The 1,120,123-nt window shown below is 39.9% G+C and overlaps 1 protein-coding gene, 2 long non-coding RNA genes and 1 pseudogene across 12 annotated transcripts; 2 read left to right on the top strand and 2 right to left on the bottom strand.

Moving 5' to 3' along the window:
- Positions 1-39,562: 39,562 nt before the first annotated feature.
- Positions 39,563-44,116, bottom strand: LOC140617591 (uncharacterized). Its single transcript, XR_012017786.1, has 4 exons — positions 43,975-44,116; positions 41,366-41,546; positions 41,014-41,210; positions 39,563-40,084 (listed from the first exon to the last, which is right to left on the bottom strand). It is a non-coding gene; the product is annotated as an uncharacterized lncRNA (long non-coding RNA).
- A 155,549-nt stretch (positions 44,117-199,665) lies between these two features.
- AGBL1 (AGBL carboxypeptidase 1) lies at positions 199,666-761,089 on the bottom strand. 10 transcript variants are annotated; one of them, XR_012017745.1, is made up of 19 exons: positions 760,513-760,578; positions 756,553-756,761; positions 749,416-749,581; positions 748,425-748,492; positions 743,728-743,844; positions 742,083-742,663; positions 740,510-740,593; positions 740,191-740,277; positions 737,164-737,312; positions 735,567-735,654; positions 727,409-727,553; positions 713,180-713,333; positions 624,079-624,259; positions 528,752-528,881; positions 513,198-513,329; positions 499,997-500,173; positions 406,252-406,415; positions 397,047-397,162; positions 394,970-395,328 (listed from the first exon to the last, which is right to left on the bottom strand). XR_012017745.1 is itself a non-coding variant. In XM_072799089.1 (18 exons), the coding sequence occupies exons 2-18, from the start codon at positions 756,577-756,579 to the stop codon at positions 199,860-199,862; spliced, it is 2,658 nt and encodes an 885-aa protein (XP_072655190.1). In that variant the 5' UTR covers positions 756,580-756,761; positions 760,930-761,089; the 3' UTR covers positions 199,666-199,859. The 10 variants fall into 10 exon arrangements, 9 of the variants coding, with proteins under 9 accessions (XP_072655190.1, XP_072655145.1, XP_072655154.1 ...); XM_072799089.1 differs by lacking the exons at positions 394,970-395,328; positions 397,047-397,162; positions 760,513-760,578 and adding exons at positions 199,666-200,067; positions 760,930-761,089; XM_072799044.1 differs by lacking the exons at positions 394,970-395,328; positions 397,047-397,162 and adding an exon at positions 199,666-200,067.
- A 63,796-nt stretch (positions 761,090-824,885) lies between these two features.
- On the top strand, positions 824,886-825,764 carry LOC140610244 (small ribosomal subunit protein eS4, X isoform-like; annotated as a pseudogene).
- Positions 825,765-1,028,024: 202,260 nt separating this feature from the next.
- LOC140610242 (uncharacterized) lies at positions 1,028,025-1,039,727 on the top strand. Its single transcript, XR_012011978.1, has 3 exons — positions 1,028,025-1,028,297; positions 1,030,437-1,030,557; positions 1,039,612-1,039,727. It is a non-coding gene; the product is annotated as an uncharacterized lncRNA (long non-coding RNA).
- Positions 1,039,728-1,120,123: the final 80,396 nt, after the last annotated feature.

Here is a 1,120,123-nt window from a genome sequence, read left to right as displayed (position 1 = left end):
CTCTCCTTTCCCCTTTATTCCCTTTCACTATCTTTTATATTCCCCAAATGAATGAGACCATAATGTTTGTCCTTCTCTGACTGACTTACTTCACTCAGCATAATACCCTCCAGTTCCATCTATGTTGAAGAAAATGATGGGTATTTGTCATTTCTAATGGCTGAATAACATTTCATTGTATACATAGACCACATCTTCTTTATCCATTCATCTTTTGATGACACCAAGGCTCCTTCCACAGTTTGGCTATTGTGGATATTGCTGCTATAAACATTGGGGTGCAGGTGTCCCGGTGTTTCACTGCATCTGTATCTTTGGGGTAAATCCCCAGCAGTGCAATTGCTGGGTCACAGGGCAGATCTATTTTTAACTCTTTGAGGAACCTCCACACAGTTTTCCAGAGTGGCTGTACCAGTTCACACTCCCACCAACAGTGCAAGAAGGTTTGCCTTTCTCCACATCCTCTCCAACATTTGTTGTTTCCTGTCTTGTTAATTTTCACCATTCCCACTGGTGTGGGGTGGTATGTCATTGTGGTTTTGATTTGTATTTCCCTGATGGCAAGTGATGCAGAGCATTTTCTCATGTGCTTGTTGGCCATGTCTAGGTTTTCCTCTGTGAAATTTCTGTTCATGTCTTTTGCCCATTTCATGATTGGATTGTTTGTTAATATTGTGAAAATGTCAATGCTACCCAGGGCAATTTACACATTTAATGCAATCCCTATCAAAATACCATGGACTTTCTCCAGAGAGTTGGAACAAATAATCTTAAGATTTGTGTGGAATCAGAAAAGACCCCGAATAGCCAGGGGGAATATTGAAAAAGAAAACCAGAGCCGGGGGCATCACAATGCCAGATTTCAGGTTGGACTACGAATCTGTGATCAAGACAGTGTGGTACTGGCACAAAAACAGACACATAGATCAATGGAACAGAATAGAGAATCCAGAAATGGGCCCTCAACTCTATGGCCAACTAATATTCGACAAAACAGGAAAGATTATCCACTGGAAAAAGGATGGTTTCTTCAATAAATGGTGCTGGGAAAATTGGACAGCCACATGCAGAAGAATGAAACTAGACCATTCTCTTACACCATACACAAAGATAAACTCAAAATGGATGAAAGATCTAAATGTGAGACAAGAATCCATCAAAATCCTAGAGGAGAACAACACCCTTTTTGAACTTGGCCACGGCAACTTCTTGCAAGATACATCTATGAAGGCAAGGGAAACAAAAGCAAAAATGAGTTACTGGGACTTAATCAAGATAAAAAGCTTCTGCACAGCAAAAGAAACCATCAACAAAACTAAAAGACAACCTACAGAATGGGAGAAGATATTTGCAAATGACATATCAAATAAAAGGCTAGTATTCAAGATCTATAAAGAACTTATTAAACTCCACATTGCTCTCTTAAAGGGAAGTGTTCAGAACTGAGCACAATGGAGTAGATATCTCTGACTTGTTCCCACTACAAGAGTCTTGAGAGTCGAGGTGTCAGTTCATCACCTACGGCACAGTTGACTTGCTTAAGCTTCTGACAAAGCAGACTTGTAGAATTCACATGACCTGACCTCAACCAGATCACCCTACTTCTGCATTTGTAAAATCAATTGTGTTTAACATGACTATAGGAATCCTCTTATTTTCCACTTTATTTTTATTATTTTTGTTTACGTAGAGTGTAACAATTCTAAAACATTTTAGAATGTTTTAGAACATTTGCCCCAGCCATTGAGGAAATCTAGTCATCTGATAGTAATTTGTGAAACATACTTTATGGGTTTCCATGCAATTCTTGGATGAATACATTCAACAAAACAGGTTGAATCCCACCACTCTGCTCCAGAGAACCTTTCGTCCACCTCAAGAGCCATCAATATGTTTCACAATGGATGCCTAACCAGTTCAGTCATTGTATAACATCATAGTCTCAATTCAATCATATTTTTTGCAAGTATGTCATTAGAAATTGCCTCTAGTATATTCGTAAAGCTAAAACAGCTTTAGCATTCTTTTCATTTTTCAACTAACTAAACTGAAAAAAAATGAATGAAAATAAGAAAAAATGAACAAACAAGCATACAAAGAAAAAAAAACATGAATTTGGCACAACTCTCTATCGGGATACTTAGGTAGTTTTTTGTGCTATTTTCTTTGTTTTTTTAAAGAGATATTTATTTATTTTAGAGAGATGGAGGCAGGGAAAGGAACAGAGGTAGACAGGGAAAGTCTGAAGCAGACTCTACACTGAGCATGGAGCCTGACTCCAGCCGGGTCTCACCACCCAGAGATCATGACCTGAGTTGAAACCAAGAGTGAGAGGCTGACCCCACTGTGCCACCCAGGCTCCTCTGGACCTAGATAGTATAATGTGATCTTTTGTAAATTCCCTTAAGCTACCCACACCATAACACACTGCAGAATTTTGATGTAGTTGACCTTGCCTTGCTTGCTTTGGACTGAGAAGGCACGGTATGTATGTTCCTCTCCCCGCCCTTTACATGACTGATTCATTCTCATGCTGGAGTTTTTGGCACTGATCTTACCTCCTCCAAGAGGTATGATCTCTCATCTTAAAACAATTCGTGCTCACAACACCTTTTATGCTTGGTCTCAACATCCTGCCTGTTCCCTCTGTAGATTTGCTGTAATTATTTATAAATATATTTATTAAATGATCAATGACATGATAAACTTATAATTAGAAGCTATTTTTAAAGTATCATTTACCATAATTGTTTAAACTCATTTATTTATTTGATTTTGGCTCTGCTTTCTACCAGACAGTAAGCTCCAGGCATGCTGAGTTTATGCCTGCCTGGGTCACCACTTTAATCTCATTGCCTGACACTGTTGAATGATTGAAGGAAGGAATACATAAATGTATGAATAAGATGTTAATGGAAGTTCATGGGTTGTGCAGGTAGACAGGCCTGAGTTAAAATTCTAGTTCAGCTGCTTACTAGCTATATTCTGTTAGGCAAGTCACACAGTCTCATTGATCTTTAGATTCTTCCTACTAAAAATGGATTTTTCTGAAATCAAGCATGTGAAATACCTGCCATGCAATAGGTCCTTACTGCATACTAGTTTTCTTCCCTGTCATCCATTTCTTTAGTCTTTTGACATAACCCCCATTTTCCTTGACTTCTCAGAGATTACCTACATTGTCTCTGACACATCTACAGAGTTTTATCAGTGGCACTGGATGCAACTCTTTTTCTTTAAGCCTTTGACTTGCCCCTATGACTCATTCAACTGTCTCATCTTTCAAGATCTTTGGTTCCAATTTTCTAATTGAAGACCCAGTCTTTCTCAAGAAATAAACTTTAAATCCCCTTCTTTATCAAACATTATGACTTGTTAGATAAGTGGTTTAGCTACCCAGGTCATATTTGTGTATTGAATGGAAAGGAAATATTTGTTGATCAGAAAATTGATTTATCAGGCATCACATTTAGCATATATACTTTCCAGTCACTAAAGTTGTATTTGAAGCCTATCTCAATTGAAAAAATTGAGAGTAGAGCAGAGACCTCGAAGAACTATTTTTTTCTATAACATTGGAAATATCTTTGGTTTTGATAAATTCAAAATCTTAAAATTAAAATAAAAAGGATCTCTGAGATCATATAATCCAAATTTCCCCCACTTTTTGTTTACTTGGCAAAGAAATCAAAATGAAAAAGAGTAACCTTATCTGATATGTCAAATATCAAGAGTATATCCCCTATATCCAGATTTTAGGCCAGTTTTCTTTCTTCAAGAATTACTGACATTTGGTGAGCCATTATCATATGCCAATGAACTGATTCATTTAATCTTCACAATTAACACTAGGCAAAGAAACAACCCTATTAATACCATTTACTTTTATGTAAACCGAGGTTAATTACAATTATTCAATTTGCTCATGTTCTTACTGCAGAGCCATAAGCCTGAAATCGTCTGATTCCAGTTACCTGTCATGTGTAACCATGAACTTGTGCTGCTTCGTTGAGCTCATTCAGTGGCAGAGGGAAGATGAGGTCAAGGAAATACAATCTGTATTGAATGACTTCTCCTTTGCTAGGTCTTAAGGAGCAGGAATCGGTAATGGATTCTAAGAATCCCTGAAGAATAATTCTCCAAGTGAGAATAGTCTAAACCACCATGTGACTATAATACAATAATTTGGGCAAAATTAATAGATTGACAGGAATCACAGAAGTTGGTGTTGCCCTTAAAGTTCACTTCTGGAGTCATGTCTTTCATTGAAGCTTTTGAAATAGCTGTCTGATGACAATCTGGCATTTATGAATTGCCTTTCCCTAGCAACCTCCACAAATGAGGTGTTTTTAAGATTAAGGGGTCTACTGGCAAACTCCCAGTTCCCATTAAAGCAATTCTACCATATGTCAGAAAACCATGACTCAGATAGTCCAATATTCTTTCTGAAATAAAAGTCCCATGGAAAGTTTAAGATTGTCTAATTATACAAGTTAGTATAAATTAATTCAATCTATTATCATTTTTATAATGCAGGCTATGTGTAAAATATGACATGAAGTACTTCATATATGCTAACTTTACTCCATGTAGCATTCCACACATTTATTTTTCCTATTTTGAAAATGATGAAAGTCACTTGGAGAGTTATATTATCTTTGTCAAGACCACCCAGCAAAGCCAAGGTCCAAGACGACTGCCTTTAAAGCCCCTTCCACTATACTATCTATATATTTTTACTTATTATTCCTGATGTCATAACTAACATTATTAATACAGTCTTTATATGTCAACACCAATTAGATCCTTGAGAGTATACATGGTGACCCAGAGGATTGTGATGGGGGAACCAAGGATGTGATAATGTGGTGCTGTATCAAGTTTTAGAAGAGAAAGGGCAAAGAAGTGGAAGCACAGGAAAAAGGACTTCTAAGACCAATTTTGCCTTCCATTATAGTCTTCCTCTTTCTGTACAGTGTTTCTTGTGAAGCTTAAGGTAGTAGGTGCACTATAACCAGGGATCTCTGGGAACATGAAAAGGAATAATATTGCCTCTTCTGAGCACTGTGGCTGAAACAGAATATGACTAAAATTCAAAGTGATAAGTAAGCCTATCTTGTCAATGCCTTTGAGATTTCTCTTTCATCTCGAATGCCAGTGTTATCTAGTTCCAATGGGTTTTCAACTGTGTTCTTTGGATAGTTGAAGGATGAAATGGGAGACTGGAGGACAGTGTTTAGGCCATAACACCATCTAACCATCAACCAAAATGGATCTCAGTTTCATAATTTTATATTTAAAAAAATAATTTGGAAAAAAAAATTCTGCTGTTTAGAAAAATGAAAAAAAGTACTTCTGAATTTCATAGGAAGGCAATCTTAGGCTCAAATAATAGAGTAGAAATAATTGAAGATCATGTAGTTGGTTTTCATATCAAAATGAAGTTAGACTCCAGTCTTTGGACTCCCAAAATAGGCCTGATTTCCAATATCACAAAAGTTTGTTTTTCAGTATTTAGGTCTTGCATGAAACAGTGAAAGTTTCTCTGTATAGCAACCCTAAGCAGTAGCATTTCATATGATACTGCAAATCTAGAGAGACCATCTTTGACCAGAGGTTGACTTCTTGAGAAAGACTGGAATCATTCTTTTCAGCATGGTGTTTACTTACTTGATTTCTGTTGACCTAAGCAAAAGGATAGACTGATACTTCTATCTAGGCCATTCAGATTGGTTGCTTTTGGATACTCTCACCAACATTTGTGATCTCTCAACTTTTTGATACTGACCATTCTAACAGGTGTGAGGAGTTAGTTCATTATGGTTTCACTTGTACCTCCCTGGTAATCAATGTTATTGAGCATCTCTGCGTGTACCTGGTAATGATCCATATGTCTTCTCTGCAGCAATGTCAGTGCAGATCTTTGGCCCAGTTCTAAATCAGATTGCTTGGGATTCCATTACTGAACCATATGAGTTCCTTATATATTTTTTTTTATGTTAACCTCTTATCAGATATATTGTTTGCAAATATTTTCTCCCATTTTGTAGGTTGCCTTGTCATTTTGTTAATTGGTTCTTCAGCTGAGCAGAGCTTTTTAGCTTGATGAAGTCCCTCTTGTTTATTTTTTGCCTTTGTTGCTTGTACTTTTGGTTAGTGTCCAACAAATTGTTGCCAAGACTGCTGGTCAAGATTTTGCCCTGTATTTTCTTCTAGGATTTTATGGTATCAGACCTTACATTTAACTTTTCAATTTGTTTCAAGTTAATTTCTATGGTGTAAGACAGGGCTTCGATTTCATTCTTTTGCATATTAATCTCCACTTTTCCCAGAACCATCTATTGAAGAAACTCTTCTTTTCCCTAAGAATTGTCAGTTTCCTTGTCAAGTGTTAGTTGCCTATATATGTGGGGTTTATTTCTAGGATCTCAATTCCATTCCATTTATCTGTGTGTATATTTTTATGCCAGTACCATACTGTTTTGATTACTATAACTTTGTAGTAGAGTTTGAAATCAGAAAGTGTAATGCCTATTGTTTTATTCTTATTTCTCACACTTGCTTTGGCTCTTCAGTATCTGTTGTGAATCCATACAAATTTTAGGATTGCTTTACCTATTTCTGTGAAAAACACCACTAGAGTTTGATGGATTTGCACAGAATCTGTAAATGGCTTTGGATAGTATGAATATTTCAACAATATTAATTCTTCTAATCCATGAACCTGGGATATGTTTCCATTTACTTGTATCTTCTTCAGCTTCTTTCATTAATATTTTATTGTTTTTAGTGTAAATATCTTTCACTCCTTGATCAAATGTTTTCCTAATTACTTATTATTATTATTATTATTTTAAGATTTTATTTATTTATTCATGAGAGACAGAGAGAGAGAGAGAGGAAGAGACACAAGCAGAGAGAGAAGCAGGCTCCATGCAGGGAACCTGACATGGGACTTGATCCCTGGTCTCCAGGACCACACCCTGGACTGAAGGCGACGTTATACCACTGAGCCACCCACGCTGCCCTTATTTTATTATTTTTGATGCTAATGTTAATGGGAGAGTGTTTTTTCTTTTTTAGATATTTTGTTAGTAAATAGAAATACTACTTATTTCTGTATGTTGATTTTGTATCGTGCAACTTTACTGAATTCATTCATGAGTTTTAATATTTTGGGGGGGAATCTTTAGAGTTTCTATATATGATATTACATCATCTGAAAACAGAGATGATATTGTTTTCTCCTTTCTGATTTGATTGCTTTTAATTTTTCTTTCTTGTCCAGTTGCTGAACTAGGATTTCTAGTATTATTCTAAATAAGGGTGATGAGAGTAGGCATCCTTGTCTTGTTCCTGATTTTAGAGAAAAAAAACTTCGGCTTTTCACCTTTGAGTATGACGTTAGCAGTGAGCTAGTCATATACAGCCTTTATTAAGTTGAGGCGCATTCTTTTTGTTGTTGTTGTTATTCAGAGCTTTTATCATGAAATGGTGTTAAATTTTGTCAAGTGCTTTTTCTGTATTTATTAAGAGGATCATATGACTTTTATTATTCATTCTATCTATATGGTCTATCATGTTTATTGATTTGTGCATGTTTACCCATCCTTCCATCTTAGTAATAAATCCCAATTGATGATGGTATATACTCATTTTAATATGTAGTTGAATTTGGGTTGCTAGAATTTTGCTGAGAATGCTTGCATTTATATTCATCAGGGGTATTGGCCTATAGTTTTCTGAGTCTGGTGTAAGGGTAATTCTGGCCTCATAATATGAGTTTGGGAGAATTCCGTCCTCTTTGATTTTGTGGAAGACTTTCAGACGGATTGACATTTCTTCTTTAAATGTTTGGTGGAATTACCAGTGAAATGATATGGTCCTGTGCTTTTCTTTGATGGGGAGACTTTTTTAAAAAATTGCTGCTTCAATTTCTATCTTTATTGATCATTTAAGATTTTTTATTTCTTCATGATTCAGTTTTGGTAAGTTGTATGTTTCGAGGAATTTATCCATTTCTTCTAGATTATCTGATTTGCCTGCATATAATTGTTCATAGTAGTCTCATGATTTGTTGTATTTCTGTGGTGTCTCATGTAATGTTTCTTCTTTCATTTATAATTTTGTTTGAACTTTCTCTATTTTTACCTTGGTTTCTCTAGCTGAAGTTTTATTAGTTTTGTTTATCTTAAAATAGATATTATTTTCATTGATTTTTACATGTGTCTTTTTTTTTAGTCTCTTATTTCTGCTCTGTTATTTGTTATCTCCTTCCTTCAGTTAACTTTGAACTTAGTTTCTTTTTTTAACTCCTTGAGGTGTAAAGTTAGTATGTTTATTTGAATTCTTTTTTCTTAATGTAAACATTTAGCTACAAAAGCCCCCCTAACACTGCTTTTGCTGCATCCCATAAGATTTGTTGTGTTGGGTTTTTATTTCCTCTGATCTCAAGATATTTTCTGACTTCCTTTTTGATTGCTCTTTGACCCATCGGTTGTTGAGAAGTGTGCTGTTTGATTTCCACAAATTTGTGAATTGTTCAGCTCTTCTTCTGTTATTGCTTTCTAGGTTTTTACCATTGTGATCAGAAAAGTTTATTAAATATTATTTCACTCTTCTTAGATATGTTAAGGTTTGCTTTTTGGCCTAGCATAGAGTCCATCATAGAGAATGTTCCATTTGTGCTTAAGAAAAATGTGTATTTTATTTTACTTATTTTTTTAAGATTTTATTTATTTATTCATTCATGAGGGACAAAGAGGTAGAGAGAGAGAGGGAGAGAGAGAGAGGCAGAGGGAAAAGCAGGCTCCACGCAGGGAGCCTGATATGGGACTTGATCCCGGGACTCCAGGATCACACCCTGGGCCAAAGTCAGGTGCTAAACTGCTGAGCCACCCAGGGATCCTAAAAAATGTGTATTTTAATGCTGCAGGATGGAATGTGTTTGTCTATTAAGACTATTTGGTTTGTATTACTACTCAGGTATGCAGTAATTTTATTAATTTTCTGTATCAATGCTCTATCCAATGTTGAAAGTGGAATATTAAAGTCCCCCACTACTTTTGCACTTTCTCTCTCTCTCTCTCTCTCTGTCATAAATAAATAAATAAATAAATAAATAAATAAATAAATAAATAAATAAAATAAACATCTAGGTGTGTAATGTTGGGTGTGTATATAGTCATGTGTATATAATTGTTATCTATTTTTGATTTATTGACCTCTTCATCACTCTATAGTGATCTTCTTCATCTCTTGTGAAGGGTTTGACACAAAGCCTATGTGTACTACCCAGTATATGGGTGGCTACAACTTCCCCCAGCTCCCTTGGCATATGGTGCTGATCTGTTCCCCAAACCAAATGGTGACTGTAGCCAAGTTCTCAGGGGTACAAAACTATTTGCCTTCCTCTAGTCTGGACAAAGTTTGGTGAGTCAGCTACCTGGTTGTGTGTTTTCCTCAAATAACTCTTTTTGTTTCTGCACAGCATTGAGGTTTTACAGTCTCCTACACAGATCCCAAAGCTCCCATGAAGGTACTTTTTCCATGGATGGATGCAAAACTTATTGTTGAGGTGGGGTTACATGTAAAGGATTTCTTATTTGGTAATTTTTCTTATATCATTCTGAATTTTTTTATTCATGTCTTTCATGAAATATATGCAGTGCAAATATCTTCTCCCAGTTTACAGATTACTTTTCACTCTCTTAAGGGTGTCCTTTTTTTTTTTCTTTTAAAGATTTATTTATTTTAGAGAGAGAGAGAGTGTGTGTGTGTGTAGGGTGAGGTGAGGAGAAGGGAGAGAGGGAGAGGGAGAGAGAATCCCAAGCAGACTCTGTGCTAAGTGTGGAATCCAATGCAAGGCCTGATCTAACAACCCCAAGATCCTGACCTGAGCTGAAACCAAGACTTGGGCGCCCAACCAGCTGTGCCACCCAGGCACCTGGTGGTGTCTTTTAATGAAGTTAATATCACTGAGGTCAATCAATTATGTATTTATTTATGGAAAGAACTTCTTCTGTTTTAAGAAAGTTTTCCCTGCTAAAGCACACAGTCTTCTATGTTTTCTTCAACATCTATATTTATAATTTATATTAAGTTTGATTCTAAAATTTCTGTGCTGCATAATGTAGGAGTCAAGTTTCATTACTTTTTCCATTTGCATATTGAATTGTTGCAGACTATTGAAAATACCATCAGTATGGTGTTCTTTATGTTTATCTTGCTTGAGGTTTGTTGATCTTTTTGAGTTTGTGTTGATAACTTTTATCACTTTGAAAAATTCTTGGTCATTGTCTCTTCAAATATTATTCTGCTCCATTCTCTCTTTTTTCTCTTTCCTTCCCATCTGAGACTTTAAATACACATATTTTGCATCTCTTCAGTGTGTCCCATATGCTTTCTTTACTCTGTTCTGGTTTTGTTTGCTTTTGTTTTGTTTTAATTTTTTTTCCTAGTACTGTACTTCCAATATTTTCAATTGACCTCCTTCCAGTTTACTGATGCTGCCTTCTGGTGTGTCCAGTCAGATATTAACCTCGTCCATGGTAGACTAAATGCAAACCTGGCTTCAGTTCTCAACCCCTCCTTGTATGGTTTTTGTAGTATGATTTTGCAGTTTCTCTCTTCAAGAAATTCAATCTGCTTCCCCACATTTCCATTGGGGTTGACCTTAACTTGCTCTGCTTAATAGAATGCAGTAGAAGTGATGGTGTATTAATCTTGAGCCAAGATCTCAGAAGGACTTGCATACTTCTCTCTGTCTTGAACTTCTGCCACTTCTGGAATAGCATTTGGAATCTGAGAGGCTACAAGGAGCAGAGGTGAAACATCAATGTGAAGCCATCCCAAACTAGGGCAACAGCCAACCAATCCACCAGCATATTACAAACTTAGACATGGCCTCCCCAAGATCAGCTGAGCCTGACTCAAGTCTTCATACTCAATGGATCTGTGCAATTGTCAGAAATAATAAATAGTTGTTAAATCACTAAGTTTTGGAAGTTGTTTGCTATGAGTTTCCAATGAGTTCTTAATTTCAGATATTGATATTTCAGTTATATATTATCCATTCAATTTTGTTTTGTGTAAATTACAATTCTCTGTTGATAGGTTTCATATTCTTCATCAATTTTGTTGATAATTTTATCTTAATATGTTCATCATAGTTATTTTACACTTATCTGCTAACTCTTCTACATCTTCATCATACTTATTCCACACTTATCTACTAACAACTTTCAGATGACCTCTGGATCTCTTTTTAAAATTTTAATTATGATGGGTTACATTTTTGCCTCTTCTCCAATCTCATATTTTTTCATTGAATGTTAAACACTGTATATTCAAAGAATTTTAGAGGACCTAAACAATGTAGTTGTCTGTCAAGGAGGTTTTCCTCTTTTCTCTATTGGCAAGGATCAATAACTGATCATTTCAATTTGAAGAGAGATTGATTTGAATGAGAACACAATGGCAGATTTAGTAAAATTTGATCTGTCTCAAGTTGGTCCTCGTTACTCTGAAATTCTGCTTAAAGGCATGGCAGGTCTATGTCTCCTAAGAAATGAAAGGTTGTAAGATTTAAGTTATGGCCCTTGGAATTTTTAAGTTTATCTCCTTAACCCCTCTGCCACACATATTCAAACCTCCAGACATTTTGAGGAAGAGATGAACATGTGTTTGTGCCAGTCTGCCACCCAAAGAGACAGAAAACACCGTGTGTCTATGGGTAATTTTATTATTTGAGAATCTTCCAGATGAAACCTCCAGTCTCCTATCAAACCAAAATTCAAAAACTTATGTACATTCATCCAAACCCATAGAATATACAACACCTGATGTAAACTATGGACTTTGGGTGATGATGTGTCAGTGTAGGCTCATCAATTGTATCAAATATACCACTCTGGTGGGGTTGCTGATAATGGGGGAGGCTGTGCATGTGTGGGAGTGTAAGGTGTACACAGAATCTCTGTACTTTCAATTTTACTGTGAATCTAAAACTACTCTAAAAAGAATAAGGTCTTAAAAAAAATCCAATGACTTACCCATGAGGAAAACAAGCCACGCTTTCAGACTCAGCTAGGTTTCAATCCATTAATCTAGTGCTGTGCAAGCACCAAGGCTCTCACTGGTTTCTTTTCTTCTGGTGTTGTCCTTTTATCCCAATCTGGCCTACATTTAGAATCAGAAAATGGCCCAGGGGAAATATATTGCTGGTGATCTTCAGCTCACCTAGGTAGAGCTCTTCTCTCTCTTGAATTTTAGTTTATCTGGTCTGTGTTGCTTTCCTAGCTCTCTAAAATATTTTTAAAAAATTTTTCAGTATACCTTTTCCCCTCCTAGCAATTGTAGTAGGAATATTTGTCTGTCATCTGTTATATCCTACCAGAAAAAAAGCAAGTCAAAATTGTCAAGATTAGATGGAAATGTCAAAGATTTGGGGGCAGAGCTTAGGAAGTGCATAAACAGCCTTTGTAGTACAGAGTGTGTTTGTAATATAACCCTATGGACTTCAGGGAATTAGGAGAGCATATACTTCCCACAGAGGAAGTGGGGCCCTTGGATCAGCTTAACTCAGACTCGAACTAATTTTATTTAATAATGGGTACTGCTAAACCTTTCTATTGAACTAGCCTCATCCCCATGAAGCTTTTAAGAATCTATCTCCCTTTCTGTCCTGCCTGTCCTATTATCCACCATGCCTCCAAGCCCATTCATTTTTTAGCTTTGTGGAGGTGCAGCCCTATGAGTCATGTATCCAGGGTTTCTCTACTCAGAGGGGATTCGAGTTTAATTCATAGCTGGTTTTCAACTTGATTCCCATGGTTGGTCCACTTCACCAATGTGATACTCTTTGTATAGGTCAGTAATATCATAGCCAGTTTCTCATCTTTAGAAGCCACCTGGGGAAACAATCACTACATTTTGTGCACCTACAACTTCTCACTGCATAGCACACATGTTTGTATTCTGACATAATCCTCTCAGTAATTCTGTGAAATAATGAAGTGCCCTCTACATTCAGGTAGCATATAGAAGGTTGTAGCAGGCCGACATTCCCTCTTTTACAGATTACAAAACTGAGACTCAATGCAGAGCTCCAAGTAATATGCCATGCATCCTTTTATTTATTTATTTATTTATTTATTTATTTATTTATTTTTTACAGAAACCTTGCAACGTAGGGATTATAACTTTATTTTTGAGTCAAGATAATTATGTCCTGGGGAAAAGAAACTTCTCTCTGATGGTAAGTGACAGAACTAAAATTTAAGCCAGGACCATGCAATTCTTGCTTTTTCTATCACATGGTAATGTGATGTTTCAAAGTTTAGAAGAGGGAGCATCAGGTTCCAACAACACATCTCATGGCTCTTAAGGCCAGTGTACCTCATTCCTTATCACACTGGCTTCTGAGAAGAAATGCATTTCTCTCTATCCCCAGATGACAAATATCCCGGTGTTGACAGCAATAAGGAGGATGAAGAAGTTGGTGACAGCCCAGACTCTTGTTGCTTGCAAATTATCCATTCTGTGGCAAGGCAAACGGATTGGTAGCACCAGGGCTGTCTGATTAGTTCTCCGGCCAAAAGGCAGTACCATCTGCAAAAGTGCTCCACGTACCCAGGATTCAGGTGGGTTTGAGCCAGAAGGAAAGTAGGGGAAGTGATCTCTGATGTAAATAATGGCTGAGCGGGCTGACAGAGTCATCCCTGATCTACAACCACGCATGGAACCAGCCTGATTGATTGATTTCAAAGTTTGCTTTGCACAAACCTTTCCCAGGCCACAGTATCTAATTCTCAAAGCCATATTTAAGGAGAGAAGGGGAAAGGACAAGAAGAAACAGAGAAGAAACAGAGATCCTAAGGGTCCAAAGAAAGTTAGAAACTGTCATACTTTCCAGACAGCTCCAAATAAGCATCACTATCAGCCTTGGAGGAGGGAAATGTTACAGGTGCCACTCCAGACCCTCCTTCCAGCCTGAGGATCCTGCCGGTTCCATGAAGAAATGGATAGAATTGCCCTGCAATGTGCATCCCCGATCAATATTTCATTATCAATCTGTTATTGTTTGCAGGAATTTCCACTTCAGACTCCTAATGGCAGTCAGTAAATCTTGCTGATCAGTGCAGCCTTCTGAATGAAGCCAATTTTTCACCAATCATCTCTCTCAGATTTGGTAAAATGGGCAGCAATTCATGTACCTTCTCAAGCTCTTAGCCTATAAGTAAGCAAGTTCCTTTCTATTATCTCAGATCACTACCTTTGGGCCTTTCTTACAAAGTTCATGAAATCTGAAGTCTGGGCACTTCCTGGCAGCCCTCTTTGAAGTAGAAAAGTTAATACTATCTGGTGCATCAGGTTGTCAGGAAATCTGAAAGTAGGGAGGGATATTTCAGGCCACCTTATGTATTTTATAAATTCATCCCTTTGTTGATTGAGTTGACAAATAATTATTGAATTTCTTCTATGAGTCAGTCATGGTGCTAGACACTGGGGACTGAGTAGTAAACAAGAGAAAAAATTTATATGGATAATTTCTGTTTAAAAAGATGGAGTCAGAAAGGAGGGATATGTAGCAGAGGGATACCCCAATCTACTAGTAAGTTTCTCAGAAAAGATTACAGTGAAGTAGAGACCCACATAAACAAGAGGAGCCAATCATGAAAAAACAAATAAACATATAAACAGAAAAGAAATACAGGAAAACACAGAGAAGAAAGTTCAAAGTCAAGAGAGAGCTTGATTTTTGTCTAAAAGAAAGTCAATACAGCTGGAGATGTTTATTCTAGAGAGTCTGGGTTTTATTTATACTTTAAAAAAAGAATTATTTCTATTATTATTTCCTTTTTTAAGCTAAAAAAGGCATTAAAGACTAAGAATAGCCAAAGCAAAAGGCCATTCCATGGAAAGAAGCCGTTTTTCCAAACATTGTTGGAGCCTCGATGGATGGAAGTGAGACAGGAAAGCCAACTCTGGAGTCTGGGAGTAGGTGCTTTACCTGGTGATGCCACGTTGTCAACATGGAAAGTGCCATCAAATTGATGGTCTGCACATAGCAAGGTAGGTGCACTTTTTAAAAATTCTACATTAATCAGGAAAATTTATGAATGCATCTTCTCATTACTTATTCCAAAAATACCATTAAACATCTACTCTGTGCAGGAATCTGTTAACTCTTGAAGACACCGTAATGAATAAAAATTGTCAGTGCCATATGGAATTCATTTACGTCAATCTGTCTAAATTGCACCATAGGTAATTTTGGAAAGAGGGGAAAAATTCCTTTGTTTTTGTGGATATTCTTAGAGTTCAGGGGGCAGGCAGGTAGCAAAAGTAGATAAGGGAGTCAGAGATTACCCAGAAATCGTTACCCCCTGGAATGCTAGGATGGAGAGAATTCTGGGAAGTCTAGGCCTATGTATCACAGAGAAAGATCTCCATGGCTGAAGATGCTCTTGCTGGTCAGTTCCCAAGGCCAACAATTACCAGCCAGTGTCCTACCGCAGAAATGTTGGAAAGGATGTGGAGAAAGGGGAACCTTCTTGCACTGTTGGTGGGAGTGTGAACTGGTGCAGCCACTTTGGAAAACTGTGTGGAGGTTCCTCAAAGAGTTAAAAATAGACCTGCCCTATGACCCAGCAATTGCACTGCTTGGGATTTACCCCAAAGATACAGATGCAGTGAAATGCTGGGACACCTGCACCCCGATGTTTCTAGCAGCAATGTCCACAATAGCCAAACTGTGGAAGGAGCCTTGGTGTCCATCAAAAGATGAATGGGTAAAGAAGATGTGGTTTATGTATACAATGGAATATTAGCCATTAGAAACAACAAATACCCACCATTTGCTTCTACGTGGATGGAACTGGAGGGTATAATGCTGAGTGAAATAAGTCAGTTGGAGAAGGACAAACATTATATGGTCTCATTCATCTGGGGTATTTAAAAAAATAGTGAAAGGGAATAAAGGGGAAAGAAGAAAAAATGAGTGGGAAATATCAGAAAGGGAGACAGAACATGAGAGACTCCTAACTCTGGGAAACGAACTAGGGGTGGTAGAAAGGGAGGAGGGTGGGGGGTGGGGGTGACTGGGTGATGGGCACTGAGGTGGGCACTTGATGGGATGAGCACTGGGTGTTATTTTATATGTTGGCAAATTGAACACCAATAAAAAAATAAATAAAAAAAAAAGAAGAATGAGGCTAAGAGGTCGATATGGCCAAACCCAACCAGAGTGAGACAAAGAGATATGGTACCTTTCACTTGTCACAGCTGGTGGGGCCCATCTCTGGATCACCATGTCCTGATGCTTTAGGACACTTTGTAATAAATTAAACCTGTGTTGGATGTTTTGGTAACACCTAAAAAAAATAGAATTCTGAGACTCTTACTGGTCTACTGACGGGAACAAAATAGAAGAAAGGAAAAGAAAAAAATGTATGTTAAAAATAAATTCACGGATGGTGGAAAGGCATTTTTTTATGAAATACACAAAATTGGCATAGCAAATATGTAGTTAAGATTGTCAAGGTGGTTTGTAATATGCTGGACATTTTTGTGTTGCTTGTTTGCTTTTTGTTATGTTTCACAGTCTCAGGGGTCAAAGCTGTGTGTCCTTCTGGAAGGTTTTATATTAGGCTTAACCATAAATGGTCCTGCCATTTCCTTGAAATGGACATTCTTAGAAACAAGAATCATATTGTTTTTAGTCATGAATCATTTTTGCCTAGCATGGTGCTGTCATAAAATGGAAATCAGGTAGATGTACATGAATGAATGAAGGTAGATGTACAAATGCACATGGTGGCTCAATCCCCAAAGTTTATGTGTGACTGATAAAGATCCAGCCTCAAGGGAAGCTCTGTATCTCATAACCTTGCTGTAACTTCTCAATCAGGTCTTCAAAAATCTTAGTAAACAGTCAAAAACAAACTGAGAAAAAGTTAAGAGCTTAAAGGATGTCTGGATGGCTCAGCGGTTGAGCATCTGCCTTCAGCTCAGGGTGTGATCCTGGGGTCCAGGATCGAGTCCTGCATGGGGCTCCCTGCATGGAGCCTGATTCTCCCTCTGCCTGCGTCTCTGCCTTTCTCTGTGTGTCTCTTATGAATAAGAGAATAAAATCGTGTAAAAAAAAAAAAAAGGAGCTTAATAATACGGCCTATATCTTCAGGGCCACACTGTAAGTCTTATGTCCTCTTTAAGTCCTATGTCCTCTTTCAAGGCACCAAACATTATTTTCCACTTTTATTGAGCTGCAATTAACATACACCATTGTAGAAGTTTAAGATGTGCAACATAATGATTTAAAATATATATGTATCCCAAAAATGATTGTCATGATAAGTTTCATTAACATCCATCACCACAAATAGTTACTTTATGTGTGTGTGTGATAAGCACCAAGCCTGTTTGAGCTTCTGAGGGAGTTAGAAATTCAAAGAGGGCAGGAGGAAATAACAAGCAACCTCCCACCTTCTAAAGGAAACTGTTCTTTGATTTGCACACTGTTCCAATTCGCTGATTAGCACCTTCTAATTACTGCCCAGAAGAGCGGCTCAGAACTAAGCCTCATTCTAACCAACAGCCTGGACAGCTTGGTCATTGAACCAGACACCATCGCTGCCATGCATAGAATGATTCGAAATGGAGGCAGAGGGAGCCAAGCCTGTATTCACTCAGCCTTGCAAAGAGGAAACTTCATTTGAAACATACATAACTTCCTCTGTGCCAGCTACTCATTCCTTTTGTTTTCAACCAGCTAGCAGATCAAAAGAATTAAGGAGATTAAAAAGCAGAGTGACTCAGTGACTTCATACATCAAAACAGGAAAGTGTTGAATGAAACCATTTCTAGGCAAAGTGACTACACAGAGAAGGACCATAAAAGGCAGCTCAAGGGGAGGAAACACCTCAAGCTTGTTCCCCCTCCCCCCACCTTCTCACATAAAATGCAAAACCAGATACATGTCAGAAGAAAAACCCAGAATAGATGCAAATCAAATCCACTTAAGTTCAGAGGTCTGCAGAATCTCGCTGGGGCAGAGGGTGTTGAGAAGGTGCATTGCTGGCAGGTATGCAACTCGCTATGCTTTTGGAGAACATTTTGGTAATAAGAATCAAGAGCCTTAAAACTCCTTTGATCCATTAATTCTACTTCTGGAAAGCAATCCTGAAGAATGAGCTCACAATTCATAGGAAAGCTTATGTGCATGAATGTGGAGCAAAGCTTGTACATAATACAGAATTTAGAAAACAATATAAATATACTCCAATTGAGGAAATATTTAGAAATTTTGTTGGACTACCATCGAACTCTTAGGATTATCTTTGCATAAAAATGAGTAATGTGAAATGAGTCATACAGAGTAGAAAAGGCTTATGTGGCATTCAGACTGGTTAGTAAAATTTGATGTGTCCATTCAATCGTAAGGACACCTTACTCTTTGCAGTGGGAAACTTTAGGTACCTTATGTTAAATACTTGGTCATTGGGGTGGCTCACTGAATGCTGCTTTGTTAGTGGTAAAGTCAAGAGAGTTGAAATTTTAAATGACTTGGGAATTGCTCGGTCCTAAGTCTGTCCAGGAAATGTGCCCAGGAGTCAAACTTCTAATATTTAGCAGAGGTTAAGGCAAAAAGAGGACATGGATCTTAGGCCATTTCTCACTATATGTTTTGTCTGAATGTGTTAAGTGAAATTAAGCACATTTGATAAAAAGAAAATTTAAAGCCTAGAGAATCCTAATAGCTGTGACTATTTCCTTCTGCTTTTTGCTAATGTGTAATGTGGGCAGCTGAGTTAGTGAACCAACAGGGCATAGTGCCAGTCGCCAGAGATCTTGATTATTCTAATTTCTAGAAGATATTGGGATAAAACATTTGCATTTTAAAGTCTCATTTTGCCAATAGAAAAATAATGGCTAATAACACCCTGCCCTTTGTAATTCTTTAGTTGCTCATGGGGATCCAAGGAGATAATATGTAGAAGAAACTCAGAAACTTCATAATTTTAAGACTGCATTTCTTAAAACTATTTGACATTCAATTGCCAGAAATAAAGACTCTTTAAAAAAGTAAGCACAGGGATCCCTGGGTGGCGCAGCGGTTTGGCGCCTGCCTTTGGCCCAGGGTGCGATCCTGGAGACCTGGGATCGAATCCCACATCAGGCTCCCGGTGCATGGAGCCTGCTTCTCCCTGTGCCTGTGTCTCTGCCTCTCTCTCTCTCTCTCTCTCTGTGACTATCATAAATAAATAAAAAAAAAATTAAAAAAAATTAAAAAAGTAAGCACAAACCAGTACTCAATCAAGAAGTAAAAATAAAAGAGGGAAAGAATAAGAAAAAGAAAATCCTTTATGCTAACACTACCAAATGCAGTGTTCAGTTTCATAAGTTGTGCCATCACTTACTTTTCTTGGTTTATAAGTCAATATCTAAGCAGTGTGTACACATTATATTTGATTGATATGACTTGAGCATTTTTTTTAATCTATGAAAGTTTATTTTCTCTGTTCCCTTCTCTCCCTCTCTCTCTCATTTACTTGGGGAAAAAAACAGCCCTTTTTTTCTGCCATGTTTCTCATATTCTGTATTTGTCCTTATGGTGTCATTAAGCATGTTCTACTTTCCTCTGTAAATGTTGAGACTTGATGGAGACTCAATTGAGCCATTTCATGTTTGATTTTTTAAAAATCTTCATAAATACTTGTCTACACTTTATAACTTTAAGAGTCACTTCATATCTTATTATGGCTCCTTTCTGATGTTAGGGTTCAGGGGTTATCGATTCAATCCATCCATTTTTAAGTTCTCCATTAACCTTTCACCTACTAGGTTTAGCAGTCATTGAGAATCATTGACCAGACATCTTATTACATTAAGGTGTGGAAAAATCTGTTCTTATGAGCTGTGGGAATCTTCTATAAAGAACTTCATTCTTCTACTTTTAAATGATCTTGGAACATAACTAGTATGGGAGAGGCAGGATAAATGCTTGATTTTCCCCTTCTACCTTTCCCTCACCCCTTCTACCAGTTTTTAGTATAATGGGTTTATGCCTTGACAGTTTCCTAAAGTGATTAGTGAGATTGATTTTAGTGTCAAAATCAAAGATGATGAGTTCTAATCTATTATAACCAGGCTTCCTTTTGATACACTAATTGTTTCTTCTTTTATCAGTGAGATCCTGGTTACATCGGTGCTGGTGACTTTTGTTGCCATAGCCGCACTAGGCATTGAGAGCTTTTCTGTTTTCTGGTAAATATATATTATGCTTCTTCATACATTTCCTGCTTCAGATATGGAATCAGTAATTTTACTGAGAATTATTGGTTCCTTTTAGTGTGAAATAGTATTTAGAGTTAATGATTTTGAGTCCAAAAGTTATTATTGCTATTGGGTATTGCTGACTGTTTGAAACCATTGCAGTACACAAAACTAAGATACTTCTTCTAAAGATAAAATGAATTACACATTTATAAAATATTTCTAATTCACATTTAAGATCAAGGGTATTAATTAATTTTGTTATTTTTCTTTTTTCTTTTGCATTAAAATCTTAGTCTGGAACAAATTTTAGATAATTAGTTTTTTTTTGTAATATTATGTGTACATATGTATATGTACATTAACCAAAACAACACTATTATTCACAATATGAGTACTCCATTCTAGTTACTGTTTTGTTTGATTGCAGTTCTTTTTGTCCTTATAATGCATCCCACAAAGCAGGTGGAGTCAAGTAGTACTTTTTTAAGCCACCAACTTTATATATAGTTAGAATCTTGTTTTATTTTATATTTAGTACTTACGTATCACTTCTATTTTATTTTGATTTAATTGTGTTATAATTAGGAAGTCATTTGTACATTTCCAAAGACAAAATTGTCAAATTTAGCTTTTATTCCATCCTTTCTACTGTTTTGTACCCCTTTTCTGATCTCTGACTATTGTTGTCCACATCTATTTATACCTGTATTCATGGACTACATGCAGCTGAAGAAAGTATTATTGAATTAGGAAAACAAAATCCAAAGGAATTACCCAAATGTAGCACAGACATGGTAGATCTTAAAAGAGAAGAATATTTATATTCTTAAATGCAAATTTTAGAAAACAAAAATCGTTTCTTGTTTTCTAAAATTAATGAATAAAATTAATTTAATAAAAAATAATGAACCAAGAATTCTATTCAGCTAGCAAAGAAGAAAGAGTAAATACAAAATAATAAAAAGAACAGTATAATAAAAGTCACAAAACTGAAATTAATGAAATAGAATGCAAATGAGCAGTAGAGATAATTAGCAGAAGCAAAAGCTGTTAAAAAGAAAAAAAAGAATAAAATACTTCTAGGAAAACAAGGAAAGTGTGAGAAATGGTCACAGAGCAAAGGGGGCTACATTGCGTTAACTATGTGTAAAGACAATAAAGTGTTATGTGGTATCCTGGATGGATTCCTGGAACATGAAAAGGATATTAGGGGAAAACAAGTAAAATTCAAATAAAATGTTTCTTAGTTGTGACAAACGTACCATGGTAATGATATGGGAAATGGGGTGAGGAGTACCTGTGACCTCCTTGTACTGTACGTGAAACTTCTCTGCAAATCTGAAACTATTCTAAAATTAAAAGTTTATTTAAAAATAATTATTAGACTGAAAAAAATATTCTTGGTAGGATAGATATATTGTATCTCCCCAAGAGCACTTCAGTGCTAGGAGATTCTTTGGAAAGAACCAGTGTGTTCTGCCGGTAGTCTTACTCATGACTAAGAGTTATTACAGCAATGTAGTAAGGGTATACCTAGATCATAAAGGAAAAATGCAAAGGTAGAGTTTGAAGGAATCCATGTGCAGACTTTATGCTCTCTCCCTTCCACACACAGCTCACTCTTGTCTCAATCTTAGAACAAAAATGTAGAAGCATGTGTGCAAAATGTAAGCCCAGAGAAGCCTACTCAGCACCCAAACTTTTTATTGGGGTTTGGTTATGTAGACAGACTAGTACATGCCAGAATTCCAGACTCTCAAAACAAAGTCAAGTATTAATCATAAACCATATTGTTTGCTTGGTCTAGATACAGTGAACCACCTTTTTAGTCAGGGACAGCTTTATTTTACTATAGAAAATTGTTTTACCAGTCAAGTTTTCAGGCAGTAGCCAGAGGTCAAACTTAAGAAGATATTTCTTCTTTTTTTGTTTGGATTTTTTGGGTGTTTTGTTTTGTTTTAGAGAGAGAGTGCATGCAAGCAGGTGGTGGTGCAGGAGGGATTGGGGGCAGGACATCTTTCCACTAAAAGAAACAATAGAGATATTCAAAAGACAGGCTACAGGGCAAGGAGAAGACAAAAAGTTAAACAAATAAACAAAACAAGGTTAGTCCTCCTCCCTTTGCCCAGGTCTATGGATTGGTGATTTGTAGTGTGAGTTGAGGGGCACATGGTATCCAAGGTAGCTGAGCATAGCCAGGCCAATGCTAGAGTCGGCAGGGCCAGAGTGTGTCCCCAAAAGGGTGGAAATAGAAGGTGTACCCAGAACCTCAACTCCCGGTGCTCAGTGCTCAGTCTCTAACTCCCTTTACCTCTTCACCCTGATGTCTCCCTAATTTGTATTTTTCAGATTTAGCCTCTTCCCTGAACTTCAGACTCATTTATTCAACTCCCAACTCCACTTAGATGTATTGCAGTCTTCTGAAACCAAACATCCAAAGTAGAACCTCCTTCCTAAATCCACTTCTCCCAAAAACTTCTCCCTGTAATTAAATAGCACCACCTTTCCCCCAGTTTCATAGTCCAAAAGTTTGATTATCTTCCTTGATTTCTCCTTTCTCTGACATCCCTTTATATAATCCATTTAACAATTTCAAACACAGCTATGTGAGAATTATACTAGGAATTTGATCAATTCTTACCAAATCTATGGCTAATACATAAAGCCAACCCCAATCTTGTCTCCCTTGGACTACCACAGAAGACCTTTAATGGAGTTCCCAGTTTCTGTACTTGTCACACACTGCCCTGGGCCCCCAGCAGTAACTTTTCCAGGCACAGCAGCCAAAGGAATCCTCCCTCACAAGAAAATCAGATTATTATCTCAGTTCTCTGCTAAAAAATGTTCCAATGACTTACCACCAAGTTTGAATAAACTGGAAAATCTTTAGCAGGGCCTACAAGGTCCTCTATGGTCTGTCTCTGCTTACTGCTTAGACTTCCCCTTGACACAAATGCCCCTCACTGTTTAGGGGGTTTTGTTTTTTATGTGTTTGTTTTTTGGAGGAGAGGAGCAAAGGGAGAAGGAGAGAAGTAATCTTAAGCAGACTCCACACCCAAAACAGAGCCTAAAACAGGCCTCAATCTCATGACTCTGACCCTGAGCCAAAATCAAGAGTCTGATGCTTACCCTACTGAGTCACCTGGGTGCCCCAATAAGGAGCTATTTCTGAAGATAGCTAAGTCATGTTTCCCACATGAATTGTTTTCTGGAGAGAAGGACAGAAGTTTTTTAGATAAATAAGCAGAGAGAGAGACAGAATATATGTATATATATGTGTATATACATATAATATGTAAATAAAAACTATACACACATTTATATAAATATAAAGTATATCTATAATTATGTAAAACTGAGCTTCTTCAGTATATTGTATCTGTCAATAGCTCATTTTATATGCAACTTGGCTAGACCATGCTGCCCCGTTATTTGGTCAAACACCAATGTAGAAATTTCATGAAGGTATTTTTTAGGATGTGATTAACATCTAAATCAGTACAATCTGTAGTTAACTTCCATGTGAGTGGATCTCATCCATTCTGTTGAAGCTTCAAGAGAGAAGATGGAGCTCCCTGGGAGAGAAATTACTTCTGTCTGCAGCCTATCTTCAGACTCATGATTGTATCATCAACTCTTGCCTGGGCCTCCAGCCTCTGAGCCTGCCCTATAAATTTTGGACTTGCCAGTCTCTGTGATTGTGTAAACCAACACTAATAATAAATAAATCTCTCTGTTTTTCTCTGTGTGTGTTTCTCTTTCATTGTCTCTCTGTCTCTGTTTTATCTTTCTCTCTCTCAATATATATATACTATATATATTTTATATATGTATAAATTCTTAATCTTTTTTTTCTTTTTATTTTTTTAAAGATTATTTATTTATTTATTCATGAGACACACAGAGAGAGAGAGAGAGAGAGGCAGAGACACAGGCAGAGGGAGAAGCAGATTCCATGCAGGGAACCTGATGTGGGACTCGATCCCAGGTCTCTAGGATCATGCACTGGGCTGCAGGCAGCGCTAAACCACTGAGCCACCAGGGCTGTCCTTAATCTTTTTTTTTTTTTTTCTAGTTTCTTACTACTGTATTCTGTGCAGACATCATAGCTTATTTTACTAGTCCCTATAATGACCATTTGGGTATTTAAGTAGTTTTCAATTGTTTGACATATTCAAAGTGCTATAATAAATAATTATGTGCATTCTATATTTCATATTCTTGTCAGTGTATTTCAGGAGTAGATCCTAAAATGAAATTACTGGGTCATGTTTTTCCTTGATATTTACCCAGCACTTTAAAAATAATGACTTTAATGAATGCCCCATCAGCCACTTCTACTTGGGTATAACGTATCCTTTAAGGCATCCTTTGAATCTGAATAAAAAAGAGCCATTTTGTATATTTTAAATATGTCATTGTAAAGTTTAAGGGCTTAGCTGTGGAAATGGGAAAACAAGAAATCACAGGTAAATTCCATACCAAAACGAAGGGCAAAGGTTAGTTAGGGTAGAGATGTGAAGGACATGGTTTGAAATAGAAGGAACACACATAAAGAAGCAATAAAAATGTCAGTTTGAGTTCACTTGGAGGAAGGCCTGTAGGTCTGTGAAGAGATACATCACTTCCTGAGGAGAGGAGCCTAAGAAAAGTTAAGATGAGGGACAGTGTAAAACAAATGCTCTGGAAATAACAAAATTATCTTCTACTTCCAATTAAAGTGTGGATTGAAAATAATCCAATTTGTCTGTGGTCAGAGTAACTAAAATATAATTGGGTTTTCGATATCCTATGTTTTTTGTGCTAATTTATTTAGCAAGGAGTTGATTAAGAACTGTGAAAGCCAGTAATGTGCCCCCAGGTGCCCTGATGACTTCGGGAAGAGGAGACAGAATGTGAGGAACCTGAACCTTTGGGGAATTACTGGGTTCAGACAGCATGGGGAGAGATTAAGGAAGAAAATGCATGTAAACTGGCCTTTCTTGAGCCCTTGTACTGGCTAGATGTTCAAGAAGATGGGAACCTAGTTCAGGAATATTTTGTGCCTAAGGCTAAGGAAAGTGGCTGATCTGAGACTGAGTAGAAAAGTGTTTCCAGTTGCAGTACTGAGGTAGATCCAGGGATCCTGTACTTTCTAACAGACTCAAATGAAGAGTTACACTGTCACCAACCTAAATCATGAAGTTAAAGACCAGATCTGCTTTTGTTCAGTAATAGGCATTCGATGCCTGAGAGCCTGAGACACAGAATGCATTTGATAAACGTATTTAAAAATGAATGAACAAATAATGAATCAATGTTAAAAACACACTAAAAAATATAATTATACTTCCTAATGAGAGCCCAGTTGTTAGGTCGCTCATAGACTTGACACACACTAGGATCCCAATAAACATCCTATGGATGCATATTTACCCACACCTCCCTCTTCTTCCTAGGACCTAATTCTTCCAGAATTAATCCTTTGGGTTCAGTTAATTCAGTCTGTTTTTAACCCTTTTATTTTTTATTTTATTTTTGTTGTTGTTGTTGTTGTTGTTTGTTTGTTTGTTTTTGTTTTCAACACTGGAAGCATTTGGGGGCACAGTTTTTCCTTCTTTGGCTCCCACTTTTTTTTTTTTTTTTTTTCTAGTTGCTTTCAAGAACCAACAGAGTCCTTTGGCTTTGGGGCTTCATTTGCTAATCAGTAAGAGAATTGGAGAAACAAAATAACAAAGGCAGGCTGTTGGAAATGTTCAGCTTTTTAGAGTTTTTCCAGTCTTGGTTCCTGTATTCTTTTTGTTCCTTTTCTCAGATTGTATCTGCTATGGCTGAATGTTTGAGTCCTCCCAGAATTCATACATTGAAGACCCAGTGCCCAATATGATGGTATTTGGAAATGAGGCCTCTAGGAAGTTGTTAGCATTAAATGAGATCCTGTGGGTGTTGACCTCATGATGGAATTAATGCCCTTATATAAAGAGAAAAGAGACTTCTTTGCACTCAGGGCCTTATGGTGCCTTATGTGTGTTAGGGTTTGTTGTGGTTTGTTTTTGTTTTTATTTTGTTGTTGTTGTTGTGGTGGTGGTGGTGGTGTTTTTTTGCCACCCTCCTTTCTATCACAGGATGTTTACACATGTTGTTCCTTTTTATATTGAAATTCTTTCCATGTTCTCTTGAGCCAGTTAACTCAAGACTTCACTGCTTGCTTCTTGGGGATGAAGAAGTGATTTAATGTGAATCAGAATTTTATGTATTAAAGCAACAATGATCATTATAGCACTATTTTAGAGTGAAAAATTGAAAACATAAATATGCACTAATATTGGGATAATTAAAGAAGTTACAGGATAACCAATGTCGGAATATTATACATGCATTCAAAACATACTTAAAAATTCAATAAACTTGTAATATGCTTATAAAATGAAATTAAAAATAATACACAATTATATGGAATGAATTAAGTGAAATTCTAATTCTCTTAAAATCAAATAGGTGTGTTTGTGCATGTATTAGTGCATATATGCACACAGAAAAAAGCCTACACTATGTTCATAAATATGTAAACAGTAATGTCATGGAGGTGAAATTATAATTGATTTCCTTGATTTCTTATTTCCACATTTGATTTTCTATATTTTGCACATCCACTATGGTATTATTATGATCTTTTTTTTTTTTTTAAGACTTGTTTATCTATTTTATTGAGGAAGAGCCAGAGAGAGAGGGTGAGAGAGTCTTCAGCAGATGCCGCACTGAGCACAGAGCCCAGCAGAAGTGCTTGAGGCAGGGGTCCATTTCAGGACCCTGAGATCATGACCTGAACTAAAATCAAGAGTGGCACACTTAACCAACTGAGTCACTCAGGTGTCCCAACATTGTTATAGTCTTTATAAGCATTCATCTTTGAAGCTATTTTATAAAATATAAAGTTTTACAGTTACTTATAAGTGAGTTTTAAAAGATGAGTGGCACAGGTGTTGTGCAGGGCAGGAATGGCAAGACAATGTCCCTGTAACTTCTTTGCACTGGTGCAAGATAGATTTTGGACTATACATGGAAGGCTGGGTAAGTGTGAATGTCATGTCACAGGTATGGTTTTTCTATTGATCTCTACCCTATCCATTCTGATAGTAACATCAAAGAACCTTCTTCTGGAACATGCTGAGCATGGAAAACGATGGCCATTTTAGAACAGACAAATAAAAAGAAAACTAGAGATGACTGGTTCCCTTCTGCTTTGGGCCAAATTCAGCATTTGCTTTTCTTAGCCCTATGATATCCCACAAACCGTGACCGTATCAGAGACAAAATTTATCTTCTGAAGCTGGATAAAAAAGCAGGAAATGTGTTATGTTCTGTGAAGGCAATGGCAGATTTTGTAAAGTTAGAGAAAAGAGAGAAGAAGAGGGAGAAAGAGAGAGAGAAGGGAAGAAAAAGGAGAGAGAGAGAGACAGAATATGAATCTTCTTTTATCACCCTCATGCCTTATGACCAAAATACATCACAAAATCTTTTGGAGAGCCATACAAATATCTGAACAGACAATGACAGTTTAAAAAAAAATCCAGACATTTAATAAGCATTCGGCAGGGAGTTAGCCAAGGTGAATCCTCATCAGGGACAACTGAGCAGCCATTTTCACAGTTAGTGAAATGTGGGTTTGAATTCTGGACTCTACTTATACTGTGTAAGTTTAGACAAGTTACTGAGATGTAATTCTCATATCCCCGTTTCTACATGAAACTTACCTTGAATGGTTGTTTATATATTAGAAATGCTGCATGTGATATAACTGATAGACAAATTGCTTGCCTTAATCCAAACTTGACTGTTTAATGTTTAGGATGGGATTTTGCTGGAAATAGGAAACCTCAATTATTTTGGGCCTCATCAAGTATTATAACTTCCAATCCATAAGCATCAGCAATTACCAAGAGCTGCTTTGGATTTATGAAAGAGTTTGGGTTCTTCAGTTTCTAGAGTGTTGTCTGAAAGATATTACAGCTGGCCCAGTTCTCTAGTTTTTGAAAACCCATTGTTCGGTTAAGCTGAAAAGTGATGGAAACACTGTGACTTTCTCTCCTTTCCACCCCTTCTTTCCCCATCACCCATCTCTACCACTCACAGTACCTTCAAAAGGAGGGCCATTTGGCATCATGACCAAAGGTTACTTTGAGGAATATCAAAAGAAATGTTCCAACCAAAGTTATTGCTGTCTTTTTGTAAATATCATATTGAGAACCATGTCTGCAAAAACCCATGAGATTTTCTTTATTCTCTCTGGTCTCAGTACTAGGAGTAGTCATGCTCCAATCAACAGGTTTGTTTATTTCAGAGACATGTTAATATACATGATTTCCCATTTTTTTCCTTTCCTTGCTATTATAAAACACAGGGCAACAGCTCAGTTAGAGTAGTAGACATTTGCTACATATTTTGTATCTTTATCTCTATGTCATGCTCATCTAACTTTTCCTTTTGCTTTAACTTCTTTCTTAATTTCAATTTCACCTTTTCTCTGTACCTTTTTTTGTAAGCTACCCTAAAGGATTTTTTGGGGAAATACAGTGAAGAAAGAGGAAAGAAAGGCTGGGAGGGCAGAAATAAGAGGGAAGAAAGCAAACAAAGAAGGAAAGCATGAGATATTTTAATATATGATCTGTGCCTATCTGAATTATATTTCTGGCAGAGCTACAATGACAAAATTTTGATTTCAACAGATCAAGAACTGGAGATAGATGTTCGAAAAAGACATAGAATAAATATTTGTGGAACACAGGGTCATTGTCTTGGAAATGATTGCCAACAAGGCTATTCATCTTTCCTAAAGGGAGTAAATAGTGCATCTAAAACCAGAGCTTGAACATTTCAATAGTTAACTGTTGAGAGCTTTCTGTATTCACAAAAGCAAATCTTAGTATTGTAGTCTGTTGTGGTATCAGAGATTGTGAGTATCTCAGCCTTTTCTTCAATTTTCAACAGGTATAGAGGACAGGGACTTAGGATGTTTTGATCGTCTGCAGGGCCTTTTGCTATTCTTAAAACCTGCTAAGGTTCTGAAGCTCTAAAAGGGAGGGGGGGTGGAGGCCAGTACATAAGCAGGCAAATAAAAGATACTAGATCAAAAAATCTGTTTAAAGACAGTACATACAGCAGCCCCAGGTTATTTCAAATATTTATAATTCTCTACATATTTAATCTTTAAGAGTTCTTGAGATGCTATGTTCAGAATGTGATACTAACATCCATGGCTCAATGCTGATACTGTCAAAGTCATTGAAGACATAGAGAAGGTGAGAGATGAAGGAAATATACGAAAGTGACAAAATAATCAAAACTCCTAAAGCAGTCCATGTGACTAGATTCATAGAATGAGAGAATTGAAGGGGACCTTGGAAATCCCATCTCTTTCTTTCACGAGGAGAACATTCCACCATAGGAAGATTTTCCAGAATGTCCATACTATTTAGAACTGAATATCTTTAGATAGAACCTTTGTGTTTTTATATGAGATGAAAAAACAGTGGCTTGCCAAAATCATGGAATATTAACTTGAATGAAATGTCGCAATCATAACATAGGTTGGATTGGGGCATACCTTTATCCTTCAATAGGGAAGATACTAGCTATATTAATTAATAAATCAAGCTGTCAACCAGCACATATTTATTATGGGTTTATCTTGGTGCCATAGTAGAAGGAACAAGGATCAAGGGAAGAGAAGCACTTGATAAGGATACCATCCCTGGCTTTCAGAGAGCTTCCATTTTAATTGGGGAGACAGGAAGAAATCACAGAAAAATGTACCAAATGATTCATGATTGACCAACAGTGTGTAATTTGTAAGGGCTGTGACATAATGACACTCATTCTCATGCTGCAGTTCACCTTATCCAACCCTAATTCACTGAAGATAAAACTCCTCTAAAAAGCTCTCTGGGTAATCATCTAGCTCTGCTTAATTTGTTGAATGACAACTCATTTTTTATAAGTGCAGCTTGTTCCATTTTATAACATTCCAAGTTGTAAAAAGCATCCCCTTTATATTGATCCCAGACTCCCTTCTATTTCCTGTGTATATAATCACAGAGGAGAACTTCATTTCTCCATCTATGCAGCAGTCCTTTGGATATTTTAAGACACCTATCATGGCTTTTTTCCATCCTGACTGTGAATTCCTTCAATCATTCTCCATACAACATGGATCCAGGTCCCTCCACTACTTGAGTGCTCCACAGAACCTAACCCAACACTGCAGGTGTAGCCTCCTGGCTCAGAAAGGAGTGAGGTGATTGCCCTTTGTTCTAAAAAGTTGTTTCTGGGGATCCCTGGGTGGTGCAGCGGTTTGGCGCCTGCCTTTGGCCCAGGGCGCGATCCTGGAGACCTGGGATCGAATCCCAAGTCGGGCTCCCGGTGCATGGAGCCTGCTTCTCCCTCTGCCTGTGTCTCTGCCTCTCTCTCTCTCACTGTGTGCCTATCATAAATAAAAAAAAAATAAAAAAAAAATAAAAATAAAAATAAAAAGTTGTTTCTATTTCTGTTCTTGTTGCCTAAGACTACATTAGTATTTTGGCAACCACATCACATAGTTGACCCATACTGAGCTCAAAGTCAATTAAAACTCTTTTGTCTTTTTCACATGTGTTATTGATAAATTCCCTTCCCCCCACCAACTATTCATGTGTACAGTTGTTGGCAATTTTTATTTTTAAATTTATATTTGTGCCTGTTAAATTTCATCATGTTTTGTTCAGTCCATTAGTGCAGCTTTTAGAACTTTATTATTATTATTAATCATTATTATTATTATTATTCCTTTTTAACTCTCCTTTCCACTTCTGTGTCATGCACATGTTGATTTAGCCATATGTGTTCTTTTCCAAGTTAAGAAAAAAACAAAACAAAACAAAACCCTGTTGCTTAGGGGTAGGCCAATGTCATGACTAAAGAATGATGTTCTGGCAAGGTAAAACCCATCCATTAGTTATCATTCTTTGGTCGCATCATTGCAAAGGTAGCCTTGGACATGAGCATCCTGAGATTGAACAGCAGTGATCAGAAAGGAGATACTCCTTGGAATGTCAATAATATTGGAATCAATATTTGTTCCAATATTATTGGAATGTCATGGACATGATTTATCTATTTACTTAAGAGAGGGTCTTCCAGTGGTAATTTATAATAAGGTTCAGTTTAGCATAATTAATATTTGAGACCATATTTTCTATAACTTTTAATAGGAATGTTTAACAAATACTCAGGTAGTTTGGGCTACTGTACCAAGTGCCATGGACTTAGTGGCTTACCAACAACAGATATTTACTTCTCACAGTTCTAGAGGCCAGCAGTCTTGAGATCAGGGTGCTAGAATGATCATTCGGGGTGAAAACTCTCTTTGGCTTGCAGATAATTGACTTCTCATTGTATCATCATATGGCAGAAAGAGAGAGAGCTAGCCCTCTGACATCCTCTAAAAGGGCATTTATCCCATTCATGAGGGCTCTATCCTCATGACCTCCCAGAGGCCCCACTTCCAAATACTATCACACTGAGGAGTAGGTTTCCACATATGAAGTTTGGGAGGACACAAACATTCAGTCCACAACAGATGCCTAATAAAATACTGATATATTACATCTGGTTCAGGATAGCTCTGATCTATAATCCAGCAATTCTATCAAAGGTAGGTAGAGAGTGGTATGATAGTGAGTTTACATTATTGATTTTTTAATGGAATTTGTGTCCTAAAACAAACCCATTTAATCTCTCTAAACTTTAACTTTCCCATCTGCTAAGTGGGCCTAAAATAATCTACTTTGCAGTGAAGATCAACATTTCAAATAATAGCCACCTGGCCCATCATAGTAACTTGGCTAATGGTAATTCCTACAAAAGAAAAAATGGCAAAAAAAAAAAAATTAATTAAATTGAAATGGAGAAGTCAAAGTTCATTATTATGTCAAACCTGGAAGACCAGAAGAATGGATGAAAAATTATATAAGAAAAGCATTTTCAAAGGCACTTTCCTATAGCCAAATTGTCATCAGCCATTGATGTATAAACAATAAGCTTCTCAAAATGATATTTACCTGGTCCACACTGGCCTCCTTTTGGACAACACTTCATCAGCTGTAATTGTATATTACTTGTGTCAACCAAGGAGACTGTAAAGCAATGAGAAATATTTATTTGGGGTCTTAGGGATTATGATTCCAGAAACACAGAGTTGACCTAAACTGAAAGCATTCTCTGAACTGCCAGCTGAGTGCAGGCTTCTAAAGGCAAAACCCACAAGATTACATAACTTGTTTTGAAAGAATTATTAGTGCTGACAGAATTAAACTATCCAATACCCAATTGCCTATGTAGCTAACATGTTACATCATCTCTGTTTCAGTTCAAAGTGGGATGTGTCCCAAAGGTGGTCAAGGTGCAATCAACAAAATTCAAGAATTCACAGTGTTTGAAAAATTGAAACAAAAGACATGGATAGGCCTTGCTTCCTCAATATCTTCCCGGATCTTCTTCTGAATGACTCTCTTAGCAATGTTCACTTCACTTTGGAATCTTCTCTCATACTTGTATGTACTTAAAAGAGGTATCCATGGATTTCTTTAAGGATATTCTGAATTTGGGGCACCTACATGGCTTAGTCAATTGGGCATCCAAATCTTGATTTCAGTTCAGGTCATGATCTCGGGGTCAGGAGATTGAGCCTCAGGTCAGGCTCCATGCTTGGTGTGGAGCCTCTACCTCTCCCTCTGCCCCTCCCCTCCTTTAAAAAATATGCTGAATTTGAGCTCTCCACTCATCTGCACTAACCTTCACACCCTCATTTCAAATCAGCGAGGCCTGACTGTGTTTGAAGAATTCCACGTTCTTTTCCTTTATTTTGTACACTAGAGGAAGGGAGGGTGTTCATTCAGGCCCTGCTGGTCCCAGGGAGGAAAGGACAAGGTGATAAGGTGAAAGGATCTTAGATGGTTCTCCAATAGTAATTTTTTATCAGCTCTTTTAGTATTCTGAGATCTGAGTGATAAAAGATGAGTTCTGTGTGGGCAGTGGCCCTTGCTGCCTTCCTAGTGATTAATAATCTGTTGTAGATTAATATTTTAAAAGTGTACCCAGGAATAATTCGTAGGATGAGATGGTGTTTCTTTCCTTCCTGCCATGTCCCCCTAAATATGCCAGGTGGAGCTCTGTTGTGTGGATGAGGGAAAAAAGAAAGTGCATCCTTGTATATTAGGGTCGAGTTGGTGTCCAAGCATTGGCATTATTCCTGACACAGTGATTTCATCTGGCATTTTTCTGCACTGAGCAGGAAGAAGGCTACATACATCCTTAACACTCAGGCTCCACCCTTTCTTTATCATCACCTACGCTCTACTGAGTTTAAAATGAAATTAAGAAACACTACACCAATAGCCCCAGTATTGCATTTTAAGCAGTTGGCACTCTTTATGTGCTGCTGAAATGTTCATGCTAATGTGTTAACAAAATCGCATACATTACTGCAGATTTCCTGTCCCTTTAAAGTCTTGTGGTCTGCGCAGTCGCCTTGATGCCTGGCTCGCCTGCCTGGAGGAGGAAAGGTCCCTAAGTGTGCTGCTGCCTTCCTGCCCCAGAATCCTTCATCTGGCCTGGAGTCAGGATTTGCCAGGTGGGAGTTGCTGACTGGTAAGCTCATCGGGAGAGTGTGGATTGTAGGGCAGCACAGATGTCAGGACGGGTAGCATTCACTCAGAATCGTGTCTGAAAGTAATGGGCTTGGGCTTGGGCTTGGGGGTGGGGGTGAGGGTGGGGGAAGCAGCAGGGAGTGGGGTGAGTCCATTCCTAGAAGGATCTGGCTGTCTCCTCTTTGTGGTGATTGAGGAATCACTGCTATGACAAATGTGGCACAGCTTGGGGACCAAGATGGGGCCATGGCTCTGCCTCCTCTCAGCTGGTTCCCTGTGCCGTCCCTGTAAGCAACAGCCACTGAAGAGAAAACCCATTAGCAGGCTTCCCTTGGAGCGCTGGGGGCAGCAGCAGCCCCATTATCCAAATTTCTCATTCGCCCCATGCCAGTGCTCAGTGAGGCAGCCAAATGGAGCTGCCCACTTCGCTGTACCCACTCATTTGACTTATTAGTAAGATGGTAATTATGCTGAGAGGAATGAAGGGCAATGAGGGGGAGGTGACAGAAGCAATTTGTTGGTGATGGGATGACAGCCCAGGAACCTCCAAATCTGTGCCTAGGAGAGAGGGATGAGAGGAGAAGGAAGATAGATGGCAATGCGCAATCACAAGTGAACATCTCGTGTACCTTTTTAGAAACTTGCTTATAGAGAATGACCTCTATAATCAGCCCACCTACCCACATGTCCTTATGAAACAGCTACCCACATCCCCTAAATGGGCTCCTTTTAGTAAGAAAAGTGTATTGCTTATGGGTGTTTTTTGTAGACAGTTATAGCTCCCTACTCCTTTTAACTAGCTTAGTGATGTCTCTTTCTAGAGAGTTAAAGTTCAGTTTGTACTAAATTTAGACAAGCTAATATGAAGTCTTGCCCAGCAGCTGGGCCAGGTATGCAAAATGAGGAGCTTCCTTTATGCATTCACCAAGTATCTGTTGAAGACCAACTATGTACTGAATACTGTTCCAGATGCTGGGGATGCAGCAATGAATCAAATAGATGCATCTCATTGTTTACATTCCTACACAGCTTATGTGTGTGTGTTGCTTAGGGGGGAGGGGTGCAGAACATACATCAACAAATAAATAAATAATTTTAGATACCACAAAATGTGATGGTGACTTGGGATAGGTTTTTTTTTTTTTTTTTAAAGATCTCTTTATTTATTCACGAGAGACACACACAGAGAGGCAGAGATGTAGACAGAAGGAGAAGCAGGCTCCATGCAGGGAGCCTGATGTGGGACTCGATCCCAGGCCTCCAGGATCATGACCTGAGCCAAAGGCAGATGCTCAACCACTGAGCCACCCAGGTGCCCCAGGATGGGGGGCATTTTAGATTGTGTGATGAGGGAGTGGCTCTGTGGGTAAGGTAGTATTTTTGCTAAGAACAAAAATTTATTAGGCAGAGATCTGGAGGGTGAGGGTGGGGATAGTACACCTGAAGGAAGGCAAAGGGACATAAAAGACCCTAAGGTGGAAATGAAGTGGGCATTCTGAGCAACAGCAACAAGACAAGAGGGGCTAGAAGGAGTGCCAGCAGAAGAGGCGGTCAGGAATGATGTAGGAGGGGCAGGCGGGGATGCAATCACTGGCCATGATGAGCTGTTTAAACTTTATTCCAAGAAAATGGGGAATTACTGAAGAACTTTTATCAAAAGGTTGACATGATGAAGTTCATATTTTTGAAACATCTCTCTCATGCTGAATGGAGAATCAGTTAGAGAGGCAAGAAAGAAAATAGGAAAACCTGGGGGCCATCCTGCCAAACAACAGACATAAAAAGGCTGGCACTTAGGGGTGTCTGTGTGGCTCAGTTGGTTAAGCATCTGACTCTTGGTTTCAACTCAGGTGGTGATCTTAGAGTCACAAGATCGAGCCCCGTGTTGGGCTCTGTGCTTAGTGTGGAGTCTGGTTAAGTTTGTCTCTCCTTATCTCCTACTCTCTTTGTCTCTCAAATAAATAAATCTTTTAAAAAATTGCTAACATTCAAAGGAAACAAATGGATTTTTGGCCACCAAGAAAAGAGATACTGGCATTGCCAGCTACAGTATGCACCTATGTCACATTGGCCATTGGCCATTCTGACAATGCTATTTCACTTGTTGCCTGTTAACACTACTGGGAACTCACATTTTGCAGATGGAAACTCAGAGATTTAAAGTGACTTGCCCATTGTCCCACCTGATTGTAGGTGGTAGAAACAGAATTTGAACTTGGGAGTCATATCTGAATTCCAAGTTGTCCCCACTACACCACACTTCCTCTTACTCGGGAGACACTCGTTGCCCAGCATCAGAATGGATCTGAAGTACAGGACTCCAGTGTTAGTTACTGATCTGTCCCTCAAACTTACAATAGTGCCTGGCAAATAGTATGCGTTCAGAAAAATGATGAAATGAATGGTGATAAAGCACTAACGACCTTGCTGAGTATTAATTCAGACTGCCCTGACTCTTATGCCCGCAGTAAAGGTTGGTCTTGCAAGCCAGATTGTGTCTGACGGGGAGATTAAGTAGTAGCAGGTACCCAGGAGGAGGGATACAGAGATGGGGAAGTAGGGAGGGTCAGTATGATTAGAGAAAGTTAGTATTATTAGGGAGATGACTTGCCTAGGGTCGCATCAGAGAGTAAATCAAAACTCTGCTTACTCTCTAGCCTATGAGGCTATGAGTCCTGGGAAGGAATCAAAGGACCTAAGTATGAATCCCAGAGGTGATTATCAGTAGGCCTCAGTGTCCTCACTGAAAAAGGGAAATGAGATCATCCATCCCTTGGTCGTGTAGTAAGGAATACATGAAATAATGAATGGTGAAATGCCTAAAATCAAGCACTGGCCAAATATAAGTTCTTTTTTTTTTTTTTTCCAAATATAAGTTCTGATGAATATCAGCTCTCTGTTTTATCAGTATATTCTCTGATCATATCCTATTAAATTTGAATATTAGTATGTTACTCATGCAGAAGTATTGGATTCCTTAATCTGCTAAAAATATATGTGTCACTAAGAAATAGATCTTGGGCAGTTTCTTTGAAAAATATGTTATTCATCAATCCACAGAAACTCATGCATGCACTTATTAATTCAACCAATATTTTTTAGACTCTAAAAATACATGATAATTTATATTTTAGCCAACTTCTGGGGACTCAGAGAATAACACTGAGGGTTCCAAGAGGCATATATCCACAGGGCTCTTCTATGTCTTGAAGTATAATATGAAAGAGAAAAAATATATTTGAGTGGCAAGGGAGGATAGTCAAAGTAGTCCAGGAATATGGAAACTTCTCATCTGCTGGTGGTTAATTTCCTAGCTCGCAGTGATCACTGTCCAAAGTCTAAAGGCCAGTACCTTATTTTTTTATGATTCCCAGATAGTTCTCAAGGTGTCAGAGATAATGGTCAGGTGGCCCTGCTACAGATGAATGCTGGTACCTGGTTCAAAGTGACCTCGTTGCTCTTTTAAGTATGTGACTATCTCCTTGATTTGACTATAAATTCTGTAGTAAAGGGACCAGATCTCCCTCATATGTTTATTCCTAACTATGGTTATTACAGTTAAAGCTCTGCTGATGTGGCCTAAATGTCAACGAGGGATGCCTTCTTATACCTAAGGATCTAGGAGGCTGACTTGAGACCTTTGTTTATGGATTCTGTGGAATGGATTCAAATCCATTCCATGATTTTTTTTAATTTCTGAAAAGCTTATATTAGATCCTACTTGCTCTCTTACCTGTGACCTCTTCGATACATGATATTGGTTTAGAAAAGAAATGTCGGGCAGCCAGGGTGGCTCAGTGGTTTAGTGCCGCCTGGGCCCAGGGTATGATCCTGGAGACCCAGGATCGAGTCCCATGTCAAGCTCCCTGTATGGAGCCTGCTTCTCCCTCTGCCTGTGTCTCTGCTTCTCTCTCTCTCTCTTTGTGTCTCTCATGAATAAATAAATAAAATCTTAAAAAAAAAAAAGTAAAAAAAGAAATGTCATGCCTTGGTAACTTTCCCAAAAGAAGATCAAACTCACCATAAAAATACACAAGACTGCAGAAGACTTTGTAAAGGAGCTGAAGGGCAAGTCGAGACAAGTAGGGGCATGGAGGGACCATAGTTCCCCAAAGCTAAGTGCAAACAAACAACCGTGTATGACTTGGTCTTTTCCTCTGAGAGTCTCTCCATTCTGGCTGATACTTGGAGCTCCTCTCTTGACCCTTTGTTCTTGAAGTCCCTTGTCCTCCATCCACTGACCCTTCCACTTCTTCCTCTCCATTCTCTACTCTTCCTCACCCTTGTCAGGGTGACAAATACACTTGTTCTCCATATTGTACTTAAAGTAGCTTTGTCTGATTCTTTGAGGCTCTTGCAGTGGTTTGTATACTAAGTGTTTAGACAAGATATTATTCCAATCAAAGACAGTTTATTGTCCTAGCAGAAATCCAGGCATTTGCTGTTAAAGTCCTTGTTGGACTTCAATCAAATTGGGCTCTTATAGGAGTTGTTCTAACCACTGTCTCTATCTGCATATCTTGCATTTCTGCCTCTGTATGTTCCAGCCAGAATGAATTCACTGACACTTCTATGTCTTTGCATGTTCTAGTTCCAAAGCCTGGAAAGGTCAACATCCACTTCCATGGATTAATCCCACTTAATATTTAAATCAGCTTAGAAGAAGGCTCCTTCAAGAAGAGGTCTCTCTTAGTGGGTAATGGCACTCTTGCCCAAAAAAATGTGGGTACTCCAGTCACACCTCTGTTAAATTCTACAATTGACTTTATCATTCATATTTCAACAGTCTGCTTACTAGCTTCTCACTCTGGCTTCTGATCACCTGATGACAAAGGCACTTTCACCTCTGAATCCCCATCTTTCCACATCGCGTGTGGTGCATAACATGCATGAAGTGACTGCCAAATGGGTGAAAGCATACATGAGTGAAGGAATGAACCAATAAATGCTGTGGTTAATGACTATCCCTATCACTGTCTGTTATAACAATGCCTCTATTTTGAAAAGAAGTAAAAACACCACAAATGTAACATTGTCTTGTTTTTCTTTTCTATTTTTTAAATTGCCACAGCTTTGACAGCAACTGGATCATTTGGTTGCAAACACTATGATGTGTTTTGGCCCTTGAATCCTATACATTATGGCATATGAAAAAAGTCATAATTTCAAGATGATAATTTGAATGCAAACAGATGGTATTTCAGTGGTGGTGCACAGAGATTCTTGCATCTTGCAGGTCATGTTCCCCACCACCCCCCTTGGGAAAATACTGCATTTGCCATATTTCTTTCCCCACCTCCCTATCCCCACCCCTCCAGCCATATGTTTCGTAATGAGGGCACTTAAAATATCATAGAATTGGCCTATCCTCATGATATTTAAAATGTGAGATGTGACAATATCTTAACTTCAAACACATGGCTATACACGAGAAGAAAAAAAAAGCAATGGAAAGAGTTCACACCATGTTATTTTGAGTGGAGGTCGGCAAAGAGGGAGGGGGCATCATGTTAGGGATTTCAGAAAAGAGAAAAACTGGCTGCTCTGGCATAATGCATGAAAGATGGTGTTTGACGAACATGAGATCGATGTTTTTGAGAAACAGACCATCATCGGTTGGAAAATATACATTTTAATTTATAGAAGCAAAGATCTGAGCCACCTAGAGATTTTGACTGTCTGTTCTCAAGTCTGGAGAGCAGGAGAGAGAAAGGTCACCCATCTGGTTCCCTGGGTGTGATGATTCTGCTTTGCTGGGATCATCTGCCTCTGGGTCTGCCATGGGGGGAGCTTGGCTGGATTTAGCTGTGTTGGCAGCAGGTGAAATATCAGATAGAAAGATGATAAATAATAAATGGGCCCATTTTTCATATTTGGATGGAGGGAAATGTTAATGGCATTAGGAAAAGTTTCGCTCCCTTGTTCCAAGCAGCTAGGCTTTGATTATTTCAAGATTGACCATTCAATCTCCAAAGGCCTTGGTTGGTATTTCCCTCTGCCAGAATGTGAAGAAGAGCTGATCATGGTGGAGGACCTTCATGCCTCAGTTCCTTTTAGAGGTTCGGCATTTATAGTTCCAGCTGGCTTTTGAATTCCCACTTGTCGTTGGGATGAGCTTGGTACATGTTACACACTGCCTGCTTCTGGGGGAAAAAAATCCTACTGATACTTATCATACAGGGATATGAGTACCCCCAGAGGGACATACGGATCTGCCGTGAGTATTCAAAGCCATTGAGTTAGCATGGCACATCTTCCAGTAGTATAAATTTACACCAATAATAGAAAAGAACAAATCACTTTGTATCAGAGTAAACACAGATGTGAAACAGAAGACAAAAATTCACAATTCTAGAAATAAAGCATAAACATAAAAGTTAAAACATAAACTTTAAAAAAAAAAAGCTGCCAGGCTTCCTGCAAGCCTCTTTGTCTACACCTCCAAATCCCTGGGGATCTCTTCAAGGTCTCCTTTGTCATTAGGTCCACATGGGGGACTGTGGTGGAAGGATGCATGAGAGGCACCCTCCTACCATATCAATGGCTGATCAAGGAGCATCAAAAAGGAAAGAGCTCTTCTCTTTTCATCTCATTCCCCTTTACTTATCTTTAGGACAAATATTAGGGCATGCTCCCTGTCTTCAAGGGACTGACCCTCATTTGGAATTGGAGCTTTGTAGTAGGAAGTGTGGAGACAGAGGAGTACCTCTTGGACACCTTACTAACTAGTGGTTTGAAGAACCAATGCCTGTTCCTGAGCTCAGAGGAATGAGTTCCTTTAGTGGCAAGGGACATATTCAGTGACATGAATCTCACCATTGGTCATAATCACTAATTGCAGATAGACCTAGACACCTATTTTGTAACTTAGCTATTATTCTTCAGTTGAAAATTAATTGGGGAAGAATTATTTCAGAAGGGTGATCATTGAGATGTCAGGCTCAGGACCTCACTGCAGAAATTCTGCTCCTGTTCTCTCCTCTGCAAGCTCAGTTTTCTTCATCTCCTTATCTCTGGCAATGGTAACACAGCCAACCCAATTATCCAGGCTTGAAACGTCATATTTAATTACCTTGTGTCTCCCATACACGTTTCCTCTGTTCTGGTCCCACAGCTCATCATCTGTTTTAGTTCATTAGATTCTAGGTTTGGTCCCTTCGAATTCTCTTTGCATCCATCTTCCACACTGATGTCAGAATGATTTTTCTTAATTACCATTTAATTTCTTAATTATCAATCTGATCGTGGTAATCAGTGGTTCCTCGTTGCCTACCAAATAAAACATACGCTCTTTTGCTTTGCCACAAAGGACACGATCTCTGTAATGTGTCTCCCTCTCCTTACCTCCCTCCCCGTTCCTGTACTCAGAGCAGAGAGTACTAATTTCCATCCTCTGAAATGCTTGCCCTATTTTGCCAACGTGCCTTTTTTTAAGTCTTCCTGGTGTGTCCTCTTCTACTGGTTCTACTTAACAGCATTCTGGAGGCCTTCAAAGAAGTTTTTCCTGGTAATCTCAGCCCATAATGTCCTAGTCTCTTAGGAAGTGGAATGCTTTGAATATAGTAGATGCTTAATAAATATTTGTTGGGTGAGTGATTGGATTTCCTAAGTAAGACAATAAATAGAAGCTTTTTAGATTTGTATTAATATCCCAAGCAACACAATATCACTTACAGAATGAATTGTTTGCTTTTAAATGCTGCCTGAAAGATAGATTAATTGCCCTGTGTGGGATTAAACTGCATAGCAGAGAGGTGAGGCTTCAGACACAGAGTGGGAAACTAGTTTAAACTCATAAATTAAAAATTCTAAAAAAGAAATGCTGCTTTCTGGAACAGGTATGCCTGCTTTCTATAGTCAAGTTCAAGCTCAGTTCAAATCCTAGATATCTGTCAGAAACAATGTTGTTTTCAACATGACTGTTGTGGAAGCCGATGCCGGCGTTTTTCTCCAGGTTGGAGTGAACTCTGGTTTCCATGGGGGCATCAAATCAAGTCATCCTGGAGAATAAACTGGCAGGCCGAGAGAGCTTGGTTTTCTGTACAGTAACTAGTGTTAGGGAAAGGCACTTAAAACCAAGTACAGGCTGTCTATTTCCAGTACTTGAAGAGAGCAGAAGAGGTCTGGCCTGAAGTTAAGTCACAGCTGCTGATACAACTAAATAAAAATGAATAGAAGCTATAATGCATGACTGTTGGTTGAAAGCATTTTTTTAAATAAATTAATGAAAGTCCATATTTACTCACATTCATTTTAACCTAATGTCCTATTTCTGTTCATCTAAAATACCATGAGAAATGTTGGCATTTGTCCCTAAGCCCTTCTTGACTGTGACAGTTCCTTAGACATTCCTTTGTTTCTGAAGACCTTGACAATTTTAAGGATTCATGGTTAGATATTTTGTAGAATATGTCTTTTTGGATGCAGCTGATGTTTTTGTAGGTGGGGGTTACATGTTTCGAGGAAGAAGGACCGCATCCATCTTATGTCAGGGCTATTTCCTATACATGTGACTTATCCCTGATATGTTAACCTTGACCACCTGGCTGAGGTAGGATTCCTGAACTTTTTCCACTGTAAAGTTATTCTATTTTACCAGTTTCTGTACTGTATTCACTCAAAGGAAATCACTGTGCACATTCTACACTTAGAGAATGAGGGAGTAATTTTATTTTATTTCCTTGAAGGTGGAGTAGCCACCGAATTCTTTGAAATTCTTCCACATTAAAAAAAAAAAAAAACAAAAAGAAATTCTTCCACATGGAAGATTTGTCTATTCACTTTATTTAATCATATATCTATTTATTCAATCATTTATTTATATCAATGTAGACTTGTACGTTTATTTTGTATTGTGGGATGGAAAATGGCATTAGAAACCAATATCTAGGTGCTAAGTGCTTGTCACTATGAGGCTGTCATTGCTTCTAGGCTTTCTGGTTGTTAAAGCAAGGAAATCTAGGTGTGTGTATTCACCTGTATATATGTATCTACCTGCAAATATTTCTATATATGACCATATTTATCTGTGAGCTAGATATGAATTCATATGGGTGTCTCCAACTGTGACATATTCCCAAATGGGTCACTCCAGGCTCATCTCCTTATTTATCTATAACCTACCACTCTCTAATAGTGAGAAACATGCTTCCTACCATTTGACATTCATTGTTTAAATTGATTAATGTCAATATATATCTTTAATGCTTTTAGAAATATTAATCTATATTTCCATGAGATACATTTTTATCAATTAGAGTGAATTGCTATGGGCATATCCTTTTGTTTTTAGTCTTACAGACTCCACTCATTTCTAAAGTGACTTAGGTCAACACGTTTTCCTGAACTTTTCAGAGAGGTTGTTTCATATATGTGTAATAGTCATATTATGTTGTCACTATCTGCTTTCCATGCTTGGATCCCCCAATGCTCCTCCATACCCTTTTATTTTTGCATGCATTAATATTCACTCTTCGTGCTGCATTCCTTGCTACTACTGATCTATTTACCATCCTTGTAGTTTAGCTTTTACCCATGTCATATAATTGCAATCATAAAATATGTAACCTTTTCAGATTGGCTTCCTTCACTTAGTAACATACATTTAAAGTTCAACCTTGTTTTTGTTCATCTGTGTATTCCTGGGTTGAAAGCTCCTGCCTTCATATTATTGAACAATATTCCATTCTATGATTTACCACAATTTAATTATCCATTTTTTAAAAATTTACTTATTTGAGAGAGAGAGTGCGAGTGTGTAAGTGGAAGGAGAGGGGCAGATGGAGAGGGCGAGTGGATTCCCAAGCAGACTCCCCACTGAACATGAGACCCCACTAGGGGCTCCATCCCAGGAACTTGAGATCATGACATGAGCTGAGAAACTGAGAGTTGGATGCTCAACCCACTGAGCCACACAGGTACCCCTGAAGGACATTTTGATTACTTACAGCTTTTGGTCGTTATGAATAAGACTTCGATAAACATTTTTGTACAGTTTTATGAATATAAGTTTTCAAATCAATTGATCAAATACCTGTGTTCACAATTGCTGGATTGTATTGTAATGCCATGCTTTAGCTTTATGAGAAAAGTGCCAAACTGTCTTCTAAGTAACTGTATATTTTGCATTCCAACAACAATGATTTAAGATTCCTGTTGCTCTGTATTCTCACCAGTAGTTGGTATTCTAATTGAATTATAGCCATTCTATTAGGTAAGAAGTGGAATCTTATTGTTTTTGTGTTTCCTCAGTGACAATGTTGAGCAGTTTTTCATATGTTTATTTGCCTTCTGCACCTTTTCTTTGCTGAGGTATCCAGTCAAATCTTTTGCTTATTTTTTAATTGGAATGCTTTCTTTTCTTATGATTAAGTTTTAGGAGGTTTTAGGGGATTTTTTGGGGGGGGTGTATGTTCGATATAAGTCCTTTATCAGATAGGTCTTTTGCAAATATTTTCTCCCAGCCTGTGCCTGTCTTTCCCCGCCAGTTTTATTGAGCTATAATTGACATATACCATTGTGTAAGTTTAAGGTGTACAGCATAATGGTTTGACATATATATTGTAAAATTATTGTTGTAGTAAGTTTAGTTAGCATCTGTCAACTAATGTAGATAAAATAAAGAAAGGAAAAAAATTTCCTTGTGATGAGAGCTCTTAGGATTTACTCTTAACAACTTCTGCATATACCATATAGCAATGTTAACTGTAGCCACCATGCTGTATATTAACTCCTCAGTATTTACTTATAACTAGAAATTTGTACCTTTGATCTCCTTCCTTCAATTCCCCCTCCCCCCAACTCCCACCTCTGGAAACCACATATCTGATCTCTTTCTATGAGTTGATTTTTGTATGTGTGGTTTTGGTTTTATTTGTTTTAGATTTTCTATATGAATGAGACCATACCATATTTGTATGGTATCAAATCATTTCTCTGATTTATTTCACTTAGCTAATGCCCTCAAGATCTGTTGAAAATTTTTGTCACAAATGGCAGGATTCTATTCTATTTTATGACTGAATAATACTAAACTATAAATATATATTACAACTTCTTTATCCATTCCTCTGTCCGTAGGCGCTTAGATTGTTTCCATGTCTTGGAGATTGTAAAAAACTCCACTATGAACATGAGAATGCAGGTATCTTTTCCAGTTAGTGTTTTCATTTACTTTGGATATATTCCCAGAAGTGAGATTGTTGGATCTCTAGGTATTCCTACGTTTAATTTTTTGAGGATCCTCCATATTGTTTCCTATAGTGGCAATACCAGTTCACAGTCACACTGACAGTGCACACAGTTCCCCTCTTATCCACATCCTCATCAGCCTTTGTTACCTCTTGTCTTTTCATAGATGGGTACCTGCCTTTTCTGTTCCTTCACAGTGTCTCAGAGTAGTTTACAATTTCAGTAAGGTCCACCTTAGTGCTCTCATGAGTTGTGTTATTTATCTTGTATTTGAAAATGTAGCATGAAACATCATGTCTATTTTCTCCTATATTTTCTTTGTATAAAATTTTTACTATTTTTTTTGCATCTTACATTTCAGTCAATGATCTATTCTGAATTATTTTTTTAAGTTGTAAGGTTTATATCTGGATTCTGGATTTCTTGTTTTGTTTTGTTTACATATGAACACCCAATTGTTCTAGGACCTGTTATTGAAAATATTTTGCACACCTGGAATAAATCCCATGTCATCATGGTGCATAGTTCTTTCAGACATTGTTGGATTTGGCTTGCTAATATTTTTTGAGGATATTTGTATCTATGTTTATGAAAGATATATCTACAGGTTTTTTTCCTCCTAATATCTTTAATTGGTTTTGGTATTAGAGTAATGCTGTCTTAGTAGAATGAGTTAGGAATTTTTTTCTCTGATTTTATTTGTTGAAAGTAATCATGAAGAATTGTATTACTTCTCCCCGAAATGTTGGTACAATGTCTATCAGACTAGTATTTATGATATGTTTTTCATTTATGATATTGGTAATTTGTGTCTCTTTTCTTTCTTCATTGTTTAACCCAAACTGATGTTATCAATTTTATTGATATTTTTTGAAAAATATCTTTAGTTTCATTGATTTTCTCTATTGTTTTCCTATTTTCAATTTCATTGATAACTGCTATAATTTTTCTTCTTTCTTTATTTCCTGCTTGTATTAGTATTAAATTTTTCTTCTCTTTATAGTTTCCTAAAGAAGCAGATTAGATTTTGTTACTGATTTTATATCTTCCTTTTTTTTCTAATGCATGCATTTGATACTACAAATTCCTCTGTAAGCACTACTTTTGATGCATCTCACCAATATTGATAACTGGATTTTAGTTTTCATTCAGTTAAATATATTCTAATTTTTTGAGACTCTTTTTTTGATCCATTCATTATTTAGAAGTGCATTGTCTAATTTCCAAATATTTGATAATTTTCTGGCTTGTTTTCTGTTAACTGATTTGTAGTTTAATTCATTGTGGTCTGAGAACATATTTTACATGATTTCTATTCTTTTGCATTTGTCATGTTGTGCCTTATGGTCCAGAATGTGGTTTATTTTGGTGAATGTTCTAGGTGAGCTTAAAAGAATGTATATTCTGGTTTTGTTGGATGGACTGTTCTATAAATGACACTTAGATCAAGTTAATTGATAGTGCTGTTCAGATCATCTTTATCTTTGCTGATTTTCTTCCTGGTTAATATATCAATTACTGGCAGAACTGTGTTGAAGTCTCTAACTATAAAAAGTGAATTTATCTAATTGTCAGTTTTATCAGTTTTTGTCTCATGTATTTATAAGTTCTGTTGTTAGGTGCATGTATTTTCAACATTATTATGACTTCTTGGAGAATTGACTCCTTTTTCATTATACAGTGTCCTCTATTTATCCCTAGTAACCTTCCTTGTTCTAGAGTTAGCTTTGTCTGAAATTAATACAGCTACTTGTTCACATGGTACACGTTTTCTCATTCCTTTACTTCTAACTTATATAGCTCCTTGTTTTTAATGTGGGTTATTGGTAGTCAACATAGAGTTGTGTTTCAATTTTATTCATTCTGACAAATTTTGGCCTTTAAATTGGAGTATTTATGCTATTCACACTTAAGGTGATTATTGATATACTTGTTTTTGACTGTTTTCTATTTGTGCCTTTGTCCTTGTTTTCTTTTTTCTCTCTCTTTTTATGATTTATCTGTTTTTTAAATTTTTTTTAAAGATCCTGTTTATTCATCATGAGAGACAGAGAGAGAGAGAGAGAGAGAGAGAGAGAGAAAGAGAAAGAGAAAGAGAGAGGCAGAGACACAGGCAGAGGGAGAAGCAGTCTCTATGCAGGGAGACCGATGTGGGACCAGATCCCAGGACTCCAGGATCACGCCCTGGGCGGAAGGCAGTTGCCAAACCACTGAGCCATCCAGGGATCCCCTATAGGGTTTTAAATGAGCACTTTATGTGATTCCAGTGAATCTTCTTACTTAGCATATCAATTGTCTTAACATTTTAAAAACTTAGTAGTTACTCCAGAGTTTGCAGAGTACATTTATAACTAATATAAGTCTCCTTTAGATGGCATCTTGTATTGCTTCAGGTGTACTGCAGGTACTTTAGAACATGTTATTCTCAAATCCACCCTTTATTCCTTGCAACACTGCTGTTATTCACTTCCATTATCCATAAATTATATACTCTACTCACCCAATATATTACTATCATTATTACTTTAAACATTAATCTTTTAGATTAATTGCAAATAATAAAAATAAAAGTTTTTTCTTTCATCCCTTCCTTCTATTATGTTCTTCCTTTATGGAGATTCAAGTTCTTGACCTATATCATGGTCTCTCTGACTAAAAACTTCCTTTTAACACTTCTTGCTGAGAAAGTCTACTCATGAAGAATTTGATCAATTTTTACTTGAGTAAAACCATTTCTTCTTCCTTTTCAATACTATTTTTACTGCATATTAAATATCATAAACCTAGGTGTGCATATATTTATCCTACTTAGTATTTTCTGAGCCTCTTGGATCTTTGGTTTGGTACATTTTATTAATTCTGGAAAGTTCTCAGCTATTATTACTCTAAAACTCCATTCTCTCTGTTTGCCTTCTTGTATTCCAGTTACACATATGTTACATCTATAGAAATTTTTCTGGAGTTCTTGAAATGTCTGTTTTTGTCTTCATTCGTTTTATTTGCATCTCAGTTTGAGGAGCTACTATTCACTAATATTAAGCTCTGATTCTTTTCTTAGTCATTTCTAATCTACTGATGAGATCTTCAAAGGTATTTTTCATTTCTGACAATGTTTCTGATTTAGAGAATTTTCTTTCGATTCCTTTTTTTTTGCATTCCTATTTTTCTCTCTGTTACCTATTTGTTCTTTCATAATATCTACTTTTAATTTCCATTAGAACCTTTAAAATTTTAATCATAGTCATCTAAAATTCCTTGGCTGATAAATTTAATGTTGTTTTATATCTGAGTCTAGTTCTGGTGATTGATTTGTCTCTCTAGGCTGTATTGCTGCCTTTAGGTATAGATTATGATTTTTTGTTAAAAGCTAGTCATATTGTATCAGATAAGTGAGATAAGTCTTTAATGTGAGGATTTTTATTAAATTGGTTATAAGAAGGGCTGTGTTTAATATTTGCTATTACTGTAGGTAAAAGAGTTTCAATTCCTATGGTATCCTTGTTTTTATTTCCTGTAGACTTTGGGTTCCCCTCAGTACTTCTCCTTAAAGTCTGTGTTTTGCACTTGTTTCAGCTATAATCCACTGTGTTTACAATGTAACCCTTTTGTGGTAGTGGTCAGTGGTAGTGGTAGTGGTAGTGGTCAGTGTGGGTGTGTGGGTGGAGGGGAAGCATTGTGTAATCTTCCTGTTAAGTCACAGTCATTTAGTGGGTTTATGTCTCAGGGCTGTGTTCTCCACAATTGTCTCTTTAGTGGCGTAGCTTTCTGTTTTGTTTTGTTTTGTTTTGTTTTGTTTTTCCCCCAGATCTCAAATTCCTTCCTTAGATGCAATATTCTCAATCCATTTCCTTGAAACTCTGACTCCTATTGAAAATGTTTTCCTCTTAAGTGAGACAGGAACACTGAAGGGGACAGGAATAGAAGGAATTATCTTCCTGGTATAAGTCTTTGGCAAAGACTTCCCCTGGGGAATGGGATTTTTGCTATATAAAATTCTGAGTATATTTCACAATGTTTACTCTTCCCATTTCCCTGCAGAACGAGGAAAGGATCTTTCTCAAAACTCCACACAAGAACTGGGTTGGGCATCTGGAGATAAGGTCCATGAATATATGGGAGCGCTCCCTTTAAGAAAATGGTCTTTAGGAGTTTCTCACTCTCATGCTTGTCCATACCCACTCTCCTGCAGTTCATCAAATTTGCTACTTAAGTATCTCTGTTGGGAGTCCCCATGATGACCTCAGGTTCAATAATTTAGCAGAAGTACTCATAAGACTTAGCATGTAATCATACAGGTATGATTTACTGTAGACAAGTGATACAAAGCAAAATTATCAAAAGGAAAAGATGTTTGGCTGAAGTCTGGAAGAAACCAGGCACAAGCTTCTCAGAGTACTCTCCCAGAGAAGGCACACAGGCTGTTCTTAATTCCTACACAATGAATGTCACAATGCATAATAAATATTACATCTAGGGGAAGCTCATTAGAGACTCTATGCCAAAAGTTTGTATTGGGGTCACCCTCTGCCTAGCACATATCAAAGTTTCAGTCTCCCAGAAGGGAAACAGTGTCAGCATAAACCAAGTGGTTTATACCAACAGTTTAAGCACAGTGGGCAGGCTCTGAAAGTGTGAAAACCCTTATAAAATGAAAGTTCCCAGCCACCAATGTTGAAGGCAGGTCTTTCTAAGGCTAGCAATATTAGGCCAGCTGTATTAACTGTTCTGCACATTATTCCTACCAGTTTGTGATTCCAATGGCTTCTGTTTCAAGCAAGGAGATTTCAGTGGCTCTGTCTCTCTGGGTTTGGCTGTCTCCCAAGATTTCAGGGTAGTAGTTTATCCTATAACCTCAGTTCTCTGAGAGGTCTAAGAAAAGTCATTGCTTTTCAGTTTTTCCAGCTTTTTCTTATTGGAAGTATGGGAATGACGAGTTCCAAGCTCTTTATATGTCAGAGCTGAAACTAGAAGTCTCAGGGAGCAATTTTCATATCATAAGCTCTCCTTGAGAAATGTTCTTACAATAAATCTAGTGTTGTAGTTAACAACAGGCAGGTCTTTCTCTTCTCCCTGGGGGTGGGGTGGGGGTGGGGAACTAAACAAAAAAAGAAAAAATGTAGAAAAGAACATCTAGAGAATGTGTGTGTGTGTGTGTGTGTGTGTGTGTGTGTGTGGTGTAATTCTTAAATAATTCTCACTGTCTACATCCTAAAACTTTATGGGGGAATTTCTATAGGATATTTGTTTCAAGTGCACTCAAAATCAACTAAATAAAAGTTGGGGAAGTAGGGCTCAGGCATCGCTGTTTTTTTTTTTAATTCTCTCACATTTAATAAATGTAAAATCAGCTTAAAAACAATAGTTGATAGAAAAGAATCAAGGGAGCCAAATCTTATTAAAGAAGGGAAAACAACTTCTCATAAATGAAATCACTGGCCTAAAACTGATCTTTCTCTCAGCTCAGGTTAGGCTGGAAAGTAGGAAGGCCTGTCAGTTCAGGCAGGAGAGGGTATGCTGGCAATATGCTTCCCACAAGATCACCTTGTTTGGTGCAGAAGGACAAATATCAAGCATGGGTCACAAATAATAGTGCTGATGTTCATCAAAGAAGAAAGGTAAGATCACCTGAGATCGTAAACTGGGAAAGCTGGAGGAAAGATGGTACCTGAGATGTAGCAACAAGCAGCAGATGAAAAACAGGGCAATAAATATAAGCAGTCTTGAGATGGCATTAATAAACTCCTTAGAGAGAAAGGAGCTTAAGTATATAACAGATTTCTATAATTAATGCATACATTGTGAGCAGATTATGTGCATGTGTGTAGACAAGTAAAGTATATTGTACAATCTTACTTTCAGAAGATAACCTTAAGGAAACAACATTTCACATACATATACAGGAATGTTCATTGTATGTTCTCTTGCAGTTTCTCTTAATACAGGTGGAGTGTGCTTTAAGCCTGCAGATGTGATTTGCTTTGAACAATGTTGATAGACAGACTTAATGTCAACAAGGGTTTGGGATGTGCTAGCAAAGTAGAGCTTGCCTCTGCTATTGCAATGGAAATTGCATGCCCACATCAGCCTAACAGTTCAAGAAAGATGGTACTCATGTGGAGAATATTCTGAATCACAGAGGTGCCATGGCCAACCAGCAGATGTATGAATATAAAGATTTTTATTTTAAGCCACTGAATTCTGTTGTGGTTTGTTACCCATCATTACTTTAACAATAGCTGACTGATATAACAGCATAATCCACAAATAAAAAAATTCAGAAATAAATCTACTACTCAACAGTAGTATTGTTTAAGTAAACTATGGTATACTCACACAATGGACATGGGGCTATTGAAAACAATATTACTGAAGAATATTCATTATAATGGAAAATGCTCATAATATACTTGCTAAGTGAATATATGATTATAAAATATTGTGCATGAAATGATTTTTGGGGTAGAAAATATGTATAAATTTCTATCTGTATGTTATGTATACATTTATACATAAATTTAAATTTTTCTACAAGAAAGATTAAAAAGGTTAGGACCAAAATATTAAAAGTGGTTATTTCAGAATGTTGGAATAATAGGTTTTTTTAAACCTTTGTACTTTTCTGTTTTCCAAATTTTAGAATTGTAAGTAGGGGAACAGGAGAGATTTAAAGTAACTAAATATTCCACACAGAAAGCTGTAGATTTCTCTCTCAGTATTTCAGACTTTGAGTTCATTCCTCTGCATGCTAATACCGATTAGAAACATCTGAGAGAGTGTCTGCACATCTCAGTATTTGTAAACTCTAAATGAATGAACATTTGAGCAAGAATGAACAGTTTATTGGTGTCAATAAGTGTTTTCATCAGCATGGTGTGTCATTTGTAATTTGTATCAACCCCTCTTTCTTAATTCAGGGTGGAACTTTGTGCAAAACAGAATTGTTGACACAATAGGCACTGAGTGTCTATTGGTGAGTGTGTGAAAGAGTGTCTGAATGGCTGAGTCAATGTTGGAATGAATATCAGACGGGTCAGAGATTATTAAACACAACAATGGTTCTCATTCAATCCCACTTGTCAGCAAAGGGACCAGGTGGGAGGCTGGCCCAGCTGCAAGGGGAGTTGAATCCACATTCCAAAATATAAGGGATGGTTCTACACAATGTACCACATGAGTGTCACCATGATATTGCTTCTGTTCATAAACAACTAGTCTACCTTAAAAATGGGTTAAGCCCTGTGTTGTGGTAATGTGTTAACATGGATAAACGAATAATACATTGCCATGATCCTCAAAATTTTTATGCCACCAAATAACAAGTGTCTTCAGAATAGTGGCTGCCTTCTTTTAAAACATGTATGAGCACGAACAGATTTGGGGAAAAGATTTGGAACTGGGTAAATATTATATGTCATGTAAAATAAACCAAATAACCCAAGAACTGATGCCAAAATCTTCCCATCTCCCCTGGGGTTTGCCCACATTCTTCCCAGAAGTGATGTGAGTTTGAGCTGCATTGGTAGTTTGACCCAGGACATCAAGACAATCATGATCTTAGGAACTTTTCCTGGTAATGACAACGTTAGCTAATGCAACAAAAGAAACTATTTCAATGCAGTAGGGATTGGTAGTAAGTGAGGCTGGTAGATGATTTTGTATACATTTGAATTCCAATCCATAGCTCAGCTGTGCCTTGGGAAAGCTCCACCCTATCTGAGGTTACCTGTGTGACATGCTGTGGCCAGTGCTGAATAAGGTAAAACTGGAAGAGTACTAGTCATAAGTACAAACTGAGGGAACACACTCATCACTTCTGGCTTCGATGAAGTCAGTTAATTTATGTGAGTTCTTCTCTGAGAATGCGAATAACAGTACCTAGTTACTGTGAAGATAAACAAAGTTAGTCATATAAAGTGCCTGGCGTGGATGCCTGTTACATGTCAAACACTCCATAAATATTAGTGTCTTCCAGGCTTTTTTCTCCTTTAGTCTTAACTTTCCCTTTCTCTACTCTCTGCCCCCACCCCCCCCCCCCTTATTTCTTCCATGTAATGTAGGAGGAATTACAGACTCAGAGCAGATGTCTGGTAAGGGAGACTCACCTGTCAGGTGATAGGGATCACCTGCATCAGAGCAAGAGGAGTGGGACTTGAAGAAATGCTAACCTAAGTGGGCTAAGATGCTCAGGTGGTTCAGTGAACAAACTAAGCTTACATATAATTTCATTTTATTATCAGCCTCAGAGACTTCCCATCCTTGCAGCCACAGACCATTAGGCAATATACAAAATGCATGGATTGGTCAAAATTGCAAGATTTTTCGAGCATTTTTAGACTCAGGATATCAATCCATGGGTCCTCTTGCTTTAGAATGGCAAAATTTCAGAAAGCTTTATTATACAAGTTTTATCCAATATTAGAGTAACTTCTCCAGTTTTTTCTGAATTTGATGCTTTCCTACTGTCTAAATGATCCAATCATTCCATGATACATTAAAGAGTCCACAAAAGGGACCTCCCTTGCTTTCTTTTCTGTGTGTCATCTTCTTTAACATTCCATTATCAATAGCGTCACCAACTACTGAATTGCAGAATATTTGGTGTGAATGCTGTGTGTTTTATGTGTTCGAACATCTTCCCCATGACTCATGATATGCATTCAGTATTTCAAACTACGTAGGTTTTTCCAGAAATGTGGCATAAAATCCTGTATACAAGAAATGTGAAAGAATACACACTCGCATACACACACGAATGGAGACATTCACTGTTGAAAAAAGGTGATAATTTCTACAGATCCCCGCTTAGAATCCACAGTGACAAGGTGGAAATAAACAAATTATAAAACCTCTTCTTAGTATTTCACTCCAATTCCATTAAATCTGTTATATCAATAAAGTATTTCCCCATATACAATTATGAAGGAGATCCAATTATCCCTGTTCAGATATGACAGGCAAAGCTTCAAGAAGTTGAATATCTTTCCCAAGGAAATTCATTCAGGACTCAGCAGACCTAGCCTTTGTTTGGATATGGGCAGACAGCAGTCTTATAGCATACACACACACAATTACAAACAAATTCACTTGGGTGAAACTATAATTTCTTATGAAACAGTGTCTACATGTCACTGATTCTATTAAGTCAGCCTCCAAATCAATCCATTTTGTTAAAAAACAAGCCATGAAATTGACTGAACCTTTCACTTTTCCACTGGTCTGATGACTGTATACATAAGCACACATACCTATAAACACAACCCTGTGTGGTCTCATGTATAACTAACAGGAAGCATAAACAGAGGCAAGCAAGAGAATTAAAAAGAAAATTGAAGACAACCTCGAGAAATGAGTTAGGAAAGGGAGCATAGAGGAATGGCAGAGGACGCAGCATGGCGGGCATCCGGAATTGAGGGATGCTAAGGAAGAACATTAGAGTGGGTCACAGGAAGTTCTTAGTACGAGGCCAAGGACTATTTTAAGTTCATTATTCATTTTTAACTCTCCCCTAGACTGGTGAAGTGGGTACTATTGCTATTATCCCATTTGTAAAAATGAGGAAACTGAGGTACAAATGGGCTCAAAACTTTTCTGAGCTCATGAGATCATGAGATGAAAGGGAGCTGTGATCTCAGGCAGCACAGTGTGTAAGCCCTAACTCCCATGAGTCCAGTGGTGGGAAAGGAACCCAGAGTGGTGCATAGTAGATGCAGGACAACAAGGCAGGGCTGTGAATGAGAGTAGTGTTTACTATAAAGCACCTGGTAGGTGCCCATTACCTATTTCACATGTACTTAGGACTCGGGTAGTACTCAGTGGGGGGGCAGGGGTAGATGTGTATGGAAGATAGGCCCACCATAAAATAAAGGAGAATGGGCAGGTTGGGAAAGAAGAAAGAAAAAGAAATTAGTAATTCAAAGAATAAAAGCCTTGAGTTTCACTGAAAAGCAGTTAGTCCCATGTGGGCAGAGCCAGTAGTCTCTCCTGTGCCCATCCTCAGGTGTGTCCACCAACTCTACAGGCAAGCCCCCACACAAAGGTACATAAGTGTGGTGGATCCATGCTGGGGGCTGATTGTATCTGTGAAGAATGGAGCACAATATCCAACAAAAGATCGACCTTCCATAAATATTAGTCCTTTACTTAGTGTGATCGATACTTAGTACATACAAAGTCCCTGCTGGAGTTAGATAGTGGTGACACCAAAACAGGGGCAGGACACCTCAGGCTTTGGCATCAGGCAATTCAGAGTTAGAATCCCAGGCCTACCACTTACCATTCCTTGAAAATTTGGCAAGTTTCTTCATTATCTTCATTACATTTCCCTTTTCTCTGAAATGTGTCTGGTAGATATTGACACGGTACCTGTGACATCATGATGGTTCAAAACTCTTAGTTGAAGATATATTGTAATCATTACCCAAATATGAATGCACAGCCCTTGCAGTGGATGGAGCTAACCCTGTCACAGGGACGAGAAACACATAAGCCATCTCATGGAGTGAGATGGATGCCCCGGTGAACACAGGTGTGAGCTTTGGAGGCAAGATGCTTCTAATGCCTACCTGTGCATTAGAAGCTCTGTCTTCATTATCAGGAGATGCACTTAGGGATAACAATGTTGAGGTGAAAACTCAGTCACCCCAGCAGAACCTGCAGGAAGATAGAAAGATTCCACTGCAGAAGCACCTGGGTGGCTCAGTAGTTGAGCATCTGCCTTCGGCTCAAGTCGTGATCCTGGGGTCCTGGGATCGAGTCCCACACTGGGCTCTCTGTGGGGAGCCTGCTTCTCCCTCTGCTTGTGTCTCTGCCTCTCTCTCTCTCTCACTGTCTCTCATGAATAAATAAATAAAATCTTAAAAAAAAAAGAATGACTCCATTACAGAGTTCAAACTCGACTCTTAAAAATATCCAAGAAAATGATGAGGTTGTATTGTATGTTTAAATATAAATTTCATCCAAAGCCTGGGAAATATTTCTGCAGTTCTAAATTCAGGCTGCATACTCAAAAACAAACCTTTGTCAAACCAAGAACTCCCTTACAAAGCAGTTCCTCACATTATTTGGCATTCATTTGTCACACAGTAATTATCCTATTAATCCGAGTTAAATCCTTATCTTCGACTCTTCATCCAAAGTGTGCATATTACAATTACTGGATATCTAAAAGGAAGGTGATTTTAGAAACATGCCTTATCATGAGAGCAGACATTGTGTTTTTTGGCAGCAAGGAAGAAATATAATTTTAACATATATAGGAACTAAGTTGCATGAGTGTATCTAAGAGATGTGATAAATTATAGGTTTTCAAAGATCTTCAAAGCTCTTATAGTGATCTTTAGGAAGATTCTAAAAAGGAAAGCTGATTCAGTTACTGGGTGGATCAGATACTTCTGGCACCTCATTCCAGAAGCTTCTATTTAATTAACTAAAGACACCTTTAAAAGACCTTCATTTAATACAAGATCCTGTGGCTTAGATCCAAAGGGCAACAGCAGTGAGATCCTTGTTCAGAACTTTACAGAGGCCACCGAAGAGCCCCGTGTGGCTGCTTTGTGAAAATGGGCTGGAGAGCCTGGTAAGACAACATAGTTTGGAGCTCCACTGCAGGAGATTCCATTCAGAGGGTCTGGAGTGTCTGTAGATTTTATAAAGCACTGCAGGTGAGTCTCTGAGCTTAGGTTGAAAATCACTGCCAAAAGTCAACTGCTCATCTTGCCTGATGATGACAATCATCTGGGCTGTTAGTTAAAGATGCAGATTTCCAGGCCACACCCCAGATTCACTGTATCTGAATCTCTGAGTCCGAAGCCCAGATACTGCATTTTAACTGCTCACAGATCATTTTCAGCTTCTGGCCTCATTCGAACTTATGCACAAATGCTTTGATGTGTGTAAATCAATTTTCTAACTTTATCAGTCAGTTGACACCTGGAGACAGTTCTGAGTTTTAATTCAGCTCCTTGACCCACTAGACTTGTGACTCTGGACAATTTCTTAACCACACAAAGTCTCAGGTGACTCATCTGTGAAATAATCACAGTTTATTACAAAGATCAAAAGGGAGCAATTCTAAAATCCCTAGTAAACTGGCAGATAGTGGGTACTGAATATTCATTTCTCTCACCATGACTTTACTTACCTCCCAATATGAATATAAACTCAAAATTAGAAGAGGTCTAAAATACAGCATTCAGATTGAGGAATTATGATCAAAATAAAAATAAGGTCGCATTTCACTTTTGCTAAAAAAATGAGAAATACCGATAATGCCAATTTCAGATGAGGTTGTAGTAAAAGCGATTCATTATACATTGCTACAGGCAATGTAAATTGGCAGGGTCCTTTGAAGATTTGATATACTTTTAAAATTATAAAAATGCTCAGATTTTTTTGACTTGGCCATTTCCTGTAGAAATTGTTCCCAAAGATGAAAAACACCATTTTCATAAAAATGTTCATTTCAGCATTATTCAAAATAGCCAAGAATTTTTAAACAGACTGAATGTCCAACAAAATATTTAAGACAAGGTACATTTCTTTATATGTAGTGTTGAAGCGACTAAAAGTAATAATTAAGATTACAGTGAAATAAGGAAAAACATCTCCACTGTGATATAAGTGAGAAAAAAACAGAGTATAAAATTATATATATTCTATGATTACAAGTATAAAATATTTATGTACAGAATATATGGAAAATGAATAATTAAGTTGCTATGGGATTGAGAACTTATGATTTTCTTCTTTTTATATAATACTGCTGTTGTTACAGTACTGTTGTATGTTCCATGACTATTTTAAAATATTGTCTATACTTTCTATTCTTTACAAGAAAAAGATGGCTCATAGGCTTTGTTACATCTTCAGAGGGTCCTGGTATAAAAATACTTTGGTTATCTCAAATATGTATTAGAGGGCCACCCTAGTTAGTCACCAGCCCCTAAGCAGAAATGATTAGGATCCAGTGACAGGAAACAAAAAAGGGCAGGGTAACAAGGGGCATGCTATCATGGATGCAGAAAAATGAGCTAAGTCCGGAACAGATGTGCAAACACAGGAAGGGAAGAGGAACACAGTGGTAGGGGCTCAGAAGTGAGAACACTTTTTACAGGTTTGTTAGTTCATGCAGTATGGAGAGATTAATTGGGCACCAGAGTCCAAAATCAGCGGAAGTGCATTTTCATATATATATTTATATATATAAATAAATAAAAAACTCTTATATATATATATATAAGAGTCTGAGTCAAGAGCTGACCAGAACATAGCTGGGCTACCCCAGAGAAGAAGAAATTGATTCTCTTTTCCTGGGCTCATTCTTTCCTCCCTATTCCTGATATGCTCCAAGACTGTGTCTGATTTTGTGGGCATGGTTTTGATGCCATTAAGTAGTTGCTATGTTAGTTTGCTCGGGCCGCCATAACAGCATGCCACAGAGAGAATGGCTTAAACAACAGAAACTTTTCCCATGGTTCTGGAGGCCAGGAGTCCAAGATCAAAGTGTCCATAGGGCTGGTTCTCCTCATACCTCTCTTCTTGTTTTGTAGCTGGGTCTCCTCCCTGTGTCTTCATATGGTCTTCCTTCTGTCTGTACCTATCTCTAAATTTTCTCTTCCTAAAGTAATACCAGTCATATTGGATGAAGGCCTGCCCCCATGACTTCACTGTAACAATCACTTCTTTCTGGATTTCCAAGTACGGTCACATTCTGAGGTCCTAGGGATTAGGACTTCAACATATACATTTTTGGGGGCTATAATTCAGCCCATTACAGTTGCCATGCTTTAGCTCAGAATGTGAAAGCCAGGTGACAAGTCATGTCACACAATATAGAGATGAACAGAGAGACTCTGGGTTGGGAGGAATCATGGACATTACTGATCTAATTTCTCATTGCACAGGGTAAGTAAGGTGTGGGTGGGTTAAGTGGACTTCCCAGGACTTACAGCCATGAGTGTAATGATCTGAGATGCCATGCAAGTCATCACTTCCTTCTTTCCTCCTTTATACCCCAAGGACTGCTCCTTGAAGAAGTTCCAGTTCGTTAGATCCCAGATGTGGGTCCCACATAGGTAGAGGCTCAGTACAGAAGGGTTCCAAGGAAGATGTCAGAGGCTCATAAGTCCCGCTTCCCTCCCCTGAGGTATAGACCTCTCAGATCCCACTGCAGGGCAAGGGAAAGAGACTCCGTCATTTCCCAGCTGAGATCTTTGGTCTCCAGGCTCCTGGTGCATGTGCATAGGAGCAGTGTCTCTCATCAGAGTGTTTCTCTTCACTTCCCCAGGAAGAAAAAAGCCTAGGGCAAAATGCCCCCTGATCCTGGGAAGCAACCAGGTAGTCAGTTTCTCTGTGCCTCCTCCTCCTTCTGAACTCATCTCCTACCCTGTCCCTCTGCTCATTGGCTCCAGCCACCCTGGCCTCCTTGCTGGTCCCTGGAACATGTCAGGCATCTTTATTCTATCCAGGGGCGTTTACAGTGTGCTGTGGTCTGAATATTTGTGTTCCCTCAAAATCCATAAGTTGAAATCTGAATGTCCCAAACTGATGGTATGAGGAAGTGGGGCCCTCATGAATGAGATCTGTGCCTTAAAGAAGAGGCTCCAGAAGTACCCCTAGCCCTTCCTCCATGTGAGACACAATGACAAGACTGAAGCCAAGAAGAGAGCACTCATCTGATCATACTGTTACCTGGATCTTGGACTTCCAGGCTCTAAAACCATGAGAACTAAATGTCTGCTCTCATAAGCTACCTAGTCTGGTATTTTGTTATAGCAGCCCAAGTGGATTAAAACACAGTGCCTCTCCCCCATCCATGGTATTTTTCCTTCAGATGTCCACGTGGAAAACTCCCTAACCTCCTTCAAGTCCTCTCACTGAGGCCTACCCTGATCAACTTATTTTATTTAATTTCTGCAGTAATTATTGCATTCCAGTACATTCTAAGGTTAATTTACCTACTAGGTTTTTGGTTACTGTCAGTTGCCTTCCACTAAAATGAACACAAAATACTATGTTTTTTTATTCATGCCAAATTTTAAGAACAAAATAGGCACTTAGAAAGTGTCTTTGTTGGATGGATGCATGGATAGATGGATGGATGGATGTCTACCAGGCCAAAGTCTGGGGCAATTAAGCACTTTTTGCTCCAATGAACTTCAATCCCTTAAGAAGTAAGGATCAAACATTGAGTGAGAAAGAGAGAGAGAGAGAAGAAGAGAAAGAGAAGGATATTGGCTAGTTTTTTATGTATTGGTTTGTAAAAGTACAAAAATTTAACGCTAATTACACAATAATGGAGGAAGGCTCTTATATTTGCTGAAAATCTATTTGTTCCAATCACTTCCACATGTTATATCACACAGCAACTCCATTTTACAGATCCAAAAACTGAAATTCAGAAAAAAAAGATAGAGTGCTTGCTTAAGGTCACATAGCAAGTAAAAGGAATCAAATTAACCATCAAGCCAAGAGCAATCTAGATCTCATGTTCAAAGGTTTTCACTACACCATCACTACAGTCTTTCACTTGGTGACACACCAGGATGTTAAAACTCCCTCTTCCTTTTCTTCCTAGAGGATAGGCAGCATTTTGAGGCCAGGAAAATTAGCTCTGTGAGGATGCTAGGTAAGACATTGCCTGGTCCTATCTGAATATCAAATCAATATCCCCTCTGGCCCAGTGGGTCCCATTTTAATGTTCTAATATATATGCATGCTTATTGATTTTGGGGTGTGTCCACCAGTGCTTTTTACTAATAAGACTTAAAGTTTTGCCTTATATGATTGAGGGAATTTATAAAGTGGAGAAGATCCAAGGTTATCCTAAGAGCATCACTTAAGTGCATAACTTTTCTGTCTTTCTATGTTCTTTCTTAAGTCAGAGAAAAATGGATATAGTTACAATTAGCTGGCCCCAAATTGCTGGATAAACTATGGGAATGAGCTTTCCATGTGAATGTTCCTTATCATATAGGTCTGCTTGGCTGGTAGGCTGGTCACAGACGTGTGTGGCAGGGCTGAGACCGTGTTTTTTTTTTTTTAATTTAAATTCAATTAGCCAACATATAGTACATTGTTAATTTCAGACGTAGTGTTCAATAATTCATCAGTTGCATATAACACCCAGTACTCATCACATCACGTGCGCTCCTTAACTTGTTCTGATCCTGAGCCACAAGTGTCTGCAACAGGTATGACTTGTCCATATCACACACAGAGAATGGTAAAAAGGAGTATCTTCTTTATCTAAAGTAGGTTTTAATATCTATTTTAAGTCCCCATTTTGACAGACACAAACATTTAAACTCAATAGATTTAAGAGTCATCTTATCACCTGGGTTGTGTCTCCTTTATTGTGGGGGAACAGTCATTAGATAACAAGCTTAGCTGGGGATGGCAGTAAAATAGGATCCTATCACCAGTCTCTGTAGATGGCTATTTCTCATTCTGGAAACTGGCAAGAAGACCTCTTCATGTTCACGGCCTTCTCCATCCATGTTGTCTTCACCTCTTCCTGGAATCTCAGGGAGCATCCTACTCATCCTACTGCCCCTCTGTGCTCAGGGACACCAAGAACTTTCCCTTCTCATGAGATACTCCTGGAAATCTGAAGCAACCCAGAGGCAAAGCCCAGGTCTTCTCTCCCTCAAACCAGTGGGGTACTAGGTCTCAGTCCAGAATCCAGGATACAGGGTTCCTCATGCAGGACTCGTGAACCACTAAGTCCCCCCCTTTGGTCTCCTGGCTTTCTTTTCCATGGGCTTTCTACCTCATGTGGGAGAAAATTTGTCTGGCTTCTTATCTCTTTGTGATCCATCACTGATAGCCTGAGTTTTATGCCCCCAATTCTTTGTGGTTTAGGATTTTGAAGATAAAAGTTTATGTTTGCCAATTCCCAAAGCATTCCCCTTCAAATTCATCTTGAAACTCAAAAGCCTAGAATTAACTCCTTTATTTTCTGAACTTGACTTTAACAACTCTAACCCGAGGCAGTAGATCTTTTGGAGTCTGTTTTGAATGGAGAAGAGCCATGAGTTTTAAAATAATTGATAGGAATGAAAACTCACTAGTCAAATAATGCTTTGCTACCTACCTTAATCAATGAGGAAAATAATGAGTGGGAAAACTCATCTAAAACCATGACAGTCAGGATCCCTGGGTGGCGCAGCGGTTTAGCGCCTGCCTTTGGCCCAGGGCACAATCCTGGAGACCCAGGATCGAATCCCACGTCGGGCTCCCGGTGCATGGAGCCTGCTTCTCCCTCTGCCTGTGTCTCTGCCTCTCTCTCTCTCTCTGTGTGTGTGACTATCATAAATAAAAAAATAATTTAAATAAATAAATAAATAAATAAATAAATAAATAAATAAATAAATAAAACCATGACAATCTTACTATGAGTTGTTAGGCATAATCTCTGTTGCAGAGGACAGGGAAATAAGGAGACTATAAGGATCTTCAGATGCAGTTCAATTTTTCAACCTCTTGCTTCCTGGTAGATTTGTGTCTATCTAAGGCTGGAAACTGTTTTTATTTTCATCTTTTCTTTCCCAATCTGTCAGCTATTCTGTGCCCTAGTTCAGGGCTGCTCAAACTTAGCATGCAGGCAAGCCAACTGGAGGTCTTACAAAATGAAAATTTGGATTCAGCAGGTCTGGGATGAAGCCTGAGATTCAGTATGTCTAAGAAGCTCGCAGGGGCTGCTGGCTGGAATGGTCCACGCACCACACTTTGAGTACAAGATGATAGCTTCGTTTCACCTGCAACTTCTCTATGGGCATCCTATATCCAACCATGCAAAAGACTAGAAAAAAAAAATTTTTATATCTATGTTTTGTCCATGCTGTGTGTCCTCTGTCTAGAACTGCTCAAATTAGCATCTTGTTTAAGTCTTTGTATTCTTCAATACTCAGATCACCGGCCACCAACCCCTCCCATCATCCACCTCCTGTCCAGAGAGTTTGGATACAAAAGACGTGTCCTAATGTCCTAACTCACCAAACAGTGCTAGAATTATAGTTTATCTTCTTTTTCTTCCACATCATGACATGAGCACATTAAATCCTGGAATTCTTTCTTTCTCCTTTCTCATTGCTTAATACAATATGTGCCTTAAATCCAATAACAGCGACTCCTTGAATGATTGAATGATGAAATGAATAAAACTTAAGGTTTGCCTTGTAAGCAAAGGTGATAATGACATGAACTGTCTGCGGATATACACAGAGGGAAAAATTCCCCCAAATCTCATTTCTTGAGGAGAACAGACCAATGTGATCTGTAGGTTCCTAGACCATCATGGAAATCTGTCTTATCACTAATGGGAGGAATTAAGCACTAGGGTTATTGGTGAAAAAGCTGTATCTTGTACCTCCAGCACTCTGGGGTGAGGGCAACCACGGAAAGGCAAAGATGAGGATTTGCATGCTCCCCAAAGCTCCAGGGAGGACCTCACTGTGTAGTGCAGATCATGAGGGGAGGCCCATGGCGATTATTACCTTTTGAAGATGGTGGATTCATTTCTGCAAAAGCCAATTCCAGGTTTGTTCCCATTAATCCCCTGCTTGATGAGAACGGCGGGGTGTACTGCTAATGGTTTCTGGTTGCTTGTGGGCTGATGTGAAATGCATGTGATAATTAGCTAACTAAATTAGTTCTGTTCTCATTATTTTTTATATAAAACAGTTTTGTAGGGATAGCTTTTTTACAATGATTTCTAGTCTAATTTCTCATTATCACCATTGGAAAAAAAAAAGCTGATAACATTTTTTCTCCCCATTCTCTAGGGGATCTTTCCCACTCACCACTCTTGGCACCTTCCAAACCCACCCAGGTGTGACCTGTTATGTATGTTAAGCACTAAAATCATGGGGATACTTTTCTCTCTCGTCTTTTGGATCACAGCACTACTACACCACTGTTGGGTTTCCTCTTGATATTCACAGATTAGTGGAGATTTTTTTCGTGGTTCTCTGCAGATAGAAGCATGAGAAATCCAGCCCAGCTTTCCGCTACTACGAGCACTAGGAGTTTCCACCCCAACGTGTAAACATCCCAGATGTGTGATATGAACAACTCTCTGGGATTTTGCCTCTCTGTCCTCAGCCTCAGTCGCCTGGTTCTTATCCAGGAAGGGATGAGGCTCTTTGTCCTGGTGTGGCTATTAGGTTTTAGTGCCTACAGATTCCTGCATGTCCAACCTGTTCTGAAGGGCTCTCTGGCAGGTTTTTCATAATGCTTTATGTTGAGTTGTTTGAAATCGGTTGTGTTCCCATCTCCTTCCTAGAGGAGGCTTCTTAGTTTTGAACAAATCAATACTGGGCAGGCTTCTATGTGGGAAAGTTCCTAGAAAATGTTATGAATTTGATTACATTTAACCATCTGCATCTCAGCTACTTCAGCAAAATAAGATATCCTCTAGGGTTCAATTACCTAAAATGTGATAAAATGATGCCAGTGTATGGTATATCAAAATTCAGTTTTCATACTAACTGGGTTACCATGGTATAATTTTCTAGATTGTCAGAGATCCTTTGACATTCCTTCCAATGACAAGTGGTGTCAAATTCCCTCTCCTTGCATTTGACCTAGTCCTAGTGAACAATTTTACCAGAAGAGGTGATCTTCTCAGACTGCTGAGAGCCAGACATAGGACCTCTTGGGCTGCTTACTGCCCTATCTAGAGGATGTCAGCCACCAAATAAAGACTATGACAAACCTCGTGCTTCCATGCTTTGAGGAAGCCCATGCTCACTATATGGAAGATCGCATGGAGAGAAAGAGAGATGCTCAACCAGGCTCTTGCTGATCAATCCATCTCAAGTAACACAGAAACTAAAAATGTGCCATCTTGGATGTCCAGCTCAAAAAGTTTTTCAGATGACTTTAGCCCTAGCTAAGTATTAGAAGGATTGAACAAGAACCATCCAGTTGAGTCAAGTCATCTCACAAGGCCATGAAAGATCTTAGAATTGTTTTAGACCACTAAATTTCAGATGATTTGCTCAGCAGCAATAGGTAGCTAGAATATATGAGCCAGGGCTTCAGTTTCCCCCTCTATGAAACAGGAATACTGATGCCCAGCACATGTGAATATTGAGAATATTTAAATATAAATAGAAAAATCCCTAGGGGCACCTGGGTAGCTCAGTCAGTTAAGCATCTGCCTTCGGCTCAGGTCATGATGTTGGGGTCCTGTGATTAAGCCCCATGTTGGGCTCCCTGCTCAATGGGAAGTCTGCTTCTCGCTCTCCCTCTGTTATCCACTCATGCTCACACATGCACTCTTTCTTAAATAAAGAAATAAAATCTTTAAGTAAATACATAAATAAATGATAGGAAAATCTCTTAGCATGTGACCTGGTAAGACAAGAGTTTTAATAATGTCACTTCCCCTTCCCTCCTAGTTCTAACAATCTTTAGCTTTGTGATTATAAAATTTATAGGTCTATATTTGACTAATAATCTATACATTTGTGATTATAAAATTTGTAGATCTATTTTGGCTTCCTAATAAATTCATGGGTCTGAAACACTCAGAAAAGGAATGCATTGAAAATCATGCATTTATTTTGTCAGTCACTAGTTTCAATAACAACTAAATCTTAACCATCCAGAAGGACCAAAGAATGCATTATCTAGTTAAGTTTTACGGAGCTCAGTGTACATATTTTTTTTAAGATTTTATTTATTTATTTGACCGAGAGAGAGAACACAAGCAGACAGAGTGGTAGGCAGAGGGAGATGGAGACGCAGTCTTCCTGCCAGGCAGGGAGCCCGATGCAGGACTTGATCCCAGGACTCTGGGATCATGACCTTAGCTGAAGGTAGATGTTTAAACGACTGAGCTACCCAGGTGCCCCTCAGTGTACATTTTTGTAATCTTCAAAAGATTTTCTCAAGTCCTTCAAATTTGGATCTTTTTAACATCTATTATGCTTTTTTTCACGCTATCGAGGCACAGTATACTGAACATAATGTATAATTATACTGATCATGCAGGGGTTACAAAATATTGTTACAATATTTTGTTGTCATATAGTTATTATATCTCAATTTGTCCATAAGATATGCATCTCTGGTTACTATACTTCTTTTTGTTTCCCTTGTTGAGTACATTTGAATTCCCAACCATGTCTTTCTGTTAATAAGTCAGCTGTCACATCTTAGAGCTGACAATGTGATTGTTGCTGGGAAACTTTTCTGGAACTGTCTGGGCCCTTGGCCAGACTGTAGATTTCTGCCTTTAGGTATGATGCCCATCCGTGGTCGTGTCAGCTATGGCAGGTATGGGTGACATGACATAAAATGTAATGACCTATCAAGTAGGAATTCTACAGAAACAGCAAAACAATAACCTGCATGCTCTGGTAGGCACATAGTAATACTAGGCCACTCGAGGGTCAGTTGAAGTCCACTTAATATCTAATAAGCTAAAGTTTCTCCCACTGTCATTATTCTTTTCTTCCTGTCCCCATAGTAAGCCAGCCAGCAAGACTTAATTTCCTGATTTGCTGTCTGCCTTTCCTGATGGGATGGGAGCTCTTCCTGGAATCTCAAACCATTTGACTGGGCCTTGAAAGTATTTCAAACCCTTGGCAATCCCAGTCCTTTCTCTCTGGAGTCTAGACTTCATCCAATCAGCTGCTATCTGAGGACTAAATTTACATAAGAAACAGTGTCTAGAACCAAAACTCCACTATCACTGAGTATTCCCACTCCTTAGAGACTAATAAGAAAAAAGGAACAAAACCAAACCTTCTATATCAGTACAATTCAGAATGAGCCGTAGGTCATCTCCTCTGGGCAACACAGTTATTAGCCTTCCCCCAATCATCTTTATAATGATATCTAACATACAGAGAATAACTCAACATGTTCTTTCTGCAACTTAATCTTCTGAGCTACATACTACTATTACGCACGTTGCATAAAGAAATGGAGAGTAGAGAGCTTGAGAGAATTTCCCAAAGCTACAAAGTGAATGGGGAGAGCCGAGATTCAAACCCAGGCAGGCTGACAACAGAATTTGCTCCTTCTACCACCACGCTTTGTGGAGCCTCACCACGTGCTAACCCCATGCCTCACCTTCCCACCCTTCTCTCGCTCTTCCTTTCAGTTGTCAGCCTGATGCCTCATGGCCCAGGTCTTATGCATTGTCACTGTGTCTAGTCAACATTTTAGAACTTTCTTCAGATCCTATGTCTACATAATGATAGAAATTTGGAGACGCTCAATAAATTAGTAACTCTGACCCCCTTATGTTCCTCCTGTCCAGCTGTGGCTTGTTGAAAGGATTTTAATCTCTCCTACACTTTAAAGTATTGCATTCATAGGAACATACCTCAAAAATTCCACATTGCTTTCATACATTTTTCTGGTTCTGCCCTACTTTTGCAGCTTAATTCCTGAAGGGACAAGAATAAGTAATGATGAGAATTACCAGGAAACAACACTGTTTCTTCTTCTCACCCACAGATCCCTCTCATCTTTCATTTTGCTTGAAATTAAGTAGAAATGATTTAATAAATTAGAAAAGTCCATAAATATCATTTAGACATACCGATTTTATGGCTAACAATTTCTACTTAATTTTTCTTTATCTACTGTATAAAATAACAGCTCTTTGCCAAGGTCTTAATTAAACTTTAAAAGCCCAATGTCTATTTTTTGTCTTATTAATAGCGGATTTAAAATTTCCCTCACCATTTTATTTTTCACCTAGGTTCATCCTTCGCCTCAGTCAAGTAACAGCCCAGATAGCCTGTATTTCTACTCTTCATTTCTTGAGGTTGTGGGTCCCTTAGCTTCTCAGGGGATTCAAATGGATCCCCTAGAGTGTCCAGTTTGGTTTTCTGTTGCTCATATGACATTTTTAGAAACCCTGATCTGGTACGTTATTATACACATAGAAACAGAAAGATCAAAATGTAGATGGCATTAACAATATTAGTTTAGAGCTAAGGATCTTCTAATTGTGTTTTATCCCGTGATTTCCTAGAAACGACAAATAATAGGATGCTTGCGTTGGTTCTGAACTTCAGAAACCCTTATTAAGATGATTAAGAAATTCCTATGTGGGATTCCTGGGTGGCTCAATGGTTGAGTGTCTGCCTTCAGCTCAGGTTGTGATCTTGGGGTCCTGGGATTGAGTCCCACAACAGGATCCCTGCAGGAAGTCTGCTTCTCCCTCTGCCTATGTCTCTGCCTCTCTCTCTCTCTCTCTGTCTCTCATAAATAAATAAATAAAATCTTTAAAAGAAAGAAGGAAGGAAAGAAGGAAGGAAGGAAGGAAGGAAGGAGAAGAAAGAAAGAAAAAGAAAGAAAGAAAGAAAGAAAGAGAAAGAAAAAGAAAGAAAGAAAAAGAAAGAAAGAAAGAAAGAAAGAAAGAAAGAAAGAAAGAAAGAAAGAAAGAAAAAAGAAAGGAAGGAAGGAAGAAAGAAAGAAAGAAAGAAAGAAAGAAAGAAAGAAAGAAGGAAAGAAAGAAAGAAAGAAAGAAAGAAAGAAAGAAAGAAAGAAAGAAAGAAAGAAAGAAAGAAATTCCTGTGTAACAGCACATTCTACCTCAAGACCACCAAGGAGATCCCAGTCAAAAGCAGATCCAGAGCCTCTTAAAACATGTTGTTTTCTTCTTTTCTCATATCCCCATTACCTAGAGACAAACAATAAATAGCAAGTACAATGAGAAACAGGGAGGTGGAGAGAGAGGACACAAGACATCATTTAAAAAACAAAACAAAAATCTTAGTTCTAAAAATGAGGGGCTCAGTTGAGGTTGTGTCAGAGAAGTCACTTCTAGGGCACAGACGGGTGAGGATATTTCTCATCAAATGCTTAAGTGGACATAGTCAGGAAAGCAATTCATTTTGAAGAGAGTATACTCTGGATTTTTAATGCTTTCATTTGGATGTAGTCTAATGGGCCAAAACCTGAACCATTAATCTCAGATGCTAGATCCTAACTAGCTTGGAACCTGTTCTTGCCCTTATACCTATGTGGTTTCTCTGTGATTTGGTCCCCCTGGCTGGAGATGGTTTTACTTAAAATTAAAGATAGCTGTTTAGGGTTGGAATACATCTCCCCCACAAACTAACTCCATCCTAACTGACTTGGAAAGCATTAATATTTTTTTCTCTAGTTCCTCAACTGGAGAGGTGTATCCTGGTTCCTTTCATTTCTTCCTGTCTGATCAGCTCTATTCCATATCATTGTATAGTTCTCAGTAGAACTCTAGGTTAATTACATTTGACCATTCTATAAACCAGGACAGCCACAGACATTCCTTACTCTGACCTTTGGTGTTTCCTATGTTCTCTGTGTTTGGTCTGGATCAGCCTAAGGTAAGAAGAGTTAGAGACCTTGAGAATGGTCCTCTCCTTAAACCAATCTTCCCAGGACACATGTCCATGGGACATCTTGGAAGCAATGTGTGATGAGCTGGTGCAGAGAATAGTATAGGAAACCAGCAAGAGGGCAGAACAATCCAAGACAGAAGCTGTTTTTTTGAAGAGGGGGATTAATAGCAAGAGATTGTGCTGAACAAAGGCTATGAAAATCTACACCTGCATATGTGAAGAAGCATGGGATTTCATTCTGTAAAAGGAAAATTGGGACTCAAGGGGATATTTGCTAATAAGACATGGAATGCTAATAGATCCTTGCTCCCAAATCATACTAGGATGTCAGTATTATCCTGAAACCAGAACCAGACAAAGTTATCACAAGAAAGGAAAACTACAGATAAATATCCCTTATGAATATGAACCCCAAATCCTCAACAAATACTAGCAAAATGAATCCAGCAACATATTAAAAGGATTATATACTATGACCAAGTGATATTTACCCTAGGATTATAAGGTTGGGTTAACATAAGAAAATCAATTAAAGTAATACATTATGCTAATAATAAGGGCAAAAACTACATGATCATCTCAATAGATGGAGAAAAAGTTACTTTACAAAATTCAGTATCATTTCATGATAAAAACAGTCAACAAACTGGGAACTAAAGAAAGGCACCTCGGGCTGATAAAAGCCATCTAGGAACAACCCACAATTACATTCTCCTTATGGAGAGAAACTGGATGATTTCTATCTAAGCCTGGAAACAAAGTAAAGAAATCATGTTTCACCACTCCTATTACACATTGTACTGAAGGTTCTTGCCACAGTGATTAAACAAGAAAAAGAAAATATAAGGCATCCAGATTGCAGGGGGAAAAAAGGAAATAAAATTACCACTATTTATGGATGACTAGATCTGGTATATAAAAGTCCACAGAGGGGCACCTGGATGGCTCAGTCAGTTAAGCTCTGTATTTGGCTCAGGTTACGATCCCAGGGTCCTGGGTATGGGTCCCATGACTGGTTCCCAGCTCAGCAAAGAGTCTGCTTCTCCCTCTTCCTCTGCCCCTCCTGGCTGCTTCTGGTCTCACTCTCTTAAATAAATAAATAAATAAATAAATAAATAAATAAATAAATAAATAAAAATCTTCTTGAAAATAATAAAATAAGTGAAAGTCTACAGAAACACAATGAGAAGTATCAAATGAGTTCAGCAAGATTACAGGATAAACTATCAATACAAATTCTTATACTTTAGTAATAAATAATTTTAAGATGAAATTTAAAAACAATTATATTTATAATAGTATCAAAAATCATAAATACTTAGGAACAAATTTAACTGAAGAAATGTAAGAAATGTAACTGAAAACTATAAAACATTGTTAAAAATTAAAGACCTAAAAGAAAGACACCCCTTGCCATAGACGCAAAGACTGAATGTTGTTAAAATGGCAATAATACCCAAACTGATCTCCAGATTGATGAATTCATATCAGTATTCCACCTGCCCTCTTTTCCTTGGAATTGACAAGCTGATCATAAAATTCATATGGAAATGTAAGGGATTTAAAATAGCCAAATCAATCTTGAAATAGAAGAACAAAATTGAAAGTTCCAATTCTCAATTTCAATATTTAACTGCAAACTAAAATAATCACACTACAAACTAATCATACTAGCCCAAGAATAAGCTGATAGATTAGTAAGTATAATTGGAATTCCAGAAATAAATATTATGTTTATGATCAATCATCTTTCAACAAGTGTGCCAAGATAATTAAATGAGGAGAATGATCTTTCCAATAAATACTGCTGAGTCAACTGGATAACCATATACAAGAGGTTTGCACCTCTTCCTCACACCATATACAAAAAATTCTCTCAAAGTGGATTGAAGACCTAAAAGTAAAAGCTAAACCTAAGAAATTCTTCAAAGAGAACATAAGGGTAAATCCCATGATTTTGAATTGGGAAAAATAGTTTCTTAGATAGAAGTTCAAAATCACAAATGACAAAAGAGAAAACAAATAAATTGGATTTCTTTCTTTCTTTTTTTTTTTTTTTTAGATTTTATTTATTTACTCATGAGAGATACAGAGAGAAAAGCAGAGACATAGGCAGAGGGAGAAGTTGGCTTCCTGTGGGGAGTCTGATACAGGACTCAACCCCAGGACCTCGGGATCATGACCTGAGCCAAAGGCAAATGCTCAACCACTGAGCCACTCCATCTTTAAAAAGAGTTAGTAAACATGTGGCTCACCTGTTGTTCCAAACACCTAAATACTTAGCTGATGTAACATCCACAGTAACCCTATGAGAGAGTTCAGACAAAATGTGATCATGCCCAAGACCACATACTAATTAATAAGTGGTGCTGGGTCTCTAGTCCAGGCAGCTCAGAGGCTGGTGAAACAACTGTTATATCACCTCCCTGCAATCTCATCTGCATCCCTTACTTCATATAATATCTATAGGCTGATGACTCCAATGTTTAATCTCCAATTCTGACTTGAAAACTATACTCAACAGTCTTTTTGACAAATAAGCTCGACATCTCAATCTTACCTATGAGTGAATGCAGCACAATCCATTAATTGTGCAAGAAACCCAGTTGTGATCTTTCGAATCTTCCCTTTCCTACCTTGGATATCTCAGAGGTACCTCAAACTCAGTATGGCCAAAGCCTATCTTATCTCCAGCCCTACCATTTTAGTTATCCATTAGGGCATAAAAAACCATTGCAATATGAGGCTAGATCAGCAATGTGTTATTTCTTACAGATGTGGGGTTAATTGAGAGGTTCCTCTTGTGGTATACTGCAGTTATTCAGTCAAGGGAGCCAGGACTCTGAAACATCTAAAACGTTCTAATGTATGCGTTTGGAAGTTAGTGCTGGCTGCTTGGTGGATTGCCTGGGTTTTCTTTCCAGTGTGGTCTTTTTATCCTCCAGTAGGTAAGACCAGCTTGCAAGCATTAGAAGGGAGAGAAAGTCAAACGTGTAGGACCTCTCGAGACACAGTCTCAGAAGTATTATAATGCCAAATCCAACATACTCTATCAGTCAAAGTAAGTTCTGAGATGAATCCAGATCCAAGGAAACAGATGCCACCTCATAAAGGTGGCATATATATGCATAATCTCATCTGCATAGCCACTGACCTGGTACAAACAACTATCGTCTTTGCTTGGGATACTGAATTAAGCTTTAGTTTTGTGTCCCTTTAGTTTTGATTTATAATTCAAAATGAAAATCTGTTCTTGGCACTACCATACCTCAATCCAATACTTAAGTCATTTATCAGCATTATCATCATCATCTTCTGCATCATCCCCAAATTCTTAGCATGATCTGAAAGGCAATATAATATGGCCTCATTTTTCTTCTGTGGTTTCTTCAAGAACAGGGTCTTTGCACATGTTATTTCCGCCGGCTGGAATGCTCATTCCCACCCCCATTGAGTTGGCTAACTCCTAGCCAGGGATCAATTTTTATCTCAAATATCACTACTTGCAGAACCTTTCCATGGCAAGGTAAACTTCTGTCATATTTTTTCATATCACCAAGAACTCATCCTTCACAACACTTAGAAGAATTGTTATTTTGCAAGTATAGTCTTACTCATTAATAACTCTTGCCCCACTTCAATGGTAAATTCTGTAGGGCAAGCCCATGCAGCTTTTTGTATCTCATATCTAGGGCAGTGTCTGGGACAAAGCAAGTATATGCAGTAACAATTCAGTTAAATGAGTGAATGCTGCACAAACAGCTGGAAGCATACAGACTTTTGTTCCTATACTACTTCTCCACTCACTAGCAATGCAATATTGAACAAGTAATTTACTCCCCCGGCCTGGGATTCCTTATCTGAAAAAAAAAAAAAAAACCATAATGATATGCCTAATCACTAAGTTTTTCTGTAAGAACTAAAAGAGATAATATAATTAAAGTGGCTCTAGCTAGCATAGTGCCTGGAATACGGTAAATGTTCGCTGTTCTGGCAACATGTAGTTTAAGTGCTTTGTCATATAACAAAAGTCTAGGGAAGAGTGTGATTTGCCCAACATCACACAGCTCCAGTAGTGCCTGAATTGTACTGTTCGTGTTTTAGAGTTTTTGTTACCTCGTTGCTTGTCTGAGTGACATGCTCAAATTTCTATTTTGATAAGACTAGTCTGGCAGCAGTGTATGGTATATATGTGCATGTGCCTGTGTATGTGTGTGTGTGTGTGTGTGTGTGTGTTGGGCACAGTCACCTTTCCTTTCTCAAACCACACCTCCAACAACCCTTTCCTCTATTAATGATCTCTGATGTCCACAGTCTTCTAACACAACAATGCCCTCATAGGAATACAATGCAATTCAATTCACACTATGCAATTCAAATACCTTCATTTGTAAAGTGGGAGGTCATTCTAATTCTAAGTTTATTGTGTTGCTCCTCAAATCAAGTCTGAGGATGTGCCAGGATTTGCTTTTGCACATTATAAAATGGTACCTATGTGTTCTTCTACCCAGAGAGTCAAGCCTGATTGTGGCTCAGAAATGCCTTTGGGTTCAAGCTCTTTGGTGAAAGGCATTGCTTCTGCACCGGCACTTGTGTGCAGTTGTGTAGTCACCTGTTTGTTTCTCTCCCTTCACAGCAAGGGCTTCTGAACTCAGGTTTGTTTTACAGGGATATGAAATAATCAGAAAGCAACAAGAGAGAAGTCCATGGGGGCCTCTGAGGCTGGGAAGCTGGGAGTCTATAATTCACAGTTCCTAGTCCCTGGGACAACAAAGCTGCCAGCCTGACAGCCAGGGGAGGGGGCTTTTTTCAGGCTTGTTCTCCAAGGGGCATGCATCACCTTCCACCTTCTACTTCTATCCTCTACCTGTAAAAGGAGGGAGAAGACTATCTGGTCTGAGTTGCAGAAGAGGTTTTGAAAAGCTTTTCCATCCAGTGCTAATAGCTGCCCACAATCACAGATATCCATCCTGGAATCTTCTTAACTGAGCAAAGCCAGAGAGCCAATTCTAATTCCTTTGTCCACATAGAATTTTCTCTCTTAGCTCAATTTTTTTTTTCCCTCTTATTCTATTTTTAAAGGGGAAGAAGCATTGTTGCCTAATTAAATCAAGGGCCAGTGTTATGGACTGAATGTGTCCCCTCAAATATGCATACTGAAGCCCTTGCCTCCATTGTGAAGGTACTTGGAGACAAATGGTATTTGTGAGGTAATTAGGGTTCAATGGGGTCATGAAAGTGGAGTCTCATAATGAGATTGCTACCCTAATCAGAAGAGACACTGTAGAGATAGAGATTTCTCTGCCCACATGCACAGAAGAAAGGCAACTTGAGGACACACAAAATGGTGCTGCCTACAAAGAGAAGAGGCATCAGAACAAAACCTACCTTGCTGACACCTTGATCTTGGATTTGCAGCCTCCCTAACTGTGAGATGTAAAATTGTAATGTTAAAGCCACCCAGCCTGTGGTATTTTTTTAAATACTTTTTAAGAATTTAAGAATCTTTTTTTAGGATTTATTTTTCATTTTTTATTTATTCATGATAGACATAGAGAAAGAGAGAGGCAGAGACACAGGCAGAGGGAGAAGCAGGCTCCATGCCAGGAGCCCGATGCGGGATTTGATCCCGGGACTCCAGGATCGTGCCCTGGGCCAAGGCAGGTGCTAAACCGCTGAGCCACCCAGGGATCCCCAGCCTGTGGTATTTTGTTATGGAAGTCCATGCTAACTAACATAAGTAGAGGCCACCATCTAATAAAAAAAAAATGATATAAAAAATGTCACTTTTGTGACCTCAGAGGAAGCCATGGCTACTTGGTGAGTCAGGTGAAATGTCCTTTCATTTATCACCTGCAGAGGGTATTGGGCCCAGAGGGACAGATTTCCTTTAGTTAGCACTTCACTCAGTGAGGTTCTGCCCTGATTTTAAGCTTCTCTTGATTCAAAGCCCCCCTTGGACTTCTTAATAACATCAGCAAGGGCCAGTACAGTGTGGCATTGATTTTTATCATTTTTAACCTACCGTCAGTGCTAACTTTTGTTATTATTAATACTGGTCTCCGGGGTGCTAACTTTTGGTATTATTAATATTGGTCTCCAGGTCTGTGAGATCATCTTGAGAATAGAAGCTTGTGGCACAAGGACAAATGGACTGAATACTTTCTTAGTTCCTTGCACTTCTTAAGTCCATCCTTAGACTCAGCTTTCCAAGAGTGTGGGGCCAAATGGAGCTGTAATACCCCTAGCACATATTTCCAGAGGTGTTAAGGAATTCCCTTCTTTCCTTAGACCTGGGACTTTGAGGAAAATTTCACAGCTAAAAGTTGCCCAGCTGAAAGAATTAAAGGTCCATGTCAAGACTTAACAGTCACGCAGCTCAGTGAGTCGTGTAACTCAGCCCCAGTCAATCTTCTCAGAATTCAAGACTCCATGTCTGCAAAATGAAGATTAAATGGTACTTAACAGTCTATTTATGCTTTCTCTGACATAAGTGGTGCTCTACATGTGTCCCAGCCCCTATGACTTTGGAAAGGATTTTCCAAGGCATTTTTCTCCAGATCACTTGCTCCCAAAGCATACACCAGCAGCATCAACATTACCTGTGAATTTATAAGAAATGCAGAATTCCAGGTGTTGCCCAAAACTGACTAAGATCATATATTGAGAGAGGGACCCAGTGATCTGTGTTTTCACAAGTCCTCCAGGAGATTTGGAAACACTGTCAACTGACAACTGCAACCCTATTTTTAAGCACCTCTGCCAAACTGAAAATGAGAAGCCATGCAATGTGACCGTAGCCCTCTTGCCAGGATGATTGGCTCAGGTTGGTTCAACTGATTTAAAGCCCCATGATTTTTCATCCATATTTGGTGAACAAGGTATCTTTTCTTTCTCCATGATTGCAAACTAGGAAAGCTGAGATGTGGGTTGCTGCAACAGGAGGACAGCCTGCCTAAGGACAAGATCCATCACAGAGGAGAGCAATATGAAAGAATTGCAGAGATAGAGACCTAGATTTCCAATACAATCATGAGCAGTCTGAACTGTTGCTAGAATTCTAATTAAGTCATACAACAGATTATCTTTATCCCTCAGCCAGTTAGATTTGGATTTTTGCTTATTTGCACTCAAAAACATCCTGACTAATAGTGATAACAGAGTCCAATTAGGAGTCTAGTGTAGAACCAAGAAATGTACAACAGTGGTTTAAAGCAAGAAAGTAATGGAATTGGGAATGAAGACAAGTGAAGAGTTTCTACATATTTGGAAATAAGAAATTATAGGGCTTAATTCTGCGAGGGAAAAGGAATGGAGACTATTCTCAGAATTGGGAACAGAAAAATAACTCCAGATTTTTGATCTGCAAAGATTTTACTAGTATTGCCCCTCTCCCAGACCCCATGATGTATCCTGCCACACTTCTTGTCCTATTATAATCCTTTTTATCTTGTCTTTTCTTTGTATCTCAACCTCACCCTTTATGCATTTTATTTTTGCTGCCCATAATTACTCCCCACCTCATTTTCCACTAAAAAATAGTCAAGGAAACACATATAAACAGATAAAATTTTGATAATCTAAGCTTAACACAGAATTGAAAGATTATTCCCTCTGTTAATTTGTTAATACAAAAAATTATTTTTAAGCAACATCTATGACTTAAGTGCTGAGTATGATGAGAGGAAATAGTAATAAGCTTGTCCTCAAGATTTTTATGATCAAGAACAGTATCAGCCACCTTTGCCTGTAAAGGGTCAAATTGTAAAAGTTTTCAGCTTTATGGGTCATACAACCTGGTATAGCTACATAGCTCTGCTCTTGCGGAGTGAAAGCATCCATAGATAATATGTAAATGAATGGGTGTGGCTGTGTCCCAATAAAACTTTATTTACAAAAACAGGTAGCAAACCAGATTTGGCTCATGGGCCATAGTTTGCTGATCACTGATCCAAATAAACATCTAATAAGGAAATGATAATGCAAATACTACACATAATGAGAGAGTATCTTCTAAGTGAGCTGAGTATGTATATACTGCTTGAAGGTACAATTTCAAGCTAAGAAAGTATTTTCATGGTTTTCTTTATTAGCTTTGCCCACAGGCATGTCGTAAGTTAAAGACAGGGGCTTCTAGAACCACTGTCTTTCTATAGGACCAGTACAAAACCCAAACTTGTTATGACTTACTGAGAAATTAGTCTACTTACCAAACATAAAACATAAATTGAAAAGAATACATAAGAAAGTAATTTTGTTATTTCTTACTACATAGAAGTAGGAAAATAGTAGAAGCAAATTGTTATGATAACTCCCATCTGGATCTTCCCCTTCCTCTTGTCCTGAGAGTCCAAGACCTCTCCACTGTCCTTGAAACACCAAAACTCTACAATAAATTTATAGATAAATGTAGAGAGAATCGAAGTCTTCACAATATTGAATCTTTATAAGAAGTGTATTTTCCTCATTTTCAATTCTTCTTTTATGCCTCTTGATAGATTTTTATTATTTTCTTTCAACAAACACTGACCATGTCTCCAGCTTATTCCTAGATAGTTTTTCTTATTTGTTGCTGTTGCAAATAAGGTCTTTCCTGAATTTGATTTTTTTAACTTTCCTGTCTAGGAAGTGCCTTTTTTTAATATTAAATTTTTAACCAGGAAATTTATAAACATTCTCTTACTCTTAAAATAAGTTTTCAGTTATATGTCTTCCCAAGTATACAATCATATCATGTCAAATTTTAATAAATTTGATCCCATTTTTTGATATTCAATACTTTTTGTCTTACTGTATTATTACTTTCAAAACAATTGAAGTGAAAGGTGCTTTGTTCCTTATTTTAATGGTAACTCTTCTTATATTTCACTTATCAATCCTGATATTAATGTTGCATTTCATGTGTACTTACCTGATTAAAGATTTATAAATATACTCATAATTTATTGAATTTTTTATTGGTAGAAGTAAATAAAGAACCTAGAAATTGATCCTTGTATATAAGTGGATTAATAACATAGTAAAATTTATTTCTCAAATCAGTAGAAAATGATGGATTATTTAATAAATGTTACTAACAGAATATTATCCATCAGAAAAAAATATATTTGGACCTCTACTTTATATTGGTTCCCAAAGGAATTCCCAATGGCATAAACACCCCAGTGTTAAAAAATATATACAATATTGATGGTAAAAATACACTGTTAACAAAGCCAATATATGATAAAAATATATTTTACTAATTTTTTTCAATGCAGATAGATACCAAAGATAGCAGATAAAGGGTTGTGTGTATAATACTGAAAGAACATTTACAAACTTACCAGAAAAATACATAGAATCCAATAGAAAAAAACTGACCAGAAGCTGTAAAAAAGAAATTCACAAAAGAACATACTCAAATGGCCAACATACATGAGGGACTCAAATTCACTAGCAGAGAGGGAAATATGAATTTAAATCATAAGAAGATATATTCTTACAGCTATCAGATAACAAAAAAAAAATAGCATCAAATATGGTGTGGGATGCGGGTAGAACACACTTATGTTCCTTGTGCAGAATTGAATTTTTACAGCTTTTTGGGATATTGATCTTGCAGCATCTATTAAATTTCAAAATATATGTATTCCTTGATCCAGCCATCTTAATCTTGGGAATCAGTTTCCTAGGAATAAAGTACCAGTACTGTCACGGACACTATAGCACATTGCCAGATCTCTTTTTCAAGACCAATTCACACATTCCTCTGCTTGTGAAGAGTGCTGAGTCAGTGCTTAATCAGTGGAGCAGATCTGCTATGTGTGAAACAGAGTGAGCAATGGGGCATCTGGGTGGCTCAGTTGATTAAGCATCCAACTCTTGGTTTCAGCTCAAGTCATGATCTCAGGGTTATGAGATTGAGCCCTTCATTGGGCTCTGGGCTATGTGAAGAGTCTGCTGGAGACTCTCTCCCTCTCCTTTTGTCCCTTCCCCCATTTACACACACTATCTCTCTAAAATAAATAAATAAATCTTAAAAAAAAAGGAATGAGGAACATATTATAGAGATTACTTGTTACTTTTCAGAACAAGGTGGCTGTCAGTTATCGTAGGAGGTGGTGGAGGCATTTGCTACTGGCATCTGGTATTGGTCCTGAAGGCACTAGAGGTCAGAAGATCAGCAATCAGGAAGAAAAGCTGGCCATGGAATGGAGAAAGAGCATGTCTCACCTGGGAGGATGTGCTGCAGTGCTAAAACACGAACAAGTCTCTCACCAGCTCCAACCACAATCATGTAGGATCTGCAGGAGAATCTGGTGCCCTTCATCATGGACCTACATGCTCACTTGGCCCAGGACTCAGAGAAACTACAGGAACAGATGTGGTGGGAGGGATTATGGGTCCATGCACCCACCAATCATGTCAGCTAGAAGATTAACAAAAAATGTGTGCAAGTTACCCATGGCTCGTGGCCTATGCAGACTTTCAGACATAGCAAAATGGCTACACCTTTACTTTGGCCTTCCAAATCCCACACAGCCCTTTTGTATATTCTACACTAAAACGGAGCAACCAGGGAAGGGAATTCTGGGCAACATAGCTCCAGATTAGGTAAAAAGATACAAGACAAAGCTCTGCAATAACTCCCAGGGAAGTTACTCTCCAGGAATTATCATCATCCAAAGACAGCTGTTGCATCCATCCAAGGGCACCTCTTCCTTGGAAGCAGCATTTGCTCTGGAGGTACAAAGCTGTGCCTCAATTGGTATGACTTTGAGCAACCACCCAATGTCAGAGCTACCCAAATTCCTTGAGGCCTCTGATATAACTGCTCTGCCATGCAACCTCTCCTTTTGCCCAAACCTCACTTTTAGCCAACAGATATTGTTCCTGGGAGCAGGCCCCAATAAGCCTCCTGCAGCAATTCTCAGGCACTCAGACTTTGTTTTCCAGGTCACTCAATCTATTACAATTGCATACAGCTATCTTATAGTGAGCTGTTTGCAGTGACAAAATGAGGAGATAATGTGAATTCCAATTATAGGTATAAAATATATTATGATATATCCATACCATAGAATATTTGCCAGAAATGAAATGCCCTAAGGCTCTACATGTTGATATGGAAGGATTCACACTAGGTACTCTGTTGAGGAAGAAAAGCAATATGTGAAAAATTCTGTATATTATAGCAAATATTTTTTGTTAAATGTTAGAGCTCATACACAACCTCTTTTTTGTATACGGATTTTTGTATATATATATATATGTGTGTGTGTGTGTATATACATATATGTTTGCAAGTAATTACATAGTAATTACATAATAAATTAGAAAGTACATGTGCTAAGTTGATGATGTGGCTTACTTGGTACAGAGGATAAGTTTTGAAGAGGAGGGAAGAAGAAAGAAAAAAGCAAAAATGTATACACTGATAAATAAGCCTAAAATCGTATCTATTCAATGATATAAATAATGTATGTGCATCTGTGTGTATGTGTATTTAAAGAATATATAAGCATTCATTTATGCATAAATAAAATACATATAAATAAAATATCATGCATTTATATTTACTTACATTAAAGAAATTCAAATGTGCTGCTTTTCGCAAGGTATTGACAACATAATAAAAATATAACTTTGATCAGAAATAAGTGCTTCATTTTATCAATAGTATTTTTGGTCTATATGGAGATGGTCATTAATAAGTTAGATACAATTCCTAATGTTGTAATATCCATTCCTTTCTGTTACTACACATTAATCTCTTAATGTGTCATAGAATCCCATTTAGTAATTTATTTATGGTGTTTGGCTCAATATTATTAAGGAGATTGTTTTTTAACTTTATTTAGGGGAGATCTCTGTCTACTGACTAAGATCAGGTCTGGAGAATGGGATAGACAGAGCTGGGTCAGGAGAACAGAGGTAAGAATCAGTTGGAGGAATCCTGGAGAGAAACAGTGATTTAGAGGAAGATGGTGGTATAAGAAGAGACATAAGATTACAGCAGAAATATCATGGAAATGCTAAAGAGAGACTTTGCTGCTAGATTCGAGGTGAGGAACTGAGGTTAGGGAAGGGAACAAGGTGGCTGTCAGTCTTCTGTATTGGGAAACTAGGCACTCAATGCTCAGTTTGGAAGATGGAAGAAAAGATTAGTGTAGAGTAGGGGAAGGAAGAGGGGAAAAGAAAGACAGGACATGAAAATGGACACTCAAGACCAATGGGAAATTAAAATCTTGTTTTGCAAAATTTTGTTTGCTATAATGAGAAAAAAAGGATCTGAAAAGTGAATTTGTCTTTTCTTTCTTAAATTTGTACTTCTTGAAAGCTCCCTAGACTCTGAGATGGTGTCCATCTCTGACATATGTGGTGGCCCAGCCCACAAACAGCATTCTTGATGTAGCTGACTTCTGTTTCAAAAATACAAGACCAGACACTCAGAGCATCATTTCTCTGGGGCTCCAATCATGTTAGTCATGAGGGTGGATGTTTAGAGCTATGGCGCATACATCTGAGTGCTGAATCCCAAGTGAAAGAATCCTCCATGTGTTCCATAACAAACATATTGTTCATGTTGTTATGTGGGGCCCTCTAAAGTGTGTAGTCCAGGAGAGGTGTCAGTCCTGCCTTTGTCTTGGCCGGTGTTAAATATCAAGATGGTGACAGAGGAATCAATGTCCTCCCATGACAGCGGGTTTTTAATTAAGGCAAGATGGTGGTGAGTACATCATACATGATCGAGTACATTGCAGTATCAGGTGGGAACATACAGAAAATACAGTAGAAGGGTTTGGAGTGGGTCTTGTGGAGGGAATTGAATCAGACTAGAATATATCCAAGGAATATAAGAAAGAAAAGAAAATCCTAGCTATAATGAACCACCAGGGACAATTGGACCCTTGAAGGTGGTGAGGTAGATAAGAATGGAGTTATTATGGAACCACTTTCTTGCATAGGCCCCTACTGCTTCCTTGGTAGTTTGGGGTTCTTGAGATGACAGTGGTTCAGGTTTCTCCCAGCAATATGAAGGTGATGTGGAGCTACTCACTCAGGTCTCTCTTATTGTATCAGCAACAGTCTCAAGGGAGTTCCCCCTCTCTGCCTCAGATGGCAAAAAGCATCTCCCTGTAGTGCCAACAGAGCTCTCAGGGGAGCCTCCTAATCTCGCTGATTCTGTCTGCTGCAGAACAGCGAGTCCCCCAGACCTCAAATTTGCGCTTCTTTCCTCATTTTCTTTTTTCTTTCTTTCTTTCTTTCTTTTTTTTTTGTGAAATTCCTTCTGTCACTTCCTTATTTTCAAATTGTATATCCATTTTTCTTGCTTATTTACCATGGTGATGACATCTGAGTAAAACATTTTCATTTTTAAATTTATATTTTTTCTGGCTTTTTTACAATATAATCCATATAGCATACTGTAGGTTTGAGATGTACAATGTGATGGCTTGATAAGTGAATATATGGTGAAATGCTTACCACCGCAAACCTCCCCTCACATAATTAACCGTTTTCTTGTTCTCCTTGTGATGGTGAGAACATTAAAGCTCTATTTTCAGAGCAACTGCCAAGTATACGATTCAAGATTGTAAATGCCAGTTGCTGTGCTGTGCCCTGCATCCCCAGGACTCATTCATCTTATAACTGGAAGTTTGTACCTTTCAATTTATTTTTTTAACACAGTAGGGATATTCTTTGCATTTCTGGGTCCTTTTTAAAATTTTGCTATTTTGAGAATTACTTTAGTAGTTTTCATACAAATTATTCAGGAATGTGATCCACATTATTTTCACTTAAGGATTGGCTAGGAATTTTTTATTCCTAATAGGTGGTCAATATCTGTAAACACTCCATAGATACTTGGAAAGACATTGTCTTCCATTGTACAATACAAGAGATGGCCTTCTATTGGGTTTACCTTTTAAATTACACTTTAAACTCTCCGGGTAACTTTTAAAATGAATCTAGGGGATCAGTCAGGGGAGGAGAGAACGGTTGAACTCCACTAGTTAACACTTTTCTATTTTCCTTTTCCCTTTTATTGCCTACAATTCTTGGTTACACTTCTTAATTGTTTTGTTATTTGGAGCATGAAGACTCAAGAGCATTTGATCTCCTATGTGTTTCTGCCCTTTATTATGATAAAGCACTTTTGTCATTTATGTTTGTGTCTTGAATTTAACTTTGATGTTAATATTGCAGCCTCTGATTTATGTTTTGTTTGTGTGTCCCTGGTGTGATTTTAGTCTCTATGTCACTTTCAACCTGCTGAGTCCAGTTTAGATATGTCTCATATAGATAGCATGTAGTTAGGTTTTATTTTTTTGGTATAATCGGAGTCTTTTTCCTTCAATGGCTTAGTTTATTCCATTGACATTTGTTGCTATGACAGATATTTTTGTTCTGAATTCTGTCATATATGCTATTTCATTTGTTCTTAATGCTTCTTCTGGTATCTGTCATTTGCTCTGTGGTTGACATTTTCTCTCACTTTATAGGATTTTGGTTTTAGTTTTCATACTTTGTAATATTTAGAGACTCTATTTCTTGTATCATTGCCTTCCTAACTTTCTAACTTTAAATGCCATAATATATATATATATATAAATATCCTTACTAATCTATCAATTTCATATAGTATCAAATAAAAAATGAGGACCTGAATATTATGACTCTTTCCCCCAACGTCTCTCCATATGTAACACTAAATGTTGTTAAGTTACGGGTTGATTTTTGAATTGTCAGGATTAAAAACATTTACATTTTGCTGTGAAACTTACCACATTCCTTTAGCCACAGTTTTGTTTGTTTGTAAGATTTTATTTATTTATTCATGAGAGACATAAAGAGAGAGAGAAAGAGGCAAAGACACAAACAGGCTCCATGCAAGGAGCCCAACGTGGGACACGATCCCAGGTCTCCAGGATCAGGCCCTGGGCTGAAGGCAGTGCTAAACCGTTGAGCCACCCGAGATGTCCAACAGTTTAAAATGTAAACAGAATCAATGCCTGCGACCCCTCCCTTCATCTTTCAGCTCCTCCTACCTGGAACTTTTCACTTTCTTTATCCACTCACTTGCAGGAACAGCACTAACTTTGTAAAACACCATTCCTGGGGGCTCCCCACCCTCCAAGTACCACCATAACTCTACTCTACAATGTTTCCCATTTTCTACCGCATATAAGCCACAATTCTGAGTATTAGAGTCTCTCCACATGTTTATCTTCTCCTGCCTTCCTAGCTCCACCTCCATCAATTCCTGCCTCCAAGTTTCTACTTCATTGGAACATCTGTGATCATTTACACATTTTTCCTGCCCTTCCATGCTCCTGGACCTGCACTCACAGTGCCACATATTTAACTCTCCTTCATTAGTTTCAGTGAATTCTTGTTTACTCAAAAACTCTCAGGTCAGAATATTAATTAATTAATTGATTGATTAATTAAGATTTTTATTTATTCATGAGAGACATAGACATAGAGGGAGAGGCAGAGACATAGGCAGAGGGAGAAGCAGGCTCCAGCCTTACCAGCTCCAGTTGCTGCCTAGGCCCAGTCTGTCTTTTCATTTCCAGTTCCCAAATACCACTCCCCACCCCTCCTCATCTCCTTACCCTCTACTGCCACCTGCCAGGCCATCTGTCAGCCTTTCGGGGTTCCTCAGTCAGGACCCATTGGCCTGGTTTCCTCAAGGAAGATAAGAAAAACAAAAGAACTGGAAGACAAGGAAAGGGATGAGTATAGAATCAACTATTTTTTAAAGATTTTATTTATTTATTCATGAGAGACACAGAGAGAAAGAGGCAGAGACATAGACAGAGGGAGAAGCAGGCTCTCTGCAGGGAGCCTGATGTGGGACTCCATCTTAGGACCCCAGGATCATGACCTGAGCCAAAGGCAGATGCTCATCTATTGAGCCACCCAGGTGCCCCTGTGGTATGGAGACTTTTAATTCTAATATTTCATATATATATAACAGAACACATATGATATATAACATATATATGATTTCTATATATTTATATTTATCATATATACAGTATATATATTGTATACGTGATTTCTAGTGAAATTTTCCATCTTGTCATATAAAGAGTTATTTTAAAAAATATTAAAAATAAACATGTTAAAATTTATTTAAAGTCTGTGTCTGACAACTTCAACAACTATGTCAGCTACGGATATGTTTATAATCGTTTATTTCTTCTCTTGGCCATTTTCTTGGAATTCCCATAATTTTTAACAGAATAACAGATGCTCAATATACAAAGATGCTATGTACTTTGTATGTAGAGTCTCTGGATGTTATTCTCTTATTTCAGATTTTTCTTATTTTCTTGAATCCTTCAGGTTGCAATTTGTAGTGAGATTAGTAGCTGACCACTAATCTGGGACAGAGCAAATTTGAGGCTGATTTTTAGTTTTGCAAGAGATAGTCCAGCTGACTCTGTGAGCTTTTCAGGGTCCTTGTTTGACTCGAAGAGTGTTTCCCAGTGCTCCATCACCTAGAAGTGCTCTGGACTATGATGTCTATCTCACTCCTGGCATAGAGCTTCTCAGACCCTCTATCCCATAGCGTCTCCTTTCTATTGGGCTTCTCCACCTTGCAGCCAGCACAAGGTACACACCAGAGAATGTATGAAGGGGAAGAGCAGTTCTTGCTTATGCCCTCTGTCCTTCTATGTGGGATCTTGGGCACTCAACAAATAAGACCCATGAACTCTCATTTCTTCCTCGCATCCCTGTAAGACCGCTGAAAGTTCTGCTCAGCTTCTCTGCTTTGGAGCAGCTGTTCTTGTTTCTCAGACTCTCCACATATCTTGGAAGGGAATCAGTAAGTCACTGGGCTGAAAAGTTAGAGGAAAATATTAAACTCACCTCAACACCTTCCCTTTGAGACTTTGGCAATTCGTATCCTAGCTGCCTTGTCACATAGAGGTGGTTTCTTTTGTTGATTGATTTTTTGTTTTTGTTTTTGTTTTTTTAAATACGTGTTACCTGGCTCTTCTAGCTTTCTCTTGGGCAGGGCTGACCTGTGTGTTAGTCCATCATAGCCATCATAGAATTCAGGCAGGTTTTTAAGCCAGATCAGTGACTAACTCACTTACTCCATGTATCTCCCAGGTTCATTTTTTTAATTTTTATGTTTTTTTAAGTAAGCACTATGCCTAGCATGGAGCCTAACACGGGGCTGGAACTCATGACCCTGAGATCAAGGTTTGAGCTGAGATCAAGAGTCAGATGCTTAATGGACTGAGCCACCCAGGCATCCCCTCCTAGACTCCCTTTGATGTAACAAAATGCAAACATAAGAATTCCTTGGCAATTAGTGTTCAACTCTACAAGTGTCTATTGTTCACATATCTGAGATCTTGGCATTGGTGGATGCAGTATAGTTGCAGCTGGATGAAAGAAAGGCTTACCCACATGTCTTCTTGTGCTAGAGCAAAATTTTCAAGCCTGGATTAGGAAGCATATGGACTATACAATCAAATATCGTCACTAAAATGTATTAATACTTATTAATACATCTATTAATTTGGGGAACTAAAAGCCTGATTTGAGGGTCGTCTTTAATGAAAACATTTGGAGCCTCCCAAAACTTCAGTACAACCAACATCATTTTTGCCTGTTGGACTTCACTAGAGGGCAAAGGTGTCTGAGGGCATACTTTTTTTTTTTTTTCTTTAAAGCCAAGGTTTTCAATCTGTGCTGGTTAAATTGTGTCCTAATGACTTCACTGATGCTTAATGGAGGATTTCTGTTGTTAGTTCATTCATCTTCCCCCTAGCAACCTCATACAGTTTGGGGATGAGTGCTGCTCTCTCCTAAGAAAAAGGCAGGGAACAAAGCAGCCAGAGGCCAGACTTTCCTGGGACTTAATCTCCATCTAAAAGCCTTTTTATTCAAATAATGTTCGTTTTGACGCCATAGCCCCTTCCCCCTGACTATAAGAGACCATATGCCTAAATACAGAAAAATAACTCTACAGAAAGAAAAATAAAGATTAAAATCACCCATCTTTTCACCTGACTTAAATCAAGGTAATAGCTCCTGCTTCATTCTCTCATGTGTCCTACTGCAGTTATCAACATTTATGCATAGATATTCATCAATATGCAGAAGAAATTGGGTCATACTATACATATTGGCTTTTAAATTCTATCAGTATACTTTGAATAACGTGAATCACTTTCTATTTTTTGAAGTATTATAGATAAAATGGTACATAGATGACAACCTTGGAAACATCTCAAAGTTTAAAAAAATTAAAATATTTATCAGATGCTGATATATTTCTCCCCCTTGCATCCTGTACCTCCAGTCTTAGCAAAGATAATAATTTTCCTGGTTTTTATGTTCATTACTTCTATGCTCTTTTCCATCCTTAATAAATATATATGTATCTCTAAATATCATATTGTACAATAAAGTGTATTTGTAAGTTTTATAGAAAATCATGTTTCTGAGACTTGCATTTCCTCCCTTTAAATCACAGTTTTGAAATTTATCTATAGAGAAATACGTAAATCTAGTTCAATTTTTAATTTCCATGTAGTAGCCCATAGTATAACATGATATGGTTATCAATTTCTTAAATATTTTTTGTGTTTTTTTCTAATATTTCACATTTACTCATGAGGCTGAAGTAAATATTCTAATCCATGCTTTCTCAAGTACATATGTGAGAATGTCTCCGATATATATACATATATGCCTGAGAATAGAATTGCTGATTTAACTGTGCATGCAATTTCAGTTTTACTAAATACTGCTGATGTCTCTCCAAAGTGTTGTACCAGTTAAAACTCTGTCACAGTGTACATGATTCATGTTGTTCAACATGTTTGCCAATACTTGGTATTATCAGGTTTTAAAATTTTTGCCAATTTTATGGATATGCAGTAGAAACTTATAGCACTGATTTGCAATTTTTTCACCACTAGTGAAACTCAGTATTTTTTTCTTAAAGATTTAATTATTTATTTGAGAGAGAGACAGAGGTTGAGAGAGAGAGCATACTTGTGCACTAGTGGGGGAAGGGTAGAAGGAGAGGGAGGACAAGACTCAACCAGACTTCACACTGAGTGGGGAGTCCCATGCAGGGCTTGATCTTATGACCCTGAAATCATGACTTGAGCTGAAATCAAGAGTCTGACGCTTAACTGACTGAGCCACCCCAAAACCCCTCTTTTTTTTTTCTTCTTATATTAACTGGTCATTCAAGTTTGCTCTTCTAAAATGTTAAAATTTGGGCCTATATTTTTATTAGATAGTTTGTGTTAATTTAACTTATTTTAGGGATCCTTCATATAACTGGCATTCTAAATCTTTACTGGTCCCATGCAATACTGTAGTGATATAGTTTCAGATTATATGCAATGTCTTCACTATTTTTGTTAACTGAAGTTTTAATTTCTTTGTTATAATACTAATCAAGCTATTCTCTTATGGTCTGTAGGCAATTTTGGTAAAAAGGTATTTTTTCCTGTACTTTCATTTTAAAGTTTAAAGCTTGGCTGCTCACTTTGAGATCAATATTCCATATGAAAACAGTTTCGTTTATAGAGATAGGATTTTTTTTCTACAAAGATAATTGTTTGCCACAGCACAGCTAATTACAGAGTGTGTGCTTTCATTCCTAATATGGAATAGCACTTCTGTCAGGTATCAACATTCTATAGATATTTTAGGTTTGTTTCTAAAATCCTACTTTGTTCATGTTCTATTTTTTTTTATCCTTGAATCAAGACCAATTGTCTTAGTTACTATAGCTTATAATAATTCTTGGTATTTATTATGACAAGTCTCCCTTTTTTTCTCAATTAACTTGATTATTTCAGGGCTTTTGTTCTTTGAGGCACATTTTAGAATATGTTTTTCCAGTTCCATGATAAAACCTTTGTAATTTTAAGTTGAAATGCTTTATTCGTTTGGGGGAGATTTAAAATTTTACCTGCTGAGTTTCTGTGTCCACAGGGTGGCCATATAAATTATCATTAAATGGCAGATGTATAGCTATGAAATATTTATGTATTGATCAACATTTTGTTATTATTATATTGGTGAAACTCTAAGACAATTTTCTTCAAAAATCAGTTTCAAAAATTAAATTATACCTAAAAAGAAAAATAATAAATATCTGTGTAAAAGGGGACAAAATTGGAAAAATGGTCTTGTTTTGGACTATTAGAATATAACATAAACAGAATACATATTTTAATATAAATATTTAATAAATTTCTTTAACCAATTTAACACAATTACTTAATCAAACAGAAAGACAGGTATTTCTGTTTATAGTACAGAGTAAATGACATTTTTCTGAAGAATTTTTTGTTATGTTTTTAAATTTTTTTAAATTGATCTCAAAGTGTACTTTATGATTAATAAACTTGAAATTATCACTATCTTAAATCTACTCTTCTCTATGTATCCAAAAATTTTCCTTTTTCTGACAAAAATCTTTATTTTTTGGAAGAGTTTTTTATTTTAGAGAAAGAGGGAAAATGAGTGGGAAGGGTAGAGGGAGAGGGAGAGAGAATCTGACGCAGACTCCGTGTTGAGTGGGAGCCCCGCATGAGGCTCAATCTCATGACCTGAGCTGAAACCAAGAGTTGGACATTTAACAGACTGTACCACCAAGGCTCCTCTTTGACAAATATCTTCATAAAACAAAATAATCCACTGATTATTGCCAATTGTAGTACTATGAAATCATACAATTTTGATGTTACTCCAAACTAGTATAAAATAAATGTATCTAATTTAAAAATAGAAGCTACACCAGAATATGTCCCTGTAAGTGGAGATATTTCAAAATCCAACTGTATAAATTTAACATTAAATCTGTTATACTACTTGAGCTCTTTTTATTCAATTTACTTAGGATGTTTTTGGCCTTTGAGGGTATATTTTTATGTAAAATACATATGAAAAAGTGTAAATATAACAATTGTAAAGTTTGATGGGCAACCAGGTCCAGTTTAAGGAGAAGATTGCCCTTACTCCAAACCATTAACCCCAGCCCCTATCCTGTTCTATCGCTTGACTATACCCATTCTCACCAAAAGACATCACTAACTTGCTTTCTAACACCATGAATTAGTTTGGCCTCCTTGTGTACTTTATATAAATGACACTTAGAGAATCTAGTTTTTCATATCTGGCTTTTTTAGTGAACATTATATTTGTAAGATTTCATCATGTTTCAGAGAATAGTTGCAGTTCATTTCTTTTCATTTCTTGTCTATAATTCCATTGTGTATATAGATCATAAGTTTTCTGTTCCACATTATGGTATTTTTCAGTTTCAAGCAACTATGAAGAGTGGTGCTATAGACATTTTATTGCATGTCTTTTGGTGAATTTACAAACATTTCTTTTGGTTATACAAGTAGGAGTGGAATTCCAATTTCATAGAGTGTGCACGTGATTTTATTTACGAGAATTCCAATTGCTCTGCATTCTTTTTATTTTTAAGATTTTATTCATTTATTCATGATAGACATAGAGAGAGAGAGAGGCAAAGACACAGGCAGAGGGAGAAGCAGGCTCCATGCCGGGAGCCCAATGTGGGACTCAATCCCAGGATTCCAGGATCGCTCCCTGGGCCAAAGGCAGGCGCTAAACCACAGAGCCACCCAGGGATCCCTTGCTCTGCATTCTTAACAAATTTTGGTGTTTTCAGTTTTAGATTTTCTGGTGGGGTGTAATAGTTGCATATTTTTGTGGTGGCATATTTTTATGCCTATTCTTTCATTAGTTGTCTTTTTCTTATAGATTAGAAGGAATTCTTTAATTGTATTGAAGGCAAATTATTGTCAATCTTTCGTAAACATAAAACATACCTTATTCCTCTGCCAATAGTAGAGATAAACCTAAGTTTAAAATTTTACCCATAAATTGAAAAAAACAAAATACTTTAATTTAGAAAATATTTTATCCATAGATAATTGATGTACCTGTTGAGCTCTGAAGAGAATTTTCTGTTTTTTTTTTTTTAATTTCATTTATTTATTCATGAGAGAGAGAAGAGAGGCAGAGGGAGAAGCAGACTTCCCATGGAGCAGGGAGCCCGATGCGGAATTCAATCCCAGGCCAAAGGCAGATGCTTAACTGAGCCACCCAGGCACCCTGAAAATAATTTTCTAAAAGGGAAATATTCTAACTTCTATTTTTATCATATTTAAATGTATAAATATTTAGCCTTAGTATGTATGTTTGTCAAATAGGTTATCCAATTCTGTGGCAGGTTTTGGATTTAAAAATGGTGTTATGTGCAGAGGTAGAATTTTTGTCTCTCTTTTTTTCTTTAAAGATTTTATGTATTTATTCATGAGAGACACAGAGAGATAGAGAGGCAGAAACATAAGCAGAGGGAGAAGCAGTCTTCATGAAGGGAACCCAATGTGGGACTCGATCCCGGGACTCCAGGATCATGGCCTGGGCCGAAGGCAGACACTCAACTGCTGAGCCCCCCAGCCATCCCTTGTCTCTTTTTTATTTTTACTCTTGCTGTTAAACACTACATTACTTTTGTGCATACCTCTCCATGTCTTTTCTTTTTCAAACTTTGTTTCCAACAGATACATTTAATGAAGAGTCTAATCTGCAGCCTATTTTACCATTTCATTTGTTGAATGCTTTGATTCAAGATTTCCAACTAGATTTGCAAAAAGTATAACCAAAACTGAGAGAAAGATTCATTTTTTAAAAATACTAAAAGGAAAAAATATGAAAAGGATCATAAGCAATGTTCCATCATTTCCCAAATAGTGTTTCAAAGGCTCAGGTATTTCTAAAATCTAATTGGTGACAGACAGCAAAGAGAAAGTATTACCGTCATGTTCACATCTTAATTCAGTACTGGTTTCATCACAAATATTTAGTAGTTTTTTTATTGCGTATACTAAAAAACTGCTATGAAATTCAACAACTGTATACAGCTTCTAATTCAAGCAAGTCCAAGTGAATTTATTTTTCTTATATTATTTTGAATTTATTAAGAACATTGTTTTACTATGGCTTCATCAAAAGTTTTAGTTATTATCATTATCCAAATATATGTACACACACACACACACACACACACACACACATTTCCCAGCTTTGGCTTAGAATGCAGAAAGCTTGAAAGTATCCCTGCCCTTGCAAAAACAACAGCAATATATTTGGGCATTCTGAAAATTTACACTTTTTCTTGAAACCATCAGAGAAAGCAAGGGAAAAGGACTATAGGAAAGGGTGAAAACTCACCTCTCTCCTGTTATGTTTTGTTTCTTATGGAACAAAAATCTTAAAGTTTATGCATTGTTCTTAGGATACCAGTGAAAACTCATTACTCTGAAAGAAGGGAATTGACAATCATCTACTCAGAATGCTTTTATCAATAATAGTAGATTGCTCACACATTTCATGTGCACATGGAACTCTTACCATAATGAACCATACCCAAGGTCAAAACACAAACTTAAGACCTTTAAATGAATTGACATAATTCAAAGTATGTTCTTGGACCATAAAGAATTAAACTAGAAATCAATAGTAGAAAATTATCTAGAAAATTCTAAATATTTAGAAATTAAACATTCACAACTAAACTCCCCATGGATCAAAATGGAAATCACTCTAGTGAAATTAGTAGATATTTTGAATTTAGTGAAAATAAAAACACAGCATATCAAAATGTATGGGATGCAGCTAAAAGCAGTGCTAAGAGGACAGTTTATAACATAAATCTTATATGAGAAAAGAATAAAATTTTCAAAGAAATTAGCTCAGCTTCCATATGAATAAAGTGGAAAAAGAAGAACAATTAAAATGAGGGAAATAGAATGAAGAAAACAGTAGAACACACAAATAGATATTCTGATTTCATGAATTGAGAAAATTAATATTGTTGTAATATCCATACTACCCAAAACCATCTACCATCTATAGATTTAATGCAATCCCTATTAAAATTTTAATGGCAGACTTTACAGAAATAGAAAAAAAAACTGCCCAAAATTTGTGTGGAGCCACAAAAGACCCCAGAAAACTAAAGCAATCCTAAGGGAGGACAAAACTAAAGACATCATACTATCTGATTTCAAACTATATTACAAAGTTATAGTAATCAAAACAGCATGTTACTGGCAAAGATATCTACACAAATGGAACAGAATCAAGAGCTCAGAAATAAACCCTTGCATATATGATCAATAATATTCGACAATGAAGCCACAGATACTCAATGGAGAAAGGATAGCTCTTCAATAACTAGTGTTGGAAAATTTGGATAACTATACACAAAAGAATTAAATTGGCCCTCTGTCTTACATTCCACACAAAAATTAACTTGAAATGGATTAAAGCCTTACAAATAAGACCTGAAACTCTAAAACTATTAGAAGAAAACATAAGGGAAAATCTCCTTGATATTTGTCTTGGCGACAATTTTCTGGATATGACATTGAAAGCACAGGCAATAAAAGCAAAAATCAACAAGTGGGACAACATAAAATCAAAAATATTTTGCACAGTGAAAGCAACAATCAACAAAATGAAAATGCACCCTACACAATGAGAAAAATACTTGCAAATCCTATACCTGACAAGAGGTTAAGATAAAATAATATATAAAGGACTCATACAACTCAATAGTACAAAAACAATCTGATTAAAAATGGTCAGAGGAACTGACTACACATTTTTTCCCAAAACGACATAAATGGCCAATGGTACATGAAAAGGCGCTTGGCATCACTCATCATCAGGGAAATGCAAATAAAAACCTCAATGAGATATGACCTCACACCTGTTAGAATGTCTATAATCAAAAAGACAAGAGCTAACAAGTGGTGGTGGGGATGTGAAGAAAAGGAAACCATTACATACTGCTGATGAGAATATAAATTTGTGCAGCCACCATGGGAAAACAGTATGGAGATTCCTCCAAAAAATTAAAAATTGAACTACCATGTAGACCCAGCAATCCCACTTCTGTGTATATAACCAAAGGAAATGAAAACAGAATCTGAAAGAGATATATCTACATCTCCATGTTTATTGCAGCATTATTCACAATAGCCCAAGATATGGAAATAAGCCACGTGTTGGTGAATAATTGAATGGATCAAGATTGTGATATATATGTAATATATACACTTATGTGCATATATAATATTATGTATAATTTACATAATATATTATGCATATTATTATTGTATAATTTTCAGCCATGAGATAAAAGGAAATCCTGCCATTTATGACAACTTGGAAGAAATTTCAGGGCAGATATTCTAAGTGAAATGTCAGACAGAGAAAGATAAAGATTGGATGATAGTCACTTGTATATGGGATCTAAAAAGCTGAACTCAAAGAAACATAGCAGAGTTGTGGTTACCAGGGGCTGGGAGATGGAGGTAAATGGTATATTGATCCAAAGGGTACAAATTTCTATTTATAAAAAGCTCTGGAGATCTAATGTATAGGATGGTGATTATTGCTAATAGAGCTGTATTATATACTTGAAAGTTCCTAAGAGGGGATCCCTGGGTGGCTCAGCGGTTTAGCGCCTGCCTTTCGCCCAGGGTGCGATCCTGGAGTTCCCAGGATCGGGTCCCGCATCGGGCTCCCAGCATGGAGCCTGCTTCTCCCTCCTCCTGTGTCTCTGCCTCTCTCTCTATCATAAATAAATCTTTAAAAAAAAATTTAAAAAAAGAAAGTTCCTAAGAGAGACCTTAAGTATTCTCATCACAAAAAAATGAAGCAGTAATTATGTGACAGAATGGAGGTGTTACCTAAAGCTATGTTGGTGATCATTTTGGAATAGGTAAGTGTATCCAATCAACAGGTTGTACATCTTAAAAATATGCAATATGTCCATTATATCTCAATAAAGCTGGAAAAAGAAACAGAAACAGAAAAATGAGAAAGAAAACAAATGAAACCAAAAGCTGATTCTTTCCATAAATCTATGCATTTGATTATACCTCAAGCCAGACTAAGACAAAAATAGTGAAGACACAAATTAAAAACATCAGGAATGGAATAAAGCAACATCATTACAAAGGTTATAGGCATTCAATGAATAATAAAGGAATAGCATTATGTTATTTATGCCCATTGCTATGGTCTGAATGTTTGTGTTTACTGCCTCCCAAATTCAAATGTTGAAATCTTAACCCGCAAAGGTGATTGTGTTAGTAGGTGCAGCCTTTGGGAGTTGCTTAAATAATGAGGATGCAACACTGATAAATGGATTTCAGAGAGATCTTTTGCTCCTCCCACTGTGTGAGGACACAGTGAGAAGTCAGTAGTGTGCAGGCTGGCAAAGAGGCTTCACCCACATGTCTCTGTAACTGTGAGACATAGATTTCCATTATTTATAAGCTGCCCAGTGTGTGGTATTTTGGTATAGCAGCTTAAATGAATTAAGATATCCATACATTTGACAACTTAGATGAAATAAATCAATTCCTTCAAATATGTATATACTACCTAGCTCTCATACATGACGAGGTGGTTGTCTGAATAGCTCAATGTCTATTAAATAAATTGAATTTGAAATTAAAAATTTCAACAGCAAACATGCCAGTTCCAGATAGCTTCATTGGCAAACTAAACCAAACATTTAAGTAAGGATTAATACCGGGTATATACAAACTCTTCCAGAAAATAAAGAGATGAAGAAGCATCTCAACTTGAGTTATTTTGCCATTATCACCATAATACTAAAAATCAGACAAAGACATTACAAGAAAAGAAACTTAGCCAAGCACGAATCCTCATGAACACAGGTGCCAAAGTCCTCAACAAGATTATGGTAAATAAAATTAAAAAGTATATAATGAAGTAGTGTTTTTCCCCAGAATGTGATTTATTTCAAAAGCAATCAGGTAAAAAAAAAAAAAAAGCAATCAGGTGTTAATGTATTGTTTTTGCCTGTGAAGATATTTAGTTTCTACTTTTTGAGATCAAGGAAAGTTAGAATAGGGGAACCTGGGTGGCTGTTAGTTAAGCATCTGCCTTGGACTCGAGTCATGATCCCAGAGTCCCGAGATGGAGGCCCATGTCAGGCTCCCTGCTCAGTGGAGATCCAACTTCTCCCTCTCCCTCTGCTGCTCTCCCTGCTTGTGCTCTTTCTCTGTCAAGAGAGAAAGAAAGAAGAAAGAAAGAAAGAAAGAAAGAAAGAAAGAAAGAAAGAAAGAAAGAAAAGAAGAAAGAAAGAAAGAGAGAAAGAAAGAAAGAAAGAAAGAAAGAAAGAAAGAAAAGAAAGAAAGAAAGAAAGAAAGAAAGAAAGAAAGAAAGAAAGAAAGAAAGAAAGAAAGAAAGAAAGAGAAAAAGGAAAGAAGAAAGAAAGAAAGAAAGAAAGAAAGAAAGAAAGAAAGAAAGAAAGAAAGAAAGAAAGAAGGAAGGAAGGAAGGAAGGAAGGAAGGAAGGAAGGAAGGAAGAAAGAAAGAAAGAAAGAAAGAAAGAAAGAAAGAAAGAAAGAAAGAAGAAGAAGAAGAAAGAAAGAAAGAAAGAAAGAAAAGAAGAAAGAAAGAAAACGAAACAAAAATTAGAATAGATTGAGAGACATTCTAAAGTCCCAAGAGGTAAGGATGAATATTTTCAAGTAAAAATTCTCACCCAATTAACACATTATTCTATTGTGAGCTCACTAAAAATGTGAAATGATATTTTACACAGAATTCTAAAAAAATTCTAAAAAGAACTTGGAGTGAGGCATGTACAGAAAAAAAAAGGCATAGAGTAACATTAAGTGTGAAAGTGTGCCCTACTAAATGTTTCAAAAATATTTTAAAAGAATAATATTCTGTTTGGTATTTGTACATTAATAAATTTCTATGGCATAAAAACTTCACAGATCTTTCCAAACTCTTCTGCATCTCAGGTTGGATGTTTTGTTTTGTGCACTTGGTTTATGGTATTCATAGACAGCTTTTTTCTCCAGATATTTTGTTTGGTTCTTTTTGTTGTGGTGGTAGTGGTACTTTGCAGATAAAAAGTGCCGTCTTCATTGGTCATTCGACTTCTTCAAACTACTTTTAAAATAAAATCCACTTTCTTATTAGGAACATATTTTCAGGGCCATTGTATTTCCTCTTTTAGGTTGGGCCATATTTTTTTTCTAAGCCTGCTTTGTATTTGAAGTCTTGTGATGTACTTGTGATGTAACCACATTGTGATTTGATTCCAAGTTTCGTTTGTTCTCATTCTTTCTAGGTTCTTTTCTCATTGGCTGAGCATTACCTTAAGATATTTTTCCCTGAGAAGAAGTACACAGGAAATAACTTTTTCCAGTTTTTAAGCATTCAACCTTAGTTTAAATTTTTCTTCACACTTGACATACTTTGATAGATGTAGAATTAGAATTCTAAGTACAAAGTTATTCTCCCTCAAAGCTCTGAAAACATTACTTCATTTTTTTCTGGTGTAGAGTATTGCTCAACAGGGGGCTGAAGTCTTTGACTTCTTTTATTTTCCTTTGTGGGGAACACTGTTTTATTTTGTTTTACTTTTTGTTTGTTTCTTTATTACTCTCTGACACTTTGGAAGCCCTCTTTTCTTCATTTTTTTGCATAGATGTGGTTTCTTTCATTCATCTGACTTGATACTTGGGTTCTTACAATATGAAAACTCCATTGTTCTTAAATTCTGGTAACATTCCTTCAGATTACTGATTCATTCATATTTACTTTCTTTTTTAAAAGATTTTGTTTGTTCGTTTGTTTGTTTGCTTGAGAGAGAAAGAGTGCAAGCGTTCATGAAGTGGAGAGGGGCAGAGGGAGAGGGACAAGCAGATTCCCGACTGAGTGGAGAGCCTGATGCGGGACTCCATCCCAGAACCTTAAGATCATGACCTAAGCCCAAGGCAGATGCTCAACCAACTGAGCCACCCAGATGCCCTTCTTTAAATTTCTTTCTTATAAACTCCTATTAAATGCTTGTTGTGCTCCTGGTTAATCCTTACTCTTAGCTTTGTTTCATCGTCTTTCTCTTGCCAAAATTTCTAGACTTTTAACAAAAATACTTTCATTCATATTCCAAATTAACTTTTACATAAATGATACAGTTTTGTTTTCTCTGATTACTACTTTTTGCAGCATATTAAATCATATTTTTCGATAATTTCTTTTTTAATCCCTCTGATTAAAAAAAATATTTAAAGGTCCTTTCTATTACCTGAATAATTCATTTTGCTTTCAGGTTCAATTGGTCTGTTTCTAAAGTGTCTTTGTGTGTATGTGTGTGTGTGTGTGTGTGTGTGTGTGCACAGTTGATTTTAAGTACCTTGTGATTTGACTTGTTATTGTTGCTATGTAGGAAAATTATTTACTTTTACGTATCTGCTTTGTAGGTAATCCAACTATTAAATTCTCAAAAAATTTAAAAATACTTTATTTATTCATTTTGGGAGAGAGCAGGTGAGAGGTTGAGTGTGTGTGTGTGTGTGTGTGTGTGTGTGCATGCACATGAACAGAGGTAGGGCAAGGGGAGAAGCAGGCTCCCTGTTGAGCAGGCAGTCAGATGCAGGACTCCATCCCAGGACCCCAGGATCACAGCCTGAGCTGAAGGCAGATATTTAACCAACCAAGCCACCCAGGTGCCCCCCTAACTTCTCAATATCATTATTTCTAAAAATCTCTCCTTTTCTAAATAATACTCTTATTTCTTTCATTTTTCTATTTTATTGGTTGGAACTTTCAGGAAAATTTGAATATAGTATGATGATAAGTTTAAAGATATATTTTATGGAAAGAATATATAATAAAATATTACATATCATTTATTACAGTATGCATATGATAACATTTTCCATGATTTAATCATCGATATTAGCTACTGGTTTTGAAATATTCGTCAGGTAGAATTAGTATTTTTCGATCTGCAATTTGCTCAAAGCTTTTCTTTTAATGTTCTTGAATGGAAAGAAATAGAGATTTTCTTCCAATTATTCTTAACATCTATTAATATTTTCTCTGCTTATTAAAGTGATACATTACATTAATATATCTCTTAGGTTAGATAGTCTCACGTTCCTGTATAAACTTTATTTAATTTTATGTTATTATCTTAGTATGTTGATTTAGTTTATTAATATATTTCTGTTCTTAAAAAAAGTTTCTAGATTTTCTTGAGTCATCTTCATGATTTAGTATGAAAATTGCACCTAATTTACAGATTTAATCGAGAAGAAAGATTCTGCTTTCCACAATAGAGAAAAATTTAGAGGGCATGGAAATTATCTGTTCTTATTTTTTTAATTTTATCAAACTTGACTCTGTACTCAGAGCCTCGGGGAAGGTTCATAATGTGTTGAATTTCTTCCTTTTTAACATATTTATTATCAGACCTCTTCTATTTTGAGACAAAGCATATACCATACTCCATTTTGTATAGATTTCTCAATGTTATCTATACAATTGTATAGTATTAATCTTTAAAATTTTTTCTCTCTTCCATATCTGTGCCCCCTTGGTGGTATATATATTTCTTATTTTCAACTTCCTGATATTTGCTTAATTACCTTTTTAAGAAATTTGATTATTATTAGAGTTTACTAAAAAAAAAAAACCTGGTTCTTACATTTATTTATCTTTTTAATTTTCTAATATATTAATCTCAGATGTTATCTTTGTAATTTATCATATCTCCCCACTTTTTTTGGAGGGGGAGAATGGAAGGAGTTATCATTTGAAGAGTTAATTTTCATTTTCCTACTTCAATAATTAATGAGTGTGTTTCCAAAAACAGATTTTTCTGCCTTCTTGAAGTTTTCATATGTGTTTATTATTCTAATTGGCATTAATATTTAGGACTGTAGCTGGACAAATTGCTTTGTCTTTCATCCTCGAGCTATTTAGCAGGCTGTTTTATCTTTTTTCCCCCAATTTCAAAGTAAGTACATATTTTGTAAACATTCTATAATGACCTTTTTTTGTTGTTGTTGTTGCTATTGAAGTACTGAGTCTCATTTCTTATAATATTTTATCTTCTTTGCTATTATTAGGATAACAGTTCTTACCCAACTACTATTATGGTTTTTAACATAGTCATGTTTCCAGTCCTAAAAATTGTTTCTAATATGATATAATCTGGGAAGTCAGAGATTCAACTTACTATTCTAGTATCTAAATCAAGAAACTTAGGAGATTTAGGTGGTTTTTTTTTTTTTTTTTTTAATCAGCTTCTGAATTTGGAGGTTAGCTCTAAATGGAGTCCTATAAGGTACCATTTGTTTTTTAAAACAAAAAATGACCAACTTTATTTCCCTCAATGCAAAGGTAAACTATAAATCAAAGAACTTTTAAGAATCACAGCATTTGGGCCAGAATTAGTAATGTGGTATCATAAGGATAAAATCGTTCTGACAAGGGCGGCGTCTTTTTTAGTCCTTCGAAATAAGTAATCACAGGGAGGGAAATGGAGCTTAGCAGAGGCTGATAGACGTGAATATTTTTCAACACATCACAAATATGGGGAAAGTCTATACTGTTTCAAGTTACTCTCTGGATTGATTTCCCTTTTGACCTTTCAGTAAGAGAGGCTCATGTTCATCATGATGCACTCGGACTTGGAATAGGATGCCCATGACAGCTGCTATCAGGAATCCTATGGGTGTGTCTGAAGATATCCAATTTCCTTTGAAACTGTGCCAGAGGCTGCTCTTGCTTTTGATAGTGAAAACACAAGAGCAAAATGGCCCCTATTTCCTGAAGCTTCATAGCGTGGGAGGGTACATTTGTGGGGTGAGTTTCAAAACAGGGCCTTGGCTACAGAACATAACTTAACCCGAGTGCTCACCAGATTAATCACCGCAAAGCCAGACTCCACATTCCTCCCTTCAATTCCAAGAATCCTTATATTTGTTTCCGAGTAGCCATAACTGACCTTTCTTCTCACCTTTTGGCATTCATCCTGTTTCCTATTTACATCTACTTACGTTTTGGCCCTTGGTCCCACCACTTCTTGATTTATAAATGCATCTCCTCATACCTAATGTCAGCTCTTGCTGTTGCTTCTGTCTCATGATGATTAAAATCTTCATGAGCAACCACATCTTTGTCCTGCATCAGCAGGGAGTATATTGAGCTATTCAGATCACAGAATAAATCTATTTGAATAGAACCAATACACCATTATTTTGGCCACCATCTTGCAGGTACAAAGTAGGGGCAAGACATTCGTAAGTTCCCAAGCAGCTTGTCTGTAGGAGATGTAGCCCTGGAATCTGACTTTCCTAGATTTAGTCCTGTGAGCTTTCTTATCTACCAGATATTTTCTAACTTTGTAAAGCCCCAAACTCCCTAAGTGACATATTCCACTGAGTCCAAGAATATAAAGCCCATTAAAGAGAACTAAATTAAAATAGGTGCTGATAAACTAGACCCTGTCTGCTAAACCTCCTCCTCTCTTCTTCAGCAGGTCCTGATACAAGACTGCAAACATCTGATTTGAAAACCCCCACTGTGGGAAAAATTCAATTCAAAAAATTCAATTTTGGGAGTGCCACAGCACAGGAGAGGAGGTGGTGGGAACATGGGTATGGGGAGAAATTGCAATTGTAAGTAGAGTGCTCAAGGAAACATCATTGAGAAGGTGACATTTGAGTCATGATTCAAAGCAGGTGAGGGAGAAATCCATGTGGATGTCAGGGGGAAGAAAATTCCTGGTAGAGGGCACAACCATTGCAAACTCTGGAGCATTTCCAGTGAATAGTAAGATGGTGCATTTGGAAATATGAAAGAAAGGCATTTAATCTTCTAGCTATCCAGATCAAATCAGAGAGCCCTGGTGATACCTATAGTGGAAGAAACTGCAACTAAATCACCTTTTGCATCATCTTCATTGAGATACCAACTGCTCCCAGTCCTTACACTGGGCAAAAGACTTAACCAACTCAGCTTTTCTTAAATATGTGTATGTGTGTGTGTTTCTGTACAAATTATAGATCTGTTAACAGGAAGCTTGCTAATGGGCTTGTTCTAGGTGTTTTCACTTATTGCTATCATTTTTAAACATGGTGAAATGCTTGGGTACCTATCAAACTGAGAACATAGAGCAACGTGGATTAAAAAAAAAAACACATACATACATGTAAACATCACATCTAGGCATATTGCATCCAAAGATGCTGTGTCCATATAGGGTGAGTTATTTGAGAGTCTGAGAAGCTATGTCATTTCTTTGACCAGAGTCAGAGAAGCCTTTTCCAAGAACTGAGTTTAATCAAACTATCCAGTAGCCCACAAAACATTTTGCCACTCCAAACTTCCAATTTTCCTTGACCACCGTGTTCCCTTTCCCATGGGGTATGCTCTGCCCAGAATGCTTTTTCTCTGATCTCCCCTCCTTCATCACCCAAACTACCTGGATAATTCCAGTTCTTCCTCCAAGAACCAGTTCATTTATCACTTCTTCTGAATCAGGCTCTCTTCTCTGTGCTCTGTCAGCATTCTGCTCCTGCCTCTTTTGTAGCAAAAGCTAAATTCTATAGCACTGTTGTATAAATGTTCTCATCTCTGTCTTGTACCAGACTGTGAGCTCCTTGAGGACACATGCTGACAATTGATTCATTTCTGCATCCACAAGCTGAACCCAGTATCTGATGAACAGTAGGCTCTTAAATATAATGTATATCTAACAAATGCACGAATGAGTCATACTGGTTCAATCCTATTATGCAGGTACATGCTGTGTAAACTAAGAGTTTGGACATCCTTGGAGAAAAATTCTATATTAAAAATCAAACTGAAATCTCCTGATATCACCAGTCATTGGGATTATATAAAAAGTGAACCATCCTCAGGTCACACCCAACACAAACTAGATTTGCATGGAACCATTTTTGATTATATTGGTTATAGGTCCTGAAACCTAGAATAACCATTCCCATTGAGATGAGATTTATATACTGGAGAAACAGAGTGCCTTACCAAAGATGCATTTTATCTATTTAATTGCACACATGTTTATTGAGCTGCAGGCACTGTGCTAGACTCGTGAATACTTCAGTAGAAAAAAAAACAAAACAAGACCTCTGCTTTTATAGAACTTGCATCCATCTGTAGTTAACATAAATAATTCATTGATTTCTTTTTAAACAGAACAGAATAAGGGGGATCAGGAAATGCAAGGGGTTAAGGGACAGGTTTTAGATAGAGTGGTTGACTTAAATTGAGAAAGGTGACTTTTGAACAAAGGAATAGAGATCTTATAAGAAGTCTCAGCTCAGCAGGGTCTTCTATGAACTAGAACCCCCTGGAGCAAGAAGCCCAGATGAGCGACCTAAATAGCCGACCCAACCCAGCAAACACTCCTTGGCACTATTTCTTAAGTTCTCCAAGTACCAGTAGGCTTGCAGAAATGGCATCCATAAGATATTCTAATAGCACAGCCATCTCCAAGATGAATCTGGTCTATGCATTTTAAAGATAGCAAAATGTTTCCATCACCACAGTGCTTTGCAAATATTTTTAAAGATCAAGGAAATTGGCCAATTTGAAAATGTTTAAAATGGAACATTTTTACATCACTTCGTATATGCCTCATGTCTTAACAATACATTTTGTGAAGGCCTCATAAGCAATTCAGTTGTGCCCCCCACTCCCACCCCCTCATAGGATGAATATGCTGGAGAAATGCTGATGGTAAAAGGCCCAGTGCTGATAGCTTCATGACAAGTTCTCTGGAAGTCACTGTGTTTAAGGCAGGTTGTTGTTCCTTTACCTTGTGAGCACCTATCAGACTTTGCCACTTGTAGAAAATTGACTTAGGCAGAGCTATCTTTATTATTACTATTATTTTATTCTTGCCTGAAACTGCCATTTCAAAGTGTGTTCCTTTCTGTATTGAAAAACAAAATAATGAGCTCGTATTTGTATTTCCTGGGAGGCCCCATTCATTTGCATTCACTTACTGTTGAGGCTCCCCAGGTCCCATAATTTGCACATTGCTGCTAGACCCAGACATACAATCCTAGCAGGGGAGAAGTGGTCTCCAAAGCCTTTGCAAGATGCCTATGTTATGCTTATGTTAGCTCAGGGGTCCTAGCGCCTACATCCATATAGCCAGATTTATGTGCGAGACATTTGATATAGAGCAAGCTGGGTCCTTGCTTGTTGTGCTAAATCTGCAATGGAACTGTGCAGAGGCCAAGCACTACAGTGCTCTCTGCTGGGTGAAATCCATCAGACTCCTGACCTGTCAGAACGTTTTTTCTATTGCCATACGTTAAATAACACTAACTTACATTTATATAACACTATCAGATGAAGAGTCTCTTTGTCCCAGACCAAACCAGATTGGTAATAAAAAGTTACTTCATTACAAAATAATATTTCTTTCTCTGGCTCCATCCACTCTGAGTATCCAAACCTCTAGCCTGTCTATCTCTGGGAATCTGCAAGAAAACCTCATAGATATGTTTTGTTTGTTTGTTTGTTTGTTTGCTTTGGCTACCAGCTGCTCTCCTCTGTGCTTTTCTGCTCTTTGCCCCTTCCTATGATGATTTATGTCAGCTGCTTAAGTCATCAGAGCATCCAAAACAGACAAGGATAATTTCTGTCCTGGTTATCTCTTGCTTTCTAACAAATGCCCTAAAACTCAGGGACTTAAAACAACCACCATTTTATTTGCCCATGATTATAATTTGTAGGCTGGGCTCATCTGGTCCTGCCAGTTGTCACTCCTGTGATTGCTTTTGGCTGGCAGATCAGTTGGGAGCTGGGCTCAGCTGGGAAGCTGGCATGGCCGGGCATCTTTGCTTTGTCGCCTCAGAGCCTCTCCCACTCCATGCAGACTCTTCACTTTGTCTTTCCATGAGCTCTCAGAAACAGCATGATGGAAACTTGTTGCATGGAGACCAAGTTCTCAAGAGCACAAAACAGTAGCTTCCAAGCATTTATAAGGTTTAAGCCTGGGACTGGCATAGCATCACTTCCAACACATTCTGTTTTGCTAAAGCAAGTCATAGGCTGAGCCTGATTGCAGAGCAGGGTCAGAACTAGAGGTGGATAAGGTGCTGGTCTTGCCTTCTGTAGCATCTTCTATTCTCCCTCTTAAAGATGACTTAGCCTATGTTTGTAGTTAAGTGTCTTCTCAGTGTGTTTCCAGTATATAGATGGCCAGGTACCCTAAAGCCTGTCATCATTTAGAACTATCCCTCTCTGTTTTAGTCTAAGCTGGTAGTGTCTCCATCAATTGAATTATATTAAAAACTCTGCAGATTTTCTATGAATTGTGTCAGTGTTTACTACATCAGACAAAAGCCACACCCTCACAAATCCTCCAGACGAGCCATATACTACCTTGGGTTACAGTGATACCATGTTCTTAAGATTCTTAGAGGTCCTGCTGTCTAGTTTAGCCTACAAGACACCATATTAAATCTTTCTGAAGTCTTAATAAAGGATTTACACCTGCATTCTTTTTTAAAAAATATAGATATTTAAATTTATTTATCCATGAGAGACAGACAGAGAGAGAGGCAGAGACACAGGCAGAGGGAGAAGCAGGCTCCATGCAGGAAGCCCGACGTGGGACTCGATCCCAGGACCCCAGGATCACACCCTGGGCCAAAGGCAGCACTAAATCGCTGAGCCACCCAGGCTGCCCTACACCTGCATTCTTGATTTGATCTGACCTCAAGGCCATCTTTTACTGAAGGAACCCTGGATTTGATCCAAGCTCTGAGACCGTTTCTTGCTTCGAGACTCTCTTTCTGACTGGAGAAGCTAGGAGTGAAAAACAGTTCTATTTTCCAAACTAGTAAGTTCATATTTGATTTTATTTTTAGATTCTACACACACAGAGAAAAAAAGGAACAGTTTATTCTTTAGTTCACCTGCCTCTGTTCGTCTATTATCAAACATGGCTAGAAAGAGACGTTGACACTTTGAACATCCAGCCTGGAAATCTCAGCGAGGTGCACAAATTCATTGACTAAATTTTCTATCTTCCAGGTTACCAAAGGTGACAGTGTTGCCAAATGTCTTGTTACTATTATTATGTGAATTACTTTACCTCCAGCCTCCAATTGCAATTTTTCCAGTTTCTTTCTAGCCTTTAATGACAGGCTTCTTTTCCCCTTCGGGTACCTATTTGCCACTCAGTCCCCAAAACCAAATCACATATATTAGATATTTGTTATGGTGTGCCACCATTTTAAGGTACCAATTTCAGTTTTAGGTAATTATTATGACTGCATAACAAAGAGCCCCAAAACATGGTAACTTAAAACAGCACTCTTTTTTTTCCCCCTCATAACTCTGTGGGTCAGGATGCACAGAGTTCAGCTTGTCATTTCCACTATTCCACGTGAGTCTTCTATCCCCTGGGGTCCTTCCCATGGCTCCTCCCTCTCTCCATGGATAGACTGGGTTTCCTCAGAGCACGGTGGAATAACCACACTTTTTACATAATAGCTGGTTTCCAAAAGCGAACAGTAGAGATAGAAGTAGAGATAAAAGCTGTATAACTAACTCTTGAGGCTCAGTCACAGAAATTAACCAGAATCGCTTCTACTGCGCTCTATTAGTTAAGCAAGTCACACAAGTCCAGCTCAGATTCAAAGGGAGAGAATGACCCAAGAGCATCCAACATAGTAGATTACAAACACATCACAGTCTCCTTATACAATCTTTCTCCTGTCTAATAGGAGAAGTTGGCTTATTTCCTGTCTGATCAGTCTGCCAGTTCCACTATGACTTTTAACATGCTTTAACATGTTCTAGCTAGTGCCTTGATTAGGAAGTAAATCCTTCTCCTCCCTTGGGTAAAGGTGTCTGTCACATGGGCTACAAAATCTTCTACATCATAGCTTAAAGATTCTAAGAGATGCTACTGAATCGTACTCTAATTTTCTTAATTGCAGTTCAGTTTTTTTTGTCTTTTAATCTTCTATCCCCAGGTCTTATAAGTCCATGAGACCTGAGTTTAGTTGACTTGAGCAAAAGAAAATTCATTATTTTAAAAGTTCTTCTATGTCTAATTTTCCATATATCTTTTAATCCACTTCATTGAAGTATATTTTGCATATGATAAACTTCTGTGTGTGCAGTTTGATAAGGTTCAACAAATGTATACATGGAATTAACCACCAATGCAATTAAGATAAAGAATATTTCCAGCACTTTCACACAAAATGTCCCCTCCCCCACTCAGTTCTCTTCCAATCCTTCCCACCTCCCACAATTCCAAGATCCAGGTAACTACTGATCTTTCATACCCCTTATGGACTAGTATTGCCTGTAATAGAATTTCATATAAATGATACTATACAGAATGTACTTGATGGTGTCTGGATTACTCAACACCATAAGCAGTTGAGATTCTTTCATGTATTGATAGTTAATTTCTTTATATTGTTAAGTAGCATTCCATTATGTGTGTGTGTATATATATATATCCCACATTTTGTTTATCTATGCACCTGCCGATGTACATTTAAATGGTTTCCTTTAAAGTTTGTTTTTCTATTGTGAATAAAGTTCCTATGAGTATTCATGTGTAAGTAAGTCTCTTTATGATCATGTTTTCATTTCTCTTGGGTGCGTACCAAGAAGTTAAAGAAATGGGGTGGGAGTAATGGTATAAGGTCTGAGAAACAGGAGTGCTGATGTCTAAGGGAAGGAAAAGATGGATGTCCCAGCTCCAGCAAAGACAGCAAATTTGCCCTTCCTTCTGAATGATGCCCATCAGCATTGGTAAAGACCATCTTTATTCGTTCTGGGAATTCAAATGCTAATCTCTTCTGGAAACATCCTTTTAGACCCAGAAATATTTTAGTAACTCTCTGGTTATCCTTCAGCCCAAATTGATACATAACAATTAACTCAAAAATAGCCCTAGTGAGTTTTTCATTTTAGTTATAAAATCTTCAGCTCTAGAATTTCTGTTTGGTTTCTTTTTAAAATTCCTATCCTTTGTTGATATTTTCTGTTTGTTTATACATGATCCTCCTGGTGTTCTTGAGTTCTTTGTCCATGATTTCCTTTAGCAATTTAAGCAATATTTGAAACAGTTGATCTAAAATCTTCCGTTAGCAAGTCAAATGTCTATGCGTTCCCAAGGATAGTTTCTATAAAATTCTTCTGTGAAGAGACATATTTTCTTGTTTCTTTGCATGCTGTGTACTTTTTTTTTTAGTTAGAAGTAAACATTTTTGAATATTATAGCATGGTAGCTATGGCAAGGAGATGCTCCACTTTGCCCCCGGCTCATTTTCATCACTTGCTGCAGACTCTAGCTGTTTTTCCAATGACTTTACTGACTCTTTATCAAGTATAGTACCTTTATCATGTATGGCCTCAGAAATCCCTGTTAAAGGAATAGATAGTGGTCAGCTAGTTTTTTGACAGATCCTTCCTTGAATGCCAAGCTCCTGCCCCCACAAAAATGGAGAAAGAATGGGAAAACAAAAAAGAAACACAGATAATACTGATGATGATGGCAACAATAACAATGATAATAACTTATTCTAGTCTTTTCACATTGGCTATGTGCTAGAGCACTCTTCCAACACTTAGCCAGGTCACTTACAGCTCTGCCTTAGCCTTCAAGTCTTCCTCACGGTGAACCTTGAGATCAGCCTGGAGGTGAAAGCTTAGGGTTCTCTCATTCATCTTTCTTGAGCATGGAGCCTGCCCTGGCCATATGCCTGGCTCTCTAAATTCTCCAGTATGCACATGTACTTTTTTGGTGACCTAATTTCTGAAAGAATCTTCTTCCAAGCTTTTGTTCCCAGAGTCCCTAGTGTCCTATTGAATGCCTCAGACACAATCTTTTGACACAAGGGACTGTAGTTTGTTTGTTGTCTTTATGATGTTTTTGAGGAAGTGAGTTCCTGAAGAGAGGAAACAAAGGCTAAGCCCTTTAGGCAGTCCCAAGGCAGATGAGAACAGACAAATACAATCTTTTGCAAACAAGGTCTGTTCTGCTCCTTCCAGATCAGGGACTCAGGCAACACACTGAGAAAATGAGCTACTGTCTTTAAGACAACCACCAAGTTGTGGAATGCATAAAGCAAGGGCAAGTAAATATATAACATAGCTTCCTACCATTTTGGTTGCTGTAAACTTTTGAAAACTTTTTTTTTTCCAGATTTCTGACAAAGTTAATTCTGACAATTCTGCTTGAATTTTCTGTTCTGTTGGTTAAATGGGCTGTAGAATTGCCTACCCCCCCCCATGTTTGCTGACATTATCTCTGTTTTTACATATTTGTTGTTTGTTTCATGGATATCACTGGTAGACACCAAGAAAGAAGCAGAGGCAAAATAGGGAAGGGAATCTCTACTGCATTTCTGTTCTACTTATTGAATTGACTTTGAAACAGAAATTGACTTGGACTTCCACAAACTCAATGGTCAAAGTCAGGTGGAGCTGTCTGAAGGGAGTTGTAACCATGCTGTTTTGAATATCTCTAGTTCCTGATAGAGATATCTATTCTAATTTAAATAACTCCACATTTTCACAATCGGTGTGCCAATCTTAGCAGCAGAAAGGAGACTAAACAATAATTTAGCCCCTGAAATATGGCAATGTTCCCAATTAATTTTTTGTTTTTATTCTCAAATACTTAATTTTGGCAGCATGTGTTCATTATTTATTCATTCAACAAATATAGAATAAATTCCTAATACATATAACACAAAGTTCAAGTATACATCAATGTATACTTTGTTGCTATAGATCAGTGAAAACAAAATTCCTGGCCTCTTGGAAGTCAGGGTTAGGGTTTTTATGGTGGAAGAATAATCAAATAAACAATAAACAAAATAAATGCACATATTATGTGGTATATTAGTTAAAAAGAATAGTAGAGTAGGCTAAGAGGATTTAGGCAGTGCTTCCAATGAGAATGTGTGATAATTTTAAGAAAATGGTCAGGGTCGGCCTAATTAAGAAGTGACATTTGAGGAATGCGTTAAAGAAGGTGAGGGAAGAAGTAAGACTGGTTCAGAAAGAGGGTTCAGTGCAAAGGACCCAATATGGAAGCATGGAGGGCATATTTGAGCCACAGTGAAGGATCCAGTGTGGAATGAGTAAAGAGAATAGTAACAAGAAATGGGTCAGAGAGTACTTAAAGGTGAGCTCCGTTGGGGCTCTGTGGATCAATTCAAGGATTTTGCCTCTTACTCAGAGTGATGTAAGAGACCATCTGAATATTTTTAGGAAGAAAGTGACATGATCTGATGTAGATTTTAAAATAACCTTCCTGGCTTCGGAGTTGACAACAAACTGTAGGGTAACAGGGTTATAAACACACTTTTGTAATCTCTTTCCTGCTAGGATGACCCTGTTTCTTTGTCCTGCTGTACCTATCTGGGGTTTCCAAGGAAGAATTATACACAATGATATGACATTCTCACATTTTGTAACCACATCCTCTAAAGCTTATTAATGAGACTTATTGGTCTGGATCTCAAGACAGTGAACGTGAACATCATTTCATGGTCTATTGTCTACCCAGTCCAGTATGGGCAAGATTCAATGGTCTTTGACTTGAGCCAGGGAGATTCACAGTGTCTCTGCACTTGGATAACACTTTTCATTCTAGTTAAGATTACTTGGGTTGCAAGCAACTGAGTAAAAATAAAGGATTTTTTTTTTTTTTAAGGTTATAGTCTTATTTCAACAAACCCAAGGGCAAAAAAGAAGCCACGCCTCAAGAGGTGCTGGAAACAAGATTTGGCTAGCCATTGGGAAACCGGTTATGCTCAGGAAAGTGAATAGAGTTGGGCCAATTTGAGCCAAATTATCAGGATCCAATCAATGATGTCCAATTGGACAGTCATGTTGTACAAAGGTAGCCATGGGGGGCCCCCTTGTGGAAGGAGGTGGAGTATTTTTTTAAAAAGATGATTCAAGAATTGTACTGTTTTCCCTTAGACTATATTATATATAGTATATTGTAGAACAATTCATTTCCAGGTTAAAATTTTTTTTTCTGATTTTACTTCAGTGAAAGCCCAATGTATTAGCTCAAGGAACCTGTTAGATCTACAATGTTCAATGCAGTTGCCCCTAGTCACATGCAGCTATTGAACACTTTAAATGAAACTGGTCTAAAATGAGATGTACAATAAGCACAAAATACATATTTGATTTTGAAGGCCAATTAATTACAGACACATAACACAAACCATCTTATTAATATATATCAACTACATGTTGATATATTGCATAAAATAAAACATTGTTAAAATTAATTTTATCTATTTTTATTTTCTTTACTGAAGCTGCTTGAAAATTATAGATTACATATTTAGTTCATGTTCTATTTCTCTTAAAATTTTTTTCTCAGTCTAATTATTTTTAATTAAGTTATAATTGACAAGTAACATTGTATTAGTTTCAAGTATACAGCAAAGCAATTTGATATTTGTATATATTGAGAAATGATCACAACAATAAACCTAGTTAATATAGCCTACTTAACATATTATCGTACATATTTAAAATTTTTCTTTTAGTTGTGATGAAAATATGTGAAGATTTACTCTCCTAGAAACTTTTCAGTGTGCAATAATTATTATTAACTATACTCACCATGCTATACATTACTTCCAGTGATTATTTCTATTATAATTGGAAGTTTGTGCCTTTTGACTCCCTTCATCCATTTCATCCACCTCCTATCCCTGCCTCTGGCAACCACCAATCTGTTCTCTATCTATTCTATCTTCTTTTTCTTCTTTTTTTATAGATTCCACATGTAAATGAAATCATATAGCATTTGTCTTTCTCTGTCTGATTTATCTCACTCAGCATAATGCCCTCAAGATCCTTCCATGTTGTCATAAGTGTCAAGATTTCCTTTTTATGGCTGAATAATATTTCTCTGTGTATGTGTGTGTTTGTGTATGCACAGCCATTTTCTTTATCCATTCATCCATCAACAGATACTTTGGTTGCTTCCCTATCTTGGCTATTGTAAATAATGCTGCAATGAACATGGAGATGAACATATCTTTTTGAATTAGTGTTTTTGTTTTTCTTGACTAAATATCTAAAAGTGTAATTGTTGGATCTTAAGGTAGTTTTATTTTTAATTTTTTGAGGAAATGCCATGCTATTTTCCATAGTAGCTGTACCAATTTACATTCCCACCAACAGTGCACAAGGATTCTCTTTTCTTCACATGCTTGCCAACACTGGTTATTTCTTGTCTTTTTGTTAGTAGCCATTCTAACATGTGAGGCAATGTCTCATCATGGTTATGATTTACATTTTCCTCATAAGTAGTGATGTTGAGCCTTTTTCATGTACCTGTTGGCCATCTTAGCTCACATTTTTTTTTTTTTAGATTTTATTTATTTATTCGTGAGAGACACACAGAGAGAGGCAGAGACATAGGCAGAGTGAGAAGCAGGCTCCCTGCCAGGAGCCTGATGCAAGATTCAATCCCAGGGTCCTGGAATCATGCCCTGAGCCAAAGGCAGACACTCAACCAGTGAGCCACCCAGGTGCCCCGGCTCACCTTCTATTTCTATGCGGCATCTCTGAACTAGATTCATAGTACATTTTGACACTGAATGAACAGCATACAAAATAGGTGCAAATATTTCTGGAAATAGACATTGCATAGCAAATACTGTCAATGCTCCTTCGAGTTCCCCTCAGATACCCTTTATCATTCATCATCTGTGAATCATTCAACTTTCTGTGCTCTTTGCTTCTAACAGACACTACCTCTTTATATAAATTCCTTTTGGCTACCAAGCCATTTCCCTCTAGATGCTTAGGAACTCCCATGCTTCTTGAGCAGTTTATAGCCAATAGCTGACTTTTACATGATTAAGAAAGCCCAGCTCTTGTGCTTTGAGTTTTGACAAACTATGAAGTGCAAACTACATTCCAGAGCTCCCCACAGGGTTGGCCTGACCCTAGTCCTTCCTCCCCAATCTTTTACTAGTTTATCTTGGCGACACTACTCTAAAAAATCACCAGCAAGTGAATCCTCATCTCAGACTCTGCTTCTGAGGAACCCAGCCAAAAATACATGGTGATTTTCTTTAAGTGCAGTTGGGCTGATTTTAATAATAAGGTTATGTATGATCCCTGATAAGCCACATTCTCTTCTCTGTTTCAGATAATATTTTGCTTAGAGACATGGAAGGTACAGAAATCTCCAACTGCAGGGTTGTCTTCTATATTTCTGTTTTCAATTGAGAGACAAATAGTCTGAAGGATGATGTCTAATTGTGAAAAGTCTTTTTTTTTTTAAGATTTTATTTATTTATTAATGAGAGGCACACACACACAGAGGCAGAGACATAGGCAGAGGGAGAAGCAGGCTCCATGCAGGGAGCCCTATGTGGGACTCGATCCCCAAACTCTGGGATCATGCCCTGAATTGAAGGCAGACACTCAACCACTGAGCCACCCAGGCATCCCATGAAATGTCTTTTCTTCGACTACTGGGAAAAGTAAGTTTCTTCCAAAGAAGACCAACTTGATCTGAAAAATCATCTTCTGACTTAGAGATAAAGTGTTTTAGATTGTTCTTTTTCAAACGTCATGTGTAGACATGTGCAAAGCATGCATGGCATGGAATGGGATATCTTTGATTAATTAGATAAATGCCCTGGACTTGCCAGGACTATTTGTCAGATGAAATGTCGATCAATTCTCAACTTCCACTCTGGCCAAACAAAGCAAAGCAACAAAACAATAGCAGCAATAACAAATTAAGTCAAAACATTGTAACAAACAGGCTGGGGTGCCTGAGTAGATCGATTGGTTAATTGTCTGCCTTCAGGTTGGGTCATGATCCCCAGGTCCTGGGATTGAGCCCCACAATGGTCTCCCTACTCAGTGGGGAGCCTGCTTCTCCCTCTCCCCCCTGCTCATGCTCTCTCTCATTATCTCTCTCTCTTAAATAAATATTTTTTTAAAAAAATGCTAAAATCAGTACAATAAAAATTGAAGATATTGGAAAAGAAAATAACTTTAGTAAAGAAATTGAGAGGCAAAAAATACAGTAAATACAGGGAACCTGGGTGGCTCAGCTGGTTGAGTGACAACAGACTGCTGGTTTTAGATCAGGTCATGATGTCATGGATTGTGAGATGGAGCCTTGCATTGGGCTCCCTGCTCAGCAGGGAGTCTGCTTGAGATTCTCTCTCACCCCCTGCTCCTCCCCACACTTACTAACCTGTGCTTTCTCTCTTTCTCAAATAAATAAATCAATCTTTAAAAAAATACAGTAAATAATAAAAATCCATTTGTTTGCCCATGTTAAAAACATAATGTGATTTGAAATAAAGACAGAAATTTTTATTTGCAGTTAAGGCTGTTCTGTTGTCTTAGTACAAGGAGTGAGCAATGTATTCCTCTTTGGTGTAAATGTATATTTTTCTGTAAGAAAAATCTATCTTATTAATACATCTCCTTTCTCCAATCTTCTCACTGACTAATCCCCTACTTTGCAATTACGGTTACATCAGAGGATCACAGATGTTGGTTAAAAAATATACTCAGAGGCTAATGAGGCAAAATATCAGGAAATGTTTGGAAAGTTACTTCCTTTAATACACAGAGATGACACATAAAAATATAAGAGAAAGTTGAATTTGTTCTGGCTTACAGAAAGCCCAAGGTATTGTAGTGGGAATCAAAGAAGTAGGCAAATATGTTTGCTTGAAAATGAAAAATCCCTTTTTTTTAATAATAGCAAATATTTGCCTTCAGTTGAGAGCAAATCAGTGTCATTCTTCTTGGAAGTAGTGTTGGTTGCATTGAAAAACAAAACCCTGTGACTCTATTCTCTGCCATTCCTCATCTGGGCCGTAGCATGTCATAAGGAAGAAAGGTTTCTAACCAGTGAAGATGTGTTTGTATGAGCATGAGAGGCTGTGCCAGGGTGGGGGGGGGGGGGGGGTTGTGGGGAGTGGCAAGCAGAGTAAAACACTTTGAGTATACTGGTAGTTGGGAAAAATATACTCAGTGAAGATACTGGGGGGGCTTCCAAAGGAAAAATATATTTATTTTTCATGAGAAGGTAGTAAATTGATCAATTCACTGGATATAGTTAATAATGCCAGTACACAAATAAACTTATTGAAAATAAGGTGAAAAAAAGGTGTTCAAAGCAGCTTCATTCATATTCATAAACCACCAGGAATAATTTTGCTGGGCTTCCTACAACAGAACTGCTTTCTCTGTTCTCTTCTTGGGTATTTGCCATAATGACAAGTTGACCTTGATTTTTTAAAAATATTTTATTTATTTATTTATTTATTTATTTATTTATTTATTTACTTTGACTGTGCAAGCAGGAAGAGGGGCAGAGGGAACGAATCTCAAGCAGATTCCCTGCTGAGTGTGGAACACAATGTGGGGCTCAATCTCATGACCATCAGATCATGACCTGAGTCAAAATAGAGAGTCAGATGGTGCCAGGGTAGCTCAGTAGTTGAGTGTCTGCCTTTGTCTCAGGTCATGATCATGACCTGAGGGGAGCCTGCTTCTCCCTCTGCCTATGTTTCTGTGTCTCTCATGAATAAATAAATAAGATCTTTAAAAAAAAAATCAAGAGTTGGATGCTGAACCAACTGGCCACCCAGGTGCCCAGACTTTGATTATTCTTACAGGCTTAATATCAGTGGTCTTATTAGTAATATAATCTCTCTTTACACAGAGACTTTTAAATACAGTGAAGGATAAGCAAGAACTTCTATCTTTATTAGTAAAAAATAATAAGAAATACTTCTCTGTTCATGTTGCCTCAGTGGAAATAAAAATAATATCCAGTAATTTGGTTCTTCAAACCAGTGACTGTTTGAACACTGAATTCCAAAGTTCAGTTTGGTACAAATCTTAATGATAGAATCAGCTCTTCTTTATTATTTTTGTCTACTCGGCTGGTTAACATTGTGTACACATGTCTACCATAAGATTTCTAAATCCTTGTTATTGTGCTAAAAATGGTAGAGATATTCAGCAGAGACATAAAGGCAATATTAGCAATATTAACAGCTATAAGTGAGCTGTTCAATGCAAGCAAATAGTTCATTTATCTAAAGTTTAGTGAAAAAAATAAAAAAATAAAGTTTAGTGAATTTTAAGTGCCTAAACTCAATTTTAATAATTTATGTAGAAATGTTTTGAAAATGCAGACATCTCTTCTGTTTACCTTAGACCAAAGGATTCAGTGGAATTCTACTTTCACTTCATGACTCAGAATTTTCTTTATATATCTTAATTAATGTGCTATCCTAGAAGCCAGGGAAGGGTAGAGGGTTGCAAGCCACTAGACTAATATGTTCAAAGCTCCTGTGCATTTTTCTTTTATGAATTCTTTCTCTCTCTATTTATCTGCCTTATTTCCACCTCTTTCCATTTATTAGCTACCGTGGGTTAGGAAATCAGATCATTGAAGGCAAAGATTATATTTTAGAGACAGATAGATATATAAAGACATTAAAATTCTTATTTCCCTACTGGTTACCTTTTGACACTGAAAAATAAATTAAACTCTAAAATTTCAGTTCCTTCATTTAAAAATGGGCATAATAATTACACTCTCTTTATAGGATTGGTGGAAAGATGAAATAAGGTGGTGTGTGTGAATAGGTACTCCCAGAGGGGTAGGTGTCCTTACTATTCTCATGATTGTTGCCACTTAATCATTATTGGGGTTGTAAAGCTCCTGGGAAGAGGATCTAAGGACAGTGCAAAGAGTAAAGCACTAGCATATCAGAACATGCGTGAATTCAGGACTTCTCTTCCAGCTGCTCAGATAGACCTTAGTTTGGGTCTATGTTTCATTTGTAGATGCTCCTCGAAAGTAATCTCTGGATAAATGAATTGTTTCTGTACTGTGTAAAGGATATTAGGCCCCAATGCTGTGAAAACCACTGTGGTTCTTTGAACTAAAAAAAGAAGTCCTGTCTCAAATACACCACAGCCCTAGAAAAAGATATTTTTAAGGCATGAGTAGAAAATAGCCTAAATCAAGTGACTTTACAACAGTTTCCTTTATTTAGTTACTACAACTTCCTGAGTGTTGGCCTGCCCTCCCTTTGCTTTGACTTCTAGGAACTTTGACCCAGGTAAGTGGAGTCTGTTTTTATGAAACTTGTGTGTGCTTATGTTTTCTTACCCAGGGAGGCACAGTAGGTGAGGGGTGCAGAGAAAAGGAAGCAACCGTTTCTTTAATACAAGTACTATATCTTATGGGTTTTAAATATATTCTCAGAGATCTAGGAGGAGCCTACACAGGGAAAGAACTTAAATACTTGCTCATATGCAGAGAGTCTCATTAAGTGTTTCACAGTCTCTGTGAAGGAATGGTATGCTCATTGCTGTGCTGGAAGTCACGTAACTTCTGGTTTCTATCACAAGTTTGACAGAATGAGTGACCTCATAAAGATATGAAATTCTTTGAAGTTTTCCTCTTCTATGAATTATAGATAACTATGCCTGAATTTAGGTTAGAAATAGAAATGATGTCTCTACTCTTCCACCAGAATGTAAGCCTATAAAGATATGAATTTTTGTGTTTTGTTTACTGCTTTATTCTCAGTGCCCAGAATAGTACGTGACACCTAGAAAATGTTCTATAAATATGTGCTGAATGATTGGGTGATTTAAAAAAAAAATGAGGTGGTTAAGCAAAGTCCAAATATTTATGTAATTGATAGTATCATCACTATAATTAAATTATTATTCACTTTACATATGAAATGAATCTTTAAAGGGTCTATATGAAATTGAACAATTGAATATAATTAATTCAATTCAGTTAAGCAGCAACTATATTTGAGTATATGTGGGCCAGGTCCTCTGAAAGGCCACATGAATACAAAAGTGGATAAGATAGTCTCCACCTGTATGATAGCTGTATTAGAGTAAAGCTTACCAAATATTTCTATTTTTCCAGTAGAAAAGTTCTCATGAAGAAAATTCCACAAGTGATTACACTGAACATTTTTGAGGTGGATCGAGCGGCAAACAACATTGAAGCTGCCTGGTTTCTGAAGTTATCATCAACACAGAGGGCATTAGAAGAAAAGGGGGCATGCTTTTCTGATGTCTTTATTTTATAGATGAGGCAACCAAGACCATAGTGATAAAGATTTTTTGAACTTCCCTTTGCTGGCACCATCTTTCCATCTCTTCTCAGCCTGACAAGCCCCCATTCATTCTTCAAGGCACAGATCAAATATCCCTTTGAGAAGCCAATTTGTAACTCCTCCAGGCTTAGTGGATTGCTTTGCCTGCACTTAATTCTTGCCTCTACTATAGCAAGCAGAAGAATCATCTCAAATTTTGCTGACCATAAGAATCACCTAGGATGCTTCTTAAAAACCCTGATCCATGGGCCTCATTTTGGTACATGTGGATCAGAGGTTCTGATTCTCCATATACACCATCTGAGAGTCTGTGTGTATCTCTCTCTTTTTAATATTTATTTATTTGACACAGAGAAAGAGAGAATAAGCAAAGGGGAGGGGCAGAGGGAGAGGGAGAATGTTAAGCAGACTCCCTGGCGAGTGTGAAGCCCAGTATGGGGCTTGATCTCACCACACTGAGATCACGATCTGAGCCCAAATCAAGAGTTGGATGCTTAACCAACTGAGTCACCCAGGTGCCCTGAGAGTCTGTGCCTTAAAAAAGAATCTGAGGGGACTGTCATGACAGGGGCCGTGAAAAGCACTAAATTAAACCCGTATTCAGTTAGAATGCTTTTGGCTGCAAGTAAGTGAACATTTAGCTGGGGCTGGCTTAAGCAATAAAGTCATTTATTAACTCATATAACATGAAGTCCAAATGCAGAGCAAGATTCAACGAGTTGCTTAATTATGTTGTTTGGGGCAGTTTCTCTCTCTCTTTCTCTCTCTGTCTCTCTCTCTCTCCTCTGCCATAAGCAGCTTTAACATCATTTTTAGTCTAGCATCATCTTTTCACTTATGGGTATTACATGTTCTTTTAAGATCAGCCAAACTCTTTCTAGGGAAAGAGTTTCATTTTGGGTTTCTTTTTTTTCTTTTGGTTTCTTTTTTTCCTACTAGAAATCTCTAGAAAGTCACTTCTAGTGTTTTAATACCCCACGTTGGCTGAGACCCACATCCATCCCTGAATCCATCAATAATAACGGAGTGGTGGGGATAAGTTTAGCATAACTGACTAGGAATAATCAGCAGTGGGAAACAGCCATAAAATGCTTCAGGAATCTGTAAAGAGTGTATTTGCACAAAACATCTGGTCTCCTCCACTAGACTGTTTTTAACTGAGATCAAGAATCATGTATTTATGTTTGTATATGTATAACACCTCCCACAGAAGGTACTCAGAATTTGCTGAATGGATGTTGTATGAATCACATATTTGCTGGAGGCAGAACTCGTACACCCAAATGTTTTGACTTTCATATCATTGCTCTTACCTACATCCTGTGATAGAAGGAAGTTCCTGTAAGCAGCCTGTGATACAAAGGAAGTATGAAGGTGGGAATGATTTTCAGGACAGGCCTCCTCATTTATCTACTCCCCCCACTGAGCCTGGCAATACAAATGATAAAATAACTTCTCTGCCTAAAATGTCCAAGGGTGTGAAGCATTGAAATATCAGGGTACTTTTCTGTATCTTTTCCTTCTTCTGATTCTGCCTTTGTAATGGACTTTATAATCACATATCCGTTAATCCGAACACTTCTTAGGAGGTAATCATAATAACTCGCCTAGATCTAATGTTGTAAGGAAACATTTTATGGCCCTAGGATACATTTTCATCCAAGTTATTAAAGTCCAATTACATCATGTTTTCTTCCAAGGAATGCCAAGTACTTGAGGGACAATATTGCAGTCACTCTCACTCGTCTCTTGGAAATAATTTACACAGATATAGCCTTGATATTGCAGATAAAACCCTCTGCTCTCCCTCCCCAAAGAGATGGAAAAATGTACTTACTTGCCTAAGATCACACAATAGAGTCAGACAGGGGAGATTAGGATGAAAACGCAAATTCTTTCTTTTCCATTAGCTCATACATGTAACCTTTCTTTATGAAATCATCAGATCTGTATATGGTGCTTTTAATGAACAAGAAACTACCATATCATGCAGTCAGGTGAATTTCATGTATAAGTTTTATACTTGAAGTTTTCTAAGCATAATTTCTGGGTTCTATCGTGACTCATATCGTAAGTGCCAGTCTTAAACCAAGCAGCCTTTTGGAAACAATAATGATAAAACTGATAATTATAGGATTTATTATTTATTAGTATCTATTATATTTGTGGTAGAGTAAAGGCATTTTTTATAGGACTAACAACAACCCCTGAAAGATAGACTGTATTCCTTCTTTAAGAGCTGAAGCTCAGATGCTATTCTGTGGATGGTCATACACCTAGTAAGGGGTATTCCCAGAACTCAAATCGAGTGTGTCAATGTCCAAAGCTAAAGCCTTCTCTACTACTCCATACAGCTCTGGAATATTTGAAATGGGAATTTGACAGAACTCTATTTTGTTGAACTGGAACAAGTTGCTTAATATCTCATTGAGTGAAATTCTTTAAATGAAAGCAACACCTTTCTCTCCAAATTCTACAGGTGGGTGATCTCATACATTCCTCTAGAAAGGAAGTACTCCAAGGAGGGGCAAGCCCTTCTTATCAACTGGACCCAGATAAAGTATGTAATCATTCCTACAAGATCACCTGCATGTGTCTTAGGACGCTGCCTATTTTTCAATCGGAATAAATCCTCAGAAATCTTGTGGAAAATTCCTCCAACACAAAAGAATATTCAACTCACTCCTCTGCTGTAATGAGGTTGAAGTATTTTCAATGTTGTTGGAAGGTTCAAGCCACTTCTAAACAGCAGGGATTTCTGCTACAGTTGTTGTAAAAGAATGCAGGACCCCAGTGGGCACAGAGCAGTAAGCTTCATAAAGCCCAAGACTTAGGGAGAACACAATGCCAGTGGAACATCCAGAGAGAGAGAGAGCAAAGAGAGCATGGCATTGGCTTAGTTTCACCCAGCCTCTTCATCTTGCCAAAACTTTCAGATAACAGAGCATGCATATTTAAATTCAAAAGGGCTTTTATGATTATTTAATAAAATGGGGATGAAGTAAGCAAATAACTGTTGAGAAGTAACATTTAATTTCCAAGAGTGCCCTGAGAGACGTATCATGGAGTGAAGCCATTGCAATTACTTGAAAATCCATTGTCCGAACTATTAAACTAATTCAGGCTATAGAAAAGGACCCAACACTATCATGAAGTAGGTGTAAGTGGTCCTGGTCAGAAAATAAACATTGTGGCAACAGCATACAGGACTGGGGTTGAAGATGAGAAATTCCAAATCAGAAGCAAAATATTCAGCCAATTATCTCCCAGCTCAGAATCTTAAAGCATCAAAGTGCAGGGCTGGAAAGAGATTTGAGACGCCCTCAAGGGCAATCGGTTCCCTCTAGGTAAGAATATATTTCAGCCACACTGAACTGATGGATTTTGACGTGTTTTTAATTTCAGGTTTCACTTTTTATTTAGCTTCTAGCTCCCCATCTGGTCTACTTTTCTGCTGCAAATGCCAAAAATAATATTTTTCATTGACCACATTGGACATGTTTAGGATGGGATTTAAAAGTGGCTCCTCCCTATTTTAACAGTAATATTATAACAGAGGAAATAGCAGGATACAGCCCAGCTCCTGTTCAGCACTGCTTCCCTTTCTTCTAAATTCCACATCCTTCCTTTGGGCATCAAGTAACCTAAGTCCTTCTTACCATCTGACTGTAACTAATTTCCTTCAAATCAAGCCATCATGTCTAATTCAATGATGTATCTCTACCTTCTGCTTTACTGAATAAACACACACACACACATATATATATTTAGTAATTGAAGTTGAATACATTTTATGAAACATTTTTTACCTGTATAATCATTTTTACTGCCCCATCCAATGGGAGGTAAGGACTCCAGAAAAATAATTGATATAGATGTGAGAAAAATCAAGAAATTAGTTTTATGTTACTACATCCTTAGTAGGAATTTCTTACCTTGCTTGGGTTGAATACTGATGCAATTATACAAGGGTGTGTGTGTGGTGTGTGTGTGTGTGTGTGTGTGTAAAAATATATATATATATGTATATATATATATACATATATATTTGTGTACACATGTATATACAAAGGCACTGTAAGAGATTAATATAAAGGGTCACCTTGATTTAAAATAGCATTCTTGAGCCTGTTCTCCTTCTCAGCATTTATATTTCTAAATATAGCTATGTCTATTAAAAATTAGAGATAGGGGATCCCTGGGCGGCTCAGTGGTTTAGCACCTACCTTTGGCCCAGGGTGTGATCCTGGGGTCCCGGGGTCAAGTCCCACGTCGGGCTCCCCGCATAGAGCCTGCTTCTCCCTCTGCCTGTGTCTCTGCCTCTCTCTCTCTCTCTCTGTGCGTCTCTCATGAATAAATAAATAAAATCTTTTTAAAGAATTAGAGATAGTATCCTCTATTGGGTCTTTTATAAACCTCAACAGAAGAAAATTAAATTGGCTATTGTTTTTTTTTTTAATTTTTTTTAAGTTTCATAGTAAGATAGCTCTATAGAAGGTAAATGGAATATGTACCAGCTTGTTCTCATCTTGAAAACTTTGATGACTCTTTTATAGATTTTCTGCAAAGTAATTAAAGTCCAATTAATTGGAAAAATATACACAATGGGTATTCTGAATATTATATCTCCAACAGAAGCAACTTTTATTACCTTAAACAAGTGGCTGAGCCAATGTTGCAAGTTTAAATTCAGAACTAAGCAAATATCACAAAAATTACATTCTTGCACTTTGTCTGCTACAAAATAAATTTCTCTCCAGTGGAGGGGTGCCTTACCAGCTTTGGGAGTCCATTAGAGTGCAAGCAGGTTGGGCAGCATGCTGGTACCCCTTCATATCTAATGGTACACATGCAGAATTATGCTGTAAATACAATAATTTTAAATGGACAGGAGAAATTGACCACTGACAGGGATCTAAGGGGAATATTTCTCTGACATAAAAAATTGCCTAGGAATTCGTGTTCTTTGAACCTAGACTTTTACTTCCTAAACATATTTAAATTCAGCTGTTGGTTACATAATGCTCCCCTTTCTCTCCCATTTATGCTCTATTTGTAAATAATAGGAAGTACAGTTACAATTTCCTACTGAATGGATCAACACACTAAAGGTTTCTTTTTCACTCACATCTAGCCCAGTGGACACAATATGGGAGTGGACCTCTGCTCCATGCAACCATTCCATGATTCAGGCTCATATTATGCAGTAGGTCTTCTTCAAAACACGGTTCAGGGTTTCCCTGCATAACCCAGCTGGCAGGTGGGAGGGATGGAGCACAGGGGGAGGGCCCACGTAGATACAGATACCACTTCTGTCGCTTAACTGTGAACGATAAATTACTTTAATTCACTATCCATTGACCAGAACAGCTCATATGGTCTCTTTTACCTGCAAGGGGGTCTCATAGCTTATCTGCCTTTAGAGGAAGAGGAAATGCATCTGGTTAGGCATCTAGGTAGCCTCTGACACATATTCTAGGCTTTGCCTCTTTCGATCTTTTCCTTTTCCTTTTCCTAGCTCTCTTCCTTCACCTTCACCAAAGAAATCTATCATGGGAAGGTGATAATCCAAATGTTTTTCTTTATGATGTCTATTCTTTCCTTTTATGACGGTAACACAGATTCAGTTTCAGATTCAACAAACATTATTCCGAGACTACTACATGCAGGCCTGCCAGAAGGAATCATCATCTACCTTAGGCCATTTAATGTAGATACAAACATTATAATCTAAGTTTTAAGATGAGAAATCTGAGTCCAGGAACTGATGAAGCATATACAGGAGGTAATTTGTCAGGTCAGCATTCCCATTCTCTCCTGGGATGGATTACCAACACATCTAACTGAGCCAATTCTTTTGCCAGCAAACATTTTATTTTTATTATATTATTTTGGTGCCCAGCTATTTTCCTGATTCCTTTCTTATTTGCACACTCCCTTCCAGCTTCTTATCTAGTTATCTCTAAACAAAATACCTCATTCTCTGTATCCCTAGTCATGCCTGTTATGAAAGAGAATAGCACCAGCAATACATTTGTATCAAGAAAAAGTACATTGCTTTGTAAAGAAATTAGAAGTAACGATATATAGCTAGTGGTAGCAATTTTTAAAGCTCTTACAAAATCCCAGAATCCCCACAAATTTTCCACTAAAGCTGACTTTTCTTGAGGAAATAATTTAGTTAAGCAATTTATTTTTTCTATCTTATTGGGGTTTATTCGGTTGTTGTTGTCTAATATGTATCATTTCTAGAGTCTGGCATTTTGTTAGTTTCATTACAAATGTGTAGCATTTCAGCTGCATTATTGTTATATATATTTCTAGCTAACCTAAGGACCTTGTAGCAAAGTAAAACATTGCCTTCCTGGAAAAAAAAAAATTTGCTACACATTTAAAGTGACTACCAAAAAAAATTCTCTGCACTAGCTTTTTTTTTTTAAAAAGAGATACCATCTCTGTGGCTGTTTTTTGAATTCTTTTTGTAACTTCATTTGTCAACTGATTCTTATCCAATACTGGAGAGTTTGAACTGATTTTCTACCTTCCCTAAGAGTATTATTTCTATAGATCACAACTTAGCCCCTTTATATTATTTCATCTTTTCTTGTATTGGGGGGTCACAGTCACCTAGGTTAACCCTATCTAATTGCTGACACATGAAACCAGGACTCACAGATGGCTCTTTCCTTTTCTCCTATTCCCACTTCCACAGGATCTAGTCCAGGTTTTGGAATCTTAGCTCTGTGTGGTTTTGGGCAGGTTGGGCTAATTTTTCTGAAATATTTTTTTTCTATATCTTTGAAATTTTAAAGTCATACCTGCATACCAGCCAAAGCCATACTTTGCAGAATGGTTGTTAAGACAAAAAGAGGTTCTCAACATCAGACAGCTCTCTTCCAGTATCCAGTCTAGAGATGGCACTCCACAAACGTGATCTTTCTTTATTAATTATCTATCGATGTAACATATCATAACAAGCTTGATGGCTTAAAACAATGCTCACTTATTATCTCATACTTGCTGTGGATCAGAGTCTGGGCATGACTTATTAGGATCCTCTATTTCAGAGTCTCCCAGAGGCTACAATTAAAGTATTGGTCTGGTGTAGAAGCTCATCTAAAGGCACAACAGGGGAAGAATTCATTCCCAGGCTGATGTGGTTGTTGGCAGAATTCAGTTCTTCAAGGGCTATGGACTGAAGACCTTAGTTCCTACATGGCTGCTAGAGGTTGCTCTTAATTCCTTGACTCTTCAGGATGGCTATTTGCTTTATTAACGGTAGCATGGGAGGCAGTCAATCAAGAGAATCTGCTAGCAATATGGAACTTACAATCGCTCACAACCAGTCACTAAGTTGAGATCCCACCACCTTTGGTATATTCCATTACTTAAAAGCAAGTCACTAGGTTGGCCTATGCTCAAGAGGAGGGGATCACACAGGGCATACATACCAGGAGGTGGAGACCATTAGGGACCATCTTGAAGCTTCACAACATACTTCACAATCATATGGTCCCCTAAACTTTAGCTTCTGCTATGTCTTGGCCAATATAGTGGGTGTTTAGTGTATAAAAAGACATGAAATATGTTTTCCTGTCATTTAAATAACTCACTGTAAAGGTTTTTTATTCTTTCTTTCATTAAGCCTCTTTTACTAAAGGAGCAGAGATATTAACAGACTGGACTTTACAAATACGCTCAAAGGCTCTGTGTGTAATTTAATAACCAGATATAGGGAACCCATGGAAAAGAAAATCCAGCAAGTCAATCAATCATAAAATCAGAGACTCCAGGCCTGGAGGACACAATCTATCAACTGATCAATCAATACCTATTGTGCACTTTCTGTTTTCAAAACCTCTGCTAATTGCCAAAGTCTGGAGTTGGCGGAGGGTGGGGGGGAATAGATGGAGGAGGGGGACAAGCTACAACAATTGAAAAGGAACTTGATAAATTGAAGCTGAGAATTAATTCAGCCCTCAATTATTTTGATATACAAACAAATGTTGAAGCCTGCTCCTTAGGGGCAGGGGAAATTGAAGGAGAGGATACTTTGGGGAGAGATAGAAAAAAAAATCCACAACACTGAAAGAATTTAGGGAAGAGAGGACACTGCTGGGAGGCCACGGGGATCTGGTGACTAATTAGGGAATCTGGCCATGCATTTGGTTTTCTCTGAGATACAATGTATGGAAATGAGAGACAGGCATGCACAGTTAGACTCTGGAGTACTGTGGGACCAGGAAATATGATTACACCACATACAAATCATTTAAGTTCAGAAGAAGGTTAGAAGATGAGGGGCTAGGTTCATTCAGAGATGCATAATTGAACAAATACGAATCAAAACAGCAAGCAAGAAAAAAAAATCAGCTGTGGAACTCATTTTTTCTTTCTTTTTGTTTTCAACTACAGCTCTATAGAGATGATAAGATCAGGATTTTAGAAAAACAAGTTTAATAATGGATATTTTCTGTACATGCCTTTCTTAAATAATGCTGAAAGCTATATACACACGGAAGTATTAAGAAGGAATAAAAAGAAATATTCAGTGTTTATAGATTTTTCTTTTTTTAATAGTATTGAACTCAAAGTTTCTTCATTCTGGTTTATGTTAAAGTCAAAAAAGTGTCAGCAATATCATTAGTATTGGGTTTTAAATTATTCTTATCAGTCAAAATCATGCATTAGGCTTTCAAATAAAAAATGGCAGACTGATCCAGTGTATTTATTTTTCCTCTATTCTAAGACCTATTGAAATGACAGCATGCATTTAATAAAAGAAATGAAATCCAGCAATTCCACTCCTAGGCATATGCCTAAAAGAAACTCACACATGTGTTTGCAGAAAGGCATGTAATAGTAAGTTCATAGCAGCCCCAATCATAATCATCTCAAACTGAACACTAGCTGAATGTTCAGCAACAGCAAAATCATAGATAAATGGAGAATTGTCTCATGTTGATATTGAATGCAACAATGAGAACCATTGAAGTAGATGCATGCAACCTCAAGGGTGGATCTCCAAATATGAGGCTGAAGGAAATGAAATCAGATACAAAACATATAGTATAGGGACCTGCTTATATAAAACATTAAAACTGGCAAAACTAATATGGTGTTAAGAAGTGGAGCCACGGACAGGGCGAGGGCTACTGATGATATGGGCACCGAATGCAGATTTCTGAGATATCTGACAAGTGTCTTTTTTTTTTAAAGATTTATTTATTTATTTATGATAGACATAGAGAGAGAGAGAGAGAGAGAGAGGCAGAGACACAGGAGGAGAGAGAGAAGCAGGTTCCATGCCAGGAGCCCGATGCGGGACTCGATCCCGGGACCCCAGGATCGCACCCTGGGCCAAAGGCAGGCGCTAAACCACTGAGCCACCCAGGGATCCCTGATAAGTGTCTTTTCTTAACCTGGGAGCTGGTTATACAAGTATACTCTTCATAAAAAGTAATCAAGTTTATACTCTTATGACATAGGAATTCTTCTGTATGTATACAATTTAATAACAAATTGGATATGTTAACAAATTAATCAATACATAATCATTAGCAGGGGCTGGAAAGCCAGGATGGGTGCCATCAGCCCACGTGGTCATTGTAACATTCATAAAAGATGGAAAGCTGATAGAAAGAGCATAAAGGATGGTAAAACACACAGAAGCTGAGGAAATTGCTAACACATGCAGGTGAAGAAGAGAATCTTTAAAAAGTGATTTTTTTTCCCCAGTGAAGAAGAGAATCTTTAAAAAAAATTTTTTTTTCCCCATTAGAGTTCAGAATAATTTCAAGATGATAGGCAGTGATGCCATATAAACAGAACTTGGGAGCTTGAGAAAATGTCCTGCTACCAAGACTGACCAAGGCAGATTCTTATTTATGAATATATGTAAATGACTGAGCATCTCCCAACAGGTGAGACAATCCACCCCTGTGGAAGAAAGCATGGTACCACACACACACAATTCAAACCCAGGAGGAAAAATAGTTATAATTTGAAAAGGAACACTGACTACAGTAGCAGAGTACAATTAATGCAGTCAGAGACATTACTGGCAACATGCAGTCGTTCAGGTCAGTGGAAATTTCTTCTATTATGTTCTTCATGCATTTTCTCCTCTCTGTTCTGTCCTTGTGGAAATCACATTTAGAACATTTGAAGTGGAAATCATATTTAGAATGTTTGAAGTTTTGTTTTTGTTGTTGTTGTTGTTGCTCCTGCTGTTTTAAGCACATATTTGTGTCTCTTATAGTGTTCCCACCTTAGGAGCTTCACTGGGACAATGTTGGGTCTGTTTGGTAGCAGGCAGGTTAATATCTATATGCCTCAATATCTTTATTTTATTTTATTTTATTTTTTTAAAGATTTTTATTTATTTGCTCATGAGAGACACAGAGGGAGAGAGAGGCAGAGACACAGGCAGAGGGAGAAGCAGGCTCCATGCAGGGAGCCCGATGTGGGACTCGATCCCGGGACTCCAGGATCATGCCTTGGGCCAAAGGCAGCGCTTAAACTGCTGAGCCACCCAGGCTGCCCAGTATATTTATTTTTAAAGAGAAACATAATATCTACCTCATGGGACTGTAATATTGATTAAAAGAAATATGTCATAAAGTCTTTATCCAAATGCCTGGCCAAACAACAAACATAAAACTGCCTTACCACCAAAACATGCTTTTTCTTTTTCTTCCCAAATTTTCATTGATGAGTGCCATGCGTAAAGTGCACACAGTACATATCTGTAAAGCTCCCTGAATTTTCATGGCTTGACCATACCCATGTCACCAACACCCAGATTAGAAAGCAATAGAATACCTTTGTTCCTAGAGATTCCTGGTCATGGCTCCATTCAAGTAACTACAGCAGCCACTGCTCTCCTGCTGCAGCAGCTCTCCTGCGGGCTATGGAAGTTAACAGGCACGTTTGCTTTTGAAACTTTGTTCTGTTGCCTCCCAGAAACAAGGCTTAGGAAAATTTGGTTAACCTGTTGCTTTCCTCATCTGCCATGTGGGGAATTCCATACTAATGTTATAGCCTCCACTCATGGTTGATGCTCAATAAAGACTTGGAATATTGATCTAAAAGGAAAATACTAGTTGCTATACAAAACATCTTAGGAATAAACTGTGACTCAGAGGAAAGAAAATAGAGACCTGGCTACTTAGGAACATTTGTAGCCAGTGAACTGTGATCATTCATATTTTTCTTTTCCTTCCTTCCTTCCTCCCTCCCTCCCTCCCTCCCTCCCTCCCTCCCTCCCTCCCTCCCTCCCTTCTTTCCTTCCTTCCTTCCTTCCTTCCTTCCTTCCTTCCTTCCTTCCTTCCTTCCTTCCTTCTTGTCTTCTTTCTTTCTCTCTCTATCAGTGGGCTTCATGCCCAGTGTGGAGCCTAATGAGGAGCTCGATCTCACGACCAAGACCTGAGCTGAGATGAAGAGTCAAATGCTTAACTCACTGAGCCATCCAGGTGCACCAGCCCTCTCCCCCGCCACTTTTTCCCCACATTTCTAATTAAGACCCATTTAGTATACTTCTTTACATTACATTTGGGGCATAATGTTGATCATTTGAAACTGTGCAGAATGTTCTATCACCTTTGTTTTTCATTCCAGGCTAATAAAAAAATGACAAATACTTGTCATTAGAAAGGGTGTTTGTCCTTACTGGGTTGAGGACAACTGCTCTATTTAAATTGTTCTACTCACTCGCTATGCTTGGAACACTTTGGAGTGTTCATGCCTCTTTGCACTACTTAAGCCACTCCTTCCATTTGGAATGATCGCCGGGAAGGAAACCATGACTTGATAATAACAGATTTGAAAAACCAAGCCAGGAACAGAAGTTGTCCTGAAATGTGTCAGACAGCCACTGTACAGTATTTAGCAGTTTAGACACGGTTCAGGCTGTTGTTGATATTGAACAGGCTTAGAATTAGGGATGACAGTGAAAATCACCACATAGAGCACAAAAGAAGGCAAGGAATGTTCACACTCAGGCAGGCAGCAGCCCTGTCCCCATGGTAATCTGGCCATTCATAAAGACACACCCTAGATGAAGAAGTGACAAGTAAAGTGCAGTGGCAGCATCTGTCCAAAGAGCTAGAATTTCATAAAGGACACTGGTTGTAGCAGATTGCTAGCCACTGGGAAATAAATCTAATAATACACCCAGTTCTGTATTCAGCACAATAAGTTAAACTGTGTGGTTTGCTGGGGGATAAGGGTGTGAAATTCAGAAGATTTCAACCTAAATGGGCATCTGTTCTTGCATTAACCAAAAATTTGCTAATTGTGTAATATGTACCTGGTAGAGAGAAGATGAAGGGAGAAACAAAGTTGACAGTCTTGGCCTCTACCCAGCTAATAGGATCTTTTCAGTTAAGATTTAATTCTGAAACTCTGGAGTAAGTAAAGCTGAGATTAGGATTCTGGATGTCCTTGATGATTACTGAAAGATTGATCCTGACTAGAATGTATGGGGAGACCATACATAGACAAAGTTGTGAGTGAAAAGAGGAGAATTGATGCAGATCTAAATAGGCACTCATCCTCATCACTCCATCTTTATAAAATATATGCAGCATTCACCTTGAAATTCAAATCCTAGTCCTTCTCAAAGTCCTACCTTGTCTTTCAGTGAAGGGTCATTTTTCCTTCCTCTGAAATTACATCTTTTTGATCAGATCATTCTCATGGGAATGTGCCCTACCTTGCCTTTGTCTGTCGTTATACGTGTGTATTTCCTTGCTAATATTATTGTGAACTACAAATCAGAAGCCATTTATTATAACATTATTTATCCCCAAAGCCCCTAATATAGTTCTCTATCCATAACCTATTTCCATAAATATTTATAAATTTGTTCAGCTGGAGCGCTAATGCTTGGGTTTGTCCATTCCACAATCTGACCTAGTCCTTGCAGACCACTTAGACTTTATTTTTCAGCCTACCAACCAATTTCTCCAAGTTTCCCAAGTCATAAGCATGCACCAACATTCAGAGATACAGCTACCTAATATATGCTGTTTAGGAATTTGAAAAAACCTCGACCTTTATATATATTATATATTGCATTATATACTAGATTGCATATAATGATGTAAAACATGCAATATTGCATATAATTATATGCATTATAAATGTACATCATATAATACAAATATATAATATAAACATATGCATATGTGTATGTGTATTCACACCTTTAGTATATTTCAATATAACACATGTACATATTATAGGCATACATGTATGCAAATATGCATATATGTTTGTGTATATACATATAGTATTTTCATACACATGCACATTCATTTCATACAGGTGTACATTTCATATACATAAAATATTTTCTTCTGAACTTGCTGTTCTTTTATTTTCTCTTAAACTCTGATTTCCTAACACTTTTGAAAATGCTTTAGAAAAAAAACTAAAGATAAATCTGAAATGAAGAAGAAGGATCTGGAGAACTTCACTCTTGGGGAAATGGAAGGAAATGACCACGCATGTGTAAGCAGCTAGGATGCTGAGGGACTTTCAGAGCCACGTGATTGACAGTGTTCTGCAAGGAATAAAACCTGGTCTTCTGTGCCATCACACTAACAATGCACAGAGCTTTATTTGAAGAAGAAAAAGTAGGAGGAGGAAGAGGAAAGAAAGACTTTTCTCTCATTCAACCAAGAACATTCAGATTCAGCTTTCATTTTAAATAATGATCATTCAGGGTGAACACAGCAGGAGAATACAGTAAGAATCCCAGCCCTACTTCTTTGTCTACCTTGTGTCTATCATAGAAAAGTTTACTGTGGCTCTCCAGACTCAAGGAAATTAGGTATCCCTTTTAAAATGTAATAGTGACTAACAGTAACAAAAGAATACATTATATAACCCTACTCCTCATCCATTGGCTTCAATAGGGAACCTTCTTGTATTCTTTCCAAGAGTGGAGATTTCCATCCCAAGCAACACATCCTAGAATCACAAACAATTAAAGCCTCTTCTGCCCTCCCCAGTGGGATCTCAGGCAGCCTATAAACCTCCCCCTACCAAGTTCTCAGACGTCAAGGAACCTCCATACCCTTGCTCCTTGTGGCCTTGGACTCTTCCTCAGTGCCATCTCTGGAAATAGACCTTGTTTTTTTTTTTTGTTTCTGGGCCTCCAATCTATCTCTGGACCCTTTTAAAATACATACAGATATTTAATTTCTTTTTTAAATTTTATTTTATTGTTTAAAGATTTTATTTATTTAATCATGAGAGACACAGGGAGAGAGAGATGCAGAGAGACATAGGCAGAGGGAGAAGCAGGCTCCAGGCAGGGAGCCGGACATGGGACCCCATCCTGGGTCTCCAGGATCATGCCCTGCACTGAAGATGGTGCTAAACCGCTGAGCCACCCAGGCTGCCCTCATTTCCTTTTTTAAAGAGGATTTTATTTATTTATTCATGAGAGACACACAGAGAGAGGCAGAGACATGGGCAGAGGGAGAAACAGCTTCCCTATGGGGAGCCCGATGTGGGACTCGATCCCGAGACTCTGGGATCATGCCCTGAGCCAAAGGCATATACTCAACTGCTGAGCCACCCAGGCATCCCTGTACCTCAGTTTCTTAATCTGAAATAAGAGTAATGTAGTAGTTACCTTCTGAGGTTGTCATACGAGTGAAATGCAATGAGTATGTATTTACATATCCTTAAAAGAATACCTGGCAAATAGTGTCATATAAGTATTTGCTATTTTTCTAAGATTTTATTTATTTATTCACAAAAGACACACACACAAACAGAAGCAGAAACATAGAGGGAGAAGCAAGCTCTATGCAGGGAGTCTGGTACAGGACTCTATCCCAGGACTCCGGAAGTCACAACCTGAGCCAAAGGCAGATGCTCAACCACTGAGCCACCCAGGTGCCCCAAGTATTTGCTATTATTATGGATATTCAGTATATGCACAGAATTGAAACGTTTCTTATTCATCTAAGCCACCTTCTCCTGTCATCTGGAGTTTTCTATCAGCCTCCTATCTGCCTGCTTGCTTGTACCTCTGACCTCTTGTATTCTCTCTTGCACAAAGGAGCTGGAGTATTCTATTAAAGATTAAGTCATGCTCAAAGTCTCTAGTGTTTTACCTGCTTCAAAAAAACAGCCTAAGTTCTGACCATGGTTAAGACCTTATCAGGAAGCATCTGATTGCTTAGAACTTATATGATTTAACATTCTGCTGCGTCTTTGATCTTATCCACTACCATGTATGCAGTTACTTGCTGCTCTCTAGTCACAATCACCAATCAGTTCTCTGTGTTTCTGTTGCAGGGCTTTTCACTTGCTGTTCCCTTTGCCTGGAAAGTTCTTCCTATATATATATCCAAATAGTTCATTTTCTTACTTTCTTCTATTCTATGTTTAAATGTAATTTTTATCAATAGGACATTCATAAACACCTGCTTTAAAATGGAGAGATAGGGGTGGAATCTGACATTATGAATGTTTGTGCCCTCAACCCCCAGATTTAAGGATTAAATGTCCACCATCTGAGGACATAGCAAGGAGGCCCTGCTATGGACCAGGAAGAAGGTCTTCATCAGAATGAGATCACACTGGTGCTTTGAGCTTGAATTTCCCAAATTGCAGAACTGTGAGAAATATCATTTCTATTGTATATAAGCTTCTGGTATGGCATTTTGTTACACTAGCCTGAATGGACTATGGCAAGCACCTACCAATCTCTACCTTGTTTCAAGAATATTTAAAACATTTATTGCCATATGTCATCTTATATATTTATTTGCTTATTTTGTTATGTTTTCTTTTAATAATGAAGGCTTTAATGCTCATCCTTTCTTTCTTCATTCCTATATATTCCCAAGTCTTAGCAAAATACCTGACACAATAAAGACACTAAGAGAATAATTGCTGAATGAAGCAAATTCAACATTGATTTCATTGTAGAAAACCTTTTCATACTTGCTCGTTAGTACATTAAAGGGGCAAATCCTTATGATCTCTTCAATGGAAGGGGAAAATTTGATATAACTTAGCAGATATTTATAATTATAGCAAAACTCTCTTCAAACTTGGAGTAGAAGGAAGGTCTCTATCCTAATAAAGATTATCTATCAAAAACTCATTAGACTTTACAATAAACACTTAGAAGAACTGTTTTTAAATCAGAAACAAAAAAAAATACCAATCACCACTTTTATTCAATATTCTATTGGAAGTCTTTACCAGTAAAGTAAGAAAAAAAATTAAGCATATAAATACTGATCATAAGGGAGAATATTAACACATATATAAAAGAAGCATGGGAATTGACAGTTAATTTACTAAAATTAAGAATTTAAGAAGACAAAATAAAAAAAATTTAAAAAGGATAGCTGGGTTTCTAGACATATAGACAAATAAAAAATGGGCAAATAAAAAAATAAAGTGAAGTCTTATATACCCTTAATACACAATCCAAATTGTAATTTAAATTTTCTTTAAAATATTTTATTTATTTATTTGAAGGAGAGAGAGAGAGAGAGAGAATGCATGAGTGGGGACAGGGGCAAAGGGAGAGGGAGAAGCAGGCTCCTCACTGAGCAGGGAGCCCAATGCAGGGCTGGGACTTGATCCCATGACCCTGGGATCATAACCTAAGACCGAGGCAGACGCTTAACCAACTGAGTCACCTAGGTGCCCCACAACCTGTAATTTTAACACACCACTTGCAAAATATTAGAAACTTAATAACCTTAGGATAACTTTAAAAACAAAGATACATGGAGAAAATGATAAATCTTTATTTAATGGCATTAAGGAAGGAAAAGTACATGATTTTTTAATAGGTTTATTCAATATTATAAAAACTTAATTCTTTCCAAATTAATCTATACAATTTAATGCCATTGCAGCCTTGATTAGATATGAGCAGATATTTCAAAGGCAAATAAGATTCCAGAATAAGCAAAAAAAAAAAAAAAAAAAAAAAAAAAAAAAATTACCAGCTAAACATTGGTGTTTTTTTTTTAACCAACAAATAAAACCACAAAGAGATACAAGTTTGCATGAACTATGTTGGAAAAGAAAATGACTTTAAAAGGCAGACACGGGGTGCCTGGGTGGCTCAGTCAGTTGAGCATCTGACTCTTAATTTTGGCTCCTGTCATGATCTCAGGGTCCTGGGATCCAGCCCCAGCTTTGCCCTGGGCTCCCTGTTCAGCAGGGAGTCTGCTGGAGGCTTTCTCTCCCTCTCCCTCTGTCCCTCCCCACACTCCTGCTCGCTCTCTCTCAAATAAATAAACCTTTTAAGAAATAAAAATAGAAATAAAAAGCACATGCTACTAAGAGTCTGTATGCATATGAAACATTAATTAGGTCACCTTATTCACTTGTGTGAATGTAAATTGGTGAAAACACTTTGGAAAAAAGTAGGCATTCTCGGAACCCTGGGTGGCGCAGCGGTTTAGCGCCTGCCTTTGGCCCAGCGCGCGATCCTGGAGACCCGGGATCGAATCCCACGTCGGGCTCCCAGTGCATGGAGCCTGCTTCTCCCTCTCCTTCTGCCTATGTCTCTGCCTCTCTCTCTCTGTATGACTATCATAAATAAATAAAAAAATTTAATAAAAAAAAAAGTAGGCATTCTCTTGTAAAGCTGAGAAGGTTTTGTTGGTGTTTGTTGCTGGAATTGCCATTTATTTCCTGTCTCTTTGTCTAGCCTAGTCCCAGTCTATGGTATTTATAAAAGTATAAATACAGAGATCAATGGAACAGAATGGGGAGTTCAGAAATAGAATCAAACACATATGGTCAACTGATTCTCATAAAATGTACCTAGGTAATAGAGGAAATGAAAGTGGTTTCGTTTTTGTTTTTTAGCAAATAGTGCTGAAACAATTGATATTCATATAGAAAAAAAGTGAGCCTGAACAGTTAGGTCATACTACATGCAGTATGCATTCACAATGAAACATAGGACTAAATATCAAAGTGAAAACTGTAGAACTTATAGATAGAAATCTCGGAAGAAACACTTAACAGTGTCAACAGCATTAAACGTAAAAAAGAGATTAAGTTGGACTGCATTTAGATTAAAAGCTTTTCTTCTTGGAAAGATACCACCAGAAAAACTAAAGGTGAGCCATAGAATAAGAGAAAATATTGGCCAAACACATATCTGATAAAGAATTATATCCAAAATACATAGAAAAATTCTTACAAACCCAAATAAGAACACAAACAACTGAATACATATGAGTTCAACAAACCTACCATATGAACCCACCGTTCCATTCCTAGATACTTACTCAAGAAGAATGAAAATAGATGCTCACAAAAAGACTTGCACATGAATGTTTCTAATGATTTTACTGACAATAAACAAAAACAAGATGTGATCCAAATACCTATCTACTAGAGAATGGATGAACACAATGTGCCATAATATATGCAATGGAATACTATTTCACAATAAAAGTAGTAAACTGCTAAGACGGGTAACAACTAGATGAATCTCTATGGGTGAATCATGATGCTGAGTGAAAGGATCAGATATAAAAACTGTATGTTTTCATTTATATAAAATCTGAAAAGATTCAAACTAACCTATTTTGACAGAAGGCAGATCAGCAGTTGCTTGTGATCAGTCTGGATTAGAAGCAAGGATGGATTGGCAAGGGAAAAGAAAATTTTTTAAGGTGATGGAAATGGTCTGTATATTAATGGTGGTGGTAGTTTAATGGGTATATTCATCTGTCAAATCTCATCACATATGTATTTTAAATGGATGCTGTAATTGTATATAATCGTATATAGATTTTACTTCAAAAAATTTGATAAAATGACATCATTAAGAAAATGAAAAGGCATGTCACTGACTGGTAAAAATATTTCTAACGTATATCAGAATATACATTGGAAACATAGATGTATTACATGTAATATATATGCCATATTATATATATATATGCAGAACTCTTGTATCTAGAATATATGAAGAATATCTTAACTCAATAATAAATACACAACCTAAGTTGAAAAAAAAAGGACAAAAGATGTCAATAGACACCTTATAAAGAAGATATATGAATGGACCACTAAGCACAAGGAAAGATGCTCAACTCCACTAGTCCTCAAGGAATGCAAATTAAAATCACAGTAGCTACAATAAAAAAAAAAAAAAGAAAAGAAATTAAATCTACCTAATGGGCATAGATTAATGGAAGCATTCATGCATTTCTGGTGTGAAGGTAACATAGTACAAACACTTTAAAAAAGGAGTTAAACATAGACTTGGATACAATAAATATGTGCAGTAAGTTTTACAGATGACCCAACAATTCTATTTACTTCCAATAGAAATAAAAGCATAAACCTGCACAAAGTATATGCTCATACTTGTACATATTTATAGTAGCTATATTAATAATAACTAAAATAATAGAAACAACTGCCCATCAACAGGAGAGTGGGTATGCAAATTGTGGTATATGATGAAATGCATCTCAGAACTTAAAAGGAACTGCTTACTTATACATGAAACAACATGGATAAATCTCCAAAATACCATGCTGTGCAAAAGAAGCCAGAGACACCAAGTATATAAATATAAACTAAGATTATATTTATATGAAATTCTAGAGCACTCAAGAATAATCTCCCCCAGCTTATTTTGGTTATTTGGGGCATGGGGTTAGGAGACAGGTATTACTTGTAAAAGAGCACATGGGAACATATGGGGGTAATGAACACGCTCTGCATCTTGATTATGGGCATATATACATATTAAAGAATATCCAACAGTACACTTAAATTTGCGTGCATTTTATTGTATGTAACTATATCTTAATGGAGTTGAATTTAAAAATTCAAAAGTGTGGTTAACCAAGGAAAGAGTAAAGGCCATCCAGAGGGCATCAAAGACATTGGTGATATTTTTATCAGGTAATACAATGTGTATTTGGTACAAGGGGACCAGGGGCTTTATTGTATTATATTTTAAACCTTCTATATGTACATCATATCTGTACTTTGTATGGATGAAATACTTCATAAAAAATAATTCAGTTGTGGCCTGGGAGATGATAGTGCCATGCATGTAACTGACAAATATTAATATACCGACTATATTAAAAATTCCTGCAAATCAATAAGAAAAGATAAACAATCCGATAAAAGTTGGGCAAGATCTATGAGAAGGCAATTCAACAAGGAGGAAATATGAAGGTGAATATACATATAAAAAGAGGCTCCATTCAATAATAGTCATGGAAATGCAAATTAAAACTGTCATAAGACACCTATGATCACAACCACCACATAACTAATAAAAAGGTTTGATAATACATTCTGATGAGGGATGTGAATTTAAATTGGTAAAACCACATTGAAAAGCAAATTTTAAGTCAAGCTGAAAAAGAGGTATATTCTGGTCTAGAGGAGCTCTCCTATAGGTACTCAAAGATAAGTATAAATGTTCCTATCAGCAATGTTCATAATAGTGAAGGAGAAGAGGAGGAGGAGGAGAAGGAGGTAGAGAAGGAGGAAGAGAAAAACCAGCTAAATGTCCATCAGCATTATACTGACAGTGGAATATGATAGTACAGTAAAATAAGTATTAATATGGGCAAATTTCAAATCATAGTGTTGGGTGAAAATATTGCTCTATACTTATGAATCTAAGATTTTATTATTTATTTATTTATTCATAAGAAACACACAGAGAGAGGCAGAGACACAGGCAGAGGGAGAAGCAGGCTCCATGCAGGGAGCCCAATATGGGACTCTATCCCAGGATTCTGGGATCACGACCTGAGCCAAAGGCAGACACTCAATCACTGAGCCACCCAGGTGTCCCTATACTTATGAATCTATACCACATCTCTTAACATATTGTATTAATACCTTTTAATATATATTATATATTACATTAATATATATTAAAAGTTTCAAACTATCCTGAATATTGTTTAGGATTATATAGCCATGTAATTATGAAGAAATTCTTAGCAATGGTAAACTTAGTGATAATATGAGGACTGTAGGTTTCCTAGTTGGGGAGGAAATTAAGAATGCAATTAGCATGAGGTACGCAGGAGCCTTCAATCTTTTAGTGATAATTACTTCTTAAGCTGAGCATTCACTATACGAGTGTTCATTATGAAGGAAATAGAAGATGTGGGCAGTTGTCTGGCCCCAGGAAGCAGCCTTCTGGTGATATGATAAAACTCTATTTCTCCTGACTCAATTCAGTTCCAGTAGCTCAACGGGACTAATGATTTAAAATGGTAATGGATCCTGTTGTGTCCCAAGACAATTTCAGTTTTCCTGGACACAGAAACTGGTCTTCTTAAGATGCAGGAATAGCATAAGGGGATTCAAGTAAAAAGCTGTGAAATCAATTAGAGACAATCATTTCAGGTTCACAAAAGTGCAGCTACACAGAACGGGTCATAAATATCCTACACCCGTGTGCCTAGTAACACAGGATCAAAATCCATGACAGAAGTTTATACCATAACTATGTAAAGAACACTTACATGTCATAGCAAGGAAACTGATAACAAGATACATGGACAAAGTTCATAAACAAAATACTCAGAAAATAGACACAAAGAGCTAAAACATACCAACATTTAAAAAAAAATAAAGATTACTTAAAATACTTAGATTTTATTTATTTATTTATTTGAGAGAGAGAGAGCATAAGCAGGGGGTGCTGACAAGGGAGAGGGAGAAACAGGCTCCCTGCTGAGCAGGAAGCCCGATGTGGGGCTCAATCCCAGGATCCTGGGATCATGACCTGAGCCAAAGGCAGATGCTTAACCAACTGAGCCACCCAGGTGCCCCTACAAACATTTCTTATAATTAGCTGAGAAACTGCAAATTAAGCAAAATGGCAGTTTTTCTGTCCATCAAGCAGGTGAATGTGAAAAAACAAAGATGGTATTATTGCACAGAGTGCAGTAAGAATGACATTTTCCAGTGTACCTTCAGAGAATGAAAATTGATAAAAATCTTTCTGAAAAGTACAGTTAAAAGACATTAGTAGTTTAAAATATTCATGTGTTCTGGGTGAGTAATTAATATTGTGGAATATATTTGAAGGAGGTAGTAAGATGAGCGGACAAAGGTTTATTTGCTTTTGAATCTAACTTATATGTTACATGCTTTGAAAAACTGTGGATATATTTAAAGGAAATGTTGAAGGGAAATGCAGAAGAAAGCTAGGTAGAAATGAACAAAGAAATTCAAAAAGGACTCTTCCTTTGTAAGTAAATACTCAAAAAGAAATGGAGAATGTATATTTGCATAAAAGGTTTTTCTGAAGCGTTATTTATAATATTTAATAATTAAATAAAGCTGTAATGTGCATCAGAAAAAAATTATCATCTTTATAGAGTTGTGGGGGTTTGGTGGGTTTTTTTTAGATATTTATTTATTTATTTATTTATTTATTTATTTATTTATGAGAGCGGGAGAGGGCAGGGGAAAGAGCAGAGGGAGAGGGACAAACAGACTCCCTGCTGAATCCAGAGCCAGGCTTGCCTCTGAGGCTCACAGTCTCACTACCCTGAGATCATGACCTGAGCCCGAATCAAGTCAGATGCCCAATGGACTGAGCCACTCAGGCACCTCCATAATTTTGTATTTTAAAATAATATTAAGGGATGCCTGGGTGGCTCAGTTGGTTGAGTATCTGCCTTCTGCTCAGGGCAGGATCCCAGAATCCTGGGATCAAGTCCTGCATTGGGCTCCCTGCAGGGAGCCTGCTTCTCCCTCTGCCTGTGTCTCTGCCTCTCTGTGTCTCTCATGAATAAATAAATAAAATCTTTAAAAAAACAAAATAAAATAACATTAATAAAAAACAAAATAAAATAAAATAACAAAGGGGATGAGTGAGGACACAAAATGTTTAATAAAAATACACAATACAGGCCACTGTGACTCACAGGATGTCAATGTTATATGTGGGTGGTGAGATGGATATCTCTGCATATGAAAGAAAGAAGAGTCATGTTTCTTCAACAGGTCACCCTGTATCTGTTTCATTTTACAATTTAGGAAAGAAGTTTGTGATCCCAGAGGAGACATGTAAGTTGCTTAGTAAATATTGTCAGAGATTTAGACTTCAGGGGGAAGCTGCCTTAGTTGGATTTTCTGGGTCATTTCCCTCACAATTTTTGCAGCTTCTTTGCAGTGTAAAACTGACTTTGCTATTCATATACCCAGCAACCAGTGTAGTTTTCAAGAATGTTCCCCCAGGTGGCAAAAGTCCCCCTTCAAATGGCCCATTAAATATAGTTTAAAATCACAACAACAGAGAAAAAAAGGCAATCAGCATGCAGCTCTGTAACTCCTGGCTGCCCCTTATAAACAGGTGGTTAAATTCTTGTACCAAACAATTCCTCAAAGGATATTGGTAAAATACCACTTCTGGTTTAAGACTAGGATCTTATTATTGAGTTGAGCAGCTCCAGAAAGGTAAAAAATTCAAGGAGCGGATGTAAAGACAGTTAACATAATAAAGGTTTCTTACTTTTAAGAAATCTCTTCCAGGTCTTTGATCCCAACAATTTTTTTGAGCGGTATTTGAGGATATGCATATTAGGGGAGACAAAAGGGAAAGTAAATGAGAAATTACTCTCAGCTGTTAAAAAAAAAAAAGTCTCTTGGATCCCAGCAAAAATCCCTCCGTGACAATCTCTGATGGCATGGGAGGAGAGAGATATGGGTAAGATGAAGGCAGAGGATCCTTCACTGCAAGATTGTTTTAAAGTTCTCCAACAAGCTGCCTCTATGTCACTTTTAGTTATTGGCTCACTTAACTGTGTGTTTGCAAATAATCCTGAATACACAATTACTCCAAAATTGCCTCATATATTAATATAGTAAGATGACTTTGTAGTTTGAGGGTACTTGGGGAAATGTATGTGCTTCACAAGTGTTGATTCACCTATTATCCTGTTAGAAGTGAGGCACATCTGTATTTGTGTTTGCATTTTTAACACTGCCCTGCATTTTCCAAGTGGGTTTTTCTTAAAGGGAGGCCTATTCTTTACAATTTATATTTTAATTGCTCAGATGGATATGTCTCAATATTTTAATAGTTCAAGGACAAACGGGCAAAACTCACAGAAATTGTTGGTTTTAATGGCAAATTAGATGAAAGTAAACAATTAAAAAGTAGGATTTTACTAAGTCAGTGTTTCATGTCAATGAAGAGGATAAAGTTTTTCTGCCTGCATCAATTCTAGAATGCTCCACACAGACACAATTTTTGTGTGAATGTGAAAGTAAGAGATCATTAGATTATTTCTATTAGCCTTCTGCCTCAATTCTCTACCTCTTGTGGGGTCCCCCTTATTGGGCCCATTGGTCTATGCAAGTTCAGATTTGTCTCTAAGAAGAAAACAGGTTGAAGACTGGACGCATGAAGAAGCATGGTGCTCCTGCCAGCCTAAGAGGTCTTACTGGTATTTGTTATTTTAGGTGCCCAGCAAACAGTGATCCAAAATAATTGTTGTATTATTTCCCTTGTAGCCTGAGCCTCAGCTCTATCTTAAGGATGCTGCTGTGATCATAGAGGATTCAGAGACCACATGTCTGCTCCTCCAGCTGGGATCCATTCTTAGAATTTGGTTTCTGTTCTGATCCATATCTTGGTTCCAAGTAGGTAACTTTTCTGAGTTCCCACCATTCTTCTAAGGGAGTACTTTTTGGATTACTTTGCTCTAAGACTGGACTTAGTCCTTAAACCCTCAAATCAGGCTGCAGCTCATAGGCATCTCCCAGAAGCTTGTCTCAATTCCCATTGCTAAATTTGACCTGTCTTCTACTTTTAGGACTGATCAAATACATGTAGAAATTGTTGTGAACATTACAAAATGTATAAAATTGTTGAATTGTTATGTTGTGCACGTGAAGCTAATATAACATTATATATCAACTATACTTAAATAATAAAATTTTTAAAATAATTGTATGTTAAAAATGGCATATCAAGGGCAGCCCCCATGGCACAGCAGTTTAGCACCGCCTGCAGCCCAGGTCGTGATCCTGGAGACTCTGGATCGAGTCCCACGTCAGGCTCTCTGTATGATGCCTGCTTCTCCCTCTGCCTATGTCTCTGCCTCTCTCTCTCTGTCTCTATGAATAAATAAATAAAATCTTAAAAAAATATATAAAAAAATGGCATATCAAGAACAAAAAACGAGCTTTTGCTATTGAAATAGGGAAACTGAAGGACTCCATAAAAATCTGCTTTTTGCTCCTTTTCCTGCTTCTGTTCTTGCTAGGACCTGTACTCCTACTTTACACATGCCTCAGAATGCAAATAGTGTTTGTCCTCTTTGTAATGGACAGGAGATGATTTCTCTAGAATAGATAACATCTAAGTAAGGACCAGGCAAGAATGGCTGGAGGAAGCTACCATCTATATATCCAACACCACCAGCACTAGATCCCTCAACACCAAGAACCCCCAGCTTCAAGAAATAACACCTGGACCCTCATTTTCATCTATTTGGTTCCAGGATGCCTTATTGGATGTGTACAACAGATCACAATCTTCAATAAAACCCCCAGACCCCAAACAAAGATGAAACTCCTTCCTCTCCTTTCTGAGCCTCTTAGACACACTGTCTATACCTGCTTTCTCTCTATACCTTCAAGAAATTCTTTTACCTCCTGCTGGCTCACTTGTGATTTCTATCCTGGGTGCAGCCAGGGACCCTTTTATCTCATGCTCTGGGATCCTCTCTGGGTCCTTGGACCCAGCCTGTTGGCATTAATATTTGATTGAACAACTGGAAATTTCTTTGGAAAAATATAGGAAAAAATTACTTTGTAATTTACAGCAACAGAAATATGAAATCTTTATTAAGATGTAAAGGATGCACATACTCCCTATAAATAATGGAAGGAAACAATGAAAGAAGATGTAACTATCAAATGCATCAAAATGTGTATTGCCTTATAGCAAATCAGTAAACCCAAATTAAAAGGGATCAACCAGTTGAGAAAATATAACAAGCTTCAAATGTAGTATAAAACCATTAAAATATATGTATAGATATTATGCATCTTCAAGAAAAGAAGATAAACATCTCAGGAAATAAAAGCAACAGATATGCACAAAATATAGTATTCAGAAAATGGTAAATATGTGTGATATATATACAAAATTCAAAAGATATAACATGAACAAAATGTTTGTAAATGGTAAATATACATTGTGTATAAATATATATATGCATGCATGGATGTGTTTATGTATAAATTCAACACTCTTTGTAATCAAGAGATACAAAGTAATATGAAATACAGATTTTGTCTATCAACTTAAAAGGATTTAATGAGAGAATAGAAATAATATTCTTGAGATCAATGTGACTAGATATTCTTACATTTCCCTAGTGTGAGAGACCTTTGGAATCATTTTCCCTTTAAAACAATTTGGTAATATGCATCAAAATATTGGACTACCTAAATCCATATTTAGAAATTTACCCTAAGAGAAGGGCATGAGAAAATTAGCAAAACAACTGATTATTCCACTGTTTACTATAAAATATTTAAACTAATCTAAATGCCAACAATAAGCTATTAGTTAAATAAACTGAGATACTTGACAAAAAGCCACGAAACTAGTTAACTATTAGAACTGATTCTGGTGAGGAGTGTTGGATGATTTTGAAAAATTTTCATGGTATCACTAAGTTATAAAAAAAAGGCTTATGAACAATGAATGCCCAATAATCCAATTATATATATATGTATACATATAAATATATAAAACATCTGTGTTAATATATGATTGGAAGGATTATAATAACTTAAATAACATACTTTAGTAATAAGTTAATAAGTGATAAGTAAATAATAAATGAGTAAAATTATAAGTTATTGATCTCATATGATAGAAATATTTTTGTCCTGTTTATAATATTATATTTTAGAAATTTTCTACATTGATTACACATAACTAATATAACAATAATTATATTTTACAATTTTAAAGTGTGTGGTTTCTTTGCTTATTCACTAAGCTATTCATTTTTTTTGTTTGTTTTTGTTTTTGTTTTTTTTCACTAAGCTATTCATTAACGTTTAGCAATTATTAGTGAACAGCTGCAGACCTTTTATTAGGGACTTACGGTACCAAGTAACACTGCCTCTGGCATGGGGCTTGCAGGCTATTGTGTAGCTGGCCAAATAACAATGCAGAAATTTCCTTAATTTTAAACACTTGGGCCATAAAGGAAAAGAACTGACCGGGTGCTTTGGAGGACTTACCACAGGGATCCAATTTGGTGTGGAGATGCAGAGGATGGTTTCCTGAGAAAGTGACATTTAACTGAGGCTACTGCCTGAGGGTGGGTTTACTAAGCAAAGAGGTCAAGAAAGATGGTCTCAGACAGAAGGGAATGATTGCAATACTCCTTTTTTATGGCAGGAAGGAGTATGGTGCATTAGAAAAATTGCAGAAGTGGTGCTGTTGAGGATGGAAAACAATGGGGATGTGTGGAGATGGGGTTTCAAGTTGTAAAACAAGATAGACTGAGTTTGTATATTAAGAGTGGTGGGAAGCCACTACTGCTTCTGTTAAAAGGGTGGGGCGTATACACGAGGTCCAGTCACTAGAGCCTCAGAAATGGTAAGAAATGCTGCTACCTGAAGAGCTCCAAGAACCACTTCTTAAGACCTCTTATTCCCTTCCCAAAACTCCCTAACACCATGAAAAATGGCCTTTTCCCTCAAAACAAAACAAAACAAAACAAAACAGCAACAACAAAAAACAACCCTTATGTTTCAGATCTCTGCTTAAGGAATAAAAAAAATCCAAAATTAGGATTTCTGTTTTCAACTCACTAGTTTGTCACCACTAACCAACATGGAGTAATGGAGTGCTTTCTACGCCTACCCCCAACTAACTTGCTTGAGATTCTGTTTTCCATCTGGCTCAAAGTTGAAATTCAAAAAAAAAAAAAAAAAGAAAGAAAGAAAAGAAAAGGAAACAAACATGTAATTATCTATTATCTCTCATGTCTTCTCTATTCTGATCATATTATTATTATTATTGTAATTATTATTGTTATTATTGTTTTTCTTATTTGTGGGAAAGGGATTTATCCCTATTTATGACACATTGCAGATGCTTTCAAAGCATTAAGAACCCTGGGAAGTATGTGGATTTTATAATGCTACTTTTCAATGAAAAAAAAAAAAAACCCACAGATTCAGAGGTATAAAGTGAACTGCTGAAGTATCACCCTGGGCAGGTTCCATTTCTTGACATTTGAGTGAATACTCTTTTCACCACAACACACCCCCTCCCATTCTATGCAAAGACACTCTATTCCCCCTGGAGAAGTGCTTTGTTTAAGATAAGATACTGGATTCTGGGGTTACATCTGTGTAATTCCCTTTGCATACTGTAGTTAGCATAGCATTATGCTCTTTCAGGTACCTGATAAATGCTTTCGGATGATTGATAGCCAACCTGTGATTTTTCCTGATGGTGCTAGGACAACCTGACATGAGGAATCTTGGGAAGAACAGCTCCCTGAAGAGTATGTAGGCTTTCTGACACTGAGTGACTTAGAAATGGCATGAAGTCAGGTGAAATTGCTACCGTAGTTAAAATGTCCTTTTAAGTAATTATATGTAAAATAGATTTCTCACCATCAAGAAGCTTCAGCTATTAATGGTATAACAACTAACAATAGTTAGATTAAGTCACAAAAGTAAGTTTAGGCATCATGGGCATAAAATCATTTTGGACCTAATGCTGCTCACGTATCACCGTGTTTTCCACGTGGTAATTTAATGCCACTGGAGTTATAAAGAAAGAATAATGACAAGCTAATACTCACTGAGTGCTAACTAATGGGACTGCTAAGCACATTTCTTTATCATTTCATTTGATCTTACTAAAGCTTACAGCATTGTTAATACACTATTATCACCATTTCCCAAACACCAAAACTGAGCCGAGGAGAGATTTTGAAGTTCACCGGAGGTCATAGAGCCAGAAAATTGCAAAATCTAATTTGTCTGATACAAATTTCTTGCTCTTAACCACTCAGCTATACTGCTTATGCCTAGATTTATAATGAAAGGAACAGATGGCTGGTCCAGGTAGTTGGTTTTGGAAGTAGTTTATTGAGACCCTGGATCTAAACATCCTCAGGAAAAAAAAAAAAGAAGAATGAAAGAAGAATAATCAGGGAAATTACTTATAGGGCTATGCAAAATTAAGTTTTAAGAGAATTAAAATAAGAGCTGTATATATTAATGTAAAATACATGTGAGAAATCTAACTTTTGTAGATAGAATATTCACATTAGCATGATCAGTGCATTCTTTCCTTATAGGAAAAAGGGAAGCAAATATACAAATGTGCAATGATCATACAATAAGGCAAACACAAATAAGTTTTATAATTCAAATATTTAATGGCATGCAGCCGAAAAGTTTGATGTATCCATAATGTGAGGGTGGCCTTGACAATTATATCCATATGGTAAAAGTACAATGCACAAGACTCCCTATTTCAAATCAGAGATTATACATTTAATAATGTTAGTAAATAAAATGCATTAAATGAAATATGTACATTTATTTCCAATAGACCATTCATCACCTAAGCCTGGATGAAGTCTAAGTCTTAATCTGGAGCTACACCAGAAGATGTCACCACCTCATGCCAGAATTTTAACACTTTGACACATGTTGAGCCAACTCAGCCTATTTCAAGGATGCCAACTATTAGAACTGTGAAATTTCTTTCTCCTTCTTTCCTCAGATAAATAATTTATGATAGAGTTAGTAAGTAGGGTTTTAAGAGTAATAATCATCTATTGACAGAGGCTTTATGACATGCTGTGTTAAGAAGGATTCTGAGGTATTATCGAAGATGAATGGAAAACTGTAAGTTAGTTCAATTGACTAATGAGTGCAAAGGGAGGGGGCTGACATGATTCCAGATATTTGTCTTCTCTGAACTAAGATGGAAGCCTAATAAACTAAGTCATTTGAGTCATAAAGTTAGGCACTTAAAAAGAAGGACCATACATTTTACTTTCTTCGTAACACACTAGATTCTACGATACTAGCAATTTCTATTTTTTCTTTTACCTTTTTGTTTTCTTTTACCTTTCTTACAAAGTCAGTAAATAAATATCTTCTGCTTTGTCCTATTCACTTAAATAGTACAGCCCTCATCCGCACACCTGGGTCAGTAGAAAAAGTGAGTCAGGATATAGCATTTATGTCAACTTTGATGAACACAACTTCTATTATAATGCTTTCACTTGGTTGCAGGTGACCTTGTAAACAATTTGCCTAAGAAAATCTTTTCAGTATTACTACTGACACCTTGTATAGAAGAGTAACCCTCCTCATGTTGGTGTTCATAGGCTCTCAATGGTAGGTCCCATTAGAAGAACTAGGTCCACACCAGAGAAGGTCCAAATTAGTGAGGCAATCAGGATTGTTTTATTTAGATGAAGAGCATGCCCTCATTTCTTTCAAAACATCTTCAGCCAAGCTCAATTGACCCCATATTTCCAAGATAGGTCTCAATTGCTCAGCTCCAAGGAAATACCAATTTTTATTTGATCTTTGATGTCTTATAGGACGGAAGTAGGCAGGGGGTTTGCATATTCAGAGATGAAGAATGGGAGGATTTGAAGCACACAGAGAAGAAAGGGATGAAGCTGACAGACAAGAGGTAGTGCATTTGTTCTTTAAAAAAGAAACCATTATGGTTTCTTGGGCTGGCTTCACAGATGATGGGAGCCTCCCATTTCTTCTTATTTCCCCTTCTCCTCCTCCTTTCCCTTTTGTCTTTCTCCTTATTCTTTCTACTCCTCTTTATTTACTACATCTTTCCCCTTCCATCTATCCTATCAATCATGCTGTTGTTCCAGGGATTTGTAATGCCGACATTTCTTATACCAAAAGTTTAATCTTTATTCCTGGTCTTCCCGACTGTCGATTTCCTCCTGCTCCAGTAAAATCAGTCACAATATGCACAAGGAAAATTGAGAACCCTTGTACTTCTCTATCATGAATTTCAGTTTAGTTCAAGAAGGCAAAACAATTGGTCTCCTGTCTCCTTTTCTTTGGGTTATGTCAGTGTCTCTTGGTTTTCCAGAAGTAAGGAAGTCATGCCAAGCTCTGAAGACAAATGTGACAAAGTAGTTTGCTCTCTATCCCCAAAAGTCTTAAGAACTGTCTCCTATACACCATTATTGCCATCTGATATTTGTAAACACTTCCCTGTATTTCTGCTCCAACAGAAATTACTCACTATGTCTGTAAGGCCAGTTATGTCCAGTGTACTTAAATACTATGCTCCATATCCACCTTGCTACTTTGTCTCCATGGAACATTTCTTGTTTCATATCCTTATCATCTCTCAGTGTAGTTATTGACACAGTCTCTCCTCTGTTCCTAACACCATTTTCTGCATATTTTGGACCATCCTTTTTTTTTAAGACTTTATTCTTTTTTTAAAAAATTTTATTTATTTATTCATGAGAGACACACACACACACACACACACACACACACAGAGAGAGAGAGAGAGAGAGGCAGAGACACAGGCAGAGGGAGAAGCAGGCTCCATGCAGGGAGCCCGATGTGGGATTCGATCCCAGGACCCCAGGATCACACCCTGAGCTAAAGGCAGACACTCAACCACTGAGCCACCCAGGTGCCCCTAAGGATTTTATTCTTAAGTAATCTCTACATCCAATATGGGGCTTGAATTTATAATCCTGAGATTAGGAGTCACATGCTCTCCCTACTGAGCCAGCCAGGTGCCTCAACTTTGGGCCCTCTTGATATAAATTTAAATCTTATCTTTCTCTGAGTCCTAACAAATATGATCATACCATTCTCCTTTTTATAAATAAGAATACCTTATCTTTAACTAACACAGAAATCACCAGTTAAGCTTTATTAAATTTTCTTCTTCTTATATTTTGGTTACCCTCAGTCTAGGGAGCAGCCGCTAAACCAAAATCTAGGACACACAAACACGCACACACACACACACACACACATGCATGAACACACAATAAATTTCCAGGCCCAGATATTCCATTATCTTGATTGCCTGCAAAGCTGGTTTTCTCTTCCTAAATCATGCCAGTGTTTTACCACTGAATCACTCATAGTCTTTCTCCAAGATCTCTTATCTTGAGCTTTACAAGTATGAACTCTGAGATCAGCCTTGTACTAGGTAGTGCGACGAAGAATCAGCCATCCACTGGGAAGCTACTATCTTCAAAGAACCATTGTTCAGAAAAATCATTGAACAGTAGTACAGTAAGGAAGGAAAGAGTAAAAAGGACTAACACAGAGACTTGGAAGAAAGAGAATCTTACTCTACCTCCTAACTATATTCTACACTAACTCTCCACTACTTCTAAGTGATGTAAGAATACACAGATAAATGATGACATGAGGATTTTTTCCAGATCCTTAATCATACTCTGGAACGTACCTAACATTTGTCATGTATGTCTTCTAGTTTTGGAACTCTTTGCTATAACCTAGAAATGTGCATGCGTTCAAACATGGTGGATTAATTCTAATCCATCTAATAAACAAGATTATGAGCCTCTCATGGGAAAGTTTATGTCTTACTGATCTGAGGATGGTGCTAAATCCAATGAAAATACTCCTGAAATGAATTAATAAAGCAGTAAGTGTGCAAATAAATAAATGTTAAGATAGATATTTTTAAATAATGAGAATATTTCTAAACCTGACACATGCTTCTTTTAGAAAAGTGTGAATGAAATGAGGATTGTGCATATAATTTGTCAATATAACCAGAGTGCATGTGTGTGGCCAAATGCTTTTTCCTTCTCACAAGGAAATTGTGGTAAGTCCTAATCAGGTGGGAGCTGTAGCTTTTGCCTGATTTTGTCTGTGTGTTATGCCATTCTCCTGATTTCATGATATATGCTGATCCAGTTATTTTGATCCAGATCTAATGTTCATAAATGTTCATTCAAACTGATCACCTTCTCGTGGTTTACATTATATTTTAATATAATTGTTATTCTCCTATAAAAATTGTTTCAGTGTTCAAATTTTAAAAGACAAATGTCATTAACCTTAATTATATAATTATATATAATTCTAGTTTGTATTGTCCAGTTTGCATGCAGAAAGGCATGAAATGCATATGCTCTAGAAAGTATGAGTCTCCTAAAATAGTCTTCCTTACACTTTTTATGCGAAAGAATCACCTGAGGGATCTTACAGATGATGCAAGATTCTGACTCCATATCTCTGGGGCAGGACCAGAATTCAGCGTTTCTAACAGGCTCAGTGGTGATGCCAATGTTGCTGTTCCAAGAACCACACGTTGAATAGCAAAGTCCTAAATAGGTCTGCCTCAAACATGTCTTGTAAATGTCTGTGGCTTTTCATGGGAAGAAAATATCTTGAAATGTGAGTCTTATCTTTAATGGGATGTCCTCCATAACTTGAAATCTATTTACGTCATTGTTTCCCAAAGTGAGCTGTGTGATAAACAAGCTCTGACAACTGCCAAAACAGCTTCTTAAGAAAAAATGCTTTATGATTAAACAAATATGGGAAATGCCAAATAAAGTAAAGAAAGATTTCTTGAAGGATTTTTTGAATCTTAGAGATGCTAAAAGCTTTTATGAATCTCTAGGAGAGGTTGGATTATCCAGTTTCCCAAGGCTTCACTGGCCATTAAGAAAAAAAAAAAAAAAAGTGTCCCTCATGAAGGATAATTTTGGATTCCTGTTCCAGAAAACACATAAATCCAGATTCTGTCTTATGTCTAACCACCAAAACTTCTTTCCTTATTTCCTACCCCAGTCCAGGGCTACACACTGCCCATTTTCAATTTTGCTGGGGTTTATAGTTAACAGTTTTGTATTTATGTATGTGTTTAAAAACCTGTACTACTTGTTCTTCTTTTCAAACACTGCTGAGCTTATTGGTTGGCTGTCTCCAGGATAATTGAATTTGAGAATTGAATTTGCAATTTGCAATAGAAAATGGTATCATCATATGACTGCAAATAAGGACTCTCTGACACATGACCAGAGGTTTGTTCAGTGTTTTATGGGGAGAAATGAAGCAAATGATGATTTACCCTGACCTTTGGGCTTTCTGGTTACTGCACTATCAGGTCCTTCTGAATGGCCGTGGTCATTCAACTACCTCTGCTGCAGTCTACAGAAAAGCTGGATTCAGGCTACCATGCTCACCATGGTGATAGAGTAGACATTATACTGACCAATTTTTAGGAATCCTTTGGTAGAGCTGTAGTATAGACCTTCTTTGGCTGCTTTTTGCTTCTGAGAGTGAGAAAGGACACTTAAATCCTAGGTGAACAGATTGGTCCTCTCCCAGAGGTCATGACAATTACTACCTCTTGTGTCAAAAAAAAAAAAAAATACCAATCTGATTTGCAACTTATGGAAGTAAAGCACCTCTCACTTCTGAAGAGAGTGGTAGATTTCGTTCATCTCAATCAAATAATTCACACTTGCCACTGCTATGGGATTGCCTAGGGCTTAGAGATCTGACTGGGTGAGCGATATAAGGAAAGAAAAGTTATGATAATCAAAGTGGCAAAACCTTGAGTGGATGTGAGATTTGAAAGAGGTGCCTGAATAAAGACACAAATGGGAGACATCCACTCTAATCCTGCACCTGCTTCTCCTTACTGACTACGAAGATATGGAGTCAATCAGACTACACGGAGAGCGAGATAAATCATATCCTGGGCTTTTATTTTGTTTTGCTTGTTTTCAATTGTACATACAAAGGTTAAAGAGGTAGGAAGCCTACTATTGAATTATTTTTAAAAAACATATTTTGAAACATTATCCACTCTGTGTTTCTCCCAAACTTTAAAATAGTTCTTGTATATCCTTAGAAATGACACAATTAAAGTAGACCTAATCTTATTTTCCCTGAATAAGACAAATGAACAGGGCAATAAAGATCTAGTGTGCTTTGTAAACATCTAATCAATGATCCTCTGGTTAAGCCAAATCTGTTCTGGAAATAGAGAAGTAAGGAGAAACCCGGATAAGAATAATGTGCATCATTATTTTGGCTTTGGAAGAGAAAGATAAGCCCGGTGAAAGGACATCCAAGCAAATGAGAATAGAGATGAATGTGTTGAGGTGAGTAAAAGAAATATAGAGTGAAGATGGGAGAAGAGGAGAGAGAGGGCTCATTAATAAACAGGGAAGAAAAATCATGTTGACTCATCAGTTAGTTAACTGTATAATGTAGAGCTTGAATTTTCCTTTTCTCTCTCTCTCTCTCTCTCTCTCTCTCTCTTTTTTTTTTTTTTTTTTTAGAGAGGGAGAGAGAATGATAGGGGAGGGGCAGAGGGAGAGAGAAAATCTCAAGCAAGTTCCACACTGGGTGAGGAGCCTGAGGCGGGACTCAATCCCATGACCCCAAGATCATGAAGAGCCCAAATCAAGAGTCGGACACTGAAGTGGCTGAGGCCCCCAGGTGCCCCTGTATAACTTAAATATTAATTCTCCCCGCTGGAAAACCACAAAACAAAACAGAAGAAGGCTCTGAGGGTGTAGGTGGTAATGATGACCTCCTGAGCAGGGAAGAGAATATCTATCCATATGTTTTGCCAGTCCACATGCAGGAATGTACAACCTTTTCTGGGAAAACCACTCAGCACCATATCTCTCATGCAGGGATGCTTTTATAAGGGAGGAATGCAAATAAAAAGCCTGCATTGCCGTCACAATTGGCCTGTGAACCACTCCTCTTTTTTTTCTTTTCCTTTTAAAGATTTTGTTTATTCATGAGAGACACAGAGAGAGACAGAGACCTAGGCAGAGGGAGAAGCAGGCTCCCTGCAGGGACTCGATCCCGGAACTCCAGGATCATGTCCTGCACCAAAGGCAGATGCTCAACCACTGAGCCACTCAGGCATCCCTAAACCAATCATCTTAATAGTATTTTTATATTTACAGGAGATTTAATTTTATATCCTGACAATAAAAATACCTTGAATCAATGGCACATAGACATAACCAAGGATACTTTATTTTTTATTATGAACACATTTTTCACACATAGAAATATAAAAAGCATACTTTTACGTTTGATGCTCAAACATTAATATTGAAATTATGCCACATTGCTGTCAGAACTTTTCAAAAAACGATTTATTTAAATATGTAATTAACATCTTATATTATCCCTCTGTCCTCTCCTGCTTTTCAGAAAGATAACATTTTTGCTCGTGGGCTTCTATTTATTTAATCCATTTGTAGGCTACTATAAAATATTGTTTTTAGTGTTTTCACTTTTAAAATATATGATATCTTACTGTAAGTATTGCTTTGCAACTTGCTTCCTTCTCTTAGTATTGTATTTTAAGGTTTACTCATGCTGCTAGTTTTAGATCCAGCTGATTCATTTATTTTTTTTAAATTTTTAATTTTTTTTTAGTTTTTTAAACTTCTTTATTTAAGTTCAATTTAGTTAACATAAACTGTATTATTAGTTTCAGGGGTAGACTTTAGTGATTCATCAGTTGCATGTAACTCCCAGTGCTCATTACATCAAATGATCTCCTTAATACCCATCACCCAGTTACCCCATCCACCCAACAGACTCCCCTCCAGCAACCCTGTTTGTTTCCTAGAGTTAAAAGTCTCCTGTGGTTTGCCTCCCTCTCTATTTTCATTTTATTTTATTTTCCTTCCCTTCCCCTATATTCATCTGTTTTGTTTCTTGATTCCATATGAGTAAAATCATATGGTATTATCTTTCTTTGACTTATTTTGTTTAGCATAATATCCTCTAGTTCTATCTACATTGTTGCAAATGGCAAGATTTCATTCTTTTTGAGAGCTGAGTAATATTCACTATATATACATCTTTATTCATCCCTCTGTCAATGGATATCTGAGCCCTTTCCATATTTTGGCTCTTTTGGACATTGCTGCTGTGAACATTGGGGTGCAGGTGCCCTCTTTGAAACACTATGTTTATATCCCCTGGATAAATACCTAGTAGTACAATTGTTGGGTCATAGGGTAGCTCTATTTTTAACTTTTTGAGGAACTTCCATACTGTTTTCCAGAGTGGCTGCACTAGTTTTCATTCTCACCAGCAGTGAAAGAGGGTTTCCCTTTCTCCATGTCCTCATCAACATCTGTTATTTGTTGAGTTCTTAATTTTAGCCATTCTGACAGGTATGAGGTGGTATCTCGTTGTAATTTTGATCATATTTCCCTGATGCCAGGTGATGCTGAGCAGTTTTTCATTTTTTTCGGCCATTTGTATGTCTTTTTTGGAGAAATGTTTAATTCATTTAAACAGATACATAGCATTCCATCAGACTAAAAATAAAGTGAGGGATAGTAAAATTATTTGCATTGCATGCTTTTGCCAATACAAACTATGCCACAGTAAATATCTTCTTAAATATCTCCTCGAATATATGTGTGAAGTTTTTCTAGGATTGATTGATACAAATGAAATTGCTGGTAAAAAGTTGTATACTGCCTTAATTTTACATTCAGATCTTCACACTTGGTTCATTAATTAATCAGAGATTTATTTTGTGTGTGCTATAAGAGATCTATTTGACTTATCATTTTCCATAAATAGCTAATTATTATAGAATCCTCTGTTGAAGAGTTCCCCTTTAACTTGTAATAGCATTACTATATATGCCAGATTCCCATGTATATATGGTTCTTATTTCTTTCCTCTTTGCAATGAGTCTATTTGTCTATACTTGTGCCAATATCAAATGATTTTAATTATTTTAACTCAGTGGTGCTCAAAAAGGGCAATTTTCCCAGAAGAGGACATTTGGCAATGTCTGCAGACATCTTTGATTGCCACAACTGTAGAAGTAGAAGCCAAGGACGTTGCTAAACATCCTACAATGCGGAGAACAGTTCCTTAGAACAAAGAATGCTTGGGTCTATCTAAATGTCAACAGTACCAATGCTGGGAAACTCTGATGTGACTAAGTAATAGTTGAGACATTTGGCATAAGACTTATTTGGAGTTTTAAGTATCCCCCACCCCACTGCCTTTTAACCTTTGCTTTTTTTCCAGAAGTACACTGAATGTGCTTGGTTTTTTATTCATTTGTATAGATTTTAGAATTAGTTTCTCAAGAAAAACCCTTTTAAGATTTTAATTAATTCGCATTTAGCTAATCGATTAATATGGCAACAATTGACAGTTTTATTAGATTGATTCTTCCTATTTAGTGTGGTATAGATCTATGTTTATTTTGGTCTTTTGAACCTGATTTCTTTTTGCTGCAATTTTTAAAATTATATGTTATTGTTTGTTGATGCTATGTAGGCATGTGATTAATTTTACATACTAGTATTTTATATTGTTTCATATATTAATAGGGCACCTAGCAGGCTCAGTTGGTGGAGTGTGTGGCTCTTGATCTTGAGATCCTTAGTTTGAGCCCCATGTTAGGCACAAAAATCACTTAAAACAATTAACTCAGCAATCTTATTGAACTCTTCCAGTCTATCTAATTTTTTTTTTTTTTAGATTCCCCTACATTTTTCTTTATAGGCATCCATCTATCATCTGATAATAATGAGGAATTCTAAACTTTCTTCCAATCATTACATGCTGTATTTCTTTTTTTGTTGTGTGGTAGTGTTGTGCCCTTCACTACCATGTGATGACAGGAGTGATGGCCAATCTCAATCATAAAGAATGACATTTTCTGTAGGATTTTAGTAGGTACACTTACTAGGTTCAGTAAATGTCCTTCAATCTCAAAGTGCCATAGGATATTTAATATGAACTCTAAAAATAATTTAACCTGTGAGTGGTGAATTAAGATAGCACACTTGATTCTCCATGTCACATGCATAAAACTGACTTAATCATGCTCCTCTGTCACTAATGAATGGAGGCTCTCCTCATCAGATCATGCAAGACACCTGGTTGGTGTCTGGTTACGGTTCATGTCATTTATTTTTCTTTTTGTGCTCCATCACCTTTGCACGCTCCCACCTAGACATCCACTTATCTCAAAAGATCTATGCATGCATGCATATGTTTATATGTATGAATGGTACTGTAAGATGCATGTATTTAACTTACATTAATAGTCATCTCATTCAGTTTCTTATTTATTTTACTAATAATTTTGAGATATCGTTTGTTTGAACATGTAATTCAGGCAGCCCATGTGGCTCAGCAGTTTAGTGCTGCCTTAGTCCAGGGCCTGATCCTGGGGACCCAGAATCAAGTCCCATGTCGGGCTCCCTGTATGGAGCCTTGGAGCTGGCTTCTCCCTCTGCCTCTCTCTCTCTCTGTCTCTCATGAATAAATAAATAAAATATTTCTTAAAAAAAGAAAACGTAATTCATTACTCATGATTGCTAAATAGTAATTCATCTTTGACATACGTGATGGTTAATTTTATGTATTAATTCGGCTAGACATTGGTGATTAGTTGTTTGGTCAAACATTAGTGTAAATGTTTGCTATAAAGGTATTTTTTAGATGTAACTAATATTTAAAATCAGTTTTAAGGATCTCAAGATCAAGATTTAAAATCAGTTGGCTTTATCTATGACAAAGGATTTAAGAATTGTACAATGGAAAAAATAGTCTTAAAAAAATGATGTTGGGAAAACTGGACAGCTCCATGCAAAAGAATGAAATTGGAGCACTTTATTATACCATATACAAAAATAAACTCAAAATCCGTTGAAAACTTAAAGGTGAGACCTGAAACCATAAAACTCCTCGAAGAAAGCATAGGCAGTAATCTCTTTGGCATTGGCCTCAGCAACACTTTTTAGATATGTCTCTTCAAGCAAGGGAAACAAAAGCAAAAATAAACTTTTGGGACTATACCAAAAAATAAAAAGTTTATGCACAGCAAAGAAAACCATCAGCAAAATGAAAAGGAAACCCAGTAATGGGAGAGGATATTTGCCAATGATATATGCAGTAAAAGGTTAGTAGCCAAAATACTCAATGGGTGATGGGTATTAAGGAGGGCACTTGTGTTGAGCACTAGGTGTTGTATGTAAGAGATGAATCACTAAACTGTACTCTTAAAACTAATATTATACTATATGTTAACTAACTAGAATTTAAATACAATTTTTTTAACAAAGGTTAAGGGCCAAAATATATAAAGAACTTAACTCAACATGAAAAACACCCACATTTTCCCACTAAGACATACAGATGGCCAATAGACACATGAAAAAGGTGCTCAACATCACTAATCATCAGAGCAATGCAAATCAAAACTACAATGAGGTATCACCTCACACCTGTCAGGAGGCTAGTACCAAAAAGACAAGAAATAGTTTTTGATAATGATGTGGAGAAAAAGAAACTCTTGCATACAGTTGGTGAGAATGTAAATTGGTACAGTCACTGTAGAAAACAGTGTGAAGGCTCCTTAAAAAAATTTTTAAAATGTAAACATCATACAACCTAGTAATTCCATTACTGGGTATTTACCCAAAGAAAACAAAAACACTAATTTGAAAAGACCTATGTGCCTCTCTGTTTATTACAGCATTATTTACAAAAGCCAAGATATGGAAGCAACCCAAGTGCCCATCCACAGATGAATGGATAAAGAATATGTGGCATATATGTATAAGCAATTGACTACTACCCAGCCATAAAAAAAGAATGAGATCTTGCCATTTGTGACAACATGGATGGACCTAGGGTGTATTATTCTAAGTGAAATAAGTCAGACAAAGATAAACACCAAAAAGTGTGACTACAGTATGGAATCTTAAAAAAAAAAAAAAAGAAAAGAAAAAAAAAGAATAAACAAACAAAAAAAAGGAAAAGCAGAAGTAAACCTGTAAATACAAAGAGCAAACTGCTGTTTGCCAGAAGGGAGGGGGATGGGGGATGGGCAAAACGGACAAAGGGGAATGGGAGGTACAGGTTTCCTGTTATGAAATGAATAAGTCAAGGAAATAAAAAGTACAGCACAGAGAATATAGTCAGTGGTATTGTAATAGTGTTGTTTGGTGACAGATGGTGCCTACATTTGTGCTGAGCATAGCATAATATAGAGACTTGTCAAATCATTATGTTGTACACCTGAAAGTAACGTCACACTGTGTGTCAACTGTATTTAAGAAAAGAAAAGGAAAGGAAAGGAAAAAAAAAAGAAAAAAAAAGAAAATCAGCTGGCTTTAGGTAAAGCAGATTAGCCTTCAAAATGTGGATGTGGGTAGGCCTCATTCAATCAGTTAAAAAGCAAAGATTGAAAAGAAAGAAAAGAAAGGATTATGCCTCCAGACTGCCATACAGAAATTCTGCCTAACTGTCCACTTTTGGATTCAACTTTCATTTGAATGTCAAACCTGCTGGCTTGCCCTATAAATATGAGCCTTGCTACCCCCAAAATCATGTGAGCTAATTCCACAAAATCTTTCTATGACTCTCTTTGTTTTCTAAAACCGTGGCTCCAGGTCTTACTTCCACCACTAGTACATGAGAATACTTATTTCTCCAAGCCCACAAAAACAGTTTTTGAATTTCAAATGTTTTACTTTTGTGTGCGTGTAAAAGGTTTTGAGCAAAGGTTTGGAATTCCATTTCAATACATTAAAAAATATAGTTTAATTGGCTAATTTTTTCATCAAGTCTAGTGGTTCATATATTTTGAGAAATTAACTCATTTTGCATAATTTTATGCACTTAATTATGTGTATTTCATGTACCTTTTCAATACTGTATAAACCTGTTAATTTTGACGTTATATCTACATTACAGTCAGTATTTATTTTCATCTCTCTTTTTAAAAATCATGTTTGTCAGAGGTTTGTCTATCTTAGAAAACAACATGTAGTTTTGTTTTCACATTTTAATTTTTTCTTTCCTTATCTTCCCCTATTTTGTTTTCCATTTATTTCTGCTTCTTGATTTGGGTATACTTATTTCTATTTCTCACTTGTTGAATTAAAGCATGAGTTTCTTTGTTTCTGAACTTATTTGTTTTCTGCTAAAGGTAGTTAGAATTATAGATTTTCCTTTTATAGGGTGGTTTTTTTTTTTAACAATCTACTCATTTTAAACTGTAGGATATTCATCATGATCCTATGATTCATTTGTAAGTATTTGCTAATTGTGTTTAGGATTTTTTTTAAACATAAGCTCAATGGATATTTAACAAAATTATTTTAAGTTTAGATATTAAATAATGATATTGAAATTTTGTCATTTTTAGTGAGCTTTTTATTGAAGTAAAATTTTTGTACAAAATTTGTATAAATCTATAAGCAAAGATAGTAACAGGATTGCAGGATTTACAACAAATGAAGCAGTAATTATATGACAGCAATAGCATAAAAGACCAAGAGAAGAAAAATAGGAGTATATTTTTGTGAGATTGTTGTACCAAAGAGGAGCTTAAATAGTTGAGTTTTGACTCTGTTAAGACATATAAACCCCGAAGCATTACTAAAATAATAAAACTAATAAGTAATAAGTTGATATTAGATATAATTGATTTATATGCAAAAATGAGATAGAATAAAAACATAAATAATCTTTAATTAATCCAAAGAAGGATGAAAACCAGGAAAAGTGGAATAAACAACAAATGAGAGATAGAAAAAAAAGTAAGGTGGTAGTTTAAAACACAACCCTATCTCTATCTACATTAAATGTAAATCACCTAAATATTCAATTAAAAAGCAGAGATTGCTAGGTTGGAAAACTTATCAAAACCTTAATATATCCTTCCTGCAAAAAACAGACTTTAAATACAAAGAAGCAAATAGGCTGAAAGTAAAAGTATGGGGAAAGATATACCAAATTAGCACTGATAATCGAAAGAAAACAAGAGTGTCTATTTTAATTTCAGAACAAAGAATAGTTCCATAAATATATGGTGTCATTTCATAATGATAAAAAGACTGTAAGGATATGCCAATCCTACACTTTTATGCACTTCATTATAGAGTTTCAAAATATAGGAAGACAAAATTGAAAGACTTGCAAGGAGCAACAGACAGAATTTGCCCAAATAATAAATGCATAGGTGAATACATTTCCACAATCTTCAGAAGTTTCAAATCAAGAAGTGTGACATTATTGGCATTTTGGAAGTTCCTCTTCTCTGTAACCACTTTTCACCAACTCTACTTTTCTGCCTTCTAGCCCCATAGATAAGTTTTATCTTCTCCTAGAATTACTATAAATCTGGACACCTGGGTGGCACAGTCAGTTAAGCCTAAGACTCTTGGTTTTGGCTCAGGTCATGATCTTAGGATAGTGATCTCATGGGTCATGGGATCAAGTCCCACGTTGGGCTCAACATGGGGTTGGCTTGGGTTTCTTTCTCTCTCTCCCTCTGCTCCTCCCACCCCCATGCTCACTTGCTTTCTCTCTCATAAATAAATAAGTAAATAAATAAATAAATAAGTAGATCTTTAAAATAAAATAAAATAAATAATTATAAATCCATTAATATGATTGCTTTTTGTTCATCGGCTTTCAATTCAAAATTTTATTTGTGAGATGATCTATGTTATGTATAATTGCACATTGTTCACTCTTATTGCTTTATAATATGCCATTGTATTATTATACCTAAATGTACTTACAGATTCTTCTTCTGGTTGACATTAGAATTGTGTTCTTTAGGAGCTATTTTTGGAATTTTGCTGTCACAAGCTTTCTCATACTTGACTTTTGACAAACGTGTATTTATTTCTCTTGAGTCTAATAACAAAGAGTAGAATAGCTATATCATAGGGTATGTGGATATAAGTCTTTACTAAATATGCTAAAAAGTATATTAAGATGGTTATGTCAATTAGCACTACACAGCTTTAGTCCTTACCAATAGTCAACATCAGGGCTGTGAGTGGAGGGAAGCAACTAGGGCAGAAAATTGAAGAAGTGCTCACTCTCATTGAGTTCTGCACGGTGGCCACTTGCATGAACATTAAGCAAAAAGAATCAGTTCCTAAACAGACCTAATAAGGTTTCTCCTTAAGATTTAGTTGCCTACAGCACAAAATTTATGGATGCACTTACTTTCAGATTTGTGCAGGACTCTGCACTTGATCAAATTTAAGAGTAAGCACCTTCTTATATTTTGCACCTGAGATGCTTCCCTCACCACACTTCACTCTCAACTATGCTTGATATAGTCATTCCTTTCTATTTTCTCAGTATATGTGTGGTGCTATTACACTGTGGTTTTTATTTACATTTCTCTGATGGCAAATGATGTTGAGTACACAGTACATTTTCATGTTCTCTTTTGTGAATTGTCTGTTCAAGTCTTTTGTCCAATTTTAATTGGATTAGCTATTTTCCTGTTATTAATTATTTGAAGTTCTTTTTGAATATTCTGCATGCATCCTTTATTTGATCTTTCTATTGCAAACATCTTCTACTCTGGCTTTCCTTTTTACTCTTGAATGGTTTCTTCTCATAAATACAATTCCTTAATTTTAATTGAGTTTAATTTATTAATAGATTTCCCTTTTGGTTACTGCTTTTTTGTCCTACCCCAAGGCCACTAATTCATTCTACTATGTTTTCTTTAAAGAGCTTTATTGTTTTGCCTTTTACATTTAGATGTACAATATACTTGAAATTGATGTTAGTGCTTAATGTGAGATCAAAGTCCAATTTTTTTAATGTATGGATATAAGTTAATTCAGCATCATTTATTAAAATTATCATCCTTTCCCTAGTCTACTCTAGTGTCCTCTTGGCTCATATCAAATGTACCTATGACTATGATCTCTTTATTCTGTTCCATTGGTCTATTTCTAAAAACTCTTAATTTTCTATAGCCATATTATATATATATATATATATATATATATATATATATAATTTATGATTCAATTTGTTTAATCCTTCTTCAGTATTTTTCAATAGGTTTTGTAGGTTTTCAGAGGAGGACTCTTGAGAGTCTTTTTTTAGAATGTCAAAATTATTACTAAGTATTTGATGTTTTTTATTCTAATATAAAATGTGTCTTTATTAACCTTTTATTTCCTTTTTATCTGTAACTGGTATATAGATATACAACTGGTGTTTTATAATAGCCTTATATCAAGCAACCTTAATAAATTTACTTATTAGTTTCAATATTTTGTATATTTTGAAAGTTACATAAACAACTGTGTCAAATGTAAATAGAAGTTGTGATATCACCTTCCATTCCTTATGCTTTAAATTGTTTTCTTTGGCCTTATCACATTCAAGTAGCTTCAGGAGTGATGGTAGCAGGCTTTCTTTTCTGACTCTCAGTCTCTGGGGGAAGCTTTTTGGATTTCACCATCAAGTATATTTGCTACAGGTTCTTTTTTAGATACTGTTTATCAGATGATGGAATTTACTGTGTAATTATAGATTAGTAGGAGGATTTTGTTGTTATTGTCATCAGTAGGTGTTGAATTTTCTCAAATATTTCTATTGAGATTGGTTTGTCATTTTTCTCTTTACTCAGTATGATACAAAAATTAATTGATTTCCAAAGGTTAAACAACATATACAGTCTCAGAATAAACCTAAACTTGCAGGGGGCATTACTGTGTGCATGCATGCATAAGAATGTATAATTTTCATTATCATATCATCTTTGTAAGATTTTGGAAGCAAATTATGCTGGCCTCTTGAAGCTGTTTAGGAACTGATTCTTTTTGCTTAATGTTTTCTGAAAGAATATGTGTCAGTAAGTTTCATGCTTTTTCTTTTACATTTGTACAAATTCACCAGAGAAACTACTTACCTTAGAAATTTCTTGTGAATAGTTTATAGCATTCACATTCAACTTTATTAATAGTTAAATGGTTTGCAATTTGAGAATTTCTCTTGATGTTAATTTGGGTAAATTGTGTTTTTTTTTTTCCTAGAAATTTACCAATTTTAGTTACATTTTCAAATTTATTTTCGTAAATGTGATTATAATTATTCCCTGCCCTCCTCCTCTTCCTTTGCCTCCTCCTCCTCTTCCTATTTCTAAAATCTACTATGGTACCTCTTTTATTATTCCAGATAGTATTTTTTAACTGAAAGTCTTAATAGAATTCTATAAATCTAACTAGTCTTTTCACAAAACTAAACTTGATTTTATTCATTTTTTCTGTTGTATATTTGGTTTTGATTCTACTAATGTGTCTTGTTTGTATTATTTCCTTATTTTAACTTAATGTAGGGTTAATTTACTCTTCTTTTCTTATCTTCTTGAGATAAAAACATAGGTTATTGGGTTTTCAGGATTTCTTTCTTAAGTGTATTTAATTATGGTTATTTCTCCTCTAAACAGATTTAAGTTTATCACACCTGTTTTAATAAGGTGTATTTTTATTATTTAGTTCAAAATATTTTCTAATTTCCAGTGTGATTCTTTTGATCCCTGGCTTATTTGGAAATAATCTTATTTTCTGAAGAGCTGAGAATTTGCTTTTTTGTTATTGATTTATAGCTTGATTCCACTGTGAACAGAAAACTTAGTCTGAATACAACATTATTTTGAAATTTGCTAAGCTTGCTTTAAAGCCCAGTATATGAGTATTTTTGATAAATGTCCTATGTCCAATTGAAAAAAAATGCATTTTCTTATCCCTGGGGGTAGAGATCTGTGTGTGTCTATTAACTCAGGTTTATAAATGTTGTTTTGATTTGCCATATGCTTTTGTTGACTTGTTCTGTCAGATATTAATACATCTCCTACTACTATTGGGTAATTTTCTATTTCTCACTTTATTTTTTTAATATTTTATTTATTTATTCATGAGAGAGAGAAAGAGAGAGAGAGAGAGAGAGGAGAGGCGGAGACACAGGCAGAGGGCAAAGCAGGCCCCATGCAGGGAGCCTGATGTGGGACTCGACCCTGGAACTCCAGGATCACGCCCCCCGGGCCAAAGGCAGGAGCTAAACCGCTGAGCCACCCAAGGATCCCTATTTCTCACTTTAGTCTTTCTATTTTTATTATATGTATTTCAAGACAATATCATTAGACACATAAATAATTACAATTTTTATATGATCTTGGTAGATTAACCTTTCTGTTATTATATAATCTTCCTCATTTTCTCTGACAATACTTTTGTCTTAGAGTCTAACTTTTTAAAAATATTTAATTTACTTATTTATTCATTTGAGATAGAGTGAAGAGAGTGAGCAAGCGAGTGGGAGAAGGAGCAGAGGGAGAGGGAGAAGCAGATACAGGGCTGGATCTTACAACCCTGAGATCACGACCTAAGTCAAAATGAAAAGTTGGATGCTTAACAGACTGAGCCACCCAGGTGCCTCTTAGAGTCTAATTTATTAATATATTTAAGCTAATTTTCCTTTGATTAGTGTTTGCCGAGAATGTTGTTTATTCATTAACTTGAAATTTTTGATACTCTCATATTTAAAAAGTAAGACTTGTAAGCATTATATGTGTTTTCTTTTACTTTGATTTTATGTTTTTTGCCTTTTAATTGGAGTATCTGAATCATTTAAAGCACCATAATTAGCACTTTATTGTACAGCTACTGTATTATTATTTTTTAAAGTTTTAAAAAAGATTGTATTTATTTATTGATGAGAGACATAGAGAGACAGAGACAGGCAGAGTGAGAAGCAGGCTCCCTGCAGGGGAGCCTTTTGCAGAACTTGATCCCAGGACCCTACATCATGACCTGAGCCGAAGGCACTCAACTATTGAGCCACCCAGAGGCCCCCAGCTACAATATTATTTGTTTCCATTTTTTTCTCCTCTTTTATACTACTTTTCCTTCACGTTTCTTGTACATTTTTGGTTGAATGCTAGATGTCATGTATGACAAATTTTTTTCATGCATGATAAATTTGAAAGGTTATGCATGGTCTATCATTCTCCAGCATAAACTTCTCCCTTATAAGGCAGATTGAGTAGCAACATATAAAATTAATCAGAGAAGGAGGTTATTTAATTCTTTTGCAAGTATCATGACTGTTATTATTGGTCTCACCCACCCCTGGTATCCTGGTATTCAGTCCACCAGTTCTTAGGGATGGTTATAAGATGTTCTTTTGTTTTTTTTTTTTTTTTTAACTAGCTGTTTACCATGATACATTTTTACACTGAAAATTCCTCCTGGGGACACCAACAAAATGTTGGCGTTACTCATTACTACTCTGAGTCTACTTCCTCAACAGAATCATGGCTACCCAGGTCCTGGGTTATTTGACGGTTCAAAATACATTTGCTTTCTCAATTCCTATATGTTCTAAAATATTCCTCAGTTTCTTTATGTCTTAACAGTGGTCTTCTGCCTGACTTGTCACCAGAAATTTGCAAAACCCTTGAAGGATGAAGCTGTAACAGAATTGGGCATTTCTGTCTATGATTCTCTTTTTCCTGGATTCTAGCTCTTTTGGCCCTTTGAGTCTTGTTTTCTTGGCAAGCATCTAATGCCTTAAAAAATTAATATATATATATAATATATATTTGCACATGGGCTTTAGGGGAAGTGTGTATATATATGCAAGTATGTGTCTATATATTTATATACACATATATTTATTTACAAATTTATATATTTAAATTTCATCTTGATTTTCTAAGTTTTTCCAGCAGGAACCAGTATTAGTCTGCTAAGATCAACTTTATCTTAAAGGGAAACATAATTCTTAATGGATTATCATATTTTTAATTTTTAATCTATGAAAATACTCTGCTTTTATATCTCTGATATTTCTTTGCCTTTTCTTCTAAATTACCATTAGTTGAGACTTGTACATGATATTTGCTAATTTTTGTTCTCTCCATATTTTTACCAGAGAGTTTAGGCTAGGTTAGCAAACATTTTCTTAAAGGGACAGATATTTTAGGCTTTGTGCACCATATAATAAAATACCTGTCACAACTTTTCAACTCTGTTGCCACAGCACACAAGAGATAGATATCACCTAAATGAATGAGTTTAGCTCATTTTATTTACAAAAAGGGGTGACAGGCCCTTAGGTCTCAGTTTTCTAATCCATAGCTTAAATTACATTGGTGTAATAAATGTTCTCAAAATATCAGTGGTCCAAACCATCCAAGAAGTAGCTCATGTATTTCTTGCTCATGTTAGATGCTAATTTTAGATTCATCAAAGATATTCTGCTCATTGTAGTTACTCAGAGTCACAAGCTAAGGAAACTTGTTACCATTTAGAGAGAAAAGAATACTCTAAGAATTACATGTTTGCTTGAGAAGAAATACCCACTAGTTACTCATTGGCCAGAGCACGTCATGCAAACCAATCCATGCATAAAGTACCAGGAAACGTAACCCTATATGTGGCAGTAGAGCAGTTAAAGAACAGACACATTTCATGAGTGATATGAATGCCAACTTTTTGGGGTTTTAAGCTATCTTCCATAGTTTTCATGTATTTTTCCTTCTGATATTACAGTCCTTAGATCTATTTTCTTAGTTACCATCTTTTGATTCAGGTATGTCTAGATTTTTCTAAGTGTCTATTTAAATTTTAATTTGAATGACTATATTTGATTTTTAAAAATTCTATATTCTGTTTTCAAATATGCCATTTAAAAGTATTGTTCTCTACTTACCTTCATGTTTTCTACATCTTTATTCATTTATTTAATTTCTTTAATAGTTTAAATCATATCCTGTGGGTATCTATTTTGTGTTGTTTGATCTAAGTCAACCTCTTATTTCCCCACCTTAATATGCTACAATGTCATGACACATGCTCATTCTCATGAAACTTAATTCTCTTCTTGTTACTGTCACTCTGGCTATTTTCACACTAGTGTATTCCACCAAGTTGTGGAACTAAAAGACTTTATTTCATCCTTTGAGGCAAATGTCAAAATTAACATCATGCTAATGGGAAAAATCATGTAAGTGGCTCATAAAGAGAAAAATTTAGGCTAAACTAGATAATTACAGATTTCCCTTAAAGCCCATTATCGTCAGATATAGCAAATCAAATACTATATTTTTAACATAAAACATAAAGAGGGAAAAATACATACCTACTTTTTGTCAGACATTCTGGGTATGTTATTTCATATAATCCTCACCATCCTGCATGTTAGATATTTTCTAGAGGAGGAAATAAAATAAGAAACATTAAAATTAACTTGTCCTAGGTCATTCAGCTGCTAAATGGTGAAACTAGGACTTGAACCATGGATCCTACTCAGTGTCTACATCCTTTTGACTACTGCATCCACATCTCCTTCCTTTGAGGTTGTAAAACAAAATCTATTATTAATTATTAATCTATTATTTGTTTACCACCTGCAAATGAAATTACAAGAAAATGTCAAAAAAATTAAAATAAATCAATTTAAAAAGTCTTCCCTGGGGGATCCCTGGGTGGCGCAGCGGTTTGGTGCCTGCCTTTGGCCCAGGGCGCGATCCTGGAGACCCGGGATCGAATCCCACGTCAGGCTCCCGGTGCATGGAGCCTGTTTCTCCCTCTGCCTATGTCTCTGCCTCTCTCTCTCTCTCTGTGTGACTACCATAAATAAATAAAAATTTAAAAAAAAAAGTCTTCCCTGGAATTAGCTCACCAAGACCTCTTCCTTCCTACCTGAATACATGGCCAGATAACCACTTTTGATTTCTGCAACTAATCTACAAATGATTGAGTCTCAGAATAACATAAACTGTGAATTATCTGACAAAAAATCTGAAAATAATAGATTGTATATCTGATGTCAATTTTTAAGGCATAGTAAATATTAAACATTAACAATATAAACTGAGACTGGTCTGTAAAACAATGTTGTCAGGTTTCAGAACAAGAAATTATGTGGGTGTGAGTGGCTATTCATCGGTTCTCTAATTACTCAAAGCAATTACTAAAATATGAAGTTAAGTGATTGCTCAAACTCAACAAAATGCATGGTCAACAGGAACCAGGCAGTTCCTATTCATTGGAGTAAGCAAAGGAAAACATATATTAGGGATTTACTCCATTAACTTCACCCTATCACCTTTCTCAAATTTAGCATTTAATTTCCAAAGAAACAGCAATGGGAGATCTCCGTGTTTATAGTTGATTAATTCAGTATCCCCTGGCTAAATATGAGTCCTGCAGAGAGTATTGCTCATATCCTCAAGAAGTTCCTGAGGCCTGAATAATAAATAATAAATTTGATGAAAAAAAAAGAAAATATTCGATGTTATATCTCTAAAATTCACTGAAATATTCAGATCATGAGAATGGAGTTTAAATTTTTATTAATTTCAGTGTTTTAACTTTCTTTTCATCAGGGCAGAGCAAGTCTGCTAAGGACATCACTTGTTTTAAGACAGATTTTCAAGAGGTCCCTTCCCACCAAATAAAGAGTAGCCCCTTAGCATTGTCCATAATAAAATTTTGGGTCACAACTAGCTACCCAGAAAGATCCTAACAGGCTCCTTTTCAAAGAAATTTGAACTCAGAGTTGGGAGATGCGCGTTATAATTCCAATTTTTGCCTCAAAATATCTGTTTGACTTTGGGCAATTAAGTTAATCTTTCAGAAATTCTGGTTCTGAAACTGTAAAATGAGAATTATAATGCCCGTCTCCTGCTGAGTAGATCAAATCAGGTAATGCACATGAAAGCACTTTAACGTAAAAGTGCTATACATTTGGGAAGAATTATTATTCTTTGACTCTGAGCTGCCCTTCAGCTGAATCCACTTGTAAAAACGTTGGTGAGATCCAAACATAACTTTTTAAAGTGCAGACTCTCTTGACTGCTGACTGGTAAGAATGAATCAAGCTAGAGAATATGATAAGTAAAAAACAAAAAAAGAAGAAATATGTGTATTTAATGTATAAAAGAAAAATATATTTTATATATGTATGAATATATATACACGTATATATCATTCTGCCACTCATCCCTTTGAATTAAACACTTAATAAACTGTGGCAGTTTTTCATTATTTTTTCCCCATGCTCTGAATAGAAAAAAAAATTTAAAGATTTTATGTATTTGAGAGAGCAACAGAGCACAAGCAAGGAGAGCTGCAATGAAAGAGGGAGAAGCAGGCTCCTCACTAAGCAGGGAGCCCAATGTGGGGCTCAGTCCCAGGACTCTGGGATAGTGACCTGAGCCTAAGGCCTTTAAACGATTGAGCTACCCAGGTGTCCCTGGAAATAAATTTTTAAACTATTTTTTTCACATCTTGATATGTCATGAACTCTTTCCATGGTATTACATATTTTATTTATAACATCACTTTATCAGCTTCTTATAATGTCATCACTTTATGTGAGAGTTTTAATACCTGTTTATTTGTTTGTTACTCTTATTTACTTACTTTTACACTATAAATGGTGAAGTGACACATTTCATGATGCTAACACAGAAATTTCATGATGCCATAATCCCTTGGTCTAGGACAGAACCAGGTTACACTTTTGTCCCAGTGTAAACATTTATGGAGCACCTTTTACTCACAAAAGTGTGAGTTTGGTCAATAACTTATACAACACCCTATTTAGTAGTTCATAATAATTGCTGTTAGAACAAATCCTGAAAGCAGGATTGGTGAGTCCATTAGAAATTATACCTATTTCCTAAGTAATGTGAAACATATATTCATCTTCTAAAATGAAGACATTAAAAAATATTCCGATCACAGAGGCGCCTGGGTGGCTCAGTTGGTTAAGTGTCTGCCTTTGGCTCAGGTCATGATCCCAGGGTCCTGGGATCGAGTCCCATGTCAGGCTCCCTGCTCAGCGAGGAGCCTGTTTCTCTCTCTGCCTTTGCAGCTCCCCGTGCTTGTGCTCTTTCTCTCTCTGTCAAATGAATAAATAAAATCTTAAAAAATATTCTGATTACATACATAGGTACATATTATTGGAAGCTTTCAAATAATGCATCTCTGTGGCTTCATATTTCAGTCCTGCCATGATCTCCATGTGACTTCAACATTTCCAAAGCCCTGAGAAAGAGAAGTCCAATCTAATGATATCTTGGGATACATCTCTTCGTCATGAAGAGAGATTTTGAGTTAGTCCCTTGTATATTTCCAAAGTGGCATCAAGCTTTCTCTGCACATGCTGATCCTTCAGGTTAGAACATACTTGCCCTCTCTTTATTTTGAGAAGCCCTTTTTGACCCACTGTTTTCTTCTCTCCTACCATGTTGATATTGAATGTAGTGTGTCCCAGAAGTGTAGCTTCAAGATACAAACCGGCTGTTTGATTTATACCAGACTTGGATTAAATGAGAAATAATCTATTCTGTCAAGCCGCTGAGGTTTTAGGAAGGGTGTGCTGCCATAGCCAACATCAATTACCCTGACCAAAGTAGAAACTGGCCCCCCAAAGGATGCACTGACATTACATCAACCTCGTGTATGTGACATTGGATATGGTTGAGCAGTGAGCTAGGGAGAGCTTGGGACTGGAGGATAAAAATAGGAACCATGTCTAACAATGAAAACAGTGAGAACAGTTATTAGTGATATGCTACCTACTACTCTGGATTTAGGAAGGTATTACAAGAAAGAGGTGGGCTCAATAAAGAATCAGCCTATTTACAAGCAGAAATGAACTGGAATAAAATAGAAAGAGCCTGGAAATCTGGGGTCTTGTATGGTTGGAAGCTCTAATTGCTTCTGAAGTCCAAAGCATAAGAGGAGGTACTAGAAGATTCCTTGAATGACAAATGTCCAGAATAACCTCTCAGTAAGATAGAGTGATTTGGAGCGAAGGCCGAATTGAGTCTGAGAGTTGGTTTTAATCAAGTTGAGAGGGAGGAGTAAGGGCAAACATGAAAAGTAAAATAACACTCTAAAACCTATGTCTCTTAAGATATGCCAGGCATGCTACTGGCATGAGGAAGGTAAGTAACATCTTAGTTTACAATTCCCTGGACTCAGAGCCAACCCTTCTGCCTAATGGAGAGAATTCTGTGTATCTTTTGGTTTGTGTTGGATGCTTGTGCCACTTATCAACCCACTGCCTCTGAGCTCCAAATCCAAACTTTGTGACTGGTAAAAACGAATCTGGACTCTTAACTATTTTCTCTATGCCAGCTGCACCGATGCTGCTCATGAGATTCTAGGAGGGAAAGGGATTTGTTCCTTGCTTCTAGTGTGTTCCCTGGGCACGCTCCTATGGTGTGTGAGGCTTCACCATGGTCAGGCTCCTGCAGTGCATGGAGGCCAGGAGCTCCTGGCAGCCAGCAGCTTGCTTGGCATCCTCTCTGTGAGTGTTTCTTAGTAGAGCACCCACCTGTGAGATGCCTCTTTGAGAATAGATTTCCTAGAGGGAACTTTTCCAGCAAGTTCCAGAGGGTAGATTCCCAGCAAATCCCCCCGGTATGACATCACCGTGGCTTCTCTGCCTTCGCGGAGTCACACAATGGCATCCCCACTCAGGCTGAATCTCAGCTCTGGATGCTAGGGAGGGGGAGTGGACACTGGATAAGACTCTTCCTTGGGGATGCTATCTCAGCCCCACAGATGTGACTGCTCCTTCTATCTGCTGTCCCTATATGCTTTATAGTTCTCTTGACTTCTAACTTGCTAATCCCTGATTACTCCAAACTTCTATTATAGATAGTAGTTCTTTATATTAAAGTTTCCCTGGTCAAATCACTATGTGGTTTCTTTCTTCTGATTGGACCAGAGCACTGACTGGGGTTGAACTTGGATTGTGTCCCGTGGGAAGGTCAGTATATTTCATACCTAAGGGAAGAGAGAATCAGGATATTTAGTGACCAAATGGACTTACCATGGCAAAGAGAATTTGTGCTCCCAAAGTATGTCTTGTGATTGTACCTGTTTCCCAGTCTTCTCTGCAGGTAGGTTATATGTTATCCAGAACCCTGTTTTTTATTAAGTAGCATAGCATTTGTAACACCAGAGAGGGTCTTAGCTACTGACTTTAAATTACATTATATTGTAAGACCCCTGAAGGTGGGGATCAAAGCTTAGCAGCCAGCATTGTATTCCAGGAATCCAGCAATATAAACAATACTTAATAAATATTTATTGATAAAATGATCTCCTCATCACTCAAATAGGTTAGGTTTCTTGGAGACTTACCATGTCTCAGGCACTATTCACATTGCTTTGATGAATCCTCTCAGCTAAAACAGCAACCCTGCCAGTTCTATATTATTATTATCCCCAAACAGATGAACAAAGTAAGGAGCTGAAAGGTTGAGTAAGTTTCTCTAAGACAAAATGCATTTCAAAGCAAGAAAGACTAAATCCAAGCCACCCACTTGAAATGTTCTACTACACCCTCTTCCCATTGCAATCGGGATTCAGACCAAATAACCAGTGTATTTGTCTGGCTTTCTTCCTTATTCTGACCTCTGGTTTGTTTCCCACTCAAGTGACCAGTGAAAGCTCAGGAAAAGGAGCACTGATGTAAAAGATACTTGCTTAACCAAAGCACTGAGACAGCACATCTGCAGGAAAACACCATATGAAGCTTGAGGAGACAGAAAGTCAAAGACAAGCCACGCAGTGATCCTAGCAGGAGAATGTGAGTGTCAGGAGTGGCAAGAAGCAGGAGTCCGATGGCTAGAGAGTGGCAGGGGTGGCACTGGGAATGTGTCTGTTTACAGCAACGCAATGCTAGAGCTCCCCTAGGGCATGAAAATGATGCATGCTGTAAGGCCTTGAGGGAGGACAGGTTTTGTTTTGTTTTGTTTTGTGTCAATACAGTTCCCCAGAAAAATAACATCCAGTTGGCAGATAAGTCCAGCCTTCTTCCTTGGGTCTGTTCACCTCTACGAGGGCCAGCCTTTTTACATGCCCTGACTTAGGTGGCCGAAGTATCCCTCATAGGCATTTTGGTATTTCAACATTGGTCTCCAGCCATCCTGAGAACTCCAGCTGCCACGTCAAGATCTCATCTCTTGCTTTGCCCAAGTGCCCACATGGTGATATTCATTTGACTCAATCTCAGTTCTGTTAAGCACTCAGGGCTAGGTGCTTGCAATACTGAGTCTCCCTCTAGAGAAATGGAACAGCCCCCCACTTTCTATCATTTAGAAACATGTTTAGCTGTCTGAATTAGAAATTCTGATTACAGAGGCTTTAAAGAACAAGGTTTTATTTTTCTCCCATAATAACAAGAGTGGTAGGCAATGACTACTGTCATTTTTTTTTAACTTAGCCGTATTAGTTCCAGCATCTCTGCCATTCCTGTGTCCTTCACTATTGGTCATAGAAAGGCTGCTGCAGCTCCAGCCATCATATCTATACACAAGACAGGAAAACTCTGGAAGGAGGAAGAAGTGTTGGAAGCCATATTTATTTCCTGTAATCAGAAAAGAAAATGTTTTCATGGCTCACTGCTTCCCACCCTCTTCCCAATAGACTTCCACTTAGATTTTATTGCCTAGATCCAGGTTGCAAGTCTTCTTATAGATGCTGGAAAATTGAGAATCAGGTTTATCAGGATTGTCTCTGAACAACCATGCTTTGGGTGGGCACATTGCTCCATTACCAATAAAGTAGAGATTCTCAGAGCAAAGAATCCTGGGAGACTAAATACTGAGTGGGCAATGGACTGTATTGGCCACACCTCTTGATTATTTTAATGCATAGGACGCTCCTCTGCTTCTCTTAGCTCTATTATCATGCATCTTGCAATTTGTCTTTGAGGTCCCTGCACGTTTTGACATTGTATGCAGGATCCAGGCAGTAGAAGGAATGAGTCACCTTAGAGCTTTGCAACAGGTAGCCGCTGGCATGTGATAACTTCACAGGTTGAATGAAAAAGGTGAATAGTCTTGTTACATTCCTCCTGTACTGATGTGAAAGCACCAGCACATAGCCTGGCACACAGTGTGGTGCTGTGTCTGGACTTGATGTCCATCTGGATCAGATGTCTAGATTAGAGGACTTGTCAGAACGTACTGGTAAGGGGCAGTAAATAAATCATAAATCTAGAATGTCCACAGCCTGATCGATGCCTGGCACACAGTGAGAGCTTGTGAGAGCTCTCCTTTTTTTTTTTTTTTTTAAAAATCATTTCTTTCTTTCTTTTTTTAACAGCTTTCTCTGTTTACACTTTGGAAATTACTCTTGTCGGTTTAGAAGCCCCTACTGACAGAGCCAGGCTCTAGTGAGGGTGGCTGAGATGCTCTAGAGAAATCAGCATGGCAGAAACCTGAGGGCTGTCACACACATCTGTCACCTCCCCTGCCACCTCTGAGCTGGTGGCCAGGGCCCTTCAAAGGCCAAAGGGACAAGACGTGATGCTCTTTTTGTTCAAGTCTCTTTCTGAGCTTCCCACAGCTGCAGTGGGGAATCTTTTGTTTATATTTGTAAACTAAGCAGATGTGACATGGAAGTCACCAAGGGGAATGACTCTGGAACATTGAAATGTGGTTTTTACAGTCATATTTCTAATCATAACTGCCCTTTAAAGCCCCACATAAATCATCACCTTAAGTTCCTCTGCTTTGCCATCTCAATGTGGCTCTCAGATGTCCCACAGCATGACAGGGACAAGATTTCATGTTTAGTCAGAGCTGACACTGGCTAGGCACTAACACTGACTCTTGATGTTTCCATAAACTCTTTCCTCCCAGAGCTGTCGATGGAAACTGAGAAATGCGTTCTAGGGAGAGACAACCCTGCAGCCCTGCTGGGTGGCGTGGCCACAGTGAAGATGGACACATGAAGGCAGGAGGCGCTGCATCCCAGCCCGGTCCTGGAACATCAGTCTCTTTGCTGTCCTGTCATCATTATGGTGGAAGCCAGGAAATGTGTCCCATCAGCTAGAATTTGCCCTGCCCTCTCCAGCTTCTCCTGAGCCATCCCTTTAGCTTAGCTGATATTCTGTCTTACAGCACAGCCAGCAGATCCAAGCATACAATTAATTTAATGTCACATGTACAACCACGTCCACCCCTGTAGTGACACACGGCGCCTGCCTATCTTTGCCAAGGGACTTATACAACACCAAACAACCTGATTGATCTCAGGCATCACACAGGACATGAGGAGGGGCCTCAGTGGACAAGAAGATAGGATGGAAGGGTCTGGAAGTGTGGGAAGGGAGAGGAGTCCAGGAAAAAAACAGCTGAGTTCATTTTCATGCCCATAATAACAAGAAATTCTTTCCAGCCTGGGGGACTGTAAAATAGGCCAAGACCAATGTGACCCGGGCTGCAGTGTAAATTTATTCTACGCCTTGTACATTTTAACTTAAACCTGTGTTTGTCCAATTTATTATAACACCAGCTCAGGAGATGTGCTGGGATGTATCTAAGAGAAGAACGGTGCAGAATATTGGAGTACACGTTATTCTCCTAGCCACAATTTTCTCAAACATGGTATTTTAAAAATATTTATTAATGTATGTAGGGTTTATCTGGGTTGTCTAGGAAGGAAGAAACCTCATTATTCTCCTCACTTTGTATCTGGTACCCAGCATGTACCAGCAACAACCACTAGCAATGCCATTAAAGCTAACATTTATTGTGTGCAAAGTATGAGACAGGCACCACTTTAAGTACTAGACTAACTGGTTCCAGGGGCTATAATCTTAACCCCTATACTATATTGACCCCCCCCCAACTTGTAGCTATCACATAGTAGTTACTTCAAGGAACACATGCCAAGGGCTTTGGGGGTAGTTTGCTTCTTCCGTTACTTCCTTGTTACTTATGCACAGTTTACAATGGTGAAGAAAAGTCACAGAAGGAAAAAACATAGGAAAAAAAATACAAAAAATACCAGGAGCTTCATTTTCCCTGTCCTTGGTTCATTTCCTCAAATGGTCTATGGTCCTAAATGGATGACCCCCCAAAGCATTACTTAGTCTTTGGCCAACAAAGAGCTGTTAGGCTTTTTTCTTGTTTGAACAGCTTTCTAGACTCTTAAAGACAGATAATAAAGAAGAAATCATTTGATGCCTCTATTTAGCCATTGGAAACATTTGGTCACAGCACTCCCAGCCTGCAGACACATTCCGAAGGTTTATCAGAGCATGAGTCTCCTTGGAGAGGTGAACTCACTTCCTCTCACTAGCTGACAGCAGCTTTTAGCTGCATTTCATAATTCTGACCTTTGAACACAAATTGGAACAGATAATGGACAGAAAACACTCTATTAAAAATATAGAGCAGGAAAACAGTGCCGTCTAATGACTGTCTCATTTTTGTTTCTATAACTGAGATTCATCGTGGAATCTGTAGACATTGGAAATGATCTTGCCCAATTTGCTCAGTTTTTAGATGGAGAAACAGAGAGATTAGGAAACTGAAATAAAGCCACAGAGCTTTGCTTTTGACAGGGCTCTAACTAAGGTCTTCTGATATCCGAATAGGAATCTTTTCCAATGTAGTGGTTCCTAGGGCAAGGGAGCCTACATTATCTGAATTGTATAAAATACTAGGGATTACAAGGAGACGGTCTGAGGAAAGGGCTCAGGACCTGATACATGGAAAGTGGATAGAGTGAAGGAAAGTGCAAGCAGGCAGCTAGAACATTATGCTTGAAGAGGGGAGGCTCTTACAGTCATGTTTAGGGACCATTTTGAAGGCCAGGTAGGAGTTAGTCTGTGTAAAGTCTCAAATACCAAAATTAAAGGTAATGCTGTATTGTTGATAATTCTAGTATTATTCATTCAATTGTGTTCACAAATTATGCCTCCATGTTTAGACGATTGATTCAAACTTTGCCTTAAAAAAATCACCATGGAGACCGTAACTGACTAACAATTCTATCTCCACCAGGAAGGCTCTCACAGACAGTCAAGCCCAGAATGTTTTTCTGAGCTCTTAAATACTGGCTAAGAAAATCTTCCCATCAGAAAGAAAATCAGTCTGGATTCATGTAACTAGACTTAATAGGATGAAATTTCTCCAAAAGGTTAATTTCTGCCTTCAGCAAAACCTTCCTAATGGGCCATTATATGGTAAACAGTGGAGCAGGAGAATGGGGAGTATGCCATAGTTGATGTCATTGCAAAGCAATTCTGGAGGAAAATACAACCCTCAGGTCCAGCCCATGAAGACCAATCCTGCCCTTGTCTCATGGGGTTGACTACATGTGACCTAATTGATTGTTTTCCTCTAAAGACTGGTGATTTGATTTATTCCCAGCAATTCTCCTTCCTAACAATTGCCTGGCCTCCACTCCCAGGCAAATCTATGCAACCAGAAGGGAAGGGAAGAGTTCCCATGCACCCTTTTCACAGCAGCTCAGATCAGTTCCCTGTCCAACGGCAATCCATTTTAGAACCCGAAAGATCTGGTCTGTCGGCCTTAATCAAGTGACCCAAAGTATGGCTGAATGTCTCCTCCCCACATTCAGAAGTGTTGAAGGATCCTAAAGTTAATTATCAGGTGGATTCTTGTTGTAATGCCACCTTTAGAAAATCACTCAGTTAGGACGCCTGGGTGGTTCAGTGGTTGAGCATCTGCCTTGGCTCAGGGTCTGATCCCAGGGCCTGGGATCAGATACTGCATCAGGCTCCTTGTGGGGAGCCTGCTTCTCCCTCTGCCTGTATCTCTGCCTCTCTCTCTCTTTCTTTTTCATGAATAAATAAATAAAATCTTAAAAAAAAGAAAATCACTCAGTTGTTTATGTGCATGTTAAGGAACTAACTGTACATGATACATTAACAGCAACTGATATAAAAGCGTTCTTGAGAGGGGTGTTTTGACAGAAACTGTGGACCAGGTCTGGGGAAACTTGAGTCCTCTTTCTTTGCCAATTGACCTTAGAATTCAACTTATTTAAGCCTCACTTCCTCCATCAGTAAAGTTTTCAAGCTACATAAGATACATTTGAAGTCCCTTCCAGCTTTATAATTCTATGATTACACAATTACATTTATCTTGTCCTTTAGAACACCAACCACAACCACAAATAGGCATTTAATAAACATTGCTAGATAGCATCAAATATGATTTTTTCTTTTTTTACTGCTTGTATGTCTTCCCCCAAACTATTCCAGATTTTTAAAGTACTCAGCTAAAGATCCTGCAAATTGCACGTTTCATTTTGTTTATGTATTTAGGCAACTATGATGCCTTCAGGGTTATGGTTATAAATGATGGTATTGGCTTGTTTTAAGAAGCAAATAACTCCAGGAAAATGTCTCTCAGTAGAATTCAATGTGTTCCCACCCAAAGTCCTCCCCCAACCCGACCACACATAAGTACTTTAAAGTTTCAAAATGTGTAAAATGAAAAAGGCACGTCAGCATGGAGAGAATACAACAAAACAACATCAAAAACAGCACTATTCATTTTGTTGCTGTATTTTTCTTTAAAAAAATATTTTATTTATGTATTTTAGAGAGAGAGAGAGCATGATAGGAGTGTGAGCAGGGGCGGGGAAGCAGATGGAGAGAGAGGGTGAGGGGAAAGAATCTCTAGCAGACTTGGGCTGAGCTCGAAACTCCACCCAGGGCTCAATCTCACAACCCCTAAGATGATGACCTGAGCGGAAACCAAAGAGTCCAATGTCTACCTGACTGAGCCACTCAGATGCCCCTTGTTGGTATAATTTTCAATTCAGGACCTTCACACTTTTTTTTTTTTTATGTGGAAGAGTATCAAAACAATTGCTGGGTATTTCTGCTATTACCGTTTTATTTCTTAGATCCCAAAATCTTGAAATGGAAAGCTAATACTATTTTGATATCATGGAAGACACACATGTTCCCTTTTACTCATATCCCAAAAATTGTACCATAATAACTGCTTATTTACTGAAGAGATCTGTCTGCAGCAAGAGAAAATATTTGTTATTAAAAGGGGTCAAACTAAAATGATCACTTCTAACGAAGCATTCCAAAGGCCTCCCTTGCTTTCTGGCAATTAGAAAATAAACAAGGCTCTTAAAATAGTGCCCCCAAAACAATGGAGCTTCTCCTCTCATTGGCATCCATCCTCCTCTCCTCCTGCCTTATTGGACTGAACTCTGATACTTATATAATATGATAAATATGTTGCCACATGCATCATTTCATTTGTTCATTGTTGTCCCAAATGGAAGGCAGGACAGTGTTTTTATTTTCATCCTAGAAGGCTTTTCAGAGACTTAACTACTTAAGTTAACTTAAGAAGTAGTTAAGTCTGGTTATCTGTGATTAAACTGAGACAAGAACCCAGGTCTCTTAATTTCCTTCCTAGTAATGTCTGTACTGAATTCTGTGGGACGAGGAGGAGGGAGCCATTGGCTATATTACTCTTTCTTATTTATTTGTTCCCTTTTTATCAGAATTTGGAGCAAGGGAAATACAAGTTTTATGGCATGGTTCCTTGGAAAAGCAAACCTGATAAGAAAAAAGGGTAGGACATAGATTATTCAGATTCAAGATAGCCAAATTACAAATACCTTACCAGATATTAGCCAGCTAAAGAGTGTTTATGAAATTGGAGAAAGGTATATGGCTGATCTCAAGGAAAAAGTGTCTCCTGGTTTAAACAGCCCAGAGGTCATGTCCTATTTATCTATAAATATGGTACATAGAACTTCAGTTGAATACCAAGGATAAATGCTGATGACCATAAAGATGACTATGATTGGGAGTTCACCACTTTCATTCAAAGTTGAATGCTGGCTTTCTGGAAAGCCTGATTCCATTGAAGTTCAACAAGCTGATTGACAATGCCAAGCAGTTCTGAAATTTTAGGAACTCTTGGGTGTTGAGCTGGTTTTCTGAAAGGAATCTCTGCACACTGTTCTCATATAATTTGTGACTTTTTAGACTAGGAAACTTTCACTCCAGGGTATTGATGTTACTTAGATACCTCTCCCTAAGATGGGGGCCATGTAGGCAGAGATGGTAAAAATCCATGGATGGAGTCAGTCCTCAGAGCTGGTATTTGAGGAATGTAATCAATTGCCAGGATTATACACTCAACTATCCCATTTTGCATATTGTCCAGAGACCTGTGAAAAAGTAGTGTAAAACTCTTTTGATTATAATATTTATATTCTTTTTGTCCAGCGCAACAAAGGGTAGACCTTGATGAAGTATCTCAACATATGATCTTCCCCACTCAAAAAAAAAAAAAAAAAAGCTAGATCATGTTTCCCTACTACCACTATTTACGTAAGATATTTTCCTATTAAGAAAATGGTCAAGACCTGCTCTGAGGAGACTGAAGAGAGGTAAATAAAAATTAAATAGGAGGGGCACATGGGTGGATCAGTGGTTGAGTATCTGCCTTCGGCTCAGGTCATGATCCTGGGGTCCTGGGATGGAGTTCCACATGGGTCTCCCTGTGGGGAACCTCCTTCTCCCTTTGCCTATGTCTCTGCCTCTGTCTCTTGTGAATAAATAAATAAAATCTTTTAAAAAATTAAATAAGAAAGAGCATAAGTGAATGGTGGAATGGACAGGAGAGAATGGCAGACATTGGGAAAAATTGTAAATAACTCATAAACTAACACAGGTAAAATGAACATCCAGCAACTGATATAAAGAGTTTATTATAAAAATAAACAGGTAAAATATAAGTGAAACGTTAGTTATGTTCAGCCATTCCAATGAAATATTTCATTGCTGGAAACTCTGTGTTTAAAGGAGACTGAATGGAAAAGATAGAAAGGCACTTTGTAAATTGTCAAAAGAAGGCTGTAGTTCACGCAGGCACACACAAAAAAATTGATTGATAGAATACACTTGTCGTTAAGACTTCTTCCACATTTGTAAGATTCTATAACATGGTGCCATGTCATGGACAGATGCAGTGGAGTAAACCAGCCAGCCCTTCTATATTAGCTGAATAGTTGCTCCCTTCTGTATTAGCTGAGTAATCTCAGGTAGGCGGCTTTACATCTCTGAACCTCAAGAAAACCAGATTTATTGGTTTTCTGGGTTTTCTCAACCCAGATTGAGACTGGGCTAGAAAAATCTTTGTACAAACAAAATGTGCCTTGGACCAGGTCTTCCCTCATCTTCCCACATGAATTACGTGCTTTTTCTGTCTTTGCCTCTCCCTGTTCCTCTGCTCTGCATCTCTCTCCCTCTGCCAACACAAGGGCTCAACTTCCTTATACCTTGAGTTTGCATAGCATCCTCTGCAGTCTCAATTTTGCCTTGTGACTTTTCAAAATCTCTGTTCCCTGAGCTATTGAAATCATCATCTCAATACTCTTGGTTTAAAAGGCTCATGTAGGGATCTGATTGACCTACTTCATCATTTTTTTGCCTTTTATATTTATTCTTATTTCCTGAGGTATAACTTACATAGAATAAAGCACATAAACTGCCGTGTGTGTGTGTGTGTGTGTGTGTGTGAGAGAGAGAGAGAGAGAGAGAGAGAGAGAGAGACACCATGTTTGCTGTTCTTGAAATTGTAACTCACCTTTGGTCTAAGGATGTCAATGAGAAGGTGGGGTCATGTAATACCCAATAATGCAATCTAGGTTCATATTTCCACTGGTTTCTTTGAGAGGAGTGGCTGCCCGAGAGGTCTCTGATAGGCAGGTAGACATACGAAAAATAATTTCTAGTACATTTATACATGAGATTTTTTTTTCCAGCAGCTGCTACCAATAGTGATTATCAGCTCTGGATTATAATATTGATCTTTCATCTATTTATTATAGCCTTTTGCCTAATCTTATCTAAAATGACTTTTCTTATTATTTATACATTAAGTTGCTTGAATCATAAGAAATAGATATAATTAGTTTATCTCACACAGTTTGCTGTAATAATATACAACCAGGTTACCTAGAGCTCAAAACCTTATTCAGGTTTTGGCAGCAGATCTAAAGGCCCAACTGCTGCCCTGATGAAGCACTAAAATTCTTGTGGCTATCCCATGACATCCATTCCTTCAAACTATTGTTTGGTGACATGGTGATTCTTTACCTCTACTTATTTTTTTTAAGATTTTATTTATTTACTTGACAGAGAGATAGATAGAACTAGAGAGCAAAAGTTGGGGGGGGGTAGATGGCAGAGAGAGAAGGAGAAGCAGGCTCCCCACTGAGCTGGAAGCCCAGACTCCTGGTATCATGATCTGAGCCAAAGGCAGACACTTAACCGGCTGAGCCAGGCACCTCTCTTTACCTCTACTTCTATTGTTAGTAAGCTTTTGTATAATTATTCTGCACGTGTCTTTTTTTTTTTTTCTGCACGTGTCTTAAAGTCAAACTCTTCAATAAACAAAAATTTGATTAGTTTGGAAAGTCACCATCCAGTAGAGGGCACTCTTGTTGGTGTTAGATGGAGCCTTCACACCAAGTAACTTCCTAAGTCCAAGGAATGCCTACAAACTAAGAGTCCCTTTGGATCAGGAGTCAAATCCATTGTTTTTAGGGTCATCATGATGTCATTGAGCACAAATATAGCAATCCATGCATACTGAGTCTCTAAGAAAGAGGTTTTGGACATAGCAGATGTCTAAGCTATTCAGACAATGTCATTATAACTGGCAAACATCTTGCTTGGTCTGAAAGGATCAATGTCTAGACAAGTTTCTAGGACCATAACTAATCACACTCAGTTTGTCATTTTGTTCAGAAAACATTTATATATGGAGGACAAAGTAAAGGGAAATAAAGTCATGGAGATGGATGTTGGCAAGGCAGACCATGGTGAACTCATCCACATTAACTTCTGCAGGGAAAAATGAGAAGATGGGGGAAAGACAAACAAACCTTCTAAAGAGAAGAACATGAAGGAAGACTAGACAAGAGAAAAAAGTAGGGTAGAGAGAAAGTAAAGAAGGAAAATGGAAGGAAAAGAGGACAGGAGAAGCAGGTGTTAATGTTTTCATTCCTAGAGGTTAGAGTTCTTCTATTCTCCCTGGTCCAGTGACAGCTGACTCTCCTCTCAAGAAAAGAAGAAAAGCTCCCATCAATGATAAGGATCCTCTCAGCACCTATTTGGTGGACAGCAACTTAGCCCATGTAATAACAAGGCACGAGATGGCATGAGCATCTATCTGTGCAACATAGTAAAGTTCTTTACATGCTCCACAATACAAGACAGAGCTTTGGCACTGGATTAGAAGAAACTATTGAGGATTGATATTAGGGAAAGTTTCCTAACTATTAGTATTATAATAAATATCTTGAAGGGACCTGATGTTCCTATGTCCCATGATCACAAACCATGTCTGTTGGGACAGTGGTTCTTAAAACATGTTCCCTAAACCAGGAGCATCAGCATGGCCTGGGAACTTGTTAGAAATGCAGAGGATTGCCTCCCATCATAGACTTGCTGACAGAACTACCAAGATTGTGGCTCAAGACTCTGTGTCTCAACAAGCCATCTGGGTGATTTCTATGTGGCTGAAGTATCAGAGCCACAGTGTAGGGAAATGTTATGACTCACGTTATGCACATGGAGAATACCCGGTGCCAGGAGGTGAAGTCGAGTCATCTAGGAAACCTATGAACCATCTGGGTCTGGTTCTTTCTTCTCCTTGGTCTCTTCACTACTTGTCAGGTTTCTTCCCACTTGTGAAAGGTTTCAGAGCTGTTATGCCTCTTCTTCCTCAAGGGAACAAACCTAGGACCTATAAAAACTTTCTATCTCGTTATTTCATGTGCTTTGGGATTGAAAATGACTCCTCTTCATCATGACCAAAGCCCTGTCTGTGGTTCATTCTGAGATTTGGTTTTTGCATCTGCAACTCTTCTTCTTGTAATGACTCCCTGGACATCTTTATCAATAACTTCTTTTCCTCTCTGAGTTGTTTTATTATGAATCTGTTTATAGAATCTTTTAATATAATGCATGAAAAAGAGTTTTAGATTCCCTTTTTGATCATAGTTGATATTCTATATCAAGGGTATAATTTATAACATTTACATTTACAACTACAATTATTCATTGCTGTCAGTCTTCTGCCTTCTGTTTGGTTTTCCACTTTTGAACATTTCTTGGTTTTGCTTTCATGTTCTGCCTCTTGTTATGTGAACTATATTCTTTCATTGTGATATTACTGGAGAATTTCCAATGTTACTACTACTAGTTATTGTAGGAAGGCATTTTGAAATAAAATTCTATTATAAAAATAAGCTTTGTTTCTATTAATAAGCTTTGTTTTCTATTCTGTTATCCTTATTCCTTGTTAATTTCTGATTCTAAAGTAGTTGCATCTTGGAGGATTCTTCTTCAGCTCATGTCTAGGTCAAAATGTCACCCGGTCAGGGGAAGATTGAAGAATTATAACATAACCTCAGTTTCTCCTCTGTGACTAAGCACAGACACTATCATATAAGCCCATATAGAGTAAGCACCAGTATATTAAGTAACTTTTCCATATAGACCTCAGGACTTGTAAAACACAGCCTAAACTTAGGGGGGAAGAAGAGCCCTAGGAAATGGGGCTAGTAAGTCTGTTTCATGAAGACCTCACTGTACCTCGAACACCTGAGCAGTCATTGTGGATCTACTGCTCGTGAAGAATACACAGGGAGGGAGCACTCAGGAAAATATAGACTTTAAAATCAGCTAAGACTTTGACTACAAGAAGGGAAGTCCAGAAGCAGGCCTGTCATATGTAAACCTTGATTAATGCCCAGGCCATGGGCCATTTAAACCATGAATGCTGTGCCACCTTCCACTTGTATCCTGTCCTGCCCCACTAAATAATTCTGGGTCTCACCTTCACACTCAAGCTTGGATGAAAATAGGAAAAACCCACGTCTAAGAAAGCATAATTTTTATTCATGAGAGACCCACATAGAGAGAGAGGCAGAGACACAAGCAGAGGGAGAAGCAGACTCCATGCAGGGAGCATGATGTGGGACTCGATCCCGGGTCTCCAGGATCACACCCTGGGCTGAAAGCAGAGCTAAACCGAAAGCATACTTTTTAGATAGATCCATGGAGCTTGGTTAAGAAATCTAGCATAAACTTTGAGCCATATTACTTGGGTTCAAATGTCAGCTCAACCCCATCCTAGTTGTATATACTATACCAACATCCTGTGCCTTGGTTTGCTCTACTGTAAAGTGGAGACATTAATAGTACCTACCTCATAAAGTTGCTGTAAAATTCAATGAGTTAATGTATGTAAAATGTTTATACTCTTCCTGACATGTAGAAAATCTTGTAACATATTTGCTAATATTACTATTTGTGGTGAGCAGAATTATAAAAATGAACCCCAGTGAATCTCGCCCTTACATAATTCTCACCCCTTTTTATTTTTAAATATTTTTAAGATTTATTTATTTTAGAGGGAGAGTGCACACATGCAAGCAGGAGAGGGGAAGAGGGAGAGGGAGAGAGAATTTCAAGCAGGCTCCTCGCTGAGTGCAGAGCCCCACTCAGGGCTCAACCTTGACCCTGAGATCACGACTGAGCTGAAATCAAGAATGGGACGCTTAATCAACTGAGCCACCCAGGCACCCCCTTCACATCTCCTTTTAATCATAGCTGGAACCCCTGAATATGGTGAGATTTTACTGTTATGATTATGTTGTATCATAAGACAAGAGAAAGGTTATCAGAGCGAGCCTAATTTAATCACACCAGGCTTTTAAAGGCAGAGAGTTTCCTCCAGCTGGTAGCAGCAGAAGAAATCAAAGAGCAGAAGCATGAAGGGGGCACAACATACTATTGCTGGCTTTTAGGTACCACCTGCTAAGGAGCAAGGGCTGAGAACAAACAGCCCCCAGCTAATAACCAGCATGGACACAGGAAGCTCAGTGCTACAATCACAGGAACTGAATTCAGCCAACCTCATGACCAAGTTCAGAAGTAGACTCTTTTCCTGAGCCTCCAGGTAAGATCTCAGGCTGGCTGACACTTGGGTTTTTCAGCACTGAGCCACCTGGAACAGAGAACCCAGTATATTTCTCCCATACTTCTGACTGCAGAACTGTGAGATAATAAATGGATGTTGATTTACACTGCTAAATTTGTGATGGTTGGTTTTGCAGCAATATAAAATGACGGTGCAATTACTGATATCACCCGTGGGATGGCCCTTTTCTCTCAAGGCCCATAGCTGGATGGGGAAGGCAGCCCCAACCCACTTCTTCTACCTTGTCCCAGTCTGATCCAATTGTTCTTCCACCAGTGAGGGTGCTTTGTAAGCTGGAAACATCCCCCCATACCATCTTTACCACACTATCTCACATAAGGTCTTATGACACCATTTATAAAGCATCACGAGAGAGGTTGCCTCAGTTACTTCTATTTATAATCTCCTTCTTACCACAAAAATTCTATTCTCTGCAGTCGTCACCAAACCAGTGAATGCTGGTTGAATTCTCCACCAGTGAATGCTCCTCCTTGAATGCTCCATTTTGTTCTTGATCCATATAAGAGTTTTTCCTTAAGAAGTTGTGTGTGCATATTATCAAAGGGGGTAGGCAGTTAATGATGGACAATCCCAAGATTTGACTTCCTTCTACCTTTCGAGGTCCTGATTTCTCTTACTTTTTTTTTTTTTTTAATGTTAAACATCTCTGGTCCTGTTATCATATAGACATATCTGATGAGAACAAAACAAAACAAAAAACAACTAACCAGCAATAAACAGCAAAAATATTCAGAAGAAGAGCAGCATGGCTCAGGTAAATTGTCTTTGTGGAATGTCACTGACTTAAAGCCACATGATATGGAAATCCACTTCCAACAGAAGAGGGCAAGTTTGTCCTGTTGCTCCTTGTCGGGTGGCCTTATGGTGTGGCTGGCTTCCTTGAACATTGGAGCATTGGTAAACAGCAATTAAGTGAAGCTGAGAAGTACTCATAGTTTAGGTTTCAGGTATCAGAGATCCTGAGCAAATAAACTGAATATCACTTGAAACTATTTAATGGTTGCATGATGTTCCTAGATTTGTAATGTTGAAGTGAATCATAAGCCCTCTTACTCCAGAGTGGCTGCAAAATAGAACTGTAACAGAAATATCATCTCATATTGTCCAGAACATTTGTGGACATAATAGATGGAGATCTGAAAAATTATTTCCTGACACACAGCAAACATCATGAGGAAAGTCTTTCCTTATCCTAATCCAAAACTGATTTTTTGGGATGAGGCCATATTCCTCTCTGATGGTCCCTTAACCTGTTTGAAATTCATGTTATTTATCTTTAAAAACACTACTTTTGACGTTTGCTTGGGAAGACATAGAATGTGCTTCACGAATTTCACATGCACATTACCATCCACCACCATCAACCCATTGGGAGATCCCTTTTAAAGGTCGCGCAGCATTTTCATCTAGAAATATGGGAAGGAGGCTGAGCAAAATTAAGATTAATAGGTATATGGGGAAAGAGTAGGTCTTAACGAAAATATCTTATTTGAAAATAAGATGCTGAAAATTACAGATTCACTCTAGTTAAATCTGAAGAAGGAAGCATGAAGGCAAGTTTCCCTCAAGAAAAGGAAAATAAAAGGAAAGAAGAAAGGAAAGGAAAGGAAAGGAAAGGAAAGGAAAGGAAAGAAAGAAAGAAAGAAAGAAAGAAAGAAAGAAAGAAAGAAAGAAAGAAAGAAAGGAAGGAAGGAAGGGAAGGGAACAAGAAGAGGGGAGAGAGAGGAGGGGAGAGGAGAGGAGAGGAGAGGAGAGGAGAGGAGAGGAGAGGAGAGGAGAGGAGAGGAGAGGGGAGGGGAGGGGAGGGGAGGGGAGGGGAGGAGAGGGGAGGAGAGGGGAAGAAGGAAGGAAGAGAGGGAGGGAAGGAAGGAGGGAATGATGGGAAGGGAAGAGAGGGAGGGAGAAAAGAAGGAAGATAGGAAGGAAGAAGCTGCTAGCAAATGATCCACTAAGAATCATTTCCTTTGAGGGAGTATTATACCACAGAGAAAATGAGCTCAACCTAGAGCCTAACTTAGCTTCTCTCCCAGCTGCTTACTTTGGACACATTGCTGTGTACCTCTACAAAATGAGGACAATGAGAGTCACTTACCTCACAGGGATTTAGTGAATAATAAACCCTCAGCCTAAGAATTGGTACTGGGTAACTCCTGGTAACTTGGTGATTATAGCTATCATTATTATTTTCATCATTTTCACATCCAAATAAAATGGCTGAAGCTTCCAAGCTATAGTGTGGGGAGTATTAATGCCCTAGAAATGAATTTTCAGATTCCCCGTGTCTGTTGAATTCTCTGACAATTTCTACCCATAATTTTATGTTTTTGTTTTAATCTAAAATGAACAAGCTTATCTTCCATTTACTCAGAATATCACTAGAACATCACTCTCTGGGGAAGTCAATTTTTTTTTTTAAGATTTTATTTATTCATGAGAGACACACAGAGAGAGAGGCAGAGACACAGGCAGAGGGAGAAGCAAGCCCCATGCAGGGACCCCGATGCGGGACTTGATCCAAGGACTCTGGGAACATGCCCTGGGCCTAAGGCACATGCTCAACTGCTGAGCCACCCAGGCGTCCCTGGGAAGTCAATTTTTATTGACTTTTTTTAAAAAAATAGTTTATTTATTTGAGAGAGAGAGAGAAAGAGAGAGCAGGTGAGCACAGTGGGAAGGGGCAGAGGGAGAGAATCTGAAGCAGATGCTCCCTGAGCCCAGAGCCCAGACCCTGGACACTGAAATCATGACCTGAGCTGAAACCAAGAGTCTAGTGCTTAACCGACTGAGCCGCCCAGGCTCCCTGGCATTTATAAAAGGTTTAAGGGTATATGGATGGCCTGAAATTAGACCCTACAGAACAAGAAATGACTTGAACACAACTGGTTATTTGTAATTTTATGAGTCAGGTTTTCTCACAAGGCCTGAATTCTCCTTGGATTCTGCCTCTGGCCTCCCTGGGAAGCCCCTCCCTCTCACTTCTTCCCTCTCCTTTTGAGGCAGCATGTGTGCCCCCAATCTCTGTCACCATCTGACAGCAAGCGGCTCCTCGACCCCAAGGACGCCCAACCTGTATATCTCCAAGCTCACTGAGCTGACTCACTAACTACCACTTCCTCTTGCTCCAACTCTCCACTCTTGGCAAGGTGGAGGGAGAGCTATGAAGGGTGGGCAGACATGCAGGGGTGGAGTTCACAGGAGGCCTGCCCCTCAGTTGCTCCCCGGTCCCTGGACCATCATGTGAGGTACCCGGTTCCGTGGGCAGCATGCAGAATACACTTAATGTCTACTAGCTCCCTTTCCCTGCCCACCCTTCTTGTGACCTCTTGCCCAAGTTATCAGATCCCAAGGTCATTTGCACTGAAATCCTGAGTGTGCACAAAGAGGAAGCTGACCCCCAAATGCTGGGGGACAAGGTGGATGAGAGCAGCTGGCCAGGGCGCCAGCAGAGGGTTGGGCGACAGGACAGGACTGTTAAAGGGCTCTTTTGGAGCAGCCAACAAAGAGTGGGTGACGAGTGGGTGGGTCAGCTTGGAGCAGAGAGGAAACGAGCTTGCAGGGAGCCAGCCACATCTCTGCTCTCCATGAGTCCTCTCCCTGGGGTGGTGATGCTGCCACTTCCTGGGGTGCTTGCCACCCCACAGCCACCAAGCCAGGCAATGCTCACCCAAGAGAGAGAATCTCATTGCTCCCTATCGCACCCCCAGCTCTGCTGACTCAATTCGCCCCGATCCCCCCACTTTCAGGTCTTCCTGTTTATGTTTGTCGCTTGGTTTCATTATTTATTTTTAGCTCTGATTTCGGAAGCTTTTATTCTGCTGGGCATTGGCAGCGTCTCAACGGCATCGGCCTGGGCTCTGAAAAGATCATTGTGTGTGCCTGGCCTCGGGCCCCAGACGGACAGAGCGCCAGTGTGAGCCCACGTCGTGTGGCCCCTTCATGCATGGCCAGCCCACGGCCAGCAGCCTTCTCTACAGGCCCGCACGGCCACAGCCAGTGTGTGAGAGAGAGGTGGCCACACATTTCATTTGGTCCAGCTCTCGAAAGGAGAAACTGAGACCCAGAGAAATGAAGGGCCCTCCCGCCCAATCGCACATTAAAGTTGCAGAGCCAGACCTCAAACTATGCACTCCTAAGTTCCCATCCAATGCACTTGCCCATGCAATAGAAAATAATTTCTGGAACAAAGTCATGAGTTCCTAAATTTCATGAAGGGTGGCCACCAGAGTGCCTGCTCCATTTTTATTATTCACATATTTTTTTCCTGGACTCTGAATGTACTTATATTCATTGGGGGGGGGGGGTGGGGGAAACCGGTAACAAAAACCAAAAGGCTAGAACCACAGTAGGAGCGCCTCTCATCGTGCTCACAGGCCCTTCTATTTGTTATTGTTTTTCCTTAAGAAATACAAAAACATTTTCGCTGTGAGTCAGGAGCAGCAAGCTGGTGCGGCTTGCCTCCTCAGACAGGCTGCAGTAGCAGTGAAGAAGGGACAAGCTTCAGTTCCCAGGACAATGGTCTCTTTGACTGGGATATACCGAACCAGAATTACAAGTGTGCAAGAATAAACAAGGCCGGAGTCAATCTAAAGTTGTTTTACACTCTGTTTTATTAAAGTCAATGCATTTCCGTTCCTATGTGCAGAGCCTAGGTTTGCTTAATTGTAGACACCCGGGGTGAATGCTAATGGAGTCAGAAGACAGCCCCTGATCTGAAACCAAGGCCCTTTTCTGACCTCTACAGGCCATTTGGAGGAAAAAAAGAAAGCTTGCTTCTGGAAAATAACAGAGCAGGAGGCATCACGGACCAGGGACTGAGGAAGATTTTTCCTGGATGCTTCCTTGCTGCTCGGAGCGTGCTGGACACAGGCGTGTCCTACTTTTCTGCAGCTCTGCTATTCATGTTTAATAGGTTACTGAGGCAACGAGGACGAGGTTATTCTCAGGAGACCTTTGGAATGGAAATTAAGATCTCAATCACTCAACACATATTTATGAAGGCCCTCCATGTCTTGGGCACAATGCTAGGCCCTCAGGATATAGCAGTGAACAATAATCATCTCTCTTCTCCAAAAAAAAAAATGCGAAGTCTGGAGGGCAGGGAGGGCAGAAAAACCCATAGGTAATCCATGCAACACAAGTTATGACAGGGTTTCTACAGGCTCTATGGAACTCAGAGTCAGATAAGGGAAGACTACATGGAGGAGGATACATTTAGGATATGATGAATAGAATTTGACACAGAGGTGGGAACAGAGAAACCAAGAGAGTAAAGTGCTTTCTGGAAATGAAAAGTGATTTTTTTTTATGACCTCATTGGGGGCTTGTATTAAGACAGGATACCAGAATGTTTTCCAGTGGCTGGATCCCCAAGGGCTCAAGTGCAGAATTCCATTTGCATTTTATCCTTGGGACCCTGGGAGACCACTGAATGGTTGTAAGCAGCAGAAATAGAAACAAATGTTCATGCCAAGTATCATCTGGCTGTATAGGGAAGAAAGGGCTGGAAAGGAGGCAAAATCTCAGGTGATGAGAGAGATGAGGACACTAGCTATAACCCAGGCGAGAAATGAACCAAGAATGAGAGATGGACAGGTGCATTCAAACCAAACGTAAGAGCAAGGCTTGACAAGACTCGTGTATTCATGTGTTTAGTGAATGTTTGAGTGTTGGCCTTGCTCAGACATTGGAATGTGCATTGGGCACACACAAAAAAACAAGACAACACAGATTCCTGTAAAGGTGATCAAGTTAGGAACTTGGAGAGAGGCTTGGTGGAGATGGAGAATTATTCTGTGACATCCTTAGAGGTCCTTAAGGAGACCACTTTTCCTTGGAGTACAGATTCGTATATCAGACTGCCTGGGTTGCAACCATGATCCTACTACTTATCATCATAGGCAAGTGCTTGCCTTCTTACACTGTAGCATCCTCACCTGTCAAAGGAGGTATAATAAGAGGGTTTACCTCCCCGGGTTAGGTTGCCAAACATAACATGACAATACATGCAATGGCCTTAGACATGTGTATTCGTGTTCAGCACATGTTAACTGTAGCATAGGGGGAAATCAGAACTTTCTGGGAGCAGATTCCAGCCCCATCACCTGCGAAAAATACAGCTGAGCCGCACTTTGAAATGGCAGTAATGATGCCCATCTATCACAGGGAGTGCTAGTGAGAGCTTAAATGAGTATGAGCAGAGTGGGAATCACAGATAGGTTTTTTCTCCCCTAATACCTTCTAAAATAACTTCCTTTTCAGACTGAAGTGGGAGTGCGGACCAGTTGATGGGATTCTGTCCAAAAATGTCCATGCATTTAACATCCATAATCTGGCTGACAGGGCTGTCGATCTCTTTGTACCCCTACTTTATCCACAGCTTGTCACAGAACTGACCTCAATACCACTTCTTATTCTGACCCCCAAAGAATAAAGTCACACTGAGACACCTCAACTGCGTTGCTCCACCAACTGTGCTTAATTATTATTATTAGTATTTTGTCAGGGGCGGGGGGGTGGTGGTGGTGTGGTGGTGGTGGGAATACTTGTCTACTGCTCAAGAAATCTTTTTAACCCTTCTTGGCCCTAGAAAAGATCGGAAGCTCCTAATCAGAATAACCAGTTTGCTGTAGGCAATCATCCATTGCTCTGTTCTATCTTGTCATGAACCCCAAGTGTGGTTTATTTGGTAATTCTCCCACAAGTATGCATTCTCTTCCAAAGAAGACTGGATCCATTTTTTCTCATGACCTACGCAGGCTCAAAATATGCACATGCTAGGAGGCCAGTTTAGGCCTTATGCTGATCAGAAGACCCCACCTCTTGCCCCAAAGCCTTCCATCTCAATTTGTGTGTGGCAGTATGGGATGAAAGCACCATCTAACTGCCCCTACTTTTATGATCGTGGGTCTGATCATAAACTTTCCCTCACTTGCTCTGTTTTCTTGCTTAAAGTCCTGCACTTATATTGTGTGTGCATGTGAATGTGTGTGTGTGTGTGTATGGTAGGGAACTCAGGCTCAATTTCATTTCCATTGGGTTGGAATGTGCACAATAGGTGATTTTAAGTTATATACAATTGTCTTCTTTTATCATTAGGCACCGAAAGGCTGTAATACAGTCCATTTTTATCCTAAAGTGTCTTTTTTGCCACTTTCTTTTTTCTAAACAACACTTTTTTTTTTATCAAGAATCAGTTGGGCACTCATGAAGCCAAACTGCAACATGAACAAAAGAGGACATCTGTTGGGAAGACAGCAGCAGGATCCAGACCTAATGAATTATTTTTGCCCAAAATAAAGCTCTCATGGTGAATACCCAAGCTACTGACTCTGTGTCGTTCCAAGACTGGAGCTGTTAGGAGACTGGAGCGGGTTGTACCAGCAGGGTAAAAGGAATCTATCACTCTAATGCAAATGCAAATGTTCAGACCCACCGTGCTGGCCACTGTCCTGGGTCTCTAACAAGGATGACTTATGTCAGGCAATTTCATGGAAGCTCCTTCTCTTGGCAGAGACCAGAGGCTCCTCTTGGAATATGAAATCAACTCTACAGTTCAGTTGTCCAGGCTGGGAAATAAAAGCCATGCATGAGAACTTCTCTTAGGGGTGTAATGTGACCTTCCTTGTGTTGACATCCCTCAGTGTGACCCTGTAACTCAAGAAGCAGGTTATTTTCAAATGTGCTTTGTGACTCCAAATCCTTTTTCTGGAGGCCTAGAAGAAACTATAGCCAACGGATGGAATGCTTGGATTCTCAGTGATAGGACTACAAGAAATACCCAAGAAGCCAAGTTGGCACAAGGCGCATGGAGCCGTGTGGCAGTTCCTATCAAAGTGAGTCTGGTACAGATCACCTGTCTGTATATTGCAACCTCTGGCAACTCTAGGAGATTCTGCTCCCCTATTCTCTCTGCTCCAGCTAAACATTCGCACAATATAGTCAAGGGTAAGGCCACCCTGCTCCTTCTTAAGTTTGCTGCACATGGCAACCATCAGCTTGAGGGGCTGAGGTGTGCATGTGCTGGATGTCCTTTTAGTGAAATTAGTTACCTTTTCCATAGCACAAACTCTGCTTTGAGATGGGAAATGAAGGAATTGAATGGGGAATCTATGGGATCTCACTGAGACGTTGGATGTTCAGGTTTGAGGTCAGAAGGAAGATATATTTTGACTGCTGCCAGCGTGTCAAGAAGTATGCTAGATGCAGGGACAGGTAACAAGATAATACCAGGCGCATGCTTCTTAGAGTTCTCCATCTGCTGGCTAGTGAGGGTGGGGGTGGGGCTGTAAGAAACACAGAAACAAAATTGTAACCAGAAAGCATGCTTTACATGGGGTGTCTACACAGTGCATCAGGGACAGAGAAGAGAGCTTATAGAACTTGGCGTGGCTGATTAGGAGATTAGGAAGGGTCTTAAAGAAGGAAAGTGATATTTGAACTGAGTTTTGAAACCCTCAAATAATGTAATGGGAGATGCTCATCAGAGACAGAGGAAAAATGTGAAAAGGTTTGAAAAATCAAAGTAGGTATTTAGGGAACTATGCGGCTTGAGAGGTGGTGTGTGTGTGTGTGTGTGCATGTGTGTGTGCGTGCGTCTATGCATACTCACACACATGCATATGTGCGGTGAGATAAAACAAAGCTATATCCATGGCAAACTGAAGAGATTGGGTAATGGCAGAACCTGAGTCAGTAAAGAAGATTGGGGCCAGGTTGTGCAGGGATCTTTTTCCTCTAGGAAGTATAGAGCTAAAAAGTCTTTTGACACAGGGAAGTGTCAAAAACAGCCAGAAGATTCCACCCTTAGGGAATCCTGGAAGTATGATCCTTAGGGGATCACAAGAAGGCTTGTACTTCTTTACCCCTAATGGGACAATTCTAAAGGCATAAAAGGCCAGTTACCCATGATTGTCCATCCAAAAAGTGCCCAGAGCTATCCCAGGAAACTGCAGCCCCACTGCCCACCCCCATCTCAGTCCTAGCCCTGCCAGGCAGAGCACTGGGTAACAGCTAGTACGGGACACCTGTGCCCATGGTCTGGCCCCAGCATCACTTCTTCGGATTCTCATCTCCTTCTGCACACTTTGAACTACATCTGCTTCCCATTGGAGCCTATCACTCCCTGGGAACCTTAAATAATCTTGTTTGGCTTTGAGTTTGGTAGAACAGGGTATTCAGAACAATTCACTATAGTGGTTGGGCCAGCAAGAGACATGTCTAGCCAGGCTGGAAGACCCACTCCTATGACTATCTGGAATTGACTGGCCAGTGAGCTTTGTCTTCCTCCAGACTGGAACCCGGTGAAATATGACAAGAATGGCCTTCGGTCTCAGCAGGAAGGGAGGGGAGTCAGCTCTTTCCTACTCCTCTGTTCCTTCCGGGCAAACTTCTCAGCTTATTGGTATCTGTGCTTAGTTGCTCAAGACTTTCACCAGTCCCTAACTCACTGGACATACCTCTCCTTCTACTTATGTACCTCTGGCTTCTAGGAGTCCTTTCCAGATGGACCTGTCATAGGCCCCCAATATTCAACATGACCCCAAACTGCACTCATTTTCTCTCACCTCACTGCAAACCTGATGATCTTCAAATATATAATGTCACACCTAGGGTCCTCATACTATTGAATTACCACTGTAGCAGGCTATCCAGTCAGTCAGGCACAAGCAGGCAGGGCCATGGTTCTGATGCATGCCTGCAGACATCATTCCTAGGCATGCTTCTTCTGAAGATTGTCTTCATCAGCACATTCAGAATAAACACTGAGCTTTCCATCAAAGCACGTCAAGTGTTGTTTGATCAGGTTGATGCCAATCTTCTCAGTTTCATCTCTTGCCGCTCCCCTTCCATCTCCACGTACAAACATATCTTTTAAACCAGTCACACTAATCATTTTATTCCAAGCTCTAACTCTACCACAGGGCTTTTGCACAAATTCATTCTACCTGAAAACTCTTGTACATCCTTCAAGAATCATCTCAATTATCATCTCTTGGTAGACATTTCCCACCAATGCTGCCCCCTTAGATTATCTTCTGCAGAGCTCCACAAAGACACATGCCTCTGTATTAAAATGCTTACTGCTCATATTTCCCACTGAACTGTGAGCAGATTGCCAACAGAGTGGGTCCTTTTCTCTGTATCTTTAGAGCATCGTAAAGTACACGACACATAGTAGATGCTTAATATATGTTTGTTACACAGATGAATCATATGTTCCATGTTCCTGGTTTTTCCTGAACCTGCTACATATACATTTATATGTCCTGGTCACTTGCCCTCAGAAACATGTTAGATGACCAGAAACTCATCCCATAAACCAATTTGAGCTGAAACACAAAGTGGTGATGATGAGTCAGTATTATTTCTGTCCCTCTCAACATTTATATTTTCAACACAACTATCTTCTCGACCCTTGCAAGCATGGGGAGAACAGAAACATTATGCTATCCTCTATTTAAGAGTGGATAGGTTAATCAGAGAAGTTAAAACCTGCTGTTATCTGATCTTTAAATGCAGTGACTTTGCTATTTCCCTTAAACCTCTTATATACGTTTCAGACATCTGAGTGTCATAACACTAAGAATGGCCATGTAGTTTCTGAACTGTAGCAAGAAAATTTGGAAGGGAGTTGGAAAAAGAAAGGATCATCAATAATAGTAATAAATAACAATAATATCAGCTTCTCAAACCATAGCACACCTGCCTTTCTACTATGTCTCCGGGATAAGTTATGGCAAAGTTTTACTGTATGGCTTTCTGCTGGTCTAGAGGATTGTTGTGAGTTTTTTTCTGAAGTTATTGTCTCCAAAATCTCTTGGTGGTGATTGATAAATCAAAAAAAGTATTTGGCAATATTTGATCTCCAGGATGCATTATTCCCTTCTCCCTATGCCCAAATAGACTACATTTTCCAATCTCTCTTGTAGCTACCTATGTCCATAAGACAACTTGTTAGATAGTGAGATTAAGGAGAAATGTAATGTATAACTTTTTAAAATATAGAGAATGTGTTCTTTTTATCTCCTTCTTATTGCTGACTGGGATGTAGATGCAAAGGCTGATGCTTCAGCAACTATCTTAGACTAAGAATAGAAGCAACATGCAGCACAGCTAGAAGACCATGGAAGCTGGGTGCCAGACACCATGTATTGATGATACCAGCTCTGGCCTGCCTGTATCTGGAATCCACATAAAAGATAAACAGAATTCCATTTTATAAAGGTAATGCAATTTTGTATTCTCCATCTCTCATAGCCAAACCTAATCTTAACTAAATATATATGGCATCTGGACCAACATAAATTTGACCTACCATATTTTCTCCATCTTATCTCTCATTTAGTATCTGAATTCCACACCCCTTTTCATCCTTTCTGCATAGGTCCTGTACACTTAGAGATCATCTAAATCTCTAAGCTATTTGCTTCTGCATGATGAAGGGCCTTGCTCCATTTCACTGATTTTATGATATTCCAACCTCCTACACTCTGCACCTATGAAACCTCCTTCCCAGATTCCCTCCAGGAGGAGGGAGTACTTTCCAACCATGTAACTTCAGGTAATGTCTTCTGTAACTGTGAGAATGCTTATACAGAATGATTTACTTGCGTTCTGGAGGAAAATAAGCCAACGTTACTGAGTGTCTACCATGTGCCAATCTGTATACTTGTATATACTATCTCATTTCAACTTCATGATAACTTTATAATATAGATAAAGTCCATCTTCATTGTATGCATAAGAAAACCGAGGTTTGGGGAAAATTAATTAGTTGCTTTAGTTCTCATAACAACTGACTGCCAGATCCAGGATATGAGCCACATCTGTCTGAGTCTAAAATGAATGATTTTTCCACTATGACTTGCTACCTTCCAGCATTATGGTTAGTGGCCTGAATTCATAGGATTTTAAAGTTTGTGAAGACCAATGGCCACGTCTTATTCAGTATTGTGCCTTTTCCCTTAGAATCTAGGACAGCTCCTGTATTATACTGGACCTGTAAAATATATACTGCTAAAACAGACCAAGCATAATGCTCATTAATTATTAGTTGGACAGCCTTTCATGTCCAATAATTCAGCAACTAAAGACCCTGCTAGGACCCTCAGAAGTCTCAGTGGGACTCATGATTTGTGATGAGGAGCTCAGATACTATAGTAGGAAGACAACAATAGGAGACAACACTCATATACATATATAGAACAACTTAGACAACCATATAGAAATTTGGCTGGGAAGCCAAAAAGAAGCCCAACTCCTACTTTCAGTCTGCTCCAGTTTCTAGCATAGGAATGGAGAAGAGCTCAAAATAGTGTTGAGAGGATCCATGGTAATCCTGAGAGTAGCCCATCCTAGCATAATGCAGCTTGCATCGGCTCCCAAAGGCCACCTAAATATGTATGTAAAAGGTATAATTATAACATAGCCAGTTTCTATGCCTAGTGAAACTAGAACAAAATCTGGAATTAGGTCGCTGAGCTCACATGGGCTGGCTCTTTGCACCAACGCTGTACATGTCTGATGGTGAAGAGGCAGCATAGTAGCTAGTCCAATGGTGAGAGACATGGAACTCGCTGTAAACCTCAGGACTAAGGGGTGGTTTTTCTTCCCTGGCCTGGCCCCTCTTCTTCTTCCCCTCCCTCGTCCTTGTTGAAAGCACACTCCTGGATCTGCCGGTCCAGCTCAGAGAAGCTCCCTTCTGGGTCTGAGCTGCTGTCTGTAATGTAATCAATCTCCTCCATGCAGGGGGGCTCATCATCCAGCTCTGAGGTCACACTGCTGCTGCTGCTGCATCTGCTGTGGGTTCCCACAAAAATAGAAAAAGAGAGGAAGGAGAGGAAGGGAGGGAAGGAAAAAGGGATGAAAAAATACAGAAGGGGAGGGAAACAGAGAGAGGGAGGTGGGGGAAAAGGAGAAGGAAATAAAAAGAGAAGTTACCCAAAGGAAAGAGCATTTATAATCAATGAGAAAGGGGGAAGAAAAGTTATCTTCCCTGAGTCTGCATCTCAACAGCCCCTGCTCCTTTAAATGTGTCCCATACACAGTCCTTGGGTCCTCAATCATTATTTTGAGATGTCGGAGGGAAATCACATAAAATCTTCGAGATTCCCTTTTCCTTTGCCAGAAGAGTTTGCATTTCTAATTCCAATCAGATTTCCAGGCAGCCCGGGTGGCTCAGCTGTATAGCGCCGCCTTCAGCCCAGAGCATGATCCTGGAGACCCAGGATAGAGTCCCACATCAGTCTCCCTGAATGGAGCCTGCTTCTTTTCTGCCTGTGTCTCTCCTCTCTCTCTCTGTGTGTGTCTCTCATGAATAAATAAATAAAATCTTTAAAAAAAAAAAGAAGAAGATTTCCAATCAGAAGAGGTGGACAACTTCATGTATTTAAGATCTTCAGAATCTTTTTGGCTCAAAGTGAAATTCTCAGAGAAGGTGTCACTGAGTATCAGAGACAGAGACACTGTCCAGAGAAGGGTGGAACTGGAATTCGGGTAGCTAAGACCAAAAGCCCTAGTCTGTCCCACTGTAACTCATAGCACTGTGAGTCATTGCATAGCTCTCATTCATTATGATGAGTAGTTTATTAGAATTAGACAAGTAATCTAGGTTGAAATTAATAAAGGAGAGAGAAAGTGGGAAAACAGCATTCTTTTTCTACTGTTTGTGCTTCCCATCATTTTCTTTTTCTCCCTTTTATGTTAGTTTATTTACAAATGGAAGATCAGCAGGGGTAGACCAGCAAGAGGTAGAAGGGAGCAGTAGGAATGGACAACACACTTTGGCCACATATTGAGAGCTGGGGATATTTCTTCCCAAGGAACCTCATATCTATCTCATTTGCATAAGGTACCTTCTTTCCTGAAGACTTTCTAATCACTCCCTACTTAGGACTTAACCAATTAGGATTAACAGCGTGCTGGGTTTCTACTCTGTGATTTATAGAAGGCAAGCACTTCATAAATCAGGCAGAGCTGTTCATCCACCTGCCTCGCCATAAACAATGAAAATGGGTAATCAGCGGCATGGTTACATGTTAGCTCCGGAAATGAATCAGAGTCCAGTTCTGTAATTGTCTACTGACTGATGGGAACAGCTTCCATGCTCTCCAGGCCCTAGGTACCCTAAACTGAAGGTCTGGTGGGATATTGCCTGAATGAAGAGGAAGGGGAAGAAATACAAATCTTATTTACACAGTACCACAGCATTAATTTGTTATCATATTTTACAAGCTGAATTGTGGGTGATAAAGCAGTTGAGTAAAGGAAGGTAAGAACTGCCTAACTGTAACATGAGCTCAAGTCAGCAATAACTGATTGCCTGTGACTCAGCCATCACCATACTAGGGACCGAGATGACATTCTGTGCAATGTCAAGAGCCTGAGCTTAAATCCTGGCTCTGAGACCTTGGAAAACCCCTCAGCCTCCTAGAATGGCAATAATGATACCTCAAGAGCTATTGTGCATACTAAATGAGAAAGTACACAGATGCTATCTAGCAGAGTGCTTTGCAAAGTAAAGGCAATCAATAAATTTTAATTCCACTGTTGTACTGTAGATATGAAAGAAGAGGGTGAAACATGGTGTTGAAGGAGAGCAGGCATTGAGCTTTGTTGCTTCACACCTGGGTTATAACTATAGCAAAACCATTCAAATTGGCACTGCTAATAACTTCTCTAAAGCATCATTCTTATTATGCCACTTCCAGATTTAGGAAATTGCAATGACTCTTCCTTGCTTATTAATGCAATGTGGGTATTGAGAGATGGAATGCTCCCTAGGGGGTCCAGTTGGCAGGAGTCCAAGAGTGAACAACAAGGTCCATCTTCCCCTAATGAGCGCCTGTCTTTCCTCCACTGCAGAGTCTGCTCTAATCACTCAGGGACCTGAATCTTTCCCACCACAATCAAATCATCAGGCTGTTCTGGCTGTGATCATCCAAACATATCAGACTACATGTTTTTCCAAATCTTTATTCAAGTAACCGATTTCCCATATCTGAAATGATTTTCCAATCCCTCAGCATTCAACCAGATAAGATATATCATTTTTAAAAGCTCATCTTAATTTCCACCAAATGACTCTTTTGAAAGCTCCATCTCTTTGAAACTTTCTTCCTTTAAATGTTAATCTTCACATATTCACTTAGTTTGTTCTGTTCCTTCTTAAAGTTTACAATTCTATTGTGAATAAGGCCCAAGCCTCTGCCTAATTGTATATTATTCTATAGAAAGTCTAGAATGTGCTAAGAATATAGTAGATGTACAATAAAATGTTGCCAAATTGAACATATAACAAGAACGTATGTAGAAAAATACATACATATCATTTTGGACCATCTTTAGTGAAATTACTTTTTCTTGATTTCTTTTTCAAAGGTTTTATATGTGAATTAAGCCAAAATTATCACATTAGTGCATTTTATTGATTTCAACAAATATAGTTTCTTTTGTCACTGATATATATATAATATAAAATAAATATATTTTTATAGTATACAAGGTATAATAAAGTATTAAATTATATATTATATTACATTTATTTATTTATATAGAGATGTGTATATATGTAAATTTATATTTATATTTAATTCATACATGTAAATATATATTTACATTTATATTTAATGTATCTGTGAAAATGCCAAAAAAGTGTGATTATGTCTCTTACTTATTTTTCCAAATAAAGTAAAAGTATTCTAATAACTTAGAAAATCAAATTACATATTGAGGGATTTCCACTTCTGTATAGACAGAGAAGCATTTATATTTTTTCTTCATAAATTATACTGGATATTTTATATAAAATAAAACATAAGAAGACTGAAATGTGGATGACATATGGAGGAAAGGAAGCAGACAAGATATGGTTTTGGGACTAAAGGACAACATGGTGGTAAGCTCCCTGACATTTCTCTTTGCTTCTTATATCCCAGACTTGAAGCTAGACAAGCTGACAACCTGGAAATGCTAACAGGTGTGGACAAAAACAGCCCAGCAAGAGCTAGTTCTCTCTAGCCAAATGATAAAGAAAAGGCAGCCTAGCAAGAAAGAAGAGTTTAAACTACATTAGCTCTACTCCAGCCAAAAACCACAGATAAACCAGTGGTCCCAACCCTACCCCACCATGAGAAGCAGAGAACCTAGACTTCTACTCTCACTAGACTGTAAAAGGTGCCCACAAGCCCTTTCTTTCCCCCAGGAATAAGGTATTAGAGAAAGTTGAATAGAAAATTGTAACTTTTATTCCTAGTGTACAAAAGTGAGGTCCCTTACCCCTCAATACCACTGGAGGTCATGGGGGAGCCTGAACTTCCATCTGCAACTGTTGGTAACAAGACTGACCCTTACCAGTGCCAATGGAGAGTAGCAGCAAGGCCCTCCTGTCCCTTCAACCCAGAGAAAGTCTGGTGAAAGTCTGGGAGGGGTGGTTACTGAAACACTCCCCACTGCCCAGCAGTAACAAAGAACCCTTATACCCAGGGTGTCAATGTCTTTAAACAGAGAACCTAGACTTTCACCTCTACCTGCCCATAATAAGGTTCCTTCTTCTCCTGTCTGAGTGGTGTCAGAAGAGACAAGTTCAAATTAGGCTTAAATAATACCTTAGTCTCATAGAATAATACCCCAAATATCCAGATTTCAGTATAAAATAATTCACCACACCAACAATCAGGACTATCAATAGATACAAATACCAACATGACAGAGAAGTTAGAATTATCTAACGAGAATTTTAAAGCAGACATGCAAGTGTTCTATTGAAAATTACAAACACACGTGAAAAAAAATAGAATGGCTCAGTAAAGAAATAGAAAAATCTCAGCAAAGGAAATATACATATTATATATTATATTATTTATATATATGGGGTATATATCATTTATATATATATTTATATATATATGGAGTATAATGAAAAACCAAATGAAATTTTACAAGTGAGAAGTATACAATAACAGAAATGTAAAATGTGGCAAAGAAATGTAAGACATAAAGAGAATCAGATGGAAAGTTGAAAAGTGAGTAATAAAAATAAATGAATAAACCAAAAATTCAGCAGATGGGCTCAGCAACATAATGGAAGAGACAGAGAAAAGATTCAGTGGGTTTGATAATAAAACAATTTCACTCAACAGAGTGAAAATAAACTAAACCAACGAGCAGGACATCAAGACCCTGTGGCAATATAACAAAAGATCTAACATTCATTTCATCAGTCTCAAAAGACGAAAATCTGAAAAAGTATTCAAAGTCATGGTTGAAAACTTCTTAAACTTAGCAAAAGACATAAACATACAAGTACAAGAAACTGAGAAAAACCCAAACAGATAAACCCAAAGAAACCCACACCAAGACAGGTTGCTGCCAACCTTCTGAAAACCAATGACACATTAAATCTTGAAAGCAGTGAGAGAGAAACTTTAGGAGAATGACACTATAGGGAAAATATAATTTGAATGATAGCAGTATTCCCCTTAGAAATGGTAGAGGCTAGGAGAAAACGGTACACTCTTTCTTCATGATTGAAAGACAATAACTATCAGGCTAGAATTCAGAAATCAAAAAATAAACATCCTCCATAATGAAGGGAAAATTAAAGGCATTCTTATAGGAACTAAGGTTTTGAGAATTTATTGCCAAATTTGAGAATTTGTCCCACTCTGTAAGAATAGCTAAAGGGAATACTCTAAACAGAAATAAAATAATAACAGAAGAAATTTTGGAACATAAGGAAGAAAGAAAGAACAACAAAAGAGTAAAAATATGGGTAAATAAAATAGATTTTCCCTTTCCTCTTGAATTATTACAATTATGTTTGATAGTTGAAGCCAACATTATAAAGTCACATGACATGGTTCTCCTTGTATTATGTAAATATTTAAGATAATTATATGATAAATGGAAAGCAGAAGATATAGGCACTCAAGTTTTCTATAGTTTGCTTGAATTGGTAAAAATGTGACACCAGTTGATTGCAATAAGTTATATGTATATAATGCAATATCTACAGAACTAAAAATATTATAGAGATATACTCAAGATCCTATAGATAAATCAAAATGGAATTCTAGAAAATATCCACTTACAGAAAACAGAAGAAAGAAAACAGATAAAAAAGAGAAAGAACAAATGGAAAAACGATAAATGGAAGGCTTAGCTCTAATGTACCAATAACATTAAATGTAAATTATCTAAATACACCAATTAAGAGATTCTCAGAGTGGATTAAAAAGCATGATCAAACTGTATGCTGTCTATAACTCACTGAAAATAAAATAGGTAGATGAAAGTGAAAGGATGGAAAAGATATTCCATGCAAACACTGATTTAAAAAAAAAAGGGAAGAATGGCTATGTTAATATTAGTTAATGTAGCTATCAGAGTAAAGGAAATAACCAGAGACACAGAGATGTATGATGATAAAAATGTCCATACATCAAGAAGTCATAGCACTCTTGCATGTATATGCACCAAACAGAACTGCATAAATATGTAAAGCAAACCATGAAAGATCTGAAAGGAGAATTAAACAAATCTATAACTATAGCTCAAGAATTCAACATTCCTTTCTGAATAGTTGATTAAACAACTAGACAGAAAATCAGCAACACTATCAACCACAAGATATAATTGACATTAATAAAATACTTCAGCCCTAAACAACAGAATACATATTCTTTTCTGATGCACTTGGAATATATACCAAAAGAGACCATATCCTCAGCCATACATAAAGCTCCATAAATTGAAAAGGGGAAAAATTGTACAGAGTGTATTCTCTGACCACAGTGGAATCAAGCTAGAAATCAAAGACGGAAATACAAAAGAAAAGTTCCTAAGCAGTTGGAAAGTCAGCAACTACACTTCTAAATAATTCAGGAGGTCAAATAGGATATTTCAAGGTAAAGAAAAAAAGACATCGAATTGAACAAAAATGCAAATATAACCTATCAAAATCTGTGGGGCATAGATAGAGCCAAGGTGAGACGGAAATTGATAACAGTAAATGCTTATCTTAGAAAAGTCTAAAATCAAAAATCTAAGCTGTTACCTTAAGAAGTAGAAACATAAAACCAAAAATAAACTCAAAAGCAAGTAGAAAAAAAGGAAGGAAATAATAAAGAAACAGAAACCAATGTAACTGAAACAGAAGAACAATAGAGAAAAATCAATGAAAAAAAAGAGCTATTTGAAAAAAAAATCTATAAAATTGATTGGCCTCTAACAAGCCTAACAAAGAAAAAAGAAGGAAGGCATTAAATACCACATCAGTACTGAAACAAGACTATCACTACAGACTCTGCAGGCATTGAAATGATCAGGGGATACTACAAAAAACTCTACACACATAAAATTGACAACTTAGATAGCATGGACCAATTCCTTAAAAAAGTAAAAACTACAACAATTCACTTAATATGAAACAGATCATTTGAATAGTTCTATAACTATTAAGAAATTTGAATTTATAATTTAAACTCTTGAAGAAGAAATCTCTAAGGCCATTCACTGGAGAATTCTACAACATGATTAAAAAAAGAATTAACACCAGTTCTACACAATCTTTTCTAGAAAATGAAAGGAGAGAGAATACTTCCTATTCATTTCATGAGTCAAGTATTACCCTGAGACTATAACTAGACAAAGACAGTAAGAAGAAGGAAAGAAAACTACAGACCAATATCCCCCATGAATATAAATCCTTAATAAACTATTAACAAATTGAGTTCAGCATTACAAAAAAAAAAAAAAAAAAGAATTCTACACCCTGACCAAATGGAGTTAATTCCAGGGATTTAAGACTGGCTCAATATTAAAAAACAATTAATAGAAGCCATATACTAACAGGCTAATGAAGAAAAATCACATGATCATATAAATTTATGCAGAAAATGCACTTGATCAAATTCAACACCCATTAAAAAGAAAAATTCTCAGAAAAGATAGTCATAAAGGAAAGACTTCCTGGCCTTGATAAAAAATGTGTATGAAAACCTACAGCTAATAGTGTACTTAATGGTGAAAGACTGAATGCTTTTCCCTGTGATCAGGAACAAGTCAATGATTTCTACTGTCATCATTGCCATTCAACACAGTAGTAGAAGCTGTAGCCAGCAGAGTGAGGCAGGGAATGAATATAAAAGCATATATATGGGAAAATATATGAGAAAGCAAGAAATGAAACCATCTCTATTTTGGGGATATACAAAAACAAAAACCAAATAAACAAAAAATAACCCCTAGAACTATAAGTGAGGTCAATGAAGTCATAGGTAACAAGATCAACATATAAGTCAATTATACCTCAGTTAGTAAAAATGAACATATTAAAATCACTAAACTTTTATAACCACTAAATAATAATGAAACACCTACATGTTGACAGAACAAACCATATACCAGACTCGTATAGTAAGAAATGTAAAAAACTAATGACAGAAATCCAAGATTTCAATAAATGGAAAACCATACAGGGGTTAGAAGATTCAACATTGTAAAGATGGTGATTTTCCCCAAATTGGTAGACAAATTTAACATGATTCTTATCAAAACTCCAAAAATACTCTTGTTGATCTCGGTAAGGTTATGCTAAAATTCATGCGGAAAGGCTAAGGAACTAGAAATAGCTAAAACAATTTTGAAAACAAAAATAAGGTAGGAGGGAGGAATCACTCCACTCAATTTCAAGACATATTCTATAGCTACAGTTATCAAGACTGTATGGTTCTGGCAGAGTGATAGACACGTATCAACAAAATAGGACAGAGAGCCTAGATATCTATCCACATAGGTAAGACCAAAGTACAAAACCAACTCAACCACTAGGGAAGTTTTTGATTTTGTATTTTATAAAATATCAAGAGATTTTGCAAAAGAAAGACATTAGCAAACATACAAGACCTCAAGAAATAGAAAGCTAATTGTTTTCCTTAGAAAGGTACAGGCTGAGGCTAAGGGAAGATTTTATGCGAGAAAATCTAAGCAACTCAAAGATGGAACAGAATAAAGATCTCAGAAATGGGAAAGCCATGGTCAGAAAACTGTAGATATATGTTAAATATGTAAGGCTAATCTGGAATTGATGTTTATAAAATAGAATATAAATGTTATAAATCTTGCCAATGTAAAAACAATGTTATAACTAATACAAATAATGTATGAGTCCAAAGGAAATGCAAATTAGAAACTTTGTTCATTTACAGTATGAGTCAATAGATAATACAATCAGTTCAAAAATAAAAACAGGAAATAGAGGCTTAAATTTAGGAAAGGAATGTTAACAATGTAATAATTAGAAACTTTATTGCAGAAATGGGAAACAACAGATGATACAGATGATTTGGAACCCCAAAATTGTACTGTGAGTATAAACAGTGTGATTCTAGTTGGTGAAATCCTAAAACCCTAATCAGAAATAAGCATAAAACTACCACATAGGTATTCTTTCAAAACCCAGGGTCTATGGAATTCCCATGGAGGAGGTGAAGGATACATCCTGCTGAAGGTGTACCCACAAAAACAAATTATGGATCATATGAGAAAATAATTCACCAAGAACAAAACAGCAGCAAAAACCGACATCCCACAACCTGAAATAATATGACAGTTTGGAAGAGACAATAGAATAAGGATGTTTAAAATGATTAGGGGATTAGAATACATTCCAGAAACATAATGAAAGAATAAGACCTTTTTGAAGAAAAAAATAGGTGAATTCAGAAGCTGAACAGATTATCTCTAAAAGAAAAAAAAGAAAAGTGCAATCATCAGCTCAGTGGAGTGGTTCAACAGCACAAAAGACACAGTTAAACAGAGAATTCATAGATAAGAAAGTAGATGTATATAGGGGATTTTTAGGTTAAGTTGATAAGGGGCAATCTTCAAAAAGATAATGGGGGGGTTGGTAGTTCTCAAATTGAAGAAATACTCTGCAATGCAGGAAAATCTAGGCAACAAAGAAAGTCCATAATTATACACACCAGATCAGCATCAATTAAAAAAAGGGCCATTCAGGGGCACCTGGGTGGCTCAGTCAGTTAAATGTCTGCCTTTGGCTCAAGTTATGATCCCAGGGATTTAGGATCCTGCCCCACATCAGGTTCCCTGCTCAGCGGAGAGTCTGCTTCTCCTTCTCCCTCTGCTGCTCCCCCTGCTTGTGTATGTTCTCTCTCTCTGTCAAATAATTAAATTTTTAAAAAATCTTTTATAAAAAAGGGCCAATCAGAGAAATCAGGAAAGAAAAAGCAGATTACCCTTAAGTGAATGACACTTAGAACAACATATTTCCCATTAAAACACACACATACACAAAACAAATAAATAGGGGCAACTAGGTAAAGGGAACTCCCTGTGATATCCTGGCAACTTTCCTATAAACCTAAAAATAAAAAAAAATAAAAAATAAATAAAAATTAAAAAAAAAAACTTTCTATAAATCTAAACTTAAAATATAAAAAAACCCAAACTAAAAAAAAAAACCCTAAAAACCTAAGAAAAGGATTTTAAAAGGTTTAAAAACTAATAGAAATGTTACACCTAGCCAAAAAACAAAACAGTGAGTTAACGCCTTGAAAATGCCAAGAGAAAACAAGCCCCAAGCTGCAATTCCATACTAAAACAAACAAATATGACTTTATTTTTCGTGAACAAGGATAAAATAAATAAATTTTCCCACACATGGACCATCCTTGAAAGAACCGCTAATGTGTGTACTTCTACAAGAAGGAAATTGAACTCATAAGGAAGAAATAAGATCTCAAGGTCTCAAGAAATAATTTTGTAGAAAAAAATTGCTAAACATGGGATAATATGAGAAATATCCTTCTACAGTCTGACTGTAGTTGCACTTGGACAGTAAGAATAGAGTGAGTTAAAATAATCAATGACCAAGAGAATATGGGCAGACCTGATGTTTGCCACTGCCCAGCCTGGCCTTGGAGTGAGCAAACTTCCATGGGTTCCATGGTTTCTAATATTATATTATATACATATAATATATGCACATGCAATAAAATTATTGTTTTAGTGAGAAAAAAATGATGCTAAAATGTTTTTAATACAAAAGATAAGAGAAAGGCTGGGGAGAAGAAGGGAGAAAATGTAAAAAAAAAAAAAGACAACAGGAAAGAAAGAAAAATAAAGAGGAAAAGAAGGGAGGGAGCAAAGGCAGGGGGGTGGAGAAAAGATAGAAATGGGATGGATAAAGAAGATAAACTGCTGGTATGGCAGGTGTCCCTGGCAAGGGGTCAGTCAGGCTCGCTATATATATCCTGCCACCACTCAGTCCATTATCTCATTTCCTTTGAACAGAATTGCTCACATTGAGTCAAATGCAGTAAAATTGTCCTTGACATCTCTGCCCATCTACCCCAACTCAAAGGCAAAGTTTGCATCCCACCTCCTCTTTGAAATCTTGAGCAAGAACAGTGGCCTCTCTCCTTTCTTTCACTTGCTCAAGCATGTAGCAGGACTCGTCTCTCTGACATGTGTTACTATCTAATATCACTGTCAGTGTTAATAAGTGATTCCACGTGTGTTGACCCTTGGCTAGTTGCCAGACTACTAGTTGCATTGTCCTCATCTCCAAGGCAATGAGGAAAACCTCATCAGTGCCAGACTAGCCCCATCTCCCTAGCTGTTTGTTGTTCCAGGCAATTTCCCACCCTCACAAACAGCCTCACCCCAATGTTAGCCCAATACAGTAAATAAAGCTCTGCTGTCCAAGGAGAACCTGCTAAGGGCAACCAACGTTCTACGTGGCAGAGAGCAGGCTTGAGTTTCTCAAGTGAAGCTGGACCTGCTCTCTCTGCAGCTTACAGATTCAGCTATTTAGTTCCTTCTCTCTCTTATTTTCTACAACTGATGAATTCAATAAGAAGGACCCATCATATACAACTTACATTAAATATAAATGAAAGGAACTAAATTTATGCAGAAATCAAACTGTTTCCAGTGGTAGGGTGCTCCTCAATATCCAGATGCGGGAAGTGTATGGAGAAAACACCTGAAAAGTGATTTTACTTCTTCCTTTTCACCTGGATGCTTTGATAGCTTAGAGACACATTCAAAAGTCGCTTTGGGTGGTGTTGGAGAATCCCGTGGTACAGGAGGAAAAATACAAACCAGAAACAAAACCCAAACTTGGAGTCATTCAAGTGATTGAAGGTTTGAATCTTGGTTCCAAATACCCAGTGAGAAACTGGAAATTTACTTTCTCTGAGCTTCACTGTCTTCATCTATAAAATGGGCATCCCACTAGCTTTCTTCTTGAAATGATATAAGGGGAAGCAAATTTCATAGCACAAAACCTCTACTGAATTTTTTTTTTTTTTTTGTATTTATTTATTTATTTATTTATTTATTTATTTATTTTTTTTTTTTTTTTTTATTGGTGTTCAATTTACTAACATACAGAATAACACCCAGTGCCCGTCACCCATTCACTCCCACCCCCCGCCCTCCTCCCCTTCTACCACCCCTAGTTCGTTTCCCAGAGTTAGCAGTCTTTATGTTCTGTCTCCCTTTCTGATATTTCCCACACATTTCTTCTCCCTTCCCTTATTTTCCCTTTCACTATTATTTATATTCCCCAAATGAATGAGAACATATAATGTTTGTCCTTCTCCGACTGACTTACTTCACTCAGCATAATACCCTCCAGTTCCATCCACGTTGAAGCAAATGGTGGGTATTTGTCATTTCTAATAGCTGAGTAATATTCCATTGTATACATAAACCACATCTTCTTTATCCATTCATCTTTCGTTGGACACCGAGGCTCCTTCCACAGTTTGGCTATCGTGGCCATTGCTGCTAGAAACATCGGGGTGCAGGTGTCCCAGCGTTTCATTGCATTTGTATCTTTGGGGTAAATCCCCAACAGTGCAATTGCTGGGTCATAGGGCAGGTATATTTTTAACTGTTTGAGGAACCTCCACACAGTTTTCCACAGTGGCTGCACCAGTTCACATTCCCACCAACAGTGTAAGAGGGTTCCCTTTTCTCCACATCCTCTCCAACATTTGTTGTTTCCTGCCTTGTTAATTTTTCCCATTCTCACTGGTGTGAGGTGGTATCTCATTGTGGTTTTGATTTGTATTTCCCTGATGGCAAGTGATGCAGAGCATTTTCTCATGTGCATGTTGGCCATGTCTATGTCTTCTTCTGTGAGATTTCTGTTCATGTCTTTTGCCCATTTCATGATTGGATTGTTTGTTTCTTTGGTGTTGAGTTTAAAAAGTTCTTTATAGATCTTGGAAACTAGCCCTTTATCTGATATGTCATTTGCAAATATCTTCTCCCATTCTGTAGGTTGTCTTTGAGTTTTGTTGACTGTATCCTTTGCTGTGCAAAAGCTTCTTGTCTTGATGAAGTCCCAATAGTTCATTTTTGCTTTTGTTTCTTTTGCCTTCGTGGATGTATCTTGCAAGAAGTTACTATGGCCGAGTTCAAAAAGGGTGTTGCCTGTGTTCTTCTCTAGGATTTTGATGGAATCTTGTCTCACATTTAGATCTTTCATCCATTTTGAGTTTATCTTTGTGTATGGTGAAAGAGAGTGGTCTAGTTTCATTCTTCTGCATGTGGATGTCCAATTTTCCCAGCACCATTTATTGAAGAGACTGTCTTTCTTCCAATGGATAGTCTTTCCTCCTTTATCGAATATTAGTTGCCCATAAAGTTCAGGGTCCACTTCTGGATTCTCTATTCTGTTCCACTGATCTATGCGTCTGTTTTTGTGCCAGTACCACACTGTCTTGATGACCACAGCTTTGTAGTACAACCTGAAATCTGGCATTGTGATGCCCCCAGATATGGTTTTCTTTTTTAAAATTCCCCTGGCTATTCGGGGTCTTTTCTGATTCCACACAAATCTTAAAATAATTTGTTCTAACTCTCTGAAGAAAGTCCATGGTATTTTGATAGGGATTGCATTAAACGTGTATATTGCCCTGGGTAACATTGACATTTTCACAATATTAATTCTGCCAATCCATGAGCATGGAATATTTTTCCATCTCTTTGTGTCTTCCTCAATTTCTTTCAGAAGTGTTCTATAGTTTTGAGGGTATAGATCCTTTACATCTTTGGTGAGGTTTATTCCTAGGTATCTTATGCTTTTGGGTGCAATTGTAAATGGGATTGACTCCTTAATTTCTCTTTCTTCAGTCTCATTGTTAGTGTATAGAAATGCCACTGACTTCTGGGCATTGATTTTGTATCCTGCCACGCTACCGAATTGCTGTATGAGTTCTAGCAATCTTGGGGTGGAGACTTTTGGGTTTTCTATGTAGAGTATCATGTCATCGGCGAAGAGGGAGAGTTTGACTTCTTCTTTGCCAATTTGAATGCCTTTAATGTCTTTTTGTTGTCTGATTGCTGAGGCTAGGACTTCCAGTACTATGTTGAATAGCAGTGGTGAGAGTGGACATCCCTGTCTTGTTCCTGATCTTAGGGGAAAGGCTCCCAGTGCTTCCCCATTGAGAATGATATTTGCTGTGGGCTTTTCATAGATGGCTTTTAAGATGTCGAGGAATGTTCCCTCTATCCCTACACTCTGAAGAGTTTTGATCAGGAATGGATGCTGTATTTTGTCAAATGCTTTCTCTGCATCCAATGAGAGGATCATATGGTTCTTGGTTTTTCTCTTGCTGATATGATGAATCACATTGATTGTTTTACGGGTGTTGAACCAGCCTTGTGTCCCAGGGATAAATCCTACTTGGTCATGGTGAATAATTTTCTTAATGTATTGTTGGATCCTATTGGCCAGTATCTTGTTGAGAATTTTTGCATCCATGTTCATCAGGGATATTGGTCTGTAATTCTCCTTTTTGGCGGGGTCTTTGTCTGGCTTTGGAATTAAGGTGATGCTGGCTTCATAGAACGAATTTGGAAGTACTCCATCTCTTTCTATCTTTCCAAACAGCTTTAGGAGAATAGGTATGATTTCTTCTTTAAACGTTTGATAAAATTCTCCTGGGAAGCCATCTGGCCCTGGACTCTTGTGTCTTGGGAGGTTTTTGATGACTGCTTCAATTTCCTCCCTGGTTATTGGCCTGTTCAGGTTTTCTATTTCTTCCTGTTCCAGTTTTGGTAGTTTGTGGCTTTCCAGGAATGCGTCCATTTCTTCTAGATTGCCTAATTTATTGGCGTATAGCTGTTCATAATATGTTTTTAAAATCGTTTGTATTTCCTTGGTGTTGGTAGTGATCTCTCCTTTCTCATTCATGATTTTATTAATTTGAGTCTTCTCTCTCTTCTTTTTAATAAGGCTGGCTAATGGTTTATCTATCTTATTAATTCTTTCAAAGAACCAACTCCTGGTTCTGTTGATCTGTTCCACAGTTCTTCTGGTCTCGATTTCGTTGAGTTCTGCTCGAATCTTTATTAGCTCCCTTCTTCTCTTGGGTGTAGGATCTATTTGCTGTTTTTTCTCTAGCTCCTTTATGTGTAAGGTTAGCTTTTGTATTTGAGTTCTTTCCAGTTTTTGAATGGATGCTTGTATTGCGATGTATTTCCCCCTTAGGACTGCTTTTGCTGCATCCCAAAGATTTTGAACGGTTGTATCTTCATTCTCATTAGTTTCCATGAATCTTTTTAATTCTTCCTTAATTTCCTGGTTGACCCTTTTATCTTTTAGCAGGATGGTCCTTAACCTCCATGTGTTTGAGGTCCTTCCAAACTTCTTGTTGTGATTTAGTTCTAATTTCAAGGCATTATGGTCCGAGAATATGCAGGGGACAATCCCAATCTTTTGGTATCGGTTCAGACCCGATTTGTGACCCAATATGTGGTCTATTCTGGAGAAAGTTCCATGTGCGCTTGAGAAGAATGTGTATTCAGTTGAGTTTGGATGTAAAGTTCTGTAGATATCTGTGAAATCCATCTGGTCCAGTGTATCATTTAAAGCTCTCGTTTCTTTGGAGATGTTTTGCTTAGAAGACCTATCAAGTATAGAAAGAGCTAGATTGAAGTCACCAAGTATAAGTGTATTATTATCTAAGTATTTCTTCACTTTGGTTAATAATTGATTTATATATTTGGCAGCTCCCACATTCGGAGCATATATATTGAGGATTGTTAAGTCCTCTTGTTGAATAGATCCTTTAAGTATGATATAGTGTCCCTCTTCATCTCTCACTACAGTCTTTGGGGTAAATTTTAGTTTATCTGATATAAGGATGGCTACCCCTGCTTTCTTTTGAGGACCATTCGAATGGTAAATGGTTCTCCAACCTTTTATTTTCAGGCTGTAGGTGTCCTTCTGTCTAAAATGAGTCTCTTGTAGACAGCAAATAGATGGGTCCTGCTTTTTTATCCAGTCTGAAACCCTGCGCCTTTTGATGGGGTCATTAAGCCCGTTCACATTCAGAGTTACTATTGAGAGATATGAGTTTAGTGTCATCATGATATCTATTCAGTCTTTGTTTTTGTGGACTGTTCCACTGAACTTCTTCTTAAAGGGGAATTTTAAGAGGCCCCCTTAAAATTTCTTGCAGAGCTGGTTTGGAGGTCACATATTCTTTTAGTTGCTGCCTGTCTTGGAAGCTCTTTATCTCTCCTTCCATTTTGAATGAGAGCCTTGCTGGATAAAGTATTCTTGGTTGCATGTTCTTTTCATTTAGGACCCTGAATATATCCTGCCAGCCCTTTCTGGCCTGCCAGGTCTCTGTGGAGAGGTCTGCTGTTACCCTAATACTCCTCCCCATAAAAGTCAGGGATTTCTTGTCTCTTGCTGCTTTAAGGATCTTCTCCTTATCTTTGGAATTTGCAAGCTTCACAATTAAATGTCGAGGTGTTGAACGGTTTTTATTGATTTTAGGGGGGGATCTCTCTATTTCCTGGATCTGAATGCCTGTTTCCCTTCCCAGATTAGGAAAGTTTTCAGCTAGAATTTGTTCAAATACATATTCTGGCCCTCTGTCCCTTTCGGCGCCCTCGGGAACCCCAATTAAACGTAGGTTTTTCTTCCTCAGGCTGTCGTTTATTTCCCTTAATCTATCTTCATGGTCTTTTAATTGTTTGTCTCTTTTTTCCTCAGTTTCCCTCTTTGCTGTCAACTTGTCTTCTAGGTCACTCACTCGTTCTTCCACCTCGTTAACCCTCGTCGTTAGGACTTCTAGTTTGGATTGCATCTCATTCAATTGGTTTTTAATTTCTGCCTGATTAGCTCTAAATTCTGCAGTCATGAAGTCTCTTGAGTCCTTTATACTTTTTTCTAGAGCCACCAGTAGCTGTATAATAGTGCTTCTGAATTGGCTTTCTGACATTGAATTGTAATCCAGATTTTGTAACTCTGTGGGAGAGAGGACTGTTTCTGATTCTTTCTTTTGAGGTGAGGTTTTCCTTCTAGTCATTTTGCTCAGTGCAGAGTGGCCAAAAGCAAGTTGTATTGGGAAAAAGAGAAAAAGAGAGGAGAGAAAGAAGGAAAGAAAAGAGAAAGAGAAAAAAAAAGGGAAGAAAAAGAAAAAAAAACGAAAAAAAAAAAAAAAAAGAAGAAAAAGAGAAAGAAAAAGAAAGGAGAAAAAAAGGGGGTGGGGGAAGGAAACAAATCAAAAAGCAAAACAAAACAAAAACAAAAACAAAAACAAAAACAAAAACAAAAACAAACAAACAAAAAAAGAACCACCGGGGAGTATCTTCTGATTCTGTGTTCTTTAAGTCCCTTGGCTTCTCCTGGAAGTTGTCCGTCTAGCTGGTCTTCTGGGGGAGGGGCCTGCTGTGCTGATTTTCAGGTGTTAGCAGTTGGGGGAGCTGCTGTGCCCCTGCCTGGTGCAGGGCTCGGTGGGGGTTGTTTACCCCGTGAGGCCGCAGGAGGAACAGCCCCAGTGGCGGGGCAGCTCTGGAAACCTGGATTCAGCTCCGGCAGGAACTCCGTCTGCAGGGCCTGGAGGCTCCGGGCGGGGCCGCTGATCTGCTCAGCTGGGGCAGGAGCGTCCTTGCGGTCCTGGGCCCTCCCAGCCTCTGCCTGTCCCCGGGGAGGCGGGATCCTGGGCTGTGTCCCGGCGCCCTGTGCTCCGGAGCCTGCGCTGGTGGATTCGCGCTCCCGGGCCGCGCAGCCCCCTCCGCGGAGCCGCCGCCCGAGCCCCTCCGAGCTGCTCCTGGAACCGCGCAGCCCCCACCGCACGGAGCCTCTTCTTCTGCCCGAGCCCCTCCGAGCTGCTCCCGGGGCCGCGCAGCCCCCTCCGCGGAGCCGCCGCCCGAGCCCCTTCAGCTGCTCCGGGTCCCGCCGGGTCCCGCCGTGCGCGCTGCAGCCCTTAGGGAGCTCGGCGCACTCTCCTGGGCGCGCAGTTGCTGTTACTGTCCCGGGGAGCCCGAGGGCATCCCCGCCCTCCTGGGTCCTGCTCCAACTCCCTGGAGCCCCTTTCCGCCCGGGAAGGTCGGTGCAGCTCCTGCTCCTCCGGGACGGGGCTCTCCTGTCCTGGGGACACTCGCCCCGGCCTCAGCCCGGCTCCTCCTGGGCCCCTCCCCCTTGGAGGCCTTTGTTCCTTTATTTCTTTTTCCCCGTCTTCCTACCTTGATAGATGCGCGAACTCTTCTCACTGTAGCATTCCAGCTGGTCTCTCTTTGAATCTCAGGCCGAATTCATAGATTTTCAGGATAATTTGAAGGTTTTCTAGGTAGTTTGGTGGAGACAGGTGATTTGGAGACCCTACTCCTCCGCCATCTTGCTCCTCCCCCTCTACTGAATTTTTATTCCTCTTCCTTCTCCATAGTGTTTGCAGATAAAGCATGAAAATATTTTTTTATACTGGCAAGTTCATCATCTTCATCCTCGCATATAAACCCAATAAATGCAGCTGGCAAACAGTTTCTAAGCAAAGCTATTAAGAGTCTCTATCCCTCACAATTCTTCCAAGCCAGCCCAGTACAGCAATTTGCAAATTTATGATGTGATAGATAGAATTTCTTTGTTTTGATTTTGCATTTGCATATTTATTGAGATATGACGATCTTAATTAGTTCTGCCTTTTTTGTTTTGTTTGTTTTCTTGGTTGGGAAAAGACAGCTTTCTATAGTGCAAAATAATTCTGCATGCTAACAGGGTGAACCAAATCCAGCCTGTGGCATTCCTTGATGTTGATGCTGTTTAAAATGCAGCTTTGTGGAGTCTCTTTTCACTTGTTTTCTCTTTAAATGCTGAGGTAATGCTAAAGACTTGGGTGAATGCCAGACCTCAAGAGGCAGCCACCTACTGAGCAGCAAGAGAACACTTTTAAAATTCCAGACACTTGTACTTACCCTACATGTTCTCCCCAGACTATCACCCATCTCCCTCCTGAAAAAGCTGAGCCCACCAAATGCCTCTTCGAAATGCATCTGCTGCACTTTGGCTTTTGGAGAGGAGAAAATGCAACCAAATTCCCGGGGTGGATGTGTCCCAGGGGAGTATTTGTACATACTGTTCAAACCGTACTTTTCATACTGGACCCTCTATTTACTTTCTGCAGGAGCAGAGCTGTGTGAATTCTGTGCCCTATCTGAGAGGCAGCAGCAGCCCAATAGATAACACATAAACATGTAAAGATACTGATCATGCCCACTATGAATATCTCACCATATCATCACCCAGAACAATTAGCGGGATTCCCTAGAGTTTCCCATTTGCCAACTTCTTCACACCATCACAAAGTCTGTCACTGATTCAACACTTTTACGAAGAAGGATATAATTTATTATTTTCCTGGGAAGGGGCAGTTGATTTTGCTTATGAAAATAACCCCAATAATGGAGAATTTCCTGTATACAGAGAAAAGCACCAGACACCTTTGGTAAAGGGGAAAAAATAGCACTGCTAATCACCTACTGTATGCCAAATGATTTGCATTTACTTCATTTCATTTAAAATGCAAACAAATATACACATCTATGGGGTGATATTTATGATTTTATAGTTGGGAAAAGAGAGATCTTGGGTATTTAGAAAATGTTCTTAATATCTTAAAGCTACACATGGCATATAAGATGTATAATTAGATAAGAGCAAGGGTTTCTGTGTCCCTCAATTCAATCAACAAATATTGATGTATAAAATCTACTTGGCTTGAGGAAGAAATGGGAAGAGACATTAATTCAGCCAAAATCAAAGTTATGGGCTCTATCAAGTGGTCTAGATGTCTAGAAAAAGTCCAATGCCATTCTCATCAAAAATTCATAGCAATAAGTGTCCTACTTCTTTTTAAAAAATATTAATTTATTTGAGAAAGAAAGAGCATGAACCAGGGGAGAGGCAGAGAGAGGGAGAGAGAGAATCACAAGTATATTCCATGCTGAGTGCGGAGCCCAATCCAGGTCCGGATCTCATGACCCCGAGATCATGACCTAAGCTGAAATCAAGAGTCAGACATTCAACGGACTAAACAATCCAAGCACCCCTAAATCTCCTGCTTCTTAATGAACAAGTGAGTCCATGCAGGTGATGTGGTCCAAATTTATCACAAAAATAGGAATACAGAATAAAAAAAGGATGAAAGTGCATTAGTGAGAAAAGAATGAAAACAAAAGCAGGGACAGAAATACACACACACACACAGAAAGGGGGGGAGGGAAATGAAGATGGTGTGTGTGAGGTGTTTAGGAAACCAGTTTGTCAGCAAGAGCTTTCTCTCCCTAAGTTTTCATAACTTCTGTGATAAATGAGTTGACCTAAGTGGCTTGGAAAAACAAAACAAAAGCAAAAACATATGTAAGGTGCTGGCTCACCATGGAGAATAATCAAGAGCTGAAAAATCTGTATGACAGAAGATTTTTGAGGGCTCCACTGAGGTTTCAGATATGAACTTTAAATTATTCATCTAGAATAGTCGATGAAGTACCACTGAGCCAAATCATATTTTACTCAGTCTTCCGCTTTAGAAATTCACCTGGTAGACAGAGTTGGTGTCTGGGGTGTGTGGTTGGCCACACTCTGTCACTAAAGGACTTAGAGAAATTAACTAACCCATATAGGTGGGGCACTTGGTTGAGCATCTGCCTTTGGCTCAGGTGGTGATCCTGGGTCCTGGGATTGAGTCCCACATCCGGCTCCCCACAGGAAGCCTGTTTCTCCCTCTGCCTGTATCTCTGCCTCTCTCTTTGTGTCTCTCATGAATGAATAAATAAGAAATCTTTTATAAAACCTAACCCATATAGCTATCCAATTCAGGAGCATGATGAGCCGATGCCAATTGACTAGAGGTATCATGAGCAAGTCAGTTTGTCACTTTAGAAATGAATGATGATGGTATTGCTCAGGCTCTATTGTCACACTGTTTAAAAGATACTCACTCTCATATCTGCTTTGCACCAGTTCTTACCGTGTTTTCTCATGGAACAGCTCCAAATACATCCTATTGAATATTTGTGGGTAACTGCTAAAGAGCTACAACATACTGGGGCAAGCTGAAATATTTTGCCATTTGCTACATTCCCTTGAGCAGTGGAATGCATGGTATGATGTAAGTTTCAATGATTCAAAACAAAACAAAACAAAACAAAACCCAAAAAACCACTCTACAGTGGTACCAAACAATCAAACTGTAGTGGTGTCTCATTCACTTACACTGTAACACTGTAACAGTCATCATTTCAAAATCTTGCAAAAGATCACTTTTTCATTGTCTGGAAGAAAGAATATCTGAGAGAAGTACACATTTGCTGAAATCAATTAGATTTCAGTGTAACTTTGGGTTGGTCCCAACTTTCTCTGCTAAGATGTATCACCATCCCAATATTATATTAGAAGGACTTTCCTTTTCTTACATGCTTCAAAACCACAAAGAAATAAACCTGGTTATCAGACATAAAAAGAAACAACATTTCAAGGATGAATTATGTGATGGAAAAGGTCTGGGGTGATTTCTCAGCAAAAACAAAACAAATTAAGAAATTTAAAAATGCGGATATAGGTTTTGATCCTTTGAAAAGTTAAAAGGTAATCTGGGCATTTATGTTTGACTCACAATTTTACAGGCGTATTTCCTTAAGTACCTCTCTGCACTTATTTGCTATAGAACTCTTAATGTTATACATGTTTATATATTGTTGGTCTCACAGTGGGAACCCACACCATCTATTGCTCTTAGCCAATGAAAACTGCATGCCATTCTGCCCTTCCCTTATTCCAGAAAGTGCTCATTTTTAAACTCCTCCACATTTTTCTCTTTCTGACATGATTTTATGTTCTGGTGAACAGTTTTGACTCATAATGGCTCACAAAAGACATGCAAATAATAGTGCTGGTGGTACAGACAGTGAATACTAGTTTTAAAGCAGTTTGAGGCCATGAGCACATTTAAGGAAATTAAGGGTAAGGAAACAGATGACAAAGTCCAAGACCAATTGATGTCTCCATGGAGGTCACCGAGGAAATCCCATTTTTGCTGAGGTTTAGAATCACTCCACTTTCTTCTGTCCCCAGAAAGTTCCGTTTTGTATTTGGATCCTCTTTGGTTACCATCTTCTCTCCTCAGATTGTTGACGCCTACAAGCCCAGATATAATTCTGGCTGAGGTCACTTCTGATACAATCAGACACATGCATGTGGCTAGTAAGCATGGGTGGTAATGAGAATGACCCTCTGATAAAATCGGAGGTGACAAAATGGGCCACAGTCCATGTTGCTCCTTTCCCCCGCTGGTCCCAGGAATAAAGTTATGGACTCCTTGAGCTTAAAGATAAAGAACCAGCTTTCCAAAACCTTGAGATTTTCACAAGGATGCACCCTCTCTTTTTCCCATCCTTGGCATGTACCAGTGGCAGGAGGGGTGAGAGACGGTATCCTTAAATTCCTTTTCTTTGTTTCATTTCCACTCCATTCTTCACCAGAGGGTATAGAATAAATGGATGGGAAATTAACAGCTTACTGGGGTTTCTCCACAGCATTGTGAATCTATGCTTCTGTGCCCAGATCCCTTTAGCCGGGGTTGGGGGGACATGTTTTTTTTTTCCTGTTCGTTTTATATATATATATATATATATATATATATATTCCCCCAATCATAGTAACTTAACGGGAGATTTGTAGAAGTCCTTTCGTATTATAAAGAGCTTCATAAACCCCACAGTATCTTGTGAGATACCTGACTCCAAATGGTGTCATCTGTAACAGGAAGAATCTGTGGTGGGTGCTGGAAAAATTTCAGGGAATTAGAAGGAAAGGAAACAGCAGTTCTGAAGCACAATGTCAGAAACTCTTCTCCGAAGGGACTGTATTATAGGACTTGTATAGCTTTGATTTAGGTGGTATTCCTGTTTCTACAAACATCGCCTCCTCTCTCAACTCAGAATGCATGTACCTATTAGAAACTGGGAGCCTCATATGAGAACACAGCGGGACACAGCTTGAGGCAGAGGCTTAAGCAATTCTGGAGAAATGAGTCTTAGCTGAACAAAAAGCACTGGCGAGTGTGCAGTTGGAGCTCACAGGTGGCTTTAAGTGGTTAGGTAGGCTAGTAGTAAAGAAGGTGTTTCAATGATATTACAGTATATAAGTGTAGCAGACTCATATGTTGTATACCTTAAATTTACATGGTGTTATACTTCAAATATATTTCAGTTAAATAACCTGAGATTTATGGTTCAAATGATGGAAACGTTTTAAAGTAAGAACCTAAAAAATAAATAAATAAATAAAGTAAGAACCTAGATAGATAGATATAATGATACAGATAGACATATAGACATATGTATCTTTCCATATATGTATCCTATTATTTCTGTTTTAGGAAATTACTTTTATGAAGCAGTCTTTATAGAAACAGTATGTTGTTTTTTTACTTATATCAATATCTTAAACACATACTGTAAGCAATGACCTTTCACAATGGGTACTTTGTGAGCTCTCAGAAAACCTTGGCTGCTTTCTCCACCCCTTAAGTTAATAGAGTTTGGGCTTATATCAATACTTGTATTATAGAGACTTGATATTACATACTTGGGGGAAAAGGAGCTCCTGCAATATGATCTCTGCTTATTTCTTTATCCCGCTTTTCAAACTATATTCTCCTATATAATGCCTCCATTAAAGTTGGTCTCTTGTCTCTCCACAAATCCGTGTGAGGCTTTGCTTTTTCTCTGACTTGGCTCACGTGGACTCTACCTGCAATGCTCTCCTTCTCACCACTGATAATGGAAACCCTCATCTGTCTGAAGATCAACCCTAAATGTTATTTACTCGATAGAGAGTCCATGATTATACACTCTAGAAATAATTACTCATTTGTCTTATTCACTGTACTTTCCCCTTAGAGGTAAAAGATGTGTTTCAGATTAATGTGTAGTTTTGTAGTTCTTACTCCTTGCTTTATATACAGAAAATGCTCAAAATAAATACCAATTAAAGAATGGCAGAAAAAATTCCCTTCCCTAACACAAGAAAAATGCACTCTACCTCCAGATTAGGAATAGTCTTATGCCTCTTGTGATTTCCACTGGCCTGCCACAAATATTGAAGCAGGGAAGTGTTTAAGAGAATTCATACTTTAAATTTTGAAACTGCAGAAGTGACAGTGCTAGAATGGGCCACTTCTTCACAAGATCATTTGCTAAAATTCAACTTAATTGATGTTTTTACATGAGATACCAGTTTGCTTGCCATAGGCAAATATTTGTGTTTTCTGCCCTAGGAATATAAGAACTGGAATCGTGTTTACCGTTAAAATGAAAAAAGAAGACATGGCTAGAAGTTCAAAATTTGCTGGATGGGGTGGAAGGTGGAGAGTCTACATGGGAAAACAGAATCGGCACTGCTATTTAAAGACTCTATTTTGTTATCTTGGGAGCTGTCTCCCAAATTCTATGTTTCTATCAGGCTCTCAGGTTTCAGATAAAAGGATTTTGTGTTGCTATTGTTACAGCCTAAAAGAATTCTTTACACAGGCCTTTTTGTTGTAAGAACACAATCAAATCTCCCTGCCTTCTGAAACACCCAGGGATTCCAAGGAGTTTACAGAGCAATGAATTCTGATCTCCGTTGTAGGGGAAAAAAAACAGAGCTATTGGTTTCTGAACACAGAACCATATATGCTATCACCTACCATCAAGTCTGGGGTGAAAAACACCAGTTTGTGGATGTCTGATTCTGCGTTGGTTAAAAGTAGTACATTTGCAGTTATCTGTAGGTTATCATTTTGACCACACATAGTTTCCTGAAAATGAAGTTACGTGATGATCAAGTGGAGTGATCATGGGTGCCAGTGCCATAAGCATCAGTGGGAGGAATTACAGGATAAGTGGAACAAATATGAAGCAGATAAGTTATCAGATATTATATGATATTGGTTATTTATCTTCTATTTTCTTGATGGCAAAAAGGATTGCCACTCTGTACATCAAATAAATTTTAAAACACATATATTGTTTACAATAGACTCCCATGTTGTACAAGCAGACTGCTAAGAAATCAAGGATTTTCACAAGATGTGTGAGAGAAAGCTGTTAGTGCCTTCAGAAGGAGGTTGCCCTAACCCTAACAAGTCAATTTTAATTTATGCCACATGCAATTCTAAGGGAATTCAATAGGGTATCAACGGATAGAATCAATCTTACCCTAAACATGACTGTTGACCTTCAAGAAAGCATTTTGATTTGAGCAGTTAACTAGGCACAGCTTGAATTGGGTTAATGAAAAAGAGTTGTAATGTTAAGTGACAAATACGGCCTATTTTGGAATCTCAAATCATTAGCTCAATAGAAGACAGCCTCTATGATCATAACCACGACGGGCCGTAGGACATGTCCTGTCAGAAGCAAGCCAAGAAAAAGGTTGTCACAAGAAGTCACAATATAAAATCGCTGTAGGAAGGGCTATGATAGTTTTAAATATCATAATAAAATATATTATACGATTTTTTCAAAATAAAATGTAATTTGATGTATACCATATATCATAGAAATTTGGCCTAAGTAAGGCAGGAGTAAATAAATAGCATTTAACAAAGCCATGATACTGTGGTAACAGAACTGTAACAAAAGACAGATTATATAGATGTAAAGTTATTTTGCACGTTACCTATAAACTATGTTTTTTATTATTATACCTTTTGTTCAAAAGCCTCTTTTTTTAAAGATTTTTTTATTAATTTCTCATGAGAGACACACAGAGAGAGAGGCAGAGACATAGGCAGAGGGAGAAGCAGGCTCCCCATGGGGAGACTGATGCAGAACTCGATCCCAGGACCCGAGGATCACAACCTGAGCCAAAAGCAGATGCTCAACCACTGAGCCACCCAGGCATCCCAAAAGCCTCTAATGTAAGTAAAAATAGCACTGTTACATAGATTTTTATCGTCATTTGGTAGCATTATCAGGTAGTATTTTCACTTTCTAATTACTGATTAACATAGCAATAATGATAAGAAACACAGTAAAACACATCTACTGTACTTGAAAGCTAGATATCTAGTATCTTAGAGTTATTAATTTAATCCATTCATTCCTGCAATAAACATTTATTGATTGTCTAGAGATTTTTTTTTATTCATGTATGTATTCATTAATTTAGAAAATAAAAGGTGGAGGAGGAACAACCTTTAATCCACTTCCCACATACTGGGTGCTATTATTTGGGAAGTGCATACGGAAGACCCCCGGAGTGGAGTTTGGCTTGACGGGGTCAGATGTACAGAGGTCCACTACACTGTTATGCATAGAATGTTCTAGTAGAGAAGAAGGCAATGCACCCTTGGAGCTCAGGGTGTGGAAGAAGTAAATCTATCAGAGAGAGGCATGATGGCTTTCTCTTGGGGTGGAACATGTGAGTTCCATCCAGGTGAAGGGATGATAGGACTCCCCAGGGTGAAGAGTAACACATATAAAGGCCCAGTGTCATGACGCATAAACCCTTTGGGGTGTTGGAAACAAAACTGAGGGAATAGGGCAGAAGCTAAGGGGCTGGTTAGCCAAGGAAAAGAAGTCAGACTTCATTTTATAGGTCATCTTATTTTGTGTTTATAAAGAAAATGCTGGAGTACACTCTTTATCCCATTAGCATTAGGCATAATTATTTAAATATAACTTGTTAGAGATTAGCTGTTTAATTTTAAAAACATAATTAATTGGAGCAATGTATTAAATAATAATATTTGACATCATTAATGAGGGTATAATTATATGTGCTATTTAAAAACTTAGTGTAATACCAATATTTTCTCACAAAATGAAGCAAGAATTATTAACTACAAAGCAACTTAGCACCTTGACTAGATTCATTTTGGAATTCACATCCCTGGCAATAATCGCTCAAATTTAGAAAATCTACCTAAAATTTCTCCACATTAAGTCATATGAGAATAAGAAAAATGTAGTAACATTTTCATAAGGAATAGGTTAAGTTTTTTTTTTTTTTTTTTTAAGTTTTTTTTTTTTTAAGAGGGGGTAAGACCTTATTAAATACATGAGAATTTATAGAACGGTCTCCCCTTCCTCTCAGACTTAGGTGGACTTAGAGAAACTGCCCCCTGGAGTTTTGCCATGTAGCTATAGAAGTATCACAAGGGACCAAGAGAAGTCTGATCCTAATAGACTTGACCCTGCATTGATCCAGAAGAGCAAGAGCAGCCCAACTTCGTAGAGGATTCAGTAGGTTGCTATTCATCATATTTAACACTTTATATACACTATTCATTTAATTTTCAGAAAAGCCCAATGAGTTAAGTGCTATTTATATGCCTAATTCTTATATAAGAAAAATGAAGCTCAAACAGGCTAGGGGACTTGCCAAAGGTCATTCAGCTAATAATTAGGAGCATCAAGACTGGCATGGAGGTTGTGACAATTCCATAGTGAGAGAAATCACGTACTGACGTCAGAAAGGGTACAGTTTAATTGATAACATAGGGAGGCATTAAATGTAAGCATTGACATGTTTTATTATTTGCTTTGAACACTGCATTTCTGTTAGCCCTGCTGTTATTCTCTGTTCTCTGTTATCCAGTAAATAGCATCTATGGGAAATAAGGTTCTGAAATACCACTCTGGAATATGCAGTTCTGATAAAGTGATCAAGAAACAGAGTCTCCTCTGTTTTAGCAATGTCTCCTCAAAAAAATATAAGATGTCGTCATCGGATGCCACCACAGACTTGCAAGCAACATGGTGGTATCTAGGTGAGCTGTAAAAAAATGGCATTTTCTTGAGATCAAGAGAGATCCAAACACTAGCGATATTTGAACTTAATACAGTTAAGATCTTTCTGTTGAAAGGTTACCTTGGCAAGGTGAGTAGTATGGAGAAGGGAAAATAGAATGGGAAAAGTTGGAATGTTATTGCAATGACACTGGCAAGAAAGAATGGCTGTCTTCAGAAAAGCATTGTTTAAAGAAGAGGTTGATAGGCTCCCGAATCATCTGCAAACCAAACTAAAAGCTAACCCGGTGGACATGAGGAGGGAGAAAGGCAGACATCATCAGGATAACTGAGATTTTCAGGAAAAGAAACCGATAATGTTTATATGAGCTAAAGTTTCTTCCCACACAAAGCACTATTTTTAAAAATATTTTCTTCTTATTCCTATAGGAGTTATTCTCTATTTCATGTTTGATTCCATGTTAATTCAAGAATATATATATTTCTGTTTTAAAAAACAAACATGCAAAAAAAAGAGGGGGGGAGAAGGCAACAAAACCCAGACTCCCAAAGCTGCAAAATTGAACTTAGCACATGTGATGAGGAAGGAGTAAGATGAGTCTGCCTGCCCGATATGCCTCACATCCCCCATTCTCATCTGTATGATATGCAGTTTCTCCACTTGGCACATGTGTAATGAGTGCCTACCAGGAGCCAGGCTCAGGGCCAGCTGCTGGGTGTGGGGGAAGAACACAGTCTCTCCCCTGCTCTGCCCTGCCTATTGCCTAGTCGGGGAGGCGGCCAGTGCAATGTGCAGTTGCAATGAGAAACGTGCATCTGTGTAGACAACATGGAGTGGAGGCTGGAGCAGTGATGAGGGTCTGATCTGACCTAGTGTGTGTCAGTGCTCCCTATACACACACACACACACGCATATATACACATGCACTTATGCACATACACATGCTACATGTATGCAGACTCCCATGTCTACCTACATACATGCAAATTCATATATTCACACACACACACACATATGCACACATACACACACAAATGCACATTTGCACACACTTAGGTTCACACACTCTCCCACCTATATTCACACCCACATGTACACACATGTACACACCATCTACACCCATAATGCACACATACATATGCACATCTGCACATGTGCATGGTCACCCACTCGTGCCTACACTCATGTACATACAATTGCACACATACTTACCCAAAATTCAAATCCATACTCACCCACACACATGCACATATTTAGTCACAAACATACCACAACTGTGCACATAGAAACACACACCACCGTTACCACTTCCAGGATATCCTGAATAGGAACGTTCTCATTATTGTTCAGATTCAAAGAACATTTTTCCTTTTGTTAGCCATCCTTGGCCCTCTTGACACATGAAATTGTTTCTAAATTTCTCCATCCTCTGATTTCATGCTTGGAATGTTTACAACTTTGCTTCCCAGTTACTTCTTTTGTCCTGATAATTATATTAACTGTTCCGAATAACACCTCCATGAATGGAGGATGACAGTCCTAGGCAAAGGTGTCCTCAACTTTAAGCCTATAGGTTCTGTAAATGGGCTGATTTCCTATTTTTTATTATTGATAAAATTCTAGAATCTGCATTACTATTTCCCTTCAGTCAAGGAAAGCCTTTAATGGTACCTAAAGCTGAAATTCAGCAGACTTAAAGATTCCTTGGTCTGTTGTTATTGTAAAAAAAAGAAAGAAAGAAAGAAAGAAAGAAAGAAAGAAAGAAAGAAAGAAAGAAAGAAAGAAAGAAAGAAAGAAAAACACAAATTTCCCAAGTCTGCATCTGAGTTTCTTCTCTGACAGACCCTCTCACTGAAGGAGGCTCTGATTACTGCCAGGGCCAAGAGAAACATGGCACTCTGCTTTCCTTTCTAAAATCCCCCTGCTCTCTTTGCTTTCCATTGCCTCCCCCGAGATTTTTCCCAAGTAAATCAAAGCTTCTCCTTGTGGTGGGATGACAGCACAGGGTTCATGATAACCTTTAACTTCCACCAAAGTAGTAAAAAGTGATGTGGCTGCTGCCCAGAGATGACCCCATGGCCACCTCTGACAAACACCCCAAAACACACAGTACAGGTAAATAAAGAGCAGCTTCACAGTGGCAAGGCTGAGCCACACTCTTTATCTGCCTCCTCAGAAGAGTGTTTTGGAATATAAAGCCAAAGGAAAGGGGTAATTTATTGTGCAGATTGCGTATTAATTAGTTTTCAGGATTCCTTGGGTAATTACAATCTGTAACATTTGTAATTGATTTGGCTAGATTAAAAATGGATGCTTTGTGCATCAGTGAAATTAGCAAGGAGCCAAGAAGAAGTGGGGGGAGGAAATGTCTTACCTATGAGATGAGGAACAAGTTGGCCTTAGGCCAAGCTCGACTCTACCTTTTCTGGAGCCAAAATTATAGCAGGCTTCCAAGACTACACACTCAGCAGGTATGGTCTTTTCCCAAACAGATCATATGAGGTAGGTGACCAGATGTCTCTTGAGTAGCTCTTTAACAACTGGAGGAGTGCTTTCTCCAGGGACTTGGGAAGTCAGACACCTTTCTTAGCTCTACCTTGATAGGGGTCAGGCCAACAAGATGGGAATAATTGAACGTGAGTCATTCTGCAAAACAGAAGGAAGGAGCCCTTCTCCTAGAAGGGATGAGGAGCCAAGGCAGGAGAAATGGGGTGGGGATATAGAGAGGAAGCTGCCTCCTGCTGGACATAGTCTTTTGGGCTGAATGCCTCCTCCTGAGCCCTGTGGATGGCTTCCCGTCCCTGGGACTCTCCCAGAAAGACTCTTGCTCCCTGTGTGTCTTATCCCAGCTCCTGCCAGGGCTTCTTTGTTCACCTATTATGACCAGTCATGCTATATGGACTGGAGCAGCACAGTGCTCTTCAGATAGGGGCTGGGACTCAGAGCATCCCATCCCAGAGGCTGCACCTCATCCCTGATGCTGACAAGCCCAAACATGGTGGTGATGAGGTGCTTCTGAAAAACAGCTGCTGTGGAGGTTGTTGGGTGGAAGACCAGGTATAGAGATTCCAGAAAAAATGATTAAAATATCTCAATTTAAGCAGTGTATTAGCTAAAATTTATGGAGCACTTGGTAGGTATAGGGCACTGCAGAAAAGTTTACAAACACTCAACCATAGAGCTTTAGGCAAGTCTAGTAGTAGGCAGATCTGAGGTGGAGGGATTATATTACAATATGGTGAGCAAGTACTTTAGACTAAGAGATACAGAGAAAAGAGACTGAGGACATAGAAAAGGAAATCAAAGAGAGGAGTACAGAAGGAATATCAGAAGATTGAAAGATAGGGGAAGGAAAGAGAAGTGGAAAGAGACACAGCACTGGGCCACGAGTAAGAGGCCCAGGGAAAAGGAGGTAAGGCCTTGTGGAGAGAAGAATGCTCTTCTCTAGAACAGATATCCTCAAACTATAGCCCACTGCCTATTTTTGTAAATAAAATTTTATTGGGAGTCAGCCATGCCTGTTCATTCACAGGGATTGTAACTCAGATTTCCTTAGCTAATCCACTGTTGAGTAGCAACTAGGACGACTAAAGCCCACTAAGCTAGACGAGCCCTCAGTAAACACAAGGAGGAGAGGAAGGGATTAGTTATTTTTTAATACATTTGATCAGATAAAAGTTTGAGATTTGGTAGATGACCCATGCACCCTGTATCATAGGGATATGGGAAGATTTTCTTAAAGCCCAGTGAGTGAGATAAGTGGAGAGAATTAGTCCACGAATGCTCTTTCATACCCAAGGAATGGAAAATTAATATTAATAATGACAATAAACATTATATCACTCTTGGGATTGTTATCATTGTGCCAGGCACTATGCCACATGATTAGCCTGCAGCTACTCATTCAAACCTTTCAACAATCCTAGAAATAGGTGTCATTATTCCATTTTATAAATGAGGAAACCAATGAGCCCAAAGCACACATGCTGGTATGTGATAGCAGCTCCGGGCTGGTCAGCTACACGCTTAATCTCTCCCTGACCCAAAACCAGTGACAACGTGACAACTATTCCCAGCAGAGACTCTCTCCCATAAGAAAGGAGGATCTCAGAGAAATCAGTTTTCTTACATCCAGAGCACTCAACCTGAATGTAGCTCTGGAAACCCACAGTAGCATCACCTCTAGGCTACTGATTACACCTGGCTTCCATGAGCCACCTGATTCCTTGTTGGGCCTGGAGTCCTACCTTGAACCACGGACCAGGTCACTAGGATGTGATCTTTCCATGTATCCTCCATAGTACCTTCCCCTGTGGTTGAGTCCTGACTCCCTCGTTGTCCCCATCTGCTTACATGTACCTCCTCCTGGTTGTGTGACTTGAATCCAAGATGGCAGCTCGCTAGAAACTGAATCTGAATGTTCCACCTTTCGTTGTCTTGAGTGCAAATGCTGGTCTGGATCAAACTAGAGTTGGTTATATTCTCTTTTACACTTGGCTACAGAAGGGCCCCAGTACTTAAGGTAAATAAAATCCTATATTCTGTCTGACAAAGCTGCTAGGATGATTCCGGAGTCAAGGGACCACTTTGTTTCTTTCTTTAAAAATTGCCTCATGGTCCATACAAATTGCCAGCTGGTGGAGGATGAGCAATGGACAGGAAGTCAAATCTCATGTTGAGGTAAGGTGATATTTCATCCTGGATCTTCCAGCCTAGATTTTCACGATCTCCACCCCATTCTTAATGGTAACCCCCTTGGGAATCCCTTGCTAACCTCCATCTTTAATCCAGCCTTTGAACAGAGAGGCCAGAAAGTTGGAGGAAAGCCAGGAGTTCAATATCCTATGCAATCGTTAATTTCTTTCTCATAGGAAACAAATCTATATGTCAGTGCTGTGCTAACATTGCATCTTTAACATCATGGCAGTAGCTTTAGGCCAGTGAGCATTAATAAAACAAACTGACTTGAACAGATGTAAGTCAGACACTAAAGAGAAAGCCATGAGGCTCAATGCTAATCCCAATTACGAACTCATCCCCTCTTCTTCTATGGAATCTTCTTCCATTAAAAAAAAAAATCTTTTAATGAAAAAATTCAATTAAATTGTGGCAAAGAACATGCTGTGTGTCTAAGGGAAACAGGCACATTTGTCACCCACAATCTGGATACAGAGATGTGATGTTGCTCTGGGCTTGTCCCATGCAGCAGGCATGTTTATGAGACCTAGATGTTATTTATGGTGGCAGTGGCAGAGCCTGATGAAGTGGGTGCCCTGAGCAGAGTGTGGGGAGGCCCAAGATTGATTTCACACTTTCATTGCTATTAAAAGATTCTTGGCATTTAGGTGGAAGAAAATTGTGGGACTTTTTCTCTAGGAGTCAATAACAAAAAGTCCAAGAAAGAACAAGGTATGTATTTTTTCTTTTTCTTTTTTTTTTTTTTAAGGATTTTATTTATTTGACAGAGAATGAGAGAGAGAGAGAGAGAGAGAGAGAGGCAGAGTGGCAGGCAGAGAGAGAAGCAGGTTTCCCGCTGAACAGGGAACCCGATTTGGAGCTCAATCCCAGGACCCCAGGATCATGACCTGAGCTGAAGGCAGAAGCTTAACCGACTGAGCCACCCAGGGGCTCCAGTATGTATTTTTTCTGTTCTTTATTTTTTATCTCCTCAAAAGTCACAGTCCTGGTTTATGACCTCTCTATTTTCAATTTCTATTTGCAAAATAATAACAGTTGGCTTTGTTACTTATCGGATAGGGACATCTTAGAAAGGAAAAATGAAGTTGTGGTGTTGAATGCCATGTTTGGAGACCCTCTAAAGAAGCATTTTTAAACTGTTGGATTGCTACCAGATAGGGTATAATAAAATCTTATATTTAAAGATCATAGGATGAATATACCGGGAAGTAGCATATCATACCAACAGTAAAATCAAAAAGTTTATCTTTGATTGTATGTGTGCATGTTTATGTATATGGGGTTGCTGCATAAAATGTACTTCATAAATAATATGCTTTGCATTAAAAATTATTTGAAAAAACTATGCTCTAAAGTTTAACCCTAGATCAGTGAGAGAGGCAAAGAATACCCCTACTTCTTCTCCTCCATGTGGGTTGTCCCACATTGAGTTTTCCAGAACCTTTACCATCCGGTACTCAAGTGGCAGTTAGTGTTTCTGGGTTCCTATAGTAGGGAGCCCATGTATCCACTCTGATGGAGCCTCAAAAAGAACCAGAGGCTTTCCTCAAAACAGATTGAGTGGACAGTATCAGAAGAAACTAACATTCATTTAGTACTTATTTTGTGTTGGTTTCTGGCCCCAAAGCATTTATATATAAAACATATATATAATTATATATGTGTATATAATATATACACAACTATGTTTGTATATATATGCCTCCATGGTACAGCTTGATGGGATAAAAGGTTAACTTTTATTGAATCTAAATGTTTATGAATAAATAGAGAAATCATGAAACACGTAGAAGAAAAACCATTGCTCCCTCTCCAGAGAGGTGCAAGGTGGCACTGGGCAAGGATCGGTCTAGCACTGGAGCTGGAGCTGTGGCTGATGCTGGGGATGCCACTGGCTCTGGCCGTGGACCTGGCCCAGGACCTGTGCCTAAGTTGGAGCTGTGGCTGTGGCTGTGGCTGTGGCTGTGGCTGGGGCTGGGGCTGGGGCTGGGGCTGGGGCTGGAGTTGGAGCTGGGCTAGGGCTAGAGCTGGGGCTGGGGCTGGAGCTGGAGCTGGGGCTGGGGCTGGGGCTGGAGTTGGAGCTGGGGCTGGGGCTGGGGCTGGGGCTGGGGCTGGGGGTGATGTTGGAGCTGGATCTGGGGGTGTGTATATACATACCCACCTATGTATGTATATATTATATATTATTATATATTAATTCATACATATATGTATATATTAGTGCATACATATAAATATACATGTATATATAATTCACGATAATCCTAGGATTGTTTTTTAAGTAAGGCATTTTACTTACTTTTGCACATAAGGAAATTGAAGTTGACAGACATGGCACCATGACTTTTTCCAAAAACCTTACTGTCTACATTTTTAAAAATTATTTTTTCTCATATTTGAGTAACTCCTGAGACTGTTACCATTCTCTGTGGAAAGAATTGGGAAGTACTGGAAAAAGAGTCACCTTCCAGAAAGGCATTTCACATCATTTTATAGGAAATAACGCATACAGGTATACTGGGCTTTGCAATTAACAAAGAACTCCCATGGTTTTAATTGACTTGACCTTCATTAGGTATCTGTCAGATTGTTAGGGGAAATGTTGTTCTCATCCTACAGATTGGTAACAGAGAGGGCAAACCATTCACATGCGTAATAGGAGATAGAGCCATATCTTGAACCCAGGGCTCTGCTTCCAAGTCCACTGCTGGTTGTTACATAGCTACTATTGCTATGAGATCTTAAAGACTGTGTCTTGAGTACTATTCTATAGTACCTTATAGTTTTTACTATGATGGAGGCAAAAAAAAAAATAACATCAGATAAAAAAGGAGGAAAAGCAGAATTTATGAAGACTACAGAGCTTTTCAAACATCTTTAAAACCACTGAATAAAAATTGATTCTTAAAATTTTCATTCTCATTATTAATATCATCTGGCACTTCATAGTAATTAGCCAGATTACTAACTCCTTTACAGAATCCTGAGAATTTTGTTTAGAAATCAACTCATCTGGCTCAGCAGGGAAACAGGAAAGACCAATAGGCCTTTGCTCCCACACTGTATCCGCCAGCTCTTAGAATGAAAAGCAAGAGATAAGCATTTTCTCTGTCATTTTAAACAGGGAAAATTAATTGCTCCTGCAGAGATGAAAACTTTATGTTTGAAAGGAAACCGGTGCAAAATTCTTTTTTCTTCTGTTCCCACCTGTGGAGACCCAAGGTTTGGCAGCAAATTGGAGCTTACACAGTGTAGTCACAAAGACAAATGCCAGATCCCTTCCTAATTAGGAAGCCGACCGTCTGGTAGACACTGCGGCCAAAGGCTGACTGTATGTAGAGGGGAAATGAGATGAGGTGTATAATATTTGCATGTTTGAGAATGAATATATCACATGGGGCTGAGTATATAGAACTAGATCTGCCTATTGAACTGCCGAGTGAGTATTGAAAATTAAATCAACAAGATTTGCTAATCATATTGTTATAGATTTGGAGATGGCCAAGGAAGCACTTTCTACATATTTTTTTTTACTTTGTCTGCAATAATAATAAACAGGCTTATAACACCATTAGCAGCAGAGTCCACTGCATTAGTTCACAAATGAGGAAAATCTGACCTACTCGGTCCTATTGGCTGAGGATTCAAAACCTGGAGCTGTTCTTTTTAGTTCTCCATTTGACCAGTTTTGGTCATATCAGGCCAGTTTGTGTCTCAGGTTTGCCATCTGAAAATGAGGGGAATCGTAATGTTTCCCTTCTTGACTTCAAAAAATCTACTTAGAAGAGATGTGCAAGGGGACCTGGCTGGAATTCACAAGCACTGTTTGTGATTCCAGCAAGCAAGCCTTCTGTCCCCGCAATCTAATTATTGTGGTTGCCTTGATAGAGCATCCGAGTGTGCTTGAGACTGCATGAGAGCTTTGAAATCTGCTCTTCGTTTGCATTCTAGATATACCTCTGTTGATCGATATGAATGTGAGAAATCCATTTTGACATCACTTCCACTATTTTCTCATCTGAATGAGGAAATGGGGACATGAAAATCACAGGTTGATGAATAGTGTAAGACATGAAAACATATGTACCCGAAGTACTTAATAATTGTAATTGTTGAGTATTTTGAAGCTAAATGTATCATGTGGCAATCATTCAAATAAACAATCTGACCAATCATTTTTCCATTTGAGGAATGATACAGAAAGACAAAGTATATGTGTTCAGACTTTCTGTTGGAACAAGAAGTGGTTCTGGACTTCAAATTGAGGAGAGTTGTGGGAGCTGGGTCATTAGATATGGAAGAAGGTCAAAGCTGGATGTTACTTCGAAAAGCACAAAGGCAAAGAGCATCCAAGAGTCCAAGTAGAATATCAGAGTAAATCTGAAGGTGGAGCAAGGCATCCTCCCACCAAGAAAGGAGAAGCTGCCCTAAGCACAAGGCACTGAAGAAGTTAAAGACCTCAAAGTTTAGGAAACAGGTGAAGAAGTAGGATGGTAGGTAAAACTTCAGGAGTCCCTGAAGAGCTACACCACAGGCATGGTTGCCTCTTTCCAGGGAGCCCATGGGAAGGAAGAAAGAAGTGTGGCGAATCAGTTTGTTTAGTCTACAAATTGAATAATACCACTAGTTATGGTGAGCCAAGGAGTCCATGTGGGCTTGTTTTGTGAATGAACAACATTCTAGTAGCTGGACTTCTTAACAGAATAGGTATCCTATTTACAGGCTGGGGTTACACCTGGTCCCCTTGAATGTCTCAGCAGATGAATCTTCCCTTTGAAGGCCTGGCCCAACTTGCAAGATAGGGATCACAGTTACAGGTGACACTTATTCTCCATCCCAGGTTCTTATTCACAGGTCACTGGGAAAAAAACAAAAGCAATATGACAATGGCTTTTCCTGGTTTGGTTTCTTGAGCTGGCTTCTTGGTTAAGCCAGCAAAGGAAGTTTGTCTGATTAATGGAATGATTCTAACTACAAAGCATCACATGAGTTACTAGGTATGGCAAGATATAAATCATTCTACCTAGCCAACTGGCTACTGGGTTCCAAAGGCAACCTTTCGATTCATCCCCTCTGTCAAGGCAACTAAGGGTATCCATATTTTAGATATTCATTCTAGCTACAAAATTGTTTGGAAACTTCCAATGTCATTTCTACAGCCAACTGGCCAAATTGAAAGATCAGATCCAATATCATCTTGATGAAACAGTAATCTCAGTACATCTGATGTATTCCTTATAGAACAGACAGCACCAGCATGCCAGTGTACTCCAGAAGGAATCGGGCTGCAATTACACTGCATCTTTATTTCTTATGGTTTTTCCCATTCACTTGTTCATCAGACACTTTTTTTGCCTCCTCTACTTTCTTGCTTTCCATATATCTATTTGAAATAGGTCTGAAATAAATCCCAAGACTCCCAAGAATATTCCTGCTTATGTAAGCATGTGTACATCTTCTATCCTTGTGTTCTCATATAACAATGCTTAAATGCCAAAGGGATTGTGTGTCTGGATGTTTTTCTTTTTGTTGTTGTTGTTGTTGTTTTTGTTGTTGTTTTGGCAGATATGTTCTACTTCCTTCTTACCACAGCTACATATAGCCCATGGATTCTTTTAAATGTCCTTTTTGAGGCTTAAAGAGATCATGGGAAAGTTTAAATCCTGGCTCTGTGACTACCTATTTAACCTTTAACATGTGACTTAACTTAATCTAAGCCTCAGATTTCTTCCTAGCAAACTGAGGGCAAAAAATAAAGCGGAACAAGAGGATTGCACTTAGTTCTTAAAAAGTATTGAATATAATGGCCTTTAAGTTGATTCCCTTTCCCTTCCGTTTCTGTAGAATATCTTAAGACAATTCAAGATGATGATGTTCAATTATAAACATGAATCACTTAAAAAAATCAAAGTTATCTGTCTGATAGGATAGGGGGACACAGAAGCACTTCAGTCAGGATAGGAGGGGATGAGCCAGGTAGAAGGGGGCATGCTGATATGCTCCACATCATAAGCCTGTGGGTAGTGGGATGGCCTGTTTTCCAGCTCTGTTGGATACAAGCCCAGATAAGCAGTCAAGGACTGTCAAGTCAAAAAAATGATGCTGGTCTCTCCTTCATGAACTCCCTGTGAAAATGGGGAATCCATTTAATAATGGCTGTAGAGGTGGGAAAGATACCAAGAGCTGCTTGAGGTGAGGCATTCGCCAACTGAGTTCATGTGTGCAGAGTGCTTGGTACAGAGCAATGCTCATCAGCGTTTATGATAGTTGGGGTTTTAGAGGTCATTGTTGTTATTAGAAGTATTTGTTTGGAAGGCAAAGTCTGAAAGAGCCTTCTTTTGTACTGTATGCTCTATCTACCTACGTATCAGACATACAGATTTTAAACAGACATCCTATGAAAGAATGCCTCTCATGATTTTTGGACCATGCTCCACATTCTTCTCCAGGATTGTTGTGCCATGCAGTGTCTCATTCACCTTTATCACATCTTGGGCTAAAATGTCTACAAATTAATTTCTTTTTTTATTTTTTAAAGATTTTATTCATTTATTCATGAGAGACAGGCAGAGGGAGAAGCAGGCTCCATGTAAGGAGCCCGATGTGGGACTCAAACCCGGGAATCTGCGATCACACCCTGAGCCAAAGGCAGGTGCTCAACCGCTGAGCCACTCAGGCGTCCCTACAAATTAATCTCTAAAGAAGGAAACTAAAACTGAGAAAATGGCCACAATTACCTGTCCAAGGATGGTCAGGGGTGCAGGGCAGGGAGGAGGAGAGACAAAATGCTGGGATCTCCATGATAAGTAGGTTCAGCAACACCACCATGGCTTAAAGGCTGCTCATCACACTGCTGGGAAGAGGGAATGGGTAGCTTTTGCACAGGTGTGCTCCAATCCCCAGCCCCCTTCTGATGTTTCCACTGGCACACCCCTGTGTCTCCAGTGAGGAGTGCAGGCATAGACCGTTAAGAGAGTCCAGCAGTCATTCAAGTAAAGATTCATAGACTTTACTCTGCTTAACTCAAATTCAAAGGCATTTATCACCCTGCCACCAAGGCAGCTGACAGCTAAGATACAAATGCTCTAAAAATTATTTCAAAATGATGCCTTTGCTTGGTCCTTGAAACTGCATGATTTAAAGGCTTTGCATTTGGAATGTCCTAAACTGTGGGCCAAGGTGAGCATGCCACTTTCTTTCATTATCCTCGATTAAAAGCATGGTTCTTTAATTAGTACTTTTTTTTTCTATTCTTCTTCCTACTTTGAGATTGCTTTTTATTTTCTCAACATCTGATTTCTGTTACCACTCCATTAGTTTGTGTCACCCCACCCATACCTTCTAATGGTTCACAGGCCCTGCTTTTTAGCAGTTTTGTTGGATATCAGCCCAGATACAAACCAGCCAGTGTAAAGTCACAGAATAAAGCTCTTCTCTTTTTAATGAACTCCCAGGGTGAGTGAGAATCAATTTAATATGGTTCTAGGTAGTCATCTTTCCTTAAAACAATTTCTTCATGATTCCTTCACATATCTGTATTTCTTAAGCATTAATGCCAACTAGATATTAAAGTACTTAGAATTCTGTGAGTGTTGAATGTGTACCATATGTAACATCCTTTGGGGGGACTGGATTCTTCTTCCATGGTTTTTAGCTACAAAATCTGCAAAAATTCCCTGGGCTGAGGGCTATGAAGAAAGGTCATAAAAGGCTTGCTAAATTGCTGTACAAATAAGACTTCTCATCTGGAAAAGACCCTAAAGGTTGCAGTCTTGTGTGGCTTGGTCAGTTACATGAGAATCTTGCACCATGAAGTTGTTAACACATATCAGTACTCTCTGGTGACCTCACAGTGCTTGAAGCTTCTCTTCTGGCCCATTGAACAAAAGAATCTACACTCCATTTCTCTGCCTGTTCCTTTGCTTCTTGTCTCTCTCTCTTTCTCTCTCTCTCTCTCTGAGTGTGTGTATAAGAGGGATTATTTTTTTCCAGCTCCCCTATGCCTGGTATTCCTTAACTTCATCTGGTGTCACATTCTGACTTCTCTTTTTGATCATATACTGGATGAACCACATTGACAATTTATCATTCTGACAAATTATAGATACACCATTGCACATCTCTTGGATAGTGCCCCAACAACATGATCCAGATCCAGACACTAATGAAACACCAAGATATGTGCTCATCATTCTGTGATGGCTATGATTTCCCTTTTTTCCTATCACAAAAGGGTATAGATTCATTGTATATTTGGCATTCACAACAAAGCTTAAAAATTTGGATCTCAGGGATAGAGCAGTGTCTCAAGTCTTTAAATTCAATCTTACCTATTTCCTCTGCTTTAAATTACATCTACTAATTTAGTCTCCTTGGTTTTTACACCAATGTATATCTTGTTTCTTTTGAATGCTCATTTATTTTTGTATGATGCCATAAAGAATACAACTGAACCTAAAATATCTAGCACCAAAGCCCCACCTGGCCCACCTACACATTGCCATCTTATTGTTCTCTTGGTTTTCAGAGGTACAAAGGATGGCATCCCCTCATAGCTTTGTTCACATGGGATGGTCCCATTTTAAGTATAACACTATGTCCCTTCACTAAAATATCAAAACCCATTATTGAAAATAAAATTTAAAGTACCAAATGTAATTTGGCATTTAGATTTATTTTGTTAACTACTGTTTTTACTTTTCCCACATACAGAATCCCACATTCCCGAGGAGGCCAGTAAGTTGAAATACATACCACAAAATTCAGAAAGTTATTCTCACCTACCTAGTGGGAGAGTTGATTTGTAAAATGTAGAGTTAGCATCCTGCCAGCTCTGGGCAAGAGCAAATTGAAGTGCCAGCACTTTCAGCATGGTCTAGAAGGAAGTGTCATACTGGTATCATCCAGACTATGACCAATACGGGCAAAGGAAGATTGAGGGCTGAGAAAATCTTAATTAATTATATAATGATCATAGTCATTTATGATTAGCAATAGAATTTACCCACTCCTAAGACATAGATAAAACCTAAATCCCTGGAGCATGAGATGTGAGTGTTTTTTTTTTTTTTTTTTTTTTAAAGATTTTATTTATTTATTCATGATAGTCACAGAGAGAGAGAGAGAGAGAGGCAGAGACACAGGCAGAGGGAGAAGCAGGCTCCATGCACCGGGAGCCCGACGTGGGATTTGATCCTGGGTCTCCAGGATCGCGCCCTAGGCCAAAGGCAGGCGCCAAACCGCTGCGCCACCCAGGGATCCCATGTGTTTTTATGACATTACTTGTCTCTCCCCTCACATTCCCTGTACCCTCCATGCCACAGCCACACTGGTATGGTCAATATCTGTCAAGGGTGCTGTGCTCTCACCTCATGCTTTTGCAACTCATGCCTATATCAGACAGGAGGTCTAGTACTCACTTTGTGTAACTTCTTTTTTATTTATTTATTTAATTTATTTATTTGAGAGAGAATGAGCAAGAGAGAGCATAAGCAGGGAGAGAGGTAGATAGAGAAGGAGAAGCAGACTTTCCCTCTGAGCAGGGAGCCTGACACAGGGCTGGATCCCAGGGCCCTGGGATCATGACCTGAGCTGAAGGCAGATGCCCAGCCGACTGAGCCACCCAGGTATCCCATTTCTATCCATTCTTCCAAATTCTCTTATGATATTGTCTTCTCTGAGAAACTTTCCTAATTTCTGCAGCCCATGTTTGATGGGCACATGGTAGACAAAGTGTGGTTCTATTACGGAACTTTTGCCTTGTGTGGCTCTGTGTAGTGTTTCTCTATAATACAACCTTTTCTCCAATGAGTTGTTTGAGTTCAGACATGGCATTCTATTTGTTGTTGATTTACCAGAGTTTAGCATAGTGCCTTCTTTGGCAAATAGTAAGTACTCAATGATTATTTGCTGAAAAGAGGAAGTGGATTAGCCACCATCCCCTTGCCCCTCACCACCTGGTTTTGTCTGCAGAAACAGGAGCCCAACTTACATGCTGCCTTCAAATGTGGGATCAATGCCATACTGATATGAGGTAAGCATTGCTCAGGCCACCAGGGGATGGCATTTGACACTGAGGTTCAACAGACTAGTCAGGAACAGCACAATGAGGAAGTGATAGGCCGTGATCCTGGTCACTATTTAAAAAAAAATCTAGGGGCACCTGGGTAGTTCATTCAGTTAATCACCTGAATCTTGATTTCAGCTCAGGTCATGATCTCAGGGTTGTGAGATCAAGCCCTGAGTCAGGCTCTGTCCTGGGTATGGAGCCTGCTTAAGATTTTCTCTCTCTTCCTCTTCCCCTGCCCCCCATCCCAGGCTTGCACATGGACAAGTGCACACTCTCTCTCTCTAAAATAAGATAAATACAATTTTTAAAAATATTTTTTAAAAGCTATATTGTCCTTCTTTTGACAAGATGACTTCTAATTCTTTCAATGGAATGTTTATTTTGAGTCATATCCTGGCTATGAGAAAGCAAATGATCTCGTTCTTATATTTAGGGCTATAATGAAAGGAAACTATGGTTTTATAGTTTATTCTCTAACTATGAGAATTAGAAGGAAGGTAAAGAGGATGACAGACAAGGACGAGCTGTTTCTCACAGTGTGACCCCGGGGGGTGGGGAAGATGCCTGAGGCAAGGTCATCTGGATGATAGAACACTAATAACAATGAAAATAATGATGACCAAACTCTTGGTCAAATGCCAGGTGTAGAACTAAGCGCTTCATATATAGTCATATAGTTAATTGTCCCACAACTCTGTGAAGGTCTGAAGCATAAGGAGGTTAAATATCTCACCCCAAATCTTCACAGAAATAAAGAGGGGGAGCTAGAGTTTGAACCTGAGCAGGCTAACAGCAGACTCTGATTTCTTCAGATGGGGCACAAAAGAAAGGGAGGTAGAGATGGAAACAGTAGAGCACTTTGCTGAGTATGGCACACTGTGGCTGAGACTTTCATCGATGAAGATAAGGCTTTGCTTTGGGAAGAGAGTGCAGTGACTATATCTAGGAGCACGAGGTTTATCTCTTAGGTATACTGAATGTACATTCTCTATTTTCTTTAGGGTCATCAAGGAACTGAGAAGGTAGAAATTGGTTCTATATTCACTTACTGATCCAATTATATCAAGGGCCTATGTTTGTGAAATGCTTCGTGAAGTGGTACCTTCAAAATGCTATCATAGTTTCATTTGCAATGTGGCAAAATACAAAGTGTGGGGCTTTGAGTCAAAGAGATTGGAGACTTACATGTTGTATGCCTTTGGATAATTCAAATAACCTCTTTGATGCTCTGATTCCTCTTCTGTAAAATGAGGAGAGTAATTTTAGCTCTCTCATGGGGCTGTTGATGAATATCAAATGGAATATTATATCTGCCAGCATTTTCTAAGCTTCAGGGAGATGATGTAGAGTGTTATACTAGGGTTTATCATTGTTGTGTTCACTCACTGTTCACTCAACAGCTATTTATGTAATTCCCACAGTGCATGAGCTCTGTTATGGGTGCTGGGGATTCTAGAATGAAAAAGTAAACAGGATACCTACTCCAGGGAGAACAAATATGCCCATGTGGTGGTAAAGGGGGGAGAGGAAATAAGCAAGTAAACAAATGTAATCATTTCAGATTCTAAGTGCTACGAAAAATCAAAATATGGAGAGATTTTTGGTTGTTTTTTGCTACACCATATTCCAACCACTAGAATTGGCTGACGCAGAATACTCAAACTTAAATTCTAGATATTCATATCATGGTGGTATGAAATCTAGAGTGATTTGCTGCACTGTTGAGTATCCAATGTAACTCTTGTCACCTGCCCACTGGGTAAATTCATTGAACATGGGCTCGTCAATGCTCCAATAAGTGCATGTCAGTGACTGGTAATTTCCTGATGTCCTCTTGCCATGAAATAGTCATAAAAGGATTATGGCATTTGGAGTTAAAGGGTAACTGAGGGCTTTAATGAGTTCAATATCCTGATTTGGTGGAGGTAGCTTAGTATAAAAGCATGTAGTATAGTAGTATCCTCTACCAGTATGGTATAAAAGAAAGCCCTGCATACGATGGTCCAGCATTTACTCTTAGCTTATACCAGTTACCAGGCCAAGTTACTTAAACTCTTTATATACTCATTTTCTCATCTACAAAGTAGGGCAGTAAAAGTTCCTTAAAGTCATAGGATTGTTGATTGTATGATATGAACTATTGCAGAAAGCACTTAGAATGGTTTCTGAGTAAGTCTACTTTCAATACATGTTGACTATTATAGTTATCCTACCTCCATCCCTCCATTCCATGTGTCCTTCCTTCCTTCCTTCCTTCCTTCCCTCCTTCCTTCCTTCCTTCTTTGACCCTTCACAGATGAGAAAACTGAAGGCCTCAAGATATTTTTCCATGAGTCAAAGCAAGTTAGCAGAAAAATCAATGTACTGTTCAGTATTTAACTACCACAACTCATAACCATAGATTCAGGTGTCCCTCTGGGCTTGGTTATTTTTGCAAATGGACCAGGATACAGAGCAAGTAGACTTTTCCTCCTATATACCACTAAAGATGAAAGAACTTATGGCAGCTCCTTTGGGGATTCTTTGCTTCCTATGTTCATGCAAAGCTATGTCACCTAAATAGTGAGACAAACTCTGCACACCAAGATGTCTGCCATGGGGATAAACAGTGTTTTGCTGCTCTGACTATTGTGAGTAATTATAACGATTACCTTGTGTTGAAACCCTACTATATACCAAGCCCTGGCTAAGTAGGTTATGTATAGCACTTAATTTTTTGAAACAGTTACTGTTATCCACCTTTTGAAATAGAAAAGAGAGAGTCATGGAACAAAATTGTTTGGTATCACACAGTGAGTTTCTGGTCCATTTGATCTCAAGCCTATGTGTTTTTCTTTACAACTCCTTGCATACAGATAATCATATTCCTAAAATTATTATTGTGCCATGCTTGTGATTCATACAGAGCTTTCTGAAATTTAAAATGCAAAAAGCGGGATGCCTGGGTGGCTCAGTTGGTTAAGTATCCAACTCGCAATCTCACCTCAGGTCATGATCTCAGGGTCATAAGATGGAGCCCTGAGAGGGGCTCCATGCTGAGCTGGAGTCTGCTTGAGGTTTTCTCTCTTCCTCTCTCTTTGCCTCTCCCCCACCTGCACATTCTCTCTCAAAAATAAATAAATAAATAAATAAATAAATAAATAAATAAATAAATAAATTCTTTAAAAAATAAATAAAACGCAAAAAGCTTGTCACCTATACAGGGCATCATGGCTAATAAACACCATGAATACCTTTGCCTTCAGTAAGGGATGGTGACTTCTCTTACTTATTACAGGAAGAAAAAATTAGGATTTTTTTTTTTAGAAGAAAACTGACCTCAGCAATTGGAGGAAGCTATCACCAGCAGTGATTACTATGGCTTCCTGGACATGTCACATGTGAGACATCTGTTAAACCCCAAAAGCTTAGAGCGAGAGCCTGAGTAGTGGTTGCGGCAGCTAACATGATGTAAATGTTTAAAGCTCTAATCAGACATCCAGTCACTGGCTTCACGGTTGCTTTTCCTTTTGATGAGGAAATATGCAATTCCTTAGGGGTGAATGTCAAATGTTCATAAATAGACAAGCATCCAAAATATCTATGAGCAATACTTATTTATAGGAATCATTTATCCAGAGTCTCTATATGCCTTTCCAGCTCCCGTATTCATCTGTCACATTACCTATCACCACACAGCACCCATATATCCTCACACTCTTTCTATTTATATGCACAGAATCTCTCTCTCTAATTGTTTCCACTTCTCTAACTAGTGGCTACAGCAATTCACCTCCTGCCAGGTGGCAGCATGGGCTCCTCTTTGATTTCTGAGTACACTGACAGAAAACCTTTTGGCAAATCATATATCTGTCCATTCCATTTCTCCCCACATCAACCAGCAACAACATTTGTTTCTATAGATCACATCTCTCCTAAAGAATGAGGCATTCTATGCAGTGTATTTCCCACATCCACCTCTTCTACTCCCTTCTTCTTCAGACCCTTCCATGACTATTCACATGTATGCATGTCGTCAGTGCAACCGGTGACTATTGCCTAACGCTTGTGGCCAACATGGTGGGGAAATACATTTAGATTATGGAAAGGTGAGTTCAATCCGAGGACCCAATGTGACTGCTCTGTCACTTTGGACTACTGCCATAAACTATTTAAGTTTCCTCATCTGTAGGACCTGATTAATAATACTAATCTTACCATTTTTGTAGAGGGTACGTTATAAATTATCAGCTCTGTCTATAAATGTCGGTTCTCTGTGAAATAGACTTTCTTGCAACCTTTACATAAATAACATTTGCTAAGAACTTACTCTGTGCAGGGACTATTGTTTGTATTTTTCAACTCACTTAAGCTCCAAATAATTCAATGAGGTATATGCTGTTGTTATTCCAATTTCATAAAATGAGAAAACTGATTGTCATAAAGGTTGGTAATTTGTGTAAGAACACACAACTAGGAGGGAAGGCAAGCAAGATTCTATTCCTCATTTTTCTGAACCCAAAGTGCCAAATAAATTATTTATTGCCAAATCCTCAGCACCTAAAACAGTGTCTGGCTCTGTAGATATTTTTTTAAGATTTTATTTATTTATTTGAAAAAGAGAGTGTGAGTAAGAGAGAGCACAAGAGCAGGCGGAGGGACAGAGGAGGAGGGAGAAGCAGACGCCCTGTTGAGCAAGGAGTCCTAGGGGCTCAATCTCAGGACCCCAAGATCATGACCTGAGCTGAAGGTACAATGCTTAACCGACTGAGCCACCCAGGGGTCCCTGGTTCTGTAGATTTGACTTGATGCTATCAGCTATTGCTATCTCCAGAATTACATTATATTATTGTCTTGTGATATTTAATGACTATCTAGTTGGTTTGACCATGTGGCTAAACCTGGCAGTTAACTCACAAATGCAAATAAATATGTAAAGTCTAGAGTTGGCCGTTTCAAACATGATTGGTCTCTTCTGAGGAATCCTGATGGCAGATTCAGGACATTGATGAAGCTATACTGAGAAACACAACATTTGTGGTGTGCTTGCTACATGCCAACACCCAATAGTAATTATTTAATATATATTATCTTCTTTGATTCTTACAACAACCTTGTAAGCCAGATACATTACTACTTCAATTTTATGGATGGGGAAAATCAGTAACAGAAGTTTAAGTAACTTGATAGTTACTTAAGTAACATTGATATTAACAGTGTAAGCCAAGGTATGAACCCTGATATTCAGTCTCCTAAGCCCTCTTATGGGTTGAGCTAGTTACTAAACCTTTTTAAGCTTCATTTTAGGTACAAGTTTAATAGAGTTAATAATATTACCTAACTCACAGGGTCATGGGAATTAATGCGATACTATGTTCTTGAGACAGTCCTTGGTACATTGAATGGTGAGCACAATCCAGATCAATCATTAGCATTAGCAGCTGCTAGATTTCAAGCTTTCTGAGTGCAGATATCAGGTTTTTAGCTTATTTTCTTATCCTGCTCCCAGCACCCCCAGAAAGTGTGTTTTTGCCTAGCGTTGGTACATAATAAATGCTTTTAAATGAAACTGAACAGCAAATGGGGAACAGAATCCCCCAGGAAGAATTTAGGTAAGCAGACTTCAGGAATGCCTGGGGGCTTGGAGGAAGACGGGGTTGCTTGATAAGTCCCCTTCCATCCATGAAATAAAATAAATGACTCCCTCCCCCCCACCAACTTCTAATCTTAAGAAACCCCATATCTTGGAATTCCACTGACTTCCATTAGGGCAGGAAATAGATTGATGCAGCTTCCTACCTCCCACTGTCTTCCTGAATGGGCTGGCCAGAGGGACAGGAACAGCCAAATGCCAAGGAAGAGGTAATCAAATAGCTGTTAATCAACCTCCTTCACCTCATTATTTCCTCCTACCCACAAGGGACACACTCACAGCACAGATTTACCTGTGGCAGGTGGCAGGACTATTCACATGTTCCAAAGCACAGAAGATTGTGTTCCTCAAGGTACATGTATGTCTACACTTGCATACATATGCAGACACTCAGAGGAAAAGAAATATCAGTGATGGTGGAGCCTACCAAAAACCAAGCTCCCTGGGCTTGGTTGTTGAACAGCAACCCCTGCTGCAGAACCAGGTACCAAAGCATAATTTGTAATCATGTAGTGCCAACATGCCTGAGTGGCAGTGTAAAACATTTATAAATCAGACCCTAATGAACAGCCTCTATGCTTTATGACTGCATTTAACTCTTTCTCACTTCTCAGCTAGTATGAAATAGAAGAAATAAAAAATATATCAGGAGGGAAAGAGGAAAATCATATTCCTAATAATTTCTCTTGCAAAAGAGGAATGAAGGGAGTTCACTGTAGTTGTGATGGTTAATATAATAATGGTTACAGCACATTGAGAACTCATCATGTGCTGGGCAGGGAGACACATCGATCTGTGTCAGGCATGAGGTATCTTTCTGACTGATCATGACTACTTTATTTCACACACACACACACACACACACACACTCCCTTCCCAGTCACTCAGACCCCCCACTCTACCCAAATTCCTGTTGTCCAATGCACTCTCCATCTTCCTATAGGCCATAGATCTTATTCATGTTTGTTATTTTATCTCTTCCTGATACTACCCCCACTCCCATCTAGAACATAAACTCTCAGAGTAGGAGGCCATGTCTCCTTATTTATCTAAAGAGACATAGCGCCTATATCAGGGTCCTGTTCATAGTAGGCTGTCAATGAATGTTTAGTGAGTAGGTGAAAGAGTGATTATTATTACCATATTGCAGCTTAGTCTCCCTTTCTCTTATTCAGGAATGCACACATATGCACGTGCATTCACTTGCATGCCAGCAGGCTTGGTACTGAGAACTCCTTGAGGTCAGCATCAGTTTTGCATTTATCTCTGGCCTCAGGATGTGGGCCTTAAGTGCCTGGCACAGCCTTAAAGGAGCAATGTCTCTGGCTGGTAAACTTTTTCCCAAAATGTCCTCCCGGGCCTCAGCCCATTCAATCTTAAAAGGCTGTGTTAAGTCTCATTTTTCAATTCTTTTCTTCACTTTTCTTCCATACTTTTCTTCAATATTTCTTTCTGAGCAATTATTTCTCCATTTTGGAGAAATGAGTTTTTGCATTTTTGAGTTTTTGCATTTTTTTTCTTTGTGATACCCTCATCTACCACTGAACAACATAGCTCCTTCCTGGGAGGCTATGTTGAAATCTGTGCTATAGATATTATATCACCAGCATGGGCTTATATAATCTTTGCCAAAGTGGTATCTGGGGATCCTAGCATGTGTAGAGTGGCTACAAGGTGTTATTTGGCCAGAATGAAAGAAAGGGAACTGGAAAGACTATTCTGGAAGGAAAGAAAACTTCTGGCTTGGGCTCATATTAAAGGCAAGAGCCCAGGACTACAGCGCCAAAAAAAACATTTGCGAAAGAAGAGACCTGGCTGTGGGATGCAGTAAAAAAGTTGTGGAATAAAGAAGAAGCCAGATAGAAATAAAATGAAGAAATGGATTATGGATTCTAGACTGATTTGAGCATATTCACTCATTATTTCAATCAACACTTATTGAGAACCTTCTAGATGTGAGCTGCCATACTGGCTGCCAGGGAGACCCTGATGATATGAACACAGTCCCTGTCCTGTTACATCTTGGAGTCTAGTGGGGAGTCAAGTATAAATGAACTAGTCAGGTGAATACATAATGAATAGTGGATGTGTATGTATATGTGCCACGGGAGGTTCTGATTTATCTGGACGGGTCAGGAAAGACCTCCTTAAAGAGGCCACTCTTAAGTTGAGATTCAAAGATGGGGAACAGTTAACTAGGCAGAGGAAGGTAAAGAGAGTTGATGGGTAGTCCAACTAGAGGAGATCATACCTAAGGAGCTTGTATTTGGGGAGAGAACATGTGAGAGGAAATGAAAGGAGGCCAAATGGCTGGAGTAAGGAGGTAAGGATATTAGCTTTAGAAGAGGCTAGAGAGGTAGGGATCTCATATTGAAGAGAAACAATGATCATAAAATGGATTACAGCCTCTATCATGAGAAGTGTGGAAAGCTGTTGGAGGGCTTTCAGCAGAAGAGTGATATGACCCCACTTGCATTTTTTAAAGTTAACTCTGGTTGATACACAGGAAATGGTCTGGGTGGAATAAATAGTAGAAACAGGATGCCCAGTTTCGCAGGAGTTCAAATCATCTTTTATGGTGGTTTGGACTAGAATGGTGGTCAGGAGTGGAAGAGGAAGGGAGATACATTCAAGAGATATTAAGAATATGAAATGGACAGGAATTGGTAATGGATACAATGTGACAGATGACAAAAGTTTCCAGAATGGTGCCTGGGTTTCTGGATTGTGCAGCTGGATGGCTTAGGGTGCCACCTGCTGGCAACTGGGGCCACTGGATGAGGACAGTGGGCATAGAGGAGAACATTTGGGAGTTTGGGTCAAAACTTGGCTTCATCACTCTCTAATCATGAAACATTTATGCCATTGGCTTCACTTTTCAGAACTTATTTTCTTCATTTGCAAAGTGTGGGTAACAGCTCCTAGTCCAGAGTTGTAAAAATAAGATGAGACAAAATACATAAAAGGTACAAAGCAGCATCTTCTCTAAGCTTGCATTCCACAAACAGAAGTGGTCAATGCATTTCTATCTCCATGATCTCAAGCCAGGCGATTAACCTCTTTTCTCATATGCAGAATGGAAGTAACAGTGGTGGCCACCTTTCACTCTGCTGAGAAGAGCAGCAGAGAAGTAGCATCTGATGCAGAGTGGGTACTCAATACATTTGGTTTAGTAACGCCAGCATTCCAGAAATGTGCCTATTTTCTGTTGAGCTGAAAAAGTAGGAAATTACTGCATGAAGGGGAAAATTAGCCAAGAGCAAAAAGTCAGACATTTGCCTATTTTTGTCAGTGTCTGCTTTTGTCAGAGTTGTCTTTGGGATCTAGACTGCCACTTTCCAATCCGTAAAATGGAGATAAGAGTTTGTTTCCACTTTTTCTCCCAGGGACCATAGAGAAGGTCATTGAAGAAAGGACCCCAGTCCCCTGGGGTACAACAGATCACTACTTCTAAACACACTCACAGGAAGAATAGATTCTTCAGAAAAGTCAGAGATAGCATCTCAGCCTCCAGGGAGCCATGTACAGAAAAGCCAAGAGATAATGAAAGAGAGAGGTAGGTGGACAAAGACATAGCCTAGAGCTAAGTGTGAGAGACAGTCAGCTTGCCTGCTGTCCACCTCTATGTAGCAATGTCAAGTCAGGGCCCATCACTGTTGATGAGAAATCAGATCTAGGGGCCGTGAGAGGGTACATTCCAGGGAGTAATTTATCTCTGGAGGCTGAACCTATGTAATGTCCTTACTAATCTCAGGCTCCTGGGTTATGAAGCCTGCCATCAGGGATGAGTTATATTTTCAATAAGTCATTCTAGCTAATCAGGCTTTCTCATCATGAGCTGCTAGAGAAGAGACAGGATGAACTACTCAGCAGCTTCTGAGCAAGTGTCCCAGATGAGAAGAATTCTTGGCAAGGGCCTCCTTCCTGTCCCAAATGGGCACTGCCATCACCCCTCCCCTTAGCAAGTGGCACAGAGGGAAACACAGACTGCGCAAGCACAGGAAGATGATGGGATCTGTGTTTGATAAGGTTATGATTAAATCAAGGTTTTTGCTCTAATTACACTGCCTTTAAATAAATGCAGCCTAGTAAGTAATTGTAATTGATGTGCAATTAAACATGTATTTATATCACCATTGCCTTTCTCTGTGCAGCTGTCTATTCCTGCTTCTCATTGTGGCTGGAGATACTAAAATCTGTCTGAAGCTCAGGAGGGGGAAGTCCCACATCTCTCACATGGGTGCCTGGTCTCAGTGCTATAGCAGAAGCTCTGGGCACCCTTAGAAATGTCGTAGCATTCTGGGGCTGAATGATATATTATATGCAAACCTTCTCCATTGAACTTTCCAGAAGAGTTAGGGACCTAAGCATCCCCATTATCTCTTCCTCTGCCCGCAGATTCTTATCTTCTCTGTGTGCTGGATGGGTCATTAAACATGGACCCAGTTTATAAGGGGGTGACAAATCGCAATTAAGTAAAACATCATTGGAGTTATCAAAAAGCAGTGATAAAGATCTTTGAGATGCCAAGTGGAAAGTGTGAATTTCTAGGTGTTATAGCTATAGGAAAGGCAAGTCCCAAATACGGCAAGATGGAGAAAAAATGGCATGTAATCAAATTGAATGAACATTGAAGCTCCATTTATATTTCAGTGAACATTTATCAATGCTGGTATCTAGAATAAAGCATAAGGCTAAAGACAATACGCCCTCAGGATGTTCACAGTCTAAGCTATGTGAAAGTAGAAAACCAGCTCAGGCAAAGGGTTTAAAAAATGGAAATAAAAGGTTAGATGCTGAGCTCAAGCAATGCTGACTGTTGATTTGGGACCTAGATGAATATCATAAACCTTTGGCCTTATTCCCCAGCCGCCGTGATGTAACACTTCTCTTTGGGCCCCTCTTCACCCATCAGAGTGCTAATTACAGGGCCAGAGAAACATTGCCATCTACCTCATCTGTTTTTATTCTCCTGCTAAAGGATGCTATGCATCTCCCTGACAGCTAGTCATTACAGGAGCATATGGGTACCACAGGCTTCTGCCAGGGACAGCTACGGCCCCCAAGAATGCAAGCAGAGCTCTGTGCTCCACTGGTGCTCACAAGGGATGCACATTGTCACCAGATCCGATGACTAGTGCAGGTTTCAGACACCCAAAGGAGGGTTGTGAGACAGCCCTCAAGGGGGTGAGGGTGTTCGTGGAAGAGAAAAACAGGGAGGAGGGAGAAACAGCTCGCCTTGTGTTATTGCAACTCTGAGTTCAGTTTCATATTGAAAGCACTTGAAAGGTGCAAAATGGTTTTCAGCATATTAAAAAAAAATGCAGCCTTTCTACTTTCTGAGCTCTTCTTAGCTACCAAGCAATTCTCTATGCAATGTTTTATTTGACTTTTATCCTATGGCAGGAATTACCATCTCTAAGTGACTAATTTAAAAAACTGAGACCCAGAGAGTTTAAAGGACTCCTCAAGGTCAGAGGATTAGGTAAATGATAAGCTTGTGAGTAAAACCCATCTTTTCTGATTTCTAGCCCAATGTTCTTTAAAAGCCAGTCAAGTAAATGGGCACAAGGGATCTTTTAGGGATGATGGAAATGTTTTAAAACTAGATGTGGTGATGGTTGCAGAATTTTATAAATTTTCTAGAAATCATTGTACACTTAAAACAGGTGAATTTTATATGCAAAATATTCTTCAATCCGCTCTTAAAAAAATAAAGTCAGCCAAGTGTAGTAATCAGAGTATGGGCTTTGGTGTCATTATACTATGGTCCAGATCCCGATTCCAGCACTTATGCCCTAGGTAACCTGGGACAAGTGCCTTAATTTCTTTATATATAAATTTTTTCATCTTTAAAATCGGAATAATATTATCTACCTCTCAAGATCGCTATGAGGATCAGAACTGAGGCAACTGCAGCTCATTTTATTTGTTATTTCTGATGCCTAAGAATAATGATATAAAAAATAAAGTAATTAGCTTTCTGCTGCTTCCTTAACCACTAATGCTTATCCGTGTCAAGGCTGAACCTTGTATGAGCAAAAGGCATATAATGTAGTTTCGGTCAAAGCCCCAAATCAGTGCATTTAATTGGCATTCAACTAGCAAATAACAGTTTCAGCATACCAAGGACATATACATCCTTACTTTCTCCTAAACTGTCCCTTTTTTTTTTTTTTCTAAACTGTCCATTTTTAAACTTGACTGCTCACTGGGATCATCTGGAGGAGTTACAAAACTGCTGATACCTGGGCCCCACCCCAGAGAATTTTATTTAAATGGTATGGAGTGTATGGTATGGCCTGAGCTTTGAGGTTTTTGTAACCACCCCATGTGATTCTGACTGCAGCAAAGTAAGAGAACCACAACTCATTGGCTTGTAACTCTGACTACAATATGATCCATCTGGGGAGCTTAAAAAAGACTAGCCTGAGCCTCACACCCAGAGATTCCGACTTAATTGGTCCAGGGTTGAAATGTGGGCATCTGTGCATGTTAGAAGTTCCCCCAGGTGACTCTAATGTACAGCTCCGGCTGAGAACCATGGCTTCAAACCTTCTCAGTAAGATGCCTTATAAGGGATCTACTCCATAACTCCCCACTTCATTCATCTTCCCTGCATCAACGAAAAGGGCTTATGGAATGGTATAATGGGCACTTCCTATAACCCACTAGATGTTGATCTTAGATGTTGTATCTGCTGCAGTTACACAAGCCCTGAGGCAGTGTGTAGGAAGAGTATTATAACCAATGCCAATGCAACAAGGGTATAAGCAGAGCAGCTAAGTGTTCTTCCAGTCATATGATCTGCACCATATATGAAAGCTGAACATGGATCAGAAAAAAGCTTCTAGGTAGTAGAAGAATTCATGAGGTGCTTTAAGATACTCTCAGTAAAGGGTTGGCCATCAATTCACCCACTCAATGAATGTATATGGAGTTGCTTCACTGTAGTAGAGGCAGTGCCATTTTGAGCAGGATAGACATGGCAGCCTTTTCAGAACTTAATAATAAGAAATATTACCTACCTCTGCTGTAGGCAAACCATTCACTAGAATGAGCCTGAGCATACCACCATCTGTCTTCTATATTAAACCCAAATCTCTGTTGGCCACCCCTCCTGTTCTTCTGGGATGGTTCTGGCATCTCCCATACATGAATGCTTGTCACAGACCCCACTACTCACCATTCCCACGCTTTCCTGACCAAGCTCAAGGTGATGCCCTGCCTTTCTTTCCTTCTCCTGTCCCTACCTGGACCCAGACTCTTTTTTTTTTTTTTTTTAATCAAGCCAGTTACCACTCAAGAGACCCTAAGGATAGAAGAACTTGGGGGAATCCATGAATCAGGTGGAGCTAAGCCTGGTGGATTTGGTCCAAAAAACATCCTCTTTCAAAGAAGTTTTCAGAAGATTCTAGGAAGACAAAGTTTCACTCAATGAACAGGTTCAATATGTATCTTCTCACTTCAATCACATTTCTAGTTCTCGATGTCTAGGGCAGAGCAGCAATGTCTTGTCCTTGACTGTGAGATAGGCCTGTCTTCACTGTTCATTCCCATCAGTCAACCATGGCTCATTCTTACAGAGTCAGGTGGGCAGAATGCGCTAGTTATGGTAGACTTAGCTGGGAGGCAGGATCACCACCTGTCCCAAATCTTGGTGATTCGTACCCTCAGGAATAAGAGAACCCACATGTCTAGCTTCTAATTTTCTCTCTGCACTTTATACCTGTACTCCTTCCTCCCATCTGTTGCCCTCTTTCCCAAAATAGTAGATGAGGGTGATGTTATCAGGAAAGCATTTAGAAGGGATAAGAGTGGGTGAGTCCTTCACTGCTGTGATTTGTGATATCACTCACCTTTGATCAGATTGTCTAAAGTACCTTATAAATCTCATCCATTCAACAGTTGATCAAAAACCCCATCCAAACGCATTTTAGAGGTGATGACAAAGAACAATTATGAATTTTATACAGCCCAGTTTCCTTATCAGTAAAATAGACATGGAAATAATTAATGAGATAAAGTGCTTCACATGGCATCTAATTAATACCAATGTAACTATTATTATTGATGTTTTTGGTTACCAGGAGAAAAGTGTAATTTTTTAAAAAGTGTTCGTAATGATCCCATGATATGAAGAGTAATGAATGAGTGTTTGCCATGGGGTATGTATTATTTTAAGCACTTCACTAATATTATGTCATTTAAGCCTGTCAAAAACATATCAGCTACTCCTTATCATTCTCATTTTGTAGTTAAGGGAAATAACCAGAGAGAATTTAAGTAAGCATACCAATAATTATTCTTCCTCTGCATGAATAAAAATTGTGGTAGATTACAAGGGAAATGACAGAAAGGGGAGAGAAGTGGGTTTTAATGGAGAAAAAATAATCTGAAATGGGTGCAAACAGAAAGAGAAGACATGGCAGATGGGATACCTGGGGTAGGAGAGCAAATGCATATTTGTTTCTTTGATTAAACTCAGTGAAGTTCTATTCACAAAAGGGACATGTGATAGATGGAGACATGAGTGAAAAATAGGATGAGGGAGTGAACACTAATGTCCTATGATGTGGAAGAGAGTGGAGTGACAGGGAAGAGATGGAGAAGTCAAGTAAGACAATGCATGTGTCCTCTGCATATTGGTAATTCCTCTGCATTTAATCCATGCCATGTGCAGACACTATTTAATAAAATAATGAATGAGGGAATGAATAAGTAATGTCCATAGCCTAAGGCAGCAAGCATGGTAACATCTTTCTATTTCCCAAGCCCTGAACACGACTGCCCTTTTGAATCCAGTTATCAGTATATCTTAGCTGGTACTAAATAGGTGTTTTATAGTTGGGAAATAGCTGAACAACATCTTCTTATCATTCCCATTGAACATAACTGAATTGAGAGAGATGGAATATCCCATCAGCACTTAGGTGGATAAGCTTGCACTATGGAAACCACAAAGCAATAGCGTTGAAGTCTCCTTGGCCAGAATGATTGGCTGAAGAAGCAGTGGGAAGAGTAGCAAATCCTTCTTTATTTTTAAAACCATAACAAGATTAAAAAGAACAGATCCTTCTATAAACCTCCCATTAAAATTAAAGCATATTATGGACAGGCCTTATCCACTCCGTTTCCAAGGCAAGCAGAATGCTGCCGAGGCTGGAGAAGCCTTGCTCTCCTGGGATGAGGATTTGGCTTCACAGGCTAATAGAAATGGCCTCAGGGGGTCATAGAGGCTGAGCCTGGCATAACCTGTGCCATTTCTATCATTTTCGGAACTTGGGAATGAAATTGGTCAGAGCTTTCTCCATTCCAGACATGATTCCATTTTCATCTGTTATAAGATATATCAGGATTTCAGGAACATTATTCTCATGCAACTTGATATTCTGGTTCTTTCCTGTGGTTTGCATAAGATTGGCCAAAAGAAAAACGTTGGAAAGTATCACCTTATTTTCACAACCTCTTGTTCCACTTATCTAATGCCCTCAGATTCAGTGGCTGCCAGCAATTCTGATTTGAATTCCCCGTTCCCATCCTGATTTGTGTGCAATTGTTCTAGTGGAGGGGATGGCTACTTATTATGCAGGAGGTATTTCCAATGTGCACAGCAGCCTGGCTGCTTCAGCGGCCAGAGGGCCTGCTTCTTAGGGACTTTTCCTAGGGACTTGCAATTTTTTTGAGGTAAAGCAGAGATATTTGCATGAGCTGGAACCACACAACACTAAAATGTGTTGTAAATTGGACTCACTTAAAGTTCTACACCAGTAATCTTCCCTCAATCTCATCTAGAACTGGCAATGGTAAGACAAGGCATTCCCAGATTAGCTTCCAGTGAGAAAACTCCCCTCACTGGGTAATGAGCAGCACTGCATATTCAATAAGTGCCCAGCTCTGGATCCAGAGTATCCACACTAAAACTCTAGCTCAGCCATTTGCCAGCTCTGCAATTTTGGCCTGGTTCTTTATTCCAGCTGATTTTGGTTTCGTCATCAGTGGGGTTGCAAAGATTAAAGGATAATAACTAACCTGTAAAGCACCTAAAATGGTGCCTGAAGTATGAAAAGCTCTCAAGAAGTGTTGGTTTTTATTAATACTACTACAGTCAGCTTTTATTCCTATGGCTACTTCTATTGCCACCATCAAAGTTCGAAGGATAAAGACAGTTATGATATCACCCCAATTTTTTTCCATGGCAATTTTCCTTAGTGGTTTTTCTCACTACTTTCCTACCATGGACCCTCAGTCTGAACCTTAACAAAGTTTATTGGAAAGATCAACTTTTATTGTTTAATATACAAAGATACAAATCTATTTAATATGCAAAGATAGATCCTCAGGAAATCTGTCTTATAGGGATAAATTATAACTACTTAAATGAGTAAGACATGCTTACAAAAGTTCATCCAGGTCTAGGGACCACATATTTAAAGAGGTGTTAGCAATCAAAGATAAATATTAAAATCATGAGGGGTCTTGATATATAATAAAAAGGATGAGCATGGAATGCCATGTCTTAATTTTTAATGGGGGAACTATGATAGCTATATTCTTTTCTTATTGATTCATTTATTCCTTCTTTCAAAAATAATTTTTTGAGACAGAAATTCCAACATGGCAGAGTTTATAGCTAAGCAAATCCTCTCCCCAAAATCGGCTATAAAACTGGAAAAAATATTTTTAAAAGATAAATAAAACATGTTGGGGCTTTAGAAATCAACTATACACATACATGAGGTTGGGAAACAGTTATTCATGACAAAACTAAACAATTGGAAGTCTGTGGCATTCTTGCTTTGGGCCACTCCCATCCCTTCCTCCTCATTCATTGACATGATAGTTCTACCAGAGTGGGCTAGTCTGTGAAAATTAGAAGTTTCATTGATGGAGAGGTTTGACCTTATTTTAAGCAAATGGGAAAAACAATACCCTATACTAGCAGAATTGTTGGTAATCATAGCTAGCTCTGCCACAAATGAATGAAAGACCAGCTGCTCAGTTTATCTAAGATGGAGACCAGGTTGGGCTAAGCAATAAAGTGGCATAGTAGTCAGAAATTTAGCAGGGAAATATGAAAAATGACACAGCAATAATGGGCCTTGCTAACTTTTCCATTTATACCCAGCTGACCAGAAAGCTGTGCATATGAGCAAAGTAAACCAGATAATTTAAGTTATCTACGTATCACTGTGTGACTCTGTCTTCATACGTTATGTGCATGATAGGAACTGCAAAAATGAGTGTCATTTCAAGTTACTAATCTTGTAGTAATTTCCTCCAAAAACTAGAAAATAACTATAGCTACAATGTCATTTTTTTCTGCAGTACACTTATAGACTTTGCCATAGAAGCATGCATAGCTTTGTTAAGGACTCAAGCCTTCTACATAGAAAGCAAAGAAGGACTACTTCATCTTGTAGTATTGGCAAAAGTGTCTGCTAACTCTGGATATTCAGCAAAACCAGAGATGCACACAGGCCAGAGCAACACAGTAAGATATGGAAAAAGTCCATTTTATCTAATATAGCCTCATTAATTATTGTTGACTGTTTACAAATCATTGTAAACCACTTTGTCTACATAAATAAATCCTTTTGCCTGTCAAAAAATATAACTAAAATGAAAATTTCACTGGAGGAAAACAATAGCAGAATTGAGATGTCAGAAGAAGGAATCAGTAAATTTAAAGATAGATACATAAAAATTATCCACTGAGAATTATAGAGAAGAAAGGGTTATGATGAATAAAGGCCTGGAACTCAGAGGGCACCAAAACAAACATCATTGGAGTCCCAGGAGAAGAGAAGACAAAGAAATGTCAGATAAAATATTTGAAAGACTAGTGAACAAAAACTTCCCAAATTTGATGAACAAGATAATCCACAAACCAAAGAAGCTCAAAAAGTTCCAAGTAAGATCCATTAGACACATTGTACTCAAAGTGTTCATAGCCAAAGACAAAGAAAACATGTTCTTATATACAGGGCACAGAGAATAAAACCAACAGTTGACTTATCATCAGAAACAATAGAAGTCAGAATGCAATGGAGTGACATACTCAGATCAATGAAAGCAAAAAAACAAACCAAAACAAAAATTGTCAACAATAATTTTGTATCCTGAAAAACTATCCTTCAGAATGAAGACAAAATAAAGAAATTGCCAAAGGCTGAGTTATTTTGTAGCTGACATGGCATAAGAAAAATACTTTAAGATGTTTTATTTAAGTTTATATAAGTTGAAACAAAATGACACCAGATGGTAACTCAAATCCACATAAAAAATAAAGAGGACAAGAAAAGTATTAATTTACTATCAGTCTAAAGTAGGTTGTCATAAGTTATAGTACACATTGTAATCCTTAAAGAAACCCCTAGAAAAATAACATAAAATAGTAAGAAAACCAACAAAGGAATTAAAATGATATGATTTAAGACTCTATTTTACAAAAATTAAGGCATCATAGGAGCAATAAAGGAACAAAAAAGACCAGAAACTTATAGAACATAAAAAGGAAAATGGTAGATGTAATTGTAATCTGACAGTAATTACATTAAATGTGAATGGACCATGTATTCCCATAAAACAGCAGAAATTGTTAGATTAAATTTAAAAATCACAGTCCAAATATATCTTCTCTACAGGAGGCACACTTAAATTCAAAGACAAATGAGGTGAAATTAAAAAGATGGAAAAAGATATACCATGTAAACGTAACTATAAGAGATCTGGAATGATTATATTAATATCAAGTACATTGTTTTAAAAAAGATCACTATAGGGGTGCCTGGGTGGCTCAGTTGGTTAAGCATCTGCTTTTGGCTCAAGTTATGATCTCAGGGTCCTGAGATCAAGACCCACATCGGGGAATCCCTGCTCAGCAGGAAGTCTGGGACTTCCACTCCCTCTGCCCCTCCCCCCAAATGCACACACTCTCTCTCTTAAATAAATAAATAAAATCTTTTTTAAAAAGATCACTATAAGCAATGAAGGATATTACATGATGTTGATGATCAATTCACTGAAAAGATACAATAATTACAAATGTACACGCACTTAACAACAAAGCTCCAAAACAAATGAAAAATGACAAAGGTGAATATATAAATTTTTAGTACAACAATATTTGAAGACAAAAATGCTCCATTCCCAATAATGGGTAGAACAACTAACAGAAAATGAGAAAGACTATAGAATACCTAAATAGAGCTGTTTACTAACTTGATATGATTGACATATACAGCACCTTTCACTTAATATTGCAAAATGGACATTTATTTTTAGAGTACATTCTTTAGGGAAGATCATATGCTAGACCACTGAATAAGTTTCAGTAAATTTAAAAGAGTTTAAATAAGTCATAATATGTTCTCTGACCAAAACAAAATTAAAACAGAAATTAAACAAGAGGGAGAGAATGCCCCACATATTTGGAAACTTAATATCTAGGGGCACCTGGATGGCACAGTTAAGTGGCTGATTCTTGGTTTCAGCTAAGGATGTGATCACAAGGTCATGAGATTGAGCCCACATCGGGCTCCCCACTCCGTGTGGAATCTGCTTCAGATTCACTCTCCCTCTCTCTCTGCCTCTCCTGCTTATGTGCTCACTCTCTCTTTCTCTCTCTCTCTCATAAATAAATAAATAAATAAATAAATAAATAAATAAATAAATAAATATTTTTAAAAGGAAAAAAAAAACCCTCATATCTAAATAACTCATAGTTAAACAAATCACAAAGACTTTAAAAATATTTTGAATTGCTTGAAAATAAAACATAATATATCCAAATTTATAGGATCCAGCTAAATCAGTGATTAGAAGGAATTTATACCTTCAAATAACTATATATGAAAATCAGACAAGTCTTAAATATCTTAAACCATAACAGACTAGAAAAATGTGAACAGACTAAAATGTAATCAAGCAGAAGAAAGTAAATAATAATTATTCTGATGGGAATTAATAACATTGAAAACAACAACAACAAAAACAATAGAGAAAATCAGTGATGCCCTTAGTTTGCAACTTCCTCAGAAGCTTCCTGCGTGCAATTTAAAACAGTTATCATACAGAGAGAGCAGGGAAAGACCAAAGAAAGAGGCAGGCCACTCCAGATTGGTATATGGCACATTTAATGAGCAAGAGAACTTACTTAAGAGGCTTGTTTGGGGCAGCTGCCAAATGGGTATATCTCTGCACCTGCATGCCACAATCAAAATTTTATATAGAGACCTTCACTGGGCTCATCCATGAACGCCACTTAGATGGTCTCAACACTAAAACACTATCTGAAGGCTATATCCCTGCAGCAACTTCTGGGAGCAGGGACAGTAAGCAAAATGCAGATTCCAAGGATTGGAAAGGGGGTGAGGAGTCTCCAATCACCAGGGTCCATCTCATGAGTCAACTTGGTGGTCACGAACTCCCAATGTCTTCCCTCAACAGGTGCCAAATTTTGTTCTTTGCAAAGATCCACAATATTTACAAATATTTATACTGACAAGAAATAGAACAAATTACCAAAATCAGGAATAAAAGAGCCTTAAAAATGGAAAGGTATTATTTAAGGGAACAAAGATATCACAGTTTAAATGAAATTAAGAGATTTTTACGAAGACAAAATTTGCTAAAACTGACTCAAGAAGAAATTAAAATTCTAAATAGACCTATAACAAGTAAGGACATTAAATTAGTGATAAAAAATTTCCTACCAAGAAAAACTGAAATCCAGATGGCTTCAATGGTGCTCTAACAAAAAAAGATTAAAATAATATTGATCTTTCACACAATCTTTCAGATAATAAAGGAGGAGAAAACATTACCCAACACATTGTATGAGGCTGTTATTACTATGATACCAAAGCCAGAGAAAAAGATTGTAAAGGATAAACAATATAAAAACTACAGATCAACATCCTTCATGAACATTAACATAAAAGGTATAACACACACACACACACAAAAAAAGGTATAACACAGTATCAGAAAACAAAATCCAGCAAAATATAAAAAAGGAGTATACTCCATGACTGAGATTGATCTTAACAATGTAAAGCTGATTGAATATTCACATCTTAATGAATGTGATAAACAGTATAATATAATGCGTTATAGTACACAATATATTGTGTACAGTGTATATTGTAGAGGGCAGCTTAATCATCTCAATTGCTGCATACAAAGAGATTTGACAAAATCTAACATCCATTAATTATAAAACTCTTAAATTAGGAATAGAAGAAAACTAACTTCCTTAATCTGATAAGGGGTTCTTATGAAAAATCTCACAAATAACATCATATTTATTGGTGAAAGAATCAATGACCCATAAAGATCAAGATGCCTGCATTCTGCACTTCTACTCAGCATTATACTGGAGATTCTTACAAATAAGGGATTTTAAATAGACATCCAGATTGGAAGGGAAGAAGCAACACACACACAAACCCTTCCAGAACTAATAAATGAGTTTAGCAAGGTTACAGGATATATTTCATATATATAAAACATATATATAAATGAAAAAATACATTCAACATGTGGTGAAAACTCATACACTAAAAACTACAAAACATTGCTGAGATGGAAAAAGTATTAATAGATGGGGAGACATTCCATATTCATGGAGTAGAAGATTCGATATTATAAAGATGGTGATTCTCCCCAAATTGATATACAGATTCAAGTTGATCTGTATCAAAATCCCAACAGACATTTTGTGGAAATTGACAAACTGATTTTAAAATGTATAGGACCCAGAATAACCAAAACTATTATAATAAAGAACAAAGTTGGAGGACTTTATTTTTTAAACCTACTATAAATCTATATATATAGCAATCAAGATAGTGCATACTTCCATAATGATACAGATCAAACACAATTGACTCTAAAATCCTAAGTAAACTTACATAATGATATAAAATATTAAAAGTAAAATAATGTAAAATAATAAAATTAAACCTTAAAAATATTTGTAGTTCAGAAAACAGTGAAAATAAAAAATACAAGTTACAGACTGAGAAATAACATTTGCAAACTATACATCTGATAAGGGATTTCTATTAGAATATATAAAGAACTCTTACAACTCATTAATAAGTAGACAAAAATATAATTATGAAATGGGCTAACTATTTGAATAAATATTTCAGCAAGAAGATGTACAAAGTGCTAACATGCATAAGAAAAGATGCTCATGGGATGCCAGGATGACTCAGTGGTTAAGCTCTCCTTTCAGCTCAGGGCATGATCCTGGAGTTCTGTGATCAAGTTCCACATCAGGCTCCCTGAGGGAAGCCTGCCTATGGCTCTGCCTCTCTCTCTTTGTCTCTCATGAATAAATAAATAAAATCTTTTAAAAAAGAAAAGAAAAGATGCTCATATCATTAGCGAAATGCACATCGGAACCAGTGAGATATTACTACACACTCACTGGAATACCCATAATAAAGATAGGCACTTACCATTATTGGCAAGGATGGAGGGAAACTGTAACCTTCATATGCTGCTTATGGGATTGTAAAATGATATAGCCACTTTTAAAACTTTGTCAGTGACTTAAAAGTTAAATATACTCTTACCATATAACCCAGCAATTACACTTCTAATGGAATTGAAACATGTGTCCACACAGACTGTGGATGGATGTTCATGGCAGCATTATATATGATATTCACAAACTGGAAACAATTTCAGTGTCTATGAACTGGTGCATGAAAAACCAAAGGTGGTAGGTATATCCATACAACAGAACACTATTCAGCCATAAAAAAGGAACAAACTATTGACATATGCTACAAGACATATGAGTCTCAAAGACACTATGCTAAGTGAAAAAAGCCAGATGTCAGATAACATATTATATGATACAATTTATTTGAAATGTCCAGGGGAAAAATACCTCTAGAGAAAGAAAGATTGGTGGTTTTCTGGGGTGAGTGTTAGGGGAGGGATACTAGGATTGATTCTTGGTACTGCATCAGGAAATTTGGGATTATGGTAATATTATAACCTGGATTGTGGTGGTGATTGCTCAATTATGAACATTTACTAAAAATTATTGACTTTCACACTCACCATGGATGAAATTTATACCTCAATAAAACTGTAAAAAAACAAACACTTTAGTATAAGATTCTTGAGGTCAGGATTCCCACCATAGAGTTAAGTTAGAAGGCTTTAATTCAGTCAAGTGATTAGGGTTGAAAACAGAAAAGTAAGCATTTAATCATTCTAGCTTGCTTTATTCTCTTGTCTGGAGGATAATGTTTTAGGTACCTCTATCCCAGGTAAGTTCACATGTGGATAAAAAAAGAGAACAAAAACCCTAGCTCATTGGTTGGTTGGTTGGTTGGTTGGTTGGTTGATTTCTGGTTTGGTTAATTTTCCAGGGCTAAATGCTCATCAGATATCCTTACCATGGAAACTCTTCAAACCCCACCTCTCACAACTGCCTTACTCCTTTTGCCTTAGAATTCTGACCCTTAACCATTTAAATCATTATCTAAATCAATCAATCAATCAATCAATAGCCCAGCCCCATGGTGCCTGCATTCAATCTATTCTGTTCTTGCTGTTATAACATCTGTCATCCTCTCCACAGCAGGAGCATCAAGCTGGGAGGACTGAGAGACGCTTTCCTGATCCCATGTTCTTCTCCTCTGGAAAGCCCTATCAGAAGCATCAGGCTGTGGTGGATACAGATGTATGCTCTTTAGGCAACTGGCTTCTTTGTTATTGTTGCCCATTAAAGATGCTATTATTGCTTACTCATCTGTGGCTTTGAGTCAGGCATACAGTCAATACTTGTTGCTCTTTACTTGGAAAACTGTCCCCAGATCCCTCTCTCTAGCTCCTTTCCAATCATGGTGCCCTCACTGACCCAAGGTGTGATATCTGAACTGTTTACAGGAGTCCTAAGCCCTATCTTGGGTTCAATTACACACACTGAGAGGCTTGCAAGCATTTTTTCAAATGGGATTCACTGTCTAGGTCATTAAGGAAGCAAGGGAGAGAGCGTATGGCCCCTCTTTAATCATCCAGCCTGATGGGCAATTGCATGCTGGCAAAGATGGCTACACCTCCTACAGAATTGCCATGCTAATCACCAAGCCTCTAGTGGAGAGGTATTCTGTGCTTCCAGTTGGAAGGAAAGAATGTATCTCCCATAGAGTACTTGGATAATTGGAAGAATTAAGGAAAAATACATTATTCCATTTGGATCCAGTACTAATTGGAATGAGCCAAATAATCAGTTCATCAGCATGAAGCATAACCCCTTACCTTTTTGACTGTAGAGAAGAGTATTTGCCTACATAATAATGAGCTCCTGTGGCCCCGTCATCAACAGTTAGATTGCCCGTTCCTTCAAAGTACCCTGTGGGGTGTGCCTGTACCATTTCTTCTGCCAGCTGGTTTCCGACTCAGAGAAAGAAAACCTTCTAATTATATTGAGATGGAAATGGAAGACCAGCCCTGTGGCTAGTTTGGGCTCTGCCTGGCCACAGAGCTTGGGCAGAGGTATCTGCAATATCACAGAGCAAGTTTCAAAGGTTTGGTTCATTAGAGAAAAATTGATCTATTTGAGGAGCTTGAAGCCCAGAACAAAGTTCTGAGGCAATTCTTGTGCCACCACTTCAATAAAAGCCTCCCACTTCCTAAAAGCAAAAACACTCAAGGCAGGTGAAGTTGTACTTTCTTCAATATCGATGGCTGAGGTCTCCTGCCCTTCCTGAAGAATGTACACTTAATTCTTTTGCACTGTCGATGAAAGCTAACAAAATAAAGCTGTTTCCTTTAAATAAGAATTCACATTATGTTTAGTCTCCTGACAGACCCAGAGTTTCAGGTTCTTCTACCCACCCACATATCCATTCATCCACCTTCCTTGTCCTTCTTGAGTACCTGATATGAGTCAGGCTCTGTTAATCTATTTATTCCACTTTATAGATGAGAAAATGGAGTCCCACAACAACTGAAGAACTTATTCAAGTGTCATCTGTAACCAGGGCTGGAGCTGGTACCTGATATGTCTGACCCTAGGGCCCAAATCCTGCTATGTATGCTGGAAATACTAAGTTTCAGAGACAGATTGGTTAAAAATAAAACTTAAATAATAAATTTTAAAAATGCGTTTTATAAAAAGCTATCATAGACCCTAGAAGACACTAATATCACAGAAAAATATTTTCTGGAGTTCTTACCTTCATTCAGTATGTGCCTACTGGGCTTGCGTTTTTCCACATAGAATTCTCTACCTACTGCATTAGTTTCCTTTTCTGCCCTCACCCCTTACAGTCCTTCTGCTCTCTCAGTTTTGCCAAAAGAAAAATCTTTCTGGAAGTTAACTAATACTGAATGATGCACTTTTGGATCTGCTTAGTAATAACTACATTTTGTCTGGTCAATTGCCCTGCCCTCCTCCTTCTCATTAAAAGAGGGCAGCCACAGAAATGCAGAGCAGCTGCCCAGGAGCTTAAGGCTGGCAAGTACCATCCCTCATCCAGGTTGTTCCCTTTTCCCTAAGTATAAGCAGCACTGGGCTTGTCCTAGGACTTTTCAATTGATAGAAAAGAAAAAGTTTAAATGATTTTGGGGGGGAAATGATCTTGTAGTCTTATTTTCAAAGGAAACCTTTTTTCCGGAGTTGGGGGCAGTAAAGGGCTTTGGACTGCTGTTTGTGAATTGCAGTGAAAAGAAAGTACATCTTCTATGGGGGAGACTTCGTTTGTAGCTCTGGAGAACTAGCAAGGTTGGGCATGACCTAAAGAAACAAAAAAGGCAGGGACTTATATGACTCAAATATGATGGCAGGAGGACAGGGAGATAGATTTAAAAATAGAGGATGGAAATTAGCATGGCATACTATTTCTAAGGCTAGCCCATGCATTTGAGTGGAGCCTCTTGGGATATAGCTTTTAAGCACTTAAACTTCATGGACTAGGGACATTAGCATGAAATAGTTCTCATTTTAGCAAGTTACAAAGCCAAAAGCCAGAAAAAATAGTGAAATTCAGTAAGTTGATAAGTGAGGAATTCTTCATGCTCTAAGATGATACCACTTGATAGTTGGACCAGAAACATTCAAGGTCCTGATCCAAACATGATATACTCTATGCTCATACCAGATATAGCCATATCATTGGCCCTGGGGCAGAAGCAATATACTGGAATGTATTACAAAAGCATTACCAGGTATGGTTATGGGATGGGGAGTAGAAGACCTATAAGTAATGTATGAACAATCATATCTATTTTGCTTGAAGTAGAACCCCTAATATATCATCTACACACATTTTTTTTTCCAAATTAGAGTATTTTAGTTATTAGCAGTGGTTACCAAATAAGCGGAAGGTAAATTTCTTCCAAGGAGTTGCTCATAATTTGCTTTGTTGAGAAGAGGCGAGGAGCCTCTTAGGATGATGCAAGTTTTTTTTTTTTTTTTTTTTTTTTTTTTAACCTTGAAAGAGTTTTCTGAGGTTGGTATCCCTATCAGCAAAGGGTCACTCCTGGCATGCTCCTCACAGTAGGACATGAGGTCCACTGATGCCTTTGAAACCTTTATGTGTAAGTCTGGAATTACATAGTATAAAACCACACCACTTGGTGTCAGAAAACTCCAGTTCAAATCCCTCTTTTTAGTACTGTTTTGAAGCACATCAATTCACTCCTCTGAGATTTATTTTCCTTATTTGAAAATGAAGTTGTTGAACCAGAAGATCTCTTCTATCTCAAGCTCCATGAGTCAGCTTTCTAACGAAAGGGAATTGAAATGCATATTGGTTAGGTTTCAGGGTTCAGTCACTTATGGGCTTTGATAGATACTGTACATCTCTCATATTATGAAATATTTTTCTCTCTCAGTAAAAATATGATGCTCTGTATAACTGAGCAAAATTCTCTCCTTAGGTACTATAAACTTTCTGCCCAACGAGATACGAGAAAATTGTGACTTGGAAAGATACTTAAGCATAGTAATTTTGCGGAAAGAAGTCTGAGTTGGGATTTGCTTTTCATAAACAGTTTGATTATCATAAGGGGAAGCTCAGAGGAATCAAAGTAGGACGGTTAATAATGTGAAGCTAGAATCTGACTTGACTGGTTTGAAAGCTCTTTCCCTAGATTCTTGAGAAGATTTTCTCCCTTGTACTCTTCTATCCTCTATACCAGTGGGTTTTTAACCAGGAATGATTTAGGTCCCAAGAAAGATTTAGCAATGTCTGGGAAAGTTTTTGTTCTCACAACTAAATATTACCCAACCTAAAATGTCAGTAGTGCAAAGGGTGAGGAAGTCTGCTATCTACTGATAGTACATAGAGACCACAGTGAGATACTCTGAAACTTTGTGAATTGAACTGATAAATTTAGCATGCAACAGATCAAATCAGAAATAGTGACATAGCCTTCAGAGGATGAGCATTCTTATGGCAGAAAGCAGAAAGAGTAGACTTTAATGGAGTAATTGATTATCTGACAATATCTGAAGTAAGAATGTTTCAATAAAATGTATGTAGAAAATCAGCTCTGTAGAGGCCAATACTAGAGATATTCATCCAGGACTATTCAGAGGATAAATTGCTTTGACCCACAATGGGGTTTTGTTGTCTTTTGAAAGTGCAGCTCCTAAATAGTATGGATGCCGCTGGGTATCTACTGTCAACTGTCTAATCTCACCAGCATCTGCTTGAATATTACACTCACCAAACAATCTTCTGGCTATAGTTTGGCTTCTCATGTAGCACTTCCTACAGGAAGATAATGTATTGACCAACGAAAGAAAATTATTCTGGTCTCCTTGGCTATTATGTCTCTCATATTGACTTGATAAATTCACACTTTTATTTCTTTATCAGATGAAAACTTGGGAATTTTGTGTGAGTCAATCCTGTGAGAGGCACCCAAAAACTCGAGGACCTAGTTAGTCATAGTCCTTCCTATGATAATACTACCATGGACAGCCAGCTAAACATTACCTCTGGGCTGTATCTCTTTGCATAGCCTGAAATTTGTAGCACCTGAAAGAGCAAAGAGTCAAAAAGAATTAATCCAGCACTTCCATACTTTTCTAATTTTTCCAAAGAGAGCTTAAGGAAGAGAATAAGAGTTTACTTTGTAACCACTCTAAAGTCTCTTATATAAGAAGCTCAGTGTATACTATATTGTAGGTGAGTGGGTTTTTGTTTGTTTGTTTGTTTTGTTTTTAGATAAACATTCCTTCTCAAAGTAGTAAAAGAATGTGAAATGTTTCAAAGGGGAAATATGAAAGTAAGACTTTTTTGTTTTAGGCTGGAACAGGGAAAGTAGGGCTCAGTTGGTCAATCAGACCAAAAAAAAAAAAAAAAAAAAAAAAAATCCCCAAATGGCAAGGTAAGATCTTGTGGGAATGCCTTGAGGTAAAACCAATTCAATTAGTTTCTGCAACATAACTGTCAGAACCCAAAAACTAGGTGGAATAATGAACTGATTAAAACCTGTAACTGCAATTCAATGGAGGAAACCATTCATCATGAAGATGGCAGCGTTCTTTACATTCCAGATTGCATGAAGAGGAGACACTGACAAAGGTAGGAATGAGGGGTTCGTATGAATCAGAGAAGAGCAACACATTTCTTAATAGGAGGATGCAGTATTAGCCTGAAAGGGGAGCTTGGTCTTCATCCCGTATACTTGATTTCTGACCTAACAACCGAAATGTAGGCATCTGCCTCAGGCTTTAATCCAAGACCATTTTGAGGATGTACTTCTAATTTGATCACTATTAACATTCCTGGATTTTACCCAAAGCCAACATTAGTCAATGCTCTCAGTTTTTCCCTGATGTTTTGCAGGTCTTTTTCTCACACACCTTCTATCTTTGTATATATATTGCTTTGTATCAAGGGTAGGCCAACTTTTTCTGTAAAGGACCAGATAGGAAATATTCTCAGCTCTGCTGTTATGGTTCAAAAACAGGCATAGAAAATATATAAATGACTGTGGGTTGTGCTCCAGTATAGCTTTTCTACAAAAAACAGATGGGGGCGGGGGGAGGTCAAGTATGGCTGGGACGTTGTAGTTTGCTAACCCTTGCTCCATATACACAGTAGTAACTAAGATAACATGCAAAGCAAAATAATAAATTAAATTAAATGACCCACATAAAATAACTTTCTTAATTTTTTGAGAGACACAGTGGTCATTTTATGCTAAATGGCATTTTCTTCTGAGAGCTAACACTCTTAGACCAGCTTGGAATAAAAGCAGTAATCAATTCAGGAATCCTGGTAGTGGATGGACTGGAAAATGCACCAAGCACACTTAGCTTCATTCATTTGTTCTTCCTCATTCACTCAGCAGCATTTGTTTAGGCACTAGGGTATGTGTGGCCATCTGTTCCAAGCACTTTTCTAGGGATTACACCTAGGGATGTAATGGTGAGACAGAAATGGTTCCTGCTCTTTTGGAGATCATATTGTCATAATAAGAAGCAGACAGTGAACAGATGAAGACATAAACAAGATAATTTCAGGTAACAAAAAATTACTCTATAAAGAAAATAAAACAATGTGATATTAAACAAATGTATATGAATAGCAACTACTATAGTTTGGGAAGCTGAAGAAGGCTCCTCTGAGATGGACCCTTTCAGCTGAGACTGATGATGGTAAATCTCCTGTAAAAGACTTCAGTTAAGAAAAAAGAAACACTGGTATGGTTGGAGCTGCAGTGAGATAGAGAATACCAAATATGAGGTGATATTTGGAGCCAGGTGTGCCTTGAGGCTAGGTGTTAATGTTTCATTGCATTTTTAACAGGAGGAGAAGGCATTTCATGGTTTGAAGGAAAAGATAGCATAATCTCACCATAATCTCACCTTAAAGGACAGTTCCTATTGGGATGTAAACACATATTCTTGGAGGGGTTGAAGGACAGTGCTAACAGGGGGACAAGTTAGGAAACTCTTGGCCTGAAGAACTTCTTTCATCTGTTCCTACAGTGTATTTTGAATTTAGATCTTGGTGGAAATTGGCACTGTCAGCCCTATTACCTTTGAAAAAGTTAATTCTACTACACGGACCAAGGACTGGGTCTGCTAGGAATGGATCCTTCTTTTATCTTAACTCTTAAATCACTAACCTTCTATACAAACCCTCCAGATTCCATCAGATTCTATTTTAAGGGTCAACCAACATGGCTTATTGGACAGATTAGCTATTGGATTTCAGAACACAGTCCTCAGTATTTTAGTCAGTGAATATACTTCTAATCTGGTACCACTTTGTAGATTTTTTTTAACAGACAAACTTCACAAAGCAGTACAAAATTGAACTCCTGCCTGTCAGTGTTTAAGAGTATAAAAGTGATTTCTCCCATAAACAGCAGAATAAAAGAAATTGGATCACCTGGGTGACTCAGTCATTAAGTATCCGACTCTTGATCTCAGCTCAGGTCACAATATCAGGGTCTTAAGATTGAGCCCCGCGTCAGGCTCCTTACTGGGCTACCCACTGGAGTTTGCTTAAGATACTTGCTCTCTCTCCCTTTCTCTCTCAAAAAGATAATTTAAAAAATAAATAAATATAGTCTGGTCCACAAGCCTGTGTGAGAAAGTGTGGACTTCTCTTGATATGATCCAGATTGAAACTGGATACTATATATGCCTGTGCAGGGAATCAGGTTCAGCTCCTGATATCCACTATACACCTGCCTCCTTGTAAGTTAATACCCCACACCTCTAAACCCTGTCCAGATTTCTCACTTTAGTCCTTCATATCCCATTTCTTATCAACTTCCAGTTCGCACCCTTGCCATATATTTCATGTATCAATATATTAGGGAAATCTCTTTGCCCTATAATTATTCCTAAATTATTTTCTTTCCTCTCCTTCCTCCCAATCTCATCAATCCTTACTTTTTAAAAATCTGCTTAACATAGGAAGACACCTTCCATTTCTCTTGCAGAATGCTTTTGCCTCATCTGTCCATATTACAGAATACTTTTGCTACACTGGTCTACTCCACCTGGGAAGGCACTGGCCTTGCATCTAATCTCACTGATTAACCATCATTTCACCTCTCCTGATCATTTATAGTCCAGAACTTTTATTCAAACTGTTACTGCTGAATCTATAAAAAAATTTTTAACCATTCTAGATGTCTTTAGCAACTAAATCGCGTTTGTCTTCTATTAAACATATTAATTAAGAGCTGGATTGTGCGTCAGGAGGACCTAAGTGTAAAGAACCTAGATATGTGACCCTTAGAAGTTGAGTAAGTTCTTTATGCCTGTTTCTTGCCTATAAAATGAAAATAAAATAGTATATGCCTGTCTTAGCCTGTATTACCCAGAAGGAAGAGACTGAGGCTGCTAACTAACCAGAAAGTACAGTCCCAGGGAACCAAACTTCAGGAAAAGGGGGAGTGAATCAGGGAAAGGAAGAGCCAATATGGAGGCACCTCACTGAGGTGGTCTTTGCTTGGTCACAAGTCTATATGATTGCTCAATATAGTGGAATTGTCTTCTGGGTACTCATAAGAAGTATTTCTTGTCAAGACAGTCCATGGAGAAGGAAAGAAGAATTTGTCCTCTGGATCCCAAATTCCATAGGTTTTTCCCAAAGGGAATTAACTGCCCCACACTTCTGAGTTGTGCATACCTGGCTGGTGCACAGGTTCATGGCATCTTATGCCTAGTGTCAAGAGGGAAGCTCCAGGGTAAAGGGAAAGAGCAGCCTGGCATGGGCATCATGCAAGGAGCATTGGGTTGTGTCCTTTTGAGGTGAATCATAGCCCACACAGAATTGGCTGCCTCATGGCAGCTGGGCAAAACAAAAAGCCTCCAGGAAGAGGAAGTTGAAATGACCTGAGGTAGTACCTAATAGCTGTCTGGTTTGTTCCTCCCTTGAAACACTTGGATCCGTGTATGCCCTTTTATCATACCAGCCTCTCAAAACACAGGGGGTACCTCCATCTTTATGAGCAGATACTAATCACATCCCTGAGAGGGTAGGTAAATATTCAACCCTTCCTAGAGCTCCATTAAGCTGGTGGCAGCTCATCCCTGTGAAGACCTAAGGCAAGAGTGCTCATGAAGCAAATTAAATTCCCTGGAACCACAGCTGATACTAAGACCATGGCACTCAAGATCTCTCTTCTCTATCTTCCTTTCATGATTTCCCATACACCTGACTAGGACTTGAGCTGGTCTGGGTTGTTTGCCTGGTGGAGTGACCCATACCTTCATCAATAAAGGGTATGAACTCCTGCTTCTCTTGCCATTGCTGGGACGCTATGGTTATATAGACACTTCTTTGTGTCTCTCTGGGTACAGAAGTACTGAGATGCCCCAGTGAATACCTTAGGACCCAGACATTGCTCCACCTTCCCCACATTGTATTGGACAAATGTAGCTCCTCATAGTGATCAAAGGCAAGTTCAGGAGCTTGCACTTAGCTCTTCTTAACATAGTGTCCCTTGCTCTCCATATCAAGTAACAAATTTGGGTTACTACATATTAAGTCCGTGTCAATTATATATTCAAGAACCAGGGAAATAACTACAGGCCAGGTTCAAGTATCCATTAGACCACTATGACTTGGGTCAAATTCCATGTAACATCTGGCTTTCCTATACTTCAACTCTAACTGGAGGATTGTGAAAGTATTGTGGGTCTCCTGGTATTAGTGTTAGAAGTCCCCTCTAATAATCCTCAAAATTTGGGGCATTCCCTAGTCTTTGTATGCAGAGCACCCTGGCACAGGTCCCTCTGGAAAGGATCACACTAATCTTCACCACATTTACTTGCAATAGCACTGAAGAGCCCTGACTCGTGAGAAGGAACTTCTCTTTAAGTCAAAGGCATCCTGATCCTTTCAGCTACTGCTATAAATCACTATAGGCCAAGGCACCCTACTGGCCACTGCAGCCTTCCTACCCATTACAGCAATTACAGCAGGTGCGCCTCACCATCTTTGTCTCTGATGGTCAAGTGCTGCCACCTAGCTTCAGTCATTCTGGCATCTTGCCACTGAGGCCAGGCAGCTCTTTTTTTTTTTTTTTTAAGATTATTTATTTATTTATTCATAAGAAACACAGAGAGAGAGATAGAGGCAGAGACACAGGCAGATGGAGAAGCAGGCTCCATGCAGGGAGCCCTATGTGGGACTTGATCCGGGGACTCCAGGATCACACCCTGGTCCGAAGGCAGGAGCTAAACCGCTGAGTCACCCAGGGATCCCCAGGTTGCTAATTTTATGTTAATCTTCCCTACTGTCAAACCTGGCCTACAGAGGACAGTCATTATTAATTTCTCAAAGATACTGCTGCCCCCTCCCTGGTGCATTTCTTTCTTTCTTCTTTCTTTTTTCTTTTTTTTTTTTTTTTTAAGATTTTTTACTTATTTGTTGGAGAGAGAGTACAAGTGGGGTGGGGAGGGAAGGGGGCAGCAGGAAAAGCAGACTCCCTGCTGAGCAGGGAGCCAGATGTGGGGCTTGATCTCAGGACCCTGGGATCATGACCTGAACCAAATGCAGATGTTTGACAGACTGAGCCACCCAGCCACTCCTCCCCCGCACGTTTCCTATTGCCTCGAAACTAGCATTAGCATCATCTAGGAGCTTTTTAGAAACGCAAATTTTATAACCTTAAATATCAGGGCATACTTCATCAGACTTTGGGGATGGGTCCCAGGAAGTGATGTTTCACAAGCCCTCCTAGAGATTCTGATATAAGATCAAGTTTGAGAACCACTGACTTAATGAAAGGAATGTCCTCTGAGATACTAAGGTATTCATTCTAATATTTTCACTGCTCTGAGTTCTCGGATTCCATCCTCAATATTCTTCAAAGGCATCTCTCTCATTCATGTAGGACTTAGATGTGTAGAAGCTCTAAGGAGCTAGTCTGCAGATTTTTATTTTTCTTTTTGCACATCTGCACACACACATATCAATACAAATAAAACTAGAGAAAGCTGAGGAAATCAGTGAATTTTATCAAAGTGAATATTCTCTGATATTGGACTATTTTTTTCTGAGAAGTTACCACTGGGGGAAACTGAGTTAAGTGTACACGAGATATCACTATATTATTACTTATTGCTGCATATGAATCTACCTCAATCTATCTAGTAATCATCTATCACCTACCTATTATCTATCTATCTATCTATCTATCTATCTATCTATCTATCTATCCATCTATCTCTCATCTATGTAACTATCATCCATTATCTATCATTTATGTATATATGTATGTTCCTATCATCTATGCATCTATAATCTATTATCCATTTATCATCTATGCATATATGTATATATGTATCTATCTCTATCATCTATCACTTATTTATTTAACTATCATCTATCTATCATCTATGTATATATGTGTGTATCTATCTGTATTTTACATTCCTACTAACAATGAATGAGTAACCCAGTTTCTGTGCATCCTCATTGGTACTGGTATTGTTACTTTTTTTTTTTTTTTTCTTGAGCCATCAGGATGCAGAGATATCCCATTGTGGGTCTTTGTTTGGTCAGTTGTTGTTTTTTCCTTTTCCAGTTCCCTGAGGGCGTATGATGTTGAAGAGTTTCCTGTGCTTACTTGTCATCTATATATCTATACATCCCCTTCCCTAAAGTGTGCTTTCACATCTGCCAAATACCTACTTGCATAGTTTGTTTTCTACTGATGAGTTGGGAGCATTCTTTATATAATCTATATGTAAGGTCTTTTTTCTCAACTATGTGGTTTGCGCATATTTTATTCCGGCTTATGGCTTGCATTTTCATCCCCTCCGCATAGTCCTTGACAGAACAAAATTTGTAATTTCTATGAAGTCTAATTCATCAGTTTTTCCTTTAATAGATCATGCTTTGGGCATCAATTCTAAAAATTCAGTTAATTTTTGGATAGGGTTGTGGTATAGGTTAGGTTTCTTTTTTTTTTTTTTTTTTAGTTTTAAAAGATTTTATTTATTTATTCATAGAGGCAGAGACACAGGCAGAGGGAGAAGCAGGCATCATACAGAGAGCCCAACGTGGGACTTGATCCAGGGTCTCCAGGATCACGCCCTGGGCTGCAGGTGGCACTTAACCGCTGCACCACTGGGGCTGCCCTAGATTAGGTTTCATTTTATTGCCTATGTATGGCCAATTGCTCCAGTATCACTTATTCAAAAGGTTTCCTCCTTTGCATTGCCTTTGCACCTTGTCAAAATCAGTTAAGCATATTTATGGGGACTACTCCTGGGTTCTGTTCCATTGATCTATTAATCTATCCCTCTGCCAAGATCAAACTGTCTTGATTATTGTAGCTGAGTCTTAATGTGTAGGGTGATTCCTCCCATTTTACTCTTTTCATCAAGATTGTTTCAGCTACCTGTGTCTTTCCAAATGAATTTTACAATAAGCTTTTCAATATCCACTGAAAAACCTTGCTGGTATTTTGATAGGGGTTTCATTAAGTCTGTAGATCAATTTGGGGAGTGTTTTCATCTTTATAATCAGAATTGTCTTTCAATTCATGCACACGGTATGTCGTTCCATTTACTTACATCTTTGATTTCTGCCATAGCATTTTGTAATTTTCACCATACAGATCTCGTCCATGTTTTGTTAAATATCTGCCAAGGTGTTTTATTTAGTTTCTTTGCACCAATTATAAACTGTGCTGTGGTCTTAATTTCTATTTCAGCATATCCAGTTTTAGTATATAGAAATGTGATTGATTTTTCCTGTTAACCTTATGTTCTGCAATCTTGCCGATCCTAGTTATTAGTTGTTGGAGGGTTTTTTCTGGAGGGTAGATTATGTATGGATAATTTCTAGACAATCATGTAATCTGAAAATAGGGACAATTTTCCTTCTTTCTAATCTATATGTCTTTTATTTTCTTTTCTTGCCGTATTGTGCATTCTATAGCTTCCAATCCTATGTGAAATAGCAGTGGTAACAGCAGACATCTTTGCTTCATTCCCAATCTTGGGAGGGAAGCATTTTGTTTTTTTGTTAGTAGATATGATATTAGCTCTGAGGTTTTCATAGATGCCCTTTATGAAGGTGAAATAATTATTTTGCATTCCTCACTTTTTGCAAGTTTTTATCATGAATGGATGTTGGATTGTGCCAGATGTGTTTTCTGCATCATTTGTGTCCGATCGTATGATTATTCTTCTTTAGCTTATTGATATGGTGTATTAAAATCTGTTCTAGGTGTCTTTGACAGAATGTTAAACTCAGAGTCTGAAGTGAGTGCTCCTGCATCAAAACATTCTCCTATGCCCAGTCTTTAATTTGTCTTTCCCAACCCCGGTCTTACCTCCTCAAGATGCATGCCTGTACAGACTTGCCCAGTTCTTACTCAAACGCATTGGCAAGGGCCTACAAATGCTTTCAGGTTAATTTATATTGTCCTGGAGCAAGGCTACGCTTTCCTAACTGAGCTGTGCTAAAACCTAATCCAGACTATTGGCCTGGGAGTAACAGAGGACTAGAGGGACGATTTTGAGAGGTATAAGCACTGTCTTGCAAAATTTCTTCTTCAGATAGAGCGATTGAGAGTTTTTGGGTACAAATAGGCTATTCTCCTACAGTAAGTGGAAAGAGAGTTAATTCTCCTGGCCTGAAGAATCCGGCTTAAGGATTCTCAGACATGTCCAGCCAAATGTCCACATCCCAGCTTTCAGTGTCCCATTCATCTTCCATCCAGGCCTTAATTTTCAAAGAAGATTTATTGAAGGCAAATAGGTTCATTTGCAGCTCTTTTATCCTTATAGTGGATTCTGTACCTGATTTTCAGTACTATGAGATTTATGGTTACAGTAGATGAGAGTTTGTTTCAAAGGCATGCCCGGCATGACTTAAGCTAGCAGTAGACTGCCCTGAGCCTATCATGATCTGTTGTCAAGGCCACCAGTGTTACTAACAGAAGCCATACTACTCTACAATCCTTACAATGGTCATTGTGTCCATTTGGCTCCATCACCACAGCCTCCACAGAGCCAATGCTTTGTCTTCTACCTAAATTTCATTCTAATTTTGCACAAATGAAGGCCACAGAGGCAGTAGTGCCCTTGTACAATGGACATTGATAACCATCTCATCCTGCTGCCATTATCTTAGCCTGGGTTCTCCAGAAAGGTAAATGCTTATGCCTCAGTTGTTTACAGGAGTGAAACCCTTGCACTGAGGGTTGATTTAAGAATTATCTTAAATCATGCTCATAATATGCTTAATACTGCAAGAGGAAAAATAGTGAATGCTCAATAAAATCATTAATACTAACAACATACTTGATATCTATGCCATCTACTGGCTTCCATAGCCATCACGTAACAGGGAAAAGAATCCATCTACATAATATACTGCTCTGTTACACAAAGGATTCATTTAGAGTGCCCTGTCTTCATCATTATTTTTTTTACACTTGGCCTTGCCCTCCATCTCCTCTTTGTTACCTAGAATTACCTTTTGTTTTCCTGCCTGAGACCAAAACCTTGTCCTTTGTATCAACTGAATTCATTCTCAGTCTTGGATTCGGAATGTTATCTTCTCTATTACATTTCACATTCTAATACATGCAAGGCACCTGGAAGAGGTCTGGAACATAGCAATCCAAAGTTACAGTTCCTCTTCCTCTTCATCTTTTTCCAGACTCTGACCTCTACTAGGAATAATACCACTACCCATAGTGCTATGGTATCTTTAATGTAAAACAAGTTACTTCACTGTTGGATTCTGCCCTCATCATTCTCTGTTTCTACTGTCTGTATCTCTGGACAAAAATGCTGCTAGAAAAAGGCATATATGGGAATGACATAAACAACAACTCTAACTATTACAACCACTACCAACTCACCTAAATTTATCGAGCACTAAAAGGTACTGTGGTGCACATTTTACATGTCTCATGCCATTTAATCTTCAAAATAATTCCATAGTGTCAGAATTATTATATCCATTTTGGAAATAAGTAAGCGGCCTTAAAAACTTTAAATAACAGTTGCAGTGCCTCCCAGTTAAATAGAGGCAGACAACTATTTGAACCTGTTTGTGTCTGGTTCCAAAATTATTGTGCTTAGCTACAGTACTATACGACCAGCCTTGGTCCATTGAAAACAGTTACTCGAGGGCTGTCTTTACTCCTTTGTGAGCTCTTACACTTATGCCCCATTTTGGTCATTCACACCTTCTCTTTTCTGTTCAGGTTTTCATAAACTATCTAAATAATATCCCTCTGTGTTAGTTTCTTAAGGCTGCCATAACAAAGAATCATAAACTAGCAGCTTAAAACAGCTTAAAACAATGTCAATTTATTGTCTTACAGTTCTGGAGACCAGAAGTCTGAAATCAGGATGCCAGCAGGGCCATGCTCCGTCAGAAACCTGCAGGGAAGAGTACTTCCTTGCACCTTGAAGTATCTGGTGTTTGCTGGCAATCCTTATTCCAGTCTCAGCCTCCATCATTACATGACTGTCATTTCTGTGTGTCTGTCTCTGTGCTTCTCCTCTTAGAAGAACACCAGTTATATTAGATTAAGGGCCTACTCTACTCCACTATGACCTCATTTAACTTACATCTTAATTGCATCTGCAAAGAGCCTATGTCCAAATAAATTTATATTCATGGTAGCAAGGGTTAGGGCTTCAACATGTCTTTTGGAAGACATAATTCAACCCATAATATTCCCAGTGAACGCGCACACACACAAGCATACACACACACACACACACACACATACACACACACCTTATTTAATAGTTTGAGGCCACCCAATAGTATCAATGATGGGTTTGATTTATACTCTAGCATAAGTGCAGATGTGTGATGAGCATGGTGAAGGCTAGGCCCTTGCCTACTATCTTAAGACTAGGATGTCTGAAATGTTGGCCTAATTCTACCACTCTCCAGGTATGGGATATTGATGAATTAATTTATCTTATCTAAGGCTCCACTTAGACAATGCAAGATGGAAATAATAATACTTTCCTTAACAGAGACACTGTGAAGATTTAATGACCTAAGGAAAAATATTTATTTATTTTTTTATTTTTTAATTTTTTTATTTATTTATGATAGTCACAGAGAGAGAGAGAGGCAGAGACACAGGCAGAGGGAGAAGCAGGCTCCACACACCGGGAGCCCGACGTGGGATTCGATCCCCGGTCTCCAGGATCACGCCCTGGGCCAAAGGCAGGCGCCAAACTGCTGCGCCACCCAGGGATCCCAGGAAAAATATTTAAAAGAAAAATTGCACTGATAGATCCTGTAAGCTGTGAAGCATTTTCTGAGGTAAAATAACATGATTTTCATTTATACCCACCTACCTCTTTTCCTCTGGCCATTGATCTCGGGGGTCTCCTCTATGGTCTCCTCCTTGCCTGAGGGATTTTTGCTTCCTTACTATAGTTCTCAATCTTAATATCTCCAGATTTTCCCCCTCAACTGAATTGGTTTCAAATATGTTGTTTATCTCCTAATCTTGAAATGATTTTTAAATGGCTCTACTCACTACTTTTGCTTGTCTTCTTCCTTTCATGGCCAAACTTCCAGATGAATGCTCTATGCCTGTGCTTTCATTTCCTTTTAACTAATCTCCCTGATATTTCTTTGACATCAGTGTCACTTGTCAACTGAGCTGCTTTTATGAAAGTCACAATGGCATTAAAGGATCTTGGCATTGAAAGAAACTGGCTGGGTGTAAATGTGTTTCCTTGGTCTCCATGCTCTTGACAATTCTGCTGTGTATCCCAGCTGGCCACCCCTCCTTCTTGACTTTCTCTTTGTCTTGAGTTCTGGGATATGATAGAAGGCTTTCTTGGTCCTTTCACCTTTGTGAATAAGACCTCTCAATCCTATCTGCTACCACACAGCGAGTTTTCCTTTCTCTCCTATTGGTGGGAGTTCCCCAATTCTCAGGCTTTCATAATGTGTCCTCTCTTTAATTCCTCTGGAAGAACTCATCTTTTCTATGGCTTTGACTAACACCTCATAGTCATCCTCCTGCCCTACCTTCTTACTGTGTACCTACCTGTCCCTTAAGTCTGGCCAAAACGGGAAAGTACTCACCAGCACTTGAAATATATGCCTCCTACTTCTGCTACCAACAGCTCTGATTCAACAGGTCAAACTTAAATGACAAATGTGATTTTCCTTCCTTAGGCTTCACTTGACCAAAGCATCTTTCACTAAATTCCTCACTAATCTTTCCTCTTTGCTGTAACAAGTCTCCCTAAAAGTGCAATTAGGTGCCTCCTTTGCTTCAATAGCTCCTAGTAACTTTAAATTATCACTGATGGGGTGATCCTGACTGACATCTTAAATTTTCATGACTTTCTAAACATGAACATTTTGCAAAAATGATTGGTCTCTTTAATCTCCTATGCACAGATTCTGCCCCCATCCTTCAAATCCTTGCAGGTAGAAGGAAAATCTTAGGATGGTGTGCCATAAAAATACCAACAACCATGCTAGAAATTTGGAGTGGGTACTATTAATTCCTGTTCACTGATTTAGCCCAACTCACCTCATACTTGCAACCTCATTGACTTGAGTATTCCCAATTCTAACATTAAAAGAGTAAAAGTTGCAAATATCTCTTAAATTATCCAATCAATAAAAAATTCTTGAATCACTGCTGAGTGCAAGGTACTGAGATCATTACTGTGGGAAGATCAAAGTATAAGGCAGTTTCTCAGTCAATTATCTCACAAATAAATGCCAGTTATTTACTGGTACACAAAATATATTACACTGTCCCATAATTCCTTCCCCGGAGATACACCAGTGGTCAACTGCAATATAACCAACAGTCTGATTCTCGCTATTCAATGTAAATTACACAGAGACCCAAGAAGGTGAAAGAAAGAAGCCAGCCAACATCTGTTTGCAAATTACTATGAGGTTGGGACTCTGGTAGGGGCTTTCATATACTCAATTAGGTCATCTTCACCAGAATGTGGTAGGTACTTCTACTTACATTTATTAGAGGAGGAAAAGAAAGTTCAAAGGTATTCTTAAAATCCCCAAGAATCAGTTTTTAAAATAAATCAGTAAAAATGTATTGTTTTCCATGGTGGGTGTTGAGATATCAGGATGACTAAGACAGATACAGTCTACAGACAGATACAGATACAGATACAGATACAGATACAGATATATTGAGATATAGGTTCACCAGTGATAATAAGAATCAGATTTTAACCAGATCATCCAGATACCAGGGTCCTAACTCCTACTCTAAGTAATACTTTCTTCTCTTCCACTCTCCTCTCACCTCCTAGAATATGAGGAACTGTCCCTTGTGAGTTTCAGAGAGATTATTTCTATAATCTGCACACTTCCACAGGTGAGCACTTGTTCATATCTGTAGCACTTTAGTGGTCAATATTTATCTTGACTTTCCTTTGTGGGTTCAGTCCCCGCCTGGTCACCTATGCCTTCCCATCAGTCTACAACTTCAGTCTTCCCAGGTCAGTCAGGTGAGGGCAATTAGTAGGTGATATGGGCATCTGGATTCAGCTCCACAGTCCTAAGTCTGTCATCCGTTTATTCCCAGTCAAGGCCCAGGACCAATCATAGGTGGAAAAGGAAGCAGTGTTTCTCCTTATCTCCTATAGCAGGTGGGTGGTTCATAGGGGTGGATTGATGATGTTCATATCTCAACTTAGGTCACTAGTGTTCTCTGTTACTAGAGCTCAGTCCTGAATCTCCTGTGATTTGACTAGCCTTGAAAACTCTGCCTCTTCACTGCAAGCCCTCTCTCTATCCAGAATGTTGTTCCCTCCTATCTAGTGACTGGCTGAAAGCTTGTTTCAATATCAGTGGTTCTCCTCAGAACAAAGATGCTGCCACCCACAAGAAATGAGAGCCAGATGAGAATTCTAGAAGCTCTGTAGGCTGGCATGGGAGGAATGGAGGGCATAGCGGGCATTGGGAGAAGGGTCTTCTGTGGTAACCTGCATTGGATAGCAGCAGATAGTGGACACGGGTTCCAAAAAACATCAGTGCTTCTTTTTACTAAAAAGGAAACAGAATCACTTGCATCAAGACATATCTTCTGGGGATGACTGGGTTGCTCAGTGGTTAAACATCTGTCTTGACTCAGGGCATGATCCTGGAGTCCTGAGATCAAGTCCCACATCAGGCTTCCCACAGGAAGCCTGCCTCTTCCTCTGCCTAGGTCTCTGCCTCTCTCTGTATGTCTCTCATGAATAATTAAATAAAACCTTTTTTTAAAAAAGGACATCTATGCTGGCTCAGAAATATTAGTAATAGCTCCTTAGTTGGGTTTAATTTATACATATTATATATATATTAAAATATATACATTGTATTATATAATATACATAATATATTATCTATCATGTATTTTATTATCTAATATTGTATATTAAATATATAATATGTATATATTACATATTTATTTATATATATATAATATATATTATCTCATTAGAAAAATGAGAATGAAGAGCCATGCTATGTATTGAGAATAGCACAGCAAAGCATCAAGCATGGCATCTAAATCTAAGGCCTTTTTCAATTAGCTCTGCTGGTCTCTCTATCCTATCCACTGAGGTGTCCCGTAACCTCAAACATTACTCATCATTGATCCTGTGTATGTAAAAGTCCCAAATGTTCAAGGCTGTTTGTGACTCCTTACACATGCTTCCACCTCTTCCAAGAATATCTTCCTTCCTTCTACCTTCTCCTACCGGCTACCTGTTCTCTGGATTAACTCACTTTTTTTCTGTTTGGAAAATTCCCATTCATCCTTCAAATCTTGCCCAGGGTTAGTCTCCCCTGTAAAGCTTCTTTCTTCCTACCCCCTTTTCTAACAAAGTACTCCTTGCTCTTGAATACTTCAGGACTTCCACATATGCACATCACTCCAAACATTACATTCTTATTAGAATTACTTAAGCACCCTATATACCCCCAGAGTGCCTTATGGGCAGCAACTGTGTTTATTCATCTGTATATCTAGCATAACATCTGGACTTGTACCATAACCATGGATCCTAATGGGTTTGCCTGTTGTTCACAGTATAGGAAGAAGTGGCGATGGGTTAAGTCAGAGGATATAGTAACACATGCAGATCAATTGTGTTGCATGAATTTATATGCCTGAGACCATGGGTACCAACTGTCTGGCTCACACACATACAGTAATCACATCTGGCTAGTTAGCTAAATCTATGTACTTAGATTTAACCACTCTATGAAATCCAGGATATTCTAAATTCAAAGGTCCTTGGTGGGGCTTAGACACCAAAACTTTTTAAAAGAACTCTACAGGTGATTCTAAGGCCAAAGCAAATCTGAGAATTCTATTGGTCATTAAAACCAATCCACCAACCAACCAACAAAAACCCCCCCAGCAGCTTAACAAATCTTTTTTTCTTTATAGATTCTTCTGGTAAATATCAGCCCAGTGACTCACTGAATTGCTCTAAGTACCAAACCGTGGTCAGAATTAGGAAGAGAATATGGTTTGTGTGTGTGTGTGTGTGTGTGTGTGTGTGTCTATGATATGACAAAGTTAGTTTAGTTTGCTGTGGGAAAAGAAACTACGTGGACTAAATTCTCTTGGAAACCGAGTGAGGTATATATAAAAAAATTAAATATAAAAGTGAACAAATCATATGGTTAGGCTGGAAGTTAGGCGATCTGGGTTTTAATCTTGGCTCTGTCACTAATTAGCTACTTGCCCTTAGACATTATAATCAAAATCTATTCTGAGAGTACATTAAAGTTCACAAAGTATTTTTCCATATGTTGAGTGATCTGAAAAAGGGGCAAATATAGCTATTTCCCCCTTGCTTTTCAAAGTTGAAGAAATGAGCCCTGGAGTGGGTAAGCAGCTTGAACGTTGGTAAAGCCAATTAATATGAATTCGTATACATATTAGAAATGGAAATGACTCTAAGTCAGGAACTTAAACTCTATGTGTTTTATAACTCCTTCCAAATTCAATGGCAGGTATTATTCTGTCAGTTTAAAAAGATTCACTCAAAACTATTGTCACATCTTATATTGACCTATAACTTTCTTTTTGCTATTGTGCTTCCAATAGGTATTTCCAACACCTTGAAATTTGGGACTGATCCCTCTAAAATCATAGGAGACTAAGAATATTCCATAATCATTGACAGAAGTGCTACAGATTTAAATATTCAACTATATTTAAATCAGAAGGGGACTTTGGAGAATTTTTTATTCAAGGCCTGGAAAGGCAAAGAAAGCCTGTTAGAACACATTGGAATACATTGATCTATCACAGAGAGTTGGTTTACCTATTTTCTTTCAGTTGAAAGAAAATGTTAGGGCCGTGAGAGAGAAATCTATCTGCAAAAGAACCACAGTCACATTGGTGGCCCCAAATCCCATGACTTTATAATTTTCTCATATTGTTCTCTCCCACCTTTTGTTCCCCTTTGGGTTCTATCCTTTATTCCACTAGAGTGATCTTTTTAACACTCACCTCTGCTAAAACATTTTCAATGGTTCCCCACTACCCATAGGACAAAGACCAAGTTCCTTCGTTTATTATATGTAACATTTCTTTAGCTGATCTTGATTCTTATCCTTTGCCACCACTCCACCCGACCCTCAAACTCTGGATATACTGAATTACTTCATTCCAAGAATTATCCATAAATTTTCACATAATCATCCCCCTTCCTTATAATGACCTTCTTTGACCCATCTGCAAGCAATAATCAATTCCTTGAGATTCAGTTTATGCATTGTCTCCTCTTGTACTGTAGGCCAAGTTAAACTTTTTATACTCTGTGTATTCCAAGGGACACCTTTTCTGATCAACTTCTCCTTCCAGACTGAGAGCTACTTGACTGATAATATTCAGGTATCACACAGCTTGATCTTCATCAGCCTTGTGCACTGTGCCTAGCACATACCAAACTGTAATCATATTTGTTGGTCAAATGAATACTTAGAAACAAGAGCTGGAGTTTGAGTGTAAGGATACTCCTACAGTAAAGACAGGGCACCAGTGAGGGAAAAAAAAATAAAAAACCTTCTCTGAACTGGTCACTCAGAAGCTTTAGTACAGAGAGAGATCTGGACTCTTAAGGATTCTGAGAAATGGGGCTAATTAATCAAAGTAACACAAGAGACTGATATGACTTGAGGTAATTTAGGCCTGCCAGGACTATAATATTCTGCACAGTATATTTCCTAGTGTATTATCCTGTCACTCTTTAAATATTCTCAGTAATGGGGGCTTTCAGAGGTGCTGATTAATAGGGTTTAAAGAAAGACTGCAAGACAGAAGCTGTATGACAAGGCACACGGGGAGAAAGATGGGCAATCTCATGCCTTTGAGTCTCAAGGGTGAAATGGTCATTCTCCATAGGCTATCTGTGTTGGAAACAGGTGAGAAAACTTTTGTTTTTTTCTGGAGCTAAATAACAGATAAGAAACTACCTTCTCACTCACAAGAAAAAGTGATGAGTTAAATGCCTAAGAAGCTTATAAGACTGTATGGCAGTGTCGTGTGCTTCTCTTTCTCTTTCTCACCCATTGCAGCAGAACTGAAAATATACTTAGTCCTAAGGGAAGGAGAACTGGTGTTTTCCACGAAATCTTCTTGCTTTTGAACTTGTTTGATACATACACAGCAGGTCTGCCAAATCTCTTGTTTCAAGATGTTATGAACCTGAGGTTAAACAACTGTGCTATTTTAATAGACTGGGAAAAAAACAACAACAACAACAAACCTGAAACTCAGTGTTTCCATTCCAGGCATGGAGGTAATAATTTATTTACCTTGTTAAAAATCTAATAACCAACAAAACATTGACCAAACAACATAACACACACACACACACACACACACACACACACAAGAAAAAAAGCCAGATTCTTAGCTATTTGTCCATTTAGAATTTTTTCCAGTCTTTCCTGGGTAGCCCGAATCTCAATATTACATTAAAACGTTGTGGTCGGGATCCCTGGGTGGCGCAGCGGTTTGGCGCCTGCCTTTGGCCCAGGGCGCGATCCTGGAGACCCGGGATCGAATCCCACGTCAGGCTCCCGGTGCATGGAGCCTGCTTCTCCCTCTGCCTGTGTCTCTGCCTCTCTCTCTCTCACTGTTGCCTATCATAAATAAATAAAAAAAAAAAAACTTTAAAAAAAAAAAATAAAAAAAAAAAAAAAAAAAAAAAAAAAAAAAAAAAATAAAACGTTGTGGTCTACCCAATGGCTATAGATTATCGACTCCGTTAAATTCTGTTCATTTAAGTCAAATAGACCTTAAGGTCTTTAGAAAATGATCCAACTATGACTAGAAGTTCCCCAAGCCCACATGTTCCCTCTGTAATTCACACAGACTGCCTGACTTTCTCGGCCACTATTTTAGTGGGATAAGGTTTGGTACTTAGAGCATTCTAGCCAAAATGAAGTAGTATTGACATTAACAGCTGCTCATAAGTTAGAGTTAGTGTAGCAAATTAGCTAGCTTCAGAGAATAAGTATATAAGGGAATGAGACAACTACCAGACGGAGTTGGATAGGGGGATAAAAATGAATCCTGTCTATGGAAAGGTTCAGAATATGTAGTTGTGTGTGAGGTAGCTTATAAAAGTATTAAACTTGACATTATGATGATAGGGACTGTTTTGGATAGAAGGAATCACCAAAGTAAAACTCTCTTGAGCTGATATTTTGTCCATGGAAGACCTCAGTAGTAAAAACTTTCAAGTAACCCTTTCTAAAAGAAGAAAAATGAGAAGACCAACATGAATTATTTCACTGCTCACCCAAATTAGAATGAACTATTGTGCCTTAGTGAAATATCTTGGATTGAATCATGAATCTTATCACTTTCTAGATAGTGACCTTAGGCAAGTTAATTATTTTCCCTAATCCTTACATGAGTGAGAATAAAATGAGACAATGTATGTGACAAGCCTCTCCTTTTTTATGTATTCACATATAATTTTTTGAATACAGAAGAGTGATTCATTAAAGAAACTGTGAGATTGTACCTTTGTTCTCTTTATTAGCATCTCATACAGTGTCCAGACCAATTGAAGATGACTAATAAATATTTATTAAGTATATGACTGAATGAGTTATCCAAAGAAAAATAAAATCCATCCACGATTACTGCTGATAAAGAAAGGATCAAGATAACTAAAATTAAGTCAAAGAAAAATTAAGAGGGGTAAAGGAACTGATTCATATGAGAATGGAAGAAACTAAAAAAAATGGAAAAGTTAAAAAGAAGGAAGGAGGGGAGGAAAGAAAGATGGAAGGAGGGAAGGGAAGGGAGGAGAGGGGAAGAAGGGAGGGAAAAGGAAACATCATAAAATTAAATATAAACCATTAGTTTTTCATCCTAGCAGATGTGGAAGAGGTTTATACTCATTTTTATATTCCCCATTCAGGTCCCGTGGAGCATTTTAAGGATGAAAGAAGACTAGTGGGACTTAGAAACCAGAACTCTTCAGCTACATCAAGTTAGTGCCATGTTATTCAAATCTTGGCCAGCTGCTCAGTGTTCCTGATGGATGTTTTATAGAACCTGTGTGCCATCTTCTCCAGGGGAAGGGCATAGGTAACATGGGGAAGTACCACTCCCAGAATTCTCTCAACTGAGAAATGTAGAAGATACCATGGGTCAAACAGTGTTTGGAACACTTATTTCTCAGAATGGTCATTTTGTATAAAATTTATGAACTGAAAATCCACTGGAAGAAAGAAAAGAAGGGAGGAAGTCAAGAAGGGAAAACCTGCCTACTAATTCCTTCCTTGGAGTAATTCTCTTTTTTCACTGAATCCTATTCTAACTCATCGAGGTCAGCATTATTATTACCATTTCATTGATGATAAAACTAATATTCTGAAAATTTCCATGGATTGCCCAATTTTATGCAACCACCAAATTGTGGAGCCTATATTCACACTCTGATGCCTCTACCTGGGTGGGGGTAGGGTGGGGACATGTTCTGTCCCCCATTTGTTTTACTTCTACCCTGTCCCAAGTACTTTATATAGACTTTCTTATTTGATAATAAAATTTCTAAGGGCACCTAGGTGGAGCAGTCAGTGAAGTGTCTAACTCTTGGTTTCAGGTCTGGTTATGATCTTAGGGTATGAGATCAAGCTCTGGTCTGGGTTGGACTCTGGGTTCAGCAGGGAGTCTGCTTGGGACTCTTTCCCCCTCTGCCTCTAACTCCCTATTCTCTCTTTCTCTCTCTCTCCTTTTCTCTAAAATAAATTAATAAAATCTTTTTTTTTTTTAATTCTACAAGTTAGGCTTTATTTTTCACATGTGACAATTGGAAAATGTGATTCAGAAAGTCCAACTCCCATATTCAAAGTGGGGATTCACTTGAAAACACCGAAAATCCCACATCCTGGAATCCTCATTCCAGCCATACTGGAACAGATAGTCATCCTACTGTTCATGGTTTCAAGGTCAACACTTTTTTCACAATACCCAGGATTTCCAAGGTACATAGACAACACTGTCAGACCGTGTGGGCTCTAGGCTTGAAGCACTGAAATCATGGGAGTTTCTAACTCCTCTTCTCTAGAAAAAAGTAACTACAGCAAAGACAGTTGTTTTCCTCTTCCTCCTTTGACCGCATCACTGCCATCAGCCTGCCTACAAGACAACATTTTTGGCATTCCTACTATATACCAGGCCTGGTACTCAATGCCTCACATGCCTTATCTTTCTCAGGCTTTCTATTATGAACTCAGAGAAAATGATAATATTTGTAGGATACACTAAGATAAAAGAAAAGTTGTCAGAGACAACCAGCCAAGTGCTCTTATTTTCCTAGATTCTGCTGTCCATTTGCAAGGCTAAAGCTCTCACTCTTTGGCCCCGTTGTAATTCATACAGAGCACACTGGCTGGGCCACTTTGCTCCATCTTACTTAAATCCTCCCTGGATCTTATTTCCAAGTTCAGTAAACTGGGACTTAAAGGAGGTCTGGCAAGTTCCTACAGTTAGTACATGTCAGAGCTAGTTTTGAGCCAGATTACATGAAACATTTTTCAGAAAATTTAGAAAGTATTTACAAATTTTGAGTAAAAAGTGGACGTAAATTTATCCTCAGAGCTTCAACGCAGATGTAATTACCAATAAAGAATATATATGATATATGGTATGTTTTGTAGCATATAGAATATAACATATCACAATATAATAGAACATAATCCATTGTTATGTATAAAATAATTATTAATTATATTATTTTATATGTTATAAAATATAACATAATTAAATATAATATATAATTAGTTATATATTATATAAATTATAAATAATATAATAAATATAGTATAGCAACACAACAATAATGAGCCCTTATACATTACTTTCTATGCATCAGCATGGTCACAAATGCTTTTATATATAAATTAACTCAGTTCATCCTCACAACAATGCTCTAAGGTAGGTGCTGTTATTCCTGTTTTAGAAATAAGGAAAGGGAGCACTGAGAAGTTATGTAACTTGCCTAACATTGCATAACTAATATTAAAACCAGAATTTTGACACAGCCAGCTCTAGAGTCCCTGTCTTTAATTATCACCCATCATAGCATGTAAAAGTAATGAGGTACATCTCTTGGGATTTCCCAGCCCAGAACATGAATTTTATAAGACATTAACAACTTGATTCTCCTTTGGGAAGCTTCAGTTCTGCTTAGCAACTCAAGTGAAATCACTCCCCAATGTTTCTCTGTCAGGTCACGTTTCCTCTTCTTGTTTAGAGTCTTGTGCCTTTCTTCTCTGCTTAAGATTGATCTTATTGGGTCCATCTGGAGTGGTGGACATCTCTCTGGCTTCCAGTTTGATGATACTGACCTAGAGTATGACTACATTTCCATCTTGTGAATCACAGAATACCAAATGTCACAGCTGGTTCCAAGTCCCTGGAATAAATCTTCATGTTTCTAGAGGTGCTCCACCCTTCCTTCCAATACCTTGTCTCCAAAGAGTCCCCAATCAGGACAGCCAAGGTATGAGTATATTGGGCCTTGAGCTCTGATGAGTTCTTGGCAGGAAGAACTCTCTGGGAAAGGCGATCCTTGAGGTCAGTGTAGACCATAGTGATGTGTTCCAGAGACTGAGATGCTACTGAGCCCTAAGTCCAGCATTATAGGTTGTTTTGATTTTTTTCTGCTGCTATTCACCTATCAAGTACTCATTTGGACAAATATAGTGCAAATGGACTTTTAGGGATTGTAATTGGGTTATAAATAGCTCAGTATACTGTAGTTGATTATGGAAAACCAACTTTCAATATCTTTTTTGTGCATTTAGAGCAAAACCAGTATTTCATTTAGAGGAACATGTTTCTTTCCATTGAAAATTCCAGGAGGCAGGTAGGCATTTTGGAGAATAGTGAGAAAATCAACAGGCATGTCCCACCAACCCCAAGGGACCATATTAGTCCTTTTATGTCTTCATAACAGCTAAAAATCATTCCAAGCAATTCCTGATCTTGTCTTCTATGCTACACATTGCCAGCCTACATCCTAATGATCACATGTCCACATAACAGAGCCCTACACATTTTAAATAGCTCCCTTGTTGGCAGGCTCAGCAGAGAGGGTCAGATGCTGAGTGGCACCCTGCACTAAGGAAACTTTTCTATATCAAGTGAGGGTCTTATGTGGGTTGTAGGGTGGGCAGAGAAACTGAGCTTTTGAAGTAAGTTTTGAGGGATGCTGGGAAATTTTACAGAGGATGTGCACTGTTTTTGCTCAGTGAAGTCAATATTATGCGAGCTAATAGAAAACTTTAGTCTCTAGGGTCTATTTGCCTGGTGCTCCTTATAGACATAAAATTCATTTTGAGAAAGAGGGGAAAAGAAAAGCCACCTTCTTTTTCCCTTTTTTAAACAAAAATAATGGATTGTTATAATTTATCATTGGCCCATGGGTGAGACAGCTCTGCTCAGCTAACCAATTATCTCCTGGGGCCAGAAAAGACCATTGGAGTCCTTTGCAATCATTTTATCTAATGTGCTCTAGAAGCTTGGCGCTGGGAGTCCCTAAGCCCCTTCCCGTGGGATCCTGCTCATTCCCCAATGGCGCTGTCTCAACAACATTTCCCTTACTGGCTAATCTAAACTGTTCCTGCTTTAGCTCTGAGACTTTGGCTCATATTCTATGGTTTCTGGCTGCTAATAATTCTTTTCTCTATGAATAGTAAGCTTGGAAAATAATTCTTCTAAACTAGTTTTGGCTTTTGGATATTAAGATCTTCTAGAACTTTCCTTCCATGTAGAGGTAAAACCTGAGGACCTTGCTCTCCACCCCACTCTTTCATGCTTCCCTACAGAACCCCTATTATGCTTTCCCCAGGAACAGTGATCTAGCTATTTCTATGTGAGAGAGAACAGCATGGCCCAGGTTGTTTGAGGTGTGTCTTGGGCCAGAGCCTAGAGAACTGGCACTGCTTATCTTCCAGTTTAGGATCACATCAAACTGCAATCAGGACACAGGCACAGTGTGCACATTTGGCTTCATTTCCTTCAGTTTTGTATCTTTCCTGGGGACAGATTTGTTGTTCTTATGGTTGTTGTTATTTTTCATTTGGGCTTTTGCTTTTCTTCCTGCCTTCACCATTGGCACAATGCAGAAAACCAGCAAAGGGGAAAATATGATGAGTTAGAAATGTGTCAGAAAATTCTGTATTAAGTTCTGATCCTATCATTTGCCAATTCAATGTTTGTGAGATCAACTTTACAATGGCAAATAAAGCTACTTACCTGAGGTTGTTTTTTTTATAATAATTAATGTGAGATATACATAAAGCTTGTCAGAAAACATTCACTCAATGGATGTCTGTCTTCTTCCCCTGTCTCGCATTCACTAGTATAACTACTGAAATGACTCCCTTTGGAAATTGTGATTCTTTTCACTCCTTTAATATTTCTTATTAGTTTAAAAATTACACAATTAGGGCAGCCCTGGTGGCTCAGCAATTTAGCACTGCCTTCAGTCCAGAGCATGATCCTGCAGACCCAGGATCAAGTCCCACATCAGGCTCCCTGCATGGAGCCTGCTTCTCCCTCTGCCTGCGTCTCTGCCTCTCTCTCTATCTCTCATGAATAAATAAACAAAATCTTTTAAAAAATAAATAAATAAAAAATAAAAATTACACAATTACATAAAAATTCACAGTGCTGATTTTTCAGTCTCTTCTTTTTGTCTAAACCCCTTTGTCTTCTAGCCCAAGGTTAGTATCACTTCCTTCAAAGTAGGTTTCTTTAGCGTCTCTTTCCCTGAGATGTCCTCAACAAACCATTGAGTGACAGATTTATTACAAACACTAGACCATTCTCTCCTTCCCTATGATAGCATTCCTCAACTGTAACACAGCTGGCATGTTGGGGCAGATTTTGCTGTTGGGACTATACTGTGTATTGCCAAATGTTTAGCAGCCATCCCTGGCCTCTGCTCACTGGATGCCAGTAGTATCACCCTCTCTTCCTGTCTATGACAACCCTAAATGCTCCTTTAATATTGTCAAGTGTCTCTTGGAGGGCACAATCACCCTTAGTTAAGAATCAGGGCGTTGCCCTTCCCATTCTCTTTTCCTTAAGACTCAGAGGATAAACTAGCCCGTATCAAAAAGCAGAAACAATTTGCCATATTGATTAGAAAATTCCAAGTAGCCAAAAGATCAGGGGAAACTCAAAGGAGAGAAGCCAATGACCTGACACTGTTCAAATGGATCACCATGAGGTGCCAGAGTTGCTTCTAATCTTTTCCAAAATGAAGCAGGATAAATAAATATTCATTCATATATAGATGTATACATATAATCAGTGCTACATATGATTTTACTATGTTGAACAGATCTAAATCCCTCCTCATGGTATTGTTCCTTCATTTGGCTGGGGTTTCCTACAAAACAAAAACAAAAGAAAATTCACTTCCCTAGGAAAACATTCCCTGATTTTGGAGGAACAGTTAACGACAATCCTCATAAGTGGTTGAGCACTATGTTACGCTTCTTACACATCTTATATCCAAAACCTTACAATAGCCCTATGCTAAGTCCTTTATTATATCATTTTATAGATGAAGAAACTGGAGCATAGAAACGTTAAGGGAAAAGTACAAAGTATAATAATTAGTGAGTGACTGATATACAATTTAAACCCATGTCTGGCCACAAAAGCTTATATTTATCTCTCACTCTCCCTTTATGTGTGATAGTTCCATGAATTATATTAATTAAGTCACCATTTATTAAATGATTGAGATGATCTGTTATTTATCTGTTTCTCCCATTAGATGACAAGCACCTTGAAGCCAGGAACAATAGTATGTATATTCCTTGGCTACTTTAAATAAAGAAATGAAATCTTTTGATTTGTTTTCATGTGCTAAGTTGATGTATTTAGTGTTAAGCATATGTTAGGCTTAAGATAAAGTAGGTTAAATTATATTACCAGATTGGGTTCTTTACCACCAAAACATGGTTCTACTTTGTGATATAAGGAATAGATACTATAGAGGTGGATTTGAGCTTGGACATTTGCCCAACACAAGCACATCAAGAAGGAGATATTTGTTGAGGCCTTATCAAGTGCCAGGCTCTGTGTTAGAAATTGGGATGCACTGGCAAATTAGTAGATACAACTCTGTCACAAGTTTCTATTTATTGAACATTAAAGGATTTGAAAACCTCATTAGAAAAGATTCTGATTCATTTGAGAGTGGGAATAGTAGTCCCAAGTCTAAAAAAGTAGGTTGAGAGCTGGTGAGTTTAATATGAAAAAACAAGTTCTGCCCACTGGTTCTGTATGTAGAACGATTCACGGAGACTCATAAATTTAGGATTCCTCCATAACCACAACAAAGTACTGGACAAACTTATATCCCTCTACTATCACCAAAAATGTTTTTAGGGCTTATTCCTACTGTAAAGAGAGTTGTTTAATCTCCAAACTAAATAAAATTTAAGTCTTCCAAGCCTTAATAGCATCCATGAGTTGTTGGCTGGACTTAAGCATTTCTCATCCTTAATGTAAATTGACCAGATTTCAAGTCTCATCCCCTTCCAGTGGCTAGGATTCCAGGTTCCTCATAGCTTTCTCCAGAGGGTACCTGTAATAACAGCAATGGTTTTTGTACATATTGTTTCTTGCTCCCCTCCCCTGCCACCCAAGCATACATCAAGTGCTTTAATCATAAATCATCAAGTCTTCAGGTAACATGTATTGGTAGACACTTTAAATCCCTGCTGTGATATGGAGACCTCCATGATGCAAGCTAAAAATAATCTAGACAGATAAGTAAATACATAGAGAGATGGGTACAGATATAGGTATAGGTCAGAAGATGTTCTTGGCAATGTGGTGTCTTTCATTATGAGAGTTTTTCCAAGGGAATATATTACAAAAGAAAATGAAGCATGATGTAATGTGCATAGGGACTAGCGTCTGTAGGCAATCAGATGAACTCAAAGCAGCTCATCATACAGCGATACGGTAGCAGATTCAGAAGAGCAGAGTATGAGTTAATTTGTGAGGGTTATGATAGGCCTTTGTAAGTATTTTTTGAAGATTGTATGTATTTATTCATGAAAGACATGGAGAGAGGGGCAGAGACATAGGGGGAGGGAGAAGCAGGCTCCCTGCAGGGACCCCGATGCGGGACTCAATCCCAGGAACCCGGGATCATGACCTGAGCCGAAGGCAGACACTCAACCACTGAGCCAGCCAGGTGTCCTGATAGGCTTTTGTATATGGTTATATAAATAAGGGGAAAGGCTGAATGGGTTGAAGCTAAGGAAAACACGCACATACACACACACACACACACACACACACACACACACACATTTAGTTCTTTTCTGCTTCTCCCTAACATTTTTCAAGCAAGAGTTTTGCCCCCAAATAGAATTTAGAAAAGGAACTGAAGAGAACTAAGAGAGTCAGGATGGTTGCTGCTCCAGTAGGAAGTAGTGTTTGAGGCTGGGTGATGGTGAACATGAGGGTCACTTTGAGGATGGGTCTCAAAGAGGCATCACACATAGAAGTTCCAGCTTCATTTTGTTTTGTTTTTTTTGGCTGAAGGCAAGTGTGTACCAAGAGACCTCAATTTCACACTCAATGACCCTTTGCTGAGGAAATTTACTTTTAAAAAAAATTTCCCCAATACTATTCTTTAGTGAATACTTATCTGACCCCATGAAATGTCAGCTGCTACAACTTAATTCAGCAACTGCTGCTTCTGATTTAAAATAAAATAAAATAAAGTAAATAAAATAAAATAAAATAAAATAAAATAAAATAAAATAAAATATATTGTCCTCAAATCAGGTGATTTAGTTCTCTCTTTCTGGTCAGTCTTGCTCCTTCCATTCCCTTATATTCCACTTCTCTCTTTGTAAGTGACCTTCTTTTTTTTACAGTCAGCCAGGTAACTGTAGAGCAAACATTTTCAGATGGGGTAGACAGCATGCCAAAAGTGTTCTGAAACGAACTTGCCAGATGGTGGTTGCTAGCATATGGCTCCTGCTTGAACCTGGCACGGCTTGCCAAATTCAATTTTTAAATTATGTCTCACTTTTAAAAAAATCCCCTAAAAACATAAGAGGCCAGTTTCCTAAGCCAAACTTTTAAACGAGGTATGTAGAGTGAGGATGGTGTAGTTGGAAATACATGAGGTGGAGTGTCGAATACCAAATATGCTTATGGAAGGAATGTACTTGGGCTCCAGATTTCAGCTTTCTCCCCGTCCTAGAAGCTCAGAAGGGACATGCTGACCCAGTCTAATTGCTTGTCTTCAATAGTGTCTTTTTGCAAGGATATAGAAAGGATAGAAAGATAAAATAAACTTAAAACTCCTTGATTCAAATGGTGCAGTAAACTTAAGAGTCTCTTTACATGGTTTCAAACATTTTATAGCCCTGCAGCATACATTTTTGCCACCTAAGGTCCATAAAAATGTCCCAAAAGAATATGTGCCTATTAATTGCCAGAACCCATGACAGAAATAATAATATCCTATGAAATTATATCATTCCAATTATTTCATGGTGATGCAGGTGTTTGCTAAAGAGTAAGTGTCCATTAGATATAAATTAGTAAACAAGCATGATATTGTCTCCAATATTATGAGAAGTGAGAATAATGCGAAAAATTACTCAATGTTCTCAAAAGAATTCAGCTATTTTGAGAAGCCTATATTCCTGAATGTATTAAGTTGCATTATACCTGGGTAATTATGTGGATATTTTTCTGTTCTTCACTGGAACCTTAATTTTCTGATCCAAACACTGCCAGTTACATGGTAATTAATCTTTGAACTTTTTGATGACTTCAAGTATTATTAAGCAGTAATTTGCAGAACCATTTCATTACAAGGTAATAATTAGTTTTATATGCAATTCCCTAGCACTTTTCAGCTAAGAATTTCAAAATGGCTTATAGATTCAAGATGAAGATGTTGGGGTTTCATTTTCTTGTTCAAAGTCAACAAAAAATAGAAGTGAAGGTCAGAGTACTTATTCCATTTCCCCAACTGCCTGGAGCCTGCAGGATTCCCCTAGAGCAAGAATTCTAGAATTTAGCTAATTGAATCACAACATTGGAGGCCATTTTTTTTTTAATCTGATGAGCTACTCTGAAAACAAGAGAGCGTATTAAGAAATCAGTGTTTGTGGATAACTGAGTACATGAATTAGCTTGATTTAAAAAGAAGCTATCTTTTGTACCAATGCTTAAGTGTAGATTTATCTCTTAATACCCATCTCTTTTGCTTACCCTTCAAACTAGCCATTTCTATGTGGTCATGCATTTCTTTTGCTTTTTGTTTTTTTTAAAGATTTTATTTATTCATGAGAGACACACAGAGAGAGGCAGAGACATAGGCAGAGGGAGAAGCAGTTTCCCTGTTGGGAACCTGATGCAGGCCTTGATCCCAGGACTCCAAGATCATGACTTGAGTCGAAGGCAGACACTCAACCACTAAGCCACCAGGTGTCCTTTGCATTTTTTTTTAAGATTTTATTTATTTGAAAGAAAGAGAGAAGGGGCATGAGTAAGGGGAGGGGCGGAGGGAAAAGCAGATTCCTCACTGAGTGGGGAAGCTGACAAAGGGCTCAAACTCAGAATACTGGGATCGGGACCTGAGTCAAAGGCAGACACTTAAATGACTGAGCCACCCAGGCACCACAGTGTTCATGCATTTTTGAAGATATCAGAGATAAGTTTATTTAATATGAGGGAGACACTAAGGACTTCTGCCCATAGCAAGAGGCCTTTGAAAGTTGTAATTACATTCAAATGCAAACAAAAAGAACCAGGGATGATGTTCAAACAAGATAGGAATCTGAATTGACAACCTGGCTACTATCCAGACGTAGAGTGCTAGTAAAACACTATGGTATAAAAAGAAACATGTTCCTAAAAAGAAGACTTGCCCTGGATTTATTTATTTATTTATTTATTTATTTATTTATTTATTTATTTATTTATCTATCTATCTATCTATCTATGTATTTATTTAACTTTTGGTCAGGATCCCAAAGATTGCCAAGCAAATGAGCTTTTTCCCCAACTCCTCATAACTCCTAGAATCTTCCTATTCAAGGAGTATCACTTAAAATGACAGTAACAAAAAGAACAAACAACAAGCAAGAAACCACCAACAATAACCATGGAATATCCCCTAACTGTTGTTTCTTCCAATTCTCAAATAAGTACAAGATCCTAAGCTCTTCCACCTGGTGATCTAAAGGCACATCTTGGATATCTAGACATACTACCTACAATATATATGGTGTGAACAGGACAAGTTGTTTATCCTATAGTTTTCCAAGGGCTAAAGTGAAATAAATAACATTTATCTCATACAGCTGTTATAGGTCTAATGTATGGCATGCAAAGGGTCTAACGTTTTGCCATTACAGAGTAATTGTCCATTCAGTGGCCCAATTAGTTAGGTGGTAACTAATCTTAGTCACAAAGGAAAGCAGGATCCTCTTGATTCAAATTTCTAAGAATGTCCAGGGATTGAAAAATACTCCTGGGATAACGAAAAAGGCTGCTTCAGAATCCCATGTAATTTGTTTACACAGTCTTTAAAATATAATTCAGGTTTTACAGACATTATAGATGCATTTACTGCACTCTATTCCAATACCCTTGTGGCATGCATTCCAGTTTACTTAAATGTTGGAAAGTTAAAGTCTAAATTTCCCAGTCTCCCTTGTAGTCAGGATTCTAGGGGTATCCTGGCTTCCACCAAACAGACACTCTTACTCAGTACTTTGAAGGTAGAAGAAGATATGGCAACCAGTGGTTACCTGGCTCTTTAAGCAAGCCTGTAGTTGAAGATGTTGTTGTTTTCCTGCAGAAATTGCAGCAGTTTGATTTTTTGGTTGGCAATCTAGTGGCTACCAAAGGACGGCAGTGATAGCCTCAGGATTTTGGTTGGAACAGTTTCATTGAGTAGCTGGTCATTTCTCCTGGCTGCACTGCTTATGGCTTGGTAGCACCCAAGAAATTCTGTATAACAACAATTGCCCCTAATAAATCTCTTTCTGCTTAAACTGAAAACTTGACTGTTACATTAGCAGAACACAATTTGATAAGAAGGCCATATCATAAAAGAAGCTTTGCCTGACATCCAAGTGGCTCCCTTCTTTCCATTACAGGTTGGTCCAGATTTTGTCCTGATCCATCTTCCTAATGATCCTTCCTGTCCTTCTGCTTAAATATGATGTGAAGCTTGTCATCTCATAACATGCATCTGTACTCATGTGTGCGTGTGTGTGTGTGTGTGTGTGTTCCCTGAAGACACTGCTCCAGAAATATTTAAATGGGCCTCTCTGTCCTGACCCAACTCAATTGTGATTAGTTGGAAGGCTCACTCAGTAACATGAGATGGTTGAGCCAAAGGAGAGATCAATAGGAAGGGAGCTATCAGCAATTAGCAACTGCCTGGTGCATTTTTTATTCATCAGAGTGGGCAGGTTGAGATGCTTGCAGGATAACAGGTCTCTGGCAAGAGAAAGACAAATGAGGGGAAGGAAAGAAGAGACAGTTCTGCTACTTTTTTGAAATGACTCTGGTTTTCCATTCCATTCATAGAGCTTCGAGACACTCAACCTCCTGCAGGCCATGCATTACTGGATGTAAAAAAAGCAACCTGCCATCCTAGAATGGCCCAGGGATAGTAAGAGGGGTGTGTGTATACCTCCAAAATGCCTGCGTTAACTGAGAGCTTCACGATGTGGAAATGCAGTCTTTGGAGAGTCATACAGAAAATAACACCTAATGAGACCTGCTATATACCAGGCACTTGGCTAGGTGATACAAATACCTCATCCAATTTAATCTTTAAATACTCCTGCAAGGTAAGATTATCACGTGTACTTCACAGATGAAGAAGTTCAGAGTAGCCAAATGACTTCACAGCCAGAAAGTTGTTTCAATATGAACTTGGGATTTTCTGATTTCCAGAGTCTGTGTTCTGTATACTGCTTCTCAAGGGCATCACAGCTAACTCAGCTCTGCACAATTCACTTTCAGTGACACTAGGAGTTACACTTCATAGTGAGAAAGCACAAGAGAGCCCTTCCCTCCTGAACCATAAACCTTCTTCTTAACAGGGCCAAGTAGTAAATATTTTAAGCTTTGTGGATCATACAGTCTCTGATGCTTCTACTCAACAAAGCCTTGTAGCACAGAAGCAGCCTTAAGCAATTTGTAAATGAGTGGGTGTGGCTATATTCCAATAAAACTTTATTTACAAAAAAACAAAAACAAAAAACAGAGGACTGGATTTTGCCCTTGAGCTCTAAAACCAAACAAAGCCTCTCAGTGTTGCATTAGCTGCTAAGTGGTAGGAACCAGAATGACTTTAAAGCTCTGAAGCCATAGCTAAATCTTTGGTCATTTTTAAAGATTCTTATCATACCTTAGGTATGAGTTGCATGTAACCAGAGGCCCTTTGGCCGGTGACACATGAGAGGCAAGCAATACTGTTTTCATCTTTGACCTCTGCACTTAGTTGATGTCAAAGGATAGATTGAGATCAACTACTTCAGGTTTCAGAGAGTTCACTAGTATGCTTTTGGGGCTTAGAGACGATCCTTTATGACAGACATGAAAGGATAGAGTGCATTACATTCAAAGTCTGATGACATTTACTTTCCTGACAGACCAAATGTCCAGTCAGACAAACTGTCTCTTCGCTTTTTCCCCCAATGTGAGGTGGAATGAATGTGGCCTTTTGGGTAAGAAAGAAGAGAATGCTGCTTTGCTTTTATGTATGACCTTGGGCAAATCATTTCATTCTTCTGAACCTGAATATATGCATCTTGACTTGAAGATAAGAAAACCAATGGATGCTTCATAGGTTTGATGTGAAAATTTAGTTGTTGAACACATAGCAGAAGGCTACTGCATGGGCCTGGGCACAAGGTAGATGCATGGCACTTCCATAAGTGTGAAACTGAAGGCCATTATCTTCAGAAAAGTAGTGTATCACTTCCTTCCTATGTGCCAGTGAGCTTCCCTTTGGGCTATAAGACCAAAAGGCAAACAGGCTGCTTATTGGTCTGATGTCTGTGCTGGAAGTGCGTGGAGGGAGACAGTGCCATTCCAATGGGAAATCTGAGCTCCTGAACATTACCCTGGAGCTAAATCTCCAACAAGTACTTGCAAAGTCATTCTCCCTAGCCCAGGTAATAGGAGCCCCAGGGAATGTTCAGGAAGCCTTTATTTCAAGGATGAGCATTTCTGAGTGCTCCACAAAATTCCAGTACTGGTCCCAAAGCCCAGAAGGTTTCATAAAAGATTGGCTGTCAGACATCACAACAGGGCTCAGCCAATCAACCTTCTCCCCCACAATGATTTGTCTTTTCCCCATTTCTCCTTCTTACCACCCGGGGATCCTGGCAAGAGCAGGTAATCAATGGGAATTAATGATCTGACAATTAAAGCTGAGGATTCCAGCTGAAGTGCCTAAGCTGGATCCTGCAGCTGTCAGAGCTACAGAGAGGAAATTTCATCTTTTGATAGCCATCTTCTTCAGCTGATCTTTAGCAGATGGCCCTCAGCCCTAGGTCCTGAAGCTGATTGAGTGTCCCCAGGGTGTGGAGTCTACCATTTTTCTTCCTTTGGTAATTTTCTTGCTCTTTGGCAGATGCCAGTCCACAGGTAGCCCCTCATTAGGAGCTTTCTGTGATGTGATGACACAACTCATGATGTCCACTTTGGGGCACTCTCCTCAAAACTAGCTGTTCAAAAAAATTTTTTTTTAATTAAACACACACACACACACACACACACACACACACAAACAACTAGCTGTTCAATTGCCTGTGCACAGCTCTGTATCCAGGATCAAAAGACTAGTGCTATCCTTACCCAGCTACACTGGGGATGAGCAAAATATTTTCTGCTACATGGAAAATCCTCAGGTACACATATCCAAAGGCTGTCCAGTTTCAGAAACTTACTGAATACAGAGCTGGGGGAAAGAGCACCAATGTGGAATTAGTAAACTTGAGACCCCACATGGTTTTTTTGTCTCCACTGAGGTAAAATTCACATAACATAAAATTCACCACTTTAACCACTTCAAAGTATACAATTAAGTGGTTTTTAGCACATTCACGATGTTGTACAATCATTACCACCATCTAATTTCAGGATCTCACCAAAAAACGAACCCCATTAAGTAGACACCCCTGCCCCCGTCCCTCTTTCCCTCTTCCTCACAGAAACCTGGCAATTACTCATCTGCTTGCCTATTTTAGTAAAAATGGAATCATACAAGAAGTGGTCTTTTGCAACTGACTTCTTTCTTTTCTTTTCTTTTCTTTTCTTTTCTTTTCTTTTCTTTTCTTCTTCTTCTTTTTTTTGAATGAAGAACTAGAAGTTTATTATAATTGGTATTTTTAAGTAGGCTGCCCAGTAATTTAAAAAAAAAAAAACATGCACAGATGAAGCTGCAAATCTCTTTTTAGGCAGACAATGAGATTTTATTAATTTATGTGGTTGTTATAAGTGTAATGAATTTTTTCTGGTTGAATAATCTTTGGGAAACAATCTGACTTTTTTTACTTATCATATGTTTTTAAGGTTTCTCCATATTATTGTAGCACATTTCAGTCCTTTATTGCTCATTATGGCAGAATAATATTCATTTGTGCAAATATACCACAGTTTATCTATTCATCAATTGATGGAAAAATTGGGTTGTTTTCTCTGCTTGGCTATTGTGAATAGTACTGTGATGAGCATTCATATACATGTTTTTATTTGGACATGTGCTTTAATTCTTTGGGTATATGTCTAGTACAATTGCTGTGTGATATGGTTATTTTATGTTTAATGATTTTAAGGAAACAGCAACCTTCTTTCTACAGTGGATACACTGTTTTACATTCATGCCAACAAGATGTAAAGGTTCCAATTTCTCCATAACTTCACCAGTACTTATTACTTTCAGTGTTTTTAATTGTAGGAATCCTCCTGAGTGTAAAATGGTATCTCATTGTGGTTTTATTTGCATTTCTCTGATGACTAATGACTCTGAGCATCTTTTTCTGTAACTGTTGGCCATTTATATATCTTTGGAGAGATGTCTATTTGAGTCCTTTGTCCATTTTTAAACTGGATTGTACTTTTGTTGTTGACTTGTTATATGTTCTGGATACTAGACCATTATCAGATATATGATAGGAAAATATTTTCTCCCATTCTGTAGGTTGTCTTTTTATTTTCTTGCTAGTGTTCTTTAATGTAGAAATGCTTTTAATTTTGATAAAGTCTAATTTATCTATTTTTCCTTTTGTCATTTGTACTTTTGGTGTCATAGTTAAGAAACTGTTGCCAAATCTAAAATCATGGAGATTTACATCTGTGCTTTCTTCTAGGTTTTTACAAGTTTAGCTCTTGCATTAGGTTTGTGATCCATTTCACACTAATTTTTTAATGATGTGAGGCAGGGATCCAATTTCCTTTTTTACCATGTGGATGTCTATTTGTCCCAACGTCATTTCTTGAAAAAATCATTCCTTGCTCATTGAATGGGCTTGGCATCCTTGTTGAAAATCAATTGACTATAAATGTAGGGTTTATATCTGGACTTTTAATTCTATCCCATTGATCTATAGGTCTACCCTTATACCAGTCCTCCTCAATGCTCTTTTAGTCAGTTTAATCCTTTCTGCATCTCAGATTTCTTATATCTGAATAAAGTATGTGTGCTGTGAAGAGGTACATGCATGAATAACAGTCTACAATGCTTCTCTAACTCACAGAATACATGTTTTATTATGAACATTTTATTACTATTAAAAATCATATAAGGAATGGTAAATTCTATAGACTATTTTCAATCCCTTAGGGATAGAGTTTAATAAAAAATTTTAAGTATGGATACCGTCAGTTTCAGTAGGGCATAAAGTGACACAAAAGTGAAAATACTTCTGTGGCTTTAAGGTACATAAGAAATGGGGCTGGTCTGGCAATAGAAGGGATGAATATCCCTATTTTTATTGATAACATTACTAAGAATCATAATGTATAGCATTGTTGAGTCATGTACATCTGAAACTAATATAACACTTTACATTAGTTATACTGGAATTAAAAATATACTAAGAAACATGGAAATACATCTTTGACTTTCTAAATTTTTGTCTTATGATCTCTGGATATTGTTATATTTTATGAGACTTATTGCAAAGACCTAGCTCTGACAAATCTAGGCATGGTAGGTAATGATCACAAGTCCTGTTTAACTGCTTTATTCTCTCCAATAAATTTCTTCATAATCTGGATCCACATTCTATACACAATTTGTGGTACTCCCAACAAAAATCTTATCAGCCATTCCTTGATAGCACCCCCACCTCAAACTGAACAAACCTTGTTCATACCTGGCTTGGCATCTTCATATTATTTCTCCAAACCTCAGGACAATTTTCAATCCAGAATAATGCTTCCCAAATTCTAGCTAATGGACAAGTTACATCAGAATCACCTGGGTACTCATTGATAATAAACAGTATTCCACAATCTACTCAGATCAATCAAATCAGAATATGAAAAGAGGAAAGGGACTGGAAAAGAAAAAGAATTGAACAAAACCCACTGCAATTCTGATGCAGAGCAAAGGTAAAGGCCCCTCTGGTATTGTGCTCAGGGAACAGGTGATAAATGTAGCTACTACTCAAAAGTTAGAGCAGGACTATTTCAGAATATATGTGGGCACTGGAGCTAGAGGGAGAGTCACAGAATGTTAGTCATATAAAATCAGGTATGGATTGAGGCAAAGAATTATGTTAACCTTGTATGAAACTAGGAAAGATAGTTTTGAAATCCAGTTAATATTATGGCAAAATCAGGAAAAATACAATGACTGCTGGCTCGACTAAAGACTTAGATGAAAAATGGAGGTACCCAGGAGATCTTCAGTGACAGTAGTTCTGTGGGATAGCACTATGAAGGCAGGAAACATACCTTATTCAAATTTCCACTTGACTTTATTCTAAAGAATACTGCCTTGAAAAAGGCCAAGACTATTGTTTTTAGCCTTCCTACCAAACACTAGCTAGTGTTTACTGAGCCACTGCTGTGGGTGAGGTGTTTAGCATGAATTACTTACTTTGACTCTCAAAGTAATTATATGAACTAGGAACATCCCTGACTTTTTTTTAAAAAAGTAAATTTTAGGGAGTTTAAATGCTTACTCAAAGGGAAGGGGTGGGATTCATATGTTCTCCACATTTGGTGCTAACCTATTCAGAAATTTTAGCTTCAGCCTTGTCAGGACCCCATCTTCAGACCTCAGTGGCTCACTAAAGTGACATCCAGTAATGGCAGCAGATTAGACAGGTTCACCCTCAACAGAAGGTCATTTCCATTTCATGCTTTTCCAGACTAAGATCTCAAACTAAAGGCTGGGTCTTTTTATATGATTCCAAATATTCCCCATACTCTAATGCTACTTCTCTCTTGATGATTACTGATTCATCTGAAAATTCTGATAAAGATCATCCTTTCTCCTTCTTGTCACCCTGCAGCATGGATTATTTGGTTATTTTATATATGGATTTTGCAATTTACCTATGCTGTTTTTGTTTAGTGTTTGGGACTTATTATAACTTCTTTCATAAAATTGCTTCCTATGGGTTACAGAAGCCATGCAGTATGTTACAGGGGCTGCTACTACATTGGAACTGTTACACATTTCCCAAGTGCTTATTGAATTAAATTGAAGGCATATTGGATCTTTACAGCAAGAGAGACTTTTAACCACATCAGATGAAGAGGAAGCAATCACAAGAGCAGACTGTAAATTCCTAGGCTCTGTTGCTGATTTCAGGCTACCCTCCCTTACTGCTATTTCAATGGAAACCATTTCCCACAGATATACTTAGATATAACAGGATCTCAAAAGAAATTAGAGTTCAAATGATCATCTCTTATGACTCAATATTCTAGAAATAAGGCTTAAGTTGCAAGTTTGCCCCAGGGCTGTCCACCAAGCCTCAAGATAGTCTTAGAAGACAGAGACTAGAGACTAGAGAAATGCAGTCTTTGCAAAATTGAGCTCTCCATCTGCATATGTATGTGTGTCTCTCTTCTATTCTGCTAATGAAATCAATACACCATGTGAACTCCTTTCTTGAAGTTGCCAGAGTCACCCAAATGCCTTGATGGGATAACATCTATAGTATCTTTCTTCTGGAGAAATATAGTGCTGTCCCCCCATTAAATGTAGGTGAGCTTTGTGATTAGGAAATGATTGCCAAGTGCAAAATTCAGCTCCTGGTACCTTCTTTAGAAAATTGTGCATCCCTGGGAAAAGAATTAAAGGGTGAGAGTGCATCAGTGTGTACTAAAAATCGCAATAACAAAACACTCTTTTTAAATAAGGCCTAACTTAAATCTGATAAAAGAAAAAGGAAGTGAGTGAAAATCAGGAATGATGCTATGTTTCTGATTAAGAGGTGTGGTGTCTCTAAGTCTCTCAGTGACTATTTTCATCACCAGAGACTATTCAAATGATTGGAGTTATTTAAGCAGAACTAAGAGCCATAAAGTGATTTGAAAAGACTTTCCAGAGCTAGCTCCCGGGAAGGAAGAGATAGCCTATGTCCCCTATCATCAAGCAGCATTTAGCAGGTCAAGTGAATATTTCTATTCTTTCAAAAGCAAAGGGAGCTTTCTACAGCTTACGAAGACTGCTGAAACACACGCATGTTTAAAACTACCATTTAGAGTGAATGATATTGAGAGCCATTGAGATGGGCATCTGGAGAATCAGGGGGGAGGGGCTGGACTACAGTTCTTCACAGACCCAGGTCATTGACCAGGAGGTACAATTTAAAGTTCCATGGCTTGCTCCCCCTCAACATTCTGAGACAATGAAGCCTGGGCCATTTGTATTCAACTGCTTGTCCCCAGCAGTGAAATCATCTAGAAACCTACATGACATAACTGGCAAAGTAAATGTCACCGGCAGCAATTACCGAAGCCCAAGTAGAAGCTTCAATGATGGGAATTTGGTAGAAACTTGCTTTAGGTGGTCCCTACCGAATCCTCTTTCCCCTCATTAAAAGTCAGAATCTGAATTCTGTTACATTCACATCACTGGGAGAAAAATCTCCCCTTGTTAGATTAGTTGATGGCTTTTGTCTAAAGATTGAACCTATAGAAGTTTCAGCACTCTAGATTAGGAGACAAGAGTGCAGGCAATTGCACTAAGTCCAGGACTTGGCATCTGACTCAGTAATTACATAGATTAATGGATTTGGATGCTGAAGCTTTGAGTTTGTACAGTGTATTTATTCTCCTAATCTCTGTTCACATTATTTCTTCTAGCTAGAATGTTCTTTAGTTTCCATCCTTCTAGATTTGCCTAATATGAGCTCTGCTTCAAAACCTGCCTTCAATCTCAAAGCCCCCACCCCCCGTCCCCGCCAGTAGATTCCATCTCTCTCTTATCTGTGATTTCTGTTTATCCCTGAAGACTAAGCTCATTCTTGCCTTGCAGATCTGCACTTGTCTTTTTTTGTGTGTGGAATATTGTCCTCCCAGAAGTCATGTGGCTAAATCCTTCTAATCCAATACATCTCAACTCAAACAAGGGGTCCTAAGAGAAGCCTTGTCTGGACATGACAACCATAAAAACCCACTTCTCAACACTTGCCATTGCATTGTCCTTTTAAAAATATGTCCAGTGTGTCATTTATCATTGCCTGAATTATCTTACTGATGAACTTTTTATTAATTATTTATTCATGGCAGTAACTTTATTTGCTGAGAGTTTATCAGTCATCTGACATCTTTATAATATGTGCTCCTGGAGTTCTTATCTCTCTTGTTCACTGCCATATTCCTGTCCCCATAGTAGATGTTCAATAAGTATTTAAAAAATGAATAAGGAAATCAATGACTCCAATATTATCCTGTCCTCAGCTCTCTTAAGGCTCTTGTCACATCATCATGCAATGGCTTCTTTAGAGATAAGTCCTCTGACAACACTGAGAGTTCCTGAAGATCAAGGTCTGTGTCATATGCACACACTATATATAGTGTGTATATAACATGAATGACCTGGTGCATAAGACTGGTGCATAATGCATGTTCATTGAGTGCTGAAAAAAATAGAACAACTGAGTTACTTATTTTTCCCTTGATTCATATTTGGTTCTGTAACGATGGTGCGTCCTGAGCCCACAGGCAAGAGACCAAAGAAAGCATGAAGATTCTTTCAAGAGAAGAACCACTGCCTCAAATTCCATAACTTCTTGATCTTGATCCTATCCCTCTGACTTAAGCAACCCATTGGTATTTCCCATTCTCACACCTCCTATTTTTCAGGTTAAATGTATGTTTATAGTCTTCTCTTACTTGATCTTTTACTTTCAAAAAGACGTCCCCCTCCCCAATAGATGTCCACAGCCTGAGAGGTATTTTTAATGCAATTTAACAACTCAGATTAGTATCCAGCTTATGTAAAGGACTCCTTGACATCAACATTTAAAAAAAGAAAAAAAATCAGAGGTGAAATAGGTATAACATATTAACAGAAAATTCCTGAAAGAGAAAACCTAAACAGCCCAACCTCAATAGTAAGCAGGAAAATATAAGGTAAAATCACAATCAGATTATACCAATTAAATATTAGATTAATAGAAATGAAAAAGCCAACCCATACCAACTATTGACAAAGAGCTTGGAGAACTCATACACTGCTGGTGGAAGTGTAAATTGGTACAAGCCTTGGAGAGCAAGATGGCAATATCTAGAAGATGCACACATATTATAGCCCAAGCAAGCTTCATTCTTGGAGGAACAATTATACAAGGGCATAGGAGATATATGCAAGAGAGTTCAGTGCAGCACAGTATTTAATAACAAGTGGATAAATTGTGATGTATTTATACTACAAGAGAATTAAATCAAAGGGGTATACCTACATATATTAACATGCATAATTTTCAAAAACATTCATTAAATTAAAAAAGAAAGTAGCAGAAGAATACATAAGCATGACAGCAGTTATATAAAAGTTAAAACGTGATAAAAAATCATATAAACATAGTTTATGGATACATACAGAAATAGTAAAGATATAAGAGAGGCCTTGGAATGTTAAAAGCTGAATTCAAAATAGTGGCTACCTTAGGTTGTAAAGAGGAAAATGTATTATGACACAGGTATAGAGAGGACAACCACTTTATTTGTGATGTTTTATTGTTTAAGCTTGATAGTAAGTAAAATGTGTACCTCTTATATTTGTCTATATATTTTATATGCCCTAAATATTTTATTAAAAATTGCTATACCCGTTGTCCTCTGCATCTGTTGTCCCCTGGTAGAGTGGTTCTGGATTGGAACCAAGAGACTTTGACACTTGGCTGACTCTGCCTTTCCCAGCACCAGTGTGGACATACTGTTCCCTTCATGAAAACATGTCCAGAAGAGGACAAGTCTGTGTGACAGCTTGGTGCAAGCCACATCTGGTCATACTCTCTTCCTACAATTCAGTCTCTGGCAATCATGAGCCTGCAGAACCAAGGCTTTGACACAAAGGTAAGTCTCAGAAACCAGTAATAACTCATTGAAAAAATCCAGGAGAGTGCAAAGCCTCTGGAGAGAAAGCAAACCCTTTCACAACTATTTACCTGGTGGTGTCTGTGCACAAACTAATAATCCCCTATAGTTCCGATCCTGCAGCACTGGTGCTAGCCAAGAACACTAAAATAATTTCCCACCTCAGGTCAGATACTATCTGCCTCTGCTATAGCCTTGGCTCTCCTGTCTGAGTTTCTGCAATGACACACTAGCTCCTGCCCTCTGGGCTACACTGGGAAAAACTCTCTTACCCCACAGCTGTGTTCCTGGTTCCCCTGGGGTCCAATTATCTGAATGCCCCAACTTGTGATATTCTTCTAGTTTCTAATTCTTTACTGGTATCTGTGGTTCCCAAACTTGGCCACTCATCATAATCACTACTGGCCCCTACCCCAGACCTTTGAATCAGCAAGGTACCTAAGGGATTCTGCTTATCTACAAAACACTGACCTGAGCCACACTTCCTCCAGATTCTCTCCCTCCACCTCCCATTCAGCTAATCCCCTGAGCTGCCTGAGCACACTTCTATACAGTCAGGCCCTGGTTCACCTTCCTCCTCGTCCTAGGGCATCAGAGACATGAAAGGGCTAATAGTGCCCCCTTATGAATGGATGGTCCCTCTGCAAGAACACCAGTTCACTTGTATTATGGGACCTCGCCCCCCAAATGCAATCTTCCTCTGAATCTATGGTGATAATTATTACTATTACTTGGAATACCAGGAGTTTAAAAGACACTTGGGAAAATAAGAATTTATAAACTAATTTTTTAAATAACCTTTTTCTTTGGGGATAACTTTAGACCTACAGAAACGTTGAAGTGATAGTACAAAGACTTCTTGTTCCAATGATGTCAGACTTCATTGACCAATGAGCTGAATACTGGAAGGATTCAAATGCCTTGAAGGAATTCAGTCCAGATCTAGTGAAGACCATTGTTCTAGAATATTCTATAGGCCAAGCAGGCTGACTGATCTGACTTCAAGGATGAATTAATTCTCTAAAGCACCAGAAGTCAAGTTACCTTTGAAACTAGACTCGGGTCATTTGTCATGTAGTCAATGCAAACACATACGGTACTTCCTAAAAAGCAGAATTCTTACTTCCAGGGCAACCAAACTAAAACCTATAAGGATGGAACCTAGGCTTCTGCATTTGTAACAAACTTCCTGGGGATTTTTATTCACAGTAAGATTTGAAAACCATTGGGGCAGTGAATATACTCTGGCAAGCTGAAATAAATGTTCGCTATTATTTCTGGAATTTGCATAACCACATCTCCTGTTTGCAGTCGACCAGTTCACAAAGCAAATTAACTTTCTGGCTATATTTTTCCTGAATTCCATCAGTAGGTTGCCTCTGTGGGGAATAGTACTCTGTATGCCACAACATTATTAATATCATTATTAATATTTAACATGGCATTAGGAGCTTATAATGTGCCAGCTCTGTCCTAAATGCTTTATATAAGTTATCTCATTTAAAATTAACATTCTTTTATGGCAAGTATTATTATTATTCACAAGTTACAGATGGGGAGCTGAGGTTCAGAGATTGTGCAAAGGTGCACAGCAAGCAAATATTGGATCAGTGATCTAAACTCATGTCACTCAGACCTCAAAATTTATGCTCTCATCTCTACTCCAGTGGGTGTCCCTGCCCAAGCCCAGAAATGTAATTTTCTTAGTGAATGGGTCAGAGCCCCATAGACATTTACAGTGGGTTCTTCTAGTGTATTTTTAAAACTTTTTTAATTTAAAAAAAAACAGCTTTATTGAGGTACAATTGACAAATAATAATTGCATGTATTAAAAGTATACAATGTGATGTTTTGGCACATCTGTACATTGTGAAATGATGACCTCAATCCAGCTAATGTGCATATCTACCACCTCTCATACTTACCATTGTTTGTGCATGGTTAGGACACTTCAAATCTATTGTCCTGGGAAATTTCCAGTATAAAATGCTGTATTATTCACAGTGGTCACCATACTATACACTGGATGTCCAGATCTTACTCACCCTGCATAACTGAAACTCCGTATCTTTGGATCAACATTTCTCCATATCCCTTCTAATGAAACATAAAAACACAGATGTGGAGAAAACTGGTAGTCAGGAGTATTGCACCTTGGAAACAAAGACAGGCTGCTGTGGATGCAAGACAGTCTTGTGCACATAGATAACATACTTTTCCTGTTCGCGATGCTGTGAAGGAAAGGAAGGCTATTTCTCTCCCAAAAGGAAAAGAGAAGGTAAAAATAAATAGAAAAGTTTGTTTCAAAGGATGTAATTTATTTCTAGAGAGCTTCAAACATTAGGAAACTCTTTAGTAGCTCATCACCCTGAACACAAAACAGGCACATGCCTTTGAAGAAGAGGAGAAAGAAGAGTGAACAGAGGATCAGAGCTTAGTCTTAGGACTCCTGGGGGGAGAATGTGCATACATTCAAATGGGTTAACATGAAGGAAGGTAGCAGTGAGGAACTGGTGTGTGTATGGAGGGGGGTTGGGGGGTAATGATTAAAATAACAATTTCATTTAGTTGAAGAACTTCCTTGAAACAACTGGAAAACATAAGCAATTTGGAAAGAATGAAGTAATTTCATGGATATGAATTCCCCAGAGATCCAGCTGTTTTTTCTCAGGCTTTTAACTAATTATGCATGCCACTGGAGAGATGGAGCATCACTTAAAAGAAACAAACAAGCAAAAAGTGGCCCAAGAGTTTGGTTACTGCAAGTGGACTAATTTCACTTCAAGCAAAAGCTCACATGGAAAGCAGTTAACTTTGGGGCTTCTGGCAAATTTAGTAAAGATATACCCACTGTCCTTAAATCTCAAAACATTTCATTGCTGACCTTCATAAGAATGAGATATCTGCTTCATCACTGTGAAGCAAAGTTCCAGATGATCTCCACATTTATAGAAATGCTTTCTATAAATGGGCTAAATGGTTTTTATTTTATTCTTTCCCCACTTTCACCTATTCCCCTCTTGGTTAACCCTGGATCTGCTTGATATACTCAAATTAATGTCAACTTTAAGTAGAAATTAATGCAAATGTTGGAATTATGATCAGAGATTAACCTCATTCACAAACTAGTTTCTAGACACCAGTATAGTCATATCTTCCAAAGGCCCATACCAAAGAAGGAAATTGTTGTTTTTAGATCTTGCTTCCAATTCCCCAAATACGATCAACATGGACAGATAGTATTTCAGATACATTTTTTTAAAGTAAGATTTTACTTTTTACTGTTTCCCCTATAGAGTTTACACCTGAATTGTCCTGTCTGCCTTTGCAGGGAAAAGTAGTATCTTGGAATGAGAAATCATATATACCAGGGAGCACTGAATGTAATAATGAGTCAGACAGACATCTGAAAGGTATACAAGTATTACTGTTAAGTAATCCTCAAATAACAAGAACAAAAAATAATAAAGATTTTGAAATGAATCGAGGCTTTTTGTTAGTGTGTTCCCAAATTATGTCAGGGCTAATATTCACATGAATGGTAGTGTGAGTTGATGACATTACAGTTAGAAGTTTTGCAGGTGAAAGGACTATAAACCAAGAATCTATAACTGTGCCTTGGGGCTAGAGACTATGAATTATGATTGAAAGAGATTATGAACAGGGGAGACTGGGTGGCTCAGTCGGTTAAGCATCTGCCTTTGGCTCAGGTCATAATCTCGGGGTCCTGGGATCAAGCCCTGTGTTGTGCTCTCTGCTCAGCAGAGAGTCGGCTTGTCTCTCTGCCCATCTCACTGCTCTCTCTCTCTCAAATAAATAAATAAATAAGTTCTCTTTCTCTCAAATAAATAAAATCTTAAAAAAAGAAAGAGGAATTTTGAACAGCCAGGAGAAACTATTTATGGACATAAAAAGGCACAATTTTGTTAATAAATGAAAGCATCCCAATTAGAAACTTTTGGGGAGCAGAAACCCCCAAAGGTCAGTACAGTGACACTCTGATTATCTCCTGTAGATCACTATCAACTTTTTACAAGTCACATTTAGACCAGCTGGAAAAAACATGGATCAGCTTCTATAGGCTCGAAAGCCTCAAGTAAAGATTCTACTACCCTAGACTCATACTATCTTTGGAAGCCATTCTGTAGAGATTCTTGGTGCTTTTAGCAACTCAATTTTGTTTTTATGAAAACTCAGATATGAAAGTCCTTTGGTTACCATAGGTTTGATATCCAGCCTTACAAAGATATACAGAGTGATCCAGAGAGATATACAATGAGAGGAAGTAAGGGAAGACGATGAATTTTGTATCTTGATAATATCTTTAAAAGTCAGGCAGGAATACTCATAACGATAATTACCATTTTTTGAGCACATATCATGGGCCATGCACTCAGAATACATTGCCTCATTATTGCTACTAAATTCTCATACCAACTCCCACAAAGGGGTGTTATGTTGAAATATTAAGGGAAACCAATAAAAGAATAAAAGCATAATGTGTATGTTCCAAAACAGTAAGGAGGAAACTGAAATAGGTAAAATTGATCAATCCCACAGAAGACAGAAAATATGGAGATAAAAGTAAAAACAAAACGTGATGTGTAGACAATTCAAAATAGGTGAGAGAAAACATATTAACACACATCAGCAATGTAAATGAACTAAGCTTGTCAGGAAAGACAGAAATTGTAAGCATGAAAAAAAACAGCTTCATGTTATTTAAAAGAGATATGAAACATAATACAGCATTAAAACAAAGATGTAATTTTTAAGAGATGCTAATTATCATAAAATATCAAATATCTGTGAATAAATTAAGTTAATGAAAGTTATACAAGACTTCTGAAATGAAAAAAATTAATAATTATTGAGGGAAGTTAAGAGACCCAATTAATTGGAAAAATACTCTTTACTATTAGAATGAAAGATTTCATGTTGTCAGGCTGCAAATTCTCTCCCAGGATGTACTTTTGTGAAATTTATAAGTTAATTCTAAATCTTCCTATGACATTGCAAATGTCCAAGAATAGGCAAAGTAATCTTGAAAAAGAAAAACAAAATTGAAGGACACATCCAACAAGGTATCAAGGCCCTGTTACAAAGCTATGATAATTAAGACCTAATGATAGGCAAACAGGTCAGTGGAACAGAATAGAGTCCAACAATAGTTTCTAATATACATGGTCATCTGATTTATGACAAAAGTGACACTTCAATGCAGTAAGGGCAAAAACGGTCTTTTCAACAAATGACATTGTGTCAACTGGATATCCAAATGGAAAGAAAACATATCTTCACTCCTAAATCATACTATTTACAAAAGATAACTAGACATAGATCATAAACCTACATATGGAAGTAAGATAATAAAGCTTTATAAAGATCATAGAAGGTTTCATGACATTGGGATAGGTAAAGATTTTTTAAATAGGACATAAACAGTGCTAGTCATATAGGAAAAAGTGCTAAGTGATATTATATTAGATTAAGAATGCCTATTTATCAAAATATACTGGTAAGGGAGTAAAAAGTGGCATGTGTGTGTGAGTGTGTGCACACCCAAATACACACTTCTTCAGATCAATCAAAAAAATACAACCGACTCAACAGAACAATAAATAAAAATTTGAACAGTCTCTCCACAAACGAGGACACTCAAATGTCTAATAAAATATAAAAATGAAACACTCTAATTAGTCCTCTGAAAATATGCAAATTAAGCTATAATAAGATATCACTAATCTCTCTTTAGAAATAATCAATGATAGAAACAGACAAAACCAACAATTGGTATCATAGAGCTTCAGAATTCTCTAGATAGTGCCAAAACCTTTTTAGAAGTACCCACTATAATCTGAATATACATATACCCTGTGACTCAGTGATTCTACATCTAAGTTTATACCCGAATAATTGCATGCATATATTCATTGAAAGACAGACAATAATGTTCATACAACAGTATTCATAATGGCTCCCCACTAGGAGCTACCTGAATGCCCATCAAAGATTCCATAGAAATAAATGTATAAATAATATGCACACAATAGAACATTATGCAGTAGTGAAAATAAACTACAACTTCATGCAAAAATATGGATGAATTCTAAAAACCCCATGTTGAACAAAAACAAAAAAGTCAAACCAGAAAGAATGCATAGTATATGATTCTATTTACATAGCATTCTTTAAAAGGCAAACTATCCTATGATGTTTGATAAATAGGATAGTAAAAGATCTCTAGGGGAGGCAATGAATCAAAAGGATATGAGGAGACTTCTGGGAAGTGCATGTTCTCTTTGACAGTTTCTTAATCATGACCACTTTGTAACCAAGCTTTCCAGTTATGATTTGTCCACTTATCTATATCTATGTGTTATGTCAATAAAAATTAAAAGAAATGAAGTAGAGAAGAGGTGACATGCTTGTTGTCAAATTCAAATCGACTTATTTTCAAGACCAAACATATTCCAAATAAAAATTTTAAGTACAAAACCTTTGTGTCCAGAATGTAGGATTTTATAAAAAGACTATAAAGAAATCCTATAAATGAAAACAGATAAATCTAACACGGATGGCTGCTATCAATTTCATAAGGATCCCAACGGTCCAAAAATTAATCTGCAAATTCAATGTGATTGCAGTCAGATTTCCAACAGGACTTTTTTGTGAACCTTGACAACTAGATTGTAAAATTTCTGGTAGAAACTGAAAAATGAAATAATGGCTAAGATAATCTTGAAAAAGGAAAAAAAACACATGGAAAAGGCAACTTTGATGAGAGGGAGGGAGAAGGGGGAGACACAGGATGAGTGTGGGTTGGTATTAGGAATATTTTATTTTAAGTATATAATAGCTTTAATTTACAAATAATTATAAATATTATTAATAGTAGCAATATTAGTTAAAATATTAATATTTTAATCAGGTGGTACCTGTGCAGGAATGAACAGTCCGAGGTTACAAAACGAAGAAACAGACCTTTGTATATACGAGAACTTGCATGATAGAGGTGGCATTATAGAGACTTTGGTGATTGTGCAGACTACTAACGTATTGTCGAAAAGGTAAAAGACAAAATGAAAACCTATCCCTGCCTACGTGTAAAAATAAATTTCAGATGAATCAAATACCTAACTACAAGAAGAAGTCCCATAAAACATTTAGAAGAAAAAAATAGAGGAAAAAAAGCTTGATTGTGTAGGATTAGGCAAAACTTTCTCAAGCAGTACAAAAAAAACCCATAAATCCTAAAGGAGAAAATTCATACTTACAATGCCTATTAAATTAAACAAACAAACAAAATTTTTTTTTGCCATGAAGAAAAAAAAAAAACAGAAAAATGAAAAAGGAGAAAGTCACAGACTAGGTGAAGAAAATTGCAACCCCTGGACCGTATAAAACATATTTCGACAAACCAATCAGAAAATGAATATAACAGAAAGAGAAACAATGGGGCACTTGGGTGGCTCAGCTGGTTAAGCATCTGCCATCTGCTCAGGTCACTATCCCAGTGTCCTGGGATGGAGCCCCACATCAGGGTCCTGCTCTGCGGAGAACCTGCTTCTCCCTCTCCCTCTGCTGCTCCTCCCAGTTGTACACGCACACACTCATGCAAGCTCTCTCTCTCTCAAAAAATAAATAAAATCTAAAAAAAAGAAAGCAAAACAACAAATGAATAAAGCCTATTGATGGGTGACTGCTGAGAAACCTCAAATAAGTAATAAAATGTGAGAAAAAACTTCAACCTTAATCATAATGAGAAAAGTGGATACTACAACAATAATAAGATGTAACTTCACTTTCCAGATGGTCAAAAAGTAACTACATGGATATCACCAGGTTTCGATGAAGATACAGAAAGCTACAAAAGCTAACACAGAGGAACCCTGGAGAGAAAGTTAACTATCTTTCAACAAGGGAAATCGATCTATAAACTCTAACTTTTCTTGCAAAGGGGGTATATATGATTATAGGATGAATTAACTGAATCTAGTTTTATTCACATGAGGAAATCTCAAGAGCAACATTTTCAATGGATACAAGATGGAAAATGATCAGGCGTCATAGGATTTCTATGTTTTTAAAAAATGAGTTGCCTGTGGATACATATATGTGTACCAAATGCAGGCTATGCAATGACACTCAATGACTTACAGCAAAAGCTTCCTCTGAGATGTTCAGGATGATGAAGAGAGAGCAACAATGATTTGATTATGCTTTAATTGTTTAAGATACCGGAAGCAAATACGATGTGAAGTTCACTTTTTAAAATATGAGTGATGGCTACACAGGTGTCATATTATTTTCTGCACATTTGGTTCACCATATTCATAATTAAAATTTTAATATAAAATATAGCAATATCTTAGGAAAAAATTCTCCTGGCATGACTTAAAAATATAAGAATCTACAACCGCAATATGACCTTTGAGTAGACTTTTGCATATGACCCTGTACTTAGCCTTTCTCATGTACTTAGCTGCTCAGAAACTAGCTATGCTAAGTGATTTTCTGCTGAAAGTATGAGATATTGAGAATGCAGCCTTGGATTGGTACATCATATCTTACCACCGCAGGATAAAATTCGTAGATGCACCAACTGATTTGCAAAGTTTGAGTGCGTTCCTTTTTCTTCATAGAGCAGACTGAGCCCTACCACATCATTTCATCAAGAGATATTCATGGTCACCAAAAGATCCCAGTTGCTTTTTGCCCCTGTCTTCACATATCTGATGTCAGTGTCTTATGACCTCTACTTCTCTTCCATCCCTGGAATCAGTGCATTCATACCCGCTCTCTGCCTTGGTCTAAGCCACCACCATCTCTCTGGTTCAATGCCACAGGACTTGAAGCTGACCTGCCCCTGCCCCTGCCCCCATGCCTCCTTCTCTCTGTGCTCCACACTGATATCCCACTGACCCTTTAAATCATCTGTATAATGTCTGTGTCACTTTTAAGCTCTCCAAGGGCAGGGATGCTGTCCACTTTGAATACCACTGTATTCCCAGTACTCAGCAGTATCTGACATATGATAGATGCTCAAGAAGTATTTTCTGAATATAAATGAATTAATAAATAGTTTCCAAAGTTCAAATATGAGCATACCTCCTTTCCAGTGAAAACTCTTCTATAGTTACCTAAAGAGTAACATCAGAACACCTTAGCATGACATTTGAGACGCTAGCAGATCCAGCCCCTACTCACCTCTACATTTCATTTCTTATACTTTTCTCTTGGCCCTTCAAGTTCTAAGCCACTAGTCATTCAACAAATATGTCTCATTCATGTTTCCTAGCCTTGATACCTATCATCACTGCATGCAACTCCATCCCCTCCTTTTTCCTCAACATAAATCTTAGGGTTTCTTACATTTTACCTCCCCCTGTCAGCCTTCCATGACTCTTTTTTTTTTCCATGACTCTTCAGACATTAGATTACCTACCTCTTCCTCAGGCACCCTATGCTTAACAGCTTCCTAACCTAAGCCTCCCTATTGTGGTAATTATCTCACTGCACTGAAATGACCTAGTTGATGTCCTTTGTCTTATGCAATACTGTACCCGTAGTCTAAGAAAAATGCTAAATAAATATCTGCTTAGTGAATGAGGTGAAAACAAAAGACAAGCCAATAGTATATGCAGAACATCGTATCTATCCCATGTCCCATCCATCCTGTAATGACATTCACACATTGTTTTCACATCCTTATTTGAAACCATCCATTGCTGGCTTTCTTATGCCAGATGAAAAGGCCATACAGAGTTTAAATTTCTGGGGAGAGAGTGATTCTGTTTTGGGGATCTATTGGGCTGTCAAAACTACTCATCTAGGTGAAGAAAACAGGGCCACAGATAGAGCACTGGGCTCAGGTTCAGAGCCCTCTTGCTTCTGTGCACGCCACTTCAATTTATCACACTTGGAGTTCTTTCACAAGACTGAAGTTGCAGATGATCTTGGTTACAGTTGCTAGGCATAGCCTTCTGGGATGGAACCACCTGCCCTAATTAATAGACAAATATTCCTGAATGTGGGTCATTGGGTCCCACCAACACCCACATCTCTGAGAATAGATTTCTGTGAGTGTGTGGTCCCTCTTAGAGCCAACCTATTCATTTTCCGTGGCTTGTTATATAGGTTTCCATTTGTCAGAGGCTTCCCTGCGGTGCTGATATATTTCATTCTGAAACCCCATGGAGATAAGAAGTTCAGGAGAGATTATTTTCGATACACACCTAACAGCTCTGCCTTTTCCTTTTTCAGCAGGTGCAGAGCCAACTAGTGCTGGTTAGACCATATAACCAGTATAAGTAAACTGCCTTCGGGTTTTCTGTACATTTATTCCATTAGGTGCATGAATGCTAATTGTATTGATGTCCATTTTTTTTCCTATGGATGGATCCATGTATGGAACTGTTACAATTCTACAGAGATAAACTGAAATCCTATAACACTTGATATCCTTCAAGACTTGGTTCAGTTGTCATATCCTTCAAGAGGCCTTTTCTGCTCCTCTCAGAAACATTTCCTCTGTATTCCTTCATTGCACTACCATGTTGAATTAGAATACTGTTTTTACAAGGCTGTCTCCCCATCTAGATGATCAGTTCCTCAAACCCAAGTACCAAGTCTTGTTCAACTCTCTAAATAACTCAGAACCTAATAAAGAGTATATATCAAATAACTTGCGTGACCATAACTGAATAGTGGACAAAGAGCCAAGCATAAATGTGCTCTGAGAAACCTAGGCAGATCTTACCTCCAACTTCAATTTGTCAGGCGTGCATCTAGCTGCTGCTGGTTCATTTTTGCATGTGAAGGGTTTACTGGCTTGAAAGTGTGGTTTATGAGAACCTATCTGCATTTCCTCCCTCCTCTACCCACTCCATCTGACTTGCGTTCTGATCACAATATTGAAGCAAGGTCACCAATGGCATGAGTGTTGCTAAATTTGATTAGCATTTTTCAGTTTTCAGCTTATTAGACCTGTCAGCAGCAATCAGCAAAGCTGACCACAAAATCCACAAGCACATTTCTACTGCCTTGGTTGACACAGTGGCCTCCTTGATTTCTTCCTACCTCTCTGGTTGCCCTTCCTCTGTCTTCAATTATAGACTCACTCTTTTCTACTTAGACATTAAATATTGGACCGGATGAATGCCTGAGGCCCAGCCCCGGAAGATGCCCCGAGGCATCTTCTCTACTCACATTTAACCTTTCACTCCATGATCTTATGCAAGCCCATGAATTAAGTTACCATCAATGCACAAATGACATGCAAATATATACCCCCTGTCCAGAGCTCTTTCCTGAAACTCAGGCCCAACTTTCCAGCTGCCTAATTGAAATTTCCATATGAATATAGCAAAAACAGCACAAACATAATATACCCAAACATAAAGTTCATTATCTCTATATTCCCTCCAAATTTGTTATTCTTACAGGTTGCTCTGCTTTTCCTTAACAACTCTCCAGTTCAACCACTTTCCCAAGCTAGAAACTTAGGAGTGACTCTTAACAGTTCTCTCCTTCTTTCCATACTTGATTCATTAATACATTCATTAAGTTTTATGCCCTAAATTATCTCTTTCACCTGTGTTATTTTCTCTACTCTGAGCTCCAACTCAAATCCAGACTACCAACCTCTCTTATCTCCATTACCATAATCCCCTCCTACTGAGTTCACCCACACTATTTCTGGCCCTCTGAACTATGTCCTCCGTAGTGCAGCTGGTGTCATCCCTTTGAAGCACAAATTTGAGCATGTCTCTCCCTTGCTTAAATCTTTCAGTAACTTCTCATTGCTGCTGGGGAATAGGTTTAAATCCTCATCCTGGCCTAGAAGAACCTGTAGTATGTTCCTTTGGGTTGCAAATGAGAACAGCCCAACTAAAACTAGAGCACAGGAATGCATATCTCCCAAGACTAAAATCATTTTTTCCCTAAAGATTAATTTATTCGAAAGAGAAGGAGACAGTATGAGCTAGAGGGGCAGAGGGAAAAGACAAGAATCTCAAAAAGACACTCTGCTGAGCTGGGAGCCCAATGTGGGGTTTCATCTCACGACTCTGAGATCATGACTGGAGCCAAAATCAAGAGTCAGATACTTAACCAACTGAGCCACTCAGGCGCCCCCTAAAACTGAAACCTTAAAGCATTTGATTGACCTTATTTATGACTATATCTGGGGCTAAACAACATTATTTAGATGGGTTTTACTTTTTTTTAATCTTCTAAAATTGCTTTCTTCTGTGAGGCTGCACTCTTAGACAGGTTCTTCTTAAGGAATATACCTGACAACCCACTGGCCAAGACAGTTAAATATGTCCATAATCAGATGTTTCCCATGAATACATCAGAGACATCCTAGGGACAAGTCCTGATAATGCTGTGTAGATAATATGCCCATGCCTTAGCAGTCACTGGGGCTAGGGCCATGGTGGAAGATCAGGATGGAAAGAGGTGAGGGGTCAAGTCTGGATCCGATTCTCAATCCTAGAAGTAGAGGGTGGTACTCACCCACAACTTAATTCCAAGGCCAAAAGTAGAGGAAGTGGTTTCCCAAAGGTGCCATACAGACTAAGAACCCACATCCTCAATGTCTCCCCTGCCTCATTTCTCACACTTGGGAGACCCACCCACACTAGTCTTCCTTTTGCTTTTCAGAGGTAGCACTTTGAAGATATCCATGCTGCCCACCTCAACCCCAACTACACAAGAGCTGCTAGGAATTCCCAGGGCTGGTACGTGTGAACACTCATTTCCTTTAGTGTCTCTGGCTACTGCTGACTTCCCCTTCTAGCAGCCTTGGAGGCCAAAAAAGTCTCTGGGAAGTAACATGCAACTTTCAGCAGCTGAGAGAGGCAGAAGGTTCTTTGCTTTGTGTATATTCTCAGTTCACCGAAGAAAAAAAAAGGTTAAGGAAAATTTCAAGCAACCCCATTTGTGAAGATTTTGTTTTCATCCATTTGTGAGTGTTTGACAAGCAACATTCAATTCCTGCCAGAGCAGTTTCTATTTAACGACCATGTCACCTCTTATCCTGGGTCAAATATTTTAAGCAATGAGGATGCTGTGTTGATATACTAAATCAGGCAGAGAGACTGGGAGGAAAGCTAGTTGCTCTTCCTCTAAACCAGAAGAACAGAGAAGGATGCCAATCCCTATAGAGAAGTTTTTCCTTGGAAAAGTTATCCAGAGTCACTCAAAGCTAGTTCTGGTAGAGGAAAAAATGCAGAACTATTTAGTATATTGAAAAGAGCATGAATTTGGCTCCTGATTCTCTCCACTTACTAACGTAGGTAACTTAATCACATTGGGCTCTTTTTCCTTATGTTAAAATACTGAAAATAACACCCATATTTGCAAGGTCACTGAAAGGATTAGGGATAATGTACCTTAAGTACCTAGCACTACTGGATTAATTATGGAAGCTCTTCTCCTAGAACAGATAAACCCTGAAATCCAGTGACTTAATACCATAAAAATTTAGTTTTTGCTCAAGTGAAGTCCAGGGCATGGTCTTTCACCCAGTGATTCAGAGTCTAGCCTCCTTCCATCTGTGGAACCTCCAACCTCAGGACCTTACAGTCTTCTGCTCCCAGCCGGTGTGGAGAAAGGGAGTGAGGGCCATACATGGGAGGCTTTATGAGCAGTGCCTGGAGGTAGACAGCTCACTCCTGCCCACAGTCTATGGCCACACTCAGCCACATGGCTACATCTACCAGATAATATGGCTGGAGCAGCTAATTTAGCTCTGTGCCCAAGTGGAACAGAAAACAGGTTTGAGAAGATCTGGTCTGCCCCCCTGTTCTCAGCACAGGGATGTCTGAACATGGTTGGTGCTCTGCACAAACACACACCCACAGTGCTCAGCAGATCAAGTGCTTTCAAAGGTTTCAAGAGATTACAAGTCCTAGGCTCACTCCAACTATTCACATGTCCTGTCTCAAGTGGTCCCTCATATTCTTGGGGGTTGAGAAGTGCTCTGGCAGGAAAAGAATGCCGTGTGTCCCCGCTGTTGAGAGAGCCTGTTCCCACAGTGCCACCACATCTACTCGGAAAACTGCTTATTATCATGTAAGTTTTAGCTCAAGGCTGGGTTCTTCAGTTTGAGCCTCTACGACCAACCCTGCCATTCTCCAGTGAGTTATTAACCCCTCCCCCTGTGCGATCTCAGTGTATTTCTTACTTCGGTTGCAGCCCTATTACCCTATCACAGAGTCTCTAAATCTCAGCACTATTGACATTTTGGATCAGATAATTCCCTGTTGTGGGAGAGTCTTGTGAATTGTACGACGTTTAGCAGCATCTTTGGCCTCTGCCCAGCACACGCGGGTAGTAATCCCACCTTCTCCAGTCATGACAATCAAATGTGTCCAGACTTTGCAAATCCCTGCTGGGGTGGGGATAGGTGAGCAAAATCAATACCGTGTAAGAACCACTATTCTATTTTAGTTATGTCACCCATCCAGAGAGGCCATGTCTGACCATCAGTCTAAAATGGACTCTGCTTCGCATTGACTCACTCTTACCATATTGCACTGCTAAGATTGTCTTCACGGAAGTTATCACCAGCTACAAATTAGTTTTTTGACTTCTTTACTTTTTTTCTCATCCCCTACAACATTAAGCCCCAGCGAGTCAGGAGTTGCTTCTATGCAATTTACAGCTGTCTCCCAAGGGCTTAGAAGAGTCTCTCATGAGCAAGAGGTACTCTTTAAGAAAGCTGCTGGATGAATGAATGGCTGAAGAGATTAAACATTTAAAACATGGTGTTATGTCAGACACTGTGAAGGGTATGAGATTGTAACGTACTTGCCAGATAACATGAGACCTCTGGGTCAGAGATAAAGACAGTGTATTACTCACGACAAAAGCAGCTACCAGAGCAGCATGTTACATCAGTTCCCAGGACCCATTCCCCAGATGCAATGAAGACTCTTGCAGGTGCCCCAGGTATATTACAATAGAGTGGCCTGGAAGGAGAGCTGCTGGTGGACTGCCCATCTTGAGAGGCAGGGAGACAGAAGGAGAGGGAAGTGGGGAGGGAGGAAGGAGGTTGGGAGAGGGAGGAATAAATCCCATTTTCACTCTAGAATATAAGCAAATCCTCTATGGTGAGAGGAAGGAGATATCCGTATCATTTTGACCCTTGGATTGAGTTCTGCAAAATCTCACATTTGAAGAGAATGCAAGTTTGCCTGACTTCTCAATTTCCCAACTTATGTCACCAGAGGGATATGGCATTTGTTACAGTAAAGATATCAAGAATAAGGAACAGCACCAGCCATGACATCAGAAAATATGACTTTAGGGGCACCTGGGAGGCTCAGTCCGCTAAGTTCAACCTCAGCTCAGGTCAGGATTTCAGGGTCCTGGGATCAAGACCCAAGTCAGGCACTGGCTCAGCAGGGAGTCTGCTTCTCCCTCTCCCTCTGCCTTTCCTGCTGCTTGTGCATGCACACTCTCTTTCACTTAAATAAATAAAATCTTTAAAAAAATCTGATTTTAAATCTTCTATTCTTACTCTAATATACTGTAATCCTAGGGAAAACCTCGGAAGCAAGGCTTAATTTTCTCAACTATAGAATGGGAATACTAATAAATCCATGCGAAGTCATTGAGAACTGTAAGTCAAGTGACATAATGAATATAGAACTGTTTGGAGAGAGGGAGGCAAGCCATAAAAGACTCTTAAGAATAGAGAACAAGCTGAGGCTTATGGAGGGAGGTGGATGGGGGATGGGGTAGATGGAAGATGGGTACTCAGGAAGGCACTTGTGATGAGCATCGGGTGTTACATGTAAGTGATGAGCCACTAAATTCTACTCTTGAAACAAACAAAAAACTGTTTGGAGCCCAATAAATACTACATCCTTTCCCTCAGTTTAAGATATGGGATCCTGTATCTGTTTGCCTCTGGAATATTTGCTATCTCCTAAAATTAAAACCATGCTTTGAGTAAACAAATCTCTGCGTTTATTACTAGGGGATCTAATAACAATAAAAAGCATGTTAAAGTTCTTATAGTAAGAAGAATACAAACAACCAAAGAGATGAAAAAAGCTCTCTTTCCCTAGCTTAGCTTCACTTATTTTAGATTAATTTATAATGCCACAAGACAAAGGCCAATAGCCTGCATCCCAGTATGCACAGATGCATCACCAGAAAGTCTGCATTGCTGCTACCCTGGAGGAGCACAGGTTAATTTGGGAGCATCTATTTACTCAGACTTTTAGGATTCATCTCCGTGTAGAATTTCATTCTTTAAAAAAAAAATTGGGGATGCCTGGGTGACTCAGGGATTGAGCATCTGCCTTTGGATCAGGGTGTGATCCTGGAGTCCCAGGATCAAGTCCCATATTGGGCTCCCTGCATGGAGCCTGCTTCTCCCTCTGCCTATATCTCTGCCTCTCTGTGAATGTCTCTCATGAATAAATAAATAAATCTTAAAAAAAAATTGTCAAAATCTAAACTTCACTTATTTGGCTAGTTCTGTTTTTAAAATATGGATAATTCTTTAAATAATAGTTCAAAGCGAGTAAGCATTAGACACAACTGGATACTTTGTTATCAATTCTTAAGTATTACTATGTATTACTATTTAATACAACACAAATGTCTTGCTTAAATTTTAGTATAATCATTTTCACTAACTTACCCAGAATCCTTATATCAAAGCTATAGTTCTGTCCTCTACTCCACCAAGCCAGATTTTAAAAAGTGGCTTGGTAGAGACTGTTTTGTAGATTCTCAGAGCAGAATGAGTCGTATGTGTATGTATCTGTTGAGATTCTTTTGCCAAGATTTTTCTTTAAAAAAAAAAAAAACACATTTTTTTCTTGAAAAAAATTCTCTGATCATTTGATTTCATAATTTTGGCTTAATGAAATAAAAAATAAGAGCTTCTGTGCTCTGGGCTTCCTTATTCCCATTGTCCTGTCTCTCCCATTACAGACAGCAGCAGAAATAGGAATTTGATTAGGACCTAACTGACTGAGAGATCTTTAAGGGTTAGGACCATGTCATTTTGACTTTATATCCCTTGTACACGAACAGCATCCAGGATATAATTAACACTCAATAAATATTTGACAAATGAATGGATGGATGGATGAATAAGGGAATCTCTGCACTGAAATATAAATCATTATGACTTTTTTTCCTATATTAGAAACAATTTTATATGACCATCTATCTTTTCATATAAATTTTGTATTTCTTATAATTGATGGGTCTAGGATGAAATAAAAATGTTGAATGAAATAATTTCATTATCAATGAGCTTAATGACAACATCAATTATTAACTTGTCTAGGACACAGAGTTATAAAATCCTCAGGTTATACCATCTTTATAAAAAGACCAGTATCTGGTCTAAAGAAAACAAATTCTAAATAACATGCAAACAATCAAACAAGCCAAAACAGTGGAGCTTTATATACGGAAACATGAAATGGTTTTACTCTAGGAAGTGGTAGGTATAGCATGGGAGTGAAAGTAGGGACTCTGGAGCCAGAATGCCAGGGGTTCGACTCCTGGCGACACTTACTGGCTGACTGTGTGACCCTGAGCAAATTACTTAACCTCTCTGTGCTTTATCTGTAAAGCGAGAAGATAACTGCCACCTATCTCTTTGAGTTGTTGTGGGAGCTCAGTGAACATACATAATTCTGTAATTGTGAAATATTACAACAAGCCTGGTATTAAAGAGCTAAAATATTTTAAAGCAAATAATTGCCCCTAAGTTGGGTTCAGGTCTTCTTTTGTTAAAAACAGCCTAGAGACTCTTTCTAGCTCATTCTACTGAAAACAACAGAGAGTCAGAGTGTCAAATCAGATCCCTGTAATTTTGGTTAATTTTTTTCTATACCTTGGTATAAATTATTTCCCAGCCACAGATACCTTTCTATCTTCAGACCCATCCCCCAAGAAGGTGGTATATACACGGGGATGAGGGAGGTTTTATTTTTAAAACAGAAGTCTAGTCACCACCTCAGAATACTTCAACAGCATGCGATGAGTATGGTCTGTGATTAGGTTGTTCCTGTCACACCTTAGCCCCTTGGGCTCCAGGGTTCTGAAAGTACTGTCCCTACCATGTGGAATATGCTGTCCGTGTTGGTTAATTTTACGTCAAATTGACTGGGCTAAGGGATACTCTGAGAGCCTGTAAAACATTATTTCTCGGTGTATCTATGAGAGGGTTTCTGGAAGAGATTAGAGTTACAATCAGTAGAGCTCCCTCACCAAGTCAAGTGGGCACCATCTAATCCTTTAAGGGCATGAACAGAACAAAAAGGTAGAGGAAGGGGGAACCTATGCTTTTTGCTTCAGCCAGGATGTCCATCTCCTCTTGCCTCAAAGACTGGAACTCCTTATTCAGAGGCCTTTGGTCTCATACTGAATTTTGTACCAACAGCTTTCCTGGATCACTGGACTGCAGATTCACGTGGTGGGACTTCTTAATCTCTGTAATTGCATAAGCCAATTCTTATAGTAATCTCTTCTGGGGCACCTGGGTGGCTCAACTGGTTCAGCATCCGGCTCTTGGCTTCAGCTTAGGTCATGATCTTGTGGTCATTAAATTGAGCCCCTCAGCATGGAGTCTGATTCAGATTCTCTCTCCCTTCCTCCCATCCCTCCTATCTCAAATAAATAAATAAAATCTTTTTTTTTTTCTTAAACTTGGGGTGCCTGGATGGCTCAGTTGGTTAAGCATCTATCTGTGACTCAGGTCATGATTTCAGGATTCTGGGATCAAGCCCCCTATCTGGCTCCCTGTTCAGTAGAGAGTCTGCTTCACCCTCTCTCTCTCTACCCTCCCCCCTTCCTGCTAGTGTGTGCTCTTTCTCTCATAAATAAATAAATAAATAAATAAATAAAATCTTAAAAATTCTCTTCTTACATATATTTCTATATATTCTATTAGTTCAGAATTTTTAGAGACATGTTTCCTCATCTTTTTCAGTTAGCCAATTGCTTCTACTCTCTCCAGCATGTTTCCTATCAGGTACCCTTCCTACCTTACTCTACTTCACTGAGCATCTGTAGCAGCAGAGATTACCAGTTGGGATGGCAGTTGTCTATAGCCTGCTTCTCTGTCTCACTAATCTGTGAGGGCCTTGATGGAAGTATCTGGGTAGAGTGTATCTCTGTGTCCCCAGTGTCTGTGGTAGTACATGGTATTTATTTGGAAAATAATGATTATTTGTTTAAAAAATGATTTATTGTAAAGGGAATAATGCAAGGGAACTAAATTCAGAAAATCTCAACTATTGGAAAAATAGGAGTCAAGTATGTTCCTGTGTCTGGATCTGTATCACCTTCAAATGTAGAAAACCACACATGCAATCCTAATGTAGGTTGGCATCATGATATAGGGTAGAACTAGTTAAAGTTCATTACAGTCATGAGATAAACCCTGGGTGCCTTCCCAAGTTTCTCATCCCTTTGGTTTCTCCCAAGAACACTAGCCCGCCATCTTCCCATCTTCCCACCTGCAATGGAAACACCTCTCTTGGGGAATCAAAGGCATCCTGGTGCAACTGATTAGAGAGGTTCAGTGCTCTTTATCATTGTCTGGAAATAGGTTCATTAGAGCAGAGATTAATCAGGTGTTTTCTGTATAATCTAAATCCACCTAGCTCAAAGAAGGCCCAAATTAACATTAACAAGTCATTTAACATTCACCTGCAAGATCTTAAAAAAAAAAAAAAATCATGGCCAGAAATGGGTTAGACATTTATGACTTCCTAATGACCTCAGTCACTGAGGCAAAGCAACAATAAGAAATTTATGTTGGAAAGTAAAGTCTTTTTTAAAAAATGACAGTCTTTATAGACTATCAAATATATAACACTATTACCAGAATTGCTAGAGATTATAAACAATGCACTAATTTTATTTTTAAAATTTTATCGTAAAAAATTACTTAAATATACAAAGGAGTAAGGAGGAATTATAACAGGTACCCTTATAACCATTTTATAGATCTAACACATGCTAACATTTTAGGTATTTGTCTCACATCCCTCTTAAACACACACACACACACACACACACACACACACACACACAGAACAAATTCAGTTAAATACTTTGGCCAATGCCCACATCCTATCCCTACCTTGCCTCTCTGGTAACTCTACCTGACAACAGAATGTTTCTACCTTGTCAACATTTTAAAACTTTTACTACATATGGTTGTATCCATAAACAGCTCATATTTTATTGTCCTGTATTTACCCATATAACAGCCTATATTATCATGCTTTTTTCTGCTTTTATCTCTCTCCTATCTTACCTGTTGGTTATTTCTGGAAGCAAGTGCATTATATGACTTAATATTCCCAAGAAGTGACTGTTGGACCAGGATTCCAAGCCAATCCACTTTCTTGCTCCTCACAGAGATCACGCCATGTACAAGCATGCCATTTTCTGTTTTCCCTCTGCTTTTCTCTATCAGATGAGCTTTCCACACATACTCACCCAACCTTTCTATCTGCTCATTTCCTACTCATGGAAAATATTCATCCTTCACTTTTTCATTTCTTATCTATCTCCTGACAAATGACAATAATCCTGGGGAGCAGAGGTGAGAGTTGCATTAGGCATTCACTTCCATCAACAACAAAAACATGTTATAGACTTACAAGTAAAATAATGGTAAAGATTCAGGGACGCAATGTCTCAAGTCCTAGACATCTCCCAGAAACTGATCTTAGAATTCCATCACTTCGTTTTTTCCTCATCCAGACTTAAACACATATTTTTTTATGAAAACAAACATAATTTATATATATTTTTTCTAATTTGTTGAGTATAAACTATCAACATTATTAACATTTCCTGATGCTATTTATTGAGGATAAAAAATTCTCAGACACTTTGTGAGTTAAATAGTTCTTTAGTGATGTATCTTGAGAATCTGCAAATAATCAGAACATTTTTCTTACGGGAAAATATTTGGGAGATTGCCTGAGTGACCTGCCTCCTAGGTGTCCATACACATAAAATGCAAATCTCACAGTCAGTAAATATCTGTAGAGTTATTATTGGTAGAGTTAACTGTTGCTGCTGTTATCGATGGAAAGCAGGCAAGAAAGCGTAATACAGGACAAAAATGCACCACGCTAATGCAAATTCAAACATTGATGTGATCAATTATTGCTCCCATTTTCTGCTACTCAGTAACCTAGCTTTTCATTTACACACTATTATGCAACCCTAGATTTTATGTGATTAGACATTGGACTCTATTTTTAGCACCGTGTTTTTTTTTTTAATTGCACTCTGTTTCTGACTCTACCCATCCTAAACAAAATAACCTTCCCCTCTCTCCACTCCTGCACTTCACTTAGATGCATTCACTTTAAAACATACTCAACTCTTCCATAAATATTCAACATGAAGGAACAGCAAATATATGTGAAAGTTAATTCATTCTTTGTGTCAGAATCATAGAATCCCAAAGCTATAGTAAAACTCTCTGAGGAAATAAATTTAACTTCCCTAAAGTCACATGGCCCAGTCTTGACAGTTCCAGAGTAGAAGTTAGACCCTTTGACTCCCATTTCTGTCCCTTCTCAATAGACTTAGTGCCCCTGTGGAGTTGTCCTGTGCCTGCCAGTCATGGCTTGATCTTTGATTTTGATGACGGCTGGTAAAGATTCCCAAGCCAGGGAGACATCTCCAGGATTAGTTTCCTCTCTTCCCTAAGCTTCCAAAAATCTCCTCCTTAGAGACTACTCCCTAGTGATTGAAATCACTCTTTACTATCCGACACTTGGATTTGAATTGTTAGGACACTCGTCTTTTCTATATGCAGAAAATCACCATAGTTAAGACCTCAGATTGGTTGGAGGTGGGGAGGCAGGGTGTGTGTGTGTGCACCTGGGTGGCTCAATGAGTTAGGTATTCAACTCTTGATCTCAGCTCAGGTCTTGATCTCAGGGTCCTGAGTTCAACCCCTGCATTGGGCTTCACACTGGACGTGGAGGCTACTTAAACTCAAACAAACAAATAAACAAACCTCAGATGGTCCTGCATCAGACTGGAGCCTCCAAGAACAAGGTGAATGGAAGCCCATGTGCTCTGGAGCTGGTGAAGCAATATCTACATGGCTCCTCACTCGCAGACTCCTCAGGCAGCCCTATATCTAAATTTGTATTAATTTCCTTCCTAAGGAGTTCCTCAAATTGTATAATTCGCAGACCCCAAAGAATTTGGGTCTTCTCTGTCTAAGCTGCATGAACTTAGGAAAATCACCACTAACATCAGTTTTTTCACCAAGAAAATTCAGATATTAATCCTTATTTTGTAGTATGGTTGTACAGATCAACTCTCTTAATGTATGTTAGGTTACTTATTCTAGTACCTGACTTATAGTCAGTCCTCAGTGAATGCATTCTTCTTAATACTGACTTTCTAGTCTTTCCTGGAAGACAGTAAATGGGAACTGAGTGCTTCTAAGATCCATGATCAAAATTAATTGGGTAAGTAATCAGAGGCAAAGACCTGGGGTACTTATCTAAGAAAAAAAGCCCTAAATTACTTTGTATACATGCATTAGCATTAAAAAGTGTATTCCAGGAGTAGGAGATAAGGCTAGAATATTCTTCCCTTCTGAAAATCACTGAACAGAGCTATGTGTTCACCCATCATTATTGGATCAACTTTTTAAAGGTGTCCACCAACCTGTTTAGTCTATGTACTAGCTCAATTTTATTGAACTTCCTGCTTCCCTCATTTGTAGACCTTACAGCATCTTCAACTGTGCCTCTCCCTCTCTAGGATGGGGAAGCAAACTTGGGAAAATCCAATTAATTTCCTGAAGTTGGCTCTCCTCCATGAAGCACTCAACCTCCCCATGTTCCTTGTCCATCATGGGGTTATGATAACAAAGAAAAGACAGAGCTGTCTTCCACATTGCTGAGGAAAGGATATCTAGGTGGAGACCAGGTTATTTATTTTTGCAGAGGGAAGAGTAGAACAGGAGGCAAAAGCTCCTTTAGCTCTCACAGCAGCATCTGGCTGGCTGAGTTATTCATCATTTTGTTCTTACATTGGTCCATTTACATTCACAGCAGCAGAGATATCTCTCAGTTGTGTGTTTCCATAATGTCCCCCCATCCTTCACCCCTTCTGTGGTTTTTCTCCGCATTTAGAAAGTCATTGAGAAATGTTAATGGTCTGGGGGAAAACTAGTGATTGGGGAATGACAAATGGGCAAGTAGCGGAATGAGGGTATGCAGCTAATGATTTCCTACAAGTGATGATTAAACATCGTTCCTCCATCTCTCAGCACCTAATTCTCCCCAAGGTTGATTTATGGAAGACACCCTAACGTACAGTTCCTGCAGTTTTATTAGCCAGAGACAATTTAGTCATGAGAGGTAGTCTGCCCCTGCTTCTCATTTTCTTCCAGCCCGAGAAGAAAGAAATGATAAAATGTAAAGAACAACCGGGGCCTCATTTTCTTAATACTAAAAAGACAGAATAGCATAATACAGAGACCACTAAAGAGGTAGGTAATCATCAGCGGGATAAAGTTTATGATGGCAAAGTCATTACTTCATAGAAGTCATTACCTTGTCCCAGACATAGGGGAAGGTTTCTACAGTTCCTATAAATGGAACTGCTGTTGCTATTTCAGTCCATCTAAAAATAAACTGCACACCTCATTTTTCCAAATGTCACAGTGCCTGCCTTTACTCCTTTAGGAAAGGTTATAAGGTTACTTTGAGTACCCATACATAACATGGTCACTGTGGTTTTTAAAAGTGATGATAAAAAAAGTTCCCATTGTGAGCAAAGAGAAATTAGGATCATGTGAAGATCTTCCAAAAGAATGTGGAGTCATCAGGATTTTGCCCTCCCTAACAAAATCTACTTGCTGGTTTTCTGTCAAAGATTTAACTATCTTCTGAGATTCTATATCAGTATTTTCAAAGAGTGTCTTGATGGCATCTAAAATCATGGCTTTCTAAAGCAAATGTTGCAAAAGGAGATGGGTCTGTGATTTTTGGAAGGAAGCCAAAAGAAATTAATTAGTATTTGTTAATTCCTTAATAATTTAATAATATGCATTAACTCCTTAATTATATAAGATCTAACATATATTGGACACTTATTTGATGCCTGATACTATGCTATCTATATACTTTGCAAAGATGATTTTGCTTTAGACTTAATCAATCTTAGCTGGAAGTTGCTATTATTATTTCTAATTTTACAAGTGAGGAAACAGAGGGGAATTAAACAATTCACACAAGGTCACATGCTACTAAGTAGTATTTGATCTGAAGAAGTCTGATGCTAAAACCTGGCTTATAGCCAGATAGTACACAATCCCCTGCATGCTTTCCTCTGTGATGTTCACCTTCCACTGGCCAACTGACTGTAATAAGCACAAATTAACCCCAGAGTATTTAGGATTTCTGAAATAATCATGAGTCCTCTAATATTTTGGATGAAATGCAGAGTTCTGAGCTGATCTGCATAGGAACACAGTTCCATACAAAGATACAATTCAAAATGCCTTCAAGTCACAGAAATCTATGTCAAACCTGATCATGTTCTTTATCTAGCCTCACATTGTAGTAGTTTAAATTCTTTTTGTTTTAAAGATTGATTTATTTATTTTAGAAAGAGCTTTCACATGAGTAGGGGAATTACAGAGAGAAAGAGAGAGAGAGAATCCTCAAGTGGACTCCTTGCTGAGTGTGGACCCAACCCCAGGAGCTTGATCTCACCATCCTGAGATCATGACCTGAGCCAAAATCAAGAGTCGGATACTTTTTTTTTTTTTTTTTTTTAAGAGTCGGATACTGAACTGACAAGGTGCCCCAGGTGCCCCAGTATTAACTTAAATTCTAACAGAAATGGATCCTTGTCACTGGGATCAGAACCATCCCAAGGGCAACTGAATCACCCATAATGTAACCCAAAGCACTCCGTCAAACTTGCAAACTCATTAAGCATCTGTCAATGCTGGAGTCAGAGATCACAGTGGTGTACAAAAGCAAACTTGGTCTTTATCATGAACTTCTAACCCAGTTGTATGTGCTATACATTAATCAATAATTACAACAAAGAATGCAGGTAACTAGAACTACCCTTCTAGAGGAATGATATATGGTACTCTGGGATCAATAGTCTGAACTATTCTAGGAGCTAAGAAACCCTTCTGTAATTGAGAGAAGAAAATGAGAAGACATTAACTAGAGGGAAGGTAAGAGGTTCCCAGGAAAAAAGAAACTAGTTAAGGTTCTTATACCAGGAGAGAGTTAGGTATCTGAGAAACAAAAAAAAAAAAAAAAAAAAAAAAAAAAAAAAAAAAAACAACAACAAAACAAAACAAAACAAAATGCCAGTAGGGATGGAGCATGAAAAATAAAGGGTCTTAGGATACCAGATGGAGTCGGAGGGGTGGGGGAGATGCAGGAGCATGGACCAGGATGAGCTTTGGAGGCCATAGTATAGTTTTTAGTTTTAACTATAAGAACAGTGGGAGGCCATGGGGATACTGACTTGGGAGTCGAAATAAATACACAGAATTTCAGAAGCCTTAATGATTGCTTGTTTCATGATCTCCCCTTACTTTAAGTAAAGAGGAAGAATGTTAATCTCTGCATCAGTGATGGGACCATGTAAACCTCCATCATGAAATGCCCACAATCACTCATTCTACATTTCAAGATCAGAGTCAGGAAGAGAATCTGGGTTTCTGAAATTCAGATCTGCATTTATTTCTTCCTACTCTCTGGTCAAAGAGGAAGAAGTCATAGGTGGCAGAAACACTTACAGTTTAAGACCAGAAACTCTAAATCAGCTTAGAATCATAATGGTCCAGATAAGAGAATGAGAGGGAGAAAAATAAAAAGGAAAGCCTGAGGGATTTGGAGGACAGAGCCATGACAAGACCATTTGCCATTTAAACCAAACATATCCATTTCTTTTTTTTTTCTGTTCTCCAAGGATATTCCAGAGCTCTGTGAACCTTGGTCAAGTCACTTAACCCCACTGAGCCTTAGCTTTCTCTTTTGTAAAATCAGAGTTAATAAATCCTTCCCCAAAGTGTCATTTAAGGGATCAAAAGGAATGGCAGTGGAAAGTACTTTTTACTTGAGCAGTTGCTCAGTAAAAATTAGGTCACTCTTCTAGTTCACAGCAGAACATTAAAGTTGATAGCTAAGGAAGTGATCCATTTCCTCATCTGTGAGAAACGGAATACCAGTATTACCCACTCATCCTACCTGTAATCATGCTGTAAGATGAAAATGAGAGAATGTGGAGGAACTCTGACTACTTAGCTTTAGCAAGAATAGCAGCATCAAGTTTCCACAAGAGGACCAAGCTTTCTCTGTGCAGTTTCAGAAAGCAGCCCTAGAGGTTAATCATGAATAAGCTTGCCTAGACATCCAAATATTATAGGAATTTATAAATGCAGGGCGGGTGAATCTTATACTGTTAATAGTTGTCCATAAATTCTCTGCCTAATGAACAATTTTCAAAATTCAAGATATGGCACTCTCTGGGAAGCGGCTGCTGCATCATTACTTACAATTGGAATCATTGGAGGACAGGGAAAAAAAAAAAAAAGACATGCTAACTAGATTCAAATTTGGTCAACTCACCTTGGACCAAACTATGGCCAGAGCTATCTGAATAACCAATTTTCTTGCTTAAAACACTTAAGTGGCTTCTAAGCAGCCTCTTAATAAAGTCTAAGCTCCTTACCATTATTTATAAGATGGGCTTAGCCTACCTCCCTGGTGTCAATAACTCTCTTACCTTCTGCCTACCCTCCCAAATGCAGCCATATTGAACAGGTCTCTTTCCTGCAACCTCAGGATCTGTCACCTCCAGGTTGGCACACGTGTTGCTCCCTGGCTCATAGGTCTCACCTGGCCCTGAGTCTATAAGGGTGGGGGCTTTCTCTGACTTACCAACTACCATATTCCCAGTGCCCAACACACAGTGATTCCTCTAGAAATTACATGCATGAATAAATGAATTCCAAAAAAGAGATTTGAAGTCTTTGGAGCAAATCTTACCTGGAGCCCAGGAAATCTGTGAGAAAAGGGCCCTATGGTCTTGTTATTTTTTTAATGGGACACTGAAGGAAATCTGTGGGGGACATATCTCGTGTAGGCCTTTTCTGCATATTTGTCATTCATTCCTGACCCCAGGCACTAAATGCTACTAATACCCCTTCCACTCCATTCATCATGAAACTTAAAATTGACACCCAACACCATCACTATATATATTCTCAGATTCCCCTGGGGATGTGTTGTTCCTAATTGAAAAAGATGGCACAGCACCCAAGGCATCTGGGTTCTTGCATAAGGAGCATGGTTAAATCTCAGCCTCTGGCCACTTTCTTTCATTGTCATTTTAGTGGATGTCCTTTTTAAGGGGCCAGGTCTCAGGAAACAAGCCCATGTGTGTCAGGACTGGCCAATTGCCCCGATGGGTCCTTCTTCCCCAGGCTGCTTTCCCCTCCCTTAGTAAGGGTGAAGAAAGAATTTCTGTTTTGGAAAGAAGTCAGTTAGGAGTGAGAAAGCCCATGTGTATAACAAGTCAAACAGCAGCTGGGGAGAGACAAGAACTAAATACAAGCAAAAATCAAAGTATTCAGTGTCGACCTTCAAGAGCCAGGCAGGAAAGCACATAAAGAAACAGAGACACAAAAGAAGAAGTTGACATGCACACCAAAATAAGATAGAGGGATAAGATAGCAGCAAGGTGTACAGAGGGTGGGTAGTCAATCAAGGAAGAATACAGGTTTCCCCCACTAATGCAAAAGGAGGGCTTCCCTACAAAATCTTTCATAAACCAAAATAGTGAAAAGCTAAGAAGCAATTGCCGTTAATTTATATGAAAAAAATTTTGACAATTCCCAGGCCCCCCAAAATAACCTCTCTCTCTTAGGCTTTTCTGATACTTTAGGACACATGTTGCTAAGGGATGCACAAAATAAAGTAAGATAAAGCACAGATGCTCACAGACCCAGTTCAAAGATCTCTCAACTTGATAAGGAGATGCTGAGAGTATAGTTGTGGGGAAGGGACTGTATGGAGCCACAGTCACTGTTCGAGGTGCATGCTGCTCCTGTAACAGCTCACTGTGAAACCAACCTTGACCCCTATTTTCACTGTTTGCTTTTTTTTTTTTTTTTTTTTTCAAAAGCAAAAATCCTGTTTGGATTTCTTTCAGTAAGCAAAAACGGGTGCTAATGTAGGTCTTTGGTAAAAGCAAATTGGTGAAATGTCAACTTGTGAAAGGCAGGGGATACCCATACCTGGAAGAGGGGGATTTTGAGGTCAATCTAAAACCAATGCCACTTCATCTCTAAAAGCATAAAAGGTCTTCAAGAAACAGCATCAGTTCCTATTGTCCTTTGGAGAAGACAGGCCACTGAATTTGTTCTGGGGTTTTAATATTTTCTGTGCCACTTCCCTATACTTTTTTGCACACCCCAAACCCAAAAGGAAAGTCTCACCTTCTCATAGACTCTCAGTGCTTCTGGTTTCTCTGCTACTCAGCAGTGACAATAACCTGGATCTGAAGTGAAACATAGGATTGAATTTTCTGCACTTTCCACTCCATAGGGTACTGAACCTTTTCATTCTAATTTTGAACAGAGACAAGATGAACTGGCTTCTTCTGTATTTCCTAGGGAAGCAGCCAAAGCCTTAGGTCACCCATATTCACTTTCATTTTTGTCTTCCTGTATCTTTCTTCCTCCTTTCTTTCTCTACTTTTGTCTTTTTCATAGAGCAGACACCAATGGAAAAGCCCATCAATATATATACGCATTTTCTCCATCTGGTGTCCCTCAGACAAGTGTGTGCATCTCCCATCTTTTTTCAATGAAAGGTTTCTGATAAATCTCAAACTTGGAGTCACATGTCCCCTCTTCTCTTTGGCTAGTGAGGCTCCAAATGTGCTAAGGGGAGACAATGAAATCAAAAGGCTACAGAAGGAAAAGAGGGATGCTAGGGAGACAGGAATGGGGGAGAGAAATGGTAGAGAGCAGTAAATGGAAGGACAGACTGGGTTTCCTCTCCAGCTAGGGAAATCATGAAAGCTAAAAGGTTAATGGTGCTGCAGAGAAATACAAAAGGATAAAAGGATGGAAACAAAGAACTTTATGCATAGGTATTAGTGCTATCATCAGCAATAAAATAGCACAGCCACAGTCAAAGATGACACGGAGGGGAGAGGCTGGCTGGTGTTTGGGGGTGTGCAGAGCACACATTCAATGGCAGGGGTACGCCCATCAAAGCCCTGCAGGAAGTACTGCCCGTGAACGCAAGAATAGACACAACAGAGTTTATATGTGTGCCCACTTCCTGCCACTCACACACAGCTCCCTCAATCTCTGAATAAGCACAGAGCAAAGGAAAAAACCCAGATGATGTCATTTGAACATCACTAAGGTTCTTCAATAGCTTGGGATTTCAAAACTCATACAAGTCATGGCATCTGCCCACAGGAATCTTGTCATCTAGCTAGGCAAGCAAGACAGACACCTGTGGTGGTGGTGATGGTGGGAGGGGGAATGGATGAGAGTATTAATTAAGGCTGTGTTTCTCAGACTTGGGGTAAACACAAATCCCTTTTTATTTTTTTTATTATTTTTTTTTAATTTTTATTTATTTATGATAGTCACAGAGAGAGAGAGAGAGAGGCAGAGACACAGGCAGAGGGAGAAGCAGGCTCCATGCACCGGGAGCCCGACGTGGGATTCGATCCCGGGTCTCCAGGATCGCGCCCTGGGCCAAAGGCAGGCGCCAAACCGCTGCGCCACCCAGGGATCCCCAAATCCCTTTTTAAAGATAAATGTTCCCTTCAAGCTGTTAACTTAATTAAAAAAATAATAGCCTTTAAATCTACACCAACATGAAACATTATATGATATTTAGAGTTCTCACACCAGACAACTAATGAAATTCCAATGCATCATTATAATTTAGTGGGACAGACAGTGTTCATCCACTGACACAAAGCTGGTGATGTAGTTTCCACGATTTAGGCTTCCCTGGTGTTGGACCCAAGTGGCTGTGGTCCTAGCCTAGGGAGAGAACCAGGTTCTCAACATGACTTTGTTGAAACCAGACTAAGGTCCGGTTCCCTAGGGCACAAGAGGTGTGGAAGGCTCCCAGCCCCTGCTCTGAAGTTCCGGGTTCACTACAGAGAACACATGGGCTCCCCAGAGACATCAAAATACAGGGACATCTGCTTTTAAGGAGGGACAGACTTATGCTTCATAGGCTGAGTGCTGGCCAGAGAGTCTCTTCTTAGTGTGGTCTTGGTAGAGTAGATATGATCTACAATTAGAAAGATGGCCTTGATTCCTGCCTTGGATTACTCTTTTGTGACCCCAAGCAAGTCTGTAGAAAATGCAACTCCTTGGAGCTGACCTGAACATTTATCTAGTGCCTCACTGCTGGCCAGACTCCTTGAATGGAGCCTCAGCAGGAAGAGTCTTGTGCCAGAGCTACTCAGGGCCATGTTGAGGCCGTCCCATACAATAATATGCATAAAGTATTATCTATATACCAGAGATACACATCCTCTAAATGCATTTAGTCTCTCTGCTCTTAACTGATTTATACAGAAGGGCAACAAGGTCATGAATCAGAGTGATTTGAATAGGAAGAAGTTGTCAGGAAGGAACAGATAAAATAGTGTCTTATAAACAGTGTCTTGATTTTGAAAGGATTGAAGGAAAGATGAGAGAGAAGAAGAGAGGGAGACAAGGAGGGAGGAAGGAAGGAAACACAGATTGGCTATTCTGTACTCAGGAGATTTTATATGTGAATATCACAAAATTTTGTGCGTGAATATTGCAATACTCTGGTACATTAATTCTGCTAATTCACTCTCCCCTTATCTAATCATATGTCCTTGATGTTTGGGTCAGAAATTTTACTCATTGAAAAAATAGGACAAATATAACCAGTCTTCATAAAACACAAAGGGGTTGGGCCACAGAGTCTGGCTTCACCTTGTTTCCTTCCCTGAAAATATAATTCCCAATGTATCTGTTTCATGGAGGGTGGGGTAAGGCTGTCACCCTTCATATCAGTCTTAAAAATATATCTAAAACAATGAAGAAGGCACAGGGTGCCTTTCTGCCTGGTCTCTGACCCCTGGAAATGGTATGGGGGTGGTGAGGAGGAACAGGGCTGATGTACTGAGCTCACATATTGTCCTTAGAACATGGGATCCTTCAAGGTGGTGACAACAGGGAAATAATCTGCCTGCTTCTGCTGTCACCACATCATCTGAATCAAACTCATTATCTGGGGAAGTGCCTGGAAATCCCTCTGTACCAGATAAAACATGAATGACTTTGTCCCCAAAACCTGGATGGGTTAAGACCTATTTCAGAAACACATCTGTTTTTGCTTCAGCACTCAGCACACCACAAACCCACAGGCTACAAATGCTGGTTCCCAACAAGAATGGAAAGATGTATAAACAGCAAACCAGGAAAATTGGAACAGATAAGGTGGGGGAGCAGTGCTCTGAGCTAATGGCATAATTGCTACACTATCTGAAGGCTTCATTTAGCCTTTTGGTCTCTGTGAAGGTGACGCCGCATATGAAGAGATTAGTGGAGGTTCCAGAATGTCTGCCTACGGTACATTGACTTCTCACTAAGATGTGCTACGGGGACAGGAATGTGATTCACAAAACAGCATAAGGTGAAAGTTAATTTATTCCATATATGTAACAAAGTAAACCGTGGTAATAAAGTGCTGCCTAAAAAAGATCATTAACGAACAATTTAGGGAAGGATGTTAGGGTGGTTTATAAATAGAGTATTACTCCTTTAGTGTTGAATGAGCGATTCTAAAATTCTGGGACCTGTGATTAAAATACATTTTTCTCTAAAAGGATCTTACTGTCCTCTGTGTAATCTTGTCTCTATTTATGATTTGCTTTTTCAAAAAAGTTATTGTTTTTAGCTGATTTTAGTGCAACATCCAAGATATATGCATACTAATAAACAAGAAAAGATGTGCAATCTCACTTATAAAGAAGAAATTTAAATAAAAACATGAGATACAGTTTTTCACCTATCAGATTAATGGGCATTCAATATTGCTGGGGTGTCTGCTGGAAATGGCTCTGTCCCTACACTGATCAATGTGACACAGAGAATAACTGAACAAAATCTCACAAAATATAAAATGGTCATATGCCTTACCAGCAAGCTCACTGCTTAATATTTATTGTGGAGTTACACTAGAAGGAAAATGTCAATGAATGTTCTTGCCAACATTGTTTTTCAAAGCAAAAACAACAATGCAAAAAAAAAAAAAAAACTATTGGACAATAATCCAAAGGTACACAGCACTACAGCACTAGGGGCTAGCAAAATAAATGATGTTACAGCTATAAAACAGAATATTATATAGCTGATAAGAAGGTCATTCCCTGGGATGCCTAGGTGACTTAGTGGTTGAGTGTCTGCCTTCAGCTCAATGCATGATCCCCAGGTCCTGGGATTGAGTCTTGCATTGGGCTTCCACAGGGAACCTGCTTCTCCCTCTGCCTGTGTCTCTGCCTCTCTCTATGTGTCTCTCAAGAATAAATAAATAAAATCTTAAAAAAAAAGATGGTCATTCCCTGTGTGTTGTTATAGAGGAATTACCAAGATTCACAGTTCAATAAAAAAAGTAATCGTCCATAGTACAATTCCTTTTTGTATTAATGGTAATTACACACACAGAATTATTTGACAAAATTTTTTCTGTTGGGTATCTTAAGAGAATATTAAGAATCATTACCTTTAGCAAGAAGACTTGTTTCATATCTTTTATGCTTTTACACTTTTTGTATATTTTACATTTTTTTAAAAGTAGGTTCCTCATCCAGTACAGAGCCCAGCACAGTGCTAGAACTCACAACTCTGAGACAGAGACCTGAGCTGAAGTCAAGAGTTGGCCACTTAACCAACTGAGCCACCCAGGTACCCCTGTGTTGCAATTTTATACATTTTATAATTTTTGTATACTGAATTTTTTATATCATTCCCATTTTCTAACTAAGTGTATGTAATGTTTTAATTTATAAAATGTTATCAGCAAACTTTCTGGAAAATGGGGACATGGGCACTATTGTTTTCTTTTAAATATTTTTCATAATGGATCTAACAAATATTATCTTAAGCTGGAAAATGCTTCCATGTTTGACTGTGGACTCCAACTGAAAGCAGCAGGAAAGCATGGCCTGTATTTGGCACCCCCACTCCTAAAAGAGGAAAGGGGGAAAAACCACCCTCTAGAGCCCTGGACTGGGAATGCCTGGGGAGGCCCTGAAGGCTGACACACTGGGCTGTTCCTATTTTCTATTTCCATCATGCTAATAAGCACACCACTTAATTGCTGAGATACTGAGCATTATATTTTCATGCGACCTCATCCACCCCATGATTGCTAAACAATGTCAATCTATGACTGGAAAAAGTTGAGGCCACTGTGTAATAGAGTCTGTTGTAATATTTTCATGAAGAACTTAATCAGAATTTTCCATGATAATATGTGAGTTTATGTAGTTGTGTAGATATGCATTTCTATCAATAGACTCCTTGAGGAGTCCTAATACTGGCTTTCCTCTCCATTATTACCAGCAGCACTAGGCTCATGGTTAGCATAAAGTTTGCCGCAGAAAAGGGAAGATCTGTTTACCAAACATCCATTAAGCACTTCCTCATCTAACAAATATTTATTTGATACTTGCTTGGGGGCTGGCTGGTGCTAAATGCTGGGGATATAATGGTGAATCAGAAAAACACAGTTCCTAGCCTCATGGGACTCATAGTCCACAGGTGGAGACTGATTTGCACATTCAGGGAACTGCAATACAGGGTGGTAAGTGTGAGAGATGGAATATATGTAAAAATGTGTTTTGAGCACATAATAAGGGATCCAGAGTGAGCTTCTTGAGAGAAGTGAATAAGTAGAACTTCACCAGACTTGAAAAGAAGGTTTAGGGAGTAGGAATAGCAAGTTTAAATACTCTACAGCAAAAGAAATTACATCATGCTTGAGAAAATAAAACCATTTCAATATGGATGGCAATTATAGAACAGACCATATCCTGCAGAACCTTGTGTCAGTCATGTTAAGAAGGACATGCAGTTATCAATAATAGACAAATTATGGAAAGAGCCCAAATATCCATCGACTGATGAATGGATAAAAAAGAGATGGTACACATATGCAATGAAATATTTGTCATAAAAATGGAATGAAATCTGGCCATTTGTAATGACATGGATGGAATTAGAGAGTATAATGCTAAGTGAAATAAGTTGGTCAGAAAGAGCCAAATACCATCACGATTTCACTCATAGGTGGAATTTAAGAAACAAAGCAAATGCGCAAAGGGGGAGAAAAAGAAAGGAGAGAGACAAACCAAGAAAGAGACTGTTAACCATAGAGAACAAAATGCTGGTTACCAACAGGAAGGTGGGTGGGGGGTGAGGAGAAATAGGTAATGGGGATGAAGGAGTGCACTTGTTGTGATGAGCACTGGATGTTTTACAGAAGTGTTGAATCACCTGTAACTAATATTACAGGTAGAGTAACCAACTGGAATTTTAAAAAAAGCTTCAAAAATTTTTTTAAAAATTTTAAAATAAGAAGGACATCCAGGAGGATCCAACTCTATCTTTTCAATAGGGGTGAATTGTGTGCTGGTGTGTTTTTAAAAGCTCTCTTTGGCTACAGCATAGAGAACAGACTTCAGGGAAGAGAGAAAAGAGGCAGAGAAAAGGTCTTAACTCCAGGGCAAAGTACTGAGTGAAGCCCCAACCAGCACCAAAATGGTCACTGCTCTACTCTGCTCTGGCTTCTGAACACAATAGCAAGGAATGGGAGCCCTGTACTCTAATCAAGAAAGAAACATCAGTGCATCTGGGAATGAAGAAATAAGGAGACGCATCTGGTGCCCAGGCACGGACTGTGGGCTCCTGTCCCCAATCCCATGCTGGTGGCTGGCTTGATGAGACAAAGTAGCTTGGGTTCTATAGGTCCTATAGGAGAGATGACCCAAATGGATATTACACGAGATGTGTCAATGACCCCAAATAGAAAATGATTAGTTACCGGTAGAAGGAAAAGGTTTATAAAGACCATAGGCCTGAGTGACAGCTTTGTGTCAGCCATGGACACCCCATGTCCCTCTGTAGGTCTGTTTCCTATAGATAAAATGTGGGAGGGGGGCATGTCCTAGTGTGATTTCTGAAATCTGACATGCACCACATGGTGTTCTATATGCTAAGTTCTCTATGCAATCTCACCTGGACTAAGATTTGAGTCCAAATGTCTGGCTCCTACCCAAGGTCCAGAAAAGATTGAACTTCCTCCAAGAGCTAGCTCCCAATTCCTCATAGCTCCTTTATTGAGTGCCACATGAATATCCTTTCTTGTGGCATAGAAGCATGCTTTTTTAAAAGTATGGGCTTTGGAGTCAAGTAGTCCTAAAAGACATGTATATATATTTCACTTAATATTTTCCACACATGCGACTGAGAGCAAATCACTTACAGAGCCTCCGGATCCCCATCTGTAAAATGGGGCTAATGTTATGCCTCCTTAAAGGTTGTATATTTAAGAAAGTCATGACACAATGTCCGACACAGATCTCAGCAAGCAGCAGCTACTTTTATTACGATTATCTATATAATTGATTATCCTTCATATACCAGATATTGATACCATTCCCCAAATTAAACATACTTCCCCCCTCTTTGTTCTCCTTGGTGTATTATGATGTTACATAAACAACAAATGAATCAGGCAAGCAGCAATTGTGTGGAGTGAGGGCATGCCCCATGAACTTGTTTTGACCCAATGGTCTACATGGTGGCCATTGACACTTGGTGGCCCCATGTTTAGCCCCATCCCCATCAGGTGCTTCTGCAGAGAGATCAGTGGTTGCTGATGAAGACCAGGGGCAGGGTAGAGCTGCTTTGTGGATCAACAGAAGCCTTCAAAATGACACTGATTTGGCACCTGTGTCTAGCACAGAATTCATAGCAAAAAATTAAAAAGAGCTAAAGATAAAGACAAACAGCCCACCTCTCAGAACTGTATTAACTCAATCAACAGAAAACAACCAGCCAGTGAAACAACCTGTGAAGGTACCAATTTCTCCCAGATTAATTCCAGGGCTCAGAATGTGGTTGTGGTGGTGGAGGAGGGGGCGCGGGGTGCGGGGGGAGAGGGGGAGGAATAGGGGGCGGGGATCTGTCTTCACCCCTCCCCCCATGCAAGTGAATGTCTCCCATCTCGTCTTAGTCTGATGCTGATCTATACAGAAAAGTGCCTCTGCCCTTTGCCTCTGGAATGATGGTCTTGGGCTCTACTGTTATTGCCCCAGCTCTCTGAAAGATCTCTTGATTTATTCCCTTTATATTAGAAAACCATATCTTCTCATTATCTAGGAAGGTCACTGGAAGAGAGATATTTCTTTCAGCTTCAATAGCAGATCACTTGGCCTTTTTTCATATCTCTCTTGGCACGGCAGGGGCTCTGTGAGAATGGGGGAGGCAGGGACAAACAATAAAAGCCAATTTATTCCTGAGCAGAAAGCACAATGCAAGGACCTAGCAGAACAAATAAATATGCAAAGCAGGCTCGTCAGCTAGTGTGCTTGGTTTCTATTTCAACTTTTATTTCCAAAGCTAATTATTCCTGTCAATAGGAAGCCCTGCCTTAACTAAGGTGGCTAGAGACCATTAGTCATTGGAGATGTTTTTGTGTTTCAGACTAGGCTTGAATTCCCCGTTCCATTCATTTCCCAGCAGGGACCTAGGCTCAGCTAACATTTTCAAGGGTGGATATCTATATTTAAACAAGATGTGGCATTGTTCTAAAAGTCACTTTCACAAGGAAATTATACATATTTGACTTCTAAACTACTTTTTCTTACTCATCTATATTAGATTGCCTTTCCTTCTGGCCAAAGATAAACTGAGTATGTGTATGTGTTTGATTAGATGTACTAGAAGGGCCGTGTTAGGCAGGATAACACTCGAATGGCTCAGAGCAAAGATATTAACATTTCCAACCAATAACCATTCTGATGTTGCTGTAAGTTTGTCCAGAGTCTCTCAGAATATCTTTAGGAACTAGCTACATCAGAATGCCCTTAGGGGCTTGCTTAAAAGACAGCCCTCCTGAACCAAGAATTTCGGGGAGGTAGAGCTCAGGAATCTGCACTCTGAACACGATCCGTATTGGGATCCATTGGGTTACTCAGGTGAGAAGTCTAGCATGTATGCAGGTGTAGGGCATTATGGCCACAGCTGTTCCTTTGTCTCATAACCTGCCAGGAGGGAAAGCTCCTCTGCCAGACACTCAGCCTTCTAAGGAGGCAGGCAACCCAGCAGGTTCTGAGACCACTAGGTGAGCTTCCAAGAATTCAATGTTTTCTGGGATCCTAGCATAGTCACAGCTTCGAGGATAACCTTTAACCTCCTTAGGTTAAGATTCAGTCACTCTTCCTTCCCTTCGCTAGAACAAGAGTTGAGTCTAGAATAAATGCAATATCAATGATATCAGTTGGTACCAAATGACCCAGCAAATGGGTAAATTTTATGGTATGAAGATCATACCACAAATAAAGCTGTTGAAATAAATAAAATGTAAGGAAATGTTTGTTGTTTTTTTTTAACTGAATACAACTGGAGTGTGAGTATCTTCAGTTGCTAACATGTTCACGCCTTTAATAGCTCCATGGCAAAGTCCTTGGGGGTCTTCGAAATGCACCCATTCATCCAGTGAATAATTACTGAGTCCTGGTCTAGCCACAATTTAAGACTAGCTTCTATGAAATAAAGTTAAAAAAAAATCTTCAAATAAATTGTATGTGCTAATATTACCAGAGAATTTGTCCATATAACAAAGCATCAAAGTATGCTGATTTTTAGTTTGGTTCCCTCATTATTTGCCAAATAAAGCTACCTGTAGGCTTCTGACTCTTTCCAATGCAGAATTTAATTTGGTGACTAACAGACCAAAGCAGAGAAAGCAGTAGGGACCATTTAATCTGCATAAGGAGACTTGTGTTTACTGTGATTCTATCTATCAAAGGAAGGAGAGTACTGCAGGGAAGGGTTTCTTTTCTAGGACATTGCTAATATCTCAGGCATCAGGGTCCAGCTCCCTCTTTGTGACAATCTGGGCAAACGCTAAGAAAGACACAGCTCAGGGAATGACACAGAGGAACAGGACTTGGACAGGCAGGAGACATTGGCAGAACCTCAGGACAAGCCAAAGATGAGGGGCAGGTGTTCCCCTTCCTTCCCTGCATCCCATAATCAGATCTCATGGGAACAACAAGCTATGAAAACATCATTGATGAACAAGTATAATGTCAGATTACCAGAGTCATGACTTTAAAAGTAAGTTTGCAAAAGTGTGGGTAGAGAAAGTCTAGTCATTGTGCCATTTAGTTCTTCACAGAGGACTCCAAAAAGCAGCGGGAATTGTTCCATCTATAACTAGTTTTAATCAATCTTCCCTTTTGAGGTGCCTAAGAAAGCCATGCAGTCTGATTCCATTTGCAAGGGCTCATAAAGAGTCCAAAACGGAAGTCCTCGAGGAACGGAGTTCTGACATAGTTGGTGCTTTGCAATCTGGGTTAGCTCTCTTTATTTCTGTCCAATGAGAGGGATGCCCATGTGGTCAGTGAGCATGGATGACTGAGTGCCTTGCTACTGGGTCTGTCAATGTTAGCTTCTCTGCCCTTCCTCCCCCAAACAAAGAGCCTTTCCTCCCCACCTTCCTTTTCTTCATGTTCCACCTGATGTGGGTTTTAAACCACCCACAGTCAAAAATTAAAAAAAAAAAAAAAATCCCAGGGTCTCCTGGGTAGCTCAGTCAGTTAAGCATCTGACTCTTGGTTTCGGCTCAGGTCATGATCTCAGGGTGGTGAGATTGAGCCCCGAGTCAGGTGTTGCACTCAGCAGGGAGTCTGCTGGAGCTTCTCTCTCTCCTTTTACCTGTAACACTCCCACTCATGCTCTCTCTTTATCTCTCAAATAAATAAATAAATAAATCTTTAAAAAAAAAAGAATTTCCAGTAGATAAGGAGAATTAAGATGGACTTAGATCTAAAGAAAATTAGGAGGGAAAGAAATTACCCTTTACAAACATCTACTACCATATATCTGAACACTATACCAAGCACACTGCCCTAACCCTCAAAACAACTCTTAGATGTACTCATTGCCTCTCTGTTTTCATTGATTAAATAACTAAAGCAGGGAGAAGTTAAATAAAACGCCTGCTAGCAAACACAGAAACCAGATTTGAAGCTTGATCCTGGCCTCTTTTCCATTAAGCTGTAGTGTTTCAAAATTCAATAAAGAATCAAATTCTTTTCATGAAGTTCAATTAGAACAGCATATAAAGTTCCCTTCACATTCCTGCTGGATTGCCTGATGATATGAAATTTAAAAGGCTCCATCAACAGGCAGAACTTTGATGTCTTATCACACTTCAAGGCTTAAACATTGTCCCTGTCATCATGGTCAACAATTCACTGTGCTATTTATTTACCTTTTCAGCACTTTCTAATCATTCATCATTTCCTTGACTTTCAAAGTCATGCCTACTCTGGTTGAATTCTTTCGATTTTTGCTTTAGACTGCTGGCCACTCCAACTGGGCATTTTGGTCACAAGCTTAGTTTTTGCCTCCCATTTTCCCTAACATGGCATGACATTTTGCCCTAGCAGTGTCCTTCATCTTCCTCATTAGGGGACCATTTCCTTCCTCCAGACCCTGGAACAAAAAGTTCTATATACTCTGTGACCCTCCTCATCACTGGGAATGGCTGACTAGTCCACCGTGGGCCCCTAACTCAGGCTGTTTGGTGGCAAGTTGATGTGTAGGGCTCTGCCCACATGGAGAGGAACTTTACAAATGGAAAGCTTAAGCTGCTATTTAGGTGGATCCCCAGACAAGAGAAAGAATAAGCAGCATGTCTTTCAAGAGGAAAGAAGTTGAGCAGGAATTCTTGAGGATCTATAAATAGGTAACTCTGGGTCCTCTGAGAGCTAGAGATGGTAACACCTCTGACTTATTTTATTTCTCCGTTTCTATTTGCCTAAAATTTGGTTGAGTTTCCTTTACTATCTGGAATTAGCAAAATTACTTTATCCTTATACTAAAACTTGTTTTTTTTTTTTTTTCACTTGGTACACCCTAAATCACCTTTCGTTCCTTGCAAATGAAAGGACCTTGAATGGAGTGCCTTCTTTTTCTTGATCTACCCAACACTCACCCAGATCTCCACCTACCTCCCCATGAAGCCATTCCTGAATAAATGTAGTCTCTCTCTGCCTGCTAGTCTCCTACAAACACTTGTTATAGGTATGATGTCATTACCACTCCACTTCTCAGTGACTGATTGTTTTGTCTCTCAGCCTTATGTCCCCAATTAGATAGCAATCTCCTTAAAATCGAGGATAATTTGGCATCAACTTGAATCTGCTCAAAAGTCAGCAGAACTTCCAATTTCATTTCTTCTATCAGATCTTCAGAGGAAGAGAAACCAAAGGTGTGGTTTACTCCTAGCAACACTTTTATGCAGAATCATAAAACTTTCTGGGTGGGCAGGCTGTAGTGATTTTTTTATAGTAACTTCTTACATTTACATATGTGAAAGCTCAGAGCATTTAATGGTCAGTCAGCTAATAAGATTCAGCATGAGCTCTCACATCTGGAAGGTCTGAAGCAATCCAACTATGGAAGATAGACAGAATTTTACTCTTTATATTTTAAAATGAAAGAGACAAACTACCCAGCTTTTCACTGATAGAAGACTGAGCTGGACCATAGTGAAACACACTGGCAGGGCGTCTATTCTCTGAATTACTAAGGTTCTAACCAGGACACTTTTATTCTTTTTTTTTTTTTTTAATTGTATTGCATTTTTAAAGCTAGGCTATTTTTATAGCAATAGAACTCCTGGAATAGTAAACAGGAGGCGAATGTATTAGGCTTTAAAGGTGAAAGGGGTTATTTAAGAGTGTTATCAGAACTAACCAGCTGCAAACACATACAGTATCAGAAAACCATAAACCTTTTCCTTCATAGCAGGGCTCAATTATTCATTAGGCCATCCTGCTGTAGGGAGAGGGTCTTTAGAAACTTAGCACCATATAACCGTTGAGGTGTCCAGCCCTCCCTGTCATCTTACTTTCTAGGTGAATAGTTCAAGAGAAATGAAAATGATCTCTCTGTACTCCCTTATCCCAAGTGGATTAGGGTTTTCAAGGGATAATGATAAACACAATAATTATAATAATCACCATTTCCGGCACTTTCTAAGTGCAAAGGTGAATCTATTTTCCTAACGATCGGTAAGTTACCTATAGGAAATGATACAGCAAGTTAGTGGCAGAGCTGGAATTTGAACCTGAGTCTTTTGGAGACTGCTCACCTGTTACTCTGACATTAGAAATGTCTTCTCTTCTCCCCAAGGAAGACTAATCTGATCGATCTTGTGGGAAATTTCTTTAAAAGTTAAGGAGGAGGGACTTCATGATCAAATTATCTGCCCGCAACTTCTAAGTTCTGGTGCTTCATGATGCACACTAGTATATTATAGACTAGTATATTATAGACTGAGAAGGTCTGCAGTAGAGATACGTGCTTTTCTTACATAACGCAGGTTTCCCAAAGTCTTTTGTCTTCGAACTCCATTTCTCATCACATGTGACAACACTCCATTGACAGGGATATCTTGGACAATGATGCATGCCAAATACAGCTCTGGCGAGCAGAGACATACATAGTTAAGAGTGGAATGATATTTGCCTGATGGTAAAGTGTAAAAGGAGGAGAGCAGCTGTCAGCAGGACCGTAACCATTTGAAGCCCCACTTAATGCTGACTTGTGTTCATTCCCTCAGGCTTAGTCTGAAACAGAGCCTGCTGCAGCTCTGGGGAAGTGGCAGGGGAAGGTGACTGGGCAACATAGGTGAAGGGGAGTGGGAGGTACAGGCTTCCAGAGATATGGGATGAACAAGTTACAAGGATAAAAGGTACAGCATAGGGAATATAGTCAGTAGTATTGGAGTAGTGTTGTGTGGTGGCAGATGGTAGCACATCTGCAGTGAGCACAGCATAACATATAGACTTGTCAAATATCTATGTGGTACACCTGAAACTAAGGTAACATTGTGTGTCAACTATATTCAAAATAAAAAAAGAAAACAAAGGAAAGGATATGAAAGGAAAGAAAGAGAATGGAAGAAAAGGAAAGAAAGGGAAAGGAAAAGGGAAGAAGAAAGTCAGAAAGCCCAGTTCTGCCAGTGCACTGTCATTAGAGCGGGAGCAGCTTGGCTCCTGAGTCTGGCTCATTCTCTCGGAAGCCGAGGTATCGTAGTCACTTTGCTACTCTTTTGAAACCTCAGTTTTCTCATCTTTAAAATAGTGATTAAAAAAAAATCTTTACTTTGCAAGAATGTTGTGATAACTAGCAATAATGTATTTGAAGCACCTGCAACAAGTCACAATTATTACTGCTTTAAGTTCTACAAAAGTGATGTTCCCTTTGCCTGGAAATGGCACCTGCTGTTTCTCTACTCGGCAAAGTCCTGTTCACTTGATCAAGCCCAGAGCAAAGGTCATCTCCTCCATGAAGCTTTGCAAGGCCCTGCTACTTTCCCATCCACCTTCCCACAGCAGTTAACAGAGTCCACTGTTTCCTACTCCCACATTACTCACGCCATGTCTTGAGTCTTATTTTGCATGTGTCTGTCTTCTCCAGGAGAATATCAGCTCTTTGAAAACAAGGCATTTGTAGTAAGCACACAGTCTCCTACACATAGCATGCAGCACAGAAGAGGCATATAAATGCCCAATAAATATCATGAACAAGGAGCTATAAGAGGAAGGCATCTTAAACTATCATGTTAGACTCCAGACACTTGGCATTCTGAGAATCAAATATACATATACCAGAAATGACCAATCATCAAACAGTGCATTCTTGGGCTAGGAGTTTAGACATAATAAAGAGCTAAGTGGTTGGAGGGAGTTCAAGGAATCCCATCAACAAATCTAGTAGCCACATGTAAGTATTATAGGCTTGTTCACACTTACCAACATGCACACATGGTACATATTTATGGCCCAAAGAGATGGTGCACAATTTTACAAGAATATTGAGAAATAATCGATGAGGTCATTGAAGTGCCAGATGGCTTAATGACATGAGGAAGGACAGTATTTCTGACTTCACATGGACATGGCCTCAAATTCCAGTGACATCGGGCATTGGGGAAGCTATTATTAAAGTCCGTTTCCCTTTCTGTAAAAATTCGATAGTAGGGTCCACTCAGAAAGTTTTTAAGGGGATTAACTAGGAGACAGTATAAATGAACTAAGCAGAGTACCATGATATTGGTATTCAATACATTTTATTTGTGGATAATTGTTGTCTATCTCCCCCACTAGACTGAGCTCTTCAAGGTTAGGGATCTCACGACAGTAATCTCTGTATCCATTGCCAAGCACTACACCAAGCACATACTACCAGCAACTCCATAAATACTTGCTGCATAATGAAAAAGGAAATAGAAGAATGATGAGAAAGCTTTGGGTCACCTATCATCCCGACGCTGTTGAAATTCTAGCTGCCTTACCTGTCAGACAGGATGGCTCTTCCATTGTTCATGGACTAATTACACCCCACCCAGCTATAGGCCAATCCCTTCACTGTTAATAAAATGTAGCACATTTGCACCAAGCATTTTTACACATTTTTAAAACTTTAATCTCAAAAAAAAAAATTGAAACTCAGGAAAGACCCAAAGAGGCAAATACACAAGGTACACATACAAACGCTTTATAAAAAGGAATATTTACATATGTATATGCACACATTCATATAAAATTTATCTCTACTTCTAAAGGAATAAAACTAGAAGATATTAACAGTAGTAAAAGTATGGTAAGAGTAGGAAAAGAGATTGCATATATACATTCATTGTATAAATATATGTCTCTATATAATATTGTCCTAATGATTTTTAACATATAAGTGTACATTTTCCCTTTAAATCTGCCCACTCAGCATCAATGTGTGTGTGTGTATGTGTGTAAGCCATGTGAAAGTTTGATATAATTATAAGCCGAGGAACAATATCCTTATTTCACACTGAATGTGATGCCTATAAACATCTTGAAGTGTGAGCACAAAAGAAAAGGCAAACCTGGATAAAACACATCCTGAGCCTGGGAGGGGAGCTACTATGCTTTCTCGTAGGTCCCCTGCAGTTTTTCCTCACCCATTCTAGAGCATGTTCCTCATCAGCTCATTCAGGAAATAATGGCAGAAACAAGAGGAAAGTCTTGTTCTTCCATTTTCTTTGGTATCTACAGAAGATCAATCTAAAAACAATAGTAGCAAGAGGGAGTTATCAGGCCCCATTAGGGAGGGAGCCAGTGTGTTTCCTAAAGTGACTTCACTGCTTTGTTGTAACAGGGAAGCAAACGGACCATTAGGGACACTGTCTCCATAGCATGGAAAGTAGCTGGCTTGACTCTGAGCCAGCATCAAGGTGTCGCTTCTGCAAACCAATGGCATCCAATCCTCCCATCCCTTAGCCTCCTTCCCTTGAAGATCCTAGGCATGGTCCACACCTCTCTTTACTTAAATCATCTTACTCATCACAGCTGTCCCTACAACAGCTGCTCGTTTCTGCATCTTTTCTGACCACAGATCTCCTTGTCACTCCCTGCCATAAACTGCATGAAACCCATTATGCCATACTCCTCCCTACAACTTGAATTATGATTTCATTACCGTTCTAGCCATCTTTCTTATTTGAGAAGCTTGTTTATGGTCATATTACATCAGAAATATATACTTTAGAGTCACACAGGCCTAGTTTTCAATCCTGACTATGCTTTAGATAGTTGTGTGACTTTGAGAAAGTTTCCTGACCTCTGAGAACCTAAGTTTCTTGGGTCAAACATGAATATAGCTCCCTGTCTGTCCCAAGGTCACTGATAGCATAAACACTGGAAAAACAAATGCAAGTTGCTTAAAGCAATGTCCAGTAAAAAGTATGGCTTCAATAAAGGCCACTTTCCTTCTTACCAAGACATCAGGGGGAATTAAATCCATGCCAGAGGTCACTGAAAATGTCACAGACCTATGGTAGGTGGAAGAAGTTTAGTTATAGAATGATGGGAAGAACTGCCCGTCTCATCAGCAATAAGTGTATGAATGGGGAGTCTTCTAGATTCATGTGCCTCGGGCAGATGACTTCTCCTCTCCCCAAAACAGATCGCACAGATGTAGATGGGGGGAAAAGGCTTGCAATTAGAAACAGATAAACCAGATAGAAATGCTAACCTTGCTCATATCTGCTTATGAGATTCTAGGAAAGACCTTTGACCTTTCTGGGTATTGGCTTCTTCATTTATAAAATTGGCTAATGACAGCCCTCTGCAAGATTGTTGTGAGTGCCTATAAAATGATTAGCACTATGCTGTCTCCATAGTAAACAGTCAGTCAATACATGTTAGTTAGATTTCCAAGACAATTCTCAGGCTTTAATTAATAGCCGTCAATGCTAATATTGTGATTACTAAGCATTGGGCATTATTCTAAATAGTAACTGAACCTCTCACAGAAATAGTCACTGAATTTCACTGCTCACAGGAAACCTATGACTACTATCATTTTTCTGTGTTAAGAGGAGAAAAGAGACACAGATATCAGAGGCATCACTTGACTTGCCTAAGGCACATGGCTAGTACATGACAGAGCCTGGAATCACATCCTCTGTTCCAAGCAGTCCAGCCACAGAATCTGTTTGTGTGTGTGTGTGTGTGTGTGTGTACATTTTTAAGATTTGTTTTGTTTTATTTTACAGAAAGAGAGAGAATGAACATGAATGGGAGAGGCAGGAGGAGAAGAAGAGAGAATCTCAAGCAGACTCCTTGCTTATAGTGGAGCCTGATGCAGGGCTTGATCTCACCACCCTGAGAACATGACCTGAGCCCAAACCAAGAGCCAGGCTCTTAATCAACTGTGCCACCCAGATGCCTCCAGAATCTGTTTTATTAAGCATTCCACTATTCTGTCTCCAAAAATCAGAAAGATGAACTGCTTGCCATATACCCTGTATTTGACAACTTAATTTTCAAAAGAGTTATACCTCTCTTCCTAATCTCTGTAATAGTTTATATCAATCACGGTTTCTCTTCTTTTTTCTTTTTAGAGAGAGAGCATGCGAGTGGGGGTAAGGGAGAGGGACAGAGAATCTCCAGCAGACTCCCCACTGAGCATGGAGCCCAACATGGGGCTCAATCCCATGATCCTGAGATCATGACCTGAGCCAAAATCAAGAGTCAGACGCTCAACCAACTGAGCCACCCAGGTGCCCCTCAATCATGGTCTCTAAGAGCAAGGGACTGAAACCTAAGTTCCTAAATGCTAGGAATACATAGCAGAAATACAGGGAGATTCAGAGCATGAACAGGAATGTTGGAGAACCAGGATCAGAGAGGAGGTACTGGGAAATTTCTAACTTCAGCTTGACAAAGGAAATTATATCAGAACACCCTCTTACTGAGAGCAACTATAAACCTGGATAAAATCACACACATGCACACACACATACATGCACACACCCCTATCATCTATTTGAAGAAACTAGATTATGCAGACTATGGAGCCCTACTGCCTGCATTCAAAGCTTGACCCTACCATTTGCCAGCTACATGGTCTTGGACATGGCAGTTAACCTTGCTGTGCCTCTGTAGTTGCATCTGTAAAATGGGGATAATAATAAGACCTGTCTCATAAGACTGTTACACAAATTTTTCTCTTAATCTTCATGTGATAACCAGCCAAAGCAGAGTGGCTGCCAACCAACGCCCTTGAGGAATGCCACTTTGAGAAAGTGTGGGAAGGAAGAATGGACTAGAAATAAAATGGTCCTGGGCTGGGATTTTTCTTTATCCTCACCCAATGGCTAAACTACTGTCCTGGAGACTACTGCCTTTCCAAATCTCTGGATTCCAAATCTACTGTCTTCCCCACAAGAAATCTTTACTTCGAAGGCATCCGGAAAACACAGTTTACTCTGGGATACCTCAGGCCAATGACTTCCCCTGAAACTCGAAAGTCAGTCTGGTGTGAGAAAATTTCCTATGTGAAAATAATACCTTTTTCCTCTATATCTTCACTTCTTGCTCACTTTCAAGTTTTACCTGTTAGCATTTCAGGAGGAATGAAAATCAGTAAGATTCCCTTCTTGTTAACCCTGCAGGATCTGATAGAACCCCAGAAAAACAAAACTAGAGCCTTCACTATTTTGCAAATCATTACCTAAACCATCAGCTCAAATCTCACTGCAGAATATTTATTGCTGGTGACAATGTAAAGAGGCAGAAAGATCACAGCATGATTCAAGGATCCCTGGTGGCATCCGCTACTTTCAACAGTGAGGAAATCTCCAGCCTTAGGAACTGAGAGGGTTTGATGTGGATGTCAGAGTAAGAGATTCAGTCTCCCCGCTACCCACGCTGCTATTCCTGAGAGAGGGCTTCAGGCACATGAACCTTTATTCTAGGTCAGTCTGCGTAGGAAAAGCCCAACTGAGCTCAGGATCAATCCAGAAAGGCCACAAACATAATTCAATAATTTGGGGGCATACAATCATGTATCTTTTTTCTTCTTGGCTCCTAGTTTGTTTATATAAAAATAAAGGGGCACCTGGGTGTCATAGTCTCTGACTTGGGGTTTTTGGCTCAGGTCCTGATATTAGGCTCCAAGCTCAGTGCGGTCTACCTGAGATTCTCTCTCCCTCTCCCTCTGCCCCTTCCACGTATGTGCTCTCTCTCTCTCTCTCTAATATAAATAACTAGACTTCAAAGAAAATTTTAAAAATTAAAACATAAAAGTAAAATTCTGAACATTTTTGTTTTTGCATGAGATTAGTAATTATACACTCTTAAATTTGCATTATCTTCACCACTTTTAAAGTCCACTCCAATGCATTCTTATTTAATCCTTACTAAACTGGGGCATCTGGGTGGCTCATTTGGTTGAGCATTTGCCTTCAACTGAGGTCATGATCCCAGAATCCTGGGATCGAATCCTTACTTGGGCTTCCTGTTCTTGGGGAGCCTGCTTTTCTCTCTCCTTCTCAATCATGCTCATTTGCTCTCTCTCTAAAATAAATAAATAAAATCTTTAAAAAAATTCTTACTAAACTGTTTGTGATAACATATTATTGCCAAATGACACATGAATAATTTTATGTACAGAACCATGAAAAAACATGGCCAAAGCTACCAAATGAATAAGTGGTGACATATGAATTTAACTATGGGAGTATTAATAGCAACAGACCCTGAACTGTATTTGAAATGAGGCAGGGATGATAAAGAAAAAAAATCTGTGGACCAAAAATAAAATGTTCTAAAGTTTAAGGGCAGTTAGAAAGTGAAGATTTCAGGAAACAGTTACAAAACCATTTGAGCTACTCTATAGTTAATAATCTAATATTGGTATTGGATTGAGAATCATCATTATTCTCTTTATCACTTAGATTATTCTAGTAATTAACCAAGACAGAGAGACCGGTTCTCAAAGAACTGCCAGGAGACTATGTTGGAAGAAATAAGTACAAGTTAAATAGCAGATGATAAACACTAAGAAATGTAGAGTTTTATCGCATTATTTTATTTGATCGGCATATATTGTGCTCTCATACTCTGGTATGCACTGAACTAAGCTCTGTGGATACATCGGAGAACAAAATACACAAAATCCCTGCCCACATGGAACTTACATTCTGTGGCTACATGAATCTATTTCTTAATGCAAACTAAATCTGAATTGGGTAAGTTAGATTCTTCTGGAAAATGAGTGGAGTTTACCCAATTTCTCTCTGAATTTTGACACAGTGAGGACTACAGTAAGTCAAGAGACACATGGAATTCTCTTCAATCTAGAATCAGGCTAATATGGCTCCACATATCTGAGCAAGTAGGTAGAGGCCAAAAGCAAGAAGGCAAACTCTACTAATGCTTGTGGTGGCATCTGTCTGGTTGCTGGCCCTGAATGCACCTTCCTAACCTAACCCTTGGCACTTATAAACCACCAAAAGGAGCCATGTTGACTTGCAGATGGAATTGAGTTGGAGTTAAGCTACTCATGCAAATGGAGCAGAATTACTTTTGTCAGCTCCAGTTTGCTTATAGTTGAATAATGCCCCATGATAGGATGAACAGAACACAAAAGTAGAAAGCCAAAGGCCCGGTGTTCCCCAGCATTATTTATTTCTATGTAACTCCATGCAGCTCCTTAGCTTTTCTAGGCCTCACTTACAAGATCTATAAAATAGGCACATTCTTTCCATCTCAGTAACTCCGTCAGACCATGACAAACTGTCCCAACTGTGGTTTCATGGAAAGGAGAGATGTATCTACTTGCCTTTGCATGATACTCTTGGAACCAAAAACACAGTCATCACAGTCATTTTGTCCAGCTTCAGCAGATATTTTGAGGCCAAATCCAAACACACACACACACACACACACACACACACACACACACACATTGCTGTATTTTATTTTATTTTATTTTATTTTATTTATTTTTTGGGAGGTTTTAAATAATTTTTTTAATTTGTTTTTTATTGGTGTTCAATTTACCAACATACAGAATAACCCCCAGTGCCCGTCACCCATTCACTCCCACCACCCGCCCTCCTCCCCTTCTACCACCCCTAGTTCGTTTCCCAGAGTTAGCAGTCTTTACGTTCTGTCTCCCTTTCTGATATTTCCCACACATTTCTTCTCCCTTCCCTTATATTCCCTTTCACTATGTATTTTATTTTCATGCTCGGAAACTGGGGAGCTTGCCTATTACAAAGCTTTGCATATAAAGTGAGTCTGTGTAGGAGCTAATTATATATCCAGGAATCCTCACTCTAAGTGTGCCTGTCCTGGGATGCCTGGATGGTGCAGGGGTTGAGCATTTGCCTTCAGCTCAGGTCGTGATCCCTGGGGTCCTGGGATGGAGTCTCACATCGGGCTCTCTGCAGGGAACCTGCTTCTCCCTCTGCCTATGTCTCTGCCTCTCTCTCTCTCTCTGTGTCTCTGTCTCTCATGAATAAATAAATAAAAATCTTTTTAAAAAATAACTGATGTTACCCAGTAAAGTTGCCAGATAACTCTAGCCAAGCCACTGAACCTCTCTGGACCTCAGTTTTCTCATTTAAAAAATAGGAGGATAGATCTGCAAGGCCATAGCCTGACAATCGGTGATTCTCTGAGCATATCAATCAAGTGCTCCTAGTGTCTCTAAACTGGGAAATCAGAAACAAGCTCCTGCCTCATGGAAATAACTCATTATTATTAGATAAATTATTTTGTTTTTTAATTTTTTAGTCTTAGTTGCACTTGGCTCTGATGACCTTTCTTTACATCTTCGTTTGTAGAGATAATGTATCTAAAAACAATGTGTTTCTTTGTCATGGGGAATGAAAACAAGATTTTGGAGAACTTCTAACCCCATGCTTCTCTTATCCAATTAAGATCTTTCTCCTTAACTGAGAGTTTATTTTCAGAGCTACTACTGACCCAGGAGTTAAACTGATGGCTAAACATTTTTTTTTTTTTTAATGACATATCCTTGGAATTCCTGGGTGGCTTTTCCAATTAAGCATCCAACTTCGGCTCAGGTCATGATCCCAGAGTCCTGGGATGGAGCTCCATGTCAGGCTCCCTGTGCCATGGGGAGTCTGTTTCTCCCTCCCTTTTGCCCCTCCCCTGGCTTGTAGTCTCTCTTTTTCACTCTCTCTCTCTCAAATAAATAAAATCTTTTAAAAATTAAAGTAAAATAAAATGATGTCTCCTTCCCAAGCCACCTCCTTTGGAGCAACACAGTCTTTGTCAGTCCATAAGTTACTACTTGATAGTTCAGCTGATATTTAGAAGAATTCATAAATTTGACCAGTCTCAGGGTCATTAGAGTCTTCTCCAGTCTTAATTTGTGTCACCTTTGTGGTGAAAAGATCCCTGAATATGGCAGGATGCCTCACACCTTCTCATGTTTTTCATTTTCCACTTGGTAAATATTTGGATGGAGCAAATCCAACCCTCTGAGCCACTGGCTCATCAATGCTATATCTCTTGACTTACTGCCATTATTATTGGCATACTCATAATTCCCAGTCCTGACTCTTCCTCTTCCTTCTTTTTAACTCAACACAATACATAAGGGAGAGAAAATGTGGTCTACATTTTCATGTCTTTTTTTTCTGCATTTTTTAAGGTTTTATTTATTTAGGAGAGGCACAGAGAGAGAGGCAGGATATAGACAGAAGGAGAAGCAGACTCCCCGTGGGGAGCCCAGTGCAGGACTTGATCCTAGGACCCCAGGAGCACACCCTGAGCAGAAGGCAGATGCTCAACCCCTGAGCCACCCAGGCATCCCTCTCCATATACATTCTTTTTTTTATGAGTACTGTGTTGTTTTTTTTAAAATAATAAATTTATTTTTTATTGGTGTTCAATTTGCCAACATACAGAATAACACCCAGTGCTCATTCCACATACATTCTTAACCATGCCAAGGCACAGAGAGAAGTGTCCCCGTGTGTTTCTCACCAATGGGTAAAACCACCTTCCTCCTTTCATTGTTGTAGCCCTAACTAACTAATTAGCTAACTAACTAAACAAACCCATTCCATTGGACCTACCACTCTTCCATGCCTCTCACCTCTTCCACAGTCTCACTTCTTTTCTCATCAAGCTTATATTCCATGGACCATCATTATAATCACTCCTAACATATGTTTTCAACATTTTACTGTCTTTCCCTCCATCACACTTGTCTGGCAAAGTCCAGAGTTATAAATAACTTTTGCCCACTGCAGGCCTGACCAGAGCAAAGACAACCAGCTGGGAAACCAGTCACAATTTATGTCTATGATCACACATCACACATGGGATCTTGAGCAAGGGTGTGATGTCTCCTCATAGGATGTCCTGTAAGTTTCAGGGCAAAGAATGGTTTTAGTCATTCCTTTACAGAAAAAGAAGATAACGAATACCTAAGAACATTAATACAATCTACAGTTGTGGCGGTAAAAATAAACATGTTCATTGAAGATATATTTTCCAGATAGAAATAACAGAAAAGAAACAGAGAGAAGAAATAAAACATGACTCTCTGGTTTTGAGTCTGATAACTAGGTAGACACTGGTTAGTTATCCAACTAAAAAAAGTAAGGAGGAAGAGGTACAAGATTGACAGGTGAACAGAAAGGTCTTTATCACCACTGGTCAGGCTAAATCTGAGTCATCCAAGGGAAGTGTTCACAAAGGTGATTGGACATGTAAGTTGGGGGTTTTGGGGAGAAGTCAGGGCTAGAGATCTTAATTTGACCATAATCTGTATATATTTGGCATTTGAACATAATAGGATCCTTTAAGGGTAGAATGTAGATAGGCAGAAGCCAAGAGCTAAGATTACCTCCTTAAGGCAGCCCAACATTTATAGGTCGAATGAGAAAGCTAGAGGATAAGTCAGCAAAGAAACTTGAGAATCAGTGACCAGGGAGGCTGGAAAGTGGTATTGTGGCAACCAGGTGGGCACTGGTTTGTGTCAAACATTTGACACCCATTATCCTGATACTGACGCCTTGCTAGGTGGATATTCCTGCTGCCATCTCAGGGGTAGTATATCTAAAACTAGAAAGACTGATGACCACGTTCAAGTTCACTCAAGTAATAGATTTCAGCACTAGTAGTCAAACTGACATCTGCTAACCTCAGAATTCATGTGCCTCCTATCACGTCTTATTATCTCCAGTGAAGATAAAAAGGAAATGAAGGGAGGAAGGGGAAAGGAAGGGAAGGGAGGGTTGGCTGACTGAATGACTCCTAACAGTCAGAAAGAAAAGGTTCACAACTGGGAAATTTATCAACTTCTATAAGTTTAGACAGGAAGCAGAGGGGACTTTACTCCCCATGATAAATGTCAACCAGCATTGTAAGGATGCTTTGCTACTTACTTTATTTATTTATTTATTTATTTATTTATTTATTTAGTGGATTTTCCCCTATCCCATGTTTAGCATGCATGCCTATTCAAGGGCGGATATTAATATATGTCGGGGCGCCTGGGTGGCTCAGCAGTTGAGCGTCTTCCTTCAACTCAGGGTGTGGTCCTGCAGTTCCTGGATGGAGTCCTACATCGGGCACCCTGCATGGAGCCTACTTCTCCCTCTGCCTCTGTCTTTGTGAATATCTATATATCTATAGATCTCTCTATATATCTCTTGTGAATAAATAAATAAAATCTTTAAAAAATAACTTAATGTATGTCAAGTGCTTGGAGGGTAGCAGAGAACTAGGACTATATTTATAAGGTCTTAAAAAGAGTTGTTTCCTATCTAGCTGGTTTTGACTTCCCCACGCCACTGTTCTTGTCATTAGATTGGGCAAAGAAAAGGCTGTCAAGTGAGTGGGACGTGATTTCTCCCTCACAGACTTGAGGTTTGGCTTGTGGATCATTATTGCTCTATTGTCATCTGCTTACAGATTTTTCCATTATATTTGTTTTGTCACCCAGTAAATATTGGTTAGGTTTTCCAGGAGGTTATTACCATCTACTTTTTCCGCCCTCTCTCTTTGGGAAGAAGATGAAAACTGCTGGTAAGAAGTTTTGGGGAGGACAAATCCTTTATGCCATTCAGCCATTAGCCTAGAAACAAAAGTCTTTTAAGATTGCCAGATGCAGGGATTCTAGTACTCTTTATTCAGAAATGCTTAGATTTAAGGGGGACAAGGTTGATGGTTACTTTGATGGGATCATGATTGGCCTCTTGCTTTGCCCCTGTCTAAGGCTTACTTCATTTGTCTTCCTGTTCAGAAGACAGATTTACAAAATACAATTTACAAAGAAAAAAATCTTTCATTTCGGCCTCCTGGGGTTCCGTGGCTCCATGCCCCTTCTCCAACCATTAACTTTACCTCCCATTTTTCAAGCACTGTTTTTTCTCCACAACTTTAACTAGTCAGGTGTTTCCTCCTCTCTTACCTCATCTTTCCCTGGTTTGGGGCACAGTCTGTTCTTCTGACCACCCTCCAGTGAAGCTATACTATTTACTTGTCCTGCATGACCACAGGATGGTTTCTAGCTCAACTGCTCTCTACCTTACTTCAATGCTAGGGTCCCATCTAAACTGTTGGCACACAGACAGTTGAGTGTCTTCTTGGGTTTTCAATTTTCCCAAATCTGTGTTTTTTTTAAGGTGGTTGTGATACTGCAACCTCATTTCTCCAGAGGGAGTGGGAGGCATTCTGGAAGAGGAATAAGATCCCCAAAGCACAGACTAATTGGATGAAGCTCAGATATACTTCCCAAGGAGCCAGGCCTTTGTTCGCCAATATTGGCAGAGGCCACTTCTGCTCTCTGGGACAATTGGTCAGTTAGTGAAATGGGAAGGTTCTGGGAAAAGTCTACAAAACAGGTTAAGAACCTCAAAATGAAGGGATACATAAGGCTTATTATTGAGGAATCACATGTGCTCATTATGTTTATAATCACCATAAAATCATAGCATTTGGTCTCAGAGTCCTTTTTTGCTGGATCCAAGGGTGCTCCTTTGCTTAGCTTATAAATCCCTTGGATAGCACAATCTCCCCTGGGTTTAGTACATTATACAGAAGAATTTGTCAAGATCCACAATGCCCATATTAGCTCACCGTTTTGGCCTTGACATATTAACTTTATTTGCATAAATGGAGGTTATAGAATAGAAGCTAGTATTTCTTATTATTAAATGCTACCCCACCGCGCCTTCTCATTGCTCCTCGGTTCTCATGTTTTGTCTCGAATTTTACCCTGCTCTTCCCTTGTGATTTCTTCAGTATTCCCCTCTGAACCACTCTGTCACATGGACACCTTTCCATCTTGCCATAATACTAATGATTAATATTTGAGCCCTTGCCATATGTCAAGAAATTGCCTAAAGCACTTCACATTGCTTATTTCACAAAATATTCTTTGAATTAGGTTATATTATTATCTGTCTTATACATAAACACAAAACAAAACAAAACACCCTGAAGCACAGGAAAAAAACAATTCATCCCAAATCACATGCCTAGTAAATGGTAAAACTAGGATTACAACCCAGGCCCTCTCACCTGGATTCCCATTGAAGCTTTAAGTAAAATATAACAATTGGAAAATGAAAATGAATTTGGTGTATGCACCTATTCTGAGTAATGCCATACTGACTTTGAGGTGGTTGAGATCCAAATTAAGATCTCCTGGATCGAATTTATTGATTCCTTCATATCTGAGGGTCCTTCCTACTCATAATCCAAAAGCTGTATATTTTCTGGGAATATCCATGGATATTTACTTCTGCCATCTGTTCTATCTGCTTGCCTCTTTCTTTTCTCTTTACAACTTTATTGGGGTAAAATTGATATATAAAAACAGCACATACTTAATTTATACAATTTGGACATATGCATATACCCATGAAACCAACAGCACAATCATGGTAATAAACATATTCATCACTTCCAGAAGTTTCCTCATACCCTTTTGCTTTTTGTTTTGTTTGTAATAATAGCATGTGATCTATCTCTTAACACATTTTTAGAAGTGCATAATATGGTTAACTATAGGCCCCTATGTCATAGAAGAGATGTCAAGAAATTATTGATCCTTGCATAACTGAAACTTTTCCAAGTCTTGATTGGTCGTTTATATATCTTTAATCTCTCTGTGATCTTCTAAGCTATAGAAAATATAAGCAATGATATATTCAACATAGCTATGAATCAGATTGAGTAGAATGTCACACGAAATGGTGGTGGTATGAGCCCTACGTAGTTCTGGCACAGATGTTGATCTACAACCATAAACTGAAGCGCTCCATGGGACACCACCACACGTGAACAGCCCTTTGAGTTTCTCCTTTGCAGCAATGCCAACTGGAAAAAATGGACTGGGCTGTGTGTTTGGTAGTCTTCATAGTAACTTCATAATGCAAGACTCCTGAGAGAGACCTGAACTGGGAATGGCAGAGAGGTTCTAGAGACAGAGGGGAATTTCCTGACAGAACCATAGAGAGGAGATGCCACTGTCTGTCCCATTTATACCATGGCGAGGAGAGGAACTCTCATGGGTTGTAGACATCAACACTGGAAAAAAATATTTTAAAAGCATGTATTTCAGAAGAAAAATAAAAATCACTATTAAGGTGTACATTAAGTAGCAGATGCTTCAAATCCTAGATTTTTTTTTTTAATTTAAAAGCAATTAGCCAAAAAAAAAAAAAAAAGCGATTAGCCAACATAGAGTATATCATTAGTTTCAGATATAGTGTTCAATAATTAACCGGTTGCATATAACACCCAGTATTCATCGCATCCTGTGCCCTCTTTAATGCCCATCACCCAGTTACCCCGTCCCCCCCATCTCCCCTTCAGCAACCCCCAATTTGTTTTCCAGAGTTAAGAGTCTCTCATAGTTTACCTCTCTCTCTGATTTTTTTCAAAGCCTAGATTATTACTGTTACCAACAGGCTAGCAAACTAAGATGCAAGAGGAAAAATAAGTGATTTCTTTCCTATTTAAAGACTCACAGGCTGATCATTGAACACTCATCGAATATACCTTTACCTGTGCTTCCTCTCCTCTTCCTTTCTGTTCTCAGAAATTTCTACTGCCATTTGTTCTCAATCATACAACCTTGCAAATAAAACAGATGCTATCCTCTCTCCTGAAGAGAGAATAAGAAGAATCCAGAGAATAAAATTAGTATGGCTTTCATTCCTAATGATCAGTTCCACACCAACCAGTAACTATCCTGGTTCCTGAAGACCAGAAGAAGAGAAGTAAAAATAAATCATGAGTTTAAAAACTGCAAGGGTGTTCAGGTGGCTCAGTTGGTTAAACGTCTGCCTTCAGCTCTGGTCATGATCCCAGGGTCTTGGGGTTGAGCCCTGCATTGGGTTTCCTGCTCAGTGGGGAACCCGCTTCTCCCTCTGCCCCTCCCCCACTCATTCTCTCTCTCTCTCTCTCTCTCTCTCTGTCTCTCATGAATACATAAATAAAATATTTAAAAAACTAAAAATAAAAACTGCAATTTCCCATTTCTTGGCATGAGATACTCAGGTATAAATCCTTCTATAAGGAGACCCCAGATTGTCTCTCTGAGAGGAAACAGGCTGTGATGGTAGTCCATCAGAGCAGTTCTCCTTGTGGCTCCTCCGTACTGTGTGCAATAAGGGTAGTTGCCATTATACAAGTAATGAGCAGCAACAATAAAAGTACATAGATCTCCACCACTAATTCACTGTGTGGGATGTAGATTAACCCCACCACCACCACCCTGCCATTATCTGATTTCAGAACTAGTGGAAGGACTCTATTCTAAGCATTGGGCCTTGTGCACTTAAATCAAGTCAACTTGCTGGGTCAGGTCAATGTCATACACCTTTCCTAAAAGCAGATGAATTTCACTGGTCTGGACAAGCAGAGGTGCTGTGGGGAGTATGGATGCCTAGAGGTTGGTGTGGAGGCAAGGCCATAGGGAAGATCATTAAAGTACTTAACTTTATTTGGGTGATCCTAAATTTCAATAATCCAAAAGTTTCAGGTATTGAGAACACAGCTTAACACAGTTGGAGGGCAGGCTGAATGCATGCCTGCTAGGGAACATCAGAAGAGGAAGCTGAAGCAGGGCATCCTGTGGGGTCCCTCATTCAGTGGTTCCTGCTTGTTTCCCTGGACAGGATCCTTTATGTCTTATTAGACTGTGGAGGCAATGAACCTTAAAACTGTCAGTAAGTGGTGTTTTCTCTTTTGTGCAATCTGTACTGACTTTCAGAGGGTTGCTGACTTGTGGTCTTGACCTTGGTCTACAGCAGAAGACACTGAAAACTGACCACTATGAGAGCTCCAAATGATTAAAATAGGCATCTGGGGTCTGCAAGCAATGTTTTTTCAAATGTTTGAATCTTAGTAGTTGCAGTTTCTTACAGACCTTACCATTCCCTATTGCTTTTACCTAGCCAGACCCATCATTTCTATTCACTTCAAGGCCTCTTGTTATCCATACACACAGATGGCTTCATACAGCAGCATGGCCCCAGATTCTCCAGAACTTAACCCACTTTAACTCTTATCTTCCAGTCTTACCTCTCACAGATAATTTACCTGCATTATGGCTTTGACTCTGTCCTCTGCTTCCCATTCTGTTTTCTGCTTACACTGCTTTTCCCCACTGATTTCAGGCCACTGGCATTCAACTATACTTTGGGGTCTGATTCAAATTTCACCTAAGCCTTGAACTCCTTTATCCCTGTCACCAATGAACTATGTCTTTACCCTCCTCTGAAACTCAGTGGCACATGGGTTGTATCTCTTGGGCTCCTTATCATTGTCTCATAATTAATTCTGTGTTTACCCACACCCCCTCCCCAACATTATATGAGCCTCTGCAGTCAAGACCATATTTATAACTCCTGTGCCTACTCACCAGTGTTTAATATACATTTCTTGAATAGAAAGAGTAAAAATTCAGCTGTAGACATAGGTTATCCTTTCCTGTTGCCTGCGTTTTCAGCTTTTTTGTGTGTGCTCAAGGGAAAAAACATACATGAACATATGTGGTGTAATGTGCTCTGATAACTGTATGCTGACCCAAAGCAAATGCTTACTAATGAATAAACTCTCTACTACTCTGTGTCTACTTTATAGTTCTTCCATGATTAATTTAATTCTAGTGGATTTATTTTAATAATTCCATACAAGAAAAGAAAAGAAAAGAAAAGAAAAGAAAAAAGAAAAGGAAAGGAAATTCATTGTCTATCCCATTCACCTTAGCTTTGTCTCTTGTTATTGGGCTGAATGAGCTCCTGAATTATGTCCTGGTGAGTTATGCACCCTGAAGGAGGAGCCTTAGGCTTTGCCAGCTCATTTATTTTGCTGGCCTCACAGACCAGGGAGAGTACTGGAGCCCAGTTCTGTCTTCCATCAGGTCTCCTGCACTTAGCATCACCCTGCCCTTCCTCTTATTCATTCATTTATTCAAAGCATCCTTTAATTTCCACACCTTGCCTAGTCCTATACTGGACACTGGGGATACACACCGCTGTGAGGCTTACAGTTCTAATAATCCATGCAGTCCAGACCAAGAGTGGGATCATATTTAAAGAAATGCAGCTCAACAACCATCGTGAAGCAAAAAGTTACTGAGCACAGGCATTTATATATTTGAGAAATTCAGAAGGCCCTACTCAAAATCTGCTCAAGGCTTCATAACATTTCCTTCTCATCCTAGTGGTTCTGCCCCTCCACCCCCAACATTCTATCTCCAACAAAACTCTATAAACACACTGCCTGAATTTTCTATCTTTGTCCTTCCCTGGTCTCTTTCATAATTAATGATGTAGCTATACTTAGCCTTCCTCCCTCCTTAGAAGGAAGAAAAGGAGAAAGCAAAGGGCAAAAACCAAGATTCTATAGCATGAAGGAAGTGTAGGCACCCGTTATGCACACTGAAATAAGATAAAGACGTTGACATCAACAAGTTGACTGTAGCAGAGAGACGGATACTTGGGCATAATCATACTTTCTGTATAATGGACTATAATGCACACCCTCTGTGCATGGGAGGTTAGTTTCTGTTAGAATCTGGTCACACAGAAGTAACCAAACTCATGAGTGCAGGGCTGAAGCCTGGGATGTGACTAGAAAAGAGGAGGTTCCACCCTCACTTGGTCCTCAGGGTTTTTGTTCAGGAGGCTCAGCTTCAGCTCTGGCTGTTTCCGGTAGCTTCACTATCAAACAGTCCTCGAACTCTTGGCAGTCATTTCTAGTTCCTGGAAATACACTTCCCTTCTCTTTTCTTACCTAATGAGTCCAGAATTGGACCAGACGCCTTGGTGTGTTCTAATCAGTGCCTTACAAAAGGCCCAGCATCCCAGGACTAACCGAATAGCCCCCTGAACACAAGCTGACAGCACATTAGCTCTCCCCTTCACTGCTGCACACTGAACCCAAGATGTAAATGTTCATTCTCTGAGTACATGAGGATCTTTCTTCTCTGTCATATGAACTAATTAAGCACCATTTAAATTGTACTTAGCCTGGGCATTATTTCTACCCAAGTGCATCACTTACCACATTAAATTTCATATTCCACTTTGAAGCCCATTTGCCTAATCTCTTAGAGTTTATCCTGTGAAATGGTTCTATCTTGGTTTCTTAACATTCCCTCTATTTTAATGCCAGTGGTAAGTATAAAAAATGTGCACATCACCTATGTAATCCCTTCTATTAAAAAACAAGCAAAGCAAGAAAGCAGCATAATAAAGAGAAAGTAATGATTCATGGCAACCAAACTTCACAAAACCAGTCCATGGTACTCTTGTTTATTTTTGTTTGTTTTGTGTTGTGTGATGTTTTAAATTAGTTTGACCCTAAACCCATGAAAGAGAAGGAAATGGAGACACTGAAAATTTTTTAAATGCCCATGAAAAATTATTAGTAGCTCAGAATAGTATAAAGATCAAAGGCTTTGGAGACAGGATGATGTGAGGGAGGGTGAATTTGAGCTCAGACACTGGGCTCCAGGCCCTTGCAGAAGTGACTTCTCTGAGTGTCATTTTTCTCATTTGCAAGACAGAGGAAATAAGATCCACCTTGCAAAGGCTGTGAAGGGACCAAATAAAAGGACCTAAAATGTCCTGTTCCTAGAGAGCTGCTATGTGGATGTCACTGTTGACGATGATGATGTTGAGGACATTGCATTATTGCTATCTTCTTTTTTTAAGATTTTATTTATTTATTCATGACAGACACACAGAAAGGGAGAGAGAGAAGCAGAGACACAGGCAGAGGGAGAAGCAGGCTCCATGCAGGGAGCCTGATGTGGGACTCGATCCCCGGTCTCCAGGATCTGGCCCTGGGCTGAAGGCGGCGCTAAACTGCTGAGCCATGCGGGCTGCCCTGCTCTTTATCTTCTAAACCAGATATGCACAATGTTTTTCTCTAAAGTCCTGGATAATAAAAATCTAGACTTTGTGGTTTACCAGGCCACACATTCTGCCACTAATAGAAAAGCAGCCCTAAGGAATATATAAATGAATGAGGATAGCTATGTTTTTTTGTAGGCTGTTCAAAGCAGATGGCTTGTAGGATTGACAGGTGGGCCATAGTTTGCTGACTTCTGTTCTATGCCATCAGCTATTAATTCATTTAGAAAGTCTTTATTTGGGTGCTTGCAATGGACAAGCAACTCTAAGTGGAGTAGGTATGCTAAGGGCTTATAACTCATGGAGCAATAAGCAAGACAGGAAAAATCTTATTCATATAGAGTCTACCTACACTCCTGGGACAGGATGTAGAGAACAAGTAAGCACAAAGAAAGTAAATGAGAAAAGCCTTTGACAGAGGAAAACTATGCAGTGAATTATTAACAGGGGTGTGGTAGGGTAGATACATGAGGCTTCTTACCATATCTCACCACAGAACATAGAGTACTCCAGAAGTCATTTCCTAAAAATCTCTCATTGATTCTTTTGGAGCTTTTATCTCTTAGGGCTCTGGTAAACATTTTCAAGTTTCTCGAGTTTCTTGTTTTCAAAGAACCAAGCTGGGCTCCTCCATGCTGATCTCTTAAACAGGTATTTACAGAAAGGTAAAAATACTTGAAACATATATAAGGTGCCAAGGGCTCAAGGACACAGCAGAGCTTATACCTTAATATTATCCAGTCTCAACTGGATATTGAAGCAGTGCCCTCGTCAAACATCCTAGAGTCCTGTGTGATTAGGAGAAGTCATCTGGTCATAAGAGGTCTAGAACTACATGGGAAACATCACATGGATACCTGCTCTATGTTGGGCCCTGAGCTGCACTCTGTAAAAACCATCCAATTTGCTCTTCTCAAGAGCCCTGGAAGGTAACTATTATGATCTTTATTTTAGAGATGAGAAAATTGAAGTTCAGAAAGGTTGTGACTTGTCACAAAGCCAGTAATTGACAGTGCCAATATGTGACCTCAAATCCGTGTGCCTCTGAAGCTCTCCATCACTGGCATTAGGTGCTTTTTCAGCCATTCTAAAGAATTGCTATGATTCTTTCTAGATCTTCAAACCCCTTTACCCATCGTCTTTTGCCACTTGACTATTTGCTGATAAACCTACCTGAAACTGATCCCTATGCTTCCCTATGCTCAACACTGATAAGGAATGTTGCCAGGTGGCTTCAAAAAAACTCAGTTGTATTGAATTTCTTGTTTCTTCTTCTAACTATTGCAATGGCAATTTAATTTTAAAAAGTAATTAAATGTGTTTGACATGATTTATCTTTACAAATCTATGCAGTCTAGCACCAATTAAATTGCACTTTTCTAAATGTAATGCTGAACAGAGCCTTAACTATCAACTCAAATTATCCTCCCATTGGAAATAACAGAACTACCTTGGTCCAGTCCTTCATTCTTTATTAAAAAATATAATGGGATGATATTTTCAGTTTTTCATTCATTCATTATACCTGCAAATTCATTCTTAAAAGTAGGTGTGAAACAATGAATTCTCTTATCAGGTGCATCACCCCAAGATGAAATCCATCGATATTGGGTGTTCTGTCTAATTGTATCCTTTCCAAGCACTATAACACATCCGTAGGATTGGCTGACTCATATTTTCTCTTTAAGTTGACCAAATACATTGCTCCTATAAGGGAAGATGAATATGAGGAAAGTGATTGTTCACAACATTTCTATTCACAAAAACCTTTGCTATAGTACATTGCCTCCAGGTTTTTGTTGTTGTTTTCTCTTTGCCCCCATTCAAAGCTAGGCCAGTAATCTGGCTATGTTTTAGAACCAGTTATGACTATTTGTCATCTTTGAAGCAGGGAAAGGTTGGAACAACAACAGACATAGAGAATGGGTGAAGGAGTAACTAGATTCTTTTACACAGTTATTTTCAATGAACACAAATAGCTATCAGGAGATTCTTTAGCATTTGCTGTGAGCCAAGTTCTATGATGGGAGCTTTATACAGGGAGACTGTGCCTGAGAAAGTCAAGTAACTTCCTATGAGAATAAAATGAGTAAGTGGATATAGACAAGATTCAAGTTCAGTCCATATGATTTCCATGACACCATGCTGCTTTCCTAGGCATTAGACAGCTAGTCCATTCATAATCCTTGCCAGTACTAGTGGTAACCAAAGATGAGACTGTGGTTGGATAGTCTTTGCCTTTTTTGAGCACATGGAAGTAAAACCATCATGCATTCAATAAACTGATCTGCCATTTATTGAGTGCCTTTGCGTCTTTGAAGCACTGGGCTTAGGTATGAAATACTAAAGAAGAATATCGCAGTCACTCCTTATCTGCCGGGGATCCCCAGTGGACACCTGAAACCATGAATAGTACCAAACCCTATATGTTTTTTTTTCCTATACGTACATACCTATGAATAAAGTATAATTTAAAAATTAGGCTCCCTGCATGGAGCCTGCTTCTCCCTCTGCCTGTGTCTCTGCCTCTCTCTCTCTCTCTCTCTGTGTGTGTGTGTCTCTCATGAATAAATAAATAAAATCTTTAATAAATAAATCAGCAACCTATTGGTTTATCAACTAATTAAAAAAAAATAAAAAAATAAAAATTAGGCACAGTAAGAGATTAACAATAATAAAATAGAACAATTATAACAATATAGTATAATAAAATTTAGGTGAATGTGGTCTCTGTCTCTCTCTCAAAATATCTTATTGTGCTGCACTCACCCTTCTTCTGTGACAATGTGAGATGATAGAGTATCTACATGATTAGATGAAATGAGGTGAATGTCAGAAGTGTTGTGACCTAGCAATAGGCTACTACTAAACTTCTGATGAGATATCAGAAGGAGGACCATCTGCTTTCAAACTGAGGTTGAGTGAGGGTAACTGAAACCACAAAAAGAAAAACCATGGATAAGGTGGTCTACTGTACATTCTCATCCAATGTCATTTTAGTTTTCAAAAAGCCTAGATCATAGTAAATGATCAGTAACTACTTCTTGTTTAGTAGATTTGTAGGTCGGTTTGTTAGATATTTGAACCATGCATTCAAGGAATTTTCTGTTTTCTTTCTCCTTTTTTATAGAGGGGTGGTGGTGGTAGAAAGGAAATCCTCATAAACTACAGAAGAATATGTGACCTGATAGTAAAAAAACAATACATTACAAAACACACACTAAACAAAACCAAAACAAAACAAAACAAAAAAACTCAAACTGGAAAAGTTCCAAGCAGAGGATCGATACAGATTGACATAGGGAAAATTTTACACAAATTTTTGGACTGAGTTTAGCCCCAGATGATGAAATGATGAATAGAATTTTTGTGTATAGATGAAAAAGTGTTTTCCAAGAGAGGGAATGCTATAGATAAGATCAAAAAAACAATATTAAATGTGCTATATTCTTGGTAGTGTGTGCTCAATTTGGAAGTGGGCATATGAGTTTAAAAGCACAAACACATTTGAAGTGGACTTAGTTTTTGAACACATCTGTAAAGACAGGTTAAGGATGTGAAGCTTTTCCTGCCACCCCTTAGAGGTGCATTAAATGAGCTTGAGTGGTGAAGGCCAGGTAACAAAATTTATACTCTAGGACTTGATGAATTTACAAAATTAACAAGGGTACTGGAGAGCTATAGGGAGACACTGGGAATCTAAACAAGAAGCGCCTAGCCTTGGGTGAAAATATCAGCGCTAGCATGGAAGAAATACTTTTAAAATAGAGAAGGGCTCAAATCCTAGTTCTCTCCTCTTTAGCTCTGAGTGCTTGAAGAAAATAACTTCTTAGAAAATAAAGTCCTCATCTGTAATAAAACCTCACCCATAGGCTTTTTTGAGGATTTATTTGAATCTGGCACAATATAAAATAACTCTGATTCTGGAATATTATAATTAATCTCTGCCTTTGCTCTGACTGCCATAACAAATATCATAGACCAGATGGCTTAAACAACAGAAATTTATTTTCTCACAGTTTTAGAGGTCTGAAAGTTCAAGATCATGGTCCACCAGGGCTCCACTTCTGATGAGGGCTCCCTTTCTGGTTTGCAGACATCTGCCTTTCCATGTGTCTTCACATGGCCTTTCCTAGGTATTTGCATATGATAGAGAGCAAGCTCTCTGGTGTTCCTTTGTAGAGGAACATTAATCCTATCATATCAAGACTCTACCCTTATGAACAGTTAACCTTAATAACTTCCTTAATGCCTCCATCTCCAAATACAATCACATGGGAGGTTAAGACTTCAATATATGAATTTGAGGCAGGGGACACAATTCAATCCACAACAGTCTATACATTCAGTGGCCATGCCACTAAAAGGATTAGCATGGAGAATATTAAAAAGGGAAACTGGCAATATGTAGCTACTAACTGGGAAAGGAAAATTAAAACAAAAGACAAATTAAATGGAAGGTCAAAACATTGAGGCTGAGTGGTTCCAGGAATCTTGGCCAATGTTGCATCAGTGCCTCCCCTCTTCATCTATTCACCTTCCTCATCCAACTTCAATTTCCAAAGAAAGAGTCATTTATGGTCTAATAAAGGATGGTTCTTCAAAACACATACCTAGCTCCTCATCTGCATTAAAGACAAAAAACCCCTCAATTTCAGCTTCAATTTCCAAAAAAAAATTCTCAAAGGATCTCCTGTGATTCTTTCTGGTAGTCTTTGTCATGGAAGAAGTTCAACATGGTCCTTATTCAATGTTGCCCCAACATTTTATGCAAAAAGTCCAGAAAAGAGATATTCATTGAATTGTGGGGCTTTTCCTTTCATTAATGAGGTTCCTATAAATTCACTTTATTTCATCTCTTTACGAAATTATGGGAAAAAAGGAATGTTGCATTTCTACAGTGAATCGTGTTTACAGCTTATGGGGCTGTGTGTGTATGTGTGTGTGCTTTGTTTAATGATTGCTCTATATAAAATGGGTAGAAAAGGGAGAACAGAACTATGTGGTTTCATGGAAGCATATTCCTTCCTCTTTGCTTGATTGCAAAGTAATACTTCTGGACATGTTGCCAACTGATTAAGCAGGAATTACTCCCATATCGCTACTGAGAAAAAAGTAGCTTACTGTGTATCTGTATGTTTCTTTTTTTTTAATTTTTATTTATTTATGATAGTCACACAGAGAGAGAAAGAGAGGCAGAGACACAGGCAGAGGGAGAAGCAGGCTCCATGCACCGGGAGCCCGACGTGGGATTCGATCCCAGGTCTCCAGGATCGCGCCCTGGGCCAAAGGCAGGCGCTAAACCGCTGCACCACCCAGGGATCCCTCTGTATTTGTTTCTATTTTCATATTTCAATTCACTGGTGGGAGTGGATCTGTGTTCTGCAGATATAAAGGTGATGTAATGTGAGCAGAAAGGTGGAATGGGAAGGCGAAAAAGGAACCTCTGTATGTCAGGTACCTAGCGTGTGAAGTGCTCTGCTCGGCTGTAGCAGATAGCTAGTAAAGACAGTTAACTGGGCACATGGAGATTTACAGCTTAGAGAGAGAAGGTTGAGCTAGTCATAGTTCTTGGTTCATGCCCTATTGTCATCACTGTCGCATGCAAGGTCCTTCTATTTTGTTTCATTTATCCTTGATTACATTTTTAATTCTTATCCCCTTTTTTTACTCTCCATAGCAAAATATATAATTTTACAGATCAACTAACTGAGGGTAAGAAAAGTAGAGTAAACTAAGTAGTTTTTTTCTAATGTCCCACAACAAATTAGTGCAAGTGCCTGGATTTGAATTTGGGCTTGTTGGAATGCTTCTACTGAATATACTTACTGTGCGAAATCCTCAGAGATAGACTATAATCAAATATACCAGAAGAATTTGGAGCAATGAGATGAGTTCATCTCACAAGGAGAAAGGCCTGGTATTTGGATGCCAGGTAGGGGTGGGTGGCAAGCATGTTAACTGTCTATGGGACCATATGTTGAAGTTTTTATGACCCTTCATTGTAGAATAAATTATGAGTCTTAATAAATTGTGATTAATAGCATATTATAGTAAGTTTTACAGAACAAACTTAAGGCTTTTCTGAAGAGGATGTTCTCTAGGAGATGAGCATGGGGTGAAGAAGGGAGGGAATTAGCAGTGATTATCATAAGCAGTGATTATTATAAACATGAATGATAATCAAACTCAAAAGGTTTATATTCTAACCCCCCCTCAAATTAACAACAGCTCAGCCCTAAGAATGTAAGTTCTGCCACTCTGATTATTGACTAAATAAGACTTTTCCCAGCCTTTTTTTCTTCCTGAACTCATTTCATAATCATATACAATTTTGTAAAATTCTCAAGACTTTCCAAAATATTTTGCAACTTGTTATTGTGGCAGTAAAAAGTAGATTGAGGTAAAAGTAATATTTTATATTTGCTCAGTGAAGTATGATACATCATAATAGAAAGTTAATTTATCATACCTTCAAGGAAATTCACAAACCATATAGACAAATTTTACTTTTCCATTTAATAACTAATGTGAATTATTTAATACTTAATTTCAGATTGAAATTAAACCATGAAATTAAACATGGCTTTGCAGACCTAATGTGTGGAATTATTGTATTTTGTACTTAGAAAACATTTTGTTTATTTATTTTTTAATCTGTTTCTAAAAGATGAGATAAAAGAGATGGTTTCAGCATTCTATTTGCAAACACTTCACATATAACATGTTGTTTGTGAGGATAGTGTTTATTTCCCCCAAATGAAAATCAAATTGGATATAATCACCACTAAATTTTCTCTTTTTAACATTGGTTTTCAAAGCACTAGAGACACCTTGATGTGCTCTATGAGAATTTTGATCAGATAAATGCATCTTAAAGATCCAGTGAAAATGCATACACGTCAGTGCTCCTTATGCTTCCTATCTTCAACCAATAGAATGTTCTGAGTGTAAATCAAACAATATATGACTCAGAATAAAACAATTTAAAGCTGTGTAATGCTTACATCCCCCTAACCACGAGCAGTGTTCAACTGAGGGATAAACTGAACGGCTGGTCATTTAATTCAAACCAAATGATGAACACATTTAATAGGATCTCAATCCACATGTATGGAGAGCTTACCATGCACAGAACACAGAACATGGACAATCTATTTTGATTTTCACAATAACTCAGTAAGTCTGGAACCTTCATTACCCATATTCAGCAAGTGAGGAAAACACATAGAATATTAGACACTGAGTGCTTACTATACAGCACTATTCTAAGCCCTTTGAATACATTTTATCCTCTAATCCCCTATGCAACTTTATGAATAAGGTACTATTATTATTTCCATTGTATGGATAAGGAAATTGAGACTTAGCATAAAAAAACTCATCTAAAATCAACCATTAAAAAAAGCCAGTGTTAAACTCAGGTCACCTGACTTTAAGGTTCAGGTTCTTGCCACCATGCTATGCTCCCTGGAAGCAGAACCAGTATTTAAACCACGTTTATCCAATCCTGTTTATCTATCATCTACCCATCTATGCATTTAAAAATACAACAAAAGAAACAAAAATGCTATTACCACTTGTCGTAGGGCTGCCTTACCAGCAAAGCACATCTGTGGTTACAAATGCTAATCCACTGTCACCACTCAGCTGACAAGAACCATCTGATGTTTCTCCTTGAAACACCTCCTTCTCTTGGCTCTTAGGACATGACAATCACCTGCTTTTCCCCCAAAGGCCTGGCCACAAATTCTCACTCTACTTTGGTAATTTCTCCTTATCTCTCAGCCCTTTAAAAGTTGGACTCAGTCCTTAAATAACATTTTTTTCCATCTACACTCACTTCTTCAAAAGAAGATTTTTAAGCACAGAGATCATAGTCCAAATCATGGACTTTGATTTGATCACCCCAGCAGAATAGGCAGGACAAAGGAAAGGAAAGGGAAAGGGAAAGGGAAAAGGAAAGGGAAAGGGAAAGGGAAAGGAAGGGAAGGGAAAAGGAAGGGAGGAGAAAGGAAAGGCAAGGGGAAAGGGAAAGAGAGGGGGAAGGGAAGGGAAGGGAAGGGAAGGGAAGGGAAGGGAAGGGAAGGGAAGGGAAGGGAAGGGAAGGGAAGGGAAGGGAAGGGAAGAAGGGAAGGGAAGGGAAGGGAAGGGAAGGGAAGGGAAGGGAAGGGAAGGGAAGGGAAGAAGGGAAGGGAAGGGAAGGGAAGGGAAGGGAAGGGAAGGGAAGGGAAGGGAAGGGAAGGGAAGGGAGAGGAGAGGAGAGGAGAGGAGAAGAGGAGAAGAGAAGAGAAAAGAGAAGAGAAGAGGGCAGGGGAGGGGAGGGAAGGGGAGGGGAGGAGAGGAAAGAGAGGGGGAAGGGAAGAAAAGAGAGGGGGAAGGGAAGGGAAGGGAAGGGGGAGGGGAGGGGAGGGGGGAGGGGAGAAAAGGCAGTTAAGGAACTCGTCAAAACACCATCAGCGAAGAAGAGCAAATTATTGCACGTGTGTGTGTTTGTGTGTATGAAAGCACCTGAAATCTATGTGAGCAGATACGTTAATTGGCTTGATGACAATAATAATTTCACTATGTATATGTACATTAAGTCATCATATTGTATGCCTGAGATATAGACAATTTTTATTTTAAAAATAAAATAAGAAAATCAAATGAGTAATATGAGTGAATACTCAGACTATTAGGAGGAGAGCCAGAGGAGAGGGAAAAAAAAAGTAAAATATGGGAGAAAATAAAGGGATAAAAGAGTATGAAAGCAGAGGAAGTCCTGAGAAGTTGTACTTGATATGAAGAGGAAAATAGACCAAGGGCATAAAAGGGGAAAATGGATTTGGTGTATCACACTCTCCCTGCTGAAAGCAGTTCCTATGGAGTGATGATAGCATGAGTTAAGTGGTTTATGGCAAAGGAGGAAATGGAGTCCATCATAATTTTGCAAAGAGAAGAAGAGGGAAATAAATGACAATTAAAACATGTAAACACCTTCATTCCCCTATCCTCTCGATATTTATTGAGCATCTGCTATTTGTGCAGAACTATTCAAGAGATCTGCTACACAACACTGAACAAAACAGGAAGACAAATCCTGTCTACCTATAGTTCCATTCTGATAGACTTGACAGAAGTAAATATATTTTTACTATTCTATCCTTATAGATTAATGATTATATGAATAATCATATGGCTTGTTAATACCTTTGTTTATTGTATTAATTTTATATCTGTCCTAGCTTATTTACCATAATTTTTCTTTTAAAAAAATATTTATTTGAGAGAGAGAGAGAGAGCAAGAAAGAACCGGGGGAAGGGCAGAGGGAAAAGCAGACTCCCTGATGGAAGCAGGGATTCCCTAAGTGGGGCTCAATCCCAGGACCCCGACATCATGAGCTGAGTGAAAAGCAGATGCTTAATCAATTGAGCTGCTATAATTTCAATTTTCAAAATAAAAAAATTCCTCACTTTATTCATTTCTATATCTTTTGCCAATAGACTTTGATATTTGAATTTGTTTAATATGAGCTAGTTGTAGGAAGGGATGATACTATCATTTGGTGATCAGTTGTTGTGGTAAACCAAAAAATGAGAAAAATGGGAAGGAAGTAAGAATACATGTGTATTGTGTCATGCTAACTGGTTCTCCTTACCTGCTCTCCTCACCCATCTCTGCTTCAGACCATTCATGAGACAGGATCAGTCTCAACCCTGGAGTCTAAGGGTTGCTGTTTTCACAATCTAATATCAGTTTACCCAGGTTCCAACAACATGTGTCTTACTTAGCACATAGTCAACAGAATTCTACTTGGTCATTTATAACAGCAAAAGTGGATTCCTATCCTATTTAGAAGGATTTTCAGAATTTCCACAATTCTTAGTTCAATAATATGAGCACACAGAATCAGAATCATGATTTATTTCTCTACCCTTCACCTCTTCTTCCCAATACAATCTCCCAACACACACACACACACACAGAGCACTCTATTAAAGCACCAAATATGAAAAACATATCTTCTTTTTTCCCCTTCTCAGCAATAATTACTCTACTTCTTTACTTTATAAAGAGTGTGAGGCCTGAAATTCTCCCAGCAGAATGTCATCATTTGCTTTTCAAAGCAGGCACAAAATTAAAAAGCATTGTGGGTAATGGAATGCAAATCATGAGAGCCTGACACCTTCTTAACAAAGTTAAAGTGTTAATACACACCTGGAATTCATTAGGGAATGAGCATGGGGCCAGTTGTGGAGCAGCTCTTCCAATACCTTATTCCCCTGTTGGGGGTGGGGTAGTCCCTTAGACTCATAGCTTCCCACATGATTCCTAACCTGCAGTTTCTGCTTGGCTCTCAGGACTGTATGTGAAGGCTGATACGCACCATCTTAAATACTAATGTCTTCACCTGATACATTGATTTAATGTAAATTTGAATCTGAAGTTTGGTGACATTAAGTGATATCATGTTTCTTGGTAATAAACCCAAATACAGAAATTTATCTGGTAACAATGAGGCATGAGAGAAGGAAAGAAGGAGTACTTGTGGCAAGAGAATGGAATGTCAAGGCAGCAAAAATCCTTGCCTGTACCCTTGGTTTATCATTTGTTTTATCTTTGTCCTCATTTTCCTCAGCTAAAAACTACAGTTTCTGATTATAACTTCAAGAGTGTTAATGCCAAATGCTTACATCTTTCCTAAAGGCTCTTTAGGAAACGCTTAAATTATTCCTTGTCAACAGAAAGACCACTTCAAGACTTGTAGGTGTGTGTGTATTGGGCCAAATTGCTAAAAAAAGTAATATGTACACCTAACACCTAGATCTTAGTTTTTAAATACCATTTCCACAAAAAAGACCAGGGATTCTTGGAAAAATGGGTGATTCCAGAGATGAATCAGGGAAAGTACAAGACAAACTTAGAACATACCGCTGTGCCCTAACACAAAGACAAGCTCGAACAATGATAGAATATGTCAAAAGGATACAGGAGCCATTGTGAAGGTATCCACACTATCCAATTTTGGACAATCTGAGCATCAAAATAAATAATGAGGAGTGGGGATCCCTGGGTGGCACAGCGGTTTGGCGCCTGCCTTTGGCCCAGGGCGCGATCCTGGAGACCCGGGATCGAATCCCACATCGGGCTCCCGGTGGATGGAGCCTGCTTCTCCCTCTGCCTGTGTCTCTGCCTCTCTCTCTCTCTCTCTCTGACTATCATAAATAAATAAATTAAAAATTAAAAAAAAATAATGAGGAGTGCCTGGGTGGCTCAGTTGGTTAAGTGCCTCACTCTTGGTTTTGGCTCAGATCAAGATCTCATGGGTGATAAGATTGAACCCAGAGTCAGGCTCTGCAGTCAGGGGGAAGTCTGCTTGAGCTTTTCTCCCTCTGTCCCTCCCCCACTCAAATCTCTCTCTCTAAAATAAATAAATAAATCTTTAAAAATAAATAAATAATCGTAATTAATATTTATTATAAATCATTGAAAAAAATAGTAATCCCTGAATCCACGGAGAGGTAGATGAATGAATGAATTAATGAATGAGTAAATGGGAAGGAATAGCTCTTCCTTACAACAGAGTGCCAACTAATAAATGTGGACGGCATAATGGAATTGGAAAATAACCATTCGGCTCTGCCATGATAATTATTTCAGGCAGAAATACATCAATAGATGCTAAAACTAGTGAGTAAATGCTTGATGAAAAATGAGACACTTCTATAGTCTCAGGGAATCTTCCCATATGATATTTTTAATTGAAAAGGAAAATAGTGACTTCATAAGAAACTTGGCAGGTATCACCTCAAACAAGTGATCAAGGTTAACAACCACCAGTAATGGGACAAATACGCATCACCTTCCTCTTGATTGGAAGCACTGAGAAAGACGAAACATCATTTCTGTGATATTCTTGCCAAAAGTATATAACCTAAATTTAATCATGTGAAGACATCAGGCAAACCCAGATTGAGAGACATTTTCCAAAATAACTGGCCTGAAATCTTTTTTAAAAATGTAAAGGTCATAAGACATAAAGCAACATCAAGGAACTGTTCTAGATTAGAGAAGACCCGGGAGATTTGACAACTACATGAAAGTTATGATTCTGACTTGGATCCTTTGCCCAAGATTTTTTTGTCCTTCTGCTATAAAGGGCACTACTGAAAACATTAAAATTTTGCCTAAGATCTGCAGATTATTTTTTACAGTATCAACTATCATTGATTTTGTATAATTACACTGTGATTATTATAGGAATGCTCTTGTTTTTAGGAAATGCATATTTACATATTTAAGGGTAAGGTTGCATTATAACTGCAATTTATTCTCCAATAGCTCAGAAAAAATTAATAGTGTATGCCCAGGCGTGTTTGTGTACATGTGTGTGTGAGAGAGAAAGCAAATGCAATAAAAAAAATAACATTTGAAGAATCTCAATGAAGATATATGGATATTTGTGCAAATCTTTTGGAAAGGCTCAAATTTTAAAAATTAAAGAAAATGATAGGTATGTTACCTGAGATTGGCAATACTTAACATTTGACTTTTAACGATTCCATTTTTTGACCTCAACTTTATTATTTTAAAAGAAAGCTTTACAGTCTTTTCATAAAGCCTTAAAAATGGTGATTCTGTCTCATTTTACTAAAAGGAACCCACAGAAATCTAAATTATATATACGAGAACACAAATATATTCAATAAATCTATAATTTGTCGGCACTGGTCTAACCGTCTACAACCTTCACAATGTGCCTTCAGATCATTTCACTAATGGCATCAGTTCCCAGAATGGCATTTCAGGGCTTGCCCAGAATCCTTGGCTCAAATCCCTCTTGCTTATTTTAGACATCCCATAGAAACTAACGGCAATGGATAAAGGGCAGGATAAAGAACAATAAGACTGAGCTTTCTTGTTTAGGAAGTTCTGATGAATTACTTCTGTCAGACTCTTGTTGAAAATTATGATCAGTACTATATACGAACTAAATGTCAATAAGGAGGAGAGGTAATATAAGAATATATTTTTCTCTTTATATAGGTTATCTTCTCTCAAAGATCATCATTGAAAACCCTGGGAGTGGGGGAAGTAGCAGCATTGTACAGGGGAAAGAACGGGAAGTGTGAAGTCAAACAAATCTTTATTTAAATTTGGGGAATTTGGGATGCCTGGGTGGGGTGGCTCAGTGGTTGAGCGTCTGCCTTCAGCTCAGGGCGTGATCCCAGAGTCCCAGGATTGAGTCCCACGTCAGCCTGCGTGCATGGAGTCTGCTTCTCCTTCTGCCTGTGTCTCTGCCTCTCTCTCTCTGTGTGTCTCTTATGAATAAATAAATAAGATCTTTTAAAATTTTGGGGAAAATTCTTTAACCACTTTGAACCTCAATATACTTATCTATAAAAACAGGAAAACTAATCATGTTAGGAATAGGATATTTTAAAGAATAGATAAGCTAAAGTGTAGAATGTGTTATATTTTCTCCATGCACCCCCACCTCCAGAACTGCTCTTCATTTTTCTTCATCCTACTTTGTGTTCTAGAAAACTGATCCTATGAACTGTGTCGACCAAGATTCCTTATTTTGGGCTACCGACTGGGTTCAGACAAACTGGCATTATCTAGAGACCAGGAGTTAGTAAGAGAAAGCAAAGTGGTACTGATTCCTCCACTCTGTCTGAGCCAGTTTCCAAAGCACAGCTCGTCTTCTGCAGATACAGCTCTCACAGGTTAGGGCAAATCTTCCATATGGAGATCCAGTGGTTCTACCACTCTGCTTCATGAAATGATATTATCTTTCCCACTACTGCTCTGCCCAGAGTGCCTCCCCATCCTTTATTGGTTACCTTAGTCTTGCCTTTGTGAAGAGTCTCTTCATTGAAATCTCCTCAATTACTCCTAGGCCATGTGCCAGCTGTTTACTGCTAGCACATTGATTCAAGAACAATCCTGGCACTCAACAGAGGTGAGTTTCACAACCCTTATTTTTTCTTTTTTTAATTTTTATTTATTTATGATAGTCACACACAGAGAGAGAGAGAGAGAGAGACAGAGGCAGAGGCAGAGGGAGAAGCAGAGGGAGAAGCAGAGGGAGAAGCAGGCTCCATGCACCAGGAGCCCGATGTGGGATTCGATCCCGGGTCTCCAGGATCACGCCCTGGGCCAAAGGCAGGCACTAAACCGCTGCGCCACCCAGGGATCCCAACCCTTACTTCTTCTGCTGTGGCTGTAGTCAAGTTTAAGAAACCTCGTACCAAGAGAGAGGCAAGCTGTCCAATTGCCTTTTTTTTTTTTTTTAAGATGTATTTATTTATTTATTTATTTATTCATTCATTCATTCATTCATTTATTTATTTATTTATGATAGACAGAGAGAGAGGCAGAGACACAGGAGGAGGGAGAAGCAGGCTCCATGCAGGGAGCCCGACGTGGGACTCCATCCCGGGACTCCAGGATCATGCCCTGGGCCAAAGGCCGGTGCTAAACCACTGAGCCACCCAGGGATCCCTGTCTAATTGCTTTTTGAGGTGAGAAGGAGATTACAGTTATGATACTTAAACTCTTGAATAACAAAATTCTTTATTTGTGTGTTCATACTTAAGGTACTGTCTATTAAGGATTAGCAATAATGTTCCTCAATATGTTCTACAATAGCCTCGGGCAAAAGGGGGGAAGGAAAGGAGAAAATAGATTTTATATAGTAAAACTCTATGATTATAGATCTTTTAAAGGGATTTCATGTCTATGATCTTATTTGTTTCCTTAGCTTTTACTTCAATAGATTGTTATTATGTCTGAAACCCACCTCAATTTGCTCCTTGTTCCTGGCATTTTCTCTCTTTTGCATCAAACATCTGTGAGCATTTTATAAGGCTTTCCTGTAATCTGCCAAACTATGCACACATGTGTCTTTTAGAAGCCTAATTTTCTCCACCCAGTAATTGGTCAATGCAGAGAAACAAAGTATCATTTTATTTTACATAATGGCACTATGTAAAATGATTCACTAATTCAGTGCTGAAAAATAATAATCACAACTTAGAAGATTTAAAAACACATGTGAGAAGATAGCACCCAGGGAAATCTAGGCTCTTGGTGTTCACACAAGCTCACTCTTGCCCCCTGCAGTCTGCTGAGGGACAAAAGGAATATTTTGTAATTATCCTTGTGTTTTGCTTGCAAACTTTAGCTGAAATGTTCATTTGCCTTATAAGGAGCTCTCAGTACCTCCAGGAATCCACCACATAACAGTATTATTTAGAAACAGTTTTGCTTCCACCTCACGTAACAAATATGTCTTTGTTCTTCCTTTGTCTCCACTTCTTGTTAATAGAGAAAATTGTCTAGAAAAAAAATGCAACCTACAACTTAATATGGATTACTATGTTTTGTACTTCTTACAATTTGCAATAAATGTCTATATAAAAGAAAGATACAGAAATAGATAATGCTTTTCCCTGGATAATAATACAATTTTCAAAAATAGAATGCCTAAGTAAATAAATTGAGCAAGCTTACCTTATCGCCTGCAGTTTCATTTTACTAATGAGATTGCTAAGAAAACTTCCCTTAGAGAGCCCTACAATTCAGCACCAGTGCTACTGGACAGTACCTTCTCAGCAAGCACCTACACAAAACCACCCAATTGAATGAAAATTGAGGAACGAAGAATAATTTTCTGTGGTGATTAAGATCTTCATATACCAAAGTCTTCCATGTACCCTCCCTATACTCTGCTACAAACTACTCTTCTGTGGCTTAAAACAAGCAAGCAAACACATGCACACTTTGTCCACCTAATGGTGCAAAATAAACTGTCAAACAAATCTCTAGTCCTTGACAAGCAGCCATATTTCAAACCTATTTATACAGTGGGGTACCTGTATCAATAAGGGATTTAGGGAACAATTCAAGGTTTCAGCTATTTAAAAAGGTTAAATAAATCCCACTAAATCCCACTCCAAAAGAATTAAATACAAATGAATGGCTTTCTTTATTCATACAATGATACATTTTAATTTATATCTCAGAGTTGATATATATTCTAATTATGCTATCATCTAAGCAGCAATTCACATTCTTTTTTTTAAGGTTTTATTTATTTATTCATGAGAGACACAGAGAGGCAGAGACATGGGCAGAGGGAGAAGCAGCCTGCCTGTGGGAACCCTGATGCAGGACTCGATCCCAGGACCCTGAGATCATGACCTGAGTCAAAGGCAGATGCTCAACCACTGAGCCACCCAGGTGCCCCAGCAATTCACATACTTAAGTCTGTCCTATAAAGCATTTTCTAAATACTCTATGTGCCTGAAGTCAGTGAGACCTCATTCTATCTTTGGGAATCTCTGACCATCAGACAGCTCTCCTGAACAAACCAGGTAGTGTCAGATATTAATAGATATTAGTTCCTTGCTTCAAATCAAACAAACACTAGCTTTAATTTCTTTTTGTTAGGGAACTATTTGAAGACAGTTAACATTCCTTCTACCATTTATTATATGCACTACTCTTTTATATCACTCTTCACATCATTGTATATGCAATCCACTGAACTCATTTCCATTTTGAGGCTCAAAACTATAATACTCTAGGTTTTGTGTTGACAAGGGCAATGCAAAAGGAAACACTTCTCAATATAATTCTGAATTTTATACTTCTACCAAAGCCACTGTGTTGTTGCTTTGACAGGTTTAGCACATTGAGCCTTATTAAGCCCACTGTCTGTAACAACCCCCACATGGACAACTGTGTTCTCTTCAAAGGGGGTGTGTCCTTGGTTGGGTGGTCTTTGAACAGCATTTATCCTTATCTAGTTTCATAGTTTGAGTGCTATCAATCATTTTGATCTGTAAATATATTGTGGAGCACCAATTTTAAGATTTACAATATGTATTTAAAGTAATATGTATCCTTTTAAATTCTCTTTTTCATTTTTGACATCTGTCCCTTCTTGGCAAGTTTGATTCTATTCTCCTTCTCCTTCTCTCCCCCTTTCCTCCTCATCATCCTCTCACCTTCTCAGTCCAAATATCATTCAGAAAGGAATAATCATTGTTTCTATAAATAGAGCTAAGTGCTCTACTTTTTTTAATGAATAAAATTGTGGAATAGGACATGACTTAAGGCAAAGCCATGAATATAAATTCCTATTCAGGTTGAAAAATACCCATTAATCAGCATACTCTGAATATATTCCTTCAACTAATAACAATGTCCTTGAATTATGCTATTATTTAGCTCATAGGTCTCCATATTTCCCATAAACATAAGTCGAAAGGCTTGGAAAAGATTTATTTGTTCATTTATTTATTGATTACCTCCTATGCCTCAGGCATTGTTCTAGGTGCTAAGAATACAGCTTAAAGAAGATGAATAAAGTTCCTTTGCTCACGAATTGTACATTCCAGCTGGGAGAGACAGATAATACTAAATTAAAGGTGTCATGGTAGTATAGTAGTGACTAGGAATGCTACTTCAGGCAAAGTGGTCATGGAAAATACTGCTGAGATGGTGGTGAAATTTAAGCTGAGATTATGACATTTAAACTGAGGCTTGAATGTCAAAGAGGAACCAACTATGCAAGATCTGTAGGAAGTGCATAAGGGGCAGAGGAAATAGCTAGTGAAAAAAAAATTTAAGTTAGGACTGATCCATCACAGACTGTTAAAGAAACAATATCTAGTTTGAAATCCAGGTAAATGATTTCTATATTTCTTTGATCTACTGGCCAGTAACCATATAAAACTAAAATAAAATCAGATTAGAACATGTATAAATCTGAAAATCATTACACTGACTGAAAAAAGTCAAAGGGGGAAAAGATTACCTATTGTATAATTCCATTTATATAACATTTTAAAATACAGATTAATTTTTAGAGACAGAAAGCAAATCAGTGGTCATCAAGTAATGGATGGATTATAAAGGGATTCAAGGACAGTATGAGGAATGATGGGAGTATTATAATTTTTGTTGTGGTGACGGTTTCATGAAGATATTTTTATACACCAAAACACATCAAATTACAAATTTTAAATATGTTCAGGTTCTTGTACATCAATTATACCTCAATAAAGCTATAATGAAATCAAATGTTTGAGCATTTTCTTTCATAAGGAATACATGGTAGTTCCTAGACATGTCCAGATCACTTTCTAAGATTTAATAAACCTTTCTCAATAATACAACCTGTACTTTCCTAATATCTCCATCACACTCATTTGTCTATATTGAAAAGACTGTATCTCTTTCTCAGTTTTGAGCAGTGAAAGGGTATTTGTCCAACTTTGATGTGCAAACAGGTCTCCTCAAAGATCTTGGATAGGAGTTAGAGGATCTACTTTGCATATAATTTCAGAATTGTATTTTAATTTAGCTAATCCAGAAACTCTGAACTTATTTATTAGAGTAGCATATATTCTAAATGAGTATATATATACATACATATATTTATGCATACATATACATGTACATATAATATACATATATACATGTGTATATTAAGGAATATGTATATTATATTATATTATATTATATTAATATAACTGCCATATTATATTAATATAATTGCTATATTCATATAATTACTATATTATGTATATTAGTCTAAATGAGTTCAAGGTTTTGGAATTTAAATATATGTAAATATAAAATTTATATAAATAAGTAGTATTTAAATATATATATTGCACAAATATCTATATATGTATATATATATATATATATATTTATTTAAATTCCCTCACCATCTTGGATATCTTTTCCTTCTTGGCAAGTTTGATTCTCTTCTCCTTTTTCTTCTCCCCTACCTCCTCTGCCTACTCCCTTTCTTTCCTCCTCCTCTTCTTCCTCTTCTTCCTTCTTGGTCTAAATACCACGTTTTTTCCTTATAAACACCATTATTTATGCAGTGAAGAAAGGAGCACACTATGAGTCACAGAAGACCTCCCTCCTCAAGCATCAATTACCTGCCACACCAAGAGTTGTACCTTTCTTTAGCTGAATTTATGTATAAAATATAACTAAAAAGTTTTGTTCCTCTTTGCATTGGTCTTATAAATTCTAACCTCTTTCAGAAATTTAATGTCACTGACCCTATACTTATTTCTGCTGCTAACAAAAGTTAGAGGAAGGATGTGGGGAAGACTCAAACTCTGAATTGCCGTTGGTGTTGGTAACAACTATCCTCCTGGATGTAGAGGATCTCTATCTGAGACAGCTGTCACAAATCCCAAAAGGTGACTTTGCGGACCTGGCTGCCTAACTTCTGTTACCCTCTCAGCATTCCAATTCCCACCGATGGTCTCTCACACAATTGTTACAAACAGAAATAGAACACTTGAAAATAGTGAAGAACTACACAAATTAAAATGACTTGTAATCATGATGCATACATTGGGAACTCAACAAAAAAAGTGCATATTTAAGAATTACCACCATTCTCCCCCATGGGAACTTGTGAAATGAATTTAGCTTAATGTTTTATTCTGATGGTAGTCATACTTCTGCTTTGAAGCCATAGATTCCTCGATCTGTAGGCCACAGTTTTTTGAAGTCACTCCTGATTATACTAAGAACTATCACTTAGTACAGCTATGTATTAATTCTATCATTTCTGTCTGGTTCTTCAAGGTTTTGAGTTAGACTCTACCAGTCTATTTAGCAGATTTGTAAGCAAAGGAGGAGAGGCCATTATTCCTGGGGAAGGGGCGGGGAGAATTGGCAGTAGAAGGATGTGGAGACAGCAGAGGGAGGGTTTTGCGTCAGCATTCAGGCAAGACTTAGACACCATCTTTATGGCCACAGGCCACAGAGGTAGGTGAGGGCAGTTTCTTTGGAAGCAGTCCGGCAGACCCTGCAGACAGAAGGCATGTCCTGGAAGTTTTTGAGATTCTCAGCAGCTTTTGGGTGTGCTCTTGAAAACCCCTAACTTTGTTACTGAAAGTTATCTGACCACAGAGTCTTTGCCTTTATATCCTAGCCTTTCCAATTACTTAATAACCCTCTCATTCCCTTTACATGACATTCAGATTTGGAATTTATCACATGCATCTTGTTTTCTTGATAAGGTGAACAAGTACAGATACCAGTAGGAACCAGTTGGAAATAAGATATTAGATTTTATAAAACAACTGCTATTGTTGAAACTGGTACAGTGGTTAAACATGCTGGTCTTAGCACCATCACTTACAGGTAACTTTGGGCAAGTTATTTAAACTTTCTGTGCCTCAGGTTCATCTCTACAAAATGAGGGTAAAATAATATTTACCTCTTAGGACGATTCATGGAGATTTAAAATTTTGGTATGAATAATAACTTAAAATAGTGTTTGGCATATGCTAAGCAATCAATAAACATTGTTTATTATTATCAGTGATTCCATAAATGGCTTTTTGGATGAGTATGCTCAATTCCCTGGTGTCTGTTTTCCCTTGTACTAATGCTGAGTGCTTAAACTATAGCTGAAACTGGACTGTCAATCACCCCTATGTTGTGGGTGCTTCACTGATAGGCAGCAGAGACCATTCAACTTCTCCAAGCCCTCTTTCCAAAATGTAGTTCAAGGCAAACCTTCTCTAAGGCAAAACTTCTCCAAGCAAACCTTCAATCATTGATCTAGGCTGATCCGAAAACTAATTGCACATCCTTTGTTTAGAATAAGGAGAAATTCCTTGACTTTCTCTAGGTTATCCTCATGTAATTAAATATATGAACAACAACAAAGATGGGACAGCTGGTTTTGCTTCATGGCTTTGAACATTTAGTGGGTGAAACGTTGAGAAAGTTGAGACTTATCTACGTGTATGTTTCCCTACCATGGAGATGCTATGATGTTGGCAATGAACTTAAAGGAGCCAGCTCTCTGGTTAAGAACATTGATTTATACAGATCAAATTCCATGGCCTGTTTTCTCCCTTTATGTTAGAGGTTGCTTTATAGGTTTCTTTGATAATAATTGCAATACATCTCAGAAAGAAAAGAACAAATTTGGATTCAGTCACCTGTGTTTGAATTGTGGATCAGTTACATAGTAGTGGCTTGGCCTTTATCAGATGTACAATATCTTAAGCCTCCATTTATTCATCTATAAGATCACTACCACTCCTCCTCTTCTCCCTCCTCCTCCTCATCCTACTACTACTACTACCACTGCTACTAATGGTTTCCTAGGGCTTGCCTTATTTAAGATAAGGCATATCAAATCCTTATCACATTCCCAGGCATATGCTATTCTATTAGCACTATTCCCACTCTTCGTTGTATTTATTTTGTCACACACTGGCTAAGCACAGGGGAACTAGTCAGCCTCCTGGTTTCTAAGCCACACAACAAAATAATGAACACCAAGTTATCGTACATACATTGGATATAATTTAGTTTCCATTCCCACTGTCCTGGGGCCATCTTGGCTCCTGCTACATTACCTCCATTTTCCAATAGACTCATCTCTCACCACAAACAGAATTAGTAAGTCTGCGATGAGTTATCACATCACTGAAGAGACTTTTTGCTTTCCTAGGATATAGTTGAGGTCTGGGTTGGACAAACTTTGTATCAGGGATTAAAGTGACCAGGCAGAAATGAGTCATGACCCCTTTCACCTGAAGCATCTACCTCTAAGAACAGAAAACAGTACATGTTGTGATTCCTGTTAAGAATATTTAAGGCCCCCTTTTAAAGGGTCGTCTTGCACCCAATTCTACTTTGATGTTGGGTGGCTGGTGGGACATCCTTTCCCACCATGTAATTTCCCTCCAAATTGATAACATCTCCTTCTGAACTTATCTCTTTTGTTTTCATTTTCCTGTCTCTTTTTCTTATCATTGTTTATGTCTCGTTTCAGATGCCCATCTATGGTTAAGCTCTGTCCCTTTATTATCTATCCAGTAGGCATCAAGATAAAATTTAATTTTCATTCAATCAAATATCAGCTTTGTGCCACTTAGCATAATTCGACTGCCTTGCCTTTTATGTCTTGAATTTGGGTTTGCAACCTTGCTACTCATGTTGGAATGGGAGGATTTCAATGGCAACTGCCTTGAAAATTAACATAGGATATCAGATCTAAAAGAAATTCAAAGATCTTTAAGTTGGAAGCTAAGAAACCTGAAAATAAACAAGATAAGCCACCTCCCCAGAATCACAGAGCCAGCTGTCAGCAGCAATACACTGACCTAGAACTGAGCTACTTGGAATCAAAGCCATGTGTCCTTAAGGAAAACTATGCTGGGCATGAAAGTGGGGCTTCGTGGAAACTTGTGGGACAGCAGAACCCATGATAGACTCTTTCATCTTGGGTGTAGTGGATGTGCCCAGGCTTCTTTACTTGGTCCCCTCCTATGACAGGGGAATTGGAAACCTGGCCAGGATAAATAAATCAGGCCAAACACAGAAATGGTCTCAGATACTTAAAAGCAGCCTTCTTTCTTCTGCATCAGAATTCTTTAAGCTCAAGATCTTACGAACCAAAAATGTAAATTTTCTATGAATCTTTTTATCCACTTAAGGATATCCAGGTTTTTGTTGTTGTTGTTGTTGTTGTTGTTGTTGTTGTTGTTTTTTAAAGGATATCCAGGTTTGAATATCATGACCTTCATCTCTTCTCCTGTGGTGCAGCTTCCTTTCCTTCCTCCCTCCTGCTTTTCCTTCCTCCTCTCCTTCACCTTTATTGAATCCATAGATTGTTTTTCCCCTACCAGTTTATAGCTGGTAAACTAACTCTTACAGGTGAAGTGATCTTGAACCCCAACACTAACAGGCTACATCCTTGTAAGGGTCACAGGGAGGTCCTGGGGTTATATAACAGAGAGTCAATATCAAGAATAAACAGAACTAGCAACTACTCTAAAAACTAATGAAAAGCTATTGAATCAACTTAAGCTACCCATGCCAGGCTATTTGCAGCCTTCTTAAGTAAAAACAGCCTCTCCTATTTGGGAAAACTTCACAGGTTTTATTTGCCTTCCATTTTTAGAATTAACAACAAAGACAAGGACTGCAGAGTCTGAAGTTGACATAGAGAGTAGGAAGAGCAAGTTTCCTGACTGAAATCCTTTCCAGGGACTAGTAGCCTATTTTATTTTCAGGTATTTATAGATTCATAGGCAAGAGACCAGCTGTTCATTTGGTTGAGCCTGAGGCATAGGCGAACGATATCCCCAGTGTTGACTGGCAATAGGTAAATCACTTAACTACACCTACCGAGTCACTTAGACTCCCTGGACTCCCATGGATTCACTCGTAAAATAGGATTTCTTTTAGGTTAGCTTCGATGGTTGTTATTAGGTGGTAACATTTTGCAAATAGCAAATGCAATATGAAGAAAATGCACTTTGACTCCTCTCTGCAATCTCTTTCATCTTTCTCTTTTGAATTCTTTTCTCCATGGTTTTCGGTGCATTCCACCTATGATGACATGTGCTGATTTCCCTGAATAGTATTAAAACAATCAAGGGGTATTTTTGAGACAAAATGACTCAAGTCATTCAGATTTTAAAACTTACAAACACACACAGGCATACGTGCACCCAACACATATTTCTGAGGAGTATACAATTGAAGAAACTAATAATGTTACATTAGATTTAGATTATACACTTAATGGCCCCAACTCTAGGAGGTAGACAGATTGGCTTCAAAAGCCAGCAGTCTCTTAAGATTCATGACATTTGGCAAACCTCTTAACCTCCATAAAACTTAATTTCTTTGTTTGCAAAGGGGATGCTAATAATAGCATCCATCACATAGGATTATTTATCTGATTGACATAATAGTTATAAAATGCTTTGCACAGCAACTGATTCATGGTAAGGCTCTAATGAATGTTTGCTATTATTGTCATCCTATATATACATTAACATACTAATTATGTTCATAGTTTCATACTATTCTAGAACATTAATCAACAATGGTTTTTTTTTTCTTACTACTACTAAGAATTTGGGTTGTTTAAATTTACTGGGGGATATAAGTATCATTGCTATAGGTATCTACATATTAAATATTGTTTTCTGTTAAGTTTATTTTCTTGAGGGATATTTAAGTTGGAAATATATGATTAAATGGGAGGTTTTTATGGACCATCTTATAAACTGCCAAATTCCTCTCCAGAGGAAAATAAACCAGTCTACAGATAGATATATGATATTATTAAATCTCTTTCCTCATAGACACACTAACATTCATTTTTTAATTATTTTATTTAATTATGTAAAAGAATGAGCATAAAAGCATAACAAAAATATTTGAATTCAAATATTTGAATTGTGTTTTTTGTTTTTGTTTTGTGTGTTTTCCCAAGCTATGATTAGCATTTCTTCCCGGTTACTTCTTTTTTTTTTTTTTTTTTTTTTCCCATCAGGGAACCATTTACTGTTTGAAAGGAACACGTAAAATTCACAGTCTCAAACGATCCCAGGCTAGGTCCCATTCCAACAGTTCCCTCCTTGTAATCACTGGGCATTTCTTTGCCTGCAACTATAGAATTCTCATATATTAGATATCATGGGCTACTTTTTAAAAAATCTGAATACAGATTGGGTAACAGAAGACAAGAGAAAAACGATATTATCAGAATTTCAATGTAACAATAATTAGAATTGATAGAAATAGAGTTCAATTTGCAATCTGAAGCACTAAGCCTCTATCCTTTGTTTGATACAATGGTACCGTTGGGGGAACAACTGTCCTTATTTACAGAGTTACCATTTTGGCCCATTGACACTGGTACTCCATTTTCTGTCCACATCCATTCTTGCAAACAGGGAAGAATCACATGAAACTGGTGGTCTGAGGGGAGATGCTGAGTGAGCTTGAGCATCTTGTGGTCCCAGTGTGTTCATTCTCTTCCTGCAGGATCTGACTTAAGATGCACCCACTGCCCCTCCCTATGATAAGCTTAGCAAGGCAGACCCTAACCTTATAGTTCTGGGTTAGGAAGTTCAATTCTGGTGGGGCCATGCTCTCTAATTCATTACCAGTAATAAAGCAGTCCTGTTTTATTTCAACCTGACTAGCTCCTGTGTTCTATTTCTTACTTGATTTGGAATTCATGAGAGAAGAGGTGCCATTCACTGACCATCCTAAAGGCCCATGAGCTTAGTATTTGTAGTCATTAAACATCAAGGATGCATAGTCATAAATATTACCTGGTTCGACCTATAATCTTCTTACTAGCTCCAGGAAAGGCAAGTTATATGGCTTTTCTGAGTTCTGGTTTCTTCATCTGTATAGGGCTGATAATGATCACATATATCTCAAAGAACTGTTGAAAGCAAGAGTTGGCGAACTATGGATCAGTCAGACAAATCCAGTCCATTGCTTATTTTTGTAAATAAAATTTTAGTGAAATATAGCCACTTCCATGTATTTACATATTGTCTATGGCTACTTTTGTGCTACCATGGCAGAGCTGAGCAGTTACAAGAGACCATATGGTCCACAAAACCTAAAAGAGTTTCTGTCTCTTTACAGAAAGTCTGCCAACCCCCAGTTTAAGAGATAAAACAAGGTAAGAGGGATGCATACAAAATGCATAGTGCTGTAGTGAAAAGAGTGAATGTTTATTATGTGTTCACCATCATTATCTATGGGAGACAGGATGTCTTAGTGATTAAGAGTACTGATTCTTTAACAAGACTGCCTGGTTTAAATCCCACCTCTACAATTTACCAACTCTGCCATTTTAGGAAAGCCACAGGGTCTTTCTAAGTCACAATGTGTTCATCAGCACATGGAGATAATAATGCCTATTTTGTTAGGCATTATTTAATGCTTAAATGAGATTATACAGTAAATTGCTTAGGAAAGTATATCATATCATAACTGTCATTAATTTTCTCCAATAGGATTCTAAAATATGAACTCAATTAATTCATATATTTACTCAGAAAATACTAAGTGATCATCTTGAGAAAGTCAGAGCATGTCCAGAGATGCATGAACACTCCTCTTCCTCTTAATTTCCCTAATGCAATCATTCCAAAATCTATACTCTCAGATAAGAGCCAAAATACCATGAATTCTTAAAGAAAAAGCACTATCTAAATCAAGTCATTTCAAAAAGAAGAACTATCTGCAGCTAGTTAGACTACACAAGAGTTTAAAGAACATCCAAAGCCTGGATTATCGTGCAATTATGAGTCTTGACAGAGCTCTCATGATTTAAAGATGAGTAAACAAAACATGATGAACTAGAAGTTGAAATAAGAGGAGGAAAGAATCCTAACAACCCTGAGGGTGAAATGTTGTGCAATGTACAAGGGGATGGACGCCTCCATCAACCATCACCTGGCAGTGAGATGCACACTTTGGGGAATGACTGGCCACCAGAAATGGAAGCCTGACTTGGTCGCTGTGAAGGTATCAGGAAAATTCAAGAAAAATGGCATCTATGAAAAATTGAATGAATAAAAATCTTAAAAAAAAAAGAAAAATTAAATGAAAAAATTACACATTCGAATAGAACAAGAACTGGCCATACCACAAATAGGAAGAAAAGAAACTGATGAGAGATAAGGGAACAGGAGCAATGAACCTAAATGTAAAATAACAGAAATCAAGACACATTATCTATAGAGAAGAGAGTCTGTGCTGCAGAACAATAAATGTGTGAGGACAAACAGCCTCCAGAATTTGGTGAATGGGAATGAAGAAGAAAAGTGTGAGGGGAGAGGAAAAGACAGATGCAGAATCAGGAAGTGAATATCAAACACTCCAGACATAAACAAAGATGTGGTATGGAACCACTGCCTCCTAGTAACTGACAGGCACATCAGAAGGGGACAAAAGGTTCAAATTTGAAATCAACCCAAAGTATCTAAACATAAAATAAGAATATTTTGGATTTGGTAGAAAAAGGATGTTGGTGGTAATGAACAAGGGAAACCAGTACAACTATTAAAGCAGGAAAATCAGGGTGTATGCTGAAGAAGAACAGTCAGGCTGAGGCCTGCAGAACTGAACGGTAGAGTATGTCCACACTGTTGTAGTGAACTCTCCAGGCAGGCCTGGTGGAATTCCTGTGTCAAGGAGAGAGAGATTCACATATATGAATGTACCAAAAATATACCCCTGATTTACTTTACACACACACACACACACACACACACACACACACACACATAGCTTTTTTCTTAAGGTATGCTCTAGCAAAAATGTGAGATGAATCAACACAAAGAAAAAAATAATGGGGACAGGATTGTATAGAATGGGTAGAAATGAGCAATTGCAAGTAATTAAACAAAATTGAATTTTAAAATGATTTGAATATGACTATATGGCAATCTAAATGTCACAGATACTTCTTCTATGGGAAAAGAGAAGTGGAAAAATAATATCTTTGTTTCAAACAAATGGGAAGCAAACAGTTTTATAGGCAATTTGTGTATGTTCAAGATGTATATGTTCAAGGATAAATCCTAGGAAATGTAAAGTGTTCCACATGATAGAACAATATACACCAAGCACAGATTTTACTCACTTACAAATGCAGGCACAGAACTCCTCAATTCACAACAAATAACATCAATATCTATGATAAAATAATATTTTAGATCATAGCCAAATGCAGTTTCCTTTGATTTTTAAGGATGGATGAATATTAGAGAATCTATTAACATAATTTAAGACTTTATTAATTCACAGTAATAATCATTTTTCTAGCTACCAAAAAATTGATAAAATCCATCATCCATTCCTGATGTTTTAAATTAATAAGATAAAATCTAACTTATGAAGAAGACATCAGATATTAATATCAAAACAATGGATGGGGCACCTGGGTGGTTCAGTCAGTTAAATGCCTGCCTTTGATTCAGGTCATGATCTCAGGGTTCTGAGAATGAGCCCCACATAGTCTAGCTCCCTACACAGTGGGGAGTCTGCTTCTCCCTCTCCTTTTGTCCCTCCCCCCAGCTCCTGCTCTCTTTCTCCCTCAAGTAGAAAAACAAAATAACCAAAAAAACAGACATTTTACTTAATGTTCAAATACCATAATTCTCATTTTGAAGTTAGGTTCACAGCAAAGATATCCATGGAATCACAATCCTTAAATAATGTTCTCAAAACTCTAGCCAAGATTATGGGTAAGAATAAAAACTGAATAAAGCTAATTACCAAAATTTATAAAGGACACTATGACCTATCCAGAAAAACAGAAAAATACATGGAAACTCTTTTAGTTATAACTGCAGAGTTCAGTGAAATTAAATAAATATATAGATAATCAGAATTTTCTTATATCATGATGACAGCCACTTAAAAAAGTATGGGGAAAAGACTCTTTTAAGAATAACATGAATATTTAAGATATTAAGAGTAAAAGTTTATGATATACCCAGGAATTTCATGGAAGGGTACAAAAAGAACCCCTACAATACTTTTTTGTTTTTAATTTTTTATTTATTTATGATAGTCACAGAGAGAGAGAGGCAGAGACACAGGCAGAGGGAGAAGCAGGCTCCATGCACCGGGAGCCCGATGTGGGATTCGATCCCGGGTCTCCAGGATCGCGCCCCGGGGCCAAAGGCAGGCGCCAAACCGCTGCGCCACCCAGGGATCCCCTTACAATACTTTCTTGGTGAACATCAAAGAAAATCTAAATAAGTGAAAGAAAATATCAGATTTGGAAAAAGCAATATGGGCAAATAGTCAATAGACCAAAAAACCTATCATTTTAATGCAGTTTGAGTTGAAATCCCAGTGGTTTCATTTTTGGTGGTTAACAACTCATTATAGGGCTCATCAGTGAAAAACACAAGGAAGGGAAAATAGTGAAGCACATTTTTAAAACAAATATTAATGAGGTGGTGCTTGTGACATTATATATTTAAGTTGCACAGCTACCATATTAATAACTACATGTTCCTGGCATACAGATTAACAGAAAAGAATATAATATCAAAAAATATACCTAGGTACATGCACATGTAAATACTGTAAATAAACTGATATTACTAACTAATGTTGAAAGATAAATTATTTAATAATTACTAGGGCAAGTGGTGAACAATTTAGAAATAGAAAATTATTCAATAGCAAAAACTAGAAATTATAATATGTAAATAGACTCATTATAAAAGTATCTACCTCAGTATATAACACATTTTTACAATGAATTATTATTTGGATAATTATTTGAATTACTTGAATTCAAGTAATTATAAATTGTTACTAGATTGAAGTAGGTAAGTTATCAAAGCTAAAAGAGACAAAGAAAAAAAACTGATACACATAATCATGTAAAAAAAATCTAGTCAATCAACTACAAGACAAAATGTGAAAGGTAAATGGGAGAGTATTTGCAATATCCATGACAAAGAGATGGTTGAACATCTTTAACAAAGAAATTTAAGTTAGATTTAAATATAAATAAAAGAAAGGAAGAAACATGATGCTGAAAGAAATAAATAACAAAAGACATGCTCAGGAAATTTATTTTAAAAAGAAATGATATAGAAGTATTTTATCTATATCAGAAAATATAACATTAAATTAAAACCACACCCCATTTTCACCTAAAATTGGCAAAAATTGTAATGCAAAAGCAGTGAGTGTGTCTAGAAGACATGTAAGAGAAAATCTAGTTGAGCTTGGGTTTGATGATCACTCTTCAGACACAACACCATTGGCATGATCCATGAAAGGAATAATTGATGAGTTACACTTCATTAAAACTAAGATTTCTGCTTTGGGAAGGACACTGCAAAGACAGGGAGAAGACAAGCCACAGATTCGGAGAAAATATTTGAAAAAGACACATCTGAGAAAAGACTGTTATCCAAATATACAAAGAGCTCTTAAAATTCAACAATAAGAAAACAACCTGATTAAAAAATGGGCCAATGACCTTAAAGACACCTCACTAAAGACAGACATACAACTCAAAAATAAGCACATGAAAAGATGTTCCACATGGTACATCAACAGGAAAATGCAAATCAAAACAATGAAATGTCATTAGACATCTATATGAATGGCCAAAATCCAGGACACTGGCAAAATCCAGGACTCAGGATACTGGCAAAGCCCAAAGTTGGTGAGGATGTGAAGCAGTATGAACCCTCATTCAGTGCTGCTGGAAGGCAAAAAAGTGCAATCACTTTGGAAAGCCATTTGGTGATTTCTTACAAAATGAAGCATGCTCTTACCATACGATCCAGCAATCACACTCTTTGGTGTTTACCCAAAGGAGCTGAAAACTTCTGTCCACACAAAACCTGTATATGGATGTTTATAGCAGCTTTATTCATAATTTCCAAAACTTAGAGGCAGCCAACATGTCCTTCAGTGGCTGAATGGATACATAAACTGTGAATCACCCAGACAATGGAATATTTTTCAGTGCTAAAAGGAAATGAGTTATCGAGTCATGAAAAGACATGAAGGAAACATAAATGCATATTTGTAAGAGAAAGAAGCCATATAAAAAGGCTGCATACTGTATGGTTCCAATTATATGACTTTCTGGAAAAGATAAAACCATGGACACAGTTAAAAGATCAGTGGCTGCCAGGGGCTCGTGGGGAGGGAATAGGCAAAGCACAGAGGATTCTTAAGGCATTGAAACTACTCTGTACGAAACTATAATCGTACATACATGTCATTATACACTTGTCCAAACCCACAGAATATACACCAGCAAAAGTGAACCCCAAGATAAATTATGGGCTTTGCATGATAATGGTGTGTCAATGTCAGTACATCAATTGTCACAGATGCACCACTTCAGTGGGGGATGTTGATAATAGGAGAAGCTGCGTATGTCTGGGGCAGGGTATAGACAGGAAATCTGTACTTTCCTCTCAGTTTTACTGTGAAGCTAAAACTGCTCTTAGAAATAAACTCTATTTTAAAAGAGATAAAATGGTGTTTACGAAGTTACAGAAAAGGGAACTTCCATACATTGTCACTAAAGGTATTATATATTTGTTTATTCATAGGTGAAAAATATAATCTAATTTCACCAAAATGTTGGCAATGGTTCTCTATTAAAGACAGGAATATGGTGTTTTTGTGTGTGCTTTCCAAAATATAAGTTAATATCATTTAAATTTAATGTGTCAATTTCATATAATTCAAAATATCATATAATTCAGAAAGGCAAAACTATTTTTAGGTAAAAATCAAGGATCTTTTAATTATTGAGATATAATAATGTTTTCTACAGTCTAGGACAGATTTTTATTTTTTTCTGGCTTGCCTCATCAAACTAAAGAGATGACCCAATGAACTTGTCCTGAGGCTCAGGGGAGCCCAGGTTCATGCCCCCAGGGCTACAGTTTGGAAGAATAAACCAGATACTAAGTTATATCACCAGGCACAACTCAGAAATTCTGGGCTCTCTCTGTTATTAATGGAGGGACAAGCGGAGATAGGGGAGCTCAGCGGCAAAGGAGGGATACAAATGAAAAAGAGCAGGGGCTGACTCAGCAAAACTGGGAAATGACTTTGCAAAAGACCTGTCAGAACGGATAAATGACGCCTCTGGAAGAAACAGCTTAGCATTCCTGCAGCGTGTGAGCAATTATTTCCGGGGATAAGATCGAGAAAAAGGAGGAAGGAAGAGAGGAAGGAAGATCAAAAGCCGCCTTCTCCAGTCTGCAGACATTTCTTAAATGAGCAACTGGGAAGAAGAGAACTGGAAAAGACAAACCAAAACAAAGAGCGCCTGTACTCTACTTCATTTTAAGCTTCAGTCACTGGGCAAACATCCACCATTTCTGCTCTTTCTCTGCTCATGAAAAATGGTTAAGTTGCTCCGTGGATGTTGACTACACTCTAATTGTTTTTATGGTAAATGAAGCATGAAACCTATTGTCAAAAAACACGGTGTTCATGGAACATAGCCATAGTTTGTCTTCCCAGCACATCACTCCCAGGGGTGAACACTTTATATGCGGCCAAAGAGATTCTAAATACCATGTCATCACATTTCTCTAAGAGTGAGTTTTAGGTAAAAACCCACCTTTTTTTTTTCCTAGTACTTTCTTCTGTGCAACTCAGAAAAAATCTTGCTGAAGTATATAACCCTGTTGTATAGAGCACACTCAGGGGAAAGTCAGGTGGGCAGGAGGGTGGCAGAGTTCTCCTCTTGAAAGGTATGGAGAGTAGTGTTGACAAGCAGTAGTTATACCCTTGTGTTAAAGGAAGGACCCTGTTGCTAACTAAATCCCTAGGATTTGCTCCGCTCTGCTGATTATTATATCTCATGACTGAGCCCTATTCATCAGGAACTAATTAAAGGGGACTCAAACAGCCTGTTGCTGATTGTAAACCAATAAATTTTATTGTATTAAGTTCCTCTCCACCATACTTTAATGGATATACACTTATTGGCTGGAATATTTTCTGAGTCAAGATATTTTCAAGGTGATATTCGTCTCAATCAGGCAGTTTTAGGGTCCTTTGGGCAGGAACCACAATCCATTTTGGTCATCTGCCTTGATAAATAGAAAAGTGGATTAAGATACAAATGTTTAGGTGAAACAGGCAAATTTCATTCTGTCATTCATCCCCAAACTCCGTGCCTCTTGAATTTAATTCAAATCTATTTAAACCATACCCATGAATCACATCCTATGTGATATGTATCCTGCCCTTAAGAAGCTAAACCAAGCTAAAAAGGGTCAGAGGTCATGGAGGTAACCAAGCTTCAGTGCTCATGGGCTGGTTGCAACTGAAAAATTAATAATCAGGAGTGTGGGATAGCATGGAGGAGTGGGTAATGCCGTTCTTCTTATGATAACCCACATAGCAGCCATTGTATTTGGAACTCGACACCGAATTCTTTAGATTTGAATTAGAAGAGGCACTTCTTTGATAGATTTCTTCTTGTTCCAGTTTACAGGCAACTAATCCTCCCTGCATTGGATCAAACAGACGGGCGCAATCAATTCAGGGAAAGCAAGCAATGCCAACTCTGCTCAATCTTCCCTCAATGAGCAGCACAGAAGAGGGTGGAGGGAAAGGAAAGAAAGAAAGAAAATGCAGGCATGCCTGCACCCAAGATAGCTTAGCAAAGGAAAAGATGAAAAGACAAGTTGAAATATATATCCTGGCAGATGGAAGCACTTGCTGTCAGAGGGAGAGGCTGAAACGCCACAGTGGTGCCAAATGCGCCAAGCCTGGGGGTGCAGAGCAGTATTGAAGGGAGTAGCGGTGGATGGCAGTAGTGATGATGTCAAAACAAAGAAATCAGGGCAGTGTCTCTAGGGAAGAAAGAGGTCCAGATTTACTTAGGTCTCCATAGTCTATGATCTATAGCACAGTGTGATTGAGCAAGTTAATTACTGCATTTAGGTAATTAAGTCTCAGAGAAACCAGTGCCTTCCAAAGCAAAATTAATTTATGCTGCTAGATCTTTCTAGGCTTGACTGGCCATTTGGTGAGAAGTCACACTGGAAATACAGCCTAACAGTGGCAGGAGGAAAATTAATGAAAATAAGCTAGAAATAAAATGGCCCCAGTATTAATGGCTTTCTCTCTGCCTTTGGACCTGAAGGGCATAATGAGGTGCTTCCTGGTTTGCCAGCAGGCACTTCCTCCGCAAACAGCTCAACACCCCACCCATTCCCTGGCTCAAAGTATAGGCAATGACTTAATCTTCTTTGACTCCTCTGACTTCTCTTGGTCTTCTCTTCTCTCACATGGCCATTATATCTTCCTTGCTTGTCCTCTGACTCTGTTTTGGTCAAGTCTAAAATACCTGTCTATAGTAAAGGGTATCAAAAGAGCTTATTTGAATAATGGTTCTCCTTCTCTTGACTCATTAATGATCCTCACAGTTCTCAGAGATCTATCATTTCTCTGCCATGGCTGTGAGTCAGGGTCTCCAGGCCAATGTATTAATCATCTTCAGGTGGTTCTTCTCATGATCTGAGAAGGAACAGTGCTATTTAAGAATGGGTAGAGTAAAATATTTCTTGTCCCCAAGTTCCTGGTTATTGGCAATGAGATTGCCTTTTTTGCTGAGTAATGGCTCCAAAATGATACCTGTATACTTATAAACACATTCTTGGCAAGCACAAGCATAGGTAGAAGTGCATGTGTATTGCTAAGCTGCATCTTCCTTACCATAAGCAAAATTTATTAAAAATGCATGTTTATAGATACATGTAGCTTTATATATGCATTTATGTGCACAAGTAGGCAGCATCCCCTATGTTCAGCGAGAAGTGAGGATGTTCCAGTTCTGGCGCCAGCAGAGCACTACTGCCCCTACCTTTAATTGGTGGCTCCTCCATATTCTCTCATCGTCAAAGACCTGTAGGACCACCTGACTCTCACTTCCAAGATGTGTCTGATGGGAATACTGAGGTCCAAACTTCTCCCACACCCCTGTAAGCATCTTACCGCTGGAGGTGGTGGTCCAGAGCCTCTTCTTCAGCATGCAGGAGAGTTGCTGCATGGGTTAGGAGCTGATGGCTGCAGCTTACAGACTTGAGTTCCAAGATGAGTAGACCCAAGCAGAACATGGCTCCCATCTCCTCCAGTTCACTGGTACCAAACTGTAGGCCCTGCCAGGTAAATAAAACCATCAACAGAGGCTACATAATGGAAACTGAGTGAAGACAATTTGAGATAGAGGAAGGACTTCTGGACACATGCCTATCACAGAAATTGAGAATTAATAGCATCTATCCGTCACTGTCCAATGTGCTTTGTTGGGTGCTTTCTGGTTTGGTGGTTCTCAGTCTGCATTCTGTGTCATTCAGGGTTTCCCAGAAGGACCCCTAAGACAGTAATGAGCTGGCAGGGGTCCTGAAGGGCAGAGGGGTAGATGGAGTTCCAGGAGTTACTTTTCCCACTTCAGTCGGAACAGCAATGCATCTGTATTTTTAAGAAGTGTTCCACCGTTGAAACAAAAGACTATAAACGATTGTACTAAGAGATGCCCTTTCTCTCCCATAAATTTGTCAACAAGTGGACAAGAATATGGAAGATCTTTCATACGTAAATACCCAAACTTAAGAGCAATAACACCAGTATTTGTTATTCCATCTGTACTGAGACAATACATGATACCAAAGCCCTGATATGTACTCTGTGCTATTATCCATGAAGTAGTGTAGAATAAAAATTAACAATTTTATTGAGCATTTATTAGGTGTCAGATACTATTCTGAGCCCTCTTATATGCCTTAACCCGATGAATACTTAGTAGTCTTATGAGGTAGATGTTGCTATTTCATCCATTACCTAGAGAGGAAGATTTAAACCAATGGAGCTGATACTTCATCCATGACCTCACAGTAAGAGAGAATAGTAAGTGAGTCATGAGTTGATTCTTCAACAAAGGGCTATACAAAGACTAGGAAGGACTCCATTACATGATAAAGTACAAAGTGTGTGGTTTTTGAAATTAGATAGAAATAGGATTTGAATTCTGACTTGGCCATTTTCTGATTGCATGATCTTGGACTTAAGGAATGAACTCTATTAGCCCTAATCTTCTTATCTGAAAAATGAGATCATAATTCTTCCATCCACATAATTAAGCATGTAGTGATATTCCAGGATACACACAATGCTTGTCAATGTCAGCTCAACTTCTCCTTCCTTATTCCTAGAATTCAGAATTCAATGTGCTCTTGAGTTCTTTCTGTTTATAAATATATTTCATTTCAATGAAAAAGTAACAATATTTGAGTATTATTTTTAAATAGATTTTCATATCCAAATAGTAGTGATACAAAGAACAGAGATGTGATAGTAAAAATTAAAAAATATTGGTCCTAAGCATCATGAGGGAAAACAAAACTCTAAACTGGGAAATCATCAGCCTCACAAAAGAATTTCTAGGTAGAAGGATAAAGGAAAGTAGAAAGCCTATTTCAGCTGTTTGAAAATTTGATTTCCTGTATGTTTGGACACCTGTTTTCCTAAAGAAAGGAGATTTTGCTTCAGAGTTAAGAGAAGTCTGTTGCTCTGTAAACAACAGCAGTGGGAGGGGAAGACAGATGTTTAACAAGTTATTTTTCTTAAGTCAATAGAAAAGATCACTATTTAAAGAGAGAGAAAAACATCAGTCTCTTTCCATGAGCTAAAGTTCGAAGGTCTAATTCTTCCCCTGCATCCTGTTTTCCTGGCTGCTTTTCTTCATTCTAGAATGACCAGTTGGGTGGGAAGTTACGAAGCAAAGGCCATGCCCTCCTCTTCAATAAGCTACCTCACTGGTGGCAATAAAGAGTAGACAAGGAGAATATGAACAAAATCTTGCCTCTAATGGCAGGCAAGTTGCCTGATACATATGTGTAGCCCCAGAATATGGCAGAGCACATAACAGGTCAAAAAAAGGACAAATCCCTGGGGGAAACAAATTTCATTGCGTGAGCCATATTGATAGGTCAGGGGTGACACTATCGCATAAATCAATATCTATAAACAATGGCCAACATGATAGCATTCTTATAATACAAAAATATTTCCATATCTCAAATATTGGTCCATTTATTTCAGGCAGCAATTGGTATCGTAAAAAAGACTTGTCCAGAAGACCTTGATTAAAGGAACTTGTACCATTTATTGACTGTAGGATCTTGAGCAAATTACTTATTCCATTTTGCTCTTCACTGTGAATTTCTCTTTATTACTCTACTCTTTTTATTCTCACACAATATCAAAAATATTTGTTTAGATGGATAGTCTCCTCTCATCTCCCATACCCAGTCTGGAAATGAAATCCTCAAAGGCAAAGACTGAGTAGTATTTGCTTTTTTACATCTCTAGCATGGAGCAAATAGCCTATTATATAGTTTATCCTCAATATATGATAAATGGATCCAATAGCTCTACATGGATGGATATGGAGAGGCATGAATATATTGTCTCTTGGATACATATCGTATTTGTCAAGTGGAACTTCACTTCTTTGGGTATAAAGTATATGAATGTTTTTAATTATGTTTCCCACTGTCAAATGTCATGAAGATTTAAATAATTTATTTTAGTTTTGCTTCAGGAAATGCATTCACATTTCTGGATATGATTCAGAAAACAGGTAGACAAAATTTAGAAATTCTAATACCTAGGTTGGTCAGTTATGGGCTCACAGTAACAAGTTTATGAATAAAGCTGGCTTTGGTCTAATTTAAAAGTGAGTCTTACTAAAATAGAGACCCCACTCTCCTCTCCTTCCAGCTTAAATGTGTTAATCAGGATTTTTTTCCCCATAGCCAGTCACAGAAAGTCTGACTAAGGTGGCTTAACCAGAAATGGAATTTTATTTTTCATGAATAATAAGTTGGGGGCTAGAAAGTTCGTGGCATTATTTCAGTGTCCTTAAAAAATCAGGACTACTGTGTCTGTCATTCTGGTTTTCTCATCATGATTGCAATATGGCTGCTGTAGCTGCAGCCAGCACATCCTCATTCAAGGAAGGAGAAAGAAAAAATGGGGAAAGGAAGCACCAACATACCCTTGCTAATATTTTATTGGCCAGAGTGTGTAATAGAGCCAACTCCAGCTTTACAATGATCTGGTAACTGAATATTTTAGCTTGTCCAGCCACTTTAAAAGAGATAGGAAAGAGAGAACAGTATTAGTAATGAGTCGTAGATGAGCCAGACTGTTGAATTCTCATGTATATTTGACTCCAAAATTCGCCACTACCCTCATCATCACACAATTTTTAAATATCATAGATATGGGAATAATAGTTATATTACTACAGAAAATTACCCAAGGCAAACATAAGGTCCACAAAGAATGTTTAAAAAGTATAGGCACTTGTAATTGATGACCAAAAGAAGAAAAGCAATCAATAACCAAGCATAGAAAAATATTCTATTGTATTATTTAAATAAAAATGCCTCTTGCACCCTGAAAATGGTGCAAATTTTAATACATATTCAAATTTTAATACACAGTGCTGACTCTTATGATAAAAGCTGGCACTTATCAAAATGCAATGACATTTGACATGGCAATATCACTTCTAAAACTTTTCCTGAGGGACTGATTCAAAATAAAAGTGAAGCTATATGCAGAAAATATATATTATGTCAAAGTTATATATAGTAATCAAAATTTGAAGGAAATAAAATGCTGAATATATAGTAAGGAAGAAATGACTAAGGAAATTACAATGGAATAAATTTGATGAGTTATAATAAAGCCATTAAAATTATAATTATAACAGCCATTTAACAATAGAGAAAATGCTTATGATTTAATGATAAGTGGGGGGGGGGAGCAAAAACAAAGCATGTAATGATATGATTTCTGGTGATGATTTGGCAATAAAAGCAGAGGTGGCCACCCTCAATCCCACATACACACTTTCAGACATTACTGCTGTGATTTGCCAATAAAACAGAAAAATTTGGAGGAGAGATGTTATCAAGAGAACATCCGCATACCAGAAACTGTTTAGAAAGCTATAGCATGCTAATAAATGAGAATTCCTTTCTGGAGGTTGCCAGGTCTTTTCTGGATCTTTTATATTCGGAAGAAGATTTAGATTTATTTTTATTTCTTTTATATATAATTTATTGACACTACAGATTGGTGGCTCTCATCAGTTTTAGAAAAATGTAAGCCACCATCTCTCTGGGTGTTGCCTTTCCTCCACTCCTCATCAAAGATAAGCTTAACACTCCTATTAAACTTATTTATTTTTACTCTGTTCTCCATATCTCTTACCTTTACTTTCATATTTTTTTATTTCTCTCTATCACTGTAATAAATTCTGAATATCTTTTCATATCAATGTTCCGTTTTAATAATTTGCTCTCCAGCTTTCCTGAATCTGCTCTTTGACTCATTCATCTCAAAAACTGCCTCTGAAATACTATAAATGTAGCTATTTTATATTCTCTCCATGATTATTCCTATATATACAGCCTTTGTGAGCATCCATCATTTGATTTCCTGTTTAATGTCAATGCTGTAGGCTTACCTGCTTAAATACTTCATGATTTTTCAAAACTCTAAATTCACATTTTTTTGAACTTCAATAAATTCTCTGTGGATTCGTTTTAATGTTCTTTGCTCCAGAGATAATTTGTGTTTTCCTCCCCTAGGTACTTGGGGACTACCCATCAGGGACCACTATAGGCTGAAGCTTTGGCTTGAAGACTTTAGGGCCATAGCATACATTTAAATTTTGAACCTAAATCTACTTAAAGGAGGGTTTGTGTTTAGAAATTATGAATGAAGACTTTTCCTTTTTTGTCTGCTGTACCCAAAGCCAAGGCTAAGACAGCAAGGCATCCTCCCTTCACACATTATGATGTCACTGGTTTGGTGACAAGTCATCATAAAGATGTAGATCCAAAGATCTACAACTACTCCTGGCAAAGCCTATCTCTTTTTATAAAATTGAGCATCATTGAATAACCTCTAAGCATATACAGAGGGAAAATGTTACACTTATGTACAAATGCTGTCGTTAAAAGGGGGCACTCTGAAACACCAAACAAATGTATTTTTATGAAAAATATTTACTGGAAGGAATGAGAAAAATCTGAGAAATTTCTTGTTTATACTCTCATAAAGGATCAAGAATAGATTGTATTGGTAAAAGTACAGCAAAAGATATGACAGGAGCACAGATGTAACTAGTAACTATACTATTGAGATGGAAAATATAATCTCTAAATTAAAAGCCAAATGGAAAGAGTTAACATACTGCTCGATGCAGAAAATAAAATCCATTACATAGCAGACACCTTCGAGAAATTTTCCAATATCTCAAGGGAAAAAATAGGTTAAAATAATGACATATCATTACATATCATATAATTTACATATATATATATATGAATTAGAATTTTAGAGCAGATTAAGGAAAAGTAATCTACTCTCCTTTTGAATTTCAAACTTAGACAAGTTTGGCAATCACTACAGAAGCCAAGAAGAAAAAAAAAGGGAAAGGGGATGGGGAAAAGGAAGGGAGGACTATTCTGTGTTTTTAAAAAACTGGGGTACCTGGGTGGATCACTCGGTTAAGTGCCTTTGGTCCAGGTTATGATCCTGAGGTCCCAGGATTCAGCCCCATGTAGGTCTCCCTGCTCAGTGGGGAGTCTGCCTCTCCTTCTCCCTTTGCCCCTCCCCCTGTTCCTGCTTACCCTCCCTCATAAATAAATAAAATATTTTAAAAAAATCTGAGTCTGCAGATCAAACAGGTTCACCAAATATATGAGATATAATTAATAAAAAGAAACAAAATAAAGGATTGAGAACCCAATAAATAATCAAAACTAAATGACCTAAAATTTATTCACACTCTTAAATATCAAAGACAATGATGCAACATGTACAGAATTGAGGGGAAAAAGTTGTGCCTCAAGAATGTTGTTTCTGTGTGAGGGCATCAAGAAGAAGATAAACCCAAAGAAGAGAAGGAATTAAATGCAAACCACATATAGATAAATAAAAGTGTCATGTCTTATAAATATTAGTATAAACCTATTATTTACAATACCCAACACATGGAAACAATCTAAGTGTCTATCAGTGAATGAATGGATAAAGGGGTGTGTGTATGTGTGTGTGTGTGTGTGTGTGTGTGTGTGTGTGATGGAATCTTACTCAGCTATAAAAAGGAAGGAATATACAGAGAATATTTACAGAGAGTAGATTGATGGTTTTTAGAGGCAGAAGGGTGGGGGATGGGACAATGGTAAAAGTGGTCAAAAGGTACAAATTTCTAGTTATAAAATAAGTAAGTCATGTAACGTTCAGCTTGGTGACTATAGTTAATATATTAATATGCTAATTTCAAACGTATTGTACATTTGAAAGTTACTAAGAGAGTAGATCTTAAAAGTTCCCCTCCGAAGAAAATAATTTGTAACTATATGTGGTGATGGATGCTAACGAGATTTATTGTGATCATTTCACAATATATACATATAGCGAATATATACCGTTTTGTACACCTGAAACTAATATAATGCTATATGCTGATTATATCTACATATATCTACATAAATCTACATGTAATACATATATCCACATATAGAAATAACCCAATTAAAGAAAAAGTTGTTTATGTTCAGAAATAGAAATATATAAAAATAATTATGCAGTATGATCTAGAGAGTGTTTTTCTACGAATGGCAAGGAGATGACATCGTTAGGAAACCTACTAACACCTGTGTTAGATCAAAAGGCAAGAGTAAAAACCAAAAACTTCTGGATGGATGCATCCATTTCTGATACAAGTATTAGTATCTAAGCCCACCAGAACTCTTTCTAGGTTGAGGGGGCAGCACAGCAGGGTGAGGCTTAGATCGCTAGCATCTCAATTCTAGCGCTGCCACTTGCTAACTGTATGATCTTGGAGAAGTCATTTGACTTATTATTGCCTCAATTTTCCCATCTGTATTATAGGGAAAAAAATAATAATACCTATCCCATGGAGCTGCTGAGATAATTCAGTGAGTTTGTATACATAAAAATTTATATCAGCACGTGGCCCACTGCAAATTATGCAAGTATTTTTATTATCACCACTAACAATAGCAAATACTTAGATAAACCAGCAGCCCAAACCATACTTGATATACACAGTCCTTCATAAAACTATGACCAAAACTATGGCCTGCTCTCACTACTGTTATTTATTACTTTTTGGCAGGTTCCAAACAATTCAATAAGATAAGAAAAAATGAGTCATACATATTAGGAAGAAGGAATCACATTATCATTATTTGAAGACTGATTATGTACTAAAACAAACCAAAGGAATCAACTGAAACAGAAAATCTATTACATATAAGGCAAGAATCGAGTAAGTAGACAGGTTACAAATTAAATATCCAAAAATCAATTTTCTTTCTATAAACCAGCAAAATAAATTATTAAGTGTAGTAAAAATCCCATTCACAATAGCAACACAACTATAAAATATCTAGGAATAGAATTAATAATAAATACCCCAAGGGTTGTCTGATAAATCCCAGGACTTCACCAAGAGATAACAAGGAAAATTTAAACAAATAAAGTACTATGCTGAATTCTGAGAATACAATACTACACATTATCAATTCTCCTTATATTAGCCTATAAAAGCATAAGAAATCAAAACACCAATGGGGATTTTCAGACTTGGCAAATTAATTCCATTTTAGAAGAATACACGGCAAAAGCATCCAAGAATAATTTGGAGATGAAGAGTAAAAAAATAATAATGGGAAGATCTTTTACACCTAACAATAATTAAATGCTATGGTATTAATGCAAGACATGGCAGACAGATCAAGAAAATAAGGAAAGTGCCAAACCCTGTGAAATGTGCACAGGTTTGCAGATGATAAAGGTGCCTTTCAAATCACCAGCAAATGGATTGTGATGGGAATAAAATAAAAATGGTTGGTTAGTATTCTAGGGTAAAATCTACCACAGACATGAAAATTATTCCATTTTGATGAAAGGATTAAATGCTTAAAAACTTGAATGATTAGAGGAAGAATAAAACATATGTTCAAATGTTCTATCATCTCTAGGTCAGGAGAAGGTCTTCCAATGCATATCCTCAAAGAAGAAACCATACAGGAAAAAAGTAATGACTGAATAAATAAAATGTAAATATATCTGCATAGTCTGAAATATCACAAACTAAGCTAAAAAAGAAGTAACAAAATAAATGTAATTGCAATAAAGGAAACAAATAACATGATATAAAATACAAATTAATAGAACAATGAAATACTATAATTTGCTTTTTGACTCAAATTTACCTCTTACTCCCCAAATCATCATGTTCTGCTGGTACAGGCCTGGAAACAGACACTATCATAGTCTGTTATTGATGGAAGGTCTTATCACTGTACTATTTCTAAAGGATAATTAGGAAATATATTTCAAAAGTCTTAGGAAAGTTTAGCTCTTAGAGCTAACAATTCAAATTCCAAAAATTTATCTTAAGAAAACAATCATAAGATGAACAACAGAAAAAAAAAAATCCTAAATGTGTGGCAGTCTATTACAAGTCATACTTGAGTGTATTCCTGTCTTGGAATATTAAGATAATGGTGTGTTTTGAATAGGAAACATCATGGGGATATATTCATGGAATAGCATGAAATTGTAGCAGGTTGACTAGAGTATACCCATTATGATCTCAATTTTATTTAAAAAAATGTTTAAATGACTGATACATACTAAAATATTCACAGCAGTTAGAAATGCATGGTGAGGGTGTATGTGTTCTTTGTTTTCCTTATTTTATTTTTAATCATGAGAAATATGTAATTGCTTTTGCCATTCATACTTCCTTAAGCAACGTGGGTAAGCCTGGAAAGTGTAGTGTATCTGAGTTAATATGTTATTTTAGATACTGTGTGATTTTAAATTTATAAGTAAAATTAAATTCAAATTCACTTTTATATATTGTGAGTTAAATTAAATATTTGAACAAAATATTTTAGATTAAACATTTAATAAAACAAAAGGCAAAGAGGAAAGCACGTCGGGCATATTCAGTTTCTTGAGTACCTGCTTCTTCCTTCACACACACTACCTGGCATCCTCTACACCCCCTCTTAATTTCTTTGGGTCACTGGGCCTGTGCCTATTTTCCTTTTGGGGTAAACATCCTGCAATAAGAAATCTATTCCCTGGAAACATTCTCAGAATCTTTACAAAGTGCCAGCGTGAGTTAGAGGCAGTGACTTTTAGAGTTTTAAACAAGTTTGAAGAGGCTGTGAACAAATTACCCTGGTACATCCTTTGCCTTAACATGCACCTGGCAAAGAAGTTAGAGCCAGTCCAGCCCTCAGATCTGTAAAGTCCAAAAGGCAGGCAGGGAGGAAAGCAAGAGGGCTGGCAGAAGGCTCCTCACCTCCCCTGCTTACCAAACCTATCAAATGGACTCTAATGCCTTCATGTTGAGGACACAATCAATCACCAGGCATGCTGGTGGCTCTGCCATCTGAGGGATTCCTCTACACATAGTCCCTCCAGCCCGGGCTTCCTACCCATTACTGACAACTGCTTCCCTAGTAACTGCAAAAAGGCCCTATATTCACTAGAACAGCAGGCCTGAAGGTGTGGGATGGGTTTCAAATGTGTCCTTTATTTCTATGCTGGACCTTCTCTGTGTCTTTTATTGGTGAATTTGCGCTTAAGCCATGAATGACACAGCAGAGAGTGAAGTCCTCTGTGATTGCCTTTCCCTGTCTTTCTAGGCCATGCATATGAGAGTATATGTGAAGCAGAGCCTGTATCCTAGGCATCCTAAAATTTGAGCTTAAGCAAGCTTAACCTTCTTTTATAGAAGCATAAATTGGCAATGCCTTACACTAGTTTATGTAGCTAAGTACAGTAGAACCAGGGTTATAATAAATGTTCCCCTGACACTAATCAAATGTCTATGGCTTTAAATTTCACATGTTTATTTAATAAAAGCTTTTGGACATTTGGAGATCATGTTTTCATATAGGTTATATGGTCCTGTAAGTCCTGCTTTTTAAATTCCCCATTCCTTTTCTTACCAGAAGGCTCACTCAATATGGCCCCAGGGACATGGACAGGCCCAGTCTTGGGCAAAAGTAGGTCATCACCCTCCTTCACTATTGCCACCCACTGTCCCTTGTACTGATATCTGGCTCTTTGACCAGCAGCTCTGTCCCTGGCTTCTGAAACTCCCCATAGTCCATCTTGTTGATGACTAGCAGGAACAATCTCTCTAGCCCTGGTCACTATGGGTTTTCTCAGACCTAATTTTGAATTTTCCTTCTAGTGCTACAGATTGGGAAGAAAAGAGGAAGGTACGTGTGCCTCTGTTCATATGCCACATTTTATGAAACTAATCTAAAAATGACAATGACCAATGGGAACAGATGCCAGACGTAGCAATGGAGCAGAGTTATACTTTGTCAGATTTTAATCCTTTAGTTTCTGAATCCTGACAAAGTACTGGGGGACACGACAGAGGAGCGAGTGAGGACAGGATAGTGAAGGGGCAGGTGGAAGGCTTCGCTTGGTGGACATGAGCAATGGCCATGAGTTCACAGGTGTGGAAGTGTTTTAATACACTAACAATTGGCATGGCCATAATGATGTACAGTGGTGGAATACCAACCCTAACCCTTACCCAGGACTTCATGCTCTACACCAGCCTATCCAAGTGTGGTCACCTTGTCAGATGAGGAGGGTAAGACACAAATGAAACCAACCTCACAAAAAGGTGGTATGACACTAATGTGAAGCTGTAGCTCCCAGATCTCCCATACCTACGGTGGCTCCTAGGAGAGTGTCCGCCACACATGCCCACACTGATCATGCTAGATGTCTAGGAGCTTTTGCAAGATAAAAGCAATGTAATGATATTCAAGTCTGCACTTCTCGATGCATCATATCCAGACTAGTGTTTGCCTGTGAATTGTTTGTGAACATTCATCAGTGATCAAACAGGGGGCTTCAGTCCAAATGTGAGTCACTCATGTTATTAAGCACATGCTTTTGGTTCAGCTGCTCTTGTCAAGGAAGGAAGCACTGTGATTGTGTTCCTTTGCATTCTGGTACAAGCTCCTTATCTCTTTGTAGCAACAGAAGCATTAGCAGCTTACAGCTCAGTTACTTTGCATAAGGCCTAGTAAGACCTCTGCTTGGACTTGGGCAAGGAGAATATTCTGGAATTCAGCTCTCTGGAATATGAATCTCAACTCTACTATGTTCTATCCAAATGACCACATTCAAGTTGTACAATCTCACCAAACCCAGGGTCTTCATTCGTAAGACAGGAAAATAGAACCTATTGCTTAAATGCTTTCATGGATATTAAATGAGATACAATGTGCACATGCCCTGTGCAGAGGTGCAGGGTAGATGCTCCATAAATGTGAATTTCAAGCAGTTTTTCTCACATGCAGTATTACACGCAGGGCATAATAGAATCTGTTCAGATTAAAATACACACACATAGACATATAAATACATGTATGCATGCATATATAAATGCCACTTGATTTTGCTTGGTTTTCATTCTCTTTCTTCCAACTTAAACCTCTGTTTTCCTCCAATATAACCTGGTCAGTTTAATGTAGATTAGACATAGAGGGGCAAAGTATGGACCATGATTTTCAAGGGATGCTAGAGCTTTCATCCATCAGTGGAAGTCAAGTTATTGAAGAGGGTGAGATAGGAGAATCATATTCGTAGTATATAACATTTTAATGGAAAGAAGAAATTGAATTAAAGAAAGACAATACTGAGCTTGAGCAGAAAAAAAGAGAAAATCACCCCAAAAGAAAGCTTCATTTGATGAATCAAATTGGTCAAAGAGTGAGACAGAGCCACTGTCATAGTCCAGGAGGACCAGAGTGACTGCTTGGGGAGCTCCTGCACCCCGATAGTATCACCATCACCATTACCACCACCATTTTCCAAAACCTTAGACCAATTTGTCTGGGGACTATCTGCTTGTTCCAGCCTAGAGATTTCTAATTAGGTTTCACCAACCAATAGGGATCCATGAATATCGGATAACTGTTCTCAAATAGCATGTGCATTCATGTGTGGGAACTTCTAGGAGTGTCCTTGGCTTTGTAAAGAATTACAGTTTTCTGAAGGTTGGCAAGTAGGCCTAGTCAGCATTATTCTCACCAGCAAATAATTATAAGAGTCTATACTTACTCATTTAATTGATATTTATTTAGCTCTCTGTATGTACATGACCCTGTGCTAGGCACTGGAAAGGAAAAAGCACGGTTCCATTGCTCAAAGGGGACTTCTGTGTCTGCCACCTCCAAGAGACCACCATTATTTCTATATCTCTTTATCTCAGTGTACATGGCATAGGGTATAATTTCAGAGTGCAGGGTGGGCATTTAGGGGACCATTGAAAGAGATAGAAGAAGATAGCAATCCTCATGGATCTTACAATCTGTTAGGAAATACAGGACATACACTAAAATGGGAAACCTTTTGGATGTTCAGAGGAAGAATAATTGTTCTGGCTTTAGCTGCACTTTGACGTTTATGTACCTGTAGACATATGTTTTCAGCCACTTTTCGTGCTCCTGCACAGTATTGTAAAGGTGATCTAACAAAGCAGGTGTAGCAATGCAAGCAGTTAAACACATACCGTTTTACACCACCCTAACCCCTGCATTTATTTGACCTGCCTAGCCTCTATAGACATTCAAGTTCTAAGCATTTCTACTCACTAACACTGCTTCTTTGATACTTTTATTATTTCCTTCAAGCTTTGCTTGACTGAGTACTTTGGAGAGGGACAGAGAAGCAAAAAAACAAATATACACAGGAAGAGGGGCTAAGATCCATTAGGGCCTGTCGATTTATGTGTGGCTAGGAGTTGAATGTTATGATCCAAAAGATAATATCTGACCAAAAGCAATATAACAACTTTATATTCAGTCAGCAAATGAGGCCTGACCAAATGGAGAGGAAAATCATCATTCAGGACTTAAAAGCAATGACATTGCTGCATAAAATTTTCATATTGAGTTGATAAGTAAATTAAGAAATAATGGTTAATTTTAAAATGTTTGAACTAAAGAAATCAGTAAGAAAATTTTATTGACAGCACTGATTGATACAATTAACATTAAGGGCGGGGGGGGAGATTATGTCTGAATCCTAAAACTTGGCTGTGTTTTCCAGCAAATCATGCCTATCAAATTGCAAATAGATTTGGGAGTTGGCATGTGATACGACATGTGTAAATGTTGCACTTTAAAATGTACATACAGTGACAATGTAAGAAATGTTCTGCATAAATGTATTTAAGAAAATTACTTTTGCTGTGTGCAAAGCATTGACAAAATCCAGAACTGGAAGTCTAGGTCCCAAACAGTGTGGTCTTGAATATGCCTCTCAGCCCAGATGCAGGGAAGAGTGACACATGCAGATCTTTTCAGGTAAAAATGAAGAGGCTACTCTCCCTCTACCCTGCTCACTGCCTAGAGTAGTAGGCTGACATTTTCTGCAGGGAACCCTCTCTTTCCTGTGGGTGTAAGTCTAAACACCCCTGGCTCTGCTTACCAGATAAAGGGAACATGCTAAATCCATATCAATCCAAGAGTGGCCGGGCGGTGACTGCCAACAGTGTGCCTGTGGCTTTGTGACTCCCCAGGGTTTGCTTCTGTGTAGGGAGGCCTTCAGAATCCATGAGCAGAGAAGTAATAATAATAGTAATAAAAACAGTAGCAGAGCTGAGCACTGTCAGGCTGTAATTGCTCTGGCAACAGAGCAAACAGTCCCAGCGTAGGTCCATGCGGCTTTGATACCGGAGTGCTCAGGAGGAAACAGCTGGAAACCTCAGCAAGCGGGATATGTATTAGCAGGATTTGTTCACTTCAAAAGGGGAGAAATGTTTTATTTTTTAATGGAACTCTTTCCAATCAGTCCTGTCTTCTCCCTTCCTGCCTCCAGCCTCCTTTGGCTGTCTCATTTCTTACATAAGGGGGAGTGTTCAGGTTAGAACCCGTTGTTGGCAAAAGAATGGGGATGTACTATCAGTGAAAGAGACTTTAAAGTTCAAGATGCGGCAGCGGCAGCAGCCGGTAGCAGAAGACAGGAGTGAGCGTGCTGCTGGAGTCCCACATAGAAGGCGGCTGATGCAGCACAGAGAGGGAGAACCCAGGCACTGGCTCAAGGTGCACCAGATCCCCCTGCAGGTTCAGATGGCAGCACCTGACCTTCAGATGCCTGGATTTTGACAGGGTCTGATTTTCAGGAGACCAAAGGTCTCCCTGCTTCAAATCATCCCCTCCGCCAATCTGACAATGCTCAGAGGCCTCTTATTAGTAACCCTTAAGATAATATCCATTAATAAAATAGCACCAAGTCTTACACAGCTTACTCATGAGTTAATGCCACCTGGCCATTCACTGGAGATTTGCGCCTTGAAGGAATGGGACAGTCGGGGGCCTAGGTGGTTCAGTGGTTGAGCATCTATCTCTGGCTCAGGTTGGGATCCTGGGGTCCTGGGATCGAGTTCTGCATCAGGCTCCTCTCAGGAAGCCTGTTTCTTTCTCTGCCTGTCTCTCATGAATAAATAAATAAAACCTTAAAAAAATAAAGAAAGAAGTGGGACAGATAACAGGTAAATTCTGGAAAAAGTATCAGGAATCTGGAAATCTTCAAGTTTTCTATGATCTTTTTGAGGGTGGGGAGCAGGCAAAGAAGGATTAGGAATAAATGAGGCAGGGAATTTTCTTAATTAAAAAAACCCTACCTTCTTTCTGTTTTCAAAGACATCCCCCTTTGTTTTCTGCATGGTACAATCAACCAATCAATTTACCATGTAGTATTTGGCAGCACATATACTTGGGAATTTCAGTGGTAATTTTGACACTAAATTACACTATGGGTCCACTCTAATATTTTGGATTTCCTGTATAAGAGTTAAAGGCTTTGCACTGATTTTCCCTTTCTCTTACACAAATTTATTTATAAAACATTGTAGTAACTGACTATATGGGAGCCATAGTCTCTGATCAAATGGATCAGAATGCAAGATTCTAATGTTATTCAAGGTAACTTGGCTAACAATTATTCATCTCTAACAACTGTGCCTCTAACCATTGAGAAAACCCTTGTGCTAAAAACCCAGGACCCAAGATGTCACTTATAGATGTAGCTCATTTTAATTCTCTTTTTACTCACTTTATTTCATATAATAAAGGGCTGACTTCCTTTTTTTTAAAGATTTTATTTATTTATTTATTCATGAGAGACACAGAGAGAGAGGCAGAGACATAAGCAGAGTAAAAAGCAGGCTCCCTGTGGGGAGCCCGATGTGGGACTCAATCCCAGGAACCCAGGATCCCTCCCTGAGCCAAAGGCAGATGCTTAGCCACTGAGACATCCAGGTGTCCTGGGCTGACTTCCTTTTTTAAAAAGATGATAACTGTGTGGACAAATATAGTTGCAAATGTTACATTTTAAAGCATGCACACAATGATAACATAGAGAATTTTGATCACTCTAAAAGGAAAGACTTATTTTTTCCTTAGTTTACAAATTAAGTTCCCTAGGTAGGGCCATTTGTTTTTTCTTTCTTCACTCAGATAAATTGTGCCCCTCTTGAGGAAGCAGGTTTTGCACTATGAATATATCTATGCCTGTTTCCCCTCACTCAGACCTAGGATTGATTAGACATTGATCGGTGTTTGCTGAATAAACAGGGAGGCTCCTATTGAACATTTTCTATCAGGTATTTTGCTAAGAACCTTCTAGACATCATCTCTAATTCTCATCAGAACCCTGTAAAGGATGATGTTAACATTTCCATTTCACTGCTGAGAAGACTAGGGCATAGAGCAATCACATATCTGGTCAAGGATCATCCAGATGGGAAGTAGCAGACTGGGATTGGAACCCCAAATTGGCTGGCTCTGAATCCAGGTGGTATAACAACAACAGTACATAGATCTTTGTGGTCAGTTTAAGTATCAGGTTCTTCACTGATGTGTTCCTTTTAGGGGTCATTCATCCATCCATCCATTCATTCATTCATTCACTCAATTATTTGTTTATTCTTAGGTCTTCCATATACTATTAGTGGTTACTATGGCATGTTACTTAGGGTCCAATCCCACATTATAGAGATATTTATTGTCAGTATAGGCACAGCCTTAGACTTTAACTGGACTTTAACTTAGACTTTAACTGGAAAGTCTATAACCTAAAGTTTCCCCTTCCCAGCTAGATACTGCAAAAATAATAAGGGAAAAAATAGGCAATGAACCAACAGTAATCTTCTGTGAAAGGGTACTAACTATATAACATGCAACTCTGCACTCAAATGGGAGATTTCTAACAGTGTATTAATTAGAGGTCAAGACAGAGGCTCTCTATGGAGAGAGGTATAAAGGAGGATGAGGGTGGTGGTATAATTCCTCTGCCAGACTAACATCCAACAACTCTCCAGACCTCGGCTCCCAGCTTCCTAAGTGTAGGTTAGATCTATAGGATCTACATCTTAGCAAGGTGTACATCAAGAAAGGTTGACCTTTCTCTCTTGCAGCAATCTCCGGTTTCTACCACCAACTATTTTGGAGCTCTTAGCTAACTCAGCTTCTGAGGACAGAGGAAGCAGGAAGCATTCTCACTTTGAGCCTGGTCTTGCATGATGCTGTTGATGATGCTGCCCCACCAATCTCTCTTCCTGTATTTTGGAGTAGGGGTAGGGTGAGGAGCAGTAGGCTCAAATCTGACTCCCTTAGTAAATTCTGGGAAGGTATCTGCCCATTGAGTTTTCTGTTTGTTTGTTCTTTGGTGTTTTTTTTTTTTTTCTTGTATGGAGTCTTTTCATGACTCTTACTATAATCTACTAGCTGCAAACTCCAAAACTAGAAGTCTCAATCAAAATTCTGTTACATAACAATAAGAGAACCTATTATCAAAAATTTCATGTACAAGGGAAGGGGGGATAAAAACAACTTGTGTGCAGTTTTGTGTATGTCTATGATCTCTCCACACTTCATTTACCATGTCTGTAAGATACAGATGGAAGTGAGATCCAATAGCCAATTGCAATGCTCTTCCCAGTTCTAACATTCCATGATTCACCTTGTGCTGCACACATGGAGAGCTGATCTCTTTAGTGCTCCTGTGACCACATTTTTTTAAAAAGATTTAATTTATTTATTTGAGAGAGAGAGAGAGAGAGAGAGCATGAGCCAGGGGGAAGGGCAGGGAGAAGGAGAAGCAGACTCCCTGCTCAGCAGGGAGTCCTATGTGGGGCTCCATCCCAGGACCCTAAGATCATGACCTGAGCCAAAGGCAGACACAACCAACTGAGCCACCTATGCTCCTATGGTGTTCTTATGACCACTCTGTTAAAAATCAAACCCCAGGGGCCCCTGGGTGGGTCAGTCAGTTGGGTGTCTGACTTTGGCTAGGCCATAATCTCAGGGTTCTGGGATCAGGCCAGCATTGGGCTCTCCACTTGGGGGGAGTCTGCTTCTCCCTCTCCCTCTGCCTCTGCCCTCCCCCTGTTTATATTCCCTCTGTGTTTTTCTCAAGTTAATAAATAAATATTTTTAAAAATGAAACTCCAAACACATGGCCAAGTGATTACTAGATTATTAGCAGGGGTGATGGGGCAGGCATCTGAAATGTATGCCAGCCTAGGGTTCTGTCTGTGGAGTTTCTATATCTATACCTCTGCATAAGCTTTGGATCAGACAATCTTGGGAAAAGTCAAAACCTATGTTTTCAAGTAAGAGTCAGTCTACAAATAAGGAACACTGGCTAGAATCAAAGTCCAGGAGGCCTCAAGAGTTACGGCTGTAAAATGGGACTCTTGCTTTCATTTTGTGAGGTAGCTGTGAAAAAAAAAACATCAGATAACAATAATTAGTGATATATCATCTGGGGTATTATTGAATTGTAGTATTTAGTCCAGAATCAAAAGAGACCAACAGGGATGTCAGAGTCCATTAATCACAGAAACAAAAGAAAACAAAAACTCTAATAGGACTCATTCATACTCAGACTTAACAAACATTGACATTTTCCAGGCATTCTTTAAAAAATATACAGCAAATTCCTTCCAAATGACAAACATTACTACATTGTTCTCAGGCTGAGGACACAACTCTGCTCCCTCATGAAACTTGGTGTAGGGATCCCTGGGTGGCGCAGCGGTTTGGCGCCTGCCTTTGGCCCAGGGCGCGATCCTGGAGACCCAGGATCGAATCCCACGTCGGGCTCCCGGTGCATGGAGCCTGCTTCTCCCTCTGCCTGTGTCTCTGCCTCTCTCTCTCTGTGTGACTATCATAAATAAATAAAAAAAAAAAATTAAAAAAAAAAAAGAAACTTGGTGTAGAGCAGTTACATTAATAATTGCTTTATCATAATTTTTAAAATGCTGTGATAAAAAAATGCAGATACTCTGAGAATATGTAAAAGGGAATCTAACACAGCCCAGATAATTATGCTGGTCAGGTTGTCTCATTTTATAAATAAAATATACTATAGACATATATACTATAGACATTTACAAACTAGACATATACATACATAGATAATTTATCTACACATAGATGGATGGAAGCATAGATGTGTCTGTCTTGGAGGAAAATCTTTGTCTTCCCTATGATCCTTTTATACCTGGACTTAGAGACAAATTGACCTGAGGTCAATTTAATAGATATACATAAGAGAAATCCACATAGATATGGAAATTCCAAAGATAGTGAGACAACATGAAGCTTATATGAGCTAAGGAGGGGGTAGAGTCTGAGGCTACAGAGGGAAACAAAGCTTATTAGCAAGTTGAAAAGGGATATTTGGAAAAAACAAGGTTGCCCTATTACGCAAGTAAGTTCCATAGGTAAAGAGGAGTCTCTGTTAATAGGTCTCTCCCTATTCCAGGCTCTCCTTTCCAATGTAAATGTAGGCAGTGGAGGGGGAGGCAGAGAGCTTTTCCTGCATCTACTGGGTTTTGATTACTTTTAACTCAAAATAATCTTTATGCCCAAGTGACCCATCTTGGGGCAGCCTGTCCTATGCCTCTACATTTGAACAGATGACAGATACAGATATATAGATACAGTTTAATCCTAAGTAATCCATAAAAGGAAGTTGAGAGGAGATTAAGATAAAATTATTTTTGAACCCTTATTAAGCAGGACCCCTGACCCTGTACTCAGGATGCTTCCTGCCAGGACGTCATCATAGCTGCTTTTGCCAGAGGCCCTTATTCCCTATTTTCCTTTTTGGTATGCCCCAGGCCACTGGGCCATTTTATTCATCACAGAACTAGGAGACTTAACAAAGATGATGTGTCCTTTCCTATGATGTGAGACCAGGCTACCTCAAGTTCAGACGGAACAAGTTCAGGATGAATGAGTCCACACAGAGGATAGATACCATGATTCCCCAGACAGCACAGAGCATTCCTGGAGAAAATTATTAACCACAAATTTGAAAAGTGACCTGCATTTAGCCATAACACCAAGTCTTTCTCTGGCATTTTTATATCCTACTGTTAGTCACTTTTCCAACCCATGGGGCAATGGATTTCCACTCTAAACGTCACCTCTAGTTGATCTGTATATATATATATATATATATATATATATATATATATATATATAAACACACACACACACACACACACACACACACACCATATTTTCTGCATCTCAATAGCTTTACACATGCACGGTAGTTCTGCCCTGAGGCTGGGTATAAATAAGTTGACAGCCTGGTTTCCCACTAATGCCATCAGAGAAAGCTGTTTCAGAATACTAATCAGAAACTATCATGAGAAAAGCTTGTGTCAAGAAGCAGGAAGTATTATTGGGGCCCAAATAAAGAGCAATTGGTCAGAGGGACTCTTGGCCTTTGGGGCTTGTGTAGTAGTTGTCTGTGTCCTCTTTCAGATTCCCTTTCTTGAATTACTTCTCAGGGACCGGAGGAAAGGCTGCTTAGGGCTTAATGAAGTGACTAGGAAGGAGCATTGAGCATATTAGCAAAAAAAAAAAAAAAATCAAACTGATAAATGAGGAGGATGAGGGTCACCAATGCAGCAACAGTTGGTAGGAGAGGAACCAGGTGATCTTCAAGGGACGAAAGTTCAAGGGCAGGAAACCAACATGGCTGAGATAGGATAGAGAGCTGGGAGAGTGGGTGGAAGCATGGGTAAAGAAAACAGGATTTCATAGAGGGAGAGAGAGAAGAAAACAAAAGTCTGTGACATGAGGCATCTGGGTGGCTCAGTCAGTTGAGCATCCAACCCTTGATTTAGGTTCAGGTCATGATCTCAGGGTCATGGGATCAAGCCCTGAGTTGGGTTCCTCACTCAGCAGGGAGTCTACTGGAGATTTTTTTCTCTCTCTCCCTCCCAAATAAATAAATAAATAAATAAATTCTTTAAAAAACAAAATCAAAAAGTCTGTGACATAAAAGCTAATTTCAGTTGACTTGTGTTTCTAACCTCATGTGGAGAAGAGGCATCCCCCCACCTCTGTCCTAGTCTTTCCTAGAAGTAAGGCTTTTGTGATTGAAAGGACCATTCTGATATTCACTAAGGAGGCAAAAGAGCCAGAAAACATTTTAATACTAGAAATATAAAGGCAGGACACTTAGGCTTACATTACAAAAGCCCACTTGAGCTTTCCACCTCATTTCCTATTTCTAGCATTCTCTCCTGGTAAACAGTGGAGAACATGGGGCTCCAGGTTCAGGGTAGGGAAAGGACTCCACAGGAGCTGCAGTAAGGGAAAGAAAGGATGGAGAAAGTCCAGGAGTCCCTAAGCATTGTGAAATTCATATAAAAGTGGAGTGACAAGATCAGAGTCCCATTCCTCAGGACAGAGGGTCGCGAGGAGGTCCCCAGCCAACATGCACTTGTTTGTACTGAATTTGAAAGTTTGTAGATTTATGAACAGAATAACAGGAAAACCAGGCTACAGAGATCAATGGTCAGTCAATTCAAAACATGGCATGTTTTAAGATATACTTTATTACTTTTTTGGTGCATAAAGGACTTACAAATGCACTATCAAAGTCTGGCTGTGTAGAGGTCCACTAGATGCTCCCTTCAATGAAGAGCCAAGAGTCATTCATAATTAGGATTTCAGTGAGTGGCAAGGAAGCATTTCCTTTAGAACTATATAACAGCGCATTAATGGTGAAATTGTTCTCCTAAATAATGTAAACAATACCTCATAAAGCTCCAGGATGTTATCTATGCACTTTTTAAACACTATTAGCTTTGTTAGCCTACTCTTTCTTTCTAAAAATGCTGGTCATACTCAAATTAATAGAAAGTTCAAATTATTAAAGTAAAATTTAATGTCATACACAGATCCTTATCCTCTCCCAATTGTAAAATGGCTGAAAGCAGTTGATAAGTATTTAATATAGAATGGGGGCCTCCTAGAAATCACACTTCCATTGCCAAAGACTGGCTGAAACATACCCAAACTCATCAAGCAAAGACCTCCATGACTTCATCTATTAAATTAAGAGTGTAATAAAGGGCCAGGCACCATATTTCACATCCAGTGTGTTATTCCATTTATTTTACTTAGTTGTATTAGCAATATGTAACATGATATGTAAGATACATTATAATATAATAATATGTAAGATATATGTATGATATATAATTTATAATATATTGTATAATACATAACGGCTCAATGAAGGTAACCACCATTATCCTCATTTTACAGATGCTCAGGAAGGTAAAAGAACTTGCCTATTATTTGAGTTGTCCATCAGTCTTCCTGCTGTACCACACTACATCTGTAGGAATCTCCTGCTGTGGCCACAGTATTCCTAAGCCCACAGCAACACAGTCCTCATCATGTTTACTTCAATCCAGCCTCAACTCTCAACCAACTACCTCTTCTCCTAACTATCCAAATTGTATACCTTCTTGATGCATTTCTTGACCTCTACAAGTTATCAATGATTTCCTGTATCCAAAGGAACAATAATTATAATAATGCAACAGCAACAGCAACATTGATTGAGCATCTAACAACACCCAAGTGACATTTTTAATTTTCCAAATGGTGTGTACTCTTTTTATCAACACATATGAACTTGATGGTAAAGGAACCCCCTCCTAGAAGTTAGTTGTCCCCAGAATTGTGCTTGACAGAAGATTTTTAACAACTATTTAGGAGAGATGGGTGCAAGGGGAGGAGATAAAAGGAAAGGAAAATATTGATTATCTACTTCTCAGTGTTAGTTTGGAGAAACTTAAACATTCTTTATATATTTCCATCAAATACTAATGAAGACAGCATTCCATATATTGGTAGTTAATTGGCTAGTCCAATTTCTGTCTTCCAACTGTGTACTCATTTGCGCTCCAAATGTTGGGGAACAGTAGGAGAACAGGTTGCTAATATGTGTTCACAATTCAAAGAGAAATGAGAAGACTTGTTTGCATTCCCTGAACACCTGTACCTCCTTGCTAATAATCTTCCCAGGGAAGAATGCCTTTCCAGAGATTGAGATCAGCTCCAGACTTGTCCCATTGGATGCATCTGGAATGACAATGCCAGTTGATCCAATAAGCTCTCCCTTGCCACCCTTCCTGTACCTTCCCTTATGGATGAATGCATGACCTTTCCTGGCAGGCTGTGGGCATGAATTTTGATCAACACAAGCCATCCTCAACTGCTTACTGTAATGCTGCTCTGAAAAATAGAAGCATTTGAGAAGATGTTTCATTCCAATAGAGCAAAACCAGATCAAGAGAGATTCCAGAGTGGCAATCTCTTGGTGCCTACAGCTATTTGAAGCTTTTGTCTGATTTTGATGGTTACTGGCATCTTTAGTCAAGGGAAAGCTATGTGTAATTTTTGTTTCTCCATGGCTGGCTGACTTGGCAGAGCCAGGTCATCAAGAAAACTTTACCTTGAGGGGGGCTGGGAGATCAATGACCACAGCCCTTTTCAAAGGAGAGCGTTAGTGACACTCAGAGAAGAAGGCTTCAAAGAGGTTGCCAACAGGCTATCCTGACTCCCACCACTGGCCACCTACTAGAAATGTATGTGGGTCCTGCTGTGAAAGTTAAAAAAAACACAATGATGTGCTCTACACAGCCTTGATCAGGGTCCTGTGACTAAGGAACATCATAAATTAGTCATTTTCAAGGGAGATAAACTGAATACAAGACGATGGGCAAGCGTGGGGCCCAGTTTGGTGGCCAACAGCTGTATCCAGGCCACAGTATATTTTAGTTTTGTTGTTTGAGCCATGCAATTTCTTTCTTTCTTTTTTTTATTAAAGATATTTATTTATTTATTTATTTATTTATTTATTTATTTATTCATTTAAGTGTAAACATGAGTAGGGGGAAGGGCAGAGGGAGAAGGGAGAGACAATCTTAAGCAGGCTCCACCCCCACTGCAGAGCCCAATGCAAGGCTCAACCGCTGAATGCTGAGATCATGACCTGAGTGGAAATCAGGAGTCAGATGCTCAAACAACTGAGCCACTCAGATGACCCCCACGCAGTTTTTTCTAAACAGAATTACACAATATGTCATAAAAATCGGAAGATTTTATGTTAAAATAACTATCATATATCTTTGAAAAATGAGAAGACCTGAAAATACACTTCAACTCGTCAGCAATTAGGCAGAGCCTTTGGGAGAGGGATGGGGACAGTAAGCAAGGCATATGTCTAGATGACCAAAGATCCCTTATCACACTGTCCTCTTATCCTTTTGGTTTCACTCATTTATGTCACCTGCTTGGCCCCCAGGCATATATGAGACAGTGGTGCAGAATGACATGTTGTTTTGACTATCATTCTGCTAAAGATGGAGCTTTTCCTATGAAAGGACCAACATTCAAACTGTGGTTTCCTCTTACCTCTGCTTTGGGGCAAGTTGTTTATTAAACAACTCACATTCATCAGTTCTAATCTGTTTTCATTTACAGCATAGACTAATTGCAGCTCCCTCATAAAGTAAGAGTGGGGAAACACAGCTGAGGGAAAAAAAATGAGCTCCAGGATTTAGTTTTGTTTTGTGCTCTGTTTCTGTGAGCATGAGACATGGGCTAGTCACAGCCAAAGGTGATGGCACTTATTTGTCTGCAGCTACTGAGCACCAAAGGGGAAAGTTATCATAATTAAAGATGTGTATGAAATGAGTTCCTCATCTCCTGTATTCTATATGTTGGCTTGTATTTCTTCCACTTGGGAGCTAAGACAGCCTGTGGTCACCGGAGGTGTGGTACAGGTAGGGTGAATCAACCCATTAGGAACAATAAGGGTAAAACCTTGGTGCTTTTATTAGCTATGATTTGTGTTGCTTTCAGGGCTCAAGTGTGGGGTTTATAAAAAAGAAGCAAGCAGTTATAGATTGTGCATTGCTCTTTGCCATGGTTTATATCCAATTCTGTAAAGGTTTAATTGGATTATTAGTAGCGTGTATATTTGCCTGAATACAAAAGTCCTGCTATGCCTTGAATAACTTGGTGGCAGAAGGGGGCTTTGTGGTATTACAGGATTTGAGCAGAAGTCTACTCCCAACACTCAGGGTGGCAGGGAAAGGGGAAATGAGCAGACACTAAAACTCACAGTGTATGGACTATAATTTAAGATAACGTCACTGAATAGATGTGGAGGGAGTCTGCCAAGCCAGAGCTATTCCTTGTTTGTAAATCATGATCCCCTGGGATATTTGTGCTGATTTAACTCATCTTGCTTTTCAATTGAGGGGATTATGAGAGGGCAATGCAAAAAGGCTACTTGGCAATATGCCAGTTGGTTGATAGGTGAATTAGCTTTTCATGAAAATAAAATGAATATACATTCTCATGGATAAACTCATTGTAAACTCTACACCAAGAATTCTTGACCTCAGCATTACTGACGTTTGGGCAGGAAAATTTTGTGTGTGGAGACCATCCTATGCATCACAGGATGGTTAGCAACATATCTGGCCTCTTCCCGCTCGATGCCAATAATACCCCCACCTAGTCATAACAACCCCAAATGTCTGTGGATATGGCCATATGTCCTTGGCAAGGTTGGGGGAGGCACATATTTCCCCTTGTTTAGATCACTGCTTTACACAAACTAAAGTGTGTGTGTGTGTGTGTGGGTGTGTGTGTGCGAGCGCGTGCACGCACATGCGCATGTGCATGTTAGCGCAATATAATGAAATTATTCACAAAATTCAAAGAGAAAACTTCAAACACGATGATTATAATTCACTTAATTCCATCAAAATGAGTCTCAGAATGAGCTCCCAGCAATTGAAATTGGCAGACTTTTAAGAAAGGAAAGCAAATGAATAGTCAGTGCAGCACTAGTTTCAGGGAAGTCTTACCCCAACAAATGTACCCATCTACAGCCTGAGGTTGGAATTTCATATAGCTGTGAAATATGAAGCACTTAAAGCACATATTGGTGTGTTTATATTGATCCTGGGACATCTTTCTAGAAGTTTTAAGCCACGAAGGATAAAAACCTCCAGTAGCCAGGAAAAAAAGTGTGTTGTGTTTTTTCTTTTTCCTGTCTTCCAACATTAAAGCCTAGTTCTTATCTTTAGATCTTCAACAACAACAAAGAAATTAAGAGACAGATATCTGTGTACTTTTCTGTAAGAAACCACAAAAATAAGCATTGGTTTTGTTCCCTTTTCCACTAAATGGAAGTCATGTCACAAGCCCCCCTATGTTGCTCGAGTTGAACAAGAGATGAGGGCGAACTGCTTTGCCCCTAAGAATTTCCTGCCAATCTTTTGATTACCAAATAACATTTAAACTGAAAGTGCACTTGGGTTTAAGCACAGGTGTCCAAGGTACTATTTTGGCAGAGGTTTCTCTTTTATCATATTGGAGAAAGATAGTGAAGATTATCCATTTGTTCAACTATGTCACACAATGAAACTGTTCCAAGTAATTAGAGTACAGTTGAACTGGAGATTGTCAAGACCCATGAAAGCTCCATGCAACTTCTCAAAATGGGATGCACTCAGTGCCCACATCAAAGCTGCGGGACGATATTGGTTAAAAATGAATAATCCTGGGCCTTACCAGATCCACCAAATCGAGAACCCCGAGGCAGTGGTATGGTAGGAAGTATTTTTTATCATGATGATTTTATGCTCATTAAAAGTTGAGAACAACTTAATTGAGTTGTATATTGGAGGGACAGAGAAAACATTAGAAAGGAAGTCTTGAAGACGCATGAGAGTATCAGAATTCCCGTCTTAGAATCAAGCCAATTTGAAGATTTGAAACAAGAAGTGCTAGGGGATTCACTAACTGCAGGGTTTTTCAAGAATCACTGCTCTGTCAATGAACTGCGAAGTCAATGAAATCCCCAAATCAGAGTTATCTGGGATTTGTCCTTGGCAGAGAGCAGCATGGTAAAGCTGTAGGCTACAGAAAGTTATATAAGCACCTATATTCAGCATCCATAAGTATGTATGCCACAGATCTGAACTTCATAGGCACCTTGTCTTATAGTTTTTAAATTCAAGTATTTTTTTCTTTGCTTCTTTTAAAGTAATGCCTTTCGTTTTGCTTTTATTTTCAGACAATCTCATGCAGGCCAAAGAGAAGCAAGAAATAGGATGCTTAACCTGTTTCTTGAAGAAAAGGGTACACTAAACTTTTGTACTTTGGAATGGCTGCAATTTATCTGTGAGTTCCCCAGAATCCCACAATGATGCTGGTTTATAAAAGATGTTAAATTTCTTTCATACTTATTTAATTTTCTTATTACCCCCATGGTGTTGAACGTATTTTTATACATACTGCCTTCCTCATGTTGCCATGAATAAACTATCTATAAACTTGTCAAAGGCTCATCCCTCCAAGTCTGCATTAGATTTCCTCTCCTCATCCCCACTCAAGGACATCCATACAGCAATTCCTGTCTCTTCTACATCACTGTTTTTTACTCCATTACTAGACTATTTCTATCAGCATACAAAATGATACCATTACTCCATCTTAAGAAAAAGAAGTTTTCTTGATAATCACCTGTTTATTTATTTTTTTAAAATTTTTATTTATTTATGATAGTCACACAGAGAGAGAGAGAGGGGGGCAGAGACACAGGCAGAGGGAGAAGCAGGCCCCATGCCAGGAGCCTGACGTGGGATTCGATCCCAGGTCTCCAGGATCACGCCCTGGGCCAAAGGCAGGCGCCAAACCGCTGCGCCACCCAGGGATCCCGATAATCACCTTTTTAAAAAAGGCACCAACCACAGTCCCATTTCTCTGTTCCCTTTTGCAATAAAACTTAAATTTATATTTTATTCTCTCACACCTATCACTCTACCAAAACTTGTCAGGCCAAAGTCATCAATAGCCTGCATTTTATGAAGCTCAATGGCTATTATTCCTCACCTACCCAATCTTATTTGGCAAAGACGGAATATTTCTCACTGGGCTTCCAGAACACAATACTCCTGGTTCGTCCCTTGGTTTTCTTCCTGACTCATTCCTCAGTCTTGTCTGTAAATTTTCTACTTCAATTCTCAATTACTAAGTCCAATATATATGTCCAGTCCAGACCTCTCTTCTTCTGGCTCATGATCCAACTACCTAGTTGACATTGCTTCTTAGATATCTAATGGGAATCTCAAACTAAATATTGACAAAACTGAATTGTTTATAATGCCCCACCTAGTCCATAGTGGTCAAGTTCACAGTTTTCCTCATTTCAACTGAGGCAACTCGATGCCTCCATCCCTGTAGTGGTTCAGGCAAAAACAAACCTCTAGGAGTCTTTTTATAATTCTTGACCTTCCCCTCACTTGCCACATCCAATCCATCACAAAATCCTGTTGGCTCTATCTTTAATATATATCTAGAATCTGATTCTCACCATTTTCAGGTCTAGCACCCTGGACAAAACATCATTAGCTCTTACTGGGACAACTGCAATAGCTCCTGTATAGTCTCTCTGCTTGCCCATTCCTTCCTACCCTCCCTCCAATACCCCAAACATTTTTCTCAAAAAAGCAACAAGAGTGTAAGTCAAATCAATGTCACTGGCCTCTCATTGTTCTCGGAAAAAAAGCCAGTCTTTATCATAGCCTGATATACATGACATGATACTTTGGCCCTTGGCCAACTCCCTGACTACTTCCTACTACTAAACTCACTACTTAGAATGTTCAAGCCACACTAGCCACTATATGGTTCCTCAGAAATGCCAGACATGCCCGCACATTGCACTGACTCTTCTTTCTGGAATATTCTTCTATCACATATCTCCATGAGCCACTCTCTTACATCTTCAAATCATCACCAAAATGTTACATTCTCAGTGATAAACCCCTAAACTCCACTCTAAGTAATCTCAAAGCTTCTTTCCCTCAACTATTTTAATAATATTTACCACTTCTAAATCTAAAATCTTCTAAAATCTATATGATTCTATTACATGTATTCATATATTCATGTATATAATATAAAATATATGTTGAAAATTGTATAAATTACAATGTTAGCTGCACAAAAATAATAATTTCTGTTTTGTTCATAGATGTATGGTCTTGGCCCTTCAAACAATGGTTGATACGTAATAGGTGATCGATGTACTTAGGAAATTAACAAATACAAGACTTGGGTAATATTATTTTTAATTTTTTATGTGTTAAATATTTCCTACTTTAGAAATTATATTTTAATGCATCATTTTGTCACCTATATGGTAAAAAGTGATCTATTAAATTTAAGAATTTTAAACTTAGTTTTACTTAGTTTTACTTCTAGCTCAATCAGATACTAGACTTAATATTAGATAAATCAATTACCTTATTGAACTTTAGTTGTTATCTTTTAAAAGTGCTAGCTTGGGTCATGTGAGCTGAAGAAGATCAAGTCAGAGAAGGCACCAAAGCTATGTGTTCCAATACATAAAGTCATATTAGTATAAGGGATTTTGATGATGCTTTGTTTTAAATGAAGCAGCAAAAAAACCCACAACTCCTCCTGGATAAGTAAGCATTGATTTTTTAAAAAATACATCTTTTGGAATGTATTTTTATTTTAAGAACAAACAAGTAAAAATCTAATTTCTCACCACCTATCAAGCACATGTGAAATATGCAAAATGATGTATTTCGGCCCATAGCACCAACTCATGGCAAAATGGACAACAGGAGCACCTGATTCCCAGTCCAGAGCTGTTCCCATCATATTACACTGGATCCTGTGGGAAATCTCTCTTCAGTGAGGCAGAGTATACTGTTGTGGAAGGTCTTTCATTATCTTAAAAAGAAACAAAACCAACTAACCCAAACTCAGGTGTCAGAGCTGAGGTGTGGGAAGGAACACCAGAAACATCCCTTTCCTCTCAGGGAAGGCTGGGGGCCAGAGAAAAGCAGACAGAAAGGTGTGGTTAATGGAAACAAGGAAACTGAAAACAAAACCTTCTCTATGAGAAGAGGATAAACAAGACTGGATAGTGCTCTCAAGTTCAAGAGAACTGTCAAGGGTCCAATATACCTATTTCCAAAAAGCCCTCTAATAGCCACTAAACTGAAATGAACAAAACCAGACATAAGGAAGCCTTCCATTTGGAGTTTTTACTGCCACCAGGCAAGTGAGCATGGCTCTCGGCAGAACTATATACATGGAATTACCCATAATGCTTAACACCATGATAATTCCCTTTTGCCCTGATGCATATTTGACTGACAGCATGGAAACTCTGTCAAAGGGGAAAAAGTAAATGATTCAGCAAAGTGGATGGATGTAAGACAGGGAAATGAGCATCCAGAAATTCTGCTACATGACAAGATTCCCTCCCAACCTAGCAAGGATGTTGCACATTCAGAGGAGAAATACAAAATGTTCCCAACTCAACCAATAAATGAGGCCTGGCTGACAGGTGATCAGAGGTCAAACATAACCTGAAAAGGGAGCTGAGGAATTTAAGGTACTTTTTTTTTAAGATTTTATTTATTTATTCATTAGAATACACAGAGAGGAGAGAGAGAGAGGCAGAGACACAGGCAGAGGGAGAAGCAGGCCCCATGCAGGGAGCCCTACGTGCGACTCGATTCTGGGTCTCCAGGATCACGCCCTGGACCGAAGGCGGCGCTAAACCGCTGAGTCACCCGGGCTAAGGTACTTTTTTTAAACTCTATTATCCTAATGTTTCCTGGCCCAGAAATCTTTCCACAAAAATTTTCAAATTTTTGATGGTTCAGTGAAAATAATTTTGACCTAAAAGTCAGAAAACCAAGACTGTAATGCATGCTTTGACATCCCTTATTTATTGTGTGAATTCAGACCAAATACTTTACTCCTCTTAACATTATTTCTAAGACTATACTATCTGATTCACTGACCGCTATGATCACTATCTACTATCAACTTCCATGATGTCTTCTAGCTCTCAGCTTCCTGAACCTGTCAGTCAACAAGATTCTTGTGGCTTCTGTGGAAGGAGCATAGAAGACAGTCAGAAGATCTGGGTCACAGTCTCATCATGGCCATGCTCTGGGCAGTTTAACCAACTCCTCTGAAACTCATTTTCCCCACCTGCTAAATTTTAAAAGTTAGGATTAACTCACAAGACATGCTTTTTTTTTTTTTTTTTTTTTAGTTTTGATAAATCCAACTCCATGGAAAAGTTGAAAGAATAATGTTCATGGACACCAATATATCCTTCATCAGTGTTTAATATTACACCACATTTCCTTGCTATATATATTTCTACACACACACACACACACACACGTGTGTGTGTATATTACTTTTACTAAGCTATTTTAAAGTACCTTACAGACCCTATATAAAGTATATAAAGTACCTATTTGATTCCTAAATATATCATCATGTCATTGCCAAAGAACAAATAAACATTCTTCTATATGACAAGACCTTTGCACACTCAAGACGTTTAACACTGATAAAATAATCTTAACTAATAAACAATTTGCATGCAAATTTCTCCAATTCAATCATACGTTAGGTCGCCCTAGCTTCTTATTAACCTTTAGAATAGTTCTTTAGGAAAAAAAAAAAAAGAATAGTTCTTTAGTATTTTGTTTGTTGCTTGCTTTTCTGATGTTTTGTGATATTAATTTTTTTTAGTACTCAGGCCAGTGGTTTTATAGAATATTCCACACAATACATATGAACAATCTCACATATATAGTGCTGAGTGAAAGATGCCAGATATGAGACATTACAAAAACAGACAAAACTTACTCCTGCTGTTAGAATTAGGAATCTCAGGGATGTGTAGGGGTTAGTGATTAGAAAGAAACATGAGACTGAACTATCAATATTCTAACTCTTGACCCACATAGTAATCATGTAAGTGTGTGCTCACATATTACTTAGGAAACCAATTTTATTTAATTAAGTGATTATTTGTCAAAATAAAATTAAGAAATTGAAAGAAATATAATTGGAGTTCCTTTAATTCCTTATGTTCACTGTATAATGGATAAAGTCAAAAATATATATGGATATCAATGATTGGACTAACATAATTAACAGAAGTGTATAAGTAGGCATTTGTTGAATTTTATATAGCACAAACTAAAACATTATTCTTTATTTTTAAGCCTGAAAGGAATTGTCTTTTAAAATTGTGTTTTATTGGGACACAAACCGGCAGTGAGTTCCCCAAATTAGACATTGTATAGACCAACATTATTTGTTTAAGATTCAGTAAGAGTAGAAATTTCAAAAATAACTTTACAAAGCCCTAACCATAGAAATTGAAAGCTGGTATTTTATGAGTCTATTGAGTTAAAGACTGAAAGCATAATAAGTAGTAAAGTACTTAGAAACTATCTTAAATGAGAATATTATAAGTCTACATAATAAATATAAGCATACATAAATTCAGGTCCTTAATACTTTGTTATTAAATAATAATTTTTTAATTATCAAGAATTTAGAAAAAGAATATAAAAGCAGCCTCAAGGAAAACAGGAGGAAATTATGAAGTGCAGCAAAAATTAATTATTGAAAAATTTGAGAACCAGCAGAAATAAGTGAATCTAAGAACTGATTCTTAAAAAGAAGGTAAAAACCAAACATTGTAAAAAGCCTTATGTCTAATTAAGAAAAAGAGATGAATTAGAAATAAGATGCGTAAAGCTCTTTCCACAGTACCTAACCCAAACTAAGCTCTCAATGCTATTATTATTATTGACAAAGAAAATCAAGGATATGAGAATAGATACAGGGACACATAGGAAATTAAAACTATAAGAACACCATACAAAACATTGGCCAACATATTTGAAATCAGGACAAAATGGATGATACCCTTGGAATAGATTTAAATTTAAATCTAAATAAACTCATAAGTCATGGGAAACCTAAATAAATCAATAAGCAAAATATATCCAAAACATACTGAAAGCCTAAATGGTTTTAAAGGTAGATGCCTTTAATTACTAACGGACTCTTTTTAGTGAATATTGAGGTTATCTCTCCAACAACTTATCTATCCCTCCCTTGCTGTCAAAAGTGCTGCGAAGTTCTCCTACCAGTATTTCCAGGCTAAGGCTCTTCCATTGTTTCAACAAATCCAGGCAACAGTTCCTTTATTATCATAACTGGATTGGGTGACCCATCCATAAGCCCATCAATTCATGGCATTTGCATGGCCAGAAAGTACAGATGACTCCATTCAACACATTGAAACATAAGAGCAGATTTTCAATGGACTTCTCAAAAGAAGCTACCTCCATCTCACGGGACTTTATAGAAACCAGACCTCTTTCTCCTTTTGAACAAAGTACCACAGATATGTGATCCCTGAAAATGCTGCAGTCATTTTGCCCCCAGGCAGGGAGTCAGCCTGCAAAGTCTGCCACCCCAGAAGGCAGAATGAGATGTCAAAAGACACCAAGTTACGGGTGTCAAATGACCACTGAATCAAACACCCTCATAAACCACCCAATCTCTTTACCATCCCAGTAGATAAGCACATGAACACATTTTTTTTTTAAGTGAGACTTAGTTTACCTGTTGTAATATAAAAAGTCAAGTCATTCTTCTAAAGCACAGAAAAAGATAGTAATCCCTCAACACTTCTGGAGAAGATAGTACAATCATAATTATCCAACTGCTTAAAGAAAGCAAAAGGGAATTGCTAACGTAGAACACAAAATCTTAAATAGAATAAGAACAAATAGAATTCAAAATGATGTCAAGAGTAATTTAGTATGGCTAAACAAGATTTATGCTAGGACTACAAAGGTGGATTTTAATTTTAGTAACACATTAATATGATATTTCATGACAATAAGTAAAATGTTCAAAAATAATACCACGATAATTTTAAAGACAAAAACTGAATGCTCCTTAAATTTCTTATTTAGTTGGTGAACACATCTACGGGCCAGGAAGATGATACAGCCCAGATCAATGGGGGCAAGACCCTTCTAGACTTTGCTCTATGTGCCTCTTCATCTGGCTGTTCATTTCTATCTCTTATCATATGCTTTGTTATTTAACAAACGAATAGATGTATTTCCCTGAGGTCTGTGAACCCTCTTAGCAAAATAGCTATAAAAGGGGGTTATGGGAACCACTGATTTATATCCAGTGAGTCAGAAATGCTGGAGGTCCAAACTTGTGATTAGTATCTGATGTGGTGGAACTTAATGGGACTGAGCCCCTAACCTGTGAGGTCTGACACTAACTCCAAGTAGATAGTTCAGAACTGAGTTGAATTGTACGACCCTAAGCTTGTATCAGAGAATTAATTGGTCAGTGTGGGGGGGAACACCACACATCTGGTACTAAAGTGTAGTTAGCATCCAGTGTGTAGAGGAAATGGAGCTTTTCCCTCCAGAAGGTAACAAAAGACTTTTAAAAATAAGGCACAGAAAGAATAGATCCTAAAGGAAAGGATTGATCTATGTAAAATCAAAAATTTCATTTCATTAATCAAAATACATCATAAAGAGTTAAAAGTCAAGCCATAAATAGGAAGCATATATTTACAACACTTACAATGACAAAAGAATTAGAATAAAAATAAAGAGCACCTATGATTCAATTAGAAAAAGATTTACAAAAAAAAAAAAAAACAGAAAAAATGAGCAAAAAAATTGACCATTTCTCAGTGGAAATATAAACAACCCCTGACCATGTGGAATGTGCTTTAGCCCATTTACTAATCAGCAAAATTATAATTATAATTACCTATTTCATATCCACCCTAAAATCAAACTTCAAAAACAGAAATCCTAAGCGTTGTCTAAGAAAAGAAGTAGGTACTTCTTCTATGGCTAAGGGAAAAGAAAGCTAGAATAACAACTTCGAATACACTTTGGTGTTCATCCAGCGAAACTGAACATATTCATATCCTAGAACTCAATGGTTTGGCTCCTCATTATATTCTCTAGAGACATTTTTGCAAATTTGCAACAGGAGACATGTCATGTACAAGAATGTTCAAAGCAATATTGTCTGTAATTGCAAAACAACAACAAAACCCTTGAAAACAACTCAAATATCCATTAAGAGTATAATGAATAGATAAACGGTGGCATATTCACTATACTGCAGAGAGCAATAATTATACTGACATGTATCAACATGAGCAATTTAGAACTACATATTGTTGAATGAAAAGAGCAAGTGACAGAAAAAAATCAGTGTGGTTACATTTATATAAGGTTCAAATCTGAGAAAAATAAAACAACGTATTGATTGGAAACACACACATACTTGCAAAGTTACAAAGAAGAGAAAGGAAATGATCATAAGAGTCAAGAGAGTGGTTACCTTGGGGAATGGGGGACAGTGGTGTGATTAGGTAGGACACGTGGTGAGAAGGCAAGTGCTGGCATGCTTCCTTTTCTTAAGTGGTAGAAAGGAGAGTGTTCATTTTATCATTATTCTTCAGACTGTATGCATATATTTTACACATTCTGTATATATTTTATACATTCTTATGTATACAAAAATATTTTAAGACAAAAGTAAATAAGTGATAACAATAATTTTGAGAAAATAGTTGAATCTGGTAGATTAACTCTACAGGAGAAATTAATTTATTTAGATGCCAAAAACATCATATACAAAATCTTGAAGGCAAACAGCTTAAAAGTGATCATAATATAATACTCACAAGGTTAAAATAAGCTATTAAAGAAACTTTATCAGTTAAGAAGAACATTAAGATCCATTCAAAGTCAAGTTAGCAAAAGTGATGAACAAACCATTCACAAAAAAATAAACACAAAAGGCTTAAAAACATATGGTGAAAAAAATCAACCTGAGTGATTAAAAAATACCATTAAAACAAAATGCAAACATACTTCTATCAAATCAGCAGAAATTTTAAAATGATGTTATTCGATGCAGTTGATGGTGAGAAGAGAGGCAATATTCTAGACTCTTGGAAGAATGTAACCTGGTAAATTCTTTCCAGAAGCCTGCTTTGCCAAATTTACAAAAGTATGTTAAAAGGTCATAACATTGATCTAGTAATTCAACTCTCAAGACTCCAAAGGAAATGACTAGCATTGCAGACAACGGCTTCTTACTAAATAATAACTGGAACATTATTTGTAAGTAGGAAAGCGGTAGAAACTGAAATCTCCAAAAAGTAGAAAAAGTGATAAAACATGTAATCACTTATATTTGAATGGAAATATTATGTCACAAATAATATTTTCAAGCATATTTAATAATGTAGAAAGTTGGTTATGATAACCTATTAATTCAGCAAGGCAAAATACAGAAATAACTATGCACACAGATACCTCAGTATGCATGTATTACATATATGTAAGTATGCATATATACATATACACATGTATACATGTATGTATACATGTATTAATGTGTACAAGTGTGTACATACATGTATATATACTTGTGTATATATATATATATATATATAAAAGGCTGGATAGATAAATTCTGAAATGTTAACAATGGTTTATTCTATTTTACATTCTCCTGTCATTTCTTTTTTTTTTTTTTTAGATTTTATTTATTTATTCATGAGAGACACAGAGAGAGAGGCAGAGGCACAGGCAGAGGGAGAAGCAGGCTCCTCACAGGGAGCCTGATGGGGGACTCAATCCCGGGTCTCCAGGAACACGCCCTGAGCCAAAGGCAGGAACCCAACCACTGAGCCACCCAGGCGTCCCTCTCCTGTCATTTCTAAATTCTATACAATAAATCTGATTGCTTTAATAATCAGAAAAAGATAAATTTGGAAACATGAATGACACAATATGTGATATTCCCACTCTATAATATTTATAGTCCTGAATTTTAAAGCAAAACATGGATGCATCCATGTATCTTCGAAAGGGATTTGTTTCTTTTGCTGAGTTTAAATTCTGAAGGTCTAGATAGAGCATTTATCTAGGAAAGGACTTATTTTTCAGATAGTGCCTAAAAGATGTGCTAGAGGAGAAGGAGGCTGGTGGTGATAGCAACAATGGTAACCGTGACGTGTATATAGAGTGTTACAATTTACATAGCACTTCCAGACATGTAATCTCTTTCAATTACTCAGTTCCATGGAAAAAAATGTCGCAGTCCAGCACAAATGCACCCACTCATCTCATCTTGGCCCAATGCTGGCTATGGGGGAAGACAAGAAGGTAGAAGATAAGAGTATGCTTTCAAGGAGCTTGCACTCTGGTTAGAGAGATAAAACCTTCACCTGAATAAATGTTAAATGATGAGAAATAATAATATATATGGGTTTCCAGTTTTTGTCCTCTCATGCCTGCTAAAGAGACCTTGTTTTGCGTATGATTCATATTCCCCTCCTCCACTCTCCACAAAGGGTTCAGTGACTGCTGGACCATTTCTGGGCTGCAGCTGGGTCTCTTCTCTGGACTTTTGTAATCCAGAATGAGGAGAAAGGACAAGAGATTGGGGGGAATTGTTTCGGGAAGATAGGAAGGCAGCAATTTCAGAGTAGTGGATGAGTTAAGTGGGTAGGAGGGGTGGGGGCAAGCAGTAAGAGGGGATTTTTCAGAAGAGATGGTATCCTGTAGAAGATGTGAGTCCTCCAAGACATCTGAGAAAGAACAGTAAATAACTCAAATCAGTGAGAAACCACTTTTGGCTACCAGATTGTTTCTCTGACCACTGCACTAATCTGAGCCTAAATCAGAACTCAATAAGGGAGTAAAACTTTAGAGTCCTTTCTATAGTGAAGAGAAGGTCCTTACCAAAGAAACTCTTTCTCTTCCTTCCCTGGGTCATGACAGTTTTAATATCTGTGACTAAATCTAATTCAAGGTCACTGGGGCAGGCAGACTTCTGGAATGACCCTCAGTGATCTCCAACTCCTGTATGTGTGCCTCTGTGTGAGGTCCTGTTCTTAAGTGAGAGCTGGAACTAATGACTGGCCCTAGTCCACCGAATACAGCAAAGACGGCGAGATGACAATTCTATGAATGTGGTTCCGGAAGGCTGTGACTCCCGCCTTGCTTCCTCTGTCTCTAGAGTCTTCTCATTTACACAGGTGGATGAAGCTGGAACTCAGTGAAGCAAGAGGCCCACCTGGTGAGGAGCCTCCAGCCAACAGCCATTGGGGAACAGAGTCCCACCAAGCCCCGCTGAGTGAGCTTAGAAGTGTCCCCTTTCCAAGCTGCTCTTGTGATGACCCCAGACCAGCCGACACACTGCAGCTGAGGACAGACCCCCGGAATGGAGGGCCCAGGAATGCCGTGCTCAGACTCTGATGCTCACACTGAGGTGACAGGTGTTATTTTAAACCCCTAAGTTTGGCAGTACTTTGTTACTCATCAAGATGGCTAATCCAATCATATATTGACCTTGTCTTTCCTTTTGCTCTTTCTCCCAGAAGCTTCTTATTATGCTTCCAAATCAACCTGACCCTCTCCCTAATTCAATTCTTGCATTCGGATTACCTAGACAGTGAATCAGGGCCTAAAGAACACGTGTAAGGCTGAAATGGGTCTCTAAGGGGGAGGAAAACACTGCTTTCACTAAGTACCTGCCAGAGCAAGCACTTTGCCCTCAGAGCTCATTACCCACAGCTGCTTCCGCACAAGATGGAGAAACAGAATGACGGCGGCTTGACTATGGCCCTCCTAATCCCGCCACAGGCTGGGAGATGCAGATGGCAGTGGAAAACCAGAGCATCGCTTCCTTTGAAGATCATTGAAAAGTGCCAGATCCCACACTGTTTTCTGCTACATATGCATGGGAATGTGCAAGAGGCATATCTGGACACTTTTCAGGTTGCCTGCCTCTGGGAACTCTTTAAAACAGAATACATTATATCTCAGTGGGGCCACCTACGGCTACTACGTTGACAGTCCTTTCAGAGTGGCCACCAAAAGAGCAGGAATAGTTAGAGATCTCTAGCCCATGCTAAGATGAAAGAAATCATCAAGTAGCCTTGAAGTGCAAGGCATGAAAGATATTCTTTTCCTGTTCTTCCTCCAAGTTCTGATCAGGAAGCAAATCTACAGTAATGGAAGGAGAACAAGAGAACCCAGAGGAGGTAAGGCTCAGGAAACTAGATTTTCTACCCAGTACAACACATTTCAAATCAATATTTCTTAACTGCCTTCTACAATCTTAATGATCTAGGAAGCATGAATCAAGCAGAAAACATGTCCACTGCCTCCAAGAGCTTACAGTCTCGTTACAGATTTAAGATTATAATATAACAAGAAACGTCTGGAATGGTTCTTATCTTCCACTCCCCCCACCCAATTCATATCTAGGCATTGTTGACTCTACTTGCACAATTGGATTCCTTTTCTCCTATGTTGCTTCTACCCTAGTTCACGTCACCATAGCCTCTCCCCTGGATGGCACTAGCAACCTCTTATAGGTACTTGTTTCCAAGCCATACTCTACATCATGCAAGAGTAATAGTCTCTGTATCTCCAAAGAATTCCCATAGTGCAGAATTAACACGCCTGTAAGTTCCTTCAGGGGTTAACTTCTGCCCCTCTTTTACAAATTCCCTCATGCCACACTCACCCCTCCCTATAACTCACCACATTCACCTTCGTTCAGTTCCTTAACCCACCAAGCTTAGAACATTAGAACCAGCCTTAGAACCTTTCACACTTCTGTATCTCTCTGTCTAGACCATTCTAGCCCATCTACCTAAGTCACTCATATTCAGTACTTGGCTCTCTCTGACATGTAACCTTCTCAGACCTTATGAACTTTCAATCTTAATCAGGGCCCTATTTCATTGCCTCCCCAAATTTTTTTTTTAATAATACATCACGATTTGTAATTATATATCCATGAGTGTTGAGTTATTTAATGCATATCTTCCTTGCTAGATTGCAAACTCGAGGAGGGCAGGAATCACATATATTTTGTTCAGCTTTCTCTATCTTCCAATGAACGACTGGATGATACTCTCCCTCTTCTGAATTTTTACACTTCTTCTTATCTACCTGTTACCCAGCATTTTATTATAGTTACTTGTGTGCATGCTTCATTCTGTCTAAAAAATTTATGAGCTCCTGAGGACAGGGTCTGTGTCTTATAAATCTCTAAATCTATCTTAGGTCCAACACACACAGCCCTACATGTAATTGGCATTAATAAATATGTATCGAGTGGATAGGACAACTTAACTGTGTCTTATGAGTCTTTAGAGATGGCTTCATGGTGTTTTGGTTAAATATATTAAAGAATGTGATCTTTTCCTGACTTTCTGGATATATAGCAGTGATGGTTCCATGGGATATAAGCCAATATGATAAGATTTAAAATTTCTAACTCATAATGACTCAGCAATCTAATATACTCCCAACAGAGAGGACACTACAAAAGATTTGCTTTTGGTTTGTTTTAATGTGCTTTATTTATGAATAGAAAAGAAGTTTGCATCTCTGTCCAGGTAATAGGAATTTTTCTTTAAAGTGGGGAATATACTAGGAAAATATATGTTGATAAATTAAAGAATACTTTTCTTGTGTTGTCTCTCCTTCTGTATTCCCTCTGTCTTGAATTGGAACGTTTCAAAATGTCCTACAAGCTCATTATGCCAGATGAAATAATGGGGGACGTAGATTGATTTGAAGGGACAGCTACAAAATGTCTCTGAGGAAAGGAGGTCAGTGGACACATATTTACCATGGAGCCAAAGAAGCTGACACTTTAGGATCCCTCAATAACAAACTCCTTCCAGGGCCCTATTATTGTAAAATTTACATAAGTGAGTACTTTAATAGCAATAAGCTAACACTGCTTCTTCCTCCTTTCTAATATTGCTACTTTCCCATTCCCCTGTTTCCTGTTATGTATGGTGCCACGGCATTTGGGGCATCACACTCAGGAGTCTTAAGTGTTGGGGTATATCTAATTTCTGGTTCAGGGTACCCATATATGAAGATCATTGTGAATGCCATGTGTAGATAAGTCATTGCTATCATCCCAATGTGGAGAGAGCTTCCAATAATTCCCCCGTTTCCAACTGTGCTGACTCACCTAGTCATGTGACAGAAAGTCAGGGACAGGAGTAATTGTATTGTGTTCCACACACATCCTACAGCTCCTGGCACTGATGGGAGGGAAGGAGAGGGGATACAATATTTGAAATGAGGTTTTGTGTGTGTGTGTGTGTGTGTGTGTGTTTAGATTTCATGTTGGCAAGATTTAGCAGAGGGACACCTAGGTGGCTCAGCAGTTGAGCACCTGCTTTTGGCCCAGGACAAGATCCTGGAGTCCCAGGATCAAGTCCCACATCGGGCTCCCTGTATGGAGCCTGCTTCTCCCTCTGCCTGTGTCTCTGCCTCTCTCTCTGTGTCTCTCATGAATAAATAAATAAAAATAATATCTTTAAAAGAAAAATATTTGGCAACATTTCTGCCTGTATGATTTGTTATATCTTTTGTCATTCTAAATATTCATCTTAGTAACTATTTTTAAATTTTTAAAAGGATCCCCCAAATTCAGGGGAAGTCTCCACAAAAGCCATATTTACTCCCAGCACCATAATCTTATAGAGCAACTTTTCTCAAGGTAAGAACTCAGGGTAACTGTCAAACACAGCTGGATCTTTAAATGACCACTATAGCAAGAACACCCAGTAGTTGGCTGGATCACTTACATTAGCCTTCAACTGATGCCATCTATCTATTGTTCCTCCAAGTTACCTCTGTAGCAGCCTGAGTAACAATTTAAGCAGTAGTATTTTGCCTTTGATGATTACTCAGAAATGCGGGGGGAAAAGCCATATACCCTGTCATCCAAAAACAGGGCAAGAAATGAAATTATGGGTAAACTTTGGGTTTTTAGCCTTAAGTAAAAGAAAATATAATTTCCCTTCTTCACAATCCTTAAAGAAAAAGATATTACAAGCTTGATAAAATTGCTTTCCTTCTAATTCAGAGAACAATTTTATTACTTTACACAGTATGTTCTAATTCTTCAATATACATCCACTGGGCTACCTTTTAGACCACGATGAAGACACACAAAATGGAACATGCCATCTCTTGTGAAACCAGTGCTTATGAGGATGATTTAAAGAACAACAATCTCATAAAGTTTACTTAAAAAGGGGGGTGGAGATTTGGCCACTTAATGTAAATTGAATCAAACATTTTTATTCTTACGGTCTTCTCAGAGATCCTAGCTTCAGCCAATTTGTATGTTTGTCTAAAGCAGTGGTGTTCAAGTGAGTTTTTTTCTTCTTTTTCTCTTTTTAATAACAGTTCTATTGAGATATAATTCACATATCACAAAATTCACCCTAGAAAGTGTGCAATCAAGTGTTTTTAGTTTATTCACAGAGTCATACAACCCTCACCACTATCTAAGTTTGGAATACTCTCATCACCCAAATTGGTTGTTGGGCTTTTGGGTTGTTTCTACTTCTTGGCTCTTATGAATAATGCTGCTATGGATATCTATGTACAAGTTTTTGTGTGGACATATGTTTTCATTTCCTTTGCATATATACACAGGGGTGGAATTGTTGGGCCATATGGTAACTCTATTTTTAACAATTTAAAGGATTGCCAGATTGTTTTCCAAAGTGGCTGCACCATTTTTCATCCTCACCAGCAGCATATAAGGGCTCCAATTTTTCCACATCCGTGTCAACATTTGCTATTGTCTGTCTCTTTTATTTTAGTCAACTTAATGAGTGTGAAGTAATATCTCATAGTGGTATTGATTTGCATTCCAAATAGATTTTGCATACCTATTAGCATTTGGGTATTCACCCCGTGTTATATGTTCTATGTGCTGGATTATTTATAAACTCATATACATAGAGTACAGTACAAATGTAGCATACTGTATATATGCTACAATACTATAAAACATTGACTAAAAATATGTTTTAAAAACAAGAAAGAAGTTTTAAGATTTTCCTCCAAGATGTCACAGAATGGTCCTTTTTACTCTCCTGGAGTTAATTCATCCCACTTGGCATGGAGTATCTATCTAAAAGACCAGACGATCAAGGATTCTAATATTCTTTCAGCAGTGTTTCTGTGTTGGGAGCTCACTACATGCACTGCATTCTGCTAAGCGCATCCTAGTACATGAACATTCCTAAAACATGGTCCATGATGTCAGATGTCATAGTCTACCATGTTTCATAACCAAGGCACTTTTAAATTGGAAGTATGGGACCATATTACATAAATAATAATTCATGGTATGAACACAACCTAATCTGACATATCTTCTAAATTTTAATTTAATTTTTCCCTTTTTATTATTTAAATTCAATTTGCCAACATATATAATCTGACATATCTTAACGGTATAGGCAATAATTAATGTATGCATAGGAAGCCATAGAAAGTGATGATTCATCCAAGTTCCATCAACTCATTGTTACACAAACCAGCTTTTCTTTTTTTTAAATAAATTTATTATTTTTTATTGGTGTTCAATTTGTCAACATATAGAATAATATCCAGTGCTCATCCCTTCAAGTGCCCACCTCAGTGCCCATCACCCAGTCACCCCCAACACCCCGCCCACCTCCCCTTCCACCACCCCTAGTTTGTATCCCAGAGTTAGCAGTCTTTCATGTTCTGTCTCCCTTTCTGATATTTCCCACTTTTTTTTCCCCTTTCCTTTTCACTATTTTTTATATTCCCCAAATGAATGAGACCATATAATGTTTGTCCTTCTCCGATTGACTTATTTCACTCAGCATAATACCCTCCAGTTCCATCCACGTCGAAGCAAATGGTGGGTATTTGTCGTTTCTAATGGCTGAGGAATATTCCATTGTATACATAGACCACAGCTTCTTTATCCATTCATCTTTCTATGGACACCGAGGTTCCTTCCACAGTTTGGCTATTGTGGACATTGCTGCTAGAAACATCGGGGTGCAGGTGTCCCGGCGTTTCACTGCATCTGTATCTTTGGGGTAAATCCCCAGCAGTGCAATTGCTGGGTCGTAGGGCAGTTCTATTTTTAACTCTTTGAGGAACATCCACGCAGTTTTCCAGAGTGGCTGCACCAGTTCACATTCCCACCAACAGTGCAAGAGGGTTCCCCTTTCTCCAACATCCTCTCCAGCATTTGTGGTTTCCTGCCTTGTTAATTTTCCCCATTCTCACTGGTGTGAGGTGGTATCTCATTGTGATTTTGATTTGTATTTCCCTGATGGCCAGTGATGCGGAGCATTTTCTCATGTGCTTGTTGGCCATATCTGTGTCTTCCTCTGTGAGATTTCTGTTCATGTCTTTTGCCCATTTCATGATTGAATTGTTTCTTTGCTATTGAGTTTAATAAGTTCTTTATAGATCTTGGAAACTAGCCCTTTATCTGATTCGTCATTTGCAAATATCTTCTCCCATTCTATAGGTTGTCTTTTAGTTTTGTTGACTGTATCCTTTGCTGTGCAAAAGTTTCTTATCTTGATGAAGTCCCAATAGTTCATTTTTGCTTTTGTTTCTTTTGCCTTCGTGGATGTATCTTGCAAGAAGTTACTGTGGCCGAGTTCAAAAAGGTTGTTGCCTGTGTTCTCCTCTAGGATTTTGATGGAATCTTGTCTCACTTTTAGATCTTTCATCCATTTTGAGTTTATCTTTGTGTATGGTGCAAGAGAGTGGTCTAGTTTCATTCTTCTGCATGTGGATGTCCAATTTTCCCAGCACCATTTATTGAAGAGACTGTCTTTCTTCCAGTGGATAGTCTTTCCTCCTTCATCGAATATTAGTTGACCATAAAGTTCAGGGTCCACTTCGGGGTTCTCTATTCTGTTCCATTGATCTATGTGTCTGTTTCTGTGCCAGTACCACACTGTCTTGATGACCACAGCTTTGTAGTACAACCTGAAATCTGACATTGTGATGCCCCTAGCTATGGTTTTCTTTTTTAAAATCCCCCTGGCTATTCGGGGTCTTTTCTGATTCCACACAAATCTTAAAATAATTTGTTCCAACTCTCTGAAGAAAATCCATCAAACCAGCTTTCCTTTCTTAGATTTGTACCTCTTCTTTACAAATACTAAATGGTGTTTGCATAATCTACATTTTCTCCCCAGTTGTCTTCAGGATATTTTCTTTGTCTTCATTGTTTTGATATTTTACAACAATGTGTCTGTATAGATTTATTTTTACTTATCATATAAAGACTTGATTATGTCTACCTACCACCAAGTTTCCCAATGTTCTGCAAATCTAGAAAGTTGCTCATCCATGTTGTCTTCAGATAGGGTTTTTGTTTTTTTGTTTTGTTTTGTGGTCTTACTGGTTAATAATTGAACAATGCAAGTGAGCAAATGATGGTTAGTTTGAAGCAAAACAATCTCTATGATGACAGAAGGATAAGAAATCAGTAACAGCATTAGCAAAATCTTGTCTATGTCTATGTCTATCTTCATCTTAACTATGAAAACAAAATGATGCTGATGGAAGTCATCCCTAATATCTGTGATACATGTACCTGAAAAACAGTAGTAAGTAATACACTTGTTCAGGTTTCTTTACTTCTAGGTGACCTCAACTGAAGAATATCACAGGCTAGTTGAGGCAGCCCTTGTGCAAACAAATATGATGAGATTTGGTGATTGCCCTGGCTGTAAGGATGGACGTCAGGTATCTTGACATCTGGGAGAAAAATCTGATGGATTTGAATGGATTATGTGGTCCACACAACTTCCTCCCTTAGTCATCAGTAGCAACTATATAGTTCAAAACCCAGTTAACATTCAACACCACTAAAAAAGCAGGGAACCCAAAGGGAACAACGGAGGTCCACTAGTTTCTGGAAACCCTTAGCAAAAGAAGGAGCAACATGGGGTGGAGGCAGAGGCAGTAGAGGAGGCTATCAGCTCTGTGAACAGCAGCTCAGAAAGAAAGAGATCCAGGATGTAGGGGGTAGGGGCTGGAAGAGGCTCCTGGACTCTCTGGTTTCCCCCAACATCTTTTTTGTACATCTCCCTGGGGACTCTTGTGAGACCAGGAAACATTCCATCATGCCATGAGGAACATGTGTTTATCTTTCCAGGAGGTTCTGGTACTCAGGCTACCATACATAGCTCATGGGAAATGATATAAGAGATAAATAAAAGATATTAGACTCAAATTAAACTGTAGGTCTCAAGGAATCAGTAAGTCAGAAATAGCATTTTTTATAAATAAAGGAACATGGACTGTAGGTCTTCCAGTGAACTTGGCTCTAGGCAAGTCATTCAATCTCTCCAGATCTCTCTAAGCCCCCCTGAAGTCCTTTATCTTTGATATATGATGTTACTGACCTGTCGAGTCTGTTGCTAAGATTAAAGCCAAAAATATTTGTTAAGCGGAGCACAAAGAATGCTCAATAAATGTGACTACTTTTCTTCTCCCCACATCCAGACCTACCCCACCCCTCTTCCTAGGAACCTGTGACATGAGTAAGCCATTTCTGAAAACTAATAACTAGAGTTAGAGGGAACAAGCTAACTCCACTGTTATCACTGCACAATATTACTACTTCATGTTCTCCCTTGCCTCTATATCCTGAAAAAAAAAAAATCAAGAGGTTTTCCCTGTATGATTTCAACCTTGCTGATTAATTTTCTTTCACTCTGAAGGAAAAGCTGTGTGGCTATCTGAGCAAAGCTGAAGTTGCTCTTATCACAGATGACAGAGTTACATTGAAAAAGCTGAGGTTCATCACTGGCCAGGGCAAGAGGAGGGAATGTCAGAGTGACTCCAAATATGGTTCTTGGACCACTAGCATCTAGAGCTTGTGGAATCAGATATATTTCTTAGTAAATTCCTAAGTGGTTTGTATGTAGATTCATGTTTGAGAAGCACAGCATGCCTCTTGGTCACATAGGCACCTTGCCCCTAGTTCCCTTCCTCTACGTCTGAGATGGAGTCAGAAAGGCTTTGCTTTGCTCAGTCCCCATTTTAATCCATGGTATCATTCAGAAGTTCCTGGTTATTCAGTGACAAGATTCATCGGAGCTGAGTTCCGCAGACTGCCCTGAGTCAGGCTGGTTCCGTTTGTCAGAGCTTGGGCTATAGTCCCACCAATGGCCAAGAGGGTAACAAGAATATAAAGAATCTGGATTCATAATGCCCAATGCATGCAAGCAAGGCACAATATATTCCTTATACACAAGGAGCTGGACAGACATAGAGCTACCTCTTCTCACTCTATGACCTACATCCTGACCACATAGAAGGAGGATCTTATATAAAGAGAAATTTCTAGTATCATCAAAGCACTAAATTGAAAAATTAAAGATGCAAGATTTAGCAAGCAAATGGTAGCAATGTATCTGCAACTGCAATAAGCATCTACATTGGTTGTTGCATACTCTCTGCTTGTATTTATTAATGTAATGCTAATTTGTTCCACTAATAAGAGTTATAACAGAAGGATAATGACCAGAAGCCCCATACAAATTGTTCTTCATCTGTTTTCTTTCTCTCTCTCTCTCTTTTTTTCCTTTTAGCCATGAATTGATTAAAGCCTAGAAGGAAGAAAATGCAGTATCTGTCAACTCACTATAAATATGGACGGGAAATTCTGAGAGGGGTTTTTCTGTTTCTTTGGCATTTGTTTCAATGCTGCATGGATTTATTCAGAAATGAGCTGGGAAGCCAGTATCATAAAAATGACTAAATGTGAACATAAAAAATTAAACCTTTGTACCTTGGACCAAGCTGATGGTTATCTGGCTCCAGCCTCATCTCCATTTTTATTGAAAGCAAATTTTGCATCTATGTATGATTCAAAGGGTGCTTCATTTTATTCTTCTCCTTCTAAATGTGTGTGGTTTGGGTGCTGCTACTCTGTTCAAGGAAGATGATAAAGCTGGCTTTTAGGCTCACATGTCCTGCTCACATAGTCAGCTCTGAAATCATATGTTATTTCACAGAGATCAGTTGATTCAGACTAAATCTATTGTCCACAAACATGCACAGATCTCCCCATTTCTTAAATAAGCAACACAAAACTATTTGTCTCCTCTATGTTACCTCCTCAAGCTCAACCAGTCTCTGTCTTATTAAAAAAAAATTTTAATTTGAGTTCAGCCAATGTGTTTTAGCTCAATATTGTGAGGTAGGGCTCACTTTAAAGCTCCTGTCTATACCTCATGGTATGGATCATAGCCTTATCATGCATACAAGGAAAGAGGCACAGAGAGATGGCTGAAGTCAAACAGCAAAGAAGAGAAAGGGTTGGGATTCCATTTACATTTTCTAAAAGATCCAGGGATCTTTTCAGTAGCTCAGTGTTTCTTAAAGTGTGGCCACTAGATAAGCAGCATGTTAGAATGAAAATTTGGTACGGGGAGACTTGTTAGACTGAAACCTATTAGAGTGAACATTTGGGGGGTGGCCTCATCCCATACCTATTGAACCAGAAACCCAGCAGTCCACATGACAAGCCCACAGGTGATTCGTTGTCAAGTTTGAGAAAGACTGCATCAGACCAGAGCTGTCTTCCATCTCACCCCTCAGAACTATTTGGAAAGACAGAGAATGCTCATTGCCAGATTTTGCTCAGAAGCCACTCCCTCTTTAACAACTTTGCTTCCATGCTTATAGCTTTCTAAACAGCACTGTCTGTGTTCTCCTTTTTCCATTCAGCAAATCTGCACTGAACGCATTCAATGGGTGGAACACTGCATTGAATTCTATGCATCCAAAGGCACTGATAAACAGAGTTCTGTGTGCAAAGAGGATAATGATGATGATGAACAACACTCAAAGGGCCAACAGTGATTTTGTCATGAGTGCACCCAGTCTTCCCTAATCCCAGAGGCATCTGACCCTACTAAATTTGCTCCTTGAAAGGGCTCTCTCCTATTGTTTTTTGTGGGGTTTTAAAAGATTCTATTTATTTATTTATTTATTTATTTATTTATTTATTTATTTATTTGAAAGAGAGAGTGTGTGTGTGACAGAGATAGTAAGAGAGCATGACCAGGGAGGAGAGGGAGAAGCAGGGTCCCTGACAGGGGGCTCAATACCAGGACCCTGAGGTCATGATCCAAGTCAAAGGCAGATAATTAACCAACTGAGCCACCTAGGCACCCCAAGATCCTCTCCTTTAGTAACTGTGTCCCTTAGCTGGTGGTTACTCTGTGTTTCCATTAGCTTTACCTTCCCCCATTCATTCCATCATATAAGTCCTCCTTAGTACTTCATTTGTATCCAATTTCCTTTCTCTTTATATACCTCCTCCTGATAGTCTTCTCAAAACTTCCAGCCTCCTGATTATGCTGCCTCTTAATGGCACCATCATTTTCCACTAAAGCTCAAAATCTCAGCCAGTCCTTCACCTTTCCTCCAATACCCCCAGCCCTAAATTAATCAGCAGCCAAGTCCTCACATTCAGGCCATGTGTCTCTAGCATCTTCTTGTTTTCACTCCCACTGCCACCAGGTTAGTTTGGGTCTTTGTTATCTCTTACAAACACTGTTTCACCAACCACTTATCTGGACCTTCCCATCGTCTCCAGAACCCACCCAACACAATAAAATAGAAAAAGACACCTTCGTAAAAAAATATAGCACTAGCTTGCTTCAAATCTCTCATTGTGGGCTGCAGTGCTTAAGCATCCAGCTTGATTTCAACTCAGGTCATGATCTCAGGGTCATGAGATTGAGTCCCATGTCAGGTTCTGCACTCCTTAGGGAATCTGCTTGGAATTCTCTCTCCTTCTCCCTCTGCTCCTCCCACTTGTGCTCTCTTTCTAAAATGGATGAATAAATCTTGAATTAAAAAAAAAAAAAAAAACCTCTGATTGGTTCCTCCTTGTCCACCAAAGTCAAAACTGACTTTAAAGAAGGCTCTCAACTATGATTTCAAATGACTTCTCCAGGTCTTTCACCCCTATGTGCTCTATCATTTCAATAAGAAAGACCACCAATAAAATATTTCCAAATGCAACCTTCTTTTTTTTTTCACTTCTGTTTATGTGTTTCTTTCAGTTAGTTCATCTTTGTATTATTACCTGTTAACATCCTACTTTTCTTTGAGATCCAACTGAAATAACACCTTGTCCATGGTGCTGCCCTAGTTTGACCAATGGGATATGGTTGGTTTCCTTCCCAATGTCTTCCATGAGTTCTTTGAATGTTCTTTCCCTGCTCTTTGTTATTCTCTTTTACATTTGGATTTTGGTGTAGCCAGATTATCACTAGCTGCATGTCTTTTGTTGTCTAAACCAGTAATTTTCTCAAGGGAGAAAATCATTACATATTGGTTAAATGTAATTGAAATTTATTTGCCTTCTTCTGTTTCTCCCTTACATCACCAATGATTCTGTTTTGTTCTTAACATTTGATTCACAAATCAGATTTAGCTTCCATCCCAAAGATCCAGAATTTTCCTTTCACGGAGTCTAATTCAAATATAGTTTCTGTGCCTTTTACCTCATCAGGTCTTAAATTTAGTTCTTAGGACTCACAAGGGGTTGGTGTATGGTTTGTAAGTTAACATCTGGATTATGATACAATTAATTCAGGAAGATCTGGATGAAAATGTCTATACTGGGTGACCTTGGTCAGTCTTTCAGACATTGAGTTTCTGTGCCTATAAAAAGAGATGAATTCTTTCTACTTTGGAGGGTGTCAAAGCCAAATAAGACAATAAAATTGAAATGTCTAGCAAAATAACAGGTCATAAAACTGGAGTTGAAGTTTTGCTTTTATTTTACAGATAAAGAAACCAAGGCCCACTCCTTTGGTCACCAGCTTGAAAGAAGCCAAGCTAGTATCAAAATCACTATGTTTTGACTCTCTGCCAGGTCCTTGTCCAGATAAATGAGGCAAATCTTTCCAGTGGCAAACTGAAGGCCTAGAAGAAAGCTAATCCTGAGTAGGCCAAGACTGTCCCCAGCCCTCACCACTCAGGGGACAAGCCAGCACTTGCATCCTATTACACAAAGAGCCTCAAAAAGCCAGAGGAGCCATTTGGGGAGCATTCCAGCAAGTCTCCAGCAATGGTGACCTTCTGGGTGATTTCTGTATCCTCTTGGCTGACTCACTTTGCAATGTAGGCAGAAGTCTGCTGTGTCTGACCTCTCAGACCTCGCCTAAGTGCGTCAGGGAGTCTCTGGGGCAGTTGTGACACCCTGTGGCCAGGTTGGCTCATCACAGCAGAGCACTGCTTAGTAAAACAAAGACTGCAGGAGACAGGTGCAGGAGAAGTGAGAGCTGCTCCCCTGACTTTGTGTAGCATCGGGGCCTCTTGGCTTCAGCTCACACTCCCTATTCCTCCTCTGCCCAGCCCCACTCATCTTCCACCTCCATTAGATTTATGTGTAGCCTTTTTGGCCTTAGTGAATCCAGAATAGCCCTGAGAGAGGAAATAAAAAGAACCAGAGCTGAAGGCCACAGGAAATGACTCTGAATCAACACTAAATTCCTCCAGAGGGCCCTATCTTCCTCTTCACAGCACCCTACCCAACCCATCATGCGTGCCGTATACCGTAAGTGTTCAACAAATCTTAATCAATATAAGTTAATCTCATTCTTTTAAAATTTGAACTTGACTTGTTATGGCTCTATAGTGAGTCTCCCGCAGCAGGAACAAGGAGTCTTACCTGTCGGTGTCTTCCCAGAGAAGCAGAGAAGTTTAGAAGATAGAGTTTTGAGTGAGTGCCATAGAGTGAAATTCTTTATACCAGAGAAAGATGATGCTATTCATGGATGTTTGGGCTTTCTGTGACCTGCCCTCCTTCTGGTCAGCAGTGTTTTTTTTCACTCTATCTCCTTCCCCGCAAGTGTTCACAATATCTTTTCCTTCTCTTCTGGAAAGACCCCTAATTCCAATTTTGCCTTTTCATGTTTGCTTTTATTCTGTGAGAATTTTTTTATTATTAAATAAGTGAGTTCAGTAGCACAAGACTGAAATGAAATTAAATCTAACTAGGACTTCTTCTAGGTAAAGTGCAAAACAGAATGTAGCTTCAGGTGAACAGACAGCAACAGCTGTCAGCATAAGTAAACTCACTTAACAGGATTTGTAATTTTATGAAATTATTTATAAAAGCACCATTATGTCACTTGTACTGGAGGAATTGACAGACTGAATGCATCTTTTGGCATATGTTCATTTCCAGAAGTGTCTTGGAATATTACCATCTATTTCTATCAGATAATGAAAATATAAAATAGAATAAACTAGAAAGGGAGCAAGAACAAGCATCTGGAGATGGTGATAGTCTCATGATTTGAGACAGTTTGGAGAGGAGGCAAAGAGTATGCCAGCAGTGAAAGACCAGATTTGGAAAAGAAGAGCCAAGATCAATGTAACCTAGATGACTCAGTCCACGCTACCTTTCCATACTGTAACTTATAGTAGCTGTCACTCTTGGACACAATGCTCTGCTGGTCACAGATCTTACCTGGCACCTATGACATGTCCAGTATCAACCCTGGCTTACCAAGTTCTATATGATCTACCTTCTGCCTTCTCTAAATTCTACCCCATGTCCCCATCCTGGCTGTCCTATTTTTCCTTCCATCTGCCACAGGACTTTGTGGCACTTTGTTTTCTCTGCTAGAATGTGCATACATTCTTGCATAGATGACTTCTTGCATAGATGACCTTTCACTTCATTCAAAACTTGCCTTAAATGTTACTTTTCCAAAGCTCACTGTTCCCTCCACTTTACATTGTATTTTTCTCTGTTTTATTTAGAGCTACCTGGAATTATATTACACATTTATTCTGTTATTATATGTTATCTATCTCTCCATGAGGACTGGACTCTTGTCTTTTTTTTAAATCAATGTTTAGTTACATGGTAAGTACTCAATAAATATTAATTGACTGAAAGGATTCAGCCTGCTTGGCTTTTGTCTGAAACCCTTCCTGCCCAAATTTCCAATTCTGTCTTGCAGATGAATTATTAAGAGTAAATCTTATTTACTAATTTTATATAGTAAGATAACACTATATCTGTGAAAATTAATTTTCCAGTCTGTAAAATAAGATCACATCCATTCTCTTAAGTGGAATACCAAAGGAGTACAGACATTCCTAATTTAAAATGGGGTGACATACCAATAAACCCATTGTAAGCTGAAAATGCATTTAATACACCTAACTTAACATCATAGCTTCACCTTGCCTACCAGCCTGTAGCTGGGCAAAATCATCTAACACAGATCCTATTTTATAATAAAGTGCTAAACATCACATGCGATTTATTGAACACTAATACAAGTGAAAACAGAATGGTTGCATGGTTACAGAAGGTTATCAGTATATCAGCTGTTCAAACTCATGATGCCACTGTCTAGCATCAGAGGAGAGGATCTTACTGCATATCGCTAGCCCAGAAGAAGATCAAACTTCAAAATTCTAAGTAAAGTTTCTACTAAATGCATCTTGCTTTCACACATCTTAAGTCAAACCATCATAAGTCAGGGGCTCTCTATAATAAGAATTTTGGAAAGGGGGATAATATTTACTTATCACCTACTATATGCTCAGCATCATGCCAAGGGCTTTCCAAATATTTTGTGATTTATTTCCCTCAAAAACCATGCTGGTTGGCAATATTATTGCTATTTTATAGTTTAGGAAACAGGCTGAGACAGAATAGTTTGACTAAGGTTACAATGGGCTGAATGTGTCCCTTAATAAGATATGTTCAAAGTTCTAACCCCCAGTATTTTTTAAATATAAACTTATTTGGAAGTAGGATCTTTTCAGATGTAATTAAGTTAAAGATCTCAAGATGACACTGTACTGGATTTGAGGTGGGCTCTAAGTCCAATGATTGGTGTCCTTATAAGAGGAGGAAAGGACACAAACACACAGAGAAGACAGCCATGTGAAGATGAAGGTTGAGCCAGGAGAGAGGTGTCTACAAGCCAAGGAAGGCCACGGGCTGTTCACAACTCGCAAAAAGTAGGAAAGAGTTATGGATTTGCAGCCTCAAGAACTGCAAGAGAATACATTTCTGTTGTTTTAAGCCACCCAATTCATGCCCATTTGTAACTTATTTAGCTAATACAAAATCCTGGGCGGTAAGTGGCACAGTAAGCACTTGAACATGGATCTGCTGCATCCAAATCCTGCACTCATCCCACCATCCCAGGTGACTCCTCTGAATTCTACAGCAAGGAGGCCATGCTTGCTTGACACGTTATAACAATGCATTAAGATTTAAAAGCAGAGCCCCGTAACCAAATGAAATCTGCAAGCATGGTTGTTACCTTTGGTCATATTATCATCTATATTCATGCCCAACATGCAAAAGAAGACCTCACACTAAGGAAACTCTCCAGTGATTCCAAATTGAAAGGGTTGCAAATGCTGGGAAAGAAAGAAGAGGCTTGCCGAGGAACTTCGGAGCAAGAGACGAGAGCAGAAAATAATAAAGAGAGATTTCACTGGAGGGGAAAGAGCAGCCGCTCCCTTTGAAGGGAAATATTCAAAGCACAGAGCAAACTTGAAAAGGAGGCCTGAAAAGAGACATGTAGGAGGGGAGTCGGATTTAGACGGCCATGCTATAGTAGGAGAAAAAGAGAGAGAGAGAGCAGTAATATCATTTCCAAGTTCATTTTCAGAGCTGGAAAACTCACAGAGCTGACAGGTTGCAAAGTCCCTTTTTATGAGGCTCTAACGAGAGGATAGGTTATTTCCGAGTGCCTTCAAACCCAAAGGTGGAAATGCACCAGAGCAGGGCAGGAACCCGAGGAAGGGGTTAAAGGAAAGCCATGCATGCAGAGGATGGATTGATTTCTGGGGACAGATTAAAAGCACTCAATGTGTACACTTGATGAGGTGATAATTAAGGTCACTGGGGAAGCGCTGAGAGCTTCCAGGGAGGAGGTAAGGGAGGCCAATATGGAGGCAAGTGGGGAAGAGCCTGGAGCATTGCACAGGGGCAAGCAGGCAAGTGGGGGGGTCAGGAGCAACCCACAGAGGAGTGTTCACTAAGGCTCAGTGCAAACTTCCTGACAGGCTGAACTTTATTACATCTCCATGTAACTCAGATTTCCAGTGACCTTTCGCTGTTGCACAAGTGAAGTCATTTCCTTTGAGAAAAGGTGCTATATAAATGTAAACATGTAAGTCTGCACTGGACAGAGTGCTAGCAAATAAATTCATCCCGGAATCCTCCCGCCTTGATCCTCAAGAGACAGACTGGATATGACCTCACAGATCTTTCTTTTCATCTTCTATTTATGGGAATTGTACCTGACACCATCAATTTGGTGTACTTCTCCATCTGGGAAACTCAAAAATAAGTGATATTACTGGAGACCATACTGTTTTAATAAAAACACTCTATGAGGTCAGTTGTGACCCAGCCTATCCGGAAGAATCGTTATGTGGCTAATACTGGTGAGTCTGGAAAACCCTTTATCAGGAGAGACTGGGTTCTGATAGAAGAAATGTGACTTTACTCTCTACAGAACTATCCAGGAGCAGACCATGTACAAATCGAGTTGGCCCATTTTCTCTGCATGTGTACACATATCTCGGTCCCTTTGCGTAGGTGGCATCTGCTGCCTGAAATGGCCTTTTGGGCTCTATCAAAAGCATAGTCATATACTATATAAAGCCAAATCTAGATGTTGCATCTGTATTCCAGTACTTGTCTGGCTTCCTTCCACTGGCCTCAGAAGACTGGGATCTTGGAATCAGAGGTCAGAAGGATGAGAGCCATGTTCTGCCTCCATTCACCTCCATAGCTCCGCCCACCCTACTACAGGGCCATGCTTACCAGCAACATACACCTAGAAATTGAAAAGATACTCAGGGTGATTTTCTCCTGGCTGCGAATTAACTAAAAAGGTCACCCCAAAATGTGATTTTTCCCCCCAAGGAACAGTGGTATCAGAAGCTAATGAAATTTGAACTTAACCATTTTCCACTGAACTTTTCATTTTACTTTAGGATATTAAGAGAGAGAAAGAGAGAGGAGTATGGAAAAAGGGAAGAAGCAGAAGTCAGGAGTTAGATCTGAAGAAGCTCTTCCATTTGTAGGCAACCCCTTTTATTAGGCCAAATGCCAAGCACAGTTGTGTCATTTATAAACTGAGGACATTGCAGACTTGGTGGAGTTAGGTGTTATGTCTGTTGGAAAAGGTATATTAAGAAAAAGAATTGGGGGGAAAAAAGAAAAAGGATTGGGATTGCAGAATATGGGTGAAGGGGATTTGGAGGTACAGGCTCCCAGTTGCAGAATGAATAAGTCATGGGGATAAAAGGTACAGCACAGGGAATATAGCCAATCATATTGTAATAGTGTTGTATGGTGACATGCGGTAGCTCCACTTGTGGTGAGCATAGCATAGCATACAGACTTCCTGAATCATTACGTTGTACACTTGAAACTAATGGAACATTGTGTGTCAACTCTACTTCAATAACAAATAAATAAACAAATAAAATTTTTGAAAAGTTAAAAATAAAAAGATTGTATTACCTATTACGGGCTTGATGCTATAACTGGTTCTATCTCCTGGGTCTTGCATGGTGCTTTGCTCCTAGCAGGCACTCAATACATAGAGTTTAACTTTTGAATGAATAAGTGAATGAATGAAGAGGTTTGAACTAGATCAGTGCTCCTTCTGGCCATAGATCTCTGGGGGCCCTAATTACAGAACAGTCCACAAAACTTTCTGGCACCAAAAGTCAGATTTTTTTTAACCTTTCGAGACCTAAATGGTCTCTAATGACACTTAATGCCTACATTTGTTCTCTGTTCTGAAGGAATGAGAGATTATAAAATAACAGTAGGACTTGTAGCCCAAGGGAAAGGGTAAATGTCAGAGGTCCAGGGAAATAAAGAAATACCAGATGGAGCAGGATCCATGAAGAGCAAAATAAGGGCTCTTAGAATAGACTCCAAACTCTCTGCCATATACTGCAATGATCAAGATATGATCCACTTTCCATTGTCTGCCAGAGTAAGTCATGAGAAGTCAGTAACAAATAAATACACAGGTATGTCTTCTTTACACCACACCTCTGGTTTAGTGATTCTCAAACGTTACATGTCTAAGAACTTAGTTATCAGTGGTATTCATATTACAGTGGGAATGTTCATTTATACAACACTTACTAAATCCTGGAAAAGTTATTTAAAATACAGATTCCCTGATTCTACCCTACAAATTCTCATACAGTAGAAAGCTGGAGCCCAGAAATCTCTATTTTTTAATGAAGGCCCCAAGTGAGTCTGATGAGAGTGGTCCTGGCACCAAACCTGGAGATAGATGTTCTAGTTCCGCTTGCTTTATTACCTCAATAGGCCTGTCTGTGTCACCACACATTTAATGAACCATATCTAGAGTGGGACAGGTCTTTTAAATCATCTTAGCCTAATCCTAACAGTTTACAAATGAGAAAACCATGGTACAAGGAAGTTTGCTGTTCTTAACCAAAACTGGTGAAAGGCAAGACTATGCTAAAATTATTTTTTGGCCTTTTGTTTATTTAAATTCTCTTCTCTGGCATCAAAATTAGCCTCCTGTACCACTTACAATTTAAGAGTAATTTTGTTGTTCATAATCTGCTTCCTCTTGGGATATTCCATCAAGACTTCTGTTTTCCAAAATATGCCTAAGAAATTTTTAAGTCTTAGGTGGAAGCATACTGCAGTGGTGAGCCCCATTCAATTTTGTGCTTTATGATACTTGTTCCCTCTCTTTGAGCTTTAGCTTAAGAATGGGGATAAAAAAGGCTACTATGCAGAAATATTATGATTAAATAAAACACTTAAAATTTTTGGCCAATAGGAAGTCCTCAATAAACATTTAGTTCCACTAATAGCATACAATCATTGATCCAAGAGCAATAACATATTTTGTTTTCAAAATGGCAAACAACACTTCACTATCAGGGTTCTGTTGCCAAGTACTTGCATTTTGAGACAATATGCTGTCTCTGCCTATTTCTCTGTCTCTCACATTCAGTTGAGTTATCAACAATTTTCAATCTAGAAGAATAGCAATTTTGTACAATTTCACCTAATATAAGTCTAGGATCGATTTTGATGATTCCATATTCACATTAATCACACCAAAAATTAACAGCGTACTTGTAGCTTCGTCAGCCTTTAAATTACAGGATATCTACACATGTACAATTAATTAGTAGATCTGTTTCTCATCCTCAACTCTCTTCGAGAAAATTTCATATTATTAATATAAAAGCCTTTTTAAATTTTAGTCAGAGGCATCATAGCCAGTTTGGACAGTTCTCTCAAACCTCTTGTGTGTCTAGTCCTCAAAGCAAAAGAAAACAGTGGCTCTCAGAGGTCACAGGAATATTGTTCTCAGCTATCGACCTTGAAATCCAAACAGCTGTCAGACTGCAGGAAACATCAATTCTGTCAAATGATACTAGCCCAAATTCCCGTCAAAGGGTCAATAAATTGTGTAAAAACAGGACCCCTTATGGAATGCAATTAAAACTCACAGATCAAAGGTGAGGGCAGGCCAAAGGTAGCTTGCCAAGGAAAAAGGCACAGAGATGATTCTCACATTTGGGCAGACAGAGAGTAAGGGAAGCAATGCTTAAATGGGAAGGTGATTCTAGTGTTTATGAACAGTAAAATGTCATGACACAACTTCTTTCTTACCAGTGAGCAATTATTCCTGGTGCCCAAAGAGGCAGAAGTAATAGACCAAGTGGCAAAGATCTTTTTTTTCACAAAACTTAAATTTGAACTGAAGATACACAACTAGCTCTTTAGATTTTAATTCTTAAAACAACTTTAAGTATAATTTATAAAGGAATAGGGAAATGGGATAGAGATGGACAATGTAAATGCCTAATGTGACAAACTGACAAGTGAATGGTAAAAATTCATTAATCGACTGAATATTTTGTCTGACTATAAAGTCCACTGTAATAATATCCCCAATTCTATGAATATGGGGAAACACTTTGATGTCATATAAACATTGGATATAGCTTTGCCAGGGTCAGCACCAAATCTGATCAATAACAAAACTAGACAAGGGCTATTGAATTCTATGTGTTGATGCTCCCATGGCTTTTAATCTATGTGTTGATGACTCTTCCTTTGCTTTGTATTTGTCCAGCCACCGTCATTGTCGAAAGTGTCTTCTGCTTGCTCACCTTTGTCTCATCTCCCACTTGTCACTCAGCCCTCTGCAATTTGTGTGGTCCCTACCTCTAGAGAAACTTCTCTCACAATCACCTCCAGCTCAATCCAATGACCAGTTTCCCATCATCATCTACTGCATTGTGGTGACTGATACTCTACTTGACTTATTCTCCCTATTCCTAGCTCCTAAAACTCTTCTGCGGACTATCTTCCACATCCCTGGGAGTATTTTCTCTTCCTTTCTTGTTGAACTATTTTTCTTTGGCTGATAGTTACCCCATTTACATGCACGTGTATCCTAGAAATGTTATTCCTTCTTCACCTTTCCTTAATAAATATCTCTCCTTGAGTGTCCTCTGCTCCATGACTTTAATCTATGTGTTGATGCTCCCATGACTTTAATCTATGTGTTGATGACTCTTCCTTTGCTTTGACCTCTCAACATTAAGCTCAGATTTCTATCTCTGGGGTTTGAATCCTCTTAGGGTGCCAGTCAGTGTCTTGTCACCAGCTCCAGCTGTCCAGATGTTAACCACAGTCCCAGGTGCCCTGTTAGATCCAGACAGGATTGTTTCAAAGGCCATGGAATGTCCATTGTCTTCACCATTTAGGGTCAGTGTTCTGTCATCTCCACCTGGATAGTGTGTGGCTTTCTTATGCTCAATGTATCACAAGTAGTGCTCTTGTCATATCCTCTACATCTGTTCATGTAATTTATGTTGTCTATTTCAGTGAAAGCTACAGTAACCATCAAATCATGCCAAGCTATAAACTTCTTAATTATCTTACCTTCTTTCCTCATACCCCATGTCTCACTGAACACCCCCTGTGTCAAATCTACTCTTAAATAGCTCTCAAATGTGCTTCCAAATCTTGATTCCTACAACTCTAGTCTTACACAGCCCCTTGTCACATCTTTTTCTAAACTGATTTTTAGTTAGTAACTCCTGTTTTTTATTTCCCTGGCCCTCTGTTCTACCTTTAATGCTACAGTTAGTCTCCCACATTTTTGGCAGAGAGAACTTTCCAGAAGGTAAACCTGCTAATGTTATTCATGGCCTTAGATTTCCTCAATGGCTCCCCATGACCTTCAGCATGCTGCTTCACATATCATTCAAGATATTTGACATTATAATCCTAAAACATTGACATAATCTCCTGAAACCCCCACTCTTGATGTCATAATTATTTTATCCACACTGCCATGCCATCAACTCTCACAGCTCCAATTTTCTCTCATCTCAGAACTACCTCACCCATTCCCTATGATATATTTTCACAACCTGGTCAACTCCACATGCAGCTGGGCTGCCACCTCCAGAAAGAAGCCCTAGTAGGTATTTGCAGGCATAATTAACTATTTGCTCTCAAAGCATTCTCATATTATTTTTACAAGAACACATGGCATCTATTTCCCCACTCCATCCCTTCATTAATTAAAGTTATAAAATATTTTTTGAGTGCCTACTTGTTGGCATTATTCTACAAGCTAGGGAGCTACTGTATTATAATGCCTGCCCAGACCAGCTCATAGGAGTTGACTGTGCATAACTTGTCCCGAAGCCACATTCAGTGATGTCACAGTAGTAGTTTGAAATCGGCCATGATGGGAGTTATTTGCACCCCAGAAATCAGCAAACACAAAAAAATCAAGGCTCCTCTTCACTCTCCCACCACCCACCCTGCCCTGTGAACTTTTTTACCAGAACTCCATCAGACAATACATAGACAAAAATATCTGAACTGTTGAAACAAATAAACATTCTAGTGAAAGAAAGGCAGACAGTACACAGATCAAATAAGAAAATGATTCTTAAAATATCCAAAGGTACTAAGTAGTATGGAAAATAAAAAAGAACAAGATAGAGTGAGTAATCCAGGATATTGGAGGCATCATCTATGTATACAGAAATATTATCAAGAATTAAGAAAGGAGTGGTATTAAGGGAAACTGACAGTGATGAGATAAATTCATGCAGAAGTAAAGGGCAGGGCCCCAGGGTCAGTAGATGATTTCAGTCACTGGGGGTAGAGTGTACTGTACTCTAATGCATAGAGCTCAATGCATATATTACCCATTTTCATTTATTCCTAGTACCTGGCAGATTATAGTAAGTTCTTAATTAAGGTGAAGACAAAATCTTCCTACTGGAGCCAGGTAACTAGCTCTGAGGTGCACTTACTTATGTCATTCTTAAGTTATATTCTGATTAAAATCAACAACTCAGAATGATCAGTGCTTTCCCTACCCCATTTACAATAGCACATTAGCTCCCCTCAAACCCAGGAGACAGAAGGGAATCCACACATCCACTAATGATTTGAATTGCCTTTGATAACACCCCCAGCATTAGAGTATTTCACTCAAGGCCTCTCAAAGTTTAATATGTATCAGAATCATCTGGGGATTTTCCTATGACACATATTTTGACTTAGCATGTCTAGGGTGGGACCTAAAATTCGGCATGTCTCTTCAGCTCCCCACATAGTGGAGATGCTGTTGATTTATGGACCCCACTTTGAGTAGCAGGATTCTAACCAATGTTTACACACATCTTTCAGTTAGGAAACTTACTCCTGAAAAATAACACTCCTTTGTTGAGAAGCTATGTTCTCTTAAGAAGTTCTTACTTCCTTTCCTCTGAAGGCTGGTTGCCAGCAATATCCTCCCCTATTGCCTTGTCCTAACTCTTGCAAACAAGAGGACAATTGTAATCTCTCTTCCACACAACAGCCTTTGAGTAATTAAAAGCAAGTCTATTCTGTCTTCCTGCTACTCATCCCACCAATGCAGCTCTGAGTCTTCTGAATAGGCCAGTCATTGTGTTCACGTACGCTCCAGCTGTCCAGATGTCAACTAGAGCCCCATTCCCTGCTAGATTCATCTACAATTGCCTCCAAATCCATAAGACATTGTTTGCTGTCATCATGCCGTGGTTCTCAAAGGTTTTATCTCCAGTCACCTCTGATTCTGATTCCTGCTTTTCCTGTGTCCTTGTACCTGGCTGTTCATATTAAGACTGTTCTTTGATTCTTCTCCTGACAACAGTGTAACCATGGTACACATCACGTTTCCTTGATTTACAGAGAGAGATTCACGTGGTTCTTTGTGCTCTTTACCTCATCCCTCTCATTCTCTTACCTCTCTCCCTGTTCACAGGGAGAAAAAACATGGTTCCCTTCTGCTCTTCACTCTTTTTTCAATAAATGCTGAGAACTGACTGTGTCAAATACTGCTCTAGGAGGAAACATACAATGAATGCAACAAGCAAGTCCCTGCCCAGTGGAGGAGACCAAGAGGAAACAAGTAGATACTCACCATGTTGGCAATTACCGCTGTACCACACAAAGAAGAAAAAAGCTGGTAGAGAGGTGGAGTGAGGGAGATGCTCTTTAAAATCAGAAAATCAAGGGGGACCTCTAGGAGAGACACTTGAGCAAAAACTATTTTAGTTTCTTCTCTCAGACTCAGTTCTAGGGGCTCCGTTTGCATATTCAAAGGCCCAGGCTGGGATGCACTTTCCTTCTAGGAAAAGGCATAATCTCTTCAATTCTCCCCCTTCTGCCCCATACCACTTTGAGAGAGAGAGAGAACACCTTTAAGATTCAACCTCCAACTGATGATGACCTTTCTCCCTTTCCCTCAGCTATAGCAGGCAAAGCCTCAAGAAGCCTGCTATGGATTTTAAATTTGGGGTTTATTTGTTAAATTACTCTCAATAACAAGGCTCAAAACAGAATGCAGTACTCCAGGTGTGTCTGACCCTGGCAGAAGAGAGCACTACCAGCATGCCCCGGTTTTTAAATACCAGCCACTTATGAATGCGGCTCAAGATCACATTAACTTTCTTGGCATCTTGTCATTCTGTTGACTCACTCTCAGTTTACAGTAAACATCGGCCTCTGAGCCTTTGTCACATAGCTGCTGCTTTCTGGATATCTTACAAATGGGCTTGCTCTCTTAATGAGAACCACTTTTCTGGCCTTTGTAGCCTGCTGAATACCATGCTTTAAAAATAACAGAATGATAATAAAAATCCCACATAAATGTAAATTGGCTTTCTGATTAGATTATGGGGTGGGGGTGGGGAGAAGCACACCTTGGCAGAAAAGGCTGCCACAAATCAGTAAAGATTTCCACATCCCATCTACCTTGTACTGATACCTTGTAGCGTCTGAGATTAACTCTTTGATCCCCATATCGGTAAACATTCCCCTTTCTAACCCCCTTGTGATTTTTGGTTGGGTTTAAATCCTATACCCTACAAAAATTAAATGGCTTCCAAATACATAAAAGCACTGAAGGCATGTTTGTACCCTCTGCGTTGAAAAAGTTAGGATTTTCTCCTGGTCTAGAGTTAGAAATGAGCAATGGTTGGGGTATCTGCTAATTTAGGAGGGACCACATATCACAAATATGTAAATATATAAGGGACAATCTTTGGACAATAAAAAAAAAAGAGTGAATATAAAGTGTCATGAGAAGTTCTTCTGACCCACTGATTTTGATTTTGTTGTCCTTCCTCCCATGTACTTCACACCTGCCTGTACATATCATTTATCATATACCAATAATGTTCATGGTGCTTCCATTACCAAATTGTAAGCTACTAAGGGCAGATACCAGCCCCATTTAATTTTGTAGTCCTGGCTAGTAGCTATTCTCAAACCACAGTGTGCAGCATTACCTGGGGGCCTTGTTCACATACATGGGAGGATAGGCCCCACCCGTCCATTTAGGATTCAATAGCTATGGAGTGGGCCTGGGAATCTACATTTCTAACAAGTTCCCAGGTGATGCTGATGCTTCAGGTCCAGGGATCACACTTTGAGAACCACTGGTCTGGAGCACAGGACAGTGCCTATTTGTGTAATGATCACTACAAACATTTAATGAAAGGCAAAAGGCAAGAAAATGGAGGGAAAGGGAGGAAGAAATAAAATGTGCTTCAAGAAGTCATATCTCAAAAGACTGTGAAGTGGAGCTTTACTTGCGAAGTCTAAATCAGAGATCCTTTATTTTTCCCCCACCTCACAGATTTGCTGGAAATGGTTTAGAAACCAGATTTGTGTGTTTCCTATTTTAAACACCAACTGACAGCCAGAGGAAAAAGTCCAGGGTTCCACGTGAAAAGACTTAAGTTTAAAGAACTACATTATTTAGTACATTTAGGGAACTTCATTAGTTTATCTATTTCTCTCTGGGGCAGCATAGGCATATTTTCTGAGCTCTGACCATGGCACGTGCCTCATTCTCATCCAAGAAAATGTCTTCACAACCAAGAGCCAAGGAAGACATTTCAGCCGATCTGCTACCTGTGAAACTTTTCCATTTTTCTTCAAGCCTTCCATCTTGCTTCATCTGAAACTTTGGTGTAGTGCCATGTGGACCAAAGAACCAGTGGGTTGATGATGTTGTCATCATTCCCGGCAGTTGTACTGGGCTGGTTTTTACAGAGGGGTAACCCAATGGCAGGGTGCCGGTGAAGTCCAGTAACCTCCACTTTTCATACCCACAGATCTCTTTTTACTTCTCTCATGGCCACAGAGATGCAATAACTGTCTTTAGCTAAGCGGGCTATGCTATGGAAAGGAGAGATCATCTGCTTATTAATCCAGGCATCTAACTGAGTTAAATGTTTGTACCCAAAGGAACATTAAAGTTTCTGTGTGCTGCTGGCGGAGGGAAGGGGTACACACAATCTTTGTTGATTTATAGGTCTGTCACTTATTTGCTGTGTCAACTTGTGCAAGTGACATGTTCACCAATACTTGGTCTCATCTATAAAATTGGTAGAATTAAAGTTAAAATGGAAATTTGAGATAGACTTTGTGAAATACAAACACTGGCATATTGTTGGCCTAAGTAAGTAGTTGGGGGGAAAGTGGATGAGTTGTTTTGATCTCCACTAGGTGCTCTGGTGGTTATTTTGTGGGTTTTGCTGTTTTTTTGTTTTTGTTTTTGTTTTTTTTTCTACAATAGAAAGCCACTTAAATATCCTCCTCCTGCTGTCTTTTTGAGAGAATGCTTTGTTCAAGAATGCTATGTTTATGTGGCTATTGTGGTGATGATTCTCAGATGATCCTCATTTACTATGTCAAGTCATTTATTAGAATAAAAGGCATTTTTTAAACAAGAAGCTTTTCATGTGAATGAGCTTTGCATATTTGGGGGTGTTTGGCTGAATTCTGTGACCTGGGTGCATATAGGCAGTATTAAGCCCAAGAATAAGTCAACACAAATCAACTACTAGAAGTCCACATACCCTACCCCACAGGTATCCATATTCCTTTCCACAGCTACTTACATATAAATAAAATACGTGTCACCAGACCCCTCTGGCCAGGGCAGTGTTTTTCACATAGTCATGTTGATCTTCCACAGGGCTTCAGAGATCAACATCATTTGATGGCTGACCCTTGGGCCTCTAACCCAGTAACTTCTGCTTCCTGGGATTTCTGCCCTGAGACCCTCCTCCATCTTGCCTTCCCTACAGACATATCCATTCCATCAGGGACTGCTTTGCAGAGCCTAGGATCTAGTAATCCATGAAAGCAAGGCCAGTTCTATTGATCTTTACCTAGGTAAAGATAGCAACTCCTTCACAAATGTTTATCTCTCCAAGTGGGATGCATGAGTTGTATGAGGCAGCATACAGAAAGGGAGTGTGACATTGCATAGTCTCAAGAGCTGACCAAAATGTTTTGGTGTAAATACCTTTGAACGTAATAAAGTAATGTGTTTGTGGGATACTTGAGTGGCTCAGTTGGTTAAGAAACTGACTCTTGATTTTTGCTCAGGTCATGATCTTATGGCCATAAGATTGAGCCCTGCACTGAGTTGAGGCTGCTTAAGAGTCTCTCTCTCTCCCTCTGCCTCTGCCCCTATCTCCCCCACAATCTCTCTCTCTCTCTCTCTCAGAAAAAAGAAATAATAATAAGACGAAATGTTCTTACAAAATCAAACAGGATGCTTCATGTGTCATTTTCCATATGGCCACCTTGTGTTTATCAAGTGTAATTTCTCATCAGCAAATCCCCACCAATGTGAATCCATACAAAGCAGAAGTGACCAACCGGAGGTCTCACAGTAGTAGGCCAGATCTCATCCACAGATACACTTTATTAAACTCACAGAGTTTTCAAAAAAATACGAATTCATTGCCAATATTTGGAATTTAGGAGATGTCCCATTAAAATCAGATTTTAAGCTTTCTCTGAAAAGTCAGATTTGACTTGGGCCCACATTCTGGCATGTGACAACTAACTGACCTGAAAAGCCACTGCCTTTTCCAATGGGCAGTCAGCTTTCTGGTTTGCTACTAGCACCTACTCAGGTACCGCCAGGTCCCAGATGTGAATCCTACACATCATCCAGGTCCCAGATGTTCAGCCTCCCATCATCCATAGTGGACTCTCAAGGAAAGTAGTTCAAGGCCTTATTTGCTCTTCTCAAGATCCAAGCATTTTATTTCTCCATGAGAAGTTATGAAACTATACAGTTTGAGCTACATATCTAGGTATAGAGTCTTGTGAATAGGAAAAAAGACAAGGCTATATTTGGGCAAGCATTTTCCTTGCTCTTATATGCTCCTGATTTAAAACTCTGAGATTGAGAAGTGAATCAGTGGGAAAGGAAGCTGGCCCTCTTGCCTGCTTTGGTTCTAGCCCAAGCCTGTCTCTGGCCAAGACAAAGAAAATCTTCCCCTCACATTATTACAGTTTGAGATCAAAGACATGCAGTGATATTTCTGGTGTTTCTCACCACTGAGTAAAGGGATAAAATCCTCCTGGATTCCAAATAATATATCCACAAATTAGCAGGATTCTATTGACTTTGGTTTTAAAAGTAATGCATTAAAAATAAAGTATGTCACCATTGTGTCATTGGTGTTAAATTGTAAATACCAATGGAAATGCAGGTATAGAATGTGGATGATAGTTCTTGGTTATCGAGTACATGATTCTCTTATAGTTTACAGACATAATATCAAATAACATAATGATTTGTAAACCTCTGACAATATATCCATGCACTTCCTTAATTTTGCTTACTCCAATTTGAGAAACATGAAATCTGAGTAATAGCAGTGAGACATAAGAAATCAAAAGCAAAGCACAACTTCAAACTCAACAGTAAGAAAGTAAACAACCCAGGTTTTAAAAGGGCAAAAGATCAGAATGCCTCACCAAAGAAGATATACAGATGTCAAGTAGGCATATGAAGAGATGCTCCACATCTTATGGCATTAGGAGATTGCAATCAATAAGATTCCACTCCATATCTTATAGAATGATCAAAGTTCAAAGCACTGACAACACCAACTGCTGGTGAGAATATGAAGCAATAGGAACTCTCATTTATTTCTGGAGGAACATAAAATTGTACTGCTACTCTTAAAGGCAGTTTTGCATTGTCACAAAACTAAACAGACTTCTTCTCTACAATCCAGACATCATACTCCCTGGTATTTACCTAAAGGAGTAGAAGACTTATGTCCACAAAAGATACCTGTCCATGGATGTGTATGGCAGCTTTACCCATAATTGCTAAAACACCTGGAAGCAAATAAAACATCCTTCAGGAGGGGATAGATAATAAATTATGGTACAACCAGATGATGGAATATTATTCAGTGCTAAAAAGAAATGTGCTGTCGAAGCTATGAAAAGACTTATAACTGAAAGAAGTCAACCTGAAAAGGCTACATCCTGTAAGAGTACAATTATATGATATCCTGGAAAAGGCAAAACCATGGAGACAGTGAAAAGATCAGTAGTCTCCAAGGATTTAGGGGGAAGGAGGGATGAATAGGCCAAGCACAGAGAGTTCTCAGGGCAGTGGAACTACTGTGTATGATAATGTAATGTTGCACTATATCAATGTAATGGATCCAAACTCACAGAACGTACAACATAAAAATGAACTCTGGGCTTCCTGGGTGGCTCAGTCTTTTCAGTGTCAGACTCTTGGTTTGGGATCTGGTTGTGATCTCATGGGTGGTGGGATCCTGCCAAGTACGAGGATTCTGCTTGAAATTCTCTCCCTCTGCCCTCTTCCCATTCACCCACATCCTCTCTCTCAAATAAATAAATCTTAAAAAAAAAAAAAAAGAATAAACTCTAGCATAAACTCTAGGCTTTAGTTAATAATGATGTTAATATCATTAATAATAACTAGCTACAAACAATAATAATTGGTTAACAATAATCCCTAGGGGGTAAGGGGAGAGGGTATATGGGAACTCTACTTTCTGCTCAACTTTTTTGTAAACCTAAAAAATGTATTAATTTAAAGGAATACAAAACATGCTAATTTCATGGAGATTAGAAAGGAATCAAGGGCTGCTTCTGAGTCTGGTCTCAAAACACTGTTTTATTCTCACTTTATCCTCAACAAGATTTAAGGACAAAACCAGGCAAATGGTATTTAAAAGGGAGTCATTCAGCGATCAGTAGGTGTCTAAAACATGTGAGACACTAAAAAACAGCCTCTTCATACTTCTTCCCCCAGGTCTTAATTAGATGAAGAGAATGTTGGCCATCTCTGTCTTTACTGAATATTTTACCCAAACTAAATCACAGAAACTCCAGCATTGCTGAGTCTCATTGACAAGTTTATTATGTAGCTGTTTCTGAGGAGGTACTAGAAGGGCTACTGCCACTCCTCCAAATGTGCCTTCATGCTTAAGAAGAACAGAGGGAATCAAACCTTAAACTTTCATCTTTAAAACACAAAGTGACTAATTCAGTAATTAGAAAACTTCTGTCACCCAGACTTCTTTCTTCTTTTCTCTTACTATTCATGTTATCTCCCTAATACCAGGCAATACACACACACACACACACACACGCACGCACGCACACACACAACTTCTGAGCCCAGCTCACTAATATCCACTTCTTGACACATTCTATAAATTAAAACCTCCTTTCAACTAGAGACTAACACTGGACTGGCAAAATCAATGTCTTAACTTCGAAGGGCAATTTCTATAGACCATGTGATGTTAAGAAGAGACCAGGTACATCAAAGATTTGAAAAGGAAAAAGGATTTACAATAGCCCACTGGCTTCCAGTCCCCAGTTGTGTCATCATCCTCCGTAAACATTTACCCCAGTGAAGAAGTTAATGCTTAGTGCCTGCATTGAATTAAAGGATCATTTTTTAGCTTCTGCAAAGATTTGTGCAGAGAATGAGGTGTATAGAAAGAGACATAAGAAATCAAAAAGTAAATCATGCTAATGTCACAGAAAACTCAGAGATGTGAGATTCTCCTAAGCTCTTTAAAGAGTTACCAATAAGACAGAAATCTTACAATGTTTCATTTGTAATGAAAAGGACTTCTCTTTACTTTGTAACAAAAGGTTTATTGCTAAAAGCTGAAAGAACATTAGCTTTATTTCTTTCAAGTAATGCTGATTACTATCTTCAACAACCAAATTTGTTCTTTGAAATAAACTTTTATCTGTATGCTACCAGTTTTGACTCCTTGATATGAAAGGTAGAAAACATCGATCATTGCAATTCACTGATTATTTATACATAATTTTAATTAATGGGTCCAATCACTTACCCTCCCAATCTAGTAACAGAGATCATTTTGCTTCCTCTTCCTTTGGGGTGATAATGTTACAACCCAAGGGTACAGGAATTGCAAAAGGTAAAACACAAAGGAAATAAGCCACATAGAGAGAAAAGGAATATAAATAAAGTACAGGGAATAGCAAGCTTGATCAGTCTCTGCGTCATTGAGTTAGTGGAAACGTAAATGATATTATCTAGCCTTGGAATCAGAAAACACTGATTTAAATTTGGGCACTGCTCTTTCTTAGCTGGGTTACACTGGCCAAGTCTCAATTTCACTGAAAACATGGCTTTCTTTGAATCTATTAAGTGAGAATATTATCTTTTCAGAGGTTTGATGTGAGAAATAATTGTAAGACACATAAAATGTGTGGACTTGACATATGGTAAATACTTGATAACTGTGTTTAATGATAATGCCAATTGCTATTTAATTGCCTAAACTTGCAAATTATATATTTTTTAAAAATTCTATTTGCTTTTTTTGTTTGTTTGGTTTTTTTATTTGCTTTTTTGTTAAGTGTTTATTACCTCCTTCCCAAGCAAGAATTAAAAATCACCTACTTTAATAACTGCTGAGGTGGACCTAGATGGGTTAGTTAAAAATGGATGTGATTTTCATATAATGTGATGACTAGATGGTTGACATGATGAGCTAGAGGTGTAAGCAAATGTTCTCCCAAAGGATCAGGTTGTATGACTCTGAGTGCAGAAGTATTTGAGGATAGCTCAAAGGTTCTGTCTCTGGTGGCAGAATCTGAAACACCCTTTTGAAGTCTCTAAGGGACAATCTGTCCTCATTCTTCTTGGAAAGGAAAAATGGAAATTTGCTACTCAGGGGCTAAAGAAAAGAGAAAAAAAAACAAATGGCAAACAGACTGCTACAAATGTCCGTAGGGCCCTTTGGGTTCCTTCCACTAAAGTATAAGCTTTCACATTTTTTTGGCACTTTTAGGAGAAGTAATTAAACTTTGGCAACTCCCAAATCTCTCTGTTTCTCTTTTCTTCCAGATGGAGGGGGTGGAAAGAGAGAGAAGGGGTCAGGCTCCTCTTCTGAGAGAGTTGATTCAATGATTCTCTCTGAAAGTTATTCCTTTTTCTGGTAGATAATACACCAGCTTGATCCCATTCTTAGGCAGAATGCCCATCTTGGAAGCAAAATGGATGGGTATGAGAAAGTTGGGGCTAAGGAAGAGAGGAAGCATGCATCATTACAATATTGCACTAAGCTTTCAGCCAAGTGCCCAGATTCTGGAGGCAGTGGGGGAAATGAGAACATCATTTAGGAGGAATCTGAAATGGATTTTAGATCCTATTACTAAATCAATTCCAACTACATTTTAAAATTATAATTAACATATACATAGTGGGATGCTAAAACAAACATCACGTATTGAGTCTTTTAGAAAGGAAGTTTTAGGTGCAGTGGTACCTGGTTGGTTCAGTTGGTTGAGCATCTGACTCTTGGGTTTCAGCTCAGGTTATGATCTTAGGGTGGTGAGATTGAGCCTGGGAGTCAGGCTCCCTACTCAGTGGGGAGACTGCTGGAGATTCTTTTTGCTCTGCCCATCCTCCCCATTCTCTCTCTCTCTCTCTCAAATAAGTAAATAAATCTAAAACAAACAAACAAAAAAAAAAAAAACAAAAAAAAAAAAGAAAGAAAAAGAAAAGAAAGGAAGGAAAGAAGGAAGTCATGCTGTAACTTAGGAAACCTGTATTTGGAAGGAAATAGTCAAGGAAGTCTATAGAGCAATGTGGAGAAAGGTGTGGCAGGAATGGTTAGATGTTGAGGAGTAAAAGATCTTCCAGTACTGAGAATAAGCTGAAACCAGCTTATCTTGCTTGAGTGGTGCTAGAAATTGCCCCGCATTCCAATTGGATGTTGACCTATCATGCTTTCATCCTGTCATTGCTTTTCACTGAACTGTAATTGAACCATCTGGCATGAGGCTTCATCTCCAATTACAAGACCAGTCCACACCCAAAAATGTGTCAACAGCCAGAGTAAGAAGCTTGATTTACGATGTGTCATGATTGTGAAGAAGGGCTCCCCTGGTCCAGTGCTGGAGGAGCAGAGACCCTGCAATTCCACTTAGAAGGAATACTTTTGAAACTGACTCCAAGAGACCAAAATGCTGACTAAAGTCTCTTTCCCCTTTAGGATATTATTTCTTTTCTTCCTACTAATACATTTAATTTTTGCATTCTTACTTTCAAATTCTGAAGACATTTCTCCAGTCAAGTCCTGATCTTTAAATAATTTCCCATTTTGTTGATAAAATAGTGGCTACTCATTCCCCGTAAATCCTGATTATGATTTCACAAACATAATGGTAACTAGATCACTCACACATTTCCTGCTAGCTGTACATTTTTCAACCCATTACAAATGTTTTCACATGCAAGGAAGATGTGAACACCGACTGGGATTTGGCCAGAAGTGGCCCTAAACCAATTGATAAAATACCTAGCTTGATCTCAAATCACTGCTTTACATTCTGTGACTCTATTCCCATTCTTTGAAATGGGGATGGATATTTGTCTTTTTTTTTTTTTTTTTAATTTCTACGTCATTGTTGCTTGGTGAGCATAACAACTCGGTAGCAACAGCTACCATTTATTGAATCCCCACATCTCCAAATGTGCTAGGACTTGTGCTAAGCACTTCACATAATAATCAAGTTTAATTCTCAGAAGAATTCTATGAGGAGTTGCTTTTATACAATCCCGGCGCCCATCACAGCCCATTTGATGAATTAAGAATGTAAAGCTCAGAGTTTGCAGTTAGTGTAGTGTGTGTTTGAGAATTTGGTATTCAAAGCCAAATAGATACATTTAGAATGTAAAGTACACACTAAGTAGCCACACTGCCATTCAGTATGAGAAGGGAGGGGTGAAGAGGGTTTATAAGTCCCTAGGATTCTTCAGACAAGGAGATGACACTGTCTATTAATGTCATTGTGTTTCAAAAAAAAGGAAAACAGAAAGCAAAGAAGGGAGAGACAGAGAGAGGAAGGGGAAAAAGAAAAGAAGGAAGGAGGGTTAGAAGGAGGGAGAGGAAGAAAGAATCAAGATATAGTCAGCTTTGGTGGCTTAAAGTGGAGTGGAGATTATTCATGAATCTTGAGTGGCAAGGTAAGCTAGTGGAAAGACCATGTAGCTCAATCCATTTATTAACCAACTGTGTGAGTCTAAATATATTATTTACCCTGCCTGTCTCCATTTCCTTATCTACTGAATGGATAATAATGATAATTTGCCTAAATCACCTCAAAATAAAATGACATGCTGAATGTAGAAGGCTTTGGGAAATTAAAACTGATATTAAATGGAATATGTTATTACAGAAGATTCTGCTTAAAACCCTGGTTAGAATGCCTTGTGTTCCCACAGCGCAAAATTCCTGACTTCTTCCTAATTATCTGGATAGAAAGTTGTCTATCTTTCCAAAGACAGAAAGCATCTTAAACATATTTTTAACAACCATTAATAAGATCATTAATTTATTCATTCATTGAATTAACCCACCTGTGCCCAAACTAAAGCATGATCGATGCCTAACTTCACGGCCAAATTTTTATCCAATGTACTTCACGTTTTGAAGCCCTCAATTCTAATTCAAGAAATGCAAATTTCAGGAAATGCAAACTGCTTATATTATTAGCATAAGCAATGCCTACTTAGGAAGGTAAACGTACTAAAAACAAATCAGTGTATTGCCCAGCTATTTTCACAATACCTAGCTCAAAGATTTGATAGCTCTTGGCTGAGTGCTGGCTGTCTCTAGAAGAATTTGTTCATTTTTAATCAAATCTGTATAACTTCCTCCTTTAACCAAGTGACTGTCAGCGAGTGGACCTGGTTCCCATCTCCTCTGACAATGGGCCTTCCCTTCCAGGCTGTTTGCTCTATGGAGTCTACCTGAAGATTAATTCAAATAAACAGATGGGAAGAAATGGTTTCAGTTACCACTAATTAAGGTATTTTAATATCTAGTCGAGTTTCACAAAAGGAGAAGTCTGCAGAATTTACAAATGAAGTCCAGCAGGCTCTGTGCCTTTGGAGAGTATCAGAGCCCAGGGAATACTGCTAGAGATGTCCTCCTCTCTGGTCTATGGCAGGGGTGTCCAGAATATTTAAGACTGTAAAATTCCTTGGGATTTTGTCATTGAAAGAGCAAGTCAGCTTGATTTTGTCTCCCTTTCACATTCTCTCATTATAATACTGGTTAGCATAAAAGTAGATTCCAGAGTTGCTTGGGGGGTGAAAGTCAGAATAGAGAAGCAGTGTTCCTTACCCAGGCTCTTTTTAATTCAGCTCCCTATCCTAGGAACCGAGTCCTGGGATGCAAGCATCCCTCCTAATCTATTCATCTAAAATGCCATCAGCAAGAAAACAAAAAGCAGACTAAGTGACAGATGGAATCCACCCCACTGCCAGGAGATGACTTGCCCCAGAATATAGTCTAGGGGCTGTGTACAAAGGGGTCTTTCTTGACAGATAGGTTGTCACATGGCAGTAAGCTGGAACCACAACATAGACATTTCACAAGACCTTTTGGAATCTTCTGGGCACTTCATGAAGTACATTTTAGTACAATGACCATATGCCACATGTAGAGGGGTATTTGTAGTTCTGGAAGACTTCATTTATGTATAAAGTTTAGTGGGCAGTGGACAAATTCAAGTCTGATATTTGAAAGAAGTAAATATATTAACCCTGCTGGCATTCAGGGTTCTAACAGGTGATGGGACATGCTTTCAAAACTCCCTACCAATTTGTTAACTGCCTCTGAATCCTTTTCAGTTTCGTAGCGTCCTTCCCCAAAGATGGGACTCAGAACTGAACACAACATTCTAGACATTCTCAGATCAGTAATAATTAGAAGCAATCACTTTTTACCACTGTATAAGTAATTTAATCTTAACTCTAACAAAAGTGATAGACCAAGTGTACCAGCATTTTGGGACCCAAAGTATAGTCATTGTAAGCAGCTCATATATATAATTCAAAGATTTTATTTTTTATTCATGTGATACATACAGAGAGAGATAGAGAGAGGCAGAGACACAGGCAGAGGGAGAAGCAGGCTCCATGCAGGGAACCCGATGCGGGACTCGATCCTGGGTCCCCAGGATCATGCTCTGGGCTGAAGGCAGTGCTAAACCACTGAGCCACCCAGGCTGCCCCATATATATAATTCAGCAGATATTTTCATAAGTTTTACTTTCAACCTGGGACCTGTACTGTGAGGCACACCTTTTCACATGTATCTAGCCTCTGCTGACCGCTTATAACAATAAGCAAAGCAAAGCCTAGGACATTGTCAACCAGATTGCTATTAACCATTTAGATTCCATTGTTTATCACCATTATTCAGAATCAGTAATGAATTCAGGCTGATGGTTATCACAACAGGAACCTATCTAGGGAAAAATACTTGGATATTGGGTAATAGAGGAAATTGCTGGCAATTATAGAGGTTGATAACTTACTAGATCATCATGGAATATGATCACATCACTACTTACTGACACTGAAAGGAACATGAATTTGCCAAGTCATTATGTATACATCCACTTATTCATCCATTCATCCATTTTCCATTTCATTTCACAAAGAATCTGAGGTACTTAGAAGAATGTATGAGAGATAGTGAAAGGGATTATAAGGGAAAGGAGAGAAAATGAGTGGGAAAAATTAGAGTGGGTGACAAACTCCTAACTCTGGGAAACAAAGGGTAGTGGAAGAGGAGGCGGGCGGAGGGATAGGGTAATTTGGTGATGGGCACTGAGGAGGGTACTTGATGGGATGAGCACTGGGTGTTGTACCATATGTTGGCAAATCGAACTTCAATTAAAAAAAAAATACAAAAAAAAAAGTAAATTCCAAACATAAAAATAAAGAGCCAAGACAATGTCGTTTACAATAGAAGATTGAGACCAGAAAGAAAAGCATATATAGAGACAATCTGAACCTACCCAGTTAAAATGTTTAACTGGGTTGCTCCTGGGTTTCATATCAGCTAAAATAAAAATGGAAACATTTTTGGTTACATGATTCACAGTCTTTAAATAGAAAATACACTAAATTATTAGGGGAAGATTGTATGAGTATAGAATACTTTGTATGACAGATGAAACAACATAAGGCCTAGTAAATCTCCCTTATAACTTTAGCTCAGAAACTAAGCAAAAGTCAGTTCAATGTGAAACCACTCTCTATTTACTCCATGTGATTATCCTAAAATAAGTCCTTCCCTTTTTCTTTTTTTTTTTCACTCCCTTTTTCTTATACCAGTCAGTCACTAATCAGCATCTCTCAAGAATCATTCTGAGTCATAGACTCTTAGCATTGAAAGAGGCATTAAAGCTCATCTGTTTCAGCTTCCCATTCAAAGTTAGGCTATTACACACTATCCCAAAGACATTCCTGCAATGGAGGAATGTGAGAAGGACATCAGCAAGCAGGGTCAGTTAACTATTGCATTTATACCTATGTAGGCTTTTTATTCAAAAATTATCTATAGCTTAAGTACGCAATAGGCAGAAACAAAAAGAACAGAAAAATTTTGTAGTAGCATTTTTTTTTTTTAATGTATGCCATAGGACCACTAGGGACTTATAATAAAGGACTGTAATCCTATTTAGAAAGCTGACTTATAGTACATGCTAGAACATTGAGGTAAGTTTTTTGAAGTTATGTGATATTTTACATTAAAAATCTGTTTTTTTTGCGTGTTTTTCTTTTGACAGCAATTAACGTGTTATGTAAACTACTATTCTTGTTAGATAATTTTTTCACCTAGACTTTTTTCCCCCATTGAGAAAAATATATACTAAACAAAGCAGCAATAAAATATAATCACCCTAAAAAAAAAAAAAAGCATTGAAAGCATTTAATAGCAAGCTGCCCACCACATTCTCAAGGTTGTCTGCTTCATTGACACAGTTCTTGTTGATACCAAATTCAGCCCCATATTGACATTCAACAATGGCCCATAGTTTTACTAACTAATGAACAACAAAATCTCAGTTGAATTTTTATATTTAAGTGCCATAAACACATGTATAAGTCACCTCAATATAATATCTTAGTACAGATGCTGCCATATTTTAAGATGACCCATTGTTTATCAGGTCGGAGCAGTATTCCAAACAGTGGGAGGATACACATAAAAACAAAAACTATAAAAAACTTATCATTAACTCTGGCAGAAGTCATTAAGGATACTATCTCTGCCTTGGTGGAATACAGATCAGTCTCACCTGACACGAATAGTAATGTACAGTCACATTGCTCTACATTTCTTGTGGGCTAGTCATGGTGGCATTTGTATCATTGTTAATGCTTTTTTTGCACTGGATCAAACAGTCAAGGTAGAATAGTCTACACCTCAGACTAAGTTAAAGTCTGCTTAGATTTATAGAGTTGATCCCCACAGCTTCTGGGATTTGTGCTCTTGCCAGTTGGGGCTCTTGGGTCCAAAGCATATTATAGGAACTTTTTATTGTTGTTTTTCTCAGAGTGGTAACAACTCTCATCCATTCCATTCCATCCATGCTTCTGCACAGATGCTCTCTCAACAGCTCATCACCATGACGATGCAATAAGAAAAAGGTCAAGAAGATCTCAAAATATATTTGATGATGGTGACAATCCCTGAGGAGTGAAGATATGGAACTTGAGCCTTCTCTGAATTAGTCAATCTCTCACAAGCAAAAGAATGACCTAAGAGAAGCCCAAGAGATTGAATAAACAGACAATGGCAAGACCATATATGACAATTGAACTCTGATTCACATAAGCCCAGAAAGCCAAGTCATAACTTCTGCAGCAATCCGCCAAAATTGTCAAAACTGAGTTCATCTAAGGTTTAGGGTCCTCTATAGCTACTGTTGTCAATTTTCTTCTCCTGGGGCATGTCCCTTTGTTGGGACTGCCAGGAATCCTATTGGCTGAATCCTCTTCCCACAGTGGTGACTGGAGACCAACTGTATCAGAATCTTTGATAACACCTTGAAGAGAACAAGGCCCCTAAACCTTAGATTCTTTACTCATCTTCACTGAGGGATGGATTATATATCCTGTCAGGTGAGTAGTCACCCCAGGCTTACTCTGATTTCAAATATCATGATATTCTATTAAAATTCTCTTCATAAACTTTATTTGCATCCCTAAATGTACCTTACTAATTGTGGCAATTAAACATAAACATTATTGATAACTTTACATGAGTTAATATTTAGAATCACTGGAAATGGTGCCCAGAACTTATATATTAGTGATTAGTAACACTTTCCATATAAATGCTGTACATAACAATCTTTTGTTTCAGAAAAAGGATTATGGCTAAAGATAACCCTGGCCTTCTAATGAGTCCTCAGGGCCTTTTGAAGTTAGAAGCTTCCTACTAGAGGCCGTGACTCTCATTTCAGAATCTTTATCCCAATGGCCCCCACTTTGGAAGGTAACCCAGCCTAGGCACTGCTGGGTCATTTCTGCACAGGTCCCCATGGCAGCCTCTTCACTGTGCCTGGTCACTTTCTGAGGCTGTCCATCAGTACTGGCTTTGATCAGTATGCCCGTATCTCTTTGTAACCCAAACTTTTTTTTTTTTCTGAGATCTGAGTTCTCTGAATTGCTATCCTTTCAAGAAAATCTTCAGGAAAAACATAGCATTTCTGTTTCAGGGTACACCCTTCTTACTGCCCTAGACACCGCCCCCCCATGACCAGCTAAATGACACTTCCAGGAGGACATCATACACCACTCAGCCTCTAAGCATTTGCATATGCTGTTTTTTCCTCTGAGAATGCTCTCCCCACAATCTCTGCCCCTAAATTTAAGTCCATTTCCCCAAACCCTAGCCAATATCACCCCCTCCATGAAGCCTTTTTGGGTATTCCCTTCCAAGCAACCAAATGTCATATCTTCCTTCTCTAAACAAGGACAGTATGATACCCTATGAGCTATGTGTGATTCTGATGACATTTACCACACAACAAAGTTGCTTTTGACAAGCCCCATAGCTTCTCCAGAGGTCAGAGCAAAGGCTGAGGGTTAATCAACTAAGTTTGAATCCCTGACTCCTTACTTTGTTCCTACGTGATGATCTTGGGCAAGTGATTCAACCTCTATTGCATAGGTTTCCTAATCTGTGGGAAAAAAATAAAAACAATAACTACTCATAAGGTGGTGATTAGGATGATGCAAGGCCATGCTGGAGCATGCTCAGTGAAGTGGTATGAGAGAACAGTCAAAGGGCACCTGGGTGGCTCAGTGGTTGAGCATCTGCCTTTGGTTCAAGTCGTGATCCCAGGGTCATGGTATCGAGTTCCTCATCAGGTTCCCCATGGGGAGGTTGCTTCTCCTTTTTCTTTCTTTTTTTTTTTTTTTTCCTTTTTCTTTTTTAAAAAAGTTTTATTTATTTATTCATGGAGAGAGAGAGAGAGAGAGATTGAGAGACAGAGGCAGAGAAACAGGCAGAGAGAGAAGCAGGCTCCATGTCAGGAGCCCAACGTGGGACTCGATCCTGGGACTCAAGGATCACACCCTGAGCTGAAGGCAGATGTTTAACTGCTGAGCCACCCAGGCATCCCGCTGCTTCTCCTTCTGCCTATGTCTCTGCCTTTCTCTCTGTGTCTCTCATGAATAAATAAATAAATAAAAGCTTTAAAAAAAGGGAGATAGCAGTCAAGAGCAAAGACTCATGAGTGAGTCTGATTGTCTTCAGATCCCAGCTCTTTCAACTTCCTCTCCATGTGACTTTGGACTTGTACCTAACTATTTTCTGCCCAATTTCCCTTATCCTAAGAGATTGCAACTACCTTATGGGTTTATATTGACAGTTAATCTAACACATGCAAAAATAAGAGCTCTAACAAGTATGATGAGTTATGAAGTCAAGCACTTAAATGACATTACTTGCTGTCATTCATAGTCTGTATGTCATTCATGCTGTATGACTCTTGGAAGTTGCCCTGCTTGGATGACTTAGAAGTACAGGTTTAGGGGAGAGAGAGAGAAAAAGCAAAAGACAGGGATTTAGTATTCTTTCCTCTCTTTCTCATTCAATTTCATCAGGAATTTTCTCTCAGATGTGAATGTTCTTGCCCGTGAAGTTGGACCCAAATTCATTGATTTTATTCAGTGGACAGGATATGTTGACAAGCCTATGTGTCTGAACAGTCACTGAGCATCACAAAAGTCCTTTCCAAGGTGATGACTGTGGAATGTGGAGCATGGCTTGCTATTCTTTGTCACCTTCTTTACAGTTCCACCCATCCTCACAACTATTGTAGAACCTCAGAGCTTCTACTTCTCACCAGGATCTTGATTCATCAATTATTCCTTCCCATCTACTCTGAAATCAACTGATGGATTTCACACCTAGTCTCTAGTCTTTGTGAAACGTAAGTAACCAAATGATGAAAGAATAAGCCTCTCAATGCAACATGTCTTTTTCGGAAATCAGTTCTGAGACTTCTTTTTTCTCTTCGCATTTGTTTATATTATGCTTTTAAAAAAAAAAAGCAATGTGTGTATTTTCAGACTTGAAGCCTATTAGTTTTTCCTTCACTCCTATTTCATTCTTAGTTTTGGCCACTTTTCTCCTATCTTCCAACTCCATCATACTCCAGATTGTTTCCAATCTTAAAACTTTAGGGCATTGGCACAAATAAAATTTCCTGTCCTGTCTGTTAAGATTTTTTTTTTCCTTAGAGAAAACAGTAGTTCATTTTATTTACATTCCTCAGCTGACAACACCATGGTGTTTCTTTGAAAACATTTTCAAAACATTGTTATTGTTTAACTTGAGGAATCACAAAAGTCTATAGTTTGGAATATCATATAGACATGAAGTCCATTTCTCTGGCTCAGGCATGTCCCAATACCTATGTGATTAGAAAATAATTTGGATATCATCCAATTCAATCTTTTGATTTTTCAGATTGGAAAACCAAGACTCAAAGAAGAGACTTGAGAAACAAAGCATCTGTAGTAAGTCATGGTTCTCAGTAATGGTGGTTCTGACCCACAGGGGGACAACTGACAATGGATACATTTTGGTTTTCATGACTAGAGAGGCATTACTGGCATGTGATGGGTCAAGGCCAGGGATGCCACAAATATTCTATAATGCACAGTACAGTCACCACAACAAAGAATTGCCCCCAAATGATAGCAAAGCCAAAGTTGAAAAAAGTCTGAGCTACAGAGATCATCCTTCCTTCAATAATCCTTTTAATGTCTCATGCCAACATATATCCATAATTATTACATATGAGCCTGGCAATCCAAATTAAATTTATATACTGAATCCTTAAAGAAGAGAAGTCTTCTGGGTTCCATTTCCTAGAAGAAAGCCTTCCTTGGTAATCTCTTTAATGTTTAGCAGCTGAAATTACAAAGGTCTTATCTCTGTGCCAATGTTGATCCAGTGAGGAAGTATCGCTATCAGGGAGATTTAGGGGAGAGGAAGGTTTTAGTTCTAGGTCATATTATGGGGTTGATTGTGAACAGCTGTATTCAACCCATTCGTGGGTGACTGAGGAGTGCCTTAAGGAATGTAGGACACAAAAATTGATTTGTTATGGTAATTGGCAATGACTGTCAGTGGTAAATGACATTCTAAATGAATGATAAAATGATGATCCAATTTGCAAGTCAACCTGATGGTTGTTTCAATGGTTTCTTTTAGGATATCATTTCACAAAAGCTAAAAAATAAATTGACAAACCGATGAATTCCTTTCTATGACAATATATCACATAAAAAAACTTATAAGAAATATTGACACAGATCTTGCCATTAGCTGATTTGATGGGGAAGAAGGAACATATCAAAATTAAAAGATGTCAGAATTTGAGAAAAATATTTAAAATAAAAGTAGCTATTCCATTTCTATGCTGTCTTCCTTCCTATACTGAATTGCCCACTAATTTAGCCTATGGGTGCTAAGTGTATATGGTTAAACTAAAAAGCCCAAGTGAAATTTGACTTCTCAACACTGACTATGAGCAAGGGGTCAAAGACAAATCCAGTCTCAATTGGGTGAACGATATTTTATAAGAACAAGTTTCATAATGTTTTTAAAAATACTTTAACCTAACAATTCCCCTTTGGAATTCTAACCTATGTTAGAGTTGGTCTGTGAGTGGGGAAAAACTATACATAAAAAACTTCTCCTCAAAGTTTCCCTAAAACAGCCAAAAGTTTAGAAGAAACCTAACTAATAATTTTAAGTAAATTGCAGTTTGATAATTGTAGTGCTGGGGGGAAATGCAATTGTTAGAAGCGTGGAGTCTTCATAGAAATATGGAAATCTCTTATGATATAACATTGATTTTTTTATACTTATCAAAAATATTCTTTGATTATAAAATGAAGAATCAAAAAAATTTAAATGAATAATCTACAAATATAGGTTCTGGTGGATGATGGTTCTATAAAGGATGTGTATATGGTTAAAGTCTAGAGAGAAACATCAAACCACAAAATCAATGGTGGACATATGTATATATATTTCGGGTCATGCTGCTTTCATTTTTCCCTTGATTTTCCTATATTATGATTAGGAATATTACATATATTTTATATACATATAATCTATATTATAACACATATATATAAATTTACAGTATATGTGTGTATAGTTAACATTTTATATATATATATATATATTCAAGTTTGGCCCAGAGCCCCTTTCTTCAGTCAAGATAGCATTAGGAATTTAGTAGCAATAAGAAAACCTCTAAGAAGTATCTTGGAGTGCATAGATGGAATAAACTTGAGAATTTAAATGGGGTTGTGAAGAGGATAGGTTAGTTGCGTTAAAGCAGTAATGAAAGTATGTTTGAAAGTCTCTCATAAGGATAATGCAGCAACTTCATATTTTCTCACATTAATGTTCTGATCATAGAATCAAGAATTCCACAGAGCAAACTGGCCATAGAGTTTATCTATTAAGCCAAACTCTGCTTGTCTAGTGTCTTCTGTAACATCCAAGGAAGTAGTCAGTTTCCCTGCCTGTATTGCACTTCCTGATACATATGATCAGCCTTCCTCTCTCATACCTGCCCATAGGATGATTTCCCTTATATTTCCTATCTTGAACTCGGTCCCGACACCTGGGAGTTACCTGAATTGTTCTCACTTCTCCATCTCTCACCACCTCATCCAGCCCTTTACCAGTGCCAATAAGTTCTACCTCCTGAATCTCTCTTGAGTGTGTCTATCTCTCTCACTTTCTTCCAAAGTCTCTGCCCTCTTTCCAACCATGGACTTACAGCAGTCCTCTGACTGGTCTCCCTGTCCCCTGTCCCCTTCAGCACACATCTGTTAAAAGATAGATAGGATCCCATTATGTCTCTCTTTTAATTATATTTATGAATATCTACTATCTTTGAAAATAAATTCCATCCTCCTTAGGATGGCTCTTTTTACTAACCACTGCATACTCCTAACATAATTCTCAAAATTGAGTCCTATTGTTGACAAAACACATTTTTCTCTGTGCAATTACATAAAAGGTGGAATATCAGCCTTCTCATTCTAATCAATTATGATCAACTTAACATAGTCCAATATCACCCATTCACATTTGCAATGTACTTCACATCTTAATCATATTACGTTACCAGTAAGTAAAACCTCCAAATATTTTTCTATAAACCGTCTTGCACTTAAGTGATTTCTTTTTGTTTTAACCAAATATAGGACTTCCCAATTATCCATATGAAGTTCCTCTTTTGATACTTTGCAGAAGATCTCACTTTGGCAGAAGATCTCTGCCTGCTCTTCCCCCTCCTTATGCTCTCTTTCTGTCAAATAAATAAATAAAATCTATCTATCTATCTATCTATCTATCTATCTATCTATTATGTGTAATATTTTTTCTGGTAATTGTATAGAACATATCTTAGATGCCTCCTCACATTCCCTTGGTAACATCAGCTCCTGGATTCCCAGTAGTGAGCTTTGCCTTGGGTGCCACTGATTTTGCTTGGGCCCTCACACTTCCACACATTGGGGCTGACCAGCTGCATTCCTAGGAGGATTTCCTTCATTGCTATTATAGAGCCAGGTCAACCAGACTCACATCCTAAGTTTCTGCCTTCTCCCACCATTTCTGGACTTAGATGAATGGTTGCAAAAAGGACCCAGTGATGGCAATGTGAACATGTGAGTTTACCTCTCTGGGGACACACTTTGACTAATGGGAGACAGAAAGGGGGCATGTGTAACAGGCAGGTAAGTCCTTCTTCCTTCTCAACACCTCCTCCAGGAAATAGTTCTACATACAGCCTTATCCAGACACATGCCACATAGCCGAACAAACCCACCTGTTTTATGAGTTATAAACCACTAAGCAAAGGGTATTTTATTCCTGTGATTTTTGTTGTGTTCAGAAATACTCAGGGGCATATAGACAGAAATTCATTCCATAAAATAATCAAGATTATTATCATTTAAATTTCATTACTCAATACCAGTCTAAGAAAGATTTTGAAACATTTCTGATCTTTCCAATTGTGTGTTTGCCTTTGGGGAGGTGTGGTTAACCATAAGCTCCATAGAAATGCCTACAGTAGGTTTCTATGTGTTCCTAAGGGCATGCAGGAGGAAGGAATAGGATAATGCCCTCGCCTGCTCCACTGTACTCAGATTCAGCATAAGGCACACCCCTGGTGTGGAATTCCAGGGTGAGATTTAGAAATATGTAATGAGCCAGAAGTAGCATGAAAGCAAGCTAGGATGAAAGAAAACTCAAGCACTCCCTAACCGTACCCACCTTTCAAACAAGTATCTTTTACTTTGCCAGGTGAGTTACCTCTTCCAATTTCACACACAAAAAATAACTTGTGGATAATTCATATTCAACTCAACCAACAGTTAGCAAAGCCCTAAATTATCTCCTTCTGTGTGCTATTACAGCACCCAGTTGTTTTCATATTACACTCTGCTGTTATTGCTGACTTAATTAACTGCCTTTCTGGCTGGACTATAAACCCTGAGAGAGTAGGAAGCTGTCAATTCCACTTTGTCATATTCTTGGCACCTAACATATTGTCTGGATTTTTTTTAATGTTTATTGAATGATAAATGAAAGAAAGAATGAATGAAGATGAATTGACCATGTGCCTGGCCTTCACTAAGTGTTTGGAGTTTTCTGTGAATATCCCCACTCACAAACTTCAGTTTAAAAGCAAAGTAAAAACCTAATAAATATGTTAACTAATCAATAAAACAGGCATCAACTTATAGAAAAAATATCTAATGGTCCAAAATATTCTAAATTGTCCTCATTTACATTCAGGGAATACAGGCGCATAAAGAGAATTACTGCTTAGTTTTAAAAAACAGAAAAATTTGAGTCCACTCCATTGGAGGGAAGACCTGGCAGATAATACTGAAAAATTGGCTGGAGGAATGGAGCCCTTCACAGTCAAGGAGGGTCTGGGGTCCACTCTAATTCATAGAGAAAATATCCCGTGGATAACTCTCATGAGCAGGACTTTGTCTTTCTCAGCTCGTGTGTTGGGAGACGCTACTCTAAGAAACTCAGTCACATAGCAAGAACCAAAGAAATGTATCTCAGGTTCAGCTGGTCCTTTCCCCCTGTGATACAAGCTACATAAAACCCTGGATTAAATTAATCCTTTCTTTGGTTTTATATCCTTTCCTTTAGGGTATTTGGTTGATTGCACTTACATTGATCACATAGGGAGAGTGAGATTTACAGAGATAAACCATCTTTTCTTCTTCTTGGTCCTTTGAAGCCAAATTATTTTTAAAGGATCAGAGGTCATTTGAGGCTCATTGGACTATCCCAAGGGCCAGATTCTGTCCTTATTTTTGATACAATGAACCATTTTCTACAATAGGCATTTAAAATTCATAGCTCCCAGGGCATTAGTAATCCCAGGAAAGGCTCCTGCTGGCAATCTTATTAGCATCTCTGCCTCTTGATTTTTATTTAATTCCTTTTAATATTCTACTATAATGCTGACATACATTACAGAATCAAGGGCTACAGAATGAGACAATATTTCACTACATCATTAAGCCTGCAGTGAGTTAATAAATGGCTCATAATGTGCTTTGAGATCATATACAAAGAGGTTTAAAAAAAAAAAAAAAAAGAACACCAAGGCAACACTTGTTGAATCAGTTAATAAGAAAGAAAAGGTATTGATGTGAATGGTTCAAATAGTGACTCATACTAAAATGATAGATTAGGTCTGTGTTTCATATTTGTATTTACAAAGGAATGAGTGGCAATTTGATAGCCAAATAGGCTTTTGGAAAATTGTCCTTCTCTTTTCAAAGCCCTAGAGTGGAGTAGGTTAGAGCATAGAGGTGAAGGGAGCAATGGTGGCAGAAACAACAAAACGCTCATCTAGAATTAAAATGTTGACACAGATCAACAGAATGTCTCATATTGAGGGTCACTTTCAATTTTTTAATCATATTCACACACAACATCTCATTCTAGCTTACGAAAATTCTGGGCACAATGTTCTTGCCTCAATAGGAAAGCAGAACTCCCCAACTTCCCTTTCCTGATCCCTAATCCTTCCTCACCTCTCTGCTGACCAAGAGTGCTCTAAATCAGTGCTTCTCAGACTTTCTGAGGGACATGGGTCACTAAGGATCTTGTTAAAATGTAGATCTTGATGTGGTCCACGAAGCCTGAGATTCTGCTTTTCTAACCAACCCCAGGTAAAGTGGATGCTACTGTTTCTCAGCAGAACCACCACCTGTGAACAGCATCGTTCTGAAAAGATTAGTGTCCTACACACCTTGGGTGGCTCAGTGGTTGAGCGTCTGCCTTCAGCTCAGGGTGTGATCCAGAGTCCCACATCGGGCTCCCCTCAAGGAACCTGCTTCTCCCTCTGCCTATATCTCTGTCTTCCTCTCTCTCTGTGTCTCTCGTGAATAAATAAAATATTTTTTTTTAAATATTAGTGTCCTACATAATCACACAAAATTTAGATGGAAGTAACTCCACTATATACTTAATAAGATACATCATTTGTTCCTGTGCTCATTGATAAGTAGGCAGAAGTAGTCAGCAAGTGACAGACTCAGTCTGATTTTCACAGAGTTAAGTCAAGCACTTGTAGAGCTAATTTAAGAGCAGAAACTAGGAAGCTGTAAAGGGCTTTCTAGCGATTTTGGATGTAGTAAACCAAGGCATGAGCTCTTCATTATTTTGGGGGTCATCCACTCTTTTAATAATGTCTGAAAAACTATCGATTCTCTTTCCCAGGAAAATGTACACATAGGCCAACAAACAATTTTGTATGTAATTATATCTTCCTATACTCTTTTGTTCCATAAGCAATTTAAGAAATCTTGACCTGGGGATGTCCCAGGAGCTAGAAAAACAAACAAACAAAACCAAAAATATTTTAAAACTCTCATTGGGATATAGGCAGTTTTTAAATACAACTCTCCTAGGAGAGCTAAGCCAATAACCTAAAAGCACAGATGAAACACACACACACACACACACACACACACACGGGTGGGGGAAGCAGTGAATTTGAGACTTTATGACTTCATGACAAAAGCCATAGAAAATTATCTATAGCCCACAGGAGATCAGGAGCAAGTGAACAGAAACTGCAAAAACTAGCAACCTACCCCATTTCTCATTGACTGGCCCCTCGGTCACCAGAATCTGAACCTTCAAGAGTGCTTGATAAAATGCAAATTTCTGGGCCACACCCCAGATCACATGGAGACCTGGTTCAGAAACCTGAATCATATAAGACCCCTAGGTAATTTCTATGTACACTAAAGTTTGAGAAATACTATTCCTCAGATTACATTATTGAAATGAAGAGATTCCCTACCCCCTACTTACATTCAGAGGTTAGAAAAACTCATATCCTCATATGAGGCTGCCCATAGGACAAAAAAATGGGTTCCAAGGGAACAGTGATCCAAAATATATTCTTGACTTGTGCTCATAATTAGAGTAGGATTTTATATTCAGCAACTTTGGAGGAATTCAAATCTGTTTCCTGTCCTGACCTCCACTCTTTATTCCTTCTTTCCCCTTCTCTTATACTCAGGTTCGCAAATTCTCCTTCTCTCTTTTTAGGGCCTCACATATGAATTGGCTATAATATGGGTTAGATTGTGTAGGAAGATTGTAGACTAGAGAGTAGACAGTAGAGGGAATGTCAAGATAATACACACAGAAATGGCTTTGATATAACTGAATCTATAAATATTGGTATATGGATATCATTTCTATAAAAGCTAAAATCTATGATCCTCAATCGTGGATTCCTATTAAAGTGAATAAAATCACAGAGACCTGATCTCCAATCTCAATAGTTCTAATTAAGAAGGTATGAATAAGGCATCTGTGTTTAAAAATTAAAAAGAAAACCACCATTAAATATTCTCACATACAATTAATAATAGGACCAACAATAAAAGGCATTGAATGTTTAGTGTGAAAATAGGGCTAAATGTTTTATAGGCAGTAAGTAGTTCATTCAGTCTTTACAACATTTCCACATGTAGGAACTGGGAGGAACATCACTTTTACAACCAAAAGTCACAGAGGACAGGTAACTGTCTCAAGGTCATGACTGCTAAATGCAGTGCCCTCCATGGGCACAAATGCCCACACTAAACAATAAGCTATGTTTCTCATATGAAGCCATCATTCAGAACCGCTGATACATCTGTAGTACCATGACTGTATGTGCGATATATTTACACACACACATGTGTGTGTGGTAGAGAGAGAAAGAATATATGTGTATACCTTGGGTGAGTGGCAATTCTGTGGCTTAGGACACTTGGGGAAGAGAGTTGTCCTCAAATAAAGGCCATGCAAGTCCAAGGAGCTCTTAAGAGTGCTCATTCGCTAATGGAACAAGGAGAGAAGTCACCAGGAAGTGAAGTAGGTGTAGAAAGCAACTTAATGCTAACTTAATTTGATGTTGTATTGAAGACTAGCTTCTCTACCCCAATTTTCCCTCCTGATAGAAGCTACCACTACATGGGTATCACATCCCTCCAATTCCTCTTTGTTTACTCTGGAAAGGTTAAAAGAAAAAAAAAAAAAAAGAAAATAGCTCATGGTAGTATGAAGGAAGGTGGAGGAATGTGAAGGATAGAACAATTAGCTAATTGGTCCTAAAAGCACAATACGTTATTTCTAGAAAAATATACCCAGAATGTGCCACAGAAGATTTGCTGGGGTTTCAAGTCCAGTCACTCTGGTCTAGGTGATCCATAAGCTTCTTAGGTACCCACAAAGGCAACTTTTCCCAAGCATGATTTTAGCAGAGGCCCTGCCCATTTCTTCATTCTAATTATGTATTCCAATTATAAATAATAAATGTGTTGCTGCAAATCTACTTAATGACAGCCAAAAGCAGAAACTAGGTCTCCTGTTTCCAAAGCCCAGGGTTACTTTCACCAATGGCATCCTACTAGGCAGAAAGCATGGGGATAAAAGCAAAGATTCCAGTGTCATATTTACCTGGGTTCAAATCCTAGTTCTAAAACATATTAGCTGTGTGACATTGAGCAAGATATTTAGCCTCTCCAAGTGTCTCCACTTGAAAAATAATGATGATGAGGAGGAGGAGGAAGATGGTAAAATCAACTTTAGAATGTTTTGGCATGTAGTAGCAAAGATGGCATAATTTAGTATGTGAAAAAAGGCTTAACACACATTAAGTATCACATTGGGCTCTGTGCTCTGTGCTCAGTGGGGAGTCTTCTTGAGGATTCTCTCTCTCTCCCTCTGCCCCTCCCTCTATCTCTTTCTCTCAAATAAATAAATAAATATTTTAAAAAAAAAAGAAAAAAAACTTCTTCTTGGTTCTTGGATCTGTGTGTTCTATACCTCCTTGCCTGAACCAGTGTACTAGGTTGAATGGTGTTCCCCAAAAATTCATGTCCTTCTCACAACCTCAGGATGTGACCTGATCTGGAGATAGGGTTGCTATAGGTGTCATTGGTTAAGGTGAGATCACAGTAGAGTATGGTGGGGCTTACATGTACCAGGACTGGTATCTTTGTAAGAAAAGGAAATACCACTAATACACAGAGTTGTCAAATCACTATAAAATACACTTAGGACTAATGTAACATTGTGTGTCAATGATACTTCAATAAAAAATAAACAAAAATAGGAAACAAATAATCATTTTAAGTGAAGGAAAGAGGTCACAAAGATAATGGGATACAAGTGGAAAAAGCCATGCAATGACAAAGGTGGACAAAGGAGTGATGTATTTATGAGCCAAGAAACACCAGAAGCTAAGATAAAGCATGGGACAATCTCCCCTGGAGCCTTTAGAAAGAACATACCATAGTCAGCACCCTGATTTCAGGCTTCTGGCCTCCAGCACTGTGAAATAATACATTTGTGTGATTTTAAGCCGCTAAATTATGATTATTTGGGATGGCAGCCTCAGGAAATTAATACACCCAACCTCCCTTCTGGAGGGAACAGGAGAACAGCAGTACAAGAGGCCCTGCACTGAGCTGTGGTCTCCAATTCTATGTGGGGTCACTTCCCTAAACAGCTAAAGATGCAAAGTATGAAGAAGAGGACACTGGGAGCCCTGAAAGCCAAGTAAGGTGATTCAGTTTCCTGTATGAAATTCATCCCTACCAAACCATCTTCAATAGCTAAGCACTTAGTTCCAACGCCTGTTTCCTAATCCGAGGCCTTTTTGAAATACAGGTATAAGTTGCTCTGCAGATAGATTTTTGGGGAGCACTCACTAGTGTAACACCTGTGAATGGTGAAAAAAGCAGAAGTGGGCAGAAAAGGAAGCTGAACCACAGTATAATTGTGACAGAGACCCCAGGCAATCCTACGGGAGTTCTGGATCTGGAATGGCCCTGTGGAGTATTCTCTATTGCGCTAGGAGGCCTGACCTTAGTACATCCCTTAGACTCACCACTGGATGCATGATGCTCACGTGAAGGAGTCATAGCTTTGGTCAAGGCCACTTCCATCAGCTATAGACAATGTCTGGTGATGGACACAGCTGGAGCAGCTGGGAAATGAGCATCCTGGTCCTGAAAAGAGATCTGGCAGGCTCACTCCAGCATCTTCCCTGTGCACAAATAGAAATCCTTCTGTCCAAACATAATTTATTATGAGAATGTGGCCACGTGACAGTGACCTGGACTAGAATCTCCTTACTCTGGGCGCTCTCAAATCATGTAGATAACGATAGATCTGAAAGTTTTCCTCATTGCATGTTTGTACACTTCCCTCTCTTACCCACACATTTTCCATTATTACTCATTGCAATGTCTCTAAAACTCTTCACTTAAAAGTGGTTTCTAATCACATTTGTACCATGGCAATTCCTCCTCTTTTTCTGATGATCCATTTCGGACAGAGAGGATCAACATCTAACTCTACACAGAAATTGTCATCCATTTGTTTATTTATCCATTCCTTTGTCAATCATCATACGGATTCAACATGTGTTCTATGCTAAACAAGGTATTGAGCATTCAAAAAATGAATGAGATTGTAAAAGGTTACCTGTCATGATAAGGAGCCAGGATTTCTCTAGACACAATGAAGGATTATGGACAATACTGTGAGTTGAATAGGTTTGGGTTACTGAAAAACCACTCAGTTGGTGATGGAGCAGATGAATTGCTGGAGGGTCCATGGAGGCAGTGTGCAGTTATGGGGATTTATGTATCAGTTAAGACCTTAGACCTCCCTTGAGTCATCCATCTTCTTCCTCTGACTAAGACCCACTCCGCCCACAAGTCAGCAGCATTGCCAACGAGCATGTGGACAGCTGCTTGGGTGAGAGTGTTCACATTGCCCTCCTAAGCCACAAGCAGCCCATGTGGCCCAGTCATATACTTTTGTATGTGCAAACACACCATGTATGTGACCCCAGGTAGCAATCAGTGTGAAGCACACAGCTACCCACATAGACTGGACACTTCTAAAAGAATGAGTCCCAAGAGGCTGCATAATTCCATTTTGGCTTTTCCCTTCAACAGCCTCAATAGCTTTGGGCCAGTTCCTAAAAGGTAAAGTAAATCTCTCAGCGGGTGGGACTTCCATATTAGACCCAAATTATGGATCTAAATGTATAACCTAGCAGTAGAGACTATATTCCAAAGAAACAAAAGCGAGATTTTTTTTTTAAATTAGCCAACTATAGACTGGAAAATAGAAGAGAAAATATCATATTAATAATAATTATTTGCAGGTAATAGCTTATATTCTTTAATGCAGTTCCAACATAAATGTCACTGTAAGAAATGATATTTCATTTCAATACTAACAAATCAGATTCTTAGTGTGCTGGGGGAGAAATGATTGGAACTACTTTAAAGCCGCGTTAACCAGAGAAACTGCAAAAATATTTATATTCTTATGAAGGAAGGAAGGAATGCCCCTCATGGGTGTATTTAAGTATCCTCCATCTTTCGGATAAATGGTAATGCTAAACAAAAAATGGAAAGATGACCTTAGAATAATAACCTCAGGACTCAATTGGGACTAAGTCTCAATGTACAGAAATCATTTGCAATATGTTCAGGATGGAAATTTCTATACTGCTTTATAGCTCATGGACTTCATTATACACCTCAAACAAAAATCACCAAAACACCCAACTCTGGGCTGGCTTCCTTTCCCTGGGGTGTTCCCCTCCTCATATATAAAATTATTCACCATCTTCTTACTCACTGTCTGCAATTCTGCTCAGTTACTCAACAATGTTTGTAAGGACAGAAAAAAGGAAAGAGAAAACCAATCCACTCAGAGAGGTGTTTCATATAAAGAATGGGATTGTTAAAGCAAAACCAGGTCTGGCACCATTAGGGCTTTCTCTAGCCAATTCCTTCTCCATCTTTTCTTACAAAGACCTCATGCAAAGGCCACATGGACAATTTCACAGGGCAAATGCTGAGCTGATTTGTGAAAGCCATCCCGTTGGGCAAGCTTCTTTCATTCTCCCTCATTCATAACAGCTCTGTGTTTGTTACAAGGAAGATGGAGGGTTGGTAGGGGCCTGAACCTATGAGTCATTTAGTTTTCAAACAACTCTGGAGGACTTTGAGTTTCTAGTTAACTTATAGTGAATGGCAATGATACTTATCTGACTGGAAACTGTTAGCCCGAACTGGTGTTTGGAGAAACAAATCAAAGAAAGTCACCAATCCAATTGATCTATGAAGGATACATGCTGTCCTTTAAACAAGCGATTGGCCCCTATATCCATAAGGCTTTTTAGAGTCACAATTTTCCAAGCTTATTTTTCCCAATCCTATGGGCTTTGAATGCCAAGAAACTGAACATATTCCTGACGATATAACTTCCAACTACATTCCTATCTGCATTCTCTTTTGGCCTTTACAAAACTCTTATACAGTGGGGAGGAATGGAATATTTAGGATTATCAGTATCTGATAACATGACACACAGGTTCATAGTAGTATGTGGCTTGCAGCACCACTAATCAGTGAAAAAGTCAGGTCTTTTGTGCCTAATTCCATGCACCATCAATGAATGATCTCTTCTTATTCTGCATTGACATTCGTGTGGGTAAAATGGATGAATTCAATCTAATAATTGATTAATTCAATAACAGAACATTTATTTTGAGCAATTGTTTAGACTAAATGGTTATTTAACAAAATTAATAGGTCACAACCAATGGTTCGATAGCCCTGTGTTTCCTTGGCCAGGTAGGAAGTTAGATAATATTCATCAGCTGTCACTCCCTATACTCCCTTTGATAGCTAACAGATTTTCACAAGCACAGGACCATGTAGATGCCAAGTGCTTCCTGGCTGTTCCAGGAGAATATCAAAGCCAACACAATGAGCTTTAATGCTGGTAAGGTCCAGGTATCCTTGGGGTTGAACGGAAGTCTGTCAGCTTGCCTAACAAATGTAAAAGAATCTATTACCATGGCACTGTCACAATGTTCCTTATTTATGCTCCTCTAGTGAGGGAGTGGGAAAAACAGCTAGAGTAGCCTGCTAGAGTAGCTATCCAGCTGCTCATGCAGTTAATATAGCTGTAGGAAGAATGTGATTTATATGAGCCTTTCCCTTGACACTAAAGCCTGAGTCCCAGATGCATGTCATGTACTCACTTCTGTGTACTCTGGTGACAGCAGGGTAACAGAGGGCTGGTGATTTAGATAAGCACATAAGATAGAAGCGTACAATACACAGATGTAAAGGACAGTATGTGTGTGCCAACCTACGACCTTGATGATGCAAGGGGAACTAGTGGCCTGGTGTAAAAGGTAACAAGAGATCCCCATGCACATAACAGGGCCAGGCAGAGGTTCCATAAGAGCTGGGGGTGCATGTCTGAGGGAGGCTCCCTGCCACTTTCTGGCCAGGGCAGATGACTAAGAAACCAAATCAGCAGGCACGTACAAATTGCTTGCAGGATCAACACAAACTGTGCTGCCAGTGAAGGCGATCATTGAACTAGTTCTGCAAGATCAGGTTGTGGGCCAGACTATGTGGAGACTTCTTCCACTTTCAGGAGAGAAAGAAAAAATGAATGGTCTTTGATAGCTACTACCCCCTCCCACCCCAATTATAGTATATCACTGCTAGTCAGAAAGTATGCTTATGCTGGAGTCTCACATACCTGATAGGGCCCCTGGTTGCAACCACAGTAGCTGCTCTCCATGGTGTAGCTTCTAGACACCCCCATCTCTCTCCATACCACCACCCGGGCAGTGGAAGCTCGTGATTTCTCCACAAGAAAGCTGCAGCTGCTCATCGTGAATGCTGGGGCTAGCTTATCAAGGATTTTGGGAAGAGTCTACAAAAAAAGATAAATAAATAAAACTATGATGAGCTGGGGATATGCATCATAAAAATATAACATCTCAACATTTATTAAGCATCTTGATATATATAAAACACTTAATATATACTACTGCAAATCTTACATCAATCCTAAGAAATGGATACTATGGGTCTGTCATTGTTTGGCCTTATATGAGGAAACTGAGGCTTAGAAGGGTAAGAAATAAATAGAATAAGTCCCACTACAAACAGGCTAGAATGAGATCCAAATTCTAACCACCAACTCCAAAGACCATAATTTTTCAGTGCCGTGTTTCGGCATCACTGTGGACTGATGTTGCACCTACATACATTCAGCCTCATACATCACTGTATTGAACTCGATGGAAAGCCACAGATTTCACAAGGACTGAAATTTACAGAGTGACTTCACCCAATCTCATGGTTTTCAGGTCAAAGTTAGACTAAGAACTATTCCTTTATCCTTCTAAGATATACAAGTCATTGATGATCATGAAAGGTGGCATATAATGTTTTCTAAAAGAGTATGATTGCCAAAATGAACTTCCCAGTCCCATCTTGTGATACATAAATCTGAGGCTGGACCAGTTACAAAACTAAAAATACATCCTCTCTGGGTGCTTTTTTATTTTTATTTTTTTTATTTTTTTTAAATAAAAAAAGAGTAGCTATCCAGCTACTATTTTGTTTATTTATGTTAGGGACAGAGAGCATGTGTGTGAGCAGGGGGAAGAGCAGAGGAAGAGGGAGATAATTTCCAGCAAACTCTGCACTGAGCACAGAGCCTGGCAGGACCTGAGCCGAAACCAAGAGTCAGACACTCAACTGACTAGGCCACCCAAGTGACCTCCTCTCTGGGTTCTCCTATCCCACCATTTCCTAGAGTAGAAAAAATTATGTGAGACCACTTAATCTATATTTAGAAAGCATCTGTAGATCTTTGCCACTCTCTAATTGACAGAAAGGGGCTTCTAGTCATCGGACCTCCCTCAACCAAGGACAATGACTCAAGAATTGATAGTATGCCAGGTCCTTGGGTTAGTGGAAATACTGTCACTTCTGTGACATTAGCAAAAAGGGTTCTCTACTTCACTGCCCACAGAATATCCATAAACTAGCACATAATATAAAATTATGTACATTAGATAACAAACAGTGAAACTTCAGGCTTTTGGACAAGCTGTGGGGAGAAAATAGAGCAGCAAAATGAGAATATGAATTAAGAAATTATTTTTAAGGAAATGCAATTTTGTTAATTTCTATAACATTGAGCAAATATCTTAATATCCCTGGGTTCTTACTGTCCCCATGCTTAATATAACTTAATTATATTAACATAAAGATTAATACAATTATTAATTATATTATAAATTACCTATGATATATGTATATATTCACATAATTACTCATATGATTTAGTATGATCTTTAAGTTTCCACATAGTCTGCAGATCTATTAGCATCATCTGAACAAGGGAAATAAGCTGCTAATGTCCTTGCTTGAGTTTCCACAATTGCCCCCATAATTGATTTCATCTATCCACTTTGTCCCTCTTTGCCTGTGATCCCTTCACCCCATTTTTCTCCTTCAAGTGTTCATCACAATTACAGTAAAATTAATGTTCATGTAATTAGCTGTTTATTTTCTATCTCCTCTGCAGCCCAGAGGTTCCATAAGGGCAGGTCTGTGTCTCACTCACAGGAAAATCTCTGCACACAAAGCTGTGCAGCACATAGAGTGCACTCCATAATTACTTGCTGAAATAAATAGAATCTGCTAGCACAGACCCTTAGGGGACTGCTTAAATAGACATAAATATAATATATGTATATTATGCTATTTGTAACACATATAGTGTGTGTAGATGATAGATGATTAGATAGATAGATAGATAGATAGATAGATAGATAGATAGATAGATGATAGATAGATGATAGATAATGATAGATAGATAGATGGTAGCAACTAGAGTGATTAAGATACTTGAAAATAGTTTTACATTTTTTAAAAGATTTTATTTGTTTATTTATTAGAGAGAGAGAGCAGGAGCAAAGGAGAGGGGCAGAGGGAGAAGGAGAAGCTGACTCCCTGCTGAGCAAGAAGACCCACAAGGGACCCAAGATCATGACCTTGCTGAAGGCAAACGCTTATCCAACTAAGCCACCCACGCACCCTGGAAATAGTTTTAATTTATCAATGTTTTATCTTGCTGTAAAAAGTCTAATTGGATATTATTTAAATGGTCTCTCCTTTCTTACCTAAGTGAACCTGATTTTCTTAGCTCATACCATCCCTGCACAAATGACCACATATTCAATTTAATAGTAGGTATCTCAGAAAGCTCTGCAAGCTATGATCCCTTCATTGGAGCCTGGAGAATGTGGACTTTACAGGATGCAGTTGGAGTATCTCTCCTACATGTCCACAGCAACAGTTTTCCATTCATTAAATAATGGACTCCCAAACTACTACAGCATTGATAATAGAGTCCTGATTCCATTTCTCTTTTTATTTCACACAAATTGATCTATGTCAGAGTGAGAAATGAAGATAATTATAGCTATAATAGTTGGAGATTGTCTTGTTCTGTTTTGTAAATGAATAAGAAATAGATGAACTCTACATATGAATTGATCCACTAGAGCCTTGTTTCAATGCTCCCAGGGATTTCCCATCTTGGATGGAAAAAAACTTGGGACATTCCACTCTCTCCCTACCACTTGCTCTGTGCCCTTAATCGAGGTTTCCAAAACTTGAAAATTATAATAGATACCTTTTCACTGAACACTTACCATGCATTTTACATGCATTTGCTCTTTTTAATCATCACAAGTCTTTGAAGTAAGTTCTGTTATCTCATAATACAGAGGGCAAACAGGGATCTTTTCAATGGTCACAGAGCTAGTAAGGACAAATCCAGAATGTCAACTCAGATGCTCTAATTCAGATCATATGAGCTTAGTTTAGTCACTGAAAAAACTACTTCTTCAATAGGTATTATACCCCATGGGCATGTAAAGGAACACAGGAAGGAATGACATAATGTACATACAGAGCGTGGCTCAGGATCTGCAATTTAGCATGGTCTCAACACAGACCTGGCAGGGATTAAAAGACTAGATATGAAGCAGCCCTAAGAATGAGTCTTCTGCATCCTCATAGACACTGAATGCCTTTGTCCAGGAGCAGTTGGGTCAAGAGCAGTCTCAGCTGACAGGCGAAGGGATGACCCTGATTCCTTAATTCTGATTTTGAGGCACACTGTAGAAGCCTGAGTTGCATTTCAATTCATCTGCTTTCTGCTGACTCTTCCAAGCCCTGTATGGTTTCCCAAATTCACAGAAAATATAACTCTCAAAGATAAGCCATGAACTCACCAGACAGCTCCTAGCTCAGAGCCATTTCCAGAGAGAGGTCATTTCTGCAGCTCTGGTTCCTCATGATCAATCCTACAGAACTCAAATGTCTTCTGTTTTCTCTGAATTAAGCATGTGGCAAGGGCATGGTTGGGACCAGGGATCAACACTATGAATCCTGGATTCACACTCTGTGGTTTGACTTGAACAGGTCATTTAACTCTGCTAACTCATTTTTGTCATCATTGAAAGAGAGGGGTAAGAATAGTCCCTACCCTGAGTAATGGGGTAAAGCAATTGGGACCCTCAGTAAATATACAGTGTTGCTATTGTGCTCTTCAGAGTGGACTTTGCTCATGGGTGAAGTTTTAGAAGGCCAGGGGGAGTGACTCTGCTCAAATATTCAAACTTCCAAGATGGAAAGAAGTTTTTAATACCTCTCTTTGCATTATAGATTTCCCTTCTTGTCACTGAGATAATCCCCTGTTTACCAAGCACCCAAAAAGGGTTCATTCCAGGGTTGACTGCCTCTTTCATTTTGAACTGCAGAGCAGTTGACTCACGGTTTAGTTTCAATCTCATAGAGCACACACTTTAGAAGACCACTGAGGTCAGAACCTGAGGTCAGCTCTGGTGCTGAGTCACCAGGTCCCCATACCAGCTCTTGCTATCTATGGGACCTTTAGACATTTTAGCTCATCTCTGCATCTCCCTTCCCTCATGTGTAAAATGGGATGCTATTCACTCCACAAACATCAGTTAAGTATATCCTATTGCTACACACTATTCAAGAATACACAGTAGTTGGGATGATTAAAAGAATGAACGTACATAGGTGCTTTGAACAGTGCCTGGCACATGCTCGTCACTGTGTAAGTAGTACCCACAGGTGTTATCTTTGCAACTGCTCACAACTGGAAATTTATGAAGAAGATCAATGCCAGGAAATGTCATTAACAAGAGATGCTTCCCAAGGAGAGGTGCTGAAGAACTGATTTCAATCCACTTCTCAATTCACTGTGATCCACAACTAACGGTTAAAGGCTCAAGTTTTAATTGTCACAGAATTCATGTCATTCTATTTCTTCAGATTTCTCTTGAAATCAAACTTGATTAAAAATCATTTGTGAGGAGTGCCTAGGTGGCTCATTCGGTTAAGTGTCTGTCTTCAGCTCAGGTTATGATCCTGGGGTCCTGGGATCAAGCCCTACATTGAGCCCCACATTGGATTCCCTGCTCAGGAGGAGTCGGCTTCTCCCTCTCCCTCTCTCCCTCTGTGTACTCTCTCTCTCTCCCTCTTTCTCAAATAAATAAATTAAATCTTAAAAAAAAAAACAAAAACATTTGTGATATTTGATTTCTTTTTCAAGAAATATCCTAACACTGCTTATCCATATCTGCCCTTCAAAACCTTGTCCACTGAAGCCAGCTGGGATCATCCACTCAACTATGCACCAATAGAGAGTTAATCAATCCCTTCTGTCTTACCTCCTAGTATTCCCATTCTTGTATTTATTATTCTGTCCTTTTAAGTTTCTGATAATCTGCCTCTCTCTCCAACTGTTATTTCTTAGAAGTCCATGCTTTGTTCAGTTTTGTTATGTAACTACCTAGCACAGTGCTTGGCACATGTCAGTTAATCAATAAATGTTTACTTTTAAAAAAATATGTATATCAGTTCTATTGAGTTAAGTGAACAGTTTGATGATTTTTAAGAAATATATTTAGTTTTGCAGCCATTACCAACAATCCAGTTTTCAAACACTTTCATCACCATACCAACCTGTCTCTCATGCTCAATTCCGGTCCATTCTACCCTAGGCAACCCCTATCTGCTTCTTAACTGTAATTTTTGCCTTTATAAGAAATGTCATATAAATTAAACCTTACATTTTTTTGTTTTCCTCTGACTTCTTTTTAAGTTTACATTGTTACATGTATCAGTAGTTAGTTCCTTCTTATTGCTAGATGAGTTTCCTTTGTATGAATATGAAGAATCCATATTTATCCATTCAGAAGTTGGTGGACCTGTTTGCATTGTTTGAATATGAAGAGTCTATATGTTTATTAATTCACAAGTTGGTGGACTTGTTTGCATTGTTTCCAGTTTCAGAATACCGTGTAATAATGCTGCTAGGGGCATTTATGTACAAGTCTTTTTGTGGATGTAGGTCTTTGCTTCTCTTGGGTGGATACAGAGGAATGGCATTGTTGGATTGTGCATTAAAAGTATGCTTCACTTTGAAGAAACAAAGTGTTTTCCCTTTTACATTTCTACCAGTGACAAGTGATGGTTCTGGTTTCTAAACACACCCTTCCCCAATGCTGGATATTTCTAGTCTTTTTTATTATGTTCATTCTAGTGATTGTGTAGTGCTATCCCATTATGGTTTTAATTTGCAATTACTTGATGAATAAAGATATTGTTAATATTAACTATGTATACATTGTCTTTGTTGAGGTGTTCAATCATAACTTTTGCTTTTTAAGTCTTTTTTTTTATTTTTGACTTGTAAAAATTTACATATTCTGGATATAAGTCTATTATTAGAAACATGATTTGCAAATATTTTTCCCAGTCTATGGTTCATCTTCTAGTTTCTTTATAGGGACTTTTGAAGAGTAAAACTCTATATGTTTGATAAAGCCCAATTTATCAACCTTTTCTTTTTTTAAAAGATTTTATTTATTTATTTATTTATTCATTCATTCATTCATGCAATTCATTCATCTATTTGAGAAAAAGAGAATGAGTGATGGGGAGGGGGGAGAGAGAGACAGAGACAGAGAGAATAAGAAGCAGACCCCCCATTGAGCAGGAAGCCTGATGCAGGACTTATTCCCAGGACACAGTGATCATGATCTGAGCTGAAGACACTTGCTTAACCAACTGAGCCACCAAGGCACCCCTCAACTTTTTCTTTTTTAGGGGGTTCTACCTAAGATAGCTTTGACTAATCAAAGCAGACAAAATATAAAGATTTTCTAGTAGGTGGCATTCTATAAGTTTTATAGGTTAGTCCTTAAATTTAGGTTTATTATCTATTTTAAGTTAAATTTTGTGTATGGTATTAAGTAAATATCTAAATTCTTATTTTGCCACGTGGTTACCCAATCATTTCAGCATTATTTGTTGGATAAACTGTCCTTCCTCTCTTCTTTACTGAATTGCCTTGGCATTGTTGTCAAGAATAAATTGACCACAAATGTGTGACTATTTATTTCCTTTCCTTCTATCCTAGTCTATAAATCTATAGGTCTATCCTTATGCCAATACCAGAGATTCATAATTACTGTAGCCTTATAGTTTTGAAATCATGTAAAGTTTTCAAATCATGTAAGGTAAATACTCCAGCTTTCTTCTTCTCTTATGTAGTTTCTTTGGCTATTCTGGTTCCTTTAGCATTTCCACATAAATCTAATGATCAATATCAACAAAAAAGCCTGCTGATATTTTGATAGGAATTGTATTGACTCTATAGGAATATTTAGGGAAAATAGTCATCTCAAAATCATTGAGTGTTCCAATCCAGGGACTTGGTATATTTCTCCATTTGTCCAGGTCACCTTTAATTCCTCTCAACAATGTTTTGTGGTTTTCAGTGTACACATAGTGCATTTTTATTCAATTTATTTCTAATTGACTTTTCATCTTTTTGAAACTAGTGCAAATGAATTTTTCCCCTAATTTCATTTCTGGATTATTCATTGCTACTGTATAGAAATAACATGAATTTGATAATTGATCATGCATTTTGCTACCTTCTTAAACTTGCATATTAACTCTACTAGTTTATTTTGTAAATTTCTTAGGATATTATACATAAAATACTATACCTGTGAATAAAGATAGTTTCGATTTTTTTCCAATATACTTATTCATTTTTTAAGATTTTATTTATTTATTCATGACAGACACAGAGAGGCAGAGACAGGCAGAGGGAGAAGCAGGCTCCCTGCAGGGTCCTGATATGGGACTTGATTCCAGGACCCTGGGATCACAATGTGAGCCAAAGGCAGATGTTCAAGCCCTGAGCCACCAAGGTGCCCCCCATATACTGCTTTTTACTAGTCTGCTTGTCTTATTATACTAACTAGAATACACAGTAAAATGTTGAATAAAAATTGTGAAAGCTGGGATCCCTGGGTGGCGCCACGGTTTGGTGCCTGCCTTTGGCCCAGGGCGCGATCCTGGAGACCCGGGATCGAATCCCACGTTGGGCTCCCGGTGCATGGAGCCTGCTTCTCCCTCTGCCTGTGTCTCTGCGCCTCTCTCTCTCTCTCTGTGACTATCATAAATAAATAAAAATTAAAAAAAATATTTAAAAAAAAAATTGTGAAAGCAAATATTCTTGCCTTATTCTGGATCTTCTAGAAAAAGTATTTTGTATTTCACCATTGAGCATGATGGTAACTATAGGACTTTTCTCTAAATGCTCCACTTGAGGTTGAAGAATTCCCTTTCTGTTCCTAGTTCATTGTGAGATTTTATTTTGAAGAGATGTTCAATTTTGTCAAATGATTCTTTTCCACATCTATTGAGATAATTATGTAGCTTTTCCATTTGCTTATTTACAAGAAGTAGAATGGCATTTTATTTTTTTAAGTTAAGCCAACCTTGCATTCATGCGATGAACTCCACATTGTCACAGCGAATGATAATTTTTATATGCTTCTGCATTTGACTTGTTAATATGTTGTAAAGGATTTTCAGATAGATGCTTGTGACATTTTGGTTTTCTTTTCTTGTGATGTCTTTTCTGGCTTTGGTATCAGAATAGTACAGCTCACATAAAATGAATTGGGAAGTGTTTTTCCTCTATTTTTGAAAACCAATTTGTTTACAGTTAGTACTATTTATTTCTTAAGAGTTTGATAGAATTCACCCATCGGGGCCATATTTTATTTGTGGGAGATTTTAAACTAGTAATATAATTTATTTACTCAAAATAGGCCTTATCAGATTTTACATGCCTTCTTAAGTTAGTCTGGTAATTTGCATCCTCCTAAGAATTTGTCCATTTGTTGGTATATGGTTGTCAATAATATTCTGTCACATTTGGAATGTCTATTGTGATGCCTCCTTTCATTTCAGATTTTGGTAACTTGTGTCTTTCTTTTATTAGTCTAACTGAAGGGTTATCATTTTGTTGATCATTCTAGAAGCGAAACATGTATCCAGGATTCTCATTCTTTGTATGTTTTCTATTTCATTGATTTTCAGTTTGTCTTTTTTCTTTCTTTCTTTTTTTCTTCTACATGCCTTGAGTTTAATTTGGTCATCTTTTTCTTGATTGCAGAGGTAAAAATTTAGATTGCTAACTTTAGATCTTCCACCTTTCTTTTCTTTAAAAGACTTTATTTATTCATTTGAGAAAGAGAGAGAGAGAGAGAGAGCACATAGGAGCAGAGGGGAGGGGCAGAGGGAGAAGGTAAGCAGACTCACAGACTCCCTACTGAGCCAGGAACCTGACATGTGGCTTGGTCCCACGACCTGGAGATCATGAACTGAGCCCAGGGCAGATGCTTAACCATCTGAGTCACCCAGGCACCCTAGATCTTTCCACTTTTCTAATAGAAGCATTCAAAACTACAACTTTTCTCTAAGCACTATTTTAGCTGTATACCATACATTTTGATATACTATATATTTTTATTTTTATTCAGTTTAGGACATTTGCTAGTTTCCCATCTGATTTCTTCTTAGGTCCATGAATTATTTTGGAATATGTTATTTTGGAATATTCAGACATTTCCTAGAATCTTACAAAAGGTGATTTACAATTTAATTCTCTCATGGTAAATAAATATAACTGATAAATACAACTACTGGTCTTCATCTTTTAAAACTGAGACTTATTTTATAGCTTAGCATATGGTCTACCTAGGATAATTTTGATGTGGACTCAAAAACAATGTGTATTTTTCTGCTTTGAGAATTGTATCTATGTATCAATCAGGTCAGGTATTCTCTAGTTAATAATTTTTCTTTTTCTTTAAAAAAAAAAGATTTAAAAAAAAAAAAAAGATTTTATTTGTTTATTTGAGAGAGACAGAGATAGTGAGAAAGAGCAGAAGGAGGAGAAGCAGGCTCCCCACTGAGCAAGGAGCCTGATGTGGGGCTTGATCCTAGGACCCTGGCATCATGATCTGAGTAGAAGGCAGACGCTTAACCAACTGAACCATTCAGGACTCCTCTAGTTACTTTTTTTTTTTTTTTTGGTTGTTCTATTACTTACTGAGAGAACAATATTAAAATAACCAACTAAACAACTTATTAAACTCAACATCCAAGAAACAAATAATCCAATCATGAAATGGGCAAAAGACATGAATAGAAATTTCACCAAAGAAAATATACATACAGCCAATAAGCACATAAAACTCTCCGCATCGGGTCGCCTGGGTGGCTCAGTGGTTGCGCATTTGCCTTTGGCCCAGGGCCTGATCCTTGAGACCAGGATTGAGTCCCACATCGGGCTCCCTGCATGGAGCCTGCTTCTCTCTCTTCCTGTGTCTCTACCTCTCTCTCTATCTCTTATGAATAAATAAATAAAGTCTTTTAAAAAAATGCTCCGCATCACTTGCCATCAGGGAAATACAAATCATAACTACAATGAGATACCACCTCACACCAGGGAGAATGGGGAAAATTAAAATTAACAAGACAGGAAACAGCAAATGTTGGAGAGGATGTGGAGAAAGGGGAACCCTCTTGCACTGTTGGTGGAAATGTGAAATGGTACAGCCACTCTGAAAAACTGTGTAGAGGTTCCTCAAAGAGTTAGAAATACAGCTACCCTACGACCCAGCAATTGCACTACTGGAGATTTACCCTAAAGATACAGATACAGTGAAATGCTGGGATGCCTGCATCCCAATGTTTATAGCAGCAATGTCCACGATAGCCAAACTGTGGAAGGATCCTCGATGTCCATTGACAGATGAATGGATAAAGAAGATGTGGTCTATATATACAATAGAATACTATTCAGCCATTAGAAAGGATGAATATCCACCATTTGCTCGGATGTGGATGGAACTGGAGGGTATTATGCTGAGTAAAGTAAGTCAATCGGAGAAGGACAATCACTATATGGTTTAACTCATATGGGAAATATAAGAAATAGTGAAAGAGATTATAGGGGAAAGGAGGGAAAATGAGTAGGAAAAATTAGAGAGGGTGACAGAACATGAGAGACTCCTAACTCTGGGAAACGAACAAGGGGTAGTAGAAGGGGAGGTGGGCAGGGGGATGGGGTGATTAGGTGATGGGCACTGAGGAGGGCACTTGACAGGATGAGTACTGGATGTTATACTATAGTTGGCAAATTGAACTTCAATAAAAATAAAAAAATAAAATACAATATCCAACTATTATGACTGAATTTTTAAAGTTCTTCCTTCACTGCGGTCAACTTTCACCTACATATTTTGGTGTATACACATTCACTTACATTCATTATACCTTTTTGACTAATTATTCTATTCGGTATCACACTGGATGTTATCCTATAGGTGTCTAAGGCTGTTGACCTTTTTATCAAAGTTTGTTTCTCTGTTATTTAAGTTTAATAATTTTGGATTGACCTTCAAGTGTAATGACTGATTCTCCTGCCATTGCAGGTCTGCTAATGACCTCATCTAGTGAAACTTTCACCTTGGTTGTGGTACTTTTCAGTGCCAGAATTAATTTCCCTCTTTCCTTCCTTCCTTCCTTCCTTCCTTCCTTCCTTCCTTCCTTTCTTCCTTCCTCCCGCCCTCCCTCCCTCCCTCCTGCCTTGCCTTCCTCCCTCCCTCCCTCTCTTTCAGATTCTAATTCTGTATCAAAATCCTCATTAGTGTGGTAGGATCTTGGAGTAAATAAGACACTGAAGATAACTTGTTAGTTCTTCTCTAATAGCCTTGGGGGACCCTCTACTGATTGGCAGCAGCCATGTTTCTGGAGGACATGGAGAAAGGGAATGAGGAAAAGCTAACGGAGTAGGGAAGGTATTTCTAGGTGCAACAGTAGTTCAGTGGATGTTTATATCTTTTTGTACTTGTTAACCCAGAGAATGAAGCTATTGCACACATAGTAAATTCATATATCTAGAATAATAAAGGATTTGGAAGGGGTAGGTACCATAATTGTGATATTGTAATTTATAGTAGGAAATACAGATTTGTCCTTCATCCTCAGTCCCTGACATGCGGGTCCTAAAACCTTTGTAAATTCCTAACTGATAAGAACATTAGGAGCATCTTTTGTCTAATGAGGTGATTCCAAGTGGCCTCCTAGATCAGACTATCCCCAGTTCTCTAGAAGTGGGGGAGAAGGACTGGAAAAGAATTAATAATTGGTCACAGTTACATGAAGTTGCCAGAAAATCTCAATAGTATGGGGTTCAGAAAGCTTCCAAGTTGGTGAACACATCCACATGCCAGGAGGATTATATTCAGCCCTGACTCCACAGGGACAGAAGCTCCTCTACTTGGGACCCTCCCAGTCTTGACCCTATGTATTTCTTATCTGGCTGTTCATCTGCATCCTTTATCATACACTTTAATAAACTGGTAAATGTAAGTAAGTGCTTCCCTGAGTTCTCTGAGCCGTTCTAGCAAATATAATTGAATCCAAGGCAGGGGGTAGGTCATGGGACCTTCCAATATACAGGTAAGCCGGACAGAAGTTGTGGGTAATATGGGACCACCTACTTGTGTCAAGCATCAAAAGTAGAAGCAGTTTTGTGGGACTGAGTCCTTAAGTTGTGGGATGTGATACTGTCTCTGGATAGACAGTGTGAGGATTAAGTTAAATTGTAGGAAACCAAGCTCAGAAGTGCTTGGTGGGGTGAAACTCCCACATATCTGGTGACCAGAAGTATCAGAAGTAAAGTGTTCTGTGTGAAAGTAAAGGAGAAGGACACTGGAGAACTGTAGACTTTTCCAATTCAATAGTTTTTCTTCATTTTCTTTATACATTTGAAATAAAGGCCAGTTTTTATTTTGTGTTTGGACAATGTTGCCTCATCTACTTCTTCCTGATTCCTTTTATCCAGACAGGGAAAGTCCATCCTTCTTTACCCATCCTTAACTTTGTTTTTGGTTCAGTGGGGGTATAGCTGAGCTCTAACCACTGGAACCCAGGAAAAAACAAAATTAGTTTCAGTGGATCACTGCTCTGCTTTTTAGAGCATGCTTATACAGAGGGATGCAGATGGTCTGTTTTACATTTTTTCATTCCTTCATAGTTATATAAAATCCTTTCATATTCAATATCATTTTGTTGCTCTCATAAACATGAAACAGAAGCAGTATTTTTATCCTCCTCATTTCACAGGTGACAAATGATGGTTCAGAGAGGTGATGTTAAGGACTCCTAGGTGCACAGTTAATAATTGTAAAGCCAGGCATTAAAATGAGGTTTCCTGTCTCCAATTCTTATGCCCTTTGCACTATATCATATCATATAGAAAATAAAACAGAGTAACCAGGTAATACAGCCATTATTCATCAAAAAAATTTAGAGAGATTACATATGCTTCCAACCTGCTTACATTATAATCCTATAGTTAAAATAATCAAAATGCTTATTTAGGGGAAAAATGGGTGGAGTGTGTGTCTCAAAGGCAAGAATATGGACACAAAATGTCTTGAGTCTTCTCCCCAGTGGCTTACCCTGTAGGTGATGTCTTCTGAGATAGTTGATGTGCCCACAGTAGACTCTGCTTGCCACAAAGTCTCCTTGATGCTACAGCCATAAAGGAACACATTCTTTTTTTGAGAGTGGCCATGGAAATCACAGAAGACCTGCAATGATCAAACAAAGGAGAAAAAAAAAAAATCCAGGTCATGTCTATTGGTTTCTTAAAAGTCTCAAGTGTCAACTTTCTCAGATAGATACTGTTGTTTACTTAGCAGAACCAGTCACATGTGGATCATTGGTAATCTTGGTAAGAGTTGTATTGGTAAAGCCAACTCTAGACCTGTGAATGAATCTATCTGGCTCAGACCCAAAGACCTGCCCAGTTTACCTGGATGATTCTCATACAGTATCATTAGAAATAATGCATAGTTTTTATTTAAGCCACCAAGTTTTGAGGTTGTTTGATATCCAGCAAAAGCTAACTGCTACAATAAGCTGTGTTCTTAATCTAAATATTTACTACCCTTTCTTCCACATTTAAACTATATTCATCTCCCTCCCAAGGAAACCTCCCTGAACACCCATCCTAACACAGTATCAGACCCTCAGTCCAAACTTCTGTGATGGTTTCCAGACCTCATATGTGCCTTTTCCTGATCTATGAACTAAAAAAGCCAGTCATCTGCCTTCTACTCACTTACATACAATGGCAGAATGAGGAAACATTACTCCCAATAAAACACTCATGGTTGAAAGAGATGGAGTAGGATGGACACAGTAGTCACTTGTCCATAACAATTCTGAAATAATATTGGGCAGACAGTGTGAGTGTCCTATATACTGTAGTATAATTTAATGAAATATTGTGTTTCCTTCCTGAAATCAGAAAGAGACCTGGTGCTATCAATTGCTTTTGATCATACAGTTGAGAAAATAAAAAAATAAATGCAAGAGAAAAATTAAAAGGTACAAGATTTGAAAGGACTAAATAACACTGTATTTTCCTACATAAATGTTGTGAAACATAGACTATCAAACATCTGTGGGTACATACAAAATCACAGGTTAGAAGGTCAATATCTAAAAGTCAAGTCCATTTATATACATTATCAATATACAAATAAAAATCTGAATTTAAAAATAGGATTTAAAATAGCAGAAAATCATTAATCTCATAAGAATAACTTTAAAGATGTGCAGGACACATTATTGAGAAAAATGAAAATTTTTAATTCTCAGCTAATTTATCTACCTAGATTCAATGCAGTATCAAAGACACAGAGAGTGTTTCATTTTGTTTCGTTTCTATTTTGTGGAAACTCACAAACTGATCCCAAGCCAAACCGGAAGTACAAACAGCCAAGAATGACTGAGGCAGTCTTGACAAAGAATGAGAATACTGGACAAATTATTTAGAGATATCAAAACTTGTTTTGAAGTTACAGTATTTCATACATAGTATTACTGATAAAAGAATACATAAATCAATCAATGGAGGAAAATAGATTTTTCAGAAAAGGACTCTCACATATAGTCACTTAATTTATGACAAAGTTGATACTCTGGTGCTGTAGGGAAAAAATGGTCTTGGAAGACTTACTGCCCCATGTAATAAAGGTAGAAAAAAATAAATGTATATCCCTCCCTCATAATATGTTAAAACACAAATTCCACACAGATGGTAAATCATAATATGAGAGGTAAAATTATAAAGCTACCTGGGCGTAACAACATAGGCTATTCTGTATGACCTTAGAGTTAGAATGGAGTTTTTAGAGGACACAAACAAGAAAAACACATAAATGAAAATACTTTAAAAAAAATACTTAAAAATTAGATATAGTTGGGGTGCTAGGGTGACTCAGTCAGTTAAGCATCTGACGCTTGATTTCAGCTCAGCTCATGATCTCAGGTTTGTGAGATCCAACCCCACTTTGGGCTCCATGCTCAGCATAGAATCTGCTTGAGATTCTGTGTTTCCCCCTCCCTTCTCACACTCATACTCTCTCTTGCTCTCTCTTAAATAATTAAATAGGTCTTTCAGAAAAATTAGACATAGTCCATTAAGAACTTCAGCTCATCCAAAGACATTATGAAGAATATGAAAAGGCAAACCAAAGAGTGAAATAATCTATTTGTAATACATATATCAAACATATATATATGTACATATATACACACACACACATATATATAGTGCACAGCTATATATTTCTGTACTCAACAAGAAAAAGAGAGACAACCCAATTTTTTTAAATGGGCAAAAATCTTCAATTGACATTTCACAAAAGAAAATGTCTGAATGGCTATTAAGCAAATAAAAGTCTACTCAACCTCAATAATATCAAGAAAATATAATTTACGTACCTCAGTGAGAAGCCACTGCATCTAAGTGGTTATGAGGATGCTGATATCATAACGATAAAGACCACCAAGCAGTGACCACGGTATGGAAGAAGTAAAACACTTGAACCCAGTTTGTGGACAATAAATTGATACCATTCCTTTGCAAAAAAATTGGGAATGTCTTCTAAAGCTGAATATACACATATTCTAAAACCCTCCGGACAGAAATGCATATACCAAGGACCAGAAGATATCAAAAAGGTACCTTGTAGCACTACTTTTACTAGCTTAAAACTGTGAACAGTACAATGGATTGATTAATTGTGATAAAATCATTTGACACAATATTGTCCAACACTGAGAATAAACAAGCAAGCTAGACACTAGAGTACATTCAAGGATATCTTTTATATGATTTTCAGAAAGAGGTAAAACTAATGCAGTGGCATAAATTAGGGGGGTTGGGTATTATTGTTTGGTATTTCTGAGTTGCTGGTCATGTTCTTTTTCCTGATTTGGTTGGTGGTTACATGGTGTGTGCATTTTGTGGCAGTTTATCAAGCTGTGGAGCTGTGATCTGTGTACTTAAAATTAAAAGATGATACCTACACATTGCGTATTTCAAAAAGAGACATAAATCCCAATATTTTAAAGAGGTATGTCTTCACATTGGTTCCTTAGTCTCTAGAAATGTAGCCTTTGCATATTAAATTGAGAACACAGAGGAGGCAATTGAAGGTGTTTGTCAAATTTAATAATGATGCAGAATTGAGATAAGTGATAGAGTAAATAAGAGTGGAAATTGTAAGTGGCAAAAAGAACAGAAATACTTAAATTGAAATAAATGTACTGTCCTACAATTAGATTCAAGCAGTGGCCCAAGTAGGATAGACACAGTTAGCTAAGAAGTAGATTTTGAATGAGAGATCCACAGGTTTTCAACGGCAATTTGCTCAGAATAAATCAGAGGCTGCAGATGTCAAAAATTAATTTAATCATAAATTGCTTCTGGAGAAGTAAAGTGGCCATATATTAAGAGAACAATCCATTCAATGTACCTCATACTGGCTAATTTATATCTAATGTAGTGTTTTTCATTTCTGAGTGTGGCGTTTTAGAACAAGCCAGGGCACCTCAATAAAGAGGAACCAGAAAACAAGAAAAATGGGAATGTTTGTAAACAAAGAACAGCTAAAGATACTGGAGATGTTTGTCCCAGAAAAAAAGAAGGCTCAAAGGGGTCTTGATATGAGCCTCACAAATTTCCAAATTCTTCCAGTTGGAACCTGAATAAATAACTTGCTATCACTTCAGAAAGCACAGGAAGGCAAAAGGAAGGATAATGTGGACATAGATTCCAGCTCTATATTAAATTCAACAGCTATTGAGTATCTATTGCTGGCAAGAAATAACTCTATGGTTAGGGCTATGCTGTGGCACACTTTTAAAAACTTCCATTCTCTATAAATGTTTCAGTAGAAGCCAGATGAATGGCTATCAATGATGTTGTTGTTTGAGAAGTTAGACTAGATGGTGACTTTTTTGGTATGTAATAAAGCCCTAAAGTTCAGTGAATAAACAGGAAGCTGTTGACAGCAGGGATGGCATCCCAGGACACTTGGGGTGCATGGATGGAACCCTAAACAAACACACATGTCAAAGAAAACTAAAGGGACAGTGAGTTAATGGTCTGTCCAGTCACAATAGGAGAAAATGAAGACTAACTCTCTGGTGGCAGGTTAGAGCTGCTATGTTGCTTTGTTGGTGGGCCATGGAAGTAAGGAAGAATCAGTGGTAACAGGACTGATTTTCAGGAAAAAGGTTATTGCAGGACCCGGAGTACTGACTTGATTGAGAGCCAGAAAGCAGGTTTTTGGACAGACCAAGTATGTATGAGATGTTTAAGGACTTATGGACTTGAAATTGTTCTGTATGTTCACCTTCTTGTCCTCTCCCTCTTTCTCGTAATTGTCAATAATGGATAGCTACTACTACACTGGGGGTGAGAGTATCTTTAAATTACATTGTAAATTCCTTGTTAGCAGAAAAATATTTCTTAAATATTTCTTCTCTCCAATAAAATAAGAAACTATTTTTTTTAATTTTTTTTATTTTATTTATTTATGATAGTCACATAGAGAGAGAGAGAGGCAGAGACATAGGCAGAGGGAGAAGCAGGCTCCATGCACCGGGAGCCCGATGTGGGATTCGATCCCGGGTCTCCAGGATCGCGCCCTGGGCCAAAGGCAGGCGCCAAATCGCTGCGCCACCCAGGGATCCCAAGAAACTATTTTTATTTTTTAAATGGAATCCTTTATTCTTGTTTCAAGTTGAAGTCTTATGAGAAAAATAAGTCTGCCCAGATTCTAGATATCACTGAGCTGTGAGTGCCAGAGCTAAAATGATAAGCAGATTTGGGAGGAGGGAGTCAGTCCAATGACATGTCAAACCACATACAAGACACAGAATGAAAACACAGAAACAGTGAAGGAGCAGAGTACTTGTTCCTCAAAGAGTGGGGTAATCAAGCAGATGTATAGAGAAAAATAGAAAACAGAAAATGTGGGTGTAGAAAGAGAAAAATGAGAGATGGGAAGATAATGGTTCAGGCTTCTGGTACTTTCTAGTTCCTGTAAGATTATAGGACTTCTTTCCTTCAAAACTTTCTATCTTATTGCTTGGGTTATTTTGACCAAGACTCTGTTATTTCCAACAAATAAACCCCCTAGGCCAGTGTTTCTCCATCTTGTCTGTGCACTAAAATCTCCTGAGGAGATTATAAAAATATCAATGCCTGAAGCCCACCTCCAGAAATTTTTATTTAATTGGTCTGCAGTGACGCCAGAGCTGTGGGATTTTTTTTTTTTTTAAAGTTTTCCAGGTGATTCTAATGTGTATTGAGGGTTGAAAACCACTCCGTCCTGTCAAGAGTTTGGAGCAGTGGATCTTACATGTTATTGAGTGCTGGAATAACGTGGGAGATGTGCCACAGTACAGATTATAAACCACTCCACAGCAATTCTGCAATTCAAGTAAGTCTGGGGTAGGCCCCGGGAATTTACATTTCTAGCAAGTCCTTGGTGATGCTGATACTTTGGACCTAAGCCCATGCTTTGGAAGTCTTTAGCCTAAAGGAACCAATAGAAATGTTGGAGGTTTAATCCTCTGCCATCATGAATTTGCCACTAACCTTTATCTATTACACCTCAGTGTCTCTCTGTGAATTAAACACCCACCATTCTTATGAAAAGTGTGCAAACAAATTAAGGCTGTGTCTTAGCAACAGATTTCTCAATAAAGCCAGAAGCTTTGCCTTCGTGGTGACAGGCGCCCCTTAAATACTGAATTCAACTGAAGAAAAGAGTTTTCTTTTTTTTTCTGATCCTTACAGACTCTGGAAGCTGAGGTAAATGACAAAGTATAGACCTATTCACCTGTGGGAATGAGCACTGCTTAGCCCTGGGACTTCTAGTGGCCTCTGGAGATCCACAATAGAGGAGGTGCCAACATTGTCCTGGTTTTTGCTCAAATAACAATCCTAAAAATAAATGCTTGTTAATTATAAGACACATGTATTCCTCTAAATTATAGGGGGCAATTACAAGACAAATGATCAAGTTATTTCTGTTGAGGGAGCTTTTTCTTTCCTATGGGGAAGATGTAATGCTTCCTTTCAAAAAAATTCTGTGCCAGGTAAGTAGGAAGTGTGCCCAGTGATGGCACTCTAATATCCACAGACTAACCTATGGTCGTATCTTGCTTATTCATTGATTGATTCAGCAAGTATTTACTAGATATCTGCTTTGTGGCAGAAGAAATTAAAATTTTAATATAATATGGCATTGTGCTTACTAAAACAATAGTTACTGTACTGAAGATTTAGGATGCTTCAGACAATGAGCTAAAAACTTAATCTAAAGTATCTCATGATGAAGCAAGGGCTACCGTTATCCCCATTTTGCAGCCAAGAAAACTGAATTTCAGATAAAATAAGTAACTCATCAAGGTATGCCCAGGTTTGCACTGCTCTTAAGTATGCAAGTAAATATTTGAACCCCAGTATGTTCAATCCAGAATACATATTTTAAAACACTTTTAAAAATTCTGTATTGCCTCTTCCAGGAGGTGTTTTGTTGAGATGATCCCATGAGTAAACAGAAAATCATATTGCAGTGAGAGGAGGATAGAAGTAGAGGTAAGTACAGGGTCTCTAAGAAGTCAAATAAGGGGACATATTGCATGAGTCCAGGAGCATCATTCCCACTGTGCACTCCAAATAAATGGTACTGTTGAGGATATACAATGTAGTGGTCCTAGGATTCTCTGGAGTGGTGGGGTATCTTAGGTTGAGTCCTACTGAGTGAGAGCTGTCCAAGCCAATGGAATAAAGAGGAAAGCACCAAGAATCTGAGGAGCTGAAAGCATTTGGAATATGACTGAAGGATAAAAGGAAAGGAGAATGGACATTAATATCTGCATGTGGGCAGCAGGCAGATTAGCGATATCCTTGCACACCACTCTGGAATGTTTGGACATTTCTCCTGAAGGTGGTAAAGGAGCCATTAAAGTGTTTGAGGCAGGAGAAACAACACGGTCAGGTTGCCAGGACAGGAATGCTAGAAGCAGACTGGAGGACTGACACCAGGCCCAAGAGATGACAAGGGCCTAGCTAATGCAGCAGAAGCATGGAGCTTAAGGAAGGACATTGAGAGACAGAAAGGATGTTGGGTAAAAGCGGTAGGAAGTAAAATCTACAGGAGTTGGAGATAAAATGGATCTAGAGGCCAAATGAGGAAGAGGTTAAAGATACTACCTGGATTTCTGGATTAAGTGAACAGGCAATATGACTGTGCTTTTCCCCAAGGCAAAGAATATAGGCAGAGATGAAGATTTGGAGGTTTCATCTCCTTAAATTGTGTTTTACTTGGGCTGGAGTGGTTAGTTCTGAACCTGCTTGCCCTGGGCTAAACTGACTCCCCTGTCTCGCTTTCTTCATCGGCAAAGTATATGGTGTTGATTGGATTACAATTTTGAAATCAGATTCTTCTGCATCTCCCCAGTACCTTTTCCAGTGAATTCTTGTCTGAGCTAAATTGCAAGGTTAATTTAATTCATGCAATCGTGAGTTCCATCATCTCTTGCTCAACAAAGAGATGATTCAGGACCACATTACTATGCTCCTAAAATGCCCTCCTCCCCTTTCGCCTCTATTCCTTGGTCCCATTCCTGTTCCTCCATAGGCTAATTGGGCCCCTTATGCAAGAGGTTAAGCCCCATCTCAAATGCACACCTCCCACCGGTTGTTTCCCTGCTCCTCACAGCTCACCCATCCCTGATTGTGTTTACTGCTCTGCTCTGACGGATTTAAGCTGCTGTGTTTTCCATTCCTGACATCTGGGTCCTGTTCCTGCTTCCCAGCAGTGAGACCTCTGCATTATTTATGCCACTGCCACAGGAAAATGAAGGTGAGGCTGAGCCGTGAGAAGGCACATTCTGGGGTATGTGATGGAAACCCAAAACAGCAATGCTTCTAATTAAACCAAGTAAGGCTCACTAAAGCCCTGGAGATTCTGACTTGCACACAATATTTTGTGGGCGGCATTCAGCCCAAGCTCCTGAGTGGAACAAACATCTCTATGAGGGAAATAATATTGATGGCATATTCAATTGTCCTCCAAGAGCCCCGTTTGCAAGACCAAATTTTCCAGATCTGTTACTGGCAGTCATGCTCTCTCCTTAGTATCTCGTCTGAGGGAGAGCAACATCCAGTCATGGCTGAGGTGAACCATGGGGGGCCTGGGTAGAATTTATTCCTACAACTACCTGAAAGGGGATTTTATGCTATATTCCCTTTCCTAAAGGGATACACTTTTACTTAAACTGGGCCATTACGGGCTAAAGTTCCAACATGGCCTTGGGAAAAGCAGCCTGTACTTACAAATCAGTTGGGCCCTCTCCAATGGCTAATGTGCGGTGATTATTTCACCTGAAACTCAGCAGAAGCTTCAATAACTAACCAGTGATGAGACTATCCAGAGCAGGACCCTTTATTACATGTTATAAAATGCTGGAGGACATTTCCTGACATCCCAGTGTTATGTATTACAATGTCCTTATCCAAGATAGTTGAATTACATTAAGATTGCCCATGAAAATTAACACAAAACATACAGTCTAATATGTGGCTCTGTTTTGGACATAGCACCCTTCTGATTAGTAATGATAAATTTAATATCTGTTATTTACTAGACTGCCTGGTAGGTGCCAGTCACACTGCTAAGATTTGACACACATCTGCAATCAGTATAAAAGTCTGACCAGGAGGATATCATCCAAATTTTCAGAGGAAGCTCAACTTCTGCAAAGTTAAAGGATGTTAAATGGCTTGCCCATGACCACCATTAAAAAAACAATGTTTTATCTCAGACTCTGATCCATCTGGCTCCAAAGATTTTCCACAATAAAAAAGTTTAAATCATGGGATATACTAGTGATGAAGAGCAGTATGACAAGATTTTCAGTTAGCAAAATTAAGACTGAGCTCCTGGGCTTACCTTGAACTCTCACCTTGGCTAATTTTTACTCCCTGTCTCTGGCTGGCTTGGCCCCCAGTGAGCAGTGAGCTTAATGCCCTGAGAGAACATTTGTATAGTGAGTTCTTGACAGGTTTCTCAGGAGTTAAAACTGTTCCTTTTCCCCAGTTTTAAAGGGGAGAAGCACCAGGGTGGGTACCACCTTTGGCCAAGTGATCTGTCAGCCTGGGTAGGGCCCCTGCCATCCATCTCATTCAGTTACAGTTCCCAAGGTTCTCAAGGTATTAATCTACCATTTTGTGTGTCAGCCCCAATTGGGATAGATAAGTTATTGGGACCCCCATCTTCTTCAAAAGGTGGAGTCTAAACTAATCTTTTTGACCTCTGGTGGATGTCCAGGTTGTCTAGATAAACCCAGAAGGTGGGTGCAAATGCTGACCCACCACCATGCTTACCTACTCCATGTAAGGAGGCTTGCCTCGTTTCCTGATTTGCATTCCTATCTTCAGGGACTGTCAGTTGTCTTGGATGCCTAGGCTGGACTGTGTTTTAGAGTTGGTAACCCCCACTTTCTAGGACTAGAACGTTGAGGTGTCCAATCCCATTGGCCATGACCTTGCTGCCTTGCTCCACTCACCAACCAGCCCTCCTCAAGCATATGTGTTGAGCAGATGAAGCACAGGTGCATGGTGTCTTCCTTTCAAACTTTTACCTGTGGCTCTTCCTCACAGATAACAGTCTTATGGTAAAATTAGTCCATCTGGTCCTGTCTCCACGTATTTCTTGCCTCCTCTCCATCCTACCAGCTCTAGACAGAGGCACCTTCACATTGATTTAGGCAACTACCCTCCTACTGTCCTCTGTACTCCATCTCCTAGCTTTACTCCACCTCCCTGCTCCCCCCCAAAAAAAGAAAGAAAGAAAGAAAAATAGGGAATTGGCTCAAACTTTTTTGAAAAATTTGATTGGCCCTCCCTGTGGCATATAGAAAAACTCAGATTTCCACCCTTGTGATACACACAACAGGTACATTAGAGATACTTGCAAGGGAGAAAGAGGAAAAATTATCTGCCTTTCAACATAAATTTATTCAAGACACTTTAGCAATTCACTTAAATGTAGACTACTTATGTCTATAAAAATACCTATAAAACATGGTTTCTGGTATGTTAGAGAAGCACTGTTTAAAATGTATTCTGATAGAGTGGGAAAAATTTTAAATAAAAGAATATGGAATCAAATATAAATTATTTTCACCCAGGACCTCCACGAACATTCTGTCCCCATCCCTCAACTATGGCAGTAGGATTTATTTTTTACCTATCATACTCTTACACATGAAAAAAGGGAAATTCTAGATGCAGTAACTTAGCATGAATCCATGAAAATGATGAAAAATAACACTTGTCCTTCTGCCACTTCTGAGGAATAAAATGGAAATAAATAGTGTGTATAGTGTATCTCCTTGCCCCGAGGACAAGGTTTTAGAAAGAGACATGCCATCCCTTCCTGTTCTCTCCTTTTGTGTCTTTTAAAAGAAACTGATTAACTAAAAACATATGCCAGAGGGACAGAATAAGACCAGGAAAATCATTTAAGTAGCTAAAAATTCTGTTCCACTGGGCCCCAGAGAAAGGTAAAACCAAAATATGCCCACCCTGTCCCTTGGCAGAAGGCGGCCTAGTTTGTATAAGTTGTAAATGGAAATCAATCAGCTTTTCAAAGAGCTGTGAAATCCCTTTACCAGCACACACTCTGATAGTGAGAGCCAAGAGGAGAAGAATGGATACCTCTCCTAATTCCACAGCCTAGATTCTTTTCAGGGGTACAATGGTCAGGCCAGCTGCAACACAACGGCCTAGAAGAGGCTGTTGGCCTAGCTTCCTGGGAGCCTACAGAAGCCTGAGAGCTTTCCTCTCTCCCCTTAGCTGTGCCCCTGGCCCTTGTGGAGAGCTCCACAAAGAGAAAATTCAGTGCCTCCTACTAGGCTGGCAGTGGTGAAGCCTGTCTGTTCTTTGGGCTTCTCTGCTTGTATGCCTTTTCTTTGGCCGGACCTTTCGAGCTGATAAATAGATCTTCTACTACAGCCTTCCTAGTCTGCTATGCACTGTTCCTTGGCTTAAGTTGCATGCCTGTGGGCTGGTCAGTCTCATTTGGGGCAGGTCCCCTTGTCCCCTAGTAGTATTTCAAATCCCTGCATGCTTTGATTTGTTTATCTTTAATTTTCCGTATTTAGATAAATATGTACTATAGCGACATGTACAGACCTCAAATGAGTTTTTAATAAATGGGTTTTATGTAAGTGATTCTTTAATAGAGATATGGAACATTTCAAATAGCTTCAAAATTTCCCTTCTGGCCTCTATTATTAAAAACTCCTTTCTGAGGCAACCACTGTGCTGATTCCTTGATCTTGAACCTTACATAAGTAGAAACACAGAGTGTGTACTCTCTAGTGTCTAGCCTATGTCACCCAACATGCTTCTGAAATTCATCCATGTAGTTCATTACTGTTGGTTTTTTTATTGTTTATTTTTTGCTGAACAGTATTCCAATGTATGAGTATGCAAATATTATATTTCTGGGCTTTGGATCCAATATTTGGAATGGATTTCCTGACCCTCTAACAAATTAGAGATAGAAAATAAGGGGTCAAGAAAATGGGAAAGACACTGTAATGTCAGTGTCACATCAAATGAGTCTATGCCACCAGTTAATAAGAAACTTCCCTTTCTTTGTTCCTTGCAACTACCCCAAGTGTAGAAAACTCGCCAGTTTCACAAGGAAGAAGATCTAAGGGATCACAGACAGGCCTGTAGACCCTTTGACGAAAGAATATTTTTCTCTACTTTACTGTAATAGAAACCAAGAAAAACTCTTATTAATCCTTCAAGTGCAGCTCAAGTAGCATCTTTCATTTCTAGTTTTTCCATAACCTTGAAAGAAGATGACTCAACCCCTTATTTGTGTTCCTACAACAACTCATAAGAACTTTTGTTACAGCTTTTACCATCTTGTACTACTTTATTTCTTTGCAGACATGACTCCACTTTCTAACAAAGTAAACTATAGACTACCCGCCCCCCCAAAAAAGGACCATATTTTTCTTTTCCAGTGATTTATACACAATTGGTGTGGAAGAATGGACACATGGATGACTGCCCAGATGGATAGGTGGATGAAAGGCTGGATGGGTAGATAGATTGGTGAATAGGTGTAAGATGGATGGATGGATGGATAGATGGATAGAGAGTGAATGAAAAAGTGGATGGTTGGATGTATGGATGTACGTATGGATGGATGGATGGATGGGTGGATGGATTGGTGAATGGGTATATGATGGATGGATTGATGGATGGGAGGATAGATAGATGAAACAGTATGTAAATATTGCCATATTGCTTACAAACTGAATGATTTGTCTGGTCTATAGCAATCCTCAGCATTATCAGGATACTGTTCTCTCACTATCTCACATTCTCATTGGTTCTGGGAGTTCATATTATTCTACCTACCAATAGGCAAATGCCTGAGTATCAACTGGAACAGGTTAAATCTCCTAGCCATCAGAAAGTAGCTTCCTGATGCTTCAGTTAATATTTCCATAAGCGCTGGAGGCTGGACAAAGTCACAGTTAATCTGCAACCATGTAGGCCAAAAGGCAATCTGGACACCATGAAAAGCTTCTCCATACAGGACAAGCCTGAGCACAGAATGAGTGGCAGTGCTTCTGCTGTCAGCAGGCAGCTGGTTAAATACAGCCTCACAGGTAACTAAAAGGTGATGTTGAGCCCATTAGAGAGTTTTGTAACACTGTGAATAGCATTTAGTACTCAGCTGTTTCTCACCCACCTCTCAGATGGTCCCAGCAGGAAACAAGTCTGTAGCTGTCATGTTTACAGTTAATTAATGTTTATTTATATTTTTTAAACAAGGCATTCACCTGTCATGCTTTAAAATAAATGTTCTGCCTTTCAATTAGAGGTTGTCAGGGAGGAATCCTGTTCGTTATGGGTTGAATGCGTGTATATTTAAATGTATATCAAGTAAGGACCTCTTTCCCTATAAGTCTCTCTTCTTAGAGGCTAAGGATTTTTTCTCAAAGAACACATTCTTCTCAGGCTTTGACCATAAGATTGGTGCTCTGCTATACAGGCTATGAGCTTGCTTCTAGAGGGCAGACGGCATAGACACTAAGCAGTGTCTCCTTAGGTGGAGGAAGTGGGGATGAGATGAAAGTATTGCACATTTGACCAGTGTAGAACAAGGATTCTTAAAGGAAAAGGATATTCTTTGTTCTCTTTTCAGTAAAGTGTTGACTCAAACCCTGCAATTTCCAAAGAAAGGTCTGGCTCTAGGTGATTGGCTCCTGGGAGATCACCTGGACACTCCTGCAATAGTCTGCTAGATAAAAAATGTCTTTCTTTCTTTACCTGGGGCCTTAGGTCATGCCAGATGGTTGATGTTGACAATGTGATCTATGGTGGGGGTCTTGGACCTTTAAATGTTGGTTTGAATTCTACAGGGGCTGGAGACGGTAACTAAGATCAGCCATGTGGGGCACCATAACCATAATGGAGCCCCAATAAAAACACTGGACCCAAAGCTCAGATGAGCCTCCCTGTTGGCAGTACCTTTCATATTATCACACATCACTGCTGAATTAAGCACTGTCTATGCATTTCCACTGGGACCAGACACCTGGAGACCTATACCTGTTCCTCCTGGATCCTGCCCTATGCAGCCTTTATCTTTGCTGATTTTAATCTGTATCCTTCCACTGTAACAAACTATAATTATGAGCAAAGCAGCTATTCTGAGTTCTGTTTGTCCTTCTAAGGAATCAGTGAACCTGAGGATTGTCTTGGGGATCCCAATATCCTCTCTCAGAGTAAATGATAAAGATAGATTAAGTTGCAGGGTGAAAAACAGGAAAGAACTGAATGCAAACTCTGCCATATACTGCCTGGTGATGTCAGGAAAACCACCTGACCCCATAATCTTTTTGAGATTTCAATAAGATTCCATACTAGATATTCATCTAATATTTCAATAGATATTCAAGGAATGTGCCACTGTTTTAATCATATATGTTCAAAAAGTGGTTAATGGTAGAGGTTATTGTTTGGCCTAACTGTGAGCTTCTGCACACTATTCTAAGTGTCTTAGGTTTGGTAAACTCTCTAAATTTAGGCATATGTCCCTCCATACTTTTGAAGAGGGTATGTTCACAGTTTGTAGTCAATAAATTATTGTTTTTATACAGTGAACTTGGCTACCATTGCTTCTGTCCTTATCTTGACCTTAGGCCTCTGGTTTCAAGTGAAGACCTTCATCAATTGATGATGAGATTACATCCTGTTATCCACCATAAATTGAAAATATCACACATTGAAAATGTATTTAATACACTTAACCTACCAAAGATCATAGCTTAGCCTTACCTACCCTACAAATGCTCAGAACACCTAATTGGGCAAAATCGTCTAACACAAGGCCTATTTTATAATAAAGTTCTGAAAATCTCATATAATTTATTGAATACTATACTGGCAGTGAAAAACAGAATGGTCGTATGGGTACAGAATTGTGGTATATGTATGGGTTGTTTATCCTTTTGAATGTCTGGCTAGCTGGGAGCTATGGCTTGCTGCCACTGCCCAGTATCACAAGAGAGTAAAGTACCACATGTTGCTTGCCTAGTAAAAGATCAAAATTTGAAGTATGGAAGTAAAAAATTATGAAATAAAAAGTCATAAGTGGAAGTAATTGGAGTAATGTCGAGTGCTGGACTGTACGTCATCTGTTTTCCTTCAATTGTACAACTGGTATAGGCTTGGGAGTAAAGTACCTAGAACAGTGCCAGAATCATATTTGGAACTGAATAAGTTCTAGTTGAACATGAATATGAACATCTAAAGGATTTCTTCCAATCACTACTTTATATATATATTCTTTTTTGACCAATAACTTAAAAAACAAAAAAATAAAGATGTAATAAAGATGTAGAAAATGGGATAAAATACAACGTTTGCACAGCTTTTATCAATGGTTACTGAACCAATGGTTTTCCCCCATTGTGGGTTAAGTTGTGTCTCCCCCCTCCAAAAAATGAAAAAATATATCAAAGCTTTAATTCTTAGCTTCTGTGAATGTGACCTGACCTTATTTGGAGACAGGTCTTCGAAAATGAAGTTAAGATGAGGCCATACTCACAATGGTAGGCCCTAATTAGGTCACCCTAATCCAATGAGTGCTGTTCTTAGGAGAAGAGAGAAATCTGTACACACACACACACACACACACACACACACACACACAATGGTCATATGAAGATAGAGGCAGAAATTTGAGGTTGGCTGCCACAAGCCAAGGGATACCGAGGACTCCCAGCAACAGTAGAAGTTAGGGACAGGCAATGGAGGGTTTTTCTTAGAGCCTTCAGAGACATCATGGCCTACTGACGCCTTGATCTTAGATGTCTAGCTTTCAGAAAAGTTGGAGAATGTATTTCTGTTGTTTTAAGCTACCCAGTCTGTGGCACTTTGTTATGGCAGCCTTAGGAAATGAAGACATCCCCCATTAAAGCTTGTCACACATGGGTCTTTGGCTTGTATCTGGGTTTATTTCCTTGACAGAAAGTAAGCTGCCTCGTGAAAGATGGAAGGAACCAGCCAAGAATGTGGAAGCAGAAGGAAGTGACTCACCCTGGGACTTCGGCCAACTCTACTCAGGTAGTACAGGAGTCCTTTGGCATGGTAGATTGTTGGCTGGAGATGAGCACTGGGAGAGAGCCATTGTCTGTTCAAATCCTCCCCCTTCAGTGAGCATCTGTGACTGCAAGAACAAACAAGGAGCAAATAAATACTTGTTGAGAAGAAAATAACATGGGAAAATAAAGCTCGACAAGACAAACAAACTAATGAATCCAACGTCCCTCTGACTTCTGCCCAATTGGCATCAATTGCAGATGTCCAGAAAGCTGCAGATCTGTCATTTAAGCTCCCAAAGTGTTGTGATTATTCACAGCCCCCAAAAGAACTGGAAGCCATGTTTGACTTGATATTGGGTTATCACAGTTTTAAGACAAAGTTTGGGAAACGTAGTTCCCCATTATATGCATCCGCAAAGAATGAATTTGATAAATTTCTCTGGGCTCTGGGACCTTCAATTCTACGAATAATTAAGTTGAGCTCAAACTGTCATGCTGGGTGTGTTATATACACTATTTCCAGCTGGCCCAATAACTCTGCCAGGTGGATAAGTATTCCATCCCAGTGAAGAGATTGAAGCTTAAAAATATTATATAAATGGCCCAAGATCGCATAACTAAGAACTGGGCTTTACATCCAGGTCTATTTTCCTCTGAAAAAGCATAAGACTCTTTCTCCTATCACCATGCTTCCTTTCTATCCATACAGATGACAGAAAACACTTGACATTTACCCAAAGAATCAAAGTACCTTTTTCAAAGATATCATCATGGAATACTGGCGCTAGAAATGAGCTCAGCGTCATCCATCCCCTCATGTGGGAAATGGAGATGTTCACATCTGAAAGTATCAACTTACTTTACAAAGTTGACGCAGCTGGTTGATGCAGCTGGTTAGAACAGTGCTGCCTGCAATTCAGAGGGAAGCTGAGACGCTGAGCTCTCAGGTTAAAGTCATCCAAAAAGAGATACTCAGAGAGGACCAAGTACAGCCCATGCTCAGGGGAGGCCCACAGCAGTCCTGCTAAGATGCTGTTTACTCAAGATCCCTAACAAGAGAGATGCCACCAATTGAGGGGTAGCAGTCTAGCATCCCCATCAACCTTCTGCCAGCCCCACCCCACATCTCCTGTTGTCCTTCTGTACTCTAGCTTCATCAAACGAGTCACAGATCCCTCTGAGCAACTGTGTCTGCTGTCCCTTTGCCAGGACTCCCCACAGCTCCATCCCTTTCTGATTATGCAACTTTCAGGGAAACTTTTCCTGATCCCCAGGCCATTACATTCTGCTCCTATTTGTTGCAATAGCTTCCAGAGGTCCCATTAATCAGAGTCCTCATAAAACCACTTTGGGTAGGGTTTTACAGCTATTTAGTTATTTTTACCTCTCTTTCCTTGGACTGTGAGCCTCCTGGGGGCAGGAACAATCACTTTATTACCATCAAAACTTTAATAACTGTCAGAATTGGTATTCATTAAATAATTTGGAATGAATAAGTGCACTAGCATTTAATTATAGAATCAGATACATTTTCTGTGCTTTTTAAAAAATCACTATTTTCAATAAATCTTGGAGATGGAAGGAAAGAGGTTCAGCCTCCCTCTTTCACCACTTTCTCATCTTCATGTTTCTGAAATTATCTTTAAATATTAGTTGCCTGCTGCTTGTCAGCCTCCTCTTACAGCTCGCTGGAAACCAAAAATCTTTAGATTAATCATTTATCCCGATCTCACCATTAAAATATTTTGACTTGAGAAATAGTAGGTTTTTTCATCTTCTTCTCTGACTTTTTTTGTTCTTTTCTCGCTATTTTTTCCTCCCTTCCTCTTTTTAATAGCAACGACATCTAGAAATAGGGTTTATCTGTTCTGCTTGGCGACCAGGGATGGAGGTAAAATATAAAGGAGATCTTTAATACTGATAGGAACAGAAAGAAGCAGGCATTCCAGACTTGCTTCAGAGCACATTTGCTGTGTTTAAATGAATTTCTTTTCTCAAATCAAGATACTTGAAGGCACATCATCCCAGAGCCTCAGGACACTAACTGCTCTGTGACTCTCCTTGCCTTGACCTGGATTTTCATCAACACTGGAGATTTATTTGTTTTGTTTTGTTTTTTCTTGGTAACATTGAAAGTGATGAAATCAGTCAAGATACCTTAAAAGCATTTCTATTTGTATAAATGAAAATGCAAGTATTATATATGTCCAGTAGCCATCAATTCCATGTCACCTCTCTCTTTCTATATGCTCTGTGGAGACCAAGTACAGAGACAATGGGAAAAAGCTTATAGGTCACCACATAGCAAAACTATCATTCTAGATTACAAGTTTCAAAAATAGAAAAAGTGAAGTTTATGCCTCAATCAGAATAAGCCCTGGGTTTAGGGTTAAGAAGACCCACTCCCAACTCTCAGTTCTGTCACCAGATATGGGATTTGGGATGCTCTTTCAGAGTTAATATTTTCACAAGCAAAAAAAAAAATATATATATATATAGCTATGCATAACCTGCTTCCCTGAATCATTTTGAGGATCAAATAAAATAACGTCTTCTAGAGAAATATCTATATAACTGTATTTCTACCCATGTCTCTATGTCATGTCCATACCTATATCCATGTGAACATCCCCATCTATGTCTGAATGTACATCTTCATCCCTTTCTATAATGCTCAGGGATGGAGAGAAGTACTTGGACTATGTTTATTGGTTCCTCTCCTCATCTTATTTTTTTTCATTATGAAGAATAATGAAGGAGCTATATGCAGGTTTATTGGAAGGGATACTTTGGTTAGGAATCCCAAACAAAAGGCTGTGATCAGTTTCAATTACCACTTGAGCAGACTTAAAGGTGAAAGCAACAAGACTAAAAAGAAAAGAATTCATCTAAGAAAAAAGTATAAGGGAATAACTATGTAAATTGGACTTTGGGATATTAAATAGTGCAGAGGAGATTGGCAGATGGCACCTAAGATTATCTAATTACGTGGATTTGGAGAAATTGGACCCATGTAAGACTGAGGAACCTGTTAGTGTCAGGTAAATTTTGTTTTGCGGTTGGAGACAGTGATGCATTCCCTTCATACCCAAAGGTTGTATGGATTTGGAAGCCCATATTTTTGTATTTGTATTCAGGGCTCTGCATGGCTATGATTTGGAGAGTATCTCTATGTATGCCTATTGCTACAGCAGTTCCTATACCTATGCAATTGCAGATTATCACAATATGTACTACACGTAACTTGAGTGCTTTTCCTTTTAAAGCAAATCCATTTGCTTCCAATCTCCAAATCCATTTGGCATTTTGTGTTAATAATATCAGAGATTCATGCAGTCAGAGAAACTGCTGCTGTTCTTCCCAGAGATTTGTTTTAAGCATTTGAAGATGAAACGTACCCAATCTTATTATCTACTGTAGCATTTCTGAAATGACAGCTGCTCCCTCTATGTGGAGAGAATTAGCAGATGGACAGCTATGACTGGCTGGCAATAAATTCAGTGTCTCTAATTTCTGAAAAGGGGTCATCCCTCAAATAGAGTTTAAAGTCCTGCTTTGCTTATAAGAATAAAATAGTGAGCATTGCTACTTTTTTCTCCATTGAAAACTACAAACTTACATAGGAAAAAAAAATTCTTTTTAGTTTTAATAGGTGAAGCTATTTGATCCAGCTAGTGTTTGCTGTTTTAAAGCTTTATTTCACTACAGTCTAAGAAAATGCTTATATGCACTGAATATGCTGGACCTTGGGGGACCAACCATCTGGTTTGTCCAGGTATGTTGCAGTTTTAGCTTAAAAATCCTACATCCCAGGGAACCCTTTAGTCCCTGGTAAACCAGGGAAGTTAGGCCCCCAAAAGCTAGATCTCAGGGTGCTGAGGTGGCTCAGTTAGTTAAGCATCTGCCTTCAGCTCAGGTCATGATCCCAGGGTCCTGGGATCGAGCCCCTTGTTGTCCATCACCTGGCTCTCTGCTCAGTGGTGAGCCTGCTTCTCCCTCTCCCTCTGCTTCTGCCTGCCCCTGCTTGTGTATGCATGCTCTCTCTTTCTCTCTCTCATCCTGACTCTGTCAAATAAATAAAATATTTTTTAAAATAGTAAAATAAAATAAATAAAGGTAGACCTCAAATTCTAAAAGGTGTTTCCAAAGTAGAATGCAGGCCAGAATTTGGCCTCTTTCACATTCACTTTGAACATTTTAGGTGGGATGTATGTATCTTCCCGCCAGCCTACCTATTTTTACCTCTGACTGGTAAACCTGTGGTTTTTGGTAGGATGTATTTCTTCTCTTGGGGGAAAAAAATATACAAAAAAAGCCTCTGATCTCCTGAAAATAGCCAAACAAAAGCATCTCAGCTGAAACTACTAAACAATGAATCAGCAGTGCCAGTCCTAAGAGGTTACTGAATACAGGAGCAACTAACTACATGAGACCCAGGCTTCAAAAGCCAGACAACCTAAAGGGAAATGATGTTATTAGAATTCATTTCTTTAACATTAATTGCATATTTTCCTATCTGCTAAGAATAGTAATTACCCTGGCCAGCAACTGGGAAACAGGTAATATAACTAAGGGTCTTGACAAGCAGACCCTGAACTACCAGGATCCCTAAAACAAAGGAAGTCAGAGAGAGAAGGAGAAGCAAGTAAATTCCTAAAAGAGAATCCATCAAGCTTCAGTAAAACAATAAAATGATGTAAAAATCTCCCATCCATCTGTGACTGGATAAATGGAGAAATGGGGCCCATCAGACTGAATGAATGATACCCGGCTTGATCATTTTAGTGTCCCCAGGCACAGCCAGCTCTGAAGTCTAAAAAAAAAGCCGTGTATTTGAGATTGAGCAAACATCTTCACTATTCACCGCACATCCTAGTAACAGGAAGCAGCATGATGCAGGAGAAGAATATTTATAAAGGTAAAGAGACGCATGGAAGGTTCAGGAATAAGATGGAACAGCATGGGGTACTATTAGCCAGACATTGCACCCAGAGCTTTCTAAATACACACTGCTTGGATAGAGAAAAAGGGAAAACCAATGTCAACTTCTTCATCTTAAGACCAGGGCTGCTTGTAAAGATACAGGCCATTAGGGTTACCAAGGACAAGTTAGCATGGCCAGGATGGTGTGTGTGTGTGTGTGTGTGTGTGTGTGTGTTTGTCATGCAAAGTGCTCAGAAAGTCAACATCTAGAGAGCAGGGAACAGAAGTGACCAAGCCCAGGTGTGCCTCAATACCTCTAACACCCAGCAATATATCACTAAATGGCTGACCACCCCAGAGCGCATGTAGAGGAAAACTTGAAGTCTTTAAAAAATGGACCAGAAGAACTGACCTGGGTTCAAACGTCAATGTCGTTAAGCAAGTTACACAGAGTTGACACTGGACTTAGGTTAGTCCAAATCTAAACCAATTAGTCTTTATGCCCTTGTTTCTCAAAGTATGGGCACCAACCTGCAAGCTTGTTAGATATGCAGAAATGTGGGTCCCACCCCAGAATCTGCATCTTAACAAGACCCCAGAGAATCTGTATGCACCTTTAGTGTGAGAAGCAGTGTTTTCTACTATACACTGGGGAAAGGAAGAAAATTAACACTTATAAAGAAATCATGTATTTTACAAAGGACAGTATTGCTCACAATTTCAGGAACCTAAAACACATGCTATTGAGAACCTCTAGCATCTCACCTGGAGCAGCACCATCTCCAAAAGTCTGGTTACACCTGCCCCTTACCCCATTTTCCCAGCTATCATATTAGTTGCTTGCATGTTTTCATTTGAAAACCAATAGAGTGAAGATGAAAATGGGTTTTCTCTGGGTTATTTTGACAACTCTGATTTCATAATACCATTCAAATACCCAATGGAACAATTCAAAAGATAACAAGGTAAGGACAAGTTCAGTTGAAATCAGGCTAGATTAGGGGTGCCTGAGTGGCTCAGTTGGTTAAGCATCTGACTCTTGGTTTCAGTTCAGTGCGGAGTCGGCTTGAGATTCTCTCCCTCTCCCTCTGCTCCTCCCCCCACTCGCTGCACACACATGCATGTTTTCTATGTAAATAGATAGATAGATGATAGATAGATAGATAGATAGATAGATAGATAGATAGATAGATAGATGATAGATAGATAGATAGATAGATGATAGATAAAATCTTTAAAAGAATTTTATAAAAATGAAATCAGACCAGAGTAAGGGGTAGGCCAGCTTGGCAAATAGACTGAGCCCCCACAATATCAGTTGTTTAAATCAAAAATATATAACCAGTTAATTCACATTTCTACACAGCATTTGATCCCATATACAAATGATTCAATAAACACAGGTATCATTCCCACTGACACAGTTAATACTAAGGTTGAGGTTTCTAAAGTTTTGTCTTGAGACCAACAACTATCTGTGAAGAATTTGCCAAACACATGTAAGTCAACAATAAGATCTTAGGCTCTACCAGCAGTTCTGAGGCCAGCCAGCCAATAGTCACTTGAATTTACCTATTACTGCTGGATGACATTTTGGACCACATCATATTACTTAACAGATGTAAGTAAGAATTATTTCTTTAATTTCTGAGATTTTAAATCCACTAATAATCTTTGCAAAAAGTTGTCAGAATGGGAAATTATAAAAGAAAAAATTAAAAAACCAAGAACTAATGATAATCTCCATAATGTTAAAAAAGAAAAAAAAATCCTTTGAAAAAAATTTTTAAGACTTTATTTTTTATTTATTCCTGAGAGACACACACAGAGAGAGAGAGAGGCAGAGACACAGGCAGAGGGAGAAGCAGGCTCCCTTCTGGGAGCCCAATGAGGCACACAATCCCAGGACCCCAGGATCACAACCTGAGCGGAAGGCAGATGCTCAACCACTGAGCCACGCAGGTGTCCCCTTTGAAGAAAAACTGAACACTCATTTCCTGACAAAGACAGCCAAGAAAATGAGGATGGATGGATACTGCCTACTTTACAAGTTAGAGTAAGATATAAAGTTATATTTAAAAGGCAAAAGTATTGTATAAAAACATATTCATTAATTCATCAAATATTTATTATCACATCTATATGTGTCACTCTTCTCCTGAGGAATACAAAAGTTACCCAGCCCTACTAGGAATGTACAGTCTGGGGATTATCATCAAGGGGCAGCACGAGGCAGACATCCATGTACATCTTGTTCTGCTAATTTCTTAGCACCAATTCAGCACAGTGACCAGCATGTGGTAGGCAACTATTCATTATTATCTAAGGAATAAATGAAACCCAAATCCCCATTTTACTACTGTCAGAATATTTCTTCTCTGGGCAGCCAATATCTAAATTAAAACTGTGACTTTTTTCTTTTTTTTACTGTCAATTCAACAGATTTAATTATGGGATATTGATTTTTCCTATCATCTCTGCCTTGGCAGGGGCCTCTGTACTGCTGCTGTCTGCTTTGGATTAAAAGTCACTGTACTTTCCTTGTTAGGGAGAAACTTTTTTTTTTTTTTTAAGATTTTTATTTATTTATTCATGAGAGACAGAGAGACGGAGGGAGGTAGAGACACAGGCAGAGGGAGAAGCCGGCTCCATGCAGGGAGCCCGACATAGGACTTTGATCCCGGGTTTCCAGGATCACGCCCTGGGCTGAAGGCAGGCACTAAACCACTGCGCCACCCAGGCTGCCCCAGGGAGAAACCTTTGATGAAAAAATTCCATATAAAACTCAAAACCATTAACACTGAAAAAATTAAAGTTTGTCGTTTTTTGTGTTGTGTGTTTTGTTTTGTTTTTGTTTTTTTGTTTTTTTTGTTTTTTTTGTTTTTTTGTTTTTATAAAATTGCTGTGGAAGTTTCATTCCCCTTTCCCAATGCAAGAGTTGATGAAGAAGTTTTTAGCTTAGGAATGCCTGGGTGCCTCAGTAGTTGAGCATCCGCCTTCCCCCTCAGGGTGTGATCCTCAGATTCCAGGATCAAATTCCCTATTGGCTCCCCCTAGGGAGCCTGCTTCTCCCTCTGCCTGTGTCTCTGCCTCTCTCTCTCTCTGTGTCTCTCATGAATAAATAAATCAAATATTTTTTAAAAAGAAGTTTATAGCTGAGACCTTCTAAAGAAGCTCAGAAATTAGGGATCTTTTGTGGACCAGGAGATTAAATAGCACTCCATGTTTCTCTTCTTGAATGGAAAGAATTCATAGCTTTTTACTTCTCTTTTTCTATGCTTCAGAGACTCATTTCACATTAAGGTCATTTTTCCTTATGGACCAGAAAGCAAGCCATGCATTTATATCTCCCCAGTGAGTTCATCAAGCCAAAAGGGATCTCTAGAGAGTAACAACTCCTTCCTTCCCTGCTAACTAGGAGGGATAGCAAGAAAGGTGATTCTCTGTTTTCTCTAGAGGACGTCAGTGTGTTTAACTCTGGTGTATAATAAAATCCAGATGAGTCTCTTGAGGCAAGGAACACAGATGAAAAAAAATAATTTCTGCTGATTGGTCTTCATGGGTTCCTGGACCTAATTCTGACCTGGGGTGGAGTGTAGGGATGGGAGTATTTCCCCCAGACAAAACACCAAGCATTTCTCATAAGACCAGCAAGGCATCTGAGAATTCACCTCAATTCTGACACTAGCCAGAGACAGAATCAGATTCCACATGGGTTAAGGGTGACTGCCCTCACCCCCACTACAGATGCCATCTGTGAGCCCCAGGCTTACTTGTGCTTCTGATCTACCAGTTACAAACTGGAGGTTCCAGTGACCTCCTCCTTAGGCTTGATTATTTGCTACAGGGGTTTGCAGAACTCAGAACAACACTTGTATTTACCAGTTTATTAAGGATATGATAGACAGCCAGATGTAAAGTATGGAGAAAGGGTATGGAGATTCCATGCCCTCTCCAACACACCACCCTCTCCAGTATCCACCTGCTCACCCACCTGGAAGCTCTGCTAATCCTTTTGGGTCTCTATGGAGGTTTAACCACAGAGTCGTAATTGACTATGTCATTGACCATTAGGTGATTCAAACTTCAGCCCTTCTCCCCTTTGCTGAGGTCTGGAGATAAGACTGAAAACTCCAACCCTCTCATCACATAGTTGGTTCTCTTGGCAACCAGTCCCTGCCACTGAATGGGGTCCACAAGTCGCCTTCATTAACATAACAAGATATACAAGTATAGCCCTTATCACAGGAAATTCTCAGGGTTGTAGGAGCCAAGAACTCTAGACAAAAACCAAATGCATATGAAAAAACATATTTTGGTCAACTAAATGACCAAATATGTATTCCTTATAAATCACGACTTCTTGAGACACCTGGGTGGCTTAGTGGTTGAGCGTCTGCCTTGAACTCAGGTTGTGATCCTAGGGTCTTGGGATGGCATCCCACATCAGGCTTCCCGCAAGGAGCCTCCTTCTCCCTCTGCCTATGTCTCTGCCTCTCTCTGTGTGTCTTTCATGCATGAATAAATAAAATCTTTAAAAAATGACTTCTTATAAATCGGGGGGTTTCAGTAGCTATGAAACATTAACCTTATCCCCTAAAAGCAACAGGATCACCAATGCATCCTGGGTTTTAAAAAATGGAGAAAATTATCTGGGAACTCTGGAGTTCCTTTTCCTTGAAGTTCTGGCAAAAGAAAGTGGAGACAGGAATGATAACACTTACAGTGCTGAAGAGAAAGTCAGAAAACAAATTTAATTTTAGTCTTGGCTTTGACACTTGTTACCATGCGATCTTAGGCAAGTTTCTTAATTTTGTTTGGCTCAGAGTCATGTTAAAGAAAGAAAAAAAAGATTAGGACACATGATCTCTATCCAAGGTGATTTTCTCCTTTAAAAATCCATAATTCTAGAAAAGAGTTTCAAAAGAAAAGAGAAAGAGAGAGAGAGAGAGAGAGAAGGGGAGAGGAGCAGAGGAAGGTGGGATATACAGTTTTATTTTTTGAAACTCAAATTCACAAGAAGAAAAACTGTCCATGATTTATCACCTCATACCTGAACTGCAGCCATGGCCTCCCCATTGGCTTTCTCATCTCTTAGCTCTCATAATGTTTCTCTCCCAGTTTGACATAATTCCAAAATGATATCCAAGTTCTTTCAATGGCTTCCCATTGCCTAAAAAGAGGATGTGTAAACCACTTTGGCTGGCATTCAAGATCTTCTACAAATTGGTCTCAGCTCACTAATCCAACTTAACCTCTTATTACTGCCCAATGAAAACCCAAGATGACAAGCAAGCCAGATTTCCCTGTTGTTCCCACAACAGTTTGTGCTTGCCAACCCATTAAATCCTCTCAACTGCTCATGGAACCATGTCTGAAATCTGATTATTCTCTTTCTTTTTCTTAGTCTACCTTCTTTCAGAAAACTTCCCAAGCCCTGCCCCTCCATGAGACCTTATTTGACTACTTCAATGTCTGTTCATAGCAATTTCTCCAACTTCTGAAATCCCTTAGGAAAACGAAATGGTGAAAAGTTTATGGGTTTTAGTCCCCAAAATCAGACTGTGTTCAAGTCTGGTTCTTACCACTTGCTACGTAAATTTGGCCAAATAACTTACTTTACTGAATGTAAGACTTCTCAATATCAAATAATAATCCTGCCTCTCAACCTCTACCTGAGGGTAATATTATTGGTATCTAACCCACTGGATTTTGTTTCTTTTTTTCCTTAGAATTAAGTGATGTAACACATGGAAGATACTTAGCAAAATGAGTAGTACATAATTCATGATCAACAAATGTTTGGATGTTTAAAAGCAATTCTTCATACCATTCATGTTTACATCACCACCAAATACTGTTCTGAGCTTTCACTCTAGTAAACTACATATTTAGATTATAAATCATTGGAGGAAAAACTAATTTGTATGTTTATTGAATCTGCTGCAATCCTTAACCTCATGGCCTACATTTAATGACTCTCCACAACCACTTGTTATATTAAAGCTTAGAGACAAATTAGACCATCAATATAGGGCTTTTTTCCTTTTTTGAGACTTTCAGTAAAGCATACAAGGAAAATTAAAATAAGAGGAAAAAAAGCTGTATTTATCACTTCATCCGCAAAATAGCTTCCATTTCATGTCTGAAGGGACTACATGCAACACACCAGGTGTAACTATCCTTTGTCAGACATTACAGGCAAGAAGTTGAAAAAAAAAAAAATTTAAAAAAAAAAAAAAAAAAAGGCAGCCCTGGTGGCTTAGTGGTTTGGCACGGCCCTTGGCCTGGGGTGTGATCCTGGAGACCCAGGATCGAGTCGCGCGTCGGGCTCCCTGCGTGGAGCCTGCTTCTCCCTCTGCCTGTGTCTCTGCCTGTCTCTCTCTGTGTCTCTCATGAATGCATCGATAAAATCTTTAAAAAAAAAAAAAAAAAAAAAGTTGAACTCCGGTTTTTCACCAAATTGAACATCAGTGGCCTGGAAAAAGTGTGGAAATTTCTTTCCTTTTTTTTTTTTTAAGATTTATTTATTTATTCATGATAGACATAGAAAGAGGCAGAGACACAGGTAGAGGGAGAAGCAGGCTCCATGCAGGGAGCCTGATACGGAACTCGATCCCAGGACTCCAGGATCGCGCCTGGGCCAAAGGCAGGCGCTAAACCGCTGAGCCACCCAGGGATCCCCTGGAAATTTCTTTATTCAAAACGCAATCTTCTAATAACTTCTTTTTCCTCATTTGTTGTCTTCCTTCTCTGTTGACATAGTCCATACCATTTCCACGCAGGGAAGATTTTGTACTGGCTTCAATCTTATCCACTTCTTCTGCAGCCCATTTGCAATCTTCAACTGAACTTCTCCCCGACCACCCTCTCTCTCTTTCTCTCTCTCTCTCTCTCTCTCTCACACACACACACACACACACACACGTGCACACACACACACACACAATTCCACAGTGTTAAAAAAAGCAAAGGAACGACTTGTTAGGTTTCATAAACAAAGAGGTAGTACAAACTATCTTTCCTCTATTCTAATAACTAGAATGGCTCCTCCATTCCTTTGGTTGCTCTGACCACAACCAAGTATCTTCTACTCACCTTCCATCTTCAGTGCCTCCTTATTTCATACTCCTCACCCCATTCACCAGCCAACCTTACATATTCTGCTCTCAAAATAAATACAGACATCAAGTACAGGTCACCACCTTCACTACCACCACCCTGCCCAAGAAATAATCACCTCTTATCTACACCACTGCAAAAGCCTAACTACTTCTGTTTTTGACAATGCCAACCCCCTTCCTCCTCATGTATTCTGCATACAATAGCCTGAGACTCTTGTTATCTCTCTGCTCAAACCCCACCAGTGGCCTCCTATCTCATTCTAAATGACAGTCTACCTTCCCACTAGAAGATAGGTTGAGTGATGACATGAAATTTATCTGTTTTTGCTCAACTATTGTATCCTCAGCACCAAGAACAATTGCTGGTACATGACAGGCACTTTATTGATAGTAGTGAATGAATAAAAGAATGAGAAAATGAATGAATGAATGAAAAAATGAATGAATTCTCCTATCTTTAGTTCCTGGGAAGCATATTTGTATGGTCTGAGTATATTTCAGATGGGTATGATTGAGCTTGGGTGTAATATGAATGGCTCCACCTTAAAATGATCAGATCCTTATCTTTTTACTGATGAAGAAGTTCAATCTTCTTCAAGGGTCTAGTTCCCTCAAAAATACTAGATACTTTAGTTTATTTCCACCAAGATCCAGAATAAAATCAGACAGATTTATCACTAGTAGCCTGGTTCCATTATTTTATTCAGGGAGCCATCTCAGCAATATGAGAAATTAAAACATGCTTCTAGCTAGGTATTATGGACCAGAAAAAAAAAAATTATCTTTGATCCCCTGTGTATTTTAAACTAAAATACACACTTAATCTAAACATATTTAATATACCTTTTACATCTCTTCATCAAAGAAAATAATTGTCAAAGTTATATTTCATAGGAAAATTCTCCTCTATAAGATAAAGTCTGCTTTCCTCCTTCCTCACTCCTCTAAAGTGAAAAAAATCTCAAAAAGATTAAGAAATAAAATATACACATTTATTCATTCAATGCCAACCAACCCTTTTATCCTAAAACAAGAAGCAATCCTTTAGATACTATTGCCCCCTCCCTTCCCCAGGATACAGATTGGGTAACCACAATTATCAGGAAGGTGTTGTTTTCTCCTTTCACTCTGTCATCTGTTCTAAATTTACATTTCACTGGTCTCTGACAAGGATAGTGCAGCAGATGGCAAGTGAAATCTAATTAGTGATGTCTTACAAGTTGTGTCAAGACTCTTCAATAAGGTTGTTTTGTTGAAAAGCCACTGCATGAGTGTTAGCTCTGTCCCCTGATTATAAGCAAAAGGAATCAGAAGGACTGGTCTTTATTTTACCTATTTCAGAGCTTGCCAAGTGGAAACAGCCTTTTTCCCAGGAGCATTTGTCAAAAACAATCAGAGGCAATTGTTGAACATCATAGATACCTGAGGCAGTAGAACAGTTGGCCAAACAATGGACTAACCACAAAATTTAAAACTAAAAGCTGGGGAAAGAAATGTTCATAGGTGGATTTGAAAAGCTCTCATCTATTCCTGGGAATATAAATGCATAGGATTATGTACATACCTAGACCTGTGTATATACCTGTGCTCAAGAAAGACCTGAGAAGACCCTGGGTTCTCACCTCTGACTAAACTTGAAGCTCTGAACAAGCAGGAAGACTAAGGCAGAGTTGTAAACTGCCTGACTGAGTGTTGAAGGCATGCCCTCAATAGGTCCATATGCTTGCCAGCAGGGTCTATGTTACTTATCAGTTCCAGGCAACTAAGAAAATCTCCATCTAATAATTAAATTGATCATGAAGCTAGCAAAGCAGAAACTTCAATGGCCACACATGACAAACAATAAAGACTTTATAGAATTAATTCAACGAAGTTACGAAACAAACAGCAAACTCTGGTAGACAGGAAGGACCTAATTTACAGAATTGTAACACTATGCAATTTAAAGTGTCTACTTTCCAGCCAAAAAATTATGAGATATATATATATATATATAGCCACCACTGCGCCCCCCAACACTGCATCCTCTGGTCCCAGCAGTGTCCAGAAGTACACCGTGGTCTCTCTTCCCCCTACAGGGGAGGGCAAAGGGGGCTCCACCTCCCATCCTTCCCCAGCTCCGCCCCCATCCTCAGCCCCTTCCCTGCTTGGGGGCAGTGCCCTGTGAGGGGGGAAACAGGAAGCTGGGATAGTCCCCCTCCAGCTCCCAGGACTCCAAAAAGTAATGGCTCCCAGCCCCCTGGATCTGGCTCTCCTCAGCCTGCACCTTAATGCTGTCACACATCTGCCAACCTTCTGTCCCCAACTCTCTCTCTCTCTCTCTCTCTCACATACACACACATATATGCTGGGTGGAAGGAAGTAATAGTTTGCTTCCTCCATGTTGTTATTATTATTATTATTATTATTATTATTTAGATATTATACAGCCAGTTCCTCAGAATAAAAGTTTGATTGTAAAAAAAAAAAAAAAAATATATATATATATATATATATATATATATATATATATATATATAAAACCCACACATATGAAATAAAACAGTAAATAGAAACTATCCCTGTGAAAGCTCAGATATTGGACTTACTAACAAAGATTTAAATCTGCTATTGTAAATATGTTCAAAGAACTAAAGAAAACCTGGCCAGAATAAAGGAAATTGTGAAAAACATATCTCCATGGATAGATACTATAAATAAAGAGGTTAAAATTACATAAAAGAACCAAGTAGAAATTGTGGAGTTGAAAAGTATGATGACTAAAATGACAAATTCACTAGAGATGCTCAACAGAAGATCTGAGCAGACAAATGAAATAGCCAATGAACTTGAAAATAATTCAATTGGGATTACCCAGTCTCAGGAACAGATAGAAAAAAAAATCATAAATAGTATCAGATTCCATTAGGACACCATCAAGTATACCAAAATGCACTTAATGGGAGTCACAGAAAAAGATGAAGGAGAAAGACAAACAGAAAAAATAGTTGAAGAAATAATGACCAAAACTCCTAAATTTGACGGAAAGCATTAATTTACACATGCAAGAAAGTCATCAAACTCAGGACAAATGACTCAGAATGGACAAATGACTCAGAGTCCATAATTAAACACACTGTAATCAAAATGTTAGAGACAAAAAAAATTTTGAAAATACCAATAGAGAAGTGACTGATCTTGTACAAGAGATCCACAATAAGATTAAAAACTGATTTCTCATTAGAAGCACTGGAGGCTAGAAGATCATAAGAGAACATATTCAAAGTACTGAAATAAGACTATCAACCAAGATTCATGTCTAGCAAAACAGTCCTTTAAGAAATGAAGGAAAAATAAGAAGATTCCAGATAAACAAAAACAGAGAATTCACTGCTAACTAATCTGTCCTACAAAAAATTCTAAATCCTTTAGAAAGTCTTCTAAGGGAAGACTTTCAAGCTGAAATGAAAGCATATTAGATAATAATGAGAATATACATTAAAAAAACACTGATAAAGGTAACTACATAGGTAAATATAAAAGATAATATAACCATATTTTATTGTAACTTTTTCTCCTATCTTATTTAAAAGTTAGCTTCCTAAGTGATAGTTTTAAATTGTGTTGATGTACATACATTGTATAAAGGTGTAATTTGTATGATAGCATAAAGGAAGGAAGAGGAAATGAAGCTATATAAGAATACATTTTTGTATACTATTGCATTAATCTGATCTGGATTGTTATAAATAAACATAGTAATCCCCAAGGAAAATTCTTAGAAAGGAATTATATAGAGACAGATTAACTTAAATGTCATACTAGATAATATTTATTTAATGCAAAACGTGGCAGTAATGGAGGAATGGAAGAATAACAAAAATGGACATAGAAGTATAGGAAACAAATAACAAAATGGCAGATATAAATCATCCCTGATCAATAATTACATTTAATGTGAATTAATTAAATCAATCTAAAGATAGAGATGAACAGAATGGATTTTTAAATAATAAAATTTGCAACTATAAGCTGTCAGTAAGAAACATACTTAATATTCAAAGACACAATAGGTTAAAGTAAAACGATGGAAAAATATGCCATTCAAACAACAAGTATAAGAGAGATTGAGTAGCTATACTAGTATCAGACAAAATAGGCTTTAAGTCAAAAGGAGTTTTATATGAGGCAAAAAAAAGGTTATTATAAAACAGTAAATAATCAGTTCATCAAGAAGATATAACAACTGTCAACATATATGTACCACTCATAGAAAGCTAAAATCTATGAAGTCAAAACTGACAGAAACAAAGTGAGAAATAGACAATTCAACCATAATAGTTGGAGATTTCAATTCCTCACTTCCAGTAATTAATAGGACAACTATATAGAAGATAAACATGAAAAGAGTTGCATAGCACTCTAAACCAATTAGACTAACACAACTATTGACCATTTAGTCCAACAACAGCAAAATGTACAATCTTCTCTAGTGAACATGGAGTATACTCCAAGATGGATCACTTAATAGATCATAAAGCAGCAATATCTTAACAATGGCTAGACCCTCAATGTCCTGGAAACTTTTCTTTCAGTTTCCTTAGAGACTGACATTATCCTAACCCCCACTAAATGAAAGTATATAATAAGTCCCTCCTCACAGTCCCAGTGCAGCTCTTTCTGCCCAATTCTGTCCCCATGCTATATAGTAAGAGCACCTTTTCGCATCAGGAAAAAAAAAAAGTCTCAATAAATGTAAAAGATTTAAATCACACAAGGTAATTTCTGTGACCCAAAGCCAAGGAAATTAGAAATCAATAACAAAAAGAAACTTGAGAAATTCAAAATGTGTAAAAAATAAACAATGCACCACTAAATAATCACTGGGTCAAACAGAAATCACAAGGGAAATTAGAAAAATCTTTCAGAGCAATGCAAAGAAAATACAATGTATCAAATGTATGGGACAAAGCAAAAGCAGTGCTTAGAGGAAAATATATAGTTACAAGTGGCTATATTAAAAAAGAGGAAAAACCTCAAATCAACAACCTAACTTCCACCTTAAGAAAATTTTAAAAAAAGGAAATTAAACCCAAAGCAAATAGAAGGATGAAAAAATAAAAATTAAAACAGAAATAAAGAATAGAAAAACAATAGAAAACTCAACGAAGTAAAAACTGGTTCTTGGAAAATTTATAAACTTTCAGTTAAACTGACAAAATAAAAGAAAAGATGTAGATGATTAAAATAAGGAATGAAAGAGAGAACAGTATAAACCTTATAGAAGTTAAAAGGTTTAAAAGAAAATGCCATGAACAATTGTACACCAACAAATTAGAAAATCTAAAAGAAGTCAGGGTGCCTGGTGTCCCCGTTAGTTAAGCATCCAACTCATGATTTCGGCTCAGGTCATGATCTCAGGGTCTTGAGATTGAGCCCTGTATGGGGCTCTGCACTCAGCCCAGAGGAAACTTGAGATCCCCTCTGCCCCTCCCCCTGCTTGCTCCTTCTCTATCACTCTATCTCTCTCTCAGATAGGTAGGTAGGTAGATAGATAGATAGATAGATAGATAGATAGATAGATAGATAGATAGAATCTTTAAAGGAAAAGAAAAGGAAGTAAATATATGAAAAAGACACAAACTACTATATCAGATTCATAGAGAAACAGAGAATCTGAACATAATTATAATAAATAGACTGAATTAATAGTCAAAAATGTTTCCAGAAAAAAAAAAAAATATTTTCACAGAAGAAAGCCCAGAACCATATGACTTCCTTGATAACTGCTACTCAACTTTTAAAGAATTAAAATCAATGTTCCACAGACTCTTTCAAAACATAAAAGGAGAAAAAACACTTTCCTACTCATTCTGTGAGCCTGGTATTACACTGATATCAAAACCAAAGATAACACAGAAAAGAAAACTAAAGATCAATATCCTCTATAAATGTAGATCTTAGTATCTTCCACAAAATAACTGCCAAATCAAATTCAACAATGAAAATGATTATACATGTTGTTCACAAGCAAGTGGGATTTATTCTAGAATTGGAAAGTCTGTTCAACATGAAAATCAATGCATGTTGAAAATCAATGTAATATAACATATTAATAAAGGATAGAAACACACATTATCATTTCAGTACACACAAGAAACCATTTTACAAAATCTAATACCTTTTTGTAATAGAAAATATGAAGACATAAACTAAGAATAGAAGGGAAATTCTTGAACCTACCAAAGTATATCTATGAAAAACCCACAGTTATCATTACATATAATGGTGAAAGGTTGAAAGCTTCCCTCTAGGAACTGGAATGAACCAAGAATATCTGTTCTCACTACATGTCCTAAACATTGTACTGGGTATGCTAGTCAGAAAAATCAGGCAAGAAAATGAAATAAAAAGTATCCAGAGTGGAAAGCAAGAAGTTAAACTATCCTTATTGGCGGGTGATGTAATGTGTATATAGAAAATTCCCAAGAACCTACCAAAAAATATTAGAGTTTATATATATATTATTATATAATGCAGGATATAAGATCAAAGTGCAAATATCAACTATCTTTCTGTATATTAGCAATAAACAACTTGAAAATAAAATTTAAAAATAATTCCATTTATAATAGCATCAAAAAGAATAAAATACTTTGGAATCAATTCCAAATTTCCTGGGAAATGCAAGACTTGTACTACAAAAATTTAAAGGATACCTAAATAAATGGAAAGATATCCCCTGTTCATAAATTCAAAGACTTAATATTGTTAAAATGGCAATACTTCTGAGATTGATCCAAAAATTGAACACAATCTCTATCAATATTTCAGCTGACTTTTTTTTTTAATCCAATGACCTGAACTTAAAATTCTTATGGCAATACATGGGACACAGAATAGGCCAAATAATCTTGAAAAAGGAAAACAAAGTTGAAAAACTCACATTTCCAAATTTTAAAATCTACTACAAAGATAGTTATTAGGAAAGTATGGAACTAGCATAAAAGTAGACACATAGCTCACTAGAAACAAAACTGAGTGTCCAGAAATTAACTGTCGTATTTTGGGTAAGTTGATTTACTGTAAAGGTGCCAAGACAATTCAATGAGGAAAGAAGCATCTTTTCAACAAATGCTGCTAGGAAAACTTAATATCCACATGTAAAAGAATGAATTTGGATTTTCACCTCAAATCACATATAAAAATTAATTCTGAATGAATCAGCATCCTAAATATTAGGAGTAAAATTATAAAATTCCTAGAAAGAAACAGAATTGCATCTTTGTGACCTTGGATTAAGCAATGGTTTCATAGATTTAGCACCAAGTGACAAAATAAAAACGTAAATAATTGGATTTCATCAAAATTAAAAACTTTTGGGCATCAAATGACACCATCAAGAAAATAAAAATTGCACAGAATGGGAGAACATATTTATGAATCATATATCTGATAAGACAAATAACCCAATTAAAGACTGGGCTAATTATTTGAATACTTCTCCAAAAAAGACTTGCAGATGACCAACAAGCACATGAAAAGATAATCAACATCATTAGGTAAATGCAAATCAAAACCACAATAAAATATCATTTCACACCCACTAGAATGGCTAAAATAAAACAGAAACTTTTAGAGAACGTGGATACATTGAAATTCTTATACATTCTAATGGAATACAAAATAGTTCAGCTATTTGGGAGTAGTTTTGCAGTTCCTTAAAATGTCAAGGATAGAGTACCCATATGGCCCAGTAGTTCCACTCCTAGAGATCCAAGAGAACTGAAAAATGAATGTTCACATAAAATCTTGTACACGGATGTTCATAGAAGCATTACTCACAGCAACCAAAAAAGTAGAAACAAGCCAAATGTCTATCAACTGATGAACAGATAAACAAATGTGGTATATCCATTCAATGGAATATTATTAAGTCATACGAAGTGAAGTACTAAAACACGAAAATAGGATGAGCTTTGAAAACACTATGCTTAGTGAAAGAAGCCAGATATAAAGAACAACATGTTATATGGAACTGTTTTTGTAAAATTTCCAGAACAGGCAAATTCACAGAGACAAAATATATTAGTGATTTCCAGGGACGTGAGGACAACAGAATTGGGAGTGACTATTAATGGGTATAACATTTCTATTGGGATAATGAAGATGTACTGAAAAAAGATAGTGGTGATCGTTTTACCACTTTGTGAATATACATTTTTTACAAGATTTTATATATTTATTTGAGAGAAAGAAAGAGAACAGGAGAAGGGGGAAGGGCAGAGGGAGAGGTAGAAGCAGACTCCCTGCTGAACTTGAAGCTTGACATGGGGCTCAACCCCAGGACCCTGAGATCATGACCTGAGCCAAAGTCAGACACTCAATGGACTGAGGCACCCCCACTTTGAGACTACATTAAACCCCACTTAATTACACACTTGAAATGGCTGAATTACATGGTATGTGAATCACATTCAATTTTAAAATGCAATTACCAAAATTGTGAAAAAATGCATTACATATTGCAGATACTCTGTCAATTAGCTCCCTAATTACTGAGGTTTTACTATATCAGCATATATCTACCTATTTACATACTGACACTTGGAATAGCCTATCTTCAGATTTCTTTTTTTATAGTTCAAATTTCCTATTTATTAATGATTTACTTGGAAATGAAATGTAAAGGAGCCTTATAAATAATGTTAGAAATTCAGAAGCTATATAGCTTGCTTTCCAAAATTTTTTTGCATTTACCAAATCATAGCAATGATAAATTGAAATACATCTAACATACTGAATATACTTATGTTAGTAACTAATTTTGCATATCTCGATTCTACTTGTTTATTAAGGGTCTTGCTTAAACTATATCAGGTGTTTTGACTTGTCCTCAATTTTCTTTCTCTCTCTTTCTTTCTTTCTTTCTTTCTTTCTTTCTTTCTTTCTTTCTTTCTTTCTTTCTCTCTCAAGATTTTATGTATTTATTTGAAAGAGAAAACCAGAGAATGAGCAGAGGGGAAGAGGCAGAGGCAGATGGAGAGGGAGAAGCAAACTCCTCACAGAGCAGGGAGCCTAGCATGGGGTTTGATCCCAGGGCCCTGAGATCATGACCTGAGCTGAAGGCAGATTCCCAACCCACTGAGCCACCCCAGGTGCCCTTGTCCTCAACTTTCTTTCACATCCTGTGAATCTCCAACCTTCATTCTAAAGTCAAGAACAAGGTACTGGTAAGTTCTCCGTAAAGTAATGGTCATCAGCAAGCCTTGAGACCGAGACAAAACCTCCCTCCACAAACCTGGCTGTATGAAAGGCATTTCCATCAGCAGACACCACAAAGCTCTGAAATTTCACCTATATGATGTTTATCTCTGTATTCTTCGGGAGAAGAAAATAGTGGTTCCAGTTGTTCATTTTGCCTGGTGAGTCAGCACGGCCACAGATGCTGCAGTTACTTGACTTTCTCACAGCTAACATAAAAATAGCTCAGAGTGGAGACTGACAAGCTCTTTAGATAACCAAGGGAGTCACACCTGAAAAGCTGCTAGGTATTAGCAGACGACATCCCTGATGCTATGATATGATGTTAATTAATTTGATCCTTCTGAAGAGGAAGGAGTATTCCCCTATTCCCCACCATTTACATAACAATTGAATGTTTCATCTGCAGACTTGAAACTTGGGTCTCCTGGCTGCTAACCAGGTCACTACTTTCACTGAACACCTCGTAGACAGTTTAAGATGGCAGAATGATTTATTTACCACTTTAGCTTTCCTCAATGCATTTAAAAACTCACAACTTCTTACTAGCTAAATTGAAGTTCTAAACCTCATTCCGTGGGGCACCTGGCTGGCTCAATTGGTACAGCATGCAACTCTTGATCTTGGAGTCATGAGTTTGAGGCCCATGTTGGGCTCAGAGTTTACACACACACACACAAACACACACACACTCACACACATTCATTCTGTGAACATAGTTGAGAACTGAACTATAAATACCAATTAGTAGAGATTGCATTCTTTGTTTTTTCCACAATAAATAAACCTATTCAATCTATATTTCTTTTTAGTCTGGATCAGCACCCTTCAAAGCTCTTACCAGGCAATCTTGCTCTAGGATCTTTCCCTCAGTTTTGAAAACATTTCCTTGTGTAATCTGAGCTTCCGTGATTTCATTTCACTTTGTCCAGAGTGTCTAGTCACATCCTTAACCTTTCCTAAACCCATACCATTCCTCTCTCCTGGAACCACAGTCCAGCCACAATCCCCAGGCCTCTTGTTTCTTTTGGAATAGAATAGACCATATTCAGAATTAACAATGGCAACTCTTCTTACTCTAGGTAGAAATGGTCACTAATCCTTTTGCTGACTTCTGTTGGTTGTCAGCTATTGTGGGCAAGAGTATCTATACTTAAAATTGTGTCTAACCATTTGTACTAAAAGGAACTTTATTTTGTATGTATAAAAAGAATAAACAGAGATCTCTTTACCCTTTGCTTCTCAGAGTTTTATAGAAAATGATATTAAAGAAGGAAATACTCTTCTATCTCCCCAAATCTATGATAATTATCCTCACTACTATCTTATATTCTTCAAAAGAATACACAAAAACAAAATGAAATACACCTTGCAATTCTCTGATATTACAGGGATATATGAGGATTAAAAAAAATAAGTACAGAAACATCTTAAGACAATAAAAGAATTATACAAACATAAAGTAATATTGCTATTTTATCATTACTTGAGGTTTTAATCTCTTCACAATGCCAGTTGCCAAACCCAATGATCGGTCAAATCATGCGGCAAATCTGGGAGAAAAATCTGGGAACACAGTGAACATCTGGTTGAAATTTCTCACCAATGGGTGAGAAACACTCTTGTCATAGCTGAAAGTTTTGTGCTAATTCTGATTCTAAATTATTCAATTTTATTGAAGAAGCATTTATGAAGCACCCTCTGCACCAAGCACTATGATTGCAACCAAAGATACTCAAGTGCAAAAGTGCCTTGAACATAATCCCAACTAGTTCACAGTCTAGTTATTGAGACCTGCCAACCAAAAACTGTAAATATGTGAAGGAGATATAATAGGGATGTGGAAGCAATTAATTCTGAATCGGGGGTCAATTATAAAGAGGGAAGCATAACAGCCATTTATAATTATAAATTAATGTGCTATGTCTCCCTGGGATATTTCTAATTATGAAATGAAGGACTCTATCTTCTGTTAATAGAATTTCCAATGTCTGTAAAATCTTAATGGAAAGGATTTTTATTTAAACACTGAAGATTGAATATATGCACTCATCCATTATATCTCTAGGAACCCCCCTCCAAAATTACTGTAAAGGATTTTTATAATATTCATAAATCTCCAAACACACAGAAAATAGAAGACATGACAACAGACAAGAAATATCTAAATATCGAGAGATTGAAAGCAGATGGTCTAGTGCTATCTGAATTAGCAGATCAGAGATCCCTCAAATTTATATATACCAAAAGGAAGCAAGCCAATTTACAGAGAAAGAGATCAGAAAATGGGTGCAAATGGTGCCTCTGACTATGAGACATACAGAAAATTTCCAAACATAATATTGGTTGAAAGTGTGTATGAAGAGCAATCAGACCCTTGATCCTATCCCCCACATTATATGACTAAGCAACCTTTCCTTCCCCTTCATGTCAGAAGACTGAAGATTTATTCTCAAATGATGGAACTGTACAAAACTCACAGGGTGAAACACCATACTGAAAATAAGAGGACACACTACAGTGAAAGTTGAGAGAAATGTTCTTGAAAACTATCAAATAGAAAAGACAAATTCCTTTCAAATAAATGTCAATTATGTTGTGTGTAGATTTAACACCATTAATAATAAATACCTGAAGACTAAAGAGAAAAAAAATTCAAAGTGTTGATTGTCCAGTTTAACAATTCTTCGTTGTCAAATTGGAATTTTATATCAGGATGAAAAATCATTCAAGTGAGATGAAATAAAGATATTTTCAGACATGCAATGAAGTTTAGAGTTCCTTCTCATAAAGCAGTGCTGAAAAAACTACTACAGGATGTACCTTAGGAAGGAGCAAAAACAGCACTCAGAGAGGCAGTGAGATGCAAGTGGGTAAATTTATGTAACTGCAGAATATAAAATTACTGACTTTCTTTGCTTCAAGTAAGTGAAATTAAAGTTAAAAACAACATTAAAGAAGGTGAGAAACTGTTTAATGGGTAGGTTTTTTCAAGTCCTCAGCTCATGTGGGAAAGTGCAGAGATACTGAATAACTTTAGCTATTTTACAGAACTTAATTAACTTTATTTTTTTTCGATTCTCTTATTTTTGGCCCTTGGTGCAATGTCATAATTTCAATATGAAGGGGAAAAAAGCTAGTTCAACACAAAACGTAAGTTTGAAGTGTAGGACGGGACAAAACCATGGGTGGAAGGGGAAAGAGAATAGCAAAAGGAAGAGAAGAAATGTTGCCAAAAGATAAAGGGTCTCCTAGTCCCCTCTCTGGAGAAATGACTCAAATATTCAGATGGCAGTACACACCTTTCCATATATGCCAGCAGGTCTGGGTTTTTGTTAAGAAAAGGTGGGGATGAGACTTTCCAGACTAGTCTCTCTTCTCCCTCTTGGTCTCCTTCTCTGGCCAGGGGAAAAGGAATGAATCCAATAGGAGATAAAGTAGGAGAGGGAAGGATCTCACTAGGCAGAGAGAGGCAGACCTTTGCAAAGGAAACAGCTTGGAACAGAGCTTATAAGGAGACTAAAAACTGAGATAATACTGTTAATACGATCACTGAAGCTGAGAGAAGAGCAGAGAAATACCTGGAAATTATGACTTCATTAGCCTGAATCCCCCTCTCCAAAACTGCTCTAGAATGGAAAAGCCTAGTGATCTCTTATAGATACTTCTATGTGCTATGAGGTAGCTTGGTTTCCTTTCCCCTGGGCTACCACATGGGCTTAGGATGGTGGCCATCTACTAGATTTTCACCACATGGTTCTAAATGGGATCTGTTGAGACCTGGCTTCCCAGAGAATTATCTTAAAAACAAAGGGAAATATCAAATGGACAAATGGGAGAAGTGGATACCAAAAGGAAATAGAGGATCACCCAGAAGTGCAGAAATCTAGGTTTCCCAGAATGAAAGAGAGGAGACATTTAACAAACAACAAATATTTATTGAGTGCCTACTATATGTTAGGCACTTTCCTAGGATGACCTCCCCCACTCAAAAAAGGAAATAAACAAAAACAAAAAAAGATAGAGGCAGAAAATGAAAATTCTGAGGGACAGGAAAGAGGCAATTGAGGAAGAAGGCTGAGGAGCTGAGAAGCCTGAGGTAATGGTGCTCTGCCTTAGACCCCTTCTTCTGTAGTGGCATCCTGGTACCACCAGTACTAGGAGACAAGATCATTCTTACCACTCTCAGCTTCAGTGAACTCCATCTGGTCCATGTCCTTATCTGTGCAACAGATGAGGAAGGCCTTGTGCCAGGACATGAACATGAACTACCAGACATCATGTTCTTGGCATCATAGATCAGCCAGGTGAGTTCAGGTACAGTGAAGGCCCCATACTGCTGGCTTCCATGGCTGGTCAGAGAAGCAAAGCCAAGTGTGGAGAGGTGGAGACATAGGAAGGGCACCAACCTGACTGCCGGCTTGAGGAAGCTAGCACTGAGTTGACCAGAAAATGGAGGCAGGCGGTGACACTGCACGTGGTGGCTGAGACCAGTGGTTTGAGTGGGTGTGGTCAGCTTGAGGATGTGGAAACAGAAGTCCTAAGGGGCCCCATTATTAATGCTATGTGTCTCATCTGTGTTCTCTACCATCTGACGAAAGGAAAGGGTAGGATTATAGGGCTTAGCTACAGGGTCTGATACTTTGGGTGAGGGTTCTACCCTGAAGGGTTCATGATGCAATCTTTATAAGCAAGGTGCCCACTCTGGAGCCTGTGCTCCCACCCACCAATCAAGTCCACTGGAAGCCCTGCAGGCAGTCAGGGCTGTCTGCCTCCTTTTGCACCACATTCAGAACTAAGTCAACCAGCTTGTCTACTCTACAGAGTGGCCCTCGGCCTGCCCCAGACTTCCTATTTTACTCCAGCCTATCTGACTTAGTTATACTAGTATTGAGGGGAATTGAATTTAAGATAAAAACATGAGACAAGATAAAATATTACCAAGGACAAATAATATTGGGATATTTTTTAATAAACTCCCTTTAGAAACTGACAAGTCGGATAGAAAAAACATAAAAGATAAAACAAGATAAAAATTTAAATAATTCTGCCCCAACAGGGAATATGTCCATGTTTATACCATATAGTAAACACTTGTAAAAATTTGTCAGGTACCATATGTTTCATAAAGATTAAATAAATGTTAAAGAACTATTCCTGTATAGTCCAGGTTCCCTGATCACAATGGAATTTAGAAATTAAGCACTACCTCAAAGTTTATAAGAACAATTATTTTAATAATAATAACCACCTCTACCACCAGCAGAGACTACCACCGACACTTAAAAGAAGAATCTAATCAATCCATGGGTTTAAAGAAATAATGTTGGAAATTATAAAATAGGTAGAAATATAAGAAGTAATGCTTATCAAATTTATATGGTAAATGATAAATACCATAAAATGAATTTCTTCAAATCAAGGATCGAAAAGGAAAAAAAGGAGTAAGTCCAAAGAAAGAAGACAAACAGAATACACACATAAAAAAAAGAATAAAAAATAATAAAATAGGAAAAGAGAGAGGATCAGCAAATACAATATAAGATAAAAATGAGTAATAAACCTCTAACAATTACTACTACCTGAAAAAATTATTCACAGCAAAATCATTAATGAGAATAGAGACAAAATATAACCCTCAAAGGAACAATGCACTAAAAAAACTCTCAAAAACCATGAATATGTATACCTCTAGCAACATCCCTTCAAAACACAAAAGCAAAAATAATTACAATCAGAAACCAACAAGATCACAATCATTGTGGGAGTCTTGTTTTGTTTTTTTGTTTTTAACAAATATCTCACAAAAGCTGATAGATCAACCTAGGAAAAAGTCACATTTAAGGGTTTGTTTGTTTTTTAAATTTTAGAGTATTTTTCTGGGTGGTGGTGGTGGTGGTGGTGAGTTTATGTGTGTTTATCTTTAATTAATGGAGAATTTAATTAATGGAGAACATTTTCTATAAAAACATTCTAAGTCATATATGGGCATAGAAAATTGACATAAAAAAGCAAAGAGAAAATTCAAAAGCAGAAGCGGATAGAAAGATGGATAGATAGAAAGATATGAATGACTGACACCAGGTCAGTACAGTTGTAATCTTCGAGAGGAAAGGATGGAAATTGGATTTTGAATGGATTCAAGGAGGCTTCAAACCTTATCTCCAATATTTTCTTTGTTTAAAAATAAAACCCTGAAGCAAATATGTAAAAGGGTTACAATTTGTCAAGTATTAACATTAGTTGTGTGTTCTCAGATTATTCTCTGTGTATTACAGTATGTGTGAATTATTTTATAAACAAAACAAACACATGATTTATAATGGCTCCTGGTATACCTGTATAAAATGGGGATTTGTAAAATTCATTTTTCAAAGATTAGTGTTCCCAAGTAAAAGACTGTGTAAGGAAGGAAGGATAGTTTTAAATAAAAGTATTAACTGATGAGGACAGTGAAGATACTAATGCTTTAGGAGAGGCTCTTTCATGTTTAGCTCCAAGGCTGAACACATGAGCCAGATCTGGCCAATCAGAGTGCCACATTCCTTCACTCCCACTCAATGGTTCTTGGATCTGCGCATGACTCAAACTGTGCCAATCAAAGCCTTCCCCAGGACTGCTGCTAAAATTGGCATGGAAGAGGAACCCTATTCAGAAACCATGAGTACTGAAAGGTTATGAATAGTTGAGGCTTCTGGTGATCATCTTTCTTATCATCTGGGAAGCCTAACCAGGCAAGAGAGAAAGGATAGGTTTAGAGTGAGGAATATGGAGAAGAGAAGAAGTCCATTGTCCCCTTGTATTTTTCTAAATGAGCACTGATTCTCTTTTTTACTTAAGCTAGTTTTCCTGAGTTTTTGTTACAACTAAAAGAGTCCTGGCCCTTTTATCCCAGTCATAAAAATCAGGCAAAAACCCTAGTGCTAGCTAAAGAAAGATTTTCATGGCCAATGAATGTACTGATATATGAGTAGGCTGACATTCCCATGGTGGTGATAGATTTTTCAGGGTCATTCATACCTGTTTAACTTTGTGATCAATGGCATAGACCTTTGAGGCAGCTAGTAGAATGAAGGTGCAGTCTGTAGCAGTGGAACTGGGATTTTTTTTTCATTGTGTGACTACCTAGCCTGAGTATTAGACCCAGTCTCAACCTCACTAGGACAGCCCAGTAGGATAACCTGAGATCCTCAGACCAAAACTAAGACATTATCCTATAGAACCTATAAAATTAACATGGGAACAGCCAGTGAAAAGGGGAAATTAATACTCAACAATCATCTTTCTTTAAATATAAACATAAAGAAAGGACAGGATGACCTACAAAATTACTGTTTCTATGAAGCATCTCCTAAGAGGAGTAAAACCATAGAGTAAACTTGATGTCCCAGAGACATGTACTATCCCAGAACCTGAACTATCCTCAGAAGGAAATACTCGATAAACAGAATAAAGGTGATGCTTCCCCCACTTACCTCCTGTCTCAAGGTGACAAGAACCAGAGGGTTCAGAGAATAAGGAACAAGCACTCTGAAAGTGAGGAGATTTGGTGAGTGATTTGTGGCTCCAGAGAAAGAGGGAAGAGGAGGAGACAACAACAGAGTATGAACAAAAGAGTGAAGAGGGGAGTCAAGGATTCCTCTTAGGCCAAATGCAAGAGAGGACAAAGACCAAAGGGTTTAGAGCACAGGCCTGTAAAGGAAATAATCTGGAAAGCTTTGTTTCTTGGTACCCATCATGACCACCATCTGTCCACAAGCCCTTGTGTCAAGTCTACAATGTTCAGGAATGTTTCTCTAAGTGATTTTCAGGAATAAGTGAAGGGAACCGTTTCACACATGGATAAATATTTTGTAGAAACCCACAGCATTACAGAAGACTGTGTACAGACTCAGGAGATCCTGAGAACTTAAGCCTCATGAAATCTTGGAAATAGCAAAAGACTTTAAAACTTCCACAAGTAAGGAAGGTGGGCTCAAGGCACTCTTTTTCTGGCTCTTGAGGGGCCATGAGACTCCCCCTGACAAAAGCTCATTCTGCCCTATAAGTGATGCCATTGTCTTTTGGCATGTTCAAGTCATCCTGGGTTTCTCACTCTTGTCACTCAGATTCTATCAGTCTATCTTCTTTTTTTTTTTTTTTTTTTTTTTTTAAAGATTTTATTTATTTATTCATGATAGTCACAGAGAGAGAGAGAGAGAGAGAGAGAGAGGCAGAGGGAGAAGCAGGCTCCATGCACCGGGAGCCCGACGTGGGATCCGATCCCGGGTCCCCAGGATCGCGCCCTGGGCCAAAGGCAGGCACCAAACCGCTGCGCCACCCAGGGATCCCTATCAGTCTATCTTCTAAACACCTCTCAATGTCCTTCCCTCAAGCTCTTTCCTCCCCCAAATACTCCTCTTCTTAGCTTAATGACACTAATCCTGTCACTGTTCAGGTATCATGTCTCGGAGGAGGTTTCCCTGGACAACCAGACCCCTATATCCCTATACAACCCACATCTTATTCCATAGAATCTGTACCAAATCATAATGAAACCATCTTTCTCTGTATCTAACCCCTCAGTACAGTGTAAACTTTGAAGGAGAAAAACTTATATTTTTTATAAACACAGTGTTAGACAAAGAGCCTGGAAAAAGTATATGCTCAGGAGAATTCTGTCAACATGAATAGAATAGAGTTGAATTCAGTGAGGGTGATGATACTGTGATCATTCAGATCTCACAGAAGAGGAAGCTGAGGCTCAGGGAAGTTACAGAGCAAATTAACCACAGTCCTGGACCTTCTAAGTGATAGAGATGTGGCTCAAACCCAGATCTTCTAGTCCCAAAGTCTATGGTAGCATAGCACAGCAGATGCCTCCATGAAAACAGGATATTTCAATATTCTTTTTACCTGCAGGATTTCAATCTAATCTTGAAGTCACTTAACCAGTTTGCTATCAGTTTCCTTATCTATAACTCACTGATAAAACCATAAGGCTAAATGACAGTCAACAAGATAAAGAGGCAAACAGCAAATCCTGGAATTGGACTTATTCTAGAACACTGGTATTATCATGCAGATAAATTAAAAGGATCAGCCTGTAGAAAAATCCCTCCCAACTTATCAAAATTAAAAATCATCCAAATGCAAAAATTTCCCTGCAGCTAACCAGATATCTCATGATATCTTATGACATCCTGGCCCTGTGAAAGGCAAAAGCTTTTCAGAGATTGAAAAAAAAAATTATTGAAAAAGAAGAAGAAGAAAAGGAACCCTTTGGTATAACTGAGCAGAGGGTTACAAATGGATTCATCAGAGGAAACTGCTAAAATTCCTACAGGTGTGAAAGGTCCCATATGTTCACTTTACTCAGGAATCCTTTGGGGAAAAAAATTAAGTTCTCAGAGCGAAGGCAGTCTGCACCCACTCCACAGATGATGAAAAGCACCCAGACCTAATTACTGCATCTGGAGGGCCTTCTCAAGTGTAAAGATAACAGAAAGTATGAGATAAGGAGGGAGGCCAGCATGTCTCAGCCCCATGTCACAGATGCCTTACAGAACAATGGGCCCTCAGGAGTACCTCATGTTAAGCTTTTTAAGATATCACAACTAACTGGATTAAAAACCCCTAAGTACTCCAGTGTGCCTTCACCCATATGTTGACTGAAGGGGTTCTTTTCATGGTGTTTTTTTATTTACTTTCCCCATGCTTCCTCTCCAAACTTTTTTTTTAAAGTGTATTACAAAGATTATTGATCAGAAAATACCACCCAACAATCAAGAGGAGCTCCAAAGGTGGATAGGATTTCCCTACATTCTTTTTTTTTTTTTTTTTTAATTATTTATTTGAGAGAGAGAGCAAGAGAGAGTGAGTAGGGTGGAGAGGGATAGGGAGAAGCAGACTCCCCGCTGAGTAGGGAGCTCAGTGCAGGACTGGATCCCAGGATCCTGAGCCGAATGAAGACAGATGCTTAACTGACTGAGCCACCGAGGTGCCCCTAACTGTTAATATTTTTTAAAAACCCAATTTAACCTGTGCAGGAAGAAAGATAGAAGGAAATGCAACCAAGTGTTAATTGTGAATATACTTATGTTTCCTTACCTAGCCTAAATTCTATGATGACTCATGCACCTGCTGTTAGTAAAATCTAGACTAAAGGTCAACACATCTTTTCTGTCAAGGACCTAATAGTAAATATTTTGGCCTTTTGGTGCTGACCATCACATAGAATTATTTAACTCTGCCATTGTAGTGAGAAAACACCCACAGACATTATGAAATGAATGAGCATGGATGTGTTCTGATAAAACTTATTTACAAAGATGACCTGCAGACTAGATTTGTCCCACAGGCTATGATTTGCTGACTCTGACCTAAACCACAATAGGCGAGGTATGTGATATATCTGGATCACCTGTGCCATTGCTCCTTCTGGTCAAATTCTCTGCTTCAAAATACTTGCTTATTTTTATGCTTTCTGGCTCATTCATGAAAGTGTAGAAAAAAATGACAACTCACTAATAGTCACATCAAGTAAAATGATATATGTGGAAATGTTTTGGAAAATCTTAAAAATGTAGGGCATTACTATTAGCACAAACAGATCCAGCCAGATTTGACTAGAGTTCATTCATTCACTGTTCATTGATAAGCATTATTTTTACATGTATGTCAGATGTCAGATTCTGGGCTTGACCCTGGGGAAAAAAAAAAAAAAAAAAAGGCCCCTCTCATTAAAGATTTTTTTGTTCTAGCACAAAAGAGCAAAAAGCCAGGGCAGTGTAGTGCCATGGGCCCAATGACATAGCCAGATAATGCTTTCCACTGTCCCAGAGGTACTGTTCTTTCTTGGTCTCCTTTGTCACACAGTCTCCTCCCCCTGCCCTGCCAGCCCGTAGGCTATTAAGACTAGTTAGTCCAACCGGCTGAAGATCAGTGCTCCAGGGAATGAGAGAACAAAGAAAGTGCTCAGCTTTTTAAATCCACTGTGAAATGACTGTCTCACAAGCCAAATTTCAAACAGAAGAAAACTAACTACAAAAGTTTGGGTATGTCTTTCCCCCCAAATCAAGAACAAATGCTTAGAAGATTAACTATATAAGAGAAACAGAGGATGAATATTTGATGTTAGGGAAATTTCTGCTACAAAGGAAGAAGAAAGCCCTCCCAGTGCTTGGGAAAGACATTCAAGTCAGATGAACATCCCCCCACACCCCTATTGTTGGAACAGGCCCAGCAGAGAAGGATGATGAGTTGTAGAGTTGTATGAAGGAAGGAGGACATGCATCGAGAGATAAGAGGAACAGAGGAAAAGAGAGGAGGGAAGGAGGGGAGGGCGGAGGAGTGCTGGAAGGTTAAGGAGAGGAAGCAAGAGGCTCTGCATCTTGCGGATGTTGTTCAGGTGATGCTGGATTGGGGGGCTGCCTTTGTGACCCCCACATATCTCATCTGAGGCCCACACCTGAGTCTTATTTCTGACATTACCTACCTTATCATCATGTCCCTCTCAAACTTCAACTGATCTATCTCCCTGGCTCAATCTTTGGCTGGATTTACAAGTCTAGAGCTGGGTCAGCTCTTTAATAAGAAGTGAACATCATTTGAAGGCTGGGAATGGACTTCAGATTTTGGCAGCAATCTTGGGGATGGGGGAAAGGGAAGTGCTTTTCAGTTGGGGTGGAGCACATGATTGCTGGATTACACACAGAATATATATCTTCTGGTGACTTCCCAGCTGCAGAATCCTGGCTGCAATTAGAAACCTATATGTCTAGTCATTTTATCATTTTTATACATTTAGGAGCTCAAGTGTTTGCTCTAGCAGCCTGCAGCTGGCTGGCTGTCAATTCCCAGCTGTTGTTTAGCTGAAACACCACAACTAAAATTGTGGGCCAATATGACCGGAAACCAAATCGGGGAGTGAACAAAAAAGTTCAGGATTAAAGATGTTTAGTGTTGTCATTCTTTGCTTCAACCAGGTGAAACCCACTCATGTACAAGAAGGCAACGGAGGGGAGTTGAAACTCACCCAGACACTTTTGAGAACTCTTTATATGAAACAGATGCATGCTGCAAACCAGCGTTCTCGATTATTCAGGCCAACACATGCCATGCCATTGGGCTGGCTTCTGGTTTTCGCCACTTCCCAGGGGTCACCAATTCAGAGACTTAATTTCAAATAAGTAAGTTTGGCTGCTTAGAGAAGGAATAAACACAACATTCAGCTTTGGGAGTAGTGTTGTTGGATAAGTCCTTGGACAACTGTAGGAAAAATAATATTAATCCTGCAGTTGGGTCCTTTATAGATGAGATTGAGGGGCTACCCCAAATGCATTAGCCTTGCTATCTGACACTATGTCTCCTTGCCAACTGAGCCTTCAACTCTCCTTGGATTGAAGCCATTTTTTAAAAACGGGGGGCCTATTCTTTACAAATTTTGAGCTCATTTTATCACCAAGACATCTGGATTTCTAAGAAGTATCTCTAGGAGATGCATATTCTGCATTTATCCAACATAGTACAAAATGTTCGTGATGAGCCTATAATGCCACATCACTTTTAATTATTATTTCCACCATCATGCTGTTTACTAGCAGTAAAGTCAACTGCGCTGTCAGCACCCCAGGGTTGGGGCTTCCCTTCTTCTGTCATGGGGCTTGTCTTTGGAGGAAGGAAATTCTGTTTTCAAGCAAAGAGCTGGAATAGGAAGGGAGACAATTTCAGGTGGACTGAATTTGTGTCGAAAAATACTGCACCACGTAGCCATCCCCTAGCGATGTGACCTCTCGTCTCCTTCACTTCTGATTACAAAATGCCTTCTGGTGCCAGGTCTAGAAGGTCAGGGAAGACTGCAGATCAGAGCAAGGCAGAGCTGGCAGGCCCAAGGGCTAGCAGAGTGTTTAAACCACAGAGCGCTGCATGACTACTGATCCTGGCCAATTGCATGAAAGGGGTGAACAGTCCTATGGACTAACATGACATGAAGATAAACCTCTAGCAGGCTATGCAAAGAGAAGAATATGGAAAGCTATATAGGAAGAATTGGCATTTATGACTCCAGCTGGGAACTGGGCCACTAGGTAAAGATATTGTCAAAGGTCACCAGGAACCAGCAGGCAGAGATCCAAGAGGAATAAAAGCATTGGTAAGAGTAGGGTAAATAGAGGCAGGCATAGCTGAGACTGAGGTCTCTATAAGCAGAGAGGCATAAGGAGGGAGAAAGAGCCTTTGAATCCAAAAGACACATGGATATTAATTGTGTTGACTTAATTAATTAATTGTCTTACTGATAGGGATAACCTTGAGGAAACAGTTATAATAAAAGATTCTGAATAACGTTAAATGGTATTCTCACAGCCATCCTCAGGTTCTTTCCTCGAAACAAGTATATTTGCTACATTTATCTCTCATTCATGTAGCAAACCACTGTCTCTAACGTCTTCTGTGGGAAATGGACTGTGCTGGGTACTCGGGTTCCAGAGCTGAATGGACAGAGACCATATCTGCATATCTCACCACCTTGCCAACGAGGCAAAGTTATACCTGATCATAATAAAATGTGACAGCGAGTATGATGATGTGATTAAAAGGCGCAAGTAGGGAAAAAATGACTTTTACCTCAGTGGGGGACAGAGGAAGTGGGGTGAGTTAGGAAAGATTTTACAAAAAGAGTGACTTGCAGATACAGGGAGTGGGTCAGACTTAGCCCGTGGGCCACCATTTGCCAGTTCTTGATACATATTAAACTGTATTTAATTTTCATTCCAGGTGCAGATTCATCCATTCAAAATTAATTCATCTTCTGCGTTTATCGTAGAGAATTCAATAACCACTCCAGGTTGTTTTACAAGAGCATCAAAGATGTAGATTGAGGATTGCAGAGAGGTGCCTTTATCCAGAATTCACAATAAGTAAACCTTTCCCAAAAAAAGCCTGTACAGCTCTAAGCTGAGTTTTTCTCTGAGAATTACTTCTTTCACCCCCCCAAATCTATGTGTGTCTTGGGGGGAGGGTAGCCTTGGTCACATCCCCTTCCTGGGGGTAACCTACAAGATCTGTGTGGGAATGGAAAGATTTTGCTCCCTAGCCTCGGGGCTCTGAAGTGCCTCAGCTGCACAACAATTTAAGGAACCAAATGAGGCTTCTGTTGCTACTGCCTTGTGGCCCGTTCTGCCCTCTGCCCATTCCTTGGGTGTCGATCCTGAGCACATTCAGCAGTAAACTTCCCGCCCACAGATTTCTCTCTCAGATGCTGCTACACCAGGGAACTCAACCTAAGGCACCTGCTTCTTGGGGACCATTCTTGCCTTCTGTAGTCTTTCAAACATACCACATTCTCTTCCCATCACAGGGTCTTTGAACATGCTGTTCCATCAGACTGGACTGCCCCTGTACATACCACCACCGCTTCCTTGTCATCCTTCTCATGTCAGTTCATGTCGGGAGACAAGTTATTCTCCATCAGAAATCATCACTGTTGGGATCCCTGGGTGGCGCAGCGGTTTGGCGCCTGCCTTTGGCCCAGGGAGTGATCCTGGAGACCCGGGATCGAATCCCACGTCGGGCTCCTGGTGCATGGAGCCTGCTTCTCCCTCTGCCTATGTCTCTGCCTCTCTCTCTCTGTGTGACTATCATAAATAAATAAAAATTAAAAAAAAAAAAAGAAATCATCACTGTTGACTCAGAACACTTACTTTAGTTTGCATGGAAACTATGTCTGTCTTGCTCACATTATATCCTTGATCCAAGTCCCTGGCATTCAGTAAATCTTTGTTGGATAACCAGACCTAACACTCCCTGTAACAGCTGTATTAAAAACAATGCATTATGAAATGCTAACTATAATTTCGATTTTATAGAATAATATTATTTTCTTGTGCTTGTACTGAGCATGCTGTTATCAGGTCCAATCAACAGTCTGACAGGATCATCAGCCAACACCTTGCTCAAGATGTTTTGTTCAGAACCCTTGGCACAGTCCATTTTGCCCATTGCTTTGCACTCAGCTTCCCATGTATCCTGCTCTTCTCTTTGGGAGAGGTTCTCAGAGATCACACTTCAAAATTGGTTGCTCTACCACTTTACAAGCCAATAGCAGGTGGAAATTCAAAAATGACAGAGGTCCTAAGTGAGGTGGGGATGCAGAGAAAGTAAGGCAAACCGGAAAACTCTAGGAAACTTCTCAAACTTTTTCAGTTACCTTCAGTGCTCCTTACCTACCTTCACCCATGGCTTTGAAAATGTTCTCAGAACAACTTTATAGCAACTACCCTGGTTGAGAAGCACAGTCATAGAGAGGAAACAGACCCCAAGAGAGGGGAGAAAAGCTTGGGAATTTCTTGAGAAGATAAGGAATAAATCACCAATAGATTGTCCTCTTTATTTTTTTAAAATGTATGTTTTTTAATTTGACAGAGAGAGAGCACAAGTAGGCAGAGAGGCAGACAGAGGGAGAGGGAGAAGCAGGCTCCCCGCTAAGCAGAGAGCCTGATGCAGGGCTCTATCCCAGGACCCTGAGATCATGAACTGAGCCAAAGGCAGATGCTTAACCGACTGTCATTGCCCCTAGACTGTCATTTTTAAATGAATTTTCTTCTCGAGTAATAACATTTCAGGGTGCCAGGGGAAGTGAGCTCGCATGGAAAGGTGGAAGCAACAACCCAAGTTCTGTCCTAACCTGCCATGTGCCTCCGTAAAGAATAAATTTGGGCTCAGGACAGACTTAGTCATAAAATTGAAACAATACTTCTCAGATTCATAAACGATCCCTCACGTTTTCAGAATGAAAAAATATTAAGTTTTGTTGTTTGTTCCCTTTCTTTCCTTTCTGTCTTGTTTCTTTCTTGTTACTTTTATCTAATTAAAAAGTGGCATGGGCGTTGTCAGGCACGTGTTACAAGAATCTCTCTACAGACACAGATGAAATTGAATCACTGCCCTACACTGTGTGGTTCTTACAACTTTAAAAGTCCTACAAAAGCTGCCCCCACCCCGCTTCCTTGTCTCCTGTCTCAGCTCCTCCTCACAATTTCTGCGTAGGTCTGTGCATTCTTGCAATTACAGGTTCTCAATTACACACACTTGCTACTAGCTGGAGGGGACAGAAAGTGTGCTTCCTCTCTTGGCAGCTGCTCAAGCCAGATGTTACACTGGCAGGCTGTGATTGGCTGGCAGATAAAAGAGAATGGCTTTTCATGGATAGACAAGTGGAGGGTTGTAAACAAACCATTTCAGCCCGGAATCAGCAGGTCCTCATTAACCTGATTGGAAATGTCCTTCAAACTTCATTGGAAAACAGGGAGGACGTTGTCACAAGATCATTCAGCTGAATACCAGCGGCTCCCTCTCTGGCTAAAATAGCAAAAAGCTTCATTTGGAGACATCAACACTGCATTCAAGATGAGCTGGGATTCATTTGAGCTACATCTGCATTGGCAAGCAATAATTGTAGGGATGCAGAAGTTTGTTTATTTTAACAGCTAAATGTTTGTATCTGAAAAACCAATGAAACTTTTCTGTAATCACTTTTGAGATGTACTTGAACCATTCCATCTGCCCAAATCTCTCCATTGTGTTTCTCATCCAATGACAATAGACAGTGATTGGGGGCAGAGTTAAACAGCCACCAACTTTCCCTCTTGCCTCCTTGGGACAAGCATGAAACCGAGAGAGCATATTTTGGCTTGGCTTCTGAAGCTTCTGTTGGAATACTTAAGACCATTTAAAATACAGTAAATGATAGAAAGCCTGGTAGAGGATGACTGTAGTATACCTATTCTGGGTGGCAAGGGCTAGCCAGTATGACACCGTGTAGGCAAAATATGCCACAGATAAAGTCAAACCACTTCCCCTCTTTTTCCTCTTCTGATAATACATATATATACAAATCAGTGAAGTTTCTTTGCAGTGCTACCCCACGTAAAACACAAAGAGTCCAGGCAGGATTTTAGTGCAGTTTATTTTCATTAGAGATACCAAGAGTCACTAGATGGAACAGGAGGGTGACAGAGCAGTTTATTCAGAATAGATTATGGGCAATCAGTATTTTTTAAACCACTGTAGAGTTAATCCTTCTAAGGGATTAGACATTTATTACACACTGGACTGGCACCTGTAGCTACACTCCTGGGGATAAAAAATGGCAGAGACCATCAATCTCCATGACTCTGGGCAGCAATCGACAATAATAATAATTAATAACCATTTGTGTTCTCTAGCTCCCTTCAACTGGGATCTCAGAATATTTTACTAATACAAATTCATTAAGCCTCAAACCACACCTGGGCATTCAGAAAATGCTTGAAGGTTGGCTCTGTTATTATTTTATATTCATATTGCATCTTTCCTCCAAGGAGCTCAAAGGGATTATAAATATATTACCAAAGTAGGTTAACTCATCACAGTTATGGGTCAGGAATACATTTCTTCTTTCTCCTTAGCACGAGAGTTCCTAAGCTGTGAAAGATGGATAAAGCTGAAAACAACACAGCTGACTCTTGGACTTCTCTCTAGCACTATCTATACATCACTTTTTCTACTCAGTGGTTAACCTCTCTAGAAGCAAACACAACTTAAGTGAGTCTTTCAAGTGTAATACAGTGTAGGTTTTGAAGCAGAAAATATTGATCTTAGATGTGAATGAGGCCTTCAGTAGAGCAGACGCTGAACAAGATGACCACTGAAGTTCCTTCTAGTTTTAAGACATTGGTCTGACAGAATTTGCAGAAAATAATGTGTGAGGCAGGTAACTCTGCTGGGCATCCATGGCATATGTCAACCAAGCCCACTACGCCCTTGGGCTGGGCATCCATGGCATATGTCAACCAAGCCCACTACGCCCTTGGTCTCAGAGATAAAAGTTAATGATGAAACCAAAAAAGTCCTGCTCATGAAGTCCTGTATGTCCAGTGTAGGGCAGTAGTAGAGCATGGGATCTGGAAGCAACTGATGTAAGTTTTATTCCCAGCCCTATAATTTACGAATTGCATGATCTTGAACAAGGTACGTAACCTGACTAGTCTTTGGCTTCCTTATCCATAAAACATGGCTTAAAACATCAACCCAAATTGTTATGGACATTCAATAAAAGATTCACAAAGCACCTAGCATATAATACTCAATATACAGTGGTTACCATTATTGTCACAAAACATCAAGAAGTCTCGTATGTTAGGGGCATCCGGGTGGCTCAGTAGCTTAAGCATTTGTCTTGGGCTCAAGGTTATGATCTCAGGGTCTTAGGATCAAGCCCCCTGTTGGCCTCCCTTCTCAGGGGGGAGTCTGCTCCACCCTCTCCCTCCACCTCCCTGCTCATGTACTCTCTCTCTCTCTTTCTCAAATAAATAAATAAAATATTTTTTAAAAGAAATTCTGAATGTCAAAAGACTAAGAAAGGAGAATGACTTTTTCTTTGCTCTTTCTCTGACCTTCATCTGTTATGCTCAATTTCCATTTCCCTGAAAATATTTCACTCTTTTTTTTTCTTCCTCTTCTTTTTTATAATACTGCCTCCCTTTGGACTGATAAATCCTACCCACTGAAAATAGTCATCAGCATTTAATGGCAGAAATAAAACAAAAACACCCAAGTCGTACTTTTGCCATTAGAATAAGGGTCAAAATTCTTAGCACATTGCTCAAAGTCCTTCATATTCTTTCTAGGCTTCAACTCAACTAGACTACTCACCATCACATAACTATTCCTGCCTTAATATTTTCCTTATGGCCTTTAGAAAAGACATTCTGAACATGAGCATTCTTACATACTTTAAGCAGAGGTGCAAGTCAGGACAATTCTCCAAGGGCAATTTGGTACAACTTATTAAAAGCAAGAAAAATGTTAAGAGAATCAACCCAGCAATTCCATTATGGGAATTAATTCTGAGGTTGTAATCAACAGTGTGGGCAAAGATTGATAACAACTGCATTCACAGAAGTAACTAAAACTCTATTGATAGCATAGTGGCAGATAAATTATTTTCCATCCTTGTAACAAAATACTTATGATGCAGTCATTTAAAATGGCATCTCAGAAGAGCTTTTGATATGAGGGAAAAGCATATTAACATAAAGTGGAGTTACATTATTTTTTTTTAGTAAAAAAGGAAAAAAATAGCAAGCAAAACTATACATATGCAAAATTATGAAAATTTATCCATCAAAATATTAACTGTGCTTATCTCACAGAAGTGAAACTACAAGCAATTTTGGTTTTTGTGTTTTTATAACTTTAATTTTTATTTATTGAAAATCAAAGCAGATGATAGAGAGAGGGAAAAGAGCACGTGCAATGGGGGGAATTGGGAGAGAGAGAAATCCTCCTAAGCACCAAACAAGAAGTTTTTGTCTAGATTACTTCACTGGATACTTGGAACGGCCTTGTGAGGTGGACTTCACTCTCATTATCACATTCAGTTTTTCCTGGACGCCTCTCAAGCTGGGTCAGATACCGCTTCTTTGGGCTCCTAGAGCAAACTCCCAGAGCACAAATGTATATTTGTGTACATAAGAAATTTAGGTGAAATCTAGATGCTATTCAATCAGAGAACAGTATTCTCTAGAAAAGACTTTGTAAAGCCATTGTAATGATATTTTAAAGTAATATTTCACCTTATGGAGAGATACCCAATGTTATATTAAAGTAGGATAGGCTACTCAAATGTTCATTAAAGTACAATTGTATATAAAAAGGGTAGAAGACAGGTGCATGGGTGGCTCAACTGGTTAATTGTCTGCCTTCGGCTCAGGTCATGAGCCCAGAGTCCTGAGATTGAGCCCCACTTGGGCTCTCTGCTCAGTGGGGAGTCTGCTTCTCTCCCTGCCCCCTCTCCCCACTTATGTGTGTGCTCTTTCTCTCCCTCTGAAATAAATAAAAGCTTTTAACAAATATGGGTGGAAGGAAATCTATTAAAATGTTTACTGTGATTAATCCCATGGGGTTAGAATAATAGGCTGTTTTTACTTTATTTTTGCCTGTCTATATTTTCTAAATGTTCTCCAATTAGCATTTTCTCAATTAGGATATTTATAATCAGATATAAGAGAATGCAACAACCACTATAATAGCTGGTCTCTTTTCACTAAATGTAAAAGTGTTTAATGTTAGGAAATGCATCTACTTCCCACAATGCCTTACACAGTGGCTAGAGCACAGAAGGAAGTCATTATGTATGTATTGAATAAATTACTGAGTATATGATAAATTAATGAATGAACCTATCAATGGACTATTCAATCAGATATCAGAGAGAATATTTTTGCCAAAGACTATGTAAACTAATAAGTAGTATGAGAAACTACATTTCAACCAAGGTTTTTATTTTTTTTTTAATTTTTTTTTAATTTATTATTTATGATAGTCACAGAGAGAGAGAGAGGCAGAGACATAGCCAGAGGGAGAAGCAGGCTCCATGCACCAGGAGCCCGACGTGGGATTCGATCCCGGGTCTCCAGGATCGCGCCCTGGGCCAAAGGCAGGCGCCAAACCGCTGCGCCACCCAGGGATCCCTCAACCAAGGTTTTTATTCACAAAAACCCATGAACCTTGCCACCCTGCCTCCTCAATATATATTCTAGTTACTTATACTCATTTCCTGTAGCCATCAGAACAAATCATCACAAACCTAGTGACTTAAAACAATGGAAATTTATTCTGTCACAGTTCTGGAGGCCACAAGTCTGATATCAAAGTGGGCAGAGTGACATGCTCTAAGGGAGGCTCTAGGGGAGACTCCTTGACTCTTCTGGCTTCTGGAAACTCCAGACATTGGTCTGTGGCTCCTCCCTGCAATCTCTGCCTCCATCTTCCCATGGCCTTCATTTTTGTGCATCTTCTCTTCTGTTTCTTGTAAGGACCCTTGTCATTGGATTTAGGGCCCACTCAGATAATCAAGGATGATATGTCATCTTGAAATCATGAATTTAATTATATCTGCAAAGACCCTCTTTCCAAACAAGATCACAACTACAGCTTAACAATCACAGATATACATATACCTCTTGGCGGGGGGCTGGGGGTCATTTTCCAATGCATTATATCACCCTTGATATATTTCCTCCATATTCTGCCCTGTTCCCATTCAGTTTCAAGACTGATCATTTGTCTCTCCTAAATCCTCCATGTGGTCCTCTTATACCTACTGTGCACAGCACTCTTTTTAATGCCATGATCACTTAATTATTAACTAAGGAATTCACAAGTCTTGCTCACTATTCTTTGGTGATGAAGGGAGCTGCCATAAACACGAGCATGCAATTTGGAAGAAACAGGGAGAGGAATCTTACTAATGACAGATTCAGCCTAATTCAGATCCCTTCAGAATGGACACTCTGCTCCTAAAGGGCCAGTGAGGGCAGATGGTAAGATCACTTAGGACTCTTTACCAGACCCATGAAATGATTCTCTCCTCCGAGGAGTAACAACAAGCAAGCCTGTAGTGATGCCCATCACAGATGATTTAAAGACCCTCTGTGGGGAATATGACCTGTCCCTGTAATTCACCTGAACCAAAGTCAGGGAGCCAAGCATCTGAGGTGCAGATTCTGGTGGTTAAGTTTGAGAAACTACACACTCAGCTGCTTATTCTCTAGACAAACTCAGTGATCTGAGCCTCCGCGTGCCAAAACTTTGCAATGAACAGTGTTTCCACATTTCCATTCTGAAAATCAGACCTTGCAATGTTTATGTGAAGGTCCACTTTAAGAGCAGTTAGGAAGAGGTCAAAAGGCCCTGTATGCCTTATCTAGTGCTTTCTTACAATATACCAAGTGAAGAAACTCACATGAAGTTTCCAGTCAAGGGTTCAGTGTGAATCATCCAAGTATACGTAGGTAGCAAGTTCCCTGCCTGGCCCCATGCTTTAATGGCATTTTGTGTATCTGGCAATAGGAATATAATGATTTAAGTCACATTCCTTCCCTCAAGAGTTTATAGTCTAGGGGAGAGAAAAATGCTAGCAAAAGGAAATAAAGGAATGTCTGTAAAGGGGGTATAAATAGTGGAAATGAGAAAACAGGGAAACAAGTCATGGAATATCTCCACAAGAGTCAGAAAAGATCTTAAGAAAGAGTTAAAGCTGGGGCTGAAACATAGAGGTTTGGCAGTGTCAATAAGAACATCACTTTAGGAGCACTTGGGTGGCTCCTCATTGGGCTCCATGCCCAGTGTGGAGTCTGTTTAAGATTCTCTCTTTCTCTTTCCCTTTGCCCCTTCCTCTGCTCATGCTTGATTAGATAGATGATAGATGATAGATAGATAGATGATAGATAGATAGATAGATAGATAGATAGATAGATAGATAGATAGATATAGATAAAATAAATCTCGGAAAAAAATGAAACAGACGCTGGCAATTAGAGCTACCATTATTTATTGCTCAGTTGAGGGAGCAACTCAGAGTTTATAGGAAATTGACTACAGAAAACCAATACCAGACAGCAAAGATTTGTATGGACTGAGTAGGGTGGGAGGCACTGTATGGGAAGATCTCAAGCTGCGGACCCTCCCACAGTCTGACGGTGGGCTCAACTCCCAACATGAGCATAGGAGAAACAGCAAACACCATGAATGAACTCACTAAAAGTGTAGCCATGGGAATTCCAGCAATAAAGAGAGATGAACATTTTTGCAAAGGGAAAGAGAAAGGAAAAACAGGGCACTGTTTTTTACTAAGAGTAAAAAAAAGGCTTAGAAAAGAACTACTGACAAATGCAAGCACAATTGGGGCATTTGTGTTTTATGTATGTCATATAATTTTATGTGTTTTCTATATACATATACGTATATATGTATGTATATATATGAACAGCTATGGGATGTAAATATTAAGTTAGAAAATCATGGCACTTATATATATTTTTAAAATAGTGTTTTCAACATTTATATATTGGTGTGATACTCCTGTGAAATCTTAAATAAAAAAATCTGTGAGGATTAATGAGATCTTAAAAAAATCTACATGGTATGTGCACTCCAGAGAGACAAGTGCTATGTAAATACCAGATATTTTAACATGTTCCTCTCAGATAGGGGTTGGGGGAAAATAGTGGCTGGGCATAAAAGGGGTTCATTGGAATTTCTTCTCTTCTAGAAAAGAGAGTTTGGGTAGCAATATGCTCCTTTGGTTGAGCCCTTCAAAGATGACTCAGCATGTTCTACTGTTGAAGCAGTTTGTTACAAATCCAGTTCCACTCTCCTATGGAAAAGTTCAGTGGTTGCAGGACATCTTAGAGCAGTGGGTCTCAATCAGGAGACACATTAGAGGCACCTGCAGCCTTTAACGACTGTGACACTCAGGCCACACCCCACATCAGAATCATGGTGGGAAAGAGGGTATGATTTATAAAGCTCCCCAGAAGAGCCCACTCAAGGTTGAGGTCCTCTAACCCAAAATATATTTGCTTTGCGTATTTATCCAAAAACAAACAAACAAGAAAAAAGGATCATACCATTCTTTAACCTCTTGGGCTAGAAATGGTTTGGCAATAAACTACCAAATCTCTCATGTGGGTCAAAACGACAAAAATAAATTCAAGGTTAGTAGTAGAAATAGCAAGTGGCTGTGACCAAGAGGCAGAGTGGTAAACAGGCAAAAAGCTCAAGAAGATTCTGGGAGCCGAGGAAAGACAGTGCTGAGTTGAAACGTCAATGTTACAAAAAAGCAGTAAAGACTCAGGAAATTCAGAAGAAGTTGCAAGGAAAGTTGCATGAAAGTCCAATTAATTCTGCTGGGTCACATTTTCCTTCCCTCAGCAGAATATCTCAAAATTCTCTGATGATAAGGATGTCTTAGGGTATTTGTTAAACAGGCTAATAATGACATCCCAGACCCTCTGGATTCCAGTCTCCACGAGGAGGCCTCTGGGAAGCTCTATGTTCAACAAACACCTATTTATGGTTTTTAATATATAATTGGCCTCTTCGTGTCTACACAGCTACAAGTGACACCCAACAAAAAGAAAAGTGACACCAAGATCGGGAGACCAAATTGAACTCAGTGTCTGGTAAATCTCCTCTATTTCTGAGTCTATCCAGCCTTGATTCATAAATGGTCCAACTTTTGAACTCTGTACCTTCCACAGGAGCAGAAAGCTTTTGTCATCAATCTATGCTCAAACCTTGACACAAAATTGTCTCCTCATTCTGAAATGCTCTAGGGTTTCCAACAGGTAGCAAGTCACTAGGCACTGCAGCTATGTATACTGATTCTAATATAAGGATTGTTTCCTAAGGAAGTAAAATTATATAAAAGAATAAAGGCTTAAATTAGGCAAAATTTCATAAAATCTCAAATTTATATTCCCACATCTTTCTTCTTACCTTAACTAAGTATGACAGTGAGAATTGAAAAATTTATTTGTGGTATTTGATATAAAAATAGTGAATGAAGATTTTTATTGCTACGTATTTTTAGGCAAGTTAGACTATGGAGAATACATCTTGGGGACAAATGAACACTTGCACTGACCATACCTTATGTTTCCCTAGTGTGTTTGAGTGTGTGCTCCTTGGTCAAAGCAAAATGAGGCCAGAGAAATCTCAGAAGAGCAAGAATGGTGCAATTCTTATTCATCTTACCAAATTGGCAGCAAGCTCAAAAATGTGAACCTTCTGTGAAAATAACAATACGTTTATTCTTGAGACTATGTCCTTGAGGTGGACACAATTAGAGGGTGCCTATTATAGATAGAGAGCCCATTATTATTATATATCTATAGGTTAAAAAGGCAAAAGCTCCATGCCAAAATAAATAAATACAGTAGTATTAATTATATTTTATTCAGTAGGATTCATTATATTTTTGTATTATTTTAGTTTTATTAGATGTCATTATCTTCTTCCCTTATCTGCAGGGAATACGTTCCAAGACCCCAACTGATGCCTGAACTGTAGATAGCACTGAACTTTATTTATATTATGTTTTCTCCTAGACATACATACCTATGATATGTAACTAGTGGCCTGGTAGTGTACACAGTGTGGATGTGCTGGACAAATGGATGAGTCATGTCTCAGGCAGGACAAGTAGGACAGTCCAAGATTTCATCATGCTATTCAGAATGGCACCTAATTTGAAACTTAGGAAATGTTTCTTTCTGGAATTTTCTTTTTTTTATATATATATATATTTTATTTATTTATTCATGAGAGACACAAAGAGAGAGGCAGAGACTTAGGTAGAGGGATAAGCAAGCTCCCTGCAGGAAGCTGGATGTGGGACTCGATCCCAGGACCCAAGGATCATGCCTGAGCCAAAGGCAGACACTCAATCCCTGAGCTACCCAGGCGTCCTTCTTTCTGGAATCTTCCATTTAATATTTTTGAGACGCAGTTGACCGTGGGTAATTGAAACCATGGAAAGCAAAACTGCAGATAAACAAGGGGAGACTACTGTATAAGCCAGAGAGAAGCAGAAAATCCCAATTTTCTCAAGTCAAATGATAATTTGTGAACAAGCATACTGAGGAGCAGTAGTTCACTTGAAGATATGTATGAAATTTTACTAAGCTTTTAAGGCAAAAAAGGTGAGAATAGTTATAAGTTCATGATTAATTCTGTAAAACATAATGAATTCATAAAGGCTTTGTCTGAGTGGTGCTCAGTGGGACCTTGATATATCTATTTGACTCTACTACAAATCAGCTGCCATTTCCCATCTGTTTGCTTTCCAATTTCATGTTCCTTCTCATAATACTGAACTACAAATGATAGTCTATAATAAACCTAAAAATTCTCCAAACAACCAGCAATCTAAGATAATCAACCCACACCAGGCACATAGTGGTGGTGCACTCTTGGGTAAGCTATATAACCTCTCTCTGTCTCAATGTTCTCATCTCATAATTTGGACAATAAGATGATCACTCACATACAGTTATTGGGAGAAATATAAATCAGGAAACTGGTGCAAATGGAGAGCTCAGTTTCTGATACATGTATGCAAATCATTATAATACAGCATGATATAATTTACATAGTATGGACTATGTTAATTACAATATTATATTTCAATGAATGAAGTTAATTATGCCTATGATTTTTATTTTGTAGTTTACTTCTCAGAGTCATCATTTTTTCCTTTAGAGAAATCCAGCCTCTGAATATTGGGGAAAACTGGGTTTATCTTTCACATTTCTTTGGATTACTAACTGATTACACTAGTTGGCCTCATTTCATCCAGTCTCTGAGCTTGGTTATTGGGTTTAAGTCATTTTTAAAAGTGGTAATACAAGGGGGTAGTCAATTTGCCTTCCCACAAGGAAAGCAGGATGATCTTTTCTCCCTATTCAATTCTCATTCTTGTCACTTTTTAAAAAAAGATTTATTTATTTCTAAAGAGAGGGAGAGAGAAAACATGAGTGAGGGGTAGGGGAAAAGGGAGAAAGAGAATCCTTAGGCTGAGTATGGAGCTTGACACAGGGCTTGATCCCAGGACCCTGAGATCATGATCTGAGTCAAAATCCAAAGCCTGCCACTCAACTGACTGAGCCACCTAGGTACCCCTCATTCTTGCCACTTTTATTCCACCAATGTTTCCTTTATACCAGACGATAGCAGTTCCCTTTATCTGTAGGGATACATTCCAAAACCCCCATTGCACGCCTGAAACCACAGATAGTACAAACCCTATGTATCCACATTTTCCTTTACATATATATTTATGATAAAGTTTAATTTATAAACTAAGCACAGTAAGAGATTAACAACATTACTAATAATAAAATAGAATAATTATAACAACATACTATAATAAAAGTAATGTGAATGTGGTATATCTCTCTCAAAATATTTTACTGTTCTGTACTCACCCTTCTTGTGAGGATGTGAGATGATGTGAGGATAAAATACCTGTGTGAGGAGACGAAGTGAGGTGAATGACATGAGTGAAGGACGCAGTGTTAGGCTACTACCAACTTTCTGACAATAGGTCAGGAGGTTCATCTGCTTCCAGGTTGCAGGTGGCCATGGGTCACTGATACCAGAAGTAAAACCATAGATAAGAAGAGATTACTGTACTTCTATGACTGAAGGCATTGATAGAGCAAAGAGGCAGAGCATCTCACAGGGAAGAATCTAGGATCCTCCCTTATCTCAGGCCCTCACAGGAATTAGGAGAATTGATGGCTGTAATATGTATTTCTAACATCCTTTCTTCTACTGGCAGAAAGTAAACCTTTATTTTGAATTTTTCAAAAGTGGGTAATTTATATCATCCCTTGACACCCCTTAAGCCAACAAACCTGCATAATCCTGCATAATATAACTATTAAGCAGACACATCCTGCAAGTATTCCCTGGAATGCTGCTAATCTTGTTTGGCTTCAAGATGGATCTTAAATCTTACTACAAGATATGAAATTTGAAGCATATTAGGGACACCTGCCCTTAGACATAAGATACTCTCATCATACTTTCCTGAATCTAGAATTCTCCTGAATAAGGTAAGACAACATTTTATAATGGTCCACCTCATGTTGAGTCTTCCTTGGGTCCCCTGCCCTCTTCGGGAAAGCAGAGTTTTCAGTTGTTAGAATTTTCCCCAGTGGGATCTTAAGGAGACTGCCACGAACCTGTTGAATAACCCTCCCCTCCACATGATCGGGTCAAAAATTTTAACGCGTCACCCCTATAGCCCAGCTACAAATAAAGAGACCTCTGTGCATATCCACAAAAGATCAAAGTTTATTGCACATCTAGCAGAACAAGTAATTATTTTGGTGGTTAGCCTTTGAGGAAGGAGTTACTTTTGCCTATTTATTTTTACCTACTTGCTTAGGTAAAAATAAATTGAAAAATAATAATAGAGATAATAGAGATAGAGAAAGAGAGAGATTTTATTCTGCATCTTTGCATAGTTTTCCAAGGGGGAAAATTAACTTTGGCTAGGCTCCATGATGAAAGGGATTTTTCCCCCATTTAGTTTACTAACTAGACAAAACATATTGTGTACTTTCCCCCTCTCTGTATATATTTATTTTTTGAATGAATAGCTAATAAATATATCCATCTGCAGAGCTCTTTTTTCTGAGATGTTCAGATGTTGGCTATTCCACCTCACTCACCACAACAGCACAAGTAATAAAGATTGAACGGGAAGGCACTAGTAGATATGGTGTCTTATATAACCAATCAGGTAATGCTGACAATGCATAAAAAATGCAACTATTCCTTTCTTAGGTTGAAGCATCAAAACTGTCATGAAATATATTGAATTTTATTTGCTCTGGAGGCATCCTTAACCACAGTTTCCTTACTGAAACATCCTAATCATGCTGTGGCTTTGACCAGACCTCTTCCAAAAACTTATTCTCATCTGGGATTCTTATCCCAAGTGTGAGATCCAGCCTTCAGACATGGGCGCCTATCTGAAGAATAAACTACTCGGGCCCCTTGAGGTCTTCCCTTCTGAGGTTAAAGGTTCTTCTCAGTTTCTCTGAAAAGCACCATCACCTGCTGTGCCCAGCTGAAAGAATGGTCCTCAGGAAGAATGTTAATGAACTGCTGTGCATGAGCCCTTTAGCCATTCAACTGAAGAATCAAAATGTGGCTACTCCATAATAGATTTGGCCAATAGATGGATTTTAAATAGAAGGAGAAAAAAAATCATCGTGGAAGGACTAGGCAGGATGGCTTTCCACAGGAGTTAGATCTTTGTCTTTCTTCTATTTAAGAAGGCATTATCTAGATAAAGTGACGTGAATTACTAATGTTAAATTTACCCCACCAGGCTGGCAATAATAAAAGTCAAGCTGGGCCATCATTTTATTTGTTCATTTGTTTTTATTGTTGATCTAACCTAGAGCATCAGTTTCCATTCTGAATAAGAAAAAGGATGACATTTCAACTGATAACCAGAAATCTGCATAACTTGTGGCCTGTTAGTCTATACAGTCAACCAGCATTAGTAACAATAATGGGACAGTATCACTGAATGAACATTGTCTACCAAATACATATAAAAGAAAAATGCTGAAAACTGTTATTCTGGAAATGTATGAATGGGAAAACGGATGGATAAGTGGACAGATGGCTAGAGTGATAGATGGATGGGTGTATGGATAAATGGGCAGACAGATGGATGGATGGATAAATGGGTGGGTAGATGGACAGAACATTGATGGATGGATGGCCAAGTATACAGTAATGATCATATCTGAATACAGACTATTCAGATTCATATTCCAGCTCTGTCACTTACTACTTCTCTGGTTGGGAAAAACCTACATGAATCTTGGTTTTCTCACCTATAAAATAAAGATGATGATGATGCCACCTGACTCATATGAACTGAGTGGCTGTATATGCTATACAGCACTTGAAACAGTGTGTGCTATAATTGTAAGCACTCAACAAATGTTAGCACTATGATAGTTAAAAAGAATACAAAATTCTACACTTAACCATATTGCTTATTTCTTATATTTCAACAAAGCTTTAGGGCTTACAAAGATTGTTCACATATTTTAAATTGTTTGATCAACACAGGAATATGACTTAGATATAACAACAATTTTACACAAGAGCAACCAATTTGGAAGTAGTATGCCTTGTATTAAATCAAATTTTAAATTAATGGAAAACCAAATGCAAGAGGCCCGGACTTGCACCTGGCTTTGTCAACTATTAGCTCAGAGATTTTAGAAAAGTCACTTAACCTCTCTGACCTCAGTTTCCTTATCTATAAAATGATGAGAAATTTATAACATTATTAGAAGACTTGTCCTTTTATTCACTAAATACTTATGGTGGGTCTGTTATGCACCAGGCACTATGCTCCGTACTTGATGCAATGAAGGAAAGCAATACAAATGTGAGGCATTTCAAGCAATCCATAAATAGCCATCATTTTCATTGCCTTCATCATTAGTTACTATTCCTGAGATCCCACAGGGAGAGGCCAGCAGACCCAGATCTTGAATTCAGAGCTTGCTTCCTTATAATAATTTAATAAAATGTTTTAAGACTCTCTTGATGGGTAAATGGTCATTAGAGTCATTAGAGTTTTGAAGAGACAGGAGTCCTTTTTTGGCAGGTGAAGAACTTGGATGAATTCTTAATCCTTAAACATACATTCATTTTGTTTTAATTGTGTTTGTTTTTATTTTAAACCAATGCTATTGAGGTTTGATTTCCATACACTAACATGCAGCCATTTGAAGGGTACAATTTGGTGTGCTTTTCCAAGTGTATACATCCATGCAATCACCACCACAATCAGATATGGAGCATTTCCAAAGCCTCAAAAGGTTTCTTCATTCTCTTTTGTATTTAGTAGTCCCCAGTCCCAACCCCTGCCCCCAGGCAACCATCAATCCACTTTCTTTTGCTTTCAATTAGCTTTGCCTTTTCAATAATTTCATAATATAGAACCACACAGTATGTAGTCCTTTGTGCCTGACTTCCCTCACTAAGTATCTTTTTGAGGTTCATTCATGTTACAGAATGTATCAGCACATTGTTCCTAAATACTATTCTATTGTATGCCTATGCCTCAGTTGATTATCCATTCATCTGCTGATAAACATTTGAGTTGTTTCCAGTTTGGGGTGATTATGAATAGAGTTGCTATAAACAATCATGTGGACATATGTTTTCATTTCTCTTGGGTAAATACCTAGAATAGGGATTACTAAAATATGTGATAAGTGTATTTTTTTTAATTTAAAGAAACATCAAAAAAGGTTTTCCAAGCTGGCTGTACCTTATTACACTCCCACCAGCAGGGCAGGAGGATTCCCATTGCTCTGCATTCTTACCAACACTCCGATTGATATTTTAATGGATAGAACTGTCAGTGACAAGGCTGAAATATTTCTCATGCAGGCAGACATAGAACTCTCAGAAGCCTTCACAATCCTTTCTTTGTGAGCACCTGTAAGGGAACTGTCTACGGTTTTCCCCATAGACATGGAGATCACAAAAAGCCTTTAGCACTGAGTAAAGAAAGCAAGAAAAAAAAAAAAGAACACCTAGATGGGTGAGAGAAACTGAGGAAAATAACAAAGAGTAAAAAATAAACTATCCTAAAACAGACAAGTTGCACCCATCAACTAAGAACATGGAACAGAGGGTAGAAATAGAAGCTCTACAAAATGTATAGAATTATTTTAATTAATTGTTTCCCAAGTAATTTAACAATGTAATTAACTTTGTTTCACAAGACCAATAAGATCTTTTTTTAAGATTTTATTTATTTATTTATTCATGAGAGACACAGAGAAAGAAACAGAGACATAGGCAGAGGGAGAAACAGGCTCCCTGTGGGGAACCTGCTGTGGGACTGGATCCTAGGACTCCAGGATCACAACCTGAGCCAAAGGCAGATGCTCAACCACTGAGCCACCCAGGTACCCCCGTAATATGTTCAAAGATACTAGACAAAAATTCTTTTTTCAATGGGTTGGGCTGGGAGGTTGTGATTGCTGGTACTAGGCTTTGCTCAGACATATAGAAGCTTCAAACTAGCTGATGAGACCTCTTGATTGTCACTAAGAATGTAAACAATGAAATCAGTTATTTTAGGGTCAGGCACTGGAAAAGATTCTAATAAAATAAATTGACCAGCTTCTTATGGATGAGAAAACTCTAAAACCCGACAGCTTTTTGCTGGTAACTGCAGTAGTAAATTCAAGCAATCCTGGATAAATGTTGGATGCTTTCTGGGATAAAATGTCTCTATCGAGCTACCAAAATATTATTAAGAAGGGTTTGAGATTGCTGTGGGGAGAAATCCTTAGGCCTTCTCCTCTCCATTCCCAATGTCTTTCACCAGGTGATGCCAGACATATTGCATTTTGTATTATTAATACCATTATGCCTGTATTGGATTTGAAGATTCAGGAACGTGCATCTCTATTAAATTTAGGTGTCTGTCTGCTTACGTAGAAAGGGAAGTGTGGATGGCTGGTATGAACAGAATACTCAACACAGTCACTTTGTATGCTTTGTGTACTCTTACATCTTCCCATGCCTTTAATACGTATTCATTCAATTAACAAATAGTAACTGAGTACCTGGGCACTGTGCTAGGCACCATTCTAGAAGCTGGAGATAGAGCAGTGGACAAGACAAAGTCCTTACCTTCATGGAAATATCTACCATAGAGAGAGGGAGAACTCATAATACGTACACTAAGGAACATCTACCGTGTCAGATGGTGCTGAGTGCTATGGAAGCAACAAAGCAGATAGAAAGTTCTGTGTGAGGCAGTGCTTTGTGGTATCAGTTGATTTGGGAAAGCCTCACTAGTAAGGTGACAGCTGAGCTGAGCAGAGCATGTAGATATTAGTGTGAAGAGCATTCCGGCCAGAAGGAACAGCCAGTGCAAAGGGGATGAGTCTGGGCCGTACATGTTGTGTCCCAAAAAAGAGCAAGGAGTCCAGCCTAGCAGAAGCAGAATGGGAGGGTCAGGGAAAGTATGAGGAGGTGAGGCCAGAAACATTTCAGGGATCATGTCTTATAGAATGTTTCTCTTTGGTAATAGTAGTCACCCAAGAATAGTCCAAGAAAGGAGACAGGCACATGTTTTAGTAAATAAGGACTGCTGGATGGTCTCTGGGAGTCAGCCAAGAGAAACAAGGTCAAATGTAGCTTTGATCTCACTGGCTCCTAGAGGGGTCTTCTTCCTCCAATATCCTTGTACTCAGGGATTGTACATCTCTTTCGACAGCTTTGAGTTGTCTTATATCATTAGCTCTCTTTTAAGGCATATGTTCTTCTCTTTCCTTAGCTCCTTGAAGATAAGAGTTGGGGTTCACAACTCTTGAGATTCCACCCGGTCCCTAAACAGTGCTTGGCCCCAGCAAGTACTTAATGGGCATCACTAGAGTCAAGTATGTAGTTGATGTTATTTTGGATTCTCTACCTTTTAGAAGGGGAGTTAGAGCAGAGTTTGCTACATTTGGCAATTTGTGTTAGGTAGTACTCTTTTGGTTTTGAGTGATTTAAAATCCAACTCGGGGATCCCTGGGTGGCGCAGCAGTTTAGCGCCTGCCTTTGGCCCAGGGCGCGATCCTGGAGACCAGGGATCGAGTCCCACGTCAGGCTCCCAGTGCATGGAGCCTGCTTCTCCCTCTACCTGTGTCTCTGCCTCTCTCTCTCTGTGTGACTATCATAAAAAAAAAAAAAAAAAAAAAATCCAACTCATACTGGCTTAAACATTTTGGCCAACGTTACTGAAACATCTAGACAGGTTTCAAGTCAGACAAACCTGATCAAAAGCTCAATCAACTCAAGTTTCTCTCTTTCTCTCCACCCTGCTTTCCATAGTGTTGGCTTCATCCCTGGGCTATACACAGTAGCACAAGGCTTTCCCTGGCAATAACAAATAAAATGTCCATTGCAATTTCAGGTTCACATCTCTACCTACTGCCTTCAGAGAAGAGTCTTTGGTATTAGCTCCAGGACTTAGGATGCATTCTTTCACATTGGCCTGAGTGGAATGAGTTTGGGTCTAACTCACAAACTAACTGCACTGTGGGGAAGTGGCCAAGCTAAATACAGAGAGGGAAATTTGGGTACTAGTAGCACGAGAAGGGAAAAATTGATGTTCAGGATACAACCAATATGTTCACTATAGTGATCATCAGTATTGACTAGATAAACCTTTAAAAATTCAGATTTATGGACCTTCTTTCAAAAATTCCAAATCAGAATCTTGTTCTGCAGTCTGGGACCTGCATTTTATAGAAAGTCCCCAGATGATCCCAGGTGAGGGCATCAAAGCATCTCACTACATACTGCCTGTGCCTTTCTTGCCGTCTATAACACAGTAAAGTAATTCAAATATATATTAAAAAGATATAAAGTAATACTTAGAAAGAAATATGAGTGCCAAGGAAAGTGACTCTGTAAATATGAAAGTGTAATTATTTTCAATAAGCATTTCTGCCTCCAATTTCATCTAAAATAAAAGCACAGGAGCTCCAGGGATGTCTAGTTCTCATTTACTGGACTCACTAATACAGATTTATTCTCTCAGATAATATGATGAGCAGTTGCATCTTTGAAGGGAGTATAAAATCCATTTATCTTCCTTGGTGCCCCAGCCCCATCGTTGAAAAGTTTCATAGATAATTTCACAAAGGAAAAATCCAAAACAAATGGAAGTTTCTTCTGATGCCACAATATTATCAGAAACTTTCAACTCGCTAGGGAAGACAGGCCATTTGCATTACCATGATAGGAATGTTAGAGAGGTGAAATGCTAAGAAACCCAAAATGGAAGTTCCCTCCTGGCCCAAAACCTGCTGTCAAACATTGGCTTCTGAGCATTCACTCAGACAATTCTAATCTAGCCTGTTGTGCCAATGAAGTTGCAGAATGCTTAATTGAGTCTATCCAGCCCTGGAGAGATCCAATGCAGTTCTAGAGTGGTGTGTCTAGAGAAGGAAAGGACCAGCACAACTGTGCCACCCAGCCCAATCTCTCATCTGCTGGTGTGACAGTTTCATACACTCAATCCCAACCAGTTGAATTTTTAAAAAATAAAATAAAGGAAGAGAGATGAAAGGGACAGGGAGAGTGGCAGTTTGCCAGAGGGACTCTCTGGGGCTAACTCGTCTTCTGGAATCACTTGTGCTCTTTGAGGATCAGAAAGTTCTTTTCCCATCTTCTTGTCTTTCTTTCTCTTAATTTGCACCCCCCTCCAGTCCCCCATCACTTTGTGTTCTCTCTCTCTCTCTCTCTCTCTTCATTCCAAGTGTTCCAAGGAAAGAGGCATGATGGATAACAGATGTTCTTTGACATATTGTGTCATTTATCACATGACAGCCCCAATCCTGCTAACAGGGCCTTCCCCATATGTCACTGTCGGCTTTTCCGCAGCCCCAATGCATCAAGAAGAAATGGTTTAATACAGTGTGCTGTAATTCCTGAGTCACAGCTCAATGGAGGGGTTTGGGATGCTGAGTTTTCTTCCCTTTCCACCTTATTTATTTCTTTCAGTGGGCTCCTTTTCCTGAGAAATGAATGAGCAAACTCATCTGAGCCCAGGTAAGGGGGAAAATCGACCCCAGAATCAATCGTCCTCCAGGTTAGAAGACAAAGGGAAGGTAGGTCTAGAGAGGGCGTAGTAAATGCAAGCTGCAGTATATTACTGCACTCCCTGGCAGGCTCTTCTCATTTTCTATGGAGTACGGTGTCTGCCATGCTTGACAATGAGGAGAGTTCAGTAGTGAAGATCTATAAATCCAAATTGACACGGAGTGCCCTGCTGTGTCCCTGAAGGAGGGAGTTACTGCATCAGCCAGAAAGGAAGTTCCCCTGACTGAGGCTTCACTGAGGGTTGTTCCTGCTTTGGCTAAAGCAAAAGAGTTCTGAGATATTTCCTCTTATAACCCACTTGTCCCAGAAGTATCGCCATGGTAACAAGTCACATCTTTGTAAGCACCAAAGGCTATCACAAGTGCACACACTTTGTGGTTGCTTTTCTCTCTAGATCCCCATGGTGAACTTGGCTACTCCAGTCAGCTTGCCAGGAGGTCATGTCTCCCCAGAGGGAGGGGCTTCGAGTCAAGCAGAGTAGCAATATGATTGTTCTTGACCTCCCAGGCTTTTGAGGCAATGCATATTCACTCCCATGGGAAGCAGATAGGATGATGCCCATAGCAGTAATGACACCCAGGGAGTAGAACCACAAATGTGCTAACACTCCAGCTCAGACATGTAGCTTTCTTTTCTCCCAAGAAGACATCTTCCCGTCCCACCAAATAAGAAAAATCTTATGTTTGCAAATTGGGGTATCTCAGTTTTCTTCTGATTTAGATTGTCTTTTTACGTTTAAAACAACTCTGTTGGGCCGGGGCTGGCGGGGGGTGGGGGGGGGACACGGACAGTCAGTTCAGAATTTAATTCTCTATTACAGCTCTCTTCATCCCCTTTCATTTTCCTAAGAAGGCATCTGGTTATAGGGGGACCATGAAGGCACAGGGAGAAAGGACCCTCTGGCCTTGATCTAGTTCATGGGCTACATAGGACTAGGTTGACCCATAGGCGTGGGCTGATGGCATCTATAAAGCATGGTGCTAGCCTAGGCACCCTTCTCTTTCCTAATGCTTGACTAATGCAAGGTGATGATCCTCTTGCACTCTCTTTTGCTGCACAAACAATGTTCTCAAAGATCCTAATTGTCACCTTGGTTCTCTGTGCTTGGGACTCCCATTCAGGCATTGAGCCATATAGCCTGTCCCCAGGTAGACTTTTGCACCAAGTTCTGTTTACCTTTATTGTAATTGATCCTTCCAGTAAGCTCTCCAGTTAGATATCCCAGAACTTTCCACTCCCTGAGAATCATGTGGAAATTTCCAGATCTTTTCCTACCCTACCTCACAGAAACTCAGGGAGATAAGGGAAGACTAATCCTATTCTCTCTCTCACTAACCACTGCTTATCTTTGCTAAGGTTTTCTAAAAGCAGAGCCTGAGGCAAGGATTCTTATCCAACTGACTTACTGGGGTGGGGAAGTCTTTGGAAAATAGGGGGAAGGGAAGCCAGAGAGAGCAAAATAAAGAGCTAGCTAAAATGTGGTCTCATCAGGACACTTAGATTCATGTGACCTCACAGGGGAGCTGGAGTCCACAGATTGCACCACTGATGGTCATGAATCCCAGCTGGAAGCCTGCACACCTTGCACAGTAGTCATTAGCTAAGGGCCACAGAGGAGTAATGGAGAGACGATTTACTAAGCCTCCCTGGCTTGGGGATCTGTCTGCCTGAGGGCAACTTTCAGGAGAAAGAAACAACGTTTCTTGTTATAGCCAACTCAGCATCTGGGGAGAGGTGCACAGGCCAGGGTATCCAGAGAGGATACCTTTGCGGGGTAGGGGTATCCAGAGAGGGTGGTAATGCACTCCCTACGCTGGCCCACCACTTTTACTTTTCTGTAGCTACCTCGCTTTGCTGGGGGATCCGCCTACACAGCCATCTCACAACTCTGCTTTGTCATCTAGATTTCTAAACAGAGAAGTCAATCTCTCCTGCTTCCTCTTCACCCCTCTCTAACACATTTCCCCCCCAAAAAGTCTTAAGCCCTGAGAGTGGAAGCCAGGATGCATATGTCTAACCACTTGCTTTCTTGTCCCCCTCTCTTTTCTTTCCTATAACCTACCAGAGTTATAAGAGATGGGCTTCTTACTTTGTTTCTTTTCTATAATTGGTTTTCTCTCTGTTACATCCTTTTCCTTCCCAAAGTGACATTCAGTGGGGCCCATTTTCTACAGCCATAATAGTGGACTGGATGAAAGAAGAGAAAGTGGCTACCAACAAGGAAAGATCTAAAATTATCCTCTGTCATTATTATTATTAGTAGCAATGTTGAAAATATACTTTGGGTCAGGGTCTGTGCTTGAAGTTCTCAATTATTTTTTTAGAAAACCACTATGAAGTAGTTAGGATTAGATTCCTTTTACAAATGAGGAAGTGGGGTCTAATCAGGATATATAAGTTGATACAGGTAGCAAGGAATGAAACTAGCATTTGATAGCAGCACTGATTCTGAAATTCAAGCTCATTCCATTACATTATATCCCAATAGCTCTTTATATGACAATGGGGACCTAGGTATATTTAGGGGTGGGGAATATCATCTATTCCACTCTCAATCTGCTCCTACAGACTCAAAGAGAGAGTGTGTGTTTTATGGCCTAACCACATGCTTATTTTAAGTCCAGATGAGCACTACCCACCACATGGCTGATACCCAGTGAAGACCAAGCACAGCCTTCTGGATCCATGCAAATAGTTGTCTTAAATCAGGTTTTGTTCCCTTCTCAGTTCATGAGACTACTAGGCTCCTAATGTCCTACTCTGTTGTGTTACTATCTTCCCTGCTCCTAGGGGACTGTTTTCCTTTTGACTCCTTTCGATATTCAGAGCTCTTCAGAGCATGACCTGATCATATCCTTAATCTCTTCTGATCCTGCCTTCTCCAAAGACTGATCCCACCCCCATCCCTGAGCACTCAACTGGACACTGGGCTGCTGGGTTGGTCCTGCTGGGCTTATCTCTCTACTGGCTCACTGCCATCACCACAGGTGGAAGAAGCTGGCTTAGCTCCCATCACCAATTCTACCATGATTACATTCAATCCAGTAAACTTACCTTTTGATTGAACAATTGCCACGGGTAGGTTCTGGGGAAGGGAAACTGCTTAACTTCAACCAGTGACACAGACACAATGTCCCTATAATACAAGTGTGAATGAACACTGTCATTCAGCCATATAGACCTTTTATGGGGTATGGTAGTGCCCTGACATGGCCTGTTGGCATAGATACCTGGGCAGTCTTCTAGAAACATAGCTATATTGGCATACCCACTGTCATTTCATCTTCTACAGTTCTCAAGGTCATTTGTTAAACAGAACTGGCCATTAGAGGGGAGCCCGGGTGGCTCATTCAGTGAAGTATATTTGCCTTCAGCTCAGGTAATGATCCCAGGGTCCTAGGATTCAGCTCCACGTCAGTCTCCCTGTTCAGCAGGCAGTCTGTTTCTCCTTCTCCCTCTGCTACTCCGCCCACTTGTGCTCTCTCTCTCTCTCTCTCAACTAAATAAATAAAATCTTAAAAAAAAAAAAAAAAAAAAGGAACTGGCCATTAGAAGCAGTCCACTCTATGTGCTCATCTCTCCTCAAAAGGCCATAAAACTTATTTGAGCAGGAATCAGAGAGAGCTGCTGGATTTTTTTTTTTTTCCCTTTCCATAGCATGAGATATTGAAGGTTGGAGCTCCAGAGCAAAATATTGAGTCAATATGAAATTTAAAAAGTCAAATTTGGACTTCACCAGTTTAAAAGAGTCTTCAGTGATCAATGGCAATCATATCCAGCCATCCAATTTGTTATATGAGCAGCCATCACTCTTAGAACTACTTAATGAGATCACCAACCACACAGCACAGTGACCACACAGATAGCCCTTTACAAAACAGGTCTGTGCTGGTAAGCCTTCATCTGCTCGATCTAAGCAGGCCATCTTCCTTGAGGCCTTGTGGTCAGATGGTTTCTGGCCTTGCTCATCAACTATGTTTCTAACTATATAGGTTAGGGCTTTACTTCATCTATATTAGACTCCCACACTAATGTAAGACTCACTCTACTGACTATGTTCACCACTGTGTTTGACTATGATGCTTCTCCATGTTGTTTCTGACTCTAATGGGTATTCTACTTAACTCTTGGCATCTCGTGTCCTCAAGAAAAGTACTTTACTCTGTCATCCTCGGTTCCACTTCCTTATGAGAGTGTTTTGGGGTGTGATTGCTGCTCCCTGGCCCCATTCCCATTGTGTTCACTTCATGGAGTTTGAGTAGGTGGTCATATTAAGCTCATGGAGAGTAAGCACTTCATTCTGAGTTAGAGTATCAATGAGGTCATGCTGTGCATGCTGGAGCCAAATACTGGACCTGCTTCCTTGTCTAATAAGAAAATTGAATTTAGAGGTTGGTTGTCAGGAATAAATGAGATAGTATCTATAAAATACTACACATAGTGACTAAAATAAAATAAGTGGTTAACTTTCATTCACTATTATGGGTCCTAGTATCATTATTAGTAGTATTATCTCCATCACATGGCAAGGTGAAACAATCACACATGTCAATATAGCCCAGATGACAGATTCTTTAAAAAAAATTTTTTTGAGAGAAAGAGTATGTGTATGAGCAGGGGGAGGGGCAGAGGGAGAAGAGAGAGAGAGAGAGAGAAGCAGACTCCCCGCTGAATGTAGAACTGACATAGCTCCATCTCATGACCCTGAGATCATGACCTGAGCCGAAATTAAGAGTCAGATGCTTAACCAATTGAGCCACTCAGATGCCCCCTACCCCCATAATGACAGATTCTTGATCAAACTCTCAACTTCTCCTTTTTTGATGAACTAGAAACTTTTACAAAGACGTCTACATTTGACTATAACCAAATAATAGATGAACCAATCATGAGTGTATTATGGGCTTTTTAGCATTTCCCTGGTTGGGTAGATTCCCTCATGATTTTTTTTTTTTTTTTTTTTTGTAAATTACTCTATGCATCCCCCATGAAAACAGTATTAAGTTTTCTCACCCAAAATGCCTCAGATCCCAATGAATGATTTTCAAAGTATCTTTAGCTCTTTTACTGTCATTATTATGCAGCCTATGAGCCACAGTGTTTCCATTTCATAAAAATATAATATGGCTGCACAGGAATCACAGACAAATCACAGTGGAAAATTAGTCAATAAACTTTTATTATACCAGTCCTTAATGCTTCTATTAATATTGAGGAACTTAAAATTAATTTCTTTCCAGAGCAAGATTTACTGCTGAAACTCCACAGATAAAGCTAGCTAGGACACCTGCTAGAGGCCTCTTCAGTGCCTCAGTGGTATTTTCACTTGAACCATGTGCAGAGACATTAAGACCCTCCCAAAGTAAATTGGGTATGCTTCTGTTTATACAACCTCTCTGTCATGGACTATTTGAGTGAATGAGGTCTATGGAATGCAGCTGTTGCAGAGAGGAGGCATTCATTCATTTCACAATGCCTAAAGAGAATGTAGATGACACAGAGCCACATCATAACGGAATCAAGTTGTCCATGCCTGGTTATAATTTACAAACCTGTAGCTTTCTGTGCCTTGCTCAGTGTTGCCCTTTTCTTACTTTTATTCTTGGCTTTGTTGATAATCTTAGTTGAACCCAGCTCAGCTAGAATTTATTTATTCATTGATGTCATGATTCATTCATTCATCCTTTCAACCCATAATGCATTACACGTGTAGCCCTAGAAATTAGAAATGAACAGCATCCCCAGTATCTTGATATTGATAGTCTTCTTGGAAAACAGCAAAATCTACTATCCAGGGCCATAAATACTGGGCCATCAGAATGGGGCTACTCATGGAGGTCAGCTGAAAGAGACACCATCTCCAGTATGAGCTGTCAGAAAGTCTGCATGGGAAAAAAATTTACCCAGCCAGAGTTTTTGCATTAGTGACCTACAAATGCTTTTTTAAACACTACACTAGTTACTAACATTTAAATAGTGGCAGATGACACAACATTTATTTTTTAAATTTCCAAATACACTTGAAAATTAGCACCATGAGTCCCACATCCATTCACATGTAGAAACAACCAACTGGAGGTGAGATGTTGCTGCATCGTGTGCACTTCTGGGTTACGTTAGCCTCCCCAGCCTCTTTTCAAACCCTTTGCATCATCTCCCTGGCCACGACAGACATTTGAGTTTGCCACTTCCACACGAGGCTTTCTGTAATACATAATGTCTGGTAGGCAAAAGGGAGTGAGAGAGGGAGTTACTGGATAAAATACAGACTCTCAGATAAATGTGTATTTTAAATTTGATAATTAGATAAATTTTAGAAGTAGCATATCCCATAAATATTTCATTGGACATATTGATCCTTAAAAAACACTACGTGTTGTTTATTTAAAATTCAAATTTGGGCTACCTGGGTGGGTTAGTCAGTTATCTACTGGACTCTTGATTTCACCTAAGGTCATGATCATGGGGTTGTGATATCAAGCCCTACATCAAGCCCCTCATCATGGCGTTGTGAGATCAAGCCCCATGTCTCCGAGCTCAGCAGAGAGTCTGCTTAAGAATCTCTCTTTTCTTCTCTCTGCCCCTCCCCCAACATGCACATGCTCTCTCTCTCTCTCAAATAAATAACTCTCTAAAAAATATAAAATTAAAATTTTCAAATTTAATTGGGTGCCCTGTATTTTTTACTAGCTAAATCTAGTAAATTTACCTGGATGATTTGGAGACAAGGGAGGTAACGAGGAGGTCATTCTTAACAAATGAATGGTATTTAAAAAGTAGAGAGAAGGACAAAACAACTTCCTGGTTAGAGAGTACTGGGAGATGAGATAAGAAAAATAAAAACTTAGCTATATTGAGCATTTTGTTGAGACCCGGCTGGATCATGTCCAGTGATAACCTGGTTGGCAATTGGGAGGCTGGATTTGACCTCAGATGGCTCAAGCTCATGCTTTTACCCTTCACTCTGCACAGCTACTCATGACAAGAATGGGAAGATAGGAGGAAGGAAATGAAGATGTTGGGAGTCCTTAGAAATAAAATTTGCCCTTTTTTCAACTTTTTATCATCTGACCCTAACATCCACCTGAAAGCGTTTAATCAGTACTAAATGGAGTTGTTGACTATCTTGTAAAATGGGTAGTCACATTAGTCACCTGCCAGGATTAGGATCAGGTGAGATTGTACCAGATAAGCAGCAGGACCTAGTTCAGTTAGGACAATTATGTGAACAGTGGAAGAAAAAGAATTTGAAAGGACGAGATAAGGTGGTTCTATGAAGGTACTGGACTGTGGAGAAGGGACTGCATCTCAGTCTGTCTTGAAATTATGGTGCTCAATAAATGTCTCATAATGATAACACAATGAAGCCCTGGAGCAGGAGCTGTGCTGGCTGTATCTGATTTACAGCCCTCTCTCCTGTCTGTGCTGGGGAAAGGCAGTAGCAGATCACTGGCCTAGTGCTCCAAAAAAAGCCAATATTATTTCTATAAATACCAGGGCTTGAGGAGGAGAGTTTAGGTCAAAGCATCAAGATCCTTAGAATTCTTTACTCGATAACAGTATTTATTATCAATGTTTCTCATTTAACCTTTCTGAACATACCTTAATACATACCCTTAGTGTCCTCATATTGAGCTAATTTATAAAATTATGAAAACGAGGATGTGTTGAGAGGCACCTTCTCTGGTGACAGTAACTTAGCTATATTGAACATTTGAGAGGGAAGGCTGGTCATAAAGATGGTTTCAGAAGAAACATTCTGAGAAGTTCAGACTCATTTGCTAGACACACAAAAACCTTGTTCAGACCACTGTGTTAGATGACGTTATTTCCAGATTCGATGAGGCAGATTTGTTTTACTTTGGTGGAGCCTCAAAAAGATTAGAAGTGCTCACTTCAGCGCTTATTCTTTATTCCCCTACAGTTATGTTCCAGAACCATAAGTAGGTCCTCAGGCACTCTCTCTGAACACTGTTCGTACAGTCCTTCCTCAATTTTTCCTTAACCGAGTCATTGGAAGTCATTAACTTTGGATACCTACTCCTTAGTAACAGCTGATGTTCTGCTTTGTTGTAAAATAATAATTTTGAGATCACAGTTGTCAACCAATATTATTACTAATATAATGCTTCCCATTGACTTGATAGAGTGTATCTATCATTACAGCAAAGGCCATGCCTCTGGTATTTGTCACTCTTATACAATGCTTAGCACAATGCTGGTCACATTGTGGGAACATTGCAACTCTCCATGAATGGATGGAACTGAGCTAGGATTTCCTGGCCTCCAAACTCTCCTTGCACATGCGCTCATCCCGGACAAGGCCATCCCTGTCAGCAACGAACTTGCTCCCCCACACCCAATAGACACACTTGTCCCATTTAACATCTATTTCGTCCCTTATCTTGACTTTACTTTTCCCCATATTTATCCATTTTTATCTACTTATTTTGAATCTCTTCTTTGGTTTATCACCTGTAGCAGCCTTCCCCTTTCTCCTCCATCCTATCTGCCACTAGAGATGCATAGCTCGTAGCAGGAGACGGAACTTCCACTATCTTAGACTCAGTAGGATACCACTAGACCCTCACACACACACTCTTCCTACCACCACATAGAGGAGTAAGTCAGCAATTCTCTCTATGCATGCAAGGCTCGGAATTAGGGAGTTTAGTAAAAGATGGACCAGCAAAAGGGAAAGAGAAAGAAGAAAAAGCCAAGAAGTTTACATTATAGTCAACGTAAGAGGACACTCAAAGTACTGAAAGGGGAAGACACCAAATTGCAGTGTCTCCTGAGGCACTCCTGGGAGGCTCAGTTGGTTGAGCTTCTGACCCTTGATTTTGATTCAGATCATAATCTCAGCTCAGGTCACGATCTCAGGGTCCTGACATGGAGCCTTAGGTTGGGCTCATGCTCAGTACAGTCTGTTTGTCCCTCTCCCTCCCTCTTGCCCCTTTGTGCATTCTCTCATTCTCTCTCATAAATAAATAAATAAATAAATAAATAAATAAATAAATAAATAAAATAAACAAACAAATATATAAATAAATATTAAAATAAAAAATAAACGCCTTCTGAGACTCTGACGACTCATGGTAAGAATAAATTTTAGCTAAAATAAGAAGCCAATAAGAAGCCAATACAGTCATTAATAATTATTATTGTACTGTAGGAATATTGACATTAACTCTAATGCTAATAATGTACAGTTTACTGAGCACTTATTATATGCCAGGCAGGGGGTTAAGCACTTTATCTGGTTATCTCATTTACCCGATAGGTTTTATTACCTATTCCACTGGTAAGGAATGTGACCCTCGGAGAGTTAACTAACATGGCCCCGGTTACCAGCCAGTCTGGGAATTTCAGAGTTTTGGTTCCAGAGTCTACTTGGTTGACCACTAGTGCACTAGGTTCGTGACCAGCCTGAAAATTAACCACAAATGTTCCAAACTCTATAAAAGTGCTCTGCATCTCAGCAAAATGACACAGTGCCATAACTCTGTCCTGTGGTTTGAGCTAATTTACATGGAAACGATTTTTGAAAAATTAGCCTCAATGGGGCACCTTTCATGGCTTAAAACTTCGGATTCATTAGAAATAAGAAATTTATCCAAAGTCTGATTAAAGTGAAAATACTGCTTCATGTTGTTTCAGCTGGTTAGACCCTCAGTCTTCGAGCATTTTCACCACACATCTGCATCCTCACACAGGCTCAACGGTTTCTTTCAACTGCCAGCCGGAGCCACATCTGCAGGATGTTCAGAAGAAAGTTCACTAAGAAATTCAAAGCTCACTGGAGTGCAGTGGAATGAGCTCTCAGAATCAGCTGAGCCAGATGTCCTGTCATACAGATGGGGAAACTGAGGTCCAAATTCAGCCTGGGCCTTCCCTGGCAAGAATAAGCCTCCCCATCATACTTAATGGAAAACCTCCAACTCTCACAGTTTATCATCCCCCTGCCTGGTCTCAGACTTCCCCAGTTTCCTTCAGCATATTAAACATAATCTCAACTCAGAGCTAAAGTAGAGGAGGAAAAAAATCAAGAACATAAATGGGAGAAGGGATAAAAACATTTAATATGGACATATTTGTCACGTGGAACTCCTCTGTGTTTACGGACAGATTTATGTGGGTAGGTAAATGACTACAAAATGCGTTTCCTGTCTTGTCTCTTCCCCTCCTCCTAGAAATGATGAGAAGAACCATCTGAGGTGGCCAGTTTTTCTCCCTGTCCTGCATAGGTTTCAACTGAATGGATTTACAGGAGCTCAAGGATCTTTCCGCATATATATTCAATCAAGAAAACTTACTATTGGATGCACCTCCTAATTTATAAGCTTCAGTAATTGCTGTGGCTGTGAGCAAAACGAATCCCAAACAATAGGACATATAAACTCTGAATGTTAACTGTGTGTTTCTTCTGTATCAATTACAGCTGGACTATAAACCACTCTGAGAAGGAGGCTGTGTCCAGTCAATCAAGCTGTGCCCACTACCTGGTGTGAGCCCAGAAACACACCGGGTATCAAATGTCACAGGAGTAACAACACAGCTCGCCTGACTGGTTCATACACTCTCCGGTGCTGAATCTTTTGGCAGCAGGTAGAAAAGTAGATGAGGTGGGGGTGCGGGTGGGGGTGGGGGTAGGTTGGGGTATCCAACTCATGGATTCTATTTAAGGACATTTGATGAAAATGTTGACTGGCCCATGACCGATTTTATTCTTAGCGCTTAAATGTTAGTTAGTTAGTCAATTTGAATGTTAATTAGCCATAATGACAAGGAGTGTCTTTTTTTACGATCCTCTTAAAATGTACCCAGGGGCTAATAAGCAATGGGCGCATCCCATAAATATAATAAGTAAATAAATTAGCATCAGTTAATTCAAATGTAAGCAAACTGCACAGAGAGGCCTTTCCTCTGCTCCTGCTCATTCTATTTTCCTCCCAGCATCCCTTCTCTTCGCCTCATCAATTTCATGATCTAAATAATATACTCTATAGCCAAAGAGCAAGGTCAGATATTACTGAATTCAGTGCAAAGCAAATGGACTTTTTCCCTTTTTAGACACATGTTGTCAGGTAACTGGGCAGTTAGAATAAAGGTCAAAGGAAGTGAGACTCATAAAACTCTGCTTATGTGAACAACTGGTTACATGGTGGTGATTACCCCCAGATGGTCGGCACAGTCATCAGAAAGGTTAATTTGGTCAAGTAACTACCTGGATTCCATTATGTTTAAAAGCTAAAATGGCCAGGGAAGTGGGTGATCAAATATTTCAGTTAGATTGGTTGGGTTTGAGATACCTGTCTCAAGATGCCTGTGGATTGCTCCACTATCTGCATCAATCAGAATTCCTTGCACCTGCCCCTCTTCAGATGCTAGGATACAGTCAGGAAAACCTTACAAATTGGGTCCTATAGTTAATGTTTTGGTAAACCATTGCTCCTAGGGGAAAGGGACTACAGGGATAAATTCTAGATGGCAGAAAAAGAAGAAGGAAGAGAGTGGCCCAAGAAAGATACTGTGTATATCCCCACTGCCTCCTGTCTCCTTTACTCAATATCAATTTCTGGATGGTCCTAGTGTAGACATTAATGGATTCATCATACCTAATAGAGAAAGGCTGACACTTGGAGTCTGCATGGGTGTTGTCGCTGGCAGCTTATGTTGAGGGGTGCCCTCCCTGGGGCTGCCAATGACCAGAGTTCTCCCAGGACATACTCTTACCCAGACAAAAACATAGATGCTCCAATAATGAAACTTCTCTCTCCAATCACACTCAGAGTTGCTGATCTGGGCATCACTGGGCATCAAGGAAGGATTTTGTAGTGACTGGCTTCTTTACTGGCTGTATTCCACTCAGTGTTTCCCTGAAATTCACTCTCACTATATACACGGACTTCAGGAATTCACTCAGAATCCTCATCTCTTATCCGTGAGGGTGACAAAACATGAGAGACACCTAACTCTGGGAAATGAACAAGGGGTAGTGGAAGGGGAAGTGGGTGGGGGTTGGGGTGACTGGGTGATGGGCAATGAGGGGGCACTTGGTGGGATGAGCACTGGGTGTTATGCTATATTTTGGCAAATTGAACTCCAATAAAAAAATAAAAAAAATAAAAGAATCCTCATCTCTCCAAGGCCAGCCAGGTCACTCCTCCCCATCCTACCAGGCTGCTGACCATTAGCTTTAGCTGGTGCCTGCCAGCCTTCCCCTGGCTTAATCCACAGCAGGGTCACCCCTGGCCATTGTGTTCCTAGCACCTAGTCAAGGGCAAAGCTGGCTCCGACATGATCAGCAGGACTATCCTCTAGCATGGACCCTAGCAGCTGTCCGGTATGCAGCAGAAGAAGTATGGAGACAGGGATGGTTCCAGTGAGTGTGGCCTATCATATCCCTGTGCCAACATACCAGCCTGCAATCCCCTGCCTGGTGTTGTGCCCAAGATTGCGAATCCAAGAAACCACCAAGGAGCCAACACCAATGCAAACACAGGAGGATTTTATTTACAACCTCGAGCTTGGGTCCAAGTATACCTGACACAGCGGAGCAGGGACTTGGACCCGGAAGTGGGTTACAGCTGGGTTTTTTATAGGCTGGACTAGGGGATTTTCAGAAGGGGTGGAGGAATTTCTCAAGTTTTGTTTATATTCTGATATGGGGCTTAAGGGCATTGAGCTCTGTTCTCATTCTAATATGGGACTTTCTACCACTGAGTGGGCTCTGTTGTCCTTCTGATATGGGATTCTCTGCCCAGGGCAATTCTGAGCTCTGTTGTCTTTCTGATATGGGATTACCTGCCGAGGACATTGAGGACATTCTGCAGTTTTTCCCATAAAGCTCAGCTCTTATTCACAGAGGCCTAAGATGGCTGTGCTTGTGCTAATGCTAAACTTTAGATGAGATGGCCTTAATTTTTCTCGGCCTCCACACCTGGGGCCCTCTCTTCACTATTCTCAAGTTAAAATTATGTCCATTTTTCCTGCCACTGGATCCAGAAGAAAATTAAACCCAAAACCAAATAGCCTCAGGCTTTTGATCTCCCAACCCCTCCAGGCTTTCATCTAAAGCTCCTCTTTATCTCTGCCATCCTTTGTGGTTACTTGATGGTATTTAAGTGAAAAAGGCTGGTCAAAAAGAGTACAGTATAGAAACAGTAAGGACAGGAAGGGCAGGGGGGCAGTAACTATATAGAAGAGAAACTTGACAAATACCGACTCAGCCAGGTCCACGGCACTAGTGATAGGGCACGTTGACTGCATGTATTTTATACTATGTGATGCCAATGGCTCTGTACCTCTGTGATCTTCTTCCCTAAAACCCAAAACCCTAGTCTAATCATGAGAGAAACATCAGGCAAATCCCAGTTAAAAGGCATTCTATGAAATAGGAAACAGTACTCCAAAGGAAGCCCAAGAAACTGACAGCCAAGTAGAGCCTAAGGCAGCATGAGAACTAAAAGCCATGTGGTGTCAGGAATGGGGTCCTAGGACCAAAAAATAAAATAAAATAAAATAAAATAAAATAAAATAAAATAAAATAAAATAAAATAAAATAAAAGTATTAGGTAAAAGCTAAGGATGTCTGAATAAAGTGTGGACTTTAGCTAATAACATATTAACATTGGTTATAGTAACTGCAATTTGGCATTTCCCCAGTCATTTGTTGGAAAGTTGAATGTGTGGGCAAGCCCCTGAATTGGGTCCTGGACAAACAAAATCCTAAAGAACAAAGCTAAAAAGTCATTCTGTAAACTTGAGAGCCAAGAAGCACTGAGGACCCCAACTTAGGGGACAGAGGGGAGGATAAGAGGTGAGTCCTTAGGTTCCATGTTGGCTGGTGGGACGGGAAATTCAGAACTCTCCTGAGTCAGCCCTGACGCCCTGGCATGTTCAGATCTTCCGGAGGGACAGGAAGCATTTGAGGTTATTTAAAACTGCCTCAGGATGTCTGGGGGGTTCAGTCTGTTCAGTATCAGCTCTTGATTTCAGCTCAGGTCATGATCTCAGGGTGGTGAGATCAAACCCGGTGTAGGGCTCCACCCTCAGCGGGGAGTCTACTTGAGATTCTTTCCCTCTGCCCCTCTCCCACTCACTTACCCTCTCTCTAAAATAAATAAATAAATAATTCAAAAAACAAAAGACAAAACAAAACAGAAAAACAAAAACAAAACAAAACTGCCCGCCTCAAGTCAGGGCAACCAGGAGTCTCAGCTGAGGATGTCATGGAAGGTAGGTCCCAGGAAGATGAAGAGGGAGGTCACCCTTGCCAGCACCATAGCAGGGTTCTAATATAATTATCACAGTTTAGCCCCCAAGCTGATTCTGTCTATTAGGTAAGCATTAACATTTTAAAATGAATGTGGAGTCCTATGGCTTGTCAGACACTGCATAAACACCCAGAATTAGTAATAAAGTGAAAGAGAATCATATTAACTAAGACTAATTAGGATGAAGGTCAGTCTGAGTTACGGAGAGGTTTCACATGTAGTTCTTGTACTTTCTAGTACTGAGGCCAAAGCAAACTTTGAGGATGGCTTTACTGCAAAGGTTGGGATCCTGGGAACTGGTAGATTGCAAATTATTTAGAAAGTTCTATAATAATCAATGCCTTCCTGAATCCCTCATCATGGGCCAGGCACTGTGCTAAGCCATCCTTGTACATCCATTCCTTTAACCTTGCTAAATACTTTATCCTTACAGTCATTTTACAGATGAGGAGACAGGGCCATCTGACTGTAGACAACTTTTCCAAGATCACTCTAGTAGTAAAACTGACCCAGAAATGGAGAGCCCCAGCAAGTCAGGTACTATGCTCCCCTGACATGGTGTCAGCCTCAGTTCTGGAAAGCAGGTTCCTAGTGGGGTTTCGTTTTTTTTTTGTTTTTGTTTTTGTTTTTAAGATTTTATTTATTTATTCATGAGAGACAGAGAGAGAGAGAGAGGCAGAGGAAGAAGCAGGCTCTATGCAGGGAGCCCGACGCGGGAATCGATCCTGGGTCCCCAGGATCACACCCCGGGCTGAAGGCAGTGCTAAACTGTTGAGCCACCGGGGCTGCCCTCTAGTGGGGTTTCAAACATGGTTAGGTAATTAATAAGACCACCGTTTATAAGCAAAAACGTCCTGTTAAAATGCTGATAATGTGTGCATGTTGAGTTGAAACATCTCTGACTTCATGGCAGAACTGTCATTTTGCACTAGAACTCTGCAGTCAGACAAACCAGATTCAATTCCCAGCTCCACCACTTGGGAGCTGTGTGACCTTGAGTAAGTTACTTAACCTCTCTGAGTGTCAGTTTCCTCACCTGCATAAGGGATTTTAATATCACCTCTCCCATAGATAGAGTTGTCATGAGAACTAAATAGGCTTTTGTAATATTAAGCACCTGACACTGTTCTTGTCACATAGCAAACACCCACATTAAGAATCCTTTTTTAAAAATATGTAATACAGAGTTAAACTATAATCCAATATTACTTCCTCACAAATCTTATGAAGCCCTTATTCTTTGAAAGTCCAGCTTAAAACCCTAATTACCACCTATAAACAGTGATAGTCTGGTGTTCCTCCAAAGCAAAATTAGTAATCTATGTGCCTCTTCTTTGCTTCCACAATTTATTGATGCATCCATTAAAACCTGTATTATGGCATGTGATAATTAGCCCTTCTGGGTCTGCCTCTCCAGCTTGACCATGTGGTTTTTAAGACAAGATTACGTTTCTGCTTCCCTGACACCTAGAGCAGTGTCTAGCACTTGGCGGGAAAAAAAAATATACAGATACACACACATACATAGATATATAACTTCAATCACTGAATTCTGCTTTGGGATGCTGAGAAAATCCTGTGTCACGAAAATCCTATATATCACAGCTAAAACCTATGCACTGAAATAATGACTTGCATTTTGTAAGTACTCTCGCAATATACAATAACATTAACAGTATGCTTTAGTTTGCAGTGCTTTGGAAACTCAAAGATTGGATAAGTCAAAGCCAACACTCTATTTCCAAGCACAAAATGCTAGAATTGAAATAAACTAGATTCCGTTGTAAGGATCTCCCAGAAGAACAGCCCCAACTCTGGTTATCGAAATCTAGCGTACTAACTGAACCCCAGGCCAGTATGTGGGCAAGAGTAAAGAATATTCATCAAATATATTATTGCTGTTTGTTGCAACACGGGTTTTCTTTTGTTCCTTTTTATTTATGTCTCTGGCTATCTTGGTATTATAAGCAACAAAGCTCAAAGGCCATGATAAGAAGGATGCCTGATTGCACACACAACATGTCCTGTGAGGAATTCATTTGCTTGAAATAAAATGAAAAATGTTGACATGGTTCAAGGTTGTATTCACCCACATGGTGAGAACAGAGCCTGAAATTATAGGGCCATGAGTATCCGGTAGAGTAGACCTTTCATGTTGATCTTTAGAGATGAATTGAAGGTATGATCCCAAACAGCATTTGTGCAACACTTAGCTGTTGCCCTATCTGTCAAATTTACATCGTGAGTCTGCTGTGCCTGCTATAATTTTAAGTTTGATAGTGTGGTTGACAGTCTATTATGCTCAATGCATTTTTTTTTAAACTTTAACTTTCAAAGAAAAATCTTCCCTATTCTTTTCTATTCATCATACATAGGTTGCAAAGGTGGAGTTTTAGAGGTTGGTGTTTTTCTTTCTTTCTTTTTAAAATTCTGATGGGGTAGAACGACCCATCCCACATAGCTTGGCCACAAGGCCTTCCCTGGAGGAAGGCAAAGGCAAAGCTCCTACATTTGACATGTTTTAAGCCACTACTTGGAGGTGCAGCTGCCTATCTGTATTCCCAGGGTCCCAGAGTAAGAGAGGAACCTCTCAACAGAGAAACCACCTTGTTTTCTCTTCCAGACCTAAGGCTCTCGAGATCTAGCCACCGAGGGAACGGGTACCCTTTGCAATGCCTTTGGAAGAGGAAGAACATTGTTTCCATAACCCTCTCTGAAGTCAGCAGCTCTACTTTCCCTCCTATGTCTGCTCAGTCCACCACATTGTTCTCAAAGAGACCATCTCCTCTGGAACACACTGAGCAATCAAGAACTCCTGGAAGATGAGTCTCTCAGTGTATTTTTCTCTTTCAATGATAGTTGAGAATGTAAGCCCCTCAAAGGGCAGAGCTATTTAATCACGAGGCAAGAAAGGATTTCAGGTAGCCTCCCTGACTCTGTTTTGTGTTACATCTCTCTATAAGGTCAAGAATAAGAAAGGAAAATAGAGAAGGTGTTCATCTCCACACTTTGCCAACTATTGCTATGATACATTTACCATGTTTGGGTCCTGAGAGAAGTTCTGGAGCAAGAGTTTCAATTCTATTTTTATTTTTTTTTTATTTTAAATTTTATTTACTTATTCATGAAAGACAGAGAGAGAGAGAGAGAGAGAGGGAGGCAGAGAAACAGGCAGAGGGAGAAGCAGGGTCCCTTTGGGGCCCAATGCAGGACTTGACCACAGGACCCCAGGATCACAACCTGAGTCAAAGGCAGACACTCAACTACTGAGCCACCCAGGATCCCTAGGAGTTTCAATTCTTGGAGAAGACACACCTTCTCAAAGAATAAGTCTGAACAAACAAAGAAACTGCTAATGCTGCAGTTAAATTCTCATAAGCTGTGTCTCTGTTAACTCCTTTTAATATGGCCACATAACATATCATCCATACTTTTGAGAATAAAAGGATATATACTGACTAATTATACTGGGAAACCAGATATAAACTGCCCTGTGAAAACTGGTATAAATTATCAAAACCATAGGAATGGTTACTCTTGCTAAATGCTAATGGGTGTTTTTCTTAAACTAGGTATCAAATTAGACTACTGTATGATAAATTATAGGTCTAAACACTTGCAACAGACTAAAAAAAATAAAACAACATAAAAGACACTGAATGGCAGCATAAAGTTGGAAATGTCATTTAGGACTCTGGAGATGTCCTAGTTTCAAACTCACAGAAATATTGCCTAATTAATGGCATCCAGTATGTACTAAAATATCTTATGAAAGACACTAATATTCATCCCTATGCAATTTCTGTTTCTTGGTTATGGATGTTACAAAAAGGTCTAGCACATTTGTCATCGCCCTTACAAAATGAAGCTTTTATAATTTCATTTCATGAAATGTTCCTCTTCTTCCTTCTTCCCATGAAAAATATTTCTATGCAGTGTCTCTCCTCGTAATGACTTGTCCATTGGGTCAGAAACAGAGTAATTCAGTGACAAAGAAAACATGAATTAATTTCTTTCTTTAAATGATCACCACTTGACCCAAACTCAATAAAATAAATACAAAGTATACAGCAACACAGAATCAAAGAAAGAGTTGAGAAGCCCCACTCGGACAACTTTAGTACAGGCTCTACAAGGATTTCAACCAATGTGTGCTTTTATACCGTATTGCGTTTTCAAGAGCAGAGCAGCCCCGCTTTGGCTGTATTTAGTGGATGCATAGCTATTTCCACTGTTCACTCTGGTCACTACATTGAAGGCTCCAGTTGTCAACTTGTTCTAGCTGGCTGAGGTGGATATTACCTGAAGGAACACTTTTAATTAGGACCAAAGGAATGTAGACAATGTTTTATATAGGTGAATGAATTCACACTATGGAACCACATGCCGTTGACTTTTGGGTTCACTTAGGCAAATGGGTGATATATATGATATATTTTACATACCATCCATTTAAGTTTACACTATAAACAATGATATAATTCTCTAATTAGGATGACCTTCCATACTGCTTTACAAAGGAACATGTGAAATCTGGCCAAGACTTTCTTTGCCCTAGATCTGTTGGAATCCCCCTTTTTGGTGAAGCTGAAGTTGGTTTTAGACTGTCTACTAAGCTTTTCTATACCCCATGCTGATTTTGCCCTGCCTCTGCCTGTGGCAAAATGGATATCCCCTTATAGGAGGGCTCTGACATCAATCCATCAGTCTCAGAGAATTCTTGGTCCTTCTGTTTACAAAGCCTCACTGTTCAAACTCCAAGTACAGAGTCTTACCTGGTTTTATTTCTATGTTGGTTCCTTTTTTATTTTATTTTATTTTATTTTATTTTATTTTATTTTATTTTTTTACTACATGTGTTCTGCTACATATGTTCTAGCGCAGAACAGAAATGTGGAGAAACCCATTTCTAAGATGCTTAAAAAAAGAGTTCATTGCCTCTCACATAGAGATGGCTTCTTCCTGCTTCTCTTGGTGAGTTCTCTTCATGTGTATTATTACCTTTCTCTCTCTCACACACAAACACACATGCACACACATACACATGCCCATGTTTACAACCTTTCTCTATAATCCCCTGACAGCATGACAGTCAGAAAAATTCCACAGACAAATAGCATACAATTGGCCTATTTTCAGAATTATCTGGTATGTTAAAAATACGAACTCATAGGCCCCATCTCTCCCTCCTGAATCAGAAATCAGACCTTGGATTCTATGCTTTTAGAAAGTTCCTCTTTGCATTCTGATGATCAACTGTATTTGAAAATCAGAAATAAATTACCAGAATTTTAGTTGAAGACGGAAACACTTTTGTGGAAAAAGTCTTTCACACTGTGCAAGAATCATTGACTCTAAGTTGCTTCCCAAGTTATATTAATAGGAATCTTGTTATTTATTCCTTCAAGCTTACCACATGCGGAAAACATTTTCACATTAGGAAGTGCCTAAAATACACAGGACATATTTTTCATAATATATCATAGTATCAAAATTTACTCAGACAATCTTTATTAATCTATGATCTAATCATATCCAGGAGGGAACTCTGTTGGTAAAAAAGAGCATTGAGTCAACAGAAGTGAAATAGGAATTTTCTAGATTAAACTACCTGAAGCCACAATGATTTTGAGCCATTATGTATCACATCAGTTCCTCGAGCTAAGGTCAAGAGAGTTGCAGTTCTCATGTCTCCAGACTAAATCACCCTGACAACCGTGGTGAACGGTCTGTTCTGAAGACAGGGAAGACTCAGAGTTGCAAACTCCCAAGTATGAGAGGTGCCCCTAGGAAGTCTGAGTCACCCCAAATCAGGAACTCAGGCCCCCTCTTCACTTTTCAAGGGCTCTGGCTAAGCCCACCTTTAGCCAGAGGCAAGGTCAGTGATCTACAGAGAATTCTGAATAACAAGACTGGAGATGGGCAAATACCTCTGCATTTTTGAAAAAGAGAAAAGGCAGTGAAATCATGAACTTGACACTGATCTTTAGCAAAATTCTGGAACTACGAAGGGGGTGGAATTTGGGGCCTCCTGGAAAAGGAAGCAGAAATCATAGAAACTAGCACTTTATCACCAAGAATGTCGTGAATCCTTCCAGCTGTGCCAGCCCAACTTCATTTCACACTTTGACAGGTTATTAGATAAGGAGACAAAGTTTAACAGGCCTTCAGTGAGGAATTTGCAAGAATCTCCCAAGATATCCTTGCATGTTATATAAAGAAATATAGGTTCAAAGGCAGCAGTAAAACAGATTAGAAAGTGGCTGAATGATCATAATTAAATGCATCTATGTCTTTGGTGATATGTATTCTAGTATATTGTCCTTGGTTCACTCAAGTTCAACAAATGTATCAATGACATGGGAAAAAGATTGTAGAAATTCTTGTCAGCACTGAAGGCTGCATTACATGAGGAGGTAGCCAAATGAAATGGATGGCAGAGTCAAGATCCAGAGTGGTCTCATAAGGATGAAATCCAATCAGATAAAATTGGGATAAGTGTAGTTCAAGCACTTGGTCCTACCAGGTCAACTACACAGTGAAGCAGCCGGAAACATTCATTCGAAGGCAATTATTATAAAAAAGGACTTGGGGATGTTACTGGCCACCAAATGGAAAATGAGTTAGCAATATGATTAGGCCATCAAAAGAGCTTCATGCTTCATGCTGCAGGCTTCATGAATAGCAGCTGGATTTTCAGAATGATAATGGTGATCATCTGGGAATCTCATCTTCCCAGACACCTGGATGCTAGTTTCTTGTGTAGAAAGCTCTCACACCTCCTTACCTCTACTGTCTCACGCATGCTTTGCTCCTGGCTAACTCTTCCTTCAGCTCTCAATGCAGATGCTGGGGTTAAGTGAGGCACCCTTCCTCTGGGCATCTGTAGAGTTAACAGCCATCAGATCACTTCTAAGACTATAGTGTACTGTTTTTAAACTATTTCTACCTCTACACTGAATAGCTTGCTGTGTTCATCATTATATCCACAGGTTTACAAATGTCTCTTACCAGATGTCCAATGAACTTGTATTGAATTAATAAGGAAGTTAGTTCAGAGAGTAATCAAGGCAGTGGGAGAGTCCAGAAACACATCACAAAAGAAGTACAAGAAACTAGATACTTACCTGGAAGAAAGGAAGACTCACGGGAGTAATGTAAAGGCAGTCTTCAATTATGCAAAGGTCCAAGGAGGAATGTTTCAACTTATTCTATATGGCATCAAGGGTAGAAGTTCCAAGGAGAGCCATTTTAGCATAGTTCAAGAAATGACTTCCCAATAGGACTATCGATGATGGAATAAGTTCTCCCAAGAGAAAATAAGGTCACACACTATAGACACATTATAGCACGGACTGTCTGGATACATGGCAGAAATGCCATAAGGGATTCAAGCACAGGATGGGAAGCTGAACTAAATGCTAAGATTCCCTAAGATTCCATGGTTTTATGACCATGTCACAGAAATACATAATCCACATAATGACCACGTCATCAATAACTCACACTATCTTCCTCCGTGGAATAACCCATTAAGGATAAAAAGTCCATCCCAGGGATGCCTGGGTGGCTCAGTGGTTGGGTGCCTGCCTTCAGCTCAGGTCATGATCCCGGGATCTGGGATCGAGTCCCGCATTGGGCTTTCTGTGGAGAGCCTGCTTCTCCCTCTGCCTATCTCTGCCTCTCTCAGTCTGTGTCTCTCATGAATAAATAAGTAAATCGTTTTTTTAAAAAAGTCCCTCCCAAAGAAATTACATTCATGGAAATATCAGTAGATTGGAAATTCAATTGTCTTTTGCCTTGATGTCATCTATGCTAGGATACTGGGTAAACTTTTATAAGGAGCATTGAAATCTCCAAGCCTATTTCTTTTTCTGTGCAATGAAATATTGGGCTGAATCAAATGATTCTGAATACTCTTCTAGATATGTAATCTATTTTATACTATGTAATGCCTTTAATGACCTACCCTAGGAGAAGAAGTTGTTTTTCAGAGGGTATCCATCGCATTACATGCATTATAAACTAAATCTCTCAGTGGCCAAATCCACTGAGTTAGAACATCCAGTAATTCAGTGTCAAGATGACTAGATTAATAGCTAGATGTTGAATTAGATTTTAAAAAAAGTTCTTCCCCATATTAGATCAGATGGACTTCTATGTCCTTGATTACTGTTGAAGGGAGTCTTGCTGTCTGAATTTCCAGAATTACTACTACAAATGATGGGCATTGATATGCTGCAGTCTCCCTCTGGAGAGAGGCCCAGCCCAATCAGGATTCACAAACACTAGAATTCTTTGCCCTGACAATGGAAAATATAGCCCAGGATCTGGACATTTTCACTTACCACTGCACTTAAAAAAGATCTCAGTTCATCTAACATCAAATCTCCTGACATAATTGTAGGAGGGGCCATCTCTTCCATGCATACAGTTCCTTTTAGATAGGGGCGACATCACAATCAACTTTGTAGGCACTGATCAATATTCAGCAATCTCTATTCAATTCACATCTTGGCCCGGTTTGGATTTTTTTTTTTAACCAAATATATGGGCTTCTGAGGGAGTGCCTTCTGAAGGAGTGGTCTGCTCTCATCAGATAATTACATTATTGCGGAAAGCACACAACAGAGGATGCAGTAGAAGCCCCCTTGTCCCAGCCTAAGGAAGCTATGAAGGGGCCCATTGGTGTGAGTCTATGGTTGCATACAGGCACTAAAATTGTTTTTAATTCACTAGAAGTAAAAAAAATTATTCTCTTTGTTCTTTCAGTTTTTACTGGCTAAATATAATTGTGAGGTCCATGGTAAACAGCTAGTATTTATCTTAAGTAGTTATCTGATTTTTAAAAATCTTTTTGTAGGGCAGCCCCGGTGGCTCAGTGGTTTAGCGCTGCCTTTGGCCCAGGGCCTGATCCTGGAGACCCGGGACCGAGTCCTGCATCGGGCTCCCTGCATGGAGCCTGCTTCTCCCTCTGCCTGTGTTTCTGCCTCTCTGTCTGCGTCTCTCATGAATAAATAAATAAAATCTTTAAAAAAAAAACCAATCTTTTTGTAATACTTATAAGGCATTAGTAAATATCAGGCACATTGTATAATAATTCTTTCATTCACAATGACCTTATTAAGATACTACTGTTATTCCCATCTTACAAATGAGGAAAATAAGGCAAATAACTCATTCCTCAGCTGCTGTTGGCTGCTGAGGCTCACAGCTGAGTACCTCCCTTAAGAATTGTCCTCAGGAGCATCTGGGTGGTTTAGTTGGTTAAGTGACTGCCTTCAACTCACATCATAATCCTGGGGTCTTGGGATTGAGCCCTGAATCAGGCTCCCTGATCAATAGAGAGTCTACTTTACCCTCTCCCTCTGCCCCTTCCTCCCTCTACTTGTGCTCTTTCTCTCTCAAATAAATAAAATCTTAAAAAAAAAAAAATGTCCTCAGATGAAGGGACTTTCTTGCATAAATTTGCACCCCTTCTCTGGAGGTGGCACACATTTGGTGATTGCTCACTAGTGGGACACACAAAGGACAGGCTCAGGCTACTTGCTTTAATCTAGGTCACTGAAAGGCCATCCCAGCTGCAAAATTCCTCACTGGTCATTGGAGGCCTCTGTAATAACTGTGTCACAATTCAACTCTTCGCCATGCCTGATCCAGCTTCCCTCATTCCCAAGGACACGCTACAATAAGCCTTCTGCAGCAAATCTCCATTCCAGAGTTGGTTTCCCAGATAACCCAAGCCACGCCAGGTGCTTGTCCAAGGTCACACAGCTAATCAGTGGTAAATCCAGGCAATCCAGCTCCAGAATTCATGCTCTTAGCCACAATGCTAATGTGCTTCTTTGTAAGTAGGCTTCATTTTATGCCTGCATCTCAGTTAATAGCCTGGAGGAATATTTCCCAAGTTGAAGGATCACTAATAATCCTCTAGATATCCTAGGTATGCGTCAACAAATGTGACTCTGTTCAAGTAAATTCAATAAATGTCACAAATTCCATCCCCTATGAGACAGTCTCCAGGCATGTTAATATTTCAACACAACTGGTAAGTCATGCAATAAAGAAATCTATTTATATGAAATCTGAAATGTGGTTTCCAATAACAGCATTTTTTCTTTTCTTTCTTTCTTTCTTTCTTTCTTTTTCTTCTTCTTTTTTTTTTTTTTTTTTTTTAATGAAACATCTATTAGTACCAGTCTGCTAGTGTCCCTCAGAACAAGTTTGGGAAACACTAGCCTAGAAAGATCTTCATCATCCTTCCAACAGCCTTCTGCCTCCCCTTTTTAAACTCTTTGATGTCTGATTGCTTCTGAGAAGCCATCTCAGACAGACTGGGCTGAAGTGTTCCTAACATTTTATCCTTTGTGGTGCAGGACTTTACATTCTCCGTCTCAAGAAAGCACTTACCTTTGCCTTCATGCATAAGTTTATTCGTAACACCTGCATAGTTTGCAAATATGTTATCTTTCCATTCAATGGCCATTCAGTGAGGGAGAGGGGGATTTTTAGGGCTGGCTTCTCAATTCAGCTCTGACATTGTAAAAATTTAAAAACCGGGACACCTGGGTGGCTCAGTGGTTGAGCATCTGCCTTCAGCTCAGAGCGTGATCCTGAGATCCTGGGATCGAGTCCCACACCGGGCTCCCTGCATGAAGCCTGTTTCTCCCTCTGCCTGTGTTTCTCTCTCTCTCTCTCTCTCTCTCTCTCTCTCTCTCTCTCTCTCCTGGGATCGAGTCCCACACCGGGCTCCCTGCATGAAGCCTGTTTCTCCCTCTGCCTGTGTTTCTCTCTCTCTCTCTCTCTCTCTCTCTCTGTCTCTCATGAATAAATCAATAAAATCCATTTAAAAAAAAAGAATTTAAAAAACCTACTTAAGATTACTGGGCATTTTTTTTTTTTTCTTTTCTATAGAGAGGGGCTGGGTCTGGATTTTTGAACTGCAAGAGCCCTTCCAATGTTAATATTATAGGATTCTACTAACCTCTAATTTCCTGTATAACATAATGGTTGAGTTGGCAGATTCTAAAATCATGCACATACACACATACACACACACACCACACAGCGATTCAATATACTCTTTACCCAGTTACTATCTGTATGCCCTTAGACATTTATTTTGCCCTGAAAATATTAGTTTCCTCCTGAATAGTCATATTGGTATGTATAACAGAGAGTTATCATGAGAACTAAGAGGTAATGTGTGTAAAATCTTCAGCCTTTTCAAGCACATGTTAAGTGTTCAAGTAATACTGGCCATGTTCTTGTCATTGATGTTGGTTGTGATCATGGAGATGGTGGTGATGGTGATGGTTGGAAGAGGAGGAGTGACATCTGTTTGAACAGTGCATTTGTCCTAGCTTTCAAATGTGTAGATGACTAAGACCAATCAGCCAGAATAAGCTAGTAGAGCACATGCCCACATAATGAATTAATAAGTGTATCTGGGGTTGGGATGATGCTGACATGATGCCAAGAAGCATGGCTACGCTGTCACACCCATGCCCAATCTGCCTTCCACACTCAAGCCTGACTTGGAAACCACACAGCGACAATTATAGTTAAAAAATACCACGTGTGGAAACTAACTGTGGACCATACACGATTTAGGTTAAAGAGAAGTGAACTCCAATAAGGAGCTTCTCAAAAGGACTTGGAAAGATGGCTCTCATAAATAGGAAGATAATCAGACTTAATGAAGAAAAATAACTGTTCCCATTTCTACTGTGGACCATGTAAGAACAAATGGACATGAATTGCTTTCAGATGAAATCAGACTGGCTACAAGGAGAAACATTTTAACTCTAAGAATGGGTCAGCACCAGCAGGTTTGACTGGGGGAATGCATCTCCACCTCTATTCAGAATCACAATGGTTAGGGAAAGGGTTATTTACAGTTAGAGGGAAGCATGCCAAGTAATTCTTTGCAATTCCCAAGCTTTGATGATGATACAATGTAACATGCTAAATGGTGCTGTTCCCAGCATGGGGCCACTGACAAGGAAATTGCTCAAGGGATTCCTCGGGCCAGAATTCCCCTTTAAAGGCTCAAGTATAAGTCAACTAGGGATGGGTGTATTCAAAGAGCAATAACAACCCTCTCTAATTAGACACAATCTCCTAAGGGAGGCGTCAACAGAGTGGTGAGACTGGCACTAGTAAATTAAATTTTTAAAATCCGGTTGGCAATCACTCCCCTGATATGCCCCCTTCCTTAGGCTCCACTCTCAGTTATTTTTTATTTATTGTAATCACTTTAGTAATAAGATTTGTTTTCTTGTTATTATATATATTACTGTGCAGAGTAAGAAAAAAATATTAGCCAAAAAGAGTTATGTTTCTTATTTATCTCCTGGCCGTTACTGGGCCAGGGGGAGGAGGAGGGAGCAGAGAGAGAAGCTGTAAATAGAAAAGAAAGTGTTTCCTACGGAGTGAAGATGTATAGGAGCATATTTGCAAGAAGGAAGCAGGGCAATGTAGGAATAAGGCTAATAATTCAAAAGGGCTAGGTGGCTCAGAGAGATAAATAACCGAGGAAAAGACACCCTGGAAGTCAGGCCAGGGAGGGTGGCTCCACATTACCGAGGCTTATGTGCTGCCTTTGACTTTCCTGTTTCTAAATGCTGGCCTGCTGGCTGAAGGACCCAGAGCTAGAGAGCATGAGGCCCCAGGCCATCTCCCAGGGCAGCCTGACAGGTGCAGTTCCCTCTGGTTCCTGATGGGGCGCACTTTCCTAGGAACCAGGGCTCCCAGGGATAGATTGGTGGGGCCACAAGGCTGTGATGCTCAGGCTGGGTACTCAGGAGACCGTCCCCAGGCTGAGAAGCAGACAGGTTCCACCAACCACAGACACTGCTCATGACAGACACCCTGAAACGCTATGGGAGATGGCCCGAAGCGGATTGCAGGCTGACTTCTGAAAGGCAAGAAGCCAGGTTTTTGTCCATTCCAATAGGATAGTTAAATCTATTTTAAGAGCAAGCATGATGAGGGGTGCCTGGGTAGCTCAGTCTGTTAAGCATCTAACTCTTGGTTTCTGATCAGATCATGATCTCATGGGTTGTGAGTCTGAGCCCCGCCACCCCCCAAGCCCCCTATCTAGCCACACAGGGCTCTGAGATCAGTTGGGGAGACTGTTTAAGGATTTGCTCCCTCTATCCCTCCCCCAACTCATGCCCACCCTTCCTCTCTCTGTAGAATAAATAAATCTTAAAAAATAAAAAAATAAAATAAAAAAGAGTAAGCATGTGGACGGAAAAAGGCATTGGCTGAATTCCTCCAATTCCAAGCTTTCTCTACTGCTATATATTTTATAAAATTTATTCAGTCCTACACCTTCTCCATAATTTTCAAATCACAAGGACAAGCAAGCCTTTAGTGAAATATATAATTATATATACATTTAAAATATATGTATATATTATATAAGGTAAGATAAATATTCTATATACTATATATTATGATATATAAAATTACATATGTATAAAATAAAGGAGTCTTTTTCACCTTTTTCATCTTTGATCTTGTCCCTCCTTCTGTAGAATTTCTATCCCATTGCCATACCTTATCTTGGATCTCTTTGAGAAACTGAGAGATGGAAGCAGGAAGATCATTAAGCCTGCTTGTCTCAGCTATTGAGAAGAGCTTTACATGGCCCACAGTTGAAATTCAGGAATCAATCAGAGGAATGCAATCAGAGGAACCTTTACTTGTACTTTCAGACAGTGCTTAACAGTTTCAAAGTACTACAGTATTTGATCACGATTCTAATCAAGTGAGATGTTGTGGTTAGGACTTGGGCTTATCAACCTCTTAATAAGTTGAAGAAACAGGAGTGGAGAGGTTAAGTGATTTGTCCAAAGCCACATGGCTGGAAAGAAGCTAATTCTGACCAAAGCCTGGGCCTTCTTCTTTTTTTTTTTTTTTTTTTTTTTTTAGATTTTATTTATTTATTCATGAGAGACACAGAAAGAGAGAAGCAGACATAGACACAGGGGGAAGAGGGCTCCATGCTTGAAACCTGATATGGGACTCGATCCTGGGACTCCAGGATCATGTCCTCAGCCAATGGCAGATGCTCAACCACTGAGCCACCCAGGCATCCCAAGCCTGTGCCTTCTGATTGTCCAGTAGGAATTCCTTGTACTGAATCATGATCACAATGACCCCAGATGAAGGAAAAAAAAAAAAAATGGGTGGCGGGCACTGAGGTGGGCACTTGACGGGATGAGCACTGGGTGTTATTCTGTATGTTGGCAAATTGAACGCCAATAAAAAATAAATTTATTTTAAAGAAAAGAAGGAAAGAAAGATTCAGCAAAAGAAGGAAAAGCACAAATTGTTTCCTTTTAGAAAGGCAATGAGATCTTATTTATGACTCTGATAACAAGGGCACTGGCTCTCCATTTCCTTTGCAAAAGCAGAGCACCCCAATAATAAATGGCAAAAGGAGAAGCAACATCACTATTGGTGGGGGTGGTTAGGGTTGTGCTTCCTATTCTCCAGATACAGACTCTCATGTATTTCAGGGAGCCATGCAACATACATCACTAAGTACATGGTAGATGTGATGGGAATTGAGAAATAACACATCTATATTATACCCAAGGGTTTGCTTTATAAAGACTTCTAAGTGTATGTTGAAAGAAAGTGTTAGGCAGGGGACGCCAAGAAGAGAGAAGTCTAAAGGGGAAGTTGAAAAAGCAGAATAGATGTTCATCTACCTCCCTTCCTTTCCTGCCTGTATCATGCCCCTGTTTCTTCCTCCAGGGAAGGACTGAAGAAACACCAGAGCGCAGACAGGGATCAGAAGTTGCCCGGCCAGTAAGGGAGCAAAGCATTTAACAAACAAGCACATTTCCCCAAGAGTCTCAGACCCAACTTGATCAATGCTTCTGCAACATTGAATCATTTTTAATTTAATGCTTCTGGGAAGTGAGGGGTGGGGGTGGAAACCCATCAACTACAGGCAGAGTTGGCAAGAGCTGGGTATTAGCATTTGGCAGCATTTATTATTGCTGTTTATGATCGCATAAATTAGGTTTATGCTGATATAATTAATAACCCTAAATTTAGGAATAATAAATAGTAATATTTGTTCAGAACTGCAATATCTGAGGAAGGCAAATGGAGTACTCAAGCTTCCTGACTCCCTCTCTGTACATAGGAATGGGTGCATGCAAGGAAGCCCCTAGGAAGGCTCTCCCACAACTCCCTGCCCCTAGGATGATGCATCATTTCCAACTATGAAAATGACTTAGCAGTAAGACCTTAAGAGTTCCCAGAGCAAGTAATTTTCATTTTTATCTCTATGAACAAGTTCATCTGCAAGATTCAGTGTGCCACATGTCCCTCTAGAACCAGGACCCTCAGTGTGGTCTTGTAACCCATGCTGCTCTGTGGTGTATGCTCAGAGGTTTGGACAACTGTGTCAAATGCCATGTTCTTCATGGATCTCTCTACCTCCTTCCATATCCTAGAGGGAAAATCTTGGATGACCACAAAATCCCTGTAGACCATGATTTCAAAATTACAGACATTTGCAAGGAAAGAACTCAAGTCAAAAAGTTACTTCTACACCTTTAAAAAAAATTTAATGTGTAACTGCCTTTCGTTTTATAAAGTCATAAAAAAAATCTGTGAGATTAAAATACTCCTATAAATGTTCCCTTTCTGTATCTAGGAGGATATCTCAGCATCCAAAATGGACTTAGAGAAAAAATGGACTTAGACCTCCTTTTTTCTGGTGAAGGCAGGAAGTTAACGGAGAAAATGATAGTTCCGCAGACCAGATAATCCCTCTGGATCAGAATAACATTTTCCCCTATTTTCAAATATAAGGAAAGCAAAGCAAAGAGAAAAAGATTAAACACCCTTTGCCCACCTCTCCCCAGGGATCCTTAACACAGAGATGCACAAATAGGGTAGAATCAGACCCAGATTGACATTTCCATCCAAATAGCCAACCTTTGATCCATGTCCAAGACATTTTCATTTTCCTTAAAACAAATAGAGCAAAAATAGCCAACCACTGATAATTCTGCTCTGTCCCAAGCAAACTTGCAAAATTCTGCTCTGTCCCAAGCAAACTTGCAAAAATGGTCTAAATTTTAAAAGTACATGATAGCAAGTTTACATTCCTTTGCCAGCTCCACAGTGAGGGGTGGATGATTAGTACAGAACAAACGTTACTTGCTAAGAAATATGATCTCTGGCCAGCAAACATTACACAAGGAGATTCCACAGCAGCAACTTCAGATTCCCCTGGCCTCATTGGAGGGAGAATTTGGAGCTGAAACTCTGGAATGAGAGTTTAAAGGGGAGTATTTCTCTCACATCACATCATGGTATGTCATCATGACCATCAGCATCATTTGTACAGACTATACAAATGGTGGACTCCATAACTCAGCTTTCCCAAGGCCACACAGCTTGGAAAACATCCTCCAGAAAGCTTCTTCAGCTTGTGGTCATCTAAGCCTTCAGAGACAGGGACACAGTGCCTTGCTGAAGCAGACAGACAGACCAACTGGGGGGGTGCCCATGTGATAGCGAGTCTCTCTCTGCTTTTACTGGTCCCCCTGCTTTTCCCTGCCCCTCCTCTCCTGGATGGAGAATCTCTGCTCTATTGCCCTTGCTTTTCAGGAAACGCTGCAGCACTCACACCCATAGGCACACTGAAAATCAATGCTTTGGAAGCCAAATATGGACAATGGGGCCATAAGGGAGTGAATTGTGACCCTACAGGAGATCTAAGGGCATAAACCCTCCCAGCTTGGGAGGATCCAGAGGCTCCATACTTATTAAACTCTAGTCTTTTGGAGACTGCCTGGACAATAAACCAGCCTCCCCAATGTGTCTTCAGTCCTTTGTTTAAGACAATGAATGATAACAAAGACAATGAGAAGAAAAGGAGAAGGCCAAGTAATTATGGTGCCCACAGGCTCAACAGGAACTACCCTACAAATGGGTAGGATACAAATTCCCCCTTGCAATATAACCTATAATAAAACATTATGGGTAGTACACTGATACCTAAGTACTCCAGTTTAACTAAATATATATTCAACAGTTTGTCCCTAACAAAAGTGGTTCAAAGCCTCTTAGAGCCCTTGCTCTGCTCTTGAATGATCTATGTGGAGTTCCACACCTTAAAAACCTTTAGAAATGCCAGGTGCACCCAGAATTAGACTTAATAAACATCTATGAAGCACTTATCACCTCTCAGACTCTACGCTAAAAATTTCAAGAGGCAAGTTGCTAAGATGACTACCTGGGAGCTTGGACATGAGTGGAGCTCACAGCCAAGTGGGAAGACCATGAGCTTTGCAACTGGACCAACCTGAGTTTCATCTCTGACTTTGACATCAGCTGTGTGGCTGACCTTGTGTATTTCATCCAATCTTTTGCCCCAGTGTTCTTTTTATCTTCAAAATGGGAGTAAAATTTTTCTCATAAGTATAAAAAATTAAAATCATATTGACCAAAAAAATTAAAAGATTCATACAGTGCAGTGTTGACAAAGGTATGGGGATCAAGCTCTTTCACCCATTGATGGTAGGAATCTATATCTGCACATTTTCTAAATAATCTGGCAATAATACATATCAGATATAAAATATGCATAATATCAACTCAACAGACTTCTTTAAGAATTTATCTTAAGGAAACAGCCAGAGAAATTCACTAAGAGAATAACAAGAATATTCCTGTCTGCTATTTATAACAGAGAATTGTTTAGATTAATTACAGGCCCATGAATACTATGACATAGAGACTTTAAAAACTTATAATGCTATTTGTATTCTTTGCCATAGGAAGGTGTTGTTAGTTTATAAACTATACCACAAAATGTATAATCTTAAGATAGATAGATAGATAGATAGATAGATAGATAGATAGATAGATAATTTAAAGAAATAATTGACCTGGCTGTCAGGTTAAAAACAAATGGCTAATAAATCTTTTCCAACTTGACAATAGCATTTATGTCTGGGCAGCTGGATTCAGGAAGGGCCTCCATGTTACCAAATTCTAGAAGGACTACGTAATTACCATAGATTATAATATGAACAATGTCCCTTGGGGTCATGTACTGCAATAGCTTTGAATTTGGGTGCTTTTTAATTTCTTCCCTCAGCTTCTTCTCTACACTGGTATTTTCTGCCATGAAGATTTTTGTTTGTTTGTTTGCCGCCATTGGAAACCATTTTATTGTTTTTTTAAACAAAGAAGTCACCTGTATACAGTAATCAGCCCGATGCTAGTTCATGTCCAGAGCTCAGTTAATGGAGGCTTTGTGCTTGCTTCCTCACCAATCGCCTCTGAGCTCTCTGCCCTGTCACACTGTAGCTAACAAAGCTCAGGCTCTCTTGCCAATTGGCCTCCTGTTAGGCTCTGCCAACAGGAGGCACTTGAGAAAGAGAGAAAGGTAGGGGAGAAAGAACAGGACACCCTCTCTGCGTTTCAGTTCCAGTTAATAAGAATAGAGCAGCAGCAGACAACTGGGTCAAGCCCCGCCTCCTAGGCTGCAAGGAACCAGTATCATTGCCCCCTCACAAGTGATGTGAGTGGGCAGATATGTCCCTTTGGCATTCAGACATAGGTCTTTCTACACTCTTCAACCCTCTCAGCTGTGCCCCCTGGGCCATTGAAACCCTGGCCAGGTCAGACTCCCTTCTCAGAGTTCCAATACCAATCTCTATGTAGAGCAACCAAACCACTCCCCCCCACACACACACCAACCCCTGGGTTCTGGTGACTCCACAGCTTCCTCCTCCTTGCCTCACCCTTGTAGGTGGAACATACCTCTGCAATTATTAATCTCTTGGCTTCTTTTGCATACCTTTTTAAATTTTTAAATTTAAAAATTTGTGTGAACCTGTGAGAACCAAATCTCATCTTTAGAAACAGCTAATATCTTGGTGTATTATGGATCAATTTTATAATTACAAAACAATAAAGCTATTTTTTGATGTCCCAATTTTGCTGAGTATAACTCTGAAAACATAACTATTGTATTTCTTATTTACTGTCCTCCTAGGAAGTTGTTTAAGTATGATGGCCACTTATCCCCTTCACCAGTCTTGGACATAGACATTTTCTTTAAGTCTCAATAGCACAGCTGAGACAAGATGGGAAGACTTGTTACCACTTTACTAAAGCATAAATGATAGAACATAACTACTCACAGAAAATTTGGAACTAATTATAGGTATAGCTGTTCTCATTCTCAATGAGCCACTTAAGGGGTCAATTGCTTCTTCTGGATTCCTCCAAATGGTACATGCCATCTTTCCTCTATGACTTCTGATTAGACCAGAGTCTCTACAATTTCAAGCCCAGGTGAGTTATCTCTCTTTCTTAAAGGCCCATTTTTTTTCAGGCATCTCTCTGGTTCCAGGACCTGCTTCTTTTCAGGATGCTTGACAATAGGAATAACCTATCCGGTCAGTGACTATACTGTTCTTATGGACAGGGAACTTTCATGGACAGTTGCACCATGTATCATAATACAAATAGCAAGTATGTCTTGATCTGCCATGATCTAACAATGCAGCACACAAACCTCCGGGTTAGCTGTATGATTGTGTGCAGGTTGGGAGGCAGCCCAAGCAACATCCAATGTGGAATTCCTCACCAGTCTGTTATCTGGGAGCTCAGAGAGTATCTTCCATTCTTCCTTGTGCAAATTGAAAAAAAAAAAAATAATAATAATAATAAAGTTACATACTTATGATGGCCTATTTTTATTCAAATGTAACTGATCCATGAGATCCAAAAGTCTGAGAGCCAACCACTGCCCTATATGTTATTATATTGAAGAGACTTGAAATAAATTAAAAGGTTAGAGTTGCAGTCATATCAGAGGGAAGCTCTGAGCATGTCAAAACAGAAAGAGACATGGCCCTGCCCAACCTGAAATCAGCCCAATGAGGATAATCATCAGCCCTCTGTGATCCTGAATATCCTGCTACTGAATGGGCAAGGGAATGGAAGCTCCATGACAAAAAAATATTGAAAATTAGCTGGGTGTTGCCGATAGCCAAAAGCTGGCAGTGACAAGAAAGGACGTATTCTCCAATGGAGAAGGTTGGCAGGACAAGTCAGTGTCAAGGCCAAAGCCAAGCTGGAAATTTGGATCCCATGAAGGAAGACTGAGGGTGAATCAATCCATTCATCCTGAGCCCCAATCACAGAAGGCTGTGAGGCTGTGTCTTGGTTTGTCCCAGGCATACTAGGTATGAAGATCCAAGCCAACAAGATTAATTTCAGAGACCACCCGATGATTGTAGTCAGTGGGCTGAGGCTCTATTCACATCCCCATCCAAGTTTGGGAAGGGCTGGTAGACCAAAATGAGCATGGGCTTTGGAGATAGACAGAGTGGGTTCAAATCCCAGCTCTGTCACAAGCAAGCCATATAACTTTGGGCACAGGTTTGTTTATGTGCATGTGTTTCAATTATCTAGACCATTTCTCATGCCATTTCTGCCTTGATCTAACTTTCTGATCCGGGATAACTCATTTTTGCCTCTTTGGTTTCAGTTTCCTTAACATTTGAAGGACCAGGACTAAATACATACATGAATCCTCCTAACTAGAACATTTTTAAGTTTTATTCTAATGCCCTTAAATCCCTAGAGAAAGTGGAATAGCACAGACAGAAGTCTTGGTCCTGTCTCTCTGTAATACCAGCTTCTTAAACTGAACCCAAGATTTCACCCCTGCATATTCAAGTTTTTACTTCTAGAAATTAAATAGAAGACCTGCATTTAGGGGGCCATAGTTATAATTACATAAGAAAATCTGTATTAAAAAAGGTTCTTTTTTAGCCCATAAAAGGTGCAGAATGATTTTTTTATATATAAAATCTGTGAGTTCTCTTATTGTTGTAAAATAAAGCCTTTACAACCCACAGTGGAGTAAAGGAATATTGGCACTAACTTTAAATGGTCCCAGATAGTTTAAATTGTCAAGATTTTTTATCTGATTTTTATAGTTTCATTTGTTTCCCCTAGAGCATTCAGCTATTACTTCTTAATACCTTTGTGTGTTTACTTATAGTATGCCCTCTGCTCTTTATTGTTGTTTGTTTCTGTTCCACAATGGCCTTGGAAAAAGAAAATCAAGTTTGTAGAGTTGTATATATACTAAGAATCAATATACTCTGATTCTCCTGTGAATAAGATGTTGGGCTGTGTGTTGACTTCATAAAAATTATTTTGTCACTACATTCTACCCAACAACAAAAGTCCAAAAATTGGAAACCATGCTAGATCTCTTCATCCCCCTCACTTACACACCATGCCAACATTTTGCATGTTCTGCAATTACCTGCTTCTCTCCACTTCACACTCTGAACAACTCACCATTGTCACTTCTGCCCTGACCCAACTTGTTGACCCCCCTGGTCTTTACCCCAGGTAGCAACGAGTGATGAGTCAATGAGCCTCCTGGATTCCTTAGAACTCAGCCCAATTCTATATAAATAACCAGGCTGGCAAGATGGTAGACTGTTTCTTTTGGAAATCATCTTTGTAGTTTGTTTTCCTGTTACAGACCTGTGTTGCTAAGAGATCTTTGGCTTGGCAAGACCCACTATATAGAAAATCCTGGCTTTTTCTCTGACCATCATTATCAAAACCTCTCAGCCATCCTCAGAGGCTCCATTACCATCACCACAAAAGGAAACTACTCTACTTTTACACATTCTTGCAAACTCCACAGGGGCCCATGATTATTTCTGAAAGTACAGTCTAGTAAGTTAAGTGCCAAAGTCAGGTTTACACTCTCCAGTCTTTATGCAAAGACTGCTTCTTTGTGGTTCAGACCACACAGAGAGTATGTCATACCTTTAAGAAATCTTTTAGTAAAAATGTGCCCAGAGAAAATCGATGAAGATCAGGACATCAGAAACAATATCATATAAGCAATGTTTAGGGAAACTACATTAAACTCAGAGAGGACTTCACATGGGGAAGTTAAGGCATGTAAAATGGGAATTCAATTTTATCCCTGGGGTATCCCAAGGTAAGATTGCATAAAACGTTTGACGTTCACAGGACAAAAATCAAAGCACAGAAAAACACAAATCCATCTAGTTATGCACAACAGAATGGTAATGCCCTGAAATGGAATGTCAATCACAGGAAAAGTTCAAGCAGAAGTTAGATGAACTATATGTCTGGTAGGTTCTATGAAGGGTTCATGAGCTGAGACTTTTAGGGGCTTTTACTGTGAGTTGCTATGCATCTATTGTAGTCTGGAGTCTTTTGAAAACGATGTGCTACAACCTGTGGAATTCCTATCAGCAAAATAACACTATGGTTTCCAGGTCTCTTTCAGCCAATATTGTTTGACTGATCCAAGTGATCTATGATGTGCCTTGAGCTCCATGATGAAAGATGCTATATAAAAAAAAGGGGTAATTTCAGTCATAATAAATAATGGTAATGATGATGAATGGCAGTGTCACTGACAAGAAGCTGGCCTGCCATTAGGGAGTCCAAAACAACCAGCTGTGAGCTGAAAATGACTGTGTCCAGGCCAGGAGGATGCTCTGTGACTGAGACCACATTAACCTTTCAACCAAAGACCTGGATCAAGCCCCTGATTTGGAGGTGTGAGCAGCTGTCATGGAAGAAACTACGATACTTATCTCAGAGCTTGAATATTGCCTTGGGCTTAGGAGACCTTTTCCCAGACAGGTCAAGAGGGAGCATATTCCCTTACTCTTCCAACAGAAGGGAAAACTGAGTAGGTCAGGGGAAGAGCCAGATTCCAAACTAGAGTTATGACTCTAAACCTAGTACTCTTTCCATTCTCTACCAGTCCCTCGACAATTCAATGGCAAGAGAAACTTCAGAAAAGAGCCAACTCGGATTAGAACATGCTGAAACAGGATCATGTCCCTCAAGATGGCTTGCAGAGCTGTTTTCCATCCATTTAGGCTGATAGATCTTGCTAGTGAAATCCTGGGAGCCTCAAGTAGGAAGGAGTCACTCATTAATGTCCTAGACCTATTCTCACAAGCCAATAGAGCACATGGCAGGAGCCCGTTGAGTTCTGCTGGCCCGGGAGGCAACACTGCTCTAGAACTTTGTCCAGATTGGGATCTAAGAAGGCTAATTGCTGCCAGAGGCCTAATTAATGCTTCCGACTGAGGGACTTGGCCTCCTATTCCTCACACATGCTTGAAGACCAACCAGTCACCACAGGCAAAGATGAAGGATCCTGCTCTCTGCCCATCAAAAATCTCTACCAAAAACGAGGGTATCTAGGAGCTACAAAACCAGGAAACTTGCTAGGAACACATGAATTCCTTACTTGTTTGCCTTTTTTTTTTTTTTTTTTTTTTGGTATTTATTGAAATTTTATTTTTAAAGTTTATAACTTTGACTTGCATTTTGGCATAGTTTAATATATTTTATCATTTGGGATGTATTCTGATCCTCTTTTTAAATTTTATCGTCTTTATATTTCTAACTTTTTTAACTTATCAAAATTCCTTTTTGTGCTTATCCTTTGAAGCTAGTCTATTCTCAGCTGTTTAACATGTTTTTCATTTTTTTTAAAGAAATTAATTGCTATTTTATCTTTCTTAAAACAGTCTCTAATTTAGTTGAAGACATTTTAAATTTTATCTCTTTGACACTTTTGTTTTCTTTTTTAATGTTTTTTAATAATTCTCATTTTTATCTCATTTCACCTTTTGATATTGCTCTATTTTCTCAGTTTTCTAAACTTGTAGCTTTGTTTCTTTAATACCAACATTTTAAATTGTAAGTTATTTTCCATTTATAGCCTCTGAAATTATTTTTCTTTCAATTTTTAAATTTATCTTCTGTTCTATTTTTCCCAGAGGATACCAAATGCCCACGCCTATAGTGAGAAGAGTCCTCGATGACCACAGGGAGAGCCTTTAGTTTCTTTCCACAAGGCTTGAGAATTTGTAATCATTAATCTACCACCTCCATCCACCAGCCATGTCACCTTGGGGACCTGCTCTGGTATCTAGGCTTCAGTTCACAAAGTCTAAAAATGCTGATTCCTTCCAACAAATGTCATCAGACACGGGACTTCCTTGTTCCCATTATGTGTTCTGAAAGCATGCAGGAACCCAGTGAGGAGAGGCACAACCCGTTCCATCTCTCCTTCATCCAACTATGATGCTCCAGCCATTTCACAGCCATTTTCAACAATGCCAGCCATTCTATTCAGATGAGATGATACCCTGATTGGAGCTGTATATTGTAGACCTCGGTAAAATACAACTCAGAATAAATATTTCTCTGCAGTAAGTGTTAGTAACTAAAGAAAAGTACTGATCGTCACTGCAGAGATATCAGAATTTGAGTTCTGACTTTGCCACTCACCTACTATGTGACCTAGGCAAATCACTTGATTATCATAGACACTAATTTTCCCCTTTAAAAAAAACAAAAAAGGCTGTTACACCAGATTATTTCTAAGGATCCCTCTGGAATTAATTGCCTATGAGTTTATGCCTTTCTATTCAAAACAAAACAAAATAAAAAAAAAAAAAACTGACATAACATCATATGTATGTAGAGTATGTTGTTATTGTACCAATTAACCGAAGCCCAAGAGAATTTACTCCTCCTGGAGTACCAAAGCCTCTCCAACCATACCCACTGAGCAACAAAAAGTGTTACAATTGTGACGTAAATGAGGACCCAATGGAGCTGGGTGCCTGACATACTTGCCATTGATGACACCGTCTGGATTAAGCATGGGGATGATCTTGAAAATGAAGTTTTCCCTTAGGAGCCTAGCCACAGGGTCACTGCTGACCAGGAACTCCAAGGCCCCCTTCATCACCCAGCTAGAGTTGCTCTCTCCTGGGTGCACTCGAGCGGTGATCACCTGGTATGGACGCTGCCCTGCCGAAAAAAGAACACAAGAAATTAAAGCTAAATACACTTTCCGTTTCCAACAAGATAATCTTCCAGGAGTCAGACTTATACCTGACTGGCATAAAGTCCAAAATAGGTTGATTGTTTCCTATACACACCTGATCTACACTTATCCATTTTTCCATATGCCTCTATAGTCTGCAAGACTCAAGAAAGTATAAAATGAAAGCTCAACACTATTACCAACGCATGAAAAGAAGCCAAGAAGTAGATTTTATCAAGACCACCAATGGAACAATTAACTTTACAGAATCCGATGGCATGATGCTGTGTGTCATAAATCTGAAACAGAATCTTATCTTCCTACTTATCAGTTGTAAGATCTTAGGTGAATAATTTAATTTCCACAAGGCTAATTTCTCATCTGTAAAATGGGGACGATGATACTTATCTTGTGTGGATTTTATAAAAATAGAAAGATATAAATAAGGCACTTGGTAAATGGCTTGCCATTCACTACTTCTTCGTTTCTCCCATCTTGATTGTGATGTCTGTAGGTAGGATGGTCCCTCTCATTCCTCATCAGAAATGGGATTCAAGGGCAGAACTTGGGCTGAGAACTTTATGTCTATAGGACACTTAACTCAAACACTAAGAAAGATTTGACCAGAGTGAAGCACCTGGAATCTCAGTCTTGCAAAAAGAAACAGGAGAACACTCTCTGCCCAATCACAGGGAGAATATCGATCTGAAGAGACCTTATGGAGAATGCATTGATGACAGAAAGATGGGCTTGTCTTCCTTCCTTTGTTGATAGAAAACATCTGGACCATCATAATGTTGAGATGTATTCTAAGACCACATCTTGGCTCAGGTGAAAATTGTGTTTGGATTGATTAATGGTGTCTATACTCTGTACATTTGGGGAAGGAGGGAGAAAGATGGGGCATCATATCAGAAGTTCACCACATGTCCTCTAACCTCATGTGTCCAATTATATGTGTGTGTGTATGTATGTGTTATCTGACTCTCTTTTCCTTTTGTATCCTCACCCAATTCCTTATGGCTCCTAAACCCACCTGAATGACAAGAACTAAACATTTGCCAAGTATAAATACCCCAGCCACCAAGCAGCCTAAAAGCTAAGCTAGTCCTTTCTTTCCATCTCATTCAAATCACTATGAGTTAAATATGGCTTTTCTTCCCTTAAACAGTAGACTTTTTGAGGAAACAAACTGTGCAAAGAAATATACAATTGAATAACTCAGTAACAGAGCTAAAGAACAGGTAATGGTGAATTGTATTACTATTATCATCCACTAAGACAAAAAAAAAAAAAAAAACACTGTCTGTTGACAACCACCAAGATCTCAATTCAAGGAGCAGAGATGGGTACATTTTTACTATGGTGAGAGCAATGTCATGTCAGCCCCTCGTAGCTCATTTATATATTGGAGATAATATTTGGTTGGTTTTCCCTAAACAGGTGTCTTGAGCATATTCCAGGACCTGCAGGAGCCATAGGATATAAAAAGTCGAATAAATTATAGTCCTTGTTCTGTAAGAGGCCATAGCCTTTGCTGGTAGTGACAAATGCACAAGCAAATAATGACAAGGGAGTTAATGGAAGTGTATATAAAGTGCCAAAGACAGATCTGAGAGAGGTAAGGATGTTTCCAGAGCTGTGATGCTATTGGATCTGAGTCTGGCAGAATGAATAGAATTCTACAGGGGAGAAGGTGAAAAAGCATCTTCTATGACAGAGGAGTAAAAATTGGAACGTTGAAGACCAAAGGAAGCCACAAGGCTGAAACAAAGGACTGAGGATTATGGAATGTGGATTTAGAAAAGAAGGCTGGTGTCAAACTAGTAAATTCTTCCTAATATATTTTGTTTAGGGTTTTGGACTTTATTCCATAGATCAGAAGTTCTCAATCATGGAGTCAGTGTCTCACTGATATGCTGTGATGGGGCCTATTGAAGAATCATTGGTTACCAATAAAAGCATAAATGTTTGCTTATGACATCACATATATAATATATATGTATGCATAAACTATACATACACATATGGCACAAACTGCTGTCTGTCTGTCCACTAGCCTTTCTCCCTTTCTTTCTGAGTACCAGACCCAATTCTGGAGGAGAAAGGATATGCTCTCAGCACAGAGTTTACTTGAGATTCTCTCCCTCTTCCAGTGCCCCTCCCTCAATTTACACATGTGCTCTCAAGAGTGTTCTCTCTCTCAAATAAAATAAATAAAACTTAAAAAAAAAAAAAAGGTAGAGATTCCATGATGATTTTTCAGTGGAAGAAAGGCATTCCAAAGTCTGTGCTTTATAAAATCATTTTGACATTATTGTAGATCATACATTTGCTGAATCAGAGATAATATGGCCTATCGAGTAAAGAACAACTTTTGAAGCCATATTTCCAGAGTTCACATTCCAGTCCCACCATTTTCTATAAAATGAGTTATGGAAGTTTCTGATGAAACTGAGTACTGGATTGGGTGTCCTGCAGTGTAAGACTAATGATTTGCTAACTGGAACTTACTAAATAGGCATATTGAGGAGGAAAAGAGATATTCAGTCAGCTAGATGAGCAGAGCTGAACCTAACTGAAGGCCAACTTGCCCACTCTATCATTTGCTCACAATCACATTTCACTCTTTCCAAAGCAAGTCGTATTGGCACTCCAATAAAAAGCTTGTGGAGAAAGAGGCTTGATGAATTCATACCCAATCAGCAGACTATTTTCAGTTCTATAATTCCATACCACTCTCTTTGTGATCTTTGAACTAAGTGCGTTTACAGCATATGGAACAACAATAGTAAGTACTCCCAGCCCAGCAAGAAGAAATAAAAAATAGCTTAAGCTCTTGTAAATTTCCAATACCAACTGAACACCCTCATTGTCTGGGCCAGTTGGCTCCCATTGCCTGCTACCCAGTGCAATTCAGTGCGTTAATCAATAAAGCAAATGCAGCCTTGCAAAGAGATGTGCACAATGTTCCTTTTCTTGAGGGTCAGGTTGATAATCTGCTACATTGTAATACACCACAAGACCTAACAGGCTGTTCTAAACATCCTGATGAAGCAAACCGGGAAAACTGTGGGTTCCCATGAAGACATAAGCAGCATGTTAGCCATTTCTAGTTGATTTTTCTCTGTTCCCTCTGTGATTTAAGACAATTTTACAGTTGTATTGGTGAGTTAAACTTATGAGACCATTCAGTTGCAGCAGCAAATGGTGCTCCAGAGAACCCATAATAGACAACAGCTGTAAATAGTATGCGACACACATACCATGTGTTTTTTTCTTGCTATTGACAATTTCAGTTTTAAAAACTCATTTCTGCTTAGGGTAGGGCAAAGAGTATCAGGTATCTGTATTTTTTTTCTCTGTAATTTATAAAATCTATTCCGGAGGTCACCAAACTCTATAGGGGAGTCATGGTTTGGCAATATGCTGATTCTTAAAGCTCAGTATTGAATTTATGTCAGTGGTAATAACATCTGTAAAAAGAAGTTAGAAACAAGTAGGGGATTATATAATGCCTAAGAGATATCGGGCTCACAGCCAACGAAGAACTAAGAACTGAAGACATGTGTGATGATACTCGTGTGTACCCAACTATATAAACAGCCATCCAGTTACTCTTTTTTTTTTTCTTTCAACAACATTTATTAAACTCCTACTGGCACTCTGCAAGGTTCTGGAGATTCTAAGAGAAATAGTGGTTTTTGCCTTCAGGGAACTAATAATAGTCTAGTGGGAAAGACAGGCACACAGATAATTATGATCCAGTGTGATCAGGGTCGTTTGTCAAGACATTTTCAAAGCATAGTGGAATGCTCATTACAGCATTATTTATAATGATGAGATCGACTGGAAATGACTTAAATGTGCACCCATAGAAACTAGTTAAGAAAAGGATTCATAAACAGAATACTATGCAAGCATTAAAATGGCACCTAGATCTTTTTGTTGACACTAGAAGATATCTGTGACACAACGATGGGTGACAAAACACAGGCAAGAGAGCTGCATTACAGTGGATCCATTTGTGTGTAGTTGTAACATTCATTTGAAGTATCTATACATAGGACACATATCTGGGTGGAGGTCAGCTCGGCAATTTTTACATCCACTATATCCCTATCTAGAATGTTCTCCTCTTCAGAATATAATGATCATATGCCAACTCTCCCAAAGGCAAAATATTTTCAAATAGTAAACCACAGAGGAGAAAGAGGAAAGAAATGGATTTTCACAGAAGAGGTAACATTGGATCTGGTTTGTCTAGTGAGAGTTCACCAGATGAAGAAAAGAAAGGAAGGAAGTGATAGTAAAAGGGTAAGTAAAAGCACTTTGCAAAATAATGAGGGCATAGAGCACATAACACCTGAAGAAGAGTAAAGTGCTTTGATGTGGCTGAAGCTCTAAGTTACACGGAAGGTAAAATGGGAGTGAAACCATAACGTGATTTGCACCTATGTCTGTAGACCTTTGGAACCAATGTTAAGGAGATTGAAAACCATCTTGCAAGTTGTGAAAGTCCCATGGAAAATCCTTATGCAGGGGTGTGATCAGACAGCAATTCTCACTGGAGCTGAAGACTCAGATACTGGGCTTAAGAGGTGGGAGAAATGGCCAAAAGAGCAGTCTGATTTCCAAAGTCCAGGAAGGTTACCTTGCCCTTTACTCTGGAAGAATGTAGATAAAAACAACTTGATTGGGGTCTCTAGGTGGCTCAGTTGGTTAAGTGTCTGACTTCAGCTCAGATCCTGATTTCAGGGTCCTGGGATCGAGCCCCAAGCCCCATGTCAGCAGTGGGGGGCGGGCTGTGCTCAGGTGGGGCAGGAGGGGCCTGCTCCTCCCCCCCACACCCACTCATGCTCACTCACACTCTCTCTGTCTCAAATAAACAAATAAAATCTTAAAAAAAAATAACTTGATTGATGGGTAAGGACGGAGGCGAAGAAACAAACATGGGAAAAATTGTCAATGAAAGTAGATTCTGAAAAAAAAGAGAAAATCTGAAAACAGGTGTGGTGAAAAATCTTTACACATTTTAAAATATACTACTGTTTCCCACCAAAGGTAATATACGATGTACATTTTCTGCACTGTGTGTTCCATCACTTTTTTAATTAGCTTTATTTATAGCATAATTTACATTCAATAAATTTCACCAATTTTAATTTTACAATTCAGTGAATTTTGACAAATGTATTCAGTACTGTAAAACCACTATGATCATAATATAGAGCATTATTACCATCACAAAAATCCCCCTCATTCTGTTTTGCAGGCAACTCCCTTACCCATCCCTAGCCTGTGGTAACCAGTGATCTGCTTTTCATCTCAGTAGTGTTGTCTGCTCTGGAATTTCATAAGAATTGATTCATACAGCATACAACTTTCCTGTCTGCCTTCTTTCACTTAGCATAATGCTTTTGGGAGTCATCCACACGGTTGTACGTATGTATCAAAAATCTGTTCCTTTTGGCCATGGATTATATTCCAGTGTGCCACAAAGCAATGGATATGCCACCATTGTTTTATCAACTCAATTCAATCAAACATTGGTTTAAGCATTTGAGCTATTTCTAGTTTAATAAGTCTGCTATGAATAAAGCTATTTTAATAATTTGCATACATGTTCTTCTTTGGAGTGAATACCTACCTATAGAATTTGTGCATATTATGATAAGGTTAATATTATAGTAGGTTATTACAAGGGGCTGCCAAACTGTTTCCCAGAGTCTATACCATTCTGTCTGATCAACCCTTAACATTGTCAGGCTTTTTAATTTTAGCCATTAATTTTTAATGGGGATGTAGTGTCTAATTGTTGTTTCAATCTGCATTTCCCTGATGACTAATGATGTTGAGAACTGTGCGTTGTTTTTTAGCTACTTCCATACCTTCTTAAGTGAAGTACTTGGTTGAATCTTTTGCCCATTTTAAAATCAGATTGTTTGTCTTATTATTGAGTGTGAAGGGTTCTTGATATCTTCTAAATGTTATCCTCTGGCAGATGCACGTTCAGTATATTCTTATTCAAGTATTTGGATTACCTTTTCATTTACTGGACTATGTATTTTGAAGTACAAGTTTCTTATTTAATAAAACCAAATGTATGCACTTTTTTCTTTTGTAATTTGGATATTTTGTGATTTACTAAAAAATCTTTGCCTGACTCATTGTGACAATAATTTTCTTCTGCAAGAGTTAGTCTAAGTTTAACATTCAGATCTGTTTACATAAGGTGTTTCAAGTTAATTTTGGATTATGATATGATGTAAAAGTTGAGAATCACATTTTCCCTACCATAATATCCTTTAGCATTTTCTACATATTCAATCTTATTCTCTGCAAAAAACAACAATTTTATTTTTCCTCTCCAAACCTGAAGGCATTTTTTTTCAACTGGGTGGTATTTTCAACCTGACATTCTCAAAATATAATCAATTTGATTATATTATCCTTTAATATAATTCTGGATTCAGTTATTTCTTTTTTATTTATTTTTTTATAAATTTATTTTTTATTGGTGTTCAATTTGCCAACATATAAAATAACACCCAGTGCTCATCCTATCAAGTACCCCCCCTCAGTGCTCGTCACCCAGTCACCTCCACCCCCCGCCCACCTACCCTTCTACCACTCCATAGTACATTTCCCAGAGTTAGGAGCCTCTCATGTTCTGTCTCCCTTTCTGATATTTACCACTAATTTTTCTCCTTTCCCCTTTATTCCCTTTCACTATTTCTTTTTTTAAAAAAGTTTTCTTTATTTATTCATGAGAGAGAGAGAATGGCAGAGGGAGAAGCAGGCTCCATGCAGGGAGCCCGATGTGGGACTCGATCCCGGGACTCCAGGATCATGCTCTGGGCTGAAGGCAGACCTTAACCACTGAGCCCCCCAGTGTCCCTTCAGTATTTCTTTATAATTTTTGTATCTATGTCCCATGGGACAGATGGACCTGGAAGGAATTTTTTTCTTATAATGTCATGGTCAGGCTTAGTTATCAAGGTTAGAATGAGTCAGAAACCATTATCTCTTTTTCTTTTCTGTGTAAGATTTTTGAAGCTTGGAAATATTTCTTCCTTAAATTTATGGTAAAATTTCCTGGAGATGCTATCTGAACCTAGAATTTTCCTTCTCAGAAGACTTGAATAACAATCTAATTTATATAGTAACAAATCCAAATTATTTTATTTTATTTTTAAAGACTTATTTATTTTAGAAAGAGAGTGTGTGCATGTGAGTGGTGAGGAGGGGTAGAGGGAGAGGGAAAGAAGCAGACTCTCTGTTCAGCATGGAGCCCAGTGTGGGGCTCAATCCCAGGACCTGGAGATCATGGCCTGAGCTGAAATCAAGAGTCCGATGCTCAACGATTGAGCCACCTAGGCGCCCTCAAATTATTTTAAAACATATTCAAATTGTGTAATAAAAACCCAACTGTTGAGACTTTCTATTCCCTCTTATGTCCATTTGGTAGCTATACTTTTCTGTAATTTTGCATTGAAAACTATACTTTCAAATTTATTGGCATAAATCCCTCATTATATCTAAGAATCTCTAGTAAAGATCTCTTAAAAAAATTCAATTAGCCAACATATTAGTTTCAGATGTAGTGTTCCATAATTTATCAGTTATGTATAATGGTCTCTTATTTTTATTTCTGATACAGAGTGATTTTTTTCCTTAATAATTCTCAAAAAGGGCATAACATTTTAATTTTTTCCAAAAAATGTAAAATCATTTCTTTCATTAATTTCTGCTTATAATTTTTATTTATCCTTCCTTCCACTTTCTTTGCCTTTCATATTTTTGTTCTTTTAAAAAGAACCTGAAATGATATTTAGATCATTAGCTTAGCATATGATAAAATTTTAAATACATCATCCAGGTATTTAAAAGAATGTTGTTGGTTGCTATGTTCCATATACACTAATTATATCAGATTTGTTAGTCATGTTATTCATATTTTCTATATTCTTGCTTGGTATTATGTGTCCTTATACTATGAGTTACTAAACAGGTATGTCACAAGTTTCTAAAGATTGATTTCAGATTTATCCATTTCTCCTTAAAATGTTGTTAATTATTTTAAAGCTATTCTATTAACTGAAACTAGGTTTAGAATCATTTCATTGTCCTAACTGAATTTTTTTATTGTTATAATGTATCTCTCTATTTCTCCTAAAGCATTTTGCCTTAGCTTCTCATTTGTCTGTATTCATATAGACTGGATTTCTTCTGGTTAGTTTTTACAACATGTATCTTTTCTCATCCTTTTATCTTCAAACTTTCTATAATTTTTAGTTAGGTGTTTATTTCTTGGAAGTACCATATAGTTGGATATTGTGTTTTATTTGATCTAGCATTATTTTATTTTAATTGTTAATATTTAATCTATTTACACTTGATGCAATTAATGATATACTAACACTATCATTTTATTATTTGTTCTCTGTTCACCTTAACTATTATATGATCTATTTCCTGTCCTATCTTGTCTTCATTTGAATTGATTGCATATTTTTTCACATTGTCCCTTTTTCTTTACCACTAATGTGATACTTACATGTCTTTTATTCTTTAATTAGTTACCTTAGGGATTATAATACGCACCTCTGCTTTATCATCATATGATATAATCTACTTTAAATCCCATTATACATCTTAAAATTCACAAAACATTTACATGATGTTAATATCAATTAAATTGTATATTTGCCCTTTTTAATTATGCTTCTCCCCTTCCAGCATCTATGTTTCATTTTCCCTCTGCCTGAAAAATCACCTGTTAGTATTGCTTCTAGCATGGGTCTGCTAGAATTGCGTACTCTTACTTTCTGAGGTTCCTCCATTTGTCTGAAAATGAATTCATCTCATCTTCAGTTCTGAAAAGTATATCTGCTGAGTATAGGAACATGACACTCCTGATGCTAAACTCTGTTTTCCATTTCTTTCCATGTTCCTTCCACCAGGATTCTGCAAGACTTTGGCTCCTTTAACAGCCCTTACAAGTACTGAGAAGTTTGTCTCCTCATTTTGCAGAAGCAGGAATGCATGCTTTTGTTTTCTGCTACACACATTCTCTTTCCATGGTTTCCAAAAGAAGGGAGAATGTTTTCATAGGAATTTTCAAGTTCTTAAAACTTCTTATAATCTTGTTTTTGAAACATTGATCATGTTGAAATTAGCAGTAGACAATCCTAACCTCTGTAAATAATGAAGCATTTCCTTTTCTCCAAAGGTTGCATCACTTATTCCTCATACATTTCTAATTTCTTAGAATTTCCTCAACAATATGAACTAAAAGAACATTTTAATTCTATTCAATGTTATCATAACAGCTGGATCTCTGACAGATGAGTAAAGAATTGGGGCTTTTTAAAAGTGTGGGATCATATGGAAACATAAGGATGGCATTGGGAGAGAACCCTGCAGCTGAGAAGGTATCTTCACCTCCATTATTTCTTTGGTCCTCACAGTAAATCTGTGAAGTAGGAAGAGAGGCATTATTCTCTTGTTGTTTATAAGGCTAGGAAAGAGAGAAAGCAAGAAAAAAAAAAAAACTGGGGTGCTCTGAATCAAAATCCAATGTTCTTTTCATTTGACCATGCATTGTTCTGTGTGTGTACTTCAGAGGAAGGCTGAAATGAATCCTATTGAGACAATACATGATGATACATTGAGGAGCAATCAAGTATCACACAAATTATGAACCAGGCAACTGGATTCTGTCTTGTACTGATTAAATGGATTTGGGAAAATTAAACTCTTTTGAAATCTCAGTTCCTGACCTATAAAATAAGGCTTTCTTAGGTCTTTGCAGCACTAAATTCAGTGATTACCACCGGCAAATGAAATATGGTAGATAAAAATAAAACATTTTAGCCAATGGATTCAATCCCCTCTGGTTCTATTATATCCTCCTGTATTATTTTAATAGAGCTCCTAACAAGAAGCAAAATTACGTGAAGCTTCATCTCTTTTTTCACTTCTTCCAGCATTCAGATGCAAGTACTAATAAGCGGTGAAGTGGTTAGAAGTCAGAAGGCAGTGCAAAAAAAGAATGCAGGTAATCACTGCTAATAACTGGCTTCAGAACAGCCAAGTTGGGCTGGATCTCTCTTGCTGCCCCTGGGAATGGGACATGATCCTTCCCAGAGGAGCAGGGTCTATCTGCTTATGTGACCTCCTTAGCAAACTCTTGGGCTACGGTCTTCCTGGCCATTTGCCATCAGAATAAGAAATTGACCAGACTGCAGATTCCTCCAGTGGCAAGAAGTGGACAAGATCTTGCCCCTTCCAGTTTTGCTCCCTGCCTTCCTCTCAAAGCCTGAGGTGTGACCTCCATACCCCCAAATGAATGACACACAGCTTGAGAAGCTGTGACTTCTTTCTGTGAAAAGATTTCTTAGTTTTCACCAAGAAGAAGTGGCGTGTGTGCTGACAGAGAGGGGAGAGAAGATGCTCATGGCCTGTATGCCCCACTGAGGAGTCTTGGCACAGTAAGGAGGAAGCCATGGAGCAAAGGCAGACCGCAGGCTCTTCACGCTTGATGAGCCATAGAAATTGATTGGAGGGTCACAATCTTGCCATTAGCAGCCCATGAATCCTTTCCTGAACTTCCTTAAACTTCTTCACAAATTCCAAATCCCACACTCAGCAGGGAGGGAAATTTTAAAGTACGAGTTCCCCACTAATGCCCAGGACCTCCCAAGCCCTACCCTCCCTCATTTGTCCTTGCTCCATCATCCATCCCTCCTGCTTCTTCACGGCAGGCAGGCACCTCCTCCTCACCAACTGTTCTAGCCACACAGCAACCCCAGTGAGCTAAAAACAAATAGAAACTTCAAATCTGACTGCATCGCCTTCCACAATCATAAACTGTACTGGAGTCTTCGCTCCTCACAGGATCCTCACTGAGAGCCCCCACCAGCAGGCCTCAGTCAGCCTGTCTGGTCTTGTTTCCCATCACTCCTGAACCAAGTATTCTTCCCTCTGCTTCATGCTATTTCCCAAAACAGTATGTCCTTTCCCTCTCTTGGCTCTGCAATGTTGCCTGAGCTATTCCTTCTAGTTCCCAAACCTTTTTTCTCTCTTTCTAAAGCTGTGTACATTTCAGACGATGTTTGCTGAGTAGATGGGTGTAATCCACTATAATAAGCTCCTGTCATTAGCCCCTCCATGCCCAATTATGTCACAACATATTAATTCATTTGGGTTTTTTCCCCCAAAATTCATTCATTCATTCAATAAGTTTTATTGTGCTCTTAAGAAACACTGGGTATTATAATGAGGTCTTGGCACTACACCAGTGAGAGTCAGAGTCCTAGCTGTCAGCAGCTTGCCTTCTAGTGGGGAAGGCAAAAAATAACACCACATAAGTACTATGAAAAAAATAAATCAAGCAGAGGGGAAAGAATAGAAAATCCAGAGGAGGGATGGAGTTATCATTTTAGAAAGGATGATCAAGAAAGGGCTTTCTAAGGAGTTGACACCTAAGTATGACCCCCTTGGGTGGAAGAAACTCAGCCAGCTCAAGACACACAGTTAATCGGGGCTGAAACAGAGTGTGTGATGTGGACAAGAGCCAGATTATGCATAAAGACTGTTTACTTGTGATGGAAAATCATGGAGGCCTTGAGTAGGGCAGTATCAGGATCTAATTTATACTTTTGCTCCAGTGAAGATACTTTTCCATACCACAGTCAGAATGAGGTTTCCAAAGTCCAGACAGGGAGGCCAGTGGGTTCTTTACATCTAACAATGACACCTTGCTCTGGATTTCAGATACCAAAAGGATGCCATAAAAAGACATTACTTTAAATTATTAGCCTTCAATAGGGATCACCCATCTGATTCTATCACTTCCTGTGGCCATTGTGAAAGTTTCCATCCATGAAGTAATAGACAGGATGATGCACCCATTCTTTTATTCAACATTTATTGAGTATTCTTTGTGTCCCAAACACAGTATCAAACACTGGGTATACCAAGGGATTCTAGACTGAGAATCTATCCTCAAAGAACTCCCAATTTCCCAAGGGAAATAGTTATTTATTGAGAGTGAAAGAATTTTGGCCTTCTGGAAACTTCTCTCATCTAGGGCAATGTATCTCCAACTGGATGGTGCCTGTAAATCCTTCAGAAATCTTGTGAAAAAGCAGATTCTGTTTCAGTAACTGTGGAATGGGGACTGATATCTTGCATTTCCACTAAGCTCCTGGGAGGGTGCCAACATGGCTGGTCCAAAGACCACACTCAGAGCAGCAAAGTTCTCCCTGTCCAACAGAAACATAACACAAGCCACAGAAATGCTGTGTGAAATTCCATGTATTCTATTAGCTACATTTCTCTAAAATAAAAATATGAAATTAATTTTAATAATAAATTGTATTTAATCCAATAGATCCAAAATATCACCATTTCGGTGTATAATCAATACAAAAATGGTCAGTGGGATATTTTACATTTTGGGATATTAAGTCATCAGAAGTCTGGCATGTATTTTACAATTTCAGCACGTATCAATTCGGACTAATCACATATAACTGCTCAACAGCCTCATGTGGCTCATGACTACTAACCTGAATAAGACAGCCCTAGATCTTCTATTGACTCTCTCAACGGAAACCCTTCACCACACCTAATGGTAGAAGTATATTAAACTCCAAAGGAATATCGTTGAGGTAGTGAGGAAATGAATAAAAGAATAAGGCTTTTTCTCCCCAAACAAAACATTCTGCTCCATTGCCTCCTTTCTCATGAAACAATTCAATTTTGATATATTATAAACTCATATTTCTTTGCAAAGGGCAATCTTGCCGTCTTACTTGGTACCCTTCTGTCTCAGAACTATATATATATATATTTTTAAAAAAGTAGGTTTGGATAATGGGTATAAATGAAGAGAAAATCAAGAAATCTATTCCTGGGCAATTTTCAGATAACCAAGAGGAAGTGGTATAATCGAGGCTGAGATAATAATTTTAGACTCTGAATAAATGTGAGAAAATTCATCTGCATTTCCTCATCTGCGTCAAACTGTACAGATTTTTCAGGAGGTTTTGTTATATTATAATATGCTGGAAATAAAAACTAATACATCTGTGCCATAATGATACATAATATATACAGTATGATAATAGAGTATTTGGATTGGGTTTGAGGAATTTACTACACACAGAAATGACAGTCACTTGGGAGAAGTGTGTAATCGCATCAGGAAAATTGCAGACAGATGCTGCTGCACTCTCCACCCCCCCCCCCCCCCCCCCGCCCCGTCCCAATGCATCAGCTGATCTGAGTTAGGGATGTTTGCAATTTTGCCTGGGATCTGTGGGATCACTGGTACCCCAGGGCACTGGCTCCTCTGCCCCCGAACTCCCTAGTCGAATGAATGCTGCCCAGAGGAGGGCATTAACTAACTCCCTCAAGCTCAGGAGGCCCCAGGAGGACAGACCACGCAGCATGGGGCCAAATCACTACCAGTTATTTCTAAATGGAGGTTTTGAAAAGACATAGCAATCTCTGGCCAGAACTCCTGGCCTGGCCACGATATCAACAGAGCGTACATCACAGTGTGCTTGAGAAATATAAATAACCAGCATGAGAGGGAAGGAGACCCTTTCATGCTCCATGAAGACTCAGCCGACACATCCCACCTTGTTATACTAGCTCTATTACATTTAGCTGTATTACTTGGTTTAGGAATAATATAAGTCACCGAAACCTATGAATCTTCAAGAAAGAAATGAAAGAGTTATAGGCTTTGCTCAGAAAACTTTGAAATATTCTAATGAATCACTCTGCGCCCAGGTCACATACAACGGGTCTCTTGCTTTGTTCTTTCCCACTATTCGCCTGAACATATTTGAACGGGAGAAGAATCCAAAGTGCCTGAGGGAGCAGGCTCTAGGTTCCAAAGACAGACGGAGTTTCCTCCAGAAGCAAAGCTTCTGCCCCTGTGGGGTTACCGTGGGCTGCTGGGGCAGGATTTTAACACACACCCATGAAGAAGGGAAGGAACAGATAAGCCTTGTGCGGGGGAAACGTGCTTTCTCATGTGATTGGACATCTTTATTTTTTTTTTAATTTTTTTTTATTTATGATAGTCACACACAGAGAGAATGAGAGAGAGAGAGGCAGAGACACAGGCAGAGGGAGAAGCAGGCTCCATGCACCAGGAGCCCGACGTGGGATTCGATCCCGGGTCTCCAGGATCGCGCCCTGGGCCAAAGGCAGGCGCCAAACCGCTGCGCCACCCAGGGATCCCTGATTGGACATCTTTAAATAGCCAAATAGCACAATTCTCTTTAAATTATAAATTAATAAACTTGAGAGCCTGCCCTCATCAGCACAGTGTCTTTCAGGAATCTTGGCTTCCCCCAAACTCTTTCCAGCTCCAGCTATTTAAGACAGCAGATAAACCACCAAGCAAAAACCGCACAACGAATAAATTACGGGCCTGAGTCATAAGGACCAATAAGGTAGGAGGAGAAAATTTAAGAGTCTTAAGCCCAAAACATATGTCACCACCTGACAATGGAGCAGAACTGTTTAAACCTGAAACCGTGCCAGGAAATTTCAATAGTTGTGTAATGTGTTTTGCGCCATGGAAATTTTTACTTTTGCAATCGAGAAAAGGTGTGGCCCAGGTTGTGTGGGGAGGCTGCCGGTGTTTAGGGAAAGTGGGGGGACGCCAGAGTAGGCAAATAACCTTGCTGCCTAGGTACTCTGCATACAGAACCATGAACTGTTATGGGTACGTGGAATGCAATGGAGTTATGACATTTTGAAATTAATTTTAAAATTAAGGCTGAGCTGCTCGTTTCCTGTAAGAGGCAGATGGAGGGAGCGAGGGAAGAAATAAGAAAGAAAGAGAAAAAGGGTTATCGTCGCTGCTGTTCCAATCCAAATGCTTATAGTGGTGACCTGCCAGTTCTTCCTTATGTAGCCTGACAAGGCTATTCCAGATTCCCAGTCGCTTGGCAACCTGCCTTTTATGTTTAAGCCATTTAAATGTATTCACCTTCTGAATTAGGTATATTCACAGATGACTGGGCAAGAAGAAAGAGCCCCTGGCAGGCCAAGAGCTCTTAGGATGTGTGGAATCAACAGAGTGTGTGCAGAGTTGGTCTGGTCAGAGAGCCTGACAGAGGATATTAGTGACACATTTAGGCCAGAAAATGAGAAATTGAGATCAGCATACAAAGTCTTTTGCTACTTCCAAACTGGGCTCCCATCAACATTAAAGACTTATTTCTGGTCCTCAACTTCAGGTTTCCTTCTGCCTTTTGGAAACCCTCCTTATGGCATGGGCAGCAGCCGGCACACAGCCCTGCACTTGGCATTGAACCCAATTGTCTCTGGGTCTCGCCGCTGCCCTGTGCAGCCCGAGATAGTGATGGTGAACCACCTAGTCAACTCTGCTGGAAATAGGAAGATCTCACCAGACTCCACACGCAGAGAATTACCAAGCCTCTCATTTCTCCCACCCAAATACTTTTTCAGATATTTCCATCTCCATCTCTGTTGATTCAAAGTATTCAGTGACAGCCCCCCCCCCCCAACTGCCCTTAGGATAAAATTAAGGGCACAGTTATTGGGGCACAAGGTCCTTCATGATGTGCTTTACCAGTGCAGGGATGCTCAGCCCTAGCCCCCATTGCACGGCACTCCCCCTGCACACATGAGGACAGTCAGCCTCCATCTGTTTCCATGCGCCCTACTCTGCTGCATATCTTTGCATGGGCTCTCCCTGCTGCTGTAATGCCTGCCCTCTTGTGCTCTCTCTGCCAGACAGCTCCATTGGACTTCAAGTTCAGGTCAAATGTCACTCATTTCAGAGTAAGGTCCCTTTTACCTCCTTCAGAGTCTGAATTAAATACTCCTGAACCTGTGCTCTTATGCCAGCTGGCACATATTTTTACCCCAACCTGAGTCCTTTGAGCCCATCATGCCTATGCTTCTCACTTTGGTTATCTGCCTCTAGCTGGAACATACCTCAAGGTGGCCCACAGTGCCTGGAGCTTTGTAAAATTCAGAAAAGCATCTGGGATCTGAAAAAATGTGTATACCAGCCCCTAAATATAAAATGAAACTAATAAATTGAAATAAATGTTTAATTGTCCAAACCATAGAATATTATTTCAACTTCATTAATTGTGAGATTCAGTATTCATAAAAATTTTAACATCTTTGAAAATAGCTTCTAGGTAAGATTTTTGTACCTCGCAGGAATTCCTGATTACATACTGTGTTGGCTAAGGAATCATGGCCAATTACAAATTATCAGCCATAGCCAAATAGTTATAAAATCAAGGGAAATTGTTTCAAATTCAGTAAAAATAAAAATACTTGATGTGGGATGTGAGCACATTTTATTGTGTTCAATGTGACATATGATGGGGCCTCCAACTCTTAAATATGCCTCGGTCCCAAAAAGATGGCTCTGAGTATATATATATATTTAACTTTATTTTCCCAGGAATGAAGAATTAGCTGTGTGACTGGTATACACATGCCACCTGCACACACACACACACATACACACATACAAAAATACACACATGCATGCTTATATACACAAATTTCATTAAAAATGCGGGGGGCACTTGACGGGATGAGCACTGGGTGTTATTCTGTATGTTGGCAAATTGAACACCAATAAAAAATAAATGTATTATTTAAAAAAATAAAAAATAAAGGAAGGAAAAGGGAAAAATATAAAATAAAAAATATATGGATTAGAAAAAATAAAAAACAAATGAGAGGAATATCACCCTGAGTTATCAGGCAGGCACTAAAAGCAACACTTTGGAAAGTTCCACTGTGTAGCCACTGAATGATGGCTCTTAAGCAGATCCATATGGGGATGAGTGGCTTTACAAGAACATAGCTGGAAAGCTGGAGCTTAATAAAAAAAAATGTCTAAACCATGCACGTGTGTGGATGGACGTATACATTAAGAGGAAGGTAATGAAATGCTTCTTTTCTTTTTTTATTTTTCTTAAGATTTTATTTATTCACTCATGAGAGACACAGAGAGAGAGAGAGAGGCAGAGACACACGCAAAGGGAGAAGCAGGCTCCATGCAGGAATCCCAATGTGGGACTGGATCCTGGGACTCCAGGATTACACCCTGAGCCAAAGGCAGACCCTCAACCTCTGAGCCACCCAGGCATCCCTCTTTTTGGGCTTAGAGAGAGAGAAGGACAAACGCTCAAAGAAACAGAGAAAGACACATATAGATGGATGGGAAGAGGGGACTGTGGGCTCAAAGTGTAACGATTCTATCAGATGAGAATCTTTGGTCATCAGTTTTTCCTGCACAGTATATAGATTTAAAGGTGCCCAGAAAGCCATTTTATAGAAGCCAAATGACATCCCACTAGTGCCTTGGTTTAAAATAATCCCCTAAACCATGCCATGAGACTGCATCAGAGGTGGGTCTTGCAGATTACATGTAAATGGATATTTTAAATATCAAGTCATCATTTAAACTTACTTTGAGAGCTCTCAAGTTTGAAGCCTCTTGCTATGAATCTTTTTAAAAAGTTAGAATTCCTGCAATTATATTTTGAAGAGAGACACAGGGACACAAGGAAAACTGTACTTGAAGACAGCTCTGAAGTTCTGCGCAGTCAAGCAGCTAAGTGGTGCCCCAGGATGCCCTGAATTGGCCCACAATCCAGCGGGTTAGAATCCCCATTCTGCATGCTCTTCATGGTCAATCACTTAAATTCTCTGAGCTTCAGGGCCTTACTTGCAAAACTGGCGAAAAAAGTAGTATGGCACGACGGTTGCATTCATGGACCTTTCTGTGGTGATCATTTCTCAAGATATGTATGTGTAACAAATCATCACATTATATGCCTTAAACTTCACACAATGTTAGATGTCAATTGTATCCCAATGAAGTTGGAAAAAAATAGTACCCATCTCTCGGGATTATTGTCCAAATTAAGTATGACAGTGCATCTTGCTAAGTATAAGGTATAAATTAATTATTCAATAATGTAATTAATTAATTTTTATAATTATCAATTAAGGAGAATTATTATTCAGACTATAGTAAATTGAATGAATGAATGAATGAATGAGTGAATAAATTATTAGAGTGACATCTAGTTTGAATGAAAACCATTCAAATTTGATTTTAAAAACTTTTGTTGAAAACCCAATATAGACAGATGGGAATAGAAAGAGAGTATTGCTGTATGAATTTGTAATATATTATATAATATTTTGCTTTGTGAAGGTGAAGCTGTGTCCATAATGGTTAAGATCAAGGGCCTTCAACCAGTCAAATGGACTATGATCTAAACTCAGGTGACCATCTATCGTGACAGCCCAGGACTGTCCCAGTTTCATCACTGAAAGTCCCATGTCCAGTGGAACCTTCCTTGGGCCTAGGCAAACCAGGACAATTGGTCACCCTACCCCCTAGTCCTGCAACTGCCACTTCACAGTGGCTTGAGCCTGTGTAAACCATTTATAGCCAGCCTCAATTTCTCTGGTTGTCAAATGAAAATAATAATAATAATCTCACCTCATTGTGTCGTGACAATTAAAGCTGGAAGCTTAAGCTGCTCAGAGCTTACGTGAAAACCAGCACTGGTCAATGGGCTAGGCAGACTGGCTGCATTTCCCTCTGTTCCAGAGACACAAAGAGATTCCCTAGGAGACTCTTCCCTGGAGACAGACCCCCCAAAAGCAAAAGGCATGAGAGGGAGGCTGATGGGAAGGGAAAGAATTTCCACTGACACAGAAATATCTTCCATGGTAATCAGCATTGACGGGAAAAGGAAATAAGGAGAATTTATGTGACAGTTTAATAGGGTTTTGTGAAATATGATATTATTTTAAAGTTTGCCTGAGTGAGGCAGACAGCACATTAAGATGACTCTGGCTCTAAAAAGATGATGATGTTGTATTTTAAACTCTAAAATTTGCCCCACTGTTTCTTTGCTGTATTATGTAGAGCGTTATGGATTTATATTATACATACATATGTACACACTATGGTGTGAGCCCTATGTAGAAGCAAAGTCTGCTTATAGGCAAAGTGAAGCATAAAGCCTAGGTATGTAATGCCTGTATATTACATGAGAATTTAAATTTCCCACCGAGAAATAACCATCTATTTTTGTCCTACCATTATTTTTTCATGGTCTCTATTCTACCGTGGGGAAAGAGTATAGTGGAGGATGCATCTCCTGAATGTGACTATTCACATTCACTATTCAGGCAATTATACAAAGCACTCGTGGAGGGTGAGAACAGAGGGCTCAAAGTTGGCCTCCAGATCCCCACCATGTCCTGGAATCTGGGGGCAGTCTGGCTCCCTGGAACTGGTGAGCATGGCAGCCCCCCGCTGGATGAAAGCAGTATTAACCCACTCCATGTGGTGATTTAGAGCTGGCTCATCAGGGAGATTAACATGCCGGGAACCAGTTACTCTGAAATGTCACTTATATAAAATAAGCTTGTAAATTGTAATATAAAATAATGTAATGAGAGAAGCCTTTGGGACCTGGTAAGAAATAATGAAAACGGACAGTTGGAAAATCACGACTTGTCAGCACTGACCAGGAGAAATTGTGCTCTCATCCTAGGAGTCTGGTACAGTTATTTAGACCAAAAATGCTGCTAGGCGGGCAATGCCAGTCCATCTGACTGTGGAGACCACTATCTAATACCCAGCTCCCTTTGCTCCAATTCTGTGCTGACCAAGCACCTCTCAGGGAATGAATGGGTTTCCTGAGTGGATGAATCACTAGCACTGGGGCCCCATGTGGGGATGATCTCCTCTAGTTCTTAGTAAAGGTATTCACACGTATGTGAGAGTGTGTACTTAATTACAAATTAGTACATGTGATTGTGGTTTTTAAAACCTGTTCCCTGTGACTGTGGTCCATGTAATCCAATCTGCCCAGATAAATAGATATAGTCAAGTTTCTTAGACAGCAAAGCAAAGGTTACAGCTGGATTTGTAGTGGGTTCTGCCCTATGAGGCTCAGCCACCGTAGCTCTTAATCATACGGACCAAGCCACACTGTCTGTTTTCCCACAAAAAGCAGGTCACAAGTAGTATGGTCTAGGCTGTATAGCCCTTATGATCTGCTTCTCCTCCTGTGTCACTATCCACAGGGTAATTTCAGAGAAGGACAACCCAACACTTAATAGCCATGAAGAATTAATTGTACCCAAAGCAAAATCTAATCTTTTTCCTGGGCCATGTGGAGGTGATCCCTAAGCCTCTGGAATGTCCTTCCTGTTGGGAGTGTCTTTGTTGGTCTGAGGACTTTTCCCACCTGATGGTTTAACAGTGTGATTTATGATGGGGCTTTGGGCCAGGCTGTATCACTTCTGACCTCCAGGGGAACTGGATATTATAGGTCAGCCACATGTGCAGTGTGTGATCAAGCCCCATTAAAAACTCTGGACGCCAACAGCTCTGGGAAGCCTCTCTGGTTGGCAATACTTCATGTGTGCTGTGACACATCATGGCAGGGAGGAAGTACTGTCCATGACTCTACAGGGAGAAGACAAGCAAGGTCCCTGCATTTGGACCTTTCCTGGACCCTGATCCCTATGTCTCTTCCTTTGGCTGGTTCCAACCTGTATTCCTTCCTTGTGATAAACTATAACTAAAAGTAAGTGACTTTCAGCGAGTTCTTTGAGTCCTCCAACAAATTATCCAAACTGAGGGTGGTTTTGGAAAGTCCCCAAACTTGCAGGTGGTATCAGAAGTGAGGACAGATTTGTGGGGCTTGTTGCCTTAGACTTAAATGTTTCTCTAACCCTAGGCAGCAACTTTCATCTAGTACTGACCCACTTTTCATCCTGCTTATAATCCTCCGATTCTGGCACCAGCCCTCCTTCTCCTTTGTCTCCTTGAGTCCCTAGCTCAGCACTCATGCTTAAAACACATCCCATATCCCCAGCTAAGATGCTGGTACCTCTCTAGCAAAATTCTGTTCTCATCTACATGCATAGCCACAGGCCACCTTTGGTAAACATCTGCTCAGATTCAACCTAATGCAGGACCCACCACTTTGTCCCAAATAGTACAACTACCTGTCTTCCTCAGACTCTGGGAATATGCATAAGTCAGATAGGAATCCCCTCTTGTTTTCCAACACGTGCCTCACCTTGCCATTGACCTGGGCCAAAATTAGCACATTCTCTTGTTGATTATGATATGCTTCCACTTCCCCTTCATCCATGGCCCATCTTCTTAGGGCTTCTACCCTTTCCTGTCACATAGTAAACTATAAAGTAGGAAAGCAACACACAGAAGAAACCAGAATGGTAAGTACCCTGTGTTAGGGCCAGCTCAAGGCTACATAAGAGAATGTAGTTCTTCCCTGAACAATGACACATATGTACTCATTCTTGTGGTTGGCACATACTTACTATAGGTGTTCTCTGTGCATCAGGCACTATGCAAGGCACTACAGATGTATTTGTGAGAGAGCAACATGGCCTAAGGAACAGTGGAGTCCAAGGAGCTCAAGATCATACTATAAATCATTATCATAAGTCTTGCAACTCCCAAGAAAAACTCATGCCCAGCTCTGATCTTCCCACAACTTAGACAAGCTGCCTTGGATTTGGCCAAAAGGCAAGATCAAGGGTTGAATCCCAAATGGTTGAATAGGGTGTGGGGATGTGTGTGTGGCAGAGTCCATGAAGAGAAGCCAAGAATCAGTAGCTTTAGAACCAGATAATAATAACAGATTAAGGAGAATTTACCAACCTTGACTAAGCATTTGTTTAAACACACAGTATCCTCAAAACAGTTCATCATGAGGGTGCTTTTGTGATCAGCATTTCACAGATTGGAAAACTGAGACTCAGTTATTATATGACTAGCCCAAGGTCAGATGAAAGCAAGTGATAGAGGCTGGATTCCAACTCAGGCAGTCTTGCTCCCAAGCCTACATTCTTAGCTAAGTTCTGCTATGTATTAGGTAAAACTCAGTTTCAAATGGATAGCGCCATAGGAAGTGTACTCAGGAATTGGAGGAGGAAATCAAGAGGACAGGACCACCAATTGATCCTCAAGCTGCACCCGGATAATCCAAAGTTCCTCACTCCCTCTCCTTTCCTTGGAATGTATGTTTCACCCACCATTCCCACAGTGGGAACTCTTTCAAGGGTATAGTCTTAAGAGATGGTTGTTAAAATCATCTAGATGGTATACGTGACTGAACTCCATTACTGCCTCTATAGTATAGACTTTTAAGGTTCTGGCAGGCAGATATGGAGATGGACTCATCTTGCAGCTGCCCAAGACAAACCTTACAAGTAAGGTCTCTTGCTTATTAAAATTACCACCTACTAATCCAAAGTGGTCTGCTTTTTCCTTCCATCTTTCCTTGCCCTCTGGGGAAGGGAGGTGGCTGGCAAACCAATACCATAATACTGGTGGCATCCTGACAGAGGAGCTAGGCAGGAACTGGAAGGAAAGGCAAGGACTCTGAAGGTCTCCTCTGATTGGACAGATGAGTGAAGCATGGCTGTGAATGGAGATCCCATCTTACAGGTTTAAGACAAAAAGCCCGGCTCACTCCATTCTATAGCTGAATCATTGTTGTCATTGCCATAGGGACCAGGATGGAAAAATGGATAAATCACAACAATTGATCACCACCAGTATGTAAGCAAAATGAATTGCATGCCCTAAAGAAGATGCTGCTTGGATCATATCGTCTTCTCATATGTTCTTACTATTACTTTTATGATATTTAGATAAACACAAGCATTAAAGCCAAATATGCAGGCCCCTAGGGCATCCATAAAAATGTATCCATGAAACATAAAATTATACTTATCTTCCTAGGTTCTGTAATAAATCACCAGAAGTCTCCTCACCAAGATACAAATCTTATTTCACCCCAAATTCCAATTGATATCAGTAACTATTTACATGCGTAACTGGAGATGCCTATGGGTTAGAATTTTGAAAAATCTCAGTGATATTTCTGGCTTTGCTTCTAACAACTACTAGGACCTTCACCAAGTTAAATAACCACCCTGGGTTTTAGTTTCTGTCCAAACCTGAAAGCAAGTCAGGCTCGGAAAGGAGACCCATAGAACTCCCATGGAAACTTCTGATGACGAGTCAAATTCCATTCCTGCAGCTCCAGCCAGAGCACTGTGCCCAGGGCAGGAGGGAGGTAACTAACAGATACTGAGTTTCTATGCAGAAAGCCCATTAGTAAGCACTTTGCACACCAAATTCCACTTAATTCTCACCATAATAAAACAAAGGGATTTGACTGGCTCCACTTGATGTAAAATAAAGTGCTGGCAGATGTTAACTATGCTCATGGACAGACTTCTGGTAAACAGCACGAGAGACCTTAAACCCATGTCACCCCTATTACACCTAGCAGCTTCTCATCTTCCCATGTCAGGCTGTTCCTTGCCTATTTCCTCGATTAACAAACATCATTTACAAAAGGCTCCTGACCATGTGATACTCAGGATCTCCATCTGGGTCTGGAATTTTTGTGCCTGGTCTTCTAGCCTGAACTTGGGTTCTACAGATTGCAATCCCTGGGCTCCTTACTGTCTACTTGCCTGTCTGCAGCCCTTCTCCTTCTGCTAAGTGTCCTGTATCTCATCTCTGACATAGAGGGTTTCCTGACACCATTCATACAGACAAACCACTGGTCCTCACCTTCCAGATCAAGCCCACCCCCACCTCATTCTGGGCCATTTCTGATTTGTCACTGCTCACGCGCCAGCATGTCAAGGTTATTTTCTCTGCCCATGGGAGCAGAACTCCCAAATGTTGGAAGGGTGCTAAGGCCTATTTGGGAGAAGTAATTAATCACATTTAAAGAGGCACACACTGCCAAAGCACATTGCATGCAAAAATTCAACCTAGAGAATTTCAAGCAGAGTAACAACAAGGTTTTTCCCCAGGATACAAGGACTAAACCACAAGGAGTTAAACCAATGGGAGTTGAGGGGATATATTCATAAAGGAAATGATCCTTTAGGCTGTGTGCCATTTGAAAGGGATATGGGACCAGTTTCAAAATTTCATGTTGTATGTATCAGATATATATCACATATATGTAATGTAACAAAGACTATACATATATATGTACACAAATGTGTGTATATATATATATATTTATTTATTTATTTACACACATATATAAAATACAAGTATCTAATATATATAAAGTACACTTAGGGAATGAGCTACTGAGAGCCAGATCTCAAGGGTGGAGGACAAGACACTCCAGGTTGAGTGGACTTCATGCACAAGGTCATGCAGACAGCTCACTCCAATTTAGTGTCTTGCCATACCACTTCCTTGAAACTGATCTCGCTAAGGACCACAGTGACACTATTTTTATTCTAATGGACTTCCCTTAGGTCTCATTGTTCCTTACCCTCAACTACATCTGGCACAAATCTCCAATTCTTAAAACACACTCTTCTCTTCTCTAGGTTTATAGACACCCATGCTCCTCATTTTCCTGCCCCCTTTGCAGTGGATCCCACCAGCCTTCCTTGCTGCCCTCCTAATCCCCACTGCACCACACTGCCATTCCTCAGGCTTTCTTCTCTGCCTACAAAGTCAGTGCTAACACAATGTTATCCAATTCCTAGGCATTAAATACCATCTGAATGCTAGTGGCTCTCAAGGCCATGTCTCCAGCCTTGACCTCTACTCTGAATTTCAGACCAACAGACCCAACAGCCTTTACATATAGAGGGACGATGCATATATTCCTTCCACGATCAATCTGGTGCTCAGCCTAAGTCTGTGAACATTACTGTGGGTCCACCCACTGAGTGCAGGCTGCTGACACAGGCATGGGTGGAAGTGACATAATCTCTTCTCACATTGACCTTATAGCTGGTGAGAAGAGGAGAGTTGTATCAGGTAAGGTCACTGATCATTTACACTAAGGCAGGCTGAGATGTGCCATGAGAGTAGTGAGCTAGAGACAAAGGAGCATAAATCAATTCAGGTTGGGGACCTCAAGGCATATTCTGGGTAGTTGGCATGTACCCTTAAAGAATAGAAATAGTGGAAAGTTGAAAAGAAGTCTGGGAAATGGAATGTACCAGATTCATGAGGCCTACTGGGAGCTACAGAGTGAATCTCCTCCCCAGGCCACAGGGGAATATCACTTAGGGTGTCCGATAGCAGTTTAATGGTCAGAACAATTATTCTAATTATCATTTTAGCTATACCCCACACATTTTGATATGTAGTACTTTCACTATTCTTCAATTCAAGACATTTTCAAGTTCCAAGGTCATCTTCTTGATGGATTAAGTTTCTAAATATTTTTATGATTGATAGGGAGTTAAATTCCCTTCTGCTCATGAAACCTGGTCTGTTTGTTATAGGTTCTTTGCAACTGCCTGAGAATTCTATTTTTGTGACCTAGAATATGATTAGATTCGTAAATCTACTTGTTGGGGGCAGAATTAAATGTATATCAATGAGACATATTTGTTGAAATTATCCACCGCATAGACTGATCCATGTCTCTTTGTAATGCTAACTGGTTTTGCTTTGTTGGTAGGAACATAGTATATAATGTGTTATATTCTTATATATTAGCCCCTTTTATTCCTATTCATATTTTTTTCCTAAATTCTCTTCCGTCTGATACTAAAGTTACTCTGCAAGCTTGCTTTTGGTTTATTTTTTCAAACTTCCTCTGAGGTTCATCTTAAGCAGGCCTCTTGTTAGCAAGATGAAAATAAATTTCATTTTTATCAATCTGATAACTGCAGTCAAAATTAGCTAACTTTAAACCAATTGTACTTATTGGTATGATTGATACACTTAAAAACTCATTTCAACCCACTTATTTTGTGTTTACATCTTTTTTAAAAAAAGCCTCTACTTTCCAGGCGAGGCTTAGCTTAATGGAGTTTAATTATTCTACTCTCTTTTCTTTCTGTAGTAGTTTCAAAATTATGGGTTTTTATATCTGTGTTTTTAGTGATTATATTTATACTATATTATACTATAAGTCTTCGGGACAAAATTTAAAGTTATTCACAACACAATGTATTCCCTCCCCCCAAGCATGACAGGAATTTTAACATATCTTAAGTACCCATAAAATGCTGTCTTCCATCTCGTTATTACTGTCTAGAGTTTACTTTATCATAATAAACAATAAAGTAGTTTTTATAGCCAATCCTTACTGTAGTTTTCTTATAAAATGTATCAATGTCTACAATCACCATCTTTTCTCATGTACTACATCTTCTGTCTTTTGTTCACTATTTTTTCTAAGGTACATTTATTAACTGCCCTCTTATTGAGGGTCCTGTGCTAAATTCTCTTCATCTTTCATGATTTAAAATTTTTTATTTACTTCATTCTTTTACTTTTTTATTTTGTTTTTTTGTTTTCTTTATCTAAATTTTGTTAGTTAACATATAGTGCAATATTGGTCTCAGGAATAGAATTCAGTGATTCATCACTTATATTCAGCTCCCAGGGTTCATCACAAGTGCCCTCCTTAACACCCATCATCCCTCCAGCCCATCCCCATCCCACCTGCCTCCAGCAATCCTCAGTTTGTTCTCTATCATTTATAGTCTCTTGTGGGTTATTTCCCTCTCTCCTTTTTTTTCTTTTCCCCCACCATATGTTCATCTGTTTTCTTTTTTAAATTCTACATATGAGTGAGATCATATGGTATTTGTCTTTCACTTCATTCTCTTTTAAAACATTGCATCTTGTTGCCAATCAGTTTCTTTCAGTCTACTTGCTTTGAAAGCCATCTGTCTTTTTTCCCTTGGACAGTTTTTTAAAATTTTTTCCTCTCTTGTTGTTCTCCTGTTTAAACACGATATTTCTGGTGTGGGTTTATCTCTATTTCTCCTGTTTGGTATGTAAATGCACTTTGAAAGACCCAGATTCTTCTACATTATTCTAAGCTATTATTTCTTCAAATATTATTTCTCCATCACTCTCTCATTCTTTTCTCAATGTCCTATTAGACATATGTTGGGGACCCTCAACATATCCTCTATGCCTCTGTTCTTTCCAAGACATACTTTATCTCCTTCTCTCTTTGTGCTACTATCTGAGTAAATTTCTTCCAATTCATTAATTCTCTCTTCACCTATGTCTAGAATTGAATTGATCCCACTGACCTTTTTTTAAATGAGCTATATATGTATTTTTTTCATTTATAAGTTTTCTAACTAGTTATCTCTCACACCTGCCTTTTCTGGTTTCATTTCTGCTTATTTTTGTTTTGTGTTTTCTATCCTTAATTGGCCTTATTTCTCTGTTTATCACTCTGTGCAACCTAAATGTAGTACCTTTAAAGTCAATATGAAATTTTCATATATTTTATATCACTTGAAGTGAATTTGTAGTGTTATTATTGATTTTATTGGCTATCTTTCTTACCACATATTTTGGGATTTTGACTCCTAAGTTCACTTTTAGAGTGCTTTGTTTCTCTTGTTTATGTTTTTTCTCTTTCTTCCTCCCTCTCTGCTCACTAGATACCACCTGTCTAGTGGTTCTATTTCCCTCCCCTTACCTAAGACCTTGAGATCCCCAGCCCAGAAGCATTTGAGGATTCTTCACCCAATGTGACATTAGAACCATTACACCTCAGTGCTATTTCTGTTGGCATATCTATCCTGGCTCCCTAGACCAACAGAATCCTGAAAAGCCAAATCCCCAAACACTAGGTCAGTAGACATTTTCTTTTTGGTGTGCTTTCCTTTGTGAGAGGTGGGTAGAGCCCAGCTTCAGCCTCTGACATCAAGTGAGAGCCTGACTCTAGGTCCTCAATGCACATGGAGCAACTTTAGCAGAAATAGCCTACTATCTCCTGTCCTCAGAGCCCAAACAGCCACTGACTTAAGGTCTGCTCAGTGTTTGAATTTCTGATCCATTTGTGGTCCACACTTATTTTTGAGCCTATGTTCTTTTCTTTTTCATTTTTATATTTTAATCAATCAATGTCGTATATTTAGAGCAGGAGAAAAGTATACCAAATGCCTTTTTCTTCGATATTGTGTGTGAATATGGAAGGAAGGGGCTTGACATCACATCCTCTGGATGACACATATTGGTTTTGCCTCCCCCTCCTCATCCATTTTTTTTCTTCTGTTAATGGAATAGAAACTTGATTTTCTTTGGTGAACTATTGTTTACTCACTTTCAGTCCACATAGTTCAGGTGAGTATGATTTCTCCCCTGGGTTGCAGACATAGACACTTGCACATTTTATATCATCACCCTGCATCTCCAGAGTGATGGGATAAAAACTAGCATCTAAATCAGTCCACCAAAAAGTAATTCTAGGATTTGTACTTGATCTACTCAGAAAGATGTTTTCCTTTGACACTGGAATTGCTAATTATCAGCATGTAAATCAGGGGCTGAAGGAAGTTTACTTAGTAGAAATGGCCTGCCTAAAATGAATCCCATAAAGAGAGGAACATGGCTGAGGGACTAAGGCAAAAGGCCAAGTCCTAATGGTATTGTTCAGTCCTTGGATAAAACCATGCCTAAAGATTCCTGTTTCCTGAACTTGTGAATTACATGAGCCCATACATTTTCTATTTTGCTAAAGCCATTTTAAATTGGGTTTTCTTATTTGGTTCCAAATACATTCTTAACTAATGCTCAGATTTTCATAGAATGACGTGAAATTTAAAAGGCACATATTCACATATATATACACATTAAATGAATATAATTTAAATGCACTCAAATATGAATGAACCCATCCATAGGCCACATTGGTCTATAATTTCCAGCACAAGGACACTTAGATCTACAAGAATATGACATAATACTCAGAAATGAGAAGCATTTAGACTTAAGAACACATTTTCTCTTAATAGATCCTACTCAAGATGATAAAACCTATCAATACATGATTTATCTGGGCGGTAGTCCTTGAAAAATGCTACTGAGGGCATAGCATCAGCTACAGGCTATAAGTCTCAGACCTGTATGATTATCACACAAGAAGCACTATGACAAGTACCCATTCAAGGTACTCTGTTTCAGGTCCATGTTTCATATTGTGCATTTTGTCCAAATTAGTAAATTAAAAGCCAACTTATTAATGGCTTCCCCCAAAGGACTTCTGAGCCTCCCACTAATTTAGTCTCAAATGATTGCATAAGGCCTTCATCTCTTTTTCCTCATGGAATATTTTATCACATATATCTTTACATCATAAAAGAGGCTGTCAAAAGTACATAAAGAATACCTTAATATACTACTGAACTAGAGCAGTCAGACTACTAGCAAGTTCTATAAAGCAGACCTGGGAACAGTTTTTAATCTAATTCCAGTCCACCAAGAAGATAGGTTCGGCATCTGAGATAGATTTCTAAGCATTGTCCACACAGCCTGGGTGTCCCAAAGAGTACACAGTAAATCAAGTTTGGGATTCTAATACCTTACTATGAGAAGAGAAGCAATTTCTTAACCCAGCATCACCAGGTGAACAAGACAATTGAGTAGCTGTTTTCCCCAAAACCATGCAGCTACTTTCTGACAGAGCTGAGATTGCACCTTTCAGGCAGAAGTCATTCTAGGATTTGGGAATCTGAACATTTCCTGAATGCTTCTGGCATAATAGTTTGGACATTGTGAAGGAATGTGATTTGCAACATTCTTCTACTGTAGTCCAGAGATTCAACAAGGAAGAGCCAGAAAAGCATCTGTGAAAAGCAGATGATACTAACGTACAGGCAAAGCCAGTAGAACAATTTAATGTGGAGGCAATACAGACAAGTGATTAAGCATGGATCCTGGCACCCTGCCACATCTGAACCCTGGCTTCGCTACCTGCTGGCAACTTTAGTCATGTTAATTACCCTTTATGTGCCTCAGTTTCCTCCTCTGACAATGGTTATAAAAATGGGATGGGCAAGGGTGCCTGGGTGGCACAGTTGCTTAAGCATCCACCTCTTGGTTTTGGCTCAGGTAATCATCTTAGGGTTCTGGGATTGAGCCCTGCATTGGGCTCCATGCTTAGCAAGGAGTTTGCTGGAGACCCTCTCTCTCTCTCCCTCTCCTTCTGCCCCTCTCAACTGGTGCTGTTCCTCTTTCTCTCTAAAATAAATAAATAAATCTTTTTTAAAAAATGGGATGGACATCATAGCGTTGTTATGATCTTTAAATGAGTTAACATTTAAAGAGCCCTTGGAATGATGTCTGACTCAGGCATGTGAGTGTGTATTGAATAAGCACCGATTTGTTGCACTCCATTCTTACCCAAGTTCTAATGAGTTAACTGAAAAGGCCAGTCCTGAGACATAATCTTGGACTTCTCAAGTCCTCCTTAATTTATGAAATGGAGCTGGATGGAGAAAGTGAGGGAGGCTGTGTCTCTGCCATGGCTAGATAAATTTCTGGAAGAAAACCAGAGATAAAACCTGAAAGCAACACATTAAATCAAGAACCTGAGCAACTTTATGGAAATACTTGCTGCCAGGCTATGGGACACAAAGGGCTGAAGGAATATAAGGTGACTTTCTTCACAATGTGCATGGAATGTGCTTGGCTTTGATTTGAACTTCTCTGGGGAAAGAAAAAGGTGTTTTCTTCTTCTTTTTTAAAAAAAATTATGAAAAGGCACTGCAATCAGAGTCTTCCATTATCACAGGGATAAAATATCAATTTTTGTCAGGATAAAATGAAGCACAGATTGGTCCTGATAGGGAAAATTAAATTTCTGGCCTCCACTTGATTTGATATTTATCACTTCTTTACTCCAGAAATGTTCTGTCACAAAACATTAAAAAAAAACTTATTCATCACACACCAAACAAACTTAAAGTCTCTTAGAAAGCAGAACTGACAAATAACAGGTGTGATTGAGAGAAAATCAAAGGGATGAGTGAGAAAAAGGAATAAAGAAAAAAATCTGAAATATGAATAATCTCAGACAGCTCAGCAAAGAGGAAAATGGGTGTAGAGAGAGATTGCAGCGTGAGTTTCACATATGAGAGGCAAAATTCCATTACCTGTTCTCTGAAACAGGGCTGCCAAGTGGTCAATTTCAATTCATTCTTGCAAACAGTTGCTGAGATCATCACATCCCTCCATCTTGGGCAACTGAGACACAGATCTACAGCAAGAAGCCAAGTGCTTATCACATTGACGTTGCTACCTTTCCCCACTCAAACTTTTGGGGTCAGAAGGATTCAAAGGACTCAATATTAGCTCTTCAAAATGAGCTCCTCTGTCAAAAAGTTCAGACCTATACGTGCCAACTTGAGTAGTTTTGATCAATCTCCAGCTTAGATGTCTGATATAGGAGATCAAAATTAGATTAATTATAATATATCTTTTTTAAAAATGTTTCCATCCACTTGGACATAAATGTGACCCGTGTTTCAAGTATTATCATTTGTCTTGTTTATTTATTTATTTATTTATTTAGTCTGTTTTTAAAAAATGTTTCCTGCCATTTGGACATCAATGTGACCCATGTTTCAAGTATTATCACTCATCTGCCCTCACTTGGGAGGGCAGTTCTTGAAGTGTACAAAAACACTATATATATGAATATATATACATATGATATGTATATGTGTGTTATTGTATATGTAAAGATATCAAATACATATATATGTGACATATAAATTAATGAGCCTAATTCAGGTTGTCTAAACACTAGTGCTAAATGTAGTAATCATAAAAGCATGAAAGGGGCAGTGTACTGAATTAGGACAAGATTTGATCTGATATCTAGTTAATGCACCACATCAATTCAATTTAAATGAAAATTCTACTTTGTCCTAAAGAATCAAAAAATGGTGATTGACAAACAGTCCCTGCCTTTACAGAGATAATAAATATCATAGTTAAGAAGCTGAGGGAAACATATTACTATAAATTTTTTTTCTAAATTTTATACTTTTATACTTTTTGTATACAAAAGTACAAAGTAAATAATGTGGAATTTCCAATAGGGGGCAGGAATGAGTAAAGAGTCCTTAGGTGAAAAGATATTTTCTAATACAAAATCCATAGAAAAATATTTCAATCAGAAGGAGGTGGGACAGAATCAATGGCAGATGCATTAAAATTTCAGATTAAAGTTGCATGTGATACAAGTAGGCAATAATCCAAAGGACATCAGAACAGCTGAAAGTTCTAGAATTACCTCACCTAGGATCAAATGCTTACAAAAGCTCTGTGACCAATGGCAAGTTACTTAAATTATAATCATAGTACTACTCCATAGAGTTATTACAATCACTTGACACAGTGCTTAGCCCAGAGTAAGCACTCTTATATGTTAGCTATTATAAATAGCTATTAGTAGCCGTGGTTAAGAAACATGAAATAGGGTCCTACATTGTGGATAACTTGGAATTTCAGACTGTAGTGAATTTTGCCAGTGAGAAAAAGTCAATGCTGGTATTTGAAGAGGAACATGATAATTCTGAAGGATGTAGGTTATGATTGGAAAGGACAGAGACTGAAGGTGTGGAGATTATGGGTGAAGATACTGCAAAGGTTTGGGTGACAGATAGATAGATAACCAGTTCCACGCTAAAGCAGAGGTGGTGGGAATGCAAAAGGAAGACACTCACTTGAAAGGAACCATAGTAGGATAGATAGGTCAGGGCATGGATTATGGAGTGAGAAGTAGAAGGACTCACCTCTGATTGCAAAGTCTGGGAACTGATAGCCTGAATTATGGTGGCTTCACAGACAGCAATTAAAGAATGAGCATAAAGAGCTAATTAGGGGGTGGAGGAAGTGGTATAAATTTGGTTTCACCATGCTGGCTCTGAGATACTTACGGGAACCAAAGAGAACACTCCAGCAGGCATTTAGAAATATGAGTCAGTAATTTGGAAGAGAGGTCAGGGCTTAAGTTAATGAATTTTAGAGCCATTTGCATATAGGTCTATGGTTGAACCTGAGTTAACATATAACATAGCTGAGAGCTGAGAGGTAAAAAACAGAGAGACAAAATGGGTGAAGACTTTCTCTGGGGAGTCTGCAATTAGAAAATCGGAGGAGGGAATAGAAAAAGAATCAGCATAATTCTGTCATAGACTTCAAGGGCAGAGAGGGCTTCCAGAAGGTGAAAGAATGCATTACTTGTACCAAGGGATTGTGAAGAATATTAAGAGGACAAAGATTGAGAAGATGCTGCTGGGTTTGGCAATTAGGACAAAGAAACTTTTTAATTATTTTGATAAATTTTTAAAAGCCCAGAAAGTTGAAAAGGTATATTGGAACAATATACATACATACACACCACTGAGCAGAATGACTAGATAAGAGGCATACAGCATGAGTTTAAGGGGTGAACCTGAGTTGTGAAGTAGAGGCACCAAATGTAAACATATTATTACTTCATGGAAAGGTTCAGAATGGAAATATGAGAGATGGCACAACTACAGGAATATCATTTTAGGGTAAAGAAGTCATGGATGTTAACACACAAAAAAAGGTGTCACTGGAGAAGAAGGCAGAAAATTGAAGAAAATGACATAAATCAATGATCACATCAAAAAGAAAATGGGAAAAGAGAGAACTGAGCCCAGAAAGGTAAGTTGGACTTTGTTAACCAAAAGATCCTTTTTTGCCCTATATAAGAACAGAAGCTTAGATGGAGAATAGAAATCAAGAGTAAATTTGAAGAAGAAAAAAAAAAAGGAAAAAAAGAAAATGGAAGGAAGTTCAGGTGGAATAGTTTTAATTTTGAGGGAAATAATGAATTTCTAGATCTGAGTTATCAAGCACCACTCCACTCTCATGCCAGTTCTAGAATTCTCTGTACAGAATCCCTAGCAAACAATCAGTCATCTTTGACTTAATTACTTCAGGAGACAAAAATTTATTAACACATAAATTAGAGAATTTCATTTCTGGACTGTTCAAATCAAGGAAGTTCTTTATCCTGGGCTGAAATCTGCTTTTCTGTAGCTATTACACCTCAATCCTGCACCTACCTGCTGGAACTGCAGGAATTTAGGTAAATCCCTCTTTTACATGGCTTCTTAACAAATATTTCAAGATAACAATCATGTCCCAGCTTAGTTGCCTGGTTGCAGCTAAAATACTCCCTGAGTCTTTGTACATGCACTCCAATGTTTATAGCAGTATTATCAACAATACTTAAAATATGGCAAAAGCCCAAATGTCCATGACTGATGAATGGATGGAGAAGATGTGATATTCTCAGCCATCAAAAAGAATGAAATCTTGCCATTTGCCATTTGCAATGACATGGATGGAGCCAGACTATATTATGCTTAAGCAAAATATAGAAAGACAAATACTGTATATGATTTCACTCATTTGTGGAATTTAAGAAACAGAACAGATGAACATGGGGGAAGAAAACAAAAAGGAAATGGAGGCAAATCATAAGAGACTTAACTATAGAGAAGAAAGTGAGGGCTGCTGGAGGGGAGGTGGGTTGGGAGGATGGGCTAAATGGATAATGAGTACTAAGGAGGGCACCATGATGAGTACTGGATGTTATATGTAAGTGATGAACCACTAAATTCTACTCTGAAACCAATATCACACTATATGCTAACTAACTATAATTTAAATAAAAACTTGAAATAAAAAATTAAAGAATAAAGTTTCACTGTTGAGGGAAAAAAAAAGAAAAGAGAAGCTACCTGAGTCCTCAATGTTCCCTTACCTATGAAAAAGCTCATTGATGGTCTCAATGTTTGTTCACAGAAAAATAGGAAACATGGTTATCTTTAGGAAATATGAGCACAGAATTAGATTTTAGGACTCAAAGAAATGGAGAATGTTGGATCAGTTGGTATGGATATCGCTGTGTGATGCTGGACATTCATAGTACTCATCTGGGACTTGGCTACCTCAAATGTAAAGTGAGAATCTATACCACCTTACTTCTCTATCATGCTCCACGGAAAAGGCTGCAAAACAAAATGCCAGAGATAATGCCCAAGGAACATTTCCTCATCTGCCTTTGGGTAAAGCCCTAACTCTTGCTTAAAAAAAAAAAAAAAAAAAGCCTTCATTTATGGAAATTGTAGCCTGCAAATCATCAAAATATGAGACACAGCATAGGACCTGTGCTGAGTCCATCTGGTTCACCCTAAGAGATAATTTGGACTCAGCTTCTAGTTCTACCTCGATTATAAACTAGAGCCAGCAGGCTGGCTTCTTATTATCCCGCATCGTCAGAAAAACAAGGGTCACGCGAAGATTTGGACATTAATGATCTACCCGAAAAGTATTTGACTCCCTGAACTACCTATTCCCCCCCCCCATTTCTCTATTATCTGATTAAGAGAAACATGCTTTTTCTGTTTTCCGAGATATAACTCTACATTTTTTTTTCCAAGCTTTTTCTACCCAGGCCTCTTTCTGGGTTAACTCCAAAAAATTTCTATTTTAACCTCTTTGGTTTTATTCCCAATTAGTGTCTGTATTTCTCACTTCCATTCTCTTTTTCCCCTTCCCAGCCTCACCAAACAACCTCTCCCTCTGCTGTTGTGCTTCCTGTCAATCTAGCTCTCCCTTATCATAAATTAGCATTTTTCAGTAGCCACCCTTGGATTTATAACACAAAAGACAGCTCTGTTGATGACAGAAAGAGTCCACACAAGCTGCCCTGCCACCTTGGGGGGCTGTCCATCCAGGCTGGTGCTGAAAAGGAAACACGCAAGCAGATGAGTCACTCCCACGAACATTTCATTAAATTCTTATGATCAGAATGTTTGAGAAGAAATAAGCAGGAGCTGTTTCTCTGCATAAACTCATGGGTGAACTTTCAAAACACAGGGAATCACAAATAAGGAAAACCTGCAAGAGATGTCACCATGAGAAAGAACAGGCTCAGTGGTGATAGAAACCAAATCCCTCCTTCACCTGCTATGCCCCAATCCACAGGAAATGAAGATCTCACTGTTTCTAAAAGGCTAATTTCCAGGTCTATTTTTAATGCATTAGAAACTATTTTGGAAAGAGAGTTCTATACCTGCATACATAAACACTACATACACATACATCCTGGCTGGAAGGTTTATCAAATTTCACAAAGTTGTGAGTGAAGGCTGAAGCTGGGTTTGAATTTCTGAAAATTTTTGTGAGCCATCAGCTCTCAAAAGTAGACGCTATGAGAATCTCACACATGGAGCATTTCTCCTTAATTAATCATTGAAGACCATTAAGAAGGTCAAAGTGCATCATGCTCCCAGTCCAACCTCAATAGGAATACCAGAAGCACCTTACTGTAAGGCTATATACACCCATGTGCTCTATTTATTCCAGCTTGTTATGTAGTGCATGGCACTTTTTCTGAGATACTGTGTATGCACACATATTTTTTTAAATGATGCATATATCTGTATAAACATAGATATGAGAATGTATTATTTCTCTATTGCTGTAAAAAAGTTACCACAAGCTTAGAGGCCTAAAACAAAAGCAATATCTTTCACACAGTTCCATAGGCTAGAAACTCAACAAAGTCATCACCAGAGAGAAATCAAGGTGTCACCTATCCAGAGCTCTTATTTGGAGGCTTGGGGGGAGGATCCACTTCTAATCTCATCCAAGCTGCTGGCAGAAGTCTGTCCCTTGTTGTTTTGGGGCTAAGGGCCCCATCCCCTTGCTAGCTGTTATCTTGGAGCCCCTATTATGTTCCTCCCTCCATCTTCAGAATTAGCAACAGTACATCAGGTTTCTTTCCATGTTTCCAGTCTTCTTGGCTTCCTCTTCTATCACATGACTTCTGCATCCTTTTCTACTGCTTCTGATTGCAGCCACAGAAAGTTCTCTGTTTTTAAGGGCTTGTGTGAATAGATTGGGCCCACTTTACTAATCCACGGCAACCTCCCTATATTAAGGTCCATAACTTTAATTATATCTGCAGGATTCCTTTGACATGTAAAGTAACCTATTCTCAGGATCAAGGGATTAAGGCAAGGACATCTTCGAGGATCTGTTATCTGGCCTACCACCATGAATATATCATCTAAATTCCTTTTTATACTAAACTGCCAACTGACATTTCAGGAATATCAGCTGGTTATCCAGAACTATGCACATCACTTTAATATGTCTCTCCTCTTTGTTATCATCTTTTGCATTTGTAAATCCACTTAACTTTTTTTAGCCATTGGTTATCCACTGATGACTTTTCCTCCACGCCATTCAGTTTCTGAACCATTTCACACATGGCAAAGACCAAAGGACTATGCCACAACCACGGGTGCACTGTGACCACTGGCCCCTCTCATACAGAGGTGAAAAACTTGTCTTTGCATTTCATCTACTATCAGGGATACAATCTCAAACTGAATAATGCCTCAGCATCATCATGTTGTCACTTGGATGACTATATAGCCCTCCCTGGGCTCTCCCCATATTTTTCCAATTCATCAAATGAAACTCCTTCTTACTTCTGTCTACCTAACCTACATCTTAGAGTAATTACATTATTCTCCATCTACTTGAATGTCCCTCAGGGACCAGCTTCTGGAATAAGAAACAAATTCTGTTGTTCCATATGCCAGGTCTGGGCATGCCCCCTGCTCTAGCATGCGGAAGTCATGGTACTCATGCCATGCAGCGTCTGCCTCCTTACAGAGGTTAAGTGCAGATCATCTGCTTCATTAATGTCCTCCATGGAGCCACAATCTCTGGAATTAAAGTATCATCCTGTGATATAGTCAGTACACTCTGTCTTGACACATGCATGAAGGAAAAAAGCAGCTGCTTTGTCTAGGGTACATCAAATCAATTTTGTCATAACAACTAACACTGCAGTAAGTTTCTCATTGCCCAAAAAACTCTGTGGCCTGTTTCTCATATGACTCTCATCTGTCAGGTGTTTGTTGGGGCATCTGGTCCCTTTTTCCTAATTTTATTTCCATAGTGCCCTAAAAATCTGGATTGGATATTTTTGCTATCAAATCTTTCCTCTGTGGCTATATATATGCATTTCTCCCTCCCACTCAAAATTGAATTCCAGTGGCTCTCATCCAAAAGATATGTCTTGTAGTTTCCAAAATAAACCTCTCTTATACCTGCATTTCTCTGGCACATTCATTAATTCTCTTATCCTTCAAATTATTTTATCATAAAATCACATGCATTGCAAAATTTTTGGCAAAGCTTTCTAAATGTGAAGAAAGAAGAAGGACATTTATTTTGTTCTCCTGCAAGGCAGGGTCTTCCACTTTGTAATCATGATGGATTTCATTAATGTTCTCCCCAGTCCACTATTCTTTCATTAGTAAATGAAGCTTGACCTGGAGCTGGCCTCAATGTCAGCCCATTAGATACGTCCCCGCAGTTAAAAACATCACTTTGTACTGATGGCCATTGTTTACAGGCATGCAACCAGATTGAAGCTGCAAGACTGTCCTGATCCTGGCCAATTTAATTTCACAAATAGAGCTTCATGAAACTCTATCTTAACTCTCTTCCTGGCAGCAGCCTTAATATTTTCAAATAGCCCGCTGCCAAACCAACTGACTTCCCCCCACTCAGCTATTCTGCAAAGCACGATGTAAGAGCTACAATAGAAAATATACTGTTAGTTCAGCATAATTGAAAATCTCATCTGACCCTTTGTGGGCAACTCTGTTCTCCCCACTGAATTTCTCTCAACTGGCATCCACTACAACAGATGCTTCATAAAAAGATGACATATTCCCTAAGAGAAGATTGTTAACATTTCTTTTTTTAATCATTAAAACAACAACTTTGCATGTTTTCTGCCATATTTATAGAACACAGCCCAATGCATGATCTCTTATGGCTACTAGGTCATTTTCTTTCTAACTTAAGAGGTTTGTCTTACCCTGAAGTCTAGAAAATAGAGTGGTAGGTAAGAATAAAAGTGTTTAAGACAAGAAAAATATATGAAGCAATGAGAATATTGCTCTGTGAAAATGTCCATGGCATGGTGGGCCATGTCCTAATGGGAAAAATGTGTGGATGCATGGGCAAGTTTTCTGCAGAACATTTCATAGAAAAAATAAGCAAGTGTATTCAAATGATCCAAGTGGATAATTTTGGTATATGAGAACAGAATTAAGGAAGGTAAAATCATTATTATATTCAAATAACTGACTTGAGTATATTCTTCTTAGTTACACCAGATCTGGTACCCAGAAATTTTATGTTGGTAGCCCATGTGCAGAGGAAGCATGGTCTTCGTTGACCATAGATAGAGTACCAGTAGTACCAATGGTAGCACTGAAGGTGGAAAGTCACTCCTGACATTCATGATGCTCTAAACATTGCCTTTAAGGCCCCAGCTTTTATTACTAAGTTCAGGTGACATCTGTCAATCTGATCATGTGTGAATATTGAGCCTTACATTTGCATACTTTTTAAAGGGCTGGTGAGGATCAGCTCATCTTATAATGACCATCATTGAAAATTTTTAAAAGTGATTTCCTTTTAGGGTCCCTGGGTGGCTCAGTTGGTTTAGCATCTGACTGAATTTTGGCTCAGGTCATGATCTCCAGGTTGGGAAATCTGGTCCCACATCAGCGCCATGCTCAGCAGGGAGTCTGCTTCTCTCTCTCCCTTTGCCCCTTCTCCCCCTTCCCCATTCTCTCTCTTTCTCTCTCTCTCTCTCTCAAGAAAAGAAATAAATCTTTGGGGGAGAAAAAGTGAATTCCTTTCACAAAGTTTCTATACGAGCAGACATTTGATCCCTAGAGGAAAAAAGGTCAACTTGCTGTGACCTTGTAATCAAATGTATTTAGCCATTGATGTCCTTACATTTCTGGATTTTTGGAAGTTTATATCCAAAAGGGCCAAATGCAAAACATATATCTCTATGCACATTTCCACTTGGGAAAAATAGCTTAGGGATTCTTCACCACCCCTTTGTTTCATCTGAGACCACTTACTTCTACATGAATGGTGACATCAGAAAGATATTTATACTATCTTTCTCTCTAGTTTGACCGAACACACATGAAGGGTATTCTTTGAGTCTTCCACTCATGTTAGAAGTTTTAGTCACTTGCCCTGGAAGGCCCTCCTTCTCAGATGGCCTCTAACGGCCTCAGATGGCAACAAACCTAGGGTTTCTGATTCTTCCAGCCACTTCTGAACTGGGATTAAGCCCCTCAATGAAGGTGTAGGTAGTGACATCTCAGAGCCACCAGACTGACCAGGATCTGGAGGAGCATTTACTACCTTGTGAGGTAAACTCTCATGGACCGGAAACGGGAGATAGAAGGGAGATGGTGAGACAAATTATCTCCCACTCTTACCTTTCGTTGGCTATTTGGACATCCAGTTTCCTTTTGTATCTTGTCTGTAGATACCCACACCCTGAAAGACATGTTCTATCCATTCATGGAAGGCTGTGAGTCAACATGGCTGTTACAAACTAAATTGCCCCCCACCCCTACCATTCATATGTTGGAGCCCTAATCATCAATTTGACTGTATTTGGAGAAAGGGCATTTAGGAAGATAATCAAGGTTTAAATGAGGCCATTAGGGTAGAGCTCCAATCCAATAGTACTGGTGTCCTTGTAAGAAGAGGAAGAGATAGCAGGAGCACAGAGGAAAGGCCATGTGTGGACATAGGAAAGGGTGGCCGTCCTACAAGCCAGGAGGCAGAGTGCCCTCATCAGAAAGTGAGTTTATGAGCACCTAGATCAAGAACTTCTAGCCTTCAGAATAGTGAGAAAATAAATATCTGTTGTTTAAGCCACTCAATTGTTGGTATTTTGTTGTGGCAGTGCAAGTCAACTAATAAAATATACAAAAATTATTCACTTGGATATCACTTAAATGCACTTGTTTATTTTTACTCTATGAAATATTCTGCTAAAAACTTGCTCATGGATCCACATAGTTTTTTCTATCAGGACATGGTGCACCAGGACATGGACATTTTCACAGAGAAGCTGCAAGGGTATAAATCCCTAATATGAGCATAACTAGACAGTTTGGGATCTTCTGGATTGCCACTTAATACCCTATATTTTTTCCCCAGATCTTACCCTTGTCATGCCTTGACTCTGAGAGCCATTTTTCCCATGGAAAAGCCCTATGGAACTCCTGAGATCATGGCCCATTACTCGCTCTCTCTCATGGCCATTAACAATATTCTTAACCTTCGCCTAACATACTGCTGGTATGACCATACATGCTGGAGACCATGTGGTGGGCAGCACTAACTTACTTATACTATTAGAAAAAAAAAAAAAAAAAGCCCAGAAACATGGCCTGGCAAGAGTAGGCTAGAAATGTCGTCTGTACAAACAGACAACAGCTTATAAGCACAGGCTCATGCAATATTATTTCCATATGCTATCTTTGTTTCGGCACTCTATGGGCCCATCACTTTTCTCTAACTCACTAAACAACCACTCAGAACCTTTCACAGAAGCTTGACAGGCAGCATGCACAGCTGAAACATCATGGGCATAAAAATCAAACCCAAGTCTGTCACTATTTTGTGATCTTTAGATCCCTTGTTCCAAAGTAAGAATAGCAATAACTACCTCAGTGGGTTGTCCTAACAATTAAACGAGAAAATAGAAAACATGCCCGACACATAGGAAGTACTCAATGCTATGTATTACTTCCTCTTCCATTTTTCCGTCTTTCCAGGCAAAAGTCACAGCTTCACCATGCATCTATTTATACCTCCTGGCTGTGACGCTTTCCTAAAACAGGAAAAGATGCTTGTCCCAGCTTTTCCATGGATAAAAAATAAAATATTTACTTAGTACCTTTGCCACCCTCTTTATGTTGTAGCCTGCTTGACCCTAACAACTCTATATACTAAGTATACCTATCATTATTTTCTGGATGGGAAAATTTATGCTCAGAGAGAACATGAGATTCCCAAAGAGTTAGAAATTCAGCCCTTCTCCTGCCTTCCACTCCAGATCTCCTTCCATTAGACCATGCCTCCTCTACCTCTTATCCACATTAGGCCTTCCTTGCTGAGCTGACAAGTCCATTTGGATTCTCCAGCTTTAGGAACATCGATCACAACTTGGGAAAGTACAACCTCAATCCTCAGAATGTGTTCTATTGACATAAACAGGGAAAGTTGCCACTGTAAGTAGATCATGTGCTGACAATCTGTGTTCATTTGTCCAAGAAGCATTTATCAAGCTCCTACTAAATGCATATCAATTAGCTGTAAAGGAAACAAGAAAGCAAATATGTGCCCCCTGCCATCTAAGAGTTAGCAATTTAGTTGCTATGTGGACACACAAAATGCAAAAAGTTAAATTAACACACAGGAATCAGGTAAAAAAAAAAAAAAAAAACCTGGCAAACATAGAGGCTGCCTCAAAACATATGTAATAAAGTTTTAAATGAGAGCTACAGCCCTAAGCTCTCCAGCAGTTTCTCTGAACATCATTAACAATTGGGGTCATATAATTCATTGTTGTTGTGGGCTAGCGTGTATGCTGTAGGGTATCCAGCTGCATCCCTATGGCTGCTATCACAAAGTGCCACAGACTAAGTGGCCTAAAGCAACAGGAATTTAGTCTGGATGCTAGAGTCTGAAATCAAGGTGTCAGCAGGCCATGCTCCCTCCAAAGTTTCTAGGGCAGAGTTCTTCCTTGCGTCTTCCAGCACTTGGCAGTTCCCAGCAATCTGTGTTGCCTGGCTCATGGTAGCCTATGTTCAGTCTACGTCTCTGTCTTCATGTGGCTTTCTCTCCTCTGTGTCTGTGTCTGTACCCAAATTTCCCTCTTTTTATAAGGATACCAGTTATTGAATTAGGGCCCACTCTAAGAAAGTATGAGCTCACTGTAAGTCAGTTACATCTGAAAAGGCTTTATTTCCAATAAGGTCATATTCACAGGTTCTGAGTGGGCATGACATGAATTTTAGCAAACACTATTAACCCAGCACACCCGTTTTCTACCACTATAACACTCCCCAACACACACATACACACACATACACACACACACAGTTAGCAATTGGAAATATCTCCAGGTTTTGCCAAATGTCCTCTAGGTGGTAGAAATCATCACCTGTCATTGAGGACCACTGCTCAACAGAGATCAGAAAAGGGAAAAATCAATGCAAGTTCACTATTCAGTCAAGGCTTTAACAAAGTAGGTGGTGGTCAAGACCTTGGATTCTCTAGTGTCTCTCAGTTGTTCCTCACTTTTGATTTCTCTTCCACCTTCATTGCTATGTCTTTCCTCTACTTTTTTCCTCCTCTTATTTTATCTTCTCTGACTCTCTTTTTCTCCCTTTTCCTCCCTTTCTCCCACTTCCTGATAGTACCTTTCTTTATCCTTCCTCCCTTCTTCTCCCACTTTCCTGACAGTACCTTACTCTCTTAAAGGTACTCTGCAGGCTAGCATCAGCAGGAAAGGTGCTATGGAACGCATCCAATCCCAGCTGGCAGGTGAAAGGCAGGCAGGGGTGGATTGGAAAGGAAGGGGTACATAATGGGTTCACTTCCTCTGTCACTTTGTGAAGAATGGCTCTCACCTCGTCTTTTCTCTTTCTTTTTTTTTCATCTTTTCTCTTTCAAGAGTTTGTGAAATTCATTCAGTAGAAAAAGAGTGTAAAAGGAATTATGAAGTCTTGAGGAGAATTACTTTTTTTAAAGTTAAGTTGCGTGACAATGGCAGCTGATAGAGCGAATTAAATTCTAACTGCACTAGCGATTTGATAGATACCATTTTGCTAAGTGTTACTGAGAAAATGCCTTCTTGGGGACCTGACGTTCAAATTCAGAATGAACACGTGTCATCTGTGACATCTGATTCAATGAGGTGAAATTCATTAATATAAAAAGGAAAAGGGCCAGATGGAAATTCAAAATTTGTAAAACAGATTCAGAGATTCAGAGAATTTTTCTAGAAAACCTACATGCAACATCTTTAGTAAAGCCCACATTTATTTAATTTAGGGTCTAAAAGGAAGGAAAATCTTTCACTGACACATCAGTGGCAATCACAGTCATAGTTTGAAATAGTTCATCTTTTTGTGACACTTGAGAAAAATGAATAAACTATGCTTTGTCTCTGTGAACCCAATACAAGGCTTGCCAGTCACTCACTCGTCCCAGGAAAATACTTTGTTACTAGGACATGCTTCTGTTGCCATGGATAGCAGGATAAAGCTAGAAATGACTGAAATTATTGTGTGGCAATCCTGCACATCAAGAATTTTGAACACCAAAAGCAACTGCCAACTGACACTTTCCAGGAACCACCTAGTTATCCTAAAAAAAAAAAAAAAAAAAAAAAAAGGCAAATGGGTGCTGTAAAATGTTCTCCATTAAATATTTACCACCCATTTAGTAGATCACTTCTCCTAAGGCATTCATGTAGGGCTAGCTAAAAGAGTTCAAAATCTTATTTTGCCTAGATGCAAGCAAGTCTGCCTCATTAGTGATCAATTGCCAGCCAGGTCTACCCTAATAAGTCATTAATATATACCTTCTACTGTCAAATCCTGTAATTGGGCACCACATGTCCAATAAAGCATCAGATACTATTATTAATAAGGCCCTCAAAGCTCCACCAGGATCCATATTGTGTAAACGAGGTACCAAGTGGGGTAATTTTTCATTGCCTTCCAACTTGGCCTACAATTAATAAAGCAACACAAGCCAGCCAGTGCTTGGACCCAGAGGCAGACTCTCACTATATGACACATCACTAACATTAATTCTCAAGGATTCCAATAGTGGTGTCATTTACACAAGAAGCTTGGGCTGTGGGCTGGTGATCCATGACTAATTTAAGGAAGTCCATTTTTCAGAAGTTTCTGCTTCCTCCTCTTCAATATGCAAGAATGTCAAGTCAGAGATGCTGCTTTTCATTGGATCATAGAGAATGAGATCACAACCTGCCCCAGTTTAGTGCCTTTTAAAAGGAGATATTCATATCCAGTGATAAGGAGAGGAAGTATTGAAGAGAGATATGATAGCAGGCAAAAAGCATCAAGAAGAGGATCAAGGAGTAAAGATAGTGAATAATTTCCTCCCCTCAATGTCTTGAGATCCCAATTACCCTAATCCAGAGAATCTTCTAGGTTTTTTTCTACTATAGGATTTTATTCATTTGTGCATTCATTCACTCAATTTATCCAACCATTCATTCTGTCATTTGACAAATATTTATTGAGCCAACCAATCATCAGGATCCATGCCAGACCTTGAATGGGAAAGGATGGCTTTGAAAAATAGCCCTCTATCTTTATTCTTTCAGGAATGGTTAGAGATTTCAGAAGTTCCTCTCCCTTCACCTGCCCTTCACCTTCTCTGCCCTTCACCTGTACTCCTAGGCATCTTCAAGTCTCAGGTTCCATAGCACTTCCTTAGAAGAGCCTCCTTTGACTGCTCCTCCCTAGTATAAGTCCCATGGCATTCTGTACTGCTTGGCACATTTCCTATCACTAAAGAAGTTACTTTCACATCCTCTTCAATGTCCGTATGCATTAAACTACATTTCTGATGTATTCACCACAGTATTCCCTCTGCCTAGCACACTGCCTGGTACCTAGTAGGTATGCAATAAATTTTTGCTAATTGATCAACTGTTAGTGTCACAAATTGAGGAGGTAACTACTAATGGGATCACTTATGGGCAGCTGTCTCTCCATGGAGCAATTAAGGCCTTGAATAACAGTTCTAGTTTACTACCCAGGACAAGGCTTCAATAAGTGCTCCCCTCACCCTCCCTCCTTCTTTTCTCCTTCCTCGTCCCCCTCTCCCCCCCTCATCAGCTGGTTCTCTGCAGGCAAAATGAAAGCAGAGATGTGGAAGACAGTGAATACACTGCTCAAGCACACAGCAGAGGCTGCGTAAAGAGCTCTGGACATGATGTGTTTATGGTCTTCTCTGTTCACTGCTGCTCTCTAGAACCTAAGAGGATGTTGAGTAAGAGGAAGTACTCAATTACTATACTTTGAAGAAATGGATGAATGGGCTAGTTAAGTTATTAATTGTAGAAAATATATGCTTCTCTGTGCTCACCAATGATGTTTCATGACTGAGGAAGGAAAGAAAAGGAGTCAAGCTCGGACTAAGGATTCAGAACAGGGTTCCCTTCTGTGTTCATCTGTTAATCACTGTCATTTCCAGCCATTTTGGGGTAAGGGGCTCCTGGAGAGGCCTACATCTCAAATAATGAGAACAGTAATAGCTAACATTATGGAATGGTTTATCATGCTGAGCAAAGTGCCTTTCTTGCATTATCTGATTTCATCAAGACCACACATAGAGGTGTTGTTATCACTAGTTTTAAAGTGAAGATCCTGAGGTTCAGAAAATGTAAAAGACATGCTCTAGACCATATAGCTCCCAAGTTAAAGATCTGGTTTCCATCCAGGTCTGTTGGACCTCAGAGCCCTCACTCTTAGCCACTGGACTATGATGCCCCTTCCGGACCCACAGTGTTACAAACTCAGATCCACCCTACAGTGGATGCATAGCCTGTAGGCTGCACAAAACCAGGGGGATCACTTCAAATGGATGATAACAGGAATGGTGCCCTCTGGATTTGTGCAACATGGCAGCAAAGCTCACACTTGGGGTGATATGGCCACATGACACCAAGCTACCAGCTCAATCCTTGGCAGAAGTACAATACTCACCTCCCAAAGGAAGCTTTGGAAAAAAAGTCTTCCTGCCACTGTCTCATCATGCCACTCCAGTGATTACTCAGCATGACAATAACAGTGATTCTAAGTCTCGAGGTACAATTCTGCTTTTTTGTCCAAATCACCCTGGCACAGAAGCCAGGCCCCTCGCCCCATTGCTCTGCCCATCAATACACATTTACAATAGATTTCATTCAACTCCAGTGGTCCTCTGGTTAATTTACACAGTGCCAAACTGACCTTTCCAAATGTGTCCCACAGCACGGTGAGAGTGAGGAAAATTTACTGCCAGGAACCAAAAATATGCTACCTTATGAAATATGGGTTTTTTCATGGCTTGATTTGAGGTTCATATCAGAAACTGTGGAGCGGTTCAATGATTATTCACCATTTGAGGAAGGAAAAAGGCAGTTCAGAGGCCTTCAGGGGCCATATTTCACAGCCCTATCAGACGTTCACACAGGTGATTAAAAGCTCTGCAAGCAGCAGCAACTGCAGGCCTTGCTGGTCACATTCTAGAGAAAGAGATGTATTTCTCTGTAAGAGAAGAAGGTTAAGAACCCACTGGCACTGAAAAAGTTGGTACAAATTTCCCTGGTGAATGTATTTGAAGACAAAAAAGTTCTCCAACTTTCCCTTCCTCTTCTCATCTTTCGTTCTTCCATGAAAATCCATCAAGGCCCTTTTAATCCATGTTTTCTAAGCTCAAAAATGACTTAAATAGTGTTTAGATTAATCCACCATGAGGCAGCCATCCTGTGGGAGATGCAAAAGGGAGAATAATTTCTAAGATCAGGACATCACTTAGGGCGTTGGCAGGAAACAGCACAAGAAACTGAGGGAATTAGCAAAGGATGGTACAGGATCCTGTGACCAGCAGCAGGCCTGGACATGCAAGGGAAGAAGCCATTACTGACACGTAGAAAGGATAGTAGTATGACCATGGGTGTCTGGCAGGAGTTGCTACCTTCAGAGGAGACATGCAGCCAAGCCATTTGAGAGAACAAATATTTTGCTCTCACTCTTCCCTTCTCCAATCTCTTGTGTTATCTTCCATTGGCCCAATCAAAGCAAAGCCATTCCAGATAATGACCTCATTGGCATAAATCATAAAGATCAGCCTGTCAATTCATAAAGTTACTCTCCAGGGCTAGAGACTAAATCTAGGGTGCTGGAGGGGGTAATTTAAAAATGTCCAGCACACCAAGAAAATTCTTAAAGCCCACCTTTATTCTTGACCCCCCAATTCCCCTTCCAATTTAGTGAAGACCATTTTTCTGTGCCCCCCAATCAGACTGGTGTGCAGCAGTACACTAAATCTAAGCCACACAGCCCACTGTCAGTTTGAAGTAAGCATTCTCTGAATTCACAAAATGTGGTTCTTGGGTTAAATTCTAAAAATGTTCTAATTACTTTGAAAAGAATAATATTTTCTTCTCTACCATAATAAAAACTCCTTTGAGACAGGAAGAATGATTTGTTAATAACCAACATAAATTTAGTACCTCCTTATGCCAGGTATTCTGTATATTTGTTATGTCATTTACTCATCATAACACACATCTAGATGAAAAAAATCAAAGCTCAGGTAAACTAAATTTCACAAAGTGACATGGCTAGTATGAGACAGATCAGAGATCTAAACTCAACTTTTTCTGACTCTGAAATTCAAGTTCCTAACCACCATATCACTCTGTCTCTTATTTATTTTTGAAATCTCTACCATGGTTAGTAAGAGACCTAACACAGAGCAGGCCTCTATCTGTTCATTGGGTGGATAAGCAGACACAGTCTAATGGAATAAAACCATAATTCTCATTCAGTCTGCATTACCATTCCCTATGCCAGATTTTCTTGATGTCATTCATTAATTCATTTCACCACTAATTATTGGGACTGAAATTTTTTTTTTAAATCATTCCCAAAGTTAGGAAAGAAATAAGAAACATGGTCCTGAGTCTAACATAGTATATAATATTTCTGAGAAAAGCAATGTATACAAGTCAAGGAACATAACTGAATTCCTAATTCAACAGCTATGTATAGGGTATAAAGAATGACCAGAATTCAGGTATTTCCCCAATGCTCATCCTAGGAAAGCTTAAATCACACTCAAGAACACAATGGGTGTTTGGCAGACAGAAAAGGGGCAGTAAAGCAAGTATATTAGATAACAAGATGAGCAAAAAATTGGGAAAGGAGATATCTTAAGGTAGTAGCCTTTCTTAATAGGAGAAAAGTGTGGAGGAGAAGGGTCCAGGCCCACTGCCTTTCACAAACCAGGTTTCAATAAGTAATTGTTGATTGTTAAATATGTGTTCATGAAAACATTCATGTAAGCTGAATAGAATTTTATTCACACTGAAAGGATTAGCTTTTTGAGAATTCTATGGTTCAGAAAATTATAAAATGAAGGCTCTCTTTATTAAAAAAGTGAATTACTATCCATTTTCCTTCCTTCTTAAAGCAATGACTCAAGTGGCTAATTCACAAGTAAAGGCAAAGGACGAAGGAAATTTCTGACCAAAATTACATTAAGGTTCATGGCCCTTCTAAATCTGGGGACTTGATTAGTCTATGGGCTCATAATTAAAGGGCTGATCTCAGAGGATTCCCTAGATCTCTGTAGGGCCGAGGATGATACTCACCAAGAAAGGGCATAGAATATAAATTCTACAACCTTGCAAGAATAAAGGTATGAAGAATATTAAAAAGGCACTGAAGGACTTTGACTTTGGGGGATATACAGTAGATCTGTCTTTCCCTATTTCTTATACTAAGTGCAACTAAAATCTCTAGCAGTGATGGATGAAACAAACAGAAGGCAGTGACTGACAAAAGGAGACAAGAAAGCATACTATCTAGGGACCCCAGGACCCAAGGAATGACATAGGGAGAAGGTCCCTGGGTTTTCCTTTGCCTTACGCTTCCCAAACCTGGAGCCAAACAAATCAGCAACCCAGAGTCTCACCAGGCATGAACAAAATAGACTAACAAGAGCCTGCTTTGATTAGTCATGGGGTCAGGAAAAGGGCAGTCCAGTGAATCAGAAAATTTTTAGATAATAATCACTCTACTCCAGCCAAATACCACAGGAAAAAAACTGAGACCCCATCCACACCAGCAAATGTCCTGGATAGACTCTAAAGATACACCCCAACTCTATGCCTCTTCTGCCTGCAGTGGTGTGTCAGACAAGGTGAGATAGGGAACCCATGATGTTGGGGAGATCCCACAGGAATCTGACTTCCCCTCCCACTGCAGCAGCAATGAGGCACCTGCTCCTGCCCTGCCAGGATGGTGTCAGAAGATACCTGATAAACTCAGGACTCTTACCACTGCCCAGTAGTAATGAGGCTACCTTCTGCATGCTATCAGAAGAGGTCATGTGGGGAGCAGTAATGAGGCACCCTGGACCCCCCACCTGCCAGATGGTATCAGTGGAAACCTAGTATAGAATCAGAACTCCTACCCCCAATGTGTAATAATGCAGAGGGCTTCTCCCCTTGGAGGCCAAAAAAGGCTAAGCAGAAACCCAGGACTTCTACACTCATCTGGCAGTTACAAAGTGGCATCTCACCCCTCCCCCTGCCAGAGTAGTGCCAGAAGAAGGCATTTTACCTTGTTTCCTAAAACGACCATAAAAAATTACCACAATTTTGATGGCTTAAAAAAAGAACAGGAATTTGGAGTGCCTGGGTGGCACAGTCAGTTAAGCATCCAAGCATATTGGTTTCGGCTCAGGTCTTGATCTCAGGGACGTGAGATCAAGCCCTGCCCTAAGGTCCTCTCTCTCTCTGCCCCTCCCACTTATTTTTCTTCTCTCTCTCAAATAAATAAATCTAAAAAAAAAAAAAAAAAAAAAAAAAAAAAAACAGGGCAGCCCAGGTGGCTCAGTGGTTTAGCGCTGCCTTCAGCCTGGGGTGTGACCCTGAAGACACGAGATCGAGTCCCACATCAGGCTCCCTGCATGGAGCCTGCTTCTCCCTCTGCTTGTGTCTGTGCCTCTCTCTCTCTCTCTCTCTCTGTCTCTCATGAATAAATAAATAAAATCTTTAAAAAAAAAAAACAACAGAAATTTTTTCTCGCCGGAAATGTGAAGCCATGGAATATTACTCAGCCATAAAAAGAATGAAATCTTGCCATTTGCAGCACCATGGATGGATCTAGAGAGTATAATGCTAAGCAAAATAAGTCAGAGAAAGACAAATACCATATGATCTCACTCCTATGTGTAATTTAAGAAACAAAACAAATGAGCAAAGAAAACAAAAAGAGAGAGAGAGAAACCAAGAAACTAACTCCTAATTATAGAGAACAAACAGATAGTGACCACCAAGGAAGTGGGTGGGGGGTGGGGGAAACAGCTGATGGGGACAAAGGAGGGCACTTGTGATGAGCACTGAGCATTGTACGGAAGTGTTGAATCACTCTATTGTACACCTGAAAATATTATAAAACTGTATGTTAACTATACTGAGTTAAATTTTTTAAAAAATAGAACTTTTAAAAAAATGTCAAACCAAGTTACCAGCAGGGCCATATTCACTGTGAAGGCTCTAGGAGATAACCCTTCTTCGCCTCTTCCAGCTTCTGGTGGCTCCAGGTGTTCATGGCTTATGACAACATGATTCTAATGCCCAGTTCTATCTTCCCATGGCTTTTTTTCTGTGTATCTTCTCCTCTATTGATAAGGACACCAGTTATCGGATTTAGGGCCTACCCCAAATCCACTATGATTTTATCTCAAGGCTCTTAAATAATTATATCTGCAAAGACCTTATTCTCAAATCAGGTCACAACTTGAGGTTCCAAGTAGACATGAGTATTCCAGGTAGACTCATTATTCAACCCACTACACCCGCTAAAACAAAGGTTTAAATAAGATCCACAGTCTTATATCTCAAAATGTCTGGGTTTCAGTTAAAAATCACTCATCATACAAAAAAAAAAAAAAACAACAGAAAGACTGTCTAAAAAGAGGTCAATCGATAGATGCAATCACCAAAAAAACAGAGATATGAGGATTTTATGCAAAGACGGTTAAAGCAGCCATCATACAAGGGCTTTAGAGAGCAATTATGAACAAACGTGAACAACAACAACAAAGGCATCAGCAAACAGGAATATATAGAGAAGAATCAAATAGAAATTTTAGACCTGAAACTGCAAAAAAAATATGATCAGCAAAATAAAAATAATTAATGGATGGGCTAAACAGCAGAATGGAGGGGACACAGGGAGAATCAGTGAACTGGGTCAAAGAACAGCAGAAATTGCCCAAATTTGATCAGCCCAGAGAAAATACACTGGAAAAAAAAATGGACAGATCCTCAAATACTTTGGGACAATAATAAAAGACCTAATAATCCTATAATTGGAATCCCAGAGTTAGAGGAAAGAGAATATACAACTGAAAAAAATTAGACACAATAATGGTTGGAAACTTCCTAATTTTGACAATAAAGAGTAACCTACAAATTTCAGCTAACTCCAAACAGGATAAACCAAAAAAAAAAAAAAAAAAAATCCACAGCAAGACACTTCATAGTCAAACTTCTAAAAACTGAAGGAAAAAAATAATCTTAAAAGCAAGAAGAAAGAAACCTAGGCGGCGGGGGAAGACTTTTTCTTTCCTTCCTTAAACAAACATACAAATGTCTCCTGAGAGTGCAAGGCAGCACACTAGATTCTTGCAAAACATAGGTGAATAGGTCTGTGTATTTTCTGCAAACATCCAGGCATGTACACAAAATACCACAGGAGAGGCAGACAGCAACCCAGCTTATGAAAGTTTCACTAGTGTAAATCTGTGCAAGTTACCATAGAAACGAGCAGAGAAAAGGAACACAGAGTCATCAGAAACACAAGAACTCCCAGGATTTCTAAATTAATTATTTAATATCTCTATAAAATGCTTCACTATTGAGAGTAATGATAATAATGATAATTCTTATCCCCCTTCCCTGACAGTCAGCCCTTGAGAGTGCCTCCCAACATCCTAGTCACTGAGTATATGGCCCCTGTATATAGGCCCTTTCCCTGCACTCCAAGACTATTCATACTGGAGAGGCAAAGAGCAGAGTGATTCTTGCTTAGGTTAAGGGCTTTCGAAGATTATGAGTTAAAAATAGGAGCCTGCCTTAGGTCTCTTTCATCTGTCTTTCTCTTAGGGCAGTAGCCTATCTGTTGTTCACTTTCAGTACCCTGAAAAGCCCCCATTAAGTCTCTGCCCCAAGGGGCTTTAGAAGGACAGGTCTTCATCCATCTGCAAGGGTCCTGTCAATGGGCAGAGTAGAGTCTTGCCTTCTGTCACCATCTTGATATAAATCAGAACTAGAGAGCATCTCGCCAATCCAGCAACCCTGCACTAACTACACACCCCGCTTCTCTTCATGCTGATGCCAGACCACTGAGTGCTAACAGCACAATCAGACGTCCGCTCGCACGCAACAGTTGTTATTCCAGACAAATGCCTTCTTCTAGCCAGCCCAAGAAGGGGAGAAGATTATTCATTTAGCTCTAAATGCAATTTATTTTTTGAACTTGTTTCAGTTTGATTCTCTCATATTTTATGCTCCATGATAAGTTTATATTCTGTTCTACTTGAGTTGGCAAAACCTCAGGGGCATCTCTTGCAGAGACCAATGATTAGCAGCATGTCTGAGACTTCCAGAGGTGGAACCCAACCTCAACAGGGCAAAATACAGCTCTGAGGAAAGATCCTGGGATAGATGGAGCAAGAGTCTTAGGTTTGGGAGATCAGCTGGGCCGCTTTGCTCTGTGCAAGTCTTTCTGCTGATGTCAAAGCTCAGTAGGACCCTAACCCTGGAGTGCTCAGAAGCAGCGGGTGGGGGCTGGTTCTGGCCTCTTCCTAGACTACTGGATTTCTCCACCACCCTGTCTCCCCACCACTCGGCAGGCTGATCTCATGCTTTCCTACCTCAACAATATCACAACTCAAACACTTGGTTCTGTGGGGGAAAAGAACAAGCACTGTGTGGGATGAGTTGATGGCTTAGTGTTGAGGCTTGTCAAAACAAAGACAAAAACAGAAATATCCTGTGCACATGTTTTAGAGGGGGAGAGAGTGAGGGGTGGCTGGTGGGGAGGAGGGAGAACGAGAATCTTAAGCATGCTCCGTCCCCAGCATAGGGCCTACTTGGGACTCCATCTCACAGCCCTGAGATCATGACCTGAGCCAAAATCAAGAGTCTAGCACTTAACCGACTGAGCCATCCAGGTGCCCCTCCTTCACATGTTCTTAATCAGAGAAGTTAAGGAACTTTGTTAAATTCCCACAGTGACAGACTCAGGGTGGACAGGCTCCCAGGATCTAAGTTCTGTGGCTCTTCCTCTAATTAGTACCCCTACTACTATTCCTTTCTTTTATTTCCTTTTTAAAAATATTTTATTTATTTATTCACTCATTCATTCATTCATTTATGTATTTATTTATGAAAGAGAGAGAGAGAATAATGGGAAGAGTAGAGGGAGAAAGACAATCAGACTCTGTGCCTAGTGCAGAGTCCAACTCAGGGCTTGATTCCACCCCAAGATCATGACCTGAGCTGAAATCAAGAGCCAGACACTCACCTGACTGAGCCACTTAGATGCCCTTTTCTTTTCTTACATTTGCTTCTCTCTCTCTCTCTTCTTTTTTTTCTTGCCCTTTCCCTCTGTAGTTTTCTCTAAATTTCTCACAATAACACGTCATCTTATTTTTGAAATTTGAAAAACAATTATCAAGTGCTGTATCATTTTGGGTATTCTTCCCTTTGGTTGCTTTTAAGAATTTCCCTTGATATTGAGTGCCCTGCCATTTCACTTTAGTGTGTCCAACTGCAAAATTATTCTTTAGCCTCAACTTAAGGATTTCTTTCTTTCATAATTCTAGAAGATTATCCACCAATGTCTAATAGAACATTGCCTCTTCGTACCTTCCATTCACTTTCTGTATCTACTTAGACCCTCCCCTCACATCACTCATGGGTCTCAGCCTCTTTCTTGGTGTCCACCTCTTCCTCGACATCATGCAACCTAGGCTGAGGCTTGAGGTCATGTATCCCAGGTTATGAGTTCAAATTATGTTTTGGTTTTCTTCAATTCTTTTACTATGTCTAAACTGCTGCTTCATTTGTCTATTGTGGTTTTAATTTCAATGGATATGATCTTTCATATTTCTAAAAGGTGAATTTGCTTTATTTTCTTAGATATGCCTTTTGATTTTCATAACTTCCTGGTCTACCTTTATGATTGCTCCTTCCTCTTCCGTTTTACCAATCATTTTAAATGTGAATAATTTGAAGCCTCTTTCAGATTATTCTATCCCCTGAAGTTCTTTAGGGGCTAATATTCCTGATTATTGTGTCTTTCACTTTTCCTTCATGGTGTATCATTTCCTGGTGTGGGCTATATACATTTTTATCATCAGTGTGCCTGCAGCAATAGAGGTCAGGTGTGCTATGAAAGTATTGCCAGAGACTGGTTCTGCAGTACCTTTTTTCTGGGTACAAAATGAGTTCCAGTAGGACCTGTCTTTAATTTATTCATTTCCTTCATGCCAAGTTGCTGTTATACATTTGTGGCAGATATCTGAGATTTGTTGTCTTTCACAAGACATTTTTCTTCCTGATCTAAGCTCTGGGCAGAGAGAATCTTTCTTTTCACTTCTCTAAGCTGGGGGGAGGAGGGGTCCTTTTACTTGAACCATCAATGAGGGGACATTCCAGCCAGCCTCACATCCTGTGTATACAGGACACAAACACAGGGCACATTGCCTATCGTCATGAGTCTCCATCTGTAACGTTGTTCTAGTCTCACATCCATACATCTCCCTCAAGATCACCAGACAAGTTGAGTGTTTCTTCTTTACCTCCAGCACACAGGCATTTTTCCCTTCTTTTAGGCTGGTGTGTTTTCTTTTCAAATTGTGATTACTTTTTTTTTTTAAGTTTTACTTTGAAATACTGTCAGATTTACAGAAGAGTTGCAAAAATAGTTCAAAGGATTCTTGTGTACTTCACCTAGATTCCCCCAAACCCAAATACATAACCATACTTGTTTTATCTTTCCCTCTCTTTCTACGTACTTTTGATTGTTAAATTGTGATATTTCAACCCCAACTCGATCTCCCATATTTAGGTGCTAGAAGTACTATAGGAACTATAGGAGGAAGTGAGGAGGATTATAAGTCTCATTTTTAAGAAACAGAAAAACTAGGGCTTTAAAACAAAGACTAGCTTAAGTTCATGTAAATATGAAGTCCACAGAACTTTAAAGCCAGGATTCTAAGCCATATCTCTCTTTCCTTTAAAACACACTGCTTGAAGCTACTCAGGGGACAGACCACAGCACGCCCCATCTGACAGTTGCTGAGACTCCTCATATCATGACTAGAGTATAAATAAATTAGAATAGGTGTGCTTTTTCCATCAGCAAGTAATTAGGCAAGTCACACCTGCCTCAGGTTCATTTGTAGATACATTCTGGCTGCTTTCTGGGTTTTATACCTGTCTCTTTTGGCAATTAACAGACTCAGCTGAATTTTTTCTATGACTCACCTCAAAATGCCATATGCTCACAAAGGTACATGTACAGAAAAAGCAGCTGATGCCTAAAGGAAAAACATAAGCAAACACTAAGTATACAAACACTTCTGCTGGCATATATGCCTAAGATTTATCTTCTCTGTAGCTTCCATCCCTCCTCGAAATAAATAAGCAAAACTAAACTAATTTCCGGTGGCATTTGCATTAGGACCAGAATATCTGCATCCAAAGAATAAAATTTATTATCAGAAAGTGAGTCAGAGGTGTCGTGACCTTCAGCTTCCTTAGTAAAAGGACAACATGTCTAGCTATCACACATTCAGAGAAAAACTGTTATCTAGTGTATGGAGTATCACAAATTTATCTTAGTTGACTCTAACTCCATAAAACAAAAGTCTATGAATGAAGTCTTATTTTAATCCCCAGTCTTTCCATTTCCTTGTCCTACACACCTCCAATATTGGGTCAGTCTATCCATTGACTTTCTCACCTTCACCAGTCCTGCTGGGCACTGCTGGGGAAAAGCCTCCATCCACATAGATTGGAACCACATAAATCCATGGTCTCCCTTATCACTGGTCCTTAAGCCCCTCTCCATCACCCATCTCTGTCACTGGTCAGTTATTTCTCCTATTCCCTTCAATGACATTTTCTACTTTAACCCTCAAATTATTCTCCTACCCTACCCACCATCATTGGATGACCTCATGATACACCATGAGAAAGTCAAGATTGTCAGGAGTGACCTTGTATGACTTGCTTATTCCCATATCCATAAACTTGTCTTTGTATCTAAAACCCACCTTCTTCTCTTCAGTCTCAAGGCAGAGGTACCTATTCAATTGTTCATGAATTGTTCATGATTAACCTAATTTAATTTTCTCCTAGCTTCTTTGGAACATTTCATCATCAGTCATTCCCAGTTTGGGCTGTGTATCCAATCTCTTTTATTTCAAAACTGGCTTCTGTTCTGGCCTAAAGTTTTTAGAAGCTTTCCCATATGTCTCCATAAAACAAGCAAAAAAAAAAAAAAAAAACAAAAAAAACAGCAAAAACCAATATATATCTCTCTCAACCCTAAATCTTCTCTAATTACTGCCCTAATGTTCTCCTCTTTACAATCAAGTTTCTCAAAAGAAGATTATATCTACTGTCTTTTTCCCACCAACCAACCTTCCCAAAGTATGGAAATAAATCTACTGGGACACCTGAGTGGCTCAGCTGTTGAGCTTCAGTCTGCCTTTGGCTCAGGGCATGATCCTGGAATCCCAGGATCAAGTCCCACATTGGGCTTCCTGCATGGAGCCTGCTTCTCCTTCTGTCTGTGTCTCTGCCTCTCTCTATCTCTGTGTCTCTCATGAATAAATAAATAAAATATTTTAAAAAAAGAAAATGAATCTCCTCTTCTTTTGCATCCTCAAGTTTCTTGGCCTCACTGTAGTATTTGACAACTTTATTTACATTGGAAAATAAGCCAAAAACCATTCTCTATATCCCTCTCCCTTCTACTTGGAAGAAAACCTGTAAATAAAAAAGAATTCAATGGAGCTGTTTTTGATTCACCCAAGATAGCTAAGAAAGAGATACTCATAGCTAGTATAGCTTGACAATTGTGCATTTCTTATTTCACAAGGAGGCAGGAAAATATTTTCTTAAGTGAAAGAGTATCCATTGCTTATATGAGAATGATCTATATTGTCCTGGCAAAATAAAAGGAAATTAACTATAGCTTTTATTGAAAAAGATAACTAGTAAAAATCAGAGCATCCAACCATCTTCACTCATGCAACCAGAGCTGAGCTTTTCTCACTGAGATCTAAGGAAAGCTCGTTAGCACCTATCTGAAGCCTAAATTTGGAAGGTTCAGGAGAATGCAAGGGAATGGAACTTCCTTTTTATGTGGAAAGGTCTAGAATTTTGTCAGGGAACAAGTGGAGTACTGCCTTTGAGAGCCTGACTATAGCAGATTCAGGAGAAAACTGAAAGTAATTAAGAAGTAATATTTGAAGTAAAGGATCATTCCTATGAGACACCATCTTTTCAATGTCTACAAGGTGTTTCCATCTAGATGCAAGGGAGCAACTAAACCAGATAAAACACTAACATCCCCACCCCCTCCATCCCTCACACTACCCCACTCTGTGAGATCTGTAAAAAAAAAAAAACAGAAAAAGATCACCCTACATTTCCACTTAGTCCAGTGTTTTGCCTGATAAAACAAACCATGAGATACTAAGAAAAGAGTCATTAACTGATGTGTGCTCCTCTTGCCCAGGGGGTTGAGAAATGGCTGCGCAGGTTGAGATGGGCCTAGTGGGCTGACCAACTCCATGGCACAACAATGCCAAGCTGGCAGCAAAGATGATGACTCCTCAGGTGTGGGGTCTGATTCACCACCAGGTAGGTTATCAAATCACAGAAGAGAAGGGGCCCCGCCAAACCTCATGTTTGTCCCTAATTCAAGCCCTGACTGCTCTAATAAGTTTCAAATAGATCTGCAGTTCTACTGAATGCTATTCTCCTCCCTCTTACTCTCAGGACTTCAAAGGTTACCCATATGATAGTAATTCAGTTACCCTTCCCTGAAAACTAACTCCTCCTGCTGAATTAGAGGTTTGAAAAAATGGTACCACCATCTATCCATCCATGGATGTCATCTGCAATCCTTCTTCTTTCTGTACCTAAACATTTCTCATGTGTTTCTTCCTCTCTACTTCCCACTTATACTAGTTATTTCCTATTCATGTGCTTACAAAAACCACTCCCTGTCTCTCTCTCTCTGGTCTAGTCTTTCCATTTATCCTGATGATAAATCTCTACCTACTGATGGCAGAGTAACATTTCTAAAATTCTAGTTGTCAACAACATTAAAAAAAATATCAAAACTCTTTAAAGGCTCCAGACTGACTGCAGAATAACATCAAAACTACTGCTTAACCTGGTCTACTGTGCCCGCAAGGTCTGTCACCTGCCCACCTGCCAATGTCATGTACAGCCACCTTTCCCCTTGCCCACTTGGCTCCATTCACCCTTGCTTCCTTTTCATTCCTGGAACACACTGAATTCATTCCTGCTACCCAGCTTCTCACAGACCACTTCCTCTGCCTATAACCTCTAACCTTCTCCCCACACTCCAACACACCTTCTCCCTTCTCATACAGCACATCTTTGCTGTTATGGCATTGGCCTAAATGTTGTCTCTTCAAAGAGGCATCCTTGTCTAATGGAATTACCACTACCACCTTACTTTTTCTCACTTCAACCTACTTATTTTCTTCAGGGCTATTATCCTGTGACTTCTTACTTATTTGTTTACTGGCTTATTAACTGCCCCCTCCCCCAGTCTGAAAGCTCCAAGAGGTCAGAGACCATATCCATATATTTAATACTCAATACAGTCCCTGGCATCTAACAGATGCCCAATATATTTGGTTAAATTGAATGAATGAATGAATGAATGAATGCAGGCTGTAAGATGTTCATGGCTGCCTCACACCACTGGACTTTGGCTCATTATTGTCACTCAGCCTACAGAAGGCCCTTTGTCCACTCCACTATACTGGAGAATGCCTAAACCCATTCCACACCTTAGTGCTAGCATCATTACCTCTCCCAAATCTCACTTGATTTTCTCCCTTCCTTCCCAAGTACCGCTTTCAACTCCTCCCATTATATAATGCCTTTAATTTGCATAAGCTTATATGGTAATGCTTACAACACTTAAGCATACTATTTGTTTGTGTGTTTCCTCTTACGAAAACATTATTGCTTAAGGACAAGGACTATGTCTTTATCATCACTGTATCCATAATACCTAGCCCAGTCCTGGAAATTAAATATGAATTTTATAATGATTTTTCAATTAGCAAATGAATGACTGAATGAGACATGCTGTGATTCCATTTTTTTAATAACACTTGAAACATCTCCCTGTAGAAATTATCAGACAATCTTCTCTGTACACATCGCCATCCATTACTTGGGGTGCTAAGGTGTACAACAGTGCAACATATAGGTTAATACCTGATAAATTATACCCCTTCCAAAAGCAAGACATGTCAGGCTACAAAGAGAAAAGGAGAAACACCATGAAGAGAGGTCAATGGTAAGTCCATTAAGTTTGCAAAGTTCTATGTAAAACTGAGCACCAACAGTCCATGACCTCAGTCAAGTAAAAGGAATAGTTTCAGAGGTCACACTGGCAGTGTTGAACACAGAGGCTGCCAAGCAAGGTAGAGTCAGAGGCATTCACCTTTTGGAGATTAATTTTTTACACCTGGATGAAGGGCATCACTATTAAACCTGGACACCCAAACATATTTAGCACAAAGGTCTCTGCAGGGCTTTGCACTTACAGTTATTTAACTTCTAATGACCTTGCCTCTGGTCAAGTACTCTTAGCCTCACCTGCCAACCAAATGATCCCCTTTCCTAACAGTGGATGGAGCTTTACCAGATGACTTTTTAACATAATGATAGGCAATATTAAGGCTCATACAGTCAGTTTACAATATAGTAATTGATCTGATCTTTTTTTCCAAGCATGAAGTCTACTTGACATGTTTTACATCAATTACTAATGTTATCCAGGTGTTTATATCACTATGGAAAACTCAAATACTTGATCACTCCTAAAGCTATCTGGCACACATTACTTTATTGATTCCCACAATCACTCTGATAAGAAAACATGACAAATATCTGTCAGGCTTCCATTTCTGGCAATGTGGTAGATAGGACAGCTTCATTAAACCTACCCACAGAAGCAAGAGAAATGGCAGATAAAATGCAAAACATCACCACACTGGACTGAGAAAGGAAATATGCTGTGCTACAAAGTGAAGTGACACCAGAAAACTGGGGGAATAAGTGAGTGTTGAAGCCATTTCTGACCCTAAGAGTTTCCTGCCAACCCTTAAAGAACCTGAGTTTTTTACAACTACACACGGCCCAGGAGATAGAAGAATCCAATGTCTGGCCAAGGTGTGGAATTTAATAGGACACCACTGCAACAAAGCTGGTACTTCAAAGGGCTACTTATATTATACAAAAGTGAACCAGAAGAAAAACTTTTCTTAAAGGGGAAAGCAAGAAAAATTACTTGATTCTGGGACTACTCTGGAAAAGTGTCTATGTATAGCTGTTGTTTTTTTTGTTTTTTTTTTTTTTTTTTTTTTTTTTTTTTCCAGTCTAAAACCATACCTATGTGGTTTGAAAATCCTCAAGCCAAAAATTTAACTTAGGGTGTCTTCGTGTTGAAAGGGCTACTGGCTGACTGGCAGATGCTCTTAGAAGGAACCCTCAACTCAAATTACAAAGTGTCACCCAGATGCAGTTCCAAGTAAATGAGCACCTTATAATCAATAATCATAAAGCATACAGGACATGAGGTACTACATATGAAAACCAGCAGAAGCAAATGACAAAAATTTAACTCTCCAGATACATACACTATTAGAAATAGATAAACCAGTCAAATACAAACCTGAAGAAAATTTAAAGTAAAGATATTAGTATTGGACTAAATTCTTTTTGAGGCACTTAAGATAAAGATGATCACTACATAAATGACCAATGTTTCAGTTAATGAGGAAGATACAATTAAAAATTTTTATGCAACTAACAACATAGCCTCAAAAATAGGTAAAGCAAAATTTTAAGAAATTTTGCTTCATTTGTTAAAATTTCCCTAAACAAGGGAAAATTAATAACTCAATCACTACAATGGGCAATCTTAGCACAATTCTCTTAAATTTTATAGGTCAATCAAAAGAGAAGTTATTCAAGATATAGGAGATTCAAATACATAAATATATGTTTGATATATATATATATACATACATACATATATAATAGTGCATATTATATATAGTTGAAGTATATCCATTATACTTCATATAGTATAATGTTGAAGTATACACATTACTTTGAAGTATACACATTACTTTCATGCAGATATTTATAAAACTCACTCAATATACCAGGCCATAAAGACAGTCCCAAGAATTGTTAAAGATAGAGTTACAGGTAGATGACATCCTCTATTCATAATAAAGTTAATTTAATATCTATATCAAATAAATAAATAAACTCCCTATATATGAAAATTCGAAACAAGTAATTCATGAGTCAAAAAATGAATAATAATGGATATTAGAAAAAGTTTAGCACTAATAGAAAAGGAAAAAAAAAAACCACATAGAAAGGCCAGTAGTATAGAGTTTAAGTGATCTTTAAAAGGAAATAGATTGCCTTAAATGCTTGTAAAAGCATTTGGTATTTATAAAAGCATAAAGAATATGATATAAACAATGTTAACAATAAAAATAAAGACATAACTACACAAACTGAAACTTTTAAACAGGTTAAATAAAAGAGCATATGATCACAGTTATGCCAGCAATTTTTAAAATTTAGATTAAATAGATACAGGGAAAGAAAAGACAACTTACCTAGCTTGTATCAAAAAGAAATAAGGAAGCCAAAACAAATTATTGAATTAATAAAGGAACTGAATCATTGGTTACAAATTTCTCATAAGAAAGCATCATAATATAGAGGAAATCTAGAGGATTATTCTCCCCAGATGTGTGGGAATGATATCATTTTAATGTTACATGAACTCTTCCAGAGAACAGGAAAAAACAAAAAGAAACAAAAAATAACAATATGCCCTCATCTCACTTTAAGGGACAAGCATAGCCTAGATACCAAAAACAAGGACAGCAAAGGAGAGGAAAATTACAAGCCTCTTGTAGCCATGGACATATATGGAAATTCTAAATAAAATAAGAGCAAATTTAATCAAGCAATATATAAAAAAGATAATATGTTATGACAAATGGGTTTATCCCAGGATTGCAGGTTTAGTTTAATATTAGAAAATCAATTAACGTGATTTATCTCAATAACAGATTAAAAGGGAAAAATTTTCTGATAATCACAATAGATGTGGAATGAAGCATCTAATACAACTCAACATCTATTCCTATTAAAAATCTTTTAGCAAATGAGGAACAGAAAGGCACTTTCTTAACCTCATAAATGAAATACACACACTCACACACACACACACACACTGCTTCAGTAAATGTCATACTTAATGATGAAATGTTGAAAGCATTTTTTTTAAGATCCAGAATAATACAAAAATACCGTCACCATTTCTACCAAAGATTGTTATGAAAATCTAAGCTAATATATTAAAAACATGAGAAATAAAAGCTAAGGCACAGAAATAAATAAATTATAACTTGACCAAGAAAAAAAAAAGAAACAAAGAAACCACAACTTGCAGAAGGCACCCTCACTCACAAGAAAGATAAGTTGAGGCCAACTGAGCCATGATGTGTGTTATTGATCATATTAGCTCAAAATCTTTTCCTACCAGTTTATCTGGGTCCAGATATTCCAAGGAAAAACCATATACAAAGTGATCTAACAGAATCTTTATGTGAACTCCTGTTCTAAAGCTACAATCTCTGACTACTCCAGTATCATGGTGTACTGATTCTGACCAACCCCCGCCAACATAATCTATGACCAACTCCAGCCTCCAAACTCTATAAATGCCCTCCTACAACTTCCTTTTCAAAATGATTCTCCATTCTCTCCTGCTGCAGCAAGTTTCTCTATCTAGCACTATGTGACTATAGGTCTGGCCCCAGTAGTCTTTGGGCCCCAGGTTTAATCAAGAACTACATTCATCAATGTGAATGAATCACAAAACACTTAAGTAAAAGATGAATGTCAAAAGAGAGCACTACAGCATGACTCCATTAATTAAAAAACCAAAGAAGGGGTAGCCCAGGTGGCTCAGCGGTTTAGCGCCTGCCTTCGGCACAGGGCATGATCCTGGAGTCCCAGGATCAAGTCCCACATCAGGCTTCCTGCATGGAGCCTGCTTCTCCCTCTGCCTGTGTCTCTGCCTCTCTCTCTGTGTCTCTCGTGAATAAATAAATAAAATCTTTGTTTTTTAAAAAAAGAATTTCTTGAAACGAATCCAGTCCACCTCATGTTTTAATAAAGTTTTATTGGAATACAACTGTGGCCATTAGTGTATGCATTGGCTATAGCTGCTTTTGCTTCACAAAGTCAAAGCTGGATAGTTGAGGCAAAGACCATCTGGCCCACAAAGCCTAAAGTCTTTACTATCTGATCCTTTATAGAGAAAGTATGTCAGTCTCTGCCCTATTTCATTATGAATACTAACTCAATCTTTCGCTCAAAGCTAGCCCATATTGTGCTCCATGAACCTGCCAAGTTCCTCAACCACTGGGAGTTTTAATTTCCTCATCTTGCTCATAGTTCATCATCCTGAGAGAGTTGTGCAGATTCATCACTAATAGTGCCTGGAAGGAAACAAATACTACTCACAAGGATTGCTAATTTCCACCCCTAATTTCTCTGACGTGGTTTGGAAATGATTTTTCTTTCTCATTGCTACTTTATGTTATTCCTTCCTTGCTCTTTATTACCAAGGAAGTCAGTGTGGAAAGGATATTGTTTTCCTTTTCTTTTTTTCCAAAAGCCTTTGTGGAGACTTCCTTTAAGCCAAGTACTGAGAGCCTGAATTCATGTACATCTCTTGGAAAGAAAGACTTGAGATGAAGGGACGTGGGAAAGAGAAGAGAGGCAGGAAGTACCAAAGTGCATGTTTACATGTGTTGTGACTGAATATGGCAACAGCGAAGTTTGCAGGTTGGCAGTGGGGGAGGCTGATGTCTTCTCTTTGTCTACAGGACAGCTCACAGACCTGAAAGTCTCATTGCAAGTTTCCACCATCATCCTACCTGAGAGACCTTCTCTCAAGACTGCTTTGTTCTGGCAAGGATCTTCATCCCTTGGAGGAAAGAATGGGAAGGTAGAGATCGGGACTCATTCCTAACTAAGATCGCAAATGGAGACACACAGTGACTTGACCAAATTGAGTCTTACAAGGTAGAGCTCAGACTGGATCTACCAACACAGTAAAGAAAGATACAAATCGGGGAATCAGGATGAGATGGAAAATGTGATGATGTCATTTCCATATCTTCTCACCCATTACCTCTTTTCCAGGAATAGGCTCTCAACTTATAGATATAATTCAGTCAGATAGAAAGAGCATATCAGCCTGCAGAAAGTCAAGGGACCCACCAATTCCCAAAGCCTCCAAAGCAGGATCACCTCCTCTAAGGCCAAACTCTAACAGACACTCCAATCAAAGTGGCCAGCCTAACAAGAGAACCAGGGCAGTCAGGTTTCAGAGCCTCTCTTCATCCCTATGTTTACTGTGAGTGCCTATACACCCACAGCATGGATGCATGCACTAATTTAGCATAACAGTGTGTGTGTGTGTGTGTGTGTGTGTGTGAGAGAGAGAGAGAGAGAGACAGAGAGAGGGAGAGAACCAAGTATGTGAGGTCTCTGAAGGATCTCTTCACTTCAACGGTGAATCGAAATTTATTTTAGCTCAGAAACATCAGTTGACTCTACTGAGAGATTGTTTTCACACAATCTTAGCATCATTAGGACACATCTCCCTATAGTTTTGCCTAAACTCTCTCCACTAATATAATGAGACCCTTTCAGGCACCATGGGTGGACCCATGGCAGATAAGCCAGGTATAAGGAAAGGGGTAAAGGATATAAGGAAATTCATTGTTTGTGCTAAAATTGGATACATTTGTGTTCATTTAGACAACATGAATAAGACAATGCTTTAGTCTCTGACCTAAGGTATCCCTTAACTTGGTGTATTGAAAATAGTCTTCCCCCACCCCTCCATCCCCCCACTCCCCCTCCCCACCCGTCCTTGGGAGCTTTAGGCTATTTGAGACAGGATGTTTTGGAATTCTTGCTACTTCCTGCCCACAGGTACTGTCTGAGCTTACAAACAGGAAATGTTATGTTCTCCTCTTTGACCAATGTCACTTTGGAGACAAGTACTAGTTGTTGGATGCCCATACAAAATGAGTAAGAGAGGGGTAGAGTACTAGTTTTTACAGAGCACCTACTATGTACCTTGCATGGTGCTTTATATGCACCAAATTTTTTAAACTTTGCCATAGACATGGGAGAAAAATATTCCTGACGTCACTTCACAGATGAAGAAGCTGAGACTGGTTTAGTCCAGAGGTTGCCCAGTGATCATTGTTTTTACAGCAGCCTACCTAGTCACCATGAGGGAAAGCCCAAATCTGTGTGCAGATCAGAATGACTGTAACACCCATGTGTGAGCTGTAGCTCTTGACGTTACCTTTGGGCATCCTGCCTCTCACCCTGCATTCCTCAATTCAGAAGGTTGTGGATTAACTGGGGTGTGAAAATAGCACCAAATAAAACAAACAATTGCACCAGTTTATAAAAGACAAGGAGGACAGAAAGAGAATGTTTAGGTGAACATTTAATGAGGACCCTCTTTTAGACATCCTGTTAGGAAAATCGACCGTATCACACCAATCCTCAGCACAGTCTTATGAGGATGATAATACTCCCACTTTACAGAGGAAGCTGAAGCTCAGAGAGAATTTAAGCCACTCTTCAAAATCCATGAAGAGAATCCAGGATTCTAACCCAAGTCTGATGACAAACCAAAGCTTTATCTCTAACTCTGTCAAAAATGTCTTCTATCCTTGAAAACATGCAGTTTTTATGGAATTCACACACACACACACACACACACACACACACACACACGAAGATGGAGCTTAAAGATTAGATCTTATTTCTTACTCTGATGGTTTCTGGGCCAGTTGTTGGAGATCAAAATGTTGTCCCACTGAAGATGCAATCTCTCAGGGAAGCCAGTGGCTTTTCTAGCAGGAGGTCTTATTCATCTTGGAGTGAAAAGCACCCTGACTGTGAAGAACCAGAGGTGGTGATGATGATACCTCCCAGGGTATCTCCAACAAAATCCAGTCCAAAGGCTTTGGAAAGAGACTCACAATGTAGGAAGGGACAAGGGAACTTCTCCAAACTGGCTCTTGACCCCCAAATTTCACTCTCCCCTTCAGCATGAAATGTGAATCCACTGTGCTGCCATAACCAGGTTGGCCTTGGGGTCACTATCCCCTCCTTTTTATGCATGACCTCAAGTATGGACTCATTCCCAACTACTCTTATCTTGACTTATCTGGTGCAGCTGACACCAGGCATGGTCTCTGAAGCAAGATTTTACTAACTGGCAAGAATAACCAAATAGAAAAAAAGTAACCAAATGGAGTGAGAATGGGAAATAACATGTAAAAAAACTAATCTGTTTTAGATGGAATAACTCCTCTTTCTGAGCCTCTAAAAGTCATTTTCCTAAATATCCCCAATGATTCTCATCCCTAACCAACAGAGGTCCAATTTTTTCACCAGGATCCCCAAATACCTTTGGGCACATAAACCTGAAAGACAGATGCACTAAACTCCAGAGAGACAAGAAAGATATTTATATATCCATTGTCTGATTCAGTTAGTGGCACAAAACAGGTGTCATCTCTTAGACTAACTTTTTGGTATGATCTCAGTGGAAAAAGAAGGTTGTCTCCAATGTCAAACCCAGTGGTGACTGACTAGTATGTTTCTTTGATGTTAGAAGTTCCGAAGAGTTGTGCAAGATGACCCCCCAGCCCCTGGGCATAAAGATCATCTTGCATGTTGCCTATTTTATTTCCCTCTCTGAGGACCTACCTTTTCCCCCAGTCAAGTGACAATGGTAGCACACATCTCTTTCAGGGGACACTCCACTCCAAATTGGTTTGGCGCTGTCTTGCTCAGTAAGCAGAATCCACCAGCTTATGGTTCTTATGTCACCTGCCTCATTTAGTAAAGCTCAACATCCAACTCTGGCATAGTGCCCTCCAGCTCTGTATTTTAATTCTTACAGCCTTGAGTCTTAAAAGTCAAATGCCTGTTCCCTTTTATTAAATAATACAGGGTTGAGAAAGCTTTGCTCATTCTGACCAGCTCTGAACTAAAGATAATCTTACTTCATTAAAAACCCTATCAGCTTTATCTCTAAAGTTATTCCAAGAAAAGTGCTAGAGCATTTCATAATTAACATGTGGCAGCAGGTGCTGTGAACAAAGCAGGCATAATTATAATAACTTGAAGTCAATAATTCATAAACGATAATGTATTATTAATCAATTATTGGGGCCTGAACAACATTTAATGAGATTAAGCTGATTGCCAGGCGAACTTTTAGATACATATTGATTTAATCAGAATGCTTAATTAAACTATGTAAGTTGCCCACCGAATCATTACATCACAGCTTCCTTCAAATAATGGACAGTTTCTATTCCACTTTCCTTCCTTGTGAATTAGGAATTGTTATTGATTGAAAAGAAATTTAAAATAAAGATTCTTGGTTTTCATAACAACCTAAGAAACAAACATCTGATCTGGCTACATTTCTTTTGGATTATAAAAATAAATGCTGTTTGCACAAATGTGCTGAGAGCACAATTTGGTATATATGAATTCTTGTTTTTTCCCAAAGAGTTCAGAATCTTAATAAAGAAGGCTAGATTACATACCTAAACAAAGGCAGTTGCTTACAATGCTCCATTTTAAAGACCAAAACACTGAACTTCTAAAAAGTGAAAAACCCCTGAAAAATATTGAGATGAAATGTGATTTGAATTCAAGTGCCCCACCCCCACCCCTTTCCTATCCTAGTGGTTTCAAAACCTCAAACTAAGCTTCAATCAACTGAAAACCATAGGGGGCTTACACATTCTACTGCAAGAGTTTCCACTAAACATCCTCCAGAAGCTGAAAGCTGCTTCCCCAGCAGCTGAAAGTTTTCAGAATCACTCATCGCAAACACAATGCATACATCCTTGTCTTTTGACATGCAGGTCCTCCTTTCACTTGTCACTTTGCTAATGATGGGAGTTATTTATGTTGAACATTGAACAAAATGTTTTTTGCTCAGTGTTCCACCCCAGTGATCCTGCCTGAGGGGAGACAGTGACAGCTCTGTTGAAGCATCCGGGGATACAGGGAGCCCTGCTGGTCTTTCTAATTAGGGCTTTACCCTGTCAGTTTTGTGAATAGCCACTTCCAACCCAGATGCACATCACTATGCGTTGAGGACGCCCTTGCCCTGTAAAAATCTGGAATGTCAGAATCCACAGCTGCCACCTGGCCTCAACGTTCAATGAGCCACAGAAAATCAGCTGCTGGGAAGGTACACGTAGAACATGGGGGCATTGCTGATTCCCTCTGAGTTGTGGCGTGAGAGCTCTTAATGCACTCATCTGTTGCTGGGGAAAGGCAACACTGCACACACCAGCTTGAGGGGAGAACTCTATCACAAGATCATTACTAAGGTGGCTATGGGCATACATTTTAATTATCACATTTGGGGCAGTTAATATGCCTGGTGATTCAGCCATGCTCCTGAATGTCTCCTGTGACTGGAAATAGCGGAGTGATCTCTCAGCTATGGCCTCAAGAGGCTTATGCTTATACAAGCCTGTCTGGCCAAACTACTTCCTTTTTTACAACTTTGTTTGGATATATAGAAAGCCATGATGAACAAATTGGAAAATGTATCAATGGCATCAGTTTTCCTCCACCTAAATTCAGCGTCTGTTTTCTAAGAAGAAAGGGAGAATATTATACTCTCAGCATTCTGTAAATCAGGCTTGCAGGGTGACTGTGCATGTTTTGTTCTGGAGTGACAGGGAGTTCCTGCTGACATAATACTCATCATTGGCTTCTGCCAGAGTGGAATAAAGGATCCAAATAGGTTCCTAAACATTAATTACCGAAGAACAGTTAGGATCCATCTCCAGGTTCTCTTCCCTCTTTCTCTCTCCTGGCTTTTTGAGAGCATGGGGAACATTGATCAGCAATGCTCAGAATCATTCACTGTCCCAATCATACTAAATACACCTGCCTTGCAAGTTACAATTTAGATACCTCACTTTGGGGAACCAGAAGAATCTCTACCAGCTGCAAGGGAACAAAAAGTCCCTCCCACTGCTAGAGTTCCCTCAAGCAATCCTCACAGAGCAAAACAACAGGAAGAGATTAAATAACACATCATTTTGAGGTTTCTGGTGTTGATGTTGGGTATGGATGGCTAAATTCAGACAGAAAAGGTACCTGTAGGTAAATCAGTCATCTTAAAGGCAACAAAACAAAACAAACACTTTTCTAATGATAGTCAGAATATCAAAGAAAATAAAAAGCACTGGAGAAAACCTGATCCCTTCATTGCATTCTAAATTCAGAATTTCCAAAATACTTCACTAAAATTCTTACTTTTTGCTAGAAAAAAAAAAAAAAAGTGTTCCAAGAGTCAGAAAGGAAGAATATTCTTTCAACAGGAGTAATGTCAATTCTAAATATAGAAGAGCAGATATGCTATTTCAGATTCACAAACAGACTTTCAAATTCATATTATGCATTATAGTAAACAAAAAAATAGACTCTCATTTTCTTGTCTAATAGAAATAAGTAGTATGTAAAGTGGAAAGATCAAGGAGTGAGAATCTCCATTTCTAGCAGATAATAGACTAAATATTCTGATCAATCCTCTGAACAAAACAACCAAAATGCTAAAATAAAATATTTGTTTCAAAAGTAACTTTTAATGCATTGCTGATCCATTCTAGAAAGTAAAAATCTGTAGATGCCAAAAACAAAGTGAGACAGAAGAAGAAAGAAGAAAGAAGAAAGAAGAAAGAAGGAAGAAGAAAGAAGAAAGAAGAAGAAGAAGGGAAAAGAAAAGAAAACCTTGTAAAGTAAGGAAACATCAAAGCATATTTTCTCCTGGAGGGTTTCTACCAAGCCTTGGAGACCTTGACCTTCTGCTTTTGAAGGCTGCAGGAGACTAGGGAAAGTGAAGTATAGAGCTCATTCATGGTGGGGTATCCAAGAGGAGATTCTTACATAATGCTGGGACCCCAAAGGTCTTCACTCTCAATTCACAGAAGGGGAGAATAAGAACAGCTTGTTATCTCAAGTTTTCCCTATGGATATACACCTATAAGCAAAATTTCACATATATTTGAATGCATGATCTACATCTATATGTGCCCCCCTAAAATCTGATGCAAGTAATGCAGTCTTATCAGTTTGCTAGCCTCCTCAGATGACTAGCAGAAGCCAGTATGAATGCTTTCTTAAATTAAACAGCCTCAATTCAAGCCTTGAAGATTTTCCACAGATAAAATTCTAACTAATGTTGAGTGGCTTACTGTCAAAAATCACAGAACAAACTAGGAAACAAAGCCTTATGAGTGAGAGGCAAGGGAAAGGAGAGTGAGAATAATGGACATTTGAGATACTAAATTTATGGAAACTACATAAACAACTACGCTGAACATTTCAGGAAATAAAATAAATTTGAGATATGAGCAAGGAATAAGGCTATAAAAGCAGAAACACTGATGTAGAGATAAATTTCTAGAAGTGAAAAATCTAATAATTGAAAGTAAATAGTTAATAGAGAGGAAGATGTTTAGTGGAGAGCCCAAGGATGAGGAGACCCACTAACAGAAGAATAAAAGACTACTTTAAACAACTTCTCAAGAAAACATGTAAAAAGCCACTGGAGAATGCCGCTTCTATCCTACTGATATATATATATATATATATATATATATATATATATATATATATATAGCTAAATAATCCATTCGTTATAACTTTCTGTGAGCCTATCAGAAGTTAAAGTAATAGAGCATACAAGTGAACTGAATGCCATGGTGGTAAGTCCCTACAAGGATAGACACACAAACTTTTCACCTTTATTGGAGCACAGAAGAAAGAAGGGAGCTGCTTAATTAGAAAGAAAAATCTTGAGAAATTCCTGAAAGCCATGTATGGGATAGCGTATCCACTAGAATCAATCCTATACAAGGGGAATTCACACTTACTTACAAACTCTTCTCTTTGGATCAGTTGTAGAGCAGGAAAATAAGAAGAGCCCCCAACACATTAAGAGTGGCACAGGCAAGCAGAAGGTCAGCTGCTGCTGATGGACAGGAAAAATACCACCTGCTTCTTTGGATCCTCTCCTATAAAGCAAAATCTTAAATTGCTGTGAGAGGAGCAGCCCCTCTCTCCTTTAGGACCCAGCCTAGTACCTCGTGTTTCTGAGATAGGGGGAGATGCAACAGTTTTCTGTCCCTCAGGGAGGAGACAGAGTGTGAAGCCTTAGGTCCTCTGTAATGCAGACAAGCTGGTGAAGGCTCTGGGTAGGGCAGTAACACTGAACACTGCCACTGCCCCCACCCTAGTAGGCTCGATGCTACTTACATGACGATAGCAACCACCACGGGAGGAATGGAAGCCTGGAGCACACTTAACAGTAATGAGAAGAATAAAACCCACTCCTGACTAGACCCATGGCACTCCATATTTACAGAAAGAGGCAGATCCATTACTGAGTATAAATAGTATCAGTCTCATTCTCTACTCTTCTTCCATACCTACTGAATGCCATTCAATTAAAAAAAAAATACTATCAAGAAAAAAAGCAGCAAGAGGCTCAGGGAAGATTTCAATGCTGAAATTATTAAATGGGGACTTTCAAAGAAATATGGTTAATATGTTAAATGGTCTCATATAAATGACCAGAAGGGTAATTTTAGCAGGGAAAAGCAAACTATAAAGAAAAAAATAAAAGAGTCAAGTGACACCTCGGTGGCTCAGCCAGTTAAGCATCCGACTCTTGGTGTTAGCTCAGGTCATGATCTCAGGGTTGGAGTTCAAGCCCAGCAGGGAGGCTGCTTGAAGATTTTTTTTCTCTCTCTCTCCCTCTCTTTCTCCCTCCTTCTGCCCTTACCCAGGTTCAGCTTACATGTGTGTTCTCTCTGTTTCTCAAAAATAAATAAATACATTTTTTAAAGAAAAGAGTCAAGTGGAAATTCCATAAATTTTTAAAAATTATGTCAGATATTAATGCTCGTGGTGGGCATATTGAAGCCTGGATAGATAATGAAATAATCAGTGAATTTAAAGAAAGGCCAATAAAATTGTGCAAAACTAAACAAGCAGTGGGGGAAAGAATGAAAGAAAAAAAAAAAAAAAACAGAACAAAGCTTTCAAGAACTGTGGGACACAATATAGTTGGGTCTAACATATGCAAAATCAGAGTCCCAGCATGGGAAAAGAGAATGAAGCAGAATACATATCCGAAGAGATACAGGCTGGAATTTTTCAAGAGTTAATGAAATCACAGATATAAGTAGCTCAAAGAACTTTGAAGTGACATATAAATGATAGACACATACCTATATACATCATACCTACTTAGGTCATAGCCAACCTGATGAGAATCAAAGATAATGAGAAAATCTTGAGGACATCCAGAGAAAAACTAAAGTGCTGTAAAGAGAGAAGCAAAGATAAGAATTATAGTATAGTACTTGCCAGCAACTATGGAGCCAGAAGACATTAAAGCAACATTTTTAACATGCTGAAAGGGGGCGGGGGGGACTGTCAACATAGAATTCCAAACTCAGGGAGGGAAAGAAACCTTTCAAAATAAAAGGAAACATAAAACCTTTTTTTTTTTTTTTTGTAAAAATAAAAGCTCAAAAGTTATTGCCTGCAGATCTGCCAATAATACAAGAAATATTAAAGTTCTTTAGAAAGAAGGAAAAATTGCAGATGAAAACTGGATCTAAAATAAAGAAACAAAATAGACCCAAAAGGGCAAAAATAAGAGAGATAATATGCATTCATTTCTTATGACTGCTATATCAAAAGACCACCAATTTGGTGGCTTAAAACAACACAAATTAATTTTCTTATGGAGTTTCAAAGTTCAAAAGTATGAAATGTTTCAGTAAGCCAAAATCAAGGCATTACCAGGATGATGCTCCTCCAGGAGGCTCTCAGAAAGAATCCATTTCCTTGTCTTTACTAGCAGCTAGAGCTTCATCCCTTTTATTCCTGAAATCCTGACCCTTTCCTCTGTCTTCAAAAATAGTATTAGAACATCTTTTTTGGGCCTCTTCTTCTTCCCCATGATCTCTCTATCTGCAACCTTCTTCTGTCCCTCACAAACATGATTGTGATGGCTTTTAGACCTCACCCAGACAATCCAGTATAGTTTCCTCATCTAGAGACCCTTAAATTAATCCTATCTGCAAAGTCTTTGCCATATAAGGTATCATTCACAGGTTCCAGGGATTAGGATATGAATATCTTGGGGAGAGGAAAGGTCTTATCCAGACTACCACAATATAAAAACACCTCCCAACTAACTTTCTGAAGCTGGTATTACCCCGATACCAAAACCATATAAAGATATTGTTAAGAAGGGGTACCCAGGTGGTGCAGTTTGTTAATGGTCTGACTCTTGGTTTCAGCCCAGGTCGTGAGATCGACCCCAGCATCAAGCACCACACTCAGCACAGAGTCTGTTTAAGTTTCCCCCTCCTGTTCCCTCTGCTTCTCTCTCTCTCTCTCAAATAAATGAATAAATTTTTTTTTTAAAAAAGATACTTCAATAAAAGGAAACCTAAAAAGTATATGTGATAAACTTATACTAAATACCACATTAACATTAAAGAAATAAATTAAAGAAGGCCTAAGTAAATGCAGAGATACACCAAGTTAATGGGTAGGAAAACATAATATTGTTAAGATTTCAATTCTTCTCAAATTCCAAAATTTTCAGTAGGCTTTCCTAAAGAGGAAGAACCTCAATTCTCGATCTATGTCTCATAGTATATGCTAAAATCATCTTGATATATACTTAAATGTCAAACTTAAAACTACTTTAAAACTATATATTTTTAAAGATTTTATTTTTTTATTCATGAGAGATACAGAGAAAGAGGCAGAGACATAGGCAGAGAGAGAAACAGGCCTGGGGAGCCTGATCTGGGACTCAGTACCAGGATCCTGCAATCATGACCTGAGCTGAAGGAAGATGCTCAACCACTGAGCCACCCAGATACCCCTACTTTAAAACTTCAGAATAAAAATGTTGTGACCTTGGTTTAGGCAATTTTTTCTTAAGTTCAGCACTATTAACCTTTTGGGGTAGGTTGTAGGGGACTGTTCTGTGCATGATAGGATGTTCACTAGCATCTCTGACCTCTACACTCTAGATGACAATAGAAATCTCCCCAGTTGTGACAATCAAAAATGTCTACAGACAAGACCAATTTTCTCCTGAAGGGCAAAAATATCCCCAGTCAAGAACCACTGGGTCAAGTAAATATTTATCTAGAATATATAAAGCACTAACCCTAAACTTAAAAAAAAAATGGCAATTGAATGTCATCAAATTTTTAAATTCTCATTCTTTAGGAGACACTCTTAAGAAAATTAAAATCAAGTCACAGGTTGGGAAAAAATATTTGCAAAATACATATCTGATGAAGAGTCTGTATCCAGAATAAAGAATTCTAACTCAATAATAAGGCAAAACAATTAAACAATCCTCTAAGAAAATGCGCAAAATTTTTAACATATACTCTAATAAATCATTAATTGCTAAGGAAATACAAAGTCAACGACACTGAAATGCTATTTCATACCTACCAGAATGGCAAAATTTTGGAAATAAAAATACAAAGTACTGGCAAGGATATTAAGCAACTGAGACTCTCATACAATGCTAATAAGAATGCCACATATTGGAAGAAAAACCACTTTGTAAAAATTGGGAAATTTCTTAGAAATTTAAATGTGCACTGAACTTTTATACCTGATATAAATAAAAATATATGTCCACAGAAAGACTTGCATGTGCTAAGATCAGCTTTATCTGATATAGCTTTATCTGTAATAACCAGGCTGGAAACAACCCACATGTCTACCTACAGGTGGATGAATAAACAAACCATAGCACATCCATTCAACAAAATAATACTCAAGAAAAAAAAATGAATGAGCTACTGATATATGCAAACAATATGAATTAATCTCATGAGCATTATGTTAAGCAAAAAAAGACAGGCCAAAACACCACTAGTCCACCTATATGGAGTTCTGATAAATGCAAAATTGCATGAACAAAAATCAAGTCAGTAGTTGCCAGGGGCTAGTAGAAAAAGTGTCATTTCACAGAATTGAGATAAAATAGGTTTTTTTTTTAAATTTTTATTTATTTATCATAGTCACACAGAGAGAGAGAGAGAGAGAGAGAGAGAGAGAGAGGCAGAGACACAGGCAGAGGGAGAAGCAGGCTCCATGCACCGGGAGCCCGACGTGGGATTCGATCCCCGGTCTCCAGGATCGCTCCCTGGGCCAAAGGCAGGCGCCAAACCGCTGCACCACCCAGGGATCCCGATAAAATAGGTTTTAAGAAAAGAAAATAAAAATGGCCCCTAAATATATATATATATATATATATATATATATATATATATATATATATATATAAAAGATGCTTAATGTCATCAGTTACAAAGGAAATGCTTATTAAAATCACAATGTGATACTGTTTAACATGATTAGATTGATAAAATTAAAGTTAGACAATACAAAGTTTGGAGGAAGATCTGACACTATAAGCATGTTCAAACACTGATAGTGGGAGTATAAACTGGTGCAACCATTCTAGAGAACACTGGCATTACCAAGTTGAACAAAAGGATGTCCTATGATCCTGTCATTATAATTATGTATATCATAGAAAACAATTACCCCTGCATTAGGAGCCATGCACATTGTAATATACTCATAGCAGCTCTGTAATAGAAAAACACAACCTGGGAACATTCCAATTAGCCACAAACAGTAAAAAGGATAGATTGTTCCTAAATTCTTATATAGGAGTATTATATAGCTACTAGAAATGAATGACTCCGTACCAACTCAAACATACCAATGTGGCTCAAACTCAAGTGTGTTTAACAAAATAAGTCAACCACAATATATGTTGCATTGGTAAAGTTCTAAATAGGAAAACTCAACACTACACTATTTAGGGAGATGCAAAAATGTGATTTAAAAATACAAGGAGAAACAAGAGACCATTTAATGCGCAGTTCAGAATAGTAGTTACTCTAAGGCAGAAATGGTGGGGAGCCATTGGAGAAGGAGTTACAGGAGAGTAAAATTATGGACAACATTATGTTTCTTAAACTGAATGGTATATACATGGGTGTTCGATACTATCCCTTATTATTATTCTTTAATGTAGACCCATATGTTATATGAATTCTTTTTACACTTTACATCAAAAGTATTACATCAAAAATAAAGCACTTTGTCTCATTATAGAAGACAGATTCCAATTTCTGGCTCTGTATTGGTTAGCTATGCAACCATGCACAAGTCACTTTAATGCACTGGGTCTTATTTCCAACCCTCTTTAAAATGGGAAGATTTTCCCAAATACATTGTGCTCACAACTATAAAGAAAAATATTGTTATAGTAGACTCCGTGAAAACACTAAGCACAAAAGCTAATTTAAAAAGAAGTGACAGACTAAAAGAACATATCTACCAAATACTCTATCCTCAATGCTTAGAACAAGGTCAATACTCAGTAATATTTACTAAATGAATGAATTACTATTCAACAAAAAAGAATATACCTAATATGCAAACAGCCCTAAATACATAATTTAGAAAAAGACAAACTATATAATAATATAACAGAAAAAAAACTTGTCAAATCAATATGTTGTACACCTAAAACTAATGTGTGCCAATTACACTCAATTAAAAAATTTAAATAGATATAAATGACAAACGCTTAGAAGTATGGACTACTTGAGTTATGCTCAAAGAAATTCAAACTGAAATAACTTTGAAATGGTATGTGGAGGGAAGAATTTTTGTTGTTGTTTTTAATAGGAAAATGTAGAAGATTTATAAATCCATTGCCGATGGAGCTATGGAGGAAAATAACCTGCTGTATTTTTTGTGGGAGTTGAAAGTGATGGCATAGAATTTGGTGAGGTTGTCAATTTCAGAATTCTTGGGGAAGAGATTTGGACTTCCACAGCACAGAATTGTCAGAAAGCTAATTAAGGTAAGTCCATTTTATCTAAATTTCAAGACTCAGTATTTATGAATTCCTCTGTGTGTGTGTGTGTGTGTGTGTGTGTGTGTGTAGTGAAAAATAAACATAAGACTGTCAGCAGCAATTGCTTCGAGAGAAGTAACAAGAGAAATATGAGGTTATTTTCACATTTTACTCTAATTTACCAAACTTACTCAACAAGAATGACATGTTGGCACTTTTTAATTTAACTTTTAAATTTTAAAAAGAAAATATAAATATAGTTGGAGATGCTAAAAAAATTATATGACAGACACCCATACAGGTTTGAAAGTTGACAGTTTAGCAGATTTTCCTTACAACTATTTTTCTTTAAGAAATACAAATTTCCAGGGCACTTGAGCAGCTCAGTTGGTTAAGCATCTGACCCTTTGTTTCTGCTCAGGGCATGATCTAAGGGTCATGAGATGGATCCCACACTGGGCTCCATACTCAGCACAGAGTCTGCTTCAGAGTCTCTCCCTCTCCCTCCCCCTCTGCCTTTCTCCCTGCTCATACTCTCTCTCTCTCTAAAATAAATAACATCTTTTAAAAAATAAATAAATAAAAAATAAATCTTTAAAAATGAAAAAGAAATATAGACTCCCCCTCCCAAGAAAAATACAAATTTCCCAAATAGATTTAAAAGCCATTTCCCTTTCTCCTTCTGCTTACTCCATCTTTAGACAGTATCACTGTCTTGAATCTGGTATCCTTTTTCATAATGATTTTATACTTTTTATCATATATAAATATCCATAAAAATAAATTTCACTGTTTTTGTTATATTAAAAACCATATATTTTAATGAGAATTTTAATAACACACTCATGCTCTTGTTGTAAGGTTTCCACAAAATATATGTACCAGAGTATCATCTGGTTAGCATAGTCTGGCAGTCTGAGTTTGACTATTTTTGGAGCTGGTGGGTTAGTGATAAGCCACCTTTCAGAGCATGTGTTGATAGATATGAAAACCTTTGCATTTAGGTCTGAAGGACAAAGGAGAAGTTTAGATTAGTATTTGTGCCTTAAGCACAAGAGAGAGAGAAAAGTATCTGGATAATAGGACATGGTTGCTATCTGGTCCCTGACCAGCCAGTGAAGAAGGAGCTATTATCACAGGAAACTTGGGAAGACTTTGTGCCAAGCAATGCTGAGGCACAGAGGTCTGAATCCAACTCTCTGGAAACTCAGCCATGACATTGCAAGGGTCCCTTCATGGCAGCAAGAATAATGGGAAGCCAAGAGAAGCCCAAGCATCACGGAGAATGGATTAACCCGTAAGAATCTACTGTAGCCAATGGCTGTTTTATAAGCAAATTTGAGACTACCCTTGTGTATCTCCAAGAAACATCTAGGAAAGAGGTAACTTCTCAAGAGAGTTTAAAGACCCTACATTGTGGGTGGTAACAATGCCAGGATTTTATTGATTTGTTCAATAAATATTTAGTATGCAACTCTTTTGTGCAGGGTCTCTAAGTTCCTAGAGAAACCATGGTGACAAAATACAGCATACATTCTGTATTTTCATGGAGCCAACAGTGCCATGAAGAAAACAGATTGGGTCACATGATAAAAGGGCTCTGAATGGAGGAGTAACTTTCAATATGGTGATCCAGCAAGGCAGATAATACATAAATAATACATACCAAGAGGAAATCAAAGATGTCAAGCTATGGAGAGAACATGTTCTATTCAATGGGAACAGCATACACAAAGGCCCAGGGGAGGCTGTTAGGTTGCTGTGTTCAAGGAATAGAAAGATTAGTGTAGTTGAAGGATTCTGAGTGACTGAGGGGCAAGATATGGATGAGAAAGACAGAGTCTTGCAGAGGCAGCAAAATAGAGATTTTACTCAAACCAGAAGGGTTCTTAATGTTCATATGACCACATATGTACTCATACATTTGGAAATACCTAAACCATATGAGTTGTAATACAAACAATTACTATTACATATCGGGACTTTTATCTTGAAAGTAAAGGATTTTCTCCCATTATCACACAACTGAATGAAGTAGCAGAATACAGGGATTAAGATTCACACAGTTAAAAAAAAAAAAAAAGATTCACACAGTTTGGGAATAAATCAGAGCTCTATCACTCATCATATGACTTTCTAGGGCCTCAATTTTATCATCTGAAAATGAACATAATGAATACAATCCTTTGTTTTCTTTACCTCGCAGAGCTGTTATATGGAACAATTAGTCATATGTAAATACTCCATAAAGAGTTAATTCCCTTGAAAGAGATAAATTCTATCTCGTGAGTATACTTATAGAATAGAATATTCTGTGATGGATTTTGATGGGATGTATTACATGTTTCTGCTATAGTAACCACATAGAGTCAGCTTTCAGTATCCCTACTAATTGATAAAATTATTTAGGTAATACAAAATTTGTTTTAGTTCCTCTGAAACAGATTATATTTTACAGCATATTGGCTTTAAAATTATGTTTAGCCAAGTTCCTTTTTTTGATATTTAATTTATTTATTCATGAGACACACAGAGAGAGAGGCAGAGACATAGGCAGAGGGAGAAGTAGGCTCTCTCTAGGGAGCCTGATGTGGGACTCGATCCCAAGACCCCAGGACAACAATCCAAGCCAAAGGCAGACACTCAACCACTGAGGCACCCAGGTGCCTCTAAGCCAAGTTCTTACATAATTTGCAGGCCTCTGAAAGTGAACATTTCTAAAACTGAACTCATTATCCCTCCATGGCAGCCTTGCTCTCATGTGCCTTTGTTGGTATTAAACTGTGCACCCATACCCAGAGTAGAAATAGTTCAACTCTGTGCCCTTTATCCCTACTCCCAACCAATCACCAAGACCTCTCACTTCTAACTTAGACGTATCTTATAAATTTAGGCCCTTCCCTCCCATTTCTCTAGACTTATCTTCCTTGGAAACCTCATCACCTATCTGGGGGACTAACAATTGCTATTATTTCTGGAGTATGCACTATGTGCCAGGCACTGTTCTAAACCCTTTATAATCTTCAGATTCCCCATGAAGAAAGTACTGTTAATTACTTATAATTTATAAATGGGAAAACCAAGACATAGAGTGTTTGAGCACCCTTTTCAAGGCCATAAAGCTAATAAACAGCAGAGCCCACATTAGACCCGCCCAACTCCCCGCCCATCCCCAGGGAGTCTGAATGCCAGGTTCCATGTCACCTCACTCTGACTTCCCTCCACATTACTGCCACAAAATTATCATCTAAAATGAATCTGATCTTGTCATTTCTCTGCTTTTCGTAATATCCTATTAGCCCATCATTGCCTTCCAGACACACTTCCTAACATGAAAATTAAGGGCCTTTACCACTCAGCCCTAACTACCTTTCTCACCTATCATCTGATCCCATAATCAATCCATTGTCCTGTAGACCTGGTGCCCTGAGATTTTCACAGCATCATGTCCCGGCCTCCCTGCCTCTGCAAATGCTATTTTTTCTACTTGAAAAGACACTCCGCAGGGATCCTAGGTAGTGCAGTTGGTTAAGTTCTGACTCTTGGTTTCGGTTCAGGTCCTGATCTCAGGGTCATGAGATCTAACCCCATGTTGAGCTCTGTGCTCAGTGTGGAGTCTTTTTGAGACTCTCTCTGGCCCTCCTCCTTACACACATTTTCATAAATAGATAGATAGATAGATAGATAGATAGATAGATAGATAGATAAGAAACTCCCTCATTTCTCTGCCTGTGGCAATTTGACTTCAAGATACAGACCAAATGACACTGAACCTCAGCTTTATCATTATACAATGGGCATAATAATTATTCTTTTCCTCATCTTACAAGGAAACTATCAGGGCCAAATAATATGTAAAAACTTTGTAAGACCAAAGTACTTACATGTGGCAGGGCATAAGCAAAGCTATTCAACTGTAAGGTTTTACACTCTTTCCTACTCCTTCCAACCAGCCTTGGAAGGAGAAAGGATTTGTAGCCTTCCTTTCTTTGGACTGTCAAGATAAAAATGGGAAGCAGAAAGGAGATATTCAATCAGTCAAAATGTCCTACAATTTTGAGGGTTTGAATTGAAAAGGGGGGGTTACTGAGATATTTTTTGGACGTACAGCTTGATATCAGTAAGAAAGATGAGGAAAAATTTAAGTGGTTTGGATATGTTTTAAATATTTCCCCTATCATGTCTTCTCAAGAGAGATACAAATAGTTTTTCAAATGGTTTTGGGGTTTCTGACTGATGTTTCTTTGATAGTGGTGTCAATATAAGACCACCATACACATGGGATTTATACAGCCCACTCTTGTGGGTTTAAGTCCCTCTCTGATTCCACCATGCAGGTAGAATTTGTCTGCTTGCAATGAACCATGTTCATCCCCCTCTTCTGGTGTAACTTGCTGTATATCACAACGTCCCATTAACATGAGTTACACACACCATACACACACACCTTCCCTACCTCAAACATAGATCATGAGAGTCTCAATGACAAGGGTTAAATAATATTTACCTTCATATTCCTAACATCTTCCATCATTCTTAGTCCTGGTTGCCTGAAGAGATGGAAATCCCAAGGCAAGGGAAGGGTCCAGTTCACTTTTTCTCTTCTAACTCCTTTTTTAAAAAGATATCCACAGAGTAGAAGTCTTTATGTTCTTGTAGTTCATTTGTTAGTTCTACTATTTGCCAGAAGCAACTCTTTACAGAAAAGGAGAAGAGGATTTCACCAGGAGATGAGAAGTCTAAGGCCTAAGGCCATGTCTGCTGTCATCAGCCAGCGAGTTTCCTTAGATAGATCAGGCCAAGTCCTGAGCTTCAGTCCCTCACTAGCAAATGAGAAATCTAGACTCAATGGTCTTTATGGATTTTTAAGGTCTAAAATTCAATGATCTCTTAGTAATACTTGGCCCCACATGTCTTTGTAGGAGTTAGGGGGCATGGGACAGAAAAAAACAGAAAATTCTGGGAGGGAGAGGTTTTCATTTCACTTGAGTTTCTGTTTCCTTGGACTACTTCTGTCCCTTCTTGCTCTCCTCAGCAGAAAGCTCTGTTCTTCATACCTGATTAGGTGTCTCGGAAAGAGACAAAGGCCAGAGAGGATGCAAAATGATTTGCAAAGAAGCCAAAAGGGGAATTCTGTAACTGTGTATTTTTCCACTCTGTTCTAATTTAAAACCACTTACAAGTGACAATTCCCAACCCGAGGCAGGTGCCATGTGGTAGCTCATTATACCCTCGGGACCCCGTGTAAATCTTTTTTCTGAGAACAGCTATTGTCTTCCAAGGAAAAGCTTTTAGCATAATGGCAGGCTGAATAGAACATTGCTTTTGTGAGAATATTTTTAAGAAAAAGAAAAAGAGAAAGGTATTCTTTAAGGACTACAAATGCAGCTTCTGGCCTCCCCTACTTCAGGCCCCCCGGAAAGAACAGTGTGTGAGCCAGAGGAGGCCGTGGCGGTGGAGGGAGATGATCTCACCTCCAGAGACTACAAAGGTTACGCTCTGCTCTTTTTGGTTATAACTGTAGGGTGGAGGTGTCTCCAGTTGCAAAAATAGCAGGTCCACCCCCTCCCATCCACCTTTGTTGTTTCCTGACTTCTCAGGAGTCAGTGAGTCAGTCAGTGACGAGTTGCTTCAAGAATGAGAGTTTCTAACAAGAGAATGCCATTTTTCCCCACAGAAAATTCTTCTCAGCTAACTTGTGAGAACAGTCGAGACAATCTTATTTGTTTTTTTATTTGTTTTTTTTGTCTGTTTTTTTTTTTTAGAGAGAGAGCATAAGAGAAGTAGGGGCAGAGGGAGATGATGAGAGATTTGAAAGGAAGAGGGGGAGGGCAGGGGGAAGGAGGGCCAGGGGAGGGAGAAGGAATCTCAAGCAGACTTCCTGCTGAGCTTGGAGCCCAACACCAGGCTCAATCCCACGAGCCCGAGATCAAGACCTGAGACTAAAGCAAGAATCAGACACTCAACCAACTGAGCCATCCAGGTGCCCCAAGACAATATTGTTAGAGAATCTGAATACATCAATGTCCAAAAGAGGGAGGAATTTGGCAATAAAGCTCCTGAAAAAAGATGAAGCATCCATCACAGAGACATAGCTCCCCAACTAGAGACACAGCTTCCCAAATTAAAAAGGGACCCAACTTTCTCTGGGTTGAAATGGTAATTTAGAAAATGAGGTCATGGGGGAAATGTGGAAAAAATGGAAAAGTAAACAAAATGATGGCAGTCTTTAAGAATCAGTGTGTCCTGTTTGTGCACCTTTCTGAGGAATCTCCAAGGTACGGCGGATTCTTTTTTTTTTTTAAGATTGCACTTTTAATTATTCATGAGACTAATAATTCACTGAGAGAGGGGCAGAGACATAGGCAGAGGGAAAAGTAGGCTCCCTGCAAGGAGCCCGATGCAGGACTCAGTCCCAGGACTCTGGGATCATGACCTGAGGGCAGATTCTGAAGGACAGGGCCACCTTGGAACTGTGGGCTAGTGGCCTGGGGTCTCCTCCCTGAGCCACCACTTACCACCCTGGTGGCCTCCAGCAGCTTATTCACCTAAAGCAAGCTTGACTCAGCCATTTGCAAAATAGAGATTATGATGAACGTAGGAAGGTGTGACAATAGAGGCAGCCCTTCTGCAAGAAGCAGAAAGCAGGCCTGGTTGGGGAAATGGCTGAGCCTCAGAGACACAGGACCATTCTCCTCTCTGGGTTTGTCACTCACTTCCACTAGGATTTGAGTAAGGAATGACCTTCATTGCAAATCCAAAAAAGAAGACTACACACACACATACGATCCATGAAAAGTACATAAACTTTAGAAAATATGACTTTTCTACTCTCTATTTTGAAGTTGCATATTCAAAGCATCTGTTAATCAAAGTACCTATTAATATACAATGTATGAAGGATCTAACCATGCTAAGTGTAATTATGCCGGAACACCATTAGCAGAGGGAGCCTAGTCTCAGAAAGCATTAAAAACAACTTCTTGGATCCATCTCACCTGCCAAACCTGTCCCCAGACCTGCTCAGGTGATACCCTCTGCTCCAACCTGGTGGAGCCTCTGCACTATTCTTTTGGATGCTGATCACTCCTCACTCACATTCTGCTCTACAAATCCCAAATGTCCAGGGCTCCTCTGACATCTGGAATCTTACCAGGTAGAAAGGGCCTTGACCTGCTAATTCCCCAGGGCCTCATCCACTAAGATCCTGAAGCTAGAATAAGCTGTTTGTCCTTTTGTAACGGTTCCTTTTATCATCCATTTCACTTCAAGCCTGTCTCCTCCGTAATGATCTCAGGGACAATTTCTCAGACAACTTCCCTGTTCACTGTCCCGCTGAAAAGGGCAGAGAGTGACTTTGCTCTTGGAGCTCTGCCAGCATTTTGGCTCTGAGGTGTGAAGTGAGTATTTTCCCCTGGGAGCACCGAGAGGAGGCACTGGTCCTCAATTCTCCAGACAGCCGTAAAAGATGCACCAGGGAAACTGGGCTACCACTGAGCTGAAAATATATTTATCAAGAAAATAAAGCTAAATGTTTCCAGGAAAGTATCTGTTTTAAAAAAATGCTTTTGAAAAATAAAGCAAGCCAAATTAATCCTTCTTGGAGACTCTCTGGAGCCCAGGTCCCAGGAAGGAATAAAAGTAATCAATAAATTATCCTCAGTAACCTCTAGGTCTGGGATTTTCAGTCCAACCTCTACGGGAACCAGCCTTGAGCAAGGGGTCTTCTCCCTGGGCCCCAGAGCCACGCTGTTATTTCTTGGGTTTCTAAAATCAGAAATAAGTGATGATCCTACACCATGGAAAGAAAGTCTTTTGGTGCACAAATAGCTCTGTATGAAGTCTGAGTGGCAGCTGCTGCACCAGAAACTACCCAAATCACAGCAAAACACACTGTAGAATGACATGGGCCTCGTCCTAGGAGGGAGAAAGCCGGGGAGACAATTGGAGCTCACCTGGAGAGAGGCCTGCCTGCAGGAGAGTCTTGAGCTCCTGGCTCATTTGCTACTTTTTTCCATCCTAAAAGTTTAGATATATGTGTATTACCTTGCTGAGGAAGTTGTTTATTCTGTAGCACAGTATCTAGAGCCTATAGTCTGAGATTATGTCCCCAGCCCTACAGCCCAGCCACTCAATCTCAGCTCTGTACTGGGACGTGAGGGGTCTGAATCTTCTCTTCCCCTCTGCCTTCCTGTCACAATATCAGAAACAGCTTCCATGAAAAGGTTTCCACTGGGTTAGGAAAGGAAAAATAAAATTCACTGTGAGCAGGAAGAGGATAATAGTTTATTTGTAGTCAACTTAGTGTGAACTGCTTTAACAACATTAACAACGAAGCTAGCTTCTAATAATGTCAGGACATGAAGTAGGGAGGAAGGAAAGTTCTGGTTCTGAGCGGAATATGAACACCTGTTCAAATGACTGTGTTAGGACATCCTTTGTGTGTATGGACTCTCAAATCAGAATAACAAAATCAGAAACCAACCAGGAGCCACCACGAACTAGGGAGGGTAGTTAATTCTCTGAGCTTCCACTTACCTCAACTGTAAAATGGATGACTTCAATCACCATTACAAAGAATGATACCAATACCGAGCAGCTGCACGGTGCATATAAATAAGACTTTCAGTGTTCTAGCAAGGTAAGTTGCCACTCCTCTAGCATGACTTGGCAGAGGAGGAGGGTAGTGCAGTCAGGGCACCAGCCTTTGTCATATCTACCTGTGTGACCTCAGATTAATTCCAATTACACAACTTGCAGGGCCCTTTGCAAAATGAAAATGTAGGGCTTCTTGTGGAAAAAGTTTTTAAGAATTGAAGCAAAGTGCACGGCCCTTCTAAGCATGGGACGTGTACCATTGTGTATTTGGCACACCTATGAAGAAGGGCTCTCATTCATCCTCTTTTGTGGCACAGAGCTCCAATTTCCTCTGGGTCCAGCTCAATGATTGTCACTTGCAAGTCTACTGTGCCTCAAGGAGAATGAACAGCATTCATGGCACCATCATCTGGGTCCTCCCCACATCTTTCCAGGATAGAGAGAGAGAGAGAGAAAACACAGCAAGAGGAGGGGAGAGGGAGAAGCATATTTCCTGCTGAGCTGGAAGCCCAATACAGTGCTCTATCCCAGAATGCTGGGATCATGACCTAAGCAAAAAGCAGAGGCTTAACAACTAAACCACCTAGGCAACCCAGAATACTTCTTGAGATAAACAACAGCTGACATATCAGTACTTTTAGAAAAATATTTATCTACTAATTTGAGAGAGAGAGAGAGAGAAGGAGAAAGAGAAGGGGGGAGGGGCAGAGGGAGAAGGAGATTGAGAATCCCCAAGCAGACTCCCTGCTGAGAATGGAGCACAATGCAGGGCTCCATCCCAGCACCCTAAGATCATGACCTGAACCCAAACCAAGAGCCAGCTGTTCAACCAACTGAGCCACCCAAGCACCCCTCAGCACACGTTTAAGAGAGAAAACTCATAAGAGCACACATTTATGATTACTAATCTTATGTTAGTAGACAGAAACCAGACTCCTGTGATTCACATAAGGGTATGCTAAGATTTCTTTTTTTATTAACTGAACTATTTCAGAGTGCCAAATTATTTAAGGATCTTTACCATGTTTTAAGTCCTCTCCTTAAAGTAGGAATGATCTTTTTAGTTATGACACCAACAAAAGCACCAGTGTCAGCGTACCCAAAAATGTGAAAGCAGAGGCAGCTCCATCCCATAATTATATGTTGGGTTCTTTCCTAGTTCCTATTTAGAAACTAAAGCTTCAGACCACAGGCTTACACAGATCTACTTTCTTACATAAATAATCATCCAGTGAAGGTCGTGCTGGAAGGATTGCCATCTCTAACTTCCAAGAACTGCTCATGTGCAAGCAGAGGACTCCGTGACTGTTAGACTGTTAAAGAAATTGCTCTTAAATTCATGAAACACGTAAGAGAATTTTTGGAAAATCCCTTATTATTCATTAAAGTATTTTAGGGCCTCATTAATTCAGATGGGATAATCAGTTGTTGATTAGCCAGGTTGTTAAGCAGCCATTGTCAGATGCTGATGGGGTGTGAGAAATTACATTTCGTATCCACCAAAGAGTCACCTGAAAGTGGTTAGCACTTCATCAGATATGGCTGCATCTTCTGGGGATAAATTAGCCAGATTTTTACTCCCCAGTCTTTTTTTTCATCTCACAAACTTTTCTGTATTGCAAAACAGCCTTCATTCTGTTTAGTTTTGCTTAAATATGTCAAAAGCCAACTTCAAAGGCTAATTGGTTACAGGTAAGTCACACTAATGTTCAGGGCTCTAACATTTCAGGGGTACGTGTGTGTGTTGGTTTGGTTTGACAGTTCTTGGCTAGAGCCTCCTCCACATTGTCAGCCCTTCAAATCCAAATGGTATTCAATCTCAAGCAGATTCTTCATCCAGGGCTCCAAAACTCAACTTTCTTCCTTTCCAGCCCTTGTCTGACCTTGGGAGCAGTATAACAGCAATGAGAATGGGCAGAAGAGGCCCTGACTGAAAAATGTGACTCTAGTCTTGGTTCTGTTTTAGGAGAGGAAGTGACTGTCACTAGTAAACTGTTCTCATTTACAAAAAGTCTTCCTCTCCCTGACAGTTTGCAATCTATTTTTTCTCCCTTTACCAAAAGGGCAATGTTAATATTTACCCTTTGCATTGTACCAAGAGTGGGAAGTACATTTCTAAAACGACAGACCACTCCCCAACCCTTTGTGAAGCTTCTGACCTCAACAGGACAGGGATCATCCAAGGCTGTGAGGACACCCCACGACCACCAAATCTTCAAAGAGCGTTGTCATTTTTTACTCACGGAACTGCTCTAGATGGTCAGAGCTACTGGACTCAGGCATGGCTGTGATGGTCACCAATGGACACGAATTCCCTCCCAACGTCTGGCAGAGAACCTCCTGGCGGAAGTAGATTTGCTTGGGGTTCACACTTTTTTCCAGGATGTCAAGGTGAGTCTGGAGCAGAGATGAAACAGAAGTGATTATTATTCATGAAATCTTTTGACAATAACAATAGAAAATAGCAACAGAGCTTATCTTCATTTATCTCCTTATTAGGTTAGGCATACTTTTGTTCACCTAGTGTACCTGATATTGGGCATTAAGTGATTAACAACAGGGCTATTCCTATTTGCTAGGAGAAGTTCAGGGAGGCTGAACAGGAAACACAATTTTTGCACATCTTCACAATAGAATATCTGTTTTCGAGTGGCACTGAAACAAAGAAGGCAGGGCATACAGCATGTTTCCCATCACAGAGGGATATAAAGGATGTGGCCATGAAGAGAGAGCACAACCAGGACACTTGGGAACATGAGACAGAGAGCTTCAGCAGCACGTATCACTTTAGAACCAAGCGATATAAAGAGTGTTGTAAGCACATTAAAGGATAATACAAAGCACTGATCCAGGTGGGATGCTAGGTGAAGAGAACAGTGAACTAGTAGTGATTATTTTCTCTACCCTACCTTCCCATTCACTCATTTAAAGCACAGAATGATACAGAAGTGGGATAGTCATTGAAACTAAGACTCAACAATCTTTAAGACCTCCAACTATATTTTCTCTAGTTTGAACAGTGGGATTGATCAGAAAAAGAGATTAAGAGAGTTCCTCCCACCCATACTGCACACTCTGACAACAGTGACATAGTCACCTCAGTAACCAGAGAGAGAAGCTTCCCCCTCCAGCACAAGAACATTAGTGTACAAAACTTATCCTTCCTGCTGAGGACCTAAAGTTTTCACCATAATCAAGAAGGTATTATGGCCAAGGAGAAACTGCCCACCTTGTTTTTTTGACAAATAATATGCCTCCTAGATAAATAAAATAAACATGAATCCTATGAAAATATATATAAAATATTCATAAGACATATCACTGAAAAGGGAGCAGTGCCCTCAAAAAGTAAAGGATGTGCTTACATGCAGAAAGGACTTACTATGAAAGTGGTCAGCAGACTAAGGGCTCCCCCAAAGATCCATGCCCTAATCTTCCAAACTCGTAAATATGTTACCTTCCATGGCAAAAGTGACTTTGTGGATATATTTAGGATTAAGGTCAGCTTGAGATGGGGAAGTTATACCACATTATTCAGCTGGGGACAATCTAATCACAAGTGCTTAAAAGCAGGGAACTTGTCCCATCTGCAGAGAACCAGAGACGGTAGCATGAGAAGGACTCAGGCTGCCATTGTTGGCTTTGAAGATGAAGGAAGCAGGTCAAAAGCCAAGGAACATGGTTTCCTCTAAAAACTGGAAAGGCAAGAAAATGGATTCTTCTCCAATAGTCTCCAGAAGGAATGTGGCCCCAATACCTTGACTTTGTCCCAGTATGACCCATGTCGACTTTTAACTTAAAGAGCTATAAAACAAAACAAAAGATTTGAGCCATTAAGTTTGTGATAATTGTGATAATTTGTTCTAGCAGTAACAGAAAAGTAATATACAAGTAAAGAAGAAAAAAAATTTTCTAAACTAAGTAAAAATCCTAGCAATTGGGTAAAAGTAGATTAAAACCTACTTGTACTCTATTAAAATATCTGAGTTGCAAGGAGAAAGAAAAAAAAATCCCAAGGAAAGAAAATATTACCAGATCATTCTCTGTAACCTTTCTTCTAGCCTCAGGGATATGTGAAAATTTGACCCTGAGTTATATACTCTTTACAATTGAAACCCCAAATCATCTACCCCCACATAGCCTACTGACTTTATCATTCCCTGTCTGTCTCAACATAACTATACTAGTCTAGGTAACTCTTGCCCAGAAAAATATAAATCACAAATAAATTTATTGTTAGTTCCAAGAACATCTCATCAACTCTTCAACAGAAAGCTACAACTGACTCTTTGATCCAAGACCTTTAGAGCTCCTCTCCTCAAGATTTTTGTCTTACAGTATCCCTCAATCTTAAACCACTGTATCGTCATCTTTACCCAATGCTAATCAAGCCCCCACATTTAAAAAAAATACATTCTCTTAAACAAGACTTTAAAGATTTAATAAATATCTTACCTTCTCCCTTCCCTCTTTGAGGTAGTATCAAGTCTCTGTCACATTCTTCCTTGCAGGTATATTAGTTTACTTTCACTGTTATAACAAATTACCACAAATTTAGTGGACAGAGGCAACACAGATTAATTGTCTTATGTTTCTGGAGGTCCAAAGTCCAAAATGGGCCTTACTGGGCAAAAGTCCAGGTGTTAGAAAAGCTGCACTCCCTCTTGGGGCTCCAGAGGATAATTTATTCCCTTGTCTTTACCAGCACCTAGAAGTCACTTGCATTCCTTGCCTCATGGTGCCTTCCTCCATCCCCAATGCCAGCAATCCCATCAATCTCACCTCTGCTTCCACAGTTACATCTCCTCCTCTGATCCTGACTCTTCTGTCTTATTCTTTCTTGTTTAAGGATCTTGTGATTTCCAAACAGGAGAACCTCTCCATCTCAAGACCCTTAACTTGATCACATCTGCAAAATCTCTTGTACCATGTAAAGGAATATCTTCACAAGTTCCAGGGATTAAGATATGAACATCATGGGTGTGGGGGGGTGGGCATTGTTCTGCCCAGCACACCAAGGTAAGCAAAAAAATTAACATCTGTCTTAGAAACAGGTTGCTCTGGTGATATTTCTGAATCAGCATTTGACACAATACTAGGTAACAGAATTAGAAGGACTGTGTCTATCCCGGATTTAAGAGGAGAATTCAACTGATACCCATGTACCGAACCAAACCTTTGTACTTCATTCTTGTGATTGTTCATTGAGCAGTGAGTATCAGATATCATTGAGATTCACTGCATGGGAGATTGGAAGGTAGTCTCACACCTCTGAGAAGATAAGGTGACTAACTAAGTATATATACACAAACACACTTAATTAAAAGGCCTATGTAGGGCAGCCTGGGTGGCTCAGAAGTTTAGTGCCACCTTCAGCCCAAGGCGTGATCCTGGAAACGTGGGATCGAGTCCCATGTCAGGTTCCCTGCATGGACCCTGCTTCTCCCTCTGTCTGTGTCTCTGCCTCTCACTGCCTCTCTCTGTCTCTCTCTGTGTCTCTCATGAATAAATAAATAAAATCTTTAAAAAAAGAAAGAAAGAAAAAGGCCTATGTAACCAGCTAGGTATGAAAGTAGAAGAAAACCCAGGGCTGATGGCTTTCCTAGGCTAGGGTTAGGTTCATCAATCATGATCACACACTTCCTTAGTCAAGTGTGACTGGGGCAAAAGGATCCATGTCTGGGAGCCCAGAGATCTTCACTAAGCCCTTTGCTGATTTCTTGCCCTATATCCTTTCTTGGGGATGAGTAAATTTTTCCCTGGGAAAGTCTAGTGTGTGTTTGCCAATCTAACTAAAATCAGCACCACTGTTCCTTATTGAGCATAGTGGGGGTTGTACTGTACAATCAGGATTATTTTTTAAAAGTAAGTATATGTGTTTGTGTGTGTAGATAAACCTACACATATACATATATGTACACATAAAAAAGTCATATGTGAGTCATACTTCTTTCTGCAATACTAGATGCCAGAGAAAAAGGAGTATGCTTAGTGTTTGAAAGTAGAAAAGATTGCTATCACTGCCTTGATTCACTGGTTAACCTAGAACTAGCCAAGTACTTGCTCACAAACACATGTGGCATACATGCTCAGATGGGCAAGAGCTCAGAAAACACATCACCTTATTTTTACTGAAAATAATAACTTGAAGACATACTTCAGCTGCCCCAAAATCAAACTAAGAAACAATATAATCGGATAGTCCAGTTAAACAAGGTTTGAGTCAACATGACTATTGAAAACATGGTTACTACATAATACAAACTTAAAATACAAATATACAAATATAAAATAATAATATAGTATATAAAGCAAATTTAAATATAATATGAACATAACAAAAATATAATATAGAAATATAATAGTGCCACTATAAAAAATACTTATGTAGGGAGAAAAACAAAGATTATCAAATCATAATATCGTCATCCGGTTCTAAAATGAAATTAAAAAGAAATGTGCAGTTACCGGTCAGAATGTCTAAAATTAACAACAAAGAAGACAACAGATGGTGAGAATGCAGGAAAAGGGGAACCCTCTTACACTGCTGGTGGGAATGCAAACTGGTACAGCTATTCTGAAAAACAGTATGGAGGTTCCTAAAAAGTTAAAAATAGAGCTACCCTACAACTCAGCAATTACACTACTAGGTATTTGTCCAAAGGATGCAAATACAGTGATTTGAGGGGGCACCTGCACCCTAATGTTTATAGCAGCAACATCCACAATAGCCAAACTATGGAAAGAGCCCAGATGTCCATCAATAGATAAATGGATAGAGAAGATGTAGTACACACACACACACACACACACACATACACACACACACTGGAATATTACTCAGCCAATAAAAAGAAACCCTGCCATTTGCAATAACATGGATAGAACTTGAGGGTATTATACTAAATAAAAGTAAGCAAGAGAAAGACAAATACTGTATGATGTCACTCATATGTGGAATTTAAGAAACAAAACAGATTAACATAGGGGAAGGGAAGGAAAAATAAAATAAGATGAAAACAGAGGGAGCCAAATCATAGGAGACTCTTAACTATAGGAAACACACAGCGTTGTTGGAGGGGAGAGGGAGGGGAGGATGGGATAATTGGGTGATGGGCATTAGGGAGGCCATGTGATGTAATGAGCACTGATAAATCAATGAATTCTACCTCTAAAACTAATTATACACTGTACATTAATTAAATCGAATTTAAATTTTAAAAGTTTTAAAAGGAGAGAGAGATGCAGGGATACCTGGGTGGTGCAGTATCTGTTAGGGATCTGACTCTTGGTTTCTGCTTAGGTTCTGATCTTACAGTCACAGGATGGAGCCCTGCATCGATCTCTGAGCTCAACACAGAGTCTGCTTGAGTTTCTCCCTCCTTTTCCCTCTGCCCCACCCTGAGCACATTCATATTCTCTCTCTCTCTCTCTCTCAACCTCTCCCCCTCCCTCTCTTAAATAAATAAATAAATCTTTTTAAAAAGAGATGTGCAGGAGAAGAATAAAGTAAAACAAAACAAGAACTTTTTAAATTTACATAGACATAGTGATATTATATGATCCTTGAGAACAGAAAGGCAATATATCAAGATGACTAAGAGGGTAGGCTCTTGCGTCAAACTGCCTTGATTCAAATTTGGGCTGTGGATTCTAGAAAAGGTATGTAAATTCTGTACTTAGCCTCTTTGTGATTCAGTTTTCTTATCTTTCAAAGGGATATAAAAATACCCAATTCAGTGCTTGCTATAATTTAGCCATATACTGTGTGTGAAAAGTGCCTATCATATAGGAAACACTCAATGTTAGCTGATATTACTGATAGAGAAATATAGGCTCAAATACTTTTTTTTAAGAATAAAAAGGGAAATGCAAGTAGACTTATAAACACGAAGGGGAAAAAAATCAAAGAAAATGTGGTTGGTCCATGTTGCATAAGAAAGAGAGAAAGGAAGGAAGAAGGAAGGAAGGAAGGAACAAAGGAAGGGAGGAAGGAACAGAGGGGGGGAGGAAAGAAGTGAAGGAGGAAGAAAGGAAGTGAGAGTGAGAGAGGAAGGAAGGAAGTGAGGGAGGGAGGGAGGGAGGGAGGAAGTAAGGAAGGGAGGGAAGGAGGAAGGGAGACAGAAAGAAAAGAAAAGCAAAGAAGCATGGAAAATAGCATAAAATCAAAATGACAGAAGTAACATAAAAAATTGTTATAAGTATAAATATATTAAACAATCTTATTAAATGATGAAAACATTCAGATTCTTTTTTTAAAATCACATTGCCTATTGTATATAAGAAGTACTTTGAGAGAAAGGAAAGATAATGTGTATGAAAAGCACTCCTAAATTATCTATTTTGTTTGCCTCCACTAAAATATTTTAGGACAGAAATATTGAAACTTAAAGGATAAGCAAACATAAATTAAAGTAGGCATAGCAATCGTAATATATGACAAAGTCATATTTAAGACCAAGTACATTAAATAGGATTTAAAAATCTTATTTTGATAAAGGGCACGATTCACAATGAATATATAAAACCCATAAATCTTAAGAATCAAATAACATAGATTGAAATATACAACATAGAAACGGCAAAAGGGGGGGAATGGTACAAAGAGTGGGAGACTCTAATAAAGTGTTGAATAAATCAGTCGCACAAAAACAATGATATAGAATGTTTGAACAATATTGCTTTTATAGATAAATGTCAAACTTTGTCTTTACAGAAAACATTTTTTCTCAGATATCCATGAAACTGTAACAAAAATCAATCATATACAAGGCTTTTTAAAAATCTCCTAAGTTTTCCCCCAAGAAGTAAAAATTGTATAAACTACATTATTTGGCAACAATTAAATGAAATTAAGCATATGTAAAACTGATTTGAAATACAGCAAAAATCAAAACTTTACAGAACAGAAAAATATCCTCCTGAGGGAAGCTCATGGAAGAAATTGATGTATGAAAAGAAAAAGTCAATATTAAATCAGTGTAATTAAAGTCCTGGTAGAAGGAGCAGACATCTGGTCTCCTGGGAAAGATGGCCAAGGATAAGTATGGAAATGTCCCTTTCAGGCTGTCAGCTATGTCGCTGCCATCCCTGGTTAAAGGGGAATTTCAGAACCTTAGTTAAAGGAACAAAAACAGTCATGAATTTAGGTAGGACTCTGTGATTGTAAACAAATTATTTTAATCACTTTCGTAAGTTTCTGGGTGAAAGATGCTCCCTGTATTAGTTATTACTGAAATCCAGACTGAGTGACCCTTGCTTCACGATATTCTCAAGATTAGGCGCCCAAACTGGGAAAACACGATTCTCTTCCGCAGCATCTTACCCAAATATATTCTGTAGGACGTTACTAAGTGCTGGGGTGTGGACAGGGAGGTGAAGGGGCGGGAAATTCACAGCCACAGCACTGGGAACATGGTGAGTTAAAGAAAATGAAACTGCTTTCATGGCTACAGAGCTTTTCAGATTCTTCAATTCACCAATATGCACCATGAGCCTAGAAGAAAAACTAGCACACAGTGCTTCATGAATTTATACGACTGTTACACTCCTTTTCTTTAAAGATCTCAGGATACTGGAATGCTATAGAATATGCTTCGGAAAATGCAATCTTTGCTGAATTATTTCTATGAGGATTTTTTTTTTTCCATCAGAATCATTCATTTGACATTTCATTATGGCTACAGGGTCCCTTATGGGATGGGTGGGAGCTGTGCGAGCCTTCTTAACAGAAGCACTGGCCATCATTTTGTGATGTCACAAGGTTACAAATAGGCCATAACTCTTTGGTGTCTGATGCCAAATCAAAAAAATAAAAAATAAAACCTAGCTTTTATAAATCATATATAGAAAGCAGATTCAGTCTACTGCAGAAGTCATCAAACATAATTAAGTACAAGAGAAAAAAGTCAAAAGAAACAAACAAGAGCCTCATCGTGCCCATGAACACTGTCCTTCAAACAGATGGCAGCTACACTAGTGGTGTGCACCTCATAACATGCAGAGACGTCCAATCACTATGTCATACACCTGAAACGAATGTAACATTGTGCATCAACTCTACTCAACTAAATAAGAAAACATGCCCCCCAGCAGCAAATGTGGGAGGAAGCAAAGTTTCAAAGTTTTCTTCTACTATGAATTCTCTGTTAAAATTTTCAATTATTATATTTTTATGATTAATAATATTACAACCCAATAAATGCCTATCATATTTTAGCTTAAGTTCATTTCTGTAAACTGTACTTGTTCATGCCAACTACCTCCCTACACTCTTCAACAAAATCACTGCCCTGCTCCACCTGCCACCAAATATGCAACACCTCCATCCTTAGGGCATTATCCTGGCTCCAGACATACAGAAGACTTCCAGAAGTAACCCAATGATAAACTTCTGTTGGATTTCCTTTTTTGCAGAAATGAATCTTTGCTGTTCTCTGGAAAACAGTTTTGAGGTGAATGCTCCATCTCCATCTCGGGTCTAGCAGGGCCACGTGTAATTGGACATTGCTGGGATAAATGACGAGAGGAGCAGGCTTCTGAATTCACATGCCAATAACTAAGTATAACTACAGCTCCATAGAAGCCACAGGGGCAGGATTTTTACCATAAAAATGGGAATGAGTTCAAGGCATTATGGGAGCCCCAGGGAGACTGTCGTCGTCATCGTCTTCTTCTTCTTCTTCTTCTTCTTTTGGCATTAATCTATTTTATTTTATTTTATTTTTAATAATAAATGTATTTTTTATTGGTGTTCAATTTGCCAACATACAGAATAACACCCAGTGCTCATCCCGTCAAGTGCCCCCCTCAGTGCCCATCACCCATTCACCCCCACCCCCCGCCCTCCTCCCCTTCCATCACCCCTAGTTCGTTTCCCAGAGTTAGGAGTCTTCATGTTTTGTCTCCCTTTCTGGTGCAGACACTCTGGAAAACTGTGTGGAGGCTCCTCAAAGAGTTAAAAATAGACCTGCCCTACGACCCAGCAATTGCACTGCTGGGGATTTACCCCTAAAATACAGATGCAGTGAAATGCTGGGACACCTGCACCCCGATGTTTCTAGCAGCAATGTCCACAATAGCCAAACTGGGGAAGGAGCCTCGGTGTCCATCAAAAGATGAATGGATAAAGAAGATGTGGTCTATGTATACAATGGAATATTACTCAGCCATTGGAAATGACAAATACCCACCATTTGCTTCGATGTGGATGGAACTGGAGGGTATTATGCTGAGTGAAATAAGTCAATCGGAGAAGGACAAACATTATATGGTCTCTTTCATTTGGGGAATATAAATAATAGTGAAAGGGAATAGAAGGGAAAGGAGACTGTCTTCTTAAAAGAAAATCCTACCTCTCCACGAAAGATGCCAGGCTGATAAGGAGGCTGCAGCCTCATGAGCACTTCTCCACAGGAGCCTGCTGCCCCCTTTCTCCTCTATCAACTACTACCTTAAAACTTCCAGAAAAGATTTCACTTGACCTTAGCAGGTTACTCCACCAATGGCTATTGATAAAGTGAGAAGCACCTGCACTTAAAATCATTTGTTTATCACTGTTATATCCTAAACTGCTATATTCTCTGTCCCCTTAATTCAGAAGAAAGCTCACCTCTAAGGAGATGGCCTATTTTATTTCTATTCCTCAGCTGTCACTTGAATACACTCATCGGAGACTGGAAGCCTTCTCATCACAAGAGAAGAACAAATGGCACCTATCAGCTAAATAAAAGCCATGGAGCATGCTGCCAGCATGTTCTAATGGGCTCTCTCAAACTAACCCAGTCTGCTAGTCTCACTCTCCCTATATTAAACAGACTTAACTTTAAGAAGGGTGAGAAATTATTCATCTCCAGGTATCTGCTCTTAGATTTGCTGATTAGAAAGAAAAGATGATGTTACTATCCTTTTTACATTAAAAATAAATGAAGTTATATCACTGACAACTTGGAAAAGAGAGTAAAAAAAAATTATTTTCATCAACCACCCTAAGACAACCGTCAGTAGCCCTTGTATTTATTTCTTTTAGTCCTTTATTCAGATTTTTTACATGATTTTAATTTTATTATAAGTTACAGAATGAATACGTTCCCATCAGCTCAATGGAGAAAATGATTGCACATCATTATAAAAAAGAGAATAGGGACGCCTAGGTGGCTCAGCGGTTGGGTGTCTGTCTTCAGCTCAGGGCGTGACCCCGGGTCTGGGGATCAAGTCCCACATCGGGCTCCCTGCGAGGAGCCTGCTTCTCTCTCTGCCTGTGTCTCTGCCTCTCTTTCTCTCTCTCTCTCTCTCTCTCAAAAGTAAATAAATCTTTTTTAAAAAGAGAGAATAAATGCTCTGATCAATCTAGTATCAATCACTACATGAATACACTTGGCTAACACTTTCCATGTATCATGTAATATACCTTTCATAACAACCCATATAGTGAACATTTTCATATGTATGCTGAGCCCTTCTAAAAGATCACACAAATGACATTCTAATTTTCTCTTTTCTTTCCTTCTCCCATTCCTTTTTTCTTTCCCTATACTATACTCCATTTCATCTCTGAAGATAATGGTGGGTGCACCTGCCACCATACGTATGTATGTCTGCTGAGAAATCCTGCTCCAACTTTCAGAGCTTTATGTTCCACTAACATATGGACCCTACTTATGATCACTTTTCTTATCTCTTGCCAACTCATACAATTATAAGTTCCCAGCAAGACCCTACTTCCTTGCCCTCTAAAATGTCCATTAGAAACTTTCTTGGGGCCCCTTTTTCAACCTTTACTACTGGCCATGTAGGGACAATCCACAATATAATCCAAAGACTTTAAACAAGTATTGCTAACACTTGAACCATCATTGCAATTATTGACAGCTTGATATGGATGGTTAAAATAGAATTCCATTTGCTTGCTTCATAATTATAATAATATTATATTTCTTTCTTTTTGCTTTATTTTAATACTATAATTTGGACAATTATCCAACAGAGTTCCTGGCAAGCATCTGGAAGATATCAATTTGAAAGAACTAAATGCTAATTCTCTGATTATAAGAGAATAATAAAATTTTTAAGTTGCAAAATTGTATTCACGTTGAAAAACATCCAATCCACATGTCCTCCACTATAAAAGTGTCTGTGATTATTAAACATAATCCATATTATAGGAGATTTACAAATTGTGAATTCCACATAGAAAGTATTTTCCACCCCTCAGCATCACCCTCCAAGTAACTTGCAGTTAATTCTGCCCTTGGGGTATCATTCACATTTATTTTATCACTGATCTGTTGGAAGAAAAACTGCTTCTCCTTAGGACATGTCCAAAAATAAAAAGAAGTAGTGTGTACAATGGAATGTACTCATTGCATCCAGGATGGAAGAGATTTTTAAGAGAAGTCATAGAGGCAATTATAGTCTTAAACATAGAAAGAACAAAGACTATGCATCACTGGAAATGTAAAATCCAAAACGGACTATATACATCTTTCATTTTCAAGTAACTAATATCTGTTCTGCTCATTTAGGAGAAACAAAAACATATTCCTTGTCCTTTGTCTCTTTTTCATTAACTCTCCAAACTTCCTTGGTGGGAAGAGATTCCTACTCGACAAACTAAGTAAAGAGGCAGTAAGCATTGATTCACCAGATCTCTCCCTCCCTCTTGTGGATACCAGGGAACACAGAGGGGAGGAAACACCTCTTTTCTCATATTTTTTTGTCCCTCCTCAAGGCAAAATTATCCCCCCACACACTGACTCTACTGACTCCCAAGTTCTTTGTTGATTGGAAATTTTAGACCCTGTGGTCTGACAAGAGCACAAAAGGTAAGTGGATCCCAGAGGCATAAGCTGTGATGGACAGTAGCTATGACAACTATTTTAGAGGCACATGCAGCCATCCACCAAGCTCTGTGGTTGTATAATCTCTGATAGTTGGCTGAAGCCATCCACCTGTGGTGTTTATCCGTAATACTGAGTGCCACAGATATGGATGGTTCAGCTGGATAGTGTTCCCCAAAGACAACCTCATTCTTTTCTTTGCTTTAATTGTTTATCTAAATTAAATTTAGTTAACCTATAGTATATTATTAGTTTCAGGGGTAAATTTAGTGATTCATCAGTTGCATGTAACACCTAGTGCTCATTACATCACATACCCTCCTTAATGCCCATCACCTAGTTACCCTTCTCCAGACCCACCTCCCATCCAGCCACTGTCAGTTTGTTTCCTAGAGTTAAGAATATACAATGGAATATTACTTGGCCATCAAAAAGAATGAAATCTTGCCATTTGCAACAATGTGAATGGAGCTAGATGATATGACGCTAAGTGAAATCAGTCAGTGAGAGAAAGACAAATACTGTAAGATTTCACTCATAGCTGGAATTTAAGAAACGGAACAGATGAGCACAGGGGAATGGAAAAAAAATAAATAAGCACAGAGAGGGAGCCAAACACAATCCCGTTCATACCCCTGGATGCACTGATTGATTCTTGCAGGGTGCCTGCAAGTTGTTTCAAAGTCTGAAACTTTTTCAGCCAGGGCTTGACTGCATCTGGCTTCTTTCTTTAAGTTTCAGGTTTTGAAACTGCTTGTAGGTACTTCACAAGAACCTGGCAAAGCATCCCAGGATAAGAATGGGACTGTGTTTGGAGAACAACACTATCCTGCTGAACCACATCCATGGCACTCAGTGTTACAGATAAAAACCATGGGTTGATGACTTGAACCCAACCCAATCAGACATTATACAATCATGTAACTTGATGCTACAGGTACCTATAAGAGTAGACTGCAGCTATAGTAGCTACTGTATATCACAGCAGGCAAGAACACTGATCTGATCCCAGGGCAGAACTTCTTCTGAATTTTTTTCTACAGAAGAATAGAAAGGGTGGTACTTCAAAGGCTGGTGCTCTGTTCCCTGCTTGGCCACTAGCTAGATGCAAGGTTCTAGTCCTCAGTGTTTGCATCTGTAAATGATGAGGGTGAATCAATTTCCCTAATCCCTCTGAGCTCTAAAGTTTTATACTCTCTACCACTGAGAATCACATCAGTGTCTAAGATATTCCAACACGTGAAAAGAACAGAGTCCTGGACCCATGGATCCTTCCCCCAGTGGAAAGGCAAAATACACACACAAAGAGGAGTTTCCCTTCCCCGGTTGACTTTCCACATGTGGTGCTTCTCGAACAAGACAATAAAGGCAGCTGTTGAAGGGGATCATGAATCTTGCCTGCTCTAGGTCCCTAGAGGCAAAAAGCATGTTTTATGGCATAGCTCATGATGCACATTTGTTGGATTAACTTTTTGAGATTTCTAACTGTGATACACAAATAATACTAGTTGTGTATCTTTTGCAATCTGGAAAAGAGTTTAAAAAAAAAAAAAAAAACCACCTCTCTTTAGGCAAGACAGCATATGGGGAGTGGGGCAGATGCACTTTCCTGAAGCAGTTAGCCAAGTGGTTTCAGATATGCCTTCTCAATGGAGAAAAACTTTCATTTATACCTGAATATTCCTTTTGAAGGCAAGGGACATTCTTGGTTATTACCTTTTCCCACTCCTTATCACAGACTTACAATGAAGATGCTCATCCTTCGGGCTAAGTGAGAGAGACACTCACGCATATAGCGCATATTATTATAAATATGCTAATAACATTTTGCATTAACACAGAGGATGACAGTGCTTTACAGAAGATACTTCTAGCTCATTCATCCTCAGGATAGTCATGAAATAGCTAGGAGGAAAGGGATAGTTTGCCAACTTTTCCAAATGACAGAGAACTGCACGGTGTAATCAGTTTGCTCAAATTCATCCAGTGAGGTATTTGCAGGGCCTGAGAGAACACCAGAATGCTAACTTCAGGCTTGGACTGGCTGACTCCATACCCTTCTCCAGAATAGACAGAGGCCCTTGTTTGCAGTGGTTCAGTGTTTACTTATTCCACTCCTCTAGCACACCCTGGATCCTTCTAGCACCTTCCATCTGAGGCCATGAGAAGCAATGCTGAGAAAAGCTGAAGTGGATGCCTGCTCATGGGCTTCTGATTCACTCCCTCAATGGGGCAATGCACTTCAAATCTGCCTCTTGGCTGACCTTCGATTTTTACCGCCATTTCAACTACAGAATCTCACTCCAATCTCATGACTTCATGTTTAAGCTTGAGGGGTACTTAAAGACAGAGCCTCTACAAAATGGCTCCACCTTCTCCTCCACTTGACCTGCCAATTGCAGAGCACTGCATGCCACTTGGGCCTTCAGAACACCCCTGGTCATGACCCTGCTCTGTCCACAGCAGCAGCTCACACCCACAGAAAGCCACCACATTGGTAATAGCAAAGCCTGGCTCCCTTAGGAAGGCCACAGTTCCCCACCAGGATGTCAGGGTCTCCTGGCCGTTTCCAGGGAAGCCCCGAAGAGCCCGTTCAGCCTGGCCAGGGTGATGACACTGTCCAGAGGACATTACCATGAGGGCTGTGTAGGTGTACGGATAGTGGTAGGCCAGGTAGCAGGCATCCTCACTGTGCGGAAAGGTGACCACAAAGGTGAGGGTGTAAAAACACTTCTCGGATGCTCCCCCCGCAATGGCTGCACTCTGGCGATAATGATTTCTAAAAGAGAAAGGAGAATGGAGAATGAGAGAGAGGTCCCATATGCTCTAAACCTGCCATGTTATATACACCAGCAAAATGACCTTCATCTGAAACTCTATGTGGGTGAAATTTAGAAAACAGGGAAACTGTCAGGTCATGAGCCAAACTAGTAACATTTAGGCAGGTCCATCTGTCTCCCTTTTTTTTTTTTTTTTTTTTGTGAGAGAAAAAGAGAGCACATGCAAGCAGGGGGAAGGGGGAGAGGGAGAGAGAGAATCTCAAACAGGCTCCATGCTAGGCTCTGATGCAGAGCTCAATTCCATGATCCTGAGATCACGAACTGAACTCAAGAGTCAGATGTTCAAGTGACTGAGCCACCCAGGTACCCCAGGTCCACCTGTCTCCTAACTGTGGCGTACATACCATGAGCCTCTCTTTGCTGTGTCTGTGTATGAAGCCTACAGAGTCACTGAGCTAGAAACCAGTCAGACACGTGAATAATTCTGTGTAACCTAAGATGCAATTGCAGACATATACTTTATTACCAAATGTAGCTTCCTCCAGCCCCTGCTTCTCCCCAGACACTGTAAAATCTTCCTTTCCCTCCTGCCTGTCAAGTGGCTTTGTTAGTAATCACTACTACTGCATATTGATTTCCAAGTTGACACTTAACCCATGTCACCTTATGTTATCATTGCAACAACCCATTGTGTGGGTAAAGGAACAAAATCTCAGAAAAATTAATTTGTCAAAGGTCATAAGGCTAAAAAACATGGCCAGTATGGGACTCGAACCCAGACCTGTCATTCTGCAAAGCCTTTGTTCTTTCCACTATATAATACTTGCTTCTCAAAGGAATACATTTGTCACCCCAAACGTGGTTCAGCTTCTTATAGCTTCAGAGTGCACATTTTCCTTTGTCAAAGATGAAGAACCAATTTTGATACTTCAGAGAACAGTATCAAAGTAAATTGCACCCAGAAGTACATTCCGAGCAATATTTTCCCCACACGCTGCCAGTTATGCCCGTGCCTTGCCTGTCAATGCCGTGGCAGCTGTGCAGGCTTTCCTGAGAAATGTTATCATCAAGACTGCATTATGATGCAAAATACACGCGGACACCAAAAGATGTAATTCCACCTTTGAACATTTACAATGCTAGCTTACTTGTTTGTGGTGTTTTGGGGTTTTATTGGGGGAAAAGGGTGGGGGAGAGGGAAGAAATAGCAGGTAATGAATCTCTGTTCTTACAAAATGTAAAAAAATACAGATTATTCTTTTCTGCCTTTTGCGACCAGGTACATGCCACCCCCCCACCAAAGCAAAAACCAACCAACCAACCAAACAAACAAACAAACAAAAAATCAGGCAAGCAATAAAGGAAGAAACAGAAAAATACTGTCTTGTTTCTTGTGGTTTTGTGGTTTTTCAATATTAATAAAGCTAAGAATGGCAGTCCTACAAACTATGGTCTGACACATTTCCCCTGCCTCAGCTACTGCCAACACAGCACCCTGGGGCCCTGGTCATTCTAGGGAGAGAGGGATATCCCCTAACAATGTAAGCCCCAAGTGATTCTCCCTGTCACTTTTTAGATCACATTAATAGGACCCATTTCCTTTGTGACTCCAGTGCTAGAAACTTCAAAAAGGCATCTTCACCCATAGTGCCATCTGGCTTTTGATACCTAATTGGGTCTACTTTCTCCATATTTCCCCAAAGTTCCGTACTTTCTTTAGAGCTAAGGCTCTGGTTATTAGAAAGTATGTAAAGAAACAGATGGCAGCTCAGAAAGCATGCAAGCCACATCTGCTCTACCTTTTATTCTATTTCTGATTTCACTCATAAAAGGCTCCATTACGAATGCTCATCCAGTTTACACCTACCTCAACAGGTACTGGGCAATTATACTACTCTACAATGATGACCCAAGTGAAATAAAATGAGCCAGTCAAAATGGTCAAGACGTTGAGAACCAATCAAAGTGTGCAAGAGCACTTCACCTGTAAACATACACGTGGGAGCACACACATGTGCACATCCTATATATGCATAGTCATGAAGGTAAAGGCAGGTGGAAACATATACCTAGTGCCTCTGCATCACCAAGTTCTTCACCCACAGAGTGGACACAGAGTCCTCATCATTCCTCAGGTATAAAAGATTTCCCTGGGGGCCTGTGGGGGTGCTCTCCTTTGACACTTCCCACTATACCATTAAGTACACCAAAGTAACATTATGGGGACATTTCCCATCAGCAAATTCAGCCTTACCCCACCAACCATCGGAATGAGTGAGAAATGAAGAGAAAGCAAGAATGTGAAATCCCCATCCTGATGCTTTCTACCATTCAGATCAAACCTGGACTCCAGGGAAGAATCAGCTACAGTGAAATGGAAAGAGAAGTAAAATAAGAGGATTCTTAGCTTTTGGACTTCTATGGATCCACGTTCTAGTGATTTAAGGGAAATGTTAAGAATTTGAATGGCAGTTTTGGCTGTATGAAATCCACCTTCTCACAACCCCAATACACACACACACACACACACACACACATACACACACACTATAGCTTGGTAGGCAAGAATCTTGTGGGAAAGACTAAAAGCTGCTCACTGATTAGCTAGCCCTCCCCAGGATGGTTGTGGACTGCTGGGATTTGAGAAAAAAAAATGAATATCACCTCGTTTATGATGAGTTTCTGCTAAAGAAGATTTCATTACAATCCTAGTCTGAGGCCAAAACTCCAGCTAAGCCTAAAGCGAACATTAAGCTTCCCCAATGGAGTCTCCTGAGGGCCGTGCAGGAAAATCCAGATGACTCTACCAATAGCCAAAACCTTCCTCTTCAGGGACACTTTGCCAAGATCACCTTCTTCAAAATGGAAAGTTCAATAAATCCTTAAAGTAAAACCCTTGACTTGCAACAATTCAATTTGTCCACAAAAAAGTTATATTATAATAACAAGTTATTTTGTTTCCCTAATTATGATGTGAGAATTCTGAGGGATGTTTGCAAGGCAGTAACATTCATCTCTTTATATTTTAAGTGGTTCTCATGTTCCTCCTTTGTACTGAAAACTTTTTCCTTTTCCTCCATTCAGACAGTTCCTTCTTCCTTCAAGCCTCAACCCAAAAGTTTCCTCTTCCAGGAAGCCTTCTCTGATATTTGTTCTTTGGCATAGTTGTTACTACACTCTGTCTCTACCTCACTGCTAACCCTTTTATGATAAGGATTATGCTTATTTTTCTATGTGTCTTCATGCTTGGTACAGTAGCTGGACTTAGCAGCTGTTCAGTTAAAGTCGTAGAATAAATGGACCTATAAGACTCCAGGAATAGTAATTAGAACATTTAAAGTATTCCACCTCTAATCCTACTGATATCTTTTTAAGGTTAGGTATTACTGTACACACTCCACAGATGGGGAAATTGAGGATCATAGACATGAAGCATCTTGAGCAATTCTACAAAGAAAGCATAGCAAGCAGGACTCAACCTCACCAATGGGCTTACTCCAAAACCAAGATTTCTTTTACTGTATCACCTGTCTCTTGGAAATCCATAAGAAGATGAGAAGTCTTTTGGCCCAATGCAGCAAGTACAAATGCAAAGTTTTGGTCTCCATAAATCAGGGCTGCTTATAAATTTAAAGTTTAAAGTAACAGAAGGAATATAACATAAAATAGATGACAGCTCGTGAAAATGAAACATTTCACTGATTCTTTACATCATTTATGCCACTAAGAAGTTTCTACTGGTTATGGATAATTGCTGACATTCACTGAACATCTCCTATGTACTAGACACTGCACTCCATTTTATACCTGCTTTTCCTTATTTCATTATTCCATTATTGTCTTCATTTTACAGATGAGGAAATCAGAGGTCGAGATTGGAATAATCTGCCCAAGGCCACACCATTGGTGAGTGGTAGATATTTGATTCTAAGAACTTTCTCTTCTTGATCTGCTCTTCTAAATGGTTAACGAGCCTGGTGAAGATCAAGTGCATTCTCAGATTTGCTGGATCCTGGACAGGTCATGTTGGGTCAAAGATGACCCAGGGTTGGATAGAGGCAGCGCTTCCCGTTAAAAGGCTCCCTCCCCTTCACTTTTCCATTCCCTGAATCATTTGTCTTAGGAATGATCTGTACTTTTATAATCATAAAGCCTTCAATGAAGCAAGTAGCAAAGTACACAAATGCATAGTTATGAACTCAATCTATTTCCATTTGCACTTAAAAATATGCTAGGAAATTTTTTTTTTTCTGTGGGTGCATGAAATAAGCAAATGCCAAGATAGAGAGTGAAGTAGATAATATTATAATGACCCGGCTCCGTTTAACAAGGGTGCATCATTTCACTTAACAGGGTCTAATAAGGCAGAGCAGCCATGCCACCGGGCTTCCCTGTGTCTGCAGCGTTACTAATATTCTATACAACGCCAAATCTCCCTCCTGAGATCCCTCGGAAGGATGCATGATGGCAGAGCTTGTGTATGACATTCATCTTCATGAGTGAGCTGTTCCATCTCCTCTCACGAGCGGAGATAAATGTCAGAAGAGATCAGCCGTTGTGTATTACATGGCCACTCTGAGCGTGCAGCTTCCCTCCCTCTGCCCTTCAGCAGCAAAATTACTTTAGACCAGAGCTGGGAAAGGATTTGAAAAGGTGTGAGGCTGTGTACGTTAGAGGGAGACGCAGGCCGCGGGGAAGTAAATAAAGCAGAAACAGAAACTGTCCTTGCTTACTCTTATGAGAGGCATGGAAAAATGAGTCTACTCGTTTATGTGCTTCCCTTCCAAAGATCTCTTTTACCTTCTGGCTTACTGGTCCACAGGTGGGTGGGAAAGGGGGATGGGATGGAGGAAGAGAGGGGGTTCTGGGGGAGGGGCAAGATGGACAACTGGGACAACTGTTCAAAGGTGAAAATACTAGAATTTTTCCTTGAGCATATTATGATCTAAGTACTAAGAAAGAAATTCAGTGGTCTTAAGGTTTAATAGGAGGATTGACACCACTGTGTCATGCCATCCAAGTCAACCTGATGTGATGCATAATTATAAAGGAAAGTGCAGTAGAGCAATCTTAAGCATTCTTCTCTGCTATTTTCCAGAGCTGGAATATGAACAACACGTTACATTTTAGATCTCTGGTTTTCATGTGTCAGGAAGTTGAATATCGATTGCTGTATGGGAAGAGATCCACACCTCCCTCATTCTTTTGCTTTTAACTTCTGGCAAGGTAGTTAAGTTTGCAGAAGCCTACTTTAGTGGATTTATAGATTATATTTCCTAAATTAAACTAAACTTCACAATATAGACTATTGGCTGTTGTTGTTTTTAATTCTGCTTTGAAGCCATAGATTGATGATAACATCAAATTTCAAGCACCAAGGACCCCCAAAAATGGAAGAAGGGACGTGGCCTATCTTCTACTTTTCACACTAGCTCTTTCTCAAAGACTCTTATTGTATAAAAACAAGCTAATTAGATCTGATAGACTAACCAAAATCTTTCAAAATTACACAAAAGGCTATCAACAACTGTATTTTTCATGGGAGACCCTAAGGGTACAGAATGTCCTGAGTTATCAATAGAATAAAGACATAACCACTGGGTAGGTATTTACAATCATTATTTGTTCCATCTTTTTTCAGCATGTATAACTTTAACTTTTTGCATGTCATCCAACGTATATAATATATTAGTATAATAATGCATATGTAATGATAAAACAATTTATGAACAAATCTATATTAGAATTACATGCATGAGTATATTTTATTAAAACAGGAAGGAGACCACTTTCTAACTGATGACGATCAGACTCACAAGGCTGTCAACCCATATCCATAACCAATCACTACTGTTGTCTCATTGAAGGAAATGTATATCCCATTTCTCTGGGTGTTTTTCCTCATCTGCCCTTCTGTGTATGTATATGTACTCAGGCACAATGAGCACCCTGGCACCCCCTTTAGAACATGGCACTAAATCTGGGAAGTTAATAGCACAATAGAAATACAACTTCTGAGTTTCTGATGACATGCTGGAGACAGAGAAATGGGGAGATAAAGTTCTCTCAAATTAATATGCTGGAGAGAATAAAGGCAGGGATGAAGCAAACACATCTTCTAGAATAGATCAACTCAAAGACTGTGATGGGTAAATGGGAAAAATATGCTATATAATCTAAGGCATTCTATAGTAGGGAGAAGTGTCCTGAGCTATAGTTTAATAGAGATACACACATCTATCCTGTTGTTAAATCACATTATTGGAAATATGTTAACACAATGTGGTGAGTAATTGTAAAACAAACTATGTTACAATGTAGCAATCTTATCCATTCATCTCTGTTGCATTCATGACTGCAATATGAAAAATGAATTACATTACACATTCATGATTTTCATGTTACCCCTCTGTTGCTCTTTAATCACAAAACAATTGTCTTGTTAATGAGTCTAACAGCTATTAACATTAACTTTGGCTTTCCTCAGGCCAAGGCTCTGTTTATGGATGAGGGGCTTCTTTCTTCCCTCCCTTTTTGGCAGATGTTTCATCTCCTCAAGGCTGATCCTTACTCCCTACCTCCCAGATGAACAGCCTCCAGGGAGAGTTGTACTCCCCTGGGAGAAAATACTGAGTGGTGTGTTTGTCCAATTTCTTACTAAACTCCAGATCCAAGCAGGCAGCAAGCCAGGTCTTTCACGTTTATTTAGGGTGACTATGTTCACAGGACATACCAAGGTTCAAATTTAGGCTTTCACTGTTTTTCCATGCAGTTGTTGGCTTCTACCACTTTGAGATGATTTTTAGTCTAAATCTCTTTAGAACGTGAAAAGATTCTGAGAGTTTCTAGATATGGAGGCCAGAGAGTAATTGCCATAAAAGCAAATGGGAAACCAACAAAATTATACTTTGCTATTGTTCTAAAGAATATAATGAAAATACCACTCAGGTCCATATCCTAATACATCAAGGACTGAAGACTGCCATCTCTTTTATTACAAACTGTAAGTCAGCCCAAATCTGTTTTTAGACCATACTTATCTCTATGGTGGTTTTTGCCTTTGTGTCTGATAGATAGGAAAGGTCAGGAATTGTGTTGCTCTATCAGTGCTCCTGTACTCAGTCTCAAAAGCCAAAAGGCATTAGAGTATATATTCTCTCTCTTTTTAATCATAATAACAATTGTAAACTCTAGAATGTCTGATAATACTTTTTTTAGGGCCCTCTTGTAATATCAGAAGGTGATACAACTTGCTTTATTCAATAAAACAAGTGCTAGCCTATCAGTTTTGATAGAAAACTAGCAATGAGCTAATAATTAATTATATATTTCCTGCTTGTCCTAACAATTCCAATCCTTTTTCTTTCTTATGAATTTGTATTTTATTTTACATCAAAAGAAAATATACAAATGAACAATTCATGGATTGAGAATCCATTTCTTTTATCAAAAGATATGGATAATTTAAATTTCATTACAACTTCACAGAATAAATTGATGAAACTGGCTACTGATCAAGGATTGAACATGAATTCTAGAAAGGCTCCCTATTTTATTTTTTTCCAAAACCTCATTTTGCTGTGGAGGAACAGTTGCTTAAGTGTACCTGTCACATATCCACTCCCATCTACTTTGGAAAACTGAAGCACAGGATGAGTAAGAATAGACCAGAACATCTCAGATTTTTTGTTTCCTGAGATACATAGAAAGAGGTAAAAATGGAGGCTTGATGAATTAATCACAGGTTGCATCTGTACAAGCTCTAATATCCAACAACAAGGTCTAAGGGTTTTGATGTGTTTACGTGAGGATAGGTCACTTCTCCAAAAATTGAAAAATTTCTTGGGTTCTACTGTAGGTGCCATTTAACATGCTTGCACTTCTGAAGGACAGAGCATTTGTCACTGGGACAGGGACAGATGGCTGAGGTTTTTAAGACCAACATAGAAGAGTAGGAAATTGAGAAAGAATGAAAGATCAGAGAAAAGGAAGCTAGCAACACTCTAACTTACTTGTAATAACAGATTTCATAGCCCATCCGTATCCAGGTGGGTCTGCCAAGAAGAGCCTCCTTCACAGAATACAGAGTTGGCTGCATCCCTGCACAGAACAAAGGCAGGATTAATCACTGGGGGGAGGGGGGGGGACATCTGGGTGGCTCAGTCCGTAAAGCATCAGGACTCTTGATTTTGGCTCCAGTCATGATCTCAGGGTCGTGAGATGAGATTGGGCCCTGCACTGAGCTTCACACTCAGTGGGGGTCTGCCCGAGATTCTTTTTCCCTCTCTCTGTGCCCCTATACTCCACACCTTTAAAAAAAAAAGTATTAATTTCTGGGGAAAGAGAAAAGGGAAAGAGAGCTTTCATGAGCTGAATCATAGCCCTCCAAGTATCCAGGTCCTAATCTCTGGAACCTGTGAATGGTGCCTTAGATGGCAAAAGGATTTCATAGATATGATTAAATTAAGGATTTTGAGATGGAGAGATTATCCTGGTGGGCCCTAAATGCAATCACATACCTTCTTATAAGAGGGAGGCAGAGGGAAAAGCAATGTGACTGAAGCAGAGGGAGATTGGGAGATGCTACACTGCCAGCTTTGAAGACAGAGGAAGGGACTATGAATGAAGAGATTCAAGGACCAAAGCTCTCAATGCTGGAAAACAAAAACCAAAGAGAAAATCCCCTAGATGTTCCAGAGGGAGCATAGCCCTTCCAGCACTTTGGCTGTAGCCCAGTGAAACTGATTTTGGACTTGTAGACTCTAGAATTTTAAGAGAGTATATCTATCTTGTTTTAAGCCACCAACTTTGTGACAATTTGTTACAACAGCCACACGGAACAAATGCAAGAGTCAGGGTTCATATTTTCTCTTTCTACATTAGTAAGTGTCTATTTAGTCAGTGTAAAATAGAGTCAGTACCCTGTGCTCAGACCTAGAGATATGGGAATATTCATTCCTTACTCAAAGCCACTCAATAAATTAGTATACAATTCAGCAATAACATGCACAATTTTCCATCCTTGGAAATATTCAAAATAAATGTAGCTGCCAGTCCATTTGTCCTTCAAAATTCTCTTCCAAAATGGCCACAGGGATTCAGGAGAATTTTAACTTTCCCCATATTTTCTTAGAGTGTAAATCAATGTCGTCCAATTGGTTTGTGTTTTTTTTCCTTTCTGGGACAAATAGATCAATATCTTTGCTACTGTGGGATTTAGGAGATGAAGAGAAAGACTGAATGAGAGGTTCTCATGGACCTCAAAAGGTGGGGCAGGGTAATCAGGAAGCAGGAAGTTTCAAGGTTCAAGGTGGGGCAGGGTAATCAGGAAGCAGGAAGTAATGCTATGGCATGCATGATATTAACATTCTGCGACAGAGGGAGGACTTCCAGCTTGCCTTCAGTGGTGGCAGTTTGCCACAGGTTGGCCACCATCTTGCCACACATGGCAACCAAAGCATTCAGTCCAACTTCACACTCAAACAGGACTTTGGGTAATAAGCCAAGCAATCACAGAGGAGCACCATTCCTGGTGTTAGCCAGAAGATCTAACTTCTAGAACTTCTAAAAGATCTAGAAGATCTTGGGTGTTAGCCCAAGAGCTCATACCGTAATTAAACTGGCTGTTGGGCTTCTCACAGTTGATGATGTTGAAGCGGTAAGGGACGGCAGCTCTCATGCCGCTCACCTTGAAGTAGAACCACTGCTGGTGCTGGCTGCTATTCACATCAGTGTTGACCAGCAAGTCATATTCCCTCCTGCAATGTCAGAAGCAAAATTGGAGGGCCACAAGTCTCTCAGGCAGGTTCCAACACTGAGAATCTATACCTCTCAGGTTCCAGATGACAGATCTAAGACCTAGCATGTCAGTTGGCTGGTAAATTACAGTGATTGTGCTCATCTCACAACATTGGACACACAAGCTATAGAAATTTGGGAAGATGGAAGCAGGTTCTTGGTGTTAGGAGAATCAATTACACAAACACAGTATATGTTTTTATTAAACTGTGATGAATTCTCTCTCTAGAGAGAAAATTATAAGTGTGCTATATTCCAGAGAAAATTCAATCACATCTGGTTGGGTAGGCCATTACTATTTAATGCGCACATTACTTTTGAGGATCAGTCTCCTCATATGGAAAATGGAAATAGAGTCTAAACTTGCAGTGCTACTTGTAAAAATTAAGTGGTATAGTATATGTAAACCCCCGGCAAAACAACAAATATGAACTAGGCTGGCAATGCTAGAGTTGTGTCTTCATTTTGTAACTTTTTAATTGATTTAATTTTCATGCATTTTAAGTGGACAGCTCAGTGAATTTAAATAAATTCATCTGGATACTCCTGTTTGATCCAGATCAAGGTACAGGACATTTCCAGTGCCCCAGGAGACTCTTGGTGGGACTGCTCTCAGTTACTATCTGCAAAGCTAATCAGTTTTTTTGAGCTGTAGCAACAAAATTAACAATGCAGTTTGGACTTCAACATTATTATCAGTATATTAAATTTTCAAAAATATTATTGCTCCATCCCCTTGGCATGTCTTTGAGTTGCTCCTCTAAAAGGGTCATGTTTTTGCCCTGATCTGTTCACACTCTGCCACTCTGGACCCCTTCCAGTGAGATTTGTGGAAGAGTGGAGCTTCGCAGAAGGCATGTCAGAGCAGAGTAGAGCTACCTGATGGAGGCCCACTGCTCACACCGTTACTCTAAGCATCTCATTTGAAACATTGAGCCCAACATACAATAAATGAAGCATAATCCACTGAATGATGCTCATAAGGACAAATCCAGAAAGACTATGGCCATCACACTGTCTGCTATGCCCACCATCCTCTCCAAAAACTGGCTATAAAAACTCCTTACTTAAAATTAGGTTTGTTTTCTGTCATCTGACTCTGTTACCCTGACTTTAACTAATGGGTTTAGGAGTCTACACTCTGGCCAAAGGTAGATATGTGGAGAGAGAGACCAGAGCAAGACCAGTGGTACAGGCACATCTTGGGCAAACCACTGTCCTCCAAGGAGACTCCTGATTAGGTTTTCTCTCCCGGATCCCTTAAACATGATATAGAGGAAAGAAAGAGTAATAAGAGCAGTCACCATGACAAGAAGTAGAAGCTGATCTGGCAACAGAAAAAGAAGGCGGCTGAGAAGGAATCTTAATGTAACTGCCTTTCCCATCTTCAGCCCATGTGGTTCAACTTGTATTTGTTTTATATGTCAGGCTTCCTTGAAATATTTCATGTACAAAGCAAATAAATGACATCATCAGAAAAGGAGAAAATCTATGAGAGACTCTTAACTATAAGAAACAAAGTGATGGAGGGGAAGGAGGTGAGAGGATGGGGTAACTGGGTGATGGGCATGAAGGAGGGCACATGATGTGATAAGCACTGGGTATCATATGCAACTGATAAATTATTGAACACTACATCTGAAATGAATTATGTACTATATGTTGGCACACTGAAATAAATTTTTTTAAAAATGAAAAAGGATCAAGGCTCGTGTACACCCCCCACCCAAGAAAAGAAAAATTCAAAAATGACTCCTCAGATAGATATAAAACAGGCTGACCTATGAAGTTCTGTGCTCTAGTTATGGAGAATATGCATTCCTGAAGACAAGTTAATGTTGACTGAGTGCTTACCATGTGTCAGGTACTATTCTAAGAGCGTGATATGCTTTCAGCTAACTCTCCTAAAAAACAAAAAACAAACAAAAAAAAACTATGATATAGGTGCTATCACTGTCTCCATTTTCTGGGTAAGGAAAAAAGGTCTGGAGTATAGTCAGGTGATTTCTCATACTCTTTTGGTGGGAATGGGGTGAGGTTGCCCTGGCATTCTGCTTCCAGAGTCTGTGGCTACCACACCATTAATTGTTCTGGATCACTGTCTTCAGGAGTTCACATGTATAAGATGGATTACAAATCCTGATTTTTGGCATATGAGAAATATAGTCCACACTGGTAAAAGGAAGGACTTATAACATAACAGTCTCTTCTGCACTAGAAATTTTTGTTTTTCCTCTCCTTTTTTAGTTTGTACAGCCTAAGACTTTCCTTTCCTGTGAAATACTTTTCTATTAACAAGAGGTCATTGAGAGATTCTGGCAGAGAGGCATGGCACTGTACATGCCCTTGAATGAAGAATAACACATCTCTCCAGGGGGAGCCCAGTGTTCTTGCTGACTCCATACACAGCTATGGGAGCAACAGACATGAAAAGGTACAGGACTAGGGGACCTCATATACCCTGCTGCATCAACAGAACCAGCCCTGACGTCAACATAAGTACAAACGTCCCAGTCAAAGGACTCCCCCACCCAAGTATGGAGCCATTATTTGGAATATAGGTGCACCCACAACATTAACCTCTAGCTGCCACCTTGCTGTGACATCAGCTAGTGGTCCCCTAGTGGTGTGCTGGTAAATGTTTAACAACGGACTCGGAGAAGAAAACCTTCATTTGTAGTGTTTGCCAGTTCTCAGGGTATAAACACTCCCACCATGCTTGATTTCAAACGACCAATGTGAGACTGCTGTACAGAGAATAGAGAGGAGAGGGGCACAGCAGGAGGAGCTGAGCTCTCCTAAGCTGCCAGGAGCTACCTTTGTGCCTTCCTTACTTACTCACGCACTTGGATGGCTTTGCGAAGATTTCCTGACTCAAACTCGGAGGAAAACCGCAAACAGTCGGAAGCAGTGTCTTGCAAAGACCTGTAATGAAATGGGAAACATGTGAACACATGCATTACTGCTATTCTTGGGCATAGCCTGACATTTCTTTGAGATAAGCTTTTTCTTACAGATCTTCAACATGAATTCTCATCATGTTTTTGAGAGAAGGGATGGATTACTAACATAAAACATTCTTATTCTCATGTCATTAAGAGGATATTCCATATCCACCCCCATCTTCCACATTCCACTGATGCTCAAGACCACCTACCAAGGCTCATCTAAACTGAAGACAACTTTATTTATAACATCACATGGCTGGATAAGCCTTTGGACATCCTCAAATATCTTGATCCTGGAAAGGAAAATTGGAAACATGTTAACAGTTGACCCTAACTCCTTACCCCATTCATCCTATGGTGATCTGGGAAGGGCTTTGGAGTCATCAGAGAATGATGAGAGAAAAAATAAAAAATGCCCCAACCTGGGAAATAAAAAGTGGAAAAGGTACTGGCTCTCCCTCCTTTTTTTTTTCCTTTATCAAAAAATGAAACTACACTGAGCAGTAGGAATGTAGGAAGAGTGAGGCCAGGTTTTACTTGGAGGAATTCTGACTTGAAGGAGAATTTGTTTCAAGAGCATTTGGACTAATGGACTCCAAAGGTTTCTGGAAGTGAGAGTAAGGGATCCTTTGCACTGAGACAGTTTTGAGGGAGACTTTAGGACTGCTAACTGTTATCATCCTCAAGGCCTCGGAGGATTCAGGAAGCCTCTGAACTCCTGGGTCATTTATATGCCTTGGGTTGTGTCATCTCCAGAAAACTAAAGTCAATCCTTTGTCTGAGAAGCACCCATATTCAGGAGATATAAGTAAAAGGTTAGAAGGAAGCCCCAAGGGATCTTTCAGAGTCCCTCCTTGAATTTCCAACCCATGTGTTTTGGGTGGAGTGGGAGAAGGGAAGGGAGGTAGATATGAGGCCTGGACTCAAGGGGAAAATGTTCTGTTAATGTGGGGAGGTGTGGCTGGGCCAGCCGCTGGGCCATGTCTCTCAGGAACTTGTAAGGTCAGAGATGTCAGCAGAAGCCCAAGGGGAGCAGCTCTTGGGATCCACTCTCAATTTACTGATTAAATGGAAAATAAGTTAATGAAACTTTCTGGTATGCACACTTTGCTCCACTGAATTAGTGCATGCATACTCAATGCTTTGTTTGTTTTCCAGGGGAATTCATTCTTCCTTGGCTTTAGCAATTTTTATTTGAATCTCACTATGTTGATCCCAAGGCAAAGCTTTCTTTCCATCATTCTGGGAATAACCCATCACCCAAAGTTTCTATCCTGGAGAATGTATATTTTCCTTACAATCTTCAGTGGTAAAGCAACCAAGTCAGATTTTATAATGTTGGGACTGTGAGATAGGGGTCCACTACCTCCATTCATTAGCAAGAGACCAGATGCCAATTCACTATGAATTGAAAAACAAAAAGAGCAATCCCAAATAATCCACACTTATTTTTGCTGAGAACCTTCCTTTGAGAAATGATTCCAATATTTGGAGAAACCAGGTTATCTTTCCCTGTTATGATCTGTAATGTGTTATGGGATACAGGGTTGCATTAGAACCATAAAGGGGTTCTTCTGGCAACACACGCCTACCACTATCCCACATTTGGTTCTGACATGTCAGGTGTAGGGAGGCAAGCTTCTGCATTTGGCAAAAGTTTCCCAAAGGATTTTAACATGTTCCTGATGGATTCTCACTTTCCTGAGATAGCAGAACTCTCTGTACAAACCAATTCACCTATAAAAATATTGAAGAAGAGAAAAAATACGGCTTCCAAATCACCTTTGGACTCCACGTTTGCGTTCCAGCATTGACTGGGCAGAGGGAGGTGGACAGTGACCCCAGAAGTCTGGAAATGCCATCATCTTGAAGTTAGCCACAGATCTGGTTCTTCTGGATTTGGCCATATAAAGATGGGGGTCATGGAAGGGGAGGTGCTTGGGATATGTCTGCAGAAGTTTATCTACTACTTCAGCAGTTTCTGTAGGCCTAGCAGAATTGGAAAAGGAGGCACTTATCGATGGGCAGGAAATCATGTCTATATCCCAAGCATCCTGTTTGAGGGAAACTTGAATGTCAGGAATTTCTTTGCCAGAAGAATCTATCCCAAGACCACTTGATTGCATGTTTTGGTATGCGTTCATCCCAGGGCCTATTTTGGAGGCTGGATGCATGGTGGACCTCCCCATCTTCACCATGCTCAGAAGGGAAGTCTGGACCGTGTCTTGGCTTTCCTGCCTCCAGGAACTTTGGTCCTTATTTAAACAATGCTGCTTTGGAGAGGTCACAGTCGGAATGTGGGAGTGCGTAGCATCCTGAGTCTCTTCAAAGTGCAAATCATCTCCAGGTTTAGACTCAAGTTCCTTCAGGTTTAAAATGGAAAAGAATATGTCAGTGTTGCCTCCCTGGTAGAAAATACAACTTGACCCCTGACCTCACTTTCTGGGCACAAAGTTATGCATAAATCCTGTGAATTAGGAAGCTTTTTCTAAGGTCAGACAAGGAAAGGCAAAGTTTCAAGAATCAAATAAATGGTAGAATCATAGAAACTCACATTTGGAAGGTGCATTGGGTGGGTCTAGTACTATTTTATATAGCACACAAATGCCCTCTGGAACACCCCAAAAAGTTACAGCCTGCTTGAACAAACTCGTTTACAGGGTATTCATTACACCCCAAGGCAATGTCTTTCATTTGAAGATCATTCTGAATGTTTTTGTTTTTGATTTGTTTTTTAAAGGCTTCCTTACACTGAACTGAAATTTCCTTCCCTGAAATTTTTACCTTCTGGTCCCCTTCGGCCTTTTGAAGTAAAATAGAATATATTGCCTCCCTTCTACATGGGATTTAGCTGGTACCCTTAAATGTGGGCAAATTCATGATATATTAAGAATCCTAAGAAAATAATAGATATCCAAAGTCAGGTCTAAAATCCTGACAACAGCAATAGTAGTAGGAGCAGCAACTAGCCACTGTATCACCAGGTGTAAGGTTCTCATTTGTTTCTACTAACAAAATCCCAGAAATTGGACTAGCCACTCTCAGAAAGCCACTTAGTACAACTTTCCCACTGTTCATGGGAACAAGAATTTGATTTTCGCTGAATAGTGAAACAGGGGAACAAGAATTTTCATTGCTTTTTCAGGATGTGAGGGCAAGACACTTTGTCAATAGGTGGTGATGTGTACCATTATCCTGCTTCCATCTAGGGGCCAGGTGTCCAACTATAGAAGCCTTGCCAGCATCCAGTCCAGCCACCTTTTTCACATTTTGCTTAGCCTTCTGCTTCTCTCTCTCAGAAAGACCCCAGAAGCAGATTGCTAATGATGAGCAATGCTCTCCATCTGGACCTCCTCCTTGGCCTCTCCGGTTCTGCAAAGAACCCATCATGCATCACCATGGAGCAGAACCACGGCATATGCCATACCTCAAAGTTGCAGGAGAGCTCAACACACATTGCCTCATACTGCATCAGTTCCTCTTCGGGTCGGTCAAGACCAGGTTTGGACGTCAGCTTGTTCACGTCTGTTTCCAAGTCATCATCCTACAATGGGATATCCAAATATATATATATTACAGTCAAGACAATTACCCTGAGAAGCATCGAGATAAGCTACATATGTGATTTTTCAGAATCATGGGACATGGTTTCCTTGACTCCAAATTATACTGCTAGCCTTTGCAAAGGAGAATTTAAGAGGTTGGGTTGTATTTTGTGAATGAAAAGAAAGAAGGTATACAACTTTTCTCAGCATCCATCTCAGGATTTATCAGCCCTCGCCGTAAATAACTAATTTATATAAAATTAGTAAAACGCAATATGAAAGAATTCTCTATCTTGCCACCACCATCAACATAATTGTAATCACTGTATCTATTCTTCTATCCCCCTTCCCATATAGGCCCCTCAGTATTCTCAAAAATACTTAACAAGCACCTGCCATTTTGGGTATTGAAGTAATAATGTCATTTTGGGTATTGAAGTAATAATGGAACAGACAAAGGTAGATGTTCCCATGGAATCTGTCTTCTAGTGAGAGAAGGAAGACAGAAAACAAATGAAGAAAGTCTTTTCCAGTGGTGAAAATGTCATAGAAATACTGAAGGGGGGCAGTGGGATTGTCAATGAGATGGGGAGGCAGTGTGGAAGTTGTTTAGATTGGGTGACCTGAGACCACCTTGCTGAGGAGGTGACATTTTAACCAGAACAGTGGGGAAGAGCAGTAGATGTTGGCTTCCAGTAAGAAAATAGCTGCAGCTCAGAGAATAGGAGGATGATCACAGGAGTCAACATCCAAGAAGGAGGACTTAGGCAGAGCCTTCCAGACCTGGGGAGGGGTTTGTCACTTCCTGCTGTCCTTTACCTCTTTGTACATTTACATTCACCCTGTCACTATGGGTCTTTTCTTCATTGGGCTGAATAATCACAGAGCCTTTATTTTTGTTTCTAGATCATCATTTCATGACAGTTTAATGGTGAGGGTGATTCTCCTCCCAACACCTCTTATTTTCCAGAGATTATAAAGTCTTCAAAGAAAGAACACCAGAAATCAACTTGTCCAGTCTTCTCATCTTTCCATGTCTCTCTTGGACCCAGTTTCCCTAATGAAGTAGGAGAGAAAAGCCTACTTGTGTATTAGGAGAATATTTGCTTAGTTAAGGAAAAACCTGGTGATTCTGAAGGCCTGGATTAGTCTTCTTTAAGTCCAATAAATATGGACAATAAATGTTTGTACTATCAACCAGGGTATGAGGAGGAAAGAAAATGCAACATGTTGTCCATCTTCTGGAATTTTCCTCCAAACTTTAAATAAAAGAGAAATAGATTTTATAAGGTTGATTTCATGGTATTTTCAGATACAGTGCACACCAGATCTAAACTCCTTCACCTGGTTCTAGAGATCCCATCAGTCTTGTCCTTTGCAGTTCTATCTATCAGTTCCTGCTTGCCCCCACCCTCTTGGCTGCAGCCTGAGCTATGCCCCAGAGTGGTACCAATGAAATACAGTCAGGCTACTGAGAAGAGTCTCTCCACCAGCAAGTAAGGTTGGTGTGTCTGGAGTGAGGAGCATCACCTAGCCCATGAGCTGCAGCTTAATGCATTCTACATGTGGCTAGGTAACCTACTTAGCTTTACAGCAAGAGTTGACTAACTATAACCTACTTTTGTTTTTGCAAATAAAGTTTTATTGGAACACAGCCACACCCATTCCTTTATGTTTTGTCTGTGATCGGTTTCTCAGTATGACAGCAAAGTGGAGTAGTTGTAACAGAGACCATTTCTAGTCCCCAAAGTTCTGTATCTTGGTCTCTGAATCTCTAGGCACGAAGGTGGGTTCTTCCCTCTTTCTGTATTGCTTATAAATACCATTTATACTTATTCAGGGATGTGCCTGCTTCTGCATCCTCACAGCAACCCAGATAGGCTTCGTCATTTAGGATTCCGGTACCCATCTAATCCAGATCATGATTTCTGGCCCTTCTTCCTATAGTAAGACCCTTTAGATGTTGTTGACTCTCTCCAGTCTTACACTTAAGCTCACCACCCTTTGGAAGATGGTGATTTGAACTCTGGTAGGGACAATCACCAAGTTCATTAGACTGAAAATCCTTTGAAGATAAAAAATCTGTGTTTTGTTTGCTTTTGCATCATATCACCATCCCCAGGAATTTAGCCTGCTGCCTCCCACATGTATCATGGCCAAGAAAGTACCTGAAAGAAACAAAAAACTAAAAAGGAAGAAAAAGAGGGAACAAAGGAAAGGAGAACTTGAATTCATTCTGTCATCCTCTTCTTCAGAGTTTGTCCATATCTAATGGTTGTGTTCATGAAGAATAAATAAATAAATATATGTAATAATATATAATATAATATAAATTTTATATATATATATATATATATAGCCATGACCAACATCTGATCTGTACTTCTTATAAGTTTCTCTCTTATGTTGACACTGAGTTTTCAAAGAAAGGCACCCAACTTTCCATTCTTAAGACCCTTTACAGACAAAAGTTCCTTTTCATCCTTCTTTCTAAACAGCTGATCCCAATTATTAACTAAGATTTTTCAAATGAAAAGGCCATCAGTTAACGGCCTGGATCAGATCTATAACCAGAAATAAACATTCCTGGCTTCTTGCCCACATTTCTTACAGCAAATGCTTCTGGGTTCACAAAGGAAAAATCAGTTTGCTAGAGTGCCGGTTCCCTTGCTCTTTTGCAATACCCCAGAATCAAGCCGTGATTCTGATGTGCCCCATTTCTCTATAACTCACGCTCATACACTGACTTCTCATCTTCTTCTTGGCTTGAAGGCTTTGACAAATAATTTCCAGGCCCTGACCAATTTGTCTTGTGCTTCTTTCCCAGCTGGATTTGTTTATTTGTTTTGGTTTCACTCCACCCCAACCCACCATCATCTGCAGCACAGGGAAAAAGGAGACTGTGTGAATGCTCTCCATCCCATGCTGCATGAAGTCAGGCACTGGCATGCAGCTTGTCCTTGAACATCAGATATAGGAGGTGATTGACACTCTTGCATCAGACATTCAGTTATCTAAGAGCAAGTAAGAGGGTAGGGGAAAGTGGCATTGATGAACGATCACCACAGCACAGTATTATTCAAATAATTCAGTGAGTACTCAATCGGCCTGTGCTGCCAAGCCACAGCAAAGATCCAATTTGCTACTGATGACTTCAGAAATGATTCCATTTATCAACAAATCCTGAGAACACTGGAGGGTCAATAGTAGTCTTAACCTAGAGACTGAGAGGGCTGAGCAATAGCCTCTATGAGTCTGCTGCCACCATCTTATGAGGGAGAACTCAGGAAGTCTCTTTATCTTTAGATAGGTAGGGAGGGAGGAGGGCAGGGAAGAAAAATAGAAGGGAGGGAAGGAAAAGGGGAGGCAGGTGGATGGATGGGTGGATAGATGGATGGATAGATGATGATAGGTAAAAAAAATAGATGATAGATTTTTTTAATTCAGGTTTTATATCCAAGAAGGTTATAAAAAGTAGCATTTACTTCTCAGTCTTATTTTACAGATGACAAAAGTAAGGGACTATAATTTGAAGGGGCTGGTTCATGTCCATGTCCACTAACAGAAACAGAAACAGAAATAGAACTCACAGATACATTATCATTATTCTAGAGCAGTAATATATTGCCCCCCCACCCAAGGACATTTGGCAATTCCTGGAGACACTTTGGGTTCATGACCTGGGTGGATGGTGGGAACCAAGAGGAAGGTGCTGCTGGCATCTAGTGAGTAGAAGCCAGGGGATGCTGCTAAATACCCCACGATGCATAGGATATTCCCCCCCAGCAAAGAATTATCCAGTCAAAATGACAAGAGTACTCAGATTTAGACTTCCTTTTCTAGAAATGCAGTCAGTAAACTATGTCCCGTTGCCTGTTTCTTGTCAATGAGAGTTTTACCAACACATAGCCATGCCCTACCATTTACTTATTACCCATAGTTGCTTCTATGCTGTAACAACAAAGTTGAGTAATTGTGACAGAGACTAGGTCCATAAAGCCTAAACTAATTACAGTCTGATCTTTTACAGAAAGTTTGCTAACCTCCACTCTATATATCATGGGTATTTTGGGATAGAGACCAAAGGGTACCACTCGCCTGCTAGCCCGAGTGTACATTATGCACCTCAAGTGAGCACGATTCACATAGATTCGGAGGTAAATAGAAGCATGCAACACAGGGTCCTGAGAAGAGTGGGTAGACAAGGAGAGTGACTTGTGAAAATAGGTGAGATCTACCAGAAAACCTTCCCAGGAAATGTTTTCATGGTGTCTTTGCCTGAATGTCATTCGCACTAATTATACATAGCAATCTGAACTACCAAGGGTCTCTCGAAAGCTCATCCTGACAGAATATTAGTGCCTTGGTAATGGATGGCCTCTGACTCTACAAGACATTGTTCTGGACCTACCAGGATGCAAATCAACAATGGTTGAGCACCACTGTCTGCCAGGCACCGGATTGGAAGTACAAGTGTGTCCTTGCGATTTACACTGCTCTCACTAGGCATAGAGAAACACATTTCCCTCCAGAAGATGTGAATGTGGAGATCACTGGAAGTGAGGGCTGGTGTACCTACCTGCTCTTTTACATCTTCAGAGTCTGAATCTTTATCCACTTCTTCATCAGCATCATCTTCAAAATCCTCTGGGTGGAGAAAAAGGAATAAAATGGATGAGGTTTCCTCCATGCCTTGGATTTGGATTCTCACCATACAGTGGCTAACACTCCTTTTTTGTCATAAATAGGGGCTCATTATGAAGTGCATAATCTCCCAACATGCTTTAATACTTACTGGTACATGCAAATCATATACATATAGGTATGGGGAGCACTATATCATGAAGTCTACATTTCCCCATATCGAATACAGAATAAAACAGCACATGAATACCATTCTGGATTGCCCCACCCAATTTATGACTATCTATGCAAACATTGCCAAAGTCTAGAAATCACAGGCAAAATTCACTATAATTTAGCACCTTGACTGACTCTCTAATTTTGATAAGACAGGGCTTATTTACAACAAAACACCATAGAAAGCATCCAGTGCCATGTGGCAAGACAATGACTATGGAAAATCTGTTCTGTGAAAGGAGGGCAGAGTTGAAAAGCATTAGAATCTTTTGACACCAAAATCTTCACAGAGATTGAATAACCATACTTTCAAGCATTTAATATGACTAGCATGGGGTTGTAAATAGCAAAAGTTTTATTTGAAGTTCATCCTTAAGGCAAATTAATTCCACAACCAGTCAGTACAGTAGAGAGCCTCAATCATGGGACTGTGAATACATTTTTTAAAATTAGTTGAGATGACTATACAGGCATTCAATAGCCACCAGGCAAATGGCAACAGTTAATAATTAAGAACAAAATACGTGAGCTTAGTATTTGTTCATTCTGTATATGAAAAGCTTGCTTTTTCATACATTTCTCTAATTAGCTTATTGGACATTTACGGTTAGCCTGTAAAGGCATTGTTTTCTACTTTCATCCACATCACTCTGAAATATTGCCAACATGCAAAACTCATCATAAAGCTCATAGTTACCCACTGAATTTACCTTCGGTTAGAACACATGGAGTTTCAGAAGGGATGCTCCCAGGGACAGAGAAGGTATAAGCACTGGTAGCTGTAACCAAGGGAAGTGTACTCTTTGGGTAGCACTGCCTCAAGATCTGAATTATGATGGAGACGACAGGCTCCAAGTCATTGTCATCCAAGCAGTTCTGAACAAAGAAAAGACCGTATCAGACACTGACACCTTACACAGGGTCCCCTTGTTAGATCAGTGTTTCAGGTAATGAATTACACACATGGATGGTAAAGATCCTTAACGTAGAATGTCTAATCGGAACATCCCTATATAGAATTTTGTCTAATACAGAATCTTCTTCGGCCCGGTGTATAATCTGCATTTTTTTCTCTTTTTCACAGCTCATAGGTGATTGGAAGGAATTTAGTCTGAAAGGAGATTTAAAAGTTTTCCAGAGAATTCTGTGGCCAAGGCAAGACATTGTCCAGGGGAAGAGGAGGTGAGCATCTTCCTTCAGTCATCCAAATGTCATTGTGAATTATCACTTAAATTAGAGAATGAGTAGCCGAATTGATGGAAGTCTTACTTTTCCCTTTCAGCTATTATCTGAATAGAAAACCATAAAGGAAAGATAAAATATGAAATCAGAAAAAAGACAAAGTGAATCCCAAGTACCTAAATTAAATAACATGCCTCTTCTCAGAGTCCACAGTGTTGATCCCTCTTGGTACCTACCCAAAGCAAAGGAAAATTGGGTTTGCAGATGTAACATTTTGATACTGATGGAACCTGACAAGACCCTTCTTTTCAGACACTTTGAAAAATGCAAAAACAAGTTTACTAAATTGAGAGGGAGCGTTGGGAGTAGTTCAGTAACTCCTTGGCAAAAACTAAGCCATTTTCTTCAGACTCCTAGCAAATGCTTTGTCTACTGACTTCGTACAGAAAGTTGACAAGTGTAAGCTTCTAATTTGATATTCCTAAGGGGTTCCAAGTGACCTCTAAGGCCACAAGACATAGTAGTAGATATAGAGGATGTTGAGCACCTGCCACAGGAGAGGGTGACTGTCTGTGATGATGCCTTACTATGGTATCTCCAGGTCATTATATGCAAGCAGCTCCACATACACACACACACACACACACACACACACAAAGGAGAAAAAATTAAATAAACTTTTATCCATGAATTCAAATATCCAAATGATTTCAAAACATATTGTTTTAAAGTAAGCCCAACATTCAAATCAGGAATGTTTTAACATAATCAAGAATGCTGGGACGCATGGGTGGCCCTTCCGCTCAGGGCGTGATCCTGGAGTCCCAGGATCAAGTCCCACATCGGGCTCCCTGCATGGAACCTGCTTCTCCCTCTGCCTATGTCTCTGCCTCTGTCTCTGTCTGTATAAATAAATAAAATCTTTTAAAAAATTATTTTAAAAAATGTTATTTTCCCTATGTGTGCTCAGATGTTACCCATGAGGTGTCCTGAACCAACAGCAGGAAACATTCTTCATGGGAAATGAATCAGTCCTTCATCTCTGGGACTGGCCCAGTGATTTACAGTGCTTAGGGAAAAGTATTAGTACTGGAAAAAGTGATACCTGAGCATGGGGGAGGAGGAGAAGGGAGATAGATGTCTCATCATAGGTCATGTTCTGAACTCATTCTTAGGAGGTACAGAGCCAAGGACAAGCCAGGGAACTCAGTCAAAATTACCAGCATTTTAGAAGCCAATTATGTCTGTGATTGCCACCAGTATCATTACTGATGAATGTGACAATAATGTGTTTCACTCTGCATAGGATGGTACAGGGGCAAAGTGTGAGGAAGGATGGAGGCAAGTGCACCTGTCCTGATAGGTTGGGCCACACTATGAATTGGAAGGATAGAGAGGATATTAAAATCAACAGAAACCAAGGCACTAGGGTTATAGTGAATTACTACCTAAATTAAGTTGGTAGTAAACACTGTAGTAGACACAGTCTGTGGAAAACACTTAGGAATTTTAAAATGATCTTTGCTTCCAAATAATAGAAATGCCTAGACCCATCTGGCAACATTTCCCTAGTGTTAACAGATAGATACTATCGCAAGGCCAGGACGAAGGTGACACAAGGGAAGCACTCAGGATACAAAAATGTAAGGGGGTGCTCACTCTCAGCCTCTTGCTATTGCAGAGTTGGTACTTGTTCTGTGTACCAAAGATGACAAGACCCAAAGAAATAGGATCCCTGTGAACACATGTCTCAGAATTGGGGGCAAAGGTGAAAATTTTTGGCTCACTTTTCCCATCACTTCCATTAATACACCTGCTACTTGGAAAAGATAATGAAATATGACAGTGTTTAACATATGCAATTCACAGTTAACATCTTTGAATTAGCTTTGAAATAACAAATACACTACTTCTGTGATACATTGGCAAGTGAGAAGAAAGTAACTCCTCTTTATTGGCGGTTTTGCTTTTCCCAGATTTCAGTTACCCAAGGTCAACCACAGTTTGGAAGCTGATGATCCTCCTTCTGAAGTATCACATCACCTAATGCTACATCTTGGTGCCTCACTTCATCTCATCACGTAGGCATTTTATTACCTCATATCATCACACAAAAAAAAAAGGGTGAGTTTAGCATAATAAGATATTTCAAGAGGGAGGGCCCACATTCACATAATTTTTATAATATGATATTGTTGTAATTGTTCTATTTTATCATTGTTGTTGTTGGTAATCTCTTGCTGTGCCTAATTTATAAATTAAACTTTATCATAGGCATTAATGCATAATAAAAAAAAAACATAGTGTATATGGGTTTAGTACTATCTGCAGTCTCAGATATCTCCTGGGGGTCTTAGAATGTACTGCCCTGGAGAGAGGAGACTACTGTATAGTACACTTCTCAGATCCTGGAGCAAGATCACCTGATTTCAAGTCCTAGGCTGATGATCACTAACAGTATAACCCTGGCAAGTTGCTACACCTCTCTCTGCTGTGGTTTCCTCATCTATACAACAGAGATATTAACAGAACCTCTCTCATAAGGATATGTGTGAATTAGAGTTAAAATAGGCAAAATGCATGCCCAATACTAAGCACTCAGTAAGTGTTTGCTAGCAAGATGTCAGCAGGCATCACTAATCTCCTAAAATCTCCTAAGAATCCAAAAGGAGATCTCAGAAGGCCACTGCTACTCAGTACAGAGCCCAGGTAATGACCATTACAATAAGAAAATAAGACACTTTAATGGGAAAGTTCAGGAATCCCAGGCTTAACTTCCAGTTCTCCCAACTAGCCAAAGCTGTCAGTGTCTCTGCCCAAGCGCCCGTGGGCTAACCCCCACCTTGCCCTCCTACCTTTCCCTCCTCCCTCCTTTGCCCTCAGATACTCTCCTGCCCAAATGGCAGCCAGAATGGTCCTTTAAGGTCATAAGTCAGTTTAATGGGTATAGAGTTTCAGTTTTACAAGATGAAAAGAGGTCTAGAGATTGGTTATGCAACAGGGTGGATGTACTTAATATCAAACTGTACACTTTAAAATGGCAAAGATGGCCAACTTTATGTTGCACAAATTTTATCACAATTTTAAAAAAGCATAAATCATATCAGGTCATTCTTCTGCTCCAAACCTGATAGAAATAAAATCTGCATTTCTCTTCATGGTCTAGAAAGTTCTTCCCTCCTCTTTTTCCTCATCTTTATCCTCCCTCTCCTCCTCCTCCTCTCCCCTCTCCCCTCTCCTCTTCCTCCTGATTCTTTTTTTTCCCCTCATCTTTCACTAATTTTGGCATCATCAGCATCGTCATCATTAAAATTTGCAAATAGCACCAAAATGACATCACTGGATCCAAGGTTCCCTAGTTGGTCATCCAAGGACTCCAGTGCCTTCTCTGTCAGAAGAGGGACCAGTCTGACTGATGGGCAGCTCAAACCAGTCCAGGTGCTGTGGTGCTGTGCTCACATAATCCAGCCCAAATGCTGGAGGCTCCATAGGCTAGAACAGCTGACACACAGTGCAAGTCCGGCCTCTGCTCATATCCTGTGTCCACTTCTAGCAGGAACCAGAGGTTGGGAGCTTGGTGTGAATTTGTTTACTAAATAGTTGAGGTTTCCACTGACCTACTGAGAAACTGCTTTTAAAATCTTGCCTGCAGGGGCACCTGTGTGGCTCAGTCGGTTAAGTATCCAAATCTTGATTTCAGTTCAGGTCATGATCTCAGGGTTGTGGGATCAAGCCCTATGTTGGACTCCACACTGAGCATGAAGTCTGCTTGAGATTTGCTCTCTCCCTCTCTCTCTCTGACCCTCCCCCTGCTCACATTCTCTCTCTCTAAATAAAGTAATTAATAAAATAAGATAAAATAATAAATAAAATAAAATAAAATAAAATAAAATAAAATAAAATAAAATAAAATCCTCCTTGCAGAACCAGACTCCTAACTGCAGAGAACACCCTGCAGGGTCACCAGAGGGGAAGTGAGTGGTGGGTGGGGGGATAGGTGATGGGGATGAGGGAGGGCACTTGTGATGAACACTGGGTATTGTACAGAAGTTCTGAATCACTATATTACACACCTGAAATTAATATTACACTGTATGTTATTAACTCACTGGAATTTCAATAAAAACTTTTTTTAAAAGATGAAAGGAAAAAAATAAAATGAGGCCATTAGAGTGGACCCTAGTGCCACATGACTGGTGTCCTTATAAAAAGGGACATTTGGATACAGACATGCACACAGAGAGAACAGCCTATGAATATGGAGGCAGACATGAGGGGATGTTTCGACAGGCCAGAGGTCACCAGCCTGCTGTGACCAGCAGAATCCATGAGAGAGCCTGGAGCAGGTTCTCCCTCATGGCCTCAAGGGAACCAGCCCTGCCACCACCTTGATTTTGGACTTCTCATCTCCAGGACTGAGAGTGAATAAATCTCTTCAGTTTGTGGTGCTTTGTTATGGCAGCCTCAGGAGACTCATATGGGGAGGTTCCTCACACCCCTCTGGGCTGTGACAATTCCCTAGGAAGACTGAGAACTCACTCAAACTGTAGTAGTTGCAGTTATGGTTTATGAGGACTAACAATACAGATTAAGATCAACCAAAGATCAAGAAGGGCAGAGTGAGGCTCAAGCCACTAGGACACTGCAGACCCAGTTGCTAATAAACAACACACATTTGTTTCTCACAGTTCTGGAGGCTGGAGGTCCAGGTTCAAGGTACCAACAGGTTCCCTGTCTGGTGAGAACCTGCTTCCTGGTTCACAGATGACCATATTCTCACCATATCCTCACATGGAACAATGACCAGGGAGTTCTCTGGGGCCTCTCTTTGTAAAGGCATACATCCCATTCATGGGGGCTGCACCCTCATAAGCTAATCTCCTCCCAAAGGCCCCACTTCCCCATATCATCACTTTGGGCAGTATGTTTCAGCATATGGATTTGGGGGACACAGACATTAGTCTACAGGACCAGGAGAAACACCAAACATGAGATAGATAGATAGATAGATAGATAGATAGATAGATAGATAGATAGATGATAGATAGATTTTATATATATTCTGCTTCTAGGCTCATAGGCCATTTCATGCCTATGCTTCACTTCCTACTTTCTCCACCTTCTTCCTCTCACAGATATGTACTTCTAGAATCACTGTCTTTTTCCTTTTTTGCCCTTTTAATTCTTCCTAACACAGAGCAGAGAAACAGCAAAGAGGATAGAGGGTGGAGGAACTGGGAGTGCACGAGCCAGTGTCGGGGGCATGAGCAGGCATCAGCAGTTGGAGGGGGTGTCTCACTAGAGATCTGGGGGGATACAAGTTACAAAGTATGGTAAAGCTTGGAAAAATGCAAAGCACTGCTTCATCCAGAGAAGCAGAATGTTCAGCACAGCTCTTTCATGACTGAGAGGCTCTGAAAGCTGTAGTGATGGAGAGAAACCCACAGGTGAGAGCAGACATAAAATTAGATGTTGGTGTGCAACCCAGTGCTATGTCACTTTTCAGACGAGAAGAAGGTTTGGGGAAATGCTGGGTTTTTTAATAGGAAAAGTCTACAGATACCACGGTTGGAAAACAGCACTTTCATTGGCTGTTTCATTGCCTTGGATGTACACAGGTAGAGAAAAAGTGTAGGGTGTCCAGAGAGGAGCAAGGAGAATGAGGAAGGGGGTGTAGAGATGAGCTAATGTGAAGACAGTGGGGAGCATGATGCACGTGAAGCATGGTTGCTGTGGACCCCCAGGAGAAGGGAATGAGTAGCTGATGGATATTTGGGAAGCATTCACATCCTCTGTAGAGAGGGTGTACATAGCCTCACACTATCATGTTTAAATTAGTCCTAATCAAATGCAACTAAGGAATTTGTTGCTAGGGTTGAAATCTGGGAAACCACAGATGACTTATTCCATTGGGGTGGAGAGAAGTAACAGCCCTTGCCTGGGATGCTGTTCCTCCTGAACTTGTCATGACCAGCTTTTTCAATAATTCAGGTCTCAGCTTAGCTGTCACCTGCTCAGAGAAGACTTGACCTCTCCAGCAGAACACGTTCTCCCTCCACCTATGGGAATCACCATGGATGGCCTGACTTGATTGATGTCACAGAGCAATATGAAATTATCTTTCTCATTGAATTCTTTGCTTCCTTGGTGTCTGACTCTCCCACTAAAATGTTTGCTCCATAAGATCAGGGGTCTTGCCTGTCATATTCACCTCTAGATTCCGCAGTGCTAATTATTCTAGTAACTGCCCACACTCATAAGGCAGCCAAGTCATCACAAGCACTCCATTAAATACAAGACATTTGTACATTAACGTATTTAGGCCATGCAGCAAACTAGATTTTATTTATTTCCCTCTTGAAAGAAAAAAAAGAAGAAACTTGAGGCCCAGAGGGTTCGGGTGACTTCTCTAAAGTTTCACAACTGCAAGTGCCAGGGCTGGGATTTGAACACTCTTAACCACTGCACCACACAGTGTGTAACCAATAAACACATATTGACTAAATGACTCCATCAGTGCATGAGTGAACAAATGAATGAGGCTTTGAATCCAGAACCTCTGCCTATAGCAGGCAGCAAGAAAGGTATTGAGGTTTATGCAGCTCTGTTCATCAGGAACCACCCAGGTGTCATCCAACTGCAGAGGTAATCCCAGGGTTAATTACCTCTGTGGTGCTGAAGAGGATCTCCATGCCCTGGGCTGCAAGGAAAGCCTCCCTGCCAGACCGGAGGTTGGCAATATGCTTGAGGCAGAGCAGGAGTGCCCGGCGTATCAGCACATAGGCGTTGGCAGCGTCATGGCAATGCCAGTCCTGATGCAGTTTGAGCAAGCTGGTGACGTAGCCTCTGTTCACAGCCCTGCGGCTGTTAGACTCTGAAACCAATGGAAGAAGGTGATGTCAGTCACAGGCTCTCCTGGCCACACCTGCCTGAGGATGCCCCAGTGTACCTCCCTCAAGATACTCATTATAAAGGGACTAAGAATAACTTTCCATTGGGGAAAACTGGCAGATGTCACCTTAATCAAGTGATCAAAGTGAACATCACTGTGTGTGTTGCACTGAGAAAAACACAGCATCACTTCTATGGCATTCCTGCCCAAAATGCATAGCCTGAATTTAGCCATGAGGAAAATCAGCAAACCCCAAATGAGGGGCATGCTACCAATCACCTGATCAATACTCTTCAAAAATGTCAAGGTGATGAAAGGAAAAAAAAAAAAAAAAAAAAGAAGGGAGGGGAGGGGAGGGGAGGGGAGGGGAGGGGAGGGGAGGGGAGAAGAGAGAGCTAAAGAATTTATATAACATGTAAGTACAATACAGGATTATTATTTAGATCCTGAGCCAGAAAACAATTTTTGTCCTTTGCTACTACAGGGCATTAGTGAGGCAGTCAGTAAAATTTGAACAAGGTCTATAAATTAACAGTATTACATCGACATATATTAAATTGTGGTAACTTGCGCTTATGTAAGAGAAAATCCTTTGTTTAGGAAACTCACAACTGGAGAATGTGAATGTCTGTAATATATTCTTAAAAAGTTCAGAAAAAAAATACAATAACGTGGGGGAGGGTGAAAGAATGAATGAGAGAGAGAGAGACAGAGAGAGACATTTCCACCAGATTTCCATTCCTCTTCCCTAAATCTTAGCAGACTTAGGGTATCATCACTGCGTTGAGTAAATTACAAGACTTAGTTTGGAAAGAAGACACTGAATGGGACATGATAGCCAAAAGGCTGTGTACATCACAGAAGTGTCGCGTGTTTATCTTAGGGAGCACGGAAGCAGCTTATGGATAATCAAGGTCTGACTCAGCCCAAGAAAGGAATTCCTCATAGTCAAGGCTATCCAACAAGAGGATGGACTCTCTGCGGTAGGGGTAACCAGGCACAATGTTCAGATGGTGGAAGACCAGCCAGCAGGGACGTGGTCTGGGGCTTTCTTCCATCTGATGCAGAAACATAAGAGAGGGCTTTTATTTTTCCCTTCACAACTTCAGTTCCACAATTTTTCTTTCATAACTGAAAGGATCCTAGTGGAGACCTCCCATGAGACACACCCTATAGGATAAGTGCAGGATGTCCTGATTTTTCCAGGGTATGCTTTAAATTCTCATAGAGGAAACACAGAGGGAAGAATAGTCCAAAATATTTCTCTCAACAGTTAACATATGCCCTTTCCAGCTTAACCTCCTTGGGCTACCAGCATCATGGACAAATGTGTCCCAGCCCAGATCTATCCAGCAGGTGGTTGGTCACCCCTGCTCCTACGAGCAAAATGCACTGCATTACCATAACCGGCTGACTCTTAGTACGAATGCCCAAATCTTGCAGCTCTGCACTCACTGCTGCATTTCTCCATTATCCAAACCATTCACACTGGCTTATGAGACAATATAGGCCCCTGGCCGAGTGTGTGTGTGAGAGAGATCCCCTGAGCTGTAATTGGAGAAGCAAAATTTCAGCTCAAAGTCAGATTTTTCCCTAAGACCATGTAAGTGCACATAAGTGAAAAAAATAACATAAAAATTCAGCACTTTATTCCGGAGGGGTTTTCTTATATTAAAGGAATTTTCTTTTTTCTGCGAGTTTGTCAAATTCTAAATTGTCAGGCTTGGCTGAGCCCCACTGAGATTTTTGACCCATTTGTACAGTTTTGTTTTGTTTTGTTTTGTTTTCACTTTTACAACATTTCATTCAGCCATGACCCTGAACTGAGAGTGATGAGCTTTATTTGCCCACTGATGTGTTTGTGGAAGGTTTAAATCTCCTTCATTACCTCCTTTACTGAATTATTCTTTTGCATCAAAAATATTTCTCTCCTTGGTTGGTCTCAGCTACAAAGCACCAGAGTTCTTTACTGCCTAAATGAGGTTCCAGCCTATCCAATATCTGATTTTTAAAAGAAAATGGGGATTAAGTAGGAGGTATTAGAGTATTGCCTCCTGGAAAGATTCCAGAATGGCAAAAACAGTACACAGAGGCCCCATGGGCACGGAGAGGTTAAGGACTTTAGGTCTTTTATCTATTTTAAGAATAGGAGACTAATAATGTATTATCTTAATGACCTTCATCCCCTACTCTTCTTGGGGGAGGGGGGCATAAAGGGAAAAAAAATCTTTAATTGTCTCAGAGAAAAATCTTTTATCAAATCCTAATGATTTTATTCATGATTTCCTGTTAATCCTCAACAAGCTGCCATGTTTACTAACATCTAAAAATCGCTATACCTCCTTCCCCGCCAACTCTACACCAGTCAATCTTTCCCTGAGACTGGCTTGCAGTTTTGCAAAAGTCAATATGCCTCTAAAACCGGACAAAAGGAGATTCAGCAAACTGAGGAAGAGCAAATGTGGAGGAGAGCCAAAGAATGAAATGAGGGTCACCGAGATCAGTGATGTGCAGGAGTTCTAGAAGATTTGAGAGGGATCAGCACCTGGCCAAATATCTAGGAGAAAATGTTTCTCCTGGGTGAGCTCAGGATTTGGGGCAGGAGAGGACTCCAGGTTCCCCAGCCCTCTTCCCCTCTTCAAAACAAATCTGCAGCACTTAAGTCTGTTTATATATAAAGGGATTCCTCCTAAGATTTTCTTGGAAAAAATTCCTGCTCCTTATTTTTTTTTAACTTTTCCCCAAGTAGATTGGTTTATCTTAACCAGTAGGAGGATGGAGCCAGGGTGGACAGAGAGGAGCTCTGAGCTCAACATTGTGGAGGCCGAGAAAATTAAGGCCATTCCACTTTAAGTTCAGCGTTATCACAGGTACAGCCATCCCAGGCCCCTGTGAATAAGAGCTGAACTTTACCTTACTTCAGTTACAGGAAGAAAACAGTTTACAGCTTATCGTCCTAGAAAGCCCCATATTAGAATAAAAACAGAGCCCAAGCCAGTGGCGGGAAGCCCCTATTAGAATAAGAACAGAGCTCAATGCCCTTGAAGGCCCCAAATCAAAATGTAAACAGAACTTGAGGAATTGCTCCAGCCCTTCTGGACGTCCCCTAGACCAGTCCTTAAAACTAAGCTGAAACCCACCTCCAGGTCCAAGTCCCTGCTCCGCCGCGTCGGGTATACTTGGACCCAAGCTCGAGCTTGTAAATAAACCCTCGTGTGTTTGCATCGGTGTCGGCTCCTCGGTGGTTTCCCAGATTCGCAATCTTGGGCACAACAAACATCTCACCCCATACTCCCACCCCATCTCAATGGCACTCTCAGTGCCCAATCTCCATCTTGCCCAATGTGTTCTCTGGTCTGCTTTCCTTTGGCAAATTCATGAACTCAACTTTGACCTTCCCTCCATTCATCCTCTGATATTCTACTGCCTCTGCCTCTCCAGATTATATCCTCCAGAGTGAGGTCTCCTTTGTGAGATGTGATCAGTCTGAAATGTGACCAAGTAATATCCTATAATATTATGCAGCAGATTTTTATACTCAGGTAAAAAGAAAAAAATAATAAATAAGTAGAAGGGAATAGGCCAAGATACCACTAGTACTTATGGAGGGGGAGGAGAGTGAGGATTCTATTTGCTTTAGACTTTTTACATTTGATTTAGGCTTTTCTGTAGTTCATATTCCCCATATACTCTACAATGAGCTCTGATAATCAGGAGGGGTAAAAAATGTTACCTTCAGGCTGGAGGTCCATAGACTGTTGATTGTGTCATGCTGTAAATGCCTGTGGGCAGGGCCAATAGTCCCCAGGTTGCCATAGCAACCAACTCACCTTTTTTCAGTCTTCTCCCCTCCTCTTCAAAAGTGAATTACCTGCCTACCCCCTGAAGGCACTTGAGGTCCTGACCACCTCTATAAAGATGTTTGTCTTTTTTTTTTTTTTAAGATTTTATTTATTTATTTAACAGAGAAAAAACACAAGCAGCAGGAGCAGCAGATGAAGAGGGAGAAACAGGCTCCCTGCTCAGCAGGGAGCCCCCAACATGGGGCTCCAACCCAGGACTCTGAAATCATGACCTGACCTGAAGGCAGATGCTTAACTGACTGCATCCCCCTAAGATGTTTGTCTTTTAAAGAGGAAAGTCTACACACCTTCAAGACTCAAAGATGGAATTTCTCCTGGGAAATATTCAGCCTCATGACAGGCTGGTGAAGAAATGCTCCGTGAACCAGATTATTATCCCTGCTAGCAGCCCACTCCTCTGCCACTGCCCTTTGGCAAAACCAAAGGAAATTTTATCTCTGCTCTTTATTTTCCATATCTGGAGATTTCATCAGCCCATTTAGGGTGAAGTGATGACTTCATAGAGGCCATATGGAAACCTGCAGCAGAGCAATGAGCCAAACAACAGCCACGGCTCTCAAATGAGACGGACAAATTAGTGCAGACTCTAAACACAACTTTCCCACGGTCATGTACACACCCTGCATGGCCTCACTGGGCCTGCTGTCAGCTGCCTTTTGGGACTCCTTGTACCTGGTCAGGAACTCCACTGTTCTAACTGCATGGCCTTGAACATGTCAGCTCACTGTTCTATCACTAAGTCTTTATCTGAATGACAAAACTAATAACATCCCTTCCTTGGGAGTTGTCGAGAAAATTAAATGAGATAATACACATAAAGTTGATAGCTTGATCCCTGGCTCATAATTAGCATTTGATACCTGTTGCCTCTCATGACTCATTATCAACATGATAAGCAAAATCTATTTATTATCCCAACTTGCCCTCTATTGTTATGGACAACAAAGTGCCAAAGCCTCAGGATATGAACATAGTCTTTTTGGCAGCCTCATTCAAGAGCAGGAATTCCAGGATCACAGAGCTGTTGGTTTGAATTTTGGCTCTACCAGTTGCTAGCTGTATAACCTTCTTTAAGCTGATTAGCCAGCCTGAACTATATTTCCATCTTCTGCAAACACTAAGGCAAGATGAAAAAAGATTAATTACAACATTAGCCTTACAAGTCTATTATAGGGAATGAATGCATAGCATAGCACCTGGCATAAAGCATGTGCTCAGTAAATGACAATTCCCTTCTCCATAAGGATGACATCAAACTTGACATATCTTTCTTTTACCAATGGCAATTGCCCAAGGAAAACCTTCTGAATAAATAAAATTTATCAAGTTTCTTCAATTTCCAAGTAATGTGACTGACTTCTCATCTCAAAATATCCACCAGTTTTACATTGTTGCCCATCTGTCCTTAGGCATCCCGATACAGACACACTGAGGATCACACCTCACTTTATCCCAGAGGTCCATATGGAAAAGTCCATAGTGTAGACCCTTATTGTTCCTCTCTCAGGCAAAAGTTACCTCAGCTCGGTCCCCTGATACCTAAGCTTTTCTAGAGGACTGATTAGCATTCTAAGATCCTCTTGATTGATAATGTTCAAGTGGTTAATATTTCACCCTTGCTTTGGATAAGGTACATATGAGGAAGAATGAGCACAGGGATTCCAGGCTCCCATCACTCTTGAGACCAGAAATCATCTTCAGCCACACAACATACTATGACATTACCATATCAATAAATTCTTACCCAGGGAAATTAAACAGCCTCATCATTTGTTTCAAGAACTTAATGAAAATCCATTCATACAAACTATTGACAATTCAGCTAGTCCTTTTCAGGGCAGTGGCCCCTTCTCAGAGCAGAAGACAACTTAACTGGGCTGATCAAACTCCCATTTACTCTTCAAGTTTTGCTTCCAAATCCTCTCTGTACTGTGTGCCCCAACTCTGAGTAATGACATCACAAATATTGCCTGATCTCAATCAGGACTCTACACTGAAAGACCCACTTTGGACACAAGCATACCCATTCTATAATAACCACCTGAGAAGTCTGCCTTGGGAGATATTATTACATCGAGGTACTGGTGACATCAACCACACTAAACAATAATACACTTGCCTTTGCAGCACATTACTTTAGTGGTCTTTGCAGGGAGTCAATTTAGAAGATACTTCTGGACAAAGCAGCCTTTTACCAAGACTTATAAATCATATCATATGAACAACGAGCTGCCTACTTTGCCATTAAAACACCAGTTACAATTACAGAGTATTTATTTACTGAATGTTTCCTATGTGCTCAGTACTGGGCTAATCACTTTAAATGATTATCTCATTTATCTCCTGGAAATGCTTTGAGATAAGCATTATTTTCCTTTTGCAGATGAAGGCACAGAAGGCTGAGAGAAGTCAGACAACTTATTGATGCCCTTAGAGCTTATAAATGGCCTGTCCGTGATTCTGATGGGACTCTCCATCTGCCTCCAAAGCCGACGTCCCATACCATTACTCTCAAAGCTTTTGATGATGAAGTGGTGATAGTTTACACTTTTCACACCCAGAAGAAACCTTTTACCTATCACCAGAATAGCCAAGTTCTTGAGGAAGGTTTTTGAAAAGCTACTGGAGATAAAGCCAGTGAACACCTGAACCCTGAGTGCTTGAGGAGAATGGCTTTCAGGTGATTTTACCACAGCTCAGCCCCTCACCCAAACTGTCTCTCCATCTCCTCTGTTCCCTCCCAGGCCCTGACATTATGGAGAGAGTTGATTTTTAATAGGAGACTTGACAAGATTTAAAGGCCCCAGGAAGCGGCCCATAGTTCTTCAGGTCACAAGAGGAGGTGTTTGAGAGTCTTCCTGTCACTCAGCCAGTGACTCCGGGAGGCCAGCCCAGAAGTTAGGCCCAGACATGAGCGCGGTCAGTCAGCTGTACCCCCACCCCAGTTCCTCCCCTGGCAGCTGCAGCATGTGGTTTCCTCACAAAGGAGGAGCCGCAATGCATGTACTGAGACATAACTAATCTTAATGTCACGGATCATGGAAATTATACTCTATTATCATTAGCCCAAATAAGAATAATGATATTGAATTACAGGTATATTTTTTTCTCCTTGTAGAATAGATGCATTTCAGGAAACTTGACTGTCAAGCACATTTTAGTCTCAAGCAAAGCTTGTTTTCCCATGGATCACCCTCAAAACCATGAAGGATGCTTTTCCTGAGCCCCAGAAATAGTGGCTGGGAAGCACTAGAGAATGTCTTCATAGCCATTTTAAATCTATAGTCTTCTATTTCTTTTTTTTTTCCAATCACCAGTTCCTTTTAATACCTCTCCACAGAGATATTCTCAAACCATAGGCACTCTTCCACTCCAAGGAAAGCCTGAGATGCCACATCTGCCTCTCCTGTGAGCCCATGGCGGGAACCAGAGCTCAGGCAGGGCATCAGGCTGCAACACTAGAGGAGGAGGGATCACCACCACTGACAAGCTCCTCCACTTCAGTACTTGGCATCCCACATGACAGATCAGTCGCATATCAAACTTTATCAATGCTACGGCATACATTCTTTCATATGTGAGTATTTCCAAAATTAAGTGCTTCTTAACCAATGACAGTGTTTCAATTATAACTGGCAGCGTTTTTTCACTCCATGGCACATAAAAAGTGGCGCATCTTGCAGTCAATGACATGTTAAAGTTGAGGAAATATGATTAATTTTTCAATATTGTTAGCTTGAAAATTCTCTGAAATGAGTTCGTTCCCAGCTAGGGCTTATCACTTGAGAGGTTTGCTGTGCATGCACAAATATGCAGAGGCACTTTGTCCTGAAAGCCAGATCCTGTGGTGGTGAGGTACGCAGTAAACTGCCAACTAAATCCACGCTCATTCACCCAAAACCCAAGGCACCACCATGAATTCATTCAACAAACTCTTAGCAACTACCCCACGTGCCAGCATGTGCCAGGCACTTTTGTAGGCACTGGGGTACTACAGGGGAAGATGAAATGGACCATGTCTCTGCTGTTAAGGGGCTTATTTCCCATGCCAGAGCTGGAGAGCCACAGATCCAAGTAGGCACACACACAGAGAAAAAAAATAGAACATTTCAGACAGTGACAAGTGCTACAGTGCTAATAAAGCAGCAGTGGTAGAGGGGGTGCCTGCGTGGCTCAGTCTGTTAGGCATCTGACTCTTGGTTTCAGCTCAGGTCATGATCTCAAACTCATGAGTTCGAGTTCCATGTGGGACTCCTCACTCAGTGGGAAGTCTGCTTGAGACTCCCTCTCTCTTTCTTTCTCTCTCTCTCTCTCCTCTCTCCCTTTGTCCATCCCCTGGCTTACATATGCACACTTCACTCACTCCCTGTCTCTCTCTCTAGAATAAATAAATAAATCTTTAAAAAAATTTTCATATAGCAATGGTAGAGTGAGTGGGGGGGGGGCAACTATTTTAGACTGAGTGCTCAGGGAAGACCCTTTGAGGAGAAAATATTAGTACTAAACTTAAATCATAGGAAAGAATCGGGAAACAGAGGTGGTAGAAAATTCTAGAAATCTTGAGAGCACAACCAAGGGGAAAAGCCCAAAGTTGGTAAGTACAAAAAGTCTTCAGCTAAAGCCAGGTGAAAAAGTTGAGAGCAGGGGGAGATTATCGAAAAGGAAGGCAGGGGTCAGAATGCATGACCTCCCCCCACACTGACATCCATCATGGCAGGTTTTGCAAAAGTGGAGGGATATGCACAGAGATTTTTCCCTCACTCTCCTTTTGGTTACTTATTTGTGGTATCTCTGCAAGAAAGTCCTGAGGGATGATCATCTTTGCCCAGACCTAAATTTTTCCAGTTTTCCTACCCATCCAAAGTTTTATGTTGAGTCTAGACTTCAGTGGGGAAAGAAGTAATTGCTAAGCCCCAAGACAAGCTACTGTCCTTTCTGGGTCCCTGCTTCACTGTCTTTCCACTATCAACTGATCAGATGATGACATTTGAAGAAGAGAGGCAGGATTTATACCCGCTAAGGAGAAAGCCAAGACCTTCCCCTACTGCCTTTTTCTATCAATTGATCTGTGAGATACTAGTCTGTCAGTCGTGTCACCCGCTTCTGACCCAGGACAGACAAGCAGCACAGACTGCAGGAAATGCACCTACTAAGTGCTGCAAATATCATATGCCAACTGGTTCATGCTGCAGTATGCCTCTGGGCCTGGAGGGGCACTGGAGGAAGGTGGGGAGCATGTGCCTCCTTGCTCCTGGCTGGCTGCCCTCTGGCCATAGGGCATACAGCAGTACATTACAATAAAATCACAGGACCAGAGCGTTGTGCTCCCTGGTTCCAACACCTCTCCCACCCCCACCCCCAAAACAGCGATGGCTGCAGGGAAATCTGGAAGGCTGGGGATGCAGGAGGGCCCTGGTGTTCTCTGGGTCACACTGTGTGGGGAGCAGTGGCTGCCATCTGTGGGCCCCTGAGATTGGGGCAGGGGCTAGGAGAGAGGCTAACCAGTGTCTCTAACTATCCCCAGCTGCTGCCAGAGCAGCCTCACTGTCATCTGTGCACATGCAATGGCTCTGCAAAGGATTTCGTTTAGGCAAACTTATATTTCTTTTTAAAAGGGGGGGCGGGATTGAAACCCTCTGGTAGTGAAAGTACGGATTTTAGTCCCAATATATCAAGTACCTGTTACACCATCTTGAGCAAGTGAATCAACTACATTGGGCCGGAATGTTTTCAGGGGCTGGATATTATTATTTCCTGGGGAGAGGATCACTATCCTGTGCACTGTACAATGTTCAGCAGCACCCTAGCCTCAGCCCACTAGGTGCCAGGAGCACCCTCACTCCCCAGATGTGGCCACCAAAACTGCCTTTGGACCTTGCACAATGTCCCCTCTGGGACAATACCACTCTGGTTGAGAACCACTGCACCACAACAGTTAAATATTTACCTGTCTTGCCAGACTACTGTGAAGTTTAATGGGATCATGCTTGAAAAGGTGCTTGGTAAACTGCTAATATTAGACTTCTGTAAGAAACACCTGACTCACACCTCGACATAAACAAATAATTGTATAGTCAATCTTGAATGTGATGAAGAAGCTCCTGTGCATCCGCAGGGTGGGGAAATGTTTATCTTTTTGTCTATCTCTTTAAATCTCTGCAATACTTTATCTATGTCAGTCCATAGCCAGTCATTCATTACGCCAGGATGATACACGTTCTCAAAACTAAGTTAGAGCTCAGCAATCCTGGATATTAACCCCTGATTCCCTAGAATGGAAACAAAATGAGGGTATATGGGTCAACTGAACGGGCCAGATCTGCTGCATTCAACAATGTACTTACTCCTCTAGAGGGAACACGGAGGCTAAAAACAAATGGGTATCATTCAACACTCAGGGAGATCTAAGGAGATGAATTTACATTGCAACAAGCTTTATGCCCTTCTCTGACCAAGTCCTGAAACTCCCAGGGTTTTCCAAATGGTGGTGATAGGAAAGTGAGAGATGATCTTTATAGAGATTTACTAAGATCTAGCATTATACTCCCACAACACATACGTCACCTTGTTTAAATCTTACCGGTTCTCCTTGGAGGGTATCATGTTCCCTGCTTTACAGGTGAAGTGGTTCCAGCATGGTCACTGAGGAATACATCTAGAGAGGCTCTGATTGGAATCCGCAATCTCGTAAGAGTCAGCTTTGAGACCACTATGCAAACACTATTCTCCACCATGTCTTATCCTTGCAGACAGTAAGAGGTTTGAGCTTTTAGTAAACACACACCCTGCATACATGACCCTGAGCGTCCCTCAAGGGGTATTCACACCGTTGGCAAAGGAACACCATGGCCCAACATGCAGATAATCAAGGCAGATAATCAAGTCAGAGGCAAAGCCCTGGATATAGGACTAGTCTTATGTTACTACCAGAGTACAGGACCACCTGGTTAAAAGACAGTATCATCCATGGGCTTAAGAATCAGGACTGGTTACAATCTTATCATAACAATATTTTATGTAGCCAGAACTTTTGTGTAGAGCAGGAAAAACTCAATACCACCATCCACAGCTCTGTTAGAGAAGTGTGGGTCCCTTTTAAACATGCTGGCCATCTTGAGAGGATGGTTCACCATCCTGCCCATACCACCAACCATCATAATCTCCACTGGATGCTGAAACTCCCCATTTAATTAGACTTGGTTCAATTGTTTAATTAAGTCTCTTAGTCCCAAGAGACCTAAAAGTTCCTCAACCAGGGCTCAATAATGAATACACAACATTTTGGATCTTTCCCTGAGTCACACTTCACTAGCCCTTCCTTATAACCACCGCATAGTAAAAACGAACACACTTTTCAGACCCCCTGAAGGACGTGTCCACACATCTTTAATCCACAATCTCAGACAACAGACTGAGCTCTGAGAGTGTCCTGTGAATATTTATTTCAGATGTTTCAAACTTGATTCCATTAAGCCCCAAAGAACTTCCATGGAAGTTTCTCAGAGTCAATCAAGAGCCCCTGAAGGCAGTTATACAATAAGTTATGGGGATAAAAAGTAGAGTGTGAGGAATATCATCAATAGTACTATAATAACGTTGTATGGTGACAGACGGTGCCTGCCCTTATCGTGGTGAGCATTGCATGACGGGCAGAACTCTAGAATCACTATGTTGTATACCTGAAACCAAGATAAGAGTGTAGGTCAGCTATACTTCAATAATAAACATAGAAGTAAAAAAATAAAGCAAACCAGGGAAAGAGGAGGAGCAAGGGAGAGACCAGGTCATCCTTCATTGGGATTTCTCACTTCTGCTTTCATTTTATCTGCTTTAGATGCATCATTTCCTTATTTTATTTTATTTTTTTAAAAGCGGTCTTCTACTAAGGAGTTCCCAAACGACACCTCTTATGGAGGCCTCCCATTTTTGCAAAGTCAACCTAAAGTCAAATGCCACGATGAAGAAGTAATTTAAGAGCACACAGGCCATCAGCAAGCAGAGTCCGGGTTTCCCCAGCTTTGTGTGAAGGGTGGAAGGAAGATTATGAAAGGAAGATTTTCTGCTTTGGAGGCAGTCATAACTGAATTCAAAGTGTAGCCCTCTACTTACCTTTTTTGGGACCTCAGGAAAATTAATGAACCTCCCTCACTCTACTTTCCTTGTACGTAAAATGGACATGTAACGTGCCTGGCAAGTGTCAGCGCTCTGTATTCAATAGTCTGATCACTATTCCTTGAAGGTACTCTAATAAACAGTAATTCTCTTCCCATACCCCACCCTGCTTCCTATGTCCTAGAGGGGCGGCCGTAAACAGTTCAAGAGACATATTATTAACTGGATGGGGGATGCCTGTGGACCTTGGGAAGACAGACAGGCATTTCCCTCAAGTGGTGCCTTGGCAGCAAAAGCAAGATCCAGGTTGTCAGAGGGCGTGAAGGAGATGGGGAAATATAACTGCAAGATTTGCTGCTGCTCACCAGAGGCAGCCCTCAAAAAAGCTGCTGGGGATGCTCCCCGCCCTCCATAAGTCCTGTTCAATCATGCTCACATCACTGGGGATGCAACAAATTCCAGAGGCTTTTCCAACCCAGGGCTCCACTCACCCTGCCTCCTCCCAACTCCCTTAAATAATGGCTGAGCAAATGCCTCTGAGACCATCTTCAGCTAATTTCCTTCAAGACATGCAAGCTGCTAACGCTGGGAAGTACAGATAGTGTGGAATAGCAAATATGGCCAAAATTAGATTAAAATAACCTCCTGATAAACAAATTACTCACTGAAAATAAATATTCCATCGCTGCGACCACGATAACTAAAAGAAGAGCACCACCACGTGGCAGAAAGAGGAACTACACATTACACATGCCGCCAAGGGGCCAGGGCCAGGCCCTGTAAGCCCACCCAGCTCCAGAGGAGTCTGACCAAGGGGCAGGGAAGGGGAGCTAGAGGGACAGGTAATATCCTTCCAGCTTAAACCTTAAAAATATTTCTGTACTTGTGCAAAAGACAAAAATATTTTGCAGGTATATCTGAACTTTGAGCCAAGGGGGGGTGGGGGTGGGGTAATGTTCAAGATGAACATAGCATGACATAATGGGAGTCTGATTCTTCCTGTCTCAGTTCCCTTCCTCTCCCTCACCCTATCATTCATTAGATTCGCCTTGATGCTCAGCCTCACAGCAGAGACTCTGGCCCCTTCACAGCCATGCTGCTGTGCTGGGCACCTCTTACCAGGTCCCATGCTGATGCTTCTATGGGATGGACCACGTACTGCTCTTTTCTCAATGACAAGGCAGATCTCCTGAAAAAAAAAAAAAATCTCCCCCCCAAAAAAATCCTTTGGATACTTATAAGTATTTATATAACTTCCTTTCATCTTTTGGTCTTATCTTCTTTGAGCTAAATTAGCCCATCCTCATTATTCTCTTCTTGGAATGCATAGGGCTCAGATCCCAGGCATCTAGAAACTGGCAGTAAGCTCTGCAGCTCACAAACGGTGTGCATTGTGTAAGCTTTCCCAACTTCAGTTCTTAACACCTGTAAAATGGGGATTATAACATCTCCTTGATAGGCTAAATGTATATACAGTGGTTGACACACTGAGAACTCAATAAACTGGAGCTCTCTGTGTTGTCATTTCAATCCAGCAGTGTGATGGATGTAGCTTGTTATTCTGCATTCATGCAAAGTCGATTGCAGCAGTCCATCCCAGTGTGACAAATGCAAAAATCTATCAATATTACTTGAAGCAGATTTTTGGTTCATCACAGAAATATACCGCATGCCTCTCCAAAAGATATGGTGGAAGAAGAGCCATTGAGTCTATAATCACACCACAATTTGGTTCTTTCCAGGGACAGAAATTGGGCTGACCTCTTCATTAAGGTATGTTGAAAATAAATGTATGAGACTTAAAGCAAGAAATTGGAATTCTTCCCTTATCAACATTTATGGGTTAGCAGCAGCTCTGGGCACAACCCACTTCAAAGTATGGGGGATATGGTAGGGACCCCAGCTCTCAAGGAGCTGTATAAACCCAGTAGGAAAAATACATATGTACATACACATCTGCAAAGATACAGGAATCACTGATTATAGTATGGTTAGTTCTTACAAGTATAAATATAAGGCTTTATAAAAGGTTTAGTAGGGAATATAATGCTGGGCAGAGGAGGGGCTGGGTAGTATTCAGAAGAATCCCAGACAGAGGTATTTGTGCTGAGACCTGAAGAAAGAGCCAGTGTCATCTGGACAGGAAACTTTCAAAGTCTCAGAGATCTGGGTAGGGTCGTTCCCTCTCTCTGGTGGTCAGTTTTCCCGTGTGAAAATGAGGAGATGACGGGGTTGGGTAATACCAATAGTTTCCTGGGGTATAGACAACAACATTGTATTATAATCACCAAACTTGTTAGATTTGATCTTAATCATTTCAACCACTAAAAAGAATTGATAATTATGCAGCATGATAGAGGTGCAAATTATTGCTATAATGACAATTATAATACATAAATGTTTCAAATCATCATGCATTACATTTATACAATGTTATATGTCAAGTATATTTCAGTTTTTTTAAAGATCAATAATTTCTAGGTTCTTAGGGGCCCTATATTTTTGTGAATGAGTCTGTGAGGCCATCTTGGGAGGAAATCAGTCGGAGGTGGACAGACAGAGCTCAGAGTTCTCTACTAAAAATAAAAAATAAAATAAAAATTGAATATCATTGCACTAAGCAACCTCAAAGGTTTTTTCCAGCTCTGATTGTCTGACTCCATGGCCCTCACCTGGCAACCGAAGAGGAAGCTATACCATGTGGGCAAAATACTGTCGAGGCAGGTCGGAGCCCCCGAAGCCAGGAGGACAGGCCCTACGGAAACACAGATTATACACGAAGGCTGCCCTGACTCACTGCTACTTGTGTATCATCATAAGATCACAGGAATCACAATACCAACCATCCTAAAACATAGATTGTCATTCTGAGAACTTTCCAGAGCTCCTACAAGTCCTACAAAAGCTTCAGGTGGGTACATCCCCAAAATGGTTCATTCTTTGACATCTTGCAGGAAAGCAACTGTCTGGCTATCATGCCCTCCCATCACTGCTTTCCTGACAGCCAGGACACAGTAGACATTACTGAGAACATGAGGGTGTCTCTACAGGATCGAGGCTTTGGGCACAAGAAGGCCCTCCTACACACCCAAAACAACAGGATGACGACCCACCCCAGGAGCCAGCCAGCCAAAGCATTAACAAGGAAGACCAGTGACAAGTCTCATCTTCCTGCCAAACCTCCCATTAGCTTGCTTGCATCTCTACCTCCCTCTATCTTGTCTCCCCTCTTCATTAACTTACTTCCCTATGATCAGCACCTTCCCCAGGTCCGTCCTTCTGCAAACTTCTAGACTCCTCTAAATGTTAATTCTTAAGTTGGAGAGTAGTCTGAAGTAAAACCATCAACTTCTTATTAAGATTTAGGGCCTAAACCAGAAGGTGTTGCAGGTGATTCCTTGTAGTTATGTGACCTTTAAATCTGGGCAGCAAGGTTAATACCAAGACATTATTTGAAGATTCATCACTGGAGCCAGTACAAATCAGGCTGGATGCCATTGCCACATGCTCATTCAAGTGCTACTTCCAGGGCCACAATTTTTCAAACCTGCATTGATATACTAATGCTCATGGAAGAGGTGTTAAGAAATGAAAAGAAAGAGGGAGAGGTGGGGTGGGAGGGGGGGTAGGGGGAGGAGGGGAGCAGACAGTGAGAAAAGAAGAAGAGGGTGAGGAAAAAAGAAACACAGACAGAGTTACAGGGACAGGTAGAGGTCCCGGCAGAGGGAAAGGCAGACTGTAGGCAACGCACAAGATGGAGAGAGACAAAGGACAATATGTTGCTTGGGTTTATTAGGGGGAAAAAATTGCCTGTAATAGAAGCACTATTTCTTAATCAAAGCTTTATTAAGTTTTGGTAATGAAAAGCTAAGTGGTTTTGCGTAGGCGAACACATACAAGGGCAACATTTTCAGTACGGGGAAATTGAAGTAGGGTTTGTGCACGTGTGAGCAGAGCAGGGTAACAGATGCCATGAAAGGAATGGGATTTGGATTAGTCAATCCTAGCTCCTGCACCTACACAAAGGACCCTTGAATGGGCAATGCTTTTTTTTTTTTTTTTTTTTTCATTTTTGGCATCCTAAATTGTAATACAAGTCTAGGATGTCCAAGCTTATTTTGCCTACTGTCACTCAGGAATGGACAGAGACAAGAGACGTCTTCCAGTGCATTTCCATCTCCTGCCATCCACCTATCCTACACTGGCTTCTCATGTAGTAGCTACTTGATGGAACAGAGAGCTGAATGACATAAAATTGTCCTCTGCAACCCAGATGCTCCTTCCCTCTCTTTTTGTTGCTAAGGTGGGCAGGCTCCCAGGTCCTTGGTCCTGCTTTCCCTGATACTGGTAGGCATTGCCTCCAGCCAGTCTCTGTACCCATTAGGTACAGAGAGGATCTTATTGGCCTCAAATTCCCAAGCTCACCCAAGTTTATCACCACAGAAGATCTGACTACCCCCAAGGTAGTAGATAAGTCCTCCCAGCTTTATTTTGACTGAAGAGTGCTCTTCCTTTGTGAAGCAATTCAGAGATATATTACCATGCCTACTTATATATGACTAGTAAGCATCAAGACCACACTAATCACTGGCCAAAAAGATTATGCCTCTAAGAACAAGGTTCACATAATGTTCACACAAACATTCCCAGATATCCGTGCCAGATGGTAAGGGTTTGAATTTTAGGCAGAAACGAACTTCTTGAATTTAGATTCAGCTGAAAAAAACTCACCTGGGATCCAAATTGACAGACGTTCCATGTCAGGTCTTAACTATGCATAATGACAATACAAAGCAACTAGAGTATTCTGTGACACTCACCTGCCCCATAGCAACCCCAGCCCAAGTGGAGCGGTACCATCCTTAGCCAGACCCTCCATGCCATGCGATACTTTGGTTAGGCTGGTAGAACAAAGATGGTGACGATCTGGTGTTCTGTTACTACTCCTCCCCAAAGCCATGACAAATTTTGCTATTTGAATACCTTTCCTGCTGAGCTCAAATATGATCTCAGAATCCTTCCATCCACACATGGGAGTTGGCACTTGTAATGGAACCTATTTGCCCTCCTTGTTCTAAGATCCTCTAGATCTTTAGAGCCTGTTCCCTCATGGGACACCTGGGTGGTTCAGTGGTTGAGTGTCTGCCTTTGGCTCAGGGCATGATCCTGGGGTCCTTGGGATCAAGTCCCACATCTGGCCTCCCTGCGAGGAGCCTGCTTCTGCCTCTGCCTATGTCTCTGCCTCTCATGAATAAATAAAAGAAAAAGAAAAGAACCTGTTACCTCCCAAGTAATTTCTGCATATCTAGAAGTGACTTTCTGCCATCGGTATTTTTCCTTCTTTTAAACCCACAGGAATGACACAAAAGCTGGGGAATTTAAGATCAGTTATGAAAGAAGAGTATTTCTATGACATACCAATCAGCTATTTGGAGAGAGGTTATCTGAAACCTGGAAAGGTCTTCAACTCATGGATTTGGTCAAATCTACATCAGTGATTTTCAATGGGAGGCCATTTTGACCTCCCAGGGCACATTTGGTGCTGTCTAGAGACAATTTTGTTCATTATAACTGGGAGTGCTACTGGCATCTGGTGAGTCAAGGTGAGAGATGCTGCTAAACATTTTGAAATGCACAGAACAGTCCTCAACAACTAAGAAATATCTAGTCCAACATTGTAAGAATGCCAAATTTTGGAAACCCTGATATATAATTAAATGGAGTATTCAGTGGTAGAGAGAACATTGGGGAAGCTCTCATCCAACTCTCTGATGTTATAAAGAACCTAAGATCCAAACAAGTTTATGGACAACTAAGCAGGATTAATAAATAACACCATACACCCTTTTAATATGACAATAAAACCTGTTTTATATGTGAAGGACAGCAAGTTGTCAGTTCCCTAACAGTCTATTAGTATAGTTAAATAGAGATCAGAACCACAAATGTTAAGATCGTTTGTTTTATGTGTGTGTTGTTGGGTTTAGGTAGTAGAAGGCAGTACTGCCATTTTTATACATGAAAGTATCTTTCATTCGTTTTATTCATTCATATATATTCATTTAGAAATCCTCCATTCATTTTAATGTTTAGTCCACAAATTTATCTCAAGCTTTTCATTGTGCTGATGCAAATAATTAATCTAAAAGGTGACCCATGCCTGCAAAAGTTTGCCATCAGCTGGCAGAGATGGACATGAGTGATTCCACCACAGTGGACGTGATGCTGAGATGGGAGAGCCTCTGGGAACTTAGAGGAAGTCCTCCAACCCAGTCTTGGAAGGCAGGGAAAGTTGGTGTTCTTTTTCTTTTTTTTAAGATTTATTTACTTATTTTAGAGAGAAAGAAAGTGCGGGCAGCGGGAGGGGCACAGTGGGAGGGAGATAGATAATCAAGCAGATAATCTGTTGAGCAGATACCCCAACCTGGGGCTCAGTCTTAGGACCCTGAGATCATGACTTGAGCTGAAATCCAGAGTCAGCCTCATAACTGACTGAGCCACCCAGGTGCCCCAGGGAAAGTTTTTTCAGAGGAAAGGTCTGAATTGAGCTCTGAAGGCAAAGTAGAAGTGAGAAACTATCAAAGTTGATCCTCTCCCACAGCATGCTCAGTTTGCTAAGGACAGCCAGTGTGTTGAAAACCTGAGCCTGAATTAGTACTTTCACTGCTTTTTGGTTTTCCCTAGGTCCATGCCTGGTGCTTCATATGGAAATAGTTAATAATGGGCATGTGCCTGCTTTCAGATTTCTTGTTTTTTTTTTGAATATTTTTATTTGTTTATTTGACAGAGAGAGAGAACAAGCAGGGAGAGTGGCAGGCAGAGGGAGAGGGAGAAGCAGGCTCCCCACTGAGCAGAGAGCCTGATGCAGGGCTCAATCCCAGGACCCTGGGATCATGACCTGAGCCAAAGGCAGACATTTCACCGACAGCCACCTAGGGTACCCCTGATTTCAAATTTCTACACATGGTAGGTCCATTGTGTATCAGAACACTTGGACATTTGACTCTAAGCCTACAGGCTGAGGTGTGTGTGTGTGTGTGTGTGTGTGTGTGTGTGTGTGTGTGCGTGTGTAGAAAAGGAGATCAGTCTTTTTCCACTTTAAGGGCTCTCTTCTCTTCCCGAGAGACATAAAAGCCTCTACCACCTAGACTGGGCTAGGGGACACAGGAGAAAGCCACTTTCCCAAGGCACTGTATTCACAGACTGGCTCACCCAGCCCCTCTCAATTCCCTTACTTCCTGCATCCCAGAATTCTTCGGGCACCAAACACCTGGTCTTATCACCAGGAGTGTCAGGGTGGGCAGGTAAATAGCAAGAACCAAGATGCCAAACCTAAGGTGAGTTCTGTCTTAACCTGTCCATAACCTGCAGGTAATACTTCCCCTTATGCCTATCTCAAGGGCTATGACCTCTCATTCTTCAGTCTTCCAACCTGTGCTAAATATCTTCATTCCACCTGCAGGACAGGTCCTGTGTATTGTAGCAAGTTCCAGTTGACCAATGAAGTTGAGATTTCATTTCTTTTTTTCTTCAGCCTATAACAGGAAAGTGCTACAGTGATATAGCTCTTTTTCTGTGCTTATAGTTGACAGAGATACACGGTTGGGGGAAAAGGTGTTTTTATTTTTATTTATTTGTAAGTTTTATTAAAGTTCACCTATTACCCACAGGCCTCAGGCTCCCTATAGAGAAACAAATATCACAATCGAAGGAAGTGGTTTCCAAGGTGCCAAATTAAAATAGATGAAGAGGTAAGGAGGAAAAAAATAAAAACATTACGCAAAGACTTCTTCATTCTTAAGCACATGGTGTTTTCTATTATATTGCACACACGAAATTGACTTCCAATGTAATTAGACCAGAGCTACTAGGCAAATAAAAAAAAAAAAAATTCCTCAAATTATTCAGACCCCCAGAGCTCTTCTTTTGCAATCACTCAAGAAACTGAGAAGAGAGCCAACTTTTTAATATAAATTTGTTATTAGAATCTACACTGTCCAAATGATTTCTAACACCCCACCTGCCTGAGAACACAGATTCATGAACTGGTATCAGAACCAAAGGTAAGAGTCCTACTTCCCACCTGCCTGGTGCCATCACCTTTTCTTCTATAAGACAATCTTACTGGAAATGGGACTTTATTCCAACAATGCTTAATGGCCCACTGGTCTCTGTTAGAAGGAACTGGAGAGTTCCTCAGGTCTGCAGAAGACAGTTCTGATGGCATTATGTATAGGCATGGACACATGGACAGACATCAACTCTGTCTTTGCAGCCTTGGGCGTGGAACATCCATAACATTCTCCACTTCACCTGCAAAGACCCAGGAGTGGCTCTATTGCCTTCCAGGTTGAAAATGAGCCATGGAGCTACAGAGAACATCTTTCACTGAACTCAGAGGGGAAAGAAATAACCACTTTTCAAAAGAGGTGCTTACTGGATTTCAGCAATGCTGCCAGAACTTCAGTAGCTGCCCTGGGGAAAGAGAAAGAAAAGTAGAAGTCAATGTTCAATGGTCTTTTTGTCAGCCCATGGATCCCAAAGCCAGCAGGCTCATTGCTGCCACCTAACAGCCCCATTATTAATCAGAGAGCAGGCATTCTATTGATTGCACCACTGACTATTAAAGAGGCATAAATGCAGAATTGCTCCAAGCAAAGTGTCTGTCTTGAAAATGGGTCACAGGAGTCCCACTGTTGCTGAAATTATCTCCCCCCTCCCCATCTTGCCTCCCACCTTCCACTACCTTCCTTATACTATGCTCCTTATATTTCTGTTACTCATCCCTGCCAGAGCTCTTGTCCATCTCTTGGTTTATACTTGAGAATCCTGGGAACTCTGGAGGATGGGCTGGGAGGGGGTGGGACATGGAGGCTGAGTGAATGCAGCATTGCAGTGTAAACTTCTTAAAACCTTCATGCCCCTGGGGACACACAGGAAAACATTCACACATTGGAAAGCCATGCTGGTTCCTTAGGGAGGTAGAGAATGGTTATGTCATGATTTTTCTTCCAAATTCATTGTTTTCTTCCATGGAAGAATTTCACAACCTTTGCAGCAATGGGAGACAGATAAGGATGAAAATGCCTTTGACCCATGTCCTAGCGACCCTTCAGCCTAGGCCTTGAGCCAGTGAATGTCATGCAAAGACCCACTTACTGGATGGAGGAGAACTTCAAGGTATTGAGGACATGATGGTGTGATCCTGTTTATCTCTGCTTTTGTTTTTGTTTTAAGAAAAGGAGTATTCTACATGGTCCTAGTAGTTTATCCTCAAAGCCTGTTAGAGAGTGATCTGTTCTCCAACATACGCCCCCAATCCTCAGGGTCAAAGAGGTTGGGTCACCCCTCCAAGGTCAAAGAGAACAAGTCAAAGAGGCTGGGTCACCCTTCCAAGATTACAGACGTGTAAACAGAGTGGGACCCCCACCCAGGAACCTCATTTCCCACCTCTGCCTTCTGTACACCTGTTATTCTTCTGAGGCTCCCTCACTGGCCCTGCCCTGGCCTCTCCCTGGTTGATGAAAGACACTTTTCTTTGCAATATATTATCTAACATTAGGCGATAGAGCCAGCGGTAAAAATAAAAATAAGAAGTTAAGTTAAACTAAAATTAAATAAAAATCTAGCACTTGAGACCTATGGCTTCCCACAACCAACAGAGGAGACCTGCAGAAGCAGCAGCCTGGAACTTATAAGCCCTAGTGCAAACCCACAGCCAGGATAACCCCTCTCATAGAGACTAGCACAACCGCAGGGCAGTCATCAAAAAGGTGAAGCTAACTGTCACCATTTCATTTATCCTTCCCAATCATGTTTGCTTTGAATCACCTTTTGGCTTCTTCAGCCCCTCTCTTTCATAACCCCACCTAATCTGGCAACCATAGATTCAAGAAAAAACACATTGAAGGTGTTACTGGAAACCCCAAGACAGTGTGCCAAATCTAGGAGCCACACTGCATAGGGCCTGGGCTGGTGCAAAAGGAAAATCAGTCCTGGGGGCATGAGGGGAAATAGAATAGCCACATTAAGAGGGTTAGTAGAGAAAGAAGCATGAAAAGAAAGAATGAGGATATTCCAAGCAAAGTACCCAGGCTCGTCCTTGATCACAGGCCAGGTCTATCAGGTGACCTTGCATTTCTGATTTGCACGGCAGGTTTGTTTTGGGGAGTTTGTCACAGAGCTAATGATCCATTAAATAATAGTTTTATGAGGGACACACTAGAGGTGGGGAGGGGCAGGCAGACCAGTCAGGAGGATTTGAGGTAACAAGGGCTCCAGACAAAAGGGTAGTGTGGAGGGAATGGAGAAAGATGGGTTTAATGGAAACTTGGAGCCTTGCTACTCATAGCATGGGGCTCCCACCAGCATCTTCATATGGAGCCAAGCAGAAATGTCAACTCTTAAGCCCCATTCCTGTCCTGCTGAATCTGAACTTTTATGCCAACAGATCACTCATATGCATGTGGATGTTGGAGAATAATTGGCTTAGAGGCGGCATTGGTATGGCTTGGTTACTCTTTAATGTCATAAAGAAGATTCAAGGCAATTCCCAGATCCAAACCCTCTAGAAAATACCTAATAGTGTGATAACATAGCAAATAACTATGAATCCAAACAGTCACATTAAATGGCAAGAAACACATGGTAAGCATTGTAGGAGTCAAAGAGATGAGGCTTATTCTTGAATAATGAGAAAATATTTCTTTCTTTTCAGCTTCTAATTGGGGATAACCACATAGTGTAGTGTGGGGTATGATTAGGGCAATGATAAACATAAGGTTTGAGACCATAACCCAATATTCTAAAGAGATCAGATTCAAGTCCATAGGTAATAAGGCACTTTTTTTATATATATAAAAAGGTATGGTGACAAGAATGGAAAAGTGAGATGAAGGTTGTAAGCAAAGAATTCACAAGATTTGGTGATAGGCTAGTTGTAAAAGTCAGAGTAAAGGGAACAGTTGGTGGTGGCCTGAAATGTTTAGTCAGGGTAAATGGGAGAACAAGAAAGCCATTAATCAACTAAGGAGAGAAACTGAGGTGTTTAGAGAAGATAATCATTTTGATTTGAGACATGCTGAGCTCGGGCTGATGGGGATAGAGCTACACAGAACTTTTCAGAGTGATGCTAGAAGCATAGATACAGAATTCTAGAGAAATCTGGAGTTGGAGATATATATTCATGAGTCACTATAGTAATAATGATCACTGAAGCCACAGGAACGGGTAATATCTGTGAGGAAATGCAATCAAGAAGTGAAAAAAGGTAGCCCCCAAAGCATCTCCACTAAAAGTCTCAGAGAATATGAAGTCAAGGAGGGAGGAGGGGAGCAGATGAGGGGGTTCTGGTTGGAATCAAATGTTCTCTAGATTTTCTAGGCACAAGTATTTCTCAGACTGCAAGTTGTGACCTAGTAGTTGATAGTAAAATCAATTTAATAGGTTTTGCCTAACTTGTTAATGAAACTGTATCAGCAGGAATAGACTATATCAGAGTTGTTTCCTATAACAAAGGTCAGCTGTGATTGGAAAAACTTTTCTTTCAATGCACATATGCGTGTATATTGAGAATGCAATATAAATGTTTTCCCTTAAAAAAAAGCTTATAAAAATGTTGTCTAATGTATAGTGTCATCTGAACAAGAACAAATGCCTGGGGTCAACTAATGAACTGATGGACAAATATAAAGTATTTGATCTCCCACAGGGTGCCAGGATCCAGGCACCAAGCCGCTCATGTGAATGTCACACAGAGTCTCTGTATTTTTGGTCTGTTTGGTGGGCAAATGTCTGGAGTTCTGGTCCACGGTCTGAGCAGTCTCTATGCTTCTCTCCTGCTCTCCTGGTGGAACTAAGATTGTGAAACCTATCACAAATGAGGTTAACTGCTTTGTCTATACATACAAAAAAAAAAAAAAAAAAAGCAAAACTTTAAGCACCCAAAGTCTAAATGAGTAAGATAATAATACTCAGTTACTTCTACTCCAAGAATAAATGAAAAAGCAGAGATTAAATTAAGTAAAATTAAATTAAAATCTGCCATGGTTCCTGAAACATAATGTGAACTTGAATGGCATCACTGAAAGAACTGTGGAAGCAAAGGTTCATCTCTTATATGTTTGCAGATGGTTAGCCTGCTGGGTTGTCATCTGCCAGTCAGGAGAGGTCACTGGAGAAAAATGAGTCCCCATCTCCAGTACATGGAGAAACAAAATGACCAAATTATCTCTTGAAAGTAAAATATTCTATGATTCAGATGACCTAGATCTAGAAACTGCCCCCTACATTGTTTATCTACATTGTTATATAATAAATTACCACAAACATAGCAGCTTCAAATAGCACTCATTTATTATCTTACAGTTGCCATGGAACAAAAATCCATGGCTTAGCTAAGGTCTGTGTTTATGGTCTTAGAAGAATGCAGTCAGATGGAAACTCAGCCAGGGCTGAGTCTGCATCTAAAGGTGCTGGTGGGGAAGGGTCTGCTTCCCCACTCAAACAAGCTATTGACAGTACCATTTCATTGTTGCAGTAGCACTAAGGTCCTGGTATCTTGCTGTCTGTTGGCTGAAGATGATTATCAGTTTCTTGAGGCTACCTGCAATTCCTAGAGGCTGCTCACTGCTCCTTGCAATGTGGGCTTCCCCAACATGACTACTTTCTTCATCAAAAGGGAGAGTTACCACAGTGAGTATGTAAACAAGACAGAGTCTTATATAATATAACATAATCACAGGACAAACATGCCCTCACTTTTGTCATATTCAATTGATTAGAAGCAAGTCCCAGGTCTCACTTACACTCAATGGGATCAGAATATACAAAAGCTTAAATACCAGGAGGTGGGGATCATGGGGTGGAGAGTATCTTCAGTTCTACACACCACACAAAACTTCTTGCAATTTTTAGCATTCAGATACCAGGATCCTAATAGTCTCCTTATCAAGATATGACCTTCCCTAGTCCTCCCCTTTCTAAAGAATGGTTTCTGAGAAACCAAACATGGCATCCTCCTCACCTAGTCTGCCCTTATCACGTACATCTGGGCACACTCTCAGACTCCCCCATTTGAATGTCTAGAATACTCTTGTCCATTCCTTCCGATCTCTGCTGTTTCCACCCTAGTGCAAGTGCATGGAGGTCTGAGACCTCACTGAAAAGTGTAATTTCTAAAGTTTCTAGAGTTATTAGCCCTTGGTTGAAATTTACAGTTTAATTTCTTGCATAATAAATGCAAATGAGCTGCATGATCATTTTAGACATATTAGAAAATATAGTTAAGCATAAAGAAATGGAATAAATGAAAATCACCTGAATATCTCTCCCCTACTACTGCCATAGCCCCAGAACAAATCTAACCATATCTGTTCTAGGCTCCTTTCAAATTGTTCTTCAAGCTGCAACCAGAGTGATCTTCTCAGGAATATCTGGTTAGGGCACCCTCACATTGCTACCGCACACCCAATCTTGCTCTTGGCTAAAAATCCAAATCTGAAGCATTGTCCAGGAGGATTTACCAAGTCTGGCTGCTGCCACCCCTCTACCCACCCTTGTCTCACATCACCTTCTCTTACTATCCATATTTCTGCCCCTTTCGCTCTTTGCAAAGCCTTGGAACACAATCCTATTGCTTATCCTTTGTCCTTGCTAATGCCACAGCCTAAAATTCCCTAGACCATCCTTCATCCTTCACCTGTAGCTCATACTTCATCGTTCAAATCCTAATCTAGCTATCACCTCCTCAGGAAAGTCTTCCTGGACTGATAGTCTAAGCCCAGGTCCTTTATTGGTGTGTTTATCCTTTTTCACCCCCTTTTCTCATGGCACAATTCAATTCATGGTTATTTGCTCTGTTGTATGATTATTTTATTAATGTCTGTCTCTCTTCCAGTCTGCAAACTCCAAAAAAAACAGGAAACTTTCCTTTTGCCTTATTCTACCCCCACCATTTAATAGTATTTGAATACAGAACACCATCAAATGTTCATTGAACTTTTTCCAAAATTAGGCTCTGGCCTTGGAGCTTTATATACTGTATTCATTCATCCAACAGATATTTATTGAGCACCTATTATGTACTGGGATAAATTGATAAAGTAAAGATTTTATGCACTTGAAAGGATTGAGTTAGCATAAAAAAAAGTTAATAGACAAAAATATTTTTAATAATCCATTAAATTCATATTCTAAAATGTGATAAATGCTAAGAGAAGAACAAAAAAGGTAAAAACAGGGTAAAGAGATCAGATATGCCAGAATAGGTAAAAGCAAAGAGATTCTCTAACATAGGCCTCCTGGAGAAGGCAACATCTCTGAACAAAGACATGAAAGGAGGAAAAGGAGTTGCCATACAAATAGCAGATGGCAGTCTGTGCAGATGCTCTGAATGACAACAGGCTGATTTGTTCAAGAAAGAGCAAGTTGGATGCAGCTGCTGGAGCCAAAGAGGGTGAGAGAGAGGAGCTGGAGCCAAGGTGAGGAATAGAGACCATTCATGCAAGGCCTGGAAAGCACAGCAAAGGTTTTTTCCTCCAAGCAAATCATTCCCTAAGGATTCTGAGCAAATGATCGAACGTGTTTTAGAGTTTCTCTGGCCACTCTATTTTTTAAAAGTAAATGAAAAAGGACTCTAGGGAAGCAAGAGTAGAAACCAGAGACAGACCATAAGAGCAACCAGTAGAAAGCTACATGATGCAAACCAAATACAGCAACAAAGAGGATTGCATACCATGACCAAGTGGGATTTATCCCAGGAATGCAGGATTGCTTTAACATCTGAAAATCAATCAATGTAATAATCCACCATAACAGAATAAAGGATAAAAACCACATTATTGTCTCAACAGACATAGAAAAAGCTTTTGATAAAATCCATCATGTTTTCATGATGAAAACACTTACCACACTAGAGATAAACGAGAACTTTCCACACCTAATAAAGGGATCCACTTAAAACTCACAGCTAACATGATATACATATAAAGACTGAGTGTTTTTCCACCTACGATCAGAAGCAAGATTAGGGTGGCCATCCTCATTCACTATCTCTGTTCAACATCATACTGGAGGTTCCAGCCAGGGCATTTAGGAATGAATGAATGACTGGCATACAGACTGGAAAAGAGGAAGTAGAACTATATCTATTTACAGATGGCTTGGTTTTTTATACACAGTTTGTGTGTGTGTGTGTGTGTGTGTGTGTGTATACACAGTTTTAAGGAATCCACCAAAAATCTATTAGAACAAGTTCTGCAATATGGCTATGATAAAAAAATCAATGACTGGGTGATGGGCACTGAGGTGGGCACTTGACAGGATGAGCACTGGGTGTTATTCTATATGTTGGCAAATTGAACACAAATAAAAAATAAATTTATAAAAAAAAATCAATGTAGAAAAGTAAATAGCATGGAATATTACTCAGACATCAAAAATAATGAAATCTTGCCATTTGCAATGATGTGGATGGACCTAAAGGGTATTATGCTAAGTAAATTAAGTCAGTCAGAGGAAGACAAATACCATATGATTTCACTCATGTGGAACCTAAGAAACAATAGACATGAAGATAGGGGAATGGGAGGGAAAATAAAATAAGATAGAAACAGAGAGGGAGTCAAACTATAAGAGACTCTTAACTCTAGGAAACAAACTGAGGGTTACTGGAGGGAAGGGGCTGGAGGATGGGGTAACTGGGTATGGGCACGAAGGAGGACACGTGATGTGATGAGCACTGGCTATTGGATGCAACTGATGAAAACCTAAACTCTACCCTTGAAACTAATAATACACTATAGGTTAACTAAATTGAATTTAAATAATTTTTTAAAAATTCAATTGTATTTTGTATACTAGCAATGATTAGTTCAGAAAAGAAAATTTTAAAAAAGCAATGTCACTTATAATGGCAGCAAAAAGGATAAAATTCTCAGTAAAAAATTACACAAAAGAGAACAAAGGTTTTATGCTGAAAAGTAAAAAACATTGTTGAAAAACTTTTTTAAAGATTTAAATAAATAAAACTTACCTAAATCTCTGCTGTCACTTAAGTACTGCTATAAACCCAAAACCAGGGCATCCATATACACTCTAGGTCTCCTTCAAATTGTCCTTCAGCATACAACCGGAGTGACCTTCTCAAGAGGAGCATGGATATATTTTGAATTTAGAGCTAACAGGATCTCTTGACAGCTTACATGAGAAGTAACAGCTGTTATTTCTCATAACGATCCTTATTTTAAAGATGAAGGAACTAATCAAGGCACATTAACCTGTCTGAAGTAATGTTAGAAAGCAACAATGCTGGAATTTAGCCTTGAGTCGGTCCGACCCCAACATCTGGGCACTTAACTCCAACACTGGGCCTGGCAAGCGTTCAAAAAGATGGAAGAAACTGGTCAGAAAGAAAGGAGGACGCAGGCCTAGTAATTTAACGCTAAAGCCTCTTTAGAGCTGGTCACATGGGATAAGGGGGTGTAGCAGCAGAAACAGAGAGTGGGGGGGGGGCAGGGGAGTTAGTTAATAACAGGTGGATAAAGCAGGAGGACATTTACAAGGGAGAGAATATGTTGCTTGCAGAGCACAGGCGCCCAGAACGCCATCTGGTACAGTCTCGGCCACCTGCCTGGCTTGAGAGGGAATAGCAGGATGGATAAAAGCACGCACGCGCGTACACACACACACACACACACATGCCGGGTTACCAAGGAAAATGGCTGGCAAATGGATCTTGCTAATCACCATTTTCAAGGGAGAGATGACAAAATAGAAATGCAAACCAAGATGGCCTCTGCATCATGAAAGAAAAGAAAAACCAGGAACACATAGTGCAAAAGTTGAGCCCATCCTATGCCCAGCATGGAACTTGTCCCTCTTTCTATGCAGGGAGGTAAAAAAAAAAGAAGAAAAAACAAGCCCCACCCCCTATGTCTAACCAGATGCTGCCAAAGACAGCTTGTGGGAGCCATTATCCATAATGGAAAATTTTTATATAAGAGAAATTGAAACCCAGACCTCAGACCAGTTTGGTTAGTAACATACAACAGGGAATGTGACAGAGGGGTGGCTACTGCTTGCGCCAGGGAGTCAGGAGCATAGCACTGCAATCAGTGCTGCGAGGACCCCACCTCCCCTGATCTGTCTGAAGCAGCAGTTCTGCAAAGTGGAAATGGTTTTGAAGTACTTCCAAATCCAGGAGCAAGAGAATCAGGATCAAGGACTCAGACAAAAGCTTTTGAGACTCCCCAAGGCCAAGACGAAGAAGACTAATGTCTGAGGGGTAAGGGGAAGGATAGGGATTCCAATAAGCTCTCACACACAGGGGAATCTTTCTCTACATGGGTGTATAACTGTCAAGTTAGCACTTAAAGCAAATATTACCCTTGAGCTTTCTTAAATTATTCATAAAGTAAAATATACATGGATGTGTGACTATAATCCTATACTGTAATACATACATAAATGTATAATGAGTACAGTATATAATTATGCACATATATGCAAAATAAAATGTTACAGAGTATTTGCTATATTGCCATAGTAGAATAGTTGCGATGCCACATATTAAGTCAAGTTCATGCAATACTATCCACTCTAGAAATATCTGGATGCACAAAAGGAAAGATGAGATCCCTCTCACTTCAGAGCACAGAGCAGGTACCCAAAAGATAGTCCCTGACTTCATGAATGCATAAAATGTATCTGATCTAAAGGACAGAACAGGGACACCTAGCTGGTTCGGTGGTTGAGTGTCTGCCTTTGGCTCAGGTCATGATCCTAGGACCCTGGGATACAGTCCTGCATCGGGTTCCCTGCAGGGAGCCTACTTCTCCTTCTGCCTATATACAGACACACTTTTCTCTGTGTGTGTCTCATGATTAAATGGATAAAATGTTTAAAAATAAATAAAAAATAAAGGACAGAACAAAGACAAGTCTGACCATTATGACCCATTTGTTGAGATATAATGGGGGCAGGGGCCAGGCTTGGTACCAAGACTTAGCACCCCCAGCATCAATACAACCAGCACGTCAAAAGGTGGTCATTCACAAAAAGTCAAATATATGATTCTTTCCATTTATATGAGCTACCTATTACGGGAAAATTCATAAGCAGATTCAAAGCAATCTTAGGGTGGAGGGAGGGGAATGGGAGCTATTCCTTAATGATTAGTTTTCTTTAGGATAATGAGAAACTTTTAGCAATAGGCAGTGGTAATGGTTGCATGACATTGGGAATATAATTAAGGCCACTGAATTGTACACTCGAAAATGGTTAAAATGGTAAATTATATGTTATGTGCATTTTACTACAAAAAAAAAAGTTGTCATTGGATCTGATGATGAGTCATCTCTCTTCAAAAAACCACTTAAGTCTTTTAGGAAAGAAGGGGTAGAAGAGTAAGCAAAGGCCTGCAAAGTGCTCCCTCCTTGGCAGGACATAGGAATAGCACCAGTAAAGTTCCCCCATCACCCAGCCAGTGATTCCCCAACTGGAGTGAGCATCGAAATCCTCTGAAGGGCTTGTTCAAACAGGGCATTGGGCCACACCCCCAGAATTTCTGACTAAGGAGGTCCGGGCTGGGGACTTAGAAAGTACACTTGTAACAACTTCTCAGGTGCTGCTGATGCTGCTGGTCTCCCGATCACACTTGCACAACACAGACCCTAGCAGCAGGCACTTAGTAGACTTGGCTGAGGGGAATACTCCTGGGCCTTCTTTCTTTCAGGCCAAATGTTCAGAACTCTCAGTGATGCCTCCTACTCATACCACAATCGCTGGACCTCCAAACAAAGATCTCATAAACATCCTTCTCTCTGCATTAAAATTAAGGACTATCACCTAAAAGGAGATCTATGAGTGGCACCTGGGTGGCTCAGTCAGTGAAGCATTTGCTTTTGGCTCAGATCGTGATCTTGGGGTCCTGGGTTCAAGCCCCACGTTGGCCTCCCTACTCAGCGAGGAGTCTGCTTCTCTCTCTCCTGCCTCTGCCCCACCCCACACTGTACATGCTTACTCTCTCTCTCAAATCAATCAAAATGAAAATCTTTTTTTAAAAAATTAAAATAAAATGTAAAAAGTAAAAGGAGATCCATGAGTTCTCAGAGACTGTTTTCTAAACTAGAGTCTGAGGTTCAGATAGCAGAGGTCCTTATTCATTTATGTCTGTCACAAAGACTCACTGTGACTTGGTGCTCATTTCTTGACTGACAGGATTGATGCCTATGATTCTCAACATCCTTGGAGTATTTCTCTTCTATAAATCAGGGTCTTCATTAAAACTCAGATGATAGGGGTGCCTGAGTGGTTCAGTTGGTTGGGTGGCTGGCTCTTGATTTCAGCTCAGGTCATGATCACAAAGTCGAGCCCCACTTTGGGCTCTGTGGTCAGCAGGGAGCCTGCTCAAGATTCTCTCTGTGTCTCCCTCTGCCCTTCCCCCCCTCATACTGGCTCTCTCTCTCTCAAATAAATCTTTAAGAAATAAAAATTTAAAAATCAAACTCAAGTGATAGGGGCAATTCTACTTCTTTAAAGGACTGGGTTTATTGCCAACAAATCCAACATGAGTAATAATATCCCAGAGAACTCAATACTTGTAATGCTACTTGAAATTCCTCTCCATATTTCATGGTCTAGCATTTTCCCACAGGTTTGAACACGCAACCCTCCCATTCTCTCCCTTTGTCTTCTCCTATCTAGCAAACTCCTACCCATCTCCCAACATCCAGATCAAGTTCCAGCCTCCATAAAGCTCTTTCTCTGAGTTCCCATCACACTTTCTCTTACTACAGCATTTTTACAGTAACATGAACATCATCTATTTGTATATTTAACTCTACATTTGGCTAGAAGCTCTTGGAGGACAGAAACTGTATTATGATCTTTAAAGTCTGAACACTTGCCATAGTGCTTGCTCCATAGTAATTTTTAAATACAGGTTTGGTGTGTAAATAATAAGTGAAGAGGTTGAAAAAGTCTTCTGCTCAACTTAAATGCACCCCACATTATCTCTAGAAACCACATAAAGTAAGTGTTACAAAGAGAGTTTTGTTTTTTTTTTTAAAAAGAATGCTAGAAGTGAGTTGGAATGGTGGGAGGAGGGCAAGGGGTAAGGAAGGTATGAGTGGGTAAGGTGGGGGTGGTCCTGGGCAGGTTGCTCAGCTCTGGAGAAGGGGGGTATGGCACCAGGATTCCTCCAGGTAAGTCAACAAGTTTTTCATAAAGCCCATAGTAAAGCTGCCAGATCCACCAGTGGAGCCTACCTGCTTTGTTTCAGACTCCCTCTAGAGAGCTTGGATATTTTCTCAGACCCCTCATCTGCCATAGCCTCAGCCTTCAATCTTCATCCAGATTGCAAGGTGAAGAAATTTTTGTTCTGTTTATAGTTTTGTTTCTATTCCATTTGGAATTATTGAATCATTCACATCTACTGTACCATAAACAAGTCTTTGCCAATAGGATGGATGGGTGGGTAGATGGACAGAGGGATGGATGGAAAGGTAGCACAAGAGATATGGGCTTTTCATTCAAAGTAAACTGATAACATGAATTCACTCTCCCTCCTCCCCGAACTCCACTGACTTCATTGTGGAAATAGAAACAAAAATAATTCCATAGCAGTGGAGGTGATAGGAGGGGCAAGTCATCAGCCAACCAAAGGTTTTAATAAATTTTGGAAGACAAGAAATAGAAAGTCTACTGACACATGAAACAGAAAAGGAAGCTACAGCAGAGGAGACTGAAGCACCACGTGGGGTCCATCTCTCAATCAGAAAGCCAGAAAAGCCAGAGGTCAAAATTCAATCCAACCATCCACTCTCATCTGAAACAACAGTTTCTTTCTTTTTCTTCTTCTTTTTTTTTTAGGATTTATTTATTTATTTTTAGGGGGAAAGAGAGTGTGTGAGAGAGGGGGTAGGGGCAGAGGGAGAGGGAAAAAGAATTGTAAGCAGACTCCCTGCTGAGCACAGGGACTCCATCTCAGGATCCTGAGAGCCAAAACCAAGAGTCAGACATTTAGCTGACTGTGCCACCCAAGAGCCCCAACAACAGTTTCTTATTCCCGAGTAATATACAAAAACCTTATAAGGGGGAACAAAATTCAGATTGCCAGTTCTGAAATCAATATCTGAAGAAACTAGTCTTATGAAAATATTTTCAACACTAAGCTATCTCTTAAAAGATAAGTATTATATATATCTCAGGTGAGTGGTACACTGTGACTTTCAAGTATAAGCACTTTTTTTTTTTTTTTTTACTGTATGAACCTCTCAGACTCTTGAGAATGTGTTGTGTCTGGATTGGCAAACACAGATCTATATCACAAAACATTTCCCCACTTTTCATATTCCCCTCAGCCTCTTGGATCCTTTTGAGGTGATTGTTAAATAGTCATTTATGCCCTTGCCTAAGATGCTTACATAATCTTAATCCTCTGTGGGGAAAGGATGTACCCTGGTAACTCTTGCAGCACTTAGCACCAGTGCTTTGCATGTGGTAGGTCTCCATGGATGTTATCTGAATGAAAGTTTCCCACAGCTTCCAAATATGTGGGGTAGAGAACAATTTTTCCAGTACAATGGGTCAGTCTCTTTACCTGGGTTCTCAAAAATATGGTAAGGAATAAAAACTTTGAATCTTTGCTATGTTAAGAATATTAAAATGTTACCTTCAACATAATAGATGGTTCTTCCCTGTTTTGAAAGTGGATTGGTAGTTACTGGGATCCACTGAGTATTCAGTGTGGGAGGCTCCATGCCAAGCCCTTACTTACTCACTTCAAATCTTTTACAACAGATCTGAGATTGTACCATTTTACTAAGAAGAAACTGCAATTGGAGAGATTAACAAACTTTCTCATAGCAGATATTCAAAACCAGGTCTTCTGATTCCAAGTATGATGCTGGTTCTACAGCACAATGACTTTCTTCTAAGAAATCGATTAAGAAACAAAAGCAGAAGGGGACACCTGGGTGGCTCAGTGGTTCAGCGTCTGCCTTTGGCTCAGGGTGTGATCCCGGAGTTCCAGGATGGAGTCCCACATCAGGCTTCCTTCATGGAGCCTGCTTCTCCCTCTGCCTGTGTCTCTGCCTTCTCTCTGTGTCTCTCAGGAATAAATAAATAAAATCTTTGGGATCCCTGGGTGGCGCAGCGGTTTGGCGCCTGCCTTTGGCCCAGGGCGCGATCCTGGAGACCCGGGATCGAATCCCACGTCGGGCTCCCGGTGCATGGAGCCTGCTTCTCCCTCTGCCTATGTCTCTGCCTCTCTCTCTCTCTCTCTGTGTGTGTGACTATCATGAATAAAAAATAAATAAATAAATAAATAAATAAATAAATAAATAAATAAATAAAATCTTTAAAAAAGAAAAAAACAAAAGCAGAGGGACGTCTGTGTGGCTCAGTCGGTTAGGTGTCAGATTCTGGATCTCAGCTCAGGTCTTGATCTCAAAATCATGAGTTCAACACACATGCTGGGCTCCACACTGGGCATGGAGCCACTTAAAGAATAAGAAAGGAAAGAAGGAAGAAACACATAAATGCATTTCAGCAATGAAAAAGATGCCCAAGATTACCAAGGTGTCCTGAAAGCTGGACACATTCTGCGTTTGCAGATAGGAATCTTGATATTCTCTAACAATCTGTAACACTTCATCTCTCCAGTGCTCTCCCTTCCCCACCCCCCAGCCATGAGGTATCTTTGGTGGTGCGGGATGTACACCATGAGAGTGGAGATGAAGACTAGATGCCATCACCTGATCCCTGGACAGTACTTTCTTAATGAAGCTTAACAACAAGCATTTTCTGCATGTTGAGAAGAACAGGGTCTGTCATCCCCTGAGGCACAGAGTTATGTGATAGATTCATCTTTGTGAACTGAAATATTTCTTAAAGTTATGTTCTATTAAAGCAGCTCCTACTCAGTGATCAAACATCTCAGATATGGGCAGTAGGCGAATGTATGTGCTTATTAGTTACATCCAGATTAAAGACTAGAATGATGAGAGTCAAATGACATCCTTAATCAACATCCTGCCCAAGGCAGCCTTCTTGGATATGAGAACAACACAAGAAACTCTCCTTCTACTTAAGGGTAACATTTTCTGGGTGACCCTTGTCTCTGGAGAAGAGAGGAAAAGGTTTGGAAAATATAGTATCCTGTACAGAATTCCTTAACCTTTCCTAGATCTTGGTTGACCCATAGGCAAGTCTATAGTAGTTCTAGGACACCTGTAGACTGGACTATTCCTATGTATTATTAAAACCGCATCAGCCAAGGGGCACCAGGGTGGCTCATCTGACTTCAGCTCAGGTCGTGATCTCAGGGTCCTGGGATTGAGCCCCTTGTCCGGCTCCATGCTCAGCAGAGAGTCTGCTTTCCTAATGCCCCTCCTCCTACACATTCTGTCTCTCAAATAAATAAATAAATAAATAAAATCTTTAAAAATAATAAAATAAATAAATAAAATTGCATTAGCTACATGTGATGATAATAATAGATACACATTTTACCATATATGGTATTCACACAGGCTATACAATTGAATATATACATAATATGTTTTTGAGTATTAGTACATTAGTAGCCTTATAATTATACTTTTTACACCATTATTATATGCCATGCACTTGTAATACATGAAAGTGTTTGGATGGGAATGTAAATAAGACTATATTCTTTCCCAATTTAAAGAAAGGGAGGTGGGTGAGGGGAGGGGGTAACTGGGCATTAAGAAGGACATGTGATGTGATGAGCACTGGGTGTTATACTATATGTTGGCAAATTTAATTTAAATTTAAAAAAATAAAAACGATAGAAAAAATTTTAAAAAAGAATTCCTGATTCTTTGTGGCAACACCATGATGAAAATGAATGAAAATATTGGTGGCTATTACTCTAGCAGAAGAATATGATAGAACTAAGAAGTGTTATAAAATTAACATCTTTAAACAATGAAGTCTGAGGAGTATCTCCCCCTCTAGGGTCTGCTGTCTGGGCAATTTGTAAATCACCCTTGCCTAGAGAGTCACCATAGATGAAAAATGAGGTACAAAGGATTGAGTGGACTTGGGAAAGACATTTTTTTGTATAATTTTTTGAAATCAAGAGAGAAGTTTCATTTTTTAAAAAAGATTTATTTATTTGAGAGAGAGGTGGTGGGGAAGGACAGAGGGAGAGAGGAAGAGAGAATCCCAAGCCACCTCTGCAGACCTCAGAGCCCAACTCGGTGCTCAGTCTTAGGACCCTGAGATCATGACCAGTGCAGAAACCAAGAGTCAAACACTTATTCAACTGTGCCACCCAGGTATCCTGAGAGAAAGTTCATTTAAAAAAATTTTTTTTTCATCTCTGATCCATCAATTTAAGGACTCAGTTTCTTTTCCTTTGCTCTGATTTCTATGTGCTATCACTTAAAGTAAGCCCAAGCCAAATGAGGTTTTAAAAATGAAGAAATGAAAACTTAAATTGTTAGACAAACCTTCCAAAATGCTCTATCTGGACCTTCCAACAATGGAGTCAACAAACAGAGATGTGTGTAAAACAATGAACAGCATTCATATGGGAACTGGATTTACAGAATAATCTTTCTGTTGGAAACCAATCTAATTCCCAAGTGAAGGTCATCTTTGTCTATGATAAATTCAACAATATCTTGGCTTTTGCAAACCAGGAGGTTGTGTCAACTCTCAGGCATGTTATAATCACCCATGTTTATTTTAATCACCCCAATTGATGGGACTAAATGGGTTTAAAGATCAAATACCTTTCTAGGGTGGATTTCCTACATTTGCCGAATGTTTGTTGAGAAATAAAATGAGGTTCAAGCAATATAAATCATGAGAAATAATTTTCCTTGCAAACAGCAGGAAAATGTTTAAGCCATTTTTAGGGGGGCCAGAATCTTTTATGTTGCCCAAACCCTGCCTATAAATTCATTAGTCAGATTTATGCTATTCAAGCCACGCAGCATATAGAAAAGTTCATCCAAGAGAGAATAAGTCAGCTGCTAAGGAATAATGTCCATAACAGTACAGTATCAGACATGAAAGAACAAAGTGCTTGGTCCCCTAAAGTAATGGGAAGCTAGCACTTTTCATGGAATCAGATGATGACTATCCAGCACATGGTCATTCATTCATGCTCTGCATCATTTTGCCCTTTGGGTACTATCAGCCAACTACATTCTGCCATGGTCAAATGTCATGAGAGCCTCAAATAAGGTAAGTCTTCTTTTAGGAACAGAGAAGGAACCTGTAATGCTACAATCAGCAGGTCCAAAAGGCTATTGTGCTGAATACAAATCCCAGCAGATATTCCATGTTCAAGTAAGTGGGGGAGTCCCTTGATACAATGTCCTTCCATACTGAGATAGCTGAAGAAATTATAATACATCTACATATCTATACAACTCTTATAAGGAACAAGGTAGGGTTATGTATTTTTACTGAGTGAAAATAAATAATTTGCAGAACAATAAGTAGAATGTCAATGTTAAAAAAATAAACAAGAAAAAAGCATGTGTGTACAATGATATATGCATGTATGTACATGTGAACATATGGGGACATTTAGTAAGCATTAAAAAGACTAAGAAAGTATACTACAAACTGTATTTAGCAGCAGCAATCTCTAGGGAATGGCACTAGTATTGAAAAAGGAGCATTTTATAATTTTTCTAGAAATTGTACTAATTTAATTTCCTATTATACTCATGTGTGTATTAGTCAGCTAGGGCTGCCATAACAAAATGCCATAGACTGGATGGTTTAAAGAACAGAAATTTATTTTCTATCAGGTCTGGAGACTAGAAGTCTGAGACCAAGGTCCAGCAGGGCTGGTTTCTGGTGAGAGGGTTCTTCCTGGCTTGCAGATGGCTGCCTTCTTACATGGTCTTCAGCTGGCTTTTATCAGGTATATGCACTCCTTTTCTCTATTTCTCTCTTCCCCTTCTTATAAAGCTACTATTCTTATCTATTAGAGCCCTACCCTAATGACCTCACTTAACCTTAATTACTTCCTAGAGACCCTATCCCCAAATACAGTCAGTTGCATTAGGGTTACTGCTTCAACATATAAATTTCAGGAGGTGAACAATTCAGTAAATGTATCTTTAATGTACATTATTAGCAGCCTGCCCAGCATTTATTTCCTTCCAAATGGAACCTCAATTCTGTGCAGGTATCTACTTATCCCTTATGTAGCCAGGTGCTTAAGGGAGGGCTCATCCATCCTACTTGCTATGGATTAGCTTAGCAATAATGCTAAGACCCAATTCTAGCCAAAGACATGTGAGAGATAGTCTACTGGGGGATTCTGAAACAAGTCTCTTATCTCCTAAGAAAAAGCCCTAGGAAAAAATGGTCAGTCCTCTTCTTAAGGATACTGCCATCCTAAATTTGAGACCTGTACCTGCTTCAGCCATCCTGCTACCGATCTGAGTATAAACTCAACACTGAATATGGCAGAGGCAGGGTGCCCAGGTGGCTCAGTTGGTTAAGGGTCTGCCTTTGGCTCAGGTCATAATCCCAGGTCCCAGGATTGAGGCACACATTGGGATCCCTGCTCAGCAGGGAGTCTGCTTCTCCCTCTGCCTCTGCCTCTGCCTCTCCCCTTGCTCATGCTTTCTCACTCTCTCTCTCTCTCTCTCTCTCTCTCTCTCTCTATCTGACTCAAATAAATAAATAAAATCTTTTTTAAAAATGAATGTGGCAGAGGCAAAGAAGGGAAAAACCTCACCCCTTCATGTTGTCACTGAGCCACAGGATAGACTATCCTATAGCTGAACTTCCGGTCACATAAAACAATAAAATTCCTTGTTGCTCAGATCACTATAAGTCAGAGTTTGTGCTTTGCATAGCCAAAGTCACCATAATTGATACGATTTCTAAGAAATACTTAAAATGGCTCTTTTTAAAGATTTTTTAAAAACACTTTCTTAAAAAAAAAAACACTTTCTTATAAATTTACAACATATATTTGTGTACTAAAGACTGAAAACTCTGTTTAAAAAATCCTATTATTTGAACCAGAGTTCCCCACATTTATTTGCTAATGGGATCCTTTTATGTTTTCTTCAGTAAGTCCTATTATCTTCAACAAAAGAAAATAATTGTTGAAAGACACCCCCAGGGCATAGCAGGGTTGAACTGAGCAATGTGGGAAAATGAAAGAAACTGAACTGAAGAGGTGAGCAGCAAAAAATCCCTAAGGAAGAAAGGAAATGCTTGAGGGACTTTTTAAACCTGGAATGTCCATGTTTTTTATTTTTTGGTTTAGGTTTTTTGGTTTTTTGTAGCTTTTTGGCTATGCTTCCTTGGGGTTTAATCATCATCACAATTCTCTTCAGTCCCAAGTCTTCAGGAAAATGTACCATGCAGACATTTGTTGGTGAATGCTGGGAGGAAAAACATACCTAATTTCCTACCAGGTTTGGAGTCAAATTTCACTTTGATCCAAAGGACATGGAATCCCAGCAAGCCAGATGATTTTCAGATTTTCCAGGATCTGTCTATGTAATACTATATATAAATACTATATGTATATTGAATATATATTTGGTATATATCTAATTATTCATATATATATTTAAATTTTCTAGGCATCATTCTAGTGGAGACATTACATTTAGGACTCATTATCTGATGAGTCTGATGAATGAAACAATGTTAAGTATGTAGTAAATACAAATTAGAACTACCAAACCCTATGAAAAATAGGCAATGCAACATGACCTCACCTTCAGATCTGTCACAGAGAAAAACATTTCTATACATGGTGTCTTGTTTGGTCCAGGATCACCACAAGCAAATTCACAACATCCTAGCCAATCCAAATCCGAAATCCAAAACATCCTAGTCACAAGCCTTTCACCACGGTACTTTGCAGACACCAGTTATCATTACTGTGATTTTACTAGTATTTGTGGGATGTTATGATTAATATGTCTTCCCTATTAATTTATAAGACCCCATCAGGACAGAGACCATATCTATTTCTACTTACCATCCTGTCCCCAGTGCCTAGACAGTACCCAGCTTGTAGTAAACTCTTAATAACTGTGGAATAAAAGAATGAATCTATCAGTGAATAAGGCATTTAAAAACTCTTTTAGATCAATTGAAGAAGTGAATCACTCATGTTTAGTGACTGTAATAAAGAATAAATATATGCTCATCATAAAATAATGTCTACAAGTAGGAGAGAATGTGTCAAAGACAGTATATTTGTATCAGGTTCTGCAGAAAGCCCTACATGACAAATTATGGAAATATATATCTTTCCTTATATGTGTTTGTTGCCCAAAACTTGGTACTTTTTTCTTTTGTGGATATTTTGATGGGGTTAGGACCATGATTAAATCACATAGCAGAACTTGGGGGGAGGGCCCTCTGGCACTCCCTTTGCAATGGAGGGTTAGTTGCTCTGTGTCCAGAACTGGTAGATCTTCCTCTTATACTAACTATTCACCATGAGATCAGGAATTCATTCCATAATTCATCTTGTCTCTTGAGTTATCATCAAGGTTATCATGGGTTAATTAATTGTAAAACTGGTTGATGTTTCAGAAAGTTAGATCTATATATACAGGGACATAGACACAGAGAGCATTGATTTCCAGAACACTTTACTTCTAAAACCACCATCACAGAAATCTAAAAGTACATTAAACTGAACAACCTACTTCTTCAGATACTGAAACAATGTTGTAATCTGGCAAGGCACGTGGGGAGCAGAAGGAAAAACGTGGGAGAAAAATCCCAAGACGACAGCCAAGTAGACATTGCACATTGCACACTATTAGTATGCATCACTCTTTTTTTTTAATGCGGCAGCGCAGACGCAGACAGTTTGACAAATGAGTAGGATCATGGAGAAAACTGAGAAAGATGATTAAGGGAGTGGAATAATTGATATATGAGGAGAGAGGTTTTTGAAAAATCTAATTATGAAGCAACCCAAATGATGAGTTTGCTGAGAAAGTGCAGATGTACTTCTGCTTTGCACTTAGAAGCAAACCCCAGAGCAGGTTAGGAACCAAAGGACCTGTTCCAACAGGATGTGAGTAGGAGTGAAAGGAAGGAATAAAAAATGGGAATGTCAAGACCCAGTGTCAGGACTAAAGTCCTCACAGGAGAATGTGTTACCCTGTAAAGATCTTCCCCCAAGGCCATCTCCTCTCCAGATAGAGGACTGCAAACAGACCCCACTTTCTCTCTATAATGTACCCCCCCCTTTGCCTGATGGGCTAGCCAGAAGGGTTCTGTCACTTCCAATTAGTGTGACTGTTTAGTGCAAAGAGCTATGTGTTTATGATGGGGGGATGATTGGAATAAATACAGAAAATACTCCTACATTAATAGGTCTTCAACAACCTTCAAATTCTGGCTAAAATTTTTAGTTACCCTGAGAGGAAATTTCAGGCACTGTTCCTCACATGTTGGATTTCTCCACTGTCTGAAGAAGCACGGTGCCTTTTTCTGATATCCAACTACTTCTCTATGTTGTCAAGGTTTTCAAGCCCCAAATGAGACTCGCAGAGCCAGCTACCTGCTCTGTGCCTGCATGCAAGTCCTGAGCACCTCTTGTTTACCATTATTAAGGGAAAATTACTCAGAATAAAGAGGTGGCTCCATCTCAAGTGAACTATAGAGTCAAGATCAGAAAGAGCCATGAGGAGCCAGAATGACACCTTCCATCTGCCACCTTCTAATTTAAAACAAATGGTTAGATGGCTCTTTTGAAACGTGCTGAACTCCAGTGGAATGAAGCAATCTTCATTTAATGGATCACTGTCCTCTTCCTATGATGGTATTCCTTGGCACCTGTTTCTGTGCTTACACTCTACCAAATCTACTAGTCCATCTGGTCATCTCCTCTGTTGGAAAAGGAATGCTTTGGGGAAACTGGGCAAGAGTAAGGGACAGTTCATCTGCCTCTCAATGACATCTCTAAATAGAGTCAGGGAATGTATTCCCATCTGGGGTGAAAGGGGTTCCCAAAGGTTTCTTGGACAACCATCACAGTAGCTGGTGTGATCAAATTTACAAATAAATCAAGGTGATACTATGCATGTGCTCATAATTATTTATCTTTCGAAAAAACAAATTAGATTTTTTCTAATCTTTAAATATTTTTAGCAAAAGAGAATGTGAAACAAGTATAAAATAAATCTATTTTTGATATTTATCATGCCTGTTCTCAATAGAGAAGTGTGCTTTTTACAAAGGTAGCACTGAAAACAAAGAAGGGAAACCCTGCCCTTCTCAAAGCCAAGGCCAAAGCAAGTGGTGCAAAATGGCATCCACAGCCAGAGAAAAAAAGATCTGCAGGTCACATGCCTTCTAACAGTCCAAGACACTACAGCTCTGAGGGCATCCCAAATATCCTTGGAAGAGTGCCCCTAGGAGAAGCAAGTCTGACCACCATGCTACCATCAAGTCCCCCAACCACCAAGTCAGCTGTGAAGAACACAGAAGACAATAACACACTTGTGTCCATTGTGGATGTTAAGGCCAATACACATCAGATCAAACAGGCTCTGAAGAAGCTGTAGGACATTGACAGGGCCAAGGTTAACACCCTGATCAGGCTTCTAACTATGATGCTTTAGATGTTGCCAACAAAATTGAGATCATCTAAAATGAGTCCAGCTGACTGATTCTAAAGCTAAATTTTTTCACAATAAATAAATAAATAAATAAATAAATAAATAAATAAATAAATAAATAAGATGGAATGGATAGGTGAACTAACTGCTAAACCAGATGTGTATGTACTATTGATCACACTAAATGCACTATTTTATAACCCATATCACATTTTCACCTGATAGCGTACTTTCAGCATTTTCCTGAAATGTGATTTTTAATGGCCACATAATATTTGATGTTATGTATATGCCATTATCCCCTCATCAATACTTTACAGTTCAATTTTTAAGTCATTTCTAATCTTTTACTATTAGAAACAATGTTGTCTCAATATCAATATATATAAATCTCTGATAGTTCTTTTTTAAAATTTTGTTGAAGATTTTATTTATTTATTTGAAAGAGAGAGAGAGAGCATGTGAGAGAGAGAGAGAGAGAGAGAGAGAGCACAAGCAGAGAGAAGGGCAAAGGGAGAACCAGACTCCCTGCTGAAGAGGGAGCCTGATGCGGGCTCAATCTCAGGACCCTGAGACTATGACCTGAACTGAAGTCAGATGCTTAAGCAACTGAGCCACCCAGGTGCCCCAAATCTCTGATCATTCTTTTAAGAATTCTGAAAATGGAATATCTAAGTCAAAGGAATTAATTCTTTTATAGCTTTTAATTCACACTGACAGTTGCTGTATATGAAGAGACCTGTTTGACCACATCCTCACCAAAACTCATATTGTCATTTTTTTACAATGAATAGATGAAAGGTATATGTATGTGCTTACATATCAGTAAGTGCACATATCATTATTGCTCCAATTTTAAAATTAAATTTATACAATTTATTTTATTATGTATTTTATACATGATTTATTTAGAATAGATAAATGTATGTAATATATTTTATATGTGGATAAGTATATAACAAAATGCCTTATTATATATTTATAAATTATAGAGTAAAATATTTTATTGGGTATTTTAAAACTATAAATTAACAATACTTATATTTTATTATAAATTTAAAAGATTACCTCCCAATATTAGGTACAGGTAAGATTTCCCAACATAGATAAATAAACTTTAAATGTAACACAGAAAAGTTCAGAGCTGAGACAAGAGTTTAGTCCAGCAAGATTTGACTGTAAATAGATTTAATGTATTAACAAATCCATAAAAAAAGACTGAGCCACTGTATTAAAGAAGAAGGAGCACTGAAGGCAGAGATGTTGAGAAAACTCTCTTGGAAATGCTGTGCAACAATATCCTGAACCCAGAATGAGGCTCATTCTGTCCCACAATAGTCATATCGTCATTGCTGATGATGACTGTAGATGGCTACAGCAGATCTGAGGGTTTACCAAATTACACTTTAGAATTAAATCTCTTTCTCCAATATTATTTTCTAACTGGCTATTTTTTGTTAAGTGGTAAAGCAATCAATATTTGAGTTACTCATCATATTCCTCAAAACGTCACCAAATTTATATCTCATTGTGGTTTTGCTTTGCATTTCTCCAATGATTAGTGATATTGAGCACCTTTTCACAAACCCATTCACCACTTATAGTCAACTGATCTTCTACCAGGGTGCCAAGAACACATAATGGGAGAGGGAAGTCTCTTTGATAAATGGTGTTGTGGGGGATGCCCGGGTGGCTCAGTCTGCTAAGGATCTGCCTTCTGCTTTGGTCAGGATCTCATGATGCTGGGATCCAGCCCCACATTGGTCTCTCTGCTAGGTCGGGAGCCTGCTTCTCCCTCTCCCTCTGCCACTCCTTCTGCTTGTGCTTGGTGTATGTGTGTGTGTGAGTGTGTGTGTGTGTGTGTGTGTGTGTAATAAATAAAATCTTAAATTTTTTTTTTAATTTTAAAAAATAAGTGGTGTTGGAAAGACTGGATATCAACATCCAGAAGAATGAAATTGGACTCTTATCTCACACCATATACAAAGTCAACTTAAAATGGATTTAAGACTTAAATGTATGACCTAAAAATATGAAACTACTAGAAGAAAACCTAGAGAAAACTCTTGACATTTGTCTTGGCAATGACCTTTTAGTCATGATACCAAAAGCACAGACAACAAAAGCAAAAATAGACAAATGAGATTGCATCAAACTAAAAAGCTTCTGAATAGCAAAGGAAAGCATCAACAAAGTGAAAAGACAATCTATGGAATGGGAGAAGATATTTGCAAACCATTTGCCTGATAAGGGATTAATAAGCAAAATATAAAGGAATTCCTATAACTCAACAGCAAAACAAAAAGAACAATAACCACAATAAGCCATCTAATTAAAAAGTGGGCAAAGGGCCTGAATCAGCAATTCTCAAAGAAGACATAAAAATGGCCAACAAGTTCTTCATCTTCATTTTTTATTTGTTTGTCCTGGTTGTTGATACCACGATTGCTGTACTCATAAGTAGAATTTTCTTGATTATCTGTTTTCATGTCTTTATTTTCAGGTTTCTGGTGTCATTCTGCTTTCAGAATGTCTCCTGTAAATATCAAATAGCTGACTTTTAATCTCTGTTGCAATTGGTGAATTTATTCATATGTGCTGTGCTGTGTTTAAGTTTGGCCTTCTGCCATCTTATTTTGTGTTTTTCATTTGCAGTGCATTCTTTCTCCTTTATTCTTTTTAATTTTCATACCTTTTATTTGATCAACAATTTCTTTGCTTCATTTTTTTCCTCTACTGCTTTAAAAGTTAATCTGTTGTTTTTATATTTTTCAAGAAGTTGTCTTGTACTTTATACATCATTAGATCTTAACAATGTATTTAGAATTTTACTGATGAAAACATTTTTTAAAATTTTCTGTTTGTATGTGTACTTCTGATTTTGTTGGGGGGGAGGGACAGGAAGTTGAACAGAGAAGTCACCTAATGACTTTTTCTATTTCCCTTTTTTCTATACTTTCCTCAAGGTATTTGCATTTATAAATGATAGAAATACAAGTGCATGGTTATACATTCAGATAAAGTTGAAAAATGGTAGGATTTTCTGTCATTTACAACTATTGTGTTCTTTTTACTCTGCACTTCAGGAACACCAACTACTCTTAGTTAAAAACATCACCTCTTGGGATGCCTGGGTATCCCAGTGGTTAAGTGTCGGCCTTCAGCTCAGGGTGTGATCCTGGAGTTCCGGGATCAAGTCCCACATCTGGCTCCCTGCATGGAGCCTGCTTCTCCCTCTGCCTGTGTCTCTGTGTTTCTCATGAATAGATGAATTAAATCTTTATTTTAAAAAAATCACCTCTTACCTTTATCTATTGTCATTCTAATTACATTAATTTTTTTGATATTTTATCTGCATTCAGGGTTATCATTTCAAGCCTTTGCTCTAAGTCATGAATTCACTTTTCTGCTGTTTCTTTTTCATTCCTATTCTGCTCATTTCATTTAAAAAAGAATTTATACTCATTTTTTTTCTTCTTCTGCAATATTCCTTCTCAGCTCATTCTGTTGTTTAAGGAACTTTGAGCCCTTGAGTCATTGAATTCATGTTCTCTTTAAATTGTTCTTCATTGGGACCCTAGGTGGCTCAGTGGCTGAGCATCTGCCTTCCACTCAGGGGCCTGATCCTAGGGTCCTGGGATGGAGTCCCATATGGGGCTTCCCATGGGGGGCCTGCTTCTCCCATTATCTATGTCTCTGCCTCTGTGTGTGTGTGTGTGTGTGTGTGTCTCTCGTGAATAAATAGATAAAATCGTTTAAAATTTAAAAAAATCAAATAAATAATTCTACACAAAGCAGCTGTTAGAAATTTTCATTTGATGAGCACTGGGTGTTATATGCAACTGGTAAATATTGAACACTGCATCTGAAACTAATGATTACTTTATGTTGGCTAATTTAATTTAAATAAAAATTAAGAGAAAAAGAAGAAATTTTCATTTGCTTAAGTCATTTTTTCTTGAGCTTAGATTCTTCTGGATTTTTTTTTTTTATGCCTGACTTCTTGCTTCTTTTAGATGGTGTTCCTCTATGCTATTACTTTCCACATTAACTAGAACAGTCCTTTTGTATATTTGCTCCATATAGAGGTAGTTGAATTACCCATTAGTCCATTCCCACATTATTTGATATCTGATTAGCTCCCCTTCAAATTTTTAGTTGGAAGACTGAGTATTGTAAGTTAGATCAGTGTTTATAGGCCTGAGTAAGTTATATCCTGTGGGAAGAGGGGGAGGGCATCCAGGTGGGGCTGGAGCTGATTATAAGGCATTTATCTAGGTAGAATCACCAACTTTTTAGAAAACCAAACCCATACCAAACAAACAAAATCATAATAATATAATACACAATAAATAATCATACACATGTGTTATTACTTTAATATAGAAATATAGAGTAGATGTTCATTAGAAATTATAAGAATTTTACATAAATGCAAATATTTAAATAAAAATAAGAAAGTGGTAATTAGCAGTAATTAATAGGTCTAAACAGTGTGTAAAGTATAATAATATTTTCATAATATTTCTTTCTGCCTTCTAATAGAGCAATTTTTTAAATCCTTTAAAACTCTATTGTATGTTACAGTTATGCTATATATAGATTATGCTATGTTAATATGTATTCTTTAGATATACGAATATAATATTTTTAAAGAGCAAACATATATAATAGGACTAATTAAACATATTATCCATATTCAATAAAAAGTAATAATAGAATAGCTGTAATCCTTCTAAATCCTTCTCTAATACTATTTCTCTGAACTGCCTGCAATCTTTAGGACATCCTTCCTTTCTTTCGGTAGTAGTGAAACTGAATACAACCCAATATACAATTCATTTTGTCTTGCAACTCTGTCATCAAATCCACATTACACTGGTTTCTGGTTTTGATGATGTCAAGCTAAATATAATCTCCACAAAGGCATGTGAGCATGGAATACTTAAGACTTTATTCATTGGCAACACCAGTATTTTACACTTATAGGGATTTGTTTCCCATTCTATAAAAATGTCCATCCATGGGTCACCTGGATGACTCAGTCAGTTAAGTGCTCAATTCTTGGTTTTGGCTCAGGTCATGACCTCATAAGTCCTGAGATCAAACCCTATCTCAGGCTTTGCACTCAGTGGAGAGTCTGCTTGAAGATTCCCTTTGTCCCTACCCCTACTTGCAAGTTCACCCATGTATGTAAGCTCACTTGCTCTTTCTCTCTCTTTCTCTCTTTCTCTAAAATAAGTACATAAATCTTCTTTAAAAAATGTCCATCCACATCATATCTACTGGCTTATTGTGGTAGACCAGTTGTCTCTCCATCAGGTCTTTGCATCTTTAAATTCATTGAATAGATTTCCATCCTAAAATGTCCATTGTTTTCGGTGCTTGGGTAGCTCAGCTCAGTCAGTTAAGCATCTGCCTTTGGCTGAAGTCATGATCCCAGAGTTCTAGAATTGAGCCCCATGTTGCACACCCTGCTCAGCAGGGAGTCTGCTTCTCCCTCTCCCCTTCCCTCCTGCTCATCATCTCTTTCTCTCTCAATCTCTCTCTCTCTCAAATAAATAAATAAAATCTTTAAAAAATAAAAAATAAATTGTCCATAGTTTTGAAATACTTCAAAATTAAACCCCTCTCAGGGAAAATTGTTTTAAAGCACAGAAGTATTTTGAAGTTGTGAAATCAAAGGTGGATTCCAAGTAAGTTACAATTTTTCTAAAGAAATTGAGAAAGTCCTATTTAATTTGGCTGCCCTTTATATTGACACTTTTTAAAATTCTGAAGCAGTCTTATTTCTAAAAGAAATGTGTCTCTATTTTTTTTCATAAGTATTTGTCACAACCTAAAACAATTCAAGTGCAGTCAATTCATCCTTTTCTAAGCTCCTTATATCTCTTCCAAGATCACCAAACAGCTTTGGAGAAACAGCATATAAATCTGTTTTAAAGTAATCCTTTCCTCCATTTTCATCCTAAAGGTATTTCCAAATTAGAGAAAGAGAGTCTTCTTATCTCACATTTGAAAATATTTTATAGCTGGCTGACATTTTAAACCCTTTCTCATAGCCAGCAACCATGTGTCAAGATTTGCCATCATATAGAATGTTCATCTCTATAAATTCAAAATGTTTATTGTTTCTGTACTTTTTGAATGGGAAGGCCAACATATCAATACCAAACTCCCCTTTTGTTCAACCACAGAATATTTTAACTGCAACATCAAAATCAGAAAATGCAACTTTACCCAGTTTCACAGAACATTCAAGAAAATAATAGAATAATGTGTATTTAATATTCAAACAGTATGCTTAAGCCAATTCAGAGGGCACTATTTGCAACTAAGCATTAGTGTCTTTTGGGAGATGAAAAACCTTTAAGTTGACTTAGAAGTATCTGTCTCATTCCAGACTTACAAGATTCATTGTCCATATGTGATTTCTCATCTCCTTCTCCAGCATGCACAATCTCAAATTCTTTTCTGCATATTGTGCAGTATGCTTGGTTTTGGTTATTTACCTCCCTAATCTAGTTGTATGTGTCCTTCTGTCTGTCATTAAATTTACACAGTCTTTTAGCTTTCTTTTCTTTTCTTTTCTTTTCTTTTCTTTTCTTTTCTTTTCTTTCCTTTCCTTTCCTTTCCTTTCCTTTCCTTTCCCTTTCCCTTTCCCTTTCCCTTTCCCTTTCCTTTCCTTTCCTATTTTTAAGAGAGGCAGGGAAGAGGGGCAGAGGGAGCAGGAGATAATCTCAAGCAGGCTCCATGCCCAGTGCAGAGCTCAACCTGAGACTTGATTTCAGGACAATGAGATCATGCCTTGAGATGAAATCAAGAGTTGGACATTTAACCAACTGAGCCACCCAAGTGCCCCTAGCTTTCATTTTCAATAATACCTGGGTCATGCTGGCATTAGCAGCAATAGTCAGAAGCAACAATGATGACCACAGAATGTATCCATTTATCCATCTATGCCATATCCACTTGACATTAATGATACTATTACTTTCAGCCCCTATTTTGGGTGTGCCATTTGAGTTTTGCACTTTCTCTTCAACTTTACAGATCTCTCATCAGAAGCTTTCACATCTCATGGAGGAGTTTTCCAGAACACAAGGTATTCAATGCAAAAACTGAGACTGCCACAGTCACACTAGGATGGTTGGTCACTCTTTCTTTTGGAATTTGCTAAAAATCTGGTGACAGGGACACCTAAGTGACTCAGTCAGTTGGATGTCTGACTCTTAGTTTTGGTTGGGATCATGATTTCAGGATCATGGGATTGAGTCCCACAGTGGGCTCCATGCTCAGCACAGAGTCTGCTTGGGATTCTCTTTCCGTGCCTTCCCCTTTCCTTCCTCCTGCTAATTTGCTTTCTAAAATAAATAAATAAAATATTTTTTTTTAATCTGACAGTTCATTTCACATAGGCAAGAGTATATAGTAACACATGGTAAGAATTTTGAGCTTCTAATCATCCTTTGGTTGATAAACTCTAGGAGTTTAGTTTCCTCACTCCATCTACTTCTACCTAGAAGTAATTTACAATGACTTCCTGGCCAGGAAAGAAAACTATTTGGTAAAACTGATGAGTCTGGGATATAGAGTTAATGCTCTTCAAGATTACAGGAAACTTCCCCTAGGGGTCCTCAAAGAATCTTGCCTTATGTATCTCCTTAATATGGTGAGCAATTGTTGATTTTTCTGCCCAATGTCTACACCTTTTCATGGCAACAATGCCTTGATTTTACCCTGGAATAAAAGTTGGGTGGAGTCCATCACTGAATATTATGCATATATTTGAGAAGATTGGCAAGATAGGCAACAAAAGGACAAACAACCCAATTAAAGAATATGTAAAGGACTTGAGTAGACCTTTCTCCAAAGAAGATTATAAATGGTCAATAAGCAAATCAAAAGATACTCATGTCATTTGTCATTAAGGAAATGCAAATAAAAATCTCAAAGACATACTGCTTCATATAGAAGAAGATGGGTATAATAACGACTTTCAAAAGTGAAATTTGGGAACCTTCAATACATTACTTGTGGGAATAAAAAATGCTGTGGGAACATTTAGTGGCTCCTTAAAAAGTTAAACATAGAATGATTTTATAATCTAGCAATACCATAGCTAGGTAGATCTCAAAAGAAGTGAAGACAGATACTCAAATACATATATACGTGTTCATAGCAGCACTATTCACAATATACAAAAGGTAAAAACAACCCAAATGTCCATCAACTGATGAAAGGATACACAGAATGTTCTATATTCATAAAATGGAATATTATTTGTCCAAAAAAAAGGAACTAAATAATGATACATCCTACAGTATCAATGAGTCTTAAAAATATTTTGCTTAATGGGATGCCTGGGTGGCTCAGTGGTTGAATGTTTGCTTTTGGCTTAGGGCATGATCCCAGGGTCCTGGGATCGAGTCCTGCATCAGGCTCTTCACAGGGAGCCTGCTTCTCCCTCTGCCTATGTCTCTGTCTCTGTCTCTCATAAAAAGATGAAATCTTTAAAATATATTTTTTTCCTTAGCAAAAAAGATAGACATCAAAGGTCACATATTATATGATTCCATTTATATGAAACACCCAGAATAGGTAAATCCTTAATTACAGAAAGGAGATTAGTGGTGGCAAGGGGCTGGGGTGGGGAGCAGGTTAGGACAAAGGGACAGTAATTGCTTAAGGGGTACAGGGTTTCCTTTCAGGGTGATGAAAATGTTTTACAACTACCCAGAAGTGGTGGTTACAAAACACTGTGAATGACTAAATTCCCAGGAATCATAAACTTTAAAATGATTACTTTTACATTCTATGAATTTTACCTCAATTAAAAAAAAAGAAAAAAGATGGCAAGAGATGTTTATGACTTAATTCAGAAAGCATTCATGATGTATCATTAAATAAAAAGTGCAACAGAAGAGCAATTGTTTCAGGATAACCATGTTTTTGTAAAATAAAAAGTATGATATATATTACAAATGTATGCAGATTAATGTATGTGTAAAAAGATTCAAAAGGATTTACATGGAATTGTTCAAAGAAGTTATCTCTGGAGAGTAAAATTACAGGAGATATTTATTAAATCTTGCTTTTTGAAAGAAAATTGGAAACTTTTAAGAGACTTAAAAAGTAATCACTGACCCCCTCACTATAAAAAAAATGAGTAAATTAACATAAATTTACATACTACCAATCCATTCTACTTCTCTATTTCTGTATTGTATGATTTTAAAATTCCACCATTAATTTTTTTAGTATTTTATATTCACTTGTCTGCTTTCATTTTGGCAGCTCTGCTCCATAAGTGGATGAAGGTAGTTTTGCTGAGAATGGGGATGGTAAGGGGGCCCCATCTCTTTTCCTCAGCCTGGACCCTTCTGTACTAGACCTAGTGGAAACACCTTGAAGCTTCCTAGCATGTGGAAGACACCCTTCCTTCATTTCCAATCCTGACGCAACATTTTCTCATAATTGTCTATTTCTTTATCATGTTAATAATGATTCTGGAGCAGCAGAGTTAGACATCCTGGTTCCAATTGCTGTCTCACCAAAAAAAACAAACAAAACAAAACAAAACAAAAACAAAACAAAACAAAAAAAACAGCATGATGAATATCTCCTTTTTAAAAAGGAAGGAATGCTTGAAGTGACAGAGTAAGGAAGCAATCTGAAACAAAGTATCTCTTTGAACAAATGCTTATGAGAGGTGGTGAATCCAAAGGGCAATGCAGTCAGCTGCACTGTAAACCAAAGGATAGGGCTGGATACACCTTGAGGGTAGTACACTTGAACAGGTTTAGTCACGTGTCCTGCCTCTAACCTGGTAGTTTTAGAGTAGGACTTGGGAGAGACTAAGAATGGACAGTGACAGGTACCATTCTTTATTGAAGCTCATTATGCTCTACCCAATGTCTCTTATGTACCTTATCCCATTTAAATCTCTCAATGGCTGCATGGAATAAAGTACTATCATACCCATTCTTAAAGTTTACAAACTTAGACTCAACAAAGTCATGCAACTTGCTTAAGGGCATAGAAAGAAGAAGAGCCAACTCTTGAATCCAAATCCATGACGATCGACCCAAAGTTATTTTCAACAGTTTGGAGGGCTGTTAGGATATACGTTCTCTCAAGTCCTGGAGCCCTGGAGAATGTGATGGGGAAGAGAAGTTTAGGGTGCCAAGTGAAGGCAAAACCCTAGATCTGCAGTCACTTCCTATGGGGCTGCTCCTATCTGGGTTGTGTTGTGAAGCCCCATGTAAGAATTTATTTGGAGAAGGGAATGGAGAACTTCCATTTTAAAAAAAGAAATACTGGGGATCCCTGGGTAGCTCAGCGGTTTGGCGCCTGCCTTTGGCCCAGGGTGTGATCCTGGAGTCCCGGGATCGAGTCCTGCGTCGTGCTCCCGGCATGGAGCCTGCTTCTCCCTCCTCCTGTGTTCTCTCTGCCTCTATATATGTCTATCATAAATAAATAAATAAATCTTTAAAAAATTAAAATTAAATAAATAAATAAATACTTTGTAAAGAAGTCAGATTTTGTAAATGGAAAGCAATGTATCTCCTTCCACCATATCCTTTCTTATTAATAATCTTATCTAAGACTTTGTTAACTGATCTGTGGATGTCAGTATATGTTGGTTTTCATAGGGATAGGCAAGTGTACAGAAATTTGAATGGTTTTGCTTACAACCCAAAAGGTAGATGCAGATGAAGTTCTTTAGCTTTATTAGATGTATTAGTATCAGTAATAGGCTGGGGATCCTCAAATTTATGGATGGAAATAAGCATAGCCTGGGGGGTGTTAAATGAATTTAAAACCAGTATGTACTGTCTGATGAAAAAAAAATTGGAATTTAGAGTCACATACTATGACTTGAATCTTCATTCCAGTATGACATGTTTACCAAACAGCTCTGAGACTGTTTCCTCTTTTGTCAATTAGGGACATAAAAGCCAACTTCACAGTGAATCCATGGAACTTAAATAAAGATAATGTACATCAAAATGTCTGGCACATATTAGGTTCCCAGTTAATGTTCCATTTTTTATTAATGTAGATGAATCAAATTCTTCAAAGCCTATGATAATGGTACCCTCTGTGGGATTTACTTGGGAGAGAGAGACCCCTATGGAGGCCACAGGGTTCCATATCAGATTGGCTTTTCAGGTTATAATGCCACTCCCACAGGAAACATTTTGACAAGCAAACATTTGTCAAATGGAGCCCCACACTCAATGTGGTGGGCTGCAAGGTCTGGAGCACCATGCAAAATAGAGCAATCTTTACACTATCATTAATTTCCCCCATTTTTCCTTTTACCAATCATGATGTGAAATTGAGATTTATGTTGCAATGCATGATATTTTCCAACCCATCCTAAGGCATGTCAACCATACCAGTTTCTGAGTAAATTCAGTGATCTAAGGCCTGGACTCCCATAAACCAATGCTAGTCACAAAGTCTCACCAACTAGGCACTCCTTAAAGGTAATTTTCAGGGACAAAAGCTGAACCTGAGAGAAAAATATTTTTTGTATTCTAGAAACCCTCCTTTAAGAAACCAGAAATTATTTTATAACTTCTTTTTTGAGTTGTTTTCCCTTTTAAAATACAAAAACAGAATATGTATAAAATTCCAAGGAAAATCAAAAGCCATTCAAGAATTGGCTTCTGAAATATACTGTTAAACTTCTGCTTTGAACAAGGGAATTATATTGACTCAAACGGTTTAATGAACTCATTTCAGCCTTTGCCAGCAACTCCGATCAGAAAAGCGTACTACGAGGATATTACTTGGGGTGAATCTTTATCCCTATCACAAACAAAATCCAGAAAGGCAATCTGTGGGTTCTCCGAACAACATAAGAGAAATAAAATATGAGTTTCTTTTAAATATATATCCTCTGAGTGTCTTGGAAACAACATCTGTATAAAAATGAATTTTTCTCATTATATATAACACTTTATATATTTCCAAAATCTTAAGAAATGTATGCCCGCTCATAGATGAGGTGATTTGGAGCTGTAATACCTACGGCTACCAAGAGATGGCAGGGGGCTACCCATGTACTCAGGATTAGTGGGTCTCTGTCACCTGGAACTGCCTTTCCGATCTTGGTGTCATGGATTCTTGATCTTGTTTCAGAAACACTTCTTTCCTCCATGGCTACTGCTTGATCATTCCCCACTTTCCTTCTTACCCATTATTATTATAACTCTGCCACTATATTATTTAACTCCATAACAGAATCATATAATTGGCAGGCCTTGATATTAACTGAGAAGCATGTTGGGGGGATTTATTTGGCCTGAAGCATGTCACATAAAATGGGATTTTATTATATGTGATGATGATTACCATGATGAGGGTGGGCCATTTTCAAAAACAAATCATTTCCACCTCCAAGAAACCAAGACATGAGGCTGCCTCTTTTCTTTTAAGAGCCCTCCAGCCCTAGTAAAACTGTTCCCTACACATGTTTTATTTATTTATTCTAGTTACTTAATCATTTCTGCTTTTAAATATTGAGGAAAAGGCAGTCATTGCATGGCAGCACCGTGTGGTGAAAGTAGACTTGGATATTCACACCAGGAGAACTGAAATCGTACCCGACCTCTTCTACCCATTACCTGTGTAAATTATAGGAAATCACCTATTTTTGACTCAGCATATTTATCAAGTGAGGGTATGGGAATAAGTACTCTCTACTTTCCCTTCTGCACAAAACATTTAAAGATTCTATAGAATTTTAAAACTTATTGCTATAGCCTAAAATTGTTTCACTCTTTTAAAAGTATTTTAGAAATATTTAAACTGCAAAAAATGGTAGCAGTCCTGAAAACAGGAATGAGACCATCCCAAAGGGCACCAGAAGACAATGGACATGGACATTAGTAAACTCTTGGAGCTACACCTTCATCCTGGAGAAATGAGCACTCACTATGAAAGCAACATGCAAATCTTTCAGACAAGCCCAAGCGTGGTCATCTTCCTCTTAGCACACCTGCATTTGAGAAGCCCCCAAGGTCAACAACTCTTGATGTCACACTGACAAGTGAGCAGGGATGGAACATACCATCTCAGCAATACTGAAATAAAAAATCAAAATCTGTTGCTATGGCTATGTGCCTGTTCCATTACATTGTTTCTTTAGATTGCCAGGTTTTGAAACTGGCAAAATAGTAACTACTAGGGTTTCTTTCTTCCTTCCTTCCTTCCTTCCTTCCTTCCTTCCTTCCTTCCTTCCTTCCTTCCCTTTCTTTCTTTCTTTCTTTCTTTCTTTCTTTCTTTCTTTCTTTCTTTCTTTCTTTCTTTCTTTCTTTCTTTTTCTTTTTCTTTTTTTCTTAATCTGACCCTGAAGATCCTGCTATGGAATATTTCACTAGAAACCTATGCCAAAAAAAGAAAAGAAAAGAAAAGAAAAGAAAAGAAAAGAAAAGAAAAGAAAAGAAAAGAAAAGAAAGAGGGAGAAAGAAAGAAAGAAAGAAAGAAAGAAAGAAAGAAAGAAAGAAAGAAAGAAAGAAAGAAAGAAAGAAAGAAAGAAAGAAAGAAAGAAAGAAAGAAAGAAAGAAAGAAAGAAAGAAAGAAAGAAAGAAAGAAAGAAAGAAAGAAAGAAAGAAAGAAAGAAAGAAGAAACCTATACCAAACTCCAACATAATCCAGCTCAACTGTTATTGATTACAAACTAATACGGGAGGGAACACAAGTGTCTCTGTAAAGCTGAACTAACAAATAAAACTATTCTTCACTTCAAAAGGAGAAGATAATCAGTTTTCTTAATACTCGCGGGTTTCCCCTCTGTGATACACAGTAAATATAGTCAGAAAAGAGAAATGAATTCTAAAATACCTGATGTCTGTTCTTAAGAATATCCTCGATGGCATCTGTGCCTATAACCCTAGAGCAAACTGCCATGAAGCCATCAGTCTAAAAATATAAAGAATTGAATATATATGTGAAATACATGATTATAAATTTGAAACTTGGGGCACCTGGGTGGCCCAGTCAGTTAAGCATCTCCTTTCAGCTCTGGTCATGACCCCAGGATCCTGGGATTAAGCCCTGCATGGGGCTCCGTGCTCAGCAGAGAGTCTGCTTCTCTCTCTCTCCCTTTGCCTGCCACTCCCTCTGCTTGTGCTTTGTCTCTCTCTGTCAAATGAATACATAAAATATTTTAAAATAAATAAATACATTTGAAACTTTCTTGGAAGCAGTGAATACCAGACAGCAGTCAGCAAAAATTTGAATTAAAAAAAGTTGAAAACAAAGAATTTGAATTAAAAAATTGAAAACAAAGAATTTCCCCAGAATGCAAAAACAAAAAACCATACAAAAACAAAACAAAAAACTAAGGGGTGAAAGGAAAGAGGAGGGAAGAGGAAGCCAGAGTGAAAGAGAAGATGTAGAAAAAAGATCCCAGATTGGTTCACCTTTCTCTCCTATTACCATTCATCTCAAACTTTACCTATATTAATATCCAACTACTTGTTCACCCACCCACCAGTCCGTTTTGTGCTTCTGTGCATTCCCTAATGTTTTTCTCTGTGCCCAGAAAGCCAACCTGTTTTGTTCCCTCCATCCTCCAAACCTGACACAGGTAGGCTAAGTCTTCCTCCTGGGTCAAAACTCCTTTTCAATTCCTTTGTGAAAGAATGAATAAATGACCAATCCGAAGACCAATGATGGTGTTTTTAGTTTCAATGCAAGTATCTATATAGCCAGATAATCAAATAAAATATTTGGTGGACTGGACATTACTGCAACTATTTTTATTTAGCTTTAATTTCATAATTATAAAGGTAATACCTTAATAATTATAGAAAGCTTTTTTTTTTTTTTTAATTATAGAAAGCTTTTAAAGTTAATTTACAGTCCCAAGATAGCAACTAGTTATTGGTTTTTTTTTTTTTTTTTTTTTTTTTTTTTTAGTTATTGGTGTTCTTTAAATATTTTGCTGCATATATTTTCCATGTAAAAGAAACATGGGGGGGTATTTTTTGACTGATGTATGGAGATATAATTGGCATACAATAAACTATACACATATAAAGGGTACAATTTGATAAGATTTTACATATGTATATACTTTTAAAGTATCACCACCATCAAAATAATGAACAAGGTCAAACCCCCAAAAGTTTCCTCATACTTCTGGGTAATCCCTCCCTCTCATCTTTCCTTTACTTCCAACCCCTGTCTCTCTATAGCCACTCATCTGCTTTCTATCACTGTAGTTTATTTTGCATTTGCTAGAATTTTATATAAATGGAATCATGTAGCACACATTTTTTTTTATCTGGCTTCTTTCAATCAATACAATTACTTTGAGATCTTTTCATGTTACAGCATATATCAAGAGTTTGTTCCTTGGAGTGCCTGTGTGGTTCAGTCAATTATCCAACTCTTGGTTTCGGCCCAGGTCATGATCTCAGGGTTGTGAGATGGAGCCCTGTGTGGGGCTGATGTGGGACCCCACATCAGGCTCCATGCCGAGCATAGAATCTACTTGAGATTCTCTTTCCCTCTCCTTGTGCCCCCTTTCCTGCCCTCACTGACAATTAATTAATTAATTAATTAATTAATCTATCTATCTATCTTTTCTTAAAAAAAGATTTGGGGCGCCTGGGTGGCTCAGTCTGTTGAGCATCTGCCTTCGGCTCAGGTCATGGTCTCAGGGTCCTGGAATTGAGCCCCACATCATGCTCCCTGCTCAGCAGGAAGTCTGCATCTCTTTCTCTCCCTCTGTTCTCTCTCTCTCTCTCAAATAAATAAATAAAATCTATTAATTCATTCATTTTATTGCTGAGTAATCTTCCATTACTAAGATATCACATTTTATCTACTCACCAGCTGGTGGAAATTATTATTGTTTCTGGGTTTGGGTTACTATACTTTGTAAAGATATATACTATCATTTCTATTGGGTAAATATCCAGAAAAAGAATAGACATATTTTTAGATGTTACATTCAATTTTTAAGAAACTGGAAACTGTTTTCCAAAGTGATTATACCATTTTTGTACTTCCATCAGTATAATGTCTGAATTCTACTCTTTCACACCTTTACCTACCTTTGTGATGGTCAATCTTTTTTATTTTAATCATTATGAATGGGTGTATAATGATATCATATAGTGGGTTTAATATGCATTTCCCTAGTGAATTTTAATGTTGCTCATATTTTATATGTTTATATGTGCATATTCGCCTGTATATCTTCTTTGGTGACATATCTGTTCAAATTTTTTTAACGTTTTATTTTAATTCCAGTTACTTAACATACATTGTGACATTCGTTTCAGAAGTACGATATAGTGATTCAACATTTGCATACAACAACTGGTGCTCCTCAGGACAAGATCACTCCTTAATCCCCATCACCTAGTTCCCCCATCCCCTCACCCCCTCCCCTCTGGTCACCATCAGTTTATTATCTAGAGTTAAGAGTCTGTTTCTTAATTTGTCTCTTTCTCTCTCTCTCTTTCTCTCTCTCTGTTTCCCTTTGCTCATTTGTTTTTCTTAAATTCCTCATATAATTGAAATCATATGGCATTTTCTTTCTCTGACTTATTTCACTTAGCATTATGTTCTCTGGCTCCATCGTCATTGCAAATGGCAAGATTTCATTCTTTTTTATGACTGAATAATATTCTAGTATGTGTATGTGTGTGTGTATATATATATATATATATATATACACACACACACATATATATATATATTTCTTATCCTTTCTGTGTATATATCCTTTTTTTGTGTATGTGTATATATATATACATCTTCTTTACTCATCCATCAATAAACACTTGGACTGCCTCCATAATTTGGCTATTATAAATAATGCTGCAATAAGCATAGAGATGTATGTATCCCTTTGAATTAGTGTTTTGGTATTCTATGGATAAATATCCCAGTAGTGTGATTGCTGGATCATAAAGTAGTCTTTTTATTAACTTTTTGGGGAACCTCCATACTGTTTTCCACAGTGGCTGCTCAAGTTTGCATTCCCACCAACAGTGCAAGAGGGTTCCCATTTCTCTGCATCCTTACCAACATGTATTTCTTGGGTTGTTGACTAGCCATTCTGACAGGCGTGAGATGAAATCTCATTGTAGTTTATTTTTGATTTGCATTTCCCTGATAGCAAGTAATAATGAGCATCTTCCCATGTGTCTGTTGGCCATCTGCATGTCTTCTTTGGAGAAATATCTATTCATCTCTTCTGCCCATTTTTAATTGGATTATTCATTTGGGGGGTGTTGAGTTGTATCAGTTCTTTATGTATTCTAGATACTAACCCTTTATCAGATGTGTCATGTGCAAATATCTTTTCCCATCCAGTGGGTTGCCTTTTAATTTTGTTGATTCCTTTGCTGTGCAGAAGCCTTTTATTTTGATGAGGTCCCAATAGTGTATTTTTGCTTTTGTTTCCCTTGCCTCAGGAATCATAACCAGAAAGAAGTTGCTATGGCCTATGTGAAAGAAATTATTGCCTGCATTCTCCTCTAGGATTTTTATGCTTTCAGGTCTCACATTTAGGTCTTTAATACATTTTGAAATTATTTTTGTGTATGGTGTAAGAAAGTGGTCCAGTTTCATTCTTTTGCATGTTGTTATCCAGTTTTCCCAACACCATTTGTTGAATATACTTTTTCCCAGTGAACATTCTTTCCTACTTTGTGAAGATTAATTTACCATATATTTGTGGGTTTATTTCTGGGCTTTCTATTCTGTTTTGTTCCATTGATCTATGTCTATTTTTGTGCCAGTAATACACTGTTTTGATTACTACAGCTTTGCAATATAAGCTGAAGTCCAGAACTATGATGCCTCCAACCTTCCTTTTCTTTTACAAATTGTTTTGAGTATTCAGGGTCTTTTGTAGTTCTATATAAATTTTAGGATTGTTTGTTCTAAAGGCTGTTGGTATTTTGACAGGGACTGTGTTAAATGTGTAAATTGCTCTGGGTAGTATTCCAATCCATAAACATAAAATGCCTTTCCATTTCTTGTGTCATCTTCAATTTCTTTCACCAGTGTTTTATGGTTTTCAGAGTACAGGTCTTTCACCTCTTTGGTTAGGTTATTTCTAGGTATCTAATTACTTATGATGCGATTGTAACTGGGATTGTTTTCTTAATCTCCCTTTCTGCTGCTTCATTTTTGATGTATAGAAATGCAACAGATTTCTGTATTTCTTTACATTGATTTTGTATCCTGTGACTTTACTGAATTTTTTTTTTCAGTTCCAGCAGTTTTATGATGGACTCTTTCATGTTTTATATATATAGTATCATGTCATCTGCAAATAGTGAGTTTTACTTCTTCCTTATCAATTTGTATGCCTTTTATTTCTTTGTGTTGTTTGATTGCTATGGCTACGACTTCCAGTACTACGCTGAATAAAAGTGGTGAGAGTGGACATCTTTGTCTTGCTCCTAATCTTAAGGGAAAAGCTCTCAATTTTTCCCTACTGAGTATGATGTCAGCTATGGGTTTTTCATAAAGAGTCTTTATTATGTTGAGGTATGTTCCCTCTAAACCCACATTGTTGAGGGTTTTTATTATTTTTTGTATATTTTTATTGGAGTTTGATTTGCCAACATATAGTATAACACCCAGTGCTCATCCTGTCAAGTGCCTCCCTCAGTGCCCGTCAGAGGGTTTTTATTATGAATGAATGTTGTACTTTGTCAAATGCTTTTTCTGCTATTGGTATTTGGAAATGATCATATGCTTAACCTTTCTGTTATTGATGTGAAATATCATGTTGATTGATTTGCAAATACTGAATCATCCTTGTGCTCCAGCAATAAATCCCACTTGATCATGGTGATGATTTTTTTGATGCATATCTGTTCAAATCTTTTCACTGTTTTTAAATTAGATTGTTCATTTTATTATTGAATTTTGGGTTTTCTTTATATATACAAGATAAAACTCCTTTGTGGTATTTATGACTGACAAATATTGTCTCCCAGTCTAGGGCCTCTTTCTTCATTCTCTTAATGTACATTTTTTAAAAAGATCTTATTTATTTGAGAGAGAGAGAGACCGCACAAGCAGGGTAAGGGCAGTGAAGGGCCAGAGGGAGAGGAGAAACAGACTCCCCTGTGAGCAGGGAGTCCAACTCAAGGCTTGATCTCAGGACCCTGGGATCATGACCTGAGCCAAAGGCACAGACACAGCCTACTGAGCCACCCAGGAGCTCCTTAATAGTACTTCTAGAGTGTAGAAGTTTTTAATATTGATGACATCCAGTTTGCCCATTTGTTACTTTATAGATTGTGCTTTTCATGTTGTATCTAAAGAATTTCTGCCTAGCCAAAGGTCACAACGTTTCCCCCTGATATCTTCTAGAAATTTTATAGCTGTAGGTTGCAAGATTAGAGCTATTATCCATTTTATCTTATAGTGTAAAGTATAAGCTGAAATTCATCTTTTGCATATGGACATCAAGTTTTTCAAGGCCCATACATTGAATAGACCATTGTTTCTCTATGGAATTTGTCTATGACAAAAATCAATTTTCCCTATATATGCAGGTTTACTTCTGAACTATTGTTTCATTAATCTATTTGTAAGTCTTTATATCAATAGTACACTGTCTTGATTACTGTAGCTTTATAATAAATCTTGAAATATATTGTGGTTAGTCCTCCGAGTTTTCTAAATTGTGTTGGCTATCTAGGTCCATTGCATTTCCATGTGAATTCTGGAATCAATTTATCAGTTTCTCCAAACAAAAAATTCCTCACAATTTTGACTGGGAATGCATCCAATCTATAAATAAATTTAAGAAAAATTGATATCTTTAACAATATTGAGTCTTCCAAACCATTAACTCTACTTATTTAGGTCTTAATAAATTTGATTCAGGAATGTTTTTTAGTTTGCAGTGTATAGATCTTTAACATCTTTTGTAAGATTTATTCCTAAGTATTTCATATTTTTGATGCTATTGTAAACTGTATTTCAAAAATTTTAGTTTCCAATGCTTTGTTTCACTATACAGAAATAAAATTTATTTTTTGTGTATTGATTTTTGCATCCAGAAACTTTGGTAAACTCAATTAATAGTTCTGGTATTTTGTGTATGTGTGTAGATTCCATCAGAATTTCTATATAGACAATCACATTATCTGCTAATAAAGAATTACACTTTCTCCTTACCCATCTGGATGTCCCTATTTTTTTTCTTGTCTCATTGCCCTAACTAGAATCTCCAAAACAATGTAAAACAGAAGTGGAGAAAGTGGACATTCTGGTCTTGCTTCTGATACTGGGAGGAAAGTATTGTCTTTCATCATTTAAGTATGATGTTGCCTAATGATTTTCACAGGTGTAATTTATTGAGATAGGTCCTTTCTACTTCTAATTTTGTTGAATTCTTATGAGGAAATGGTGTTGAATTTTGTCAAATGCTTTTTTTCTGTGTCTATTGAGATAACCATATGTTGCTGGTTTTTTAGTTTCTTATATAGTAAATTATATGCAATGATTTCTTCATGTTAAATCAATCTTGCATTCCTGGAATAAATCTCAATTGGTCTTAATCTTTTTATACACTGTTGATATCAATTTTATAAACTTGCATTGAGGGTATTTGCATCTCTATTCATAAGAGATACTGGCTAGTAGTTTTCCTTCCTTGTAATACCTTTGCCTGCTTTTGGCATCAGGGTAATGCTAGCCTCACAGAATAAGTTGGAAAATATTCTCTCTTTAATTTTCTGGAACAGTTTATATGGAATTGCTAATATTTATTCTTTAAATGTTGGTAAGCTTCACTAGTGAAGCCATCTGAACCTGGAATTTTCATTGTGGGGGTGATTTTAACCATGCATTCAATTCTTCTAATGAATACAGGGCTATTTAGGTCATCTGTTTCTTCTTGAGTGTGCTTTGGTAGTTTGTCAAGGAATTTTTCCATTTCATTTAAGTTGTCAAGTTTATTGGCATGAAGTCGTCTGTAATATTCCCTTATTATTCTTTTCATTACTATATAACTTGTAGCAATCTCCTCTCTCATGCCCAATAATGGTGATTTGTGTCTTCTCTCACTTTTTTCCTGAGCAGTTGGAATAGGGATTTTAGCAATTGTATTATCTCAAAGAATCAGCTTTTGATTAAATTACTTTTTCTCTTTATTTTTCTTTTACCATTTCACTGATTCCTATTCTTATCTTTCTTATTTCCTTTTTTTCTTTTTACTTACTTCAGATATTGACATTTTCCTAAAGGTTTCTAAAGGTGGAATCTCAGGGCATTGATTAGATGGCCTTTCTTCTTTTCTAACATGTGTCTGTGATTATATAAATTTCTACCAAACATGTGGCATCCCAAAGATTTTAAAATTCTGTATTTCATTTGGTTCAAAACATTTTCTACTTTCTCTTTTGATTTTTCTTTAACTCATTGGTTTTGTTAGAAATGTGTTAATTTCCAATATTTGGGCTCTCCTCAAAAGACCTTTCTCATTGATTTCTAATTTAATTGCATCATGGTCAGAAACACACCTTATATTACTTGAATTCTTAGAAACATTATGACTGGTATTATGGCCCATAATATTGTCTATCTTTATAAAAGTTCCGTGGGCACTTGAAAAGAATCTATATTCTGCTGTTGATAGGTATTCTATGAATATCAGTTATGTCACATTGGTTGATAGTGTTATTCAGATTTTTCTATCCTTAGTGAGTTTCCCTCTATTCATTCTGTCAATTATTGAGAGAGTTATTAAACTTTCCAACTGTAATTATGGATGTATGTAATTCTCCCCTCAGTTGTATCAGTGTTTACTTCCTTTATATTGAGGTGCTATTATTAGGTGCATAAATGTTTAAGGTTTTCAAGTCCTCTTGATAAATTGACCCTTTATCATCATGAAATAACTTTATTCCTGGCAGTATTTTTTGTTCTGAAATTCACTTAATCTGATTATTAGTAAAGGTACTTTAATTTTATTTTGTTTAGTATTAGCTTGGTATATCTTTAACATCCCTTTACTTTAAACTTACTTGTGTCTTCATATTAAAGTGTGTTTCTTGCATGCAGCATATAGGTGAGTCTTGCTTACTTATCAGTATGACTGCCTTTATTCTTCAACTGGGATATTTAAACCATTTACACCTTATTGATGTGTGATCTTGCCATTCATTGTCTGTATGTAACACTTGTTCCTTGATCATCTTTTCTTCTTCCATCTTTCTTTTGGATTAAATTGAATATTTTTACTCCATATTATCATCTTTGCTGTCTTAGCTATAACCCTTTATTATTTTAGTGTTTGCTTTAATATTCATTTTTTACTGATCACAGTCTACCTTTGAGTGTTATTATACCAATTCACATATAAGGCCATTGCAATAAAATACTTGCACTTCTCTCATCCTGACCTTGTGCTCTTGGAGTTACACATTTAAACTTTACATGGAATGTAAACTCCAGACAATATTGTGATTCTTTTTACTGAAACAGTCACTATCTTTTTTTAGGATTGTATTTACTTATTTCAGAGAGAGTGAGAGAGCAAGTGGTGTGAGCAGTGGTGCAGGGCAGGGGAGATGGAGAGAGAATCTCAAGAAGATGCCTTGCTGAGTGTGGAGCCTGAGATGAGGCTTGATCCCATGATCCTGAGATCATGACCTGAACCAAAACCAAGAGTCAGACGTTTAAATGACTGAGTAACCCAGGCACCCCTAACTATCTTTTAAAGAGATTAAAATAATAAACTAAAAATCAAATCTGTCTACTCATATATTACTATTTCCAGTATTTCAGTCTGTTGAGTAAATATGTCTTTTCACCCAGTACCATTTACTTTCTGCATGAGGCTTTCTTTTCACAATTCCTGTAATGGAGAAATTTCCTGTCAACTACCAATGAATTCTTTTTCCTTTTGTAGGTTTGAAAAGTTTTTATTCCATTCGCATTTTTCAAAGGTATTTTAATGGCATATGCAATTCCATCCTTTAAAGATGAAGCTCCACTATTTTTTCACTTGTACTGTTTCCAAAGGGAAATTTGTTGATTCTTAGCTTTCTTCCTATGTGCATAACATGTATCTTTTTTTTTCTAGGTGCTTTTAAGACTTTTTTCTTTATCATCACTTTTGAGCAATTTGATTATGATTTGTCTGAGAGTAGTCATGTTTCTCATGCTTTTGGTATATTAAGCTTCTTGGATCTCTGACTTTATAGCTTTCATCAAATTTAGGAAATTTAAACCATTATTTCTTCAAATATTTTTTTTTCTATCTTCATTTTACTCTTCTCTTTCCAGAAACTCCAATTATACATATATTAGGCTGTTTGAAATTGTCCTATGATTCATTGGTGCTCTCTTTTTGTGTTTTTTTTTTTTTCTCTCTGTTTCATTTTGGATACTTTCTGTTTCTATGTCTTCAAATTCACTCATCTTTTCTTCTGCCAGATCTAACTTGACTTAATTCAACCCAGTGTATTTATCTCTTGCACCTGTAGCTTTCGTCTCTCTAGAAGTTCAATTTGTGTCTTTTTAAATAACCTTCCACATCTTTAAACTTTGAACATATGGAATATGTTTAGAATAACTTTTTAATGTCTGATCATTTTCATTGGGTTCTAGACATTGTAACTTGCACTTTGCTAAGGGCTAACTAGTTTTGTGCCCCTATAAATATTCTGAAGATTTATCCTGAGATGTAGTTAAGTTTTTTTAGACACAGTTTTATCTTTTCATTTCTTGCTTTTAAAGTGTAATAGGCCCATAGCAGTGTTCAGTTTAGAGGTTACTATCCCCCACTACTGACGCAAGACTCTTCTGTGTGTTCTACCCAATACCCTACAAATCATGAGGTTTTTTCCAATCTTCTTTGTAGAACCAAACATCATATTCAGTCCTCTGTAAACACCAGGCATTGCTCCCTCTATTCCTTTCAGGTGGTCTTTCCCTAGCTTTGGGTATTTGCCCCATAAGTACATACTGTTCAATTCAACCAGATGAATTCTTAAAGGAGAACCTCTGAAGTTCTTCAGAGTTCCCTCTCTCTCCGTGAAGCTTTCTTCCTTCCAGAACCCTATTCTGTGAATTCTGGGTACAGAATGTCTCCAGAATCTCAGCCCTCTCCTCAACTCTGTCCCATCAATTTCAGGCCATCTGTAGGCTGTATCTGGGGTCTCCAGCTCTGTACTGCAACCTGGAAACTTTTTAAGTCATTAACCATGGTAATTTAAGAGTTTATCTTTCAGGGATCACTGTCCTTCATTTCCTGATGTCTAGTATCTTTTAAACACTGTTTTATATATTTTACTGTGGCTATTTTTTTCATGTAGGAAGATAAATCTGTCCCCGGTTCTTTCATATTTGCCTAAAGCAGAAGTTGTGTGTGTAACTGGGATCATACTGAATTTTGAACCTCACTTTTTCTAGTCAATATTTTATCATAAGCTATTACCATTGGCATAAATCATTCCTAATCTATTTTTATGTTGCCATAATGCATAATATTATGATGTATAACTATATCACTTTTACTGTACATCATTCCCTGTTATCAGACTTTCTCTGGTTATATTTCCAATTATAAGTAATACTATGATTGATATTTTGGGGCACAAGTTTTCATCTACCTTTTCCAATGATTCTTTTGGACAGATTTCAAGAACTTAAAAAATTGAGTTAAGGAATAGAAACTTTTAAAAAAGTATTATATACATCACCCTCATCATTCTCATGAAGGTTTTCTCAACCTACATTCCTAGCAGCATATATTAGTGACCATTTTATTGAATCCTCACCACTATCATTTCTCAAAATATTTGCTACTTTGATTTGTGAAATTGATGTCTTGATCTAAATTGTGTTTTCTGATTATTGGCAAGTTGAATATTTTTATGAGTTTATCAGTTTTTCTATTTCCTCTTTGTGAATTATATATCCCCATCCTTTCATTGTCTAGTAAGATATTAGAGTGTTCCAAATCCATTTGGGTGAGCTCCCTGACCTTACTTTTTTGCCAAATACTCCAGCCTTATATGAACCTACCATTCTCTTCATGGGTTTTTCTTTCTTCTTCTTTTTTTTTTTTTTTCTTTTTTTGGTCTTTGCACTTGCTTCTGCCTCTATCTGGAAGGCTCCCCTCTGATAATTTTAACATCTTGGCAATTCCTTCCCTCTTTCAAATCAAAAGCTGCCTTCTCAGTGAATTCCTCCTTGCCAGTCCTGGGTAGACTAAGATCTTCCTTCTTCAAAGATTCTGCCGTTGGTTTGTCATATTGGTTCACATACTCATGTGTGCATGTAAGCTCCTTGAGGTCAAGGATTATTTATTTTAATCTCAAAACTCATGCACTTTTGCTGTTAATAAATGCCCCAAAACACATACTGAATGAAAAAATGGTTAAAAGAGGGCAACTCAGACAAACTAAAATAACAGTGTTCATTCATTTAGCTGGCATTTATTAAATACTATGTGTACCAACTGAGGGAAATTTAAACCTACTTTATGCTCTTTTTGTGCCTAGCGCAGCCATGGCTTGTGGTCCCAAAAAGCATCTGAAGTGTGTAGCAGCTCCAAAGCACTGGATGCTGGATAAACTGACTGGTGTGTTTGTTCCTCGCCCGTCTACTGGCCCACATAAGCTGAGAGAATGTCTTCCTCTCATCATTTTCCTAAGGAACAGACTTAAGTATGCCCTAACAGAGGATGAAGTAAAGAAGATCTGTATGCAGCATTTTATTAAGATTGATGGCAAGGTCCAAACTGATATCACCTACCCTGCTGGTTTTATGGATGTCATCAGCATTGACAAGACTGGGGAGAATTTCCATCTAATCTATGACACCAAGGGTCACTTTGCTGTTCATCGGATTACACCTGAGGAGGCCAAGTATAAGTTGTGCAAAGTGAGAAAGATCTTTGTGGGAACAAAAGGAATCCCTCATCTGGTGACTCATGATGCTCACACCATCTGCTATCCTGATCCCCTCATCAAGGTGAATGACACCATTCAGATTGATTTGGAGACTGGAAAGATTATGGATTTCATCAAGTTTGATACTGGTAATCTGTGTATGGTGACTGGAGGTGCCAACCTGGGAAGAATTGGTGTGATCACCAACCAAGAGAGATACCCTGGTTCTTTTAATGTAGTTCACGTGAAAGATGCCAATGGCAACAGCTTTGCCACCTGACTCTCCAACATTTTTGTTATTGGCAAAGGCAACAAACCATGGATTTTTCTTCCCTGTGGAAAGGGTATCCGCCTCACCATTGCTGAGGAAAGAGACAAGAGACTGGCAGCCAAACAGAGCAATGGGTAAAATGGACCCTAGGTGACGTGATTGGAAGTCTTTATACTTAATTAAAGATTCTACAGCATGAAAAAATAAAAAATAAAAATAAACCTACCTTATAATAATTCACTTTTAAATAGTAGTCTATTGTTTTCTAGCCATTTCTCTCATTGGCTCTGTTGAATGTTATTAATGATTACATGAGCTCAAATATTAAAATAACACTACAAATGAACTTAGAAAGCCTCTGATCTGTTCCCATCCTGCAACCTCTGCCTAAATCCTTAAAAGCAGCTAGCTTTAGATGACTATGCGTCTGCATAATGGCTTGCTGTTTGACCCCTTAGCCCCACAGGAAAATTAGAGTGTGTTTCCTTCCCCTATGTGTTTTATCATTTGTGATGTCTGAGTGTGGAATCAATCCCTAAAGAATTTGGTAATGGCCTATTAGAAATATCACTTTCTTCAAAGTGAAGGATGAAGGTCACAAGTCTCGCTTGGTAGGGTCTTCTCATACCTCCCTCCAGTTCTTCAAATCTCCTCTCCCACATATTTGTAGGCAGTTGCAATATTTTGGGGAGGGTATGATTTACAAGAAGATACAAAGTTCTTTGCAAAAGCTCCTTGCTGAGTCAGGCTGGGCTGAAAGATCAACTTTATGGAAAGCAAAAGTTCCTAAGAGGCTGCCTTTAGTCTCCAGAGAAATAATGGAAGCAAATCAATGGAGAGGTACAGACAGTACAGATAGATAAAGATAGAAATGGAGTTTCTACAGAGAGCTTCACCAGGGTGAAGTGGCATATGTAGTGTCATCCCAGGATAGGCAGGGTCCAATAATTTTTATTTTGTTTTTTCCTGAACCTCTTTCTATATGATCTGATGCACCCAAAGTCAGCAAGTCAATAACTTTCTGTCTCATGCCATGCTAAGGAAGAAATACCATACCAAATATCAGGAGTCATCTGCTTACCAAGCCATCCTACTTTAATGAAGGACTGGCCATGGAATCTCAGGACAACCCCTTATATCTCTGTTTCAGAGGTCCTCCTCCTCAAGGTATGTGGTCCACCTCACATCAGAGAGCAGAGAACAGAGACTAAGAGGCCTGTCTGGATGCCACTGCCAACCCAAGCCCATTTCAAGCACCAGGGGAGTACTTTATATATTTCAAGGAAGGCCCTCCAACATGCAGAGCTTCCTGAGGCACAGGGATTAGCTCTAAGGGAATTTCTGGATAAAGATATTATAAGAACATTTCCACACAACAGGAAGCTGACCCATTTTATAAGCCCAGCACTGGATCAGAAAGTTGTTACCAGACTGCATTGTTATTGTTGCTATACTATCAAAGACTTGAGAACAGGGTCCACCTTCTGTTGTTTTCAAAACCCCAGCCCAGCACCAAGACAGACCATAGAATATTGTTGAATAAATGTTAAAAGTCCTAGTTTAGGGCATGTTTAATTTGCATTGGGTAGTAGAGCATTTTAGAGAAGTGAATAGCATCCTGAAACTAGGACAGAAGGCTTAGTTCAAACTCTCTGGGTTTCAGTGACCTCTCTTAAAATGAAGGAGTTGAACCAGCAGACCCTTAAAGACCTTCCAACTTTAGATCCTATGACTTGAATATCTATGACGGGCTCTAATCAGGGAGCAATCGTTGGCTTCCCAAGAAGCTGAAGGGGATTTAAACCAACAAACCTAGTTGCCAAGGCTTAATACATGTAGGAAACTATTCATCCACCATTGGCTACAGGCTTGGAGTCAGGTGGCAAATGTACTAATCACTCTGTCAGTAAGTTGAGACCATGTTGCACACTCCCAATATCAGCACTTGTGAGACCTGGGTGGAATTTTTTTTTGTTCCTGTTCCAAGGTATTTGAGTCCAAGTGATCTGGAGCAGACAGCTTCTGAACCCCTAATGTGAGCCCGTGCCCTGGAGACCATGGAGTCTAATTATATTGAGTGGAGAGTAGCAAAAGTCACAAAGCCATTAATGGGGAGGTAGGAGGAAATGAACACCCAGGGAGAAATTCAGAAGCTATTTTGAGAAACAGGGAAATTTGCTTCTTTGTCTTGGTGACAAAGTAGCTGAGTCACCCAATCGCTCATAATCTCAGGGAACCCATTAGCTTTGGTTGAGTCCCCACTCATCTGTCAGATAAAGTGGAATGGTGTGATGGTTGGAGAAAGCCCAGAAGGCCTGGCTCTGGGAAAACACAGTGATTTGCAGGGGAGGAAAAAGAGGAGCAGGACATTTTTTATAGCTCATAAATTGAAGATGAAATCACCATAAAGGACTGCCAATGAAGCAACACCCAGTAATCCTGCACTTAGGCAAAGCTCAAATGCCAGAGATGCCTTGAGATCGGGCCTTTGATGGGAAAAGATCACCCAAAAGTATTCTGAGCTGAGGGAGCAAGTGGGATGGACAACAGGAGGATAAGCAGAACAATTTGCTTATGAGGCTTGTCAAAGACCCATACGTCCATCTCCTGTCAGGCGTCTGAGCACAGGTAGTATACACAACCTTCAAACCCCTTGAGCCCCGTGGCAACCCAGGTGCCCAGGAACCCCTGACTCTAAAGCGTATAAATCATAGCATGAGAACCCTGAGTGAAAATCTGAGAGGACACTCAGAGGGGTAGGAATATTGGAGATTCTGTCCTCTGTGAGAGTGAGACCAGCATGGTCCCAAATGACACACTTCCTGACCTCCCATGTTCTTGGGAAAGCTCAGAAAAACTGAAGGTAAGGAATGAAGGAACCAACCAGCCTGTGGAGAGTCCTGAGTCCCCTTTTCCAAACTGTGGTTCAATGATCAGGGACTACAACGAAGTTTAAGAAGACTCAACTCATTTCTGATTGAAGCTGATGTCTTTGTGGGAAGACAAGGTGGTAGAGTTTAAAGACCTGGGTGGTATACTGATGATAGCAGCTGGTAACTCTGGTTTAAAGCTTGGGTTAAATATTATGGTGTGACAATCCAATAGGATCAGAGGGGATGTGACCATGCTTTGGAAATGGTCAAGTGGATGAGCAGTGGAAATGGCCATTATTATTAGAAAAACTCTCAAGTCCTTTCTGGAAATGAAGGAACACAGGAGGCACAGCTCCTAGCAGAAGGTGTCTGCTTCAGGAACAGATGTACCCTTCTTAAGGTCACAAGATGATTCAGTCACAGACAAGCAATCCTTCTTCACCTCAATAAATTTTCCTACTTAGTGAATGTGAACAGTGCAAAGACAGCTTTGGTACAGATAAACAAACTTGTCCACAGCTCACCCTGGCCCGGTGTCATTTCTACCCTCCCAATTGCTATAAAAAGCTCCCCCATAAATTCTAAATCCCCAGCTGAATCAATCATCAGACCAAATCCTGGAAGCCTACTCAAAAACTAAGCAAAGTTTTAAAGTGAATGCTGCCCTTTGCAGACCCCCAAACTCAGCTCTTTCCCTTCTGCCGGGCTAGGTCAGTTCCCCAGACAGCTGTAAGGAAGAGAGAGAAGACTCACAAGTGTTTCCTTCCCTGTTGTGAATGATATTGTGCTCTTTCAAGCACATGGCCTCTGCCTCTCACTCTCTCTCCTAGAAGGAGTAATTTCCCGGAAGGCACCTTAGACCCTCACATGATGGTGTTCTCAGAGGCCTGCCACGTCATGTTTCAGGCATGTTTAGACATGATGGAACCATGATGTGGAGCCAGCGTGGGATCAAGGAAGAATGAGCTCATAAATATAAAGTGTCTGCTATAATGTACACTCACTAAATGTTGGCTTTTAGGCATCATTAGATAGGTGATTCACAAAAACATTTCTTTAGTTGAAGAAATTTTTTTTAATTGAACTAAGAGCCTCCCATAGTCCAGGCACTTGGATGGGTCCCATGGAGAACAGCAAGATAAATGTAATTTGATTTCTACCTTTAGGAAGTTTAGAATTTAGAGAGAAGGCACACAGGCCAACGTAGTACAGAGTTAAATCCAGTAAATGTTATGAAAGTATGAACAAAATACTAGAGAAGCATTGAGGGAGAAAATGCCTTCTGTCTGGTAAGCTGGACCAGATGCCATAAAGTGGGATTTTTTTTTTCTTCTACTGTGATATCAGAATAGAGGACCAGCACATCAAATGACACCAACATCTCTACGCCCACCGAAAACTGCTCCCCACACCTCAGTGCAGAGTTCAAGAGTTCTTAAGGAGGATGTCTAAGAGCCTGACCCCTTCTGGAAGTCCCCCCCAGGCCCTATACAGACTTGGGGGCCTTGTCTTTGGGTGGAGCAGAGGGAAGGACTATGTGAGGGGCAGCTGGGAACCTCCCTATGGCACCTCTGTCTGCTCATCTACCCTGCGGATGCATCTGAGTCAGTCCTGCTTTTGTCCAGCCTAAAACATTGCAGGTATGCTCAGCAAACATCACAGAGGGGCAACCACCATCCCAAAGCCACTTAACAGATGAGCAGGAGGGTAAGCAGCCGGGCGACCCTCCCTGCAGCACCAGGGCAGTCAGTGGCAGTGGGGAGGGCCTTGGTGTTCCTGCAGCAAGAGAGAGGAAGGCAGACCATGAAGCCAGCCCCTTGCAGGGCCGCCCGCATCTGGGCTTCAGGACCCACGTCCGCCAGACGGCTCTGTGAACTGGGGTTTAATTGGGGTTTGAATGCTGATGAACGGTTGAAAAAGCAGCCTGGGCTGAAGAGAGGCCTAGGTCGACCACTCCATCACCTCTGCCACCGTGATGGGGCGAAGCTTTATCCTTCTGTGAGGCAGCAATGCCATTCCAGGACAAGGGAGGCGCTGAGGAGGGAGCTCCGGCAGGACCCTGCCTTTGGGGCATGCCACAAGTGGGGAGAGAGGGGTAGGCTGGAAAGAAGGATGAGAGAAGGAACCGAAGGATAGAATGGAGGCTGGGACAGGTTCTTCATTGCTCTGAAGTCAGGGAAAACCAGGTAGAGGGCTGTAGGAGTGAACATTGCTCCAGCTGGTGTGATGGTCATGAGAGAACAGGTACAAGCCAAATACATGGCAGGAAAACTATGCCAGCATGGTGGGCATTTGGGAAGTGAGGAAGGCCAGGAAGCACCACCATCCTGGGAGTGAAAACTGGCAGAGGGCCACAGAGGGCTAGCGGCACTGCTCTGCATGGCCCTTCTCTCTAGAAGGCCTGTGGTTAGTGCTTCTGTCATAAATCTCACCCTGAGTACTATATGGAGACAGGGCTTCACTGGAGGACAGCTGCACAACTAATTTTAGGTTTGTGCTGGAGAAGTAGAGCAGGTTTAATCTCCAGGGCAGGGAGGAGTCAAAGTGATGGCACTGGGCATCTGCTCCCACAAAGGCATCTGAGAACCACCCTTCCACAGCTTGCTAGCGTTTGGAGGATGATATTCCGAGGGCTATTCACGTCCTCTGATGTGGGTACTGCATCCCCTTCCTGGAAGACCCCTTCAAATCACAGGTTCTGGCATCCAGGTGGAGTTGAAACAACTCATTTGGGTACATCTTAGTTACTATTTGTGGGGATGGAGTTCAAGGGAGAAGGTGAGAGTGGCAGAAATGTCTCATCAGCATTCTCTCCTCTGGCTCTGCTGCTGGATCTGAAGCAGCCAGACAAGCAGCCAGTAGTATTTGTATTAATAACAGCTAACAGTATTACGGCACATCAAAGCTCATGAGATTTTTACACATTATTTCTTAATGCCCACAACAAACCCAGGAGGTAGGACTTGACATTCACACTTTGAGGAATGTGAAAGCTCAGTGAAGAAAGGTTAAATGAGTTGCCAGGGAATCCACTAGAAAGAGGGCTACAATGCTGATCTTCAGATTTCAGTGCCTTTGTCCTTACCTGGCTGATGGGAGGGGGGCTAGGAGTAAGGTAGAAAACAAGGCAGCTGTGGGAAAGAATCCAAACGTGGAAGGAGCAGACATTTATTTAGCCTTTGAGAGAAATAGCCATTCTACGGAGGAGAAAGACTCCCCTCTCATTAAGCAAATTGTTCCACGAGTATGAACCATTTAGACGGCAACAAAAATTTAAACAAACTTTAAGTGCTTATGGTCGTCTTACATATGGTGGTTTAGAAATAAAGTGCTGGAAATAAACTGTGTAAGACACTCCAGTGGTGCTTTAAGAGCTAAAGCTCATGTATCAGACAGGGTTTAAATCCCAGCTCTTCCACTTAAATCCCAGCAAATCACTTAACTTCTTTCAGCTTCCATTTTTTTCCCTGTAAAATTGGGAACAGTAATAGCACCTACCTCACAGAGAAGAAGAAAGAATCAGATGGGATAACACCTGCTAAGAGCTCAGGGCAGGGCACATAAAGAATGCCATGACCATGCTATCCATATGGTAGTAGTTGGTGAAGATACTTCTCTGTGGAGGATTGGTTTGAATTGGGCATTTGGCTCAAGAAGGGGAAATCATCATGCTCAAAATTTATCAAACAGACCAGAAATGCAGAAATCAGCCTGAGGTCCCTGAAAGGTTCTTTTTGTCATTGCAAACCCCCATGGATCCCTGGTTTTTCCCATGGTACCTTGATCAGATCTGTGCCCGAATTCAACTTGCTTTGCAGCAGAAGAGCAAGAGACAGAGCAACTTGACATAAGTCTCTAAGAAAGGGACTTTTATGCACTGCTGCTTACTGTGCCCCAGCTCAGCCTGAGACAGGAAGATAATGAAAGCTATCAGTGCCCCAGAAGGGAATAGTCTAGTACCAAGTTTGGCTGGGAAGACTTCCTAGAGCCTTCTCTAGGCAGCCTTCCAAAGAGCATGGCACCCACAAGGCAAGAAGGGATAACTGGGTGAGACTTCTATGTGGATGGGCCCAGCAGACAACACACAGATTTTCACATAGTGACAGAGAGGCAACCACATACTCCTGAGCTGCCAAACAGACAAATGGAAACACTGCCAGATTAGAGGAGGTCTTGTCACTTGAGTAGAAAGATACAAGTTCATAGGCTGATGACCAAAGGACGTGTTGAGACTGCAGGTATCCGCAGCGAAGGTCCACCCACACCAATAAACACCACGCAAATCTGAATCATACATATCTGAATGGACACAAATGGAAGTTTAAGAGAAATTAAAGCACAATACAGTGCTCATCTTTTTTTTTTTTTTTGGTCACTGAGTTGGTGACTCTGAAGTTCTGTATTATTAGCTGAGAATGCCTTGGTAGAATTAGATTGACTCCCACCTGCAGTACACTTGCTCTCCAGAGGTTTCTAAAGTGAGGAACATAGAATACTGACTCCCCCCAAAAAAGATAGTTTTCATATAACACCAGTTCCCTGGCCAAATCAGGTTTGGAACACGGTGTACTATAGACCCATCCTGGATATCCTGGACATGTTCAGGCTTTACAATGGCTCAGAGAAGTCTCACCGTAAAGCAATCTGCATAACTTTGTTGAATCCGGTACTTCTCGATATATTTGAAGAGGAAATTTTTTAACTGAAATAGAATGTATTTCACTCTAGGAATTGCTGGCGTGGAGAGCCACAGGTAAGGATGGATGATAATGGCATTACAGTGGTGACCCAAGAGAAAATAGTCAGCTGGAACAAGAGTCTAAGATGGATGCTGAGATGCAGAAAAATCTCATGGCTGGGCATGGAAATGCTACTTTGCCAAATGACCCCATATATCTCAGAAATTGGCTGAATTCTTTCTAATATTCTTTCAAGGTCCTCGCTGAGTCACTCCCATAAATGATGGATCTTAATGGTTCCCAATATCTCCTCATGTCTAACCATTTCTCTCTGTTTAAGTTTGTGATTCACGCCATTGCAGCAAGCAGGGCCAGAGAGAGCGGCTGAGTCTCATTTTCCAATCATAAAAGTACATCTCAAAGGCAGCATGCAGCCATGATGGACTATGCCGAGGCCTGGATCTCATACCGAAATCTAACTGGCTGGCTTCTAGAGATGCCCTGAGGAGCATCACCTCAGCCTGTCATCTCTAGACTATCTTTTAAGGGCCACAAGAACTATGTAGAATTACTATGAGTAAAAGGGCTGAATTACCTGAAGACTTTGGGGAAAAAAAAAAAAAAAAAAAAAAGATGGGCCTTTAAGTCAGGAAAATTTGAGTTCAAATCCCATCAAATCCCAGCTCTGCCATTTCTTAGGATTGTGACCTTGGATAAGGCTCTCTCCTCATGGTTTCCTCATCTGAAATGAGGGTAATAATATTCCCCTTCAGGGTCACCATGAGGATTAGGGGAAATGATGCCTGGGGCAGGGCGATGCTCATTGAAATAGGATAGTTATTTTACCATATCTCCAAGGAAGAGTCATCACTCAACTGGAAGCATCAGGAGAATATACATGAGGCTTTCTCCATCTCTGCATCTATTAGAAAGAGGGGAAAAAGCACTACAGAAGTGCCCTGTACCTGATTATTCGGGTGCGCTTCTGCGTATAAGGGGTGATAACCTTGAAAAGCAGTTCCATTGCTCCATTTATTCCCAGCATGGCTCCCGTGGTAACTGAAAAAGATAAAATCACAGTAGTCATTGAACCATCTGAATCAGAATTATTTTCAGCATTACAGAGTAGGCCAGAAAGATAGGGGAGTTCCATCATCTTCCTTGCCACAGGCCACTTAAAAGCAGAGAAACTTTTTGGGTTTTTCATCCTTGGCTTGGAAGCAAAGATCATGTGCAAAGCATCCATTATCTTTTCAAACTATCTTCTCAAAGGGGACGCAAGCCATGAAATTATGTGTTTCATTCCTGATGGCTCGATGTACTTCTCCATTGTATTCTTACTCAGAATAGTCAAGGCAAGTGCCAAGCAGAAGATTTTTCTGAAAGGAGGTCTTTGGGTTTCAATTCAAGTGGTTTCACTCACTATCAACTTCCCACATGATACATACGCTCATGCACACATACACTCACGTACACATAGGAGCATACCCACATATATACACTGCCAGTATCCTATGAAATACTTCCTTAGACACATTCTGCTATTGGGAGACTTCACAATGGAGAAAAGTCATAGGTGGATGGGTTAAGGTTTAGTCCAACTTGGGCTGACTCCTTCAAACTGTAAGGGGCAAGCTAATAAAGAAGGCAACCCCCTTTCTTTTGGACCCTGGTTCCAAGTTCCCCTACAACTTTCGTAGCTGGATCTCCAATGACTGAGTCTAAGACTTAACTGTGCCCCATCTATTAGCATGTCAAGGGAAGAATCAATTCTTCCTCATCAGAGATCACTAGCCTGGGAAATTTTTGCCTTTTTTGCCTAACTGGATGGTTATTTTTTTAAAAGAGCCATAGATCTGAATGATGGAAAATAATAGACAAGGATATCTGGTCAGCCAGGGGCTTCCAATCTGTATTTTGGACCCAAAAACTCTGGGTATCACGCTCATCTCCAATGATACCTTGGCCCCTCTGCAGCATCCCCAGTTCCCCACTCCATCAGCTTACTTTAGGAAGAGTTCTGATCATGTCAAAAAATGAGACGCTACAGAGACAAAATAGAATTAGTTTGGGAGGGGGCGGGAATTTCAGTGAAAGAAGGAAAGACAAGATTTTCTATCATGTGACTCTCTTATCTCTTTCCTCTACCACAATGGGGTGCTGAAACTGAGCCCTAGGAGTACCCTGTGCTTTGGGCCAGCCTTGTTCTAGGAAACATGAGTGGTAACAAGGGGTTCATGGGGGCAAAAAAGAGAGAGAAACAAGGAACGCTTATCCTGGCTTGCTCCAAGCCTCAGGAAAGAAGGATATGTGGAAATCTGAGGGCTCGAATATAGTTCATCCCAATACAGTCCACCAGAGAGAGACTGCGGCTGATGTCTTAGTGATTACAGAGACTGTGTTCCTGGAACATCCTCTGTGCATATGTCCCTCCTGAGGCTGGTACAGGCAGTAACTGCCTGAGTCAAAATTCAGAGATTTGGCATCCTACTCCTGCCCATCAATCTTCCACTCTCATGGCTACTAACTCAGTCCTTTATTTCTAAACTGGGAAAACATGCTGGAGCACTCTCTTGGCAAATCATTCAGCAAAATTCTAGTATTAAGTAGAGTTAGGGAGGATATAGTTTTAGAAACACAGATTGTAACATGGAAGACTTTAGACTTGGAACTGAAAGATTGAAACAATAAGAAACCCTCCCCTCCCTGAGTTCTTCCTTGCTGGCTTCCTGCCCAGGGTCAGACCTCTGGCAGCTCCATCAACATCCCCACTGGCCAGGAGAAAGCTGCCGAAGGGTTCATTGGCTGTAGCAGACCCATTATGGCTCCAGCCAACTCCTTCCACAGATAGAGGCTGTTTAGAAAGCTTTCTGGAACATTCAATAGTGACTAACAATTCACCAAAGAGACAGCAATCAATCCACAGGCTTCATGAACTCTGCTTGCCTCTCATCAGTGAAGTCAATGTATAGAGAGTGGTAGTACAATTTTTTAAATATCTTATGAAATAATTCATTGGTACAATAAATGTAGCCTTAGAATATGAGACAAATGGCCACCTCCTCATATCTGCAGGCAAATCCCAACATTTTTTAGAGATCCTTGCTAAAAGGAATTCCAGATCTTTATAACCAATATATATATAATAAGAAAGGTAAATTATTCAGCCTATTTTTTCTTTAGGAAACAAAAATGAGATACATCAAATCTTACACTGCTGGCAAGCCCTGGATGGTGGCACACCCTCTGGCTGCTTGTTAATGAGAGCTGTCCTTTACATAAAGCCACAGCTCCTCACTTGGGTTTTCCTTAATTAAAGATGGGTTTATACAGACCTTGTCAGCCTCTCCCAAAATTTCTCTGATTTTCTGGTCAACATATATGAGTGTGGGGAGAGGTTCTGAACATGGAGTCAAGGACCTATCTTGTGTTTTCTTGAACATATTTTCTCTTTATGGGTCCTCCATTGTTATTAATGGAATTAACCAATGAAATATGACCCCACTAATTATCTTAGTAGTTCTGAGGATAGTTAGGGGGAAAAGTCACCTCCTCATTCCTCTTACGAGTGCTCTTCCTATTGTTTCAAAGGACTAATTGAGCAGCTACCATGTGACAAACATATCCATGAACATCATCTCACTTATCCCATCTAAGTCTAGGAGCTCCTATTACCAGTATAATTTTACAAAGGAAGAAACTGAGGTAAACACACTATGTGCCCATGCCACAGGACTCCCAAGAAATGAAATCAAGTTCAAAGCCAGGTCTTCCTGGTTCTAAGCCATGTTCTTTCCTCTAGAGAACATTACATCACTTTCATTGTGCAGGAAAGGGGCTCTGAAAAGAGAAATAAAGTCTGTGCTCATTCTACGTGAGATGGGAGATACAAAATCTAATCTGTTCATAGGAAGTGTCCCCATATGGAGAGTAAACATGAGTTTTGGAGTTAGAAACTCAGCCCCAAACTTGTCTGTATAAACTCAAGCAATTACTTCTCTCTTCCAAGCTTCATTTTCCTCTTCTTGGCTATAAAATGGTAAATCTGAATAAAGGATTGTTATGATAATCTGAAATAATCTAAATCAGGAGACAGCAAATAAGTATGAACCTGTGTACTATGAGGCATCTAGTTACTTGAAGGACTATGTTGAGAAGCACTGGGAGATAAAACAAGGTAAAGGATGTTTTGGTAAAGGATGCTGTGATCAACAGGCAACTTTAGGGACATTGTGGGGAGATCTGTGACGTGAAGATCATTCTTGACATTGCTCTATTCCTTGAATATGATAAGGCCTGAATAAAGCCCAAAGTTCTCTCCTGCCATAGGTCTTTTTTACCCTGTAGTAGTAATTAATAGAGAAGCCCAGAATACTATAAAGTGTGGTCTGAAGGGTAAACAATTCCAACATCTCACTAGAGGAATGAGCTCAAGAGTTCTACCTGGCTGAGGAAAAGACAAAGAAAGAACTTACGTCTATAGCTTCTAGAACATGAGGCCCCTCATGGCTTATTTATATTATTGGGACAATATACATCCTCCACCTATACCTTCCTTCCAACTCCACACCCTAAATGGTTTCTAGGTGTCCCAGCCCAAGTCTGGAAGCTACCCAGAGAGCCACAGTTCGAGTCACTTACCACTAGCGGCGAACACACGCAGGGCCCAGAGACAATGAAGGAGGTTCTGGCTATGGGACAGGTTTTTTCTGGCCAGAATCAATGTCACATCAAGTGCTTCCAATTCCAGTGCCTTCTGTCCAAACTTTTTATCTAGGAACACAAGTCAATCCATCTTAGCTGCATTTCACATTAATTCTGAAGGCTGCACAATACATGAGGAATGGGAAAGCAAAGATGGTAGAGGCAAGAGAATGATCATAGCCAATGAAATTTTTTGTATCTAGCAGAAAATGCTACTAAGTATGTCCCCATTGGAACCACATGGCTCAGAAGAGCTAAGGCAGGGTATATATAGGGCCTATTCATTCCTCAAGTAATATTTATACAAGGCCTTCTGGGTTGTATGACTCATACACCCTGTATGGAAGCATGTTTCTGGTTGTTCTCAAACATGAACTACAGTTTAGTAGGGTATAAATTTCTCCCTTTAAAGCAGTTCTGGAATATAAGATACTTAAGGTACATAACATTCAAATGCAATGTGTGGAACTTGATTGGATCCTTCTTTGAACACATCTGGTATTGCTCCATTGGGAAACATTCAGAGAAACTGAAATGAGTATAAATTATACATGCATTGTTAATTTTCTTAGATTTGTAATAGTGGTATGGGGGTGATATAGGAAAATGTCTCTTTGCAAAGATATACACTCAAACATATGTAAGAGCAAAATTCTTCTGTAATTCCCTTAATCACTATCAGGCTCATCGCAGGTAGAAATGAGTAAAACAGAGACAATATCCTAAACCTGGTTTACCACTATCCACCTCTAGACCAAAAGACACCAGGAAAGAGATGGTGACCAAACGAATATGACCCATCCCCTTCACCAGAACAGAAGCATTTATCAGGCTCCATTCCTGAGCAGCCAACTTCATTTCTGTTCTGTTTGAGTCAGTCCCCACAGCCTGCATGGCAATAGTGAGGGCTACAATCTGGTGATGGCAGAGGCTGTGGTGATATAAAAATGTCACTAGTGATATCCAGGTCCATAGTTTGGAAATCAGGGTCCTGGTACACCCCTCATCTCTCCCTCTCTCCTATGAAAGAAACTTCATGACTCTTGTTTGTCAGGCCTCTAGCCCCACATACTAAGCAGGTGACATACCACCTCACTTAATCCTTACAGCAACCCTAGAATTAAGTACTGATAACTCTGTTTTGTATATGAAGGACCAAGCGTTCAGAAAAGGTAAGTAAGTTGCCCAAGGGCACATAGCTCATTAGTGTCAGGGCCGGAGCAGAAACTTGGATTTGACTTTCTCAGTCTATACTGTCTACTACCAGGGTAGACATGGTGTCTTTTGATCTTTTTCTAAAGTTCACTTGGCCATTCTTTGCTTTGCTGACTTCTTTTCATCCTTCAAGTGTTGGCTCAAATCTCACCCCTCCTTGGCCACACCATCTTGGAGGAACATCACCCTTTTTTATCCCTCACAGCTACCAGCTAATTATCATCCTCTGCTATTACCTAGTGAATTATTCACTTTCTGCCCTTCCCCACTTGAATGTAAATTCCATGAGAGTGGGCCCCTTATCCTTGTTGGTCACAAGTGTTCCCAAAGCCTACCACAGTGCCCAGCCCCAGGAGGCATGTAGTAAACACCTCCTGAATATTAAATGAATGAGTTGTATTGGTTTGGTCTAGAATGCGCCACACAGGTGTGTTAATGTTTGGGTCTTAGTCATTATTTGTGGAGTGTTGAATGGACTCAAAGCAGAGATCCAGACAATGCAAGGTCAGAGTGTCCCTGAGCCCTTGCACCCTTAGATGCCACTGCCTGCATGGAATAAGACAGGTCCACACTTCACAGCACCTGAGCTCCTCCACTATGACTTAGATGAGACTGTGCACAATTGGAGCTTAACTGTTATGATGAGTTTGCAAGGGTTACATGAATCCTGAGTGCTCAGACTTTTTTAACTGCATGCCAAGAAGTTCTAAGGTTTTGTTTTTTTAAGATTGTATTTATTTGAGAGAGGGAGAGAGCACAAGCACAGGGAGCTGCAGAGGGAAAAACAGAAGCAGGCTCCCCACTGAGCAGGGAGCCCAACGTAGGGCCTGATCCCAGGACCCTGGGATCATGACCACTTAACCGACAGAGCCAACCAACCACCCCAGGAAGTTCTATGGTTTTAGGAAGGTGTTTCTAGGTCTTCTCTGAGGAAAAAGAATAGTTATGAAGCATAAGTGGAAACAGTCTAGGTCCCCATCTTCCCTTTTACTAGGGAAGCTCTGCTTCCATGTGATTTATAGTAATAGGCTGAAAACTCACCCCCCAATATTCATGTCTACCTGGAACCTCAGAATATTATCTTATTTGGAAGTAGGGTCTTTGCAGATTTAACTGGTTGAGATGAGGTCACACAGATTTGCATGGGCCCTAAATCCAGGGACCAGTGTCCTTGTAAGAAGGAGAGGACACAGAGTAGGATACCATGTGAAGATGCAGGTAGAAATTGAAGCAGCGTGTGTACAAGCCAAGAAACACCCAAGGTTGGCTGGAAACACAGAAGCTAGCAGAGGGGCAAGGAACAGATTCTCCTTCACAGCCTCCAGAAGGAACCAACCCTGCCAACACCCTCATTTCAGACTTTCCGGCCTCCAGAACTGTGAGAGAATAAACTTCTGCTGTTTTGAGCCACCCAGTTTGTGATCATTCATTATGGCAGCCCCAGGAAACTCAGGCACTTATATAACAAACTTCCACACAAGATGCTTCTTGTAGAAATATTCTGTTTGTTGTTGAAGTGATTCAGAACTGCCTGGGAGTATCTCCCCTTGGTCTTCCATATGCTCCATGCCCCATGTAGCCCATGCCCACTCAGGGCCCTGCCCTAGCACTGTACCTGGGATTTGCTGACATCCAGGACAATAAAATGATCTTTCCTATGGGGCTGGTCTTGACACCAGCACCAAAGCGTCTAGGACCTCCCTGCACTTCCCCAAAAGAGTCTCCCAAATGGCTCTCATGATAATAACCCCACAAGTGCCTTTTCAGCTATCTTCAAGTCTAAGGGGTGTGGGTACCTCGTAGGCCGACTTTGGCCAGCAGTCGGAAGAGAGGTAGGAGGATGTCATAGTCTGGAGAAGCTGTCCTCGCTGTGTCCACCAGAGTCTGCAGAAGGGCCTCACTGCCACCCTTACTGACCATGTAGCGAATCCTTCGGTCTGTGCCTGAGGGAGAGAGCAGAGGAGAGCAAGGCCCCAAATAATCATCCTCATTTCCTAGAGCAGAAAGCAGACCTCACAGACAGAGACAGAGCAAGTTTATTGGCCTCAGAAACCAAAATTGTGTGGTTTCTGAAGCAACTGGTGTAAATCTGTGCTTTTAGGTTAAAGGATTACAAAATGGAAAAATAATGGCATCTTTAAGAACCCAGGTGTGTTCATCTGCAACAGCTGAAATGAACAGAATCCACTTTCCCTGAGAACCTGTTGAGTCTCAGTGCACGTATGTGTACTTGTGTATGTGGGTACATAAATATGCATGGAGGCTTACCTAGAATCATATCCTTAATGGAAGAGGGAATATCAGTACCCCTCTGGTATAGGCTTGAATCCTCTGTAACCAGATTTGGGATGATAGTTTATCTGGAATAATTGATTGATGGTATAGCAATTTTATGGAACTAGATAGAGTGCTTCTTTAAGAAACAGACATCCAATCATCCATGTCAGGAGTTTTGAAAAGGGCCTGGAGCTACGATAAGGTATATTGATCTTCCCACCCAAGAATAGTTGCAAGCAGGGACCTCCCCCACCTTGCCCCAGGACAAGCTCAAAAGCAATGATTTCATTTCAACTTGGAAGGAGACCCCAGTGATTCTCCACACACTGCCACAGTTGATCTAACAAGGTGGCCAATAGGGTGGGACATTATCAGCAAAAAAGACCCTCTGGTTTTTTCATCCCAATGAACAAGAACATCCTCTAGTAAAGGAGTAGTAATCAGCAGAGGGAGAATATCAGAGGGAGAATTCCAAGGTTTCATTACAAGTTCCAGGCATCTCCAGACAAATTGAAGGAGGCACCATCCCAGAAGATAAGTGGCTTCACCTACAGAGGGTACTGCACTCAGAAGGCTGCAGAGAAGTCATCCTGACATTTGAGGATGGCAGAGCCTGTGGAGAACCTCAGTATGCCAGGACCCTTTCTCCTGGCAACTATAACCAGAGGCCTGGTGGCTTAGGGGGAACATTCACTTTGATATTATCTGTTTGGTGTTCATATTTATTCCTAATGCGATATGGCTGCCATATGCAGAAATGAGCAAATGTTCAAATGTCCAAGGAGGTATATTTCCAGGACCCTCACACTGAAGTGAGCTAGCAGAGGCATGCCCCAGTTAACTAGCTGATTCCAGTGTAGTGAACTGTCATCTTTTCTCTGCAAACGTAATAGCTCACCACACTGCCAAGACCAGTTCCTGCCTCATATTCCCATCTGCACTAGACATGTTAGGAAGTTGCCAATACCTGGCTCTCTAAATGGGCCAATGGAGGGGGAATAGAGGAAGGGGAAGGGATAAGGTCATAAGAGCTATCTCTCTCTGACGACAGCCACTGGAGGATTTTGGAATCACCATAGATGAGTAGGATACCATGTGAAGATGCAGGTAGAAATAGCATAGAATAACCAGCCATAGCCAAATTTCCTCCTAAGTTTGGGTCACTATAGAGTGGGTGACAAGCCTGAAGAACCTTGACTAAACCTGAAGTACAACCAGCCCACTTTACTCTGGGTCTTATTAACCTCAATGAGAAATATGGGCTGGTGAGTCTGTCTCTGACAGAAAGCTTGAGCTGGAGCAACTCAACCCCCACCATGAGGCCATACAGTTTCTGGGACACACCACAGCCACATGCCCCAGCCTCCTCTTACTCACCGACTGAAAGCAGATCTCCAAGAACCTGGAGGATGGTCAGGATGGACTGCTTGTCAGAGGAGCTCTGCAATGAAAACACAGACAGCCATCTTTACAAAGGAATGCAAAAGGAGAGAAGTGGTGTGATCAGGGACGCCTGTGGACACAGCAGAGCTGTGCTCCCTTCCCTTGAGAAAGACTTCTGGCACTGAGAAATGTTTGAAAGGGTATTCTTTTAATGGAGGAGACACAGAAATAAGGGTCCCAAGGGTTCTGTCTCTATATTTAGCCTCCAGGACCCCTTTTGGGGGACCCATTTTGTGGTAACAGCATGAGGGATGAAAGAATAAGCAACGAACATCACTCCTATGTGGAATTTAAGAAACAGAACAAACAGAGGGGAAAAAAGAGAGAGACCAACCAAAAAGCAGACTTTCACCTCTAGAGAACAGACCGGTCACCAGAGGGCAGAGAGATGGGAGGAGGGGGGAAACAGGTGATGCGGATGAAGAGCATACTTATCATGATGAGCAATGAGTAACAGAAGTGTTGAATCCCTATGGCACATACCTGAAACTAATATAACACCATATGTTAACTATACTGCGATTAAATTTTCAAAAAAAGAAAAATGTGTTTCTTAAACAGAAGACAAAAAGAATAAAGAATTAAAAAGAATAAAAAAAGAAGCATGCTATGCTATACTTTACGCAGAGGCACCAAGTGAGAAGGAGCTTTGCCAGCTTTGTCATTTATGCCAGCAGGCTGAGATTTGTTTGAAACACAGGGCAGAGAGCAGAAACAGAAATCTGCTTCAGTGTTCTGAGGGAAAGACTTCCCTGAGTAGTAAGGATGAATTCTTATTTTCTCAAGAGAAACCTGAGGTAGTACCAAATGTCATCAGGTAGATGTTCTAGGGGATGCTTGCAATGCTTGATACTCTCCCCTCTGTTATAGAGAAGACAACACTGAGGTTCCAAAGGGAGAACTGGTTCAAGACCCCTGACATGACCCAATGTATAGCCCAGGCCAGGTTACTAAAACTTAGACCAGTGGTCTTTGCACTTTTTTTTTCTTTTCCTTTTCTTTTCAATCTCAATAATTTATTTATCTGCTTGTTGAAAGTTTGTACACTTAAAAACCATCTTCCCAATTCCCAGGCCCTGTTACTCTCTGCTTTACAAATTCAGCTTTTTCATATTCCACACATAAGTGATAATCCTACAGTATTTGTCTTCCTCTGCTTGACTTATCTCAGGTAGCATGATGCCCTCAAGATCCATCTATGTTGTTGCAAATAGCAGGATTCCCTTCTTTGTCATAGCTGAGTAATATTCCTCTGTGTGTGTGTGTGTGTGTGTGTGTGTGTGTGTGTGTTCTTTATCCATTCCTCTGTTGATGGAGCTTTGTTTGTTTTCATGACTATTGTCAAGCATGCTACAGCGAACATGGGTATGCAAATATCTCTCCAGGATTCTGATTTCAATTCTGTTGTATATATACCTATAAGTGCTATATTATACAACTCAAGAAAATGAACTTGAAACAAATAAAAGATTTAAATGTAAGACCTGAACCTATAAACCCCTAGAAAAGAAAAACATGCATGAAAAAAAAAATCCCTGACATGAGTTTTGGCAACAATTTTTTGGGTAAGACACCAGAAGCACAGGCAACAAAACCTAAAATAAACAACTGACAGTATAGTAAAGAGCTTCTGCACAGCAAACAATCAATAAATTGAAAAGGCAGCATGAGAGAAGATATTCACAAAGCAAATATCTGATAAGTGACTGATATCCAAAATATATGTAAAAAATTAATACAACTTAATAGCAGAAAAACAAATAATCCAATATTAAAATGGGCAAAAGACCCGAATAGATATTTTTCCAAAGAAGACATACAGATGGTTGATATGTACATGAAAAGATGCTCAACATCACTCATCATCAGGGAAATACAAATCAAAACACAGGAGAGATCACTTCACACCTATAACAATGGCTTTTATCAAAAAGCTCAGAGAGAACAAATGTTGGCAAGGATATAGAGAAAAGGAAACCCTATATGCTATTTTTTCAGGTAGGTTATTTAAGGCAAAGCTTTAATCTTCACATTAGTAGATCTCCTGTTCCCCATCTGCTTCAAAGACCTCAATAACTCCCCCCTTACATGTAAGATAAAGTCAAAGCTCCTTAATAGGGTTTCCAAAGCTCCTCATGGTCTTATCCCACTTACCTCTCCAGCTTTATTATTCATGACTACACCTCTGCCCAAAGTATATCCTTCGGCAATGTAGAACTACTTATAATTTCCTGCCCTACCATGTAAGTTCTTGCCTCTGTATCTGATCACACTGTTCCCTCTTCCTGAGGCCTGCTCAATACCAGCTCATCCTTCAAGTGTACCAGTGAATTCCTGTAGGATTGTGATCCCCCTCAGACTCCTGAAAGCTGGGTTTGGGATCTCTTTATTTTCCACATCACTTGGGCTACCTCTGGCAGCACACACACCACACCCACCACACCCACCACACACCATGGTACTGGCATGCTTCCCACCCTACTCCCACTAGATATTAATCTTTAGAGGAAGGACCAAGATATGTGTTTATCTGTATTCCCAGCACCTGGGACAGGGGCTGTTCCAAGGAAAGTGTGTAGTGTTTTTCAGAATGCAACCAAACTGAACCATAAAGGAGCCTTGAAGTCCAGTACCACACCCCAAGGCAGAGTGGTATTTACATTTTCTCCAAGCCTGAGCTTAATATCTTCTAGTAACTCACACTTCAAAACCCCAGCCAAGACCAGGACTAGGGCGAGGCAAGTGAGGCACTAGCTTGGGCACAAAACTGCATTTTAATTTTAAAATGCAGTTATCAAGATAAATAATATTTCAATGCTATTATATAGCATTGAAAATCAAAGTCAATGTAAAAAATATACATAATGAGTAAGGGGCACCTGGGTGGTTCAGTTGGTGAAGCATCTGCCTTCAGCTCAGGTCAAGATCCCAGGGTCCTGAGAACAAGCCCCATGTGGGGCTCCCTACTCAGCGAGGAGCCTGCTTCTCCCTCTATCTCTCCCCCACTGCTCGAGCACTCCCTCCTTCTCTCTCTCTCTCAAATAAATAAATAAAATATTTTTTTAATCCATAATGAGCAAAATAGCAAAATTTAGCTCTTTAACTCCTATTCCAGGTGTGATGAGACACTTGGGGATCCTTAGGGACCTGGTATCTACACCTCCCCCAGGAAAAAGACTTGGCTTTGCTCTGACATCGCCACTGGCCACTCTGCTCTAAGGAGGGCAGTTCAAAAGGCACTCGCTGATGTCTCCCACCAGGTGAGTGCCACCCTCCAGCAAATGTTATCCATACATGTGCACAATGTCAGGGCTCCTTGCCTCTTCTTTGTCTCCCCAGATCTGTGAACACAAACCAGGAAGCAGTGCACCAACTCAGCCATCATTCTGGGGAGTTTGCTCGTCTTTGATTCTGGTACAAATTCCAATGTGTGTTTGTTTGGTTGAGAATTGGGCAGGGGTGAGGTGGGGAGTCCTTATGTCAAAAGACAATGCTCTGGATGCCAGCTGTGTGTCCTACGATTAAACTCAATTCAGACACTACCTACTCAGAGACAGCATCAGATTGCAGGGGCTAAGGATTCAGACCTACAACACTGTCCCATGCTTCAGACTCTTCTAGCCTCAAAGTCCAGGCTGTCAGTTATACAGCCGGCCTTAGAACAACACAAGTCTGAGCCATACAGATGCACTTACATGTGGAATTTTTTCCCATTTGTCCCATTTTCTCTTCCTTATGATTTTAATAGCATTCTTTCCTCTACCTCACTTTAAGAATACAGCACATAAATATATGCAACACACAAAATAAGCATTAATCGACTGTTTATGTTATCAGTAAGGCTTCCAGTCAACCATAGGCTATTAAGTTCAGGGGGAGACAAAAGTTATACAAGGATTTTTGACTGAGTGCCACATTAATTCAGGGTCAAATGTACTTAAACTAGCTATAAATTAAAGATTCTCTCCTCAGGTGCCACTAACTTACTAGAGCAGCTCACAGAACTCAGAGAAACATTTTACTTACTAGGTTACCAGTTTGTTAAAAAAAAAAATATATATATATATATATATATATATGTTCTAACTCAGGAAGAGCCAGATGGAAGAGATGCGCCGGGCAAGGTATGGAGAAAAGGCTGGGAGCTTCCAAGCTCTCCCAGAGCATCTCCACATGTTCACTGTTAACTTTAAAAATAAAACTGCCAGTTATTTTACCAGCAAAATTGGGTCTGTTTGGGAATAGGAGAGAACTGCAACCCGGAACAACTACCTTGCTACAGAACTACAGGGATGTCCCAAGAACGAAGAAGAGGGTAGTTGGACAGGGCTGCCATAAACAAAAAGTCCGCTGGAGTAAACTGGGAGTTCAAACTATAGTGACTTTTCATTGGCTAAGTTGTGTCAGTCTCTCAATAGCTGGGCTGTTAAGGCAAGAAGGGAAATTTTCTTCCTCCTGCTGGAATAGTAAAGTGGTAATGTCTATCTACTTTGGAAGCAAGTCTCTTTCTCCTGGGTCTGCAACTGACAAGTGGTGGGGCATGAGAGCTCCCCATGCTGGCCCCTCCACTGCATTCTAAACAAGGTTTACTTTTATTAATTTTTATATCACTAAGCTAGAAATTCTCTGAATACTATCCTTTTTGAGGTTGACTTGTATGAATTTTTTAAAAACTAGGACGGCACCTGGCTGGCTCAGTTGGTTCATCATGAGACTCTTGATCTTGGGGTTGTGAGTTCAAGCCCCATGTTGGGTGTAGAGATTACTTAAAAACAAAATCTTAAAAATGTATATATGTATTTCTTATTATAAATCACAATATCACAGCGGGACTGCAGCCCTTTGAAATTGGACCCAAAGGTGGCTCAGGGTAAGGAACAAAGTCCCTGGGAATGATGTTCCTGATCAGCACTAATAGTTCTGGATCCACCTCCAAAACCCCAAATTGGTCTTCTTTCTGAGAAGAGGGAGAGGTATAAAAGGTAAAAGCCGGGTTGTACAATATTGTATAACTTGTAAAATGCTGGATTCATTATGAATGAGGAGCTAAGGAAAGGAACATAAGAGAGGAAATGGGGACATGAAAAAAAAAAAAGAGGAAAAGAGAAACACTAATACAGTAGAAACTTATTGAAGAGGAATAAAAGATCCAGATTTAATTTCCTTTCATTCAATTATTCATGCACTCATCCCACAAACGTTCACTGAAAACCATCTATGTTCCAGGCACCAGGCTAAGGATGCAAATTGATCAAAACACAATCTGCCTTCACAGGGCTCCAGGCCTGGCACATAATCAGGATCTAGGATGATAAGGATCATGACATAGGTAAGATGCTACAAGGATTCAGGGAAGGAGCACTAACCTAGACAGGTCCATGAGTGACTACTCTGAGAAACAAGGGAGAAAGGGGTGGGAGAGGAGGTTTCCAGCTATGTTGCAGCCCCGTGTGCTCAAAGGAAAGCATGACAGAGAGTGGTGACATTGGGGGATGAAACTGCTTCCATATGACCAGATTGAATGAAGCAGATGGTGAAGGGAATTGTGAATTCCTGTGGGCAAGAACTAGGTCTTTTTCATTTCTGAATCCCATCTCCAAAGGTATAATAGATCATCCATATATTGTGTTGAATTAATATCTCAAGCTTAAGAATTGCCTGCTTTATTACAATGCCCACTAAAACTCCCTAAGAACAAGCATTGTCCTATATGCTTCTATTGTATCTGCCAGCAGGGATAGAGAGCTGGGCATACAGAATGTATTAAATCACCACCCCTAAATTGGTTTGACCTGTGGCCAACACACTTGGCTGCACATGCATGAGACATCCCTCTGTAATTGCTTCCAAGAAAACCCCATTTGTAGCAGTGTGCTGATGAAGTATGCATACCATACTCTCCCCTGCCCAGGCAAGGGGGCTTGGTGCATCTCCTCTGAGCTTTTCTCCATTTCATGTGATTGATTTAGAGGTCTAAGCCCAGATCTGGATAAGGAAATCTAAATAAACGTCTGCTGAGATTAAAAAAAAAAAAAAAAGATTTTTTTCCCATGGTTTAAAAAAAGAGAGAAAACATTAAAAACAAAACAAGGCAAAAAAAAAATTCTTTCCTGTTTTTGATGCTGTTGTATAAGGACATGATCCTGGGTCATTGTTGACACTGTGAAGCCACTGAATCAACTATATGGAACCACCTACCTGTGGACTTTCAGATAAGTGAAATAATAAATAGCCTCACTTATAAAAGCCACTGTTATTTAGGTAGCTTGTTACTGAATCCTGATGTGATGGAGAAAAGAAGAAAATTTCACACCTCTACGTGCCCTCTTTGCAAGCATTATGGCCTTAATAAACAGGAAAGAAATTAATTTTGCAAACCACTATAAGGCCAGTGGAAACTACAGAAACTAAGAGACAGTATCATCATACAGAAGTTGCATTCATAATGCCCTCACTCAGCCCTGAGCCAGAATGAATCAGCACAATGCTGTTTTTCTTTAAATAAAAATTATGGCTATCGGTGGAGAAAAAAGTGCTATACCAAATCTCAGCTGGCATTAATTTATGCACTGCTATATTTACCAATAAATATTTTACACTATTTAGAAGAATAACACAAAGCTATTATCTCACCCACTGTAATAATAAATGAGCAATTAAAGAAAGCAGGATGTGATGTGCCTCAATTTTCTTTTAATGATTCTTTTAAATGAATCATTGAGTAATCCCCTGTTGTTTAAGACTTTCCTATAAAAACTGGTTCTACCAAGCTTTTAGGGAGAGGCAGGCAGTTGGAAGAACAAACAGTGTCTTTCACAGTCCGTGGGGTTTTGAACGGCAATCTTCTCAAATACTCTTACGCATTTGTTGCTCTCTTGCTTTGAAGTCACCTGTGGCTCCCAGTTGCTTTCCTCCTCCTGACTCCTCATGATAGTATGTAATTAAGACCCTTCACATCACACAGCCCTTGGAGGCTTACCTGCAGCCACACCGTTCATGCTAGCATGAAGCCTTCCGACAATACAAGACCAGTGACCATGCCCCAAGTCCATCATGGGTACCTGTGACTTCAAAATTTTCCCACATTGCTGCCACTGCTGGAGGACAAGTTCTCCCCACTCTGGCTTAGCCCGTGAAACCTGCTTTTATTTCAATTCCAACCTCAAATACCCTTTCTATATGATAGTCCCAGCTAAGCTGCCTTCCCAGCACCCATTATCCAAAACTGCCACATGTCTGCTCACACTGGGCACTGCACAACTCCAGGGGGTGCTATTCACAAAGATTACAATGTGATTGGTGCATCTCGACGTAGTACAGTGTGGTGCCTGGTCTCTCTGAAAATTGTTCACATTTGTTTTCCCACAACCCACTTTGTATAGAACTTTATGAGAATTCTTACTAGATCCTGGTTATTTTCTTATCTCCCTGTTCTGATTGTCTAGTGTGGGGTAACAAACTGTGCCAAAATTTAATGGCTTAAAACAACATCCTTTTTATTATATCTCTGGATCTTGTGGGTAGGGAATTCGGGCAGAACTTGCTTAGGAGATTCTTCTACTGTCCACGGTGCCAACTAAAGTCACTGGTGGCACTCAGCTGGTAGATGGGCTGGCTAGTCTGAAAGTTCTCTGATAGTGTCACTTGCATGTCTGACACCTTGGCAGGGATGGTGTCACTTTGGCAGGCTGGAGAACTAGGCTCACCATCGACTGTTGACCAGAGCATCTACATGTGTTCTTTCCAGCATGATGGTCATAAGGTACTTGGACTTTTTACATGGCAACTGGCTTCCCCAGGAACAAGGATTCCAAGAGGACTGGAGGAAGCCTCAAAAGTCCAACCATCACCTCTATTGCATTCTGCTGGTCTGTTGAGTTCAGTGTTCCTAGCCCAGATTCGAGTGGATAGAATTAGGCTCCACTTCTGAATTGGAGGAGTAGTAAAGAATTTACAACCATTTTTTAATCGTCCACACTCCCTGTAGTCCATGGGCTCCTCCAGAGCAAGCATTTTGTCCTGTTTCCCTTGGTATCCTCAGATCCTAGTGTGGGACCTTGCACAGAGTAGACACTCAGACAACTATAGAATGGAAACTTACTGTGCAATATTCCAAGTCTCACTGTCCTTTTCTCTTTGATGGCTGGATTCACCTCAAAGTATCTTCCAATGAGAACATTATTACAGAAGTTAACAAGGTACACAGTTCAATTTTTTTATCTGCATCTGAACAAGCAAACTTAGTAGTTGCCCCTTATCAGCAGAAGATATGTTACAAGATCTCCAGTGGGTACCTGAAACCAGGGATAGTATGAATCCTATGTATGCGAATCCTGTATATGCTATGTGCCTTTCTATACTTCTGATTGAGTTTAATTTATAAATTAGCACCATAAGAGATTAACAACAATAACTAACAATAAAATAGAATAATTATAACAATATACTATAATAGAACTTATATGGCCATGGTCTCTCTCTTTCACACAGACAAAACCTCTTATTGTTCCATACTCACCCTTCCTTTTGTGATGATGTCAGGTGATCAAATGCCTTTGTGATGGGATGAAGTGACAGGGAAAAAACTGTCCAACCTCACCCCATTTTGCATAGCACTCCTGATATCACAGAAACAGAGTACTAACTATTCTGCTATTATCTTCCCACAGATTGAAAGAACAAGGCTGTGAAATTCTAATTCTTGATCTCTAAAGAATAAGACAAAATCTCTTCCAAACTCATGAGCCAGGAGCACAGGACACAGCTCATAGACCAAGAAAACCATATTGCCAAAAATAAATTTGTTCTTCCAGTCATGCAGCATGAACACTCACTAGTGATGGTCCATTGATTAACTAAAGGTATTATTAAATTTGGAGTTGGTACTGAATGACCGAGTGCTAATCACAAACTGCAATTACCAAAAGCGGTTATAACACCAAAAGTGGTGACAGGCAGTTCTCTGTCTTCACACAAGGGGAAATAGGAAGAAGGTGCATCATTATTAGAAATATATTTAGGTAGAAGGTAAAACTTCCTGTTGGCTCTGAAATGGGCTCAAAAGAGAGAGGGGTTTTAGAAGTCCAAACCAAAATGTCTATGAATGAAATGAAATGAGATTTGTTTCAGTATTATGGAGACTAGGGTGGAAATAGTGGGGCATATAAAAAAGAAGTTTGCTATAATTAAGGAAGCTGGAGGATGGGTGACATGGTTTTATAACACAATGTTACAAGATAAAGTAAAACACAATAAAACAAAATGGTGGGTAATATTTCCTGGCTAGAGTGTCTTAAATTGACTGTTGAGAATGAACAGTCTCACTGGGATCTTTTCTCATAGTTCTCAGACCCCAGAATTTGACAAATGTCCCAGTCATATATTGAGTCTTATATAATTAATCTTTAAGAAAATTGTTGATCTTCCTCTTAGGTAAGAGGGTATCCACAATCCAGCATGGGGTAGTATAGAATGTGGTCCATTTTTCACTCATGTGGCAGACATTGCTGATATTTACTGTGCATCAGACACTGTGTTAGGCTCCAGAAACACCATGGGTAGCACAAATATGCACAATCCCTGTCCTTGTGGAGCTCCCAGGCTAGTAAGAGCTGCAGGTATTATCTAAATAGTCACTCAGAGGGATGTAAGGTTGCAACCAGGATAAGTGTCCAGGTTTTATACTGCATGTGACCATAAAATAGGCTTATTTCACATGAGTCACAAAAAGATTCCCTTAAGAAGTCACACTAAGACCAAGAACTGGAGAATAAGCAAGAGTTAACTAGGCAAAGATGAGAGGAAAGAAGGCTTGGGTTGAAATAAAGCAAAAGAGGAGTAGTGTGCAGAGTCTTCTGGCTGGCAGAAGCATGGCAAAAATAAGGGACATAACGAAGGCCAATGAGGTTAGGGTAAGGAAAGGGGAGGGGAGTTTAGAAGGATGTACTTTTTTTATCACCTTAGAATATGTATATTTACCAAATAAGCCTGTTTCAGCCTTCATCTCTTACCCCTAGCTCCTTCCTACACACATTCACACATGCTTGCACACTGTATTCCCATGGGTAGCCAGAGTCCTATAAGTCTTTTCCCTTCCTCTATCAGCACCAGTTGGACAGACTTCATACCAGTTATAAAAGCATTACACTTTTTTAAACGGTTCATTTATTTATTTATTTGAAAGAGAGAGAGAGCACAAGCAGGGGAAAGAGCAGAGGGAGAGGGAGAAGCAGACTCCTGGCTGAGCAGGCAGCCTGATGCAGAACTCAATCCCAGAACCCTGACTGAGATCATGACCTAAGCCGAAGGCAGATGCTTAACCAACTGAGCCAGCCAGGTGCCCCCAAAGCACCAAAGCATTATACTTTTAATTCAGATAAACTTACATTACCATAGCCTCTGTAAGACTTAATTTTCTTGCCCACACTTTTGAACTAATCCTTATACCTAGCTCATGGGTACAATTGGGTTAGAAGTACCATAATATATAGGAAATGCTTAGCCCTTTCCATTGGTCACAACAAATTGTCAATAAACCACTGGTAAATAAATATGCACCATGATCATGCCCAACAAAAGGTGAATGAATAAAATTAGATCCAAAGAACCATTGAGATGCATCTTCCTTGATCAATTTCTCACCCTCTTCACAACGGTTCCAAATGAGCAGAATACTCATAACTGGCAGGGGGTGAGGAGTGAAAAACAAAACATGAAGAGGCTAAGGGTGTGTCCTCTGGGCAGAAATTGTTTGGAATCCTGGTACATTTGCTACCATCCAGTAAATGGTTAAGACTTTGAGTCATAATAATAATGGCAGCAATCAACAGCATCACAGCCCTGAAAAGTTCTCTGATTCCTTTTAAATGACACTCATTGGAAAGCAGACTCCATCTCTATGTCTAGGAAGGCTGTGAAGTCGCTCCAAAGCACAGTTGACAAATTACAGCATGAAACTTGCAGGTTAGAATTCAAGATTACTGAAAAGAAGTGCCAAATAGTGTTCAGTTTTTCTGAATGGATCTAAACACAGCAAGAAAATAATACTTGCAGGTGCCTGCAACCCAAGGTTCAGCACCAACATTGAGGAAGTGAGTGGCTGCTTTCCTGTTCAACTAGCAGCTGCCACTTACTTCCTTAATCTCTGACCCCATCAAACTCCAAAACATACATAAAAGATTAAGAACATCAAAGACAGGGAGGCTCAGCCCTGCCTCTGCACAGACACCAGATCAATCAGTTTCCAAAAACACCAAGAAGATGTCCTTTTCCAAGCAAGCTGGTCTAAAGCACAATTATGAAGCAAGAAAATTTTGACTCTGGTATCTTATGGTATCTCCCATTTTCAGGAAGCCTTGTTTCCTCATGGCCTTGTTCGGTGGAACATGTGGGTATTTCCTAACCTAGCAGGTAATAGCCTTCCCCAGCCCACTCTGGAAGAGCAGGTTTTCAGAGATATTCTATACAGTTTGAGAGTCAAGACATAGGCATCAGGGTACAAATTGGCAACCCATAGAGCCAACAATACTATAACTGTTGAGTGTCCACTTTGTTTCAAATACCATTTGCTGCTTAATCTTCAAAACCATCTTACAATTTAGGTAATATTCTCCCTACTACACTGAGGGAAAGACTAAGATTGAACAATTTGTACAAGAGTAACTTTTCCTCATTTTTTCTGAATTGAGTTTTGAAAGCTAGTAAGTTTGCCAAAAAGAAAAAAAAAGGACATGCTAAAGTAAATAAAGTAATATTTCTTTAGTGAAAACTCTTTGATTATAGAAAGCAAACTGACAATTTTCAAATATGTCTGCAAATGCTTTGTCACACCCACCACCAAGAGATGGAATCATATCCTTGACCTTCTTCTTACTAAAAAGAATGTAGACTATAGATCTAATTACCTATGTGGAGTCATAGAAACCAACCCAGTTCATGCCCAGGCCACTGGCATAGTGAAATCTGGACCCCTGAGCCACCCCCGAGCTCTCATGTGAGAGCACTGACTACTCTAAGGCAGCCATGCTGTAAGGAAGCCCAGCCAGTATGGAAAGACCCATATGGTATAGTGGTGGACAGCCCCAATTAAGCTCTCAACAAAACTGGGATCACTTGGAATCAGCTGTGAACCATGAGAGTGAACAATCTTGGATGTCCAGACTGGTTGAACCTTCAGATAATTGCAGCCCCAGCCAAATTCCAATGTCATCATACAAGAGACACCAAGTAAGAGCTGCCCTGCTAAGTTCTTTCCAAACTGTGAGAAAAAAAAAAAAATGATTGTTTTGAGCCACTGAGATTAGGGTAATTTTTTATACAGAAATAGTAAGTGAAATGCAAGCCAATCTCAAAAACCTACTAATGGGGCCACCTGGGTGGCACAGTTGATTTAGCATCCAACTCTTGGTTTTGACTCAGGTCACGATCTCAAAGTCATGAGTTTGACCCAGATTGACCTTCTGCACTCAACAGAGTCTGCTGGAGATTCTCTCTCCCTCTCCTTCTGCCTCCACACCCCTGGCTCATATGCTTGCTCTCTCTCTCTTTCTCTATCTCTCTCCATCTCTAAAATAATAAATCTTTTTAAAAACTATCAATAAAAAGCACTGAAAATTTTATTTTTAAAAATTGAACTTGAAATGCATGACAGCAAAAAACAAAAACAAGGATCTAGACCAACCATTTAAACTGCGAAATATCACAAAGCTTTTACTCAGCTTCTCTCTTAATGCTTTTTTGCTAAAGACAACATGATCAAGTAAAAAAAAAAAAAACATGAGACTTGGACTCAGTGAATCTGGTTCAAACCCAATATTTCCTTTATGATTTTATACATATAACTTCCCTCTCTTCCCCCTACTTGCTTCCTCATGATTTAACTAAAAGAATCAAAAGCAATAACTTCTCCAGCCTCTTCTAGTTCCATGACCCTGTGGCATTCAATGACGTCAGACTGGGGTCAGTAGAATGTCCTCATGCTAAGGGATCAAATTTCTACTTTTGGTATTGTGGGTTCAGTGGTGGCTGTTTAGTGGGTCAGACTCTGAAAAGAGGAATGAGAGAGAGAATGGTGGTGTGTGTTCATCTGCTTGAAACTTGAGTCTCTGGGGACAGGTGTGCCCTCAGAGATCTAAGGTAGGGCATGAAGCTCCTCTAAAGTCTCCCCTGGGATCCAGAATAGAGTGAGAGATATGTAAAAGAGGCCAGTATTGCCTTCAGGTCAGTGAACCTTCTTCTTACCCCCAAGTGACCTATCCTGACCTTTATTAAATTAAAGTAACACTATGCCATTCTAAAATGACAGCCTACATTCAGCATATTTCCCAGGAAGGAGTAATTATTTTTCTTTCAGTTCACAGATGTTGGCCAGTAGCCTCTGAGGCATGAGACTATTCCAGCATTCAGCTTCCAACCTCCCAATTTCCTATCAATGCCTTTCTGTCTATTTTGCCCACTCTCTCATAAGACCTCCACTCGGCTCTCTTCTGAAGAGAATCTGTCAATGACTTAGTTTATACTCAGGCTACTGACCAACATCTGTACCTCAGTACTATTGATATTCAGGGCCAGATAATTATTTGTGTAGTTGGAGTGGGGGTGCTATCTCATGCATTATAAGATGTTTAGCAGTATCCCTGATTTCTACCCAATGGATGCCAGTGTATAACCCACCTACCCCAACTTGTGACAATCAGGAATGACTATAGACATTACTGGCACTGGATGAGAACCACTATACTAATACATTAATGACTAATACCTATGTTACATGGTAAACCTCCCAGGATATCTAATGAGGATAATGACATAAATTAAAAAATAAAGTACTCTTTGTTTCAGGGATCCATGAAAGCCAAGTCAAGGAGATATTCTTGGGCCTGAATCCTTTTGGTCATCCCACAAACTACTTCTTTCAGACAATTTCATACTTTCTACTTTCACTCATAACTAGCAGTAGATTTTTAGATATGATCAACCAGATACACACACATATACCAACACACAGAATTAAGTAATAATTCATTGAATGTAGCATATTTCATTCTATAGTTATCTATACCACCTACTCAACTGCTTGAAAAAAAATCAACAACCAATAATTAAATTAAGGGTGTGGCTTTGGTCTGGCATGAGACATTATATCTATTTTTGGAGGATTATTAGTTCATCCTTCCTGTGTGATGACCGGTTCTGTTTTACCAAAGGAGAACACCCAACACATTCTAGAAGGTACAGACTAGATTCTTCTTTATTTTATTTCCAATATTCTCCATGATCTGTCCATGATAGACTCAGTTATTGAAAGCACTGAGTTAATATAACTGGATAGTATTACTCGGTGGGTAGTCCATGGCAGAGAGTAGGGATGGAATTGTAAACAAGTCAGCAAGGTCGTAGTTCTCACAGATATCTCAGTCTAAGCACTATTTTCTTGACTAATGTTTGGTTATGGTAAGATTAGTAAACCTAATTGTTATATGCCCCCGTTCCCTTTATCTGCTACATAAGTATAAATTGCTTCCCTAGATCTAGTAAATGAGCTCTTTTGGCTTAAAAAGAAAGAGAAATAAGGAAAAGTCATATGGATGAGTTAGCATAAGCTATATAGAAACTTCTTGCCTCCATTAATAAAATAAAGCCCAAATATCTTAAGATTGGGTTAGGAGCAGAAGTTGAGAGATCACATTCTGGAGAAAGGCTGCTGTAGATCAGAGAATGATTGTCTGCTCCTGGGGATTCACCTTCCCTCCCAAGCTAATTAAATAGTAAATTATATAACCAGGACGTAAAATTTACCCATGACCCCATCTGTTGTGCTATAAGAAAAGAAAATAGGTTTGGTAGACAGCTAGTTTGGTTCTAACATTGAATAATTTCCTTTTCTTCCACTAAGGGTTTTCCAAGAGGTATTATTTCCCACCTGCCTTTGGTAAATCTCCTTCTAGTGGATACCATCTTTCCCTTGCTACCTAGGGTTACCCTAAATTATGTCGGGAGTCATCAAACTATAGGCCAAAGTAAATAAGATCAGGGGACACTGGATTTACTAGCCTGCTATCTAAGACAATTTTCCAAATTCTTTTTTTCTGTATGAGAAGCCACCCCATCCATGAAAGATTTACTCTGGCAGCTATTACATCTTTTAGGAGGAACCAAGCCTTTAACTTCAATGATAAGCACAATATTATATATGAAAAAATTCAAACAGTAACAAAAGGTAGTGAGTATATCATACAATCTATGGCCAAGGTTGAAAACACAAAGCCTTTCTGCTTCTGAGTGACTTATATAAACATAGTCATCAACACCTACGGCTATAGTTAAGGTCTAAGAATTCTTATAGTAATTCCCTTGTTTGAAAGCCAAATTGCTGGTAAGCATCTCAGAAGAACACTTGTAAATACTCAGCTTTAAGTTGCTATGAAAAGAAATTACTCATCACCTTTGGATAAGATGCTTCATCTCATGAGGTACAAATCAGAAGCATTTAGAACCCTGTCATGACACTGCTGAACCAGCTGGTCCATACTAAGCACCTCTGAGGAAACTCAATCATGATTGTCATTCCAGTAATTCTTATCTTCAAAGCAAAATATTTCCAACCAAATATATCCAAGAATTTCAATGCTATTTGGCCAGCCACAACGAGAATTTGTTGCAAGATTTGTTATATTAATTATAATCACAATACAGGTGCTAAACAGAAAGCAGTTTGGAAACAAATGAGTCATCTTATTCATCTTTCCAAATATCCTATAACTTCAAAACCAGATCATTCAAAGACCAAAGACTTGGTTAATAACATATCTTTTATCTGTATCTCTATTACAGGTTCTGTTGATCTCTTCTTTAGTAGATGAAAGTGTTCAAAAATTAATCATCATTAGGTAGCATGTAACAGTATTTTGCAAAACATTTTTTCAGAGAAGGTTCCTCCCTTACCAATGAGGAACTTCTGTCTAATTCATCCTCAAATTCACACAGACTCTACCATCTATTTATGAATATACTGGATGCCTCTTTAGAATGTAAGCATCTAATACTGGAGTCATAAAGACTTACAGATGTCACCTCAAAACCCCACCAAGGACGCTGTGCCTGCTTTGAAGTGAATTCTTCTTGTTGATGACTTCCTACCAGGTTCTTCAAGCACCCAGACTATATTTCATGAAGCACAGGGAGAGCAAGAGAGAGTAAACAGTTTTTAGATGAAGATCACACTGAACACAAATGGATAGTATTTTGTCTTTTTCATAGTGCATGCCCAAAAAACCCCAGAAGATTCCAGAATATCAATGTCAGCAGGCTGTTATAAAATCAATGAGGGTTGAGAGGTTATATAAATGGGCAAGGTAATTAAAAAAAAAAAAAAAAGCTTCACAGGATGGAGGTGGTAGTTCCACTATGGATCAAGTCTTCAAGGGCCAGAGATAATAGTGGGACAGTGGGAGGAAAAATAGTCTATTTAAAGATTCAGCAACCAAGTCCTGAATGTTTGGCAATTAGCCAGTTAAGTCACAATTTTAATAGCCAAAAAAGTGCCTGCAGCTGTGTAGGATTACATAACCCACAAAGAGGACATAGGTGACTCTTCTCTAACTACCAGAGCAGAATCCAAAGACTAAAGAGGTACTCTACAAGCTCTTCATTCAATGCTCCCACTTAATTTGTGGGAGCAAATTAAGGTGCTAATTTGTTTCAATTTTCCTTTCTGGAATTCAGATTTATGTTAAATTACCAAGCAGATGTCATAGTGATGAAAGTTGCTTTGGATTGTTATCCTTTTGATGAATCTGAGAAACATGATTGTTTGGGTTGAGACACCAACACAGAGATCCAGTAGTACCTCCCTGAATCATTTGAAGAGGGGGAACTGAAAATTACTGGTTGAAAATCACCAAGAATTACAGTCATAGAGAGTAATGACTTCCTCTATAAGCAGTAACTCAACAGAATGTCCATCTATCTATCCTTCTATTCATCCATTCAATCAATTGTTTATTAAAGTTATTTGATACTCATTAATACATTAAGCCATGGAGGAGGGTGATTCAAACAGGTGCCACCAGTATGGAAGTTCTCAATCCAACCACAAAACAAGCCAAAAAAGAACCAAAAAATATTGACAAGTTATCACGATCAAGTCAAAACTGAATTTAATGCATGAGAGTAATGACAGGGAGATCAGTGAGAGGTAAGAGAGGAGAAGGAAAATCTAATTGTGAAAAGCTTTATTTTGGAAATAAAGTCAATAGAGATAGACAATGAGGAAGCAGGAAGTTCTTTTCAAAGAAAGGCAATTGTTCTTTTGGTTAGCCATGGCTCTCCCAATTTCAGGGTGGAAACCTCTTCTAAAAACCTTTTGAATTGCTTCTGATTGACTTTGTCTTTTTTTCTTAAAGATTTACTTATTTATTTGAGAGAGAAAGAGAGCAGGGGAGGGACAGATGGAGAAAGTAAGAATCCTCAAGTAGACTTTCCACTCAACGTGGAGCCTGACCCAGGGCTCGATCTCACAACCTTGAGATCATGATCTGAGCTGAAATCAAGAGTTAACCACTTAACTAACTGGGCCACCCAGGCACCCCATGACTGACTCTGTCAAGTTTTGGCTCCCACTTCTTGAAGGAGGTCAACCAATCACATTAATAAAGTACTAGGTTCACCATAATTGAAAATCAAAGTTCTCTTTCTTCAGGCAGATGTGAGTTGGCTGGATATACAAAAGCAGAGAGCCTTCAATCAGTCAGAGATGCTGCAGAGGCATTGTTGCACTTGGGAGGGATATTTGGCCAAATTAGTTCTAAAACCCTTTTTACTCATTCCTGTACAAAATAGAGTCTACCATTTTAACATCAACCATGTTTGCGCCTGTTTTACCTAGGTTGATTACAATTATGTCATGCCACTACACAGGCTGTTGTAAATGACTTTATATACAATTAGGTACGGCTTTATGAGCCTCTTCTGGTTTTCGGAGTCTCTATATGGTCGATTGTCAAGCAGCTAATGATGAATGCTCCCTCTAAACTTTTACTTTTCAGAAACACAACTCAAAAGTCAAGTGTTTGAGTCATATAATTGGGAGCATAGGTAATCTTCATGAGGAACATACTGATTTCTTTAAAACCATCTGACAGGTCAGAATCAGAAGCATAAACCAAGTCCACTAATGGGATGGCAGAGAAATGTTCACAGAGAAAAAGCAAATCCTTGAGATTTTTAAGGAAACTTTTAAATTTAGAGTAATTTTAGATTGACAGAAAAGTTGCAAAGATACTTGTCACCCTAGTTTCCCATTGTTAACAACTTACAATAGCATGGCACATTTGTCAAAACTAAGACACTGACGTTGGTACGTTATTATTAACTAACCTCTACACTTTCTTGGATTTCACCAGTTTTCCCACTAATATCTTCATTCTGTTCCAAGTTATCATCCCAGATACTATATTGCATTTAGTTGTTAGACTAAGGGTTATGGGTCTTCAGAGAAAGAGTACCCTTTCTATCTATCAAAGTGCATGATACCCAGATGATATCACAGATGGTAACATCACTGATGAGGTCATCACTTGGTTCGCTTGGGTAAAGTGGCATTTGCTAGTTTCCCCCAAGTGTGAAGTTACTATTGCTTCCTTTTCATACTCTGTTTTTTGGCAGCAAATCACAAAGGGTAGCCTACACTGGAGCAGGAGTGGAATTAAGCTCCATCTCATGGAGGAAAGAGTATCTACCTATATTCTTTAAATCCTCAACATTTGAAGGAGAAACACATTCAGTTCATTTAGCTTTCATGGGAATATCTATATTCTCCTCCATCCTCTTTTTCATAATCACATGCCCATTACTTTGCTTGGAACAGGACTTTCTACAACACTCAATCTGTCAGTACCTCCTGCGACCCTGTCAGGAAATGGACAATATCATGTTGCTTCGATGACTGTTTTGCCATCAGCAGTGAATTCTGGCTGCTGAGAGGTGAAGTGGAAGGATTGTGGAGACAGCTCCTTGGAGGGAGAGCTTGCATTCAAACGCAAATGTGTGCAGTAATTAGGTATGATGGGCTATAATTTTCCAACTTCCTTTTGCAAAGTAAATTGCTTTTTGAGTTGAAATGTTCTTTGGCTTTCTTTCCCTCAAGTTTGGCCTGGTATGAAAGTCCCCCTTTTCAAAATGCCAAATTTGTTTCATCTTATCCTATAACTAATTTAATGCTCATTACACAATGAATACATTAGGCATCATTGGACACATTGAAGAACCAAAACTGCTCTGTCGACCTGAAAAAGTGTAAGTAAGCCTAAGTGTTCAAAGACTAACCTCTGAGAGGCTGCCTTTGGGCTTTTGGCTGGTTAAGACAGGCTGCAAAATGCTACACATCCCAGCTCTCAACACAGCAGACACTTTTATAAAAATGTGCTCCCCTTGGAATCCAAGAGAATTCTCCTAATCGATCAGAATCTCAGACTCTAGAAATTCTCTAATCCAGCTATCATCAGAGGCATGAATCATCCCTACAATATGCAAAGGAGGAATTTTCTCATTTTTTTAAGAAATATATCCAGGGATTCCAGCATCTCCCCAAGCAGCTTTATCCCACTGTTTGAAACTCTAATTACAAGGAAGGTTATGGTTAGACGAGACTATTTCTTTGTAATTTACAAATTTACATATTTGCCTAATCTCTATTAAAGGGGAATGATTAAATCGGTTTTAAAAATCACCTGCACCAATGTATATGTTTTGCATAGAAAAATATCTGGGGAAACAGATGTGAACAGTTGTTATTCCTGAGGAGGAGGGATTACAAATTATTTTTGCTTATCCAATTTTCTAATTTTTCTGAAATAGCCATAGATCTCTTCTGTAATTAAAAAAAAAATGCCAAAAGTAAAATAGGATTTAAGCCAATGAAATGTGTGGTAAGAAATACATGAGCCAAAAACTTCCAATATCCTTGGGGGGCAGGGCCTATACCTCTACTGAGGAGCTATCTATACAGCATTTAATACTCTTGCCTTATAGCCAGTCATGCCTATGTTTTACTCATTTTTGCATCAACTCAACAAATGTATTGAGAACCCACAATGTGCCAACAGTTCTGCTAGGCACAAGGCATACACAATTAGCAAGATATAAATTGTGCCCATGGCGCAATGGTGGAGACAGACATGCAAACAGATTGATACAGCCTATTGCATAGTGAAAGTGGTTTATGGCCACTGCATCCTGTCATGCAGCTTATACTCAGTTTCGTGGCTCCAGAAGGGGCATGTCTACTGTCATGGTCAGCTCAGCTTTGCATACTGGCTGCAACAACCTTCCAGCATCTAACAATAAAGTATCTCCAGGAGAGGATACCTTCTCCTTACTGGCATGCAGATACCCTACAGGTTGGTGAAGTACTGAAGACAGACCTGAAGAATACTGTGAGTGGAACATCACTTATCTTTGGGGGATGGAGGGGAGTGTTGCAGAGAAGTTAAGAAGAGAGTTAGGAATTTTGCCTTAAAGCCAACCGATTCTCATTTATCAAAAAAGCAAGGTGAAAAGGCATTGCAACTTGTACTAGGGCTGCAAGTATGCATAAGGAAAAGTGAAAGATGATCCACAAAAGCAGGCCTTGATGAAGTGTTTAGATTTTTATTCTATAGACAATAGGGAGCGTTTGTATTTAAGGCTGTTTTTCCTGCTCAGTATGTCGAATGGAAAATGAGTTATGGAATGAATGAATGAATGAATGAATGAATGAATGAATGAATGAGTAAATTAATGAATTCCAATCTAATTGGCTTATTTGTAGTTCACAGATGTCTAGAATTGATGCTGAGAACATGTTAGGCAAATTCTTCTCTTTCCTGGCCTTCCTTTAGCCACCACCCAGCTCCTTCCACCTTTCCCCGTGGCAAGCCATCATTAGGAACAAAATTCAACATGATATTGGTAAACTATGCACTCACCAGAATCACCACAATCAGGAGACACCTGAATCTGCACAGATGTCCTGAACAAGTTTTGTCTGCCTGGTTTTGACATGCAGATACATATGCAAATGTGCACACATATACACATACACTCCAAACTTTTCTGATAATTGCTCTTTCTTTTTCATTCCTGGCAACTGTGGGTACAAGTCATACTTTTACAGCTTTAACATCCCCACTGGCCTCAAATTATTGGTCCAGGGGTAGGTGGCTCCCTCAAACTTGGTCAATTAATCTATTTTCAAGACTGTAGGAGGTGGTATCTCACTCTGGGGCCCTGACCATATCACATTAAACTCCAGAACTGTTGACAGTATGTTACAGCATATGGAGAAAGAGCCAGGAGAAGCCTATCGACAGTGAGAAAGAAGAGTGAGCTGAAGTGTACAGAAAAGCAAAAACAGGGAACTTTGTAAGTACTGCCTGGAACTAAGTGCTGGTTCCAGCTCATTCAGGAGATGCAGACTCACTTGAGGGTCTGGTGAGAAACCTCTGTATCTCTACACTTAATTCCCACTTATGTGTAAACGAGTTGAATTTAAGTGGATTTTACTAAACTCAAAGTGTGTTTTAAGCAAGGTTTGATGGGATCCAAAAGTGGACTTAAATTACTTGCAACCAAATGAGCCCTAATGAAGCCAACAGTGAAGTACTACCTAGAGAAAACAGCAAAGATTTCAGACCCTATGGGTTTGGATCTTGGTTTTCCCACTTAATGCTTTATGCTCCTTTGTATGCCCTCTCAGAGATACCCATAGTTTTACAATACTTCCCCCACAATTTTGTTGTGAAAACTAGAAATCATGACTACAAAGTACCTGGTAGTCTGCATAGTAAATAGTAGATGCTAAAATGGTAGTCACTAGTATTGTGAGTACACCTTCCCTAACACAAATGCTTAACACTTTAAGCATATAAGAAATTGAGAGGCTCATTATTGGTTATTAGTACAAATCTGCTTTCTAGTTTCTCCTGTTCCCCAGCTTTAGACAGTCCTTATCCTTGCTTTACTATACTGGGAACAGAGTCCAGGAGAAGAGGAATTATATGTCTTGCCCACATCTTCTCCCTTAATGTCCATGCTTCCAGGAAGGCATTCACACTCATGACAGATAGGACAGACAGCAAGGTACCAGGTTCTTGATTTTGAGTGTATTTTTAACCTCTGCACCTGCTCACCAACACTGGACTTACAAAGGTGCCCCTAGAGCAACCAAATAAAGGGTATTTAAGATGCATCTTCTTGCTTCCCTTGTTTAGAAGCATAATTATAATGTTGTCTTTGGTGCTAATTTGCATAGGGCCAACAGTGTACATGGTACCATAGAGTTCCTGCAAAGATAGCCTTTTGTCAACAAAGAGGAGAGAGATGCCTTGAATATTATTTTTGTTCTTTGAAATCCAATCGGCCAATTTGGAGTCTTGATACTTTCCTTCTCATTCTCCCCTGCCAGCCTTAGCTCTGGAGAAAAGCAAAGGCAAAAAAGGGCAAAGTGAACCAGTGGTCCCCAGGACCTTGAATGAGAACTACTCTTCCAGAGCCTATGCAGTACCTATATAAATGAAACCGAGCCCACCCAGGAAAGGTGAGAACTGTCTCCTAAAAGAGTGAATTTCTGAGGAAGGATCTGAGAAGAAAGACTATATTTACACTCCCCAGGAGAGTGGGAACAGTGTCAGTGAGAGAAGAACTTCAGAGATGGCCGTTTAATATGATAGCACAAACCCTGGAAGAGGCAGACTTTTCTACCCAAGAAGAAGATACCAAACTGGGATGCCTGGGTGGCTCAGTGGTTGAGCATCTGCCTTCAGTTCAGGGAGTGATCCCGGGTTCAGAGATCGAGTACCACATCAGGCTCCCCACAGGGAGCCTGCTTCTCCCTCTGTCTATATCTCTGCCTTTCTGTGTGTGTGTCTCTCATGAATAAATAAATAAAATCTTTTTTAAAAAGGTACCAAATTAAGACTGGCAGAGCATTTGTGGAAAAAGCTATTATTTTTGTGCCAGAGTCCCACTCATGATGACATATATACATCAATTCTTTAGTCTACAGATTTTCAAGCACATCCAGACCTCCAAAATCAGAAGTCCATAGGGTTACACTACAAACATATATATTTTTAAAGCCCTATGATATTCTCTTATCATCTCTGATAACATTAAGATTGTTTTGTGGTTTTTTTCTGCAAAAACCTCAATAAAGAAAATAATGAAGGATGAAAGGCCCTATTTGATTGGCAGGAGGAAAACTTTGGATTAAAATAAGGTAAATAAGAGTTTTATTTTTTATTTTTTAAAGATTTTATTTATTTATTCATGACAGAGAGAGAGATTGAGGCAGAGACACAGGCAGAGGGAGAAGCAGGCTCCATGAAGGGAGCCCGACGTGGGACTCGATCCTGGGTCTTCCGGATCACACCCAAGGCTGAACGCGACGCTAAACTGCTAGGCCACTGGGGCTGCCCTAAATAAGAGTTTTAAACATCCCATATGCTACATGAACTCTTAATCACTGCATATTGTACATTATTTGACATTCACTAACACATTCTGAACCTTGGTTATATCCATTCTGGGAGCTTCAGTGAGAGTTAAATAAGATGACTATGTAAAGTATCTCACTTATAAGAGTTACACAACGGGCCGAACATCACATTTAGTCACTGAGAAAGCTGGTAATTATAGACAGGTCAATCAGATGGCAAATCAACCTCAATCCATACTTTATTCTTAATAAAAAGATTTTATTTATTAATTTTAGAGAGACAGTGGATGCATGTGCATACATGCGAGAGGGGGAAGGGGCAGAGGGAAAAGTAGAGAGAGAATCTCAGGTAGACTCCACACAGAGCACAGAGACCAACTCAAGGTTTGATCTAACAACTCTGATATCAGGACCTGAGTTGAAATCAAGAGTTGGACCCTTAATTGATGGAGCCACCCAAGTACCACATGCTTTATTCTTTTTTTTAAAGATTTATTTATTTATTTTGAAGAGATAGAGAAAGAGAGTACATTTGAGTGGGGGAAGGGGTAGAGGGAGAAGGAGAGAAAGAGAATCTCAAGCAGACATGCTGCTGAGCACAGAGCCTAACACAGCACTCAATCTCATGACACTGAGATCACAATCTGAGCTGAAACAAGGAGTAGCATGTGCTTTTTTAAAAAGATTGATTGGTTGATTGATGAGAGAGAGAATATTCTTTATACATTCATACTCTCACTGGGAAAAAAAAAAAAAAACCTCAAATAATGAGAAATTAAAGAAAACTAAGTCAGAAGTCAGTCACCAAACTACTCATTTCTCCCTATCTTCCTTTGAACCAGTATCAATTTTAGTAGAATTTTCCAGCTGCCATCTTGGAACATAGGGTGACCTTAAGGAAGGCAACTATGCATTGTACTGTTAAATCAGAAAAAAAGCCAGAACCATGAGCATGGGGCCCCATAACAGCTCAGGACTACTCATCTTCAGATGTCTTTACATGAGAAAGAATAAAAATAAAGCAGTGATTTTTATTTTTTATTTTTTTACCTTTTCATTATCCATAGTCCGTTCTAATCTTAATCAATACAGTCCCCCAGGAAAAACCTTCAACAACATTTTGGTGATGACAGTTGATAAATCATTAGGCAAAAGGCCCAAACTAGTAACACAAAAACCTCAGTGCAAGTATTCCTGGGGCCAAATGAAGAAAGGTGACTGGTAGCCAACAAAGTGATTGGAAAAAACAGATAACCTTTGAGCTTTAGTCCTTAAGAGAACTAAGATTCAAATTCAGTTTTAACACATACTAGCTGTGTGACATTTTCATTCTTTCTGAAACAAATTTTTCTTGTTTGTTGGTTAGTGTTTTGTTTTGCTTCACCTTAGCTGAAATAAACTGGAATGATACGTACGAAACAGAGATAAGATGAAGCTTAAATTAAATGAGAGAACAAATGCAAACAACTTAGCACAATGACGCTCAATAATTCTAGGTTTAGTGGCATAATAAGTTCTATTATTTTCCGAAGTATTTATTTACCTTCTTTCTTGTAAGAGGATTTCAGGCAAGAAAGTGACATGATCTGATTTAAATGCTAACCTAATTATTATATGGAGAATGGATTTTAAGATCTATCCATGTAGGAGAGGATTGTGTCTTGGACTAGAATTATAGTGGAGGAGATAGAATTGAATGGATCTGAGATATATTTTGAATGCAGAGCCTGTAGAGTTTATTGATTGATTGGATCAGAGAAATCAAATAATCAAGGAAAAGTACTAGATAACTGGCTTAAGCCACTGGTGGATGTGGATGTCATTAACTTGGAAGAAATAAAGGAATTGGATTAAAGAATTAAGGACTTAGTTTCAGACCCAGTAATTGGGATGTCTAGGAGATATTCAAGTGAAGATGCCAAATTGGCAGAGACCTATGTGTAGAATGACATAACCAGGACATATTGAGAGAGAAATGGGGTGTTACTAATAATTATAATGGGATAATGAGTACAATTTGGGGCTGTCCCAGAAGCTGGGAGTTTGGTCATCCTAGATTGAGTCTGGAGTTTTCTGGAAAAGGTCAAGGCTAGAGATATTGTGGGGGACAGCAATGACATAAAGATAGTATGTGATTAAGATGATCTAGGGAGATGATACTGAGACAAAAAATGATAGAAGAACCCAAGAGAGTCTTGAGCTTTCCCATGTTATAAAATAAGCAGAAAATGAGGAGCTAGTAAGAAAGTTGAGGAGAAGCAGACATCCTCACCCCAAGGCACCAGATGTTGGGACACAACTGAGTGGTATCCAGGCATAAGGGTAAATAATTCTGAGCATATACTACCTCAGGTCTTTACAAAATCACAAAAGAGTCGCCCAAATGTCCTTCATCTCAAAGAACAATGATCACAATGATGTTTCTCATATATTCTTCCAAGCCACAGAGAAGAGAAGAAATTTCACGTAAGTGTGAAAGAATGAAGGAAATAGCCAATAGAGTGAGGATTTACCAGCAACTGCACAACAGCACTCTGTTTATACTCTAGCACAACCTAGTGGCAGTGTGTTTAACAGGCACATCTACAGTAGGATGGAGGGGATGCCACTGTTAAAATTACACCTTCACAGACTCAGTCCTCCACTATGACCTCAACATACTCATCTGGATCACGGGATAAGCAGTAAGATGGATGTCCAAACCAGATAGAGAATGCCTTCAGCATCATTCAAGAAAGATATTTTCAGGAAAACAAAAGTAGCTTCATTTGTCATTTTGAGGTAGCAGTAGCCAAGACATTAGCTCAGATCCTCCTCATTCCCCTCATTCCATGTTCCCAGCAGGTATTTACCCATAACCCAATGGTAAACAGTGAGAAAAAAAGCTGCAGCAATTTTTCCTTTCACATTAGAGTATCATGGAGCTCAATCAATGACCCAAATTCATTGAAAACTCAGGCCACTCTAACTGGTTTCCAAGTGAGAAAAGGACCCCTCGAAGTACCCCAGCATTGATATTCATGGGTGACTGAATAAATTAGCACACAAACAATTCTGAAGTGGGCAAGTAAGAGATGAGTTGTCATTTGCACCCAGCTCTGCTAGCACACAGTTACCTTACTGGCCATACTCCAGTAGATGGAATCCCTAAGCCACAAGGTCTGCAGCTTAGACAACATTTAGATACATAAAACTAAACACAACATCAATGAAAAGAAAAGCGCCCCAACCTTCTCTTTGTTTTAGAGGTCAAGCTGATGGAAAGAACTCTTATTGTGAAAGTAAGATATATTGTCATATCAGGGGTCAAATCAACATTCAAGCCATAAGGAGCTAAGTTCCTACTGCTTTTTACAAAAGTAGAACTCCAGGAATCCCACTGGATCATCTACAGAAAAAGACTCCTGCAAAGTGAGCCCACACAAGCAGACTATGGTAGAGAACTGAGGCCACTTCCCACAAGCTCCATTGGAAATGGCACCTCCAAACTCTTTTTTTCTGGACCTCCACTATAGCAGAGTGTGCACTTACTTCCCACCTCTTCCCCACTAAGTCCAAGGCTGAACACATAAAACCACTGTCAAAATAACCAGTTTCAGATTTCAAATGTAACATCATTGTAATATTTCAACTGGAAAAATGGCATAATGTTATATATAAAGAGTTCCTTAATTGAATTGTTCAACAAAACTAGAAACAGTATTGGATTCCCATTTCAGCCAAGTTTGTAAATAATTTCAATTTGTCAAGGCTCAGTTATTAGACAATATAGTCCTTGAAATGTCAGTGGTAACTCACACATTTTAGTTCCAATGTAGTTAATGACCTCTGTATAGAATACTCTTAATTATTGTGGGTTTTTTTTTTAGCAATATAGTAATTCTCAGCATTTTCAAAGAACCAGTATAACACACAGCACCTTATAAACAAATATTACCTTTTTTCCTTTTGGGCATGGAGAAAGAGAAGCACCATGAAATTGAGCCATTTTTCTAAGACCACCTGGCAAGTTGAAGAAGGACTAGAAAACTCAAGATCTGCTAGAATTAAAATGGTACTGCTGGGCTATGTCTGGGTTTCAATCTCTAAAAACCTTGTTGTTACAGATGTAGAGTAGGATTCAGACTTTAGCGAATCAATTTTACTTTATGGCTGACCATATTCAAAAAAACAGCTTATAAAAAAATAAAATGACTAATAAAAAAATGGCACTATTAGGAAGTGTCATTATCCATTCATTCACCCTGTATTAGAGAGCACCTGCAATGGACAAGCCACTGTGTTAGGTGTGACAGGACATTAAAAGGTAAAGAAGAAACCTTTCTAACCTTTCAGAAGCTTAAAACCAGGGCAGGGTAATGCCCTATCGGTTATCAATTTGATAGTATAACATTGTAATATAACATAACAGAAACTGCATAATATAAACTACATATTATAAGCTATACTACATCTACTTGACATAGATACTCAAATATCTAGACTATAAAGTAGCTTTCAGTTACCCCTATAAAGAGATGTAAAGTTCCTATATAGTCATGAACAGTGGTCATCAGAGGCAACTCTGAAACTAGAGCTAACAGTTAAGGCAAAAAGCTTAAGTTCTGCCCCATAGCTGATGAACTCACCAGTTGCTAAAGGCACACCATGTCCTCCTATTAGACTGTCTTCTCACGTTTCCAGTAGGAGGTGTGTAAGTGTGAAAACAAAAGATAGCATTTTATAAATCTGATCTTACTATCAAGGGGAGAGTTTCCTGAAGCAAAAGATTCTCTTGCTTGAAAGAAATAAAGTGGCAGTTTACAAAAGCAGAAATGCAAATGGCTAATAGGCTTATAAAAAATGCTCAATCACATTAGTAATCAAAAAATGCAAATTAAGACAAATTATCATCTTCCCCTCTCAAATGGGCAAAGATTTAAAAGTATGATAAAATCTAGCCCGAGTGAGGGTGAGAGGAAATGGGCATTCTTCTGCGCTGCTGAAGAGAGCTTCAATTGCTACAACTTTTCTGGATGGGCAATTTAGAAATACTTAATCAAAGGCCTTTAAAATTTATAGACCCTTTGACCCAACAATTCCATTGCAATTATTCCCAAGAGATGGAGACAAACATTTAGTTAGAAACTGAAAACACTGTAAACGTCTAACATTAAATAAACTGCCATAATACAATGGAATGATATTTAATCATCAATAACAATATTGTTGTAGAACATTTTTATTAATGCAAAAATATATTCATGTTATTAAATGTACAAAATGCATTTATAGTGTGTCTGACTTGTTTTGCTTAAACATGCATTCATATGGAAAAATGCATAGAACAAAATCTGGAATGATACAAACACCCATGCATTGTCCACAGCCTTTCTATACATTGGTAGTCACTGTTTGCCTGGGACAATTCAGCACATGCCTTTTGCTCTTCTACAAGTGTCTTCTACTTGATTTTCTAAGAAACTCTTCCACAGTCTTCAAAATGTAACTTCTTAAAAACAAAACAATAGCACCCCTATGTGTATTGCAGCATTATTTACCATAGCCAAACTATGGAAGCAACCCAAGTGTGCATCAATAGATAAAGATGTGGTATATATACACAATGGGATATGACTCAGCCATAAAAAAGAATGAAATCTTGCTATTCTCAATAACATGAATGGACCTAAAGGGTATCATGCTAAGTGAAATAAATCAGACTGAGGGGCACCTGGGTAGCTCAGTCAGTTAAACGTCTGCTTTTGGCTCAGATCATGATCTCAGGGTCCTGGAATGGAGCCCCATGTCAGGGTGCCTGCTCAGCAGGGAGTCTGCTTTTCCCTCTCCCTCTGCCCCTCCTCCTGTGTTCTCTCTCTCTCCCTCAAATAAATAAATAAAATCTTTAGGAAAAAAAAGTCTTCCATTTTGTCCAGCTCTTCAGGACTCCTTTCTGCCTGCCAACTTGGAGACTGTTGGATTTAATCAATTCTTGCTCAAATGAACTCTTAAAATGTTTCATATGCCTCAGTTTATGTGTTTATAAACAGTTCTGTCTGTCAGAAAAGGGAACTGAAGGAGGCCCCTGATACCCCCAGGAGCAATGAGAAACCAGAGGAAGGTACCTCCTGAGCGCCTTGAGCTCACTGCTTTCTTTCTGTCTCTGGTGGTCAGTGGGTCCCTAGCCGACTTTAGTTCTGCAGCTTTTGCATTATGTGCTTTCAGACTTTATTGAAGCATTTCTTTTTCTGGACTGGGTCCAGAAACTGGCTACAGTCAGACTGGGTGCGACTGAAAAATTGGACCAAGTCCAATCGAGAAAACAGACTGGGTCTGGGGAAGGGCCAGGTCTGACTTAGGCTATACTAGCCTGAGCGTAAGGCCTCAGCTGAATACAATTTTGTCTTATGGCTTAACAAGCAAGTTACGCTTACCAAAGATAATGTTGAATTACATTGGCCTCAGTGGAGAACTTTTAACCTAGATAAGCATATTCATTTATAAAGTGTCCTGGAAAAAAAAAAATGTGGTCTCAGCTGAGCATGCACCATAAAGGACAGAGGGAAAATTCTTTTCCCTCTTCTACAGTCTCTGGTGACCAGGATGAGACCTGCTAGGACACCTGCTGTCCAGGTATCTCTGTCTGTGGTATCTGGTTGAAAGAGGAAGATAAAATTTCATGTTGTCCCTTCCTCAGTCAAATATAAATTGGCATGCAAAAAACATTTGTAACATTTAGATCTTTAATTGTGGCTGTGGATTTGCTTTTGGGGACCTACTGATTGTTGATCCATTATCTCCCAGGGAGATAGAGCCTTCTGTTCATCTCCTTTTGTGTCCTCAGAACTGGACTTGGGAACTTTTAGGTTGGGGGCCCCCAAAATATGGCTGCACAGAAATGTGGGTTGCACCAGGTAGGGGGCCAGGGTCCTACGAACTGTTCCTCACTCTCAGGAGAATTGTTTAAATCTGTCTTTCTTTTGGTTATCTTTGGGAATCCTTCTAGGCTTGGGAGGGTAGTATCTTTTGCATCCTCTTTATGGATGCCCCTTGCACCCAAAGAGGTGTTCAGTACTGCCAGGAATATTTACTATTTGTCCCAGCTGAAACCTGATAAGACATTCAAAAAGATTTGTGGGTTGTTTGTTTTGCTTTGTTTTGTTTTAAGTAGCTCTAGGGTCAGAGGTTGGCCATATTGGAAGCTGATATTCAGAGTCAGACAGGAACTTATTTTTAGCCTTCTCCCCTAAGCTAAAATGAAGCTATGTATTCAAAGGGAAAGAAAAATATTCTGAAGCCTTTGTGGAAGAGTTACTAAACATTCCAAAAATACACAATTCTAGATCTAGAACATAGGAATCTTTCAATCTCCATCCTAGTTGAAGATCTTCTCCCTGATATAAAAAAGCAAATTGAAGAAAATACAGTTGGATGGGTGGGTTAGCTTCCTGATATCATTCAAATTGCAAATCAGTTCTTGGTAGAATTAAAAACAAGCATATTTGTTTTACCAGTTTGGGCGGGGGGGGGGGGGGGGGGGAGGGGGGCGGGGTACAAGAACAGCAGTGAGGCTCTAGAAACAATACAAAGCCCACCTACCCTTTTTAGCAATCTCAAAACCTTACTATTCACTTCAAAAGGCTTGCAGATATTACAAAAGATCTGGATTTAGTGAACAAAAGTCCCCTCTGATGGAGCTTGCCTTCTTTCTCTGTGCCTTTTGTGATGTAAGTATGTCCTACCTGGTCTTTTCTGGGAGCCAAGGTAATTCTGATCAGAAGAAGGGAAGGGGGAAAAAAGGAAAGACTATTTTGAAAAGATGGTCTATGAAAAATCTTAAAAATCTTTCACAAATATCAGTAAAAACTTTACCCATCTGAGCAGATAACCTTAATTTATACCATCTGCCACAAACACAGTCTGGCCCAACTGTTCTTTTATAAACTGGTGGGTTTTGCATTATTCTACCTGTCTCATGGCTAAAATTTTTTAATGAAAGCTCTAAGATCTCTGCGTCTGTCTTTTACGTATGTTATAGATGTGTGGTTCTTTTTCTACTTTCGGATGGTATTGCCAAAATTAATTTGTAAAGAGCTCAATTTAATTGGCTTAAAGACAAACAAGCATTATACAAATCAAGTATACTGCCAGAAATGTAGATACTAACCTCAATGTTTTATAAATTCATGTGATCTAGGAAAATCTTTGGTAAATAAAAGCTAGCTTAAGTTTGTTGGTTTCATTAAAAGAGGCATGTCTTTAGGGTTATCAGAATGAAACATAATACTTTTATTCTACCTAGGTTTACTAAAAGTCAAAAAAGAGGTGACTGGTTGGCTCAGTCGATTAAGCATCTGCCTTCACCTTAGGTCCTGATCTAAGGGCCCTAGGATAAGTCACACATCGGCTCCCTGCTCCCCCCTACCCTCCCCCACACACACACCACCCTTGCTTGGGCTCTGTCTCATGTGCTCTCTCTCTTTCTCAAATAAATAAATAAAAATTTTTTTTAAAAAACTCAAAAAAGATGTTTTCTCTCTTACAGAATGTTTCAGCAAGACAGTTAACTTAAGAAGTGTCTGGCTGGCTCAGAGGAGCATTTGACTCTTGATCTTGGGGTTGTGAGTTCCTGCCCTACTTTGGGTGTAGAGGTTAAAAAAAATAGACTTAAAAAAAAAGATAACAAGATGATGGTCCGCTGTTTAATATCTCATGGAACTTTTATGAAGGATCTAAACATAACTGTGAAGAACTAGTAAATCAAATAGATATAAGATAAAAACTTTATAAATGATCTTTTCAACAATGATTATGTTTTATGGTACATCTGCTTAAAAAACACTTTCCAAATTATTTTTGGTCACTGGAAACCAAGTTTTGGTGAGATGAGTTAAATAATGGATATTCATTGAATATCTAGATCATTTCCAAATAAGATAAAACACCAAAGCATTAATTACCGAGCACAGGATTGTCTACTATGGGCTTCCTTTTACAGAGGAACTATGCATATTTGGGTCTATCAGTAAACATGTTTGGTGCCACATTGAAAAATTTACTACCAGGAAGAATATAGTTCTAGAAATAATAAGACATAGTTCCATGTTTGGCAATCCCCAGGATGCTAGCATACCAGACAGTCCACAACCTAACTTCATAGATTTCACTGGGAATAAGGGATTAAGGATTCTAATCAATATATGTAATTAAAACTCCTTAGAAATCATGAGGGTGAAAGGAAACACCTATGTAAGAAAAGTAGGTTAGGAAAGTAAAATGACTGGTTGTTCCAGAATGAGAAAAGGACAAAAATTGAATGGATATAAAAAAAAATTCATAGAAGGTTTGTTAAAAAAAGAATCTTGGGAGAGGAGTTTTGTTTATGGTCAAGCTGGATAAGATTGGAATGAATTTCATTTTTTAAAAATGAGTTCTCATATCAAATGTACAAAGTAATTAATGCCCAGGCAAGACTAGCCACCACCCACCTTTCTCCCACTCCCAGTCCACCCATCAAAGGAGAGAAATGAAAAGCCAAGAGGTGAAAAGAGGAGGCACTGGAATCCTCCTCAAAATTAGTCTGACCTGACTTCTAGGCAACTCACAAACAAGAGTTGCTTGGGACCAGCCAGGGAAATTGGCCTGAACCTCACTGTTTCTAAGACAATTCTCTGGCCCTGATGGTTTTCAGAGAGGAACACCCGGGTAAGTAACTCAGCTCACTCCTTCCATTTTGCTCCCAGGAAAATAAAAGGTAGGCCTGTCACAGTCAGTAATTGTAGCAATACTCAGTGGTGCAGAGTTTTCATAGTTCTGTTGTGCTGGGAAAACATGGGGCTTGTTTGCTGAGCAAACCTCTGCTAGGGGAGAGAGGGAAGAAGGGATAGTCCTTAAGGCAGTAACTCTTTCTTCTTGCTCAACCCCAGTCTCCCTGACTCTGCTGGGCTCGCTCAGAAACCATTCTTGGGGCACTCAGTCCTATGGCTATCTGGAATCTTGTACATCACTGCATTCACACTTGTCACTTTGGTAATGGGAAATCAAGGTCCATAAAAAGTGAAGTGATTTATCCAAGGTCACACAGCTAGTTCCCTAGCAAACTGGTGGCCATATCCACAAATTCTCCTCTCTTCTTGGTGCTATTTTCTATCATCAGTGTAGATGGAGAACCATGAATCATATGGAGTTTGAGCTCCAAAGCCGCCGTGTGCATGGAACCCTTTCAAGACCTGAGAGGGGACCTGGCTATGTATTTACATGGTCTTATGTTTTTGTATAATTTGCAGAGGAAGCTATTTTAACCACAATTAAGACGCCTGTTTCTTTCCTCTTTGACTTCTTACAAGTAACAGTCCACATATTGAGTGCCATTGGACTTAAGGACCCAGTTAGCCAAAGTTCAGCCAGATTTACTTGTATGATTTACGGTAGCAACCTTTGTGTCTAGTTAAATTACTGCAAGCCATCCGGGCACAGCAATGGCTTCTGGGAGTGTTCCTACCTATGCACATTCACCAGCATCATGACATGAAGGTCCTATCATGATGAGAACATTTCTTACAGCATCCAGCCCAGATGTGGGACTGTAGAAGAAACAAGGCGTGCAATTGTACAGAGCCAGAATATGGTCTACAGAATATTCTTTCAAAACGTATAGCTCTTTGGGGTGCCTGGGTGGTGCTGTTGGTTAAGTGTCTGACTCGTGGTTTCAGCTCAGGCCCTGATTTCAGAGTCATGAAATCAAACCCCAGTGTGGGGCTTGACACTGAAATCAAGTGTCAGTCTACTTGGGATTCTCTATCCCTCTTCCTCTGCCATTTGCACTTGTCCTCTCTCTCTCTTTCTCTCTAAAATAAAAAAATAAATCCTTGAAAAAAGAAAACAACTTACAACTCTTAAAAGTAACGTGTCAGAGGTTTTCTCAAACTTGACAATAATCCTAAAAGTTTTACCTAGCATGACCCAAAAACAAACTGTGAAGCTGAAGGAAAATTTTCTTTAATTATCAATAGTAAAAAATAAATTTTGATCAACCATGCTAGAGAACAAGTTAAATTACCCTTATTCCCTTTAGGAAACAGAATTGTAAAATGCCATGTGACTAGGGCAATCAAAGAATATTCAGCCAAAAGACTTTTGATAAAAGAATTATAAATAAATGCCAGGAAGTCAATTTTTAAAAATGTTATTTTTCTGGATTTTATGATGCTTATGGTATTTGTCAGCGTTTTATAAATCATTACTTTGTAAAGGCTTACTATTCTAAATAAATATTCCCATTCATATTTAATTTTATATTTGTAATTTCATATTCTTTTTCTTAAAGAGTGATCCAACAGATGTATAAGTTTCAGGACCTACAAAACCTGGTCCCAGTGAGAGAATTGGCTTGAAAGTCTGAAAAGCTGCTTAATTGCATGTAAAATAAGAATAAGGCAGCTCTGATAATGGTAGCATGGGGTTCTCCTAATACCATGTTTGAGCTTTATAGCATGATACTAGTTTGGGTTCTTCTATGCATTAACTGTTATTGTCTTGGTTCTCAGTTATGTTTCAAGAGAACTGAACTTCCAGAGAACCAAGTTACAAAAAGCGGGATGCTACTATACAAGCCACTGGAATTGGAACCTCTGTGGATGCCTAAAATTTTGAGAAATGCTTGAGTGGACAAAACAAATGCTGGCCTGTTCTAGACGTTTCTGTTTTCTAGCCCAGGGAAGAGACTGGAAGCAAGTGTTTGCCATCCTCCCTCCTTCCATCTCCCCCCTACTTGCCCTGCTACCAATGATAGTGGAGAAAATGCTGGTTAAGGGTGAGTGATAAAGCAAGTGTAGTAAGCCATCCTCCTGCCCCAACTGAAAATTCAAGAGCATGGCTTGCACTCTGATGCACATCCAAAAGACTTCCAAGAAAGCACTTCTGAAAAGCTCAACATTTTGGTGGGATGGCAAGAATTGGCACTGTTCTAGCTGCAGGGAAAAAGACGCAGGTGACTATCTACAAGCATCTAGTGTGTGCCAAGACTGCACTAGCATGCACACTCTCCTTTCTTCTTCACAACAGGTATGTATCATGTTCCCCATCTGGGAGGATGAAAAAGCCAAGATTTAAAGAAGTTAGGTCATGTGCCTAAGAGCCCATAGTTTGTATGTATGGAACTAAGATTGAAATTCAGCTCTTTCTGAAGTTAATTCCACTGTTTGGTCACTACAGATCAAAATTAAACTCTTCCATTTTTCATCATGCTGCAGAAGACAAAAGAACAGGAGAGAAATCATGGAGGACCAGTGTTTATAAAATTCTATTTCACAGTGTCCCGTGCTGTCGTGTGCACTTGTAAACCATAGGGCACCATGTCCATCTTTGCTTTTTGGCAAGCCCCTATCTTTGAATGATTTTGGGCTTCGAATATTTCCCACAGAGTGTTCTATTTCTAATCAACTCTAATTGGTCTCCTTCTTTCCTTTGTGAATTATATTACTCTTTGCCTCCAGGCATGTGTCATTCAAAGGTTCAACAATTCTTCCAGCCTCAGGAATGCATCAAAGCATATCACATTGATTACTGCCAATTGGTTCTCAGGGCTCAACAGTACATTGCCAGAGGGGAGTGAGGAGGAGATGGCTCTGGAGACAAAGTATCCTGAGATTCACTGGCCTGATTCTTCTATGAGCAACTCCAAGAATTAGCAAGTACAACATCACCATCTTTCTCGGAGAAAGTATTATTTAAACAAAATTACACTGTGCTCTCTGGTGTTATGCCATGTTAAATTTCAGCCTAGATTAGTAAAAAAAATAAAGGGTTGATTGAATAGAGAGCATGACTTTAATCTCGGTGCAATTGACATTTTAAGCTGAGTAATTCTTTATTGGGGCGGTAGGGGGCAGGATTCTGTGCATTGTAGGACACAACATTTAGCAGCATAAGGATGCTAAGCATTATAGGATGTTTAGCCAGCAGCATCCTAACAATTATGACAACTAAAGTTGTCCCCAGACATTGCCATTGTCCCCACGGGGGCTAAATTATCCTGATTGACAACCAGTGGAACTGAGTGAAAAGACATGTATTATCTCAAATGGAGGCTTCCTGGCTTTGATTAGGGCTCTAGATAGGTCAAAAGATCTTCTACATCATATCAGCCTTCCATCTTCATGACCCCCAGCATACCATGCATGAAAATTACTTTGAGTACTTTGAGTGCTTCCAATGCATTTTTGTCCTGAGCAATGGGGAATGTAGCTTTCCTAAAAACAATTCAATGAACCAAATCTTACAAAGATCAAGTACATGTAATGTAAGCACCACATTCATGAATATTGAACCATCTTGTTCTCTGTATATCCAAGCACCAGAAAAATAAAACAGAACACTAGGTTACAATACACCAGAGAAGTCACCCACACATCAGACTGAACACACATTTATTTGCACATTATAATCCATATAAATTTTGTCTCTGTGCCATTTTCAGAATTAAATAAGAACATGGGGAGCATGACATTTGGAGGTAAAGAGAAAAGTGATTCTCAGAAGAGATTTGAAGAAACGGAGGGCTGAGTTGGCAGGTCATTCTGTAAGGACCAGAGTAACTTCACATATTCCATGTGACTTGTAAGTCACACCCAATAAAACCATACGTATAAAACTAACTCACATTCACAAATTTGTTTAATCAGGCCTGAGGACTGACTATATTCCAAGAGACAGAGAGAAAGCCATAAAAATTACTTATATTGGATTGGTCTAGAAGGGAATAAGAGACACTTATTTGCTCAATTGCACCTGAGTTCTAAAACTCGAGGGATCAATTCATCACACAGAGGTGTCTATATTCAAAGACAGTCAGGGGTGCTCAATAAAGCTCTCCCCCTTCTCTTTCTCTCCTGGTTTCCTCTTCCTGTACCTTCTCCTCCTCATTCTCACTTTCTTTGTCCTCTACTATTAGGTTGATAATCGCCATTATCATCATTATTTATACAATGACATAAATTGGTTCTATGATAGAAGCAAAGAGGCCTCATGGTCTCAATTCCTTAGGGATTTTCAGAAAGTAGATTTACCTGAATGAGGGGTGTACCTTTACTAGCCTCAAGGATGAGAATTTTCCTAATTTTCTTATGGGAGTAACTTGATACTGACATCAAATTCTAGTCACCCCATGGTGGGCTAGTTTAGGTAAATTCAGTAGGAGATGCCAAATCCTAACATTCGGGAATTAAAGGATGCCAAGACTGGGATAAAGCTTCTGTTACCAATAGCTAAACAAAGAATCAGGAACAGCGACCCTAATGAAACTTAGAATACAGCTGAAATTCTAGATTTTATTTGTTTATTTGAGAGAGAGAGTGAGCATGAGAAAGGAGAAGGGCAGAGGGGAAGGGAAAAGCAGACTCCCCACTGAGCAGGGAGCCCAGCTTGGGGCTCAATTCTAGGACCCCAGGATCATGACCTGAGCCAAAGGCAGATGCTTAACCAACTGAGCCACCCAGACACCCATCCCCACAGCTGAAATTCTAGAGGAGACTCAAAGCTGCACTCGAGTATGACCAGTATGTGCAGAAGTGAGAGAAGACTGAAAGCAGGACAGCAGATTGGGGCAGCTCAGCGCAGCGTCTGATATCTTCCAGAAAGATCACAAGAAGGAGAATTTTCTAGGTTCCTCCTAAGAAAGCCTAAATGTCCCAGGATAAATTGGCTAATCCTTGTTCTTCAGGGAAAAGACATCTGAATGAGAAACCCATGCTTTTAGGATAAGAGCATCATATAGCTGCTACTTTGGATCAGCCACCTTGAGAAGGGGAAGCAGGGGCACCAGGTAGGACTGTGCTAGGTTCCTCAGGGAGAGGGTGTCCACCTTCTACGAAAGACTCTTTTGGGACTGGAAGAATTGAAGTGCTAGATTCTCATTGCTTATCACCTCAGCTACATTTCAGATATGGTGTGTGCATAATATTAGGAACCCTAACCAAGAAATTTAATCCCTCCATCTTCTGGCTGGTACTCAGTCTAATAAATGTATGACCTTAAAAAAGTATAACTCATATGTGTCTTCTCCCCAACACTACTCTTGTGCAAAGAGAAAATCATGGAATAATATACTTTTACCCTAAAGACTACCTAATCCAGGATTTTCTTGAAAGGTCAGAAACTTCCTACTGAGAATATATGACCTAGATTTGGTGCCACAGGAAACATAGCATTAAATATCACTGAATCACATAGAGAAAAATGTTTCTCCTTGGTAAAGTATATATTCTTATTTTGAGAAATATCTGCTAAGGTCTTAGCTATTAATGTATTTCCAATCTCTCTCCAATAGTTGTTGATCTTTTTAGAAAAGACAGGCTCCAGGCTCAGAGACTCCATGGGCAACAGTGCCTACCTGACTTTAACAGCATTGTGATATTTATATTAAATTTATTTTTGTGGCTACTTCCTATTTGTGCTAAGTGCTGTTGTTATATTTATGGTTGCATGTAAAAAGCCACCTTCAGTGAAATTAAGTTAAAATGAATAAATTTACTGGAAAGAAATCATGTTACATAAACAATAGTACTGAATCATAGTATTGCTGACCTAAAAGTATGAAAAAAGAAGTATGAAAGTGGCACACAAATGACTAAAGTTGAGAAAAAACTGACTTCATTCCCACTCCTTCTTTTTTTTAAAGATTTTATTTCCCACTCCTTGTTTTAAAGATGAGAAACTGTGACCTAAAGGATTCTATGCCTTGTCCAGATCACATAGTCAATCATCAGCAGAGGCAGGATTCAATCTCAGGTCTCCTGATGCCCAGTCTCACGGGTCATCATGTATTGTGAATGCTGCCAGTGTGCTTCCTGGGTCTCCCCTTTAGGACTGAGGCACATCTCCCCCCTGCTAGAGGGAAACTTACTCACTGGGACCCATTACCTGCATCCTCCTCTGGGAATTGCTGTCAGGTAAAGAGAGTCTCTAAGGACATGTCCCATATATGGAAGCAGCCTTTGTCCAACAACTGGTCCCTGGTGTAGGGGAAGAGATTTAAAGGCTCACCTACCCTCTGAAGAACAGGGCAATTGCTAAAGGACTTTCCAAGTTCCAGAACTCCCTGTGGGATCAGTCAGTTTACTGTGACTACACTGCAGGTTCAACTTGTCCCTCTGTCCAATCCTGCTTCCTTCATTCCTCTGTGTGTGGACCTTAGGCACTCCCCAGGAAACTTTCTTGCATGCAAATCTCTGTCTTCAAATCTATTTCCCAGGGAGTTTATAAAACATCGTGTTTCCTATTTTTAAAGGAAAACATAAAGTTACTTATCAGAATATCATATCATTAAAGAGACCAGAGCAAAAGCAAGTAAATAGAATATTTTAATTGACCAGATTAGAATTTTATAGTTCATTGCAAAAATACGCTAAAAAGCTTCAACAGCAAGAAACCAAATGAAGTGTGATAATAGGTAACATATATGAGTTTGAGGGGATTTTTTTGGTCAGAAATGAATCATCTGATTGCAAACAAGAGCTTAAACTACATCCACAATGTCAGTTGTAGATTAAGCTCTACATTTTCAAGTGGCAAATGCAAACACAGAGATTTGGATATTTGAATGTATATCTACATCAGACAATATGTTCCTAATATTATTTTAAAGATATACTATTGTAACAGAACTTCTGACATGAGTCCAAAAATATAAAATGAAATAGAGGAGGAAACTTGACAGGTGAGGAAACCGGACAAATTCAACAATCAAGTACTGCTAAGTATTTCAGGGAACACAGACTTGCGTAAGCTACTGTGTCTATTTTCAAGGATATTGGAGACTCTATCATGCTCCCTTTAAATATTGCTGCCTCATTCTATCTTGCCCTACCAGGACTTCAACTAGATTTAAGTTAGACCTTCTCATTCTATCCTCTATGGCTCTTATCTGCCCTTCTGTACGTTCAATCCTTTTGACCTTTTGTCTTTCTGGATCATTTCTGATGACCTGATTTTCACTTCTTTCTTCAGCCAAGTCTAATTTTCAGTTAAACTCAATCCAGGTTTAATTGAGTTCTTAATTTTGGTTATATTATTTTTCAGTTCAAGAACTTCTATTTGGTTCCTCTTCAAATCTTCCATATCACTTCCATGGCTTATAGTTCCACTGCCAAATTTTTCACACTTGACCTTAATCTCTTTGAACATAGTAACCAGAGCTCCCTTACATTCTGGGTCTGGTAATTTCAGTCTCTGGAGCAATGAAAGGTCTAATTCTGCCGTGTTATTTCTGCTGGTATTTACTTATACTTATTTATTTCCTCTTGTTCCTAGTTTTCAAATTATTGGTAGAATTTATGTAAGGCCTCATATGACACTTTCTTCCACTAATGAGATCTTAATTTGTACTTTCAGGCACCTAGGGGGCTCTAGAGATCTGAGACCACCTGTCCAATTCTGAAGATATTTCTAAGCCACCAAGATAAGGTAAAGAATGGCTCAATGTGAAGATTAACTTATATGTAGTTCACCTTTACTTTTATAAAACAGCCCTTCAGGTATCAGCTCAAAAGCAGGGAATAGTTTGCCTGGGTCCCCATTCTGGGCAAGTCCTACGTCTTAACTCTTGTTCTTCTAGATGTGCAAAGCCACAGAACATACATATAAATAATCTTTCCAAACACACCTTCCAAAACAATAAATGTCTCCCAAGATGGAAGAGACAGAGTTTTGCTCATCTGTCTGGGTTTTCCATCTCTCCTGACCTCAGTCTATTAAATGTTCATTATCTTATTAGAATATTAGTGTTCTTTAGAAAAAGTATTCCTATTTTATCCACACTTTAAAATTGGGTCCAGTGCAAGAGTTGTTCTGAATTATCTAATCTATTACTTAGGAGCAAAAGTTCACGAAAGGTTAGAGATTGTTTGAGATTCCCCTTTTTCCAAAAATATACTGGATATGTTGTTATCTCTTCACTTAAAATACTGCATTATCATAATTTGTTCATATGTCAATCCAAGCAATCACATGGCATAGATTCTTATTCAAAGTGGAGGCGAATCCCCTAAGATTTAAATGCTTGGTTTAAGTGTATGCACATGCTTATCTAGGGAAAGAGTCTGCAACTTTCAGGAGATTCTCAGATGTATATCTGGTTCCTCTTCACACAGTGAATTCTGGGAGGACAAGAGCCATGTCATATTAATTTTGGGATTCCCAGGGCCCAAGTTTGTTGAATAGATGAAGAACATCTATATTTATAATAAAGCAAAGAACAGATAATTTAAGAGAATTGAAAAATGGAGAATCATTGCCCTTTAATTAAAAAAAAAGACTATGTATGAATTAGCAAAGGTGTATAGGTATAGCTGAACATGTTACAGCTGCTGAGTCTTCTGATCTCCCCCCAGAGACTCGGAGTAATGATAATAATGAGTTCTCGGCCAGTCACCACAGAATATAATGGTCCATGGAGCAGAGGAGGACAGGTGTGACCACAGAATTCTGGATCTCATTCTTCCTGACATCAGCCATTAGCATTTGGAAGACTTTCAATAGGATAGTGCCTGGTTGATAATATTCTGAGAACCTTGCCACCTATTACCTAGTACAGCCTCTGGCACAAGAGAGTTGTTCAATAAATGAATGAACCATAACAAGAGAGTCATAATATACTAAGGAAGCAGATGATATTGCTGGGAAAATCTCCTAACACTGAAGTCTGAAAACTATCAAAATATAGAGGATGCTGGCCCAGGGGATTCAAGTCAAACAGCGAATCAGTGGCAGCATCCAAAATCAACCCTGGCCTCCTGAAATGCAGCCAAGAAACCTTTTTATGTTCATTTTAAATAAACTTTTATGTCAAATGTAAAGCTTCCAAATATTATCAAGCAGAGCTCTATTGGACGCTACAGAACTGGGATCTTCCAGGAAAGAAATGTGAAGACTATAAATTTAACTGTTTTGCCACATACTGGTAAAGTGTGGTATTGCAGAGGAGCTCTATGAAAGCAGCAAGACTTAAGAAAAAGAGAAGGGTACAGAGTTAAATTTAAACATCATAAAGTATAAGAGTGAGATCATGGGAAAAAAGGTCCTTTTTTTTTTAAAGATTTTATTTATTTATTCATAGAGACACACAGAGAGAGAGAGAGAGAGAGGCAGAGACACAGGCAGAGGGAGAAGCAGGCTCCATGCAGGGAGCCCAATGTGGGACTCGATCCCGGGTCTCCAGGATCACACCCCGGGCTGCAGGCGGCGCTAAACCGCTGCACCACCGGGGCTGCCCGGGAAAAAAGGTCTTATGGTCAAAAAGAATCCATGAAAATTAAAGAGTGCACTTGTGATGAGCACCAAGTGATGTGTTGAGTCACTATATCATACACCTGAAAGTAATATAACACTGTATGCAAAAATACTAATAATAATAATCCATGGAAGAAAAGTTTGGTAAAGTTGACTATTGAAATGTAACATTTCTAACATCAAAAAATAAAAATCATAAAGCCAAATTCAAGTGAACTTATATTTATTTAAATTATGGTACATCCACATACTAAACTACTCTATAATTAGCACAAAATATTGAGCTAAGTCTATATGTGCTGGCTTGAAAGATATCTGGTCACACTGATTATTGGAAAAGCAAGTTAAACAATAGTGTGTTAAAATGGTAAAGACCTAGGTACATACTTATAGAACTATACATACTGCCACATGTATGTAACCATCTAAAAAAATAGAAGATCCTTGTGTGGTTGTCTTTGGGAGCAGGATTACTCTCTATAATTTATATCTGTATATTAATTACATTTTTATAATAATAAGCTTGCATTACTTTTTCATTTTTTATTATTAAAGTATAGTTGACATACAATGTTACATTAGTTTCAGGTATAAAACATAGTGATTCAGCTATTCTATACATTACTCAATGCTCATGACATTAAGTGTAGTGATCACCTGTCACCATACAACAGGATTACACGATCATTGACTTTATTTCCTATGCTGTACCTTTCATCTACAGGACTCATTTATTTTATAACTGGGAGTTTATACATTTTAATCGCCTTCAATTACATCATTCATTCCACCAGCCCCCTCATTGTATTACTTCTTTAAATCAGGAAAAATTGTTTAGTGGTAACAGGACAGATAAAAGGAAAAGAGATGCTGTAGCTTGATGAGCAACAGTGATGAGTAATAGCAATCTAGAGCCAGGCTGTGCCTGGGTTCGAATCCTAACTTATAGGAAGAAAGTGCCTTATTTTCTTCATCTGTAAAATGAGGATAATAATTGTAGTGACCATATAGAAGTGTTGTGAGGCTACATGAAAAAATACACGAAAAATGCTTAGAATAATTCCTGGCCAAAAAAAAAAAAAAAAAAAAAAAAAAGAATAATTCCTGGCATGTAGGAAGAGCTCAACAAATGTCAGTGGCTCACAACCAAAACACTCCTTCAATTTTAATACCAATTTTTCTTCATATCATCATCTTAGCCAAAATTTTAGCTGTCATTTGGGGAATCTTCTTCCTTTAGAATATATTTTATTTAAAGATTTTATTTATTTATTTGAGAGAGAGAGCAACAGAGCAAGAGAGAGCACAAGGAGGGAGGAGAAGGAGAAGCAGACTCCCCACTGAGCAGCAAGCCCAATCAATGCAGGGCTGGATCCCAAGACCCCAGGATCATGACCAGAGCCAAACGCAGACACTTAACTGATTGAGCCACGCAGGCGCCCTTAGAATATATTTTTTATATATATGATATATGTCAGTATATATGAGGATGCATAATATGTGTTTTATGATTTAATAATGAAAGTCAAGGAGAAAAGAGGATTTGCTTATAGCCTCTTCCTACTATGAAAAGTGAAAGATATGTGCATTGTCATAGGAGCTACTTAGATTAATTCAAGTCTTTAGAGGGATAGGATAAGGATGATTAGGATTCAGAAATGCAGGGCTTTGAACTGCACTGATTGGTGGAATCCAAAGAGTAGAGATGTTAATACCACTTGGGTTTGGTGGGTTTTGTTTTGTTTTGTTTTGTTTTGTTTTGTTTTGTTTTGTTTTTGAACAGTGGGTAGAGAATTCATTACTGACATTTATTGGAGATGCTCCCTTCTCCCCAAGTTCCCTAGGGAAAGTTTCATCAGATACCCCAACTGTGAAATCTGACCTTGTCTTTCATGTGAAACCTGAGGCTAATGCCATCCTTATCGCCACCTGGCATCCTGGTAGGAAGCAGAATAGCTCTCTTGACCTCTAGGAAGAAACTTTTTCTAAACCTCCACATCTGTTGCTTATATTCTCTCTTCCAATCAAGGACCAGAATTCATATCTACTCAAGACCTGTAGACAGGTGGCAGAGTCATCAGCTAATGGAATTCACTAAACAGAGGAATGGCCCTAGGTCTCCAATAGAACTAACCTTGCAACCACTCAGATCAGAATAGTTCCAACGTGCCAGAGGTCAGTTTCCAGATCAGGAGAAATTCAACCTTCATGGACCAGCAGTGATTAGGGTAGCAATGTCCTATAACTCTCATTTCCCAAATATGTTCCATGGCTCCCTAATATCCAGTGAGATACTAGCCATAAAAATTATCCCATCCCCAAGATGGCTTGGAAATGCTCTATACCATACCCCCAACTTAATATACCATGGACCTTTTATTATTCAATTAACAAACATTTATTGGGCACCTACTGTGATTTAGATAGTGCTTTAGGAGATAAAGAGTGAACAAGAAAAATGAGATTCCTACCCTGATGGAAGAAGGAGGACACAAAGAAGTATCAGGGAATATAAGTTCTATGCAGAGAGGCAAATTAGAGAGAGGGAACTTGTGACTCATAGAGGTGGCTCTATGAGTAAAAGACATTTTAAACTGAGAGCCGAACAGCATAAACATTTGAAAAGATTTTAAAAGATTAATGACCTTTCCATAAAGAACTCTAGTAAATTTATAGTGACAGTTCAAATCCATCTACCACTAAGACGCTCTGCAAGTGGAACACCTATTGGCATCCCAGGGAAACTGGTGTTCTATAGAACCTGGTTTGAGAAGTGTTAGTTAGACCATATCTTATGTCAGTAGTACTGTTGGATGCAAGCAACAATGACAGAACAGCCACCTGTTAACTGATTAATGCTGCTGAAATGACCTTGAAAGCCCACTCCCAGAGCACTGATAGATACAATCATAGTCTCCATTGATACCTACGGAAGTGAAGGCAACAGCAGCAGAAATGACTCGAGACATAGCTTCTGAACTGTGCATTTCAGGTTCTGTAAGATATGCCCCCAGGAGAACTCTAACATCCAGAGCATCATTCAATCTTTTGCCGTGGCAAGAAGGGCAGCCTGGCTGTCAAGCAGGACACTCATGGAAGAGGAGGGGAGCTCCCCCGTGGTATTTTGCAGCTGCAATAGGCCCCTACTGCACCATCCTCTCTCTCCACCCTACCTCCCACTCTCATATACCAGGCTTGTGCTGAAAGGCTTCCAGATCAGGGGTTTGGCCAAATCCAACCCTTTGCCTGTTTTCATACATAAGGATTGACTGGCACATAGCCATGCCCCCACCCTTGCATATCATCTACAACTACAGCAGCAGGATTGATTGAGTAGTTGTGACAGAGATCCTATGGTCCACAAAACCTAAAAACAAATTGCTATCAGGCCCTTGACAGGGTTTGCTGACCCCTGCTCTATGCACTTATTCTTTGGCCTCTGGCCAGTCCTGCCAGCCTATGGAGGACAGTTGCCATCCACCCTGGATATCCCATGTGGATGGGAGGTGTCTTCATTTTCCCAGCAGATATTTGTCACCTGGGATAAACTGTTCAGAATCTTCTGGATGCCCTTCTTTTTCTTCAGAGAGTCCATACACCTGGCAATTGACACCAGTCAATACCACCTATGCCAGAGTCCCACGGCTCAAATCCCAGCGATGCCACTCCCTCACCTTGTGACAGTGGAAAACTTGTCAACATCTCCAATCTTCTGCTTTAGAGCTTTAAAACCCTAAGAAGATAGGTTACTACCTATCTTCTGCCTCTTAGGGTTGCTGCAGGGATTAAATGAGACAATGCATTTGAAGGACTTTGCATAGCTCCCAACTGCTCAATAAATGTTAGTTATTATTTTAACTATTACTATGAGAGGGACCACATGGGAAGAACCAAACACATAGACCATGAATCTGACAAAGTTCCTCCATGCAAAGCATCTCAAGCCACCTCCAGCTACAAATATGGATTGAGCACGTTTGAGCAACGGTGTGGAGGTCCAGAACTCTTGCAAACTAATTGGATTTTTGTGCCTGATAGGTGTTTTTTGGGGGACTCCCATTTTTGAAAAGTGTCATTACCTACTAAAATGACCACATGTGTGCCCTGTGACACCCCAATTCTGCTCCTGGATGTATACCCAAAAGACGTGCATACCTAGTCTCACAAAAACATGTACTGGAATGTTCACAGCAGCAATGTTTGCTAGAACCCAAATAAGGAAGCTACCCCAAACACCATCAACTCTATAAAGGACAAATAAATCGTCATATATTTACACAATGTCATTAATACTCTATAGCAATAAGAATGTGAACAATCTGCAATGTGGAGGAAGCTCACAGGGCTGTCAAAGGAGCCAGACACAAAGGAGGATTGGCTGCAGGGTTCTATTTTTATGAAGTACAGAGCATGCAGGACTAATCTGTGGTGTTGGAAACCAGGCTAGCAGCTAGCTTGTGCGTTCAGTCACACTATGGCCTTTGTTTTTTTAATAAACGTTGAATTTTAAAAGCTTTTTAAAAAAGGAATTATTTATTTTATTTGCGAGAGAGAGAGAGAGAGAGAGAGAGAGAGAGAATGCATGCGCTCGAGCACAGGAGTAGAGGGGAGGGCTCCCTGGGGAGCAGTGACTGAAGAGGAGGAGACATATTCTGGGATGCTGAGAGTTCACCATTATTTCATCTAGGTTCTAGTTATGTGAATGGATTCAATTTGCAAACATTTATTTAAAAAGGAAAGAAAAATAAATCAATAAAAATAAAAAAGGAAAGAAAGCAGGGAGTAAAAAAAGGAGGGAGAGAAAGGAGGAAAGAAGATAGAAGGGAGGGGAACAAGGAGTGAGGGGGCAAAGAGAGAAAGAAAAAATACGTATTGAGCACAAACTCTGCAGCGTTCTGTTTGCTTCCATGTCCTAAGTTCCCTTTATTCTTTCATTCCCAGAATCTCTGCTATTAATCTCTCCTTCATCCTGCACACCCTTTTCTCTAATGAGAGCCTGATTTGGAGATCTATCACTTTGAAGTGATACTCACTCAGTGAAAAAGTACAGATCCCACAAATCCTCAACTTCCTTCATTTCGGGTTTAGCCAAAGGATCTGGAGGTCATACCCGAGAAGATGCATTTCCATGTGCCCGTTTCTGAAAAATGAAGAAGCCACCAGCCTGCCTGACTCACAGCTGCCTGCTCTTTTCTTACAGATAAAGTAATTGGTAACGCAGACCAACTTCCCCTCCTTGGTTACATTCTTCCCCAACTCCCAGGGCTCAGATTGAGACTGTTCAGCTTTCATAAGAGTGGTTTCATTTGAAAACATGATGCTGGTAAAATAAGCCATACACAAAAGGACAAGTACTATGTGATTTCATTCAAATGAAGAACCTGGAATAGTCAAATTCACAGAGAAAGAAAAATAAAATGGTAATGGCCAAGGGCTGGGGGAAATTAGTGTTTAATGGGTACCAAGTTTCAGTTTGGGGACTTGAAATGGATGGAGATGGATGGTGGTGATGGTTATACAACAATGTGAATGTGTTTAATGCCACTGATCTCAACACTTAGAAATGACTAAAATGGCAAATTTCATGTTAAGTATATTTTACCACAATAAAAAAAAAAAAAGTAGTTCTAGTTTTAGTAACTGAGTAGATTATGGAGTAAATGTTTCCAGGTTACGGATTCCCACTGTGGGCGTAGGTTTCTCTGTTGGCCATTGACTTCAACATGTCACCAGTAATGCCAGATTTCCAATTACACCTCAAAGCAATGCTACCCTCTGTCCGTTATCTCCTGCCCTATTGACATAGGTGTTCAAGGAGGCAGTCAGGTATAGAATCTGGGCTCAGGGGATGGAAATGCCAACTACTCTCAATTCCCAAGTGAAGATAGGACCTTTCTTTCTTTCTTTCTTTTTAATCAGAAACATTTTAGGGACACCTGGGTGGCTCAGTGGTTGAGCGTCTGCCTTTCAGCTCAGAGCGTGATCCCAGGATCTGGGATCAAGTCCCACATCAGGCTCCCTGAGAGGAGCCTGCTTCTCCCTCTGCCTGTGTCTCTGCCTCTCTCTCTCTCTCTGTGTCTCTCATGAATAAAAAAAAGACACATTTTCTTTCTTTTTTTTTTTAAGGTTTTATTTATTTATTCATGAGAGACACACACACACAGAGAGAGAGAGAGAGAGAGAGAGAGAGAGAGAGGCAGAGACACAGGCAGAGGGAGAAGCAGGCTCCATACAGGGAGCCTGACGTGGGACTTGATCCCAGGTCTCGAGGATCACGCCCTGGACTGAAGGCAGTGCTAAGCTGCTGAGAGACCCAGGCTACCCTGACACATTTATTTCTGTGTGACTTGATTTTAAACTGTCCCATTTATTTTGTTAGTTTTGAGTTTTTATTTAAATTCTAGTTAGTTAACATATAGTATAATATTGGTTTCAGGAGTAGAATTTAGTGATTCATCACTCACATACAACACCCAGGGCTCATTACATTAAGTGCCCTCCTTAATGCCCATCATCCATCTAGCCCATTCCCCACCTACCTCCTTCATCAAACCTCAGTTTGTTCTCTATAGTTAAGAATCTCTTATGGTATGCCTCTCTCCCTCTCTCTCTTTTTTTCCTTCCTCTATGTTCATCTGTTTCGTTTCTTAAATTCCATATATGAGGGCACCTGGGTGGCTTAGTGGCTAAGCGTCTTCCTTTGGCTCAGGTCATGACCCTATGGTCCTGGGATCGAGTCCTGCATCAGGTTCCCCGCAGGGAGCCTGCTTCTCCCTCTGCCTATGTCTCTGCCTCTCTCTCTCTCTCTCTGTCTCTCATGAATAAATATTTTAAATCTTTTTTTAAAATTCCACATATGAGTAAAATCATATGGTATTTATCTTACTCTAACTTCTTTCACTTAGTATAATACACGCTAGCTCCATCCATGTCATTGTAATGGCAGGACTTCATTCTTTTTTATGGCTGGGTAATATTTCATTGTATATATGTATATACTGGATCTTCTTTATTCATTCATCTGTTAATGGATATTTGGGCTCTTGCCATAATTTGGCTATTGTTGATAATGTCGCTATAAACATCAGGGTGCACATGCCCTTTCAAATCAGTATTTTTATAGAGGATAGGACTTTTCAACTCAACACTGGTTGTTGAATATAGCCATTTTATCAGAGCTGCTTTCACATAAGAGCATTTGGATGCTGCCTCTCAAATAATTTTCTTCCAAATCAAAAAAAAAAAAAAAAAATACAGGGGACGGGGAGGGAGAGAAATTGAGAAATTGTTTAAAACAGTTTTCCACCCCCTATCCCTGAGCCTCAATTCATCCCAGGCTTTCCCCCTGGGGTGGGATTAGGAATAGGGAGATACTCAGTTTGGGGTGGCATACAGGGTTGAGAAAAGTGACAGGAAAGGTCTGCAGGTTGGGTGTGGAGGCTGGAGGCAGGGGTAGGAAGAAAACCAGGAACAGAAGGCAAGTCAGAGACAAGGAGGTTGGGAGGAACATGTCACATTACTTGACAAGAAAAAGCAGTGATGTGATCATGTCAGAAGACCCCCCCCCAGTTGCCTTGGCTGACTGTCCTGTGGCCCCCAACACCCACATTTAGGGATAGGCACTCATTCCCAAGGACATAATTGGATCTGAAGCTTGCACTCAAGATTTTTAGCATTTAGGCAAACTCCCATTTCTATCTCTTTTATTCCCCTTCATGAACTTTCATTTTTTTTATGAATTTTCATTTTTAATCAAACTCAGTACCATGGCAAGTCCTGAATTCTCTCCACTTTTCTGACATGGGGAAGATCACTGGGCACTCTCCCTATTCTGAGAACCACACCATCCCCTCCTGAAAATAGACCCATTTTCTGAGGCTTTCCCTGCACTTCCAGCCAGGTGGAGTTTCTTCTCCCAACTTCCATAGAATTTTCTTTTGATGTTTACTTTTACCATGGCATTCATCACATGCAAACTTGCTCTACAAATTTTTTATCCTATCTTTTCACTTGAATATTGCATTTTCATGACAGCAAGAACTGTGTTTAATTACAGTAATTGCTATTTATCAGGCACATACCACCGTGCTTCCTTTTTACATGCATTTTTCTCTAAATATATAATAAGCCCATGAGTCAGTATTATAATTCTCACTTTACAGATGAAAAAATTTCAGTAAAGAGAAGTTCAATAGTTTGTCCCAGGTCACCACAGTTTTGAGTGACTGAGACAAAATCCAGAGACCTTCTCTTCTTTTTTTTTTTTTAATTTTTATTTATTTATGATAGTCACACAGAGAGAGAGGCAGAGACACAGGCAGAGGGAGAAGCAGGCTCCATGCACTGGGAGCCCGATGTGGGATTCGACCCCAGGTCTCCAGGATCATGCCCTGGGCCAAAGGCAGGCGCTAAACCGCTGCGCCACCCAGGGATCCCAAGACCTTCTCTTCTTAAAACACCATCCTACCAAACAGTCTTCTCTGGATCTTCTCTAGCACATAGAAAGCTATGGATGGATGGATGATGGATGGATGGATGGATGGATGGATGGATGGATGGATGGAGAAAGAGAGGGAGTGAAGGTGGGAGAGATGCACAGAGGGATGGATATCGAAAATATCCAAGTGACCCAAATCAAAAGTATACCTTCCTTTATCAAGAGTTATTTAACCAAATAACCAAGAAGATATGGAAGGGTTTAGTTCTACATAAGCCATCCTCTTTCAGAGAGAATCCATACCCCCCAACCTGGGTTCCATCAGGCCAAGGTAGTGCCCTCAAAATAATAAAGAATGAGTAATAAGTAATGAATGTGAAAACTTGGCATAGAGTAGACCCTTCATAAATGTTCATTCTTTCCAATCTCCAATTCCAAAGAACTTAAGGAGCGTAAAAGCAAGAGGTTCTTGAAAAACAGAACACCAGATAAAGGCTTCTCCCCACTTCTAGCTCAGCATATGCCTATATGCCACCATCCCCTTCATTCTTCGGTTTGACTGGCACCAAATCATTCCTCAGACACTGACAGATGCTAATTCTTGCCAACTTTGTCCCTTTCTCACTTGGCGCTTGTCCTTACGGGATTTTTCTTTTTCTTTGCTTCTGCTGATGCTTGAAATTAAAACAGACATGAGTTTGTTTTCACGTTCATGTTGCAGCTGAGGTAGGGCTCTGCAAATCCCTCAGTCTCAAACTCCCCAAAAGTGAGAATTTCTGTGATCTCTAGAAAGTCTACACAGTGCTTGCTACCTAAAAGGAAAATTCTCCTCTTGATTTGTCCAAACTTTTCTGTTTATATCCAGGGGGAAGGCTCAGTTTCCGCACCACCTGGCCCTATGGATGTTCAATAGATGGATAGTCCCATGTCCTCCATGGAGAATTCTAGAAAGGAAATTTTCAAGCAGATGTTTTGGAAATAAAACTCCCAAGCATTGTGAATGAAACATATCAATCACCATTTTTTTACCCAACCCCTCCTTGCAGCCCAGGGGCTAAAATCACCTGTTGTTTTCTTGGAAATAATCCTTGGAGGAAGAAGGCCAAGGGAAAAGGTGAAGTTGTCCCATTTGGGTTTTCTATTATCTAAGCTTAATGCTAACTCGAGGCAGGAAGCTTCACATCCTGCAGCCTGATTCACAATCCATAATAGATAATGTTCCTGGAGCCCACGTTGAGAAAAGGAGTTCACTACGCACATTTTGGCAAAGACGCAGACCTAGGATTCAGTGTGAGCATCTAGAACATAAAATAATAAAGTATAAATGCAAACAGCAAAGCTATGCCCCCATCAAGGCTCACAGTGTGCCAGAGCTGACCGAATAATAATACATTTTTCATGTGTTGATAAGGGACTTAATTGGCATGTTGTGGGACGCCGCTGGGTGAGGACTCACGGCATCAGAGCTGGCCTGGAGCCCACATCCTGCTATCCTGGCAGCTCCCCATCTTCCCCATTAGCTCAAACCACATGGAGAGATGAGAGCGGGACAGAATGAGACCCCTTCCTTTTTTCCAAGTATATTGGAGTCCACCCAGGAAACAAAGCAGGGCAGGTTGATGAACAGTGTAGCCAAGTGTTCCTAGCTTTTCCGCTGTGTACTCAACCAGGGAAATCATAAAAAGTACACTTGTTTGAACAGTTATTTATAGTTTACAAATGCTTGTCAAATGGATTCTCTTAATCCTAGCACAAGGCACTAAGGAACGTATTATTGTCCCCCTTTTACAGATATAGAAATGAAGGCCCAGAGAGGTTGAAGGACTTGCCTAAGGACATACAGCTGTAAGTGCCAGAAATGGGGACAGGATCCAGTTCTCTCTCACACACACACCTGCGCTGTGGGCTGCCTTTCCCTCACCCAGGCCCCCGAGACTCAGTCTGATTTTCTGTCTCAAACCCAAGCTGTGAGTCAGGGACTTGGACAATGTCTGGGTAAAAATCTGAGTCTCATACCTTCAGGACAGAACTAAGCTATGTTTAAACTGAGGTAGAAAAAATCACTTCCTCTGCTTCCATTTGTACAACAAAAGATAGTGTGCAGAAACGGATTCTTTCTTCATGACCTGACTTATTTTGTTATTGTGCCCCAAAGAGGCAGAAGTGGTGATGTTCTGGGATGAGAATTTCTACTATCATATGTCATGGAGACATCTGTCATCCTTGTGCTTGCTTTGTCTGTTTGTCTGTTTTCCTTCTCTCTCCCTTCCCTTGTCAATGTTCTGGGGTGCTCCTGAAAGACAAGGAACTCATACTTAGCTCATCCTGCTCACACATAAACACCGCCTTCCTCAAAGGTTTGAGAAGCAATACAAAGCCTTCTATCAGCTTTGTACGGAAGGAAGGAGGGATTGACTTGAATTAGTAAGAACTTTGGGATACCCTAATCAAAAGAATTTCAGCAAAATTTTTCTCAAGGGTTTTATTGTAATAAAACATCATTCCACAGAATATCTACTCTGAGTTGTCTTTTTCTTAAAAGTATGTCAGAGTTCTGATGTCCACTGCCAAGACTGGAACAGGGCTCATGGAGGCACTTGGAGAGGGCTGGGCCAGTGATGTCCACTACCAAGACTGGAACAGGGCTCATGGAGGCACTTGGAGAGGGCTGGGCCAGTGATGTCCACTACCAAGACTGGAACAGGGCTCATGGAGGCACTTGGAGAGGGCTGGGCCAGTGATGTCCACTGCCAACACTGGAACAGGGCTCATGGAGGCACTTGGAGAGGGCTGGGCCAGGAACCCAATTCAATTCTACAACTAGATTCTGATCACTGAAGCGCACAAGGGAAGCATGTTCCGGTTATTTTAATGTTCTGGTTAATTGGGGACTAAAGCAGAGTATATTGAACATAATTAAATCTTACTTTGATGATTGAGAATCTTGCGTTGCCCTGGAGCGATCATTCTAAATATCAATTATGAATCCCCACTGGTGGGAATACAGGAGATTGAGCTGAACCTGCAGCGACTTCCAGCCCAACTGCAAATTTATTTTGAAGTCCACTCCCACCCCCAACATTTCCAACCCAGATGCATTCTTTCCTTTTATGCATCAGGTACAATGAGTCAAAAGACACTAAGTCAACCAGATTTAGAAGTTTTTTGGTGTGCATCCCAGTTTCTCTACCAAGTAGTTTCTTGACCTTGGGGAAGCTATTTCACTTTAGAGACTCAGTTTCTTTGTCCACTGGAAGGCTGGAATTATTGGTTCTTAAATTTTTTAGGGATACAGATTTCCTTAAGAGTTAGAGGAAAACTAAGTCAGCTTTTCATAGCAGGGTAAGATGAACCATCAGTACAAAACATTTACATTCTAAATCAGAGGGTGGAGTCACAGGATCCCTGAAGCCCATCCTCTCGTGAGACCCGTTCAGGTCTAGAAACCTGTAGCAAAAGACCTCTTCCACCTCCGTGAGCCTGGCATTCCTACAATCGGATTAAGTGCAAGCATCTACCCAAACCTTAGACTGGTGGTTCCAGGCCCTAACTGTGCACTGAGTCCACCCAAGAAGTTTTCAAACTTCAATGCTCAGGCTGCTCCCCAGACCAGTTGAATCCAAATTTTGGTGAGTAGATCCTAGGTGCCACCATTTTTTTCAACACTCTGCCGGTGATTCTAGGGTGTAGACTACTTTGCAGACTACCATTCTAGGATAAGAATTCTCAAAGTCAGTAATGAACAGGATCCCCCAGGAAGAGGCAGATTACCAGGCTGCTGACCCTGGTGATTCCCAACCATTCTGGCCACATTCCACCTGGAAAGACGCATACTTAGCACACATCCTTAGGCAGTCCTGATGCGGACCCCTCTCTGGGGACCCTGCAATAGCCATGTAGCAGGAGAAACCCAGAGGAGTCCTCTCCCCTGCTAGTACTCTTTTCCTCCCAGGCTGTTCTAGGCACTCCCAGCAGGTCTCCTGCCAAGTGTTCATCTGCCACACAGACTTTTTTCCCATCTTTCCCATCTCTAGCAAACCCGGATCTTTCAGCCCAGGCCTCTAATCTCACCAGGTTCAATAATTTAAGCAGAGCACACTCATCGACATCATTGTAGTTAATATTTAAAGACCATAGCATCATTTAGGTCAGCTTCAAGGTGAGAGCTGCTGCTGACTCCTGTGCTCCCGCTGGTTGGCAAACCAGCTACTGGTGCCAGAGGGGACCGCGGGAGCACAGTCCCGAGCAGGCTGGCCAGCAAGCCTGAGCCTGCCAGGCCCCAATCCCCTCCACCTCTTCCTACCTGAAGCGTGCGCAGCAGGACCTGCAGCCCACTGGCTTCTTGTTCCGCCATCCCCTCCTCGGGTCCCAGGGAACCAGCTGCCTGTGGCCAGATCGGGGCTAGAGAGAGGCAACGGCTGCCAGGCTGACCTCGCTGCCCACCTCGTAGGAGGCTGCTGCACGGAGGCTCAGCCACACATGCTGCTGCGTGTGAAGTCACCGTGGTGCAACCCTAGACCTCAGCTCAGGCGCAAAGGCCCCCCGACTCCCACTGTGGGGATTAGGTGAGCCCCAGCCCAGGGAGGGCTGAGCATTTGGGCTCGGGGGTGGAGAGGGCACCAGCATGAGTCACTCACCCACCTCCAGGCCCACGCAGGAGCCACCCTGGATGGCTGACAGGCATTCCCAGCTGACCTGGTCAGACTCCCTGCAGAGGCTCACTCGGCCCTCCCCGCCTGTCCCCTCCATTTATTTTGGTCTGTTGCCGGCTCCCGGGTAACAGGAGACCCGAGAGTGCTTGCACAACCGTGCGGGCAGGGCACAGAAGCCCAGGGCCCCCTGAGGTCCCAGGCTCAGGGACTGGAGCTCTGAGTAAGAGGGAAAATAACTTCATGGGACATCTTCTACAAGCAGCGTCCCCTATGTAACCTGTTAACTTTCACCCTATTATCACTCCATCTTCGTTTTACAAATGACAAAACTGAGACATGGAGATGTGAAGCCATAAGAACAGCTCTCAAAGAGGCAAGCTGGCACCAAAGCACAGGCACTAACTGTGACACCACTCTGCCTCTTGCTGCTGGAAACACGGTGATCTGGGTAATGGAGCTCCATGAACCTGCCCTGGCTGAGTCTCCTCTAGACCGATATAGGATCCATTATCTTTCTGTGCCTTCCACTTGAGCATGTGAGAAGGATTCTAGTGGTGACGTGGTCACCTAGTCCTCCTCCCTATGTCAACCCCTAAGTGTCCGTTAGGTGCCAGCTTCTCAGAGCATGGTTGGGGGCATCACCAGGGAGCTTGCTGGACCCCACCCCAGAGCTCCTGAATCAGAATCTGCATTGTTGCAAGATCCCCAGAGGATTCCCAGCTGGGGATTGACTGTATTGATTTGAACCATATTGATTACATTGCCAGGAGCAGCCTGTGTGTGTGATGTCTGACAATTTTTAACTCCACAACTGGGCCCAGCAGATTCCCAGCACAACTTTAGTGTGTGAAATTGGAGAGTGAGCTCACTGAGTTTCATGACTGTTTGAGAGCACAGCTAGACAGAAAGGCCTCGGCTCCCAGCCAACACCCCATGCAGAGTTGGGGGAGCCTTCGTGAGTGTCAAGTCATCTAACTGGCAGCTGCCCAAGCACATTGTGGTGAGGGAGGAAAGAGAGTTTGCATTTCTTGATCCACCCCCTTAGCCTCAATGTCCCAAAGGCCTGAGACAAGAGTCAGGCAGCATCTTAGTCACTCCCTCCTCAATGCCAGGACTGGCCAAGCCCTCAAGTTCAAGGACAAATTTGTGTGGTTCTTGCCCTCCAGAAACTTCCACTCTTAATGGCTTTAAATGTGAAGACTTCATGCCAGGAACTGATTATAACATCTCACGTTTACTTAGGCTGTGGTGGTGATTGATCCCTTCTTGTCTCCTTACACTTCTTACCACTTCAATGATAGAAGAGAAGGAAAGAAGACTCCTAAGGATTTCCACCTTTTATGAGGGGTGGAGCTTTTCAGGGCACATGATCTATGATCCTCCTGGGTTCCATTTAATTATCTTAAGAATAGATTACTCAATGCTCCTTGACTACAGGATAAAGAAAAGGGAGAGGTGGGGGGAATAAAACCTCCCAATATATATCTAAAAAAGTTTAAATAAAAACTAGCCTCATGGTAAGAATTTATAAAAATGACCTCTGATGATATAACTGAGGGTAGTCATACTCTCTTACGTTAGTTAGCATTCGTGTAAAATTGTCCCCATTTGTTTTTTGTTTTTTTCAAAGATTTTATTTATTTATTCATGAGAGACACAGAGAGGCAAAGACATAGCCAGAGGGAGAAGCAGGCTCCCTGCAGGGAGCCCAATGCAGGACTTGATCCTAGGACCCCAGGATCATGACCTGAGCCAAAGGCAAACACTCAACTGCTGAGCCACACGATACCCCAAAAATTGTCCCCATTTGAAAGGGTGTCTTGGTTCAGCTCGCTGGAATTGTGTAGCACAGACTGAGGTAAAAACCCTATATAGAAAGGAATCACCCCCATGAATCACCCCTCTTTCTCTGGAGTCATACCTGTGCCACATGCCCAGCTTGGGTCCACTTCCCCATGACCCCTGACAAAGGTCCACCCTCTAAAAAATCATCATCATCCACTTGCCCTTATGGATGCCAAACTAGGAATAAAGTTCTGGTTTGTGTCCTTTGATTTTCTAACTAAATTAGGGCTTGCCCCTAGCTTGCTTTCTGCTCTCCATCAGTCTGCTTCAACACACTCCTCCTTTGGTCTCCCAACACTCACACTTCCCCTGTGGGGACTTCATCAACCTGGCTTCCACCATCCTCCCCTCAGCAAAAACTTCACTCTGAAACTGGATGGAAAAGCCCCAGCAGTGCCTGTATCAAACTTCCATTTTCTGGAACCCATCTTAAGGAGAGTCCAGTTCTATTTGTGAACTGATTAATTTAATCTGAATTTGAATGGGTAATAATAGCTTAGTTTATGATTTCCCATTAATATTTGAATTTTAGCAAAGAATTTTCTTTTTTTTTTAAGATTTTATTTATTTATTCATGAGAGACACACACAGAGAGAGAGAGAGGCAGAGACACAGGCAGAGAGAGAAGCAGGCTCCACGCAGGGAGCCCGACGTGGGACTGGATCCCGGGTCTTCAGGATCAGGCCCTAGGCTGAACGTGGTGCTAAACCGCTGAGCCACTCAGGCTGCCCAGCAAAGAATTTTCTAAAAGACACAAGCTGAGACCCAAGCTTGGATAATATAATAAATATCTCACCTACAGTAGCTTGAAATGAGTGCCCATTAATCCATATGGGGCAACCAACAGGGGAAGCTCAGTCCCAGGGGCTGGCCAGGGAGGAGGCTGCTCTGTGCAGAAGTGAAAGGCCTCCTACTAACTTCTCTTTTTATGTTTTGAGGGAGGCATTTAGGGAAGCTACAGGCAGACCCAAGCAGCAGCCTAGCTAGAACTCAATCCTCTGGCTTCAAAGAAAAACACATTTATATGGTCTAGAGATTCTTGTTGCAATTCAGGGGTCCTCAAGATTACCCTCAGGTTCAATGATTCCCTAAAAGGACTTACAGAACTTAGAAGAGCATTGTACTCCATTACATGTTTATTATCATGTAGGGATGCAGACTAAAATCAGCAAAGGGAAGAAGTACATAGGGCAGGGTTCAGGAAAGACCAGGCATGAGCTTCCAGTTGTCCTCCCCCAGAGGAATCACACAGATGCTGCCTGTTTGTCCTACCAACTACATTACAACATGCCCAGAGCTTGGTCAACCAGGAAAGCTCACCCAAGCCTTGCAGTCCAGGGTTTTTATTGGGGTTGGACATGTAGACATGGATGATCTTAGCTCCTCCAGAAGTCAAGCTAATACCATGTGGTCCAAGGTCCCCACCTAAATCATATTGTTGGTGTAGACTATCTAGCATGGCCCAAGGCCTCCAGGTAAACAAAAACACTCTTATCAAGCCAGGACATTCCAAGGTCTTAGAGATTACCATTCAGGAGCTGGGCAAGAACCAGGCCTTTCTTTGGGCAAGGCTAACTGTTGCACATCTTCCCTCTCATCCTCATAATCCCATACCCAAAATTATCATAGTATCTCATTGATAAGATGGAGAAATAAATGCAGACCTGGACAATTAGGATGACTTAATAGCTACCATAATGCCACTATGCAAAGAGTGGTAATAAATTGACGCTGATGTATAACATCATCCAGAGAATTCAGTCCCCTAGCTCTTTCCTAGTCAACATTTTTATCAATGACTAGGATGAAAATAAAGGCTGCATGCTCATCAAATTTTCTGATGACACTCAGTTAAGAAAGATAGAAACATGTCATATGATATAGCTGGGATCCAAAAAGATTTCAGCAGTCTTGTGTGATGGAGCAGATCCTACAGAGTGAAATATAACAGAACCAAGTGGAAGCTCCTTCCCCTGAGCCCCCAACACCAACTGTGCAAAAATAAGGTGAGTAGACTTGGCTAAACAGTGTTGATAGAGAAAAAACTTGGGGGTTTAGACAGAGATAAGACCAGTATGAATTTTTAGCATGGCCTGTATCCTGAAGTATTTTTTCAATCTAACGTCATTGCCCTTAAAGTGGGAACAAACTGCATCAGTAACCAGGATGGCCATAAGGCTGAACAGAGGTCCCACCTATGCAGGGCTCAGCACAACTCCTTGCTCAGAGAAGTGTCCATCAATGAAAGCAATGTATTATTTTTACAGACATCACTAATAAAAGTGTCATAACCACAACAGAAGAGAGCCCATCCTGCTCATTGCTGCTCAGCCTCTAGAGGCACATGACAGCTGTCCCTAAAGCTGGAAAGGATGTAAGGAGGAATAGATTCTAAAAGTGAGAAGCAGGAGCAAGGAGTAGAGCTTCAAGGATCCAATCTGGGACAGGCACAGAACTGTCCTGAGCCTCTATGGCTGCCACATGGGGCTATTTCACAACCCTGGGGGTACCCAACAGGGATTGAAAGAACAGTTGGTCTAGAGGTTGCAGAGGGGAATTCCAGGACTGGGGTGTCTTTGACAGACTGTACATTCAGCAAATTTGCTGAGATGAGGCAAAAGATAGGGGCTCACCAGCCCCAGGTCACAGGCTCTCTGGAATGTGTCCTACTCTCGCTGGTGGAACATGGGATAATATTGGTGGAACTTAGATAGTTTAAATTTTAATAGACAATTTATATTTTAACCTACATTACAAAAAAAACCCTAATTAACATAATAAAACTATGTTTTCTCGGGAATTAACCCTCATGATGAAATTTAAACTTTAAAAATGAGTCAATGTTGAATAGTATGCATGGCATCCAGATATGGCAAAAATCTGGAGGGATGGGGGTTAATAGCCAGAAGTATGGAAGGATCACATTTCTCCATGAATCCTAATACTTAGCTCAGATAATCTTCTTCCTAATCTGATAGTGAGACCAAATCTCACTCAAATAATAGCTAGTTCCCCCTTTCCTCAGATACATTTTAAGCTGATTAGTATAAAGATTTACCCAAGTACACACATGTGACCAGTCTATCCACAATGGTGACTTGCATATAATTTTACTGTCCTCAAGGTTCCCATTTTCTGTCCTGGTTTTCCTCATTTTTTTCTTTCCTGGTGTTTTCTTCTCTGTCCCACCCCCAGCACACACAAGTGCATACACACTGGCCCATGCACACACAGATGCACACGTGCTCCATGGCCTTCTGCCAATCAGAAGAAGACTGCTTTGATAACACAATATCAGAGTTGGTAAACTACCCCTCTTGTCTCTCCAAAGATTTCTTTCACTTCTCCTAATGTATGAGATTCCTAAGGGAAGAGGGAAGCAGAAGAGTAGAAGGAAATCTGGGGACAGGAGCTGCTATTTGGGGGACATTACCCAATTTAATCCTTGTTTTAGCTCTCTGAGGCAGACATCATTTCTATTCCCAGATGAGAAAACTAGGATTATATTACATAAAGAAGTTGCAAAGGGATTTACTCCTGGATCCATCAGCCCCCTTGGCCTGTACCGTCCAAGGAGAAGAGAGGCTGAAGGTACAAAACCTCTGGAAGGATTCTCAATGGATTTATATTCAGAGAATATGAGAAATGCAGACTCTTCCCTGGAAACAGAGGAGGGTGCAAGGAGCAGGAATGCAGGTCCCTGCATTCCCTACAGTGAGGACGGGAGAGCAGCCTCCAGAAGCCTTAGCTGGCCTGGAATTGATATGGTGACAGATGCCCATGCATGCAGGTACCTCCAGTAGAAAAGGAGGCGTGATAACAGAGACTTCCTCTTCCACAGTACCTGGGACCAGTTCTTCTGACAAGCCTCTTTTCTCTTTCAACATCAACCACCTGGGCCCAAACTTTTGTCCCCTTCCTTATTAGCTACATGACTTTGGGAAAGTTGCCTACACTCTGTGCCTCAGATTTCTCATCTGTTCAAAGGGGGATGAGAATGCCACCTTGTAGGGCTGCTGGGAGAATTAACTGGAGTAACACAATGTTCTTAGCACAGTGACCCACCCCGGAGGCACTCAACATATGCAGTTGGTATTGATGCTCTTGTGATTAGTATTACTGTTGTTACAGATTCAGTAATAACCTGCCTCAAATAACTGGTGGGAGGATTAAATGAGCAATTATATGTGGAAGTGACTGATGTGAGGTGAGGCACAGATGGGAAATTACTGAGCAATGATGCCCTGGCCCCTTGCTATAAATTAAAGGGTTCTGGGTAGAGGAAGCAACTTGACAGCCCTATTTCTGCCCAATGAGGAAAACTGTTGTGAGTTATCATCAATCCAAAGTGTCTCTGAAATGAACTCCCTTAACCACAAGGCACCTGCTCTACTGCCACCACAGCTGCCTGAGATACCAGACAGAGTAAAGGGCGATGTCATTCTGGTTGCAGGGACGAGGAGCCATAGCCCCACCTGCCATGGATAGGGCCCCACTGCGAGCCAAACCTGCAGGAAATGTGGCCATGGAACACTGGGTGTTTTGCCCTTTGAACAGGGACTAACTTCGTGCTTAAAGGGGAGGAGTCTGGGGGCGTCTGCCTGCCTCAGACGCTTGGTTAAGAGTCTGCCTTCAGCTCAGGTCATGATCCAGAGTCCTGGGATCAAGTCCCGCATAGGGCTCCATGCTCAGTAAGGAGTCTGCTTCTCCCTCTTCCTATCCCTGCCCCTCCCCACTCTGGTTCTCTCTCTCCCTCTCAAAAATAAAATAAAATAAAATCTTAAAAAAAAAAAAAGGCAAGGGGTCTGAAACAGCATAGCCATCTCAGCCACCACCAGACCCAGCGACAAGAGCAACACAGAACGCAATAGAATGGGGCAGAGAGAACATCTTCAGGCAACACCAAAATCAAGACTGTCCCTAGGTCAGTCACAGGACAATCCTGAACTCACCCCCCTCCCACAGACACACCAAATATGAGGCTACACGTGCAACAATTCCCTCTGAAAAAGAATTAGAAACTAATTGAACTGTTCCACCACAACAAAGGATAAAAGGACCACATGGAGATGGGCTAGAGAGGCAGAGACATGGTCTTCCCAAAACACCTCTCCTGGTGTGGTGACACAATAGGGGAGGGATCTCACCAGTCTAGACTTTCTCCTGAGGAGTAAGGAGTTCATGCCTCCCCACCAGGCACCCTAACCATTGCAACTTTCACTGGAGAGACAAACCCCCAGAATGTCTGGCTTACAAAACCAACAAGACCGAGATCCAAGGGACCCAAAGGGCCATAGGGTACTGACATACTCCTAAAGGACTCAAGTGTGGTCTCACTCACCCCTGGAGCCCGGTGCAAAAGCAGCAGCTTGGAATGCACCAAGAGCATATGTGATGGAGATTCATTCATATTAAAGCATCTGCTAGAGAGGAAGAGGACAACTGAGACTGTATCCAGAGACAGAAACGCTGTCAAGCACCCTCTTTGCACTCTCTCTTTACCCTGCTAGCACAGGCAGGCATGTGTAGACACAGCACTCTCTCAATGCTTTGCTGAAGCAAGCAGGCTTGTGTGGTTCAACCACACACTCCTGCTGCCTTGCTGGGTGGGTCCAGAGAGTAAGAGCAATCATAGCATTCTCCCCGTCTTGCTGGAGCTGGTGGGCACGTACAGACATAGCATTCTCTCACTGCATCACTGAAGTCAGTGGGCATGCACAGCCAAGGCATTCTCCTGCTGCCTTGCTAAAGCCAGTGGACATGCCATGCCCACCATGCTCTCCCAACGCATCGCTAACACAAGAAGACACTCATAGTCCACACAGGAAACCCTCCTTGATTTCCTGGCCCTGGTGGCCTGGGAGGCTGGCATTCCTAGACTCCGTGAGGCTAGAACAATAGAAAGGACATTTGTTGGCAGGCTGCACGACCAGAGCACTGCACAGACAGTAGACTGAAACACGTCCTCAGTCTTGCTGTGAAAAAGGCTTATTTACTTGTCCTGGAGCCCCAGTCCAAAGGATAGGTGTCAGGCTGGCCACATATCTAGAGATGTACAGAAGGGTTTTCAGGAAATGTAGGCAGGGAGACACCCTCCTTGCACTCTCCCCTGGCCTTGCTCCAATTTGCTGCCCCCTCTCCCTCGAAAAACAGCTTAGACACCCATCTGGAGCCCTGATCTTTGCAACTGTTACTCAGGGGATACCTTCAACTCTCCTGGTCTGGAGGCCAGCAGGGTTTACAATTGCAACCCCATAGGATTGTATATATTTGCATACTTTGAAAGCGGCTACCTGAGGGCCTGGCTGCTAATCAACCTGAAACTAGGTGCTGACTGATATTCCTTCCCTTGGAACACTGACAGGTCTTGGCATGGGGACCTGTCAAGAATAAATCAGGCTGCTTAGACAATCACAAAGGTTCAATAGACAACCAAGAACGAGGCTGAACAATGAGGGATCCCTGGGTGGCGCAGCGGTTTAGCGCCTGCCTTTGGCCCAGGGCGCGATCCTGGAGACCTGGGATCGAATCCCATGTCGGGCTCCCGGTGCATGGAGCCTGCTTCTCCCTCCGCCTGTGTCTCTGCGCCTCTCTCTCTCTCTCTCTCTCTCTCTGTGTGTAACTATCATAAATAAATAAAAAATTTTTAAAAAAATGTTGAACAATGAGGTTCACCACCTACACAAGGCCACTCCTTCAACACTGGGATAAGGTAGTTGTTTTGCCTAATGCATAGAAACAAACACAGAGACTCAGGCAAAATGAGGAAGCAAGGAAATATGTTCCAAACAAAAGAACAAGGCGAAAACCTCAGAGAAAAGACTTCAATAAAATGGAGAGAAGTAGTCTGCCTAATAAAGAATGGTGTATGTTTTCTCATCCTTTACTTTCAAACCATCTTTACTATACACTGAAGTCATTTTTTGTACAAAGGATAGTGGAGTCTTGCTTTTGTATCCAGTCTGAAGATCTCTACTTTTTAATTGGAGTGTTCAGTTTATTTACATTAAATGTAAGTATTAATATGATTGGTTTTAGGTCTTTCATTTTCCCATTATTTTTCTATTTTTCTCATTTGTTTTTAGTTCTCTTCCTCCCTTTCTGCCTTCTTTTGAATTAATCAATTTTTTTATTATCCCATTTCAAATCTGCTATTGGCTTTTCAGCTGTACCTTTATGCATTATATTTTAGCATGTGCTTCAAATATTACATTATGTTTCCTTGACTTTTCAGTCTAGGAGTGTACATAGCACCACCTCATGTAAAATACAATAACCAAGCAACAGGGGCACCTGGGTGGGTCAGTGGTTGAGCATCTGCCTTCAGCTCAGATCATGATCCCAGGATCCTGAGATTGAGTCCCACATCGGACTCCCTGCATGGAGCCTGCTTCTCCCTCTGCCTATGTCTCTGCCTTTCTCTCTTTCTCTCTGTGTATCTCATGAATAAATAAATAAAATCTTTTTAAAAAATAACCAAGCAACAGAATAGTTCCAGTTGCCTTCCTCTGCCAATTTTTTGATATTGTTGTAATATATAGTACTTTATTCAATGTTTGTTATAAAACCACACAATATTGATTTTGCTTAATACAGTCATATATGCATTTTAAAAATTATGAGAAGAAAATTATATAATCTTTTATATTTACCCACTGACCATTCCCAGAGCTTGTAATTTCTTCCTGTAGATATGATATTCTATCAGGAATCACTTTCCTTCTGCTTGAAAAAAAAATTCTTCAGCATTTTTCAAATTGTGACCTCCTGGCAACAAATTTCCTCAATATTTGTTTATTTGGAAATTATTCATTTGCCCTCATTTCTGAAGGATACAGAATTCTGGGATTCTGGGTTGACAGCTTTTTTTAAAGATATTTTCTGTCATCTCCTTGCTTCCACTCTTTTTACAGAGAAGTTAGTGACCATATGTATAAATGTTCTCAGTATATATTGTGTCTTTTATTTTTTTTTTTTTGGCTGCTTTAAAGATTTTTTTCTCTTTCTTTGACTTTTAGTAGATTTACTATGTAATACCTACATATTGGCTTGTTGTGTGTATCTTGCTTGAGTTCAGTGAGTTCCTTGGATCTGTTAAGTTTGTGCTTTCCACCAAATTTTGGATGTTATTAGTACTTCCAATATTTTCAAATATTGTTTCTTCCCCAATCTTTCTACTCTCTCCTTCTTGGGCTACAACTGCATATATGTTAGATCACTTGATATGGAAACACTGATTCCTGAGGTTCTGTTGGGGTTTTTTCAAGGTTTTTTAAATCTGTTCTTCAGAATAGATAGTTCTTATTAATTTCCCAAGTTCACTTGCCTGCCTTTATTTTTTAACTTTGAGTAGTTTCATTTTTAATATTTAATTATACAATACCTATTGGATCCTTTTTTGTACTTTACATGTCTCTATTAGTATTGCCCATCTGTTTATTCATTGTGATCATATTTTTCTTTAAGTTCTCAAGTGCATTTAAAATAGATGTTTTAAAGTCTTAATCTGTTCATTCTCATATCTCAGAGTTATTCTCTATTGGTTTTTTTCTCTTGCCTATGAAATAGATTTTTTTCCTTTTCTATACATGTCTAGTAGTCTTTTATTGATTGCAAGACATTGGGATTGAGATATTGTGAATATTGTGGATTCTGCTATTAGAAGGATACCTGTATAACATAGTCCATTTTTCTGCATTTACTAATTATAAAAATGGGGAGAAAGGTATGCCAATGCACACAGATTGTCGTATCCAACTGACACTACAATCAAATCTCCTGAGCTAAAAGTGACTTCCCAATTTCTCAAATTGAAAATTTAGCTGCTTTTTAAAATCTTTTTTCTAAATTGATTCCTAGAGAATGACATTTTCTCTTCTTCAGCCCTTTCTTGATCTCTATGCCTTTAGATGACTTACCCATTCTTCTAGATCTAAGAATTCTATTGCTGTTGCTATTGATAATACTATCTGATATCACTGGCACTGTGCTTACACTACTGTCTGCCTGCCACTCTGTAGGAGTTGTACTCATTTTTTACCCTTAACCATGTCTTCTTTTGGCAGCTTACCCTAACACCACTCTGTTGGCTGGCAGAATTAAAAACTCATTTTTCAATCTCTCCAAAGTACCTGTATATATAACATAGTACTGATAATAATATGTTACAGTAATTCATTTATGTGGATACCGTTGTCATTAGTTTCAATATCTTTCAAGGGCCAAGGGAGCCCTCTATGTTTATAACACCCAAAACAATGCCAGGCATACAGTAGTTGGCAGAAAATATTGAGTTACAGTAGCCTCCAGTGAAAGGGGAATGCTCATCTTTGGGCTAGCTCCATGCCAGTATTCCCAGCCTTGTCAGCGAGTGGCCGCTCAAAGGTCACTGTATCCTTGGCCCCATGAGGCAGAGGGCCAACTTTCTGCTCAGCATCTACTTGAGGCTTTGTTGCCATGGACACCTGGTAAAGTTCTTCAGGAAGAGCCAAGATAATCTGCACCCTCCCGCCCAGCCTGGTCCCATCAGTGGCCAGACCTGGAGTGCTGACAGGTGTGGAATGTACATCAGGCCCTTGAGGCTGGGCCAGCCCAGAGGCTCATGGCTCCTGGGCCCCAAAGCTGAAGTATCAGGTCACAAACAAGCTGGAACCAAGGGCTCCTAAGGTCAGGCTGCCCAGAGTGGGGCAGGGGAGAAATAGAGATATCAGCCATCAAGGCCACCAGTCCAGATGCTTCCTTTTGCTTCAATGAAGGCTGGGGAGACTGTAAGCCAGGACTACAAGAACCAAATGCCAAACTGGACAGGGGCATGGCTTCACTGGGGAGGGGCTATGAGGCCAAGGCCATGCTCCAACTTGTGACACATTCATTCAGTCATTCATTTCACAAACATGTATTAATCCTAGCCCTACACTGGGTAGAATGCATAATACCATACATAGCTAAGAGCAAAATCTCTGGAATTGGACAACTTAGATTCATATCTAGGATCTGCCAGTTAAGGTCGCAGGATTTTTAACAAGTTATAAATTCTCTATACCTCAGTCTCCCCTTCACTAAAACAGGGATAATAACACAAAGGGCTATTTTCACTTGAATGAATAATGCATTTAAAATGTGTAGCCTACTGTCTGATACATAATAAATGTTTAATAGATGTTAGTAGTTATTATTGTCAGCCCCGGGATAGTATCACAGAGATTAAGGTGAAAAACATACTGTTCCTGCCCTCAAAATGCTCTTAGGGTAGTGGAAGAGATTGATTTGTGTATAATCCTTTCTGATGTGAAAAGACCATGGCAGCTGTAGTATGAGAGCCCTCAGAAGAAAGCAACTTCTATTGCCCAGAGAAGTTGGGGAAAGTTCCCCCAGAATATGATCCTGGCACTAGACCTCAGCAGGTGTCCAAGCTGAAGACAACAGAGAGGCATTCTAGGCAGAAGAGTGAAAAGCAAACCTATGTAAGAGAGATTGGAGTATTTTATATGACAAGAGGTTAATGTACAAGTAATAGAGCATCCACAATGAAGCTATTGAGTTAACTCAGGCCAAATAAAATAGTTTTATTTTCCATAATGTGGAATGGGAGCCCACTGAAATATTGTAAGCAGAGGAGGAATATAAGTAAAGTTCATTTCATGTTTAGATTTCTTCTATCACTCTACATGCAGTGAAGGATATGGTGAATTCATTTCCCTCTTCCCTCATTCATACTAGACCATGAATGACTCACAAAACATGATATAATGCTCCACCAGGAGAATTCACAGTTTACTAAGAGACAACTGAAATCTGAGACATCATCCAGGGGATGAAGGAAGTCTTTTGAGATCCAGAAGACCTCTCCCTATCCCTTCTCTCATCTTTCCAGGTCAGAGTCCAAGAAGTTCATCACAATAGGAGGCTCTCTTTATCAATTAAACAACTGATTAACAACTTCTGATGGAACTATTTTGGAATATGCAGTACTTCATAAACATACAGAAGACTCTGGATTTTCCTTCTGAGACATTATGACCAATGCTTTTGCTGAGCCATCTATACATGCAATAGTTTAGAGCTGAAACACTTTAGGGAGCAAGATCCATGGAAATGACAAAGCCCCTTGTTTCCCTTCTTAGTTTTTACCCAATCCCTCATCCTGTGGGATTTTTTTCTTTTTCCTAACTGATCTTCTTTCCCATGCAAACAACCAATGGTCTGAAGTTTGCCATGATGACTATGGTGACCCAGTTGGGATAACTAAATTCAATATGACTAGACTCTGAGAAGCATTTGAAATTTAAGACATCCCTCTCCTATCAACTTGTAGTAACAGAAGATATCGGCTCATTTTAGAGCAGTTTGAAACACCTGAAACAGGCAGGAATATTTGAAAGGTAAGGAGGACCAACCCCTCTTAACCTGGGAATTACTCTTGATCTCCTTCCAAGGTGACTTGAAGGATGACATTATTTAACCATTTTTAGGACACTTCGTAGTGAGTTCATAAGGAATGGCATGATGGATAATCTCTAAGGTGTCCCCCCCACCACCACCATGACCACCAATAATCCCTATCTCCTGGCATTCACACCTTTGTGGAATCTCCTCCCCTTGAGTGTGAGCTGGACCTAGGACCTGCTTCTAATTAAAAAAAAAAAAAAAAAAAAAAGAAAGGCAAAAGTAATAAGATGTCACTCTCGTGATTGCATTACACTCTATGACTCCACTTTGCTAGCAGACTGGTTGTAGACTGGTTGTAGAGGCTCCCCATGTTGGCGTGATAAAGTAAGTGGCACGTTGAAAAAGCCCACGTGGCAAAAAATGATGGACAGCCTCCATGAGACAGGCAGCAAGAAGCCAGAGCCCATGTCACACAGCCACAGCCTGACTCCAGCCCCAGCACTCCTCGCCATTATGTTGACTCCCTGAAGAGGATTAAACTAAAGCCTTGTGGAGGAAGCCAAGGCCATGAATAGACCACCCAGCCCAGCTGGCCTTCTGTCTGTCGTACTTGTTTCCCTTCCCTCTCTCAGTATCCCCCCCACACACACAGAAATCCCAGGGAAACTGCTCGCATGCCTGCACATCACTTACACCGAAAAATAAAGAAACAAGAAGAGAAAAACTGCAAAATCTGATCTGGCTGGTTGAAACCAATTCTCATTACAGTGATTTACATGAATAGGAACTCAAATTTGCATACCATTAAGTGTTTAAGATTAACTTGTGCAAGTTTTTATTTGATTTCAGCCTTAAATTCTTCATGGAAGCTGAGCCTCCATGGTGTTCTCTCCCAAGTAACAGAGCTTTAAAACAAAAATTAAAAGACCTGCCACGTCCAATGGATTTCTTCAAATTCACTAACTTTGGAGAAGGGGGTGGGATCAGTTACACTTGGGATACTCCCTCAATGGCAAAATGGAAGCCAGTGCAGGGATCAATACCCACATAGAAGCTGCTTCGAATAAGAAATAGAATTGTAATGGTTAGCTCTGCTGAGCCCAGAATAAGACTTTGCATAATATCTCTAACCCCCTGCCAGGGCTGCTAGAACAGTGGCTTGGGAGTCTAGCAGAAAGAATTTAATATGCACCTTAAGACGGAAAGAAAAGCTGCCTCTGGGATTCGGGCCACACCTGTCCACTGGGCATTGAGAGGGAAAACCTGTGTGGGTGTGTCCCATCAGCTGGCCCTTATAAAATCTAATAACAGGACCTTGCGTGAGGACCAAGAGATGCACAGAATATCACCTCACCTTGGAAAATGATCGGGAAAAACAGGTTTTATGAGCTGTGCTAGCACACTGTGTCTTGATGTGATTAATCCATCTCAGGAAAATGACTTTAAGAGCCAATTAAAGGCAACTTAGAGGAGCTATTTTGCATTGTCTCTTTATTCTCTTTCTGGCGACAATTTTACCTGTCAGGAAAGCTGTGAGGAACGATCAATTCCTGCAGCATGAATTTTCAGAGGAAAATAAGAACCGCTGCCCTGGGAGAGATCGGCAGTCCCCCTTCAGAGTGCAAATCCCCACCGCCAAGAAGGGGACCTTTTAGTCCAAGTGGCTTCCAGCTCCAGGTACTGCGTCCTCCCAGCCCCTCCCAGCCCCTCCCAGTGACCTTCTACTCTGGAACACGGGAACATGAAAGCTGCCTCCCCTAAGCACAGATGAAGCAAATACATTCCATCCTGGAGGAAACTCACCTCTTTTCATGAAAAAAATAAAAATAAAAAGGAGGAGGAGGAGGAGAAGGAGTGCTTCCCATAGATCAAATGAAATTATTTTCCTGGTTTAAAATGGCAATCACTTGGAGGCAAATGAGCAGAATGGGGTCTGCTTTAAGGCAATGACTTCACCTCCCTTTCATCTACCATTTTGTATCCAAGTAGGTGACCAAGTGTATTTGTAAAGGGAAAATCCCAGCCCATTAACCTTCCTGATGAATGCCTCCCCCAAAACACTGGGACTGCCCCACCCCAGCGTAAGTCACTGAGAAAGGACTTAAACAGAAGGAAAAAAGCAGCTCCCAGGACGCAACCCTGACGCAGGGCAGACTGTCAACGAAGGCCCAGGCTGCCACCAGTGGAAAGTAAACACTCTGGAGCTTGGACCAGGTGGCCCCTTCTGGTTTCTTAGGTTACTACTACTTAACAGGGAGCCAGTGGCTCAAATGTCACACCAAAGGGAAAGGGCTGGCTCAGCCCTCGGCTCAGGTTCTGTCACTTTGGCCTGGGTAGGGTTACCAGTTTGTCACAATGCCCGCTGACCTTTGGTCAGGACACACACCCATCAGTTCACCTCTCCAAGAGCTCAAGGCGCTGCAGGGCGGCCAGGGCCAAAGAGACTAGTTCTGCAAGGCCCTAAAAAGTCCTGTGGGGAATGGCAGGCATTTTCGAAACCAGATCGGGCTCCGCTGCCACGGGCGGGCTCAGCATTCCAGGGACCCGTGTAGCCCCACCTGGGCTGCCCAGGCTGATCATTTAATCAATACCCATGCAGCCCTGTTGTCCTCCCTGGGAAAGAAGCCCAATTTAATGGAGCCTTAAGAAGGTAACGGTCCTAACCACAGCCTGCCCTTGTCAGGCTCTCCCTGCAAAGACTCTAGTCTCAGTAAAGCATGCCTGTGCTCACTCCCCAGCCCCTTGCCCCAAGCCACATCACAAGTGCCCCCACTTGCTCCCACTCCTGCTTCTACAAAGTTCCATCCAGGAACCAGCCACAAATCTGACTCCTGCATAAAGAATCCCCAGAGGTGGGGCACCTGGGTGTGTTGTGGCTAAGCATCTGACTTGGGCTCAGGTGGTCGTGATCCCGGGGTCCTGGGATCAAGTCCCAGCATCGGGCTCCCTGCATGGAGCCTGCTTCTCCCTCTGCCTGTGTCTCTCTCTCTCTCTCTGTGTCTCTCATGAATAAATAAATAAAACCTTAAAAAAAAGAATCCTCCGAGGCCTCCTTTGGGAAAGGATCTCTGTCTCCCCTACGCAGGTTCGGAAGTCTGCCTTGCCTCCATTATACACAGCGGATGTTGTCTTATTGTGCTTTGCTTTATTGTGCTTCACGTATATTATGTAATTTTTTTATATAAATTGAAGGTACGTGGCAACCCTGCATTAAGCAAGTCTGTCGACATCATTTCTCCAACAGTATTTGTTCACTTTGTGTCTCTGTGTCACTTTTTGGTACTTATTGCAATATGTCCAACTTTTTCTTTGTTGTTATATTTTTTATAATGATCTGTGATCAGTGATTGCAACTAGCTGAAAGCTCAAATGATCATTAGCATTTTTTAGCAATAAAGTATTTTTAAATTAAGGTATGTACATTGGTGTTTTTAGACCTAATACTATTGCACACTTAATAAGCTGCAATATAGTTCAACCGTAACTTTTATATGCACTGAGAAACCAAAAAATTCATTTGACTCGCTTTATTGTGGTATGGAACTGTGGAACTGAACTCACAATATCTGTGAGGTATGCCTGCAATTTGCCACACTCTCCCATACCAGAATACATCACACTTAGCTTCCCGGACCAGATCACACTCACCTGTACATCTTTTTGTTTTTTTGTATATTTTTTTATTGGAGTTTGATTTGCCAACATATAGCATAAAACCCAGTGCTCATCCCATCAAGTGCCCCCCTCAATGCCCATCACCCAGTCACCCCAATCCCCCGCCCACCTCCCTTTCCACTACCCCTTGTTCATTTCCCAGAGTTAGGAGTCTCTCATGTTCTGTCACCCTCACTGATATTTTCACTCATTTTCTTTCCTTTCCCTTTATTCCCTTTCACTATTTTTTATATTCCCCGAATGAATAAGACCATATAATGTTTGTCCTCTGATTGACTTACTTCACTCAGCATAATACCCTCCAGTTCCATCCACGTCAAAGCAAATGGTGGGTATTTGTCATTTCTGATGGCTGAGGAATATTCCATTGAATACATAGACCACATCTTCTTTTCCATTCATCTTTCGATAGACATCGAGGCTCCTTCCACAGTTTGGCTATCGTGGACATTGCTGCTATAAACTTTGGGGTGCAGGTGTTCCAGCATTTCACTGCATCTGTATCTTTGGGGTAAATCCCCAGCAGTGCAATTGCTGGGTTGTAGGGCAGATCTATTTTTAACTGTTTGAGGAACCTCCACACAGTTTTCCAGAGTGGCTGCACCAGTTCACATTCCCACCAACAGTGCAAGAGGGTTCCCCTTTCTCCACATCCTCTCCAACATTTGTTGTTTCCTGTCTTGTTAATTTTCCCCATTCTCACTGGTGTGAGGTGGTATCTCATTGTGGTTTTGATTTGTATTTCCCTGATGGCTAGTGATGTGGAACGTTTTCTCATGTGCTTGTTGGCCATGTCTATGTCTTCCTCTGTGAGATTTCTCTTCATGTCTTTTGCCCATTTCATGATTGGATTGTTTGTTTCTTTGCTGTTGAGTTTAATAAGTTCTTTATATATCTTGGAAACTAGCCCTTTATCTGATACGTCATTTGCAAGTATCTTCTCCCATTCTGTAGGTTGTCTTTTAGTTTTGTTGACTGTTTCTTTCGCTGTGCAGAAGCTTTTTATCTTGCAATCCCTATCAAAATACCATGGAATTTCTTCAGAGAGTTGGAACAAATAATCTTAAGATTTGTGTGGAATCAGAAAAGACCCCGAATAGCCAGGAGAATATTGAAAAAGAAAACCAGAGCTGGGAGCATCACAATGCTGGATTTCAGGTTGTACTACAAAGTAACACTAATAGTACAAAGCTGTACTACAAAGCTGTGGTCATCAAGACAGTGTGGTACTGGCACAAAAACAGACACATAGATCAGTGGAACAGAATAGAGGACCCAGAAATGGGCCCTCAACTCTATGGTCAACTAATATTCAACAAGCAGGAAAAACTATCCACTGGAAAAAGGACAGTCTCTTCAATAAATGGTGCTGGGAAAATTGGACAGCCACGTGCAGAAGAATGAAACTAGACCACTCTCTTACACCATACACAAAGATAAACTCAAAATATATGAAAGATCTAAACGTGAGATAAGAATCCATCAAAATCCTAGAGGAGAACACAGGCAACACCCTTTTTGAACTTGGCCACAGCAACTTCTTGCAAGATACATCAATGAAGGCCAGGGAAACAAAAGCAAAAATGAACTATTGGGACTTCATCAAGATAAAAAAGCTCCTTCACTTATACATCTCCAGTGCCTAACTCAGGAACTGGAAGAGAGATGCTCGGGAAATGCATATAGAAGAAAGGTAGAAATTGAGTGAGGTGGGAAGACTTAACTTTTGCGTGAAGGTTAGCTGGCTTCCTTACATTGCTAGATATAGAAGGGACCACCCTTTATTAAATGCATATATGTGTCTGGCATTATTCTAAACACTTTATTTTATATATGAAAAGCTGAGGCTCAGAGCAGTTAAGTAACATTCCCAAGGGCACACAGCTAATTAGGCTCAGAGCTCTAATTGTGAACCCAGCCCATCTGACTGGTGTGTGTACTCTTTTTCTTTTATACTATTGTCTTCTTAGGTTCGTCGACTATTAAAATCAAAAGAGACCTTAGAGATAATCTCATCTGGACTTCCTGAGGCCCAAAGAGGTTAAATCATTGGCCACAGGTCACCCAGCTTGTCTGTGGTAGGGCCAAAAACCCTTTCTCCTAATTCCCATCCCAACACTTTTAGCATCTCCCCCAGACTCTCTGAAGATCCATAACAATGTGTGATATTATCCTATCAAATCAAGTCAGTAAGAAGCAGAGCACGATATTCAGGAAACAAGGTCAGCACATTTTGTCTCCCCAGAGCAGCTACAGGTGCATAAATATGCTTAGGAACCACACTAAGGAGGCAGTCAGCTCTGTGGACTCCCAGATGCTCCTCACATCCCCTGGAGGAGCAAGAACTCTTGGGAGAGCTTCTATTAAGCCTGTCAAAACCTGCTCTCCAGATGGACGGATTAAATGATGCCCATAACGGGACTTTCATTGTCTTCCTTGTGAAATTATTCATCCAATGGCTCTGATGTACGTGTCTTCATACCTCAGTAGCTTTACTGCCCATAAGGACACTCTGAGACGTTAAAATGCTTGCTTGGTTAGTGACAATACTTTAATGGCCAGGCAGGACCCACCATCACAGCCTCTAAGACTCAGGACTCAACCAAGAATGGGTTGCTAGGCTCCTACCTTCCTCCTGAATGCATTTTCCTTTCCTCTCCTCTTCATCTTTGTCCTTGCTAGTCCTTCCTTGACCGTGTCCTCTCCCCTGCAAACATCCCCTGATTATCAACTCCTTGCAGCCAGCAGCTCTCTTCAACTTCCTCACTTGCCCATGGTCTCCCTGAGAAACAGAGCTAGGTCATGTGAGAAGAGCATTCAGCCCAAGCCTTGGAGGACCAGCACCCCATACCAGCTCTACCAGCCCTTTGCTGTTTTGTCTCCAGTGAGTGGCTTGGGTTCTCTGCACTTCTTTTTTCCCCTTGGGACAACAAAGATGCTATTCCAAGCCTCCTCCAACTATGCCATTCTGTGATTTTCTCCAAGCCATTCTGATTTGTTCACTTTCTGACCTCCACCACTGTATAGCATTGCTATGCAATTTAGTAATTCATTGCACACAGTCACCTTACCCAATAATTGTTTTCCATACAGCTGCCTCTTCCTAGGAAATGTGTGACTCCTTAAAAAAGAGATGTGAGTCTGATATTCCTGACTTCCTCCCTGTAGCATGTCACATAGTGATGAAGAAGCATTTGGTGCTCAGAAAACATCTATAGATGAATTAGTTGCTTTCAGGAAGGTCTTGCCTCAGTGGTACCCCACCACCACCTTGCAGGGCAGAAGAACAAGCATGCAGAAGAGAAAAAAAATCCAGTTAGCCCTCCCAGTATCTGCCCAGAAAAGAAACCAGGCTAGGCCCCACAGGGAAAGTACATACCCAGGTGTCTGGGTGTGAGTGCTATGCCTGGCATACAGACCCATGGGATGTGGGGACAGGCCCACAGATACCCAAGAAGTGATGTAAAAGGGCATAGAAGGTTTGTGGAGCAGCAAGAATGGGGAATTTGAAGCACAGCAACTGAAGGCACCTCCATATCTGTGTAACACAGTTAAAAATTGGTTCAACAGTTAACTCTGAAAACATGGCCCATCTGCCAGGCCATCCTTGCTACAGGTGGCAAGTTCTGCCAGGAGTGTGGGGGGTGGGAGGAAGCAGGGGGTGTCAGAGGTCACTTCTGTATGAGGGAGAACCATGCCATGAGGGATCAAGGTTGTTTTCTTCCTTTCTCCATTCTACCAACTGTGGGACTCCTGCCCTCATGGAATATTAGTCTGATGGTGCACTGCCCCCACCCCCACCCCCCCAGATTTGCTGGTTTCCTTAGAGAGTAGGCCCTGGAGCCAGACTATCTTAGTTCAGTCCTGGTTCTCTGCTTACTGGCCTAACTAGCTGTATAGTCTGGAGCCACTTGCTTTCCTTCTCTGAGACTTGGTTTTCTCATCTATAGAACTGCCATGACATTAATACCCACCCCCTAGGGTTGTGAGGATTATTTAAAGCCTTTAGAATGGTTCCTTACATGTAAGTATGATTGCTTCTCTTTTGTTCCATTTTAGTAAAATATTCCCCCCCCCCAGTAGCTGAGCACCCCTCCTGTGAGGTGTACCTATTAAGAACAAATTCAGCTTCCTAACTGCCAAGCAAATATGTCCTAAGATACAACTACGTGATTTAGCTTTGATGAATATTTTTGGTAGATATTTTTCTTTAATGATTTGTCTCACCTTTCAGCAGGAAAGGGAGATATATTTTGCTTACAATTGTTTTAGGGGCAGCTGGGTGGCTCAGGTCATGATCTCAGGGTCCTGGGATTGAGCCCTGCATGGAGCTCTCCACTCAGCAAGGAGTCTGCTTCTCCCTCTGCCTCCACCCATCATCCCTGCTCATGCTCCCTCTCTCTCTCTCAATAAATAAATAAATAAATAAATAAATAAATAAATAAATAAAATCTTTAAAAAAAATTTTACAAATTTTTTCATTCTAACAATTATTGCTGCTCACGGTATGGCATAAGCACTGTGCTGGGCTTACATGGAGTCCTCAAGGTTGATGCATTTGCAGTCTTGTAGGGAGACAGGTAAAGGACAAGCCTGTTCTGATACAGAATGTACCAGGTGCTCTAGCAGAGCTAGGAGTGCTTTGGATGCACCCAAGGAGGAAGAAGGACTCTTTATAAGATGGACGTCATTCTGTTGCAAGAAACAAAAACCCACTTAGTCTAGGTAAAGAGGAATTTGTTATGAAAATATGGAAGTATGTTGCAAGTACCAAAGGTGAGAAGTGTAAGCGGGCATTTATTCATTCAATGAATTTTTATTCGGGATCTACAGTATATCAGGCATTGGAGATACAGCAGTGAGCTATAGAGACAAAATTCCTGCCCTCTCGGAGCTTATATTCTTATGGGAGGAAACAGATAATAAACAAAATGCCTAGGAGGAGAGAAGGAGGAAGGAGACCAAGCATCAGGGAAGGAAGAATGAGAGGAACAAGGACAACAGTGTGGTGATGTTACATACAAGGGTGCTGGAAAGCCTCACCCAGAAGGTCCTATTTCAACAAGGTCTTGGAAGAGAGAGTAAGCCTTACTGATTCAGGGGAAGGATCATTCCAGGCCGTGGACTGGCAGAAGCAGAGGCCAGCAGCAGGGCAGACCTGCATGACGCAGAGCAGTGAGCAAGGGGAGGGTCCAGGGGAGAAGGTCAGAGGCAGGGAGGCCAGAGCATGGAAGGCCCCCAAGGACTTTGACTTTTACTCTGAGGGAAGTAAAACCTCACTGGAAGGGCTAAAGCAGATTTCCTGTGAATTAGAGGTGCACATGAGAGAAAGGGAAGAGCCAGGGATGCTCCAGACTCACATACCCAGCTGGTCCGACTCCCTTCAAATCTCTTGCCCTTAGATCTCAAACAAGCATTGCCCACTTATTTGGATGAAGCAAGTCTCCTGATTCTCACCCCGAAGCCTCAGTTCTCCAGAGTCCTCTCCAAAGACTTTTAATTCAAACCACTGGCAGATCTGTCTTCTCCATCTCAAAAGACAAAGAACCTAACTCTCTCTCTCCCCCTCTACTGCTACCACCTTGGCCCCCCACTGCAGTCGCAATTGCCTCGAGCTTGCACAATGGCCATGGCCACCCTGCTCCTGCTCCTCTCCACCTACAATTTATCCTCCACACAACAGTTCAAGTGATCCTTTTAAGCCAAAATCAGATGATGTTCTTTAAGTGGCTCCCCATTTTACTCTGAGTAAAAGCCAAAGCCCTTGAAATAGCCTCCAAGCCACCCCCTGCTCACCTGTCATCAATTCCATCACTTCCCAGCTGCCCACTCTGCTCTAGCCTCAAATGTCCTCTTGGCATTCTGTGAAAACACCACCAACCATCCCACCTTTGGGCTTTTGCACTTGCTGTTCTTGCTGTTCCAGCTGCCTGGAACACTGCCCCTGCCTCTGCCCAGAAATCCTCATCATTTGCATCCTTATTTTATTCAGGTCTCTGTTCAAATATCCTGCTAGAGAGGCCTCCCCTGGCCACCCTCTAAAAAGCAGCGCCTGTTCCAAGACTCATAATCACCCTTACTTAGCTCAAATCTTCTCCATAGTACTTACCAACACCTGACAACTTCATTTATTGACAGCCTGCCCCATTAGAATGTAAGATCATCATGAAGACAAAAATCCATCACTTGCATTTGTTATCTTACCAATGCCTTCAACAGAGCCTGGTCTAGAGTAAATACTCAGTCCATGTTTGTTCAAGGGGTACATGGATAGATGGCTGGGTGGATGCTAGAACTCAAAATTTGAAAGCTATCAGGAACCAAGACAGTTGCTTCTTTTGTCTATACACCACATTTTGCTCCTCAACTTTGTCTCTCTCAAAGGAGCAAATCATATTAACCACAATGTTAAAAAATGTTCATTAACCACAATAACATTTTTGGTGCAAGTAGCCATACATTTGTTGGGAACAAAATCATACTATGTACAGATTCTTTGGGTAGAGAGTGTGGCAGGGAGAAAATAGGAAGGCTCCCTGGCATAGAAGTAACACATAAAGGATTTGACAAATAATTCAATAGAAGAGATTAACAGAATCCTAAAGAAACCAGGGAATTCTAGAAAGTGCAGAGGAAGGGGTCTGGAGAAGGAGAACCATTATGTATTTATAACACTAGCCTAGGGACGCCTGGATGGCTTAGCTGTTGGGCACCTGCCTTCGGCTTGGGTCGTGATCCCAGGACCCGGGATCGAGTCCCATATCAGGCTCCGTGAGGGGAGCCTGCTTCTCACTCTACCTGTCTCTGCCTCTCTCTCTCTCTCTCTCTCATGAATAAATAGATAAATCTTAAGGAAAAAAATAACACTAGCCTAGGGTATAGGGTGATACTTTGGGTAAGGAAGGCTGGAACACAGATCACAAAGGCCAGAGGAATAAGTCTGAACCTCATTCTGTAGACCGCAAGCTGCCATTGCAGTCAAAGGAGTGGATAATGATGGAGTGTTGGGTCACTCTTCTCTAAATGAGCTATCTACTCACAGACTCCTACAACCATATTTCAAAGCTGTACATTGATATAATTTGGAGCCAGAGAGCTGAACTCCACTTCCCAGATTCACCATGCCATCTCTTGGCTGTGCCAGTGCCTCTGTCATTAGAGAGTATGCAACAGAGTTCCTCCTGGGAACAGAGGCTCTCCCCAAATCCAATTAAACATCATCCAACAAATAGAAATTAAGAATCCCTCATGAGCAGGAAAAGTAAACACCTGGTTACAGTCTCTGAGTTATCTTGTTGGCATGATAAAGTATACAAAGATGGAATAATTAATTACCTATTCACAAGAGGACACAATCAGGAGGTGGATTGTGTAATTCAGACCCTTCTAATTCAGTCGTCTTCAAACTTGGCTGCACATTTGAATCACCTGGATGATGCTGGGGTCTCATATATAGAAATTCTGATTAGGTTGGTTGTGCATGAAACTGTGGCATGGGGATTTTTTTTTAAGATTTTATTATTTGAGAGAGCAGAGAGTAGGAGTGGGAGGAGGGGCAGAGACAGAGTGAGAAACAGACTCCCTGCTGAGTACAGAGCCAGACACAGGGCTTGATCCCAGGACCCTGATATCATGAGCTGAGCTGAAGGCAGATGCTTTAACCAACTGAGCCACAGGCACCCCACATGGGAATTTTTAAAATTTCAACACAAAAGTATAGTTGAAAACCACTGCAGCAATAAGACACCTGAAAAGAAAGGGAGTTTAGTGGGTAGGAGGGATAGAGCAGGTCTTTGAAAAACAAGTACAGAGGTTGAGGTCCTATTTGGTGAGAACACCATGTGAGAGTGAAGTCTTAGGAGCAGCCATGTGCATGGCTTGACAAGGTATATTAAATTCTAGAATAAGACTGGAAAGGCTCTCTCGTCTTATAATCAAAACAAGACAAGATGTCTTTCCATATACCTGGACCGGGTGCTCAGCCCACTCTGGATTAGATGCTGAAGGCTTAGGACTAAGTCCCAGTTTCCCCAATTGATAACTTAGTAATTTGGGATAGTCACTTCAGTTGTTGTCATCCAGGGCAATATCTAAATTTTACTGGTAAAATAGACTGGACCACCACAAAAGAATGTTCAGATTCTGTTCTACGTAAGGATTTTTTTTAACTGATGGAGGGTATGGGGGCTGAAATCCTACCTGGGACTCATTCATCAAGCTTTGCACATGGTAGGGTGCAGTATGGCCCAGAAAAAGGCATCTTATGGGTTAGCCACTGCTAAGGCTGGAAGGTCTAATAATCACTTACTAAACTAACTGATGTTCTCTATTTCTTCTGTGAAACATCCAGACTGAGCCCACCGTCCCACTGAATCACACAGACAATATGTCCTCACACTTGTTTTCACCAAATGCCGGCCACATTTGTTCATAAACGGTTGGCCAATTATTGCCAACTATGTAATTTTATTAAATATTATCTAAACTAATGAAATATAAGTGCAAAAAGATTTTATTTCTGTGGAAAGTAAGTTGAAGATTTATGAAAATCAGGGCAAAGGCAATATACCTTAAAAATTGCTGTTCAGAACATAAAATGGTATAGCCATCATGGAAAACAGTATGGATGTTTCTCAAAAGATTAAAAATGGAAATATCTTGTGATCCAGCAATCCTACTTCTGAGTATTTATCCAAAGAAATAGAAATCAAGATCTCAAAAAACAAAAAAGAAAAGAAACAACAAACCCACACTCCCATGTTCATTACAGCATTATCTACAATAGCCAAAATATGGAAGCAACCTAAATGTCCATTGATGGATAAATATATATAAAAAAATATGGTCTAGGGAAAAGCGCTTAGCCGGGAACTCGGGCAGAACCACAGTAGGGGCAGTGAAGTCTCCAGTCTCCCAGAGTCACTAATAGAGGAGGTGCACCCAGGGGAGAGCACACCACAGACTGTGGGCTCATCTCAGTAAAGGGCTGGAGCTTGGATGCGGCGGGGCATCTGGGAGAAGCCGGTGGATCGGGGAGGTGCCCCTGGAAGGAGGTATCTTCCCCTTGCTGCCTTCGGGAGCTGCAGCCCAGGGAGTGCAATTCCAGCAGCATAGGCCCCGTATCCCAGGGCACCGGGGGACACAGCCCAGATCCTGCACTACCCCCGGGACAGGCGGAGGCAGGGAGGGCCCAGGACAGTGAGGACTCTCCTGTCGAGGGTTGCCCCCAAGCTGTGCATCATCAGTGCTCCCCGCCCCAGGAGCATCCAGGCCAGTGCGGACTGGGAGACGGCATTAGTTACTGCGGGAGCTGACTCCAGAGCTGGAGACCTGGCCACCACCAGTGTTGTTGTTCCTCATTTCACCTCCTGCCTGAGGGAGGCGGGGCCGCCAGGGGACAGAGGTCTCAGGGGGTAAACAGCTTCCACTGAGCCCAAACTGGCAGGGGGAGGGGCAGCTCCCCCAGGTGCACACACCTGAGAATCAGCACAGCAGACCCCTCCCCCAGAAGACCAGCTCGAAGGACAGGGGAAGAGCAAGTTCTTGACCAAGCAGTGCTGGAAAGCTCCAGGGGAAGTTGAGGGATTATAGTATATAGAACTAGAGGGTACCCATCCTTTCCTTTTTTTTCTCCCTTTTTCCAGTACAACTCGTTTTTATATCAGACTAAAAATTTCCGATATTTTTTTCTCTTTTCCCACCATAACTACAATATTTTACCACCTCTTCATTTTTAAGTCTCTTCCTTTTTGACTTTCATATTTCTACAATTACATGTCTTAGATATATTTTTCCACTTCTAGATTCCCTTCAACATACTCAATTTAATTTTGGGAGATATACAAGATATGTTTTTTGTTGTTGTCTTGTTTTTTGTTTTCTCTGCCTCATTTTGTTCTACAATGGTGGAAGTTAATCCTTCTAAAACAGGACCAGCATGCACCCAGAACCAAGTGGTATACCATGCTGGTTCATTCTGTGAGATTATATTCTCTCTTCATTCCCATTCTGCTGCCCTCTTTTATCTCATTTATGTTTTGGTGGTCAATGGTGGGGCTTTCTACAAGTATTGCTGGTTTATGTAAATTTGGGACTGAGCATCTTCTAACATACAGAACTTAATATACTCAGAACCAAGCGGATCACCCCCTAGGACCCCTCAGGTAGACTACATTCTCCCTCCACTACAACTTTGTCACTACCACCATCTCCAGTCCCCCTCTTTTTTCTTCTCTTTTTTCTTTTTCTTTTTTTTTTCATCTTTACTTTTGCTTTCTTCTCTCTTTTTTTCTTTTTTTTTTTTTCTTCTTCTTTGGGATTCTTGGCCTTTTATTTCTTACTACTTTGTATTAAAATTTGTTTTTCACTTAAGGGGTCTTTTTGCTTTATTTTGTTCTGATCTTTGTTTTCATTTTCTGGTTTCTGACCTCGTCAGATCATCCAAGGTGAAATTTACTAAGGTTGTGGTTGATATTCTTGACTCATACAGCCACTCTGCACTGAACAAAATGACTAGAAGGAAGAACTCACCACAAAAGAAAGCATCAGAAAAAGTACTCTCTTCCACAGAGTTACAGAATATGGATTACAATTCAATGTCAGAAAGCCTCAGAAGCACAATTATAAAGCTACTGATGGCTCTGGAAAAAGGCATAAAGGATTCAAGAGACTTCATGACTGCAGAATTTAGATCTAATCAGGCCGAAATTAAAAATCAATTAAATGAGATGCAATCCAAACTGGAGGTCCTAACGATGAGGATTAACGAGGTGGAAGAAAGAGTGAGTAACATAGAAGACAAGTTGATGGCAAGGAAGGAAGCTGAGGAAAAAAGAAACTTAAAAGACCATGAAGAAAGGTTAAGGGAAATAAATGATAGCCTCAGAAGGAAGAATCTACATATAATTGGGGTTCCAGAAAGCACTGCTGAGAGGGACAGAGGGACAGAAAGCATATTTGAACAAATCATAGCTGAGAACTATCCTAATCTGGGGAGGGAAACAGGCATTCAGATCCAGGAGATAGAGAGGTCCCCTCCCCCAAAAGCAATAAAAACCGTTCAAAACCTCAACATTTAATAGTGAAGCTTGCAAATCCCAAAGATAAAAAGAAAATCCTTAAAGCAGTGAGAGAAAACAGATTCTTAATTTATATGGGGAGAAATATTAGATTAACAGCAGACCTCTTCACAGAGACCTGGCAGGCCAGAAAGGCCTGGCAGGATATATTCAGGGTCCTAAATGAGAAGAACATGCAGCCAAGAATACTGTATCCAGCGGGGCTCTCATTCAGAATAGAAGGAGAGATAAAGAGCTTCCAAGGTAGGCAGTGACTGAAAGAATATGTAACCACCAAACCAGTTGTGCAAGAAATATTAAGGGGGACCCCGTAAAAGAAAGAGGAAGCCCAAAGAAATAATCCACAAAAACAGGGACTGAATAGGTATTATGATGACACTATATTCACATCTTTCAATAGTTACTCTGAATGTGAATGGGCTAAGTGATATCATCAAAAGACACAGGGTTTCAGAATGGATAAAAAAGCAAGACCTATCTATTTGCTGTCTACCAGAGATTCATTTTAGACCTAAGGACACCTACAGCCTGAAAATGAAAGGTTGGAGAATGATTTACAATTCAAATGGTCCTCAAAAGAAAGCTGGGGTAGCAATCCTCATATGAGATAAATTAAAGTTTATCCCGAAGACTATAATAAGAGATGAAGAGGGACACTATATCATACTTAAAGGGTCTATCCAACAAGAAGACCTAACAATCATGAATATTTATGCCCCTAATGTGGGAGCTACCAAGTATGTCAATCAATTAATAACCAAAGTAAAGACATACTTAGATAACAACACACTGGGATCCCTGGGTGGCACAGCGGTTTAGCGCTTGCCTTTGGCCCAGGGCACGATCCTGGAGACCCGGGATCGAATCCCACGTCGGGCTCCCAGTGCATGGAGCCTGCTTCTCCCTCTGCCTGTGTCTCTGCCTCTCTCTCTCTCTCTCTCTCTCTCTGTGTGTGTGTGTGTGACTATCATAAATAAGTAAAAAATTAAAAAAATATATTAACAACACACTAATAGTAGGAGACTTCAACATGGCACTTTCTGTAAATGACAGATATTCTAAGCACATCTCCAAAGAAACAAGAGCTTTAAATAAAATACTGGACCAGATGGATTTCACAGATATATACAGAACTTTGCATTTGAACGCAACCGAATACACATTCTTCTCAAGTGCACATGGGACTTTCTCCAGAATAGACCACATACTGGGTCACAAATCAGGTCTTAACCAATACCAAAAAATTGTGATCATACCCTGCATATTTTCAGACAACAATGCTTTGAAACTAGAACTCAATCACAAGAAGAAATTTAGAAGAAATTCAAATACGTGGAGGTTAAAGAGCATCCTAGTAAAAGATGAATGGGTCAACCAGGAAATTAGAGAAGAATTAAAAAAGATTCATGGAAACTAATGAAAATGAAGATACAACAGTTCAAAATCTTTGGGATACAGCAAAAGCAGTCCCAAGAGGGAAATACATCACAATACAAGCATCCCCCAAAAAATTGGAAAAAAATTTCAAATACAAAAGCTAACCTTGCACCTAAAGGAGCTGGAGAAAGAACAGCAAATAAAACCTACACCCAGCAGAAGAAGAGAGTTAATAAGGATTCTAGCAGAACCCAATGAAATAGAGACCAGAAGAACTGTGGAACAGATAAACAAAACCAGGAGTTGGTTCTTTGAAAGAATTAATAAGATAGATAAACCATTAGCCAGCCTTATTAAAAAGAAAAGAGGAAAGACTCTGATTAATAAAATCGTGAATGAAAGAGGAGAGGTCACAACCAATATTTTAAAAACATATTATGAAGGAGCCTCGGTGTCCATCAAAAGATGAATGGATAAAGAAGATGTGGTTTATGTATACAATGGAATATTACTCAGCCATTAGAAATGACAAATACCCACCATTTGTTTCAACGTGGATGGAACTGGAGGGTATTATGCTGAGTGAAGTAAGTCAATCGGAGAAGGACAAACATTATATGTTCTCATTCATTTGGGGAATATAAATAATAGTGAAAGAGAATAGAAGGGAAGGGAGAAGAAATGTGTGGGAAATATCAGAAAGGGAGACAGAACACAAAGACTCCTAACTCTGGGAAACGAACTAGGGGTGGTGGAAGGGGAGGAGGGTGGGGGGTGGGGGTGAATGGGCGACGGGCACTGAGGGGGGCACTTGACAGGATGAGCACTGGGTGTTATTCTGCATGTTGGCAAATTGAACACCAATAAAAAATAAATTTATTATAAAAAAAACATTATGAACAGCTATACACCAATAAATTAGGCAATCTAGAAGAAATGGATGCATTTCTGGAAAACCACAAATTACCAAAACTGGAATAGGAAGAAATAGAAAACCTGAACAGGACAATAACCAGGGAGGAAACTGAAGCAGTCATCAAAAACCTCCCAAGACACAAAAGTCCAGGGCCAGATGGCTTCCCAGAGGAATTCTATCAAACATTTAAAGAAGAAATAATACCTATTCTACTAAAGCTGTTCCGAAGAATAGAAAGGGATAGAATACTTCCATAGTCATTCTATGAGGTCAACATCACCTTACTTCCAAAACCAAAGACCCCACCAAAAAGGAGAATTATAGACCAATATCCCTGATGAACACAGATGCAAAAATTCTCAATACTAGCCAATAGGACCCAACAGTACATTAAGAAGATTATTCACCATGACCAAGTGGGATTTATCTCAGTGATGCAAGGTTGGTCCAACACTCATAAATCAATCAACATGATAGATCACATCAACAAGAGAAAAAACAAGAACCATATGATCCTCTCAATAGATGCAGAGAAAGCATTTGACAAAATACAGCATCCATTCCTGATCAAAACTCTTCAGAGTGTAGGGATAGAGGGAACATTCCTCAGTATCTTAAAAGCCATCCATGAAAAGCCCACACAAACACCATTTTCAATGAGAAAACACTGACAGTCTTTCCCCTAAGATCAGGAACATGACAGGGATGTCCACTCTCACCACTGCTATTTAAAATAGTACAAGAAGTCCTAGCCTCAGCAATAAGACAACAAAAGGAAATAAAATGTATTCAAATTGGCAAAGAAAAAGTCAATCTCTCCCTCTTCACAGATGACATGATACTTTACATAAAAGCCCAAAAGACTCCACCCAAGATTGCTAGAACTCATACAGCAATTCAGCAATGTGGCAGAATACAAAATCAATGCTCAGGAATCAGTGGCATTTCTATACACTAACAATAAGATTGGAGAAAGAGAAATTAAGGAGCCAATCCCATTTACAATTGCACCCAAAAGCATAAGATACTTAGATAGAATAGAAATAAAGATAGAATAGAAATAAACCTAACCAAAGAGGTAAAGGGTCTATACCTTAAAGACTACAGAACACTTCTGAAAGAAAGTGAGGAAGACACAAAGAGATGGAAAAATACCCCATGCTCACGGATTGGAAGAATTAATATTGTAAAAATGTCTATGCTACCCAGGGCAATTTTCACATTCAATGCAATCCCTATCAAAATACCATGGAATTTCTTCATAAAGTTAGAACAAATAACCTTAAGTAAGGTTTGTGTGGAATCAAAAAATACCCTGAATAGCCAGGGGAATATTAAAAAAGAAAACCAGAGCTGGGGGCATCACAATGCCAGATTTCAGGCTATACTACAAAGCTGTGATCATCAAGACAGTGTGGTGCTGGCACAAAAACAGACACATAGATCAATGGAACAGAATAGAGGACCCAGAAATGGGCCCTCAACTCTATGGTCAACTAATATTCGACAAAGCAGAAAATACTATCCACTGGAAAAAGGACAGTCTCTTCAATAAATGGTGCTGGGAAAATTGGACAGCCACGTGCAGAAGAATAAAACTGGACCACTCTCTTACACCATACACAAAGATAAACTCAAAATGGATGAAAGATCTAAATGTGAGACAAGAATCCATCAAAATCCTAGAGGGGAACACAGGCAACACCCTTTTTGAACTTGGCCACAGCAACTTCTTGCAAGATACATCAATGAAGGCAAGGGAAACAAAAGCAAAAATGAACTATTGGGACTTAAGATAAAAAGCTTCTGCACAGCAAAAGAAACAGTCAACAAAACTAAAAAACCTACAGAATGGGAGAAGATATTTGCAAATGACGTATCAGATAAAGGGCTAGTATCCAAGATATATAAAGAATTTATCAAACTCAACAGCAAAGAAACAAACAATCCAATCATGAAATGGGCAAAAGACATGAACAGAAATTTCACCAAAGAATACATACACATGACCAACAAGCACATGAGAAAATGCTCTGCATCACTTGCCATCAGGGAAATACAAATCAAAACCACAATGAGATACCACCTCACACCAGTGAGAATGGGGAAAATTAACAAGACAGGAAACAACAAATGTTGGAGAGGATGAGGAGAAAGGGGAACCCTCTTGCACTGTTGGTGGGACTGTGAACTGGTGCAGCCACTCTGGAAAACTGTGTGGAGGTTCCTCAAAGAGTTAAAAATAGAACTGCCCTATGACCCAGCAATTGCACTGCTGGGGATTTATCCCAAAGATACAGATGCAGTGAAATGGCAGGACACCTGCACCCCAATGTTTATAGCAGCAATGTCCACAATAGCCAAACTGTGGAAGGAGTCTCAGTGTCCATCAACAGATGAATGGATCAAGAAGATGCGTCTATATATACAATGGAATATTACTCAGCCATTAGAAATTATGAATACCCATCATTTGCTTCAACGTGGATGGAACTGGAGGGTATTATGCTGAGTGAAGTAAGTCAGTTGGAGAAGGACAAACATTGTATGGTTCATTCATATGGGGAATATAAAAAATAAGGAAAGGGATTAGAGGGGAAAGGAGAGAAAATGAGTGGGAAAAATCAGAGAGAGTGACAGAACATAAGAGACTCTTAAATCTGGGAAATGAACAAGGGGTAGTACAAGGGGAGGTGGGCAGGGGTTGGGGTGACTGGGTGATAGGCACTGATGGGGACACTTGGTGGGATAAGTACTGGGTGTTATACTATATTTTGGCAAATCGAACTCCAATAAAAAAATATACAAAGAAAAAAGAAAATATGCTCTATATATACACAATAGAATATTACTCAGCCTTTAAAAAGAAAGAAATCGTGACATTTGCAACAATATGAATGATTCTTGAAGACATGATGTAAGTGAAATAAGCCAGACACATAAATATATTTTATAATCTCACATACATGTGGAATCTAATTAGTCAAAGTCATGGGAGCAGAGAAAAAAATGGTCATTGCCAATGTCTGGAGAGAGGGAGGTTCTGATTGAAGGTATAAAACTTCAGTGATGCAAGATAAATAATATCTAGAGATCTACTATACAGCATTATGCCTATAGCTAATAACACTGTATTGTATACTTAAAATTTACTAATAAGGTAGGTCTTATATTAAGTGTCCTTGACACACACAAAAAAGTAATAATAATAATGATGGCAAGGGAAACTTAGGGAGATGACAGGTGTGTTATGGCCTAGATCATGGTGATGGTTTCACAGATGTATACTCATTCCCAAACTTACTGAGTTGTATACATTAAATATGCACAGCTTTTCCCATGTCAATCATATCTCAATAAAGTGGAGTTTTTTTCATTGTCATCTAATTAGGTTGGAATGAAACAATCATAAATGATTGGGGTAGATTGTGACTTCTAGAAGAATTCTAAGCTCCTAATGCCTTGGAAGTATTTTACATTTTGATTTCACTTTGAAGAAACTAACCCTAGACATTGTAGCTGATGCATTATGCATGAAGCTTGTGAATGGAAAACAATGTACATCCCCAATTAGTAGATCCACACTCACATAAAAGACCACAGAAAAATGTGGGTGAAAGAGTGTATATTCATGTGCTTTGAGTTAAAATAAAAGGGCCAAATTATGTGTTATTTTATTATCAGCCCATTCAATTGGTCTTCCAAATGCTGCATCATTAGAGATGAGTCTTCCTGATGCTTGCAGCCTCAAAAGATTTTTTCAAGGTCAGATGAGAATGATGACTAAGAAAGCATTCTGTAAACAGGAGAAGGCTACACAAGTAACCATATAGGGAGTTGCTTGTTATCTTGTTAGATTTTGTTTTGCTTTTTAATACATGGTACAATGCTCTAAGCATCATAAGTGATCAATGAATTGTAATGAGGATGTGTTTGAACACCACTGGTTTCTCCCAACTACCCTTCTACACCAGCACCACCCTTTTGGTTGTCAAGATTCCCCCAGTCACTGCTAGAGGAATTATTCATTAAAGGATTGCTAGCAGCTGCTACAAATGAGATGGGCTTAACACAGTAGAAGTTTATTTCTTGCTCAATGTAATAATCCAGTGCAGTAGTTCCCAATTGACAGGTGTCTCTCCTTGATGTATGATTTAGAAGCCCAAGTGCTACTAGCCCGTAGGGCTTTAGAGTCCTCTACAGCCAGTCTGCAGATGAGAAAAGACAAGAGAGCTTCCCAATGGAAAGTATACACACTTCATGTCTGCCCCTCACCATTGGCTCTGACATGACTAGACCTGGCTGCAAATCATTCTGGAAAATGCAGTCCCAAGTGAAATCTAAATAAAGTCTGTAATTTTGTTAATAGTAATTGTGTTTGCTTTCTCTAAATACAGCGAATTCCCCAATACCAAATGGGTGTCCATTGATTCAATTCAATTCTGATACTGCCCAGAGTTAGGACAGACCTCACAGGTTCAAGACTCAGTCCTAAAAGACTGCTCCCACCTCAAATGTCAGCTGCAAGATAATGTCAGATGTCTAAAGGAGGAGCCCAGCCTACCCACACTGACAGCCTCTTAAGATCCTGCCAACTTGCTACAAATTTGAGGTTTCCACGACACCCTCCTCAAGTTTGATAATTCAACAGAATGACTAACAGAACTTAGGAAATCACTTTACTTATAATTACCAATTTATTATAAAGGATACAACTCAGGCACAACCAAATGGAAGATATTCACAGGGCAAGGTATTGGGGAAGGGGAGAGCGTGGCACAAAGCTTCCATGCCCTCTTCAAGTGAACTACTCTCCCAGCACACTGATGTTTTTTTACCAATCCAGAAGCTCTCCTAACCTTGTTCAGGAGTTTTTATCAAAGCTATGTAACATAGGCATGATTAAGTCATTGACCATTGGTGATTAAACTCAATCTCTAGCCCTTCCTTCCATAGAAGTTGGGAGGGGCTGAAAACACTAAGGCTCTAATCACATGCTTGGTTTCTCTGGCAACCAGCCCCCATATTAAAGCTATCAAGCCCAGATCACTACTACCAAGAACCACCTCATTAGCATTAACTCTGGTGTGGTCATAAGGGGATTTGTTATGAACTACAAAAAAAAATTCCTATCACACAAGAAATTCTAAGGGTCTTAGCAGCTGTGTGCCAGAAACTAAAGATGAAAACCAAACATATATTCTTGTATTATATCATAGTGTATCACAAATATAGGTTTCTCAGATTTAACAAATATACCAAGATAATGTAAAATACTAACATTAAGAAAAAAACAAAGAAACACAGGCAGAACAATGAAATTGGACCCCTATCTACACCACTTACAAAAATTAACTTGACATGGATCAAAGACTTAACGATAAGACCAGAAACCTTAAAATTCCTATAAGAAAACACAGGGAAGAAGCTCATCAGTATTTGCCTTGGCAACGTGGGGAGCCTGGTTGGTTCAGTAGATTGAGCACCTGACTCTTGATTTCAACTCAGGTCATGATCTCAGAGTTGTGGGATCAAGCATCCTATCAGGCTCCATGCTGAATGTGGAATCTGCTTGAGATTCTTTCTCTCCTTCTCCCTCTGCCCCTCTTTGCACTCACATTCTCTTTCAAACAAACCAAAAAAAAAAAAAAATTTGTCTTGGCAATGATTTTTTTAACATGACACCAAAAGTGCCAACAACAAAAGCAAAAATCAACAAACTGACAACATTAAACTCAAAAGCCTCTGCACAACAAAAAAGCAGGTAACAAAATGAAACAACATCCTACAGAATGGAAGAAAAGTTTTGCAAACCATATATCAGATAAAAAGTTAATATCCAAAATACATAATGAACTAATATAATTTAATAATGCCAGTAAAAATTTCTGATTTAAAATATAGGCAAATGAACTAAATAGACATTTTCCCAAAGAGGACATCCAAATGTCCAACAGACACATGAAAAAGTACTCAATATAACTCATCATGAAGGAAATGCAAATCAAAAACACAATGAGATATCACCACATGCACCTTAGAATGGCTATCATCAACAAGACAAGAGACAGAAGATGCTGGCAAGGATATGGTAAAAGGGGGATCCATTTATACTGTTGGTGGGAATGTCAGTCCAACCACTATAGAAAACAATATGGAACTTCCCAAAGATAAAAAATAGAATTACCATATGGTAAGTAATTCCACTTCTGGGTATATACCCGAAGGAAATACTAGGATTTTGATGAGATATCTGCACTCCTGTGTGTATTGTAGCATTATTCACAATAGCCAAAATATGGAAACAACCCAATGCCCATCAATGGATGAATGGGTAAAAAAGATATGGTACACCAAAGAAAACAGAAACACTAATTACAAAAGACATATGCACTCTAAGTTTAATGCAGAATTGTTTACAGCAGCCAAGATATGAAAGCAGCTTAAATGGTCATTGATAGATGAGTAGGTGAGGAAGATGTGGGGGATACACATATAATGGACTATTAGCTAGCCCTAAAAAAATGAGATTGTGCCATTTACGATGACATGAATGGACCTATAGGGTATTATGCTAAGAGAAATAGGTCAGACTGAGAAACACAAATACCATACAATTTCATATATGATATCTAAAAAACAAAGAAATAAACCAACAAAAAGCAAAATTAGACCTACAAATATAGAGAACAAACAGTTGCTAGAGGGAAGAGGTGTGAGGGCTGAGTAAAATGAATGAAGGGGGGGTAGGAGATATAGGCTTTTGGGTATGGAATAAATAAGTCATGGGAATAAAAGATACAGCATAGGGAACATAGTCAATGATATTGTAATAGCGTTGTGTGGCGACAGATGTCCCATTTGTGGTGAGCACAGCATACTAAAAAAATTTTTTTGAGATATGATACATATAAACAATGGAGCATTATTCACTCTTAGGAGAATATCCTGCCATTTGCAACATGAATGGACTTTAAACCCATTATGTTAATGGAAGTAAGTCAAACAGAGAAAGACAAGTACTATAACACCTGTGGAATCTGAAAAAGTCAAACCTGTAAGGAAAAAAAAACAGTAAAATTAGTGGTTATTAGAAGATGGGGGGATGTGGGACTGATCGTGTTTAAGGGTACAAATGTGTACTAAATCAGCTTGAGAGATCTAATGCACAGCATAATGAACGTAGACAATAATATTATTGTATAATGATGTGATGTGATAATTATTGCTTCAATGCAATCATATTACAGTATATAAATATACCAAAGTAATATCCTATATACCTTAAATTTATAAAATGTAACCTGTCAAATTTATCAAATAAATAATAAAATGTAAAAAAAGATATTAACATTAAGGGAAAATGGGTGAGAGGTATTGTCTTTGCAAACTCTCTGTAAATCTAAAATTATTCCAAAGTAAAAGGTTGTTTGTATAACCATACCTGCACTCAGTCCAAAGCCCATGCACCAAAGCAAATGATACTTTCACTTTCCTGAATCTGGTGAATTCCAGGCATTCAAGAAATCTACCTTGGCCCTCTGCATCATAGGGACCTTCCCACTGTCACTCTCTGTGAGTCAGCACCACATCAAGTTTTAGATCCTTCCTTCCTTTCCCCTAGTCCTGATAGGTCTGGAGCTGAAGGATCTAAAGTAGTCAGCAAACCATGGCTTAAGGGCAAAATCTGGCCCACAGATTAAAGTTTTATTGGAACACAGTCATGCTCACTCATTTACATATTGTCTATGGCTGCTTTCATACTATGAAGGCAGAGCTCAGTAGCTGCAACAGAGGCTATAAGGCCTGCAAAGCCTAAAATTTTTGCTATCTGGTCCTTTAATGAAAAACTTGCAAACCTCTGCTCTATTAAATTGAACTCTCCCTCCCCAAACAGGCACTACTCAAGGAAACTAAGTTCTATGGTTTCCTCTGGCTGCCCATGAGAGGGTGCTGCCTGGGGAAGATAGGTCTCTGTCTCAATCTCTCTCATACAGATACTCACATGTATATGGGGTATATACCCACATGCTATAGACTGCATGTTCATATCCTCCAGAGAATTCATATGTTGAGACCTAATCCCCAAAGTGATAGTATTAGGAGGTGGGGTCTTTGGGAGGTGAATATGTTATGAGAGTAGAGCTCATAAGTGCCCGTATAAGAGAGAGCTCCCCTACCCTCTCCAATCAGGTGGGGACACATAGCAAGAAGACATCCATCTATAAACGAGGAAGGGTCTTCACAGACACTTAATGGGCTGGTTGTCTCTTGGGCTTCCCAGTCTCCAGAAGTGTGAGAAATGCATTTCTGTTTTTTATGAGCCATCCAGTCTCTGGTATTCTGTATAGCAACCCAAAGGGACGATGACACCCACATGCACAATACTCTATAAAGACAGCAAATCAGTTAGATTTTCCTAAGCACCCACTTAGCATCAAGGGAGGCTTCTGAGCCATAGGAGAGCTCTCACCAGTGGTCACAGTTTGAAAACACCTTAATGAAAGGAGCTTTTAAACACATCCTGTGGAGTGCTTCCTTGCAGGGGTGGCTGGTGCCACCTTGTCAGATGCTTCCTTTCATGCAGGTGCCCCGGAGCAGCAGACTTGAGATTTGTCTTCCTACGCACAATAGGTGGTGCTTTTTTGTTTGGGTGTTTTTTTGTTTGTTTGTTTGTTTGGTTTGGTTTGGTTTGGTTTGGTTGGTACAATTTTCATTTAAAAAGTGCAGTTTCCCTACCAGTTTTAGGTTGCTGTCTGAACAGAGACAGAGCACAGAATGGCTTTTAAGCAAAAACTCCTTGGGGAAAGATGAAGTTTGTTCTTTGAATCCCCCCAGTTAGCAGAACAACTGAAAAAGAGATGTTGCTCAGTACAAGTTTGTTTGTTGAATTGCATTGAATAGAGATGAATTATGAAATTGCATTTCACACCTAATGCAAACCACAAAACTCTTTTCATCAGTTTCAGGGACAGATGTGGTAGCTTCTATTTTCCCAGTTAATGTTTTAATGTCTAACTCCAATCTGTATAGATTTGAAGGCTGATGCAAAAAACTTACCAGCTATGTGACTTGGGCAAGTCACTTAACCTCTCTGTACTTCCAGTTCCTCATCTGTTAAATACGAGTGATGAGGACACCTCCCTTAAAGAACTGTGATAAGGATGACATATAAAGTATCTGGAATCATGTCTGGCAAATAATATTAACAAGAAAAGCAATCTCTTAAGACACACAATGCTACTGTCTATGAAATATGAAACATCTAAGAAACTAGGGATGCCTGGGTGGCTCCGCAGTTGAGCATCTGCCTTTACCTCAGGTCGTGATCCTGGAGTCCTGGGATCGAGTCCCACATCGGGCTCCCTGCTTTTCCCTCTGCCTCTGTCTCTGCCTCTCTCTCTCTCTATGTGTGTCTCTCATGAATAAATAAATAAAATCTTAAAAAAAAAAAAAAGAAACATCTAAGAAACTAGGCAGTTTTGTCAGTACAGAGACTTTACTCAGTCCTCATTCCAAATGCCAGGTGGAGGGAAGATGTAGTCAAAGATCAATCCACTAGAAGGTGGATTGGGTGGCATCACTTTGGGTGTTCATTTTTTCTATAGTTTCTGAACAGTGCTACTTTTGAAAACTGTTCCTTCCAGGAAGATGAGCTCTTTTTTTTAATTATTTATTTATGAGAGACATATATAGAGAGAAAGAGGCAGAGACACAGGAGGAGGAGAAGCAGGCTCCATGTCGGGAACCCGACGTGGGACTCCATCCTGGGACACCAGGATCACACCCTGGGCCAAAGGTAAGAGCTAAACCGCTGAGCCACCCAGGGATCTCCGGAAGGTGAGCTCTTATCCACCTTTACAATGATGTCCTTGGGTTCTTCCAGAGACCGTGATAGTCTCAGACTTGTATGCCCAAGATTACAGCATTTTTTAATTCACAGCTTTTTAAATTATGTTTTAGCCATTGAGCTCAGAATATCACTCCATCACAGTGGCTAGATCCAGATATCACCAGTGGTCACCCTTAAGTGACCTATCCTTCTAGAATAAATGTCTAGGCCCTGGTATTGAGAACTGTTAGGTTTTCTTTTAATGATCCGCGGAGAAAATTAAAGACAGCAGAGCCAGGTAGTAGGTTCGAGAGTGCTTTAATGGGGAGCACTCCCGGGGGAGGTTCTATGACTCGGAGAGGCTCGAGTCAGGAAAGTAGCTCTATCAGTCGTTTTGAGGTCCCCAGTCTTGCCAGCCCAACAAGAACCACCAGCCCAGAACCCTATCCCTTCATGAGAAGTTGAACTAAGAGGACTCTGTGTCTTTTTCTTCCAATAATGTCTATAGAAACTTTCTTAAGCCAAAATATCTTAAGACATTTTAGTATTATAGAACCTCCAAAGAGAAGAGTCATATATAGTATTCCCTTTACTCCCTAGGGAATGCATGGTTCCTACACACATCTGCCCATCTCTCTCCAGAACCAGCTCTACTTATTGAAGATATTGGAAGTGGTAGACTTTATCAAGCCATGAATTCCACCTGCCTAAAGAGAGCTACTTGGGAGTTGAGCTTGGAAGCCAAGAAGAGCCAACTAATTTGGGAAGTGGCTTAAACTTATCTGCTCTTAAACTTAAATTATTTTTTTATTTTTTATTTTTCTTTCTGCCTCACTAGTTGCTAGCTACCCTTATTTTTCTCCTGAAAAGTAATTTATGGAGTTAAGATATTTCCCACCTGTGAGATCTATTCATCACAATTTTTTTTAAGATTTATTTGAGAAAAGGATGAGAGCATGTGTGAGTGAGCAGGGGAAGAGAGAGAGAGAGAGAGAGAGAGAGAACCCCAAGCAGACAATGTGGTAAGCATGAAGCCTACTGTGGGGCTTGATCCTAGGATGCTGAAATCCTGACCTGAGCAGAAACCAAGAGTCAGACACTTAACCAACTGAGACACCCAGGTACCCTTATTCATCATGATTCTTTATGTGAACCTCTGAAAGGGCATAGGGTCATGTTATCTTGATCTGTGTATTTCAAACTCTTAGTGTACTTCCACATCACATTTCAATTAAATGTTATTCTCCTTCCTAAACTGTGTCTGAAGTTGACATAAAGTTTTATTCTTGGAATGCTTATGAACATCTCAGATTTCTTTTGAGGATTTTGTACTATCATATTCAGAAATTATACAATTATGGTTAGAGCCCTAAAAGGTACACTGGTCCATTTTCTGCTTCTTAAGAAAACTTTCATTCATTCACTTAACATTGGTTTGAGTGACAGCAGTAAACAAGACTAGCACAGACCCTACCATCAAGGAACCCCAGTTCCAGTGGGGGAAGACAGACAAATAAACCAATAGTTACAGTAAAGGGTCATGAGGATTATAAAAGAGCAAAATCTGAGCGTATGTGGAAAGGGAAACTAATCCTGCCAGAGGTAGGGAGGTATAAGGGCAAGGAAGTTGATTCAAAGAGGGTGGATCTCAAGCTGCATCTTAAGGGCAAGGATTTAGTTGAAGAGGAGAAGGTGGACATTCCAGACAGAAATACAAAATGTACAGCCATATGCAAAGCATCCCCCGTGCATGGTGACTTACAGGAGTGTGATATGACTAGTGCAGAGCCCTGGTCAAGGCAGGTGAGCCTGTACAGCTAGGAAGGGTCCTCACATGTTGGGAAAAGAAAATTAGATTATTCTACAGAACACAAGTTTAAAAGTGACAACCCATAGATTTATGGTTTCCAAGATGTTTCCAAAATAATATTTTAATTGGTAAATATATCAGCTTCTATACAGCAATGGATAACCCATAATCTTAGGGGCTTTCAACAAATTGCAGTTTCAGGATGCCTGGGTGGCTCAGCGGTAGTGTCTGCCTTCAGCTCAGGACATGACCCCAGGTCTAGGGAGAGTCCCACACTGGGCTCCCCACAAGGAGCCTGCTTCTCTCTCTGCCTATTGTTGTGCCCAAGATTACGTATCCGAGAAACCACCAAGGAGCCGACACCGATGCAAACACACGAGGGAGGGTTTATTTACAAGCTCGAGCTTGGGTCCAAGTATACCCGACACAGCAGAGCAGAGACTTGGACCCTGAGGTGGGTTTCAGCTTAGTTTTATGGGCAGGTCTACGGGACCTCCAGAAGGGCTGGAGGAATTTCTCAAGTTCTGTTTACATTCTAATATGGGGCTTTCAAGGGCATTGAGCTCTGTTCTCATTCTGATATGGGGCTTCCTGCCCCTGGCTTGGGCTCTGTTCTCATTCTAATATGGGGCTTTCAAGGGCATTAAGCTGTAAGCTGTTTTGGTTTTTTTGTTTTTTCCTGTAACTGAAGTAATGTAAATTTCAGTTCTTAATCACGGGGGCCTGGGATGGCTGTACTTGTGCTAACGCTGAACTTAAAGTGGAATGGCCTTAATTTTCTTGGCCTCCACACTTATGTCTCTGCCTTTCTCTGTGTGTCTCTCATGAATAAATAAATAAAATCTTTAAAAAAAAAAAAAAGCAAAACAAAACAAAAAACAAATAGCACTTTCTTTCTTGGTCACATTCGGGTCAGTTGAGGGGTGATCCCAGCTCTGCCCCACAGGGTCTATTTATGCTGACCCAGAGGCTGAGGGGGCAACCCCTGTCTGGGATGTACATTCTTGGAGCAGAGGGAAAAGAATGATAGAACCATGCCATGGCTCTTAAAGCTTCTGTTCAGCAGTGGTACACATCAATCCCACCTCTATTTCATTGGCCAAAACGTGCCATGTAACAAAGCCTTGGGTCCCAAAGGGCTGGTTAATATAATTTCTTCTGCAAGCTGGGCCTAGTAAAAGGGCATAATAAGTATTTTGAACAAATTATTTTATTTACCACTGTAGCCAATATTTAAAACTTGACAGATGGCACAGCAAAGGCAGGATTGCCAAGTTTTATTGAGACAAAAAGTCAAAATACCTGGCGATGAGAGGCTCTGTTTCTATGTGCCAGCAATTGGTTGGAGCTGAGCTCTAGCCATGGATTTGAGGTCAAGGAATGCCAGTCACCAGTTTATCACAGTCCCCACCACCTCCAGCTTACTCACTCACTCATCCATTCACTCATGTTACCTGTCTGGCCAGGATTATGCATGAGCAAGAGGTAGCTACCCAAGGAGGAAAGTGACTGGACCAGACAGTTTCAATTTGAGACTCTGAAATTGAGGGAGACCCCAGAGCAGAGCCAGAACACCAATTAGGAAGTCACGGCAATCACTCATAATCTAATCTAAGCATGTGGCTTATAAAAAGAAGGACCAAAGGCTCTATCCACTATCATCTGAGGAGCAGCCAGCTGGAGGCGGCCAGAAAGGACCAACAGAAGGACATCTCTGCCAGTTGCCTGGGGGCAATGAAGGTGTGATGGAACCAGAATAAAAATGGACACAGAAAGCCTGGGTTTAATAGCATCTCTCCACTCCACCCCACCCCAAAGAAAAATGTACCTGTTTCCAACTGAAGCTGGACTCCCACTGGTGACTCTCTCAAGGCTGGGGCGGGGGTGGGGGGACAGTCTAACAAGTGTCATTAAATACCCAATTCCCTCTGCAATTTTCTCCCCCTACTTTCCTACCCTCCTTCCCCCAGCCCGCTGTTGGCCTAAATTAAGTTTTCAAAAGGCGGAGAGGCTCTGTGCTGGTTTTTGCTGAAGAGCATTGAATTCAATAAAACATAATTATTGATTTAATTAAAATAGTTGCTCTCTGAGAAGTGAAGCTTTTTTTAATAGGCAGCAGAGATGGAAGAGCCCTCATTCATTTCCAGTGTAGCTTCTGAAACAAATCCGGGCTGCCTTTTTAATAGGCCAATTCTAAGTGCGGCTTTGAAATGGATCCTCCAGCCATTCAGATGCGGTAATTCAACCAGTGAATAAGGTGCCTTTCTCATTGGCTGCCTTTCAGGACTGGAAGGGGAGGCGCTGTGAGCACCCCCCCCCCCCCCCCAGCCAGACTAGGAGATGAATAATTCATTGTCCTTCTTCTGGGGCCCCTCTGTGTTCCTTTCTGCTTCCTTGTAACTTACATTTAAAGGAAACGTCACATCCTCCCGTGATCTCCTCGGAGAGAGGAGCTGCCCCAGAGGACCACAACCTTCTGGGGGTGGCTAGACCCTGGCTCCCCACCACCGGGCAGGGTCAGACCCCCCCCAGAGGGCAGCGCCCCCAGAAAGAAACAAGAGGGACAGTGGAGAGAAAGGTTGTCTTCCTTGACACCTTGAAGCAGAATCTGTAAGGCCACCATGAAGGCAGCCCCCCACCTCCCACAACCCTCCTTCGGCACCTGCCACTGTGGGCAGGCAGGCCAGCAAGCCGGGGCACACACTCACATTCAAATCTATTAACAAAAGAGAATAATGATGCATCCTCGGAGAAGACATTAATGAGGTGATGACACATTTTTAATTAAATGCCTTATGTAAATTATTAATCCATTCCTCCTGGAAAGATAGTGCCATATTATAAATGTAAGACAAGGTGATGTCACTCTCACCCTCTCTCTCTCTCTCTCTCCCTCTCTCTCTCTCTTTTTTTTTTTTTTTTTTCTCTCTCTCTCTCTCTCTCCCTAGACCCTGGTAAGGCTCTTTAGCACCAACTGCAGCCCTGGGAGGGGAGCTGAAGCTCCCTTTCTTTACCTCTTGTTTGTGTCAAATCTGTGTTTTGACTCAGGCCTCAAGCCCGTACAGGGAGCCAGTGGGACTTGTGAGCATGCCCCTTGGGATCCACGTGGCCTGTTTCAACGTGGAACTGTGAGGGGGAGGGCAGGGATGCCTAGGGTTTTCAGCAGCCTACATGTGGTGCACACAAGGTGGCCTATTTGCAGGCAGGCTGCACCCTTGAGCAAAGATTGCTCTTGTCCTTAACAATTGCCTGCCCTCCTCTTCCTGCTTTCCAGGTCGTTGCCTATGGACCTGGACCTGCAGTTGCTCTCATGTTCACCTGAGGTTAGTGGGGCCATCACTGAGTTCCCAGAGTCTTGCAATAATTACCTGGTGTCAAATTGCATGCCACTGACATGCTCTTAGATTTAAAAAAAAAAAAAATTTTAACTAAAACAACAATTATATTCATTGTTAAATAAAACTGGCATATATTGAGTATTTCTATGCCAGGTACTCTCCTAAGTATAGAGCATATATATTAACCACCTTTATCAATTGTCACCCCATGTCCTGGGATCAGATAATTATTATTATTGTTAACACACCCATTTTACAGGTCAAATATGTCCAAGATCACAAAATTGGTAATTGGCAAAGATAAAATTCAAATTCTGGTCTGTTTGACATCACTATACTGCTTGCTTAGGACTTCCTAACATGAAACCTGTCATCCTCATCATTATTAGTCTGCAAATGAGCAAGTTAAGGCCCAAAGAAGTTAACTGTCCTGAAATAACACAACAAGGAAGTAGAGGATGGTGTTTGAATCCAGATAGTCATGATCCACAGTCCACACACAGTAAGTTTAGGGTAGGACATCAAGTACTTACATGCCATCCACATGGCTGTAGAGGGGACCAGAGGGCCATATGTTCCCAGTCATTGTCATCACAGAAATAAGCAGATGGAGTGGGAAAAATCAGTCTTTTGGTGGAGACAGGGTGTCACCATTTTTCTGCAGTCATACTGAGACCCACCAGAATTTTAGGAACAAGTTTCCAGTTCTCTCCACCCTCTGAACTTTATTCTGGGCCCTCTGCCTTCACCTCACTCAAGTCTTACCTCACTTCATCTCAAATCTCCTTTGGAAATAAGGACATATTCTGCTTTCTCACAAGGAGACACCAATGATCACAGGGAACAGGGGACCTCAATAACCCAAAAGGATAACATGCTTTTCTGCCTTGAAAAAGTGAACTCTCACTCACCTACTCACACTTCACAGAAAAGTGGCCAACAAGGAGGAAGATAGCTACCTGAACATTCAGAAAACAGAAGGAAGTAAGCCAAAGCCAAGAGAAGGAGGTGCTGTAGAGACTTTCACTCTAGAAGCCATCAACTATGCAGGTACTAAATGTATAATTATTGCATATAGGGAACCATATGCAATGACATTTCAAGAGCAAGTATTATTGCTTCCATAAAAAGAACTATGTCAACAACTTTAAATGGTTTCTGGCCTTTCCTCCTTAAGCCAAGTTGTCAATGTGTGGGAAAGACACCCTCAAAATGGTTCTCCATTAGTGCCACAGGATAGTAAAAAGGCATCTCCCACAAGGATGACATTGGAAACACTTACAATTGACAAGCCCATTGAAGCCATGACAGGCATTTATAAAAGATGTTTGTAAATGTACTTCACAAAGAATCACTTCATATCTCACTCACAGTCTGCCTGGCCACATCCCTAAAAGCAGCTTACAGAATTGGTCATCACCTTATTTAGGTAATATATAGGATATTAAAAACCAATAGCCTGACATTTTCCTTTACAAAAGATTGAACCTCCAACTAGATTTTTTGAACTTGTGCCTCGAAAGGAAATTTTTAAATGAAGTGCTAAATTACTCTTATAAAGTTAGATTGCATTTTCCTCAGTTTGCCTCCCTCTTCTCTTCTTATAATTTTTTAAACCTCTAATAATGTTTATTTTGGGACATTAGTGGAAGGGAGTTCATAATTGTTTGGAGTTTAGAATGTATCTCAGACAGGAAGTAGAAAGGTATGGGGGAGTTGTGGGGAGGACCGAATTAAGTCCCTGAGCCAGGATTCTCCTCCAGGCTTTTCTGCTGAGAGTGTAAGTTTTAGGGAACTAAAAATTTAGAATGTCTTTGTTCACTGCTCAAGTTCACAACCAACTGGGTCAAAGGTCACAGGCTCAGCCAATAGGGAAAGAGCAAGCACCCATCTTATTATCGAGAAAGTTTGCTCTTGGGTCTCACATCCTTGCATTCCCTCCTAAAAGCTGTGTGATCTGGGGCAATATATTCAGTAACTGTACCTTCCTCCTCTGGGTTGTTGTGAGAATAAAATAAGAAAATATCTTGTCACATGCTCTGCACAATTGTTGGCACATGGTAAGTCCTGAACACTTGTTTGCTCTTGTTATCATCTTCTCACACATGGAACCAACTAGTGCAGCTGGATCCAAATAATGGTAGAATTTTGCACACGCCCCTCCAAAAAGGTAACATGGATTTTGAAAGCGTTGCAATATTAATTTAGGAGCACAAAGATAATCATACCCTTTGCCAAGGCAAAAAAAAAAAACAAAAAAAACAAAACTTGAATCCATAATTGTTTTATGATGCTAATTTCACTTTTATAGACATGTTGTGAGTTCTCCTTTTCAGAGTCTGGTATTGATTGTTCTTGTGTTGTTAACTCATAACCAGACCATATTTGAACGCATAAACTTTAAGAGAGATAATAAAGAAGAGACACACTCTTGCATAAGCCTTGTTTCTCCTGGTTGAGTGGAATGCTTAAACACTTAAGAGATCTATGAAGTTATGTGACCAGCCATTAAACCTGGATTGTGGTGATTTGGAGGTCACTGAGCTTCAGTTAAACTGCTCCACACTGGTCAGGTCACATCTGGACTGTCTTAAATTCTAGGGCCATTTTTAAGAGCATTATTAACAAACTGGAGCCCATCTGTTTAAGTGGACCCAGTATAATATGTGAACACATAGCCATAGTATGATTCTGATTCCAATTCCAATGTAGGGTAGGAGCGAGGTCCCTGCACCAGTAGAGAAATCCCAAACACCAACTGTGTGTCCCACAATTCAAGTCACTATCTACCTGGAGAGAGCGTCAGATCCCACAGATTAGGGACTCAATCCCACAAGACTGTCCCCGTCATCAGATGCCAATTGTAAGTCTGGTTGTTACCTGTGCATCTGACCAAACTGTTCATATTTATTTTGGGACTTTAGTGGAGGGGGGTTCATAATTGTTTGGAGTTTAGAAATGTTTGGAGTTTAGGATCAAACCCAAAGACCACCTCCTTGGGTTTGATTTATTTGCTAGAGTGGCTCACAAAACTCAGAGAAACATTGTACTTACTGGATCATCAGTTTATTATGAGAGGATATAACTTTCATGAGGTATAAGGAAATAAAACTGTGCTTCCATGGTCTTTAAACATGCCCCTCTTCCTGAATCCCCAAATATTCATCAACCCAGAAGTTTTCTAAACCTTGTCCTTTTGGGTTTTTATGGAGGCTGCATTCCATGGGCATTGTTGATTAAATCATTGGCTATTGGCTGTTGATTCCATCTCCAGCCTTCCTTCCCTCCCTGGAAGTCATGGGGTGAGATTGACATTTCCAACCCTCAATCACATGATGGGTTCTCCTGGCAAACAGGCCCCAGCCTCAGGTGCAGTCCAAAAGTCACCTCATTAATAAAATAGAAGATACCTTTATGATTCTCATGACTTGGAAATTCCAAGGATTTTAGGAGCTCTGTGCCAGAAATGGAGGTGAAGATACATATTTTTGTTGTTGTTGTTGTTATTATCAATCACAATATCACACATAGCTCATGAAGAACAGTGGAGAGGCCTGGGGAGCTCAACGTGGAAAAAAGAAGGTACGGGGGATCTTGAATTCACTAAAGAATTGTCACATGCCAGGTGGATTTTCTGCTTATGGTATGACCCCCAATATAGGACATGTGCAGAAATTAAAAAACAGATGGCATGATATAAGTGCCCAATATCTCCAAAGTTAAGAGGTTCAGCCAGAGGTTGAATCCTGTTTCCACCATTTCTAAGTAAGATTCCCTAAATTCACATTATCTCATAAGGCCAAAGAGATGACTTAAAAATGTGTAGTGATCCACTTGAAAGGATTAGGAATGGTGGTAGTAGTGGCAAGAAGACTAGAATCTCTTCCAACTGTTTTTTAAAACATGTATTAGCAAAAAATTTAGGAAGCCAATTTGATCATTTGATTGTATATGTTTCTAATTGTAATCCCTTAAGTAATCTTGAGCAATTTAGTTAATTTCTTTGATTTTTCTGGAATTGTTCTTCTGTAAAATGGGGATATTAATAAGATTTGCCTTCCCAAGATTTTGTAGGGCTCAGGAGTAATAAGATATATAGTAATACTTTGTAAGAATAAAAAGCTACATAATTGTTGGATATTATTTTTAGAAACTTTCTAATTATTAGAACTGTCTAATAGTTTGGGGCTTGGAGAAGATGGAGAGAGCTCCCAGTTTCATGAGGGCTTGGGGGATTGGTTTACTCTGTTTAAAGAAGATTCAAATATTGAATGGAATAAGTCGTAGAAAAACAAAGACTGAGATGCTGAGATTTTCATGCAGGAGGCCTATTGCAAGTGCTCTAGAGAACAGCACTCCTAAAGAAAAAAATTATTCATGACACTTGTTAACTAACTAACCACAGACAGATTTTATGTAAGGGGCAAGGGGATGCTCCATTCGGGGTTTTGTAGCAGGGGGAGAGAAAGAGAGCCCAGCTCCTTACTCAACAAGGAAAAGTAGGAACTTATTGCCAAGCAGCACATTGGAGGAAATTGCTCAGAGGAAGCATGAGGGCTGAGGGGCATTCTGGCTATACCAACCTAATGGGACTCTTGCAGAAGGCAGGCCGGCATGACCAGACATCGCCTAGGGAAGGTGTAGAGTGAGGAGCCTGGATCCTGGCAGAGTCTGGGCAGCACAGCACAGAACCATTACAGTAGTACTTAACATATGCAACAGTGACAATATCAATATTTAACAGTATAATAAATTAACATTTATTAACTCCTTTGTTATACTAAGTTCTATGCTAACCCCTCCTCTGATACATTATTTTGTTTAATATTCGCACAGACCCTAGAAGGTGTCATAATGGATTATTACCAAATTACAGAATCGGAGAGGTTGAAACTCTCACTCAAGCTTGCACACTGATCAGTAACAGATTCAGAATCTGACACCACTGTGTCAGACCTCAGAGCCTGCACTTTTCATTTTTTGGAAACAATCATATTGCCCAAGGGTGTAGCATGTTCATATAAGTTTTACATGGAAGATATCTGATGGCACAACTCTGCTGGGTGGGACTCATTCTCCCCATTTCCCAGATGAGGAAGCTAATGCCCAGAAATCTCAGATCATCATAAAACATGCCCCAGATTGGATTCCAACACAGGCTCACCTGACTCCAGTCCATTGTGAGACACACTGGGTCCTCCACAAGATCCGTTGTTCTAAAAATATCACATTTCAGGCCCAGAAAGCTAAAGATGGTGCAGGTCTGATGCTGCTTTAACGGCCCCAAGAAAGTTGAGGGAGTAGCAAAAATGATCCTTGCAGGTGGCATGAGGTACAATGGCCAAGGACTGTCAGACATCTGGTGGAGAGGTTTAGAGGAACTCACGATAACAGAAGGGGGCTCTTCTCCAGCTGCCCAGGGATACCATGGCCAGAGGCAGTAAAAATCTACAGTTTGTCTTCTATGTATCCCTATCATCACCACTTCTGAGCAATCGCCCAAGAGAGAGGAATCTAAACCTCTGACCTCCCTCATCACAATAGAAATACATTCTCTCTGGGATTGAGAAAAACATTTGCCTCCCAAGACCTGGGTCTCTAAGTGTGAGGGAAACGATCATCAGGTCCATCCTTTCCTACGTGATCACAGCTCTACTTGGGGATTTCAAAGTCCTCCCATCACATAACCTCCACTATGAGTCACTGATGCTTCCAGAGGAAAGCAGAGATTAGAGAGATAACAGCTTGAGCGGGACAGCCCCAGGAGAGTTTCCATAACTCCTCAGGCCAGCAGGCATGCAATATCCATGCTTTTGGTGTCCTATTTCTTTTTTTTTTTTTAAGATTTTTATTTACTTATTCATGAGAGACACAGAAAGAGACAGAAACACAGAGAGACAGAAAGAGAGAGACAGAGACAGAGACACAGGCAGAGGGAGAAGCAAGCTCCATGCAGGGAGCCTGACGTGGGACTCTATGCCAGGTCTCCAGGATCACACCCTGGGCTGAAGGCAGACGCTTAACTGCTGAGCCACCCAGGAATCCCCCTTGGTGCCCTATTTCATCCCTCATTTCTTGCTGACCTCACCTGGACCTATTATGGACTTAGTAGGGGGTAGGGGAGAAGCATCAATTTTAGAGGAGGTAGACATGGTTTCAATACAGGCAGGGCTGTGTAAACTTGACATATATCTCAACCTCTCTAGGCCCAGTTTTTCACATCTTAAATGAGAATAACAAGAGCAGTGTTAGTAAAAGTGCCTGGTCAGGTGGGATCCTTCTAGTACATACTTAAAAACAAAACAAGATGAAAAGAAAGCGTGAGTTCTCTCCACCCTCTCTCCTTCTCCCTCTCTGTCTCTCTCAGATAATATAAATGTAGGTACAATTAATACAGAAAAAGACAGAAGAGATTTCAGCACAAACCAAGCCATAGGGTGGAGAGAAGCATATAGTTAATAGGCTACCCAACTATATTCTGATCTTAGTTAGAAGTCCTAGGAATTTTTTATTTTATCTCATTAAATGTCTGTGAGGCATCTCTTATGAGACATTGCCTGGGACATAAAGGCAAACAAAGACATCACCTCAAGGTGCTCACCCAAGAAACTGTACTCACGTTTCTGTCCCTTTCAATCGCTTGATGGAACCCAGAGAGTGTTGAAACCTTCATGTCATTCCCCAGAGTGCTGTAGATGAGCGCCTTTTTTACTACTCACTGAAAGCAAGCTAATTAGATTTTTTAGACTATTTTTTTTGTCCTCCTGTCCATACCATATTTGCATTTCCAAAAGAGCCACATTGTCATAGCTGCCTAACTCACGGATCAAACTTGGCTGTTAATGATTCAGTTGAAAGATTCTCTCTAGGGACTGGATTTGGTACCTTAGCAGACAGGTGGGCAGCTTCCTTGGTGCCCCCATTTGTGGGAAAGAACAGAGATCTGAGTTTTGTCCTAGAGGGACCTTTCCACATACAGTCTGACAGAAGCAGACTTCAGTGGTTACTCTAACCATAGATCCTACTGAGAATTTGAGGAAATTGTGTTCCCATGGCCCCCAAGTGAGGGAAAACCAATTAAAGCACAAGTCATTATTATATTCCGAATATGGGCCAAGCTGGGTCCCCTGACACTGATTAACCTATTAACTACATGTACTAGAAATTTGCCGTCACATGGTCACTCAGGAAAGTCAGTCTGTCCTGGAAATTCAGTAAACAACGGAGGTCAACAAGCCCTGGGAAAAGTCTTATAGGTGGAAAGAGGGCTGCGAACTCTGACAGATAGGGAGAGAGGCAGATGAAGACAGATTGCTAGATCTTCATGCAAGACCCTCACTGTAAAAAAAAAAAAAAAAAAAAAAGGAAAAGAATAAAGTGGAAGAGACATGAGAGGGGGTACACACTGAGTTCCTACTCTATGTCAGGCTTGGTCCCTCTGCTTTCCATATGTGCTCTGCTCTGTGCTGTCAGACCCATTTTATAGAAAACAGACTCCACGAAAGTAGTTTCCCAAGGTCACATAAACCAGAAAGTAACTGGGCTCCAGAGTCATCTTCCTAAATTTCAATTTGACTTTTGCTGGACAGAGCTTACTAGAGTTCATTTTTTAGAACATATCATGTCTTGAGTTTGTATATAAGGTGGGGCTGATCCTAAGACATCTCAACTGCCTTATCCACAACCATGCCAATTGGTTTTTTTTGTTGGTTTGGAGTTTGCTTTGTTTTTAGAAAGAGAGTATGAGCAGGGAGAAGGGCAGAAGGAGAGAGAGAATTCTCAAGCTTCCCACTGAGCCTGGAGTCCCACCTAGGGCTCTATCTCTTGACCCTGAGATCATGACATGAGCCAAAATCAAAAGTCAGATGCTCAACCAACTCAGCCACCCAGGTGCCTTCCATGCCAATTGTTTTTAAAACTGGTAGAAAATATGGAAGAATCTTCTTTGGGATTCATCAATGTGAAGGAGAATGGGATTATCATGTTGGTGGCCAGAGGAACCTGATGAGCTCTGGCCCCAGGGCTTGGCCCTCAGGATGCAACCAGAAGCAGCCATTGGTCTATTGCAAGAAGGGGCGGTGCTTTCGCAGAACTTGTAACCTACAGGAGGTAAGTGACAATATAACTGCAGTGAGTACTGAGTGCTACAAAACATCCAAGAGGGGAAGTGGTGGGAGAGCAGTGTAAACTGCTCCAGATTGATCAAGGATACCAGGGAAAGAAGATTCTGGGCAGAGGGAACAGAAAGAGGGACATAAAGAGGGAATTTGCTTGTCACAAAGGAAATCAGGCAAGTCAATGTGTCTGGGCATCATAAATGAGGGGGAGAGATTTGAGGCCCCGCCTATCTCTTCAAACTGGCTATGTGAGTGCCAGACTTCTTCCTCTGGGCACCTCACTCAACTGTTTCCCAGCCTTTCTTACAATTAGGTGTGGTCCCATGCCTGAGTTGTAGACAGGTGGTACGCACGTCTCTCTTCCATCTGCCTTCCCCCATCACCACCTAGCACCCTCCAGGTTCTTTCCCTCTGCCAGTTGGAGAAAGTCAAGCCTAGTGACCTTGGAAGCCAGATGTTAAAGACGATGAAGCCATAAGACAGAAGGAGCTTGGCTGACAGAGGCCTACCACTCTGAGTGGTGAAGACATTTACAAGTCCTTAGTTATCTAAGCAGACAGAATGACCCACACACTTTCGAATTCTGCAGCTCTTAGGGCAGCTGTATTAACATAGCCTTACATATGCCACCAAATTCACTTGAAAGAAATGTTTGTCATGCAACTTTCCACAAGCTAGGCAAAGTGAGAGACACTGAAGATGCAGAAATCTGCATGTCAAAGTCCCTGCCCTGGGAGGTCTCACAGTGGGAGTCACAAAAATGATGACAAGGAATTTCACTACAGTGTGTATGTGTGATAATCACTATAATTGGGAAATAGGAAAAATAGTATGATGAGAGCACAAACAGTGTAGTCATAGACTCTGCCTGGGGACTCAAGGAAGTCTTCACAGAGGAGATGACAATTGATTTGGGTTTTGAAGGATGAGTAAGAGTCTTCTAGGTGGAGAAGGAAAGGGGGAGCATTCATTTGGAGGAAATAGCACATATGATGAATCAGAAATCTATCTCCTTTAAAAATCAGGGAATCAGTGAAGAACTGTGTCATGTATATAGTTCATTTTTATCTCCATAATCATCTGGTAAGCCCCTTAGATAGCAGGAGATGCTTTTAATGTCTTTTGCATTGCTCAAGTTCTGTACATAAGAATGAAAAAGAGAGAGTAGGCAGGAAGAGAGGCAGAGAGAGGGAGGGAGGAAGGCTGTATGACACAGTGCAAATGGCTGCAGACCATACATCCACCCTTAGTCACCCAGGGCTGTTCTCACTGCTGAAAAAGAACGTTCAGGTTTCATGTGAGTTTTATTTACCCTATGTCTGTGTTCATTCCACACCATCTCACAGCTGTTTGAGGCCATTTCGCTCACCACTGGAAGCATGATCAGGCCTGAAATGAAAGCTGTAAATAGAACACGTTGTATAGTAAAGTTGGATTTAATGCATAGTGTGTTTTATTAATGTTACAACATTTACTGTATATTTAGAGTTGCCATTGATTTTTATTAAAAAGGGCACTTTTATTACAAGCACATGATGCCAGCAAACTAAAAACCTCCCACCCGCCAAAGCAAATTCGGGTTAATTTTCTGTAAGTGTTCATGAAAAGCCCGGCTAGATTTAGCTGGAATTAGATTATCTCTCCTAGTAATACCTCATCCACATACCTCTGCATGAAGGATAGAAAAAGGAAACAGATAGCATCCTCACCTGGACCAGGAGGGATGCCAAAGAAACAGCAGGCACTTTATTGCATTTTTTACCATAAAACTAATGGCTAAATGACTCCAGCTGCAAGTCAGCTAATATGTCAAGGATATGAGAGAGACAATCTTTGGGATTCTGTAATTTTATTTGTTTCCCACCAACTTTGCCCCTACAATAAACAGCCCAAACCTGAGATTTCACTGTAAAATTTCCTGCTGCTACACTTGTCTTCAATTTCTCCCCCATCTTTTTCCTGGACCCATAAAACCATTTCTGTGATTTGGAGATAATAGAGTATACCAATATGGTAGCTACTAGCCTCGTGTGGCTATTTAAATTTAATTACAAATTTCCTAAACTAAAAATTCAGTTCCTCAGTCACGTTAACCACATTTCAAGTGCTGAGTAGCCACATATGGCTAATGGCTACCATATTGGACAATGTAAATATAGAGCATTTCCATCATTATAGAAAGTTCTATTGGATAGCACTGCTCTACATCATAGGCCCCCTCAAAAGCATAGAAATAAGTGCCCACCTTGCTTGCATGATATGTCCTACATCCACTCATTCTTTTCCCCTTTCCAAAACCCACTTGTATAATTCATACTCACCCCCTGCTTATGTTTGAGTTCCTTTGGCTTCTTCCCCTGGCTCTAGTCCCTTCCAGCTTCCAATTCACAACCTTCAACTCCAACCTCATTCCTGCCTGCACTTCCAGACTTTCCTGCACACTCTTTCATTCATTCAAGATTTTCTGAATAGCGATAAGTATGGGGCACTTGCTTGCCAGGTGCTAGGGATACAAAAACAGGGCTTCGTTCCTTATCCTCAAGAACATCACAACCAAGCAGAGAGCATTAATTATAACCCTCAGTTGTTGAACAAGAATTCACAAATATGATTATATTATTTCCCTACTTAAACACCTTCAAGAGATCACCATTTACCAAAAGAAATGGTTAAAATATTTGCTGTAAATTATTCAACCTGCATAAACACTTTTCTAGACTAATCTTTTGCACATTGTAAGAGGAATAGAAAGTAGTTGACCTATTTCACTTTCCATTAGAAATGATGTTTCTTTTCAACTTTTATAAGTCAACACTTTTGAGAAGTGTATTTACTTCCTAATTAACAACTGAATACCATAAGACATAAGTCAGAAGGAAGAGGTATGAGGTCTTTCCCAGGGAAGACTCCAGAGCCGTGGGAAAGGCTAACGTTTGGGCCAGCCCCAAAGGTAGTTTGAGTAAGTGGATCCTCAGAGGACATGCTGAGTTACAAAGGTTCTTCTATTAGTTTACATTCCATTGGACCACCTTTACTCAATGCCACAGCTCTGCTGCCAGACCCCATCTGGAGGAAGGAGGAGCTCCTACAAACCCACTCAGGCCAACAAAGGAGACTTCTGTAAGTTCCTTGATATGGTAATGGTTGTTGTTACTGTTATATGTGTCTAGCGAGGCATATAGTAATCTTTGCTTCTACTTGGCATTCTGGAAAGATGAACAAAGAGAGGAAGTAACTGTCCTCCACATGAGAACAACCTCAACAAAGACAAGCTATGTTGCTCCCAGACTCATTTGGCTATCTATAGTGCTATCCACCCCAGAAGGGCCAACCAATTTTTTTTTTTTTTTTTTTTAGGGTCAACCGATTGACTGCTTTCTCTCCACCCAGGAGCAAGATCTGGAAATAACCTGCTGAGCAGCCTCCGTGTCTCAGGCCACCTGGATAGGAGCCTGGCACCTTACCTGGTTGCTGTTTAGAACATCCCTTCATGAGTTGTGATATACTTCCAGTATACTTGCATCAACTCAGACCTCTCAGATGTACCTATTCTATATCCAGTTTATTTCTAGAACAAGAGCCATCTTGGAGTCTTTTCACCCACCCTGCCATGTGTACAGGATGCCTACAGGACTGAGGTCAGCTAACCATGGACCTTGGCAGCCGTACCACACAGTGGCTAAGAGTATGCCTCTGAAGCCAGGTGGCTTGGGTTTGGATCGGGAGTCCACTATTAACTGGCTGTGGAATTTTGGGCAGTTGATTCTCCTCCTCTCTAATCTTCAATTTTCTTGTCAATAAAGTAGGGGTACCTATAGTGCTAGTCCACAAGGCAGTTGGGAGGATTCAATGAGATAATCCCACTAATAATCAGACATTCAGCACAGTAATTCCTGGAGTATGCTCAGTAATGGTTAGCTACTTCTTTTATTAGACCAGAATTTGTCACTCTGTGGGACTTGGTAATATAGACGGCTAGGCCTTGAAGGGCAGGGACCTTCTATCTATCTGGGTCTCCCCAGTTTCTCCCTTCCACAGGATACAGAGTGGTGATGAGTTGGCCTACTGCCAGGAGAGAACTGAAAACCCTGTCTAAGACTTCAGGAGAGCCAGATCAGCAGATCTGGCCTATCAGCAGTAGGCAGAGGCAATAGGGAACTTCCTATCATCTATTTGCTACTATCACATGAGCTTGAAGGCTTTCACTCATCCTGAAACTGACTCTGAGCAGAGTTGCTTCATGGCAGGACCTGAGGCATAACCCAAGAAGCAGCAGCTGTAAAACTAGGACCCTGCCTTCAAAGAGTATTCTCATCACTATCCTGTTACCATGTGGAGGGCTCTAGGACCTATGGCTTTTTTATCTCCTCTTCTTGGGGATGCTGAGGAAGCCAAGAGTTGAGTGAAGTCATCTCTTCAAATAACATCTCTCTTTAGTAATTTAAAGTTTGGGTGCCTCTAACGCATTGAAAAAAATTGAATAGTTCAACAATGCTGCGACCAAAGCATAATGACATATTCATACTCATGATCTGTCCCTGTCATTTGCCCCACATATTATCTTTAAGACAGGTGAAAAGTTTCCAAATGGCCAAGGTCAAAATCTGAAACTCTCCCCCAGGAAACAGTTTTTCCACAGTAACTTGTTAGAGCAGAGACACTTTCCACTGAAGCCAATCCAGAAAATCTGGGACTCAGAGTGACAGAGAGTCCTAGGGAAGTCCTAAGTAACTTTAAGAATAGCTGGCTAACCTGTGTATTTGAGGTAGTATTCTTTTTATCATGCTCAGTCCTCTGGATATCATTGTCCACTAAATAGATTTGCCCCGTGTTCAGTGACAACTGAACTCAACTGATGCCACTCTTCACCTCTCTGAGCTGGTCATGACATTGCTCCAAACAGAACACTGATGCAGTGGACACAAGGGACAGTTAGTGTCCAAGGACTTATGGGTCAGGCCTAAACTCCATCCCCTAATGATGAGACCCAAGCCTACTTTTCCAGGTGCATTCTCATTGGTGCTCTTTGTCCCAATCTCCTTTCTCTCTGGTCTGCAATTAAGTAATAATTTTCCAGAACTCTGAACTTGGCACATAAGATACCTCTACCTACAATCCCCTTCTTTGAGTCCTGGACAACTCATGCTCCCTCCAAGGCCAAGTTCAAATGTCATTTCCTCAGGGAAGCCCATCAAGACTCCCTGAGTCAGAACTAATTCTCCTTCCACCTTTCTAATAGTTCTAACACAACTTAAGGATTTTTTTTAACTATTTAAAGCAAATTTCAGTTTATTTTTTAATAATAAATTTATTTTTATTGGTGTTCAAAGGATTTTTCTTTTAATTATATTTGAATTACTAATCCCTTTAAACTTTGTTGAAAGAAGTATACCTTCTCTAGAAAAATACTTAAAACCACACATCATTTTCTAAATCATTTTTGAGCACTCAGGGATCTCTTGAGTTCATTGGTGGATGAATTACAAATTTGCCTTATTTTTTCAGTCACTTGCTATCATTCATACTTGTGCCATGCAGAATATGCTGGATAATCAGATCTCCCCTGACACAAATATACCTGCCAAACCTGCCACTACTAAAAGGTGGTAGGTAGAGGTAGTCAAAAATGCCTCTTGAATAATTCTTCCTTCACATTCAGAAACCCTTGTCAGGTGTTTATACTCACACTTCTGACACCAAATGTGTGGAGATCTTTCTCTCACATCAGCCAGAATTGGTTGGTGTCTTCAATTTGGACATAAATACCTGGAGTTAATGCAGACTCTACAGGTCTGAGGGCTCAGTCCCACAAGCGTACATCTACAACAGATGCCAGCCACAAATATCAGATCCCCAGGCTACCCACACTTCTTTCTGACTTGGTTACAAAATCTGGGGGTTCCCACAGCCTCCCTTTTCAGGTTGGAGAGTTTCCTTGAGTAGTTCACAAAACTTTGGAAAGCACTTACTTAATATTATCTGTTTGTTATAAAGCATATAAATTAACAGCCAGATGAAGAAGTACGTAGAACAAGGTCTGGAAGGGTGCCAAGTACAGGAAACTCTGTCTTCCTGGAGTTAGGGTATGCTACTCTCCCAGCACATGGATTTTTTCTCCAACTCAGAAGCTCTCTGAACCTACTGTTTAGAAGGTTTTATTAAGGTTCATTACATAAGCATGATTGAATAAATTATTGGCTATTGTTGATTAGCTTAATCTCCAGCCCCTTTACCTTTCTAGGAAGTTGGGAGGTAGGGCTAAAAGTTCCAAACTCTTAATCAAAGCTTAATATTTCTGACTACCAGCCCCCATCCTGAAGCTGTCTAGGGACCCATCACATCACCCTCATCACTCAAAACCTTCCAAAGATTTAGGAGCTTGATGCTAGAAACTAGGGACAAAGAGCAAATATCTTTCTTATTATACCATACCTTCCCTGGGAGCCTGTTTCTTGCTTCCACTATGAAACTTTTCCCTGGCCTCCCAGACTGATTGGAAACTGCCCTTGTCCATGGGGGACAGAGACAACTATCAGAAGAGGGGCATGATCAGCTGTTTAAGTATCACATGCCATTCTTGTGGGCTTCAAAAGTTTTGAAAACTGTAGAGGGCTGTATAAGAGTACAACGACTCTGTTGATGGAGACTGAGGCTGAATTTGGTGATGGCTGCATTGTTGTATTCCTTCAGATCCCAGATGCCTAACCATCTAATCCAGGCTCACTAGACCCCACACCAGACACTCCCTGTGTTTTGTCTGTCTGTCCCCCTGTCAGGGAATGTGTTCTCCCCCTAAGATGCAAGTTTCATCCCCTTCTGGCTAGAAGCCAGTGAGTCTGACTCATCATCCTTCCATATTTTAGGGTACCCAGGCTGTTGTGCTATAAAGAGGGGAAAGGCAGGTGGAGGCTGAGAAACTCTTTCCATCTCCCATCTGGACCACCCTTCTTCCATGAGGGCTTGGCTCCCATCTGCACATACAGATGAACACCAGAACTCACACTCAAAAGGAAGAAGGGATTTGCTCTCTTGTTTCAAATGCTTTGCTGCTTGTGTTTATTGGCCCATTAATTATCTGTCTGTATCTTTTAACAGTCTCAGTCCTGGAAAAAAGCTGCAGACAATGATTCCAATGTGACTTTTCAGGGTGATGGAAATTACAAAGTTGTCCAGCCTGGGAGAGCGTCAGGCAGAGTAACAAGGTTCTAATGTAAAGCACAGGGCAATTAGCAGGGAGATTTACCTCCCTGTCTTAAAAGCATTTTTATTACTTAATCAATCACAAGCAATTTCTAAACAAGGCTGGGGTTTTACAAGGAGCCATAAATCTTTCCCATTTGCTTCCAGGAGAATGAGCAGGAAAAACAGACATGACATTCCAGAAGGGACATTTTATCAATTAAAACAAAAGTGGGACCCAAGTCACTTGGGAAACAGAAAGTGAGCAAGAGGGAGTCACAGGGTCACAGGAGTCCAGGGAAGGGGTTGATGTTTGGTCTTGACTATGGTTTCACGTTCAACTTCTCTCTCCCTGCACTTGTGGAGGAAGGAGGAGCAAGGAACACACAATGAAAGAAGCCCCCAGAGGTGGCTGAGCAGATTTTCTGCATTTTTTTAAGGCAGGTGGATTCCCAATGATAGCCTTTCTCCAGCCCTCAGTTTCTTCACCTGCAAAGTAAGGAACTCCGATTGGATTACATCCCAGTGATTCCCAGTCACACTAGTATGTCAGAAGCACCAGCAGTGCATTTTAAGAACACCATTGCCAGGTTCCTTCCCTGACCAATGAAAATCAGACTATCTGAGGCTGAATTCAATGGTCTTTGATCTCATTTAGTTCAAGCTTAAACATCCAAGCAGAGGACCATATTTTGAAAATGAAATGCATCAAGTCTGCACAGCAGTGGGCTCAGCAATTCATGATGGAGACATTCAGTTGGTATGCACATTCTTTCCTTTGCTCCATGGGCTCTTCCTAAGCTGCTCTATACACCACATCCTGGGCTGGTGCATGAACATGTGTGTCTCCTTGCTCCATCATGATGCTTCTGTGAGAAACATCTCAGTGGTTCTCATCTGATTAGAGACGTGATTCCTGGAGGTCTCAGCTGGCAGGTGTGGAGGTTGGGAAATGCTGTCCACAGACACATGGTTAACATCTATCCACACTGTTGACTTACTCTTCCCTGCTTCTCAAGACCTCAGTGGAGAGAGTGAAGAATGACAATTATTCCCTTAAATGGACTGGGCAGAGGAAATGACTGGCAGAGACAGGGTACCCAGAACCTAATTCTGACACCTCAACTGACTGCATCATCAGCAAATGCAGTGGAAATCAGGTGATGGGAACCAAGAGACAGAGCAGGACAGAGATGATGATGTGTCTGCCTTACCCATTTTCTGGGGCCCATGCTAGACTTCTCCCTTAAATCACCCTCTTCAACAGAGGGTCCTCTGAGAGCAGGGCCTCCCTATTACATCACCCAAAGTCAACTTGTTTTCTTCAGTGAATATTATCATTTACCTCCCAAATGTTGGCCCAATGTACCTGGTTCCATCCATATATATATATATATATATATATATATATATATATATATAACCTTAATTTTACCCAAGACCCCACACTAGACAGATTTGGAAGAAAACATATTTTCTTATCTTAGGCATATGGAATTCCAATCAAAATCAAATGTTTTGATCTAATAAGATTCCCCTTTATTCTTCTGGACTCTTCTAGCATTTATCTACCTTTTATATGGAATATATCTCATCAGGACTTTAATTACAGTGTTTGTACCATGGCGTCTTTTCTACTAGACTATCAGTTCTTGAGTGCAATAGAAAGAACAAGTTTTTGGAGTCACATAGATCAACCCCAGCTCTAGTCCTTAATTGTTTGTGTGGCTTTGAGAAAGTTATACGACCTTTCTGAGCCTAAGTTTTTGAGTCTATAAAGTCAAGGAAACAAGACCTACCTCAGAGCATTGGTGTAAGGATGAAAACAGAGCTCCTAAGGTAATCAATGTCCAGCCTAGGGTGTAGTGCTTGGGACCTAACGGGTACTCTTCAGGGTCCATGGCCTGAAGAGCACATGATGGTACTCTGGTCAAAAGAATGCAGAACACAAACCCAATTTCACAGAGGTGTGAGGAGCAAAGAAAGTTCCAGCATCAGGAGTGGGAAGGGCCAGGGCTGTCTGCTGGGAGAAGTCAGGCCACACAGACAGGGCCAGTATGTCTGGTTATTGGGTGAGCAGGCACATTGGGAAAGCTCCCATCTGTGGCAACCTTTTCTACATATTTCCCACAGCCAGGCTTCCACACAGCTTCCTCTGGCATTTTTCAGCATCACTCAGCACGTCATGTCAATAGTACTATTAAGAGTATACTCAGGTAGGATGACACCCTCCCCCCTCTGATTATACACACATGTGCACACACATGCAAGCCTGCCACCACACAGAGGGTACATGGCAGCAGGCAGGTTTATGCCCAGGCTTCTCCTACTCCAAACTAGAGGTGGGAGAACTGACTGTAAAGGGTCAGATGGTAAATATTTTCAGCTCTGTGGGCCAGTAGGTCTCTGCAGCAGCTACTCAACTCTGCCTTTGTAGTGCAAAAGCACTGGTAGATGGTGCATTAGTTGAAGGGCATAGCTGTGTTCCAGTGAAATAGTATTTTTAAAAAACAAGGCAGGGGAGCCTGAGTGGCTCAGTCAGTTATGCACTGGACTCTTGGTTTCAGCTCAGGTCTTGATCTCAAGGTCCTGAGTTTGATCCCTGCACTAGGCTCCATGCTGAGCCTAGAGCCTACTTTAAAACAAAACAAAACAAATAAGTCATCGTAGTATTCGACTGACTCCTCGCGGTCTAAAATCTTATTCTTAACCACTAGTCTATAGTTTGGACTTGTTTTCCTTAATCCAAAACATGATTCCTTTCACTTATTTATAGATAGCAAAAGTGTGAAATATCTCCTCACCTCTTAACCTAAAAATTCCACTTCTAGGAATTTACTTTAATCATGACAAATAGTTATTGGTCGTTTTACATTCAGTATCTATTTAATCATCCCAGTAAGACAGGAGGTGAGTCATAGTTGTGTCTGCATTCTGCAGATGAGAAAACTGAGCCTCAAAGATGCCAAATGGTTTTCCCCCAGACACACAGCTAGTAAGTCCTGAAGCTGGGCTCTGAACCAAGGCAGTGATTTCTAACTCTTAAATGGAAAAAAAAGGTATGCAAGAAAATTGGAGAAATACACAAAAATTCCTGTTCTTGGCAACAAATCTAAATATCGAATGTGGACTGTGGCAAACAATCATGGCACAGTAGAATAAAAAGGCCATGTTTTCAGTGCTATCCTTTCAATAAGAAGGATATTGATTCTCTGTTTGCACAAAGGGTTGCAAGAATTCCTCCCACACCAGATCCAGGGCCCTTTGCAATGTCACCTTGCTGTTCCTCCAAATAGAAGTTAGAGCCTCATTCCCATCTGTTTAACACAAGCTGGCCTGTGACTTGTTTGACCACTAGAATGAAGACAAAGTGACCTTATATGACTTCCAATGCTTCCACCTTTGCCCTTTTGAAATGCTGCCCTGAGCCTACCATCTAAAGAAGTCCCATCCAGCTTAGAGGAGAGTGAGCAGCCGCCTGGAGGGGAACCAGGTCCCTCCAGCCACAGAATGAGTGATGTCAGGTGAGTGGGGAGCCAGCTGAAACACAAAACAATAGTGAAAGGAATAACTTTTAGCATTATTATCTCTCAAATATCATGTGGATGTGCTTACACTAAAAATTAATTGCTGTTCATCTGAGGTTCACATTTAACTGGATATCCTGTATTCTTACTTGCTAAATCTGAGACTCCTACAGATGAGTTCAGTGGAAGAACCGTCTGGCAGTTGCTGATCCAAATAACCATGAGAAATGATGAATCGTCATTTTAAGGCACCATCTTTGAGAGAGGTTTGTTATGATTATTAACAAATCACCAAATTCTAAAAAAGAGTTGAGCAGAAAAGTGATACAGTGAAAATAGTAAAGCACATATGATCTCTGTGCCCAAATTAAATATTTAATTTGTAACGGTATGTTTTGAGGATGTGTGTTGATGTATATACTTGTCATATATATACTGGGGGCACCCCAAATTTCTGATCTTAGATTCGCACATCTCATCTTTGAGATAGTTTTGATAATGATTTTCTAATGAAATCCCTGCTTAGAACCTAATGCTATGTGAATATTTTTAAGAGAACCTAATCTGCTTCTGATCTGTTGTTAAATTTCAAAACACAGTGATTATAAAAGAGCATACATAGCATGACCCCATATGGATCTAAAGCCACAGACTTGTGCACACACCTGGAACTGGCAGCCTCTGAGGGTGCAGAGTGGATGTAGGTAGGTTCTGGTTTCTTTTTCATTCTCTTTGGCACTTTGTCATTTTCCTGCAGCACATGCTTCTTTCCTGTGTAATGAATCACATGCAAACATCTGTGTGCTCATGTGTATTTACTGTGGTCTTCAATTCCCCAACATTGCACACATTATTAAATATCTCCAGAGTTCTTGCTCTGCACTGTTTGTGAAAGAGTACTATGAGCGATAAAAATAAGTAAGGGACTGATACTGGTTGTCTGCCAAACCAAAGTAACCCCAGAAAAGGTGAGAGTGTGTCTGTGGACTTTTAGGTAAGCTGTAAAAGTACTATGATGCATAATAGTTAAGCCCCTTTGAAGAGATAGATGAGCATTCCCTCGGAAGCTTTCTAAAAAATACGTATCCCTGGGCCCTTCCTCTGAAAAGCATAATTCAAGACATGTGGACTGGGCCCAGATATCTGTATATTATAAAGCACCCTGATGGAGGATCAGTGATCCAATGTTTCTTGTGGTTATTTCTCTTCCATTGCCATTGGGCCAGGAAGAGACAGAGAGCTTCTTGGAAGAGGTGACCTGGCTGGGGTCTGAGAGATGAGGGCCCGGAAGAGCCACCTGTAATCTTCATAGTGGATTGGCACAGTCACTACCCAGCCCAGTGTATAGGTGGCTTCCTAAGCAGGCCCTCTTCTGTTCCACTCACCCTCCTATGTCCTGGAACTGGTCCCTGTCACCACCCAGCTCGGGGTACATCCATGCTCCAGGCCAGCCTCTGCCCACATCCACACCCCTGCTCCCGCCTCTGAGCTTCAGTTTGTATCCGCTCTTCCTGATTCCTCTTGGCCCTGCTGCCTTCTCAGACTCCCACCGGACACAGAGCCCCCTGTCAGCTGCTCAAGGGACCCACCCTGGGCTGCTCCAGGCCTCAGGACCCCCATCCCACCTCCCCAAATCAGACGTTCAGAAAGAAAACACAGAGGATTAGAGGGGTTGCTCTGTCTGCAGTGCAGCTGTGCTATCAATTCATCACGTGGTCTTAAACAAGCCATCGAAGCTGGCTGCTGCAGTTCCAGTTACCCTTCCCTCTTCGGCACAAGATCAATAACTCCTCAGGGTGGGAGCCGTGTGAAAACCTGAGGCACAGGGAGGTAGGCTGGGAGGCAGGCTCATTACCACTGCAGCCCCCCCACCCCCGCAGTGTGTCTGCAGGTGGTAGAAACATGGCAGGGGGAGGCACAACGACAGAAGCAGGTGGGGCAGGGATCCACCCTAATGGCCATAGAAGGGCCATAGCCTGGACCCAGGAGAAAGCTCTCTAGCATTACATGATGATGTGGAGCAGGAAGGGCAAGAAAAGAACTCCAGTCTTCTACAGAACCTCGTGACTGTTGCAGGATCTGTGGAGGATAGAATCAGGGACAAGGAAAGAGGTTTCCAAATGAGGTGATAGTTCAGTGGAAGGTAGGTTTAGAGGCCCACAACAGTCTATTCAGCCAGTCCGGTCTCACTTTTCCCTTCAACAGATGCCCCATCCTTAAATTTCAGCCCACAGGGACCATGTGGCAAATCCCAGCTCCAGAGCAAAGTCATCAACAAGAGGCAGAGGTTGCCTGTTGCTCTGGGCACATAGCAGTGAAGGTAGAGCTGGGACCCGCACCCACTGATCCCTAGCTGAGGGGAGCTCAGGCTATCCTGAATTGCTGCCAGGGTTCTTCCATGGAAAAGTCCTCTGCACAGGGGCCTGTGGCCTTCAACAGCTACCAAAAAGAGCCTGCTTTATACAACTGGGCTAGAATGCAAATGTCCACGGTCAGAGCTACTCCAAAGAGCAAAATACATGGGATGGCCATCTGTCTCAAACATAAATGTAAGATCAGTGTCTATTTATACAAGCCAGCCTGACTCTGTCTTCATCACCCATCTTCCAATCAAGAAGTGAGGGCCCTACCTTCCTGACTGCACTCACACAGACACTATCCCAAGCTAGATTTTGCCACAGCAACCTAGGTAGATCAGGGATGGGGCTGGGACCCAGCATACCAACATCTGGTAGATTCCACCCTAGATTTGAGCCCAAACCATCAAGGACCTTAATAATGACACCACATCAGTGCTATAGAAAATTACCTTTCTGACGAGGCCACATACAGTGCCAGCTTTCAATTACCCATGGAAGGGAGGAGAGAAGAAATTAGTCAGGGATGAAAAAGAGCCAATTCAAGAAAATAAATAAAAATCGGGTCTGCAAATAATAGGCTGGGAGGATCATCTGTATTTGGATAATTGAGCTATGACCACAAGCAAGCCATTTATTCAACAAACTTTGTATGTGTAAACCAAGACTCCAATTTATTAATTCACCACTAAAAATGAATGTGCTGTCATGTGGCGCAGACATTCACATCTGTCGGAACATGCATTTTGCTCCATCCATGGCAGCAACCGGGGAAGTAAAATTATCAAAAGGTTGCTCGGTGAGAGTGGAAACTGTGCAACAGGGAGGCTTGCTTTGCAATTTAAATTCAGCAAAAAATTTATTGAATTTTATGTGTCTGGCACCATGCTGGGTCAGGAGGGACACAAAGATGTGACGCTCAACTTTGAAAAAGTTTTCAGCCAAACAGAAAAGAGCAGTTAGATGGTAATGTTAGAGGCGATGAACACCAAAATGGAGACATGAGACATCTAGACAGGGTCCCATAGACCCAGCAAAGCACTGCCTCTCTGCAGGCAAGATGCAGAGGAAGGTGTGAAGGTTCCATGCGTCTACACTGGTGTGTGACATGGTGAAGGTTAACAGATTATAACACTGTTCTGGGATGGGAAGGAAATCTAATGTTATTTACCAAACTGGTCTTCTACTTTCCTCACATTTTAAAGATTGAATGCCCAATGCCCACCGTGAGTCTGCTGACCCAGACTCTCAGAAGGGACCCAGGCATTTGTATTACTGGAAGACTGCAGCCTGGGAAGAGATCCTAACACAGAAGGTGATGGAAGCAGACTTTCAAAAACTCTCAGTGGGTTTAATGGGACATTGCCTCACCCTCATTTTATAGGTGAAGAAACGGACAATACAGAGAAAACACCATGAGTGCAGGGGGCCGGGGCGGGGGGAGTTACACAGGACTGATATATTCATTAGAAGGGTTTTCTGAAGAAACAGAACCAACAGGAGCTAGGTAAATATAGATCAGGCATAGATAGACACAGATTGGCTAGAGAGAGAGAGAGAGAGAGAAAGAGAGATTTTAAGGAAGCAGCTCAGGAGACTGGGGGCTGGCAAGTCTGAAATCTGTAGGGCAAGCTGGAAATTCAAGGAAGAGTTTATGTTGCCATCTTGAGTCTGAATTTCCAAGGGGCAACCGGCTGGAAACTTAGGCCAGGTTTCTATGTTGCAGTTTTGAGAGTTCCTGCCTATTTGGGAAACTTCAGTCTTTGCTCTTCCGGCCTCCAAGTGATTGGATGAGGCCCCACCACATCAGGAAGGATAATCTGTCTTATTCAAAGTCTACCGATTTAAATGTCACTCATATCTTAAAAATACCCTCACAGCAACATCACACTTGCGTCTGACCAAACAACTGGGAAGCATTAGCCAAGCTGACACAGAAAACCAACCATGACAGCTGGAATCCCAGCTGTAGCCCCACCACTGCTTTCTTTTCTGGTTGGGAGAAGAATTTGGAAATGTGGAAAAGTTTCTCATGACAGACAAGGCTGCCAACGCCCCTGGCCTCCTCTGTGCCTGAAACAGGGTTTTGCATCCACAGCCTGGAAGACAGTACCTCCATTCAGACAGAGAGAAAGTAAGCTGAGAGCCTGGATCTTGATACAAGATCTTGATACACCATCTTGATACACACCCTGTGCCACCAAGGGGGCCAGGCTGTGTTATCTTCTCTGAGGAAACTTTGTTTAGGTGTCTTCCCACCTTAATGGACCTGGGCCCGCCGGGCTGATACAGCAACAATCATTGGTGTCTGCCATTGTAATGCTTAATAAGAATAAATGTGCTGGTGTACAGTTCACCGATTTAGCCATACTGAGGATTTTGATAAATGTCTCCTTTATATTTTCATTTCATGGACTTTTATATCACACAGTGAAAGACAGGAATGTGCTGCTTCGTGGTGCGGAGCTTGCTAGCTGAAGAGAAGCCTTCTCCAGGGATGGGGAGCTCGGGCAAAGCTGCCTACTGTAGCGCTGCCGGCTTCCCTGAGCCTCGGGTCTGTGGTGGGGGACAGGGGAAGCTGCCTCTAATGTCCTGGAGAAAGAAGAAAGCATATGGGGCTTTTTTTTTTTTTTTCTTAGATTGATTCAAATCAGTGACAGCGGTCCCATCTAAATCTTACTTTATTCAACTCATTTGATGGCAAAAAATAGACTAAGAAAGTAAATGTCATGCAAAAAATTGAACTATCAATATTTTGATAGTTCAAAGGATGTTGAAACCAGAAGAGACCTTTTTAAAATGTACTCAAATAATGAAATAATAATAATTTTTAAAATCCCTAACCATAATACAATGGATTCTCTAGCGATGAGAAATGAGAAACAACTTGCCCAGAGTCACTGTTCAGTTCTACCACCAGAGCCTCCAGATTCTCAATCCATTAGTCTCTTTCCTCTCTCCCTCCCTTTTGTCCTCCCTTTTGAACATATTTTTAGCACAAACATCTCTTAAATACACAGTGGCCCAGTCATGGTTTTTAGTCATCAATAGAGCTCACTTGGGCCAGTTTGAGCAGAAAAGGGAATTATTGAGGGACATCAGTTAGCTCACACAGAAATAAACAGACCAGAAGCTAAGTGTCCAGAAGTAAACTCAGAATATAAGCTGCTGTTCCAGCCTGATGTGAAAACAGCCTCTACCATGATCACTGAGGGCTGAGTCCAGTGAAATGCCAAAAACCTAATGCCATTGCCTGCCCCCCATGTCATGAACATCCAGACCACCTCTGAGTCAGGAACTTGGCCCTCCAGCCTCTGAAATCCAGACAGCACAGCGGCCACCAATAATCAGTCCTATCTTCCTGACCATGCTCACGTTAGCGCTGAAATCCCATGAGTCAGCATCCGAGCTGCGAGAGGGCTTGAATGGAGCTTTGAAATCTACACTTGGATTCTGGGACACTGCAGGTGAGAGGCTCTGTTGGGCCTCCATGCCCATCTCCCATGTGATTCCTTGTCCCTCTGGTTGTTGAGCTTGTGATAGGTGCTCAGAAGGAGATTTGTACAATTGGGGTACTTGGAGAATTGAAATGCTTTGGGGCCCACTTTTAAATTTCTCCCCATTTCTTACTGGAAGTAACCTAGGCTAAGAGACACAAACACTGTCACTCTCAAGTCAAGGCTGTCTCCTAGGCTCTGTCTGGCCAGCATGTCCAACTCGAATCCTCAGCATTATCTTTCCCACCATGTCAGAAGGTCTACCTCTGGAAGACAGGGGTGAGAATACAGCAGAGAATAAATGATACAGTATTCCCTAGCTAAATGTTCTACTTTGGGGGAGCCCTAGAGTCACTGAAGAAACACCCCTTGGTCTTTTTCTTCAAGAGATCTGGCAAAAAATCTTAAGGTAACTAGTTACTCTGAGATGACACCTTGAAAGTAGATATAGAAGCAATCTAGTGATTTCTCATAGTGACACGGAGCTTTGGACCTGGTTGGAGGACAGGCTTAAGAAGAGCTGAAAACAGGGGATCCCTGGGTGGCGCAGCGGTTTGGTTCCTGCCTTTGGCCCAGGGAGCGATCCTGGAGACCCGGGATCGAATCCCACGTCGGGCTCCTGGTGCATGGAGCCTGCTTCTCCCTCTGCCTATGTCTCTGCCTCTCTCTCTGTGTGTGACTATCATAAATAAATAAAAATTTAAAAAAAAAACAAGAAGAGCTGAAAACTTTTCGTAGAATATCTTTGAAAACTCTCAGCATGGCCAGCTGGACACTCACACACCACATTCAACTTTATTGTCTCCACCTTCCTTGTCCTCCTCCCTGAGCCCTTCATGCTAAGAAGGTGTTGTGGGCTGAATTATGTCCCCCAAAACTCCTCGTGCTGTTGTCATAACCCCAGTATCTCAGAATGGGGGATCATTACAAATATAACTAATTAAGATGAGGTCATTAGGGCAAGTGCTGACTCAATGTCACTGCTATCCTTATAAAAAGGGGGCACCCACAGAAAGAATGGCCCTTGAACATGAAGGCAGAGATTGAGGTAATGCTTCTACAAGCCAAGGAATGCCAAAGATTGCCAGAAAACTGCTAGAAGCTAAGAGAAAAGCATAGAACAGATTCCCATTCACATCCCAAGCTTCTGGTTTCCAGACCATGAGACAGTAAGAAAGCCACAAAGTTTGTGGTACTGGTCCCAGAAAACTGCTACAGAAATCTACAGCCTCGGGCGTTATGCCCCACAGTTACTTGACACTAAAGTAGGAAGGAGACAGAGAAGCCAAAGGGACGTTCAGTTTCACTAGTGTGATTGGGGGATAAATCCCGACCCCCCAGCACGGCCTCCAGAGTCCTCCCTGCCTCCTTCAGCCTCATCTCCCACTGCTTTTCATAGATCCCTCACTCCAGCACCGTAAACATCTCATGGGTCCTCTGCATGTCAACCCCAGAGATGATGCTCTGCCCAGCCACATGCTATTGCTCCCTCAGGGGTAAGGCCTTTTCCCTTCAGTAAGCCTTCCTGTTGCACAGGAAAAACTTACTCATCCACAAGAACACAGCTCAGTGTCACCTCCCCCATGCAAACACCCCAATACCCTCAGCCAAAGCAAATTATTCCTCCTGAACCCTCCCGTCATGGGGTGATTTCTGTCCCTGCTACCACACTTTCCCAGTCTTCATAGAAATAATCCATTTGCTAGTAGGCCTCCCCACCAGACAAGGAACACCCAGAGGCAGAGACCACACTTTTTTTTTAAGATTTTATTTATTCATTCATGAGCGACAGAGAGAGAGAGAGAGAGAGAGAGAGAGAGAGAGAGGCAGAGACACAGACAGAGGGAGAAGCAGGCTCCATGCAGGGAGCCCGATGTGGGACTTGATTCCAGGACTCCAGGATCATGCCCTGGGCCAAAGGTGGCGCTAAACCACTGAGCTACCCAGGCTGCCTGAGATCACACTTTTTAAGTTACCTTTGACACCCCTACAGTGGGGGAGCATCTTGGCGAGGAAATCAGTTCCTCTGTAACTTCAGAACGTCCAGCTCCAGGCTCCCAGTCCCTCCTAAATGAGGAGACGTGAAGCTGGGGTGCCAGCCTCCTTCACATCACCTATTCTAGAAGTGAAAAGTATCTCACCCAGTAAATAGAATCTGAATGTTATATATTCTATTCCCTTGGACAGACACTGTGACTCCTAGGTAGATACTGTTCGTTTTACTGCCCTGTATAAATATCATGACCTCCTATGATCCTGAATATTTTGTGGGATAAATGTGGTGGCCTCTTACAGATGCATGTCATTGGTTAACCTTCCAAATGTCCCGCATGAAGTTTGACTCCTGACCCCAAGGTCCTCCTTCCTTCTCCTCTGGGTCTCGAGCTCCATCTTCTCTGGATGAGGGTCATGGACTCCTCTTCCCCAGGAATTACAGGCCAAACCCTGGAAGGGTGTCAGGTTTTACTCAGGTGTAAAGGAAAGCCTTGACCTTTTAATGTGTGAGGGAGCTGCCAGTGGGCACACTCCCCCTTCTTCTCAGCAGTGCAGACCTTCTACACGGTACAGTCTCGTAGGTCCTTTTTCCTGCAGCATGTGGGCTACGCATCATGAAAATCTGGTGAGGAAAATGATGAATGAATGAGTGAACTAAAGATGGCTAAAAAGAAGAATGCATTTGAAAACACAAAATTATCTATTTCATGATGTAACTGATGGCTCCCTTGTTTTTTCTGTTCTTCAAAACTATTGCTTTTTTTCCAAGTAACCAAGTAACCATCTCTCCAAGCCTACGTCTTTTTCCCCATTTTCCTCTGTGCTGGCCACTCTGCATAATGAAATGTAAATACTGTCATAGCCTTCCCGTCTGCCTACGAGGGCAAATCCAACTGGAGAAGCTATCAAACTCAATGACATTTTCAAAGAATCTGAATAAGGTAATTATTGTGTGAAGGTAAATTTGCCCACGGGAGGAAAAATAACAGAAGAAAAATGATTGAACATTTCAACTGGAAAGCCTGTTTACCACGAGCCGTGATGGAAGCAAGGTCCGCACAGCCTGACCTGCCAGTGTGCCAAGGGATTTTGGTGAGGAAGAGCCAGATCCATCCAAGTTACTATCTTTGCTCTGATTTCCCACACGCCTCCCTACCTGGGAGCCAAGGGCGCGGGGAATGGTCCTCACTCCCGTTACAGGGACTGAGGCACCACTTGGATGGCCCAGGCTCCTTCTCTCTTTCTTCACGACTCTTCCTTGACTTCTTTGCTTAAAAGTTAAAACCTCCTTTTGCAGTCGCTGCTGATGTATGACAGATACTCTGCCAGACGCGGGGATACCCAGATGAAATACACCTATGCACGCACACTGGCACAACGCACACTCACACACGCGTACATAGATGCAAACACACATATACCCTCACACAGACACATACATATACACTAGCACAGACACACTCACAGACACACATACACAGTCATACAGACACACTCAAAAATACACATATACACAGACACACACATATACACTAGCACATACACTCACATAGACACACACATGTAGGCAAGCACAAACACACACATCTACACCCATATACACTAGGACAGACAGACTCACTGAGACACATAGACGCAAACACACATATACACTAGCACAGACACACTCACAGACACACACATTCATACAGACACACTCACAAACACATATGTACAGTCACACAGACACAAGCATATATGCTCACACACATATATACTCACATAGACACACGTATAAAAACAGCCACACAAACATGCACACAAATCCACACACACAGGCATGTGTGCAAACACAAACACAATCACACACACGTCCAACTCTTGAGAAGTTTGCATTCACCATAATAATTGCTAGCATGGAGTAACATCTAAAGTAAAGCGGAAAAATAGGAGGGGAGCAGAGCTTCGGGCTATTTTGCTGGGAAGTGTCAGGGAAGGCCCCTCACAGGGTCAGAGGCTGAGTGGAAATCTGAAGGGTGAGGAGGAGAGCGGACAGCAGAGGAGGGAGGACTTAGGTAAAAGGAAGCACATGGGCAGGAGGGCTGGAGGGGCGAGCAGCCTGGCATGTTCAGGAGACTGTGAGCTCAGAACATCCAGAGAATAAAGCCATCGGGCTTCTGCCAGGTTGGGCTGTGGCTAAGGCTCTAATGGAGCCTCGGGCACTTTCCCTGGGTCACAGAGCGGAGGAAGAGGAAATAAAACATGACCTCATTCTATATTTGTAAATCCAGAATCCTAGGGGGAAGGATCAAGGAAAATAAACATGCGTGTTTCTACCCCAAGCCCTCCCTGATGACGAGCCCTCCCCTCTCTCTGTGGCATAAACTCATTCCCATGATTGCATGGATGAATAAGCCAAGACCGCCACCAAATTAGTCCCTCAAAATAAATAACAAACATGCATTTTTCTGGACTGTTCGACAGTAACTGTGAATATAGAGACTGAACTGCCTTCTCTGGAATCTGAGTCATACTTAATTTCTCTGTCACAAGACACAACCAATCCATCTGAAGTCATGACGCCAGAAACACACCCCAAATCTCTCCACTTCTTTCTCTAGGGCTATAGCCCTCAACAAAGCCAGTTGTCTCCTGCATCAGTATAGCAGCCTCCTCACTCTGGTTCTTGCTTTATTCTTGTTCCTCTGTAATCCGACGCAGCCAGAGAGACCTTTGCAAAACGTAAGGTGGATATGTCATCCTGGCTTTAAACCACATAGTGGCTTCCATTCTACTGATGTGGCCGAGAGCACAGCTCCAGATCCAAGGGCTGGATCTGGATCTCAGTTCAAGTCTAAACTTCCTGCCCTCTGCTTCAATTTCCTGCTCTGTAAATGAGGTTAATAGTTGTACCCATCTCATCTAATTTTCAAGAAGGTTACATGAGTTACTGCACGTTAAGTGGCATAGCATCAGCCTATATCAGGTTTTAAGAAAATAAAACCCAATCTCCTTACTAGGGTCCTATACTATATGTCTGACCACTTTCTCTGGCCCCCCCTCCCTAGGTAACAGCCACACTGCCCTTCTTGATACTTAAACAAACCAAGGTCACTTAGAGCTCAGGACTTTTGCATTTACTGTCCTCTGTTCTCTCTTTCAGGCACCCTTGTTGCCAAGTCACCACATGGTCCCTCTCATCATTCATACATGAGCAGAAATGTCACCACTGAGTCCCCATTAGCTTTCCCAAGTCCATCTCCTGTACACACACTCGTACAGACACGCATGTGCACGCACACACACTCACTCAGGATTCCCGCATTGGTCATCTTCATAGTATTTCTCGTTCTTGCATTCAATTTATTTATTTATTGGTCTACTTAATTGTTACTCACCTTACCCTAACTGGAAAGAAAGCTTCACAGAGTGAAAACATGTTGAACACTGTCTGGCGCATAGGAGGAAGTAAGAAGATATGTGCAGGATGGATGAATGAATGAATGAATGAATGAGCGAGGGAGGGAGTGAATCGATGTAGTTAGCATGCTGCAAGTATTTACTGAACACAGCAAAGTAAGCTATAACCACTCCTGGAAATAGAAACAAACCAAAGTTTAAGGAAACTTAGTTTCTGCCATGTGTGAGCACTCATGTGACAGATGTGAAACTCTCATGCCATGTGATCCAATTAGCATCGCTCTTGAAAGGTCATTATTCTCAGATATGATTACACCATCTGTCCAAAAAGCTTTCGTGATTCACGATCAGATAAGCACTGAACCCCATTTGGCAGGCCTTATCAAGTGACTCTATCTTCTTGGTTGGGCGCTGGCCGTGTGTGGGCAGTGTTTTGACATTTTCAAATGAAATATGGGCTCGAATAAAAAACACATGAAGTAGTGAGATAATATGGGCTAGGGAGGAATATTGCATTCTGTAAATTCTCAGGGTAGAACCAGGATGAGGAATGGATACTTTAAGTCTAGGGGGAAAAAAGGTGGAGAAACTTTGTCCAATGGGAACCTTGATTAAACTCTGGTTTCCTCTCCCTGAGGGAACTGCTGAAGGTTCTAGCACACACAGCTGGACAAAGACTCAAGAGAGCACATGCCCTGCATGCTGGAGAAGGGCTTGGGGTGCAGATTATGGCAGAAGAGACATTGGAGCAAACTGATGATCCATGGGAAGAGGTGATTGGAAAATAAGGCAAAGAACTGGATAACTAACTCCTGCCAGCCACCCTGTCGCTTCCTTCTGGTGACAGATGCTCCTCTTTCTTTCAAGGAACCACTCATCCCCCACTCTTGTTTCTTGTATTTTGTGGGGAGAGCCCATCTGGCCACATGGTTAGCTCAGGGATGAACGTGTGGCATGTCCAGAAAAAAAGAGGAACTCTTGGGATCCCTGGGTGGCACAACAGTTTGGCGCTTGCCTTTGGCTCAGGGCGCGATCCTGGAGACCCGGGATCGAATCTCACATCGGGCTCATGGTGCATGGAGCCTGCTTATGTCTCTGCCTCTCTCTCTCTCTCTCTGTGACTATCATAAATAAATAAATAAATAAATAAATAAATAAATAAATAAATAATCAGTCAAATGTGAGGGTGGAATAAAGACATTAAAAAAAAAAGAGGAACTCTGATACTCTTTTGCCGAAATTATGGGAAAGAGATGTTTTCTGATGTAGAGGTTGCTAAGCTCTAAAAGAAAAGTCTCAGGCTGCCAGCCATCTGTTTTCTTTCTCTTGTAGAGAGCTTACAAGAGAATGTAGCCACCACAAAGGGAGGATGAGCCTAAGCAATGGAGGGAAGTGAACTCCCAAACCAGCCATGTCTACAGGTAGAAGGAACACTGAGTATTTCCATTACACAAGACAAAAATTCCTGAAACCTCTGGTCATAACGAAACCCTGTGGTATAATAAAAATACATATATATGGTCTTTGTCTCTGGTTCCTGGCACAGAGTCCCCCAAACCCTTGGCATTTCTAGAGTGGTAGGAGTGTCTTTTGCTATTTATACCAGCCCCTTTGGGTCACACCAGAGTTTTTGCTAATGGATGATTTAGGGTGGAGCACCTGCATAGCCTCAGGATGGAGCTGCTCACCAGAAAGACTTCCTGGGGAGGAGAGCGTGGCTGGAGAACAAGTTCTATAAAAACTCTTGAATAACTAGATTTAGAGAGCTCCAAGTTAGTGAACATGTTGAGAGGGTGTGGAAATCATGCACATGCACACACACATACACACACAGGCACACATCCATGCACACGCAGGCATGCACACTGCAGCTCTTCCACATGGCGTTCCTGAGCTGTATCCTTTGTAATGAACTGGTAGTAGTAAGTAAAGTGCTTTCCTGAATTCTGTGAATCATTCTAGCAAATTATTGAACCTGTGAAGGGAAGCTGTGGGAACCTTTGGATTTATAGCTGGTCAGTCAGAAGCACAGATCACCTCCAGGACTTGCAACTGGCAAATGAAGTAGGATGGTCTTGTGGAACCCTAACCTGTGGTGTCTGTACTAACTCCCCATAGTGTTAGAGTTGACCCGAATTGTTGGACACCCAGCTGGTGTCAGAGATTGGAGAATTGATTATTGGTATAGAAGAAAGCCACACATTTAATGTCAGACAAAAATACCATGCAAACCCATTCCAGTGGGATTTTCTGTTACTTGCAACCAATCCTTTTGATCAACTCAAGAATCCTGGCTTAGAAAATTTTAGCAAACCAACCATAGTCACAGCTAATAAGTAAAAGAACTAGAACTGGACCAGATCCATGTGACTCCAAAAACCCCATGTTTCATCTCCTGAGCTGTTCTGTTTTCCTGAGAGGCTTACCATGGAAGGGATTCCATCCTTAAGTGGGAGGATATACCAGATATTTTCGTAGGCTCTTGAAGTTCCAAGTTCCATCACTGTAAGTATGTCCCCACAGATGTTGGTAAGAATCTACCCTCCAAACTCCAAAGAAGCCAAATCCTGCAGTCATGGCAAACCCAGTCCCCCTCTTTGTCCAGACATTCTGAGCACCATATGGAATGTCATCAGTTGACTCCATGCTTTCAACACAACCCACAACATATTCACCACTCCATCCCTGAACAAAGCTCAACAGCAAGGTTGAAGAAAATAATCTCTCTTTAGCTCAGAGTCAAGCATGTGAAAGGGAAGTTAATAAACTGTCTAGTGTTGGCTGTTTGCTCTTTCTATTTCGTTTCTAATTTCCTCTTATCTCTCTAAAATAAATTAGAACATTCTTCTGGCAAGGACCATATCTTAGACATTTCAGTGTGTCCCTCTACCTCCAACAGTATGCCTGATGAGTAAGAAAACATGTTGAATGGCTGACTCATTTAGGACCTTGTTCTTGTGTTAGTTTGATTCCATTATCTGTCTCCTCCCAGATTTAATGCTTCCAAGCCTGACATTAGGAAATCCTTTGCTGAGCCTGATTTCACTTTCCTGAGATGCTTGTTTTCAAAGATACTTGTCACATGTGTTCTGCTGATTGGCTATGAAATTAACCTTGTTTAATATCAGTTCATCTCTCATTTAAAATAAAATGGTAGCTGAGAAAAAGAGAATGAATGGGGAAGAGGATTATAAAAAGAGCTAGATATACAAGGCTTGGGGACCCCTGGGAGAGAAGAGATAATGTTGAAAGGAGAGATACATAGCCCCAGTGCTGGAGATATCCGAATTTAATGGCAGAAGATGACACAGCAAGGATTGATGTGAGGTCAAAGAGAGCTTAGTACCAAAAAGGCTGAGTGGGCAGGGGCACAGAGTATGGAGCAGACAGTGGGGTGGGGAATAGGTGAGGTACTGTTATTCATCAGCAGCTTATAGGGACAAAACCTAGAAAGTTCCATGGCACAGACTTCAGGGAGGCAACCAGGATGAACAGAATATTATCCAACCCCCTTGGTCTTCTTTCCGAAGTGGCCATGAGCTTTTTTTCTCTACACCTTTGTTTGTGCTTTTCCCTCTGCCAATGTTTTTTCTCCCCCTTCCCCACTTTGTTTTCCTTCTAATCCTGCCACATGTGACCTCCTCCCTACAAACCATAGCACTCTCACCTCCCATCTTCATGCTACCACATGAAGCATTTTCCTCTATGTCAGGGATCAGCCTCCCTTATATTACATTGCCCTTCAACTTTTATAAAATATTCTCACTCCATTATTTCAGCTTCCCAGCAGTCCTGATGGGTCAAGGGGCCATGTCTTATCCATCCCATTCAATGATATAAGCTGAAGCTCAGAAAAGTTTCAAGAGTACCACAAAGACTAGGCTAACAATAGTTGGGACATAACTTGAACTCAAGGCTTCTGGTACAAGTTCAAGGTCTTCCCACCTCACCAGGCTGCCCACAGGATTATCTGAACAGCAGGAAAATCTGTGTGCATATGGGCATGGTGTTCTACACAGTTCTTTTTCATAGCCTTTTGGGGGAAAAAATCAAACTTTCTGGTACCAATGGTCATTCTGAATGGAAAGTTACTTTTACTTTGTTTTACCCTTGTGCCAGCTTACAAAATGGGCTTTTGCTGGATTCAGTGGCTAATACCTTTAAAGCACTGAAGGAAAAGATAGGAGACTCTGGAATTATTCCCTACAGACCACTTGCTAGTTCTACCTTGGCACACAGAGAATAGAAAGGCACAGGCTGCACACACGTGTCAGCTGTGCTCAGCCTCTCTCCTCCAAAGGCAGAGATGAGAAAGCCATTTCTTCAGCTAACATCCATTGAGTCTTACTGGGTCTCAGGCTCTGGGAGCACAGAGTGAATGAAATAAGATGATCCCTCGTCTCAAAGTGTTCAATCTGTGCGGAAAATAGGTAGATAGTCCTGCTATTTTACTATGATTCTCTTCTCCCTGTTGCTCCTTATTTTTTCCTGCTTATTTTTTCAAACATACCTATTTTACAGAGTTGGGGATTTTTTTCAGCTTGTTCTATCATTTTCATGTCTTGAGGTACTAATTTTTGTTTGTTGTTTCAGCAGACTGTTCCTCTTGGTTGTTAGTTTGCTTATGTTTTGTTTTGTTTTATTATGGTTGTATTAGCTTGTTTTCAGCAAGTATTGTATATGCTGTAGGATTTTGGTGTGCTCTGGGTTGTAAAACATCATTACAGAGTAGCTTGGGGTTTGCTTTTGTTAGGCTCCTGGACCTTCAACAGTCTGGACCACTTTTATATAAATCCCTTGCCTTTCAGTGAATTTGTACCCCACACCCAGTTTGGATGCAGATCTGAAGTTTATTTTTCCTTCAAGAACCTTTGCTCAGGTGGGAAGAGTTTTCTATTCCCTGAGACTCATCAGCTCTTTGAGGCTCTGGGCTTTATGAAAGGTAGGTGGCTGCTAGCTATTTCCTTCCTGCTTTTACTTGCCCTCAGCCAGGTCTGTTATGACTGAATAGATAACAGAATCTCAGTCTTGAGGACACAAAGCCTCTATCCAGTCAAAAACCCCAGCCAGCCACCAGCAGTAAGATCTCTACTATTCTGACTCCAACCCCTTTACCCTTTATGAGACCTGGGGGTTTCCCTTCTCTTTCTTTATTTTTATTTTGTTTTGTTTTATACAGACTCTCTGTGTCTTATAGCAGACAAACTGGCACCATGTATCTAGAAGTCCCAAATGGAGACTTAGAAAGCATAATTAAGGGCAGCCGGGGCTTGATCCTGGAGACCCAGGATCCCTGCATGGAGCCTGCTTCTGCCTCTCTCTGTGTCTTTGCCTCTCTCTGTGTGTCTCTCATGAATAAATAAGTAAAATATTTTTTAAAAAGCATAACAAATCGGGGCACCTGGGTGGCTTAGTGGCTGAGCATCTTCCTTTGGCTCAGGTCATGATCTCAGGGTCCTGGGAACAAGTCCCACAACAGGCTCCCCGTTGGGAGCCTGCTTCTCCCTCTGCCTATGTCTCTGCCTCCCTCTCTGTGTCTCTTATGAATTAATAAGTAAAATATTGAACAAAAAAAAAAAGAAACCATAATAAATCATTTTGATTTCTTCCTGATGAAAGCAGGAGACCTAGGAGGTTCCACAGTGATCTCTCTCAGTGACAATGCTGCTCGCTGGAAAATGTCTACTGCAAAACAGACACCCACCAGGTGCTCTGGAGACAGCGACCAGTCCTGAGCTTGCTCTGGTCACCAGAGTTTTCTAGAGCTCCATGTCATTATCCCTAATGAGCAAAGCTCTTCTTCTGTGTGACATGAGCAAGAGTAAGAGAGTTCACAGAAGTCTTCAGAAATAAGGAGGAAGATTGGATACTTGGAGCAATGTACAAAGACAAGCATTGGGTACCAGAGAGTGGATCCCAAGGGAATGAGCTGGTGAGTGAGAGAACTATCCTGTCCCTGGTGTGCCTTTCCAGACTCCTAGAAGAGGGCAATGTCCATAATGTGTAATGGCCAAAGTAGTGATTGTCAAAGAAAGTGAAGGAAGAGGAGTGAGCATTTATGTAGGAATTACTCAGTGAAGTGTTCCGTGATGTACTCACTCTTCCATGTTCTCTCTCTCTCTCTCTCTCTCTCTCTCTAATTGGTAAACTTTATTTTTACAGCAGTTTTAGGTTTACAGAAGACATGAGCCCAAAGTACAAAAAAATTTCCATATACTCCAGCTCCCACCCCACCCCCTTTCACAATCTCCTCTAATGTCAATATCTTGCCTTGGTTTGTCACAATTGTCACAATTAAGGAGCCAATACTAAGATATTGTTGGTTTGCAAGTTTCCAGGTGAAATCTGAAACAGATCCCCATACTTAAAAATCAGGGAGAGATTGAAGAAAGAAGCAACCACTCCAGATTGGAATGTGGCGGGTTTAATAAGCAAGGGGACTTGGCTTGACACATGGCTTGTCTTGGGCAGCATCAAGACACCATCTCTGCACCCACTCACCAAATCTTAAAAAGTTTATAAGAAGGTCTTAACTGTGTTCAGTTACATATACCATCCAAATGAGCTCAGCACCACATCCTCCACTCAAGGCTACATTCTTGGGGCAGTTTCTGGAGTGGGGAGGCAAGTAAAATGCACATTCCAAGGACAGGTAGGCGGTGAGGATCCTTCAAGGATGATTGCCTCGATCCAACTCATAGGTCAATGAGCAGCGACATTGTCTGGATCTTACCAAATAGACATTATTAATAACTAAAGTCCACAGTTTACATTAGGGCTCACTCTTTATGTTGTCTATTCCGTGAGTTTGGACAAAGGTTTAATGTCATGTATACTCCATCATAGCATCATACAGAATAGTTTCACTTCCTACCATAAACTGAATGTTTATGCCCCCTGCCCAATTCATACATTGAAAGCTAATCCCCAATGTAACAGTATTTGGAGATTAAGCCTTTGGGAGGTGATTATGTTATGAGAGTGGAGCCTTTATGAATGGAATTAGTATCTTTACAAAAGAGACCCCAGAAAGCCTCCTTTCCCTGCTACCATGTGAGCATACAGCAAAAAGACAGCCATATGTAAACTAGGAAGTGGGCTTTTACCAGACACTGAATCTGCTGGTGCCCTAATCTTGGGCTTCCCAGCTTCTAGAACTGTGAGAAATGAACTTCGTTGTTTGAAAGCCACCCAATCTATGGAATTTTTGTTAGAGCAGCTTGAACAAAGACACTGCCCTATAATCTCATTTTCAAAACATATGTATTCATAAACATGTAATTGCCATATGATTCAGCAATTTGACTTCTAGGTATATACAATAGATTTGAAAGTAGAAACTAAAATAGTTATTTGTACATGCATGTTCATACAAGCATTATTCACCACAATTACAAGATGGAAACAATCCAAATGTTCATGGATGGATGGATAGATCAACAGAAAACAGAACTCTTTAAGGATTGAATATATATATATATATTCAATACACATATATATATATGTGTGTATTGTATATATATATATACACATACAGTGGACTATTCAACCCTTAAAAAGGAAAGAAATGCTGATACCTACTCAACGTGGATGATCTTGAAAACATTCCACTAAATGAAATAAACCAGGCACAAAAGGACAAACATTATATGATCCCATTTATATGAACTACCTCAAATGGCCAAATTTGTAGAGATAGAAGGTAAAAAAAGAGTTTACCAGGGGCTAGGGAGGCAGTGGGGAATCAGTGTTTCTTGGGGACAGAGTTTCAGTTTGGGAAGATGAAAAAGTTCTGGAGATGGATGGTGGTGATGGCTGCACATCAGTATGAATGTGCTTAATGCCACTGAACTACATGCTTAAAAATTATTAAGATGGTAAATTTTATGTTATCTCCACAATAAAAAAATTCACATGAAAAGCATATGTATTCAGGTCTTATTTCCAAAAGATTTTAAAGAAGTATGCTACCTTAATCCTCACAGAAACCATATAAGGTGACTATGATGCTCAGTTTATGGAGACACTCCCTAACCCTACCCAGCCAGTGCATCTCGTATTGCCCAGTATGATTGACTGCCAACCAGTGCAAATCTCAGACATCTCACCACAGCAAGGTCTAGCCAGATGCTCCCTACCCAGATTATGACATGGAGCAGTAAGCACCCGCTGTTCTCTACCAGAGACCGGAGAACAGAAGACACAAGCTAGGGTGGCCATTGCAAAACAAGAAAAATTCCTCTTGTGGGTCCATGGACCACTCAGTAGTTGGAAAATCTGGTTTGGATGACCCCTTTCATCCTAACAGCTCAGAGTCCTACCCCTGTAGGGCTTAAATGCACAATCAGCTGTTGGTATTCCTCATTGGTAGGAGAATAAAGACAATACCATGCTCCCATGTATTCACTTGGACTTTCCAGCTTCGACAAGTGGCATCAAACTGGAGGAATTAGTATTTCATTGCTATTCCTCCCTCCACCCCCAACCATATTCTCACTCTCTTCCTGCCAACCCATAATGACATTCCTGTTCCATTCCTCCTGTTCGGCCTGCCTTTCCTCCCACCCCTCCGCACCCTCCCCACTGACACACTGGGGGAAGTTAAAAGCCAGGTCTGGCAATGCTAGAAGTCATGTATCGAAGTTGGAAATAAATGAAAACAAGCAAGCTGCAGCAACATGACAGGGCCCTATGCCCAAGGCTTGACAAGCCACCCACACCAGTTCTTTCTGCTCCTGACAATGTGTTATGATTGCATATCTGAGTCACCTACACCAAATGATAGTAATTCAGCTCAATCATGACAAAAATAAAAAATGAGCAGCCATCTGGCCACAGGCTTACTCACCTATTAGAGCCACCCGCTGACATACTGTTGGCAGTAAAGGTCATGGAAGGTGGGTGGGTAAAGAGAGGGTTGTGGGTGGAGAGATGGCACTAAATGGCTTTAGGCCACGGGTCTATGACTTGGCCTCTGTCCCATCTTTTTGAAATAATCATAGAAGTTGAAGGCAGATGGTCAGAACAGAGGTTTAGACAAAAACCTCCCTTTATTTCTTCTCTCTCTTCATTGCTGCAAATCTTTCCATTGTGAAATAAACTTACTCTAGCTACCACTTTTCTCCAATGCACTTGGGAAAGATAAAAATAAAATAAAAGGCAATATTCATTGGCCACAACTTTGCAATGAAACCTGCACTTTCATGTATGGCTACTTAGATGATAAATTAATACATTTGGGGGAAAGTGTTTGGGAATTAATGTATCAAGATTTTTATAATTGCTCAAACCCTTTGACCCTCTTCTAAATAATTCCTCTTCTAAGTTTGTATCCTAAGGATATAATTAGAGATAAACACAAAAATTCGTGTTACAAGAATGTTTATATCAGCATTACTTATAATAGCAAAAAAAGAGGTGGGGGAAGGGAAGAGAAAAAAAGAGAGAGGAGGAAAAAAATTTAAATATCCTCCAATGATATAAATGGTTAAATAAATTATGGTCATACATCCAATTTACTAGAAGACAACCGTTAAAAACCATGCCTTCAAAGAAAATTTAATGACATGGAGAAATGTTTATGATCTAACAGTATATGCAGAGTAGGCCATAAAACTTTATATACAATGTGAAATGCATTATGTTGAATCATATATAAAATTTCCTTCTTTTATAGGTCAAAACGGTTGAATGTCATCAATTTTATATGATGCGAGTCAAAAGAGAAAAAAATACTGTAAACGAAAAAATTTAAATTGTAAGTTGTGGTTTACTCTATCGAGTTTTCTTTTCTTTCTCTTTTTTTGTCTCTCTTTATTCCAATGTCTTATAAAAAGGCATTTTGCAATTAGAGGGGGAGAAAAGTGTAACTTGAAGAAAAAGTGAAATTTCAGGAAGCCACCTTCGGCAAAGTCAACCCCAGATCCACCCAGGAGAGTCACATGCTAGAACCAGCTTCTGCTGGCTCAGGAAAGCATACTGGGTGCTTTACCCAACTGTGTTCAATGATATCACTTCAAGTTGGTAGCTTGAAATTAGCCGTGGTGGCAGTATTTACACTATGGAAATTGGCAAATGTCACAAATCAGGTCTTCCTTTCTGAATCATCTACCAGTACATCGTTGGTCCAGGGGTTTTGTTGGTCAGGTATGAAACATGTCCAGCTCAGGGTACCCCTGAATCCCCACTGTCTGATTGAATGGGCCATGCCCACACTGCAGGCTCTGAGTTCTTGCTCCTCACACAAACTTCTGATTCAGACAGTTTCAGTGGACTTTGCCCAAAGGGACAGGTCCGTGTGATGAACTGGTCCATCAGGAGAGAGACAAACAAAGTAGTCACATTTCTCACTATAATTTAATAAATTAAAATTACTAAATGGGGGGGTACTCCCAAGACAAGTTTGGTTCCCATGTGCTGCTGAGCCATGGACAAGTCTCTTGACAAGTATCTTACATCATATACAAAGATTAACTCAAAATGCATTAAAAAGTTGAACATAAGACCTAAAACCATAAAACAAGATAAGTGTTAAGTTCTTTGACATAGGTCTTGGCCATGTTTTTTTTTTTTAATCAGATTCCAAAAGCATTAGTAGTGAAAGCAAAAATATTCAAGTGGAACTACATCAAACTAAAAAGCTTCTGTACATGGGCTATGCTGGATCCATGGCTCCTTGGTTGACCGCTCAGCCTCTGCTCCTTCTTTTTTTAAAAGATATTTTATTTATTAATTTGAGAGAGAGACAGAGAGATAGAGAAATCCCAAGCAGAGGGGAGGGTCAGAGGCAAAGAGAGAAGCAGACTAACCACTGAGCAGGGAGCCCAATGCGTGGCTGGATCCCAGAACCCCAGGATCATGCCCTGAGCCAAAGGCAGACACTTAACTGGCTGAGCTACCCAGGTTCCTCCAGCCTCTGTTCTTAAAGCCACATGTCCTGCATGCTCCTCCTCAGCAACTCCACACTTGCTATTAATAATCAGTAATACTAGCAGCTATAGCACTTACTGCTTGCTTACTGTGCAGGCACCATGCTAAGTGCTTGATGTGCACTGAATCATTTCATACTCATCGGACCCTAGTGAGCTACCTTGGAGGGCACAAGGTCATGCTTCTGAAACCCAGCCCCTTCAAGTACCTTTCTTTTCTATGTTCAGGGACTTCCCCACCTTTTGAGAACTCTCCTCCCCAAGCTGGAGAAGCAGAACTCAGCTTCCCAGCCTCTAGTACAACTAGATCACAGGCATGTGACCCAATCTCTGCCAGTCAGAGACATCCACAAGATTTCCTTTGGGAAGTCAGCAACCCAAGACAGCAGGTACAACATGAAAACCTATGTGGCAAGAGTGGCAAAGGGGACATCCCAATCCAGGGACAGGGATGCAGGTGATGGTCCAGGGCCAAACTGGCAGGGTGAGCTGCAGTCTCAGGGGTGTCTGCTCTGGAGCAAGCCAGCAGAGTAAGGCAGCCCCCACTGCAGCCTACATGCCTTCCAACCCTGACTCTCTGGTCCTCCTGAGAAATCCAGGCACTACTGAATATTCTTTACCAAACTCCTCTTAGGCTTAATGCCCTAGAATACATTCCTGTGATTTTCAAACCCTTTCAGAACCCTGACAAGTGAAATTATTACAATGTATAAACATGCATTAATATCCCCATTTTATAAACGAGGACACAAAGGCTCAGAGGAATTAGATTATTTGCCCAAGGTCACGTACTTACCAGGATTAAACCTTAATCTCTTTGACCCCAGAACACCAGCCCTTATTTTAAAACACTGCCACAATTGACCGTGCCTCTCTACCCCCTACATCAGTCTTATTGCTTCCATTTTACTGATGCTTCTGAGCTATCTTGTCAAGGACACACTAGTGGTTGGTGGTTAGTAGGGCCAGTGTTCAAGCCAGGGCCATCGCTTCAGCATGTTCCTCTTTCCTTCAAGAGCTGACTCCATGTTCCACGCCCACATTATCTCATCCAGCCCTCCCCAGCATAGGCTAGACCAGTCCCTCTCACTCTCTTACGTGGGGTGATGGCCCTGCCCTACATCACCTCCTTCCCTGCCTCTTCCCAGCCCCAGAAAGGTCCCTTTCTCCTCACTTTCCATCCACATTCTACCATCTTTTCAAGATCCACAGATTAAATATCACCTCCTCCATGAGGCCTTCCTTACTGTGCCAACCGACACAGTGACCCAATTTTCTGAACTGCCATGTTCAGAATGTGTCTGAACCACCCATTTGGGGATATCTTCCTATGCTGCCCAGAGTGCTCACTAATTCTGTATTGTCTTCCCTTCCAGAATGACAGCCGTTGGCAGGCAGAGACCTGCCTCAGGTAGCACTAATTTAGCACCAAGCCCAGTGCCAGTCAGTTGGTAGGCACTCAGGAAGCAATGCTAAACAAATAACTAAACACACTAGCAGTCAACTTGCCCTAATCAACAACATGATCTGTATGAGTAATTATCTTAATGCTGTTTGTTCATCTCTGCCCCATTTCATTAGTAATGTAGATATAAAAGATGGATATTGGTGGGACTTTTGTTTCTCTACTCAGTGTAGCAGTCCTGTGGGAACCCAGCTACTGTGCACACAGACTAGACAAGCCCCATCCATATCTCCAAACAAGGGGATTCTAGATCCTCAGCCTTGCTTGTGGTGCCATCAGGTCAGGCTGTATCAGGGTGCTCTGAACCAGCTCCACAGCCCATCTGCACACATCTCCTCTCCCCTCACCAACACACAGTGGAGAACAATCCTGCTTCCTTCTCTTCCCCAAAGACACTGCAAAGTCACTGGCTTATGCTGTGATATCTGTTCCACCCCTAGCTCTCCCAGATTCTTTATTAATTATCCATTGTGTTGTTCTATCCTCCCTCATACTAATCCCTCCCCCTACACATACATACATATCTGTCAAAATCTCTACCTGTACCGAAGAAAATGATGCCATGATTTTCTTCTCCAATGTACCTGCGGTGGACACCACTGTTTGTCTGAACTCTCATCCAAAATTCTCTCCTCCTTGTGTGCCTTCGAACTGCAGCTGGCCATTTTGGATATAGTCATAAGTGTGCTGAGAAAGGCTTCTTTTCCAGGGTTTAAAAAGAAAGAAGAAAGAGAAGGAGAAAAGCTTCTTGAAAAGAAGGTCTTTAACCCCTTTGCTCCTCCCACTTCCTTCTTACTTCCTAGGAAGCAGACTTGATGCCTTGAAGATGAAACAGCCATTTTGTACCCATTAGGCAGCCAGCATAATACTAAGGCTTTCATACTAAGGCTGGTGAAATGGAAAAACTAGAAAGACCTTGAGGTCCTGCTGAGTCACTGCACCTGCCCTAGACTACCTACCCAAGACTTCTCATGGCATGAGATGATTCCAGGTTGTCCATTTTAGTCACAGCCATGGGGCTTGCTGGGTTTGGGAGCTAACCACACCTCTAATAACACAACACCTTTTCAGATGCCCCCCATCCTGACTCCAAATGAGAAAGTGGCAAAGTATTGTCACTTGTGTTTCTCCCTTATGATTTATCCTATCATAAGGATATGAAAGGTACTGATTTGTGCACTTTCATATCCCACTTTGTAACAGCTTCAGGTGTTCTGGGGACAGAACCTGTCTTCCTCATCTTGGTCCCCCTCAGCACATTGCCAAGTACGTTGCCAAAGTGAGAACTCTCTACCTATCTGCTGATTTAGGATAAAGTGTGTTTCTTTCTGGCTCAGTCCTTTGGCCAACATCTCACAATCACAGGGAAGAACCTACCAGTCCTTCCACCTCTGTGTAAAGAAGGAAGCTGTGTCTTTCAAGCAATCATCTGAATATCACGTATATTTTTCTCTGCTGCAAAGCACTTATTTACATATTAAAGTGGTTATTAGAGGAGAGAATTCACTGATGCAAATTTGACATTCGGATGTCAGCTACGCCGTGAATAAGGTCAACTGTGATGAGGACACATGTTAGTCTCCAATTAGAATCTCCTAATGTCTGAATAATGCTAATGTGAGGCATCTGCCAGCCCCAACTAGGCTCATAAACAAAGATGCTGACAAGAGCCAACCTAGTCCACAGTTTCTCCCACTGCCATTTCACACTCTCCACTCCCAGGAAATGAGCCGTCTCCATCTGGGAAGAGTTCCGGTCGGTTAGTGGACACAATGGCCAAGTCCTAGCAACATGAAATCCCCCAGCTCTGTGGACCTCTGTAGCTAACAGCTGCTTGGAGGGATCTTGCTGCTCACATCACCTCTCCCCGTGGAACGTGGACTTGTACAAAGCCTCCACGTAATGCAGAGCATATTTTCTGGGAAAATCCATTTTATTCAATGATTTGGTTAGGAAAAAAAGACATCTTCTGGGGCTTCTGGGTGGCTCCATTAGTTAAGCATCCCACTCTTGGTTTCAGCTTAGGTCATGATCCTAGGGTTACGAGATCCAGCCCTGTGTCAGGCTCTGCACTCAGCGGGGAGTCTGTTTGAGATTCTTCTTCTTCCTTTGCCCTTCCCCCCCAAAATGAAGAAATAAGTCTTTAAAAAACAACAACAAAAATAATTATATGTTTTTTACCTGATGATAATTTAAAGTATTATTTGATGTTAGACATGAATATAAATGCAAACTCATACAGTGTTCAAATAAAACATAACAATTTTAAAAATAAATAAAAAACATAAAAATGCTCACAGAAAATTCATGCTTGCGGCGAACTCCATTGGGTTCATCCAAGGTGGTGGCACCTTTGATGGGAATGTCTGAGAAACACTGATTTAGGGGAAATTCATTCCAAAGCCAGAGCCACCACCTTTCTGCTGCAGCCTGGAAGAATTATAGACACATCAGAGTGGGAAGAAAGACTCTTTCTAGAGGTAATGCCAGCCTCACTCCTAGGAAAGCCCTCTTGCCCCTCCCCAGGAATTATGGTTCCTTCTTTATCAAAACTGGCAGGTACCCCAGAGTCAATATAATTTCCCTGTTGTGCCATGTCCTCCAGGAGTAATCCTGGTCTCTTCCTCATGGCAGATCTTGACTTTAATTCCCATTAATTAAACTCTAGATCCCTTGCCTCCTGGTTTGGACAACCAGGTCAAACTTGGGTGCCCTCTATGAAGGATGGTTTTCCATACTTAAATTCTGGCCAGGGCACCATGGAGGAGCAGTATATTGTCCCATCACACATGTTCTGTCGTGTAGGACCATACAGGCTTGGCCTTCCCTTTGCCCTGCCTCTTCCATCAAGAGAAGGGAATTGTGCATGGCCCATGAAAATGTCTAAAAAAGGCAAAACGGCCCTTCCATTCAAGATTCATAAGATATTTTTAAAACACTGGTAGCAATTACCCCCATGCCAAAATTACATAAAGCTCATTCTCACAAGCTTAATTCCCCTGCCAAAACTGCACTTTAGCAAATCAAGTGTAAACTCTTTAACCTGACATTTGAGGCTCAGGCTCACAGAGAAGTAGAGGTGGCCCCTTATTCCAGATGTACCTTTCAATCTCTGCCACTAGCATACTCATCGTATAGTCTGGTCAGATTGGATCTTCCCGATGAATTCTTTTTCCCTGTGTCTCGGTCTCTGTCTCTCTGTCTCTGTCCATTCTTAAATGCCCTTCGTATCCAATTCTAGGACCTGAAATTTATTTTTTTCCCTCAACTGACATCTAATCATTGAGAGTCCCATGAGCTAGGACTATCCTACCTATGGTGTATGTGAGGCTGCCATTCTACCAGGAGGTAGTGAGAGAAAATATCCAGAGATGATAGAGGAGACAGAATGAAAATAAAATAGGGTCTAGACAGAAGAGTGTAACAAAGAAACTCAGGTATCCCACAAAGGCCTCTCTGAAAAGGAGCTTTAAGCTGAGACCTACAAGAAGGAAAAGTAAGGGAAGGGAATACAGGGTACAAAGGCTTAAGATGCAGACAAGTTCGGGGGTCTGAGGAACTGTACGGAGGTGAGGGTATCTGGGAGCACATGAGATTTGAGAGGGACCCAGCCAGATAGGACCTTGCAGGCAAGGGAGAAGAATTTCACTTCTATTTGGAGTGTGAAGCAACATCATTAAAAAGTTTTTAGGAGAGAAGTGACATGACCCTGGGTGAGAATCCCACTTCAGCTCCTTGCAACTGATGTTTTCTTAGGCAAGTGCTTGATCTCACAAGGCCTTGAATTTAGGACCTTGTACAGTGTATAAGAGCCTGATCCCTAGACCAACAAGCATATGGCAGGTATCATTATAGTCAGAGCTCCTGGATTCTGATTAGAGACAAAGGATTGCTCCTGCCTCTGGCATCTCTCAGCAACATCTCATACATCTCATAGTCTTTCTACTTATTTATCCATCTATCTATCATCATCATCATCAATCATCACTTGCATGTTTTTAATCTTCCCCTAGTAATCAGTGACTACCTTGACAGTAAAGATCACATATTACTCAGTAATCAGTGACTACCTTGACAGTAAAGATCACATATTACTCATTACTCAGAGTCTCATACAAAAATTTCAGTGTACTTCACTAGGCAAAAATTCAGCATTTATTAAATGAATATATATGGAATTAAGAGAAGGAAGGAAAGAAGGGGGGGTGGGAGAAAGGGAGGAAGGAAGCTAACAGTGATACCTGGCATTCTTCATGTTTGCATAGGGGAAAAGAAACATGCACATTGACACATCCCTTGTGAGCTTGGAGGTTATTTTCTTCAAAAGGAAAGATGATGAAAGGACGGTTTGCAAAGCCCTTCAGGGAACAAGCTTAGGAGATGATGATGACCAGTGTCATGATTTCAAAATAAACAGCCAAAAAGAAGAGTGGGGATTCCAGCTTTCCTATCTACTCTGAGGTGTGGCCCAACAAGGGCATCTTCAGAGCAGCATTAAGTTGTCAGACTCTGCCAAAACCCCATTCCCTCCCAAACAGCAGAAATCACTAAACCCCAGACCATCCTGAGTCAGCCCAGCTGGGACAGAGGATACAGAAGCCCTCTCAGCCCACCAGATATGCGATCTAGAAATGGCCTTGTCATTATCAAAAAAAAAAAAAAAAAAAGGAGGGGTGCCTGGGTGGCTCAGTCAGATAAACATTCAACTTTTGATTTTGGCTCAGGTCATGATCTCAAGGTCATGAGATCAAGCCCAGCATTGGGCTCCATGCTCATTGTAGTCTCCTTGAGATTCTTTCCCCTCTCTCTCCCTCTACCTCTGCTCCTCCTCTCCCTCTTGTGCTCTCATAACTAACTAACTAACTAACTAAATAACTAAATAAATAAATAAATAAATAAACAAAATCTTTTTTTAAAAAAAAAGAAACAAATACTAATAATAAGCCAATACCATGTACTAAGTCCTTGCTATATACTTATAACTGTACCAACACTTTGATTTATTTTTGTACTTTATTTATTCAAGATTTTTATCCTTACCACAATTCTTGGAGAGTGTCAACACTTGTCCAATATTGTACAGCCGATGGGTAGAGCAGCTGGGGGTCAAACACAGGCCTGTCTGACTCCCAAAGCCTGCCCCAAACTGGCATGAACTTTGGCACCTACTCTGACAGCCCAACTACAGTCTTTTCCATCCCTGCTTTTACCCTTTCTACCCCATCCCTGTGCCTGGGCTTGTTCCCATTTCCTGACTAGCTTCTCCATAAATCAAGAGCTGGGTCATACCTTGGAGGCTAGAAAACTGATCATTCCTGCCTAGCCCTTAAAAATCCCTCTTCCTGAGGCTGGACCCTGTTCTTGGGCCTTGACTTTAGGAGTAAAGCCTGAGGATGACACTGTATCTCGCAGTGATATTCATCCCTGAGTCAGTCTTCAGCAGACTGGGGGATGATAGGTCAGTTTCCCTGGCCCCACTCAGCTCTACAGGACTTTCTTCCCTTCCATCACCATCCCGACCCTAAGATTCACATCAAGCCTCAGGCCTTCCTGAACCAAAACTGAGTCTCCCCTGAGGGCATTGCAGAAGTTCGGAGCCACCAGCCCCATCTGTAGCACAGGTGGTTGTGCAATGCTGCCCATGTGCGTCTTGGACTATTGTAAATTGAATTTTAGGCTGTCCTAGTTCTCTGGTCTTATGCATCAATTTTTTGGATGGCCAGATGTTAAGACAGATAGAAATATGAATAAAACATCATCCTGACTATCAAGAACTTGCAAACATGTCAGGGAAACATGGAAAGTTAAATAACAACAAATGGCTTAGCAAACCAATCAATAGAGAAATTGAAAATGTATGAGAAAATAGTCCTCAGGCTGAATTCTTATGTCTCTTAGCCAGTAAGATTTTCTTTATCCTTGAAGTTTAGCAGGATTTTCCCAGATTATGCATGAGTCTGTCTCAATTCCACAAAATCTCATCTGGAGCTCTGCATAATCTCCCAATTTGAAGATTCAAAGAATTTGCTTCCACTTAAGAAATGTTTTCTCTTTCTGTTATTTGTTTCATTGCTAATTCGCCTCCTCCTGTTCCTCTTTCGCTTTGTGAAACTGACATTGGACTCCTAGATCCATCCTTCTAGATGCTTATCTCATCCCGTGAGAATTCCTTCTTTGAATTTTTGCTCTGTTCCACTTATTTCTTCCTCTTGGTCTCCCTGGCCACTAATTCAGGTCGACATCTTCCTGTTCCATTTATCTAATGAATTTCTTATCTGGCAAATTATACTTTTTTGGTACCAGAAATTATTTTTGTCTTATACCTACTAAATCTCCTTTCATAGGATAGTGGGTTGAGTAGCATCTCTCCAGAATTTATGGCCATCCAGAACCTTGGAATGTGACCTGGTTTGAAAATAGAGTCTTTGCAGATATAATTAATTTAGATGAGGTCATACTGGATTAGGACAGGCCCTAATCCAAGGATTGCTGTCCTCATTTTAAAAAAAAAGGAAGGAAGGAAGGAAGGAAGGAAGGAAGGAAGGAAGGAAGGAAGGAAGGAAGGGACACATAGAGAAGAAAGCCAGCCATGTGGCAATGAAGGAAGAGATTGGAATTACACATCCACAAGCCAAGAAACACCAGAGAGTGCCAGGAGCCAGGAGCCACCAGAAGCTGAAGACGCAGAAATGGATTCTCTGCTAGATTCTTCAGGGAGAGCATGGCCCTGCTGGCATCTTGCTTTTGAACCTCTGGCCTCCAGAACTATGAGAGGATAAATTTCTGTTGTTTTAAGCCACCAACTTTTTGGTGATTTGTTACTTCGGCCACTGAAAACTAATACACATGGTCGTAAGGTTTGCTGAAATTTTTTCCAGCCTGTGTATATCAGTTCTGGATGTTTTACAAATTCCATCTTGGCACACACTTTTGTCTTCCCCTACTCTGCTCACAGGGGCTGACTCAGAGCTGCCATGGTACCCTGAGAGTGATGAAGACATGGCCCACCCTCTGATGTGCACAGCTGGGCTGGCAGGTATCTAACAAGGCAGACAGAGGCCAGCACTCAGCCTCAAGGGCAGAGAAGCCTCAATTCCTGTGACTTTACCATGAGCGGGAAACCCAGACAGTCCTCCACACTGCAGGAGTCATCCCAATTCCCAAGGCCCCAGACTCTGCAGACCAGCTTCCCTCCAAAATCACCACACTCACGTGTTTTTCACTCCAGGGTCCTCACCTGTCATTCCCAGTCAATCTACCAAGGGGAAAAAAAAAATGCTATAAAGAAAAACCTCCTCGAGAGAGAGCCTGGAGTTTCTCCCCCAGAACTTCCTGGGTGTGGAGGAGGGGTGTCTCAAAGAGGTCAGAAGAGCCATCCATCCCCACCCATCTCCCCACACATCCCTTGGAGGTCTTCATTAGAGTCATGCTTCCTACAGGTGGGGGAAATCCAGCCTGAAAGAAGAAAAAAGAAACTTTTCTAATGCACTTATTCTGATTTTATAGGATTAAGTGTTAGAAATTTCTGGGGTGAGGCACCTGGGTGGCTCAGTTGGTTAAGAGTCTGCCTTCAGGGCAGCCCCAGTGGCCCAGCGGTTTAGCACCACCTTCGGCCTGGGGTGTGATCCTGGAGACCCGGGATCGAGTCCTGCATCAGGCTCTCTGCATGGGGCCTGCTCCTCCTTCTGCCTGTGTCTCTGCCTCTCTCTTTCTCTCTCTCTCTCTCATGAATAAATAAAATCTTTAAAAAAAAAAAAAAAAAGTCTGCGTTCGACTCAGGTCCTTGGGATGGAGTTCTGCATAGAGCTCCTTGCTCAGCAAGGTGTCTGCTTCTCCCTCTGCCCCTCCCCCCTGCTTGTCTGCTTGCTTGCTTGTTCACTCTCTCTCTCACACACACACAAATAAATAAAATCTTCTAAAAAAAGAAATTTCTGGGGCATATTCATGTTTGTCTGGGAAAACATGGAGCCAACATAAGCCTTCACACCTGCCCCAGGAAGGTAACTATGAAAAGATCAGCAGTCTATGCCCTATAAAGCCCTCTAGTTCTCCTGATTTATATTCCCCCTTTATAACTCTCTAAAGCCCATCTTTCAAGATCTAAGCTCCTAAACTGGGCTGTGGGAAACCAAAAGGAGCTTTCTCCATACTAGGGCCCATGAGTGAAAGGAGATTTGAGGCACCTCGGGATCCAGGAAGTGCCAGGAAGTAGGTTACAGCTTCCCTTTGGGGAACCCAGGGCAGCATGGCTGTCCACCCCTGCTAAAGATTCTACTTTAAAAACCTTTGAAAAGTCTTGGGTTTGACTTCTTCAACTGGAAGCAGCATTCCCTTGCTCTCTCCATCTCTTTTTCAAGAAATAAGCATAGAACCATCCCAGTTCATAAGACCTCTTGTTTTCTGAGATGAGGTTCACATAACATAAAATTAACCATTTTAAAGTGAACATTTCAAGGGCCTCTACTGTATTCACAATGTTGTACAACCACCACTTCCATCCAGTTCCAAAACATTCTCATCACCTCAAAAGGAAACCCTGTATGTACCCATTAAGCTGGTTCTCCCCTTCCTCCCAGCCCCCCACAACTATCGACCTGTGTTCTGACTCTGGATTTGCCAGTTCTAGACATTTCACATAAATGGAATCATACAAAATGTGACATTTTATGTATGGCCTCTTTGACTTAGCATAATGGGTTTTTTTTTGTATTATGTTTTTTGAGTTTTGACTACATTGTAGCAATTATTAGAACTTTGTTCCTTTTATGGCTGAATAATAGTCCATGCTATACCACATTTTGTTTAGCCATCCATTAGTTGATGAGCATTTGATCTGTTTTTGATTTTTGACTGTTGTGAATAATTCCACTACTAACATAGGTGTACATGTATTTGTTTGAGTATAACATTTTGGCTTTTTTAGGTATATATTCAGGAATGCAATTGTGACACTTTCCATTTTAAAACCCAGAAAGTAAAATAAATTAATTAATTAATTAATTAATTAATTAATTAAAATAAAATAAAAAAATAAAACCCAGAAAGTCTCAGGCAAACCAGGATAAGCCTGTCACCTACCTTCAATGTGTCAAGCATTAGGACACCCATGAGGTGCTCAGATACAAAGAAGAACAAAAGAGGTGCATCTGAATGGAGACACTTAAATAGATTATTCTGATCACTTAAGGGAAAATGGAGAAGAAGCATCTGACCTAGGCAGGGGGAGGTAAAGGAGGGAGGGGACCTGGTCAAGAAAATCCTTAGTGAAAGGACTAGAGTCCCACCCTCAGGGGCTTACAGGTGGATTGGGGAGGCACTTAGACAATTAACTTAATAAATGCAAAATTAGAGAAAAGCACTTGGTTCTAAAGGAACACAGGAGTGGAGGTGGGGAGCACTAGAGGGTCAGGAAGTTTTATAGACCATAAGACACCAAGGCTGACTTTTGAAGGACAAATAGAAGACACCCTGATGCAGAGCAGAGGAGGAAATTATAGGCAGAGTGAATGACATTGCTTGCCCAGAGACACAGAGCTGGATGGTAAAAGTCCTCCCTTATGCGTTTCAGGGTAATGAATGTCCCAGTCCAGTGGATTTAAACGAAAGACCTTGCAGCTGCAATATGATACCAGAAACCACTACTTCACCCACAAATTACAAAATGCCATCAAAACACAAAGTTTCTTTGGTAAGGAGTCTTGAAAATGTACTAATAAGGGGATGCGATGTAAAGCTGGGTTGTACCTGATTCGGTCAGGTTCCAAAAGGACCATTGGCCTGAGCCAAGATATAATTTTCTACTGGCAAAATTTCATTTGAAAAGATTTTGTCTAATCTCTAAACTAGGATAGCCCACTGGCTTCTAAGGTGGAGCCCTGTAAGGATCATGAAGGAGTCACCAGCTACAGTAATAAATATGGCTCTTGATGTGCATGCATTGCTGTGACTTGCTGGTCACAGGAAAGTCCTGAGTGGAACTGTGGCATCTCCAAAGAAAACGTCTTGGGGCTCTCAGTACATAATCATTTTTGAGAGTCTAACACAGCACAATAAAACTTAGAGAAGAACCTCCGTGAACACCACAGCCAGGAATATTACTTATTCAAGTGTGCCCGAGAGTAAACCTCCAAATCAACTGCTCATGGCTCGAAGGAGGCCAGTCAGAAGAGGCAACTCCTCTCTTTCAACTTGCTAAAGAGACGGGACACTGAGTGCTGGGGAGGGGCATGGTGGAGGAGTCATACTTTGGGCTCTTTGCAACATCAAAGAGCAGAATCTTGTTTCCCTCCAAACTGGGAAACCACATTATCTCCTCTTAACAAGACTCCCCTTACCTCTAGCCCTGAGTTCAAACTTTCCCTCAGGGTCAGCCTTCTCCTTCACCACTTTCATCAGAAGACAACTTCAGGCAAAATCCCCTTCCTTGATCTAACGCAGGATAAGTTTCAAGGATCTTCACTGGGAAGAATCCTCCACCTTTTCCTCACTTCATCCAGGTCATGCTTCAACTACCCCACATCCTCATGACGTTCCCATGCTCCCCATTGTGTCACCCCAAAATTCTTATACTGAAACCCTTATCCTCAGCATGATGGTATGAGGAGGTAGGGTCTTTGGAATAAAGTCATGGATGTGGAGCCCCCTGAACAGAATTAGTGCCCTTCTAAGAGTCACAAGAGCACCTGCTTCCCAGTTCTGCTCTCTGTCATGTGAAGATATAACAGGGAGTCAGCAGTCTACAATTCAGAAGAGAGCCTTCACCAGAACCCAACCATGCTGGCATCCTGATCTTAAACTTCCAGCCTCCAGAACCATGAGAAATAAATTCCTGCTGTTTATAAGCTCCCTAGTCTATCTTATTTTTGTTATAGCAGCCCAAGCTGACAAAGATAGCCCTGCTGTCCATATCCAACCTATTTGAGGGATGAGGGGCTCACTAACTTCCAAAGAAGTTCCTAATTCCTATCCTCAAAATATCCCTTAAAACAAAGGTTAGAAATACAAATGTGGGGCACCTGGGTGGCTTAGTCAGTTAAGCATTCAACTCTTGGTTTCAGCTCAGGTCATGATCTCAGATTCATGAGATCAAACTGCATCAGGCTCCACACTGGACATGGAACATACTTAAGATTCTCTCTTACACTCTCCTCTGTCTCTCCCCCTTTCCCCATCCCCTCTCTCTATAAAAAATAAAAGTAACAATAAAGGGGTTTTGTGGGGACTTAAGAAAGTAGAAGCCACCTAACAAAATTGTTTCCATTTATCTTCAGACAGAGGGATGGATTCATCCAGGAATATAAACCCAAATTGCCAGCCCTTTTAATTTTTCAAAGGAAGCTGGAAATCCAGATCTTAGTGGGAAATTCCTAGCATACAAAACACTATTCAAGCCAAACAAAATAAATCTAAGGTCAGACTTTACCTCTGACCCATCTGTTTAGTATCAAACTTTTTTATGTCACCATCATCAAAAAGTTCAACTGGAGAATGATTTTAGAGAACACTGAGGTCCTAAATTCATCATTAAAGACCCTGGTCACTGCTGCAAAGATAGGAACACTCTCAAGAGGAAAGGCCATTTTGAGCTAATGGGAAGGAGAAACATTGGAGCAGTATCAGGTATGATCCCTGTTTCTGATGTCTCACATACCTCCATGTCAAATGATTGCTATGATAACTTTTGATCCCAAAATACACATGTTGCTTTCTCAGTCAAAAATATTTGGAATTTGGTAAGGCTACTAGGTAAGTCAGCACTTTGGGATAGCAGCCTTATATAGTATGAGAAAGTGCTATTGGGTTGTATCTGCTGCACTTTGATTGGCTCTCACTCTGCTACAAAGGAATTACTTATGGTCTTTACAGATCAAGATAATCGCTCCCTACGTCTATGTTCATAAAGTTGAAATTCCAACATGTTCCAATCCAGATAATTATCTGAGCACCCAGACAAGTGACTGAATTTTTCCTTACTCTACCATTTATAAGCTGTATGATCTTAAAGAAGTTTTAAATTCTCTGTGTCTTAGTTTCACTGTCATACCTCTATAAAATTGTCACAAGCATTAAAAAAGCTAAAGTGGGGCACCTGGGTGGCTCGGTGGTTGAGCATCTCCCTTTGGCTCAGGGCAGGATCCCGGGGTCCTAGGATTGAGCCCTGCATCAGGCTCTCTGCAAGGAACCTGCTTCTCCCTCTGCCTATGTCTCTGCCTCTCTATGTGTGTCTCCCATGAATAAATAAATAAACTCTTAAACAAATAAAAAAAAATTTTAAACCCAAAAAAATAAAAAAGCTAAAGTACTTTTAATGCTTATTACAGAGCCTTTCTCATTAAAAAAAAAAGTGCTATGGAAGGGTTGGCTGGTGGTGGTTTTGGTTTTGTTGTTGTCATCACTACTACTATTTGAAAGCAAATACATGAGGGCTTTAATCACCACGATGATGAACTGACATTCTGAAATAAACATTTCTGTGCAGTTCAGAAAGTATATCAATGATAAAATCATCAGTGCAAATGGAAACATACAGTTCTACCTTGTGTTGGCTGTAATTGCATCATAGATCTGTTAGAATCACCCTGAATATTCCATCAAAGCCATCCTACACTCATTTAACAGGTGCCTACAGTCTGCCCCAACCAGCATAGACCCTTTATAAAAGAATAAAAATCAGGAGATGAACAATGATGAAATGCCACTGTATTCCCATCCTACTGGCAAAAATTAGAAAGGTGGATAACACCTAGTGCTGGCAAAGATGTGGTGACTGAGTGAGCCTCATGCACAGATGATGAGATCAGCCATTCTGGAAAACAGACAAGGAGACTTTCATACATCTCTGAACAAGCATGACCCACAGACTAAATGCCACCTTAAACTGTGTGTCCTTGGGCAACACACCCTGTTCCCAGCTCTGCTGAGTATGTCCCTACCCTATAACCCAGTAATCCCATTCCTGGGTCTATATCTCAGAGAAAGAATCACAAAGACCCTAACGGACATATCCCATCTTTACGATTCTCACAGATCTTTGTCCGTCAGGACAAGGAAGCTCCTCATGGCACTGCAGAAGCAAGGAGCTAGAAGCAAGGTCTGTGTCTATCACCAGGGCATTCAATACAGGAAATATGGCAAATGCATATTAAGCAGTTGCCTATAGCATTTAGAAACACCCAACTAGATGTATATATATAGCAGTGTGGATAGAGTTTACAAACAGTGTTTTATGAGGACAAAATCTAAGAAAGAAAATTAGACATTTTAGCATAATACTGTTTTATGTGAATCAGCAATATTAACAAAATTATGTAAATTAACAAGTACCACTAATGCATGTTTAAGCATATTTCAAACACATAAACGTGAGCACCTATGGGAGATGATAGTTGGGAAAAGGGGTAAGGGGGAGAAAGTAAAGGAATATAAGCAAAGGGCATTGGAAGGGTCAAAGGTAATAATGGGCTGCTAACTGGGGAATAGGATTAACTCAAGCCTCTGCACCTGAGAACCATCAACAATTCCCTAGACCAGGCACAAGATTCTCTGTCTCTCTCTCTGTCTCTCTCATGAATAAATAAGAAAATAAAATAAAATCTTTAGAACAGAGAGAATACAAGTCAGGAGAATATCTCAGAGTATCCTTGAAGATCCATCAAGTGTCTTTAAGGATCAAGTAGAATTTGCACCATTAAATAATCAGATAAATAACCATAATGCTAAGAATAATAATAATCATAATACTTTTTGAGCCCTTACTTGACAACACCAAGCACTATAAACACTTTGTGTTTGTTAAGCCTCCAACCAACATTACAAAGGGAAAAATTGTTATTCCCATTTCTCAGAGGAGAAAACTGAGGCTCAGAGATATGAATAGGGAACTTTCTGTAAGTCCCACAGCTAGCATGCAGCTGAGGCAAGATGTGCGCTTTTAAATCTCTGCCACCAAAGCCAGGCCTTGTGTTACACACATATGTGTACAGCACTGAGGGCAGATGGACAGCCCATGAATCAAAACCCAAAGGCTAAGTTTCAGGGTCAGTGGACAGAGAACTTGGACTGGTGGCAGAGGGGGGAAGGGCCCTGACGTGATCTTCTAAAACGATGTCTCCAAATTTCTCTGCTCATATACCTTTCTCAGCTTTCAAAATTTGAGTATGCCACCCCAATGTATCACTTCTTTGTTTATTTTCTGCATGTCTGAATTTATTAACATGTTACAAACTTTGTAAATCAAATATGAAAAGCAAAAATTTTAAAGAGATAAGATAAAACTCTAATTCAACGTTCTATTATTTTCTTCTTGCGCTCCTATGGAAAGCCTTGCAAACACTGCTCCAGGTGCCTCCAACCCAGATCCTGCTTTCTGAGACTTGCCATATTCTCTTCCTTCAAAAGCTGGGGGAGATCTCTGATATGCCAATAAACTATGCCAGTGGAAATCAGGAGCTGGGACTTCGGAAGTCGGTTTCTCTGTCCTTCTCTGGTTCTGCCCTACCCCTCTGTGAGGCCCCCTCTTCAGCTAAGTTCCACCTCTGCCCCGCAAAGGTCCCACACTGTTCCTGAGGCCAGGGGACAGAGGCATGCTGGCAGAAATCAGACTACATCCTCCCGTTGCCGCGGAAACATGGAAGTCAGGGATTGTTTTCTTCCACTGGCAACGCTGTAAACAGTAACAAAACAGCCTTGCCAGTACCAAGGCCAGTCTATAAAGGGCACAGCCTCCCCTTGATGGACAGGCGGTAGGAATGGGGGCCCATTCGTTCCTCTCATATCATATTAGCAATGCCTGGATTAAGTTTGATAATCCTGACGCCATCCCATAGCAGGTGGATTTGTTTATTGGGAGCCCTGTCCTGACCACATGGGAATTTGAAAGAGTAGCTTCCCACTATTCCGGAGCCCACGTGAAGTATGCCGGCCATGAGGCCGAGGAGCCACCAAATGGCCAGAATGGGACCTCGGTTTCCAATCTCTTCTTCCACACATGAGTCATGGAGGAAGGATGGGCAGGATTGTAAGGAAGGCCTTGACCTCAGAGCCCAGTGAAACTTCGTGGGCAGGAATCATCCAGTGACAGAGTTGAGTGAGCTTGGGATTTACATTCAACCAGTCTTGGGTTGGATTTCTGGCTTTGCCAGTTGCTAGTTGTATTCATTTGCTGGGCCTACCCTAACAAAATGCGATGGACTAGGTAGCTTAAATGACAGATATTCATTCTCTCCCAGTCCTGGAGGCTGGAGTGCTGAAATCAAGGTGTTGGCAGGGCTGTGCTTCCTCCAGAGACTCGAGGGAAGGATCCTCCCATGCCTTCTCCATGCTGCTGGTAGCCTCAGGAGCCCCTTGGTGGGGGGGGCAGCCTAACTCCAATCTCTTCACTTCGTGTGGCTGCCTTCCCTCTGTGTCTGTGTCTCTGTCCAAGTCTGTCTCTTCTCAAAGGGACATCCGTCCTACTGGATTTATGGCCTACTTCATTCCAGTATGACCTCACCTTAACTAATTATATCTACAGCAACCCTATTTTTAAATAGGGTCACATTCTGAAACATTGGAGAGAGGAAGGTTAGAGCTTCAGTAGATGTTTTCGAGGAGACACAGTTCAAACTATAATAGTAGTTGAGTTACATTGGCAAACTTAACCAACCTCTCTGAGCCTCAGCTTCTTTGGCTGAAGGAAAACAGGGCAGTGACCTACTTCACATGGCTCAGGCAAGATCCACAGAGAAAGCTCCTGGTAGATGTTCAGTGCACGTTATGCCTTCTTTCTTTCTTCTTTCTTCTCCCCCTATGCCTTCCCACCTTCCCTCTTGATCTCTTTCCTACTTTGGGGAAAATTTTGTCCCTGAATCAGATACAAATTGTCTGCCTGCTGAACCACAGATCTAGCCACAAGTATAATGCAATCAGAGCCCAAATGGAAAAAAGGCAGGGAATGGGTCTGAGAAATGACCTGGATGTGAATCTGGCCTGGAAATGGATGGGCTTGATGTACACAGCATTAAAAGCCATAAGATTCAGAGGACAATTTGGTAATATTTCAATTAAAAGTTAAAAATGTCTATGCTCTTTGGATGGTAATCCTACTTCTAGATATTTATGCTAAACATCTGTTCTATGTGCCAAATGAAGCATGAGAGGGATATTCATTCCAGGATTGTTTACTAAAGCAACAGATTGAAAACAGCCTATGCTTTATGGTACATCCATGTAATGAAATATTACGCAGTCATTAAAAATAATGAGGCAGCTCTTTGTATGCTGATATGGAATGATCTCCAAGATACAATTATAAGGAAAAAACAGCAGTCAGGAAAGGAAGAATGAGCAAGTGGGGCACAGAGAATTTTCAGGGCAATGAAAATACTCGGTGTGATCCTAAATCAATGGATCCATGTTATCACACATTTGTCTGAACCCATAGAATGTACAATACCAAGAGTGGACCATGTGAACTACAGATTTTGCGTGTGATGACATGTCATTGTAGGCTCATCAATCATAGCAAACATGCCCCCTGGGGTGCTGAGTGGCTCAGTCAGTTACACTTCCAACTCTTCGTTTTGGCTCAGGTCATGATCTCAGGGTTGTGAGATTAAGCCCCATGTCCAGTTTACCACTCAGCACAGAGTCTGCTAGGGATTCTTTCCCTCTTCTTCTCCCTCCCCCTCTGCCCCTCCTCCTTCTCTCAAATAATTAAATAAATAAAATCTTTTTTAAAGACTTTTTTTTGTCTGATGGGAGGTGTTGATCATGGGAGAGGCTGTCTCTGTGTGGGTGGTAGGTGCAGGGAAATATAAATGGAAATCTCTGTACCCTTCTCTCAATTTTTGTCATGAACGTAAAACTACTCTAAAACATAAAGTCTATTTAAAAATGAATAAATGAATAAATAAATGACTCTAGAAAAAGCAAGATCAGAATAATATTCTTTTATAACTCTCATGGTGGGAAAGAGAAACTACATATATACAAATATATGTTTGTATGCACACACATACACACACATATATATGTGTAATATTTCCAGAAGGATATATTAAAAAGTTATAATGGTAGTTGCCTCTAAAATAGAAATTGGGCAACTGGGACAGAAGACAAAAAGAGACATACTTTTCACTGTTTATCTCTCTGTGCCTTTTGAATTACATACCATATAAACAAATTACAAAAAAAATCAAAAGGTTAATAATAATAATAGGTTTCAAAGGCTTCTGACCAGTTTGGCTCCACCTAGACTAATGAGGAACTCAATAGAAGGTTCCCATCTGGTGTGAGGAGAGAAGCATGTCAGAAGCTGATGGTGTGCAGCCAGGCAGAGATCTCTTCATTTGGGGTTCAGATGCTAATCACAGCTGGGAATACAAGAACAGGGGCTGGCCTTCAAAAAGAGAGAACGATAAAAGCTAGTTAGACAATTGTTGGTATTTCCATGTGTGCTGAGAGCAGAAGTAAGGCTCCAAGAAGGAAGAGGAATGACATATAGTGCCACAGGCCTACCTTGCTTGTGGGTTACATGGGAGTAGGGGGTGGGGGAGGACCTAAGGAAGATGCTTAAGGCTCTGGGGAATGGAGGCCCAGCCAGGCTCCACAAGCACACACACCTTAGCACCTGCTGGAGAGGGCAAGGCTGTAGAGAGAGCACATCCCCCAACAAGGCAAGGAAGATCAGAGAGCCAGGGAGTAGACAACTAAAAAACCATGCAGTATGTACTCATGCTATGTCTCATTCCCTCAACTTCTTGCTAGGTGACTGGTTAATTTGGTAAACTTATCGAGACACATTATCAGGCATTATTTCATGAATACCTCATGGGAGCACAGAGGATGTTTCCTCTTGAATCAACTTGACATTGCAGAATTAATAGCTGTCAATTGTTTAATTTGTTCATCCTTCCCAGGGGCAATTGCATTTTAACTGGCACTTCAGACACTCAGAGGAATGTGTGTCTATGGAAGTTATTTCAAGAGTGTGGCAGGATGATAGAAGAGAGCTATTTGGGACAGGAGGCCTTCTCTGTATCCTTCAAGCCCCATGACAAAGGAGGATGACCCGATCCACCCACCTTTAATCCCAGGTCATCCCTGGAATAAGGCTGAAGACCACTTTAAAGGAACAAAAGCCCCCTTGGAGTGGAGACTGCCAGTGCCTGTTGTCTGTTCCAGAGCTAAAGAAAGTGCCAGTGTTACCTGAATGGCTCACAAAGCACAACTGACGTGGGGTCTGTCAATCAGACACATTCCACTGGCATAATTTAGCTGCCACAATATGTCAGGTCTATAAAGAAATAATTGCTGGATCCCGAGACAATCAACACTCCACACCCGAGAACATTCCTTTCTTCCCCGAACTATGAAACTGCGAGAACTTGTCCAACCCAACCCACTGAAAGAACTATTAATTATTTTTCAAGGACAAAGCCCCTCCTTTGTGTTGCTGCACACAATGAAGAAATCAGCCTGTCTGGTCCACCCTCAAAGAAAAAGCCAGTCAGTGCACTTCACCATGATCACTCACCATTCACTAGAACTTGCCAACTCCCTAATGGCTGGCTTCTTTTAGTATGCAAGGTGTGCAAACTCCTTGTGCCTCTCAATTGCCCTGGTGCAATTATTGTATTGATTTGATGCAGCATTAGCTCCACGTTTAAGGTGGTTTATGTTTTTTAATTTGCAATTAAATCAAATGACGCCTCTTCGCTAAGATGGCTGACACTTGTTTATATACTGCAGCAAGCAATGAAGGCAACTTTTATTTAGCATCATAAAACATGCAGGGTGGGGAGCTTGAAATTTCAAGCAACTCAATTTCTTGTCTGGCTCTTCAGCCTAGTTAAAAACCCAAGGACCTGCCCATTCGTTGTAAAAATGGTCCTGAGTAATAATTGGTGCTTTACAGTGATGATCTAAAGATGTCACCAAGCAAACAACGTTGGAAGCATAATGTTATGGAATGAGTGTTTGTTCCCCCCCAACACACACACACCAAAATTCTTATGTTGAAGCCCTAAACCTCCTAAATTATGGTATTTTGAGGTGGGTTCTTTGGGAGGTGATTAGGATCAGATGAGGTCATGAGGAGGGGCCCCTCATGATGGGATTAGTTCCTTTATAAGAAGAGAAAGAGAGATTTCTCTCTCCACACGTACACACCAGGGAAAGGCCATGGAAGCACACAGTAAGAAGGTGGCTGTCAACAAGCCCTCTCTGGACCTGAATCTGCTAACACCTTGACCTTGGATGTCTCAGCCTCCAGGGCTGTGAGAAGATAAATATTGAAGCTGCTCGGTTTTTGGTATTTTGATCTATCAGCTCAAGCAGACAAACACAGATAATAACTAGAAGAACAACAAGAATAATTGGTGATTTTGTTGCATCTTCCTTTCTGGATGATCTCCAAGCATTTAACCCATTTAATTTCTTTCCAACCTCTGATATGGATGCACTGCCTCTCCTTGTGCTATTGCTTTTGGGTTCAACATCGATCTCAGGACACTTCTTCCTCCAAGAATAGGCAAGATGGTAGTTGACAAAAGTTTAAGTCTCAGGAGGGCATCCCAGAATCAGAGCAATATCAGCAGTCACCGATCACTTCCTCTGAAAACTCAGAAATATCTCAGGCTGCCCCATCCCCAGCTCTTTAAATACAGTGTACCCAGCAACTCACCACATGATGACTGGCACATAAATAGCAGCTGCAGAAAATAGTGCCTGGTTTTTGAATTATCCCAACATTTAACAACCCAGTAAAGTAAGGATGAGCCTGCAACAGACATGGAGGAGACACAAGAGTGTCACGGGAGGTAAAGGAAGAGAAAATTTCAAGGACATTCATTGCTGCTAAGAGGTAACAAAAGAGGAAGACCACAGTGAAGGTTGAAAGGATGATTTCCAACACCAGGGACACTCAGGTGACCTCTGTGATAACTGTTTTGGTGGAGTGACAGATGTGGAAGCCTCGGAAGTGTTCAGTGGAATGCAGAGCTGGCAGTATGCAGGGTGGATGCTCCCCTGCTCTGCGCACCTCAAAGACCAAGGCTATGATTACATAAGGAAGATCCCTCACTTTAAGTACCTCCTCTTAGCAGTATTCAAAAGGATGCTTCTCGTGCTATGATGCTCATCTTTTTAGGATTAATAGTATTAGTAGTATACCATTTATTAAACTGGTAACTCTGACAGTGATTGACATAAAAATGATCATTACCTTATGGGTGTGGGTTTGGCATTAAATGCCCCTCCCCCTCTCTGAGGTATTGATGAAATTCCACCAGCAGTAGCTTAAGGAGCTTTTCTGTGCTGGCCCTCTGGTCTGACTTTACTACTGCTTTTTAGTCTCTTGGCTTCATCATTCCTACTCCATTTCTATGCCCCATGCCAGTCCAAGATCATTATTGAACCATGACAATCTGTGATGGACCAGCCACTTGCTCATACCAGAGCCAGAGCAGCATTTACTGAGGGTTCTGTTTCTATATTGCTCCTAACATCTAAGTAACAGTAGGGCTTTGCTCTGTCTTGTCCCATGCAAATGCTGAAGCAACCAAAGATGGAGGCTCTTGCCAACAACCTAGAGAAAAGCCTATGAAAGAGTCCTACAGGTACCATTTCTAGCTGTGGATGGGTAGTTCAGACTTCCCTGGTGTTAGTGGGAAATAGAAGTCTTGAGTACTATTATTACCTGGAAGCTCTTCCCCTATTACTCTAAGACCCTTGAGACACTGGGTGGTGGGAACTTGCTCCTTCAAACAAGTTTTCTTGCTATAGTATCCATTGCTCTAGGGCAGTGTGGAAGGGGCATAGGTTTATGGGGAAAATATGGAACAGAGATCACACAGAAACAAAGTCCTACTGTAATGATTCAACCTCCTCCTCTGGAAAGAAAAATGACCCCTATAGATAAAAGGGAGACAAGAAAGGGATGTTTCTTGCCCTTAGAGGGTGCTAATGTTCATGAATTGATCTGATATTAATGGCAGAGTTAAAAAGAGTATTATGTACAGTCAATTATTAACTAATTATTCAGGCTATTGGGACCAGGAAACATCAGGGCAATTAGACACATTTGAAAAATATATATATCAACACTCAACAGTGTCTTCCTACCATATGACCATTAGGAAAATGCTCAACAAAAGATCAAGAGGGAAAATGAGGAGGAAAAACAATACTGTTATGGGTTAAATTGTGTCCCTTCAAAGAAGACATGCTGAAGTCCTATTCTCCAGTACCTTATTGGGGGGGAAAAGGGTCTTTACAGCAGTAAACAAATTGAGGTTATCAGGGTGAGTCCTAATCCAATATGACTGGTGTGCTTCTAAAAAAAAAGGGGGACATTTAAACTCAAAGACAGATACATACAGAGGGAAGACAATGTGAAGACACAGGGAGAAGACAGCCATGTGACTGGAGAGATGCATCTATCTGCAAGGCAAGAAATACCAAGGATGTCCAACAAATGGCCACATGCTAGAGACAAGGAAGGATTCTCCCCAGAGCTGTCAGAGAGAAAATGGTCCTACCAACACCTCGATTTCAGGCTTGTAGGCTCCAAAACTATGAGACAACAAATTTCTGTTGTTTTAAGCCACCCAGTTTGGGGTCCTTTTTCGTGGTAGACCTGGGAAACCATCATATTATCACATACAATGCATACATTAATTGTAGGTCTTATTTCAATTTCTGAAAAATGAAAGTATGAAAGAAATCTCTATCTTATGACTCAATAACAACATCATACAGATTTTTTTAATGGTATGTTTGATAAGGCAACTGTGGGAATGTTAAAAACAGAAGGAAAGATAGAATTTTAAAAATCCAGAAGTAAAGTTAGGAACAAAACATCTAAGATTCTTCATAGTTTGCTACAGGGATATAAATTTTGTTCTGGGCTCCCTAGTGACAAATTTAAAGAAAGAAACAAAGGCTCTAGGGCCATTTGGCTGCAATATCTGTCACCCCATTGATCACCAGGGTTGATGTGGCTGATCTGGCTGGCTAGGCAGGAGTCTCCTATCTCCTTCACCGCCCTCTGTGTGACCCTCCTGCAGCGGTCCACTTGGGAGAAGAGGACAACCTTCCCCAATAAAGGAGAACTGTTTCTGATCAAGGGTAGCTGCACTCCCCTGCTGGAACCTCCAAACAAGCTCTCAGGGTCCATTTGTAGAAAAACGTAGGTTGGTCAAGCTTCCAAGACTCCACATACATCCAAATGAGGCACTGGATGTGGCAGTCTGCCTTTCGGGAAGGGAAGGGAAGGGAAGGGAAGGGAAGGGAAGGGAAGGGAAGGGAAGGGAGGGGAAGGGAGGGGAAGGGAGGGGAGGGGGAGAGGGAAAGGAAGGGGAGGGGAAGGGGAGGGGAGGGAAGGAAGGAAGGAAAGAGAGGAAGGAAGGGAGGGAGGAAAGAAGGGAAGGAAGGAAGGAAGGAAGGAAGGAAGGAAGGAAGGAAGGAAGGAAGGAAGGAAGGAAGGAAGGAAGGAAGGAAGGAAAAGAGAAAGAAAGACCAAATCAGTTACCTAACACAATTTCCACATGGCGGAAGAACAGTTATCAGGAGAAGCAAAGCTATTTCTGGTACTGAAGCTTAAGAGAAAGTTAATTAAGAGACTTGTCTGATTACTGAATTATATCCTCAGCAATATCCTTCATCCCATAAACACACTGTTTAGTTCTGACTCATGTAGGGCTATATCTTATAATATCCTTCATTTTTAGCCAATGACCATGCAGCCTGGCAAAAGCTGTGATTTTCAAAAAGGATGCCAACTGGTTTATAGCTCTCTAATGATGAGGCTTAATCCAGAGACAAAACCTATAATATTTTAGGCTGTGATTCCTAAATGCTAGTCCACATACTAAATGCATCAGGATCACCTAGGGATCACCTTTAAAAAGATACAGGTGTCTGGGCCCTGCCCTGGGGGAATCTGATTCATTGGACACTTATGGTGCCCAGTCTAGTGATCTGAAGGATGATCAAGTGCATAACCTCGGGCAAGCCTCCTGATATAGAACCATATTTCCCTCCCTCAAGATTCTGATAACTCTTGGACAAAAGAGAAGTGAAGGTGAGACACTGCCCACCCCTCAGGACAATTTTGGGTTTCTCAGTGCACTAATGTAGATAACCACTTAATGTGTCACTCTAAAAGAGCTGCATCCTGGGGCTGGAGTGACTCCTCACTTACCCCTCCACTTGCCCAGCGGGCCTCAATCCCAGTCCCTCCATTTATTATCCATGTGGCCCTTAGCTGGGTCAAGGGACCTCTCTAGGCTTCACATGGCCTAGAAAAAAGTGGACAAGAGCAGTGGCATGAATGTGTTGTAATCATTAAATAAGACAGTATACAAGAAACTCTTAGCAAGGTGCATGTGTGGTAGAAAAACCCAATTAAGGAAACTTTTGTTGTTTAATTTTCTTTTAGGAAATACTCTTATTCTCTGACTACACCCCAAGGCACCCTCCCTGACTGTAAGGTAAACTGCTGGGTCACAGTGGATACCCCCCTGGCTACCACCAGCCCATGATGCCTTTCTCATGGCCCACAGAAGAGATGGAGGGGCAAGTATGCAAAATGCCAGGTGTAACTGAGCAGAGCATAGTCTTACAAGAATGAGGACAGATACCGGAGCAAATGACTCAAAATCTATAAAAATAAACCCAACTTCGCTTGCAGCACTTAAACTCAATGAGGACTCAGGAGGCCTTCTGGAGAATGGTTTGTGTTATTTTTATTTAGTGAGGGTCTTTTAAATCCTTTATTGGTTAATCCTCCTATTGGCTGGATAGCTCCATCTTATAGGATCATAAAGCTAGGTGTAATCTCAGAGGGGCCATTTTGGGGCTTTCTTCTCCACCTCCAAGCATTTGTTTGTCTAAACCTGAGTGCCCAAGGTACCTAAAGTGTATATGCTGGGATAGCTGATTTCTATGTGTCCCCAAACCTAGGAGCTCATTGTGGGGGTGGGGGAGAGAGAAGATAGCCCAGGTAGAGAGGAGGGGCAGCCGGGGAGGCTCAGAGGTGGGGTGGCGGGCAGGGCAATTAGCAGGAAACTCATTAAGGGTCTCTGGGGAGGCAATGTGACTGCCAACATCACTTTTGTCTCTGCCACATCTATCTGATGGTGTGTGTGATGCAGCCATTTACAAATGTCCGAGGAGAGCTCACAATAACATGAGAAATGCTTATTTCACATCTCAGAGCTCCACTTGAGCACAAACTCCCCACTCCTTATTTTATATATATTATCTCATTAAACCAACACCCTGCAGCCTAAGTTTTATTATTATTCCAGACAGGAAGGTGGAGAAACTGAGAATCAGAGAAGCTAAGTCACTGGTCCAATGACTAAGTAGAGAACCAGGGTTTAAAGCCCTATGTAGGGATCCCTGGGTGGCGCAGCGGTTTGGCGCCTGCCTTTGGCCCAGGGCGCGATCCTGGAGACCCGGGATCGAATCCCATATCGGGCTCCCGGTGCATGGAGCCTGCTTCTCCCTCTGCCTGTGTCTCTGCCTCTCTCTCTCTCTGTGACTATCATAAGTAAATAAATAAATAAATAAATAAATAAATAAATAAATAAAGCCCTATGTATCTGATTCCAAAGCCCAAGTTTTAATTTTTGCCACAGTATGGAATAGCCAGCAAGGACCAACACAAACAGAAAGAAGGAAATAGGTCACTGTGATTACATCTGAACTCAGGGCATTTGGGCATTTTGTAAAGTCCCTTCCCACGGGACATCCCAGGTTACAGGAGGCCTCTTACAGACCTTGTGGCAGGCCCTGGTTCCTGCCTGGGGCCATGGGCTGAGAGCTGAAGCATCCCCACTCTGTGATCTTCATGAGGAGGGTTGCTTGTTCACCACAAGAGATGAGACTGGGGTTGTTCAAATGTCTTTTCATCACTCTCGGGCTGTTTGCCAGCTCCAGCCAGACTAGCACCAGAGAGAAACAAGGCCAGGAGCTCCTGCTGCCCCACAGCCCCTTGGAGACCGTATTCATTTCCTGCCATAAGAAATTAATACAAGCTGGGTGGCTTAAAATAACAGAAATCGATCCTTTCTGAAATCAAGGCGTCAGCAGGGCCCTGCTCCCTCCAGAGGCTGCAGGGGACGTTCCATTCTTTGCATCTTCCAGCCCCTGGTGGCACTGGTGTCACATCACTCTGACGTCTGCCTCTGCCTGCCCTCGTCTGAATCTCCTCTGTATGTCTCTTCGAAGGACACTTGTCATTGGATTTAAGCTCCACCTAGATAATCCAAGACAATCTTGACATTGGGCCCTTAATTTAATTACATCTACAAGACCCTTTGTCCAACTAAGGTCACATTCAGGGAATTAAGATGTGCGCATATCTTTGGAGGCAGTTAACCGTTTAGCCCACAGTTGAGACAGCCCTCCTCCTACCCCGGGCTCAAGACAAGCAACAATGCAGACAGATATTAGAGTCACATCTTGTGGCATCACTTGTCCCAAATGTTAGCACCAAGTGTTGAGTTGCCTACATCGCATGACGAAAAATCTGCTGACAGTTGAAAAAGAAGAGAACAGTAAGCCCCTCTCTCCATGTCTCCCAAACCAAGCAATGTCTCTTGCATAGCAGGCAATGATTGATGATAAATGAAGCAGTGTCCCTTTAAAGTTCCTGAGGCCCCAAACCTTGAAATCTCTCTTTAATTGTATGGTAATCGTTAGGGACTTTGTCGGGGAAAGATGACAGGAGTAATCACCCGAAAACAGATTTCTAGGTAATTTATACTTAGTCAATCCAAACCTAATTCCTGAGTGACCTATACTGTGCCTAAGGAGCCTGAAATAATCATGTATTTACCCTTTACCCTGAAATTAGATGGTACTTACTATGCAATTATCCAGCCACTAAGTGACAATTACCGTGTAATTAAATGGTCAGTGGTTACCATATTATTAAATAGCATTGACATGATATTTGTTCCACAGAAGCTTACACTGTCGCCACAGAATTAAACTCCCCATCAAGAAATTACAGCCATTCCTGGGAAGTTCTGCTTTTTTGCTTGGATGGTTTTCAAGTTGGCAGAAAGTCTCAGTGCCATGTGCCTCTGTGGGAGCCAGGGTACAGCCAAAGCTGGGCATAGATATAACATAGCCTCCCCGGTAGATGTCTTTTGTCAGACCAGGGCAGGACCTCTGCAGCCCGACTCCAGTCCAGCACTAGGACATCTGGGCAAATTTCTCCAAAACCATTCTGCAGCGAAGTGGCAGACATCACACTCTTTTTGTCCTGGTGTGGTACCTACCCAGGGATGCAGCTCAATGGGAAAGCTTGGAGTCCAGAGTACGGCAAGAGTTCTGTGTCAGCCTGGGAGAGTCACAAAATCATCATTATCAGCATTATCATTATTCCCTGAAGACAGGATCTCTCTCTACCTGCTGCATTTATTGCCCTATCACCAACACCACCCCTGACACATAGTAGATGCTCAGTAATATTCGTTGGATTTATTTATTTATTTTTATTCATTCATCCATTCATTCATTCATTGGTGTGCATCTACTACCTGCCAGCCACTATGCACTAAAAACTTTTAAGGACACTTAGATCTGATGGAACCTCAGAGAGACTGAGTCATTTACCCAAGGTCATTATACAAGCGGTCAGTGGCAGATGCAAGACCAAACACAGGTCTGTCCTGTTCCAAAGCTGTGCTCTTTCTAAGGCATCATAATGTCTCGGCCACATACAGCCTCAAACCTCCCTGACAACTTAGGAAGAATTTGGGGAAGATAATGACTTCCCTAGGATAAATTGTTTTGGGATCTAAGCCTTAATTATGCAGAGCAACCATGATAGTTTATGTCAGCTATTACATTCAGTAGAGAGAGAAAGTAAGGCTCAGAGAGATTAAGCAACTCATCCAAAGTCACACTGCTGGTAAGTTGCTTGGAATTGAACTCGGACTCAAAAGCCATTTGTTCTCCTGGCGTAACTGGAGAGATACAGATTGCTTACCCCAGGCCCTCGTGTTTTTACCGTTAGAATGTTATGTCTTTGGATCAGCATCATTTCCAGGTGTTACTGCTAAAGTATAATATCTCACTAGCACTCTCTAACATCCTGGATCAAATTACCTAGCCTCCAAAGACAGATTCAGAGTGGAAGGTGGGGTGGGGTGGGGCGTGGAATGAGACCAGACAGGAATGGATAGAATTTGAAGTTGTACAGAGGAAAAGATCCAGGCAATAAGTAACAAGTAAGACTTATCCTGAACGTTATCTCTGATCAATTGATCATAGATGCTTGGAGCACTCTGTTGTGAAGATCTGAGGTCACATTAGGGCTCAGCAGGATAAAGTATCATAATCGATTAACGATGTCTGCCAAGGACACTAGCTCAGGAGTGGCTGCACACGGGTTTGTATTTACCATCTGTAATCTAGACTGTGGGATTCTACAGAATAAGGCCGGGTTTAGCCATTGTCAGGGCCAGAGAGAAACCAGTGCATATGTCTGGAAGGCCAACGAACAAAGTAAGCAGCCATGGGCATTGTTTTCCTCAAATTCAGATGCTGAAAGGAGAAAATGAAAAGCCTTAGTACAATGAAAACCAGTCAGAAAACCCAGTCTCGGTTCTGCAGTTAATTAACTGTAAGACCTTGACCCCATCGTTGCCCCTGTCCAGCTCTCCGAAGGTGTTTGAGTAGTGAATCTCCAAACCACTTCTGATTTCAGGATTCTGAAATTCCACTGAACTGAGTGAAAAGAAGGGAAGAAGAGAAGTGGGTAAAAGCTGATTGAACCCACTTTTAACTCTCAATTAGTGGGGTATCAGATATAAGGTAGAAATCGATACTTCCGTTTTGGCCAAGTTGAGTGTTAGATGGCAATTTTTTTTTAACTTTTATTTATTTATGATAGTCACACAGAGAGAGAGGCAGAGACATAGGCAGAGGGAGAAGCAGGCTCCATGCATCGGGAGCCCGATGTGGGATTCGATCCCGGGTCTCCAGGATCGCACCCTGGGCCAAAGGCAGGCGCTAAATCGCTGCGCCACCCAGGGTTCCCTGCAATTTAACACCCAAGTAGAAATGTCCGGTAGACAATTGACATGTAAGTCCAGTACCCAAGGCATACATCTGGGTAGAAGGGGTAAATTTGGGAGTCATCAATAAACAAATGGGACTTGGTAAGGTCCCCTGAGGAGAGAATGTAGGGCCCAAGGGAATTCCCACATTTAGACTTTAGGTGGAAAGAAAAGGAAGACTCTACACAGACTGAGAAGGAATGCCAGGTGAGGTAGGGAGAAAAGCACATGACAGTCACAGAAGCACAGGAAAAAAGGGTTTCAAGGAGGAAGTTGGCAGCTGGTCCAATGCTACTGAGAAAAAGAGTCACATGTGGAAGGAGATTCACCTTGGCAAGTTAGATCAAAACTACTTAAGGGAGTGATGGGGACAAAGTCTGATTGGAGTGAAGAGACAAGATACTGGGAGGTGGGGAGGTGGGGACAGCAAGCGTGGACCCAATACCTGGCTTCAAGGGACACATGACCCAAAACTCATTGTTAGCTCATAACATTTACAAGAGAATGTATGTGAAGGGTGTATCATAGCACTTGATCTAGTAGATGCTCAAAAATACAAATTCCTATCCCTTTAGTCCACCTGCACTTAATCAGTCTGCCATTCTCCACAAAGATGCCTTTTTGACAATTTGTCAGGGCTCCCTGTCAGATTCTAGTATTAAAGTCGTTTTGTCTTGACCTTGGCCCTGGGGAAAACTGATAGACCTGCAAGGTTTGTCTGCATATCCTTTCACCTCCCATAGCCGTGTCAAATAGATATCTCATCAGGCAGGCCACCACTAAGGCCAGATAACACCTTATCCAAGGAGAGGAAATTAATCATGTACAAATGACTTGGAAAGAGCTTTGCCAGGGCGGGTATGTGAGAGACCCATAAATACTGCAGAGAGGGCTGTCATCCTCAGCCACAGACTCTACTGCCCTTCCTGCAAGAACTTTACAGTCAATATTCCAGTGCTACCAAACAAATGTGGTTACTGATCATTCATCCCGCTTTCCTACATCAGAGACAGTAAACCATCTATGATAGCTGGTGATGCTCATGCTTGCCAATCCAATCCATCCATTGACTTGTTCAACATGCATTTCCTGAACAGATCACTATGCTCCATACTGTTGGTACGCAATGAGGCATATGACAATTATGCAAAATTCATATACATTCATTAAACATCTAGTCAGTGCCAGTATTCTAGGCTCTGAGTTTCATCAGTGAGAAGACAAACAAAACTCCAAGCCTTTATAGAGTTTATACTCTAGTAGCTCTGGGTCCTAGGTTCAGTAGTCTTGTAGATCAGGTCCCGGAAAGGGTAACAATTCATACGAAGGATAAAATGCCCAGAGACCAGAGTAAATGATTAAATGTCTGCCCAAAGGTTCTGGCAGTAAAACATTAGCACCCATCCATCATGCAGTCACCCAAGCATAGAAGACTTCCAGAAGAGGGTGGAAGTGGAACAGTCTTAGAGGGCAGAAACTTCTGACCAAAGAGACTGAATGGAGAGGGCTTTCCAGGAAGGCAAATTAAGAGTGCTGAATCCTAACCACTAGACCACCAGGGTACATTAAGATTGAAAGAAGCAACAGTAGCAACATGGAGATGACCAAGGATATCTAAGGCACATAGGTTGAGAAAACACTAGTGGGACAGATTGAGGAATGGTTATGGAGCAGATTTCAAAAGTAGCCTGAGGAGTTTGAGCTTAGTTCGAGTGAGCCATGGTGGAAGTCTAAGCAAAGAGGGGAAACGATGAACACCATGCATGAAGAAGAGCTCTATGTGCAAGATATAAATAAAGGTAAAAGCTAAGGGAGTCCTCTTTTTCACTCCCAGTCCTGTGCCAGATACCCTACCTAAAGGATTTCGTGTTTCTTAAATAATTTTTAATTTGGGAGGCACCTGAGTGGGTCAGTTGGTTAAGCATCTGCCTTCAGCTCAGGTCATGATCTCTGGGATGGAGCCCTGAGGTCGGGATCCCTGCTCAGTGGGGAGTCTGTTTCTTCCTCTCCCCCACCACTCATGTTCTTCTTGCTCTCTCTTGCTCACTCTCTCTCTCTCTCTCTCTCTCAAATAAAAAAATAAAATCTCAAAAAATAATTTTTTTATTTGGAAACAACCACAAACTTATGGAAAAGTTATAAGTAGAGTTTTTTCCTGAACCATTTGATTGGAAACCCCATCACCTCTAAATTTTTTTGTGTTGTATTTTCCTATACAAAAGGATATTCTCCCACAGAGCAATAATATAATTACCAAAATCACCAAGTTAAGATCTTTGCCATCATTTGATCTTCAGACCAAGAATGCACTGTGGGTGATCATCAGACATGATGAGTAAAATAGAAAAGCCAGACGGGCTTTGGCTCTAAAATCCCTGATGAAGCACTGTGGGCTCTAGCCTTCATCTCTAATGTTCAGTGACAGTAGGAGACTAGCACATAGCTTTAAGATTTAAATGAGGTAGGACCATTAAGTGTTTAGGACATGAATGATTCTAAAATAGTACTCAATAAATGTTAGCTATCACCAAATGAAAAACAACCCTGGATTTAGATAAGGTGAGCCTTTATTTGAAAGGATTATTTTAAAGCAGAAAAGAGACTATTGCAATTGAGAGAACATTCCAACCAAGAGATCTACAAATATCTCAAGGATAGGGGAGAAAGGAGCTTTTCTTTTACCAGATAGAATGAGGGGCACCTGGGTGGCTCAGTTGGTTAAGCATCTGCCTTCTGCTCAGGTCATGATCTCAGGTTCCTGGGATCTAGCCCCTTGTTAGTCTCCCCACTCAGTGAGGAATCTGCTTCTCCTTCTCCCTCTGCCCCTGCCCCCTGCTCCTGTTTGCTTTCTCTCTCTCTCCCAAATGAATAAATAAAATCTTAAAAAAAAAAAAAAAAAAAAAAAAGATGGAATGAACCAGGCTAGGAAAAACCAGACCTGGGGAAACAGGAAGAACAGGAAGAGGTAACTGGATCTGACAGTAAATTAGAGACAATAAGGCAAGGGGGATTTCTTGAATCTTCACTATTTTTCAGGATCACATGGCTCTGGTAAAATTCAACAGTGTCACGATGATGAAAACATATTTAATCTCTGGAAGCCTCTGCTTCCTCCTCTGTAGAATAGGGTAATAATACTTACTTGCCAGGATGGCTGTGTCTTTAAAAGAGACTAAGGATACCATGTGCCAACCACAGGTCCTGGTGCATGGTGAGCGCTAAATATTGTTTATTTTTTTTAATGTTGCATATTCACTATGTATGAAACACCGTGCTCAGCACCATAGGAATGAGAAACAGCTTGCAGATGGTTTTCTACACTGAGGCAAACAGGGCTGGGAGTAATTGAGCCTCTGGGATTAGGCTCCCATAGGTTGTAATAGAGATGAGAATCAATGCCAGGGTCTTGCCTGCTGGCTGGTGTTGAACCAATCCTTCAGCTGCTGAATGGATCATCTTCACCATCCCTGCTGGCCAGAGGAGCCATCCCTAGCATTCCCCCCTCCAGCCTGACCGCACCCACGGATTTCAGGAGGACACGGATAGCCTCTACCCCATCCTCTATGCCTGCGTGTAGGCAGTGAGAGGAGACACGTTTAATCACCTCTCTCATCCCTGGGCTGTGCAATTCTAAGCCACAGGCAGTCTGAAATTAACACAGCATGGTATTCGGGAAGATTCCAGCAGCTTCATCAGTCTTCCTAGACACAGAATACTGGTGACTGCACTCACTTCCATCCTTGGACCTGGAGGCTGAGCACATGCTCCGAGTCCACCTTTCCTGCAGACGGCTGGTGGCTGGACAGAGCAGTGCACAAATGCTCCTCCATGCAAACCCAGCCAAGGACCGGCGACCTCAGACACTCCCCACAGGCTCTGCAGTCATCCTGTCCCATGATGCTGCAGAGCTCTCCTTGTGAGTACTGGTGTAAATATAGTTCCCTCAGGGCAGCCAGCTGGAGCCATGCCCACCAGCATTCCTGCTCTTCACATACTACTTGGTTTCACTACTTGGAGCTGTTCCACCACTCCGGCCTCAGTATTTAAAGGGCTATGGGAAGCAGGGCCAACTTGCATTTTTATGATTTTGTTACTGCTCTCTCAGCCATGCAGACCCCATCTCTAAGGAATGCCTCCTCAGGGGCACCTGGGTGGTTCAGTCAGTTAAACGTCTGCCTTCAGCACAGGTCATGATCTTAGGGCCCTGGGATGGAGCCCCATGCCAGGCTCCCCACTCAGCAGGGAGTCTGCCTCTCCCTCTCGCTCTGCCCCTCCCCCCGTCATGTTCTCTCTCTCTCTCTCTCTCTCTCAAATAAATAAATAAAATCTTTTTTTTTTAAGATAAAAATACCGTATTCTCGGTATTTATGTCAGCGCCTGTCATAGTTTCTTAGCAAATACAGATAGACATGGGGAGATATATACTAAGTGTTGATGAAATCAAATAAATTAAAAGCGTAACTTGGAGACGTTCAATTAGGAGAAAGTCACCCCAGGAGAGCTTGAACAGCAGTTATCTTTACATCTTCCCTGTCTGACCAAATACAGCTACCAAAACAGCTATTTCTTTGATTCCTTCCTGGATTATCTGGCCACTCCCTGCTGTGCTGCCTGGGATCAGGCCAACCCCGAAACTTATGCCTGGAAAATAAGCCTTAAGGATATCCCTGTTGATGAGCAGCAATCAGCAGATGTGGAGTAACAGATTTTGCATCAGACAAAACCCACAATACACAGCAAGTGATCCCAAGATGCTAGGACAAGAGACCACTGTGGTACCGATTGGTACAGGTCTCTCCAGTACCTATCAGACAAATATCCAGTTATCCTCAAGTGCAAATTTTTAATGGTAGTGACCAAACAATGAGGAATACGGGTGGAGCATGAGGTAGTTCCTGTAAAGTCGGTTCCAACATTATGCAGGAGCTGGGACATTGCAGGGCTGTGATCAGCATGACAGCTCTGCAAAATTGGACAAGGTAGGGAGCAGCAAACGCTGCCTCACCTCATTCATCCTGTCCCTGGACAGCAGTGAGGCTCTTCAGGGCACTAGGTCTTCCTAAATGCTCTAGATAGAAGATCCTCAGTTGATTCCAGAAGGATCTGGTTTTCATCTTTGATAAGTAATTTAGAGCTGGATCTGGGAACTCCTGGCTGAAAGAGTGGTAAGGAAGATCCAAGACCAATAAAAACAGCCACTCCTAAAGCCAACTGGTCACCTGCATGAGTCACTGTTTCCCCTCCTTATTCCCTCTTACATCAAGATGGAAGCAGTGGCTTGACATCAAGTCCACCCAAGGGAGGAGCAAGGATAAAGGTGGGAAAACAAACCAAGGTTAGCGGAATACTTGCTGAGTGAGAAAACTTTTGAATGCATTGTCTCATTATTCCTCCCTCCAACCCAATGAAGAGGTCCTTTCTTCACTCTTCATTGTAGACTTGAGGGAATTAGGACTTGGAGGACTTTAGCAATTCACCCCAGGTCACGTGATCAGTAAGGGGGAGAACAGGGACTTGAATCCAAGTTGATTGAATTCCAGAGGTTAAAATCTTCACCACCAAAATAGGCTCAAACATGACAATGTCTAAACTCTTAACAGCTCCAGCTAATATCTTGAAAGGCAGAGTTTACAGACACTAGTCCAAATTAGATTGAAAGAGTCTCTGTGAATTGACTCTCTTGGGATCTCACCCCTCCTGCTAACCCCCATCATAACAGAAAGGGAGGGGATAAGATCTGCTTGAAGCTTTCCAAGGAAATCCAAAAGCTGCCTGTTCCTCTCCCACTCTCCTAATGCTCCCTAATCCCAGAGATTATCAGAACATCAGAGGATGAGGTTGAATTCCAAGGGGCAGTGCCAAGTCCTCAGAGCTGAGGAAGGCCTATGTGTCTCTCAGAGTTGGAGACAATCAGCCAAAGCCCAATGGGCAAAGTCAAAGCATGAAGGAGGTTGCCCAACTGGGCCTTCCCATCTCTCTTTACTCTCACCCTAAGAGCTGGTCTCATGGCTTAAAATATTGGCTACGTGCTAGAGAGTCTGGGCTCCAGACACACATATCTGAAGTGGATGTTCCACCACTGGTGCCTCAAATGTAATGCATCCTCAACAGAATTATGAATTCCCCCATCCAAACCTGCCCCTGCTCTCCTAGCCTTCCCCATCAGTAGCAACACTCCTGTTCATCCAGATACTAAAACTAGAGTCCTAGGATTCAATCTTTCAATTTCAACATCTTATTATGAAAAAGTTCAAAAATGTACAAAAGTGAACAGAATAGTATAGTGAACCCCCTTGTACCTGTGACCCAACTTCAAAATTTTCAACTCATGGCCACTCATTTCCTCTATTGTGCCATCCCCTTCCTCCCTCTCAAAGTGTGGTCCATGGACTCCTGGGAGTCTCTAAGACCATTTTAGAGAAACTTCAACATCAAATTGTTGTGCCCAAGATTGCGTATCCGAGAAACCACCAAGGAGCTGACACCGATGCAAGTGCACGAGGGTTTATTTGCAAGCTTGGGCTTGGATCCAAATATACCCAACACTGCAGAGCAGGGACTTGGACCCCGAGGTTAAGAGGCAGCAGTTTTATAGGGGCCAGTGGCCAATGAGATTGTAACACACACAGAAAGTTGCATAGTCATGTCAGTCCACACGCAGGTGGCCAATTGAATTCCAATTTACCCTATAGTGACCGTTTGAACTAGCCTATCACTCTGGTCAGAATTGGCGTGCAGGTTTGGCGGGTGAAAGGCGGGGTTTACATTCTTAGGCAGTTAGGGGTTTCGCATTCCTATATGAGCCAGTTTCTGGTAAGGGTGTGCTCAGCAGCTTGACTAGGGTGGGGAGTGCCTTAAACAATAAGCAGGTCATGTGGGGGTTATATAGGAAATGGTGAGTGTAGCACAAAATGGAGTTAGTCCTGTTCTGCTTGTCCAGCGGTAGGGGATTTTTGTTAAATTCCTTGGGTCCCACAAAATCTATTTTTATTATCATGCTAAGACATTATTTACTTAATGGTGCAGAAGGTTTAAGTAAGTAAACTGCTGGTGCCCTAACATGAATCATGGCAGCATTGCTTTCTTGACTGCCACTCACTCACGTTAAAATAAACACCAGTTGTGTTTAAGAGGTCCTTGAAGAAGTAGTAATAATTTTATTAAACCTCAACTTTTAAAAAAAATTTTAAAGCTTTTATTTATTTATTCATGACAGAGAGAGAGAGAGAGAGAGGCAGAGAGACACAGGCAGAGGGAGAGGGAGAGAGGGAGAGAAGCAGTCTCCATGCAGGGAGCACTGGATCCCAGGTCTCCAGGATCATACCGTGGGCTGAAGGTGGCGCCAAACCGCTGGGCCACGGGGGCTGCCCTAAACCTCAACTTTTGAGTTTACATCTGTTTTATATGGTGTGCTACAACATAGAAGTATATACCCATGAAGTGCTTATTCTATACACCAAAGTGTAATAGTTGCCTCAAGAAAAGCAGTTGCACAAATGTTCCCATGACCAGCTAAACTAGCCACTTTTTTAAATAGAACACCATTTCTACTCAAAATTTGGACTGATGGACAAACTCTGGTTGTATAGACTCAGGTATTTAACACAATTTTTCTCAGATGTGAATAAGGTAAATTTGTCATTTCAAGAAAAATAACTGACAGCACTTGTTGTCAATGATAACATTCAACTTTTAAAACAAAAATTAGGACTTTGGAAAAATTGTATCTGCCACCATGAGTTTGACAACTTTCAGATCAGTAGATCAACATATTAATACATGGGATTTTTAAAATATTATATAATGAAATGTGCCAACATTTGGAAGACCTGCACATCCAGTAAACTGGTATTTACAAATGACCAATGAACAATAATAATATAAAATCGCACATGGGCAAAGACCTATTTCAAAGTACAAGACAGACAAGTGGATTGTAATAGAATACAAAAAGTTCATTGAGATGATTACAAATAGAAGCTAACACTTTTGATATAATATCAAAGAATACCCACAACAATCTGAAGTCTATTAAAATAGTCCTGCCTTGGGGCACCTGGATGACACAGTTGGTTATGCAACTGATTCTTGGTTTCAGCCCAGGTCATGATCTCAGGTTGGGATCTCAGGGTTGTGAGATCAAGCCCCGTGTCTACTCCATGCTCAGTGAGGAGTCTGCTTAAAGATTCTCTCCTTCTGCCCCTTCCCATTGCATTTCTCTCTCTCTCTCTCTCTCAATCTCTCTTTTAAATAAATAAATAAATAAATAAATAAATAAATAAATAAATAAATAAATAAATCTATCTTAAAATACCCTTGCCTTTACCAACTATGTACTTGTTTGAGGTCAATTTTTTTTCATATGCTCCAACCAAACCAACACATTGCAACAGACTAAATTCTGAAGCAGAAATGAGAAACCCAACCATCTTCTTTAGTTAAGCCAGAATATCAAAGAGATTTGCAAAAATGTAAAACAATGGCATTCCTTTTGCTAACTTTTGCAATAGTTATTTTTCACAAAAATGTCACTTGTGTTACAAATAAATACATATAAACAAATGCTATTAATTAAATATTTTACATTTTTGAAGGTTTATTTTTTTTTAAGATTTTATTTATTTATTCATGAGAGACAGACAGAGAGAGAGAGGGGGACAGAGACACAGGCAGAGGGAGAAGCAGGCTCCATACAGGGAACCTGACGTGGGACTTGATCCCAGGACTCCAGGATCATGCCCTGGGCTGAAGACAGGTGTTAAACCCCTGAGCCACCCAGGGATTCCCCATTTTTTGAAGGTTTAATTTCCATCATAGTAAACATCAATGGCTAAACTCGCATTAAAAATGTCCTTTGGGGTCTTCAATAATTTTTAAGTAGATACATGTTCTGAGACCAAAACATTTGAAAAACTGCTGATTTGTACTGTCAATATTTCCGTTTGGATCTCTTAAAGATCAGGAGTCTTTTTTTTTTTTTTTTTAAACATAATCACAATCTCACTCTTCAAATGAACAGCTGGCAGCAAAGCTGTTGAGGAGAATTTAGAATTAAAACAGAAGTCACAACTTGCAAAATATACCCTGATTCACCAACAGATACTCTGTACTACACCAAGCCACGGTCGTGTGTCCTAGAATATGTAAAGCACAACCCCTTTTAACACTATTTTCTTCAGATTCATATCTTACAGGTAAGATCAGGCATACTGATCTTGGAGACAGACTAACCTGCAAACAGACTCATGAGTTCTAAATATAAGATCTCTTAGGGCATCTGGCTGGCTCAGTCAGTACAGCATGTGACTCTTGATCTTGGGGTCTTGAGTTCAAGTGCTATGTTGTGTGTAGAGTTTACTTTTTAAAAAAATTAAATTAAAAAAAAATTTTTAATTTTTTTTCAAAAGGTAAGTTTTCTCACTGTGACAGCAGCTTCCAAAATAAAATTCTGGTCAATTTCTGTTAAGGGCATCTATGATTAACCCTAGCCCTCAAAACTTTCTAAGTATCGCTTCCCTATGGAGTACTTCTGAGTGCTTTATGGTTTCCCATGGTATACAGGCTCCCTTGCTGCAGCAAGTAATAAATCTAACTTTTTTTGTAATACACATGTGTTCCTTGTGTGATCCACAGCTGATGGGATCTGACAATTCTAAATTTAAGACATTACCTTCTCTTGCCCAAACCACAACAGCCTCCTGCCTTTGTTCCCTATTCCACTGCATAACAAATTATCCCAACACTCAGTCGCTGAGACCAACCACTTTAACTTGCTCATAATTCTGTCAATCAGGAATTTGGAAAGGGCACAGCACCTGTCTCTGTTCCCTGAGGACTGGGGCTCAGCTGGGTCCATGCTAAGGCTGAGGGTATCTTGATGGCTAGAAGCTAGAAACATCTGAGAAGAGCCTCTCCATGTGTTTTGGCTCCCCCCACAGCATGGCAGCCTTGGGGGAAAGGAAGTCAGACTTCTTCCACTGCATTGTATTAATTATGAGCAAGTCACAACCTGCTCAGGGTCCAGAAGACTGCAATCAGACTTCTCTTTTCTTTTTCTTCAGACTTCTTCTCTTGATAGAATCTTTGAAGGTTCTAAAAGAACATGGGGGAAGGGAGTTATTGTTTGCAGCCATATTTGGAGAATATAATCCGTCCCACTCTTTTTTAGTTTGTTGCTTTATTGACCATTTTCTTTTCAGTAGGGAAGGTTATATATTTCTAAAATTAATCAGGTTATGTTGCACTCTTGCCGGAAATGCTTCACTGGATTTTCAGCACACTGGGGTGGGGAGGGGAGGAAAGCCAAGTATTTTACTACAGCCCAGAAGGCCCTGCATATTCTAATTCTATGTATATGCCATTGTCTTGCTCACTCACTCCCTCCAGCTACAGTGCTCCCTCCATGGCTCTTCAGAAGACTGGCTTCTTCTCACCCTTCAAGTTTCACTTAAATGCAACCTCCTCAGAAAAGCCTTTCTTAATGATGCCCTGCAAAGTGGCCCCAGAACCCAGAGTTAAATCAAATGATTGATTGGTTGATTGAACGCAAGATAAAGAGCAGAAAGAATTACTGCTGCAGAATCAGAATTCTCTATGCAGGTCCCAAAATTTGTCCTGTGAAACACTAGTTTAGCCAGATGTTCAATAGACATTATTCAAAACTATGAATCCACAGCACACATCCTTATAAAAATTTGAGTAAGACAAAGCAGCAGAGTTTTCATAATAGCATGACGCCTTCAAGTCTATAATATGCTAATTGCATGCTCGGTCTCCATGAGAAGGATGTCATAAGCAGCAGCCCTCAACTTATGCAACCACAAAATCTTTTTTTTCAAGTAGTATCTCCTGATTCCACATTGCAAAAACCCTTTCCCCAACATTTATGTCCCTGTTTATAAAGCAAAGGAAACTAGAGTCCCCAGCAGGTTGTTCTGAGTCCCTGACCCACGTCTTCTGAGTGAGTTACAAATAACAGGAAATCTGTGGAAGGTTTAGCTCTTCTGGGAATAGTCTGATTGGGTGGAATTGAGGTCATACTTTTGACTAATGGTCCTGATTGGCTGTCAGTAACACTCCACCATTGCAATAGTGTCCAGCAAATATACAAGCCTCTCATCTAGATACATGAATTATACTCTTTAGAGCAGTGAGTCATTGAGGCCAGCCTCTGCTGAGGATTGCATTTTTTTATTGGGCCAAGAACTGGCTCCGGGCCTGCTCCCATATAGTAGAAGCATGTCTTCAGCTTCCCAGAAGCAGACCGGCTGGCCCTGGGGATGGGGGAATGGGTTCAACAAGGGGCTATAACCTGGACAGCTCAAAGGAGGTTATTTGTCTCTGATGTTCCAACACTCAGTTCCCAGAATCCCTCTCTGAAACCATCAGGAAGAAGAAAGTGTTGCATTTTTATCTTGGATAATGCTTGCTAGAAATTCTTTAGGAGGGTTGATCAGAAAACCAAAACAAGGGAATCCCTGGGTGACTCAGCAGTTTAGCACCTGCCTTCAGCCCAGGGCATGATCCTGGGATCCTGGGATTGAGCCCCACATCGGGCTCTCTGCATGGAGCTTGCTTCTCCCTCTGCCTTTGTCTCTGTGTCTCTCATGAATAAATAAATAAAGTGTTTCAAAAAAAAAGAAAACCAAAACAAAATATTGTTATTGTTAAACCAAAGTTGACCTCCTCTCCCATCCACCTCACTGTATAGGGAACTTAAGTTTGATTTAAAAAAAAAATCCTTCAGTCCTAACAATGAAATCAGCACATCTTCACAGTATTGGTGGTAGCTAACACACAGCCCTTGCTATGTACCAGGCCCCGTAGAGAGCACTTCATAGCCACCCTGTGAGACAGCTATACATTTTGTCCCCATTTTACAGATAAGAAGACCAAAGTACCAAGATGTTACTGTCTTGCCCAGTACCTCACAACTAATAAACAGAAGAGCAAAGGTTTGAATTCAGGTACAGCTAGCCTTAAAAAAACATGCTTTTAACTACTCCATAGCTTTTAACTAATATAACAGTTCAGCAAAGCTATTGTATAACTAGTGTAATAGCGCAGCAAAGCTGCTGGCCAGTCTCACCTGCCTAGGGACACAGTATCTGACACAAGCTTCTCAGTCTTTACTGTGCTCATGAACCACCTGGGGATCTTAATAAAACATAGATTCTGATTTGTCTGGGGTGGGGTTTGTGATCTGCATTTCTAACAAGTTTCCAGGTGATGCTAAGTGCTGTGGCTCCCCAGCCATGCTTTGAGACAGTAGTTCTTCAATTTTGCTGCACATTGCAGTCACCTGGAGAGCTTTTAAATATCCCAGGGCATGGGCCTCAGCCTCTGCCAAATATATAAAAATCTCCAGGGGTAGGCCCTGGATATCAGGAGTTGTTTGAGCTCCCAAGCAATTCCAGTGTGTAGCCAAGGTTGAAAATACTGCTCTGGGGTCATAAGAAGTCCTCAGAATAGTTAGAGGGAGAGGCCAGGTCTCAATTTGCTGTTGAGGTGAGTGAATTTCATAATTTACTTCATCATTGTTGGAAGTTCCCCCAAAAATCATTACTGTCCTTGTTAACCCATTACCACCTACAAAATCATGGTGGCCAGGCTCTCTACAAACTAGCCATCTGGCATAATGCCAGATGTAAAATGATTCCCATGCCCTCCCTTCCCTTAACACACTGTTCACCACTCACACCTCCCTAGGGCTCACCAATATGACCTTGAAGTTGAACTTGGCCATTCCCACATGGTCTATCCCCCACTCACCCGCGAAGGCTCAAAGCACTGAGCTGCTTTCCTGCACACCCACTCCACTCATCACATGGAAAGTGTGAGCATAAACACCCTGGTGTTACTGAAGCAATGAAGGCTGCACCAGCTGTCTGTTTCCCTTGAGTCGAACCAAAATACTCACAACTGACAAACGGAAGGAAAGGAAGACAGAGGAAGTATGTCGAAGTTAAAAGCTTTTCAAAGAAGAAAGGAAGGGAGGGAGAAGGAAGGGAGGAAGGAAGGAAGGAAGGAAGGAAGGAAGGAAGGAAGGAAGGAAGGAAGGAAGGAAGGAAGGAAGGGAGGAAGGAAGGGAGGAAGGGAATTGGAGCAAAGAAAGGCTGTCCAAACAGCCTTATGACATGAATTGGGGCTCTGTCTCCCAAAAGCTCCCATGTGTGTGCTTCCCATCCGCTGCCGGGTGCCCTGTGCACACTCCTCAGAAGACCTTGGTCTCATTTTTCTTCCTCATCCCCTCCCCCAGTTGCTTTTCTCTCTATACCCCCTTTCCCTCTGGAAGGCAAGGAAAATTAATTAAGGAAATCTTTTTATCTTTAAGACTTAAATAGATGTTCTTCTCGGTGGAGGCCTGGAGGTCAGTGGAGATAAAGTGAGAAATAGCCTGGCTTATGGTGAGCAGGGCACAGAGGTCCACCATCTGTTCAAATGGGGAAAACAATGAGGAATCGTATTTAGAAGCAGCCAGGGGTACATCTCATCAACAGAAACCATACTAACAGATGAAGAAATCAAAAAGGATGCCCATAGAAGCATTCCAAAACATCGATGCCATAAACAAACCAAAATATTTTAATGATGAGATATAAACAACTTGCTGGGGAAAACTGGGTTGAGTCTAACCATTCTCCATGGCAAAGCACTCCCCACACCCTCAAAGGGAGGCCTCCCAGTTTGGCCAAGCGATGTGTCCCATCACCCTGGAGCTGATGAGGAAATACAAGTCCCTTGGGGTGACCACGTTAACCCAGTTTGCCTGAGACATCCCTGGCTTCATCCCTGAGAGTCTCATCTACCACCAACCCCCTCAGACCCACGCAAACTGGGACAGTTACTCATTCTGCCCCTCCCTCAGCTGGGCATTGGTCCTGGCCAACTGTAAGAGGCCTCTTACCAGAAACTGGGCTCCTCGGTCCTCATTCCCAGCTGTGGCCACCACAAATAGGTGAGTGAGGAGGCCAAAATGTCCCTTACCTTTCTGGGTACCAAGATTGATAGCTTTAAAAACAGTGACTTGCATGCTGGGTTCATTAAAGTAAGACAAGCCTGCTTTTTCTCTCTGGTACTGGTTGAGGGATTACCCTTGTACCCATTTCAAATACTTAGCTTTAAATATAAATGGTCAAGACTGAGCCACGGCAATGTGCAAGGTCAGGAGATGCATTGATTTCCACTCCCCACATCTAATGAATGGCTAAATGCTCTGTTAGGCTTGAGCAGGACTCCTTCTGAGACCAACTACCCCCAAGAATCACCCTTCAGAAATAACCAGAGGCAGACAACCATGGTGGATGGCCTGGGCATCTTCAGGCAAAAACAAGCAGAAAAAAATGGCCTGAGCAATTTCATCCTCATTTCTCATCCATCCTCATTGCTCTTCAATAAATTTCCAACCCTGACTTGAGGTTCCTCCAGGTGATTCCCCTGTGTGCTGATGTGATGATTCACCTAGCTATGCTCAGGTGGACCCAGCAGGTAGACCTGTGAGCCTGAAGGAACCAGGCACTGGTTGGGGAGATTTGGGCTGCTTCCATTCAGAGGAAAGAAGGGACAGAGAAAGCCTACAAAAAAAAAATAAACACTAGGCCAACACATTCACTATGCTTTAACCACAAAGAAATCATCATGAGACCAGCCTCCTTTGGACAGCTATGGAAACTCTAAATGTGTAACACTTTGTGACATTACTAGGACCAAATAGCCCCCATTTCCTCACGAACTCCATGAGGAACTTCCATCCCTGACCCCTCCCTGAACTCTCAAATGTCTCATCTCTTTCATTTGGGGTTTACTGACAATGACACCCCAATACCACCATGCCTCTCCCCAGTGAACAAATGGCCCAAAGAGATTTCAGACGTGCAGAAAAGAGGAGCTGTGGGTTGGCTATACTGGCCCAGACCCCCTCAAAATTAATTTGGAATAAAAGCCAGGAGACAGCCAAGACAAAACAGCAGAAGAGCAATGCCGTGTTTTCAGGATTACCGCCAAGTATCGCCTTTAGAACCAGGCTCTGAAAAGTAATAATGGCATACCAAGGGAAGATCACTTCTGCTCCTTCATGACCCAGAATAAAGGGGGAGGATGTGAGGTGTGTTTTCACAGATGCCTCCGCCAAGGCCTGGGAGGTCATAGCTACTGGGAGCTCAGGGACTCCAGGGGTTCTCAGGTCTAGGTCCTTAGCCCTTGCGACCCTTGCCCAGCATTGCTGCTAATGCTACAGAAAGCAAGGTGGCCAAGGACACTGATGCCGATGCCATGAAATTTTAGTAATGCAGGATATTACACTGGCTTCTCTAAATTTCTCCAGGAACACTTCAAGTTCCAACCCTTTAGACTCTTCACCCTGACCACACTGAGCTGAATCCCCCCGATGTGCCCTGCTGGCTCCTGCTCTCTAGCACACTATGGTTGATCAAAATAGTAATCGTGGCTAACAGTATTCACAGAGCTCAGATCTGGACCCAGGCCTCTCTGACTGGCAAACCACATCTGTGTTTCCTTTCCCCACTCCTCAGGGTGCAGGCTCCCTTGACATCAAGCCCCAGGCATGCCCGCCAATCCTTCAAGTTCTAGGAGCATCTCCCTGACCCTTTACAGTCTGGGCACACTTCTGCTCCTTGGCACCCTTCCTTGAATTGGGCTTGCTTTTCTCCCAGATCTTACCACACGGGTGAAATCATAGGTTAACTTATCTCTCCCTTCTCCTGCAGCCTCCAGTCAATGAGGGCCCAAGGGGGCTGGAACTTGCAACCGTCTCTCTGTGCCCAAAGGCAACAACTACCTAGGACATCATAAATGCTACTGTGTGTGCCCTATGAGATCAGGATCTATGCCTACCTCACTCCCCCTCACATACGTCATGTGGAGGGCACAGCACATAGTAGGTGCTCATCAAACATTAGTCCAGTGCATACTTATGGACAAATGGATGATGAGCATTCAATCCTATTGGGGACTTCAATGTTCACAACCCAAACACTCTTATCAATGATTGAAGCATTTCTCAAATGTTTCTTTTACCTCCCTCTCTGTGCTCTGTTTTGTTTGTTTGTTTGTTTGTTCGTTTGTTTTTATGGATTAGATCAAAGCTTAACACCGTGTGACTGTGACAAAACAGATTCATTGCGTGACACTGTCTGAATTGCTCCCAGAATGGAAGTCTCCACCCCACTTGGCCACCGCTCAGGCTGATGCTCTTTCAGGTACACTCCATGGTCCAGCCTGCCAGTTCACTATTCACTGTAGCTTCACAGCCTGGGGCAAACATTTCAACCAAATAGGCATGCTTTAAGTGCACACTATGAGCAGCAGAATATAAAAGGTATTCTGCAAAAATATGAGTAAGATCAGTAGTCACTTCTGAGAGCTTTACAACGAGAATATAAGATGAGACATTAACTAATAAGTATGACATATGGGAAACAGGTTTTCCCTGGCAAGAGGACAGGTTGCTATGGGAAGACACAGACACAGAAGATGCTACTTTTGGCTGTGCAGAGGCATGCTTTGATGGCAGAAGCTCTTAAGTTGGAGAGCCTGCTGAATGAATAGGATTTTGACGGGGGTAGGAGAAAGGCATGCATTCTATGAGGGAAGAGCAACAGGGTAATTATAAAGGGAACCGAGGTGGGGGTGTACAGGACAGCTTTGCAGATACCATGTGTGCAGTGAGTGTCCAGAGAAGAACCCTGGAGAGGTGAGGTGAGCCAAATACTGCAGATCTGCAGGCCAGGCTGGGAAGTAGTTATGATAACCCACAGGCAGGAGAGGGACACTGAATGTGGGGAGACCTTGTAGGGCAGTGTGCACAAGGGAAAACATCCCGCTTTTCTCCTGGAGGACAGTCACCCAGCTCAGCAACACCCCTATGATGTGAAAGGCCCTGTCTCCACTCTCCCAGGGTTCCCTGTGGGCCTGACCTAGAGAACAGATGGATTTGGAAAGTTGGTGCTACTCAGCAGTGGGCATCCAGAAAGCAAGGGGTGACCTTGAAGTGCTTGCCAGTCTTTTCAATGTTATGTGAAAACTTTTCTTTCCTTCTTCCCATGTCCTTCCTCTTCTTTGAGGTTCACCCAGCCCATGAGCATCCCTGGAGAGGAAGGGAGGGAGAGGTGCTCTTCCAGGTCCTAGCAACCTTTGCCCTCTAGACTTGCTTCACAGCCAGCCTGTGAGCACAGAAGCTCTGGCTATGGTAACCACAGCAGCGGCTGCCCACTGGATACCTGCATCGTTGCTCTTTGCTCAGTAAAGCTTGAGAGGCTTAGAATGGCAAGTGTCATTGGGAGACAATGTGTCTCAAGTGTCACTGGGAGAGGTGGCATAGCTTGACCTGAAGCCATGTTTGCCTCAGCTTCCAAAAGAAGCTGGCAGGTCTCTGCAGCAATGAAGGAAGCATCTCCAGACCTGCCTCAAGGGCTGGAGGACCTCTTAGAAAGGAGAGCCAGCTGGCATAAGGGCTGAAAAAGGGGCAAAGAAAGAGAAAAGATGGGAAATATTCCCTGGACGTGGCCACTCCCCAGGTCCTGGGGCCCAGCCCCTCACAGAGGCCCAGTCACAGCGCTCAAGGACTGCCATAAGGGGGTGAGAACAGCAAGGGGGTGATTTATTTTCCTCCTCTGTGAGAATCTGCAGCAGAGAGACCTCTTTTGGTGTGAGAGGTGACAAGGTGCCTCCCTCTAGAGTGCATGCGCAGGGGACAAATCAAGCAAACAACTTCCCCAGGCACATGTGTACACCCCAGTACTCCTATGACCCCTTGACCAGAATTTGAGGACAGAATCTCCCTTTTAGCAGAGGAAGGCAGATTTAGAGGAATCCTGTTATATAACATAGTTATGCCCCCATTTTTAAATTCAGGCTGGGTTTCTCTGGGAAAATGTTTGTGGCTAATCCATGATACCACTTTTTTTCCAGCAAGCACACCTCGCTTCCCCACTCTTTCAACCCCTTCTCTCCTTAACCCCATTCATTCTGAATGGCACTCCCCAAAAAATGGAAAAGGAAGCTTAGCACTTATATGAACTTTAAAGAACGTGCTTAACATCTTGTCTGAGCATGATAAGCTCTAGCAGAAATAAAAATATCTAAAGGAAAGGGTTCAATTAAAATCATCTGCTCTCACATTCAAAATTCTTTTCTCCCTGATTCTTTATTCTCGCTCATAGAGACTTCTGAAGAGTATCCTTCCATTTCTCTAAGCAACGGTATCATTTACTGTCCTTCCAGCTTTTCCTGTCTCTTGCCCCTAAAACTTTCCATGGGCTTTATGTGCTTTGTGATTAATGATGATTTAAGAGGGGTGTTGTAACAAATATGAGCAGCCTGGCCCATTTGAATGTAAGGCCCAGAATCCTGGCAAGGGCATCCTACTGATTCCCCCCAGGGATAATGTAGACCACCACTAGTCTTTGTGTGTCCACCAGCCTCAGAAGATCCCAAAGATCATCTTGGTAATTTACAACAATGGTAAGAGAGGGTTCTCTGTGTACACAGTGGGGAGTGCTGGGGATACAACCATACAGTGTCTGAGAATATCTGTAGCAACTGGGCAGGGAGTGTATCACCTTTGCAGATGCTATTATTCTAGGAGGGTCAATGAAATTAAAAACAGGCCTCTCTCCACTTCAACAATTTGTCTCTGCCATGATTTGCTCAGTTCTGCAGAATATTAGTTATGTGTCTGCCATACACTTGGAGGTTGAGGCTTAGAAAGAGGAGTGGTTTGTCCAAGATCACACAGGCCATCAGGACAGAGCCCAGAAAAAAAATACTTCCCACCAAATCCTCCTTTGTCACAGTGCTACCCTGGATGGCACACTTCTTGCAGACAGGACATGTGAGCAACCAACTGAGCTGGATGTTAGGAGTACACAGAGAAGCAGCATAAGCTGAGCCTTCCTCTCTCAGCTCTGTTACAGTGGAGGACTTGGATCCAAGGAATTATATAAAGAATTACAAAATGTGGTCTTGTGATAGAAATAATATAGGGGTTTAGAGGGAGGAACATGAGAGGTTGGCCCTTTTTTGGATAGACATGGGCAGAGATGAAAATTAAGCTGAGACTTACAGTATAAGGAGTCACCCATTTGAAGAATGGAAGCTGGGACCTTCCAGAAGAAAGAGAGAAGAAGGGGGATCATGAGAAAATCTGAGCTATCAGTGGTTGAGCATCTGCCTTTGGCTCAGGGCATGATCCCAGGGTCCTGGGATTGAGTCCCACATCAGGCTCCCCACGGGGAGTCTGCTTCTCCCTCTATCTATGTCTCTACCTTTCTCTGTGTGTCTCTCATGAATAAATAAATGAAATATTTATAAAGGAAAGAAAAGAAAATCTGAGCTAGGAAAGGGTTTGGGTGTTGTGTTGCCAAGCTAAAACCAAGGCCAGTGTGGTTGGAAAATAGGGAGAAAAGGCCAGGAGGACAAGGAGGAGTAGATTAGGACCAGCAGGCAGGCTGCGTTCAGTGATTTGAATTTCATTATAAATGCATAGGAAGCCATTGAAAAGTCTTAGCAGAAGAATGACATGATCATATATACATAACCAAAACCATATTCTTGCTGTGTTAACATGGATTGTAGGAGGGTAGGTAGGAGTGGAAGTGAGCAGAGCAGTGGCTTTGCAGGACTCCTCCAGAGAAGGTTTTCTTGGACTAGATCAGTGGGATACAGAAATCAGGGTGAAATGGATGGAATTGAGCCATGTGACAAACTTGAGGGTGGGCTGTAATGAGGAAACAAGACAAATCACAGCATCCTACATATCTGTGACTCAGATTACTGCACAGGTGGTCATGCCATTGACAGAGTTAGGGCCAGAGAGCATGGGGATGGGCTTTACAGAAACATGATGTGGACATAGCAGGTCTGTGGTATGAGATACAGGAACTGTGAGTGAAAAATAGCAAGAGGTCAGTTTGAGATGAGGGTCAGGAGCTCAGGACAGAGGCCTGTCTGGAAAGACACTTTTGAGAATCTTGGTTTGAATGGTGATGTTTAAGTCTGGAGAGAGAGATGATGATACTCCCTTAAGGGAGGGAAGAGGAGGTGTGGCCTCCAGCCTCAAGAAAGCCCCAAACTTTGGAGGTCAGGCAGGAAAGACAGTAAGGGTGACAGGAGAAGCAGCCAGTGATGTAGGGAAACAAAACAAAAAACAAAATATTTCAAAATCTAGGAGAACGAGAATCAAGGAGGGGAGAATGAGTATGAGCCAAGCAGGATGCTAAGGGGAGGGCACTTCCTATGGAAATGGGGCGGCCAGAGACACTGTCAGGAGAAGTCTGGGTGGGGGGTGGTAGGGCAAAGACAGAAACCAGCGTGGATCTGTTGATGAGTGAGGACTGCATGAGTGGAGAAACTTCTTCTCAAGAAGTTTGGTTATGCTGAGAGCAGAGAAATGCAGCACAGCTAGAGGATGAGTGTCTAGTGAGGCTACTGTAAGATGGGAAATCCTCGGGAAAGAATGAGTGTGCAAAGAGGGGTTCGTGATGGAGGAGACAGACGGGCTGACAGAAGGAGTGAGGGTTGGTCCAAATACAAGTGAGCACTTAGGTGGGCACAGTTCATATCTGAGCCTGTGTGTCCTCACGGACATGCAAAGTGGGCACATCAGGGAAGAGTAGCAGTGGAGGAGGGAGCACGGACAGCCCAAGGAAAGTCTCTATCCCTCTCGAGACATGGGGGGTCCATTTGACGATTTTGTATTTGGTGTGAATCCATAATAAATAAGTTAAGTAGTTAATTAATAAAATAAAGTGAATCTGGACAGCCCTGTGGTGTGACCTCCTCTGGCCATGTCCAGCACTCACTGTGAGGACTATGATAGTTAATCATATGAATCACCCTGGCTAGACTATGGTACCGTATGACCATGATATGGTCAACTATTATTCTGGATGTTTCTATGAGGGTTTTTTTTAATGACATTAACATTTGAATCAATGGCCTTTGAGTATAGCAAATTGTCCTCCATAACATAGGTGGGCCTGATCCAATCAGTTGAAGGCCAGAACAGAACAAAGCATGATGTCTTCTGAACAAGAAGGAATTCTGTAGCAGATAGACTTTGGATTGAGCTGCAACACTGGCTCTTCCACAGATCTCCAGCGTGATGGCATAGTTTGTAGATTTTGGAGTTGACAGCCTCCATAATCATGGAAACCAGTTCCTTAAAATCTCTCTCTCTCAATCTCTCTCTCTCTCTCTCTCTCTCTCTTCCCTCCCCCCTCTCTTTCTCTCCTCTCTCTCTTTCTCTCTCTCTTTCTGTATCTATATACCTGCTATTGACTGTATTTCTCTGGAGAAGCCTAATACAGGAACTAAGATGCTCGTGGAGGCCAACCCAGAGCTGGAAGTGAGGGACAGATAAATGAGGAGAATTTCAAGCAGGTGTTTCGAGTAAACACTTCCTTGCTCATGGGATGCGCTCTCTGGATTCACAAGGACCTTGATTTGCTAAGGAGACCACTGGGCTGGAAAAAGCAAAGCCAGGTTGGAATCATATCCTAGTATTGAGTGGAGAATGGACAAGTTTCTCTCCATCTGTGATGTTCTTTCATCATGAAGACCTTTCTCCTCCTCCTTCAGGAGAGATTGTCCCAGCCTCTGGCTAATCCTGAGCCAGGGGTTTTATAGATCTCAGGAAAAAGAAGGGATATAAAATAGTTCAAAACAACCCCTTCCTGGGATCATTTCTATGGGTACCTTATTCAAGAAGTCCATAATATAATCCTTTTTTAACCTTCCCTGCAAGTGGGACCACATACAGCATAACAGAGCCACAGCAAAATATGGAAGAAAGGTGACCAGTGAAGATGTTAACTTTACAATCCTGTCACCAAATCACCAAATCTGCAATGCACTCTTATGACCTTACTGGTAAAAAGAAGGATCCCCAGCACTACATAATACAAGATGATCAAACACTCAACACCCGATACTGGAGATTCGCAGCAGCTTCTGAGTCACACATACTCACAATTCAGATGAGGAGGACACGGCACCATTCAGGGCCATATGGGTGTGGCACTCAGGAGCAGAGTGAATGACCATGAGCTGTGACTGGCAGGCTTTGCAGGGTCAAGAGGGTGAGGTGACCATTGGTTCTTACGGGAGAATATGAATGGTTTATTTGAACAACTCCTTGAGTTGGCAGGGACATGAAACCATCGAGCTGAGGATGCTGCAGGAAGCACCTGACCAGGCTGGTCGGGGTAGTGACTGGGCAGGACCCGTTCCCAGCTGTATGAAGGCCATATCTGGTGAGGGTTTGGGGGACCTGTAAGTCTCCCAGATGTCAAGGCAGCAGCACTTGAAATGCTACATCTTGCAATGCAGAGCTCCAAATTCTTGTTTTTAAATGTTGTGATTATCTTGTGAACAGCACATTTATAATAAAATATTTTGGTATGTGTTAAAGGAATTAATGAGAAACGTAAATATTTGAAATATACCATAATTTATTTTTTAAAAATGTCTATCCATATGTCTTAGCTCAGGCTGCTGTAGCAAAATACCACAGACTGGATGGCTTAAACAACAGAAATTTATTTTCTCACAGTTCTGGGGGCTGGAAATCCAAGATCCGGGTCCCAGCATGCTCGGGTTCTAGTGAGAGCTCTCTTCCTGCATTACAGATAGCTGCCTTCTCTCTAAGTCTACACATGGCCGAGGCAGAGAGAGAGCACTCTCTGGGGTCCCTTCTGATAAGAGCACTAATCCCATAATGAGAGCCCCCACCTCGAGACCTCATGTGAACCTGATTATCTTCCAACGACTCCATCCCCACATACTATCATACTGGGGCTTACAGCCAGTTGCGGGGAGGGAGGGGGGGACATGATTCCATTTCCTGCAGCACACAGTGGGAAACCACTCAATAAATAAAAAGAAACAAGATATTGATACATACAACCCTGTGGGTGAAGCTTAAAAGCATAGTGTTAAACCAGACACAAGACTATTTCATGATTCCACTTATACAACATTCTACAAAATGCAAAACAATACGGCCAGAGAGCCAATCAGTAGGTGGCAAGGGCTAAGGGGAAGGGGTGGGATTTACTACCCACCTTACTACCCACCAACCACCTTATACCTTAGGCGCATAAGGGAATTTTTTTCGGAGCAATGGATGGAACTGTTTTATATCTTGACCATGGTCATGGTTATACCACTACAGGTATTTATCAAAACTTATCCAGACATACACTTTAAAAAAAAAAAGGTGAATTTTATCACATGTGACTTATTCCTTAATACACCTGACCCCCTGAAAAAAATCATCTTCTAATGAGATAATGCTTTATAGTTAACCATGCATTTTTTCATCCATTACTTTGTTGATTTCACAACAACTTGGCAAAGTGATATTATTACCTTCATAGGAAACAAGGCATCAGGAGGTTGGTGACTTCTGAGCTCCTCCAGCCTGAGATCCTATCTTCTGAGTCCTAAACGAGACCTCTTTCCTCTCTGCCTGGAAACTCTGATTAGGCAGTAATGTCAATCACAGCCCCCTCTCCTGCCCTGGACTGCACTCTGTGATACATGCTTTCCACTCATTCTTTTGTTTTCTTCTCACTAATAAGCTCTAAGGGAAGGATCACTGTCCCACTTTACAGATTAGACCAGAGAAGGCATAACTAATTGGTCCAAGAGAGTGAGAGCATTACAATTTGAACCCACAGCTAGATGGCTAATTAGACTTAAGGTTTCCCACACCAACCCCACGCTTCTCAAAACAAATCCAATTCCAGATAAGAACTAAAAAAAAAAAAAAAAAAAGCCAGAGTCGCAGGGAAATAAAATAATTATGAGCCCCTTCAAGCAGAGAAGGTTAACAAGACAATGTTCTCCAGTCTTCTGGGTATTTTTTTAGTTCATTAGTCTTTAAAATTTTTCAAACTCTCCAGACATTTCCTGAAAGACTCTGCATCCAGTAAATCCAGTCACCTTTCTTAATGCCCCATCCACCTGTCCTAGACTTTCTGTTCTGCCCACAGCACAATCCTGCGCGGACTACAAGTTGATCAGCAGAAGATGAGAATGCTAGGCTAGACCAAGAGGTCTTAGCTATAGACATTGGTGGCACTTCTGCCACTGTTTCACAAACCCCAGGGCAGGGGCACACCCTCTAGCTCCCCCTATAATGGGTACCATCTCTAAGTGCTTTTTCACTGGAAGAAGAGGGTCGTGACATGAGAAGAGAAGAGATCTTTTCCTTGCCCTTGTCATACGGGTAACTGTAAGCTTTACAAATATCTCTATGGCATTCCCCTCCCACAGACCCAAAACTGATGCCAGCAGATTCCACTTTGTAGATGGAGGATCTGGGGCAGAAGAGGGAAATGTCTTGCCTGGTTCCTTGCAGTAGGAGGAAAGGAAAAAATTTTGAATACCTTCTGGGAGTTTTATGTGTTGTGCTATTAATAGTTGACATCAATGGAACATGTTCTGTACGTCAGGAATGCTTTCTTAATGACAATATATCTATGAAACACTTCCTCTATGTCACTTTTATATACATTATATCATTTAATCTACTCAACAAATCTATTTGATAAGTACCATTACTATCTCCACCTTACAGATGCCAAAATTGAGGTTTATAACCATTGAGCGATTTGCTTCAGGTCACACAGCTACCACATGACAGAGGCATTTCAAACCCAGAGATGCTGGCTTCAAAGTCTCAATTCTTTGCATGACACCACCTCACCCACAATGTTGGACCGCTACCCTCTGCGTAAGTCCGGTGTTTCCATCTCCAAAATCAGCTCCGAACTCCATCTAATCCAAAAGAGGAGGTGGGTATTTTAAAGGAACATTTAAGTCGGTACATTTCACTACTCTTTTCCCACAGGAAAAAAAAATCCTGTGTATCAACTAATATTTCACAAACATTTTCTGAGCTTCTACTACATCTCAGGCCCTATACTAGATGCTTGCACATTATGTTACCTAACAGATAATTTAGAAATTCAGAAACAGCCAATGCATGCTCCCCCTCCCCACTTAGCATACATCCCTAATCAATCAGTATGCTCACTCCATTTGGGTCTAAAGGCAGCCTCAGAGCCCTTCTCAACACAGAGATCCAAAAATGCTGCTAAATTCTGGCAGCATCACACTTAAGGAAGCCTACTGGACCTTCGTGCTGCAGAATCCAGGCAGAAATGACCATGAAACGACAACATGGAACGGAGTATTTTGAGCAGAAGTTCTGGGATTAAAACCTTGTTCTACTTCTCATTAACTAGGTGTGAGCAAGTAAATTAAACTCTCCTAGCCTCATGGAGATGACAGGAAGATCTCATCTGTGTCACAGGACTGCGGGACCCCGAATTGTTGGTGGGAGTGAGAAGAGAAGGCTTTATAGGCTTTACCAGAGGCCTGAGGTGAGGGTCGTAGCAAGAGACCAGACAGTGAGAGAACACAGAAGACAGGTTTTTGCCAGGAAGTAGCCTAAGATTTCCTGCAAAGGAACCATGTTGGGAGTGGGATGCCTTCAAGGTCAAAATGCCCCGTGCTTCGGGCTCCCTACAGGGAGCCTGCTTCTCCCTCTGCCAGTGTCTCTGCCTCTCTCTCTCTCTCTCTCTCTCTCTCTCTGAGTCTCTCATGAATAAATAAATCTTTAAAAAACAAATGCCCTGTGCTATACCATGGGATGGAGTTTATTATGCATGATGGTGGTAGTCTCACAGGTAAATGGTGGGGCTAAGCCAGGCCCCAGGCAGAAACAGCCATGCCAAGGAGGAACTGGCTGCCTGGTTTGACTCCCAGTACAGTCACACATACCAGCTGTGTGATCTTGGGCAAGGTCTTTAATGATGAAAAGGTGGAGAAACAGAGTAGCCAGGATGTGGATGCGTTACCCTTCATAGGCCCTGTCTTACTTCCTTCTCAAAGCAAAGTTGCTGCATAGGCATAATTGTCCTCTTTTAACGGATGATGAAGAGACTCAGAGGTTACACGACAGGCCAAGGACAGGAGAGTCACAGAGCTGGGCTTCCCCCCAGGGTGGTCTGACTTCTACAATGACCATGGCCTTCCTCCTGCTGCCCATTGCCTGGGCTGTGATCTGTACCCTGGCACACTTTGCTATGCCCACATAATACCTTAACAGCTTGCCTTCCTCCAATGTTTTCCTATAGTGGATGCACCATGAATGCCTCATGAGCTGAAAGGGAAGGAGGAGAAGATGCAGAATTACAAAGACAAGGTCATAAGAAGGACAAGTGAGGGCTACAAGCTGGCAGGCTTTTGCCCTTGGCCAGTCTCAGAGAAGTGGCCCAAGTGAAGCCTGGGCCTTCTGTACCTGTCACCAGCTCCTAATGGGGGGAGCACTGGGTATGGCTAAAGCATCCATCAATTTCCAAATACAGTGCTAAATGATGTATCTGGGTCATAAATACTGTATAAGCACTTTGCAAACAGGTCCATTTTTGTCAGCATTTCATTCCTTTTATACATCATTACCTATTCTGACCATTTAGAGCAAACTGTTTGAGAAGAAGCACGGCCCACAGCTAGCCATAGCCCCTCTTAGATTATTCTCCAAAGACTTGGCAGGGTGATGGAGGAAAGATGAGGGCAGATATTTATCATCCTCAGATCTGCTCAGAGTCCAGCCCACCTGATCAGACTGTCAAAGTGCAACCTAAGGGGTTTTATTTGAGCCTCCCTGTGGCCATCGAGCCCTTGCTATGAGCCAGGGATCTACAGCGTCATGATAGGAGATGCAATTTCTCTTTTAGACAGCCAGCTCTGCCTGGAGGCTGCTTTGCAAAAGTCATCCAACTTTGCTGGGCTAGAGGGCCCAACACTAGAGCAATGGTGCCCATCATCCTTCGGTAAAGACACTGGCTGTCCCAACCTCCATCACCGAACTGCCAGTGTGACCCAGCTGAAGGGTGGAGAAGCTTCAGAGGTATAGCCTGGTTCAGGGAGGAGCTTCTGGTGGGGGGAGGCCAATTTCTCAAATAACTCAATCAGCATTGAACTTCCAGGTTCAGTTTCTTTACATCCTAACGTAGGGAATGGGGTGTTCTTCTGGTAAGGGTGGATTTGCTTGTGGCAGACTGCCCCTCCTGCTGAAGCAACTAGAAAAATAAAAGATACTTAAAATATCTGTTTGAAGGCATCAGAGAACTGCCAAAGAAGCAAGGACTTGTTACAAGAGTGCAGAGTGAAGAGGAAACAAGGGTGAGTCATCATTTGACACTGATTCTCCCCTGGTGACATTTGCCATTTCCATTACAATCACCAGTGGCCAGAAAGCTGAACAAAATTTAGATGTCTTAAGAATTTCAAAGGAGGGCAGCCCAGGTGGCTCAGCCTCATTGGTTTAGCGCTGCCTTTAGCCCAGGGCATGATCCTGGAGACTCGGGATTGAGTCCCATGTCAGGCTCCCTGCATGGAGCCTGCTTCTCCCTCTGCCTGTGTCTCTGCCTCTCTCCTCTCTGTGTATTCTCATGAATAAATAAATAAAATCTTTAAAAAAAAAAAAAAAGAAAGAAAGAAAGAACTTCAAAGGAATAAAGTTGGAATCCAGAACCCACCAAGCAGCCAAGGCTCCAGAAAACAGTCTGGACTCTCCATTGAGAACCCTAAAGGGCTTCCTGCTAGGAGTTGGGCAAACAGGGTCACAGAGACTGAAGTCCCCCTTCAAGTCAGCCAAGACACCAAGCACACCAGGCAGATGCTACCAGGCAATCGGAGCTGGCACGCCAGGTGGAAGCTTGTGTGTCCCGTGAAGAGCTCTGACTCTGGAGTCAGAAAGACCTGTTAAGTTCCCATTGTATGCCCAGGTCCCTTAACCATTCTGCCCCACAGTCTCCTACTCTTAGAACAGAGGCTGAGGGAAGCAACACAGAAGTGCCTAGAACCTCCCCCAAACACATATGCAGAAACAGAATCTGAGGCGAGTGGGGAGGAACAGTGCACTTTAAGGAGGCAGGAGACTGGACCATCCCCAGTGACGCTGATGTTGGACAAATCACTTGACATCTCTGGGTCTCAGTTTTCTACCTTATTAATCAGGTGGTTGGATTACAACCTCAAGGGTCACTGGTGACTTTAAATTCTCTGTTTGTCTGCTGGGCATCTTGCAAAGTCTAAGGTAGATAGATGAAAAATAGATGATAGATAGATAGATAGATAGATAGATAGATAGATAGATAGATAGACCTCTCTGTGTGTCTCTCATGAATAAATAAATGAAATCTTTTTTAAAAATGTTTTTATTAGGACTTCCTTTGTCAAAGGGCCTCTAGCAGACATCACATGCTGGGGAGGGGATCAGGGGACATTTCTGCCTGTACTTGAGCAGCTTAGTCTCCCAGGTCCAGAGCTCAGGATGCCCCTAGATCATCCCAGTCCAGGTACAGCATTCCCCCTCTTCCAGAGCTGTCTCCTATCTCAGGCTACAGAGCGCTCAAAGCCAGTAGACGAGGAGAAAGGATTTATTTAAAAATCCTAAGAGCCTACCAGCTGACTTTGGCAACAAAAAGCATTACATTTGAACCTGTAGCCTCTCCCTTAGGAAACTACAGAATTCCCGGAGGCTCTCTCTGATACTAGACTTGCAGAGATGCTCTTTTATCTGGTGGGTGGAGGGACCTATGAGGAGTGTCTGGGACTTGTGCCAGCTTCTGCAGACACCTGAGCTTAGAGTTGGCCTGGAGAAGGGGTGATAATGTCCCTGGAGCACATCTTGAGGAAAACATACAGACAATATAGGAGGTGTTGGCAAGTGGAGGCAAGTTAGGGGCTCCATGCACTGCTTCTGAGAGACAAGTGGGACCAGGATCAGTTTACCCAGGATCCCACCCTTCTTCATAGGGTTCTAGGGTGAGGAACTGAACATTCGCACCCCCCCCACACACACACACATAGAACTGTGTGACAATTTCATTGCTACTGGAAGATTGCATTGATCAATCAGTGCTTTGATTACAAGGGTGAACACCTGACCCAGATTGCCTGGATTTGAATCCGAGCTCAGCCACTTTCTACCTGTGCAACCTTGGGCAAGTCACTTGACTTCTCTGTGCCTTCGTTTCTTCATCTGTAAATCGGAGACGATAATTCTGTTTCATAAAGTTGTTCAGAGTTAAATGAGTGCTTGAACATTCAGCCCTTGATAAGCTCTACCCAAGTCTGAATTATTATAAAGGTCTTGTCTACAGTTGCTTCAGTGCCCTTGATGTGAGCAAATGCATCCCTTTGGCTGATTCCTTATAATTTCTCTGATGACTTGTGGGCATGCCATGGTACAGCTTCAGCCTTTTTCTTCTGAGCTATCATCTCCCCCACTTGGGGTAACAACCCCTTATTGGCTTTTTCTCTTTCTCCAACCCACAGGAAATACTCCCATTTGACCTTAGTCCGTGGGGATGCAATGACTTTCCAAAGGCATCCCTTCTGTTCAACGAGTCACCTGCAGACAGCTTCAGCCACACACTTTTGCTCTGTAGATTCCCCAATTTGAGATAGATATCAGACCACTGTGGCTTTCAAGCACTAGGGGATGCTTGCCAAGATCTTTGAGAATTCCCATTAATATCCTTCTCAATAGGTTTGGGATCAGAAAGAAAGTATCCCCTGGTCCTCTGCCATCAAGAGTAAAAAAAATCAGTGCATAGCTCTCTCCATAGAAATTCTGATCACCTCTCTCCTCTTTTCCAACTTTTTATATCCTGTCTTTATACCCCTTTTTCAGACCCCCCAGTGAGTAAGGGCTTAAGGTTCCAAAACCAGTTTTCAACCATCTCTTTCATAAGTCTTGTAGCATCTGACTTTGCAATATTTGAAGAGTTGGCCTTGGTTGCCTTGGAACGCCAATTGAGGTGCCAGGTTCCATTTTAATATCCTTTTGAGAGAAAGAGTTCATAAGTAAAAAGCACCTGTTTCGTATAAATACTTGAAGGAAATTGAGCCTGGGAAGCTCACAGGATGGCCATGATGACTCCCAGGGTTCAGGGCTGAGGGGAGACAGATATGCCTTCCTTAGTGTGAGGCCATTCCCTCGCCAGCAGAAACAGGCTGCCAGGGGCGCTGAAGCTGACACTAAATCTGCACGGGAACATTTTCCAACAGCTGCTTGCTAACTTCCCTTAGAGGCTGAGTTCATTATCCTCTTAAAAGCTTGTTTTCTCATGCAGAGGAGCTTGGCAGGCCAGAGGGTCTGCGCATCCCTACTCTTGGTCTGTTGCTTTCCTAAGAACTTATTCCCACAGACCACTGCTCAAGCCCAAGCCAGCTCCCACCTCTGCCTGTGGTGAGCACGAGACTGGTACTGTCCTTCTGGAGTCCAGCTTCCTTTCCGAGGGAACTGAATGTCAGTCACCCCTACATTCAAATTTTTTTGAATTTGAGGGCTTTCTGAGAGGGCTTTCCCACTCACCAGCACTGAGACCCCCAGTGAGGTTTTTTTTTTGTATATTTTTTTATTGGAGCTCAATTTGCCAACATATAGCATAATACCCATTGCTCATCCCGTCAAGTGCCCCCCTCAGTGCCCGTCACCCAGTCACCCCCACCCCCCGCCCACCTCCCTTTCCACCACCCCTTGCTCATTTCCCAGAGTTAGGAGTCTCTCATGTTCTGTCTCCCTCACTGATATTTCCCACTCATTTTCTCTCCTTTCCCCTTTATTCCCTTTCACTATTTTTTATATTCCTCAAATGAATGAAACTATATAATGTTGAGACCTCCAGTGAGTTAATGTAATTTCTGGAGACCTCAGTTTCCTTTCCTGTAAAATGGGAGTCTTAGCTCCTTCCTTTTGAGGGTCTGGGGTGTATGTGATAGGATATTGTACATGAAGCATACAGCAAAGTGCATGAAACATAAGCAGAGTCTCAGGCACTTTGTTCCTTTTCCTCTGGGGCATGCTATAATCCATGATTTCTTTTTTTAAATTTTTTAATATGACTTAAAACTTTCCAATTTTGACTGATGAGAACGCCATCTGAATTATAATCCATGATTTCTTGTATTGCTCTTCATTCTATGGATCTTCATACGATGTCAGCACAGTATGACAAAAAATAAAAATACTGTCCTACACTAGAATAATACTCACTAATAACTTATACCATCTGCATTCATAGAGACACAAAATATATGTCCTGACTAGATGAACAACCTTTACATTTCACAAATGAGGACACTAAGGGGAAAAGGAAGATGCATGCTTTAGTCCACAGAGTCACTTACTTGAAGATCAGGCCCAGAAGCAAGGCTTCCTGCCTAACTTGGGCTGTGGACCTGTTACCCTATTTCTGGGAGTGGCTGGCACAGCCTGATAAACTACAGATGGAAGGAAGGAAGAGTGTGGAAGGAACCAGAACCAGAGTAACAAGCAAGGGTAGGGAAGCCATGGAAGAGACAAAGCCCAGGTGATGATAACAAACTGCTCATCATTATTGGGCATTGACGTACTGCTTGCCCAGAGCTGCATGCATCATGCACATTACCGTATTTATGCTTAACGATTCTCTACAATTGTTATTACTATTCTCATTCCAACATGGGAAATCTGAGGTTCTTGGAGATTGAGCAACTTGACCTACATTCCATAATGAGAAAATAGTGGAGCCAGGTCTGTCTGGCTCCCAGTTGTATGCATTAGGAGAGTTTGGTCTGCCAGCAACATATCCAAAGCATCCAGAAACAATCTGTCCAGGCAAATTCCTCAGACTGCTTGTCCATGATGAAGCCACATGGATATGTCCACAGGATGGCGTGCTGCAGAATGTGTTCATTCATGCATTCTCTCTCTCTCTTTTTTTCTTTCTCTTTTCCCTTCATTGAACAGGGACTAACCCACGTCCCAGCTGATGCTGAGAAACTCCTCCCAGAGTTCTTGCTCTCCTGCCCAGGAGAACATCCCATCTCCACTCCATCCTATGAATGCCATGGAAGTGTCCAAAGCATCCAGGAAAAGTTTGGGGGGATAGGGGGGTGTTATGGGTTGAAAAAAAAAAGGTACATTGAAATCTTAACCCTCAGAAACTCAGGATATGACCTAATTTGGAGACAGGTCCTTTGCTGATTTAGGCAAGTTAAGATGAGGTACTTAGAGTTGTTCCTAAGACACTGTGACAGACTTTCTTTCAAGAAGAGGAAATTTGGACACAGGCACACACAGAGGGAAGATAATATCAAGAGGCACAGGGAGAGTACCATATGAAGACAGAGGATTGGCGTGACTCATTTAACTACCAGAAAACTACCGGAAGTAGGAAGAGGCAAAGAAGGGTTCCCTGTAGGTTTCAGAGGGAGCATGGCCTTGCTGATACCTTGATTTCTGACCTCTAGCCTCCAGAACAGTGAAACAGTAATTTTCTACTATGTAAGCTGCCCAGTTTGTAGCACTTCCTTATGGCAGCCCCAGCAGGATAATACAGAGATGCCCCACACACCCTACCCTCTGCCACATTCAGAAACATCTAGACCTATTGCTCAGAGAGATCCCAGATGCCCTTTGGCAATCAAGCCAGCCCAGCTCTCTGTGCCTCATTCCTGCCTTCATACCCCCTAAATTTTCCAAGTACCAATTCTATGCCAGATACTATTCTGGTTGCTGGCATTACAAACATAGGGTCACAAAATACATGCCTCTGCCATCAAGGAGCTCACATTAAGAGGTAGAAATTCAGAAATGCTCAGAAATTCAAGCAGGCAGCTCAGAGCACCCTCTACAAAAAGGTCATCCAGGAGGGAGCCAGGGAGAGCGGGAGGCTTAGGAGCCAGCCAGGGCCTGCCTTCTAAGAGCTGAAATGCTAGGCACAGTTTCTGAGTCAAACCGAGGCCCAGATGGCCAAACTATAGGTCTAGAAACCAAATGAGAACCAGGAAGGCAGGGCTAGAAAAACTCCTCCTACCTCAGGATTGGTGTGGGAGCCATGGCAGCGCTGGTCCTAGAGTGGGGTGACACACTGCATCACCATTACGGTGAGAAGCAGACAAGGTGTAAGGAGCTCCTCTGTCCAGCACACATTAGGCCCCTTGGAAATCTCACTTGCAGTGGGCTCACCAGATCTTCTCTCCCCAGTTAGATTGTCCCTGTGGCTAGAAAAAAGGAACATATTTGGAAGAAGCTTGGCAAAGGATCTCAAATTTGTCAACAATATTAAAAATTGGCATGATATTATCAACAAAGAATTACAAAGTTGAAAGGAATGTGTTTCTAAGCTCTCAATAATGAAAAGCCAATTGGATCAGCCTTGCTGCAGGGAAGACTGAATCATCTTTCTATATCATTTTATGGCCTCTCTATAAAAATATTCCAAAATCATTGTCATATGAAGAGGAAAACAAAGTATACAAGGCCAAGACTGGTAGGAAGAAAAACATTACAGACGTGTGTGTGTAGGTAATTACTAAAAAAAATCATGTTCCTTTTCTAGATTGTGTGATGTCTAAGCTATTCAGCAGCTTTTTTTTATTAATAGACTTTTTTTTTCCAATTTTAGGTCCACAGAAAAATTGAACAGAAAGCACACAAATTTCCCATAAACCCCCTCACACACACTCCCACCTCCAATTGATTTGGGAGCTTTTTAAAGTTTATAATCTGTTGTGATTCCTCATCCTAAAGAAAAATTCATTTGGGGAGGGGGGCTGGGTGTTTTAGTTAGTTAAGCATCCTACTCTTGATTTCAGCTCAGATCATCATCTCAGGGTCCCAGGATCGAGCTCCTGTCAGGCTCTGAGCTGGGTGTGGAGACTGCTTAAGATTTTCTCTCTCCTTCTGCCTCTGCCTCCCACCTAGACTCAAGTGTGTGCGCTCTCTCTCTTTCTCTCTCTCTCTCTCAAAGAAAAGGAAGAGAAAAAAAGAAAAATTCATTTTGTACCTAATTTTACATCTGTCATTCTGTATTCTTCTTTACAAGAGCACCTTCAAAATCTTACAAGCTTCAAGTCCCACAAAGCCCAGCCCAATCCTCCCGGCCCTGCCACCTCCTTGGCTGGTTCCATTCTCACTACACACACAACAGACATCACAGCCATCACAACCATCCTTCCCACAGAGCTCTGCCGGAGATCTTTGGGCTTCTTCCTCAAGCTTCAGCCTGGCTCATCTCTGCAGGGTAGAACTCCACTTGTTCAACTGGAAAGGGACCATAATAGCAACAGGTCTGTGATACCCAGAAACTCACTGAAATTCATGAAGCTCTGAAAACTGAAAGTCTTTCAAAACTTGTCAACCACAGAATCTGACCCAAATGGATAAGAGACTCTTAGTGATCTTTATTAACCTAATTTGGTGTGAATATTTCTATGTTCTGCTGTTTGATTTCAAATGCTGTCCCAGATCCCACAAGGACTGTTCTGTCGCACACAGGACAGCACTGTGGTTGTTCTTCTCAAGTCTGCAGAGCTCTCAATTCTGGGATACATCTGGCCCCAAGGGCTTTGATGAAAGTTTATAAACCTGAACACTTACAGGGTTGCTGTAAGGATGAAAAGTGGTAATAACACACATGAGCAGGTTGGGAGAATTACAAATCACCAGCCAGATGTAGGTGGTGGTGATGGTGGTGGTTGTAACCATGACCATAAGCTTTATCACCACCCTAAAAGTGTTGTTCAGATTGAAATTGAATAACATGTCCACTTGAGATGTTACCTGAGAATCAAGCACACCACCTGGGCAGAATAAATACTAACAACTCCGAGTCCATTTTGGGGACACTAACATCTGAGCCCTCAGAGCTTCTTCACATACCTCCATTTTGCTGGAGCCCACTGACCTACAAGTATAGTAGGAATTGAGGTCTGTTCCTAGTCCTGATCTTCCGCCTCACCCCAAAGCAATCTGGGCCCCTCTTCCCTTTCTCTAAAAGGTGGGAAATTACAGCTCACCATGGTCTGTGACATGGCTGAATTGTGTCTCCCCCCTCTACCACCTCCAAAATTCATTTGTTGAAATCATCACCTTTGGTATCTCAAAATATGTCCTTATTTGGACATAGGAATTTGACCGAGGTAATCACGTTAATATGAGGTCATGAGGACCCAGTTTGACTGGCGTCCTTGGACAGGGAGACCTACAAGGAAGACAACATGAAAAAAAAAGTAGAACACAGCCATTGACAAGCCAAGGAGAGAGTCCTGGAACAGATCCTTCTGCCACAGGTTCAGAGGGAACCAATCCTGATGACACCTTGGTTTTGGATTTGCAACCTCCAGTACTGTGGCATAACACATCTCTACTGTTGAAGCCACCTCATCCATGGCCCCTTGTTCTGGTAGCCCTGGGAAACTAATGCAGGCTGTGAGTAAGAAAGATCTACCTGTGTATGGGTTCCTCCAGCACTACTATTGCTGACAACAATGCAAGTCTTGCATGCATCAGAATGTGTATGATCATCTCAGTAAACCTGGCTTCAGGTTGAGCCTGTGGACAGGCAGTAAATGTCATAGTTCTCCATGCTCTCCTGAGAAGTCAACTTTGCATAAGTGCTCCAACTTGTAGCATAACAAAGGCAGCATTGGGATATCTCTGTTCTGTCTGTTACCCTATTTTGGATCTGCTCTGCTAACAAGTCAATGGGCTTGAATTTCACCTCCTGTCTCTGCCCATCTGTCAAGCCAACACATTTCAAATGAGTTACAAAAGTATTTACCAAGCTGCTCTAATCACAGACCATAATAGCTACTACCATTTTGAGACCTACTCTGGGCCAGGCACTAGGCTGCACACGTAGAGACATCATGCTCCTTAAAGTACACCACAGGACCGGTAAGTAGGTTGTTTTATCTCCATTTTATAGATGCAGAAGCTCACCTGTACCACTGAGGCAGACACTGTGAGCATGCAAAATTATAGTCTCTGCTCATGGGGATTTAGTATTTAGTGATGTAGTTTAAATATACAAAGTAAGTAGAGAATCACATGACTAGATGCATATAGCAAGCTGTTAAACAGAATATAAATGACTGTCAACCCTAGAACATTATGAGATCCTCAAAGTACAGACCATGTCATATCTGACTTTGAATCCCCATAGTTGGCACAGATCTTAGCATTCAGAAGAGGTGGAAGGAAGGAAGGAAGGAAGGAAGGAAGGAAGGAAGGAAGGAAGGAAGGAAGGAAGGAAGGAGATGGAGGGAGGGAAGAAATGGGTTTCCCCAAAAATAAGAGTCACTGTTCTATCTTGGCCTCAAAGGAAAATGGCAAGACTCAGAATCATCAGGGTAGAGACAGGAGTAGCAAATCCATAAATGGGAGAAATGCACAGGACAGACATCAGAAAGAGCAGATCAAGTCTGGACCACAGAGAAAGATAGAGTGAAAGACACACCATCTGTTATTAAGGAATAGGAGAGGAATGCATTTCTGATCTACAGTCAAGGGTTCCTCTGCCAAAGCCCTCTGCTGGAGTGGGCTTAACAAAACACATTTTGAAAGCGTATTCCATATAGAATTTCCAGGTCTGGCAAGATGAAAAGGCAAAGAAATGCACCCAAATGCATTTCTCTGAACACATTCCATTGTGTTCCTTTTTGAGCATGCTCTATAGGTCTTAAAATCACCGTGCCACACACTCAGGTCCTAACTTCCCTGCTCACGAGGGAAAGGGGAAAGGAAAGTTCAGATTATCACATACATACACACTTTTTTAGAGTAGATCTGACTCATTGGGTCATGATGGTTTGGGATATCTTTGAGCGGTGGGGAGGTGGGATTTCTCAGCAGTAAAGTGTCTAAAAGATCAGGAAATCCTCAAGCTGGTCATCTGTCTCTGACTTCGCAGAAGCTGACTTCAGGGAACTGGAAGAGCTCCGCTACCCAAATGATCCAAAAACAACTCATTGTCTCAGACATCCCCACACCTCAATGCAATTCTAGGAGCCCAGGGCCATAGCTGATTAGTTCAGAGATAATGCATAGAAAAACTCACTAAATTCTCTCAGGAAAGGAAATCCATTTTTTTAAAAGATAAAATCTTGGCTCTCCCCAGAACCACACAGGTTTCTGGAGCTTCCCCCTCCTGAGCACCAGAACTCAACCTATTTGTCAGGGGCTGAACCACAAATCTTAACTTCTAAAAGTCACCCCTGCCTTCCTCTGTGACTGAGACAGAGAGACATTAGATAAAGTTATCTAGGTTGATTTTTGGGAAAAGCCTAGAAACTGGTCACGTGCCCTTTGCTGGAGTTGAAAGCCTGCTAGCTGAGAGGAATATACTAATTAGCAGCCCTAGATAGGTTTGGTGCTGTCCTTGGAGTCCGCCTGCCTGAGCTCCACTTCATAGCCTGGGATTGTGGCCTCTCCAGTGAATACATAAAGCTTTCTTTTCCATTAAGCAAAGATCAAAGAACAGAGATTATTAATGGCAAGAAATTCCCAGGGATTGCACTGATATCAGAGTTCCAGGCACAGGCGATTTGACAGGCCTATAATCTTGTTCCAGGTGCTCAGAGCTGCCATTGGCCTAAAGGTACAGCACAGTGGATTTGCTTCCCGGACCAAGTAATAGGTTCAGCTGATTCAAACATCCCTGCACGTGTCCTCAGGATTTGTCACCCACCAGGACATTTAGTCTTTGTTCTTAATTGCAGAGGTGGCTCCATGTAGCCTATGCCAACTCACACAGATGAGGGACTGTCAGTAACTGTTAATGCCACATACTTTTGGACCAGCCAAGACAGTTCCTACTCCTCCCTCTGCAGGGTGCATAGTGATAGATTCCCAAAACGCATATCGCCCGAGGTCCAAGTTGTTGGGGTTTGATTCTAAATATGTAAGAGCTAAGCTGGCCTAGTTATGTTTTACCTGAGACCACGTTTGTTAAGGAAGACATTTTCTGCATGTCCTGACAGAAAGGATGCCCACCTGGCTGAGGCAAACAGTCTGCCAGGTACAGGTCTGCTGGGATAAGGGGTGTATGAAAATTAGCCGCTTACAACTGAGATGCCAAAGGATTCAGTTGTTCCTCCGTGTAATGCTAGATGGTCCCTTGAGATGCAGAACAACAGAGTCACTCCACACAGCTGAATGAATAAATGACCCTTCAGCTTAAGTAGGCCAGTACTCCATGTTTTCCCGCTAATCATTCAAGTCTAGGACATGCTATCCCATTTCATTCAAAATTTAGCAAAATATATCAGGAAAGTGAGCCTACAACATGAAGCCCCTACTGTAGTAGCAGAAGATTTAGTGTGGTCACTAAGGTCTGTTTACCTCATCTTCTCTCTGTATGCTGCAAATCAACCCTCCTTGCAGGTCAAACCCCACTCCCTGCCCTCACACACCCAACCATCTTGTGCAGAACAGGTGTGACTGCTCCATGCCCACTTGGTTGGGTTGAACTATATTTCCCAGAATTCCCTTCACCTGTGTGTTTCTTATTAGCATGGTCTCCAAGAGAGATTCTCTCTGAAGGTGGGATTTTGTAGCCCTTGAAATTGTAGCATTTAACCTTGTTGCTGATTTGCTGACTTGCCCCTTTGACCTGGCAATTGCTCTCTTCTCCCCCTGAATTTTTCTTCCATTTCTCTGATTGCTGGGCCAGGTATGTGTGTTTTAGGCTCCATACGAAGAAGTACTCTGGATCCTGCAGGATACCCTCATCCTCAAGGTTAGTAACAACAAGAATAGACAAGGGATTCAGTTTGTCTTTATGGGATTCCAGCTTATGCACAGTGGGTCCAGCCAACTTGTGTTTTTTCCTTTCTGACCACCTGCCTGGGGCTTCAAGCTCTAGCATTAGACTAAATGGCATGGGGAGGATGTTTAGCCTGGGCCCGAAATGCATAAGCCAATTCCCAGTAGAAAATAAATTATATATCTATTCTGATTCTTAGGTAAACCCTGTTCAATGGAACAAGTAAGGGATTTTAGAGACAAAATTTGTTAAGGAAGGGATAGGTAGAGAGGACCACACAAGATACAAAAGCACCCAACACAGGGGTACCTGGCTGGCTCAATCAGTAGAGCATATGGCTTGTGATATTGGAATGGTGGGTTCAAGTGCCATGTTGGGTGTAGAGATAACCTAAAGTCTTAAAAAAAAAAAAAAAGCACCCAGCACAGATTCCAACGTATAGTAAGAGCTCAGTAAACAGTGACCAATTTTGAATGGACAATGCTTTTATAAAGATGAAAGAAATAATGGAATAATGTTTGTTAAAATATGTTGAGATCTATGAAATACTATCCAAATATGGTTTTCATTATTTCTAAGTTCAGTGGTATTATTTATACCATCAGTAATATGGACAAAGAATGTCGATGAATCTGAGACAAGATCTAATTCTTTCAGATTAGGAATATATCGTTTGAGATATGTATTTGTGTACCAAATAACACCTGAAGTCCACTCCATCTAAGTCCTCTCTTCTACCAAGCTGGTCAATCAGAACCCCATCCCCTGAAGCTTGCACATGGTTCCAGGCCAATCTCAGGGGTATGCATAGATTGCTTCCTTCCTACTTCTCTCACTCAGCAGGACTTGAAAGAAAGTTATGTTTCCAGAACTGGGATCTAATGGCCAGATCCCACCGTTGGTCTCCTACCATGTGAGCCAAATAATCTTGTTTTCCAAACCTACTTGATACCTAGTGTCCTAGAAGAGCTGTTGAACCAGTCATTTTCTTTATTCTTTCTGACATGAGTAATAAATCCAGTCTCCATTCCATTTCCTTCTGTTTCATTCCCTGTCTTCTACCCTACCTCCCACAAATACTAATTGGCTGGGGTGCTGGGACCACCCTCCCCAACCCACAAGACCTGATGTTTTGCTGCCTTCTTAAGCTCAATCTCCTGGCATGGCTGATGCCCACCAGGAGGCTCCAAAAAATTCCCCTGCTGTCTTTGTGGCTACAGGATAAAATGACCTCGCTCAGACCACTTCTAGAATTAGGAATGAGACTTCTCTGACCCTTTAGAGTTGTAGCTGATCCATGTGGTTGCCCTCTCCCACCCAATCCAGCCTAAGAGGCCAGGTTAGTCCTGCCTTGCTAACTCTCCATCCCCTCAGCCCTAATTAATTGAGCCCTACTGTCTTAGAGGCCAAGTTTGCCTTAATATCTTAGTTCAAAAGACACCTGAGGGAGCCCCAGGGAGGTAGCTATGCTTAAGGAAAAAACATTCAGTAATTGGATCCTGATTCAAACAAACTAACCACAAAGGACACCTTTAAAATAATCAAGGAAATTTTAATATGAAGATCATAGTAGATGATATTAAGGGAATCACTGTTCATTGTTTTGGGTGTGATAATTGAGCAAGGTGGTTTTTAAAAAGTCCTTAAAGGTGATTGATACTGAACTATTTGCAGGTGAAATGATATGGGATTGCAAAATAAATAAATGGGAGAAAGAGGTAAAAAGATGAGCAAAACTATGATAATTGTCGGATCCCACACATAGACACGATCCACTATGAAGGGGGAAGTCCATAATTCTATTCTCTCTACATTTTGTATTGGGCAAAACTTTCCATGATAAAGATTGGTTTGTTGGCTTGTTGGTTTTTAGCCTGTGGAAAACACACAGAGCCTTCTTACCTACAGTTAAATTCTATCCTATCCCTGCTCCAGTCAGTAACTGGAAGCCCAACATGGTCAGAAAAAACAATGGGTTTTCTCCACCTGGAGAAAGATGGTGCCAGGAGAGAACGAACATCCCAGAGTCCTGAAGTCTCTTTTAAAGCTCACTCTTCCTGGATTCTAAAAGCTGCAATTCATCGACCAACATTTATTGGCTACGTCAGAGACTCTCAGACTCTAAGTGGAAGTAAGGGCTAGAAATAAGAATGCATAAAGCTGTTTGGAATTTTTTTATATAAATTTACTTTTATTATGTCTTGAAATATATGTGTAATATCAGAAATGTATTTAAAGTGAAAGAGCAGTTACCGTTCGAGGAAGCAATAAAACATGCTATCAAGTTCAAATCGCACTCAAATGTTAATAAACATGTAGGCAACAAAAACTACTACCCACATTAGATTCGACTATTAATATGAAATAGAACCACCATCTGCCCTGTCAAACAGAAAATATTTCACTGTTTCAGATTATATTGTTACCCAATAAAAATACTAGTACATTTTGGGTCCTAATGGAGTTTTTGAGGGGTCTAAGCCAAAGTTAAGATTTCCAAGGGGAAAATAATTCTGAAAACTTTCATATTGCCTCTTTTAATAAATAACTAACTTCAATTTTCCTGCACAGTGGGTTGTGTCTATGTGTGTAAATCCTCATCTCCTTTTCTGTGAGAGAGCAGTCCTATTAAGGTGCCATCAGCCCTCTTGCCCGATGGTCAATGAGTCATTCAATCAACAAATAAGTATTGAATTGCTACAATGTCCCAGGCACTTCCAGAAGCAAAGACTTTAAGGAAATGGGCTTATTCCATTATACACTAATGAAAGTTAACATTTGAAGAGCATTTTTGCAGTTTACAAAGAACAGAACTCTCTTGCTATCCAAATAAGTCTCTGAATCTTGTCCTCACTTGAAAAAGGACAATTATGATTGTCCAGCTGAACAGTTTGGGGTTTTTTGTTTGGGTGTTTTGTTTTGTTTTGTTTTTTGTTTTTTTTTTTTTTTTTGGTTTGGGTTTGGATTTGAGGTTTTTTGTTTTTGTTTTGGGGGTTGTGGGTTTTTTGGTGGGGGATGTTGCAGATTTGGAATTTTTTTTTTTTTTGCTTTTATTAAAAAAAAAAAAATTGTTGAGCAATCACTTTGCACCAGGGCTGTATTTCTACTGTTAGCACAGACAGCTGCTGTAATGATCCAATGAACTCTGACAGCGCCTAGCACCCAGCTTGGCAGAAAGAAAGCTCCTTAAATGGCCATTCTTCTCCCATTGACTTATTTCATTGGATCTTTCCAGAGACCTCCTCTTAGCCCACTTTCCCAGCCCGCCTCTTTGGCAGTGATTCAGTCTCCCTTCTGCCACTAGGTCTCAGGCCTGGTCCATCAGGGAAGTATCCAGTGTCAGCATGTCACCCTGATGAGCAGGGCTTCCACTGGTCTCAATCCAGTCCAACCCAGCCCTGCCATCGAGACCCGGATGGAATGGTGGCCCTGAGGGGTTAGAGACAGGGGGAACCAATCAGATCTGCTGATTTGAATTAGGGTGACTAAAACTTTTAACTGCTTCTACTGTTACTGAAGTCTGGGGAACCACTTGTATATGCAACACTTTGTGTATTCTTATTCCTGGCAAGGCTGCCCCATAAAGAGGGGTCCTCTCAGAGCCTACATGGTGGGGCTGGGAGGCCCTCTGAATGGCTAAACAGGCTTTCCCTTTGGAAGCCAGGCTTCCCACTTCTCAGCCATTAGTTAATAACAATCCCTTCCCCCTCTCCCCCTGTCACATTATCTTCATTCTCACTTCTGACCAAGGAACCCCATTAATTTTCTGTGATGTTCATTCCAAATGACATCACCTCAGTTCTTTGAATTTCAAAGAGCTGGATTAATGAACCACAAACTTCAAGCAAATTGGCTGCGTAATCCATCACATCTGACCACAGCATTGCCAGTGTTTTGAATCCCAAAGAATGGCAGCAATTTCCCAGGCTGCTTTTGAAAATGAACACAGAAGCCTTCAACAGAAGCCTCCGCTGTGTTCATCCTTTCTAGAAATGTTACGCGTCTTCTGTGTGCTGGAAATTAAACAGTCCCATTCTCCGCCTAGTATTTTATTGATATAAATTTAACCTGTTCAAATGTTATATTAAATTCCAATCTTTTCCAGAATAATCTACATTTAATTCCTCATTCCACCAATCTATTGAAAATATCCCTCTTGGCAGCCTTTCAGAAAAGCTATATGAATTGCAAAGTCTTTGAGATTTTGTTGAAGTATTAAGAACGCTACTTATCCACATATTCAACTGAGGCCCTTCTATTCCATTTCATTTCCCCAAACTCCTTTCATATAATGTCAGAGCCACAAAAACCAGAAGCAGTGACTGGGCACAGCCATTCACCTTTCCTTCAGCAGTGAAAATGGCATTAACATTCACCAATGAAAAAAATATATATCAAACTAATTACCTCCTTTTCTTCCAAAGTAAAAGACAATCTAACACCATTCTTTTGGATATAATGCCATTTACTTCACACAAGGGGGTTTCTGTGTGCTCAAAAAAGATGGTGTTTAATATGTGTGAATCAAAACCCAGATTAGCTAATTAACTGATGTGTCTGAGATTGAAATGAAAGAATCAATATGCTGTGAAATTGTTGAGAGCACAGAAGAAATGTCATGCCAGGTGAGACTAGTTCATGTGGTCCAGACTTCTCTCTGCCAGTGGAACAAAAGATGCTTTCTTCCAAAAGTGCAGTAGAATAAAACTTTGGTTAGTTGGAATGGTCAGGATATGAATCATTGCTGGGTAGTTAAGTTTTCCGGAGAGCTGAAGATAATTTCTTTAAGTAGCAGAAGTTTTTATATTAACCGTATCCATATTTAACATTGCTTGCTTATTCAGAGTCAGCACTATAAGCACCAAAAGTTATTTACCAGGATGCCTGGGTGGCTCAGTCAGTAGAGCATCTGACTTTTGGATTCAGTTCAGGTCGTGATCTCAGGGTCTTGAGATCAAGCCCTGAGTCGGGCTCTGCACTAAGCATGGAGCCTACCTTAGAGTCTCCCTCTCCCTCTGCCCCTCCTCCCTGCTCGCTGGCTTGCTCTCACCCTCTCTCTCTCTCTCTCTCTCTCTCATTCTCTCTCTAAAAAAAAAAAAAATTATTTACCAAAGTCCTAAGGACTTAATGAATTGTGCAAGGTTATTTGTCCCTCAATAAATTGCCCCAGATTGTACTGGCTGCGCCTGATGGTGACTTTTAACTTGGATGCTCTATTTCCTGACTTTCAGGTGGCTTCCAGAAGACTAAGTCTTAGGTAATATGGGGTGACTTCCAAATGTCATTTCTGATGATGAAGCATTTACCTTCCCCAAATCCCTAATGCTCAGGGAGAATTGGGTAAGACATTCATTATGTAGAATTTATCCACTCTAAGGGCTGCCATCAGGTTCTTTTTTTTTTTTTTTTTTTTCAGGAAGAGACAAATGCACACATCATTTCTTTACTAGTCACTGTCATCTGTAGGATAGGATGGGGAAACCGAGTCCTAGCTGATCTGATCTTGAGTTACGGAGGAGAAAGGAAAGAAAATTAGATTCTTGAGTAGAGCTCGCTCACTCTGGCAGTCAAATGCCTCACTGAAAATTCTGGGAAACCACAGGAAAAAAATCTAGACTGATGGAGAGAATAAGCAACATCAATATTATCATGAAGTTACCCTATAACACTTCAAGATAAATCAATCCATTAATTTAACTACTGCTGTAACATCTCTGTTTCTGGTTTGTAAAATTTCTTGGGGTTCCAAACATGTATACCTGTACTTCAATGTATATAAATTTTCTAGAAATTTGAGGCTGAGATTACAAACTTTTTATTTTTCCCGTTTTGTGTGGAAGTCAGTCAATTTCCAAAATGCACCATGTGGTTTCTTGGCTATTTAACCAAGAGTTGCAGGGTCCTGCTTATCCTTCACCCTGGGTCACACCCATGCCTAGGCATAACCAGTACTAGATCGTGGGGCAATGAGACAATGTTCCTGGGGAACTGGGTGACTTCAGGAACATTTCTTAATGGTTTTTTTTTTTTTAATCTGTAAAATACAGAACATGAACCTGGCTGCCTGGGTGGCTCAGTCGGTTGAGTGTCTGACTCTTCTTGGTTTTGGCTCACGTCATGATCTCATGGGTCCTGGGATAGAGCCCTGAAATCGGCTCCAATCTCAGGAGGAAGTCTGCTTGAGGATCCTCTCTCATTCTCTCTCCCTCTCCCTCTGCCCCTCCTCTGCTCACATGCTTTCTCTCTTAAATAAATAATAAATAAATAAATAAATAAATAAATAAATAAATAAATAAATAAAAAACAAACCTTAAGGGAAAAAAAAAAAAAAACATGATACCACCTCTGTCCTATGGTTTATGTGATAATAAATTTGACAGTGCTAGTGAATAGGCAAACATGATGTATCCCTAAGAGGAAGAGGAAGTTTCTTGGCTTCTCTATTAGTTTATCCTGGATACTGTGCCTTCTCTCATTGCTTTTGCTTTTCATTCTTCTTCTATTTTCTTCTGGATCATGCTGCTGTCATCCATCCCTTTTCATATTTCCAGACCACCTGCTCCTTCCAATTTTGTTTCGTATTTCCTGTGGGTTGCCAAAATAAAATGAAGCTTCTTAGAGTTGTGTGTAAAGCAAGAGAAAATGGGCCCTGAATTGGAGCCTTGCTCTGCTTTAAAATCCTTCCTGAGGGAATTGATGACAATTAGGTCCAGCATTCGGAAGCCTGTGTTCATTACGCAACGGTGGTGTCCTGGATGGCTGTGATTTGCAGGAGTCTGACTCTTGATGTGTGGTAAAGGACCACAGCTCCGTGTCATTCTCCCCAAACATTGTTCATGTTATCCTTTGTTCAAGGATCAGGACCTGGAATAAATGCATCCTTAAGAAATGTAGAATTCTGTCCAAATATTGTGAGCTAAGGAAAGTGCATAATTTTATCTATGAAGTATTTTTCAAAAAGAAGAAAAAAGTACCTGAATCTGATCAGTCTCTTTTCCTTTATTATTTTTTTAAAGATTTTTTTTATTTATTCATGAGAGACACAGAGAGAAAGGCAGAGACACAGGCAGAGGGAGAAGCAGGCTCCCTGCAGGGAGCCCAATGAAGGACTCAATCTCTAGACCCGGGATCACGCCCTGAGCCAAAGCAGACACTCAACCCATGATGAGCCACCCAGGCGTCCCCTCTTTTCCTTGAGAGGGAAGGGGAAACTATCATAGATTGAAAGAGATATAAAAAAAAAAGCTGGATCAACTCAATGCAGTGTGGACATCACTTGAAATCTAATTTGAAGAATCTAATGAAAAGAACAGCATTTTGAGACAATCACGGAACATTAAGCATGAAAGAGGTATTCTATAATATTAAAGAAGATTGTGACTTTGCTGTGATGATGATATTGTGGCTATATATTTTCTAAAATCATTGTCTATTGGAGATACATACGGATGTATTCACAGATGAATGATATGATGTTTGGAATTTCTTTTATAGTACCCCAGCCAAAAAGAAACTCTCTCCCTCCCTCTTTCTCTCTCTCTCTCTTTCCTCCCATCTGTGTGTGTGTGTGTGTGTGTGTGTGTGTGTGTGTAATCAATAAACAAAGATAGCAGAATATCGATAAGCATTGAATCTGGAAAACAATACCTTGGAGTTTATTATACTTGTCTCTTTACCTTTTGTAGGTTTGAAAATTTTCCAAACACATCTTTAAGTTTATAAGCTGATATATGTTTGGAATGTCATTTTAGCTGACACATTAAAGCACTACACTCCCTGGGATGGAAGGCTAACTGAAAACTTGATCAATTCAGCCAACCATCAGCACTCATTGAGCACCTACTGTGCACGCAGTCAGGCAGCTCTGAGGGGTCTAGCTCATTAGCAACCCTTCCTAACATAGCCTTTGACACTTGAGTGCATTTCTTTTCATCTAATCAATTCTACAAAATCATGGTCACAATGGGATTCTCATTTGGGATTAGTACAATTGGAGAGACAATTCAATGTGTCATTTCTGACCCTGTATCAAATCTCAAGTGTTTTTAATTAATATATAGAAACGTACAAATGTGGCATCAATTATTATTAACCAAGTTAATGGAAATTTATACAGTGAAATAGTTCACCTCTCTCAATCTTCCTTGGCTTCAGTTCCTTTGGTCTTTCAAATCGTTAAGCACCGCTAAGGCTATTTATGGAATCCCTCATTACTTCCAAAGAGTCTGGATTCTTTAATACTTCGAGTCTAACAAAAAACAGCGTATACCTTGGAATCAGGAGATGGGAACTAATGCCCCAGACTCCACCGGCGATGAAATGTGTAACTTGAAAGAGGTGACTTTCCTGCTCTGAGTCTCCGCCTCACCATAGAGAAAGTAAGATTAATTGTATCTCCACACATTTTATAGAGAATATACAAAATTATGCCTGCCCCTATGTTATAGGGATTATGCAAAAATGTACAAGACATGTGGAAAATAATGTTTAATAACTCGAGAGGGAGGAACTGACACCTCAAGACACCTGGAACCTCAGTCAAAGACTTGCTACTGTTCTCAGAGCAAAAGTATGTCCTGACAGATCCTCACCTGGGCCTTCATGTTCATGTGGGTCACTAAAGCCCATTCACTCTTTAACCTCTAAAAACACAGTGAGGTGTGGATACAGGGGCAGGATGTTCTGGAGGCACCTGGAGTGATGCGTGGATGAACTTTAACCCCCATTAACCTTGAGGTGGCTAAACAATAGTTCCCAGCTGTGTTCTTCTGCTCATCCACCAGTGACAGTGGCTCACTGCAGCTCTGTAATTCAGTGAGGAGACCGCCTTGCTCAGCAGGACACGTCAGAATCCTCGGGGTGTCTTTATATAAGCTCCCCTTGAAAGCACTTCTCCAGGACTTCCTTTGCTCTGTTAACACTAACACAGCTCTTGCAAAATATTGAGGGAACAGAATCCACCTCTCACATCCCTCACCACGTATCCAATAGCAGTGCATTCCAGCAAAAGACACAAACATTCACACCATAACCATTCTCCATGGACAAGGAAACCCAGCGATTCAGATGAAAGTGAGGGGAAAAAGAAATGAATGTCTTATCTAATGGGATCATTAAAACCTTGAAAGGGGCACCTAGGAGAGCTGAAGTGTTGTTAAGTATAAATAGAACATTGTACAAAGATGACTGGCACCTGTCTCATAGCCTTGAGCTAATATAGTGGCCAAGAGTCACCTCTAATAATGGCCCCGGAAAACACAGCTTTCCGAGTCAAGCCCCACCAGTACATATGTAAGCAGGTGGCCTCACACCCTCCAGAGGATGGGCCTAGAATTAGTGTCAGGGCCTTAGAGCCCACTTCTATTCATAACACCAAGTCTTGAGTCCTCTCTGGCCTGCCCATCCCCTGGCCCTTCACAGCCTTCCAGCTTCACCATCCCCTTCCCCAGCACATCTGAGGGAGCGAGGCCACTGTGATCCGAGAACATTCCTTTCACTTCCATGACTCTGAATTTCCTTCTAATAAACAGCAAATTCTTACCCACTTGGCCTGCCCCTTCCCGTTCTCATTCTGAATTTGACTTAGAATGTCACAAAACTAGAGGGGCCTCTGCACCACCAAATAACCCATAATCCATTTGTGTCCTAGGGTTCTGTTCTGCTCAGATCCTGAGCAAAGATATTGCCACCCCCACCTCAAATGTCAATAATTCCATTTGCATTCTGATTCCTTCAAATGTTTCTGTGAAGCTTCCCTCCCTGGATTTTGGGTACACACTGAGCAGGGTTGAAAATACTTTGGTGACAGCTGCACTGCAGGCATTTGGAGAACTCCAGGTTCCACACGGCAACAGAGGGTGATAGACGGACCTGCAGACAGAGTCAATCTGATGAGCTAGAACGAGATGCCAGCAATTGGATGGCACACCCTGGCCTTCTGGGGAGAGTGGGACAGAACCAGGCTGTCAGAGAGCAAGATCGGAACAGAACAGGCAGCCTGCTGCTTGGAAGAGCCTAGGGTCACATTCTGCCTAGACACCCAACTATACACCACATGGAGAGAGTCCACAGTGAGATTTTGATCCTTAAGCAGGTGGTTAATGGGAGGTTTATCTGATGCAAAGTAAATGTGGAGCACAGACCAGGGCTGCAGAATGCAGGTGCAAAGCCTCCCCTCACATGCCAGCCCAGACACCTTGCCTGCCTCACTTTGGGATGAGAAGGATGGCTGGCAGAGTTCATGACAAAGGAGCTTTGTGGTTACTCCTGCTGTGGCCTCTTCCCTGTTCCCCCCACACCCCAGGAGGGTCAAGAGGGTGTGGTTTTCCTGCATCAGCCCCAAAAGAGACACTCTCTATACAAACGGTAGTTAGAATTTTTTTATTATGGCAGGGATAATAAATAGAACTTTCTCCCCTTACATGTTTTTGGAGTGATTCTCCAAAGGTAAGAGCTCATGGGGAAAGATTCCCCCCATCCTCCAGTACCGCTATTATCACAGCGCTGGGAACAGTGATTGAAAGTACCCACTGTCGTTCCCTTCCACAGCCATGGGGAGTGACAGATAGCAAACAAACTCACAGACTTCACTCCAAAGTCACTTCTCTTCCAGGCTTCTCTGAGGGCAGCATCTCCACTCCTGAGCCTCTGGATGGCCATTCTCAAATTCACCATGAGTCAAAAGGATGCAGACACCAACTGGCTGGGAGGGAGAGAGCCCTGGGTGATTGGGACAGTGCAGGCAGCCAATCCCAAACCTCAAGAGTCCCTGGGTGTCCTAAAGTGTCTGTGTGGTGGCCAGCACAGTGGTGTGGCCTGCAAAGGACAATGTCACCGTGTTTTGGTGAGCTCTAGGACAAGTTCCATAACATCTAATCAGTGTTAATGTTTTATTGTTCCAAAAATATTGTTGGAAAGCATTTTGTGTGGTTGTCCTGGAGAAAACAAAAGAAATAGAGGCAGGGTCCATAGCTGAGGGAGTTTCCTTGGACAGACCAGGATAAAGGATGCAGGACTAGGTGAAAAACCAAATATAAACCACATGATAATTCTGTAAGGTCATTGGGTAGTCAGTGTGGACCAGATTAGAAAAAGGTACCTGAGGAAGAGAAAGCTTTAGTCAGACCTTATTCAAAGCAAACATCTATTTGGTTATTACTGTGTAGCAGGCCATACAGTAAACTCCTCAACAGGCTTCGAGGAAGGTCTCTTGTCTCCATTTTACAAATGAGTAAAATACACTTAAAAATGTCAACCTTAGAGCATCTAGGTGGCCCAGTAGTTGAGCATCTGCCTTTGGCTCAGGTCATGATCTCAGGGTCCTGGGATTGAGTCCCACATCGGGCTCCCTGCTCAGTGGGGAGTCTGTTTCTCCCTCCACCTCTGTGTGCTCCCTCTCAAATAAATAAACAAAATCCTTAAAAAAAAGAAAAAGAAAGAAAGAAGAAAGAAAGAAAGAAAGAAAGAAAGAAAGAAAGAAAGAAAGAAAGAAAAGAAGAAAAAAAGAAAAAAGAAAAGAAGAAAAAAGAAAAGGAAAGAAAAGAAAAGAAAAGAGAAAAGAAAAAAAAGAAAAGAAAAGAAAAGAAAAGAAAGGAAAGAAAAGAAAAGAAAGGAAAGGAAAGGAAAGAAAAGAAAGGAAAGGAAAGGAAAGAAAAGAAGAAAAGAAAAGAAAAGAAAAGAAAAGAAAAGAAAAGAAAAGAAAAGAAAAGAAAAGAAAAGAAAAGAAAAGAAACTTGTCGTCAAGGCTCAGGTAGGCCACCTTGAAATTGCGCATCAGCTGGTCTGATTCTAATGCCAGTTTTTCCAACCCCCAGCATGATTACTACTCAGCCTCCCATGGTGTCACCAGCCTCCAGGGCACAGAGGGAGACAGGCCTAAGAGGACAGAAGTCAGGCTAAGTCAAGAGTTAAATGTAGAAGCAATGAGAGATACACAAACAGATGCTACGTGCAGTGGCTTTCCTTTTTATTCCCTGTGCTCCTCTGCATTTCCAAAATTTCTCCAATGAACACATACATGTGTGTAATAAATAGTTATCAGTATTTTATTAGAATTGTAGGTGGGGCATAGTGGGAGAGCTTTGTAGCAGAGGAATCAGAGTTCCTGACATTCTGTTAATTGTGTCACTTCCTGTCATTGAAGAAGAAATAGAGACATCAAATAGTAAGCCACTTGCTCAGGGACCCAGGCAGATGAAGCAAAGGGGGTGGGAAATCAGATATATGCCTGGTGAAGGTTCTCCTTTCCTGTGTTCTACTCAAATTTTCCAGCATAGGAAGCACTGGGATGCCAGGGACAGTTGAGGAAGATAGGTGGAGTGACCCGTGGAGCAACTGCCGGGAGAGACACTACCACAGAAGGCTCCAAACATCACCCTGACCGGGATACTGAGAAGCTAAGGAGCAGCAGAGACCATTTTAGATGGTACTGAAGGGAAGAGTTAAAGCATGAGAGATTTATGCTCTGGAAGAGAAGACAATGGCGCAGCAGTTGACCTTCCCAACTGGTCCATGAGCCAGATATCTGCCACTGCTGAACTCCAAGGTCGTGAAACCCAAAAGCAGCAAGAAGCACCTGCTCCCCACTTCTTCCCGATCTGCCTCCCCCGTGCCACAGCTCAAGACATGAAATTGGCAGTTATCAACCTTTTCCCTTCAGCAATACACCTGACACTTGTTATTTACAAATATAACATGCTCCTCGATTTTTGATGAACACCCATAAAAATGTTTTTTTGTGGAAGTAAACTGCTGCAAAATATTTTATTTTGAAGGTATTAACAGAAGGTTTTTCCTTGTGGGTAGTAGCATATGTGGGATAGGCCTGGTGGCTCCTGGTGTGCTGTCTGTGCCCCTCCCTGATCATTTTTCTTCTACTCAAGAAAGTACACCAAAATGTAAGTCAATACGTTTTTGTAAAGAAATCATCTTGAATCTACTCCAATTTATTGAGGAACTTATCAGCATTGATTCTTTCACTATTGTTATAAGGAAATGCTGGTGAAACCCACTCCAAAACACGGCATCTCTGGATAGGCAACTCCACCTATTCTTGTAGGAAACCTTAGCTCCCTGGCCACACTCTTACCTCCCGACCACCAGAAGCCACATGCTCAGGCATTTTCCAAACCTGGACATCACCCTGACCTCAGTTTCTTTCAGGCTTCAACCCTCTTGAAAAACAGATCCCTGACACTGTCCTCCCACTTCCCCACTTCCAACATTCTGGCTCCATGGTTCCACCTTCCTGGTCAAAATCACTGGTTTCTTCAATCATCTCATTTGACCTAACTGGTCCTCCATTGCTCCACACATTCCACCTGGGATGGGGTCATACTGATGCGGTCATATTGGTTTCCCAATATCTACCATGACATACTCATCCATAAGATGGTGAAAGACAGGGATCCCTGGGTGGCGCAGCGGTTTGGCGCCTGCCTTTGGCCCAGGGCGCGATCCTGGAGACCCGGGATCGAATCCCACGTTGGGATCCCGGTGCATGGAGCCTGCTTCTCCCTCTGCCTATGTCTCTGCCTCTCTCTCTCTCTGTGTGACTATCATAAATAAATAAAAATTAAAAAAAAAAAAAAGATGGTGAAAGACACAGAAGCTAGAGCTACAATGGCTAAGGGGACAGAAGGTAAACACTAGTGCTTACAAAAGAATACAAACGTCGACATTTCACCTTCTCAAGGGTCATCCCCACATATCATATTCATGCATTTCCCAGTAATAACTTATCATCTGGCCCCTGGTCCACCATGTTTTTCTGTCCCACACAGCTCTGCTCACACAGTTCACATAGCTCAACTCCCTTTGTCCAAATACCCCTCAAATACGTTCCCAAGACTTTACCCTAACCAACAGGCCAATCCACTCACCACAGTGCTGCTTACCCCCCGGCTGGGTCCTATCTCATTAAGAAGCACCACAGAATGAAATGGGATCTCATGTAAGAGGTTCTGTTTTCCAGGAAAATTATGACATTAGGACTTGGAATTTGATGGCCTTGAAGTAGAGATTTTCCATAAGGAAATTGGAACTACACAAGCAGGAGGAATTTAAGAAGTCCCTGCCATTATTAATATTATATTTACTTGGGCAGCCCAGGTGACTCAGCGGTTTAGCACCTGCCTTCAGCCCAGGGTGTGATCCTGGGGTCCCAGAATCGAGTCCCACGTCAGGCTCCCTGCATGGAGCCTGCTTCTCCCTCTGCCTGTGTCTCTGCCTCTCTCTCTCTCTTTCTGTGTGTGTTTTTCATGAATAAATAAAATCTTTAAAAATATATATATTTACTTAATTCTGATAGGCAAAGGAACCTGGTATAAACTTACCAAAGCTCAATGAGACTTGTTGATGATGCACTGACCATGTTATACTGATTGAATTGACCAGCATGAATATAATTCTGGGAGTAAGAGAATATTCGAATTCAGGAAGAGTTTGGGAGGAGCAGCAGTTGATGGCTACTTCATCTGTTGTCTGAGCACATTTTCCCAACCATTACACAGGCAGAAATTTCCTGGCATAATCATTATTGTAATTTCATTGAATTAACACTTTAGATTTCCACTTTCCATAGTCTTTAAAGGAGGAAGCCATGTGCACTCACCCCCTGAATTAGATAATTTGTAGCTTCCTTTTCTTTTATTAATCTTTATGTCAAAGCAGATTTTTCCAGACAATCTTTAACTTGATTCTGAATCACGGAGTCCGAAAGACCCGAGCAGGTGATGAAGGAGGACAGAATCACACACCAGATTAGAAAGTTTTCTGGTGGCATTCTTCCTACTTGGCAATAGCCCACGTCTGCTTTGAAAGAAAATGAATGTTTGGCTGGCCTGGGGAGCAAGCTGAAATAAACAGAAAAGTATTTTTTTAATAAGGGAAGACATCTCTTGCAAAGTGCCCCCTAATCACTACAATTTGAGGTGTTTGCTTAATTATGAGACAAATGTAAGTGAATTGGCAGGGAAGTTGGGTTGATTGGATCTTAGAAATAAATGCATCACTGTCATTTTAAGATGAATAAAGTGTGTTTGGAGAGAGAAGACGGAATCTTATTCGAGTCAAGGACCCATGATTATGTAACATCCTCCCAACCAAGGTGATTTGGTGCCTCCCCCAGCGACATTACTTATTCATCCCTCATTCCCTCCATGTTTTTTAAGCATCTATTATGCACCAGGTCCTAGTAAAAATGATATGATTTCTACTGAGAAGTTGTTGGACTAAAAGGGAGAGAAACAAACCCACCAGCCCCGTGAGGAGGATGGATTTTTGCCCAGCAGACCCCAGCAAGGAACCCAGTGGGAGGGCTGTTGTATGACCTCTGTGAGCAGTGATGGAGGCCCAACCACTGAACTGATAACTACAAGAGAGAAGAAGGGATGGGTTCAAGAAATATTTAGCAGGTGAAATCAGCAGAATTGCTGATTGAGGGGATCCCTGGGTGGCTCAGTGGTTGAGCGCCTGCCTTAGGCCCAGGGCATGATCCTGGAGTTCCGGGATCGAGTCCCACTTTAGGCTCCCTGCAGGAAGCCTGCTTCTCCCTCTGCCTGTGTCTCTGCCTCTCTCTCTCTGTGTGTGTGTCTCTTATGAATAAATAAATAAAAACTAAAAAAAAAAAAGAATTGCTGATTGATGAGAGACATGCAGTTATGCAGAGGGGAGTTCTGAGTGCCCCCTAGACTTTTTTTTTGTCTCGAGTGACTGATAACTGAAAGAAGAAATGGGATGTAGTGAGGAAATGTGCAAATTATTCAGAATGAAAGTTAGAGTGTAAAGAGCAAGAGCAAACCACGCATAAGTGCTCTGAGAGAGGACAAAGAAGCGACTCACTCCCAACTCGGAAACTGGGAAGGCTTCCTGACAGAAGTGATGCCAGAAATGAGGATCTGAAGAGGTGAAAACAAAGGAGCAAGGCATTCTGAGAGAGAGCACAACATGGGCAAACCAGAAGTGTCTGGGGGAACAGAGGGTAGCCCAGTATGGCTAAAACAGAGGGTGGGAGGGGACTGGACAGCAGGAGGTGTGACTGGATAGATGTCCCACTTCCCACATAGGGCCTGGAATGCTGGAGGAAGGTTTATCCCCTAGGGCAGAGAAAAAGAGTAAAGGCTATTGACTAAGAGGACAAGATCAAAACAGAGCTCTAGAAGATACTTCCCCAAATTTTTCAAACTTATATCATCTTCCTGCACCCAATCTAAGAGTGGAGGAGTCAATTCCACTGCCTGGGAGGCTTGAGAATGAATAAAAATGAAATTGAATAAAATCTCTCTCACATTCCTCTGGCTGGCCTCTCTCCAAAAAGGGTAGATGGAAAGAGGTGGTCATGGCTAATGCGTGCCTTTTAACACTGAATGGTGATCAAGCTGCCCTTCCTATATGGGTCTCAGATCAACTGATGGGCACCAAGAAGCGCTCAATGACCAAAGAAAATGCCCACTCCCAAGGAAAGGGAACACTTTCCTAAGAAGCTTGGACAGGAAGCTGGACTTCTAGAGTCCTCTTGCAAAAGGGACTTGGAAGAGGAGAGAGAGAATGGGTTAAGGAGTGCACTGCCTTCCTCCTGGCAAACCCAACTGCATGTTGGGAAGGAGCTGACCAGCGGACAGGTACCCAGGGAGCTGAGCGGTACTTTGCCACTGCCCAGAGCAGCCTCAAGGCACTGAATTGGGCCCAGCCCATTGACACTGGGTTCATGCAAATAAAACACAGGATTCCAAAGGGAGGCCATGAGTACAGGGCATGAGAAAAGCCCCAGGAATCCCGTAGAACCGAGTACAGTAAGTGCCACAGGCACACACCCTGGAGCCAGAGCCTCTGGAGTTCTGGCACAGGCTACACCTGCAAATCCAAAGTCTGGCATCCTCAAGGCCACAGGCCATCTGAAATTCACCCACTCACATGTCGGTCTCTCTTCTTAGATTTGGGATTCCCTGAGGACAAGGGCCACTCAGACTTATCCCTGGAGTCTTTGTTGGTATCAGAACATAGCATAGAACCTATCTCTTGATACAGTAGAAGATGGACAAACTTGGGTGACTCCGACTGTGAGTAGGAGGGAGGAGGCAAGAGTGTGGGAGCCTCAAAGTATATCAAGAGATGGATGTCTGTCAATAATGGGTATCTTTAATGAACCATGTCCATATAAAATACTCTACACCTATGTCTCTGTGTGCGTGTGTGTGTGAGAGAGAGAGAGAGAGACAAAATGATTAAATTATACCATTTCATACCTTTTTCGTTCAAATTGTAGCTGCTGCTATGAAGTAGTTTGTTTACTGGGATTTATTTTTTTACAGAAGTAGTTGCTCAGAACCTCGGAATGGAGATCAGGGCTTTGCACCACCCCCACTGCATCTACTCTGTAGTTCTGGCAACTGCGACCCAATTTCCTCTTATGAAAATCAACTTGCCCTAATTTGCTTGGTAGAACTGTAAACCAGAGCAACATTCTCTCCCCTAGCTGAAGGGTTAGGCATATCATCAAACCCAGACGAATTAAACTCTCTCTCTTTCTCTCTCCCTCTCTCTCTCTCTCTCTGTTCCCCTCCCACTCTCTTCTGGGACTTTGTGTCTTGAGCAGTGATACATGGAAAGAAAGAAATTATTAGAGCTTTGTTATAAATAACATCTACTTTATCATTTTCACATCAAATAATGCATAATCATTAAAAAAATAATAATTCCACATCACTCCTGAGTCAGAATTAGGAGTATGTGGACAGTCAAACAGTGGAGGGAGGGGATGGGGGATGCTTACTATAACTCAGCTCTTTACTATGGGGAGATCTAAGGGCAGAGCCACACAGCCACCCTTCCCTTCTCCTCCTCCTGCCTTAAAACTTTTGATATGGGGCAGCCCAGGTGGCTCAGCGGTTTAGTGCCAACTTCGGCCCAGGGTGTGATCCTGGAGACCCAGGATCGAGTCCCACGTCTGGCTCTCTGCATGGAGCCTGCTTCTCCCTCTGCCTGTGTCTCTGTTCCTCTCTCTCTCTCTGTCTCTCATGAATAAATAAATAAAATCTTAAAAAAAAAAACTTTTGATATGAGCCAACAAAGGCTTAGTCACTGATTAGCATATTGGGGGTGGAGAAAAGACATGCAAGAAAAATTAGTTATAATCCTTGCCTTTTATACTATTCCTATGTGTCAGGAGCTATGTATATATAATACAACCTAATGTGGCAAACTCACCATGTAGATACTGTTGTGCCCTTTTCAGCATATAATTGGGAAAGAAGGCACAGGAGAGAGCAGGGCTGTCTTTCCCTGGTTAGATTCAGAAATATGTAGCACACCATGGAAGTGATTTGGAAGTAGATGCAGTTGTTTGGCTAATGCAGATCCACAGCTTATCATATAGCATAGAGGTGATTATTTGTAGACACACTGTGATAACAAGCATGTATTCATAAAAACCAAATATACTGCGCAGGGAATGACTGAACAGTAACACCAGGTGTAATAGGAAATTAACTACCCAATCCTGGCAGCTCTGGTGGCTCAGCAGTTTAACTACCCAATTCCTGGAGATTGATATTGAAGGCAACATCGTCCATTGGGCTGGATATTGAACATTGGAGTCACATGGATATTCTTCTATCTACTATATAAAGTAACTGCTGGGCGTGGGGGTCCTAGAGGGGCTGACCTTCCCTCAGATGTGTCACTATACCTCTTGCCAGCTGCTGACCAGCTGCCAGCAGTGGGAGAGGTGGGAAGGAGAGGAGGAGGATGTTATATTTGGGAGCTGGGCTTTAGAGCACAACTCTGGAAGTTCCAGGCTTGTTTCCTTAAGAGATAAGAAATCTCAGTGGGCTCCTCCAAACTGATTCATCCATGCAGAAGCACCTGGATTCCCCTTGCCTGCTAGCTCTGACTCTCCAGCCTTCTACTTGCACCTGTAAGCTCCAGATAGCCATCCCAATGAGCTAGACTCTGTTTCTGTTGCTTGCAACCAGACACCCTGACTCCTAGAGGCCCTAAAGAAGAATAATGTAAACAAACCACCAGGCTATCAACAGACATACCAGTCACATTCAGGATGTCCTACCATCTTCAGGGGGCTGGAATAGCCTCTAGAATATCCTTCTTTAAATCAAGGACCTTAAGGGGAGCACCCATCAGTACAGCATCCCAGGACAACTATCTTCAAAGAAAGAGAACAGAAAATCATTTTGTCCCATGCGTCTACCCTGCTCTCAAACATTTCCTTGGGTTTATAGGGCCCATGGGAAGCTGTTGGCGCAGGTTATGTTTTGGTCCGTTTTGTTGCAATTTAGTATTAAATAATTCTCTAAAACTACTAAGTATGGCAACATGCTGTTTTAATTGTTGTTGCCCTCTTGTTCCAGGGTTTTGGAGGCTGAGTGCGGTGGGCACAGACTGCATCAGGAGCTGGTGTGGGAAGCGCAGAATTGAAGTGATTTCTACTTTAAAAAAGAAATAGTAATACACTTTTGAGCATTTAGGTCTAGCCCAAATAAATAGAGTATAGTGGTCCTGGTTTTTAATGATTATCATAATAGTAGCATCTGTTTCCTGAGTGCCTGTTCATAGTGAGCAACTATTTCAGGGTTGTTTTTTTATATATATAAATTTATTTTTTATTGGTGTTCAATTTGCCAACATATAGAATAACACCCAGTGCTCATCCCGTCAAATGCCCCCCTCAGTGCCCATCACCCAGTCACCCCCACCCCCCGCCCACCTCCTGTTCCACCACCCCTAGTTCATTTCCCAGAGTTAGGAGTCTTTCATGTTCTGTCTCCCTTTCTGATATTTCCCACTCATTTTTTCTCCTTTCCTCAGGGTTTTTTTTTTTAATTTGTTGTATCATGTAATCCTCACTGATGAAGAAATAACCCAAAGTGGCTGAGATGTGTCCAATGCCTCCCAGCTGTCGAGGAGAAGAAGCAAGGAATTAAAGTCAGGGCTTTCCAGTTCCAAAGCCTAAGGCTTCCCCCAGGCTCCCTTCTAATCAATCTAATAATAAGTGACTCCTTGAGACACATGGTACCTCAAAGGGAGTTTAATCCAACCCTCTCTTTTTATAAATGAGAACACTGAGGTCTAGGGCCAGTGGTAGGGTGGTTCCTGACTAGCATCAGAATAAGTACTAGAAAAAAAAAAAAAAAAAGAATAAGTACTAGAACTCTGGGTCTCCTGAATCCCAGACCATTTTCCTTCTGACTATCCCATCCTACAAGAAACTCGCCCTAAATCCATCATGCTGCAGATTAAGCTGATGTGGTTTTTTTAATTGCAATCCTGCAGATATGAACTCCCGTCTCTCTTTCTTTCTCCCCAGTACATCCATCTTTTCAATACCTCCTCATCTTGAACAACCTCCCAAATCCTCTCTCCCTTTCTCCAGAGCCACCACCTATGCAGATTGTGGCAGGTCCGTGTCAGAGTATGGAGTCATTCAGGAGCATCCAGGGACAGTGGGGAAGCCAGGAGAGAGCCAAGTGAAGCTGGTCTCAAGGGCAAAGGAACAGCTGGCCCTTCAGAAGGCCACTGCCAGCATGGTGAGGGCAAAGCAGGCCCTCATCCCCAGCCACCAATGAGGCCGGAGCCTGACAAGGCTTAACTGTCCCTACAGCGCTGCAATTGGGATGAACAGGTGTTCCCACAGCTGACTAGGCAACTCAGCAACTAGTGGGGACACAGGGTGAGGCAGACTGAGCAGCAAACTGCAGAGGCTCAAGGAAGAGGAGACAACCAGACCCCTACAAAGCAGTTAAGAGTAGTAGCCTGGGATGGCAGTTCTTATTCCCAGCGGGTCAGAAAGCACTGAACCTCCAGCCAGTCAAAGGCTAAAAGCAGCATGGTGTAGGGCTATGCTAGCCAAACGGTAGTCCTCATAGGAAGCATCAGCATCCTCTAAAATGCAATTCTTAGGCCCCGCCCCAGACCCCCCTCCCCCCGAATCAGAATCTGCATTTTAACAAGATCCCCAGATAACTTCATGCACATTAAACTTTGAGAAAAGCTCGTCTAGGATAACAATTCCCAAAGTGTTGTTCCCATACCAGCAGCAGCAGCCTCCCCTGAGAATTTGTTAGAAATGCAAACTGGCAAAGGTCCAGTCCTGGACCTCTGGGGATGGGTTTTGGCAAAGGGTTTTAAAGAGGCATCCAAGTGATTCTGAAGCATAGTGAAATCTGAGCAACATTGATTGAGGTACAGCTTGTGCATTTTAGAAGGAGGTAGTTTGGAAGGATCTCAGAAAAGGCGTTCCGATTACAGCTTGGAAGGAGGACCCAGAAGGTTGGCTCTATCCAGCAGTATTTGTTGCTGTTCCAACCAACCAACCTAGGTAGGTGCCCACAGCAACCAGTTCCAGAATCCCAGCCCTGGGATTCCCAAGTTTAGGAATCTGAGCTGATCAGAGGTCAGTGCATTTCATAAATGACTATTTCAAATTAGTGTACCCTATTCAGGTAAGCTAGGCCGCAGACAAAAAGAGACAAGCCGAGATATATAATTCATCCAGTAGCTGGGGTCTCTCTGCCCTTAAGGAGCAGGCCTGACCAGCTAGAGCTAGAATTTCATTCTCTGATCTGTGGAAATCCCAGAATCCTCCCCCAAGATTTCTGGGTGTTCCGACGAAGTTTTACCATCTCAGGATTTCGTCTAGGTTCGGGTTCCTGTAGGAGAATCAGATCAACAGATGGATAACCTCACTCACCCTTGTATGTTGTATGTTGAGTCCTCCTGCCCCATAACATCAATCTGGGTGAAGGATCCAGCACACTTGGTGGTTTCATGTTAAAAAGAAAAGAAATGAAGAGGAAAGGAGAGAAGAGGAGAGAGAAAAGAAAAGAAGAGAAAAAAGAAAACTTGCCATTGGATTTTGGAGGTAGCAAACTTTCCAAAGGTATTGGAGGAAAGGGACTATACCACAGAAATGTAAATCATTTTGAATTGAGGAATATTACCCCCCTTTTTAAAGCCCCAGAACCTACCATAGTGCTCTGAGATGCTCCCCCTTCTCACCTCCCTCCCTGGCTTCCTTCTGCCCTGCCTCCTCACCTACCTGCTGCTTCTTTATAATGCAGAGAAGCTTGTTTCTTGACTCAGTGTAAGGTCTGCCCTCAACATCTCATCTTCTATACCAAGCAGGATATTTTTCTAAGTAAAATATTTTCTTTCTTCCTGGTAACTCCAGTGTCAACTAAAACAGAAAGAAAGACAGAGAAATGGGATGGAGTTCTGATCCACTGGAGCACACAGCCCTCCTCCTGTCCACACCATCCTTTGAAGAAACTTAAGCATGCCTCCTTGTCCCATTTTCTTAATCTAACGCTGAGATCTCTTCTTTCATTTATAAAACTTTGGGTTATTTTCTCACCTTCCTGAGTCTGAGACCAAAACCTCCTTCCTGAGACTTCTGTGTTGTCTCAGAATTATACACCTCTCATCTGTGGGGCCTTTCCAAGGCAGCTGACAGCTTTATATGGAAGCTGAATTCTAGCTGTCCTTACTGTAAAGGTTGGCTTCCCTTCTACTAGCTGGGGGCCTAGGGATCCCAGAAGGAGAGGAGCTCTGTAACTCTGCTCTACTTTCCACCCCCAGTGCCCCAGCATAGAACACTCACTCTCCTTCCCTCAACAGTCACAATAGTGCCATGAGCCATGTCCACTCCCCCCATTCAGCCCCTTGCTGTCTGCCATCCCAACCCACCACCCCCAGGTCCTCTGGTTTCTTACTGATAGAGTCAGTCTCATGCCCACAAATCTTTGATGGCTCCCACTCACTTACAGAACAACATCAACCTCCCCCCAGCGCATTTTCCCACTAAGGTAAGAAAGGCATAGTGGAAGGAGGATAGAGGGAGGAAGGGACAGAGGTGGTGTCTACTCAAAACAGGTGGACACACAGTGTAAGCCATAAAGCTAACCCATGGGAGAAGGGTGAGAGAAGGCTGAGGCCACCTTGTCCCTCGCTGAAAGCTGGCTTAGGGACTCTTTTGGATGCAATTACTATGGAAAAGGCTGGCTTGCAAAAGGAACTAAATACATGCTCTCTAAGAAAAATTTTTGTTTTGTCATGTTATCCTCCCCCCGAAATAAAGGGCTGTGTGAATGCCAGCATTGGGATCTTATTTCCAGAATAAACTCCACTCAGTTCCTTCTCCTGAATATGGCAGAAAGGTTTTATTTATCGAGTGTTTTTGTTCAGTCCTTTGATTAGTCATATACTTGTGGCCTGTGCTTCAGGATCCATGCTGCCTCAGATAGAAAGCTCTGGAAGGCCAGAGCTCCTCAGCATGGATTAAATCACCATGCATGGCCCCATTACAGCCCATGAGCTATACAGTATCATTTTAATTTTGCTAATAGAGGGCTGGGAGCAGCCAGGGGAACCATTTCAGGGGCTGGGAAGATGCTAGTTAAGAACATCCCCTGGCCACCTGCAGTGAGAAATCATGATTTTCCTGTATTCAAAGGCCAAAGCTAACTCCGGGGGAAATGCTCAGATAAGGAATGGAATACTGAAAAGCATAGATGAGGTGGAAAGAAAGTCACAGCCATTTGGCCCAAAGGAGAGGCGGCGGGGCTGCCGATGTTTCCATGATGAAATGGAGAAAAACGTTCCAGGAGCAAAGGTGCTCCACAGGATGGAGCAAACATCAACTGGGTTTGAATTCAGAAAGACTAGGATTGGAATCCTCACTCTTGTTCTCACCAGATGATTGGCTAGCTCAGTCGATGGCTCAGTTTCTATATCTGCAAAATGGGATCAAAGCAATCTAGTCCAAAGATTTATTAGGAGAATAAAATAGGATAATAGACATAAAGGTGTCAAACATCTGATCTGTGCTCAGAAGGCCCTGCTTCCTTTTACCCTTCCCTCCTGCCTTCCTCATTCCCCTCCTTCATGCCAGTAAGCCAGCTCTAGAAATGAAATAAAACCATGTTTGTCCACCTTCAGAAAGATGTCACCCACAAACTCCGACAAAGATGACAGTACATGCAAATAATCCTATAGGAACTATATCCGGGGTGAAAAGATATCACTAGAAGGCCAATGTCACCTCCAGTTTCTGAGGGATTATTACAAGCAGCAGTGGAGAATAAACATATAAAGACGCTTGATGTTCATCCAACAACATTTTATTTTTATTTTAAGATCTCATTTTTATTTCTTTGAGAGAGAGAGAGAGCACAAATGGTGTGGGTGGGGCAGAGAGAGAGGATGAAGCAGACACCCTGCTGAGCCTGGACCCCCCCCCACAAGGAGCTTGATCCCAGGACCCCAAGATCATGATCTGAGCCAAAGGCAGATGCTTAGCCAACTGAGATACCCAGGTGTCCCCAACAACATTTTCAAAGATGCTCAGGAATTTTTCCAAAACCACATTTCATCTCTCACCCCCAAACAAGCATCTTGTTCATCTGCTAAATGTTGGTCCCTCCATCGTCCCTTCATAAGAAACAAAGCATCCACTTAAGGGCCTCAGAAATACTGCAGGCCACTAAATTCACAGGAATTTGGACAAGCGCAGAAGAGAGGACACAATGATTTGCTTGGGATCTGGTGGAGATGTCAGAAGGTCATTGAAAAATTTGGCAGTGGCTGTAGTGGGACACGCTGGAAGTCACCAAACAGGGCCCTCCATGAGGAACCTCCATCCTCTGCCTTCCAGATGCTTCTATTGGAGTTTTAAGAGCTGCCATGTGACCGTGAGGCTCAGCTGGCTTTCCTGTGGCACCTACACTGAGAACAGCCTTCTGGTGGCCCCCATGAAGGCAGAGAAACAACTTTGCTGAAAAGAAAGTGCAATTTCTGCATCTGGCAAACACAGACTCCCACAGGGTGCCCCAAGGAGCTCCCAATGACTCAGAGAGGAGAATGTCACTCCTGAATCGCCAACACTGCTCTGGCCAGCTGGCTCTGTTTCTCTTCAAAGTCTCCTCCTCAGATCTTGACAGCTCTTCTTCAGTGAGAACACAACCAGAGGCCACCAGGAGATGTTTCGACTTTCTTCCTTCACACTTTGCCACCTATACACAAAATGAGTCAGCATTGACAGACACAACTACATGACAGTCCGGGTCAGTGAAAGTGATGGGGGAATTTGGCAACTAACCTAGAAGGAAACATTTCTTTACGTTGGATATAATCAATTTTGATTAAGAAATTCATCCAGGGAAGGCTTGAAATTGCCATACCAGGATCCTCCAGCAAACAGTCATTCTGGCAAAAAGAGCACGTATGAAAGTTCCCTCCTGCATCAGAGGTCCCTGATCACTGTGTGCCTTCTTGTCTGATTGCTCCAGACAGAGCAGGGCGTGACCACGGACCTAATACAGCCTAGCTGGTTCAAGTCTGAACAACACCAGGACATGGGAATTACACAGAACCAGGATAACCACATGAGGATGACTGCAGACAAACTAGAATTTACTTAGGTACAAAAGATCCTTGGTTGTTTTCACTTTCAGCTGGACTTGTGGATTTTTCATTCATTAACCCATGTATTCCTTGAGTGCCAGGAAATACTAGGCAGAGAGAACATAGTATGCCAGAAAGAAAACAAGCTTCCAAAGCTGGGTCTGGTCTCCCTTCACTTCCATCTCCTCATCAGGAAAATGGGAATAACACAAGATCTAGCACATAGCTTTGCTGTCCAGATTAAACATATTGTGTAGATTGCATTGCTGGCCTTCACCTCTCCCTCACACTTTGCCCTGTGACTTTGGAGCTGTGCCTCCCTGTCCACCACCTCTTTCCCACCCCTTGACTTTGGGTTTCGCCATGTCATTTGCGTTGACTGACTGAATGACGTGGACATGACACTGTACCAGTTCCAAGCATGAGCCACAAGAGGCCTTGCGTTTTTCCACTTGGTCTCTTGTACCTCTGCCCTAGGCAAGAGAAAAGCGTGCCTTGGTTAAATGGCTGGTTTCAGGAGGGTGGGACACATGAAGCAGAGCTGCCCCAATGACTGGAGCCCTGGCAAACTTGCAGACCTACACTGAGAAGAAAAACCACCCAACCAAACCCAGCTCTGCTCAGCTTAGATCAGCGAAACCCCACACAATATGAGCAATTTTAAATGATTGAGGCCTTTTAGCTACTGAATTTTGGAATGGCTTGTTATACAGCATCACTGGGGCAACAGCCAACCAATACATGTATATTTACACACCAGCATGCATAAAGTATCTCCCACGGGACTGCGTATATTGTAGGTGTCCAATAAATACTAATTTCCTACCCTCTCCCTCCTACATCCCAAGGACTGTGATACATGCTGGGAATGCAGAGATAAATAAGACCCTTGAGAAATCTTCAGGTCGGTGGAATAAGAACTATAATGTATCAGTTCACATCCTAGATCCCTCACAGAAAATTGATGGAAGCTGTAGAAAGGAAAAGCAATAAGCAAATGCCTTCTTTTCCTCAATTTTTCCCTAAAATATGATTAAACAGATGCTCTCCACAAACAGAGATGTCTCTTCTATTTCCTGAGACCACATCCCTCAGATACTCTCATGAGTCTGGAAAGAAAGATTCCTTAAAGATGGGGAGTGCTCGCTTTGGCAGCACACATACTAAAAATAAATAAATAAAATTTTAAAAACAAGATGGGGAGAGTTTCAAGAGCTAGGCCTGTTCTTGGCCTTACATGAGGTTTCTGCTGGAGATGTCAGCGGCTAGCCTGGTTTCAGTGCGGGGTCAGAGAATGCTGCAAATCTAGCTAACTTGAGCTCGAAGCAGAAGGCCTTCAAGGGAAATAAAACAACTTCTCTCTTTATCAGTGTTGAAGCAGGTAGTTCAAAAGTGGACCTAGTTTTGTGAAGACAAAAGTGTACTCTCTGCAGCTGCCTTCTCTCCTGAAAGGAAACAGTTCTTGATGGGGATTTTGTCTGCTATGGAAGAATCAAATCCACGAGGAGGTAAAGCATGACGATATTAGTGATTTTATCACCAGCCGTGTAATGCCTGTCACTGAATGTTCATCCAGTAATGGTACAGTCCAATAATACCCTTCTGTATTCTTAAATCTCTCCTGTCAGGGGAGCTTTAAGGATGGTTTCTATTCTTTACCCTTTTGAAATGACCGTTCAATGATCTGCTATGAGAGGAGCCTCAGCCTGACAGAGAATTATTGGCTTTTTACTTGTCAGCTCAGAGAAAACGTCTATGTGATGCCACTGGCAGCCAAGGCGGCCAGCAGACAAAAGGATACCAGGATGTGAAGCTTGGAGTCCCAAGGGAACGGTGTTATCTAGGATTCAGTCATGCCTCAGCTCCAGTGTGAGCCGGTCTCCTCCAGCAGAGGGACCTGGTTTAGGAGAAAGGACTAGAAGATGTGTTTCCATGACCAGACCAGGTTCTGGGGAAGTCAGAGCCCTGAGCAGCATTTCCCTCGGACTCTGATGAACAGGGAACTCCCTCCCTTCCAGCTGGATAGCTCCAGAGTCATCCTTAGACTACGGGCTGCAAAGCACTCTCATCTACGTGAGCTCCCGTGAACCTTCCCGCTAGTAGGACCACCCTAGTGGGACCCATCACATTATATGTTAGACCACATGAAGTTGATTGCTTTTTGACCTACAAAAACTGCAATTTCAAGGAAATTATTAATTTTTTGAGTCAGGCTTATCCTACACAGTAAAATCCAGGCTTTTTAATATATACCTATATAGTTCTATAAATTTTGGTGGATGCTCTGTCATGTCACCACAATCAATTCACAGAACATTGCCACAATCCCCAAAAGTTTCCTCATGTTTGTTTTGTAGTCAATTCCCATCCCCTACACCCAGCGCCTCGCAACGATCCCTGTAGATTTGTGTAGATTTGCCTTCTCTAGGATGCCATAGGGATGGAGTCGCAATAGGCAGCCTTTTGAGTCTGGCTTCTTTCATCTAGCATCACACCCTTGAGATTCGTCCATGTTGTTGCGTGTACTAGTAGTATGTTCCTATTTATTGATGAGCAGAATTCCACGGTATGGATTCGCTATGTTTTTCTTGTTAGTGTTGTTGTTGTTGTTTTACCCGTTCCAGTGGATAGATAATTAGGTTGTTTCCTTTTGGGGATGATAATTAATAAAGGCACTCCAAACACTTGCATACAGGTTTTTGTGTGGGTGAATATTTTCATTTCCCTTGGGTAAATGCCTCCAGGTGGGATCACTGGGTTGTAAAATAAATGTATTTAACTTTATTTAAAAACTGCCAGACTATTTTCCAGAGTGATTGTTGCACTTTGCATTCCTAACAGCAGCATTTGAAAAGTCCAGCTCCATGTTGCTGCCAACACGGGTATTGCCAGATGGGCAGAGGCTGAGGATGGGTAGCCCCTTTCATAAGTATGGGGTGGGTGCTCGCTTCGGCAGCACATATACATAAGTATGGGGTGGTATATATTAGTGAGAGTTATATTACCTCTGTTAATATTACCCTGTTAATAATTACCCTGTTAATGATGAGTATCTTTTCATGTGCTTACTGTCTATCCATATATCCCCCTTGATGAAGTGTCTGCTCAAGTTATTTGCCTATTTTTTAATTGGTTTATTTGCTTCCTTATTATTGAATTGCAAAGGTTCTTTATTCCAGTTCTTTATTCAGAAAGCTAATATCTAATATCAGGATCTTAGTCCTTTATCAGATATGTGTTTTGCAAATATTTTCTCCAAGACTGTCTTGCATTTTCATTTCCTTATACAGTACCTTTTGAAGACCATAAGCTTTTCATTTTGATGAAGTCCAATTTATCATTTTTCTCCTTTCATGGCTCGTGCTTTTTGTGTCCTCTAAAAGAAGTCTCTCACAAACATGTTCTCTCATGTTTTCTTCTAGAAGTTTTATAATATTAGGCAACGATCCATTTTGAGTTAAGTTTCGCATAAGGTGCAAAGTATGGTTCAAGGTTTTTATTTTTATTTTTTATGCGTAGAGATAGCCAATCATTCCAGCATCATTTGTTGAAAAGATCATCCTTTCTCCATCAAACAGCACTGACATCTTTGTTGAAATCAATTGACCATACATGTGCAGTCTATTTCTGGACTCTATTCTATCCCATTGATCTATGTGTCTATCCTTTTTCCAATACCATATGGTCTAAATATTGTGGCTTTATAGTATGCCTCAGAATCAGTTAGTGAGAGTTCTCCAACTTTGTTTTTGTGTTGTTGTTGAGTTGGGTTTTTTTTTTCAAAATTGTTTTGATCATTCCAGTCTTTTGCTTTTCTGTATACATTTTAGAATCATCTTATCAATTTCTATAACTACACCTTATGAGAGAGTGACTTACTCAGGGTCATACAATTGATGTGCATTATCAGCTCAGTCTCCAATCACGTTTATGGATCCAAGCTCCCAATGTGTCCATGCGCTCCACACAGAAGAATAAAGAGGAACATCATTATGGCAAAGAGCCGCAGAGCTTGCCAAAGGTCAGAAATCCTGGCTCTCTATATACACTGGAAAGAAAACCAACACTGTTTTCAGTCACTTAGCCCTGCCTTGCCTTATCAGGGGAGTGAGGATAATTGGATATTGCCTGGAACAAACACAGTCACAAACCCAGTGTCTGGGAGAGGTGAAGCCCTGGCATCTCACGGAGCCTTGGTTCTCAGCTTTAATAAGCCCTGTCCTGTTGAGAAGTCCATTCAAGCAAGCTTCTGCCCTGGCTTCCTGGCCAGAGTTCCCAGTCCCCACTGTCAGCTGGTGCTTGAACACTGCCTCACCCACACAGTGTTCTCCACTGTTTCTTGCACCCTGTCATTCACCGGGGCTCCCAAACAATAAACACTCAAAACAGAGCCCTGCTCCCTGGGTCATCTGTGTCTGTCCCTGCGGCTGGCCCCACTCTCTGGGCTGCTCTTCTTATCTTTATCCCCTTCCCAAACCAATCCCAGCTTTATGCTTCCCCTCTGGTCTACTTCTAGAAAGCATCCCTTCCAGGCCTCCAGCACCCCACAGCTGGGAGGGAGACTGGGATAGCAGTCAAGAGTTCCAAAGCTGGGATTTGGGACCAGATAGAACTGGGTTTGAATCTCACATCTGTATTTTGGGGCAAGATACTTCATTTTCTGAGTCTCAGTTTCTGTGTTTGTAAATTGCCCCCACAGGGCTGCCAGAAGAACTCAAATGAAATAAGGCATTTGAAGTGTTTGGCACAGTTGCTGTCACATACCCGGTAGTAATCAGCATTACCTTTGTCTCCTTGTACCCCAGACCCCGGGCAGGGCTGGTCCCTGGTCCCACCAGCCCACGCCACTGAGAAGCCCTGTCTCCCAGCAGAACCCCAGCTCTGTGTCACAAGCTGCAGTGTCTCTCCCTGCCAGCTATGTGGAAACAACTTTGAAAAGATTCAGCTGCAGAAAATCCTCCATCATGAGAGCAGTGAGTCTCTCCCCTGGAGGTCTCTTATGCTGACTGGATTGGAAAGAAATGGGCATTTATATTTCATGATCCAGTGGAGGATGGGAGGGGAACCTTTTGCACTTAGAGAAAGAAACCCAAGCCTAATATCCAACTCTATTGATAGACTTATTCATTTGTAATGGTGAATGACCAGTGGGACAGCCTGTCTCTATCACTGGAGGACCTTAATGAGTGCTTTAATTTGCTTATTTTCTAGCTTACAATAGAGCCAAATGAGAAGCTATCTTTCATTTCCAAAGACAGTGCCATTGGCTTACAAACAGAGAAGCCTGAGGTTGTTTTCCAATGGTGCTACTGGATGGTACAGGTCCATTCCACTCTCCAGGTTTTCCTGTCACCTGGGACCGATGAGAAGGCTGCCTGAGTTTGGAGTGGAAGCTGAGGTCTGAGATGCAGCAGTGTGCACCATGCATACAGGAATCATGCCTGTCATTGCTGTGCATCCCCATGGAGCTCTAACCGCCCAGTGACAGGTAGGAATCCATGGGCTTAAAGCACCAGCACAGGTGTCCTCTGGGTCTTGCAGGCAAGTGGTCATTGGAAAACCTCAAGCACTAGAAACAAAAGCCAACCTAGGAACACAGCAGAAGTTTCAAACTGCATGCACAGCACGAATGGGAGCACAACCCCTGGCCCACGGGTATGCCACGCAGCACACAAGAGCAACACCCAGGCAGGTGGGACATGTTCACAGACACAGATCTGAACTTGCTCCTTTCTTGTCCACCTGTTTCCCATCCTGCCTCCATCTCTGTCTTCTCTCCTTCTCTCGAGCTCTCCAGCCTGACGTGCCGGCCACTCTATCATTCCCCATCCTGGATTTCCTAATTCATTTGCCAACAGTGATTGGCCTCCTTGCTCTTCACAGCAAACCTCACTTAGCACTTCGAAAGGGTCACCATAGAACAGCAATGCCCCCACCATGAGCACCCTGGCGGAGGTTCCAAGGGCACCTCCCCTTTCTCCCAGCATCAGGAGAGTGTAGACGGAATCCCAGCTCTTGTCCAGGGAGGGCAAATACCTCATGGGTATGCCTCAGCTTCCCCGAACTTTACCTGTGCCAGACATGGCATTCCTTCCTGATATGCCAAAGGCAGTGTGGTCCAGCCTGTGTCCCAGATCAGAGACGGGTTAGAGCCCTGGTTTGCCTGGGAGCATCCCAGTTTCAAAACCAAAAGTCCCAAATCCCAGGAAACCCCTCAGTCTCAGGTACAAACAGGACAGCAAGTCACCTGAGTGGATGACACCAAATCCAAGGGGAAGCCCTGGGCAGAAACTACCCCCATGGAATAAGCAGAAGTTTTGTTCTTACATAGGGAACCTAGGCAGGACAGACCTAGAGTCAAAAATAGCCCCCAAAGTTCAATGTCTTGAGGTACTACTACTGTTTGTGTGTTGGTTGCTTGTATGGCAAAGAAATGTGGGCTGGCAGAGGGGCCCTGTTGCACAGACACACGGGCCCGTCAGTGGGGTAGCTTGGCCCCCTTAGGGCTGAATCATTCCCTGGGTCCTCAGGCAGACTCAGGAGGAGAGGGGCAAAGAGCGCCTAAAAATGGGGTTCGTGACCAGCTAGAACAAAGCCCTGTGGCTGGACCCAATTTCAGAGAGGCGGGAAAACACAGCTGTGTGCCAAAGCAGAACAGGAAGGGTGTCTGTTGAGTATCTACCTCGCCTTTGCCTGCAGAACTCATGAGTCAGAGGGTCCCAATGCCCCCTTACCCCTCACGCCCCTTTACACCACTACAGGAGAACCCTGGGGGTGGCAGAAGAGAAGCCAGCGGTTCCACTCCTGGGTGTAACCCCAAGAGAAATGAAGGCACGTGTTTTCACTAAAATTCACACATGAGTGCTCATAGCAGCACTATCCACAACAGCCAGGAGGGGAGGCGACACAAACGTCCCTCAGCCAGTGAGCGTATCAACAGAAGGTGGTGCATCCATGTCACGGATTAGCATCCAGCCTGGAAAAGGAAGGAAACTCTAGCACCTGCTACCATATATAGAGATGAGTCTCAGAACATCATGCGGAGTGAAAGAAGCCAGGTGCAAAGGGCAAACATCACACGATTCCACTTAGATGAAATGTCCAGGATAGGCAAACCCATGGAGGGGTGGTTGGGAATGGAGAGTAGCTGCCATATGGAAACAGGATTTCCTTTTTTTTTTTTAAGATTTTATTTATTTATTCATGAGAGACACAGAGAAAGAGAGAGAGGCAGAGACACAGGCAGAGGGAGCAGCAGGCTCCATGCAGGGAGCCTGACGTGGGACTCGATCCGGGACTCCCGGACCACATCCCGGGGCCGAAGGCAGCTGCTAAACCGCTGAGCCATCCAGGGATCCCCGGAAACAGGGTTTCCATTTGTGACATTTAATAGCGGTGACGGTCGCAACACCTGTGAATTACTAAAAACCATTGAACTGTACACTTTTAAAGGGTGGATTTTATCCAATGTGAGTTATGTCTCAATAAAAAGAGAAGAGGGAAGGAAGGAGGGAGAGAGGATGGAAGGGGAAGCTGCCACTCTGTTCCCTCCCAGGCCCTCCCTCACCTGCGCAGGCCCCCCTGCCATCCCCCTTGCCCCTCCATGGGCCCCTGGCACGCCCCTGCCCCACAGCTGGTTGGTGGATAGCCAGGGGACACACGCACAGCAGTTGTCGTGGTGCCGTGTGATGGGTCCAAGCCTTGCTTCTGCTCCTCGCCTCCGGAGCAGCAGGTGGGCAGCTGTGCCAGGAAGCAGCAGGGACTGCAGAGGTGAAGAGCACCAGATGCACTGATTGCCAGTGGCATTATTGATCTTCATTTCTGCCGGGCACTCCCAGGGCCCCAGGGCTTCTAACTGAACCACAGAGCTTCTGGAAACAGTAACCTAAAATGTTTCTTTGCCATCTGGTCTTTTAATGACCCTTCAGCTCAAAGTGCCAAGACTTCCAGGAAAGGATTTTGGACAAAAAGACTAGTTTTTCTTGCTGGGGCAGCTGCAGAAAGAAAGTTCTGAAGAGCCAGACAATCTGGCATGTCCATGCTTCCGAAGAACTGCCCCTGAAGTAGAACAACCCCTTAATGTTGGAAGAGTATGTTGTACGGTTGGCTGAGTTTGGTCACTTTACCATCACATGGCTCCTCATAGCAACTGCGTGAGATGGGTGTCATTACTCCCATTTTACAGATGAGGTGAGTGAGGCACAAAGGGAAGAGGTTTGTCTAATGTCACGTGCTCACAAAGAGTACAACTTAGTCTCGTTTACATTTACAAATGAGAGAAATGAGACCCAGAGGGGTTAAGTGTCTGCTCTAAGGTCACACAGCTCCGACCCAGAAGTTGGGCCTTCTGCCTCCCAGGACATGCTCCAACAGCACCACCACAGCATTTTAAGGAAAATCTGTGCCACAGCATATGAATGAGAGAGTTCTACGGTTACCCCTGATGGAAAACCTCCCCTTCCTCAGAGGGTAGTCAGCCCCCCTCTCCTCTGTATGTCTAGAGCATCCATATTAGAGTCCAGCTGTCTTCATATATGTAAGTCGTCCCTGCCAAACCAGGAGCCACCTGTGGGCAGGCTATTTTTCCATCTCAGAATCTAAAACAATGTCCCAGTATGGCATTGAGTTGACTCCATTGATTCTCTCCTTCACTTGCAAACATTTGCTGAGCACTTAGTATGCAACAGGTTTTATTCTGGCGTGCTGACTGATGCAATGGTGAACCAAACAACGCAGGCATGTGGCCTATGGGATGGGGCAAACAATAACCTAGAAGTGAAAGAATAGTAAATTTCAGATGGTGACCACAGCTTCATAGACAAAGAGAACAAGAAACGGGGTGGGGTGGAGATAGGAGTGGAAACATGACGTTCGAACAGATACCTAAATGATTAGAAGGAGCCAGCCATGCCAGAGCATGGAGGGCAGAGGGAACCAGAAGTGCATAGTTTGGTGTTTGGAAAACACAGAAAGAGGTCCAGGTAGCTGGAGCACAGTGGGCAAGGGAGACCGGCCCAAAACAAGGTCAGAAGGGGAAACACAGGCCAGATGGTACAGGACATGAAGGCCATGGCAGGGCGTCTGGAATTGACCCTGGGCATAATGGGAAGCAACAGGTGGACTTCAGGCAATGGAATGTCCTGATGTGATTGACACTGTCAGAACACCCCCTGACCGTGGTGGGGAGAGAAGGGCCTAGGGAAAGTCAGTCCACAGTCCAGGATGGCCCAAGTCTCAGAATGAGTGCTCTGCATAAGGTTCTGTACTTTAGCCAGGTGTGCCAACTTAGCACCACCAGTACCGTGACCGCATGACACCATGTGCCACCTGAGCTGCCACAGCAGGATGGACACCAGACCACCAGGCAAAATTCTTGCCCAGATATTTAACTTTGGTGGAATCATACAGAAACAATAAGACTAATCCAGAGTGCTGGGCATTCCACAAAACAAGTGAACTGCGCTGTTAAGAAATGTCAAGTCCTAGGGGCACCTGCGTAGCTCAGTCAGTTAAGCATCTGCCTTCGGCTCAGGTTCTGGGGTCCTAAGATTGAGCCCCACATCAGGCTGTGCGCTCTCTCTCTCTCCCTGTCAAATAAACAAATAAAATCTTAAAAAAAAAAAAAAAAAAAAGAAAGAAAGAAAAGAAATGTCAAGTTCTGAAAGAAAATCCTCCCCAAAAAGAAGGGCAGCTCTAGAAGAAGGAGAAGGTGGTTGGGGAGGGGAATGAGGGGAAAAAGGAAAAGTGGCTGAAGAGAGACAACCACTAGATGCAGTTTATGGTTCTCAAATGGACTCTGGAGGACGGATTGGAAATCCCTATAAAGAACATCACTGGGACTACTGCGGCAATTTCGATATGGATTGCATGTCACATAATATTAATGCATCAGTGCTAAACTTTGGGAATGTGATAATGATGTTGCACTTATGTAGAAAAAGGTCTTCTTCTCAGTAATGTTGAATGACTGAGGGGTGAAGTGTCAGGACGTCTGCAACTCATTTTCACGCATTTCCTCCCAAAAAAGGGAGAAAGAGAGAAATAAAGTAAACATGGTTTAATGTTAACAACCAATGGGTCGGAGGGAAGGGTAAGCAGGTGCATTCATCTTCCAGCTTGCCTTTAGGCTTGAATTTTTCAGAAAAAAATCTGGGAGGATGGGAAATAAGTAAATAATGTGATTAATCCATTGATTAAACGCACGGGATTTGGGGAGCTCCTTTCCCTAACAGCTTTATGAGCAGCTGGCTCACATTGATTCTGACGTGCACAGTTCTAGAAGGACAAGGACAGGACCAGGATGAGCGATCCTTCATGGTCTCAGACTGCAGATTTTTTTTTTTTTTTTTTTTTTGAAATTCCAGAAGCAGCATGGACCATGGGTGCAATGCTCTAGTGGCTACTGCCATCTCGTGGATCCCTGAGTCTCAGTGAGGGTGGAAGACACACATTCAAGGTCACCAGATGCTAATGAGCTGCCCTCCACCGCCTGATGGTTAACACACTGGAGGTTAAAGGTTTAAGCGCTTTTGTTAACTTCCCTCCACAGTGAGTAACAGAGAAGCATAGCCTCTATCCTCCAGTGGGGGGTCGCCTGGATGCACAGCATCTTTTGCCTTTAAAATTACTAAACCTAACAGAACTTTCTATTGATTTTATTCTACACAACTGGAGCCAGGGAGCCATTTAGGGGAATTTTACTGCCATTTGCACGCAATATTGACTTGTTGGCATTGTTTTCTTATTCACGAAGACTACCGAAAATGAGACTGGACACTTTGATACTGCCTTTTCAAAACTCTCTAATTCACAGACAAAACTTAAAAGCAGGTCTGGGAAGGTTCCCCCTGATTGAGAGGCTATCAGAAGGGGGTAGACTGCCTTGCCAGAATAAAGAGAATGTTAGAAGCAGCTGGAAATAAAAATAGATTCTGGATTTTCTTTGCATGCAGGATAGATGTGGCACGAGCTCCGAGAACTTTGAGGATAGGCTTACTTGGGTGAGCATTTTGGGTTTGCAAGGCCACTTCTTGCTTAGGGCAGCTTGGACATGTCACTTTCCTGAGGGTTCTTCACCCAACATGGTAATAATATCACAAAGAGTTGTTTTAAGGATTAAGGATATTTTCAGGTGGTACTTCTCAGATGTGAGCAAGCACCAGAAGACCTGGGGGTTAAAACACGGAATGCTGGACCCCATCCCCACAGATTTTGACTCTCTGGGTCTCAGGTGGTCTGGGAATATGCAGTTCAAATTTCTAACAAGTTCCCATGTAATGCTGATACAGCTGGTCTTGGTCCTACTTTGAGAACCATTGTTTTAGGAATGAAACACCACAAACATCTGGCAAGCACCTAGCACGTCGCTGACAGTCAGTAAAATGTCTACCTGACATTTCCCCCTACTCCATCCTACACACCCCCTGCACTAACCTTAGAGTTGACACAAGCATTTCCAAGGCTGAGGCTATCTCTAAGAACATGCAGGGAAGTTTTCCTAAAGGCACTTCACAGCCCATAGTGGGTAGATCAGTGCCCCCCAAAAATGGTCATCCACATGGAATCTTGGAAAGTGACCTTGTTTAGGTATAAAGTCCTCGCTGATGCAGTGCAGGTGAGGATCAAGATGAGATAATAGTGAGTTAAACAAGTCCCAAATCCAGTGGGAGTGTCCTCAAGAGAGAAAGGGACTCACAGAGAGACACACCAAGGGAAGACAGCCATGTGAAGACAAAAGTGAAGATAGGAATGATACTGCCTTATGGCAAGGATAGAAACATCTGGCCATCTCTGTGGTCCTTCGGAGCCCAATCAGCAACACTCCAATGAAACTGTAGGGTTCTGGCAGGATCGGTTGCCAAGGGTCCTTCCAGGAGATTTTATTAAATAGAGGGTCTTGAATTATCCAAGAACCTACCCATCATCTACATGAGTCCTTTTCTTCACCTTAACCTCACATTCACGGTACCTTCCCTTGGGTTCCTTCGGCATGGACATCTTTAGGATCCATTTGTAGGTTTTGCCTAAGCTCATCCCTCATGTGTGTGGTACCTGAGTCAAGTGTCCAAATGAGGGCCTACCTACCACATATCTATATATCTAAAAGCTAGAAATCAAGCTAACAAACCATCAAATGATGTGTTCTAGTCTCCTGCCTTGACAAATAGCCCTTCACATTGACCTGCAAGGCCTGGTTTGACTTTCAAATCCTTGGACTCATTAGGATTCTTTCCTGGAATATGGCAGCCTGGGGAGAACTCCTGCACCTCAGTCCCTTGGCACTCGATATCCAGTCCAGTCCTGCTCTTAACAGCCCAGCTCTGCCCCAATACCTCCAAGGGCCTTACATACAGGTAATACATGTGGATACCTCAGCCCACATGTCCAAGTTCCATCTGTACCATCTACCACCTGTTACCCCTAGACAATCCCACAAAGCCTACAGTATGCACACTGGAAGTACAGTCTACCCTCATGAGTTGGGCCCAGGGAAGAGGCGCACATAGGCCCTGAAAGTGGCCTCAAGCCACCAGATAGGTGATATCAGGCACAGAGTAGTGCGGCACTGGCATGGATGGGCACTGTCTCTTAGCCCCAACCCTGCAGCAGGACCTGAGAAGGGCTTTCCTTTTTTTTTTTTTTTTTTAGATTTTTTTTTTATTATTATTATTTATTCATGACAGACACAGAGAGAGAGAGAGAGGCAGAGATGCAGGCAAAGGGAGAAGCAGGCTCTATGCAGGGAGCCCGATGTGGGACTTGATCCCGGGTTGCCAAGATCATACCCTGGGCCAAAGGCAGCGCCAAACCACTGAGCCATCAGGGCTGTCCCTTTTTTTTTTTTTTTTTTTTTTAAGATTTTATTTATTTATTTGAGACAGCATAAGAGAGAAAGAGCAGAGGAAGAGGGAGATGCAGGCTTGATCCTAGGACTCCAGAATCACCACTCAAGCCAAAGGCAGACACCCAACTCACTGAGCCACATAGGTGCCCCTGAGGAGGGCTTTCTAAAGCATGAGACCTGGAGGAGGGGCTCCTATTGTCCAGGTCTAAGAGCAGCACTGGTTTTGCCACCCAACATCCATGTTCCATCTTTGGGTAATGGCACCTTAATTTTCCTTTGGGGAACGACTCTCTACTCTTCCAGTCCATGTGGTTCCCATGGGCCTCACCCTTGCTACTTGGGGCTGTACAATTAACGCCCCACACAGGGCCATGTGGCTGAGGGATGAGTGGGGCTGAAATGTAGCTGAGCCAAACATGTGCAGCTTCAGGCCAATGGATCAAGCCCTTTGTTATTCACCTGCCCTGAAAGGTCACCTCACCACCTCTCCAGGGACCAGGCCTGCTCTATCCCTGACCACAGGCACTAACATGATCACCAGCAAAAATACCTGATGGAGGAAACCATTTCGGCAGCAATTAAGGTGAAGACCTAGAGATTGAATTCTTTCAAAACCAAATGGAAAAACAGATTAATGAAGCTGCCAAAAAAAAATGTTTTTTAAGCTAGAGCTACCTTCAACCACACTTATAGAAGTCTACCACTCAGATCAAAGGAAGATACAGGGATGCCCGGGTGGCTCAGCGGTTGAGAGGCTGCCTTTGGCTCAGGGCGTGATCCTGGAGTCTAAGGATCAAGTCCCACATCGGGCTCCCTGTATGGAGCCTGCTTCTCCCTCTGCCTGTGTCTCTGCCTCTCTCTCTGTGTCTCTCATGAATAAAAAAATAAAATCTTTTTAAAAAATGAAACAAAGGAAGATATAGATCCAATAGGTTTGCATTGATCAGACTATATTGGAAAACTTACATTTTTAACAAATTCGCTCTATGAAAGACTGAAACACAGACAGTAATCAAACACAACCTCCAAATGCAGGTCATGAGAAAATTCTATTTGTTCTTTAAAGATTTAACATAAAGGTTCTCAACCTTAGCTGCACATTAGATTCAACTGGGGAGCTCTTAAAATATTAGTGCCAGAGCCCATCCCACCCCCGAGATTCTGACTTAATTGTTCTGGGGATGGGGGGTTCAGGTAACAGTATTTTTTTTTTTAAGTCTCCCTTGGTGATCATAATGAGCAGCCAGGAATAAAAATGATGGGTTTAATGTTAGGCAAACACTTCAGGAAATGTGCATGTTCGCTAAATAGTATAAACATCACCTAAACCAGTAGTTCCCACCCCCAGGAGGATTGTCCGAAATATTATAGGCAGTTTTTTTAAATCCTGGTTCCTGACCTGACCTTTAATCAACTGAATCAGAATCTTCTTCACTGAAGCCCAGAACTCAGCATTTTTATTCAAAGTTACCTGCTTAATTTCTTTTTTTTTATGATTTATTTATTTGTTTGTTCAAAAGAAAGAGAGAGCCCAAGCAGAAGGAGCACCAGGAGAGGGAGAGAAACTCTGTGCTGACCATGGAGCCCAGCACGAGGCTCGATCCCCGGACCCTGAGATCACGACCTGAGCCTAAAGCAAGAATTGGATACTTAACCAACTGGGCCACCCAGGTGTCCCTATTCCAGTCTTAAAAAAAAAAAAATGTTACCTTACAGTTTCTGTGGGTCAGGAATCCAAGTGTGACTTAGCTGGATCCTCGGAGTCTGGGTCTCTCCCAGGCTGCAGTGAAGATATCTGGGCGGACCTAGGTCCAAGCTCACTCAAGTGATTGTTGGCAGGATTCATTGTTCTCACACTGTTGGACTGAGGTCCTCAGTTCTTCACTGGTGGTTGCCTGGAGACCCTCTTCTGTTCCTTGCCAGGTGGACCTCTCTGGACCACTCACAATGTGGCTGCTGGCTTCATCAGAGTGAGCCTGAGAGAAAATGCTAACAAGATAGAAGTCCCAGTCTTTTGTAACCTAGTCACAGAAAAGGCATCCCATCGCTTGTGTAGTAATCTGTTTATTAAAAGGAAGTCACTAAAACAAGAGATACCACTATATACCTGTTAAAACAGCCAACATCCAGCGTGCTGACAATACCAGTGCTGGCCAGGATGTCATGTGACAGGAACTCTCATTCATTACTGATGGGAATGTATAACGGTACCTCCACAGTGGAAGACAATTTGATGGTTTCTTACAAAACTAAATATACTCCTACCCTACGATCATGCTTTTCGGTATTTACCCAAAGGAGTCAAAAATGTATGTCTACACAAAAACCTGCCCATCGATGTTTACAGCAGCTTTATTCACAATCGCCAAAGCTTGGAAGCAACCAAGACGTCCTTCAGTAGGTGAATTGGTTTAGAAAAAAAGACTATGATACACCCAGACAATGGGAATATTATTTAGCATTAAAAAGAAGTGGACTATGAAGCCATGCAAAGACGTGGAGAAAACTCAAGTGCCTCTTACTAAGTGCAAGCAGTTGATCTGAAAGGCTACATACTGTAGATTCTAATTACATGACATTCTGGAAAAAGGCAGAACTATGGAGACATTAAAAAGACCACTGGTTGCCAAGGGTTAGGGGAGAGGGAGGGATGAATAGGTGGAGCACATGGGATTTTTAGGACAGTGAAAACACCTTGTATGATACTATAATAGTTGATAAATATCATTACACATTTGTTCAAATCCATAGAATGCCCAACACCCAAGTGTGAACCCTGCTATGAACTACAGATTCAGGGTGATTATGATGTATCATTGTAAGTTTATCTGTTGTAATAAATGTACTACTTTGGTGGAGGCTATTGATAGGGGGGAGTTCCATGCATGTCTAAGGACAGAGAATCTATGGAAATCTCTGTAGCTTCCCCTTAATTTTGCTGTGAACTTAAAACTGCTCTTTAAAAATGTCTTTAAAAGATTTTTAAAGCCTAGGCCATACTCAAGGAGAGGGAATTTTACACGGGTGTGAACGCTAAGGGGTAGGGATCATTGGTGCCTGTCACAGCCACCATGTTTTGACTACTCTCCTGACACCTGTCTAGGAACACTGCACACACTAATTCACATAGTCCTTAGAACAGCCTTGTGAAGAATTAAAAATTCAAAGAGTTAGAACTATCCTATGATCCAGCAATCCTACTTCTGGGTATTTATCCAAAGGGAATGAAATCAGGATCTCAAAGAGATATCTGTATTCCCATGCTCTTTGCAGCTTTATTCACAATAGCCATAGGTTGTATGGAAACAACCTAAGTGTCACACAACAGATGAATGGATAAAGAAAGCGTGATAGAATATACATATATAGATACTTGTCTGCATAGATCCTGCTTCTGCCCATTTGAGCAGAGTGCTTCCTCAACCAGCTGTTGGGAAGAGCACCGAGGACAGACTCACTGGTGCATTTCCTGAAGGGCTGCTATCCAGTTGTCCGGACAGGGGACAAGGATAAGGGCACACCTCACTAGGCTGGGCACACCCCAACCCACCGCCCCAGCCAGGAGTGGCCAACACATAAGCCTGTAGCCCCTGGCCAGGCACAACTCTTGTGACTCCAAAGGGAATTTTGAACTTTCCATCTGGTCCTGCCCCTGTCCAGCAGAGCCCTGAAAACAGTTCCAATCAGCATGAAGAATATTCACAGGCTACCCCAGTCTCCTTAGAAGTTCTAGCTGCCTTGAATAAGCTGGACTAATAGGCTGTCTTTCATTTGCCATCCCTTGGCATGAATTTTGCATTATGCTGAATTCCATTAGGTTCAAGCTAGCATCATTCCCTCTAAGACAATGCTCTCCACTCATGGGCTCATATGTGCTTACAGGAGGTGTCCCCAAGGGTCCAGGGGCTCCTGGAACATCTTTTTTTTAAAGATTTTATTTATTTATTCATGAGGGACACAGAGAGAGAGAGAGAGAGAGAGAGAGGCAGAAACACAGGCAGAGGGAGAAGCAGGCTCCATGCAGGGAGCTTGACAAAGGACTCGATCCCGGGACCTCAGGATCACACCCTGAGCCGAAGGCAGATGCTTAACTGCTCAGCCACCCAGGCATCCCTCCTGGCACATCTTGAGAGTGTTTTTATGAACATTCAGGCTTTTGGTGCTTGGGAGTTAAATCTGAAGATGAGACTGCTCTTGGATTTATGCTATTAATAAAGTGGGCTTCCTTCTCTTTGCATTAGGAGGAATGACTAGGCTTTCAGCTGAGTGTCTGGCATGGTCCCCTTGGGTCCTAATGAGGCCCTTCTGAGGTTTATCATGCAGGGGATCTAACCCCTGAGCTCAAAGCATGGGGCTGCCCACCTAGGCATCCCCACGTTGATCACTGAGTGCCTGAGAAGGGGGAGCTCCTCGATGCATTGACAGGCACACCAGGATGACTGTTCACTCCACAGGCCAGCTCTGACCACACAATTCTTATGACAGAATGACAGCACTCTGAGAAGAGTGAGCACAGTGAGGGCCAGGGCACTGGAGTCTGATGCAGACATGCGATGGGGCCAAGATTCTGCATCTCTAGCACACTGCAGGGGATGCTGCTGATGCTGGTCTGTGGACCACTTGCATAACGGAAGTCAGCTTAGAAGGCACAGAATGATAAAGTGTCACTCCTGTAGGTGACAGGGGCACAGGGGCAAGATAAGTCACCACTAGGGTGACCAAGGCACTCATTCTGTCCTCCTGCCCCAAGTGTACATTTCTGCGAAGGCAGTGAAATTGAGAAGAAGGAGCACAGAAGAAGGCACTCATTCTCACCCTGCTTCCTCCATTAGCCAGCTCCATGACTCCAGGCAAATCTCTGGGTCAAATGCCCCAGCTGCCACAGCAGCCCATGTAACATCTAAGAGAAGAAGAGATCTGAGAGCATTCCGAAAATCACAAAGGAGTACGTAAGTGCAAGGTCAAAGAACCATGACCTTGGGGTGCCTAGCTGGCTCAGTCACTGGAGCACACGACTCTTGATCTCAGGATTGTGAGTTCAAGCCCCACGTTGCATGTAGAGATTACTTAAGAAATAAAATCTTTAGAAAGCACCTGGATGGCTCAGTTGGTTAGACATCCGACTCTTGATTTCAGCTCAGATTGTGATCTCAAGGTCATCAGATCAAGCCCTGCGTCAGGCTCCGAGCTCAGTGGGGAATCTGCTGGAGATTTCCTCTCTCTCTCCTCCTGTTCCCTTCCACTCATGTTTGTATTCTCTCTCTCTCAAATAAATAAATAAATAAATCTTTAAAAAATAAAATAAAATAATAAATAAAATAAAAAAAATAAATAAAAAAATAAAAATAAAATAAAATAAAATAAAATAAAATAAAATAAAATAAAACCTTTAAAAAAAAAAAGGACCATGACCAAAAGCTCCAGGTTTAGGGCGCGTACTGAGACCCATTATCATTAGCAGCTGTGTGGATCCCAAGGGGCATCAGGCACCGTTAGTGATCCAGAGAAGTCCCATGCCTCCCATCAGCATGGTTACCCCTGAAGCAAGAAGCTTTCCAAAGGGATGCCACGTCGCCTCTTGGGTCTTCAAACCCTAAGTGCTATGTTTGCCTGTTCTTTTAAGCCATCAGCCCCTCAGGAGGTTGTAGGGAAAGTGTGTCCTTCTCAAACTGTGGGCAGTGAGATAAAGAGAGTTAGTGCCATCTCCATTTGAGAGAAGGATAAGGAATAAAGTTGGGGAATAGGTCGGGACAGAAGGCCCTGCTGCAGGGCGAGGAAGAGGCATGGCACACCCAGGAGTCACCAGGCACAGAGCCCCTGGGTCTCACTTCCTGTTTCTACATCACTGCTCTTGCTACCGTCACCCCATCATCAGCAAACACACTGAGACCCTGTTCCAGACCTAGTGTTTGGGGCTGGGGGAGCTGTTGGCTAGCAGAGATGGTGATGAATCAAAGAAGGATAAAAATGCATCCCTTCTCTCCAGCAACGTAAAGCTAAATGTAGGGATAACTTAACACCGAACACAAAAACCACAACAAAAGGCAGAAAATGCCAAAGGCCAAAGACGCTAAGCGCTGAGACGTCCTCTGAGGGACAGGCTCGCTGGGGGCTCCGACGGAGGAAGGCATGGCTCATCTGTGGTTGCCATGCAGGCGAAAGAAGGAAAACAGTTCATCACAGCAGCTCTCACCCGCGTGATCAGGGTGCTCATCCTGTAGCAACTGCAGGTGCTTGAAGGCCACGTGCTTGGCCGAGTGCAATCAGCACCCGGGACCTGGGTCCGAAGGAGGAGCCAGGCAATACCGCCCCCGAGAGGCCAACTGAGAAGAGTCACTGAATATTGGACACCCAGCCACTGCGCAAATATTTGAGCAGTGAAAAATATTTGAGCCTGTCTCACATGTTAGGGGTTCAGATATATACAGATCGTCTGCTGGGCTGGGAATCCCCCTTGGTGAGGTTTGACCTTGAGGTTCAAAGGAAAAATCAGCCCAGGTGCACCAGATGTGTGGCTGAGAGCAGGGCCAGAAAGCTGGAGTGGACAGGTCAGGAACAGCGAGAGGCTGGCCAAAGCCTCACTGTCCCCACCTGCACCCTCGGTGAAGAGGGCTGGGCTCTCAGGAAAGAACTTGGCCACTAGGAGCACACATGCGTGTACACACACACACACACACACACACACACACACACACACTGCCGGGAACTCTGGGAAAGAACTGAGAGTGAGAAATGCAAGGCCTTTCTCCACCTGCCAGTGAGCAGGCTTCAGCAGGAAGGATGGCTGGACAGGAGCACAGGGTGGAGCCCAGAGGTCAGCAGGCAGAGGGCAGGTGAATAATCCCTGCCAACTCCGTCTGCCGAAGCCTAGGACACACCTGCCATGTATCCACCAGAGGAGGATCCTGTTACCTTCACTCTTACAAATGAGAAAATTTGATGATCAGAAAGACTGTCAGTTACCCAGGGCCACTGATTTAATTAGTGGCAAAGCCAAAGCCCATGCTGTCAGTGGCTCCAGTATTTCCTGGGTGCAGCAAGCAGCATCGGAACTAACATTCAGAAATAAACACTAATAAAGAAAATAAATTCCATCATTAGAATCCTAATGAGAAAAAAAAAAGCATAGCTTACGTATGCCTGAGGTTGGAATGCATAGCAAACTAAAGTCAAATTACCTTCATGCAAATCAACTCAGGATATCCTTTAAAAATTGCAAGCTCAAGGTGTTCACGGAAGTTCTTTTTTTTATAAATTTATTTTTTATTGGTGTTCAATTTGCCAACATATAGAATAACACCCAGTGCTCATCCCATCAAGTGTCCCCCTCAGTGCCCGTCACCCAGTCACCCCCACCCTCCGCCCACCTCCCCTTCCACCACCCCTAGTTCGTTTCCCAGAGTTAGGAGTCTCTCATGTTCTGTCTCCCTTTCTGATATTTCCCATTCATTTTTTCTCTTTTCCCCTTTATTCCCTTTCACTATTTTTTATATTCCCCAAATGAATGAGACCATATAATGTTTGTCCTTCTCCGATTGACTTACTTCACTCAGCATAATACCCTCCAGTTCCATCCACGTCGAAACAAATGGTGGGTATTTGTCATTTCTGATGGCTGAGGAATATTCCATTGTATACATAGACCACATCATCTTTATCCATTCATCTTTCGATGGACACTGAGGCTCCTTCCACAGTTTGGCTATTGTGGACATTGCTGCTAGAAACATCGGGGTGCAGGTGTCCCGGCGTTTCATTGCATCTGTATCTTTGGGGTAAATCCCCAGCAGTGCAATTGCTGGGTCGTAGGGCAGGTCTATTTTTAACTCTTTGAGGAACCTCCACGCAGTTTTCCAGAGTGGCTGCACCAGTTCACATTCCCACCAACAGTGTAAGAGGGTTCCCCCTTTCTCCACACCCTCTCCAACATTTATGGTTTTCTGCCTTGTTAATTTTCCCCATTCTCACTGGTGTGAGGTGGTATCTCATTGTGGTTTTGATTTGTATTTCTGTTCAGGGAAGTTCTAATACAAAACTGCTCCCAACTTGCTTGCTGCCTTGTTTCTACATTCATTTCTGTTACACACTGCCTCTGCTGTATTGGAAGTTAAATGGCCATAGAGGAAGTATGTAAATTCCTTCCCAAAGCAGAGGAGAGAAGCCTTCCCTGTCAGCTAAATAGAGAGATCTCTTATTTTCCTAATGAGAACATATTATTTTAAAAAGTTGGGGGGTCAATTTGAATATGCAAACTTTCTAGGAATGTGGAAGGAAGAGTCAAATGTCTACTTATAAATATTTCATTTATTCACTTCAGTGCTAAATATTTTACAGTGGCATAACTTTTTTACATCATGTATTATTATAATAAGTCTAAAACTGGGCCATATTTCATTCACGGTCCCACATTCATCTGCCAATCACAGCTTCCTTTATAGCCACTTATACTTGCGGTTGTTGGTGTTTTCTTAAATCTTGACATTCTATCTGAAGGAAGTCCAACATATAAGTGCAAATAAATGCAAAACCTAAGATAGATTTATGGAATTTGCCAGTTGATTATTCCTGGTTTTGTTTTTCTTAATTTTACAGAATCAGGAATTTTGAAAAAAAGTATGCACAACATTTTCTATTGTTAGAGATGCTACTCCAGAATACTATCTCAACAGCTGTTGAAGTTTTTAACATTTCAACAATATTATTTCTTGAGAATTGCTTTTATTTTTAATTATCTCATTACTTGAAAATAATAAAACTGTAGAACTTCTGATCTTTACTGTGAAGAAGGTTTTTAAAAAGAATTTTTTGTGGGGGCATCTGGCTTGCTCAGTCACTGGAGCATACAAATCTTGGTCACAGAGTTGTGGGTTTGAGCACTGCATTGGGTATAGAGATTACTTACAAATAAAATTTAAAAAAAAAAAAGAATTTCTGCTCTCTAGTATGGCACTTGTGGTGGAAACACAGATCTATATAACTATGTTCTGGGCTGAAGAAATTTGTTGTCTTTTTCTTTTTTTGAAGACTTTATTTATGTATTTATGAGAGGCAGAGACACGGGCAGAGGGAGAAGCAGGCTCCCTGCGGGGAGCCTGCTGTAGGACTCAATCTCGGGACCATGGGGTCATGCCCTGAGCAAAGGCAGATGCTCAACCACTGAGCCACCCAGGTGCCCCAAAATGTGTTGTCTTAATGTGTGCCAACTAAATAAAACTCAAGTAAGCTAAGCTCTAACAAGAAAGCTAATGAGAGTGGTATATCAGAAGCAACCTAAGCATCTATCGATAGATGAATGGATAAAGAAGACATGGTATATACACACCCCAGAATATTATGCAGCCATAAAAAAGGATGGGATTTTGCCTTTGGAAGAATATGAATGGATCTAGAGGACATTATGTTAAGTGAAATAAGTCAGACTGAAAAAGAAGAATACCATATGATTTCACTCATCTGTGGAATCTAAAAGGCAAAACAAATAAATAGAAAAAAGAAAAAGCAGAATCAGACCCATATATATAGAGAACAAACTGATGTTTGCCAGAGGGAAGGGGTTAGAGGGATGGACAAAATAGGCGAGTGAAGGGGAGTAGGACATAAAGTCACAGGAGTAAAAGGAACAGCATAGGGAATATAATCAATGATATTATATATTATGTTGTAGGGTAACAGTATATGCTACACTTGTGGTGAGCATAGCATAATTGCAAAGAAATGTTGAATCACTACACTGTACACCTGAGACTAATGTAACTGTGTGTTAACTATACTCAAATAAGGAACAATTTCTGTAATGTAGTATGGCCGTTCCATAGAATATTACTCAGCAATCAACAAGGAACAAGGGGATCCCTGGGTGGCACAGCGGTTTAGTGCCTGCCTTTGGCCCAGGGTGCAATCCTGGAGACCTGGGATCGAGTCCCGCATCGGGCTCCCGGCATGGAGCCTGCTTCTCCCTCCTCTGTGTCTCTGCCTCTCTCTCTCTCTCTCTCTCTCTCTGTCTATCATAAATAAATAAATCTTAAAAAAAAAAAAAAAACAAGGAACAAGTTATTGATGCATGCATCACTAATATCTGGGGAATTATGCTGCATGAGAAAAGGAATTCCAAAGGTTACACATTGTGTGGTTCTATTTATATGACATTTTGAGACAACAAAATTCTAGAAATGGAGAACAGATTCATGGTTGGCAGAGGTTAAGGAATGGATGAGGATGGGAAGAAAGTGGTGTGGTTATAAAAGAACAGGAAGGACCTTTGACAGAAATATTCTGTGTCTCAACTGCATCAATATCAAAAAACCTAGCCATGATGTTGTACTAGAATTACAAGATGTTACTAATGGGGGAATGTGGATAAAGGGTACATGAGGTCTCTCTATATTATGCCATAATTGATGTAAATCTACAACTAGATCAAACTTAAATCTTTAGGGGCCTCCTGGGTGGCTCAGTTGGTTAAGCATCAGTTTTCGGCTCAGGTCATGATCCCGGGGTCCTGGGATCGAGCCCTGAATCGTGCTCCCTGCTCAGGAGGCAGTCTGCTTCTCCCTCTCCCTTTGCCCCTCCCCCTGCTCATGCTCTCTCTCATAAATAAATAAAATCTTTTTAAAAAATTAAACCTTTAGTTAAAAGAAAACTCTAAGGACCTTTTGGGTGTTCACAATGTTTGAAAAAGTTGATATAATGAACTGTCTTTAAAAGTTTATTTCATTAAACCACTTTGGGGTTCAAATCTAAGAAAATGAGAAGACATCTCCAGTATTTTGAATATTCTGGATATTCTTAATATAAAAAAATTCCCTCTGTGGATAAGGGAAATTACATATAGAGTTTTGTTGGTTAGACCTTGTGGTGGATTTATTGAACATTATCTCACTAATCTTTGTCTTGACTTTCCAAGACTCAGATTCTGATCACCATTTTTTTTAAAGATTTTATTTATTTATTCATGAGAGAGACAGAGAGAGGCAGAGACACAGGCAGAGGGAGGAGCAGGCTCCATGCAGGGAGCCCAACATGGGACTGGATTCCTGGTCTCTCGGATCACACCCTGGGCTGAAGGCGGTGCTAAACCACTGAGCCACCCAGGCTGCCCCTAATGAACATTTTCATGTTCCCCAGGTCACACAACTAGAAACTGGCAGATTTGGGTTTGTGTGAATTTATATATTTTCCATCACCAGACCCACTAGCCATTTAAGAAATAACTATGATTCTCAGGAGTAGAAAACCTTTCAACTGCAAGCCACTGACTCACAATAGCAAGAAAAGGAAAAACTAAGTAAAATCAAAGGCCACTATCAAGTAAAAGACAACTTAAATAAATCTTTAAAGAGACAAACACACATGACAACTAAATGCAATGTGTGATCCCTGACTGGCTCCTGAACTGTGAAAATACTTTCCTTATGATATGGAAGACACAAGTGGGACAATTGATACGATTTGAATACAGATTATCGATTATAGTGTTGGATTGATGTGGAGTTCCTGCTTTTAATAACTGATTATACAAGAGAATGTCCTTGTTTTTAAGAAATACTGAGTGAAGTATTTAGAGGTAAAGAGATATCATATCCACAACTTATCCTCAAAAGTGTTACAAAACAACATTGAATATCTATATCATAACAGGAGACAAAATTTGAAGATTGTGGATGAAGGATATATGGCATTTTTGGTACTGTTTTAAAATTTTTCTCTAACTCTGAAATTACTTCAAAGTATTTTCAATTTAAAAACATTCTAGGGGCATCTGGTGGCTCAATCGGTTGAGCATCTGCCTTAGGCTCAGGTCATGATCCCAGGACCCTGGGATCAAGCCCCTTGTTGGAGTCTTCTCCTTCTCCCTCTGCCACTCCCCCTGCTTCTGCTCTTTCTCTCACTCAGTCTCAAATAAATAAATAAAATCTAAAAAAAAAGAAAACTAGCTCTGCAAAAATATTGCCCTGGCCCCTTTTTTCATGTTTTTTCTCTCCCCCCTCTTCCCTGAAAACTAAAATTAAAGAATGATTGGCTCCAGTGAATAGGCTGGTATTCCTGAAAAGCAAACACAAACTCTACACTGAGTCAAGCTCTCAACAGGTGCTACCTCTTTACCTGCAGGGCACCAGCTAGGACCAAACAGAAGGCATTTCCCCAAGGCTTCCTGGCAGCACAGAAACGGGATTCAGAGTAGCTGGTTTCCTTCCAGAGCAGCATGTACTAGTCCTCTCTGCAGGATGAGGGAGGCACCTGGAATCCCTGCTTGTCTAAGAGCCATACCCCATCCCACCTGTGGCCAAAATCCAGGAAGTCAACAGCTGCGCATAGTGAATATGGAGCGCCCAGCATAAGATACTTTCTTACCCAGTGAGAAAGCATCAAGCAGAGAAAGACCAGAGAGCTGGGCTTTTGATCAAATCAGAGAACTATCAAGGGCTAGCAGAACCACATTTTATACACAGAGCGTGGGATACCCACATACAAGAGACAGCGATCATTAATGTCTAGACAAATAGTAACATGTAGAAATGGATGTCTGGGTTATGTAATATTTTCCATCACCACCTCCCTAGAACAGCCACAACTCAAGCCACCCAGGCTCCCCCAGGCTGAACTCCTGTAGCGATCTCTTGCACAAAAGCCAATGCAGCCTGCAGCCCACCCCCAGTTTCCCAGCATGCCTCAGACCCTTGCTTGCCAGCCACATGCATTCAAGAACATTAGAGTCCAAGCCACCCTGCCAAGGTAGTTTGTAACTGTATTAGAAGGAGCTATTTCTCCACTCTCCCCTTCTTATTGCTTAGCACAGTATGATAATGTTTTCTTGATTCTCTCTCTATCTCTTTGACGGCTGCGTATCAACAGTCCCTGCTGCACAGAGCTGACTTTTCTGAACACTCAAAACTGCTACACACACACACACACACACACACACACACACACACGCCAGAGGACAAGGCCAATTCTCCACATAAATTTGTAAGCTTGTTGCCATAGAGACAGGCTCTAGTACTCCAAGTGCGGATCAGCAGTACCACCTAGTGGGGTATGGGTTTTCTGCATTCCCCATACTACACAATGTTGGACACAATGAGATGCTTTTTTTTTTTTTTTTTTTTTCTTTTTTAGCTGTCTGGTGTTTTCCTTAATATTTCTAGGGATCTGTCCACTAATATTTATTTCAACCAAGTTTATTGAGACTCTTTGCTTCCCACATGCAGAAATGGAGCTCAAGGTAAGATTTGGCACAATTGTTCCCCCTCATTGTCTGAAGGTGCTGTCCTAATTATCCCATTTCTAGTCCGGAATAAGTCAGGAACTGGGGTGCCTGGGTGGCTCAGTTGGGTAAGCGTCTGCCTCCAGTTCAGGTCATGATCCCGGGATCCTGGGATTGAGCCCCACATTGGGCACCCTGTTCAGTGGGGCATCTGCTTCTCCCTCTCCCTCTGCCCTCCCACCCCCCAATTGTGCACACTCTCTCTCTCTCTCAAACAAATAAAACAATAAATAAATAAATAAATAAATAAATAAATAAATAAATAAATAAATAAATAAACAAGCCAGGAACTGCTACAGAGGCCCCCCGGACCTCACATAAAATGACAAAAATAAGCCAACAGCTGACATATAGGAGAATAAGACTCATCTGGGATCCTAAAAGTGATAAAGTCCTCCTTTATTGTTTTGTTTTTTGTTCAGTGAGTGTGGCTTCTAATCCACAGACATAGATGTGCAAGAAGTAGGTTTTCTTTGTTTTCCATAAATGAACGCACCCATCCCATCATAGAGCAGGAATTTGATATCAGTAAATTCAAGGTCTCCTGCCCTCACTTTATCCAAATTCCAGAGGACTCCTGTGACTATGAGTCTGGGGCCCAGGTGGATCCTCAGGGTCCACCCTCCCATCTGTCTGCTCAACAGGGACCATAACTCCCACTTCAGAGGGCGCTACATCCACCCAAGGCTAGCTGTCAGGCACCTCATGGCCAAAGCCTCGCCTACTGTTCTTCCTGTCATCCTCCCCTGGTGCTTGACTGCCCAGTGGTACAGTAAGAGGCAAACCCTCAACAAATATCTTCAAGTAATAATCTGTCAACCAATATTTATCACGCATTTAGGTATAAACGTGTTGCTATATGTGGCAAATAAAGATGAAAATAGATGGCTTTGCTTAAGCTCATAGACTTCCAGGAAGAAAGAAGCTTTCTTTGTTAACAACAAGAAATTGTTGCAAGGGAGACACAGGCGCACGTTTCCTTAATAAAATGCTCAAGCCAGGCGGGTTTTGGAATTCTGAATTTGTCAGGTTTTAGGAAGGTAACCAGTCTATACATTATATATGTTATAATATCTCTATTGGAGTCTAGAATGTCACCCATAATCAGTCACATCCACAGTTCTGTAACAAAACTCAGGAGAAGCAAGGGGAAATAAAGACATTCAACAGCCTCATGCTAGTTCAGGCAGGATTTGCCACCAAGTGGGGTTTAGCGCCAAAAAGGAAAAAGTTTCACTTTTCATAATTTTTTGTTTGAGACAAGGTGTAGAAGTGAGCTGGCCAGGTGGCAGCCTCACAGACGCAGAGGGACACAGGAACCAGCCAGCACAGCATGTTAGGGCAGCCCCAGCTGCAAATACTCAACCAGATTCTTCACTCTTCAAGATTCCCAGCTTCGTCTCAAAACAAAAAAGGCAACCTAATAAATGGAAGAAAATATTTGTAAATCATATATCCATTAAGGATTAGTATCCAAAATATATTAAAAACTCATAAAATGCAACAACAAAAAGAAATAATAATAATTCAATTAAAAACTGGGCAGAGGGAGCACCTGGGTGGCTCAGCGGTTGAGCATCTGCCTTTGGCTCAGGTAGTGATCCCGGGATCCTGGGATCAAGTTCTGTATCGGGCTCCCCACAGGAAGCCTGCTTCTTCCTCTCGCTATGTCTCTGCCTCTCTCTGTGTGTCTCTCATGAATAAATAAATAAAATATTTTTTTAAAACTGGGCAGAGGACATTTTTCCAAAGACAAAATACTCAACATCACTAATCATCAGGGAAAGACAAATCAAAACCACAATGAGATATTGCCTCACACCTGTTATAACAGCTAAAATCAAAAGACAAGAAATAAGTGTTGGCAAGAATGTGGAGAAACAGAAACCTTGCACATAGTTGGGAATGTAAATCAATGCAGTCACTATAGAAAACGGTATAGAAGTTCCTCGAAAAATAAAAATAGAACTACCATATGATCCAGCAATTCCACTTCTGGGTATTTACTCAAAGAAAATGAAAACATTAATTCAAAAAGATACATCCACCCCCATGTTGACTGCAGCATTATTTACAATAGACAAAATATGGAAATAAGCTAAATGTCCATCAACAGATTAATGAATAAAGATGTGACATAGTGTTATAGAAGATGCAGTATAGCCATATATATATATATATATATATATATATATATATATATATATAGTGGCATAATATATAAAGTATAGTATGTATAGTATATATAGTACATATATAGTACTATATATATAGAATATAAAATATATAGAGAGAGAGAATACTGCTCAGCCATAAGAAAGAATGGAACCTTGCCATTTACAACAACATAAATGGACCTTGAGAGCATGACCCTAAGTGAAATAAATCAGACAAAGAAAGACAAATACCGTAAGATCTCAGTTATATGTGGAATCTGAGAAAAAAATACCAAATCAAAACAAAACAAAAGCCAAGCTCATAGATACTGAGAACAGAATGGTGGTTGCCGGGGGGATAGGCAGGGTGGGTGGGCAAAAGGGGTGAAGGCAGTCAAAAGATACAATCTTCAAGTCACAAAATACGTAAGTCATGGAGTGTAATGTACAGCACGGTGACTATAATTCATGATACTATATTGCATATTTGAAAGTTGCTAAGAGAGTAAATCTAAAAGGTTCTCATCACGAGAAAAAAAGGTGTTCTAATTGCATATGGTGACCAACAGGAATTAGATTTATGGTGGTGATCCTTTCACAGTGTATACAAATATCTAATGATTATGTTGTATGTCTGAAACTAATATAATGGTATGTATCAATTAAACCTCAATGTTTTTTAAGTAGGCACCACATCCAGCATGGAGCCCAACATGGAGCTCTAACTCATGACCCTGATATTAAGACCTGAGCTAAGATGAAGAGTTGGATGCTTAACCAACTGAGCCACCCAAGTGCCCCTATACCTCAATTTTTTAAAGGTACATAAATTTTTTTAAATTTTTTTAGCTGCCCCCTTTCTGGGCTCCCTGATGCCCGCCCACCTTATATATATTGCAGTGATAATCCAAGAAAGTTTTGAGTATTTCCTCTCAGATCACTATAGATCTGAAATTCCTTGAGTACCAACAATATCTCCTCTGTCTGGTGCTACCTGCTAACATCTGTTTATTCAAGATTTTTCAACAGCAGCCATTCACTCTCTTGCAAGTTCAACCACACCAGAAACTAGCAATAATAGCAGCACATTCCTAACGGATTTGGGGGAGGGGGGACGGGGTGGCATTAGTCTTGAAAATGAAAAGCAAGAGAGGACAGAATCCTTCAGAGGTGGTGTGCCTGTTTTCTCTCCTTATTCTCCATTCACAGAACAAAAAGTCATTTCATACTCCAGTCAAAAGACAGAATATTTTTCTGTACGTTAATTCTCGAATCACTGAAACTTCCAAAGCAGTGGTGTAAATATTCAGGCAATAAACAAGGGGAGCCAGATGGAGTGGTCTTCACAGTTATTTTCACTTCTCTGTCAAAATATTTAGCTGATACATAAATCTTTTAGCATGCATTAATTGGGCATTGCATGCAAACATTTCTAGAAACGTTAATCGTCCTTCAATTGCTAAATGTGGTTTCCATTTCCACGTCTTCAGCACTTATAAAGGAGAACTCGACCTAAAACCCAGAACTAGGGGACAGCCCCGCCTGCCTCCCCCACCCCCACCCAAGGCCCAGCCCTGCTTCTGCCTTCCCAGCCTCCCAAGGAAATCAGCAGGCAAAGCTGACCCCTGTGTTGTAAACAGATGCTGAGGCAATTCGGAGAGCCAGGAGCAGGGCTCAGCAGAGTGGGGATATTTCTGGAATATGCCTATTCTCTGGAGCTGGATAAGTCAGTCTGAACTCCACAGAACTCTGTTTCCTACAAACTGTGGGAACGTGAAACCAGATTACTGCTTTGCAGTTGTCCAGTGTGGAGGTTTTTCTGTTTTTGAAGGCACACACGTCATAAAACCAAATATATTTTTAATACGCTGGAAATGTACAGTGGGTTTTAAAGCAAGGGATTAGGCCTAAGAGAAGAAACGGAGATAGTATGGAGGAGGTGGGTCGATCTGTAGCACTTTCCTCCCTGCCAGCCTGACTGGGAAGGAATCTGTATTGGCACTTGCTCAAATTCAGAGAGACTGGATTCAGACCTGCAGAGGCTTCCAAAGGCTACCGCCTGAACTAACAGCAAAGCTTTCAAGAAAGAGAGAAAAGGCTCAAGCTATGAGAAGCCCCTTCCATTCAGCAAGACCACTTGATGGACAGGTTTCACATTCAGACTTGTGCTAAGCAGTGGGGATGAAATTGAGTTCAGCTCTGGCTTGGCCTCATGGCTGGATAGATAGTCATGGTAGACAGAACTAGCACGTCCACGTGCTAATCCCCAGAACATGCAACTGTGCTATCCTACACGGATCAGGGAATTTGCAGATGTGATTAGACTAAGCATCCTAAGATGGGAGAACATCTTGGGTTATTGGGATGGATCCTGTGTCATGACCTGGGTCCTTATAAGAAGAGGCAGGAGGGTCAGAGCCGATAGTAGGAGATAGGACCACCAGAAGCAGGAGGTTAGAGGGATGCAAGGGAGGAGCCATGAGCCAAGGAAGGCAAGTGGCTTCTAGAAGCTAGGAAAAGCAACAAAGCAGATTTCCCCTGAAGCCCCCAGAAGGCAAGTAGCCCTGCTGGCACCTTGATTTTAGGCTTCTGAGCTCCAGACTATAAGACAGTACAAACATGGGCTGTTTTAAGGCACTAAGTTTGTGGTAATTTGTTATAGCAGCTGTGGGAGACTAATCCACCTACCAACACACTTTCCCCAGTGTCAGCATTGCTGTGATAGGGGTACGTGTGCGTCACTCCAGGAAGAGAAACAGAGAAGAGGCAGTCCTTCCAGGGAAGACCTCACAGAGGAGATGATGGAACTATTCCCAGAGATGGAAGAGAAGCTTCGAAGCCGGGGAGTTTAGGAAGCATTCCAGGCCTAACCAATGCCTGAGTAAGGCACAGACTCAAGGAATTGCACAGCATGTTCATGCAAAAGAAAGAATGTTCTAGAGAGCTGAACGAAAGGTCTGGAAAGATTAATTTGCAGACCAACTCTAAAGCAGGAATGACTTCCTGAACAAAGCAATGGCAGGGAAATGGAACCATTTTCTCAGGAAATTTGACTAGACTTCAAAGCCCAGGGCAGTGCGATGGGTGCCCCTGGTCATCTGATCCAGTCCCTCTGGATTTGAACAGGGAGGGATGCGAGGCACTGCTGAGGGGCAACACTGAAAGAGGAGGAGATGCCAACACACTCAGAAATTGAGATAATGCAATATTTAAAAATTCAGATTTAAGGCCACAGAGTGACAGGGGGAAAAAAAATCTCAAAGTTCTAAATAAAGACACCATCCAGTATAATGCCTCTCGCTGAAGCACAACTGATCCTGTGGCAAAGGGGAAGATAAGCCATTCTGATCCCATCTTTAAATTTTTGATATTTCATTCCTCGTGCATTGTTTACATTGATTTTGGTGGTTGTGAACATTGTAGAAAGAGGTCACTTGATTACTGAATTTTTTGGCCCTTCGTTAAATCTCACATCCATGCCAGCACTTCCCTTGCTTTACCCTAGTCCCAGCTTTGCCTGTGTGTTGTAAAGAGAGCTCATGCCTGTTGGCTGACATCTCCCTCCACAACCTATGTGACTGAAGCCAGATATTCAAAGGGAATTTCCTGGGAAAGGGAATTTTTTTTAAGAAATTCAAAGAAATAGAAAGGAGAGTCTGATGGGAGCTTACAGGTATTTGGACGTACAGAAATAAAAGCCTCCGGCTCTGCTGGCCATAACAATGCACCAAGGAAGGCCCACCTGAGCTAAAGACAGCAGATGGGTCCATTTCCTCTCCAGAAGGGTCCATATGGGAGAGAGGGGTACTGGGATCCCCCAGACCAGGTGTAGACTGGAGAGAGATGCTGAAGTCAGAGTAGCACTGAAGGGACTCTCCTCAGATTAACTGCATGGTACAGAGAGGAGGCCCCAGCAACGGAGGCCATGGGGGTGTTGTCAGGGGAGAGCCAGAAGAGGCTCAGAGGGTAAATCACCTATATCAGGATGTGAAGCAGTCCAGGATGCTCATGGGATGTCTCAGAGGAACCTAATGATGTGCCCCATAGAAGTCATGTGGCTGGGGTACTCAGTCAGTGAAGCGTCTGCCTTCCACTCAGGTCATGATCCCAGGGTCCTGGGATCGAGCCCTGCATCGGCTCCCTGCTCAGCGAGGAGTCTGCTTCTCCCTCTCCCCCAGCCCCTCCCCTCCCCACTTGTGTTCTCTGTCTCTCACTCACACTCTCTTCTCAAATAAATAAATAAAATCTTTAAAAAAAAAAAAAAAAAGGAACCATGTGGTTCACAGATAGCGTTCAACAGCCTACGGAAATGTAGGAACAAAAGCTCCAGCTAAGCCAAGAGACCTTTGACCAGGGTCCCACTGATTCCTCCTCCAGCATGCACCCAGGAAAAGCCAGCTGTGAGGCAGAAGGTGTGACATGGAACAACGAGGTTCCCACTTCCCCCTGGTGGCTGATACAGGCTGAGTGAGGCCGGGAGGGAAAAATATTTTAACTGCCTGAGAAATCGATGTCTTGTTTCACATCGGATTGGACTTTTTAATACCTGAAAAGGAAGCTAATTTGGCCCCAAAGTGGCTAAAAAAAGAACAGGCTTTGTCCAAGATCAGTGGGAGTATTATTGAGGTAGTAATAAGGAAAAAAAAAAAAACAATCTCTAACTGCTTCCTATGGAGTTCAGTTCACTTAATAAAACAATTATGCAGGTTATTCTCCATTCATTCTCCACTCCAATCCATTCTCTTTCCTTCCCTGCCTTCGGGGCTCTTGGAGACAGGATCCCTGCAGACTGTAGCATATGGGCTCCCAAGACGGCCACTGCAGTGGTTAATTTCATGTATCAATTTGATTGGACCAGGAGGTGCCCAGATAGTTGGACAAGCATTAGTCTGGATGTATCTGTGGGGGTTTGGAGGGGATGAAATTAACATTTGAATTGATAGGCTGAGTAAAGCACATCACCCTTCTCAATGTGGTGGGTCTCATCCAATCAGTTGAAGAACTGAATAGAACAAAAGGATGAGTAAAAGGGAACCTCTCCAGCCTGACGGTTTGAGGTAGGACATCAGTCTTCTCCTGCACTCAGACTGAAACTTACACCATAAGCTTTCTCAAGTCTCCAGCTCGCCAACTACAGATCTTGGAAACTTCTCTGCCTCCATAGTTGTATGAACCGATTCTTTACAATAAATGTGTATGTGTGTAGAGAGAGAGAAAGACAGAGAGAGAGACAAAGACACAGAGAATGAGAGGCTCTGTTTCTCTCAAGAACCCTGACCAGGACAGCTGCCTTCCAGTTAGACTCTGCCAAAGGCAGCTAAGACTTACCCTGTCCCATACTTGTGGCAGCATCCTTGTCTCTCCATAATCCAAATCCCTCCCACAGCTCCAAATTTCAGAGGCTCTAGTGACAAGATTTTTAACCCTGGTGTCATCAATCCTAGTATGGCAATGTTTTTCATTATTGCTAGCTCTGGGAGTTTCAACAACTTTTATTTGTACTTTTAAACTCAAGCCATGAACATCCTCTATGATTAGACCCTTTGTTAAAAGTATCTTCATTAAAAAAATATATATATCTCCATTTAAGCCTTCTGAATGAATCTCATTTCCCATCTGGACCCCAATTGATACGTCTAGGTGAGGGATGCTTCTTTGACTTTGACTACAGAGAATGAGGCAAGAATGCATGGAGATATAGATGTGTTTTAGGTAAGAACGAAATGGACAGATAACAACAGGAAGTCACACCACTGGCTTGCCTTTTCTTTGTGAAGAAAGACAGAAGTTCATGCAAAAGTGGAATCAAAGCAATGAAGCTTTGAAGTAGGTAGTAAAAGGAATAGAAGAACCACCATTAGACTGGAAACCATGAATTTTTAGAGCACCACTCTGTACCTTTGATGGGGAGCTCTTCTTTGCTTTGAGCAGCTGATTCAGATAGCACCCATCTTCAGCCCTTTGCACTGTTCCACTTAGGAAACCACAACTACAAATAACCATCAAAACAGATGTTCAGGGCAGCATGAGTTCAGAGACTGAATAAGATGCATTGCATATGTAACAAAAAGATGAACAGTCCTGGGCACATCTATAAAGATCAAATGCACAAATCCTGCAAAGTTGGGAGCTCACAAATTCTTATCTTATCTTGGAACATTTTATGGCTTGAATGGCCCAGGTGAGAGTTAATGGTCCAAAATTCATCAAAGGCCAGATCAACTGACTTATTAAACTTATGAACTCCCACTTTACCACTCTGAAATAGCACAGTATGGTAGAAAGAGCAAGAAGCCTAGATAACTTGGGGCACCTGGGTGGCTCAGTTGATTAAGCATCCAACTCTTGATCTCAGTTCAGGTCTTGATCTCAGGTCATGAGTTCGAGCCTGACATTGGGCTCCATGCTAGATGTGGAACCTATGAAAGAAAGAAAGAAAGAAAGAAAAAGAAAGAAAGAAAGAAAGAAAGAAAGAAAGAAAGAAAGAAAGAAAGAAAGAAAGAAGAAAAGAAAGAAAGAAAGAAAGAAAGAAAGAAAGAAAGAAAGAAAGAAAAAAAAGGAAAGAAAGAAAGAAAGAAAGAAAGAAAGAAAGAAAGAAAGAAAGAAAGAAAGAAAGAAAGAAAGAAAGAAAGAAAAGAAGGTAGGTCTGGGTAACTTGATGACTTACCAGGTAAGCTTTGGCAAGTCACTTAAAGTCACCAAGTCTCCATTTTCTCATCTGTAGAACAAAGATAATGCTACTTATCCATCTGACTTAGAGTACCTGGCCCTGAGCTCAACAAAGGGGGACTATTCTTAAAGTCTGGCTTAACATGTAAAAAATGGTAAGATCTGGATGATACTAAAGATCCTGGGTGGGAAAGAAATAATTAAGATCTCCCATTCTTTGACAACCAAAATATCAATTGGCTCATATTTGGAAATATCCCATAGATCATATTATAGCTACTACAGATGACTTTGAATAAGATCATGCACACGATCTTGGAAGAGAAGTTCCCCCTCAGACACCAATGCCCTGGGATGATAAAGATTCAAACACAAGTCATCCTTGGAGTCACTTTACGGGGACTGCATCTCTAAGAGATCAAGACTGAGCACCTGAGCTGACATTCTGAGGTTATCCTACCCCCACCACAGAAAAATTCCAAAGAAATTCCACAGCTTTCTGCAAAAAGTATTGGACACCTAGACTCTCCTTTAGTCTCCCACGTTTTTAAGCCCGCCACATGCAGGGCAGTGTGACCTCTGTGTGGGAGATTATCTTTGAACCCTCTCTTCGCACTGCTCTGATTTTCCCACATTCTCACCATAACTGAAAAGTCTGCATCTGGAGGGGGTGGGAGAAGCAGAGATAGAGAAAGACAAACTTGAAGCAGAAAGAAGACAGATAATGACACTCGAGTATTGAAACAAAATTATTCTTCCAGCTACTCCAAGGAGCTAGTCCTATGCATTTACGGTAACCTTGATGGTTCATTTCCACAGCATCAATCACATGGAGCAGTTTCATTATTATATGACACTCACAGATTGAGACCGAAAATACTAGCCTATGATATGGACCAAAAACTGAGGCTCAGAAAAGGTGAGTAATTTACCCATGATCACAGAGCCAGAAAGTATTCCTCCACAGTGTTAGCAAGCTTTGGAGCAACCTACTCTGATTCGGCCTATCTGAATTGAGATCTGCTTGAGACTGTACATGAAAAATCTGGTTTTCTAAGAGGAGAGACCACCATGCCAATTGCCAGTAAGCACGTGAAAAGTTGCTCAACATCATGAACGTTTAGGGAAATGCAAATCAAAACCACAGTGAGACACCACTTCCCATCCCTAGGAGGGCTATAATCAAAAAGTCACATTGTGGGACGCCTTGGAAGCTCAGTGGTTGAGCGTCTGCCTTCGGCTCAGGTCGTGATTCTGGGGTTCTGGGATCAAGTTCCGCATCGGGCTCCCCACAGAGAGCCCGCTTCTCCCTCTGCCTATGTCTCTGCCTCTCTCTCTCTCTGTGCCTCTTGTGAATAAATAAATAAAATATTTTAAAAAAATAAAAAGTCATATAGTAACAAGTGTTGGTGAGAATGTGAAGAAACAGGGACCGGTATTTATACCGCTGGTGGGAATGTACAATGGTGCAGTTGCCCTGGAAAACAGTATAGAAGTCCCTCAAATAGTTTAACATAGAATTGTCATATGATCCAGCAGTTCTTTTTTTTTTTTAAGATTTATTTATTTATTCATGAGGGACACACAGAGAGAGAGAGAGAGGCAGAGACACAGGCAGAGGGAGAAGCAGTCTCCACGCAGGAAGCCCGATGTGGGACTTGATCCTGGGACGCCAGGATCATGCCCTAGGCCAAAGGCAGGCACTAAACAGCTGAGCCACCCAGGCATCCCTGATCCAGCAGTTCTGCTCCCAAGTATGTGCCCAAGGGAAATGAAAACACAAACCCACACAAAAAGCGTACATGAATGTTCACAGCAGCATTATTCATAATGACCCCAAATTGGAAACAAACCAAATGCCCATCAGCCAATGGTTGAATAAATAAAAGGTGATCTATCTATATGATACAATCTTATTTGGCAAGGGAAAGGAATGTCCTCTACATGCCACAACAGAGAGAAACCTTGAAAAAAATTATGCTAACTGAAAGAAGTCAATCACAAAGGGCCACATGTTATATGACTCAATTTATATGAAATGTCCAGACCAGGCAGCTCTATAGAGACAGAAAAACTAGGGGTCGCCAGGGAGAGAGGAGATTGAGGCTCAAGGGTGCAGGTTTTCTTTTGGGGGTGATTAAAATATTCTAAAATTGATGTGACAGTCGTCCAATTCTGTGAAAGTACTGAAAGCCACTGAAGTATATACTTTAAATGGGTGAGCTCTATGGGTATATGGATTATATCTCAATAAATCTGTTTTTAAAAAAATACTGACAATACTTTGGTAAGCTTTGCCTGAAGAAAGACTCCACTACAATAACCCAATAGCTCTATTTCTAAATGTTTATTTTTGTGTGGGGGGTGCCCAGGTGGCTCAGTTGATTAAGTGTCTGCCTTCAGCTCAGGTCATGATCCTGGGGTCCTGGGATCGAGCGCCGTGCCAGGCTTCCTGCTCAGAGGGGAGCCTGCTTCTCCCTCTTCTCCTCCTGCCTGTGCTCTCTCTCTCTCTCTCTCTCTGTCCTCCTCTCAAAATAAATATAAAAAATTTTTAGATAAGTGGTTTTTTTTGTTGTTTTCATGTTAATTCTAATCTGTCAATTGTAGTCAGAACTACACATTATTTTTGAAGTCTGGCATGATCTTTTGAAAGAAACAGGTTTGATTCCCAGCCCTGCCATGGCCAAACCACATGCCATTGGGCACGTTGTCTCCTATTCTTTTGTCTGGGCCTGGGTCTCCTCAAATGCAAAATGGGAACAGTGGCGTCTGTCAGGCCATGCCCTCACCAAAGGCATCGCAGCAAAATATTCCAGCAAGAGGTGAGTGGGGCCCGTGAGGCTGCACCTGCCCAGAGGGGCAACTCCTACTAAATCTTACAAAGCCACCCTAGGGGCTAGTGCCAGCCTCAAACACTAGAAAGACTAGAAATGCTATTTCTAAACTGCTAAGCAAAGTAGGGGGTACAGAGTAAGTGGTCAGTTAAATAGTAGAGGATGCCTTTGACTGCCAATAATAGAACATTTTCAGCTTGGTTGACACAAGAAAATACTCCTTGGTTCACAAAACTGCAAGTCCTGAAGGAGGGTGGGGACCTGGAGGTCCAGTCAGAGAATCTGCCCGCCTCTGCCCTTCTCTGGGCAGCCTCTTTCTCAGAGAGGAAGCAAGAGAGTGACAGTACTTGTTGCCCTCACATCTGTGTGCCCCAATGTCCCTGGGTAAGAGAAAGGGCAACCTCCGGAAGATCTCCAAAGAGCTGGAAGCTCCTTTCTCAGAGACACCCCACAAGCACCTCTTCCTTATCTACATTGAGCCAGGGCGCATCTCTCTCCTGAAAGAAGCCGAGGCCAAAACAAGACCAGGCACAGACTGGCTCATGCTTGCTCACCCCAGAGTCAGTCACCACAGCAAGAGGATGGATCATCCTGACAGGCTTAGACCGTGGCACCCTGAAGCTTGGGCGTGAAACAATGGCAAAGAGTAAAATGTACCTCAGGAGGACAACATCTACAACCGAGGCAGCTGGGGAATCTCCACACAACTGATCAATACACTCAGGAGCCTCTTAAGGCTCGTTTCTACTGGAGCAAAATAGCACAAGTCACCTTCCCTTCCTGGGCTGTTTTCTCTGCTGTTATCTTTCAGTAGTCACCAGGCAGATGACTATAATGATTTTTGGGACCAAAAGGGATTCGGTATCTAGCCAGAAGCGCTGTTCTGAAACTTATCCACTACAGATGTCATGGAAGGGGCGTCTGGGTGGCTCAGTCAGTTGAGTGTCTGACTCTTGACCTTAGATCAGGTCTTAACCTCAGGGTCATGAGTTTGAGACCCATATTGGGCTCCATCCTGGGTATGGAGTCTGCTTAAATTAAAAAGAAAAGAAGAGAAAAGAAAAGAGATGTCGTGGAGACTCCAAGATCTGCCTGTGGTGGAGACCAGCAACTAAGAGAAGTGACCCGAGGAGTATATCATACTCGTCCACTTAATGAATAAATTCCTTCAGCACTGACTCATTCTGGAGCCAGTTCTACCCAGTTCTAGATCCTAGAGATCTTTACATTCCTGGAGAATCAGATAATGAGGGAACAAATGTAAAACAAGGTAATTCCCGATTGTGAAAAGTGTCAAGAAATAAATAAAATTTGATGGTAATATAGCAATAGGATGGTCTGGGAGCATATGTACAAGGAGAGGGGGGAGCTTTTGGCAAGAAAGAGAGGCTGGAGAAGACACAGGGTCCTGGATGTCTGGGTGCTTGAGGAGTTCCGATTGTATCCCAAGAACAATTTGAAGCACCAAAAGAAGGGAAGAGAGGACCCTCCTAGGAAGTGTGACATAAACTGAGTCCCAGCTCCATCAAATGACTTCCGGGTCCTCAGTGTGCACACTTGTAAAATGGGATTTTGAATACCTACCGCATAGGGCTGTAAGAACAACATATGAAAATAGACCTATACACCGTGTGACAAAATAATTATGAGTAATCTCTTCTCTTTGCTGCTGAGGGCTGTGGTGTTTAGAGGGGTGTCTGGATGTCTGCAACCTGCCGAGGAATGCATCAGAAAAAATGAGATGGGGGCAGCCCAGGTGGCTCAGAGGTTTAGCACCACATTCAGCCCAGGGTGTGATCCTGGAGGTCCCAGATCAAGTCCCACGTCGGGCTCCCTGCATGGAGCCTGCTTCTCCCTCTGCCTGTGTCTCTGCCTCTCTCTCTGTCTCTGTGTCTCTCATGAATAGATAAATAAAATCTTTTTAAAAAATGAGATGGTTTATGGGTGGAGAAGTAGATGGAGAACTGGATAGGTATGCAACGGAACGAGTAGAGTTAAAAGTTAATGGAAGTATCTAGGTGATGGAGGTAGGTATGTGTGTGTTCACTGTAAAATGCTTCGAACTTTTCAGTGTCTTTGAAAGTTTTCACACACGCACGTGGAGAAACAGGGAAAGAGGTGCCACTTTTCTTTTAAGAAATTTGAAGCATTTCCTCGTCCTCTCCAGCTCTACACGCCCGCCTTTCTTGTCTGGCTGTTTAGCAAGTCACCTTGCATTCCTGCCCAGTGACTGGGTCTAAAGGGGGGACACAGGCCACCTAAGCAGACGTGGGTCATCTCAGCTGGGACCTGAAAGGGGACAGGGCGCTGGCCAGGAAGCTTTACAATTAAGCCCCAACGAGGGCTGAGCCTTTGCCGCCAGAGGGCGCCCCCGCGGCGTCCTGAGCTCCAAGGCTGAGGGTACTTGGGCCAAGAGCCAGGCTCCTGCCCCTCCAGGCCGGCCTGGGACCACCGCCTCTGCAACTACTTGAGCAAAATAGCTCTTGAAACAGAACAGTCTGAGAGTCAGTGCCTCCAGTCTGGTCCCGCAGAGACTCTGATGAAGAAGAGAGGGAGGGAGGACACTAACGTGCACTGAGCAAGTGTCAGCCAGTGCTAAATGCTTTCACATCACTTATTTCATGTTTTAGTTATGAATCAGTCTGAAAATAGAACAGGATTTGCAGCGCAAAGGATGTGCATTTCATTCCTGGCAGACACAGCCCAATTAGGGGCTCCCGGGTACTCCCAGGGCAGAGCAACTTTTCGAGGCAGTAATGTAACCTCCCCACCCCTTGCTCCGAGAGGCTCAGAGTAACTATGTCCTGGAGGCTGAGATAGTGCCTCTAGTGGCTCCCTATGCCCTCCCATGCATCCTCAAGGAGTCTGCCCACACCTCCCACGCCTGTCTGCCCACAAGCTGCTTCACATGAGTTTAGAAGAGTAGGTTAATCTTGAACCCTTCCTCTGCCCAAACCATCCACTGCTCCCTCTGATCCAAGTATTTCCTGAGACCATCTGGTAGCTTAGCCACCGGAGATTAGGCAAAAATATGCAATCACTCAGTCTTTTAAAATCATAATCATGTCTCAACTAGGTGCTTAGGTACCACATGCCCTCATCTCTCCACTCAGCAGGCCAGCCCAAGCCTCGGGGGCCTGCAGCCACAAAGGCTCCTCAGAGCTCCCTAAATGTTAGCCTCCTCACCTCCCCTTAGTAAGAAAGCAGGACTATGCAGGAAAAGTCACTTTCTGACTTTCAACCTGTCAGATTAGGATGACAAGGGAATCTGAATGAATCCTGTGGGACTCTGGTTATAAAGAGTGTCATCTCCCAGATTTTGATTAGTGCTACTTTGGTGTTTAAATATTGTTATTCAAGGGATCCCTGGGTGGCTCAGCGGTTTGGCGCCTGCCTTTGGCTCAGGGCGCGATCCTGGAGTCCCGGGATCGAGTCCCATGTTGGGCTCCCGGCATGGAGCCCACTTCTCCCTCTGCCTCTCTCTCTCTCTCTCTCTCTCTCTCTCTCTCTCTCTCTCGCTATGTCTATCATGAATAAAGTTTTTTTTAATTTTAAAAAATTCCTTCCTCAGTGTAGACAGTGCAAGAAGTCCCTTTACTGTGAGCATCTTTGAACATTATCTGATTAATTCCTTCAGATTAATTCCTGGAAATGAAAGTCCTAGGTAGAAAGACATCTACATTTTCAAGGTCAGATGCTGTTGACAAATGACCTCTACCAGCCTCTTTATAAACTTTGAGTTTTACCTCAAATGTAAGCCCTCAAGTCTGATTTAAGACTCAGAGATTTTATGCTCCTTAAGCAAAAAAAAGCTTTCCTTACGCCAAAATTTCAATCCACTTTGTAAGATTATCCACTAACAAAGATCAAGACCACAGGGTGTGAATTCAGTGGAGAAATCAAGCAAATATGCAGATAATCCAATATAAGCAAACTTTTGTTTCTACAATTTCCTCTTTCCTAGCCG

Source organism: Canis lupus, chromosome 2, assembly GCF_048164855.1.
Source record: "Canis lupus baileyi chromosome 2, mCanLup2.hap1, whole genome shotgun sequence".
In the NCBI taxonomy this organism is placed as follows: Eukaryota; Metazoa; Chordata; class Mammalia; order Carnivora; family Canidae; genus Canis; species Canis lupus.
This window is presented reverse-complemented; position numbering and strand designations above follow the sequence as displayed.

Coding starts and splice junctions, on each gene's coding strand:
- AGBL1 (XM_072799044.1), bottom strand. Junction 740,594..742,082: donor CGCAAACGTGGAGTCCAAAG/GTGATTTGGAAG, acceptor TTTCCTTTCCAG/GATCAAGATATTTGAGGATG. Junction 624,260..713,179: donor TGACCATCTAGAGCAGTTCC/GTGAGTAAAAAA, acceptor TTTTTTCGGCAG/GGCAGCGTCCATACCAGGTG.